General features: G+C 46.7%; 1 protein-coding gene and 1 long non-coding RNA gene across 4 annotated transcripts; one reads left to right on the forward strand and one right to left on the reverse strand.

Moving 5' to 3' along the window:
* The first annotated feature begins 204,406 nt into the window (after positions 1-204,406).
* MELK (maternal embryonic leucine zipper kinase) lies at positions 204,407-915,826 on the forward strand. 3 transcript variants are annotated; one of them, XM_069630471.1, is made up of 18 exons: positions 204,407-204,477; positions 273,093-273,166; positions 297,417-297,502; positions 324,526-324,642; positions 346,487-346,630; positions 346,722-346,790; positions 396,398-396,490; positions 449,317-449,415; positions 478,170-478,238; positions 529,766-529,864; positions 604,445-604,531; positions 701,337-701,456; positions 727,605-727,745; positions 785,353-785,578; positions 822,152-822,245; positions 845,721-845,889; positions 849,104-849,207; positions 915,374-915,826. In XM_069630471.1, exons 1-18 carry the CDS (start codon positions 204,422-204,424, stop codon positions 915,549-915,551), a joined length of 2,025 nt encoding a protein of 674 aa, XP_069486572.1. In that variant the 5' UTR covers positions 204,407-204,421; the 3' UTR covers positions 915,552-915,826. The 3 variants fall into 3 exon arrangements, with proteins under 3 accessions (XP_069486572.1, XP_069486574.1, XP_069486573.1); XM_069630473.1 differs by having other exon boundaries at positions 204,448-204,582; XM_069630472.1 differs by lacking the exon at positions 204,407-204,477 and adding an exon at positions 257,290-257,448.
* Positions 915,827-1,043,262: 127,436 nt separating this feature from the next.
* Positions 1,043,263-1,044,735, reverse strand: LOC138515454 (uncharacterized). Its single transcript, XR_011282011.1, has 5 exons — positions 1,044,604-1,044,735; positions 1,044,435-1,044,504; positions 1,044,246-1,044,351; positions 1,044,051-1,044,161; positions 1,043,263-1,043,731 (listed from the first exon to the last, which is right to left on the reverse strand). It is a non-coding gene; the product is annotated as an uncharacterized lncRNA (long non-coding RNA).
* Between the last annotated feature and the right edge of the window lie 108,698 nt (positions 1,044,736-1,153,433).

Consider the following 1,153,433-nt stretch of genomic DNA (forward strand, 5'->3'; position numbering starts at 1 on the left):
AAAGTTGGATTTACTGTCTACCCCTAGCGCTATTTGAATTAAGAAATCAGCCAAGCAAAGACCACCATTTGTCCCCGCACGAGATCGTGACTGGGAGACGAATGAACACAGCACACTCTCCACTGCGCGAACACTCAGATGCTCACAGAAGCGCCGCAATATTGGGAGATGAGTTCACAGACTATCTAAGAAAATTAACAAGGGCAGCGCGCGCAATATCAAAGCAACTCTCCCCACCCTTCACTAGAGAAGAGGGAAACATAACAGGACCTGTCACGGAACCAGAGCAACAGCTACAGCTGATGCCAGGGGACTCAATTTATGTCAGAAGCTTTGTACGTCGGTGGAATGCACCGAGATTCCATGGTCCATACGAGGTAATATTTTGCACACCCACAGCAGTGAAGGTAAAGGGCTTGCGGTACTGGGTGCACTTGACCGACGTACGAAAAGCATACAGCAATGTACAAGAGGAGATAGATGAGGAGGCACAGACAACAGCAAACGATGCAAATGAGTAGGATGTCTAAATATCAACTTGCGTGTGTGTGTGTGTGTATCAGCACTGGACTAGAATGGAATAATGACTGACAAGGATATTCCACAAAAAAAAAAAAAAATTTGTGTATGCTTTCTTTTTTTATCTTGTTGAGTGGTATGTAATTAATGTAATAATAATATTATAGCTTGTTTATACCCTTGTCTGTGAATACCCCTCCCCCGCATCCCCACCCGCTTCCATTCCCCGTCAAATGTATTGGCACAGATGGTGCCAGCAAAACGTTTACATGCATGCACTTAATGCACTTTTATATCTCAAACAGGAGCTTCCATGGCATCTAACGGGCAGCCTGCAACGGATAGAATTAGTAGAATGAGAGAATTAGTATATGAGAGATGTAGATATTCGTATGAGTGTGGATTATCAGTATGTATCACATTGTTTTTTATGATAATGTTTGGCTTGGTTACATATTGGTTTATAGCGTTCATCTCTATCGAGATGTACGAGGGGGGAGGGAGTAACAACACTACTGGACCAATTAACAGTACCACCGGGCCCAATGCAACTGCAGGTGTCAATACCAGGGAAGGTGATTTTTTGATATGGGACGGAACTAAACTTGTGTGGGGGTATCATACCACACCATCCAGTGTCGTAACCTCACAAAGAGAAAAGCCACATGGTGGAATGCAGAGCAACACAGTGTCTCCACCAGGGGTATCCAATTACAATGCCCACAGTCTCAATGACCGAAACCCGTCTGCCATATCATGGTTGTATAACACCCTCACCAGCCAGCCTGCCCCCATCCCAAAAAACAATCTGCCAGATAACGTCAGGAAAGAAGACGAAAAGCTACTAGCAATGCACGAAATATTATATTATGAATGGGCCGAGGGGGGCGGGAATGAGAAAGGGGGGTCTAGTTTGTCCACTGTCCTGGGGGTTGGGAAGTACATGAGTAACAAGAACAACAGACAAAAGAGAGAAGCAGGGAGGAGGAAGTATGATGAGTACTATGGGCTAGGTCTAGATAAGATGGAAGACCCATGACACCCCCATCAAACAAATAAGTGGTATGCAGACATGAGTGCCACAGCTAAACAGACAACAAACGAGAGTTGTTATGTCTGTTCCCTCATCCCCCATGCATCAGGTACACCCAAAGTGTTGTTACCCAAAGAGTTGCCTATTGTGGATGCCCAATGTCTCCTTCATCTCACGCTGTGCAGGATTAAGAACACCTTCCAGGCACACGAAGTGACTTTTCAAATGCTGCAGAACGAGAAAACGTGTTACCCAAAAACGGCAGGAGTGGTATGTTTGAAAGAACCATTTTTTGTGATAGAAGGGACACTTTTTTCTGACAACAAGCGGAAGGATGAGGAAGTACTGTGCAAAGCGGAAGCACTAAGAGGTGTGGCACCGGATAAATTGCAGTGGATAAAGGAAACATGTACACCAGTATGGAGAGAACACATTTCAAAACTAACTTGGGTAACTGCCATTGAAAAGCCGTTCAAACTACAGAGCGAAATGGACTATAAACTGTGCTTTAAAGGAGAAGGGAGAACCCCCATGGGAACAAACAAGAACTGCAACAAGACCCTCACCATTCCAGATCTGAGGAAAGGAACAGCGGCCCTGATGGACACATACTGGGTATGCGGCAACCAGGCATACCTACACCTCCCTCAATCATGGAGTGGCAGCTGCTCAATGGCCACTCTGCACTCAGCCTTAATGGTGATACCAGAAAGCCACATCGATGGGAGCAAAAGGACACAGGAACGCATGCAGAGTGTGGCTCAACCAACTGCAGAGTCACAAATATATGTCCTGTCTTCTGGAAGCAAGGGAGAAGTGCTGACCCGTAACAGACGAGCATCAAATTACATATCAAAGGCATCATCAGAACTATTGGCTCAGATCCCAGACAAGTATCGATTATTCAGCTCAGCAGAAACATTCTTTGCCTCACTCGTCTCAAGTGTCCAAGCAAGGGCAAACGCAAAATGGCTCCAGATAACACGCTGGGAACTAATTCAGCTGGCAAACGACACTGAAGAAGGATTCAATATAATCAAAGTGGAACTAAGAGCTTTACGACTAATGACCATGCAAAACAGGTATGTCCTGGACCTGTTGACGGCGATGGACGGTGGTGTTTGCCGAAAAATAGGAAGTGCCTGCTGCACTTTCGTACCTTCTGAAGACGCAGAGAATGGCTCCCTGTCCCATGTGATCGAAGCAGTCCACAACCTAGGAGAAAAAATGAAAATGGAAGGTGGAGCAGAAGCAAGTACATGGTTCGACAACATCTTCTCCTGGGTTCCCTCATGGCTAGGAACAGCTGTGAAATTTTTAATACCAGCTGTTGTGTTCCTCCTTCTACTTTTTTGCCTGTGCCAGGTGGGTCTTCGAGTTTGTGCTAACGCAGTACCAAATGGTGCAATGATGATGGTGACAATGGGCAACTCACACGGTACAATAAAAACGATGCAAGAAGCACAAGTACAAACAGGGATAGATAACTCGCCCAGGTACCAACTGGTGCCTATATACCGTGATAAAGATATTGTAGATAAGTTGTGGCACACCACCATCAAAGAGCCCCGTATACTAGAATGGTATGAGGAAGTTTGGGTAGATTTAGAAGGAGATGGTGGGTGCATATATCTAATGTGTACCCCAGATGAATACGCCCGGAGAGGTGAGAGCTTAAGGGGGGTGTGCAGAGCATGGATGCCCATCAAAGGAACTCCTGCATGGGATGAGGCGGTGATGGACGAGGCAGAATGTAGGAGGATAGAAGATTTAAAGAATTCGTTACTTTAGTAACGAAAGGGGGGAAATGTAGGGGAGGACTGGTCCAAGAAGACCTCCCCTCGCCTACGCTTTCTCCCCAGGTGAGGACTATGGCTCTCTTGGGCGTCCCCTCATGCCACCCGGGCCCAGGTGGTGGAGGGCTCACCCACTGGAGACATTGCCCGCACGTATTAAATGCCCACATGTATTATAATTTAGCTAGGCCCAGAAACCATTTTGTCTGGTAAAGATGATGGGAGCTCAGCGCACTGTAGCGCGGCCCCCACCCTTGGAGAGTTTCAGTCGTCCTTGTTGCCGCAGCACCCTGGCAGATCCGCTGCGAGCACGTTCCCACGAACAAGACGGACATGAGCTAGTGCAATACACTAACATTGTAACAATTCACCTCCCGCAGTGTATCATCGCTCCCAGCATGACCCGGCCAACAGGCCTAGGCAAATGAAAAGAACAGTAAAATGGTCGTTAGATGACAGACAATCTTTATATATTAATGTTGAGACTGCTTGCAAAGGATGCTTGTCTTCCATAAAATCCCTTATATTACAAAAGCCCGTAAGATGTATAATTACAAGAAATCATGCTCCCATGATATAAGCGATGGTGAGCCTATACCATTGCAGTTGGCTCTAATAATAAAGGAACGCACCAGGAATCTGTTTGTTACGTGTATGACTGAAAAACTTACACCCCATGGGCTCGCGCCATAACTGAACTAAAGCTGCTAGAGGACACAAGAAAACGAATGTAACCATACAAAGGGCCCATGTGAAGAATGCAAAAGAAGGCACATGTCATGTGTGCATGTCTAGGCCCCATATGTGCCACCACCGTCACGAATAGTGGCAGGGTACTTTCTATGTTCTCCACCAATCCTAACTCTACCTCACTTATTGCAAATATATATATGCATATAACTAAATACTGTACTTATTGAAACATAATGTATGAATAAGGTGCTCAGACTGGGTATAATCGAAACACATCCAGCAAAGCTTAAATGCATGTTTTGTATTGCTTACAATAAGTATAATAGAGTGTTCAAATGTTTGTGATGTTTTTACCCAAATCGGCAACACACGAGGGAGATACCTTTGTGAAATACGTGCAAGGCCATTCCCCCTCCCACCCTGCGAAGGCTGCCAAGGCATGAGAGCAGAGACCGCGCCACACTGCTTTACCTCCCCCAACCAGACTGGAGCCGCTTCAAAGACTTGTAACCCCCTCTGTAGCACCCAAGGCCGCCACCCGCCACCTGCATTATTTACAGCACAGCAGTAAACCTCTGCCTGAACACACGCGCCCCCTCGTAAACCTCACAACCCACCGGACCATCTCATACTTATGGCCCTGTGCAATCCGGACACCCGACACTTTGACAACACACAGCGGAACATCCATAACAACTTCTAACAAGGCAGAAAGACCTGTACCGCCCGTCCCAGGCCCTGAAGCTTAGCCCCTCGACCTATGGCCCCGGTCAACAGGACACTGGTAACCATGTCCTGACGTATTACCTCCAGACCCCTCACAAGGTGCATTCCTCCTGTGTTGCATTAACCTGTAGTATAACCTATTGGAAGATTTACTAAAGAAGATAATATTGATGATTGAATGACTGCGGTGTGCATGGCCTAGGGCAAATAAGTCCGGAAAAGACATTCATCTCTGACACTGGCCGCGATGGCACGACAACACCGCCCGGATGAACTCTGCCACCCTGCCAGGCCCAGCCCAACCCACGAGGCTGACCAGTGACGTCTTCCAGCCAAAGCCAACCACATCACAGCAGCACCTATAGTTAGTCGTCGCCACCCAATCCCCTTGAACTTGTGCCCCCTATAGTGTGTAGGTTCTTATGACGTTTTTTGTAAATATATACGCCTGTCTTTGCTATTGTCAGACAGAGCGCTCTCGGAGTTTGCAGAGTCCTTTGCATGCCCTATTCTGATTGATAAACTCCCATTTACGCTCACCCGCACTCTGTCTTGGCCTTATTCCCATTTTGGGAGAGTCCTTCATTGTCTCTCATTGCGGGGAGGATCGTGCTGTTTGGGGACGCTTGCCTTCAATCCTCACATTGATTACAGACAAGTACAGTCCTCTCTGTACATAAATCCTCACATTGATTACAGACAAGTATTTCCTTATCATTCGGCGTGTAAGTAGGGGAGACCAGAATCTGAAATGGGAGAAATGGATTCTATGATAGGAGGAGAGCTAATAGCTGCGCTACACATTGATCTTTGTTATGTAGAGTTGAGGGTAAGGAAACCTGAGTAAGAGGGATTTGAGAGAGAGGGGAGGTGTGGTCATGGGAGTAGGTTGGTTTCAGGTGTGGTGGTGCGAGAGGAAATGTTGGCAATGAAGAATACCGCCAACAAATACAGTATCCTGTGAATAAACAATGTGTGCAGCCGGAAGACACAGCCTGTAGCGGAAGGGGCTTAGCAAACTGCAATCCGATAAAATCCCTTAACTGCCCACTTGTCACAGGTCAACAAATAGAACAGAGATCCATTCTGGATAACATGGATATAAACCATACAAGCACTACATACATTGAGCTTTTCAAACGCTGCTATTATTAAGAGGTTCCTTTATCAATGCACTTAAAAAGGGATTGAATTACACAGCCTAAGGGGGTCCTATAATGTGATCACAAATCAGTGGTGATAGGAGACCTCAGCCTGACCGCAGGAGAAAGCAGGTTATCTATACAACAACACTGGCGGCTCTCAGCAATTTGAAAAGGTGCAACACCAAGGTGGGGTTCATGAAATTGGGGACGTGCCTTACAAAATTTATGGGTGGAGCTGGGTGGAGCTAAAGTGTGTCCTCCACATGATTTTAAGGCTTACACAGAATACAATTTCAAAAACAAATTGTGTCCATTATACGAGCATGAAAACAGTAGCAGTTCCTAAATCTGTCTTTATTTGCATTTAGTGCCTTTAGATCTGGTTGTTAGAACAACATACATCCACTAGTTTTCTCAGTGTCATAGAACGTTGCCACATGTGGGAAGTAGCCTTAACAATATATACCAATGCTGCCTACCCTTTTAAGTCAGATGTGCCCAAAGAACATTCAAACTACTGTACAGCGAATAAATGCTCGCATTGCCACTGCAAAACAGTGTCTTGCTGCTAACAGTGTTAGATGCACAAAGAGGGAGGGAGTGATCAAGAGATGGATAGAGTGGGTGAGTGATGAACAGGAAAGCTACTGCTGGATTTGCTACAACTGGCTATCGATCCGCCAGTGCCTCTTGAATGTGTGAGGTCTTATCTAACGTTTGTAAAACCCAATGAGCTACACTGGTTATCGTTGGTTACTGTTGTATGATCTAGGTTTGTGCCTGATATGTAGCATGGTTTTGTGGAAACATCTCAATGAAAAATAGGTCATGTGTTTTATGTGGGTTTGTCTTTAAAACCAAATGTGTGCACACTTTTTACTGAAAAAAATAATTAACAAATACCAAACTGTATTGGAGATTTCAAGAAAGGAGAATGGAACACAAGGAAATAGGAGATGAACAAAGTAGGTCTTCCAAGGCTATACTGCTACGCTTATTTGAATTCAGGGTCATATGTTACAGGGCACCTTCATGTTTGCAAATTGAGTTTTCGTCTATGGGCTGTTTTTCTCACAATGAACATAGGCAGCTGTAGTCAATATCCCTACTTTCATTGTTCCTTGTCTCAGTCCTTACTTGGTGAGAAGTACTGCTCTTCCTTAGTAATGTCATGTTATGTTGACTTATACCACACACCGTTACCACCAGCTGTGGCAGTCTCCTGGGTAGTTGTCAGTGCCCGGGGACTGGGGATGAATATGAGACACTTCCATTATAAATTATATAACGCTAGTGACAGCTTTAGATCTTTTCATCGGAGGAGGGTGACTATTTTCCTTGTATGTGTGAATGACTAAGAGTAACAAGGGAGCGTGAGTCATTGTCATATACGGTTGGGGGGAGGTGTGGGGGAGAGAGAGCCAAGAATTGTTTTTTAAAATAATGAGTTGAAATTGTGAATTTTACACCAACCCTTTTTTATTCAAAACTGGGTAAAAAGACATGCAATTTACAATTGGTTCTGTAAAAAACATCTAATAAATGAATGCCAAATTAGAAACAGTACTTTATACATTTCATGATGCCTGTGCCCACACTAAATGCAGACATTGCCACTGTGAGGCAAGTGTTTCTGTGCCTATCTATATGATATATGCCACTGTTGCCTTGTAAAACACTTACCCATGTTGCTTGTGACCAAATATATGTCAATATTGTCACTGTAAAACACTCTCATGACAATATTGTCACTGTAAAACACTCTCATGATGATCAGTCTACAATGTATGCCAGCACTGTTACTTTGAAGCACATTTTCATGATGCCTGTGTCTATGATAAACCAGCACAACCCTGTAAAACAGTTTTCATGCTGCCTTTGCCAAATATATGCCAGTATTACTACTGAAAAACACTTTTATGATGGTGCCTAGATTATATTCCAGTATACCACTGTAAATTCTATTCAAGGTGTGAGTCCTTCAGATTCATGGTACTGGTGCACTGCCCCCTCAACACACATGTGCAAACAAACACACTCATTAAAATCCTTGTGCATGCAAACCCACATTGCAATCACCGCATGCAAACACACAAACACAAACACGTTGCCCCTTTTTCAAATAAATGTACCTTTTCAGTGTGGTGAGACGTTGTCCTTGTTAACTCTGGTTGAGGCACATGCCTGTCCAAACCAGGGGCCTGGATATTGGCAAAGGCAAGGAACGTCATAAAGATCCACTGACCATCCTTGGTTTGCATTCATTGTAGTGTGAAAAAAAGCGATTGGGACCGTCCTGCATGTAATAGCAAACTTCAATTTCAAAGCAAGTCAGTGGCTAAGCAGGCGGTAGGGGGCGCACTGGGACACATGAAAGAAGCTTGGATGGTTGACCACCCTCTTTCCCCTGTGCTCTGCCACTGCTCCTTTGACAGGCCCTATACATCCCCTTTAAAAAGAAACCAAACCTCCCATCAAGGCAAGGTCTAAGGACTTCCTTGTTGTTATCTCATGGTGCATGTCCATATGCATTGTGCCATAATCCCGTATAGATCTGAATGCCACTATTGTTGAAGTGTCTTTGGGCTGTCAGGGGGTCATTAGAATGGAGGGTTGTGGTTACTGACTGCTAAGTGTGGTCCCTGTATTTGTACACTAGCATAGCATACTTTGAAAAAGAATGATTTAACCTACCACTTACATCCACCTAAACATTTTACATAACCTGGAGTGCACATTAACAACTGTTTCAGACAACTTAAAAAAAAATTAAAATGTACACTCAACTCTAAAGCCTACCTTACCGTACACTGATCCTTTTACACCTACTTTTGTCCGATATCCCACTCCTTGCAATTCCTGAAGCACCAAAAGACAATTGGCATAATTATGTGACCATTAATAACATGACTACAGGGCAGCACTAGTATTTACTCATTCCACTGTGGGGAAGAGCTCTGCCTGGCACACGGTACTCTGGAGACTGGCAGCAGCAGGGTAGGAAATGAATGTTCGTTCTCCTGCAGTCCTTCCACTTTATTAGAATCTCTGGTGACCGAAGGAGCTGGTGAGTGTGTGTGTGTGTGTGTGTATATATATATATATATATAGCGGGGTCAGTGCTACAATAAACCAATTTTAGGAGACGGCATGAGGGCACCACAGCAGAGGAGCATGAGAACACTGGCCTATCCCTAAAAACATAAAATCTGCCCCATTCTAACAGAGGCTTTCTATGAATAGCATTAACGTAATCCCTTATGGGGATTACCAACCAATGCTTGATAAGACACAGTGGCCTCATTTTCTATGTCCTGGAGCGGTAAAGTGAGGCAGATTTAAACTAAGGTGTAAGACTTTTATGCCTAATTTTACTAATCTGGAACACCTTTCTCGTATTTTGCAATCAGAGGTGAGAGGGGAAGTATGTTTTCTCCTCCACTTCCCGCCTGCAAAACCACTCAGTTTTAGTGTAAAGCAGGAGTATGCCTGATTGCTCTGTGGCGTCCGCGCATGGAGTGTAGAAAAGCTAGCTATTATACAGAAGTACCTGAACATGGCTCTTCATCCATGTGCAGTAGCTAAAAATGACTCTAGCATGCTGCACCATCTAACTCCAGACTATGACATAATGTCCAAGAAGGGTACATGATGGGAGCCAATCTAAACCCTTGGATGATACATCCAATTTCTCTAATATTATGCCCAGGACAAGGGAATCTGACTCTGTAAGGACGAATGGCTTCTTGGATACCTTTCAGCCCATAGTCGGGATCACCTGACAGAATGAAGGGGTGGATTCAACAACCAATAGTGCCGATAATGTCAGAGCCATGCCCTCTCCATCGCACAAAGTTCCAGATCCTTCCAGCATAAAATGACCCCCTGATCATCCTCATCTTGTCCAGAGACCTAAAAGCATTAAGTGCATAGTGATTAGTATGTGCTCCTTAGTCGGGCATGCAAAGATGTGGCAGATTACATTCTGGACCACAAAATTGACATCTGTGCTCTTGCAGAGACATGGCTAGATGCAGCAGCAGGACCTTCACTCTTCTTGGTCATGCGCATAGGATATAAGATCCTCCGAACAGATTGTATACATGGTCAAAGAGGGGTGGGGGTAGCCCTGATTCATGAGGTTTCACTCAAAATCAACCAAAATGATGGCATCACCCTAATGAATTGTGAAATCCTATTAGCAAAACTATCTGTCAATCCCAACACCCCTATTAACATCTTTTTGGTTCACCGTACACCAGATAAAATGCCAGATTTTCTCCTCATCTAAGCGATGTGATTCTCTCTCTTTTAAAACCATTATCTAAAGTCATTATCCAGGGGATTTGAATCTAGGTTTGCAGACCCCTCAGACAGCATGGATATTATCGTCAAATCCACTCTGGCCGATATGGGCTTCTTCCAACATGTCAAAACAGCGACACATAATAAGGGCAGAACTCTGGATTGGGTTGTGTGAGAAACCTGAAGGTGTCTCACCCACTAATCCCCGGGATCTGTCATCCAGGTGGCTAGGACACAGCCATCGCTATTGGATCCAATTCCTGGGGGTGCACCAGTGTGGGAGATTCACCTGGATGGGGGTCTTTGGGGAGTGGAAATGGAACACCGAAGGGTGAGACGCGGTATCCCCTTCCTTATGACACCTTTTCCCTATACTACCAGATAGGATACAAAGAAACTCACCCCCACCCCCTTTCCCGACACAAACACTTTGTCACGGTTAGTTCATCGTCAGCAACAATGGACTAATACCAGAGCTGTAGACCTGATATGTCCTAACACAAGGGTCAGGCGGAGTCAGGCAATTACTGATAACTACACACACCTGGCTTCCATCACACTTCCCCACACGAATAAAAGGCAGAGTACGAAAGCACACTCTGAACAAGGCCAAACACACAAGGAAACAGCTATTCCGGCATGGCTGTTAAAACCAGAGAGAAAGGCGGCGAGATCAGAGAGGGCAACAAGGAGGGAGTTACCCATGCCCTTTTCACTAAAGTATTGCAACTTTCAAGAAGCCTCAAGGAAAAGAAACAAAAGACCAGGAATTCCAGCTGATGAACGGCATAGCGTCTGTCAAAGGTACACGGGGCCATACCACATTGATAGCCAAGGCGGGAGAAGCGATTTCCACTGTGGTATTGTCCTTGACTCCGACAGCAAAGCAACGTCAACGGGTTCAGGAGAGCTGGTGAGTCAGGAGAAACTGATAGCAGACCGGAATGTGTTATGCTCAAGGTTGCAAGCGGCAACATGGTATGAACAAAGAACATGGGTGCGATTGAACTTTATGAAACCCAGTGACGTAACAGATACAGAGTGGTACGATGCCACGTTGATGCTCACTCGAAGGTCTCTGTTTGGTACCCACAAAGCATGTAAATATTGAACGGTGAAATCAAAGTGGTCATGCAGCGGGTTAAGTTAAATCACATGCACATTCAAAATACTTTGATTGACTATGAGCTGAAATTGGTGTCAGCCCGGAAGAGGGGGACTAATTGTTTAAAAGGCGATCTGAGCCCAGGAGAGGGGGATCCGGGGTGAACATTAAAACTCACCCATGAAGATACTGTTGTGGCAAATGTGAACCTGACTGAGGGATGCCTGTAAATTAAAGTTGGTCCGAAACCGACTGAGGGAGCCTAATTTTGAGAGAAGGGTCTGACCCCAGCTGAGGGGGATCCCGGGTGACGAGTAAAGCGTTCCACTTGAAAGTGACTTGGACACAGAAGGCCCTGATTGATGTTGGTAAAAGGAATTGTGACCTTGTGCCGAGGAAGCCCATGAGAGTGCTGCGCTCGAGTGACCCTGTGTCAGAATGCCGTGTTAAAAGCATGGTGAAGGGAGGCCACCGGCCTAAACATCCTGACTTATCATTTTGTAAACACTTCTTTCTTTTTATGACCATTATCCCACACTATGTTGTAGCATAGAGGTAAGGATTGGCAATAGTTTTAGTATATACCCTTTTTATTTGACTAGACTCCACTAGGTCTGTATTATTATTATTTGATGGTTGTAGCTTACTCCCATCTTAGATTTAGGTTTATATAGGCGTTTTTCAGAACCCCTGATAAACACCCTCGAACTGTGATCACTTGTGCCTGTCTTATTTTGATACCATGACTTCCTTACAGTTGCCACGCATAACGTTGTCTTAAATGACATTAAGGTCTCCCTATGTCCATGGTCCGACCACTCCTTTGTCCTTTGTCCATTTCAACCTCCCATCTATCTTGCACCCCACCAATATCAAAGGAAAAATAAATGCTGGCAAAATACAGAAATGCCCGCAAGTTATCCACCTGTGCTCTGGCACTGCTTTTTGCAGCCACTCTGGAGAACTTGCCAACCTTTAGCACTGGACACGATTTAGCAGAAGCATATCATAAAATGATGGCCAGATCAGTAAACTGTCTGGCACCAGAAAAAAAGTGCCTAGTGAATGAGGTCCTGTCGAAAGTTTGCTATTCAGCTGAGATAAAAAAAAAAAACTAAAAGCAGTCAAGAACATGGCATTTCAGTTTTGGAGAAAAAGAACTGTTCATTGAAAACAAAGCCAAATATACCATTACTGCTAAATCTCCTAAATTTGCCATTTATGAGGCAATAAAAAGTCTCTTGTGAGCAAGAACTGATAATGGGCCTCATTACGACCCAGGCGGTAAGTTACCGCCTGGGCCGTGACTTTACCACCATGGCGTAAACTACGTTTACGCCATGGTGGTTGGCGGACTTACCGCCCCATTCCGACCTTGGCGGGGCAGTAAGTCCCCAATCCCCATTTACCCTTCCCCATTCCCATTTTTGCCCCATAGGGCATAATGGGAGTGGGGAAGGCGTTAATTACGCCACCGTAAATTACGGTGGCGTAATTAACTCCATGGTCCCTTAGCGCCATGGATTTTAACACCTGCTAAAAGCAGGTGTTAAATCCGCCATGGCGCTAAGGGACCTCGTACTCAGGCGGTAAGGGTCGGCGCTGTTTACGCCGGCGTAAACCCCTTACCGCCTGAGTCGTAATGAGGCCCAATGTGTCTTCCAACACCATAGAGCTCTTTACCATTTTAAAAGAGCTCAGAAAACCCCTGTCCGATCTCGTGTGCTGTCATCAAAGACACAAATTAGTGTGTCTCCAAACAGGATGTTTTGACAAAAAAGATTGAGACAATCAAAGAGAACGTGACAGCAAAACGCATCACCCTGGACAGAAGCAGGGTGGTTAAGGAAAATAGTATACCACCAGCTGTGACTCCCCCATTTAATTTTAGGGCATTTACGGAAAGAGAAATCTCAAAGGTTTTGATCAAACTCAAACCTACCTCTTGTAAGGGGGACATTTGCCCTGCCTTGATTGTCAAATCCTGTGCTCCGCAGTTGATACCGCTAATCACAAAATGTGTCAACTGCTCGTTTCAGGAAAATATCGTCCCGCCTTCTATCAAGCAAACATGGATTACCCCATTGCTGAAAAAACCCTCCTTACACCCGGCCCGACCAGAGAACTATAACCAAACACCTATTTTGTTAAAAACTCTGGATAAGGTGGCGTATATTCAGATCCAAGAGTTCTTGGACACGTATAACATACTTGGTCAGAAGTAATCAGGCTTTAGGAGATCTCCCAGTACTGAGTCCACCCTTTTAGATCTCAAGGCAAATATTCTGCACTTTAAAAAAAAGGAGCATAGTACTGCTGATGCTCCGTGATTTGTCCTCTGCATTTGACTCGGTTGACCATTCGATACTTGTCCCCAGATTATGGAATTGGGCCTCCTTCTCTCCTGATGTGGTGTGGATACATTATTTTCTCTCCTACCAAAAAGCCAAAGTATTCTTTGAAAACGCAATGGCAGCTGAATGCCTGGTCACGTGTGGAGTACCGCAGGGATCGTGTGTTTCACCTACACTGTTTAACATCTTCACAATGCCTCTTTTTGAGATGCTGGATGCAGAAGGAGAGGTGTATGCAAACTATGCTGATGACACGCTGTGTCTTGTTCCGCTCTCTGGAGATCACGAAAAAGATACCATCAGCGTCAATATAATTTACAACCTGACTGAGTCCTGGATGGATGTATGGTGGTCTAGCAATTAACAACTCCAAGACAGTGCTTATGGTAGCTGGTACAGCACCCCAGCTTTGGAAGCTTGGTAATGAGTATCAGCTGTTTCAGATCGCAGGCTGTGGCTTTAGCACACTCCCCAAAATCAAAACATTGGGTGTAATAATAGATCAAGAACGGAATATGAAGACGCGTATCAACAGCGTTGTCTCCAGTTCTCCATATTACCTTAAACTTCTCTCTCAACTCAGGGCCTTTCTTAACCCAACGTACTGTGCCACCTTCACCGGGATGATTATTGAGTCACATTTAAACTACTGTGCAAGTCTCCTCCAGGGGATTGGTAAAGGCAAAATGGCTCCCCTTCAGGTGATTCAGAATAACGCAGTACATGTTGTTGAGGGTTTATGAAGATCTGATCATGTCTCAACCGCAAGGAAGGCCCTGCCCAGGCAATGGGGAGGGAGGTAGTAACGGGCACATTACAACTGGCCCGTTATTGCCTCCCTCTTCCCCTCGCGGGACCCGGAAAGGAAGCCTGGTTTTACCAGGTGTCCTTACAGGGTCCCGCAAAGGGAACCTCGTAATCGGCGCTCCCGTAATGAAGGGGGCCGGTCCCGTACCGGCCCCTTCATTACGGGAGCGCCAGGGTTATAATGAGGCCCTATATGTTAGATTGTTATGGCCCTGTCTAAGTGCTTTACAAATTAATTAAATAAATAAATAAATGAAGGCAGCATTTGCCCTTTTGTGAAATGGGGTGCAAAAGTGAGGTGTAATGCAATTATGCCTCAGTTTACACTACACTTTTGCATTTCACTTTACACAAGTTGAAAATTGGATGCAATGGACATAACAGCATGTAAGTGCTAATGTTGCTGATCTGCTGCATGCAATGTACACCTTGTAAAAAATGTAGCCCAATGAGATTACATTATTTGCCCAGCATAACATATTTTAGTTAAGCAGTAAAGACGGTACTTGACCTTCTGTGAAATATAGGCACTTCAACACATACCTAGATGGTACAAATATTTTATTTAATTTAAGAACTGCACAGCTACTGTATTATAGTGATTGCTTGCAAAGTGCAAAAATCAGCAATCTGACAATATATACATCAATACATTAATGATTAGATCTTTATTTTTCACACCCTGAGTGAAAGACTATAATGCAGGTTGCAGGCCGGCAAAATCTGTTTTATAGCAGACATCATAAATATACACTAAGCTTTCAAACGACATTTTACTGCCTCACTTTAATTGTCTTGGAAGAACGTGCAGAATTTGTAGTTAATGGGCGGGCTCTCCTTCTGCCTTTTCGATGCAAATTACCTGATAACCCTGATAGTTTGCTGATGACCTGATAACAGAGAGGTGTGGACTAAGTCACCGACAGGCCCTTGCTAAGGGGGCAGCAGTGCCCTTTAGACACGCTGTTAATCGCCGTGGAGGCAGCAAGGTTTGGCATTGTAGTTTTACAACTCTATTTTTGGGCACCTATTTGGACCTAAAAAGGGACAAAATAAAAGGTGCAACATGTGTTGAAGGTGTTGCGCCTGGAGAGCTGCTGGGGTACAACAAAGATATTCAGGTCATATTTTTCATTAATTTTCAGAGTCACAGCCCCAACATAAAGTAAAGATCAAAGGCAACAGGGGCCTACCTGAAAGGGCTGTCAGCTTCATCCTCCCCGGGCAACTCCAATGCTGGACTTCGCATCCTCCGGGTCATTGAAGGTCCTTCCGTCACCCAGTTCCCGCCCTCCTATTGCTCTCACGGATTCCATGACTAGTGGGGCATCAGGTACACGGGAGCCGACCCCCCTCTCCAGCCACCAACCTGATAACCTGATCTCTGTGTGGATACCTCACGGAATGAATGAAACAGAAGGCCAAACGTCCGTGTTCCAAGAAAACCCCCATCCTAACACAGTTCTATTCAGATATCAATCTTTAGCTGTGGAGTTTCCCCTAGTACATGTGAGGTGGTTTTCTAACCCATTGATCGCTAAAATATCTGACAATAAAAATACTGTTTGTACCACACTTGGAGCATGCGCTTTGAATTAGCTACCTTGAGTTCCCCACACTACATAGTCACACAGTTGGCCAGCATGGGCTAGTATTTCCTGTTAGGAATTTTGTCGATGATTATACAGGATACGCCAAGAAAATGAACCAATGTTGACTACCATATATTGCCCTCTATTGAGTTTGTCATTGTTGAAGCATCGAGAAGTTCCCGGCTGGAACTCGCGAGCATTTAGAAGTAGCTGCCTACTGCATGAGTTTTTACAGGAAGGTTATTCCCGACTTTCCATTTCTTAGCACTGTGGCAATCTCGGGCATCAAAGAATATGAATGGCCTGTCTGTCGTCACTGCACATCAAGCAACCATCTGCAAATAGAAACTCAGGGGCACAGACAGGCTGTGGCCTGAGGGGCAATGCCTGCCACATTCCCCCAGGGCACAACCTGTGACTTTATAAGCAGGGCAGGCATGAATGTACAATGTGAAGATGCTGCTGAGTTACATAAATATGGCGCACAAGGCACAGTGCCCGATTCTCAACTGGTGTTAAGTACCAAAAAGGTAGTTAAAAGCGTTAAGACCTATTTTGAAGGTGGCTCATTCTTCCGAAGACGGTAGGAATGCACCACTTTCAGAATACTTGCCATGAAAGTATGTTACATAGCCACGGAGAGGGTGCACTGTATTGATCTCCCTTCTGCTCAGTAGGCACCTCTAAGCCTGCCCTCCTCTCCTTGTTTCTCAGAGTCTTTTGTCTTTTGGATTACATTATTTATGCAATTTGTATGACAGACATTCTGGGGCTGAATTGTGGCCACGTACACACATATGCCCCAGGCATAGTGCACAGCAAGGGACACTTGCACCTAAGGTTATCTCAGTCCAAAGGCACTGAAAACATGACTTTCCATGAAGAGACTGCGCGAATACAAGCACAGAATACTTCAAAAAGGACGAATGGGAAGACACTTTTGAAATCAGCATGCTGACCTGAATAAGGTCATTTCCATTGCTTCACTCTGTTGAAACATCTGCAACCATCTCCAGAAATAGGACAGTCTGATTTACTCCCACTTCCACGGTGGTAGTCAGTGCACTTTGTACAGCTATTACACACATGGATAGCTGGAATGAAACATTCCAAATACCGCCTAAGTGAACAAAGATCACACCCTGTTTGATTGGTATCATGTGTAGTATACAGGGTAAGCACTGTGTATGCTGGACACAATTGGGCCTCATTATAAGACTGGTCGACAACAGGTTTGCCTGTGAAGCACCTGAGTTGCCTCCAGCTAAGAGCTAAGGACTGGGTGTAAGGCAGGCACCCTACTGGCAAAATTTGCCGGCATTACCAGCACCAGTATTGCTGGTTGTTAAGATGGATTTCTGAACTCTGACCTGGAGGGGCAGAGGTTCAGAATGCCAACCTAGTTTCTTGGAACAGGGTAACCTCTGGACAAGCCAGACCAATCAGGGTAGCTATGGCAGGCGGTCAAGACTAAGTCTGAAGAGGGGTGAGGGTGAGTGAAAGACCTCAGTGAGCACACAAAGCAAGGACACTTAAAAATTACTCCAGACAGGAGTTATATTAAAAATATAGACACATTTATTACAGGGCCTTTGTAATATAGACCATAGCAAAGAATCACAATAATACTGAAGTAAACCAACACATCACAATCAACATGATATATATACAAGACCAGAGGGGTCTCACGGATTAAGAAGCACGAAATATGTAGACCAACTAGATGGGGAGGAAAACAGGCAGTGCAAGTAATCTTTAGACCCAGTTCCACATCAAGAATACACCTAACTAAGAGGCAGTCCAAGCCCTACGAAGAGAGGAGCCTTATGCTCAATAGTACATGCATGCGCTTGTGTCAAGGGACAAAATAGGGTCTCTTCAAGGCTCACCAGCAGCTCAGGAAGGTGGATAAGGTCGATGAAGAACAAGTCCCCACTATTCAAGCAGGACCTCCACTTGCGGGCAGAGGCAGGTTGAGAGTGCGGGGTAGAGTTGCTATTTCGCAATAGCGGTGGAAAGGAAAGGGGCCCTCGGGGGCCACTTCGTGCGTAGAAATGGGCTCCTCTGCTAGGGGCCAGCAGTTGGGGTATGGACTCCTGACTGGTCCTTGACGCAGGCAGACCCAGACTTCGCTGGCAGGTTCGAATGCGACAATCAGGACGTCTCGACACTGTGTAGTTTCTGTGGTAGAAGTCTTCAGGGTCAAGGGGATCGCAAGTTCAACTTGCACAGGTCGTTGCCACAGCAGGGCAACACGGTAACCGTGTTTACTCCGGTCCGGGCGCGCTCGTCTCACTTCAGACCTGGGAATGCTAAGTGTACGAAATTCGATGTGAGGGTGCCTTGGACACAGAGCACGCAGTATACCAAGTTTCGTGGGCTTCCTCGAAACCACGGCGGTGACAGAGCAAACCTCCTGCGTAAACTGGTCAGCCCACTGGTTGGCCCAGGGACACTTCCGAAGAGGCTTACTTGCAGGGTTTGATGAAGGTGTCGAGAATAGTTGGCCCCACTACTCCAATGGGTCGAAGCGCCTTCGCAGACCTTCTAGAACGACCAGATGCAGAGTGCTCTCGCAGGACGACAGTGGGCTCAGGGTGCCAAACCTTCCAGCGGGTCACCAGCGGTTCCTCGACTCGGCTTCTTGTTGCAGGATACTTGGCTCCTTATCCTTTGTTCTTGTGAACTCAGGAGATCGACATGGTAGTGGTGTTTTTGGCCTCCTCTTATCCAAAGTTCCCTTCGCGCCAAAACGGAGAGGACCCAATGGGAGATCTGCTCACAAACACTCACTCCATATGTGGACCAATCACGGACCACAGTGGTCCCAGGCATTCAGGACACTCCAGACTCTCTGGCACTCAGGATGTGTATTGGGATCAGACATCCGAGCCCACATCCTGGAGGCACACACACAAGGCATGCAGAATCCCGCGAAAGCTTTGGGTTTCGCGGGAAAGTGCATGACCAAATAAGGACTGACCCGGGTCAGCTCGACCTGGGGAAGGTGAAGGGGCAAGATGGCCAAAGGACAGGACAAAGAACCTCGTGGCATGGCCATTTTGGAGCCAGGCCACCTATTCATGCCAAACGCGATAAGCGTGGATAAAGGGTTCAAAACATAAGATAAACAATAGCTGCCACCAGTCCTGTCCGTGACACATCTGCACAGTTCATAAAAAGTCCAGCGAGAGTTTCAAGGGCCTTTGGAATGACATGGGATCCAAGGGTGCAGTAAAGTAAGTTACATTGCACTCTTGTTACATGTTGCACAAAAGCTGTAACATGAGGAATGGACTAAGGGAAACAAGGTCTCCCAGTGCTGACTGTCTTAAGGGCATGTCAGTTTCCCCATAAGAAGTGAGCAAAAGCCCAGAGGAGTGCGGCTGAGGGCTGCGCTTCTCTGGCAAAGGTTAGATCAGGGTGTAGAACAGCAGCAAAAAGTTTGTGGGTTGACACATGGAGGGAAAATTACATTCTAATATGAAATCTTTCCTAACACTGGTGCCGGTAATGATGGCAAATCCTCCCATGGAGTCCTATCGGACTCCATGAATGGGGATTATCACAGTCACTCCGACACTCGTAATCCGGCGATAATGCCACTGGACTGAGTGCTGAAAATGGTAATAACATTTGCCGGTATCCTGGCGCATTTGCTGCCAGGATACTGGCAACCTTGCATCCTCCACAAGGCTTTCTGGGGCCTGGTCCCACAATACTTTCAACTCTCCCTCCTTACATACCTTCCTACTGAAGCTCTTCGCTCCTCCACCTGCAACTCCCTCAGGGTCAGTCACTTATACAAGCACCGAGTTGGGAGGAGATCGCTTTCCTCGGCTGGGGCCTCCCTCTGGAACAGCCTCCCGGCCTCCCTGAAACTTTAGGAGAACCATCTTTGGTTCTGGAAGCACCTCAAGACCTTCCTCTTTGGTTCTGCCTTCGCTCTTCCTCTCCCATGCTGATCTGCCTTCTTCTGCACAGGGAATCTGGTTACCCTCTGATTTTCGGTCCCATATCCCTGCCCACCCAGCCACACACCCGCACTGCCTCCTGGCAAGCCTTGCACTTGTATCTGTATCTGCAACCCTACAGTCCCCTTACCTGCACTTATTAGACACCCCTTGTCTGCACTTTAACCTTGCACTTGCCACCTACAGGCTGTTGTTGTTTTTATCCTGAGTTCAGCACCTTCCACTCCTCCCCTCCCCCTTGCACTTTCCCCCTTTCCTCTCCCCTGCACTTGTGCATTGTCAATGTAAGATCGTTGTTTTGTCCCCCCTTGTTCCCCTCCTTTGCCTCATCACGCTCTGAAACACTTGTGTATGAGCACGATACAAATAAAATATCATATCATATCATAACCTTATAATGAGGCCCACTGATCTGTCACAGGAGGAAGTTGCGCGGGGGTGGGGATGTCAGGTTCTGCACATTATCTCTCTCTTAACACTGACAAGACTGAAGTCTTGTGCTTTCCATCTAACACACTTCCTCCTCCTTCTCCCCCTCCTTCTATTCAATGTCCCCCTTCCAGTCTCCCTATCTCCAACCATGCTCGTAATCTTGACATTTATTTTGACTCTTCCCTCTCCTTTACTTATCATATCTCCCTGACCTCTCGGGCATGTCGCTATCATCTCTTTAACATCCGCAAAGTTCGTTCCTATCTCACCTTCCATGCTACCAAACTTTGAATCTCCTCCCTCATCTTTTCTCGTCTTTTCTATTGTTCTTCTCTTTTCTTTGGTCTTCCCGCTTCCCACATTGCCCCCTCAATCCCTTTATCACTCTGCCATCCGCACCCTCTGTCTTCTCTCTCCTCATGACTCCATTTCCAACTCACTTTCTCAGCTAGGATGGCTTCCTTTCCATTCCCACCTTAAATTTCACTTCCTTTGTCTGGTCTTTAAATCTCTTCACAACCTTGCTCCCCCTTACCTCTCCTCTCATTATACACCCCCTCTCGCTCCCTTCGTTTTGCCGATCTCTTCTTACTTTCAGTTCCCCCACCCCATTGTGCCTCTTCTCGTTTCTGTTCCTTTCAGCTCCTTGCCCCCTTACACTGGAACTCCCTACCTTTCTCTATCCGTTCCTCCCCTTCCTATTCTTCCTTCTGCTCCCCATTGAAATCTCTTCTTTTTCATTCCCCTCCCTGATCCCCTTCCCCCTCTTACCCTTCTTTCCCTCTTTCCTCTACCCTTCTCTGTGTTCTTTATCTTCCCCTTCTCTTCTAAATCTCCCTTCTTCCTACTATTCACTTTGCTCACTACTCTCTCTCCCCCCTTTTTTCTCCACCCCCCTCCTCTCCTCTTCTTTCTGATATGTAAATTGTTCTACATGCTGATTTTCTGGTTTGACTCATGTTTACCATTATTGCTTCTACTGTTCCATGTTTAATGTATATTTTGTTGTTCATTGTAAAGGCGCTATATAAAACAATAAATACAAATACAAATACAAATACAAATTATTTTACTGCGCTAGGAAGCCACTATCAAGAACAGGACATCTGTAATGTAAACAATGCGAGGAGGACATGCAGGCAGCCACTGCTGGTGCCCTACCTTTGCAGACGGCCCGGGCTTTGCAGGTGCAGCAGCAGTGAAATCAGGGCCATCTTAAACATTTTTGGGGCCCGGGGCACGGACACCTTTGGGGCCCCCCTCCACTGAACCAAAGGAAATAAAAGATCCAAAATATCTGGTTGTGCCCCCCTCATCGTATTTACAACCCATAGCTTGATGCGCTGCTTTGCAGCGATCACAATAATCATGGGTACTCCCTTTCTGTCCCACTACCCTGTTAGTTCTTGCTGTAATCTGAATGATAAACAAGTAGCATTTCAAGGCCAACATTAGAAGTCCACGACAGGGGTACTTGTGTTCTAGCATAGTTAGAGCACACTTTTCATCATTAGCAGGCACGAGGAAGGTAGAGCTGCCATACGCAGAACACAGATTGTATGAAAAAGGTGCACATAATCCAGAATAGACAGATGACTCCAATTAGGTGCCTAAAAGAATGCAAAAGTGCTTGTGCATGCATACAAGATACAGATACAATAGCATAGCTAGTGGATGAAGATTAGAAGCTAACGGGAACAAGTCCATATTCAGGCATACTGAGATTAGAAGAGGGACCTGGATATCAATAAGTGTTGCCATTAGAGAGCAAAGTAGCTCTGGTGTGCAATATATCAAAGCTCACTCATTTTATAGTGGAAGCAACACTAGAGGCAGTGAAACCATGAGTGAAGCTTTTTTGAAGATGACAAACTGAGAATAAAATCCCTCTGAAGAGAGACAATTTCCAAAGTGTTAGGGACAGGTCATTTTGACGGGTTAGGCAATATAAGATTAAATGAGATGAAGAGAATCACACATTAGTGAAGAGGTGACACTGGGATTTGCACCCACTCTGCAATTTCTGCTCTTTACCATTTTCTTTTCCAGTTCTTATCATGAACTAAAATAATTCCATTTGATAGAACTGACCTGCAAAGTACACAATTCACATAATCCAACATGACGTCATGGAAGCATATTATGCAAAATGGGACTTATTCTAGCTTTATTTATTTTAATTGATGTGATCTAATAGATTTTAGCTGGGTTTTTATATTGCATTTAAAAGCTTTAAATACATCCAAAACACAGGCATGTGCAACTGTTATTTATAGACGTGCAGAAAAACCTTTGATTTGTACAAAAGGTGAACCTGTTTTTTGTGTCAAATAGGAAAAATATGCTTGCCAGAGGCCTGCGATGTCTGCTTCAGTGTCTTCTCTTTAGAACCCCTTCCACTACAGGAGGAATGCTACAGGAGTTGTGCTGCAGTGACTGCACAAACTATGAATGCCACAGTGAACACAGAAAGCAGAGCAGAATGTACCTGTACACAAATACAAAATAGGCTTAGAGTCTCAGCAGCATGCCCTAAAAGGTGCCTTTTAAGTCTGGTTAACAATGTAAGTTACTTCTTTAGTTACAGCAGGCTTGTGGGGTCCACCTCCAAGGTGGGGGCCCGGGACAAGTGCCCCTTTTGCCCTCCCATAAAGACATCTCTGGGTGAAATTGTGGGCACGTGCGCATCCAGACGCAGTTCATTTAGCCCCTGCAGATGCTGCAAACCCATGAGCCTGCCATGCACAGGCAGAGAGAGCGAGAGACACAGGCAGAGTCGGGCAGGGGAAGACTTTCCGCTGCTGCTACTGTTCTGTTCTCGAAGCATTCAAGCTATTTTCAGCTGCAGATAGTATTTGTAAACATGTAACACTCAGTGCACCCCGCACCTCATTCCACCAAAACAAAATCAGGAAATGCCCAGAACTAAAATGTGTTCCTTTTCCAAGTTCATAGCTCAAGGAAAAGCACAGAGAGCTGCGGCAGGGCACCTGACCGGATGAGTCTAAATAGAGCTGGCAGAATGCGGTGCCGGTGGGCCAGACAACGAAAATTTAAAGCATAGTGCTTTGCCACCAGCAGAAGGGCACAAAGAGGCGCCATTTTATCCCCCAAACATAAAATCTGGATACTCAAGGGTGAATTTCAGTAAAATTGCACTACGCTGGGACGGGGATAAACCATTCCATTTGCCCAAGCTTGCTTTGGTGGGAGTTGCTCCAAAAACAGACGACTTTAAGGACAAAAAACCTGACTGAGAGCCTGGAAAATGTGTCTGCATTATGTGCAGGCACAAACACCTACAACTACACCCTTGCTCCAACACCCAATGCCGCCCCCAAATTACACACCCACAGAATCCGTCCATCTAACAGCACCTATTAATGCCTGAGAGTAGGAAGAAGTAGAAAGGGATGGACCCAGCACATCACAATGGCGTAAGCAGGGAGTGGACGCTCCTACTTTTAGGAGGCAGCATAACCAGCAGGAAATCAAACAGTAAGGAAGACGACCCCGCCTGTCCCACTTCTTGCTCTACACTGTACGTCTGGGACAGAGGATACCCTCGCACCAATCAACCCAAAAGACCACCACACCAAAGGGATAGGTTTGGAGATGTGAACAGGCTTTCCCTGACCATGGCTGGCATAATTTGGCTAAGAGATCCACATTGAGGACTATTGGCACATATCTACTCTGTGTACGGTAGACGCGTCACGCAGCAAATGAGCCTGGGCTCTTCTAAGGCTGCTACTCTTTGGTCACCTCTTTTCTGGCCCTCCTCACTGGGTCCCTGCACTACGACAGTGCCAATGGTGAAAGACATAGAGGTAGAAATCACATCATCCTTGTCTTTGGCTGCCCAGATCAGTACGGTCTGCCAGGTGCAGGTGGGGCATGTTAAATTAAAGATGCTACGCAAGATTCTTCCATTTCTGCCCTTACACCTATGGGCTCCCGTGGTTTCCTCCCTGGTGCTGTCTTCATTAGACTACTGTAATTCGATGTTACTTTTGCAGCCAGCCTACCTGATGTGGCGCTTGCAAATTTGACAGAATTCAGCGGTCCATGTGGCCACATCCACCTCTTGCTGTGCCCACGTCTGCCCGGTTCTGCGTAGCCTGCATTGTCTGCCAGTGGCAAAACGTGTCCAATTTAAGGCACTCTGTTTAGTTCATTAGGCCCTTCATGGGTCCCGAGCAGCCAATCTTCGGGCGAAGTTTAGGTTTAATCTGCCCCGCCGGTCCTTGTGATCTGTGCAGGCCTGCTTGGTTGAGGTTCCACGTTTCAGGCTGAACAGGTAGGTGGCCAGTCTTTCTCAGTTGCTGCTGCCTCCTTGTGGAACTCTATCCCTCAGGCCCTTCGGATGGTGGATGACTATATGTAATTCAGGCAATCCTTGAAGACCTATCTTTTCTAATTATTTTTCCATCAACCTGTCGAAGTTAGTGTCAAGATGCCTAAGGGCATACGTTGCGCTTTACAAGTGCAGTTAAGATAAGAATGAGGTAGAGGTCCAAACACAAACCGTTCTCATCTTAAATGGTTGCTAGCCATATGCAGTGACCTGTTCCTCACTTTCCTCATTATAAGGCAGAAAGTGCGCTAATGCTAATTAGGCCACTAGAGGCAGCTCTGAGGGCACTGAAAAACAATTGGCACATTTACAAAAACTGTATTTTACACCTCTGGGTAAATATTTTATGAAGAAACTAGTGAGTGCAAACATAATTCTACACTCCTCCTCTCATGTTCACTAATAATGCACTCTCCACTAGGGAGCATGGGATTTTTGAGGACAGCGTGCTGCTACTTGATTGACAACATATGGCTCACTTGGACTTCATCAGACCTATTTGCACTATATCAGAACCTTTTATGCCTACAAGCACGCCTGGCGCCACATGGCTAGCTTGTTAATTAAACACTAGCCCTAGACATATGAGGGGGAGTGAGGCTGTAGGAGGCAGGTTTGGGTAGAGAATATGGAAGCAGACGCCTGCATTAGTCAATGTTCGAATCCTGTACAGAGCTGACTCGGCCCTTCATCGTTCTGAGGGTAAGGTGAGTAGCGTTAAAATGAGAAATAATAACACCAGCGATTACCGCATTAGAGGCCAGAGAAATGCAATAGAGTGCTATATTGAAATACAAATTATTATTGTTATTATTAAAAGCGAGTCAACTTGGGGAGGCGCTTTAGAAAAATATTATTTCATTCACCTATTTTAACATTAAAAGAATATATGTTTTTGTTATGGTACAAGTGAATACGGGGGTATTTGCCTAGTTGGGAGATTGGTCAGTGTTATCTGGTGCCTACAGACAATCTTGTTCAAGGCACAGAGGGAGCGAGTCTCTGGCTCTGCCTAGTCCTCTCCTTCACCCCTCCTCCAACACAGGGGCAAATAGAGGGCTCTTTTGCTTTCAAGAATTCTATAACATTTCGTGGTTGCTACGCAGCTACTGAAGTTACAGAACTCTTGAAAGCACAAGACGAGACCCAATGGCGCTCGCAGCAATGGGGCATCCATTGTTGTGACCCCCAAAGGATGTCACTGGCTGGCAGGAGAGTATACCAGCTAGATTCAAGTCCCAAGAACATATATATATATATGAAAAACGACCTGGCAGGAAAGTATACCAGGAAGATGCAAGTTGCAAAAGTCTTCATATAAGTAGGTCCTGGTAAAGAAGCATACCAGGCAAGTTTAAGTTGAACAGTGTGTAAAATACATCAGCTAAGGAAGTCCTGGTAAGGTGGCAGCAGGGCTGTCAAAAGTCTGAGCTAAAATATACCCAAAGAGAAGAGAAAACCTGGCCGGAGAGTAGAGCAGGTATCCTATAGAGATACAGAATAACAGCCACATTCTTTTGTATACCAATTGTGTTGTTGATCAAGAGAAACCTAAGGAACTAATATTCTTGAAAGTATAAAACAGAGTGAAGAGAAATCCAAAGGAACGGAACCACCCTCTGGAACAAAAAACTCTATCCTTCTGGAACTTTTTGGGTTGGAGTAAAGCATTTACTTTTCTTTGAACATATATACACTACTCAAGGCCAAATAAATTACCCTGTTCACTTTAGAGTTAATTATGTTAGAATATGAAGGCCAGAATAGCACTTTGGACACAAGACAGTTTGCTTTGGACATATTAACATCAGACAGACCTTTAGTTTTATGTTAGATAGTGAAATACCTCTTAGAGTAGGGACAGGGGCATTTTTCAACCCCCTTTTCATTTGTTATGAAAGTGTATGGCCATAACCACTAGTCCTTGTGTCTGTGTCTCATTCCTGGTTCCTCAAACATAGAATTTATTTAAAATGCAGTCCACCTGATCCAACTTAATGCGTCTCCTGCACAAAAACGATATGCTTATCTCCTTTTATTGGGCTATTAATACCCCTAACATTCCAACTAAAAAAACACAAGCTAGCAGGCATCCCGCTCACTCCAGCAATAGATGTTGGTAGTTAAATCCCTCCAACACACATTACCATCCATGTGAACTAGTCAAATAGAGTGCATACAACATACTGCATCAAATACTTACTAAGTCTCCTGAATTACTGTGCACACGTTACACAGCACAATAAGATAAAAATGGAGAAAAGAAAGAGAGCAAGAAGAGGGAACAGAAAAGAAAACCGACATAGGAATACTTATCTTTATTTATAACTAGACTCAAAAAAAGAAAACAACCCCACATGCCACACAAACTGAACAGCCCAACTTGGATGACAAATGAGCAATCAGCACCCACCCTCAATCAAAATAGCAACGGCATAGGCAAAAGGTTAGTGAATATGGAAAAGTGTATTAAGAAATCTTGCACCAACAAAAACCCATAAACTTAAAACCAACCTAAAAGCAAACCACCAACTCACACCTTAATGCCAAAGGGCTATGTCAAAGTACAAAACATTATGCAAATATAAATGCATTGGTGAACCCCAACAAGGATAAAACCTGGTGTAAATCAATCTCCAAGTGTCAGCACATCATACCACTGCAAGACATTATCTAGCAATATAACAGCATTCCAAATGGAGGGTTAAACTTCCAAGGAGAAATTTATAATGCTCATCTTGCTGGTTCTTAGCATCTAATCCAGATACATTTTGGAACGTGCCACTAAACCACATCTATGGCAACCATTTTCCACACCTTCTGGGAAACCAGCAATCCTTATGTTCAACCTCCTAGAATAGTGTTCTTGATCAGAAATTGTGGCTTCCAATAGCACTGTCAATTGTGAAACCTTTACTTCCAGGGCTTGCTGACGGTCTTCAGATCCAGAGACCCTTGTTTCCGACTCTTCATTATGCTTTTTTTTTTTTTAACAGAGATGGATCTTTCTTCATTTCCATGACTGTCTTCTTAGTCTTTCCAATGGACAAAACAGCATCATCCATAATTTCAGCTAGATGATCTTCAGCAGATTGACCCTTCTGAACTGAGTCTGTGATAGTTTATCAACCGGATTTACAGGGCATGAGCTGTGCTCTCAAGCTGCCATCACTCCAACCGCCAGTTCTAGAGTCGTCCAGTCCTGGCTTTTAAGCTCATATGATATTGCATTCTGGTACATGTTCTCCTGGATTTCAAATTGGTACAGGAATACAAAATGAAAGGTGATACAAAGCCCACGACTTTTTAGACATGAGAACACTATATTGGTGTATTCTTTAAGAAATAGGAGTCCACGCGAAGTATTGATGCAATGTTAGTTAGTTAGTTTGCAGGCATTTTACTGTCGTGCACTAGAAGAGAAAGTATGCATTTCCTTGTAATTCTTCCATTCTTTCGTTTTTCTTTGAGCAGTTCATAAAATGAATACCCTTTTCTTACGTAATATTAACACACAATGTTGTGAAACTACTGGTCCTCCCTGTGATGCAGTGCATTTTACTCCTTTGGCTCTGGCAACCTTTGCATTAAGAGTAGATGTTTCCGTTTGTTGTGTTGGAACATTACTAACTAATTAGATTGCTAACTAGTGTGTTTATTTATGCAATGTACCTATTGCATTGCATATTACTCAAAGTAACCCCCTTTTCTTTCAAAACTGCTTAGTGCATTTCCATAATGTCTGTTTACTAAAGATACATAAAGCGTTTTCTTTTTTTGTCACACTTTAAATCTTTCATTACATCAGACACGAGCTGCATGCCCTTATCAAGAAATAGCTAGAGAGGTGCCTGGATCTCACAGTCTTTTTGGTTAGGTGTTTTGAAAGTAGAGTGCTAAAGCTCAAAGGAGGTTTTTTTTTTTTGGCTCACACCTCTGTTTTCTGCTGCTACAGAGTGTGGACATTTAGTCGAATTGTGCCTTAACTTGTTAAAGTATATATATGTGGGCAAGGTCCACAGCAGCATTCTAAAGAAAACACCCTGACAAAACATATATAGTTCCTTTAGTTGCAGGTCCACTGGCGGTGCTCATACAGTGAAGGCCAGGCCCGCCCAGGCATAACATTCTATTGATGAAACGTCACTCATTACAGGGAACAGGATGCCGTAAAGGACATCCTTGTGGTATCGTGGCAACACGATAAGCAAACAATCGCCTCAGAAACACCTGATGCAATGTACAGGTGTGCACGCCCCTTGGCCCAGTCGATATCATCATGATTGCCAAATGGCAGTAAAATGTTCTGTGTAGGGCTGTAACCGTTTCCGTACGTGACAAACACGCAGGCCACTTTCTCCGCGTCAGCTGTGCTGTAGAATGGAATCTGGCAAGTACCAGAAAGCTGCAGCTGACGGTATGAAGAAACATACAAACAGTGTCACACGGTTCCTGAAGGATTGGTACCGATTTCAGATCTCAGAAACCGGCTTCATTTTTAAACCTGACGTCATCACTGGGGTTTGGCGTGTTGTGTTTGTCATATTGGGCCACAACTGTTTGCAGTCTGGGGTCATTAGTCAAGCAGACTCATGCTACACGTTGTTGGGCCGCAGTGGCAGCTGCAGAAGTTTTCATTTGTAGAGGCATAAATGCTTCCCATGAATACAAAGTAGGGACTGAGCGGAGTGAGAGAACCCGAGCAACAAAGGAGTCTATTTATTTATTTATTTATGGTTCGCCTGCTGGGTGCTTATAGAGGAAGTAAATACTGTTTCAAAGGGCCACAGGGCAACTGGGAGGCAACAGGGGATGAGAAACAAAAAAACATAACCAATATTAAATACAGTGGGGGATGAACCTACTATGCCTTGTGAGTGTTCAGAACGTGCAAGTGCAGAGGGGGGGGGGGGGGGATTGAGATAGGTGCTGGGGTGCTCGAGGGTGCGCAACAGGTGAAGTGCAATGAAGGTTAGTGCAAGCCTCCAGGGTGGAGGGTGAGCCGAGGTAAGTGCTGAGGACAGACAGAAGCTAGGAGTGATCCAGTGAGGGAGGTCAGGGCCCTGAAGATGCATAAGGGCCTTGATCACCAAACAAGCAACTGTGAGATTAGCAGAAGAGAGAGGGGGTGGGGGAGGAGGTAAAGAGGAAAGTCTGTAGGAGCTTCCGGAATTTAAGACAGTCCTGCTCAAGATGACGAGGGAGACGGAGGCTGTTCCAAAGGAGGGAGCCAGCTGAGGAAAGCGATCGACCAACTGCCCTCTGTTTAGCTAAACGCTTTACACACAAAGAGTTCGCACCAGAGGAGCGCAGAGGTCTAGAGGCAGGCTCTTTAGTAAGACAGAGTTGCATATAGTGTGGCCCGAGACAGCCTTGTAGATGCTACAGAGGGATTTGAATTTAATCTGTGAAGCAATCGGGAGCTAGTGAAGACTTTTTAGGGCAGAAGAGATGCAGTCCCTGGGCTTGAGGCCAAGGATAAGTCTCACTGCCCTATTCTGGATTAGCTGGAGGGCTCGCAGAGTGGAAGATGGTAGGTTCAGGAGGAGGCTATTACAATAGTGAAGCCTAGAGAGAACCAGGGGTCAGGTAACATTGGGCTTCTGGGGGAAGGTGGGAAAATGTAGAATTCCTTTGAGAAGTGGAACTTCTTGGCAATGCCCTGGGCATGAGGGAGGAAGGAGAGAGAGGAGCCGAAGATGATCCCAAGGTTTCTGGCCTCAGAAGATGGAGCAGGGAGAGCGCCCATGGAAGAAGGCCAAAGTGAAGGGAAGAAGTCGGGAGCAGGGGTCCGAATGGGACGGATCTCCGTTTTGCTGGTATTGTGGCAGAGATCATTAGAGGTGCACCAGGCCTGAATGGCAGAAAGGCAGTCAGGGATGATGGAAGGTGCAAGAGGGTCAGGAGGAAGTTTCAAGAAGAGTTGTGCATTGTCAGCATAACAGTGGAAGTTGGGGGAGAAGGAGGAGATGAGGAGTGCCAGCTGAGTAAGGTAGATGTTAAAGAGCCAAGGTGAGAGGATTGATCCCTGGGCGACACCACAGGTAGAGATGGAAGTAGGAGATGAGAAGGTGCCCAGGATGACTTGGGAGGAGCAGTCATTTAGGAACGAGGTCAGCCAGTCCAGAGCCCGCTCCGAGATACCAGGGTGTCAGGGAGCCTTTGTATGAGGATGTAGGGGTTGACCGTGTCAAATGCAGAGGAGAGATCAAGAAGGATGAGGACAGCTGGGGAGTCGGAGTCAAGGAATGCAATCAGTTCTTCACCGGTGTTCAGAAGAGCAGTTTCTGTGCCTCTGGATGCTCGGAATCCAAATTGATGATCGTGGAGACAACCAACAAGTTCAGTGTGAGAGTTGAGTTGGGGCAGCACCAACTTCTCCAGCAGAGAAGTTGGGTTAAAATGGTGTATTTAACTTTCAGTCAAGAATTGGCCAGAAAGCTGCACAGTTGCCAATCGGCTTTGAACACAAGAAAAAATACAATAGATGCCAAGTCACCAACAGTGCAATGGAACCATTTCCATTACAGTTTCACAATGCCTTTGCCCACAATATATGCTACTATAAAAACATGTTTATGGTTGCTTTGCCCATACATGTCCATGTTTTTTAAATTGATATGTAACAGTATTGCCATCTAGGAATATACTCATCTTTGCTTTGCCCATAATGCCCGTAATGATACTGTAAGTAAACATGTGTATGCTGGCTCTGCCAATGTATTCCAGTACCACCATAGAAGAACATACTCCTGTTGGCTTTCCTTCGCTAGTAAAAGAAAATCCCTACCAATAAAAAAAAAAAAAACATGTCCAGATTGGTAGACGCAATGTATGCCATTATGGCCATATACGAACATTCACCAAAATGACTTATCCTTGATGCCAGTAGAAAATGCAATTCAACAACAAGAAAACATGTCCAGACTAGCTGGACAAATGCAAGACAATGTAGCTATAGAAGAACACTCATCCTGTTCGCTTTATCCTTGATGCCAGGTAAAAATGCCATCCCATTGTAAGGTAAAACATCCAAACTGCCTGGATTAATGTAGCCACCCACCACCACTATAAAAGGACATTCATCATTTTGGCTTTACCCATGATGCCACTAAAAATGTCATGGTACAGTAAGAAAACATGGCCATACTGGCAGGATGTCAGATCTGTATTACTAACCTGGCTTTTGGGAACCATGGAGTGTGTATGCAGAGGCAAAAGAAGGAAAAGGGAAGGTTCTGACAAAATAAACAATCAGAACCGCCTTTGTCAATCCCGCTAAAGCACAATGGCTTGATCTTGTGCACCAGGAAAGATTTCAGGCAGTCAGGTCTGGATGGTAGAACTGCAGTAATGGAGGGACAAGAAGAGACGATAAATCAATGTCAAATATTGATACCAACCCCTTTTTACTTTAATTCAGTAAAAATGACTCTAATTGGACCTGCAGGGAGAATCAGTCCGCAGAAGTAGGAGACTCCACAGTACTGCAAGTTGACAGTATCGTGGAAAGCTACTTCCAGACGTAATCAAGCAATAGAAGTGCAATGCGTAGAATGAAAGATACAGCCATGAGCGACTGTTACTAGAATAGAACAAGTCTTTACAAAACAAAATGACTCCTAAATACCTAATAACGGATGGTACTGGTCCGTGGTCGTGAAACTGCTGGCACTGGTCCATGATCGTGAAATTGCTGACAAACGGTCCATGGTTGTAAAGGATCTGTAGGGTTTGGAAGCAGTCCTCCACTACGACATGGATTGAAATAATCTTTTGCAAGACACTCCCGTACAAGTGGGCAAGGTTTAAATAGTCAATGCATCCACATCTAGTTCCCGAGGAGACACCATTTTGGAAAAGAATAGGACGTCACTGGAGCCGCCATCTCTAACTGGCGGATGAATCCAAGTACATGCCTGGATCTAGACAGTTGGCAGGAAACTTCCTTTTGATGCAAGGTGTGGAAAACCTGACAGCATGGGCCCTACTAGAGGGGAGGTATGCAAATGCCTTTTTCCGACAAAGTGGGACCAAAAAACGTTTTTGGCCGAGACAAAAGTCCTGTTTTTGGGCCCATACCCTACCCAGTAAATCAGGTACCGTATAGTGTTTTTCCAGACATGGGAGTCTATGATCTTCTTGGCCTCATATTCCTCCTGAGACAAAAGGATCCTTCTATTGGTGCTAGGAACTTACCAAGCCATAGAGATCTAGAAGAAGTATGCGTACCTGTTGGACAAACACAATGGGGACATAAAGATAAGATCCATAATAGTCAAATGTACGCCGTGACCCTGCGCACTAAAGAAAATTTCGTCCCAGAGAGAACTAGGAGGGAATCACAAGACAGTGGTGGAAGAGGGAAGCAAGAGGAGAGTGGTCTGCTACCTCTCTACTAAAGGAGGGCAGCAAAGTACAACACATACAGTTGTTTGGTGGTGTTATAAAGGAGATTTCGGATAACCACCAAGGGAGCTTGACCAAAGACCAGGGAGAGAGATTTCGCCACAAGATATACCTATGATTTTCAAATTGCCCCTGATGAAGGTCCGGCATATTTGAGCCGATAGGACAGAAACTTGGACAAGTTGGGCTATCAGCGCAAGCGTATTACTGATATTGAGGCTAACATGTAATTGAGCAGCATACACTGAATGTAACCATTTATTGAAGTGGTATTAGGAATTCATGTTTGTATGTTTATGTAATTCTACACGTGAACACATTATTGTTTTGTGTTGAAAGGTATTATGAATGTATTTTAATATTGTTGCATGATCATCAAGGTGTATGAACTTTAAGAATGATGCTTTGAATTACATTGTATTATGTTTAGATGGTGAAATAGGGGTCTGTTATTTATTTAAGACTCTCTGGATCCGCTGTTTTTTGGAGGAGCTCAATTTGGACGCACCATGGTATACCTTCTTTTGGTCATGTAGTATATAGTTTTGCCCACTAAGTAGGAAGGCTGTTGATTTCACAGTGTGTGTACTGTTGTGAGACATAGCCAGTTCACTAACCTTCCAGACACTGGCTTTCATATATATTCTTCTTACTTTCTCATAGGTATTGGCACAATGGGTATGGGGTCCTGAGCTTTCCCCAACCGCCTCCTTGTCTCTCTCATTTCTCCACCACCCATTACGGTAACCCAGGTATCTTTCATGTCATTACCGTCTTGCTTGGGAGGCTTTGTGCGACTGCTTGTCCCCGCTGCGGTCTCCACGTCTTTTCACAGCAGTTTTAGGTCTGGTACCTCTCTGATTCAGCTTCTAGTTCTGACCTCGTGGTCCGACTGCCGGTCTCTCCTGGGCCCCCGGTTCTCCAGCCTGGATGATGGACAATACAGCGTGTATTCGGCAAGGTTCCGACAGCCCTCTCTGTTCTCCATTTTGAGCCTCCAGCTGGCTCTCGGTTCCTCCAGAGAGGATCTGACCTCAAGCATAGTCTAGGTCCATTTTTATGTTTGGCTTAGGCCCTGGATGGCTGTACCACGTATGTTGGTTCCACGGTGGGTTTTTGCCTCCTGGCCAGCTCTTCTTCATCTCATTATTTTTGTCAACTCCATCTGGGTAGGCCTCACCATTCCTCGTCACAGTATACTCTATATGGACGGGGTCCTTGACTATATAGAGGTACATAGATGCGTGCGGAGCCTGAGAGGGCTGAGAGGAAAGAGTGGGCGTAGATGGGGGACACTGGTGTTGAATGAAAACATTTGTTGAATTATATTAGTGGCCATGGAATGGACTGATATTGTACTGTCAACTATCAGATTGTAATCAGTTACAATGTAGTGAAATATGGAAAAATGGAACATTAAAATGTAAAATGTGTCACTAAAATGTGTAAATCATATAAAGGTCGTATTAATGTCAGTGGGCCTCATTCCGAGTACTGCGCTAACCAATGGCGCTATTAACGCCTTGTTTGACCCCGTACCCGGACCGGCAGCGCCTTGGTGGATGGCGGAATCACCGCCCCATTCCAAGGTTGGCGGGGCGGTAATTCCCCATTCACCAAGGCTCTTCCCCATTCCCGAATGAGCCCCCATAGGGCTCAATGGGAATGGGGAAGATGCAAATAACGGTGACCGTTCATTACGGTCACCGTTATTGGCTTGGAGGCCCCTTTGCGCCCTCGACTTTAACACCTGCTCAAAGCAGGCGTTAAGGGCGAGGGCGCAGAGGGAACTCGGAGTATGGCGGTAAGGGATTACCGCCACCGGTCTCGTTACCGGTGGCCGCTATCCCTTACCGCCATACTCGGAATGAGGCCCAGTGACTTAATGATGGAGCAATTCATACACAGATTAAAGCAATTTATAATCATGATTGGTTGAAATTCTTGTTTTCTCCTTTACAGCGTGTTTATTTAGAAACAATGAAAGAAGTGGTGTGTTATCCGCCCTCAATATATGTCAACATTGTGTTCCTTCTATTCTATTCTGAGGAATATGGATTAGTTAAAGTAGAAACAAGTGTAATCAAAAATTCTTAACTGATTTTTAACTGAAGCCTTGAAAAGAATTACATTGTTTCATCCATATAGCGTGGTAATGAAACATTTACTTTAATCAGTTATCTGTATAGTTCTTTGCAAGATAATGGATGATCCTTCAGGCTTATACAATTATTCATGAAACCTTATAATTCATCAATGATTCCGTACCGCAGTGCATGATAGCATTTATGTGATGGTGATTTTAAGGAATAAAGTAATTTCATTAATATTCACTCTTATTTATTTGGGACATGTGTAAGGAATTCTTACACACCATTTTTTCTTTAGTATTCTCTTCAAATTGTTAATGTTTTGGGATACATTGCTGTTTTTTATCTTTTATTGCCTGAACACCAAAATATTGGTTCTACGATGATTCCCCGAGGCCACTTTCACCCGAAGCCCAGTTCCCGGGGTCCATTCGTGACGCTGCAAGGAACCCTCATTCTGCTAGGAGCACCCCTTCCCTCTCTGCTCCGAGTGTGGGGTGGACACCTGTGCAACCCTTGTGCCCTCTTCCGCCCTCCTCTCCCCAAGACCTGTTTCTTGTTCGGCGGGTAATACCTCTGCCACCTCCAGATACCTTATAAGCTCCCGCTGTTCCAGGCCTGAAATCCATTCATGCACCCATGCATGCACCCCACACACACATTCACACATACACATTCCACTACCCCTCCTCAAACCCCCTTTTTACCTCTTTGTCTCTGCCGCCCTCTGACCTGCTTCCGAATTGCACAGCAAAATGTTTACAAACAAAGTGGGCAGTCCGAATATATGTATCCCCAATCCTCCTACTCATTGTCTCTATTTTTTGGGCTTGAATGTATAGCCTTAAATTAAGTCAAACAAAGGGATGGTGCAAAAAGGTCCTGGGAATGATTGTGTCTTGGCAAAAATACAAGTGATATTGTGAACTATTTTGGGAGTCATCTTCAATAAGGTAAAGAAACAAAGTATCAATTGAGGACCTATGGTGTGACACAAGATCACAACCCTGAGATGTTGCAGTTCCCATCACTTCGACTAGACATGTATTAAAAAAGCAATGTGTACTATACATGCAAGACAATACATTTTTAAATCACATTGCCAAAACAAAGACAAGTAGATAAAGAAAGAGACATTCTTACACTCATTTTTGCAAGTACTTGTAAACAAAATCATACAGTATGGGCACACAAACACCATGTCTTCACACAAAAGAATAGATTAAAACGATCAAAAATCCCCACTTTGTACTTCGTTTAATCAATCAGGGTTGAACACACAAACCTGACACACATTTTGAAATGCAATCTCTAGGTGTTTATTCACAATCGTTTTGGTCTGCATGATATGTTGACGGTAAACTGGACAAAAGAAAACATTGATCCAGTAAACTCACAAATTCATTATTTGAGAACCAGAAAATACAGAAATAAAGCATCAGAACATGATAAATTATTATCTTGTGATGCCTAGCTACCAGCAGGCAAAATGGTGGCTTGACTGTGCAGCTCCTCCACCGAATACTCCTTCCATCTCCATAAACAGATGTAAGACAACAACCTTTTCACACCAAAAAAGAGGAAAGAGGGGGGTGGGAGGTTGGTATAAAAGCGACGCAGTGTAAAAAATAAGCCAAGCATACAGTGCAAATAAAACGTCAAATCGGGAATCACATTGATGGAGGCAAAATGGCTAGCAGACACTGATCCTCATGAATTTGCAAACTTCCTGGCTCGAGATTGTCAACTAGACTGCAAACGTCATCTGGCTGGTGTGCTCACTAAAATGCTCACTTGCACCACGATGCCACAGTCTGTGCTGCTGAATGGCCTGTTACTAGCAGAACTATTTGAAAACAAGGGCTTACATTGTTGCAGTGACATCAAATCTTACTGCACAAACATTTATTTTCTGTTCTGTGATTCGGATACGATTGGACGTAGGAAAACCTTATGCATGTAACGCAATACTTAACACTAGCTTCCTCATACATATTCTTTGCAGCTATGAAGGGATTCAACCCATGATTTATCAATAACAAGAATGTGTTGCGACATTTAATGGAATATGGTAAGAACTCTCTAATGCAATGATGTGCCCAATAGTCTAAACAGCAACATTCTACATATGAAAAGAAAATGCAATGATCTGACGAATCCTCATTTTTTCTTACTCTCCCCTCTCTCAACTCCTATCAATCCTCCTGAATACCAACCCGCAATCTCTGTGAACTCTATTTCTATGTGATACCCCAACTAATTGCATGAATGTTAACAATCTGATCATATCTTCAATGGGCCATTGCTCATATGCACATGTTATGTGTTAACAAACAATTCCTTATTTGTTCTTGTATGTTTTGTTGTTGTCATTTTTGTTTTTATTATTGTTAATTTCAATTTCAACTAGACTTTGCCCTGATTTGATAAAGGCAATCTTACGCCAAAACATGTGTCATCAGGAAGGGCACTACGTGTGATGAGACCAATAAAATTTGAAATCCAAAATCAATTGGCGCAGGTCTCCGCGAGTTCTTTCCCCTCTTTGTCTTATTTTTGTGGCAGCTTTTTTGGCCTTTCTCTGCCAACTCCATTGAGACGTGACTTACTTTAGTTTCAGAACGTACACTACAATTATGCATTGTCATAAGTCAGATGGGCACCTAAGGAGTCGCCGATCAGACCAGCCTTCAGAAAAGCCAAATCCTTGTGCATGATCCTATAGATTTCATTTAGCAATGGGTGTTAAATGGGTGGGACACATAGCCAAACTACATAAATCCATCCTCATATGTCAACCTGCATTGAAAAGCATTACAAACCTACTTTTTTGTTTTGTTTTTGTTTTATTGGTTAAAAATGTATTCAACCTTTAACAATACACATAAGTACATTTCCTTAATCAAATGTTAGAATACATAAATGTAATTGATATGATATAACATTTTGAGGTAAAATAGTCACAAGGAAAAATATAAATATATTAATAACCCATTAAACATCCAAGGCAGGAATTAATTAACATAAAAATGACACAACTGCATTCACTGTTTAAGTTGTTCACTCTAATAGACAATATTTCCATATTTCATCCAATTCACGGCTTGTTTTTTCACTTTATCTGGGTTCCCTACTATTTCCTCAGTAGTACGCCCAGTCTCTGATAAACATGCCAGGGCAATTGCCCTTATTTCCGCCAATGCTCAGAACCTCCCATTTGACAGGCTATTGCTAGATTGTGCATCCGAGAATGCACCGGTGAGTCCAGCATTTTCCTATATAATGACAGATATTGCCATAGTGCTCTGGCTTTCAAAGGGAAGGTACCTGATTCATACCAAATAATAGAATGAGGAGTAGATCATGGTAAGGATAGTACCTTTCTCCAGATCAATGCTTCCAATGTAGGCAGATAATTACTGCCAGATCATAGGTCTCAATGCCGTAGAGTAGTTTTGGGACAAATTTGCCCTCACAGAATCTGAGGCAAGAAGAAGTGAACATTTACCAAACTTCGAAATTACCCTCTGTAGTTTGTTTACCACTTTGGTCGCCTTCGTATATAGCCATTCGGTGACAGATGAAGCCGATGCTTTGACGTTGATCCTGAAACCCAGATACACCACTGATTCAATGCTTTCAATTTGATCCGACTGTACATGCCACTTGTATGCAGTATTTTTACGAGCACATGTAAACTGCATAACCTTTGTCTTTTCAGGGTTTATGGATAAAGAATTAACGTCAACAAAGGCAACAAAGGCGTTAAGCAGGCATTGCAGGCCAAACAGAGTATTGTCAAAAACCAGGAAGTCGTCTGCGTAGCCTGTCCAGATTGGCCTAATGGTAGAGATCTTTGGGGTTGCAAAAGCAGCATTCTGTAATGCTTTATCCAGATCGGCCATACACATGTAGTACAGGCATGGTGTAAGAATGCACCCCTGTCTCATACCTCTGTTTCTTTTAATCAAACATATTAGGGCTCCCTGGTTATTGAGACTAATTTGAATGTATGACTGCGAATGGAGAGCAACTATTAGTCTTAACAAGCCCTCTGGAATACCCCATTTCTGAAGTTTTTGCCAAAGCAGGGACCTATGGACACTGTGAAATGCTGCAGCAATGTCAATGGAGGCCATATCCCGGGGATTATTTCCCTTCGACAACGCATATGTTTGAATACACGTTAACAGGGTTCCATTTATACAGGAGCCCATCCCCTTTCTGAAGCCTCTTTGCCACTGAGAAATGAGATTTTGGCTACGGGCCCAGGACTCTATATGTTCTAATAATAAACATGAACATTTTTTGAGTCCGCATCCAAAATAGCTATTGGTCGATAATTACATGGCTGTGTTTTGTCACCACATTTGTATATTGGTATGACGTGTGCACAGTTCCAGTTCTCTGGATATCGGTTGAATCTAACAATGTCAGAGAAGAGCATGGATAAAACAATTGCCAAACTATAAGGGCTTGCTTTAAATAGTAGATTTGAGAGGCCATTAGGGCCAGGGGCGCGTGAATTACTGGCTTTTCGGATTAAGATTTGAAACTTAGTAGATGACAAATCAAACTTGTATGGAGTAGAATTAGCAGGAATCAGATCATTTGTTAATATGGTTGCTGACACCGGGAGGGCGTATGCTTTATCGTAATGTATGATCCATGCATCCTCAGAGACAGTGTATCAAGCTTTCCAAGCATATTAATTAAAGACCAAAAGGCTCTAGTGTCACTGTGTGTAAGTGCATCCATTACAAACCTACATTCAAACCCTGTATTTCAAGCTCTTATGTTAAAGTTCTTATTTTAATGATACTATTCGGCTCTATGGGTAGCGCTTTCAGTGCCGCCTAATAGCCAAAACTAAAAGGTACTGTATTATATTTACAGGAGACACATCTTGAAGCCAGGGATGTAATTTGGGGGTCACCATTTGGAGGCCTCCCTTGTTGCCCCTGTGGTCTCCCTTGCTACCCATCAAAAATTAAAAAATAAATATTTTAAATGGAAGCTCCTCAGCTGCAGCCAGCACCATGTGATTCTTTGTTTCTGGAGTGGTTGTGTTTGATGTTCAGGCCTCTTAAAAAAATGGAGGTTGCACAAGTGTAACACTTTCAGCAGTGACCCTAAATAAGAAAGAATAGGAATAACAAATCATTTGTCTTTCTGGAATTCTATACAATATTTGCTAGACTCATTAAAGGTTTATTTCAGGCACACTTCAGGGGGCGAGTCACTAATTTAGTCTGTTTTCAAATAAGCATCAATTTCAGAGTATGTATTTTGCTTTTCGCAATTTGCAGAGTTATAGAGGTTTTTTTCTGCCGTTGTCTCTGTTGCGATCATCACAAAACATTCCATCTCGGTGACCTCGGTCACTTGACAAAATCTGTGTGCCTAAAAGCTTCTGTACAATGTAGAAATGTTTCACCATAGCACATAAAGTGGCCCTTGATTTCATTGTGCCACAATTAATGCTTTGTCGTAATGTGTCTATCTTTCCCATCTCCCTGTTCACAATGTTTGTTTTCATATATGAGGTAATGAGTGTCGAGAGTATGGGATGCTGTGTGAGTGTGCAGTCTTCCCTGCGCTATTCTAAATTCTTTAATACACAGTTATGAACCCTCCCAATGGTGTGTATTTTGCCAACATCTAAAGCTTCAAAAGTAGATCCAGGCAGGCTTGACATCTGGCCAACTTTGCACCAGACCTGCAGATGAACTGGCCTGCTGTTGAATCTCAGTTACCAGTTTAATGGTATCCACTACAGAATGTCATTTGCTTTCTGACTTTGAGAACATTCAGACATGTAATTGTAATTTTACTATGGCTGGTAAAATAGCAATAGCTGGTAAAATAGCTCAGTGGATTGAGCGCTTGTGTGCTGCAATGTGTGTGCAATCGTGCAGGTTTGAATCCTGGCAAGGCCAACTCAGCCTTTCATCCTTCTGAGGTTGATAAATGAGTGCCAACACTCATATATATCGTATCTATTTGTTCTATATAAAGCGCTTAAGTGTAAGTGCTAAATAATAACACATAATTATCATTTGGCCTTGGACGTCTGCTTGCATTCACAGTAATTTGTTAATATGGGCCTTTACGCAGATATTAATGATACATATGGTGATCCATTGTTGTATGAACTATGTATCGCATTACAATGATTTCGTAACCATATTTTTCGTAGTGTACTTAGGAACAATGCTATGTGATGCCACTTCCTATTTTGTCTAGGGGTGAAAGGTCGTGTTCCATCGCTTCCTGTGATGTCACTTTGGGGTGGGGTCAAATGACATCACAGGTCATCAGAGGTCAAGGGTCGTATCACTTCCACTACCCCTGGCATTTTGGTGCAATAACATCCCTGCTTGAAGCTCTCCCTAGAGGTGTGTTAACTATGAGGGACGGTGTGCAAGACGAATGAAGGGGTGCTTCTAAGATCTGTGCCTCTTCACTGATTCTGGGTTTTTTAAAACACAGCATTCCAATCATTCTAATCCCGGTCTCAGCGTTATTGCATGATGTGGAGACAATATGCAGTATTTTAGTCTGGTTCCGGGCCTCAATGATTATCGTGAATGTGCTGTTCACAAATCCGTGCACTTTTCTCTGACCTTGGGATTGTGACGTTTGCGCTTTGTTGTGAGTCTGTTCTTTTTTACGTGACTACTAAGTGAACCAGAAGTCTGCATGTCAGGTGACCATGCAGATTCTTTAATTATAATATGCAAATCCCATCACGACACCCGTAGGCTGAGTTTAAAGCTTACAATGGCAAGAATATTTTTGAAAATTGAAAAACGTGATCACATCTGCCCAACTTTACGCACCCAACACTTGCTACCAATGCATATACGTACTGGCTTCAAAAGCCTCCGCATCGTGTTTGGTTTGCAGTGACAGTGTGAAATGTGGGGTAATAAAACTGCGGCCTTGTTATGCCACGAATGGAGAAGTTGGTCTGGCCTCAGTTATTGAGACAGGATGGGCTGCCACAGGATGGTAGGTAGCTCACCGGTTGGGATGGGGTGAGCGGTACCCGACTGCCTATGTTACTACATCCAACTTTGAGACCCTTAAGATCCTGCCAGGACAGGCGCATACCATTCCTAAATATCACAGAGAGTGAACAAGGGGTCAAGCTCTTCTGAGTTCCCTACCATGGAGATTACCTTTTCCGAAATCCCTAAAAACGTACCTGCTCAAACCCCTTATACTCACGTCCCCTTGCTCAGCTCATTTGTCATCTTCAAAGGATAGTCATAGCCTTCCGGTGGAAAGGCCTCAGCCTAACAGGTCCCATTCACTCTTGATCAGTTTTTGTTTTCCAAGAAGGTTTTAGCCTCTGAGTCCAGGACGCCTCATGGGATACCTCTCACCTTTCACCTTCTTAGGCCAGCCCCATAACCGTGGGTTTATTCATGATGAACATGAGCTTTGTGGGCTACAATGTCTAGCAAATGCACCGAGGAACTCATGGAGGGTGTTGTCTGTCCTTTCCAATATGGCTGCGTCATCAGCTAAGGGGGCAGGACAGGTACAGGGGAGCTGTCAATCATCATGATGTCAGGCGATTCCCCCACCCCACCACTACCGGATCAATCTGGCTCCTTTATAGAAAGACTGAAGAGTGTTGGTGAAGCGTGTTGGTGCCCTATGCACCTATGCCGCCCGCCCCTTTCAGTAGTGATGCAGTCCGTCATCTCCTCTCCTGGTCAAACATTACTGTTGCAGAAATATCCTTATGCAGGAGCCAAGGAAGACATGGCCCCAATGCCTTCCCTAAAGCCAGCTTGGGCAGGAGACAGTATGTTATCGTCCAATACACCTGACTGCATCTCAGAGAGCAAATCTGTACCTATCATCTTCCTTACACCTTTAAAAAAAAATAAGTGGTTATCGGGGGAAGGGCTTCATGGGATGTAGGGGTGAGGGAGAAAAGGAGGAAGCACAGGGGTATGAGGAAGACTACATCAGGAAAGAGGAAAGACGTGAACCTGCATTCTGAAATAAAGGGCAAGATTGGGTAGGTCCAGACACCTATCTTCATCCCAGAAAACATCTTCCTCTCATTGCTTTTGGTATGCCCAGATTATGGATGTGAATCTTCATTGCTCCTAGTCCTACTCTTCCTCGTCACATCATTACAACCTGCTCACCCTGCCTCTAAGCTAAGGCTGAGAAATAGCCTTAATTTGGTAGTGTGCAGGTTGAAGTTGCTGTCAGTTCTACCCTTATACCAATGAGGAGGGGGCAGGGGTGTTGGAGGGCCCTGCGGATTTAGCTTAAATTGCGATGGAAAATTGCTACTGTAACGAGGCTCAGACACTTTTAGCAATAACTGTGACGAGGAAGAGGGACTTGGAGGTAATGTATAAATATGCTTAGGCAGGCAATTTTATAGAGCACAGACCATTTCACAGACAAGGCGAAAATAATGGGTTTGCTGGGCAGTGGAGAACACTATGTTGCTGTGGGTTGTCCTTGGGCAGAGTTTGTCTTGCTTGAACGTATGGCAGTTTGTGATGAATACGTGCTGTTCCTCTTAAAACCAACCTATAATTAAAAACATAACCGACGGGCAAAGAGAAGAAGTATGGCCTTAAAGGGCTCTGAAAGTGGGTTATTGCTCCTTGATGTGTAAATATAAGCTACTCCCGCAACACTCGGGATTTAGTGCAGAGCAACAGTTAAAAGAACGTTGTGGGGGATCTGGGGTGTAACTGTTACGCCCAGTGCTTGTCCTCAACCTCTGTCGTATTTTCAAGCACGCCGTCCCATGTTTACTAATCTGTCAGAATAGGTTATTCATTTTACCTGGAAACATTTCTTCATTGGAGAATTACTTTCATGTACGTCACTAGAGCATGAAGGCCATAAAACGCAGAACAAGTGAGAGCAATGCAATGCTCCATTAACTGGGTTGATCTCAAATGTTTATCTTTCAAGAAAGAAAAACAATCAATTAATGTGGCAAGGTTAGTTGACTCTGTGCCTCAAGTTACAATGAGTATTGTTGATTCTAGTCTATTGTGTTTTTCCAAAGAAATCGATTCATCATCATGATTCAGATACTACGGCCTCTTTCGCCATCTTGTGGCATACTTGCAAACTGTTTAATTTATTTTATGCACAAAAAAAAAATACCTCAACACATGGAAACCTTTTATTACCTTTCTGCAGGAAACATTTTTTTAAATTACTTTATTTTTATTTATTTATATACTGATAAAAAATGCTTTTTTGATCACAAAAGAACGTACAATAGATAAGAAATCAAATTTGACAGGATGCAGTGAGCTTCTTACAATGGGGTGAGTTTGAGGGACATTCCGACCAGGTTGTGGTGGGGAGTAAATGGAACAGTCAGCAGGGACAATACATACGTGAACATATATAGATTAATGACAACCAACATTGGACATTTTTAAGTGCCGGTAAGCGATAAGGCATGCTGTGCTCAACATATGACCATGATGGGCGAAGAAACACTTTTGCACCTTGAAACACTTGTGTATGGGCGCGCTATAAATAAAATATCATATGATATCATAAGTGCTAGAGTGCAGGCAGAGGAAGTGAGGGACAGAGGCAGGTTAGAGGTGAGGGAAAAATGTTATCTAGCAGGCGGATGAGAGGTAAATGCATGGACATGGATGGTATGTTTATTTACTAATTTTAAAGACTTTGTGAAGCACCTTGTATGCTTATTTGAGGCAAAAAAGCCCATTCTAGTGCTTGCTTGGATTTCACACGCACTAATTTAGTCAGTACTTCTAAAATTCAAATACTACATGGGTAACAAAGAAAATATACTGAAAAGAACATGCAAATACTTAATTATGCATTAAGTTTAACAGAAAGTACTGACGTTTGACGCTCCATTTACATGTAAACCAAACTATTTCTATAAATACATATTGGCTCAAAACAACAAAAGGCACAAAGCAGCCTGAGTTTTAAACATCAACTATAGGATTACTATAGTAATAGCAAACCTTACCATCTGTGCTATTGTCTTCCATATTTAATACCATTTTAAGGAATCGCCATACAAATCAGAAAATATTTAATTTAAGGGTTACCAAGCCCACTCCATAGGCTGTTCACCTTTTCATGCTATAATATACAGTAAGTGCATCATTTGTCAAACATAATTCTGCACGCTCCTCCATAAATATTTTAAGTGGAACCACCATGTCGTCAAAAAAGAATCTTCTCAAGGAGGGGACAACAACATCATCCAATAGTGCTCCTAAGAGACAAAACAGCGACTCCCCTACACCCAAGGAGGACTCACATGATCCTGTCATGCTAGCTATTTTGGAAGAAATTAAATCCCTCAAACCATTCATGGAAGCTACATCTATGAAACATCAAATGCTAGATGACAAATGGCCGTCGTTTGAAACCAGAATCCATGAAGTTGAAACAAGAATAATCAATGCAGAAGATGTCACTGGAAGAGTAGCTGCCCTAGAAATCTCAGTTACCTCTCTCCAGTAGCAGACTGAAAATTTAGAAAACTTGAATAGGAGGAACAAAGTATTGAAAAAGACAATCCTATCCAATTCTTGTATCATATGCTTCTAATGCTGCTTGATCTCCCTTCATCTTTGCAATTCAACATTGAAAGAGCACACTCTGTAGGACCTAAAATCCCATCTCGAAACGTCCTAGAACTCTGATATTTGCAGTGTTGGATTACACTCATGTTCTCCTCATTATGAAAAAAAGCTAAGCAAAGAATACAACTAGAATGGGAAGGCACAAAACATTAAATCTCAAGATTTCTCAAATGCCACTGCAGCAAGGAGAGAAGAACTGCTAACATTTAGACCAGCGCTCAAGTGAATTAACGCCAGGTATGGAATCATACACCCTGCCTCTTTAACAGGAACCCTCAATGGACGCATGTTCACTTTTCAGGATCCAGCGGATGTGCGACGATTTATACAGAACCATAAAAGGGAAGTAATTGACACATCAATACAATCTACATGAAGAACACCTTGAATGGAAATTGTTTTCTATCTCATGATTCTCTTCCCATAGCAGAGCATTGGGTGAGCCCTTATAGATCTGGCTCTCCACCCCCTCTACTTAATGTTTCATCTTGACATGGTTTGGAGTGGCTGTTTCTGGTTAGCCAGTACTCTTTTCGTTACTATTGAATCTATCTATATATTACAAAATTCCATGTCAATTTTGTTTGTCTCCTCCATCGCTTCATGTTTCCCTTCTGCTAGTCTACCTGCACAACACTCTACTAATTTAGGTGATGTATGTAAGTATATTTTTCTGAATGCCTCCCATGTCCTTTAACATAACTTCATGGAATGTCAAAGGTCTTCATAACCCAATTAAGCGGCAAAACATTATTTCCCATCTGAACAGGACCAAACTGCCTATAGCTTGCTTACAAGAATCCCACCTCTCACAATTGGAAGCTGCAAAACTAAAACATCTATGGGTGGAAGAGGTCTTTTCAAGCACAGCATGTGGTAAGAAAAATTGAGTTATTATCCTCATTAATAAACATCTCCAATGCAAAGTTATTTCGACAAAAACTGATGATGTGGGCAGATGGGTCCTGGTCAAACTCCTCATTGATGCTAGTGAATATTCCGTCTTAAATGTGTATGGTCCTACTAAAGCTGACCCCACTTTCTGGACCCAATTAAGAAATTATATTTTTAGATCAAGCCCTAATAATCTTATAGTATGTGGAGCTAGTAACAAGATCATAGACCCTCTCCTTGATAAAAAAAAATCAAATGTACGCTTTAAGAACACTAGCTCCCATGTACAATTCACTAACTTTGTATCTGAATTAGTTCTTATTGATAACTGGCGCTGGCCCATCCGACAGATATGGAATATACTTTCTACTCTGCACCACACAACTCATTCCCGAGAATATATGATGTTTTTATGTCCAAATCAATGTCCAACCACCTGTTAGATGCTACAATAGAACCCGTTATTCTGTCTGATTATGCGCCTGTTCATGTCCAATTATCTAATTCACATCAACAAAACAGGTGCAGATTTAACTCGACTCTTCTGAAAGATAACTTATTCACCGAATGTATTCAACAGCAACATACTGTTACGCCGTCCGCTGGTCACAACCCGCGGACGAGCGCCCATAGGTCTACCGTTCCTTCCCTCTCTGGTTCTGGTCCACATTCCCCATCTACCCCCACATCTCCACCCTCTCAGGCAGTGCGGCAGAGGGTTATAATATACAGGAAGGGCACACAAAGGCATCCTGTTGGCTATCGGCATACTAACCTGTTACTTTCACCTCATCAGTGGCAGCTATCCTGGCGTCTCGCAGCTGGCCGGAGGAGCCGCCGACTCCTCCCGCTGCATCGTCATGCCTCCAGGAAGACCCGGCAGCATATTGATACTTTGGGTCACATGACGAGGAAACGTGCAGGATCGCGCTCCTCTGCCCATTCAAAACCTGAGAGGGAACGCTCGTTCAGTGCTTCACAGATGATCCATTCAAGCACTGTTCGGCGTCTTCTTGTATTTCTGTCATGAAACTGGACTATGGACTGTTTTCCTGGATTCCTCTTGTCAAGCTCTTGGTCATCGTATTGCTCCGCTGTTTCAGGACTCTTTGGACTGTTTTTTGGATTCCTTTGGATTGCTCCTGGCTTCGACGCACACGGCTGGTCTCGACCTTGGAACTCTTCACGGACTGCATATGGATCTCCAACTCTACACGGACTGCATACGGATCTCCAACTCTACCTGCCCATGCAGGATTTTGCAGTGCTATACCATCTCAATTGCCTTCCAGTGTGACACCTTGCCCGCTGCTGCTTGTCGCTCTCTGCAGCTGCACGGAACACCTCCATTCCATCTGTGCTATTCAAAACCCAGACCCCTCCATCTTGGTAAGCCCCTTGGTATTCTTTTACGCCCTGTTTTCATTGATTTGCTTGCCATTGTACTTACCCATTGCTTGCCTTACAGCAATCGGGGTGCCTCCGCTGTTCCTGGTTCCTGGCATTTCCGGCACTCAAGAAACCTTTGGCCTCAAAGATCGCACAGGGAGTTATTTGTATCTTCCTGAGTGGTACTTGTGGACAGAGGCCCCATAATCGTCACGACCATCAAGTCATAACAGACTGTGAAGCCAATAGGTCGTCCGGATTATGGAGGCATCAGCTGGGGCCCGCGTGGCTGCTCTGGTGCAAGCTGTCGCCACCTTGAGAGCCGATATGGCCGCAGCCACTATGGCGATACACCACCGCCTTGACTCCCTCCAGAGTGCTCGCCATCCTTTAACCTCTGACCCTGAATTTGGGGATACCACGCCTCTGACCCCTGGCCCTTCTGCTTCCCCTTCTGTCATCACACCAGTTATAGCTTCCACCCCTTTTCCATTGGCACCCACAGAGTGGTTCCAAGGAAACTCCAGAAAGTTTCGGAATGGGAAAGGCGGAGAACAGACAACGCCTGCTTTTATTGTGGTCTCAATGGGCACTACGTCAAGGACTGTCCACGCCGTCCAAAACAAAAGAGTCAAGGTTTTCCGACTGCTCGTCCCTGAACAAAGGGGCCAGGACAAGCTCTTCCCAGTACGCCTCTTATTCTCCTCCTACATTTGGGTCCATTAGACCAGTCATAGTCCACGCTTTGTTAAAGTCCACTCCTGGTACCATACACCCGGTTCAGATTGTCATTGATTCTGGGGCCACTGGTTGTTTCATCAACATACAAATGGCCTATGCTTTGAACCTCCTGTTAGTCACCAAGGAATGTCCAGAGCCGTGCATGCAGTGGATGGTACTTCCCCTTCCTCTGGTCCTATTCGGCAACAGACTGCTCCCCTGGAAGTGGTCATCCAGGAAATACATAGGGAAACACTTGTGTTTGACCTCATAACCACTCCTCAGTTCGATATCATTCTTGGTATTCCTTGGTTGAAGAGGCATAACCCACCAATCAATTGGGGTACCGGCCATGTCCATTTCGAATCAGAAGTATGCCAGCATTTTTGTCTTATCGAGAGAGAGGATTCGATTGTTACACCCACTAGGGCGTTGGGTGCAGTAGCACGTCTGACCTGAACTGTGAGTGATGAAAGTCAACCATCCGCCTCACACGTGGTCGGTGCTGTTCTCGCCAACATACCTCCCGTCTATCACGATTTCCAGACAGTATTTGATAAACGCACTGCAGAGGGACTGCCCCCACACAGGCCATACGATTGCCCCATAGATCTGGTCACCGACGCTCCAATTCCCAAGGGCCGAATCTACTCTCTCTCACCATCAGAAGATCAGGCTTTGAAAGATTATGTACAGGAGGCACTACGCCTGGGCCACATACAGCCTTCGTCCTCGCCTGCTGTTTGCCCTATTTTCTTTGTTCCAAAGAAAGAGGGGGATCTCCGCCCTTGTGTGGACTATAGGGGTTTGAATGCCATCACTATCAAGGACAGATACCCGATACCACTCATCTCTCCACTTCTGGACCGGTTAACACATGCCTCCATATACACCAAATTAGACCTCCGGGGGGCATATAATCTAATACGTATTCGTGAAGGTGATGAGTGGAAGACGGCGTTTTACACCCGACAGGGTTTAGTTGAATACGTAGTGATGCCTTTCGGGTTGTGCAATGCCCCCGCTACTTTCCAACGATTTATGGACAAGGTTTTTGGGGATATACTGGACACTTATGTGGTGGTCTATTTGGGCCGACATTCTGATCTTTTCCTCCTCTTTAGATGAGCATATCCTTCATGTCTGGGAAGTCTTATCCCGACTGCACAAGAACGCGATACTTGCCAAACCAGAGAAATGTCAGTTCCACACAAAAAAGGTCAAATTTCTAGGTTTCCCCATTTCACCGGGTTGGTTAACCATCAATCAGTCCAAGGTACGCGCTGTTCTAGAATGGCCGGTCCCGACATGCCTGAAATCCTTGCAATCCTCGAATACGTAGTGATGCCCTTCAGGTTGTGCAACGCCCCCGCTACTTTCCAACGATTTATTGACAAGGTTTTTGGGGATATACTGGACACTTATGTGGTGGTCTATTTGGACTACATTCTGATCTTTTCCTCCTCTTTAGACGAGCATATCCTTCATGTCCGGGAAGTCTTATCCCGACTGCGCAAGAACACGATATTTGCCAAATCAGAGAAATGTCAGTTCCACACAAAAAAGGTCAAATTTCTAGGTTTCCACATTTCATCGGGTGGGTTAACCATGAATCAGTCCAAGGTACGCACTGTTCTAGAATGGCCGGTCCCGACATGCCTGAAATCCTTGCAGTCTTTCCTTGGGTTCACCAATTTTTATCGGCGCTTTATCCCCGGGTTTTCGTCTATAGGGGCCCCACTAACAGCACTAACCAATCCATGTGTTCCGTTTATCTGGACCCCAGAACATCAGGCTGCTTTTGAATCCTTGAAGTCTGCATTTACCTCCACTCCAGTCCTGCAACACCGGGAGTTGCCATTTGTTGTCGAAGCAGACGCCTCGTCATTTGCTTTTGGAGCAGTGCTTTCACAACCCTGCCCGACCACTGGCTGTCTACACCCAGTGGCATATCACTCACGCAAGTTTACTTCTACTGAGTCCCACTATACTGTTACGGAGAAGGAGCTCCTGGTGATCAAAGATGCATTTCAGGTATGGAGGCACCATTTGCTGGGGGCCAGCCATCAAGTCACTGTTTACACTGATCACCAGAATTTGCAGGACCTTGCATCCCTCAAATGCGTCAACAGTCGGCAGGTACGCTGGCATCTGTTCTTTGCAGCCTACGGCTTCTTGGCTAAACATCGCCCTGGTGTGTCTCATGGCAAACCTGATGCCCTATCCCGTTCCCTTAGTGGGGGTGTCACTTCCGGTCTTTCCGGAGACGGTGCTTGATCACGGTCATATAGTATGCATATGTACACCCTCGCCTCCCCTAGTGTCAGCCATACGCCTCTGGGTCTCCCAGCACCCACAACAGTTATCGGAATGGGATCCCGTTTACCATGACGGTCTGCCTTTTGTTCACAACAGACTATTCCTACCCACAAGTGACACCCGAAATCTAGCTATGGAATGGTCTCATGATGCTGCCATCCATGGTCACCCTGGGCAACAGCGTACTCTGGATTTACTCAAACGCTGGTGCTGGTGGCCTTCGATGCGGCATGACGTGGAGAATTATGTCAAAACATGCTCGGTATGTGACCAATGTAAGTCACGTAGGGGTCGTCCCTTGGGATTACTTCAGCCATTACCTATACCTCCAAGACCCTGGCATACCATCACAATGGACTTTGTGACTGACCTTCCCCGAACACAGGGTTATGACACGGTGTGGGTTGTGGTAGATACATACACAAAAATGGCCCACTTTATACCTTGCTCTGGGATACCCTCTGCATCTGCGTTGGCAAGTCTTTTTTTTAGGTCCATTTTTTGTTTATTCGTGCTCCCTACTGTTTTGATATCTGAACAGGGTTCACAGTTCACATCCGTTTTTGGCGAGCTCTCACCAAACTGCTGGATATTGATGCCCCGTTCTCCTCTGCTTATCATCCGGAGACCGATGGCAAGATGGAGAGGGTGAACCAAGCCATGGAGCAGTATTTACGCTGCCTGTCACTGCAACACCAGAAGACTTGGGTGAATCTGCTGCATCTCGCTGAATTTGCACATAACAACACACTGCATTCCTCCACTGGCTTCTCCCCATTCTACTCCCTCTATGGCCAGCATCCCTGTACACTGCCCATCCCCGATTATGCATCCTTTTGTACCCCTGCTGCCACATCCTGTGTCCGTGACGTAGCCACAGTCCATGCCCAGACCCTTGCCCATTTACAGGAGGCCCGGGCGTCCATGAAGGCTTCGGCCGATAGGAGGAGGGTTACAGCGCCCGTTTATCATGTGGGGGGGCCGTGTGTGGGTGTCCTCACGCCACCTACACTTACCTGGGTGTCGCAAACTCCTTCCCAAGTTTGTTGGCCCATTTCGGGTATCTGCTGTCTTGAATCCGGATGCCTACTGTCTTTCGCTTCCATCAGCCTGCCGTATCCACCCATTGTTTCACACCTCCCTGCTTAAGCCGTGCCCTAGTCCCACTCGCCTGGTCTCTCCCCCTGCTCCTCTGGCTTTGGTCGACCCTAATGAGTATGATGTTGGGGGCATATTGGGCTCTCGTTTTCTCAGGGGTAGCCTGCAATAGCTGGTGGATTGGTTAGGTTACGGTCCTGAAGATCGCTTTTGGGTTCCTGCCCGGGATGTCCATGCCCCTCGTTTGGTGGCCCAGTTTCATCGGGATTTTCCTGCTAGCCCACAGGGTCGTGGGCCTTTGGGGGGGGGCTCTGTTACGCCGTCCGCTGGTCACACCCCGCGGACGAGCGCCTATAGGTCTACCGTTCCTTCCCTCTCTGGTTCTGGTCCACATTCCCCTTCTACCCCACATCTCCACTCTCTCAGGCAGTGCGGCAGCGGCAGCGGGTTATAATATACATGAAGGGCATTCAAAGGCATCCTGTTGGCCATGGGCATACTAACCTGTTACTTTTACCTCATCAGTGGCAGCTACCCTGGTGTCTCGCAGCCGGCTGAAGGAGCCGCCGACTCCTCCCGCTGCATCGTCACGCCTCCAGGAAAACCCAGCAGCATATTGATACTTTGGGTCACATGACGAGGAAATGTGCCAGATCGCGCTCCTCTGCCCATTCAAACCCTCAGAGGGAACGCTCGTTCAGTGCTTCACAGCTGATCCATTCGAGCACTGTTCGGCGTCTTCTTGTATTTACGGTACTGGACTACAGACTGTTTTCCTGGATTCCTCTTGTCAAGCTCTTGGTTATCGTATTGCTCCGCTGTTTCAGGACTCATTGGACTGTTTTTTGGATTCCTTTGGATTGCCCCTGGCTTCGACACACACGGCTGGTCTCGACCTTGGAATTCTTCACGGACTGCATACGGATCTCCAACTCTACACGGACTACATACAGATATCCAACTCTACCCGCCCACGCAGGTTTTTGCAGTGCTATACCATCTCAATTGCCTTCCAGTGTGACACCTTACCCGCTGCTGCTTGTCACACTCTGCAGCTGCACGGAACACTTCCCTTCCATCTGTGCTATTCAGAACCCAGACCCCTCCATCTTGGTAAGCCCCTTGATATTCATTTACGCCCTGTTTTTATTGTTTTGCTTGCCATTGTAATTACCCATTGCTTGCCTTACAGCGGTCGAGGAGTCTCCGGTGTTCCTGGCATTTCCGGCACTCAAAAAACCTGTGGCCTCAAAGATCACTCAGGAAGTTATTTGTATCTTCCTGAGTGGTAGTTGTGGACAGAGGCCCCATAATCTTCACGACCATCAAGTCATAACACATACCCACTTCTTCGCTGAGAATATAAATGAGGACACTTCCATTCATAACAATTGGGACTGCTATAAAGCTGTATTAAGAGGTCATATTATTTCATATGCAGCCATAAAAAAGAAAAAACTTAAACAATAATCTAAAGATATTCTCAAACTAATTAAACACTTAGAAGTAGAATACACTTGTACTAACACTAGTTCAATTCTTCCGCAAATTAACAAGATAAAAATCCAGTACAATAACTTGATTATGCAATACTCCTGTACCAACATCTTAAAGTAAAAATCGAAAATATATCAATGTTCCAACAAATCAAGTAAATCATTAGCTTCATACCTCAAACATAAAAAAGATAGAGCAAGGATTGTGGTTATAAAGGATCAAAACGGTAATTGAGTTCTTAAAGATGAAGACATTCTACAAGCCTTGTCCAAATTTGATCAAAAATTATACTCCTGAGAATCATCACCTAATAGCACTCATGCGTCGAACTTTCTCACAAATATACATCATGATTCATATACCACCACTAATCTCCAAACATGAAACGCTTCCATACAAACTAATGAAATATATAAAGCCATAAAAGATCTTAAAAAAGGAAAAGCCCCTGGACCAGACGGATTCCCGATAGACTTTTTTGCCCACTTCAATGATCTTTTAGTTCCTATATTTCATGAACTCAATTCTTCATTTAGTTCTAATGAAAAAGCCATGGGATCATTTTCGGAAGCAATGCTAATTGTCTTTCCCAAACCAAATAAAGACCCTGAATTAATCCAAAACTATAGACATATTTCCCTAATCAATACTGACTGTAACATTTTAGCCAAAATCCACCGCCAATAGATGAAATCTGTTTCTTCTGAACTTAAATAGGAGTGATTCAGGTAGGATATGTCAAGGGGAGATGTCTTCAGCAAATATTAGACTTTTCACGAATGTCCTTAACATCATTAAGACATCCACTAATCCGTTCACCGCTATAGCACTTGATGGTGAGAAAGCTTTTGACAGGGTAGAGTGGAATTTTATGTTTAAAGCTCTCCAGCATGGTATCCCGGACCCATTTATTTCGATTGGGGAAAGTACTATACTCCAATCACAGAACCACCGTTTTTGTAAATGGGCATATATCTTATCTTTTCCTCTTAGCAGAGGTACCTGCCAATGCTGCCCTCTTTCCCCCTTCTTTTTATCCTGGCTCTGGAACCATTCTTAGAAGCAATCAGACAGGATGAAAACATTGTTGGAATACATTACATTACATTAAAAGAACTAATATATTCATCACTGCAATAGTATCAATACTACCATTATTTATCTCAGAGCATATCTACTCCTATATATCTCTAAGACATCCCAATTTGTATCCCCATATATTTGGATGAATCCCCTAATCAAAATTAACAAAAAAAGTATTTGTTGGAAACTATGGCTCTCTCGAGGCATTAAGTATGTGGGACAACTCTTTGTTGAAGGGATTCCTCTCACTTGCAAGGAGATGGTAACCAAATAACATGTTCCTATGATTTTTATGCGCCAATACTTAAATTTGGTTGATGCGATTGTGGCTAATTATGATTTGCTGATGCATAGTGATAATAAATATCAAGATAACAAAATGCAACATGTGTTAAAAAAAAGTTATTGCTTCAATATTTTACTAAATACTTATATCTGTGCCAGAAAACAAAGTTCAATGAAAAAGCCAATTAGAATGGAAACTAGATTGCTCATTGATAGATCCAACTGAAGTGGCCGTTCATATGGAATTCAATTTCTAAAGCCATTGTATCGGCAAGTTTGCTCCAAACCCTATACTTTTTGCATCATAAGGCCTTTATTACTCCATTCTATTCAAAGGTGGTTTTTCACAAGATGAAAATTGCTGGAGCTGCTCATTTACGAAAGGTTCTTTTAGACATCTAATTTTCAATTGCATTCATGTATCAACATTTTGGAAAGCTGTATGGAGTATGTTAAAATCCATTTTTAACTTGCAACAAGAACTTTGTATTTCTTTTCTATATATAGGCAGCTCTGCAATTGAACCTGCTATCGATAAAAACTAAAGGATTTTCATTTCATTATCATAATAGCTATCCAAACCATAATCTCTAATTGCAAAGATCTTAAACGCCTGCACTGTAAAATATGCTGGAATTCTATTAGCAACATTCACAGAATGGAGAAATGTAATGCCTCATCCCCACTCCTACCAACCAAACATGAATTGAAATGGAGGTCGTTCATAGAATATTTAAAAAATACATTACCTAGTCCTTAATGTGTAACAGCAAATACATAATGTCCCCTCCCCCTCTTCTGTTACTGTCCGTCTTGTTTGTTTGTTTTATGGCCTCATTACACAGTAGGCGGTGGACCAAGGTGCTACTAGCACCTTGGTCCATGCCGGTAAAATACCGGCACTGCCTTGGAGGAAAGGGGAATTACCGCCCTATTCCAAGGTTGGCGGGGCGGTAATTCCCCCTTCCCCCATTGCCCTTTTTGCCTCATAGGGCATAATGGGAATGGGGAAGGTGCTAATTACGGTACCGCAAATTGCAGTACCGTAATTAGCACCCTGGTCCCTTTGCGGGTTGGTTTTTAACACCTGCTAAAAGTACCAACCCGCAAAGGGACCTCGTAGTAAGGCGGTAAGGGTTAACGGTCACCGGTACAATTACCGGTGACCGTTAACCCATACCGCCTTCCGTGTAATGAGGCCCTAAATGTTTTTAACTTTCATAATATATATTGTATACATCTATCAGTTTATCTTGAAATGTTATGCATTAAGATATATCTTGTTTGGTTTTGAATATTAGGCCTTTTTTTATACACATTATCAATCTGCATTGGAAAGTTGGTTTCTACTATAAGATATGTATATTGAATATATTTCTGTATGTTTCAAATCAGCCTTGTATGCTAATGAATTTTAATAATAAAAAAGTAAACAAAAAAAGGAGGCAAGGAAAATATTACGAATTTCAATTCAACAAAAGTTTGCAAAAATGTAAATATTTACCTTCAACAAAACAATCCTCCAGGTTTTGGTTCCTTTCCCCAGGATTATTTCAGGAACATGTTCAACATGCACTGTTCCAACACTAGTCTCTTAAAGACAAAGTTAATGTCTCTTACACCTAATACTTTCGTCAGGATAGCAAAATAAATATCTCTGCCACAACCATGTTGGAATATAGCAAAGGAAAGTATTTCCTACTTTTCAGGATGGTTAAACAAATGTCTTTTCTCCAATATGGGTTAAAGTAGTGTTAGGGGAGCTTTCCTAGCGTCCACTTGAGGTAAGACTTCATAAAACTGTCCTTTGGCATACAGGTCCCCAACTCTTAGTGTAAGTCTGTACTATCCAAAGGATCTTGGTAGAATGGCAGAGCAGTCAGGCTTATTTTAGGAGGAGTATGTCAGCTGTAGGTAAGTACACTGAGCCCAGTAAATACAATAGTCCAAAGAAACACTTACACATAAAATGTTATATTAAATTTACACAAGGAAGGTAGATAATTACTTAGTTCACTTAACCAACACACATAGGAATTCTTAAAAATAATTATCAAAGAGCATTGCTTCAGTGGTAGTTGCTTGCTGTACAATTGTTACAGAGTTTGACACTTATGACAGGTCTACCATATTATCGGTACTACCGTGCACTCGCGTTACTTCAAAGATATACAGTATTTAGTTAGCAAAACCACAAAGTCTGTTAGGAAGGAAAAAGGCTGGTTAGTCACACAGCAGCATAGCTTAAAGTTATAGAGACACTTTTCGGACAAACTAACGCTTTAAAAGTCCAATCCCTAACTATACGAAAAAGTCAGTGTAGGAGTGGATCCAAAGTCTTAAGAAGTAGCAGAACAGCAAAAGTTCCTCAGGATACTTTCAGTCTCTAGAATACGTTACTTGGCAATACAACACAACAAGGGGGACCCTGCAAAAGGACTCCCTAAAGGGAAACAAGCTGGCAAGGCTGGGCCAGAGGTAGGGTGGATCCCCTGAACACCTTCACTCACTCCATTCAAACTGGAGCATCTTTTCGGTTCAAGGTGAATTACACCGTTCACCCCACAGTGCCTTAGGTTATAAGAAATACTCATAGCTAGATTCTCCTCTGTGCAGCAGCGATGGACCCATCTCCTGATTCCTTGGTCTGGTGATGAAAGGAAGGACACTGAATGGGATATCTCAACAGTAGTCTCAAGAGAGAGAGAGAGGACCCCTGGAATGGATTTATTCAGTCAGTCTGCAGTTTTGGAGCCTTTTTTCCAGCACCAACAACGGACGGTTTTCGCCAGGTCTACCTTCTTCGCTTCTGTAGTTCTGCACTCTGATGAGTCGGATCATGCCTCTGGAGGTCCAACTGGAGCTCACAAAAGTCCTGGACATCTTAGGCCTCACAAACACATTGCACTGCAAATAGGTGGGAGGTCTCCTGGTATTCACGGTCTGCAGCTCTGGAAAGGCACAGCACCTCGGGAGATGGCTCACTTTGTAGGTTGTTTCAGGGCTGATTGTTCCCACCAGCCAAAGAGAAGGAGTTGTCCTCTTCAGAGCTCCTCTGTCAAATATAATACAGGGTCAGGACAGCAGTGGTCACTTTACAGTGAATGGAACGGTCTGCGGGTGTCTCTGGTCGTCTTCAGCTTCAGTTCTTCTGTTCTTCTGTTGCAGTGGTCGACTTGCCTTTCACCTCAGGAATCCCACCTTTTATTCCATTTTCCCACACACTCCTCTGCAAACTCTCTCAGCACTTTACGGAAAGGTGTGGGTGGCAGTCCAATCAGGACAGCCAGCCCCCAGTGGGAACTGGTTCCATTCAGGCATTCAGGCAGACAAAGGGCAGGGGAGAGAATTACTCCTCCCCCACTTCCTGCCTGCCCAGACACACTGGAGCCTAGGCGGGGATACCCAAGGGTTCCTGCCAAAGGCAAAACACACACACAGATCCCCCCTCCCAGAATGGTAGAATAAAGGCTAACAAATAACAAACACAATAGAAATGGCGAACAAAAGAATGGAGACACCATGTTAGAACATCGGTGACCCTATTGTGCGCAAACGAGACTGTGAATACAGTCTGCGGTAATAAATAGCGCAATCACTGGTAGAACACATCCACTGCCACCAGCCATAGGGTTGTCTATGTGACTAAAAAGTCACAGCAGCAGAGAAAAGGGGGAAACTAGGTATCCGCTTAGCACTCCACATAAGATGGTGTGTGCTAATCTCTCATAGTATAACATTTTAGCAAGGATACAATGTATCCCTCTATCCTTAAGAGCTATAGTTTGTAAGGATAAAGAAAGAATCTCAAAGGAGAGCTCAAATGGTTCCCAACAACACTGCACATAAGTTGCTGTGTGCTGCAAAATGTAAACACATGTGCCTTTAAAGAGATATGGAGGAAAGCAGACTCCAAAGTAAGGTAAAGCACAGAGAACAGAGTCCCAAAACCCAGAGCAGATAAGAATGAATGAGGAGGAAAAGGCTCCCCTGATTCAGGATAGAAAGAAAGACATCCATAATCCAGCAAAAACTGCTGGGGGTCTCACTAGGCAAGGGAATGAAGCATAAAAATGATAAATCTCCCTAACAAGTATGACAAAAGGTAAGTCTCTTCTAATTCTCTGGTTGACAAAATGTTCAATTGAAACAACTTAATATGACCAAGTTCCTCTTTAACACACCAGTTCAAAATAGGTTTCCTGGTATGCTCTACTGCCAGGAAACTTCTCAACTGAAACACTTGATATCCTGATTTAATCTCCTGCCAGGACTATCTCCCTTTTGACCAGGTATCTCTTTCAAACAATATTCACTACCTGATTATCAGTTCTCTCTGCAACATTCACATTCCTCTTAGATATTACACAATTGTACATTTTCACTAGCGCCACTTTGTTGACTTCAGTTATTACTTGTATCAATTTCCGCCATCCTAACATCCCAGACCTGAGGGTTTGTTCAAGCTCTGCCTGTCAACCTTTTTTTCAACACCACTTGGCAATTCTTGTTCCAGGTTTCCCCCAACTGATATTGCGTATCAGGAGAATTGTACAACTTTTGGCTCTTTGTTCTTTCTGTAATGTCTTTTGGCTAATAGCAATGCTGGTTCCAGGTTTCCCCCAACTGATATCCCATATCAGAAGAATGTTATCATATTTGCATTTTGTTCTTCCTGTTATGTCGTTTGGCTTATGGCAATGCTGGTTCCTGGTACCCCCCAACTGACAGCTCATATCAGCAGAATTGTGCCATATTTGCCTTTACTGTTTAATTCTATTTGGTCAGTAAAAAAAGCTTCCCAAATGATTGTTAATGTACTTGCACGTCCCAGGGCCGCCTCCTCATTTCTGTTGCCTTGCGAGTGGTTCACTGTGCGGCTGCTGCAAAATGGTACCATTGGGCAAGGTTTCCCTTCTTGGCAGACTCTCTTTTGGTTCTCACGTCAGTGTGTCAGTCCTTTGCAGATGGAACCGCTGCCACTCTGCAGGACCGTGTATCTCTTGGTCCTGCAGCGTACAGCTCACCTTCTCTTCACCAGAGTTCCTCCGCTCTGGTCCGGAACGTCTCCAGTTCATTACCAGAAGATGCTTCCTGCTCTTCCCATGGCTCTTCTCCATCAGGTCGTCTCTGCCTCTGAACTCGCTTCCGAGTCCACACATTCTTCAGCCTGTCTCCTCTCTCCTTCTTAGTTCTGTCAGCTGCAGGTGATTTTGAGGTTTAAATGTCCTGCGCAGCTCACATGGATTTTGACAACTAGACTGCACATTATGCTTGTTGTCATATTTCCTCCACATAAACACCTTGCTCCTCTTCCTCGTCTCAGTACCCGAGGCTTTCTGGGCCTTGGAGTCAATTGATTCTAAGTTACATTATTGAACAGTTGTATTTACATTACAATCACCATAAACATCAGATGTTGGATATGTTCTAGGTTTACTAGGTACACATGAAGACTAAAAGGGTCTTGTTTGAATGAAGTAGTTTTCAGAGTTTTATATTAAAATGAGCTGTTCCTGGCGTAACATATGCCGTTCTGGCATATCTTAAAGGTCAATATTGGTTGATAATTCATAGGGTCACTTCTGTCCCCATTCCCCCTTCTTAAATATCAAATTACCACTGATCACTTCCAGGAAGGGGGTGTAGGTCCCTGTGACTTATTAGTGGTCATTGAAAAGGCTAAACATATCAGATGGAACGAGAGGTATGCACGGTATAAGAATAGTATCTAAGTTCCATCGATCATACGGGCCCCTATGATGTGTCTTTGTAGACACGTAATTGTCAACCTTGTTCCATTGCAGAGTCCCCGTGATGGCATAAGATTCCATAGTAGCATAATTACAGCACCTACTTTCAGTTTTAGCTTGTGAGGAGGCATTCGTCGTACAGCATTTTTCTCTTTAGAGACTGAAATGTTGAGCCAGTAATTAATTGTTAATTGACACTGGAACCTGTGTGAAGAGAAATGGGGGTGGAAAGAAGTAACTTGAAATTATTCCAAATATTTGTGATAGTGGAAGGTGAAGGTGACCACGTAGAACCGTGCTCATTCCGTTTGTTGAAATAATAGCTGTTGTTTAAGTGGATGCACTTTGCCATTTGGAAAGCAGAGGGCAACCTAAGACAGATAAAAACATGTTTTTATTGATTTAGTTGAATTTAATCAACCTTTCAATGTCATTAGAACATAGTAAAAATCATTTGATATTCATAAAAGAAAATATTGTCTTCATGAAAAAAAGACAAAAGAAGAGAAGGCACAAACTATACAAAACATAATAACTTACAACACTTTCATGGGATAACATGTCCAACAAATATCATTAGAAAAGAGAAAAAAAGAATTAGAATAAAATCAGTGCATCTCAAACATAACAAAGCCACCTGTTTAACTTTTCCTTTCCTAGTTATTAAGCACTTGTTGGATAGATCAACACAAAAGCAATATTAGATGACATCTTCCTGATTTAAAGCTTTCCAACAGATTTAGATTCTAGTTGTAAACTATCCAAAAAGGTTAACAGTGGCAAGTTGTATTGGTAAATAAGAACAACCCAAAATTAAAAACCAACACATATTCCACTCAAGACTGCCCAAATATTTACAATGCCTGGAGAAATGTATTTGTCTACGATCTCTTAGTTCAGGGCACTGGGTTATCAGATGTTCTAAAGTTTCGATTATCCCAAATTTAAAGCAAAAGCGGCAGGTGTTGCCTTGAGGTTGTAACAGATTACGCTTTATCAAAACCTCCTTTGTGTGCCATAAATGAAAACATAGACGTAGGATGGCAAGCCTGTATTTCACTGAGGGAGCTCTCTCTAAATAAGAAGGTAGAGTACACATTTTTCTTGGGGGAAATCTGTGAGTGTCACCCCGTTCATATGGCATACACAATTCGCAAGTGCTGATCCAATCGGCCTGATATAATTTCTCTTTGGCCTTGTTGGGATTAGAGATCAATAATTCGATAGCTATATCGCAGGCTGCAAAAACTTGACAGACTTTGTTAACCTAAGTGGCCATAGAACAATGTTTTGTTGAGAACATATAGGCAGATAAGGATCTTAGAATAATGTCAGCATTAGTGGAAGTTAGACATTTCCTAAAAAGTGAACAAAGTCTCCATTTATATAGCACATGGAGAGAAACCAGCCCCAGTTCATACCTAAGCCATGCATGTGGTACACATGCCGGTAGGTGAAGAATTTGTCACCAAAATTTTGCTTCCCATTGACCAAATTGGAAGCGAGTGTTGATTGGGAGCGCCTCCAGACCATATACAACTGCCATTGCCTTCTGGTTCCAGTACAACCAGGCTGGCTTGATGGAAAATTTGCCATATCTAAACATGATTATTTTGGTTTGTGCTATAGCTGTGTCTAGTTTCTTCTCCACCATTTCAAGCTGTCTTTTTGTATTAGGTATGCCCTCAAAGCACATGCCCAGGTATGTATAGTGTGTTACTACTTGTAATTCTACCTGATTAATTGACCACTTAAAGCGTTGGTGGCCAGCCCTCTTGAGTGCATATACTATAATCTGAGTTTTCTGTGTGTTTACTCGAAGTTCATTTTGTTGAATGTGCAATTGAAAGGATGACAAGAGATTTTGAAGACCCATCTGTGTTTTTGAAATTAATACGAGATCGTCTGCGTAAATCAATGCCTTAATGGCAAGGCCTCCCAATTTCGGTGAATCTGAAATTGTTTTGTCGACTGCATATCTGAGATCATGAATGAAGTAATTGAAGACAGAAGATGCCAGTAGGCACCCCTGTTTCAAGCCCTGTGCTGTTTGAATGGGTGCGGACAGCACACCATCCAATAAGAGACGGACGCAAATAGATGTTTCAGAATGTAAAGCGCAAATGATTTCAAATAATGTAGTTGGACAGTGATCTCTCATTAGTTTGTCTAATAATAGAACTCATGAGATAGAATCAAAGGCAGAGTGCAAGTCCACAAAGGCAAAACATGTTGCTTGTTTCATGGCTTGACACTGTGCCTTGACTGCATTCAGCCACAACAGATTGATTTGGGTGCCCATGCCAGACACAAAACCTGTTTGCGAAGTGTCGCGCAACTCATTTTCTTGAGTACAGATATTAAAGTCAAGAAGCACCAGTTTTGTGAAGATCTTGCCTGAGGCATTTAATAAGGCAATGGGCCGGTAGTATTGGGGTAGCAAGCAATCTCCCTTTTTAAAAATGGGAATGATCACGGATGTTTTCCACAATAAGGGGTTTATTCTTGTCTTTACTACCAGTTGGAATATCTGATCCAAACTTAGGGCCCATTCAACATTATTAGAGTTTAATGTGACATTTATGAGGCCATCTGGGCCGGCGGCCCTTGATGTGCTAGCACGTCGTATAAGATCTTCAATGATTTTCAGGGTAAAGTTCAGAGTGCATTTCTCTGATGAAGGCTGCTCCACCTGTTTTCCCACAAAGCATGGATCAGCATACAGATTGGTGAAATATTCAATCCATTTACATTCATTTACAGCCATAAGTTGTGCATCGGCTTGCAAATTACAGGGTTGGTTGTTTAATAAAATCCACTTCTGGGCTGAGTTTTTATTCGCCATCATACGTCCCATGTGCTCGCTGTCATGTTGGAACATGATATGTTCCCTGGATTTAACCCAGTTTTTATATTGGCATTTAGCATTATTTAGGTCCTTTTGGCATGATGGAGCACCCAATGCTAAAATGGCCCTTCTTTGTTTCCTATATGCTGCACGCCGTATTTGTATATCATGGTCAAAAACATATTTTTACTCCAAACAGTCTTTTGATAGACTAGAGACAGAGTTGATATACGGCAGCAATAACTCTGTATAATGTACTGGCATAACGGCCCTCACATTTTTTTCCAGAGTGTGTCGATAGGCTGACACCTTTGCATCAGACCATTTAAGACGAGTTTTTGAAGAGTTAATGGCTAAGATTTGGTTAATGGAAAGTCTTCTATTCTGGTCGCAATCTCCTAAAATTGATAATAATAGAAGCTTGTGGTCACTATGTGGTAATTTAAGAAGCTCCAATCTCTGAACCTGTGGAAAGAGATATTTACCCACATATATAATCAATTGTGCTTGTTCTAGAGTTGCGACACCATGTTGTATGTGCAGGGATATCACCTCGAACTGCCCCATTCACCATGTGGAACTGTCTTTCTGCCATAAAGGACATCCATTGACGTACATCTTAGGTGTCCCATTTTGCATTCTAACAATCTAAGTTCAGATCACCCAGGATAATGGTATACGTGATATTGCTTGTGATGTTAATTTTATAGGGATGCGCCCAAGGCCAGCATAAAATGCCTCATCTGACATTGCCGCCGGGTTACGATAGAGATTTACCAGGGCTATGGTTTGAGAACCATAGGTGATTTTTACCAAGAGAATGTAGGGACTTTCAGTTTCCCAGTCAGTGTTAGTAAGGCCCAATTTTAGATTCACCGCAGCCATCAGTCATGATGATGGTCTGCCTCCAGTAGGTAGAGCGGGTAACAAAATGATATCAAAACTGTACCATATTGGGGTCTCGATCAACCAGGTTTCTTGTAGAGCAATGATGTGAAATGTTTGTAGGAGGTTAGATTTGGAGGCTTGTAGGTGGCAATGTCCTCTTGAATTCCAGCTCGTAATGTTCAGAGCTGCGTGCGCACCACAGTGGAGACCAAACCATCTCTTGACTCACCAGTATGTGTGCTTTGATAAATCTTTGATTTAGGGGCTGAACTTTGGAATTGGGGAATTACACGCTCAGGGTATTCCACTAACAGGAAGCCCATGTCAAATATCCTCATTTTGTCTTGCCATATTAGGTTAGCCACCACTCCAGATGGAATCCACAACCTTATGATAGAATTTGTGATGTCAGAAATAAATTCAATTTGTGCGATGTCTTGCAAAGATACATCACGGAGAGCGCTCACATAGCTAAAGATGTTGAGGACACTTCTTCGTTTCAGCATGTAGGAGGGAAAATGACCTTCTCTACATTTCAGTATGAAGGAGTGTGCACTCCCAATCTTCTGCTGTACTGTTTTATTTGAGGCAGGCAGGGTAGGAACTATAGAGGCATTACACAGACGTGGGGCCTACATAGTTGGTATTGTGTTGTGATGCATAGGACCTAAGCCGGGGGCGCCCACAGTTACAAGTGAAGGAGAGGGATTAACTAAACCACTTACTCCTTGACTAGTTGGGCCACCTTAAATTGTGTGGGACGTCAGAGGCACTGGGATAGATATATGTTCTGACAAATAGGCATCTATCATCTGTTTGATTGTCGCCGTCATAGCCTGTGATTGTCCACCACAATTGACTGCGGGCAACTCGCCTGACTGAAGAGAGCTAACCACTTTTTTAGTGGGAGGCTCTATCAGAGGCCTCCGTTTTGGAGCTTCCAAATGTTCAAGTGAGTCTACAAGACTGTTCAAAGGCGAGTAAGCAGGAGGGTGGACAGGCAAATTTGCTGAGCCACCAACATCATTTGGAGTGGGATTGCAATCAGATGTAGATTTTGCTTTAGTCGCCTTTAAAGTCACAGTACTTGAGTGTTCATTGACAGTTGGAATCCGCGAGCTGGGTGGTGGGACTGTGCCACAAATTGCCTGAAAAAATGCATTTAGGGTATCTTTGGGACCTCTTGCTCCTGGCATGTTCTTAGATTTCTTTCCAATGGCCCGGGCCGCTTTAGGTGAGAACGTGTGGATTTTGTCTTATTAGCTGCCTGACAAGCATTATGCATAATTGGAGGATTTGCCTCCAAGATTACACCTTCATCACCACGCTGTTCTACAACAGACGAGAGGTCAATATAGGAAGCATCTTTGTCCACTTGTATGATCTTGTTCGCTGCACATGTGCCTACCGGGCGAATAACATCCACAATAATTGGTAAAGGCGGCACATACACCGCCGCAGATGATTCAGTAGGAATCTCAGGGCCTAGCACTTGTTGGTCCTCATCATGCTCTGGAGACATTAAGGTGCAACGTTCTTGATTCGCTGCTAGGCATCTCAGGTTGTGGTCAACAAGAAGCTGGTAGTTGGTATTGAGCCCACGTGTTATATCAGCTAGCAGAACTGCTTGTTTTGCTATTCTTGCATCTAGGGTTTCGAACAGCCTAAATAAACTCAAAACAGAAGTGTTAATGGCTGTTAGTGCCAGTTCCATCATAACAGTCTTATTTGCACCAGGGACTTGGGTTTCATATGCCACTGAAACGTTCCTATGCGCCCGAGGTATTGGCTGTGCAAAGGAAGGTAAGGTGGATCGAGAAAGTGAAAGAGTGGATGAGAGAGCCACTGCCGCATCCTGGAGTACTTCTAACTCATTCATAATGGAAATTGAAGACTCACACTGGCTAGCGTAAATCAAAATGCCCGAGGAGTCTTCTAACTGTGTTGGAAAAGGTATTGATGACAAAACAAGTGGAGTGGCGTCAACATTTTTCGTACAATGTGCCTTGACTGAGTCTAGAAAGGTTTGATCAGACACGGCACGTGTGGATGGACGTGATTGGATGCACAGAACACGTGCCCACTGTATTTCGAGACAACAGCATAGCGCACATTGAAGGTTTAACAGGGTTGAGAAGTGGACACGCCATATTGCGCCCTTGAGGTACGGCGCGTGCGGTGACTGGTGTTAAAGTGATTGCGGTATGTGAAGAATGACTTTTAGACTGTGACAGCACTGAAATTGCATTTGCGATGCCAACTGGCATGCTTGATTTCAATGTGTACATATTAAGTCTTAAACACATGCAATACCAATACCAACAATATCAGCAACAGAACACCAATTTCTAACCTTATCCGGGCTGCCAAGAACCAGTTGGATGGGCTGCTAGAAAGGCCCCAGAGCCCTAGGACCACCCGCCGCACCAATGCGGCGAAGCAGCAAAGTGGTACTTAATATAGTACTTGCCCGAGTGCGCGCGCGCTGTGCGCGTGCAGGCATGTTAAGTAGGAAGTTGCAAGTTCAATGGGAGCCAGTCCCCAGCAATCCAAGGCGGGACAAGTAGAAATGCAAATGCAGCTTGTGAATCACTAAGAAAAACAGAGACAAGAAGGCGTCAACAAGGCGTCAACAGTTGCTTTGCAGTGATAAAACAGGGCACGGGGGTAAGACTGTCAGTATTTCACTTAAGCAGCCAGGAAACAGCCAGGAAACAATGAAAGTCACCTTGTAAAATCCACAGCTAAGAAAGAACCAAGTCCAGCACGGGCACCAGCGGCAAAGCAGTATTTAATCGAGTATTTGCCCGAGTGCGCGCGCGCTGTGCGTGTGCAGGGGTTACTCACCGGAATGGGGAGTGTAAAACAGACCGGACCTTTTGTGCTGGAGAGTTGCTTGAAGGAGCTCGGGTTGGAGCCTCCACCCGAGCCTCCTCTCTGTGAGGGAATGAACTCTTTAAACTGATATGACCACCTGCTGAAGTATACAGACAAGGGGACCGATCAATCAAAAGAGCGGGGAGAACACACCGCCACAGACCCAGCTGTAAAGAAAAGACAAGAGATGAATATTCTGTCAGATTAAACCCTGGCTTTCCCTAAGACTATTACCCTTAAATAGAGTACCTGAATGAGTTCCCCTTAAGCCATAAAAAAGGAGCTGGAGCAACCTATAAAGCAGAAGAGGCTTTAGATACTAGCTAAATGTGAAACTTATACTAGCTAAATGTGAAACTACCCAAGATTGGTAATCAAGGAAATATACTTTACCACTGGTGGAAGTAAGAGTAGTGTAAAGAATCCTGGGCAACAACGAAAGTATAAAATAAAAAAAAGGAAGGTTAGCAGGGTAGCTATCCCCGGACGGAACGAGGGTCGCACTGGTTTCGGGATGGTGAACCACAGCAAAGCATTCCAAAATGCACTTTAGAAATGAAGCAATGTTATCCAAAGATGAGGTAACAGTTCGATGAAGACAGGATTCCAAATAAAGAATTGTTCTTACCAGTGTTATTCCCCAGGAGAAAGGAAGCACTTTAATGAAGGATTTCAAGAGTCCGTGGTCAAAAGTTTATGATAATCAAACAGGAAGCAAATCACAATCCAGGAGTCCAGGAGCAGGCGAAAGGTCTGGTACACGGGCGGTCAGCAAACACAACAAAATCACAATCCAGGAGTCCAGGCAGCAGGCAAGAGGTCTTGTACACAGACGGTCAGCAAACAAAAACCAAGTAGAATCAAGAAGTAGGAGTCCATGTGCAGGCAAGGTCGGTACACGGAAAAAACAGGAGACTTCCGGAATTAAGGTACAAAAGGAACACTTCAGAAAATGCCGGTTTTAACTATAAACAGAAGCAGCGTTCTGAAAACCGCTGTGGTTTAAATACAACAAGGAGGCGTCACATATTCGAAAATTAGGCTCCCGTATTAACGCCGGGAACTACAATCCTTAACAGGTTTTCTGGGAAATGTAGTTTGTTGCAGCTATTCTCCAGGGCAGCTGCCAGCGTGAGAAAAAAGGTGCATGACGGCGCCGTAGCCCCTTATGAAGAACAACCACTTTCTTGTCCCTCTTTCTGGCCTTACATGGAGCTCCCCAACTGTCCTTATTAACACGGGAGACTGAAGAGGCACGGGGCAGACCCCGGGGAGTGTGATGCGACAAAGGTCGAGGTGTAACAGCATCCACCCCCAAAGACGGCGCAGACCCCCTCCGAGCATGGAAACGGCGTAAGAGTGCAGGAGAATGTATGTTGCACAATGGCTCCCAGGATCTGTCTTCGGGACTGTACCCTTTCCAATCAACCAGATAAAAGGGGCGCCCCCTGCGGAGACGAAAGTCCAGAATCTCCGCCACTTCATACTCATCACCCCCGTCCACCTGAACTGGAGGGGGGCGATCGGGCAGCCGAACAGAAAGCGGACAAGGTTTCAAAAGACAGACATGAAACACAGGATGCTGTTTCCAAGAAGTAGGTAAAGAAAGTCGTACAGCCACCGGATTTATAATCTCTGTGATGGAAAAAGGACCCACGAATTTAGGCAACAACAAGCGTTTGCGAGGTATTCGCAAATTGCGGGTGGACAACCAAACTTTCATGCCCACCTTATAGTCAGGTGCCGGTTTTCTGTGATGATCAGCATTCTTTTTTGCTCTTGTTTGGGCTTGAAGCAGATGTGAACGAACCGTTTTATGGACCGTCACCAGTTCCCTCACACAATCCTGAGCCGCTGGATTGTCGATGGGAAGTGTAGGATCCAGTGGCAAAGACCGTGGATGACAACCATAAAGAGCAAAAAACGGTGAGACCCCTGAGGCAGTATGCAACTATAAGCGAATTCTGCAGAGGAGAGCATCGTCAACCATGATGCTTGAAAGCGGAGGCAGAGGCACCAAAGGAATTGCTCAAGAGTGGCATTAACCCTCTCAGTTTGCCCGTCAGTCTGAGGATGATAAGCAGAATTGAACCGGTCGTCAATACCTAAGGAAGCAGTCAAGGCCCTCCAGAAACGTGATGTAAACTGAGAGCCACGGACTGAAATCATGATATCTGGCAACCAAAAGAATCGAAAAACGTTCTTAAGAAAAAGGGAAGCCAAAACAGGAGCAGAAGACAGACCTGAACAAGGAATGAACAATGCCATCTTGGTGAAGTAGTCAATGACCACCCATATGGTATCAAAGCCTTTCACAGGAGGTAAATCCACAATAAAGTCCATAGAAACCATGTACCATGGTTTGTGTGGCACAGGAAGAGGCCGTAACAAACCCACAGGTTTAGAACGGGAGACTTTGCATTGAGAACATACTGAACAGGATGCCAAATAGTCAATCACATCCCTTGACATAGTGGGCCACCAAGACCATCGGCGTAAAGCCTCCAGCGTCTTTTGTTGACCCGGATGAGCAGCAAATAGAGAGTCATGTGACCAAGCCAGAGCACGTAAGCGTGCCTGTCCTGGAGGCACAAACAAGCGTCCCTGAATGTAGGGCAGGCCTTGAACCACATCAAGATTAAGAGTGTCACATTCTTCTTTATGTGTGGAGACCCAATCTGAAATCAAGGTCCGCAGAGTAGGTTGAGGGGTGCAGGCACAGACAACGTTACAAGGTAACAAAAGAGGTTTGTCAGAGACATCGTTGCTAGAATGCAGGGCAATGCGTGACAAAGCATCTGCACAAGAATTAAATCGGGCTGGCCGATATGTGATTGTGAAATAAAACTGGGGAAAAAAAAGATGCCAACGAGCCTGTCGGGCAGTAAGGCATTTCATTGATTTAAATGCCAAAAGACTCCGATGATCTGAAAAGACCGTGACCTGATGTCGAGCCCCCAAAAGATGATGCCGCCATTCAGAGAAAGCGTCTTTTATGGCTAGGAGTTCTCGTTCCGTGATTGGATAGTTGCGCTCATAAGTTGTCAATTTCCTTGAAAAGAATGCGAATCTCTCCTGAATCTGGACTTTTCTGGGAAAGAACTGCCCCGATAGCCGACCCAGAAGCGTCGGCCTCAACCAAAAATGGGAGTAAAGGATTAGGATGCTGTAACACTGGAGCAGAAGTGAATGCTGCCTTAAGGGCATCAAAAGCTTGTTGTGCCTCCTGGTTCCATTGATAGGATTTCTTAGAACTGGTCAATGCCGTCAGCGGCGCAGAGATAGAGGAAAAAGAACGGATGAAGCGCCTATAGAAGTTCGAGAACCCCAAAAATGATTGCAAGGCTTTCATCGATGTAGGAACGGGCCAATCCAAAATAGCCTTAACCTTGGAGCGACTCATTCGTATACCCCGACTAGTCATATCATAACCAAGAAATTCCACCTCAGTGGAGTTGAAAACACACTGTTCAGCCTTGACAAATAGGTGGTTTTCTCTCAAGCGTTGCAGGACAATTTGCACGTGTTTCGTGTGTTCCTCTTTGGAGGACGAATATATGAGGATATCGTCCAAATATACCACCACAAACTGATCCAAGCAATCATGGAAAATGTCATTCATAAACGCCTGGAAAGTGGCCGGGGCGTTACAGAGACCAAACGGCATAACCAGATATTCAAACAATCCATAACGTGTTTTGAAGGCGGTCTTCCACTCGTCCCCTTCTCTAATTCGAACGAGGTTATATGCACCCCTAAGATCAAGCTTAGTAAAGATTACAGAGGAACCAAGTTGGTCTAAAAGTACTGAAATGAGCAGGAGGGGCAGGGCTTTAAGTGGGCTGGGGCCCGCCGAGGCTGGGCCCCAGCAGGCTCCAAAATTTCGTTTTGAGGCGGGGCCCTTCCGGGGCCCACTAATCTCCCCTGGCAGCCCCGGCCACTACACGAAAAGGCATTTTTTTCTACAGCCTGAAGCTCTCGCTCGTGTGCAAGAGATTCAGGCTTCAGAAAAAAATGCCTTTCAGCCATAATGGTGGCGCCGCACCTGCGAGGCATCCCTTTAATTAAGTGATGCACTTGAGCCGGCGCCACCATTATGGAGAAAACGTGAGGCCGCTGGAAGCAGAGGCCTTGCTTTCTAAATACTGAAGCTCCCGCGAATTCGCGGGAGTGTCAGTCTTTAGGAAAAAGTCCTCTGGTTCCAGTGGCCTCACCGTTTCAGCCTTAATGGTGACGCTGCCCCTCCCCAGCTGGCGAGGGGCAGCACCACCATTAAGGCTGAATAGGCGAGGCGCTGTCCCCTGCCAGGCAAGCCTATAGAAAATAAAAACAGAGATTAGCACCCTCTCCCCCACAGAGGAGAGGGTGCTAATCTCTACAAAAGGCTTCCTGGCAGTGGTGCCAGTAGCCCATTGAGCCGGGGCTCGTCAAGGGGGCGTGGCCTAACGGTCCATCAAGACCCCCGCTGTTTTGCCAAGCCCCCTCTATGAGCCCCGGCTCGAATTGTAGTGCCACGTAAGGCACTGGGGAGGGGGTATTGGTTTTTTACCGTCACCGCGTTCAATGCCCTATAATCAATACAGGGACGGAGGTCTCTCTCCTTCTTAGGGACAAAAAAGTGAGGAGAAGCAACAGGGGACCTTGAAGGTCTGATAAACCCAATGGCCAAAGCCTTGTCAATGTATTCTTTCAAGACCTTATCTTCTGGTACAGAAAGAGAATAGACCCTACCAGCAGGAATCTTAGCACCTGGCAATAAGTCGATGCGGCAGTCGTAGGGCCTATGAGGTGGCAACTGGTCTGCCCCTCCTTTGTCGAACACGTCTCGAAAAGACTTGTATTCAGGAGGGATTTCAGGTTCAGGAGACTTAGTGATGGCTCCAATTATAGACATGGACGCAACCAAAGCCCGACAAGAAGACTCAGGAGACACACTAGTGTTTTGGAAACATTTCTCATTACACTCAGTGGAAGGAAACTGAACAGTTTTCTTTGACCAATCAATGGCTGGATTATGATGTTGCAACCAAGGGATGCCCAAAATGACCTGGAATTGAGGGGCTTTAATTAGGTCAAAGGAAATCGACTCAGCATGTCCTTCCTCTGTTTGCATACGAACTAAGGAGGCATTTTGTGTAACTAGGCCAGAAATCAAAGATGTACCATCCACAGCGTGAACAGCCTCGGGTTTGGCTTTAGACACAATCGAAATATTATTACGTGTGGCGTAATCATAATCCATGTAATTTCCGGTGGCCCCAGAATCAATGATCGCCAAAGAGGAAAAGGTATTAGCTTCGGTGGTAAACACCACAGGAAGGCTAACGGGAGCAGAAACAGCACAATGAGAGTCCACAGAAAGCACCCCCGGCGTAGGGACTCTGTCTATCGCCGGGTTCTGGCGTTTCCCGACTTTTTGACAGGTTTCTTAGGGCAGTCCTTCAGTTGGTGTTCAGCAGATCCGCAATACATACATAAATTATGTGATCTGCGATATTCGCGTTGTGCAGGGGTCAAAGGACTTCTTACTGCCCCGATTTGCATAGGTTCCGGAACAGAAGTAGAAGGAGAAGACTGATCCACATGAGGAGTAACAGGGACTGGTGCCTTGCGTTCCCCCTTTCTTTCGGACCTTCTAGCATCTATTTGCAAAACCAGATCTAGCAATTCACCAAAAGTGGTAGGAACGACTGGTACTGTAGCCAAAATGTCTTTTAATTCTTCCGACAACCCTTTATAAAAAACGGCTGATTTTTTCTCTTCAGGCCAATCAGTTTCAGCCACCAATTGGTTGAACTTAGTAAGGTACGAAAACAAAGAAGACGTGCCTTGACACAAATTGAGAAACTCCAGGTCAGTAGCGTGAGATTTATGGCGGGTGTCAAAAACTCTGTTCATGGCAGTGATGAGTGCATCACAGTCGTAAAGGACATAACTATTGGACTCAAGTAACGGATTAGCCCAAGATGCTGCTGTACCCCCAAGATGGGAAAGAACAAAGGCTGCCTTTGTAGTGGAATTAGTGAAAGCAGTGGGCCGACACAGAAAATGTAATTTACACTGGTTGAGAAATGTGCGATATTGTTTGGGTTCCCCGGAGAAATGTTCTGGGGGGGCCAGCAGGAACTGGGTAGCCATAAGCACCGGGTTTGCCGTAAAGCCAGAGGCAGAGGCCATAGGACCAGTCGAACCCGATGCAGTAGCAACAGAAGTATCCACCCCCAGGGTTTGGGGGTTGGAAAACTCCGTAAAGTGTCGATCCTATGATGGATAGCATCATGTGCAGCTGTCATGTCAGAACGAAGTTCGGACACCAAGCGAACCAAGGTGGTTAAAGGATCGACTTCATCCATGGCTTCTGTTTTTGTTACTCACCGGAATGGGGAGTGTAAAACAGACTGGACCTTTTGTGCTGGAGAGTTGCTTGAAGGAGCTCGGGTTGGAGCCTCCACCCGAGCCTCCTCTCTGTGAGGGAATGAACTCTTTAAACTGATATGACCACCTGCTGATGTATACAGACAAGGGGACCGATCAATCAAAAGAGCGGGGAGAACACACCGCCATGGACCCAGCTGTAAAGAAAAGACAAGAGATGAATATTCTGTCAGATTCAACCCTGGCTTCCCCAAGACTATTACCCTTAAATAGAGTACCTGAGTGAGTTCCCCTTAAGCCATAAAAAAGGAGCTGGAGCAACCTATAAAGCAGAAGAAGCTTTAGATACTAGCTAAATGTGAAACTGCCCAAGATTGGTAATCAAGGAAATATACTTTACCACTGGTGGAAGTAAGAGTAGTGTAAAGAATCCTGGGCAACAACGGAAGTATAAAATAAAAAAAGGAAGGTTAGTAGGGTAGCTATCCCCAGACGGAACGAGGGTCGCACTGGTTTCGGGATGGTGCACCACAGCAAAGCGTTCCAAAATGCACTTTAGAAATGAAGCAATGTTATCCAAAGATGAGGTAACAGTTCGATGAAGACAGGATTCCAAATAAAGAATTGTTCTTACCAGTGTTATTCCCCAGGAGAAAGGAAGCACTTTAATGAAGGATTTCAAGAGTCCGTGGTCAAAAGTTTATGATAATCAAACAGGAAGCAAATCACAATCCAGGAGTCCAGGAGCAGGCGAAAGGTCTGGTACACGGACGGTCAGCAAACACAACAAAATCACAATCCAGGAGTCCAGGCAGCAGGCAAGAGGTCTGGTACACAGACGGTCAGCAAACAAAAACCAAGTAGAATCAAGAAGTAGGAGTCTGTGTGCAGGCAAGGTCAGTACACAGAAAAAACAGGAGACTTCCGGAATTAAGGTACAAAAGGAACACTTCAGAAAATGCTGGTTGTAACTATAAACAGAAGCAGCGTTCTGAAAACCTCTGTGGTTTAAATACAACAAGGAGGCGTGACATATTTGAAAATGAGGCTCCCGTATTAATGCCGGGAACTACAATCCTTAACAGGTCTCTGGGAAATGTAGTTTGTTGCAGCTATTCTCCAGGGCAGCTGCCAGCGTGAGAAAAAAGGTGCATGACGGTGCCGTAGCCCCTTATGAAGAACAACCACTTTCTTGTCCCTCTTTCTGGCCTTACATGGAGCTCCCCAACTGTCCTTATTAACACGGGCGACTGAAGAGGCACGGGGCAGACCCCGGGGAGTGTGATGCGACGAAGGTCGAGGTGTAACAGCAGGCACGTTAAGTAGGAAGTTGCAAGTTCAATGGGAGCCAATCCCCAGCAATCCAAGGCAGGACAAGTAGAAATGCAAATGCAGCTTGTCAATCACTTGTAAAGTCCGCAGATAAGAAAGAACCAAATCCAGCAGGGGCACCAGCGGCAAAGCGGTACTTAATCGAGTACTTGCCCGAGTGCACAGAGATATTGCATCTGTATGTTGAAATACTCCAGGTCAGTAGCCTGAGAATTATAGCTGCTGTTGAAGTGGGTGCACTTTGCCATTTGGACAGCAGAGGGCAGCCTAATACTGAAAAAATGCATTAGCTGAGTACGGAAACATACCTAAGCGTTTTATACATATAGATGGTTCTGAATAATGACAACATTTTATGATGAAATCCACAAAGGACAGTGTTTGAAGCGCATGTGATGAGAGGCACGAACAAGTGGAGATTAAAATAGTGAATGTACTTTGAAAAAGCCAACTAAGATACCGTATACAGAGTGGTGCGTGCCACGTGGGTTCTCATTCAAAAGTCTCTGTTAGGTATCCAACTGAGTGGCAACTGCATTGTAAAAAGAGAACTTAGTATTGCAGTGGTCCTGAGACGGGTCAAGCTAAACCCTGTGCGCATTCGAAAGTCTTCGATAAATAAGTATAAAGTGAACTGCAATTGGTCTGAGCCCGGCTGAGGGAGACTAATTGAATGTGAAGAAAGGATCTGAGCCCAGATGAGGGGGGTCCGGGGTGAACCGTGAGTGACCCGAAAAGGAATATTTTTGGAACCTTAAAATAAAAGGAACTTAGCCTGGAGGAGGGGGATCCACTGTAATAGAAAAGTGATCTGAGCCCAGCTGAGAGGGATCCAGGGATAGGCACCCAAATCACATAACTATAAGAAGAAAATAGATTTCTATTTTTTGTTTTATACATCAGGCCCTTTGACTCAAGAGACTTTGATGAGAAAAGAGACTTGGGCACAGAAAGCCATGATGCTCGAATTAGAACTGTATCCTCGTGTCGAGGAATCCAGAGTGTGTGCTTGGCTCAACGGAACCGCCTTGCCACGTGCTGAAAAAAGGTCAGCACTCTACTGCTCTTGAGCTAGGTCTGTGCTTTAAACAATTAAATTATATTAAATAAATGCTCACATCCACAGCACTGAGCTGACTGACAGGAGAGGGCACCTGTCAGTCAGCATGTGTATCCTCTTAGCGCAATCATAAGAGGCGGTGGGGCTAGACTTAGTATGTCCCGCCGGCCTTTCATTATTTTCATCTACCTTTTTTCTGAGCTCAAAGTGTTTGCATTACAAAACAAACAAAAAACGACATGGGTGACGTGCCCTTGCTCAGAACCAGGCAGTACATCCCCACGTGCAAATAAAGCACTCCAATGGAATGTACTGCCTGACACCGTGCTAGATGTACGTTTACATTACCATTCTAAATGTACATTAGAATGGTAATCTGATGCATACCTCGATCATCAAAGTCAAGAGAGAAGTGCCCCGCTGAATATACCAGGGAGATGCGACAGTGAGCAGCACACTTGTCACTCTGGCAATTCCTGTGGCCCATAGTGTCCCTTGGGAAAATGATGTCCCGTGTAATCCAGTGTGAAACATCCTTTCTGTATGCAGGCTTAGCGTAAGGAGACAGTCAGGCCGGGCAAAGCTGTATTGGAAACTCATAGCAGAGGTAAAATGACTGAGGGGAAATGGAATGGAGAAGGGGCAAGCAGACTGAGCAGAGGAGTGAGGGCGGGAGGCGAGTGGCCGGTTTCCTGTGGTGTTCCCCAGATTAGGAGTGGAGAGAGTTGGGGAGTGCAAGAGGCACAAGGGGTAGGTGTTCCAGGAGTATCCCCCAGATATACACCAAATGTTACGAAGCATTGTGCAGGGAGCCTTGACTGACGAAGGATCCATTTCACAAATTCTGTTTCACAAGAGTCCAGGTGCAATAGGAGTTACAAAATGGCTTCTAGGTAGGTGAGGCCATGTAGGACCATTCCTGGAATCCTGGCTCAAGCCCAGTTGTAATAGCAGCATCGGTAGAAGCCAAAGCATCAGCATGCCCTGCGTTGTCTGAAAGCACCCGATTGCCTGTCAGCCCATCAGCCTGCCCTTTAGCGCCCCCCTCGACCCCAAAGCAAACAGTCCATCAATCTGCCCTACAGCCTCCCCTTCCCAGAAGCCCATCATCCTGCACTGCAGCTTCCCACCCAGGCGGTTCTGCCCACTACACAGCCCACTTCAGGGAGCGCAGCAGCCTTCCATGAAGCCCTCCCAGCAGATAATCAGTCTGCCCTGCAGCCCATTAGCCTACATTGCAGCCTTCCCCTAAGCAACCCATAAATCATAATTACAGTCTCCCTGGCGGCAATGCCAGAAAGGAGGGGAGAGGAGATGCTGAAGCTGCATACGTCCAAGTTGGCAGGACCAGGCAGTCCCATCTAGACCTCACTGACCAGCAGTTCCTCACCGCCTGTACCTCTTCGCAACCTCCAGGTTGGCAGACCTGAGCCCAACAGGCTGACCGTGACATACAATCTCCCTGTAATGCGCCTCACAGTCCTCACTTCTGTGCTACAGTCACTTTTCCCGCACACTGTGGATCTGGGGGATTGCATCACCCAGCACTACTTCTCCCAAATCCTCTCACATATTCTCACCAGTACGTTGCCTTCCTCAGTGTCCCTGTTGCCATCAATTGGACAAAGGGGCAATAATATACCATAGTTGGATTTCCCAACAGGGTTAAGTTCCTAGACTGCACCCAGATAACACTTGCACCACCCAGGGAAAGAGAGCAGGTCTTTCGAAACACGCGCTTGCACCCATCCATTATATACAGATGGTCTGTGATGCTGACATGCTCTTGAAACATGCGTGCAAGATCCCATGGCTCCACGCATGACTCCATCAACCTGGCTCAGATTAACTACACAAGCATAATTGTTTATTTATTTGAAGGACCAGGATGTTAATTTCTATCAGAAATGACTTACAAAAGCACATTTACCAATGGTGGAGGCATGTCTTATAATGGTGTCTGCACCATAGCACAAAGATAATAACAAGTGGCAAGCCAGTTTATAAGTGTGTGAGCAAAGTGGCACATAGACCAGGCACCACACAAAGAAACCATTAAGCTACAAGTGCTGCAAACTAAAGAGGGTTACTGTACAAATATACAAAATTACATTAGTATGTGGCATACACTGGAGGAAGGGGTGGGTTCAGGCAGGGAGGATAGGGGTGGAGCTGGGGGAGAGCTCCCTCAAGGGCCACTAGAGGAAGTTTATGCCGAGCTTTGAAGAGATCCACAGTCGGGCTAGCTTTGATTTTGATGGCCAGCGGGTTCCCAGTGGAACAGGGTGAGTAGGGAGAAAGAGCCGAAGTGAGAGGAGTCATGGGGACATACGTGAGGTTCAGTGCAGAGGAGGTGCGGGGGGAGCAAGATGGTGAGTAGACAGAGATACAGTCACCCAGGTAGGGAGGAGCAAGAGGACTCAGGCATAACTGCAGGGTCTGTACATAGCACCACTCCACCTCACACATTCAGGCCATCACACGCTTGACACTGCAGAATTCTCTAGTACATCCCACACTACACATACATCTGGGTGCCAGCATGCAGGTATGATGGGACACAACCTGCACAAATATTCAAAACATACCATTACATGTGACAGAGATCCCCTTTGTCCCCAGGCCACATGCGAGTAGGACAGACAGTCCTGGTTCCCGTCCTTGTATTTTGGACTGGTATTTTATCTTACCCATTTCAAAGGTAGAACTGCGTGTTTGAGTTTGCAAGAAAAAAGACAAGACTGGGTGTCCTTCTCCGACATGGCATATGGAGACATGAGAGCCATGCATATAGCCATGTCAACACATGAACTAACAATCATATAGTTTGGAAATGCTGTTGTGTGTACCCCAAACTATCATTATGTATGTTTCTTTTGGCTTCAGCTAAAGAGCACGTACCTCCCCATGACACATAAGAGTCTCTCACCTGTCCTCCACGCACTGCAGAAACGTACATGAATATTCACGTTGTATGGCCACACCCACTGAAAGGCGCATCCAGAGGAATTGCTGCATATAAGGGCTACACATGAATGGCACTCACCATGTCCCTCCAACCTCCACATGTGGCTGGACACCAATGGGCCTTTGGCTCGTGACACCACTTTGGCAACCAGCCAATCCCAAGAAGCACTGCTACAGTGATGCCCACACCCAGGCAAGCATGTAGCAAGTATTGAGGACTCACGTGACAGCTCCATGGCCTTGACAGGCAGGCACCATGACCTAGATAGGAACAAGACAATTTAGAGGGGCCTGTGCTGTGGTGAAGAAATCATCTACAATTCTTGCTCACACAGCTGAGTGTGTTACTATTATAGATATTAAGAGTCCTCTCCCCCACGTCCCTCTACTTAGCGGCAGCACATCATATCACTTGACAATAGCAATTCAGCGACACGCAAACATTCATTCAACCAGGGTAGGGTGAAAATATTGCTATTGCTCCAAAGGGGGTGTGGTCGAAAGTAAAATAAATTGACAAGTCCTCTTAGGTCTGCGACGGTGTCTCATGGCTAAGAGTAGGGAGGGGGGAGCGTTAGACCTTGGGAACTGGGGAACACCATTTGGTGTCTGATGTCGACCTGGAGGTGGCATATGATGGATCCCAGGGACCCAAAAAAGAATCAGCAGTGCAGCAGGAATTTCAGATTCATGGGCGTGTGCAAAAAGCAAGAGAACGTGGCACGCGAATCACAGCACATGCCTGCGGCCCGCACTGTAGTACCGGAATTGCTGAACACGCCAGATCAGCCGATATAGCTCCAGGGAACAACCATAGACAGATGCCCACAAGGGGTCCAACATGGGTTTAGATGGCTCTTATGACAGGGCAGCCTGACTCCAAGATGCCAGCCTAGGTCTTTATGCATTTTGTCCACAAAGCTATGGGCCAATCAGGAGCAGAAACCTTTAACAAGGGAAGACTGGTGGCTGAGGCAGAACTAATTGGAAATAGACAATCACATAACACACCCACTGAACCACCCATGATGGATGAGAGCAATTACCTGTGAGCTAGGCTTGGGACTGGAGGTGGGTGGAAGTCGATAAACTGAGCAGCAAGAGGACCAAACAGGGGCAGGCCTCAGCATGAGGAGAGAGAGAGGAGAATGGAGGAGGGAATTGGAGAGGACACACAAGGTACCACCAGCTACAGGGAGAGGTTGCAGATGTAAGAAACAGAAAGCGGGTTGGAGGAAAGAATTGGCAAGAGAGGGAAAAGGAACACCAGGGACTGGAAGAGCTTGCAGAGTGAGGAGGGAGAGAAGAGGTTGGAGGAAGGGAATGGAGAAAAGAACACCGAAGGCTGGGAGAATGTACTGATGTAAGCAGGACAGAACAGACTAGAGATGAGAGCTGGAGGGAGGGAAGAGAGACACAGGAGAAAGAAATCAAGACCAATCTGGAGGATGAGTAAAGAAGAAAGAAGGGTACAGAGAGATCCAAAGAACCAAGATATGGCCCAACGAAGAGAACCAAAGAGGAGAGAGGGAGAACAGAGAAGGTAGGAGGATCAAGGGGGGCCTATATGGACCTGAGCCAAAGAAGCTGGGTGGAAGCTCTTAGACACACGGAACAACTGGTGCTGAAGTTTGTGGGGCCTGAACTTAACATTACCATTGGTATGAATACAAGGGTGAGGCTAACCAGTAGCCAGTAAAGGATTAGAACTGGTGGAACGGAGGACCAAATATAACTCTTGCCAAATCAAATAAGATTAAGAGCAACTAAACTCAAGAGACTCCAGCAAGCCACCAGTGGCTAACGGGACCAGATCTGGTGGAATTGGCAAGTCCACCAAAGACACAAAATAAACGTACCATGCAGTCTGAGGCCAAGAGCAGCTGAACTAGAGGCTTTCTGGGGTGCGAGAAACCAGGAGAAGCACCCAACAGTTGTGCCTTGGTATGAAGGGCTAGCAGGAGTGTTGAGTCAGTCATGGGTCCTACCACAATCTAGAAGAGTGAGAAAAGAATTCCCTGCAAAGATGGCTGTAATGACACATGCCTACAAATCAACCCATGGCAGCTGGGGAAGAAATAGGTTGTCAGCGGTAGGGAGTCAAGTATGGTCCAGGAGGACCAACCGTTGCTGAACAACAGGAGCAGGCCTCAGACCCAGGCCCAGACAGTTGGTACGGATTTGTCATTCAAACCTTAGTGAAGCAGAATCCAGGAAATCGAGAAGATCCGCTTAGTTTTTCCACTTACACATGTGTCTGGGGAGAAAGACCCCAAAGAACTGGCAGAACCCCAAATACTGAAATCAGAAATAACCATCCTGTCCAGGACTTTCAGTAACTTTGTCTGTGGCCCTTTGGTTTTAGTATGCACCTTTGTTGAACTGTGCCCTGGGTGCTAACCCTATCAGAGACAGACCTTGCACCCGGTGAATATTCCTTGCATTTATAATTTCTTGGCCCTACCTGTGTTTTTGAAGATTTATTTTTCCACATTGTGTTCCTGCCTTACCATACATCACCATAAATCTGGTTTTCATTGATACATTTTACATCTTGTGTCCTCTGTAGATTTGTATTTGTATTTATTTTGTATTTATATTGCGCTTTACACCAAAGTGCATAAATCTTTTTCACTGTCACATGTCCCAGAAAAACCAATGTCCAGGATAAGTTCCACGATAACAAATGTCGGTGTGTGCAAAAGAACAAATCCAGAGTTCAAGGGGGTCCAAACTAAATCCAACACAAATATAGGTCCACACCAGAATGGGGCACACAAAATGTCATTTTAAGGAAGGGGTGCCCAGAGACTGGGGGTTACCTCTCCTCTGTGGCCACTTGACATCCAGGAGCTTGTTTGAGGGTAGAAGGGAGGTCAAACAGCTGATGGTGAGAGTAGCTGGGATGTAGGAAGCGACTACACTGCTGGGGAATGAGGTGAGGGTGTGCAGGAAAGGATGGTGGAGGGAGAGGTGGACCCGGTCCCCACAAATGTCTATGTATGTGACACCTGGACTGACTGCTCCTGGTGGGTCAGCAGCCCAGGCAACATGGTGTAAAACAGGGCATGCTTAAGGCTGGCCTCCACCATCTTGTGGGAGAGTGTGACATTGGAGGGGGACAATTGTTGCAATACTGCAGAAAGGTAACGAGCAGCAGGGCACATGGCCTGGTTGAGTCTGGCGGCATGCTCTTGGGCTATCTGAGCACCACCCTGTCCCCAGCATAGACCTCTTCTGCTGGGGCTGCTATGATACTGGCCTCTCGCTGTGCCTCCTGTATCTCCGATACCAATATCTTCCTCTGCTGGTGTTAAGACGGATTTCTGAACTCTGTCCTGGTGGCGCAGAAGTTCAGAAGGCCAACCTAATTACTTGGAACAGGGTAACCTCTGGACGAGCCAGACCAATCAAGGTAGCGATCGCGGCGGTCAAGACTAGGTCTCAAGAGGGGTGAGGGTGACTGAAAGCCCGCAATGAGCACACAAAGCAAGAACACTTACAAACTACTCCAAACAGTTGTTATATTAAAAATATATACACATTTATTCCAAGGCCTTTAAAACAATGACCGTAGCGAGAAAATCACAATATAACGATAGTAAACCAACACATACCATATCAACACAATATATATATAAATACAACAAGTCTCAAGCGTTATATGCACGAAATGTGTAGTCCACCTAAAAGGGAGGGAAAACAGGCAGTGCGCAATAATGCTTAGACCCAGTTCGCCTTCAGAGGCACCTAACTAGATGGAAGTCCGAGCCCTGCGAAGAATGGAGCCTTGTGCTCAAAAGTACCTGCACGCGCTGGTGCCAACGGGCAAAAGGAGAAGCTCTTCGAGGGAAATCAGGCAGTTCAGTTTAGTGCACAAAAGAAGAAGAACAAGTTCCGTGACTCAAGCGCAGCCTCCACAGTGGGCAGAAGCAGAGCGCGAGTACGGAAAAGGGTGCTGTTTGACACAGCGGGGAAAAGCAATGGGCTCCTGCAGGAGGGCGACCAGATCCTAGCTATGCTACTCACCGGTCCCCGATGCAAGCAGACCCAGGATTCTCCGCATCATTTTCAGCAGCTGGCAGGTTCAGAAGAGCAGGGAACGCCTCATCGTCGTGTTGAGTAAAAAGACGTCCCAATCGAAGAAACCCGCACAGTTTGTTACCACAGATACACACAGCGGCCGTGTGTATCTGAGCCAAATGTACACTACTCACTTCAGACCTGGGAACGCCAAGTGAACGAAGCGTGTGAGAGTGACAAGGACTCAAAATACTACACAACCTGGCGGCGGTTACAGAGCAAGACTCCCGTGTAAGCTGGTCAGTCAGCTGGATTGCCCAGAGACGCTTCCGAAGGCTTACTGGCAGGAGATGGTGAAGATGCCGAGAATAGCTGTTCCCGCTATTCCAAGGGTCGAAGTACCAGTACAGGCCTTCTGGTTCGATCAAAGGTGAAAAGGGTTTCACAAGACGACAGCAGTGCAGAGGAGAAGTCCTTCAGCGGGTCACCAGTGATTCCTCGGTTCAGCCTCTTGGTTGCAGGATACTTGGCTCCTGTATTCCTTCGTTCGTGAGAACTCAGGAGATCGACATGGTAGTGGTGTTTCCAGCCCCCTCTTATCCACGGTTCCCTTCGCGCCAAAACGGAGGGGACCCAATGGGAGATCCGCTCATCAACACTCACACCATTCGTGGACCAATCACGGACCACGGTGGTCCCAGGCATTCACACCACCCTAGACTCTCTGGCACCCAGGATGTGTATTGGGACCAGACATCCCAGCCCACATCCTGGAGGCACACACAAGACATGTAGAAGCCCGCGAAAGCATCCGTGTTTCGCGGGAAAGTACATGCCCAAATAAGGAAGGCCCTGGGTCGGCTCGACCTGGGGAAGGTGAAGGGAGCAAGACGGTCAGCGGACAGGACAAAGGAGCCTCGTGGTCTGGCCATTTTGGGAGCCAGGCCACCATTTTGGGTTAAGCGCGAGAAACGCGCTTAGAACGCCAAAAGGAGCTCAAAACACAAGAAACGATCGCTGCCACCATTCCTGTCCCTGAATCACTTGCACCGATCAGATACAATCCTAAACGAGTATCTAGGGCCTGTAGAAGGCTAGAGACCCAAGAGAGCTGTAACTTAGCTTACAGTGCCCTCTTGTGTCATGTTGCACGAAAGCCGCAACATGATAAAAGAAACTACGGGAAACAGCGTTCCCCGGTACTGACTGTCTTAAGGGCATGTCAGTTTCCCTGTAAGAAAGGAGCGAAAGCCCAGAGGAGTGCGGCAGAAGGCTGCACTTCTCTGGCAAAGTCAAGAACAAGGTGAAAAACAACAGCAAAAAGTTAGGGGTTGCCACATGGAAGGAAAATTACCTACAATTACGAAATCTTTCCTAACACTCGCCCCTCCCAGACTATGGACAGGGGGAACTAATCCACCCCTGGATGAGTCTCTTGTTCAGGTCGGTTAAACATTCTGGACAACCCATCAGCATTGCTATGTTGGACACCTGGCCTATGCTCAATAGTGAAGTCGAAGCCTTGTAGACTTATGGACCACCTTAGCAACTTTGGATTCTCCCCCTTCATGTTCATTAGCCACTTTAAGGGTTTATGGTCAGTTTGCACAGTGAAGTGGGTCCCATAGAGGTAGGGCCTCAGCTTCCTTAGGGCCCACACAACAGAGAAACATTCTTTCTCTACCGTGGACCATCTGAGCTCTCTGTCCTTAAGCTGGCGGCTAATAAAACCAATAGGGTGTTCCTTACCTTTTTCGTCTACTTGTGATAGTACAGCTCCTATCCCAGTGTCAGAGGCGTCCGTCTGCACGATAAAAGGTCTTTGATAATCAGGGGCCCTGAGGACAGGGGCCTGGCACAAGGAGTCTTTTAAGCCATTGAAGGCCTTCTCACACTCGTCGGTCCAAGTTACCTTCTTGGGTTTCTTCGGAGTTGTGAGGGCAGTCAGAGGGGCAGCTATGGTGCCATAGTCTGCCTCGATCTTAATATAAGACCGTTCTTTGTCTGACATCCTATATCCCCTACTTTTGGTAGGTACACTGTCTCCTTTGTCTATGTTATGTTTGCACCAAGGTGTCAAACCAGGCGACTGTGAAAACAGGGGGGAAAACTGCCTAAGCAAACTTTTCACCTCAGCCTGCTGATCAGAAGTCAGGTGAGGGGCCACTCGGACACCCTCAAAGGAGCTATCCGAAGGACCGCTTTGGAACAGGTCGGGGAGAGGTTCAGACTCCTCTTCCTCAACATCTGAAGCCAGTAGCAGTGCTGCGATTTCGACTCTTGGGACGAAAGCCTTCAGCCTATTCACGTGAAACACTTTTGGAGCCTGTCCAGGCCTTCAAAGGTCCACTAAATAGTTAACCTCACCCAGGGGCTCCACCACTGTGTAAGGGCCTGACCATTTGTCCTGTAAAGCTCGAGGCCTTATGGGATTCATGATCAGGACTTGCTGACCAGGTGTAAAGTTGATGAGGGAAGCTTTCTGGTCGTACCAATGTTTCACCAGCGCTTGTCCTGCCTTCAATTTATCACTAGCCAAGCCCATCAGAAGTACCATCCGTTTTCTGAGCCCTAGCACATAATCAACTACGTTGGTAGTAACAGGGGGAGTGGGCATCTCCCATCCCTCTTTGACGATGGCTAAGGGTCCCCGTACGGGATGGCCGAACAGAAGTTCGAAGGGGCTGAAGCCAACACCCTCCTGTGGTACCTCTCGGTAGGCAAACAGTAAGCATGGTAAAAGAAGATCCCATTTTCTTCTCTGAGGTTCCTCCAGAGCCCCAATCATGCTCTTTAACGTTCTGTTGAAACGTTCCACCAGACCATTGGTCTGAGGGTGGTATGCAGAAGAGAACTTGTAGGGGACCCCACATTCTTTCCACATAGCCTGCATATACTTTGACATAAAGTTGCTGCCACAATCTGACACAACTTCTTTAGGGAAGCCAACCCTAGTAAATATGCCAAGTAAAGCTTTTGCAACTGACTTGGCAGTTACAGTTTTCAATGGGATGGCCTCAGGATATCTGGTTGCATGGTCGACCAGCACCAGGATAAACCTATTGCCCGAGGATGTTTGCGGGTCAAGGGGACCAACGATGTCGATCCCTACCCTTTCAAATGGTACCCCCACAACTGGGAGCGATACCAACGGAGCTTGGATTGTCGCGCCAACCTTACCAGACAACTGGCAGGAGGCACAACTCCTGCAGTGACTTTCTACTTGCACCCCCATCTTGGGCCAGTAGAAGTGCATGGATAACCTTTGCTTGGTCCTCTTCATATCAAGGTGACCAGCAAGGGGAACTTCATGCGCCAACTGCAGGAGGAAGGGCCTAACAGCAAGGGGAACCACCAACCTCCTATGGTCTCCTTCTGTAGACTCTGTGGGCTCACTATACAGGAGTCCACCTTCCCAATAAATCCTATGCGTCCCAGGAGGTTCACCCTCAAGCTGGGAGCAGGCCTGTCTCCTTAGGCCTTCCAGAGATGGGCACTCACGTTGGCCTTTACTGAATTCGTCCCTATCAGGACCTCCTTCAACTAACAAGTCTTTTAGTTCAGGATGATCGTTGGGGTCAAATACTTCAGGCATCGCCACCTCCTCGTCAGGCCCGGGCGATTGACCAACTGCCTCCACCGCAGTGGTAGGCGAGCTCGGGGGAATATTCTCTTTCCCTCGTCTTGACTTGTCGACTCCTTTCGCCTTGGGTTTCCCCTTCGGCTGGGGCAGCGTATTGGTCTTGGCCAATGCTGCCCGTGCTTGAGACCGTGTGTAGGGTCTTTCGGCAGTGTCTCCTACGAGCCCTAAAGCTCTGAGATCATTACTTAACAAGACCTTTCCCGGGACGTTTCTCTGAATGCTCACTGGAATCCTGACTGCTGTACCATTTAAAGTAAGATTTACAGGTATTACTGGGAACATACGGAGTGGGCCGTCAGCCAACTTAGTGGGCATCAGAGTAGCTCTGGCAACTTCCTCTGAGTCTACCAAGGTAGAATCCACTACAGTGCGACTGCACCCACTATCCCTAAGAGCTGGAGTATCTACTCCATTGATCAGCACACTGTCTTTAAAGTAGTGCTTGGTATTATCCGGAATCCTAGCATAAGCCTCTGCTACTTTAGGCTCCCAGGAACCCAGGGACACTAAAACTACCTCAGCCTCTATCCCGCTGGGAAATGAGTCTGAGGAGAAGGATGCTCCTGTAATCTCTTCTTCCTCGTAGGAGGAGAAGGCCAGATTAGCGGAGTGGACCCCCAAAGGTCTAACCTTACACCGGGGATCCCCCTTCACGTGGTCAGTTGCTCCACAAGCAAAACAAGATCCATTGGGTCTGTTTACATAGGGAGGCTTATTGTAACCAGAGTTCTGTTTCGGAGGCTGACCTCCACTACCCTGTGAGTTCTCTTGTGTCTTACCCTTATTTTTCTTTTTGTGGCCCTTATGAGAAGAAGATTTATCAGATTCTCCACCCTCCTTATCTTTGGACTTTTTCCCTTCCTCCTGCTTACCAGGATGAGTTTTGTCCTTATGGGACACTCGATGTGACACCCATAAGTCGGCTGCAATGGCCAGCTTCTTAGGATCTATCTCCTTCGAATCGGCCAAATGCTGCTTAAGCTCCGGGGAAGAAGATGCAAAAATGTGTTCCAGCATGACAAGATTTATCATGCCTTCGAAGGTAGAAACCTTATAACCTTCGACCCAGCCAGTTAAGTTTTTCAAGGACTCAGTGACATTAGATACCCAAGTACCACCTTCCTTTTTCTTATTCTCTCTGAAACGTTTCAAATATTGGACCGGAGTCTTCCCAAACTTTAAAATGAGAGTTTGCTTTAACATTGCGAAATCAGCTCGCTCAGCCTTTGACATTTCCATAATGGCACTACAGCCAGAATGGGGGCAGTCTGCTGAGTAACCAGGCAATCTTATCAGCATTGTCAACTTGTTGAACTTCGCATGCGCATTCAGCCAGTCCATAATGTCATTCCTTTCCTCATACACACTGAGCAGATCTTTCGGAAACCGTGGATGAGAGGAGGTCCCAGACCCATGTCCAGGACCCTTGGACCCATTTGCAACCTGAAGCTTGGCCAGTTCCAACTGGTGATCCCTGTCTTTTTGTTTTTCTGCCTGTTTGATTTTTAGTTTGGCTATGCTGAATTCAAGCTCCTGCTGCCTAAACCGCAGCTCTTGCTTCTTGAATTCAAGCATAGCCTCCCCATCAGCACTGGCAGAGGAAACATTAGACATCTCGTCCTCCCTGTCCTCGTGGTCGCGATGGATCAGTGCAGCGGCAGAACCGTCGGTTCTACCAGTGAGAGCAGCCCCACCTCCTTCCGCGCTGTCCTCAAAAGTTATAGCGTCAAGCTGCGCTTCTTGCCACGCCACGATTCTTTGGATCATTTCCAATTTCGTGCCTTGAGAGGAAACACCTCTCTCCGCACACATCTTTTTCAATGTTTCTGATTTGGAAGCATTTAAAGTTAACAAGGTATTTGTTTCCATACTGTTAGGTAGGACTATGGCCTTTTTAAAGTTATACTACAACAATTCACTACGTGTCCTGGTTGGAATAACCTGAAATGCCTTAGTTCGTGCGCAACACTGGATACCTTCAGTCGGATCCCACCGCTGCCACCAATTTGTTAAGACGGATTTCTGAACTCTGTCCTGGTGGCACAGAAGTTCAGAAGGCCAACCTAATTACTTGGAACAGGGTAACCTCTGGACGAGCCAGACCAATCAAGGTAGCGATCGCGGCGGTCAACTCTAGGTCTCAAGAGGGGTGAGGGTGACTGAAAGCCCGCAATGAGCACACAAAGCAAGAACACTTACAAACTACTCCAAACAGTTGTTATATTAAAAATATATACACATTTATTCCAAGGCCTTTAAAACAATGACCGTAGCGAGAAAATCACAATATAACGATAGTAAACCAACACATACCATATCAACACAATATATATACAAATACAACAAGTCTCAAGCGTTATATGCACGAAATGTGTAGTCCACCTAAAAGGGAGGGAAAACAGGCAGTACGCAATAATGCTTAGACCCAGTTGGCCTTCAGAGGCACCTAACTAGATGGAAGTCCGAGCCCTGCGAAGAGTGGAGCCTTGTGCTCAAAAGTACCTGCACGCGCTGGTGCCAACGGGCAAAAGGAGAAGCTCTTCGAGGGAAATCAGGCAGTTCAGTTTAGTGCACAAAAGAATAAGAACAAGTTCCGCGACTCAAGCGCAGCCTCCACAGTGGGCAGAAGCAGAGCGCGAGTACGGAAAAGGGTGCTGTTTGACACAGCGGGGAAAAGCAATGGGCTCCTGCAGGAGGGCGACCAGATCCTAGCTATGCTACTCACCGGTCCCCGATGCAAGCAGACCCAGGATTCTCCGCGTCAGTTTCAGCAGCTGGCAGGTTCAGAAGAGCAGGGAACGCCTCATCGTCGTGTTGAGTAAAAAGACGTCCCAATCGAAGAAACCCGCACAGTTTGTTACCACAGCAGGGCAACGGAGCGGCCGTGTGTATCTGAGCCAAATGTACACTACTCACTTCAGACCTGGGAACGCCAAGTGTACGAAGCGTGTGAGAGTGACAAGGACTCGAAATACTACACAACCTGGCGGCGGTTACAGAGCAAGACTCCCGTGTAAGCTGGTCAGTCTGCTGGATGGCCCAGAGGCGCTTCCGAAGGCTTACTGGCAGGAGATGGTGAAGATGCCGAGAATAGCTGTTCCCGCTATTCCAAGGGTCGAAGTACCAGTACAGGCCTTCTGGTTCGATCAAAGGTGAAAAGGGTTTCACAAGACGACAGCAGTGCAGAGGAGAAGTCCTTCAGCGGGTCACCAGCGATTCCTCGGTTCAGCCTCTTGGTTGCAGGATACTTGGCTCCTGTATTCCTTCGTTCGTGAGAACTCAGGAGATCGACATGGTAGTGGTGTTTCCAGCCCCCTCTTATCCACGGTTCCCTTCGCGCCAAAACGGAGGGGACCCAATAGGAGATCCGCTCATCAACACTCACACCATTCGTGGACCAATCACGGACCACGGTGGTCCCAGGCATTCACACCACCCTAGACTCTCTGGCACCCAGGATGTGTATTGGGACCAGACATCCCAGCCCACATCCTGGAGGCACACACAAGACATGTAGAAGCCCGCGAAAGCATCCGTGTTTCGCGGGAAAGTACATGCCTAAATAAGGAAGGTCCCGGGTCGGCTCGACCTGGGGAAGGTGATGGGAGCAAGACGGTCAGCGGACAGGACAAAGGAGCCTCGTGGTCTGGCCATTTTGGGAGCCAGGCCACCATTTTGGGTTAAGCGCGAGAAACGCGCTTAGAACGCCAAAAGGAGCTCAAAACACAAGAAACGATCGCTGCCACCATTCCTGTCCCTGAATAACTTGCACCGATCAGATACAATCCTAAACGAGTATCTAGGGCCTGTAGAAGGCTACAGACCCAAGAGAGCTGTAACTTAGCTTACAGTGCCCTCTTGTGTCATGTTGCACGAAAGCCGCAACATGATAAAAGAAACTACGGGAAACAGCGTTCCCCGGTACTGACTGTCTTAAGGGCATGTCAGTTTCCCCGTAAGAAAGGAGCGAAAGCCCAGAGGAGTGCGGCAGAAGGCTGCACTTCTCTGGCAAAGTCAAGAACAAGGTGAAAAACAACAGCAAAAAGTTTAGGGGTTGCCACATGGAAGGAAAATTACCTACAATTATGAAATCTTTCCTAACAGCTGGTTTTCTTCCTCCAACTCTTGCTGTACGCCCTCCAGAGATTGTTGTTTTTCTATCAGGATCTGAATCATAAATAAACAAACTTCCATCTGTTCCCTTACATTCTCGTCTACCCATGCCTGAGCTGGCTGAATGGCTGACAGTCACTTTAAAAGTTATGCTACGGCACAGCTAACTATAGGCGATGGATCAGGAGAAAGATGAGGTGGAAGGAGGCAGTGAATGCCTTTGCCTGTTGTGTGACCGATTCCAGTTTTTCCTAATTAGCAGCAACCTCCTTACCGAACTCGGGAAGAGATGGCTCCTTGGGAGCAAAGGCACCCGACATCACATCCATCACATGCAAGATCTCCCCTGCCATCAGCGGATGGATGACGAGTGGAGCCACAGGGACAATGTTTGTAGTTGAGGTGGAGATGGCACAATGGCCACTGTGGCTGCGCAACTGGCTAGCGGCGCTGGTGAATGGTAGAGGCTGGATGGTGGCACCCAGTGGCAGGATAGGGGAGCATCTTTCTCTTCCTAGATGTCTGTGCTAGACTCGCTTTCCCCTTGCATGGATTCTTCTTCATCATCCTCATCCTTCCCATCCCCAACTCCTCAAGATTATGATCAGGCTGCTCTGTGGGTGAGGGCAAGAAGTTAGTCAGCATGGTACGTGGCACACAGCGAAAATGTGATACATGTACACCACTTATATCAGCATGTCCCCTGTCTGCACTGTCCATCTTCCAACTTGGTGCTAACTTGTGGGGTATCTATCATCCAAAAGAATGGTGACGGCCATGTGTGCCCTTTGGGAATGACTGACTGTGATGTAATGAACATTAGCCTGCGTCGCATCCCCTCTGCAGGATTCTCAAATCTAGGTGTAGCCTCCATCTCTGTCTATTATATGTTAAGGCCCACTTACTGCGGAACCTAGGCCTTTCTCCCGCTATACAGGATGCTCAATCCGGGTGTGGCGCCCATTAATGTCTACTGTATGGTATAATCTATTATGAAGCCTGAGCCTCTCCCCCACTCTGCAGAGTCCTTCGAGTCCAGGTGTGGCCTCCATCTCTGTCTATCGTATGCAGAAGCCCACTTACTGTGGAACCGGTGCCTCTGCCCACTGTACAGTAACCAGTGGAGGCAAGATGCTGGTGACAGTTATCCATATTATGTGAAGAGGGAAAATCCGAGTAGACCCTCAGTCCCGGACAACCCCCTAACCGGAAGAAACACCAGCAACAACCTGACCGCCGATCCTATGAACTTATGCCGATCTCAACTGCCCCAGCCTTGGACAATTACCACGAAAGGTACCCTACCAGCCGATTATATGCTCCTGCTACAACACAAACTCTGACTAGAGTGGATGAAGAGAGAGAGGACAGAGATGGAGACAACCGCATGGACCGACTTGACTAAAGGCATCGTACCAAAACCGCCATGCTGCAGGTCATTAGAGACATCCCGATGACATAGCCCCGTTAGACACGAAGCACAAGCGCAATCCGTGCAATTAGAAACACACTCATCAATCCACACGAAGAACACGAAGAACACGTACAGTTCGATGAGATAGAGGATGGTGACACATACACACGATCAGCACATTTATTATTTTGTCATTAGGCTCGCAATAGCACCGCAGAAACGCAAGAAGCAATGAAGAGCTTGTGTATGTGCTTGCAGATGTTTACATGCAATTAACCCTATAGAAGGACAGGAGCACTCAAGGGATCTGAACAACTGTAAAACTTCTACTCACCTATGGATACTATGAGAACTCCATGACCAAAGCCAGAGCAGGCCTTACAGGAATACAGTAGGCCGCAATGGTCTCAGTGAAATTCCAAACCGCAAGGTGCTGTGCTATCAAAATAAACCCTGGTGTGAGCAGCAGGCTGCCAGGGCCACCATGTTGCGAAGAGGAATACCACATCCCGAGCCAAGGTGACATCGGTGTCACGAATATCGAGGCAATTGAGCCTGCAAGAGTGGTTGCCAACCACGTGACCCGGCCCAGCTGAGAATGGGCCAAGACTCGGAGGCTGGGATCGAACAGCCGCCTCATGGCCAGACAGCGGCTTGCAACATATTGATTGCCTCCAGACACCTTGTACAATGGGAATGGAACGCTCTCATGGCATTAGTCGTCCTCACACTATTGTAATACTCAGACACATAGTTGCAATTTGCTGGGACATAGTAGACATGTACTGAGGACAGATGTCTTGCAGGCTGGGAAAGGAGTTTGTCCCAGACTTGGGGGCCCGCAGCCTGGCCAATCAGGACACAGGGGGTAGATGGTGAGGGTTGCCAACCAATCACTGGGCTTCCTTACTGTAACTATTTAGAAGTAGCAACTTTCCGGGATGATCAAAGTACACCACCTGACACAGCAACGTCCAATAACCATTCTTCTCTACAGGGTCCTTAACTGGACTTACCACTCAGGGGCCAATGGTAGGCCTCGATAGGTTTTGGAGGGAGCCTGTTGAGTGATGAAGGTTATTGCGTCACGGGTGTATAAAATTGGCCTGCGAGCCAGAATGCGGCGAGATGTTCCGGAATGTCGTTCATGCATATGATCTCTGTGCGTTTCTCATAATAAACCACAGCAACTCTTTGCTCCTTGTGTGGATCTCGACTTCTTGGGACCAGGGAAGGAGTTAGGGCCTTCCATGAGCTGGGAGTCCGCAGACACTTGGCACGGTTCTGCCAGCCCCAGAAATTACCCTATCATATGTTTCCCAAATGAATACTGACGCATTATGTAAGTGTTGGCAATAAAAAGGCTGTGTGTTTTTATTGTACATTACGTAATATTACACAAAATAAATAGTCATAACAATAATAACCATACCATACATAATGTACACTTTTGGGCACGAGGTCCAGGGTTGTGACCCCTGGCCTGTGCCGCCTTCCTCTTCCCACGACGACGTGGGCCCCGTTTGTGGCCCTTTAACGTGGACCCTGTCCGTGGCCCTGCATTTATTTTCTTCTCCCCTTTTGTCCTTCTTTTCTTGGGTGGGTGGGTTCTTGGGAAAGGAAAAGTTATCTGTGTAAGCAGTTCAACTTGTGGTGCTCTGTACGGAGCACCCAGGTTTGTGCTGTTTGCTGCCCAGGCAGCTCCTTGAATTCCCTCATGATGGCCCTAGCCACTGCTTGTGTGTGGGGATGGCTTACCCCGTTCCCGGCCGGCTCGCACCAACAGCAGTTAGTGTCTCCTGGTGACCCTCGCAGGTCACCAGCTGTTATTTCCTGCCCCTTGCATTTCTCATGAAGGTGCGGCACATGTTAATTGGATTTGCACCTTGTAAAGCCCCATACTGTCCTTCCTGTCTCTTTGTAGCTGAGGGAGATGGGAGGGAGGTGCAGACCATGTGTCTAGCAGCCTGTGTTCTGCCCCTCCCCTTATGCCCTCTTGCCCCCCAGGTTACTTGCCCATGCTTGCGAGCTGCGGGGTGCCCCCTCAGCAGCGCTGGCTAGATTCTCGGTTCTAGGTGTGGCCTCCATCTTTTTCTGTTGTATGGTGAAGCGTAGTGTATTGTGGGACCTGGGCCTCTGCCCTACCATGCAGGCTTCTTAACCCTAGGCACTTAGCCAAACTGTGAAGGTCAGCTGCGACACATATAAAACACTAACCAAAAAAGCTGAAATATTCTGCATACCTAACTCATACAAAAACCTACACAACCACCTCTCGCACAGCAAGCCGCACGCACTTCACCACACCGCACAAACAAACAAACAAGCAAACAACACATAAGCCGCACCAACAGCACACGAGGCCTGACATCGATCCGATACTCGCACCAAAGCTCAGCGCGCAGTGTATACTGAACTGAAGCCGCCACCAGGACACTGTTTTCACTATCCTACACCCTCTTCACCTTACTAACCCACCCCGCCTTCTCGTTTACAGATCCGCCTGAACGCCTGGGGACCAATTCCATTGGTGACGGTGCGCGATACAAATACCTTTAACATTAACATTAACATTATCTATTCTCCCGTTCTTGCCATGGACCCCTTTCATGTATGCTCCGACTGTCCATATTCAGTACAGTCAGTCATTCCCAAAGGGCACACATGGCTGTCACCATTCTTGTGGATGACAGATACCCCGCATGTTCCTCGGGTGCCTTTCAGTGGCCATGCCCGTAGACCACTTGGTTCCGCAGATGCAGCTGCACATTTATCTATGTGATCCTAAATTCCACCATGCCCTTTTGGGTTTATGTGGTTACGGCTCCACACCGTGCACACGAGTGCATGACACTGTTGCGTTGCCGACATCAAGATTTCCATGCATACTTGGTTGGCGTGATGTCATGCCATACTTGGGCTGGAATGTCAGCACACAGACCCTCCATTATGCCATCATTTCTGTCCGCGTTCGCTCTTTCCCTACTCTGCATGGGATTTTATTTTTTAACACAATTAGTAAAGTGCATATTGGCAGGCATATTCAGCATGGGGTGACATTGGGCATGTTAGATAACAGCTGCGGACTACTGCTGCCCTGGACTTGGTGTTAATGTTTTAGTAAGGGGGATAACATTTGGGGTGTGTGCTTTGCACGCGTGGGTTCGTATCCCATCCTCGTCGCCAGTGTAATAACGTAGAACACAGGTAAGTGTAAGTTATGTTTATTCTTCAAACCCGTACACCGTAAACCACCATCACCTCCCAGCTTCTTCCTTTCAAAACCCAACCGCCGCCCCGAGCGTGGAACTAATCAACGTTCCACGCGCCTGGAACCTTTGACAACAGCTCGCGGAGGCGCGAGCAACTACTACACAGTGCAGCATTCAAGGAGGGCTAGATCGGTCAGGTAGGGGAAGAGCAGTTAGGCAGGTGGGGCAGGCAGGGACCACTGAGAGGCAAGGGGGACAGCAGCAATCAGACAGTGGCCACTGTGGTATGTGCACGGATAACTTAGTTAAATAAAGAAAAATAGATTGATTCCCAGAAGGGGCTGGTGGAGGGGCAGGTACTGGTGAGTGCAGGATTAAAAAAAAGTCCTTTTGCGGACTCCATAGGCGTTTTCACTGGCATGCGCATGGTGGATCCACTACTGAGTGTCCTCCTGTTGCCAGACTTCCCTTGCTCTTTATGTGGGCACAGAAGCCAAGTGTTGTGACATTAATGTCATTCCTTGCATATTTTACTCACACAATGGCTGCACCTTTGTTATGTGCAGCACAGTTTTTCCATGCAGATTGTCCAGTGTGGATGGATAATCTGCGCCGAGAGTTAACGCATGAAAGTCATGCGTAAACAAACACCTGCCCCTTGTATGGATTGGGTAGTCTTATTCTGAGCGCATTGAGCACATTTATGAAAAGGATAACCTTTGTGCATTACTTCAATATAATCGTCAGTCTTGAGCCAATGCTTGTAAACATTTGGGGACATTGGTTTGTGCTTTTGGAGCAGCCTTCTTAATTTGCATGAAGATTGAGTAAGTCAGAGCACCCACAACAAGCCTGCTCCAGCAATTTACATTTACAGAGAGAAGAAATCTAAGACTCCTGGGGCTGATTTTGATTACAGTCTGATAGTGGACACATTTGACAAATCTATTCAAAGTAATTTAGACTCTATTTTAGTGATTTTTGAAAATCGAGTGGTACTTGTTAATCTTCTGTTTCGGGAAGATATGTTTGCCAATGATTTTTGCATGGTGAAAGAGGTTTGACGTCCTTGGTGACCGGCAAATTGGCGCAAACGCATTTTGTTAGACAATGGATTGTATTTTGATGACACCTAAGGACAGTCTTTGTTGTGCAAAAAAAGGTGTAAAATTACTCAAAGCTGCTAGTGTCATTCAAACAACAACTAATTGACATTGTTTTGGCAAAAGTGTAGAATGTTCTTATATTCTCTAAATCTGCCTTGGAAACACAACCCAATTATCACTACACTTTAGTACATAGCTGCCTCCTTCTTTTTTCAGAACTAGGGTGCCCCTAAAAAGACTGACATGCTCCCATCCTATCATAAAACATTATTTGCTTGTATACAGGTGCGCTGAGCACCGGTTCTGCGTATCTGATATCCTGGTTGTAGTCGAAGTACATGATTTACTCACGGTGTCGTGGAGGCAAGGACTTGGATGGCAGTTTGCTAGTACAGGGAATCGCCACATGGCAACCAGCACGAGGTGGTACGTAGATGAATGCCTGTCCCATTTCCGTGCACCACGGAATGGCACCCCGGGTATTGACGCGGACATGGAGGTGGCGGTGTAGCTGGAGTAGCAGTCACAGGAGGACACCTTACACTTGCTACGTTTTCTGGAGGTGGAGCTAATCTCTCAAAATCCCCAGTACACCGCGGAGCGGCGCAGATTAGCTGGAGTAGCAGTCACAGCAGGACACTCTACTTGGCAGTCCCTCTACACTTGCTAGGTTTCCTGGAGATGGAGGAAATATCTCAAAAACTCTGGTACTGGAGTAGCAGTCACAGCAGTCCGAGCTATCCGCGTGGCGAAGTGGCGGTGTCGGGCAGATTATTGGTGTACTACAGGATTTCAACAGTAAGCACATCAAATTTTGCCAAATAAAATGGCGGAAAATAGTTGCGAACTTGAATTTATCCCTGTGAAGATCTCACACAAGCGACTACTAGAGGGAGATTGTAGAAGCTAGTCGGCATTGTCAGTGACTGCAGGCGTTATTGCCTTTCAGCTGACCCAAGCTTATTACAGTAAACACTATTTCTGAGTGGAGTGTGGGCTCAGAGTGTTCGATGCATCGGTGCTAGGCAAGGGCACAGCATGCTGGTAAAGCCCTACATTTCGTCTATTGTACGGTGGAGATGGGTAGAGCTTTTTTGGTGAGTTCCCTGACTGCTAGCCCATTGCTTGGACCTACTTAGGGCATCGCACACCAGTAGTACAGAGCTAAATCGCCTTTCCTCCTCCTTTTTGCACCTTCCCCGTATTCTCACGACTGACAGCTACATCGTCTTGTGGCTACTATTGCATTCCCCCCAGCTGGTGTCAGCACAACGATCCATTTATTACTGTCTTTGAATGTAACATAAACCACCCAAAATGAAAACAAAAAAATCTCTATTGCTCACCTCTGCTTCCCCGAAAAAGCACCCCTGCAGCCCGCAAAGGGAAAAGCTAAATTTGAGCTCATCGTCTCGCTCCAAAAAAGATAAACGCGAGTGCAAGCGTGCTACAGACCTAACTTACTCTAAAATAGAGGCCATTTTTGGTAATTGCATTCCCTCTAAAGCAACTGAGCAGTCAAAGCCAGCGCAGGTGGCCAAAAAGGAAATTGAGGCGGAGATTTCTTTAGCGGCAAACATTTCAATAGACAATAATAGTTCCCGCTTAAAGTTGTGCAAGGTGATTCAAAGAAACTCCATGGGCCCCACAGATTTTGCATATGATATCAACCTGGCTACAAATTTGTCCCAGACCTCAAACCTGGAGAAATTACTAACTACTCATGACTCATCTTCCAGCGAAAGTGACTCTGACGTGGAACTGCCGACAGAGGCCTCCACGCTTTGCCGTGACTCATATGAAGTATTCACCCCCACAGTGGTGACCATGAGAACTTTAGAAGCAAAAATTGAAGCAGTCTTACTCTTGTGCTACAAAATTGCGGAGGAACAGCAAGGGCTGACGGAAGTCGTAGCAAGAGTGGTGGACATAATACTGCTTATAAGTCACTTTTAGGCCTCAACTAGCACATTATGTCAGACAAGTCCGATACAGCTCAGTTGGGTTTCACCTCCCCTATGATCATCACCCATCAGCCGATGACAAAGAAAGTGGAGGAGATATTGAGCAGGATGGAAGTGGTTGATCTTCAGGAGGTAATAATACCTTCTTCCTTGGCTAAGTCACCACCGGGATCAGAGTATGTGGTGGCAGACTCAGAGAGCAATCCTTTGGAAGCTCTTTGTGTGGAAATGTCTCTCCTTAACTGCTCCCTGACCCCTATCAAGAGCATGCAGCATAAACATCGAACCGCTCTACGTAAGAGATCTCAGGACAAATCGCTAAGACACTCTACTGAAGTCACCACGAAAGATGGGGCCAACTATGGCTCAAAAGAGGCAGCAAGCAAGAGGACCATCAGCAACGTCATAGGCAGTGGGGTAACACAAAATGTGTGGGGCCCCCCTGCGAGCCATGTCACGCTTGCACAATACGCATGAACGTGCTGCTGAAGGGGTATGCCGCACACTGCACTAGGAAAAAGATATAAATATGTGTTTTAATGCAATATACAGCACACTTTCTGAGATAAATTGGCTATAAAGCCAGAGTGTTTGCAATTGTTTTGTAGGGTAACACAATCCAATACATGCAAGTCACCAACAGTGCACAGGAACATTAATGCTTCCAACTGGCTGCACAATGTAGACCAGTGTAAACATGTAATAACATTATAGTACAGAATGCCAGGCCACATTTAGACATACCTAGACTGTTTTCAGCAAAATGCCAGTCAAAGCAATAACACTCATCAAGAAGAGAGCACACAATAAAGCATGTGTCTCCATGGCCTCGAACAACACGGCCAAACTCTTTAAAATCTGCAAGGAACTGGTCAATCCTGTTGTGGTCTATACCTCTTCTGTTCCCTCCCATGCCCTCTGTACAGCTCTGGCCTCTCATTTCTCTGCTAAATCTCAGGACATCCTGTCCTCTATGTCCTCTTCCTCTCTCGGCCCATTTTGGCCATCTCTTCTCTCCTCCTCCTTTTTCCTCTTTCTCTCTGACAACATGAGCAGTTGCCAGACCGAACAGGACACAGATTTTAAACGGCACCTGGTTTTTGCTGTTAACAAGAACCCAGCAATTACCAACGTAAAGCATTTCACTGTTAGTACCTGCATTCAAATTCCACATTGTTTAGTCGATTGAAATCGTGATGTGGGTTTAGTACTTGCATGCCAGGGGAGTGATTGGAAGGGTAGAAAGGGAACAGGAGACTTATAGGAGAGAGTTAACTGCTTGTAACATTGAATCTGCACTAGAATAGTCTCATTAAAATGCGTAAATAATTTGGATGCACCCACACAAATAAGTTTCCCCCTCCACACCGCATGTGAAGTTAGCGCCTCTCCCAACATTTGAAGGGTTAGCCCCCCCGAAATGAAGGTTTTCTTGTGCCCCTGTACACAAGCACACACACCATTCACCTTATACACACCCAGTAATCCACACATTTAAGTGTGCACCCTTTCACCATACACTCACACAGGTAGCCACCTATACATTTATGTGTGCACCCTTTCACCATGCAGGCACACCCCCACAGCCACCCATACATTTAAGTGTGCACCCTTTCATCATACACACACAGGCAGCCGGCTATACATTTGAGTGTGCACCCTTTCACCATAGACTCATACACGCACACCTCATGGAGTTGAGGGGGGGCCCTATTACTTAAAAAAGAAATTGGGGCTCATTACGGGTCCAGCGGTAACCGTGCCGGTGCTACCGGCGGGTTGCCGCCAGACCCATAAAAAATTACTATGGCCTGACTTCTCGGTGCCACCATGCTATTTCAAGTCCGGCGGCTGGGAAATCAGGTGCCGGTAATTTCGTTAAACCCCAGACTCCACGGGAATGGGGACACAGAAGCACCTGCACCATTGTTAACGGTGCCGGTGCTTCCGTGACAGGTCTGCCTACCGTGGCTGCTGTGCCTGGCAGGGTCAGACCTGTCGGGCACGGCAGCCCCACCAGGCAGACCTGTAATATGCCGGTCCGGAAACAACAGTGCCTGTAAGCTTACCAGCACCGTTGTTTCCGGACCGGCATGGTCAGAATGAGCCCCGTTGTTTCTCTTTTAAGTCACTATAACTTCATTAAGAAATTATTTCAGTTAAGGACCGAGCCATAATCAAAATAATTTCTTTATGATGGCTGAGTGGCTTCAAAAACAAACAATTTCTTTTTGAAGGCATAGGGTTCCCCACCCCCCCTCCCCCCGCCCCATGACATGGAGGCCTCCAGCCTAGGGTCTTCCATGTCATGGGTTACGGGGGCCCTCAGACTTCAAAAAGAAAGTTTCTTTTTGTAGTCACTCTGCCTTCATAAAGAAATTATTTCTGTTACAGAAATGTTCTTTATGAATGCAGAGTGAATTTCAAAAGAAACTTTTTTTTTTTTTTTTTTTTTTTACTGGGGCCCCCTGTTACGCCAGTGGTCATAGGGGATGGCACGCTTAGGAAGGTACAGCTGCAGGGCCCATTGGATAAATGGATGAGCCTCTCTAAGAGGAGGAGCCGTAAGTCCCTATCGACCACCTAAGCTTCCCGGCCTCCCGTCTCCTTCCACAGAGGGCTTCAGTTGTAAAAACCGAATATATGGCCGCTAATCAGTCTATGCAGTTCGTCTCTCAAAGGATGCGAGGAAGCACGAACCAAAACCCTGCAAATGTCCCAAGATTTTGAGCGGAAGGCTCTGGTGCAGGCGCAAGATGCCCAAGCTCTGAAAAATTCCTCAGGAAAAACATAAACACGCCCGTCATGGTATGGGAATCATCTCAACAGGGATCCCGAGGTCACTGTTTGAGAAGAGTGGAAGAATGATGTCCCTCAACATCAAATTCATAGATAAAATCCCTACATCAATCAGCCCATTTCTTAACCGTTCTTGGCTATTAGAACTATTGCATTTTATACCGGACCTGAAAGCCATCTCCACCAGGGATATTGGGAAGTTGAAATTGCAAGTCCATGACAGTACTTCTAATTTGGAAGTGGTCAGCTTTGAATCATCATTTGTGACGGAAAGTGTTTGTAAAAATGTTGATACCTTGAGGGAGTTGACAGCGTCCTCCGCATTGGGGGTCAGGCAGAGTTCTTGTACGCTGAAGGGATATTGGTCCCCGGGCAATAAAATATCAAATCGACCACCAATGGGGAGGGAAGAGGAGGTCCTTGCAGATGCTTTCATGGAATACAAAGGGCCATCGATCTTTTCTCAATCACCAGCCTGCTCTTGACACGATAATGAGGTCACAGATATTCTGTTTACAGGAAACTTGGTTGACCACATATTCTGAATTGGATGGATATATCACCCTGTGATATAACTCTAATTGCGGCCAAGAAAAAGTCACCAATTTTTTTCCAAGGCCATACAATTTTGATATCTCCTGATTTCTCAAAGTCCACACAAGTCAAAAGGAAAAGATTCCTGGATATTAGACCTCTTCTGAAAAACCATGGCATTAGATATGGCCTACTTGACCCTGCTAAAATGATCATTACAATCCCTGATGGCCCCACAAAGGAATTCACTGCTCCTTATGAACTTTTCAACTTACTCCAATCACTTCAACCTATCTCAATGGAAAGCTCAGCTTCCTCAGAATTTTCTATATGTGCCGCTACATCATATCATCACCCACATCAGCCACTTTTCAAAAGAACAAGCCAACCAAATTCAGCACCTCATGAAGCAGGTCCGAATTGTCAGTTCCTTTGGATCCCTCTCGCAGCCCTAGCTGCTCCAGAGACAAATCTAGATTGCCCATCAAAACTGGAGAACCTACTCTCTCTGCACTACAGACTTGAATGCTTCTCTCCATTTCTTTTTGACTCCGCTGTCTATGGAATAGCTAAACTTCAAATGTTCTCCCAAGTTATTATCTTTACCTAGCCTGAAACTGACTAGATATTATTTGTATGTATGTTGTCCTTTTTCATCACACAACAGTTTCATTATTATCTCTTGTCGGTTGACTCTTTCCTTGTGTCACACTTTTTTGTTGCCCTTTCAACCCCCATGATATTCTTCATCTACAACTACATCATGTGGACCCTTTTCCTTTTCTTTATTCTTATTTCTCTTCATTCCCACATTAACTTGCTCTATATCAATAACTATTATTTATGTCTGATCTCTCCCCTTCCTAAATGTTTCACTCCTCACATATTTCCCCTGGTTTATCAGTTTACCTGCAATACAAAGCTGTTAACATTACATTTCTATTTCATTTGCAATACATTTTTGACTAATGCACCACTGAATGCTGTCTGATATTCACATTAACGGTCATTTAAACACTCCATTTATGATGTACAATGACTATTAAATTCATCACTTGGAATGTCAAAGGATTAAACCATCCCATCAAGTGCAGCAAAGTCATCTCTCATCTCATTAACCCAAGGTTGATATTGCTTGTCTTCAAGAAACTCATTTGAATTCGGATGAAGAGAACAATAAAGTCAAAGCTTCATGCGTGGGCCATACCCTTTTTTCCAATGCTGTTAACAAAAAAGGAGGTGTTGCAATTTTGATTAACAAACACTTAACCTTCTCATTAATTAATGAAGATAAGGACTCTCAAAGTGAATGGATCCTTATATAGGCCACTATCAATAATATACCAGTAAATGTGGTTAATGCCTATGACCCTAAAGCTCCGGATCCCCTCTTTTGGTCTAATCTCAAATCAAAACTAATGCAGAGTCATTTTTATCTCTAATTGTTTGCAGAGATTTTAATCAAATTTTTGATTTTACTCTTGATCGTAAATCCTCTTCCCATTTTATTAACTCCAAATCCTGCAAAAACGTTCTTAATTTTTTAGAAAACCTTAATTTAATAAACTCTTGGCAATTTTGTCATCCTGAAGTTAAAGCTTTCACGTTCTTTTCCGCTCCACATCAATCCTTTTCTAGACTAGATTACATATTTATCAATCCTTCTTTAACCTCCTCCTTAATTCATTCTGAAATTGGCCCTATAACTATTTCTGATCATGCCCCGGTCATCACTACTCTAGAATGGTCTCATGAACCTACATTTTCTCCCAGATGGAAATTCAATTCTTTTTTCCTAAAAGACAAAATCTTTATTGAAAAAATGAATTCTTTTATTGAAAAATATTTTTGCCACAACTTGCTTGAACATACTTCGATCCACAATAATTGGGATGCATTTAAAGTTACCCTTCTTGGGTTAATTATTCAATATGTAGCATACAAAAAGCAACAATCTGAATCTGTCTATAATAATTTATTAACTTCCATTAGAGATCTTGAAAAATCGTATTACAGTAATCCTGATATCAATGTAGCCAAAACCCTTATGAATAAAGGCATTGATTTCAACAAATTGTGCAGCAATAAAGCGTCAAATTCTATACTTTGCTCTAAATCCAAATTCTATAGCGGTTCTAGCAGAGCAGGGAAGATTGTAGCATCTTATCATAAGAAAGAAAAATAATGTATTACATCCATCTCCTCTATAGGTGGCAAAAGGTTAACGAACCAAAGGGATATAAATAAGGCCTTTCTAGATTTCTATTCTTGCTTATACTCCGAAGACCCTTCTATAAAATTATCAGATATCAATTCCTTCTTCCAACAGCATAAGAAAATCCCGGATAACCCTGTAGACTTATCATCCCTAAACGTACCCATATCTTTAATAAAAATTAAACAAGCAATCTTAGATCTCAAACCAGATAAAGCCCCCACTCCCAATGGTTTTTCTATTGATTTCTTTAAATCTTTTACTGATACTATCTCTCCCAAACTCCTAGAATTATATACTAATTTTACAGAAATTGGACAAAGTTTAGGCTCTTTTGGAGAAGCTCTCCTTATATTATTCCCCAAACCCGATAAAGATCTTGTCAATAATTATAGACTCATATCCCTAATTAACTCAGACTACAACATTTTTGCTAAAATTCTCAGCAAACGCCTTGAAATATTTCTTCCCAAACTCATCCACATAGATCAAGCAGGCGTTTTCCAAAAATAGTTTTGCCTCCTCCAACACTAGATTACTATTCCATGCCTGTCTCATTCACAAACATCAAATTACCCGCTGGCACCGCCCATGGGAGAAGGGTACATGGGGCGGGGCGGCCCACAGCAAGGATTCCTAGAACTCCTTGCTTTAGACGCTGAGAAAGCGTTCACTGCGTTTCCTGGACCTTCATGCTCCAATCGCTAAACTGGCATAGTTTTTCACCCCCTTTCATCAATCTTATACAAATTCTGTACTCTTCTCCATCCACCCGAATTCTTATCAACAACTCACTCTTTCCCTCTTTCCAAATTCAAAGAGGCACTCGTCAAGGCTGCCCACTTGCACCATTACTGTTCAATTTATCGTTGGAACCCTTACTACAAAATATAAGGAATAATGTTAATATTAAAGGTAAACTGATTAAAAATACAACAGTTAAAATATCAGCATATGCATATGACATATTACTTTATCTCTCTGACCCCAGGTCTTCTATTAAGCATTTAATTTCCACTGTTAGTGATTTTTCTAGAGTTTCTGGTTATAAACATAACCTTGACAAGTCCGAAATTATGCCCCTTACCAATGCTTGTAACTGAACTAATACTCCTTTGTTTGGTATGTCTTGGCAACCCTCATCCATCAAATATATTGCTAAAGATATTCACAGTACAATCTCCCTTAATACTAATCTAATAACAGAGAAAGTTTATTTCATATCTTGGTGGGGACACTTTGACTCTATAAAAATGATGATTAGCCCCACCATCTTTTATTTTCTATCCATGATACCATCATCCATTCCAACCAGCTTCTTCAAAAAAATTGATTCTAGACTTTTAAAATTATTATGGAACCAGGAAAGCCATTAACAAACTAAGACTTTCTAAACCCGCAGGATGAGTCAAATTCCCAAACGTCTTAACCTATCATAAAGCCTTTATGATAAAATAATTGGCAACATTCTACCACTATGAAAATCCCCTATATGATGCCACTAGCTGGATCAACATTGAATCCAATATTTCCGCTCCACTTTCCCTCACTCACTTTCTTTTAGCAACCTCATGACCCAACATCACTTCTTGCCTCTCCCATCACTTGTTAAAATCCATATGGAATAAGTTCCCATCTAACTCTTATTGGCAATCTGAGACAAAGGATATCTTCTTTTGGTATAACTAAAGATTCCCTAATAATTCCAACTTTAATATTTTGAATAGATGGTACTCTTCTGGTATCAAATTAATCCAACGTTTATTCCACAATAATATAAACATTCCTTTTGTACAATTATGCCATCAATTTAATGTCCTAGAAATGGATATCTACTTTCACTGATCACTCATCAAGACACTAACAAATCCTTACCGAATCTAACGCAAAAATCGCTTTTGCCCCTTCTGACTTCATTACTATCGAGACCTTCCACTAAAGCCGCCAAATTATATTCGAGGCATCGACAAGTCCACTGCGGTATTCACAATCGTCCAGGAAGGAGGGGTGCATGAAGCCAGGTAAGATGTGTGTAAGCACAGGCTTGATATTCTTGCCAACGAAGCAGAGGTAACTCTTGACAGTGGAACCCGTTGTGTAGCCGACGAGTTCTTTCTGCCAATATACCCTTCAGAGGGACTCAGAAATACCCCCTGAAGGTTCTATTAACCAAAAGATGGATGGACGCCACAACCTGCAAGGGAAGTAACAATTAGCAACAGCAGATAACAGGATATACCCAATCTAGGAGGTCAAGACAAAGTAATACCTGCAAAGGCTAGCAAGAGTCAATAAGGGAACCATGAGACGTCTAACCTAGAAGAACATCAATAAATTAGACACTAATCATGGATATCGCTAAAGTACTGAATGAAGAAGACATGGAACGCTCTTACCATCTGTATGTTTCTCGCAGAGTCATGAAGAAAAGAAAAATGGAGACCCAAGCTAAATCCAGAAAACCCTAACACCCGCCGGCACGACAACCCCTCTATCACACAATCCCAGTGTCCGTGTAAGAAAAGTTCTGTGATCCACCTACCCACCGTTGGCACGAGGACGCCTAATCAGCAGCACGAAGCGTCTCTAGTTCAGCACGCCGGAAGGGACTGAAGTCCGCGATAAGCACAGTGCAGGTAAGGAAGAACCAGGGAGAGGCAGCAGCAGGTTGGTGAGTAGTCCGTGGTCAAAACCAATAAAGGAAAAGAAAACAGAATCACAAGGCAAGCAGGTCGCTAAATGGTCCGAGGTCAAAAACAGGTTTGAAGCTAGAAGACAAAACAGGCAATCCAAAGGAATCCAGTAAACAAGCCGAGGTCACAAGAATATCAAGAATCCAGAACGCGAAAACAAGGCTTTAGAATACAAATTCAGAAGCGAAGCGCCAAGTTTGATACCTCAAAGAACAGTCACGTGATTCGCCACAACTGGGCTCAACGTGAAAAGACACGTGATCCCAACAACGCAGAGCATCCGCGTTGCCATGGGAACCCCCAGCAATTTCGGAATGACTGAAGACGTACCTTGTGAATATGGGTACGCTACCGTAGGAAGATGCTCTATTTCCATGACAGCTAAGACAGATATGTGTGGGAACAGTAGGTGAAACAGATCTTGGGGTTTGGCACCGGGCTCCGGGGTGGTTCAAATACCAGATCCCTTTATGTTTCCTGACAATGTGGTGTCCTAACAGTATGACCCCCTCTTTATCCCCCTGTTGGACATCTCGAGCTAGTTTCTCCGGGCTTCCCTGATTGGTTCTTATGGAACAATCATAATAATCTTGCGGAATGTATATCTTTATCTGGCCCCCAGGATCTGTCCTCAGACCATAACCCTTCCAATATACTTAGTATTCAATCCAATTTCTATATCTTCTAGTGTCCAGCAATTTGGTGATTTCATACTCCTCTTCAGGACCTACCCTTGCGGTCTGAAGGGGAAGTGATCCGGGTAGTTTTGTGAATGTTATACTGGTTTCAGAAGGGAAACGTGAAAGACAGGGTGGGTCTTATAAGCAGGTGAAATGGTCAGTTTAATGGCTTCAGGGTTTATTACATTGTCTATGACAAAAGGCCCAATGTGTCTTGGTTTAAGTTTACATGGACATGATCGGATACAAAGATGTTTGGTTGAGAGCCAAACAGAATCTCCAACAGTCTATGCATGGCTGGGTATGCGTTTCTTGTCAGCATGCTTCTTTGCATCTTGTTGAGCGTGTACCAGATGCTGACGTACTAGAGGGCAAGGAAACAGGATGGTAACTGAATGTCACATGGAACAGAGCGTTCTGGGGGGTAATATGATGAGCATCATTATATGCATATTCAGTCAATGGTAATAAAGATACCCAATTACTAGGGTGTCTGTGGAATACCACTGTAAGTAGTGGCCTATGGTTTGATTCACTCATTCCGTATGGCCATCGCTCTGAGGATGGTATGCCGTAATTAAGTTAGGCAGGAACTTCCAGAGTCTTAGTGAGTGTTCTCCAGAAGGTTCAAATAAACTGGGAACCTCTATCTGTTATGATCGTTTGTGGGAGACCATGGAGCCTGAATATGTGTCGAATAAACCTGTCTGCTAACTGAATGGCTGACAGGACCTGAGGTAGAGCTATGAAATGTACTAATTTGGTTAAGGAATCTACCAAAGTCAAGGTCACAGTACACCCTTCTGTCTTAGGTAGGTCTGTGATAAAATCCATAGAGCAGCATTGCCACGGGGTGTTATGGGTCAGTAAAGGGTGTAACAAACCCATCGGTGGTCTGCGAGGGGTCTTTGATCTAGCACAAACGCCACATCCTTGTAAGTAATCCTGAATGTCTCTTTCATGGTTTTCTACCATGCCACCTCCAGTTTCTTTAAGGTTTTATAAATACCAAAATGCCCAGCACTAGGGAGATCATGTCCCCATGGGCGAGCCAGTAATTGGTACTTCTTAAAAGGCAACCATAAAGAATTGTTCTTGAAACATATGCATCTTTGATAACCAACAGTTCCTATTCAAAGATGCTAAAGTCGTGTTCAGCGGACGTTAACATCATGGAATGATTAGCCACTGGATGTACACGCCCTGTTTGTGGGTCCATTTGAAGTAATAGAGCAAAGTTGGAGGCATCAGCCTATACAGTAAATGGCTGGCTGGTTTTGAGAAGTTGAAGAATCAGCACTGTGGTAAAACTTTGTTGCAGGCTTTGAATGCTTCCTGTGCTTTATCGTTACAGTTATATGGAACGTTCTTATTGAGCAACCAAGTTAAGGGAATCAAGATTCGAGAGTACTCGGGAATGAACCCTCTATAAAAGTTAGAACAACAAAGAAAGCGTTGGAGGTCCTTTATATTTGAAGGCCGAGGCCATTCTCCGATCTTGGCTGGGTGCATTTTGAGGAGACAGAATATAACCTAGATAGGTTATTCTGGGTTGATGGAATAGACAGTTGGAAAGCTTAGCGTAGAGATGATTATTCCTCAAACTACGGAGTACTTCCATCACATGTTTCACATGTTGTTGATAGTCTTGAGAGAAGATCAGGATATTGTCTAAATTTATGACGACATAAATATCTTGGCTGATATGATATGATATTTTATTTATATTCCGCCTATACAGAAGTGTTTCAAGGCGCGACGAGGCAGGGGAAGGGAACAAGGGGGACAAAACATTGACCTTACTAAGCCCAGTGACATTGAGATCGCGCAAGTGTGGGGAGAGGAAAGGGGAGAAGTGCCGGGGGAAGGTGAGGAGGAGCAAGTGCAGGACATTGGATCGAAAAACATCAAAAAAACGAAAGTGAGGTCAGCAGGTGGCAGTGCAGGGGTTAAGTGCAGACAGCAAGTGTTAAATAGTTCAGGTAGGGGGACTGTAGGGTTGCAGATACAGCCCCAAGTACAGGGTTGCCAGGCGGCAGTGCAGGTGTGCAACTGGGAGGGAAGGGACCTGGGACTATGGTTCAGAGGGTAGCCAGGTAACCAGTGCAATGTCAGACAGGAGATCAGCAGGGAAGAGGAAGAGAGATGGCAGAAGCAAAGAGAAAAGTGTTGAGCTGCTTCCGGAACCAGAGATGTTTCTTCTCAAGTTTCAGAGAGGCAGGGAGGCTGTTCCAGAGGGAGGCGCCAGCCAAAGAGAGAGATCTGCCCCCAGCTTGTTGCTGTCATGATGCCTAGGCGCCAGGCTCATAAAGCTAGACATGTGTTCAAGTGTGTTAAGGTGCACTTACCTGATGCAGACCATGCTGCTACATCCAGGCCCTCTGGAGGCCTGAATGGAACTACTTTACCTACTTTACCTGTGGACCTACTTTCCCGTGGGTGTGGTCGGGGAAGGATACATACCTGATCGGTGGAAGGATACATACCTGGAACTTCTTCCAAAGCTATTTAAACCACGCCCGATCAGCAACTGACGCTTCGCGTTGTTTTGCTCCTCGCAGCTGGACGCTCACCGTGTCAGCTCCTGCATCTGGACTTCAGCCACGCCTGTCAGCATCCTGGGACACCTGCTAAGAGAGAATTGGAGAGAAAGAAGACCTTACCTACTAAAGCTGCATCACGGAGACTTCACACCGACGATCCTGAAAGGGAAGACATCATTTTAAAAGCATTTCGCTTCGATCGCTGCAGCGCTGCATTTCACTCACCTTTCCTGGACACCTCCATCTTCAGCAGCGATCATCCGGATCCGCAGCCACTTCCCAGAGCCTAGAGAGAAAAAGACAAGAACACAAGGTGAGAGAAGGAAGGGAATAGGAAAAGCTCAGTTTCCTTCTAAGACTTACCTGTTGGGTCATTCCCATTTCACTTCGGGTCCTGCCGCTTCCCGGCATTCCGAACCCCGGCCCCGGGGAAAAAAGACATAAGCGTTAGCGCTTGCTGCAATAAGACAATGAACATTATTATTAAGCTTGAACTTTTGAACTTGCTACAGAACTCTTACAGCGCCTTACCTGAATAGTCAAGCTTATTTGAACTCCCATCAAACCTCAATCCAGTGAAGTAACTGGGTTTCAACGCGCCCCTGCATCAGAAGCAGGATGGAGAACTCATCCTTCCAGACCCTAAGGTGAGACTTCACGGGGAACCGAGGAGGAGTATCGTGGAGGGCTGGAAGGGAGTGGGAGGCTTGAGCATTATTCCGTCAGTAGGTAATACTCCCTTTTCACGCACAAAAATCCTTTCTTGAGATTTCAGTTGACGTAGTTCTTTAAGATCCGGTTTTCCTTCTCTGAAAGGTCATATGTTCAACCATAAGGAATACTAGGCCCTGGAACTAGTTTGATTTGGCATTCATAAGGTCTGTGAAGGGGTAAATTGCTGGCTTCCACAGAATCAAAAACAGATTTTAAATGTTGGTATTCCATGGGAATGCTGGTAGCTGCAGCGACTCCTATTAATGGCGTTCATATGGTAGGGCATGTGGTGATTTCTGATGAAATGGAGAATCCTGGACTCTTATTGGATTGTTCTTGGCACAAGGAGGATTTCAACTCCAGATTTCCTTTTCCCCAATCTATAAATTGGTTGTGGTGCACTAACAAGGGTATTCTCAGAACTATTTGGTAATTCTGGGGTGCTATTGCATCAAAATGAATGCATTCCTGATGCCACATAGCATGGTCATTTCCCCATGTATTGGATTATGGGCCCTGAGGTAAGCCGGCATCCACCAACAGAAATGATGGGCTCAGCTATGTCTTTGTTAATTAATTCTGTTTCCGATTTGAGGGCAAAGAGGATATCCACACATTTTCCAGTAGCTCCACTATCCAGGAGCGCTTTGACCCTGGACCAGCCATGGGCAGGGGTAGACAAGTCAGCTGTGATAAAGAAATGGAGGGGCTAGAGAGGGCACAATGAGTGAGGAACAAGGAATAAGATACTTACATAGGGGGTTCATGATAAACCTTTATTGAAACACAAAAGGGGTTGAAAAACGCTTCCCTGTCCCTATTCTAAGAGGTATTACCCTATCTAATACACACCTAAGGGTCTGTCCCATGTCACGATGTCCAAAGCAAAATGTCCTGTGTCCAAAGTACTATTCTGGCCCTCACATGCTAAAATAATTAACTTTAAGGTGAAAAGGGTAATGTCTTTCGCCTTGAAAGTGCTGTGATGACAGAGTCCTCACTAAGACCCTACCTATAGTCTCCTCCCATGTGGCCTTCCTGATACTGACTCGTGGGGGTGGTATTAGCAGAGAGGATCACCTGGGAGGAGAAGAGCCCAAGGGGAACAGGAGGACTCAGTTCGGTGGGACGCAGCATTTGTCTTTATCAAGAAAGGAATTATCATTGATACCGGAATATGTGATGGCTTGCTGTCACAGAGATTTTTATTTTGCCAAGCTAACTATTTGAATGTGGGTGAACACAATCATAACCATGTATGTATTGGGAGTAATAAGACCCTTTTAAATCACTGACATTCATAGAGATGAAAGCTTCTATGACCCCAAGGATATAGCAAAGATAAGTCTTTAAATATTATCACTTTTGACCCTGACAACTCTCATTCCTCTGTAAAGCCAAATCCTTCATTGAATCCTTATAATACTGCTTTAGGGAATATAAAAAATGGAAATAAATGAACTTGATGTTGATAATTCCATTAGAAAAGGTGATGTTTATGTTGTGGACTCCAAGTCCTACAAATGCCCAAAGTATTGGGAAGAAGAAGAGGGCTGCAGAGGCATGAGACTGCAAGTTGCAGCCTATTAGTAGTAATGATCCACACCTGAGGAAGACTGGAAGGCTTAAAAGGCCCCCTGCATGGCAGGCCATAGAAGAGGGGAGCAGTAACATGAGGAGGAGGAGTTGTACCTCCACATGGCAGCAGAAGCAGAAGTTAGAGGTGAGAAGACTCCACACTCTCCTTCCCTCCTCACATCTCTGACGTCTCTAAGAAGTCACACTACTAGCTGCACCTCCTCCGAGGTATTCTTCACTTCCTCTCCTTCCCCCAGAAGCTCACTGTCTCCAGGGCCCTGGTTCTCTCTAGGCTGGACTGCTGTAACAGCCTCTTTCTAAATCTGCCTGCTTCTACTCTCCGCCCTCTGCAACTCATCCAGAACAGGACTGCAAGACTTGTCCTTGGCCTCAAGCCCGGGGATCGTATCTCTCCAGGACTGAAATCTCTGCACTGGCTCCCAGTGGCTGCGAGGATTAAGTTCAAAACCCTCTGCATTGTCCACAAGGCCTTCTGGGGCCTCAATACCTTCAACACTCTCTTCCTAAATATCTGCCTTCTCGAGCTTTTCGCTCATCCGCCTCCAACTCCATCAGTGTTAGTTGCTTCTCCAAGAAATTAGTTGGTGGTAAATCTCTTTCTTCGGCTGGGGCCTCCCTCTGGAACAGTCTCCCTGCCTCCCTGAAACTTGAGTAGAACCATCTCCGGTTCCAGAAGCACCTTAAGCCTTCCTCTTTGCTTAACTCCTGACTGAAACTACACTGGTCACCTGGCAACCCTCTGATCTCGGGCCCAGGTCCCCTTCCCCACCATCTGCACACCTGCACTGCCTCTGAGGCAACCCATGCACTTAAGGGCTGTTTTTGTATCCGTACAGTCCCCCCAGCTCCTGACACTTGATGTCTGCACTCACCCCTGCACTTGCCACAAGCTGGCCGCACATTTTACTTATTGTTTTTATTTATTCTATTTATGTTTTACTGTTGATCCTATGTACTGCACTGCAAGTTATAAAGAAGTAAGACATTGAAGAAGAGACCAAGAGACAAAAAGGAGAGAAAGATAAAGCCAGCAAAGTGACAACAGTACAGAATGAGTGATGGGAGGAGAAATGTTACTTAAATTAGACAGAAAGGGTATCAACGAAGGAGAAGAAAGAGAGGAAAAGGAAAGAAAGGAAAAGATTCGAGAAAGGGCACACAAAGATGAGAAGGAAAAAGAGAGGAACCAAAAGGAAGAACGAAGAAGCTATGAACAGCAGGTAAAAGAGATAGAGAGAAAAGACGGGGGAAAAAGAAATGAAAGGAAATAGAAAAACAGAGATTGAAAGAAAGAAGGTTGCAGAGAAGGCAAAAAGAAGAAGAGAAGTGGGAGATGAGAAGACGGGAAGAACAAGAGGAGAAGGAAATGAGAAGGATAGGGGATAAAGGGATGATGAAATACATCAAATCATTAACAGATGTGTAATACCAGTTGAATAACGAGAACGTTAGGAAGAAGAGAGAAGGTTGCAACAGCCCCGTAGAGATCTGCATGAGATACCTAGAGAACTGACATTGGCTGATGAGCATGAGGCAGAAGGCATAAGGAAAAGGATCAGCGAATTATATAAAAAGATGAGGAAAAAAGATAGATATGGGACCAAAGGAAGTATCAAAGGATCTCCACCGAGAGCCACAAGAGGTAGATCGGATGAAGTGATGATGGACAAGCAAAGAATGCTGTCCCTAATGTAAGGAAGGCATGGTATCAACAGTAAGACAGACCCAATGGTTCCATGTGTTAAAATCGCATCAAAAATGGCCATGGACACAAAACATTGCGGCAAAAAGGCTGTTGTTTTGCCGCCACAATCCATGTAAAGGATGCAGGGGATACCCCTGCAACTCCTGGACCCATTATACCATTTAAGGGGAGCGAGGGACACCCCCGCAACCCCCACTCCCCTTAAATGGTGTAATGGGGTACAACTTTAACAGGTCAAACCACAGCATTTTTGCTGCAATTTTTTGTACAGGTGACATTTATGCCACGATTTTATCACTGCATACCGACACAAGTGACCACAGTTCAAGGGTGTTTAGTGAACTTCAAAATAAACGTTGGAAAAACGCCTATCTAATCCTAAACCTACAGATGGGAGAAAGCTATGACCATCAAATAATAAAAACCCAGTCCTAGTGGTGTCTTGTCAAAATAAAAGGTCTTATGCTAATAAACCTATTGCCAATCCTTACCTCTAAAAACAAGTAATGTGGGAAACAATGTTGTGAAAAAGAAAGAAGTGTTCACAAAATGATATGTCAGGATGTTCAGACTGTTAGCCTCCCTTCCCACGTTTTCAGCATGGGCAAGGTGGTACACTGGAGCTTAGCACAGTCTCTGGCTTCTCTAGCACGAGGATACAGTTCAATCACCAGCATCAGGGCCTTCTGTGCCCAAGTCTCTTTGCCTCTCAAAGTCTCTTTGTTCAGAGGGCCTGATGCGACAAACAAATGATAAGTTCCTTTCTTCTTTCAGATTTTCACAGTTCACTCAATTTCTCAGGTGATTCACTATTCACCTCAGATCCCTCTCAACCAGGCTCAGATCCTCTAAACACAATGTTCGTAAATTATTTATGCATCCATTTCTCGTGGGATATTCTCTTTTGGGTGACTCACGGTTCACCCTGGATCCCCCTCAGTCGGTCTCAGATCTCGGATCCCCCACCATCGAACCCAAATCTCAGATCCACCTCAGTCGGGCTCAGATCCCCTTTTAACACATTGTTCAATTAGTCCCTCTGTTGGGCGCGGACTAATTCCAATTTTCAATTTAAATGTACACAAATTTGCTTTAACAAAAAGCCTTTAGCTGATCTCCCTCTGCCGGGCTCAGACCAACTTCATATCCTTTTTCATCAACTATCGAAGACTTTAGAATATGCACAGGCTTTTGCTTTACCCGTTGCTGGACCACTTCGATTTCACAATTCTTTATCACTTTCATGTTTTTCACCTTTCAGCTGGATACCTAACAGAGACCTTCGAATGAGCACCCACGTGGTGTCAGACCACTCTGTCTACGGAATTGTATCTTAGCTTCAAAGTTCAATCACTCACTGCTGTTTAATTGTATTTGTGTCGCTTGCCACATACGCTTCAAACACTGTTCGCTTTGGCTTTCTCTATACAATGTTGCTGCTTGAAACCTTGGCTTCAACACAGCCCGGTCTGGTATCAGTCTCCCCAACTCACCGGCTGTGCACACTTTACTGGCGCTGCTTTGTTTTAGGAGCTAAGGACAGTACCACAGCGGCAAACAATTCTCCCTACCTTGACTATTGACGAGGGGGAGCCCCGGGTACCTCCAACACACAATGCAGGATTCTTCAGCTTTGATTCCTGGTCTTACGTTTCCTATTCTTGAAGGTTTCGGAAAGTAACAGTCTTTCATTGAAAAGGTCAAGGGAACTTTGCTCCTTGCAATCCTCTTCAGTCTTGCCGACTTTCGTCTTGTATTAAACTGCCTTCTTGGAACTGCTGCTTCCTCATGTGCTTTGCCTTGCTCAGAGTGTGCTTTTGTGCTCCTCCTTTTATCTGTGTGGGGAAGTGTAATGGAAGTCAGGTGAGTGTAATGGTCAGTAATTGCCTGACACTGCTTGACCATTGTATTGGGACATGTCAGGTATACCACTGGGGTGTTAGTCCGTTTTCTCTCAAAGTGAGCTGTGTGTGAGAAAGTGTTCAACTTGGTAAGGGGGCGGTTGAGTTCCTAAGTATCCTACCTGGTAGGATGGGATAAAGGTGTTACGGGGAATGGGTTATGCTCACCTGGTATCCACGGGGAGGCCACCCAGCCCTGGTTGGATGATTTGCACTCTCGAACCCTCTCCCGGTCCCTTATAAGGCCTCTGGTTAAAGATGGGTCTGCAATATAGGAGAGCTGGATTCAATAACAGATTGTCTTTATGTTTTCCCACCTCCCTTGGCCTCAACTCCTTCCTCCCCCTTGGGCCCTCTCCTCAGCTTAATATTGTAAAAGGTGGATTCTCCGTCCTGCTCCTCGTGGCAGGGGCGCGTAGATGTGGGGAGCGAGCAGCAACCAAGTTACTTCACTGGTGCAAGCCCTCCCTGTGGGAATCCAGGCCTGCTGCGACTCCATAGGTTTGCTGCTTTACAGTCTTTATATGCAGTTCGAAGATAAGCATGGGCCGGTAGGTGAAAGCGTGGTGTGCGCGATGCTGTCCGGTGAGTAATGCGCGATGCGCGGCACTGTTTTGCCTTTTATATTGCTAACCTGTGTCTTGTCTCTCCTTGCAGGTTGCGATGTTCCTCGCCGAGCGCTGTAATGTTCCAGGAGATGACTACCCAGGTAAGAATTGGGTGGCTTTCTTCATTCGGGAGGAAACGTGAGTAAACGCTTACTAATGCTGTCTTTCTTTCTCCTCTTTCCAGATTATGGTATTCCAGGATGCATGCGGTGCCGGATGATGGAGTTCGTACCTTCAGGTGAGTGGAACTGAAGTCGGCGATGGATTGAAGACAGGATACTGTTCCAGGTAAGTTTCCTAGTGTTCTTTCTCTCTCTGCAGGTCCTTGCTTTCAGGTAAACTGGTATCAAAGAACTGGACACGGTGAGCGTTACGCTGCCCACAGCAGACTAACGCAAAGCATGTTCTGCTGTTTGGGTGCGGTTTATATAGTCTCAGGTAAAGTAGTCCAGGTAAAATAGTCCCAGGCCTGCCACACCCAAAGTAGTCCAGGTAAAGTAGTCCCAGGCCTGCCACACCCAAAAGACTAGACCGCATAGCTCAGTTCCTTGTGTTAAAGATAGCGTCACGAGGGCGTTGCGTTCCTGTTCGTCCGGTTTGGGGTCGCGAAGATGATGCCAGACTGTCTGATGTTCCGTGGAGACGTAACTGATGGCGCGGGAAACCAGCCCAGCTCCAGCCCGAATGGAACCGGATTGGAGGTGAACCAGCTCCCAACGCCACGGGTTCGCTCACCCCTGATTAGCGTGGCATCGGGACAGTGCAAGCACTGACAGGGGGAGCCTCCTTGTTGATAGTTCTGGGTTCACAGAAGGCAATAGGCTCCAGATGAAGTATGACGAAGACCAGTAGGCTGAGGTTGAATAGTTCTTCCAAGTATCAGCAACAGGCAGCAAGTGACAGAGGCAGGCAGGCAAGGAGAACCAGAAGGAGCAGTTGAACGCAGGACCAAAGCCTGCAGGGGAACCACCCTAAAACCAGAGTGAGAGCCAGGGAGAACCAGGAACCCAACCCCAGGAAAAGGAGAAGGGAACAGGGAGGCAACAAGAAGGGAACCAGAAGGGAAAACAGACTGGAACAGGGCAAGGCAGTAGGACTCAGGAAACAGGTAAGTAGACAAGGAACCAGCGTAGACACGGGCCGAACCAAACCGCATTGAGACGCGGTTTGGATAAGGGCCGGGGCTCCTTATATGTGGCCACCGACACCTGGGAGGCTTGCAACGCAAGCCGTGCTGTTTCCCAGGCATTGGTCAGCCCACAACGAGGCTTGGGCCGCAGGATTCCCTGAATCGAGCACTCTGCGCACAGCGCATGCGCGGAGAGCGGCCGCCCGCGCATGCACCGAGCAACCCGAAGACGGAAGCGCGGGTACAGCCTCCAGGACGGGGAGCGCCGTAACTGGTAAGGAAGCCCCAAGACAGGCGGCATGACACTATGCCCCCTCCCAGAAAGACCCGGCCCCAGGTTTCCAAGGAAAATGAAGGAAAAAGTCACGGACAAGCCGGTGTGCATGCACATTACAGCGCGGTTCCCACGTGCGATCACATGCAGGATAACCCTTCCAATCAATCAGGAATTGGAGCACACCCTGATGAATCCGTGAATCGCAGATTTCCTGCACTTCAAACTCAGGAACCCCCCGTACCTGAATGGAAGAGGGACGTGGACCGGTGATTTTAAAGACATCCTCCACATAGGGCTTCAAAAGGGAGACGTGAAATACGGGATGTACCCGCAAAGAGCGGGGTAACACTAGCCTAAAAGCCACCAAGGGCAAGCGCTTGGAAATCTTGAAAGGCCCATAGAACCGTGGTGCCAACTTAGTGGGTAAATTGCGTACTGGCAGGTTCTTAGAAGATAACCAAACCAAATCGCCCACCTGGAAATCAGGATCTGCGGTCCGGCCCTTGTCTGCCTGCTCCTTCATGCGCTCTCGTGCCTCCGCGAGAGTACTCCTAGCCAAGTCGTGTTGTTTCTGGATGTTAAAGACCAATTGATCTGCCGACGGAACAGCGCTGGATAATACAGGAGAGAAGGGAACAAGCTTGGGATGTAGGCCAGTTGAAGAAAAAAAAGGACTGATACCGGTGGCAGCATGGGTTGCATTATTATAGGACACTTCCGCCAGATCCAGGTACCTCATCCAGTTAGACTGAGTGGCATTGGCATAGCAACGTAAGTACTGCTCCAGGGTTTGATTAGTCCTCTCAGTCTGACCATTGGTGTGTGGGTGATAGCCGGAACTCAAGGCTCTGCGGATACCAAGATGATTGCACAACTGATGCCAGAAAGAGGAAAGAAATTGTGAACCGCGATCTGAAATGATCTTCTCTGGTAGACCATGTAACCGGTAGATGTTGTGTAGAAATGCCAGAACCATCTGGGAGGAAGTCGGGATCTTAGAAAAAGGAATAAAGTGTGCATACTTCGTGAAACAATCCACAACCACCATAACACATGTGTGACCCTCAGAAGGTGGTAGCTTGACAATAAAGTCTGTGGCGATAGTATGCCAGGGGTAGGGTGGTGTTTCAGTAGGCTTAAGTAATCCCAAAGGCTTCCTCCTGGGTGTCTTGGTCTGAGCACAGATTGGACAACTCTCCACATACTTTTTAACTTTTTTGGCCCATCCGGGCCACCAGAACTGTCTGGAAATCAACTCTTGAGTGGCCTTGACACCGCGATGACCAGCTATCTGTGAATCGTGAAACCCATGTAGGATGTCCAACCGAAGAGTACTGGTAGGTATATATAGACGGGTCAAAAAGAACAGAAAACCATTGCGTTCAGTGACTTGTGGTCTTTTCAGTAGGTTAACTCATTCCGGGTCCATAAATGTCTCTTGCATTATTCTCTGCAGATGCGGAGTTATGGTCAGTAGGAAATGTTTGGAAGATATCATCGGAGTGTTCAAACCAGTTCCTTCTTCTTCCTTTTCCAAAGAGCGAGATAAGGCATCAGCCTTCTGGTTCTGAGAGCTAGGAATGTAGGTGATGTTGAAGTCATAGTGGGAAAAGAAGAAGGCCCATCTGGCTTGGCGAGCGGTGCGACACTGCAAAGATCGCAGGAACTGCAAGTTTCGATGATTCGTGCAGACTTCTACGGGGAAACGACCACCAAGCAAATGGTGCCTCCACTCCTCAAACGCCGTCTTGATGGCCAATAGTTCTTTTTCTATGACTGCGTAATTCTGCTCACTAGAAGTGAGTTTTCGTGAGAAATAGGCCACAGGATGTTCATCACCAGATGTAGGGTGTTTCTGTAAAAGGACAGCGCCAACAGCCAAGTTGGAAGCATCAGCCTCGATGATATAGGGCATCTCGTCGTTAGGATGGCGCAAAACGGGAGCTGTACAGAACGCTGTCTTTAAACGATCAAAAGCTTCTGACGCATCGTGATTCCAAAGAAAAGGTATCTTGACACTGGTCAAACGTGTCAATGGAGCTGTGACACGCGAAAAGTGTGGGATAAAACGGCGATAAAAATTGGCGAACCCCAAGAACCGCTGGAGAGATTTCAAGTCGTGCGGTTGTTTCCAGTTCCGGATAGCCTCTACCTTGTCTGAATCCATGTGTATTCCTGCATTGCTAATCACGTATCTCAGGAACTCCATAATGCTCCGATGAAAAGAACATTTTTTGGTCTTGGCGTACAATTGATTCTGTGATAGTCGTTGAAGTACTTCTCGGAAATGCGAGACATGTTCCTTCAGATTCTCCGAGAAGATCAGGATGTCGTCCAGGTATACCCAGACCGAGATGCCAATCAAATCGCTGAAGACATTGTCCAATCACCGTTGGAAGACCGCTGGGGCATTACACAACCCGAAGGGCATTACCCTGTATTCGTAATGCCCAAAGGGTGTCTTGAAAGCCGTCTTCCACTCATCGCCCTCTTTAATTCTGACCAGGTGGTAGGCCCCACGGTGATCCAATTTGGTGAAGACATTGGCCGAGCGTAAGGATTCCATGATGTTCCGAATCAAAGGTAATGGGTACCTGTCCTTTAGGGTTATGTCGTTCAATTGGCGATAATCGATACAGGGCCGCAAGGTCCCTTCCTTTTTCTTGACAAAAAACAGCGGGAATCCGGCGGAGGATCTGGAAGGTACGATGTAACCCTTCCTTAAACAATCATCAAGGTAGTCCCGGAGTACCTGTCTTTCGGACTGAGTCAGAGCGTATATCTTCCCATAAGGAATCACTGCACCCGGAATCAGGTCAATAGAACAATCAAAAGTCCTGTGAGGTGGAAGAGGTATGTCTCCGGGCTCAGAAAATATGGTACTCAGGTCGGCATACACGTTAGGAACCTGGGACAAAGAACATAGACCAGATGAGTTCCTTCCGGGAACAAGAGGTATTGGGGTTGGAAATTCCAAACACGTACTGCGACAGCAACATTCTCGAAGGCAAAGAGTAGAAGCAAACACCAAAGTGCGGGATTCCCAATTAATCGTGGGATTGTGTCGCAAAAGCCAAGGCAGTCCCAATACCACTGGATATGAAGGTGACTTGATAACATTGAGAGCTATTCTTTCTTCATGTCCCTTGATCCGTAAAAGCATGCCGACAGTATGCAACCGTATGGGACCAGAAGCGAAAAGAGTACCATCAATGACCTCCACCGGTATGGCAGTTCTTCTGGTAAGTAATGGCATGCCAATGTTGATGGTGAAATCCTCATCAATGTAATTTCCAGAAGCCCCACAATCTAATAGACCATGGATATCAATCGTCTTGTTAAGCCATTTTAAAGTGATCTTCAAAATCATCAAGACGACCGGCTGCATAGGAGGCAGTTCAAAACTGGGACTGGAAAGGTCTGGAAGCAAAACAGGACCTGTCGTAGCCTTCCCCTTTAACGACAGGTCTCCTAGTTTCCGCCTTTCTTGATACGACGCAGAGGGCAGGTACCCAAATAGTGACCGGCACCACCACAATACAAACACAGTCGCTGATTTCTTCTGCGCTTCTTCTCTTCTTTGGATAAGGGACCCCTTACAGATCCCAGTTGCATTGGCTCCGGGGATGAATCCGAAGGAGCTGACATCCCAGTAGGTTGAGTCAGCGATCTAGGGTAAGACTTCTCAAGACGACGTCTCTCTCCTCTTCTCTCGGCCAATCTCTGGTCTATCCTCAAAACTTGTTCGATACGTTTCTGAAGATCTTCAGGTTCAGGGATGTGTAACAACTCATCTTTGTATTCTTCTCTTAATCCCAGACGAAACAAGGTCTTTTGCGTTATCTCTGGCCATAGGGAGTCAGTCGCCAATTGACGGAAACGGCTAATGTATCTGATGATGTCAGTATTGGCTTGTTGTAGATCCATCAATTGGTTCTGCGCTGCTGATGCCAGATTTGGAGATTGAAACACTTCCAGGAATGCCTTCTCAAAGGCCACAAAATCACTCAGAATAGGGCTATTGGTAACAATCAAAGGTGTTGCCCAAGCTAAAGCGTTTCCAGACAAGTTTCCCAAAATGTAGCCGATCTTGTCCTTATCATTGTTAAAGTGAGATGAACGATAGAGAAAATGTATGCGACAATGGTTGCAGAATTCACCCACACGTCTGGGATCACCATCAAACTTGATTGGTGCGGTGTGGGCCAAGGAACTTTCTGGCTGTGGAATAGCACCAACGTTCTGTGTCACCATTTGGCGTAGTGTTAGATTCTCCTGACGGAGTACAGCCATCTCAGCGCGAAGGGCTTGAACTTCGTTACGAAGACCTTGATCCTCTTCCATCTCAGTGTCCGAGGAATCCGGAGACAGGCGTCTCAATCTGTTAAAGATAGCGTCACGAGGGCGCTGCGTACCTGTTGGTCCGGTTTGGGGTCTCAAAGATGATGCCAGACTGTCTGATGTTCCGTGGAGACGTAACTGATGGCGCGGGAAACCAGCCCAGCTCCAGCCCGAATGGAACCGGATTGGAGGTGAACCAGCTCCCAACGCCACGGGTTCGCTCACCCCTGATTAGCATGGCGTCGGGACAGTGCAAGCACTGACAGGGGGAGCCTCCTTGTCGATAGTTCTGGGTTCACAGAAGGCAATAGGCTCCAGATGAAGTATGACGAAGAACAGTAGGCTGAGGTTGAATAGTTCTTCCAAGTATCAGCAACAGGCAGCAAGTGACAGAGGCAGGCAGGCAAGGAGAACCAGAAGGAGCAGTTGAACCCAGGACCAAATGGGAAAAGGCCTGCAGGGGAACCACCCCAAAACCAGAGTGAGAGCCAGGGAGAACCAGGAACCCAACCCCAGGAAAAGGAGAAGGGAACAGGGAGGCAACAAGAAGGGAACCAGAAGGGAAAACAGACTGGAACAGGGCAAGGCAGTAGGACTCAGGAAACAGGTAAGTAGACAAGGAACCAGAGTAGACACGGTCCGAACCAAACCGCGTTGAGACGGATAAGGGCCGGGGCTCCTTATATGTGGCCACCAACACCTGGGAGGCTTGCAACGCAAGCCGTGCTGTTTCCCAGGCATTGGTCAGCCCACAACGAGGCGGAGAGCGGCCACCCGCGCATGCACCGAGCAACCCGAAGACGGAAGCGCGGGTACAGCCTCCAGGACGGGGAGCGCCGTAACTGGTAAGGAAGCCCCAAGACAGGCGGCGTGACACCTTGTAACTGAGCTATGGGTGTGCCTCCATGTTGGCTGAACCCCCCCAAGTTAAATAGTCCCAAGTAAATAGTCCCATTCTAATGTTGGTCTTCATGATGGTTATGAGCCTGGTGCCAAAGGCGCCAGGACTGACTCCAAGAGAGTCTTGGATGAGGTTTTAAGGCCTTTGACCTGGCCCTAACTGGAAGGCTGACTTGCCAGTTAGGGTCAGGGGCAAGGGTCATGACAGAATGGGATACCGTGTCTCGCCATCCGGTGTCCCACTTCCCTTCCCTGAAGTCCCCTCACCCAGGTGATGCTTCCACACTGGTCCACCCCCAGGAACTGGATTCAAAATCGATGGCTGTCTCCTGGCCACCTGGATAACAGATCCCTGTGAACTAGCGGGTGGGACACCTTCAGGTTTCTCACACTAAGCAGACCAGACCTTTATGACAAGGAAAGGGATAACTGCCATACCAGTTGGGGTATAATGATGTCAGATGAAGAAAAGGAAGAAAACAAGAGAGCACGAGAACAGGGTGCATGTGGCTTTTCAATAGATCCAGACATAGGAAAAGGGGTAAAGTGGTCAGATTTAGGAAAACCAGAAGCAAAAACACTAGAACCTATATCATATCCTGAACGACCACAAGGAAGGCTGCATAGCATAGGGGAAATGTGCCTGATTTACGTGAGTAGACTAAGGCCATTGCCCGGGCGAAGACGAGCAGGTGAAACTAGTCCCATCTGGAAGACAAGAAGAGTAGGTGGTAAGATTGTAAAACAGGATTCACACAATTCCCGTTATTAGAGAAAGGGGAGGGCGACCACAATATATACTGTGGCCGCAGATGGATAAAGATAATTTAAAATATAAGTTACCTTGTTTGACTGCAGGAGCGGGTTAGTGGATTTATGAGTTAAAAAGAATGACAGCGGGAATGACATTAGCAAAAGGTGACATAAAAAAGGCCTACTAGCAGCAATCTTAGGGGAGAGAGCTGCGACATTTGGAGTCGAGCGGGATATGTGAGTGTGACAGCACAAAACACGACACACAATGGAACACCATTTAATAATTGTAGACCATACATATGGAGGGCATTTAGAGTACAGTATCCTGATACGTCAGCCATGGGCATGATTATGACAAGGAAAAGGGATGAGAACGAAGATCCTGTTTCCTATATTTAGGATATTCAAGAACATTGGTGTCTTGAGACAAGAGAACTGGGGGATAAAACAATAGCACTCATTTATCATATTTTATGTCAGGGACTGCCCAAGCCAGTGCAAATACAGATGAAAAAACAGTTAGGGATGGAAGCAAAGCCATGGCAAGAAATACATTTCACTATTTTACATCATTGTCGACTGTTGCAAGAGAAGAATAAGAAAAAAGCCAAGCATAGAGAGCTTGAGGAAGCAAAGTTATTTCAGAAAAAGTTGTCTGAATTCGCTATAGAAGGAGCAGTACTGACCATTAGTGAAGGAGTGGTTATACAAGAGTAAGAGCCTACACAGCCAATCAATGTAGGGTACCCAGGGCTGGTACCATTTTTGGCCACATGGTAGAGGGAATGGACCTAGAGGATGAGTCGGATTTCAAAATGCTCAAGGGGAGGAAGATTTAATGGAGGACAGCCACTGCAGTGCTGGTATTGTGGGAGAATGGGACATATGGCCTGCACGTCTAGAAGTAGAGGGGGCATGCAGCAGAACTGGTAAGCTCCAAATAGGTGGACAGGCTATTTTCCACAGTATAGTACAGAACCACCGGAGTATTATGCCCAAGATCATACGCAGTATCAGACAAGTGTGCCCCAAATACAGAAAACTCAGCTACAATCAAAGTCGCCACCAGGGCAACCACAGCAAGCATCTATGAAAACACAATAAGTACAGACCCAACAGTACACTCCAACACAACAGGTGACAGTACCACAATGCAATGCGAATACAGGAGCCCCACAAACACCTACACCCAGGATAGGGAGTTTGATAGTGGAGGGAGGAAATCCTTTTAAGGGTACAATGATCAATATATATCCACAATCTCGTTACTGTATTCAGGAGCAAAAGTATCCAATGTCTGTCATCACCATGAATGTGCAGGGATTCTCTGGGGCTATGAGTTTGGTTCGTTTTACTGATGAATTACCAATTTCAATAGGAGAACATGACGTGTCTATGCCAATATTGTAGTCCCGACCGACACCAGTTAACATATTAGGACACAACGATATCATTTACCGACAAGGGGATAATATGTTCCACTCCAGGGATACATCACATGAATGTAAGAGAATGTATATTAGCATTTACAGACCAAAAATCATTGAGAGGGGTTCCTTTCGACCCAGAAGTATTTTTGTATGGAGTAAATATTTTGTTGACATGGCTTCCTGGATTGATAGCTAAATTGCTGAGGATACCTGATTTTCTGTTTAGGCTAGAACCACCTATGGATGACGAGGAAGGACAGGTTATTCCCATAGAACTAGAGACAGCAGTGGTAAGAGAGAAAAGAGTGGTTGTTCATGGGATGGATGATGAAGGAAGAGCATGGTGAACAGTAATAGCTCTTGATGAAGAATATAGACCAATAGATTTGAAAGACGAGGAGTTGTTCATAGATGAGAAATCAGACAATGAATTTTTATTTTTCATAAGTCTCACTTATTGGATTAAATTTGAGAATAGGGAAATACCACAGAGAATGGCATTGGTAAGAAAAAACCCGCCATTTTTCCAGGAAGATTTAGCCAGCAGTCCGTATGACATGGGTTTATTGCGCGGGGCAGGAACAGTTAAAATAAAGCTTAAGCCAGGAGCAATTTTACCATGAGCAAAACAGTACAGAAGCAGATGAAGGTATATTTGAAACTATTTACAGCAGCGAATACTGGTACCATCCAATACTGGACTCCACATGTAACACAGCTGTGAACCCAGCAAAGAAATCAACAGGGGTAGCCATGGAGATTTATTCAGAATCTACGCCCCTAAATAACATTGTCAAAGCAGAGTTTCCTCTAGTCCCAAATTCAGCTACAATATTATGTAACATCCCAGCTACAGCTAAATATTTTACAGTAGTAGATTTAAAAAACGCTTTCTTTCCCATTCCTCTTCATGAGGACTCTGAAGAATTTACTTCCTTTTCACATAAAAATCAGCTGTGGAAACATACAAGATTACAACTGGGGTATGAGTCCCCATCGATCTTCGATAGGGTTCTTCAGATTGACCTAGGCAACATACAATTTAAGAACACAATAATTCAGTGCTTAGATGACATATTAGTGTGCAGTGAGACAGAAGAAAATGCAGAGAAGACTCAGTCCAGTTAATGACAGTATTCGCAGGATAAGGATACAAAGTGGATAAAGAGAAACTTTAGTATTGCCATGAAGAGGTCCTGTACATAGGACAGCTAATCTCTCAAGAGGGGAGAAAAGTGACACCTGAGAGAGCAGAAGCAATTATGAAAACTCTATGACAGTGAGGGAAATGCAGCAATTGTAGGCCTATGCAATTATTGTATGGCCTGTTTTTTTTATTACAGTACATATATTAGACCACTTTTAAAAGGATTTAAGGAAGCACGGATAGGTAAAGACAACATAACATGGACAGAAAAAATAACAGAAGGATTTACAGAGTTAAAAGGGGTGATTTGTACAGCCCCATTGCTAGGGATTCCACACTATAAAGAAGAGTTTTACTTATTCTTGCATTAAAATGAAATGGCAATGACAGCAGAAGACAGAAATTAGGGCATAGACATAAACCATTGGCTTATTACAGTGGGATTCTAGACCGAGTAATGAGAGGGTATTACCCTTGCAAACAGGTGCTTGCTGCTGCTGCTTTCGCAATTGAAAAAGCTGCAAGTACTATGATGGGGTGCTCAATGACTCTATACATTGAGCATTCCGTATTTGCCATTTAAGAGAAACCTAAAAGTATGTTGACTACACAAAGAGCGTCAGCATATGAAGTGATCATTTCAAACCCAGCAAACAAAACTGTTAGATATAGAGTAGTGAATCCATTGACATTCACAGCAGAACCAGTAGAGAAGGGGGATTATGTACATGATTGCACAACGTATACTGAGTTTTATGATGATATTCCCCACATTAAAGAAAATGCTCTAGCTGGGGGGAAATTCAATTCATTGATGGGTCTTCAAAAATTGATCAAACGACAGGAGAAAGTCATACGTTATTGCCAGTAGTGAAGTTAAAAAAGAATGGTGAATTTGAAGTAGTGGCAAGTGCAAGATTGCCTTCACATTGTTCAGCACATACTGTAGAATTAGTGGTGCTTATCGCCGTACTTCAGAGATATGAGGATGAGGAAGTGACAGTGCACTCTGACTCCATCTATTTGACATCAACTGTACACGCAGGATTGTCACACTGGAAAAGGAGGGGCTTCCTCTGCGCAGATGGCACACCAGTGCAACATGCACCAGCACTGGACAAACTTATTAAGGTGCTAAAGCTACCATTGGCTAGTGCCGTGGTGAAGTGGGCAGCCCATACTAAGAGGGCAGAAATGATTTTACGTGGTACTGAAGCTGCAGATTTTGAAGCAAAAAGAGCAGCATATTTTCCAAATATTTCTAATTTTGAAGTAGAAAGTGTTAAACAATGTCAGAATGATGTACGATGATGAAGGAAGGCTTTAATATGTTATCGATTGCACAGTTAATTGAGCTGCAAGGTCAAGCTCTGTAAGAAGAAAAGGATTTATGGAAAAGACAGGGGTGTTCTTTATCCCCTACAGAGGCTATATGGAGACAGGATAGTACTGGAAAGCCAGTTATGCCTCTATAATTATTGAGAGATGTGACAGATCAGCTTCACTATCCTGTGCCTACAACCAGAGAGAATCTTGCTGCCATGATCACAGAAGCCTGGTTTCCACCAAATTTGTTAGAACACGTTGCAGTTTATTGTGAATTGCAATTTCCGTCAAAGGTTCACAGCAGGGCATACCTTGCAAATAGTGAGAGGAGCAATACACCACCCTAATGGTCCTTTTCAGCATCTGCATATAGATTATGTGGATATGTTGCAAACATGCAATGGCTATGGATATATGTTAGTAGTAGTGTGTCCTTTTTCCTGATGCCACATGTGCTGCCAAATTTCTCGTATGTGAGGAGTTTCCTAGTTGGGGTGTGTAAAGTCCTACGGTCTGATAATGGGATGCATTTTGTAAATGGGATGTTTGAATAAATCACTCTTCTATTAGGCATAAAGCATACATTTTCATCAGCTTATCATCTACTGTTACGCTCACCTGGTCTCTGCAGAGGTGTTGGGGCATGGTTGCAGCCCTCCCAGGAGTTAGATCACCCCGTCCAGTCTTTCCCACTGTGGATAAGCTGTGAGCAGCGGCAATTGGTGACACTGCTCCTGCGTGGATATGAGAAAACGTGAGTGCGTTGATCATTGAATATTGTGCCTCTCAAACCCTTCTACCCAAGGTGCAATTTCTGTGGGCATGAGCAGGCCCATAGGGCTCAGCTGTTAATTATTGATGGTAAGCTCTCCATCCTGCTACTTCTAGAAGGGGCACTTGTCGATGGGATATAGTTCCTTCACTGTTCCCTGGTAAGTAATAGTCCAGTCAAACTGCAACTATGCTTCGTCTCTTGTCTCTTTCCCTTCTGTTTTCTCTTTGCCTCTTCTCGTTTTCTGTCTTGGTATTATTGCTTTCAATATGGCTGTTGATTCCTGAATAACGTTCACTCTTCTGTTTTCTTCCCAATAGATGGAAATGCGGCTAAAAAGCAGCTGTGGGGTCACACAACGCGACCAGGAAGAAGATGGTTGAAACCGAAATGTCCGACAACAGGTGAGTGATGGTTTAAGGCAAAGCGTGAGGTTCGGTGGTAGCGCAACCTTAAATTGAATGTCTTTTAAGTGTCTAACCTTGCCTTTCATTTTTACTTGCAGGTGCTGCTGTCGCTGACGAAGCACGTTGTGTTGCGGTGCCAAGATGAAGATTTCAGCATCCGAGAAGATTTGAAGATGAGTTGCAGTGCCAGGATGAAGATGTCAGCATTCCGGAAGGCTTGAAGATGAACTGCGGTGTCAAGAAGAAGATGTCAGCGTTCTGGAAGATTTGGAGAAGAATGTCGCGATCGACAAAGACGTGCACAGGTGAGAGCAGGTTCCCCAGTTGGTAAGTATGAATGCAGGAAGCATGATTTCCAAAGCTAAGTTTAATCCCAGGCGGCGGTGAGCGTTACGCTGCATGGAAGTGCAGAATAATGCGAAGCGTCTGCCTCAGGGATCAGAGAAGCTTATATAGCTGCGATCGTGGGCACACCCACTAGGCTTGGCTTGCCTGCCACACCCTGCTACTCCTAGAGAGTCAGCACATGCAAGGCAACCCAATAGCAGCAGCAGCCACATCCAAGAGTACCTGTGGGGCTGCTTTAGTGATGGAAGTTCCCATGTTAAATGCACCTTGCACCCAAAATGAGGTGTTATGTCCACAATAAAAGCATTCTTGTCCCAAATAAATGTTCTTGCTTATTGTTATTCATTAGCCTGGCGCCAAAGGCACCAGGACTGTATCCATCCGGTGCCCCTGTGTATGTGGCCCTTTAATGTTTGTGTTCTTGGCCCGATGACCATGACACCCACAGGTAATTGGTGTTTGTGAGCGACTAAATGGACTCCATAAAGAAAGGATAGCCAAGATAAAGATGACTTTGAAGAAGGATGGCTATATTCCCTACCCCTTGCCCTATTTACATTAAGAAAGCAGTCTGGCTCCGATCACCACCTGACTCCTCATGAGTTGGTGACTGTACGCCACACGACAGTACCCCTTGCTCCTCCCACTCAACTAGAAACTGATGATAGTGTAGTAAAAACATAAGGGGATGAGATGCATGATTATTTGACAAATATGACTACTAGTGTTTCTTTTATTTCCCAACAGATTAAAAATCGGAGGGAAGGGTAGAAGAAGATTGAAGAAGACAACATCCAAACGATCAACCCTATTGAACTGTTAAAACCACCTAGTTTGTATCCAGGGAACCAAGTGCTTGTAAAGAGTTTTGTTCACACTTGTAATATGCCCCGTTTTGAAGGACCATACCTAGTAGAGGAGGTCACCCCCACTGCCGTGAAGATCCAATGAAGACGAGCTTGGCTGCATCTGATTTATGTAAAGCCGTACAAAAGCGAGACCCTTACCCCTCTGGCACCCATTGACAGTGAAGCAAGAGAAGAAGTTCTGCAAATGCAGTCTAGATTGGCTACCAAGAGCCAACAAGAACAGATGTAATAAAAAAACAATTTGGGCTACCAATCGGTCCCCTGTTTAAAGGGAAATAAATAATGTTGCAGTGCTTGCAGAACTATTCCTATTAGATTAAAGAGACAATGTTTTGAAGATAGAAAAAGAAGAGTGCACACAACATTTTATGCTGCCTTTAACGTTGCACCTTCTTGTATGCTGTTTTCACTTATATACTTTGATCGTATCCAGCTCTAGTGAGACAAAATGTTAAAATTGTCACCTTTTTTGGGAGATTCTAAGACAGCCCCCATTATTCGCAGGATCATCATTGCAATACTATTACAATTTCTGTTATAAAAAAGTGTGGTTGTTATAAAGAATAACAAGAAAAAAACATTGATTAAAAGAGAATAGGGATCTTCCAACTTATAAGATACACATTGCTAGCAAGAAGACCAATTTATATGCAGAATGCATTACGGAGCACTAATTCTTTTGCAATATTTCTTGTAGCCACGTTTTCTACAATGTGTCGTCTTTACTTCCTTATTCTTATAGCATTTTGTCAAATTATGTTTTACAATATAGATGAAGTACCCAACAATGAGACAGCTGTTTCTATTGCCAACAAAATCATGAGTGATATTTTCCCTGATATTTCCAAACAAATTAACCAATTTAAGATGGATGTTGGGAAGATTATCAGGATATAGATACATACCTTGATAATTCAGCCCATTTATAAAATACCATGTGGTATCTACACATGAGTGAGGTGGGGAGAAGAACATCACATGAGAGCTGCTATGTATGTTCTTTCATCCCGTATGCCATAACCACAGCCCAAAATTTTATAGCAAGAGAAATACCTACACATGATGTGCATGCTTCAGCCATCCAGCAGCATGCATGACAAGAGAACAATTTGAAGGGAAATGGGCAACCCTACGATGGATGTCAAAGAGAACATTCCCATATGAAGATCCTTACATAAAAATGCAGAAGATTAAAAAAGACCCAGTTTGGAAGAGCAGAATGCTCTTGTGCTCATTTAGTGGTCTGACTGTGGGAGAGATGAGGATTGTTGAACAAAAGAGACTAGATTGTGCAGACACATGGGAAACACCAGGATTGCCAGGATGCTGGGAGAGATCTCAGCTATTGGTATATGGGCAAGTAGCCACCATTACAGGATGGGAAGAAGAAATGATGGGATGCAGTGCACACTTATTGATGACAGCACCAGTGAAGATAGTGCAAGCAGTAAATGATGGATGCCTTAAGGAATGGGCCAAGTACTCAAAGTTACTAATATGTGTCGAACATGAAGCAGGACCGGTATCCATATGGCAGATGAAGAATGCAACACTGTGTTTCAGAAACAGTGGTCATTCCAAGGTTGGAGAAAATAAAGGATGCAAGCAAATGATTGATGGGCCAGGAATGAAAGGAGGAACTGACACCCTAATGGACCACTATTGGGCCTGTGAATCCAAAGCTTACATGAAGCTACCTATAAAGTGGGGAGGAATATGTTCTATAGTGATAATACACGTTTCTGCATTGGTGCTTGCCCAAAATGATCTCCACATCGGCGACTTTCTGAAAATGAATGCACACAAAACGACGAAGAGGTCACTCAACTTCCCCTGACAGAAGAGAGAGAACTATTTTTTGGCAAAATCTGTGATATTTACAGCTGTATTTATGCCAGGAATTCAGGCTGCAGCAAATGTAAAGTGGTTACAAATCACCATATGGGAGCTGCTACGACCAATTAATTGAATGATAAAAAAGGATTTAATGCGATTAAAAAAGTATTGAGGGCCATTAGACTCATGACCCTCCAGAGCAGGTATGCCCTGGACTTAATTACAGCTATGCAACGAGGCGTGAACGCCAAGATCAGGCCTTCTTGCTGTACATACCTGTCCACAATGGAGAAAATAGAACCCTGACAGAAGCAATAATTATGCCGTCAACTCTGCATATGAAAATGGACGAAGAAGTAGATGAAACCAAAGATTAAGATTGGTTTTCATCTCTGTTCTTGTTGGTTCCAACATGGAAGCCAAATGCCTTCAAAATGTTCTGAGCAATACTAGTGTTAGTGTTGCTAGGATTATGTCTTATAAGAATAATCATAGGACAATGTAAGAAGACAGCAAAGAAAGCTATTGGGATGAAGATAATGATCGATGTGAATGCTCTGGCTGATGAGCACACACAGACTAAAAACACCACATATGAGCACCTGAAAGGCAGCACTATGGCAACCCCAGGAACAAAGTTTCAGTATCCTCACGACCATAAGGACTAATGTGGGATGATGGGTGTTTTGTTCACTGACTGGGAAATGTTTCTACATGACCTGGAGTGTGGATGAACACATAAAGAATGCAGGCAAACTGAGGGGGTTGACAAAGATGTGGATTCCAAAGAAACCACAGTGTGAAGAAAGGGCAAAGAAATTGAGGAGGTGGTCGAGGACTCAACCAGAGGGGGGAATGAAGAGAGGCAGATGTACATCTATAGTGCCCACCCCCTCACCTCTGTCATATTGGAAGAAAATCAAGAAAAAACTGAACATGACACCTGGTCTCATCCCAATACCACATCGAAGCTACGAGAGACGTTATGCACTGATACAACCTTACCGAATGTATCCCCAAACTGATGCGGTAGACATGTGTCTGCAGACACCACTGGACATAGAAGAACTACAAGTAAAGTCTGACTGATGTGAAGTGACGTCATGAGAAAGAGAAGATACATGGGTGCACGTAACCTGATGTATGGATATCTAGAGAATCAAGATGTGACTAAAGTAACGAAGTAAATGTATGTGAAGATGAAGAAACCAAATACACTTAGACGATAAAGAACAAGAGATACAGTATATATATATATATATATATACATATATATATATATATATATACATATATATATATATATATATATATATATATATATATATATATATATATATATATATATGCAGAAAGGCAAGGTATATAAGACAATGTAGAAGCTTGCTAAAGTAGGAAATATAGCACGAGTAAAGCAGCCATGGACATCGGCTTTATATAATAGCAAGCAAGAAGCCACAAGCAGAAAGACCAAGGCTGCAGAGGTGACAGGTGCTGGAATGCAGATTTTTGTAAGAACAAAGGATATTTCCTTGGCTCAGAATCAAGGATGCTCCAGCAAGAAGAAACTACTAGGCACAAAAGGAGTTGAAGAGGATAAGCAATGTGCGTAAAACATATTTCTCTTAGATTAACTAAAGGAGTGAATAATTGTCAGTGCCAAGTATTGAACAATCAAAGATGCAGAAAGCACATGCAAGACAGGGCAACCAAGTCTCCCGAGGCCAAGGAGAGTAATAGCACCCAATATAATTGAATGAAATAGCACTAAATAAAAGGACAGGATCGACAAAATCGTGGTCTCCTCGCATGTGGTACAAGACCAGAAGACAAGGCCTGTTCATAAAGCTCCAGAAAAAGAAAGCAATGTACCTTCAATCCCTTTAAAGTCCAGAGGAAGAAACCAGTCAGCAAGCTCAACTACAGAGAAGAAGTCTTGGCTTAGGGCCTAACTGATGCGAGATGGTAGGCTAATTAGCTAAGCTGGGCAGTTCTCTGATGTTTATCCCCTGCACCTGGGTTTCGTCACTTCTGTGCTACTAATAAGCCAAATGTCCAACATTGGAGGAGAGTGCCAACCAATCATGAGGGCCTAAATGTAATGGCATACCATACATTGTTGCAGAAGCCTATCCGCTGCTGGTATTATGCTATGATTAGTATTTTATGTAGTTAGAGGTTGTTCAAGGCATCCCTACCAGATGATGGGCAGCCAAAGATGATACTAACACTCATATGAACCATAGGTATATATGTTCCCTTACCCAATCCCTCTGCCTGATAGGTTTTTATTGTTTGTCACGTAGAATGACATGACAGCTGACGTGCATCGAGGTATAAAGCGTAATTGAAATGCGTTGAGAGTTTCTGAGCTACAATCTGTTTTGTTCGCCAGGTTTCCCTACTTTATTGAACTGATAATAAAGTAGCATTTTGCCATATTCTTTGAGTCTGTCCGGTTATTTGGGCCTGAGATCATTTATCTGGTAATGCCATTCGGCACTTGGAACGCTCCAGGTGCTACTGCACAGAAGCAGCGTGCACAGAAGCAGCGTCTAAATAAAATGGCAAAAAGGCTGAAGAGAAGAATTGCAAAATGAAGACCTCGAATGCTCCAGGCTGTTAATGAGTTATTTATTTAAGTATTTGAACTTTTGCCAAAGCACTGTACAAAAGGCTTACAATAACGGTAACATGATACTAGGTAAGTAAAAAAGAAGCAAACATAAAGTTACCTTCACATTTAAGAAGTTGCAAGAAGATTGACTTTTAAAGATGAAAGAGCAAAAGCAGAGCATTTCAAGGAACGTGTTCCAGACTATAGGAGCAAGTAGAGCAAACAACAGAAAGGAGTTAAGCACAAAAGAAGCAAGAAACTGTAAAGAGAAATAAAGAGGAAGGTCAAAGAGTATGATTAGGTGTATAGACAGACGCAAGTGAATAAGGATAAGAAGGAGCAAGACCATGGACAAATTTAAAAATGATACATAAGTGACAAAACTGTAGAAGGGAGGGGGACGTCAAGCTAAGGAAGTGCAGGTGGAGAAAAAGAAATGTCTGAGTGCATGTGGAGCAGAAAGAGAAGACAAATGGCAGAATTAATGATAGGCCGACGGGGGCCAAGAGAGTAGGTAGGTGGTCCACAAGTAGGAAAGTGCAATAGGCAATTTGAGAGAAGACCAAAGTAAGAATAAGATTCTTAGCGATGGAAAAAGATCATTAATTGATCTTATTCTACTAAAGAGAGAATAAGTAGAAAAGGGAGTTTGAAGAAGGAGGAGAGCAATTATAAGAGGAATGAGCAGGGGTAAAGATCTTCTCAGTTTTGGTAGGATTAAGGTGTAGGGAATGTGTAGCTTGGTGGCTGAGACACAGTTAGCGAGAGAAGAGTGGAGTTAATCAGAGAAGTGGGAAAAGGGAATCTGCCAACCTCTCCCACAACCCCCACCCCAGGTGGAGGGTAGAGCCTGTGGGCTAAAGGCATAAACCATCCTGAGGGCATTGGGAGCATGTTTAAAAAGAAGGTCAGAAATCCATAGAAAATCCATTGACATTAACAGGCACTCTAGTGCCCCCACACAGGGATGCTGAATAGATTTTAGAAGTGATATGTCAGTCTTATGGGAAACCCTGATGTTGGGGTCTGATCTTCCCCACTTCCAAACAAAGATACGAGCTCCATCAGTTGCTGAAAGGGCATGATATGGTCATGGCCAACATTTAGGAAAAGAATGCACCTGCTCCCTAACCCGTGTCATCCAGATGCCAGACAGAATACCACAAAGCTCTCTGATAGATGATAAAACCACCTAATATGTACAAAAGCCACAGCACAATAGATGACTGTCACTACGCTCTTCTGGATTGCAGGTATGTCGAAGTACCTAAGAAGATGGCAAAGATACAGCCTGTCCCATTACTTTACAGAGATACAGAAGGCCCAGGAATACTAAACATTCAGCCTTTGTCAAGCCAGAGACTACTAAGGCCGAAGCGTAGATTCCAGGAGATCCTTAGGCCTAGCTGTTCCCTACACAAGTTGCAATCCAACCTTAGACCAAGGAGCACTTTGCCTGTATGATCAACCAGCTCTGGTGACGGGCTACTGCAACTTCCATTACCTAGCTCGGTAGCTGTGTTTCTGGAAAAACGCAGTAAAATGACATCTACTGCTGAGCCTCTCATCTGAAATGGTGCAAAAAATAGCACAAGGTCCAGTTGGGAGTATTCAAAGAACTTCTGCTCCTGGATATATATCCCACCCCCAAGAAGACCAAAACTCTAGTCAGAACAAATAGAGCAGGCAACAAAATGAATGTGGTATCCAAAAAATGGAAATGCTGACCCCTGCAATGTGAATCTGAACTATCCGCTTAAATCTATATACAATGGTGACATGGAAATCTGAGTACAATAGGAAGGAGCGTGCGTGGGTGGGTGCAATGCTGTATTGATAAATGAATGGCAAAACAAAAGGGGTGATGGCTGGAAGGTTTGAAATTAATCTTACCTTCTGGCATCATTCCTGGCAACCCTTCAGACCATAGTTCTTTAGCTTGTCAAGCCATTACAGAAAGGGGAAAGAACGCATGCAAATGAGGCTTGGTCGTAAGTCAAAAGGGGCAGTCCCGCCAACTGCTTGGTCACATCCCTTCTGCACGAGACCACAAACAACCCCAGACATGTTCCAGCCTCATTCAATGTCATCAGTGGTGTAGCTTGAGTCTCTAGGCCCAGCAGGCTCAGGACCTGAGCATACACGTCCCATTCAGAGTGACTATAGCAAAACAAAAGAGGTGATGGCTGGATGGTTTAGAATGAATCTTAACCTGTGGCATTGCTCTGGGCAACGCTACAGACCATTGTTCCTCAGCCTTCCAGCCCATTACAGAAAGGGCAAAAACCATATGAAAATCAGGCTTAGCCCCAACCCACAGGGGCAGTCTAGCCTGAACAGCTTTGTCACATCCCTTCTGCACCAGCCCACGAGCATCCCCAAGCCTAATTTGCATATGATCTTTCGAGCATCCCCAAGCCTAATTTGCATATGATCTTTCTGCTTTCGGTTGGCTGGATCAGTGCTTAATTTGTAAAACAAATAGGTGTAAGAGCCCAAATATTTTCTAGCACTCCTGTTACATTGCAGGCGGGCAGTTCCCCACCACTGCTGCCACCACCCATAGCTGCTCCCCACACTGTCAACATATGTGTGGTTACACCACAGCTCGCACATGCTCATTGTGGTTTGATGGATGCACTGACTATCATCACTTCATACTTAATGTGAGTCTGAGACAATCAGTGCCAGGGCTCAAAAATAAGTGCCAGGGCTGAGCCCTGGCAAACAGCCCCACTAATTAAGCACTGGCTGGACGGCCCTTTGGGGTGGGATCAAGCTGGAGTGTCTTTAATCATATTATTCTAAAGAGGGTGATTCAGTGACTGATTTTACACAGGGCATCTCCTGCTAACATCGTTCATACCCCTGCATACAGAATGTCCAACTTGCAAGTCCATACGTTTGTTTTGAGAGTCAACTTGTAGCGAAAGTAATGTTGTCCTGCTTTAAAAACCTCTTCTATTGGTTACAGCTGTTGAACACAGTCTTGATGTTATCCTGAATTGGTGCAAGGAAACCTTAAACAAAAGTATTGTCTGAGGCATGAGATAGGTTGACAGCAGCATTTCAAATACCAAAATGTTTATCAAACATAATATTTAACATTGAACCTAATCTGCAGGAGATTCTTCAGTTCCCATGAGTGGGATCGTTGCAAACAGTTAATCATTGTTATCTTTGCATTCCTACATATTTTGAAGTGTGTCAGCCCAATTGAGTGCAGTTAAAAGCTGTTTATAAATGTCCTGAAACACTTGAAACACTTGTGCATAGGCGCGCTATGAATAAAATATTTTAACATATCATATCCTGTGGTGTTAGCACATGCAATAATTGTCTCAGGTCGGTGAGGGTTATAGCAGCTATTTATTATTCTTAAGTGATCTAGAAAGCTTTCAGGATCTTCCCTAATCTTGGGAAATGCCTGTGCCATATGGTAGAGTTCTCATGAGCGCTATGGTGCCTGGACTTCAACTCTCTTCACTTCATCACTCACTGCAGGCAAAGTGCGAAAGGGCCGGGCAATAATCTGAGTTGAAAGGTGGGCGAAAGGGGTAGCTGGCAGCACCAGTGAAGTTGAAGCTGTAGCAGAGTCCATGGAAGGTACATGCCAATAATGCCAAGTCTTTTTAATCTGTGTGGACACTTTGTCTTCCTGCCTTCCCCAAACACCACCCACCCAGCCTGTCTAGTGTCCGGTTTCAGAACATGCTCCATGTTAGCGCTGGTTATATTTTTACTCCTGCAATCTGCTTTTCCTTTTTTCCATATCATGTATGATGCTGCTCTCCCCATTCCTACTCAATGTATATTTCATTCTTCTGCTCCTTGTTGCTCTACTCGAAATATGAATAATCTTATCTATCTTCCTTGTTTCCCCTATTCCACTTCTATCAATCTCGACCTTTGGAATGTTCGTTCACTATGCAATAAATCCGATTTAGTTCTTGATATTTTTCTCTGTCTAAATCTTCACTTCATGTGTATTACTGAAACGTGGCTCTCATCCTCCAATACTTCTATTCCCACTTTTCTTTCTACTTCTGCTACTACTTTCGTGCACACTCGCCGTCCTTAGGCACATGGAGGTAGTTCAGGCATTCTCTACTCCTCATCCTTTGTTACTTCTCCTTCACCTTCTCTTCCCATCTTTCTGTCATCTGAATATTCTTAACTACCTTTGTTAAACCGTATTCTCTTACTTTCCTTCTGGTTTATCGCCTCTGGGCTCGGTTGTTACTTTCTGTGAGGATATTGATGCCTTACTCTCTGCTGTTTTACCTTCTTTTACCCCGCTCATACTTTTGGGCGATTTTAATCTCCATTTTTCTTCCACCCATTCCTCACTTCCATTCCTTGCTATCCATGATATTTACCGCCTCTCTCATCTTCCCACTCCATCTTTCCATGTTTCTGGTTCCAGTGTGGACCTTATATTCATGGTTCCATGTGATAATGTCCCAGCAAAAATGTCGCCTGACAAAAATGTTGCCAAAAAATGGCCGTGGTTTGCAGGGACATTATCACATTGAACATGCAAGGGACACCCATGCAACCCCTAAAACCTTTTTCTCCAAGGGGAGCGACGGACACTCCCGCATCCCCACTCTCCTTGACCCTATATATATGGTCACCATATAAAAAGTCGCCTCAGCCTTTACCCGGCAACCATATGTATGGCGACCATATATATGGGAATAAAATTACCGGATACCATGTCATCTCCACAGTACTGTGCTCTCCTGTCTCTGCTCTGCCCATCTATTCTTCTGATCATCTTCTTCTATTTTTCTCTATTGTAACTCCTCCTTGTTATCTTCTTTAGCTCGTTCTGAGGCAACCACCTATTTCCGTCGCAATCTCTGCGCTATTAATACCCCTCTACTTATTTCATCCTGCATTTCTGCTCTTCCATCGCATTCTACATTCTCTGCCCTCTCCATGGATGATGCTGCAACTTCTCTTTCCTCTTGTCTTTCTTCTTCTCTTGATACCCTTTATCGTGCTAGTTCCTCTCCCTCTCGGAAACCACCTCAACCTTGGCTCTCTTCCCATCTCTGCCCAATTCAGCGAGTTCTTTGTCGTCTCAGGCACCGCTGGTGCAAGTCCCACTCTGAATCTGATTCCCTTTCTTTTTCATCCTATCACTCTATGACGAGAGTCATAGTCTTATGACGAGACTCTTCTTTATGCTAAGCGTAACTATTACAATCTGTTTACCCTTGGTGTTATTTTCAATCTCTTTCTTGTCTTCTAACACTGCCTACCCCTGATCATTCCCTCCACTCTACTCTCACTGCTTCTGACTTTGAAACATATTTTTCTACCAATGTCGCTTCCCTTTTGCGCTGCCATTGATCCCTCAAACTTCTCCCTTGCTCCTTTTTACCCCACCTCCTTAATTTCTTCCTCCCCCCCCATTACTAACCTGGAGACCACTTCTCTTCTGACTCATTCCCATCCCACTGGTTCACCCTCTGATCCTATTCAAGCCTCTCTTATTTCTAAAGTGTATCCTTCTCGTCTCCTATCTTACCACTCTACCTAACACCTCTCTTTTCACATCGAGCTTACCTTCTTGCTTTAAGCATGCTTCTATTCTCCCCATTCTTAATAAACATCTCTTGACCCTTCTCTTCCTTCTGACTTCTGTTCAATTTCTATTCTTCCCTATCCCTCAAAATTGCTTGAGAGGTTAGTCTCTACTCAGTTCTCTACCTTGGCTAATGATAACTCTCTTCTTCCCTCTCTCTAGTCCGGCTTCCGTCCCTGTCACTCTACTGAGACTGTTGGTCCCTCTGCTTGCGACTCCTTGCTCTCTACTCATTACTCCAACCCAGTGGAGAAACTTTGCTGAAAATGTTAGAGGGGACATGACATCTGAATAAAAGGTGCCCCATTCAAATGAATGGGGACAAAATGGTGGGCCATGAAAGTTGGGGGGGGACAAACACCCCTTTCCCCCCCTAAAATTACGCCCATGCTCCAAGCATTCCTCCCTTCTCGTACTCTTCGATCTATCTGCTGCTTTCACCACGGTGGATCACACTCTACTTTTGGCTTCTTTGGCTTCTTTTGGGTTTGCTGATTTGGTTCTTGCTTGGTTTCGCTCCTATCTTTCTAACCCTACATATTCTGTCTGCTGGGCTGGTCCCTCCTCTCAAACATTTCCCCTTCTTCATGGCATCCCCCAAGGCTCTGTTCTTGGGCTCTTCCTCTTCGCCCTTTGTACTTTTCCTCTTGCTGCAATTATCTTGTCCTTTGGGATATCCCACCACTTTTTTGCTGATGACACACAACTTTTTCTCTCTTTCTCCTCATTTACCCTGACTATCCACGATAACGTATCTTCCTGTTTGCTTGCTATTAAATCTTGGATGTCAGACCACTTTCTTGTCCTAAACTTGTAAAAACTGTTGTTCTCTACTTCACTGCCACCACTATTCCTCCCTTCCCCTCCCCCTCTGTTGCTTTCCCTCCATCCTCTCTATGTATTTCCAGCTCCGCTCATAACCTTGGTCTTTACCTTGACACGGACCTATCCTTTTCCCCTTCACATTTCTACTATTGCCCGTTCTTGCCGCTTTCATCTTTTTAATATTCGTAAAGCCCACCTTTTTCTGAACTTTGGTGCTACTAAACTCTTGATTTCATCCCTTAGTTTCTCTCACCTTTTTTACGGTTCTATTATTCTCTTTGGTCTTCTCCTTTCACGTTTGGCCCTCCCCATAAGTCTATTTTCAATGCTTCTATTCAACTACTCTACAGGTTCTCCCCCCGTAATTCCCTCTCGCAATCTCTGCTCCTGCTTGGTTGGCTGACCTTCTCTTGCCAGCTCAAATTGAATTTTCTTTGTATAATGTTTAAGTCCCTCGATGATCTTGCTCCCAATTATTTGTCATCTCTGGCCTCCTTCTATGTCCCCACTCTTTCCCTTCGTTCTCAATTCCAGTTTGTACTATCTGTCCCTCATCCTCCTTGTGCCCAATCAAGATTCTGTTCATTTTGTCTTCGTGCTCCTGGAACTCTCTTCCTATCCCCCTTCATTCTACTACTTCTTATCCTGCTTTCCATACTTCTCCAAGGCACTGTGGAGCATGCTGATTATGTTATCACTGAGGTATCATTGAGTGGGCAAAATGTACGTGGGGTACAGAGGACTGTGTAACATTTTTCTTTATTGACTTTCAGCTTCTCTTTGGGTTTTTGGCTACTATCTGCAAGTGAACTGAGGTGCTTTCCGTGTCAAACAACTCCATTTCTTGAAACAATATTCTTCCAACAGATCCTTATAAATTCGAGATATTAAATTCTCACATCACCCATTAAATGCACTAATTTCGATAAATCAAATAGACCCATCCGAGGGAATTGAAAGTAAAAATGCCATTTATCGAGACATTCGTAAGGTGCATTGTCATACTTGATGCATATAAAAAGAAAAGAATGCAGCTGTATATTTTTGTGTGGCTTTCTTTGTTTGGAATTCCCTGCCCCCATTGTTCACACACAGGAGGGACCCACACACACACAATGGAACACCAGAACAGGTGAGAAAGAGAAGGGCACGCTGTCCTTGCTTCCTTGTGGAGAGGGGAAAATATGTGATAACAGAATATCACAATTCTTAGTGACAGAGCACTACTACAGAAATGTGAAAGTGTGGGGGGAAGTGGGGTTGGAAGACAGAGGAGTCTAAGGCATTAGATAGAGGAGGCCAGTCACCTTAATGTACTAAGAGAAAGACTAATGTGGAAGAACACCATTTTTTATTAAGAGGAGTGATGTGAAGGACCCCATTGTTGCATTGTGTAAAGAGAAAAGGCACTGATAATATAGTGGTGAATATGCGTTAAACAAATGTAACATATACAGACTTGATATTAAAAGACTGATGCCAGCAGACACGGATGATAGGGCACATCCTATGAACGTTCACTCAGGGGTACCTGATTTGACATTTTAGAGTCATCTTACCTTTCAGGGTCTTCAATGGGGAGTAAGAAGGTAATTTTATGTGTTCTTCTGCACAGTACTCCGGCCCTAGAAACCAGAATGGAAACTAGACTGGCTCACAAGGAGAAAACTAGGAAACAGTCATTCTCATGCTACACCCTGGTCCTCTGGAAGTCCATCCTGGGGCAATCCAGACTGCTCCAAGCCTACCTTCCATTTAGGAAAGCACTGAAGACGTGGCTCTTCCAACAAAACCTTGGTGTAATCCAGATTCCAGCTATCTTGTGCACACTCCATCTTTATATTGTACTGTGATAACTATTACTAATAGTTATAGTTACTAATTACTAATATATTACTAATAGTTACTTGATGGCTTGTTAAATTATCTGTACCAATGTTTTTCTTTGTGACATATATCGTGCTCTATTGCTCCTGAGGCTAGTGGCACCATAATTGTCAAAGAAAAATTCAGACTGGGAAGTCGTGGCCAAGATGGTGGCCAAGTGAATACCCAGACCCTTTGCTCCGTTCCCGTGCATCCTCATTTTATCTATAAGAAGGCACACATGTCTGCTCTCATTGCTGTAGTGTTGTCAGGGGCTGTCTGCTGGCAGTGTGTTGTGGGACTTACCTCTAATTCTGGTGCATCCTATGCATACATGCCAACCCTCCCGATTCAGGTGGTAGACTCCCGATTTTACAATTACAAATATTGCTATTTTTCCCTTTCTCCCGCCTAAAATAATTCTATCCCCACTGCACGCCTATGGGAACATTCCTTTCTCCCGCTTTATGTTGCAAAATCTCCTTCCCATGTGCTTCAGAATGTTGGCATGTATGTTTTCTGCCATGTTGCTATGGAGGAGCTGGATGAGGGCACAGCACAGAGTGGCATGGACTGGATTTTGTGGTTCTTGAGCCACAGCTGGAGTGCCTGTCGGATCTTTGTACACAGCACTGGTGTAATGGAGGGGTGCTGCGAGTAGCAAGATATTCTACGTAGAAGTGCTACTTCATCCTAGCACTATGGCTAACGGTTAGCGCAATGACGTATTGTATGCTGGAAGGTTGTGTTTGCAGTTTATTTCTATCGCAGGCATTCTTATTACAGATTCTAGGTACTAGTTAAAATAATGGGCAGGCAATCGGGGGCATCTCGTGACTGTAAAGTCGGTGGTCTGTCCTCTTTTTGCTGATGGGGTAGGGGGCACATCTGTGTAATGCGAAGGCGTTCACCTAATATACTCACACCACTGTGTAGTTGGGTGTTACAGAGCACTTGTCCACTCCTCTGCTCCTCCTTCCATCCCCATCCCCTGCACTTCTCCTCAATGCACGGCACGTCTGAATGGCACAAGGCCTAGTAGGATCACAATTGTATATTTACTGTTTTTGCCACTGTTATTATTTCCCCTATTCCTTTCCCATTTAGCCATGTGGTGCTTTGAAACAGTTCTGTTCTATAATGTGCATTACAAAAGCTCAATAAAATGTAATAAATATGGTTTGTTATGTATTTTGACTGAGTAGGATCGTGTTGACCCATAACCTCTGAGCGTTCAGGGGCAGTTATTGTTGCCCCTCAGGTTGGGTTAGAGGCGTGTGGGTGGAGGGATGGCTTGGGTTAGATTTGTGAATGCTGGCTGCCCAGTTTCTCAGGATACTGATTACTGCTATGTGTACATTTATTTGCAGCTTCATTTGGAGGCCTGATGTCTCGCAAATGTGACTTATTTTCTTGGAATCTGAGGGGCATTTATAATGTCTTTAAATGACACAGAACGGGTGCTTATTTGTGCAGAAAGATGATGAGTATTGTGTTGCTGTAGGAAACACACCTAACAAAAACTGAGCAGGAGGACCTGAAAGTCAAGGCGAAGGGCCAACTATGCCTTTCCTCCGCCTCTTCATCTGCCTGTGGGACAGTTATCCGGACAGCTCCAGGGCGCAGTTTGCTTTGGCAAAAACGATACTCATATGTTATGTTGATTTATACAGTGCATCGCTACCAACCAGGGGCAGTCTCCAGATGCTTCGTGACACTACTGGACGATATGTGGGGTTACTAGGTTTCATTGTAGGTACTACAGTGTTTCTACTAAATTTGTATGCTCCCAATGTTTGTGGCGAATGATGCTTTAGGCAGATGTCCACTGTCCTTTTGAAAATGCAAATTGTTACATACTATGTGGCAGAGATGTATATTGGACAACATGTTGGATAGCACCAAGGGCAGTGGCAGGCCCTTTGGTGTAGCATCGAGGATGCAAATGGGATAACACTGAGGGAGATATTGAGGGAATATTATCTGGAGAGGGTGGATTTCCTTACTGGTTTCAAGGGCATGGGACATTTTTGAGAATCTTTACGGTATTCACGAGCATGTTGCTGCAGTACCGAGTAACACGCTCTGTATATCTTGATCGATTCCTGTCCGATTGCTCTCCCTTGCTGATTCACCTGTGGGTAGACGCTTGACGGCTGTGCCTACCTGGAAGATAAATATGATTCCCCTTTCTAATTTGGCATTTGTGCAAATGGTATGCACTGATTTTATTTTTTTGCTGAGAATGTGCATTCTGCCTCTTCCAGGGGCACGGTCTTGGGAGCCTTTAAGGTATACATCAGGGGCTATATCATGTCCACAAAGACCCTGCATAAGGAAATGTAGAAACTGAAAGACAGAGCCATGGGGATTGATAGAGTGCATGTTGCAGACAATTCAGTGTGCCAACAGCTGTTGAAAGTACGAACTACACTATCCCAAACACTAGGGAATACGATTATACAGAGTATGGTAAAATAGTGCATGAGGGTGCTGATAAGCCCGGCAAGACCTTAGCAAGGCTGATTGGTGGAGTTCAGGTTCATAAACCTATTTCTTGATTTGAAATTTCAAAGGTAGACTTCACCTGTGATCCTGCCCATATTAAATGGCACCTTTAAGAAGTTTACCATATGTTGTATATTCAGCAGTTTAGATTGAGCAAAGATCAGGTACTAGATATCTGAGCTGAGGCTGATTTACCCCGGTTACCTGTTAAGGACTTAGAGGCACCTTTGCACCAACGTGATCTATTATGGGCCACAGAGAATTTGACAGGGAGAAAGGCACCAGGGTTTGATGGGCAGCCTGTTGAGGTTTATGTAATGTTTGCTAACACATTGGTTCCTCTGCTCTTTTCAGTGCTGGAGGATCCCCTACTACTTGGCAGTTGCTGTGCTTTATGAGGGAAGCACTTGTCATACTGCAGTTGAAGCCTGCTGGACCGGATAGTAAATGCAGTTCATGCCGACCGCTATCTCTCATAAATGCAGATGTGAATATCCTTAGTAACATTTTGGTGGGGAGGCTTGCAGAGATCATCGATAAGTTGCTTAAGGAGGACCAGGCTGGCTTTATCCCTGAAAGAGGCAATGTGGTGCTCATTATGAGATTGGCTGGTGCGGTAATAACGTGCCGGTATTAATGCATATGAGTGTGTTATGGCCAGCTACGAGTTTGCCGGTGAGGTGACGGAATGACCTCCAGATAATAGCTGGCGGTCATTCTGCCACGTTACCAGCAGAATTTGTATTTGTATTTATTGTGTTTATATAGTGCTTTACTCCAAAGCGCTTCACATTATAACAACAACATATATAGAAGATTATAACAATAGAAGCAATTTATAAAACATGTGTCAAACCAACAATACAGTGTATAGAGCAATTTGCCTCTAAGATAGGCGACATGTGAGTGTAGGAGAAGAGGAAGTAGGTAGGGAGAGGTAAGTAGGGGAGACATGGGGGAGAGAGAAAAAGAGGTTTCAGGGTGGGGAATGGAGAAGGAGAGATTTCAAGGAAGCACGGAAGGAGGAAAAGGTGGGGATGGAACGGATAGAGAGAGGTAGGGAGTTCCAATATAGGGGGGCAAGGAGGTGAAAGGGGCGAAAGCGAGAAGAGGCACATGGGGAGAGGGAACAGAAAGAAGGAAGAGGTCGGCAGAACGGAGGGAGCGAGAAGGGGTGTAGAATGATAGGAGAGAGGAGAGATAAGGGGTAGCAAGGTCGTGAAGAGATTTAAAGACAAGACAGAGGAAATGGAATTTAAATTGTGAATGAAAGGGAAGCCAGCCGAGCTAAGAGAGCGATGAGGAAATTGAGTCATGAGGAGCAAGGAGACAGAGGGTATGGATAGCAGAGTTATAGAGGGATTTGAAGGGCGTGAGATGAGAGGCAGGGAGTCCAAAGAGGATAGAAGAGCAATAGAAGAGGTGAGAGAAGATGAGGGAGGAGATTAAAAGTTTAGTAGCGTGGAAGGTGAGAGAGGAGCGCACTTTACGAATGTTAAAAAGGTCGTAGCGACAGGCGCCAGAGGTAAGAGCAATGTGGTAGGAAAAGGAAAGGGAGGACTCAAAGTGGATGCCTAGATTGCGAGCGTGGTCAGAGATGGGAAGATTAGAGTGGGGAAAGTGAATAAAAGGAGGAAGAGAGGGAGAGGGAAGAGTGTTGGAGGGAAAGAATAGGATTTCAGTCTTATCACTGTTGAGAGAGGTAAAATGAGAAGACATCCCGTTTTTAATAGCAGTAAGACAGGAAGAGAGACTAAGGTGTAGATCAGGAGTGAAGGAAGAGAAGGAAAGGAAGTGCTGGGTGTCATCAGCGTAGAAATGGTGAGAAATTCCGAAGGAAGAGATGATAGGGGCAAGAAGGAAGGTGTAAAGAGAGAATAGAAAAGGGGCAAGAACAGAGCCTAGGGCTACACCGTAGCCTAGGGGGAGAGTAGAGGAGGTGCGACCGCCCCAAGAGACAGCAAAAGAGCATGAGGAAAGGTAAGAGGAGAGCGAGTTGAGAACAGAACCTTTGAAACCAAAAGAGGAAAAAGTATTGAAATGTAAGGGGTGATCGACGGTATCAAAGGCAGCAGAGAGGTCAAGGAGGATGAGGACCGAGGATTGCTTAGAGTAGCGAGCAGTGAGGAGGGAATTGACAACATAAAATAGCTGGTATTGAAATTGCTGATATTACAGGCAAAATCCCCCATAAAGTCCAATGGTACTCCATGGAATGGGGATTTATATCAGCTACCGACACTCGTAATCTGGGGTTAATACCGCCAGACAGAGTGCCGGTATCAGTAATTCCATTTGCCGTTATCCTGGCAGATTTACCACCAGGATACAGGCAAACTTATAATGAGCCTGACTATTTTGTATTTGCAGAGGCGTTTTCAGGTGCTAGATTGGGTGAACACTAATCCGGGGAACTGACCTATCACCAGTCAGGATGCAGAGAAGGCTTGCAACTCTGTGAATTGGGAATATATGCATTTCACTCTTGTGCAATTTGGTTTTAGTCCTCATTTTATTAAATACAAGTTAAGGCTACTGTAAAAATAACCAATAGCAAGGGTCACAACCAACGATGGAATTTCTGAATCCTTTAAGATTGTTGTTCACGTTGACAGTTGAATCCCTTGCTTGCAGCAGGATGTTCCCCTTCACGGATCAGGGTCTGTCAGTTGCCAAGCACCAGCGCGTGAACTATTGTTATGCAAGTGACATTTTGCTATTTGGGAGGGGCCCATTGTTACAATCCCAGAGATATTACATCTATCTGCTTGGTGTCTGCGATGAAGATAAAATAGCAAATGACTCTTCTGTTGCCATCTGCGGGTTGCTCCTCGGTTGACGTGCTGGACGATTTACACATTTTAGTGTGTCTGCTGAGCCCTTTCGGGGTACTTTTATATAATGATTTTAGTAGGATATATTGCTACAATGTAGAGGTTTTATCTACTACATTGTCAAAGACAATTGAGTTTTGGGCAGGCCTTCTCCTATCATTGCTAGGTAGGACAGGGGGTCTTCAACCTACTGCACCCCAGATGTTTTGGACTTTGATTCCCATAATTCTTCAGCATTGACTATGTTGGGCATGGGCTGATGGGAATTGCAGTCGAAAACATCCGGAGAGCCAAAGGTTGCAGACCCCTGAGGTAGAATTTCAGTGGCCACAATGATCCTAAACTGCAATACCTACTTAAGGCTATCCCTACTTCTATACCAAGGTCTTGTTTCAAAGTACTGGATGGACTGTTACTGCAACCATTTTAGAAAGATGGTACTTCCCACGTTGATCCGAGTATGTCAACTTTGCCATATGCACTTGCTATGTTGGGTGTACCTGGCCTTTACGGATACTATTGCAACCCCCAGCTGTAGCATGTAGCCTCATGGTAGGAAGAGAGCTCTCTAGATTTTCCAGGGAAAATTATTCATATGGTAATGCTCCCAGACACCCTGTTCCATGTGTTATGGGCAAATAATTGCATGGCGTCAGGATTCCCAGATCCAGTCAGACCCTTACATAGGGTCTGAGCCTTGCTAGCTCCGTGAGATACTCGACTCTCTGTATTTGCACTGGACATTCCACTGTGGGAGAATTGTATCTTTCATGCATCCCTATTTGCATATGGTAGACACTACTGGGTATGTAAGTGGTAAAGAACAGTAGGTTGCTTATACAGGGGAAGCCACATTTTGTAGTTTCTGTTTTTTTGCAGTGAAAGGGAAACCAACAAAGATTCGTTTTTGTCCTATGCAGCAACCTTGGCCATCATCCTGGGCTGGCTTTCCTGGCGTACCACCAGAGCATGCTGTAGTTATTGCACTCAAAGGACTGCAGGATAGAGGTGGGCGGCTTGCCGGAGTGTGTCAAGCTCATGGCTCCAAAGGCCAGTGAGGTGAGATTCAAAAGCAGAAGTAATTGGGAGAGTGATCTAGGGGAGGCCTTTCCGGACACTGAGTGGGCACCTGCGTGTCATACATGAAGAACGTCGAAAAGAATATGCGATTTAGGGTGGTACATGTTCAGTTCCTGCAAAGAACCTACATGCCTACATTGGTCGTCCATATGCTTGTGCCAGACTGAAGCGCGACATGACCCAGGTGCTTGCACCCAAAAGCTGTGTTTTTCTGCACATGGTGGGATTGTGCAGCCATTCATGAACTCTGTAGCAAGATATCGCAGTATCTTACTGAAGTGCATCGGTGAGAAATTACACTGTCACTCAAGATTTGCTTATTATGCCTGCGAGCCCTGCGCAAAAGGGGTAGGTTAACCGTAACGGTTTTGCCCCTAGGTATTGTGATGTTGCAACTTTTAATAGTGCTGCACTAGAAACACAGAATGGCTCCTGCTTGTAGTACTCGGCTAAACGACCTAAGTGGGATACATCTGAAAATGACAGTCCCCGAGCTGTCCATAAGAGGATAACTAGGATTCATTTTTCTGTGTCTACAATGCATTTCTTATTTCTGTCAATTATCCTTCTGATTTAATGCCACCGTGAAATGGTGGAATGCGGATGAGTCTATTTCCTGACTATGTTTTCTGTTGTCTTTTTTCTTTCTTATGGTTGTTTTTAAAGTGCAGAAAATTGATTCTCTCAACAACTCATAATTTACATGCAGACTACATGAATACACTGGACACATCACATCATGTGAGGAGATGTGTGCACATACATCTACATAGCTCTTAGTGGTACATGTAAGCCACCAAATGTTGTTAATGTACTTGGGGGAAGTTCGCTGTCTGGATTGTCCAACTGAAATGATGTAACGCTGTATTACTTCTATGCTTAATCTTACAAAAATTCTATAAATATAAACCAAAAAAAGAAACATTCACAGGCTTATTTTAAGTTTTCAGGACAACAGTATGTTATTTATGAACGGAACGCTAAAGTCACACAGAAAGTGGTGTACAATTCCAAAGTGCTTTCTGTCTTCTGTGTTGGAAGCTTTTGTCAGCTTTCACAGAAGTGCCCACTTAAAAAGGCCCTTCAAGTAATTAAAGTTTCTATATCTAAGGAGAAAATGCAAGGAGATAGAGAGTTGCAACACACAGAAAATCATTGCCAGAATATCTTCCATCATTGCCAGATTGATCTCAGAGGATTCAATGTATTATGAAAATATGCGATTTACGGGCTATCTGACCATCACCTCAGACAAACACTAATGCTAAATAATGATTGTTTCATACAGTATCTAATGATTATCAATTTCTTAATTCCATTAATTGTTGTACCAACATCTCCCCTTTCTCTCTACTCTTTCTCTGATTTTGTGTTTTTTATGTAATTTTTGGATCATATTATTTTACAACTTGTGATTTATTCATGTTTGGGAATACACACAAGTAAACTATTATCTAACGTGTATTAACCCAATTGCTTTGCAAATGCTCCATGTTTGATTATGGATTTTTGTTTTGATATTGTTGTTGAACTTAATGCTTGATTAATTCAACATAAGTAGAATCAATACTGCAGTAATTCATGAATAGCTCAGTAATGAAATAGAGAAATGCTTCCGACACGTGTAGGCTCAGAATTGGCGAACCTAATGATATGTCTCATAAAAAGTGAACTAAATGGACTATGTGTAATTATAGGACAGTAAAACGAAATATTGAAACGTACAAATTAAATACATTTGGAACCCATGTGAACATACGGTATGTGTTCCATCTCACCCAAAATATTCTGGAAACACACAAAAAAGCGTTTGGTCTAACTACTATAACACATAGAATGTTATTAATCACTGGCTATATTGATGTACGTGATGCTCAATTATCCAAGAAATTATGTATTTATGAACCTAAAACAGTTCTGTATAGACAAAATATGGGGAAAATAATATGAATAACATTCAGACCCCCCCACACACATACACACAGTTAGTACATTGCAGAACCTGAAAATCATGAAACACACAACCATTACATATGGTTGCATGTGATATTTTACGAATCACAACAAATGTATTTTCTACGAACCAAAAACACATACACAAAAAGAACACATTTTTGTCTTTGTTTTTGGTGGGGTTCCCCCCAAGAACCCCATTTCTTCTATTCATACTTTTTCACCACCCCCAAAACTACTATTCCCATTCCCAACTAGATATATATATATATAGTTTAAACAATTTGGTATTTTATTCAGTGTTTTTGGTTCGTTAAAAATTCCATTCGTTATGTTGAATTCATTAAAATCACTGCATACCATTTGTTACTCTGCCATTCCTTTCAATGACCACTGGTAGCACCCTTTTGAAATAGGCAATTTTCCAGCAGAAAATGTGTTGAAGAAGTACTCGATGGCAAAACTTGTCAATGGCATCAATGCGCTTTTCTATGTTCCTGGGTTTATGACCTTAGTTAAATATTCTTTGAGGTGCACCCAAAACATATAGATAAAATTTAATTCTAGGGAATCACTTAGGTTAAAAAAAAACAAAAGATCCTGTCACTCAACAAACCTTGCAGCAAAAGAATGCTTGGTATTGTTGCCCTGGATTATTCTTAATTATCAGGTTTTCTGGGTATAATACTTTTTCACTTGCAGGAGCACACTATGGGGGTCATTCCGACACTGGCGGTAAGGGGTTAACGGTGCCGGTAAAGGTGCCGTAGCCGTCAACCCCATACCACCTCATTACGAGTTCTGCTCGTGGGACCCGGTAAGGATGCCTGGTTTTACCAGGCAGCTTTAGCGGATCCTGTGAGCATCCCAGCATGCTAACAACAGGCCGTTATTAACGGGCCCGTTGTTAGCATGCTTCCCATTCCCATTGAGCCCTATGGGGGGCTCGAATGGGAATGAGGATGCACAGGGTCTGGGTTCCCTGAATGGGGAAATACCGGGCCCTCCAAGGTCGGAATGGCCCGTTAATTCCCCATTCAAGGAACCCGGACCCGGTACCCGGTAAGGGGTAATAGCGGCATGGTTACTTTCTACCTCGTAAGGACCCCCTATGTGTTCCTTAGAGCGGGCCATGTTCTTTATGTCCTCAAAGTCAACAATATGGCCTCAGCCATTTTTTTTTAGGTTGAACTTCTCAAGCGTAATGGATGTTTAATTTACGAACAACATGCCATCAAAGTGCTCACCGGCCCTAAATGACTGTTTTGAGAGCAGGACCCTCTTCTCCATGGTAGCATCATGAATCACAGAGTAGACTCTAGATCATAATAGAAATAGAACCATTACTTTAATGTCCACACACATAAATTGCATGAAAACGTCATACAACATGTAGAGCTGCTTTTTTACCCCCTCAGTTTAGAGCCCCCTTACCCAGGTTACAATATTTCTCACAATGAAAACAGGACTACAAGTACGAGAATACAAATCAACTGCCATCACTGGATAGGCACCAACAAATTTTAATGGAAGAGATCATGCTGATAGCTGTGATAGGGCCAACATCTCAATGGAAGTAGCTCAATAACCGAGCAACAGGCCAGAGAAGCAAAAGGAAGCAAGGCTAGATGGGTATTTTCAAACCTCCAGGTGTTGTGCCCCAAACCAGGGGGACGTTTAAGCTCAGACTGGTATGAAGAATCAGATGAGCAGAATAACCAATGGAATAGGGAGGAAAAGAAAGGAAAGTGAAGTCAGAGGTATAAAACCCCAGTAAGAGCCAGAATTAAAGGAGGGTTATTCTTGTGAAGTCAGGTGGAGTGGAGGCTGACAGAGAGGCCAGGCTTAGGAGGACAGTGGAGCAAAACGTTGCCAAAGTTGTACTGGTGCTTGTTGCAGGTGAGGTGTTGGTAGCGAGGGACAGCAATAGCTGATTGGTAGAGTAAGACTATTAATGAGTGAGTGTTTGATAGTGTGAAAGGGGATGAGTATAGACTAGAAAAGTAGAATAGTATAGAATAGTGTGTTGCTTTTGGCTATTAAATAAAGGATTACCTGGGACAATACCAGGAAAGTTGCACACTTAATTGAGAAGGTGGGTATCTGCCAGATCCCAGCAGTATTAATAGCTCTCGATGCCGAGAAGGCCTTTGACCGGGTTGAGTGGCCATTCCTGTTTGAGGCAATGGAAGTCATGGGGCTGGGTCAAAGGTTTGTGAATATGGTGAAGGCCAACTATAGAGACCCATCGATGCGTGTATCAATGAATTCTCAATTATCAAACACAGTTCATGTCTCCTGGGGAACGAGACAGGGAAGCCCCTTATCGTCGCTTTTATATGCAATATACTTAGAACCCTTTCTAATATCTATCCAGAATAATCTATTAATATAGGGTACCAGGTTTGGGGATGAGGAGCATAAGTTGGCGGCCTTCGCCGATGATATACTGATGATCTTGACACGGCCGAATATCTCAATTCCCGCCCTGGTAAGGGAACTTTTCTCCATGGAGAAAGTGTCCAGACTGAAAGTAAATCAGTCCAAATCTGAACTATTAAGGTTGGGGTCCCCAACTCGCAGATGGAGGATCTCTCCCCGAAGTCACCTTCTAGAATAGCCCAGAACACTCTAACCTATCTGGGGGTAAACTTGGTGCCTATCATCATAGGTTTTTTTGGAGCGAATTTTCCGGCAATCCTCGTTAAAATAAAAACAGATCTCCAAAGATGGTCCCCCATGCGAATATCATGGCTAGGGAGGATAGCAGCAATTAAAATGATCACGCTCCCCCGACTATTATATCACTTTCAGACACTTCCCATAGAGGTGCAGCGCACATTTTTAAGGCACTTAATAAAGTTATATCGAATTACATTTGGCAGAATAAGCACCCGAGACTGGCCTTTACGCTGTTGGTAGCCCCTAAGCAGAAAGGCCTTCCGAATTTCTCAAAATATTACAAAGCTGCTCAACTACGGGTGATGCGTGAATGTCGTAAGAACGGGGTGACGAAGCCATGGGTGAGGGTGGAATGGGCAGCTCCTTTAGAGGGACACTTATGGCTAAGAAAACAGGATAGGCCCTGGAATGTGGGCCCGTCTTGGGCAAGGGCACTTGACCACCCATCCCTCCCCATTCACCCCTATGTTCGGGAAACCCGCAATTTTCTCCAGGGATGTTCCGGAAATACTTTAAGATATGGCGGGCGGCAGGCTGCATGAAAGTGGGTGATATGATGTTAGAAAGTGATCTTATGGCCTTTGAGGAATGCAAAAAAAAATCACCACCAGGGGGTGCGCAAGCATCGGATGCCTGATCCGACGTTTCCCTTCATCAGGTGGAATCACCCCTTCTGAAAGCTGAATAATCAACAATTTCAAATTGCAAAGCTGCCTATTTTATTCTTGAAAGCCTCGTGCTTCTCTGGATTACCTTATTTCCTGATAACTCAGCCCCTTTCCATCGGATCGCCTCTTCGCACTTCTCCCGCCCGCTGGCGGCAACATGGCCACCTCGTCCTGGTTCCCTTGAACCTCTCTGTGTCCTCTCTCATCTGGACTCTTGAGACTGCTTCCTCTGATACCCTCTCCTGGTGCTGCTCCTGCTCGCTCAATCCACTCAGAGCTACGTCTGTCTGCCGTTGCACTCACTGCTCACCCAGGACTGCGCGGTCTGTTCCTACCGCCCTCGGCCTGTGCACCGGATTGCTGCCGTGGCTCTCGCCGCTTACCCAGCAACACACGGGCTGCCCCCCATGACTGTCTGCCACGGCTCTCTCCACCTTTCCAGGTCTGTGCAGGCTGCCTCGACCTTTGTACTGGAGTTCTCCCCTCCACAGCTGGCTATTGTGGCTCTCGCCACCCTCCCAAGACCGGGTGGGTTAAGCCTGCCACCCTCAGCCTGTGCACCAGTCTGCTTCCTCCACGGCTGTCCCTCGCGGCTCTGACAGCCATCCCAGGTCTGTGCTCTTGCCTCCAACCCGGGACAGAACTGCCGCCCTCAGCCTGCGCTCTAGTCGGCTCCCCTCCACAGCTGGCTGTCGCGGCTCTCGCCGCCCACCCTGAACCACTTGGGCTAACCCTGCCACCCTCTGCCTGCGCACAAGTCTGCTCTCTCCATGGCTGTCCTTCGTGGATCTGGCTGCCATCCCAAGTCTGTGCTCTTGCCACCAACCCTGGACAGGACTACTACCCTCGGCCTGTGCGCCAGGCTGCTCCCTCCACGGCTGTCTCTCGAGTCTCTGGCTCCCAACCCAGGTCTGTGCTCTTGCCGGCACTCTGGACAGGTCTGCCGCCCTCTGCCTGCGTACCACTCTGCTCCCTCCACAGCTGTCTCTTGTGGCTCTCTTGCCGCCACTCTGGTCAGGTCTGCCACCCTCTGCCTGCGTACCACTCTGCTCCCTCCACACTGTCTCTTGCAGCTCTTGCTGCCAACCAAGGTCTGTGTGGGTTGTTCCTGCCACCCTCTGCCCATACTTCAGTGTGCTGACTCTGGCTTGGCCCCCCTCCTCTGCCTCTGCAGCTGTCTCTTCCATTGCTCCTGCTGGGATACGTCTCTCCACTGATGGCCCCTCGCGGTCGCTGGTGCTCTGTGCTGCATTCCACAGCCCAGTGGCTAGGGGAATGCAGCACTCCTTTTAAACATGCAACCATTATCCCCATTCTCAAAAAACCTTCTGCTAATCCCCATCTCACATCCAATTATCGTCCCTTCTCTCTCCTACCCTTCTTCTCTAAACTTCTCGAATGTATTGTCTATTCTCAACTTTCTTCCTTCATCTCTAACCACTCCCTCCTCCCCTCTACCCAATCCGATTTCCACCCTTTACACTCCACTGAAACTGCCCTCATCTCTGTTCTTAACTCTCTCCTCTCTGCACGCTACTCTAAGCACTCCTTTATTCTTATTCTTCTCGACCTCTCTGCTGCTTTGAATACTGTTGACCATCCTCTTCTCCTTAATTCTCTCTCCTCTTTTGGCCTCAAAGACTCTGTCCTTAACTGGTTCTCCTCTTATCTTTATAACTGCACCTTTGCTGTCTCCTGGGGTGGCTCCACCTCTCCCACCCTTCCTCTCAACCACGGCATCCCCCAAGGTTCTGTCCTTGGCCCCTTTCTCTTCTCCCTTTACACTTCCTTCTTAGCTCCTATCATCTCCTCATTTGGTATCTCACACCACTTTTACGCTGATGATACCTAGCTTTTCCTCTCCTTCTGCTCTTTCTCTCCCGACATCCACCACAAGCTCTCTTCCTGCCTCTCTGCTATTAAATCTTGGATGTCCTCTCACTTCCTTACTCTTAATGCTGATATAACTGATGTTCTTTTCTTCCCTGCCAACACACTCCCTCCTCCCTCCCCTCCCCCTTTCATTCTCTTTCCCCCCTCCCAACTCTCCTTCTCTCCCCATGCCCGTACACATTGACCCCCACCTCTCCCTATCTCACCACATTTCTCTTACTGCCAGATCTTGCCGCTTTCATCTTTACAACATTTGTAAAATTCGACCCTTCCTAACCTTTCATGCGATTAAACTCTTAATCTCCTCCCTCATCTTCTCCAAACTTTTCTACTGCTCCTCTCTTTTCTTTGGACTCCCCTCCTCTCACCTTTCCCCACTCAAATCTGTCTACCACTCTGCCATCCGCTCCCTCTGCCTTCTTTCTCCTCATGATTCCATCTCTTCTTCTCTCACCTCACTAGTCTGGCTCTCATTTCACTACGAGCTCAAATTCAGGTTCCTCTGTCTAGTCTTCAAATCCCTCTATGGTCTTGCCCCCCATACCTTTCCTCCCCTCTCACTTTCTATACCCCTTCTCGCACTCTCCGCTCTGTTGATCTTTTCCTACTCTCTCCTCTTCCACCACCCTGCGCCCCTTCCCGCTTCCACTCTTTCCAACTACTCGCTCCTTTCCACTGTAACCGCCTCCCCATCCCCATCCGTTCTTTTCCCTCCTACCCTATCTTCTGCACTTCTCTAAATACTTATCTCTTCCGTTCACCTCCCTAACACCTCTAGCTTCCTCTCTTATTTCTGCTACTACCTCTTCCCTCACTTCCTCTTTCCTCTCTCACGTCTGTACCTCCTCACCCTCTCCTTCCTTTCAACTCCCTCCTACCCTACCTCCTGCACTTCTCTAATCTTATCTCTTCCATTCTTCTCTCTTACACCTTCTCGCCTGCTCTCTTACTTCTGCTTCTACCTCCACTCCTACCTCCTACTCCCTCTCACACCTTGGTCCCCCCCTACTCTCGCCTCACCTTAGCAATATTGTAAATTGTTCCTGGTACTGTTTTCTGGTTGTGATTCAATTGTTATTTAATGCTGGTTGTATTTTTCTTGTTCCTCTTGTAAAACACTTTGGATTAAAGCACTATATAAAATTAATAAAATACAAATAAAATACAAAAAGCCGCTTGCCCTGAGGAACGAGATAGGATGGAAAATAATCAGCTGAGGCTTTGGTTGAAACAACCAGAAGTCAGAATGGAAGCACATAGGGATCTCACACGATTTGAGAAATGAATTTGAACACATACACGGGCGAAGAAACAAATATCTCAGTTGTACGCTATCCTACAAGTGGAGGGGGACCATATGTGGCCTTATATGCAATGATGGGACAAGTCCGTGGGAGAAGAGACATTGCATGGTTTTTGAGAAAACCTCTGGGATAATATACCTAAGCTCACTAGATCCATACAACTCAGAGGGGCCTGGTGCAAGGTCATGGTGCAATGGCACTACACTCCTGAAAGAATGCATGCAATGTATCCGTGAATAGCGAGGAATGTTAGAGGGGATGCTCAGGCAAAGGGGACTGGAGTCATGTGTGGTGGGACTGTCCCGTGCTGAAACCGTTCTGGGGGGAAGTGAGTGGCCATATACAAAAAAATGATTAATGGACCCCCATCGTACTCCCTGAGGGAATGGTTATGTGGCCTAAGAGATCCAGAATTGTAACTCCTGATGAAAGCACAGCGTAAAGCCTTTATGGTCCTCCTAACAGCGGCCTGGTTGGTACATGTGAGAAAATGGAAGCAGAAAACAACCCCTACAAATATTGAATGGCTACATAAAATCTGGCTTGGGGATAATTAACAAAGGAAGGGGTGACCTATGGACTACAGGGGATAAGGGATACATTCTGTCAAGATTAGGGAATGATCATTGACTATCTTCAAAGTGATTACATGCAACAATGGTGCCCTCAAAATGTGAAACTCCTGGACATAATGTAGAGGACTGTACGTTCCTCAAGGGGCTAAAAACCATACTGTCGAATACGGAAAAAGACCAGGCCTGGGTTACAGGGGTGGGGGTGCAGGAGGAGGAGATCGGAAGGTTCATAAGTGCCCTTTTTTCTTTTTTTCCTTATGTATAAGTCTGCAAAATCAATAAAAGCAAGTTTAAAACAAAAATACAGGATTAAACAGCATTTCCTTGCTACTGATGTCCACTACGTTTTAATTTAGAAGCAAGCACAAATTGTGATGTTGCAGCACTGTTTTATATGTTTTTAGTACTTTGTTCATATGGTTGTGTAATTTCTTTTTGCATTTATTTAATGTGTTGTTGCGTTTTTGTTTTAGCTCCTTGATACTGGTTTGCTGGTGATAGGTTTTTCCATATTTGACTTACTAACTAGAAGGTTTATTGAGTGAGAGCAAGATGTGTGACTAAGTGAATTAGAGTAGAGTAGAGAGAAGAGAGGAGAGGGGAGAGAAGAGTAGAGTGGAGAGGTGAGAGGAGATCAGAGTGGAGGGAGGGGAGGAGAGTAGAGTAGAGAGGGGAGTAGAGAGACGAAAGGAGAGTAGAGAGGGGAGTGGACAGTGGAGGGGTGAAGAGAGAGAAAAGGAGAAGGGTGAGGAAAAAAGACCAGCGGGAATGTGAGAGAGTGTGACTATCAGAGGGACAGAAAAAAGAGAGTGGGAAGACAATGGAGGAAGTAAGACAGGACAGGAGAAGGGGAGAGAGTGAACAAGGGTATAATTGAGGGAGTAGTAAGATCAAGGAGAGGAAAGAAAGGGAGTGAGCGAGCGAACGAGTGTACCAGAAAGGAGACGAGGAAGGATGGTGGAGCAAAGAGTTCCGGAAATATGCTGGATTTTTTTGCAGGAGAGGTGTTTGTAGTGAGAGAGATACCTAATTGGGGAAGTAAAGTGAGACTGTGAATGCGTACATTTTTGGGAACGTGTGAAAGGGGATAGGTATAGAGAAGAAGGTTGATTGGGTGAAAGCAGGAAGAGTGATGAGAAAATTAAAGGAGTGTATGAGAGGAGAGAGGAGAGCAAAGGAGTGGAGAGGGGAGAGGAGAGCAGAGTAGAAAGGGGCAGGGAGAGAAAAATGGAGAGGGAGCAGAGAGGGTAGAGGACAGTATAGTGGTGAATAGAGAGTAAAAGGAGAGGAGTGTGGAAAGGAGTGGAGAGAGTTTGTGAACATTGGAGGGACAGAAGAGAGTGAGAAGAAAACCAGAGAGGGGAGACAGAGAGAGAGAGAGAGAGAGAGAGAGAGAGAGAGAGAGAGAGAGAGAGAGAGAAAGAGAGAGAGAAATAGAGTGAGTAGTAATAGGGAGAGAGGGAGCGACTGAGGAAGAGGGCGAACTAGAGTATCTGACATTGGCAGCATAGACAGCATTTCCTGTTAAGAAATGTTGAGAGTGTTAGGTAAGGGCATCCCTAGGAAATCCCTGGAGAGAGCCAGTGTCAATTGTGGGACATACCCAGGTTGACTGGTGCTTTGTCGTGGCGAAGCTTGGTCGTCCGTCTGAGGAAGCCACGCTGTCTGATATGCAGACAGGTGACCCCAGAGACAGGAACCTGAATCAGAGAAAAAAACAAAGGGAGAAACCCTGTAGTAGCAGGTTCTGTGAAAGGTGCAGGTTCACAGGAAACCGATCAAGTAGATGGCCAGCTCGAGGGATCCAGTCCAACAAAGAGTAGAGACTACTGAAGTAGTACAGGAACCAAGAGGAGAAACTGAGAGTTATCGGGAAACTGAAGGAGGAGGGAATCAGAAGACCAGGAACTAGCAAGGCAGGACAAAAAGCAATGCAGAATGGCAGCAACAACACATTAAGGCACAAAGCAGCTCCCCTACAAGTGACTCATTATAGTGTCTGAAGGCGTGAAAGGGAGCAAACTCAGAACAGGAAATGGGCACCAGAACTAGAAGAAAGCACCCTGAAAGTCCGGGTGTCATCTTGGAATGGGAGCCTCGTCACCGCAAATAAGCCTGTTGTGCGAACATGAAGGACACTGCAGCCACGGTAAGTACCGCCGTGTTGGGCCATGACAACCAGATAAATACGTCTTTATGCCTTTAGGCCCTTACCTCTAGGTAGCCTTATATAGTAGGTGTTAACTTTCGCCTTGCTGGAAAACCTGGGGTTCAGGGATAACTGGGTTAGGGTGGAAGGCGGCCACTGCTGGTTGAGTAAGGAGAAGAACATTAGATTACCCCCTCCTCCCCCATTAGATTACCCCACCCGCACCTTGACCAAAATAAAAACAGTCATTTTTACAATGTTTAAGAATAAAAATCCTTGTACCATCTTTCGGGAACCTGGGGGTTAACCATTTGTGACACAGTACAGCACATGGAAATGGAACAAATAAAATGAGAGGAAAGTGGTCTGAGGAGGAGAAAAGGTTGCATAGCAATAATTTAAAGCTTTTTTTTAGTCCTCTGCAATGAAGAGTTTAGTAAGGAACTCAAAATATGGTTCTGTGTTGTAGAAAAAAAAAACATTGTGCCAGAAGAACAAAACATGAACAAATCAGGCAGCACAAATGTAGCCTAGATGATAGAAGAAGCTTGTGAATGTTTGACTGGACGGACTGGACATTAACTTCAAAACGGATTATGTTCCTGCAGTGCACAATGTGGCGAATTCCTGTTTCCTCAGAAGTTCCAGAGATTTGTTTTTGAAGGCTGAAGCGTTGGCGAGTCTGCAAGACACTTGAGGTATTTTCAGATGGATCTGGTTAATTTGTTGAACTGATACAGAAGAAATTGCCTCAGATGGTTTTCTTCAACCTTGCCAAATAATAGGAGCAACAAGGGGTAAAAGGAATATCTAAGTACTATGATCTGGCCGGGATAGAACACACATATTTATATCAACATCAAAGGTCATAGTACAGGTGTTTTTATGTGGTGAGTTCAGGAATTGTCTACCTATCTAAAAAGTCACCATATCACCATGACTCAACACTTGTAAACAATAGTGTCTTTCACTAGCCATGTGATCAGGTGAAAAGCATTCAATTCAACCCAATAGACACTTTCTCATTGTTTCAACATTTTTATTAACAGGTAGGAAAAACATTATAAAAGACTGTTCTCATTATTATAAAAAACAATCACAAATATCAGTAACAATACAATCATCAGCCAATCCAATGAGTTAATAGTTCGACCGGTCAGATACATCATTCCCATCTAAAACCACAACAAACCACACAACAACCATACTTCATTCATACTCAAACAATTCATCAATTCATTCACTTATAACATTTAATTCATCAATCTAAAACAATCATGCTAAAATACGACAATACAACTTTGTGTCCATTACCAATATGAACAATAAGTTTGTCACAGCCGAGCCACCGTTAATTCTACGGTCTATTATAGCAAAAAGGGCTCTAGCTCTTCTTTTACAAAGCTATTTACAACTAACAATACACTCCCCGACCAACCTTGGCCAGCAGAGAGAGAAGGTAATGCCTTCCAAACTTTCCCCAAAAATGCCCAAAGTTACATACCTCACATGAGGCGATTATGAGCCCGCTTGTGTTGATCACACTAGCTTTGCAATCACAGGAAGTGGACTCATAAGGCCAGATTTTCAAAGCTTGTTTGGCACAATTGAGTGCATCTCTGAAAGGGTCATTCCCGAAGCTGAAGCAATAAGTCATGGAGTCAAGTCGCTGTGCCAGTTTACTATTTTTGATAGAGTTATTCAAGTAAGGTTGTGGCATATTTAATAAAACAGAAAACTCCAAATTATGGTGCGCTGTAGTATTTCAAATTTAATGGCCGTGTTGTACATGTAGCGCTTCATATTTGCCATTTAATACAAATTAGAAGGTATCTTTCCTTAGAAATAGCTCCTCAGAGTTATCCTGTGAATTCAAAAAATAGGCTCGTAGGTGTTCCTCATAGCTCCTCAGAGTTGCCTCTTGATACAGAAAGTAGGTTCCTATATATTCCTCAATATTACTCAATATATAAAATGGGTGTCTAAATATTCCTCTAATATTCCCATACACGTGTTTCCCCACTGCATTGAGGTGGTTCATCAGGAGGGATTAGGCACAAATCACAATATGTCTGTGACTCTAAATGTCAGAATTGTAAAATATCGAAGCTTAAACCATTGATGTGTTCATAGGTGCTCTAGAAAGATGAGCATAGCAATGGAGGGGATGCTCCTTGTGAGGTGGAATGGCCAAATATGCAACGTTGCACTGGATGTGATAGTCCAGTGTCAAGTGTGAGTGTTCAGAACCCCAATCCCGCTGGATTCATTTCTGACGTGTAATTTTTTATTTTTTTTTAAGCATAGCATCAGCGGGTTAAAATGAATGGCAATGGACATGCTTTTTTGTTTGGTCATTTCACTGAGATTGTCCTTTAACAGCACGTCTTGGTGAAATGCGCTCCCCGCAGCCACATATGGGGTCAAATGACATCCCTTCTAGTCATATCATCAGAAGTCAAAGGTTATGTGCGGTCACTTCCGCAACCCCTGGCATTTTGGTGAAATTACGTCTCTGGCAGAACAGCCTCCAGAGTCTTAAACCCTGCAGTCAAATGTAGCTGTTTCCTTTTTTGAAAAGACATATTACACTCCTCTGGGGCATTCCGTTCAATTCTTTGGAGTCAGGTGGTGCCCCATATGTGCCCATTTCGAAACGTTTTTCTCAACATCAGAATCCAAGATGTTGGCCAACCACAATTTGCCTGGCTTTATCCAATCACAGTTCTGGGTCCTCTCAGTTGAATCAGCAGACTTCTCTGCAGACCCAAAATATTTCTTAAGCTTTTCACCCAATTTTGACTCACTTTTATTCATTAACACCACTGAACATTTTCTTTACCACACCGCCTCATCACGAATTTGGCGGTAACCCTTAAATGCAGTGGTAGCACAATTACCGCCGCATTTAAGGGTTCGCCACATCACTGGTTTGGCAGATTTCCCCTCAGCTCTCAGCTGGTGGGATATCCACCGAAATTTCACGCTCTTACCGCCGGCAGGAAGTCCGCCGGCGGTAAGAGCACGAAAATTCACCATTGAGCCCAATGTGGAATGGGGAATTCCCGAATGGGCTCAGTGGGGAATGGGCAATACCCGTTCTGCCAAACCCGTGATCCGGCGCTATTAGCGCTGGGGGTTTCGCGGTAGGGCTAGCGCCGGCGTTACCGCCCAACTCGTGATGAGGCCCTTTGAGTTGGCATAGAAGGTAGCTTTTCATGCAAGTTTGGCACTGTTGTTTTTGCTGTCAGTGAGAACAATGTTTCAATGGGAAATTTAAGTTTTGGCACCCCAATATAACTTTGGCCCCCAGGTTTGTATCTGGAACAAAAAGTGTAAATGTGTTTTTTTCAAATGGGCCCCATATTGCACTGTGCAAGCAAATGTAGCATGAAAGCCCATTCCCTCTATAAAGAGTGCCCAGCCTTCTCCACACAAGAAGATTTGGAAAATTGGGTCCAAATAGTACATTCTAAATCTATAGAGATTAAAATGGAGTTACACATATCAAAAAAACCTGACTTGTAACATTTACTGAGAGTGAGGAATAACGTACTGTAAGCTTTAGAACAAACACTTTGCTCCAAAGGTATATGGGGGATGAAGATTAATAGATTAGAAGGAAGGGGGTGCGGTGCTTGAAAGAGAGGGTAAGAGAAGCACAAAACCAGGGTACCAACACAAAAGGGGCAGATGGCATAGAGGCCCACTGGGAAATCTACGGATTTCCCTGCAGGCCAGTCCACCTATATTGGCCCCCCCTAGACAAACCTTCTCGAAACAGTTTCCTATAGCAAATGCAAAGCTAGGAACATCGCACATAGTGATCTACCTATAGGGAGTCCAACTTATCCATAACTACAGTGTTATGCAAATGTTTTCTTTATACACCAGCTATATGAATAAAAGGCTGGAAATATCTTCTGTATCTTGTATCATTGTTAACAAGTTGAGGCACTGCCCTAAAATTCTAAGAAAATTGATTGAAATAATTAATGTTTGCTTTATAGTTGATTTAAAAAACAATAGTATGCTAAATTAACTTGATAAGTTTATCAAGTATATTGATTTAACAACACATACAGAAATCATATCTATTCAACGCTTATTTGTTCAGGCCTGGACTCCTAACACGTAAAATGGATGCTTTTGGGAAAAACTGCCCTTTAAAATGTTTGCTAAAACGTTTTCTCTTCCCTCACTGCTCTTCCATTTGGATCACAAGATGCACATGTAAAATGCAATAGGATTCCCGAAAGCATTCACACATAGTAGGGCTCTAGAAAACTGACATTGTATTGTTGAAACGTGTTTCTGTTTGTCTGCACCTATTGTATAATTGTTACAAGGCATGGAAGATAATATTGCAATAGATAGAAAGGCGACATTGTTTGCTTCCTGTAACTCAAACCCCTTTCCCGGGTTCATTTTTGATTTAATTCCACGCTGGGGACAATGTTCTTTTCATCCAGGGAATTCATTGTACTTCATTTATGTTTCTAAGAAAAGGAGTAAATGTGTGGGAAATGTAATGCCCCACTTTCTGCAGAAACTAAAAAAAATGTCCAGTGACATATTTAGTCATTCAAACTTGATATTAGCGTGTACGCGTTCCTTTGGGCAACTGAAATAGGGGTTTGATGGTGTTTGTTAGAGTATTAATACTGATTAAACATTAAAGTATGCAAATGATTGAAAATACTTGCCTGTCCGTAATCAGCTCCCATAGTAGGTCTGAGGGTGGCTACGAAGTTCTGGGCTGAATGGGGAGGGAAAACAAACAGGAGGGACCTGAGAGGAAGGGCAATCAAGGGATAAGCAAGATCGAGATTATTTACATACTGCGACATGTTTATTATATATAATTAGCACATGTAGGTGGTTATTGACCCCAGCTCAGCCAATCAGAAGGTTTAGAGTGCAGTCAATAACTATTGTATTGACTTAATTCTGAACAATCTGTCTTCAAAAGCAGACAGGAAAACTACATGCAATTCTCAGGGAAGATATTGTTCAACGAGACATTTTCACTGAGGGGGGGTCCTTTTTTGCTGCAACATGCTATTTAACACACAAAAGAGAAAGCTAAAACATGGGAAAACACTTTCACTTTCTTATAGAGAAACAGTTTACTTTTACATGACTCCAAATGTATGCTTGTGTTAATTAGGTTTTCTGTTCAAGAAAGTTTTCCAATAAAATGTTTAACTAATAAAGAAGAACGTTGTTATTAAACTATTACAAACAATAAACCACATTTAATTTACTAACTTGCCATATCCATTTACTGTACTCACTATTAAAGTAACATTTGTATTCACTCCAAAACATGTACTGCTGCTACCATTATGTGCTAATAGCCTTATAGACCAATGGAGGGGTAATTATCGCTTGGGATAGTGACCCTTCCCCAACTTATTGCACTGGTTTTTGTCTTGGGCCATAACTTAGTGGTAGGTCATTATCTGAGGATAATGACCCCTCCCTCAGTGTATAAGCCTATAATAAACAAGTATGTTGGTGACGCTGGTGTCTGCATCTTAAAGGATATCACTGCTCTGCCTAGAAAGAGCAAAACAAATACTACTTCTCTTTCATTCTATGTTCTCTGCTGTCCCACTTTGGTCACACCCGTGAACGCCACATTAAAAAATGACTTCTCATTAAAATTAACTGCTTGTTTGAAGAAAACGGTACGAAATGATCAACTGATCGACCCATGCACAGCACACTCTGGAACAATCTCTGGAGCAATAACAACATTTTAGTTAATTTTGTAATTTGTTAACGTACAATTCAATATTTTGGTCATCTTAAACAGTATCATTTGCAGATATTCTCTATGCGTTTTTAAGGTTTCACTGGGCCTAGTTTTCCTTGAACAGGCCTCCTAGTGGAAAGACACAGTTTGAGTTGTACCTTCTCACCCCTACGTCACAAATTAACACCAACAGTTAAGCAATGCCATATTCCAAGAGTTGTTGCCACCATGAAATGGCCGAACGAGGGGGCATTATTGCCATTAGAACAGTCACCTCAATGAGGGGCGAACGTTCTGTTCTAAATCATAAAAGAGATGGCAGTCATGGGAACATTGGGACAGAAGACTTATAGTAGTCATTATTGCCCTCTGCCACTGAATTGGCTAAAATAAAACAGGTAATATCCCAAAGTACTAACGTAGCATTTACCACAAAAGTCTGGGGCAGTAGTAACGGTATGCCAGCCCGAGCCCGTACCACAGAAGCATGCCACAGACTGAGGTGTTTGAGAGTATTAGCATCCACGGACAAAGTCCTTGCTGTTAATATTCCATTTGTTATATTATGGGAAAGCGACTTATTGTGCCTTACGCGTTCCGACCTCCTATTAAAAAAACTACAATCAGAAATACAACCTGTTAAACAGATAATGGGCATTGCTCCTTTTCTGTTTCCATGGCAGCTGGTCAGTGGACAGGAGGGCCCGCTGGAGCAGCATGGGATGCAGCAGCAGTAGGTAGCGAAGGGCAATGAATGGTGGTGGGAACAAATTGCAGGGTCGGAGGGACGATTGGTTGAAATTGGGGGAGACTGAAGAAGTGGAAGAGAAAACATGGTGGCTGGGGGAGTGGCGCATGGAGCAGTAATGGAACGCCGGCTTATACTGGTAGTGCAAGGTCATGTTCCTAGTGTCCAGATTGGTTGGTGCCACTCCACCAGGTGCTACTTAAGCGATGTGGCGTCACTAGATGACTGTAGTGTGTATTGCCAAAGCAATATGGTGAGGTATGAGCAAAACATAATAATAGTGAAAATGGGTGAGATAACTCAGGTGATGGTGCGCTTGGTCCCCAATAGTTAATGGGTGATCAGATGCAGCAAAAACAACAAAAAAGGGGGACTCCCCTGTACCCCCTATAAGCTAAACATAAAAAAGGTATTGTTATAGAGTTGCGCATAGATGTCATGCCTGCCAGGTCCACCCATGCTCGTGCTCAGCACCCTACACGTGCAGCCCAGAGATCAGCCAGACCATTTTATACTCGGTGGCGACTCTGGGGGAAGATTCCTGGCAAACGCCTTCATTCCCGCTAATTCATTGTCAGACTTCCTTATCTTCTGCCTTTTGCGAACGGAAGGACATTCCTTATCAAACATACCCCGCATACCATTTACCAATACCAGTTGCATTCCACAGGTATGCGCGAGTATCACATGACTGGACGTCATCGCGCTACTCACGCATTCTCATCAGCTGACTCGTATTTAAACGGAAGCCTCCCGCTATTCGGCGCTTCTGATCGTTGTTCTTTGATCTTCGTTCCGGAGCTCGGTTTCTACCTTGCTTCTAAGCAGTTTCCAAATTGCTTTTTCCTTTTGCTACCAGCCGGACCCGCGCTGCTATTGTTGGCAGTTTCCTGAACTGCTCTTTCCTTACTGCCAGCCGGATCCGCCCTGTTATACGCGGCAGTTTTCCAGACTGCTTTTTCTTTGCTATCAGCCGGACCCACGTTGCAAGTCTCGGCTAGAACTCCAGCTATCCTGACGCCACGGTCCTCTGGCTCCTCGCAGCAACACCCTGCGGTTCATACCCTTATCTTCAGCTGGTTATTCTATTCTCCACATCTGGATTTCGGATCCATCTCAAACCTCTAAAGGGCTCTGCCAGTCCCAGCCTATCCTGGACCTTCCTGTTCTAGGAATACCTTTTCCATCCAGACCTCCATCCAACTACATTCTACAAGGATAGTGCACTGAACTTTATGGACGCTATCCGGTGTGCACCAACCCGTCACTAGTGCGGCCCTCGTTCCGTTCGTGTTAGTTACCTTACTAACTTCCCTTTTTCCCTTTGTTGGTTTTTATTTTCGGATTTGTATTCCTGGAACTCAGTCTTCAGTCCACACAAACTACAGGTTAGTGTATCCTTAATCTGACCCATACATAGTAATTAGATCATTTGACTAGTGACTAAAACTCATTATTCTTTATCCAGCAGACTGGTGGTACCCATCCCATATCTGGCCCTTTCCACTAATTACTCTCTCAGGCTGATTTTTGTTTATCAATAGTCTGAGAGTGGCATTGGTTGGAAGGTTTTCAATCATCAAACTCATCTCCTTAGAAGTCACCCGGAATAGCCGATTGTGAGAAGCCCTCCGGGAACTCAACTTATATCCTTTTTTTGCACATCTGAGTATCCTTTTTGGTGTTGTGCTAGCGTTCTAAATCTGTGATTGTAACAGAATCAGAAGCCAAAGATGGAAGGTACCAATCCCTTACACGTCCTCACGCAGCTCATAGCTGATCTGAGGCACGAGATGATATCCGCTCAGGATACCCTCCGTCACCGCATGGACGTAATGCAGGATGCTATACGAGCGGCACCACAAGGAGCGACGGGTGGGGAACCAGTGGCTTCCGGCTCGGGTTTTCCTCCTCCCTCCAGGGAGTTACAGGTCCTGATGCCTACCCAGTTCCCCTTGGCCCCACCCGAGAGGTTTTTGGGGGACCCTAAATGCTATCGTACTTTCGTAAACCAATGTCGCCTGCACTTTCTCTGTAGGCCCAGCTCCTATCCGGACCTGACCACTAAAGCGGCTTTTGTGCTGTCCCATTTAGGCGGTTCTGCTGCAGCTTGGGCCAATCCGCTATTAGAGTCAAACAGCCCCTTACTATATGATTGTGACGCCCTATTTTCTGCCATGAGTAAGGTATTCGATATGCGCTACGCTAACCAGGCTACGGATCTGGAGCTACTAAGCTTACAACAGGGTAACCAGACACTCTTGGCCTACCTCGCTCGCTTTAATCAATTGACGGCAGAGACCCAAGGGCCTGAAGACAAGAAAATGGCTGTTTTCTACAAAGGACTGTCAGAAGAACTAAAAGACGCTGTGTCAACGGTTCCTGTGATCCCTGCTGGTTATTCAGAGTTTTTGGATTTAGTCCTCCAAATAGATGCACGGCGATCCGCAAGGAAAGGGGAGAAGAAACCCTTTACGTCAGCTTCTGGTCGCTCTGATGCGTCTCAACCCATTCCTAGCGAACCTGAACCCATGCAGATTGGCGCTATACGTGGCCGCTTGTCATCCGCTGAACGTGAGAATCGCCGCAAGAACAACCTATGTATGCATTGCGGTTCCGCTGAGCATCTATTGGTTTCTTGCCCTAAGAAACCGCTTAGAAAAACGGGAAATGCCAAAGCTCGGCAATAGCAGGGGTTCCTTTGTCGAGCACCAAACAGGACTCTGCATTATATGTAGCCTCCTCCATAGAGGTAGCAGTCTCTTTGGAGTTCAACGGAACCACCGTCTTTTCCAAGGCGATGTTAGATTCCGGTGCTTCCAATAAATACATAGACATCACGTTAGCTGCACAATCGGCTATACCCACAGTTACCAAAACAGTACCTGAATCCGTCAACACCGTTGACGGATCAGCTTTGTCTTCTGGTTTAGTAACGGAAGAAACTATCCCCATTAAGGTAACCCTGCCTGATGGCCACACTGAATACCTGGTTTTCGACGTGATTGCTGCGCCTCAGTACCCACTGATTTTGGGTTTATCATGGCTCAGACTGCACAACCCTCACGTAGATTGGGTAACCGGTCACATCCAATACCCATCAGCCTATTGCAATAAAAACTGCTTTCTGGAGTCGGAAGTGGTATCCACGCCTGTGCTGGCCTTCCTTGACAGTTCTCCTAGTATTGGGGCACTCCGTTCTAACACAGTCCTGGTGCCTACTGAATACAACGCGTATTCCGACGTTTTGATAAGGGTAAAGCAAAGGCATTGCCACCACACAGGCAATACGACTGCCCTATCGAATTAGTGGCCGGTGCCAAGATACCAACGGGACGTGTGTACTCTCTCACTCCAAGGGAAGATGCAGTCCTGAAAGACTACATCAACAAGGCCCTCACCAATGGGTTTATTCGTCCTTCTCAATCTCCAGCGGCCTCTCCTTTGTTCTTCGTCCCAAAGAAGGAGGGGGACCTCAGGCCTTGCATTGATTATAGGGCCCTTAATGCCATAACAATAAAGAACCAGTAGCCATTGCCCCTGATCAACGTCCTTTTGGACCAATTGGGTGCTTCTGTCATCTTTACCAAGTTGGATTTGCGGGGGTCGTACAATCTCGTGCGTATTCGACAAGGTGACCACCTTTAAGACCCGGTACGGTCTCTTCGAATACCTTGTTATGCCGTTTGGCCTGTGCAACGCGCCCGCAACTTTCCAGTATTTCATGAATTACATTTTTATTGATTACATCGATCAGTTTGTAGTCGTCTATCTCGACGACATACTGATATATTCAACCTCCCTCCAGGATCACGTCACACATGTCACCAAGGTTCTCCAGAGACTGAGAGAAAACCACCTGTTTGTAAAAGCAGAAAAATGCGTTTTTCACACTTCCGACGTTGAGTTCCTGGGTTATGATATCACCAGTCGGGGAGTTAGAATGAGTCAATCTAAAGTCAAAGCCATCCTGGACTGGCCTGTACGCGTCTCCGTCAAATCCTTGCAATCATTTCTTGGTTTTGCGAACTTTTATAGGCGGTTTATACACGCCTTCTCTAAGACAGTAGCACCTCTCACTGCACTAACAAGTTCTAAGGTTGCGTTCCGCTGGACGACAGAGGCCCAAAAGGCTTTTGATCTGCTGAAAGAAACCTTCACCACCGCCCCGGTTCTGCAGCACCCTGACCCTAGTTTGCCTTTTATAGTGGAGGCAGATGCCTCCAACATGGCCATTGGCGCTATCCTTTCCCAGGTGTGCAAATCCACCGGAGCAGAACATCCTGTGGCCTTCTTCTTCCGCAAACTGGCTCCTTATGAAAGGAACTATACAGTCACAGAGAAGGAACTTTTGGCCATTAAAGATGCCTTCCTGACATGGCGGCATCATCTTCTCGGGGCTAAATATCCGGTGTGTGTTTATTCAGACCACAGGAACCTCCAAGCCATAAAGACGATGAAGTGTCTGACCGCACGGCAGGCTCGATGGCATTCATGTTTTGCCCAGTTTGATTTCCGGATCACATATCGCCCTGCCAGAGAACACACCAAAGCCGACGCCCTGTCCCGGCTCCATACGTTTGTTACCGAAGACTCAAGCAAGCCGACCTTATTGGCTGAGAAGGTGATTTGTAGCTGCTCTGTTCAACCGTCTTTGAAACAAGAGATCGCAGATTGGGTTTCTCAAAATCCCCGAGAGGTACTACGCCTGAACCTCGACATCCGTGGCGGTCTCCCATACTACAATGGCCTCTTATATCTACCCACAGAAAACACCCGTGCCAAGGCATTAAACTGGGGTCATGACTCGTTGGTTGCGGCCCTTCCAGGTCAGAAGATAACATTGGAATTAATCCAGAGGTGGGCCTGGTGGCCGAGCATGTCCAAGAACGTGATAGACTACGTCACCTCCTGCTCTATATGCATTCAAAGTAAGGGATCGATTCAGAAACCAATGGGGCTTTTGCATCCCTTGCCTGTACCCCATAAACCCTGGTTTATGGTATCCATGGATTTCGTGGTCGAATTACCTCCTATCCAAGGATTCGACACGGTGTGGGTCGTGGTGGACTATTTCACGAAAATGGCACTGTTTCTGCCTTGTCAGGGTGTTCCTACAGCGGCTATTCTAGCTGATCTGTTTTTGAAACATGTATTCCGGTTTTTTGATTTACCCTCTGTGGTCGTCACCGACAGGGGGTCACAGTTTGCGTCTCGTTTCTGGAGGGCATTGTCAACAGCCCTCCTGATGGATGAACGCATGTCTAGTTCCTACCACCCTCAGACAGACGGCCAGACGGAACGGGTCAACGGTACAATGGAACAATACCTACGGTGTTTGGCTTTACACTACCAATCTACCTGGCTGGAGGTACTGCCCGCAGCCGAGTTTGCATACAATCATTCGGTACATTCTTCAACGGGAACTTCTCCGTTCTACGCTTTATACGGACAGCATCCTAGGTCCATTCCAGTGGACTTAGAGCTTTCCGGGTTGGTTCCTAGGGCTGACGATAAATTGAAGGAATTGTCATCCTTGCATTCTTCAATTAAAAAGAATCTGGAGAAAGCGCAGGTTCGTTCCAAACATTACGCTGACAAAAACAGACGTCTGTCTCCTCTTTATAAAGTGGGTATGTCGGTGTGGTTGTCCACCAAGAACCTGAGAATGCCGGGAAAAAGAAAACTGCTACCACGCTTTGTGGGACCGTACAAGATCGCCAAGGTGTTGAATCCAGTGGCTGTACGTTTGAATCTACCCTCGCATTGGAGAGTACATCCAGTGTTTCACGTCTCCTTAGTGAAACCATTCATAGCCGGAACTCGGCTACCTGTTCGGCCTGTGGCTCTTTCTGTGAAAGGTTCCGAGGAGTACGAAGTACAGGCGATACTAGACATGAGAATGCGTGCAGGGGTTCCACATTACCTCATTGATTGGAAGGGTTACGGTCCAGAGGACCGCTCCTGGGAACCACTCGCTAACATCCATGCTCCCGCTCTTCTGCGCCGGTTCCATGATTCCAGGGGGGTGGCGCGCCCTTTGGGGGGTGGCACTGTCATGCCTGCCAGGTCCTCCCATGCTCGTGCTCAGCACCCTACACGTACAGCCCAGAGATCAGCCAGACCATTTTATACTCGGTGGCGACTCTGGGGGAAGATTCCTGGCAAACGCCTTCATTCCCGCTAATTCATTGTCAGACTTCCTTATCTTCTGCCTTTTGCGAACGGGCGGACATTCCTTATCAAGCATACCGTGCATACCATTTACCAATACCAGTTGCATTCCACAGGTATGCGCGAGTATCACATGACTGGACGTCATTGCGCTACTCACGCATTCTCATCAGCTGACTCGTATTTAAACGGAAGCCTCCCACTAATCGGCGCGTCTGATCGTTGTTCTTTGATCTTCGTTCCGGAGCTCGGTTTCTACCTTGCTTCTAAGCAGTTTCCAAATTGCTTTTTCCTTTTGCTACCAGCCGGACCTGCGCTGCTATTGTTGGCAGTTTCCTGAACTGCTCTTTCCTTACTGCCAGCCGGATCCGCCCTGTTATACACGGCAGTTTTCAAGACTGCTTTTTCTTTGCTATCAGCCGGACCCGCGTTGCAAGTCTCGGCTAGAACTCCAGCTATCCTGACGCCACGGTCCTCTGGCTCCTCTCAGCAACACCCTGCGGTTCATACCGCTATCTTCAGCTGGTTATTCTATTCTCCACATCTGGATTTCGGATCCATCTCAAACCTCTAAAGGGCTCTGCCAGTCCCAGCCTATCCTGGACCTTCCTGTTCTAGGAATACCTTTTCCATCCAGACCTCCATCCAACTACATTCTACAAGGATAGTGCACTGAACTTTATGGACGCCATCCGGTGTGCACCAACCTGTCACTAGTGCGGCCTTCGTTCCGTTCGGGTTAGTTACCTTACTAACTTCCCTTTTTCCCTTCGTTGGTTTTTATTTTCGGATTTGTATTCCTGGAACTCAGTCTTCAGTCCACACAAACTACAGGTTAGTGTATCCTTAATCTAACCCATACATAGTAATTAGATCATTTGACTAGTGACTAAAACTCATTATTCTTTATCCAGCAGACTGGTGGTATCCATCCCATATCTGGCCCTTTCCACTAATTACTCTCTCAGGCTGTTTTTTGTTTATCAATAGTCTGAGAGTGGCATTGGTTGGAAGGTTTTCAATCATCAAACTCATCTCCTTAGAAGTCACCCGGAATAGCCGATTGTGAGAAGCCCTCCGGGAACTCAACTTGTATCCTTTTTTTTGTACATCTGAGTATCCTTTTTGGTGTTGTGCTAGCGTTCTAAATCTGTGATTGTAACAATGGATCCAAAAATTAAGTACAGTAAAATTAGGATTATCAATATATCAGATCCAAGATTTCCATAACAGTAGTTGCTGAATGTATAGTTTGTAGTTTATTAAAGGAGTCCAATAAATCCTACAGCCAACACGTGTTTCGACCAAACGGTCTTTCTCAAGGCTGTAATATAGCAACATTCAAAAAATATGTAGGAAAATAACATTGTAATTTGAGTGAAATATGTTCATAAACCAGAAAAGTACAACTTTATTATGGACATTATTACAAAAACAATACATTTTTAGAAATTACATACCAAGTCGGTTGTTCATATATGTAGCAGAAGAAGAGGTAAAGGGGAAAATGGATACATTAAACAGTCATCAGTACATATGCAAATTACATCCAATATTCCAAAGAATGCCTTATATTAAAGCACATGCATAGGCAGACCTAGTTGTTGCACTCAATAGCCTTTACACCAAAATGGTGATTGTAGAACAAATGGGTGACGGGTGTTACCACAGAACCCGTTCATAAACCCTGGTGATCCCAGCTGATATGTAATGAGGTGAGAATGTATTAGTGGAAAATATAAGAATAATTGAGTGAAGAAATACTCATGGTGCCTGTAGCACAGATATTAGTTACAGACCCTCCAATGGTGAGCTAAAAAAAGAACTCGAATAGAAGTGGAAACCAAGTAAGTGCCAAACCCCAAAAATGGCCTCAAAGGAGGGATGTGGCTCACCAGAAAATAATTATACTGCTGAATTAGTTTCCCAAGCGGGACGTTCAACATTCAGTATCTGGAGATTACGATCTAGAATCTCTGATGGCATGGATGCCGTTATCCCTTAAATTGTGCTGAAAATGAGAATTTAAACATATAATATATATGATTCATAAATGAGGAAAATATGGAAGATTAATTATTGTTAAGGTAACAAAGTACAGTAATTGGAGATCGTCTTACCTAGCTTTCATTAATGTACCATCGCCATGTGAACACTTGCGAATATTAGCGTGATTAGCCCATATATAAGGTACAAATACCTGTTGAATATAATGGTTCAAATAAGTAGGCTAAGCACTGAAGTCCCGTCAATTGCTATTAATAAATTTAGGTATGCATTCTCAACTGATTATAAACGGGTATGTAAAAGGGTTGGATCCCGCGTTTAAGTTCCGGGTTTAAACATGGCGCCATTTTGCAAATATTTAAATCATGTAAACAAAGCGTGTGACATTACACAGAGCGTCTGACGTCACGCGCATACGCTGTAGCATCCAGGACGATGCTCGGACAGGTGCTTAAATCATGCTATATAACCCATGCATGATTTAGGACATTGATGCTTGAGAAAATGCAATTATACATGATATATGGATTTAAACCTTCACAAAAAAATCATATTGTACCGCTACGGATGACAAAGAGTATGAGCAAAGGAAATAGAATAAATTGGGAAATAAGAAAGGGGCAATATGTTAAATTAGTGTCAAAGGGTCTAATAAATATTGATTCCAAAGGGGGTGTTATAGTGGATTTTAACACCCGCTAATTACAAAAATACAATAACCCATAAAAGGGTTTTGTTGTATATGAATAACAATGACAAAGGTACAATTAAATGCTCCTAGGTAAACACCACATCACCCATGTGTTAATATGTTATACGAACTTCAGTTCAACCCTCAAAATAGTTCTTATTCTTCAAAGAAATACATGCATCTCGTGATCGGAATTTAACCCGGATTGAATGCATCGTAAATTACAAATATATTTTGCTTCAATTTGTCTAAGTTTGAGGTCCAGGTCACCTCCCATGGTACCCAACTGAACCTTTTTGAGACCAATAAATCTCATGTCTTTGACATTGTACATTTGATGATACTTCTGCCAGTGGATCGTTAGTGAAAGTAGTCGGTCATGTTTATTCAAAGTGGTAATGTGTTCCTGTATTCTGAACCGAAGTTCTCTAATTGTGCTACCAACATATAACATTTTGCACACACATCGTATTGCGTATACTACATATTTAGTGTGACAATTAATACATTCATCAATGACCATTCTAATGCCATGATGGCTAACAAATACCTGAATATCTCCATGTGCAAATTTACAGGTGCTACAGGTTCCACATTTGAAAAAGCTTTTAGCAGGGTTTAACCAATCTGTACCCTTAAACAGCTTAATAGGTATCAGGGAGGGACATAGCTTGTTCTTGATGGTGGGTGCTTTAGTAAACACAAAAGACAGTCTTTCATTAAGATAAGGTAGAATGTCTCGATCCAGACGTAGTATTCCCCAATGCTTGGACACAATCTTGTATAGCACATTTGCATCTCGAGTATATCTAGTTACAATATCAATATTTCTCCTCGGATTTAACTTTGATTTCTTATTATTGGTGCTCTAGAGCATATCTACCCTTGATATATCATTTGCTTGTTTTTGTGATCTAAATGTAGATGAAATATCATATCCTCTCATACTGAAACGTTTCGCCAATAGTTTGCATTCCATATTGTAAGATTGTTCATTACTACAGTTATGGCGTGCTCGATAAAATTCCCCAGTTGGTATATTTGCAGTGGTAGATTTTCTATGACAACTTTCTGCATGCAACGTGGAATTCACCTGGTAGGTGCAAAAAAAAGGGCTCATTCTGATGGCTGTGTGGTGCGTGTTATTCTATGTGAATTCAGCTAAGCGAATGAGACCCAACCAATTGTCTTGCTCCTGATTACAGAAGCATCTCAGATACTGCTCTAAGGTGGCATTGAGCGGCTCTGTTTGACCATTGCTTTGTGGGTGCTACCCCAATGACAAGGCTCTATGGATCTGGAGTTGTTTGCAGAAAGCGGCCCAAAATGTGGACGTGAATTGGGGTCTGAGACTATGGTGAGAGGTATGCCATGCAGCCGTACAACGTCCCTCAGGAACACCAAAGCTGTCGGAGAGGCAGTGGGTAATCCTTTCAAGGGAGAGAAATGGGCGAGTTTACTAAAGGAGTCCACTGTCACCATTATAGTGGTGAAACCTTGTGAAGGAGGAAGGGCCACAATAAAATCGGTTGACAGATGTTGCCATGGTCCGGAGGGCGGTATGTCTTGTTGTAATAGCCCAAAGGGTCTGATGGTGGTGTACTTATTCTGAGCGCACATGGGACAGGAGGAGACATATTCCTTTATGACTCCCCAAAATAGATGTTTTGGATCTCCTCACAGCCATGGAAGGAGGCATGTGCACAAAGATTGGCCTGTCTGGTGCACATATGTGCGATAGAAATAATGGAACCCTCCCAGAAGCAATCATGAAATTATCAGACCTCCATAACAAGATGGAAGACAGAACGAGCCCAGGAGGGGAGGATGAAGGTTGGTTGGCGTACATATTTTCCTGGATACCATTGTGGATGGCCAGTGGGCTAAAAGTACTGGTAGCTGCTCTAGTGCTAGTACATTTGTGCAATAACCGGGACCTGGGCCATAGCGCAGCCGGCCCTTCACTTAACTTGGCTGTCCCAGTTGGATATAGTATGCTGAGACGAGATAGAGAGGAAGGCTGGGGGGTTGCCCTGATTTATAAATCCTCTCTAAATATTTGGGAAACAAGAGGGTCGATTATGAATGGCATAGAGCATCTCCATGTCAAAATCAGACTTAATGCAGAATCCACATTGAATTTTATTCTTATTTATAGACCCGCTTCCCTTGTGGATGATTTTCCGCTAGCAGGTTCTAATTATTTGTTGCCCATTTTAAACCTAATTTGTGTTTTCTACTTTTAGTGGATTTTAACTTCTGGTTGGGGCATAAGGAGGATCTGGCTGCCGCAGAACTGGAATCCACCTTGGTAACTCTCGGCTTTGAGCAGCTGAATCGCTTACGGACTCACAATCTTGGCCACACCCTTGATTGGATCTCGGCTTCTAATGTCATAACTAAGGACCATCTTGTAGTACCTTGTCCATGGTCTGACCATGCGTCTGTGCATTTTACTATCCAGGCGGCCATTAAACTGAAGAGTAGAGTGATTCAGGGTGCTCTTGGGAGAAATCTTAAACAAGTCACACGAGAAAGAGTTGAACCACTGCTTAGCTCCTCTATTAACTTCATAAAGCATGACTCTTCTACTGATATGTCTAAATCACTTTTATCTAATTTTGAGGTGATTACTAAGTCATTAGCTCCCCTTAAATGTAGAAAAGTCAGGGAAGGAGCCTGTAATAAATCATGGTTTCCCAGATTTAAAAAAAATAAAAACCTTCTCTATGAAATCCTTTTATAGCTGGAAATCCAATCCTTCACCTTACGCATTGTTGAAATATAAAAGTGCTGTCAAAGCTTATAAGCTTGCCATTGTGGGAGCTATGAAAAATAACTTCAATGCTAGGATCTCTAATGCCCAATTTGAGGCAAAAGAACTCTTTCAAATTCTTAGAGAGGAGGAAGCTACCAGCTCTTCGCCCACGAGTCAATGCCATGGTGGATAAATTCAATAACATTACAATGGATATAGTGTACAGGAAAGAGGCTGCTCTTAAGGCTTCTACTGTTTTGAGGAAGGATTTATTCAAAAGATGCCCATCCATACCTCAATTTAATGTAACCCCTATTTCTGAGGATGAATTGTCATCTATTGTTACCCAACTTAAAACAACATGCTGCAAAGGTGATCCTTGTTCTACTACTATAATCAAACCCTGTCCCCCTCGGCTTCTGACTGCCATATATAAGTTTGTCAAAGCTTCATTGATGGAAGGACATGTGCCTGTGGACCTCAAACAAGCATGTGTTACTCCGATACTAAGATAACCTGGCTTATGTCAGGGGGTGCCACTTAATTACAGGCCTATAACAAATAACCCTTTTTTATTAACCATTTTAGATGGTCAGATTGCCCAACACTTGAATAATTTTCCAGTGCTCAACCCACGTCAATCTGGGTTTAGAGCTGGCTACGGCACTGAAACGGCATTACTCGAACTTAAATCCACATTTCTGGAACAGATGGATATGGACCAAGGGCCATGTTGATGCTTTTGGATCTCTCGGCTGCCTTCGACCTGGTTGACCACTCTATATTACTCGCCAGGTTGGAGGCAGTGGCTAATTTCTCGCCAGCAGCAGTTTGTTAGATTACCTCCTCCTTGAACAAAAGACAAAGTCAAGTTTTTTCCGGGGAGGCTGGGGCTTCCCCGGCCGCATTGAGTTTGGTGACCCACAGGGTGCCTGCATTTCCCCTTGTCTCTACAATATATTTATGGTGCTGTTCTTTGCCTTATTTGATCAAGACTGGATCCTATTCACAACTGAGTGGACGATACTCAGTGTGTTGTCCCCGTGGCTGAAACTCATTCAAAGGACGAGGCAGAATTGAACAGAGCTGACACCACCATCGAGAACTGGATGGTGGAGAATAATTTAGCTCTCAATAGGGGCAAGACAGAGCTTCTGGTTGTGGGGTCACAATCTACTCTATCCAAGTTGGGCCCTAGTTATGAGAGTTTCCATCTTGGCGAAGTTATACTTACCCCTCTGTAGAAGGTCAAAACTTTGGGGGTTATTCTTGACCAGAAACTCTCCATGAAATCCCCCGTGGGGAGCATGGTTTCATCGGCTGTGTACTACATTAAACTTCTGGTCCACTTGCGGCCGTTTATTACACAGGCCAATGCCGAGACCATCGCCAGAGCCATCGTCAGAGTGAAAATTGACTACTGTTGTAGCCTTTTAGTCGGCCTCAGTAAAGCAGAGGAGAACAGATTGCAGGTTATCCAGAATGGGGCTGTAAGGGTGGTGTTGGGGCTTTCCCGTTGTGATCATGTGTCTGCTGCCAGAAGAGGCCTACATTGGCGCCCGGTGGAGGCTTGTGTGCGTTATCGTCTCCTAGTCATTACTTTTAAGTGTGTTCAGGGTATCATGCCTGGCTACCTACACCATCTGCTGGTGGATAAGGCCCAAAGCAGACTGCTTAGATCTAGCAATAAAAGACTCATTTTGCTTCTTAGGTGCAAAACTAGAAAGGCTGAAAGGGGAGCATTTTACATCTCAGCGCCCACAGCCTGGAATGATCTCCCCCTTGATCTTAGGTGCCAGCCCAAAGTGGAATCCTTCAAGAAAAAATTGAAAACCTGGCTGTTCGCGTAACCTATGTCATAGCTAGCTTGTCCTTCTGCTCCTTCATTTCATCCGCTGGTCTTTAATGTTTCTTTAGTGCCCTAATGCCTCCGGGTGCATGGTTTGTGCTATATAAAGTAAAGTAAATTAAAGTAAAATACTACTAGCCGACTGTGTCATCAGAGTAGCAATCCCCCAATGCAAGAAAACTATACAGAAGACAATAGGTATGAAACTATTACTGAATGTAGAGACAAAGGCAGATGGAGAGACACAGACCCTTGAAGTACTACAGTCTCACTTGAAGTAATGTCTGCTTTTCCTTCAGGAACAAAGTTCTCATACACCCCGGATTCACGTAACTACATGGGATGTTGGGTATGGTGCAAACCTGATAGAGACTGCTGCTATATGACCTGGGGTTTCAATGAACAAGTGAAGTATGAAGGTCACCTGGGTGGAGTGATGAAGGTATGGTTTCCGAAACCATATATAAACAGGGAAAACCTCCAAGGAAGTGCGGTTGATTGCTCGACCAGAGGACGGATTGAAGAGTGAGACCTAACTGGGGCCCGCATTGCACCAGTCCCGTCCTAATCTCCAAGTCACAGAAATGAAAGGTGTACATCATTCCTGGCCCCCTCCTCCCCATCATCAATGTATGGCAGATGTGAGAAACAGTATTCACTCATAGAGCCATTTAGACCTTCTCCTGATGACTTGTTGAAGAGATACATTTGCAATCGATGGAGCAAGTAGGCTGACTGAAACCACACAGAAAGATAATGATGTTACGACTAAGTCTATGACAGATGCATTAGACATGAAGCACATCCACATTCCTTCATGAAGTTACACAGACACTTCGGCCACACTGCTCTTAGACACGAAGGACATGCTTATGACCCACTTAGCTAGATGACGGACACACCTTCACTATGTAGTAACACCAAGTTGCACAAGAATACATATGAACTGCTTGCTAATGCTAAAATGTGACTAACATGAACACCATGTAAATAAAGATAGAAGCCACAGCGCCATTGAAGTGAATGGAAGACACTGAAAGGGATTGAGAATACAGAGAGAGGCCTGACTGGCTGAATTCACTGAGGTGCACAAACCAGGCTGTCAGTGCAGCTATTGTATGCAGCCTTGCCAAAGACACGGAGGTGGGAAATATTTACATTCACAGAAGAGATGGGACACTGGCAAGAGTAAAAGCCGAAAATCCTCATAAATGCAAGCAGGAATATTAAGTTTGTGGTTGCTACACATGTGACTTGAACATGAAAGACAAAACCTATTAATTTGAGCCAGACGGAGACTGTTGTTCCCATCCAACTGAAGGAAAGATTATACAAAACTAATGCCAGGTTGAAAGCTTAATGTTCTGTCTCAAGGCCTAGATGATCGAGATTGTAACTTGTTAGGTACAAACAGCACCGCTGTGGCAGTTCCCACCACTTTGAATAGTTGCTCATGGGCTGGTAACTTACCAAGGCACCAAGGCTGAGAAGACCCTTGCTGACCAATGCCTATTTACCTTCCGCGCTAGCTCACACTTTGTTGCAAGGCCGAATGACAGCGCGCTAACCTGACATACCTGTAATTTCAACATTTAGAAGGTGGTCACAAGAGGAGCCACCACAAACAGTTCAGCCAATAGGGTTACTAACCATGTATAAGTCCTATATGTAGTCTACCTCACTAACCAATCTCATGTTCCCTTAGGTTTTTGCAATGTATCCTTTATTTTGTGAAGTGGCAATGCTTTAAAAGACCCTGACGAGTTTGAGAATGACAGGAAAGCATTGGGGAATTATTTGTTGTCCATAACTTGATCCCTGTTTGAAAGTTTTCAATAAACAGTAAGATTTGTCATATTTTTGGACTCTTACGTTCTTGCATCGGGGGATTTCCTCTGGCCAAGTTCCTCTTGCTTATAATTGGGGAATTACAAATCCCTAGCCTGATTTTAAACTTCTCACAATTCAGCTGCTGAGTGGGTTGGCCTGGTTTCAGAACAAATGGAGTGTTGCCCCATTTTGTAGGATTACTTTAACTTCTTCCCGGTAGTCTCTGTTGATCATACCACCTGCAGAAAGTATGTGTGGAAAAATCCAGACTTTGATGCCAGTATTCCATCGGTTCCTGCCCGTATCTCCAAACCATGGGCCTGGCCTTTGGGGGGAACAGTGACTTCTTTGTCTCCTTATAAATCACAGCCTGCGGTTTCCACTGTAACTTGCACTGGAAGTCTAGCTGTTAACGTATTCTGAGGCGGAGAACTAGCAACGCGGGGCACCAACCCAACGCCCTCCTGGTTGACTTGAATAGGACGGGAGTGGACTGGCTCCCACTGCCACGGGACGGCCCTTCTCTGATTTACGTGACATCAGGACAGTGCAAGCACTGGCAGAGAAGGCCTTTGAAATGGTCCAAGAGATGTTCAGGTGTAGAATGGTGATACGAGACACAGGAATACACGGGTTCTAGGAGGCAGGATGATAAGGTTACAAAAAGGGAGTGACAAATTGGTTCCAGAAGGCAGGGTACCAAGCAATGGCACAAGGCATGGCAGTGACAAGAGGTAATAGCCCAGGTGACAGCCAGGAGAAGCCAAAGGGAGAAAGGAGAGGGAACCCGGAGACCAGAGAAGAGAGCGAGAACCCCCTAGGAGCAGGGACTGGGAACCAAGGGGCTAGGACAACCCCAATCCCAAGGTGGGAACCAACCAGCCCAAGGAGATCTTAAAGGGCCCAAAATAACGGGGTAGGTTCTTTGAGGACAACCATACCATGTCTCCAAACCGAAGGATGGGCTCATGGGAAGGCCTCTTGTCTGCCTGTGCTTTCAGCAAGAGTACCAGCTGCCAGTTTGTGTTATTTACGGATGGTGATTACCATGTCATCGGCAGATGGAACAGCACTAGGTAACAGTGGGCAGAAGGGCAGCAACTTGGTATGTAGTCCAAAGGAACAAACAAAAGGACTTAGACCAGTGGCAGAATGGAGAGAGTTCTTGTACACCACTTCAGCAGTATCTAGATGGTTCAACCAGTTGTCCTGTGAGGCATTAGCGTAACACTGTAAGTACTGCTCTAATGTTTGGTTCGTCCGTTCAGTCTGTCCGTTGGTCTGAGGGTGATACCCTGAGCTCAGTGCCCGCCAAATGTCTAAATAGTGACACAGCTGGTTCCAAAACGAGGAGAAAAACTGAGAGCCCCAATCAAAAAGTATCTTCTCTGGGAGACCATGAAGATGATATACCTTGTGAAAAAAACTGTGTGCCATCTGGAATGTCGTGGGAATCTTCGGAAATGGAATGAAGTGAGCCATCTTGGTAAAACAATCCACAACCACCACAATACAGATGTACGCAAATTCGCGCCTTGAAACACTTGTGTATAGGCGCGTTACAAATGCCATATCATATCATATCATACCCATTGGAAGGGGGCAGATCGACAATAAAATTGATTGTGATGGTATGCCACGGGTGAAGAGGTGTTTCGGTGGGTTGCAGGAGGCCCAAAGGTCTGCACAAACAGAACAGGAATCCACATATTCTTTTACCTGGCTGGCCCATCCCGGCAAGCAGAACCTTCGGGCAATCAATTCCTGTGTGGCTTTAACTCCTCAATGGCCACTGATGATGGAATTGTGAAAGCCTTGTAGTATTGCCGTCCGAAGGCTGACAGTAGGGAAATATAAACAATCCGGAAAGAACAATAACTCAACATGTTCACATACTTGAGGTTGATGTAATAGCCCCGTTCTGGCTGGATCCCACAGGGTGTCCTTCAAGAAGGACTTTAGATGCGGTGCAAAGGTGAGCAGGAAATGTTTCGGGGCTATCAGCAGGATATCAACATTGGTTCTTTCAACATTGTTCTCCAGAGAACGTGATAGTGCATCTGCCTTCAGGTTTTGGGCACAGGGTATGTATGTCATCACAACAAAATCATAGTGAGAGAAGAAAAAGGTCCAACGAGCTGGTTGAGAGGAACGACACTGCAGCAAGAGCAGGTACTGTAGGTTTCTAGGATTTGTGCGCACCTTCACAGGAAATCTTCCCACCAGAAGATAATGGGCCTCATTACGAGTATGGCGGTAAGGCAACAATGGCGCCGGTATCGCTACCGGCACCAGTGCTACCGTAACGCCATACTAGGAGTTCTGCTCACGGGTGCCCTTGCTCCACCGGCAATCGCGAGCAGAACCTGATGGTAGCATCAGTACCGTTACTTACGGTACCGGTGCTACCACCCTCCCCATTGTCAGGAACCACCGATTCTGGCTCTTCTGGACTTCATGGTCCATGATGCACCGCAACATTAGGTCGGCGATCCTCCCAACATGGCCGACAGCACGGAAACACTGCGCTTTAGTCTTGTTGCGCAACGCACAGCTTCCTAGAAAATGGGCACGCCCCTGCGGCTCTGCGCATCTCAACGCTACTGATCTGAGTTATTCGGCGTGTGTATTGTTCCCGTCTATCTTCCAGTTACCTACCTATTTCCTCCTTCCTGGAATCCTCTCCTTTCCTGCCTCGCTTTGGTAAGGCATTTCGCCCCTTCATCCCGGAATCCTTCTTGTGCTCGGTGCCGCGGGCTCCCCGGCATCCGCTGAGCATTGGACTTCAGTTTCCCTCCCTTCCTGGATTCCTCTGCTATAACTACCCTGGATACTGAACACAACCTGCTTAAGGCAGTCAGCACTCCTCACGCTGGAACCCGAAGACTCACGTCCCTTCCTGTACAAGTCCCGATCAGTGAGGAAAAAGGAAGGAGTTCCCAAGAAGACTGCAAACAAGGAAAAACAGGTGAGAAAGAGGGAAGGGTGTGACAGATTGAGACGCCAAGAACCTGATATCAGAATTAACATGGAGGCGGCAGTCCAAGACCTCATGAGAGGAATGCCAGAATTGACCACAGAGGTTCAAAATCTTTAGGCCGAAAATGTGGCATTAAAACAACTAGTCTTGTCCCGGGATTCCGCGTTCAAAGAAAGCGCACTGGTCGGGGGCATTGTGGATAAATATGATGGCTCCTCCAAGTCCTTGCGTTCCTTCCTTGACTCCTGCCTGGTGCACTTCACATTCAAACCCTACTATGTTTCCACGCCCCGGGCTAAGGTAGGATTTATAATATCTCACCTCACTGGCAATGCCTTAACGTGGGCAACTCCCTTGGTTAACTCGGGAGACCCACTCCTGGGTAATTATGACGGATATTTAGAAGCCTTTAAAACCATGTTTGATCAACCAGAACTCGTCTACAGCACCCAGAGAAGACTTCTGCAATTCCAGCAAGGGAATCAGGATATGCTTACTTATGTGACCCATTTCAAACAACTAGCTAAAGAAGCTGATTGGTCCCAAGAAGCCAGTTTCACCCTATTCCAGAGAGGCTTGAATGACGAAGTCAAGGATGAGTTAGCCAGAGTGGCCCGTCCAAGTTCCTTTCAGGCCTTAATGGACTTATCCCTGCAGATTGATTTCAGAATCCAGGAGAGAAAGGCTGAGAAAAGAAAAACAAAGCCAACATTCCCAAAGACAACCATGGAACACCCTTGCCTTAAGAAAGCACCCATCCAACGTTCACCAGACCCGGAACCAATGCAAGTGGGTGCCTTCCGCTGACCAATTTCTCCACAAGAAAGGATCCGTAGGATCAATACTGGACTCTGCATGTATTTTGCTTCTGACAAACACATTGTAAGAGAATGCCCTATAGCACCACCCAGGCGCTCGGGAAATGCCAGCTCCCGATCCTTATCGGAGCACAGCTTCGGGAGAAAGATGCCAGCTCTGCATCCCTTCCTTCCTTAAATGGTCCTGGCCAAAACACCTTAGTGGTTCTCCAAATTATCTTGTCACCTTCTGAGAAAAACTCATTCCCCATCCTGGCTCTAGTGGACTGCGGTGCCATGGAAGTATTCATAGACCACGACTGGGCAGTCAGACACAATATTTCTCGAGAACCCAAAGAAATAATACAGCCTGTCGAAGGAATTGACGAGAGACCATTATCTTCCGGGCCTATTACTCACCAGACCAAGGAACTACGGCTTTTGATAAACAACCACCAGGAAAAGCTCCATTTTGATATTATAAAGGCCGCTCACTACCTCATGGTTTTAGGCATGCCCTGGCTCCAGAAACACAACCCGTACATCAACTGGGCAGCCGGTTCCCTCTTTCTGGGTTCTGAATTCTGCTTGTGCCATTGTTTGTTCCAAGACTTACCGCATAACCCTCCTGTGAACTGCCGGAATTCCGAACAATCACCTTTATGTGTGTCCAACATTACCCAAGTGCCTGAAATATATAAGCCATAGTCGGACGTGTTTTCAACAGCCATCATCCAAACTCTTCCACCCCACATACCTGAGGATTGTGCCATCGAAACAGATGCTTAAGCCATGATTCAATTTGGCAGAATGTTTATACTATCTGAACCAGAAAAGAGAGCCCTCCGAGAATATTTGGATACCAACCTGGCTAATGGAACCATTCGTCCTTCAATTCTCCTGCCGGTGCCTCTCTATTCTTTGTACTTAAGAAAGATACCAAAGAACTTCAACCCTGTTTGGATTACTGCGGTCTCAACCAGTGCACTATCAAGGACCGTTACCTTTTACGGCTCATTTCTGATACCTTGGAGGCAGTTCGGGTGCAGTCATCTTCACCAAGCTCGATCTTCGGGGTGCCTATCACCTCATTTGGATAAGGGAAGGTGATGAGTGGAAGACAGCCTTCAGAAACCCTTTTGGCCATTTTGAGTATCTAGTAATGCCCTTCCGCCTCGCCAACGCCCCTGCGGTCTTTCAGCAGTTCATGGATAGAATCTTTTCAGATATGCTGTTCCTTGTTGTAATTGTATACCTGGATGATATACTGATCTATTCCAACGACCCCCAAGTCCATCAGGAACATGTAAATTCAGTTTTACAGCGACTATGAGAAAACAAACTCCTGGCTAAACCTGAAAAATGTCTGTTCCATGTCCAGACCGTTCATTACCTTGCATTTGTGCTGAATTCCAAAGGAAACGGAATGGATCCTGTTAAGGTTGACTCCATACTCTCTTGGCCAGCTCCTACTACAGTAAAACAGATTCAATCCTTCCTGGGACTTGCAAATTTCTACAGAAAATGTATTCCTACATTTTCAGACATTATGCATCCCATAGTCGCACTCTTAAAGAAAGACACACCATTTAATTGGTCTGCTGCTCAAGAGACAGCCTTCCAGGAACTTAAACAGAGATTCACTCAAGGTCCCATCCTGGCTCAGCCTGACATAAATAGGCCCTTCCTGGTAGAAACAGATGCCTCAGACTACGCCATTGGGGCGGTCTTAAAGCAAGAATTTGAAGACAAGAAGGAACATCCTATTGCCTACCTATCCCGCACCTTGACTCCCAGTGAGACCCACTACTCTGTCCTGGAAAAGGAATTACTGGCCATCCAACAAGCCTTTACCGACTGGCGCCATCTACTCTTGGGCGCCAAACATCCTGTGCAACTAAGGACCAATCATAGAAACTTACAAGTCCTACAGTCCCTGGAATGGAGAAATAGTCGTCAAGGCCGTTGGCTCTTCTTTTTTGCCCAGTACCAGTTCTGCATTCACCACTTTCCTGGCACCAACAACATTATAGCAGATGCATTATTCGGGCGTCCTGACTATGAACCTGTCGAAGCACGTGCCTTCCCGAAGATGTTTCCTAATACAGTGTTTGTTGCCCACGCCAATTATTTCCTGGAAGACGTCCGTGACGTCCGTGTAGTCCTCCCAAAGATCTTCTGATCTTTGGGAGGACTACATCAAGACAAATCAATGGAGCCTTGTTACTAAGGATGGCTATCTTTTCAAGGATAAGCGATTGGTGGTACCCACATAAAAATTGAGAGACAAGATCATAAGCCTTTGTCATGATACCTTCTATTCGGGACATCGAGGCATCACTACAACTCTCCACCTCATTCAGAGACAATTCTGGTGGCCGAGAATGATCGATGATGTAAGAACTTACATCCGAAGCTGCGCTGTTTGTAATCAAAACAAATATGATAACAGAAAACCTGCGGGTCTCCTACACCAACCCGCGTTACCAACACGCCCTTGGGAGACAATCGCCACAGACTTCATTGTGGAATTGCCCCCATCCAGGGGATATACAACTATAATGGTTACTATCGATCTGTTCACCCACATGGCTCACTTCACACCCTTGTACAAGCTACCATCTTCACTTGAATTGGCAGGGATATTCTTAAAACATATATTCAGGCTTCATGGATTAACTACCAAGATCATTTCCGACCGAGGACCTCAGTATATATCCCAGTTCTGGAAATATCTATGCCAAATGTTAGGCATCCAGCGTGCATTGTTCTCTGGGTATCATCCTCAGACTAACGGAGCAACTGAACGTGTTAACCAGACCCTGGAACAATACCTACGCTGTTTTGCTACCAAGGTCCAGGATGACTGGTCACTTTTGATTCCGGTAGCTGAATTTTCTTACAACAACTCTGATTATTCGGCTATCAAAACTAGTCCCTTATTTTGCAGTCAAGGCTTTCACCCTTCAGTTCCGCCATCTGTTCTACCACATCCTACCCCGGTTCCCTCAGTTGATTCCTGCATAGAAAGACTGGTAAACGTGCATAGGGACGCCAAAGATCACCTGGAGAAAGCCAGGATAGAAGTCAAGAGATATGCAGATACCAAGCGGAGACCCAGCCCTCCATATGAAGTTGGGGACAAGGTCTGGTTATGCTCGAAACTCCTACCTCGACATCTACGGCCAAAAAAACTGGCTCCCAAGTATTACGGACCTTTCTCCATTAAGGAAATCATCAATCCAGTGGCCTTTCGACTTCAGCTCCCAGACCCCTGGAAGAAGATACATCCTGTCTTGCACACTTCCTTGTTGAAACCGTATGTACGGTCCACCAGATCGACTCCTAGACCAAGCCCTGTGCTTGTCAATGACCAGATTGAATTCAAAGTCTCCAGGATATGCGAGTCTAGATACAGACGGGGTCAACTCCAATTCTTGGTGGAATGGAAAGGGTACCCCCCCAGCAAACATAATTGGGAACCAGTTTCCAACATGAATGCCCCCCGTCTAGTGCAAAGGTTCCATCAAATCCATCCAGGCAAACCCGGTGGATCAAGGTTCAAGACGGGGAATGCTGTCATGAACCACCGATTCCTGCCCTTCTGGACTTCATGGTACATGATGCACCGCAACATTAGGTCGGCGATCCTCCCTACATGGCCGACAGAACGGAAACTCTGCGCTCTAGTCTCCACGCACACCGCACATCTTCCTAGAAAATGGGCACGCTGATCAGTGAGGAAAAAGGAAGGAGTTCCCAAGAAGACCGCAAACAAGGAAAATATCTGAGAAAGAGGGAAGGGCGTGACACCCATTCCCATTGAGCCCTATGGGGCTCAAATGAGAATGGGGAATAATTTTTTCCGGCGCCCTGGAAAGGGCAATTACCAGGTCGTCAAGGTCGTAATGACCCAGTAATTGCCCTTTTCTGGGCGCCGGAAAAAAATGAATACCGGGGGCAGCCGTGCCTGTATTACAGGGACAGCTACCACCAGCCTCGTAATGAGGCCCAATGTCTCCATTCTTCGAATGCAGCTTTTATGGCCATGAGTTCTTTCTCAATTACTGCATAGTTCTGTTCGCTCTGTGACAGGTTCTGTGAGTAGTAGGCTATGGGATGCTCAATTCCAGAATCTGGGTCTTATTGTAGCAGAACTGCTCCGATGACAAAATCGGATGCATCTGCCTCGACTAAGAATGGGATCTCATTGTTGGGATGCCAAAGGATGGGTCCCGACATAAAGGTTTTCTTTAGTTCCTTAAAGGCTGCATCAGCCTGGGAATTCCAGAGAAAGGGTATCTTATTGCTGGTTAGGCGAGACAAAACAGCCACTATGTGGAATAAATGGGGGGTATAAACCAACGGTAGAAATTGGCAAAGCCCAAAAACCATTACAACAATTTCAGATCGTGAGGTTGTTTACAGTGTTTTATAGCTCGTAATTTGGCCGAATAATTCCATGCTTTCCTTGTGGAAAATAAATTTTCCGGCCTTGGCAAATAGATGTTTAAGTAACAGCCTATGTAGTACTTCCTACACCTGGCCGACGTGTTCCTCCGAGCTGGGAGAATAAATGAGGATGTCATCAAGGTAGACCCATATTGTGACGTCAATCAGATTGGAGAAGATGTCATCCATGAAGCGTTGGAAGACGGCCGGAGCATTACATAATCCAAATGGCATGACTCGATATTCGTAATGCCCTGATGGTTTTTTGAAGGCCATCTTCCACTCGTCGATCTGAACCAGGTGATAGCCCCCCCTCAAGGTCCAACTTAGTGAAGATCCGAGCAGCATGAAGAGATTACACAATGTTACGGATTAAGGTTAAGGGATACCTATCCTTGTAAATTATATCATTAAACTGACGACAGTCAATACATGGACGGAAGGCTCCTTCCTTTTTCTATACATAGAACAATGGTAAGCCCGCTGGAGATTTAGATGGCATGATGTACCCCTTCTTGAGGACTTCCTCGATATAGGACCTCTTTCTCGGATGGAAACAGTGAATAGATCTTCCCATGGGGAACCACTGCCATGGGCAACAGGTAGACGGAACAGTCAAAATGCCTATGGGGTGGTAGAGGGATATCCCCAAGTTCAGCAAATACTCTGAGAAAATCTGAATATTCCTGAGGAACCATCTGGATGGAACAGGAACGAGTGGGAATGACTTGAGAGGACGGGGAAAGGCAATTGAGAATGACTGAGAAGTGCCAGAGGAACAATACTCTTGGGTACAGCGCATGGAAGCAAACACCAAAGACTGTGTTTCCCAATTGATGTGGGGATTGTGGTACAATAGCTAAAGCAGACCCAGCACTACCGGGAAAGAGGGAGATTATATGACATCCAAGGAAAATATGCTCTTGATGATCATTGATCCATAATTGCAGCCTCTCGGTATGCTGGTGAATAGGACCAGAGGATAACTGAGTTCCATTGATGACTTCCACTACTGTGGCATGTTGCTTGCAGCTCAGAGGAATGCCGATGTTGGCCAAAAAAGCTGAATAGATATAGTTGCCTAGAGCACCGCAATCCAGCACAAGCAATGTGTTTATGCTTTTATTCTGCCATGCAATCCGGATTTGTAAAACCAACAAAGCTGCAGACTGCATGGGTAGAAGGACTGTAAGAGAAGAAGGGCCTGTGGTTGCCTTCCCCATACATGACAGGCCTGTTCGTTTTCTGACTTCCTTAGAGGGCGACACAGCCAAGACCCCAAATTGTAACCTGCGTCTCCACAGTATAAGCATAAACGGTAGGTTCATCGTCGCCTCTTTTCGGTCTCTGACAAAGGATCCATTTCAGCCCCCAGCTGCATTGGTTCTAGGCCCGATTCCGTAGGACCCGCTAGTCCTCAAGGGGTGACAGAAGGCCTGGCATAATGTCTCTCGTTTCTGTGTCGTTCACATCTTCTCTCTGTCAGCCTATGGTTGATGCGTAGTACTGATCCACAAGTACTTGTAGAGAGTCTGGTTCCGGAATGTGCAATAGCTCATCCTTATATTCATCTCTCAGACCTTGATGGAACAAGGTCATCTGTGTGATTTCAGGCCATAGTGACAATACACTATTCACCAACTGTTGGAATCTTCTGATAGGTTATGATATCGCCAGAACCCTGTTGGATATCCATCAGCTGGTTCTGAGCTACTGAAGCCATGTTAGGCGACTTGAAGACACCCAAGAATGCTTTTTGGAAGGCTACGAAATCATCCAGGATGGGACTGTTAGAGGAGACCAGAGGAGCGGCCCAGGCAAGCGTGTTTCCAGTCAAGTTTCCTAGGATATAGCCAATCTTGGCTTTGTCCTGATTGAAGTGAGCGGGCCAGAAGAGGAAATGTATTTTGCAGTGATTCCAAAATTCAGCCACTCGTCGAGGGTCACCATCATACTTCAAGGGAGAAGTGTGTGCCATGGCACTCTCTGCCTGAGGGGCTACTCCCGCCCCTTGACCAACCATTTGTCGCAGTGAGATGTGTTCCTGGTGTAGAGCGGTCATCTCAAGGTGAAGGGCCTGTAGTTCTTCCTGCAGCTCTCGGACCTCGTCCATGTAAGGGCTGGAGTGGAGGGTAGGTGTCTCAATCTTTTAAACGAGGCATCTCGTGAGCACTGGGTACCTGTACTTCATGGTGAGTGAAGCGGAGAGACAGCCAATATGTCGACGTATTCTGAGCCGAAGAACTAGCAAAGCGGGGCACCAACCCAACGCCCTCTTGGTTGACTTGAACAGGACATGGCTGGACTGGCTCGCAACGCCACGGGATAGCACTTCTCTGAATTATGTGATGTCAGGACAGTGCAAGCACTGGCACAGAAGGCCTCAAGATGATCAGGTATAGAATGGTGATCCGAGACACAGAGGTACACGGTTCCAGGAGGCAGGATGATGAGGTTCCAAAAAAGGAGTGACAAATTGGTTCAAGAAAACAGGGTACCAAGCGATGACACAAGGGAGGGAAATGCCAAGAGGCAATAGCCAGGTGACAGCCAAGAGAATCCAAAGGGAGAAAGGAGAGGGAACCTGGAGACCAGAGAAGATAGCAGCAACCCCCCAGGAGCAGGGACTGGGAACCAAGGGGTGAGGAAAACCCCAGACCCAATGCGGGAAGCAACCAACCCAATGTGGGAACCAACCAATCCAGGGAGGGCACAACAACAAACCAGACAAGGAGCAGGCAAACGAAAAGACAAGGAGAAGAGCGAGCAAGGCAGGGACAGGAACAGGGATCAAGAATGATCTGTAGCGAGGAACACGATCAGGGAACTGACCACATTGAGACGCAGTGAATTCCTGAAAGTGGAGTCTGGATATCGATATGGGTCCAAAACAAGGCTTGGAGCGCAAACCCTGGTTGCCAAGCAGACTGCGTATGCGCAGGGAGTCGGGCACGGATGCCTGCGCATTAGTAGACCCGCGATCATGGCTGTACCCAAGGAGCCGGGGACCCAGACTGAACGGGCCCGTAGGCACTATCTGGGGTACAACCTCCATATCAGGTTCTGCCCGAACAGAGACTGCCCTGCCTCCGGGACCCAGTGAGTGGTCCAACAGTCTGAAACATTTGCATTTGTAGTGCTTTCTTGAGAAATCGTACCTAGATGTGCTCTGAAACCTGTGCATTTTAGTGCTTTGTTGAAAAATCGTACGTTGATGTGCCTTTAGACTTGACTTGCATTCAAGTGGTCACCCATTCTGGGTATCTAATAACCAGTTACCTTGCGCATATCCTGTTGCTGCCACCTACGTCAATGCTACTTCTAGCCAGACTATTACTGATATCCTCTTTTCTGTCCCCTCTCCTGACATATGCACACCCCTCTCCACTCTCTCCTCTTTTTTCTCTTCACCCATTAATGGTGGCACTAGATGGGAAGTACTATTGGCATACTTCGCATCCCCTAGATGTATCATTAATCTCTACCACAATGGCACTATCATGGCCCAAGGTTCTCAACCTACTCTACTCCTTCTTGACTGGTGCCTTCCCTCTCTCATTAACTTCCCCCTTCCTCTGCTATCCATCCTTCCTCCTCTCCTCTAACCTGTCTACCGTCTCCAACTGGTATACCACGCCCCTCTAGCCCCCCTCAGAAAACCTTCAAATGTAGAAACCAGCTTAACCTTGCTATTCTGAATGCTTGCTCTGCTGTCAAACGTTACTCTGATATCGGTCTCCTCCTCAAAGAGTTTCACCTAGATGTCCTTGCCCTTACCGAGACGTGGTTCAATTCCAGCTCTGTCCCTGCTCTTGACATTCTCCTTCCTGAGCGCTACAAAATCCTCTCCAAACCCAGACCCAACAGGCCTGGAGGTGGAGTGCCCTGATCTTTCCTGAGTGGGTCCCTGCTTCCATCATACCTACTCAATCATACTCCTCCTTTGAATGCCTCGTCTGTAGGCTTGGGGTCTTGCCTCCGCTCTCTTACTCTACCCACTATCTACAGGCCCCCTGACCCTATCTTTCTCTTCCTCTCTAAATTGGCCAACCTCGCCTCCTCCCTCTCAACCTCTTCTTTACAAACTCCTCCTCCTTGGCGACTTCAACATCCACCTCGACTACCTTGAATCATCCACCTCTCAGTTCTGTGTCCTCTGTGACTCCCTCTCTCTCTCTAGTCTTCCTTCCGGCTCGGCCCACTCTGCCGGTCACACTCTGGATGCCCTCATTTCTGGTAACATCCCTGTCTCTAATCCGGTCACTACCCCCTCTCCTGATCTGGCCACTCTCTCCTTTCCTCCTGCCTGGGGCCCCTTGGCCCTCTATCCGAGCCACCCCCAGCCTTGCCAACCTCCCTCGCCGTCATCTGACCGATGAAGCGAGTGTCAGTCGCTGTTTTCGTCTCCACCTAAATCTCCCTCCTGCCCCCACTTCTGACTATCCCTCTAACTGTCCTTGCTAACATGCACCTCTCCATCTCTAACATCCTTGCCCCTATCATGAGGATCTGCCTAAAACCTACTTCCAAGAACAACAGCCGGTACGACTCCGATCTAGCATCTCTGAAACGCAAGTGCAAAGTTGCTGAACGGAAGTGGCAGACCTTGGGTTTACCCTCTGAAAAACTGGCCTGCAGCCTGCTCCAAAGGCAATATCGCTTCTCTATCCGCTTCAAGGAGCGGGCCCACATCCAAGCCTGAATCTCTGGAGCCACTAACAACACGTCCAAACTTTTCAAAATCTGCAAGGAACTCACCAATGCAGCTGCAGTCTCCACGTCTCTCATTCCTTTCCAGGCTCGCTGCACCGCTTTGGCCTCCCATTTCACATCAGCAACTCAGGACATCTTGTCCTCACTCTCCTCCAACCCCATTTCCACTCCCCGGCCTCTCTTGGCTCCACTCCTTCCAGCCTCCTACTCTCCTCCCTCCTGCCCATAGCACTGGATGAGGTCTCTAAAGTGATCCGCTCTATGAAGGTCTCCTCCAAACAGGTGATCCACTGCTCTTCCAGGACCATTCAGGAAAACAGCCCCTCTCTCTCGCCCCGGCTCTTGTTGACTTCTGTAAGCACTCTTTCACCGCTGGCTCTTTACCTCAAGCACTCCCTTGTGCACCCTCTCTTTAGAAGAGCTGTCTCCTGACCACTCCTGCCCAGTTACCTATCACCCTACCTTCACCACCCCCCTTCCTAGGTAAACTCTTGGAGAAGCTGGTCTTCCCCAACTGACCATTCACACTGATCTTGTTTGTTGCCTTCATGACCATCAATCTGGATTCTGGCCATCGAGAGGCATGGAACCTGCTCTCCTGAACACCCTTGAAACCATGCTTGCAAATCTCCTGCTTGCTGGTCTCATTCTCCTTGATCTATTCTCTGCCTTTGACATGTTCAACCATTCTATCCTCATAAAACGACTCTGTGATACCCTCAGCATTATGGACCAGGCACTGGATTGGGTGACCTCTTTCCTCACTAACCGCCCTTCCCAGCTGCAACTGGGCACTTTCTCCTTCACCACCACACTCTCTAGCTCTGGTGTCCCCAAGGGCCCTATCCTATCACTGTGGGTCATCAATATCTATCTTGCCCATCTTGCTCACCTGGTCTCTTTCCTCTCTTCATTTACAGAGTTATGTTGATGATGCACAGCTTTCCTTCAAACTTCCCTCTGCTACCTCCTCTTCCTCCTTCCTCATCCCTGACTGTCTGTTAGCCATTCAGGCATGGTGCACAGCCATCAATCATTGTCTTAATGCCAGTAAGACAGAGATCCTTCTCATTGGGACACATGCACCCTCCTTTCCTCCTACCCCCTGGCTACCCTCCCTGGGCCCTCTACCCCCACCATCCTGTGAGGCCAAAAACCTTGGGGTCATCTTTCATTACGCTTTCTCCTTCACCCCTCACATCATTGACCTTACCAAGAAGTCCCACTTCCAGCTGTGCCTCCTGAGAGGCATTCTTCCTTTACTCACCTTCCCCCAGAAGCTCAATGTCTCCAGAGCTCTGGTCCTCTCCAGGCTGGACTACTACAACAGCCTCTTTCTCAATCTCCCTCTTTCCTCCCTATGCCCCCTCCAGCTAATCCAGAATAGGGCTGCAAGACGTATCCTTTGCCTTGAGCCCAGGGACTGTACCCCTCCAGCCCATAAAAGTCTCCACTGGCTCTCGGTAGCTGCAAGGGTCAAACTCAAGACCCTCATCCACAAGGCCTTCTGCGGCCTGGGACCATGCTATCTCCAACTTTCACTCCCTAAATACTCCCCTGCTAGAGCCCTATGCTCTTCTAACTCCAGCTCTTTGACTGTCAATCGTTTCTCCAATTATAGAGTGGGGCAGGTCTCTCTCCTCGGCTGGTGCCACCCTTTGGAACAGCCTCCCTGCCCCTCTCAGATTTGAGCTGAACCTCCTTCAGTTCTGAAAACTGTTAAAAACTCTGCTTTTCTCTACATCTTTCCCTTCCCTGTTAATCACCCCACTGCCACTGAGACCGGTGGCCTGGTCCTCATGAATCTCACAGGATTCCAGGCCCTTCTTCCCATTTGATACCAGCACCCTCCCCACTGCACTGCCCCTCCGGGCCCCTGCTTGGCGCCACTGCATCCCACCTTGGGAGTCAGCCTGCACTAGCGCTTAGCCTGAAGTCTCCTCCTTGCCACTTCCCTCCCGGTCCCTCCACCAGCACTTGTCCACTCCTCTGTCCCAGTCTCTTCAACCCTATCTCCTGCACTTCTACGTCTGAATGTCACATGGCCTAGTAGGACCACGATTCTATGTCAAGACCGGAGGCTCGGATTATGCTTTCTCTACAACTTTACTGTCCAGCAGCAAAGAAACAGTACCAAAGAACATGAATACAAAATCTAATAAAAAACTACAATAACCATGTTTTTCTGAGAATTTGTAGTTCATTTCGATTGGTCCTCAACTGACCATGTGATAGTTCCATAAACCAATAAACAAGTCCTCAATGCAACAAAACTCCTGTCTTCTTTCCCTTCCTCCTCTTTCTTTGCTGCTCGGCAGCGAGTTAAGTACAATTTTTGTTATTTCTATTATGTGTGTGTGTGAATGTGATTTTGACTAATTTTAACACGCGAGTGACACGCGCATTGTTTATGTGATTGGCAGAGCATATCCGCTAAGTGCAGGCGGCTCCAGGGAGTTGCGGCCGCGACGGGGCTGGGGCACCGGCGGCCGCAGCTCCTCCGACCTGTCAGAGAGGGCACTGTATAACGGAAGGGAGAGCGCGACGGTACCGCGTAGTTCCGGCGCTCTCTCCTTCGTTTTCATTGCGATTACGATCTGTTGGTGGGACGCACAAGAGATTATTTACTCCGGCGAAAGCTTTATATTAAAATACGAGTTGCCACAGCACGCATCGTACGAACGTAGCGTCCTGTGGAAGAACTCAATAGCGCCCCTGCAGGCTGTCAGCTGATACCGCACCTCATACGGGCACAGTCCCAGGTAAAACCTGTGTTAATATCACTATTATATCCGTGATATAATCAGAACCAGGGAGATATTATCAAATTACCTACAATCTCGTACTGAGAAGCCCTGGTATATATTTGAATACTAATATTCATAACATAAATACTCCCCAGGGCCTGAGAATCATGAGCTCCTCCAGTGATGAGGGGAAGGCAAATGTTAGCCAAAAGAGGAACCATTCAGACATGACTGATGTTTTCCAGAAAGCCCTGGGGGCTTCACTGGGACATAATCCTCAGCAAATAGCGCTGATGGAGGATTGGCTCAGATTCTCTCAGGGCATGGAGGAGGTCAAGTGTTTTAAGACACGCATGAAATCAAAAGGGGGCAGTAAATCAGCCCGTAGGGCAGAAGAAGCCCACACCCCCCCGGGCTCCCCACCGAAGAAGAAAGGTGGTAAAAGGAAGAGAAAGGGTAAGACGGTGCCTAGCAGGGCACGTGAGTCATCCTCCGATTCCTCAGATGAGGGTGAGAATGATTGGGAGGAGGAATACCCCGAGGAGGAGGAAGTGTTATCAATATCCTCATCAGGGGATGCGAGCCATGAAGCGTCAGACAAAAGGAAGAAGGAGGAGGAGGATGTTGCCGATGAGGGGGATTTCGATCCAGAAGCATTGATCCATCCCAGATCATCAGAATGGGAACCCCCCAGAAGAATTTCGGCATATTTAAAGAAACGCCTGAGGGCGCCATTAGCCAAAGAGGCTAGAAGCAAGATGAGGGCGGAATGCCCCAGACCACTCCTCCCTGAAGGTGCGGCAGACACTCCTGTAATAGATGATAAAATGATAACTATTATGAGCAAGTTTACTAAAGATGTGAGGAAGGGTCTTGATAGATCCTGGCGATCGTGTCAGGACAAGATGCTTGATATGACGGGACCCCTCACAAAGATTCTCCAGATGGGAGAAGAAGCGAAAGTAAAAGGGGAGCCGATAGACCCGGCAATCCTTATCGGATGGGCCCAAAGTGCGATATGCATGTTAGGGAACGCTAATCATGCTATAACCACAGAAAGGAGGAGATCTTTGCTAGTAAAGATCGACCCTAAATTGAGTGAGTTAGCCTCCTCAGAATCCGCCACATCGGCGAAGGGAAAGTTGTTTGGGGACTCCTTTATTCAGGAGCTCACCAAATTTGTAAATTCCTATGCAGCTTTGGATAAGGCTCAAGCCTCGCTTAAGAGAGTTTTCGGAAGGCAGATTTTTGGACGGGCCAGCAGAGGAAGGGGTCGTTCGGCTGGCCGGTTCCAATACAATCGATCCTACCAAGACAGAGCGCAATGGAGAGATCATGAGGAACGCAAACAAACACCTTTCTTCCCATCGAGAGGTAGAGGAAGAGGCAGAAACTGGTGAGGGGAACGTCAGCAAAATAACCCAGGTGAGAATACCAATCCCACATCTAAATATCCTAGAAGTAGGTGGGAGAACTGCTCAGTTTTTAAAGAATTGGTTGAACATATCGGGGGATTCCTGGGTGATTCAGACCGCTCAACGCTTCTATATAGATTTTCTAGATACACCTCAGCAGGAGAGAATTGAGAGGGCTGGAAAGCAAAAGAGCTATACGACCCACATCAGATCAGTCAGGAGGTTACATAAGCAATATGTTCCTAGTAAAAGGGAAACACAAGACAAGACCAATAATCAATCTAAGAGGCCTAAACGGTTACGTGGTGTACAGCCACTTCAAAATGGAAGGGATACACCTACTAAGAGATACTCTAATTCAAGGAGACTGGCTAGCCAGGATAGATTTGAAAGATGCATATCTGACTATCCCCATAGCAGAGTAGATTTCTGAGATTCATCTGGGGGGAAGCGACATGGGAGTTTCGATGCCTACCCTTCGGCCTAGCATCAGCACCATGGTGTTTCACCAAGATGATGAAGCCAGTTGTATCACATCTCAGGGCTCAAGGGATAAGACTCATAATATATCTAGATGATATATGTCTGATGTGCCAAGAGAAGGAGACATTGGTGGAACAGGTACAGTTAACAATAGACTTATTAGAAAGCCTTGGCTTTATTATAAATTGGGAGAAATCCAGCTTAGTACCAATTCAGACAATGGAATTCCTAGGCTTCATAGTGGACTCAAATCAGGGAACCCTCAGCCTGCCCATTCACAAGGTGAACGAGATCAAGAAACAGCTGAGACACACATTAGCGAAAGGAGAACTCTCGCTGAGGGATATTGCGAGATTAGTAGGGCGCCTAGCGGCATCAATTCAAGCAATTTTTCCAGGACCGCTTCATTACAGAGCACTCCAGAGGTTGAAGATTTATCACCTCAGGAAGGGCGCATCATACGAATCAAAGGTGAATATTTCCCAAGAAGTGAGGGAAGAGTTGAAATGGTGGCTCATTCATATGGATGCATGGAACGGGAGAGCCATATTTGGTTCATCCCCGGACCTGATCATCGAATCCGACGCCAGCAGATGGGGCTGGGGAGGCCAATGCGGAAACCTGTCGACAGGGGGCAGGTGGTCGGATCAAGAGACGAGTATCCACATCAACTACCCGGAATTACTGGCAGGGTCTTTTGCAGTGAAATGCTGGACCCAGGAGAAGGTCCAATGTTGCGTTCTGCTGAAAATGGACAATGTCTCGGCAGTCAGATATATCAACAGACTGGGAGGGACAAGATCCAGAATTCTAGCAGAACTGGCAAAGGAATTCTGGGAACTTTGTCTGGAAAGGAGAGTTTCAGTGAGTGCAGAGTACCTGCCGGGCCAACAGAACGAAGTGGCTGACTGGAACTCCAGATACCTCAGAGACGCCAGCGATTGGAAGCTGGACGAAGGGGTGTTCCAGGAACTAATGTCTCGGTGGGGTCTATGCCAGATCGACCTATTTGCATCGAGATTGAACAGGCAATTACCCCGGTTCTTCAGCTGGAGACCGGACCCGGAAGCAGAAGCGACGGATGCTTTTCTGCAATCCTGGGGCCATCAGAGGAACTACGCGTTTCCTCCGTTCTCCATGATAACGAGGACGCTTGCTCAGGTGAGACGTCAGAGTGCATCCCTAATCCTAGTCACACCGGATTGGAGAGGACAGGTGTGGTTTCCCAGTCTACTGGAATTGACTTATCAGAACCCACTGGCTTTACCCAACAGGGAATTAATCATTTGAGATCCCAGGGGCCTCAGTTACCCTTTGGTGAGGCCAGGAGGACTCAATCTCTTAGCGTGGGTGATTTCAGGGGATCTTGGATTAGGCCAGGACTATCGGACGATGCTGAAAACATCATTAACGAATCCTGGGCCCCAGGGACACATAAAGCTTATAGATCAGCATGGGTTAGATGGAGTAGCTGGTGTTTGGAGAGGAACATACATCCCGATAGAACGGATGTAGTTCATGTAGCACATTTTTTAGCTCAGATGGCAGCGCAAGGTAAGGCGTATAGGACCATTAATACTGCCAGGTCTGCGATATCGGCAGGGCATCCTAGAGTTGAAGGCATAGCGATTGGGGAACACCCATTAATTTGTAGACTTCTAAGAGGAGTAAAGATGCTTAAACCTCCTAGCGAAAAATATAGCCAATTATGGGATGTAGACAAGGTCTTGAGATTATTTTTGACATGGCCAGATAATCAGGATTTGACTCGTAAAGCAATTTCAGGCAAGTTAGCCATGCTCTTATGTCTTTTAGCATGTAAGAGATCTTCGGATGTTAGAGCTCTGGAAGTTAACAGAAAAAGTATATCCCCTAACGGAGTGACATTTCTCATTTCAAAGAGGACCAAAACGGGGTTGAGATCTATTTCATATGAATCTTTTCCAAACCAACCAAAATTATGTCCAGTCAGATGCCTAGCGGCATACGAAGATATGACGAGGGAAGTAAGGCCTCAAGGGATAACTCAATTATTGATAGCAATTTGTAAACCTTTTAAAGCGGTTAGACGGCTACCATAGCCAGATCGCTTAGGTGGGTGATGGCAGAAGCGAGCATAGATATTGAGAGGTATGGCGCTCATTCAGCTAGAGGAGCGATGGCTACTAAAGCTTATAACATTGGTGCTAGAGTGGAAGACATTATGAGGTCTGCGGATTGGTCGAATGAATCGACTTTTAAAACTTTCTATTTTAAACCCATGGAAAGTGCAACATCGTTAGTGGTAAGTAAGCTTTGAACAAGCATAATCCGAGCCTCCGGTCTTGACATAGAATTCAGATTTTCCACACATTCGTTACAGAAAGTCATAATTCTATTAAAGACACGGAGGCGAAGGATTATTCCACCCGATCAATCATAAGAATGAGATATTTACATGTCATGTACTGTTGATATTTATGTAATGAATCATACAGGATGTATATTAATTATGAAGTTGTTGTTAATGATCAATGAGTATACAGGTTATTACTAGATGTGGAGTTTACGATTGACCCACCCTGTTTCGGTTTATAGTCACCTTTTAATTTATGTTTCTTTAGGGACGACGTCAGACAGCAAACAGGCAGGAATTTGAGAATGGAAGAGGATATCAAAGAGTTCAGAACTCATCCTCGCAAGGACAAAGAAAGAGGAGGAAGGGAAAGAGGACAGGAGTTTTGTTTCATTGAGGACTTGTTTATTGGTTTATGGAACTATCACATGGTCAGTTGAGGACCAATCGAAATTAACTACAAATTCTCAGAAAAACATGATTATTGTAGTTTTTTATTAGATTTTGTATTCATGTTCTTTGGTACTGTTTCTTTGCTGCTGAACAGTAAAGTTGTAGAGAAAGCATAATCCTTCGCCTCCGTGTCTTAAATAGAATTATGACTTTCTGTAACGAATGTGTGGAAAATCTGAATTGTATATTTACTGTTTTGCCATTGTTATTCTATCCCCTGTTCCCTTCACATTCAGCCTTCTGATGCTTTGAAACACAATTCGGTTGTAAGGGCGCCTAACAAATTCTCAAAATTGAAAATTAAAAAATAAATAAATCAGATGACTAGAATGCAGGGTGACCAGACGTCACGGTAGCTGTTCAAATAGGTAAATGTCCTTCTTGTTATTATAGTTTTTGAAGCCAGATCATTTTAAAGAGCACTTCTCTGATTATTTAGATAGGAATGAACAGAACGTGGATGAAAGTAAGGGCTGGTGGAAATGGTTATGGTACAGAATGTTGTATACACACCCGCAGACATGCCAACATTCTGGAGCCCCCCCCCCCCCCAGAGGGAGAGTTCACCACAGATATCTGGAGAAGGCATTTTTCCCATTGCATTGCATTGGGTATATAACTATTTTAGGCAGTAGACACTAAAAAATGCACTGTTTTTAATGAAGAAATCAGGAGTCTTCCACCTAAATCGGGAAGGTTGGCATGTATGAACCCGTTGCCCCAATATTACAAGTGTAGCACTCTCATAATGTATTGAGGGCCCCCCAAGCAATGTGCATATTCCATTCCTCCCTAAAAAAAGAGTAAACTGTTCGAATTACTGCTAAAATAGATATAACAACCCTAAAATACATAGCTGCCAAGTTGCCCAGTGTGACTCCTCAAGCCAGTTCTGTTTTTTCTCCACTGGATGCATGATGGGAATTGTAGGCCCATCCTTACAAAGTGAAAAAGCAAACTACAAGTTTCAGCATCCAATTAGAAACAAAAATCAGTAGTGGTCGAGGTGTCACTCGTGGAACTGAGAAACCGCACGGGTGAGAATAGAGTTCCGACATAGACTCATTAAATACATTTTCTTTGATCAGCTTCGGATACCCCTCCCCTCGTCTATGCCTATTAGATAGATTTTAGATAATCACCGTAAAATCTAGTCACCCTACTAGAATGTCTTTGCAAGCGAGCGCACGTAGATGCATTGTTCACAGTTATTCGTTCCAAAACTGAGCCCCCTCCAACATGGCGGCGGAACGTAGCTGAACACATTCGAGTGCACACTCATGAGCTTCTACGTCTTGTTTGATTTGATTGGATGGAAGAACTATCCAACCGGAAGCTGGTTTGGTTTGCAATGAAATTTGAAAATCGGTGAGTTTGCTCCATATTTTCTGAAGGGGAGAAAGAGAGCTATTGTTAACCTCTTTAAGTTACCTGCTTGCGGCTAAGCGAAGACAGCTCGGTGCTTTGGAGCAGGTGAGCGATATTGCTACATTTGTGCCAATTTGTGTATGCAGACACTGGGAATGATGCGTGGCTGGAATTGAAATTCCCAATGTTCTATGTGAGAAAAGTACCGGCACAAGTGGCTGCAGCCCTTTTGATGTCAGAAGTGTCACTGTGTCAGTGTCGATATCAGAAAGCGCGATCGGTGATAACACCGTATTTTCCATTTACGTGCTTGCTGTGCTCGTTCAGTGGCAGCTTAGATCTGTACACCGCAAAAGTACAATTTTGTCTTTTTTTGTTTGTATTTTTAATTTCACGTTTGCAAATTTAAACCATGCGTTTCCCCAGTTTTTATCTTCCAATCGTGAATAGAATGTCAAATTCTGCATTTTGTTTTCTCTTTTGATTCTGGGTCTTGTGCAGAGTTTAACATGGGAACAATCCGAACTAAAAGCCCCAGCATGCCGACAAAATCGTGACTGGATGATATGCACTCCCACAGAATGGGGGAAATTAAGATCATTGTAAACCACGCGTATGTTGTCTACCTTAGCCGAATCTCTTTTTCCATGTTTCCTTTGTTTTGAGAATCGGATGTCTTTCTTTGATCTTAGTAACATATTGTTACTCCTTGTGAGTAAAGACACTGAGCCTCATCACGAGTTTGGTGGTAGCCCTTAAATGCGGTGGTAGCGCTGTTACTGCCACATTTAAGGGTCCACCAAATCATGGCTTCGGCTGATTTTCCTCCCAGCTCAGAGCTGGGGACAAATCTAATGAAAATGTGGTGATTTTGGCTCGTTTACCGCTGGTGGGAAATCCCCTGGTGGTAAAAGTGCAACATTTCCCCATTGAGTATAATGGGGAATTCCCGAATGGGCAATACCTGTGATCCGGCGCTAATAGTGATGGTGGGTTTGGTGGTACGGCTAATAATGCCAGCGCTATTAGTGCCGGCGTTACTGCCCAACTCGTGATGAGGTCCTCTGTTCAAATCTTACCTCCTGTGCATTTGTCATGTTACTATTGTATTTGATTCCATGGACCTGTTGGCTGATACCCTGCATTGCAAATATGCGTTTTGTATTTGTACGTTGTAACAATATTTTTAGACTACCTTTTAACACGCAGAGTTCATTTCTCTCCCTCTTGCCTCCCAATTATATAGTTAGAATCAGTTAAGCCCTGTTTGACTGATATAGAGCCACGTAGATCCGTCCCCTGTGCCACCAAGGACCAGGCCGGGGGACAGAAAGAATGTATATTAAATATGTCCAATGAATATTTGCACCAAATGATTACACATGCTACCTTCTCTGTGGCATCAAACAAAGCTTCAATACAAAACTCACTCTTTGGGACTTCACTTTTGGGTGTCGTGTACATGGAACACAAGCCAAATAAGCCATTTGACTCTTCTGTCCCACAAAAAACGCTGAATGCCAAAATTAAACGATAGCATGGAACATTACAAAATCACAATCTTGGTAATCCTTTTCTGAAGTTGTATTTAAATCACAGCTACATTGTTCATTTATGTAAAGCAATTTCTCCCACACAGTGCGCTTGACATATCTCCCTGCGTGCGTGTCAAAAACGAACAGTGTGAAAGTACATCAAACATTGGAACAACAGCAGATGTATCACAAATTGAACCCTTTCCTTGTTCACCTTGAAGCAATACAACATCCCTCTTCTATCAATGTCACTTTCTCATTCTAAGGAGAGAGCATGCATTTTTCAGTTGGGAGCTAATTTGTTTCATTTAGCAAAGCACTTGTGTACCCAGCACCAATAATCCAGTAGTACATATATTTGTAATCACTAGGCACATTAGCAGTGATGTAATTTTTTTTATGCTGTCTTCAGTCTACCAGTGTGCCTTCCCATGATAAGAAGGTATTTCTGCACACTTTGGGCCTGACATGGCCTTTGAGTTCATTTGATACAGGGCAGGCGATACAGGGCAGGCTTTTAAACACTGCATTGAGTGTTTTTTGGATTGCATTAACATCAAATTGGTTTCTTGGGACTGGACTCGAAGACCTACAGATAAGGGTGGGGGTGTATCTGCCACATTTACTCCCTTTAAATAGGCAAGTGCCCCCCCAAAACAATAGAATATAAAAATACTCCATAGAAGGAATGGGAAAGGTACACATAGGAAGGAGCCTGTCGCCCTCGACTATTCTTCCTCTGCCCTAACTCTGTTTTTACTTGCAAAGCTCCATGGATATGTTGGGACTAGTAGATCACGCACTGCCACTAGGGCTGGCCTTGGCTCTGGCAGCACCCGGTGTAAGGAAAGAAAATGTTGCACCCCTTGCCCCATCAAGATGGAGGAGGGTGGGTTGCCAAATTAGGGGTTGCTCCATTTATTGGGGTGGGCTGCCAAATCAGAAAGGGGGCTGCTCAGGGGGTCTTTCAAGGGTGCCCCGCGCCTTTTCACAGTCCTGTAGCCTTCGGAAGCGCACCTGGACAACCCGATGGACTGCCAAGCTCCGTTTTGGGCTACTTTGCTAGAAGGGTCTCTGTTCCATATTTTGGCCTGCAATTTTGGGGGTCTCCAGATAATACTTCAAGTCACCTTCATTTCAAGCTTCAGCGTCCCAGCATCGACACAGGCCCTGTTCTGGAATGCTTCCTCTGTTTGCAACTACCGAGACTCCTGATGTTGCTTATGTGCGGTTGCTGTGGCTGGAACCGGCCATCACCCGTCTGGTAGAGTTCCCTGAAGAGCTCTGAATTGGTGCCTGTTGCATTTCTCCAAGGAAAGGGTTGCACTCCAGTCCTGGACCCGACCGGAACATCAATTGCACTCCTGTCTCCTGTGAATCTGCTACTGGGACCAATAGTGGGGCAACCTACATTCAGCGCCTTTATTCGATCTCCTCCATTATGAAGTTTGTGAAGAACTTTTTGATTTATTATTCCATTCCATTGCTTTTTAAATATCTGTTGAGAGCTACTCTAGAAGCTACGAGTCTTTTACTCCACTGTGAATCTCTTTGAAAGTCTTCTGTAACAATCTTCACCCCCAACAGGAATACTTCCCATCTTTTCCCCAACTTTTAAAGGTTCTTGATGAACTCTCGGGCTCAAGGCCGCACTTAACTTAGGGTTTGAATTTTAAAGTTGGGGCTTGTATTCCTGTGGACTGTTGATACACTTTTGTGTAGCTACTTATTTTAGGTATTGGGGTGAAAGGTCTGAGGAGAAAGCTTGTCAGACTGGGCAGAACTCTGCTAATATGCAGGAGTTGTTGAAACCCGAAAATTTGATTAAATCCCACCCTAACATTATGGTTTCACCTTCATCTGAAGTGACCGTTACGCTAGCTCATGTTTGGTCCCCAAATATCTGATGTTGAATATCTGATGTTGAACTGGGACCAATTACTTTCCGGGCTGACTTCCGGACTTCTGCGAAACCTAAATGAACTCCATTTAAGGTCTTGCGTCTGAGTAAATTACATCTGCCATATATTGCAGCAAAGTCTGAAGAAAGGGACGCCTTCAGAAAGAAGGTACTGGCCTGGCTGCAACAAAGAATTGGACTGGGGATTGCTGGAAGCTCCGACTTGAGGATCTGTGGAGGATGAAGATCAATGGATGGTGTACTCGAGCTAATAGGGACTGCATAATTATTGGTTGTGGTTTTAGTTAACTGCAATTTTTTTTAATGTACATTTCTGAACTAAAACTAACTGTAGATCGTGGATAGGGTTTACTCATGTCCTGAACTGGGGTTTGAACTGGGGTTTGACTCGGTCTATCTGTTCTTGCCTTATAATGTTGCATTATTTAATCTGCCGTTTCTATCGCCCGGTTTATTGTGCACGCTGAGGCCTATGGGCGTGTTGTGCTTTATAAGAAACAAATTTGTATGCATTATATTAACTGACTATAAATGTTTTATATTTGGAGTGTTGTGTGATATAATCTGCTTGATACATCTTTCATATTGTGTTGCTGCGCTTATAATGGAGTATTTATGTACTTGAGGGTAATCATTGTGTATTTCACTGTGTGCACCCCTGGCCACACTCACCTCTCCTAAAACTTGGCCTTGACCACTCTCCACGCTTACATTTTTATTGCTTTGGCTAAACTCCCAGAGTTTCCCCTGTACACTATAACTAGGGTGGCCTGCTAAACTCTTTCCACCAGTCCAGCGTTTAGAAATCCATTTTAACACCCACCAAGGCAATTGTAGACTGTGGCCCCAATGTCTTTCACTTGGTCAGAAGTATGCCTCTGCCCTTTGGACAAAATCCCCTGTGCCCGCCTAATAATATAAAGGAAATCGTCCAAATAGTAAACGGCCATGAAACCCTGCATTTTCTGCCTCAACACCCGTTTTATGAAAGTGTTTGTTTAAAAATAAACGTGTGAATTCTGCAACCCATTATTTATGTTTTTAACATAATAAACCCATCCTAGAATTGAAACCCCAACAGATGGCTGTTGGAGTGCATTGTCTGCACCATAAAAGTGGACTCTGTCTGCCTTGGCTATGAGCACCCCTTTCCTCAAACTTTTCACCAACCCCACCGCATCCTCAAATTATGTGCAAGATACCGAGCAAATTTCCTTCACGAAGGATGGGTGATGTATTTGAACTGGCCATGTTCCTTCTTGGGTATTAAGACTAAATGAGAAAAGTACCAACCCCCACCTCTCCCCTGCCAAATGGGTCTCCTACTTTCCTCAAATCCACTTCCGCTGCTATCATGCTTCAGCTACCTCTGGTATTTCCGTTGCTTCTTTTCAATTCCTGTTACCCATGGGCCATTCTAAGGTATTTTAAAATGTACTGAAATCCCCTTAAATTTATTTGCGCTACCTTGGGATTGTCCTATTTGCGGATCCATGATCTTAATGTCTGCATTTGGTTGGGGTGAGCTATGCCACTTGCTTCCTGGATTTCCTGATGATGGCTCCCACATCACCTAATTCTTGGATTTCGCTGTGTGAAGGGGAACTTTGGGCTTGCTTTCACATTGCGCCAAAACCCATGCTCTCCCCTGCACTTGCTGCATGCATGTTTGAGCTTGCAAGCCATTCCCCAAGGGCAAAAACCTAGCAAATGGCTGACTTCCTACTGGTTGTCTTGTATGATGTGATGCCAACACCTCTTCATCCCAACTCGCCCTGTACTCTGTGATGAAAGGGATTGTGATCATACAAGTAACTCTGAACTATATTGAACGGTTTATCAGCCTTCTCTGGGTGAGACTACCTCACACATGTACATGGAAGTCTTCCTTATTATCCCAACTGGTAGTTGGGTAAACCCCCAGAGTTTTCACACTGAAGCCATAATTGTAATTCAGCCATGCCACTTCACCAAACCTCAAGGAAGCATCTTGCAACATTTGCTCTTAAATAAGGCAAACGTGACTGCAGGAAATTGTTTTAATATGCTGATGTCTAAGGTCCTGATGCCACTTGGGCAATTGGTTATGTTTTGCTTTCCTGACCCTTCTCCTACTCTTCCTTCTTTGTTGCCTGTGTTGGATCCAATCCCTCCTGATCGATCTCTAACAAGGCATAAAATAAGCAGTGTTACAAAGCAATCTGCTAATTAAATCCCTCGCGGCTTTCTCCGTCCTCTTTTCACTGCAAGTTCAAAGAGGCTAATGGAGAGAGTGCAGCAGTAATGATCTCCTCCACTCTAAGTGCCAAAGGTCTGTGTGGGAGTGCTAGGCAAGATATAATTTTTTTTTTTTTTTCTTCAAATAATTGCAAACCTGAAGTAGTTGGCACCATGCTTTTATTTAACTAACTATATCATGGCTGGCAAAAACCATTATTTTTTTAAGACAGTCATTCCATTCCTAAAAGTTACATAATGCATAATTACAGTAAAGCACTGTATTGTCTCGATGCTTTAGACCTTTTAGGTTAGTGTATCTAAATCTGTCAAGTATATTTATTTAATTTTGTTGGGGAGGATACATCATATTGACCGGAGAACACTTTTTGAAAATGTACATGGCCAAATGCTTTTGATGGCAAACGTAGTTTTGTGACCTGCTGATCCCATACTCCTTGACATTCTATCTCATCACCCTGTTGCTTTATACAAGCTACACAAAGTGAGATGGGCGCAACCTACAATATTCCACCTAGTTTGGCCAATTCCCTGCCTTCTACGCCCTCTACTCTACATAGTATTTTACTTTCATTCCTCTTGCATAATGAATAAATAAAGCTAACTAATGTTTATACAAAGTAGTGATCAATAGTCTTATTCAGTTTGTACATCTACATATTGCACTATGATACACTGTAGTTGGCCTCCAGAGCTCCTTTGCTCCGTGATTTATGATTGCATTATATCTTAGCACTGGGACAGAGCTGGCTAACTGTTTTGAGAGCATTTTTAGCATATTTGTTTATGCCCATTCATGCATCTAACTTTTTACATTTTACAGACACTCGTGCAAAGGCTTGCAAAGTCGTTTTGCCCACTCACATAGAGTAGATTTTATGAAGCAGCGAGTACCATTTGCAAGGGATGTTTGCCACATGTATTTAATGTTTACCTTGTTTGCAGTAAATGTCAAATACAAGTTTCACTGTATGGCTGGCCTCTGGGTGGCAGCAGTGTGCCAAACAAAGTGTGTTTGTGCACATTTATATTTGTTGCCATGGGTTGAGTGCATAACAGAGGAGAAACTTTACCAGCACGAACACAGCCCATTGACTTGTTTTTGGGTGGATGGCCCCTGGGACAGTCTCTGAAGGAGCTCAAATGGGGAGCAGACATTGGCTTGAGTACTAATGGGAGGTCCCGGCTTGGGAAGGGGGATTGAACCATGGAGTGCATCGAAGCCTCTAAGGAGACATGATGCAGAGACCTTGACAAGTTTTTTGGGAACTCGATGTTCTGACTGGATTGTAGAAGCGGGGATCGAGGTGTGTTCTGAGACGCCAGTTGGAAAAGGATCTCAAGTGTTTAGCTTAGGATGCAAGTCTGGATTCCTGGTGGCAACCCTGTATGGCAATGTGTAAACTAAGGACCTTTATTTCTAGGCTCTCATTAGCCAGGCAGTCAGTTACAGATATCCCATGGTCTGGGCCGGTAGGTATTTCTGTCTTTGTAGGTTTGGACTTGGAGGGAGTGAAATTGGTTGTATTTGAAGGGGCAGCCATGATTTCCTAGGCAAACCTTTTGCCACCTGGATAAATAAAGCTTCCATCTTCCTGATGCAGAACAGGTCCTTGGGTAGAGGTGAAGGGGGAAGAGGTTGGGCTGTGGAAAAGCCATTGCATTTGTACCCGGGGCTAGAGCTTCTTGAGAATGAGACTGGTACGAGGTGCTTGACATTAAGACTGGATTAGCAGGAGCTAAAAGCAGCTCCTGGGTTACCAGCATTAACCAGTCAGCTGAAGCTACCAATGGGGAACGAGGAACGAGTACAGTGTATCGCAAATCTTAATTCCATATAAGATGGAAACATCATTTTTTATTGCCCCTTATGCTTTAAATGTTGTATAAATGTGTCCTAAAATGTATGTATAGATTTCCCAAAAAATCACATGGGTGTGTTCTGCATCAGTAATCCTTGCGAGCCCAAAGTAGCGGTTGGTGTCAACTAACCAGGTTCTTCTATGCTGCAAGCAGAAGCTAAATGGCTTTCAGCGGCCTTCAATTTGGAAACCTGCGGGGGTGGGAGAGAGATCTGTGTTCCGGATCGAGGCAAAAAGGTCCACTAATGGAGTAGCGAACATTTCACAAATCCTTCTGTATGCTGTAATCCGTTATGAATTTTCAACTGACAAGTAGGGAAATCTGGCTTCAGTTATTACCTAGAAGGGATGCTAGTTTTGTTTTTGCCAAGCACACATGCATGTTAGTAACCAATTGGTGCTTTGTACCCCTCTGTCTATTTGTGTATTTCTTGTCCACCAAGTTCTCGGTGCATGTTGCTGCGTCCTTCCCAACCACTTTCGAAGCCAAGACTAGGAGTGCTTTAAGGATACCAGAGATTGCGCTGCAGTAGAGTATCTGCTCTCATCTCTGGGTGATATTTTTCCCTGGTCGGATAACAGATTTATTCTAGTGCTCTAGCTGACCCTCACCTGTTATGATGTGGGTGTTTAGAGTTGACCACCTGAGAAGATGGGCATCTTTTGGCCATCACAATGTGTCCCTTGTCCATGAGGCACACACGAGCTTAGTGACGATAGTCCCACAAGGAGGGGTCACAGCGAGAGGAATTAATTCAAGATCGGCTCGAGGTGATGTATGGCCCATTGGACTAGTGCTACTGGGGCTGATTGGTATCCTTGCACCTTGAGCCATTGGTGTGCTGGGGGCAAATCTGGAGAGTCTAGAGTCTGCAGTGAGTTTCCACCTGTGAGGACAGTGTCATTTTGGCAGTGTCTAAGGGATCCCAATGAACTTCAGTATTTATTTTATCACTTACAGAGCGTGTGAAAACCTGGGAATCAAGGTGCTGTTACAGAGCAATTCTTGCGCAGACTTGACGTCCGTTCAGGTTTGGGAGGAAGGTCCCGCACCTTCAGTTCGATCAGTTATTAAATTGTTTTTTTTTTTTTTTAAATGTTGTATTTGGTATGTGGTTGTACAATGACCTGTAAAATTAACCTATGAAAAAAAGACATTACAAATAATAGCAACACGCTATCAAAATTTCATCTATTACAACAAAACTTGAGAATTAACCAAGCACATTAAAAAAAATCTACTGCATATTGGAAATTGTGCTGTAGATTTTTTAATGTGCAAGTACAGTTTCTAAAGTGATACAACTTCAAAAAGGTGAAATACAATTCCTTGGTGCATAGACTGGTTGGGTGGCTCCAATTGCAAACAATTTATAAAACCCAACAATGGCCAGTACTGTTTAAGTTGTCCAGCCAGACAACAGTGCCAGACAATCTCCTCATTTCCCAGATTAAATAAATTAAACCTCTTTAAAATTGATCTTTTACCCTGAACGGCTCCACAAGATGTTTTAAGCTCTCACGTTGTTTTCCCCTCCTTAAAAAAATCAGCAGTGCGTGCTCTGCCCGCATCATGACACATCGAACCAAGACTTCCCATGTCCATATCAAATTCCACCTAAATCGCAGAAAACGGGATGTATTGCAAAATCGGAAAACTAATTTACATATCTGTCCCCCTTCATAATGGCTTGTAGATCCGAAAATAAAGATTCCTTTTTTGGCGCTAAAATGTTACAATAAGATAAGAATGTCCAGCAGGCTTTAACCTTTAATGAATATAGGCCGAAGCTCATATCTCATGGCTTCCAAAGGCATGCAGCTTTTCTCCATATCAATCCTTCTAAAACTGATAAGAGGTCTAACGCCCAAGACCCCAGGATCTTAATACCATAGTCCCAAAAATGTTATCTTCCCCTCAAAAACCCCACTATGGGCACCATTGAGAATTGTACATACTTTGTGTCCACCCTACACCGCTGGTTCGAAGTGCAACTGCACAAGCTTTTAATCTTTCCTTCCAATGGCTTTATAGTCATTGGAAATCCTAGATAAGACCTGCTCAATCACATTAGAACCATTATGGCAACGGCATTTGTAGATTTTCTTCCTAGCGGTACAGTGCAAAATTTTAGTTTTATCAGGATTTACTTTCAAGCAATGAGAAGTTGCAAAATCGGAATCGGCAGTAATCGGGTGTTGTAATCCAAGCTGCGTACAATCCAGTATGCGAAGGTCGTCTGTGTGTGCCATCCACACAGGCTTCAGATTGCACATTTCTGGTGTGGCAAACGTGACTGGGGATAAAAGACATATAGCCATTAAATCTTGTGGGTGCCAAATTGCAACCCTTCCTGACTCTCTAAAGGTTGTGAATGTATGGGCGAGGGTTCCATTCTGATCTAACCTGATTTGCACATTGGACTCCGCATATAGCCCAATGATGAGCTCCGAGTCCTTCAAGGATTTCCCATTTTCTTATATTTGCCCATAGTAGTCGGTAATCGACCTCATCAAATGCCACTGACGGGTCAATAGTTGCAGGAAAAATGGAATCCTACTTTTGGAACCAGCCTTGACTCATTATACTCTTCAAGATAAATTCATTTAAAGAGGTTCCTAGGTGTTTACTAAAGCTGGTCTGCCATTTCTGGTTCCAACCTTTTCTGAATTGCCACTCCTCTAGATGCTCCAACAGCAATGCAGCGTAGACCTTGCTCTCGGCATCAAGTAAGGTAATGGGTGTATAGTTTTCAGATCTTACCATGAGCCTTTTTTTTACATATAGGCAGAATCTGGACAGTTGACCGTGATTTTGTAAATCGATAAGAGGCTGCAATACATTCAAATGGTATAGACCAGATTACCGCCTGTGTCCCTGGGTTTCCCTCTAACAGAATATTGCATCAGTTAGACAAAGAAGTTTTTAAGGCTTTTCAGAAGGCCCAGTAGGATTGTTCTCCTCATAAGGAGGGTGTTAGTAAGTTCCAATGTTTGGCTGCCATCGTATGTAAGCTTGCACCACTGGCTTTGGCTCTTTTTAAATTTCGGCTGGACAAGACTGTGTGCGTAGGCCGATCTGGTGGGTCTTATGGTGTACTTGTGCGATTTTCTTTGTGAGGTACTGGGGGCAGAGTTAGAGAGGCATCTGTACATGATTGAAAAATAAGATCTGTTCACGAATTGGGAGCTGGTGCACATTCTTCCTGCCGTGGTGATGTTCTCTTTTCTAGATGTTGAGTGCTGCTCAGAGCACCTTGTTATGAATAACCTGCATCTTGTGGAAATCGCGTGCTGAAGTGCCTACGAATAGGGCATTACGATAATCGAGCCTACAGCCAATAACTGCCCTGTCAGGGGATATAAATAGTCTTGGTCTGTTGATCAATTTAGTTGTGTAGGCCATGGCAGAAGCAACAGAGTTGATTTGACGGGAGTGTGTGGGATCCAGATATACTCCCAGCGTCTTTACTGCCGGGCAGACTGGGATGATGCCGTCAATCTTCAAGGATGTATATTGGGTGTTCAGCTTCTTAACCACCGTTGGCGGTCCTACGAGGAGGATATACGTCTTTTTATCGTTAAGGCAGAAGTGTGTGGCCATCTAGGCCTGGATGGTCCAGTAAACAGTGTTTAGGGGATCTGGGTAGTGTCATTCGCATAATTGGTATATGGGGGTCTTCTGTAAGAGGAGAATCCAGGCAAGTAGGGACCTGGCTGACTATCAGGGATGACTGATTATGGTTCAATACTTGACGAAACCTCTCCAGCAGGGTCTGTACTTTGTCTGAATTTTAGTGCCTCGGACATTGATGGAGCAGGGATGGAATCAGTCTTTGGGCTATGGAGGATTCCCACCAAGGATTCAAAGTTGTTGGAGAAAACCTTGTTGAATAGCAGAGCACAAAAGGTACGACCCATAATTGATATTGGGCACCCTCCAAGACCCCATGAATCTCCACTGCTCAGTAAGGGTGGGAAACATGTAACTATGCATTCTGCAATTCCATTTAGGTCAGTGAGACCCGTCTCCCACACCTCAAGATCATGGTGATGAGCCCTTGAGGAGACTCCACCTTGAGTAACCTCTCCTTGATTAACTGGAATCTTTGAGGTCTTTGGGACTAATCTCCCCCACTGAAAAGGCCCCTGCACCCCACCAAAGAAAAATCTTCTCTTCCAGGAACAGTGATGTTGTGGTCCACTATACCTAGTGCCCTGCTGAGGACTGGTATACTTCTCACACGTTTTCAGGAGCTTCTGTACCCCTTCTTAAAGGCCCATCTTGAGTTGAGTCCTGGGACATGGTGCACCGACTAGGCCATAGGGTTGGGCAATGAAGGTGAACTCTATGCAGGTTTTCTCTCCCACTCTACTCGGGACAATGTCCTGCTCCCCTGCATCTGTGACCTTTTTCCCAGGCCTCTGGAAAGTGCTGGAGGTGGCCTCTGCCACTTATTTTTGTTAATTGGGGGGAGGCGCACATCTCCCTCCAGTCCAGATGCTGTGGAAGGTGAATGTTGTGGAAGGTGAATTGTTTTTAATTGTCCAGAAACTGCATCTTCCACAAAGTTGACCCCCTCCTGTGATCCTCTTGGTCCCTGGTTTGTGTGGTGCATGTCCACAGGCTGTGCTGTGGGTTTCAGCTTGTTAGGCAGGGATGATACCTTTTCCTCTGCGGCTTCTTTACCAAGCTTTCCAAGTTTTGGCACACACATTTTTGCTGGGACACATAGCTGGATGGTCTTCTTGGATGCCTCCCCCTTTCCGGCCCTATGCCAATGGTATTCTTGCTGACCTTCCACAGAAAACGTATGGGTTATAGCCCTTAACCAGATCTAAGGAAACGTTAAATGCCAGCATCATCCTCTTCTCGAGTGTATCAAGCATGTCGCCAAAATCTGAACCCTCTTCCTAGAGGAAAACTGGCGCCTAAAAATCTTTTACTAGGGACTGGGCCATATATGCCGAAGTGGCTGCCCTGATTATGACCTTTGATGATTTTAATCGGCTCTTCCCTTCTGCCAATGCAGTCGGTCAGTATTGCATCGTCCGTAGCCACTGAGGTGTTCCTGGCAAAATACTGGAAAACAGAGTGCACCTGGAAGTAATCTGGGGCAGGGGGGAAGAAAGGTGGGTGTGCAGGTTCTCCTGGACAAAGTCCTGGAGCAGTACAGTTTTGCTGCTTTCTTAAATTCCTTCGTTCTTTTAAAATATTTCCATATATATCAAGGCCAGAATTTGTACGGGAACATATGCTATATGCGTGCATTGGTTCCTTCTGCTGATGGCGGTGCAGAACTTTCCTGTAGGCTGAGTTTTCAGATCAAGTTTGTGCAAAATTTTTCCACTATTTCCTCCTTTCAACTCTTCTGCTAAATGCCACTCCCCTGTTCTAGTTGGCTTGCTTTGATTGACTACTAAAGAGGTGCGTCGGATCTATATGGCGTTTACCTTGTGGCCCTCCCTTCAGCTACTGAAATTGTGATGGGGAGGGTGGCTACTGTTGGGACAAAGGAGCCTCCGGAAATGTCAGGGCTCTGGTATGCGTTGGGCTCCTCCTGTACCAGTATCGAGATCAGGAGCAAGATTTTGTTCTTGCTTACTTTGCTCCCTTCTGCCCCTGTTTTGTGATTGGGAGCAGAATCTGTCTGCTGCCTCTGCAGAGACCTTTTTCTGAGGCACTGAATATTATCCTTTTTCTCCATCCTCGTAATGGGCAATGTTCTGGTTCAGAACATGAATGTGCGATAATTTCCATGCTCTTTGAGTGGAAGTGCCACCATCCGCACAACTGCTTCCGAATTTGGTTCGTTCCTCCCCCTGCCTATTTTCTGTATTGCTCTTCTAATCGGAAAGAGCTGACGCAAGGGCAGTGCCCCACCTTGGGGTGGGAGAAGGGCTGAATTGCAATGCTGCACCTGCCATGAAGGTTACCCTAGGTAGTGTCATTTTTGTTAGGATTCTTGAAGGGGCCATTTCTAGACCTGCGCTCCACCAGAACTTACTTGGTCTAGGAATATCCACAAGTTATTTTATTCTTACCTATCTGTAAGAATACTGTTGGTTGCGAAGAGACTAGGATTTAGTGGAGCAGAACTGGATAATTGTGCTTTTGGCTTTTCAACCCTTGTTTAGTGAGGGGGTGTGATTGAAGATTTTCCTCATCTCTGAACAAGTATGTTAATATTTCTCCATAATTATCTCCTGAAAAGCATGATAAAGCATCCATTGAAACCTAGTACCGAGTGCTCCAGCTAAGATTTGGTAGTGGAGTATTTTACTCCCGAACGTTTAATGTTGGGAGTAATATGATTTTTTTTTTAGGGAGTAAAAGAGCACGTTCCATTCACAATGGGAGTATTTAATAAGCAAATCCAAATATTTTAACTGTAAAATAGTAATGTTTTGTCATATTTATTTGCATTTTGTTATACATGCACATTAAGGGGAAAATGTATACTTTAGTCATATCGGGCAGTAATCATATTTTCCTCCTGTGACACTACATTCACTACTGCTGAAGGCTTATTAATGGAGCTGTGTGGATGAGAGCATGGGGCAGGCTCCTGTGTGCCTGTTTCCTATATTTATTGGGGGTATTTTTACTATTTTTTTTATTTTTGGGGGAGTATTTGCCTAATACTAGGGAGTAAAAGTGTCTGATGCACTGCAAAACCGCTTTGAAAGCTATTTAAAGACCTACCCTTGCAATGTTTTGAGAACACACACTGAATGATCAATTAAGTGTATAACACACTTCTACAGGAAATGCCCATTGAAAAACTGTGCCATAAAGAGGCCCTTAAGTAAGGGGCAAAGTGTAAGGAAACGAGGCTGCTGGTATTCATGACCATGAAATGCTTATCAGAATACGCAGGTTTTATCGTTTTTTCTTGAGCAGATAAAACTTATAGAGAATGTCTACGATGGTGAGAATGAGGACTGGGATTCAGTTCTGGAAGGAGTTGGGTAGTTTTACTGAAGACTCGCACTGATAGAGGCTCCAATTATTAGTATATCCCTGAACCACAACTATTTTGTTGGTAGAAATGGCTGAGCAGCTAGGCTTATCTGAGGGAGGGGAAGGGCTGTAGGCAGTTGCAAAGAACTTGGAGCATACACACAGGCCAAAGAAACAATAACACACTAAAAGGTGTATAACAATAATGGCTTATTGTATGTATACATTAAGGTAAAAGTGACTCTTCAGTAAGGAATCGCTACTATAAAACGACCGAAGATTCAGAGTAAGGTAATACTTTTGTAAAAACCGTTTCAGGTCAAATAAATGAAAGCAGGCAAACTTTCCAATAATTTCTAAGGCCTTTTTGCTTCAGTAGTCCATCCCTATCTAATTCTGAGTGTTTCAGTCAGATTGGCTGGAAAACAGGTAAGGCACAAGCTGTAGAAAGTCCAAAGGTTCCAGAGGATGTCTTCAGTAGCAAGTCACACTTTTTGTTGGGCGGAGGGGAAGGTTCAGGGAAGGCACACTGCATTAGTCCTGGGTGAACATGGATGGGTGCACTCCTGAATACACAAATCGGCACTCTGCAACACAGGAGCAGCAAGCAACTCAAGATAAGTTCTCAAAGGTGTCTCTGAGTACCTTACAAGTGAAGAAGAGTATGCAGAATGATGACGCAGCGATGCAGTAGACCGGTCACCGGATTCCTAGTTGGGGCAGATGAAAGAAGGGACACTGGAATGTATCTCGCAGCAGCAGTCTAGTGAAAAGGCATCACACAAAGTATTCTTTGTGGTTCTGTATTTTATTTAAAAAAAATAGTTTTTTTTTTTTTTGCTGCCTTTTTCAACGCACCAGTGAAGAAAGACTACCAACCGGCTGATTTTTCTCACTTTCTGGACCCAGCACTCTGAGGGGACTTACTGCAGAAGTCAATGAAGGATGCCATACAACTTGGAGGGACGCATTTGTCCAAGAAATGGGTATAAAAAGAAATGCAAAAGTATCCCACAAGTCCAGCATAAAGTGCTGGGGGATTAACGTGTGAAGGGAATTTCACACAAAAATCTACCCAACATGTGTTCACTTCCGAGCCAGATGGGTTAGCTGTCTGCACCGTTTTTATGCTTTAAATTGGATGACTCCGTTTTCAAAGGCTGTGAATAACTGGTTGTCTTTAATGGCATGTTTATTAAAAAAAAAATAACGGGGAAGCTGAAAAATAGAATAAAACTAGCACGTTCTGTGTCTTCAACGCGAGTTCTATTTTGTTTAGACCCGAGCGAAAAACAGGCAGCCTTTACATTGTGATGCGTTGATTATTCATAACGCTTAGATGTTCAAACTGCTATGTACATCAAACCTAATTATTTTGGTAGAAGGCCATGCACCACAACTGAGATGGGCACATTTTTAGGAAAACCTTTTTGAAGATGGTGTAATGCTGTCCCAGACAAATAGATTACATTTTAAACCAAGTATGCAATGTGGTTTGTCATCAACCTATGTTCTAGTGGGAAGGAACATTTGTTTTAGTAGTGGTTAGTGTTTGAAAAAAATATATATATATAATTTCTTAAATGGTTTCTAAGCCTTTCACTGGTCATGTGTCCATTTTTAATTTATAGGTCAGTTTAGAGGTACACAATACTGTTTCCATTCTAATCCATGTGCCTAGAGAAGGCTAATGAGGGATTAATAATGATGCCCTAGAATGCAACATAACCTTTCATTTGATCACCTTCGCATTTTTGGCATGTAGCTAAATTTGATACTGTTGCAGGTGTGGTTACAGCATGCAAGTCTTGAAACCACACCCACTCAAACTACATGTCAAATATTTCCTGTCCAGAATGTCCTAGTGCCTACTCTTGGAGGGAAGTGTACTATTGGGTTCTCTGATCACACCCCAAAGCCCTTCTGTTTAACATTTCTATGTACCCGAGGTTAAAATCACTTCAGTGTTTGCATAGACAACACACTCGCTACTCATGCGAATATTATTTTCTTTTATACTGGACACATCACAACTCTAGTGGTTTTAAAGCTCTAAGACTTGTCAGTGCACAGGCGAATTGTGGCTCTTCACAGGGTGACGGCTAAATCATGGACTGCGCGGTGAAAAGGAAACTGGGTAAAAGGGAAGAGTGTGAAACGTTGGCGAGGCAACACAGACTTTACTCGCATGCAGGGAAATAAAAACGCGAGTGTGCATGATTGTTGGGATGAATGTGTAGGTATCTGTGTTCTGACAAGAAGAAAATGTAGGCCAAAGAAGGAATGATATGATATATGATTATGATATGGTATTTGTAACGCGCCTATACACAAGTGTTTGAATGAATAGAGATTCCATTATTGGCCAGTAGAACTTTCATGGAGGCACTTATAGGGTGGTGGGGATATCGAGTTGGGTCATGTGATTGCACCATTACCTTGATGTGCTCAAGAGTGCCTCCGAGTTTACGGGGGGAGGGAGGGGAGTGGATGCTCATCGGATAAAATTGGATTTCCTCTGGCTGCTAACCAGAGTGGTTCCTGGTGAAGTCAAGCCCTCTGACACTGGTGTGGAGTCAGGAATTGGCTATGTGCAAAATAATTACTATGAGAGACGAAATGAGATGAGCATCTCATCCCCAGCAAGATACCAGCCGGGACTCTGGTTGAGAGGGAGGGAGTGTCTACATTGTAGGTAGAGCAGTGGTAAATAAACCACCGGAATGCAATATGAGGGAATTAAAGTTGAGGTACATTACTAAATTAATGCATTGCAGCCTCACTAGGTCAAAGGAGACCGTCTCATTAAGGATAACCCTCTAGGGCAATTGTCCATTTATAAAGCCTCTAATCGGATGCTGTCGCATAATGTACAAGCTTTGAGGCCATCGGGGATGTGCAAGTGATGGGAGGAGAATGGTACAGGAGAACCACAATCCATTCCATAATGCCCTGAACGGATTCATATAATATATATGCAGAATGTGCACTCTGCACTAGTTATGTTTGACTCTTGGAGAGTAAGACATGGTGTGCTGCGCGTGTGTGTGTGTGTGTATAGAATTGAGGTCGCAAGTTACTTTTTATTTTTTTTTGTTGGCTCGTAGCTTGCATCTTGCAGTTTTGCCCCCCGTCTTCGCATTCAGGTACTAAAAATGGGCAAACCTATTACAAAAACAGTAAATGATCTATAAAAGGCTCAAAACCATCATACACACAGTTGCACCTACCCTAATTCAATAGCCTGGTTCATCCCAGCATGTAACCGCTAATGAGATCTATCCATTAGTAGATCGATTTCCAGACCTTCAACTATTAAGAACTGCAAAGTACATCTTCTATCCTCTTTTTTATTGTGCTGCTTGTTCAATTCTTTATAGACCGCTTATGGCTTGGTCTTTCTCCACAAAAGCACTCGTTTTAGAGCAGTGTGTATACTTTCATGATTATGTATTTCCTACAAAACAATTCTGGTTTTGTGTAATATTGGATGCTCAAAGTGTCCTTATTATAGCTCATCCTTTCACGTTGTCTTATTTTCAGCCTTTTTGGATTGTGTGGACCCTGTTTGTTATTTAGTGCATCCGAACATTTCATTTGGCGGACTTGCCTTTTCTCAAATGGCCTGTTCCGATCCTTTGGCAACGTTTGCATATAAAAATCGTCCCTCGGCCAATATCTCCACTTTATTGGTAACTAGTGTGAAAGCCCGTTTACACCGGCCAGAAGTGTTTCCTAAGGCAACAGGTCCCTCTAGCAGTGACACAGGCGTAGTGGGAAGTCTCTACTGCGCATGACTGTATCGGACAAACGCACATCTGACCTTTTTTATGGTAGTGAAATTCTAAATGTGCCCTTTATGTTGGTGTAAACACTATTTTGAGCTACTGTTGCGTCTCCCACTTATACGCATAATACAGATGGAGCCCCAACACCGTAGTAAGCAAAGATGTTGTTTTACTGGGAAAGAGAAAGCAGGGCAGAGCACCATTGCTGGCCTCGTCAATTGCTTACAAACCTTTCCCGTAACTGTCAAATATGTATTTTTCTGGAATATGGACCGTAAGATTCTGGTGTTCCTTAGCTTGGGATAACTAGATCCTGCTGTGACTTTGAGAAATGGTGCCAGATCCCCCACCTTTTTATCCTAAATACACTCTGGATGTGGGGAAGCAGATCTCAAATAGTAAGGATCTGCATCATTTAAAAATAGTATAGGCTGTTGACAGGTACCCAACTAGCTACCCTTCACCTGTCGAACAGTACAATGTCACTGTGGTTGCAATGTGGGGGCCGTGAGCGGACAAACCCATGTATTGCTAGCACTGGTTCGTGCAGACACCAAGGACACACTCCTAGCCTTCTTGCAAATTTTTGATGCATGCCCTAATGAGACTATCTGGGCAGAAAGCAAGCCAACATAAAAGATGCAGTCCGAAACGGGGCTTTAACAACAGGCCCAGCCGTTCCAGTATATGATACTCAAGACATTATCGCGGTTACAACTAAGGTGCACAGAGGTGCCCCATTTGGGAGGGGCAGGGGTGGAATTAACATGGATTTGCCACCACCAGCCTGTCCTGGACATTTACAAGATGGTTTTTGTTTTGCAACACTCCACTTAGTGGCTTGGGCTGCCGTTAGAAATTGAAGGTGAAAATGCAAACGGGAATGATGCCTATACAGGAGGCATAATTGGTATTCATGGAGCAGGTGCTGAAAGCTAGGTCCTGGGTTTCGCGGCTTTTCCTCTGACCAGGAATTCATTGCCTGACTCGGGAGCTACTAAAGTGAAATCTCAAGAATGTCTTCTTGCCATCGTGTTTTTTTTTTTTTTTTATCGCCCTTTAAACAAACTATAAGCAAAAGCTCATTAGAAACATGATTTGAACGTATGTAATATTGAGAGACACTCTTGTCAGAATAGTCATTCCAAACTGCTTAGAAAATATTTAAACTTTATCTTATTTACGAACTCGCACACAAATGTATATTATGTTTTATACCGCTCACTGCTGCCACCGGGGGCAGTCTCCAGTCGCTTGCATGGCTCTAGAAGAGTAGGGAGGTTAGTAAGGATTGGATCGGATGCGAGGATAGGTTGAGGACCAGGAGGAACTGGTGTCTGTTTTGCATGTGGGAGTTGGTGCAGAAGGCCCTGTGCGTTGTAACCGCATGGCTAAGACTTGCAGATAAGGGGTGTATCGGCCATTTTTAACCCCCTAAAAAAATAAAAAAATAAAACAAAATATACCCCCAACAAAAAATACGAAATGGCACATAGAAAAGTGTGACCCTGTTTTCATGCATACAGCTCAGTGGATATGTTTAAACTAGTAGTGTATGTAATTGGCCAGAAAAACTATTATTAATGCCTGATATGCACAGGTAAACATGCCTCCTTTTTAATGTGCATGAACAACTAGGCACTAAGAAATAATTATTAGTTAAAACATGTTACACTTTTTTTTTTCCTTTTTTATATATACAAATAATCCCATTGGGAATCGGACTTAGATTTTCTACTCTCCCAAAAATAATTTACTCCAATCTTTAAAAAACTGGGAGTAAAATACTTAAACATCAAAATGTTACCTGGAGCACTGTCTAGTGCTGGTGGGTTGTGTGCACTGGTTAGCTAGTGTCCATAAGGATCCAGAGTCGCGTGTGGCCGTAGCAGTAAGACTATCTGGTGTCTTGGTGTGAACTTGCATTGTTGGCGATTTTGTGAATTATGTTTGGTGGTTCCAGCATGGTGTGAACATTGAATTGATTCTTGGCTTGTGTAGTGTGGCTAGGCCAAGGTCTGCAGTAGTGGCGTTTGTTATTTCGAAGGGGCAGGAAGAGGAAAAGGCTGATGTAAGTCTGTTGGAGCTTTTGGGGTGACTCTTTGGTTGCTGCCTGATGGTATCTCCCCAGGTTCTTGGCTGTGGTTCATTGGACCATCTCGCCTCCTCTAGTTGTTTAAATGTGATGTTATTGCTGCCGGTGTCGCTCTTTGGCTACAGTTTAACCAGTTTGAGTAGTTTGCTGAAGGCGAGGTGGTATTCTGTGGTTTGAATTTCTTTGGTGCATGCAATTAGACCTGTGAACGCTGTACTGCGGATGTCCCTTTTTTTGTTATGTTTTATCTCCATTTGTAACTCGTTGCTGGATCTTAGGTCCCTTCTTGGTCGGTAACTGCTAATCTGGTCTTGGAGGAATTCGGCTCCTTGTCGGGCCGATGCCGAGTGCTTTGAATTTTTTTTGGTTTTTTTTGGTTTTTTTTGTTTTAACTGGTAACCATTGTTGGCTTTTCAGTGCTGGCACGATGCAGTCTCTTCTGTCTAGTCTTAATAGGATCCTGGCTGCTGTATTTTTGCACCCTTTAGTGTTTCTTGGTGAGTCTTTCCGGCATTCCTTGATGGAGCCGGTTTGCGTAGTCAATTCTTGAGTATCGGGGATATTATTGTGACGGAAGGAGAGGTAGGGGAGTAATCCTGAGTAGTGTTAGGAGGAAGAACCTTTTTTTTGTAATTTGTTTTTTTTTTGGGTGATTGTGTTGACTTGCAGTTCCAGGGATAGCCCATTATCCATTAGTATTCCTCGGTTATTTACTACATCGGTAGTCTCTGGTTGCGTTCCCATGCTGGCCGGCCAGTCCCATTTTGGGATCCCTCCGTTGAATCCTGCGGGTGAGAGCGTTGGTTCAGTTTTTGCCGGGTTTAAGGTTGTCATCCAATTGTAGATGTCTGAGGCAGTTATTTTGTTCCTGGGTTCTATTTTGTTTTCAGTATGTTGTCCTCTGCGTAGTTGTAGGCAGTAAGTCCGTGGGTTCAAATGATTTTCATCAGTGGGCACATGTAGATGTTGACAAGCAGAGGCGAGAGGCTGCAGGATTTTAATCTTTGAGGTGAACGGTGGTAGGTAGGTTCGTTCAGTCTGGAATGAAGTAAGCCACTTTAGTGCGGATTCCTGTATGCCACATTCTATCAATCTTTTTATTAGTGTTGCGTGGCTGGTGGCGTCAAATGGCGCTGTTAAGTCCAGTAGGTTGAGGGCAGATTGGGCTTTCTCGTCTGCATTTATTTTCAGGTAGTCCCATATTGAACTGCTGATTCTGTTCCTCTCATTGGTCTGAAGCCAACTTGGGACCGGTTGAGTATTCCGATTGTTTGGACGCATTGAGTATGATGTTATATACATCTCCAGGATCTTTGCCGGGTAGGGATGGTTGGATATCGGTCTGTAGTTGCTCGGGTCTTCTGCTCTTTCTGATTCCCTTTTTAAATCCATGGTATGATGTATGCTGATTTGAAGGCAGACTGTACTATTCCTCCTTAGAGATTCATTAGGTTCTGGAAGTGAGTTGCCGGGGGTTTTGTGGGGAGGATTCCTTTGAAGATGCAGGGGTCCCCTGGCAAGTTTGATGTCCTTGATCAGTGTGACAAAGGTTTCTTCTGTGTTTGGTGATCCGGCAGCTGTGGTTGTATTTGGCCGGGCTTTGTTCTCCTTGATTGTATTTATTTTAGAACTCTGGTGGTTGGTGATGTCATAATGTGCTTGTGTCGGGATGGTGGAATTCTTGCAGAATGTTTATTTTGTTTCAATTTTTAGGATTGGTTCTTTTGAGTTTTTTCAGTTATTCTGCTAGCCATTTTAGTTGGTTTTGTTAGTGTTGCTTTGAATGTGCTTTCTAGTGCCTGCTTGTCTAGGGGGTTGGAGATTCTGCTGTCTACGGTTGTTTCGATGGCTTCTGTTCTGCTTGGGAGTGTAGAGTCTAGAAGGTTTGTTAGGGCCTCTAGGTCCTTCCAGTTTTTCTCTTTGCTGACTTGGAGTACTTCCTTTAAGGCTGGTATGCAGGTTTGTGATGTGATGTAGAATGGCAGGTTCGAAATTGAGATTCAGTGAGCAAGAGCTAAAACCAGCTCCTTGGTGTCGGGCATCATCCAGTAGGCTTGAGCTACCGCACGGGAACGAGGAGCTACCGGAGATGCTCCTTTTACAGTTTGTCCATTTTGTATGAACCATTGTGTTTAAATGTGCATTAGATGTGTTGTAATTTCATTAACATTCTCAAATACTAAAGGTTAATGTCACATTTAAAGGCATGGTCTAGTAAAAATGTTTATTGTCCCTACGGGTCGGCCATGTTTTTTTAAGCCGAAGTGGCTCGATTTTAGAAAACTTTCCTATGGACCTTACCCGAGTTTTCGTCCATTAAACGCACGTGAAAACGGGCACCAGGGAGCCGTCATTTTGTGATAATCCTATCACTTGCCGCATCGCCCTGGCTGACCTGCTTTTGCGGCACTAAATCAATGCCCCCACCCCTGAGCCTGACATTATCCAAACATTCATATTCCCTGCCTCTCTCCGTGACGTTACTGTGCTGCGTAGGCAAACGCGCCCAGTCGTCTGCTACGCGACTTCACACAGAACCCGGAAACCAACACAGATCAGCTCACAATACAGCGCGCCACAATTCGGAATATGAAACTGTACTTTAAATCAAACAGCATCACGGTTCATTTGGTAATGTACATTTATTATACATTGCATGTTTAGAGAATATGCCATATGAACTCCGAAAGCCATTTATTTTTCTTTTATCTGTATCCGCAATCAGGGGAGCCGACTTATGAATTTCCCGGGGGGGGGCTCAAATACAGGAAGTGACATCACTGGCCATGACCGAAAATTTGCATATTGCCGCCAACTTGGTGCAACGGCGCGCAGGGGTGGGGTCGCGCGCAGCGCAGAAAAGTGGAAACATTGGCTAGCATGTGCTGCATATACTAAAGTCAAGAAAGAAGGAGATTTAAGCCTTCAAGTTGCATTCCAGTAAGCTATCACTGCCCCTACTCCACCCCTCTATAATCATCCAGGTTGTAGTAGCCCTCCCTCAAAAGGCAGAGCAACATGGGAGAATGAAATGATTGCTAAACAGAAGGTACAGCTGCAAGGTGGAGTACCACCACCACAAAAAAAGTTACCAATTCAAGGGAAACGAGAAGTAAAGACGTTTACCGATTTAAAAACTACCAAGCAAGTGCTGCTGTAGAGGAGAACAGGTGAACTGTTTCATTGCAGCACCTTCCCCAGGCTAAATGTATTTTTACGGACAACAGTTCGTTGAATAAATTCATCTGCAATGGCCTCAACATCCAGATGTGCAGCTTCATCTTTGTGTCCATGCAGCAAAGCAACAGCATTTAATCGAGCTTGGCCCATTGTAGCCCTCAGGTAGGTTTTGATGCGCCGAAGGCATGAAAATGAACGCTCCGAAGAACAAGAGGATACAGGGATGGTTACTGCAATTTTGAAGCAGTCGTGCCAGTTCTGGGAACAAATTGCGCATAGGACGACCCCTTTCACCTTGGAACAAGTCAAAGACATCCTGAAAACACATAACCGGAGTCTTATCCCTCTGTATAAATTCAAGGAACATATTTCTATGCAACTCTAGATTGCATTCATGGAAGTCAGTCTTATAAAAATTCATGACATAATCACTGGAGGCATTCCCTGTAACAAATTGTTCAATGTTAACCATATGGTCACATGCAGTTGTATTGAAACGTTCTGACAAAGCTACCAATGTAAGGTCCATGAGTTCATAATAACCTTGTCTATAGAGGTCTTTGGGAGACTCAAAAACATGAGGAACTGACCCTTCATCCAGGCGCCGTGGGATTTTCCTGGCCCTTCTTTGCACAAAATGTTCCTCTAGTTCTACATCTAAATCATTGGCCGCTGATGTGGTTTTTGAGAAGAAGTCTTCAAATCCCTCACGCAGTTGTGCAACTATGGTCTTAAGGTTTTCAATCATAACCGCTGCTTCATGGAACCTTAAATTGACCTTCTGTAGAGCAGTGTTCACAGTTTCAACACGGGAAAATACCAAGTACAGAAGATTAAGACCTAGATAGGTTTCGAGTTTATGGAGCTGCAAGTGCAACCCATGGGCTTTTGCTCCCGCTTCATTGTGGTCACCGGCTGCAAGTCCCAGAAATTCAATTACAGAACTGTAGTTGGCTAGTACAGTCTTCAAAGATTTTGCTCGAACGGTCCATCGGGTAGGGCAGAATGGAAGCAGTTTGACACTCCCTTCTTCTTGACAACGTTCAAAACAAGCAAGCCGTTTTGGGGAATTTCGAATGAACCCAATCAATTCCCTTACAAAAACCAACAGATCCCTGAACTTGGCAATGCCCATAGCTGCATCCTGAACTACTAAATTCAGTTTGTGTGCAAAGCAGTGCACATAAATAGCTCGTGGTGCCACCTCCTGCACCAATGTCTGCAAACCATGTCGATGTCCAGCCATATTGGAAGCACCATCATAACACTGCCCCCGACAGTTTTCCATATCATAGCCAAACCTCAGGAGAACATCTTTTAAAATGGCAAACGGAGTTTGTGATGTAGTGCTAGACGTTTGATAAAAGCCCAAAAAAATCTCCTCTACCTGAAGATCCTCTTTTGCAATATGAAAGACTACAGAGACCTTCTCTTTTATTGACAACTGCAAGAAAGAAAATTGGTTGCTATAATCCATGCAAAATGTATTTCTTGATGCAAGACATTTTCTTATATTTCTATTTGAGCTTAGTGACTTTGTTGTATTAGTTCATCACCAATCAATGTATCACCTTCAGGGGGTGATCTTTAGTTTTGTCTTTTTCCAAGGGCCACGAGGTCCAGATGCCTGGTAATTTCACAGTAGATATCCATAGGTTTCTCATGATTTGATGACATGATTCTCCCACTTGGAAACAAGAAGCTAGTACATAGCATCCCGCACATCATGCATATCATTTTGTCCATTATTTATGACCCCATACACTTCAAATGCTGTATAGAGGCACCCTGGCTATTATGGCTGGCACCTCTTGCATTAACCTACTGTAAAGATGCTGTGCCCAAGTGACATTTGCTAAAATGTTACCTCTGGGTAACCAGATAGAGTTAGGGACTTATGCTTAATAACATCTTACCTTCCAAGAAACAAGCATACACCTCTTTATACTGCCTTATTGCATTCACAACACAGAAGCCACTGTTTCAAACAAGCATCTAGAGAAAATATGAAGCACACAATGCATTATTAACAGTTTACATATCCACAAATTAGACACTCAAGCATCTGCTGCCGACTTTTCTTTCCACTGCACCACCCCACTCGGCTACTGAGCCAGACAAATACTATCTTGGGAGTGGGCTGTGGGGAAATATCCATAAAACTCCCTCCCCTCCCCACTTCCTCGGTCAAAAACGTCTCACAAACTAAATAGAATGTGTTCAAAGAACGCATCCGAGAACATCTAGACCTGAACAGCCGTAAAATAGAATGTTTTCTCTACAAGACATAAGCATCATTCACAGCAAAGCATGCAGGCATAACAAGGCCGTAAAAAAAGACCCCCTGCCTGCCCTCCCAGCATTGGTCTCTAGAGATAGGCCCCATATCGCCATCTCTCTCTTACCCATCTCTCTCTTACACAGAGTTTACACTGGGAATAGGCAGATGAGGGGAGGTGGAGCAGGCTGACTGGACTCCACACACCACCCTACTGCAAGCGCTAGCTGCCAGATCTTCATGGGCTCAGCGGAACTCATCAACCACAAAACGGTCCTTATACACCATGTGGGTGCATGAGCTCTGCATGTATGCAGTCTCTTGGAGCATTTGAAAGCAGAACGCTCCTCTCTTGGTTCAGTCTATCCCTCCCCTGTTGCTTTCATCCTCCCTCTTGTGCACCCGCTCTTACCCTTAACCTCAGAGCTATGAGACTGCTCTACCACTGTGCGAGTGCTGTACAACCAACATAACCAGCCTAACATGATATAAACACACTTGATTGGCCACTCCATTCCCGTGCCTCCTGTTACCAACATCATTCACCTTTATACACAGTCTGTCCTGGACTGCCACTCATGGCACAGGCGTCTAGTCGTTTTGACCAGTGTTACTGAATGAATGTTCTCAAGTTGCATCACATTTGACACAAGGCAAGGTGGGTGAACCGGGAACAAGGGTGGAGCCGGGCTGGACGGGGGCACAAACCCTCCTGCCCCCCTGTATTCCACCACTCCTGCCCCCCTGTATTCCACCACTGCATTAGTCGGCCATTGTGCCTCTGAATTTTCTTGCATGCAATTCAATGAATCTTGTAACAGTTACTTGTCCTTTTATATTTCTACATCAACAATGTTTAAATACGTTAACGCAATACACATCTAACGCAGGTCACCATTGAAGGGCACTTGCTAGTCATGAGGTGACAGCCTAGGCCTGTGCACTTGAGGCTGTACTGAGGACTCCCCCCCCCCCCCCCCCCCCCATCCCCCCACCCCCACCCCCCCCCGCCCCCCCCCCCATTCCCCCGGCCAAACGTCTGCGCTACTGCCAAAAATAGCGGAATCGGTTGTGCTGCGCCGAACGACGCTGCTGCTCCGTCTATGGCCTACGTTTATGGTGAGTTTGCCTATTTGGGCCCTTTCATAGCTCCTCCATCTCTCCGTATTGATCACAATTTGCATATGCGGATTGCCTGCATATTTGTCTCAACGCCTGCAGACGGGAGATGCCTTACGTACAAAGTGTACTCCTTAAGACTACATTCAGAACATGAGGATGCAGAGAAAACCAGCAGAATAGCCTTTTCCCTGATTGTCCCTGCATCCTCGGATTTAAGAATGAGGGAATTTACTCGCAGGTTAACTCTGGGTACAAGCTCAATCCAGGAAGTTAGTCCATCCTTGGAGCTCTCATTTCTGGGGCAGGTAATGTAACTGGTGCACACCAGGGGTGCCGAGTACGGGGGGGGGGGGGCTCTGGGGGCCCGAGGCCCGAGCCACCCCCCGGCAAAATCAACAAACATTCCCGCCCACCCCCTAACCATGGCAACAAAATAAAAATAAAATCACTTACCTGCTGCTGCCGTTTTCCGAACGTTCTGCTCTCTCTGCTTCTCTGGATGGAAACGTCTGCTATTGCTGCCGCTGCCGCTCCTGCTTTAAACATGGGCGAACCGGAAGCAAAACACAGAAGCCTCCGGTTCGCCCCTAAGCCCTCCCCTCCAGGACCATACACCAATAGGAGTCCTAGAGGGGAGGGCTTAATCCGACATTCTCGCGCTTTTACCCGGGCCAGATTGAAGTGCTGCAGTATCGATGGAAAGGGCCATCGATACTGCATCACTTCTCTCCGGCCCGGGGGGGCTCAGCCCCCACTCGATTTTGCCGGGGGGGGCTCGGGCCCCGGAGCCCCCCCGTACTCGGCGCCCCTGTCCGCAATGGTACACAGGGTGTTGCTTTTCTTTAAAAGAAGCACTTCGAAGCACGGTGAACCGCAAGGGTGTTCCATCAACTAGGCACTAGTCCATCGTAAAGGTTGATATGTTGCTTCTAGCCACTAGTACAGCGTAAAGGCATGTGGGCCCTTGGCGATCGTCCCATAAAATTGTCAGTGTGCTCCAGTTGTTCACACGAAGCTGCAGGTGTCTCACGAAGAAACCGTCTGCCGGTGTCTCAAACCGATGACAGTAGCAGAAGGGGAGCAAATACCTGTTATGAAAACAATTATAATTAGTCTCGCCAGCCGATCTTCATTAATATTACTCTATTTATTACAGCCGATCAGAAACTATTTGCTTGCAAGGATATTTCAATGGAGTATGTTCGGCTCTAAAATCAATGTGAAAAGTAACTAAATAAATCGAGGCCAACACACAATGATAAACGACAGTTAGTCTACACGTGTGTGGAATGCTATGATATGGCATTTGTAACGCGCCTATACACAAGTGTTTCAAGGCGCGACGAGGCAGGTGGGGAACAAGGGCAGACAGACAACGATCCTACTAGGCCAGGTGTCTTACTGATCGCGCATGGGGAGGGGGGGGGGGGGTAAAAGTGCTGTACATGGTTAGTCGAATACAAGATAAATAATAGGGCCAGCTGGTGGCAAGTGCAAGTTAAATGCTGGGAGAAGGGGCTGAAGGATACAGAGACAGTCCCGTAGTGCAGGTAGGCAGTGCAGGGAAAAGTGGCTGGGCCAAGGACCGAGATCGGTGAGACCAGTGGACCTGCATGCCCATGTGCCCACTACGAACACGTTTTCCTTGCTTTTCCTAGCTCGCCATTCATTCATTTATTCATGCATCCATTCATTAAATCTTCATTCCGGTGTAAAAGCGTCTAAAGATTTACTCACATTATATTTGAAATTTCCATTGTGTCTCTTCGGAATGCAGTCTGTAAAACGGACCGTGCTCTTGACAACGATTTTTCGTATACTGAACTAAAATGAAACTCTGTCTAGTGTCTGAATTTTCTGCCTGATCGTCTCTTACGTTATTGCGCAGCACCTTCAAATGTAGTTCTTTCAGCATGGTCCCTGTCTCAAGGTCAAAAAACAATAGACCCTTATACTTCCAGTGCGACTTGTGGGCCTCTTCTGGGCACGAGCTGAAAATCAAAGCCGCTGTCCTTCGCATTCTTTATTTGCAACATCACATAGTAAAGGCATCTGTGAGAACTTGAAGTTTAGAATCCCTCTATGTAGTGCGCCTCAATGTGCAAATGCAAACTGGCTTCTCTCCCAAATGCGACGGCCCGCTTGGCACGTTCTAAGGCCCCCAATTTTGTCCCCGTTGTCTGCGAGCTTTGCAGCCCAAATGGAGACATTTAATTTTTGGCGGAAGGTCGGGAAAGTATAAAGTACCACAGGAGTTGAGTTAAAAGTGAGATTTATTGTTTGTTTTATTATTTGCAATACGCAAGCCTCCCCTCCGTTAACAGTGCGCAACATTTACATTTACATGAGATGAGACATGAGAAAAATATATACATACACATATGAGGTGAATAGAGAGAATTCAAAGATGACACCCAGCTTGTTCGCCACCCATGATGGTGAAGGTAGGGTTAGGGTTACAGGTACACTGTCTTTTTGTAAATAAATGTTATTGTACAATCGTATTGCAATTATTTAAACCGGGATTTGTACTTCACAACCAGCTGTGCTTCGGGTGGGCATGGCACAGTTGCAATGTTCGGTGGCAATGGATCACTGCTCTGCACAGAAACGTCAAATTGCATATCTGTGCTTCTCTAACACAGCAACAACAAGGCCTTTCACAAAGTCTAACTGCATTTCATCATAGACTGGTTTGATCACCCATTGCTTACTTCGTTTTGAAAACACCTTAGTGTAGCGAGGCATCCTTACTTTACCCCTAGTCCTAGATTGTTCACGTCCGACATTGCTGTTATGGGCCAAGACCGCTAGTAGAGTGCGATGTTTCATGCCCCGAAAGCTAAAATGCAAGCTCTTTGGTCTGTACTTTAAGCACATATTGTGGAACACCTCCAAATCTCCTGTGTGACAGAATTCTGTCAGTCCTCTCAAATCTCTTGAGAGTTTTGTCAAACAATCTTCTCAACGGCTTTGTGTGTCGGTGAAGATGGAATCAACCACCTCTTCTTCCGGGCCTCCTCTGGGGACAAAGGACCATGTTCACATTGGTGGAAATGTTATTTTCTGTCCAGCGGTGAACGTTGGTACAGTGGTGCATCAGTGACCGCCATTTTTCAAGTAGTATTTCCACTGACCCGTCACAAGTTTTTGAGCTCCACCAAAGATGGTTGGTGATATAATAGGACCACTGCAAAATACTTTCAAAACCTTTTTTTTTTTTTCCTGCAGCCGAGATTTTCTTACTAATTGATTTAGCAAGATGCTATACGTCAAATTGATGATTAATATGTGGGAACTGCTCTCATTGTCTTGGCAATTGAAACGTGTCTGTCCGTGGCTGAGATCGATGTGCATTCCCCTTTATTGTAGATATTCCACTGATTTTATAAATCCTAGTTTCTCCATGGCCACTGAGGATGTACATTGTGTTACCTGCACGACCACCGAACTCAGTTTTCTTACTATCCATGTCCTGAAAGTGGTAGATGCAGCACTTTCCATCGCCGGCTAGCCTGAAACGTTTCCCTTCGAATGTACTTACTAGAGACAATTGTTCAATTTTCCAAGCATCACTAATAGCCGGAAACAGATAATCACGTTGGTATATGTAGTACAGCGATTTAGAAATGAAATGGAGTCCCACAAACTGAAAGAAAGCCTCTAACTTTCTAAAACTGGAGCCACTAAAAAGTGATGCAGCTGCACACAGTAGATTACCTGCTGGCATTTTCCCCAGCATCGTTTGTGCAGACCACTATGATTTAATCTACAGGCGGCATTTATTTTGACGTTACTGCCTTTTATTTGACGAGTCACATTAATCAATGGCTTCCCACATACTTTCCCTCTAACGGAATGCACACATTTCAGCATACTTATAATTTCCATCAAACAACTGTCGAATACAATGTATTTGCTCTCTTTACTGTCATCCTGCGTCAACGTTGTTTCGGCCTGTGACGTTGCGGAGATTTCAACACATTGGAAAGTAATATCGCTGATATCAAGTTCTGATGCGTCTATGGATGCTGCGGCTGGTTCATTCTGTCATTTCGACATCTATTACTTCAACATTGATGGGAGAACACAACAATGTCGACAGGTTTTTGGGTGGCAAATTTTTGGCGGGTGTAGATTGTGTGAATTGATCTGCAACTACTTCAGAGCCATCTTCAATACATTCAATAGCATCTTTTTGTGGTGGTGCGGTCGCACTGTAGCAATGGTCCAATGCAACTTTGCTGTATTCTCCAAACACAGTTAATTCATGTTCTGGCCATTGGACATGAGCATCTCGAGCCTGAACACGCCTCGCCTCAATTAATAGTTCCTCCATAGTGTACATGGTCTGGCAAGCAACCTCTCTCATTCGCTTCACTGTCTGTATGTATAGTTCTGACACCCACGGGTAACTGGAGGAGAGATTGGAAAAGGGATGTTCAGTTTAAACAAGATAAAGTGTAGTCCAATTGACTGGAAAAAAACATAAAATAGTCCCCAGCACAAACATTTTTTTTAAAGTTATCAACTGTTTGTAACCTTTTTTTTTTGTTTTTTTTCTTTGCAACTTTTTTGACTCGACCTTCAACATCTGCACGCTGTAGCTCCGATTCGTTTCCGCATGTCCTCCCTTCCTCTTGCGCTGCAACGACTATTTTCTGTATCCGCATAGACCGCACGGAATGAGGCTCCATCGTCTCCCTGAAACATAGTACTTTCATTACTATATCAAAATATTGTTAGCATAAAACACACGTGAGGACGAACACACAGGTACATCTCAATAGCCAAACACGATTTAAACAATGTGTGCAACAATCAAACAAGTATTCGACCAGTGATGATCTATTTCGATGGAGCTGTCAGTATCCATACCTCTAGCTCTGCATGGACTGCCATGAATGGTTGAATTGGAGAGGAGGCATCTGCATCTCCCTGAAACACAGTACTTTCATTAGTATGGTTTTCAATATTGGAAACATAACACACACTTGGGGTCGACGGCACAGGTACATATAAAGAGATGACCACAAATGATGCATTGTCTAAAAGAATCAAGGAAAATCTAAATATGATCACATTTCATAGACTTATTTCTCCGATTTATTTACATCTGCATCATCTAAATGGGATGTTGTGATTGTAGTGGAAGCTCCGTCGTCTCCCTGAAGCACAGCACTTGTGTTAATAGGGAAGAAAGTATAGCAAATGGAATCACGTTATATGATCACGCATGATGGAGCTGTCAGTATCCATACCTCGTGCTGCTGAAGAATATCTATGGATGTTGCAAATGTAGTGCGCACTTCCGAAAGCTGTTGCACAGATTTGTATACGCATGGTCCCACTTCCACTGGAATTACTTGAATGTCAGGCTCTGCATCAAGTGCAGGGGTTGACGCTCCATCAACTGCCTGAAACATAGTACTTGCATTAGTGAGGATTACAATAGTGAAGAACCTAAAACACACCTGAGGTCGACAGCACAGGTACATATCAACGGCTAACCACGAATGAAACATTGTGTAGAATCAAACGACAAGAATTCCAGCTCTGATGACGCTCTATGAAGCTGTCAGTATCCATACCTCCTGCTGGTTAAGAACATCTAGAAATGTTGTAGATGTGGCGGACGCTTCAGCATCTCCCTGAAAGACAGTACTTGCATTAGTATGGATAACACTAATTATAACTGAAAACAAACACCAGTGGACGATAACTAAGGTGTATATCGATTGGAAAGCACTAACCAAACATTCGGTAAAATAATTACACGATAGAATAAAACTATTACTTGACATGCATAAAAAGTCTGTAGCGGATTAGCCTAGTAAGATTACCTGATACGCGCTAGAAGTGGTTGATAACTGCGACCACGTCAAGGATGTAGAATGTTCTTGCTTCAGATACAAGGGATAGTGAAGAAGTTGTAAAGGTAAATTTAATGATTGATAATAAAATGCCAATATTAAAAATAGCCATGTAAGGCGATGGAATACTTGAAAAATGCTCAATACAGCAGTGTTCCCTGTTCCCGTATATATACATTGCGTTTGAGGGTTGTGAAATCGAAAAAGAAATAATGATAAATGTCATTATTCAAAAAACTATACTCGTATAAATATTGAAATTATTACAAGGGATAGAACACCTACAATATCAATTAATCCATTCGGCTACCTACACACTACCGCAAGGCCTAAAGCTAAATCCGGACACTTGACTCACCGGTGGCGGAATGTGGACGAATAGAGTGGGAATAGCGTTTTCGAGCAATTTCCGTGTCGTTCGCCGTTTATTTTTCTTTGTTACCCAAGATGATGTGTACATGTCCAAGGAAAAGTGCCGGTTGCAGGTGCAGTATCGATCACCCCTCTTGTCCTGTAAGACTTGTTGGACTCTACTTTCCAGCTCATCCAGTGGATATCCGCAATGTCTGACCCATTCTCTTATTCGATCAACAGTTTTCGGGAATACATGCATTGTAGTGCCTTCAGATTTCGCATGGGTCTTCGAAGGGCAACCGCCAATCGAACAGGCAGGCATTGTTGATAAATCTGAAAAGTAAATATCAACATTATTATACAATCTTCAAGAATAAAGATTTGATACAAAAGTAAATGAATCATACAATGATCAATGCAAGGTTTGTTTTGGTCGCAGGAACTATACCAGTTCATTATGTGCGGCTTAGTATTTGCATAAATTGCAGAAATGTATAAATGATGTGACTAAAATCTGAACATGTGACTCGTCCCTTGGATGTTCTGTCTTGCACGAGAAGGAAACATGCTTACATTATAGACTGGATCCCCAAAGGATGCAATTCGATGACGATAGACACAGATGAAAATAAATAAATCTATTGATAGTATAGCAATGGAAACTCAAGTCACTAGCAATGAGACCAATGAACATAGCACTATTGTGTACTCTACTCGCAAATAGATAGAAAATTAAAAACTGCGAAATATAACTAGGATACATGGCCTTACATTGACCAACAAACAGTTGGATTCAGCAAGAAGAGCAGTATGTTGCAGGAGAATAAGTGGGTGGCCACAGGTAGCACACTGATGGGTTTACTCTAAGCGGTCACAGAAGTTCACGGATAGCACGACTACGAGCAGATTAGTGTAGATCCCGGTGGTTGCCAGGTAGCACGTTCAGGAGTTGACTTGCAAAGCACAAAGATGTTCTCATGAGACATATCAAGTGGTTTATAAAGTATTAGAAACTGGGGTGTTTGTGTATGAATGACGTATGTATGTCGTGGTATTAGGGGGGTGGCCTGCTTCAAGGGGAGGCCTGGCTGGAGACACAGGGTCTTAGGAGGCCATGTGACCGATGGCCCCTTGGCGTGAGATACCTTTTGAAGTGTACATGTAGTTTGGCATCTTGGCCTTTCGCGCCCCTGACAGCGTGTATCCACTGGCGCAAACCGCCTTTGATAGAGGGGGTGGGATGGATGGGCCTGGGGCATGCAGATAAGGCACAGGAAGACTGCTGAATGGAGACACACTTATGTGGATTGCAGGGGGGCGGCCTGCTTCAAGGGGAGGCCTGGCTGGGGACACGTGGTCTGAGGACGCCATGTGAGCAATGGCCCCTTGGCGTCGGATACCTTTTGAAGTGTACATGCTGTTTGGCACCTTGGCCGTTCGCGCCCGTGACAGCCCCCCATACCAGCGCTCATCCCCAGGTGCGAACCGCCTTTGATAGTATATTGTTGCTTATCAATAACAAATGCCACATACCGGAGATTCTTGTGAGCACAGACCCACACTTCAACCGGTGTATTATAGTGGTCAAGACCCTAAGGCCTGTATAATCCAATTAATTTAGTATAGATATGTGACTTTTATAGAGACATAACCTACTGAAAGACTTTGAACAAGTGTTATTTAGTGCATGCATTATCGAGAATGTTATGTTAGCTTAGATAGTGACCACCCTGCTTCACAGCGACCAGACCTGCACCCATTCGTAGCACAGATGTCTGACATCCATCCTTGAATGGAGACACACTTGATTCATTTAAAAAATCGAAACAACCGTTGTTAAAATATATGTGGTGTTTTATTTTGTATCTTATTCTCATGACACAAAAATACAAGACTTTATAGATTATACAGGTCAGGTTGCAGCACAGCGAGAGAAAATCCCCTGTACTGACCGCTGTCACTCGGGAACGTTTCTCTTATGTCACAAACAGCACAGGCGGGTATCACTCTTCGAACGTGGTGTCCAAGCCTCCCGTGGAGCCACCATGTAAAAGAACGATAGGCCACCAGCCTGTACCACCTGTGAAAAGGAATGAAACAAACTGTTTTTAAATGACCAAGAAAAGTTTAATAAACGTTTGTCAATGACAATTCTTGTAACTAATGGCATTCTGCACGGACAAATGCTATCTAGACTATGCACACTATTGAACGACTTTTATGCGTTACTATGATATGAATATATAATTTTGGATATAGAAGACCATGAAATAGGAGTGGCATGACAAGCAGAGTATACTTACTCGTTACTCGGATTACGAGGACGGACAGTTGTGCGAAGTTCGTGCATAAGCACCATAATTATTCCCAACACGGCCCGTGTGAGGCAGGCTGCCCTGAAGTCTAGCAGCTCAGTGATGCATTGCGGTCGTGGCTCGCCTTCCGAAATGTAGGCCAGGCATCCCGAGTTTTCTCGGCAGCAGCAGTTCTCCTCCTCGGTTGGCATTAGTTTGCACCGATTGCATGTGCACCAGGCGGAGACGCCATCCATGCGACTAGGCCCAGGCTCTTCATCTGTTGATTCGTCTTGCCAACTGCCGTCCGAATCCCGATCGTTTTCGCGTGCTTCCCTTTCCAGTAGTTCCTCCTCGGTATACTCGGGCTCGTACATGTAGGGCATTATTGTAGCTATTGTGTGGTAAACAAAGTAAAATAATTTACCGAGATGGTACAGGTGTTCACACGGGCTACAAGCGGCGAAGGTAGCTGACCAGGGCACAGAAACGAGTCACAAAATACTCAAAGTAACACAGAGAGAGGAATGGAATCAAAAATCTGCTGCTGTGTGTTGTGAAACGGTCTGCTTATACTGATTGAGGAAAGAGGCGTCCTGCCATTTCCATGGTGACACGTCATTAGCTGAAGCGCAGCGAATGTTGACACACGACGTGCTTTGGCGTTGGGAAATGGGCGGTACGAGTCTGCTGATGACAGGCTCAGGGGCCGGGGAATTGATTTAGTGCCGCAGAAGCAGGTCAGCCAGGGCGATGCGGCAAGTGATAGGATTATCACAAAATGGTGGCTCCCTGGTGCCTGTTTTCACGTGCGTTTAATGGACGAAAACTCGGGTAAGGTCCATAGGAAAGTTTTCTAAAATCGAGCCACTTGGGCTTAAAAAAACATGGCCGACCCGTAGGGACAATAACACTTTTTACTAGACCATGCCTTTAAATGCTTGTAAGGCACCAACCAGGTGGCCATAGGAGCCAAAAGTATCTCCTGGTAGCTCTTGCTTTCAAGCTAACCAGGCTCTACTATGCTAGAAGCAAGAGCTAAATAGCTCCCAGCTCCCCTCGCTTTCAAACCCTGAATGGTATCAAGTAGTGGTTACTCCATACCATTGATGTAGATCAGGGGTCTAAATTGGGCATCATCGAGCAGGAGCTGAAAGTAGCTCCTGGGTAACACAGATCTCACTCTGACCAGGAGCCACTTGGTATGACTGGGAGTGATTATATTTAGTCTCCTAAATGCATATGTATGTGACAGATTACTGAGTGAGGAAAAAAGAGGACTAATAGATTCATAAAAATGATGAAATAAGTATATTTTGCATTCACAAACTTGTGCCCAAATATTAGCTGAGTTATAAGCAGATGCAGAACAATGGCTAAAACTGCTTGAGAATTTCATGTGAACATTAGAGCATTATAGAGACCCTTCAGTCTTTCAAAGGTATTGTGGTGCTCTGTTATTGTAGCTATTGAAATGCCATAACTCCAACTTCTACAAAAATACCTGTTCATCCTTCAAACGCTGATCAGTGCCGTGCCACCTCATGCTGGAGTAGTCTTGTACTTTTAAGGACCTTCTCAAGCAGTTTTATCCATTGTTCAGTGTCTGCTTGGACATGCATCCCACCCCACATATTATGCACTATACATATACCACATTGCCTAACATTTCTGGTGAAATCTCATTGGGTAAAATGGTATTCAGTGAAATCTACGGTAACGTGACTGCTCTGCTACTCTACCAAGGTCCTGAGTTAGTACAGACTGATACTAACAGTTGGATCTACAAACCACTGGGATGGTTTACTGAAGTCTTACCCTCCTAGTGGGACTCTAGGAGAACACCTCTAACACAGGGATAGAGGGAGATTGACCTAAAATGGGGCACAACAGTAAATGCAGTAGTACTCTGCTCCCGACTATATCTATGGGGTCTTCTGTCTCTTTCCATATTGCTTTACTATTCGCTCACTTTTACTTCCTCTAACTTGGTGAAAATGTCCATCTGTTCTGCTACCTCTCGCGGCCTTTACCTAATCTGTCTGCCAATACATCCATCAGTGTAACTGCATTTGTCGATACATGAACCTCTGTTGCCGTCTCTTCGTTACCCTGGTAGTTTTCTTTCTTGCTGCCTCTTATCTGCTAAAAATGTGCTCTCCTGCTGCAGCGTCTCTTCTTGGATGTAGATCCAGGGTAGGGTTTGAAAAGTAAAGGACTGCATTTGCCCTTTTGCATAAGAAAAGTGCATTGGTGGGTATCTGATGGGTCAGCATGGCAGGAGTGGGATGAGTACTGTTTGAGGGTAATTCTGGTTTGGTCGTGGGCTTTGGAGTGGGAAGAGCGATTGACTAAGGCTTGTTTTGTGAATGTGGATCTCCCATTTCATGGTCAAAAGGAGGGGGACCTAATCAGCCGGCTAATGGGCTTGCATGCCAGATTCTGAAAACATTGCTACAGTCTAGGCCGTTAGGCCTTATTTGCGCACAAATCTGGCCTTATTTGCGCACAAATCTGAACTTCACTGTATCAGTCTGTGCCAGTAGCATCGCTGCATTGCAAATAACAGATGTTGCTTTTATCAAACCAAATGATGTTCGTTTTGACAGCTTAAGAAGGGAAGGCAGAGACTGCCCTGCTAGAATTCAAACCTGTGCATTATTACCTGGGTAATGCACATCTGTACCATGATTAGTTACAGCTCAGTGTGTCCAATTTCCGATAAACCAGTGTGCAACAAAACTGAAACCACTGTGGTGAGGGCAAAGACAATTGTGGAGGAACAAGGCTGTGTAGAAGGACAGAAGGGATACGATTTTCTGAATGTCCCTTCCTCCTAATCGCATCTCATCCTAGGAAGCGCTGATGTAATGCTTGTCAAAAAGGGATAGAAAAAGAAGGTAAACTACTTAATTCTATCTGTAGTAATAAGTTCAGCCTTGTTGATTCTTTGCCCATAAACCACTCTTCCACTATGTGTGCGTGTTGGAAGAGACAAGTAGCCAAAAAGCGAAAGTCAGTGCATCAATGGTCTTGGGTACAGCAATCCACTAGGATGTTTGAGAGTTTAATGACCTAGGGTTTGCCTGTTAACCCTGGTGCACTGAGATTTTAAAAGACCAACTACAAACAACCCAAGTTTGTATAACAAAACAACATGAAGACAATAACCACTACATTCTGCGTTTTTAGAAATGTTAATGATTAACGAAGGGTTGGGTGAGATAAAACGATTGCTCACACATACAGTAGGTCAGATTGATGCCTCTACAGTGTCACAATCACCGTCTACTGGTTTCAGTGACATACTACTTATTGGGGCCACTTTCATCAGGACAGTCCTCTGGTTCCCTTAGTCTTGGGTGGGTCAATTCAGTACCTGCTAAGTGTCGGAACCCATAAGAGGGCTGGAGTATACTTTACCACCTTCTTAATTGTGCCATGGAACTGGATTGGTCAAGAGGTGAACCTGTGGGCAAGAAAGGATACACCAGCCACCTATAGGCTAGTAACCGCCAAAAAAATTGCTTAGAATTGGCAACTTAGTTCTTGCCATTCATTTCTACCACAACAGATGAAATCAGTACTACATTTACCAACAAATACAGATTACAAGCAAAATGTGTCTGCTTTGATTGAGCATACTTTTAGATTGAGCATTTAATTTTTCACGTATTTCATCCCTTGTCAATTACGTTTTTGCAATTATACATTCGAGCACATATTCAAGCGTCTTATATGAGGGCAAGAATTGTTCAGAATGGAATGCGCATAAGAAAACCAAAAATAACTCGGGACTATGGCCCACTGACCTTAGCAAGCAGGCTCTGTTCCTATTTAGGTTCAGTCGTGGTTATGAACATTTCTGAAATACTTCCACGGGTCAACGGATGCTGTCTACCTAGTTGTAGGAGGAGGGGAAGAAAAAGAGCCATGTGTAAGGCTTTATGTCCCTGTGTTGCATAAATCACCATAGTCTTAATGGCGGTCTATCCCCCAGAGATCTTTGTACGTGTTGCAGACTCAATCGAAGTTACTCGGAGAGCCTCAGTAACACGGCAGAGTTGCAACATAAAACTACAGCATTGAACGTGTTGCGTTACACGTTCGTCGGAACAGAGAATGAAACCGCAAGGGTTTCGCACGACTTACTCGATTAGGTTTTTTGGCAGCGTTCCATCAACCGGCTCCTTTGTCAGTCGCAGTACGGCTGGGAAGCCCGTTGTTCATTCTATACAAATCGTCACGTTGATCACGTCCGGTACGTGCAACTGACACGGAAGTCGGGCAAAGTCTGAGTTATTTGTAGACACGAAGTGGGCTAAAGGATGCACCTGTTCTCTTGTGGTAAGCCACAAATGGACTGTATAGTGTAAGTCTGTTTATGTCAGTGATTTTTATTTTTTTTTGACATGCGAACCTGCAAGTTCTAAAGTAATCAAACACATCCGGAGTCATCCACTTACTGTCATGGTATTACCCGATCCACTCGTGATGACATAGAGATAGGCTGACTCATTAGAAAATTGCCATATCTGGGAGTCATAGTAAACAATTTGACTTCAGAGTTCCTGGAATGCTGTGTAGGATTGATCTCCAATGAGAGAAGATTAACCTGTCTCGTATGAGAGCATATTGTTGTGACAATGGTGTAGATCGATTAGCCATATTGGGGACATAGGTCTATATGTTGGTGGGTTAGGGGGTAGTGGCTACCAGAGACAATGCGGTCTCTGGTGAGTAAATCAGGATCTCATTTTGGAGCATTTTTGTCAGGTGATCATGGCTGACTGCCAGGGGATGCCCTCATTAAGGCCTGTTAGATCTGTATTTGGGCGAAAGACCCATTTCTGTTCTCTTCAGTAGCAAGTTGGCCATATCGCCACCTCTCCTAGGACACTTTACTTTTTCAATTATAATCCATTCTAGTTCTTTGGCCTGATGATTTTCAGTTTGAAATGATCGACTAAAGGGGCATTTTCCCGTTGTGCCCTTATGCATGACAGATGTTCCTGTATGCGTTTTTGATGGGTCTTGTGGTCATGCCAATATACCTCTTGTGGCATGGGCAGTTGATGTATATTACATCGGAGGTGTTGCAGTTTGTCAGGGACTTTTGTATCCAAGGTGTTCTCAGTCCTAGGTCCAATGATTGCGTTCTTTTAGTTAGTGTGCAAACATTACATTGGCTACAGGCAGTGTGACCAAACTTCGGTATGGAGTTCCATAGAGTGGTTTGAGTATTAACCTCGTCTGGTGGCATGTAGGAGTGTATGAGGGTCTCTCGGGTTTCTCCTTTTCGTAATAGCAAAACGTGGTATAAGTATAGTCACTGGGCCAACGTTTAGAATCGTCCACAGCTTGATTTGGTTCACCTTGTTTGAATAGCTGAGAACTGCTGTGATCGTTTGTTAACCTGTTGGGCGTTCTTTTTGTTGCAGCGTAATGTCTCTCGGAATGTTCCCTGCCCATTTTCTGGCAACCTTGATTTTTTTGGGGGTACCCGCGTTCGGACGGCTAGTGGTTCTGTCAGTATCTTTGTCTGTATCCTTTTATCTCACCCCACCCTTTGTTAATAATTAACATTTCTAAAAACGCAGAGTTGGAGTGGTTATTGTCTTCATGTTTTGTTATACAAACTTGGGTTGTTTGTAGTTTGTCTTTTAAAATCTCAGTGCACCAGGATTAACAGGCAATCCCTAGGTCATTAAACTCACGAACATCGTAGTGGATGGCTGTACCCAAGACCATTGATGCACTGACTTTCGCTTTTTGGCTACTTGTCTCTTCCAACACGCGCACATAGTGAAAAAGTGGTTTATGGCCAAAGAATCAACAAGGCTGAACGTATTACTACAGATAGAATTAAGTAGTTTACTTTCTTTTTCTATCCCTTTTTGAAAAGCATTACATCAGCACTTCCTAGGATGAGGTGTGATTAGGAGGAAGGGACATTTAGAAAATAATCGTATCCTTTCTGTCCTTCTACACAGCCTTGTTCCTCCACAATTCTTTGCCATCACCACAGTGGTTTTCCTATAAACAGTTTTGTTGCACTGGACACACTGGGCTGTAACTAATCATGGTACAGATGTGTTTTGCCCTATTTTCGTGTCAAAGTATCCAGAGTAAGGGCATCACCCTGTTAATTTACTCTTTGCCCTCCCCCTCCAGGTTAATTCCTACCCTGGGTAATGACACAATTAACAAATAAGAGGTGACAATTCTTACACAAAATGAGCACCTCCTACAACCTTTGTATAATCTGCTGCATTTACCAATGCCTGGATCCAATTACAAACCTACTGCTTTAAACTAAAAATGTGGAGCAAAAAGATTTGCAGCACACACAGGAACCTTTGCAGAGTGCCCATTAAAATATCTGGACCACTTCTGCCTGCAGCGCCATTATGATGGCTCTAAGATGCAGCAGCTTCAATGCTGCAGTACACAATTCATTCATTGTACATGTCAGCACTCACTGAATTAAGCGAATACCATTACAGCTTAAATGGATAACTCGGATAACCTTGTGAAACTGCGGCAATCTAATGTATATTTTGAAGTTTAAATGGGCCCGTCTTAATTCGGTGGAGCCATTGCAAACATGGAAACAAATGTATCTGTCGATGCACGGTTTCCTGACACGTCAGCGGCTGTTATGCTCTGCTCCCATCCAGTGGCGGTAGTAAGCAATTACTACAGAATCAGTTTTTCAATCCAGCCCTTTTACAGCTCCTGGCAGCCTTAGAGGCCTTACCAGCCTCCAAATCACACAAACCAGGAGCTAGTGCCCAGGAAAGTTCGAACCCTGCTATACAACTAGGCAAGGGGCTAGCCAGTACACGCCAAACAATGAGTTCAGCACGTGAATGAGACTAAATGGAAGTTAAGTCAAATGAGTCCTAGACTGATATTTTGAGGTCTGTTCAAATCAAGGGATGAAGTTGAGAAAAGGAAACCATTTCCTGACTGCTCTTTTGGGCGGCTTGATTAACTGATATGTGAGCGTTTTTGACGCATTAATACTTACAAAAGGATACACTTCTTTAGTCATATGGGGATAAGCTACCCATCTCTTTCCCACTACAACGCCCTCATCCTCTTTAGCCCAGGAGCAGTGTACCTTCATATGTTTGTCCTCTCTAGGTAGTCATGTCTGGGCCCTAATGAACCCACATGTAACTAGTTTCTGTGATGTAGCAAGTAATGGATGCAGACAACCCGAGGATAGCGCGGACACCGTGGCGTATCGGCGGCTGCGCCAAATGTGAATAATATTAAACGGACATAGAGCAAAAGCAAAGAGATTAATTGTTTAAAGGGAAGTGAATTGCAAACCAGACCCCTATCGGTATGTGAATGTAGAGAATGCAAATAACATGGTGGTCGTGGGGGACCCGAATGGAATAATATATCGAGGATCTATTCTGCAACAAAGTAAATGTACAATTGTGGATTGAAATGGTCTGAAACTGCACTGGTTACCTGGCTACCCTCTGATCTCAGGCCCAGGACCCACCCTGCCAGCTGCACACCTGCACTGCCCCTTGGCAAACCTTGCACTTGTGGACTGTTCTGTATCCCTACAGCTCTGACTAGCACTTGGCACCTGATGGCTACACTTTTATTTATTTATGGACTTCATCTTACTGTTATCCTATGTACTGCACTAGCCCCTCCCCTTTCCCTCTGCACTTTCCCTTTCCCCTGCACTTGCGTGATCTCAATATCACCTGGCCTAGTAGGATCGTTGTCTTTGTTTTCCCTCTGGTTCCCCCTCCCAGGCCTCATCACGCCTTGAAACACTCGTGTATAGGCGCCAATGTTCCCTCTAAGCAGTGCGCATGTGCGAACTTCCTTCTGAGTGCCGCTCGGAAGAATTTCAGCAGCGCACACAGACCATTCCCACCTATTCAAAACGATTTATTAATGCACAAGGCACAGCAGGTACCTAGTATTTGCTTTCTCTCAAAATGAAGCTAAATTATATGTACTAGTATTGATATTCTGTCCTAACCTATTTACATTGCCCTAGTATGCAAGCTTGAAACGATCCCTAAGTGGAATACAACCACAATAGGTTAAAAACTAATATGAAATGGTTACTGCATGAACAAAAGACACAATTAAGAGATGTCTGCACACATTAACCAAATTATCTCCCCTCCCTACCCATGACTCCTATACTGCACTCTATCACACTTATACCATATGACTCGAACTTCTGCCCCAGAGCTCATTAAGATATATTACCAGACAAGTTTGACTCTGCCTAATTTGGCTCTGCAAATGGTTACCAGACTTGTACCTACATCCACTTTTTTTATGTTTCTAATATGAATGACGTTTAAGCGCAAGAATTTCTGTGCCTTAGCAGAAGCGTCACCCAGACTATGTAGCCCAACTGCCAGCTCAAATATCAGATACTGCAAGTAACCAGGCTACTTGAATTTTTAACCTCATCCCATCATTCATATTCTTTGTACATATGTTCCACAAGCACTTTGAAGCCCCCCCCCCCTTGCAAGTTAATTGCATTGTAAAACTCAAATATTAATTTGCCCTCTAAGGATTCTGAGTAGGCAAATGTCATGTCTACCATTATTCGTATATACTATTAGGGCAACGGATGTTTAGATAACTAGAATGCTTTTCACATGTTCATGGGGCATAGACCTTAGCAAATTATGTGCTAACGCGCTGCTGAACAAAAACTGTTTCACTGAGCATTTTTATAACCTAATCCTACCCAACCATTCAAAGGTTGGGTATGTTGCAAACCATCTTGTATACACTTCATAGTAGTTGTGCACTTGCAGATTCATGGCATTTTCGGTTTTAAACATGTTTTGAATTACAAAGTATTGTGGGTATGCAAATATCCCAGTTAGTGTTCACTGCTACAATCCCTCACCTTTTACAGAGTCCCGACAACTGGTATTGGAGGCTAGCACAGGGGCCGGGGTGGGGCACAGATGGAAGGACACCAGAGAACACTCCTTTTGGGGTGAAAAACAAATCTGCAACGTTCAAAAAACAAATCAATGTTTTGGCAGGGCAGTACATTATAGGAAATGTTTTTTGTTTTCTGAGGGATAGGATACTCTAGTAACAGTAGGAAACTGCCTTTCGGTTTCTTTATCTGCTCGGCTACTGAGGGCTTTTCAATATAATGTGGTTGCGTTTATTGCCCTAGAATCCCCATGAATCTTATCCAAATGATAATAGTGAATTTCATAAGAGGGGTCCCTAGTTAAAGAAGAAGGCACTCAATCTGTTGTACCTATGAACATTGCTGCTATTGACTTAAAAGGCAAATATGTGATTTTCTTAAATGGTGCTCCAGACAAAACCTCAGTAAGTCTCCAGTGGAATTGTCTAGGCTGTGGTGAGAAAGGGGGGGGGCAAAACTGTAAGCTGTATTATGTATCCTATCATATCACTTCCTATGTCAAGTTTCCAAGGAGAGCTCTGATATGATGTTACTCTCTACTCTGAATCAAATAATTTTTCAGAAAGTAAAGTAATTTTTTTTTCCAGTCAGAATATTTTGTTTATTAAATATCCTCTTTCCTATTAAAATTCCTCTTGAAATTGGGCAGTAGTTTTTGAGTTTCTACCAATGCCGCTGCTCTGCAGGTCACTGATTTTAAAAAAAAAAATATCAGTGGAACTTTGTGGGTAGAAGCAGGGGGCAGGTTCCTATATGTTCATTGTTTCACGTTTTTGTTGGGCACATTTTCCTGTTTTTAGGGAGTAACAATGGAGCGTGTATATGCCTCTTAGCTGTAAGGCTGGTTTTGAGCAAATGTCACAACTCACAGGACCACGTAATGTGAATAGCAAGTAGAGGGCCAGGAATTCTGATCCACATATTCTGTGGTGCAGTTATTCAAATGGAATTATCGTCCTTGCACACATTTTGAGACGGGTTCTCCTGGCCCTTGAATGCATCCCTTTTTGCATGTTTTCTGACCCTTTAGATGCCATTATTTAATTTGTAAAAATGTCCTGTCCTGACAGCGACATCAGTGTTAACTGATATTTGCTTTTTTGTAATAAACATTAGTCTTTTTCTCAAACTGTTTTACACACTTTCTGCATTGACTCTAAGCAGTGTCGCCAAATAGCCACTACTAAACCTATTGTTAATCCCGACCATACAAAGCTTTTTTGTGCATACACATTTTTCTCTGCACATGAGTAATTTTAGTAAGGAACTATGGCATTTCTTGAAGTGTGGACTGGTTGATGAGCTCTCCTTATCATATAAAATATGTGGGTTTTTTAAGCCTATATGTTGAGAGAAGTGTTTCAAGATGCACCTCTTACACTGACTCATAAAGAATTGCAGTGGTTGGGAAAGATAAATCATGTTCCAACCTCTTTGGAGATGGTAGCTCACCAGCTATGCATGCTCACAAAGTAGCTTACCTCGTAATTTAGTTACGCACATGGAAAATAAGATGTGCATGAAAGCTAATCATTTCCGCACGAAGGGAAAAATAATTAGAAGGAACATTGATAGGCGCGTTATAAATGTCATAACCTATATCCCAGTGTTTCTGTGTAAATATGAACGTTATTGTGAGGAATGTAACTGGTAAGAACCATTTTAGCTATGTCCCACCAAGTGTTTCCACCATTAAGAAAAGGCCCTCAAGTGGGTGTATACGTACCTAGTTTATAGATTACACACACTTGACTCTGTTGTGGATTATAGGCAACTGGGCACACAAGTATAGATATCAAGCCCTTAGTGTTTTGGACTGACTTGCACCGGAATCGAAGGACCGAAGTTAACACTTTCCATTCATTGAAGTTTTGAACAGTCCCTCATACAAGATGTCCCATGTACTGTCGAGGCTCAAATAAGTGAATATTTTCTCACTCGCATGACTTCCACAATATAAAAATAAATGTAAAGATATTTAAATATTGATATATTTTTTTTAAAATGAATGTCATATCTAGCAATTCGACATGACGAATCAGATCGCTATCGTCAAAACTAGCAAAACACCCAGGCTGTAAACTGAAGTGTCGGGGTGTAGAATGTTCTATTATGTTATATCTGCTGGCTGGCATGGTAAAACTTTAGTAGGTAATGTGGCACTTTATTGTATGTTATTTATAACGTGCTTAATAGAGAGAGAGAGATACTGATTTATTTATATTATCAGTTCTATTCATTCTCTTAGTCTGTGGTTAGGAGCTGAAGTTTCGACTACTAGGGGGTAGCCTCATTGGGTTTTCCTACACTGGGTTACTGAAGTCTCGTGTGCTTCTTTAGGGTGACCGTTAGAGTTATGGGAAGAGCCATGTTTTTAGTAGTTTGTGGAAAGACGTGTCTTCGGCGTGTCAGATGTCAAAGTGAATTTTACGTACATTAACCCGTGAATTGAATTCCGAGAATAAGTATGGGGAGGTAAAAGTTTGAGTAACAGAGTGCAGTGCGCGCGTAGATTTTGCTTATGACTTAAGATATAGATTTTGATACTTACAGATGCCATTTTGACTTTAAATTGATTAATCAATTACTGTATTGAGCTCTAATATTGTGTGCAGCATATTTGCACATGTAGTAACCTCTGCACCTGTAAAAGCTTGATCATAAGTGGCTTGCTGAGAGCCATTGTTGCTACTGTTGCAATCCTTTGCCATATTGCTATGGCAAAGATGATTGCAAAGCATAGGGACTTTTCTGTATGATATAGATAGTTTTGTATCATGTGCTTTTAGAGTCCAACATTAATAATTGGGAGGAAGGATACCGCAGGGGCAACGCGTTGGTCTTGGAAGCAAGACAACTCGGTGCAGCACAGGTTCAAATCCCGATTCCGCACTTAGAAACCACTCGCTGGTTTTAAGCGCGTTAATATAAATATAATGGCCAGTGTATATTGCGTGATCAGTTTCTTTTAGACACTATTTTTCTTTTATCTTTGTCTCAGAATGAGCAATTTGTATTTTTTTTCTCTTTATTCACGCATTGCTACTTTCTGTAAATTGTTTTCTGTTTTACAAGTGCTGTCTTCACTGCAGATTTGTTCTCATATTAACCTGTAGGTTTGTTCTCTATTGGACATCGAGGATGGCAACTAGTTGTGTGTAACATTGCTCTAACTTCTGTGTTTGTGTAACTTTCTATTCTAGTATGCAGTTACTCTTCTTGCACATAAACCATTACATGCCTGGACCTGTATATTTGTCTGTTATGGGACAGTGTCCTGTATACTGTATGGTTGCCCTATCATTGCTTTGTAAGTGCAAAAGTTTTGTGAATCAAAAGGTTCACTGCTAAAGGGAAGTCCTCACTGGACACTAAGTAGTATTGTGTTGCGGAAGGCAGGGTCATTGTCAACTTCAGGTGGACAACATGGCCTTTGCGTGTCATTGATATTAACTGTTGGCAATATAGCGTTAAACGCCAGTTTCGGGGAGCGCACTGCTGGTAATGGGCTTCAACCTGAGAAAGATGGGCTGAAGTGCAGCTCTGCACAGCCATGGAAGCGTTATTTATCTCTATTAGCACCCTGGAGTGCTGATTTTTTTATTTTTAAGGGAGTCTGGTTTTGTAATTCATTCTAGCCTCAAACTGAAATTACACACATCTGTGATTGGAAAGAATGATTTCCGCGACCAGGAGGTGGATGAGGAGATGCGCATGTGAATGGGCAGGGGGCTGGCTGGGGACTCTGGTTGGGCAAGGGGTTAGAGGTCAGGCACTCCAGCGGAGACTCTGCCCATGGCACTGCCTCAAAGGACAAGGTGAAAGCCCGGCAGGGGCTCAGTAGGCTGGAATGAAATCCAAGTGGCTACTTGTGGATTCCGCTTGCAATCATGGCCTCCTGATTGGCTAGCTATCTCAGCCAGGTGCCAATATATTTCAAGCAAAGCGAGCTCTGGGGACTAACTGGAGGGAAGTCTGAAATCACATCGGCACGTCACCTCGTCACCCCAGATGGGACATTTGCTCACCCTATCATACACCTTACTAATTGTATTGTGGTTGACATTCATATAGCGCCTTTTACCATTATTATAGTCTCAATGCTCTAGTGATGGGAGCACCCTCGGGAGACCGAAGTCCAAAATATGGTAATCCTAGAGTTGGTTTAGAATGCGTGTTTGCATTTGGACACGATAAGGCTTAGGAGGGTTGCCTGGGGTCCAGAAAAAAAACACGAGGTCAGGCCTGTGAATGGTGCTGAGGGAGGTCAGGAGAAAGTGTGAGTGCAAAAGATTAGTTCTGTGTCCAGCTGGCCCAAATTCGTTGTAGGTCTTTGCTGCATACTGATGGCAGGAGTTGAGGACTAGTCTGGTGTAAGTAGGCAGAACAAGTCTGTGACTAGCAAGATAATTTGTCATAGTTTCTGCTGTATTGATATGTGCTGATAGCCATGCCTGCGGCCAGCGTCTGCTGGAGTATTGCATTTATACGTACCTAGAAACTCTGATGCTGATTTGTTGTATATGAACCTGTTGGATCTAGTCATCCTGTGTTGATCATTTGGCTGCGACAAATGGTTGGTGACACAGGCTAATTACCACTAGTAGAGCACCGGCTATACTTAACTCTTTCAGGCACAGATCATAATCGCAAATGGTGTGCACGCCTTAGTTGTTACAATACCATGAGTGGGCAACCGTAACTGTTTATCCAAGCGCGATGTCTGGCCACCCCTCGTTTTCCCTCGGTGCGATTCAGGGCAACTCCCTGATTCTGTTCAGGTGCAATACATGAGTAACCGCCACCTGCCCTTCAGTTATGAGACATGGCCATGGCACACCATTCCTCCAGGGGCAATGCATTGCCAGCCACCACAATCTCTCAGTGCAACAGGGGTGTAGTTCTATCGTACCCGCTTTGATTGCGATTTGCTAGTTTCCTTATATAGATAACGGGTGCAATGACTAATCAATATTCTAAGAATGTATGGTGTGGAACTGGTAGTGAGGGAGCCAGCAGTCTTATTGATGCGGTTCAGGTGGTAGGGCAGTTGTCGGGCTTAGTTGCTGTGAACTGAGGCTTGGGAGGCAGATGGGTTGGATTCTCTGGCCACGTGATCCCCTTGAGATGGGCGCGTGGGAGGGGATGACATTTCCCAGGAAGGTTAATATTTCCGTAATGCTTAGGGATGTACATCGTGGTATGTAGAGGGATGCTGTGCCTTGTGTTTAGTGGTTTGCAGGTGTTTTTAGGTGGGGTGCCACAATGGCGGCCTGTGTCCGCCTAGTGGTGTGTGAAAACCTGGATCATGTTTGGTATTTGAAAGTGTGCGATGCCGGGGCCACTGATATAACGGCCGGTGCGGCCTGGTGCTGTGATGTCGGGGCCGTTGGATGGTGACTGGGTACAGCGTCCTTTCATCGCCAGGCATTTCTAAGTGTATATTATAACAAACGGTAATTGAATTTTTTAGGGGGTGGGAAAGGGCAGATAAGGGGTTGGGGGTAGGGAATAGGTAAATATGGGTGGGGGAGGACTGGGTTTTGGGGGGTGGGGGGGTACTGTAGACTCATTGGGTGGGGCTCCAAGGGATTGTGGCCATGTATAGGTTGGGGAATGAGGGCGGTGTTGCCAAGAAGTCAGGATTTCTGATTTGCTCGCGTTGACGATACAGTGGTTGTCCGTCATTCATAGATTGATGGCCCCGAGTCCAGGTCGGGAAGGGGAAGGCTGCAGTCTCCAAATGATGCGAGTCTTCCTAATTTTAGCAGTTAAGGTTGTGAGAGCAGATGAGTGCTGGCAGTGGGCTAAGGTAGAGGTTGGAGAGGAGGGGTGACCGGGAGGCTCTTTGTGGAAACCCTTTGGGATGGGGGAGGAGTATAGGTGAAGGGTAGGAGAATGATTGGCGAGAGAAATGAGGAGATTCAATTGACTGCAGAATCTTTGTCTAGGGTGAGGACCATACCCTGTTCCTGAGAACTGTGCCGTTGATGGTGTCAAAGGCTGTGGATGGATCAAGGTGGATGAGTGCAGTGCATCTTTCTAAATTGGCTGTTCTTTTTAGCTAGTCCCAGATTGACATGAGGATTCTGTTCCACAAAAGGGTCTGAACCCCGATTGGGCTGGGTCGAGGAGCATATTAGCTTCTTTGGATTCAGCGAGCTATACGTATGCAGCTATAAGGCAAGAAGCTTTGCTTCACTAAACTCCCACTGGGTACAACAGCAGTCCTGGGCTATTCTCCAGTAGGATACAATGCCTCTTAGAAGGCATACCGACATGCTAGACCTTTCTAACTGACGCATACTGTACAGATGACTTAAATGAGCACTTGGAGAAAGTGGACTTTATCATTTGAACACTAGCAGCTAAAGGCAACGTTTTCAGTGTCTGGGAAATCAAAAATAGCCCCGTAGAGAAATCATATTTATGGTGTTTTTATTATCTGATGAGGGAAGGGGACTTGCTCTGCGATTCCTAGAGAAATTTGTACACTTGCAAAGCCCAAGCACACTTAAGTAGTTGGAGGCTATACTCGATCTTTCAAACTTTGGCCGATCATATGTGGTAAACTATGCAACATTAGTGAAACCACTAAATGACCTGTTGAAGCCCAATTCCTTTCTATCCAACAGGCGAGCACACTCTCACTCTTCAGGACAAGAACACAGTCAAGGACTTGGAAGTAACACTATTTCCTGGTCCTAAAACCTTTACATATCTAGTATGTTATCATGCAGAGACACACCCCATAGCATACCATTTCACATGTATGTGCAGTTTCCAGAGCAAAAATGTGCCCCAGTAGATACTTGCTGCTGTACAAATGAGAGTGCAGAAGGAATGCAACTTAGCTACAAAAAAATGTATGCCCATAAAAACACAGGGCAGTTGGAGGCAGCTACACGCTCTAGTATTGTAAAAGCGAGGACCCTACACTCCAGATGGGTGCAGTGGGCTGCACTGCAGACAGCACAAGACACAAAGTATCATTATGAACCAGAACTAATAATATATATGAACTGGAATGGTATCTACAACCAGAAGCAGCTGCAGCAGTACCAGACATCCCACTTTGGATGTTTGTGAATGTACTATACTCTGATGGGAGTGCTGTTCCAGTATTCGGGACACATTCTAAGTATTCTGCTGCCGGTGCGGCTGTAAAAGGTTGATTCAACCAGAACAATTAGTTTGAACACCAGGATTCACAAACAAAATATTTAGGGGATACATCAGCTCAGGTTGGTGATTTACAAGGCTGCCTCCTCGCACTAAAATTGATGCCCACTCTAATCATCTGATTCAGACTATGTAGTACAAGGTTATAATGTTGACCTTCAATGGTGGCAAGCTGACTCATTCAGAGATTCTAAAGGCTAGCAAATATTGTCCAAACAACCTGGGCAAAAGATATGGTACATCAAAAAGGCTAGACCTCTCATCTGGGTAATGCACACAAAGGACTCTCTGTGCGCAGTGCAGGCAATGCGTTTGTACAGTATGCTGTCTTGCAGACTGGTCAACAAAGAGGTAGCAGCATTAACACGCTCTGCCACATACACCGGTGAGGACATGAAAGCTTGTTTGAATGCTAAAAGTCCTAACCCCCAAGGGTACCCCACTACTTATCTCTACGTTGTAAAAGAAAATACAGTGATAGTCGTTCTACCTAGGTCAAAAGGACAACCTGTTGACTGGGTACTACCGAACAAGCAAGATGGAGAAAAAATAATCTCTGCAGCACGTGCAAGTACAGCCTCAACCCAGCAACTACAGTCTTGCATGATAGATGCTGCTGGCCAGGGCTTAGGAAAGAGGTATGCCGGTACATGGGGAAATTGCTCTATATGTTTGCAGACAACAGTGGACAATTCCGTAAACCACTAGTAAGCACACTAACGAGGACAATGGTGTCTTTTGAATGCATGTGTATGGACCACATAGGTACATTGACATCCGTCAAGTACAAATAGTTGTTGGCTGCGGTGGACTTGTGCACAAGATTCACTTGGCTAATTCTTCAGAAGGAAACGGATTGTAAGGAGGTCCTAAAGGGTTTGCTGTCCTTAGTAGCTATGATGGCACCACAATTGCTCCAAGCTAACATTGGGCCAATCGTTTCAGGCAAAGCCTTAAGACAGGCCCACAAGCTAATGGTGTTGTAGAGGGAGCCAATGGGCTAGTAAAGCAAACCTTTACTAAATGGATCCTTTTCTCTGTTGGTAATTAGGGGAATCATATAACTATAATGCAGTGTAGCATAAATGACCTACCTTGTCGTTGTGATGGTAAAACACCTTACGAGTTTGGTACTCATATGTATATGCCTGACTTACACAATCTTTGTAGTTCTCTCACCAGGCCAAACAAGCTGCTGCTCGTCAATCTCCTAAGACTCCATGTTGAAGCATCAAGACAGATGAGTCACAAACTACCTTGAAGTCTGGGGACTACGTCCTAGAGAAGATCCATGCCAAAGAAGCACTTGGACAACGCTACAGACCTCCGGTAAAGGCGCTGCATCTTGTTGGCTCAAGAAAAGCAGTCCTATCAGCCCTGTCCCCTAAAAGCTACTTATCAAGTGTCCGTCAACACCTTAAGTCAGCTACAAATGGTATGCCCCTGGTCCCAGGGTAGGAGACTCTCTTGAATTACCTGACCAGCAGGCAAGAATAGAAGGTGACATTTATTCACATTAACGCCAGAAATCTCAAATGTATTAGGAAACCTCCACATCCTATAAAACATTACTTGTTTCGGGAACAGACTACCCAGAAACAAGTCTAGGAGTACAGCCAAGCACAAGGCAATCCTAAGGATTTTTGATGGTCCAAAGTGCAGTATGAACTGTAAGAATTTTGTCAGCAGTAATTCTGTTCTGCATTTTGCTGTTGATTGGCCTTCTCACCTTTTTATGTCTCATCAGGAAATGTTTGAATTCCAATGGAGATCGCAATGAGCAGCCAACAGTTCAACATTCAACCTTCGATGCAGCGCATACTCAAAACCCAATACAGACGAGTGGGGTACGGGCAGCTGACTCTCCACAAATAAGCATATACCCCCTGAAGTTGGGGCAATTCTGGTCATGCCGGAATTAAACCTACAGTGGGTCTAGTGTGCAACTCCAGGTACATACACTATCTGTGATCGATGAATCTAGGCTAGTGACCCCCTAAAATGCACACCACACACCAATAGGGACCTGTTGAGATCCAGGATAGCTTTTGCTCAAGGAGCACTGTTGGATCCTCGGATCTAGAAAATTTAGATGCCCTGGTAGAATGTTTTGTTAACATGCCAGTAGACTGGAATTTGATGGAATGAACCTCAAAGCCACCAGGTGCAAATGCTGCGCAGATATAAGCTCCCCACGATAGATGCAACTAGAACCATCCCTTGCGAGGTTGGGGGGGGGGACATTCCCGCCGCAAAAGAGAGGCCCATAATAGCACTCTGAATCATAACCAAAGCCAACAGACCTCGAATTTACCGGGATAGCACACATGTTCAAATCTAGGAGCAGGCCAGCACAAGCCACGACCAGAAACGAGACCAGAACTAACGTCTCTGGGGCGCAAACACATTGACAAGCCAGAAGATCTCCACGCAAAACGAGAAAGGAGAAAGAGACCACTTGGTGGAAAACAGACATGACCACAAAAGAAGACCTGAAAGAATGGTTTAAAGAATTCTAAGAACAATTCATGGCCTCCATGCACACCCAATTTCAGGCGATGAAGCAGGTGGTGCAGGAGCTAAAAATAGATATAGGGTATCTGGAGGAACGCACAGACATCCTAGAGAAAACTGTGCAGAATTTAGAGGAAGAAACACAACCGCATGCTGAAGTTCAGGAAAGTCTGGCAAGACTCTCCCATGTGTTGGAAATCCAATGCGAGGACCTAGAAAACTGCTCCTGAAGATCCAAGATTTGAATCAAAAATATGGCAGAAACCATTGGGGGAGGGAGGAGCGGAGGGCGGAGGGCGGAGGGGGGAGGAGGGAAGAGGAGGGCCTCTATCAAGATCTAGCACAGTCCACCCTTCAAAAACGCAGGGAGATGTCCCAAATAACAAAAGAACTGACTGCAAGGCAAAGTCTATATAAATGGACGTTCCCCTTTGGCCTATTATTCTCATGGGGGGGGAAACAGGATTACCATGTGCGAGGAAGGCGAGCGGATCATGAATCTTCAGGAGAAGGGGGGGGGGAATCCCAAACCAACGGCAGGGAACCCATCCAAGGGAAAAGAACCCCAAGAAGCTGGACCATTATAAACACAAAACTTATACGCCCCACGTAGTCATCTAGCCACGTGCGCCAACCTCGGCACAAAATGAGAACCAACACCAGAGCTCAATCAGAAAGACTGTAAAATGCAATCACTGGCAGACACACGCGGCGGCGAGCTGCAATCCTACAGGAGTTCTAAGACACTTGGTGAGGTTTAGGACTCCTCATGCCATTGTTACTCCTGAGTTGAGGGCATGGCGCGAAGGGCAACATGCCCAAGCGATCATAGGGCCCAGAGCTGCCCTCAGGGACGTTACAAGGGGGAGGGGGCGAAGTTGGGGGACACAATGGGGGGGAGGGGGAAGAACAAGGAAAGAGGACAAGGAGCAGGCACAGATGGAAAAGGGAACCCACCGGCACACAGCAAAAAATCTACTGTAAACTAACCAAAAGGAGTCAACGAAATACAAAAAGACACACAATAGAATAGGGCTGAAAATCCTTACACAGAACATCAGAGGCCTAAACTCCGCAGTCAAAAGAAAAAAAGTGGAACACCAGCTAAGGCAGGGGAAATACGACTTTAATGCTACAAGAGACGCACATACAGAAAAAGGATAAAGGGGAAAATCCGACTAAAGGGTTACAATCGGATAATCCATGCAAACGACGGGGGGAAAAGAAAAAAAGGGTGCTGATTGCATTCTCTCAATGTACATATTCGAGAAACCCTAGAAGATGAGCAAGGTAGATTCCTTGCAGCGAAAATTCAAATCGAGAATCGACCACTGACTCTCGACAGTCTACGCTCCTAACACGGGCCAAGGCGGCTACATGAAAGATACCTTGAACAAATTGTGAACATTTCTCACAAGAGATGATTCTGACCGGGGATTTCAATATGGCCTGGAATCCCAGAGAAGACCGTTCAAACCCCAATCTCTCACCCCAGGGATCCCTGACACAATCATTAAAGAATGCCATGCAAAAACTTGCACTAGAAGATGTCTGGTGTAAAATCAGGCTCGTCACCGGGATTCACATATCACTCCCACGTGCACGGCACAAGCACCAGAATTTACTATATTTGGGCATTGGTGAGCCTCCTAGGAGAGATAAAAGAAGTAGAGACGGGGCCCCATTTCGATATCGGAGCACGCCCTTATTTGGATGTCGCTCCCCGCCATCCACAAACAATCCGGCCTATGGCGATGGACCCTTGCAAGAGAAGTCATGCAAGACCCCGTTATGCAGGAGACAATTGGAGATCACATAGCAGATTATTTCAAACAAAACACCCAGGAATGGAGATTGCCACAATTTGGGAAGCCTTCAAAGCGGTAATGAGCAGTTGTCGCGACCCACATCCAGAAACTCCCCCTGGCAAGCCCATGGGCCAGGAGGGGTCTTGGCTCGGGTCTCCAACAAACTTCGGCATCCTTTGCCTAGGCCCTCATGGGGCCAGTCCTGGCGCCAAAGGCTCATACTTAATAAAGACTTGTGTTTAGAGAACTACTTTATTTCAAGTGCCAGCCAACATGGAGCCATCCACATAGCTTGGCTCCTTGGAACCAAGTTATGCGGTATAGTGTTTTGGGTGTGGTAGCCTAGGAACTACTTTCCCTGGACTACGAAGCTATTTAAACCACACCTGACTTGGATAACACGGTTTGCGTTACTTTGCACTCCTGCAACGTGACAACTCATCGTGTAAAGCTGTACCCGCGATCCTCGGAAGAACAATCTGTAAAGAGACAAAAGGACATAGTTAACAGCAGCAGCTTACCTGTAATTTCACCGTTGGCTGCCCACAGCTCCTGCGAACAGCATCCTAGGATCAGCGCGTCTCCTGGACCGGCGGATCTGCAAAAAAGGAAGAAAGAAGACGGACACTTTTACAACATAATGCATTGTGCCGAAAAGCTTAACTCGCAAGTCGCCCCTCGACCAGCATCGCCTCGGGATTTCATACACCGGGTGAGCACCGCAATCTATGGGAAAGAAAAGACAACAGGTTAGCAAAGGCAAGGCATCATAGCGCTGCGCATAGCGCCTACTTACCGCATCAAGGTGCTCTTAATACGCCATTTACCGGCGAGACCCAATTCAGCCAATGCATCACATTGGACTTCTGCACACCTAAGGAAGAGAAAAAGACATTATTTAAACCAAGAAAGGCATGCAAGAATAACAATGTACAACAGCAATAAGATCTACCTGAAAGACTCAAAACGGGCCGGCATCAGTGAAGTAACTAGATCGCATTCGCCCACAAAGGACAACGCGCCCCTGCCAAGAAGGCAGGACGGAGAGCGCACCTGAATTAACAAGGTGAGGAGAGGTCCAGAGGTGCTGCGGGCATACAGGGTGGTTGTGGGAGGGGGGGGGGGGTTGCTTACCCCAGTTGCCCAGTCTTGAACATTGCCCACCTGTATTCCAGGCAGAACTTCCAAGCTGGTCACACCTGGGAACCGCAGAGAAGGATACCAGAGTCCCTACAGCTGGGTGGTGTCCCCGTGGATACCAGCTGAGCACATGATCGCACATGATCGCACAGGACAAACAATCCCGAAAATGGGAAGAACTAGAAAACAACTTGGCTAAGATGAGAGGAAATGACAAAGCATCACACCCAGAAACTAAAGAGCTCAGACATTTACAGTGTCAGTTGGAAGCCACCCGTACCAAAAGAGCAGAGAACCAATTATTCCACTTGAAACACTGGTATGCAATGAAGGCAAACGAAGCAGACAAACCCCTGGCAAGACAGCTGGAATGCAAGCTACAAAGGCAAACGGTGGAGGCCTTGAGAGGCAACGACGACCAGATGAGAATACAATCGAAGGACATAAAAGATCTAGTCAGAGACGACTACCAAAAATTATATACATCAGACAAACCAAAAGAGAGAGACCAGATAAATTACTTAAAAGATATGAAGCTCCCAACCATTACACCAGAGGAGAAATCGTCACTCAACGCACCAATAGAGGAAGTTACAAAGGCGATCAGGGACTTGCCAAAAAACAAAGCCCGGGACCGGATCCCTATACAGCTACCTTCTATAAAACCTACGCGGGTTCTCGAAGTCCAGTTCTCTCAGAGCTCTTCGACACCTTTAAGGACTCTGCCAACATCACAAGCTCAATGAATGAGTCAAAATGCTGGTCTTCCACAAGAAGGGGAAAAACCCGGAGTCACCAGGCTCATATCGACCCATTGCTCTAATAAACCTAAATGCAAAACTATATGCCAACAGACGTACGCCCCTCCTTCCCAAACTGAATCACCAGGATCAGTCAGGGTTCATCCCCAATAAGACAATGCATGACCACATTAGAAGAATCGCCCATCTGATCGAGAAGGTGAAGTTCACAAATGCCCCAGCTGCTTTGCTGGCGATGGACGTGGAAAAGGCGTTTGACAGAGTAGAGTGGTCCATACTCTTCTGTATTCTGGAGAAACTTTTCCTCGGCGAAACATTTATCAACGTGATACGGGCCAACTAAACTCGCCCACAGCTAGGATTGCGGTGAATGGGGAACTCTCAGACACAATAAGAATAGGAGGCACAAAGCAGGGATGTCCCCTCTCCCCACTCCTATACGCAGTATTCCTGGAACTGCTGTTGACGTAAATAAGGAATACACCCGAAATCAAAGGCTTCACAATTGGAGAAATAACCCACAAAACAGCAGCATACGCGGATGACATGCTGATTGCCCTTGCAGAACCGGCAGATACACTATCCCCTCTCGTTCAAACGATAGTTGATTATGGAAGTGTCTCGGGTCTAAAGATAAACGGGAAGAAGTTAGAGCTAATGGCATTAGCGGGAGACAAACCGGAAATACAGAAGCGAGCAGAGGAGTTGGAACTCTGAGTGGCGGGGGGGGGGGATCAGATATCTGGGGGTCACGCTCACCAATTCGATCAAAGGCCTATACAGAGGGAACTACCCAAATCTGTTGGCCAAGGAAAGATTTGGACAGCTGAAATCCACTCTCAATCTCATGGTGGGGCAGAATTAGTGTTATAAAAATGACACTCCTGCCCAGACTATTATACTACTTCCAGGCCTTCCCCATGAGAATCCCTCCCACATTCTTCAAATCACTAGCCAAAATAAGCAAATACATATGGCAGAACAAACCACCGAGACTCTCCAACTTAGCACTAACGGCCCCAAAGATCAAGGGAGGCATGGCACTCCCACGTTTCCGAAAATATTATGAGGCAGCACAACTGTGGGTCTGGAAAGAATGGATCCCCAACAATTCAGAGAAGATGTGGGAAGCACAAGACCGGGCGGTGGCAAGGAAAAGCCTACAGCAGCTGTTGTGGATCAGCCCGGGACACAGACCCCCAAATGTCAGCATAAGTGCGATCTTGAGTGTGGTACTGGAAATATGGAACAGGGTGACAAAAAAAGAAACGCTAACTATAAATCCGGCCCCCTTCATGCCGATGTTTGAGAACCCGGAATTCCAACCGGGCACAGAGAGGAATGTTCCAAAAATGGATAGAATCATATTGCACAAAAGTGGGGGACATGTACGAAGAAACGGATCTGAACATTCACGGAATGTTGCACACTCATCGGTTTCACGGAGAAAGATAGATTCAAATATGAACAACTTTATCGCTGGCTCTCCACCCCAAGGATAACACAGGCGGCAACAAGAGATCTCATCCCATTCGAGGCCTTTATTATGGCACACCAGGAGACAGAAAATTCGTCTCTACAATGTACAAATTCATAAATGCCCAGGTTGAAGACAAAAAATTGGCATTACATGAAGAGATGGGGAAATAACATTGGGGAGAGAGATCTCGAGAGACCAGTGGGAATATGTCTGGCAAATAATCCCCAAATGGACACGGGCGATCCAGATGCGAGAAGCTTGGACAAAGATAATGATCCAATGGCATTACACGCCAGAAAGACTTCATCGAATGTGCAACACTAAACAAATGCTGGCGGGACTGTGATGCGGAGGGCACATGGAGACTTATTTGGTGGGACTGCCCGAAACTACAGGACATCTGGTCGGAGATAAAAACCCAAATGCAAGGGATGTTTAAAGGAGCAGAACTCCTAAATGAAGAGGTTTGGATGTGCGGCATGTGGGACCCCTGAGACAGGACGATGATAAAGACTCGGAAGCGAAACTTCATTGGCATCCTTATCGTTGCCTGGCTAACAATAGCCCAAAGATGGAAACAGAAATCACTGCCTTCCACGATAGAATGGCTACAGAGAGTTTGGCTATTCATAGCAATGGAGCGCCTAACATGTAACATCCAAGGGGCCTGGCAAAGCTTCCTAACAGACTGGGGGCTAGTGCTAGATTACCTACAAAGTGATTACATGCTACAATGGTGCCCACACAATCGGAATCCTGGACATGTTTACATGAGGAGACAAATTCTAGGGACATTCATCAGCTGGTGGGGGGGAGGGGGGGTTAGGGGCGTGGGGGGAGAGGGACAATGTTGAAAGTCCCACTGTTTTTCGTGTTGATCCTAAAAATGCAATAAAAACAACTTTAAAAAAAGATATATATTTGTTTTAATGTTTAGTAACCAGTGAATATCATGAGTGAACACTTAAAAGCGATTAAGTATTTTATGTTTTAAATGCACTTTATAAATGTTTTTTTTTTCTTTCCTTGATTCCTTTGCCTCCACGGTTGTTCTACGGCTTTTGGAAGTGCGGGGGAGGGGTGTCATGTCATTTTCTGTCTATCCATATGCTATGTTTAAGCAGCATATTTGTTTGCCGTAGATCCAGCCTCGATGCAAATGCTTTCATGTTTAGTGAACGTTAGTTCTGCCTTAGCAAAGGTAAAATGATATTAAAGCAGTTTTCTGTGTGAAAGTGGGACGAGCGCCAGTGGTCTTTAAGCTGGAACACTATAGTCTTTTTCTTTAAACCGTCCACTGCTCTGACTTTCCGGAAAGAGTGCCAAGGGTCCTTGACAACAGAACGCTGTAGCTGCTTAAATCTCTAAACAAACTCTCCGACTGCAAGAACAAAAGTGTAAACAAGATCTACAAGACCCATTACAGCCTTTCTGCTAAGAGTGCCAGGTATCCCCGTAACAGTAAAGAAACGTGAGCTAGCAGTTATTTAAGAAACTAAAATGAATTGATGAACTATAACACTTCCAGTGCAGAACGACATTATCGGAGTGACGGCTTATTGCTTTTAATGCTCTGATTGGTAGAAAAGGACAGGTGCAATCGGCAGCTTATTGCTTTTAAATGCTCATTTTCAGACTAGGTGACCTCCGCATCCCTTTGCAGCTGGCTCTGATTGGTAGAGGGGACACCCAAGTTCTATGGTCCAGAGGGTTGGGACGGGAGATGATCTGAGCCTGTGAGCAGACCTGAAGACTGGCAGAAGAGCGCTGGAGGACTGAAGCAGACCGGAAGCTCCCTTCATGCAAACCAATGTGGGGTGGGGGAAATCTACCTCCCTTTTTTATTGTCTGGAATTGGAGGCCTCTGAAATCTGAAAAGTGTGGACCTACTCCTTTTCTACATTTTTTTTGTGCACTATGAAGTCTTCAGGCTTTTGGGCTCCCGCCTCCATTTCTCTTTCTACCTTCTAAGGAGTAGTGCGTATGACCCATTTTTTAATATCGCATTGTGAAAGTGGAGGGGGAATAAACAGCAAATCATTCTGAGTGCCTAGTGAGATCTGATGAGGTATGTAGTTGCTAGAGTGCCCCTGAGATCATTGATTGATCATGAGTAGATAGAGAGCAAGTGACAATGATGGCTGCCTGCTTATTAATGTCTTTTTGCATATTAAGTGTTCTGTTTAGTGGCTATAACGGAAGAAATGTTTTTATAATTTCTCATAACTAAAAGATTTACTTTATAAATGGTTCTAAGAAGTGTTCATCACTGAAGTTTGTCAAAAGTATTAGAAAAAACATGAAGTGTGGGCATCTATTTAAATGTATTGTGTTGATGCGTTATATCCATTGTCTTGTGTGTGTGTATATTATGTTTTGTTAATCATATAGCCCTTTGCGCCTAAGAGTTGTACATGGAACATATTTATATTAATCATCTGAACCGAAATTGATATTTATCAACCTCGTTTGAAGGGCTGAGTTGGCCTTGACAGTTGCGAGCGCTCATCCCACTGAGCTATCTTACCGGTATATCCATTGGGATCCGAGCCTGTAAAATCTGATTAGTCTGACTTGTGATCGTTGCTTTAGTGGGACAAATGGCTGGGTGCTTTTAATGTCCCTGATGGTATGGTCACTTTTTGTGCATGTTACCTCTACTGCCTAGCTGTTATGGTGGGTCTAATTTTTTCAATTTCAGCTTTCGTTTTTGGGAACTTTCCGCTAACAAGTATTTCGTGTGTGGGTGTTTTTCCGTACGCTTTAAATATTTACAAATCACACACTTCAAACAATATATAATGATGACGTGGTGATATGGTTCCTTCTATAAAGCAGTTCTGTCCCCTACTCCCCTGCTGTTGCAACCAACTTTCCGTTTTTTCTTTATGCTGCCTTTACTAAAAGCATTTGAGATAGATGACCTAGAATTTGAGGAATGTGAACGTTCAAATAAATGTCATTGATGCTATAACCGGGGTAAACCTCAATTTGCAAGCTACTAGCCAGCTATAAAAAGTCACTCGCCACAAATTCCATACATGCCCACAGCACTCCATTTCTTATCACTAGCCAATGGCGATTTCAAATTTTGCATGCTGATAAAATATGAATGATTTGCCTTGAAATAGCTCTTGAAGGTGAAACAACCGTTGGCACGATCTTAGGATACACAAATTATATTCAGCATTAAAAACTGGGTCTTATATCCGGTATCTTTGGAATACTAATTTGTTTCTGTATATCGTACAGCACCTGTGTGCTGGTGCTTCATTATTGTGCTCTTGTATTGAGATATTATGCCAGTCTGTCTTAGCATACATTAATTTGACTTGCTTAGTTCACCCTTCCTGAGCATGGGTTTTCGAAGACTGACCCATTTTGTGTGGACTATGATCTATATTCACTGAAAAAACAATAAGGTGCAGATTTAACGCAACAAAACCCTTGAAAATCAGCCGATGTGGGAAATTGTGACCAGCTTAACTCAGCCCGTTCCTGTTGTCACTCATCATGCCATTTTGTACGTCACTGTGAACCCCATCTCTTGTAATATGTATGTGCTCATGAGCTTTGCAACGGGAGCGTGCGGAGTTAAGCTGGTACTTCCAATATCAGCTGAATTTCAAGGGTTTGGTTGTTCAATCTGCATCTTCACTGCACCTTAACGTTTTTCTGTGAATTTCGAGGGTCTTGTTGTACCATAGTTTTGTTTTTTTTACGGGCCACTAGCCGTGACCTTTGGTTTCTTTCAGACCCACTAGGTTGTGTGATCTTCCCCCCTTTCTAGCCCTCTTCTGAATTCCCCCTCACCCCACACATGTCCTTTCGTTTTATGCACTTTCATTCCCGATCTAGTTTTCGATAACCGTTGTTATCTCACCAGATAACCCTGGTAATGTAAAAACGTTAGTTCTGAACTTGGTCTCTAGGCCCCCTTAAACTCCCCGATTTCACATGGTGTCATTGTGCCGCCTCCACCTCCAGCCTGATGCCATTTCATCTTTTCCACCTCCAAATGGTATTTTATTTTCCAATTTTCGGTTTACCGTGGTCCTATTTATTATAACCGCAGTTCTCTTGCATTGACCAAAAAAGAATAGCTGTTTTTTTTAATTTCTGAAAAGACTCAAGCATTTTTGGGACTAGGGCCATCCCCTTCTCCGTCAAATATTTTAACTAATGGATGGAATAACCCCAGATCCCTCCTGGAAGTTTTATAAACCACGCTCAGTCTCTACTGCAGAGCACCATGACAGATAAAGATTTTAAGAAGCAAGAGGCACCCCGTTCTGTCTAAATATTTGAAATTGTTGTTTGGATTTAACCCAAACCAGTCAAGGAAATTAAGTGAACGCTTTGTGCCCATGTTACCCATTTGGTCCAAATTATCAAAGTGGTTTTCATTCTACGGCTGTTTAAAAACTGCACTTTCTCTATGGGAAACGAATGGGAGTAGGCTGGAAACTGTGTTTTTTCTTAACGTTTTCGTTAAAAAAAAAAAAAAAAAAAGCTATAGCAATTGCATTCAACAAGACCAAATGGGTGGCAGAGAACCCTCCACTTGGATGGGCCCCACCTCAAGTAAACGATCAATGTTGTGTCCTACCCCATCATGTTGGGTCACCCCCCCATATCACATTGGGGTCACCCTGGTAGTCCTCGTTCAAATAGGGGGAAATCTCTCTTCAAGATTGCAATAAATGTCTAAGTCAAGCGTTCGCGACTAACTACAACATTTTTCATGCCAGTCTTCCAGGACACTTTCCAAAATCCAGGCATAAGTTAGATACCCATGGCGTCCGCGCTAACAGTCCCCAATGAACCTGGAGTCCACAAAGATGCTCCCCATAGCACACTTCAGCACTTGAACAAAACATTGTCTCAGACTCCTATAGCCACTGAGGAAATGGAAAGTCAGGTGCCCCAGCACTCGTTGCACAAGGGATGAGCGTGCCCTTGTTTCTCACATAATATATGTGAGCCTCCGAGGGACCAAGACACCGACAGGATGTTATCTTCGCAGGAACAGCTTCTAAGAACTCTCAGGATCAAAAAAGATGTATTCTTTCTTGTGCCAGGAAACACTAGCAGGTCTAAGCAATCCCCCTTTCACACCGCGTTTGAAAAAGGACTTCATTTATGGTATTGAGCTTTTCAGTCGCCTATGGCACATCGGGGAAGATGAGAATCCTGTGTTCCTGGAACCCCAAAGATTTGATGTCGCCTGCAAAATCCTTTCCCTGTCATGCATCACTAAGCTTGACAATGAGTGTCTGACCAATTGAGAGTTGAACGATCTGTTGGAGAGAGTGGACTTGATTCTGTAACTTTTGTCCACATATATAGGGTCCTCCACCTCCAAGTCTAGCCGTTCAGGCAGCCAGCTTGTAACAAAACCAATGGGGTCGTCCCCTTCCGCACCAGCAGCGAGATTAATAATCTGCAGTTGTTTAGGCTCCGCCACATTCTCCTGGTATTCCAATGTTCTCCATTGCCAGGTTTCGCCTCATTTGTTGAACCAGGTACCTCTGTTTGGTACACTGTTGGTCCAGTGCATGGGTTTTTTGTTCAAGAGTGGCAGTTCTAGTCTCCAGTTGGGCCACTTTTGCACTTAATGCATCAAATTTTGTTCTTCAGCCGTGACGGACTTCTCGATCCTTCCTAGCACCGCCATTGCAGGGTCTTGTGCCGCCAGTTTCTCCTGACTGTCTGCCCCGCAGCAAAATTTATCTTCAGCCCTGCTCTTCCTGTTGTACTTCCCCGATGCCATTTTACCTTGTAGCAGCTTATGCAGGAAAAAGGTGTGTGACACGACCATGCCTTGCCGTTGTCAGTCACCACTGTAAAGAGACCTTGCATTCATGCACATGCAGCTGGATTGAGCCAGATACCACCCTTGAGACTGCCACTGCACCTTGTGTATTTTGTCCAGGCAACCTGTCCTCACTAGAAACAGCTGTTCCCTTTCTTCACTTCCAAGTACCAGATGAACCACACATGTCATGAGAAGGTCCTTGCAAGCACAAAAGTCCCCAAGAAGGTACTCCTCTTGTTTTACCTTCCACCCAACACATGGGCTGTACCTACATGCGGGGTGGGAACCATTTAAGCGCACGTCATCAGCACCCGGCTATGCACTGCAGCTCCCCAGGCAAACTCATGAGTCACTCTCCAAGCCAACAGGTCCAGCTGCCCCTGAAGCAGTCCCTCCATGCAGGCTGCATGCGTCGCCATCCAGCGTGTCCCTCATTGAGCGCGGTCACACGCGCAGATCAGGGCATTGCCCAAGCAGCAGAAAATACAATCTGCTGCCGCTAGTATGCCCAGCGACCCGGGCAACCTTTCCAACAGGGGCTTTCAGCCTCCAACACTCTGGTCTGCCCAGCCACGGCACGCGTTGGATGTGCACTAATGCAGGAATGCGGGTTCTAAACCCCAGCTGGAGGTCTCGGCCCCTAGAGGCTGTCGCGAGCCCCAATCTACTCAATCACTTCCCAGGGGGCTACCGAAGCCGCCAGAATCTCCAAGCAGTCTTTCCAGCGAGCAGGGATGCTCACAATGGGGGTCTGTTTCTCGCCTGCTTCAGAGTCGGACATCTCTTTCGGGCTCTAGAGCACCCGCGTACCCCCCCATACTTTTTCATTTTATAACACCGTTCCCAAAATGTCCAGTTTAATGGAGATCTTGAATGTTTTTAAAATGTCATCCTAAAACCATCCAGCAAGTCAAAAATGTGCCTCGCTCTATCTCTCTGCTCTAAAAAGCATTGATGCTGATATAAATATTTTCAAGAGCAGGGTTCACCCCCTGCTATGCCATAAACTACTGGATGGATTTAGCCACGCTTTGTGCCCAAGTTGTTTGGTCCTAATCTGCCCAGCAGTTCATAGGCTACGGCTGTTTAAAAAAAGAAAAAAAAGGAACTTTTCCTCTATGGGAAAATGAATGAGCTGAAACTGCGAAACTGGTTTTTTCTTAACCTTTAAATTTATTTACTTTTACCAACATTTCCAGTTTGCGGAGGGCGGGGGGGGGGCACTGACAAACATTTTGTTTTGATAACTTGGACTTGCTGGATGGATTGGAATTAAATTATTTGCAATCTAATTTTGTGGAAAAATTACTACTTTTTTAATTTCTGAAAAGCCGATCAGCCGCTTTGCTGCTAGCACCATGTGAGGGAGAGCTATAATTTTGGGAGAAGGGGCACCGCTTTCTCTGTCCATTATTTTTACTGTTGGACGAAATAACCCCAGGCTCCACCTGGAAATCGAGGCAATGCTTCATGCCCAAGTTTTATATCTGGTCCAATTCTGTCCAGGGGTTTTGGCTGTGCACTGAAGATAAAGATGGACTTTTTCTGTATGGGAAAATGAATGGGGAATAGGCCGAAACATTGTTTAATTTTTTAAACTTTTGTTTTGTAATGGATTTTTCCCAAAATGTCCAGACTGAGGGGTCGGGAGTGTGGCAAACTTCCTGTTTTTAAAATTTCAGCCCAATCCATAATGCTAGTAGCAATTCATTTTTCTGGTTTCCCATGGATTTGGTGACTGCCGCACTATAATATATTCCTCATCGGAGGCTACTGGAACCTGAAATCTGTGGGGATTGGGATGCTGGTGGACCAAGTGACCAGGCGGGAACCCAGACCCTCCAAGCTACTCTCCGCACCAGCCTGGCTGAGGCCCCTTTTGCGCTCTAGGAACACATCGGGTCAGTGCTTGTTTCTCTGCCTTCCTTTTTGTTTGTTTTCATCGACTTCCCAGCCTTCCCCATCCCTGCACAGACTGTGGGGGATTGGGCCACTGTTGGTCCATGTGACTGGCATCCCTACACTTGGGAGTACCGACCATAGGCAAAGGGCAGCTCCCATCCCAGTTTACCCCGATTGCTCTTGAACGCCCAGAGGAACAACCTACAGCAAAAGACGTTAAGGTGGTCCAGGTGGGGAGCACAGCATTACTGTACTCCAGTAAAACTCCACCACTTCAATACCTTTTTAATACGTGATTAGGGGCAGGGCACCGCTCTATACCTGTATGTCGAGGGTAGTAAATGTGCTGCACTTACACAGATTTCCGGGGTAGGAGATATGTTACACTTAGATGGATTTTGGGGGTAGGAAATGTTCCACTTAACTGTACTAAAAATTCACTACTCTGAATATGCCCCCTCCAACTTGAAACTAAAATAACCCTACCTCTACCGCACACACTTCATAACACCCAACGCGAAACCAAACGCAAGAACACACAAAGCACCCAGGCACAATCCTATCCAAACGCCACATGTCTACCAACCAAAACGGCCCCAACGCTCGGTGACAGTTTTTTTCCCAACTGAAGCTACCAACTGCACATCAAAACTCTCTTGCTTTTCACCCTCTCAATCCCACTAACACCTCCCAACCCTCCTTAACTTGCAGATCTGCCAGAGCGCCAAGAGACCATTGGCAGCAGTGCGTGGTACAAGACCACATAACCTTTTATTGTGACTTGTTTGCATTGTAAATGGAGGTTTTATTTAAGCAATATTACCTGAGCAGGGGGTGGGGCATTACTGGTCCAGGTAAAAGCCAGAGCAAAGCAATGGCTTTACCACTAGCCCGCTGCATTACCAGGCCCGGTAAGGCACCTCCTGTGAGGGTAAAATTGATATTGGTATCCGGCATGATGTACTGGATACTGAACTTTTTAAGAGGGAACGTGGTTTCTCTTCTAAAAAAAAAAAAATGCCTGCCGTGCAGCTGGAGACTAGACTACGTAGTACCTTCTACCTTTCCATGGCAGCAGCGCTTCAAAATGGAGAAGATGGCCACCATGGAACGGGGAGAAAGGACTATACAGAATTCCTTCTCCCTTTCCATTGCAGCCATTGCCGGGTTGGTGACGTGCTGGGAACATTGTGATCCTGGCCCAACAGAGAAGCACAGGTAAGTGGGGGAGGGAGGGCGATAAGAAAAGGGGGTGGGGGGGGGACGCGGTGGAGCATGCACTTAAGTGATCCGGTAGGGGGAAGATGGAGACCTCCAGCTCTGAGGTGGTAAAGCCCCGGTTTTGAGCTTCCTCATGGGCTGGGAGGCCTAAGTGGTAGCTGGTTTACGTGTAAAATGAGTCTTGACTGTGGAGGGAGGAAATCTGTTTGATACAAGTGGCGGCTTGAATGTGCCCATTGGAGTGAAGTGTGCGTTCTAACAAGCTGTGCAATTAGTAACTATAGCATGTAAAGTGAACGATGTAAAATAATATTCCTCTGTCCCTGCAGGCTGGTCAACATGGCTGTGGATGATTATGATGAGCTTCTCAAGTATTATAACTTGCATGAAACCATTGGAACAGGTGAGATTGCCATGAAACCCTTTGTTGCCCCTTTCCATTACTTTGAAATGTTACATTTTAGCAAGCAGCTCCATGCTTTGAAGTAATTTGATTTCAAACTTTCTGTGAAGCAAATTGTGGGGTTGAACAACTAGCTAAATCAGCGTCCTAATTGTGTACTGATTCTGCACCAGTTGAAATGTGGTGGGGTGTACCCGCCTGCCTTCTCCTTTATTAAATGTCTTGCTTCTTGCTGGTATGGGAGAACATTGTTGAAGCCCTTCATCTTGGGTAGTCAATAATTGGTTCAAATGCGAGTGATTTTGTAGCGCAATCCTTTGCATGGTATTTGCCCACCACCAAGCGTTCCTGCTGGCAGGCTTCCACCCAGCTGTGTGGGAGTACTGATCCATGTGTTAATTTCTAAAGACCATGGATGTGAGTAGATATTTTTATCAATCGTGGAGTTGATAATTTCGAAGAAGTGGCATCTGTGCTGGCAGAATCGTAATTTTGCTGGCTTGTCTTCCTTTTTTTCTAAATGAGTCACCTCTTGCCTGCCACCTCCCTCCAATGATATGATAGGTTATTTATAACACGCTTAATACCCAGAGGTTTCGAAGCGCGGATCCGCAGATCGAACCTGTGTGGCTCCATGTCGTCTTGCTTCCAAGGCGAGCACGTCGCCTACAGCTTCCCAGTGTACTGCCTGTGTTATGGTGCACTGTTTGGTATTTGTATTCTTGCTACTGTCAAAATGCACATTCTTTAATGTTGTGTTGGCAAAGTCCATTATCCCAAGATGTTTTGAGATGTTCAGGGTGGTGTGGGTGGCAGAAGGATAGTAGTAGATGAATGGCCTAGCAGGGGTTTCACTGCAGCCGTATAAAGTGTAGGGTGAGTAGTTATGGACGATTGATCTGGGTAATGGCTTTTAAATTCCAACTGATTGTTCAACCATCTCTCGTGGTTGATTTATGCAGACAATGGCACGTTAAATTGATTTAAAAAAAAGCAGAATTTCAAAAAAACTATTCAAAGACTTTAAATAACCCCAAAAGTAGAAACTACTATATACATTGCCCATGTGTACATAATTGGTTAAATGAAAGATTTAATATGAATTGTTCCAAAATTACCACAATATGAGTACCTTCCTAGAAAAGGGGCGGTAGCAGAGACTAATAAAATCCACCCTTCTAGCCGGCTAATTAATAATGCAATTGTAATTTTATTTCCATATTTTGACAAATGGTTTCACTATTTTGTCACCAAGTTTAATTTGCTCCACTTTGTCAGCTTGCACATTTTCTCCATACTCCTATTTATCCAGAAGTCTTGCGGATTTCTGGTGTTTCTGTGCAATTTAAACCATCCTCCCTCTTGTGATGAATAAAGTACCACCAAAAGCAGTGCATTGCAATATTGTCCTATTGTTAAGAAGAACTTGCTTGTGGGTAAAACATGTCAGATGTGTCCAGTTTATTTCTTTTCTTGATGTTGTGCCACCATTCCAGCAAACAGTTGAGTTAATCAACCTATCAAGAAAATTAGTTTAGTATTTATGCACTCCCGCACTGCCTCTGGGCCACCCCTTGCACTGGGGTCTGTATCTGTACCGATGCACTTGCGCGTTCTCAATGTCAATGGGCTTAGTAAGATCTTTTTGTTCTCCCCTGTTCCCCTCCCTTGTTGCACTATGAAACACTTTTGTATGAGCGCGATACAAATAAAATAATATGCAGAATTCACAGCGGGCGTCTGCTTCAACCCCACCTTAAGCATTGGTGGTGTAGTAATTGGTGCATTGCTTTATATATTTATTTGATAAACATGCTGGCACTCTATGCACAGTTCTAAACCATCTGTTTTGTTTATGTATAAGCATTTCTTTGAGATTGCTTTCCAAATATAGTTTTGCGGTACAGCATACGTTATTCTCAAACAAGCACCTGTTGTACTGTTGTGAGTATTCAATGATGTACTTTTGTTGGAGTTCACTGCTTGCATCCGGGAATCAATTCGTTATCTTAAAACCATGTGCACATTTCAAAATTTGCAAGACCAAATTTACTTAGTTTTTTCAATGTTGCATAATGCATATAACCAATAAAATATGCAGTATTCACATTTTACATAGTCGTAATGTGTACCCCCATAGCCATCCTCCAGTTTGCCCTTCTCCCCCTAAGGACCTCCCCTTTGCGCTGCACGCCAAAATATAGATCAATTCTGTAATGTGCTACTCATAATCACCCTATAGATATCCAGCAGAGTGTTCTCGAACACATTAGATGGTCCATCTTCTGTGCCCTCCTTGTACCCTGGCAAGAGGGCCTCAGAAGTCTGTAGGCCTGCCCCGGTAGTGTCTGGGTATGCTGTTTCCCTGCCCCCAGTCATTCATGCCCTCCAGCAATTCCTGAAAACCAGGTTCCCGTTGTCCCCTCCTATACCCCCACGCCTTAGCAATTAGAGTGGGCCGTAATAGAAGCCATACCGGCAATCTTTTTGCCTCTCTGCTTCCAACCAGATGGCCAAAAGCCATGTCCCAGGATCCTCTGGTAGCCAATGCGATAACATCCCATCTATAGATATAATTTGGGCCCAGAACCTGCATCTAGAAGTACACTCCCACACCACATGCATAAAATCTGCCAGGTCTTGAGAGCATCCGTTACAGTGCGTGAATCTATCAAGATGATACTTAAAAGTGTAAAGAAGTGTAGTATAAAGTGAGCTGATCTATTATTCATTGATAACATGCATGCAAGCTATTCTCCACTGGGAATGAGATGGGACGATCTCCAATGACGCAGCCCCCTTTGACCTAGGTTTAGTCTCCCTTGCCACACTTTTTTATTATTTTATATAGGGATTATGCCAGCTTTATATACTCGGGTGGTTGTACCAGATATTGAGCCAGCTAGGATATTGCGGGTTCACCTGGATAGCATGGCCAACTATCCCCTAGCACTTAAAGCTATAATGCAGTAGCTTGGTGACTGCGTTGCTCTCCTCGTCCCTTCAACTGGTACCACGTAATTAATATCCATTCTTCTATCATATTTCAGAAGGTGTATATCCCTAGTCGCTCAATGGATCTGAAAAAGCTTTTCAAATGTCACCCTCACCCCTGTACCCGGTATATAGAATAAGCCACTGTCCCGACTCTACCACTCAACACCCCCTACTGTACCCACGGAAAAGAAAACTCACAAGTAAACCACCACTGAACCCAACCCAAAACTAACAAGGCGGACAACCAAAAGGTTGACAAACTCAGAATAAACTACGTCCCTGTAACACCTGATCCCGGGAAGCCAATCGCAACAGTGAGTCAACCTGTAAAATACCAGAAGACAAGACCATGCCACATCAGAGAATTGGAAAACACGAGATAAAGCAACAAAGGATATCCAAAGGGAAACTACAACAGACACCTACCCCGACAAACTCCAGAACATCATCAGAATGCACAGCCACGACCATCGGAGGAATAAGGGCCACCCCGAAAACGAGACTAAAATCGCTCTACCTTAAACCATACCTCGCAACAACCGGATAAACAGAACAGAGGCCCATACACAACAGCAGGATAGCAGGCCACCTTAGGAAAAAGGGAGAAACAATGAAGCATGAGAAGTTGCACCGTCACTCTATACATCACCAAACCGAACTGCCAACACCATCCTGATACTGAAGAGGAGTCCGACATGGCCATGAACCCAATTTGAAACCAAACTATTCAGTGACGAACAAGAATAACTGAACACTCAACAACCCAAAGATGACTAGGATAACCACCAACAAAACCACCCAAACATGAAAATCGGAACAAAACGATGGCATACAAAGAGGAAACAACACTGCAACCTAATCGGCGTCAGATCTATGTCCAAACACGCAACCGAGATCCAAGACCTACTATGCAATGAGGGAATTGACGTCCTATTCGGTATCCAGTGATTCCAGAAAAAAACATTAGAGGCAATTTAAAAATAAAAATACCCACCAATTTGGAAAAGAAACTGGAAAACCATAAAGTACAGTAACCTAGAACAAGACACAAAATCAATGGCCATATCATTGGATGAGACAGACCTAGACGGAAAAGCAAACCCAGACGGAAAAGCAAACCTGATCCAGACATGGATTGCAGAAACAGTGGATGCCATCTGCCTTGGGAAAACGCCTCATCCCATCAAGAAAGCAGTTACTAGATGGTTCACTCCCCCACCCCAATCTTAAAGGATTGAAAAGAACTAACTGTAAAAACCTAATTGGAGGAACAATTATGACCAAGACACGAGTCAAAGACAGACTACAAATTCGATCATACAAATCTGTATGTTAACACCTGGTTGCTAAAGTTAAATCTTGGTAACCTTTGGTCAACTCCTGAACCTGAAGCAATGACTACTAAAGCAAAGGGAATATTAAACGGGCGGTGTTCTCTCGGCATTCCTTGGTGGCAGCATGTGAAACTTGGTACGTGTGTATGTATGTATGTATGTGTATATATATATATTTCACATCCTGCAAGTAGCTTCTATCAATTGTTTACTCCTCTGCAAACGCTACAACTACCTTGGAGGTAAATATTTAGTCCCGCTGTTAAATCAGGCTGGTTTTCAGCAAATTGAAACTGCCGGGGGTTTTTGTAAAAACGCAGCTATTTGGCTGCATTCGTTTTTATTTTAAAGTTTGTCTGAGGATTTCCAAATGGAGGAATGCCCTTTTTTCCACTTATTATTGAATTGTGAAATCGATGATCCTGGGCGAATTGGCGTTTTAGCTTTGGTTCTAATGGTTTTTATTAACTATCCTATTTAAAAACATTTTTATTATTACTTTAAGTGTCATTTCCTTTCCGTCCTTACCAGTATTGTAAGCCACATGCATAACCATTTGTTTGTCTGATTTTCATGCAACTTCTATGGCTTACGCCGCAATAAAGTTGATATCGTGTATCACAGTAAATGGCCTTTGCAAGTTGTTTGTAGATCTACCAGGGCTAAATCCTGCTTGATCTGGAAGAACCAATGCTGACATGTAAGTTAACAGTGGCTGCTAAGAACCACACCAATAATTTATTATCTGTATTAGAGACCTGTAAGGTGCACATTTTGCTGGGATCTTTGTTTGGTTTAAACAGTATAGTCACAAGGGTGGTTGTGGTGGACTCTGGTAGCACTCCTGTAGCAGAGCAGCGTCATACATAACAATCAAATAGGGTTGAAGTAGCTCAGCATATTTTGTGTTTACAATTTTTATTTTTACATAAATAAACATGAACATGAATAATCCAATAAACACACAGCCAATCAATTCAATGTAAATAAGCAACATATCACAACCAATTTAAAAATAATCATCAATGTACTAAAAATAGAACCGGTTGATGAAAAAGAAAAGGAAGGAAAGTGAAAGGAAAAAAGATAGCAAATGCAGGAAATAAGGACCAAGAATACTAATTGCATGAACCATACAACAAATTCAATAATAAAACAACCAATGCACATCCTATAGATGTCATACAACACAATAGTGTACAAGGATATGTATATATTGTCCCAGATCAAAGTTCTGCTTTACTCATAGGCATCAAGAAAGCAGCCCCAAATGTCCCAAAACTTGTCAATGTCATCAGTGAGTTTGTAAATAGCTCTTTCATATGTCGAAATTGTAAGAAGCTCCTCCACCCAATCATCAATGTTGAAAGAATTACTCGATTTCCAGGACCTCAAAATGAATTTTTTTAGCAACCATACATGCACGTAGCAGCCAAACTTTCTTTCCAAAGTCAATTTCCTCCAGAAGAGAATCATCGCCTAAAATCAATAATGAGGCATTCATGGGGATTGCAATGTTTAAGACCAAGCTTAATCTCTCACATACCTTTTTCCAGAACTGCATCGTTTTAGGACCGGACCAAATCAAGTGACTCAGAGATCCTCTAGAACATTTACATTTCCAGCAAAGATTGTTGTCTAAAAGTTGTCTCCTGAATAGTTTCTCCGGCGTCCAATAGGCCCTAAACAACAACTTCGTTTGAGAAGCTCTGAGGGACCAATCCAAGCTCACCAAACGAGTGTTCTCACAGCACCTTCGCCAACATCTGAAGTTCACATCTTCCCCCAATTCCTCCGCCCACAGAGCAGGTAATCTCGGATCACCTTTCCGAGGTAGCTTTTATTATACTATACATGGTAGAAGCAGGGTGAGATGCACTGAGGCATACAGTTATAGCTGCCCAGGCTGGACTCTGAACAGTCAATTGTGGCACCTCAATACAAGCCGAAATAATAATCTTCAACTTTCGATATTCGGCAGATGAGCATTCCGTCATATCACACCTCTGGCCAAGCTGAGTGAACGTTAACCAGTTCTCCCCATCAAACAAATCTCCAATGTATTTGATACCAGCCACAAACCATTCCGTCCAAAACAGTGTTTTGCCCTGATACTTCAAGGCTGGATTATTCCATATGGAGGCATCTGGATGTAAATATGGATCTGCACTCATACGGATTGAGAGTTCACACCAGCAGTCTTGTAAGAAAGAAGTAAGGGCGCTGATTTTTCTTGATTTATTCCTTCGAGTGGTTAGCAGAGCTCTCGGGTCTAATTGGGATACAGCACTGCATTCCCAAGATAAGAGGTCAAAATGCTCAGACTGTACATCTCCAGAGTCAATAACTTTGCACAAATGTCGAGTGGAAAAGGATAAATGGTAGTCTGAGAAATTAGGCAAATTCATTCCCCCCAATTTCAATGGGAGTTGAAGTTTCCAGATTGCAAGTCTCGGAGGCTTCCCATTCCAAATAAAGTTCTGCATAATCCTATTGACCTCCTTAAAGATGTTTCCTGGTATCTTAATGGGGAGCATGCTCAGGAAGTAATTTTATCCGAGGAGCCAGGTTCATCTTCAAACAGTTGATTCTGCCCCATGTCGATAACTTCAAAAGACTCCACCTCATCAAATCTGATTTTAGGGTCGGAAGAATCCGAGCAAAGTTAATGGCAGGTAACTTCACTGTCTGCTCCAATCCATATGCCCAGATATTTCAACTTTTCAGCACACCACCTGAATTGAAATTGAACACATGTATTTCGTTGACACAACCCATTGATTGGAAGGATCTCGGATTTACTCCAGTTAATCTTATATCCTGATATCACGGAGAAGGAATGAATGTCTTGCATCAAATAAGAAATACCAACAGCCGGGTCTTGAAGGGCAATCAACAAATCATCAGCATATAACCAAACCAAATTATTCCGACCATTTCCAATTACCGGTTGAAGGCGTACATCCGCCCTTAAGCTCACTGCTAGAGGTTCCATAGATATAATAAAAAGGAGAGGTGAAAGAGGGCAACCCTGCCTTGTACCACGATGAAGCTCAAACGGATCGGAAATAAGGCCATTCGTCAGCACACTTGCAGAAGGGTTGGTATATAACAACTTAACCCATCGCTGGAAATCTTGCCCAAATTTCATCTTCCCCAAGCATGCAAATAAAAAGTTCCATTCAACACGATCAAATGCCTTTTCAGCATCCAGGGAAATGACCGCACTGGCAATTGGTTGATTATGCCCTTTCTCAATGGTCAATAGCAGGCGCCTCATGTTGTCCGCCACTGCCCTGCCAGAGACAAAACCCACTTGGTTCTCATGTACCAGAGTTGAAACCACCCTATTTAACCGAACAGCCAGGATCTTGGCCAGTATTTTGCAGTCACAGTTTATCAGACTGATCGGTCGATAATTCTCACATCTGGTAGCAGATCTGTCTTTCTTCCTCATCACTGTAATCAATGCATGTCTCATTGAGTCCGGCAGTGAACCAGATTCAAAAGCAGCATTAAAAACATCACACAAAAGCTGTAGTGCGGAATCAGGGAGGGCCTTATAAAATTAATTAGGTAGTCCATCAGTGCCAGGTGATTTACCCATTGTTAGTTTTGAAATTGCGTGCTGAACATCATCTATTTCCACCTTCCCTTCTAAACTCATCGCATCATCTGTTGTCAGGCTAGGGAGAACATGAGTCAAGGAAGTTTTCAATTTCATCATTTCCACAGGACAGATCTGAGGCATAGAGTTTTTCATAGAAGCCACGGAATGAATTGTTAATCTGTTTTTGCTGCGTCTCCAATGTGTTAGCAAGACTCCTTATTGCAGGAATGAAACGATCGCTTTCAGCCATCTTCAGCCGATGTGCCAGCAATTTCCCTGCCTTCTCACCATTCTCAAAACAATAAATTTTTTGTCTAAACAGTGCATAGTCAACTTGGCTAGAGATGAGTTTGTTAAGTTTATACTTAGTTTTTCGTAGTTCATTCTTTGCATTTTCATCTCTGCTTGCTGCAAACAGAACATCCAGGCGCTTAGCTTCAGAAGAGTCTCTGAATTTCTTTCGTTCTCAATTTCCTTTCTTTGCCAGTTTTTGAAATCAATATCCCCCTAACAAAGCATTTCAGAGCTTCCCAAACTGTTGAAAGTTGAACATCGTCAGTCCTATTAATTAGGACGAAGTTATCAATTTCTTCTGTCACCTCCTGTCTGATCTGATCATTTTTCAGTATATAAGAGTTCATTCTCCACCTTGGAGATTTAACCAAAGAGTATTGCAAGGACAATCGCAATGAAATAGGTGCGTGGTCAGATAGGGCAATAAGGCCAATAGCCGAATCATAGCAACTGGAAGTCACTCGGCCAGAGGTCAAAAAGAAGTCAATTCTAGAGTATGTGTCATGACACTGTGAATGAAAACTATAATCCCTGTCCGACGGGTGCTCCAGCCTCCAGATGTCAGCCAGGTTGAACTCCTCAATCAAATTCTCCAAGAATCGTTTGCATCTATTTGGTGCCCTAGTAAAATTTCCATTTGATCGATCCAAAGCAGAGTCCATGACCTGATTGAAATCACCACCCACCACAATGGAGTCCATATTAAAACTTTGAAGCAATTGAGCCACTTCATGAAAAAAGATCGGGTCATCCAAATTTGGTGCATACAGATTGCATAGTAGAATGTCCACACCTTGAATTCTCACCAGAACGCAAATAATTCTTCCTTCTTTGTCTCCCTTGCTCCTGATGACTGATATAGGCAGATTCTTTTTAATAAGTATCGAAACACCTCTTCTACTAGAGGAATGATTAGAAAAATATCTCCAACCCAACCGCTTCAATTTTTCAGCCTCTGGGTCTTCTAAATGCGTCTCCTGGAGGAATGCTATGTCACAAGAGCATGAACGCAGTTGAGATAAAATCTTAGTCCTTTTCACCACATTGTTGATTCCATTAACATTCCATGAGACAATATTCAGATGATCCACAATTTTAGTACTCATGGTACAAGTAGAATTTCGAGATATATTATAACATATGCAATTACAATCAAAGAACAGGATATAAAATGAGAATAGAGAAAAGAAAAGTGAAAGGAAAGCACATACCCACAAGGGGCAGCAAACTACTATAATACGCTACAAAAATGGTAACAAGTAGATGGCACACTGTACAGATACAGCAGCCAGGCAACTGAAGTATATTGTCTACTGACAATAAACTCACAGTAAACTCCAAACTCAAGTCTCCCATCCCCACCCTAAATCACCACACAAACCTAAGATTTAATTCTACAATGCCCGCGTATAACAAGGACAACCCATTCACAATAGATGAGCACAGAGCAACCCGAGCACAGAGCAACCCGTCACTAGTATCAGCCTTACCCCCACATAAACAATTAGACCTCTTCCTTACAGGCAGCATCAGAATATAAAGACAAATCTGGCTACAACTCAGTTATATGTTAAGTTCTAAACTCACATATATTGGGCCAAGCAGACACAACTAAGCACATTCCATTGAGGCGCCAAGTCGCAATACTTCAATGAAGCAAAGAGGAACAGCTACAATATGCCAACAGTTGAGGCAATGGACATAGGATGATAACAAACCCAAGGATCAAAGCACTTATATGTTGATTGGATATGATCATAGGTGTTAGGCAGTACCAACAGGAAAGGTCCTTGATGTGGGGAGCATCAGCTTACATGTAAAAATACACATAAAACCTCAGCCATGAAGCATATACATGAACAAAGAGGAGCAAATATAAAGAAAGCAGTTAGCGTGCAGATAATGCATGTATACATACACATTTAAGTTACCTAGATCAAAAGCATCTTATTCATGCATACACACCACCAACTTATATCAGTCCAGCCCACAGCTATTCTCCTCACAGCCAATACAGCTCCCACACAGTGCTGTAAACAGTGCCCCTAACCCTCAACCCCCAATCAGAAAAGGCACACAATTTCGAATAACCATTCAAACACCAGCATAGAACCCCTCAATGCGGCACCCAAAGAATAATGCAATACATAGCAAGTAATAATACCTATCTGATGTGCACCTACAAAGATCAAGGGGATCCATGACCATGGCCGTATTACAAACATCAACACCCCTTCAATAAAAATAGGCATCCCATAAAGTGTACACATCAGCACCACTATCCTGCATCAATTGATCTTTCTGCCTTTAATGATTTTGTTTCTCTACACATGTCCAGCTTATTTCAACTTGGAAATGTTGCATGACCTATGGGCAAGCACTCTCCTAAGGAAGTGGATCAGCGGCGAGCAACCTGGGTTCAATACTCGATCAAGCGTGGAGTGCGGGATAATCAATCACTTTAATGTAATCATCCTCAAACATTGCCCAATCCGTTAAAACATGAGCAACATAAAACTCGCTGTGCTGCCCAATGTGCAACTCACAAATAGCGTATCGCCAATATGCCATTGTCATCCCTTTACCGTCGCATAACCTGCCACATTGTCAGCACGTATGCCGATCAGGTGTATTGTGCCTATAACCATCTGGAAAATGGGAAAGCTATCCATTACCCAAAAATACATGGTAATAACATTGCCCAAAAATAACATCAATATAAAATGAGCACCATCCGTGGCAAAATGTACTCGCATATAAGCCCAAACGCATCCTCGGGCAAGAGTAAATGCCCAGAAAATGCAGAAAACGCATCCGAGACCGGGAGCAAGTGACGCCGTATGAATCCGGAAATAAGTAGGCCGTCGTCACTCAGCACGCAACGTCGCGTGACACAACAACAAAGGTCCCTTACTCGAGTAACCCCGTACTACGCCCATGGTTGCCGGCAACAGAGAGATAACACGCGCAGTACACGTTTAAACTGCCGTAATTCGAATATCGGCAAAATACAATTAAAGTAAGCCATTAACAACAATATTATGTAAATGAATGACCATGTAATTAATTTAAGAGCAACAACAATCACGTGAACAATAAATAAACAGCAGTTAAATTAAATACAATTCGGACAGTAAGAACAAAAATAATAATAAAACATTAAGGATTAGGTTGAGCCATTATGCAAGGATAATCCTTAAGCCAGGCACAGGCTTGTTCAGGAACCTCTGAGTTTTACTCCATCTGGTAGAAACAATTTCAAGATTGCAGGTTTCAACAGGGAAGTTTTCAATCCTCTTTCTTTGGCCAAGCGCTTCGCCTCCCAAAATGCTTTCCTTTTAAGGACTACTTCTCTAGGAAAATCAGGGTAAACATTAAAAGAAACTCCTTCCCAGAACAGAGAGGCCTGTTTCCTCGCAATAGTCAGAATATCTTCCTTCATGCTGGCTCTCAAAAACTTCACAATTATTTGTCTTGGTTTGCCGGTTTCCAATTTTCCAGCCCTAAACACCACATCCAAATCCCTGGACTGTACATTGCTTCCTGGCAAACTTTTTCGAAAAATATTAGTGACTAAGGTGAACAAATTGAGTTCAGGTTGTTCTTTAATGCCAATCAAGCGTAAGTTGTTATTTCTGGCCTGGATTTCCAAGTTCATATTTGACAGTTGGAGCCTAGACACACCTTCTTGTAATTCCTGATAGGCCCTATAACTGCCTGCAGTCTCTTTCCAAACCTGAAGTTCTGCCTTCAACCTCTTTCATGCGTGTTTCCAGACCATTGACAGCTCCAGATAAATCACCTAAAGCTGTTTTCACTTCAACCATATCACTGGCCACTTGCTTAAGCAGTTTAAAAATTTCAGCATTGCTTGGAGCTTCTTCATTTTCAAGATCTTCCATCACTTGCTTAGGTTTCTTAGGTAGAGGGTTGTCCACAAGCTCATTCTTCTTTCCCGACATTTCAGCCAATATTAACTAGGTTTCCAATGGTTGCTAGGGTGGGAGCAGGAGCTGCTGCCTTAAGCTGCTACTCCCTCAGAGGCCATTCTAGCATATTTTATAGAATTCAGCTGTTGTACCATCCATCCTGGGAGCCTCACTATTAGGAAGGCAATTGATCACCTGTCTCGATTCCTCTTCCATTATAGGTTAATTCCGGGTTATCGCCTGCTCTGGGTCTAACCATGCAAGGGCTACCCTAGCCAGGAGCTCCTATACTTGCTGACTTCCCGCTTGAGCTTACGAGGTGTATAACGCATTGTAATAGTTCAGAAAACACTGTTAAATCTGCGAGGATCGTACCCGCCCCATCCTACACTTCCATGATATTAATACTAATTTGGCATTTATATAGTGCTACGAACCCTCGGGTATCTGAGCGCTGCTTATTGTTACCCACGCTGTGTGGTGGTCATTTATCGACCTCGGAAGGATGAAAGGCTGAGTTTCGCCCTGCCGGGATTCGAACCTGCGTTAGCAGGCTCTGCACGGGTGTTAAAGCGAGCGCTCTACTCGCTGTGCCACTTGACCAGCTGCCTTTCCTGTCTGATGGCACACGCTAGTGTCCTGCTAGGCCTGTGTACCCTTCTATATGGCGTTGCTGCTGCATTGCCACCAGGAACTTTTCTTCCCTCCTAGCTATCGGGGTGAATGATTTTTGTATTTTGCGCTTTACCTCTGGTTCACTGTGGGCAACCTGCTGTGCTCGCATTTTAGCCGGCCTCTCCAGCATACACATGGGCCATGCCTGAAACCGCCTATAAGTGCCTTCAGCCCCTGCATTCTCTACAGAGATGGCACACTGTAATATAGACTTTAACGTCTCCCATATAACTCCCGGGTGTGGGACTGAACTCACATTGAAATGTTGTACGACTTGTTCATTATTGTTTCTAAATACCTGGTGGTCCAGTGCCCGCCTCTTGAATCGCCCCCTAATCAATTTGGGTGTCCCTACTGGTCTGTAGAAAGTGATCAGCACTGGTGGGTGTTCTGGGAAGAAACTTTGTGTCTGTCAGGCTGGCTATATTCATGGTAACCAGAAGTCTGTTCTGGAGGCAGTGTCGTGGAGCCCTGAATAAAAGGTGTTATTCCTTCACATTTGGATTCCAAAAGCACCAGGCGTCAACTAGTGTATGATATTCGACTATGTTCCATGTAGTTGCCGGTTTCGAGAGTCTAGTCTATATCATGGTAGCCCTATCCAATTCCAGCGAGAGACCTTGAAGTCGCCTGCCTGTATAATTTCGTACATAGGATATGGATGTATAAAATTTGCACGGTATTTGTTTTTGGCGCATGCACGTTTATACGGAGAATCCTCATTCCCAAGCATTCACCCGCTAGAATCAGAGCTCCCTTCTGTGTCGCCTGTCTGGTTGTGCAATTTAAAATCGAGAGACCTATGTATGTTACCATGCCCCCTGGAGTGTACAGACTAGGATGAGCCATATATATGGTTCCCCGACCGTCCCCCCCCCCCCCCTCCCCACCTCCCACCCCGGGAAGGTGTCCCATCTTTACCTAAATGTGCCTTCTGGAGCAACTGAATCCTCGCTTGGCTTGATTATCGAACAAAACTCTTTGGCCTTCCTGAATACCTAAATGTTCCATTTCGGGGCAGTAATCTGTTCACACTTTACACATGCATTTATATATCGGTCCGGGCCCGCTTGCATATCCCACACTCCAGTCTTTCCAAAAAGAAGCAATACCATCTTTTCGGATACTATCGGGCAGCAATACCATCTTCTTGGATACTATCGGGCAACATAGCTATGTCAGTGGTAGGTAGATTTTTCGCGAAAACTGTAAAAACGCCCTCCCCTCACAATCCCCCAAAAATCCCAGCCATCTCCCCCACCGTTCCCTCTCAAACTCCATACAGGTTCACACTTCCAGTTGTGTAAATGCTGAATTGTCAGCCGCTACGGCTCCTTGCGGCACCACAAGTCTTCTCTTCCATGTGAATTGCATCAGATCCCTGCTGTTACTTAGAATCTGTCTCTGCACATCCCAACAAAGTTACATCAAATCAGTGAGCCTTGTAGACACTTCCTCAGTGTGGAGATCTTTGCTTTGAGCAAACATCACAGCCGCTCTAGGATCCGTAAAGAATATGGTCTTTCCCCTCATACAATACTCACTTTAGCTGGAGACAGCATGGTGTGTATTTTTTTGCACAGTCGTTTTTAACCTCTTGATGTTGTCCACTGCTCGTACCTGTGAACTAAAATCTAGCAAGATCTGTATCATTGCAGACCCCAATTTCAGGTCCGCTTTCTCTATGGCGGCTCTCAGCAACACATCTGTCTTTATAGCAGAATATTCACGCTTTGATAGATTGTCCGGGGGTTTCGGAGCCAAAGTGCGGTGCACCCTTTCCTCCATGAAAGGAGGCCTGTCCAGTATAGCCAGTAGGCGTTCCTCTACGAATGTCTCCATGTTATGAATAGCTGTTGTCGCCAGTACTCCAGAGTTCTCACATTGTTTCGTCTGGATCTCCCATCCAGATTGTAATTCTTGCCACCACTTTTTTTTACCGTTTGTTGGTGCGCTCCCTCTTTCTGTCAAGTTGAAATTCTACCCCCCCAGGCCCAATCACTAATCCTCTGTTCATCTGCAGACCTGCTACTGCACAACTTCTCAATCTGTATGGCTGAAAGATCAACTTTGCCGATGAGGGCAATTTTTGTGCCCAGCGTGTTGCTGTACTTCAGGCCAAGAGGGTTTCATTCAGGAGAGAAACTTCGATTGCGGGGGAAACCAGAAGGAGCATCGACCTGCCCCAGCGCCAGTCCAGTCTTTACAAACCGGTTCATTTTTGCCGTTTTTTTTTTCAGATTCACCATTCTTTGTCGGGCAGGACATCACAGTGAGAAGTTGAACATATTTGTATCCCCTCCGCCGCATGGCCCATTGCAGACAGTTTGATGGCTTGCAACTGCCTGCGCTCAGCCTTGGGACTGGGCGCCAGAGATTCGTCACCCACCAGCATCCTACTTTATTTGCCTGGTGTAGAACCTACCTCACGTATCCTGCTATCCCACTCGAGGCCTTCCAGGGGGAAACCTCTCCCAGTGGTGCCGTATTGCTAGGTACCCACTGCAGTCATCAAGGCACACTACATGTACTCCAGTGTCAGGAGCTGGAACCCCAGCGTTACTTTCAGGTGTTCTCTCCTCAGTATGTGGCAGATATAATCGATTATTGCCGCTTGCAGCCATCCAGGCCATAGCGTCTGCACAAGTATTTCCAGGCTTGTCTGATGGACGGAGAGGGAAGAATGTAGGACTCCACGGGCGAACGTCCCTGTGGTACAGAATTTCCCCCCCACCCCCTGACGTCCCCTACACTCCCCCTCACTTCAGGACATTGCCGAGAGGGTGCACTATCTGTTCCAGGCGAGGAGCGCTGCACACGGGCAACTGGTCTGCTTGGCTTCAGTCACTTGCTGCACCATGCGATGGGCCAACAATCATACGCTCAGCAGACCGCTCTGGAGTACTGCAACACAGCTGCTCGTCCCCAGATGGCACTTCCTGGCTCTGGCACCAACAGCCCACAGTTAGGCTGCCTGCACCTCTGCATACACGTTGGTGCAGTCCCACTGCCAAGCCGTCCTGGGACACACCTTCAACAGAGACGCTGGGATGCACTGCGGAATGGAGGTTGAAGCAGTAGTTTGGTTCCAACTGAGCCACCGTCTTGTAGCCATGACAAACTTATATTGGCGTGTAGTGCATCTAATTCCAAGATGGAGTCTAAGTGAAATGCATTTTGTGAACACATGAACATTTGACTTCAAGCTTTCACTTCTCAGCACAATGTGCATTTGCTAGAGCCATAGAAAGATGTGTTCAGACGAAGCTTGTATTGCATTCTTTTAGCAGCAGAGTGCAAGGTCTGGAAACCGGAGATTTGTAAGTCAGTGGAGTCTGTTGGCTTAAACGACTGCGCAGCTGAGACTAAACCTCTCTGGAAAAATACTGTATCACATTTGGAGGGAAATAATTCACGCAAGCGGGGAAAGCACTTCACTTCTTACTTTGAACTGCGACTGGGCTGACTGAAGCAGACTTGTTTCTGTTAGCCTCCCGTTGGCGAAGGATTCTCTCGCTCCTACCCTGGTGATTCCCAGTGAAGGCTTGGCAGAGATGAAGATCGTTACAGAAACACTAATGGTGATGTATTTCCGTTTCACTTCTGTCTTTTTATTGTGATAATCTTTAATTGAGATAATGGAGACCTGAGACAGGTCTGTTTCAGAATGTACATGAAATATGAATTAATTATTTGTATTCCAAGACCAAGCACGTTGCTTTACAGCAGAGGGGAACCCCTTAAGTAAGTTAAAAATATCTTTAAATTACTGAGAAAACAGGAAGACAAAACATGGCGTTGTGAGCACACAAGGCTTGTTGGATCACAGGATGGAGGTCCTGGTCCAGGTGTCCCAAGTTTTTCAATATCCGGATTCCACCATATTGACCTCAGTACATTTTCTTCTGAAATGGTTTTCCAGTAGGCAGTGTAAGGTTTCTCCAGTGCGATACTGTCTGCCCCTTAAGATTATATTTGTAATGCTGTGGAGAATGGAGTTGACAACCACTCCACATGTTGGATTTGCATATGTGAGTGGGAGATGTTGGTATATTCTTGAAAGATGATTACTTGGTAATGTTGAGATGTTTGTAACCGGCTTTCATGTCCTGTTTTCAGTTAAATGGAAATCTACATGTTTCTTGGGCAATTACCAGTTAAAATTGCAATAGCAACTATGTAGTCTTTGCTTCCTTTTTTATGTTGGTGAACAAGCGATGAGAATAATTCTCAGAAATGTGTTAATTCCCTTCTACCTTAGAGAACCCCAGCTCTTTGTGCAAGCCTTTTGGACTTTTTATCTCGTAAATTTTAATGTGATTTTAAATTGTTCTTTTTAACTTTGTAGTCTGGCAAACTCCATAGGCATCATCTTTACATTGTCACACTGCACCTTCAGTGCAGTGGCACAGGGACGTCTCTTAGATTTCCTAAAGGTTTAAATACCTCCTCTTGGTGAAACTGTTTCCAAGAGCATTGAAGTGAAATTGACTTGACTTATTTTTTTGTAACTTTCTAGACCAGCGCACCCTATCTTCCCATAGGGTGCTGGATGGGGTTATTTAGTATCCCCTTTGTCTAGTTTCTCATGTAATATATATTTTTTTTTTACCCTTTCTGCAATTAATGGCTGGTGGCAGTTGTTTACTTTTTACTATCATTGTGTGTTTACCGCGGGCTACGTTTGCAGCCACGGTAAGGCACCCATGGGTGCCCATTTAGTCAAAATGGCCCTGTTCTTCATTTTTCGCCATTTCTTGTCAGGAAGGTCCTTCATGAGACTTACTCTGCGCGCCAAACCAGGTTTGGTCTCTTGGTTTGTTTTGTCTTTGGCAGGATTCACAAGTGAAGCCCGCCTCTGGCACCAGTATGTCTGGCAGGCGCAGAAAGTGAGGCAGTTGCCCGAAACTCCCTGCGCTTAATACCCTTGTTTACAGGAATGCACCCAAAGGTGATTGGCAGCTGGCTTTCCGGCAAGGACAGCCACCCTGCTGTGTGATTGGCGGCTAGGCTGCAATGAATGGGTGAAACCTGCATAAAAGGCCAGGCTTTTTGGCTGGAAGGCAGTCGACCACTGGACGAAGGAATCCGAAGAAGAACTTGGAAGAGACGCCTGCTGCCACTCCTGGGCCATTGGTTTGCCTGGTGAAGCCCTGCTGCTGTGCTGAAGCACCCAATTCGCCTCTTCTAGAGAAGCCCTGCAAGGACAACTTCTCCCTTTTGAGTTGGTGGGACAAATCCACTCCAAAGTAAGCCTGTCTGGACCTCCTCTTGAAGCTGGTTGTATTTCCACTGCAATTGCTGCTGGAACCGAAGAACCAGGGAGTGAAACACCAGATTGTGTTGCTTGAAGTCTGACCACAGCGCTAGGAAGATCCTCCGGACTTCCCTGTTGCAGGACTGACCAAGCCTGAGCCACCTCAATAGAGTGCTGGACCCCAGAAGCGAGGAAAGTCTGAAGTGGTATCCGAGAACCGCAGTGTTGCTATTTGCTGTCGAACGCGAGGAGCTGAAACAGACGAACCGCTGAATTGAAGTTTGCCCATTGCTGCCGCTGACTGTCCCATTAAAGAGCAGAAGTCCCCAGACATCCTCCATCTTGTCCCCACGACTGAGGCTCAGGAACAGGATCTGCAGAGCTGTACAGGAACAGAAGCCAGCTGGAACCATTTCTTCTAACCAGAGGTGTACTGTAAAGTCTAAGAACTTAACTCTTGTTGTGTAGCCTTACTTCCTCTCAGTTGAGACCTGTCTTGGTTACCCTGCAGAGTTGCTAAAGCTTTGCCCCTCACGTCTCTCAGCGTGTGGCCCTTCAAGTGTACAAACATACCTTTCTACAAACATTGTGCAAGACCTTTTACCTACCTGCAGAAGATCTCCAGCTCCCCTTGACATTGTGCAACTAACACATGCTGGCCTGTCTCTCTGAGAGACTCCTCTTTACCTCTGATTGTGTGCTTTGGAAGGTGTTTAAAAGTACTTGCCTGTTTCAGAGTTATTTGTTGACCTTTGTTTTATTCCTCTAGTCTATCTTTTTCACCTAACTCAGGATTGCTCTAAATGTACCAGTGATAAATACATGTCCAGTGTCCTAGCTATTTAAGTCACCTGAGGGTGTTCTAAGTGTCTGTGTGCCATCCCCAATGGGTATCCTCTGATTTAGAGAAAGTGTGTTTTGAAGTACATTTAAGTGTTACATGTTTTGCTCCCTTTCTGAAGAAGGCTTATATAGCTGACTGTGAAATTAATAATTGTTTTTATCAAGAAACCTTGAGTATAAGTGTGAAACTCTGTTACAACAGTACTGCTCACATTGACCCCTTTTGAGATGAACCTAGCTGCTCGATGACACTACCAACCTGTGTAGTTCAGACTTATTCAAAAGGTTGGGTCCCTATTGGCAGGAGGTCAAGGTTATTGTAGTGCACCCGAAGGGTAGTGCATACAGTCTTGCCTAACCGCAAGTAAAGAATTACTGGTATAATGTTAATTTGCTACATATTTAATTTAGCCTGTAGCGAGAAGTCTATTCCATTTCAGGTTAACTGCTTATTTGTAGGTGGCCGACAATGTCCTGTTCCGCCTTCCATGTACTCAGTTTATTAAAATTACATCGAGATTGCTTGTGGTAAAACCTACGCTGCCTCGGCTGCTTTTGTGCACATTTGGAGCACTCCACTGAATAAAACCCAGTTGGGCTTTACTTTCTGGGGCCTGCCGGGAACTTCCATCATGGCTGCTGCTGCAAGAACATGGGCCAGTGGAACCTGTGCACCCCTCAAGAATACCCCAGAGTCATGGCTGGACGTTGTTAGACAACTGTTGATCCAAGGTGTGCCTATGCCATTCTTCTGTCCTTGCCTTACTTAATCCTTGCTTTCAATGCATGTCCATGCCTCTGTTACACATATTAATCCTGGCGTGTGTTTTTTTTAACATCTCTGCACCCCTTTTTGCACTGAATCTGTTTTTCTGGTTTAATTTGAAAACCTCTCTGGACACGTATTTGGTACTAAAGGTGTCCGGTTAAAGGTGCGATTACAAAAGGTTCGAATGCAATAAGTTCGGGTACATAGGACTGAAAACAAAAGGTTTGTGGGTTATTTTTATTTTTGGGTTTCCGTATAAGTGTTTTACCACAAAAAGAGGGGTTGGGGGAACCCCCACCCCCAAAAAAATAGTTTAAAAAAACCCTCATTTTTCGAACCTTTTTGTTTTCGGTCCTTTTGTTCGAACCTATTGTATTTCGAAACTTTTCATTCGCACATTTAACCTATAACCGTTCCCATTGCATCTGTTTACTTCCCTTGGCTACTAGGCTGCCTAGTGAGTTTGTGTTCATACTGTGCAGCCTCTCTATCTTCCTCCTATCCTCTGTCGCCGCTATGGTACTCGTCTCCCCTTTCTTTGCTAATTGCTATACTATCACTATCCTTCTCACAAAGTCTAAGAAAAAGCTTCAAGACCTGCTGACCACTAACCCTGGCTTACCTATCGCAGACATCTGTCAGCGCAGCTTCCAGACAGATTTTCACTGATTTTTCTGCCCCCTCTCCAGATCTATGGACTCTTCATCTTATCGCTCCGCTCTTATCTTCACCCATTACTGGTGGCACTAGATGGGAAGCACTCTTGGCGGCCTTTGCATCATCCTGGTGTATCCTTGTCTATCACAATGGCACGATCTTGGTTCAGGGTCCTCAACCCGACCGCCCCCTCTTTGACTGGTGCTGTCAATCCATCGCCCTTGCCACTCCTTCCACTCTTTTCCATATCCCCCCCACCCTCCACCACCCCCTCCGACTGGTGTACCAAGCCCCTGTACCCCTCCTCGGAACACCTTCAAAGGTATGGACTGCTTGCTTCTAGCCACACTTAATGCTTGTAATGCCATAAAACACTGCCGATATTTGCCTCCTCCTTGAAGACCTTGACCTTGATATCCTTGCTCTTACTGAGACGTGGTTTAGTGCCAGCTCGGGCACTGTTTTGGACTCTTCTCACCAATGGCTATAATCTCCAAGCCTCGCCCTAACCGTGCTCGTGGTGGGGTTGCACTGATCATCCCTGAGTGGGTCCCTTCTTCCCTCATACCCACCCAACCTTACTCTTCCTTTGGAGCCTTACTCTTCTTTCGGGAGCCTGGTTTGCAAGCTGGTCATCGCTCCCACCTCCTCCCTGACCATTGCTACTATCGGCTAGCCACCTGGCTCTACCACCTTGTTACCCTCTGAATGAGATGATTTCTCTGCACACCCACCACTAAACTTCTCCTGGGTGACGTCAACATCCACCTTGACTCCTCAATCACGGCATCCACTCTTGACCTCTGCAGATCGCACTCCCTCTCCATTCTCCCTTCTAGTCCTACCCACTTGGCTGGACACACTCCTGATGTCTTCATCCACATTGATCTTTTGCTCTTCCCCCGCCCCCCACTCTCCTGGTCAGACCATTCTCTCCTCACCTGGGTTCTCTTGGCCGTCTGATCGCACCTCCCCCAGCCCTGCCAACCTCGTTCACAAACTTCTGTGCGATGAAACGAGTTTGCTGCTGCCTTTGCATCAACCTTCATCCCCCCCACCACAGACTCTACCTTTACCTCTGACTCTGTTCTCAGCAACCTCCATCTTGCCATCACTGATATCCTTGACATTCTTGCCCAGTCATGAGGATCTGCCTGAACATGCCTCCAAACATAACACCGGGTATAACTCCGAATTTGCAGCCCTGAAATGCAGAGTGCAGAGCTGCGGAATGGAAGTGACAAACCTCAGGCTCCCTCTCTGAGAAACTGGCCGGTTGCCTACCCCAAAGGCAATACTGACTGCATTTGCGCCAAGAAAAGGGTCCACATCCAGGCTTGCGCCTCTGGTGCATCCAACACGGCTGAACGCTTTAAAATCTGCAAGAAACTAGCCAATCTTTCTGCAGTCTCCTCTTCCCTCAGGTCCTCTGCAACACACTGGCTTATAGCCTTCACTGCAAAAACTCAGGACATCCTGAGCACCCTCACTTCCCTCTTCCCCGCCCCCCTCAACCATCCCCCCCATTTCCTATGGCATCCCATCTCCCCCTTCTGCATTCTCCCTCTCACACCTCATGAGGTCACCAGAGTTGTCCGCTGCATGATCTCCTCCAAACAGGTCTCCCCCTGTTCCTCCAGAACCATTAAGGACAATGATGCGTCTCTTTCGCCTGCACTTGCGGATTTCTGCAACCATTCTTTTGCTACTGGATCGTCCCCTCCTCTCTCAAGCACTCTTGTGTGCCCCCTCCTGAAAAAACCTTCTGCAGACCCGTCTTGTCCAGCCAACTTCCTCCCCATCACCTCTTACCTTGGGGAAACTCTTGGAGAAGATGGTCTTCCTTACCCAGCACATTGAACTTGTTGGTTGCCTACACAACCAGCAGTCTTGATTCCAAGCATCCAGAGGCACTGAAACTGTTCTTCTGCGCACCTGTGACGAACTGATCGCATCTCTTGACTCCACTCTCCAGCTGTTGTCATTTTACTTGATCGCTCCTCTGCATTTGACATGGCCAACCATTCCATTCTCGTAAAAACGGCTCTATGATACTCTAGGTATCTCAGAGGGGGCACTGAACTGGCAGACCTCCTTCCTCAATGATGTCCATCCCAGGTTATTGTGGGCTCTTTCTCCTCCCCCCAGCTCTATCTCCACCTGCCCCGTCACCCAGGACTCCAACCTTTCTGCCTGGCTCTTAACACCTATCTTGCTCCACTTGTAGACCTCATTTCCACCTACTCCCCTAACTTTGTTATGCAGATGACCCACAACTAATCCGCTCCTTACTTCCTCCATCATTCCTGCCTGCCTATCGGCCATCCATTCCTGATGTACCTCCAATGATCCCCATCACTCTGGCCATCTTCTATGGGCTCTTGCCCCCCCCCCCCTTCTCCAGAAGCCGGAAACATTGAAGTCCTCTTCGACTCTTTTCTTCCTCCCTCACATTCAGGACCTTGCCAAGAAGGCCCACTTTCAACTCTACCTCCTCAAAGAATCCTTCCTTTCCTCACTTTAACCTACAGAACCAGCGCTCTAGAGACAATGAGCTTCTGGGGTAGACTACTGCAATAGTCTTTTCCTTCAACTACCCTCCTTCTCTGACCCCAGCTGCTAAACCACAATAGGGCTGCAAGATGTATCCTCTGCCTCAAGCCCAGGGACTGCATCGCTCCAGCCCTAAAATCTCCAGGTTGCTGCAAGAATCAAATTCAAATCCCTCTGCACCATCCATAAGGCGCTCTGGGGCCCGGGACCCCATCTACAACCGGCTCTCACTAAATACACTCCCTCCAGATCTATAAGTTCCCCCGCCACCAATTCTGTGCCAAGCGATTCGCTAAACAGCGAGCTGGTGTCCGATCTTTCCTCAGAAGGCTCCCTCCTGTGGGGCAGTCTCCCCCCTTCCTTTGTCCTGAGCTGGATCTCCTCAATCTCCGAAAGCTCCTCGGGACCTTAATTTTCACCTCCCCTTCCTCCCTCCTCTGCAAAACCCCACAGTTGCTGAGAATGGTGACCAGGTCCCTTATGTATCCTCCTGGGTCCTGGCCTCCCTTCCCACAGTCATCTCCTTTAGCCTCTGCCCGCTCACAGCACTTGCCTTTGCACCCACTGGCCTATGCCACCACAGGCCTGCACTTTTTTGGCGGCTCACCAAATCACTTAACAGCTGCATACTCCTTAGCACTTCCCTCTGTGGTACTCCACTACCTCACCTCTTCTCGCTCCACTTGCACGTTTTGAATGCTCACAAGGCCTAGTAGGTCCGCCTCCATCTTTCATTGTTATATTTGCTTTTCATTCCCATGTTCCCTCCCTGTTGCCTTGTGGGCGCTTGGAGAAACAATTTACTTGCTGTGTACAAATGCACAATAAATAAATACTGATATTACTCAAATATATTAGTTGATTTTCTTCTCAATAGAAGTCCCAGTTCTCTGTTTACTTGCCAGCATGTCTCTTGATGGGCATGAAAGCAGATGTAGTCCAATTTCTAATCCCTTCCGTAAATCTCAGATTACGATCACTTTTTTAAAGGGGCAGTTGTAAAACAGGCATACCTTTACTACCGTGATTTTGACTGCTTTTGTTTTATCCAACTTTCTTTTGAAAAGTGTATTGTAGGTTTACAGCCTGTATCCAACTGTATTTTCCTGTTATCCTCTAGCTCGTAATTACTCATTATGTTGCCCTGCAGAAGTTTTGGACTGCAACTTCCCTGGTGCTTTTTAGTGTTGCCAAAATTCCTCTTCCTACAGACCTACTTGTATTCTCACTTGCAGAACATTTTCTCTCTGCACAGGCATCAAGAATAGTCCACTATTCGGTTTGTGCTCGCTTTCCTTCTAAACCTAAATGTTTGTTTTTTGTGATGTACAGGTGGGTTTGCAAAAGTTAAACTTGCTCGCCATCTCCTTACTGGTGAAAAAGTGGCAGTGAAAATTATGGACAAAATCGCACTTGGGGTAAGTTGGTGTTCTTGTCCCAGTTTTGTATTAAGGCACACTTTGTCTTTTTCAATGTATTTAATAGTGCACCTATTATTGTGTTTTGGGTGACTATTTAGTCTTCCATAGCGCTTTGAAAGTGTTCGGAAAGCAGAAAAATAAGCAATCCCAAGTATGAAAACAACTTTGTAATTTTCACTGTATTTTTAATGCTACCATTATTTTGTTCCAAAACCTCTAGAAACGCTATTATCTTGAAGAATAAACCTGCTAAACAATTGGTGGTTTAGGCTGACATGTCTCTAACATGGCCGCCTTAAGAGAAAGCAACTGAGCCTCTACTGATTAGTGCTTGTCTCTGATCTCTTGGCCACTTCTGGTTCTTTTGACAGCAGGGGCTCAAAGAGCTGGTGACGCAGGTGAAGGCAAGTCCCTTTACGCTCACACCAGAGACGTGAAATGGTCCTGTATGGTCAGACCATTGATTGGTTTGATCGCTGGCGGGCTGGGAGTCACTCGCTACCCGGAAATGCATGGGTTTTTGACTGGGTCAGTGGTGGCTGCCATTAGTCCTGGTGGGCTGGGTGGGGGTTAGAGGTCTGCTGTTGGCCTGGCTGTTATGAATGACCATTGCGAGGAGCCTGGTGCTGTCTCATTTTATTTTAGATTGTTTATTGGCATTTCGATAGTCCCATTACATCAGAATTTAAAATATGATCTGTGCAGTTTAAACGGAGCCACGTTACACAAATGTAAACAGGCTTAGATGAATAGTACATTTTACCATTGTATGCCATGGGGAACGCTACGGGGTGCAGTAGAGTGACCACGTATTAAGCTGTAGGAGTGGGGCAGGACTCGGACATACACCACTTGACATAGTGTTAGGGAGAATTCTGTTTAGGCTGAATTTCCTAACCTAGTGAGTCCCCCAGCAGCTTTGCTGGATTTTTGGGGTTTATTTTTTCTCCTGCCAAGAGTGAGACTCTTTTACCCTCACTCTTGGACATGACGAGAGTGTTTCTGTGACTTGCTATGTGCTTATGGGCTATGGGGTATTTTCTCCCCATAGGCTATCATTGGTTTTTGAATGTGTGTTACACAGCACCCTCAGTGCAGTAACACAGGGGTGTCATAGTGACCCCCAAATATAGACTCCACACCCTGGGACTGACTGCTGTCTCCCTGGGTCTGTAAAGTCACCATTGACTTTACTAGTCTTAACTTAGGAACTTAACCAGTAGAAACCATCATACTGTGGAAGTACTGGTAGGGGCAATTAGATTGCCCCTGGGTCTGTTGTCGAGGGGGTACTGTCCCGTCCCCCCTCGCCGAGTTTCTGGCTGGTGGCAGTGGATACCACAGAAATATTCCACCGGAATATTTCCCAATGGGATTTCCCATTGATTTTAATGCACCACTTTTTGGTGCAATGTTAAAGATACCTTCCGGTTTATTTATTTAATATAAATTCACCGGTTGGGATTTTTTGCCAGAACTCGCCGCCAAAATGGCGTCTAGGTTCACTTCAGTAACCCTGAACCCGAGTCGAGCCTTTGTTCCACTTTTGGTGGGCTTCTGCACAGAAGCCCTCCAAAGTGGTCTGTCTGGGTACCACAGGGGGTGTGGGAGGGGGTTTAGGCACCCTGGACTGAGTTGCCTTGCCAACTCATGTCGCACTCTGGTGTGATTGGCCCAAGTGGTGAGCCGCCCCGCTCACCACTTAGCATGTTTGAGTGACAGCTAGGCTGTATGAATGGGGGTTTGCTGCATAAAAGCAGGGTTTTTGGGACTGGTTCTTCAGAAGTCGCCACAGGACCGAAGAGGGAGAAGCCGAGCCGATCTGCCAAGACGACACCACCGGTGGAGCCCTGCGGAACCGTCTGACCACTTTTCCCAACGACAGAGATCTCCAGCCCAGAGAGTCTTCTTCCCTTGACTGGTGGGGGACAACCAGTTTCTGCCTTCTTCTCGCCGACCTGAAGCATCTCGTGGCCGCCTTGCCTGTGCCAAGCACCCCGGCAACCGGGATACCACTTTTTACCTCAACCGCGAAAGAAGGTTAACATCCTTTTAACCGGAAAAACTCCACGGCTGGTTTCTTCCCTGGTAGTGCAACGACCTTCAGCTTTCCTCCACGTTGAGATCTTCTCTTCCTCTGGACGACGCCGCGACTTGCACCCACTACCAGGAACAACTGCCACCACTGGAGGATCCTTTCCACTTTTAAAGGTACTGTGTTCCGCCCGGCTTCCCTTGACACCGATTGTACGGGGTAGATTTAGCCCTCGGCTCTCGAACCTGGGTAAGCCTGGGACACCCTAACTAAACTTTTCTAAAACCTTTTCTACTCACCTGTAAAGACTTAGGACATTGTGTGATCTTGGACATATCTTTCGCCTGGCTCTCCCTAGAGTGGGCCTGGCAACCGAACTTCCTTGCTCACCAATAGACTGCCTCTCTAAAACTACTGTGAACCTCTGAAAAGTGTTTTGCCTTGCTGCTTTCATTACTTCTGCCTTTTCCCTCCCTTTTTAACTAACTTGTTGGAGTGCCATCTAACGTTAAGCGCTCACCTCTGTCTGGAAATAAGTGGTGTTAACTTAGACTTGTCCAACAAATAACTAGGGATGTACATATAAGTAATAGTGACTGTGTTTTGACTTACTTACCTTTTTTCTGTGCTAGTGTAATTTATGAGTGTCTTTTAAATAAATAATTATATACTTTTACACCTAGCTCTGGTCAGTGTTTGCTTGTACTACTGTGCCTCTGTACCTATTGTGTATGCTCTATATACTGCCTAACTCTTCTTGAGGGAATTCTGACTGCTCAGCCACAGCTACCAGGTAAATCTGGGTGGTACAGACTGCTACCAAGTGGGTTTACTGCCAAACACCTGTAGACTTAAATCTTTTGGAGTGGTCCCAGAGGGAACTGCACAGGTTTCTGCCTAACACATACCAAAGCACAGAGCATCCAACCGTGATGGTAGCACATTCAGGGTGGCTCATCAGAGGGGTGAAACATCGTCCAGGTAAGCTGTTTGCAACGTTTCTGTTGCATTGTCGTCATGTACCTTTAATGCTACAAGCCATGCTTTTTCTCTGCTTAACACCAAGTCCGAAAGTCATTACGCCACAGTACATATTGCAGTCCTTTTTCGAGCTTCCATCCCATGGCCAGGCATCTCTTCGCAGAAACACTGGTGTGATCCATACATTTTACATGTTTGTGCTTGCTAGGCATAGGAAATGCACCCAATAAACATTCAAGCGGGCTGCAATGGTATCTTGTAATACCGGCTGCGGTGCAAGCCCACTCTGTTTGAGCCCAAAACCCCTGTGCCTTTGTACAACTCCAAAACATATGTATTAAGTCGGCACCTTCCCGCTTGCACCAGGGGCAGGCGATGTGGCGTTCAGATTAAATTTGGCCACCCTATTGAGGGTCATGTTGATGCAATAAAGCATAATTACCTGGAGCAAACAAAATCTGGCGTTCCGGGAAACATGTTTAGTAAAAATCAGTGCCCGACCCCACTGTGCCTCGGATATGTCAGAGCCAACATCAGTCGCCCAGCTTGTCTTTCAAAGTGACACTCCTAATCCCTTTCAACAAACATTAAATGAGTCGAAGGGCCTCCAGCCAACCTCCAAATGATATAAAAAGGCTAAGACTGAGTTTTCCTCTGACTCAACGGGCCATGTCCCCCATTGACAATTAGCTACCCTCATATCCCGCGTGTACTTCAGAAATTGGCGCTTTAAGAGGCCTTCCTGTTGGAGCAGACTATCCAGGTCTCTAAACATCCTGTTGACATGCAGATCTCCCAAGTAGCTATTCCCCAGGCCTCCTAGCATCGCACAACTTTCAGCTCGCTCACTCACACCCGCACATTCTCTCACTATGATCTGAGCATTAGGCGAGTAGGGGTGGTGCACGCCAAGTAGCTTCAGTGCCCTGGCCCAGACACGATTATCCAGCTTCACGACCATTGGTAAGGGAGCAATGTGGTCCTCGGGGAGCCAAAGAACAACCTCAAGCTGAGGGTGCGGGGGGGGAGGTCTTAGCAAAGGCATGAGTATTTCTGATTTAGAGGTAGGAGTATCAACAACCATTTTGCTACAAAACTCAGCTGAGCTGCCAAATGGTATCATTCAAATTTCGGCAACTGCACCCCACCGTCCCTGTAGGGCAAGCACAACCCCTTCATTGCCAGTTTGTCATCTCGCACCCCACAGAAAATCTCTCAGTAGGGCGTCTAAGGAACAAACAAAAGCTGCCTAAATGTAAAAATGAACATTTGTGAAGAAGTACAGAAACCTAGGGAGAACGATCATTTTTATTTATAGCAATTCTGCCCATAAGAGAGCGGCAGTGTGGACCAAAAAATCATGCAATTCCTAATACCATCCACTGCTTGGAGTGTGTTGAACGTGTTTCCCAGGGCGAGTGTCTGATGCAGAGGAAAAAGACAGGACATGTTAAAGAGGATCCTAGACAGCTCAGCAAACGCATCGAAGACACCTAAAATGATAGGCAGGTTATGTTGGGGCTCACCCAAGTAGAGAAGTACATAGTTAGCATACAGTGATATAAAATGTGTAGTGTCACCTAGTTTAATCCCAGCCTCCTGATACTCAGCCACAGGCTCCAAGGCAAGTATGTACAGCATTGGGTAAAGAGGGCATCCTTGATAGTACCCCTCTGTATATCCCATGAAGCAGATACCCGTCTTCCCGATCTCACCCTGGCCGTTGGGGAGGAGTAGAGCAATGTCACCCAGTGTATTAAACCATCCCCAAACCCCTTTTAAAGCTGCAATCATCCACTCCCAGTAAACAGTCCTTGACAGCGTCCAGAGAGGCACCTACATAGCACTTGTCCCAGGAATTAGTTTGTTCAAGGACATGCTGCAAACGGCAAAGGTTCAGGGGACCTGGTACAAACCCATTTTGATCAGCATGTACTAGGAGCTAATCTATCCGCGCAACCGGGAAGCCAGTATCGTGAGTAGTTTCACATCACAATTCCGCATGGCCAAGGACGGTAGGAGTCGCACCTCTCCACTGGCTTCCCCTGTTCAAGGATTGGTATTACCAATGTTTTCCTCATGCTAGGCGGGAGTATGTCGCTTGGTATGCTTCCTCGAATACTTCCTCGAATAGTTTAAATGGGGCTGGGGACAGGGCAGAGCCATATTCTTTATAGAATTTACTTCCCAGTGTTTTATTGGTGCAAAAGGAGGCGATCGCCTCGCTGATTTTCTGCCACCGTTAGAAGCTGATCCATGGAGGTACTCTGATCCACAGTGAGTCTCGGGAGTTGAATCAGGGAAAGGGGCTTCTGATATCCTGTCTGAGGGCACCTGAGCATCATGCTTATAAAAAGTCGCAAGAGCATCATTAATTGCGGGCTGAGAGTGCTGCGGCATGCCGCATTAGTCCGATAGTAGGGTAATTAGGGGCCAGGGTTGTTCCCGTTTGCAGAGCCAAGCCAGTGTCTTCCCAGATTTGTCCCCTTTCATGTGGGCCCGTGCGATCCTAGTAGCATAATCAAATTTAGACCGTCTACCCAGTCTCCCCCACGCCAGTAGGGATGGACTGTAGTAGTTTCTCCCCGGCCCCCCCTCTCAGTTGGTCTTAGTCCAGAGTGTGTGGTCTCTAACGTCTGGTATTCCCTCACAACCACCTTCATAGCTTCCCAGACTGTACCCCAACTTTGGACACAACCAATATTTGCTTTTAGGAAGTTAAGTATGGAACCAAGTAGGTTGTCCCTGAAAAGAGAATCACTAAAGGCCTCAGTGGGCCTTGGGGCCCCTAAGTTCCCAGCATACCACCCTGGGGGGGGAAAGAGATCGTACGGCCCATATATTCTTCATTAACAAAGTCAGTAAGTTGTTCAGCACCAGTAAAGCGATGACCAATCCTGGTATGCAGCTTATGGGGGGATGAATAAAAGGAGTAGCTCTTGGTATCTGGATGCAGTTCCCGCTAGCAAGTTCATTGCAGACTGCGCCTCGTTCAAGGCATTGGTGGCAGGCAAAGGGCCAGAACAGACAAAGGACGATCTTTCGAGCATAGGGTTCCTCACACAATTAAAGCCTCTACCCCATATAAGGAAAGCATTGTGTCTGGATGCAATATGAGCACAAGTATACGCACATGGTCTGGTATTTTCTGGTTTGGGAAATGAGTGTTAACAATGCATACTTCTCTATGCCTGAGGAAATCCTACAGAATCAAATCTCCCTGACCACCTCCAACAGCTGAAATGGCAAGCTCTCATCTATCCATATAAGGACCCCACGCCCCCCTCCCACCAAATGAGCACATTGGTCTCCTGGAGCAAGGCTACAGTGATCTTTTTATGGGCCAAATAGGGTTTAACTCTGTTTCTGCGCATGTATGACCCCAACCCTCTCATGTTCCAAGTTAGTACCTTAATTTGCACCCTGATTTGGCTATCCTTGCACCAGCCACCTCTGTTCCCACATAACCTATCCCATCCCTGATGATTGCGGTCCGAAGGGGCCCTAGTCCCAGCACATATGCCAACCTCTCCTATGCACAGCAATTGGGAACATTGCAGGCGTAAGTAACGCACAGCCACCTCCCAAATAGTAGTCTCCTACTGGGCGTAGTAAGCCTCTTAACACAATAGAACAACGTAACTGTAACCTGTAGCCCAATAAATACCAGTTGTTCGGGCTGTCCTGTACCTCCAAGGTCGCGTGTGACTATTGTGTACCAGGTAGCGGTGCCGGCAACAGGCCGGTGCCCAGTGTCAACTGGGAGCAGGCAACTAAGACCAGCAGTGGGTAACTTGGTCTCACCCCCACTGTACAATAGAAAGGAAAAAAAACTTTGACTCCGGCAGAAGAAAACGGCCATTGCAACATCAGGGGAAACCAAGTAGAGAGTTTGGGGGGGGGGGGGGGTGTTGTCCAAGGCCGGTCCGTCTGTTAATTTGGCTGCACTATGAGCATCTGTCTCGGCAAAATCCACAGGCAGAAACAGGTTCTTTATGGTCCGATCCCAGGCTTTGTGAGGAACAGTAAGCTCAAGTCGTCTCACAGGTTGGTGCCGCTCTTGCTAGAAAGATTGTTCCATCCTCATGGATGCTGTCCAGGAATTGCGCTCTACCATTGTGTATAATCTTCACCCTCGCCGGGTATATAAGCATATACTTAATCCCTAGATGCCGGAGCCTAGCCTTTATGGGGACAAGTGTATTCCTTGCCCACTGAACCGCCAATGTGTAGGCTGGATGAATTGGTCATTGAGCTGCCTCTCAGTATCTCGCCTCCCTCCCTGGAGTATTTCAGCACTACTTTCTTATCACAGAATTAAGGATCCTAGCGATCACAGTGCGGGGGTGAGACCCCAGTGGAGGTTTCTTCTGTAAGGACCTATGTGCCCTTTCAACCATGAATCCCTGCGACAGTTTGCCAGGGTCGATCTCCTGTAGTGCTCAATGTCGGATCGTGACCCCCCCCGGTACCCTCTAGTAAGCCTAGCACCCACACTGGTTTCCTGCGTGACCTGCCTTCAGCATCCTCCGCTCGATTCCAGTGATGCATTCTGTTTTTCCAATACTTTGACTCTTGCTTCTAGGTCTTTATTGGAGGTCAGTCCTCTTATTTGCCCCTCTGCTGTGGTGACCCTCTCTGCCAGGTGCCTGACATCCTGTCACAGTAGCTGGACATCAATTTTGATTTTGTCGATCCTTGTCTCAAGAGGGGATTGTAGGGCAGCTATTGCTGCAAGGACTTGATACTCATGAGGGTCCACGATGATTCGGCACTGTGGATTGCTCCACATACCCCCCCCCCTGTGGGGGAGCAGGGGGGGTGTTGCCTAGTTTGCCCTTTCCGACGAACCAGTCCATAATTGTGAGCTTCACCTTGTTCTTGGTGGGTGACCTGGTGTAGAGCAGCCTTGTGGTTGGGTGTAGTTGGACTTTGCAACCTCAAATCTCAGTCCGAGCCTTCCATTTAGCAGGGTTTCCTTTGTGCCACCCGCCGTGTCCCAGGCAATGGTGTACAGGGCTGCCGGCAAACTGCAGCATGTTAGGGAGAAGGCCCCTCCCCGTAGGCGCCAGCTCTCTCCAGTTGGTTGCATATGCGCAAGTATTACCCAGGGAAGAGGTCCTATTGCCAGCCAGATCCCCCCCCCCCCCTCCAAGCCACTCTTGGGGAGGCAAAGCCGAGGGGAGGAGTGGGGGGGGGGAGGGGCGGGGTGGTTCCGGCTATTTTGGCCCTGAAGAATCCACTGCATGCCAGGAGGCAAGTTTCCAGAGCACTAAGGGCAGCACAGGGGCTCAGGGAGCTGGTCCACACAGGCTGTAATTAATGTTCGACGTACCTTGTAGTCGGCGGGAAGCAACCACGTATGTACAGCATTCCCAACGTGTGTATGATGGTGAAACGCCCAGCGCCTCAGTTCTCTTGTTCCTCTAGGGCTGCCGTAAGTGGCGCTGGAGGCCGATCAAACCTCAATATGGATTTCCTCTCTGAGCTAGTCTTGCAAAATCTTTGCACCAAGCGGAGTGTAGAATCACGTGGGAGACCTCTGCGTTTCGTCAGCAGCTGTCATGGGACCCGCTGGGGAGCGCTGCGGCAGTGCAACCGCCTGCCTCTGCACAGAGCGGGCAATCCAGTCTGTGGCCAGATAAGGTAGAGGGGCTCACCAGGTTGTTGCAGCGGCCATCTTGGGGCACTCGGGGCTCTGTCTCCTATTTTCTATCCTTGCAAGCTTTGTTTTTACACTGGTTGAGGCTGAATGAATGCACACTGGTTTTCCCTGCCAGAGAAGTTAATGAATATGTATGGATGTGTTGTATTTATTGACGTGGAAAGGATCTGGACAGGATCTCAGTGTGAGTTCCTCACAGCCACGTCCTTGCTGCATGAGCTCGGGCCACGTCCCGCCTGGTGCTCTCATGGCTTTGCAGAGGGATTCCTTTCTGCGATACCAAGTAATTGCAAAAGTTAAGGGACAAGGGGAAGTTTCTGTAAAATGGCAACGCAGGCTCATCTGTTCTCAGCATTTGGACCTGTTCAGGTTTCTGCACCGGGCGCACGTTTAATGCGCAACCATGTGGGACTGGATGGGACTTCCATACCCATAAAATGGCGCCTTTTTTATATTCACGCACTAAGTCTATGTATCTATGCCTGTGAAACTGTATCCATGCCGGGTTTCTTAGCACAGTCCTCCCCTGGTCTGATTTAAAACAACCTTAGGATAGGACGCCAGATCCTATAGCATGTCCAGAGCACCTTAAAGGACGATCTTATAGTGAGAGTGGGGGCGGGGTGGAAATCGCCACCATATGTAAATCTGTTAAGGTCCCTGCCAGGAAGACCATCGGGAACTATTTTTCATACCATGGATAGGCAGACAATGGGATCGGATTGTGGAATGGGCTTTACGCAGTTCCCCCTACTGTAAAAGGGAGGGGCGAGACCACAATATATTCCATGGCTACAGATGGACAAGGATAATTTAAGGTGTCAAATACCCAGTTTAACGGCGGGTGCAGGAAAATTGATTTAGGAGTTGGAGAAATTGACTGGAGGAAATATGTTAGCAGTAGGGGATATTAGGGTCTCTCCTAGAAGCTATTCTTGGGGGGGGGGGGGGGGGTGGTTTTGGGGGGGGAGGGGAGCAGATGACATTTGGATAAAATCAAGCTATTACAGTGGCACAACACTGGGCATGATGGAGCACCATTTAATAACTTTATACCACAAGGAAGAGTCGTGGGTTACAGAGGAAAGGGTGGATTTCAGAATGGGCAGAATGAGAATCGGAATGTGCAAGGAAGATTTAACCATGGGGGGGCTAATTATAGGTAACCCTCCTATATGTTGGACGTGTGGGATGATGGGACATATTGCCAAGGGTATATACAAAATGGTCAATATTCAAGAGGGGGGGCAGCTTACCCTCCAGCACATAGCTCACATGCTAGGGATGGATTTGCCCAGGATCAGACAGTGTATTAGGCACAAGCACCACAAGCGCAGCAGATACAGCAAGCGCCAATGAACCCCGCAAGGGCAGTCGCAGCATGTCCTGATGCAGATACAGCAGAACGGCAAACACCGGACAGTTATTGACATCTAGAATAGGGGGTGTCCGTAGTAGGAGGGAATCCTTTTACAGGTACAGGGACGTGTATGTATCCACAATAGGACGGCTCACAGGATGACTTGATGTGTTCAGTACTATCAGTGAGATAAGTGGTGAGAAGATCTCATGGGCAATAGCCGCAGCTAAAATCTTAGAACAGATTTTTCTCTCAATAGATAAGTTAACTCAAACATCTACGCCTATCGTCTCATAGGCTTGGACCATAGGAGCCACAGCAAACGACGATTAGGACAGAATCACTCGCACCTGGGGCCTGCCTGCCTTCCTTTCTTGTTTCTTCCCCGTTTCCTTTTTTCGTCTCTCACCATTATTTTTATGAAACCAGCACCTTGTAAAAATCGCTAATGCAATTAAATCTTGTAATAAAAGAATATATATATTGCGGTGTATCCTGTGAAGAAATTAAAGGGAGGGTTGTGGAGATTCATATAAGACATGAAACCAATTAACCAGATTGTAGAGGCTGAGTTTCCTTTTTAGTTCCTAAACCAGATTTTCTCAATCCTGTTGCAGATGGACCTTGGCAGTATTGATTTGAAAAGTACTGTGATACAGTGTGTAGATGACATTCTGAATTGTAGCTTAACAGAAGATGCTTGTAGACCAGACTCTTCATTTAATGACTATCCTCGCAGACAAAGAATTTACAGTATTGGCAAGAAGTATTGTGTATATTGGCCAGTTAATCTCGCTTGAGGGAAAGGTGACACCTGAAAGAGCTGAAGCAATAATGAAAACTGCAAAACCGCACACAGTCGGTAAAACGGATGCAGCGATTCTTGGACTATAACTATGTAAGAGCATGGGTGTTTGACTATTGATCATACATAAGACCCCTTTTACAGGCTTTGAAGAAAGCACAGGTAAATGAGAAGAAAATAGAATGGACTGAGGAAGGATTTGAAGAGCCAAAGGCAATTTGCACGGCTCAAGCTTTAGGGATTCCCAATTATGCATTATTTTTATTTTCACATACTGATGGGACAGTTATGACAGCAGTGCTAGCACAGAGAAGTATGAGGGTACAAACCTTTGGCATATTACAGTGGGATGTTAGACCCAGTAATGAAAAGGCATTTCCAGTGCGAACAGTCATTGGCAGCAGCTGTGTTCGCAATTGAGAAGTCTGCAAGCATTGTAATGGGTTGTTCATGACCCTTTTTGTAGATCAGGCTTTATTTGCTATTTTGGAGAAACCTAAGGGTACATTGACAGTTGAGAGGTCTTCTGTGTCATATCTAATCCAGCGATTGTCAGATGTAAAATTGTGAACCCTGCCACATTTGTAGCTGTGCCAGAGCATGTGCATGATTGCACGAACTATGAGGAGTTCTACAAAAGTATACCATGCGTTAAAGAAAATGCACTGGCAGGAGGGGAGATGCTCTTCATTGATGGTTCTTTGAAAATTCATCCGACAAGTGGGGAAAAGGCATTCCGTTGCCGCTGTAGTGAGGCGTAGAGTAAACTGTAAATTTGAGGTTGTGGCAAGTGCAAGACTACAGTTTCACTTTTCAGCATAACCGGCAGAATAGTTGGTGCTTATTGCAGCGCTTGAAAAACACAAAGGACAGGAAGTGATGATATAAAGTGACTCCACCTATGTGACGTCAACTATGCACGCAGGGCTAGCACATCGGAAAAGGAAGGGCTACCTCCGAGCAGATGGCACTCCAGTGCAGCACGCATCATTATTGGACAGGCTCATTAAGGCACTGTAACTTCCAGTAGCCATAGCGATAGTTAAATGCACAGTGCATACTAGGTAGACTGATTTGATTTCTTGCGGGAATGAAGCCGGAGAAGCCAAAAGGGTTACATACGTGTCCGATATTGCAAGTTTTGATGCTCCAGATGTTAAGGAAAGGGTGGTCAAGATTATGGTGATAAAGGAAGGATTTAACCATTTATCAAGAGCTCAGTTAATGGAGATTCAAGGCAGTGCACCACAAGAATTATGGAAACTAAGGGAATGTTCTTTATCCCCCTCAGAAGCATTGTGGTGACAGGACGATACCGGAAAGCCGGTGATGCCACTAGCATCACCGGCACTACCCAGCAGTAATATTTGTATCGCGCTCATACAGAAGTGTTTCAGAGCGCGACGAGGCAACAGAGGGGATCAAGGGAGGACAAAACAATCTTACTAGGCCCAGTGACCTTGCGAATGCGCAACTGCAGGGCAGAAGGAAGGGGGGGGGGGAGTGCAAGGGAGAGTGGAGAGGTGGAAAGTTCTGAGCAAGGGATAAAAGCTGGTAGTGCAGCTAACACGGTGGCAAATGCAAGGTTAAAAAGCACCCACAAGGGATGTCTAAGGGCAGGTAAGGGGACTGTATGGTTAAAGAAGTGCAAGGGTTGCCAGGAGGCAACGTGGGTGTGTTGCTGGGTGGGCAGGGACCTGGGCCCGAAATCGGAGGGTAGCCAGGTGCACAGAGCCGAAGCAGAGACCAGCAGGGGAGATGAAGAGCAAAGGCAGAAGCAAAGAGGGAATGTCTTGAGGTGCTTCCGGAGATGGTTCTCAAGTTGCAGAGTGGCAGGGAGGCTGTTCCAGAGGCAGGCCCCAGCCGAAGAAACAGATCTACACACAACTTGTTGCTTGAAGAATTGACTGACCCTGAGGGAGCTAGGGAAGAGTCTTGCTGCAGCTATTGCAGATGGCTGGTTCATAGCGAACCTGTTAGAACAAGTTGCATTTTATGTAGTAAATTGCATTTTATGTAGCAAATTGCATTGTATGTCCAGTTTACCCCTGGGCATACACTGCGAACAATTAGAGGAGCGATTCCTCGACCGAATGGTCCTTTTCAGCCTTTACATTGATTATGTTGACATGCTGCAAGTATGTAGTGGATATAGGTATTTGATAGTGGTGGTGTGTCCCATCTCCAGGTGGATCGAAGCAGGTCCTTGTACACACCCATATGCCACTTGGGCAGTGAAGTCTTTCCAAGATGGGGAGTGTGTGAAGTGCTTTGATCCGATAATGGGCCACATTTTGTTAACCATCCTATTTGTTCAAATACTTAATTATTTGTCTGCTCATCATCTGCAAGCAAAATGGATATGTGAGAGACTCAACGGCCTCCTAAAGAAGAGCCGCCAAGTTGAAATTGACATTGAAAAAGAGATGGCTGTATTGCCTGACCTTAGCTTTGTATGCCCTTCGGAATCCGTATGGTTCGGACATCACCTCACACCCCACAAACTATTGACAGGAAGACAAATGAGAATGCCTTTGACTCCTCCATGAGGAGCAGAAGTGATGCGCAGAGTTCTGCAACTATTTTAGGAAATGAATTAAATGAGTACTTGACATGTATGACCGCTAGTATCTGTCATTTCAGATCAACTCAAGCACCAGGGGGGGGGGTCGGTCTCCGAACACAGATGAAGACCATTCAGCAGCCCGAGTTTCAAAACTTTTATGAACACCCAAGTTGTTCATTGTTGATACTGTGCTGATTCGGAACTTCACCAGGAAGTGGTGTGAACCTAGATTTGTTGGCCCGTTTGTGGAAGACATTGGTCCCTCTGCAGTAAAAGTCCAAGGTAGAGCATGGCTCCACCTCAGTGATATTAAATTCTACATTAGAGAGGCTGACGTACCCGTAACGTTCGGAAGCAAGACCAAAAGAAGAATTTTAGCCTGTGCAGACTCTATTGATGAAGCACAATAAACCAGTGGATTGATTTTATGAAAAAAGGTGCAGATTTCCACTTAGACTGTGCGCTCAAGGACACTATTTATAGATATTCTAGAAGGAGTGTAAACTAATTTCTTGAGCCACAGAGTTCTTTGAAAATAAACTTTAGAAAGTTGTTGACATATTGTGAATATGTTTAAGCAGAAGCACATAATAAGAAATTGGAAGCGTGAGCAATATGCCGATTCTATTCGGACAATGCAATTGTTTGGTTGAACCTGTGGTTTTGACAAACTACTATGCCCATGGGATCCTACTTGTTGCTTTCATATTTATTCTTGAAGCTTATCCTGCTCTTGTTATGCGTAGTGTCAAGAAAACCTACTTTTCTGCATTATCCTAAAAATGGCACTGCGATAATGAGGCTGCTTACAGTGATAATTGAACAGATTCTACAGTTACCTGATAGACCTAAATTGCCTGATTAGAAAAGTTTTTTCCTTGCTTAAAATAAGTACACAGGCATAATGAGGAATGATTTCAGAGAATGAGTGCACTCAAATACCATAGTGGCACATATGGTGTGAAATAATATTCTGGTGTATAATATATGCATGTCTATCTCTGTTTTCCTGGTGCACACTTTTTACTTTATTGGGACAGGAACAGTGGAAGCTCACATTCTCCCTACTCTAGGCACCCGTGCAGATTTGCCCATTGTCAATGCGTCCAGGTCTCGAGTGCTCTCTGCTCTGAGCAGAGCTGCTTTTTGTTTCCATGGGCTGCAACCATTATGTTGGGAAGACCTAAGAGAAATGCAGAAGACAACGATAATGGGATTAACACATATTTAGACAGTACAGCGCATTTGCGTAACATGTGGTATCGGCACATGAAAAAGGTGGGTGAAAGAACACCTAAGGAGGGTTGCTATGTTTGCTCTCTCGTACCTTATGCCATGAGTGATGCCCAAACTTTAATTCCCAAACTTTAATTCCCAGAGTACCACCAGAGTATGATGCTCGATGTCTTGTTCATCTTGCTGCATGCATGACCCGAAGACAGTTCCAAGGACACTGGGACACACTGCGATGGAGATCTAAAGGATTTGTCTCATTCCAAGATGATTATATTAAGACTACACAGATGGAAAATGAGCCTGCATGGAAGAACAAGATGCTCACATACCCTAGGGCAGGACAGGATGAGGAAGTCCTCAGAAATGAAGAGAATGGATTGTCTGGATAAAGATGAACTGGCTTGGATGCTGGGAGAGAACGCAGATGTTAGTCTATGGATAAGTAAGGACCAAAAAAGGATAGGAAGAATGATTGATGTCCTGTGCAGCTCATCTCTTAAGGAAAGAATACATACAAGAAGTACAAAAGGTGAATGATGAAGTTTAAAGTCATGGGCCGAACCTGCAAAGCTGCTGACATGGGTAGAAACTTAATCGGGACCAATGTTTGTAATCCCACTGACGAATGTGACATTGTTTCCTGGGAAAAGACATGTGGGAGATAATATAGGTTGCAAGACTGTAGTTCATTTTTCCAGTTTGGGAGCAGGAACAGCAGTGCTGATGGATCGATATTGGGCTTGTGGGCCCAGAGCCTACATGAAGTTGCCCAAGGATTTGGGAAGAATGTGTTCCTTAGTGCTTATCCATGCTCCAGCATTAGTGATTCCAAAGAGTGATCTGAATATTGGTGAATTTCTGAAAGGAGGGAACTCCTGCAGACAATCAACACTACTATAAAGGGATTCGATGCAATCAAGGAGGAATTGAGGGCCATAAGACTGATGACCCTCCAGAGCAGAGATGTCCTTGACATGATCACAGCAATGGATGGAGGTGTTTGTGCCAAAATTGGGCCATCATGTTGCACATTCATACCTTCTCATGATGAGTGGGACCTTGAGGGAGGCCATAATGTTGCAGACTAACTTGCATAACAAAATAGAAGCCGAGACAGAAGAGATTGCAGATGGCTGGTTGCCGTCCATTTTCCTCACGGGTTCCACAATGGATAGCGAATATCTTCAAGCTCTTGGAAGCTATACTCGTGATGGTGATGTTTTGGATTCTGCGTAATCGGGATAATGATTACACAATGTAAGAAGACTGCAAAGAAAGCTGTAGGAATGAAGATCATAATAGATGTCGAGTCAGGATTCGGACCCAAAAAGTTGACCGATGAAGAAATCTGAGACCAAATAAAGGCCAGTATCTTGGCACCAGAGGGAACCAAGTTCCTGTGTCCAAGTAACCACAAGAAGTATGTGGGATGATGGTTTTACTGCAGCCCGAGTGGGCAATGTAGGCACATGACCAGAGTGTTGCTGAACATGTAAAATCAGCAGGATCTCTGAAAGGAGTTAGGAAAATGTGGAATCCAAAGAAGCACTTTTTCAAGAAAGCATGCTGAGATGTTGAAACAGGTGAAGGAGTGGTTAATGAATCTACCAGAGGGGGGGGGAAGACGGAGGGTGTAGAAGAGCAGCTGAAAGCCTCTACCGGAAGTTCTGCCCCTATAGTGCCTCTATGCTGGAAACTTGAAATTGCGACATGTGCAATGCCAGTAATGGTACCTATACCACGAAAAGTCTTTGAGATGAGCTATTCACTAAGAAAGCCCTATGTGAAGTATCCCCAAAAGATTGACTGTCTCCTGAGAAGTGCCTGAAGTGTGAAAATGAGAATCGCATGTCACAAAAGATGAGTGACGCACTGACAAAGATGACCAGAGAAGAGAATGCATAGGTGATAAAGAATCTGATGGCATAGTCGAAGTATTCATGAGGCTGGCTATACGTAGCATATAGACTGAAGGTGATGCTGCCAAACCTAGTGTTCTGGACATTCGATGATGCAATTTAGTAAGCTTGTCTACATGGAAGAAGACTGATTGAGAGCTATGTGTCTCGCAGCAAAGAACAGGCTCCAATTTGAAGCAAGACCAAAGAGATTGTCTGGCTTGGTGTCAGACTTGAAGCAGCTAAGAACTAGTTATTGGCTGTGAAGAACAGTATAACGTGAGAAGCTAAGGCATCCCTTGTTAAGTTGCAAAGAGAGAACACCATGAGTGCCAACTTTCTTCATTAAAGACTATTAAATGTTAGAGTACAAGCAAATTCACTGTCCTCATGTGAGCCGAGGATGAAAATGGACAAGGAGCATGGTGCACCAGGTTGAAGATAGCGAGTGCCTGAACTCCCTTAGATTCCCAGAGACGAGAAGCTACTGCAAGGCCGAGTTTAAAGACCATGTGAATGGTAGATGGCATGAGTGATGAGATGTTGGGCTAATTGGATTGGGGAGATGCGGTTCAGTTCACCCAGAAGCACCTGGGGTACCAGCTTATGTGCTGCTAGAGCATCGAATGTTCCAGAAGGGTACAAGCGTGCCAACCAATTGTAGAAGGCTATATAACGAGGAGCCTTATAGTTGGAGAGCCAATGAAGTGTTGTTTCTAATCACTGTTGAGAATGACTTTCACTATGACTTGCTCTAAGGGAGGGCATGAGTGCCCATCTGACTGTAGAGTTCCAATCGCGATCCTATCCCATATAGAAAGTATACTTGGACGCCCCCTTTGAGCCAACCACATTCTCCCGTAGGTTTTCTCAGTGCCACGTAGTATGACGCCATGAATGACACATTTTTAGTAAATTGATTTTTATCATTTTTATTTTTTACAAGAAGTGTTGAGATTATGCTATGCAACGTCTGTCCGTTGTACTCCCGGTCTTAGACCATTGATATTAAAATGTTTATTTGCCAACTTCCTGAGTCGGTCTTGTTCTTTAGTTTGAGAAGTTGTTCTCCGTTCCATCCATAGTACGGCATGTTAACTTGAGTAAAAGGGCCTCTAGGGTTCAAGGGACTTCTATGCAGACCTTTCCTGGTGTACTGCCCTTAGTCATCCCTTAGTAATCCATATTACTACAAGGACAAGCCTGCTTTTTCAGCATGCCCTTTTGATCCCACGATTTTCTTCGTTTAATGGATGTTGTGGAGTAGACTGGTGGCAGCTGTAATTTAGTTTTGGTAGCCCACTGCACTTACATTGTAGCCCCCACCACTTACATTGTAGCCCCCACCACCCCATTCCTTTTTCTGCAAGCATTGCAAGACCTGGCTAAAATGAATTTTTTGCCGACATGCAAAGGCACAAGATTGACTTTTACTATTTTTAGAATGTAAGTCCTCGAGACATCTCATTCTGCTGGCAAAATATCTGTGCTGCGTGGAGTGGTTGGTGGGCTCGCTTGGGTCTGCTGCTCAGTGAGTGTTATTAATGAGAGACTAGTGCATTAATCCACGGATTGGAAGTGACCTGAAGACTGCTGTGAAGATGAGTTGCAGCTGTGGATTCTGGTTTGGCCATGCCACCTGGGACCTGAATTCTTTGTCCTGTGGGTCCTGCTTTGCTGAGGGGATTCCAACCAGGGTTCTTTCCTTGCTTCTTGGTATTGTTCTAGCTGGCCTTTTTTTCTTTTTGGTTCGATTTTAACATCCTTAACGCACAAGTTATGTTATTTTGCATTTATATAACGCCTTATATACCATTGGTATGGTCTGAAGGCGCTGGTAGGTTGAACGCCCTTGGGAACCGAAATTTAGATCAGTAGAGGGAGTCAAAAAGGTGCGTGTGAGCACTGGGTATGTGTGCAGCTCGTGCAGTATTTGTGTAATAACTGCTTCTTAGCGGTAGGTGTGGTGGTTGAGAGATCAGGAGTATGTGTTCGTTCTGGCAGGATTTATCCAGACTGGATGTGGCCGTGTTAGGCCTGAGGAGAACGCCTGGCTGGGGGGTGTGTAACCAGCAGTGTTTACGTAGAATGATGTGGAGTGAGTGGCGAATGTTGGTATGAGTACAGTTATACTGAATGGTGTCATATATCTCTGTGTTCTAGTTGAGTGGTGATGTAAAAGAGAGTAAGCGTGGTGGTGTGATATGATGGGTTATATGCTCTTTCAAACGTTCTCTGCATTCCAAACCATACTATACACGTTAGGCAATTCTATGCGCTGTAGTCGGTTCTATGCACTCCTATCTACTCCATGCACCCCAGTCTGCTCTATACACTCGGTCCGCTCCATGCACTCATGCATTCCATCCCGCCCGCCCGCTCCAGTCTGCCCTGCATACTCTTGTCTGCCCCACGCATGGACTCTTGTCTGCCCCACGCTCTACGCATTCAGCAGTTCTATGTGTACTCATCTATTCTACATACTCATCAGTACTGGATTCAATCTGTGTTCGTTCTACGTACTCGTCCGCTTTACGCAACACGTCTGTTCACTCTGGGCACTCGTTCGCTCCAGGCACTCGTTCGCTTTATGCCCTTTCACGTACTCTGCATTCACCTGTTTTGCAGACTCGTCCCCTGGCTAAATTAGGGTGACCTCCTGTGTTTGTGTTTTTTTTTTTTTTTTCTTTTTTTTTTTTTTTGTTGTTTTAGTTGGAAATGAATGGCATGCTTCTGTTCCACCTCGGGCGATCATGAGTAATATTTGCTCTCCTCCAGCTGTTGCTACTGCCTTGACAGTACTAGCTGGCTGTACCCTCCTGACCCCTACCTGTGCTGGACTGGGAGTCTTGCTAGGTTCAGCAGAGCCCCTGTTTCCGTCATTGCTGATGCAGAGATCTTTGCCTTGTGGGTTGTCTCTCCATTTGTCCTCTTTGTTTGGCCTTCCTTGTCTGGGACCAAATGGACCGCTGGAATTTGCCCTATTGATTTCTGCAGGAGAAACCTTTGGAACTTTTAGTGACCTACACAGCGATGTACCTGAGATGTAAAATTTACCTGCTCCCACTTATGTTCTGGAATGGCTAGAACAAACAAATTTTATGTTGTACCAGTGCTCTACTTTTGCTGCAGTTACCAATGTCCCATGGGAACTTTGTGTTACATCAACTACTTTTTCTAACTTCTTGTGGTGTGAAATTGGATGTATTCAGTCCCACAGGTGTTTCTAAATTTTACTGGCCTTCTGGCCCTATTTAATCTGTCGCATCCCTTTTCCTACCTCTAGAAACCATAGCGACCCATTGCCTCCATTAGTTTTTCCTGTCAAATGGTCTTTCATGGAGTGAAGTGAAGTCTCCTTACTGTTTTATTTTTTTATCTTTAAATGATTTGTAATACGTTTGCTATTGATTTTAATTAACCGTACTGCAATACTAAATATAGATGTATCGTTTTTTGGTATATTGTGTGGTACACTTTATTATATTTGGGAGTAATTGTTCTTTGGTACAAGCCCATTCTGTCTTGAGAGAAGGTCTAGACTACTCTGTTGCCCATTAAGTGTTTTGGTCTAACTTGGTGCATACACTGTCCACCCACTGATTGTAAGCTCTTTTGACACCTGCCCAGACGTACTAAACTCCCATACATATAAAACCTATGCAAGAGTAGATTGTGGGCGGGTGGTCCCCAAGTCTCTGTTACCCTGTCTCAATAGAGCAAGTCTGTTTGTATACAATATATGTATCTGTCCATGCCCAGGTGGAATTCCTCATTGCTTTTACAAGAGGTGCACAGACCAGGAGTCTTGAAGTTATGCCCCTTAATTTTACAAGGTAAGACTGGTAGGGCGAAATGGACTGATGGGGAAAATCAAAGATTTCCTTGAGCACAATCGGTTGGAAGGAATACTCTGGAATGTCTTATGGCAGTGCTCAGGTGGAAGACTAATAGATGTGGAAACATCTTAATTTTCCTAGGTCAAGCAAAAATTCTGAGAAGGCAGGCAGAATTTGCTCCACTTGGTTGTCGCAGAATTTCTAGCAGTAAGGCGATAAAGCCTGTAAAGTGGGCTGACGTACAAATCTGATTCTATGGGCTTGTGCAATGTGAAGTGTGTGCTCCAGAAAAAATGCATGTGTAAGTGCACAAAAACAAAGATGAAGCCACCAGGTATGGCCTCGCTCTGTCTGATTTTTCTCTGGCTCTTCCAGGTCTGTCAAACTGGCACACATGAAATAAAACATGTTTATCAGCCAATCCCCAAAGGGAAATCATGATCCTGATGTGCCACTGCAGTGACTTTGATCCAGCCCAGAGAACTGGGGAAAGAAGTATAAAAGAAGGCAGAGCAACAGTAGGTGTTTGCAGGAATGGACCTGCATATGGAGTTGGAAATGAAGAGTTTAGTGCCCCTGGAGAAAGGGACGGCAAAGGAAGTGTACCTGGAGGAGAAGGAAAGAAACTGTTGGGCTGGGTATTTTAGACTGGTAGAGTGATGGCCAGAAGTAAAGACAAACCCACCCGATGCATTGTCTAGGAGGAATGGAAGGAATAATGAGAAAGTGGTGGAATGCAGTTGCTGGTTCGATGGCGGGCTAGAGGCCAGGTCTAGCGACTGGACCACAGGCATGAGTTTTCTTGGTACGAAGGAAAGCTTGACTAGGTTCAACAGTGGTCGGTTAAGGACCATGAGACAGGAATGGCTGAGCCACAAATCTCCAAGGGCTATATACAATGAAGTGACTCTTTGCCAGAGACTGATGGAAACCATGGAAGGACCTAGGCAGACTATTTGAAGTAGAGATATTGCTCTTATGCAATAGAAATCTGATTTTGGATGCCTACTTGACATGTGTGTTCCCTCTAGTAAACCTACCGCTGAGAGATGACTGTGGGAACCTTTTAACTCGAGCTGGGACATGCTAATTGTCCTGGGTGAGACCTGGAAGAGACTGAGGTTTTCTTGGTCATCCTTACCAGGTTTGTTATACATCAAATGGGGGGTGGAGGGGGAGAGGTTGAGTTAGCAATGTTGCATACACCAGTGCTAGTTTATTTGTTTTATTCTGCCCCCCCAGCTGAGGTTGTCTTTAATCGTCCACCCAGTGTAAATATACTAACCTAATAAACAACACTTTCAGAGTAATTTCACCTTTGTCAGTGGTGTTTCCAAATTACTTTAACTAAGTGGAGGGGGGAGTGGGGAGGAGGGTAGATCCTATCTTCAGGATGTACTCTCCACGGGTCCAGTTTAGGGTGATTGGCCAAAAACCTCTATGAAGTGGTGGCGGCACATGAAGACTAGCCTATCTGTTTTCAGAGGCCATTTGTCCTTTACCAAAACATCACACACACACTTTTAGATTTCTTGGATAAGCAGACATTGCGTCTGAACTTGCTACCTTTCGCAATCCATTCCCCTGCTTCTGATTTCCTGCTAATCCTAGCTTCTCTATAGCAAATGGGCGTAGGACATTAACTTGTACAAGGCGTTGGTGAAAGGGCATCAGTCTCACGAAGGATCCACATTTATTGCAAGCAGCCATTCAATCTGGAGAAAGGAAGACCAGTTTATATTCTGAATAGCATCAATGAGTCATTACTCTGGGTATGGGGTGGTGTCAAAAAGCAGCCTATGTTTCTTAAGAGAAGGCTTTTATAGGGAGTTGAGGGGAAGTTGACAAATGGTATTTGTAAGAATGTGCATGATTCACTGAATTGCCAATGTGGTTGGTCATTTGTGACATTATTGGGGGGAAACGATTGTGCATGGGGATTTTAATCTTGCCAGAACTGTGTCCTCTAGCAAGGGTGTTGTATAAATCGGGATGTGAGGTAATTTATAGGCTTTCGGTGGGGGTCTCCAGATGCTGTCCCTGAAACTGACACAACACTGTCGGGAAGCGTGATGTGCAGTGCACCCAAGTTTGGGGGCCTAGGCCAAGAGACTGCAACCGAATGGGCGTGGAGCGCTATAAGGGGTCGGGGCAGGTGGAGATGGGGTGCTGTGGGAACCCCTAAAATGGACCAGAGGAGGGAGAGACAGTTTAAGATCAAACCTGCAGTAGTACTGGGGAGGCAGGATTCGGATGGCTTTTGTTTTAATGTTTGCATAAGGCAAGGTTGGTCTTATGCTTGCGACTTTCAGGCATACATCTTGGTCAGGTTGTTATGCACACCCGCTCACCTAAATATAATGGACTCTGCGCCATCCCCAGACTGCATGATGAGCTTGTGGTTGGAGGGGACCATGGGGCATTAACTGTGGGTATGTCTGAATTTCAAACAATTCTGCACTGTATATGCCACATTACCAAGGGGACCCCAGAGCTGGTTATACTTGCTTCTTATGAGGTGATGCTTTTCAGGCTCCTGGTTTGGCAGCTTTACCCCTACATCAGCTTGGTGGTTTCTTTATGTTTACACCCACAAAACGAACACACACTTCCCCATTCTGGAGACGATCAGAGGCCCCAATCATCTTATGGTGGTAGAAAGCTTGGGCTATGTTACATAGAGAGCCTACCACAATGTGGGGTTGATTTGGTCCTCTTTTCTGGATTATGCATGCAAGAATGTAAGTGTCCTACCCGCCAAGTTTCCTCAAATTGGGGCTCCTTTCGGATTTAAAAAGTACTTTCTTATGGAGGCTGTTTGGCGATTGTCCCTCATGGGAGTTCAAACAGTTTTCCTGTCTGGTGTTGTCAGCCCTGCAGATATGGGTTGGATCGGCCACTTTTACTCCCTAAAAATAAGCAAATGCCCCTAACAAAAAATGATAACCGACACTTGGCGCTTCTTTCCCCAGCTCTATGAATGTTTGAACCAGTAGTGCACACAATACCACGAGATGAAACTACTATTAATGCCTGATCGCAAGAAGTAAGCGTGTATCTTTTTAATGTGCATCAATAACTAGGCACAAATACATTATTACAAACAATTTCTATTTTCCAGTTAAAGCATATTGGTTCCCGCTTATAAAAATGCTCAAATTGGGAATTTGAATTTATTGTTTAAAGTTACCTATAACTGTGCAGCCAGTGATGGTGTAGCAAAGTGGTCCGGCGAAAGTAAATGGCCCACTCGAAAGTCTGTGCAAAATGTTTGTCTTGTTTTAAAGCGGCCGAGTGAACGAACTTTGAAATACGCAATGAAGATTAACCCTGCAGAAGGGGGAAGTTAAAAAGGTGAATGCTTTAAGAGAAGGATTTCTTTGAACTTGCTTGTGGTATGGAACTACCGGTCCGATAGCACAGCAAATCGAGAGCTCACTTTGACATCTGTGCAGAGCCTGATGACGCAGGTTTGAATCCCGGCAGGGTCAAACTCAGCCTTTCATCCTTCCAAGGTCGTTAAATTATCACCACACACTGTGGGTAATGATAAGCAGCGCTCAGATACCTGAGGGTTCGTAGCGCTATATAAATGCTAAATTATTAATAAGACCAAGAGACACTGGGGCAAATAACATAAGGGAGAGCTGAAGTCAAGTCAAAGTGGTCCTGCGGAGGTCTATGGTAAAAGCCTTGCACATTAGAAAGTCTTTGACATCAGTGAAGGGTCCGAGCCCGACTGAGGAAGAACTTGAAATAAGTTGGGGGAATGGAACCCCCTAAAGAATGTGAATGAAGCTTGAGGGGAACCCGTGCAAGTGCTGCGTTTGCGAGGTCCGAGCCTGACTGAGGCCTGCTAACTGCAAGAACTTTTGGTGAACTGGAAATAAGTGACTTTAACATGGAAGGCCAAGCGGGCCTCGACCCACGTTTTTGAACTGTCTTTGTTTTGCTTATCTGAGCCAGAGTGTATCGTCCTTTCTACTTGTGCCGCCTTACTCCGTGCTGTAAAATGTGGGGAGGAGAGCTGACTCTGCCACCTTGATACTGTGTCATAACACTGACTTTCCTTTGCATTTACATTCCCCTGTTACACACTTTTTTGTAAAAGATAGGGCAGGCATTAGGTTTGGTCAGTATGCCATTTTCATTTGACATAGACAGACTAGGACTATTTTCTTTATTATTTGATGGTAGACTACTCCTATCATGGCTATCGGGCAAAATGGGAGTTTTTCCAAGTCCCTAGAATTTAATAAAGGTTTTGAAACTTTTAGCTCTTGTGTCCGTGTCATAGCGATACCATGCCTCCCTTACACTGCTTTAATTGAAGGGAGCCTTCCCAGGAATCTGTTTGCTTCTTTCTTTGTGGTATCTGAAAGCTTTCCTTAATAAAAAGATGGAGTGCAACCTTTTTTGATTTGTTGGCTTATGAAAACCAAACGATTAACTTCAACCTCCCTGTCCTCTGCTAGGTGACGATTAGAAATACAAAATCGTCTAACTAAACCCAGCTGCTCTAGGATCCAGATATTGTGGCTCCAAGATCTTTGCCCCTTGTATTGAAAAATGTTACCAGTGGATGGTTGCATGGTTGATATTTTATTTCTATCGCTCTCTAACACAAGTGTTTCAGAGCGCGACAAGGCAAGGGAGGGGAACAGAGGAGAACAAAACGGCGATCTTACTAGGCCCAGTGACATTGAGAATGCGCAAGTGCATGGGAGAGGGGGAGGCGAAAAGTGCATGAAAGGGAGGGGAGAGGTGGAAAGTGCAAAGCAGAGGAGAAAAGGATAAATAACAATAAATAATAAAGGCAACAAACAGTGGTAATGCAGCCAGCAATTTGCAAGTGCTAGGTTTAAGGCAGCAGACAGGGTAGGTCCGATAAGTGCAGGAAGAAAAAAAGGGGGGGTGTATGGGCACAGATACAGACTCCAATGCAAAGGGTGGCCCGGAGGCAGTGCGTGAGGGTGACAGGATGAGCAGGTACCTGGGCCCAAAAGACAGAGGGTGGCCAGGTGCACGGTGCCAAGAGAACAGATCAGCAGAGGAGAGGGGGAGCGAAGGCAGAAGAAAAGAGGAAGGTCTTGAGGTGCTTCCAGAGATGGTTCTCAAGTTTTAGAGTGGCAGGGAGGCTGTTCCAGAGGGAGGCCCCAGCTGAAGACAGATCTACCCCCAGCTCGTTTCTTAGAAAAACGACTGACCCTGATTGAGTTGAAGGTAGAGGAGCCAAGAGCTCGAGAGGGGAGGTATTTGCGGAGGGATAGCTGAAGGTATTTTGGACCCAGGCCCCAGAAAGCCTTGTGAACAATACAGAGGGTTTTGAATTTAATCACTGCATCCACTGGGACCCAGTGAAGAGATTTCAGAGCTAGAGAGATACGATCCGAGGGCTTGAGGCCAAGGACAAGTCTCTGTTCTGGATAAGTTGCAGAGGGCAGAGAGTAGAGGCAGGAAGATTTAGAAAGAGGCTGTTACAATAGTCCAAGCTAGAGAGAACCAGAGCTTGAGATACCATGAGCTTCTGGGGGAAGGAGAGGAAAGGCAGAGTACCTCTGAGGAGGTGCAGTCGGAAATTAGACTTTTTAGAGACCTCAGATGTAGGCGGAGAAGGGAAGGGTGGAGTCAAAGATGACCCCGAGGTTCTTAGCCTCGCAGGTGGGGGTAGGAGGAGGGCTAAGGGAGGCCAGCCAGAGAGTGAGGGGAAAGGATGGTGAAGGTGTGCCGATGAGGAGGATGTCCGTCTTGCTGGCATTCAGACAAAGATCATTGGCGGCACACCAATCTTGAATGGCAGTTAGGCAATCAGAGATGAGAGAGGAGAGGAGGTGGCAGAGGGCAGCCTGAAAATGAGTTGAGTGTCAGCGTAGCACTGGAAATTTGAGCAGAAAATGGCAATGCAGTGGGTGGGAGTTGCCAGGTATTGGTTGAAATGCCAGGGCGAGAGGTTAGACCCCTTGGGAACACCACAGGTAGAGAGGAAGATGGATGAAAGGAAGGACCCAAGTTGGACCTGGGAGGGTCGATCTGAGAGGAAAGAGGTCAGCCAGGCCAGAGCCTGATCAGTGATACCCAAGTTTTCACGGAGACGGTTGAGCAGGATGGTATGGTTGACGGTGTCCGGACATTTCGTCGAAAGATATATATTTTTTTTAGTTTAGGGGGAAAAAAGGGTTTTTTTAGGAAAAAAGGGGGTTGGGGGAGGAAGGGGGGGGGCCCAAAAGAAAAATTAAAATAAAAAAAATTCGACCATTTGTCTTTCGACCAAATGTCCTGTCGACCATTTTTTTTTCGACGAAATGCCTGGTAACCATGGTTGACCGTGTCGAAGGCAGAAGAGAGATCGAGAAGGATGAGGACAGAGGGAATGGGTTTAGAAATCTTGTGGCAAGAACAAACTGTGGAAAAGAAGTATGTTTTGAAAACCTTCTGTTTTCATGATGTAGTTGCATACTGTGGGAGAGTCAATCGTATTTTGTTCTGCCATAGAGTATTGATTTTCTAAAGATCAAGCCATGATGCAAATGGGTAATTAATTTGAGTAGATGTAATCGATGCAATGTTTTCTTCAGAAAGTAACTTTTGATCTGTGTAAATCGCTACTAATCATTGCTCCTTTTCTTCTTGTACAGGAAGACTTACCTCGTGTAAAAACTGAGATTCAAGCAATGAAGAACCTGAGTCAGCAGCATGTCTGCAGGTTATATCATGTGATCGAGACCTCAAAGAAGATCTTCATGATTTTAGAGGTTGTCATTCTCTGCATTTTGATTTTTAGATGTACTTTACGTGACCATTGTTTGAGCACCACTGCGTTGAATTACTTAACTATTTTTCTAAATGTGGGTGCGCAAGCAAAAGATTTCATTGCAGCGCAGGGAGGTCTGGGTGAAACCCTAAACCTAATGAACACAGTTGCATCACCTCCTCGGGCCACTTGGGTACGGGTACAGTCCATGTGGCTCACTAATGCTACTTTTTTTGCAGCTTTCACAACCATCCTGTTATTTTTGGAATTCATTTATTTGATATCCTAAGCTTTGTAACCTGCTGTAGTGTCTGAAAGCACTAAGAAATGCATCTTCAGTATTCGTGAAATACAACACAGCAACAAAAATGAAATTCCTCGGTTGCCAAAAAGGCCCCATACTTTTTTTCCTGTAGTTAAGAGACCACCACCTCCCCCTCCCCCCCTCCTGTATGTTTGTTTATTTGCATTTGTATGGTGCACTTGCAGCCCGGAGGCATCGAGGTGCTGTTACAGGAATTTGTAAGAAGTTTTGATTCAAGTGTTAATGGGCAACCAGCGGTCTTAGTTACAGATACAGACTCAATGAAGTAAAAGTATGATCAGTGTTACAAGCAACGGAAGATAGCAGTAAGGCAATTATGCAAGGTGTTCATAGATATTTTGCTTTCATACAAAGAGCTTGCTTTTAATGGCTTTGCGGAATGCTTGGTGGGACTCGATCATTCTTAGATGAGTAGGGAGTGCGTTCCAATGGATGGCGGCCAGTGTAGGAAAACTGGAATCCACCCCGCACGGGCTTTTGCCGTGAGAATCCTATTGGAGTAGCCCACCCTCAAGGGACTTGTGGCTGTGTGCTTGGTGATTCTCTGGGCGAGGTACAGGGATGCGAGCTCATGGAGGCATTTGTGAGTGAGGGTAAGTGTTTTGAAGACGATTCTCTCTATGACCGGGAGCCAGTGGACTTGCCTTCTTACCTCAGAGGTGGTCTTTTCTTGAAGTACCAGTGGCCGCCCTGAGGGCGTTGTTTTGAACAAACTGGAGTTTGGCCAGATTTTTGTGAGAAGTTCCTACGAGGAGGGCATTGCAGTAATCCTGCCTTGAACCAATTATCGCCCTGGCAATGGTAAGGCAGTTCTGGCGAGATATGAAGGGTCTGGCTGCGTTAAGCACTTTTGAGTAGTAGGCTGATGAGGAGATGGCATTTACCTGTCTATCCATGGTCAGATCTGAATCCAAGTAGACTCCAAGTGTTTTTGGCATTGTTCGAGACCTTGATGGGAATATTATCAATGGTAAAGGATATGTACTGCTTGTCGAGGTTGCCAAGAGTGGTGGGAGACCCTATAATCGGAAGCTGTTTTTTCACTGTTAAGGCAGAGCCAATTGTCTGCCATCCAGGATTGGATAGTGGAGTAAATGGTGGTGTGTTCATTCTGCATCATAGTCCCCCGTAAGTGGGATAAGCACCTGCGTGTCATCCGCGTAGTTGGAATGCGATATGCACATGGAGTCAAGGATGCTGAACGGCGGCCTCGTGAAAAGGTTGTAAAGCGTGGGTGTGATACAGGAGCCCTGTGGAACACCACATTTGATGTGGTTAGGGGTGGCACAGGAATCGGAGAAGACTTTCATAACCCTCTTGGATGAAGGTGATAGTCACGTGCTTTAGGGCAGAAATTCGCCTCAGTTGCTAGGTGGCGGCACTGAATGTTGTGATCAACCAGGTTGAAGGCTGCGGATAGATCCAGGAGCAGAAGGAGCGCATGTTTTCCTGTGTCTGAGATCATCCATTTGGTTCTTTAAATCTAGGAGAGCTGTCTCGGTGCCGTTACATGGGCGGAAGCCAAATTGCTGCAGGCCGAGGGGACGGTTCTCTTCCAGAAATTCTTGGTCTTGCAGGTAGGCTGCTTTGTCCAGGATTTTGAGTAAAAATGGGACGGTGGTAATGGGTCTATAGTTCCCTGGGACCGTTGGGTCGAGGGACGGTTTCTTCAGGAGTGGGCGCACCCATGCTTCCTTAAGTCCAGTTGGAACGTGGTCAGACTGGAAGGAGGTGTTAATGAATGCAGTTGGGAAGGGTGCTAGGATATGTGCCAAATCTTTGAGTTGGGCAGGACAGGTGTCTCCTTTGCAATTAGGTTTGATAGATTTGAGCAGGGTGATGACTTCTACCTCTGTCATATCTTTAAAGTCAAAAGGAGTGGAGGAATTGGTCATGGTAGGCTTGGGTGTTTCACTGTGTAGGTTGGCTATGAGGTGGCCGAGAGAGCTTTTTGATGTCCACGGATTTTGGTTTGAAGAGAGTTGAGCTTGTCTAGCATGGCAGACTGAATACTATTTCACCATTTTACGTCCTTGAGGAGAGGGGGAGGAGAGGTGGAGGGTTTTTCTAACTCCCTAAAGATGGTGAATATTTCTTTGGACCCTGATTTGGCGTTGTTGATCCTGCAATTGAAGGATACGGCTTTAGCTCGGGTGATGTTAGCTTTATAGGATACGGAGATGGCTTTAAAGGCACTTCTAGTGACTTCAGAGTGGTTAGTTTTCCGTGCAGAAAGGGCAAGCCTTTTCTGAGAGCGTTGGTCAAGCAGTTCTTTTGAGAACCATGAGTTGGAGTGTTTGGCTCTTTTAGATTTTTTTAAGGGTGAGAGAAGCAATGGTGTCAACCGCTTGGGTGACTATTTCTTTGAAGGTGTTGGCTAGGGTTTATGGGCTTTTGGAGAATGGAGCTTGCAGGTCAGGCACCCCCCTAGAAACGGTGCTAGGTTTTCAGCCATCAATTTGCTTGGCCTCCTTGTGGAGGCTGCTGGACAAGGGGTGATTTATTTTCTTATTGAGGTTGAATTGAATGTAGTGGTCGAACCATGGGATGGGAGTGTTGGCGATGATTTGGATGGAACAGTTATGCTGGCTGATCCAGTCAAGAGTGCCTCCTTTGACATGAGCCGGTTCGGAGATAGATTACGAGAAGCCCAGGGTGTAAAGGCTTTCTTGAGGGATTTGGCATGAGAATCCTTGGGGTCATTGAGCCCTAGGTTTAGGTCGCCCATGAGTATGACTTGGGACGTCTTTTTGATGTTGTCCGATAGGATGTCAGTGATATAAAGAGCAATTTACTCTAGAATAGAATGCAAGAATAATGGAGTGGTATCGGCTTGGATTCCAGGGAAATGCACTCTTAAAAAAAAAAAAAAAAAAAACTGTGTTCATTTCCCACGTCTTGCCAGTCCACTTCGAGAGAAGCAGGCTTTTAATCTGGAAGTGCTCAGTGTTGGAGCTTTCCTAAAGGTCCACCTGTGGTAGGGCTTTAGAAGATTCTTGGGAGTACAGGGCTCCAACTCTTGGGTTTGACCTGAACCACCCAAGGTTTGGTAGCTATGGTCGTGCAGCCATCCTTAGTCTAGGAGGGAGAAGGGCTGTTCATGGGTACAAAGACCTTTTAAGCAAACTGATATTCAAAGAAACATTTACTCACTGTATTTCTATAAAAAGGTGGTTAATTATATACAATAAAAAAATGTTAAGAACTCTTTTCAATTCGGGTAAGGAAAGTTTTACACATACAGTAAGATGTTTGCTGTTGCAAAACTCGATTCAATAGTAGACCTTTAGATGAGAAACGGGTAAGTATTAAGAGTAGCTTCAGGTTAGCAAATCATTAATCAAACATTTACTAAATAGCAATACTAGTAGGTTAATAACTAGGCCTGAACTTTAGTAGTCAACCCTATCTGGGGAATAATGGGGACACTGAGGAATCCGTGACATCTGGTCGGCAGAACAAAGGGATGCAGACACTGTAAAAGTTACAGGTTCACTGATGCTTTTCCGTATCATGCAAGTAATGGAATTGGATTCAAAGGGTTCAGGTGGGCTTGGTGGACCATCTGAAAGATTTCTACCACTAGGGCTAGCTCAGGAGGAGCTAACGGCAACAAACTGGCAATAAACTGCCCACGTAAGTACCCGGGGGTGAGCTAGTACCTTCTGTGAAAAAAAGCGGAGCGACAGCTCTGGTTCATGATTATGACCTTGGTGGATAAAGAATTAACGTTTGGCAGGAGCAGGTGGTCAGACTCATTCACAGGGATGCCCTGCTGATGGTCTTCGCGGCACCATTTTGAAGTCTCGACACAGGCTTTGGAGCCGTGACGATTGTCACCGGCACACTTTCTTCCTTCTCTCTGGACACTATGCGGCTGAGAGGACTTCTACGATCGGGGTGTAGTCTCTGTAGACCCAGACAGACTGCCCACAAGTTTTCAGCCGGAACCGCGATTCACGAGACTATGCACTGCAGCAGTGCCAGAGGTCATTCAAGGATTGCAGGTCCGGATGTTAGTTTGTCATAGGATGGCTCAATGAATTTGGCCCACCCGTCCAAGGGAGGAAGTCTGCCAGTCTGGATCATCTGTCGCACAGAATAAAGGGCTGGAGCTACAGCGTTCACTCAGTCAGCTTTGGCAGTCACTGGAGGGGGTTGCAGGCATTATTTCTTCTTCGGAATGGATCTTCCAGTGGTCAACTCTGCAGCAAGACCCTAGCCTTGTATACAGGAACCCAGCCAATCTGCATGCATGCTACATTCAAACATTGGGTGGTCGTTGTCCCAAGGGGACAGCCAGACATGTAGTCAGAACTGGATCCAAGCAGACAAACCGGAGGGCAAAAACCTGAGGAGTTTCGGTTGCCTCCCAGCTTTCTGTCTTCCCAGACACACTGGTGCCTTTAGGCAGGCTTGCTAGTGGGAGCCTGTCAGATGAGTGTGAGCAGAACTTCAGGTCAGCAGAAGAAGGCTCAAAGTCGTTATGAGTAGGCGTAAAAGACAGCCACCATTTTGGGTCAGTGATGCCCCCTGTGTCCCTTACTGCAGCTGCGAAAACAGCCTGAGATGTAACTTTGCAAAATTATCCACTGCTACCAGCCACTCTGACTTGTCACTATAACTAGAAAGTTACAGGACAAGAGAGAAAAGAGACCATGTATCCCCTCACCCCTCCAAATAAGGTGGGGTGAGCTGATCTTGCAAAAGAAAAGCATAGGTAGTAGTATAAAACATATCCCCCGATCTTGGCAACATCAAGGTGGCACAAGAAAAAATAGGAAAACAAGAGTGAAGCTCAAGGAGCTTCCAGCAACACTGCATAGAAGGAACTGTGTGCTGCAATAGGAACATACAGATGCCACAAAAAGATGGAGGAAGCAAACTCCATCCAAAATAACCAAAAGGGTTCTCGTACACAAAGTGAATGGGGGGGGGGGGAAAGGTTCCCACTCACTCAGTCGGACAAAAATCCAATAATCCAGCACAAAGTGCTTGGGGCTCACCAAGTGGGAGGAATTGCACACAAGATGGAAATTCTACCTGACACTCAGACTGGAGCTGGGTCTGTGTGGAGCGCCCACTATAATCCTATATTGGACCTGCAACCTTTGGGGTGCTGCTTTGCTGAGTTGCATGGTTTGTTATGCTAAGCTATGACACTTGTTTCATTATGTGGCTATGCTATCTTTGCCATGCTCTTGAGCTGCTATGTTTTTCGAAGTTTGGTGTGCTACACTGTTATGCTACTCCATGTAGTGTTTAAGCTGGAGGGACATTTTGTGCAATGTTTGTCAGGATCGTGTTTTCCCTTTTACACCTTCCTTTTTCTTTTAGGGGAGGGCCCTCCTGCCTCCTCCACCGTTGCCCACATCCTCCCTCACTGTCTAATCCTAACCCTGCTCCACCCATGTCGATGCTTCTTTTCCAAATGCAGTCTCGCAAACCAATTTTTAATTTGAGTTTTGATGGTAATTTTGTCCCCCGAGCCCCCTTTTTCCCGCTTATTGTAATGTATTTGTTCACACTCCTTTCTATAATTTGGGAAATGATACCGCTATTTGCTACACCTGTTTGGGTCCTGCTCGTATGTTAATTGGATTTCTGCAGTGCTACAATCTCCTTAAAGTAACTAGTTATTGAGAGAATGAAGTTTCTTAGACTGTCAAAACATGAATAGATGGAAGGATAGTATTCCAAAGCAGCAGCAATTGTCTAGAGAATTTGTCTGCCCTACTTTTGGTACTTAAAGCAGGTAAAAATTCGGAGGTGGCGGAAGCTGATCAAAACTCTCTAGCTGGGTTTTACAGGACAAGTCGATTTCTAAAATGCAGACTTGTGGTTGTAATGGACCTTGAGAACCAACCAGTGATTTTGAATGTTAGTGACTAGCCACTGTGAATTGGTGACATGCCTTAAAGTCCTGATCTTTTGTCTGTGTGGCCAAGCTGCAGTTCTAATCATTCTGCCAGTAGATTTTAGGAAGCCTAAGACTGCATTGCAATGACCTAGCTGACTGGAAATGGAATCATTTGCAATTTGGACCCAATGTGTTACATCAACTAAATCGAGAATTGTATAATGCTCCTTTTGATAAACTAAGCAAGTTCGGGAGACCATCCTGAGCTGGGCATCCAGTGAAAGGACTGAATCAATGTAGACACTGAAGTTCCAAAACTTGGCCACAGGAGGACAATGGGCCTCATTACAAGGTTGGCGGTAGCTTTGCCAGTAAAACCGGCAGGCTGCTGCCTAACTTGCACATTTTTCCGAAGCCCAGGTATGGGCAATTACTGGGGTATTACGACCCCCGCGGACCTGGTAATTGCCCATTCCTGGGCGCCAGAATATATTCTTCCCTATTACCATTCGAGCCACATAGGGCTCAATGGGAATGGGGAAGCCAGATTGAATGGCACCATTCGTGGTACGCCTGCCACGTCGGACCTGGTGGGCTAAAGGGCATCCACGAGCAGAACTTGTAGTTTGGCAGTCCGGTAGGAATAGCGCTGGGAGCTTACCAGCGCCGTTACTACCGGACCGGCAAACTTGTAATGCGGCCCAATGACTTTGAGATGAGGGCCATTACATGTCATTCCTTTCTTCAAAACATTTTTATTGCAGCTTGCATCCAGAGAATTACTATGAAAGCGGATTAGGACTACAGAATAAAATGTGTTTGGTCAGACTGTTCAAAATACTCAAATTCCGGACTTCTAAAAGCTAGATGCTACATGTTCCTATCTATGCCCCACTTGCAAAATGTACGTATTACCCACATACAAGGTGCCGAGCAGCACTTGTTTGATACCCGTTCCCATGCCTGGAGGCTTGTCTGACATGAAGTGTTGTAATTTTGTATTTATATTTTATTAGATCTAGACCTGTATGTAGCTTTAAACTGAGGTAAAGCTACAGAATATACCCTCCCATTCAGAAATGAAGGATCTTTGCTAGCTTTTAAGCTAAAGGCGAACCGGACGATGGGGACACTGGGACCAGTGACCCTTGGGCAGCAGAACAAAGCATGGCACACACTGTCAAGGTTGTCAAATAGCAGAAGTAGCGTTTTCATAACCAGTAAGTAATGGAATTTGAATCAAAGGGACTAGTTGGGCCACCTGACTGACTTCAGCCTCTAGAATGGAATTGTAGTCGATCCCTCCGTGACTCAAGAAGGGCGAACAGCAACACAAAAACCTCTAGGTAAGAACCCAGGAGTTAGACGGTACCTTGTATGATGAAGGGCGATGTTACCCGCGGGTCCCTAAGGTAAAATGACAGCAGCTCTGGTTCGTTACCTGGCCTTGGTGGCTGGATGAAGAACTTTTGTTGGAGCAGACAGTCGGAGGGATGCCCAACAGACGATCTTTGTGGCACTTGGTTGACCAGGCTTGACACAGGCTTTAGAACAGCGACTGTTGTCACCTGGTGGGCCTTTATCATTCTCTCGGTCCTCAATTCTTCTGAGGGGACTTCTACAACCAGGATGGCTTCTCTGTTGGCCTAGACAGATGCCCACAAGTTTGCAGCCAGGACTACGCTTGATGAGATGATGCACCCACAGCAGTGCCGAGTTCCCATTCGGTTATTGCAGGCCTGGAAGGTAGCAGCACTTTGTGGGATGGCTCAAATTGTAGCTGATCCTGAGACTGGTTAGGATCTTCCCTGTCACACAGAAGAAACTGGCTGGAGCTGCAGTAGTCACTCAGTCAGCTTGGTGGTTGCTGGAGGTGGCTGCAGACTTCCTTCCTTCAGAATGTTTCTTCCAGTGGTAATCTCTGGCTGCAGCATCAGGACTTTTGCCTTTTGGGCAGGAACCCAGCCAATCGGCATGCATGCAACATTTAAATTTTGGGTTGTGGCTGTCCCAAGGGTGCTAGCCAGGCAGCCAGGCACCCAGTTGTAAATGGATTGAAGCACACATTGTAGGATAAAGACCCAAGGAGTTTCCCTTCCTCCCAGCTTCCTGCACTCCCAGACACTGGCACTTCTGGGCAGGCTTCCCAATTGGGGCCCGTTGAAGAAAGATTAGTGAGCAGGACTTCCACCACACAGGTTAGCAGAGACGGTTCAAGAAAGGGCAAGCCTTCGCGAGTTGACAAGACTGGACCAATTTCAGGTGAACAGTGGCCCATTTGTCCTTTATCGCAGCTGCGAAAGCAGCCTGCGTGGAAACAAAGTTGGTAGAAAATATCCAATGCCAATCTGACTTGACACTGTAACTAGAATATTACAGGAGAATTGTGAGAATGAATACTATGTATCACATCAAGGTGGGCTGATCTCGCATAAGAGAAAGTCTAGGTAAGATAGAGTGCCCCATCCTGGTATCAAGTTGGCACAGGAAAAAGAAAACGAAAGGGGGAAGTTCATGCAGCTGCCAGCAACACTGCACATAAGGTGCTCTGTGCTGCAATAGTAAAATACAGATGCCTCAAAAGGATGGAGGGAATCGGACTCCAAAGATAACCAAAAAGGGTTTCCAGAGTCTCACTAAGTGGGAAGAATTCACACAAGATGGACATTCTACCTAACAAAAGGAAGATGCTCTGTATCAAGTTGTTTCTACCTCATTACACCTGAATCTTAAAACTGATTAAGAAAAATGTTAAAATAAGGTACCGCAATTCCCAATTGTTTGTTCAAGTCTTAAATGGGACAGACTTATAACTAGCTCAAGTACAACATTAATCGGTATGATATAAGACCAGTTAACTTTACTAGGATTGGCAACAAGATCACTCGCACTCATTCCAATTTCTGGTAACATTGCAAAACTTGCCGAACAAAATCATTTTCTTTTTTTGCACTGCATAACCCTTAAAATTCCTCATAAAGGCAATTTTTTGATGGTTTAAGCATTTGAGAATAAAGTAATACCTCCACGTAGTAGAGATTTAAGCCCCAGTTTATACCAATTGCAGGAATTGGAATGGTTTGATACACGCAAGACACTACACCATATCAGGCCTTTAGGCTCTCCAGTACCCATTATTGCAGCACTTCTATCCCATAAGTTAATTTAGGTATCACTTTACCTACATAAACTTGAGCAGTGGAACTTAAATTCCAGCGAGCGATGTAAATAGGTGGCCACCCCTCTGGAGTGTGATGTGAAGGAAGATCCATACCTATGGCGACGTTGGAGGGTTACCATCCCCGGGTAGTTGTCTCTTCTAAACACAGACATTCGCACTGTGATTCCTAGCATAATTGGCAATGAGCCTCACTTTCTTGTTGGCGCAAACACGTATATTCCATGTCATTACTGATATTAATTCCTTCGTCCCCATAACCACTCGCATAGAAGTGTGACCGTGTCAGCGCGGTCTGGGAATGGCCGCTCTTAGAGAGACCCCCACATGGTAAAGATCAACCCAACCGGGTCACATCCCATAGGTGAACTTGCATGCATGTTCCACCTACTAACCCCCTTAAACAACCCATTGTCCACCCACCCACGTCAGAAACCTAAAACCTAGCGGCAATATCTCCCACTCACAAAAATCCCAGGAACTAAAACCTACAACACCCGCAGTGACTGCATTAACGGGGAGCCGCTGGCGGCCGACGGGCACCAATGGCTAGGGCTAATTTCTTCAAAGTATGTGGTCTCCCTATTAACTGCCAGTGTAGATGGGTTAGACAACCCCTATTAGGCATATTAAGGAGCGCATTGTGCATTATGAATCGTGGGGAATCGTGGGGCGGTGATCAGCATTGGTCAGCAGTTTCTGTGCAAACCTCTCTGCTTCGGGTGCTGTAAAAACGTTACTTTCCCCATGTGCCTCACCCTGAGCTTGGCTGGGAACATCATCGCGTATCGGATGCCTTTCCATCGGAGGATATTCTTGGCCGATGAAAGTTTCTTCTTTGCTCCTGAACTTGAGGGCTGAAATCTAGATTGTCACAGTTCTCCTTTTTCTCTGGCTGATTTAAGTAGAGCGTCCCAGTCGCGGTAGTTGATCCTTGCAACTATAGGGCGTTCAGGGGCTCCAGATATCTATATCGTCATTTTAGGCTGCAATTTTCTTTTGTTGCAAGAGGGAGACTTCTTGCTGCAAGACCAACACTTTGTCCTCTCCCTAGCTGATTCTATTCTCTGCTTTAGTCATACGTCCACATAGCTTGTCAATCTGGACTGCTGAGATGTCTACTTTACAAGTCAAAGCGTCAATATTCGTGCCCAGGGAGTCCGTACTCTTTTTGAGGGCCTGCAGTGTGAGATTAAGGGTCGTGACATCTAGCTGTGAGGGTCCGGGGTTCACTGGCTGGGCTGGTGCTACCGCCTCGATCCTGGCAATTTGGTAGTCTGGCCTGTTTCTTGGGGTTCACCAGGACTCTCCACCCCGTAGGATAACGAAACCCTCAATCAATAGCAGTATTCCTCTGGGGTTGTTAAGCCTGCCCTGCGTTTATCAGCTCGCACCCACTATGCGTCCAGTAGGGTGCTTCAGTGAAGGGAGTGCACCGGGCTACCCTACCATACACCCAGTCGATCTGGTGAGCTGGCACACTACTATAGGGCATTGTCGGCTTGGCGTTCATGTCTGCTGTCCTTGATTGTGCAGGTATGTGGAATTATAGGGTCCAGGTTCCACCACCATCCTGCTCCCTGAGGCTCTGGGTGTCCACCATGAAGGGGTTGTAATCGTCGGGGGCACCCGCTAACTTGCGCTGTAGGGATGAACTTACTGTTGAGCTAAGGTTGATAGCCCGCTCTGGGGCCTGGTCGTGTGCAGGAGGGGATCTCCACGAGCCTTTGAGATCGGGCATCCCCCGTGACCTGCTGGTCAGTCCTCAATTATAAGGTCTTAATGCGAGATCAGGAAGCACCAATGTTGGCATCGGAGCCAGGGGGTGGGGGTGGGTTTCAGGGCCGGGGGCCGCAGCTGCCCAGGTACAGGTCAGCTGGTGCTGTGCAACCATGTTAGGGAGAATTCTCATAAATGTGATAATTTCTCTTACCTTTTGAGATCCCCAGCAACTTTGCTGGATTTCTAGGACTTTAATTTTTACCTGAAAGGAATGTGAGCCTTTTTCACCACTCTCATGCATTTTGATGTGTTATACTTTTGTGTTCTTTGGATATGGAGTTTGACACCTCCCTAGGCATCATTTTTCTTGTCGCACAGCACCCTCCGTGCAGTGGCACAGGGATGTATTTATATTTGTTAAGCGCACAACAGCCCGGGGGCATCGTGGCGCTGGTTACATGTTACAGTAGAAGCAGAAATATAATTTTACACATGTTGAAGAATACATAGTTGGGTGCAGTGGGAAAAGGGGGGATAAGAGGTTAGAAGGATTAGATACTAGTTGGAGAGGGGTTTTCAGATTTCTCCGAAATGTAAGGAGGGAGGTTTCCGCTCTGAGGGAGGTAGGGAGCAAGTTCCATAACTTGGGTGCTATGTACTAGAAGCCCAGCCCCCCTCCTTTGGTTCTGTTGATGTGTGGGATACTGATTTGATTGGTGTAGCGTGTTCTGATGGGTCGGGCTGAGGTGGCTCTGGATAGCGTTTCTGATAGGCATGAGAGGGCCGTGGCGTTGATACATTTGTGCGCAGTAGTGAGGATTTTAAAGGTGATGTGGTCCTTGACTGGGAGCCAGTGGGCTGCCTGGCTGGCTTCAGAGATGTGATCTCTTCTAGGAATGCTTAGAGCTGCTCTTGGCGCATTGTTTTGAGTGACTTGGAGTTTGTTTGCGTTCTTAATAGAAGTGCCTGCTAAGAGCGTTGCAGTAGTCTAATATAGCACCTATGGTAGCTCTTGCAATTGGACTTGGTTAGGAAGGGTTTTATGGTGTTGATGAGTTTGGTGCTTACGGCCGAGGCCGCGACAATAGCATTGACTTGCTTATGTATGGATAGCGTGGCGTCAATGTGAACCCCTAATGTTTTTACGGACGATGGAACAGGAATGATGGAGTTGTCAATGTTGAAGTTGGAAAAGCTGCTGTCTAGATTGGTTAGAGTAGACTTTTGACTGAGGATGAGAATCTATCTTATCCCCATTGAGGCAGAGGCCATTCTCGGCCATACAGGCTTAGATAATGGCGTAGATTTGCTGTAGTGCTGCAGCGTCTTGGACATATGAGCCGGTTAGAGGTAAGAGTACTTGGGTATCATCTGCATAGTTGGTATATGAAATCCCAAGAGCATCGAGTTTGTCAAAGAGGGGCTTTGTGAAGAGATTGTATAGCGTGGGAGCAGTGCATCACCCTTGTGGGACCCCGCAATGGATGGTGGTGGGTGCTGCATTTGCTATGTTAGAGAATACTTTCATTGCTCTGCCTTCTAGAAAGGGATCCATGAAGTTGCTTGAGTGCAGAATTGTGCTGCTTGCGTGAGGAGTCTTTTGTAGTCTACCAAATCAAAGGCAGCCGATAGGTCTAGGAGGATGAGGGCAGGCTTGCCTTTATCTAGTATTTGAGTGATTTGGTTTTTTAGGTCTAATGCGGCTGTTTCTATGCCGTGCCCTTTACGGAACCCAGATTGTCGTCTTCCCAAGATAGAATTGGTCTCAAGGTGTAGTTGGATCTGGATGTGCCCCGCCTTGTCCAGTATTTTTAGTAGAAATGGGACGGTGGTTATGGGCCGGTAGTTGTTTGGGCCGGATCTAGTGAAGGTTTTTTTCAGGAGTGGATGTACCCATGCCTCTTTGAGACTGTCAGGGACTATGCCAGTTTGGAATGAAGAGTTGATAAAAGCAGTGAGAAGAGGGGCAAGGTCCTTAGCACAGTCTTATGATCTAAGCGGGGCACAGATCTCTGTTGCAAAGGGAAGGTTTGAGGTCTACGACTTCGGATTCAGAGATGTCCTTAACGGAGAATTTTAGGAGATGGTGAACTATGTGATCTTGCACAGTCTGAGGAGGCCTATTCTGGCTTAATGCGGCTTTGAAGTGCGCCTGGATTTTATTTTGTAAGTAGTCAGTTTTGTTCAGCATAGCAGCTTGAATGCTTGCGCACCACGCTTCATCCTTGATTTCATCAGTGCTGGTAGGGGATGTTGCGAGTTCCTTAAAGATGGTGAATAGTTATTTAGTTTGTGAGTTAGCATTAGCTATTTGTAGATTGAAAGCATTCGATTTGGCAGTGAAGATGGCCTGTTTATACTGCAAGGCAGCTGACTTAAAGTTATCTTTGGTGGCGTCACTAGGGTTAGATTGCCATATTTTTAGCATCTGCCTTTTGTTCGGTCGTATGGTCTGAAGTTCTTCTGTGAACCAGGAGTTCGAGTGGAAAGACTTCTTTTCATTCTTGCATTCTAATGGTGCTATGGCGTTAACTGCGTTGGTGAGGGTGTTCCTGAAAATATCGGCTACGGTAGTGGTGTCTTGTGAGAAAGGAGGTGATAGGCCTGGGGGCGTAAAGATATGGTCTGATATTATCTGCAGTAAGCTTCTAGCTAGAGTGGATGGTGCGGACGTGGTGATTTTAGTGCATGAGGCTGTGGGAATAGTGAAGTGAATGCAATTGAAGTCTGCCTATGGGTAGGCGATGTTGGATGTGATGGAAGAGTTACAGTTGTGGTCAATAACCCAATCAAGAATGCAACCTTTAGAGTGGGTGGGACTTATTTTTTGGGTGAAACCTAGATCTGAGATGTCTTTAGCAAGTGTGTTTGCGACTGTCATTGGGATCATTGAATCCTAGGTTTAGATCTCCTAAAAATAAGGATTTAGTGGATTTTTTTAAGGTTGTCATTCAGTAAGTGGATGTGTCCCTGGAAGTCTGCAGGGAGTCCTGGTGGCCGATATAGGAGGTGGATATTAATTGTATTATTGGATGATAGCGATAGTTTTACTGATAATATATCTACGTTACCCTCCCATACGTGAAGTATTGGCCTAATGGATAGGGCTTCTTTGTAGATAAGTGCAACACCCCCTTTTGGAGGTCCTGTCCTGTTTAAGGATGGTGTACCCTGATGGCAAGGCTAGGGTGATGGCAGGGCCTGATGCCTCGTGCAGCCAGGTTTCAGTGATATCTAGAATGTCTAGGTCTTGACTAAGTAGTAGGTCATTTATTTCCAGCAAATGAACGGGAAGCGAGCGAGCATTTATCAGTACGCATTTGAGATCCGAAGGTTGTGTGGTTTTGTTTAGGCGTGGTTTGGCTTGGCAGATATTAAGAGGACAGATGGTGGATTTGGAGGGCAAGCTATCAAGAGGAAGTGCATGTGTCTTGCTATGGTGGTGGTGTGGCTGGAGAAAAGGCTGTGGTGCTTGTAGGTGGCGCAGATTCCTAGTCTGGAATTTCTGATCATGGTAGGCGTTGGAGTGGTGCTGGTATGTAACGGGTTGGTGCTAGTTCTAAGTCTGGAGCGTCTGAGTGCCGTTGGGATGGTGAGTAGGAGTGATTACTAAGTCACCATTGGGTTGAAGGGATCCAGACATGCCGAGGAGGTGGATATCAGGGATCACTGTAGTGGGTGAGGAAGGAGTGGGCATGTAGATGGGGTAGGTGGCGGTGGTAGGATGGTGAATAGAGTTGGTGACTGCGTGGAATGCGAGAAATGTGGAGATGATGGTAAGTGCAGCATGTTGAGAAGAGCTGTCAACTTCATGGTTTGGATGAAGGTGAGATAGGTAGTGAGGATGGTGGTGAGCGCAGTGCGGTCAATGGGGGCTGTAGCAGGATAGTGGGGAAATGTTGTGAATGTACAGTTCACGCAGAGTTTGACAGTAAAAAAATATTTTTGAGTGACTATTTAGGATCATGAGAAATGCAGACAATTTAAAGTTACAGATAGAGGCACAGCACGATTTGGAGCCATGCAATCGGAACAATTTAAAAATACACAGGCACAATTAGGATCTGTGGATCAAGGACAATTTCAAATATAAATAGAGGCACGATTTGGAGCCGTGCACTATTGGAGTCCAGGAGTACACAGCGGGGGAGCGCATGGATAGGCACATGGCGTGCTACAGGAAGGCTATCGTGATGGTCATGCCTGTTGGCAATAAGAGGGAGATAAAATTATAGCGGGCTAGATGTTCCAGGGATGGGGAGGTGCAGCAGGCGAAGACCGGCGGTAGATGGGGTGTACACAGTGGGTACAAGTGTGTGGAGAGGGGCCAGTAGTGGGGAGGAGGCAGCAGGAAGCGCACACTAATGCAGAGGGGTAATTCTATGTAATCTTCTGATGTATGTCAGAGATGTGGCAGCTCAGAGATGGGAGCGAGTCTTTCAGACTTCCCGAGGTTTAAATACCTTCTCTAGGGCTGACTACTGTCTCCCAGGGAATGTAAAGCTAAATTGAATTTGCTAGTTTTTTAAAATTGCTAGACCAACGCACACTGCCTTACCGCAGAGTGCTGGAGGCAATACCTAGTATTACCCATGCCTAGAAAACTCATGTAGCCCTCAAAAGCGACCCTTTCCTCTCAGAATGGCTGGTTGCAGTGGTATTACCATGATTTTCCCGACCGTGACCCGTTTAAACGCTCCAGTAGCTAAAATCCACTGGGGCCATGTTTTTCAAGATGGCGTCTGAGCCCCCTCTGTAAAAACACGTTCTGATAGACTTTCTTTTCGCCATTTCTTTTTGGAAAGGTCCTTCTAGTGTTTGTCTCTGCGCACCAAACCAGGTTTGGTTCCTTTGTTTGCTTTTGGCAGGCTTCAGTACTGAAGCCCCCCCTCTGACGCATGAGTGTCTGGGGTGGACAGGATGTGATGGAGGTGCCAGACTCCCTGTTCTTTGTCTCCTAGGAGACCTGAATGCACTCTGGTGTGATTGGCTGGCTGGCTGGCTGGCTGGCTGTCCGGCAAGGACAGCCACCCTGCTGGGTGAGTGGCAGCCAGGCTGAAATGAATGGGAGCAAACTGTTTAAAAGCAGCTCTCTGGGACTTAGAAGGCAGAGTCGACCACTGGAACGAAGGAACCGAAGACCAGCTGAAGGGAGATGACTGCTGCAACTCCTGGACCGTTGGTTTGCCCGGTGAAGCCCTGCTGCAGGATCAAATAGCCTGAAACCCCCTTGACAGAGAAGCCCCTTCAAGGACTGCTGCTTCCCTTGAGCTGGTGGGAACAACCAACTTGCAAGCCACCTGGAAACCATCTCCATACTGGTCGAACTTTCTTCAGAGTGCTGTTGAAAACCGGATAGCCAGTGAGAAGTATACCAGTTTGTGGACTTTAAGGCACTCGCCTTAAACCGTTTGCCAAGCTTGTGGATCCTTCCCCGTGCAGTGCAGGAACCTCCCGACGTCCTCCCTCTTGTCCCCACGACTGAGGCCCAGGAACAGCGAGATCTGCAGGAACTGCCAGGAACGATTACCTCAGCTACAGCTTTTCTTCATTACAAAGGTACTGTGCAAACGCGGTTGAGAAATCCTCTCTGCCGCAGTGAAAGTTTGTGAAACTTTCCCAACTTTGAAGTCTTGTTTGCTCCTAATCCGACATATAACTCTTTTTCGTGCAAACTACTTCTAAGAACATTGGCATAGACTTAACCTTTTACTACCAGAACTGTGCTATCCTATCCAAGACACTGAGCATTGACTTTGGCCCAGGCCTATTGAATTGGCTCTTGTAGTAAATTTGCCCTGCCTGAGAAAGTATGTGTTAATTCTTATAACTTTTGTCTTTTTAACCCTTTTTAAAAGTTACCAAAGTGCCATTTTGCTCCCACTTCAGGGGGGCATAACTTGTTCAGAAACTTATTGGGTTGATACTGGAGTGTATTATAGTGTGATATTGAGCTGCTTATTGCTAGTGGAATGTTTTCTAAATGACTGTGTAAATGTTTTACCAAGAAACCTTGAATAAGCGTTTGTTTTGAACCACTGTGATAGCAAGTCCTTTGCGTAACCCCTTGTACTGCTCACATCCCTCTTGAGATAAGCCCGGCTGCTCAGCCGTGCTACCACAAAACTGTGTTGTACAGACTTCTACCAAAGGTGAGATTGTACTTACACCTGTAGTCTTAATTGTGTGTAGTGTTCCCGAAGGGTACTGCATGTAATTCTGCTAACAAACCAGAGTGGGATGTTCACAGACCCTTCCTGGTCCTCACCCCGCTGATCCTGACTGTACTGGTGACTGAAATTACAGGGACCGGGGTGCCCTCGCCTTCCTTCTCCTTGAGGTGCAGGCCACATGTCACGCAGGGGCTGCTGATGCCTGGGGTACACGCCGCAGGTTTTGTACATATGGTTGCAGTGGGAGTGATAGCCCGCTCCAGGGCCAGGCTGTTGGGCAGGCAGGGATCCTGACCAGCATTCAAGAACAGGCCACCTTTGTGGCTCCCAAGTCCGATATATACACACACACACACACACCCCCCCACCCTGGCTTTAGCATCCAGGTCTGAGCCGGAGGGTTCACGTACTAGCTGCAGCTACTCTCCTGGCCACCCCTACCAATGCTCGATGGTAATCTGCTTGGTGAGCGGGGCTGCAGCTCCTGGCCAGCCCCCGCCACGCAGCCGGTGCAGGATGTTCACTGTCCCCCTCCCAATCACCCAGGGACTGCGGCGCATCATCCAGGTAAATCCAGTACCACCGATATCTCCTCCCGCCAGAGGCCTTGCACTGGGTCTTGGTCTCGGGTGGCGGCTGCAGCTCTCCGGAGGCTCAATTTTTGGGGTATTTTGTAGTGCTGTGTCTGAGGGACAGTGGTTGTGACACAGGTGGGGTTTCCAGTACAGGGAGCCAAGGATGTATTAAATGATATGAGCCCGGGCCGGAGCTCTCCCAGGCTGCAGTCATCTTGTTGCGCAACACTGCCCCCTCTTTCATCCCCCCCAAACACCCCCTCCCCCAAAATTGTTTTTTTAAGCTTGCCAGCACTTTTTACCCACTTTTCTAGATGGATTCAGAGCAGGGAATCAAAAACCTTGTTTGGCATCAATGATGCTAATAGGGTGATAGTTTTTCTGATCCGTTGTAGCACCTCGCTTAAAGACTGACAACATACCATGTACGCCAAGATTTTGGCAAATTCTCCTGATTTATAATTTGCTTAAGACAATATAGTTATTATGGTTGCCCAAACAACTGGGTATCCCTTAAAACATCTAATGGACACCTTCATAATGACTTCCGGTGTAACTTTAATTTCCATTGTCTGTACAATCTTCCGGTACCTAAGCTGTTGTGGGGGGTTACATTTTATTAGAATACAGAACTTCAAAATGTTGTACCCAGTCTGCCTCTGCTCCCGCATTAATTTGCTGATCTGCCTGGCAGCAGCCCAACTAATTTATTCTCCAAAACTAACCATGTTCTTACTTCTAAGTATTTCTAACGTAAGTTCTAAATCTCTTTGCAACAAGTGGGCACGTTGTTTGAGACAATTCTTATAGCTTTGCTTTTGAAAAACGTTTTTATTTGACTAATACCTGATTCCATGTCAAACTTCTTAATCTTTCTTATTGTGGATCTCTCTTCTCTTTACAACCACAGGTGTGGATATGTTTTTTTTTTATGCGTCCCTGATCTTTGGACTAAATTTCTTCATAATGAAGGTTTAATTTAACTTGCCCTTCGTAAAATTAATTAGCAACATATGGCAATACTTAAATCAATTCCACTGCTAGTGCCCCTTGCTGTACATTGTACTCCTTATTCATCACAATTGAACTACAAGATTTGCTAATCATTAAGCCACCAGCAAGACGACTTCTGTTACACTTTCTTTCCCGGCAGCCCTTAAAGTTAACTATGGAGTAATATAACCTTGTGCTTTTTTTAAGAAGTTGCCAACCTCTGGGTTTGTAAATAGCTACACATTTCCACAAGTGTTGCATGACACCGTTATTTTAATTATGATCTTTCACGCTTAATACCAGAGATTGGGTTGTAGGCGCGGGATCGGGATTCAAACCTGTTTTGCGCTGAGTTGTCTTAATTCCAAGACCAACGCGTTGCCTCTGAGCTATTGCCCTCTCAACATTCTCAAAGGGTCCATTTTACTAAAGTCTGTTGCATAGACTTGTTTTTTTTCATTTTTCCCAGTATTTTGCAGTGCCCCCTACCAGCCACAACCAATTATTGCGGAATTGCGGTCTTGTTTTTGACTTAATCAATCCTTGCAACATTTGAACTTCTCTACTACCACAACCCCTAACGGAGATCACAATATCCTTCACTCCATTAGTCAACATGGTCTACATTACTCACTTCCTTGCTATCAATCGATGGTTTATATGGATTAATATCGAATCCTAATTGTCCAAGGGGAGAACCTTCTGAGTTTTGTGTCTTAAACAATTTTGGGGCCTATGTCCAGGGTAACCAGATCTATTTTGTTAGGGTCCTGCACTTTTTTTTTCTTAGAATCCCTCTTGATGACTTTAGATTAGATTTCTTGGTTTCCATTTTTTCTTTATATTTCCCCCCCCCCCCCCCTGTGCCGAGGTAGGCAGGCCTCCTTTTAACCCCACCATGTTGCTGCTTACTTTATATCCCTGATGGAGACGCATCCTTTTTGTCTCGTGGTCGGCCCGATGACCCTAATAAAATGTGGTTGGAGACATCCACCATGCTGTGCATAATATTGTGTAGATCGAGTAGCCAGTAAAATTGTGGGTTTCTCTAAATTGCCTGCATTTTTCTGCGATTACTCTGTGACCTGCTTCGAGTCTGATAGCATGGAAACATAATAGACTTGATGTGGCAGGATTGCCCTGCTACAGTACACTATAGTAATCGCACCCATATATTTAGGCCTCTGATCCTCCATCTTGGCCTTGCCTAAGGCTTCATCCTGCACCCGGCTCCTCTGACAGGCCCAGACCCCTCCTTGGCACAGCGAGCCAAGGCACAGTAACAGCAAAAGGAGCACGTCCAGACCTTCTCTTCCTTCTGCTCTCTGTTAACTCAGGATTACCACCATATATTGGATATAAACGGTTGTTTGACAATGCTGCTTATCGATATTACAACCCAATGCACTCATTTCATGTAACTGCAAGGCTTCATCAGAACCAGATGCTTCCAGTTATAAAATGTATGCAACATCATGGAAAGTACCACCTACCATTATGAAATTGCTGTAACATATTGGAGATATTCTTATGACATGCTATATAAGACCAGCTCTGGGGCCAACCCCTCAGAGCTCCGTTTGACAACCGGTGCCACTTATTCTGGTTGCGCCTGATTATCGGCTGATAATTCAGTATTTGCTGTTTATTTTCTGTCTAATACAAGAAGCTTGTTCTACTCATCAGCCTGGTGTCCGGTCTCCTTATTGCTGCAGGGCTCTGCAGAACTGACCCTTTGGGTGGGTCCGCCCTTGCCGCCTCTGGCTGAAACGGAGCTCCCTATTTCCGATTCTTTAGCAGCATTATCCAATTTGCTTTGTATAGAATCCAATAAAAACGCATCTTGGTCTTAATGTTATCATAGAGAAATAATGACAACCCATTGGTTTAATACACAACCCTAGATTGACTGTCTTTATTTTTGCTATCGACTTGCCGTAACAGTGAGGGAGACACCCCTCCCCTGGTTTGTGCTGGACCTGGGGTAGAGGCATAAGATGGGGGGGGGCGTGAAGCATTTAAGAACTAATTATTTGCACCCCTAATATTTCTCGAACTCCCAACAGCTCTGCATCTGTCACCAAGAGTTGAAGGTCCTCTTCCCCCCCACCCTCCGCGCTACCCCAGAAGCGCAAACATGGTCTTTCTTATTGAAAAGGTTTGAACACTCACGCATCATAAAATGAACACACAACTGAGTGGGGAGTAGGCCGAATCGGAGTGAAGTGCAGGGAAGAAGGTGTCTGAATGGGATGGATGGTAGGCCATACCTTTCCTTATAGAAGGTCAAAGGGGCAACTGGGGCGGGAGATAGGCCTGACTTAATTGGACCACTGATGGAGCACCCAAGATGGAAACTAGGGCGGGAGATGTGCCCCCCTCCTCCTAAAAACCCACACTTCTGCATACACCATAGGGGCGCTAATTGCAGCACAGCCGAATGTATGATGAGGAAGGGGTATGGGCCCAAAATAGTGAGATTAGCGGGGGTAGGAAAGGTCACTGCCACTAACCAACCCTACTAAAAACATAGCCTTCTTGCTACAATGCTCAAACTCTGAACTAAACACAACTGTTCCTCTACAGCAAAACAAACCGCACGCACTTCACTAAACCGCAACAACCCACACAGCTCCGCCCAACGGCACCAACTGAAAAACACACCTGCACTCGGCGGACCGTGTCAACCGAAAAAGCTTTGAACAGCACATCACAGCGTTCTTGCTTTTTCCCGCTCAGTCCTATAGATAATATAATGGACTAGCACAGGGTATTTATTATTTCCCCATTGTTCTCTTTTCTACATTAGAAAAACTGAATGTATTTAACCAATTCTTGTGATCACTCCTCAGAGCTGTTGATGTAGGATTTTAAAGCGGTGATATTTGTAGATTTCAAGATTCTGTAGTTGAACACCTTCCAAATGAAGGTAACTTCAGCACTACTTTTTCGTTGGTCGGATCATATGCCATAGCAAATGATTGCATGTGTATTTTTGTCTCCTTTTTCTTTGTTACAGTACTGCCCTGGGGGAGAGTTATTCGATTACATCATTGCTAAAGATCGTTTAACGGAAGATGAAGCCAGAGTGTTTTTCCGTCAGATTGTGTCTGCAGTTGCTTACATACACAGTGAGGGCTATGCTCATAGGGATCTGAAGCCAGTAAGTGCAGAAGGCATCCTATGTTTAGAATTGAGGCTTGTATCACTACGTCTTGCTTTTTGTAATTGGCCTTTTGTTTTTTCCCCCTCAGGAAAATCTGCTGATTGATGAAGATCGAAACCTGAAACTTATTGACTTCGGCCTCTGTGCTAAACCTAAAGTATGTTGCAAACTGGTTGGTTGACTTGCTTTGAACATTCCAATGTAATAATGTACTATAGGAAAATGACACATTTAAGAGTGATTGCGATGGAACGAATATCTGATAATGACTGTTCTTGTGTAGGAAGTCTCTGCCTTGGCAGAAGCCTTTGTCACTGCCCAACATCCCACCGTATTGCTTGATGTGTTTTCACCATGTCCTTAAACGTTAATTTTAAGTAATATACTTGTCTTATATTACTTCTTAAGATAGATTTGTCATTGCTTAAAATGAACTCCTGAACACTGTGAAACTGGTATGGGTGCTTGGATTATGAATAGCCATCAAGATTTTCCATGCTACTCCTGAAGATTGTGGGTAGCAAACCATGTAAGGACTGCGTTTGGCCTATGTCTGATCTGTTAATCTGGGGACAGATCAACACACTAGCAAATCTGGGCACTATAAGGCAGCTTGAGAATGCATTTGCACAGTGGCTAGAGCCCTTTATTAACCCTGGCAAGGTTTAGTCTCCTCCCCTAAACTCCTAGACCCCCCCCCCCCCAAACCCCCTTTCTCCCCCTCGTAGTTCCACATCTTCTCTGAAGATGTGGATTGGGACTGCCGTTTTGAGAAGAAAAAGAGCAGCTCTATCTTCCATGGGTAAACCACTGCTAAAGCTCATTCTTCTTTTGAATGTCAGTGGGGAGAAGGAGTAATCTAATCTTACATTAGGTTTTTCGGGCAATTCTTTCTCTGCTATATCAACATAGGGGTGTAAAGAGATCTATTTTAAAGGGGATTTCCTGTCCAATAAGTTGGACCAAAACTCCCAATTGGTAATCAATGGCTTTAATCTTAGGAGGGAATTAATGGGCTTGTACAATAATCCTAGACTCCAAATATATACACATTTAATATTGTATTATGATTAAAAGCACAAAATACACCACAATGTATTAGTAAATGAGAACACAGTAAAGGGGTAATGCACATAGTTTCCACTTCGCTTCAGGACATAAAATATTGGAGACTAAATGAACTGGTGAGTTCTAGGCCTATACAAGTCCTAAAAACGAAATAAAGACTGGCTTAGAACATAGATGAAACATGCTCAAAGGGCCAACACAACAGGCCATCAATTAGAATTGCAGTACTGGCCCAAATGGGTGTTTGTTCACCTTTTTATAAACCTGTAGTAACAATGGAACTACATTGGTTACTGCAACACTAGACATTTCCAGGCAAGGTTTGGACTGCAGTGATTTATATTAAAAACTATGATATATGGTACTCTAAAAGGACATTTCTTTTTCCGCAAAAAGTCTGTCCAAATAGGGGACTGAGGACAAATACGCAGGTTCGTACCTTAAGTCCCTGGGAGTTTAAAGAATGTACAGCCTGCCTCCCAGGGCAATCAATCTTGCCAAATCCCTAGCTAGGCCTACCACTGTTGTAGGATTAAGCAAGTTAAAAACTTCAATGGTTCTTCAGGAGGCGAGAGCAGAGCACCCATCCTCCCTCCCCCGTGAAATGTCCAGGGTCTGAGCCACAGCAGGCCTTGGAGAGCAACTAATTCCACTTTCTAATTCGGCTTTATTTCGGTACTAGAATAAAACCATGATGACCCCAGATCAGTCATGCAAATGCATACTGAAACAAACTTAATCTACACATCTGTATCTGTCTATCATAGGCAGAGCATATGAAATACAAGTCCCCTAATTTCCAGGTCTAGATTACTTCCTTTTTTCAGCATTCTGAAAAAGTGAGCCCATTGTTGCCAACAGGTAACCCTGGTGCACTCTGTCCCAGGAGGAATACCCTCTTCCTGTATGTGTTTAAAAGAATACAAAATTCTCAAATACACTCAAACTGGTTTTTACAATTCTGGTTTTATTTACTATACAAAATCCACCTTAAGTTCAGTTGACAGTGTTCAGCATGTCTGTTTCGTCACACATCAAATTCTGACATGTTATCTATTTCTCAACAAAAAATATAGTTAAGGCTTCAGTTCAGTTTTTACTGATTTGTACACAAATACAGATAATCTGCTTTCTGTAATTATAAAAAATGGAAAAAACTTGAAACGGGTTTTTTCTGTCTTCTCTATGATGAAACACGCACATTGCAGGCCAATCGCATTGCAGATTGGCAGCATGGAGAGTGTAAAAGTTGTATAAAAATAGCATGAAAGTTCTTCAAATTGGTGACCGCACATATCTTAAGGCAGCAGCAGTCACGGGAGCAACTGTTTTGTTTTGGAAAATATTGAGCTAGCATTTTTTTCCTATACAGTTGTATGTGTGCTTTAACCTCTTAAGTCCCAAGGACCAGATTGCTGGTCTTTTTTGCATAGACTTACATAATAGCCTGACACTTAAGGGTTAATAAACGCATTTTTTTATTGGAATAAATGCAGAATTATCTTTTTTATGACCAAAAATAAATATGGATAAATAGACGGAAATGGCAGAAAAATAAAGAGGATTAAAACCGGAAGGCCTTGAATATAGTGTGTAATGGCATTGCATTTTTAAACATTTTCAACATATAAATATTGTGACGCACTTAGTTTTTCTTTCTTCATGTGTCGTCATTCTGTAGCCGTGTAATTAATGTTCTTGTGCACAGTTTTAAGTGCCTGATGCGTATCCATCAGAGGCTAAGCGCTGTTATTAATCACAATTTCACAATGCTCTAAAAGACAAAATAAAAAATCTTTCGTTATCCCTTGTCATTATTATCCAAATCAGTTCCTCCTGGATTTGTTTTACCCACTAACCTCTTGCGAGTATCTACATCACTCGATTTCTTTATCCCTAAATACAAAAGAATTAAAACTGGAATCATTCAATGTCCTAATTCAAAATAAATAAGCGTGCCATGATATAGCCTGAAACTAATCGTACCCCACTTTATTCTGTTAGGGAACTCTTCTTCTGGCTTACGGCTCATGAGTCCGGGTTCTACACATTCCGCGACCTGAATAAACGAGCACAGCCTTCGGTGCTACCCCGACCTGATGTGGATTAGCGTTGGAACAACTAGCCTCAAGCCACTTCAATCTTTATGAATTTGCCGTTTTCTGCACTGTGTTCGAACACACGGACAACAGTGTCTCAGACGGCAGAGCGTGGCGGCCACCTTAGCTTAGTTTTTGTGATATAAGGTTGCATATAAGAGAGGGTGCTGATCAGATGAGCTAGTGAACCTAGGCATATGCCATCTGACTAGTTTTGTTTATTTATTTGGTAATGCGTGCCAAACCCTTGGGTAGCCGGGCGCAACAGTGTACAGGAAAACTAGCTTGTTACAAGGATTCACTCAAAACAGCGACTGCAACCAGGCAGCCTAGGAGAGACCTGGTCAGCCCCCTGCTTATTCCAGGGCCACAAGAGGCACAGTTCCTAGAGCGTGGGTTGACCGGTTATCACAGGGCCAGGGGTCGAAGCATTGATGAGGGCTACGTTATACCTGGCTTTATCAACCCAAGGCCACAGACCGCTACATACCTGGTTTCACTCATGAATCATTAGAGCAGTGTAGTGTTATGTGGTTGGAAGGTTGTGGGCGCGTTTAGCAAATGCCAGCAACGTTATGGCGTTTAAAAAGGCTAAAGAAAACAATTTACACCTGTAATGTGAAAGTAGAATGTCTGTCTTGGGTTGATTAAAGCTATGCATAAAGTAGCACTGCCCTATAAGACAGACTATTTTCCTGCAGCAAAATGCTTGCATTTTGGCTAATTTGCATACTCATGCCTTGCTGATGTGGCTCAACTGGAAGTGAACTTCCAGAAATGGTTGCTGGGTGTCGATTCAGTTTTAAAAGCAATTGGTCATTGTAATGTGCAAAATGTAACTGTAAAATGGAAGAAAAAACAAATATATTGCAACCAGCCTTCTATTTAAAAAGCAGGGACAACACTCTAGTCCTTACCTAGAAGTTAAGTAACTGTAATATCCCAAGAGTCACTGTTTAATAAGCTCCTGGTAGTGTTGGGTGGAGTGGGGGGGATACAAGTCCAAAGTTCTGCTAAAGCCAAACCGTAAGCTACAGATTTTCTTTTAAAGCACAGATTGTCGAAAATAGGTAAGCAAAAGAATGTGGGTTATCCTTCCCACTACACTACTGGTTATCCAGGGGGTTACTGACAAACAGCCAGCAAAGAATAGTGCTAGCGAGTGGGTTTTGTGCCTATAAAATCCCTATTGGACATGGAGAGGGGATGGAAGCTAGGAAACGGGTTAGTGCGCTTAGGCCCTTAACTCAGATGTTACTAGGTGTCCAACCCTAGGGCACCAATCTCTGGGGACACCTACTTCACTTATTGGTTCTGTTGGTGAGGGGATTCAGGCCTTGCAACTGTAATGCCTGAAGATGGTGTCTGGGTTGGGTACCGCAGCATGGTGTTACTCGGATGATTCAGACCTGCAGCTGGACAGGCCAAGCACCTCCTGACGGCAGCCACTGAGACTGCCACGACTAGGATGGTAAATCAGGACTCTGCATATGTAGAAGTGCAGGGGAAGAAACCACAGTCGGGGGGGGGGGGGGGGGGGGACAGTAAGACGCATGCTGCAGGAAGGCCCCTCACAATGGAGAGCAGCAACAAAGTTCCTAGGTCACAGGTCTAGATCTGCAGTCCCAAGCTCCAGCTCAGTAAGACAACCGTCACAGATAGGCAGCCCACAAGATGGTCCTGGGATACATCTGACAGCCATTGATGTCAGGCTATTGCAGGATGGAGGACGACTTCACAACCATCCGGAGGAGGAAGGTACATCTGGTCATAGGAATAGCTGCAGGGCTTCTCTGCAATTTGACCTGGGGGAATTCTCGTTTTCCATAGCAAAAGGTTTCTGGGTCTTCGGGGCAGGCTCCTGTTCTTTGGACTCTTGGATCCCGTGGGTAACCTCCCTAACGGTTGCAGGGCTCTTATCCCATGTCTGTGGGAGGGTTTACCCCAGCACAGCTATGGCAAGGATCTGCATCATTCAAACAGCTAAGGGCTGTCCATTCATGGACTGCCACAAACCCAGTATCTGCCCAGCAAGAGATGCTTGCTGGCAGGAGTGTATTGGGGATCAGTCCCAAACCCATTCCTGACAATTTCAACCACAAGCCAGGTCGCAGTAAGTGCACTCCCTTTATATGGCGTTTCCTGACCTGAGGGTGCAGGCGGCCCACCAAACAAGATTGCCACAGGACTTGGACCACATGGAACGGCCATTCTGAATATATGGTGCATGAAAAAGCAAATGATGCATGGCAGTGCACCAGACAAGATTGAAAATATGCTTTAATGCCTAAACGCACATCTTGGGCACATGAAGCGTATGCTGCCAAAGAAAAGTGAAAATGGATTCAAAGTACCTCTGCAACACTCGATAGTAATGTGCTGTGTGCTATAGTAAATAAAAACCGAGAAGATGAGGGAAACAGTCCTCCACTGGTAGCCTGATCTGAGCAGGCAACTAAAGCCAAAAAGTCTTTAGTTACCTCGGGCAAGGGCTCCAGACAAAGTTAAAGTTGCTGGCGGTTCCTTTTTGAATTCTATCGTGTGCAAGAAAACCTCCCTAACCGAGACATCCCTCGTTGGGCTTCCCACTCCCGCTATCTAATGGCACATTGAGGTTAGCTAAGAGGAGATCAATAACTATGGGAATGTTCAGAATGTGGTCCATATGCTGTTATTGATTGTATTCAACAACACTTGTTCAATAGTGCTTTTCTTTTTACTGCCGAATCTCCTTTAACTCGCCAAAGCTAAACTTTGGGAAAAATTGTTTCAGTGTCTTAGAGAGAGTTTACTTTTACCTGATTAATAATTACTAATATTAAACCCTACCCATTTTTACCAAGTTTGTAATTGAATTGCTTATTATGAAGACAAAAATGCTATTTAAATAAAAAAACACTTTTAATTTGCTGACTATTGTCGGTTTTCTTAGTTATAACCTACATTTTTACTTTTCCAACGAAACTACAAATCGTGTTACCACACCAATCTGCTAATAGCCTTATGGACCGCGAAAGGGGTGATTTGGATAATGAGCCTTCCCTCGATTTATGGCTCTGTTTTGCCTCGTGTGCCATGAGTGTCGGGTGTTGCTCTTTTCACATGTACCAGGGTTGGGGATGTGTTTTTTTTTTGACCGTGCACTTAGTTGTGCATGCTCCTAGGTACTTGGCTACTTGTTGGGTTGTATGGTATCCCCAAACCCCTTGTTTATTTTGTTGGATGCTTGCCCTTGGTGAAGGACCACATATAGACTTGGGGATTAGGAGGGTCCATGGATATAGGCATTACTGTTTTTAAATATACTTAGTATCTTTTTAATACTATGCATTATGACTACGTATTTGAAACGATAGTTTTATGAGTTTAAAGTATATATTTTCAGTAAATCGGGTTAGTGTATTTTCTAGACATGTGTGGCCTAATTGTACTGGTCATCTTACTTGCACCTGCTTGGGAGTGGAGCCATGTTGCACTCGCCATGCTACCCATGTGTCTGAGCTTTGGTTTCCCTTTCTTGTCAGTGTTTTAGCCCCACCCATGGGTTAGTTGTAGTAACGTCCATAGAGGGTGGTTCAATAAATGACATACGATGGACAGGCCATATGGCATAGGCTTCCTGCGCCACCCTAATCCTGTCTAATGGCATGGATTATTACCTTACTCTCCAAACTGGCTTTGATGCCAAGACATAGTATTTGATCAGTCACTGGGCATTAATCAGTTACTCACCTGGAGGGAAGCCCAAGCAAGTTGTGTGGCACTGCATCTCTCTCAGTGCACATGGTTTGTGTCCCATCTGGAGTGCTGCTGCTTGCTTGTGTATGTTTGCTTGACGTTGCCTGAATGTGTACATGTGAGTAGTGCTGCATTTGTTTTTACGTTTTTTGGCCCTTTTGTCGGAGTAATCACTCTTACCTCTTTTTCAATGATGGTAAAAACTAAAAAGCGATTTATTCATTTGCTTGCAAGGCGGACTGCATCCCACCTGTTAACCCATTCCCTCCTAAGCAGACACACCTTCCAGACCTGTAGCTTGCCTGGCCTACTGCCGCATGTGTTTTGGGCTAGGTCTTCCTGAACAATATTCCCGTCTCTTGTTTACACAAAGTGTGCATTCATGGAAATGCTAGTACTTCACTAGTTGTGGAAAATGACATGTCAGTAGTATTTCTGGTTCATCGTGGATCTCTTGGTACTTCTGGTCTCGATTTCTCGGGTGAGGGGTCTGGGGCATCCGTCCCACAACCACGTTCAGTCCGTGGAAAAACTCTGACCTTGGCCTGTTTGATTTACTTGCCTTGGTCAAATGGCCTTGCTCCAGTTACACCAGATAAAATGCTCAGTCAGCAGGTTTTGACACCCATGCACAGTACAGTTAATGAAGGCGCTGCTTTCCCACATTCAACAGAGGAAAACAATCTGCTGAAAGGAGAGAAAAATACACTAGTGGAAAAAACCCAAACTTATATCAAAGGGAAAAATAAATGGAAGCCTCAGTCCTGAAGTATATCTCTGAAAAGGCTAACCCCCACCCCCCCTCCTCCCCCAACTCCCACCCCCTGACTCTACTCCAGCTCTGTCTTAACTAATTTAATCTATTGATGTAGACCCGGGACTGTACAGTACCACAATCCCACCCCGTCCGCCAACCTTTTTGCACTTCTAGTGCAACCCCCCACATTTTCTCTGTTGGCATTTAAGCCATTTACTTACTTTCGTGTTTTAGAGGGTACATTTCTGGAGCTGGGCCAATGCGGAAACGCTTTGATCTGCTAAAATCCAAAATGTAGAATTTATCAATTTTGATGCTCAGCAAGTGATTCAGCTCTTGCTGCTGCGCACATGACACTTCATATCAAAGTGAAAACTAAGGATACAAATATTAAGTAGAATGGATCGGTATTGAGGGTGCAATATTGAGCACTGCCTTCCGCTAACTTACTGATGCATTGTAACTGGGGTGGTTGTAGGGCCCATAATTTCCAAGTTTAACCAACACCTGAATGCAAGTCAGAAGTTATCCCTGGGGCACTAGTTGGGTAATGAATCTCTGGAGTTTGTATTTTCCACATGTCTCCATGCATCTTGCCTAGGGAATTGGTATTATTTTTGTGTATGGGCTCTCATTCCTCTCACTGGACCCTTTGCCTTGAATGTACACTCGCCATACCACATTTATCACTACTGTATTGATAGAAGTCTCAAGGGCCACAGCTCTGTCAGTACTCCCAAATAATTTTCCAGGTGACTTGGCAAGGTGCTGTGTAGGTGATCATCTCAGATACGGAGTAGTTCATAGTTTGGTAATAGTGTTACTTTTTGCAATACTTATCTGGTGATTGTGCTGAGAATTCTGATGCCATGAAAAACGCCAATATTGGTGTGGTATGTCCCAGAGAGGAGCCCTGTTGCTCTTTCTAGCGGGCCCACACAACCATTTAAAGATTGCCCCTGATATATACCCTAGACTTCAAGAGCAGTATTTGCACTATCCCAAATGCCACTTGCCTTCCCTCCGACCCTGCTGCTGTAAGTTTGACACACCCAGCTGCTGTCATCCTTATATCTGCAACCACTGTACAGTTGGCAAACTACATTGTGACCTGGAATACAGACAAAGGGTGGGTAAATATTGTGGCAAGGGAAGCATTGAGAACATGCCGAAATCCTGACTCGTCTGTCTCGCTTATGGTGTCCTAACATTGCGACTGCTGGTGTATTGGAGTACAATTATGAAGTTCTGATACCTGGACACTCTAGAAGCCAGGAACTGTTTCTAGGTGCTTGGTTTGTTCTCTTGCTTGGTGTTTTATTGACTTTTTTATATAATATCTTTCGCATTTGAACATACTATTTCTACTTTAGTATTGTTCCTGCTGGTGAACGTAGTTACCCGAAATGAATAGTTTAGTTGAGTCACTTAAAATCTTTCCTTGATGAATTGTCCCTCTAACCAGAGGGGGTATTTTCCTGTATATGGACCAAATCTGAAGTTATATACACTTTTTTACTGTAAGAATGCACTCTTCCATGGTCTACATTTTGGTCCTCTGTTACACTTGCACAGTGAAACCACTCTATGAAAGCCCATCAGCAAATCTACATTGATACTGTTGCTTTTATTTGAGCTCCGATGCCTCCCTCTCTCGAAAGCCATTGACATCTGCCTTAGGATGATCTTCAATTTGCATTCTCTTCTAGAGTGCAAAACAATGATATAGTATATTAAATCTAAACATAGGAAGGTTCTGGATGCACTTCTGTACGATCTGTATATATCTTAATGTACTGTTCTTTGGAAGACTTGGACTGGGACTAGGGCTTTCTGACTTATGTTCTTCTACTGATGCTTGAAATTGTATGGTTTGGGAGAAATCCTAACACCTATTCCATCCTACACTCCCAACTTTCCTTGAACCCACAGGCGCCCCCTGTCCAGTGGACAATAAATCTCTTGCGCTACCAGTACCTACTCTGTTTCTCGCAGGGTATTGCATGCAACAGGTTAGACCTCATTCCCAGATCCTGCTGCGAAGAGGAAACCGATTTTGGAATGGCTTTTTTCAGTCAATGAAACTTTCACCTGGTTGTAGATGGGACTGACAGAATTAAGGACCTCACATAATCGAGGAGCTTTTCATCAATCAAATGTCTATTTGTATCATCGGACTTTACAGGAGGCTCATGGGAGCCCAAACAAGATTTATTATGCACTCTGCCCTGTTTTCCTCCGTGAGTGCCATCAACCCAGCATCCTCAGCCGAGGTCACCTTAGGTAGCATCCTGCTCTCCACAGGCGCGCACACACTGCTTAACTGGAAACCAGTTTGCCATTTTGAACCTGGAAAAACTACACATCCACAAAATAAGTCGAATCGCCCTCTGACAAAAGGTGTTCGGTTAAATCACTTTGGTGCATTAACTTCATTAATAGTAGCACAATCATGGGGTTCTACATTATGCAGCTCACTGTTCTGGGAAATGGGAAGCAGAAATGTTGGGTTCAGCACTGGACATCTGGTCAAGGTAACGTTGGATGAACTTAAAAAAAAGTATCTCCTATTTTCTAGCTCTGGATACAGATCTAGATTTAGTCTTTAGCAACAATGAAACCACAGAATGTGGTATAGAAACCTCTAAAGGGAAAACCAAAAACAATATTCTCGCATTGCTGTACGGCGCCTGCTGTCGCAAGCAGGGTGACATTCCAGCAGCCACTGCATCTAGCGCTTTACTGTAACAAGCAATGTTTGTGATGGACTCTGTTTTTCTGTAGGCAGTGCAAGCGTGAAACCATCTTTTCATGTCAATACAACTTTAATGTTTTCTTCTAAACTGGTAAATCTGGAGCCAGTGTTTTTGTGAAGAAACACCTCTGTAGTCTGCCCATATCAATGGTTCTGTAGTGTTTGCTTTAGTGTAGTTTTGTGAAGGCTTAACAGTCTCAGGATAGCCTAAACTCTATGCTGCATTTCCTGGAGGGTGCCATTACCCGGTGTCCCATTGTGATGCCATGCCCCAAATAGTTTTTGATGCTGCTCATCATAGGAAGGTGATACTAGTAGCAAGTCAAGGGGTGTGGGGGTGTACAAGACCGAATAGTAGCAGGGTTTGGCACCACCGGGACGGAAGGGACCACCACCACTACATTAAAAGTGCTAGGATATTAAACAAAACGATGTGTACCTTTCCCATGCTCCTTGAAAGGTAATATCCGAGTGTTGCAAGGGTTAGTAGGGACGATTATGCCACCTTTGAGGAGTGATGCAATTAATGGTGGTAATCCCTTGCTCTGCTTCTAGCTTCAGCGAGCTTTTGGGGATACAGGGCAGTTTCTTATTTGTAAGGGGTTATGAATGTCATGCATACCTACCTCATTGTCATGCATAAAATGATTGCATTTTCAGATCTCCGACCTACTGTCCCTCACCTGATAACCATTCCTCTGGGGCAATCTGAAGGGCTGCTAGAACAGACGCTGCGTTATCTGGAACTCTCAAGAACACCCCGTCCAGGGTGCAATATGTAGTTTGTCAGAGTTTAGCGTAAAACTCTTCCCAACGGGTTTACAGCAGCTGAGGGTTTAAGAAGTGAGAACATGCGCATCAGTTACAGTACCTTTATGTGATTGTGATTGGTTCCATGACTGGGAACTGCCCTGACTATCCGTGGGCAATGGTGCATCTGGGAAACAGTCTAGCTTTTAGCTCTGACTTAAGCACCTGTATCCAATAAAGCTGGCATGGAGCTTCCCTCCAATTTGCGTTGTGCATATGGCCTACCTGCTCTATTGGTACCGAAGCGATCATGGGGGACGAACTCTCCTGATGTTAGTTGGAACGAGACTTTATCAATTTGAGCAATCGAAGGGGGCCGCAGGAATGTAGACTGGTGCGCAAGGGTTTGTTAAAGGTAGGGGGAAGCCTTACTGTCCTTGAATATTATGGAAAAAGGGTCACAAAGTTCTGTAAGGGCACTTGTTGTTAAACAAAAGAACCTAGGCTATCCCACCTGTTTCACACTGGCCGGTTATGGGTCCAGCACACAATTAGATGCCAGAAACACCATTCATGTGTCGACTAGATAGATGTGTAATCAACCAGACCACATTTTAAGTCACAACCGTTACTAACTCGCACTATGAAAAAGTGAAAGTAAAGAACCAATGTATCGGGTTGCTTACAAAGCCTTAAATGCTGAAAGTATCCACGATTATTTGTTAAGCAAAAAGGGCTTTTGTCAATAGCAGTGTGATGCAACTTGTTTTAAATTCAAATACAAATAAATGTAATTGTTTTGCATACAGTTTGGATGTTCTCATATGTTCAGATTAACCAACAGAGATATGCTAATTGTGTGCTGGACCCATAACCGGCCAGTGTGAAACAGGTGGGGTAGCCTAGGTTCTTTTCTTTAACTGCCATACCCCTCATAACTTAGGCCCCCTGATCAAAAAGAGGGACCGTTTACCCCCTTATTTACAATAAAGGGCACTTGCTGTTCCAGTGCAAACCGGTTAGATTCGTTATACGCTAAAAGGTCGATCTGTCCTCAGGCGAACCCTGATATCGATGCTGTCCTTGTTGTCCAGCTTGCTCTGTATGTGGTGCTCATCGTCCTCTGCTCCTGACCCCCTCTTTCCCAGCTCCCAAACCTCCCTCTTTGACAGATATTATGCACCTGTCCCTGTAATTTCTACAGTTGTAAGGCCATCTGATTATTTTCAATAGTCTTTTCTCTGTTGCTGACGTGCAACACAATCATTGACAACAGCCACTAGTGCTGAGAAGGGCTTAGCCACCCAATGTAGTCTTCAATTGTGTTCTAATCTTAGGGTAACTGGCCAGATACAAAGGAATTTGTTGAGACCTCTTGGGCGGGCTCGCCTTTAGTTTGCTTGTAAGATGGGACACGTCCGACCTGTTCCGGACTAACCTGACCCGCCGTCCAGACCCGTAGCTTATATAGACTAGCTACATGACCCTATCGGGAGTACCAGGATATAAGAGTACACGGGGCCCAGAGTACATGCACAAGCAGTGCCTGACATTTGGTGCTAGGACTGAGGCATCAAATGGCTAGACAAGGCATCTATTGAGGATCTTGTCCTATTATGCTAATAACAGGAATGGCTCTATGCCAGCAGATTTTGGAATGTCCTTATCATATGATGAAAAAACCAATGTATGGTGGTATTACATGTACGATCTAGCTTTGTTCGGTTATCCAGGCTATGGAAATGCTGCTACCCAGCCATGTGATGGGTACTTGGGCATATGGTATCACTAATATACCCCTAAGTGTTTTGCTGATTTCTCTCCCTAAATCTGTTGACCGCACATCTGTGCTGTGACCTCTTCGGGGCAAGTGATGCTTTTTTTTTTTTTACTTTACTTTCCCTGAGCATCTGTTTTGGGGGCACTGATCAGTCCCTATGGATATCGGTGCAGGGGGACTCTGCCCTCCATTGTGGAATTTTCTTTTACACTGCATGCTTCACCTTCTAATGAGGTGCGCTAGGGACACTTTGTGCTACCTTAACTTTTTTCTGTAATTTTGTGCTTACTTGCATTGTGTTCAAGACTGGCTGGTTGCATTGGATTATATTCGACCGAGGTGTGCACTTTTGCATTTTCCTGCATAATGCCTTTTGGAGTACCATGTACTCTAAATGGCTGTGCCATTAGATTTTTCACCTGTCTTTTGTCAGTCTTGTATTTTGGCCTACTTCATGCCCTTTCATGGCAACATTTTCAAGGTGAGACCTTTCATGGGAAAAGCCTCAGTTTTTGTGTGCAAAGAGGGGTTTTGTGTGCTTGGCTGGATTTGGGGTCTCGGACTGTCTGGTCCCAGTCCACATAGTAGTCGGTGTCTCTTGCAGGGCAAATGTGGTGGCTGGGTAATGTCCATAATTGGAAATCCCCAGCCCGTTTTGAATGGTGCAGATCCTTAGCACTGTTGACATGAGATTGATTCCAGCTCAAATCCTGGCTTAAAGGACCCTGTCGGCCATTCTTTAAATCATTGTTGAAGCCAAGACCTCTTTAAAGGGGAGCATCTCCCTGAAAACCCAGCACTCGTTGCTGCCATGCAGCATTGAATTAAACCGTCTCTGCGAAACCCTGTTCCTTTGCAGAGCTCCACAAGGCCTTCATTGGTGCTTCGGCCCCTGAACTGGTGGGAAAACCAGACAACCTTTTACTTTAGGATGTTGTCCTTCCTTCGTTGACCATCTTTTTTCGTGGACTGCAGAACAGTGATTTTGAATTAATGAGGTGTCAAATAATTGTGTATGTATTCTTTCCGCCTAATTTAGTGTGCTCTGTGTGCTTAACTGAACCCTTCACCAATCATAAAACTCTCCTCTTTACTACCTTGATAGTTTGGATAGAAATGAGTGCCTTTTCCTGTTCACCAGAATAGGATGGCCTTGCAATCTGTCCGCAGGGCTGATTCTGAAAAATCAAGTAAAGCCATTCTAAAACCAAATAAAAAAAAACAAAACGATTTGACACACATCTGATGGATTCCTGTTGTACATCACAATTTTCCACAATTATGGGTCAGAAGATAATAGATTTCAGGTAATATTAAGAGGATCTGAAATTCACATGTTTAAATTTGGGAGCAAGAGTGCATCTAATTTTATAAAGAAAATGCAGCACTCCAGTCTTGTTCAGATTTTTCTTTTTGCTGCTTTCCCTCCATAGACTTAAATGGGACACCTGACTTTTTGCGATAGACCTTTTTTGACCTTTAGAGGCATGTGTAGCTTTTTTGCTTCACTTAACTTGCTAATCTGTTTTGGTGGCTTTAATCAGTCCCTGTGGCTAGTGGTGAGGGAGAACTGTTTTCCACAGTAACATTTAGTTTTTTCTTGCACACACAAACTGTGTTGGTAAAAACCTTCTCAATAACCTTTTGCCAACTTTTTGGGTACTTACAGGATGTGTCCAGGATGGCCTGGTGGCAGTGGATACGTTTTTACGGTTATTTATGGTCTCATGCACTTTTGCATTTTACTGCATAATGCCATTTAGAGGAACACATACTCTAAAACGGTTGTGCCCTGAGATTTTTGCCTGTCCTTTGGCCGTCTTGTAGTTTGACCTTCTTCCTGCCCTTCTGGGACCGAATTACACATATGAGAAGCCCTCTCTGGGAAAGGGTGACTTCTGCAACTATTGAACCATCATTCGGAACCCCGGCCCCCACCAGACTTTCTTGTTGGAATTTAGCCAGCAGCACTTACTTTGCTTGCTGGGCGAAGCCCTGCCTCTCTGCAAACCTTACAACCCCTCCAGCCCCCCCCCCCCCCCAGACAAGTGGGAACAACAAGTACAGACGCCGCTCTCAAAGATCCAGCAGTTGGAAGTGCTCTCTAGAGTCTCAGAACCATTTATTTCCCGCCTAGTATATTGTGGGGTGTTTTTCAAATCCAGTCCTGTCTCCATTCAATTGTGTTTGGGGCATTGGTCAGTCCCTTTTGGCTACCAGGGGGACCTCCCCGCCCCATATATGTATTTTTGGTGTAGCAGTGCTGTTTCCCTGTGGTAGTACTGACGGAAATATTACTTTCCCTTTATACCTTTTTTATTGTAGCTTGTTCCACCAGTGATGCACCCCCTCTACCATGCCCCTGTGTATTTTAGTGATGCAGCCTTTTCACCACAATGGTACCATTGCGGTTGCAAAACATTGTGTCCAAGTGCTACCTTTTGTTGTCCTGTACTTTGGTTACCTTCCTCCTTGCCAGGGATAGAAAGCGCCATGTAATTATCCTGGACCTTTGCACACTGCTTGCAAGCAGCCTGGGAAGTGACCTGTGTGTCTAAAGCTAGGTAGAGGGTCTCTCACCAGTGCACGTTCCAGCCAGGTGTTGCCAATTTTGCTGGAAAGTTGGTGGGTCTATCTGTTTTCAGTTGGACAGCTACCTTTGTTTGAAATGTTCATGTCCGACCATTCGATGGATGAGAATTACCCTCAACCCCAAAATCTACGATGTTAGGAGAGGATTTGTAGCATTATCTACCACCGGAGCCATGAATTGAAGCACTAAAACCAGAGGCATGCCAGTAGACTGCTGCTGAAATCTATATTGACAAATCCGGTCCCCACTCTGCAGAGCTCTCGCTCTTAGGCAGTTGAGACCTGTACCTTGAGCCTTTCTCCATTGAATGAGTAGGAGCAAGTAGTCCTTTCCTAACTTCATGGAAATCTGAAGAATTGCTGGCCATGTATCTGCCTCATACCGACCGCATAGCAGGCATAATCCATGCACAAATCTCCTCTGGCCCTAGAGTTGGAAATTGTGTGGGTGTTGCAATGTTCTTTCTCTTCAGATGTGGATCTCCCATCTATTTTGGTGTGCCTTGAACCCTAACTGGACTTGGACTAGTGCGCCTATATGGATATGCTGAGAGGCCCCGGTCATGATTTCTTGTGTTTTAAGGCGGCTCACATGACCTTAAAGTGTTGAGTATTCTATATCCCTTTTGCCTTTGTTTGTGTAACTGTTACCTTTTTCTTTTTTAAATGTTTAGGACGGGCTGGTGGCAGTGAACTATATGTGTTTGCCTATTTTGGTGCACTGTGTACAGTCTTTGACCCAATAATGCCATTTCTTATACTCAAAAGGGCTGTGCTATGTGGTTTAAGTCCCCTCATTTGGACTACTTGCTTCCTGCCCTCTCTGGTTGGGACACTCCACATGATAATGCACTTTTTTGGCAGTGCTAGCGATAACAATTTTGATTAGGGAGTATTTTACTCCCTATATTCTAATGTTGGGAGTAGTTTTCAGGGAGTAAAAAAGTAAGTCCCATTACCAATTGAAGTATTTTATAAGTGAATGTTTTTTAAACGGAAACTTGAATATTTTTTAGTAATGTGTTGATACCTAGTTAGTCATGCACATTAAAATATGCATCTTCACCCTGTGCTTATCAGGCAGTACTTTCTTTCTGTGGAACTACGTGCACTAGTGGTGTAAATATATTCATGGAGCGTTGTGGATGAAAGGGGCTAGAGGTTCAATGTCATTTTCTGTTTTTTTTGTGTGGAGTAATTTTACTCCTTTTTAATTTATTTTTTGGGTGTATTTGCATATTTCTAGGGAGTAAAAGTAGCTGATACACCCCTGATTTGTAGGGCTGCTTCCTGGAATCCAGTCTGCAACCCCTAAACTTCGCTCAACTGGAGCCACTGCAGAAGTGTGCCTAGGGATTCACAGTATACCAGGGGTGGCTACTTGGAAATTAAATGAGGAAGGGGCGTGAGTGTACTTGACAGTTATCGTGACACTCCACTCTCCTGCCATAGTGACTGTATGGGTACCAACTCATCTCCCCAATGCCCTTTTGCCTGACTATGATTGGTGAAGTTCGAGCAAAGGGTGTCTGAATTCCCCAACCCACCATCCTGGGGTTGGTGGGATTGAGTGTACACCTAAAAGTCTTACTGGACTGTAATCATCAAAGGTGATTATCTTTTTCTTTACAAACCTGCTGGGTTTGTCAAAGCTTTTGGCAGCTATCCCCAACAATCCTCCCTTAGCTGGTGTTTTGGTTGTTCAGAGCTTGAGTGACTGCAATGCATTCTTGTTCTGGTGCCTTTCTGCCTCTGGTCTGTGTTCTCTATGGGCGTAAGGTCCACTGCTATCTGTACCTGACCTTTGGTGATGGAAGAGTCTGGGCTTTTCTCTTGGGTGTCATTAGGCTAGTATCTGCCCAGTTCCTCTAAGGCAAACCAGACTTGTGTACTAAAAATTCCTAGGCTGACTGCTTTTAGGAGAGCTGAAAGTAATCTCGGAGCATATTCTTTGATTATCCCAAGAACTGGTTTACTTTCCTTTTATCTTTGCAGACATTAATTCTTGGATCAGGATTGGACTGGTGAACCTTGGTTCCAACGTGGTGTTTTTCAGTCTACAATAGGCCTATGTGAGATTTCTAACCCATCCCCCCCAACCCACTTAAGTTGGTATTATTGAACTAAACTGATTCTAAAGGTGGATGTTCCCTTCTCCAGCATGGATTCACATGCTCATGAATATTCCCCGTCGTCAGGCCGGGAATCCTCGGTATAGAAAAAATCAGTATCAGTTTCGTTTCTGATCTGTCTTTCTCAGTAGTAACCAATCACTGGTCTCTGGGTCATACTGCCCCCAGCCAATGACTGCCCTCTCACTAAGCCCCTCCCCTGGCAGCCATCCTCAGATTTTTACCGCACGTTCAAGTGTTGGGAGCCCTCGTGCTTAGCTCTCGAGCTTTTGCTGCGTTTTCGCGTTTTTTTCAGGAGACTTTCTCATTTTTCGGTTAAAAGAGCCTCAAGCTCCACCGTTTCTACTTCCGATTAACGGGGATCCGTTTCGGAGTTTTCTACGACCCTCAAGGGTGAAGATTTCGTCGAGTTACGCTTTTGGAGGATTACAGAAGTTCCGAGGCCTACCCCGGACATGGCCCAGGAGAAGGGGAGCTCGACGCCCGGGAAGCTATTCAGGACCTGCCCTGGATGCCAGCTTCAGAACGTTTTCATGGAGGACGAGCATTCGTTATGCCTCTGTCTCCATGAGGACAAGACGCTCGAAGGACTGCGCGTTTTGTGTAAACATGTCGGAGCGGACCATGAAGGATCACCAACTCCGTCTCGCCAACTGGCTGGAAGGTAAGAGCCTGCCAGGCGAGAAGAAGTCCGAGCGGTCTTCCAAGTCCTGTGAGAGTGCTCCGGCGACGGGGGCCCAACAAAAGGCTAAGCACCGTGAGTCCGCGGGCACCGGGAGCGCCGAACGGTCGGGCTCCTTGGCTGCCAGGCAGGGCGCACCCTCCCCGGCGCCATCGACCACGAGCCAACGCTCTGGCTCGGGTAAGAGGAAGTCCGAGAACCCGGCGACGCTTCTGGAGAGGCCCCAGTCTATCTCGAAGACTCCGGCAGAGGGGGAGCGAGGCTCGGACCCTCCTCCGAAGGTGAAGGCACCGGGCGTACAGAAGGTGACGTTGGCCGTGATTCACCCTGCTAGGACCTCGATTGAGGATGTCGCCGCGGCCCTGGATCAGCCTGTGGAGGCTACACCAGTGGAGGCGCCCTCAGGTACCAGAGTCTCCCTGCCACCGCGGAGAGGGGGTCTTTCAGGCCCATCGAGAAGACCTCCACAAAGTCCTCATTGAAAAAAGGGGGGGAGGGAGTGGTGGCCGTCGTGGATACGGACACAACCTCTGAAGAGGAGCTCATCCAAGTCGTGGAGGAGACACAGCCCATCGGGAGGGATCCTGACGAGGGTGAGGGTGACGCAGACGAGGCTCCTCAAGAGCCCTCGCGCCTGTCGTTTCCGGCGCCGCAGGACACCTCGGCGGCCATTTTGTCAGCCATCCAGTCCTTATGCTCGGAGATGAGGACTAGGTTGCCCCTTCCCCCGACGGAGGATCCGGAGCCAGGACCTTCGGGGAGCCCACCGCCTAAGAGGAGGACGACGCATCCTAGGCCTCCTCTCCCGCCTCTGCGGCCTTCTCTGCCTTCCCCCCGGTCCACTACCCACGGGGATGATGCAGGCATGGACACGACTATGACGGGTACGGATGACGACGGAGGCGACGATGGGACGTGTCCCCCGTCGCCCCCTGCCCGGGCGTCCCCGCCCAACGAGATTGGATCCTTCCATGCAATGATCTCCAGGGCATCCGAGCTCTTCCAGCTCTGCCCCGAGGAAAAGGAGGGGTTCCTTTACCAGCGGCGCGAGGCTAAAAGGAAGACGGTCCTCGCCGTACCGCTTCTTGACATCTGGGATGAGGGGCTCGCCCTCCTCAAGAACCCTGCCACGGCTCCTGCGAAGAGGGACCGTTACGAGAAGTAGTACCGGGTACCCGACGCTGCCCCCTTGTGCCTTAGAGCGCAGCCTACCCCGGACTCGGTCGTCAGCCAAGAAGAAAGCGGGGGAGGGGGGGACACGCATCGGCCTCGACTTCAACCTCCCCTCCGGACGGCGAGGGTAGGAAACTGGATGCGATGGGACGACTGGTCATCTCATCTGCAGCGACGACCATCAAGGTGGCCAACGCCCTGGCCATCGTAGCCCGCTACGACAGGGAGTTGTGGTTTAAGATCGTCCCTCTGTTGGACTTCCTTCCGGATGCCAAGAGGGCTGAGGACCTGGAAATCTTGCAGGAAGGTGAGATTGCCTCGGACCACGCCATTACGGTGGCTACGGACATCGCCGACACCGGTTTCCGTCAGTTGGGCAACAGCGTTTGCCTGAGACGACGAGGATGGCTCAGGGCGACGGATTTCCGCCAGGACGTTCAGACAAAGGTTTTGGACATGATCGATGGGAACAACCTTTTTGGCAAGGCGGTTGATGAATCCCTTCAGGCGATCAAGACGGACACGGAGATGGCCCGTGCACTGGGGTGCTCCAACGGCGACGGCCGGCCTTTCGGAGCTCCGGAGGCAGACAGGGTGCCTCCAAGGTAGCTGGCAGCAGCTCCTCTACTTACCGTCAAGCGGCAAGGTCTTCGTCGCAGGAGGCCTACAGGGGACGCGGCAAGTCAGGTGGATCCCGCCAAGGTGGTCAAGGAGGCAAAGCGGCCTCCAAGCAAGATTGAAACGTCCGTCGGGTCGGGCCCCCGCCGAAGCACCCCGGTGGGAGGCCGGCTGATAAAGTTCGTCGGTGTGTGGGAGTCCATCTCCACCGACCGTTGGGTGCTGGACGCCCTGGCCCTGGGGCACGCCCTCGAGTTCCAGAAGAGGTGCCCCCGCATTCCTCCCGTGGCCAGGAAGGAAAATCACGTCCCTCAACTGCTGTTGGAAGTACGGGCGATGCTCAGGAAAGGTGCCATCGAGCTCGTCCCGAAGAGGCTTCGGGGCTCCGGAGCTTACTCAAGATACTTCCTCGTGAGGAAGAAGACAGGAGGATGGCGTCCCATCCTGGACCTGCGACAACAAAACAAATACATCAAGGCACACAAGTTCCGGATGGTCACCCTCCAGCACGTGCTGGGACAGCTGGAGGAGGGCGATTTCCTGTCGTCGTTGGACTTGGAGGATGCTTACTTCCACATCCCTATTCTAAAGAGGCACCGAAGGTTCCTCAGGTTCGTGGTCAAAGGGCGGTACTACCAGTTCAAGGCCCTCCCGTTCGGATTAAAATCGGCGCCCAGGGTGTTCAAGTGCCTAGCACCGGTGGCGGCGCGGCTGCGCCTGCAGGGGATCCACGTCTACTCCTACCTGGACAACTGGCTCATATGGGCAAGGACAAGGGAGCTCGCCGGGGAACACACTGCGAAGTCTGTCCAACTTCTCACGGACCTGTGGTTCTCCATCAACTTTCCAAAATCCCACCTGGTCCCGTCGCAAGTCGCCGTGTTTCTGGGCGCACAGCTCGACACAGTGGCGCAGCGGGCCTCACCGTCGTAGGAAAGGATAAGGACCATCCTAGGAAAGGTGCAACGTCTACTGGCCACGGACGTGGCCAGAGTGAGGTCTATCAAGTCCCTCCTCGGAATGATGTCCTCCTGCATTTATCTGGTGCCCCATTGCAGACTTCGGATGCGGCCCTTGCAAGAATTTTTCGACGCCCACTGGATCCAGACGACGGGCAGCTTCGAGGACAGGATCTCGCTCGACTAAACTTTCCATCAGGCGATACGATGGTGGGGTGTCCGCGCTCACCTGACAGCGGGAACAGGCTTCCTAGCCCCGGCCCACCAGGTGACGGTGACGACGGATGCCTCCCTGGAAGGTTGGGGAGCACACACCGGGGGCCTCCACGCGAGAGGCCTTTGGTGCTCGGAGGAGAAGACTCTCCACATCAACATCTTGGAGTTCCGCGCAGTGTTCTGGGCCCTCGGGTCCTTCCTTCCGTCCCTCAAGGGCAAGGTGGTAAGGATCTTCACCGACAACACCACCACGATGTTTTACATTCGGAAGCAGGACGGAACCAGATCCCCTGCCCTGTCCAAGGAAGCCCAGGTTCTGTGGCATTGGGCTATCGCACAAGGGATGTTTCTGGTACCCTTTCATCTGGCAGGGATTAAAAAACACCATCGCCGACTCACTCAGCAGGGAGCTGCGCTCGTGCCACGAGTGGGAACTGCGCCAGGATCAAGTGGACCGACTCTTCCGACGATGGGGCGAACCCCAGATCGATCTCTTCGCGACGGCGGCGAACTCCAAGTGCCGGAGGTTACAGCAGGTTTCCCCAACCGAGGAGCATGGGCGATGCTTTCTCGTTCCCCCTGGGACGGCCTGTTCCTTTATGCATTCCCGCCGTTGCCGTTGCTACTCTGGCTCGTCAACCAGCTCAAGAGGTCCCGCTGCAGGATGATCCTCGTCGCACCGGCGTGGCCGAGGCAGATCTGGTTCCCGGACCTTCTGGACTTGTTGGCGTCCACACCAGTCAAGCTACAGACGGACGCGGATCTTCTCTCCAGAGAAGGAGGCGCCATTCTTCATCACGAACCAGAGTCGCTGAACTTGCAGGCCTGGCTCCTGCAGCACTAGAGTTTGGAGGATACGACATCCCAGCCGACTGCAGAGAGGTTCTTGCAAAGGCCAGGGCATCCTCAACTCTCAAGTGCTACGGACACAAATGGAAGAGGTTCTCTGTCTGGTGCCGAGCACAGAAGATTAACCCTCTGCGGATTACGGCCCCTCAAGTATTGCCGTACCTACTGTCTTTGGCCAAGGCTGGCCTATCTCACGCCTCCAAGGTACATCTGGCTGCCGACTCATGTTACACCAGAATTACAGGACGGGCGTCCTTGTGGTCTCATCGTCTGGTGAAGGAATTTATGAAAGGACTGTTCCGATCATTCCTGCCGGTGAAGGCCCCTGCCCCGGTGTGGGAGCTCAACGTGGTACTAACTAGGCTCATGGGGGGGCCCATTCGAGCCTATGCATTCAGTGCCGTTGAAGTTTCTGTCGTGGAAGACAGCATTCCTCGTGGCCATCTCCTCTGCACGACAAGTGGGAGAGATCCAGGCCCTGTCTTGCAAGCCTCCATACTTGACTTTTCACGACACAAGGGTGGTGCTGAGGACGCACCCCTCCTTCATGTCCAAGGTGCCGTCGGACGTCCACCTCAACGAGCCCTTGGTGTTGCCAGTTTTCTTCCCGTCGCCTTCGTCGCCTGCTGAGAGGACTCTGCACTCGCTAGATGTGGCTAGAGCGCTGAAGTTCTACGTGGACTGCACGAAGAGTTTCCGGAAGACATCACAGCTGTTTGTGAACTTTGGACCTGTGAATCGAGGGAAGGCTCTCTCGACTTCCATTTCCAGATGGCTCTCCGGCTGCATCATGCACTGTCACCGGTTGGCAAACCGACCGCTGCCCGGCCGTCCGAGAGTCCATTCGACCAGAGCGATCGCTGCTACTACGGCGTTCCTGTCTGGTGTGCCCCTGCTCGACATCTGCAGGGCTGCTACGTGGAGGTCGACGCACACCTTCATGAGATTCTACTGCGTCGACCGGGATTCCAGGGAGGAGTCCAGAGTCGGCCAGGCAGTGCTGTGTAACCTGTTCGCCTAAGGTGAGCCTGGTGAGGAGGTAAGAGTTGCTTGATGAGTTGTTGTATTGCTTGATATTGAGCCTTGTGCCACCTCCCGTGGTTGTGCATGTGTATACTGCTATGTATTCTTATATTCATGAGCATGTGAATCCATGCCAGACCCCATGCTGGAGAAGGAACAAGTTACTTACCTGTAACTGTTGTTCTCCAGCATGGAACCCTCCCGCCTACCCCTCTGCGGCTCTTCACTTGGTCATACTGCCACTTCACGTGCTACCAAATCTGAGGATGGCTGCCAGGGGAGGGGCTTAAGGAGAGGGCAGTCATTGGCTGGGGGCAGTATGACCCAGAGACCAGTGATTGGTTACTACTGAGAAAGACAGATCAGAAACGAAACTGATACTGATTTTTTTTTTTCCTTCTATACCGAGGATTCCCGGCCTGACGACGGGGAATATTCATGAGCATGTGAATCCATGCCAGACCCATGCTGGAGAACAGTTACAGGTAAGTAACTTGTTCCATTTGGCACACACACGTGTAGATATTGCTGTACTTGACTTAGTCTTATGCCAGTGCATGTTTCTTGTAAATAGAAGTTTGTGTACTGTGTGGACATGCTAATGTGTCTCAGCCTAACTACTAGTCTGCATTACCATGAAGTTCAGACTTTTTTTTCAAACCTTTCGCTTCCACGAAGGTTTGCTTTCTAGAACCTGTTGCGATTTCAGGCATTGCTACAATGTACACTTTAATCGTGAAGTTCAAATGTTATCTTCGTTATACCAACCAGGTCTACATTTAGGAATTAGCGTAACGGTTACAAAGAAGATTATCTGCAGTTAAAGCTAGATTTCTGAATAAAACTGTCTGGATTGACTAATCCTAGCAGTGATTGACCCTTAGTAATCCCAATGATTGCCTCATGACCATACCTATTCTAATAGGTTCTTGCACCACCAGGAACACCTTACTTCAAATATAAAATGCTCCAAAGTATTTGCCAACAGAAGTTACAAACCTAACCTATGCTTCTGGAGGCCCTAAACTAATAAAATGGCTCCAAGGATTGGCGAAACCAAACCTAATTTTCAAAAGGCCATCCCTATTGTAATACAACAAAACAGACTTGTCCCTTGGTTCTCATAAGGTTTACCACAGGCCCCTCAACAGACTTCTCACTGGTTCCTCTTTTAGGCCTTTGGCTTCAGGATGCATGACTGGGTGCATGACTGGACCCACCTTGACTTTAATGGGAATTTGCACCCTACCCCTGATTCAGGATCTTATTCAGGTAGCAAAATGTCTCTTGTCCTCCTCCCGCATACTTTCAGACTTCCCTAATGGTTCCTGTTAGAAACTCTTTGTCTGTCTTTTTAATTTCCCCATGGTCCTGAGGGGCATTTGTGCCCTTCTGAGCATTCCTCCAACAAGGATTAGCAGCTCTTCAACTCTCCTGTCACCTTTGCCCAGACTTCTGCTGCCTTCCATGCATCAGTCTTTTCAGTCTTTTCAAATGGATTGTGTCCTCCCAAGTATTACTCCATTTTTGGTGTCTTCATTTCCAGCTTTAGCTGCTTCGGAAAAAAAAATTCTTGTCAGACGGCGCTGTGTCGAGACGGTAGACTCGATGTCCCTCGAGGGCTTTTAGCTCGGCTGACATCATCGAGTACATTTACCACACGCAGCTACTGTTGGCTACAGTTCTTTATTTCCGCTATAGTAATTGCTTTGTGATTAACGGCATGCTTCCATTTTATTTCGAAAACCTGTCGACATGGCCTTGTCTTGTACTCTGTAGTACCCTGAAGACAGGCTTCAAGAAGTGTATGCGATGCAGCACCAAGATGTCCATCGACGTGCATAAAGTTTGCCTCTGGTGCCTGGCATCGAACACTTAACCGGCGACTGACTATCCCGTCCGTCTATGACTGGTAAGGCCTTAAAACAGCACAAGGCTAAATTAGCAGTGGGTAGTATTGGTCCAAAATCCCCATACACTTCTTCTAAATTGACTTTGTCCCACGAGTCGAGATTCCTCTCCTCACAAAGGATCGAAAAAAAACTATCATTTGAGGAGCAGACCTTCTTCGTCCTCTAAGAAATCGAAGAGAAGACTGTCATCTTTGTCTGAAAGGGTAGTGTGTGCGACAATCTTCTAAGGCGGAGTGTGAAGTCTTTAGGAGAAAATTAAATGAGCTCTTCGATCAGGCTCGGATACCTGCGAAGCACAAGACTGGCCTTGCTACAGTTGCTTAAAAGCATTACGGCAAGGCTAAAACCCCTCTGCCTGGGTAAGCCTTAGCTTACACGAGTCTTCGCGCACTCGTCGAGATGAGAAATCGGTGTAGAAATTGAGTCGAGGGATAGTCCTCGAAGTATAAATCTAAAAACAAGTCAACCCCATCTACACCTTAGAGGTCGATACATAAACCATTGATTAAACCATTGATTAAATCATTGACGCCGTCTGTTCAACCTTTGGGGAAAGCTCAGGAAAAGTTATTTAAATCTTTACCCAAAAGAGATTTTTCAATTTACCAACTTCTATTTTTTGAGGGATATGAAACTACTGATGAGACACCTCCAGCAATAGTTTGTTGCACCTAATTCACTCTAGTTTCTTCTGGAACAAAAAAAAACAACTTTGATTCATTACAAGCAGCCAGTGGAGGTGTCAACTCCGCTGAACTAGATTTTGGAAAACCAGATCCTGCTCAACACGCAGATGCATTTTGCAGATCACTAATGTCCAGAGCAATGTTCCCGCTAAGCAGTGCGCATGCCCAACTTCCTCCTGAGTGCCGCTCAGAAGAATTTCAGCAGCGCACAGACCATTCCCACCTATTCAAAACGATTTATTAATGCACAAGGCACAGCAGGTACCTAATATTTGCTTTCTCGCAAAATGAAGCTAACTTATATGTACTAGTATTGATATTCTGGCCTAACCTATTTACATTGCCCTACTATGCAAGCTTGACCTTAAATAAATAAAAAACAAACCCTAAGTAGAATACAACAATAGGTTAACTAAATTGGTTACTGCATAAACAGAAGATATAATTAAGAGATGTCTGCGCACATTAACCAAATTATCTCCCCTCCCTACCCATGACTCCTATTCTTCACTCTATCACACTTATACCATATGATTTGAACTTCTGCCCCAGAGCTCATTCAGATATATTACCAGACAAGTTTGACTCTGCCTACCTTGGCTCTGCAAATGGTTACCAGACTTGTACCTACATCCACTTGTTTTATGTTTCTAATATGAATGACGTTTTAAGCACAAGAATTTCTGCGCCTTAGCAGACGCGTCACCACGACTATGTAGCCCAACTGTCAGCTCAAATATCAGATACTGCAGGTAACCAGGCTACTTGAATGTTTAACCTCATCCCATCATTCATATTCTTTGTATATATGTCCCACAAGCACTTTGAAGCGGCCCCCCCTTGCAAGTTAATTGCATTGTAAAACTCAAATATTAATTTGCTTTAAGGATTTTGAGTAGGCAAATGTCATATCTACCATTATTAGTATATACTATTAGGGCACGGATATTTAGATAACTAGAATGCTTTTCACAGGTCCATGGGGCATAGAACTTAGCAAATTATGTGCTAACGCGCTGCTGAACAAAAACTGTTTCACTGAGCATTTTTATAACCTAATCCTACCCAACCATTCAAAGGTGGGGTATGTTGCAAACCATCTTGTATACACTTCATAGTAGTTGTGCACTTGCAGATTCATGGCATTTTCTTAAACTTCATATAATATCATGGTCGGGTTTTAAACATGTTTGAATTACAAAGTATTGTGGGTATGCAAATATCCCAGTTAGTGTTTTACTGCTACAATCCCTCACTTTTTACAGAGCCCTGACAACTGGTATTGGAGGCTAGGACAGGGGCAGGGGTCGGGTACAGATGGAAGGACACCGGAGAACACTCCTTTGGGGTGAAAAACAAATCTGCAACGTTCAAAAACTAAATCGATGTTTTGGCAGGGCAGTACAGTATAGGAAATGTGTTTGTTTTCTGAGGGATAGGATACTCTAGTAACAGTCTAGGAAACTGCCTTTCGGTTTCTTTCTCTGCTCGGCTGCTGAGGGCTTTTCAATATAATGTGTTTGCGTTTATTGCCCTAGCATCCCCATGAATCTTATCCAATTGATAATAGTGAATTTCATAAGGGGTCCCTAGTTAAAGAAGAAAGCACTCAATCTGTTGTACCTATGAACATTGCTGCTATTGACTTTAAAGGCAAATATGTGATTTTCTTAAATGGTGCTCCAGACAAAACCTCAGTGAGATTCCAGTGGAATTGTCTAGGCTGTGGTGAGAAAGGGGGGGGCAAAACTGTAAGCTGTATTATGTATCATATCACTTCCTATGTCAAGTTTCCAAGGAGGGCTCTGATATGATGTTACTCTCTACTCAGAATCAAAGTATTTTTCAGGAAGTAAGAAAGTAATTGGCTTTGCCAGTCAGAATATATTGTTTATTAAAATATGCTCTTTCCTATTAAAATTCCTCTTGAGATTGGGCAGTAGTATTTGAGTTTCTACCAATGCCACTGCCCTGCAGGTCACTGATTTTAAAAAACATATCAGTGGAACTTTGTGGGTAGAAGCAGGGGCAGGTTCCTATATGTTCATTGTTTCACGTTTTTGTTGGGCACATTTTCCTGTTTTTAGGGAGTAACAATGGAGCGTGTATGCTTCTTAGCTGGAAGGCTGGTTTTGAGCAAATGTCACAACTCACAGGACCACGTAATGTGAATAGCAAGCAGAGGCCCAGGAATTCTGATCCACATTCTGTGGTGCAGTTATTCAACTGGAATTATCATACTTGCACACATTTTGAGACAGGTTCTCCTGGCCCTTAAATGAATCCCTTTTTGCATGTTTTCTGACACATTCCTTTTAGATGCCATTATTTAATTTGCAAAAATGTCCTGTCTGAATTTTTCGACAGCAACATCAGTGTTAACTGATATATTTGCTTTTTTGTAATAAACATTAGTCTTTTTCTCAAACTGTTTTACACACTTTCTGCATTGTCTCTAAGCAGTGTCGACAAATAGCCACTACTAAACCTATTAATCCCGACCATACAAAGCTTTTTTGTGCATACACATTTTTCTCAGCACATGAGTAATTTTAGTAAGGAACTATGGCATTTCTTGAAGTGTTGGACTGGTGGTTGAGCTCCCCTTATTAACATATAAAATATGTGGGTTTTTTAAGCCTATATGTTGAGAGAAAAGTGTTTCAAGATGCACCTTTTACACTGACTCGTAAAGAATTGCAGTGGTTGGGAAAGATAAATTATTTTCCAACCTCTTTGGAGATGGTAGCTCACCAGCTACGCATGCTCACAAAGTAGCTTACCTCGTAATTTAGTTACGCACATGGAAAATGAGTTGCGCACGAAAGCTAATCATTTCCACACTAAGGGAAAAATAATTAGAAGGCACATTGGTCCAGAGTAGTAGATTTTCTGGTTTGGAGTAGACCAGCCCCTGTATTTGATCAGGACGCCCTGAAAAACATTCTGGACAAGGTGCCACAGATCGACCCTATCTTACACTTCCATGTAGCACTGCAGAAGAGTTGTAACAAACTGGGAGGCTCCAGAATCCAATCCCACAATAAATAGAAATTTAACAAAAAATATAGACCAAGTAACGATCCTAGCTGCCTTTCAGGTCATCCAACCCCAGAGTCTAGTAGTTCAGGCTGCTACTTTACCTCCAGACAAACAGCGTATCCAACCCTAACGCCTGATGGGGATGACGAAAGGATTGATTCTTGGTTGAAGACCGCATGGCCTTAATCTGCTAATTCCACTTGTTCCCTGGTAAAGTTTACACACATCCGGTGTGACTGCATAGTGATCGCGGCTGATGACCTCCCTGAGGGTGAGGAAAGGGACTGCTTCTTGAGCCTGATAAGATATGGCAAAGAGGCTACATGCTAGCCGCAGTGCAGGGCCATGGTGGCAAGCACTGTCATACGCAGGTTTGCATGGATGAGGAAGTCAGGTTTTGCACCGGATGTACAATCCAAACTCATCGTGCCCTCTGACGGCTCCCTTCTATTTGGAAATAAAGCTGATGAGAGCTTTGAAAATCTGCAGACCTCCAAGGCGGCGGCTAAATCTTTAAGTGCTGCAGTTAGGCAGCCACAGTCTTTCCACTCCAGCGAATTATCTTGGAGGAGTAGGTATATTTGCTACTATTCCTCAGTTGGAAGAGCAAGAGGACAGGCTAGCTAGTCAGAGGACAGAGAAGATTCCCTTGTGGTGGACGAGGGAGAGGTGCTAAGTCTGCCCAAGCAGTGGCTGCTTTACCAACAGCTGCTGCTTCTGCCGCCTATAGGCCACTCTGAGGTCTCGTCTTATAACTAACACCACTTTGGGAGGCAGTCTATCACAGCATTTGAAAGAATGGCATTCTATTACTTCAGATGTATGGGCACTGGAAACAGTAGCCCAAGGTTACTGCCTCGCCTTCATACAAAGACCTCGGATCATCCCCCGGGGAACCATTCACTACATTCACTAAAAGTTCCAGGCCCATTCCTGTTGCAGGAAATTTTAACCCTGCTAGAGAAGTGCTATAGAACCCGTACCTGTAATGGAGTGGAAAAAAGGATGGCACTCGCCCTATTTCCTAATTCCCCAAAAGGACGGAGGACTGAGACCCATCTTGGACTTGGACCCTTCTCCTTCAAATCCATACAGGAAAAGGACATCATTAACATAATGAAGAACATCAAAGCATCCAACTGTAAAGGTGATGCCTGCCCAGCCACTCATCAAGGACTGCACTGAAGCGCTTGCTCCCTTCCTGACAGCATTTGTTAATGCCTCCTTCGCAACAGGGAAAGTCCCCCCCCTCCCTCAAGGAAGCATGGGTCCGCCCCCTCTTAAAAAACCTACTCTCGATCCCACCTCCCCCAACAACTATAGACCCATCACCACTGTCCCTTTCCTCCTCAAAATACTCGACAAAGCAGCCTATCTGCAGGTTCAGCACTTCATCGAAGAAAACAAACTCCTGGGACTCCGCCAATCTGGCTTCCGCCCTAGACATGGGACTGAAACCGCCCTACTTGACCTGAAAAACCAAATGGACGATGCCAGAGACATGGGCAAACCAGCTCTTCTCCTACTCCTTGACTTATCTGCAGCGTTCGATCTCGTAGATCATGACGTCCTTTGCCATCATCTCTCCTCCACTGCCAAGTTCTCCCCTGACGCCACAGCATGGATCACATCCTTCCTACAAGACAGAACCATGCAAGTATTCTCCGACCTAGCCTCTGCCTCACCCACTACCATACTCTTTGGCGTGCCCCAAGGCTCATGCCTCTCCCCCACACTCTACAACATCTTCACACGACCCCTCTTCCTCATCCTCGACGCTATGGGTATATCCTACACTAACTACGCGGACGATACCCAGATCCTCCTTACCCTCACAGGCAACTACGACACTGACTCCATGACCCTTAATAACCTCTACAACACCATCCAAGCCTGGATGGCAGACAATGGACTATGCCTCAACTCTGACAAGACAGAACTCCTACTGGTAGGTTCCCCCGAAACGCTAAAAAAACTTGACTCCCAATTCAGTCACTTCACCATCGACACCATCAAAATACCTGTTTCAGACTCAGTCAAAACTCTTGGAGTCTATCTAGACTCTAACCTTTCCATAGACAGACAAGTCAACGCCATTGCCTCCTCAGCCGCATATCATGCTAAACTGATCAACGCAGTCAGGCCTTTCCTCTCCAAAGAGAACTGCACAAACATAGCCAGAGCCATCACCGGCTCCAGGCTAGACTACTGCAACATACTCTTCCTAGGAACCTCAAAAAGAAACTTGGAGAGGCTACAAGTCATCCAGAATAGTGCTCTCCGAGCAGCCCAAGGTATTGCCAAAAGGGACCACATCTTGGAAGCCAGAAAACTAGCCCACTGGCTCCCAATAAAGGAGAGAATAATTTTCAAAGCGCTCACACTGACACACAAATGCATCCATCTCACTGCCCCCGACTACCTCTCACAAAGAATCCACTCCGTCGCCTCTACAAGACCAACAAGATCACCCTACACCAACATGCTCTCTGTGCCACTAGTAAAAAGATCCAGAGCAGGTGGATCCAGCTTCCCCATCTCGCACCCACTCACTGGAATGCCCTATCTCCCACCATCCGCAGTGAGCCCTCCCTCCAAGCCTTCCGCAAAGCATTGAAAACCACCCTCTTCTCATAAGGTCCCTCGCAGCAGCATAATACCAACCATAGGACCCACTGCTTAAGTTGTATTGACCAACCGCATAAGCTGTAATGATAACCTTGCTTGTTCCTATCTGTAATATGCCTCTTACTGATACCATGCCTGTAACTAAGCTCATGCAAGTAACAGCGCCTCAATGCCCCTGGGCTGCTTGCGCGCTATACAAATTTAAATAAATAAAATAAATAAATACTTGAACAAGTTCTTTAGGAAGGACAAGATCAAGATTGTCACATTTTCTCAGATCATTCAGGCCCTCCAGCTCCAGGATTGGATGGTGTCATTGGACCTTCAGGAAGCTTACTTGAATGTGGTAATCCATCGCAAGCACACAAAGTACCTGAGCTTTGCCATTGGGGATTAGTTATCAGTTTTGATTTCTCCCATTTGGGCAACATCTGCCCTGAGGGTTTTCACCAAGCTGATGGCTGTGGTGGCAGGGAGTTTCAGGAGAGGGGATATTCAGGTCTATCCCTACCTGGGCGATTAGCTGATCAGGGCACGATCACCTGAACAAACATCTCGGCATATCCTGCCACACACTCCACAGACTGAGCTTCTCCCTCAATTACAAGAAGTCCAACACGTTGCCATCTCGAAGAATCCAGTTTATTGGAGCATTTCTGGATGCATCCCTGAGAAAAGCCTCGCCACCAGGTGAGGGCTCAAAACATTCTTCAGATGCTCACCAAATTTGAGTGCCCAGTGTCTCCCAGCCTTCGACTTTCTGAGGTTGCTCAGCCTCATGGCATCCTAAATTTTTCTGGTGCCAGAGGCTCGCCTGAAAATAATCTCTACAGTGGGCTCTCGGGACTCGATGGTCTCAATTCTCAGGCAGGATGACGGATCTCCTTCAGGTTCCATGAAGGGTAGCACAGGATCTCCTGCGGTGGGCCTGCAAGGACAACTTCTAAAGCGAGAACCTTTTTGGCAATCGGGGCCTTAGATAACGCTAGTAACTAATGCCTCACTCACAGGGTGGGGAGCCCATACTGTAGATCTGACATTCAGCAGTCGTTGGTCTCTATCGGACTCCAAACTACAGATCAACCTTTTGGAGCCGAGTGCAATCAGACTAATGCTGAAGGCCTTTCTGCCCTCTGTACTGGGAAATAATGTCCTGATAATGACAGACAACACAGTGGCCATGTACTACCTCAACATAGAGGTGGTGTAGGGTCACTACCACTGTGCAGAGAAGCAATGCAGCTCTGGTACTGGGCAATTCAAGAAGGAATCTCCATATCAGCAGTTCACCTAGCCGTAGAGTAACACGGCGGCGGATGCTCTGAGCAGGCAGAGCGCAGTCTCCCACGAGTGGGAACTACCTCAGGAAGTCCTTCAGGAAATCTTCACCCTTTTGGGGAACCCCTCAAGTGTATCTGTTCGTGACCAGTGTCAAACGGAAATGCAAACTGTACTGCTCCAGGGAATTTGCCCCAAGAGGAGCTCTAGGAGACACGTTCGTGGTGGACTGGGAATTTTCACTCCTGTATGAATTTCCTCCAGTCTTGGTCATTCCTCGCGTCCTCAGGAGGATGAGAAGGTTCTGGAAATGCATGATCCTAATTGCCCCGGTTTGAGCCAGGACGACATGCTATCTGGACATTCTGGACATGTACATCTGCCAATAAGAGAGGACCTTACCTCGGGAGGAGGTTTGGGTTGTCCATCCAGAATTCAAGACAGATTGTTTCTGAGAGGCTGAGGTACAGGGATTGAGTCCTCCTGGATGATGTAATGGAGATGGTTCTTTCAGCCCGAAGGCCAGCAACAAAATCCCTATACCGCTCCCGTTGGAACAAGTTCTGCATGTGGTGTAGGGAAAATAATGTAGACCCTTTCCAATGCGATAGGCCTACAGTGTTATCTTTTCTTCAATATTTGTTATGTTACTTTGCATTAATATAGCGCCTTATGTACCATTGGTATGATCTCAAGGCGCTGGGAGGTTGAACGCCCTCGGGAACCGTAGTTCAAGTCAGTAGAAAGAGAGCGAGAGTCATAAGGTGCGTTTAGAGCTCCAGATTGGCACAATCGAAGGATATTTAGCTGCGCTTTCTATATTCAATGGCACCTCGGAAGAGGCATCCTATTTCAAAATTCCCTTAATTCAATTCCTTAAAGGACTCTCAAATGTTTCCCTACGCCATTCCGTGTACCAGCTTGGGACCTTTAACTTAGTTTTAAAGTTTTTTTTAACATGCGCTCCTTTCGAGCCACTTCACTCCTGTCCCCTAAGACTTAACTTAGAAACACATTCCTAGTGGCAATTTCTGCCCGCAGGGTGAGGTGACTTGCAGGCATTATCCTGTAAAACTCCTTTTACAAGGATAAAGTTGTGCGTAAGGTAAAACCATCATTTATACCAAAAATTGTATCAGATTTCCCTCTCACACAGAAGTTTGTGCTTCCGGCTTTCCACGCTCAACCTTATCCTGACGAGGAAGAGCAAAGATTCCATAGACTCAATCCGAGAAAATCCCCAAGCTTTTATATATCTAGGAGGGCAAAGTTGAGACAACATGATCAACTTTTTATTGGTTTTACTGGGCACAAGCTTGGTATGTCAGTTAATAAACACTCTATCTAGATGGATTATACTAACTATTTCGGAGTGCTACAGGTTAGCTGGGACATATCCTCCAGAGGATTTGAGGGCTCATTCCACTAGGGGCATGGCGATTTCCTCTGTCCTTCAGAGGGGCGTACCAATAAAGGACATCTACAAGGCAGCTACATGCTCCACCTTCCACACATTCATAAAAGATTACTGTTTTGACACTTAGAAAGGCAGTACTATGCTCCATTCTGGACAAGAAGTAACTCTCAATTCTTACTCCTCCTCAAACAACTTAATACTGCTTTGGAAGGCTATCAAAGATGAGGAATACGTGGGAGGACACAATCTATTCAAAGAACAAGTTACTTGCCCCATGTAACATTCTTTCAACTGGATGTTCCTCCCACATATTCCTCATCGCCCTCCCAACCTACCCCACTGTAGCATTTACGAGCTTTGGACCATAATTGTACTACTCTACACAAAACAAAGACTGCAGCGCATACTCCTGTGCATATACAGGGCAAGTAAAGTAAGCAAAAAAATAGCCGTACTACCAGAAAGTGTTTAACTTACCTGATTATCTTCATGCACAGAAATGATTGCTGTATTTCATGCAGCCTTCTTCCTCTATGTATCATATGATGTGCCTGAACCCTACGGAAAGTAGTGTGTAAACATATGCGAAGGGTAAGGTCGGCAAACGTGGTACCTTTTTGCATTCTTACTTCCTGACTGTCAGTGAAGAAAACCAGCTGGCCTAGATATGTCAGTGAACAAAAAGAGGGAGCCAGACATGTGATGTAATCAATGACATTTGTGATGTCATCTTTGATGTCATGGGTGTTGGCCCTTGCAGTGCTCAGTGGTAGCGTCAGTTATGGTTGCTTAGCTCACATAACTGGTGAATTTCTGGGGGTTTTCGGTTTTACCTGTAACTATAATGTCCCTGTAACAACGTATTGCCATTGAATTGCATAGATTTTTACTAGTGCAACTTAACCATAATGTGACTTAAAGTTTTTTCACTGAATTTCATGTTTTTACCAGGATACCTTTTAGTTTGTAAAGATGTACTGTAGAACATACTGAAACTGCTGACACCATGTTAATGCGCACAGCATTCGTGGAATATGCGTCTGGTTGCGGACGTCGGGTGGCATCGAACCTGCTCAGGAAGGCAGGGGGCTTTCTTGCGTAGTGGTACCATTCACCAAACCCAAGGAACATATACAAACCACATAATGTGCATGAAGTGCAAGGGAAAATAGGAGGCCTGCAAACTGTTTGCTTGTGAAATAAACAGCACAATGGCATAGGGAGTACACCATAACGGAATGCACCAAAAAGAGAAGTGACGTCTGGCCTCAACAATTTTACTGCACTGCTACTTTACATGTTAACAAAGAACAGGTAGCGTAAGGACTGGAAAGTACTAAGACCAGAACATCACTACAACGTAGTAAGCACACTGAAGTTTGTCTGATAATTGCACAGGTGGTGCAGTATACAACAGTTGAGAAGCATAACGTTTCTTTTTTTACACCGCAATGGCAAGCACTGAAGTGCTGGAAGAAAATGTCCCTCATGACGCAATGACTTACGATACTAACCCAGTGGTAAGTACCACAGTCTGAAACGTAAAATAGGTACACCTTCATGTACACAAAAAATATATATATATCTTTAAGAGAATATATTGGAAAGGAAAGCAAGGCAGCACAAGTGGCACCATTTCAGCATATGGGCACAGGAAATGAAAGAAATGCTGTAAATAGCAAACTGGACAGCCTGGAAGGCAAAATGGAGGAATTGGTGAACAATTTTGCTGCCTTAAATGACGTACAAGGACTTGATATGGTTAAAAGAAAATACCACTGCCCGACCTGTACATGTACCCCTTACCCATTTCACAGCCTGCAATCAAAATCGGTGTGATTAGAGACGTTATGCTGCTACCTCAATCCCTTCCTCCCCTCACGACCAATTTGTGCAAATCCATAATTCCCCTCCAACTATCCACTTCTGCTACCCCCTTCCTAATGGCATGTATGAATGTGTGGAAGTAAACATTGATATACAAGTTTTTGCTGAGTGTACATGTGCCTTTTCCTTTGGTTTTAAAATGCTGTTCTGACTCAGCGGTGCACAGTACTGGTGGGAATTACCCCAATTAAGGAAAAGGGAGGTGTCCTTTTGACACTGCACCTGACTGGCCTATCCGCAATCACAATGGAGGCAACTGTACCATGCCAGTATGAACTGCATGTCCGCATCTTGTGCACAACCTAGAACTAGTTGTGGGAGCGGCTTTTTGTCCGTTGTACAAGCAAGTACGCACATGTGCACCTCTTCCGCTATCTCCTGGTAATACCGCCCCTGTCCAGCATATGCGAAGAAACTTGTGACAAACCTTAAGTAGGTCAAGAGCCCACCCATGTCTACAGATGGCTGTACACATAAAAATCCCACTATACCCTACAAAAACACCCAGCGTGTCCCAAAATGGTGGTTGGATGTGTCGCACTATTAATTACTGCAGTCATCCCAACGGTGTGCATAGGACACCTATGAACATGCACACAAAATATTCTGCCCAAAATGTGTCTTGCAGAAAGCCGTCCCAATGGAGAACATGCACAACATCACCATGGGACCGCCCCCACACACTGTACGTGCGCCCTTGTGGCGCGGACACGATACGGACCCTTGACCAGTGGAAAAGTGCAATGTTCTGCGATCTACAAAGTGTTATTGAGAAATTGCACGCTTACAAACTACCCACAATGTGCCCTTGCACATTTATGTATTTGTTTCAATGATGTAGCCCTCTTTGCTGGTTGCAAGGTCTCTGCAGCAGCTCTACCAAAGGTCAGACCCCAGACCTGCTCTGCATTCTGTTTGTAGCTTTTCAGAACAGAGTAGCAGCCTAAAGATCTGTGGGCTGTAACTGAGTTTGGAACAAATGCTGCTATGCTACATTACCTTTGCAAGTAATGGCAACCATGTCACCCCGGCTCACTATGCTCAGTAATGGAGATAAGTATTAACGCCCCTTCCTGTGAAGCACCCCCTCAGTATTGATAATCCCCACTATCCTATTCCTATGGGCAGCATGCTCACAACAGAAGTATGTGGCACGTGCGCTTCTTGATGTACCGTGAGGCCTGCCCACTAGTGAAGCAGTAACAGCCCTTCTTCCCTTTCCACTATCTTCTTTCTAGCAACCCCTCATTCGGTACTGATAAAGTCGCACACGCATCCAGAAATCACAGTGAAGAGCTCTCCATGTAACACTATCAGTTCTGAACAACATTACTTTGCTTAGACACCACACCCAGAAATCTTATTGCACAATCCCATAGCCTGCAGTCCCATTTCCATGCCCGCCATCCTCAAAAGCCCTGGATGTGGCTTTCGTGCTGTGTGCGGGCGTAGGGGAATACATTGCAACCAGTGTAGGGGATTTCGTCATCGGTGGCAGCTCTGAAAAGATTTTTTTTTTTTATACTTCTAGAGAAACACCTTTTTTCATTTTCTGTTTTTATAGGGTTTTCTGTGTTTTTCTCACATTCTTACAATAAACTTTTCTATGCCTCCTGTATATGGGCAAACAAAAGAGCATCACCAATGCTGGACAAAAATGCCATTTGCAAGGAAACGCACCGCATTTCGAGAATTAATGCTGTCATGGTTGCATGAGCGGACATAAAAATCACACATGCTTCTATTGATGAGACCCCTTCCAGCCTCTGGCTGGGCACAGCATACATTAGGATAGTCCCATACTCTTCTTGGTGTTCTGGCAGAGAAACTACCTTGGGGGAAAAAAGCCTCTTCACTGCCTTCATCAACCTCTTCAGTTGATGGAACACACGTGAACAAGTCTTGTAACCCCAATGCATGCCGCCATAGTGCATAATGATAGCGTGCACTGTAGCAAAACTGGCCACTTCTCTGCAAAGGTCAAGAATAACACCAAAACTTCAGACATTGACAGCGCACCACAATGCGTCCACTCTTTGCAAACAGAAATCACCATCAATGTGCCTTTCCCGGGTATACTTGTGCAGATCTACCACAAAGGCAGCCCCCAAAATCAATACAATGCGTTTCTCCATGTCAGCCCTCCTCACTACGTACAGTATTGAAAAATAGTATTACCGCCCCTTCCTGTTAACCACACCATCAGTACCTGATTGGATAATCCCCACAGTCCCATTTCCATTGGCCCGCATGTTGAAAAGCGCAGACTGGCACGTGCACTTCCCCAATGCGAGGGCTGCGTCCCAGTAAAGCAGGACCAGTCCTTCTTCCCTTTCCACTATTTTTGTCCAGCACTACCTCATTGGGTACCGTAAACGCGCATCCACTAATCACATTGAAGACGTCAGCATGTAATTGTCATTTTTGTACAACACTTTATATGTACTGTTACACAAGCAGAGTGCAAGTGCTGTGTGATTGCAAAGGACCTCCAGTAGAAAGTTCTGTAAAACTATCCAGGATTTCTGCATCCACATTCATCCGCATGCCCATCCATTACTGCAAAGTACAGGTAGAAATATTTTCTGTACATTATTTTTACAACTGTCATAAGTGCCTCTGAGTAGGCTGTCTGCCACTGAATGTCCACAACGTACTTACAAGATCTACTGTTCTTTCTCCCATCACCTACCATCTAGTGCCACTGCAATGGAATATGTTTTCAACTTTCATTTATCTGTATTAGCCATTCTAATATCCAAACAGTAACTGTCTTCTTGCCTCCAGACAACGCTACAAATTTTGTTCCACACTTACCCATCTCCTACAAAATTCGTAAAAATATTGCAGAAAAGCAGCATTCAATGTTTCTTAGCAACATACATCAAGTACATACAGTGCATGCATACAAACAGGATGCCTTCCCCTTACCTTGCACACTTCAACCATAGCCTTCTGCAGGTCTCTGTACAAATGGACCTTCTGCCACAGTGTTTGCGTACACACCACAACCACAAACCTTATTGAGCAATGTGCTAGCCTCCACAGTCCCATTTTCATGCCTGCTATCCTGAAACTACCGCAGAATCTGCAGCGTTCTCGTGCTAGGAGGGGGAAAGAAATTTGAAACTGGGTAGGGGATTCTGTCTGTAGTGGTGGCTCTGAAAAGAAATCTTTATTATTTTTTACATGTTTGATTGCTTCTCCTTCTTACATGTTTACCGAATTCCGGTCAACGCTTCTTGCACAGTGTAAAAGAAAATGGCATTGCCAATGACGGTCAAATGCCATTTCTATGGAACCACTTCATATTTTGCGACCTCATGATCTCCTAGTAGGTTCAGAACATCCCAGCAGTGTGCATACGTTCACACATGAATCTGTTTATAAGACACCTTCCGAGCTCTGGCTAGGGACAAAAGTACACTGGCGTGGTCCCATACTCCCCGTGTTATGCATGAGAAAACGACCTTGGCAGTGGGAAAAATCTGAATCGCTGCATTCAGCAACTTCTTCAGGTGACGGAGCAAATGTCCACATGACATGTAACCCAAATATAGACTTCCATAATGCACCACAACAACATTAACAGCAGCCACAGAGGCCACATATCTGCAAACGCGAACCATCCAGCGGAAACTGCACAAGACTGCCCCACAAAGCGTCCACTCCTTCGAATCTGAAATAAGCAGCAACGCCTCTTTGCACAGCACACCTGTGCAGATCTTGCACAAAGGTATCGCCCATGATCAACTCTGTGCGTCTCTCTATCTCTACCAACCTCACTAGAGTATTGGGAAAAAATAGAACCGCCCCTTCCTCTCAACTACACCCTGAACACCTGATTGGATAATCCCCACAGTTCCATTTCCATGCCCACCTTGCTCAGAATGCGGCACGTGCGCTTTCCCAGCTACTTTGAGGGCCGTGCCCCAGTAAACCAGGGACAGTACTTCTTCCCTTTCCACTGTTCTTTTTCCAGCACTCCCTCGTTGGGTAGTGTGAAATATTCACACGCATGCACCAATGATAGCCAAGACCTCTGCATCCAACACTATCATTTCTGTACAGTACTCCATATTTACTGTTACATACTTCGAGTGCCCGTCGCGTGTGCTTCCAAAGCACCTGCAGTAGAAAGTTCTGCAAAAGAATCCACGATTTCAGCATCCAAAATCATCCAGTGTGGCACCCATCACGACTTTGGCCATGCACACAAGTCTAGGCCTTGCCCACACCCAGCCAAACATAATGGAGCCATACATGCGAACATGTGGCCAGATACCACAATCATAACCTAGCCAGCAGCACTTCATTTCAACCCCTGCACCATAACACAGCAATGCATATAAACTTGGAACAGCCTCTGGCACTCCTACCCCTTTCCATATACTGGAAACTGTAGGATGTTCTAACAATGACCACACCCATGAAACCAACAATGTACGCAGGTCAGCTCACTTCTGGTACTCTCGTCTAAAATGTGCTCCACAACCAGTCTTTACAGGTGGTCACCCTCTGACTGATGGAGTCCAAACTGCATTGCGGTGGGTGTGGTCAAGGCCTTGGCTCCTGAGTGCATGGCCTATGGCCTTTGGCCATGCACCCAAGAATTTAGGCGCTGGACACATCCACTGCAACGTCATGCAACCATGCATGCCAACATGTGACCAAGTACCAGAATCCACAAACTTACCACAGCACTCCTACCCAACATCTGCACCGTGATACAGCTATACATGAAAACATGAAACGGTGATCAGAATCTACAAACATAACACAGCTTCCGGCACTCCTACCCACTTTTATTCACATACTATGTTACTGCCAACCGACCCCAAAAAAGGGTTAAGTGGCCCTGATCCAACAGTCTATTCAGTCCACAAAACCAATACTTCAGTGCAGTACAGACTATCCAAGACCATAAAATATGCACTTCAACCCTATCCACTATGCACACACTATTATAACATTGCACCCAGTTGACACACTGCAGTATCCAAGCACATAGAAGATGCACTTGAACCCTAACCTCTTCTACACTGACAGTATTCCAACACTGCACCCAGTGTGCACACTGCAGGACTTGGCACTGCACCATTTCCAGCCATACACCGAAAATTGTAGGATGTCCTAACAATGACCACAACCATACGCATGGCAGCTCACTTCTGGTGCTCCCATCGAAACAACGTCTGCAATGTTGACAAACCACACACACAAGGCAACGATGTCAAACCTACTTGCAACCAGGGCCCATAGTTGTCATTGCAAGGCCTTCAGCCATGCATGGAAGGGGCTACGGCTTACCCCACACAATACAGCATAGCACGCACTATGTTGCAATGTTTGATGTGCAATGCACTCCCCTTCTGCAATTCACCTGCCACCAGTCACCACGGTAAGGGGTCACGGCACAAGCTACCGTGCCGTAACAAACGCTGCCTGCATTCCCCAAACATGGTAGTCGCCTGTGGAGGGACCTGCACATTGCTACAATATGCATGGATACAGCAGGCACACCACTGTCTTCTTCCACCTAATACCATATCTCAGATGAACCACTTCTCATTCAAACCCCACCCCCCCCCACCGGCACCCTTTCCATCCCTTCCTCCCAGCATCACATGTCGTAAAGTATGTTTGCTAGACCCTTTTGGCGCCGCACTGTCCTCCGACACACCATGGCAGCGTTTCCCAAAAATGTTGACACAGTGCGCTTTCTGTCAGCCAACCACAGCCGTGCCCAATGTTCGCAGACATCACAGCGTACTGCAAGCCAATGAGACGTTTGTCCGCGGAGCAAACAGTCAAATGGGTCTGCGGAGCGGAGCCAGATAGAACACATTTTTTTGAGACATATATTTCAGTTCTTTGCAACAAACTTACTGGTCGGATTTCCACCAAACACATAAAAGCACGCTTTCGGAACCAATCTCCGCTCCTGCCGCTAATTTGGTTAAAACCCATCCAGCCGTTTGGCCTGTAGCTGTGCGTACATTTTTTCCCCCATTGAAGCTGAGGGAAAACCTCACCAAACTTGCCGAATTCATATTTTTTTTTGTTGCAAAGTTTGGTGAGGATTCGTCCACGGGGAGCAAAGTTATAAGCCGCCGAAAAAGTCTTCTTATGGGTTTAGCAGCTTAACCATAACTATACCGCTGCTACCTCTGGCCGTTTTTAATATATATCGTGCATATTTTTCTTTAATGCTAGAAATTTGCAATAACCTATGTAGGCCAAAAGTAACTTTAGGGTGCAAATCCTTTTTCTCTTATGCTGTGACTGGCCAAGGATTTCTAAATTTACTGGGACAGAATTTGTTTGTAAAACTTAATTAAGTGCAACAAATTAATGTTCCACAGCTAGGCTCAAAATGGGTAGCACCCTTGCTAGGAGAATTTGGATAAAATGTTGTGTTTGTAAAACATTTGTCTATCAGAATGTTCTGTTGATTTATACCTCTGCCATTTGCATGGCCTCAAGGTGCTCACATGACTGTGAAAAGTGATTATGGTTCTATAGTGAGGGCGAGGGATAGGATAGAAATTGTGCTCATCTGATGCATGCAGAACCAGGAGTAACTGGTGTCTGAGCTTTCTTTATGTGCACTAGAAGAGTGGTGTCAAGTGTCTGCATTGTTGGTCTGCAGGTATTTGGTTTGTAGTATGATTAGGGAGGGGTGTGGTTTACGTGTTTGTGATGTTTCACTAGCCCTCTGAGCATGTATAGTACTTGAGGGGTGTGAGGGTGTGGAAGGGTGGGTGGCTTGTTGGTTTCTGGTGATCTCATAGTCTCAAAAATCCAATGTGGTGAAACCTCGCAGCAGCAACATTCAAATAGGTTAACTCTCTCAGGAGAAAATGTGCAGAGACCTCGCAGAAATAAAATTCAAATGTGGTGCAATCTAATGTCTGGGTTCAAATGTGGTACTACAGTAGCAAAACTCCATGTGGTGAATTCCAGCAGCAGGGAATCTCAAATGTAATGAGACCCCACAATGGCAGGCTTCAAAGTGGACAAGCTTCAGAAACCGCTGAACTTTGTGTAAATCGACCGTAGCAAAGCTCAGATGTGGTGAAACCTCACAGTAGCATTGATCAATGTGGCAAACTTCAAGACTGCCATGTTCCAGGTGGCAAGACTTCACAATAGCAGGAGTCGAACAGATTTCCATGTGGTAAACAAATGCTGGATTCAACTGAATATGTTGTGTCATCCCTTACCTTTTTCAGCTGTCTTCTGGGTTTGCAGGGGTGCGGGGGGTGGGGGGGGAGCAGCGCAGTACCTGGGCAACGCAAACTGGAAAATTTGCCCTTATCCATTGTACCTTCGCTGAGTCCAATAAGTGATTTTTGGGGGTGATGTGACCAGCAGCAACATCAATCGGGGGGTTTGGGAGTTTGACACAAATGGGGGTTGATGTCGAGCTAGAAAGGGGGTTGAGGGATTTTAGTGGCTGAGGTGGAGTTGAAAGGCGGAATGGGGACTTTTAAAAACTTAAATGGGGTCTGGGGCTACAGTGAGAAGGGGGGAGGAGGGTGTTTAAAAACGAAAATGAGGGCTGGGGGCCGTGGATGGATGACCGGAGCGGCCTGGGATTACCTGGAGGGGGAGGAAGTCTCCTCATGGCTGTGGACATAACATATTGTGCCGCATAGAAACAGTAGATGCTCACATGTCTACATTGGTGCCTATTCCTTCCTGAAGCAGTGAATAATAGTTGATGCTACCACGCAGGGAAAAATGTCATCTTAAAATGTTGTAGGGTTTGGAAAGTCTGTATCAAACAAGCTTTATTTTCTTTTTGTGGCATAAATTTCATGCAAGGTTAATTTATTAAGCACATTTGTTTCATAAATGGTACAAAATGATCCAGCGCTAGCAACATCTAGCGCTGGACGCCAGAAGGAATGTGGGTTAGTGTCTGGCGCTGTGCCCTCTCCATGCAGGCATGAAGAAATTAAGACTGTAGCACCCATTGAGCTGCACAGGATCAGCCACCTCTTGTTTCATATGACCAGGTAACAAATGAGGATTTAATCATGGCCCTATCCAAATGTCACAATGTGATGCCCCAAGATGGTGCTCATTATTTTCTTCATAAGATTCAAAGTTTTGTCGAGATGCCGTTCCAACATGGCCACCAAGTTATGGGAATCCCCGACACCTGAACTTCCTACTTCGGTGAGCCTGCCTTCAGCAAACTCCTGATTGATTTGCAGATGAAACCTGAATTGAGCTTGGAGCCGGTAGGCTGCAGTGGCTCCCAGCACAGGCCCACATTCCAGACCTTGTTCCAAGACCATTGTCTGTCCCTGTCATGCCACTGGCAGCCACTCACCACTTGCTGCTGCTTTATGGTATGCAAGTGTAATGGGCTATTTATAACGCGCTTAATACCCAGAGGTTTCTAAGCACGCACCCGGAGATCGAAGCTGTTGCTCAGCGTCTTGCTTCCAAGGCAAGCACGTTGTCCCTGAGCTATCCTCCTGTACTTCTTTACTGCCCACCTCTCAATGAGAAAAATATGCATGGCATCCATAATACAGAGGGAATCTTCCACCCCCTTCCAATTTCTTATCGAACGAAGTACCAACCTTATACGCTGGTCCTGACAGTACTCCAAACTGCAAAACACGTAAGCCTTCCTCGCCGGCCAACAAACTTTGCAAACTCTCTGGAAGAAATACATGCCTCTCCAGCAAAGAGCCAAGCACCATCATACAGCTCTCAGTACCCAGCAGAAACAAGCACCTTTGCACAAGAACTGCACCACTTGCATACACGCCAAGGCTATGCCTAGCATTCAAACTCTTTACAAGGAATCGCCACACCCCTCGCTGACATCCTAGTCCACTAACACCAAGTCCCCCTGCCCAAGTATGGTTCTGTGTCCACCAGTCCTTGTCGTAGGCCCTAGCCGCCCACCAATGATGACTGTCCAGAAAATCCTTCTACATCTCAGTGCTATGAAACTCCGTACTGGTATCCAAGCCTCCATGAACAACAGCAACGCTTACACATTTGACCCTGCACAGGAATCCATCGCAAACAGGATGGCCCCTGTTATCCAGCCTGGGAACCTTGAGCCTCGCAACCTCAACAGTTTTACTGGTATCGGCTCCTCACCCAAAGATTTCATGCCCATCGTCGCAAGCAGCAAACTGGCCACTACTATTTCAAAAAAATAAACCTGTTGCCAAACCCATTGTACTAACCCTCGGAAAGGCCAACGCTTCTGAACAGCAATATTCCTAGCCACTACCTGAACACTGATCCATCTGCCTTCACAAGTGTACCAGTCAGTAAGCATTTATGCTACCATCCTTTTGGCAAATCTAATTAAATCTAATGCCACTTCAAATGTTCATATCACCCTGCATGCATCTGTACCCACTGCCTGTACAACCGACTGGACTAACAATGCCTCTATATGCACCTGGGGTTTATTTACCTGTGTACCTGAATTGTGCGACCCTGCCTGTGCACCTGAACAGCGTGGCAGTGCCACTTCATCTGTACTTGCTGCTAGTGTTCCTGAACTGACAATAGTCCACACCCCTAAGAAAAAAAAAATAGCATCTCGGTCAGCGTTGATGAGCCCAACAGCCCAACCTGAGCTCACAAGTTCTAGGACTGGAACCTTCAGATAAAAAGAGCACTTCCAAAACCCCTAATATAGAAAACAATTCCATGGAAGACACTAACATAAGTGCACCCACATTTATCATAACCTTGCCAACCCTTAACCAAGAAGCTTTACATCCACTCAAAGGTGCCTTCATCAACGCCATATTCCTTTTGTCCAACGCCTTTGACATGTCTGATCTTATCTCCAACTACCTTGATTTACTAGCCATCACGGAAACATGGCTACACGCGGCGGCAGCCCCTTCCCTTTCCATACCAGATAACTACACCATATTTCGGAAAGACAGAACCAACGCCAAAGGAGAGGGCTATCAGCAAAAACCCCTTATCCATCAGAGACCTAAATAATTAACGTCTTTCATTCGGGGGAGCTATGATCAGTCAAACTGACCATGACTCACACTGCCACCTTAACATTGCTTCTCATTTACAGACAAACATGGTCCAGCAACTGCATTTGAAGACCTCTCGCAGCTCCTCTCACTGGAGACCAAACGCTCTTCTAGAATTGTCCTGAGTGGCGATTTTAAATCTATACTTCATTGACAACAGACACCTACTCATCTGCATTAACATGTTGCATTGAAGCCTTGGGCTCTTCCCCCCCCCCCCCCAAACGTATCACTGGCCCTTCATACGACAAAGTTGTACACTAGGCTCATAGACCTCAAATGTAACATCCGCCTTCTATTGAATGTGCCCGGTCCTTGGTCTGACCGCAACGTTGTATCATTCTCTATTCCAATGACCAAGCACGTCCTAGCCACTCTGCTACCAGTCACTCTGGCAAGAAATGACTGGACCATGAATTCAGCCAGCATGCTACCGCTCCTGAAACCCTCACAACCTACCAACAATCACCCTACTAGAATGGTCGCACTAAACAACCATTCCCTTCTAGCTGCGATTGTCGATGTGCCCCCTCACCCCATAGAAAAGTAAACCTAAACCACCAGCTCACATTAACAGTTCACCTCTAACCTCAAGGCTCTTTGCACGACCGAAATAGCACCCGAGACCCCCTGGAAAAAGCACACCTCAGCTGCCAATAAAGAGCTTTTTACTGCCCGGTCTAAAACCTAAAAACGGCTGTCCTTGCCAAACGTACAACATACAATGACCTAATTGAAAAACCAAGCTCAGGTACTAGAGAGCTCTTTGCTATATTGCAGGAACTATAATCACCAATTACCCCCCACCCCTGACCCTCCCTTGCCAGACAAATTAAGTTAAAGAAGCCAGTTGGTGCTCTAATATTCAAAGTGCCCTACTGGGCAAAATCACACTACTACAATCCAAGATTCTGGCCCCAAAGGTTTTTTGCTGCATATTCACCACCTGACCAGTCACCTTCATTGCCCCCCACCCCACCAGATATCCGACAGTTTGAGTTCACCCCAGTCTCAGAGCTAGAAGTTGTTAAAATTGTAAAAGACCTGAAATCCCCCAGATGTCGAAGAGATATCTGCACAGCTTCAGTCACCTAAGATTGCACAATAGAGCTAGCTGCATCCCTTAACTTCTTCTCTGCCGGCATCGTGCCAGCAAACTAAGACGCCTGGGTCCTCCCACTCTTCAAGAAGATGACCCTTCACCCAAATATCCCAACCAACTACCTCCCCATAACGACCGTATCGTTTTTAGCAGCATACCTACAAATCAAGAATCATCTCGAAACCACTAATCTTCTTGGGCTATGCCAATCCGGTTTCCTCCCAGTCCACTGAACGGAATCGGCACTCCTAGATTTAAAAATCCAATTGGAGGAGTTTGAAGGCCATGGCAAACTTGCCCTTCTGCATTTGCTAGACCTCTCAGCGGCGTTTGATTTAGTGGACCATAAAATACTTTGCCTTCACCTATAAGCAGGTTACTTCTCCTTTAACGCAAGGGCCTAGATCTCTTCCTTTCTGATTAACAGAACAATGAGTCTTTTTCTTCTCCATCAGCACGTCCCTCAAGGCTCCTGTGTTTCCCCTGCCCTTTACATTATGTTTACGAAGCCCCTCTGACCTCCTCGACACAATGGGTATCTCCTACACAAACTATGCGAACGATGCCCAAATCCTTCTACCTATGACTGGCTACTATGACACGGACTCTAAGGCCCTTTGCAAAGTCCATCAAACCACCCAAGCCTGGATGGCACTACTTTCCTTATGCCTTAACTACATGAGTTACTCCTCACAGGATCCCACACCTTATTTAAACAGACTGGATGTAAATTGCAAATCCATCAGAGTGGATGTAAATTACAAACCCTTAATCAACGGTATTACCATCCCAGTCTCCAAAGAAGTCAAAACACTGTGGTTTATCTAGACTTATTTCTGTAACTAGGCAGGTAAATGAAATTGCATAGTCTGCAGCTTATACAACCAAACTTATCAATGCATGCAGACCCTTACTCACCACTGACAGCTGCATGACAGTTGCAAGAGCACTCGTCTCCAGACTAAACTATTGCAACGCCCTTTTCGCAGGTACCCCCTCTTTAAAATATTAAATTGCAAGTGATTCAAAATAATACATTAAGAGCAGCCCTGAACATTCCTTTAAAAAGACCACATTTCTCTAGCTAGAAGTGTGTACTGGCTGGATATGCATGAGCGCATCCTCTTCAAAATTCTCACAGTAATGTACAAATGCCTATCGAAGACTGTACCCAGATACCCATCCAGGAAATTTACCAAAGTCCAATCCATCAGACCCACAAGGGCTCCACAAGCACAACTTGCTGTCCCCAGATTGGAACTACAAAGAGCTTAGGAGTTTGCAGCTTCCCAGTAATGGCCGCAAAACATTGGAATGTCTTACCGCTACCAAACATCGGATCCTTCCTTCTAGACCTTCTGCAAACGCTTCAAAACTTGCCTCTTTTCACTTTACCTATAACCACCTCACTACCCTCCAAGCATGATCAGAAAGGTATTTATTTATTTCACTTGTACAGTACTCACACGCTCAGGCATCTGGTATGTACATTAGACGCGCCATCTTTAACCTTCGTCTATTGTCTAGATTATTATTATGTCTTACAAAGTTGCGTTTACTCTAACCAGCACCTGGATGCCTACAGGTTTGGAGCGCTTTACAAATGACTAAATAAATGAGCGTACAGCCCGCTTTGTTTCAGTAATTGAACAGCTTTCAGGAAATGTTATGTTCAAGGCACTAGTGATATTTTCTGATAATTTTGTTAGGTTATCTAATCACGGGGGTAAAAAATGTCAGGTGGTAAGCTACTGGACAGCCATAAAGTCACTTGCCACCTCAATTCTATGCATGTACGCACACCCCTTCTTACTGTGCAATAGGTAATTATCACTAACCAATGTCTAATGGCGAGTGCACATTTTTCAACTTGAGCTCAGAAAAATGTCCTTTGGTTTATAAATGGTGCCAAATTCTTATGGCGTCCCCACAAGAACATACCAATTCACTTAAAAGAAAATAGCAGTTAAATAGGAATGTGATGATTTATTCCACTGGGCACTTTTTTGCGAGTAACTGCATTGTTTACCTAGCTATGCTGTACCATCTTTATAGGCTGTTGGGTGATTAGACTCTAGTGACTGTCTTTCTCTCATATTACAGAAACTGAATCCACTGCAGCATAGGAGCCTCCTCTGTCAGGGCATGTTAAATGTGCTCTTTAGTGGGCCTGAAAAAGGGGTTTCACAAGCCTAATGTTGAGACTTCTGAGCCAGGTCCCTTTTTTCCATTGTGTATGCTTAGGAACTATGCTTCATACCGAAGATCGACTTTCTTCAATTATCTGTCTTTCTGGGTCATAGGGCATCTCCAGAGGACAGCAGGTGTCGTAGGACACCTACACCAAGCAATGTTCTATCTTCACCTGTTGGAGATGAATCCCCATTTGCAAGCAAAGGTTTGGCGTAGTTAAAATGGAAATACCCTTTTCTCGTTGTCCTATTATCTGTGCAGCATCCACTGTCATGGGTTAATGCTACCAATGCTCGACAGTATTGAAGCACTTCCAAAAACCTAACCAGAAATTAAACGGTATCCGAAAAGTAATGCATTGTTTGTTTCTATTTCCGATAGGGTGGGCTTGATTACCATCTAATGACTTGCTGTGGAAGCCCGGCATATGCGGCACCAGAGTTGATCAAAGGCAAAGCATACATCGGCTCCGAGGTACTGCTTAAATATTTTTTATTTACCTTTCAGGATCATTCCTTATTGGGTTGGGTTATTATGTGCATGTTTTCTATTTGTAATGGCTCTAAATGGAGTGCCGAATGTCTTCCAAGTGCTATCCATAGGTACTTTAACCAAATTGTTCGCAGATCAAGTAAATGTCATATTTTTTAAAATGTTTCTACTTGCATTCACTCATTAGCTAATCAACCCACCAACGTGTTTTCATACATTGTTGATTCCATGTGCAATTATTTAATTCGGATAGTTTAAAACAAATATTTTTGGTGTTTTTGTCTTTAAAAAAAAAAAATCCTTTTAACAGTACTTTGTATCAAATACTTAAATGGTTTAATTTCTGTTCCCTTCAACTATAAAGCATTACTTTAAGTATGTCGAAGCTTGCCTTCCAGGCAAGACTTGTTTAAAATATATATGGTAACTAAATACCTGTGTCTGCTATATAATGTGTGTTACACACACTCACCTGAAATGGGAGCAAAGTCACATTCCACACTGCCACCTAGTAGCCATTGCAGCAGCAATGCACTGTGGTATGCAAATTAGCTCAAAAGCAAGACAAACATTTGCAAGGCTGCCAGTACAACTACATGCCTGGTTTCATCCTTATTTGGGATCAGCAGTGAAGTATAGTCCTAACAGCCTTGTGGTTGGAGCATTTGGCCATGTTTTCACAACACCAAGAAAGTTATGGTGGGTTCCAGGAGAAAAAGGTTTGCATTTGTGCCAATGTGCATACCCATAGTGCCTTGCTGTTGTGCCTCAGAACTGGAGGTGAACTTCCAGTGATGGCTACTATGTGGCATTGTGGAATGTGACTTGGCTAAAATGGACTTTACTATTTTCACATTTCAGGTGAAAGGGTTTTTTTTTAATTTTTAAACCCACCATAGCTTTGTTGGCGTTGTGAAAACATGGTCAAATGCTGCATGGATTTACACCTAACAAAAAATGTCTGCACCGCTTTGTGCCCAACCTGTTTCTTACCGGTCTAGTTGTTGCAATGCTCATTTTCAAAGCATGTACTTTTTTTTTTTAAAGTGAATGGGGTAGTATGAGGGGGTTAGAAACGAGAGGTGGATACTAAATTGTAATATGCTCATTATTCATTTTAACAGAAATGGGTTTGGAAAAACGCCTCTAGCTCTTTCCTCAAAGAAAGAGGTTCCCCTACTTCAACTACAACGAAGAATCAGTCTGTGTCAAGTAGTTAGTGACTTTGAAACGGTCCTTGTGTCCATACATTCTAAACTGACTCTTGCACTAGAAACAAACCATTAAGGTTGTAAGGAGAGGTCTCCAAGTTAAGTTTAGGGAAATAATTCATATTCAAAATATAAAGAGAAATCGAAAGTGTTTACCAAGGAGAAATACTTGAAACCAGAGGATGGTTACCTTCTCCGTGGCTCTTTATGTAGGATGGCAAAAGCGTCTCGTTTAAACAAGTTTCATTGTATCACAAGAGTGTCACTTTATCCAAAAATTCCTTTAGGCTTTTACACTTTATTCTGAAAGTTCTTGTTCACACTAAATTTTCCATAGCTTCCAAAAATGCTTTTATAGCTAAAGTGTTTCTTGAACAATAACTTATTTATATTGGATTTATAAGGTTTCTTTGAACTTGAAGGTTTATATTTTTGAGGAATTTAAGGGATATCTGAAAAACCTCAGTGCCCCATTTCATCCGTAGGTTTATTGGTGTCGGATGTGTGAAATATAAACAGACCATCAGATTCCTCAACTGTTATATCTCAAATTGAAGCTTTCACACAAACTAGTGCGCCACTTAGTATACAAAAATGCTGAAAAGCATGGTTGATTGTAGAACGTGTTTTTTTTTTTTTTTTTTTTTTTAATTGCATGTATGTTATCACTTAAAGGTTTCGCCCTTTTGAAACGCGTGTTTAGGCATCTCTTGTGCCTTTTTCAAATCGGGGCACGCCAGAACCTGAGATCTTTTCAACAAATTTGCATGAGGGATTAAACACATGACCTTTAAAACCAGACAAAGAGGAGAATTTGAGAAAAGGAACGATTAGGTCAATGCTCTGATTTGAAAAAAAAAACTTGGTTTTGCTGGTGTATTTATATATAAGAACTTATTTCTTGTTCTTTCAAGATCCCCTATTATACTGTCATGCCGGTTATTTTGTATCACTGTTAATCTTTACTACTTTGGATTGCCTGGTATAATCCTCTGCCAGGAATTCTCTTATGGGTTCTTCAGATCTCCTGGTATACTTACTGCCAGGTATCTTCCCACAGTTTTCAAAATGCCTGGTAGATTTTGCTACCAGGATGGTATCCATTTCTTCTGTGGTGGATTACCGGGTATACTCCTTTGCTAGGAATCCTTTCATGGGGCTCTCCAGATTCCATGGTATACTTCCCTGCCAGGTATCCTCCCCGAATGTTCGTGTTCTTCATATGGTTTCAAATGCCTGGTGTATTCGACTGCCGGGACTTCTCTTTATGGCCTTAGATCCCCATGTGTACTCCCGTGCCAGGTATCTTGCTACACTGTTGTCTTTTCACAACTTCACTGGATTACCTGGTATACTCCTTTGCCAGTAATCCTCCTGTGGGGTATTAAAGATCCTCTGGTGTACTTTCCTGCGAGGTATCTTCCCCCAAATGTCAGCGTTTGCTGCTGCCTTGTTACCAGGGCTTATTGGTTTCACTTGTTTTCAATATATCACATCAACTTTCTTCTGTCCATTGTATGTGTTAAGACGGATTTCTGAACTCTGTCCTGGTGGCGCAGAAGTTCAGAAGGCCAACCTAATTACTTGGAACAGGGTAACCTCTGGACGAGCCAGACCAATCAAGGTAGCGATCGCGGCGGTCAAGACTAGGTCTCAAGAGGGGTGAGGGTGACTGAAAGCCCGCAATGAGCACACAAAGCAAGAGCGCTTACAAACTACTCCAAACAGTTGTTATATCAAAAATATAAACACATTTATTTTAAGGCCTTTAAAACAACGACCGTAGCGAGAAAATCACAATATCACAATATTAAACCAACACATACCATATCAACACAATATATATACAAATACAGTCGCAAGCGTTTAAAGCACGTAATATGTAGTCCACCTGAAAGGAATGGAAAACAGGCAATGCGATAACGCTTTAGACTCAGTTCGCCTTCAGAGGCACCTAACTAGATGGAAGTCCGAGCCCTGCGAAGAGTGGAGCCTTGTGCTCAAAGTACCTGCCACGCCGGTGCCAACGGGCAAAAGGGGAAGCTCTTCGGAGGAAGTCAGGCAGTTCGGGTTAGTGCACAGCAGAAGGAGAACAGGTTCCGCAACTCGAGCGCAGCCTCCACAGCGGGCAGAAGCAGAGCGCGAGTACGGCCAAAAGGGTGCTGTTTTTACACAGCAGGGAAAAGCAATGGGATACTGCAGGAGGGCGACCAGATCCTAGCTAAACTACTCACCGGTCCCCGAAGCAAGCAGACCCAGGCTTCTCCACGTTAGTTTCAGCAGCTGGCAGGTTCAGAAGAGCAGGGAACGCCTCGTAGTCGTGTAGAGCAAAAAGACTTCCCAATCGACGAAACCAGCACAGTTTTGTTGCCGCAGCAGGACAACGGAGCGGCCGTGTGAATTCAAGCCAAATGTACACTCCTCCCTTCAGACTTGGGAACGCCAAGCGTACGAAGCGTGGGAGAGTGACAAGGACTCAAAATACAACACAACCTGGCGGCGGTTACAGAGCAGGACTCCCGTGTAAGCTGGTCAGTCAACTGGATGGCCCAGAGACACTTCCGAAGGCTTACTGGCAGGAGATGATGAAGTCGCCGGGAATAGCTGTTCCTGCTATTCCAAAGGTCGAAGCACCAGTACAGGCCTTCTGGTTCGATCCAAGGAGGAAAGGGTTCCACAGGACGACAGCAGTGCAAAGGAGGATTCCTTCAGCGGGTCACCAGCGATTCCTCGGTCCAGCCTCTTGGTTGCAGGATACTTGGCTCCTGTATTCCTTCGTTCGTGAGAACTCAGGAGATCGACATGGTAGTGGTGTTTCCAGCTCCCTCTTATCCACGGTTCCCTTCGCGCCAAAACGGAGGGGAGCCAATGGGAGATCCGCTCATCAACACACATACCATACGCGGACCAATCACGGACCACGGTGGTCCCAGGCATTCACACTACCCTAGACTCTCTGGCACCCAGGATGTGTATTGGGACCAGACATCCCAGCCCACACCCTGGAGGCACACAAACAACATGTAGAAGCCCGCGAAAGCAACCACGTTTCGTGGGAAAGTACATGCCCAAATAAGGAAGGCCCCGGGTCTCTCGACCTGGGGAAGGTGAAGGGAGCAAGACGGTCAGTGGACAAGACAAAGGAGCCTCGTGGTCTGGCCATTTTGGGAGCCAAGCCACCATTTTGGGTTCAGTGCGAAAAACGTGCTCAGAACGCCAAAAGGAGCTCAAAATAAACAAAACGATCGCTGCCACCATTCGAGTCCCTGAATGACTTGCACCGATCAAATACCATCCTAAAAGAGTATCTAGGGCCTGTAGAAGGCTAGAGACCCAAGAGAGCTGTAACTTAGCTTACAGTGCCCTCTTGTGTCATGTTGCACTAAAGCCGCAACATGATAAAAGAAACTACGGGAAACAGCGTTCCCCGGTACTGACTGTCTTAAGGGCATGTCAGTTTCCCCGTAAGAAAGGAGCGAAAGCCCAGAGGAGTGCGGCAGAAGGCTGCACTTCTCTGGCAAAGTCAAGAACAAGGTGAAAACAACAGCAAAAAGTTTAGGGGTTGCCACATGGAAGGAAAATTACTTACAATTACGAAATCTTTCCTAACACTCGCCCCTCCCAGACTATGGACAGGGGGAACTAATCCACCCCTGGATGAGTCTCTTGTTCAGGTCGGTTAAACATTCTGGACAACCCATCAGCATTGCTATGTTGGACACCTGGCCTATGCTCAATAGTGAAGTCGAAGCCTTGTAGACTTATGGACCACCTAAGCAACTTTGGATTCTCCCCCTTCATGTTCATTAGCCACTTTAACGGCTTATGGTCAGTTTGCACAGTGAAGTGGGTCCCATAGAGGTAGGGCCTCAGCTTCCTTAGGGCCCACACAACAGAGAAACATTCTTTCTCTACCGTGGACCATCTGAGCTCTGTCCTTAAGCTGGCGACTAATAAAACCGATAGGGTGTTCCTTACCCTTCTCATCTACTTGTGATAGTACAGCTCCTATCCCAGTGTCGGAGGCGTCCGTCTGCACGATAAAAGGTCTTTGATAATCAGGGGCCCTGAGGACAGGGGCCTGGCACAAGGAGTCTTTTAAGCCATTGAAGGCCTTCTCACACTCGTCGGTCCAAGTTACCTTCTTGGGTTTCTTCGGAGTTGTGAGGGCAGTCAGAGGAGCAGCTATGGTGCCATAGTCTGCCAAAAAATTGCGGTAATACCCCGTGAGTCCTAAGAAGGCTCTCACTTGGGTTTGCGTTGTGGGGGTAGGCCAGTCTTGTACTGCTTGTACCTTACTGGATAGAGGCTGTCTCCTCCCTCCACCTACTTTATGTCCAAGGTAAACCACTGAGCCTTGTCCATTTTGGTGAGGGGCCACTCGGACACCCTCAAAAGAGCTTTCTGAAGGACTGCTTTTGAACAGGTCGGGGAGAGGTTCAGACTCCTCTTCCTCAACGTCTGAAGCCAATAGCAGTGCTGCGATTTCGCCGCTTGGGACGAAAGCCTTCAGCCTATTCACGTGAAACACTTTTGGAGCCTGTCCAGGCCTTCCAAGGTCCACTGAATAGTTAACCTCACCCAGGGGCTCCACCACTGGGTAAGGGCCTGACCATTTGTCCTGTAAAGCTCGAGGCCTTATGGGATTCATGATCAGGACTTGCTGACCAAGTGTAAAGTTGATGAGGGAAGCTTTCTGGTCGTACCAATGTTTCACCAGCGCTTGCCCTGCCTTCAATTTATCACTAGCCAAGCCCATCAGAAGTACCATCCGTTTTCTGAGCCCTAGCACATTATCAACTACGTTGGTAGTAACCAGGGGAGTGGGCATCTCCCATCCCTCCTTGACGATGGCTAAGGGTCCCCGTACGGGATGACCGAACAGAAGTTCGAAGGGGCTGAAGCCAACACCCTCCTGTGGTACCTCTCGGTAGGCAAACAGTAAGCATGAAACAAGAAGATCCCATTTTCTTCTCTGAGGCTCCTCCAGAGCCCCAATCACGCTCTTTAACGTTCTGTTGAAACGCCCCCCCAGACCATTGGTCTGGGGGTGGTATGCAGAAGAGAACCTGTAGGTGACCCCACATTCTTTCCACATAGCCTGCCTATACTTCGACATAAAGTTGCTGCCATGATCCGACACAACTTCTTTAGGGAAGCCAACCCTAGTAAATATGCCGAGTAAAGCTTCTGCAACTGACTTGGCAGTTACAGTTGTCAATGGGATGGCCTCAGGATACCTGGTTGCATGGTCGACCAGCACCAGGATAAACCTATTGCCCGAGGATGTTTGCGGGTCAAGGGGACCAACCATGTCGATCCCTACCCTTTCAAATGGTACCCCCACAACTGGGAGCGGTACCAACGGAGCTTGGATTGTCGCGCCAACCTTACCAGACAACTGGCAGGCGGCACAACTCCTGCAGTGACTTTCTACTTGCTCCCCCATCTTGGGCCAGTAGAAGTGCATGGATAACCTTTGCTTGGTCCTCCTCATACCAAGGTGACCAGCAAGGGGAACGACATGCGCCAACTGCAGGAGGAAGGGCCTAACAGCAAGGGGAACCACCAACCTCCTATGGTCTCCTCCTGTAGACTCTGTGGGCTCACTATACAGGAGTCCACCTTCCTGGTAAATCCTATGCATCCCAGGAGGTTTACCCTCAAGCTGGGAGCAGGCCTGTCTCCTTAGGCCTTCCAGAGATGGGCACTCACGTTGGCCTTTACTGAATTCGTCCCTATCAGGACCTCCTTCAACTAACAAGTCTTTTAGTTCAGGATGATCGTTGGGGTCGAATACTTCAGGCATCGCCACCTCCTCGTCAGGCCCGGGCGATTGACCAACTTCCTCCACCGCAGTGGTAGGCGAGCTCGGGGGAATATTCTCTTTCCCTCGTTTTGACTTGTAGACTCCTTTCGCCTTGGGTTTCCCCTTCGGCTGGGGCGGCGTATTGGACTTGGCCAATGCTGCCCGTGCTTGAGACCGTGTGTAGGGTCTTTCGGCAGTGTCTCCTACGAGCCCTAAAGCTCTGAGATCATTACCCAACAAGACCTTTCCCGGGACGTTTCTCTGAATGCTCACTGGAATCCTGACTGCTGTACCATTTAAAGGAAGATTTACAGGTATTACTGGAAACATACGGAGGGGGCCGTCAGCCAACTTAGTGGGCATCAGAGTAGCTCTGGCAACTTCCTCTGAGTCTACCAAGGTAGAATCCACTACAGTGCGACTGCACCCACTATCCCTAAGAGCTGGAGTATCCACTCCATTGATCAGCACACTGTCTTTAAAGTAGTGCTTGGTATTATCCGGAATCCTAGCATAAGCCTCTGCGACTTTAGGCTCCCAGGGACACTAAAACTACCTCAGCCTCTATTCCGCTGGGAAATTAGTCTGAGGAGAAGGATGCTCCTGTAATCTCTTCTTCCTCGTAGGAGGAAAAGGCCAGATTAGCGGAGTGGACCCCCAAAGGTCTAACCTTACAACGGGGATCCCCCTTCACGTGGTCAGTTGCTCCACAAGAAAAACAAGCCCCAGTGGGTCTGTTTACATAGGGAGGCTTATTGTAACCAGAGTTCTGTTTCGGAGGCGGACCTCCACTACCCTGTGAGTTCTCTTGTGTCTTACCCTTGTTTTTCTTTTTGTGGCCCTTATGGGAAGAAGATTTAGCAGATTCCCCACCCTCCATATCTTTGGACTTTTTCCCTTCCTCCTGCTTACCAGGATGAGTTTTGTCCTTATGGGACACTCGATGTGACACCCATAAGTCTGCTGCAATGGCCAGCTTCTTAGGATCTATCTCCTTCGAATCGGCCAAATGCTGCTTAAGCTCCGGGGAAGTAGAAGCAAAAATGTGTTCCAGCATGACAAGATTTATCATGCCTTCGAAGGTAGAAACCTTATAACCTTCGACCCAGCCAGTTAAGTTTTTCAAGGATTCAGCGACATAAGATACCCAAGTACCACCTTCCTTTTTCTTATACTCTCAAACGCTTTAAATATTGGGCCGGAGTCTTCCCAAACTTTAAAATGAGAGTTTGCTTTAACATTGCGAAATCATCTCGCTCAGCCTTCGACATTTCCATGATGGCACTACAGCCAGAATGGGGCAGTCTACTGAGCAACCACGCAATCTTATCAGCATTGTCAACTTCTTGAACCTCGCATGCATACTCGAACGCATTCAGCCAGTCCATAATGTCATTCCTTTCTTCATACACACTGAGCAGATCTTTCGGAAACCGTGGATGAGAGGAGGCCCCAGACCCATGTCCAGGACCCTTGGACCCATTTGCAACCTGAAGCTTGGCCAGTTCCAACTGGTGATCCCCGTCTTTCTGTTTTTCTGCCTGTTCGATTTTTAGTTTGGCTATGCTGAATTCAAGCTCCTGCTGCCTAAACCGCAGCTTTTGCTTCTTGAATCCAAGCATAGCCTCCCCATCAGCACTGGCAGAGGAAACATTAGACATCACATCCTCCCTGTCCTCGTGGTCGCGATGGATCAGTGCAGCGGCAGAACCGTCAGTTCTACCAGTGAGAGCAGCCCCACCACCTTCCGCACTGTCCTCAGAAGTTATAGCGTCAAGCTGCGCTTCTTGCCACGCCACGATTCTTTGGATCATTTCCAATTTAGTGCCTTGAGAGGAAACACCTCTCTCCGCACACATCTTCTTCAATGTTTCTGATTTGGAAGCATTTAAAGTTAACAAGGTAATTGTTTCCATACTGTTTGATAGGACTATGGCCTTTTTAAAGTTATACTACAACAATTCACTACGTGTACTGGTTGGAATAACCTGAAATGCCCTAGTTCGTGCGCAACACTGGATACCTTCAGTCGTATCCCACCGCTGCCACCAATTTGTTAAGATGGATTTCTGAACTCTGTCCTGGTGGCGCAGAAGTTCAGAAGGCCAACCTAATTACTTGGAACAGGGTAACCTCTGGACGAGCCAGACCAATCAAGGTAGCGATCGCGGCGGTCAAGACTAGGTCTCAAGAGGGGTGAGGGTGACTGAAAGCCTGCAATGAGCACACAAAGCAAGAGCGCTTACAAACTACTCCAAACAGTTGTTATATCAAAAATATAAACACATTTATTTTAAGGCCTTTAAAACGACCGTAGCGAGAAAATCACAATATCACAATATTAAACCAACACATACCATATCAACACTATATATATACAAATACACAGTCGCAAGCGTTTAAAGCACGAAATATGTAGTCCACCTGAAAGGAAAGGAAAACAGGCAGTGCGATAACGCTTTAGACTCAGTTCGCCTTCAGAGGCACCTAACTAGATAGAAGTCCGAGCCCTGCGAAGAGTGGAGCCTTGTGCTCAAAGTACCTGCCACGCCGGTGCCAACGGGCAAAAGGGGAAGCTCTTCGGAGGAAGTCGGGCAGTTCGGGTTAGTGCACAGCAGAAGAACAGGTTCCGCAACTCAAGCGCAGCCTCCACAGTGGGCAGAAGCAGAGCGCGAGTACGGCCAAAAGGGTGCTGTTTTTACACAGCAGGGAAAAGCAATGGGATACTGCAGGAGGGCGACCAGATCCTAGCTAAACTACTCACCGGTCCCCGAAGCAAGCAGACCCAGGCTTCTCCACGTTAGTTTCAGCAGCTGGCAGGTTCAGAAGAGCAGGGAACGCCTCGTAGTCGTGTAGAGCAAAAAGACGTCCCAATCGACGAAACCAGCACAGTTTTGTTGCCGCAGCAGGACAATGGAGCGGCCGTGTGAATTCAAGCCAAATGTACACTCCTCCCTTCAGACTTGGGAACGCCAAGCGTACGAAGCGTGGGAGAGTGACAAGGACTCGAAATACAACACAACCTGGCGGCGGTTACAGAGCAGGACTCCCTTGTAAGCTGGTCAGTCAACTGGATGGCCCAGAGACACTTCCGAAGGCTTACTTGGCAGGAGATGATGAAGTCGCCGGGAATAACTGTTCCTGCTATTCCAAAGGTCGAAGCACCAGTACAGGCCTTCTGGTTCGATCCAAGGAGGAAAGGGTTCCACAGGACGACAGCAGTGCAAAGGAGGATTCCTTCAGCGGGTCACCAGTGATTCCTCGGTCCAGCCTCTTGGTTGCAGGATACTTGGCTCCTGTATTCCTTCGTTCGTGAGAACTCAGGAGATCGACATGGTAGTGGTGTTTCCAGCTCCCTCTTATCCACGGTTCCCTTCGCGCCAAAACGGAGGGGAGCCAATGGGAGATCCGCTCATCAACACACATACCATACGCGGACCAATCACGGACCACGGTGGTCCCAGGCATTCACACTACCCTAGACTCTCTGGCACCCAGGATGTGTATTGGGACCAGACATCCCAGCCCACACCCTGGAGGCACACAAACAACATGTAGAAGCCCGCGAAAGCAACCACGTTTCGCGGGAAAGTACATGCCCAAATAAGGAAGGCCCCGGGTCTCTCGACCTGGGGAAGGTGAAGGGAGCAAGACGGTCAGTGGACAAGACAAAGGAGCCTCGTGGTCTGGCCATTTTGGGAGCCAGGCCACCATTTTGGGTTCAGTGCGAAAAACGTGCTCAGAACGCCAAAAGGAGCTCAAAATAAACAAAACGATCGCTGCCACATTCGAGTCCCTGAATGACTTGCACCGATCAAATACCATCCTAAAAGAGTATCTAGGGCCTGTAGAAGGCTAGAGACCCAAGAGAGCTGTAACTTAGCTTACAGTGCCCTCTTGTGTCATGTTGCACTAAAGCCGCAACATGATAAAAGAAACTACGGGAAACAGCGTTCCCCGGTACTGACTGTCTTAAGGGCATGTCAGTTTCCCCGTAAGAAAGGAGCGAAAGCCCAGAGGAATGCGGCAGAAGGCTGCACTTCTCTGGCAAAGTCAAGAACAAGGTGAAAACAACAGCAAAAAGTTTAGGGGTTGCCACATGGAAGGAAAATTACTTACAATTACGAAATCTTTCCTAACAGTATGTACTTAGGGTAACACTTGTTTCAGCTCTCCCCCACATTGACATCTCATGCATATTTATCTGTTCAGGTTTCGTTGCTGCACTTTTTCTAGTCTGTATTCAAATCTTCCTTTTGAACCTTGATTTAACTCTCGGCAGCGGCCAAGAAGAAAGCAGCGGGTGTGGCGACTTCCACTTCCACTTCCCCGCCGGACAGCGAGGGCAAGAAGTTGGACTCCATGGGACGACGAGTCATCTCGTCGGCGGCGACGACGATTAAGGCGGCCAATGCCTTAGCGATTGTGGCCCGTTACAACAGGGAGCTTTGGTTCAAGATAGCTCCTCTGCTAGACCTCCGGCCGGACGACAAGAGGGCGGAGGCCCTACAGATTCTGCAGGAAGGAGAGGTGGTGTCGGATCACGCCATAACGGTGGCAACGGACATTGCCGATACCGGATTTCGCCAACTAGGCAATGGGGTTTGCCTCCGACGATGAGGATGGCTCAAGGCAACGGACTTTCGGCAGGACGTCCAGACCAGAGTGTTGGACATGCCGTTCGACGGCAACAACCTGTTTGGAAAGACGGTGGATGAGCCCCTCCAGGCCATCAAGACAGACATGGAAACAGCCCGAGCCCTAGGAGTCCTTCAGCAACGGCGGCCCTTTCGGAGCTCTGGAGGCAGACCGGGAGCCTCCAAGGGATCCAGCGGCGGCTCTTCTACTTACCGCCAGGCGGCCCGCTCCTCGTCCCAGGAGGCCTACAGAGGCCGCGGCAAGCAAGGAGGGTCTCGCCGCCGTCGGCAAGGACGCCAAGGTGGCAAGGCCTCTTCCAAGCAGGACTGAACCAGCCGTAGCGTCGGGCCCCCACCGAAGCACCCCGGTGGAAGGCCGGCTGACGAAGTTCGTCAGTGTGTGGGGCTCCATCTCCACCGACTGTTGGGTGCTGGACACCCTGGCCTGCGGACACTCGCTGGAATTTCAAAAGAAGTGTCCTCGCATTCCTCCCGTGGCCAGGAAGGAGAATCACGTCCCTCAACTGCTGTTGGAGGTAAGGGCGATGCTCAAGGAGGGTTCCATCGAGCTCGTCCCCAAGAGGCTCCGGGGCTCTGGAGTATACTCGAGATACTTCCTTGTCAGAAAGAAGACAGGCGGTTGGCGCACCATCCTGGACCTGCGTCGGTTGAACAAGTGCATCAAGGAACAAATTCAGGATGGTCACCGTCCAGCACGTGCTGGGAAAGCTGGAGGAGGGCGATTTCCTATCGTCACTGGAGCTGGAGGATGCTTACTTCCAAATCCCCATTCTAAAAGGACAGAGTTCCTCAGATTCGTAGTCCAGGGGCGTCCCTACCAATTCAGAGCCCTGCCGTTCGGATTAAAGTCGGCACCCAGGGTGTTCACCAAGTGCCTCGCACCTGTGGCTGCGCCTGCAAGGGATCCACATCTACCCCTACCTGGACGACTGGCTAATCCGTGCAAGGTCAAGAGAACTCGCTGTCGAACACACAGCGAGGACCGTCCAACTGCTCACGGAGCTGGGATTCGCCATCAACTACCCCAAATCCCATCTGGTCCCGTCGCACGTGGCACCGTTTCTGGGAATGAAGCTCGATACAGTGAAGCGATTGGCATCTCCTTTGGAAGGAAGGACAAAGGCCTTTTTGGGCAAGGTGCAGCGCCTGTTGGCCAAGTATGTGGCCAGAGAGAGGTCCATCAAGTCCCTCCTCGGGATGATGTCCTCATGCATCTACCTTGTGCACTTTTGCAGACTACGGATGCGTCCGCTACAAGAGTTCGACACCCGCTGGATTCAAGCGGCGGGCAGCTTCGAAGACAGGATCCCGCTCGATGAGGAGTTCCGTCGGGCGATTCTATGGTGGGGTGCCTGTGCGCACCTCGCGGCAGGCATGGACTTTTAGGCCCCGGTGTATCAGGAGACGGTAACGACAGACGCCTCCCTGGAGGGATGGGGGGCCCACACCGGAGGTCTCCACGCAAGAGGCCTTTGGCTCCCGGAGGAGAGGTCTCTTCACATCAACATCCTGGAGCTACGAGCCGTGTTCTGGGCGCTCAAATCGTTCCTTCTGTCCCTCAAGGACAAAGTGATGAGGATCTTCACCGACCACACCACCACGATGTTCTACATCCGGAAGCAGGGAGGCACCAGATCCCCAGCCCTATCCAAGGAGGCCCAGGATCTGTGGCACTGGGCTGTCGCCCAGGGGATGTTTCTGGTTCCCTTCCACCTGGCAGGAATAAAAACACCATCGCCGACTCACTCAACAGGGAGCTGCGCTCGTGCCACGAGTGGGAACTACGCCAGGACCAGGTGGATCGGCTCTTTCAGATCGACCTGTTCGCGACGAACTCCAAGTGCCAGAGGTTCGCCAGCAGGTTCGCACAACCGAGGAGCATGGGCGATGCTTTCTCGTTCCCTTGGGACGGCCTGTTCCTGTACGCGTTCGCTCTGTTGCCATTGCTGCTGCGTCTCCTCAACAAGCTCCAGAGGTCCAGGTGTAGGATGATCCTCGTCGCACCGGCGTGGCCGAGGCAGATCTGGTTCCCGGACCTTCTGGACTTGTCGGCATCCCCACCTATCAAGCTGGCGACGGACGCGGATCTTCTCTCCAGAGAAGGAGGTGCCATTCTTCATCACGACCCAGAGTCGCTGAACTTGGAGGCTTGGCTCCTGCAGCACTAGAGTTTGGAGGGTACGATATCCCGGCTGACTGCAGAGTGGTTCTTGCAAAAGCCAGGGCATCCTCAACTCTCAAATGCTATGGACATAAGTGGAAGAGGTTCTCTGTCTGGTGCCGTGCACAGAAGATGAACCCTCTGCGGATTACAGCCCCTCCAGTATTGCAGTACCTACTGTCGCTGGCTAAAGCTGGACTGGCTCACGCCTCCAAGATGCATCTGGCTGCCATTTCCCGATACACCAGAACTACAGGACGGGCGTCCTTGTGGTCTCATCGCCTGGTGAAGGAATTCATGAAGGTACTATTCCGATCGTTCCTGCCGGTGAGGGCCCCTGCCCCGGGTGGGAGCTCAACGTGGTGCTGACCAGGCTCATGGGTGCCCCATTCGAGCCTATGCATTCGGCGCCGTTGAAGTTCCTGTCTTGGAAGACAGCATTTCTTGTGGCCATCACCTCCGCACGACGAGTGGGAGAGATCCAGGCCCTATCTTGCAAGCCTCCATACTTGACTTTTCATGACACAAGGGTGGTGCGGAGGACGCATCCCTCCTTTATGCCCAAGGTGCTGTCGGACTTCCACCTCAACGAGCCCTTGGTGTTGCCAGTTTTCTTCCCGTCGCCGGCCGAGAGGACTTTGCACTCGCTGGATGTGGCTAGAGCGCTGAAGTTCTACGTGGACCGCACGAAGAGTTTTCAGAAGAGATCACAGCGGTTTGTGAACTTTGGACCTGTGAATCAGAGTAAGGCTCTCTCGAAGGCTTCCATTTCCAGATGGCTCTCCGGCTGCATCATGCACTGTCACCGGTTGGCAAACCGACCGCTGCCCGGCCGTCCGAGAGCCCATTCGACCAGCGCGATCGCTGCTACCACGGTGTTCCTGTCTGGTGTGCCCCTGCTGGACATCTGCAGGGCTGTTACGTGGAGGTCGACGCACACCTTCACAAGATTCTACTGCGTCGATCGGGACTCCAGGGGGAAGTCCAGGGTCGGCCAAGCAGTGCTGCGCAACCTGTTCGCTTAAGGTGAGCCTGGTGAGGAGGTAAGAGATGCTTAATGTTGAGTTGTTGTATTGCTTAATGTTGAGCCTGTTGCCACCTCCTGTGGTTGTGTATGCTGCTATGTATTCTTATATTCATGAGCATGTGAATCCATGCCAGACCCCATGCTGGAGAAGGAACAAGTTACTTACCTGTAACTGTTGTTCTCCAGCATGGGTCTGGCATGGATTCACATGCGAACCCTCCCTCCTTCCGCTCTGCGGATCTTCACCTGGTCATACTGCCACTTCACGTGCATCCAAATCTGAGGATGGCTGCCAGGGGAGGGGCTGAGGTAGAGGGCAGTCATTGGCTGGGGGCAGTATGACCCAGAGATCAGTGATTGGTTACTACTAAGAAAGACGGATCAGAAACTAAACTGATACTGATTTTTTTCTTTACCGAGGATTCCCGGCCTGATGACGGGGAATATTCATGAGCATGTGAATCCATGCCAGACCCATGCTGGAGAACAGTTACAGGTAAGTAATTTGTTACTTAAGCACAGAAAGCTGAAGTCTACCTTGGAGTTGACATTAAGTATGTGTTTAAATTGCAATATGCCAGCATTTTGACAAGAGTTTCACTACAACATTTTATTGTTGGATAGAATTGTTGGAAACTCTTTTCAAACAGTAGGCAAACCCTTTGGTCACCTGTTTCTTAAGTTTTGCTCTCCAGACATTGATATGGGCAACATTTCTAGCCTTGCACGAAAAGGTTGGTATCTGGGCCATGGAGCCGATCAGCAAAAATCAGACTGGCATCAGCATGAATACAAAAGTCTGTAGAGTGTTAAAATGACTTACTGATGTTGGTCAGCGAAAAGGGTGTGATCTGATAATGATTCAACACGAGCAATAGTGCAGTTGTAATAAAATTAAATCCTTTCCAACCAAGGTTCTGCAAAAATTAGGAACTTCCAAAACCTAAAAATGCACGCACCTAATAAATAATACTAAAGACCCACCCCAATAAAGGAAACACAAAACATGCAGACTCTGAGAGCAAAGGAGCCACTTTGGGTGAAGGCAGTGGTGCAGGTAATTGATTTGAGCAGCAAATGCCAAAAGTAATTGTCTTCAACTTACTTGGCTCCTTTAAAGTACACCATGGGAACAGGACCACTGAAAATACCTTTATTGCTTTACTTGGTGGTTCAGCTGCATCAAGTCAGGTGCCTTGGTGCTCTTTGGTAGGGTTTCAACTTTCCACTGGCAAGTTGTTGTTGAGGCAGCTTTGAGACTCAGTGCTCTGGAGTTGATGGTGCCTGACAGTTTGCGTTAAAACGTTGCTTCTTTTGAGATTCTTCCACAGTAGCAAGCGATTTGCAGCAGCGATGTGTTTATCTGGGGTGAAGAAATATTTAAACGGTTTGAAATTCTTAGAGTGACAAAAGAAGCAACGCAGGTACTGTAGAGACATGAAGTGAATCAAGCGCCATTGAGTCAAGATGAGTTCTGAGCTGCTTTCCAGCTGCTCAGGTGCCCAGTCTAGTGTCTCCAGGGACAAGGAGTAATTTATTTGTATTATTTTTCAACGCCAGAAAGTTTGTCTGGCAGCTGTAGGGGGTCATTTACTGCCAGAGAACAGGATCCTGGTTCCAGTGAGCAGGCAGAAGGGTCCTTGACAGCCTTCATCCAAACTGTGCCTTTGGTAAAAAGTTTTCCCCTTTTGGGCCTTCTCTTCGAACTGTGGAATAGACTGTATCCCCAACAGAGTTCAGGTGAATTCTTCTCGTCTTGTAATCCAGAGATGAATCTACTTGGAACAGGCTCCGCTCCCCCCTCTACCAAATACTCTTAATTCACAAACCAAATTTTCCTCCTCAAATACCCCAAGAAAATTGAATCTAACCTACATTCTTTGCCCAGACCTTCCAAACCAATGTCCATCGACTGCTCCTTGTCTGTTAATGACTTGGCTCACAAGTTTCCACTAAAATCTCTAAAATGTGACTCGGCCCTCCTGTCTCCCTTTTTTCCCGTTTACTTCCTCTCCTTCCTACCCAATCTACTAGACTACTTCTCTACCCAAATAGCAGCAGTCCTTCAAATACTACTTGCGCTTCAATCTATACCTTTGCTCCACAAACGGCCATAGGCTTAATCTCAATCACCTGCCCTTATTCCCTTCAACCTTTGCTGGACTCTTCCCTGCCGCCTTCTCATCTGCAACTGTTACTGCTATTGAAAAAAACTATTTTCTGACTCAAACTTCCTGGTGAACTACTGCCCATTTTCCATCCTTACTCCCCCGTTTTTGCAATGGCCCATGAAGGGTTGTCTTCATCCGGATCGCAAAGTACCTTGAAGCTAATGGCCTTGTAGACACTCTGACTTTCGTAGTGAACACTCCAGTGCCTGCACTCATGCCTGTCCCTAAGCTTTCTGAGATGGTCATACTCCAACTCTCACCTAGACTCATACTTTTGAACCTGTCTGCTGCTTTTTTAGTTTCATTCTATGAAATCTCCCGAAACGCGCTTTTTTTTTTTTATTTCTTTTGATTTTATACAAACAAAAACAATGAAAACCAAACAAGCGGCATAATCATAATGGTTCAATTGCACATCAAGTGATCGTAGTCACTGCTCCCATTATCCCGCCTTCCCCCCGTGAGCCTATTTGTCCATCTTTTACAGTGTTTGGCACATGCGGCTGAGTTTCGTCTTCTCCAGAGTCATTTGGGTTTGATGTTACTTCAAACAATTCTGTTATTAGCGCTTTCCAGGCCATTAGGGTGTCCACCTCCCCCTCATCAGCCCGGCTACTCGCATCTTGCCATGCCACCGTTTCAGCCTCCGCCCACTTCTGTAGGTCCTTCCACCATACATCCACCTTAGTTTTGTGGCATTTCTTCCACCCCATGGCGATCCTACGTTTAGCAAGCACATACGACAGATTTCTTAGTTTCTCAATATGTTTGAGTTTCTGTGGCCTAGGGAACCCGCCCAGTAAGCAGGCCCAAGCCGTGTCTATAACAAGAGTAACCCCTTTATCAGCCAGTTTCTGCGCCACATCACTCCAGTAGCATCTAATAATCGGGCACGACCAGAACATATGTCATGTCAGCGTTTTCTAGGTTACATTTAGGACACACTTGTATGCCAGCGTTTTGGAATTTAGATATCCTCAAGGGTGTCATGTATGCCCTATGCGTTACATACAGCTGAATTTGTTTTAATCTGGCATTTCTAGATACTTTTTTGTGGTAGCCCAGGGCACGCTCCCACATCCTGTCCTCCATCAGGGCCCCCACTCAGGGTCCTTTTCCCTACTGAATCTTCATTTGGTGTGATCCTGCCGATCCCGATCTGCTTCTTGTTCCGGGCAGCCCTGCAGGTCCAGCCATGTGACAACATCCTCAGGAGTATCGAAAAAGAGCACTTTGTTCATATGTAGCACTTTCAATCGTGCCGGGTACAGAAGCATATATCTGATTCCTGCTGCCCTCAGCCTTCTTTTGACGGCTACATAGCTGTACCTCTGCACCAGCATTGTGATGTTGGTGGATGCGCTCTCTATCGTGCCGCCCTTACGAAAGTATTCGAGGATCTTCTCTCTATCACTGTAATTTAGGATTTTCGCGATGATCGGTCTTGGCGGGGCCCCCGGCCGGGGTTTCCTCATCAGGGCGCGGTGCCCCCTCCATCGTGAATCCCTGCGAGAGATTACCAGCTCCGATCCCTTGCAGGATCATGTTTTCAACATAGTTTGTGGGATCTTGGCATTCTTCTCCCTCCGGAAGGCCAACCACGCGAATGTTGTTTCTCCTTGCTCTTCCTTCCGCCTCTTCCACACGATTTTCCAAGTTAGCGACCTGTTTTAAAACATGAATCTCCTTCGCATTGCTCGTGTTAACATCTGTATTGATCTTCACCCCACTTTCCAAACCGCTGGTCCTTTCTGCAAGTGCCCTAACACCTTGGCGAAGCAGGGTGAGTTCTGTGCCTACGGCATCGATCTTATTCTCCAGAGCTGTGCGTAGATCCGCCATTGCCAAGTCCCATTTGGCGCTTAGCCCCGTTATAGCTTCAAGGATCTGGTGCTTGTCCCCTTCAGGGGCATCCTCCGCGGGGGTCTCGGTCGCGCTCTGCACAGATGTTGAGGGGGTCCGTTGCGTTCTCGTGAAAGTTTCCATCGTGGGTTGCTTGGTCTTAGCTCTCAAACCTTTCGCCGACATGGCGCTTTCTCGCTGCTCCTGTGCGCCTCCGCTTTAGTGCTGCCGTTGCACCGTCCTCGGTCCGGCAATGGTCAGGCTTTCAGGTCGCCAAACGCACATTCGAGATGGCACTTCGGATTGTCCTGCGGATGGGCTATGGCTTCCCACTCACCATGCACCTTCCATAGGCCTCGTCACCCAAGCATCCAATGTCATCCCCTCTTACGGTCAGATCGCCGAGGCTCCATTCGCGTATGTCAGGCCGGGCGCTTTCATGGATTCGACCACTCTGCCATATCACCCAATTGTGTTGCTTCTCCAGGCATTTGCCGCAGCATGACCCGCAGGTCCAGGGAATCAGTTTCGTTTCTCCTCGGAGGCCTTTCCTTTGTTAGCCGCCATCTTGGTGTCACAGCAGCCCCACAATCGCACCGACAGAAACATGTATATCTCACGATTCTCGGGGACTGTGAGCTTCTCCAGCGAGCTTCACGTATCTCGCAGCTTCCGACACCTGATCCTCAAAGTTCTAGGCGCTCGTTGCAGTTTCAGTAGGTAAATTCGGCAAAATTAGAGTCGGATCATCGGGAGCTCCTCACGCAGCACGTCCTATTCCATGGCCAGTTAGCCACGCCCCCCGAAATCTCCTGAAACGCTCATACCTATGACCCCGATCCTCTCCCTGCCTAATTACTCGAAGGATCAATATGTGGACCTCTGGTTTTTACCCTCTTTGCCCTAAAATGTCTTGTCCTTTGGTTTTCACACTCACCCCTTTGCTGATAAGACCCAAGTCTTTTTCCCCTTTGCCTCCTTCAGTAGTTAGCCAGTTAATGAGGGTGTACAAAAAGTGACAGATGAGGGACAAAACAAACCAAATCTATATATTATATATATGAAACCAGTGACTTACAAAAGGTAACCATAACCTAAGTTCTAAAGTGTTACAAACTGAAGAGTTCTAGAAATATACAAAATGACAACATTAAGTGCAACTTTAGATAGTGGAGCCACGTACAAATAATGGTGGAGAGGACAGGGAAGCTCACTGTTTAGCAAGTAAATGAAGTTAAGCCAACCTTTGAAGATATTCACACTTTGGCTGGCTTTAATTAGAATGGTCATTGACTTTGTGTTGCGAGGCAAGTAGGGAGAACAAGTAGAAATTAGTCATCTCTGAATGGATTACCAATTGCAAGACTCACTGGATGGCGTTCTGCAGCCTCATGCTGACTTTCTCCCAGCTTCCAATGCCATTTCTCCCCTCCCTGCCTCATCTTCTTTCCTCTCCAAGGCTCTCAACCTTGGGATCATCTTTAATAGCAACCTCTAACTGCAACAATTGATCGCTACCACTGCTGTTCATATTAACCTTCTGAACATTCAGAAAATGTGTCAATTTCTTAACTTCTCTACGAGAGCTCTAATCTTCACCCTCATGCTCAGCAAACCTACGCTGCTCGTGCCTACTACTTGGCTCTCCTCCTTACTAATGTCTCCTTTTTTGCAAAGTCCTCACCTTTTTGTTATACACTCTCAAACCCACTGGCTCCTCACCCACTTCTACTTGCTGACATGCTAGTTGGCTCACTATGTACAACTTCTTAGATTTCCAGTTCCTCCTTTTTAGTCTGTAGAACTATCAATGGTTTTGCTCCTCAGCACATGTCTGATTTCATCGGTTTAGCCACCATCTCAATTCCTCTGCTCCATACCCCCATGACTAATTTCCACTTGTTCTCCCTACTTGCCTCGCAACTCGAAGTCAATGACATTCTAATTAAAGCCAGCCAAAGTGTGAATATCTTCAAAGGTTGGCTTAAACTTCATTTACCTGCTAAACAGTGATCTTCCCTGCCCTCTCCACCATTATTTGTACGTGGCTCCACTATTTACTAAAGTTGCACTTAATGTCATTTTGTATATTTCTAGTACTCTTTAGTTTGTAACACTTTAGAACTTACGTTATTACCTTTTTGTAAGTCACTGGTTTCATATATATAATTTTTGTTTGTTTTATCTTTCACTTTTTGTACACCCTCATTAACTGGCTAACTATTTATCTTTCCGCTATTGTACAGGTACACTTTGAGGGAATAACCAAGCCATATGTAAATGTATTGCAAGTAATTTCCAACCACCTCAATCCAACCTTCTATCCCCGTCATTTACAACCAATCCATTCTATTCCGAACATGCTGAAATTCCCTCCCAACCTTCCCAGATATCATAAATTAGTTGAAAGGAAACGTGGCAAGTCATTTAGTAGCTCCTGCCCTTAAATCAAGACTTGATAAGAGATTTTATTTTTTTATTTTTTAATTGATCACATTTTTGACTTTGTGCCAATTTCTCGAGTACAGTGCCTTGTTGGAGTTAAAAAAATCAAACTGGGAAATTGAGTGTGAAAACATACTTTTAAGGAATCCCTAATTGATATTGGTAGAGATGATCCAAAATAAATGTTAGGTTCCAGAACAGTCTAATATGCATAGACTGAAAATAGCCACGGTTTTAAAAAATGAGAACTTCATTTAGTTATTCGACTTTAAAATAGTCGATTATTGCACAGAATTCAGAATGGCATACATCTTTCACTCCATTAGGTGCTTCCTCCAGAACCTTAAATCTAACATGCAGATAACTCGGAATTATCTGGGCTCTTAAACGTGCATGAATATTTCAATGGATCCAAAGATTTCTTTTGAGGTTGATTTCTTAGGATCAACCCTATGGACAGATTGAGAGGCCACCTAATTCTGGTTAACATGAGAGGACTGAAATGTCTAGCCAAGCTGTCGCTGAGCAGTGAGGCTTGGACTTGGAGGAGTGTGGTGGTGCAGAGTTCAGTTAAAATACACTGCACTCTGAATGTTAGGATATAGATAGATGTATATAATATCTCTCATTGAACAAATGTTTACATTGACATCAGATAAACTAATACAATTACACTTTCGCCATATGCACATTTTCTCACCTATCAGACTTTGCAGAACACTGTATAAATTAAGTGATGAAAAACTATCTATTTTCCCACTGTTTTACTGCTTAAGAGTAAAGAAATATATAGCCCTATATTTAAGTCTTTTCCCCCTAAACAAGATCTGGCTTAGTTCCTGAAGAGTCCCAAAGTTGAACCTTTGCAGGGAGCTAGTATTACTTTAAGAAAGCTGAACAGAGTTTTCAAAGCCAAAAGGTAGTTTAGAAGTGTCTTTGGTAGTGAAGGACAAAGCCAAACAGTTTAATTTTAAAATCTGTTTGGCATATGACCTTCAACACAAGAATTAATAGGTAATACTAATGTCCAGGTACAGATATACCAAAAACCAAACATATAACCAAGTTAATAAACGGGGTATTTCTGAAAGCAGGTGTGTTGACACATTAGTGTCCTTGGGCCACCTTTTTGTTTTAGAGCACCATAAATCCCTACAGTTCTTTTGGTGGGTGTGGGGGGCCCTACAGGTACATAAGGTGTTTCAGAGAAAATGGGGTTGCTGTGCTCACAGACCTTCAATAGGGCAGGACATTGCCCGTTCCAGGCCTCAATAATTGTGGTGCATTCCCTTAAGCCTGCGCGTATGGCTCTGTACCACACCAGATTCAGCAGTACACCAACTCTGCATGTATTAAAGCCACAGCGCATTGCTAGGGCCACCCATCAACTTCCAAGCAAGCACAATACTTCTCTTTGTGAGGACACAAGCCAAGTCCATGAGTTTAATTGTCTCACTTTTTGTGATCTGTATATTCCCAACAGGCATTACGCTGGTGTCCCTTCAAATCTTGTCTCACCTGCACATTCAAATGTCCGTTGGATCAAGCCCCAAAAAGCTTGCACGTCACAACTTCAGAACATAGGTTTCGAATGGATTGTGTCCTCCAACGTATTGCACATCTTTGACATGTAATGTCCACAGCCGTGCTGCTTCAGAAATTTTTTGGCAAGGTTGTCCTGCTTCGATGTCGGGTCGATGGCCTCCGTCGAGGGTGACGTCAACAGATGTTATAAATAGGACGCACAGTGCCCAGAGCCTCAGTTCTGTTTTTTCCGCAAACGTGTTTGCTTCGAACTCGCTGCGCCTCGTACATCTTCTTCGAAGAAAATGTCTTCATCGTCTACCCCTCCGACTCCGTGGTCTGGGTTTAAGACATGCTGGCACTGTTAAGTCCAAAATGTCTATTACGGTACCGCATCTGCTTTTGGTGGCTGGGCGAGGGTCATGACCCCGATGACTGCTCGAAGTGGCAGTCGTTGACTGCCAAGGCCTGCGGGAGCATAAGGGGAAGTTCCAGGTAGGTCGGGTTTCCAAACCTCGTAAAACCAAAAAATCTATGGGTATTTCCACTGACGATTCGAGGGGTGACTCTCTGCGTCAGAAGGAATCCAGGGGCTCTCTATCCCAGAGTGGTTCCCGATACTCGTCGAGGCACTCCTGGAAGCGGCGTCACTGCTTGCCTTCCCAATCTTCATCGGATGATGGTTCTGCGATGAAAAAGGCTTGTCCCACGAAATCCTCTACTCCAGAGGAATGGGAGGCATTCAGCGAGAAAATGCCTGCAATTTTTCAATCCCAGGGCACAGTTCTCTCCGCGCCTTGCTTTTAAGCCGGCTGGGAACGCTCTTGGTCCGATGCTTGCGCACCTTCCGTTCAGGGCAGTCATTGGGATAAGCATCGGGAACAGTCGAGGTCCTGTTCGGACAAGGATCCAGTGGATAGCCAGAGACGTGCCAGATCTAGATTGCGGTCTTCTTCCCCAGCAAAACCGCAGATTTCTGGAAAGGGCCCGAGGTCGGTGTCACTCCGTTGGTGCTGTCTGTCGACTGAGGCTGTCGGGGCTTTGCCTTCGAGCCGGCCCTCTGAGCCGTTGACGCAGAGAACGTGAACTCCCTCGACGCCATCGGGGCAGAATGGCCGGAATTTGCCATTGGAGGTCCCTGTTACTATGGACCCTCCGAGAAAGGCTGTGTCTAAGACGGTAAGGCTTGTTTCTGGCTCCAAGACCACTCCTGTACCTAGGAGGGAGTTCTTTCATTCTCTGCAGGACATCTGAGGATGGGGAGAGGTCTGACGTGGAGTTGGATCCCTGTGATGAGGTGACACCTGGGGCTCCTGACATGGTCTTTTCTGAGGACAGTCAGTTGGAAGATCTGCATCAGTCTCTACATGATGCCAGTGACCTTGACACTTCTCCATTGATGGAGTTTGGTAGGCCAGATCCTCAGGCTCATGCTGAATCCTCTTATAGGAGGTTGATGTAGAGGGTTGTGGAGTACCTCGGGTGGTCCAGCCCTCTGGTTGATTTCGATCAGGATGACCTGACTGATATTTTAGATAAGGGTCCATCCACTGACCCAGTGATGCCGTTTCATTTGGCGTTACAGAAAAGGGTGGTGGCTGCTTGGCAGACCTCAGAGTCTCTTAACTAAGAAATACTGCCTAGCCAGTAGCGACCACGGTTACCTTTCCACTCGCCCCACACATGAGTTTGGTGGTTCAGGCGGCCATGACCACCTCGAGGGGGGCGGCATACCGTACCATCCCTCCAGATGGTGATGACATGCACTTTGATGGCTGGGCATGCAAGGTGTTTTCAGCTGGGAGTATGGCACTGAAGACTGGCAACTCTACCTGTGCCTTGGCAAGATTTTCATATACTCTGGAATTGTCTCTCTAGCGGCTGAGCATCTTCCCGAGGTGGAAGAAAGGGATGGGTTGCTTGCTCTTGTGCAGGATGGCAGAGATGCCATGTTTCCAACCCTTCAGTCCGGGTTGGACACGGCTGATGTGAGCTGGTCCATGGCTGCAAGCACCGTGATGCGCAGGTTTGCGTCGTTGCGGAAGTTGGGGTTTGTTCCAGATGTGCAAGCCCGTCTTAACATGGCTTTTTTCTGGTTGGCATTTGTTTGGCAGCAAGGCCTCAAAAGCAGCTGCTAAATGTTTGGGTGCTGCTGTGCGTCAACCTCTGCCTTTTTTCGTCCTAGGACAGCAATGGAGGGGGGAGGGGGGATCCTTTCGTTACTACTCCTTGTTTGGCAAAGCAAAGGCAGCCATAATCAAAGGGGCTACCGTAAAAGTAACCGTGATGGATGGCTAAGAGGTGCCAAAGCCGCTCAGGCAGCTGCCTCTTTGCCTTCAGGCACTGCTGCAGCCGCTCCAAAACAGCTATGAGGCTGGGTGCCATTGTTCGCTGGTTGGGGGCAGACTGTCTCAGCATCTAGAAGAATGGCAAGCTGTTACTTCAGATGCGTGGGTTCTGGACACAATAGCCCACGGCTACTGCCTTCCCGTCCTAAAGCAGCCTCACGACAATCCACCAGGGAGTCTTTTTGAAGTTTCCCGATCTGCTCCTTGTGCAGGAAATCTTGACCCTGCTGGGGAAAGGCGCTGTAGAACTAGTTCCTGTGGCGGAGAGGAACAAGGGCTCCTATTCCCCATATTTTTTTATTCCCAAGAAAGACGGAGGGCTGAGACCCATCTTGGATTTGCGTCGCTTAAATTCCTCAGGAAGGACAAGTTCAAGATGGTCCCTCTTTCTCAGGTCCTTCAGGCCCCTTGACTTCAGGATTGGTTGGTGTCTCTCGACCTACAAGATGCTTATTTTCATGTGCCCATCCATCCATCCACATACAAAGCACAGAAAATACCTGAGGTTTGTGGCTGGCAACTCGCACTTTCAGTTTTGGGTCATGCCATTCAGGTTTACCTCGGCCCGAGGGTCTTCACCAAACTAATGTGGTGGTGGCAGCGTTTCTCAGGAGGTGGGATTTCATGTCTATCCCTACCTGGACGGCTGGCTGAACCAGGCGCGGTCTCCCGAACAAGCTTTGATCAGCTCAGTCTCACCTGCCGCTCCCTTCACAAGCTGGGCTTCTCCCTCAATTTCAAGAAGTCCCATTTGACACCTTCCCAGCAGCTCCAGTACATCGTGGCTGTGTTCGACACGTCCTTGGAAGTGCTCACCTCCCAGGGTGAGGGCTCATCACATTGTGCAGATGGTGGACAAGTTTCAACATGCCCAGTCTCCTGGCTTTCAAATTCTTAAGGTTTCTCGGCCTCATGGCATCCTGCATTTTTCTAGTGCCAAAGGCCAGACTAAGAATAAGATCCCTTCAATGGGCTCTCCAGATACAGTCATCAGTCCAGATGTCAGATTCCACTCTGTCTTGCAGGATCTTCTGGGCCAGTGAAGGGAATCTGATAGAGGGGGAGCCGTTTTGGCAACTGTGGCCAGAGCCGACAGTCGTGACGGACGCTTCCCTCAAAGAATGGGGAGCTCACGCCAACGGGCTGACAGCCAGCAGTCGGTCTCGGTCGGAGTCCAAACTCCACATAAACCTTTTGGCGCTGCAGGCCATCAGGCTAGCCCTGAAGGCGTTTCTGCCCTCTGTGCGGGGGCAGAGTGTCCTGATCATGATGGACAACATAGTGGCCATGCATTACCTCAACGATAAAGGGGGGGGTGTGGGCTAGGGTCACTCCCGCTGTGCAGAGGCGATGCAGGTTGGTTTCTGGGCAATACTGCAAGGATCTCACTCTCGGCAGTTCATCTGGCCAGAGGGGAGAATGCGGCGGCGGACGCTCTGAGCAGGCAGTGCGCAGTCTCCTACGAGTGGGAGTTGGCTCAGGAAGTCCTTCAAGAGATCTTTGCCCTTTGGGGAACCCCTCAGGTGGATCTGTTTTGCTCAAGGGAATTTCCTCGGAGGAGCCTTAGGGGATGTGTTTGTCGTGGATTGGTCATTCCCACTTCTATGCTCGTATCCTCCGGTCCCCGTCATTACTCGGGTGCTAAGGATCCTAATTGCTCCGGATTGGGCCAGGAGAGTGTGGTAACCGGACCTTTTGGAAATGTCCATCTGTCCTCCACGCTATCTTCCCGAGAGGGAGAGCTCCCGCTCTCTCGCTCGGGGGGGATTTTGGGTTCTCCATCCACAGGTCAGGACTTTTAACCTTCACGCTTGGTTTCTGAAAGGTTGAGATATGATTGTGGCCTCCCGGATGACATGCTGGAGGTGTTGCTCTCGGCTAGGCGGCCGGTGACAAAATCCTTGTACCGTTGGAGTAAGTTTTGCAACTGGTGCAGAGGTCACAATGTTGATACTTTTCAGTGTTCCATCCCGATGGTTGGTTCTTTCTTGCTTTCTTTGGCCCACAGGGGTCTTCAAGTGGGTACCATTAAAGGTTACTTGGCAGCGCTGCCTATTTTCAAGCGCTCGTTTGAGGAAGGTTCTTATTTTAAGATTCCTTTAATTTCCCAATTTCTAAATGTACTCACAAATGTGTTCCTGCGGTCCCCCTTTCAGGTGGCAGTGTGGTATCTGAATTTAGTCTTGAAATTCTGATGGGTGCTCCGTTTGAACCTATGCACTCTTGTCCTTTGAGACTGTTGTTTTTCAAGACAGTTTTCTTGATTGCAGTTACATCTGCTCGCAGAGTGAGTGAATTGCAGGCACTTTTATCTAAGCCACCCTTCACTGTGTTCCACAAGCATAGTGTTGTACTGAGGGTACGTCCATCCTTTCTATTAAGGTATTGTCCGAGTTTCATCTGAGCCGGAAGGTGGTACTTGCTGCTTTCTGTCCTCCCACTCATCCTGGAAAGGAAGAGGAGCGACTCCATAGGCTGGACCCTAGGAGAGCTTTGAGCTTTTATATTTCTAGGATGTCCAGGGTCATATAGAACTAACAACTTTTTGTGGGGTACACTGGACACCGATTGGGCCAGGCTCTTAACAAACAGACCTTCACCAGGTGGCTTATCCTCACCATTACTGAATGTTAGATTGTCGGGCAAGGACCCTCCTGAGGGGTTGCAAGCTCACTCAACTAGGGGCGTGGCTACATCCACAGCTCTGCAGCGGGGAGTTCCTATTAGGAATATTTGATGCAGCGACGTGGTCTTCCATCCATATCTTTGTCAAGCATTACTCCCGTGATCCACTCCATGGTCAGGATATGGCCTTTGGAAATGCGGTGCTTTATTCTGCCATTTGATTGGATATTCTAAATTCTCCCTCCTCCATTCACTGATGCTGCTTTGGGAGTCTGTCAAAGATGTGGAATACGTTGGAGGACACAATCCATTCGAAGAACTAGTTACTTACCAACTGGTAACGTTCTTTCGACTGGATGTTCCTCCAACGTATTCCACATTGCCCTCCCAGCCTGCTACTCAGAAGAATTCCTATGCTATTGTAGCTTGAATTCCATCAAGGCTATGTGCAGTCAAGCAGGCATTGTGTACAAGCATGTCACACGTTATGGGGGAAAAAACATAAAATGAGGCTATGGGCGATGTGCGTCCTATTTATAACATCCGGTGATGTCACCCTCGACGGAGGATTCGAGGGACATCGACCCGATGCCATCGACGCAGGACACCCTCTGCCGAAAAATTTCCGAAGCAGCACAGCTGTGGACATGACATGTGGAATATGTTGGAGGAACATCCAGTCGGCAAGTAACTAGTTCATCAAGTCCATAGGGGCTTGTCCGCACCAGACATTCAGGTGGCACTTTATGGTTAAATCTGGACACTCATGAGTAATTTATGTGCGGTGTCGCACGTTTAGTTGCATCAATCTGTAGCGCTGATGTTTTTACTATATGAATTGTTGCTTTTAAATCAACTTTTTGTGGGACAGTCCACGCTCTGCTTATGTCGGAGGGTGGCTGCCTCCACAGAATTTGACTCAACAGATTTCCGCCCGCATCGAGTCAGTGGGATCTTCTTTCCCTCATTAAAGTACTTTGCCCACCAAGCGCTGCAGTCTGTCTTCCAGTGCATTTATATTGCCATCCAGGGATTGCACTATTTCTATTTACCGCAGACTGTATTCACAGCCTTGGTTATGCACCAAATGGTCACCGATGTGCTAACATGGTAGCTCCTTTTTTTCTTTTTTCGCCATATCTTGTCTGGTTGTCCTTTGTTAGCCGTTCTACCATTGTGGGAGGGGAGGTCAGTGTGCGTTTTACATTTGGCCGTAACCCTTGGGTGTCCCCGCATAGGCTCCAGTGGGTCTGAAGTCAGGAAGCAGGGGAGGAGTTTTACACTCCCTTGTTCGCTACCAGATTTCCTGAATGGAACCACTTCCCACAGGGTGTTTGGGGTGGGTTGGCTGTCCTGATTGGACAGCCACCCGCCTCTTTCTGTCCACTGCCGGAAGGGTAAACGGAGCATTGAATGAGAAATCCAAATAAAAGATAAGGTTCCTGTGGCAGACGGCAAGTCGACCACTGGAACAGAAGATCCAAAGCTGAAGACTACCAGAGATGCCTGCAGACGCTTCCAGTTTTCGTGACGACCACTGCCGCCTGACCATGTTTTCTTAGCGGCAGAGGGGCTCAGAATATAGCCTACTCCTTCCCTTGGCTGGTGGGACCAACCAGCCCTGAGACGAACTACAGATAGACCCATCACTTAAGGTTCTGTGACCTTTCAGGGCTGCAAACCGCAAATACCACTGCAACTCCTACCAATTTGCAGTGCAACGTCTTTGCGCAAACTAATCCTCCCAGAACTTTGGTGTTATCCAGGGGTACCTCCAAAGGCTTAATCCCACTCATCCAAGTCCCCTCAACAGGGTACAGGACTGCAGAATTGAGTAAGAACGACAGGGCCGTAACTGTTGAATGTTGGAGCTGATAAAAAGGTGCCAAAACCGCAGACTGGCGTGGGAGACCGAAGAAAGTCTTGCTGTGGGTCCTACAACTGCTGCTGTGACATCCTCGTCCCAGTCCTTCCTTTCGCCACCAGACCGAGGAATCTGGAGAGTGGGTCTGTTGCAACTGCACAGGAAAGAATCCAGATGAATTTTCATCAACCACCCTAAGGCACTGTGGAGTTCTAGGTTGAAGTTACCTCAAGTTGAAAAGCCGCTCCAGTGTGACTGAAGTGTGTTACAAGGTGATTGGGTGTCCACCCATACCTCTGGCCAGGCTTAGCAGCTTGTGCTCTTTTAGGGAATCCTTTGATATATGATTGTTTATTTATATAGCGCCTATACACAGTGTTTCAAAGCGATTCAAGGCAAGGGAGGGAACAAGGGAAAATACAACCACATTCTTACAGGCCATGAACAGTAAGGATGTGAAATTAACTATCGTACTCGGCCTGACAACATTTCAGATAGTGCAAGAGCTAAGACATGGATAAGGAAGGGATGGGGAGAGTGGAAGGAAATGGAAACAGACAGGCGACTACCATACTAGGCCTGAGGACATTTCTGGTAGAGCCGGAGAAAAACAAAAGGTGAGGGAGAGGGGTGCAGAAAGGGAGGGGAGGAACAAAACAAGCGACTATCATACTAGGCCTGACGACATTTCAGATTGTGCTGAAGGGGTGGTGGGGAGGAAAAAACAGTAATGGGAGGGTGGAGGAAACAGACGATGTTACTATCATATTAGGTCCAGGGACAATTATGATAGAATAAGTGCATAGAAGAAAGTAAGGGGAGGAGATAGGAAAAGGGAGAAGGGAAAGGAGGAGAGAAGAGAGTAAGCAGTCAAAAAGAATGGAGAGCGAATACAATTGCCGAAGTCCGTAGTAACACACATAATGTTGCAAGCCAGGATACAAGATGAAGATGGGAACAGCATGATTCAGGGCCACCATGAGTACAAGATGCAAAAGAAGTCCAGCATGAGAGTTGAGTGACGCGCTGTGAATGAATGAAGTCCATAAAAGTCAAATCCAGCACTGGCCACAAGACAGTGATGGTGAAGGAAGGCAGCAGGTGGGCCTGGCTTGCTAAGTATTGAAAAAGAGCGGGAAGCAGGAAGGAACCAGGTGGGCGGGGCTTAGGCTATATGACCTAGATCCACTTGCACATGCTCCCCATCTGCAGAGGAAAAGAAGCTGGAGGGCTCCATAAAGGAATGGTTCAGTCAAAAAATGTTATTGCCCCTACGGGTCGGTCATGTATTTTTTTAAGCCTAAGTCGCTCGATTTTAGAAAAATTTCCTATGGACCATACCCGAGTTTTTGTCCATTAATTGCACGCGAAAACGGGCATAGGGAGCTGCCATTTTGTGATAATCCTATCATTTCCCACATCGCCCTGGCTGACCTGCTTTTGCGGCACTAAATCATATCCCCCGCCCCTGATCCTGACATTATCAAAACATTCATATTCCCCGTCTCTCTCCGTGACGTTTCTGTGCTGCGTAGGCAAACGCGCCCAGTCGTCTTCTACGCGACTTCACACAGAACCCGGAAACCAACACAGATCAGCTCACAACACAGCGCGCAAAAACAATTCGGAATATGAAACTGTAATTTAAAATCAAACAGCAACACAGTAAATTTGGCAAAGTACATTTATTTGATATTAAATGTTTATAGAATATTCAGCAATTGCCATATGAACTCTGAAAGTCATTTATTTTCTTTCATCTCTATCCGCAAATCCGTAAAAGTTTATCGTGAGTCACGCGCTGTTCCTTTTGTTGGTTTTCGTTCAAAGAAGCACTTTTGTCGCACATTGAACCGCAAGGCTGTTCCATCAAGTAGGCACTGGGCCAGCGTAAAGGTTGATATGTTGCTTCTAGCCGCTAGTACCGCGTAAGGGCATATGGGCCCTTGGCGATAGTCCCATAAGATCAGGATTGTGCAGTTGTTTACATTAAGCTGCAGCTGGCGGTTAAAAAAACAATCTGCCAGTGTCTGAAACTGGTGGCAAAAGGGAAGGATATACCTGTTTTGAAAACATAAAATGCATAATTAGTCTCGCAGCCGATCTTTATTAATATTATTCACTTTATTTATTACGGCCAAGCTGAAACGATTTGCTTTCAAGGATCGTGCAATGGAGTATGTTCGGCTCTAAAAGCAATGCGAAAACTAACGAAATAAATCTAGGTTAGTACACAATGAGAAACTACTTTTTGTCTACATGCGTGTGGAATGTGTACCTGCATGCCCATGTGCCCGCTACAAGGACGATCCCACAAACGTTTTCAAAGCTCTTCATTTATTCATGCATCCATTCATTAATTCTTCATTCCGGTATAAAAGCGTCTAAAGAGTTACTTATATTATATTTGCAATTTCCATTGTGTCTGTGTAATGCAGTCCATAAATCCCACTGTGCTCTTGACAACGATTTTTCGTATACTCAACTAACATGAAACTCGGTCTAGTTTCAGAATTTTCTGCCTTATCGTCTTACGTTATTGCACCCCCCCCACCATCCCTTCAAATTAAGTTCTTTCGGCATGGTCCCTGTCTCTCAAAGTCAAAAAAACAATAGAACCTTTTACTGCCAGTGCGAGTTGTGGGCCTCTTTAGGGCGGGAGCTGAAAATCAAAGCCGCTGACCTTCACTAGAAATGAGCATACATTCTTTCTTTGCAACATCCCGTAGTAAAGTCATCTGTGAGAACTTGAAGTTTCGAATCCATCTATGTAGTGCGCCTCAATGTGCAAATGCGAACTGGCTTCTCTCCCATCTGCAACGGCTCGCTTGGCGCGTTCTAAGGCCCCCAATTTTGTCCTCGTCTGCGAGCTTTGAAGCCTCAAAGAACCATAACTATTAAGACTTAATTTTTTGGGGAAGGTCAGGAAAAGTATAAAGTACCCGAGGAGTTGAGTTGAAAGTGAGATTTATTGTTTGTTTTTATTATTTGCAATACGCAAGCCTCCCCTCGGTTAACAGTGCCCAGCATTTAGAGATTGCGAAAATTAGTTACATCAACAAAAATATATACATTCACATAGACAAGGTCAGCAATATGAGGTGCATAGAGAGAATTCAAAGATGACACCCAGGTTGTTCGGCACCCAGGATGGTGAAGGTAGGGGTTAGGGTTAGCATACTTGGTATGCACACTGTACAATAACATTTATTTACAAAAAGACAATCATATTACAATTATTTAAACCGCTATTTGTACTTCACAACCAGCTCTCCTTTGGGTTGACATGGCACAGTGGCAATGTTGAGTGGCAATGGATCAGTGCTCTGCACAGAAACGTTCAAAATTCCATATCTGTGCTTCTCTAATACAGCAACAATAAGGCTTTTGACAAAGTCGAACTCCATTTTCTCATAGACTGGTTTGATCACCCATTGCTTACTTCTTTTTGAAAAGGCCTTAGTTTAGCAAGGCATCCTTACATTACCCTTAGTCCTAGATTGTTCACGTCCAAAATTCTCGTTATGGGCCAAGACCGCTAGTAGAGTCCTATGACTCATGCCCTGTATGCTGAAATGCAAGCGCTTTGGCCTGTACTTTAGGCACATATTGTGAAACACCTCCAAACCTCCTGTGACAGAATTCTGTCAGTCCCCTCAAATCTCTTGATAGTTTTATCGAAAACCATCTTCTCAATGGCTTTGTGTGTCGGTGAAGATGGATTCAACCACTTCTTCTTCCGTGCCTCCACTGGGGACAAAGGCCCATGTTCACATTGGTGGAAATGTAGGTTTTCTGACCAGCGGTGCACGTTGGTACAGTGGTGCATCATTGACCGCCATTTTTCAAGTAGTATTTCCACTGACCCTTCACAAGTTTTGGAGCTCCACCAAAGATGGTTGCTGATAGACTGGGACCTCTCTGAAATACTTTCCAAACCTTTTTTTTTTTCCTGCAGCCGAGATATTCTTATTGATTTAGCAAAATGCCATACATCAAATTGATGTTTTGATATGTGGGAACTGCTCTCTCATTGTCTTGGCAATTGAAACATGTCTGTCTGTGGCTATGAGGTCGATGTGCATTCCTCTCGATTGCAGATATTCCACTGATTTTATAAATCCTAGTTTCTCCATGGCCACTGAGGATGTACATTGTTACCTGCACGACCACCGAACTCACAATTTTCTTGCTATCCATGTCCTGAAAGTGGTAGGTGCAGTACTTGGCAGAAAATCCAGGGCTGTCGCGCTGTCCATCGCCGGCTAGCCTGAATCGTTTGCCTTCGAATGTACTTGCTCGAGACAATTCAATTTTCCAAGCATCACTAATGGCCGGAAACAGATAATCATGTTGGCATTTGTAGTGCTGCGTTTTTTAAATGAAATGGAGTCCCACAAACTGAAACAAAGACTCTAACTTTCTAAAACTGGAGCCACTAAAAAGTGATGCAGCGGCACACAGTAGATTGCCTGCTGGCAGTTTCCCCAGCATCGGTTGTGCAGACCATGAGAATGTATGATTTAATCTACAGGCGGCATGTATTGTGACGTTAGTGCCTTGTTTTGAGGAGTCTCATGAATCAATGGCTTCCCACATACTTTCCCTCTGACGGAATGCCCACATTTCAGCATACTTAAAATATCCATCAAACAACTGTCGAATACTATGCATTTGTCCTCTTTCATTAGACTGTCATCCTGCGTCAAAGTTGTTTCGGCCTGTGACGTTGAGGACATATCACCACATTTGAAAGAGATATCGCTGCTATCAAGTTCTGATGCGTCGGTGAATGCTGCTGCTGGTTCATTCTGTCATTTCAACATTGATGGGAGAACACAACAATGTCGACAGCTTTTTTTGGTGGCAATTTTTTGGCGGGTGTAGATTGTGTGAATTGATCTGCGACTACTTCAGAGCTATCTTCAATACATCCAGTATCATGTTGTTGCGGTGGTGCGGTCGTACTGTAGCAATGGTCAAATACAACTTTGCCGGATTCTCCGGACACATTCATTTCATTTTCTGTACATTGGACATGAGCATCCCGAGTCTCAACACGCCGCGTCTGAATTAATAGTTCCTCCATAGCCTCCATAGTGTAAATGGTCTGGCAAGCAACATCTCTTTCGCTTCACTCTTTGTGTATGTATAGTTCGTAGGCCCACGGGTAACTAGAGGACAGATTGGAAAAGGGATGTTCAGTTTAAACACAAGATAAAGGTTAGTACAATTGACTTGAAAAAAACATAAAATAGTCCCCAGCACAAAACAAAAAAATTCTACAGTTATGAACTGTTTGTAACTAACCTTATTTTTCTTTCTTTTCTTTGCAACTTTTTTGACTCGACCTTCAACATCTGCACGCTGTTGCTCCGATACGTATACGCATGTCTCCCCTTCCTCTTGTGCTGCAACGGCTATATTTTCTCTATCCGCCTAGACCGCACGGAATGAGGCTCCATCGACTCCCTGAAACATAGTATTTTCATTACTGTATCAAAATATTGTTAGCTTAAAAAACACGTGAGGACGAACACACAGGTACATCTCAATAGCCAAACACGATTTTAAACATTGTGTGGAACAATCAAACAAGTATTCGAGCTCTGATGACCTAGTTCGATGGAGCTGTCAGTATTCATACCTCTGGCTCTGCATGGACTGCCACGAATGATTGTATTGAAGAGGAGGCATCAGCAACTCCCTGAAACACAGTACTTCCGTTAGTATGGTTTTCAATATCGTAAACATAACACACACTTGGGGTCGACGGCACAGGTACATATAAAGAGATAACCACAAATGTTGCATTGTCTAAAAGAATCAAGGAATATTTAAATGATCAGATTGAATTGACTTATTTCTCCGATTGCTTTACATCTGCATCATCTAAATGGGATCTTGTGATTGAAGTGGAAGCTCCATCGTCTCCCTGAAACACAGTACTTGCATTAATAGGGAAGAAAGTATAGCAAATGGAATCGCGTTATATGATCACGTTCGATGGAGCTGTCGGTATCCATACCTCGTGCTGCTGAAGAATATCTAAGGCTGTTGTCAATGTGGTGCGCACTTCCAAAAGCTGTTGCGCCGATTCGTATCCGCATGGTCCCGCTTCCACCGGAATTACTTGAATGTCAGGCTCTGCATCAAGTGCGTGGGTTGACGATTCAACAACTGCCTGAAACATAGTTTCTGATGTTTGTTAATCTGCTTAGAATCACATGCTGTGCATAGGTCCGACATCCAGTGGTCACTGCGGAGTATTGCATTTTGTTTTTCATAGTCAAAGGGGACGTCGACAAGGCGTGTCTGTAACACTATCCCTATAGTGACGTGCGTTGTACCCACAATCCCTCACGCGTCGAAGTCCCTCAGATTGTTTTTTTCCCCTCCCAGTTTATGGTCGCCTTACGCGGAGCTCCTAGAGAGACATTGCAAAACAATTACTACGGACCTCGGTCCTTAATATATACTTATTGTAAAGATCCCTCCCCTCGACGTTAGCTGTGAAGCTGTTTCTCCGCCGTGCAAGTTTTCGACGGAGAGAAAGAGACGTAGGAGATCCCTCGGCGCTGCCGAACACGTGGCCAGGCCTCGCCGGCCAACATACAGTAGGGAGAGTGGGGGTTCGAACTTTTATCTTCTCGTCGAGAATGTCTTTCTTTCTCCCCTATCTTTCCCTTGGGGTTATCACCAGTTTTTATTGCCTCAGCTATGGAGAGGACACCTTTTAAGTTTTGCCCACGCTGTAGGGGCAAATACACTTGGAAGGACAAACACAAGCTCTGTAATCTTTGCTTGCCCCTCGATCATAAGGAGGACAGCTGCGCGGCCTGTAAGCTCTTGAAACCAAGAACACTTAAAGAACGGAAAGTTAAGAGGTGGGCGGACTACGCTATGTCGAAGTCAGTTTCCTCACCCGCTGCCGCTGTTACAGAAAGTGACGAGGAGGGTGATAACTCGACGTCCGTTACGGAAGTCATTAACCCCCAGAAGGAGCGCTCGCGCTCCTCGACGTCCGTCCCCGACCCCGACGGGCTCGGCTCACACCCTGCTTATGGGGATGAACACCCCGGCGACAAGGACGCACACAGACCCCATAGGCCTAAGCACACAACCCACGGCTCTTCTTCGTCGAGGACGAAGGATCCACCAGCGCCGAAGGGGACGCAGGGCACTCCGGCGTCGACCTCAGACCGCAAGGGTCTCAAGCCCCACCCGCAAACGCAGCCGCGACCAGCGATTGGGCTTTCATCTAACACGGGCACTACCTCAAAAACATCCGACGTAACGCTCCATAGAGCGGCCGTCGAAAAACAACGCGCAGCGCAGGCAACGCTGACTCCAGAACCATCGACTGACGAACTCGTCGTCGAGAGTCTGGCGAGAATTGTTTCCGAGGATAAACGTAAGCGGACGACGAAACAGACATCGAATACCGCACCCAAGGAAATAGAAACGCCGAAAAAGCACAAGAGTAGCCAGGAACTGCCCCATTCATCTAAAGGCACTTCTGAACTACCGGAGGGCTTTTCTGAGGGCGACGGAAACCTTTCGTCGACGTTGTGGGAGCGTTCGAAGCGTTTTGAAGGTGATAACACTGATTTCCCCCCTCTAGACTATTCAGGGGTTCCCCATGAGACCATGGAAAGACTCCATTCTTGTATGGAAAAGATGGAGAGGTTTTTGGGTAGCCAAAACCCACCCACACCCAAAAGACCAAGAGAATGGACCCAGGATGACCCTAGGGTCAAGATTCCTAGGCTGTTTCCCCCTTCTACAGATGCATATGACCTCACTGAAGAGGAGCAATACCACCAGGAAGATGAGGAGTATTTAGGTGGAGAGGAAGAACATGAGGAGGAGAGGTTTGAGGAAGACCCTTACACTAGCGCAGGAGCTTTTGAGGAAGATACAGCTACCTCACAGCCCTGGCACTCCCCATCAGTGCAGCCTTGGCAATCCCCATCAGTGCACTCAGACCCTGATGTCTTTCACCCTTCTCCTCCCAAGGACTCACCTATTGGGAACACCTCCCCCATAGATGACCAGCCTTCACTTAATGCACTATTGCGCAAGGCAGCAGCGCATTTTGAAATAGACACAGGGGAGACTCTTCCGGACATAGACTTTGTAGAAAAAGTTATTAAAGAAAAAGCCCCTGTTAGTCAGTCTATTCCGCTCCTGGCTTCTATAAGGAGAAGAATAACTCCTTCCCTTTCCAATCCGGCCTTAGTCAGAGGGGTCAACCCTCGGATAGAAAAGCTCTTCGGCCCTTCGTCTTCTGACCCTTTGTACATCAGGGGACATTCTATTCCGGACTCTCTGGTAGTTACTAACGCAAGAAAGAGAGCGGGGGTACCACTATCTACTAGTGAGGCACCACCTGACAAAGAGGGCAAGAAGCTCTATGCACTTGGGAAGAGAATAACGACCTCCGCCGCCTTCTCAACTAGGATTGCGAATAACAATTCCCTATTAGCTAGCTACGCAGATGCACAGTGGAGCAAGCTGCGCAGCGAAGCAGAGGACGCACCAGAACCCCTGCGTTCACGCCTGTTGGCTACTATATCAGAGGGAACTCTTGTAAACCAGGGCATCGTAAAGAACTCCTTGGATGCCGCAGAGACAGCTGGACGTTCCCTGGTTCAGGGAATACTTCTCAAACGCCATGTCTGGCTGCGCAATTCGGCATTTAAGCCAGAAACCCAGGCTTCCCTAATAAATAAGCCCATAGAGCAAACGCATCTGTTTGGAAAAGCAGTTGATGAGGCCCTAGAACATGCGAAGAAGGAGTTTGATACCATCAAGACTCTTGACCAAATTTCTAGGCCACCTAACAGACGCAGCTATGGCAATAGACGCTCCTTTCGTGGCCAACGCCAGCAGCAAAGCCAACAACAATTTTACTCTGCTACCAACTGGCCCTCTAACCAAAGCACCCAGTTCAGTCAAAGAGGCCAACGTCGTGGCAAAGGAAGAGGGCGCGGCTCCAGTCCAAAAGGCCCCACGCCCAATACCAACAAATGACCCAAAGATTCGGGTCCCCTCCCATGCATCACCGGTCGGGGGCTGGCTAACATCGTTCCTTTCAGCATGGGAGGGAATAACGTCAGACCGCTGGGTATTATCCACCATAGCCCACGGATACTGCATCGAATTCAACGGTTCCCCAAAATACAGACCCCGACGGAACCGGCGCATGACACCGGAACACCTCACTATTCTTCTTCAAGAAGTAGAAGAGCTACTAAAGAAAGAAGCTATAGAGGCTGTCCCCCTATCGCAGGTAACAAAAGGTATTTATTCAGTGTACTTCCTTGTACCCAAAAAGGATTTAACCATGCGCCCTGTATTAGATCTGCGTCCAGCGAACAATTTTGTCAAACCCCAAAAGTTTCGTATGGTAACCTTGCAGGATGTAATCCCACTGTTATCACAGGGGGATTACATGACAACACTAGACATGAAAGATGCATACTTTCATATTTTAATGTTGCCAGCGCACAGAAAATACCTCAGGTTCAAGATGGAGAACAAACACTACCAGTTCAGAGTACTACCCTTCGGGATAGCATCTGCACCAAGGGTATTTACGAAAGTACTGGCAGTGGCAGCGGCCCACCTGCGCAGATTATCCATCCCAGTTTACCCGTACCTCGATGACTGGCTCATAACGGGGGATTCTAACGAAACATGCTTCTCCAATACCCAAAGGACCGTAGACCTTTTGTCCCAACTGGGCTTCTCCATCAACGAAAAGAAGTCCAGCTTAGACCCCAGCCAAATCAAACAATTCCTAGGGGCTCTAATTCGAACAAAGGACGGCCTCGTCTTCCCCTCCAACGAGAGGGTCCAAAACATGCTGTTTCAGATCCCCCATTATGTGGCAGGTCGAGAGGTTACGGTACGCAAAGCAATGCGTTTGCTAGGGATGATGGCGTCATGTATTTATTTGGTACCTCACGCGCGCCTGCGCCCAATGCAAGAGTGGCTCTACAGCCAGTGGTGTCAGGCCAGCGGACAATGGGACGATCTAGTGGTGGTCTCGCAGGCCTTGGTTCTCTCGCTACGGTGGTGGACAAAAGAAAACCTGTTATTAGGGAAAACTTTTGCCACACCCGCAGTGGAAGCCACTCTAACCACAGACGCATCCCTAACAGGATGGGTGGCTCACCTATCCCATCCGACTGCTCACGGAGTGTGGACTCCGAGCTTACCATCCAAACATATAAACCTGCTGGAACTATTAGCAGTGTTCAAAGCACTGAAAGCCTTTCAGGAACACTTACAAGGAAAGACAGTGATGGTCCTCACAGACAGCACCACAGCCATGTACTATCTCAACAAGCAAGGGGGCACTCACTCTCCAGGACTGTCCAAGCTGTCCCAGAATATATGGAAGTGGGCTCTCAAACACAACATGTTCCTACTATCACAACATGTACCAGGGGAACTCCATCTGCTAGCAGACAAACTCAGCAGAGACTTCCCCCTACCCAAAGAGTACGAATGGCAATTGCAAGAAGACATCGTCTTAAACGTCTTCACGCAATGGGGTTTCCCGGAAATAGACCTGTTCGCAACCCTGGAGAACTCACAATGCCAAAGTTACGCCTCCAGGTACCCCCAGAACCAGTCCAAGGGGAACGGTCTGTTGATTCAATGGTCAGGGAAATTTGTTTACGCCTTTCCCCCCCGACTCCCCTCCTCAACAAGGTGGTGCACAAGATGCACCAAGAGCAGGTGACCATGATACTAGTGGCCCCAATGTGGGCCCGGCAGCCATGGTTCGCTCACTTGATGGAGATGTCCCTATCTCCCCCAATGAAACTTCCTTGCTCGTACAACATGCTGTCACAAGACAAGGGCAGGACACTGCATCCATGCCCTCCGACCATGAACTTAGCAGCCTGGCTCCTGAGATCATAGAATTTGGACATTTACATCTCCCTCAGAGATGTATGGACATCCTCAGGGAAGCCAGAAAACCTAATACTCGCCACTGCTATTCTAGCAAGTGGAAAAGATTTGTCATCTGGTGTAGAAGTAAAAACATCAACCCGGTTGACTGCTCTGCCACTAACATTATTCTGTACTTGACCCATTTACTGGATTCAGGTCTAGTGTTTAATTCCATTAAAGTCCACCTAGCGGCACTTTCTGCATACACCACTTCCCAACTTAAAGTGTCGTGGTGGAAGATACCAGTTATAAAGGCCTTCATGGAAGGGGTAAAAAGAATACACCCCCCAATAGCTAGCCCAGCTCCCGGATGGGACTTAAACGTGGTACTTTCTAGACTCATGGGCACTCCTTTCGAACCCATGCACAAGGCAACTCTTAAATACCTCACTCTTAAGACTGCTTTCCTAATAGCTATCACCTCCATTAGGAGAGTAAGTGAACTACAGGCTCTTTCTGTATTAGACCCCTTCGTATCAGTTCACAAGGATAAGGTGGTTCTTCGCACACACACCCAAGGTTTGCACCAAAATTCATCTCTAAATTTCATGTAAACCAATCTATAGAACTACCAACGTTCTTTCAAAACCCTTCCAACTTGGGAGAAAAAAGTCTGCATACACTAGATGTACGCAGAGCTGTCATGTTCTACATGGAAAGCACCAGGTCACTGAGAAAGACTAATCAGTTCTTTGTCTCGGTGGCAGCAGGAAGAGAAGGAGATGCAGTCTCTAAGTCCACTATATCTAGATGGATTGTACAATGCATCACTCTGTTACACTCTTGCTAAGAGAGAACTACCCTTCAAGCCAAGAGCACATTCCACTCGAGGCACTGGGGCATCCATAGCATTCATTGCAAATGTTCCCCTTGAGTTCATCTGCAAAGCGGCTACCTGGAGTTCTGTGCACACCTTTACAAAACACTACTGTCTAGATGCACTCTCTAGATCTGACTCCCAGGTGGGACAGGCAGTATTAAGACATCTTTTCTCTACTGTTCCTTCTCATAACCCACCGCCAACTCCGGGTACTGCTCGCTAGTCTATGCACAGCATGTGATTCTAAGCAGGTTAACAAACATCAGAAGACAATGCATTACTTACCGTAAAAGCATTTCTGATGGTTGTATCTGCTTAGATTCACATGCGCCCACCCTTCCTCCCCGCTCGGATGGAAGGAACATAGACTTCCTTTTATATCTCTCTTTTCTGTACTCACTCACGTCTAGAAGGCTCCCTCAGGGCAGAAAAATACAAACAGAGGGACCTCGATGCGTGAGGGATTGTGGGTACAACGCACGTCACTATAGGGATAGTGTTACAGACACGCCTTGTCGACGTCCCCTTTTCGACTACGAAAAACAAAATGCAATACTCCGCAGTGACCACTGGATGTCGGACCTATGCACAGCATGTGAATCTAAGCAGATACAACCATCAGAAATGCTTTTACGGTAAGTAATGCATTGTCATTTGCATTAGTAAGGATTACAATATTGAAAACACAACACACGCTTGGGGTCGACCGCAAAGGTACATATCAACGGCTAACCACGAATGAAACATGGTGTAGAACAATCAAACGACAAGTGTTCCAGCCCTGATGATCACGGTCGATGGAGCTGTCCGTATCCATATCTCGTGCTGCTGAAGAACATCTAGGGCTGGTGTCAATGTGGTGGACGCTTCAGCATCTCCCTGAAAGACAGTACTTGCATTAGTATGGATAACACTAATTATAACTGAAAACAAACACCAGGGGACGACAATTAAGGTGTATATCAATTGGAAAGCACTAACCAAACAATTGGTAAAATAATCACACGATACATAAAAACAATTACTTGACATGCATAAAACAAGTCTGTAGCGGAATAGCCAAGTATGATTACCTGATACGCGCTAGAAGTGGTTGATACTTGCGAGCACGTGACGGAAGTAGAATGTTCTTGCTTCAGATTCAAGGGATAGTGAACAAGTTGTAAAGGTAAATTGTTTGATAAAGAAATGCCAATATTTAAAATTGCCATGTAAGGAGACAGAATACTTGAGTAATGCGCAATATAGCACAGTTGCCTGTGCCCATATATAGATTTCGTTTGTGGGTTATGAAATCTAAAAATAAGATTTTTACCGCACGTTCAAGTGTTGGGAGTCCTCGTGCTGTAGCGCTCGAGCTTTTGCTCCGTTTTCGCGCTTTTTCAGGAGATTTTTCTCGTTTTTCAGTTAAATAGAGCCTCAAGCTCCACCGTTTCTACATCCGATCAACGGGGATCCGTTTCGGAGTTTTCTACGCCCCTCAAGGGTGAAGATTTCGTCGAGTTACGCTTTTGGAGGATTCCAGAAGTTCCTAGGCCTACCCTGGACATGGCCCAGGAGAAAGAAAGCTCGACGCCCGGGAAGCTGTTCAGGACCTGCCCTGGATGCCAGCTTCAGAATGTTTTCAAGGAGGACGAGCATTCGTTATGCCTCTGTTTCCATGAGGACAAGACGCACAAGGAGAAGGACTGTGCGTGGGAACATGTCGGAGCGGACCATGAAGGATCGCCAACTCCGTCTCGCCAACTGGCTGGAAGGGAAGAGCCCGTCAGGCGAGAAGAAAAAGGTCTGAGCGGTCTTCTAAGTCCTGTGAGGGTGCCCCGGCGACGGGGCCCAACAAAAGGCTAAGCACCGCGAGTCCACGGGCACCGGGAGTGCCGAACGGTCGGGCTCCTTGGCTGCCAGGCAGGTCAAATCCTCCCCAGCGCCATCAACCACGAGCCAATGCTCTGGCTCGGGTAAGAGGAAGTCCGAGAACCAGGCGAAGCTTCTGTAGAGGCCCCAGTCGATCTCGAAGATTCCGGCAGAGGGGGAGCGAGGCTCGGACCCTCCCCCTCTCCCCCCCCGCCCCCAAGGTGAAGGCCGCAGGTGTCAAGAAGGTGACAATGGCCTTAATTCACCCTGCTAAGACCTCGATTGAGGATGTCGCCGCGGCCCTGGCTCAGCCTGTGAAGGCTACACCAGTGGAGGCGCCCTCAGGACCCAGAGTCTCCCTGCCACCGCGGAGGGAGTCGTCTTTCAGGCCCATTGAGAAGACCCCCACAAAGTCCTCATTGGAAAAGGTGGGGGAGGGTCTGGTGGCCATCGTGGATACAGACACGACCTCTGAAGAAGAGCTCATCGAAGTCATGGAAGAGGCCCAGCCCATCGGGAGGGATCCCGACGAGGGCGACGACGAGAGCGACGGTGTCGCTGACAAGGCTCCTCAAGAGCCCTCTCGCCCGTCGTTTCCGGCGCCGCAGGACACCTCGGCGGCCATTTTGTCGGCGATTCAGTCCTTATGCTCGGAAATGAGGACAAGGTTGCCCCTTCCCCCAACGGGGGAACCGGAGCCAGGACCTTCGGAGAGTCCACCGCATTAGAGGAGAACGCATCCTACGCCACCTCTCCCACCTGCTCAGCCTTCCCCCGGTCTACTACCCACGGGGATGATACAGGCACGGACACGGCTACGACAGGTACAGATGACGACTGAGGCGACGACGGGACGTGTCCCCCGTTGCCCCCTGCTCGGGCGTCCCCGCCCGACGAGATTGGATCTTTTCATGCCATGATTTCCAGGGCATCCGAGCTTTTCCAGCTCTGCCCAAAAGAAAAGAAGGGTTCCTTTACCAACACCACAAGGCTAAAAGGAAGACGGTCCTCGCCGTACCGCTTCTTGATGACATCTGGGATGAGGGGCTAGCCCTCCTCAAGAACCCTGCCACGGCGCGGGCAAAGAGGGACCAGTACGAGAAGAAGTACCGGGTCCCCGATGCTGCCCCCTTGTGCTTTCGGGCACAACCTACCCCGGATTTGGTTGTCTCGGCGGCGGCATAGAAGAAAGCTGGGGGGGGGGCATCGGCCACGACATCAACTTCCCCGCCGGACGGCGAGGGCAGGTTGTTGGACACAATGGCACGACGGATCATCTCATCCGCAGCGACGACTATCAAGGCGGCCAACGTCCTGGCTATCGTAGCCCGCTACGACAGGGAGTTGTGGTTCAAAATTGCCCCTCTGTTAGACTTACTCCCAGACGCCAAAAGGGCTGAGGCCCTTGGAAATCCTACAGGAGGGGGAGATTGCTTCGGACCACGCCATCACGGTGTCAACGGACATCGCCGACGCCGGTTTCCGTCAGTTGGGCAACAGTGTTTGCTTTAGACTACGAGGATGGCTCAAGGCCACGGATTTCCGCGAGGACGTACAAACCAAGGTTTTGGACATGCCCTTCGACGGGAACAACCTGTTTGGGAAGGCGGTTGATGAGTCCCTTCAGGCCATCAAGACAGACACAGAGACTGCCCGGGCACTGGGAGTGCTCCAACAACGACGGCCGTCCTTTCGGAGCTCTGGAGGCAGACAAGGTGCCTCCAAGGGATCCGGCAGTGGCTCCTCCACTTGCCGCCAAGTGGCGAGATCTTCGTCCCAGGAATCCTACAGGGGACGCGGCAAGTCGGGTGGTGCCCGTCGTCGTCGACAAGGTCAAGGAGGCAAGGCGGCCTCCAAACAAGATTGAACCGACCGTGGGGTCGGGGACCCCGCCGAAGCACCCCAGTGGGAGCCCGGCTGCCGAGGTTTGTCAGCGTGTGGGAGTCCATCTCCACCGACCGTTAGGTGCTGGACGCCCTGGCCCAAGGGCACGCCCTCGAGTTTCAGAAGAAGTGCCCTCGTGTTCCTCCCATGGCCAGGAAGGAAAATCACGTCCCTCAACTACTGTTGGAAGTAAGGGCGATGCTCAAGAAGGGTGCCATCGAGCTCGTCCCAAAGAGGCTTCGGGGCTCGAGTTTACTCAAGGTACTTCCTCGTAAAAAAGATAGGAGGATGGCGCCCCATCCTAGACCTACGACTGAACAAGTACATCAAGGCACAGAAGTTCCGTATGGTTACCCTCCAGCATGTGCTGGGACAGCTGGAGGAGGGTGATTTCCTGTCATTGTTGGACTTGGAGGATGCCTACTTCCACATCCCCATTCTAAAGACACCGAAAGTTCCTCAGGTTCGTGGTCCAAGAGCGGCACTACCAGTTCAAGGCCCTCCCGTTCGGATTGAAGTCGGCATCCAGGGTGTTCACCAAGTGCCTCGCACCGGTGGCGGCGCGGCTGCGCCTACAGGGGTTCCACGTCTACCCATACCTGGACGACTGGCTCATCCCGGCAAGGACAAAGGAGCTCGCCGTGGAGCACACTGCGAAGACCGTCCAGCTGCTCAGACCTGGGATTCTCCATCAACTTTCCAAAATCCCACCTGGTTCCGTCGCAAGTCGCCCTGTTTCTGGGAGCCAAGCTCGACACAGAGGCGTGGCTGGCCTCGCCGTCGGAGGAAAGGACCAGGACCATTCTGGGCAAGGTGCAGCGTCTGCTGGCCACGGACATGGCCAGGGTAAGATCTATCAAGTCCCTCCTCAGGATGATGTCCTCCTGCATTTATCTGGTGCGCCTTTGCAGGCTTCGGATGAGACCCTTACAGGAGTTCCTCGACGCCCGCTGGATCCAGTCGACGGGCAGCTTCGAGGACAGGATCCCTCTCCGAGACGTTCCGTCAGGCGATCCGGTGGTGGAGTACCCGCTCCCATCTGTCAGCGGGCACAGACTTTCAGACCCCAGCTCACCAGGTGACGGTGACGACGGACGCCTCCCTGGAAGTTTGGGGAGCACACTCCGGAGATCTTCACGCGAGAGGCCTTTGGCTCCCGGAGAAGTCTCTCTACATCAACATCTTGGAGCTCTGCGCGGTGTTCTGGGCCCTCGGGTCCTTTCTTCCGTCCCTCAAGGGCAAGGTGGTGAGGATCTTCACCGACAACACCACCACGATGTTCTACATCCCGAAGCAGGGCGGAACCAGGTCCCCGGCCCTATCCAAGGAAGCCCAGGATCTGTGGCATTGGGCCATCGCCCAAGGGATGCTTCTGGTGCCTCTTCATCTGGCAGGAATAAAAAACACTATCGCTGACTCGCTCAGCAGGGAGCTGTGCTCGTGCCACGAGTGAGAACTATGCCAGGATCAAGTGGATCGACTCTTCCGACGATGGGGTTAACCCCAAGTCGATCTCTTCGCGACTGCGACAAATTCCAAGTGCCGGAGGTTCGCCAGCAGGTTCCCCCAGCCGAGGAGCATGGGCCATGCTTTCTCGTTCCCCTGGGACGGCCTATTTCTTTGTGTTCCCTCCGCTGCCGTTGCTGCTCCGGCTCATCAACCAGTTCAAGAGGTCCCGGTGCAGGATGATCCTCGTTGCACCGGCATGGCCGAGGCAGATCTGGTTCCTGGACCTTCTGGACTTGTCAACGTCCCCACCAGTCAAGCTGCCTACAGACGCAGACCTTCTCTCCAGAGAAGGAGGCGCCATTCTTCACCACAACCCGGAGTCGCTGAACTTGCAGGCCTGGCTCCTGCAGCACTAGAGTTTGGAGGGTACGACATCCCGGCCGACTGCAGAGAGGTTCTTGCAAAGGCCAGGGCGTCCTCAACTCTCAAGTGCTACGGACATAAATGGAAGAGGTTCTCTGTCTGGTGCCGTGCACAGAAGATTAACCCTCTGCGGATTACGGCCCCTCAAGTACTGCCGTACCTACTGTCGCTGGCCAAAGCTGGACTGGCTCACGCCTCCATCAAAATACATCTGGCTGCAATCTCCCGATATACCAGGACGACGGGACGGGCGTCCTTGTGGTCTCATCGCCTGGTGAGAGAATTCATGAAGGGACTATTCCGATCATTCCCGCCGGTGAAGGCACCTACCCCGGCGTGGGAGCTTAATGTGGTGCTGACCAAGCTCATGGGGGGGGGGGGCCCCCTTTCGAGCCTATGCATTCGGCGCCTTTGAAGTTCCTATCGTGGAAGACCGCTTTCCTCGTGGCCATCACCTCTGCACGACGAGTGGGAGAGATCCAGGCCCCATCTTGCTTGCCTCCATACTTGACTTTTCATGACACGAGGGTGGTGCTGAGGACACACCCATCCTTTATGCTCAAGGTGCCATCGGACTTCCACCTCAACGAGCCCTTGGTGTTGCCAGTTTTCTTCCCGTTGCCTTCGTCACCGGCTGAGAGGACTTTGCACTCGCTGGCTGTAGCTAGAGCGCTGAAGTTCTACGTGGACCGCACGAAGAATTTTCGGAAGACGTCACAACTATGAACTTTGGGACTGTGAATCAAGGGAAGGCTCTCTCGAAGACTTACATTTCCAGGTGGCTCTCCGGCTGCATCATGCACTGTCACCGGTTGGCAAACCGACAGCTGCCCGGCCGTCCGAGAGCCCATTCGACCAGAGCGATCGCTGCTACCACGGCGTTCCTGTCTGGTGGGCCCCTGCTGGACATCTGCAGGGCTGCGACGTGGAGGTCGACTCACACCTTCACAAGATTGTACTGCGTCGATCGGGACTCCAGGGAGGAGTCCAGGGTCGGCCAAGCAGTGCTGCGCAACCTGTTCGCCTAAGGTGAGCCTGGTGAGGAGGTAAGAGATGCTTAATTTTGAGTTGTTGTATTGCTTAATGTTGAGCCTGTTGCCACCTCCCGTGGTTGTGCATGTGTGTACTGCTATGTAATCTCTTATTCATGAGCATGTGAATCCATGCCAGACCCCATGCTGGAGAAGGAACAAGTTACTTACCTCTAACTGTTCTCCAGCATGGGTCTGGCATGGATTCACATGCGAACCCTCCCGCCTACCCCTCTGCGGCTCTTTCTTCACTTGGTCATACTGCCACTTTACGTGCTACCAAATCTGAGGCTGGCTGCCGGAGGCGGGGCTTAGGGAGAGGGCAGTCATTGGCTGGGGGCAGTATGACCCAGAGACCAGTGATTGGTTACTACTAAGAAAGACAGATCAGAAACGAAACTGATACTGATTTTTTTTTTTTCTATACCGAGGATTCCTGGCCTCACGACGGGGAATATTCATGAGCATGTGAATCCATGCCAGACCCATGCTGGAGAACAACAGTTACAGGTAAGTAACTTGTTCCTTCCACTCCATCTTGGTGACCAGGCCTCACTGCGATAGTACAGCGCGCAGAGCACATGGCCCACACCCTCGTTCCCACTCTGACTAGAAAACTCCAGAGGTATTTGAAACAGCTAATAAATGTAACGCATCACTCTTCCTCTGAGATCACGGTCCTGCATGTGAACCGGCCTGAACCAAGCACATAGCTCGTTCATCTCCACAAACGTGTCCTTGCCCACGCACCCTCGCCAGTGGAAACTTACTGCCATTTTGACCCTTTGTCCCTGCAAGGTGTTCTCTTCATGTGCCAGACCACTGACCATGCCATGATGCCCACCTAGCAGATCCCCAACTAACATTAGACCCCTACTGCAGTATATCGTTGCCTATCAATAACAAATGCCACATACCGGAGATTCTTGTGAGCACAGACCCACACTTCAAACAGTGTATTATAGTGGTCAAGACCTTTGACCTAAGGCCTGTATAATCCAATGTTAATTGATAGTATAGATGTCTCTTTTATAGAGACCTAACCAACTGTAAGACTTTGAGCAAGTGTTATTTAGTGCATGCATTATTGATAATATATTATGTTAGCTTAGATAGCGACGACCCCGCTTCACAGCGACCTGAACTTCACCCATTCCGAGCACAGATGTCTGACTTCCATCCTTGAATGGAGACACACTTGATTCATTTAAAAAATCGAAACAACCATTGTTAAAATATGTGGTTTTATTTTGTATCTTATTTTGATAAGACTTTAAACATTGTACAGTTCAAGTTGCAGCACAGCGAGAGAAAATCCCCTGTACTGACCGCTGTCACTCGGGAACGTTTCTCTTATGGCACGAACGGCACAGGTGGGTGTCACTCTTCGAACGCGGTGTCCAAGCCTCCCGTGAAGCCACCATATAAAGGAACGATAGGCCACCAGCGAAAAGGAATGAAACAAACTGTTTTTAAATGACCAAGATAAGTTTAATAAACGTTTGTTGTCAATGACAATTCTTGTAACTAATGGCTTTCTGCTCGGACAAATGCTATCTAGACACTGCACACTATTGAACGACTTTTGTGCGTTACAATGATGTGTCATTTTGGATATAGTAGAAGACCATGAAATAGGAGTGGCATCACAAGCAGAGTATACTTACTCGTTTCTCGAATTACGAGGACGAACAGTTGCGCGAAGTTCGTGCAGAAGCACCATCATTATCCTCAACACGGACCGTATGAGGCAGGCTGCCCTGAAGTCTGGCAGCTCGGTGATGCATTGCAGTCGTGGCTCGCCTTCCGAAATGTAGGCCACGCATCCCGAGTTTTCACAGCAGCAGCAGCAGCAGTTCTCGGTTGGCATTAGCTCGCACCGATTGCATGTGCACCAGGTGAAAACACCGTCCATGTGACTAGGTCCAGGCTCTTCAGCTGTTGAATCGTCCTCCCAACTGCCGTCCGAAGACCCATCGTTTTCGCGTGTTTCCCTTTCCAGTAGTTCCTCCTCAGTATACTCGGGCTCGTACATGTAGGGCATTATTGTAGCCATTGTGTGTTCAGAGCACAGAAACGAGTCACAGAATACTCAAAGTAACACAGAGAGGAATGGAATCGAAAATCTGCTGCTGTGTGTTGTGAAATGGTCTGTTTATACTTATTGAGGAAAGAGGCGTCCTGCCATTTCCATGGTGACACGTCATTAGCTGAAGTGCAGCGAATGTTGACACAAGACGTGCTTTGGCTTTGTGAAATGGGCGGTACGCGTCTGCTGATGACAGGCTCAGGGGCGGGGGATATGATTTAGTGCCGCAAAAGCAGGTCAGCCAGGGCGATGGGGGGGGGGGGGAGGGGAAATGATAGGATTATCACAAAATGGCAGCTCCCTGATGCCTGTTTTCGCGTGCGTTCAATGGACGAAAACTCGGGTAAGGTCCATAGGAAATTTTTCTTAAACACATGGTCGACCCATAGGGGCAATAACATTTTTTGACCAAACCATTCCTTTAAGTAGGGAAACAGAGCGGCAAGCAGGAAGGCACCAGGTGGGCATGGCTTGCTAAGTAGTGAAAAAGAGCGGGAAGCAGGAAGGCACCAGGTGGGCAGGGCTTGCTAAGTGGTGAAAGAGCGGGAAGCAGGAAGGCACCAGGTGGGCGGGGCTTGCTAAGTGGTGAAAAAGAGCAGCAGGCAGTGTCGCTATAACTTGCGTTATCCTACTAAAACATTTCTATTTAAGTAACTAAAGGGTCCTGATGAACTTTGCATTTCCTGCTGCATAATACTTGTGCTCCCATCCTATGCTGACTTTGATGAACTCTTGACTAGTTAGGGATTGGAATGCTGAAGCATTAGGAGTCTTGAAGTGTTGCTGAGAAAGATCGTCCTGCTAATTGTGTTGAATAACCCTCCTTTTCCTTCCTACAGACTGTCTGTGACTTGAATGAAACTGTCACTTCTCTAACAAATGATGGTGTGCGGCACTACTATTTAAACAGTAGAACTGTCATTTTCTGTAACAGTTGTAAGCGCTAGCAACTACTATTGAAGCAGTCAACTTTGACATGTATTGTTTATTTCTTGTGTATTGGTTAGTCTAAAAGTATTTACTTAACTGCCTTGATGTATAATAAATGTATTTTATTATAACTTTCAGTGTGTTTCTTTGGGCAATTGTATTGATTGTTCGTAACTACACCTCACATCCTGGTCATAAGATAAGCCTGGCTCCTCTGCCATTCTACCAATCCTTGGGGCAGTACAGAGTTGGGGACCTGTACATCAAGGGATAGTTTTATAGTCTTGCCTCCAGGAGGACTTAAAACTCCTGACACGCTTCTTTGAGTTTTAACATTAGTTGGAACTACTAGTGTATGTAGCCTTTGTTTATTTGTACTTTATTACTGACTGCTTTGCCCTCCTGCAGTATCTGGATCACAACCAATTTTCCGACCTACTTCATGTTTCCCTTGTCTGTACCCCCATGATATATTGTTCAAATTCGAGCCATGGATCCACTCAGTAATTCTTGTTCTGGCTCTTTTTAGGTACCACGATTTCTATGGGCCTTTGGCAAATTAGAGGACTACTTTGCATTTCTGATTGCTTTGTTTTTTGGCTTCTCAGCACCCTTGAAAGTCTTGTGGGGACAACCCCAACATAAAACTCTTGTTCATATCGCTTTTATCTGTGCCACTCTCTTGCGCCTTCGGAGTGTTGGAATCACAACTCTAGTTGAGCCTTTGTATCTGGTTCTTTTGGCTTCATCAGTACCCAATGGATACCTACTGGGTTAGGCCTGTGGAGTGTTAAGGCCACAGTTTCTAGCATGCCATTTGTTCTCTTGGTAGCCTTGTCAATGTGCTGTATCTGTTTCCACCTCCTCAACTTCCTTCCCAGGTTTCATTCCTGGTATGGGCTCACACCAAGTGTATCCGAGGTGTGGTAGGAACAACTTTCCCCTCACTTTCCTAGCTCTGTGGTCATTATTACTATGGACTTGTTCATGAGTCTATGCTTGTTTCTTTGCATTATTCCTCTCCTTTACTAGTCTCTTTTGAAGTTCCTGGACGTATGTGCCACCTAATGTCTACTTTCCATCAGCAGTCAGTTGGCCTCCCGGTGCTGCAATTGTAAAGGTAATCCAGTGTCTCCACTCATCACATTTTTGCCTAATCTTCCTCAACTACTCTTATCTGTTTATATCTTGTTTTGGGCTCTGCTCTAGCGGTCTGGTGGCTCTATTTTTTTTTTTGTCCTCTCCCTGGACTTCATTAGCCAATAATATTTCATTGCAACAGTCAACTGTTCCCTCATAAGCTCTGAGCATCATAAGACTGGCTACAAGGTTTACCATACGTTTAAAGACTTGCAAAATGTGCAAAGGTTTCTTGCAGGTGAAAACTCTTGCACAGTGGTTACATAATGCCTTTACTTGCTCTTTAATTATGAATATAAAGAAATGTAGTGGCCAAATGGCAGAGGTTGTGCTGTACAATACCACTCTACATAAATATATTATATTGTCCATTGCCCTGTCCCATTTTCTCCATACGAGTTACCATAATTATGGAGGAAAGTTGACTTGTACTGGGCAACTTATTATATCTAGATCTCTCCATGTGCAAGCGAAAACCCTTTTGATTTTCTATGCATCTGCAATATTTTAAGTTAACTTTTTTTCGTTTTAGGCTGACATTTGGAGCATGGGAGTACTGATGTATGCACTGATGTGTGGATTTCTACCATTTGATGATGACAACGTCATGGTGCTCTACAAGAAAATAATGGTATACAAATTTCGTTTTATGTTGGGACGGGGGGACGGGGGGTACGGGGTGAGTGTTCTGGAGGGTTGCTAATAAATGGCACTTACAAACTAGCCTAGTGAAATTTGTGTGAGTTTGGGAAGAATTTGCCACTTCGAAGGGGGTTTCATTTTTGTCAGTGTGATTATTGTAAAATGCGGCTTTTATCATTTGCATTAGCCGCAGAAGTCTGGTCCCACACGTCTAGGTCTAGTGTTAGATTGTCAGATTACCCAAAATACATTCTGTAGCTCGACTTGGATTTTATTATCAGGATTTGCTTTCAGTTTTTTAGGAGTAAAAAAAGTATAAATCATCCTTCACTTAGTTTACAAGACTACTCTTCAGTTATTTTATTCTTCTTTGGGAGTTTAAGTTTAATTCTGACTCCAGTGGATTTTAAAGCCATTTGTTTAAATATTCGGTAAACTTGGCAAAGATGCAGTGTATAGTAGACCTATTTACTGTATCAAATCAATTTTTTGTAAATCTACATAATCTGTTGTGGCCTATTCGCACCTTGGTAATGGCGCTCTGCCAATCTGGTGGCTGGAACAGTGGGTCAGAATACTGGCTGCTGTTTCCCGCCACCTAAGGCCCTTTTCTGGGTGGTGCTATTTATTTTTTTGAATGTGGAGAGCCAACTGGGAGTAGTTACCCTCTACTCCCCACCCCCCCAAAAAAATACCATTATCCGGCACCCCCACCTCTCCCCTCCCCCCCCTCCCCCGCGCGGTCTCTTCAAACTGGCCACGGCTGCCGTATGGTCCCTTTTCCAATGACCGCAGCCATTTTTATTTTTATCTTCTCTGGAGATTGAGTTCGCGCAATAGCGTGGAAAAATATATAAGCACCCCAGGGTTTCCGTGGTGTGTATAGCAAACACACACCACCGGGGGATGTAAATGGCTGTTAACAGCCAGCAGCCCTCGTGTTTAGTCTGGTGCTGTTAGCCACAGATGGGGTGTCATTGATACTTTCATTGCCAAGTCACTAAAACATGGCTTGTGAAAAGCTGCCTTCATCCTCTATTCGTTTTGCTCCTTTTCCCACATAAACTGCTATGGTACACTTTTTATTTTTTTGCTTTGAGTGCTGACCTTTTTTTACTTCTTTTGCTTTGGGCTCATTTGTATAGGGAAACTGATTAGTCCACCACACACAACTCTTTCCTAGCGAGTTTCTTGTATTTTTAAAGCTGCACACACCACTTTACAAAAAACAAAGTTATAACTTGGTGGTTGCAAATGCAGAAAGTCCCATTCTGCTGTCTTTATTACTTTTTACTCTTGAACGTTTTACTTTAACTGCATATTGCCACACAGAGTACTATATATTTTATAAAGGCTGTGCTACAAGCTTTTCGCATGTGTGGCCATATTGTCCTTTTTTCCTCCCTCTTGGGTCCGGAATTGCCGTATATGGAAAGCCCTTTCCGTGTCAAAGCCTTGGCTTTCCCAATAAAGTGGGGGGGGGGGTGTGTGTGTGGGGGTGGGGGGGGCTGGGATGGTTTGGCCCCAGACTGCTGGACTGAAAACCGATCGTACCGACCGTCATATCGCACTGCAAAAAAAGGTACACCACAGTATTAAGTTAACACCATTGTTTTCAGCTTCGTAGGGTATCTATATTTCTTTAAAAGACTCAGCAAGAGCCAAAAACATTCAACAACCAAATGTGGTGTTCACGCTGGCAAAACTTTACAAAAATGAGTATGCAAAAGCTAAAATGATTTGTTTACATTTAATTATTTACATTTTACCTACACTTGAAAAATGCAAAATCAATGGCCTCACACATGGAGAACAAACCCATCATCCTTTAGAATACATATATAATTTGTATACATGATCGATCTTCTAACATAGCAATTGATTTGTGAACATTTAATCACTCCAAAAACCAGACGGTTATCCTTTTTAACAGCGCTTAATACCCTGGAGTTGTATCGGTGGGTAACACAGCTAATCCTCTGGAATAATCTCCTACGATGGAGCTTCTCTGTTCTATTTGTTAACAGCTGCTTAAATAACTCATTTCTCTTGGAATCTGAAAAACAATAAAGGGACTACCTCCTATCTGCCGACTATTATTCCAACTTTGCTTCAATTAAATCACGTTATAGGATGAGAAATTCAATTCATACCTCGTGCATATCAGTAATTTCCAAAATGAACAAATAGACGGCATAGCAATGGATTCTACGATGGCACCTAGGGTGGCCAACATGTATTTGAAGATGTGTTTTAAAAAAATGTTTACATATTTTTATTGGTTTTAGATGTATTCAACTGTAACACGTAACATCCACAAACCATTCCCACCCCCCCCCCCCCCCACCCGAATGTTTTTTGTTCTGATGCCAGATTTTTGAGCTTAAGTTTCAAGAGTGACCAACTAAGAGAAACCTAATCGCATGTTGAATTCTGATTTTGTGTGGGCACCATTGTGCCATGTACTCACTTTGTGAGTAATGACTCCCATTCGATCTTAAATTTGTCTTGGTCTCCCTGGATCTTGTATGTGATCCATTCCATCACTGCAAATGACAGACCCTCTGTAACCACTCATAGATAGATGGTGGGGTTTTCTGCTTCCATTTTTTGCGCAATTGCGAGCCATGCCTCAATTTGGCTCGCAATTGCGAAAAAGTTGAGCTTTTGTGCTTTCGTCAGCCGTTTTGCCCGGGGGTCCCATAGCCCTCACAGCTGTACTTTTTCTTCCACCCGTCCCAGGTCTTGGAACATCCCCTGCATCTGGGTTTTCACATCGACCCAGAACTGTTGGATTTCTGGGCACTCCTACCAAATATGCTTCCAGTCCCCCACCTGTCCACAGCCTTGCCAACATAGATTTGAGGTTTACGGGTACATTACTTCTCCAGCATGGGGTCTGGCATGGATTCACATGCTCATGAATATTTCCCGTCATCAGGCTGGGAATCCTCGGTAAAGAAAAAATCAGTATCAGTATCGGTTTCGTTTCTGATCTGTCTTTCGTAGTAGTAATCACTGATTTCTGCATCATACTGACCACAGCCAATGACTGCCCTCTACCTAAGCCCCGCCTCTGGCAGCCTTCTTCAGATTTTTACCGCACGTTCAAGTGTTGGGAGTCCTCGTGCTTAGCTCTCGAGCTTTTACTGCGTGTTTTGCGCTTTTTCAGGTATATTTTCACATTTTTTCGGTTAATCGAGCCTCAAGCTCCACCGTTTCTACTCCCGTTAACGGCTACCCGTTGCAGGATTTTCCTACGCCCCTCAAGGGTGAAGAGTTCGTCGAATCAACTTCTTGGAGGATTCCAGAAGATTCGCGGCCTACTTCGAGATGGCCCAGGATGCAAGCTCGTCGCCCGGACCCAAGCTGTTTCGCAGCTGCCCTGGATGAGGGCTGCAGAATGTGTTTAAGGAAGACGAACATTCGCAATGCCTCTACTGTCTTCATGGGGACAAGACTCATGTAGAGAAGGACTGCCAGTTCTGCAAGAACTTGTTGGAGCGGACCATGAGGGACCGTCAATCCCGTCTCGCCAGCTGGTTGGAGAAGGGCTCAACGGGTGAGAAGAAGAAAGGGTCTGAGCGGGCTTCGAAGTCCTGTGCAGGTGCCCCGGTGACGGGGGCCCAACACCAGGCCAAGCGCCGCGAGTCCGCTGACTGGGAGCGCCGAAAGGTCGGGCTCTTCGGTCGCCAGGCAGGGCGCACCTTCCCCGGCACCGTCAACCACGAGCCAGCGCTCCGGTTCGGGGAAGAGGAAGTCCGAGACCCCGGGTAAGCTTCGGGAGAAGCCCCGTCCGATCTCGGAAGAGGGGGAGCGAGGCGTCACCCCTCCCCCGAAGGAGGCGGCCCGGGACGCACCTAAGGTGGTGAAGGCCCCTACCCAGCAGGCAAAGGCCTCTATCGGGGTGATCGCGGCGACTCTGGCCAAGCCTGCAGAGACCCCGCCAGCGGAGACTGCCTCCGGGACTAGAGTTTCCCTGCCGCCAAGAAGGGAATCCTCTTTTCAGCCAATCGTCGTGGCCGACATGATGGAAGAAGCGAAGGGGGGCACGGTAGCCTCCTCGAGCTCGGAGTCGGCCTCGGAGGAGGAACTGACCGAGGCCTTGAGGAACCTCGAAGTCCAATTCGAGAAGGTTCGATCCCGTAAGGAAGATCCTCGGGAGATAACTGAGGAAGACGATGATGGCGAGGAAGAGCAGCCTTCCCTTCCGGCGCGGCCGGAACCTAGGCCTCAGGATGGCTCGCCGGCCATTTTGTCTGCGATCCAGTCCTTATGCTCTGAGATAAGGACGAGGTTCCCACGGCCCAGGCCGGAGGACCCGCAGCCTGGCCCGTCAGGAAGTCCTCAGAACAAACAGAGGACCCAACCCTCCGCTCGCCCCCGTAAGGCCTACAGTTCCCTCCTCATCCTCCCACGAGTTGGGAGATGACGGTGCGTTGGGCTCGACGACGGGTTCTGAGGGCGGCGACGACGACGGGACGGGTCGCACGGGCCTCGCCGCCCGACGAGATTGGCTCATTCCACGCCATGATCGCCAGGGCGTCCGAATTGTTCCAGCTCTGCCCGGAGGAGCAGAAAAAGGAAGTTTCCTCTATCAGCGCCAGGAGGACAAGAGGAAGACTGTCATCGCAGTGCCTCTAATCGATGACATCTGGGAGGAGGGCCTGTCGGTTCTCAAAAACCCCTCCACGGCACCAGCCAAACGGGACCGGTACGAGGAGAAGTATGTCATGATGCCCGCTCCCGGGGAGCCGGTTCAAGCCCTGCGTCCCCGAAAGCGGACATCCAGTCCCCAAGGAAGGACCCAGCAACCCCATATAGGAGTCCTTTGGACAGTGTCCTGGCGCCTATGGTGCCAGGCTCATTATGGGAGTGCTTGGGCGCACTTACCTGATGCAGACCATGCTGCAGGATCCCGGCCTCCTTGAGGCCTGAAGGGAACTAATTTATCTGTGGGACTAATTTACCATCCGGGCGTGGTCGGGGAAGGATAATACCTGATTGGAGGAAGGATACATACCTGGAACTTCTTCCAAGGCTATTTAAACCCCACCCGAACAGCCACACATGCTTCGCGTTGTTCTGCATCTAGCAGCTGGACGCTGTAGGGTATTTTGTGGAGATTTGGGGCCTGACGGTATTTTATTACCGCCGAAAAATAACTTAGCAATAATCACTCCTTGTATTCAGATTGGGCCATGTGCAACAATAATACAGTGGACATGCATTATTTCAGCACCCAGACATGCATATTTGGTATGCGTGGTTGGTATGCGTGGTTGGTGGTATTTTGGTGAGCATAATTCCCTTGTTTTATTTGTGGCCCCAATGTCCAGAATCCCTTATCTTTGCTTAGATTTTTCGTGTAATCACTAGAGAGACCTCAGACCTACATTTCAGGAATACCACATTTTCAGTGTTAGTGTTAGTGTGCCACCATGGGCGATCTCACTGACTTATTTACGACAGAGAGCTATATGTTGTAATTTTGTGGTAATTTCCACTACCTTATATACGGTAGGGAACTATGTCCAGAGAGTCCCTCTTCCCGTTGGCTCATGTACCTCCAACGAGCTATGCTACAATCACTCTCAACTGTCCATACTGAATATGATCATGCACACATCTGTCTTAAAATGACAATTGCACTGTTTAAAAAACTCCCCTCATCAGCACTGTATTGGTAAATATAAAATACACCACCTGTCTGCTTTCAAATATTTTTCTGTATTATAAAAGTTGCATTTAAACACGATCTCACTCTTTACAGAAATAAATAAAATAGCACAGTAACAGCATTGTCTGTGATACACTGAAAAGAGAGTGGCGGAGAAAAGAACTCGATTTGCAACATTAACATGTGATTAAGGCACCGGAATCTCCTTTCCTACTCTGACTGAATATTCTCGTACACACTCGGCTCCCATGTAATTACCTTATCTGTTCAGCCCGAGTTTTCTTCAGCTGTTCTCTTTCTGAATGTGGCTCCCTTGAAGATTAACCCCAGTGAAAAGGAGCGCCTTTCATTCTCAAACCGGGGTCATTGCCTGGAACTCTCAGCTTTTTCAGCAGAAATGCTCCAACCAGGAAAAAACAGGTTCTTCTCCCAGCTCTGCCAAATCTCGACTCTATTCCGTCTCTCTCCTCAAACTCCCCCCAGCAAAACCCTAATCACTGCCTCTTTCATGATACTTGCTATGACGCTGCTCCAATCAGAATCAATCATGCCATCTCCTCCCTCTCTACACAATGGCTCATTTTTATAGTAATACTTTGTAACCAACTGATTTCCTGTTCTTTCGAGCCCTTTTGCTTCCTGTAGTTATGTGGACAGAGCAGCAGAGAAAACGAAAAGAAAAAAAAATGAATGTGCGTTTAAAAGTTCACTTTCAGAGTAGGCCTATTTCTGCAGTGGAGACACATTTTTATTAGTGGATTATGTTAACTTCGGTTTCATTAGTCAGGTTGGTTATGAGTAATGTTAGTTATTAATTTTCAAATGTGTCTCTTGCACCATAGGCATTTCAGGTGAAAAATAGTGTGCATTTTTGAATGTGCACGTGTGCTTTTAACTGTAAAAATAGATTTGCATCTTATATGTTAAAATCGTTTTTGACTGAATAGCCTGTCTTTCCTTGTTAATCTGGTAACACATATAGCAATGCACCGCACCCTTGTGGTGGTGCTGCATAAAAAAAAATGCTACCTGTGCAGTAGTGCTGTACTCTGTGCTGTAACACGCCAAATATCCTTACAACGCTCACCGTGTCTGCTCCTGCATCCTGACTTCTGCCACGCCTGCCAGCATCCTGGATCACCTGCAAAGGAAGAGAAGAAAACAGAAGAAGGAAAAGTCCTTACCTGCTAAAACCACATCCCGGAGACATCTCGCCGACAATCCTGAAAAGGAAGACTTTTATTTAAAAGCTCATCGCGTCGATCGTTGCAGCGCCGCATTCCACTCACCTATACAGGGCGCCTCCATGTTCAGCAGCGATCATCCGGATTCAGTCACGCCCCAGCGCCTAGGGAGAAAAAGACCAGAACAAAAGGTGAGCGAGAGAGAGAAGGGAATAAGGAAAACTAAATCTCCACGTTAAGACTTACCTGTTGATTCATTCCCTCTCCATTTCGGGTCCGCGCCGCATCCTGGCATTTCCGGACCCCAGCCCCTAAGGGGAAAAAGACATCAGCGTTAATGATTGAATGAAAAGACATCACCAAAAAAAGCTCATTAAAGACTTACCTGATTTCTACAAGGATTTCACCTCTCATCCCGGGTCGGTGCCTGTTCCCCTGCATTCCGTACCCCGGCCCCTATGGGGGAAAAAGACACTAGCATTAGTACATTAATGCATGGACACAAGGGGAACCTCTTATCAAAAAACTTACCTGGAAGCCAAGCAAGTTTGGTTCTCACCAATCCGAAAATCCAGTGAAGTAACTGGATACCAACGCGCCCCTGCATCAGAAGCAGGATGGAGAGCTCGTCCTTCCAGACCCTAAGGTGAGACGCTACGAGGAATCACCGGAAGGGTTTCGAGGAGGGTGAGAGGGGAAAGTGGGAGGCCGATTGCATTACCCCGCAGACAGTTAATCCCCTATTTTGGCCTACAGAAGGATACTTCTGCGAGCCAGACAAGCCAGATTTGGGGGCCCGGTCCAGTCCGTCTTCCAAACCCTGCGCATCACCTTAGAAGAGGTCACAGCAGCGTGAACCAGGCCAGCGCCTCCGTGGGAGTCAGTTGAGCGTTACAAAGTACCGGGTCCCCGAAACCGCTCCCCTGTGCCTCAGGGCCCAGCCAATGCCAGACTCGGTCGTCTCGGTGGCGGCGAAGAAGAAAGTAGCGGGGTCAGGAGCCTCGACGTCTAAATCCCCGCCGGACGGCGAGGGAAAGAAGTTGGACGCCATGGGGCGACGGGTCATTTCATCGGCGACGACGATCAAAGCAGCCAACGCCCTGGCGATCGTGTCCCGTTACCACAGGGAACTCTGGTTTAAGCTGGCCCCCATATTGGACTTCCTGCCGGACGACAAGAGGCGAGAGGCCCTGGAAATACTGCAAGAGGGCAAGAGGGCGAGGTGGCGTCGGACCACGCCATAACGGGGGCAACCGATATTGCCGATACCGGGTTCCGCCAGCTGGGCAACGGTATTTGCCTACAACGGGGTTGGCTCTGGGCGACCGACTTCTGTCAGGACGTCCAGACCAGGGTGTTGGACATGCCGTTCGACGGCAGCAACTTGTTCGGGAAGGCGGTGGACGAATCCCTCCAAGCCATAAAAACGGAGACGGCCCGCGCCCTAGGAGCCCTTCAGCAACGACGGCCCTTTCGGAGCTCCGGAGGCAGACGGGGTGCCTCCAAGGATCCAGCGGCGGCTCGTCCTACCGCCAGGCGGCACGCTCCTCATCTCAGGAGGCCTACAGGGGTCGTGGCAAGCAGGGAGCGCCTCGCCGCCGTCGACAAGGTGGCCAGGGCGGCAAGGCCACCACCTCCAAGCAGGACTGAACCGGCCGAGGGTCTCGGGGCCCCCACCGAAGCACCCCGATGGGAGGCTGGCTGACGAATTTCGTCGGCGTGTGGAAGTCAATCTCCACCGACCGTTGGGTGCTGGATACCTTGGCAAGAGGACACTCTATTGAATTCCTGAAGAAGTGCCCTCACGTTCCACCTGTGGCCAGGAAGGAAAATCACGTCCCGCAACTGCTGTTGGAAGTACGGGCGATGCTCAGGAAAGGCGCCATCGAGCTTGTCCCGAAGAGGCTCCGGGGTGTACTTAAGGTTCTTCCTCGTCAGGAAGAAGACGGGCGGCTGGCGCCCCATCCTGGACCTTCGTCGTTTGAACAAATACATCAGATCACAAGAGTTCAGGATGGTCACCCTCCAGCACGTACTGGGACAGCTGGAGGAAGGCGACTTTCTATCGTCGTTGGACCTGGAGGATGCATACTTCCACGTTCCCATCCTCAAAAGTCACCGATTCCTCAGGTCCGTCGTCCAGGGACGCCACTACCAATTCAGAGCACTGCCGTTTGGATTGAAGTCGGCCCCCAGGGTCTTTACCAAGTGCCTAGCACCAGTGGTGGCGTTGCTGCGCATGCAGGGGATTCACGTCTACCCCTACCTGGACGACTGGCTCATCCGCTCAAGGACGAGGGAACTCGCCGTCGAACACACTGCGAAGACCGTCCAGCTACTCAGACCTGGGATTCTCCATAAACTACCCAAAGTCCCACCTGGTGCCGTCGCAGGTGGCCCTGTTTCTGGGAGTGAAGCTAGATACAGTGAGGCGCCTGGCGGCCCTGTCAGAAGAAGGGACAAAGACCATTCTAGGCAAAGTGCAGCGCCTGCTAGCCACAGACGTGGCCAGGGTGAGGTCCATCAAGTCCCTCCTGGGGATGTTGTCCTCCTGCATCTACCTGGTGCGCCTCTGCAGACTACGGATGCGCCCTCTTCAAGAATTTCTCGATGCCCGTTGGATGCAGGCGAGGGGCACCTTCAAAGACAGGGTCCCCCTCAACGAGGTGTTCTGGCGGGCGATTCAGTGGTGGGGCGTTCGAGCGCACCTCACGGCGGGCAAGGACTTTCAGACGCCGGCGTACCAGGAGACGGTGATGACGGACGCCTCCCTGGAAGGCTGGGGCGCCCACACCGGAGATCTCCACGCAAGAGGCCTCTGGCTCCCGGAGGAGAGGCTCCTGCACATCAACGTCCTGGAACTCTGAGCCGTGTTCTGGGCTCTCAAATCGTTCCTCCCATCGCTCAAGGGCAAGGTGGTGCGGATCTTCACAGACAACACCACGACAATGTTTTACATACGGAAGCAGGGAGGCACCAGATCCCCAGCCCTATCCAAGGAGGCACAGGATCTTTGGCACTGGGCGGTCGCCCAGGGGATGTTCCTGGTTCCCTTCCACCTGGCAGGAGAAAGCAACAACATCGCCGACTCGCTCAGCAGGGAGCTGCGCGCGTGTCACGAGTGGGAACTGCGCCAGGATCAGGTGGATCAACTCTTCCGACGATGGGGCAAACCCCAAATCGACCTGTTCGCAACAGCGACGAACTCGAAGTGCAAGAGGTTCGCCAGCAGCTTTCCCCAGCCGAGAAGCATGGGCGATGCGTTCTCGTTCCCCTGGGACGTCCTATACCTGTATGCGTTTCCGCCGTTGCCGTTGCTGCTTCGACTCATCAACCAGCTCAAGAGCTCCCGGTGCAGGATGATCCTCGTCGCACCGGCGTGGCCGAGGCAGATCTGGTTCCCGGACCTTCTGGACTTGTCAACGTCCCCTCCCATCAAGCTGTCGGTGGACGCGGACCTTCTCTCCAGAGAAGCAGGCGCCATCTTCCACCACGACCCAGCGTCGCTGAACCTGCAGGCTTGGCTCCTGCAGCGCTAGAGTTTGGAGGCTACGATATACCGGCCGATTGCAGAGAGGTTCTTGCAAAGGCCAGGGCGTCCTCCACTCTCAAATGCTACGGTCATAAGTGGAAGAGGTTCTCTATCTGGTGCCGAGCACAGAAGATCAACCCCCTACGGATTACGGCCCCTCAAGTGCTGCCGTACCTGCTATCGCTGGCAAAGGCTGGGCTAGCCCATGCCTCCATTAAGATTCATCTGGCGGCGATCTCCAGATATACCAGAACCACAGGACGGACGTCCCTGTGGTCCCATCGACTGGTAAGAGTTTATGAAAGGACTGTTCCGGTCTTCCCGCCTGGCGTGGGAACTTAACGTGGTGCTGATCAGGCTCATGGGGCCCCCATTCGAGCCGATGCACTCCGCACTGATGAAGTTTGTGTCGTGGAAGACTGCATTCCTGGTGGCCATTATCTCCGCACGACGAGTGGGAGAGATCCAGGCCCTATCCTGCAAAGCACCGTACTTGACTTTCCATGCCTCGAGGGTGGTGCTTAGGACGCACCCCTCCTTTATGCCCAAGGTGCCGTCGGACTTCCATCTTAACGAGCCCTTGGTGTTACCTGTATTCTTCCCGTCTCCTTCGTCGCCGGCCGAGAGGACTTTGCACTCGCTAGATGTGGCTAGAGCGCTGAAGTTCTATGTGGACCGCACGAAGAGTTTCCGGAGGACATCACAGCTGTTCGTGAACTTTGGACCTGTGAATCAAGAGAAGGCTCTCTCGAAGTCTTCTATTTCCAGATGGCTCTCCGGCTGCATCATGCACTGCCACCGGTTGGCTAACCGACTGCTGCCAGGCCGTCCGAGAGCCCATTCGACCAGAGCGATCGCTGCTACTACGGCGTTCTTATCTGGTGTGCCCCTGCTGGACATCTGCAGGGCTGCTACGTGGAGGTCGACGCACACCTTCACGAGATTCTACTGTGTCGATCGGGATTCCAGGGAGGAGTCCGGGGTCGGCCAAGCAGTGCTGCGCAACCTGTTCGCCTAAGGTGAGCCTGGTGAGGAGGTAAGAGATGCTTAATGTTGAGTTTTTTGTATTGCTTAATGTTGAGCCTTTTGCCACCCCCCGTGGTTCTGCATGTGTGTACTGCTATTTATTCTTATATTCATGAGCATGTGAATCCATGCCAGACCCCATGCTGGAGAAGGAACAAGTTACTTACCTGTAACTGTTGTTCTCCAGCATGCGTCTGGCATGGATTCACATGCGAACCCTCCCGCCTACCCCTCTGCGGCTCTTCACTTGGTCATACTGCCTCTTCACGTGCTACCAAATCTCAAGATGGCTGCCAGAGGCGGGGCTTAGGTAGAGAGCAGTCATTGGCTGTGGTCAGTATGACGCAGAGATCAGTGATTGGTTACTACTACGAAAGACAGATCAGAAACGAAACTGATTTTTTTCTTTACCGAGGACTCCCAGCCTGACGACGGGGAATATTCATGAGCATGTGAATCCATGCCAGACCCATGCTGGAGAACAACAGTTACAGGTAAGTAACTTGTTCCATGTAGCCTCTCCAGGGTGTAGTGCCACTGGATTAGTATTTTTATTCATATTTCTCTAATCTGCATCTCCCGTGTCTGTTTTGGGATAGCCCTCCATAGGTGTTCCCAGTGTGTCTTGGGTATTGTCCTGTAATGCTTGTTCCCATTTCTTCATATAGCTCCATTGGAGTTCCTCATTTGTGTTCAGGAACTTGTACATGTCAGAGTCACATTTTTGTTAGCCTTTGTGGGTCGTTACGTAGGTTTTGAATGGGGTAAGTTCCCTTGCCGCCGCCCGCCTTATCTGCGGAGTTGACAACCAGTGACAAAGTTGTTCATATTTGTACCCGTCTTTAGTTGTCTTGCCCAGTAGGGATTTAATCTTCGTATGACTTGTTCGTGGTATGGCTCCTATTTTGGTGCACCCTGCTTCTTCCCATTTTCTGTATGCCCCTTTTCCATCCCTGGCGGGAAATCTGGGTTACCCTACTTGGGCCAAAAGGGGGAAGGATCTTGTGTTAGTGTCCCACCCCTTGTTGCCTCGTCTCATACCTCTAGAGTCGCTTTCATCACCTTGCTTACTTGGAGGTTTGGGTGTCTGACGTATTTCCCCTTCCACAGCAGTTCTCGTGGTGTGGTAGCCACCGCTCTGTCCTGGGAGGCCCAAATCTTATGCGAGTTCCCTGGGACCCATTCTTTCAGTACCCACAGCTGTGCCGCTTCATGTTTGCGGAGGTGTGGTAGGGCTAATCCTCCCACTTGTCTTGGCGCCACAAGGACTGTTCTGCCTACTCTGGGGGCGGGGGCACAGAGGTACGGGGGTCTACTTTTCCATACATATGCCATGACTAATTTAGGGCTTTGAAATATGGTTTGGGGATTTTAATTGGAATCGCCTGAAAGAGGTACAGTAGTTTGGGGGAATATGGTCATTTTATCGAGGTTTTCTGGCCCCACCAGGAGATCAACAATGTTTTCCATCTCCCGAAGTCTTGTTTTACCCTCTCTAGCATTTGCAGAAAATTCTCCCTGTATAGCCGGTCCTCTCGATCCATAAGGGTAATGCACAGGTAGGTCACCCCTTTGTTGGCCACTTAAATTGTAGGGAGGAAGCCAGGCTCTTTAGAGCTTCTTGATCTCCTGCTAGCACTAGCAGTTCCGATTTCTGCCTGTTTATCTTTAGGCCTGAGATTGCCCCATATTTTTCTGTTTCTTGCAGCAGGGCAGGAAGTGTCATTTCCGGGTCTAACGGTGCCAACAGCATGTCATCCGCATGTTCCACTACTTTATGTGGAATTCATGCCATTTCTATGCCTCTCGGGGTTAGAGTCCGTTATTTGAATTATTAGGGGTTCTAGGAACATTGCATAGAGAAGCGGGGACATGGGGCACCCTTGCTTTGTTCCTTGCCCAATGTTCACCTTGTCCGAGATCTCGCCATTTATTGCCATACGGATACTGGGAGAGTTGTAGTTAGCCTGAATCATTCGAATAAAGGGTTCCCTAAAGCCAAATGTTTTAGGATGCGAAAGAGAAGCAACCATTCCACTCGGTCAAACGCTTTCCTGCGTCCAGCGAGAGCAGAATGGCTGGGGTCTTGGAGATCCTGGTCTTTGCCACAAAGTGTATTTTTCTTAAGTTAAGTGTTTGCCTATTGGGAATAAAGCCTGACTGGTCTTGGTGAATCAGCTTCGGGAGCACTTTTATTAATCTGTTCGCTAAGCGTTCATATATCATTTTGCGTCCAAGTTAATTACTGCAATCGGGCGGTAAGAACCCGGGAGTTCTGGATCTTTTCCTGGTTTGTGAAATACGAGGACCTTTGCCTCATTCATTGACTGGGTGATGTTTGCTCCCTCTTTGAATTTATTAGTCTTGCGAGAGTAGGGTCCAGAATATCTATTTCTCTGTAGAAGATTGCTGTGAACCTGTCTGGGCCCGGTGCTTTATTTCTGGGTAAATCTAGAATCACTTTTTTGTTTACCTTATCTTAATCCCCCCTGCCTCACCACTATTTAGCATTCTTATAACAGTTTGTGTATTTTGTTTAGCTTTCAGCTGTCTGGCTAGGAATTTATCGGCTTTGTTTGCTTTTGTGTAGTACCAGTGTTTCAAATATAAGGTGTTATTTCGTTCAAAGTGATTCTAGTTGTCCCTGTATGTGTCTCGCGGCTTTCTTCAGCTTGCTTGACGGTATCTGTAAAACTTCTGCCTGCATTTCTCATAGTTTCGACTCTAGGTCTAATTCCCATTGTCATGTCTGTGTGTCTCTAGTCGTCCTGAGCGCAATGAACTGCCCCCTCATGACCGCTTTGAAGGCCTCCCATAGGGTCTCCCTCGACATCTATGAATGATTTTGGGTGAAGTATTCCAATGTACGGTCTCTAATCTTGTTTTCTAATATGGGGTTTGATAGGTCAGATGGGAGGTTCCACTGCCAAAGCCCAAGCCTCCTTGGTGTTGGGGATAATTCTGCCCATAGTGGAGCATGACCTGATATTGATATTCCCAATTCTATCTTCTGCATTTTCCCCAGAAACTCCGCCGATGCCCAGATGTAATCTATCCTCGACATGTGAGCAGTGAGTATCTTTTTTGTTGACCCATTTTCTCCCGCTGTACATCTACCAGTGAGAGGGTTTCCATTTTCTTGCGTAGGTTTTTTGATGGAGCTCCCTGTCCCTGTACTCTGTAGCCGGTTCTGTCTAGGTTTGGGTGTCATGCAAGGTTAAAGTTTCCTCCCATTACCACTTCCCCCGTGGCGAATCTCTCCAGCTTATCTAGTGTATACCTCAGGAAGCCGTCCTGGCCCGTATTTGGGGAATATATTGAAGCTAATGTTAATGGTTGCCCCTCGGGTAGTGCATTTGCGAAGATGACTCTCCCCGAGTTATCTGACTGTGTTCTGTAGTTGTATCTTCAGGTTTTTATGAAATGCCAGAATCACCTTGGCCTTTCTCTTGCGTATTAGCTTGGATTATCTGATTGTAACCTTTCAGGTGGACCTTGCCCTCGTCTTTCCCCTGATGTGTCTCCTGAAGCATTAGGATGTCGAATTTCCCCTTTGGAGTGAATGTTCGATTTTCTTTCTTTTTACCGAGGTATTCACGCCCCGTACATTGAATGAATGTCAAGATTCTTATCCCTTCCATTTTGGTTTTTTCCATGCCCGTCTCTCACATGTTCCCTTTTCGGCACTAGCTTATCCCTTCTGGCTTTTTCCCACCGCCCCCCAATCCCTACTCCGCCCCCCTTCCTCTACAATCCCCAACTTGTTAAACCCTCTCCCAACCTATAACCACCCTGAGGAGGGCCCAGGGACTTTGGGGGGTTCCTAAATCCCCACCTCTGTTCCATTGGATGGCCCCGGGATTGCTCAAACCCCCCCCCCCACCAGCTCCAAACCTGCTGGATTATTGATGCTCATTGACCACTATGGTGTAAGGTTCTGTCGCATGTCCCAGCTGGACCTCTGGTTTGTTCCTGACTTCTCCTTGTGATCTTCTGCAGTTGTCATTTCTTCCCCCACTGTCTCCTTGGCCTGTCCCCACTCGCCTGCTTCTCCGCATGGGTCCACTCGGTGGAGTTAGTCAATCTGGATCTCTGCCTCGTCTGCGTTTGCGAGTATGTCTTTAAATACTTGCTCTACTGCTTTTTAGGTCGTCTTTTCCCACCATGTCCTTGATCATTATGTTGGATCTGCGGGAGCGGTTCTCTAGGTCGTCGCACTGGAGTTCTAGGTTGTGTGAGACGGACAAGACGTTCCTGTCTTTCTCCACTCTGCTGTGCCGCCTCCACATTTTTTAGAACTCTCGCCTGTGTTTGTTCTTTCTTAAAGTTTAGCTATGTAGGTTTTTAACTCTTGTACTGCTTTTTTCATGTCCTCCGTTGCCAATTAAAATTGGTTGTGCACTGAGGCATGAATTGCTGCTGAAATTCCTTAAACCAGAATTGCATATCCTCTTTTGTGGCCATCACCGTCTGTGTTGGGTGTGGGTCTATGGTTGAGTGTGGGTCTCCCTGTCCCTTCCTTCATTCGGGTGTTTGTGTCGGTGCTCCACAATTGCATGAGGTTTGAGTCCTGTCTGGGAGTTGGATTTTACATAGTCACTTGTGAGGATTTCCCCCTTGATTTGGACATGTGGGCTTTTCTGGAGTGTTGGCAGTTCCCTGCTTGTCGTGGGGGTATCTATAGTCCCTTGGTCGCCAGATGTGGGCTATTTATCTTAGAAATGGGTCGTTGTGCGGTTCTATGCGTGCTGGCGTGCTTATTCGCTGGGAGTGGCTGCCTGGACCCAGCATCCTCCCTTTCTGGAGCCTTGGAGCCTGGGCGCCTTGTCTCACCTTGAGTGCCTCTAGATCATGCGACACCTAGAGTGGGCTGGTCCGATCTTGTTTGCCTGGTCACTGCGCTGATACGATGACTAGATGTCCTATGGGAGCGCGTCTTGAGTGGAATTGCCCCCCCCCCATGTAGTTGTGCCGTATCCCCTCTGTGTCGGAGTGGGAAGTGATTGGATGTGCTTCTGCCGTGGGTGGTGGTTCTGAGTCTGTTGCAAACGCTTTGCGTGCTCTCCGTTGTGGGGGACCGCCTAAGCTCCTGTTTGGAGTCCTTGAAGTGTCCTATTGCACTCCCTGCTGATGTCCTCACCGCCCCTGGGGAGCTGTTCCTCCGGTTGCTGAAGAGCTATGGATGCGTTCTCCCCCCACCTCCTTTTTCACACTTATATTTCGCATGGGTTAAGGGGAGGGATTCCCCTGCAGTCTTTACGGGCACCCGATGGCTATGTTCCGTTGCCGCATTGTTGTTGTGCCTCCGGCTCTTATGAGCCTTTCCTGAGAGTACATGGTGTGCGGCCCCTGTCGCAGAGATATGGGCAGGCATGAAGACTGCCCCTCTGAGCTTGTGGAGCGTGCAGTGGGAGTTGCTGCGCAACCCGTTGGGGTCGGGGTAGAGTGCGGTACCTTGTTCGGGTTGTGGAAGTCCCTGTTGCTGCTCCTCAGTAATCGTTCTGCCGTGTCGCCCCACGTCGGGACCTGTTAAGGCATTTTTCTCTTCCCTCAGGGGGCTGTTTCAGGGCTCCGCTCTCTGCACCATCCAGCTGTCACGATCTAATAGCTTTACAGCCTGCTGTCACCATGCTCTTGCGTTCCGTAGCCCCGGTCCCAGGTTCCTTCGCCAGACACCACCCAGGTTTTTGTTTGATCTGGCGGGGTCTGCGCTCCTCGTTAGTGGTGGTGTGCTTCTGGGGGGAAAACGCAGCAGAGTTCTCCTGATCCCTCGCAGCTTCAGTTCATGCCGTTCTGCTAACCCGCTCCGGTTGCATAGGATGTCTTCCTTCAAGTCGGTAAAACTCACCTGGGAGCTGTCCCTCGTTCAGAGAATGAACCAACTGGTGTCTGCCCTGTGGCTGGATCGTTAAACTGCTTTATTGTGATGCTTTAAAGTTGCGGCCCGGAGGGGGAGACGTTTAACCCCGTTCTCTCCTCCGGCCGCCATTTTGGAATCGTCTGTCATGTTTGAGCAGAAAATCTATGATGTGAGTAATCCTTTCAAGAATAGCAGGTTATGGAAAAGATGCAGATATTGTGGTTATCTGGGATGGTACAGAACTATAATCCTTTGTTTTTGGAGTGCATTAATGTGGCATTACCTTTGCTTTTGGAGTGGATAAATGTGGCATTAAGCCCATGTTCCATGGGCTGGAACGGGGGGGGGTGTTGAGGGCCCAGCAGCCCAAGTTAACAGCCCAAGTGAAGCGAGGGCCATTAACGAGGGCTCTGGGCAGTTACCCCCGCCCTCCCCCACTGTTCTGCACTTGAAGCGGGGGCAATCAAAGCAGTAACCCGCGGTCCTAAGTGTTTCCTTTGTTCAACGGGACCTCGCACCCATGAACAACGTCCTGTTGAACGAAAGAAAATACTTTACCAAGGTGGCCGCCATGGAAAGGGAAGCAGAGTCCATGCAGAGCCCTGCTTCCCTTTCTATGGTGGCCTGCAGAAACAGAGAGGGAAGGGGTAGCGTGGAGTGCCGCTGTGGCTGAAATAAAGTTGTGTGAAGGGCCAAAAAAAATAATGGTACGGTGGGTAGGGGGAAGATGGCGGCGGAGGAGCAGTCTTGTCAGGTGGGATGGAACGCAGGCTTTCACCGGTCTTTCAAACTTGCGTTGCTAACCACCTGATTGGCTGACTCCGCCGCCAGGGTGCTAATGGCCAAAATGGACACCTACGATTTACTTCCAGTCTTGGCAATGAATGCTTTCACTTTTTAGAACTTACTATATATGAGTGAAGGACTTTCAAAAGTGAGACCCTTTTACAAACCTACAGAGTTATGCTCTGCTACATAAGAATAGTCGTCCTAACCACAAAGAAAATCTCCCTTTCGGGTAGTTTCTGAGATTGAGAAGAAACAGTAGTATTAAGTGGGTATAGGATGCTTAAGAAAACGTGTTGATTTGCAAATTACAAGCAAGAGGGTATACATAGTAAAAAGCATTTAAGTAAAACTGCTCGAAGAGCCTGGAATAATGGAACAGCCCTTTTGGAAGATGACGAATTTCTCCTAGAATATTAAAGTTGCATTAAAAGAAATTGGAACATTTTGACTAGTGGTAAATTAGATTACAAGGAAGTAGATGCTGAATTTAAGTAACAGTTTTCAGCTTCCACATTTCTCAATCTGTAATACCAAAATGGTGGTTTACTTGATGATCTGTGTCTGCAGACAGACATACATTGGGAAAATATTTATTGGGAAAATTGAAAGGGCAGCATGATAGAACATAGCAGTCTTAAACATACGCACATCTCCTCTAGTGAAATATTTCGAAGAGATGAAACCTGGACCCAAAGATTTTAAATGGGTTGTCTTTCGAGAGGAAAAGATAATTGGTACTTTTGAATTTAGAAAGTTTTTCTTTATTTTTTTTGATAAGGAAGGGTTAATTGAAAGTATTGAGTTGCATTTAATACATAAATGATGGACATTATACTTCATTAGGAATTTATAATAAATTTCATTCAGGTACAGATTTCAATACAGGATGTTGAGCCATAGAGTAGCATTTCAATAATGAGCAAGTACATGTTGTTTGTGACTTAAGCATACTCTTTATGATCTGCTGGCCGAGTCATTTTTGTTTCATCAGATAACGTTTGTGTTTTATCTGTTAGACCCTGTGTAGAAAGTGCTCCTTTGTGAGCTGCTTGTTTTGTGTGATTTGCATTTTTTCATAAGCGGTGGCACAGCCCTACAGATGTAGGAGTCTGTCATTATTATGCTTTATGCAGCGTTTAAAAGCTGTGTCTCTGCAAGATGTACAAATTGCTTTTACCATGGAGCGAGGGCATGTTTTCATAATCGAGGAAGAACATGCATCACCTCTACAGCGGGTTGCTTTAAGCTGTTCAATAACTTTCTTCAGAGCCACCTCTGATGTTGGTTGAAAATTAAATTGTGCTACCGCCGGGTTGCGCTGGAATGATTTTTGGGGATCCTTATTCCCTGATAGAGGAAACGCCTTCCTTTTACCAAGCATTTCCGTTCTGATGCCAAGAAGTTTGTTTTGCAAACCGGCTTGTATAAACTGACACCAACTGTTGTCCCTGATCAGTAGTTGGTCCGTAGGGGGAGGGACTACCTCCTGTTTTATGATTTTGACATTTTCCTGCACATCTGACTGGGCATTTGCAAATCTAATATTATGGAAGTTCTCTTTTGCGTCCAATATAGCAGATTTGTACACCTTTACTAGATTTTTATAAACTATTAAGGAGGCTGGGCCCGGGGATGATTTACAGGACTAGAGCGCCTTCATTTCGAACAATATTCAACATGGCAGTTGCTTTACAAAGATTGAATAAGAGAAATGCGGTTCAGTGTTAGGCTGGCAAACCATTTGCCATGAGCAATGGTCTTTACTTGGGACACCCAGTACAAGATGAATAAAAAAATTTGAAAATATATCCAAACCAGGAACTGCGCAGCTGGGAAATTATAGTCCACATCTTAACCTCTCTGTGGATAATATGAAGATTCCCATTAATGGGAACCAATCGAGAAACACATTTAGCGTTGTGTGGTGTGCAAGGCCAACAAAACATAAACAAGATGAAACTTCCCCACTGTAATCCTGCTTTTGTCTTAAACCTTTGAGGGGCATTTAACGGGGCTCCATAGGAGAACAATGTGGTGTATAATGGCCCCCTCCTTGTGTATACTGGAAGTAGGGTGGCAGAACACACATCATGCCGCAGCGGAGTATCGGGCTAGCTAGCTTTATTCAGTGCCAACTTCGTAGGCTTTTTAAAAAATGGTGGAACATTCTATATCTGCGAGTTGGCCGACAACTTGGTGCATGTACATTTTTTTTTTTCTCAATGTATCAGTGCCTAGTAATGCCCCATCGCGGTACCTCACGCACCTACCCTACCCTACCCCACCACTTCCACAAGCATTCATACACGTACTGTAAAGGAAGCATTGCGCCAAAGAATAGCGGTCCCACAAGGTTTTCCCAAACATTTGGTGGGTGCCTTCTGATTTTTTCCAAAGACCCTTCCAGAAGCTGCTACTTGTAGCATGCCGCACCATGAGACGTGTCGCGCATGAAAATAAAGGGGGCGGGTTCACAGGTAACTCAGCTCTATACGGAGAGGCAACACCCTTAGAGCTTAGCCAAGCCCGACATGCGCGTGACTGGTACTGGCACTGAAACAGCATGGGAAGTGACCGACAAGAAAAGCCGGCAGTGACAAACTATATCCAGGGTTCCTCTGTCTTCGAAAGTGTCATTAAAGGAAAGGACCTAAAGGAATCCATCAGGCAAAATCACACTCACTCCAAAGCATTAATTATAATTGTTCATTTATAACGTGCCTAATACCAGAGATTGGTTTGTAAGCACGGGATCGGTTTTTGATCCTATGTTGTATTGCGTAGTCTTGCTTCCAAGACCAATGCGTTGCACTTGAGCTATCCCCCCTCACCAGATTGAAATTGTTTTCCAACGGCAAAAAAAGTTTCAGAAAAAACTTAACGTACAAAAGAAAAACCTTTTCAACACATTTTAAATAAACTCTTCAATATAATTTTACTCAGGACATAAAATCCATTGTAGAGCAAGAATTTAAGACATTAGTATCAGAATTTTCTCTGGGGTGGTCTCGCATCCTTCCCTGGGTGGAATGAAGTCAAAAAGTCCATAGGTTTCTGCTGGTCAGTAAAGGCATGCGTAACACCATCTACACCAACTTTAAAGATTGCAGACTAGATCGTATAGTGAAAAAGAGGCTTCTCCCGTGCCAGCTATTTCTCTGCTGTAGTCATTGAAGAGCATAATCCAGTGTTTTTCACCCCATTTTAGGTCACCAAGCTCTCTTGCCTTTTTCAAGAGGAGCTCCGTAGCAGGAAACCTAAGCAGTCTCCCCAGGAAAGCTCAGGGATTGTGGGTGTGGTTGACCAGGGGTAGGTTTAGGGGCCAGAGTACGACGAGCCCTTTCTATTTCAAGTAGTTCTTCAAGAGGGAGTTTCAGCAGTTTGGGCAAGATTTTCTGCAGGAAATCCACAGGACGACCATTCTCAACTCCCTCTGGAATGCCAATTATTCTTATAATTGAGCTTCTTGAATAATTCACCTGTTAAGAAATCCTTTTCTGAGCATCATCCAAATGCAGAGACTGGTGTGAAAACTTCTCTTCCAATGCACGAAGATCTTCATAGTCGGTGACCCTCGACTTCAGCCTTTCAGTTCACTTTTTAACCAAACCCTGATAATTTTTCATTTCCAGAACGTTCTGCTTGATTTTCCCAATAGAATGCAGTACATGAGCTGTCTAATCTTCAGCAGATTGGCACTCAGCCTGACGGGTAATCAACCATCCTCTTTAACTCTGAGGGCTGAATGTCTCATGAGATTCAGCAGGTTGACCCCCCCCCCCCCCTCTGCCAGAGTGTTGGACATGCCATTCGACGGCAACAACCTGTTTGGAAAGGCGGTGGATGAATCCCTCCAGGCCATCAAGACAGACACAGAAACAGCCCGAGCTCTAGGAGTCCTTCAGCAACGGCAGGCCTTTCGGAGGTCTGGAGGCAGACGGGGAGCCTCCAAGGGATCCAGCGGCGGCTCTTCTACTTACCGCCAGGCGGCCCGCTCCTCGTCCCAGGAGGCCTACAGAGGCTGCGGCAAGCAAGGAGGGTCTCGCCGCCGTCGGCAAGGAGGCAAGGCCTCTTCCAAGCAGGACTGAACCGGCCGTATCGTCGGGCCCCCACCGAAGCACCCCAGTGGGAGGCCGGCTGACGAAGTTAGTCAGCGTGTGGGAGTCCATCTCCACTGACCGTTGGGTGCTGGACACCCTGGCCCGCGGACACTCACTGGAATTTCAAAAGTGTCCTTGCATTCCTCCCATGGCCAGGAAGGAGAATCGCGTCCCTCAACTGCTGTTGGAGGTAAGGGTGATGCTCAAGAAGGGTGCCATCGAGCTCGTCCCCAAGAGGCTCCGGAGCTCCGGATTATACACAAGATACTTCCTCTTCAGAAAGAAGACAGGTGGTTGGCGCCCCATCCTGGACCTGCGTTGGTTGAACAAGTACATCAAGGCACAGATTCAGGATGGTCACCCTCCAGCACTTGCTGGGACAGCTGGAGGAGGGCGACTTCCTATCGTCACTGGACCTGGAGGATGCTTACTTCCACATCCCCATTCTAAAAGGACACAAAGTTCCTCAGATTCGTAGTCCAGGGGCGTCACTACCAATTCAGAGCCCTGCCGTTCAGATTAAAGTCGGCACCCAGGGTGTTCACCAAGTGACTCGCACCTGTGGCGGCGCGCCTGCAAGGGATCCACGTCTACCCCTTCCTGGACGACTGGCTAATCCGTGCAAGGTCAAGAGAACTCTCCGTCGAACACACAGCGAGGACTGTCCGCCTGCTCACGGAGCTGGGATTTGCCATAAACTACCCCAAATCCCATCTGGTCCCGACGCAGGTGGCACTGTTTCTGGGAGCGAAGCTCGATACAGTGAAGCAATTGGCATCTCTGTCGGAAGAAAGGACGAAGGCCATTTTGGGCAAGGTGCAGCGCCTGTTGGCCACGGATGTGGCCAGGGTGAGGTCCATCAAGTCCCTCATCTGGATGATGTCCTCGTGCATCTACCTTGTGCCCCTTTGCAGACTTCGGATGCGTCCGCTACAAGAGTTCCTCGACACCCGCTGGATTCAAGCGGCGGGCAGCTTCGAAGACAGGATCCCGCTCGACAAGGAGTTCTGTCGGGCGATTCTATGGTGGGGTGCCTGTGCGCACCTCGCGGCAGGCATGGACTTTCAGGCCCCGGCGTATCGGGAGACGGTAACGACGGACGCCTCCCTGGAGGGATGGGGGGCCCACACCGGAGATCTCCACGCAAGAGGCCTCTGGCTCCCGGAGGAGAGGTCTCTTCACATCAACATCCTGGAGCTACGAGCCGTGTTCTGGGCGCTCAAATCTTTCTTTCCGTCCCTCAAGGACAAAGTGGTGAGGATCTTTACCGACGACAACACCATGATGTTCTACATCCGGAAGCAGGGAGGCACCAGATCCCCAGCCCTATCCAAGGAGGCCCAGGATCTGTGGCACTGGGCCGTCGCCCAGGGGATGTTTCTGGTTCCCTTCCACCTGGCAGGAATAAAAAACACCATCGCCGACTCACTCAGCAGGGAGCTGCGCTCGTGCCACGAGTGGGAACTGCGCCAGGACCAGGTGGATCGGCTCTTTCGACGGTGGGGCAAACCCCAGATCGACCTGTTCGCGACGACGATGAACTCCAAGTGCTAGAGATTCGCCAGCAGGTTCGCACAACCGAGGAGCATGGGCGATGCTTTCTCATTCCCTTGGGACGGCCTGTGCCTGTACGCATTCCCTCCGTTGCCGCTCCTTATCAATCAGCTCAAGAGGTCCAGGTGCAGGATGATCCTCGACGCACTGGCGTGGTCGAGACAGAACTGGTTCCCGGACCTTCTGGACTTGTCGGCGTCCCCACCTATCAAGCTGGCGACGGACGCGGATCTTCTCTCCAGAGAAGGAGGCGCCATTCTTCGTCACGACCTGGAGGCGCTGAACTTGCAGGCTTGGCTCCTGCAGCACTAGAGTTTGGAGGGTACGATATCCCGGCTGACTGCAGAGTGGTTCTTGCAAAAGCCAGGGCATCCTCAACTCTCAAATGCTATGGACATAAGTGGAAGAGGTTCTCTGTCTGGTGCCGTGCACAGAAGATTAACCCTCTGCGGATTACGGCCCCTCAAGTATTGCTGTACCTACTGTCGCTGGCCAAAGCTGGACTGGCTCACGCCTCCAAGATAAATCTGGCTGCCATTTCCTGATACACCCGAACTACAGGGCAGGCGTCCTTGTGGTCTCATCGCCTGGTGAAGCTATTCATGAAGGGACTACTCCGATCGTTCCTGCCGGTGAGGGCCCCGGCCCCGGCGTGGGAGCTCAACGTGGTGCTGACCAGGCTCATGGGCGCCCCATTCGAGCCTATGCATTCGGTGCCGTTGAAGTTCCTGTCTTGGAAGACAGCATTTCTTGTGGCCATCACCTCCGCACGACGAGTGGGAGAGATCCAGGCCCTATCTTGCAAGCCTCCATACTTGACTTTTCACGACACAAGGGTGGTGCTGAGGACGCACCCCTCCTTTATCCCCAAGGTGCTGTCGGACTTCCACCTCAACGAGCCCTTGGTGTTGCCAGTTTTCTTCCCGTGGCTTCGTCGCCGGCCGAGAGGACTTTGCACTCGCTGGATGTGGCTAGAGTGCTGAAGTTCTATGTGGACCGCACAGTTTTCGGAAGACATCACAGCTGTTTGTGAACTTTGGACCTGTGAATCATGGGAAGGCTCTCTCGAAGGCTTCCATTTCCAGATGGCTCTCCGGCTGCATCATGCACGTTGGCAAACCGACGGCTTCCCGTCCGTCCGAGAGCCCATTCGACCAGTGATCGCTGCTACCACGGCGTTCCTGTCTGGTGTGCCCTTGCTGGACATCTGCAGGGCTGCTACGTGAAGGTCAACGCACACCTTCACAAGATTCTACTGCATCGATCGGGACTCCAGGGAGGAGTCCAGGGTCGGCCAAGCAGTGCTGCGCAACTTGTTCGCTTAAGGTGAGCCTGGTGAGGAGGTAAGAGATGCTTAATTTTGAGTTGTTGTATTGCTTAATGTTGAGCCTGTTGCCACCTCCCGTGGTTGTGCATGTGTATACTGCGATCTATTCTTATATTCATGAGCATGTGAATCCATGCCAGACACCATGCTGGAGAAGGAACAAGTTACTTACCTGTAACTGTTGTTCTCCAGCATGGGTCTGGCATGGATTCACATGCGAACCCTCCCTCCTTCCCCTCTGCGGCTCTTCACTTGGTCATACTGCCACTTCACGTGCTACCAAATCTGAGGATGGCTGCCAGGGGAGGGGCTTAGGTAGAGGGCAGTCATTGGCTGGGGGCAGTATGACCAGAGATCGGTGATTGGTTACTATTAAGAAAGACCGATCCGAAACAAAACTGATACTGATTTTTTTTTTTTTTCTTTACCGAGGATTCCTGGCCTGAAGACTGGGAATATTCATGAGCATGTGAATCCATGCCAGACCCATGCTGGAGAACAGTTACAGGTAGGTAACTTGTTCCAAGTCCCACGGATGAACCTCTTGGCACTTCCTCTACTTACTAGAAATAAACAGAATATAACAGTGGAAAATCTATTGCCGTATCACTAACCCATTACTTATCCTATGGTTGCCAGCACTAACCTGGCAGCTCTAGTTGACCTATACAATTTCACCATTAATCAAGCTATAGATAACATTGCACCTCTATAAATGTTCAAAGGTGAACCTAGAGCCCACCTCGATTCCTGGTTCACCCCCAACCTCAAATCCCTACGAGCAGACGAAAGAAAAGCTGTATTCCTGTGGAAAAACAACTGGGCAGCTTTAAACAATCAATCTTTCCAAAATTTCAATGCATCTGAGATTCTCCATACTAAACGTGATATGTACAATGACATGATCCTCAAAGCCAGTTCAAGTACAAGAGAACTGTTATCCTTTCGAGAACTGGAGTCCCTCAAACCCCCAACCGATACATGCATCAAGGATAAGACTTGGTGTACTAATATTAAAACGGCTTTGTCCAACAAAATATCTCTACTCCAAGATAAAATTGAAGCAAAAGAATTTAACATCCTTAACTCCTCTACCTTGCGGGGTTCTAGACCAGACCCTACCAAACATGCCAGACGATTCAAATTCTCCCCAGTCTCTATCTGGGATGTGGAGAAGATTATAACCTCCCTGTAACCTTCTAGATGCCAGGGAGACACCTGCACAGCTTCTATTATCAAAGCAGCTAAAGACTTGGCCCCCTTATCACAACCTTAATTAATGCCTCCTTTGAATCCTGAAACCCACATTGGACCCAAACATCCCAACCAATTATAGACAGATGACCACAGTACCATTCTTGTTAAAACTCGACAAAGCTGCTTGCATTCAATTTCAGAACTATTTAGAGACTAATCTTCTAGGGCTCTGCCAGTCTGGCTTCAGGCCTAGACATGGCACGGAAACGGCCCTTCTCGATCTAAAAAACCAAATGGATGACATTAAGGACAAAGGAAAACTGGCTCTCCTCCTCCTTTTTAGACATATCTGCCTAATTCAATTGGGTGGACCGTAAAGTGCTATGCAAGCACCTCTCCACAGACGCCCACTTCTCCTCTGAGGCAACGGCTTGGATTCAATCTTTTCTAGATAACTGTTCCCTAAGAGTCTTCTCTCCATCTGCATCAGCGGAACCAACTCCAATAACTTTTGGAGTACTAAAAGGGTCATGTGTATCTCCCATAATGTACAACATTTTCACTAAACATCTGTTTTATGACCTCGACAATCTGGGTGTCGCCTACACAAACTATGCAGATGACACCCAGATTCTCATTCCTATGTCTGGAGATTGAGGCCGATTCTGCCTTGCTGAATAAAATCAATGTCTTTATTCAGACATGGATGGCCTTTATCTGAATGATGAAAAGACTGAGCTCTTACTCATCGGAGCGCCAGCTAAACTTCTCTAAGTAACCAATTCCAATCATTTAACATCGACGGCATAGATATTAAAGTTGTCAAAAATGTAAACACTGGGCTTCTACCTAGACTCTGCTCTTAACCTACAAAGGCAGGTCAATGCTACTGCTGCGGTGACAGCAGCATACACTTGTAAACTCATCCACACCTGCAAACCTTTCCTTTCTACGCCTAGCTGCATTACTCTTGCTAGAGCCTTCCTTCTGTCCAAATTAGACTACCGCAATACACTACAATCTTGGCTCCAGCAAGTAAAACATCAACAAACTACAAATCCTACAGAACAATGCTCTAAGAACTGCATTAAGCATCCCAAGAACACAACATATCTCCATAGCCAGACGTAACACTAAGTGGCTTGCAGTAAAGGGCAGAATACACCTTAAAGTATTATCCATTACCCACAATTGCCTAGCTAATGCAGCACCTAAATATCTGGTGGATACATTTACCAAAAATGTATCCTTACGACCGACAAGGACCGTATACTCAAACTGCCTCCAGGTCCCGATCTTTAACCTTAAAAAGGCAGGGGGAAGTAGCTTTCCTGTTATGGCAGCTCAGCTATGGCATTCTGTGCCCACAGATTTAAGATCTGACCCATCATTCTTCATCTTCAGAAAAAAACGAAAGGCTGGCTCACAGCTAGGGATCCCTAACCAGAGTTAGTTGATGAGCTCTGCAAATAACGTGTGTGTATATATGTATATCTATCTATCGCCCTGGAAACTGTAATTTTGTGCACCCGAAACAATGTAATGTGTAGAATATATCTGCCTATATAGATCTCTAAATATTTTGAAAGTCTGTCTTTCAATTACCTGTAAGTGCATTTGTATTTTCGTCCTGTATTACGTAAATACCTGTATTTGAAACTATGTAATGAGAGTTTTTCTATACAACATGTAATGCACCCAGATACCTCTGGGTTTTGAGCGCTATATAAATAAAGTCAAGCTTGTTGATGTACTATTACATCTGAGTTACTTTTCCTTCAGTGTTCTGTCTTGTTGTTTCTGCTGTTAATAAGTATTAAAAGTATATGGGCTAAATCTGATTATCCTTAGATGGTGTACGATGGGAAGAATGTCCTATTTGGTGGCGTGGGTGTTTTTTGAGTAAGAGTGTAAGAACATTGGTGTAGTAAGGAAATTCCTATTTTGCAATCTGAGCAGTAATTTTCCTGATTAGCTTCTGTGGAGGTGCCTGAAATTGCACTAAGCTTCAAGGCGGCAGGTTGTGTCCTTTTTCGAAAGTTGAAGTAGAGTACATTGTATACCCCACTTAATGTAAATGACTATCAAATGTAATATACAAGGAGCGGGAAAGGCAGGTGAGAACACCTATACTATACACTGAAACCTATATCCATTCTATAATGGAGGAAGCCTCTTAAAACCAATGTTGTGTATTGTTTAGTGTTGCTCTTCCACCACCTCGATTTAGCCAGTAGAAAAGTCTTGTACCAGAGTATCCTGGCAATGCAGTGATCTTCAGCCTATCTTTTCCTTGTTCACAACACTGCTGGATCATCATGAAGTCTCCAAAAACCTAGCAGATATTGATAGGTTGTTTTAATCCAATCCCTTTTATAGTTCTCTAATGTTTTATTGTATAGTAACTTTCAGTCAAAAATCTGTGCAATTTTGAATGTAGGTGCTTGTCTAACAAACCTGTTCAGTGATTTCTTCATGTTTCTGTAAATTTCAGAGCGGAAAATATGAAGTACCGAAGTGGCTTTCACCTGGTAGTGTCCTATTACTAAGTCAAATGTTGCAGGTATGTTTTATAGCATTCATTTAACTTTTCTGACATTTTCCCTATGTCGACCTACCCTTTCCTGCTAATTCTAAATGCAGGATGACTGTTTTTAAAAGTAAACAAAAAAAGATTAGATGGGTCGTGGAGATGAAAAAGCTCCTGTTTAATACATTTTGCTTGGATGAAGAGGGATCTATGTAAAAGTACCTGTGAGGATTCTCTGCTTATCTGGTGTGGAGTCAATACCTTCCCCCCTCCTCCCTCCCCCAGTAACCATATGACATTCATCCATTTGGCTCCCTTCATGGATATTCCCATGATAGTGTCCTATGGCCAATTTTGTTCTCCTGTGCTAGTTTCAGACTTGTTCTGTGGTCACTGCATGCATGCCTTAAACGTTTTTTCTCCAATTTTCTGTCTGTTAACTAGGACTCCAATTGCTACTCTCATCTGGGTTTAAACAAAACAATAAAAGAACCATCCCACTAGCCAGGATCATGATATACAAGTACCTCCTTGGTCTACGACGGCTTTAATGTTGCCAAAAGCTGTCATGGATCCAGCTTGCTGCATTTCTGTAGCACATGGCCAGTTAACAAAAGCACCATGTAGGGTCCCTGCCATCTAGCTGCTAAGCAATACTGATGACATGGCCCTTCTCAAATACTCTGCTTCCAGGCTTGAGGTGTTGACATGGCAATGCAGGTGGCTTTTGTCAAATCCTATTCTGCAATACAGCATGGTCTTGAAGATCTGCTTCTCCTGCCCAGTTTGTGTGGGGGTTAGGGGGATTCAAGTAAGTGCAACTGTCTGCCAGAGAAGGTCTAACTTGAGGTAAAGCTTATTTTCCTTTTCACAGTACCTCATGCTCCTTATAGCAAGCAGCAATGCGGCTGCGCTCTTGCAACCATTTTGGGTCACTTTATAGAGATTTTGTTTTTCAAGCCCCCTTCAACCCCTGCTGATTGTGGGCGATGGGGCCATGGATCTTTTGCTGATTTACACTTAACAGAACTCCTAAATTTGTGTGGGACAATCCTTATTTATGCCCACTGGCATTCCGATGCAGGGCCTGCTTGGCTTTATGCCCCTATCTAATTTGACAAAATATTGAAAATCACAAGTGCCAACTCTAACCCCACCAACTTGGCATCTGTAAGACATCCACCTGTATCTTGGCAAAGGGTTTCTATGGTACTCTGTACACCCCATTTCAACACGAATCCCCTTGGTGACATTTTGTTGTGTAAACTTTGCATAATTCTTCCACTGGTGAAAACCCGGAGCACACCATTTCCAAAGTTGGCCATATCCGTCCTGTCCTTTGCCTGCATTTGCGATTCAATGTAGAATACAAGAAAAATAATGGTGGGAGGCTGGTTCAGATTACTCTCATTCAAGAGACCGGTTTAGCCACGGTCTGCTTCATCAAATGCTCAGCTGCTTGTGACACTAGAGCCCCCTACACCAACCGAATCGGTGCCCAAGGTCCTGAGGACACGCGCAGTAGGCTCCAGCTTCCGCTTCATTGCCACCTCACTGGAACTTGCTTGCACCTCACCTTAACATACCATCTAGCCTTTCGTTTGAACCTGCCATCACCCACCTTGACGGGGTGCTCACTTCTTGCAATCAATTAACTGTATCCTTACCCGCCCATGTACCTAAAATAAGAAATAATGTATTGTCGTCTGAACTGCTACACTGAATGTAACCGGTAGCAACTTGTATACAATGTAACATATGTACCATGTCTCATCTTAACCGCTACCCTAATGTAACTGGTAGCAACTTATATACCATGTTACTAAGACACTTGCTGGTAACAGAGCCTCGGTGCCTCTGGGCTGCAAGTGCGCTTTATGCTTTTTTAAAAAAAATGTATAATGATGTGAATCCTGCTTTTAAGGACCTTCTCAAACATGCCCACTCAAAGACCCTTACATCAGCAAACTCTTGCTTCTGTGTATTCCACAATATGCCTTGTATTCTGTTCCCTGTGATGGAGTTCTTCACATTTTAAACATCTCACTCTTCTTTCAAATATAAGCTGTAAAGCAGTGTGACTAACCATTCTGCATCTGCTCGAGGCAGAAAATGATATCAATTTGAAATGCTGCATGCCAAAAAGAATAAGAATTCTAAGGTTTGCAGTTTTATTTGATTACTATTGTTGATCGCAGCTTGAGCATGCCCTTTTCAAAGCATAAGCATTTTCTAACCTATGTCCATTTCCGTTGTAACATATGGTAGCAGCAGTGTGATGTCTGCGCATGTGAGACAACATACTTTTTAAAAATGAACGTTATCGATGAAATGGTGGAGTTTGCAAACTTTAGAAATGCCAACTTTAAGTTACAAAGGATCAGTCCAAATCGATTTCCCTTATTCAGACCACCCTCCCTCAAGTAGTTGTCTGCCCCTTATTGCTACGTGTATTGTTCAGAACTGTTCTATTGTGACTTAATCAGACGTCTATGGATAAGGGGTATGTATGTTTATTACAGGGTCTGCGATGGCGAACATGTAGTTATGGTTAAGTTGCTCAACCCATAGGAAGAGCAGTTTTTGTGCGGCTTATCACTTCGAATCCTCGGCAGTCTTTGCAAAAAGGTATATGACCACCTCTGAATAATTTTGCAAAGCTTGGTGCGGTTTTGTCAAGGGGTGGCAAAGTTCCAGGGGGGAGGTCCCAAAACATTTGAACTCTGGAAAGACATCCATTCGAAAAGATTTTCTCATGCCTGCAGCCTAAACTGCTTGACAGATTTGCGCCAAACTTGTGCGAGGAGCGGCTGCCTGATCTTGCAAGCATGGTTTTGCCAAGTTTGTGTAAATCTGTTCAGGCATGTTTTATTTTTTATATATAAATGGGCCCAAAAAAATGTTATCACCGTCCGGTCCACCGACTCATTTCCTTGTTCAGAGTTTCCTGACACCTCTGAACCAATCAGGAGTGACTTTACCGGGCGTCAAACACGCACGCTGATTGGTTATTGAAAAACATGAGCTGCTTTAAATTTCCGACGGTTGCTCTATTGGATCCACGAAGCACGTCCTTGATCCACATACAGCGTGGCAGAAAAGGCTGTGGTGGTGCAGCCGAATTGATGGTCAATTTTACTGTCTGCTGCTCGATTCTTAGGTGTGCATGAGACTGTGCGCAGACATCATTTGGACTGGGACGTGGTGTCTTGCTAGATTACTACATGTTTCATGAAAGTAGTGAGTGTGAGTAATGTGTAATTAATGGCCACATTAATATGTGCACAGTAATTATGGTTATTGTTGGGGGTTGTTCAGTATTTGTAACCTGGATGACTGGTATTGAAGTGTATGCAGTATTTATCACGTGATTGAAGGATATTGTTGGGGCAATGGTTGGTGTCTAGATTCTTGTGGGCATGTTAATTTGGCCTGCAAGCATGACCGAGTCACCTGAGGCCGTATTCCACCCTGCACAAGGCTTTTGTTTTGCATGAATCTGGAGCAGCAAGCACTCGCCATGTTCCACATTTCCTGATTTGTCTTGAAACTTTGCAGCAACACCACTTCACCGCATTTTTCGGCTGGTGTGCCACATATCCTCTGCAAAGCTGTTCATATCCTGTGGACTTTGCCTTTTTCATCCTGGCCACCTCCTAAGATGTGCATCGGAGTGCCTAGCCTGCCCTCTTACCATCTCAGAGATTGGTCAGTCGTTCCTCATTCAGGCCCAATCAATGGGAGCCGGCATGCAAACACCAGCCCCCACTAAAGGCCCACACAAGGCCCCTGTCTGGTCCTGTGTGGTGCTGGAAGGTCCCCCCCATGCTGCCGTCAACTCAGATTGACAGAATAAACCTGGTTCCTGCACCCAGGACCTGGAACAATGTGCCATCGACTTGCCCCAGTAAGCACACCTGTCTACATGCCTTGGGCAATAACTCTCCACCTGACTGCCTACTGACTCTTGCCTCCTTTGACTCGCAGCCTCACTCCAAACACTATTCCTCCACTAACTTGCAATGGTTACTCTTTCTGTAAATCTTTTTTACTTGCGTCTGATGCCTTCTGTGCCCTAGTATTTTCAGTAGTGCACCGGCACGCTTTGCTCAAGTCACATTTAGCTGTGCTTTTAAATTGCCACAACCTCCACTTTTGTGGTATTTGTGTTTTTGTGAAAAGTCAAATCTTTGTGTGCTTTTTAACAACCCACTTCTCATGTCTGCTAGACAGTCTGGGCTATATTGTGCCTGTGCAGTATCTACCCCAGTTTCAATCCCCTCTCTACCTCCCTGTTGCCCTATCTACTCTAACTGCTAAACTATCACCTAAGCCCCCTGAACCCTACCCCCACGAAGTCGAAGGGGAAAGTAAAATTGTCACTGACAAACTCTTTTCTGTCCCCTCTCCCGACCTATGGACTCTGCATCCGATTTCCACACTTCCCCTTTATTTTCCTCACCCATTAACGGTGGCACAAGATGGGAAGTTCTCTTGGCTGACTGCTCATCCTTTAGGTGCATCATTAATGTCTATCATAATGGAATTATTATGGGCCAGGGTCCACAACCCAACTTTATCCTGCCATCACTCAACTTCCTTCGTGCCCCTGCAACGCCTCCTTCCTTTCTCTCGGCACTTCCATCACTACCTCCGATGGGTGTACCACCCCCTTGTACACCTCTGAAAAACCTTTAAGGGTAGTGACCGGCTTCACTTAGCCACACTTGATGCTAGTTCTACTAACACTCTTCTGAACTGCCTCCTCCTTGAAGACTTTGATCTGTATGTCCTCGTTCTCACCGATAGGTCGTTCAGTGCCAGCCCAGTCAATGCTTTTGACTCCCTTCTCGCTGATGGCTACAAGATCTCCTTAAAGCCTCATCCCAATTGCATGGACGGCAGTGTAGCCTTGATCTTCCTTGAGTGTGTCCCTTCTTCTCTCATACCCACTCAGCCCTACTTGTTTGAAAGCCTCTCCTGCAAGCTTGGCATCCCTCCCACTTCCTCTCTGACCATTGCTGCCATCTACAGGTCCCCAGGCCCGATCTCCCATTTTATTTCAGAATTGACCTATTTCTCTGCTCCTGACCGCCACCTGCAATCTCTTCCTTCTGGGTGACTTCAACATCCACCTGGATTCTTCAAACACGGCCTCCACTCTCTTCCGTGACCCCTGCACCTCTCCCCCTCTATTCTCCCCTCTGACCATACCCACTCGGCTGGACACACTCTTGATGCCTTCATCCATTCCAATTTCTTGCTCTCTACCTCACTATCCACCCCGCTGTCCTGGTCTGACCACACTCCTTTCCTCCAACCTGGGAACTCTCGGCCCTCTGACCAAACCTCCCCAGCTTTGCCAGCCTCGTTTGCGGACATCGGTCCAATGAAACTCGTCCCCCCTGGCCCCCCTGACTCAACTTCTGACCCTGCTCTCAACAATCTAGCTATCGCTATCACTCATGATATTCTTGTCCCTGTCATGAGGATTCACCTGAAAACTGCCTCCAACACTTGGTGTGACTCTGATCTAGCAGCCCTGAAACGCAAGTGCAGAGCTGCTGAACGGAAGTGGCAGTCCTCAAGCTCATCCTCTGATAAACTGACCTGTCAATATAGTTTACCCATTCACTCTAAAAGGAGGACTCGCGTCCAGGCCCGCGTCCCGGAGCTACTAACACGGCTGAACTCTTTAAAATCTGCAAGGCAACTGTGCAATCCATCTGCAGTCTCAGTACTTACAACACATAACATACACCCCCCTTTCCTTCCTCCCCTGTTTCTTATTCTAAGGATCTCTTTCCCGTTGACCCGTTTACTGTCGGACGCTTTTTTCCCCTTGCAGATTTTAGAAAGAATGAGAAAGAAAGAGTTTTTCTAATTTGTACAGAGTCTTACTCTTCTAAGACTCTTACTTATATTTTCCCTTATTTCACTTATTCCCAGTACTAGTCAAGGTAGCACTATGCAGCACCGCCTTCTACCTCCTTGCTGAGCTAGGTTCCCGTCTTCCTTTGCTTTGTAATCCTTTTATCCTAATGGCCATATGCAACAGAAAGAGAAGAGTATGAAATCAACAGTTAATTTACCCTTAAGAGAACCCCTTTTATCTTATCCTAACCTCGTACACTTCTATAACTGTCCGACTCCTTTTAATGTCACTCGCACTTAATACTCACATGCCCGTCTTGATCTGAGACTCTCTGGACTTGGTCCGTTCAGGCAGCGCGGCCTCACACTCAATGGCCGCCCCTGGCGAGCGGTACGAAGGGTTTTTTGAAGTGGGACCCGTCCCCGCTCGCCCTACTGCGTGCGCACGTCTAAACGTACCAGTTGGCGTATGCGGGCAGCTCTGAGGGGGCGAGCAGTGCGTCTCCGCTGTGGCGGGGGATGTCTCGTGCCAAAAGGGGACAAGACGAAGCACGTCGGGGTCACCACTTGAAGGTAAGCATCCCCCCAAAAGGCATATAACTCCCCAATGAGAGTCAATGATGACCACACCCCTGCAGGGAATGAGACCAAGACCAAGTGTGGTTGAGATTTTGTGTTTTTATCTAAATCGATATAGGGCATGCAAAGGACTCTGCAAACTCCGAGAGCGCTGTGTCTGACAATAGTAAAGACAGTCATTTATATTACAAATACACGTCACGCATGAGCTAAGCTATAGGGGCCACATAGCCTTTGGGATTGGATGGCGACGACTAGCTACTATGTTGGCTGTAGGCACGGTGCTCCATGATTGGCGGGGATCCACGTGGTGGCATCACAGAGGGCTTGGGCCATCTGGGCTCATTGGGGTTGCGTGCCAGGGCGCAGGCTTTCCAAGGAGATTCACTACTTCAGCACTAAAACTTGCCCTTGTGGCCACTCATAGATGGGTGTGATGAATGTGTGTCAAGTTAGTATGTGAAACCCTTTAACACATTAATCTAGTACCAGGGAGGGGACAGGGGAAAACAGTATGCAATACAAGGCTTCCTTTATACATCATAAAGTTGACATTAACAAGGGATCTGACCTCATGGGCCCATGTATCTTATCTGGCGGCACGTGTTTAGGCCATCTTAATCATTTGTATCTGTTAGATGTAGTGAGTGACGATTTTACGGTATGTTAGTACAAGGGTGAATAACTGTTTCTCTGGCCCATTAAACTTAGGGTGAACTAAAATACCGTAGGGTTGGAGGGGGCACATAGCTAATACCTCAAAAGATGGTGGGGCTTGGGGTCATGTGGGTCATAATTCTTCATTGCCTGGCCAGGGCGGCAGTGATTTTATGGTGGCATCTGGCGTCGGAGGCATGGGGGGGGGGAAGGTAAACGCTTTTTTCAGGTTCAGCAGGAATGCAGGGAGGTGTAGCTGTACTGTTTCAACATCAGAATGCCGGGAACCTTTAAGCCCCGGTGAGCCTTGAGGGGTCGAGGGGGGGGGTGTGCTGCTCTCTAGGGTGGGGGGAGATGGCCTTGTAGCTGTTCACGGGTCTCTGTTCACGGGTCTGCATGAATGCTCTTTACAGGGCGGGGTGGCTGGGGGCATTATGTAATGGGCACATTTATAATTCACATATACCCGTACATACTGAATTAATACGGTGAAAAGGTTTTCATTAATATCACATCATATAACATTAGTTACTCTGTTGCTTTGATCCCAAGAGGGGAGAAATGTACACAACGTGGGGTAGAACCAGGTTGGTGGATGCATGGGTCTCCGTGACATATCACAACTTTAAACATGTGATTAGGTTTTGTGACTAGAGGATCAGGGATACGAGTCCATTGTATGTTGTTATTTTGCATTTATATAGCGCCTTATATACCATTGGTATGGTCTGAAGGCACTGGTAGGTTGAATGCCCTTGGGAACCGAAGTTCAGATCAGTAGAGAGTCAAAAGGTGCGTGTGAGCACCGGGTATGTGTGCAGCTCGTGCAGTATTCGTGTAAGAGCTGCTTCTTAGTGGTAGGTGTGGTGGTTGAGAGATCAGGAGTATGTGTTAGTTCTGGCAGGATTTATCCAGAGCGGATGTGGCTGCGTTAGGCCTGAGAACGCCTGGCTGGGGGGTGTGTAACCAGCAGTGTTTACTTAGAGTGATGTGGAGTGAGCGGCGGATGTTGGTATGAGAACAGTTATACCGAATGGTGTCATAGTATCCCTGTGTTCTATTTGAGTGGTGATGTAAAGGAGAGAATAGGCGTGGGGGTGTGCTATGATGGGTTATATGCTCTTTCAATCGTTCTCTGCATTCCAAGCCATACTATATATGTCACACAATTCTAAAGCTATTGGGCACACTTCTAAATGCAACTTTCACAGAGTCTATTGGGCATACTTCTAAAATCAACTTTCACAGGGAGTCTATGGGGCACACTTCTAAATGCAGCTTTCACAGTCTCTATTGGGCACGCTTCTAAACCAACTTTCACTTAGAAGCTAATGGGCACACTTAATCATTTCCATCACAGCGGATGTGGCTCAGAAGTTCAAATAACTCATATCGCACTCTCAATCATACCATACATAAAAGTTTTATATATTGCTCATTTACTTACTCTAGCAGCAAACATTGGTCAGTAAAAAGGAACATTCATGTGTCCATACACTTGACACTTTTACACGGAAATGTCCTGGGGTAGGTGGGGGTCGTACCATATTAACGCGAGCAACTGGCACTATGGGTCTTGAGCCTAAAAACAAAAGACTTGGCAGCATTGGATAAGGCTGGGAGAACGGGGGTTCAACATTCGTGTTTAACACTTCGGCTGGGGGAAACGTGGTTGGGGGGGGGCATGAGCACCATATATCAAGGATGTGGAGGGTCTGCACAGGGTCGAGGTATACTTGATGGGCACGACTTTATTTTTTCCCAGACCCCAACTAAGTCAGGTCACAGCCAGGGCAATGATGTACTGCGGAAGGTAAATGATAGTGTTTGTTCTGTTACTTGTTCGCATCTAGTTGCTTGTGAGAATGGGCCTTCAGCGGATCCACCATGGGGAGGAGGCTGGGGGGACATGCAAGGCTCGCTGTGCGCAGACAAGTGGGGGGTGAGCTGCAGCTTCTGCAGGCAGCCTGTTCTATAGAGGCCTGGGTTTAGTGTGCTCAAAATGGAGTCTAAGTGCATTACAAAATGGAGTTTGTTATGCTACGAGGTGAGCCGTGCAACCCCACGTGTCGATCCGCAGCCATCCTGCCTCCCGGGCCCAGGTGCATGGGGGGCTGCTGACGAGTCATGAGCCTCACGTAAGGGTGTAATGTGGGGTGGGGGGGCTCCCATACAAAAAGTTGCTCAACTAATAGGAAGAGTACTATTTTTGGTGGCTTATAACATTGCGCCCTGCCTTCTGCACAAAACCCTCCCCAAAAAGTATATGGCCCCATGAAATTGATTCTGCAAAGTTTGGTGAGGTTTCGTGCAAGGGGGTGCCAAGTTATAGGGGGGCTCACACAATGTGTGTTTTCCATAGATGCAATGAAAAAAGGTTTACCTCACGCCTACAGCCCAAACTGCTGGACAAATTTTCACCCAGTTTGCAGCAGGAGCGTTGGCTTGGTTTTGAAAGCATGCTTTAGTAAATTTGTTGTAAATCCGTCCAGTAGTGTTTATTTTTTTTAAACGGGCCTAAAGTAAAATTGGTGATGACTGGGTTCGGTCCGCGCACTCACTTCCCTGTTTGCTCCACGGATGGGCCTCCGAATGGCCCAGAAGCTGATGTGAGGTCCACGGACACCAGACATGCGATCCAATTAGACAGTGGAGAGCGTGAGGAGCGTCCTATTTTCTGAAAAGCCCGCCATGTTGGATCCGTGGACATTCCTGTGTCTGCAGACAGTGCGGCGAGGGCAAAGGCCTGGAAAACACATTTAGGGTTATTTGGTGGTGGAAAGAGGGACTGGGGCGGGTGGGGAGTGGAAAAAAGATATGGGGCTCTTTGTGTAGGTGGAAAAAGAGCAAATGGGTGGTGTGGTAGTCTGCGGACAGTGTACTGGACGGACAGCTTGAGAAACGCATTTGTTTGGTGACTGAAAGAGGGCTTGGTCAGGGTAAGGGAGTATAATATAGATGAGATGGGGATGTTTTCATAGGTGGAAAAACAGGGTTGGCGGAGTTCAGGGCGAGTTGCTGTTCCAATATTTATTCTATGTCCTTGTGTATGATTTAATTATGCTGTGATGGTTGTGGCCAGATTCTTTGGTGTTGGCTGTATGCAAAGCCCCTAAGAATCTGACCACTGGCCATAACCATTATGTGTATAGTAATTCAATCTAGGCATGGTTACAACCATTATGTGTATATTAATTCTAGGTAGTGTAGGGGCAGTATTTGTAATATGGCGACATAATTCAATTGAAATGTAAGTAGTACTTATGATTGCTGTACAATTGAGGGTATAGGTTGAGTTTGTTGTACATGGCAAGGAAGGAGAAATCTTTGCTTCTTTCTCTGTGAAAATAACAGTATTCCATTCTAGGCAGGATAGTTTAAAATGTTTCATTGCATGCAAGCTTGCATATTAATGTACTTTTTAGACCCTCATAATCAGTACATTACAACATTACTGTGTGTTCTGCCCAGTTGCTGTTTGTTTGCATAATCATTGGGGGGAAAAGAAATCCATATAGGATTTAAAAAAAAAAACTATTTGTGCGTCTGTTTGACAGTGTGTTTGAAGTGTGCTGTACTTAAGGGAATGCTTAAGTGCACAGATTAGTGTATTTGTTGTTACAAGCAGTGTTGGAGTAAGAAGAATCGTGATAGTGTATTTGAATTGAAGTGTAATAAAGGGTATTTTTGAAGTAGTTGGATACCTGTTGGCATATTCTAACTATTTTGCTCTTCAAAAGTAGTATTGTAGTTTTATGGATGTAGTTGGATACCAGTTTGTGTATTCTAACTGATAGCTTACAGGCCATTGACTACATTTAAGTTTATGGAATTATTAACTAGGCATTTGTTAGATTTGCTGGTGGCTGTCGTTGCATTCAAACCAACCACTTAAAAAAAATGTATGTAGTATAGTGACCTGCAGCGGTTGTGGCACCAGTGTGGTGGATTATGCCTACTATTGTGAAGGTTGTGTGAAGCTAGTAAGCTTGCAGTTTTCGTTACAATCTGTGTTGTACCTTAAAGTCACATAGCCAATATCTGATACTAATGCTTTTATGTGCATGGTGGAACGATTGAATTGCAAAAAGTGCATAATATGGCATGATTTGCATTTTGCACCAGCTGATGGTATAGATACATACGCATCATTAGGGATGTGGTCTTGTGAGACATGGTTGCAGAGACTGCATGTATGTTTACACGTGTATCGGTATGTTTTTGGTTTCCAGTACTTGCAGTATGTACATTAGACATTCTTGTGGATCATGTGTTTATTGTGAATTGTATTGTTCCTTTATAATAGTCTAATTCTTGCTTTATTCCTGAGAAACTAAGTGTTATCCGGATTATTTGTGGCATTTCTATGAAGGACGAGCATTTGCAAACACAGCGTCTCAGCGATTCAAGTCAATATTTTGAACAATTGGTGGCAATTCGATGAGAAGATTGTTACATTTGCCTAGCAATTCACACAGGTTGTGTTGGAAAATGAAAATGGACCAGAGAGTTCTGTCAGTCATTTCTTGGACCTGCACTTGTTTTTCTAGAAGAAATATTTCTCTATCTTCTGATGGATGTGCAGTTCTGTTTGAACTAGACAGTTTTGTGGTTTAACTGCTTGATGGAGTAACAGTAGTTTTTTGTTTCTTTAATGTTGTTGGGAGATCTTTTGCTGTTGGTACTCTTGTTCAAAGGAGGTTGGCTTGCCCTTTCGGTGCTGGCCTGCCCTTGTGTGCGCGGGAGACTGATATGCAAATGTATACTCCTGCTTTGTGAAAAGTACTGTGAGCAAAAAGCGATGGCTTCGGACTCTCAAAGTGGGGGATAAAACACAGAAAAGGTTATCATGCCATGTTCTTTCTAGAGGGGACTGCACCTGCTACCTTTTTTTTTGTATTTTTACAAGTTCTGTTTGCATTCATTTTCTTTTTTAAAACTAACATTTTGAGAAACAGGGTACATATCTAGATGGGGGTGTGTTGAGTGTGTGTTGAGTGTACATAGTCTGTTGTAGGATGCTAGGAATGTCAGCCTTGACTGTTTGCATAAAAATGGACCAGGAATAGTCCAAGTGTACTTGAATGTGAAAGTGCTACGTAACGCATATCATCTTTAAAGACTGTGCTGCCAATGTCAGTGCTTGATCGCTGGTTAGACCTTGCAATTTGTGACTAGTGACAGCAAATGCATGAGACAGATAATTGTTCTCCTCGTACATGCATGTCTTTGAAAAGAAGGAATCGTGCTGTTGAATGCTCTATTCTTTTAATTTCTGCTAGTTTGGCAAAGTGGATGTTGACAAACTGTCATATGGATAGGTCTGGAAGCCAACAACTGTACCAATTGCTCCATTGACTAAACTTTGTTCTAAGTCAAGGTTACATTTAAGAATTGCTCTGCTGTTTAGACACATTAACATTTTTTCTCCTATCCAGATGTGTTAGAGATTTTTCTAAGCTATTTGGTCGGGCTGTTGCTTGTTGACACATGGAGTGTCCTGCCGTGTACTTCCAGTTTGTCTCTGGCGCTAATATGAAGTATGGGTTGCATTTCTTTTTTTTTTTTTTTAACAGTCTCGTTGAATTGACTACAGCTTGTTGGGGTTGGATTAAGGACATGCATTTTATATGTTGAGTTAATTGTTCCATGACATCAGGAGCAGATGAGTTATGCCCATATAGCTCATGGATTGGTCTACTAGTTGAGATGGATTTTGCCTCTTTAGTAAGCAGACCAGTTCTAATGCGTTTTAAAATATTTGCATAACTGCTATGTTTGTGTCCTAATGTTTTGAAAATGGGTTCACCTTTTACTGGTAACTGTAGGTCTCCAAAAACAATAACTTGTTTTCCTCCAAACAGTTCTTCGTAGTCTGTTTTTAGGATTTCTTGCATTCTGAGGTGAATTAAAGCCAACATGAGGTTGGAAACCATGCTTACCTCATCTATTAGGTGCACTTTCATTTGTTTCAGAATTCTGCGTACTTCAGTAGCAGCTTCTGCTGATAATTTGTTGTAGTCTAATTTTGTTTTGGTGTTCTACTGGAAGGAGCAGTAGTCTGTAAATGTATAACTTATGTTGTAGGCAGCTAATCCGGTGGGGGCTGTTACAACAGCCAAAAGGTCGTCTTTATTAGGTTTTGTAAAAATTTGCTAATTTTAATTTTTTTTTCAAATTCCAGATCCAGCTTCACCACTTACGTAGAGGTTTATAATTTTTACAAGTGTTTTAAAACCATGTTCAATTTCTTCAGTAACTTGTAGATGGTCATTTAGCTGCGATTTCCAGCACGATTCCAGTCTTCTTCCGTTGATTTATATTGATATATGGTATTTTCTACTTAAGTCATGGCTATTTCTGCTTCATTTAGAATGACTGGTTCCCAAAGTGGTTCTTAGGAAAGTGGACTGCCTTCAGGAGTTTCTCTAGTTGAACTTCACTTTCGAGGGGATTGGGTCCTCCGACGTATTCCATATCTATGACAGTAATCACCACAGCTGTGCTGCTTCGGAAACTTTTTCGGCGTCTGCGTCCTGCGTCGATGACGTCGATGCGCCGCCGTCGAGGACCTCCTCCGACGTCCGACGTCATCCGATGTGATAAGTAGGACGCACGACGCCAGTAGCCTCAGTTCCGTTTTTTCCGCGAACGTGTTGCTTCGTGTTTCTCGGTTCTAGCCTCGACTCTTTGGAGTTCTGTTCTTTCTGGTTCTTCGAGCCTGTTCGTTTGTGAATATTCCTTCGCAGCGATGTCTTCCACTTCGTCTTCGACCCCGCGTCCGGGCTTCAAGAAGTGCGGGGTGTGTGGGTCCAAGATGTCGGTGACTGACTCGCACGACGCCTGCCTCTGGTGCCTCGGGGAGGCCCACGACACGGATGACTGTGTCGACTGCCTGTCGCTCACTTCCAAGGCCTTACGCGAACGTAAGAAGAAATTGTCGGTAGGTCGGGTGTCCAAGCCCCGGAAGTCGAAGTCGGCGGGGCTTTCGACGGATGATTCGAGGGGTGACTCTCCGCGTCATCGTCGGAGGTCTCGTCGGTCTTCTTCTAGGAGTCGGTCTCGCCACTCCTCTGCCTCTTCGAGGCGTTCTCGGAAGCGCCGTCACCGGTCGCCTTCCAGGTCCTCTTCCGAGGACTCTGCCCGGCACGTCGGTTATCCCACCGGCCGTGCGACGCCGGAGGTATGGGCTTCCTTCGGGAAGAAAATGTTGGCGATTCTTGAGTCGCAGGGTACTCAACCGTCCGCGCCCCCGAGTGGGGTCGGCCGTGTGAGGTCGAGAGACGCCGCTCGCAAGAGTGGTCGGCACGAGTCACGGGAGAGGTCCCGTTCGGACAAGGAGGCTCGTTCTCGCCGTACCCGTTCCAGGTCCCGGTCCTCGACGCGATCGAGACCGTGTGCACCTGTGATGTCTTCGAGGAAGACATCGACGTCTGAGGCGTCGAGGGCGTCGACAGGCTTTCTCGAAGCTCCGGCTCCGAGGAAGTCGTCGAAGCCGTCGACGTTCAGGTCGTCGAGGGACACGCTCGGGGCTCCGGCTTCGAGGGCTGTGTCGACGCCGCCGATATTGGAGGCGCTGCATCTGACGTCGACGCCGATTTCCTCGACGCCGATCCTCTCGGCGCCGTTGCCGGTTTTCTCGACGGCGGCGCCGATTCGCTCGACGCCATCGACGCCTTTCGTGTCGGAGGTGCCCCGTGTCTCGGGTGTACCCCCTAGGAAGGCTCTGGCTAAGAGCAGGCACTCTCAGGTGCCTTTCCACCACTTGGATTATATTTCGGAGGCGGATGAGGATTCGGTTGGCCTGGTTCCTGATCAGGTGCCGGATGACATTGTCTCGGGCCATAGTCAATTTGACGATTTGAGGCAGTCGCTGCATGATGCTAGTGGTCTGGACACCTCTCCGGAGGTGGAATTTGGTCGGCCTGAGCCTGGCTCCCATGCCGATTCCTCATACCGGCGCCTTATGGCTAGGGTGTCTGAGTATCTGGGATGGACTGCTCCCCCAGGGGAGTTTGTGCAGGATGATCTGACAGACATCCTTGATGTTGGTCCCCCAACTGACCCGGTACTGCCATTCCATATGGCTTTACAGCGTAGGGTGGCGGCGGCTTGGACTGCTCCGGAGAGTCTCCCGGCAGTGGGCAGATCCTTGTCGCGGAAATACCGTCCAGCCAGTGGCGACCCCTGCTACTTGACCAGGCACCCCACTCCGGAAAGTTTGGTGGTACAGGCGGCCACGGCCCCGGCAAAGCAGGCGTCGTACCCTACCATCCCTCCTGATAGGGACGACAAACGTTTTGATGGCTGGGCGAAGGTGTTTTCTTCTGGTGGTATGGCGCTTCAGGCGGCCAACTCCATTTGTGCCTTGTCACGTTTCACGCACACTCTGTGGAACTGTGTTGCGTTAGCGGCTGAACATATTCCCGAAGGGGACGAACGGGATGGTTTTCTTGCTTTGGTCCAGGATGGTAAGGATGCCATGTGTGAGTCCGTTCAGTCGGGTTTGGACTTAGCTGAATGCGTCAGTAGGTCCATGGCGGCGAGCACCGTGATACGCAGGTTTGCGTGGTTGCGGAAGTCGGGCTTTGCTCCTGATGTGCAGTCCCGGCTCCTCAACATGCCCTTTGATGGTGAACATCTTTTTGGCAGCAAGGCTGACGAGAGCCTTGAGAGGTTGCAGACCTCAAAAGCTGCAGCGAAGTCGTTGGGCGCTGCAGTTCGCCAACCTCCGCCTTTTCGTCCTAGGGGACAGCAGTGGAGGGGTGGCTCCTTTCGCTATTACTCGTCCTTTGGTAGAGCGAGAGGAGCTGGCAGTCAAAGGGGCCAACGCAGGGGTACCAGAGGTGGACGACAAGGTACCCGTGGTGCCAAGGCCGCTCGGGCAGTTGCCTCTTTGCCCTCAGGTAACGCCGCAGCCGCTCCTACTCAGTCATGAGGCCATGTCCCATGGTTCGCCGGTTGGGGGAAGGCTGGCGCAGCATCTTGTAGAGTGGCGTGCCATTACTTCAGATGTGTGGGTTCTGGAGATCATAACCCACGGCTACTGTCTTCCCTTTCGGCACAGGCCTCGCGACAATCCACCGGGGAACCGCTCTTTGAAGTGTCCGGATCCGCTCCTTGCGCAGGAAATTCAAGCCCTGCTGGAGAAAGGCGCCATTGAACTGGTGCCTGTAGCGGAGAGGAACAAGGGATGGTATTCCCCTTATTTTTTGATTTCCAAGAAAGACGGGGGATTGAGACCCATCATGGACTTGCGCGGTTTGAACAAACTCCTCAGGAAGGACAAGTTCAAGATGGTTACTCTCTCTCAAGTCCTCCAGGCCCTTCAGCTTCAGGACTGGTTGGTGTCACTCGACCTCAAGGATGCTTACTTCCATGTGCCGATCCATCCCAAGCACAAGAAGTACCTGAGGTTCGCGGTTGGCGACTCGCACTTTCAGTTTCGGGTCCTGCCGTTCGGTTTGACCTCCGCCCCGAGGGTTTTCACCAAGCTCATGGTGGTGGTGGCAGCGCATCTCCGGCAAGGGGGGATTCACGTCTACCCCTACCTGGACGATTGGTTGATCAGGGGGAGCTCTCCCGAGCAGGTCCTGGATCATCTGTCCGTCGCCTGCCACTCCCTTCACAGGCTGGGCTTCTCCCTCAATTTAATGAAGTCCCATTTGACGCCAACGCAGAGGCTCCAGTACATCGGAGCAGTGCTCGACACTTCCCTGGGGCAGTGTTTTCCTCCCCTGGTGAGGGCTCTTCACATTCAGCAGATGGTGCGCAAGTTTCAGCATGCCCAGACGCTCCCAGCGTTCGAGTTCTTGAGGTTGCTCGGCCTCATGGCATCCTGCATTCTTCTGGTGCCAGAGGCTCGCCTGCGAATGAGATCTTTGCAGTGGGCACTCAAGTTGCAATGGTCGCAGTCCTCCGGCAGGATGTCGGACCCGATTCAGGTGCCGCCCTCGGTCGCCCGGGACCTTCTGTGGTGGGCCGTCGAAGGCAACTTGATGAAGGGGGCTCCGTTTTGGCTTCCCTGGCCGGAGGTGACGATCGTGTCGGATGCATCCCTCACGGGATGGGGAGCTCATGCCAACGGGCTGACAGTCAGCGGTCGTTGGTCTCCGTCGGAGTCCAGACCCCATATCAATCTGTTGGAGCTGAGGGCCGTCAGGCTAGCCCTGAGGGCTTTTCTGCCGACTGTGCGAGGAAAGAATGTCCTGATCCTGACGGACAACACAGTGGCCATGCACTACCTCAACAAAAAGGGGGGGGCAGGGTCACTTCCTCTGTGCAGGGAGGCGATGCAGCTCGAGTTCTGGGCCATCCAGCAGGAAGTTTCGATCTCGGCAGTTCATCTGGCCGGAGTCGAGAACGTGACGGCGGACGCTCTGAGCAGGCAGAGCACGATCTCTCACGAGTGGGAGTTGGCTCAGGAGATTCTCCTGGAGATCTTCGCCCTTTGGGGGACCCCTCAAGTGGATCTCTTTGCCTCCAGTGTCAACCGGAAGTGCGAAAGGTTTTGCTCGCGGGAATTTCCTCCAAAAGGAGCCTTAGGAGACGCGTTCGTGGTGGAGTGGTCGTTCCCGCTGCTGTACGCGTTTCCTCCGGTCCCCGTCATCCCGCAAGTGCTGCGGAGGTTACGGAAGTTCGGTTCCCGGATGATCCTCAATGCTCCGGCGTGGGCTCGGAGGACGTGGTACCCGGACCTTCTCGACTTGTCCATCTGCCCTCCACGTCGTCTTCCCTACCGAGACGATCTGCTCTCACGGGAGGGTGGTCAGGTTCTCCATCCAGAGGTCCGATCCCTCAACCTTCACGCTTGGCTTCTGAAAGGTTGAGGTATAAGGATTGGGACCTCCCTGAAGACTTGATGGAGGTGTTGCTTTCGGCCCGAAGGCCCGCAACTAAGTCTCTGTACCGTTGCCGTTGGCGTAAGTTCTGCGACTGGTGCAGAGTTCAGAATGTGGATCCTTTTGCATGTGACATCCCCATGGTTCTGTCCTTTTTGCTTTCTTTGGCCCACAGGGGCTTGCAAGTGGGTACCGTTAAGGGTTACCTGGCGGCGCTGTCCATCTTTAAGCGCTCATCTGAAGAATGTTCTTACTTTAAAATCCCTTTAATTTCACAGTTTCTGAAAGGGCTCGCTAATGTGTTCCCTCCGTCGCCTTTCCTGGTGCCCGGTTGGGATTTGAACCTTGTTCTTAGGTTTCTTATGGGTGCTCCGTTTGAGCCGTTACATTCTTGCCCTTTGAGGCTGTTGACTTTGAAAACTGTGTTTTTAGTTGCGGTTACTTCCGCTCGCAGAGTGAGTGAGTTACAGGCACTTTCTGTTAAGCCACCCTTCACTGTATTTCACAAGGACAGGGTTGTCCTTCGAGTTCGTCCTTCTTTTCTTCCGAAGGTAGTGACGGAATTTCATTTGGCCCAGAAGATTGTTCTTCCGGCATTCTATCCTCCTCCGCATCCTGGTAAGGAAGAGGAGAGGCTCCATAGGCTTGATCCTAGGAGAGCTTTGAGCTTTTATGTTTCTCGCATGTCCCGGGTCAGAGTGGACGATCAACTCTTTATTGGTTACGCTGGTAAGCGCTTGGGGCAAGCTGTGACGAAACAGACTTTGTCCCGCTGGATTGTTTTGGCCATCTCGGAGTGTTACCGCTTGGCGGGCAAGGACCCACCGGCTGGCTTGCGGGCCCATTCTACCAGGGGCTTGGCTGCATCTACTGCCCTGCAGAGGGGTGTTCCTATTCGCAACATCTGTGATGCTGCCACCTGGGCTTCAGTGCATACATTTGTGCGGCATTATTCCCTCGATTCCATCAGAGGGCAGGATCTGGCCTTTGGCAAGGCGGTCCTTTGCTCTGCTATTTGATTGGCTATTCTAAATTTTGTTTCTAAATTCTTTCCCTCCTCCTTGATTTGGTACTGCTTTGGGAGTCTGTCATAGATATGGAATACGTCGGAGGACCCAATCCCCTCGAAGAACAAGTTACTTTCTTACCTGGTAACGTTCTTTCGATGGGATGGTCCGACGACGTATTCCATATCGCTCCCGCCCTGCCTTCCCCGCTGCAGAATTTCTGTTGCGATTGCAGCTTACGTTCCGCAAGGCTTTGTGTCGGACTGGCAGTTGACTAATGTCACACGTTCTGGGGGGAAAAAACTACAACTGAGGCTACTGGCGTCGTGCGTCCTACTTATCACATCGGATGACGTCGGACGTCGGAGGAGGTCCTCGACGGCGGCGCATCGACGTCATCGACGCAGGACGCAGACGCCGAAAAAGTTTCCGAAGCAGCACAGCTGTGGTGATTACTGTCATAGATATGGAATACGTCGTCGGACCATCCCATCGAAAGAACGTTACCAGGTAAGAGAGTAACTTGTTCGTCTACCTCTTACTGACGTTCATTGTCCAACATTTCTTTGTATTGTTTGAAATTGACATTTGTTATACTGCTTTCATTTTCATTTAATGCAGTTTTAAATGAGTCATGGTTACCTAATCATTTTTCTTTTCTCTGTGGTTTAAAAATCTCTAGTAGGGCCATGTAATAAGGTTCCCTATGTTGTGTTTTGAATGATAATTGCATGTGATTAATTAGATTGGGTTTGGTAAGTTTGACTAGGCTTCCTTCACAAGTTGAGACTACATATTTGCCAGTTGTCTCATCTGGTTTGACATTATTTTTGTAGGAGTAGTTTTGGGCTATGTGGTATAGGCACATGTTTTCCAAAGCAGTACCTCTGTTTGGATAGTATGTGTCCAGTAAATTGTTTTTTAAAATGTCCTGGCTTTTGGGATCATTAGTGGCTATTGTTTCTATCTCTTGGTAGGATTTTAGTACTCTTTTCTGGATGAAGCTGGACCAAAGTTTAGCTAGACCATGTGTTCAGATTTGCCCTATAAGGCTGTAACTGCTAAACGGTCCATAGCTTCGTAGCACCTGCATTCTCTATGGGAGCACATTTTTATACCGAAGCTGCACAATTTCTGTGACGGTGTTTTATCAGATGTCATTCCAGAGGTCTTTTAGCTCTATATTCTCTGCTTTGGTGAGAGGCTGACATATCTTGCAACAGCATTGGAATTGTCTGCAGTGTTATTGTATGCCTATATTTGCATTCCAAAAGAGGGCAATGATAGCATTGTAATTATTGATTTGCTAGGATGCTTCGCCCCTTTTTAATGTTGCATGTGTTTTTAGGTGATTTGCATTGTGCACTGTCTTACAGAAGACATGAAGCGATTTACTTGTCTGGTCTAGGGAAGCCAAAGAGGCATTTGGTATAGTAATATTTTTATTTTTTTTTATTTTTATTTTTTAAATGTTTATCTCCGTTGGCAGGATTTGCCACACTTGTGTATTTGGAAGAGTAAGATTTGTGTACGTAGGTCACTGGTTTCTGACTGGATGTTGCAGGTTATATTTTTTTCTATAAACTGACAATCATTTGCACCAAGGAGGGAGGGAGCAAGGGGGTGGGGGGCGAGGGTGGGTGTGAGGGAGGTTTGGAAGTTTAAAAAGTCATTCAGAGCCCTTGAATTTCTGAACCATGCAAATCGGCACAAGCGGAGTGGGTGTATGGAACGAGTGCATATTATACAATTAACAGTGTAGATGACAGCAAATGGGTCAGAAAACGATTCTGCAGTTTTTACAAGTGCATTGAGGCGCCACCATGCAAGGAGGGGCGACCAGGGAAAAACAGATATATCATCTTCATGGCATGGTGCATTCAGATCATGCAAGTGCGCAGACAGCTGCAGGATAGGGGTTGGAGGGACAAATGCAGGGGGTGGGGGCGGGAACCAAGTGCGCCCAGTCAGAAGCTTGGGCAAGTGCTGAGATGCCACTCATGGTTTATTGACCAAGTGCAGTAATAACGAGGCAAGTGTAAGGCCCGGAGGCAAGTGCAAGAGGACTGGCGAGGGTGCCGGGGACCTGTGAAACTGAGGTACATCAGGCAGCCAGTCAGCAGGCTGCTTGGAAAAGGAGGGAGAAGAGGGATAGAGCAGCTAGAAAGGTTAGCAGGATAGAGGAGAAGAGGAATGTCTTAAGGAGTTTCTGGAACTTAAGGCGGTCAGGCTCAAGGCGGAGTGCGGCAGGGAGGCTATTCCAGAGGGAGGCCCCTGAAGAGGATAAAGATCTTCCTCCGAATCTCTGCTTGGATAACCAGCTCACTTGCAGAAGGTTGAAGGTAGATGAGCGGAGAGTTCGGGATGGACACTATTTCGGTAGGCAACGTTGCAGATGCGTAGGTCCCAGGCCCCAAAAAGCCTTGTGGACAATACAGAGGGTCTTGAACTTGATCCTTGCAGCCCCGGGTGTCAGTGGAGATTTCAGCAATGGGGAGATGCGGTCACTGGGCTTGAGGCCAAGGATAAGTCTTGCGGTTGTGTTCTGGATGAGTTGCAGAGGGTGCAGAGCAGAGTCGGGGAGGTTGGGAAAGAGGCTGTTGCAGTAGTTCAGCCTGGAGAGAACCAAGGCTCTGGAGACAGTGTGCCGCTGGGGGAAGTTGAGAAAAGGAAGAGTACATGAGGAGGTGTAGCTGATAGTTGGACTTTTTAGAGATGTCTGAAATGTGAGTGGCGAAGGAGAGAGTGGAGTCAAAGATGACCCCAAGGTTTTTTGCCTCAGTTGTGTGCGGCCGTAGGGCCAAGGGAGGCCGGCCAGAGTGAGTGGGAACATACAATGTACATCAATGTGCTGTCGGAACCAGTATTCTTTACCACGCATGTTTGCGAATAGATTTGTCATACTTGACTGGAAAAATCATCTTTGCCTTTTGAAGTATTTGCGTAGCAGACCTGTTTAAAAATAATTGTAGCCTGTTTTTAAAGTGTGTCCATAACAGTTGCTAGTTCACTTTCAAACGGGGCGTAAAATGTATTCTGCGTTTTGTCTGAATCTAGGGTCCTCAGAATATATTCGTAGAGATATTCTAATGCTCTAATTTGTGTGGCTCTTTCATCATAGCTTCCTCTTTTTCCTGTAGGAAAGAGTAGAGGAAAAGAACGTGCTTCAACACTTTGCTCCTATATGATCTATTTTGATCCTTTGGCTTGACGCATTTGATGTGTTCGTAATGCTTAGTCTATGGTGTCTTTGAAGTGCAGTGGGTGAATTGTATACTGCTCCAAAATGGTGGCAGCAATAATAGGATTTACACATTAAAATCGTCCCGTTGGTGGCAAATCCTCAATCAATTGGTTGCTGTTCTCCTCAGTTTATAGCTTTGTTGTATTCATTGTTTACTTTAAGATATTGTAGTGCTTGTCTTTAAGTTGACTCGTTGTTGCCACATTTGTCTTTGGTTGGTACACCATTAACTAGGATAATCAATGATTAATCTATTGCCAGTTATATTCCCAGAATTAGTACTTTTTCTTTACGATCTAATGGCAAATATTGTACTTGCCACAAATGCCTTTTAGTAACTCGGGAAGGAGGCAACTTGGCTGTTTTGGGTTCAAGACGTATTATAGCTTGAAATGGGTGTACTGTTTGGATTATAATGCTCTCATACAAGCTAAGTTGTTGGAGTCTTTGGTAGTGGGAATATTTGTAAGTTATTCGTGACAGCACGCAATGGCATTTGGTTGTCGTCAAGCTTTGTATTACAGTACATGCAACTATTGAGGGGTCAGTTCTTTTTGTATACATTTTGTGTTAAATATAAAGCTAATTGGATCCATTGGGATTCCTCATTTCCTCTATTTTGTAGGCCATATCTTCTATGTGTGCTTTTTATAAAAGGTTTAGTGACAAGACACATATTTGGTCTGGTATTTCAGTAGATGTATTTTGAAACTTTGCTATTTCCTTTTTGGATGTGTTAGGAGGTTGGTGTTCATAAGGTTTTCACTCATGTTTAAGTTACCGAATTTTCTAAGTGATCTTCATTTCCAACATATTTACATTGGATGTGCTGTATTTGTTTGAGTTCTTTGGCTGTTCCATGTAGGAGTATGTTATTTAAATGCTGCGGTTTTAAAGCATGACGTTTAGCCTAGTATAGTCTCTGCACAAGATTCAGCTCAGTGGACTGCTGTAAAGCTTTTATTCTACTTTTGTCTTTTAGTTTTACATACTGGTTGAGGAATTGTCTTAAAGATTTGAATGATTGTTGGCGTACGTTACACATTGATCTGCATGCCCATTTGTACAATGGACGGATTGTTTGAGCGAAAGGAACAGTTGGTTGAAAGTTTGCTGGTGATGTTTTTCCCCCCAAGGGTTTCTTGTGCCATAATGGTGTCTCCTACCATTTCATACCCTCGGTCATGGCTGTGTATGGCAATTGTTTTTGTTATATTCTGGTTTATAAGCCAATTCATTTAGAAATGGTTCTGTGCTGCTTGTGTGAATCATGCACCTGCACAGAAGTTTGAAAAGGGATCTATATTGACCTTGCTCCTGTTTAGAGGTACTTTCTGTAATTTACTGAATCATTTAATTTGTGGTTTCATGTTTGACATTAATATAAATAACTTTATCCGAAATGCGCTGTCAATTAGAGCTTCAAGGATTAGTATTCTGCAGTAATTTTTAAGGGTGGAGGGTGACTTTTCAGCTTGTAAAGTACTCTATGGTGGAACATTCTTTTGTAAAATTAATTTTTTACTGGGCTAGGTTACCATTGTTGGATATAGTTAGGTTTATGTTTATGTGTAGGTGTGCTCTTGTTTATACATTTTATTTAGTTTTTGGAAGAGGGGCTTTACTTTTTTTAATGGTTGCTGGATTAGTTTAGTGGATGTTTTGTTGGAATATTTTCTATACATTCGTTTTAGAGGTGGATGACTATGGCATGCTTTCATTACCTGCTGTTTTTTTTCTTTCTTTCCTATGGAGTTGCTTTTTAGTAGGCATTCTGCTCTGTCTGAAAAGTGATGGTTTGAAAGTTGTGGAATATATACGGATGTATTGTGAATGGGGGTTTGAATGTGGTGGTTAACATTGATACAGGGCTGTGTGCTTGTGTAATGGGATGATAGTTGTGGGTGGGAAGCTTGTAAGAGTAACTAGAGGTGTGAAGGGCTTGGGGTGGTAAGAGTGGTGGTGTTAATGAATACGTAGGAACATGATGATGTTTTGAGGAGAGTAGTGGGTGTTATGTTTAGATGGGAATGGAAAGAGTGTGCATACTGAAATCTGAGTAAGTGGCACAGTATGTCACAGACTTGAATGCAAAGAATAAGACATGACTCGCCAGGAGTAGATTCCGAACCTCTGGCTGATGTACTGGGAACCTCACTTGCCCTGGTTGAAGACCTGGACTCAGAAAAGGCTGTATCTCTATTTCAAACAATGACCTTCCCAATGATACACCTCACTAGCTACTAACAACCAAAAAACTAGAGGAGTAAATCATTTGGAAGGTCAGAATCCATGATAACTGGGAACACACCAGGCTGGAATTAGAGAGGAAGTAATGATCAGTAAGTAAGTATGCCCTTGATTGTACTGAACTAACCTGGTTGTAATGGGATCCAAACCTTCCTGGATGGTAATGTACCTCCTTCTTCAATTCCCCCTGGGAAGGCAAGTAAAGAGCAATTAATTTAGGGAGACATCAACCACCCTCCTCCCTTCCTTTCAACCCTGAGTTAGTTAATGCACTCATTAACGTGTCTCTTACCCTAAGGGAGGCTGAACGGTGGTTCAGGCTTATCCAGAGGATAGTGACAAGGGAAGGATAATGAGGAAGGGAATGTTAGTGAGGAACTAGGACCTGGGCGGCACGAGGGATGCACTAGAGTCGGGTTACGTGCACACACATAGGATTTCAGCAGAGCGTCCAAAAATATTCTGTGCACCGAAAACCATGGGAGAGGGGACTTGGTGATTGGGATAAGAATGGAGGAGGTAGTACATATGTAGCTACATCCTTCAGTCGATTCAGGAGCCGCGGGGTATCCTACAGACACAAGTTCAATGTTGATTCTGGTGCTGAAGGTTGGAACACGGCATGGAACGGCAATCAGAATAAACAGAGGTGTTCTGGGCACCTGACAATAATGCAGCCCTGGAGTGGAAGTGAGAAGAGGAGTCTGTGTGGAATTTCAAGTCTGCAACATGCGGACAAAAACTGCAATTCCGGAAAGAGTGAGCTGTAGTCGGTAACAGATCAAGAAGTAACGGGTATCGGGGCGGAGACAGAATAGAAGTCTGTATAGCAAAACAGGTCGTCAACAGGGAATCGAGGAACAGTCAGGCGGCGTAGCAAAACAGGGAAAAAGCTTTGGATTGGAACAATAATCCGAAGCACCTGCGTTCTGAACAGGAATGGTTTATGTAGCTTCCATTGATGCGCCTTTAACGTAATGCACCGCATTCCCTGCCACGTGACGGTGACGATTCCTTGTAACGCAGCACTACCGGGCGATTTGCTGGCAACCCGCAATGTCGCCATGGCAACCTCCCGATTAGCTTCCAACAAGTAAATAGCGGTCTAGCAGCCGTTCTATAGGCAGTAGAAAAGCATTGTCTCCGTGAGGTGGCAGGAGGCATGGCTCTGATAAGGACAGGAGAACCAGCAGGCATAACAGTAAGTGAAATGTTGATTTGAAAGGAATACTGTAGGCTAATATATAGCAAAAGTACATTGGTACCATAATAAAGAGATTAATAGTATAGTAATGTACTTTGTAGGATGTGAGTAATTTTCTTCTGGTTGGTGTCTTCAGTAATTTTCTTTTTTCCTGTAATTAAAGAAAGTTAGTGGGTGTATATGGTAATGTTGAAGTACGTTCAGTAAGAGGTTATTTATGAACATAGGAGGAGTTGGGGGGGGGGGGGGGGGGGAATGGGGGGGGAGATAGTTAATAAAGTTGTCTTTTGGATAGTCTATTGAAGTATGTCCAATTGTTCTAACATAGTTGAGTATGATTAGTGCTGTTTGGGTGATTAGAAGGAAAGGGGACAATGGGTGTAGGGAAAAGGTGTATATGTAGGTTACTTTAATGCTCCCGAGTTTAATGAAAGAAGTGCTGTTTGTGGTGCAATGTTTTTGTGTTGCAGTATAATTAATGAATAGGGAAACTGTGGCCTAGTGGTAATGTAATGGTGGATTGTTGTTGCAGCAGTGTTTGGTGGTTAATAGTAGAGGCTGGAAAAGAAGAGTACATTATATGTAAGGTGAAGTGTCGTACATATGTACTTTGTCAGTACATACATATGTGTAAGCAGGTTGACAATGGTGGCAGTGCAATGGTTGTAATGAGGGAGGTTGGAAAGGGACATTAATATTGAATGAATAATGGAAAATGATGACCATGTAAAATGGTTTGCTTTTAGGAGCATTTTGAAAGGTAAAAAATGCATGAGCATTTTTAAAATAAAAAAATGTGGAGGTTAAAGATTTGTATTAAACATGCACACACTCAAGTGGCAGTTAAATGTGGAAATTCTTTGAATCTGCTTTTTTCATTATTTTCTAGAGCAGTTATACACGTGCTGTTTTGAAATGAATATATGTATTTTTCAATTTCGATTAAAATGGCCCTGAACATTTTATTTAAACGCACTGCATTTTCAAGTCCATATAAATGTTAGACTTTTGAATAGTCTAGTGTAGTCATGTTTTTTATGTTTTATCTTGGTTGCCCCCCAGGCCTGCTTGAATCCCTCTCGTCCCCTCCCTCAGGCCGCTTTCCCCTTCCGTGGTGTTCCTGCCACCGTCCACGATTGGTGCACATTGCTCCTCCATCTAGGTCTCAACAGACCTTCCCTGGGCATCCTCTGTGGCAAAGGGCCCCAAGGCAATGGGCGGCTCCCACAGAGGTGGCTCCAGATAGTGTCTGCAGGTGTCCGCAGGGGAAGCCAGTGGCTAGCTATCAACCAGCAGCAACTAACTAGGTAGGAGAGGCCAGAGTGGGGAGTAGAGCAATCGCTTTACTCTGGAAGCCCCGGCGCACAACAAACCTACATACATTGTAACATTAATGTGATTATTGGCTCATGCCTCTAATATAGTACTGTGACTATTAGACTATGCCACACCTAGATCTAGCTGTGCTTAGGCTCGTACTCAAACTGCATTGTTGGTGGAGGCCTTTTCTCCCACTATACAGGCCGCTCAAATAGCTGTGATTAATCTTGTACACATATTGCATTGCTAGATGTAGGCCCTAGCTGTGTTTAGGCTTGCACTCAAGTTGCATTGATGGGTGCAAACCTTCTCCAAATATACAGAACTCCCAAATCTGGCTGTGGAACACCACACTGAATCTTATCACAGGCCCGCGCCACAGAGAGATGGCTTTGACTACTAGCCTAGCACCACATGGATACCCACGCTACTGAGTCCTACACCACCAGAAAACCAATCACCCAACAACCCCCCCCCCGGGCAGTGCGCAGGTCTGGGAAACCTATCACACCAACGAAAGGACAGAATGTACCTGATAACATATGATAATCATTAGAGGAAACACCAATACTCCCCAGCACAAGACACCACGGACGACCACCTACCCTGTTAACTCTACATCAAGACCCAAAATATAACTACGCAGAAATGGACACCGACAAAGAAAGCCGGACGACATAACAAACGTGGACAAACAAACCCAACTGTCCCCAGCAGAAGTGGCACAGAATACAGATAACACCCCGCCAAACATTGCCACCATCAGAACAAACAACGCTACCATCAGAATAAACACTAAGAGAAAAATCGGTATATCTTGCACCCTACCTCGTATCAACAGATTCTCGATACATCAGTGACAGACCTCAAGACAAACTGAGAACCACCCCAAACGACTGGAAAAAAAAAAGCCGGGAGGCCCAAAGAAGAGAGCAGGAAGACGCTAGCCTGCCCTCGCCCCATTCATTACAAGAACAGAAGAGCACTGTAGATAACAGACCACACAAATCAATGAAGCTCTAATAAACGCCAGACCGATTTAATGAAGCAGTCGCTGATCTTCAATCTGCACCACTACAGAAGCACTGCGGATGAACAGCCAAGCTACCAATCTAGCTGACAGCTTTAATGAAGAAGCAGCCTTCGCTGATCTTAATCTACACCCAATCAACGTCAATACAGAAACCCATCGACTGAACAATTATAAATCGAAACATGGAGCAACTAATATTTTAAAAAAGAAAATCACACCCAAAAGATCCATTGCAATTTAATCCACGCGTGGTCGATGTCCAAACATGCCGCCAAATCTACGACCTACTATTTGATGGGGGTATCAACATCCTATTTAACTGAAACATGGCTAGACCACAATTACAAGATCACCCTCAACAACTGCCTGACAACTTTAAATTTGTTAAGAAAACAGAAAAAACAAGAGGTGGGGGACTGGAAGTCATCCACAAGGAACACCTGGCTATCAAACTGGAAGATCAGTTGAACCTTGATAAATGTGAATCTGTAATCCTACGCCTTTCGGTAAACCCAAAACAAACCTGAAATTCCTAATGATCTACAGACCACCAACATATGATGCAACCTTCGTGGACGCCTTCACGGAAGCAATCGCAACCCTAGCCATCGAGCACAATCATATGATCGTCCTTGGAGACTTCAATATCTGGTTTGAAGAAACCACCACCACCAAAACCACACATCACTAAACTGTCAATTAGCAGCAATGAATCTACAACTACTGGTCAAAGGAGCAACCCACACGGCTGGGCACACACGCAATTTTCGCCAATAAAGAAATTCATTACCATAGCACCCCCAATCCAAATAATATCGAGACCCCACCTCATCATTCCCTTCATAATCGCACTAACCACCCCAACAAACCAGCGACAAGACAAACTACTGATCACCCTGAAAAGGAAATGGATAATCATAAACTACAACCTAATTGAACTTCTTTAAGTCAGCAAATCACAAGCAATAATTATGGAAGAAGCAGATCTTGACAAAAAAAGCTCTACTCCACAACTGGATCACATCAACGATTGACAAAATCACCAAAGAAAACCCTTTTACCCCTTCACGTAAAAGAGCAACGGCAAAATGGTTCACGCCCCTACTGAGCTCCATGGAAAAAAAGAAACCTAGAATGGAGGACCACAAATGACGCGAGAAATGGACTTAAATTTCAACAACATATCCACGCCTACAAAAAGGAAATACAAAAAGGAAACATTACGACAACCGAATCCTCACAGCTCCAAACACCCAAAAAGAACTAATCAAAATCATAAATGAAATAAAAAAAATTCACCAGGCTGCTACAATGCGCCAATACCATCGATGAAACTGTGCAATGACCGACCAGACCACTTAAAAAACAAAACCACCATCCAACAAGCGATACAAAACAGACCATGCGATAGGACCATGTATCTTGCCGACCCTTACTAAGAACGCCTGAACAAATTACAGAACTTCCCATAAATATCAGCGGAGGCTTTCATTAAATTGATAAATTGAAGCAACTAAGCGGGTTCTGCTGAGGATCCCTGCCCACCGAACATATACAAATCAATCCTCTCGATGAACGCCCATGGAATACCACCGGAATCTCCTCAACCTTTCAATCTCCAGAGGAAAAGTGCCACAGTCCTTCAAATCAGCATACATCAGACTGTTAGTCAAAGACACAACTGGAAATATAGAGGACCTTTCCAACTACAGACCCATCTCCAACATCCTGTATACAGCAAAATTGCCCGGCGTACATATACAAAACAACCCAAGAATTTGTTGAATAGCACTGCCTACTAGACGAAGCACAAGTAGGTTTCAGACCAATGAGAGGAACAGAATCGGCTCTCCTCTTAATGTGGGACACCCTAAAAACAAACTCTGACAACAGTATGGCCTTGATACTTCTAGACCTCTCGGAGGCATTCAACACAGTTAATCACAACATCCTCATCACAAGACTAAAAGGACTGGGAATAAGGCACTGCACTACTATGGATCAAATCCTTCCCAACAGAACAAACAATATGGATGAAACCTTTCAAATCCAACACAAGACAATCCACATGCGGCATACCACAAAGATCATCCTTCTCTCTATTATTCAACATCTACCTTTCTCTGCTGATCAAAGGACGCAACCTCACCTGCTACAACTACGCCCTGATGATACACAAATAATATTCAAAATACAAGACCCTTAAGAAGAAATCGCAACACTTAAGAACTGACTTCGTAAAGTATTCAATTGGAGGAACTCTAACCACCTCAAACTGTAACCCAGGCAAAACAGAAATATTGATAATCACAAAAAACTGAGGAGACATCCATTACATCCCCTGTCCAAGGGAACTCGGTACAACCCCAACTCCAGCCCCATCGACTGTAAAAGAGTCCTGATGGACAACAAACTTACCCTGGAGCCACAAGTAGCAGCAAAAAGGATCCTACAGTTCCTATAATTTGCCAACAAAAAACTAACCATCACTCTCGTCATGTCCAGAGTTTATTACGGAAACAGCTTATACCTGGGTTTGCCTGAACGACACCTAAAAATAAACTTCAGCGCATGCAAAATGCAGCAGCCAGACTTCTCCTAAAAATACCCCGAATAGGACATCTCACTCCAGCGCTAAAAATACTACATTGGCTACCAATAAAACAAAGCAATGTGCATCAAGCACAGAGCAATCCAGAACCAAGGTGCAGAATTCCTGAGAGACAAATTGCACCTACATAGCCCAACAAGAACTCTCAGATCAAGCAACGACATTCACCTGGAGCAAATATTCTACAACAAGAGAAAACTTGGAGGATCCTCTTTCTCTGACCTCACCCCAAAAATATGGAACAACTTACTGAAGAATATACGCAACATTGGAAACCACCTATTCAGGACACTGCTCAATTTGTGGCTCTTCACTGCATAGCTAGTTGAAAACCTACAGGGGCACACACCTGACAAACAAGTGAAAACACTGATCCTGGACCCCAACAATCAATCAACTATATACAGAACCCTAGGAAGACAACGTACAACGTATCAAACCACAGTTGGCCATAACAGGACAACACTAATGACCAAATACACAGCTAAATCAAAACAGAAGACCCAAAGACGATTATCAACAATACCTCTGATAATCAAATCAGTCCCATGCCCAGCAGACCACTGTCAAAATAGACAACGGGGGAATACAGGGGGCGGCCAATCTACAGCACCAACTTTAGAAGGGAAAGACTAGACATAACCAGCCCCAGCAACCTAAGATCCATACAACACAACCAGGAGTGCAACCAACGGCCAGATAGCCAAGATTCGTAACCAACTACTAAGCACACCCACAGGTATCCCACCCAAATAAAACTAGACTTGTAAGAACCAGAACATAAAACCCACTAACCCAACCTCAAATCTCTGCTTACTTAATTCAACCGAAAGCTCACACAGCCATCTCTCGCCCAGCATACTGCACAGACTTCACCACACCACAACAACAAACACAAACTTCATCAACAGCACATGTCTAGCTCTGATCCGACACTTAGACCAAAGCTCAGCGCCCAGTGAAAACCGAATTGAAGCCGCCAACAGCAGACCTCTCTGCTCACTTTTATACTCCCTCTTCACCAAACTAACCTACCCCTCCCCCCACCGTCTTATTACCGATCCGCCTGAGTGCCTGGAGACCAACTCCATGAATGTACTAACATATTAAACTTCCACTTAGCAAGTGCCATTGTAAAATGTTGTAGAAATCTTTTCAAGCTGCTTTTCCTTTTTTTGTTGAAAAAAGTAGCACACAGTGCTACTATAAATGCACATATGCATTTTATAAGTTGCATGGAAATGTTTTTTATAAGGATTTTTAAATGTACAGCATTGTAGGTGTGCTGAATGATGCAATACACAGCATTTGGTAAAGTGGTTGCAAAAGAATAGGTTGATTGAGAAGCTTATTGCAAGGTAAGTAGAAGCAACCGTGTGTGTGTGTGTGTGTGTGTGTGTGTGTTACACGGCCCACAGTAGCAGCTGTGTAGTTTATGGTTAAGTTGCTAAACTCTTAGGAAGAGCACTATTTCAGCGGTTTATAACTTCGCTCCCCCTGGATGAAACCTCCTCAAACTTTGCAAAAGTATATGACCGACTCTGAATTTTTCCGCTAACTTGGTGAGGTTTTGTACAGGGGGCAAAGTTATAGGGGGTTGCCAACATTATATTTTTTTCCCCCATAGACTGAATGGGGAAAAACATTTGGCACGGCTACAGGCCGAATGGCTGGATGGAATTTCACCAAATTTGCAGCAGGAGCGGTGGCTTGGGTCAGGAAGCGTGCTTTTGTGTTTTTGCTGGAAATGCGAGTAGTACTTTTGTTGCAAAGAACTGAAATGTGCGTCCCAATAAAAAAGTGATATTTGGGTCTGCTCTGCAGACCCATTTCCCGGTTTGCTCCAGACAGAAGTGTCATTGGCTGGCGGTACGGCGTGTTGTAAAGTTTGGACGCGGGCGTGGGTTGGCTGGAGGAAAGCGTGGTGTGCATCAACATTTCTTGGGAAAGCCGCCATGCTGTATCGAAGGACAGTGCGGCAGTGAAAGGGTCTGGAAAATGTACCATATGAATGTGTTGGCGGCAATAAGGCAGGGAACGGATGGGGATGGGGAAGGGAGAAGTGGTTACTTAGGTGGAAGAAGACTGAGGGGTGCTTGCAGCTTTCGCGCGTGTTAAGCCAAGTCGCGTGTAGCTAGAGAGGGTTCATAGACATCATTTCGAATACAAAATATTCGAAAGTCAAAAAGTCGGAAAAAAAACGTCGAAAAAAAGTCGCATTTTTTTTTGACGTTTTTTTTCGAAATGGGGGGGTTCCCCCCAACCCCCCTTTTTTTATTTTTACCTATTTTTTTTAACAAACTAGAGCCCAAAAAAAAATATCGAAAAAAAAAACAATTCGACATTTTTTTTCGACATTTTTGATTCGACTTTTTTGACTTTCGAAATTATGTTTTCGAAATGATGACTGGACACCGCTAGGGAGGCAAGTACTTTGTGTGGTGATTGGCGTCAGGTGTCGGATGGAATGCTGTTGTGGGGCACATGGTGGCATGCATATGGTAACTGGTGCAATTTGTTGCTACATAGTTACATGGTGGTGCGCAGGCTGGGTAGGAGTGCTGGTGGTAGTGCTGTGTATGTGGACAGTCAAAGTTGGTGACATGGTGCAATAGATGATGCCATTATGTAGCAGTGAGTGTGTTGAAGGCCTAGTCTGCTGGGTGCATGGTTGAAGGCCATGCACTCAAGAGGCTAGGAGTTTGACACACCCGGTAGTAATCCATTTGGGATTGTGCAGCAGTTAGCGTGTGGTGACCTGTAAATAGTGCGTGCAGAGAACAAGGCAGGTGTCTTAACGGCCTGATAGCTTGTGCCACGACCTGTTTGCACCAACCTTTTTCCATGGTGAGTGCTGGTATAGCAATTATAGAAGGGGAATGACATAGGTTGGATGGGAGCGTGGGTGACTGTGCAATGCGGATGGAATGCAGTTGTGGGGCGCATGGGTGCAGGAAGTTGCATTGGGTCTGTGGAAGGATTCTACTATTGGGTGTATGGGCGAGGACTGTAGAGCATAGGGCATGCACTGAAGAGCGTACGGCTTTAGCATACCCACTGCAGTAACGCAAGTGTGGGTGTGTATCCGGTACAGGGTGGTGCTTGCATAGTGTGGTGTGTCCATTGGTTGCAGTAGGATAGTGTTGCAAACCGATTGTGGGTAGTTTGGCAGTGACACAATAGTTTGGGAATGAAAGTGGGGATGGCCATGGTATGTGAATGAAAGTGCAGAGGGGTGCAGGAGAGTTTTCTTTCTACTTTGTGGTAACTGGTGCAATTTGTTACATGGCTGGGTAGGAGCGCTGATGGTAGTGCTATGTATGCGGATAGTTGAAGTTGGTAACAAGGTGCAATGGATAGTGCCATTATGTAGCAGTGAGTGTTGACGGCCTAGGCTGTTGGGTGCATGGCCATGCACTCAAGAGGCTAGGTGTTTCCGACACCTGGCAGTAATGTATTTTGGATTGTTCAGCAGTTAGCGGGTGGTGACCTGTAAATAGTGGGCGTAGAGCATATTTCAGACGCAATAGAGCAGGAGAAGTGAGCTGCCATGCATGCATGTGTGGTTTTGCAGGTGAGCACACAGTTGCAACATGGTCAGGTTTTTGATGTGTACTTGGCGATGATGCTGTGAAAAGTAATGCAGTGTGGGAACTGGGTGCTGGGTTTGCATACTGTTAGTAAGCTATAGTAGAAGTGCATCTTGATTGTGCTTGGTTACTATGGTATGTGCTGAATTGTTGAAGTAGGGCCAATCGCGAAAAGGTTTCGGTTAGGTTTGTAGTGACACAATACTTTGTGTGTCGGTAGGGGTGTTGGAGATTATGAGATGTTAGTGGATTCTGGTGATAGGGACTTGTTTTCATGAATGGGTGCAATGCAGAGGTTCAGTATGCGATTGGTGGCTGCGTGTAGGTTGGGTGGGAGTGCTGGTGGCAGTGGAGTGTATCTGTTTTGGCGTAGATGGTGAAATGCATGGTGCCATTACATTGCAGTGCGTGTGTTCAAGGCCTAGCCTATTGGGTGCAGTGCAGCAGCAGAAGTGAGCTGTCGTGCATGTTTTGTTTTGTAGATGAGGACACTGTTGCAAGATGCTTAAGTTTTTGATGTGCACTTGGTGATGTTGAAACGTCCTGCAGTGTCGGCAATGGGTGCTGGGTTTACATACTGTCTGTATTGAAGAGGCTATGCTAGACGTGCACCTTAAATGTGCATGGTTACTATGGTGTGTGCTGATTTGAAGTGGGGCCAATGTTGTGCAAAAGGTTGTGGGTAGGTTGGTAGTGACAAAATACTTCGTGCATGGGTGTGGGTATGGGTGGTGGAGGCTGTGGTAGGTTTGTGGATTTTCCGGATCGCAACCTGTTTTCGTGACTGGGTGAAATGCAGAGGTTCAGTATGTGATTGGTGGGTACGTGTACAGGTTGGGGTAAGAGTGCTGGTGGCAGTGGTGTATATGTGGATAGGCGTAGTTGGTGAAATGGTCACATGCATGCTGGCATTACGTTGCAGTGCCTGTGTTCAAGGCCTAGCCTATTGAGTGAATGGCCATAGGCCATAGGCCATGCATTGAAGAGCCTAGCACTTGATGAAACCCACGCCACTAATGTTATTTTGACTGTATCAGGTCGTAAGTGGTGACCTGTAAAGAATGGTTGTGCTGTACATTTTAGATGCCCTAGAGCAGCAGAAGTGAGCTGGCAGGTGTCTTTGGTTCCTCAGGTGAGGGCGCTGCTAGAACATGGTAAAGCTTTGGATGTGCGATTGGAGATGGTACAACAAAGTCAGTGTGGGCAATGGGTGCAGTGTGTGCATACTGACAGTATGGCAGAGGCATGGTTGAATTGTAGCTTGTATGGGTTCTTCACTATGCTGTGTGCAGATTTGTTGAAGTAGGACCAATGTGAAAATGTTGTGGATAGATTGGTAGTGACACAATACTTTGTGAATGGCAGCAGGTAGGGATGATGGAGGCTGTGGAATGTTTGTGGATGCTGCTAATTGCGACTCATTTTCCTGAATGGGTGTTTTATGCTGTGAGGGAGTTGGGTTGCAGTGCCGCTACGTATATTACATTAGTTCACAATGTTAGCTGCCCACATGGTTGCATGCATGGATTCATAGTAATGTGCTGGGTGTAGGTATGGATGGACTGTTGTGTTTATGGTGAAAGGTGTGCTGGTTGCGCCGCAGGATCATTGTGGATGCTGAAATAGGTCATCCTGTAGGAGACGTTTCTGGTGGAGGGGCTTTGGAAGGAAAGGGAATGTGCTCTGAGTGTTTAACAGGAAATATGGAGTGGTGCACAGAAATGATGGCGTGCAATGCCGAGGTTCAGTGTGTGATTGGTGCATGCGTTTTTAAAATTTTATATTCTGCAATAGGCAGCACTAAGTGTTGGAAAATTTGAGTGCAAAAGGTCTGCTTCACTAGGGCGTAGGTTTAGCTGGAAAAGCACACGTGCCACTTCATGGCCTTCTGAGCATGGAGGCTTCGCAAATGGAACTGTGCAGATTCTCCAATGAGGATTCGAGGGTGTGGTTCACCGGAAGGGGCCATGACATATTCACCCAAAGTTTGATGCAGTGAGGTTGGCAGAGATGGGCAGACGGCGAGTGCTTAGAGTCGGTGATACCTTTTTGTGCACCATCTGCAAAGGTATGCCGTGGAAAGAGGCTTGGATACTGACTTTCAGTTGGATGGAGTGCAGGCTTTTTGGGGCACAGTTTGAGTGGGGTGTCGGTGCATGGATATTCTTTGCAAATGTGTGGCCTTCGTTGGTACTGTAGATGTGGTGGTCGTGCATTTTGGTGGTCTACATTTGGCGCACATTTCATGTTCTCGTTTGCTCGCTTACTGAAAGAAGTTGATGACAGCCGTGATGCAGATTTCCTACTTCAAAGATGATTTTTCTCATTGATGACACCAAGAGGACAATGGGAGAATGCCAGTGTAAATTGTCCACAGCCAGAGGTCGGAAGATGTTGGATAAACGGAAGCATGTGTGACTTTGTGCAGTGCTGGGATGTTCTGCACCGACTATGAAAGCATTAGTAACCAGCCAGATTTCCAGTGGTTTCAAGGAAATCGCATTTTCTTTTTACCTCCATTGGCAATGCTTTTCTGTTTGTCACTCTGCACGAAGCGTTGCAGAGAATTCTGTAGAAATGTAACGCCAGCGTTCATCTTAAGTCGAGAAAAATGTGAGGAGCAGAAGCAAACAGATGGTGAGCAAAAACAAGGAATGAAAAACTAAGAATGCACGTACATAAGAAAAACTCGACAGTTTTTAAAGACAATCCTGAAGGCACAATCCCCACCCCAGTTTCACATTCCTTGCCCCCCCATCAAACAGCCCCCTGGGCCCTCTCCCCCTCCAGTTTCTAGCACAGTAATACCGCAAATTCTTTTTAGGAAGGCACCTATGGCATTGGCCATGTGGAGGCTAAGCCATTGGGCAATGTGGTGGCTGGTTGTGGTGTGTACATAGACACTGACAGAAGGTTTGTTTGTGCCAATAAATGTAGGAGGCTATGGTGAATTGTGCAAGGTAAGGGGCATGCATCCTGTTTGTATGCATGCACTGCACACACACTTGCTTATCATTGCTAATATAGATTCCCAGAAAAGGAGGTTCGCAACCTATTGGCAATTTCAAAGCGAGCTCTAAATTGTAAGCTGTTTTAGTAGTCGAATAGTAACTGGGGCTGCATGGTAGTACGGCATTGAGGTTGCCCAATGCTGGAGAAAAGTAATAGCGTGTACTTCCTGTTAAGTTGCGCCTCAGTATTCAAAGGTTGATGGGTCTTTTAAGGCACAAGCAGAGACACAGTGGATATTACAGATGTTTGTTTATTAAGATCTATTGTTGACTCCACAATAGGTATCTTTCCTTGGATATGTTTTTAAATTTACAATAAGTATCTGTTTATAAAGTACTTTTTCATATAAAGTCATTGAGTTGCAATAGGGTTTTTGTTTCCTGGCTTGGATATATTGTTGATTTCACATGGGATATCTTTTCTCATTTGTTCCTTTTGAAAGCTCTTGGTTTGAGAGCGTCCTTCGGATCCTTATTGCAGTAAAAGTCTGTTAAATGCTCTTGTTTAAAGGAGTTCTTTTGTGCACATGTGTTGAATCTCACAAACTGCTGGTTCCCTCGACACGTGTTTCCCCAGTATGTTGGTACTGGTTCTTCAGGAGGGTAGAGAGAAATGTTATTAGATAAATGCGCCTGATTATTCACTCTAAGGGAGGAAAAAATATAAAGATTAAAATGGTTAGGGTATGGTGATGAATTTGACTAGCAAGTTGTAGTGGTCTGCTATGCTCGTATCGTCTAGGTCAATGGAGGATGGGGGGGGACGAGGAGGTAGACATGCAGCTGAACAGTGCAATTTAATGCGACAGAAATTGCTATGTAAGTTGCATTTATGGTTACGGCTCTTAGTGGTGTAGCCATAAGAGAGTTGAGAAAGCCTTAGCATATTGTAGAAAAGCTTGGGGATATCATGAAATAAACTGACTGGCTGGTTCCTGAATTGAAAAGGTCGGAGTTTAAAAAGGAAACCCACATTCAGCTCGCTCAGCATTATTACGTATTATGATACAATATTTAGGGATTCATAAGTGTAACAAAGGGCACAGATTTTTTGTTAGTCAGTTAAGTCTTACCTTACTTGTTTAGCATAACTGTGGTCTTGTTGTGCTGGTTTACATGCCAGGTGAAGGATGTGATCACTATCCCGATAGTTAAGGATCCTGGCTATGATGGGCCTGGGCACGTCGCCAGGACTAGGTCGCGGCGAGTGGGCACGGCGGGCTCAATCGTGAAGAAGGGCGACAAGTCAGGGCCGTCAGTAGTTCCTTGAGTACATTTTCGACTGCGAACTCCATGTGCCCATTAAGGACATTTTCAGGGACCCCGTTAATTTGAACATAGTTACGGCGCGACCTGGACTCCAAATAGTCGCACTTTGCTCTGACCATTTTCATGTCACGTGTGAGTGTAGCGACCGTGTCCTGGAGTGTGTTTAGAGCATCCTCATTGGTTCCAATTCTAGATTCTGCCTCGGTGATCCTGACACTGGCCTGGTCAAGCTGAGCTTTAAGTGATGCAACATTGGCATTGATGCTGTTCAGTTTCTTGTGAAAGGCAACCTTTTTGGTCATGGATTCCATCATTGTGGGAAGGTCAAGGGTTGGCGTGCCAGGAGGCGAATCGGATTCTTCCTGATTAGCAGATGTGTGCTCCGGCTCTGCCCGAGAAGTAGCCTTTGCGAATGTGTCCATTGCTCCCACTTTATTGGTGCCGCGGGCCTTGTTCGACATTGTAGTACAGCAGTGGTTCCCTGTAGTCCCAGTATATCAGCGGTGTGGTCTTGGCGGATGGAGCAGCGGCCGAATATGAGATTAATAGGCAGCATGGTGAACGAACAGCTGAGCAGTAGGGTATATTTGCAGGTGCAGCTAGCTGGGGCCAAGCGGACGCAGCAGAGGTTACCGTGTGCGAGCGCAGTTTCCGCAATGAGCCGCGTACAGAGTGGTGCAGGACCCTAAAGTATGGTTGGAAGAGGCGATGGTAATGGTAGTGGATGCACGCATTACCAGTGTTCAAGGTCCCAAGAATCAGTCGGCCATGGCAAAGAATCTGTACTGGGCATTGAGTGCAATGGGGAACGCATTTTCCAAGTCAATATGGGGCTGACTAGTGCAGGCCAGTCGGCGCAGCGGGGATGACACCATGGCTAAGACGTGGGGCCCCCAGTTGGAAGAGGAAGTCTGGGTGGGCCAGACCGCACCGCATCATTGTTATGGCCGGGCTCCAACAGTAGTAGGAGGCACAGTGTGGCGCCGAGGAATGCAGTGCCGAAGTGGGGCAGCTTGTCCAGTACAAGGGAGCAGAAGTTGGCCCAGGCAAGTGCCCCCCAGACACCATATGCAGGGCACACAGTCTGGTACCTGCATATTCCAGCGCCCGATCGGTACCCAGGGCGCAGGATGACTTCCACCGCCTCCCAGACAGCCAGCTCCCGCAGTCCACGCCGTGTTGAGGTGGACTGTATTGTGCCCGAGAGGTATCTGGACGGATAAGGCCAGCTGCGTCTCCAGCGATCGGCGGAGCAACGGCCCGAGAGGGAAGGGACCCACGGAGCCGACTGGCCCAGCAGTTTTGAGAGAAGGAATATCAGGCGGATGGTGGTACTCTCGCTTTGTGGCCTCCTCACTGCACTCCAGGCGAAGACAACGCCCGGCTCGTCCCAGCGTCGGATGGGCCGCCCCAACAACCACGGCCGCCGCCGGCAGCGCAAGGCGGCGAGGCCCTCCTTTCACCTCACCACTGCAGCACTCTTAGAAGGGGAAGAATGGGGCTCAGAGCACCGGCTGATGACTGCGCTGCAAGGGCGTCCGACGGGTGGCAGTCCTCCCTGCCGAGGCCCCACAGATTCAGCAGCCGCAGGCACCAAGCGGTCCGGGGCAGCACTTGAGATCTTGTTGCTGTAGAAATGTCCTCTGCCAATAGCACCAGGGGGCGAGACCTCTCGCCGCCCACACCGCCGCCAATTGCCCAGGTCACGGAGGTGGTCAGTCACTGATCAGACCAGGGCTTGCGGCTCTCCACGCAGCACCGCTGCGTCCAGACTCGGGCGGAGATTAGGCCGCGCGGGCCTCCAGGCTGGCAGCCAGTGGTTCTAGGGCAGCCCAACTCCGATTTTTGTCTGGGATTGCAGGAGGTCATAGCTCAAGTAAGCAGCTACACAAGGTGATACAATTTGCCAGTGAACAAATAAGGAATACGCCGTGATGTGACGTGGGTAGTTGGGGAGGATTGGAGGAGGTTAGAGTAGGAGTGTTTAGCTAGGCTGAGGTATGAGTCGTAGAGTGGTATGAGAAATAGGAGGCTTGGTTAGTAGGCGAGCGAAATTTGAGGCAACGTCGCTAAAGGCGACATAGGAGTCGGCGCATAGACAATAGTTGAGGGGAAAGCCAGGGTGGAGATGGTTTGCGGGTAGGGCGGAAAGAGAGGGTGAAGTTGATCAAGGCTGGAAGAGATGGAGAAAGACGGAGGATAAGGCTTCATAAGCCGAGAGGAGAAATCTGGGAGAGAGGAAGAGCAGGATTCAAGGAAGAGGGAGTGGTTAAAGTTACGGCGATCCCGTCGAGAAAGTGAGGCGGCTGGCCCAGGTTGGAGAGTGCCCAAGGTGTCCAAATGCCCACTGGGCCAGAATAGTGCAGAGGGGGGGGTAGCAGGAGGTGGGCAGTGCAGGTCCAGAGGCAGTCTGCAGGAGACGGGCCGGCCCAGGTTGGAGAGGGCCCAAGGTGTCCAGATGCCAGCCGGGCCAGGCAAGTGTAGTGGCGGGTAGTAGGAGGCCAGGGTGGAGAAGGTCCAGGGTGTTCAGATGCTGCAGGATTTGTCCTCTGCTTGAGCACCAGCAGCTGAGGGCAGTGAAGGCCAGAGGAGCTGCACCACAGCCCAGGTCGGCACAAGCACCCTGCGAGGAAGCAGGTTGCGGGAGGCGGATAAGCACAGTAAAAGGGGAAGCAGCGGTCCAACCACTGGGCTCAGGCAGCGAGATACGGTGGTGGAATTCGAGAGCAGTTGGAGCAGCACCACGGTCCGGTGAGATCCAAGACGGAGCGGGTGCGCGCAGGCACAGACACTATTGGGGAGGCGGAGGCAACAACAAGGAGCAGGCCACAGAGGAGACGGGAGCTGGAGGGCAGGAACGGGGTAGCTCGACAAGTCCAGAGAAGGAAGGCCACAAGAGACGAGGAGTGGGTTACCCCGCAGGAGAAACAGTGCGGCCAAGCAGTGCACCCTGTGGCAGAAGTAGAGCAGGAACAGACCCTGGGGGGGTCGCGCAGACAGTCCGGAGGAGGAACACTAGCAGTCTGATGGAGGCAATGTGGGTTGGGCTGCCCCTCACGGTAGATGGAGCAGGGCCACCCCGCAGCAGGGGAAGAGCAGGAGCAGACCCCGGGGGGGCCAGTCAATGCAGCCACACGTCCGCAAGGAAACAGGGGGTCCCGGTGACGGTGCTGTGCCACGCAGCGTCCCGCAGAAGACCGAGTCGGGAGCAGACTCCAGGGGGAGCCGGCGCAAGTGAAGGAGGCAGTTGCGTTGAGAACGGTACGGAGACTGGATGAAGAGGGCTGGGGAAGCAGTCCAGGTGTCGCAGGAGGTGGTCAGACCTCTTCCATCAAGGAGGCTGTTGGAGTGAACGGTCCGCTAAGAGGATGTAGCAGGTTGGAGAAACAGTTCAGGCCCCGCAGGAGGCGGGCAGACATGCCCGCACCAGTGCCTGGGCAGATATGAGGCCCAACTGGTACTGAAGCGGCCAGTGGCTCCAGACTGAAGGAGGAGGTGAATCGCGGGGAAACCAGAGCTGGAGCTGCCCCAGAGGCAAGGAAGAAGGAATGTCGGATTAGGCTCAGGAAAATTATAATGCATATTGATTTAATAGGTTTGATTCGGCCTGATGGAGGGAGATGCCGGATCAGGCGACCAAGCTTCTGCGCCCCCTGGGTGGAAAGTTATGTTAAGAGAAATTATTTATAACTTATATACTGTGATGCAACATCATGAAAAATGTTAATTCATAAAAAGCTATGATATTGACAGAAAAAAGTTGTCAGAGGGACGTTACAATTAAGATGTACTCCACCCTTGGTACTATTTCACCCCAGCAGTTATCAAGTGGCCTCTCACCTTGGCATCCCCCTCCTGGGCTCCCATGAGCACTTGCTCATCTGTACTGCCCTTTCTATTTATGCACTTTTCTCACTGCACAATGCATATGTCCATTTATAGCACAGTGTACAATTCTTTTGTATAAGGAAGGGAAATGCAGATGCAAAAGATTTGTAGAACATTGTCAGTTGGTGTGTGGATGTTTAATATATTGATAGGGTTACATGTAGAGTTTTTGGAAGTGATTGGTTGGATGGATGTGTGATTGTTTGAAAGCAGGCAATGAGCGGGGTGTTGCAAATCTAAAAGTAAAAAGGGTAGAAGGGCTGGCCTGTACGATGGTGTGCACATGCCATCCGGATCTTTTATTGATGCATTGCTTGCAAAGGGACTGTGGAGACTGCGGATATAAAGGTCCATGGATTATGGTCCTTATTGTATTCTAGAGAAAAGTATTTGAGACAGACCATTGCTTATTTTTTTTTTCTCTAGCGTACAATTTAGTTACTGAGAAATGTAAAGTAGATTGAGTCTATACGATTTGTTTTAGTTCTTTTTTTTTTTGTTGATGAAATGTGGTTCCTAAAGTAACTTTTTTTTGGGTGATTTTATTAACAATTTATTTGCTTTGTTTTCTTTTGTGCAGGAGAGGCCAGGAAGTAAGTTGGGGAGGGAAAGGAGAGAAGGGGCACCAGAGATAGATACATAGGGGCAGGTAGACCGGGAAAGATGTGTGCCTTAAATCTAAGGTAGGGTGGAGTGTTTCTCATTCTCCTTGATTGCATCTTCGAAAGCACTTTGAAACTGCTCCTGCCTGCAGAGTGGTGTGTTGGAGTATATACAGAGCACTGTGGTTTTGGAAAGTGTCACGTGGCCGCCTCCTCCACGCATTCATCCCGCTCTCACACATACACCAGGACAGCACATCAGTGATGGGCATACCGTGCAGGGTGCCTTTAAGAAGAAAGTCACACCAAATTGCCCATACGGTCCAGACTCACAATGTCACACAGACGATCTCTGTGGCAGTTATGGCCTTGCTGGCGGTTGTCCTGGCGATTCCAAAGCCATGCTCGCGTGACATCTCGCGTGAGGCTCCTGTGCGGGTGTGGTCCCGCTCACGTATACTTGTTCCTGTGGCAGCTGTATAAATGAACATCCCACCAAGCATTCAATGCTTCTCAGCTGTAGTGACTTGTGGCGTTGGCTTTCCTTCCTGTTGTCGGACTTCTGGATTTTTGAACCTTTGCTTACGGACCTTGGATTGCTGTGTGAATTACTCCCCTGGCTACGGAGCTTTGTTCTACTCTCATTCACAGATTACTTTGACCTTGGAATCTGCTTTACGGACTTCTTGTGCTTTCTCCTTTTGAACTTTGGACTTCCGGACATTTTACTTCTTGGGTTACAGCAACTACAGAATCAAGACCAAGGGTGAAACCATGTCAGTGTCTCTGTGGACCTACTCCAGGTAGTTCCCTCCTCAGCACTGCAACACTACTAATTGGGGGGAACAGGCTAGCACCTAACGGAGGGAACAGGAACTCCTATTCCCTTAGGTATACAACTTCCGAACAACCCACGGGTAGGTGACTCTTCTCTTTCTTGTAATATTGTGTATTCACATTAGGCTTAAATCTGTTTAACCCAAGTCTATTGCCTTTTTTCCTTTTGCAGCGTGGAGTCCTGGTGCCCCTGTTCCAGTCACCTGTGGCCCTAATAACTGGTCAGTGAGTTTGTTCCATCTCCCTGACTGGTGCTTGGGGAGGGAGGGATTTATAGTCTGCGTGAATCTTGAGTCTTGACCGAAAGATATGGATCAACAGCCTCTTTTATGGCTTGAAAGGTCAATGGTGGGGATCTTCTGCCCCACAGGAGTAGCCTGTGTGGTGGCAGTATTGCTTGAGGACGAAGAGGTAGAGGATGACGGCCTACTTAATAAACCAGGAGCAGCCTTTTCTCAGAGCATTCCGGTGGTTTGATTTGGTGTGGGTCGCATGGCGGTGGTCCCGTAGGAGTAATGCCCAAGGTTGTCCGCAACAGAGTGCATTTAACCTTTATTTCCTTAATGTTCGGTAAAGCCCCAATGTTGGTCAAGTACTGTGGTCTTTGTTTTCTGCATCATTGCGCTTTTTCTGTTGTGGAGGCCCTACAGATGGTGGTGGTGGCTACTGGGGAGGAGGGATGGCCATGGCCGATGCCATTTTTGAAGTTAAAAAATAGTTGTCTTGTTCCAAGCATGTTTCCCCCACCCCCCTCCCTCCTCCGCTATTGTAGATGGGAAATCAGTAAGAATAGGTCAAGGAGCTGTGCAAGGGTACATTTACAACTTTAAACTTCCTAGATCATCTGAAAATGCAGTTCTGTACTGAAGCATGGACCCATTGGCGAAGCACGGGCCAGTTCGCGAACACGTACTCGCGCTGCGCGTGCATTTACCAGACGCTTGCGGCATCAATGATTATTTAACTAATGGCGTCAGACATAAGATCACTCTACGTATTTGCCCATATTTAGACCAATCTTATGTTTCTACATGCCAGTAGCATTTTAGCACAGTTCATACCAATGAGTACATTGTTTAAAACAGTTAAAAGCTGCACATGCATTATATCACTACTGGTGAAGCTTCCCTTTTGTAGTACTTTGGTAATTATAAATAGTACTGTTTAGAATGTTCCTGTTTTGTTCCAAATATATTGAAGACCTGTTTGCTATATCTGTATATACATTTACAACAGTGTAAAAATAGTAAGCAACACATAAATGAAAACATTCAGTTTTATTTTATTGTACTGCTATGCGTTCTTGCATGGCCCCCACTGATGCTGACCTCTTTGAGGTGGTGGGAGGCCACCATAGCCTGGTCGGAGCAATATGAACAATGTATTAATCATGTGGTAGATTAGCATCGTTTACTAGACTGCCTGTTCTTTGTTTGGCATGTTCCTATGCAACTGCTGGGTGAGTATGTTGAATGCTTGAATAGCAATGAACACCATATCTGACTCACCATGACGGTTATTTTTGTGGATTTGGTGTTCTTGGATGTAACATTTACATCAGAACTACATAGGAAAGTAACTGCCTCCAACTCAATACTACATGCTCGTAGTCAACATCACAACCCACTGAAACCGAGCATTCCATATGGTGAATTACTCGGAGCCAAAAAACTTTTTAGATGAGTCCAAATCTGTGGCGAAATCCATAGACAATCGCTTTCTGATGAGCTTATTCACACAGAACGATAGACAAAGCTCATCAAAAAACGAGACCATTTGTTGGATGTTAAATCCAAATCAGAAGGCAAGTCTAATACCATTAGATTTATCACTCAATATAATGTTCAAGCCAGTAAAATTAAACAAATACTAGGTAAACATTGGTCAGTTTTGATAAGTGATAAAACATCTTACTCAAGTCTTGCCAGCTAATCCATAGATTGCATGCTCTAAATTCCCTTTCTTAAAGGATAAACTGGCACCTAGTATGCTCAGAGAAAGAGGTAAACCAAATCTGTTGGCATGGGCCGCCGTTAAACTACGTAATGGGTTTCAGCCTTGTCAAAAATGCAAGGTTTACAATCCAGCTATAAAAGGCAAAAGTGTTTGAATCTGGGAATCGCCAATTGTGGCGTATAAAACAAACTATCCCATGCCTAAACAATGTTGTGGTCTATTGCATCGACTGCCCCACGTCACACGAGGTGCATTGAATCCACCACAGTACCTTTAAAATTAGGAATATTGCAACATTACAGAGCTATTAAGAACCTGGATACCAACTATCTTTTAGCAGTCCATTTTGAGAGCAAACCTAATAGTGATGTCTCATTGATGAGGTCTGGAGTTTTGGCACATATCAAAGCACACTGGCGCAAAGGTGACCGAGGAAAGCAGCTGAGATGCTTAGAGTCGAGACTCATTAGAATGGAAACATTGAAACCTAAAAGTCACAATAGTGACTAAGAACGGTCTTCCTAAAATATCTATATGGATGGTTCTTACATATGTAGATTTTTGTGACGGTTTGCCTGCTATCATTGGGACCATCACTATCAAATAAGTAAGCCTACTTGGGCATTACTTTATTTCACACTGTCCTAAATTCATCCCATGGAATGTTATCTACGGAGTGCGGATTTAGACATTGTTGATTGGATCATTGTACCATATAGGGGCTTTAATACTAGAAAAATGAATGCTAGTAGTATTTTCACCTTTTTCCATTGCCATGGTCAGTACTGTAATGAACTCATGGTGGCAACAGTAAAGACAGGCACACATGATCACAGTTTAAGGGTGTTTATTAAATTGTAAATGCAGGGTGGAAAAACGCCTAACCTAAAGCCAAGATGAGAGCAAGCTTCGACCATCAAATGAAAAAAAGGCAGACCTTGTGGCATCTTGTCTAAGTAAAAAGGCCTAAACTTAACAAAAAAAACTATTACCAAATCCTTAATACTATTTACAGAAAGAGTATGGGATAGGGTTTTCAATAAAGGGAAAAAGTGTTCACAAATAAGAAGTCAGGATGTGATTGCCAGGCGTCTTCCCCAGGTTTTGAGCGCAGGAAAAGGTGGATCTCCTGAGCACAGCACACACTCAAGCTTTCCCAGCATGAGTCGACAGTTCAGTAGCAGGTTCTTCAATGGTTGGGCCTCTTTTTCAATAAAGTCTCTTGTCTTCGAGGGCCTGATGTTTTCAACAAACACAAAGTTCGTTCCACATGTACTTTGGGGTGAAGGCTTCACCACTGGGTATCCCTTTTCCGGGCGTAAACCCCTTTCAAGTCATATTCAACCAATCAAATTAACAGTTCCTTTCTCAATGAGCTTTGGTGATGACTTTCCACCCATTTGGACCTCTTTCAAACGTCTGCCTCCCTCCTTTGGGTTCACTGCGGCTTTTCTTACATTCCCAAATCACAATGTCTTTTTAAACAATTCTTCATGCTTTCTCAAAGTTAGCTTTCGGGGGATGACTTTCCACTCCTGGATCTCCCTCTGTTGGGCTTGGACCCCTTTCAGACGTTAACCTCCCTCCTTCGGGTTCACTCCTGTCCACACTTTTCATAGGGGATTCAGGCTACGCCCATTTTTGTCCACATCCCTCCACCGGCTTAACTCTTGCCAACTTTTGTATCGCACTCTTGCATGCAGGATTTATCTCCCTTTTCTTCACGATCTGTTGATCAGTCTTTCGACGGTACAGAGGATTTTACAAGACCCCATGTATGACTACTTTGACATCTCTTCGCTTCTTACCAAGGCCTTCAGGTTACAGTAGTCTCTACCATGGGGTAGTCGCCCGAGTTTCTTGCGTGAGCACCCACATTGTGCTGGACCACTCTTGCTGTGGTTTTCCCACTCATTCATCAATAGTTTCTTGAAACCTTTCAAAGTTCAAATTAGCCGTTTGCTACTTTTCGTTCAACACAGTTCGGCTTCTTATCGGTTCCCCCCTCGACGGCTGTGATGAACTGCTTGGCTTTGGAGTCAAGGTTGGTATCTCGGAGACAAGCGTCTTTATCCAGCTTGGTAATCAGCAGAGAAGAGTCTTGTGTACCGTTGACCTCTTCTCCAATACTCAGACTATTCTGTCTTATGTTTCACAGTCCTAGGTCAGAAAGGGCAAGGTCGCTTCTCTCCTGGTCACCCTCTCTGTATGCATGGTCTTTCGCCGCCTCTTGAACTGTCAAGCTGAGTTAGCGCTCACGTCGTGCGGTCTTACTTGCTTGTCCTGTGCTCTTGTGCTCCACATTTTATCCCTGTGGGGGAGGTAAGGGGCTGCCAGGTGTGATTCTGGTCAATTGCCTGACTATGCCTAACCCTTGTTTTGAGACCTGTCGTAAACGGCTCTGGTGTTAGTCCATTGTCTTTCGTGTTGTGCGAAAAGTGTTTGTATTAGAAAAGAGGGGGGGGCAGTGTTTTGGAATATCCTATGTGGTAGGATGGGTCAAAGGTGTTGAAAGAAGGGGCATACTGCGTCTCAGCCGCCTGTCCTCCAATCCCCAAGAAACCCCCCACCCCCCATTTCAGGTGATCCTTCCTCACTTGTCCACCCCCAGGAACTGGATCCAGTATCGATGGCTGTGTTCTGGCCCCCTGGATGACCAATCCCCGAGGATTAGCCAGGGTGACACCGTCTGGTTTCTCACAGTACTGACCAGCTATTCCTTGGTAGGCCAATATACATCGGAAAACTTCTGTGCCTTTGGTAACAGTGAATGCAATCATTGTATTATACAATTGTGTATTGGCTATTTGTAAGCCCTGTTCAGTTAATTTCATATATCAGCACAGCGCCTGTCAAATCCGCTCTAGAGCTGTTTGTCTCCAGTACCTGATTATTTTGAATAATGTAACTACATAATGTTTAAAAAAAGTAATTGCCACAGAGCATTTCACTCAGTAAATAAAAAATATATGGTTCATATCAGGCCTCGCACAGAAGCAATTGCGGCAATGTGTATTAGTAAGAGTTTCGATATTGCTCATAACATACATTGCAGGAACATTTAAAGGTCATTTTCATCAAATAGTGACTAGGGTAAAATGGCCACTACATTCAAGCTATCAGCAATGCAGTAGCATTTTGCAAGTCACATGTTTCACTGCAATTGCTTCCTGTGCACAAGGCTTGTAATTTAAATATTGAAACAGTTATTTCAGGCGATACTAGCCTGAGGAAATCTGTAAATCAGATGGCATGTGTGGCGATCTGTAACCCGTTTCACAGGTACTTTTTCCCTTTTGATCCTCATGTTACTAAGATTTCATAGCCAATGTTTGAATATTTATATTTTTTGCACTTATCTATAAATGTGAGTGCCGGGGTCTGTCTGTCTTTTTGCAACACAAGCACATCACTCTTGAATGGAAGTTTGTTTGGTTGGACCGTTGTGCCTGATTATGTGTGTGTGTGTGTATGTGTGTGTGTGTGTGTATGTATGTATATGTATATGTGTGTATATATATATATATATATATATATATATATATATATATATATATATATATTCTGCTTTAATGCAACAAACCCCCTGAAATTCTTCTGCATTAGCTGTAATTGTGCCACCTTAACTATGATGCCCCATTGCGTGGCCCCTAAGCACACTATCCTATAACACCCACAATGCCATAAGTGATCACTGGTACAGCAAGCACCTGGCAAGATGTTTTTAGTCTGTTTGGGGCCTTTTTGAACTGTTTTTATCTGTTTCAAGTGGATTTTACAAATCGTTGTTCTGCTGGGGTGCCTTTCCATTGTCTGTAGTTTCCTTGGCTCTGTTAGTAATCCATGGGAATTCTGTACAACAAGCACCTGGTAAGTTTCCAGCCTTTTATGAGCTGCTTTATCTGTGTTTCAAGTGGATTTTACAAATAGTTTTTTCTGCTGGCTCAACTTCTAGAGAGGACTGCCTTGTGAGTTTAGTCCTTTACTTTCCTGTTACTCTTTTTCCTCTCTCGACCCATGTTGCTAGCAATTGGCTGATGAAATCGGGGTTGCCTGTCCATTGCCCGTTTTCCCTGTCTTGAAGTTAGTAATCCATAGTCCCCAGCCTGCTTCCAGTCCCCCCCCCCCCCCCCTATTGGCCTGTGTCCTTCGTCACATGATCCGGAAACACTCTTCTTCACCAGCCCTCCCAGGGCAGCCTTGCCCAGGTAGCCATCGTGGGGGGTGCGAGGGGGGGGGGGGGGGGGAGTTTGAGGCAGGGCCGGCTCCCGAAGAGGCAGCTCCACTCTGTGGTCGCCTGTGGAGCCTGCAGCAACTGACAATTTAAGAGTGGTCTGGGTGAGGAAATACAGCAATCCGTATTCTGGAAAGCCCTACTGCCCTCTCAGGCTCATAACGTAGCTTTGCATGGTTTGCTAGATAGTAAGTCCTACCACTTATGCACTCCAACTGTTAAGTTCCATTTCAGTAACTCCTGGGTCCCCATTTTACGGGCTCTTCGCGAATGTAGTTGTTTATGCATTTATTGTTGTGCCCCCATTTTAGCTATTTCTCACATCTAGCCAGTTTGTACTTAGCTGGTTCTTACATCTGGCCCAACTGCACTGCTTGGTCATTTTTCACATCGGGCCAACTTTGTTAATTAGCCATTTTTCACATTTTGGTGGTTTGTACTGCATGGCCTTTTTGAACATCTGAGCCAACGTTGTTGCTTAACCATTTCACACATCTGGGTGTACTAATACCAACACTCCACCCTCATACAGCGCTCACATACTGCATTAAAGACTAGAACTCCTCTGCATGGCAATCCGCACATACTTCACAACACCGCAACCACAAGACATAGCACACACCTTGCACAACACCATATGATGGCTGCCTCTGAATCTCACACCAGGCTCCATGAACGGTGCATCTGAACTGAAGCTGCCAATGCACCCTTTTCCTTCTCCTCCCACTAACCTTAGCTTGCCCCTCCCATTTCTTCACAGAACACCCAGAGGCCACGCAAGTGGTACCTGTGCACGGTATGAAAACCTTTAACATATAAGGGTTAATTCGTCTTGGTTGCAGTTTGCATTTAAAAATAGTTATTTAACCATGGTATTTTTATGCATCAGTTAAACTGTATTGATTGAGCATTTGCTATGGGATACTCTAGTATTTTTATCACTCTGTTCTAAAAACAATCTCCTATGCAAAGCAGACCTTTGAGCACTCCAATGATCCAACCTGTTTGCACTCTAGGTATCGATGTAGTTCTGTGATTTTGCTAACCTTTTTGTTCCATTATAAATTTGTCCTATGTCTATCTGGCTTTTTTTCCTTTCTTACTGCGAGATTCCACTCCCCAGCTTTTACCCGCTACTCAACCTACCCATTTCTATTGATGTTTTTATTTACAAAGAGAGTGGGGTAGGGTCTTAACTCTGGATCCTGGATCCCAGCTGCAGTCAGCCCCACAGTCCAACAATGTTCTCCAAGTATGCTTTCATGCCTGAGCCATATATATGTAATTGTAACCAACTATGCCAAACTAATTTACCATGAAAGTTAGTCGAAACTATACATGGGGATTTAACAAAATACAAGTTTTGGGAACTCTTTCCAGATTATCTGAAAATGATGTGCTTAGTTTTTCAAATCTCTGCATTCTTAGCCCATACATTTTTACTTATTACAAAATTGTAACCTTTGAGACATGACTGTGTGCATGAGCCTATATAGTGTTTATAGATGCGATTAAATATCATTTGAAACCCATTTTCTCTCATTGCATTTTAGGTGGACCCAAAGAGGAGAATTTCTGTTGGACACCTATTGAATCACCCTTGGCTTATGCAAGGGTACACTTGTCCCGTTGATTGGCAAAGTAAATGTCCAGTGAGTTGAAATGAACATTATGTTTAGGATTTTAATTTGATTGCAAAGTTGGATTTAAGATTTTGCGAACCATCTTGTATTCCTGCTGTCTCATCTGTGCTGCTGGAAATTCTTAAAACTGCATAATGGAACAAAAGTAGTTTAAGGCTCTTATTTAGTCAGTTGCCATGTTGGAATTCTAGTTGCAGGTACCTAATAACATTAATCACTGGAGCCAAGGGTATATCTGTTGCTGAGCAGATGTGGGGCAAGTGGATGGCTGAACAGCTCTTACCAGGTTGAATGGTGCATTTACTTGTCGTTGGTGATCTGGGGAGGACCATAACTCTAATTTGGTATAACAGGAGTTGTCCTGCAGCTGTTCTTCAGATTGTTCTTTGGCGTCCAGAACCCTGCAAAGAGTTGCAACATGAGGACAATAGTTGAGGACCTCCAGCCAAGTATTGGTGAAACCATTTCTCTCTGAAGTGATCTCAAGAAGACCCTTGATGGTTCTTGCACCCTAAGGCTGGTGGACCAAGCTGTTCAGACCCTAGTATGAGGATCCTGCCCTCGGATGCCTTCAAAAGCATCCTTGAACCAGCCTCTGGGCGGATGAGCTTAATCTATAGCATTTGTAGTGCATTGGTCCCCATTCAAAGTTTTGGCTTGTGGCAGGTCGTCTGCGTGTAGCCCCTATGCCGGTCTTCCTGCAGCCGAAGTGGAGCAGAGTCCTTACTGGAGCAGAGTATTCCCCATTGCTGCAAGTGTTGCTTGATGCCCTCTGATCGGGATGTACTTTGCTGCTGCCAATCTGTCAAGTTCTTGTGGCGAAGAATGGGAGGGAATGTCCTGTCGTGGGACGTGCAGTGGTCATCGCTTCATAGTATCTGGAACAGTCTCCTTGGAGCACAGAATTGCTACCTAGCCATTCCCAATCCAGAAACCTATTACTGCACCTGCGATTCCTGCACCCAGTCCTTCGTCTGAAGTGGGCCTAGTGAGCTGACAACGCTATGGGTGGTTTCTCAGTGATTAAGTGGGTGTTTACATACTTTTTTCACGACCCTCCCCATCGTATTTCTGGCCAAGGATCTTATTCGGAAAGATTTTCTAAATGGGATACTCATTTTTGTTATTGTTTTGAACCTGTTCTGACATTCGGAGGAGAGTACCCTTTTTAACTTCACTGGCCTTGCTGAACTCATTTCCTTTCGCGGCATTGATCAGTCCCTATGGTTATCGCCATGGTAAAATTCTGTTTATTTTTCCTACACTCTTCAACTTACACTGAAGTGCGGCAGGGGCACATTGTGTCGCTGAAGCTTTATTTGGAACTTCCTGGTTATAAACTCGGAGTGTCCAAGACTGTCTGATGGCAGCAGATTTATTTCTACAGTTTATTTTATGGTCCCATCCCCTTTTAGCATTTTTGAGCAAGAATGTGTGATGAATGGTATGGGTCTTCTCATGTGACCAGTGGAAGGCAGCCACTACCTGATCCTACCACATAATACTGCCCCCAGGGTCAGGATCAAATGGGAGGGGACTCGTATTGGGGGGGAATTGGTGACCCCTTTAACTCATGATTACCCTATTCTTCCTGACTCATTGATGGAATATTGTAAACTCATTGATGGAATATTGTAAAATGGAGCAATCCAATGGAACTGCTATGCAGTCTATTATGGACTTCAAGATCAGTAATGCCTGTTGAACAGGGATGCGGAAGAAGGATCTAGAGTAGGATCAAAGGTACTATTGACCAGAATGTGCTGTCTAGTTATTATAGAACAGACACTTAAGTGGGACATTTAAACGCAGGAATGAGTTACAGCTGAAGAGATGCGGAAGGAGTAGCTGAGGCAGTCTGGATTACTGCAGAAGGAATGGAGCCAGCTGATGCCCACGCGAGAAGTGAAGGCGTGCGACAGAGTGCATGCTGCATGAAGCGGCATCAGGAAGAGAAGGCCAGCCAAAGGGGAGACACGCTCACCGCCCGACTTATGGCAGTTTTGGTGTGCGGGAGGACCCATGTGACCAACGAAGCTGGCAGAGTTCCAGAGAAGAGCTGTGCAGTCTGCTGAAGATACGTTGGAGCTTGCAACACAGTAGCCAGGACGCAGGAGGTACACTGCAGTATCAAACAGGGAAGCAGCGATGCCAAAGACTGGTGAGTTGGCCTGAAGCTAGAGGTGACCCAGTGGCCCGCCGAACAAGACAATTGTCAGTAAACCATTTTTTTAATACTGCTACAAAGTACTGAAGGGCCTGCAACTCCCCTTCTATGGGACACCAATTGGGGGGAAACCTGTAACCCGCATTGCTAACATGCAAGAGGCTGTAAAGAAGCAGTCAAGAGGCAACGTGGGTGCACTTCTCTAACCCACATTGTCAAGAGAATGTAAAAAGAGGCAGTCATTGCTCAGCCCTCCTTACATGGGATATTGGTGTGAAGAATCTTGGAACAAATATTGCCACGAAAACCAGTGGTAGTTGTAGGAGTTTTCTTAATTATAGGCGAGTACACCAGGAAAGGAATCATAGTAAGCCTTGGCAGGCGCCTATACCAGAAAAGAGGTTTTGAAGAAGTGTTTGTGGCAAAAAGGTGTGGTGGAACGAACGTGTTATCATTTTGACAAAATGTTGCATCACTTAAGGTATTTGCTGTGCTATCCGGACGAAAGTATTCTATTGGAAGAAGTGGGATGTATGAATAATTGCTTTACATCCTGAGGGGAACAATTGCTTTGATCCTTTTTTTTTTTTTTCTTTTTAAATGTATTTTTATTTGCGGAAGAGACATTTACTTTACGAAATGGAAGGATGCAGTGGAGGGAAAAGACAATTTTTTTGCTGAAACAGAACTTTTCCTGGTCACAAGGAGTACGTTTAAGTTTAAACTGCTGCACTGTTTTGCTGGACTAAAGACTGCCACATATTCTTTGTATACTTTTATTGTTTGTATTAGTGTGAGAATCAGACTTTTTGGACACTAGGTAGTCTTTCTCCAGTTTTAGTTTGCTAGGTATGTATATTATTGTTGCATCTGGAAAGATTGGTGTTTATCTCACTTTTTTATTTAATAAATGGCAAACATTGAGAAAACTATACCTTATGTCAGCTTCGCATTTCTGACCATTCACAAACCAATTTTGAGTTTAATATACTCAGTGGTGCCAAGATATTTTTTGCCTGCCCTTTGACCATCTTGTAGTTGGCCTTTTTTCTGCCCTGCAGGGCTGAATTTTCCATTTGGTCATCCCTTTCCCAGAGAAAGCTCCAGTTTTTGCAGGCAAAGTGCCAGTTTGTGGCCAGATGTGCGGGCCGAGTGTCTGGTCTGAGTCCGTATCCATGGCAAAGTTTTGTTTGCTGTGAAAATGTGTTCACCAGAGGTTTCCAGGATCCGATAGCCCCTGCCAGTTTGAATATTGCTGATCCGTACCTTTGTTGTAATTGGGGCCGTCTCCAGCTTGAATCCTGGATGTAATGGGGACTTCTGCAACCATTATGCATCTTGTAGTTGGAACCAATACTGCTATAAAGAGGAACATCCCGCTAAAGACCGGGAACCTTGCAAGCAGGCAGCAGTACTTTTTTTCTGCTGTCCCACCAAAGCCCTGCTTCTTGGCAGATCTCCTGAAGGACTTGAACAGTACAAAGACAACTGGGCCAGTGGGAACCACCCATCTTCACCCTTGCTTGAGAATCCTGTCTTTAAGAAGCCTTCGAAAGTGCCCCTTGAAACTATCCTGTGAGATAATCAGCTTTAGTTTGGACTAATTCACTGCATTGATGGTCGACCTGAGTTGAGCCTTGGGACTCTACAGATCCCTGACTTACAACTTTACTACTTTCCAGGTTTTCTAACTGCTTTGACTGTGCTCTAAAAGTGAAGTGCTGATGTTGAATTCTTTGTACATTCCTTATGGTTTTTGTATTTTAGCAATGATTTCCTTCTTTGTCCTTTCCTCCCATTGACTTCTATGACACACCCTTTCTTTTTGCTTTGATCTGACTTTTTGAAGACCAGTAAAGCCTTCTGCTTAACTGTGCTTGGTTTGTGCTATTTTTATGGGGAAACCTATCGGTTCATAAGTGTCTCCATTAGTGAGTTTGTCATTTTAAAGTTGCACAAATAAACTTTAAGCGTAGTGCAGTTAGGATACTATATCATTATTTTTCTTTTGCAACATTGTGGTTACAAATGCAATGTGCCTTTCATGGTGACAGCAGATATTTTTCTTTTGATTTTAACTTTAACTTGTGCACTTTTTTTTGCATTTTACTGCATAATGCCGTAAGGAGTAAAATACTCTAAAATTGCTGTTCCACGAGAGATTTGCCTATTGTTTGACTACCTTCTTTCCCTCTCTGGTCCGGAATTGACATACATGGAAAGCACTTTCCCTGGCAAACCCTGGCTTTCCCGCGCAAGTTGGTGATCTGTGTGCGAGAACAGGATGTGGCGGCTCGTACTCTCTGATCCCAGTCTACATCCGTACCCCTGAGTCTGTTGCTTAGCAGAATGTTAGGCCAGTGGTTTTCCTTGATTAAACTGTGTCGTGGTTGCACCACACGGCCAGGCCATTGCACTCGCTGTGAGTGATCCAGCAGTAAAGGCTCACAATTGGGCTGGCAGATAACATGCATGGCTTAGGGCCCAACATTAAGGGGTTTGATCACATGTTTAGGCACAGGAGGTCGCAAAAGGCAAGGCCAAAGGACTGCATGAGATTTAGGGACATCTGTGAGACTTTGGAAATATTGCGAGATAATGTGTGAGAGCCTGTTTAAGGCCTACCTACCGGCATGTGGCACTAGCTCCAGAATTCTCAGCAGTTAGCTCAGATTGAGTACTCACCTGAAACTCTTTTGCTGCGGTCCTCACTCTCCTATTGGGGTTTCCTCCAGTCTAGGTCCCAATGCATCTCGCCAACTCCGCTGCACACCTGGCTCTGGAAAACCGAAAAGACAGTGGAGGGCAGTCGGAACAGGACATGTCCCACTTAAACCTGCGCTATGTTTTCACATACCTGATCGCTGTTCTTCTGATGCTCCATGATATCTGCTTAGAGACATTGATGTGCCTGATCAGAAAGGGCTGGATTACTATCACTGGCATACTAGAGAAAACAAGTCCCCAGGAAAGTCTGTCATCTGCAGAAACAAAACGAGTCCTCATTCTGAGGACACTTCATTCCTAGATTTGCACAAATACACGTTGTGGTGACTAAAACGCCAACATGATATCTTTTGAAAAACATAAAAGAAAGCAAACATGCAGTCAACCTACAGGCATCTGCAACAGCTGTTGCTGGGCAAGGCATTTGTGGTATGGAGACAGCCTTCTGATTAACACCTTTTGTAGGTACACACGGGGTGTGAGGAGACCAGGTGGCAGTGGGTGGAGACAGCCATACTGGGAAGACATTCAGCTAAATCCTGTAACTCTTCCAAACAGGTAACACACATGTATCCCTTAAGAGAACCAGGAAAACAACCTTCACTCCCCCACCAGGCATTCACTTAGCTGTTGTATAGGTAATCTAGTGGGAAGCCAATCTGGGAGGACGGCACATGCAGCTACTACGAAGTGCCGATCTTTGTCTACTATGACCCATGTAGCCAGAAGTTAAGGTCGGACATTTTAGACTTTTGCCAGTTTAAATGATGCAGATCCTTACCATTGGTGGACCTTTTGGCGACTCCAGTCCAAATCCAGGATGAAACAGCTTCCTAAGCCATTCTCCAGATCATTTTTGGAGCCAAGACCCTGACAACGAAGTGCAACCTGCTGACTGTTGTACATGACAGCACTGCTTCCAGCCAACACCAGATGAAGCTCTGTCCAGACCTCCAGGCCTTTGTTGGTGCTTCAACCCCTGAACCGATGGGAACATCCAGTCTTTACCACTGCTTCAATATCTGTGCCAGATGCGCTTTCAGATGTGTCCATGGACCACCCATTGGGTCCTGCTTGTCACTGGTCTGACTAGCTCTCTCCTGGGCTATTTAGCTGCATCTGTCGCTACTCCTTGTGCATACTTGGAACTTGGAGGATCATGTTGAACCTGCTCCTTTGTTCTCCAACTGAAGATTTCCCATCGCTGCCTGTTTGTTGGGAATACCATTGCATGAAGTCTTTTTTGCTCCCTGAAGGTCAGCTGCTCTGCAGAAGTCTTCTTACTTTCGTGGCAAGGGTGATAAGCTGGCTAGTGTCTTGAACAGTAATACAGGTACCGTGAACCAACAAACTAAATCCAGTGCCTGAAAACTGCGTCTGTACCTGCGACTGCTGGACCTCCCTCAACCGGATCAAGCACAGAAGTGTATTCCCCCAACAGATTCTGGAGTAATTGGGGGGGGGGGTGGGGAGTAGGGGGATGGGGAGTTAAGTTTACTTGCCTGTTCTTCCCCTTCATTCCCCCCCCCCCCCCCACACCACAGCGATGTATTGGTGTAAAGTCCGGTCTCTATATATCCTGGCTGACTCAGCTTGGTGGTCTAATCAAGAATTTCACCCCACCCCAATCTATTTTAGTTTTGTGGCACTCGGAGAGAGAGATCTGCCTTTTAACTTTTGGAATACTGAATCATAACCACTTTAATTGATTAAACAAATAGTAAAACCACACACAGCGAACCCCCATTACAAGGCAACAGCCTTGGGACTTCCATCAAAGATCTTAGAAACCTTGCCACGCGGCCGCCTTGAACAATTTGGGAAATCTTACCATAGACCAACCCCACCTGCCTTGATAAAGACCCATCGGTGTTGAAACACGTGTTGGCTGACCATCATTTCTAGACCATGTGTCTACAACATGGATAATATCACACAATGAGACACAGCAACCTGCGTGAGATCCTTTTTATCTACTAGGGTCAAACAATTTTGCAAGGTAACCACGACTTTTCTGAAATAGTAAAACTACCTGAACAGTGTAACTTGTAAAACTGGTGAGACGGGGGCACTGGGTCCCAGGTCAGCTCAGAGCTAGACTTACTAAATTGGCAGGGATCTTAATCTAGGGTTAATTTTTGTGTTTGTGCATTTCTAATCTGATTACTTCCCTGCGTTTCACATAGTTATTGAAAGTATTGCTGATAACTCTGCTGAACTGTTGCTAAACTGCCGTTAAGGTAAAGTGTTGGGGTTCTCCCTGTAACATCCAATCGTCGATGTATATATGTATTTTATAGTAGTTGTGTAACAATATTTACCTGAAGGTTTCATTGCTTGGTGTGCATTTTAAACGCCTAATAAATCATTGTATATTTTTGTTCTGTCAAACTAATTGTTTCTCTGTGTAAACTTATTGTAGATCTAGTCCCCTCAGACCCCTCCCGAGTCTAAGCCTTGCTACTTACCTGCATTGTGTTTCGATAGACTTCTGTCGTCCATGTTCACCAAAATAGATTGGCCTCCCTAATGCCACACCCACCTTAACAGTGTCCTCACAACACCGCCACAAGTGTCCTCTCCTTCCCCTCTACTCCCTCCTGCCCTACCTCCCGATCTTTCTAGTCTTATTCTTTCCATTCTTCTCCCGCACACCTTCTCGCCTCCTCTTACTTCTGCTTCTACCTCCACTCATACCACCCATTCCCTCTCACACCTTGGTCCTTCTCTACTCTTCCCCTTACCAATAAGGTACATTTTTCCTTGTACTGCTTCCTGGTTGTGATTCATTAGCCATTTTATGCTTGTATATTTTCATGTTCCTCATGTAAAGCACTTTGGATTAAAGCGCTATATAAATTCAATAAAATACAAATACAAAATACCTCCATATTACCTGAAGTCTTACTGCTTTGCTACACTACCTTTTTGAGTTTTTACTTTTCTTGTAGGGCTTCTCAGAACCTTGCCTCAAGGCTGGTTCTGAAAATCCATTGCAACAGCAAGGCTGAACGGTTTTTGGTTCAAACTCTGATCTGTTAACTAATCAGCTGAAACCTCATTTGCTTTGATCTTTTCTGGTTTTGTCAAATAAGCTGTAACAAACCATGCAATCAATTTCAACCATCAATTAAACGTCTGAGTTAGCATTCTGTAGCAGAGCAATGACATGATTGTAATTATTAATGAGCTGACTTTGTGCTAGTTTGAGATGGTGTATTTTTAGGTGATTTTACTCTAAGGGGAGTATGGAGACAACCGGTACTAGGTGGACAATTGTATATAGACTCTAGAACACATTGAGTTGTACATTACTGGCACTATGTTAACCTGCTCGGCTAAAAATAAAAATCTTAGTCGTCAGAGTGCATTGTTAAGGGATAACTCTATGGGTACATTAGGATGTTGTCGGAATGATATTTTAAAAATGAATGGCAGTAGCATTTCTATCCACAACTGTTAGTACTCTCCAAAATTCACTACTGCAATGCACTCTACATAGGCTCGAGTCAACGTAACCTTAACAAGTTACAAGTAATTCAAAACCATGCCCTGAGAGCAGCATTGAATGTCCCAAGGTCCCAACATATCTCTGATTTTGATACGAAACGCCCAAGGGCTTTCTGTCACCCAAAGGATAGAGTACAAAACACTCTCTCATAAGTGCCTTGCCAATTTGGCACCTAGCAACCAGGCTGAGAACCTCACCCGAAACACCACTACACGTTCCACCAGAACGGCACAAACTCACTGCCTGAAGGTCCCTAGGTTTAAGCTGCAGAAAGCGGGAGGCACCAGCTTCCCCGTGCTTGTTTCTAAACTGGAACACACTACCAATGACCCGAAGAACAGAACCCTCCTTCCACCATTCAGAAAAAATTCTAAAACATGGATTCTCTCGCAAGAGGACTAACAATCTAGATGCACTTCACAAACCATCATTGTAATAGTTGCCTCCTTCTCATTCTTAATCCACCTGCATTTTATTTTACCAAATGTAACTGTAAATAACTCCTCCTTTATCACTGTACATCTAACATCCTACTGGATATTATTCATGTGTTTCTTCTTGTATCATATGCAATGGTAAATATATTGTCAATGTAACCTATTCATATGTAACTGTAAATATATTGTCTTTGCAACCAATAAATGCACCCAGATGCCTCAGGGCTTGGTGCGCTTTATAAATAAACCAACAGTGATCGATCTTGATCTAGATGGTATAGAATTCATTTTTGAATAGTATACTTGGAGATTTTGGGGACTTATTACTTTTACTCACTTTTCATATTACCTCATTGATTGTATTTACTATGGCAGTAAAAGGGTTATTTAACTTTTCAGACAATGTATTCTAACGTAGAGTACATGAAGGGAAAAAAGTAACATTGATTTTCAATCTCCTTTTTAATGCAAGTACGGATTATTTTATTTTCGCTGCAATGTATGTGCCTTGCATGTTAAACTTGAGATTTGAAAGAAACTGAAAACTTTAAATGAAACGCATAGTAAATTGAAATGATTTGAAAAAATGTAATGCAGAATTTTATATATTTTCAATGGGTTTCCTTTCTCGTGCAGATTGCTCATCAAATCGATATCCCCTTCTAGCTTCAGCTGCTGGGAAAAATCTTCGACAGGGAGCATTGTGGACATCGTCGGGCCGTTTATCGTCAATCTCTTGACTGCTCAATCTTCGGCTCCGGATGTGATGTCGGGTGTAATACATATACTGCGTTACTATTCCCCTGTACATCAGTTCCTTTTTCCGCAAGCTCAGCAGGCTGCTCGTTAGGAACACTGCAATCTTTCAATCATCCGACATTTTCACTCAACTATTTTCAGTGAAGCGAGCCACCATGTTCCCACCCTGCATCAAGTTTCAATCGCTACATACACTGCGTCTCGAAGACTTCATTGACTGACCCGCATGACATCAGCGTGTGGTGCCTCGGCACAGGTCACAACACAGAGTTGTTAGTCTTGCAGTAAGATCCTGAAGTCTTTGAAGGATAGGTTAGGGAAGCTTGCAGTTAACTGACTGCTCTCCATGTCACTGGCGTGGGCATGCGTTTGGTCAGCGGGGGCCAAAATCGAAAGACCTACCACGGAGAAGGAAGATGGGCATCGACGGAAGGCCAAGAAGTGGTCCCATTCCCAGAGCCACAGGTCCTTCCTCTTCTAAGAGATGCCACCAGCACTGTAGAATTTGGCCAATGCCGGGGCATGGCTTGGAGCCTGAGAGGAACAGATGTAAGCCCACTCTGCTCCCCATGGACACTTCAATCCTGATGGCGGATCCGCAGTCGATATCTGCATCTACAAGATCCGGATTGACAGACTGTAAAGTGAAGGGGCCCAACCTTAGGTTGGAACCAAGGTGCAGTCGCATTCTGGGCCTCAAACACTAGCCCCCCTGCCTTTTTTCTATCGAGGTGACGCTGCACAAGATGGTTGCACGTCGAGCAGCCCACTGAAGAGCAGAAAGCTCGGTGGCTTGGCTCATGGACCGAGTCATCTCCGATTCTGTGTAAGGGGGTAATGCCCCTCACCTGAGCAGGAGGGGACAGCAGTGAAGCGAGACGAAACCCCTGAGGCGATCTGCACTTTGCACTGCGTGGTGTACCAGCAGGGAGTGGAATCTCCAGAGGGACTCGGACAGGAGCCTCTTTATTGGGTTCTGGGTGGCGACCTAGCTGTCTCTGGTCCCGGACGTGTCCCCGACAATTGAAGAGTGGGCCTGCAGGTGCCTGCCTCAAAGCTGCAGAATGCAGTGACACTATTAGAGCCCCTGGGCTGTTGCAGCCCAATGGTTGGAGGGGCAGTGTTACTGTGTGCTATCGTTCAGAAGAGACCAAGGACCCATTAATTGCAGCTCTGGCTGTCGGATTGCTCTACAGGTAGCCCCCTGAGGAGCTGAACAAATACAACCGGACGTTGGGACTTGAAGTGCCCTCAGAAGGCCCACTGAGGGCTGGCGCTGCCTGGATTCAGCTGGTACTGGCATGTCATGTGAGTAACTAGTCACCTTATAACTTTGTTCTGTGAGGCAGAGCCGCGAGCGGATCATCCCCAGTCTGCAGCATCCTCGCCTATACTCCCCATGAACATGGTACATGGCAGGGACCTAGATTGCTGATTGGGTGCTCCTTTTGTGAGAGGAGTATTAACATTGTGGACCATTCATACTGACTGGCATGATGGGCTCACACCACAAGCAGGTAAAGATGGACTTGTTCACACAGGGCAAGAAAGGCAATCAAGCCTCTGGAAATGTCACCTCTCCGACCCAAAAGAGGGCGTCGGAGGGTAATCCGATGGTATCGACATGACGGGATGGGTTGTGCTGGAGGCAAATGCGGCCCTCTGGACATCCTTGGGAAGCCAAGATAAGGAGGAGTTGGAGCAGATGTGCTCCTCCGAAACCTTCACTGAGCATGCCAGGAGCATCGCTGAGATAAGGGGCCCGACCACAGCCCTGCAGCAACAGATTAAGGACCTCCAGGTACAGATGAGGTTCCTGGAGGACAGAGTAGAAGAGGCAGAGGGACGTGCTTGGTGGAATAATATCTGTATTGTTGGCCTCCAAGGCGAGGAAGGAGGCGACACCACAAACTAGGTAGAAAATAGGCTCTTGCACTTAGTGGCACCTTTTGCAGGGAGTTGGTGTGCAGAGGGCTCATTGCGCCCTGTCCAGGAAATCCTCTCCTAGTGCACCACCTTGTGCTATCATAGTGAAGATCTTGAACTTCAAGGACAAAGTACTTCAACTTTCATGGGAATGATGCAGAATTCAAGGATGTAACGGGGCTCTTGCATTCTTCTCAGACTACATCTGGCAAGTGCAATGCCTTTAATAGGGTGAAATTTGCCCTGAAAAAGTGCAAGTTGCTGCATGCTTCCGTTTTCTGCTAAACCTAAGGTCCTACCAATGATAAATCCTTGTTTTTTTTACTTGCCTGAGGAAATGGGATGTTGGATGTAACGGCAGGGGATGGTATTCCACCTACAAGATGGCTTGGAGTTGATGCATGCGCTGGGCCCTCGGACGAAATAGGGTGCCTTAATCATACAGTGACCAAGCTGGGAGCGACCGAGGGCCAGGTTGGTCAAAGGATGTTTCAAAATCGAGGGAGAAGTGCGAGAAGGCAATCGAACTTGTACCGGCATGATAAACCAAATCTGGTTTAGACCTGCACTTGAGCAGCTTAGCTCAGGGTCCCTCGGCTGGCAGATTGCCGTCCAACAATATGGTTTGTTCGTAGTCGTGAAGTTTGGTTTGTGGATGTAGGTTTATATGCAGGGGACCTATGGGATATATGCAGGGGATGGAAATAACGGTCACCACTGTACTTAAAAGTTATGGTTAGGGATATGGTTTGACTTCTTGCTGGGGTCAATAGCAATAGCTTTCCTTCAGGAGATGGGCAGGACAGGATACAGATCTTATTCTGCATACGCTAGGGGTGTATTCATTTGGATAGCAAACGCAGTCCCATTAATTGCAGAAACTGTTATCTAGCATTCCATGGGGAGGTATGTTGTAAGGCTAAGTTGGAGGGTAGGGAGGAGTCTCTGGCGTGTCCACCTGGAGGGCACATTTCTTCTGAGTTCCTTCCCAAAGTACTAACTGGATGCAGCAAATGTAGACTGTCCATATGGCTATGGAGCAGCAACTACAATTGCACGTAAGACCTGCCACTCGCTGTATCAGCTCCCTCTGGGTTGCGGTTGAAAGCCACAATCTGTGTGAGTGTTATGTAATTTGGGCTTGATGCATGAGTTGTGGGTGAGGAACCAAAGTACCTTGGTCGTCTTTCTATTCAAATCCCCACAACGTACATACCAGAATTTACCCATTTTTTTTTTTTGCGAGTGGGAAACAAACACATCTGTAGTTAAGAAAGAAAAAGGAAAAGGAAAGTTCAAGTTGCCTAACATGACCATATTGAAATTAATTCAGCCCGCATACATAATGATTCACAGTTACTTCTTTTCTTTCTTTGGATTTAAATTATTCCTTTTTTTCTTTCTCTAAATATTTTAAATATCTTTGATTTACATTTTATTCTTTTCCCCAAAAAATCCTCTTTAAAAAAATCTTTTCAACAAAAATTTGTTCATGCTTAAACTTACCTTCCACTTTTAGGTACAAAATGCTAGAAAAAATAGTCCTTCCATAAGAAAGGACTAGTTACGCGATCCTCAGTAGTGGAAAATGGCCGCCTGACGTTTTTAGCGTGACGTCATCGCGTAACGTAACGCGGTGACGTCATACGTCACGCAATCGCAGGCTTTAAAAGAGAAAAAGCCAAACAAGCCACCAGCGCGGATCCTGGCAACTGGTGGCCATCGATCCTGAGGAACAGCAGAAACAAAAAGGTAATTAACTTGGAGGAAGTAGCAGTAGCCTCCCAAATAGAAATAGAAAAATACTGTATGATAAAATACATGATTAATATATGGTCTAAAAAATGATTTTCTAATATTGGGCAAAATAATAATTTTGAAGAATTGCTTTGAAAACAAGAATAAATACTGTTGACTATATATGGGATGTTTATAATTCCTAAATGTAATACATGATTGATATATGGTCTAAATAATTGACTTTGCATTATTCTTGGGCAAAAAAATATTTTGGAAGGAATTGTTTTGAAAATAAGAATAAATACTGCTGATGACAATACAGATATGAAAATTTAGAGAGAATGTTGGTTGAGATATAAAGAATAAGGAAAATAGGTGAGTGTATCTGAAAGGGGCCCCTAGGGGGTCCCTTACATCTATAGAAACAGGGCAAGTCACCACACACGATAGATACGCCAGACACAAGGTTTTATTCCCAAAGCTAGGGTTTATTGCAAAGCAAATAGTCTGTTGGCCAACTCGGTCTCACGCCCCGCGACTTGTATCTCTAGACCTCGAGGGACGCAAGAGTGAATTACGTACATCAGTTACATATATACAAAATGCCTATCATACAATCAGCTATGACATGTTTAACACCCCCCTTTATTGGGTTACTTTGAACTCGGTGTGATGATGGACACTAATTATGACACCTTCAAATATCTATTCTAGTAACAATATGCAATTTAAGTGCGGAGGCATCTTTCAGTTGTTGAACAGAACACCGTGCTTCTGTTTTTGGAAGCGAGCTACATACGGGGAAGAGTCACTTTCCAGACCTTTCTATCTAAGAGGTGCTATTCGTGTCCTGGCAGCCGACACACTCTACAGGGCTCAGTAAAGGGGGGCCGTAAGAAGAGCATAATTCAAGCCTTTAGCTGCTTTATTCTAATATATTCTACCATATAATGAGACTGGCTGGCAGCTGCGAAATTATTAAATGCCCTGCAGCTCTGCTTCAAGGCTACATTCGGGAGGGAGCCGGGCATTCCTTCCTGGCGCTGCCTAGGTTGTTTCAACAAACTCTTGTTATCCTCGCGGCCCTGCGGCCTTGTCCTTTCACGTTCAGACAACAATGTTTTACAGTCTAGCAGTGCAAGCAGAAAATGTGCTGCGAAGCAATAAGAACAGAAAGCAATGAGCAATGGTTAAAAAACAAAATGGTGATCCTTGTTACATTAAAATGGTCGTTCATTGGCAAACTCGGAAACCTATATGTCTGTCATATCGTGCATGAGACGGTTGGCCCACAGCCACCAACATACGTTTGCCGTCAAATTTGAGAGGTATCCATTTTTCTAGACTGACCTATCAAATAAATCATATCATTTAAATAGATTATTCTTTCTCCCTACCATTTCGATTAAATATTTTCTGATTCAAATTCTGACTATTATTCTATTCTTTTTCTTCTATACTTTCCTTTTAGTATCTCTCCTGACGAACCACGGATAATCACCGTGGGGAAACACGTGTTGAGAGCAAAAAAAATGTGAATGGAAAAAAGGAAAAGTATGTGTATATGGACATTTACAAATACATGAAGGAAATTTAAAGTTGCATGAAAATTAATGCAAGTTTAAAAAATAAAATAAACTTTTTTGGAACAGCAATCAAAGAATGACCTATATTATTTTTACCAGAAGCGCAACCCACTATGGTGCTTTTACAATAAGAAAACTGCATATCTCTTTGACTGTGTCCCGTACTGAGGCTTCACACCTAAATCCGTCCTCCCTCTGGCAAATTGGCCTACTGGGGACCTGAAGAGATTTTTGGCCTACGGGGATCTGGAGAGATTTCCCAACATGAGTTTCTTAGGGCATTTTAGGCAGGGAGATGTTAACCTCAGACTACTGATATGATATATTTTATTTGTATCGCGCTCGTACAAAAGTGTTTCAGAGCGTGGCAAGGGAGGGGAACAGGGGAGAACAAAACAACGATCTTACTAGGCCCAGTGACATTGAGAACGTGCAAGTGCATGGGAATGGGGAAAAGTGCATCGAAGGTGGAGAGTGGAAAGTGCGGAGCAGAAGATCATTTTATTTTAGTTTTATTATAAACCGATAAATAATAATACAAATAAAATAGATAATGGAGCAATAAACAGGGTAGTGCAGCCGACAAGTGCTGTTTACGGGAGCAGAACTGGGCAAGTCTGATAAGTGCATAAAAAGAACATAGGGTGGGGGGGTTGTGGGGGACTGTATGGGTACAGATACAGTCCCCAGTGCAATGCAGAATGGTGGCAGGGTAAGCAGGTACCTGGGCTAAGGGGACGGAGTTTGGCCAAGTGCGCAGTGCCAAGAGAGCAGATCAGCAAGGGAGAGGCGGAGCAAAGGCAGATGCGAAGAGGAAGGTCTTGAGGTGCTTCCGGAGACGGTTCTCCAAGTTTTAGATTGGCAGGGAGGCTGTTCCAGAGGGAGGCCCCGGCCGAAGAGGGAGATCTACCCACAGCTCGTTTCTTTGAGAAACGATGAGCCTGAGGGAGTTAGAGGAGCGAAAAGCTCGAGAGGGGAGGTATTTGCTGAGGGATAGCTGAAGGTATTTTGGACCCAGGCCCCAGAAAGCCTTGTGGACTATGCTGAGGGTTTTGAATGTAATCCTTGCATCCAATGGGAGACAATGGAGGGATTTCACAGCTGGAGAGATACGATCCCAGGGCTTGAGGCCAAGGACAAGTCTTGCAGTCCTGTTCTGGATTAGTTGTAGAGGGCGAAGAGTAGAGGCAGGTAGATTTAGAAAGAGGCTATTACAATAGTCCTACCTAGAGAACCAGAGCTTGGGAGTCGGTGAGCTTCTGGGGGAAGGAGAGGAAAGGAAGAGTACCTCTGAGGAGGTGCAGTAGGAGGTTTGACTTTTAAGAGACCTCAGAGATGTGGGCGGAGAAGGAAAGTGTAGAGTCAAACATGACCCAGAGGTTCTTAGCCTCACAGCTGGGGATAGGAGGAGGGCCAAGCGAGGCCAGCCAGAGAGGGGATGCGTGGATGGAGAAGGGTTGCCGATGAGGACGATCTGTCTTGCTGGCATTCATACAAAGATCATTGGCGGCACACCAATCTTGAATGGCAGTTAGGCAATCCGTGATGAGGGAGAGGAGGTGGCCAAGGGCAGCCTGAAAATGAGTTGTGTCAGCGTAGCACTGCAAATTGGAGCATAGAAGGGCAATGCAGTGGGCGAGAGTTGCCAGGCATTGGTTGAAAAGCCAGGGCGAGGGGCTAGACCCCTGGGGAATACCACAGGTAGAGAGGAAGATGGAGGATATGAAGGCCTCAGTTGGAACTGGGAGGGTCGATCAGAGGAAAGAGGTTAGTCAGGCCAGAGCCTGATCAGCGATACCCAGGTTCTCGTAGAGACAGTTGTGACTGACTAGTTTCCACTACCTGTTATGGAAATTACTGTGTAAACTTTAATTCATATCGACAAACCATACGCACACACACCCTCTCACCTCCTCCGCTCCTCTTTTCCAATACACAAACATATGCACCACAGTCTTATATTTAATCAGGAAGGATTTTAGACATTCAATTCCAATCTCTAGTGCTATCTGCACTCAATATTTTCATCTCCATGCCATAAAATGAAAAAGCAAATTATCATTCTGGAGCAGAATAGCGAGAAATTATTCAGCTGGAGCCAAACCACTGTTTTTCAGCTGGAATTCGGTCTAATATTTAACCCAAGCTGAAGTTCGATACACCTCAACCAAAACGGAGATCCTGCATTTACGCTGGCACCTCCCTGGGAATGAAAACATGGCTGTACACCATGGCACTATCCCTGTGCAGAATGTTGTGAACCAAGGCCTACTTCTGGATTCAACACTATCAATGTTAAAATCTGTCATCTTCTGCATGAGGGTCCATCATAAGCTTTATTTAATTAGTGAATCACGAATTTCAATAATTCATTTTGCGATTTGCAAATCCTAATTCGGAAATTCAGTGCTTTGATGTGCCGTATGCTTTACTTCCCCGAAAGGAGTACATCCGTTAAGTCTCTATTGTAACAAGCGGTGAACTGGCATAGTCGTTTACACTGAACAGCCGGCTTTGGTCTTCCATCGGTAATGCGCGCAAACTGAAGCTTGGCGCAACCAGTGTAAAACATGCTCACCGTTGCACGTTCTTTTTTTTCCCACTTTGCTCTTTTGGCCACCCTGTGGCACTGTTATATATTGAAGGGTTTCTTTATTAGTGAGTTTAGCCTTTCCGCCTTGAAAGGGTATCATTTTGTTTAGCTTGAAATAGCCAAAAAGGGAAAATGGTCCAATTATTTGTGGAGAGGAGTGGACATGCATTTTGCATCTGAATTGCTTTATTTCAGCCCTTGCATTCTTGTTCTTTAAGCTTGATCGTCATTGAAGTGATTTTCTTGGTTGCCATCACTTTCCGCTATCTGAGTGAACTGCCAGCATGATCTGCTACAGCTCCTCATTTTTTTCTTTTTTTCTAAGACCATGTGATTCAAGAATGAGGCAGGTCTCTTCCCCCCCGCACCCCCACCTGCTGCCCCCACCCCATATCTCTCTCAAAAAGATCCATCTTCTATTCCCATCCCCCACCCCCGGGGATGGCAGGAACATGACAAGCTTTTTCTGGGTTATGTGGTTGCCCATGCTGGGAAGGCTGAGTAAATGGACCCTGCCAAGGTCGAGGTGGATTATCATTTGAATTTCGGAATAACATCTGTCTGGATAATGTGCCTGAAGGTCTCTGAGCTATTCTATCGCAAGACTGACTGCCACCTTGACCTGCAGAGCGGGATACCTGTTCCCGACATTTGTCGGGTGGCTACATGGCTACATGGGCTTTGCACATGTGCGCAAAACACTACTGCTTGGAGTGCCAACCAAAGCAGAATGCCGGTTTTGGTAGAGTAGTGCTCCTGAGCTTCTTGGAATAGGTGTTGTCCTTGTGCTCCTTTCTCCTCCATATCTGCGTACTACTTTGGGAGTCTATCCTAGAAGAGAAATCTATGGGGAGATGGAATTGGTAATGTTCTTTATGATGGATATTCCTTCCACAGATTTCTTATCGCCCTCTCAACTGGCCCATCTCTGGCAGATAGCTTGCACACATTTTGCTTTTGGAGTGCCTCAGAGATTTAGTGCTAGGAAAAATTATTAGACCTTGAGGTCACAGGACCTCCATATACACTGGCCGCAACTTTGTGCAGGGTATGGATTCGTAGAATGGAGCGGACGCAGAGTCACACTTAGCCCCCATGTGGTGGAAATGTTTCAAATTAGCAGCTGCACTGGGAGATGGCATAGGTGGAGAATCGGAGGAACATCCATCAGAAGGCACATTACAGAGCGCTAAGTAATTTGTTCTGCCCCTGCACAGGATTTTAATTTGGTGTTGGCATTTCTTTTAGGTTCTCGTGTGCCCCTGCATTCCTGTTCTTTAAGATTGCCTATCCTTAAGGTGATTTTCCTGGTCGCCTTGACTAGTGAGCAAGCTCCAGGCTTTGTCTGTTAAATCTCCCAATTTAATTTTCTCCAAAGTAAAGATGTTGGGTGACTTCTTCCTTTTATTCTGAAGCTGGTCTTGGTTTCCATCTGTACCAACAGATCCACCTTCGTTCGTTTTTCCTGTCTTGCTCTTCCAAGGCCAAGGAGTTTTTCCATTGGTTGGACCCAGTGCCCTTCAGCTTCTATGGCTCTGGGAAGAGAGACTTATGGAAAGATGACCAGCTTTTTGTGGGTTATGCTGGTGCCCGTGCTGGGAAGGCTGTGACAAGATAGACCCCATCATGCTGGATCATTCTCTTCAACTCTGATCTGGCTGGGAAAGATGAGCCTGAGGGCCTTTGGGCTGATTCCCATGACTTCACTGACGGAAATAATTTCAATGTAATTTACTTTGAAATTATTACTTCGAAAAATATATGTAGTTGTGGGTTTATGGGTAAAAAGGGGATGGGTAGGGGTAAAGGTCAAGGGTAAAGGTGGTCTTGGGGGACCCTGAATCTAACCCCGGCCCCCTCCCCGATCTAAAAAGAAATTTGAAGTAACATTTTTCAGTAATCACTGGGAAGTCAATTACTTTGAAGTGATTTCTGTCAGTGAAATGACATGGAACCCTCAGGGCTCATTCCACTAGAGGACTAGTTGCACCTCTGCCCTAAAGAGGAGTCCCTAATTGGTAAATTTTCAAGGCAGCTGTGTGGGCCTAACTGCACACCTACGCCAAACATTGCTTGGATTCTTAGGGTAGGACACCAGTTTTGCCTGCGCTTTCATCAAGCGCTTTCTGGTTTAGTTAACTTTGCTCTCCTACAGGTCTACTTGCTAATATGGGAGTGTATCGTAGATTAATCCTTCAATGGAATGCCTTTCACCTGCAGATTCCTCATCTTGATGGATATCCACCATCCAGATCTGCTGCTCGGAAACTTTTCGCCAGGGGTTGTAGTGGACCTAGTCTCAGCGGTCTATCTCTTGCCCGGCTCTCATCGTCTTCTCCAGAAGTGACGTTGGGCATCGTTTATATAGAACATCACTACTCTCCATGCTTCCCTGACTTTTTTTCCACATGCTTGCACGCTGCATCTGCAACAAGACTTCGACTTCTTGTTTTTTTTTTTTTAATTGCTGTTTTCCTCAGAAGCCTAGACTCCATGTCCTCTCACTGGATTTTGGGCTTCAAGCGATGCCACGATTGCAAAGCCAAAATGTCCATAACCGACCCCCACAAAGTGTCTGTGGTGTCTAGTTAGTCACGACACGGAGGCCTGCGCTTTGTGCTCACAAATGCAGCCAAAATCCCTACGTGATAGGGACAGGAAACTTCCCTTGGGTCGACCGTAAGCAAAATCTTTGGTGCGGTCTCTCGTCCGGTCTTCTGAGACTGAGGGTCCCAGCCCCTAGAAGGGGAAAGAAAAACATGGCAAAAAGTCAAAAAAACTGTTCCATTCCTAGTTTTTCTTGCGGAAGAAGCGGCACCACCGTCATTGGCGCCAGTCCAACTCAACGTCGAAATGAGGTAAGCTCTCGGCGGGGCCGACCTCTCGGGAAGAGTAGGAACATTTGAAAAATTTCATGCTTGAAATGTTTAGCTGCTGTAGGTTTGGCTCCGGCCCCTGACCAGCAGGTTTTTGCGGCCAAAAGCTGTGCTCAGTACTCCTGAACCCAAGTCAGCCACTCCTGTGACACCGTCAAATGCCTTCGGGCGCCACCCCATACTAGGCATAAATCTCAGGAAGGCTGCAAATCCAATGCACACAGTGTCCATCGGTTGTCAGAGCGTCACTCTGCGCCAAGTGAACGATCGGCATCAAAAGCCGTCTTGGCTTCGAAACCAGTTCCGTCGGCCGTCAACCCCTAGGCGCAGACAGTCAACAATGGTTTGTTTGTACTGCTGTCGAGAGTGGTGTTCCTTGACTCGATGCAGTCCATTTTCCTCATCAATTACCCCGATCAAGTCCACCCCGTTTACACGGGAGCCAGCGTCTATTATTTTGACCACCAGGACAATTTATTGGCCCTGACTCAGGGTCTAAAGGACGCTAATGGCCTAGATACTGCACCAGATCTTGAGTTGCAGCAAAACCAATCCTATTGTAATGGTAATGTCAAGTGCCAGGCTCTGATTGACAGGGTTGTTGACACCCTTGGGTTGAAGTAGCTGTGAGCTCACTGATAACTTGGACCAGGATCCCATAGTTGAGCATAACGTGCCATTTAACCCAGCCTTTGCTGTCCTTTATCCTCCTTATGGCAGCACCCTTGCACTATTCCCCTGTAAACACCAATTTTACAAGCAAGAATAGGCCTGCAAGAGGAGACCCTTCTTTGCTGGAAGGGCTGGTTATACAGGCTGGCAGTATTTCCACCAGACCAGCGGCAACAACATCCAATCTGCCTCTGGACAGAGCGGGAAAGAAATCTGATACAGTGGCCAGAAAGGTGTTCACCTCTGGCAGCATAGCACTCAAAGCCAGAAACATAGCCTGCGGTTTCGCAAAAAAACTAATTCGGCTTGTGAAAAGCTATGGAAATGCTGCTGAATACGTCCCTGAGGATGCCAGGCTGGACAGATTTTCACAGCTGGTGGATAATGGGAGGGAGTTAGCCAGGACGTAGTGGACTGCGTTGGCCGATCAATGGGTTCAGCAGTGGTAATGAGGCGGCCTACCTGAAAACTTCTGGCTTTTCTCTGAATGTTCAGAACAGGCTGCTGGATATGCCCTTTGAGGGAGACATGATTGTCTGTCAGAAAGCTGATGAATCCTTAGAAAAATTTAAAGAATCCAAGTTGGCTGCTAAATCACTGGACCTAGCGGTGCGGCTGGCCAAACCGGCATTCGGCTTTGCCTACAGAGGCAGGGGCTATAGGCGTTACGTACCCTATGGCAGGAAGGCGCAGCTCCTGCAAGCCAGGGAGGGGCCAGCAAGCCAGGGAGGGGCAGAGACGCTTCTCGTATCCTGGCAAGGGGCAGAGGGGCTTCTAGAGGCCAACAAGCCGCAGCAGGTGCGCCCGCACCCTCTGCCGGTATGATTTCCCCTCCCACAATGCACTGGTTGGTGGACGGTTGGCAGGGCATTGGCCCCAGTGATGCCTCGGCCCTGCAATTGATTGTGGTGTTTGCCCTTTCAAAAAAGACCACTGGACAGACCTGCACCACCCCCAATCCAACAGGGACAGGAGCTCCAGGAAGAACTGAGCACCCTGTTGTTAATGGGTGCCATGGAAGAGGTACCTCCTGAACAGAGCGGATCAGGCTGGCAATTCCTGGGATTTCCTGGTACCCAAGAAGGGATGTGGTCTTAATCCCATTCTGGACATCGGGGCTCTAAACCAGTTCCAGAGGAAAGACAAATTCAGGATGGTGACAGCGAGAGAAATTCTCCACACTCTCGAATTTCAGGACTGGCTGGTGTCAATAGACCTGCAGGATGTTTATTTCCATGTGCCAATACACCAAAAGCACAGCAAGTTCCTAATGTTCCTTGTAGGGGACAAGCACTACCAGTTCAAGGTGCTGCCCTTTCGGTTGCCCTCTGCGCAAAGGGTCTTCACCAAGCTCATGGTGGTAGGTACGGCTCACCTCAGGAGTTCTGGGGTTCATGTATTCCCGTACCTGTATGACCGGCTGATCCGGGGGAAGTCGGCAGGGCAAGCCTTGTCTCCTCTGGAAGACCCCTGCCTACTAGTGCATAGGCCGGACTTCTTCTCTCAACTTGAAGTCCCATTTGACACCAGTTTATCAGAGCAGTCCTAGACACTCTGGGAGGAAAAGCCTTCCGTACCAAAGAGCGTCAGCAACATAGCCCAGATGGTGCATTTGTTACAGAACCACGCCACCCTGCCAGCGGCTACCTTCCTCTGCCTTTTAGGTCTCATGGCCTCCTGTATTTTTCTAGTGCCAAAGACCAGACTGTGCATGAATATCCCTACAATGGCTCCTGAGGGACCAGTGGTCTCGGTATCTGAAAGCCCTCGCGAATCACCTTTGTGACACAGCTGTGGTTCTGGTTATGGGAGAACCAAATATCTCTGCAGTTAATCTGGTGGGGACACTTGGCGGATGCTCTGAGCAGGCAGAGCACGGTCTCCCACAAGTGGGAAGTGTGCCAGGAAGTCCTAGAAGAGGTCTTGGCTCTCTGGGGTACCCCAGCAGTCGATCTGTGTGCCAGAGAGTCCAGCAGGAAGTGTGAATAGTTTTTCTCAAGGGAATTAGCCAGCCAACTGCACACTGGGGACACATTTCTGGTGGATTGGACTTTCCCTCTTCACTACGCCTCCACCACCCCCACCCCCGGTCATCCCTTGGGTTCTTAGGAGGTTGAGATTTCGAGCGACTATGATCTTGATCCTATCGCCCCGGATTGTTAATGTTAATGGATATTTGTACTGCGCACTATCACCACCGGAGTGGTCACCAGGCGCTCTGGCGGATCTGAAAAGGAAAAAAGGGGTGGGGGATGAAGTTGGTGGGAGCGAGCAGGATCAGTGCAAGAGCAGCTTCAGCTCGGTTAACACTGTTTGCTGAGTTTGGTGCTTTACCGTTCGGTAGCCGTTGTGTGCTGTTGCGCAAAGCTATGTGTGGTTCGTTTTGTTGCAGTGTAGGGAAGCTTGTGCGGTTTGTTGTGTTTTTAGGTTGTGGTTGTTTGGTTAGCGTTTGACAGGTGTATGCAGAGGGGTTAGATTGTTAGTGGGTAGGTTATTGGTCTCTCTATATAGAGGTGATGTGTGCTAAATTTCCACATTCTTTCTAGGTGTGGCTCGTGAATATCTCTGTATTTCTATCTAAATCCAGACCTGGCTAACATTCATAGTCCTGTCTATATATGATGCATGTTCAATATTCACTTTTGTATCCAGATGTGGCGTTGACCTACCTTCAGGCCTGTCCAGATGCGATTATCATATAGAATTATATCTAAAGGTGGCATTAATATTCCCAGTGCGGTCTAGATGTGGCAGTGGCTAACACTCGCTACACCATCCAGATGTGGCACTGGCCGGCATCCACGATCCTCCCCTGATGCGATGCAGGCCAACATTCACAATTCTATCCAGGCGCTTGCCAACATTCATGCTTCTATTTAAGTGTGCGATTGCTAATCTTGAAATTCCTATCTAGATGCGACGTAGGTTAATGTTTACCATTCTAACTGAATGTGGTATTTGCTATCATTCTCATTTCTGTCTGGTTCAGGCGCCGGGTAATGTTCACGATTCTGTCTAAATGTGGTGGTTGCCATCATTCACAATTCTGTCTGGGTCCGGCGCAGGCTAACGTTCACAATTCCGTCTCAATGTGGTTACTTGCCAACACGCACAATTCCATTCAAATATGGCACTTGGTAATGTTCATGGAGTGGGTAAAGTTTGGATAGTGTTGGGCATGTATGCTGATTCTGTCATTATGGGGTTGTCGCTTGTGTTCTGTTCCACCTAGCGTCGTCTCTCTTGTTGTAGGAGTTTGCCTTAGTCGGTTCTGGGTGTTGCCTGTGTCTTCATATATTCTGTCAGTCTGTTCTTTGTGTTTCCTGTTTGTTTAGTTTCAATTTGGTTCCAAGGTTTTTAGTAGTTTGTTTTCTAAATTGTAGGTGGTCTTTGGTGTTTTTCTTTCGGGATGTTCCAGGTCTTTGTGGCCAGGTGGGAGAAGGAACCCCCTAGTTTTTTCTTCATGTTTTGGTTCCAGGCGGATTTCATTGCTTGATCTGAGGAGTCTGGTTGGCTTGTAGATTATTTTCTTTTGTAGGAATTCAGCTCCTTGTCCGCTGATTGCCCTGTGTTATGCACATTGAAGGTGATGCAATGTTTGATTGGGAGCCAATGTAGAATTTTTAGTGCTGGAGTGATGTGGATTGGGCGAGTAGGACATGGTACTCCGCTGTCTTGGATCTGACGATCTGTCCACCTCAACCAGTTGCCTCGGCTTCCGAATCACCTGTCCCAGTTGGAAGGTCGAGTGCTCCACCCGACCCCTGAGTACCTCAACCTACATGCGTGGCTCTTGAGGATGAGGTGCAACTGGGAACTCTGAGGTGGTAAGTGTTGCTGGTTGTACGCAGACATTCTACAAGATCTCTGTATGCGTGCAGGTGAAGATTTGAGACGTGGAGCAGGGAACGTGAGATTAACCCTACTCCTTGCCCCACCACTGCAGTGATGGAGTTCCTTCTGTCACTGGCCTTGGCAGGCATTTGTTACCACAGTCAAAGGGTGTTTGGCAGCCCTGTCTGTGTTCAAGTGGTCCCCAGACCATGGTTCCTTCTTAACTATTCCGGTCCTTGCCCAATTCCTGAAAGGCCTTCTCAATGTTTCCACCAACTCATTTTGTGGTCCCGGATTGGGATCTTCATCTGGTTTTGACCTACTTGATGGCGGCTCCATTTGAGCCTATGCACTCATGGTCTTACGGCTGTTAAACCTTAAGACTGCCTTCTTGATTGCAATCACTTCTGCCAGGAGGGTTAGGAAGCTGCAAGCTTTGTGCTGCAAACCTCCTTTTCTAGGGTTCTTCCGTGAGAGTCTCTCAGGCCCGGGTTCTTTCAGAAGATGGTTTCAGAGTTTCACCTGTCCCAGTCTATCCTGTCTTTTACCCTTCTCCACATCCTCAAAAGATAAAGAGCGGTATCACCGCCTTGACCCCAAGGGAGTATTATGCTTGTATGTTGCTCTCGCATCCGAGTTTCGGAAGTCAGAACAGTTGTTCGTGGCCCATTCTTGGTCTCAAAGGTCTTGCCATAACCAAACAAACCCTGTCACGTTGGCTAATTTTTTTGTTTGCATATCCAAGTATTACCAATCGGCAGGCAGTGAGCTTCCAGCGGGCAGAAGGGCTCACTTAAACAGAGGGGTTTTGGCCTCTACATCCCTTCAAAGAGTGGTTAGGGGCATATGTCGGGCAGCCACTTGATCATCCTTGCATGCATTCACCAAGCACTATGCCTTGGATGTTGCATGGTGAGATGATGCAGTTTGGTGCGGCGGTTCTACAAAATCTACTTGTTTAAAGCTTTGGGCCCTCTCTTATTCTAACTGCTTGGGGAGTCCATCAAGATGAGGAATCTGCGGCAAGAAAGGCAATCCATTGAAGGAGAAATTATGCACATAATCTTTCTATGGATTCTTCTCGTACAGATTCCTCATCGACCCTGCCATCCATCCCCGCTCAGTTCTATGACTTGTTGCTTCTGCTGATGGCTTCGAACGCGAAGACTTCTGCTGATGGCTCTTAGAAGACCGCTTCTGTCTTTCAATCAAAAAAGTTTTCAATCATTGTTGTGTGGGATCTCCCACTTGGGATGTATCCTTAAGTTTATTACCAGCTGCTTAGCCGCCTCCTGTGTTTGTTTATTTCCTTCTGCAGCTTTCATGCGCGGGCACGAAAAAGGGAGGAACAGAAGCATGGGGCGTCGTGACGTGCTATACAATGCCTGACGTTACTTCCGGAGCTGACGATCGAGAGCCGGACAACACTGATCGGTAGAATCGAGGTCCAGTATGCCCCCTGCCGAAAGATTTCCAAGCAGCAGAGCTGGATGACGAATATCTATCAGGATGAGGGATTTCAAGGAGAAGAATTCACAGATCATTACGATGAGAAATGTTTCCTTCTAATTGGTTCCTTCTTCCCGTTAAGAAATTGCTTACCTCTAGAAATGTAAGCCGCATGGGTGATATGGCGTGTTACTAAGAATTAAAATTAATGAATATTCATTTTTTTTCAAACACTTTATTTATGTTGCACACAGGTAATACAATACATACAAAGAATACTTTGTTACTTCCCACTTTGTACATGATCAATTTCCTTCTGAAGTGTTCATGCTCGGCCTTCTCCAATAGGTATAATTTGTACCTCTCCCATATATTCTTTGGTCTAGATGAGGGTAACACCGAGCCTGTGTACAGTTCTTCGACATCGTTTGTCCGTACCATATCTTTGTCCCAGTCTGCCTTAGTTGGGGGGTTCGCACTTTTCTTTTTCATCAAGATCGCACTTTTGGCTATGAGCAGACTCAAGTTCAAGAGTTTACGCCATATCTGGTTCATTTTATCGACCTCACCCAGCAGGCACATCCGGGTGGACATTCCACTGGTTGATCAGCTGTCCCATCCAGGGCCTCACATACCACAGCCCAATAACCCCTCAGGTTTGCGCACGCACATAACATGTGATATGTTTGCATCTTCAGCGTTGCATCTCGGGCAGTTCCCTGACATGTTTGGGTATATACGTTTGAGCTTTTCCAGAGTGTAATTTGTCTTTTGTACTATCTTGTAGTGAATTAGTCTGTACCTAGAGTTGCATGATATTTCTTTGGTAAATTCACAGATCCGGGACCATTCCTCATCAATTTGCTGTCCCAGGTCCTGTTCCCACTTGGCCCCAGCTGTGCGTTTCTCTGCCGGGCGTGTTTGGAGTATGATCTTATAAAGTGCTGAGGCTGAGACCTTTTGTAATCCCCCTGTGAACATGTAGCCTAGTCCCATGTTTAAAGCCGGTTCATTAGGGAAGGTAGGGCATATGTTTTGTACCACTGATTGTATACAGATATATTGTTTATATTTATTCCCCACTACATCCTTGATGTCCTCCCACTGGATGAAGTGTTTTTCAGTAAACTGACCTCATTGTGTTATGCCCCTTGATGTTCATTGCCGCCACTTCTCCATCTATACCGAAGGGCGTTTGGGGGTCGTCCCAGAATGGCATACTCTGGTGGTACAGCCTGTCAGTAGCGAATATGTCGGTTATTTTGGCCCATGTCGTAACCGCCACTTTCGTAGGTTCTGTGGTGTTGTGTTTAGGGGCCGGTCTCGTCATTTTGTGAAGTGCCATGATGGCATCCTATTCTGCCTGACCCGGCACTGGACCCGCAGGATTCAGAAGTAATGTAGCCCACTAGGCAGCTTGGTGCGCTTGTGCAGTCAGATAGTATAATTCCAGGTCCGGAGCCATCAAACCGCCCCTTGAGTAGACATCGGTTAGCATCTTCCAGCTTACCCTCGAGTGTCCCCCCATACGAATGAGACGTATGCACTAGACATTTTAGTGAACAGGGCTCGCTCCGGCCAGACCGGTACAGTGCTGAATAGATAAGTTTTTGAAGAATTATCATTTTTATGAATGCAATCTCTCCCATCTAAATAGGAAGGGTGCTCCAGCGTTTCATTTTAATGCATAGCATGTCTGCCAATAAATTATAGTTTAGGGCTCGTGAGAGTTTGGCCGTTCTAGCAATGCGCGCCGCTAGGTACAAAATATGTATCAGGCTCCATAGCAAGCCATGTAGTTCTTGAGGTTTACTCAGTGATGGGGAATATTTCCGATTTGCTGGGGTTTAAGCGTAGGCCCGAATATCTACCAAACCGATCGACCTCTGACAAGACCCTGCCCAGAGATCGGTCTGGATTCTTTAGATATAGCAAGATGTCATCCGCATACAGGGTTAAATATGTAGTTTGCCTTCTAGCCTCAGTCCATATGCACTGAATTGTGACCTCCGGATATCCGCCAAGGGTTCTATTACTCGGGCGAACAGTAGAGGTGACAATGGGCATCCCTGTCTAGTGCCCCCTCGTAATTCAAGTTTCTCTGTTAGGGTTCCATTGATTCTAATTTTGGCCTGGGGACGTGTTTATAATATTTGTATCCATTTCAAGAAGTTTGGGCCAAACCTATAATTACGTAGTACTCCAAAGAGAAAGGGCTAGGAAACTGAGTAAAATGCTTTACGCATATCAAGCGAAACCGCTATGGCCTGGTCTTCGGGGGGGTGTTGAGGTCAGGATTTTGTGGCATCTTCTGAAATTAGTTGCTGTGGATCTACCTATGATAAACCCTGCCTGGTCTTTGTCGACCATATATGGCATCAATGGAGTTAGCCTGGTCACAAGTATTTTAGCTAGGATTTTTGCATCAGTGTTAATTAATGATAATGGTCTATATGACCCGCAATCCTCCGGGGGTTTTCCCGGCTTAAGCAGTAGCGTAATTACTGCCTCCCTTGTGGTTTCGGGGAACTCTCCCTTATTCAGGGCCTCTACCCACATCGCCAGTAGTCTGGGCACCAACACATGTTTGAACTCTTTGTGAAACTCAGCACCTAGACCATCCGTACCAGGGGCCTTCCCGTTGGGCAGTGCCTTTATCGCCTCTATTTCTTCTTCAGTTATCGGCATCTCTAATGACTCCCTTGTATCACCTGCTACAAGTGTCGTTGGAATTTGGGAAAGGTAATGTTCAATCTCCGCATCCGTGGCGTTGATTGAGGTGAGTAAAGTTATTTATAAAATGCATGGAATGTGTCTTCTATCTTACCCCGGTCAGTGGTGACCGAGCCATCCGGTGTTTGTATGCATGGGATGGTTGTTGATTTCCCCACCTCCCCCCCTCCTCTCCCCTAACTGCTCTGGCCAGCAACCTCCCCGGGCGTCACTCTCCCCATAGCGACGTGCAGCCGCTGGTCTATCGAAGTATCGGATCTCTTGGTCCGCTGCTTCGGTAAATTCGTCCAGTTTATTTTTTATATTTGAGCTAAGCTGTGATGTTGGGCTAAGCGCGTGTTGACATTGTAGTGTTGCTATGTGCATTTCCAATCGGTGCAATATCTTCCTAATGTCTTTAAGGATTCCGCTTTCTATCGATATGGAGCTGCCTCTTATACCTTAAAGTCTTGCCATAATGTTGCAAGACTAGATAGTTTTCATTGAGTTCAAAATGTTCTTGTATTTGTTGGTCTATTGCATTCCTATAGACCAGATCTTGAAATGCTGCGGGTTTGAATCTCCATGGTGGTCTAGTCACTGTGGTGCCGGGGATTCATAACATCAGCTGTATAGGGGAGTGATCTGAGTGTTCGTGACCCACGACAGAACTATTTTAACTACCAACAATATGTATATTCTGGAATGCATGTTATGAACCGTTGAGTAATGCGTGTATTCTCTCTTAGAGGGATTTAGGGTCCTCCATGCATCCTTCAGTTTCATGTCGGCCATATGCGTGAATATTGTCTGTGCTGCCTTGGTCAGCGCTCTTGTCTGCGTTGACGTGCGGTCAGTATGTACATCAAGAATGGTGTTAAAGTCTCCCCCCGCATATCAGGTGGGCCATGGGGAAGTTTGCTAATTTCACAAAGATTGTGGAGTAGAATTCCGGGTCATCAATGTTCGGCCCGTATATGTTGAGGAGAACTATCTTTGTCGTGAAGTGTGCCATGTATTAACACATCTCCCTTCGGGGTCACATTCCACAACTGTACATGCGAACTGCAGTCTTATGTATTAAGATTGCTGCTCCCTTTGCCCTTTAAGAGTATGTTGTGAAGTATTGATGCGGTCCCCAATTTGGTATCGGTTGTCCTCCCTGTTGTGGCCCTATGTGAGTCTCCTGTAAGAAGATGATCTTGGGGGACTGTATTGATGTATGCTAACATTTTCCTTTTCTTTACTCTGGAGCATAGGCCTCGGACATTCCAACAGTATTTCTCCAGCATGGGGTGTGGCATGGATTCACATGCTCATGAATATTCCCCGTCATCCGGCTGGGAATCCTCGGTAAAGAAAAATCAGTATCAGTTTCGTTTCTGATCTTTCGTAGTAGTAACCAATCACTGATCTCTGCATCATACTGACCACAGCCAATGACTGCCATCTCCCTAAACCCCGCCTCTGGCAGCCATCTTCAGATTTTTACCGCCCGTTCAAGTGTTGGGATCCTCGTGCTATTGCTCTCAAGCTTTAGTGCGTTTTTGCGCTTTTTCATAGGTAAATTCTCTTTTTCGGTCAAAAGAGCCTCAAGCTCCACCGTTTCTTTATCCGATCAACGGGGACCCGTGTCGGATTCTTCTACACCCCTCAAGTGTGAAGATTTTGTCGAGCCACGCTTTTGGAGGACTCCAGAAGTTTCTCAGGCCCATCTCGGACATGGAAGGGAAGCTCGACGCCCGGAAAGCTGTTCAGGGTCTGCCCTGGATGCCAGCTTCAGAATGTCTTTAAGGAGGACAAACCCTCCCTTTGCCTCTACTGCCTGCATGAGGACCCACGTGGAGAAGGACTGTGGGTTTTGCGGCAATATGTCGGAGCGGACCATGAAGGACCGCCATCTGCGTCTCGCCAACTGGCTGGAAGGGAAGAGCCCGTCAGGCGAGAAGTCGTCCGAGCGGTCTTCTAAGACCTTTGAGGGCGCCCCGGCGACGGGGGCCCAACAGAAGGCCAAGCACTGCGAGTCCGCTGGCAGCGGGAGTGCCGAACGGTCGGGCTCTACGGTTGACAGGCAGGGCGCATCCTCCCCGGCGCCATCGACCACGGGCCAACGCTCTGGCTCGGGTAAGAGGAAGGCTGAGCACCAGGCGAAGCTCCTGGAGAGACCCCGGTCGAGCTCGAAGGCCCCATCGGAGGGAGAGCGGGGCGGTGACCCTCCCCCCAAGGAGAAGGCGGTGAGCGCACCTAAGGTGGTGAAAGCCTTGATCCACCCTGCCAAGGCCTCTATCGAGACAGTCGCGGCGGCCCTGGCTCAGCCTGTGGAGGCTACCTCGGAGGGAGTCCTCTTTCAAGCCCATCGACAGGACCCCCGTGAAACCTCCGACGGAGAAGAAAAAGGGGGGGCAGGAGGTCGTTGTGGATTCGGCCTCAACCTCTGAAGAGGAGCTGACCGAAGTCTTAAGCCACGGCATTGGCGTGGAAGAAGACCAGCCCGTCGGGAGGGACCCCGACGTAGGAGACGACGAGAACGTCGAGGGTGCTGACGAGGCTCCTGACCACCCGTCGGAATCCCCTCAACCAGTGCCGCAAGACAACTCGGCGGCCATTTTGTTGGCTATACAGTCCTTATGCTCGGAGATAAGGACGAGATGCCGTTACCACCAATGGAGGAACCCCTCCCGACGGGGGACCCATAGCCAGGCCCTTCTGGGAGCCCTCCTCCTAAGAGAAGGATTCATCCTTCACCTCCTTTTCAACCATCGCGCCCTGCTCAGCCCTCCTCCCCGTCCACGACCCGTGGGGATGATACGGGGACGGACACGGCCGCGACGGGTACAGACGACTAGGTTTACGACAAGGATCTTCCGTCGTCACCTCCTTCCCGGGCTTCCCCGCCCGACGAGATTGGATCGTTTCATGCCATGATCGCCAGAGCATCCGAGCTTTTCCAGCTCTGCCCGGAAGAAAAGAAGGAAGGTTTCCTTTATCAACGGCACGAGACCAAGAGGAAGACGGTCCTCGCTGTACCTCTACTGGACGATATCTGGGATGAGGGTCTCGCCCTCCTCAAGAACCCATCCACAACGCCTGCGAGAAGGGATCGGTACGAGAAAAAGTCCCGGACGCGGCCCCCTTGTGACTCGGTCGTCTCCGCGGCGGCCAGGAAGAAAGCGGGGGGGGCTTCGGCCTCTACGTCAACCTCCCCCCCACCCCCCGGACGGCGAGGGAAAGAAATTGGACACGATGGGACGCAGAGTCATCTCATCGGCAGCGACGACGATTAAGGCTGCCAACGCCTTGGCTATCGTAGCCCGCTACGACGGAGTTGTGGTACAAGATCGCCCCCCCTGCTGGACTTCCTACCGGACGACAGGAGGGCTGAGGCCCTAGAGATCTTGCAGGAAGGAGAAGTGGCGTCGGACCACGCCATTATGATGGCGACGGACATGGCTGACACTGGATTTCGCCAGTTGGGCAACGGCGTGTGCCTTAGACGGCGTGGATGGCTCAAGGCAACGGACTTCCGGCAGGACGTGCAGACCAGAGTTTTGGACATGCCGTTTGACGGGAGCAACCTGTTTGGGAAAACAGTGGACGATTCCCTACAAGCCATCAAGACGGAGACGGCCCGGGCTCTTGGTGTTCTCCAGTAACGACGGCCGCCCTTTCGGAGCACCGGAGGCAAGCAGGGTGCCTCCAAAGGTTCCGGCGGCGGATATTCCACCTACCGTCAAGCGGCCCGTTCGTCGTCACAGGAAGCCTACAGGGGACGAGGCAAGTTGGGCGGACCCCGCCGTCGTTGCCAGGGAGGACAAGGCGTCAAAGCCTCGTCGAAGCAGGACTGAACCGGCCGTGGGGTCCGGCCCCCACCGAAGGATCCCGGTGGGAGGCTGGCTGGTGAACTTCGTCAGCATGTGGGAGTCCATCTCCACCGACCGTTGGGTGCTGGACGCCCTGGCCCAGGGTCACGCGCTCGAGTTTCTAAAGAAGTGCCCGCACGTCCCCCCCGGGGCCAGGAAGGAACATCACGTCCCTCAACTTCTCTTGGAGGTAAAGGCGATGCTCAAGAAAGGCGCCATAGAGCTCGTCCCAAAGAGGCTTCGGGGCTCCGGAGTTTACTCAAGATACTTCCTCGTGAAGAAGACGGGAGGATGGCGTCCCATCCTGGACCTACGACGATTGAACAAATTCATCAAGGCACAGAAGTTCCGGATGGTCACCCTCCAGCACGTCCTGGGTCAGCTGGAGGAGGGTGATTTCCTGTCGTCGTTGGATTTGGAGGATGTTTACTTCCATATCCTCATCCTAAAGGGACACCGAAAGTTTCTCAGATTCGTGGTCCAAGGGCGTCACTACCAGTTCAGAGCCCTTCCCTTCGGATTGAGGTCGGCACCCAGGGTGTTCACCAAGTGCCTTGCACCGGTGGCGGCGCGGCTGCACCTGGAGGGGATCCACGTCTACCCCTACCTGGACGACTGGCTCATCCGAGCAAAGGCAAGGGAGCTCGCCGCGGAGCACACGGTGAGGACCGTCCAACTACTCACGGACCTGGGATTCTCCATAAACTACGCCAAGTCCCACCTGGTGCCTGCGCAAGACGTGCTGTTTCTGGGAGCGAAACTCAACACAGTGGCGCTTCTGGCCTCTCCCGTCGGAGGAAAGGACGAGGGCCATTTTGGGCAAGGTGCAGCGGATGCTGGTTGCGGACGCGGCCAGGGTGAGGTCCATCAAATCCCTCCTTGGAATGTCGTTGTCTTGCATTTTATCTCATCCGCCTGTGCAGGCTTCGAATGCGCCCGTTACAGGAGTTCCTGGACGATCGCTGGATCCAGACGGGCAGATTCGAGGACAGGATCACACTCGACGAGAGCTTCCAACGAGCGATCCGGTGGTGGTGCACCCGCGCGCATCTGACGGCGGGCATGGACTTCCAGACCCCAGGCCACCAGAAGACAGTGACCACGGATGCCTCCCTGGAAGGGTGGGGAGCGCACACCGAAAATCTGCACGCAAGAGGCCTTTGGCTTCCGACGGAGAAGTCCCTCCATATCAACGTCCTGGAGCTCCGTGCAGTGTTTTGGGCCCTCAGGTCCTTTCTTCCGTCCCTCAAGGGCAAGGTGGTGAGGATCTTCACTGACAACAACACCACCATGTTCTACATCAGGAAGCAGGGTGGTACCAGATCCCCAGCCCTGTCCAAGGAGGCGCAGGATCTGTGGCATTGGGCCGTCGCCCAAGGGATGTTTCTGGTGCCGTTTCATCTGGCAGGAATAAAAAACACCACCGCCGACTCGCTCAGCAGAGAGCTGCGCTCGTGCCACGAGTGGGAACTACGACAGGATCTAGTGGACCGCCTCTTCCGACGGTGGGGCACACCCCAGATCGATCTGTTTGCAACGGCGACAAACTCCAAGTGCCGGAGGTTCGCCCGCAGGTTTCCCCAGCCGAGGAGCATGGGCGATGCTTTCTCGTTCCCCTGGGCTGGCCTGTTTCTATATGCGTTCCCTCCATTGCTGTTGCTGATCCGGCTCATCAACCAGCTCAAGAGGTCACGGTGCAGGATGATCCTCGTCGCACCTGCGTGGCCGAGGCAGATATGGTTCCCGGACCTTCTGGACTTGTCAGCGTCCCTGTCAATCAAGCTGCCAGTGGACGCAGATCTTCTCTCCAGGGAAGGAGGCGCCATCCTCCATCACGACCCGAAGTCGCTGAACTTGCAGGCCTGGCTCCTGCAGCGTTAGAGTTTGGAGGTTACGACATACCGGCCGACTGCAGAGAGGTTCTTGCAAAGGCCAGGGCGTCCTCAACTCTTAAATGCTACGGACACAAATGGAAGAGGTTCTCTGTCTGGTGCCACGCACAGAAGATTAACCCTCTACGGATTACGGCTCCTCAAGTACTGCCGTACCTACTGTCGCTGGCCAAGGCTGGACTGGCGCACGCTTCCATCAAGATTCATCTTGCTGCGATCTCCCGATACACCAGAACCACGGGGCGGACGTCTTTGTGGTCTCATCGTCTGGTGAAAGAGTTCATGAAGGGACTGTTCAGATCGTTCCCGCCGGTGAAGGCTCCGGCCCCGGCGTGGGAGCTCAACGTGGTGCTGACCAAGCTCATGGGACCTCCGTTCGAGCCTCTGCACTCGGCTCAGTTGAAGTTCTTGTCGTGGAAAACAGCGTTTCTTGTGGCCATCACCTCCGCACGAGATCCAGGCCTTTTCCTGCAAGCCCCCGTACTTGACTTTTCACGACACGAGGGTAGTGCTCAGGACGCACCCCTCCTTCATGCCCAAGGTGCCGTCGGACTTCCACCTCAACGAACCCTTGGTGTTGCCTGTTTTCTTCCCATCGCCTTTGTCGTCGGCTGAAAGGACTTTGCACTCGCTGGATGTGGCTAGAGCGCTGAAGGTCTACGTGGACCGCACAAAGGGTTTTCGGATGACGTCATAACTTTTTGTGAACTTTGGACCTGTCAATCAGGGGAAGGCTCTCTCAAAGGCTTCCATTTCCAGATGGCTCTCCGGCTGTATCATGTACTGTCATCGGTTGGCAAACCGACCTCTGCCCGGCCGTCCGAGAGCCCATTCCACCAGAGCGATCGCAGCTACCACGGCGTTCCTATCTGGTGTGCCCCTGCTGGACATCTGCAGGGCTGCTACGTGGAGGTCTACGCACACCTTCGCGAAATTCTACTGCATCGACCGGGATTCCAGGGAGGAGTCCAGGGTCGGCCAAGCAGTGCTGCGCAACCTGTTCGCCTAAGGTGAGCCTGGTGAGAAGGTAAGAGATGCTTAATGTTGAGTTGTTGTATTGCTTAATTTTGAGCCTGTTGCCACCTCCCGTGGTTGTGCATGTGTGTACTGCTATGTATTCTTTTATTCATGAGCATGTGAATCCATGCCAGACCCCATGCTGGAGAAGGAACAAGTTACTTACCTGAAACTGTTGTTCTCCAGCGTGGGTCTGGCATGGATTCACATGGGAACCCTCCCGCCTACCCCTCTACGGCTCTTCACTTGGTCATACTGCCACTTCACGTGCTACCAAATCTGAAGATGGCTGCCAGAGGCGGTGCTTAGGGAGATGGCAGTCATTGGCTGTGGTCAGTATGACGCAGAGATCAGTGATTGGTTACTACTACGAAAGACAGATCAGAAACAAAACTGATACTGATTTTTCTTTACAGAGGTTTTCCCAGCCTGACGACGGGGAATATTCATGAGCATGTGAATCCATGGCAGACCCACGCTGGAGAACAGTTACAGGTAAGTAACTTGTTCCTTTAATATTATCAGTGCTTGTTTCAGCCATTACCTATGAAGTGATTGTAAACATGTGCGTGTAGATATATTGTTACTATACTCTTGGTGTTTCTAGTATTCATTACCTGTGCGCTTTTTATTTTCATCCCCTCCTCATTGTAACTCCCTCCCAACATTTCCAACTCGCGACCCCCACCCTCAGTTCCCCTAACTTTCTGTGCTCTTAGGATCCCGACCCTCCCCTCTCTCCAAGTGAATGTGCACCTGCTACAGGGGGGCCTGCGGCGATTCCCAGTGCCTATGCCCTTCTGGATCTTACATAAGGTGGACTGGTTCAATTTGTTGCTCTCACCCATATTGACACCTGTGGGGGACATCCCATTGTATTGCACCTTGCATGATGAAACATTTCTCCCCACCCCATAGGGGAGCCGTCACTTCTGGATCTACATTTTATAACATGAACATGTTCGATATTACGTGGCTGTGTAGATTACTCAGTCTGGTTCGTGCCAGGCTGCCCAGCCGGGGCAGGGATGTGCGTTTCAACAAAGTTTGCAGCTTCCTCCGGAAAAGTAAAGAAATGGATCTTATTCTGATATTGAATTTTAAGTCTCGCCGGATAGAGCATAGCATACTGGATCTGATGCTCCCGGAGTAGCTTTTTAACCCCATTGAAGAGTTTGCTCTCTTGCTGAACCGCCAGTGTGAAGTCCGGAAATATCTGTATGACATTGGCTTCCCATCTCAGCTCTTGATTCTCCCTTGCTGCTTTCAATATTAAGTCCCTGTCCCTGTAGTTCATTAGAAGGGCTGTGATTGGGTAAGCTCCTGGTTTCGGTTTCGGGGACAGCGACCTATGAGCCTGCTCAATGATAAACATCGGTGACCATCCCAGATCTCCCAGTAGTGTGCGGAGGAGAGTCTCCATTGCTTTTTCCATTGAGCCTTTCACTGCTTCCTCTGGAACTCCTACTAAGCGGATATTATTGTGTCTTGACCTCGCTTCCAACTCTTCACATTTGGACTTCACAGTCCCTAATTCTATAGCCATCGTGGAGTCCGTGCTTTTCAAGGCTTCGAGGGAGTCTTCTGTGCCCGATATTCTTGTTTCTGCTTCCGTTATGCGTGATGTTGTTTTGTCTAATTTGGTTTTGATGGACGCCACGTTTGCGGTTATCCCATCCAGTTTGTCGTTGAGTGCTGAAAAGCTCTGCTGCATGGCAAGGAAGACCGTCTGAGGATCCATCAATGCTGCCGAGGAGGCCTGATGATCTTGTGGGGGTGTTTTTTCCTCCATCTCGGGTTCCGTCTCCTTCTGTATAGGTGTCGTGTATTTATCAATGGCCCCCTTGCCCTTCTTGTGGCCAAAACTCTTGGGCGTTATTTTCTTTCAACGAGCAGGGTGAGCTATGCGTCTCTCAGCTCCTTCTATGGTGGATAGGTGCACAATGTGGCCAAGCTTATCCTTGGGCAGGGTTTACAGCCGGCCAATTCCGGTTCACACTCCTGCAGATGTTGATGTGTACAACTCCTCTGCTCAGTTCCCAACCGTTCCTGCCACTGGTGGGGGGGAAGGGGGAGGGGTCTGTCTTCATATACTGTTGCTGTTATTGCGGCTCTGTGACCGTATAGCTTTCGTCAGTGCGAGGTCAGTTAGATCTATGGCGCATGTATGCATATCGCAGCAGTGTTTAGTGGCGTATCTCGAATGACTATCTGCAGTCCCTCCCTGCGTTCTGTCGGATTACCGTGTCCGCTTGCAGCCTGTTTCAATTACTTTTGTCCATTTGTGGTCCCACCGCCCTCAGGGGTTGGCTGCCCCCACAACTCGGTTTCACTGTTTAGAGCACCCAACTGACCTCGCTCACCAATCTTTCGACTCGGATTGTTCATGCCCTGCTGTATATTGCTGTGATCAATCACTCATCCTGTCCATCCTCATGTGGCCGTATTTTATTTCAGTGAGATGGCACGATTTGGTGAGGAGGTCCGTCGCCGTCCCCCCGGTAGTCGGGTATGTGGCGTGTGGGGGTCTGATGCACGGTACAGGTAAAAGGCCAGGAGGGCTTTGCCTGCGACCCACTCCGAGTTATGTCCCTCTAAGTGTGGGGGGGGAAATCGTGACGAGCGGTCCGCACCGCTCCTCGGACGGGAGCAGGAGATCTCGATTTTCAGTGTGGGCACAAGGACTGTGCCTGGCTGCGCTCTCCCCCAACCCCGTGCCGCCCCACTTATCTGTAATGTTCCCGCTGCAGGCTCCGGAACATTGTATTCGCGGCCCCGGAGGCCGCGTGGTCCTCGCCTTCTTTCCGCAACCACAGATGAGATCTCTGCGTATCACGCTCCAGAGTCTGCTTCCTTATTGTCAGGGTGTCCGGGGCGGCGGGGTGGTCCGCAGGTGCCCAACGAGGAGCGGACTGCCCGCTGTTCGCTTCAGTATCGGTAGGTCGCCAGACTCCCTGCCACCTCTCGCGGTGTTCTTGCCGGGCTCCTGCCCCCAAGGCATGGATTGAGCGCAGGCTCAGCTCCCCGCCGCCCGCGGGATTCAGATGGCGTTGTTGCTCATTAGAGCTTCGACCTGCGATCTTCTAAGTTCTTCAGCCTGATCCACAGGGGCAACCGCACATTGCATGCTCTTCATACTCTGAACCGGTCTCAATAAATGCTTAAAACAGCATTGCGGCCCTGGTCCTCGCCGGAGCTCACACGGGAGCAACCATCTTCTCGTGTGCGCCACAGCGCCCCCAATGAATATTCTTTCTGATGGATGTTCCACCCACGAAATGCCTAGTCCCCCTCTCAACCTGCTCCTCATGGTGGATAGCTTGCGCACCTTTATTTTGTGCTCCCTCAGCGCCAACGTTTTATGGACACAGGTGAAACAGAGGTATTTGGGTGTGTCCCTACGACCTATAATTGTCCCGACATACCATCTGGTGCAGCTCGTGTATGGTTGTCGAGCAGTGTCGATCTGCGTTGCACCCCCGGGAGTGGAAATGTTTTAGAAGAGCAGCTGCGCTTGAGATAGAATGAATATCATTGATGAAGAATCCATGGGAGGAACATCCATTTTAATATTACCAGAGGGTGAGTAAAATTATTTTTGGCTGGGATGGCTAATTTGGTGGGGTTTTTAAAATATAATTGTTCTTATTTTTTTGTCTTACAGGTAGACTACAGCATTTTGTATTACACACCAATACATTTTAATGCAAAGCAGTCTGTATTCCCCTTCCAAACCTCCCCCCCTTCCTCTAACTAAAAATCAACATGTGCGCACTGTTCATGCTTCCGAATAATTAGGTACTAGACAGTTTAGCCTGCTTAGTCCGTACGGCAAGGGTCAGACTCGACTACTGGGTTCTTAGCTTGTGTGGTAGCGAACACCTCTTTTAGCCGTATTCTCCAGGATTCTGTCTGTGCCTCCCTCCCCCTGTCCATGAAGGGCTGTGTCTTGCCACACCAAGTTCTCTGCCATAGTCAACTTCTAAAGGTCCCGCCACCATAGTTCCACGTTCGGACATGTTTGTGCTTTCCAACCCATCGCAATTCTGCGCTTAGCCAATACGTATGCCAAGTCTTTCAATTTGCTAATGTGCCTTGCTCTTTTCGGGCATGGGAATAACCCTAGTAGACAAGCAGAGGGTGACTGTACATCTAAAGTAATAGCACGGGAACTATCAAATGCTGCTATCTCTTCCCAATACTGCTATATTTTCAGGCAGGCCCAAAACATGTGTAGCATGTCTGCGTCTTCCAGACTGCATTTGGGACAGAGTTGTTTGTGTGGTTAAATTTTGACATGCTTTGGGGTGTCTGGTATGCCCTATGGGTTACGCATAATTGGAGTTGCAATTTTGCGTTCTAGACACGAGTTTGTGGTATGAGATCGTTCTCTGCCACTCCGATCTGTAAACTGTACTTGTAGGTCTTTTTCCCATATTAGGTGGTGTCCTCCTGCTGGGCTAAGAAGTTTGTGTATCCTAGATACCACATGGCCCCTTCTGAGAAGTCGGATATATTACCTCATTAGCCTCCAACTGTCCCTAAGTTATTGTCCATCTTTGCTTAATTGTCCCCAGCAGTATGGCATATGTGACGTATTAGCACTCATGTAGCGCATCTCTGCAGTGAGAGTTTGGAGGTCTGCTAATTTCCCATCTTGGAGCATATCCTCTGGTGTCGCTACTCATTTGGGCTCCCAGCATTTCTTAATGGTGGTTCTACCTTGAGGGTTGTGTGACCAGTGGGATCTGAAGGGGAATAAGGTGTTTTGTTCCCCATCAGCTTGCAGGTACTGTGCCATAAGGCTTTCCCTAGTAGCGGTACATGTGCAGGGTGTTTCAAATGTGAGGTGTGTACCCATATCACCTCTTTCAGGTAAAATGGGCTGCAGGTAGGTTGTAGTAGGGTGGTTTCCTGGGAAGGTTCATCAGACAGCCATCCCGTGATGAACTGCATTTGGCTTGCTATAAAATATAGTTTGAAATTGTGGACTCTGATTTCGCCTTGTACGTACGGTCTGGAGCACGTGCAGCGCTTGCATGTATCTTCTGTTTTGCCATAAAAACCTCCTGCATGCTGTGTCTAACTTTGGGAAATATTCTGGGGTTGTTACATGGCACATTTGTGAAGTAGTGCAATAGCCTAGGGACAGCCACCATTTTCAGCAGTAATGCCTGGCTCATTAACGAGAGGGGTAGCCTTGCCCAGAAGGCCATCGATTTTGTTATGCCTTCTGCTGCTCGCTGTGTTCTAGGCAGGGATTGTGCTATATATCTATGCCAAGGTACTGAAACGTGTTGGCATGCCATCACACAGGAAGTGTAGGTTGGTGGCCATCTCCCTTCTTTCTGAGTACAGATTGTGGGAATATGCCTAACTTCTGTCTGTCTGATCGTGATGCCCGAGAGTTCTCCGAATCTCTCTAGTACATCCAATATGTATTGTAAATTTGTTTCTGGGTGTGTATGTATAGTTGCATGTTGTCTGCATATAGGGATATCAGATGCCAGTGGCTGTGTATATTGATGCCTGCTTCCTTACATTCACTGCATAAGTATATTGCAATTGGCTCTAGGGTGAAGATGAACAACATGGGGGACATTGGACATCCCTGCCTAGTGCCTTTTTCCAGTATCCATTGTTTTGATATCTGGTTGACCGTTTGAACTCTTGCTATCTGGCTACTGTACAATAGCTATACCCTTCTGATGTACTGGGGAGGGAGGGAGGGGGGGCAGGGGCAAAACGCTGCAGGGTGGCCAGCAGCCATGTCCACCTGATAAAATCAAATGCTTTGACCGCATCTAGTGAGGCCACTGCATAACTGTACTGGCATTAGTGCAATCTGTAATCTAGCAAGTTCCATGGCACATAACCAGTCTGATCTAGGTGTATCAATTCGTAAACCTTTTATGTCTGTTCGCCAGTAGGGCTATAAGTATTTTCCCATCCTGGTTCAATAGTAACAGTGACCTGTACGAGCTGCACTCTGTTGCAGGTTTATTTGGCTTGAGTAGGGGAATGATAATGGATTCCTTCTGCGACAACAGGAGTGCCTTTGTCATATGCTTTGTTTTAGCATATCTAATAGTGGGGGTGCCACCGCGCGTACATATTTCTGAAATTCACTCGGCAGTCCGTCTGTGCCTGGAGTCTTACCCGTTGGCAATTCTCTAATTGTGGCTGATAATTCTTCTATGGCAATGAGGGCATCTAGCTGCTCCACAGCTGCATCTATCCTGGGGAATTCAATCTTGTAAAGGGCCGCCTCCTATCTCAGTGCCTTGTACTTTCCGATGTGTCAACATACAAGACTTTATAATATTCAAAAAGTCTTATTTACTTCTGTTTGTGTGGTGCTCAGTGTCATTGACTGAATCATGTCTTGTTTGGCATCCTTTTTGTAGAGCCAAGCTAGTAATCTTCCTGGCTCGTCTCCTTCAGCATGTTGTTTCTCGATATATTTTGCATAATTTAGAGTGCCTAGCCTATACCAGTGGTTTAGGCATTCTTGCTGTAATCTGATTGTCTGAGGTGCGGTTGAGTCTTCTATGCTATTTTGTATGTCTTCCGGGGCTTTTCTCCGCTCTAGACAGTTCTTTTGATATCTTTGCTTGTAGCCCTCCTGCTTTTACTATGGCTTCCCCTCTAACCACCACTTTTTTTTTCATAACATTTTATTGATCTTGCAGGATAAGATGTTACATGCAACAATGCAATATATTACATTTTAAACATTTAAATAGTGTCTTTGTAGCCCAATGTGGGTTGGAGGATGTCGGAAATGGTGGGCAGACTCTGGGAGTGGCGCTTAAGTGGAAGAGTTCTGGGCGCTTGTTCCCTCTGATCCGGTATGTTCGGTGGGTGGTTGGGAGTTAGTAGAGAGGGCTGCACTGGAGCCATCTAGTAAGTGGAGGTCTCCTGGTGAGGGTTGGGTATTTGGCCGCGTAGTCCAAGAATGGGTCCCATATATTCAGGGTTCTGTATAGGGAGTCCGAGCGGATTGCCGAGATTTTTTCTGCTACTGCCATCTCCCAGCATTTGGCCCACCATAGGGCGATCGATGGGCCCTTTTTGTCCTTCCATAATCGAGCCATGGCTATCTTTGCGGCTAATAGTAGGTGGTTACATAGACGGGAGATGTGACCTGAGATTGGGAATGCTCCATCGCCGGATTCGCCCAGGAGGACAATTCCTGGGTCCCAAGGGATAGAGAGGCCGGAGATTTCCTTGATATGTTTCAGGACTTCCTTCCAGTATGTTTCTGCCCTTGGGCAGCTCCAGACTAGGTGATATAGAGATCCGGGGGATTGACATCCTCGCCAGCATGTGGCTGGAAAGTCCGGGTTGGCTTTGTGGATTTGGGTGGGGGTGATGTAATATCTGTAGCACAGCTTATAGCCTCCTTCCTTGTTCGTGACGCATTGTGAGCTTTTATGCAGTCTGGACCAGATTTGCCCCCAGCTCTCTGCAGTTATTTCCCGACCAATATCCTTTTCCCATTCCGTCATATATTTTTCTTTCTTTGCTGGGTCCGATCTTTCCAGAAGCCGGTATATGGTGGATATTTTCCCTTTGTTGGTCGGGGATGTTAATGTGAGCTCCAGGGCTGTTGCTTCTCTCTAGCATTTGTCCCGGGTTCTTCTGTGCAAGATCCAGTGTCTAATTTGTGAGTATCGGAATCTTTCCCGTTCCCCCACTCCAAATTTTGATTTGCATCTCTCGAAGGTGATGGGTCGGCCTTCTTCGATAAAATCGCTAGTTTTTGCGAGGCCCCCTGCTATCAGGCGTGAAAATCTCGGGGTGGGTTTCCGGGGGTAAACTCCGGATTGTTCCAGATGGGTGACATGGGTCCTAGAGGGCTGCGATGTCCCCATTTCCGAGCTGCGGATTTCCAGCATTGAGATGTGTTGGTCGTGGCCGATAGTGGCCCGGAGTTGGTTTGGGATTTTAGTATTGGTAGGTGTGGGAGATCGCGTAGGGGGACCGGACACCAGGACTCCTCAATTTGTCGCCATAGCGGGGGGTCTGATTCCTGCACCCAAGCAAATGCATGTGATAGTTGAGCTGCTAGCGAGTATCTGGCTAGGTCCGGGACACCCAATCCTCCTAGCGGTTTGCTTTTTGTCATGATTCGTTTATTGATCCTGGGCCTCTTCCCTCCCCAGACAAATTCCATAAGTGTCTTCTGTAGTGTACATATGGCTGGGGGTGGGATTTGTATTGGCAGGGCTGTGCACTGGTATATCCATCTGGGGATTAGGTTCATTTTTACAGCTGAAATTCGTCCGAACCATGAGATTTCTTGTTGTTTCCATCTTTTGAGATCACTTTGCAGGGTACTGAGTAATTGTGGGATGTTCTTCGAGTATAGTCGTTTTGGATTTTCGGTGATCTGGACTCCGAGGTATCCTATGGCGTCTCTGGCCCAGGGAATTGGCGAGAGCGGTGCGAGGGCTGCCTCGTCCAGGGGAGTTAAATTAACGGGTAGTGCTGAAGATTTGGTTAAGTTGACTTTAAATCCTGACATGGTGCCAAACTCCTCTATCTCTTTCCATAGTGTCCCCAGGGAGGCCGCCGGGTCTGTGATAGTTAACAGCACGTCGTCGGCGTAGAGTGCGATTTTGTACTCGTGGTTGCCCGCGTGGAATCCTTTTATGATTTCATTTCGTCTGATTCTAGTGGCAAAGGGCTCCATGGATAGAGCAAAGATCATGGGTGAGAGCGGGCAGCCTTGTCTGGTGCCTCTTGTGATGCGGATATGTTCGGACCTAGTGCCATTAACACGAAGTTGTGTGGTGGGAATTTGGTAATTAGCCATGACCCACGCTGTGAAGTTTGGGCCGAAGCCGAAGCATTGGAGGACCTCGTGGATGTATCCCCAGTCCACACGATCGAAGGCTTTGTGCGCATCTAATGAGATTACCGCCATTTTTGTTTTGGATTTGTGAGCGCCTTCAATTAGGTTTAGTACTCGCCGAATGTTGTCGTGTGTCCCTCTGCCAGGGATAAATCCAGTTTGGTCCCGGTCGATTAGGCTTGGAAGAGTTGGGCCTAGTCTTCTGGCTAGTACCTTGGCAAAGATCTTCCCATCATTGTTTAGGAGTGAGATGGGTCGGTAGGAATCTGGGAGTTCGGGGTCTTTTCCGGGTTTATGTAGCAGGATTGTAATTGATTCGGCCATGGATTTAGTGACGGTTTTCGTGGATAGGAAGGAGTTAAATAATGCGGACAATTGTGGGGCCAGAACTCTGGCGAATTTTTTATAGAAGGCTGCGGTTAGCCCATCTGGGCCTGGGGCAGACGGTTTGAGAGCTTTGATGGCTTCAATAATTTCTTCTACGTCAATGGGAGCCTCCAAGTGTTCCAGATGTGTGGGGTTGCGGGGCGGAAGCGCGCTCAGGTATTCTGGTAGCTCCTTTAGTGTTAGTGGGTCACTGGCCATTATAGACGTATGGTATCTCAGGAGTTCGTTCATTATCTCCGTTTGGGAGAGGAGCAGATTTCCGTTTTCTCCTCGCATTTTTAGTATGTTGTTTCGGTTGCGGAGTGCCCTCAACTTTTGTACCAATATCCTGTTTGCTTTATTCCCTTTGACGTAGTAAAATTGCTTTGTGTATGCCAGGGATTTGGCTGTCCGGTCAGCACAATGCATTTCCAAAGCCGTTTTCGCCTTTCTCAGGGCCCGCTCGGTTTTCCTTGAGTATTGAGTTTTTAGCTGTGATTCGTGGAGGGATACTTCTTTTTCTAGTTTGGAGTAGGCAATGTTTGAGATCCTTCGCTGTTCAGCTCCGGCTCCTATTAGCACCCCTCTGACCACCGCTTTCATTGCGTCCCAGATTGTACTGATGTGGGATGTTTGTGTGGTGTTCTCTTCAAAGTAGTTTATCAATGAGTCCTCCACTTCGGCTCTTATGCTGATATCTAGAAGGAGTGCATCATTCATTTTCCAGTACCTTTGAGGGGGGGATTTCTGGCCTGAGATGGATAGGTTTACAGATATCGGGGAGTGGTCGGAGATCATGCGTGTGTGAATTTCCGTATCAGTGACACATGGGAGTAGGGCGTTGGGGATTAAAATTAGGTCAATTCTTGAGAATCCCTTATGAACGTTGGAGAAATATGTGAAATCTCTTGAGTCGCCATTCTGTATTCTCCATGCGTCTACAGTCTCTGTTTCTCTGAACAACTTAAGTAAGGCCAGGGCATGCAGGTAATCATTGTTTGTGGCTGGGAGAGTTTTGTCTAGTAGTGGGTTAGGGATGGTATTGAAATCACCTCCGATAAATAGGTGGCCTTCTCGGAATGCTAGAATTGTTGGAAGGATGTCATTTAAGAACTTATTTTGGGAGGAATTGGGACTGTAGATTGAGGCTAGTGTGATGGGAAGTTCTTCGAAGGTGCCTTTGAGAAGCAGGTAACGGCCGTCTGGGTCTCTTCTTATAGTGATGTTTGAGTAGTGGGATTTTGTTGCTGAGAAGGATTGCAACCCCTCTTTTCTTTGATCCGGAGGTGGCGAAGAAGGATTGTTTGTATCTCTTGAATTTTATGCGTCGTTCATCCTCCGCGAGTAGATGCGTTTCTTGTAGTAGAACGATATCTCCGGCCAGTTGGTTCAAGCGGTGCTCGACCGATCTGCGTTTCCTTGGTGAGTTCATCCCCTGGATGTTCCAGGAGAGGAATCTTAACTCGCTTGTATTAGTCGTATCTGGCGGCGTCGTGATGGGGCTGATTCTTGGAATTTATCCCTGGGCTGAACTGTGGGGGATGTATCAGGCTTGATGAGTGTAACGAGGTGTAAGCATGTTTTTGGGTGTTGTTGCATGTTGTACTGCCGGGTCCTTGGTTGATTCTGGGACCATTGAATAAACAAATTGAGTAGTGCATTCTTGCAAGTTTTCGTACTTCTTTCTGAGTTTTCCCTCATTTCCAAACGTTGGGCTGGTAGAGGGAATTTCTACCTACTGCCACTGGGGAACTTGTGGCACCAATGCGCTCGGTGTGGCCAACTGGGCCGTCGAGATGAACCGGGGGTAAGCTCGTTGGGGGAAGCCTCTCCGTATCGGTGTGCGAGAGATGTTTGCGAAGTTCTCGGAGGGGCTTCATTGGACTTGGGAGAACATTGCTTGGGGGAAACCTTGTTTCCTGCATCGGTGAGCTGTTAAGTGTTCAGCCCCTGTCGCCGTCTTTTTTCGGGGGTCCTCTGAGTCTGCGCCGTCTGTTGGATTTGGACCATGATCCCCCTGGTGATGTGTCTCGGGGAGGGTGAGTTGCCTCCTCGGGTTCTGCGCTGGGGTCGGTACCGCCCACGCCCATGAGTCTCTCTGCCTCTTTCAATGACTGTATTTGCCTCTGTGTACCGTCCCATTTGAATTTCACTGAAGTGGGGAACCCCCAGTGGTATGGGATTTTCTTTTCTTGTAGCCAGGTTGTTGGGGGTCTCATTGCTTTCCGCTTCAGGAGTGTGGTGTTCGCTAGGTCCTGGTAAAGAGAGATCGTGGACCCTCTGAAGGTGATCTGTCTCATTTGTCTTGCTTCTCGCATGATGTCCTCTTTAATCTGGAAGAAGTGTATTCTGGCCAGGACATCCGGGGGGAGCGCTGAGGATTTCCTTGGGTTTGTTCTGTGCACCCGGTCCAATTCTAGGGGGGAGGAGTCTGGGAGAGTGATAATGAATCGAAAGAGATCCGATATGTACGTTTTCAGATCTGGTTCCGGGATAGAGGTTGGGATCCCTCTGACTCTGATGTTGTTCCTTCTTGATCGATTTTCCAAATCCTCCTGCTTTGCGTCAAGGCTGTTACATCTTGCTTCGAGGGCAGCTATCCGGTCTTTGTTGTGTTCCTCTTCGAATCTTTGATCACAGATTTCGGATTCGATTTCGGCAGTTCGCTGTTCTACCTCCCCCATTCTTTTGTCGAGAGTGTTTATTTTCTTAGTAATTTCCTCTGAGCTTTTTTGGATTTCCCTGGTTAGGGCCACTAGTAGCTCTTGTAGGTCTGCTTTGGTTGCCGCTTGTGGCAGAGTGGGATCTGTTTCTGTGGTTGGTGGGGTGGTATTTTTCATAGTCTCACCCGGAAGGTCAGTTTTCTTTGCTCTTTCGGCGGCCGCGGACGACATAAGGGAGATAATGTCCGATTGTTTCGGTGCTTTCCCGCTTTTGGACATTGCCGTGAGGGGTTGCGGAGAGTGGTGGTAGCTCAGTCTTAGCGAGTTGGTGATAGTTATGGGATGCTCGGTCGGTTTTAGGGTTGGAGTTCTGGGTCCGATAGCGGAAGTTGTCTGGTCCAGGGGCGTGGAGGCACAGTAAGAGGTTGCGCCGCTGAGTGGGGCCCGAGGGGCCTGGTGATATCGGGCATGGAAAATCAAGCTAGCAAGCCGGCGAGTTCGTGAGGTCTCCCTCCGCCGCACTCTCAGGGTGGGCTGATTGTTCTCCCGTCTCCCCCCGACTCCTTACCTCCTGTCCCTTGCGCCGGAGTGAACTGTCGCCGTGTCGAGTACCTGAATTTCCTGCGCTCGGGAGGATGTTGGGGGTGGCAACCCCTGCCGGACTATGGAGTAGCAGCCTCGGGAGGGGAGTTAAAGGTTATGAGGAGCCGATGGTAGTTGAGTGGTGGCTGGTGCGGTCGGGTGGAGGTCGAACTCCGCCGATGATATGCGGGGGGACAGGAGGGCTCGATGCTGTGGTGGATGCTCCGGCAGGTCGCAAGATGGCCGCCGGGCCTGGGGGCGCCGAAGCCAAGGAGGCAGACGTGCGAGTGCAGGCGGAAGTACTGTGATGGTATGTCCGAGCCACCGCCTGCACCGCGTGCTGATGTGGGATGTGGAGGACCGTGGGTCAGGGCCTCAGAGGAACTGTTGTAGTCCTGTGAGTGGGCTCAGGGCTCACACTCTCCTGATGAGCTTAACGGCTGGACAGCCTCAGGGCCCACGGGCTCCAGCGGCAACAGCGATGTGGAGGCTGATGGCTTCCTGCGGTGGTCGTTGTGCGTAGAGGCAGGCAGGCTGTGCGGCAGGCGGCGCCGTTCGGTGCCGGGCTCGGCTGGCGGGCTCGGCTGGCGGGCGGAGAGGAGAATCAGCCGCGCCTCCGCCCGGGGATCGGGTCTAATTCGGGCGAAGGCGGGCCCGCTTTCATCGAGCCCGGGGAGTTTGGAGGGTGCCAGTGGTTGGTGGATCCCTCCGCGCCGGGAGCTGAGGGGGGCAGGTCGCAGTAGGAGAGACTCGGGATTAGCGTCCTCGCTACCTGGGGTGCGATGTTGTCAGCGGCGGTGGTTGATGGGAGAGGCTGGGAGGTGGGTCCAGGGCAGTTGGATTCAGCAATGGGCGACGAGCGGTGTACCCCGGATCATCATTGGCGGTTGCCGGTCGGCAGGGCTTCAATGCCCGCTCCGCCCCCTCCTGGGTGGTCTCCGACTCTTGAAGCTGCGGCGGCCATCTTGCTGCCGAGTGGGCCCCGGGGTTGTTGGGGGGTCTAGCACTGCAGATTCGAGATGAAACCGGGAATCGATCGGCCGGATGGGGCAGGGGAGGTTCACCCGCCGATGACTTCAATCACGGCCAAAATCGGAGGCTGGGAGCGGGTTTTTAACGAAAAGGCGCATTGGGCCGGGCGGGAGCTCTCAGGAAGACATTCCAGATGAGTCGGCTCCAGGCCACGCCCCCCCCAACCACCACTTTAAAGGCTTCCCACAGTAAGCCTGAGGATGCCACACTACCTGAATTATTTGTAAAGTAGCTGCTGATCCTCTCCCTAACGTGCCCTCTGAAGGCTTCGCCCTTTAGGGATTCCCCTGATCTTCCAGGTCGGGATGCGTGTCCCCGGAAGAGCCACTTGCCATGTGACCTGGAACAGTGCATGATTTGACAGCACTCAGGCTTTGTAGGTTGCATCTATACATTCACCCAATGTCTCAGTGCCTTTGAAGAAGTCTAGCCTTGTGAATAGATCTTGCGGGGCGGTGTGATGGCGAATATCCTCGGGCCTGTGGGTGTAGCTCTCTCCATATGTCGACTAGATCTAAGGCACTTGTCAGCGCTTTTAGTGCTTTGGCCGGGGGGAGGATTGTGTGAATTTGTTGTCGGACCTAGCCAGTGTGTGGGATCTAGCGTGCAGCTGAAGTCACCATCCTATATGATGGTGCTATGTCTGACTCGGCCAACTCTGGTGTATTTTGAATGAAAAAATGATGTAGCTTTGTGATTTGGGGCATAGGTGTTGGTGTGATGCATACTTCCTTGTTTTCCAAGAACCCTTGGACCAGGACCATTCTGCCCTCATTGTCTTTGATCGTCTTAAGCACCCGGAAAGGCAATGTGGGTGCTACCCAAATTAGCACCCCCCCCTAGCATACGCAGAGTAGGGTCAGCCTACTGTGGTCCCACTCCATTTCATAGTCAGTGCAGCTTGTTTCTCTTGGGTCAGATGGGTTTCCTGCAAGAGTGCTATGTCTATTTTGTTTCTACAAAGTTAAGTCATTACCCTGTTACTTTATATAAAGTTATTTAGCACCTGGACATTCCAGGTTACTAGCTTAAGGTCCCCAGTCATGTGTGCTGTGGTAGATGCGGGGCGATACTCTAAGGGCACTAGCTGATGCAAGGGGGTCCGCTTTTGTGTGCTCTGCCCAGCTGCCTGCTGGCTGTCTAGCTTTAGTCTTGTAGGTATGACAAGCAACTGCAAACAAACCCGCAACATCCCCCCTGTTCCCTAACAATCCCCTTACCACCTACTGTTGCCCAACTATCCATGACTTGCTCGGGCATTCCCGCTTCTCACTCCCGCACAGTCTAGTCTGACTCCCGGTGTCAGTTGTGCAGCAGGTGGATACGTAACTGCTGGTATCCCAAAAGTGAAATGGCTGTCGGCGGAAGACGCTCCTCTGTCTGCCGCTCCTCTGTGTTCCTGCTTCTTACAATTTGTGCACTCATTCCACAGTGAAGGTTTGTGTGAGGTTGCTGGGGCCTATTTCATTTAATGGCATATTCTCTATGTAGTTTGTGGGATCTGTGCCTTTGCCCTCTGGAAGCTCTATTTTACATTTCTCAGAGCTCTACCTTCTGTGTCATCCGCTCTCTCGTCCAAGTTCTTTATCCATTGCTGCATCGCGCTCGTGTCTCATTGTCCTTTAGGTCAGCCATGTTTTCTAGCATTTGTTCTCCAGCATGGGGTCTGTCATGGATTCACATGCTCATGAATATTCCCTGTCAGGCTGGGAATCATCGGTAAAGAAAAATTCAGTATCCGTTTCGTTTCTGATCTGTCTTTCTTAGTAGTAACCAATCATTGGTCTCTGGGTCATACTGTCCCCAGCCAATGACTGCCCTCTCCCTAAGCCCCGCCCCTGGCAGCCATCCTCAGATTTTTACCGCACGTTCAAGTGTTGGGAGTCCTTGTGCTATAGCTCTCGAGCTTTTACTGCGTTTTGCGCTTTTTCAAAGAGATTTCTCATTTTTCGGTTTAATCGAGCCTCAAGCTCCACCGTTTCTACTTCTGATCAACGGGGACCCGTTTCGGATTTATCTATGCCCCTCAAGGGTGAAGTTTTTGTCGAGTTATGCTTCTCTGAGGCCTACTTCGCGGACGAGAAGACCATGGCCCAGGAGAAGGGAAGCTAGACTCCGGCAAACTGTTCAAGATCTGCCTGGGGTGCAACCTACAAAATGTGTTCGAGGACGAGCATTCGAAATGCCTTTACTGCCTCCACGAGGACAAAACGCACATGGAGAAGGACTGCGTTTTGCATGAACATGTCGGATCGGACAATGAGGGATCGTCGCACCTGTCTCTCCAACTGGCTGGAAGGCAAGAGCCCAGCAGGTTCAGAAGAACTCCGAGCGGTCTTCTAAGTCCTGTGAGGGCACCCTGGCGACAGGGGCCCAACAGAAGGCAAAGCACTGTGAGTCCGCGGCACCAGGAGTGCCGAACGGTCGGGCTGCGCGGCTGCCAGGCAGGGCGCACCTTCACTGACTCAATCAACCAAGAGCCAACGCTCTGGCTCGGAAGAGAAAATCAGAGAACCCGGCTAAGCTTCTTGAGAGGCCCCGGTTGATCTTGAAGGAACCGGCCGAAGGGGAGCGAGGCGGTGACCCTCCCCCCTAAGGTGAAGGCCTCAAGCGCACCCAAGGTGGTCAAGGCCTTGATTTACCCGGCTAAGGCCTCTATCGAAGGAGTCTATCCCAGTGGAGGCGACCTCGGGGCCCAGACTTTCCCTGCCTCCACGGAGGGAATCCTCTTTTAAGCCCATCGACAAGACCCCTGTGAAGACCCCGGTGGAAAAAGGGGGGGAGGGGAGTGCGGTGGCCATTACGGACATAGGCACAACCGCACAACCTACGAGGAGGAACGGATGGAGAATTTCAGAACAGGCCCGGTCCCACGGGAGGAATCACGACGAGAGCGAGGGTGGCAACGACTAGGTTCCCGTGGATGAGCAACCGTCGTGCCAGTCTCAGCCCGAGCTGCAGGACAACTCGGCGGCCATTTTGACGGCAATCCAGGCCTTATGCACGGAGATAAGGATGAGACTGCCCCTACCCCCGACGGACGACCTGGCTGAACCGGGTCTGTCAGGAAGCCGTCCAAACAAGAGGAGGAGAATTCATCCAGTGCCCCTTCAGCTCTCGCGGCCTTCTCAACCTTTGTCGCCTTCCCCGATCCCAAGGGACGACACGGGAATAGACACGGCCACGACGGGGACAGATGACGGTGGTGACGACGGGACTGACCTTCTGTCTCCGATCCCTCGGGCGTCCCTGCCCGACGAGATTGGCTCCTTCCACGCCATGATTGCCAGGGCATCCAAGCTTTTTCAGCTCTGCCCCGAAGAGAAGGAAGGCTTCCTCTACCAATGGCGCAAGGCCAAGAGGAAGACGGCCCTTGCGGTGCCGTTCCCAGATAACATCTGGGACGAGGGACTTGCCCTCCTCAAGAACCCATCCGCGACACCTGCCAAGAGGGACCGGTACGAGAAGAAGTACCGGGTCCCCGACGCCACCCCGTTGTGCCTTAGGGCACAGCCGGCCCCAGATTCGGTCATCTCAGCAGCGGCCAAGAAGAAAGCGGGGGGTGGGTGGGGGGCATCGGCTTCATCTTCAACTTTCCCGCTGGACGCCATGGGATGACGAGTCATATCGTCGGCGGCGACGATTAAGGCGGCCAACACCCTAGCGATTGTGGCCCACTATGACAGGGAATTGTGGTACAAGATCGCCCCCCTTTTTGGACTTCCTCCCGGACGACAAGAGGGCAGAGGCCCTGGCGATCCTACAAGAGGGTGAGGTGGCGTTGGACCACGCCATAACTGTGGCCAGACATTGCCGACACTGGTTTCTGCCAGTTGGGCAACAGCGTTTGCCTTTGGCAGGCGTGGCTCAAGGCGACTGATTTCCGCCAGGACGTGCAAGCCAAGGTTTTGGGCATGCCCTTCGACGGGAACAATCTGTTTGGAAAGACAGTGGATGAGTCGCTGCAGGCCATCAAGACCGACACGGAGATGGCTCGGGCCTTGGGAGTTCTGCAGCAACGGCGGCCGCCCTTTCGGAACTCCGAAGGCAAGCAAGGTGCCTCAAAGGATTCGGCTCCTCGACCTACCGTCAAGCGGCCCGTTCCTCATCGCAAGAAGCATACAGGGGACGAGGCAAGTCAGGTGGATCTCGCCGTCATCGCCAGGGAGGCCAAGGAGGCCAAGGCTTCTTCCAAACAAGACTGAACCGGCCGTTGTGTCGGGCCCCCACCTGAGCACCCGGGTGGGAAGTTCGTCAGCATGTGGTAGTCAATCTCCACCGACCGTTGGGTGCTGGATGCCCTGGCCTACGGGCACACTCTGGAATTCCTAAAGAAGTGCTCCCGAATTCCGCCAGTGGCCAGGAAGGAAAACCACGTCCCTCAACTGCTCTTAGAGTTAAGGGCGATGCTCAAGAAAGGAGCCATCAAGCTTGTCCCAAAGAGGCACCGGGGCTCCAGAGAATACTCGAGATACTTCCTCGTCAGGAAGAAGACAGGAGGTTGGCGTCCCATCCTGGACCTGCGTCGGCTAAACAAATACATCCAAGCACAGAAGTTCTGGATGGTCACCCAGCACGTGCTGGGCCAGCTGGAGGAAGGCGACTTCCTATCGTTGTTGGATTTGGAGGATGCGTACTTCCCCCATCCTAAAAGGTCACCGAAAGTTTCTCAGGTTCGTAGTCCAGGGGCGGCACTACCAGTTCAAAGTCCTCCCTTTCGGATTGAAGTCTGAGCCCAGGGTGTTCAAGTGCCTAGCACCAGTGGCGGCACAGCTGCGCCCGTAGGGGATCCACGTCTACCCCTACCTGGATGACTGGCTCATCCGAGCAGGGACAAGGGAACTTGCCGTCGAACACACAGCGAAGACCGTCCGGCTGCTCACGGACCTGGGATTCTCCATCAACTTCCCCAAATCCCACCTAGTTCCATTGCAGGTCGCGATGTTTCTGGGAGCCAAACTCGATACAGTGGCGCGATTGGCCTCGCCGTCGGAGGAAAGAACGAGGCCATCCTGGGCAAGGTACAGTGTCTGCTGGCCACAGACGTGGCCAGAGTGAGGTCCATCAAGTCCCTGCTCGGGATGATGTCCTCTTGCATCTATCTGGTGCGCCTGTGCAGGCTTCGGATGCGCCCTCTGCAGGAGTTCCTTGAGGCCCGTTGCATGCAAGCGACGGGCAGCTTCAAGGATAAGATCTCGCTCAACTAAGTATTCTGCCAGGCAATCCGATGGTGGGGCACCTGCGCGCATCTCGTGGCGGGCACAGACTTTCAGACCCCAGCATACCAGGCGACGGTGACAACAGATGCCTCCCTGGAGGGGTGGGGAGTGCACACCGGAGATATTCACGTGAGAGGCCTGTGGCTCCTGGAGGAGAGGCCGTCTCCTCAACATACTGGAGCTCCGAGCGGTGTTCTGGGCCCTCAAGTCATTCCTCCCGTCCCTCGAGGGCAAGGTGGTGAGGATCTTCACCGACACCACCACAATGTTCTACATCCGGAAACAGGGAGGAACCAGATACCCAGCCCTGTCCGAGGAAGCCCAGGATCTGTGGTACTGGGCCGTTGCCCAGGGGATGTTTCTGGTGCCTTTTCATCTAGCAGGGATAAAAAAACACCATCGCCGACTCACTCAGCAGGGTGCTGCCCTCATGCCACGAGTGGGAACTATGCCAGGATCAAGTGGATCAACTCTTCCGGCGATGGGGCAAACCCCAAATCGACCAGTTTGCGTCGGCGACGAACTCCAAGTGCCAGAGGTTCCCCCAGCCGAGGAGCATGAGCGATGCTTTCTCGTTCCCCTAGGACGGCCTGTTCCTGTATGCGTTTCCTCTGTTGCTGCTAAGCTCATCAACCAACTCAAGAGGTCCTGGTGCAGGATGATCCTCATCGCACTGAGGTGGCCGAGACGAATATGGTTCCTGGACCTTCTGGACTTGTCAGCGTCCCCACCAGTCAAACTGTCGACATATGCAGATCTTCTCTCCAGAGAAGGAGGCGCCATTCTTCACCACATCTCGGAGTCGCTGAACTTGCAGGTCAGGCTCCTGCAGCACTAGAGTTTGGAAGGTACGATATCCCGGCCGAATGCAGAGAGGTTCTTGCAAAGGCCAGGGCGTCGCCAACTCTTAAGTGCTACGGACACAAGTGGAGAGGTTCTCGATCTGGTGCCGTGCACAGAAGATTAACCCTCTACGGATTACAGCCCCTCAAGTGCTGGCCAAAGCTGGACTAGCTCATGCCTCCATCAAAATATATCTGGCAGCCAGAACTGCAGGACGGTCGTCCCTGTGGTCTCATCCCCTGGTGAAGGAGTTTATGAAAGGACTGTTTCGATTGTTCCCACCAGTGAAGGCCCCGGTGTGGGAGCTCAACGTGGTGCTGACCAGGTGCATGGGCCTGCCATTCGAGCCCTTGTATTCGGCTCCGTTGAAGTTCCTGTCATGGAGGACAACGTTCCGTGTGGCCATCCCCTCTGTACGATGCGTGGGAGAGATTCAGGCCCTATCCTGCAAGCCTCCATACTTGACTTTCCACGAGACGAGGGTATTGCTGAGGACGCACCCCTCCTTCATGCCCGAGGTGCCATCGGACTTCCATCTCAACGAGCCCTTGGTGTTGCCAGTCCTTTTCCCGTCACCTTCGTCGCCGGCCGAGAGGACTTTGCACTCGCTGGATGTAGCTAGAGCGCTGAAGTTCTACGTGGACCGAACGAAGAGCTTTCGGAAGACAATCACCGCTGTTTGTGAACTTTGGACCTGTGAACCAAGGGAAGGCTCTCTCGAAGGCTTCCTTTTCCAGATGGCTCTCCAGCTGCATCATGCACTGTCATCGGTTGGCAAACCGACCGCTGCCCGGCCGTCCGAGACCCCATTCGACCAGAGCAATCGCTGCTACCACGGCATTCTTGTCTGGTGTGCCCCTGCTGGACATCTGCAGGGCTGCCACGTGGAGGTCGACGCACACCTTCACAAGATTCTACTGCGTCGACCGGGATTCCAGGGAGGAGTCCAGAGTCGCCCAGGCAGTGCTGCGCAATCTGTTCCCATAAGGTGAGCCTGGTGAGCAGGTAAGAGATGCTTAATGTTGAGTTTTAATTAATGCCTAATGTTGAGCCTTGCCACCTCTCGTGGTTGTGCATGTGTGTACTGCTATGTATTCTTATATTCATGAGCATGTGAATCCATGCCAGACCTCATGCTGGAGAAGGAACAAGTTACTTACCTGTAACTGTTGTTCTCCAGCATGGGTGTGGCATGCATTCACAATGCGAACCCTCCTGCCTACCCCTCTGCGGCTCTTCACTTGGTCATACTGCCACTTTACATGCTACCAAATCTGAGGATGGCTGCCAGGGGCGGGGCTTAGGGAGAGGGCAGTCATTGGCTGGGGACAGTATGACCCAGAGACCAGTGATTGGTTACTACTAAGAAAGACAGATCAGAAACGAAACTGACACTGAATTTTTCTTTACTGAGGATTCCCAGCCTGACGGGGAATATTCATGAGCATGTGAATCCATGCCAGACCCATGCTGAAGAACAGTTACAGGTAAGTAACTTGTTCCTTTTTCTAACTCCCCCCATCCTTTCAGCCAGTGCTCGCACATCCTGTTTTAGGAGGCCTACATCTGTGATGATGGCATCCATTTTGGCTTCCAGTGAGGTTTTAAGGGCTGAGATTGCTGCTAGGCAGTGTTGGTCCCCTCTTTCCTGCACCTCTAGAGTCGTGTGAGCTGATGTAGCCAGGTTTGCTGCCTTGTTGACTCTGCAGACCTTGTAAATGTGTCTATGGTGGGTTGTTTGGTTTTGTTTGGAAGCTTTGGGTGGCATATCGAGTGGCGGATGTGATGTAGGTATCCTGCTGTTGTGGACACTGCGGGATCCTTGCAGCCACAGGGAGCCAGTGGAGGGATTGCAGCGCTGGAGAGATGCGGTCCCTGGGCTTGAGGCCAAATATGGGTCTCGCAGTTCTGTTCTGGATGAGTTTCAGAGGGCGCTAGGCAGAGCGTTGCAGTAGTCTAGCCTTGAGAGAACCAGGACTCTGGAGACAGTGAGCTGCTGGGGGAAGGTGAGAAAAGGAAGAGTACCTCTGAGGGGGTGCAGGTGGTAGTTGGACTTCTTAGAGATGTCCGAAATGTGAGTGGAGAAAGAGTGTAATCGAAGATGACCCCAAGGTTTTTTTGCCTTGCAGGTGTGTGGGCACATGTCTGCGTCCGTTTTAGGTCTATGTGCTGTTGCTGGGCTGACTGCATATTATGGTTGTTGTACTGAGTTGCCACACTATTTTTATATTTTTAGGGTATTTTTCTTGCTTGCCTTTTGATGTCCTCTTGTGTGGGTCATGAGGGCAATATATGTATTTGCTATGGATGGCCAATTCAGGGAGTGTGTGGTTGTGTTGATGGGGAGTGATTTGAATGTAGTTATGTTCATAATGTTGCACTTATTTGCTACCTTAGCCGTGAGTGCCGTGTTTTGGGGGGTGGAGTTAAAATGCTAGAATTACCATTCATAAGAGGGCACATAGCACTTTGCTAATGACAGAGCACATTTAGAAACAATTGGGATTTAGCATTGCTCTCTTATGCATCTGATCTGAGCGTAAATGATAGTGATGACTAAATTAAAAATCTTGAACGTCAGGGACCTAAATGATAGTCGTACGCAACAGAAAATGAATTCATTTGCGGATCGTAGGGAGCTACAGATCACCATGTTATAGCCAAAACATTTGAGTGGTTTTAGGCCTGATGCCAAGGTTCTGGAGAGACAGAGGGTATAGGCCTTCTTTTACTCCAAGAGTAGTGTTATCTTGGGTTCCTGATGAGTTTCCTCACTTTGTAGATCAGCTATTTGCTGATGCAGGGACTATGAGCTTGTGGGTAAACTTAAATGTAGAACATTTTGTATACGGAAACTACTATGCTCTGGAAACCATGGGGGGTGTTTTTCCTTCAATAATGGAACTATTTAGAGGAGTATTTTAATTGTGATCTTGGCTTGGAAAAGTCTGTTCCATCTGGTCTTGCTCATCCTAGATGATTGGCTGTAGATTCAGCACAAACCATGATCGACCGATTCCTGCTGTTAGCTTTATGGCAAGCACAACAGGATCTTGATCGGGGATCCATCTATTTACTAATCCATAAAGTTCTCTCTAGGATCACGGTTTTACAGTGTTGGCTGTAGCTCTTGACTACCCTGCTCACCTCCTGAGATTTAAACTTGGGTTGCTCTTTCACCAAACAGCTTGGTTCACAGGGTTTCCATCCAGTATTCAAGGCAATCTATGGGATGAGTCTGTACCTGGCCCTGCAAATTGTGCCTAGGGAAAATTCAACGGGAATCATTCGCAAAATTTCACGTAGAAAAGTTCTCCTCAGAACACACTAGAAGTACCTTCCGAAGGTATTTCTAGAAGAGTTTAATCGTACCAATTCGTCTCTAGTTGCAAAACAGTCAAAGGTTTGGGGGAGCGAGGGTCGGGCAGAGAGATCTCTGCATTGCTTGTATGTCAAAAGGGCATTCATATTACATTGGCAGGGAAAGACTTTGGATATTGTCCCTATTTCTTGTGTGTGGGAAAGCAAGAAAGGGGTATCCTATATACAAAATCACTATGACCAGGTGGATTGTTGACTGCATTACGGTCTGTTATTCTTAAGCACCGAGGCATTGCTTGGCATAATAACTGTTCGGTGTGCCTTGGGAACAGCAGCAACTGCTGCATTTCTTGCAAACTTGAAAAGCTGCCATGCGGAAATCTTTGCCAGTATTCTGCAAGGATTAGTGGGCTACAAATGTAAGCAGATATGTTGGTGGGCCAGGCTGCACAGAATCCTTTCCCAAGTGTCGGGGCATCAACCAATTGGTCAGGTCATTTCCTCGGACACAATGGATAAAACACTCAAAATACAAACTCACTTAATCGGGATTATTATATCGTTAAACACTTTCCAATATTTAACCACTTGTTAAAAAGTATTTTTTATCATACTGCAAGTGTGGTAGCACCTCTACGGAGGACGAACATGACACCCCATTTCTTCCACTCCGGAGGGTCTACAACCACGTGTTTGCTCATGGCACCCTTCCCAAAGGCGAAATAACCATTTGCAGATCAGTTCTGTCCCACCAAAAAGGGCGATGTTTGTTCTCTGTAGAGGGGCTCAGACTTTTTTGTGTAGGTTTAGCTCAGGATAGGAAAGCTTGGGGGCAACGCGTTTGTCTTGGAAGCAAGACAACATAGCGTAACGGGTTTGAATCCTGATCCCACACTTGGAAACCAATCTCTGGTATTAAGCGTCTTATGAAAGAATTATTATTTTTTTAAAAGAACTTGGAGTTGCACCTTAAATTACCCAGGGTAATCCAGATGTGGACGGATCCCTTGCTCACTGTGCTTAGAGAGGCACTGCTTCAGCTCACTGAAAAGTCCCCGGCAAGACACGTGCTGGGTTGCTGATGGTGCTTTCTGTGCTGCACTGTCCAAGTCAGTGGTACCAGACTGATGAGAAAATAGATATTTATCCTCAGCGAATGGAACAGTGAGCTAAAACGTGGTTGACTCTCGCGAGTAGGCACCTTCACATAGAACCGGTTATTTTTCCCGTGTTTGCTCTGAGTAGAGGTGCTTCTAGAAATGTGTTTGTATGGTTTACCTCCTTTTACTTTACAGATCCAATTTTATACTTTTTGTGTTTACCCACAAATACGTTGAACCTATCCTAAAAACTAAAATGTAAACCTCCAACTTGTATGGTACAAATTATCACCAGCTGGTAAAAATCTTGGTCATAATATGATCCAGCACATACTCTGTTAGTTTTCACAGATGTGCTTTCAGACACCTTGAGCTCAGTGATCGTCTCCAGATCCACAAATCACTTTTCCATTTACTACCAAATTCCAAGTCCAAGTTCCAGAAATAGATTCAAAGTTAATTAAAAAAACTACAAAAATAGTTCCATAAAGTAACTTTAAAGTCTTAATGCAGGGTGCAAATTTGGCATTCACCATTTCCCCCATTGCACACTGATATTTGGCTCTTTGTGAGTAAAAAAAATGATGTGCTTTGTGTAGAATGGAGATGGCGATGTGACTTACGGCTGGCTGGTAGCTTGAAAATTTAATTTTTGTTCCCTTCCTTAAGATTTCATAAGTTTAGGCCAAAAAAAAATGGCAATCATTTGAGGCTGAAGGATTGACAGAAACCCATAAAGCAAGTCAGTAAGACCAGCCCTGATTAACGGGTCTCTGGGTCCTTTTGTATTCTTTCTTTGCAGATGTTACAGGTGACTGCTCACTTTTAACCAGTCATCAGGGTGGAGTTCACTGAGCTAGCAAGTGAGATCTGCCTAAGTGCAAGCAACCAGGAGCCAGCAAGGCGGATGCATCTTGGGTGGCTTAACATGTGCAGGCAACCTATATTAGTTCAGACTAGGCCATGTAACCCTGCTCTGGTTAGGTAGAAGACCCAATCTTGAAACGATGAAAGCTTGCCTACAGATTTGTTTCTAGTTGGCACGCTAGGAGTATTTGTTTTGCATTACCATCTGCTGCCATCAAAGCACACCGCGCTGTCTCCTTACCCTGTTACCCATAGCTCCTACCCTCCACCTGCTAGTGATTGCACTGGTGGACGCATCTGATTAGGCAAAGTACATGCAGCAGCAGTGTCCACATCGATGGTGCGGTTTGCCCACCTTACTGGCAGTTGGCGTCCTCCTTGAGTGGTCTCTTTGACCATTTGCCTGGTCGCTGCAGTGGGGCTTTTGCAGTTTCATCCTCGATGGTTGGTGGCCCACTGCTCTCTCTCCTTGCTGCTGGTGTTTTTTGGTGGTTTGGGTGGTGGACACGGAGGTCTGGGGGGGGGGAGAGACTCGGAAATGGAGCCCTGAGTGAAGGTCTTCAGTTGTAGGCAGGGGGCATGTCACACTCGCTGTGCTTCATTTAGTTTAGCTGGTCTCACGATGCTGCAAGAGCAATAGCCGAGCATATGCGAGTGGTCTTTACTCTTCTCTCTTCCCCATTTGTATTTGTATTCAATCTATAGGGCTGTCTTGTCACTTTAGATATGTTTTGTCTCAGAGAATGCCTACTACAAGGTTTTATCAATTGAAGTTTATATTTGCATGTTTAAATGCCCATATGATGGGGTGACCAGAAGTCCCGGTTTTCCAGGACTGTCGTGGGAAATCGCCTTCCATCCCAGGGTCCCGGAAGTTTTTTCATTTTGGAAACCCTGTCCGGGGTTTGCATGGTTTGGTGGCTACAGTAATTCAAATCGTTATTTTTCACAACGCTTACAGAATTTTGAAGTTGGAGGTTTGGCTCGATTCCCCCAACCTTTCAGGTACTAGCCACAACACTTACTGTGCCACAGAGACTGACGTGGAAATTGTTGTACAGCAAGCCATGTAATATCAATCGGAGCTAACGCTTGTTTTGCATTAACCTGCCAAGAGTCAGACAAAACCGCACAAATTAGATTATATACAGTTTATTGAAAGGAGAAGTGCTGGAAATATGGTTGGGTGGTGGCTGCGGGGGAGGGGCGGTAATTGCTCGGCTGCAATGGGGTAGTCCCTCTTGTATGTTGTTGGTCATCCCGGATTTTCTTTTTGGAAATCTGGTCACCCTAGCATATGAGCCAGAGGCGATTTGTCTAATGCCACTCATGCAGAAGTGAATCTTCTAGTTGCAGACTTACTGGCATGTGGGAATTACCCCCAAGATCTTTGAAAGGCCAATCGGCTGCCGATCCGTCTTGCTTGGTGCTCGATCATCCATCCGCTCCGGACACGACGTCGGGCGTCTTGTATATACTGCGTCATTTCACCCCTCAACTCCGTTTCTTTTATTCTGGGTGCCTTTCTGCCAATTGAAAGGAGTTTCCGCAATGGCTTGAGACTGCCAATTATGGAGAGACCCAGGTTTCCCAAAGAATAGACAAACACTGTCAAACTACCTCATACAGTTTACAACTTTAATCTGTCATGGGCATAAACGTGGTTACAGAAGACATCTGAGACCAATGGTATTGAACGTGTACCTCCAGGCTAGTATTGCCACATTTGGCGGGCCTATTATGTGGATCTGCACAGCCTCCTACAAGTCTAGCCCGAATGCTAGTCGGGCGCAAATTATGCCCACGGACCTCCGTTCATGAAAACCTCCAAAGCCAGCGATTGCAAATGGCACATAAAGCTGATTAATGAATAAGAGGAGCATAATCCTCACCAATGCGGAGAAGCCAGCGTGAAATGAAGCCAGAGAAGCAGCAAGAAATGATTCTGGCTTGGTTGCACCAGAAAGTGAGGCAAAGGCTCATAAATTAGATTGCTGAAGAGTGTTCCTCTTGAAATACTCTATTGTCGTGGGTTGTGGTAAAATGAAGCTTCCCCGATTTAGATGTATGCACATAAAAAGTGCTCTTTCTATGGGTTTAGCAACTTAACCATAACTGCACAGATGTACTGTGTGTGTGGATGGCTAGGGTTCCTCCCTTCATCCTGTAACATCAGCTGTTTAGCCAATGCATCTATTGTTCTGGAAGTCGCATCATTTCCCCTATGTCATGTATATTTTTTCACGTTCACATCCTTTGGTTCTCTGCTGTTGTAGCATTGTCCTTTATTGTTGAAAAGGGGAAAAATATTGAAAAAACTATTTTCAGTATTGCATGTTTTCACTTGCTTAATCTGTTCATGCTTCTCGTGTTTGTCTTATGGTTTTATTTTATTGATTATTGTATTTATATCAGCGCACCAAGCCCTCCGGCATCTGGGCGCTAGTTACATGGGAAGTTAAAGTAAGTGCAATAGCAGAGTCCATGGGTTTTAAACTTTGATGTTTGCAATTCTGTTGCAGCAAAGGCGGAAGCGTGAAAATGAAGACGGTCGGGAGGATGCCAATGTGTAACCAACCAGAAACCAGCAAGATTAAGACCTCTTTGGTGGCTGAACATGTGCGGGAAATCTGCCTAAAGGTGAAACGTGTATGGTTTTCTGCCAATCGGAAAAAAAAAAAAAAAATCCTGAACATAATGCAAGTTTTGCTTTTTACCACAAGATGGCAGACTTGTATAAAAAGTACAGAAGGACATTTCGGCGCGGGCCGGTTTGGCGTGGACTTTTGGTCGCGCGACACGTTTTGGCGCGCCCTATGCGGCGCGACCAGTTAGGCGTGGTGATGTCCCAATTTAAATAAAAGAAAAACAAATAATTGGTGCCGTCGTGAACCCTGGCCTGCAGGATTGCGAGATGGAAGAGTAAACCACAAGGCAAGCGTTTTAATAAGCACAGGTTTCCTTTATCAACCCAGGCCATTTTTGTCACATATATTAACCGAGGTAATTTTTTAAGAATAAGTTTGGCTCACTATTTCAATAAAAGACAAAAAAACTGCGGAAAGTGACTAATTGCTGCAGAGTTTAAAATGGCACAAAAATGATTGCTAACGGCGAGAACCATTCTTTATTCTCGTGGTGCAGTTCTTCTTTGCAGCCTGGCTTTGTGTTTGTTGTTCCTGTATTAGTCAGTTTACACATACGAGAATGCAAAGAAGAAATGAAGGGTGAAGGAGGTATTCACCCTTCTGTTAGCTTGTGCATCATGTAGAGCCTTCAGGCGCTGCCACAGCCGCTCCAAAACAGCTATGAGGCCATGTTCCATTGTTCGTCTGTTGGGGACACTGTCTCAGCATCTCAAAGAATGGCGAGCTATTCTCCAGCATGGGGCCTGGCATGGATTCACATGCTCATGAATATTCCCCGTCGTCAGGCTGGGAATCCTCGGTAAAGAAAAAATCAGTATCAGTTTCGTTTCTGATCTGTCTTTCGTAGTAGTAACCAATCACTGATCTCTGCGTCATACTGCCCCCAGCCAATGACTGCCCTCTACCTAAGCCCCGCCTCTGGCAGCCATCTTCAGATTTTTACTGCACGTTCAAGTGTTGGGAGTCCTCGTGCTTAGCTCTCGAGCTTTTACTGCGTGTTTCGCGCTTTTTCAGGTGAATTTTCACATTTTTTTCGGTTAATCGAGCCTCAAGCTCCACCGTTTCTACTCCCGTTAACGGCAATCCGTTGCGGGTTTTCCTACGCCCCTCAAGGGTGAAGATTTTGTCGAATCAACTTCTTGGAGGATTCCAGAAGATTCGCGGCCTACTTCGAGATGGCCCAGGATGCGAGTTTGTCACCCGGTCCCAAGCTGTTTCGCAGCTGCCCTGGATGCGGGCTGCAGAATGTGTTTAAGGAAGACGAACTTTCGCGATGCCTCTCCTGTCTTTATGGGGACAAGACTCATGTAGAGAAGGACTGCCAGTTCTGCAAGAACTTGTCGGAGCGGACCATGAGGGACCGTCGATCCCGTCTCGCAAGCTGGTTGGAGAAGGGCTCGACGGGTGAGTTGAAGAAGAAAGGGTCCGAGCGGGCTTCTAAGTCCTGTGCGGGCGCCCCGGCGACGGGGGCCCAACACCAGGCCAAGCGCCGCGAGTCCGCTGGCTCCAGGAGAGCCGAAAGGTCGGGCTCTTCGGTCGCCAGGCAGGGCGCACCTTCCCCGGCACAGTCAACCACGAGCCAACGCTCCGGTTCGGGGAAGAGGAAGTCCGAGACACCGGGTAAGCTTCGGGAGAAGCCCCGTCCGATCTCGGAAGAAGGGGAGCGAGGCGTCGCCCCTCCCCGAAGGCCCGAGACGCACCTAAGGTGGTCAAGGCCCCTACCCAGCAGGCGAAGGCCTCTATCGAGGTTATCGCGGCAACTCTGGCCAAGCCGGCAGAGACACCGCCAGCGGAGACCGCCTCTGGGACTAGAGTTTCCCTGCCGCCGAGGAGGGAATCCTCTTTTCAACCCATCGTCGTGGCCGCCATGATGGAAGAGGCGAGGGGGGGCACTGTGCCCTCCTCGAGCTCGGAGTCAGCCTCAGAGGAGGAACTGACCGAGGCCGTGAGGACCGTCGAAGTCCAATTCGAGAAGGTTCGATCCCGTCAGGAAGATCCTCGGGAGATAACCGAGGAAGACGAGGATGGTGAGGAAGGGCGTCCTTCCCTTCCGGCGCAGCCGGGTCCTAGGCCTCAGGATGGCGCAGCGGCCATTTTGTCGGCCATCCAGTCCTTATGCTCTGAGATGAGGACGAGATTCCCATGGCCCAGGCCGGAGGACCCACAGCCGGGCCCGTCGGGAAGTCCTCAAAACAAACGACGGAGGACCCAACCCTCTCCTCCGCTCGCCCCCGTAAGGCCTGCAGTTCCCTCCTCGTCCTCCCACGAGTCGGGAGATGACGGTGCGTTAGGCTCGACGACGGGTTCTGAGGGCTACGGCGACGACGGGTTCTGAGGGCTGCGACGACGACGGAGCGGGACTCCCGTCGCACGGGCTGCGCCGCCCGACGAGATTGGCTCATTCCACGCCATGATCGCCAGGGCGTCCGAATTGTTCCAGCTCTGTCCGGAGGAGCAGAGAAAGGAAGGTTTCCTCTATCCGCGCCCGGAGGCCAAGAGGAAGTCGGTCATCGCGGTGCCCCTAATGGATGACATCTGGGAGGAGGGCCTGTCGGTTCTCAAGAACCCCTCCACGGCACCAGCCAAACGGGACCGGTACGAGAAGAAGTACCGGGTCCCCGAAACTGCTCCCCTGTGCCTCAGGGCCCAGCCAACGCCAGACTCGGTCGTCTCGGCGGCGGCGAAGAAGAAAGCGGCGGGGTCAGGAGCCTCGACGTCGAATTCCCCGCCGGACGGCGAGGGAAAGAAGTTGGACGCCATGGGGCGGCGGGTCATTTCGTCGGCGGCGACGACGATCAAAGCGGCCAACGCCCTGGCGATCGTGGCCCGTTACGACAGGGAGCTCTGGTTTAAGCTGGGCCCCATATTGGACTTCCTGCCGGACGACAAGAGGTCCGAGGCCCTGGAAATACTGCAAGAGGGCGAGGTGGCGTCGGACCACGCCATAACGGTGGCAACTGATATTGCCGATACCAGGTTCCGCCAGCTGGGCAAAGGGGTTTGCCTACGACGACGGGGTTGGCTCCGGGCGACCGACTTCCGTCAGGAGGTCCAGACCAGGGTGTTGGACATGCCGTTCGACGGCAGCAACTTGTTCGGGAAGGCGGTGGACGAATCCCTCCAAGCCATAAAAGCGGAGACTGCCCGCGCCCTAGGAACCCTGCAGCAACGACGGCCCTTTCGGAGCTCCGGAGGCAGACAGGGTGCCTCCAAAGGATCCAGCGGTGGCTGGCCGTCCTACTGCCAGGCGGCACGCTCCTCGTCTCAGGAGGCCTACAGGGGTCGCGGCAAGCACGGTGCGCCTCGCCGCCGTCGGCAAGGTGGCCAGGGCGGCAAGGCCACCTCCTCCAAGCAGGACTGAACCGGCCGTGGTCTCGGGCCCCCACCGAAGCACCCTGGTGGGAGGCCGGCTGACGAACTTCGTCGGCGCGTGGAAATCCATCTCCACCGACCGTTGGGTGCTGGATACCCTGGCAAGAGGACACTCTATCGAATTCCTGAAGAAGTGCCCTCACGTTCCACCTGTGGCCAGGAAGGAGAATCACGTCCCGCAACTGCTGTTGGAAGTAATGGTGATGCTCAGGAAAGGCGCCATAGAACTTGTCCCGATGAGGCTCCAGGGCCCTGGGGTATACTCAAGGTACTTCCTCGTCAGGAAAAAGACGGGCGGCTGGCGCCCCATCCTGGACCTTCGTCGTCTGAACAAATACATCAGATCACAGAAGTTCAGGATGGTCACCCTCCAGCACGTACTGGGGCAGCTGGAGGAAGGCGACTTTCTATCGTCGTTGGACCTGGAGGATGCATACTTCCACCTTCCCATACTCAAAAGTCACCGAAAGTTCCTCAGGTTCGTCGTCCAGGGACGGCACTACCAATTCAGAGCACTGCCGTTCGGATTGAAGTCGGCCCGCAGGGTCTTTACCAAGTGCCTAGCACCAGTGGCGGTGCGGCTGCGCCTGCAGGGGATTCACGTCTACCCCTACCTGGACGACTGGCTCATCTGCTCAAGAACGAGGGAACTCGCCGTCGAACACACTGCGAGGACCGTCCAGCTACTCACAGACCTGGGATTCGCCATAAACTACCCAAAGTCCCACCTGGTGCCATCGCAGGTGGACTTGTTTCTGGGAGCGAAGCTCGATACAGTGAGACGCCTGGCGGCCCCGTCGGGAGAACGGACGGACACCATTCTAGGCAAAGTCCAGCGCCTGCTTGCCACGGACGTGGCCAGGGTGAGGTCCATCAAGTCCCTCCTGGGGATGATGTCCTCTTGCATCTACAGGATCCCCCTCAACGAGGTGTTCCGGCGGGCGATTCAGTGGTGGGGCGTTCGAGCGCACCTCACGGCGGGCAAGGACTTTCAGACACCTGGTGCGCCTCTGCAGACTACGGATGCGCCCTCTTCAAGAATTTCTCGATGCCCGTTGGACGTAGGCGACGGGCACCTTCGAAGACCAGCGTACCAGGTGACGACGGACGCCTCCCTGGAAGGTTGGGGCACCCACACTGGAGTTCTCCACTCAAGAGGCCTCTGGCTCCCGGAGGAGAGGCTTCTGCACATCAACGTCCTGGAACTCCGAGCCGTGTTCTGGGCTCTCAAATCGTTCCTCCCGTCGCTCAAGGGCAAGGTGGTGCGGATCTTCACGGACAACACCACGACGATGTTTTACATACGGAAGCAGGGAGGCACCAGATCCCCAGCCCTATCCAAGGAGGCACAGGATCTGTGGCACTGGGCGGTCGCCCAGGGGATGTTCCTGGTTCCCTTCCACCTGGCAGGAGAAAGCAACACCATCGCCGACTCGCTCAGCAGGGAGCTGCGCATGTGTCACGAGTGGGAACTGCGCCAGGATCAGGTGGATCGACTCTTCCGGCGATGGGGCAAAACCCAAATCGACCTGTTCGCAACAGCGACGAACTCGAAGTGCAAGAGGTTCGCCAGCAGGTTTCCCCAGCCGAGAAGCATGGGCGATGCGTTCTCGTTCCCCTGGGATGGCCTATACCTGTATGCGTTCCCTCCATTGCCACTGCTGATCCGGCTCATCAACCAGCTCAAGAGGTCACGGTGCAGGATGATCCTCGTCGCACCTGCGTGGCCGAGGCAGATATGGTTCCCGGACCTTCTGGAATTGTCGGCGTCCCCGTCAATCAAGCTGCCAGTGGACGCGGACCTTCTCTCCAGAGAAGCAGGTGCCATCTTCCACCACGACCCGAAGTCGCTGAACTTGCAGGCCTGGCTCCTGCAGCGTTAGAGTTTGGAGGTTACGACATACCGGCCGACTGCAGAGAGGTTCTTGCAAAGGCCAGGGCGTCCTCAACTCTTAAATGCTACGGACACAAATGGAAGAGATTCTCTGTCTGGTGCCACGCACAGAAGATTAACCCTCTACGGCTTAAGGCTCCCCAAGTACTGCCGTACCTACTGACGCTGGCCAAAGCTGGACTGGCGCGCGCGTCCATCAAGATTCATCTTGCTGCGATCTCCCGATACACCAGAACCACGGGGTGGACGTCTTTGTGGTCTCATCGTCTGGTGAAAGAGTTCATGAAGGGACTGTTCAGATCGTTCCCGCCGGTGAAGGCTCCGGCCCCGGCGTGGGAGCTCGACGTGGTGCTGACCAAGCTCATGGGACCTCCATTCGAGCCTCTGCTGAAGTTCTTGTCGTGGAAAACAGTGTTTCTTGTGGCCATCACCTCCGCACGACGGGTGGGAGAGATCCAGGCCCTTTCCTGCAAGGCCCCGTACTTGACTTTTCACGACACAAGGGTAGTGCTCAGGACGCACCCCTCCTTCATGCCCAAGGTGCCGTCGGACTTCCACCTCAACGAACCCTTGGTGTTGCCTGTTTTCTTCCCGTCGCCTTCGTCGCCGGCTGAAAGGACTTTGCACTCGCTGGATGTGGCTAGAGCGCTGAAGTTCTACGTGGACCGCACGAAGTGTTTTCGGAAGACGTCACAACTCTTTGTGAACTTTGGACCTGTCAATCGGGAGAAGGCGCTCTCGAAGGCTTCCATTTCCAGGTGGCTCTCCGGCTGTATCATGTACTGTCATCGGTTGGCAAACCGACCGCTGCCTGGCCGTCCGAGAGCCCATTCCACCAGAGCGATCGCAGCTACCACGGCGTTCCTATCTGGTGTGCCCTTGCTGGACATCTGCAGGGCTGCTACGTGGAGGTCGACGCACACCTTCACGAAATTCTACTGCGTCGATCGGGATTCCAGGGTCGGCCAAGCAGTGCTGCGCAACCTGTTCGCCTAAGGTGAGCCTGGTGAGGAGGTAAGAATTGCTTAATGTTGAGTTTGATGTAATGCTTAATGTTGAGCCTTTGCCACCTCCCGTGGTTGTGCATGTGTGTACTGCTATGTATTCTTTATTCATGAGCATGTGAATCCATGCCAGACCCCATGCTGGAGAAGGAACAAGTTACTTACCTGTAACTGTTGTACTCCAGCATGGGTCTGGCATGGATTCACATGCGAACCCTCCCGCCTACCCCTCTGCGGCTCTTCACTTGGTCATACTGCCACTTCACGTGCTACCAAATCTGAAGATGGCTGCCAGAGGCGGGGCTTAGGTAGAGGGCAGTCATTGGCTGTGGTCAGTATGACGCAGAGATCAGTGATTGGTTACTACTACGAAAGACAGATCAGAAACGAAACTGATACTGATTTTTTTCTTTACCGAGGATTCCCAGCCTGACGACGGGGAATATTCATGAGCATGTGAATCCATGCCAGACCCATGCTGGAGAACAACAGTTACAGGTAAGTAACTTGTTCCTTACTTGGGATGCGTGAGTTCTGGATACAATAGCCCACGGCTACTGCCTTCCCTTCCTAAAACGGCCTCACGACAATCCACCGAGGGCTCTTTGAAGCTTCCAGATCCACTCCTTGTGCAGGAAATCTTGACCCTGCTGGAGAAAGGTGCTACAGAACTGGTGCCTGTTGCGGAGAGGAACAACGGATGGTATTCCCCCATATTTTTATTCCAAAGAAAGACTGGGGATTGAGACCCATCTTGGACTTGCATTGGTTGAACAAACTCCTCAGGAAGGACAAGTTCAAGATGGTCACCATTTCACGGGTCCTCCAGGCCCTTCAACTTCAGGATTGGTTGGTGTCGCTGGACCTACAGGATGCTTACTTTCATGTGCTGATTCTCCAAAGCACACAGTACCTGTGCTTTGCGGCTGGCTTCTCGCACTTTCAGCTTCGGGTCCTGCCATTTGGATTGACCTCCGCCCTGAGGGTCTTCACCAAGCTAATGGTGGTGGTGGCAGCGTATCTCGGACGAGGGGGGGATTCACGTCTACCCCGACCTGGACGACTGGCTGATCTGTGCGAGTTCTCCCAAGCAAGCCTTGGATCATCTCAGCCTCACTTGCTGCTTCCTCCAAAAGCTGGGCTTCTGCCTCAATTTCAAGAAGTTGCATCTGACACCTTCCCAACAGCTCCAGTACATTAGGCTGTGTTGGACACGTCCTTGGGAAAGTGCTCGCCTCCCAAGGTGAGGGCTCATCACTTTGTATAGATGGATACATTTCAACATGCCCAGCGGCTCCCGGCTTTCGAATTCTTAAGGTTGCTCTGCCTCATGGCATCCTGCATTGTCCTGATGCCAGAGGCCAGACTGAGTATGAGATCCCTGCAATGGGTTCTAAAAATGCAGTGGTCATAATTCTCAGGCAAGATGTCGTATCCCGTTCAGATTCCACTCTCGGTCTCTCAGGATCTTCTGTGGTTGGCCAATGAGGGGAATCTGATGAAGGGGGAGCAGTTTTGGCAACCGTGGCCGGAGGTGACAGTAGTGACTAACGCTTCCCTCACAGGATGGGGAGCCCATGCTGACGATCTGACCGCCCGCGGTCGTTGGTCTCCGGAGTCCAAACTCCACATCAACCTGTTAGAGCTGAAGGCTTTTCTGCCGTCTGTGTGGGGGAAGGTTGTCCTGATCATGACGGACAACGCAGTGGCCATGCATTACCTCAACAAAAAAAGGGGCGGGGGTGGGTCACTCCCGTTGTGCAGAGAGGCAATGCAGCTCTGGGCAATCCAGCAAGGAATATCACTCATCGGTACATCTGGCCCGAGAGGAGAATGCGGACGCTCTGAGCAGGCAGAGCACGGTCTCACGAGTGGGAGTTGGCTCAGAAGTCCTTCTGGAGATCTTCGACCTTTCGGGAACCCCGCAAGTGGATCTGTTTGCAACCAGTGCCTACCGGAAGTGCGAGAGATTCTGCTCAAGGGAATTTCCTCCGAGAGGAGCCTTAGACGCATTTGTCGTGCATTGGTCATTTCTACTTCCGTAGGAGTTTCCTCCTGTCCCGTCATTCCTCAGGTTCTTTCGGATCCTACCTGAGCCTCATTGCTCCGGAATGGGCCAGGAGAGTGTGGTACCCGGACCATCTGGAATTGTCCATCTGCCCTCCACGCCGGCTCCCCCACCGAGAGGATCCGCTCTCGCGGGGGGGTCGAGGGTTCTCCATCCAGAGGTCAAGACTCTCAACCTTCACGCTTGGTTTCTGAAAGGTTAAGATGTAAGGATTGGGACCTCCTGGATGACGTGATGAAGGTGTTGCTTTTGGCTAGGCGGCCAGCAACCAAATCCCTGTACCGTTGGCGCAAGTTTTGCGCCTGGTGCAGAGGACACAGTGTTGAGTTCCATTCCAATGGTTCTTTCTTGCTTTCATTGGCCCACGGGGCTACAAGTGGGTACCACTAAAAAGTTACCTGGTGGTGCGGTCTATTTGCAAGCGCTTGTCTGAAGAGTGTTCTTATTTTAAGATGCCTTTTATTTCCTAATTTCTAAAAGGGCTCACAAATGTGTTCCCGCCGTCCCCCTTTCAGGTGCCAGTTTGGGATCTGATTTCGGTCCAGAAATTCCTGATGGGTGCTCCGTTTGAACCTCTGCACTCTTGTCCTTTGAGACTGTTGTCTTGCAAGACAGTTTTCTTGGTTGCAGTTACAGCTGCTCGCAGAGTGAGTGAATTGCAGGCACTTTTATCTAAGCCACACTTTACTGTGTTCCACGCGGATAGGGTTGTACTAATGGTGCGTCCATCCTTTCTAACTAAGGTAGTGTCTGAGTTTCATCTGAGCCAGAAAATGGTACTTCCTGCTTTCTATCCTCCCCCTCATCCTGGTAAGGAAGAGGAGAGACTTCATAGGTTGGACCCTAGGAAAGCTTTGAGCTTTTATATCTCTTGGATGTCCAGGGTCAGAGTGGATGAACAACTCTTTGTGGGGTACGCTGGACACCGATTGGGCCAGGCTGTTAACAAACAGACCATGTCCAAGTGGATTATCCTCACCATTACTGGATGTTACAGATTGGCGGGCAAGGGCCCTCCTGACGGGTTCCGTGCTCCCTCCCCTAGGGGTGTGACTACTTCCACGTCCCTGCAGCGGGTGGTCCCTATTAGGAATATTTGTGATGCAACAACGTGGGCTTTGTCAAACATTTGTCAAACATGACTCCCTGGATATGCTCCATAGTCAGGATATGGTCTTTGGTAAAGCGGTACTTTATTCTGCCATCTGATTGGGGATTCTAAATTCTTCTCCCTCCTCCATTCTTTGGTACTGCTTTGGGAGTCTGTCAAAGATGTGGAATACGTTGGAGGACACAATCCATTCGAAGAACCAGTTCTTTACCAACTGGTAACGTTCTTTCGACTGGATGTTCCTCAAATGTATTCCACATCCCCCGCCCAGCTGCCCCTCTGGAGAATTTCCTATGCTATTGCAGCTTGCGTTCTCTCAAGGCTATGAGCAGTCAAGCAGGCATTGTGTACGAGCATGTCACACATGCTGGAGGAAAAAATTATAAACTGAGGCTACGGGCGCCATCCGTCCTATTTATAACATCTGGTGACGCTGCCCTCGACGGAGGCCTTCGAGGGACATCGACTCGACGCAGGAAGCCCTCTGCCGAAAAATTTCTGAAGCGGCACTGCTTTACATGTCAAAGATGTGGAATACGTTGGAGGAACATCCAGTTGAAAGAAAGTTACCAGTTGGTAAGTAACTTGTTCTTCCATGGATTCTTCTAGCACAGATTACTCATCAACCTGTCTTCCTTCCCTGCTTCCTAAGGGCGAGTGAACAGTTGTGTATGCAATTTACCCAGTTGGCCACGATTTTGCTTGACGTGTAAAAATAAACACACACATGAAAAGAGAAGTAGACATGGTTTTGTTGGTTCCTCAAAAGGACAACTTTTTCTATTTTGTGTTTCTATGGCCTGGGAACCAATTCCCTTGGCTGTTGAGTAAGGGGGTCAGGTGAGTGGGGAACTGAAGTGGGTGTAGGCTTGTTGGAGCCCAGAGGTGTCGTTGTCCTTGAGCCACAGAGCGGCTCTGAAAAACTTGACAGAAGAGCAGGCGCTGCAGGGACATCAACCAAGATGAGGAATCTGTGGGAGAAGAATCCATAGAACGAACATTACTAGTAAGTAATGTCTCCAATCAGTGTGGCAGGTGCCCTGTCAGTGCCACCCTGCACCCACGAACACATTAAGAGCTCTCAAACCTCCCACACTACTGCACTGTCAAGCTGGTGGCCTATTTAGAGCTTTCCTTAATTTTTGGCGCACTGATAGCTAGGAGCTCTGCCTCTGCATTACTGGTGTCACTATGAGCAGATTCTGCAATCGGCAACTTGTGCCACTCGCAACCTTTTCCAGGACATCAGCGCCTTATTTGCTGGGACGGATCGGCACATGGCACTTGCATGTTGGAACGAGAGTGCATCCTCCTGGTCCCTTGGCTATGCACCTGTAGCCGTACTTTGAAATGTCTTTGTCTATTGTTTCCGGTTTGCTTTAATTCAATTGTTAGTTTGGTGTTAGTTTAACAGTGTGTCTGGTTAGAGATGTTTCTCCAACTAAATTCATTACGTCCTTATTAATTAAAATCCCCCAATGACTTCCAACGGTCGGTAGATCAGTCTTCATGACGTGGCGGTCTGGAAGAAATAAATAGGCATGAGTAGTCAAATTGTTTTGTACCATGTATGGTCGAAGATGATAGAAAAAATGAGGCGGAGAATTGGAAGTGTTTGCTTAACCTTTATTGTTGCTCCCCTCCCGTCGTCTTCCAAAAACAGTTACCTGTGTCCGGGTATGGCGTGCCACTGGTACCAAATACGCTTAGGCTGCCAAGCAACACATTTTTGCACAAGGTAAATGGAAGTGCAAAAAAAACCGCGTTTTGTGAAAAGTATTTCTTGACCAGCATTTCCAATTGTTGTGCCAAGCTTTGTTGATGACAAAATGCCATATGTAGGTCCAGACGATTCTTAATCTTGAATTCTTATTTCTTCAGCTGGACCATCTTGATGAAGACTGCATCACAGAACTTGCCGTATTCAACAAATGCAGCAGGCAAAGCATGACGGATTTAATTTGCAGGGTATGATTTGTATTTGTGTGTATTTACGAACTGACTTTTGCTTAGGATTAATGGATATTCATGTTGCAGTACGATTTCCATATTCGCACCCCTTTCACCCATGTGTTGCTCCCCTCAGCGATGGCAATTGTATTTTAATTCAAAGTAGTTCTGAACCTTCATGACTGCAAAAACACTACAATTTTAAGTGAACCTCTCTAGTCCAGTTACAAAGGTCACGTATTCCCATATTGTCTTTCTGTAAGCACTTGCGACAATGTGTGTCTCGCAATGAGATGGCTGCCAAGGTTCATAGTGTGGTCAAGTGGCGAATCCACCGAATTCTAACAATTTTCTTGGAGCAAATTTGTCAGTTGGTCCTCTAAGGCCGCATCTTGCTGCAGCTGTGCGAAGTGCACTTTGAGGCATCCGGCGTTTAGTGTAAGGGCCTATAGCATGGTTCACATTTACCTTTCAGTTTCAAATAACTTTGTGCAATTCATCATTTTCGAAAGCTTTTTGATATGAAGTCTGCTTAAAATGGCTTACTTCATCAATATGGGACCTGATGGAACAGGAACTAGAAATGCCCGAAATCGCACAAAGCATCAACTGAGAAGCTTGTACTGGACTCAGATTTCGTGCTGTTTCAATCATATTCTTAACCACCAGACTTCACCTCACCTATTAAAAGTTTAGCAAAGCCACTGGAATAGCATCCCACCATTAAACAAATGGATTTAATTTTAACCTGTGCGGGGTGCAGTGAATGATGCAACACTCCATCGACCAAGTTACATACTCCGCACGAGTCCATCCCTAAATTGTGTCCCGTTTTCACTCTACAGTATGGCACTCCATTCAACCACTCGTTTCTGGCTATAGCACGTGTCATGGGTGGCCATGTTTTAGCGTGGGCTCGAGGGTCACTTGTCCGTTGCCCTTACTCCCATGCCCCACCTTCCAAAACATGTGCAATTTCAATATCCACAAATCAACGACTCTAAAAAGTACACAATATGCTATGAACCCAACCATTGGACAATATTGGAAAAGAGTCCAAATCCAGCACAGTTCCGGGTTTTAAAAAAAATAACTGTTCATTGGCTTGATGAGAACCACACATTCAACAATTACAGAACCCCCGATGTTCCCAATACATTACTGTTCTTTGCCAGCCGGTGCACACCCATAAAAGCACCCATCACGTGATTGGCAACACATCCTTCCTTACCCACAGCGCATCAGGCTCCCCACACCGCCAACCCTTAACCCATTAGCATTACAACTTAATCATGCATCTCCCAATGTCTCGACGTTTTCCACTGGCCTACGGGCCTGTCAAATAAAATATTCCTTGTATGGACCCATATGTCCCTGGGTCTAGCATACGGCTGTACCACTCCATTTTCCATTTCATTACAGTAAACCATGTCATCATTCTATCGTTGTATAGTAGGTGAATTGGGCCTACCACACACCATAGCAACACTCATTTTAGCCACTAATAACAATAGTCCGCCCAGCCTCTTTGCCGGACTGGCAATCTGTCATGTAAGCTCCAATAAAGCCACCACAGGATCCTGTACCACACTCTCCCCGATAATATCACTGAGTATCAAAAAAAGCCTCACAATATTGCAACACCGGAGGGCAGGTCCAAGCTACATGCATGAAATCTGCTGATATTCTTGCACATCTAACACATTCATCTGTAGTGTCTGGGGGAAAATGTGAAACTGCTGTGGTGCATAAAAAAATGATTCAAATATTTAAAATTGGACCGCTTAAATCGACTGATTGCCATTTTCCTCTTTTGCAAGCAACAATAGTCCCATACCTGTATGGACACACACCCCATAATGAGAGCTCTCATTTCTCCCGTGAAGACACTGCCCCGTCCCCCCTCTAGCCTCCTGCATTCTGCCATAAAGATTGGAAACCACTCTATTCATGTCAGCTCCTCCTATCGTTTTGTCCAAGATGGGAGCTGCCATTGAATCTTGTGGAAAGGTGGTTAACAGCCCCTCAGGCAATCCCTTAATCTGGAATAAAAAAAACGGATCTAGAGACTTAATAGTTCCCTTATTACACAGACCCTCCACGTCAGAAAAAGTAAGTCCGGGAAGACATTCCGAAAACAGGCAATACCAAGTTGTTTCATATATCGTACATATCACAACCCCGGGATGCAAGTAAAAAAATAACCATGATTTGTGGTCAGAATAAAGTTTCACCCTTCCACTTCTCAATTCGAGCCCAAGACCTACAAATCAATTCCTCCAGGTTCTCCACCTTCAATACTTTGGCAGGGGACTTCTATATCACTGCACGCAGTAGAAAGGGCGCTGCCAGTGCCCGTTCTATCTCCACATGTCTCCTGTCTGCTCCTTCCTCAAACCAGTGCAACGGAAACCTGCCTGAGCTGCATCGTAGTAAATCTCAATCTGGCAGTGCCAGATCCCAGCTTATCTAATGGATCTGTCTGCTTCTTCCAGGACATTCGCACTTGCTTATTCGCCCAAATCAAGACGCCACCGATTTCACCTCCTGAAAATACGCCTTGGGCAATGCCAGCAAAACATTCAGGAACACAAATATCTAGGGAGCAAAGACCATCTTCATTAGAGAAATCCTTCCGTATAGACTGAGCAGCAAACTCACCTACCTGTCCACCACCTTTCGAGTGTGTTCCAGTACTGCAGCATAATTACGCTGATGAAGCACCCCTGGGTCCCTTGCTCTATCCACACCCAGACAGAGTATAAGCCCCATGCCACTGGAATCCAAAACCATAGTTAAACTGTCTACTGTGAGCGGAAAACCCCCTGACTTTGTTAAATTAATCCTTAACCCTGAGAAATCCCAGAATCTCAGCACCTTGTTCATTATCAAATTGATTTACAGTTCCATAAAATAAAGTACCATATGGTCTGCATACAGGGAAATCGCCACCTTGTGATTACATATCTGTATCCCCCTTTTGTATATGCTCCTCCCGGATTATCCCAGGAAGCTGCACAATCGCCACAGCAAACGATGGCGACAAGGGACATCCCTGTTTGTGCCCCTACACATTAGGACAGCCAATGTAAGTTGACCATTCACCTGAATGCGCGCAACTGGCCTAGTGTACATGAGGCCAGAGAGACAAACTGATCGGCCATTCCCACCCTGCATAAAACCGTGAAAAAGAAAGGGCCATTCAACAGTCGGATGCCTTTACGGCTTCCAATAGTGCCACCACTCTGTCCTCCTATCGAACCACTGACATCAACCCAAACTTTCTCCTTGAACCATAGGACGTTGACCGCCTGGTATAAATCCAGACTGGTCAGACCCTACAAATTTCCACATTAAAGGCACAAAGCGAGATTGGGTGGTAAAATGAACACATTTGCCTCCTGCCCAGGCTTTGAGTATCGTCAGCACTGCCTCCCTCATTGTTTTCGGCAGTTGTCCCTTCTGGTGTGCCTGCTGGTATACCCCCAGGAGATGCGGTGCTAGTTTCACACTAATATGTTACCTAAATTCAGCTATAAAGCCATCAGGACCCAGAGCCTTCCCAGCCGTAAGATCTTTAATCGCCTCCAATACTTCAGTCTCTAACAGGACAGCACAGGCACTCCAACTCCTCGTCCGTACACCAATAAAGTGCCATCCAATCTACAAAGATGCTGATTTCCAGTTGCGAAACCTGCTTTTTTGAGAAGTATAGTAGAGTATAAAAATCACAATTCTCTGTCAACATCTGCATGATGCGACCCCCTCTGTCCGTCCTTAACAGCCAAGATCTGTCCTTGGCATTGCCGTCTTGGCTGCTCTCGCTAGCAGCTTGCTTGCACGCAGTCCCTCCCAGTACTGTCGGATTGCTACTATCCCGGAAAGAATTTCACTTCCCTCTGTGTGAACTCCTTAAATGTATCCACCTCCTATGTTAATTCCTTGTGCTTAACCGGGTCAGCACCATCCCCGGCATCTGCGTATACATTTTGAAGGCATGGCTCCCTCTTCGTAAGCCATTTCCGTAATTAACACTCTGGAATCCCTAAAAAGACAACCCCCTCGCACCAGACATTTAAAGGCTTCGGAACACCTCGTCCATCAAGACCTCATTCTTCATCCTACCACCCAGTTGCCCTGATTATCCAACCCTGTCACTACTGGTGAATGAACCGATAGGCTTCGTGCTAGTGTCAGGACCTCAGATACCCCACCGGCCATCCCCTCGGAGACCAAGAAATAGTGCAATCTAGAAGTGGATTGATGATCTGTGGGGAGTACAAAAGTTATAGCCCTTTTCCACCCAGGCCCTCCCTTCCCCCGTGCCTCACCCTCCAAATATCTAGTTGCTTCCATACCCAACACATTTCTTGTAACTTGGCAGTCGACTTCATGGGCAGTCGCAGTTGCTCCCTGTTCAAAGTCGGTTCCAACACTGCAGTGAAGTCCCCCGCCCATAGGATCACCCTAGTGTTATTCCCTTCAAGCTGCCGTGACATCCACTCTGTGTCCACTGCATCCTGTATAAGGCCATTGTAATTTAGCAATTTCGCCTCCTGTCTATGCAGGCTTCCCACCACCACTAGTGCCCGCCCCTCCTGATCCTTAATTACCTTTGTTAGACGAAAGCCTACAATGCCTCGTATAAGAATGCAGCCCCCCCCGGAATAAATGGAATCAGGAAAAATATCAATGGCAACCCCATCCTTGGCCAAACTTTGCCTCTCCATTGGGGTCAGATGGCTTTCCTGAAGGGAATGCTATATCTTAGTGAGGAAGGGTTCTGCCACAAATAACTTTCTTAACAGACTCCAATTATGCCAATGCATTTCGGAATGTAAATTCTTTCATCAGGGCAAGTCTGAACAACATCATCATACAATATATATGAAAGTAACAAAGTAATAAGTATAAGGCCATGGTAATTATGTGGAACATGCGTGCAGATATTAGCATCCATTTACATAGCATTTATAAGTCAATGGGGACCAAAGAGTCCTTTGAGGCATTTTTCGAATATCTAAACAGCATTGACCAAAGGATACAATTCACTAAAGAAACTTCATACGACGCCATAACATTCCTAGATGTCCAGGTCAGAAAGCAAGCTAACAGTTACAGTACTTCACTGTTTCGGAAAACCACTGATCGCAATAACCTCTTGCATCGCCTCAGCTTTCACCAGCCAAGTTTGCTCAAAAACCTGCCATACAGTCAATTACTACGGGTAAAGAAGATAGTGAGTGACCCTGAGGACTGTAAAATGCAACAGATGGAGATGAAGGAGAATTTTCTGGCCCGTGGATACAAGCAGGATGAGCTTGATTTAGCATCTGACAAAGTCAATGCCCTGTCACGAGAGACTCTATTATCAGTACAGAACCCTAAGGGTAAGAGGGAGTTGAAGTCACCAGTATACGTTTCAAAGTTTTCAACACAAAGCAATAAAATCAAGAAAACCATCATGAAACACTGGGAGATATTCAAAAATGACGTCAGAGTACAGAATCTGTTTAATGAAAAATCAGTTTTTGCATATCAACGCAGTAGGAACCTAAGGGACGAATTGGTGCAAACAAAACCAGCAAGAAAAGGACTCACAACCCAACATACTGGTACATTCCCTTGCCTACATTGTGTGAATTGTAACTTTGTGATTAAAGGCAACATCATCAACCATCCGAGAACAGGCCAGAAGATTCTGCTGAAGACGTTTGGGAACTGTGACGGTAGTAACATCATTTATGGGATCAAGTGCCCATGTGGGAAATTCTATGTTGGACAGTCAACAAGAACAGCCAAACTTAGATGGGGGGAGCATCGGTCCTGTATCCGGAATGCAAACACCAATTCAGCTGTGGCACGCCATTGGGTGGCTAATGGACATAATGTGACACAGATAAGATTTGTGATTTTGGAAGTACTTACCAAGAACAGTCCTCATGAGTATCTAAGTCAACGTTTAAATCGCAGGGAAACGTATTGGATAGACAGGCTTGGCAGCTTGGTACCTAATGGACTAAATGAGATTAATTTTCATTGTTTTCTGATTGTATGTTATTTTTTGCTTAAATGGACCTGTTTGAAATTACATTGATGCACTAGTGGCACCAAGACTTGCATAACACCATCATCAATATGAACTGACGAGTATTGTTGGTATTCTGAACTGTTACGGACTATGTGGATTTAGAACCCTCCCCATGAGTGCGATTTGCATGCTGCATATCCTGGATTTTTATCCAGGACCCAAGGTGCCGTCTAGATGACGACACCATTGGCAGCATCTATCTTTGTGATTTTTGATTTAATGCGTGATGTGAATTATTGACATAGCTATATTCTGTTCTGTCTCTCTTATATGTGCTACTATCCATTTTCTGTAATTTTGGCATCTAGTATTTCCTTACTTTCCATGATTTTCTAAGAATTTTATTTTCTAAATGGGTTCATTGCATTTACTATGAACCCATGAGGCTCTTTAAATAGTTTATTCCTGTTCATTCCTGTTTATTCAAGCCTACAAGCTTGCTTACAACGTTTCTGGTTTCAAGTATTTTTTCACTTTCTATGATTTTCTCTTAAATTCTATTTTTTCCTTAATAGATTTACATTAACATTAATGAGCCCATTAAGCTCCACAAATAGTTTAAACCTCTGTATTCAAGCACTCTGGCTTGATTGCAGCCTCAACACTTTTGATTACGCCCTCGAGTGAGGAGCCGCGATCACGTGTCGTATTTAACTCGGTTGCCAAGCAACCCTCCAATGCAGCGCGACCAGTCTGCTATCGGCAGACACAGAGAAAACAGCTCTGGAACACTCTGTGACGGTAAGCTTATTCTTACCACGAACGGTGCTAATTGCAACACTGTGAACCTCGTGAGATTCTAAAACGGATTACATCTATCTTCACAGAGATCGCTCCACATTGGGCTCGGGGAGCGGTTCGTTTTATGACGATCACTGCCCCGTAGTTGAATTGCCACATCATATTTTCTGTATTCAGGTAATATATTACATTCTGTTTATATGGCTATAATTTATATAGGCAGGACTTTTCACTGACTGATTGCGTTTATTCTCTTTTTATTTTTCGGTACACCTTCTACATACATAATCTCTGGGTATGTGTTTTATTGTATTTTATTTTATCTGACTTATAAATGCTATGTAAATGGATGCTAATATCTGCACGCATGTTCCACATAATTACCATGGCCTTATACTTATTACTTTTACTTTCATATATATTGTATGATGATGTTGTTCAGACTTGCCCTGATGAAGGAATTTACATTCCGAAATGCATTGGCATAATTGGAGTCTGTTAAAGTTATTTGTGGCAGAACCCTTCCTCACTAAGAATCATTAGTGACTACTCATTATCTTTTACATATGAACCTAAATTGGAGTGATAAAAAATCATTATTGGAAAATAACACTACTTTGGAGTTTTTTCTAATTAACTTTTTTCTATACTAGTGTTTTTTTCAACATTGCAACTAATTAAAACCCAGATTGGGATTCAGAGAGCGGCTGTATGACTGGGTATTGTACCTAGTCTTTTGCCTCTACTGTTATTTTTTGACTTGGGTGTCTCCAAGTCTTTTACAGCCGGCTCCTGCACATGATAAATTATCCTGCTATTGAAAACTATACATCAGAGATTTCATTTACCAAGATTTAAGGACATTAAGGAGATTAATATTCCAGTGGTGCCCACTCATTTTTGCTTCCTGGGAATGCTATATCTACCTGATGACATTTCATGTATAGCAATACCTTACACGACTTAGATGGACAATTCGAACCCCAAATATTCCACATCATACTTCTAAGCACTCTAGCCATGATTATATATATATATCTTATATTCTTCTTCAAGCAGTGCATCACGTGCGTGCAACGCCCATAATCTCCCCATATAACACTTTGAGCTCACCAATCGAGTGAGGGTGACTCCCCCTGCCCCCGAACCACTGTGCCACCCAACAACCAACCCACCTCCCCGACATCTCCCCCACTGGCAACCGCAACACTCCACTTATCCCCGCCTCCTACCAACTTCAACAAACGGTAGCTCCCGCATTGACGTACTGATGTGCCCAGCTGCTTTGGCTCTTCAAGTTAGTTACCCTCTCGCTCCAACCTACATAATCAGTATCATTAGCGGATAGTCCACTTGCAGGCTTCAGAGATCTACCCACCCCTGTTATTCCCCCTGCCCCTCGGTACTCTGGGCAGTGATTCCAAGTAAGTATTTACTTCAGGGGCATGGAAGAACAATGCACACCCCCTCATGCTCCACTCTGTTTGGTGAAAAGCATAGCCTATTTCATGCCCCACTCCTGCAGCCTTTTGTTTGCCTGAAATTTATTGGAGAAATCGGTAGAGAGTCTTAATAGTGTGCCCTTTATATAGCAGTGACCCCTTCTCCCTGGCATTTTGTAGTCCGTCCGAATACCTCAACATATGTGCCATAGGCCTGGGCGGGGCTCCCGGTACTGGCTTCCTTCCACTGGATATCCAATGTGTCCCTTCCACTATGAAGACTCCTGAGCAGTCCTCATTACCAAGCGCCTCTAGTAAAATAGATTGACCCCGGGGTTTCATAGCTTGCCGGGCCACTGCCTCGGTCACACATACTATTCTCAGGTTTTCTTCTAGACCTCGACTCTGTCCTTGTCCGCCAATTCCTTGAGTGCTCTCTTGAGTTGCACAATCTGCCATGTTGCTGCTGTAGATTCATCGTCCACCGTAGACACACCCCCTCAACCTCATCCAGCTTCTCCCTGTGCTTATCCAAGTGCACCTACATGTGCTACACTTTGCATGCAAGTGTCGATTTCCGCATCCAATGACTGTATACTGGCCAGTAGTTGGTTAAACATACCTTTTGATGCCATTGAATGCACCACTGGGATCAAGGGGCTGAGGCTGAGATCTCCCCACCAGGGGGGTCTGCCACCGTCTTTGGTTTCTTCATCGCTGCAGGGGTTCAAAATGCAACTTAGATTGTTCCCTTCTTTATATGACTTGGCCATAATGACACTGTGGCACCTGTGAGGGTGAGGGGTGTAGAGGGCCCACACCTCCCGTTTCGGAGGCTCACAATATTATCACACTTACTGGGCAGCTGGATGATACTGGACTGTCTCGCTGCTCACTAGCCGCACTTACCACTGTTCTCCGTGCCACACCCTATGGCTACCCCAGAGTGTCTCACACTGGGTCCCAGCCAAACTGCAGTGCATTCCACTGTGCTCATGTGCCACCACTGCACTTTGCGTGGCACAAGGGCACCTGGTGCTGTAATCTGACTCAAGATCTAACCTTGGTACTCACCCAGGTCAGCCCTTGCCCAACCTCACCCTAGTCATTGTCCAGCTTGTGGCAGGAGTATCTGCCGGTCCTTTGGATTTCCTGGTATACAGATACACTTGTCCTGACTTGCACTGCCTTCTCAACACTTTACTGCAAGCACTAGTCCAAGCAACCCAGACACCCTCTGGTGTTTCACTGCTCACCTCAGCCCATGTTTTCACCTCATACACCCACTCAGTAGATGTGAGCACCCCAACACATTGACACCAATCCTTCCTCCAGGGTGGCAGGATGTCTGAGCATACGCCAGTCCGTTTTCTGTTTGCTATTCCTCATTCTATCAGGGAAAATCCTCAGCACCACAGCCACCTCCAATGTTGCAAGGGCACACCCCCCCCTACACCGCCAGCAGCCTGCAAACAAAGTTTGATCAAATTTGCATGGAGCACAATGCCTCCTCACCATGCTCGTTGGGTATAATACAGTGCAGCATCTCTCCACTAATTCTCTGTCGCCACTTTAATTTTTTTTACATTTGTAGAGCACACTACAGCCCAAAGGCATTGAGGCGCTGTTGCATGAAATTGTACATGGGCATGATTCGTGGTTACATTGGAGGCCGCAACAAGTAGAGTTTCTTGGTTACAGATAAATTTAGTAGCAAAAAGGTCATTGCAACAGTGGCGAACAGTGAAAGCATATTTAATTTTGGCAAATACATTTTTAGGAGGGTTTCAAAGTCAGAGGTGCTGAACATCCGGCCACAATACGGCGAGATGTGGGGAATGGGGACAGGTGCAGGATCATATACGTCACACAAATAGCCTTGTTTTAATAGCTTTGAGGAAGGCTAAGTGGGAGTCAATAATCCTAGGGTGCGTGGCTAGAGCGTTCGTGTGATGCAGCCATAGCTGGGAAGCTGGTGCTGCCTGCATGCACTCTCTGGGTCTTCAGCGTGGAGCTCATGTTAGTGTAGGCCATTCTCATAGGCCTGGAAGAAGTTGGCTTCAATATACTGTGGACCAAGTAAGGGGGGTGCCAAGTCATGGAGGCATTGATGCGTGAGAGAGGGTTTTAAAGACAATTCTTTGACGGGAAGCCAGTGGACCTGCCTCCTTACCTCAGATGTGGTCCTTCTTGGAGTACCTGTGGCGGCCTTCAGGGCATTGTTTTGAACCTTTTGAAGTTTAGCAATGTTTTTGCCAGAGGTCTCTACAAGGAGGGCATTGTAGTAATCCAGCCTTGATCCGATAGTTGCCCTAGCAATAGTGAGGCAGTTCCGTAGGAAGGGTCTTGCTGCATTAAGCAATTTAGAGTAGTAAACTGAAGAGGATGCAATAGCATTGACCTGCCGGTTCATAGCCAGATTGGAGACCAGATAGACGCCCAGGGTCTTGACTGTTTGGGACACAGATGGGTATATTATCAATGGTGTAAAGGAGCTGTTTTGTTTGTCCAGGTTGCCCAGAATGGTCGGTGAACCAATTAACAGAAGTTCAGCTTTCTCGCTGTTAAGGTATAACCAGTTTTCTGCCCTGCGGGTTTAGATTGTAGAGTGGATAGTTAAGGGTGTTCATGTTGGCCTTATAATCTGTGAGGGGATAAGCACCTGGGTGCTATCAGCATAGTTTGTGTATGAGATGCCCAGTGTGTCCAGAATGTTGAATAGAGGCTTAGTGAACAGGCTATAAAGGGTAGGCGCAATGCAAGAACCCTGGGGGACTCCACAATTGATGTGACTTGGAGTGGCACAGGCAGTCCGAGAATACTTTTGTGGCCCTTTCCTGTAGAAACGAGGTGATCCAAGCACAAGCCTTCGGGGAGAAGTTGACCGCTATGGAGAGATGGTGGCACAGTGTGTTGGGATCCACCAGATCAAATGCCTCCGATAAATCAAGGAGCAGGAGTAGTGCTGGTTTGCCTGCATCTCTGTCGTCCATTTGATTTTTCAGGTCTACGAGGGCTGAAGGCCCAGAAGACGGTTGTCTTCAACGAATTTTTGGCCTTGCAGGTTGGCTGCTTTGTCCGGTATTTTTAGTAAAAAGGACAGTGGTACTGGGCCTATAGTTTGCCGGCACCATTGGCGTCAAGGGAGGGTTTCTTGAGGAGTGGGCGTACCCAAGCTTCCTTAAGGCCAGTTGGGACATGGCCAGACTGGAAGAATGCATTAATAAATGCTGTCAGAAAGGGTGTAAGGTAGGAGCACAGTCTTTAATGAGTTGAGCCGGACATACGTCACCTTTGCAGTTGGACGGTTTAATGGATCTGAGGGTGGTGATGACTTCATATTGAATCATGTCGAAGAGCCGGGATGCATTGGCTTTGGTAGCCATGAGCGGCTTGCTGTGCTGGTTGACTATTAGGTAAGTCGGCGCTTTTTGGTGGGCTAGTATTTTAATTTGCAACATATTCAGCTTGTCGAGCGTGGCCGATTGAATGTTGTTGCACCAGTTTTCATCCTTCAATAGAGTGTAAGGTGGGGTGGAGGGATTTTCCAGCTCTCTGAAGATGGTGAACATTTTGCATTAGCAATCCTTGTATTAAGAGCCGTCTTTGGCCCTGATTATACCCGATTTATAGTCTTTGGAGATAGCTCTAAAGGCCATCTTAGAGGCATCATTGGGGTTAGTTTTCCAGACTGAAGGGCCGCTATCTTCTTGGAACGTAGTTCAAGCAGCTCCTGAGAGAACCAGGCATTAGAGCGCTTAGCTTTCTTTGCTTTCCTGAGAGTGAGAGGAGCAATGGCATCAACGGCTTGGGTGATGGCCAGTTTAAAAGCACTAGCGAGAATGTCGGGGGTCCTTGGGCGGGGGGGGGGGGGAGGGAGAGGGGGCTGGAGAGCAGGCACCTAAAGGAAGGGTGTGATCTTTTCCGAGGTAAGTTGATGTGAGCTTCTTGTGAGTGCCGCAGGAAGTGGGATCACATGCCTGGGGGTGGGGGGGGGGTCCTTTATTGGTGTTAAGGTCAAATTGAATGTAATGGTGGTTAGACCATGGAATGGGGGTGTTTTTCGTAATTGGAACAGAACAATTATGGTGGGTGACCCAATCCAGCGAACAACCTTTAATGTGGAAAGAGAATGCTTTGAACACACCCTATTACTGCGCCAAATGGTTGCAACTAGTTTGACTAATTAGTTTTATTGGTGGCCCTTTGTGATAACATGTGTTTCGGCATTTTATTTTTCAAAATATTTTTATTTGCATTTCTTTAAACATGTACATCGGGACACAACATTGTCCCCTCCAACCCCCCTCCCCACATCCCTCCCTCCCACTGGTTTTAACGTCTTTGCATTGTCCCTGCAACCCTTTGGTGCGTTTATCTTAGTCAGTGAACATATCAAGAATCCGGATGTTGTGGGGGCACCATTGCAGCATGTAATCGCTTTGCAGGAAGTCTATGGCATCTCCCCAATCTGTGGCGAACTGCTGTCTGTCTCCTTGAATATTATATGTGATCTTCTCCATTGCTACATAGGTCCAAATCCTGTGTCGCCACTCCTGTGCGATTGGAGGGGACTTTTGTTTCCATTTTTGTGCTATGGCTAGCCACGCTGCAATGAGGAATCCCGTAAAGTTCAGTTTTTGTGTCTTTGTGAAGGACTTGTCTCGGGGGGGCCCACATGCCCCACACAACCATATTTCTTCTCCTAGGTTGGCAGCACCCTTGAAGATTTCCTGCATCTGAGTTTTCACCCCCCTCCCTCCTCCCCCGTATTGCTGCAGTTCTTTACAGTCCCACCATATGTCTCCAACTTCCCATGGAATCACAAACCCTCCAGCATTGCCCTTGTGGTGTTGGGAACATTTTGTGGATGCTCTCCGGCGTATAGTGCCATTGAATCATCACTTTGGTCCAGGCTTCCCTCCTTTGTATCGCCCTTGTCCATTTCGGGATTATTTGCCAAAGGTAAATCCATTGATCCCTCGTTATTTGTTTCCCTAGTGTTTCCCACTTTTTCATGTACTGCCAGGTGATGTTTTCTTCTTGGGCGTTTAAGAACTTGTAAAGAGAGGAGACAAATTTCTTTTCACCCGTTTGGGTCATCATATGTGTCTCGAATGGGGTGAGGTCCCTTGTCAGTGCCTTTGTTGTTCTTGGTGTTGTGAGCCAATGGTGGAGCTGCTCGTACTGGTATCTGTCCCTATCCGTGAGGCCCAGCAGTTCCTTGCATTCGATGAAGGTTCTGATCTGATGTCCCTCCTGCAGATCTCCCACTTTTGTACAGTCCGCTTCATGCCATTTTTTAAAAGATCCTTTTACCATTCCTGTGGGCGGGGGGGTCTGTGTTATCTAAAATTGGTATAAACGGTGCGGGATCCCTCGTGAGGGTTTCCTTCTTAGTTGCTCTTTTCCATACTTCCATGATGGTACTCATGACTTTGCTTAGTTTGATGTTTTGATGTCTATGTTCTGGTTTCCTCCATAGGAGGTGGCGCAGATTTGATCTTGCGACTGCTCTATCCTGTGCCTCCCACCATTTCTCTGAGTCTGAGATCCATTCATGTATGACCCAGAGTTGTGCTGCCTCGTAGTACTTAAAGTGGGGGAGCGCCATATCCCCCTCTGGTTTATGTGCTGTGAGCGCCTGTTGCGATAATCTCGGTGTTTTGTTTTGCCATATGTATTTGGTGATTGTTTTGGAGAGTGTCTTAAAGAATGTCGGTGAAATTCGGATAGGGAGGGCCTGGAAATAGTACAACAGTCTGGGTAGGATCGTCATCTTGATGACCGTTATTCTGCCCCACCATGAGATTGTCAGCGGGTTCCATCTGTTTAAGTCGTTTTTTACATCTTCTAAGAGTTTGGGGTAGTTCCCTGTGTAGAGATTTTTGATGTTAACGTTACTCCCAGATATCTCACTCCTTCTTTGGCCGTTTGTAGTTGAAGGTCTTTAGTCGTCTTGTATATTTCATCTTTGTCTCCTGCCAGGGCCATTACCGAGGTTTTCTGCTTATTTATTTTCAGCCCTGAGATCTTCCCATAGCTGTCTATCAGCTGGATGAGGAGGGGGAGCGTGTTGCTTGGGTCAGCCACGGTCATCAGCATATGGTTTGCATAAGCCGCTGTCTTGTGCATATGTCCTCCCATTTCTATGCCCCTTACGTCTGGGGCCGCTCTGATTTTTGCTAGGAGTGGTTCTAGGAAGATTGCGTATAGAAGGGGTGACGGGAAGCATCCTTGTTTTGTGCCCCTTCCTATTTTGATGTGCTCCCATAGTTCCCCGTTGACTGCAATCCTGGCCATCGGTGAGTTGTAATTGGCCCGAATCATGTTTTATGAAGTCATGTCCCATGCCCATTTTCCATAGTGTTGCAAATAGTATTGTCCATTCAACCCGGTCGAATGCTTTTTCGGCGTCTAACGAGATTATTGCCGAGGGGATTTCCATGATTCCTGTCCTCTATGAGGTAAACAATTCGTCTGATATTGTCATGGGTTTTCCTGTTTGGGAAGAAGCCAGATTGTTCTTGGTGGATTAGTTTGGGGAGCAGGGGTGCTAGTCTGTTGGCGAGGACCTTTGTATAGAGTTTGGCATCGACATTGATTAGGGCAATTGGGCGGCATGAGCCCGGTTTTTCTGGATCCTTCCCCTTTTTGTGGAATACTAGTATCTTTGCTTCGTTCATGGACGCGGCGATGTTTTTCATAGTTTTGAAGGTGTTGAATAGAGTGGTTAGATAGGGGGTTAAGATTTCTGCGTATGTTTTATAGAACACGGCGGTGAAGCCATCTGGGCCCGGTGCTTTATTCTTCGGGAGGTCCCGTATTGCCTTCGCCACCTCCTTTGTTGTGATCGTTTCGTCGAGAGCCTCTTTTTCTGATATTGATACTGTTGGGAGAGTTATCTCTGTTAGGAATGCCTCCTGTGCCTCTTTGCTCGGGCGTTGAGAGGTGTATAGGGTCTGGTAGAAATCTTGGAATATTTCTTTGATGTCTCGTCTGTGTTTTCTTCGTAGCTTGTCCATCTATCGGAGTTTTCACGGTTTGATCTTGCCGTCTGCCTTTTAATTGTGCTCTTGTTGTGGGCTGATGAGGCTTTCTTGGTGGTTGAAATCTCATGTAAAGAGTCACAATCCCTGGACTTGTAGTTAACTTGTATTGGAATGATGTTAGAACTTCTTTTGAAATGATAATGTCACGATGCCCGCTCCCGGGGAGCCGGCTCAGGCCCTGCGTCCCCGAAAGCGGACATCGAGTCCCCGGGGAAGGTCCCAGCAACCCCTTATTAGGGGCCCTTTGGACAGCGTCCTGGCGCCTATGGCGCCAGGCTCATAGAAAACGTCAGTCCTGGCGCCATAGGCGCCAGGCTCATTATGAAAGTGTTTGGGTGCACCTACCTGATGCAGACCATGCTGCAGAACCCCGGCCTTCTTGAGGCCTGAAAGGAACTACTTTACCTGTGGGACTCATTTACCACCCGGGCATGGTCGGGGAGGGATACATACCTGATTGGAGGAAGGATACATTCTAGGAACTTCTTCCAAGGCTATTTAAACCACACCCGATCAGCCACACGTGCTTCGCGTTGTTCTGCATCTAGCAGCTGGACGCTCACCGTGTCTGCTCCTGCATCTTGACTTCTTCCACACCTGCCAGCATCCTGAATCACCTGCAAAGGAAGGGAACAAGAGAACAGAAGAAGGAAAAGGCCTCACAGGCTAAATCTGCATCCCAGAGACATTTCGACGACAATCCTGAAAAGGAAGACATTTATTTTTAAAAGCACATCGCATCGATCGCTGCAGCGCTGCATTCTACTCACCTTTACAGGGCGCCTCTATGTTCAGCACCGACCATCCGGATTCGCAGTCGCGCCCCCGCGCCTAGGGAGAAAAAGACAAGAACCAAAGGTAAGGCAAAAGGGAAGCTAAAACTCCATGTCAAGACTTACCTGTTGGGTCATTCCCTTTTCATTTCGGGTCCGCGCCGCATCCAGGCATTTTCGGACCCCGGCCCCTAAGGGGAAAAAGACATCAGCGTTAATGAGTGAATGAAAAGACATTACCAAAACACTCATTAAAGACTTACCTGATTTCCACAAGGATTTCACCGCTCACCTCGGGTCGGTGCCTGTTCCCCGGCATTCCATACCCCGGCCCCTATGGGGAAAAAGACATTAACATTAGAACATTAATGCATGGACACAAGGGGAACCACATATAGAAAAAACTTGCCTGGAAGCCAAGCAAGTTTGGTTCTCACCCATCCGAAAATCCAGTGACGTAACTGGATACCAACGCGCCCCTGCATCAGAAGCAGGATGAAGAGCTCGTCCTTCCAGACCCTAAGGTCAGACGCTACGGGGAAGCACAGAAGGGTTTTGAGGAGGGTGAGAGGGGTAAGTGGGAGGCCGATTGCATTACCCCGCAGACAGTTAACCCCCTACTCTCACCTACAGAAGGATACTTCTGCGAGTCAGACAAGCCAGATCTGGAGCCCGGTCCAGTCCGTCTTCCGAACCCTGCGAATCACCTTAGACGAGGTCAGAGCAGCGCGAACCAGGCCAGCGCCCCGTGGGAGTCAGGTGAGCGTTACAGATAACCAATCGTTTGAATTTTATCTTTGAACAGGCTATTATGAATAAAGTAAGTTTGAATGTAATCATTGGGAAATTTTAATGCTACTTGTGTAGCTGCAGACAAGGTTGGCAAACAATGTAACTTTGACACAAAAAAAAATCATATGCGAATGATATAAGTGGTTGGAGTTTTTTACGTCTTGGGATATCCAAATGATCCCTTTTGATATAGGAACCTATCAGTATACATGGTCAAGATGTCCGTGCTCTTCATTGATTGATTATATCTTTGTATCTACAGGATGGCTACATCTTATTGATCCAATTCTGATTGGTAACTTATTTAGGGGAGATCATTTTGCTTTGAATACTAACCTTGGATTGAAAATTACTAGCTTCGATGCTGCCACGAGTTTATCTGCTATTGAATTTGATCGAGTGCGATTATCGGTCAAGTGGACCTCCAAAAGGTGTAAGCAAGTTAGCACATACATTCAAGAGGACCCCCTACTTATGTTGAGTAAGTCGTTAACAGGAGTATCTTGGGTGGTGGCAGAGTTTCAGAACTCGGTAAGAATCGCAGTACATATGTCACTTATGAAGACATGCATTGACTAGTCGGTCGACCACGCATAGTCATCTGTACAATCAAAAACTGGTTGATCTACGGAAAGAGAAACGCCAACTTATCAGGCAACTGAGCGCTCGACATCTAGCTGATATTGAGTTTGATGAGACAAAGGCCCTTATTATTAGGACCTATAAAAAACAAATATGTTGAAGCATGAGCTATTTAATACCGATAATCGGAACCTCATTGCTCTCCTACTCACGAAAAACTCTAGACAGGTTTGGGCTACGATTCGTATCTTGCTTGGAAACGCAGAGATGATTGCAGAATCGGCTATCTCTGCGGTTTCGTGGGTTAGTCATATTAAAGCAAAGTTTGCCAAGCCACTTGGGGTTTGTTTGTCTGAAGACATGACTTTATTTAGTCCCACCAGTTGTGGATGTCCATGGACTATCGAGGACATATATATGGCCATCATGAAATCTAAAGGCTCAAGGGCTCCGGGGCCTGATGGAATTCCGCCATATCTTAAGCTCAATCCAGAAATATGGGCAGGGATTTTCAAAATCAAATTTGATGCTATTTATTAACTGGGGCACATTCCTAGCTCCTGGTGCTCGGCAACTATTATCCCAATCTATAAAAAGGGGCCAATGAATGAACCGGCGAACTTTAGGCCCATAGCATTGATGGATGCTTCGGCTAAGATTTTTACTAGTCTTTTATTACAATTTTTCCATCAGCACATCATAATATACTGTCTAAATTTCAGATTGGCTACCGTCGGTACATGGGTTGTCAACTTAATGCAACTATTATTGCCCATGTCTAACAGCAGACCAAATCCCGAAATGCCGGGCCTGTCTACATGGCAGCCTTGGATCTTACTGCTGCTTTTGATTCAGTAATTGGAGAACTACTATGGAAAAAAACTGATAAAATTTGGCTTTTCGGTTCAGCTTGTTTCAATCATTGCTGCCCTACACAAACACACAACTTATAGTATCTGTCTTACTAAAGCAGGTGCGCTTACTGACTCCATTCCAACTGAAATTGGATTAAAACAGGGCTGTAACCTTGCTGCAATCCTGTTTAATCTATATTGGATTTGAATGATCAGTGGAAGGAGGCGTCGATCTTCCTAGTGAAATTGGGATCAATTGTACTGAATTGGCTAAGTTTCGCCGATGATTTACTGTTCTTTGATAGGACCCCTTTTGGGCTATAGACGAAGTTGCGTTTATTTTACACATTTGCCTTTAATCACAATCTACAGATGAATCCTGAAAAATCCTTCATTATTACGTTTGTTGAAGGACGGAAAAGATCTACTAAATTTACATGGTGTATTAATGGTATCTCGATTCCTAGGTCTCCCGCCATGCGTTATTTAGGCTATCATTTAGCAAGTACCTATTCTCTTGATGGTTGGAAGACGATCTTGAATAACAAAGCGAAATCTTACTGTACAGATGAAAATGATATACCACCTATTTGGGAAATTTTCAATGGTTCCGATGTTAAAATTTTATTTGCAAAAAATCAAACCAATTCTGCTATATGCCCTGGACTTATGTCTTTATGAAATTGATGGTATTTTAGACGTGATGCAGGGTAAAATGCTGAAAAGTGTTTTGGGCTTGGCTCTTTCAACGCCGAATGTCATGGTTTGCCATGAGTTGGGTGTACTACCATTATCGGTCAAATGGCACTGGCGATTGCTCACTAATTATGGGAAAATGTTAGCTCCCCCAAGAATTCACTATACGAAGAATTTGCGATTATGATGGAGAAAGGACATCCTCCGTCCATCCTGAAATTTAAGAATAAGATGGAAGAACTGTTATCTAGTGCTCCGATTAGCCATGAGGACCTGGTAGGTTTACTGTCATGTAAAACTAAATATTGTAGGTACCATTGGTGTTTGTTAATCGAAAAGATTAATAAATATCCATCCTTCTGAGTATGCTAAATTTACGCGACAGTGGGGTTTTCGCCCAAAATGCCAGATTCTTTCCATGTAATTATGCAAGGAAAATTTACTTAAGATTTCGCTTGAATCAGGTACTCCCAAATGAGATTATGTTCTGGCATCAGTATAAAAATAAGTTAAACAGAGGATTATGTAGATTCTGCAATACTCCCATGACAATTGAAACTTTGAAACATCTGACGGTGTATTGCATGTATTTTGAAGCAGATCGGAAACATCTCTTTGGCGCCCATCTCTACACAGAATCTAGTATGAGTAGGGAAACACTTTGGCAAAGATGTATGTGGGGAAGGAGTGAAACGCTTATTCTTAGTTTAACAATTTTTTTGTTAATTACTGAAGAGAAATTATCTGAAAAAGCCGAGAATTTGTGTAGATGAGGACTGTGAGCTGGTAGAGGCTATCAGCTGAACTTCTGATTAAGGTCTGGAAATCTATATCATGAGGGCACCTTGTGTGTTGGCCTGAAAACATTAGAAGTATTGTTTTTCAGTGCTGGGGAGGAGGTACACTGATTTAGCTGCTTGTTTGTCCTTGGTTTTCATTGTTTTAAGAGAATTGAGTGTTTGAAATGATATATATGTTTTTTTAGTTCTGTAATGAAAGACGGCACATGTGATGAAATGTAATGTTACTTACTTGGGAGAGATAGGTGGACTATATTTTGTTAAATGTATATTGTATGTGAATTGTTGAGGTTCTAGTGATGCACATTTTTTGTCTTTTAAGAATGTTTTATATGTAAATTGTCAATATGGAATTTGTAAAGTTTGTAAAACCACAAACAATAAAAATAAAAAAAATGGTTGTGCTAGTAGTTTATCCGCTTTATTTGATTTCATCACGTACCAGTGTTTTGTATGCAATAATTGTATTTCGGCCCTTTTGGTCCTTATCAGGTCTATCTGGCTCTGGACGTGTCGATGAGCTCTTTATTTTCCTGGAGGTGTTTTTGGTCATTGCTTATTTCTTCCAGTTTTTTCCCCAGTTCATCTTCCCATTTGTATGAGAGTTTATCCTTTGGTGCTTTCAATGCTATTATTGGGCCTCTTACAACTGCTTTGAAGGCTTCCCAGGTAGTGCTTGGCGGACGTCCGGGGTATCGTTGTGCTCAAAGTATTCCTCTATATTTTCTCTGATTCTCTTGCCAATGTGTCTTGTATTATTACTCTTGGTAGCGTCCAGCGCCATAGTCCCGAGGGTTTCCGTAGTTTGGGAAGGGTGATCATAACGGTGCGTGATCTGAAAGTTATATTATGCCTTTTTCGATGTCCTGTATTTCTCCGACTAGGGTTCCCGTTGCCCATATGTAGTCGATCCTGGAGATAGTATCATGTACGTGTGAGTGATGCGTAAATCCTTTGGTTGAGCCTCTGAGCCTTCTCCATACATCCTCTAGTGCCAAGTTCTGCATTGTCTGAGCGCTGGTGTTGGGGTCCCCTGTTGGGTGTTTTTGGGGTTCGATCGGTCTTCTGTTAGGTTCCAAGCCAGGTGAAAGTAGCCTGTCAGGATCACTTCTCCTTCCGCAAAGTTTTCCAGTTTGTTGATCGTGTCTTTGATAAATCCTTCCTGGCCCGTATTTGGGGCGTATAGGCTTGCGATGGTCAAATTGCGATTGTCTATCTGGGTCTTTGCAAAGACGAAGCAGCTGTTTTTATCCGTTAATGTTGCAATGATTCGGACCTGAAGATGGTTCGCGAAGGCAATGAGTACTCCTTTCTTTTTCTCCTCGTCGTTGGATTGTATGATTTGTTTGTATCCTCTTAGTTGGAGTTGACTCTTTCTCTTCTTCTGAATGTGTCTCTCTTGGAGTGAGATTGTCTAACTTCTCTGTGTAGAAAGTGTTCGTGAGTGTCTGTAGTTTCTTACTGTGTGTGTCCTGTGGGTCGCTGTGGTGTGCATCGGAACCGGTGTTTAAGTCTTTCCCCTCCCAACTTTCCCCTGAACTCCCTCCCCTTTCCCCACCCATCCTGCCCCCCCGCACCCAAGTTTGTCCCTGAGGAGGGCCCTGGGCCCTATGGTTGCTCCGGCGTTGCGCCTTTGCTCCATGCCCTCTAACTTCTCAGGGTAACTGTTCGCAGGGGCTCCTAAACCCTGCTTGTGATGCAGATTCCTCGGCCGTCCCGGGGCTCTGCCGTGCTTTCCGATAGGCACCTGTCCTAGCTGGGTTGTCTGTGCCAGTGTTGCCTCTCTCTCCGATCTTGCGTTAAAGTTTCATTTCATGGGATAGGAAGTTTTATTCCGGGTTGCGTGATTGGAGTCTTGTTTTTTTTTCTCCGTTTGCCAGCCCTTTGGCTGGCTTTGTTTGTTTTTGGGGTTCCCTCGTTTTTGTGGCATCCCATGATCTTTGAGGCCCTCTTCATATGTTGTGATCCGATGTTGTCCTTCTTTCCACGTGAATAGGAGGCAGAAGGGGAATGTCCATTTGTATCGGATTTGTTTTTCGGTTAGGATTTTGGTAAGCTGATTTATTTCTCTTCTCTTTCTGAGCGTGGATTGTGCCAAGTCCCGGAACAACAGAATTTCTTTGCAGTTCATTCTTATTTGTTCTAATGACCTGGACTTCCTCAGGATTTGTTCCTTTTGTGTGTAGTGTCATGGCCACTAGAACGTCTCTTGGGCGGAATCCAGGGTCCCCTACTCTCCTTGGGCCTACTGTGTATTCTATCGATGTGAATATCTTCCCCGGGGCCATCCTTCAGAATGTCTTGAAATACTTGTTGTACTGCTATGCGAAGGTCCTTTTCCTCTACTGTTTCCAGCATATTTTTGATGCGTATATTTGATCTCCTAGATCTATTTTCCAAATCTTCGCATTGATTCCAGTTCCATCGCCAGACGTGCGAGGCGGTCTTGTGCTTCTGCTTGTTGGAGCGACTCCTCGTCCATGTTCTGGACTGTCCTTTCCAGATTGTCCATCCTCTCCTCTAGGGATTCAATGTCTTTCTTTAATTCCTGGACTGCCTGTTTCAGTTCTCCCTTCATGTTGTCAAATTGCGACTGTGTTGTGGCCATGAACTGATCTTGAAATTCTTTAAACCAGGATTTCATATAGTCTCTTGAGGCCATATCTATGTCTTCGTTTCGCTCTATGGGGTTTCCCTTTTTATTTTTCAGTTTATTCGTTTGCTTTGGTGTTGCGCTGCCAATACCCCAAATATGGGTTAGGTCTTGGATCTGTTTATCTCTGCTTTTGTTTGTCGCTGTTGCCTGTGACCCAACCCTCGTCCTGGCTTTGGACATGTGTGTTGATCTTTGCCGGAGCGCTTCTTGGTGTTGTCGCCTCATTTCCCCCCCCCCGTTACTGATTGGGCCCACCGCTTCTTGCTTGTTCAATTGAACTGAACTCGGGGGGGGGGGGGGGTTGTTTGGCTCCCCCTCTGGTTCGTTTCGCGGTAGTAGAGAGGGGCTTCCTCCCTGGTTTTATGCCTTTGGTGGGGTTGCCTTGTGGGGGGAGACCGGGTCTCTGTTGCTTCATGGGTAGTGGGCTCCCAATTTCTGTCCCTTTTTAGTTCCTGGGGGGGTGGGGGAGGCACCCCCGTGTGTTGGGGTCGCGTCTCTGTCCATGCCTGGGGGGGGCGGCTCCCTCCCCGCTTGTCCCCGGCTCTCCACCCCGCCTCGTACCTGATTTAGTGGCTCCGGGTGGACCGCTGGGCTCCTCTGGGATTGGTCGACTGTTCCGCGCTGCCCGCTTCTGGAATCTTCTCTCCCGGGCCGGTCGGGCGTACGGCTCCTCTCGCCTGGCCGTCTTCTTCTCCCGCGTGGCCGCTCTCTCTTGTCTGGTCCTCTTCTTACCGGGGCTGTGATGTCTCCGGATTCTGCCTGCTTCGCTTCTCTGGTGTCTCGACGGGGCGGGGTCCTCTACCTGGCCTCTCGTTTCTCCGCTGGGGTTCGCTCCGGAGGAGGTCAGGGTGTTGTCTCGAGGGCCTTGGCGGGCTCCGGATCTCTGCTCTGTCGGGGTTTCGGCGCCGGCGGGAAGGCTATCCTGGGCCGGATCGAGAGTTTTACTCTGTCGCCTCTGAGGTGATCGTTTCTTCTTCTCCCAGGGGAGGTAGGCGAGTCTTGGAGGGCTTGGTTCCTGCTTTATTTCGTTTCTTTGTCACGGCCCGAGCTGGGGGACGGAGCTACGCTCACGCACGTCTGCCCGGCTCGGCCACCATCTTGGAATCGTGTTTCGGCATTTTGACTGCCTTTCTCAAATCAGGGCATATCTTCATGGTTAAACAGGTCAAGAGAAAACAAAAATGTCTCATTCAATTGGACAGTGAACGAACACCAACATAATCAAAAATTAAACAGTCATGTCATCATGATAAAAGTGGAGCACATCATAAAACAAAGTGTCAATGTACAATTGTATCCAATGTGTAATTATGAATCCCAGTAAATTTAACAATTTCCCTGTGTGGAGTGTATGTGTTGAAAGATACCAATATAGACGAGTTGGTATAATGTAAGCACACAGACATCCCATTTAAGACCCAAAAGGGTTGGAATTTAGGTTAAAAACCAAATTTAAGGTGGCGTTAGCCAAAGAAAGACAGATTTAGGTTGGGGGGGATAGGAGAGGTAAGTAGGGTAAGGAAGGAAAAAAGGAAAACAGTAGTTAAAATAAGCACGTTGGTCAAATGGCAAAATTGGTATCAGTATTGTTAAGCAAGTTTCAGAGGGGATTTATCTTACCCTGTATCTTCGGTCTCAGCCGCTATATTGGCTAGAAAATGTAGAATGTTACTGGGTTAAATTCCATTCTGTAACAGGGGAAGGAAGGAGAAGGACACGGAATAGATATTGAAAAGTTGTCATGTTTGTGTCCTATCGTTACGTCTTATTGCGCATTGGGTTCTCGGTGCGGTGAACCGTTGTACGTGACTGTGATGGGGCCATTTAGTCTGTATAAAGCCATATTTTAAAACAAAGTGCATCAGCGCACACCCCTCTGTTCGTGTTGTCCCAAATGGGAAACTCTGATGGGATCAAGATAGTGATTGCGAAATAGTTGCAATTAAAAAACAGCCAAGATTAAGATCGCCCAAGAGCATGACTTGGAGGTCTTTTTCAGATAGACGATGTGTATGGCAAAGGTGAGGTTAGGGGAGAGATTCATTTTGCTTAGTAGTCTCAATTGTGGCAGAGTTCTCCTTCAATCCTAATAGCGATGGTTTCTTTGGCAATGAGAGCTTTCTGAAGGGCCGATCTTGCCTGTAGATAGTGTACCCATCTGGGATGGCGCGGGAGAGGGCTGGGCCAGAGGTTTCATTCAACCAAGTTTCAGTAATTATAAGGAGGTCAATGTTATCCTTTTGGATGAGGTCATGGACGTCTAGAGAATGTGCTGGTATCGAACGGGCGTTGAGCAGGGCACACTTAAGAGCGGCGGTATGTGAAGTTGTATGAGTGGAGGTCACAAGAGGGGTGAGCGACTGAGATACTAGTGCCCGTGTTGGGCCACCTGTGAGGCACGGCAGGCAGGCCCTTAATCATAGCCGCAGAGGGCATGTCCAGAGCATGAGAGGTGGAAAGGGGTATGCGTGGCTGAGCAGATGATTCATGGCTAGCATGAATTGACGTGGGTGTAGCAAGAGAGGCAAGGGGTGTCGGATGTGCATCATGGGGACACAGGCATTGTCAGATTATCAACAGTAGAGGCATGGGGAGATATAGGTGCATCATGGGCATTTGGCAAAATATCTGCATTAGAGGCATGGGGAGGCATAGGCGCAGCATGAACAGGCATTGTAAGAGTATCAACAGAAGATGCATGGGGAGGTATGAGAGCGGCATGGGACACAGGCATTAGCAAATAGGGAACATTCGTTAAATGCAAATGGAAGTTGGCAGTGGTCTGAGTAACGGAGCCTGTGATATCAAAGTTATGCAGGTAACTCAGATGGTTAGAAGGCATGGGCGTAATGGAGGCCATGGGCTCAAGGTTGGGCATTGTCGGAGCCGAGAGTTGGTCGGCAAGCAGCGGAGAGTCAAATATGGGCGGCTGTAGTGACGGTGCATCTAGGAGACTTCTGGGCGTGTAAACCAGCGTAGCCCAGGTGGCGTTGAACCCCAAGGCTTTGGAGCGGTTGATCGCAACAGGTTGTTGCAGGGCAGCGGTTCCTGATGTCGAAGGTGCAGAGTCAGGCAAGTCAAGGGCCGAGATTTGGGGGCGAGTTATAAGTCCCTCGGATGTAGAGGGGGGGGGGGGCAGGGCCTGGTGCCAGGTGCCAGTGATCCAGTGGATGCAGTATTAGCATCGGGTGCCTGGACATCGGGATTGGTGTATGGCAGACCCTTGGGTTGGTGAAAAGGGTGCATGCCTATGGCTCCTAGCCGCAGATTTTGGCTGACTGGGTGCAGTGAAAAGGAGAGGTGGGGCGGAAAAGTACGTGAACCGTCCTGCGTTTTTTCTTTAACGGCATAGCGCATGAGAGGCAGCGGATTTGTGCAGCAGCGTGGCTCTTCATGAGGATATTACAATGAGCCTTACCTTGGGTGACAAGGCGGGTGCCACCGTCAAGCAGCGGAGAGCTGCAGAGACTGAGAAAGGCCTTTTCCCCCCTGCCTTCTCCCAGCAGCTTCGCCTGCCGGCCTCCCCCTCTCCCTTTAAGGCAGAGGGGAGGAGGTGGCAGGCTGTAGAAGTCTATCCGAAGCCGGGCTTGCGGCAGTGATTTTTCCTGGGCAGCAGCTTGTTGTGTGGGATTACCAGGGCAACCAAAGCAGCCATTTCACTGCCAGCACAAACCTCCTTCCACGTGGCAGACAATGGGGGACTGCTGGAGCGCTTCGCTCTGGGGATAACTGCTGATTCCTCTTGGGGACACAAACTTCCTCGCTGCAGAGAGGGAGAACGTCTTTTCGCCCAGCCTTCTCCCATTGGCTTCGCCTGCCTGCCTCCTCCCTCTCCCTTTAAGGCAGGGGTGGAGCAGCTGGCAGGCTGTAGAAGCCTATCCAAAGCTGGGCCTGCGGCAGTGATTTTTCCGGGCAGTAGCTTGTTGTGTGGAGTTACCAGGGCAACTAAAGTGGCCATTTCACGGCCAGCACGTAAATCCTTCCACATGGCAGACAATGGGGGAGACTACACTGCTCCTGGACACTTCTGCTCCTCACTCATGTTGCAGAGACTGCAGTGTTGATCTGGCCCCCCTGCGACTGCTCTGGGGGGTTGCCTGGCACCTTCAGTGGTCCTGGGGTCATAAACTACTTCATGACCCCTGCTGGTGCCGTAACTCACCATACGGGGCAGGGCCATCCGCTCTCCTTATCTATTACTGCAGCGGCCTACTCCCTGTGCCACACTTGTCCTTCTGGCACCATGGCTCCCACAGCACCACAGTGGATATGGGTCCTCCCACATGATCCTCTGCAGAATAACCCCCGGGTGCCTATCATGTCTCCTACAGCCAGAGGAACGCCTTAAAGGGGGCAGCTGGGTCTCTCAGCACGTCGCTGCAGTGTGGCCTGGCCTACTTCACTGGCTATTTTGTGTGCTGCATATTTCTGCCATTTTGGCGCCTCTACAGTTTCGCCTACCACGGTTCCTCAAGGTGGGCTGGAGACACCAAACCTTTTTAGGGCACTGCTTGGGCTTTCACACACCCAATGCACCTCTCGTTACCACAGTGCTGGGAAAAAGGGTTTCCGAATATGTTCCGGATTTGTCAGAGCCAGGGAACTCACATGCTTACAGCCCTCTTGGCTGGGCTCCGCAGCTCCCTAACCCCACCCCCCACCCCCCACACTCCCACTCCCAGCACAGTTCTGTTTTGATTTACCTTTTGTAATGGTTTTAATTGTGTAGATGAGTGCATTTATCTCAATAGAGGAGACCACTTTTGTTCTGCCATTTAGTTTGACAGGCCAGCATTTCATCTCATTTGCACAAGTTAGTGGTAGTGTACTGCATTGCACTTTTGAGTAGCACTTTAATCTGTTACACAGTGGTGGGATAACAGTGGAGTGCCTTGAGATCTTGGACAAAACTATTCTTAGCGATTGTGTTCATTCTGTTATGTTCTAGAAACATCTTAATAAAAATGTAATGGAGCTTACAATTAACCAGGTTGTAAACAATTGTATATCCGGCTACCCAATGCCTGCTTATTTTATTATTTTCAGAAATTCGGTTTCGCCAGCATTGGGTCTGGCATGGATTTTACCTGCTTATGAATATTCCCTGCAAAAACAAAGAGGTGATGGCTGGAAGGTTTAGAATGAATCTTAACCATTGGCATTGCTCTGGGCAACCTTCCAGACCATCGTTCTTCGCCTGCCAAGCCAATATTCCCCGTCAGGCTAGGAATCCTCGGTAAAAGAAACACTTTCACTTACAAAACTGTATTTCTCCCATAAACCAATCACTGTCCTCTGGGACATACTGCCCCAGCTAATTACTGCCCTCTCCCTAAACCCCTCCTCTGGCAGCCACCTTCAGATTTTTCGCCCTGGATCTGAAGGACTCTTATCTACACGTCCTGATTTGGCAACCACATTGCTCCTTCCTGCGCCTCAGGATCATGGGCTGCCATTTCCAATACATGGTGCTACCCTTTGGCCTCAACTTAGCCCCCCCAGGGTATTTACCAGGCTCATGAATGCAGTGTCAGCCCTCTTCGGGGCCCAGGGCCACCACGTCTACCCGTACCTGGGCGACTGGCTCGTCAGGGCGAGATCTCCGGAGGCGGTTATCCACACTTCCTGTGCACTTATATGAACACACTCCACGACCTTGGGTTTACTATCAACCTCAAGAAGTCTCAGCTGCAGCCTATGTAGAGCCTGACCTTCCTTGGCCTCATCTGGGACACAAGCTCCGAGTCTTTTCCTCTGAGTACAAGGTTACGGCCATCAAGAGAGCCACTACTCCTTTCCTTACCAGAGCAGTGACTTCGGCCTGGTGGTACCAACACTTACTAGGTTTCATGGCAGCGGTCCTACTGGCCGTGCCCCACACGAGACTCAGGATGAGATTACAGCTGCACTTCGCAGCCTCATGGAATCAGGAGATGGGCTCCCAAGCGGAGCCAGTCAGCTTCCCTCCTTCTCTGCACTCGGACCTCACATGGTGGTCCAGGGACTGCAACCTGCGGATGGGCAAGCCTTTCCGGTAGCCATCCCTGCAGTTCGCCATGACTACGTACTCCTACCTGGAATGCTGGGGAGCCACTCGGGACAGCCAGAGCGTCTGGAGTCTGAACCTGGTAGGAGCAGGAGTCCCATATCGCCTGACTGGAGCTGAAGGCCACCTGACTAGCTCTCAAAGCTTTCCTTCCGCTCATGGGGAGCAAGACCGTCCTTATCCAGACCGACCACTCCACCAGCATGTACTATGTCAACAAGCGGAGGGGGGGGGCTACCAGGCCCCCTCCACTGTGCAGCCTAACGGTCAGCATGTGGGAATGGCCCTGGAGAACATCTACCTCACGGATGTCCACCTTCCAAGGAGTCCAACTTGTAGGCAGACTGGCTCAGCAGACTGGGAGCAGACATTTACGAGTGGCAATTGAACGACCAGATGCTGATGGAGATCTTCAGCAGATGGGGGCATCTTCAAGTGGATCGGTTTCCCTCCTGGGACAACAGGAAGTGCCAACAGTTCGCGTCCTGGCAGAGGCATGGCCCTGGCTCCCTGGGCGATGCATTCCAGATACAGTGGGACGGCATTACAGCATATGCCTTCCCTCCCACACCACTGGTCCACAGGGTGATCAGCAAGATAAGGAATCTTTTTACCTCTGTCATTCTGATAGCTCCATGGTGGCCAGCGAGACCGTGGTTCTCTGAACTTCTTAGCCTCACGGACAGACCACCCATTCACCTTCCGATGGGGTCAGCTAGTCTTCTGGCGAAGCAGGGGGGCAGTGTCATCCACCCCGCTCCACACAAGTTGGCCCTTGCCGCATGGGTCCTGAGCAGGTCATGCTAAAGCACCTGAGCCTATCGCAGGCTAACCTGTAAATCATTCAGGGCGCCAGGAGCAAGGCTACCGGGAGCCAGTACAAGAGTCAATGGACTAGTTTCTGTCATTTGGCAGATTAAAAGATCAACCCCCCACCGCCCCCTTACGTGCATGCTGGATGATGTGCTCTCCTTCTCGGTACACCTTGCATACTCGGGCATACAGGTGGACACATGCTGCATCTATCTGGCAGCCATAGGGGCCTACAGAAATTTGGAGGGGTTCTTCTCTTCCAACCTGATAGTCGGACATTTGGCGGCCCTGTCAAGGCTCTACCCGCCCATCAAGAAGCCACACCCGTGTGGGATCTCCGTGTGGTGTTGGGCGCCTTGGCACGCAAGCTTTTTGAGCCAATGGCGTCCAGACATCAGGCTGGTCACCATTAAACCAGCTTTGTTAGTTGGTCTCGCCTCTGCTCAGTCAGTGAGATCCAGGCTCTGGTGGACTCTGAACCCTATACCACTTTTCACAAGGATAAGGACACACCCCTAAGGTACCCTCTGCTTTCCATCTAAATGAGGAAATAGTCCTACCTACATTTTTTGCTGACCCCAAGGACTTGGCTCAGTGGGTCTTGCACTGTCTGGATGTCCGACGTGCTCTGAAATTCTATCTGGACAGGACCAAGGGCGTCCGCAAGTCGGACACTGTTTGTCACCTTCGTGGGAATCCAGGCCCGGCTATCGGGCAGCCAAGGCCTCTATTGCACGGTGGATGGTTTGGACCATCAAGGAGGCCTACGAGGGGCAGCACAAGCCGCTGCCAGCTAACACGCACGCCCATGCTGTCAGAGCCACGGCCACTGCATTCCAACGGCAGGTTCCGTAGCAGGTCATCAGCAGGGCGGCTACCTGGGCCACCCCATCGGCTTTCTGTAAGCATTACTGTTTGGACACCGGCTCCGAGTCAGACGCGGCCTTTGGATAGGCGGTTCTAAGGAACCTGTTTGCGTAGGGAGGTTCTCCTCTCCATCCTGGGACTATATTCAGTTGTAATCTCCCATGCAGGACGGGACGTAAGAGTAATTGCTAGTTACTCACCGTAGTGACTAACGTACTCTTAAATCCATAGTCCCGTTTCCTCCTTAAGTCCCACCATACCCCCCTCCTCACCTCCCAAATGATATTGTTGTCATTAGGCAATGTTACATTTTTTGATGTGTCGGGCGTCGGTGGGGAGTGAGTGGCGCCAGTGGGGAGTGAGTGGTACCAGTGGGCGGAATTGCACCTCTACATTTAAAGGGGAAGGTTTTTTCTGGTGAAAAAGGTTGTCTCCCGTCCCTAGCAAGGGAAGCCCATGCAGTATGGAGGAAAGGGGACTATGGACTGAGTACATTAGTCACTACGGTGAAACACCCCGTCTCCTCTTTCATTTCCAAAACTGTTCTTTTGCTAATGCAATTATGCTGCCAGGAATCTGTTTCCCTTATTTCCTTTTATATAATGATTTGAAGTAGCAGTTGGGCTGACCCATCTACCACATGAGTCTAATTGCATGCATGCTTTTGTTGATTCATGCAAGGATTTCAATGTTACTTTACCTATGTATCATTCTGCGTCAGTGACTACCTTTTCTAGTATGGTTCTCTTAGAATCTCAGGCCTTTAAAAAAAAAAAAAAAGCTGCAGTCCTCCCTATAAATTCCTCCCTATTTAGCCTTTCCAGCATCTCAAAAAATTTTCCAATCCATATGCCAAGCCTAATTTTGCTGGAAATAATTTTCAAGTGCATCATCCATATAAGCTCTAATTGTGAGAACCTGTAAAACCAGCTCATTTTAACTGCCATTGCACCCTTCCTTTTCCCAGGGGTTTGTGAACTTGGATTTGTAACGTGACCGGAGCATGATCTGTCGGGTATCGAAGGCCATTCGCTACCGACAGTACCAGTGGCACAAGCGTTGCTGATAACCTTAACATATCTATCCTGGAGAAGCCATGATGTACAACAGAGAAATGTGTATAATTCTTCTCCCCGTGCTTAGTAACCAGGTTTCATTGAAACCCAGTTCCCTAAGGAGTCTCCAATTTCTGTCACTATCCATTGTCATTGAACGCAGTTTCTAAAAAAAGTTTTTAATCCAGTAATGGGTCCATCTCACAGCTCCATCAGCTTTCCTACTAATGCCCTAATATATAGATTTTGATGTGTAGTGGGTGCGTAGGACGAAACTACTGTGAACAAGTGCCCCCTCAATCCCCTTGAGAATTAAGAATCTCTCTGGGTCCCTGAAAATGAATTGTTTGGCGAAGCAGATACTCTTCCTTATCGGAATAACTACCCCTCTTTTCTTACAGCCACTGGTTGCAAAATATTGTTTGCGAAATGTTACACTGCATTCTTCTTGCATCTCCTACCAACAAATGTTTCCTGGATAAGCGGCATTGAGGATTGCAAGTCCACTAAACATCTCTAAGTGGAGCGTCTCAAGGGGAATTAAGACCCTGTACATTCAAGGTTGCACATTTTTACTTGCCCATATCCTTTCTATATTTTCAACCCGCAAATATGTAGTTTCTCCGACGGTTGGCACCTTTGCTCTCTGCCATATAGAATAAAACATCAACATAAACCAAAATTGTACTCCCAACCTTTGACCTCAACATGAGATTTAATATGCATCTCTGGAGACTAGGGGTCAGATTGCAGAAACAATCCATTCCCCAAAAACCCCCCATATCCCCCACTTATCCTAAACTCATTCATTCCGCCGGTAATCTCAAAATAAAACATGTCAAAAACTGTTCACGGAGATGAGACCTGCTGGAAAGTAAAAGTAAATGTCTATGACCCAACCTCATCATCCCAACTAAAGTTCCAATGACAGTTTATTCTTTTATAACTCAATACCAACAAGTGGTTGCTAAGCACAGGATCGGGATTCAAACCTGTGTTGCGCTGCCTTGTCTTGATTCCAAGAGGAACTTGATGCCCCTGAGCTATCCTTCCCCCCCTACCCCCCTAAATGTGTATGAGGAATATGTGATGTCATATCCAGTACTACGTCTTCATATTCCGGTATTTCCAAGATGTGTCTTAAAAAGTGCAGTGACATATTCAACCAACTCCTTGTCAGCAATTTGCTTATGAATACCTTGCAGCCGGCTAAGTCTTGATCCATTTTTGGTGTCCTCTTATTTCATCATGACGCTCTCCAGCTGCTGCTCCAGGCCAACCATCTGTTGAGCTAATTCCGCCTGCTCACGCTCCTGTTCACAATGTGTAGATTCCACTTATTTCAGTCTTTTCTCAGCCGCCAATACATGTTTGTGCATTTCCGTTATTGAGTTTGCTAGAGTAGCAGCACTGTCTTTAATTTTTTTTTTCTTATAAGTGCTTGCAGATCTGACCATCGTAGGTGCATCTTCAGTCTGCACCTGGGAACCATGCAGAGAGCAAATCATGCCGCCATCTGCATCTGGTTACCCCTGTGTTGCTCTTGGATCGGCATTAAGGTTTTAATGCCCCCTGAAAGTAAGGCTTTTTGTTTTGCGGGCCACAACCGCTCCTCCCGCCTTTTGGTTGTATCATTTGGTATAGCTTACATTATTCTCCACTTCAGAACTCGCAATGATGTGGTATGGTCAATGTTGTGGATGCCCATTATGAGGAATTTCCAACCTAGCTTAAATGCAGATGGTACACGCCTGTTGGTACTCTTTCCTGGTGGCAATTATCCCTTCTAACCGAGCACTGGCCTTTGCATCGGTCAGTGACGCCAAAGAACCGCATTGCATGTCATCGCTAGGCTCACCCAGTACCTGTAGCTCATCATGTGCACAACAAAGGGATCTGGCGAGGTCTGCAGTTCTCCTTCACTTGTGTCTAGGGGCAGCCAAGAACTCTCATATCCATGTGTGCGGGCTGGCGACCGCTGTCTGCCGATTAAGCCGCTGTAAAGGTTGCAGTCAATCCGTCCAACTCCTCCCTCTGGTGTCATGGGAAGCTGCTTTGCACTACGGATACCGGCCTGCCAGAGCTTACATAGGAAGCAGCTTTGTGCATCTCGGGTCGGGACATTCTTCCTATGGCCCCACCCTTGAATAACTTTTATGTTGAAATTACTTTACTAGAAGACTTTGGCTTTTAAACCTCCAAGGATACTAGTGTATGGCACCATACTGGTGGCTATTACATGTGCCACATAGTTGGGCACTTGGCACTTGAATCATTGAACCGGTTGGTCTGCATCACACCTCAGCACATGCATTGAATTCTGTGACCTCTGTCCTACCTGAAAGTATATCTTCTGTGGTGCAGCTCCACAGTATGGGTGCCATGTCTCCCTTCGAACAGGTTATTTGAAAACCTATAAACTCTGTTCTAAGAACTGAATATTTAAAAACATTTTTATAACATTTTTATAGGGTGCCTTCACAGGCACAGTTCCGCCAATGTGATCGCCGATACTCCTTTATGCATGCACCGCCTTACATAAATTGGTGTATAAGGGAGTATTAGGAACACATACTTTTACGACCCGTCCCCTTTCCTCCATAATGCATGAGGCTTCCCTTCCAAGGGACGGGAGACTGAACCTTTTTCACCTGAAAAAACCTTCTGCCCCTTTAAATCTAGAGGCGCGCGGGGTTGTGGCCCCGGGAGCATGCGCTGCCCTGACTCCTGCCCTCCATCGCCAGACCTCAGTCCCCTTTTCCACAGCGACGGCAACGGGCCAAATTCACCAGCGCTGCTGGGTTTGGCTTCAGCCATGTAATTCCACACGCGGATACTTCTGTCTTTTTATCATACAGGTACTTGGTCCTCAGGCGCTCCTCCCCGGCGCATGTCGACCTCCACAGGTGTCCAACCTGTGACTGGCTCTTCCTAACTTTAGACCCCCACGCCCTCTGCCTACGTTGCCTTGGCCCAGACCTCGGTTGGCAAGCTTGTTACAGCGTGCAACGCCCTGTCATCGAGGTCTCTGAAGAACAGGCTAGCCAGGTGGAGAAAGCTCTTCCAGAAATTGCCTCTGGAGGAGCTGAAGGACTTCGTCAAACATCTTTCCAAGCCCAAGGTAGGGGCCTCTGTTCTCCATCGTACCCCGCAAGGGAGACTCCTTCCCAAAGAGACGCCCGCGTGGGATGGACCGCCCAGGTTCTACTACCAGCACGTGCACAAGGCCTCCTCTGCTACAGGTCGAGGGATCCTTGAATCCTCCTGGTGACAGTGTTGAGGGACCGGAAGGTTCTTATACCGGGTCTTCACCTGCGGGGCTATGCCCTAATACCGGTAATATGACCGAGGTGGCACATAAACGCAGCTCCATCGGCCCCCGAGCCGAGGGTGCTACGCCTACCGGGCCTTGGCCTGAAGAGCTGGGTAGGCCTCAAGATCCACTCTAGTCCCAGAGGAGGCTGGGCCCAGCGAGCTGAGCAAAACTAAGCAGGCACGTGAAAGGCAGCTCGACAAGATGGCCGCCGTTCCAGGCATCAGCACCTGTCCGCCACCGCACCAGGAAAAAGAATTCGGTGAAGAGCGAATGCCAAGGTGGGACTGGTGCCAACCAGGTACGTGGCCTACAGCCTATCCTTCAATTGCACAAGTCCGGTTCCCGCTACGTCCATATGGACAGTTTGCAGTGCCTCCAGCAGCCGCCTGCTACTATCTATATCCCTTACCACCTCTCCAGCCTGTGAGGACAGGTTCTTCAAGAGGTTCCTCACTCATGAAGTCCCCTCGGATTGGGGTGATCCTCGGGGATGCCATCTGACAGGTGCTCCTGCCAATGCTTCCAGCACCTCAGGCTCCTGCGCCGGCAGCCCCGGCGCAGCCTTTGCCTTTGGCTCTGGTCCCCAAACCGATTCCTCGGGTGGTCCCGTTCCAGCCTCCACCACAGCCTCCGGTCCCAGTACCCCAGCCTCCGGCTCCCCCACTCCTCCACTGGTGCAGGATCCTCCTGACCACTAGGTGGACACGGACGATGAGGACCCGGACAGGCCATCAGCTGAGGCCTTCCATGAACATCTTTCATAGCCGGCTGAGTACCTAGGCCTACCCCCACACGAGGTTGAGCAACCAGCAGAGGGGGTCCTCTCAGAAATCCTCACGTGACGCCCCTCTGCTGAAATGGGAATTTCACTACCGCTGATAGTCACCCTGGCCAAGAAGGGTTGGCTGAAGCCCCACTCTGTTTAGCCGATCAATGGACGCATGGACGCCAAGTACAGGCAGATGGAGGGGGATGCACTCTTGCTATTGGCCCATCCTCAGCCACACTCCTCGGTGATCGCTGCCGCATCATACTCCAAGCCTCAGTCCTACTCAGCCGCCTCCTCTGCGGTGCTGCTAGGCAAGGAGATGATCTTGGAGGTGTACAGGAAGAAACCCTGCCAACGCTGATGTCATGCTGGCGGCTGCTAACCAGAGGTGGTGGCTGGAACATATTTCTTCCCAGGGCTTCCTACGCAGAGCCAATCACGTTTGAAGGCGGGACTGGCTGAGGCCAAGCTGGTGGCTCAGGACATCATGGAGTCCACCGTGGCCCACATTGACACCTCTGGCCGGGCCATCTGCATCGCCACGGACATGAGAACAGCCTGGCTTTGTGCAACCAAATTTAGCCCAAATGTCCAGGAACGCATATTAGATCTGCCGTTCGAGGGGAGTGACCTCTTCCACTCGGACGAGGAGCTGGACAAAAAGAAAAACCGCTCACAAACGTCAAAGTCTTTATCCATCCTGACAAAGACCGCACAAAAATCGTACACAGTCACAGCAGCGCTCCGACAAGGGGCGTACATACGGACAGTTCTGCGGCTTCCAAGAACAGAGGTCCAGGCAGCCGGCCCTCTCGCCGACTCAAAATCAGTGCAAGCAACAAAAAAGAGGGGAGGGGTGGAGTAAGGGCTTTTTCCAGTCCCCCTACTCCGCAACAGCCTCTCGGGGACAGAGCATGGCACGCCCCTCCGGGTGCATGTGTCTCCAGTGGGGGGCAGGCTTGCTCTCCATGCACACTTCTGGCGCCATAATTTCATGGACCCCTCGATCCTCCCTAGTATCCATGGGTTACAGTCCTCCCATCCTCTCCTCTGTCCTCCACTCCCTCAAGTAGGGACAGCAACCTTTCTGGCGGAGATCCGATCACTCGTAGAGAGCCAGGCTTTGGAGGAAGTCCCAGCCACCCAGTGAGGCTTGGGCTTTTACTCCAGGATTTTCACCATTCAGAAAAAGAACCAAGGCAGACCTGGGAGTTGTGCTGGACCTTTCCACCCTCATCCTCTCCTTACCTCTATAAAAATTCAAGATGGTTACGCCAGCTTTTATAGCGGAGACATTGTGCAAGGGAGACTGGATGTGCTCCCTGGATCTGAAGGACGCGTATCTACACGTCACAATATGGCAGCCTCATCGTTCTTTCCTACGGTTCAGGATCATGGGCTACCATTTCCAATACAAGGTCCTTCCTTTTGGCCTCAACTTGACCCCCAGGGTCTTTACCAGACTCATGAATACTGTGGCTGCCCTCCACATCTACCCATACCCCCACCGACTGGCTCATCAGGGCTACATCGCCGGAAGCAGTTCACCACACTTCCCAGGCTCTTATGAACACACTGCACGATCTGGGCTTTTTCACTCAATCTCAAGAAGTCGCAGCTGCAACCCACGCAGTATCTGACATTCTCCCGCATGGGCTCTGGCATGGATTTACATGCTCATGAATATTGCCCATCAGGCTGGGAATCCTCAGTAAAGAGAAAATTAGTTTGTTTCGTCTCTAAACTGTCTTTCCACTAGTAACCAATCACTGGTCTCTGGGTCATACTGCCCCCAGCCAATGACTGCCTTCTACCTAAGCCCCTCCTCTGGCAGCCATCTTCAGATTTGGTAGCACGTAAAGTGGCAGTAGGACCAAGTGAAGAGCCGCAAAGGGGTAGGAGGGAGGGTTCGCATGTGAATCCATGCCAGACCCATGCTGGAGAACAGTTACAGGTAAGTAACTTGTTCCTTCTCCAGCATGGGGTCTGGCATGAATTCACATGCTCAGGTTTTTACCGCACGTTCAAGTGTTGGGAGTCCTCGTGCTATAGCTCTTGAGCTTTTACTGCAGTTTGCATTTTTTTATTTTTTAAAAAAACATTTTCTTTATTTTTTTCCCCCAAGGAGTTTAATCTCATTTTTCGTGTCAATCGAGCCTCAAGCTCCACTGTTTCTATTTCCGATCAACGGGGACCCGTTTTGAATTTTCTACGCCCCTCAAGGGCGAGTTTTTCGTTGAGTTAAGCTTCTTGAAGGATTCCAGAAGACCTTGTGGCCTACCCCGTAGACATGGCCCAGGACAAAGGAAGCTCGACGGCCGGATCCAAGCTGTTCAGGGACTGTCCTGGATGCAGATTGCAGAATGTGTTCGAGGACGAGCATTCTAGATGCCTCTACTGCCTTCACAAAGACAAAACGCATGTGGAGAAGGACTGTGCGTTTTGCAAGAACATGTCGGAGCGGACCATGAAGGATCGGCTGATCCGCCTCACCAACTGACTGGAAGGGAAGAGCCCAGCGGTAGGTGAGAAGAGGTCCAAGCGGTCTTAAGTCCTTTTGAGGGCCCTCTGGCGACGGGAGCACAACAAAAGGCTAAGCACCGCGTCCGCGGGCACCAGGAGCGCCGAACGGTCGGGCTCCTCGGCTGCCAGGCAGGGTGCGCTTTCACCGACGCCATCAACCACGAGCCAACGCTCTGGCTCGTGGAAGAGAAAATCGGAAAAACCCGGGTAAGATTCTGGAGAATCCCTGGTCGATTCTGACAGGAGCAGCCGAGGGGGAGCGAGGCGGTGACCCCCCCCCCCCGAAGGTGAAGGCCTCAAGCGCGCCTAAAGTCGTGAAGGCCTTGATTCACCCGGCTAAGGCCTCCATCGAGGGAGTTGACGGCTCTGGCAAAGCCTATGGAGGCTCCCCCAGTGGAGACTACCTCAGTGCCCAGAGTTTCCCTGCCACCCCGGAGGGAATCCTCTTTTCAGCCCATCGATAAGACCCCCGTGAGAACCCGGTGGAAAAAGTGTGGGGGGGTGGGTGGTGGCCATCACGGACACGGATACAGCCTCTGAAGAGGAGCTGGCTGGAGTCGTGAAGATCCTCAACAAGAAGTTCGAGGTCCGGTCCCACGACGAGGCGGACGAAGAGAGCGACAGCGGTGCCGACAAGGTTCCCGTGGAGGATTCCACTCCCCAACAGTTGCGCCCGTCGCCGCCGGTACCCGAGGCACAGGACAACTCGGGAGCCATCTTGATGGCGATCCAGGTCTTATGTACGGAGATAAGGACGAGGTTGCCCTTACCCCCAATGGACGATCCAGCGGAGCCTGGCCCGTCGGGGAGCCCTCCAAGCAAGCGGAGGAGAGTTCATCCATCTCACCCCCGCCCTTCCAGCCTTCGCGGCCCTCGCAGCCTTCATCCCCTTCCCCTGATCCTAGGGAGGACACAGGAACAGACGGCCACGACGGGGATGGATTACTATGGTGGTGACGACGGGATGGGCCTTCCATCACCACCCCATCGGGTCTCCCCGCCCGACGAAATTGGCTCCTTTCAAGCCATGATTGCTAGGGCATCCGAGCGCTTCAAACTCTGCCCCGAAGAACAGTGTTAGGCAGAATCCTGTGCAGTGCCCTTAGGGGCCACTAAACACAATTAAGACTACAGGTGGCAATACAAGTTTTACCTTTGGTACAAGCCTGTACTACTATGTTAAAGTGGTAGCAGTAGCGGAGCAGCCAGGCTTATCTCAAGTGTATATGAGCAGTAGCAGAGATTACACAAAGGGACCACAATTACTGTGACTCAAGCAAGCACTGACTCAAGGTTTCAGGTAAAAAATATAAGTACATTTATTTTTAAACCATTTGTTATAAACACGACACTTTTATTAATTCAAAAACCACACATAAAATATACTACAACTAACCAATTCACTTTGTACGGTATAACTTGAAGGTAAGTACCCTGTGTTTGAGCAGACCGGTGTTAAGAAACAAACGACGTTACCGGGAATACACTTGCGATCACTTTTTGACAGTAATGACAGTTAAGTCTTAATAAAGAAATGCGTATCCGCGGCAAGAAATGTTACCGGGGCAAAAACGCACTTAGCACCTGAGATACCCAGAGAGAGTTGGGGGGGCAAAAAGCAGAGGCAATACTTTTGTCAAGGCAGACAGAATCCGAGAACACTCTTGGACAGAAATTCAAAAGTCAATAGGCCGGAGCCAGTGTCAAGTGGAACCGGGTTTCTGTTGTCGAGGATCAGTCGGATAGTTCACGATTCAACTTGGATATTGTCAACAGAAGAAGCAAAAGTTATAAGGAGGAAAGACCAGGGCAAGCCTTGGAGGCGAACAAAAGGGAGTCACCCAAATTCCTCGAGCAGAACACAGTTTCTCCAGCATTGGATCTTTCATGGATTCACATGCTTAGAATATTCCCCGTCAGGCTGGGAATCCCCGGTACATTATATAGACCCTTTCCCGTAGGAAAACCTTTTCGACGCTTATGCGTCCTATCCACCTCGTTTTGTATCATGCGTGCCCGCACCGTCAGGACGTCATGATATAAATACAGGACCCGCCCCCACGCTCCCTCAGATTTCAACAGTCTTTCAAAGTAGTGGGATCCTCGTGATTACTGCTAGTGGAAACTAGGTTGTTTTTTCTGTTTCGCTTCGGCGACGTTCAAATTCTGGAGAATTATGTCTGGAAAAGCATTATTTCGCCCTTGTGCGACATGTGGCCTCAAAAAGGTTTATGAAGGAGATGCCCACATGGATTGTATCTACTGTCTCCACCCGCACCACACGGCGGATACATGTGAGATATGCCAGGGTTTCTCCCAAAAAACCCTTAAGGACCGTAAAAGAAGGCTGGTCGACTGGATTAATGACGGAGCGGGTGCCTACCCGGCTTCGGAAGTTGGCTCCACGGCCTCCAGGAGCAAGTCGGAACCTCCATCGAAAAAGGTACGGCCAGCAGAAAACCGCGCTGAGGACAAGCATAAGGGGAAGCATGCTGGGTCTTCCTCATCACATAAAAAGCCCTCCTCCTCATCATCTAAGACGGAGAGGCAAGCGCTGTCAAAATCCTCCTCAGGGGACCGTCCCAGGTCTTCCGTGAGTCGAGACGCTTCAGCCGGGAAGTCGGCATCGAAATCGGCGACGAAGTCTAAGGGCTCGACGACGACTACTTGCTCGTCGACCTCGGTGTCATTGACGATGCCTATTACCGTTCAGGCAGCAGCGGTTGGGATTCCTTCGTCGACGGAGACTCAGTCTATGGCTTGGCTGCCAGAGGTCTATGACCCGATCCCCCCCTGAAGTCTTACTGCAGCCAGACACGGCCTGCTCGGCGGAAGGAGAAGGTGGCATGGTTCTGCAGCCATCGAATTTGGGTTTACGGCCTTCCACGTCGGCGACGACGACGAGTGGGGGTATGGTACCTATATCATCAACGTTACTGACCCCCCCCAGACAGTTTTGTCTCTGGATGTGCTTGATACTCTTCAGAAACTCCTGCAGCGGCTGGATACGCAGATCCCTCAACCTGGGACTTCATCGTCACCTTTTTCTGTACCTTCCGTCGACGAGCAAACTTGTGCGGCTCGCTCGACGACTAAAAACCCATCGGCTCCCCAGGCGGTAAAAGATCGTCCTCGAGCGCAGGAGGAGGGTGAGTTGTCGGAGTCCGATTCTATACTGGGTGACTCGGGGTCAGACATTTCCCTGTCACCGTCGAGGGACCCAACATGGAATTCGGATGTAGAGGTAGTCTACGAGGAGCCAGACACAGCCATCTCCTCCGGATGATGTGGGAACCTTCCATGCAATGATGGGAAAAGCTTGTTCCGAGTTCGGCTTGATTCCTGAGGAGCAGAAGAAAGACTGTTTCCTTTTTGACCATATGGGTCAAAGGAGGAAATCGGTATTTGCCATCCCAATTCTGGACCACGTGTGGCAAGAAGGTCTCAAGACGATGCGCCATCCGTTCTCGGAGCCAGCTATAAAGGGGCGGATTGAGAAAAAGTTTAAAGCTCCGGAGTCCACTCCAAAATGTCTAACATCACAACCTCTGTCTGACTCGGTGGTGTCGGCGGCAGCGGCTAGGAAGGCCAGAGTACAGCAAAAATGCTCAACTCCACCAGAAAGCGAGGCTAGGAGGCAAGACGCCTTTGGAAAAAAGGTGCTCTCGGTCGGTGCGACGACGGTAAGAGCAGCCAATTCCTTAGCGATCGTGTCACGATACGATAGAGAAATGTGGCACAAACTAGCCCCTATCCTAGAACACCTGCCAGACGAACACCGGAAAGCAGCCATGTTACTGGTGCGGGATGGCGAAGAGGCCTCGAACCACGCAATTAATATTGTAGTTGACCTAGCAGAGTCTGGCTTCAAACAAATCAACCATGGCGTAGTACTTCGTCGACAAGCGTGGCTCAAATGTACTACTTTCCGTCCTGAAGTCCAGTACAAAGTCCTTGACATGCCATGTGAAGGGGAACACCTGTTTGGCGAAAAGGTTGATGAAGCGTTAAAGGGGATGAAGGAAGACACGGATACTGCTAGGTCCCTTGGCGCCCTCCAAACGGGTAGAAACTTTCGCTCTTTTCGCCCCTTTAGGGGTGCTTCTGGAAACTCCCGCTTTGGAGCCTCGAGGGACCGTGGATTTAACAGGCCCTCGTAATCTTCACAAGGGTTTAGACGAGCGTCCCAGTCGGCACGTAGAAGCAGAGACTATCAAGCTTCCAGGCGGCGAGGCTCTGGTCCCTCGTCGACGAAGAACAAGCAAACCAGCAACCAAATACGGCCTTCGGAACGTCCTGGGGGGACGAGTCTCATCACTTCGACCAATGGAAATGCATCACCACAGATCGATGGGTTCTGGACACGATTCGCATGGGTCATGCGCTACAATTCAAAGACAAGCCTCCACGTCTTCCGCCTGTATTTTCGACCCAGCCCCACCTCCGAATCCTACAACAAGAGGCGGCTCTTATGTTGCGAAAAGGAGCGGTAGAGAGAGTTCCTGTGGCACAGGAAGGACACGGAGTTTATTCCCGGTTCTTCGTTGTCAAGAAGCCAAATGGAAAATGGAGGCCCATTCTCGACCTGAGGGTACTCAACAAATGGCTAAAGAGCCTAAAATTCAAAATGCTAAAGCTCCAGGAGGTTATCAGGTCGGTGCAACCCATGGATTATCTGTCGTCACTAGACCTTCAAGACGCCTATTTTCACATCCCAAGACGCCCACGACACAGGAGATATTTAAGGTTCGTCGTCGGGAGAAAGCATTTTCAGTTCAAGGTCCTCCGGTTCGGGCTCAAGTCCTCCCCCAGGACGTTCACCAAGTGCTTGGCCCCTATAGCGGCCCATTTAAGGAAGGATGGTCACCATGTCTATCCATATCTGGACGACTGGCTGGTCAGAGGTTCGTCCAGAGAACAAACACGAAACAGTCTAAGGGCCACAATGTCCCTCTTACAGGAACTGGGCTTCGCAATAAACTTCAACAAGTCCTCCGTAGAGCCTTCGAGGACCTTGGTCTTTCTAGGAGCGGAGTTTCATACACACACAAGCCTGGTGAGACCATCCAGCGAAAGAATTCAGAAACTTCAAAGCAAGGCGTCGGAATGGAGATGCGGTACCAAGGTGTCGGTGCGCACATACATGTCCCTGCTAGGGACCATGTCGTCCTGCATTCCGTTGATAAGCAACTGCCGTCTGTTTATGAGGCCTTGCCAGGAATTTCTAGCGGACCGTTGGGCGCAGAGCCGAGGTCGCTGGTCCGACAGACTGGTCGTCGACGAACAACTAGTACAAGCACTCTGCTGGTGGAGAGTGTCTACTCATCTAACGAAAGGAATGCCTCTACTGGAACCGGAGTTCCAAAAGACGGTGGTGACGGATGCATCGCTGAGCGGATGTGGAGCTCATCTGGATACGTTACAGGTACAAGGCCAGTGGTCGTTGCAGGAGTCCTCCCTGCATATCAACCTGCTAGAACTGAGAGCAGTGCGATGGGCTCTGAAATCTTTTCTTCCTCAACTGAGGGACTCGGTGGTGCGTGTCATGACGGACAACACCACTACGATGTTCTACTTGAGGAAACAAGGAGGGACACGTTCCAGGTCCCTATCGACGGAGGCACAGAAAATCTGGCATTGGGCCCTACAACACAACATGCAAATCTTGGCGTTCCACCTGCCAGGCGTGAGAAACGTGGAAGCCGATGCCCTCAGCAGAGAAATGAACGAAGTTCACGAATGGGTGCTGAACGACCAACTACAGCAAGTATTCAAGAAATGGGGACATCCTTCCATAGATTTGTTCGCGACGAAGAACAGGAAATGCCATCAGTACGCAAGCAGATGGCCTCAGCAGGGCTCACTGGGGGATGCGTTCTCCTTCCCATGGTCGAACAAATTCCTGTACGCATTCCCTCCATTTCCCCTTGTATGGAGGACTTTGCAATGGATCCTCAGGTACCCATGTCGGGTAATTCTGGTGGCCCCGTACTGGGCCAGACAGGTGTGGTTTTCAGACCTGCTACACTTAGCGGTGGCGGAACCGATGAGATTCCAGAAGACCCCCGACCTTCTGTCTCGACAGGAGGGTGTCGTTTGGCATCACGACCCGGACAGCCTCAAGTTGACGGCCTGGCTCCTGACTTCGCCGAATTCGGTCGGCTAACGATTCCGGAGGACTGTCGGCGTATCCTGCAAGCGGCAAGAGCACCTTCCACAAACGCCTCATACACGTACAAATGGAGAAGTTTCTGTCAGTGGTGTGAGGATCAACCAGGTTTGGCCCCGCAATTGATTAAGCCGGAACAGCTCCTTCCATACTTGCTGTTCTTAGCTCAAAAGGGCCTATCGGTATCGTCAATAAAAGTACACCTGGCCGCCATTTCCAGGTTTACTCGTCGACGGCATTCGGCACCATTGTTCAGCGACCGCCTGATTAAGCACTTCCTTAAAGGCCTCTTTCGGAGTTTCCCTCCAGAGAAGAAATTTCCGCCGGAGTGGAGCCTCAATCTGGTCTTAACCTCTTATGAAGCCTCCTTTTGAGCAAATGTCATCATCGTCTCTGAAGTTTTTGTCGTGGAAATTGGCCTTCCTGGTGGCCATCACTTCAGCCCGACGTATTTCAGAAGTTCAGGCTCTAATGGTAGACCCACCATACTTACGATTTTTCAAGAACAAGGTAGCCCTAGCCACTAACCCACAGTTCATACCGAAAGCTCCTTCGGTGTTCCATAAACACTCCTCTATTGTGTTGCCTACGTTTTTTCCGGAGCCATGCTAGGGAGCGGAGCGCACGTTACACACATTGGATGTAAAAAGGGCTCTCAAGTTTTATCTTCATCGTACGCAACCATTCAGAGAAACGAGACAACTGTTCGTGGCCTATGGTTTGGGTGCTAGAGGAAAAGCCATTTCAAAACAAGGACTGTCAAGATGGGTGTCATCTACCATTTCGTACTGCCATTCCAGGGCAGGGAAGCCTCTTCTACGACGGCCAAGAGCTCATTCGACTAGAGCAGCGGCATCGTCGACGGCACTGTGGGCCGGAGTCCCTCTGGGGGACATCTGCATGGCGGCTACCTGGGCGGCTACACACACCTTTACCCGCCATTACTGCCTGTCGCAGCAACATGCCGAAGATACCCGGATGGGACAGGCGGTGCTCCGACACCTATTCCAATAAGGTAAGCCCCGACTGAGGGGTTGCATCCTGTGGAATTTATGACTGTATGTGGTTCGTTTTCCTATGTTAACGATTACTAATGTGTACATGATCATAGGGAACGGGCTTTGCGAAGAAAGTATATGGGTTTGCATGCACGCCTCCTCTTTTGGGGGTGGTACTGCTATGTAATCTATTCTAAGCATGTGAATCCATGAAAGATCCAATGCTGGAGAAGGGAATAGTTTCTTATCTGTAACTCCATTTCTCCAGCATTGGTATCTTTCATGGATTCACATGCGCCCACCTGCCTCCCCTGAACATGCAAACCGGTTCCCCCACTACTTTGGGGGCCGAAATCTGAGGGAGCGCGGGGGCGGGTCCTGTATTTATATCATGACGTCCTGACGGTGCGGGCACGCATGATACAAAACGAGGTGGATAGGACGCATAAGCGTCAAGTTTTCCTACGGGAAAGGGTCTATATAATGTACCGGGGATTCCCAGCCTGATGACGGGGAATATTCTAAGCATGTGAATCCATGAAAGATACCAATGCTGGAGAAATGGAGTTACAGGTAAGAAACTATTCCCAACTTATTCAATGAAGAAGCTGGTGCCACGGCCGTTGTTCCTGGTAGTTTCCTGCAGACCCTCGGTTCCTGGAGCTTCGATCCGAAGGACGACGTCTGGAGGGGTCTGCACCACACAAGGCTGAAGCAGGCAGCAGCGACTGCGAATAAAAGGTACGCTCCTTAAAAACAGGCGAGGCTCTTCAGGTGGCTATACGGACCACTACAGCAGAGTGCAGTGATTTTTGACCATGAAGGGGATCCTCTGGTTGTAGATGAGCTGGTTATCCCCACCAAGCTCAAGGGAAGAAGACTCTGGACTGGATCTTCTCTGGTCGTCGAAGGGTAGATAGCTCAGGACTGCAGCAGGGCTTCACCGGGACGGGATAGTTGCAGTAGTCTACTTCTTCTCCGCTTCTCTTCGGTTCCTTGTAGTTCCAGTGGCGACTCTGACTTCTAGCCCAAGAGACCTGCCTTTTTATGCGAAAATCCCCCATTCACACAGCCTGGCTATCAATCACTCAGCAGGGGGGTTGTCCGGCCCGGACAACCACCTCAGCCAATCATGGCAAAGTGCGACTTGGTTTTCCTAGGATACCCTGTGCAGGGGGTGACTACACCCCTCACTCACATTCAGGCCACCTAGACACCCAGGTGCCTCGAGGAGGGCTTCTTGGCAGAAACCTGCCAAAAGACAGTGAACAAAGAAGGCAAACCTGGTTTGCCGTGCAAAGTAAAAAACAAGGACTTTAACAAAAAGAAATGGCGAATAAACCCGACCGGAGCCAAAAGAAAAAGTATTTGGTCAAGCGGGTTTAATTTCGAGGCTAATATAATGGCCTAAAACAATACCACGTTTATATAGTATAATTGCGGTAAAAAAGTTAGGGTAGATACCACTGCCACCAGCCAAGTCTAAATGTTAAGAGCCAAACCATGCTGTAGGAGGTACAGATAAAAAGGGCCAAGGATGAACCCTTTCCAGTACTCCATGTAAGATGGGGTGTACTGGATCTGTGGTTAAATGACTAAAGTTAATGGCAACTTTACCCTTCTCAGGGGGACAGTAGTCAGCCTCAGAAATGGAGTCGGTGGGAAGTCTAGACAACCCTGTGTCACTGCACTGAAGGTGCGGTGTAACACACAAAAGAAGGGGGCTACTGAAGAGGTGTACTCCAGAGTGCACAATCACAAAAAAGATGAAATACACATGGAAAAACAGAAGTAAGAGTGGGAAAAAAGGGGTACACTCTTACCAAGTGGAAAAAATAAACTCTAGAGGTCCAGCAAACCTGCTGGGGGACTCACCAGGTAAGGCAAATTAGCCATTGAATGAGAATTCTCCCTAACAAACAGAAGGAAGGTTTCCTCTATCAACGGCGTGAGGCCAAGAGGAAGACGGTCCTCTCAGTCCCGTTACTTGACGACATCTGGGACGAGGGGCTGTTGCTCCTGAAGAACCCTCCCACGACCCCTGCCAAGAGAGACCGGTACGAGTAGTAGTACTGGATTCCGGATTCCGCCCCTCTGTGCCTTAGGGCGCAGCCAACCCCGGATTCGGTTGTCTCTGCGGCGGCCAAGAAGGCAGCAGAGGCTACTGCTTCAACCTTCCCCCTTCCACCCCTCCCCCCCATTCACCCAGACGGCGAGGGGAAGAAACTGAACTCCATAGGGCGACTGGTCATCTCGGCGGTGGCTATGACAATTAAAGCGGCCAACGCCCTAGCGATAGTGGCCCGCTACGACAGGGAGCTTTGGTTTAAGATGGCTCCTCTGCTGGACTTCCTCTCGGACGACAAAAGGGCGGAGGCCCTGGAGATCATGCAGGAAGGCGAGGTGGTGTCAGACCACGCCATAACGGTGGCCACGGACATTGCTGACACCGCTTTCCGCCAGTTGGGCAACAGTGTTTGTCTTCAGCGTGGTTGGCTCAAGGCGACCGATATCCGCCAGGACGTGCAAACCAGAGTTTTGGACATGCCCTTCGAAGGGAATAACCTGTTTGGCAAGACAGTGGACGAATCACTGCAGGCCATCAAGGCCGACATGGAGACGGCCCGGGCCTTGGGGGTTTTGCAGCGACGACGGCTGGCCTTTCGGAACTCTGGAGGCAAGCAAGGTGCCTCCAAAGGATTCGGCGGCGGCTCCTCGACTTTGAAAGCAAGCGTCCCCAACAAGCACGATCCTCCCCGCAATGAGAGACAATGAAGGACTCTCCCAAAATGGGAATAAGGCCAAGACAGAGTGCGGGTGAGCGTAAATGGGAGTTTATCAATCAGAATAGGGCATGCAAAGAACTCTGCAAACTCCGAGAGCGCTCTGTCTGACAATAGCAAAGACAGGCGTATATATTTACAAAAAACGTCATAAGAACCTACACACTATAGGGGGCACAAGTTCAATGGGATTGGGTAGCGACGACTAACTATAGGTGCTGCTGTGATGTGGTTGGCTTTGGCTGGAAGACGTCACTGGTCAGCCTCGTGGGTTGGGCTGGGCCTGGCAGGGTGGCCGAGTTCATCCGGGCGGTGTTGTCGTGCAATCGCGGCCAGTGTCAGAGATGAATGTCTTTTCCTGACTTATTTGCCCTAGGCCATGCACACCGCAGTCATTCAATCATCAATATTATCTTCTTTAGTAAATCTTCCAATAGGTTATGCTATAGGTTAATGCAACACAGGAGGAATGCACCTTGTGAGGGGTCTGGAGGTAATACGTCAGGACATGGTTACCAGTGTCCTGTTGACCGGGGCCATAGGTCGAGGGGCTAAGCTTCAGGGCCTGGGACGGGCGGTACAGGTCTTTCTGCCTTGTTAGAAGTTGTTATGGATGTTCCGCTGTGTGTTAAAGCGTCGGGTGTCCTGATTGCACAGGGCCATAAGTCTGAGATGGTCCGGTGGGTTGTGAGGTTTACGAGGGGGCGCGTGTGTTCAGGCAGAGGTTTACTGCTGTGCTGTAAATAATGCAGGTGGCGGGTGGCGGCCTTGGGTGCTACAGAGGGGGTTACAAGTCTTTGAAGCGGCTCCAGTCTGGTTGGGGGAGGTAAAGCAGCGCGGCGCGGTCTCTGCTCTCATGCCTTGGCAGCCTTCGCAGGGTGGGAGGGGGAATGGCCTTGCACGTATTTCACAAAGGTATTTCCCTCGTGTGTTGCCGATTTAGGTAAAGACATCACAAACATTTGAACACTCTATAATACTTATTCAAAACAATACAAAACATGCATTTAAACTTTGCTGGATGTGTCTCGATTATACCCAGTCTGAGCACCTTATTCATTCATTATGTTTCAATAAGTACAGTATTTAGTTATATTCATATATATATATATATTTGCAATAAGTGAGGTAGAATTAGGATTGGTGGAGAACATAGAAAGTATCCCGCCACTATTCGTGACGGTGGTGGCACATATGGGACCTGGATATGCACACATGACATGCGCCTTCTCGTGCATCCTTCACATGGGTCCTCGGTATGGTTACATTCGTCTTTCTTGTGTCCTCTAGCAGCATTAGTTCAGTTATGGCGCGAGCCCATGGGGTGTAAGTTTCCCAGTAATACACGTAACAAATAGATTCCTGGTGCGTTCCTTTATTATTAGCACCCAACTGCAATGGTGTGGGCTCGCCATTGCTTATATCAAGGAAGCATGCTTTCTTAAATTTATACATTTTACAGGTTTTTGTAATGTAAGGGATTTGGTGGAAGAAAGCATACTTTGCGAGTAGTCTTGACATTAGCATATAAAGACTGTCTGCCATCTGATGATCATTTTACTGTTCTTTTCATTGCCCAGGCCTGCTGGCCGGGTAATGCTGGGAGCGATGATACACTGCGGGAGGTGAACTGTTACAATGTTAGTGTATTACGCTAGCTCATGTCCGTCTTGTTCGTGGGAACGTGCTCGCAGCGGATCTGCCAGGGTGCTGCGGCAACAAGGATGACTGAAACCCTCCAAGGGTGGGGGCCGCGCTACAGTGCGCTGAGCTCACACCATTTTTACCAGACAAAATGGTTTCTGGGCCTAGCTAAATTTTACTACAGGTGGGCAATTAATACGTGCGGGCAATGTCTCCAGTGGGTGAACCCTCCACCACCTGGGCCCGGGTGGCATGAGGGGACGCCCGAAAGAGCCGTAGCCCTCACCTGGGGAGAAAGCGCAGGCGAGGGGGGTCTCCTAGACCAGTCCTCCCCTACATTTCCCCCTTTCGTTACTAAAGTAACGAATTCTTTAAATCTTCTATCCTCCTACATTCTGCCTCGTCCATCACCGCCTCATCCCATGCAAGAGTTCCTTTAATGGGCATCCATGCTCTGCACACCCCCCCTCAAGCTTTCCCCTCTCCGGGCGTATTCATCTGGGGTACACATTAGATATATACATCCACCATCTCCTTCCAAATCTACCCAAACTTCCTCATACCATTCTAGTATACGGGGCTCTTTGATGGTGGTGTGCCATAACTTATCTACAATATCTTTATCGTGGTACATAGGCACCAGTTGGTACCTGGGTGTGTTGTCTATTCCTGTTTGTACTTGTGCTTCTTGCATCATTTTTATTGTACCGTGTGAGTTGCCCATTGTCACCATCATCATTGCACCATTTGGTACTGCGTTAGCACAAACTAGAAGACCCACCTGGCACAGGCAAAAAAGTAAAAGGAGGAACACAACAGCTGGTATCAAAAATTTCAGTCATTCCAAGCCATGAGGGAACCCAGGAGAAGATGTTGTCGAACCATGTACTGTCTTCTGCTCCACCTTCCATTTTCATTTTTTCTCCTAGGTTGTGGACTGCTTCGATCAAATGGGACAGGGAGCCATTCTCTGCGTCTTCAGAAGGTACGAAAGTGCAGCAGGCACTTCCTATTTTTCGGCAAACACTGCCGTCCATCGCCGTCAACAGGTCCAGGACATACCTGTTTTGCATGGTCATTAGTCGTAAAGCTCTTAGTTCCACTTTTATTATATTGAATCCTTCTTCAGTGTCGTTTGCCAGCTGAATCAATTCCCAGCGTGTTATCTGGAGCCATTTTGCGTTTGCCCTTGCTTGGACACTTGAGACGAGCGAGGCAAAAAACGTTTCTGCTGAGCTGAATAATCGATATTTGTCTGGGATCTGAGCCAATAGTTCTGATGATGCCTTTGATATGTAATTTGATGCTCGTCTGTTACGGGTCAGCACTTCTCCCTTGCTTCCAGAAGACAGGACATATGTTTGTGACTCTGCAGTTGGTTGAGCCACACTCTGCATGCGTTCCTGTGTCCTTTTGCTCCCATCGATGTGGCTTTCTGGTATCACCATTAGGGCTGAGCGCAGAGTGGCCATTGAGCAGCTGCCACTCCATGACTGGGGGAGGTGTAGGTATGCCTGGTTGCCGCACACCCAGTACGTGTCCATCAGGGCCGCTGTTCCTTTCCTCAGATCTGGAATGGTGAGGGTCTTGTTGCAGTTCTTGTTTGTTCCCATGGGGGTTCTCCCTTCTCCTTTAAAACACAGTCCATAGTCCATTTCGCTCTGCAGTTTGAACGGCTTTTCAATGGCAGTTACCCAAGTTAGTTTTGAAATGTGTTCTCTCCATGCTGGTGTACATGTTTCCTCTATCCACTGCAATTTATCCGGTGCCACACCTCTTAGTGCTTCCGCTTTGCACAGTACTTCTTCATCCTTCCGCTTGTTGTCAGAAAAAAGTGTCCATTCTATTACAAAAAATGGTTCTTTCAAACATACCACCCCTGCCGTTTTTGGGTAACACGTTTTCTCGTTCTGCAGCATTTGAAAAGTCACTTCGTGTGCCTGGAAGGTGTTCTTAATCCTGCATAACGTGAGATGAAGCAGACACTGGGCAGCTATAATTGGCAACTCTTTGGGTAATAATACTTTGGGTGTACCTGATGCGTGAGGGATGAGGGAACAGACATAGCAGCTCTCGTTTGTTGTCTGTTTAGCTGTGGCGCTCATGTCTGCATACCACTTATTTGTTTGATGGGGGTGTCGTGGGTCTTCCATCTTATCTAGACCTAACCCATAGTACTCATCATACTTCCTCCTCCCTGCTTCCCTCTTCCGTCTGGTGTTCTTGTTCCTCATGTACTTCCCAACTCCCTGGGCAATGGATAAGCTGGACCCCCCTTTCTCACTCCCGCCCCCCTTAGCCCATTCATCATATAATATTTCGTGCATTTCTAGTAGCTTTTCGTCTTCTTTCCTGACGTTAGCTGGCAGGTTGTTTTTTAGTATGGGGGCAGGCTGGCTGGTGAGGGTGTTGTACAACCATGATATGGCAGACGGATTTCGGTCATTTAGACTGTGGGCATTGTAATTGGATACCCCTGGTGGGGACACCGTGTTCTGCATTTCACCTTGTTGCTTTTTTCTTTGTAAGGTGACAACACTGGACGGTGTGGTATGATACCCCCATACAAGTTTATTTCCGTCCCATATCAAAAAATCACCTTCCCTGGGAATGACACCTGTGGTTGCATTGGGCCCGGTAGTGCTGTTAATCCGCCCAGTAGTGCTGTTACTCCCTCCCCCCTCGTTCATCTCGATAGAGATGAACGCTATAAACCAATATGTAACCAGGCCAAACATTAGCATAAAAAATAATGTGATGCATACAGATAATCCACACTCATACGAATATCTGCATCTCTCATGTACTATATCTCTCATTCTACTAATTCTATCCGTTGCAGGCTGCCCGTTAGATGCCATGGAAGCTCCTGTTTGAGATATAAAAGTGCATTAAGTGCATGGATGTAAACATTTTGCTAGCACCATCGGTGCCAATATATATTTGACGGGGAATGGAAGCGGGTGGGGATGCGGGGAGGGGTATTCACAGACAAGGGTGTATACAGGCTATAATTTGGTTATTTCATTAATTACATACCACTCAACAAGATAAAAAAGAAAACACTTTTTTTTGGGAATATCCTTATCAGTCATTATCCCACTCTAGTCCAATGCTGACACACACACACAAGTTCATATTTAGACATCCTACTCATCTGTGCCTCCTCATCTATCTCCTCTTGTACATTGCTGTATGCTTTCCGTACGTCGGTCAAGTGCACCCAGTACCTCAAGCCCTTCACCTTCACTGCTGTTGGCGTGCAAAATATTACCTCGTATGGGCCATGGAATCGTGGTGCATTCCACCGACGCACAAAGCTTCTAACATAAATTGAGTCGCCTGGCATCAGCTGTAGCTGTTGCTCTGGCTCCGTGACAGATCCTGTTACGTTTCCCTCTTCTCTAGTGAAGGGTGGGGAGAGTTGTTTTGATATGGCGCGCGCTGCCCTTGTCAATTTCCTCAAATATTCTGTAAACTCATCTCCTAATATTGCGGCGCTTCTGTGAGCATCTGAGTGTTCGCGCAGTGGAGAGTGTGCTGTATTCATTCGTCTCCCGGTCACGATCTCGTGCGGGGACAAATGGTGGTCTTTGCTTGGCTGATTTCTCAATTCAAATAGCGCCAGGGGTAGACAGTAAATCCAATTTTTCTTTAATGTAAAACATAGTTTTGATAACCTGCCCTTTAACAGTCCGTTCATCTTTTCCACTAGGCCATTACTTTGAGGATGATAAATCGAACACAATGTTTTATTCCCAATAATGTGGTAACTTCCTTGAAAAGCTCATTCACAAAATGAGTGCCGTTGTCTGAGCGAATCACGTCACAAATTCCCCAGCGCGGGAACACTTCCCTTACTAGGAACTTGGCGGCGCTTTTGGCATCAGGTCGCGCACATGGTCCTGCTTCCACCCACCTTGAAAATGGGCACACAACCACGATCATGTACCGTGCGCCATTGCACCTTTCCCCCATGTCAGCGTAATCTATATGCAGTTCTCTGAATGGGCCAATGGGTTTAGGAATTGTTCCCCTGAGTGTGCGTAGTGTCATTCCTGAATTGTATATTTGGCATGTTGTACATTCCATTGCTAATCGAGACACATGCTCCTGGAGACAGGGCACGAACCATTCTTCTTGTATTTCCGCTGCGATGTGCTGTTTGGTATTGTGTGCAGGGAAGTGTAGTTGTTGAAATGCAACTTCTAGTAACTGTAGAGGCATTACCACTTTCCCTGAGTTATTTTGCCGCCATAGTAGGTCTGTTCCCGACTGGCTGCACCCCCGTTTTGTCCATGTCAATTTCTCCTCTGCACTAGCTCCTTCCTGCAATTCTAGTATTTGTGATATGGACATCATGTTGAACCCTTCTGGGGGCTCTTCGGTTCTCTTGTTCTTCAGCACGTACTCACCTGGGTCATATTTCTGAAAATAGGAAGCAGCCTTGGCGGCAGCGTCCGCTGCCGCGTTCCCCAAAGACACAACGTCTGTGTTGGATGTATGGGCTTGGCACTTCACTATTGCTACTGCAGTAGGGTTTTCTAGGGCCTCTAACTCTTTTAACAATTCTGCATGCTGTACTGGTGTTCCATCTGCCCTCCTAAATCCCCTACGCCCCCATCTTGCTAGACCTCCATGTACGGTCGTCGTCATGTAAGCTGAGTCTGTGTATATTGTCACTGCACAACCCTTTGCTGCATGTAGTGCTTCTATGAGCGCAATCAGTTCTGCTGCCTGTGCAGAGTAATGTGATGGGAGGCGGTACTGTACTAGTGTTTCATACTCACCTTCTAACCTTACTACTGCCATGCCAACGTGTTTTTCTCCCGTGTCCACATCAATTGATGCCGACCCATCCACAAAGTACACTTCCCCCTCGCTTAGAGCGTTCTCACACACCACTGTGTCCTCCCCTCCTTCTCCTGTGTAGGTTGCGCAATCGTGGTTCTGCATATCCTCTAATGTGCACGCTTCTGTAATGAATGTGGCGGGGTTCACTGTCTTGCACCTCACTATATGGATGTTGGCGCTGGACAATATAATCTCGTAGGCTGTCGCCCGCTGTGTGGTCAGCGTGCTCTTTGATCTCTCAAGTATTGCAAATAATGAATGTTCCACAAACAATGTCACAGGGCAACCCATTACTATTGTGGCACTTTTCTCAATCGCGAATGCGGCTGCAGCGAGTGATTGTTCGCACGCAAAATGACCCTGCATCCCGGCATCTAAAGTACCACTATAGTAAGCCAATGGCTTGTGTCCTAAGGATGTTTTTTGTGTCAGTACTGCTGTCATAAGTGTTCACTTGCAGTGTGAAAATAGGTAAAATTTGCGTCCATAATCCGGGTTTGCTAGTACTGGAGCGCTTGAAATTAGCTCTTTCAATGATTGAAATGAGGTGCTCATTTCTTCTGACCATTTTATTTTTTCATTCTCCTGTTGTGCTTCCTTCAGTGCTTGTAGGAGGGGCCTCGTGTATGCTGCATAGTCTAGTATCCATGCTCGGCAATAGTTGCACATCCCCAAAAATGTCTGCATCTCTTTCACTGTTGTGGGTTCTCCTACTGATCTTATTGCCTCTACCCTGTCGGGAATTATTCTTTTTCCGTCTTTTGATATGAGCTGTCCCAGGTATAGGACCTCAGTTAGGCAGTATTGTAACTTCTCCTTGTCTACCTTGTATCCCTTGTTGGCGAGTAAAGTCAGGAGCGTTGTTGAATCTTTTCTACATGTTGCCTCGTCTTGTGCACACACTAATAAATCATCTACGTACTGAATAATCGTACTCTCAACTGATAGGTTTCCCAAATCTTCATGCAATATGCGGTTGAATATGCTCGGGCTCTCACAGTATCCCTGTGGTAGTCTGCAGTGTTCATATCTCTTACCCCCCAGTGTGAAGGCTGTAAGGTACCTACTCTCTTCAGCCAGGGGTATTGAGAAAAATGCATTTTTCAAGTCCACCACTGTGAAATGTGATGCCGCTTTTGGGATGCTGCATAGTATTGATGCAGGGTTCGGGACTAGAGGGAACTCTTTCTGAATTACGTCATTGAGGGGGCGTAAGTCCTGTATCATCCTCCAAGATCCCCCTTTCGCTTTTTTGATTGGATAAATACATGTGTTACATGGGGAGTTTGAAGGCACTATTATCCCTTGTGCTAGTAGTGCATTTATTGTTTCTTTTATCCCTTCTTCAGCTTCACGGGACAATGGATATTGTTTGACTCGGGGTAAGATTGCTCCTTGCTTTAGTTTTATTATCACAGGTTGTACTCCGTGCAACAGCCCTACATCATGGGGGCCTGTTGTCCATAAATTGTTTGGTACGAGCCTCATGTCGTCATCAAAAAATGACGGTGGTGTTCCTACCACTGTCATCAATTGGACGGGGATCTCCCTGGCTTGGATCAAAATGTCACAGGGCATCGCTATTTCCATTACTATTTCACCATCCCCTTCTGTGTCTGAAAAGAGATCCTCATCTGTTACCTCGCGTAGGGCGAGGCTGGCGTTTGTACACAGCACTGTGCGCCACTCACATCCTTCCCTGTCCATTCCAATCACAGCGATCCTTTTCGTTGATACCTGCACGGCGTGCAAATCCAACGATACCACTGATCCTGGTGCTGCGTTTGGACACACTATGGGGCGGAAGAGGAACTCTGCTGGAATCCTCCAATCCATGCTTCTTAGCTCTGGAATTATGAGGGCCAAAGTCTTTAGCCCTTCAATAAACATTTCCTCATTTTGTGGCAGCCCTCGTATTTCCTGTGTGGTTGTGTAGGCTTGTACTACCAACATTGCACGCAAGGGGCATATCCCGGGTGTAGAACACACTATTCCTCCTTCAGTAAATGATATGGTCATGTTAAGTTTACTCATAAGATCCCTCCCCAACAAATTTATCGGGGACTGTTCGTAATACAGTAAGGGTGCCTTTACAGTCTTGCCCCCCACTGTTACATCCAAAACTTCTGTGTAAGGAACTTCAATTACAGCCCCAGAGAACCCCTGTGTCTCTAACTTCCTGTTAGATAACGGGAACCGGCCCTCTCTGACACATGATTTCTCCGCTCCCGAATCAACCATGAATATAAACTGCTTGTCTCCTATCTGCGCCCCTACCAATGGTTCCTCTGCTGCACTGTAGGTGGTAGATAGAACTGGACACGCAAGTGTTCTCTGTGGGCTGTCCTATGCGGGGTGTCTCATCGCCCCCCCCTCATTAAATACGTTGCCTGAGACCACTGACATGCCGTTGTAAGGTGCTGGTGCGGGGGCCCCGTTTGCTGTTGTCGCGAAAGGGTTACCTGGCGTATATTGCATACTGTCGTTGTTTTGTGGGTGGTTCTGTGTTCTATACTGGGGTCCCTGTTGCTGGCCGGCATTACCTGCTGGGTTTCTTAGTTGTTGTTGTCCCATTGGGAGGCCATATGGGCTTCCCGGGTGGGGATGGCCATATTGTTCTACCTCTTGGAACCCGTTATTGGGTCTGCTTCTGCACTCTCTAGAATAGTGCCCCCATCGCCCGCAGTTCCAGCAACTTCCTTGTGCACCTCTAGGGCCCTGCCATCCATTTCCTCCCGTTCCCCCGTACCACGTTCCGCCTCCTCTTCGGCCCCTGTACCCACCTCGTCCCCCTCGAGGGGTCCACTCTTGCCACTGCGGACCTCCACCTTGCTCTTTCCACTGCCGCTGTCCTGTTCCCGCCCAATTAGCTGCCATCCTTCCTTGTATTGCTATCAGCCCCTCCTCCTCATCGTCTCCCTCCCTGCTGTGTGGGAGCGCAGCTACTGCTGCTGCGACCTTCACCAATTTTGTCTGTACTAACTTCGCTTCGTCTGCCAATCTTTTCGGAGCCACCTCCTTCTCCCTTTCCTTTATTCGTTTACAATGGTGTACTATTATGCTCTGAATTTCTGGCCATCCCTTTGCTTCAATACCTGCTATCTTGTCGAGCGCTTTCTGCACTTCCTTTGGGAGCCCTCTTTTTATAATGAAGTAAAATAAAGATGTCGATTGATGCCAAGGCGTGCCCGTCTCCGCTCTCCACATCTCCTGGACCCGAAAAATGTAATCCATAGCCTCCTCCCCGTCATTCATTGTACATTGCATCACTGACTGTAAGTCCGGTGTATCTGGGAATGTTTCGCGTAAGGCGTCCCACACCCTAGCCCGCACTGTGTTAAAGGAGGCCCAGTCATGGCGGTCACAATCTAACGTTACTCCCGGGAAACCTGCTTTAACCCATACTCTTTCGGCCTGATCGCCCACCGCCGATACGAGCAGACTTTTCACATCTCCTATAGCTAGGGGTACCCCAGCAGTATGTTTTTCAAAGGCGTATATCCACTTACTTGCCCCTCCTGATAATGGGGGCAATAGCTTTAATAAAAATTGGCTTTATCCATCTGTGCCCATGGGATATAGTTAGGCCTCCCTCCTCCTCTGTGTATCAACGGGAGCTGTAGCTTTCCTTTCGTTATGGCATCCGAACCCGATTTGGATGCTGATGTTTCCAGTGATGCCATTTTCCCCACTCTGTTCCTTAGTCGTCCCGTCCACTCATCGTCCAGTGTTCTCACTGAACATGTGCCATCCCCCCCTTCGCTTCCCCCTCCCATAGCCATGCTCAACCTGTCACTTTCTTCTAACTCGTCCCTTATGTCGCATAGTAATTCCTCTCTATCTCCCATAGGCCTTTCATCATTGTCAGTATCTCCCTCGCGTGTCTCCATTTCAATTATTCGTGTTGGTTCTTCTTCAATTCTGAACAGTATCTCACCTTTCTTCCACCCCTCTTCAGGTTTTCTGTTCTCGCCTGGCGCTCTAGATGTGCGCCCTGATCTAGTCGCATTAAGTGCTGTTTGTCCGCACATGTCTTTTATCCTCGAGAGCTCATCTTTTGCTATTGAGAATCTTGACTGTAAATCATCTGTGAGTTTCTCTATGTCCACCCTTTGTGTACTCGCCTGGCCTGGCTCCCTTGTACTTTCATATGGTGGGGGTGCAGTGGGCCGGTGGGGTGTAGTGGTTGTCGGGGGAGGCACATACGTCGGATCACTGTATCCTTCTGCGGGTACAGGCTTTTTTAATATCGGGTACAAACTTATTACCTCTACTGGTGGCGCTACACTTGACAATTCTTTGATATCTTTCTGTATCATCAGTGGATTGTCTGTAGTGGATGGGAGATCAGGATTTAATGCTGGTGCTTTAGGCGGTGGTATCTCTTCAAATAACCTCCAAAGATCTAATATTTCCCTCCTATTTTGCAACTGCTTTCCTTTGTACTTCAAGAAAATGCATGTGACCACCATATCAGAACGCTTTTATCAAATGACCCACCCTCTGGCCATATCTGGGGTAACCCCTCTCCCTTCAACTCAGTTACCCATTGGTCGTGATATTTTTTAATCCGCTCCGCGTACCCTGGAAGACTCTTACAAATATGTGATGAGGGTGTTTCAGCCCCCATCTCTGCGCCCTCCTAGTGCTTGTGTTTTTCTGTGTGTCTGCAACTACAAGGTGAATGCAGTATCAATATATATATATATTTCTGATGTTTGTTAATCTGCTTAGAATCACATGCTGTGCATAGGTCCGACATCCAGTGGTCACTGCGGAGTATTGCATTTTGTTTTTCGTAGTCGAAAAGGGGACGTCGACAAGGCGTGTCTGTAACACTATCCCTATAGTGACGTGCGTTGTACCCACAATCCCTCACGCGTCGAGGTCCCTCAGATTGTTTTTTTCCGCCCAGTTTCTGGTCGCCTTTCGCGGAGCTCCTAGAGAGACATTGCTATACTTGCCACGGACCTCGGTCCTTTTGTCATAACTTAATATACGATAACGATCCCTCCCCCTCGACGTTAGCTGTAAAGCTGTTTCTCCGCCGAACTGATTTTCGACGGAGAGGAAGAGCGGAGGAGATCCTTAGGCGCTGCCGAACACGTGGCCTGGCCTCGACGGCCAACTTACAGTAGGGAGAGTGGGGGTTAAAACTTTGTCTCTTCTCTTTGAGAATGTCTTTCTTTCTCCCCTTTCTTTCCCTTGGGGTTGTTATCGCCAGCTATTATTGCCTCAGCTATGGAGAGGACACCATTTAAGTTTTGCCCACGCTGCAGGGGCAAATATACTTGGAAAGATAAGCACAAGCTCTGTAATCGTTGCTTACCCCTCGATCACATAGAGAACAGCTGCGCAGCCTGCAAGCTCTTAAAACCCAGGACTCTTAAAGAACGTAGGGTTAAGAGGTGGGCGGACTACGCGATGTCGAAGTCAGTTTCCTCACCCGCTGCCGCTGTTACTGAAAGTGACGAGGAGTGCGATAACTCGACGTCCGTTACGGAAGTCATGAACCCCCAGAAGGAGCGCTCCCGCTCCTCATCGTCGTCCGTCCCCGGCCCCGACGGGCTCGGCTCACGCCCTGCTTATGGGGATGAACACCCCGGCGACAAGGACGCACACAAACCCCATAAGGCTAAACACACTACCCACGGCTCTTCTTCGTCGAGAACGAAGGATCCATCAGCGCCGAAGGGGACGCAGGGCACTCCGGCGTCTACCGCAGACCGTAAAGGTCACAAGCCCCACCCGCAAACGCAACCGCGACCAGCGATTGGGCTTCCATCTAACACGGGCGCTACCCCAAAAACATCCGACGCAACGCTCCATAGAGCGACCGTCGAGGTACAACGCGCAACGCACACCACGTCGACACCAGAGCCCTCGACGGACAAAATCGTGGTCGAGAGCCTAGCGAGAATTGTCGCCGAAGACAAACGTACGCGGACGACGAAACAAACGTCGAATACCGCATCGAAAAAACATAAAAGTAGCCAGGAACTCCCCCTTTCTCCAAAGGACGCTTCCGAACTACCTGAAGGCTTTTCAGAAGGAGACGGGAACCTCTCGTCGACGTTGTGGGAGCGTTCGAAACGATTCGAAGGCGAAAACACTAATTTCCCCCCTCTAGACTATTCAGGGGTACCCCATGAGACCCTTGAAAGACTCCATTCTTGCATGGAGAAAATGGAAAGGTTTCTAGGAAACCAAGACCCACCCACTCACAAAAGACAAAGAGAATGGCCACAGGATGACCCTAGAGTCAAGATTCCTAGGCTGGCTGACCTCACTGAGGAGGAGCAATACCTCCAAGAAGATGAGGAGTGTTTGGGTGGAGAAGAAGAGGTAGAACTTGAGGAAGAGGGGTTCGAAGAAGATCCTTACACCACTGCTACAGGGTTGAAGAGGATACAGCTACCTCGCAGCCCTGGCATTCACCGTCAGTGCAGCCTTGGCAATCCCCATCAGTACATTCAGACCCTGATGCCTTTCTCCCTTCTCCTCTCAAGGATTCACATGGGAACTCCTCTCCCATAGATGACCAACCTTCCCTCAATGCACTATTGCGCAAGGCAGCAGCGCATTTTGAGATTGATACAGGGGAAACTCTTCCAGACATTGACTTTGTAGAAAAAGTCATCAAAGAAAAAGCCCCTGTTAGCCAATCTATTCCACTTCTGGCTTCTATTAAAAGAAGAATTTCTCCTTCCCTTACTAACCCAGCTTTAGTAAGAGGGGTCAACCCTAGAATAGAAAAGCTCTTCAGCCCTTCATCCTCTGACCCTTTATACATCAGAGGACACTCTATTCCGGACTCCCTTGTGGTTACCAACACAAGAAAAAGAGCAGGGGTGCCACTATCCACTAGTGAAGCACCTCCAGACAAAGAAGGCAAAAAACTCTACGCACTGGGGAAGAGAATCACGACCTCCGCCGCCTTCTCTACTAGAATTGCTAATAACTCACTTTTAGCTAGCTACGCAGATGCACAGTGGAACAAGCTGCGCAGCGAAGCAGAGGAAGCACCTGAACCTCTGCGTTCTCGCCTGCTAGCTATAATATCAGAGGGCACACTGGTAAACCAGGGCATCGTTAAAAACTCCCTAGATGCCGCTGAGACGGCTGGCCGCTCCCTAGTGCAGGGAATACTTCTCAAGCGCCACGTTTGGCTACGCAATTCAGGTTTTAAGCCCGAAACCCAAGCCTCCCTCATAAATAAACCCATTGAACAGACGCATCTGTTTGGGAAAGCAGTAGATGAGGCCCTAGAACATGCTAAAAAAGAGTTTGATACCATCAAGACTCTTGATCAAATTTCTAGGCCCCCTAACAGGCGAGGCTATGGTAATAAACGCTCCTTTCGTGGCCAAAGACAGCAGCAGAACCAACAACAACAATATTACTCTGGCTCCAACTGGCCCACTAACCAGGGTAACACCCAGTTCAGTCAAAGAGGCCAACGCCGTGGCAAAGGAAGAGGTCGTGGCTCCAGCCCCAGAGGTTCCACGCCCAATACCAGCAAATGACCCGAAAATTCGGGTCCCCTCCCATGCATCACCGGTCGGGGGCCGGCTAACATCGTTCCTTTCAGCATGGGAGGGAATCACGTCAGACCGTTGGGTATTATCCACCATAGCCCACGGATACTGCATCGAGTTCAACGGTTCCCCGAAGTACAAACCCCCACGGAACCGACGCATGACACCGCAACACCTCTCCATTCTTCTTCAAGAGGTGGAAGAACTACTGAAGAAAGAAGCTATAGAGCCCGTCCCCCTATCACAGGTAACAGAAGGTATTTATTCAGTGTACTTCCTTGTACCCAAAAAGGACTTAACCATGCGCCCTGTATTAGATCTGCGCCCAGCGAACATATTTGTCAAACCCCAAAAGTTTTGTATGGTGACCTTACAGGAGGTAATCCCACTGTTATCACAAGGGGATTACATGACAACACTGGACATGAAAGATGCATACTTTCATATTTTAATGTTGACATCGCACAGAAAATACCTCAGATTCAAAATAGAGGACAAACACTACCAGTTCAGAGTACTACCCTTCGGGATAGCATCTGCACCAAGGGTATTCACGAAAGTACTGGCAGTGGCAGCGGCCCACCTGCGCAGATTATCCATCCCGGTATACCCTTACCTCGACGACTGGCTCATAACAGGGGATTCTTACGAAACATGCTTCTCCAATACCCAAAAGACCGTAGACCTTTTGTCCCAACTGGGCTTCTCCATCAACGAAAAGAAGTCCAGCTTAGACCCCAGCCAAACCAAACAATTCCTGGGGGCTCTAATTCGAACAAAGGACGGCCTCGTATTCCCCTCCAACGAGAGGGTCCAAAACATGCTGTTTCAAATTCCCCATTATGTAGCAGGCCGAGAGGTGACGGTACGCAAAGCAATGCGCTTGCTAGGGATGATGGCGTCATGTATTTATTTGGTACCTCACGCGCGTCTGCGCATGCGCCCAATGCAAGAGTGGCTCTACAGCCAGTGGTGTCAGGCCAGCGGACAATGGGAAGATCTAGTGGTGGTCTCGCAGGCCTTGGTTCTCTCGCTACGGTGGTGGACAAAAGAAAACCTGTTATTGGGGAAAACTTTTGCCACACCCGCAGTGGAAGCCACTCTAACCACAGACGCATCCCTTACAGGATGGGGGGCTCACCTATCCCATCAGACGGCCCACGGAGTTTGGACTCCGAGCTTAGCATCCAAGCATATAAACCTGCTGGAACTACTAGCGGTGTTCAAAGCACTGAAAGCCTTTCAAAAACAGCTACAAGAAAAGACAGTGATGGTCCTCACAGACAGCACCACAGCCATGTACTACCTCAACAAGCAAGGAGGCACTCACTCTCCAGGACTGTCCAAACTGTCCCAGAATATATGGAAGTGGGCTCTCAGACACAACATGTTGCTACTGTCACAACATGTACCAGGGGAACTCAATCTTCTAGCAGACAAACTCAGCAGAGACTTCCCCCTGCCCGGAGAGTATGAATGGCAATTACACAAAGACATTGTCTTAGACGTCTTCACTCAATGGGGTTTCCCGGAAATAGACCTGTTCGCAACTCTGGAAAACTCACAATGCCAAAGTTACGCCTCCAGGTACCCCCAGAACCAGTCCAACGGGGAATGGTCTATCGATTCTATGGTCAGGGAAATTTGTTTACGCCTTTCCCCCGACTCCCCTTCTCAACAAAGTGGTGCACAAGATGCATCAGGAGCAGGTTACAATGATACTAGTGGGCCCGGCAGCCATGGTTCGCTCACTTGATGGAGATGTCCCTATCTCCCCCAGTGAAACTTCCCTGCCCGTACAACATGCTGTCACAAAACAAGGGCGGAACACTGCATCCATGCCCTCAGACCATGAATTTAGCAGCCTGGCTCCTGAGATCATAGAATTTGGACATTTACAACTCCCACAGAGATGTATGGACATCCTCAGGGAAGCCAGAAAACCTAATACTCGACACTGCTATTCTAGCAAATGGAAAAGATTTGTTATCTGGTGTAGAGGTACTAGCATCAACCCAGTTGACTGCTCTCCTACTGACATTATTCTATACTTGACCCATTTACTGGATTCAGGTTTAGTGTTCAATTCCATTAAAGTCCACCTAGCGGCACTTTCTGCATACACCACTTCCCAACTTAAAGTGTCGTGGTGGAAGATACCAGTTATCAAAGCCTTCATGGAGGGGGTAAAGAGGATACACCCTCCGATAGCTAACCCAGCTCCCGGATGGGACTTAAATGTGGTACTTTCCAGACTCATGGGCCCTCCCTTCGAACCCATGCACAAGGCAACTCTTAAAGATATCACCCTTAAGACTGCTTTCCTAATAGCTATCACCTCCATTAGGAGAGTAAGTGAACTACAGGCTCTTTCTGTACTAGACCCCTTCGTAACAGTTCACAAAGATAAGGTGGTTCTACGCACACACCCAAGGTTTGCACCTAAATTCATCTCGAAATTTCATGTAAACCAAACTATAGAACTACCAACGTTCTTTCAAAACCCTTCCAACTCGGGAGAAAAAAGTCTGCATACACTAGATGTACGCAGAGCTGTCATGTTCTACATGGAAAGAACCAGACCACTGAGAAAGACTAATCAGTTCTTTGTCTCGGTGGCAGCAGGAAGAGAAGGAGATGCGGTCTCAAAATCCACTATATCTAGATGGATTGTTCAATGCATCACTCTCTGTTACACTCTTGCTAAGAGAGAACTACCCTTCAAGCCAAGAGCACATTCCACTCGAGGCACGGGGGCTTCCATAGCATTCATTGCAAATGTTCCCCTTGAGTCCATCTGCAAAGCGGCAACCTGGAGTTCTGTGCACACATTTACAAAACACTACTGTCTAGATGCACACTCTAGATCTGATTCCCAGGTTGGGCAGGCAGTATTAAGACATCTTTTCTCTACTGTTCCTTCTCATAACCCACCGCCAACTCCGGGTACTGCTCGCTAGTCTATGCACAGCATGTGATTCTAAGCAGATTAACAAACATCAGAAGACAATGCATTACTTACCGTAAAAGCATTTCTGATGGTTGTATCTGCTTAGATTCACATGCGCCCACCCTTCCTCCCCGCTCGGATGGAAGGAACATAGACATCCTTTTATATATATTTCTCTCTTTTCTGTACTCACTCACGGCTAAAAGGCTCCCTCAGGGCAGAAAAATACAAACAGAGGGACCTCGACGCGTGAGGGATTGTGGGTACAACGCACGTCACTATAGGGATAGTGTTACAGACACGCCTTGTCGACGTCCCCTTTTCGACTACGAAAAACAAAATGCAATACTCCGCAGTGACCACTGGATGTCGGACCTATGCACAGCATGTGAATCTAAGCAGATACAACCATCAGAAATGCTTTTACGGTAAGTAATGCATTGTCATATATATATATATATATATATATATATATATATATATATATATATATATATATATATATATATATATATATATATATATATATATATATATATATATATATATATATATATATATATATATATATATATATATATATATATATATATATATATATTTTTTATGCTACTTCACATTCAATGTTGGGCTCGTTTGGGCTCTCCCCCCTTCCCCTGATTGCACGATACAAAACTAGCTATACACAGCGTCTACTCTGTTCTCTTGGGGGGGCACATACAAGGGCAACCCATCATTTATTTTGACAATATCAATCCGGAAGTCAAAACATGCACATCCCACTTACCATGATCATTTAACTATTATACATTTATAACCGTTATGCACATTCACAACCTCAAATCGTCCCCTGACACATACGAGGTGCACACACCTCTTGGTAACACTCAATGCACCATTCAAGCTGCCCTCCCTTTCCTCCCTAGCCGGCTGTCCCTTTCCGTCTTACTTAGATAGATGGATGCGCATATGCATATATTTATATGTTTAACCTGCTCTCCCCCCCTTTCGTAGGACCCGTTTCTCTCTTACTTTCTTCCCAGGTTCGTGCTAAACTTGTTTTTTATTCTCCCCCTACCCCTAAAGAAAAAGAAAAGAAAGAAATAATAGCGATCACTAATATATTCTCAGTGTCCCCTTTTGCTGAACACTTTTATCTTGTATTTCACTTCGTCATATATTCCCAGTACTAGTCAATATAGCACTATGCGGCGCCGCCTTCCACCCCTTTTCGGAGCTAGGTTCCCGTCCCTTTTATCTCTTATTCACCTCTTGATCCTAATGGCCATATGCAAAGAAAAAGAAAGGAAATTTTAGAATAATCTTTAATATATCTTCGCACCCCCTTCTCGTTCCCTGTCCTTCACTTCTCTCCCCGCTCCCTTTACAATCGCTCACACTCAGTACTCACGTGCCCGTCTTGAACCGTCCAGGCAGTGTCGCCGTCAGCTCAACAGTCAGCCCCGGCTCCGGCGAGCGGTACTCAAAGGGGATTTTTCAACCGGGATCCCGTACCCTTTCTCTATTGAGTGCGCACTTCTTAGTGTACCGGTCGCCGTTGGCTGGCAGCCTCCCGGAGCCGGCTCACCGTGCGTATCCCTTTTCGACCGGAGATTCTCGTGCCAAAAAGGGGACGGTTATAATGAGTTAGGAAGAGGTAAAAATCACGCTATCGGGGTCACCACTGAAAGCAAGCGTCCCCCAACAAGCACGATCCTCCCCGCAATGAGAGACAATGAAGGACTCTCCCAAAATGGGAATAAGGCCAAGACAGAGTGCGGGTGAGCGTAAATGGGAGTTTATCCATCAGAATAGGGCATGCAAAGAACTCTGCAAACTCCGAGAGCGCTCTGTCTGACAATAGCAAAGACAGGCGTATATATTTACAAAAAACGTCATAAGAACCTACACACTATAGGGGGCACAAGTTCAATGGGATTGGGTAGCAACGACTAACTATAGGTGCTGCTGTGATGTGGTTGGCTTTGGCTGGAAGACGTCACTGGTCAGCCTCGTGGGTTGGGCTGGGCCTGGCAGGGTGGCGGAGTTCATCCGGGCGGTGTTGTCGTGCCATCGCGGCCAGTGTCAGAGATGAATGTCTTTTCCTGACTTATTTGCCCTAGGCCATGCACACCGCAGTCATTCAATCATCAATATTATCTTCTTTAGTAAATCTTCCAATAGGTTATGCTATAGGTTAATGCAACACAGGAGGAATGCACCTTGTGAGCTGTCTGGAGGTAATACGTCAGGACATGGTTACCAGTGTCCTGTTGACCGGGGCCATAGGTCGAGGGGCTAAGCTTCAGGGCCTGGGACGGGCGGTACAGGTCTTTCTGCCTTGTTAGAAGTTGTTATGGATGTTCCGCTGTGTGTTGTCAAAGCGTCGGGTGTCCTGATTGCACAGGGCCATAAGTCTGAGATGGTCCGGTGGGTTGTGAGGTTTACGAGGGGGCGCGTGTGTTCAGGCAGAGGTTTACTGCTGTGCTGTAAATAATGCAGGTGGCGGGTGGCGGCCTTGGGTGCTACAGAGGGGGTTACAAGTCTTTGAAGCGGCTCCAGTCTGGTTGGGGGAGGTAAAGCAGCACGGCGCGGTCTCTGCTCTCATGCCTTGGCAGCCTTCGCAGGGTGGGAGGGGGAATGGCCTTGCACGTATTTCACAAAGGTATTTCCCTCGTGTGTTGCCGATTTAGGTAAAGACATCACAAACATTTGAACACTCTATAATACTTATTCAAAACAATACAAAACATGCATTTAAACTTTGCTGGATGTGTCTCGATTATACCCAGTCTGAGCACCTTATTCATTCATTATGTTTCAATAAGTACAGTATTTAGTTATATGCATATATATATATATTTGCAATAAGTGAGGTAGAATTAGGATTGGTGGAGAACATAGAAAGTATCCCGCCACTATTCGTGACGGTGGTGGCACATATGGGACCTGGATATGCACACATGACATGCGCCTTCTCGTGCATCCTTCACATGGGTCCTCGGTATGGTTACATTCGTCTTTCTTGTGTCCTCTAGCAGCATTAGTTCAGTTATGGCGCGAGCCCATGGGGTGTAAGTTTCCCAGTAATACACGTAACAAATAGATTCCTGGTGCGTTCCTTTATTATTAGCACCCAACTGCAATGGTGTGGGCTCGCCATTGCTTATATCAAGGAAGCATGCTTTCTTAAATTTATACATTTTACAGGTTTTTGTAATGTAAGGGATTTGGTGGAAGAAAGCATACTTTGCGAGTAGTCTTGACATTAGCATATAAAGACTGTCTGCCATCTGATGATCATTTTACTGTTCTTTTCATTGCCCAGGCCTGCTGGCCAGGTAATGCTGGGAGCGATGATACACTGCGGGAGGTGAACTGTTACAATGTTAGTGTATTACGCTAGCTCATGTCCGTCTTGTTCGTGGGAACGTGCTCGCAGCGGATCTGCCAGGGTGCTGCGGCAACAAGGATGACTGAAACCCTCCAAGGGTGGAGGGCCGCGCTACAGTGCGCTGAGCTCACACCATTTTTACCAGACAAAATGGTTTCTGGGCCTAGCTAAATTTTACTACAGGTGGGCAATTAATACGTGCGGGCAATGTCTCCAGTGGGTGAACCCTCCACCACCTGGGCCCGGGTGGCATGAGGGGATGCCCAAAAGAGCCGTAGCCCTCACCTGGGGAGAAAGCGCAGGCGAGGGGGGTCTCCTAGACCAGTCCTCCCCTACAACTTACCGCCAGGCGGCCTGCTCCTCGTCGCAGGAGGCCTGCTCCTCGTCGCAGGAGGCCTGCTCCTCGTCGCAGGAGGCCTACAGAGGATGCGGCAAGTCAGGAGGACCTCGTCGCCAAGTCAGCAAGGCTGCTGCCAAGCAGGACTGAACCGGCCGTAGCATCGGGCCCCCACATGAGCACCCCTGTGGGAGGCCGGCTGGCCAATTTCGTCAGCGTGTGGGAGTCCATCTCCACCGACCAATGGGTGCTGGATGCCCTGGCCCACGGGCACACTCTCGTTTTTAAAGTGCCCCCGCATTCCACCCATGGCCAGGAAGGAAAACCACGTCCCTCAACTGCTGCTGGAAGTAGGGGCGATGCTGAAGAAAGGAGCCATCAAGCTCATCCCAAAGAGGCTCCGGGGCTCCGGAGGATACTCTCGATACTTTCTCGTAAGAAAGAAGACCAGCGGTTGGCGACCCATCCTGGACCTTTGTTGTTTAAACAAGTACATCAAGGCCCAGATGTTCCGGATGGTCCCCCTCCAGCAAGTGCTGGGGCAGCTGGAGAAAGGCAACTTCCTATCGTCGCTGGACTTGGAGGATGCCTACTTTCACATCCCCATTCTAAAAGGAAGTCGAAAGTTTCTCAGATTCGTAGTCCAAAGACAGCACTATTAATTCAAGGCCCTTCCTTTCAGATTGAAGTCGGCGCCCAGGGTATTCACCAAGTGCCTAGCACCAGTGGCGGCGCGGCTGCGCCTGCAGGGGTTCCACGTCAACCCCCTACCTGGACGATTGGCTCATCCGAGCAAAGACAAGAGAACTCGCCGTCGGGCACACAGCGAAGACCGTCCAACTGCTCACGGATCTGGGATTCTCCATCAACTTCACCAAATCCCACCTGGTTCCGTCGCAGGTCACACTGCTTCTGGGAGCCAAGCTCGACACAGTAGCGCGACTGGCCTCCCCATTGGACGAAGGCCATCATGGGAAAGGTGCAGCAGCTGTTGACCCTGGACTTGGCCAGGGTGAGGTGCCTTCTCGGCATGATGTCCTCGTTGATCGTCCTAGTGCGCCTGTGCAGACTGTGGATGCGGCCACTGCAAGAGTTCGACGCCCGTTGGATGCAAGCGGCGGGCAGCTTCGAAGACCGGATCTCGCTCAACAAGACCTTCTGCCAAGCGATCCAGTGGTGGGGCACCCGCGCGCATCTGGTGGCGGGTATGGACTTCCAGACCCCGGCACATCAGGAGACGGTGACGACGGACGCCTCCCTGGAGGGATGGGGAGCGCACACCGGAGATCTCCACGCAAGAGGCCTTTGTCTCGCAGAGGAGAGGTCACTCCACATCAACGTACTGGAGCTCCGGGCCGTGTTCTGGGCCCTCAGGTCGTTACTTCAGTCCCTCAAGGGCAAAGTGGTGAGTATCTTCACTGACAAAACCACCACAATGTTATACATCCGGAAGCAGGGAGGTACCAGATCCCCAGCCCTATCCAAGGAGGCGCAGGATCTGTGGCACTGGGCCGTCGCCAAAGGGATGTTTCTGGTACCCTTCGACTTGCCAGGAATAAAGAACCCCATCACTGACTCACTCAGCAGGGAGATGTGCTCGTACCACGAGTGGGAACTGCGGCAGGATCAAGTGGATCTGCTATTCCAACAATGGGGCAATCCCCAGATCGATCTATTCACGACGGTGACTAACGGCAAGTGTCAGAGGCTCACCAGCAGGTTGCCCCAGCCGGGGAGCATGGGCAATGCCTTTTCATTCCCTTGGGACGGCCTTTTCCTGTATGCGTTCCCGCCGTTGCCATTGCTGCTGCGACTCATCAACCAACTCAGACGATCCCGGTGCAGGATGATCCTTGTCGCACCGGCGTGGCCGAGACAGATTTGGTTCCCGGACCTTCTGGACAGGTCAGCGCCCCCCCCCCCCCCCTCCAGTCAAACTGCCGACGGGCGCGGATCTCCTCGCCAGAGAAGGAGGCACCATCCTCCACCATGACCTGGGGTCGCTGAACTTGCAGGCCTGGCTCCTGCAGCACTAGAAGTTGGAGGGTACGATATTGCGGCGGACTGCAAAGAGGTGCTTGCAAAGGCCAGGCCATCCTCGACTCTCAAGTGCTATGGACATAAGTGGAAGAGATTCTCTGTCTGGTGCCGTGCACAGAAGATTAACCCTCTACGGATTACGGTCCCCCAGGTGCTGCCGTACCTACTGTCGCTGGCCAAGGCGGGGCGAGCGCACGCCTCCATTCAGATGCATCTAGCGGCAATCTCCTGCTACACCAGAACTCCGGGACGATCATCTCTGTGGTCCCATCACCTGGTGAAGGAGTTTATGGAAGGACTGTTCCGATCATTCCTGCTGGTGAAGGCTCCAGTCCCGGCGTGGGAGCTCAACGTGGTGCTGAGCAGGCTCATGGGGCCGCCATTCGAGCCTCTGCATTCGGCACTGTTGAAGTTCCTGTCGTGGAAGACTGCGTTTCTTGTGGCCATCACCTCCGCACAACGAGTGGGAGAGATCTAGGCCCTCTCCTGTAAACCTCCATACCTGACTTTCCACGAGACGAGGGTGGTGCTGAGGACGCACCCCTCCTTCATGCCCAGGGTGCCGTCGGACTTCCATCTTAACGAGCCCTTGGTTTTTCTTGTTTTCTTCCCGTCGCCTTAATCACCGGCTGAGAGGACTTTGCACTCGCTGGATGTAGCTAGACCGCTGAAGTTCTACGTGGACCGCACGAAGAGCCTTTGGAAGACATCACAACTGTTTGTGAACTTTGCACCTGTGAACCAAGGGAAGGGCCCCTTGAAGGCTTCCATTTCCAGATGGCTCTCCGGCTGCATCATGCACTGTCACCGGTTGGCAAACCGACCGTTGCCCGGCCGTCCGAGCCCAATCGACCAGAGCGATCGCTGCTACCACAGCGTTCTTGTCTGGCGTACCCCTGCTGGACATCTGCAGGGCTGCTACGTGGAGGTCGACGCACACCTTCACGAGAGTCTACTGCGTCGACCGGGATTCCAGGGAGGAGTCCAGGGTCGGCCAGGCAGTGCTGCGCAACCTGTTCGCCTGAAGGTGGGCCTGGTGAGGAGGTAAGAGTTGCTTAATGTTGAGTTGATGAAATACTTAATGTTGAGCCTTGCCACCTCCCGTGGTTGTGCATGTGTGTACTGCTATGTATTCTTATATTCATGAGCATGTGAATCCATGCCACACCGCATGCTGGAGAAGGAACAAGTTAGTTACCTGTAACTGTTCTCCAGCATGGGTCTGGCATGGATTCACATGCGAACCCTCCCTCCTACCCCTCTGCAACTCTTCACTTGGTCCTACTGCCACTTTACGTGCTAGCAAATCTGAAGATGGCTGCCAGAGGAGGGGCTTAGGTAGAGGGCAGTCATTGGCTTGGCGAAGTATGACCCAGAGACCAGTGATTGGTTACTAGTAGAAAGACAGTTCGGAAACAAAACTGAAACTGATTTTTTTCTTTACCGAGGATTCCCCGCCTGACGACCGGGAATATTCATGAGCATGTGAATCCATATCAGACCCATGCTGGAGAACAGTTACAGGTAAGTAACTTGTTCCTTCTTGGGCAAGTGCTCCGAGAGAGTGTTCCCTTCGGAGGACAAGATCACAGCCATCAAGAGGGCCAGTACTCACTCCCTCAGCAGAGAGTTGACCTCTGCCTGGCGGTACCAGCACCTTCTGGGTCTCTTGGCAGCGGTCCTATTAGCTGTCCCCCACATAAGACTCATGATGAGGAGGATACAGCTGCACTTCGCGGCATCATGGATCCAGGAGCGGGGCTCTCAATCCGAGATGATCAATGTTCTTCCATCTCTCCACCAGGACCTCACATGGTGGTCCATGGACTACAACCTACGGACGGGCAAGCACTTCCAGCCTCCCACCCTGCAGGTCACCATCACCAGACTCCTCCCTCGAGGGATGCAAAGCCACTCTGGACGATCTTTTGGTCCACGGCACCTGGACCGAGACGAGCAGAACTACCACATCAGTTTGTTGGAGCTGAACGCCATCTGGATAGCGCTCAGAGCATTCCGCCCACCTCATCGGGGGCCAAGTTGTCCTCTTCCAGACAGACAATTCGACCAGCATGTACTATGTCAATAAGCATGGAGGCACCAGATGCCCTCCACTGTGCAGACTGGCAATCAGCATGTGGGAGTGGGCCCTGAAAAACATCTACCTCACAGCAGTCCACCTTCCGGTGGAAGCCAACCTGGAGGCAGACAAGCTCAGCAGGTTGGGAACAGACAACTACAAGGGGCAGTTATATGACCTTGTTACTCAGGATATCTTCAACAGATGGGGTTGCCCACAGGTGGATCTCTTTGCCACCTGGCACAACAAGAAGTGCCCTCAGTTCGCCTCCTGGCAGGGACAGGGCCCTGTCTCCCTGGGCGACAGTTCGGATTCAGTGGAATGGCATGACCGCTTTCACCTTCCCTCCGATTCAGTGCTTTGCAAGATTAGTCTCGCCAGCTCAACATCATTCTAATGGCTCCATGGTGGCCAGTCAGGCCATGGTTCTCGGAGCTGGTCAGCCTCCGAGATGCCTCCGATTCACCTAACGGGCCAGCACATCATCTGGCGCAGTAGGGGGCATGGTCATCCACCCCGCGCCACAGAAGCTAGCCCTCAGCGTGGTTTCTGAGCAGGTGACGCTAAGGCACCTCAGCCTCTCCCAGGCTAATCTGGAAATCCTGCAGGGCGCAAGGAGTAAGGCTACCGGGGCCCAGTATAAGAGTAAATGGACCAGGTTCTGCCACTGGGCAGCCTCCAAGGAAATCGACCCTCTGGCATGTACTCTGGACAACATGCTCTCCTTCTCGGCGCCCCTCGCCCTCTCAGGCATGCAGGTGTACACCTGCCGCACTTAACTTGCAGCCATCGTGGCATGCAGAAACTGAGGAGAGTTTTTCCTCTTGCAACCCAATTGCCGAGAGACATTTGACAGGGCTCGCCAGGCTCTACCTGCCTATCAAGAGGCCACACCCCATGTGGGACCTCAACATAGTCTCGGGTGACCAGGTGCAAAAACCATTCAATACTATGGCATCCGCAGACTTCAGGCTGGTCACCATTAAAACTGCCTTGTAAGTCGGCCTCACCTCGGCTCACAGAATCTGCGAAATCCAGGTGCTGGTTGCCTCGGAGCCATACACTACGTTTCACAAGGACAAGGTAGTCCTACGGACGCACCCAGCATTCCTATCGAAGGTGCTGTCCGCATTCCATCTGAACGAAGAAATCATGTTGCCCACGTTTTTTGCTGAGACCAAAGACGAGGCAGAGTTCTGCACTGTCTTGATGTCGGGCATGTCAGGAAATTCTACCTGGACACGACCAAGGGCTTTCGCAAGTCAGAGGCTCTTTTTGTAACCGGAGGATCAAAACCGGGGTATGAGGCTTCCATAGCCCATTGGATGGTGTCAGCCATCAAAGAAGCCTACGAGAGACAGCAGAAGCCACTGCCGGCCAACATGCACACCCATGCGGTCAGAGCCAAGGCAACGGACATCTTTTTACAGCGGCATGGCCCCTGGCACGTCATAAGCAGGGCGGTCACATGGGCCACCCCTTTGGCTTTCTGCAAGCACGACTGTTTGGATGCTGGTTCTAGAGCGGACGTGGGTTTCGGACAGGCGGTTCTTCGAAACCTGCTTGCGTAAGGAGGGTCTACTTTCCACCCTGGGGCTACACTCAGTTGTAATCTCCCATGCAGTATGGAGGAAAAGGGGACCAGACGTAAGAGTAATTAGAAGTTACTCACCGTAGCCCCCTTTCCTTCATACGTCCCACCAACCCCCCCCCCCCCCAATAAAACTGGTATCATTAGGCAATGTCAAATCCATTGTTCCTCAATCTATGGGGACTGAAGGTTGGAGCTGGAGGGCGGAGTCAGGGCAGCGCATGCTCCCAGGGCCGCACCCTAGCGCGCCTCTAAATTTAAAGGGGAAGGTTTTTTCTTGGAAGGGACGCCCCATGCACTATGGAGGAAAGGTGACCAAGAGTATGTTGGTCACTACGGTGAGTAACTTATAATTTATCTACAGAGAGGTGTTTACCCTAACCTGTCTTGCAAATACTATTTGGTATTCTTCATTGACAACAAAGGTGAAGACGTTTCCTCTACCGGTTTACCACCTTACTAAAGTATTTTTATTCCTTAATGGACCTGCTTCAAATGATGCCAGGTCTGGGCTTTTCTCTGATACATTTTCAGTCTGTCTTCTGTGCCATAATTGGTTATGTCTTCACATCCAAGAAAATTAACCTTTTATAAATCCAGCCCGCCCAAAAACATATTGTTGCTAAAAAATGATTGGCATGGCTGGGCTTTATTACCTTATGCTTCATGCCACTTAAAACCGCTTTTGCTGCCCTGTGAAATTCTTCAGTGTTGCAGTCCCTCTGGCCTTTGTGACTATGGTTGAGAAAGCATCAAGTGAGTAGACTGATCTTCATTGCAAACCAGTTGGGTGGTAAAGGCTTCCTCCTAAGCCTGCCTCGAGGCGCTTAGCAGGCCCAAATCGGGAGCAGACTTAAAGATTCTCTAGTGATGCCTCTATTGCAACTCTGTGGGGATTGCCTGCATCATTATGTGGAGAGGGCCACACAGTCCCATATGGCAGCACTAGTATACTTAATGGTAACATGTTACCATTTAACTTTTCTGCCCCTGTGGATCCCCATTTAGATGGTAGTGGACGCCCTTTTGCCTCTGGGCTTGTGCATTGAGCCTACGCTGGTTGTCTCTCCATGGGCAGCGCTTGTTAGTACCTTGGCTAAGGTCTTGAACCAGTCTCCCAAAAAACTATTTGGGGAAGTAGTACTTTCCACTGGGTGCAATAACGCATTAGATCTCCTGAAGGTACCTCTGGCTCCTGTCCCCTCCTTGACAATTGACCTTTCTCATCTAACTCTACCTTTTAGATCTTTGTGGCCCACCCACTTAAAGGATAAGGATTTAAACACTAACCCTGATGTTGGGCCATTGGAGAATATGGCTTTTATTGGAGTCTATTTCCACTTCTACAAGATGATCCGCTGATGGCCCTGACAATGGATGACCTGAAGGTCTGATTTGGAGGTTCTGGCTGCTCCTCTGCCCTTTAATGCAGAGACCTCATGAGGGTTGCCACCTAGATCTGGAATAAGTCAATTTCCTACCTTGTCTCCAACTTATAGGATAGTTCCGGGACTTTTTTTTTATTGTCCCTACGGTTCGGCCATGTGTTTTTAAGCATAAATCGGTAGATCGTAGAAAACTTTCCTATGGACCTTACCCGACTTTTCGTCCATTAACGCACTCGAAATCAGCCGCCATTTTGTGATAATCCTATCATTTCCCCCCATCGACCTGGCTCACCTGCGTTTGCGGCACTAAATCATATCCCCCGCCCCTGAAACAGACTTTATCAAAACATTCATATTCGCCGCCTCTATCCGTGACGTGACTGTGCTGCGTAGGCAAACGCGCCCAGGCGTCTTCTACGCGACTCCACACAGAACCCGGAAACCAACACAGATCAGCTCACAACACAGCGCGCCACAATTCGGAATATGAAACTGTACTTTTAAATCAAACCGCAAGATTGTAAATTTGGTAAAGTACATTTATTTGACATCAAATGTTTAGAGAATATTCAGCGATTTGCATTTTTCTTTGCTCTCGATCCAAAATAGTTCGTCTTGAGGCAAGCGATGTTCGTGTGCAGTACACAGGGTGTTGGTTTACGATAAAATAAGCTCTTCGGTCGCACATATAATCGCATGGCTGTTCCAACAACGAGGCACTAGGCCACCACAACGGTATGTATGTTGCATCTAGCCGTTAGTACCGCGTAAGGGCATACTTGTACTTGGCGATCGTCCCATAAAATGGTCAGGGTGGTAACGTTGTTCACGCGGAGAAGCAACTGGCGGTTGTAAAAGCCATCCGCCGGTGTCTGGTACTCGTGACACATACAATAATGAAGGATGTACCTGTTTTAAAAACATAAAAAATGAAATTAGTCTCACCATCAGATCTTTATTAAAATTATTCATTTTATATATTAGGTCGGGAAATTATTTCATTGCTAGGACATGTAACTGGGTATTATACGTCATTTCCAGTAACCCACCCCCTCTCCTCCGCCTTTTTCAGAGCCGCCTGAGCGCCAGTGGACCACTTCGTCACTGATATGATATAATATGGCATTTGCAACGCGCCTATACACAAGTGTTTCAAGGCGTGGCGAGGCAGGGAGGGGGGGGGGAACAAGGAGAAGACAGACAACGATCCTACTAGGCCAGGTGTCATTCAGATCGCGCAAGTGCAGGGGTAGGGGGAAGGTAAAAGTGCAAGGGGAAGGGGAGGGGGGAAGTGGAGTACAAGGTAAGTAGCATAAAATAATAAATACATAGGGCCAGCTGGTGGCGAGTGCAAGGTAAGTGCAGAACAAGTGCTGGGAAGGGGGGGCTGTAGGATACTGAGACAGTCCCCCAGTGCAGGGGTTGACAGGGAGGCAGTGCAGGTGGAGAGTGGAAGGGCCCAGGACCGAGGTCGCAGACAGTGGACCAGTTGTAGCAGGGGAGAGGGAGAGAAAGCAGAAGCAAAGAGGAAGGTTTTGAGGTGCTTCCGTAAAAGGAGATGGTTCTCCTCAAGATAGTGCGCGGTACAAAACAATATGCCACATAGAACGAACAAGTACAACTTAACCCGTCTTTAAAGCTACTGTATAGTAATTAAATTGCGGTATAAACTCATCTAAAGAGTTACTTACATTATATTTGCATTTTCCATTGTGTCTGTGCGTAGTGCAGCCCTGAAATACCACTCCTTCTATGCCGACGTTATTTCTTCTAATGAACGAACATTAAATGGCTTTTGTTTCTGGAATTATATTAATTATCGTTTCTTACGTTATTGCACCACACCCCCAAAAAGAAGTCTTTCGGGATGGTCCCGGCCTGTCAAGGTCAAATAACAATAGAACCTTCTACTGAGCCGTGGGCCATTCCGGCTCCCGAGCAAAAAATCAAAGCAGCTGACCTTCACTTTGAACGAGCACACATTCCTAGTTAGCTACATTCAGTGTAAGGCCATCTCACAGGACTTGAAATTTACACTCCATCTTTGCATTTTGTCTGCGTGCATTTGCAGCCCCAGAGAAACATAAATACGGAGACATTCTATATTTTTTGAAAAATGATTTATATTACTGTTTGGTTTAATTTAATGCGCAAATGAACAAGGTTGGATAGACACATTGAATGTACACTGAGCAATCACTTTTATTTACACAATACATAGCTACACATATTCAATGGGCCTGCAACATGAGGAGACTCGAGAGAACAGACAATCAAATTACAATCATTTAAACCGTGATGTGTATTTCTCAATGAGCTCTGCTTTAGGTGGACATGGAACAGAGGCAATGTTGGGTGGCAATGCAGTTGTCCCCTGCACAGGTTCGTTCACAACTCCATGTATGTGCCTATCTAGGACATCAACAATAAGTCTCTCAATAAACTCATATTGCATATCCTCAAACACTGGTTTGATCACCCATTGTTTACTTCTTTTAGTGAAGGCCTTATTGTAGCGAAGCGTCCCTAAAGTTCCGGTCGTCCTACTTTGTTGACGGCCAACATTATGGTTATGTGCCAAGACCGCTAGGAGAGTCCGATTTATCATGCCCTCCATGCCAAAATGCAATCGTTTTGGCCTGTACTTTAGGCACATATTGTGGAACACCTCCAAATCTCCTGTGTGGCAGAATTCCGTGAGTCCCCTCAAATCTCTTGTTATAGTTTTATCAAATACAATCTTTTCAATGGCTTTGTGAGTGGGTGATGAAGGAATCAACCACTTCTTCTTCCGTGCTTCCTCTGTGGACAAATGGCCATGTTCACAATTGTGGAAATGTTGGTTTGTGGTCCAGCGGTGAACGTTGCTACAGTGTAGCATTACTGACCGCCATTTTTCCAGTAGAATTTCCAACGACCCTCCACATGTTTTTGAGCTCCACCAAAGATGGTTGCTGATCGACTTGGACCACTGTGAAATACCTTGCATATCTTTTTTTTTTTACCTGCAGCCGACATTTTTTTATTGATTGTTTTTGTAAGATGCCATACGTCAAATTGGTGATTTATATTTTTGTACTCTTCTCTCATTGTCTTGGCAATTGAAACGTGTCTGTCCGTGGCTATCAGGTCGATCACCATTCCCTGCGATTGTAGTTCTTGCAATGATGCTACAAAGCCAACTTTCTCCATGGCCACTGAGGATGTACTTTGTGACACCTGCACGACCACCGAACTCACAATTTTCTTACTTTCCATGTCCTGAAAGTGGTAGGTGCAGTACTTGGCTGAAAATCCTGGGCTGTCGCACTGTCCATCACCGGCTAGCCTGAACCGTTTGCCCGCGAATGTACTATCAATAGACATTTTTTCCATTCTCCAAGCTTCGCTAATGGCTGGAAATAGATAATCGGTTTGGTATTTGTAGAACTGAGTTTTCGCAATGAAATGGATTCCCACAAACTGAAAGAAATACTCTAACTTTTTAAAACTTGAACCACTAAAAAGTGCGGCCGCTGCACAAAGTAGATTGCCTGCTGGCAGTTGCCCCAGCATGGGTTGTGCAGACCATGAGAAAGGATGATATTTTGTACAGGTGGCATGTATTTTAAGGTTAGTGCCTCGAATTGCACGAGTCACATTAATCAATGGCTCCCCACATACTTCCCCACCAACCGAATGACCACATTTCATCCTAATAATATCAATCAAACAACTATCGAATACAATGAATTTGGCCTCTTTCCTTATACTGTCACTCTGCATCCCAGCTGGTTCGGCCTGTAACGTTGAGGACATGTCACTCACATGAAAGGTAGAATCTCTGATATCGTCTTCCGCTATGTTCAGTGATATTGATGGTGTTTCATTGTCGTCCACTTCATTCTCTTCCATTGCAACATCTGTTCCTTCTCCGGCGATGGGTGAATAAAACAATTTCTTCAACTTTCTCGCGGTCTTAGTTTTTGCGGGTGTGGATTCTGTGAATTGATCTCCGACTGCATCCGAACTACCAGGAGGACATTCACTATCAATGGCTGGTGGTGGTATAGCTCCGTTGTCAATCACTTCATATTCTTCCCATTGGCACGATGCATCTCCAGTCTCAAGTCCCTGCCAAAAGGTTTGACAAGCAACATCTCTCGTTCGCTTCACTGTCTGTGTAGATCTAGTTCGTACACCCACTCGCAACTAGAGGACAGATTGGAAAAGGGATGTTCAGTTTATACCCAACTTACAGTATTGAACTATTAACAGTGAAAAACAACATAATATATTGACCAGGACACTAACCTTCTTTTGCTTTCTTTTCTTTGAAACTTTCTTGCCTCGAACTTCAACATCAGGACGCTGTTGCTCCGACTCGTGTGTGCATGTCTCCACTTCCTCTTGCGCTGCAACGACTATATTTTCATGATAAGCACATCCATCATGCACTGACGCTCCATCGACTCCCTGAAACATAGAACTTTCATTAGTATGTATAATAATATTGAAAACACAAAATGTACTTGGGGACCAATACCCACGTACATCTCAATAGCAAAACACGAATGAACGCTTTGTGTAGAACATTCAAACGACAATTATTCACGCATTGTTGATCTAGTTAGATGGAACTGTCAAGATCCATACCTCGGGCTCCGCATAGACTTCCATTGATATTATTGAAGATGACGCTTCAGCAACTCCCTGAAACACAGTAATTGCATTAGTATGGTTTTCTATTTTGTTAAAAAGAACAAACTTTGTGCAGGCGTCAACGGCTCATCTAAATAGACCTGCACAAATGATCAGTTGTCTAAAATAAATAATGGATATCTAAATGTTTCGATTTGCTCGATCGTTGGAAGTGTCACCACCCAGAGATCTGCATCAACTACTAGGGGTGATGTTCTTGTAGAAGAAGCTCCGTCATCTCCCTGAAACATAGTACTTGCGTTAATAAAGAAGGAAGTATAGCGGATGTAATCACGTCATATGATCTTGCTTGATCGAACTGTCAGTATCCATATCTCGAAATGCATAAGAACATCAAGGGACGCTGTAACTGCGGTGCACACTTCTGCAAGCTGTTGCGCCGACCCGTAACTGCATGCTCCCCCTTCTTCTTGGACTAATGCTCCATCGACTCCCTGAAACATAGGACTTTCATTAGTAATGAACAAATTATTGAAAAAAGAAGACACATAGGAGGGCGACGACAGAAGGACATAAGAATTCGAAACAGGGGTGTGTTTGTGAATGAATGACGTGTATATGTCGTGGCATTATGCGGTTTGCAGGGGGGCGTCCAGCGTGAGGGGGGATGCTTGGCAGGAGACACGGGGTCTGGAGGTAGACATGGGAACAACCCATGCTCTAGAGACCACTTTGAAGTGTACATGATCTTTGGCACCTCTTGGCCTTTATCGCTCCCTGACAGCTCCACTTGCCAGCGCAAGTACCCCGGTGCGAACTGCCTTTGATAGGGCGGGGGGTGGATTGGGGCGGTGGTCGTGCAGACAAGACACAGGAAGACTCGTGAATGGAGACACACTTATGTGGATTGCAGGGGGTCGTCCAGCGTGAGGGGGGATGCTTGGCAGGAGACACGGGGTCTGGAGGTAGACATGGGAACAACAACCCATGCTCTATAGACCACTTTGAAGTGTACATGGTCTTTGGCACCTCTTGGCCTTTATCGCTCCCTGACAGCTCCACTTGCCAGCGCAAGTACCCCGGTGCGAACTGCCTTTGATAGGGCGGGGGGGGGGGTGGATTGGGGCGGTGGTCGTGCAGACAAGACTAGTTTGCCGCAGGGCCTCACCAAGGAGAGGCCATCTAACTGCATGTAAGAGGCAGGCTGCAGGATCTAGTACATGGAAGGCAGGGGGGTGAGTTTATAAATACCTCACCCTCCCAGGAGAATATATGGGTGCAGTTGTGGTGCAGACATGTGGTGTGACAAGGCACAGGAAGACTATTCAATGGAGACACACTAGATTCATTTAAAAAATCAAAACAACCATTGTTAAAATATATGTTGGGTTTTATTTTAGATCTTAATTTCAATTGAACATAAATAATAAACATTACACATTGTAAAGTTCCGGTTGCAGCACATCCAGGGAAAATCCGCGCTATTGTCCACTGTCGCTGGGGAAATGTTGTCTAATGGCAAGTACCGCACAGGCAGGTATTACTCTCAGAACGCGGTGTCCGAGCCTCCCGTGAAGCCACCAAGTGAAGCAACGATAGGCCACCAGCCTGTACCACCTGTGAAAAAGAAAGATGCAAACTGTATTAAAATGACAACTTTCTTATCAATGTCGATTCAGGTAAAAAATGTCATTCTGCTTTGAAAAAAATTCTATCTAGAAAATGCACAATATGGAACCAATTTACATGCGTTCGAATGATATGTAGATGTAATTTTATATGTGGGAGACGACCATGAAATAGTAGTGGCATCACTGACATCACAACCAGAGTATACTTACTCGTTACTCGGATTACGCGGACGAACAGTGCCGCGAAGTTCGTGCATAAGCACCACCATCATCATCCTCAACTCGGTCCGTGAGAGGCAGGCTTCCCTGAACTCTGGCAGCTCGGTGATGCATTGCGGACTTGGCTCGCCTTCCGAAATGTAGGCCAAGCACCCGGAATTTTCACGGCAGCAGCAGTTCTCCTCCTCAGTTGGCATTAGCTCGCACCGATTGCACGTGCACCAGGTGGAGACGCCGTCCATGCGACATGGTCCAGGCTCTTCATCCGTTGACTGGTCCTCCCAACTGCCGTCCGAATCCCCATCGTTTTCGCGTGCTTGCCTTTCCAGTAGTTCCTCCTCCGTGTACTCGGGCTCGTACATATACAGCATTATTGTAGCCATTGTGTGGTAAAGAAAGTAAAATAATTTACAGAGATGGTACAGGTGTTCACAAGGCCTAGAAACGGCGAAGGTAGCTGACCAGAGCACAGAAACGAGTCACAGAATACTCAAAGTAACACAGAGAGAGTAATGGAATCGAAAATCTGCTGCTGTGTGTTGTGAAACGGTGTGTTTATACTTATTGAGGAAAGAGGCGTCCTGCCATTTCTATGGCGACACTTCATTAGCTGAGGCGCAGCGATTGTGGACACGAAACGTGCTTTGGCGTTGGGAAATGGGCGGTACGCGTCTGCTGATGTCAGGCTCAGGGGCGGGGGATTTGATTTAGTGCCGCAAACGCAGGTGAGCCAGGTCGATGGGGGGGGAAATGATAGGATTATCACAAAATGGCGGCTGATTTCGAGTGTGTTAATGGACGAAAAGTCAGGTAAGGTCCATAGGAAAGTTTTCTACGATCTACCGATTTATGCTTAAAAACACATGGCCGAACCGTAGGGACAATAAAAAAAAAAAAAAGTCCCGGAACTATCCTTTAAAGTTGGAAAAAAAAAACAAGGTTTCACTGAGGAGATCCATGTATGGCTGTTTAACTCCTATGTGGTTGACACAGGCCTTGCGCTGCATTAGTGCAACCCTAGTAAGGACAATGGGCAGACTTTGACCATCAGTAAAACTAATTACCTGATCTCTATAGGGTCTCTAAGGCTTTATTCTTCAAGCCGAGCCAGTCCCCTAGCAGAAGCAGATCATATGCATTTGCTCAAGAGCTGCCTCCTTAAAAAAAAAAAAAAATTAAAAAAAATTCTCCAGGTGTTCTCTGGCAGTCTGATTTTGGGATCCTGTGGTAAATGTGTGACTTACTCCAGACCCTCTTTCTCCTATTATCCAAAATGCAGGCTTGGGTTTTTGCAGCCATCCAACGAAAGTTACCAGCAACATTCAAACAGAACATTTACCTAAAGCTGGCCAGCAACAAGACTTACCCAGGCTGGGATGTGTATGGGGACGTGACTGTCCCAGGACCCAGTGTCTTTTACACGCGGCACTGAGTAGGAGTCCTTGGACCGATTGAAAGTGCATGCCTATGCATGGCAATGTCTGACCTCAGAAGGAACGAAAGTGACCAAAAAAGCATATTGTATGAAGAATTGTGCCTAAACCCCTGGGAACAGCCATATTTTGTGTATGGTACTAAAAACTGCACTACAATAAATGTGCAGGACTGTGCACTGGAAAAACAAATGCAAATTGGTTGGACAGCCTGTTCTGTGGACATCATAAAAGTAACTAAAATGTAACCGAAAAGAAAAGGGTGCCCCACGAGTTCTTACAGCACTCTTGGTTGGGTGTATTGCAGAAACACATGAGCAGAAATTGGAGAAGCTCTCCTGGCACTGCGAGCCTGAAGGACTGCCCAGTGCCCCAAGCAGTTAAGCAAGGCTAAGCATTGAAGTCAATTTAGGAAGGATGCCAAACACAAAATCTTCAACACTGTTCTTTCTGGTGGCAGATTGTGAGCGTTTGCCTCCTTGTTCTATCTTTTGTTCTTTGGTTATGAAGACAATTGTCCTTAAGATAATTATGCCAGCAGGTATCACTACATATCTCCACCAAAAATATTGCCGTATATATGGTCGTCTGGAAAGGCGATAAGCAATATATTTGGGGGGATCATTTTTGGGGTTTTTGGGAGCGGGGGTTGCACGGGTGTTCCCCCACAGGTTCCATGCCTTAATATTACTGCAAGAATATGGCAATATTTTTGTATGGCACTATTTATGTGGGGATATTAGCACATGGAACCTGCCAGCATACTAAGTGAGCTGTTGCCCCTTTGTGTGAAGCTCAACACTTTTATTTTTTTAGTACAGTTGAGCTTTGTCCTGGTGCAACCTGTTTTTCCTCTGTGCAGAGGGTAACGTGCAATCTATTGAAAGATAATTGTCCATCAGAAAAAATGTTAAACGATGAGCAACTTGCTTTTCTAATGAACACTTCTACTTGCAGTCACCCTGTAGAGAGACTGCATGATAGTAGAAAACAGGGTAGGGGTTGTGAATAGGACCAGAATAGTCACTTGAGAGAGCCTGTCATTTATACAGAAGACTGAGTTCCATTTTCAGACCATTAGGTTTCATGTATTCATTCCCCTGTCTGAAAACAGGTGAGCATTTGCATCCCCTGTACCCGAAGAGTATTTCCAACTGCGGCATCTGTAAACCTGACTGTTTGGGATCCATTCTTATAAAGAATAAAGAATGCAGCACTTCGGCATCTGAGCCAGAAGCCATGCACCTCAAGATCATTGCATAGACTACTTTGGCGGACAGTGCAGCAGATTTCCTCTCACTGCCGAGAGACGCAAATTACTGTGCGCCTTCTTCCAGAAGCCAATACTTCCAATTGATGCAAGACATTCATGATGAGGAAAGTGATTTTAAACCTTTTGGGCCTCCTTGGATCTCACTTCAGGTCAGCCAATCTTAGGAGACTGGATTTTACCGAGCTAGCGGCTGATATCCAAGGTGCAAGTGGGCTGACTGTATCTCCAGACCTGAAAAATTTGGAGGCATCCTCAAATGACCATCCTAATGCGGCGTTCCACCAACCAGAAATTGGTTGCAGCCTTGCAGCTTGGTTCCCCATCTAAAACAGCCCAGTGTTATGAACTAATGGATATCCTCGACAAAGGGCCTCGCACAGATCGTTCACCCCATCCCCCCCACCACTCCCAAATCCCCCCCCCCCCCCCACATCGGTGGCCGAGTTGTCCTGGCACTGGCAAATCCTTTACTCGGCACAGATGGTAAAGGACCTGGCAAAAAAACACAAGCCGCACCCACTAAACCACTTTCCACGAAGTTATACCACCCGCAGAGTTTAGTAGTTCAGGCTGCTACGGTAGGGGCAGGTGCTAAATTCTCCAGGTTTCATCTCTGCCTCCAGACCAAGAGTTAAAAAAAAAGACTGACTTGAAAGAAAATCTAAGAAGGTAATGTCACCTTGAAGGTAAATATTGATTCATCTGCTGTTGAAAGTGGTGTCTGAGGCGCCAGTCTACTTGCAAAGGTGATGTAAGAGATGGGTTCAAGGACCCTGTGGCACTCTGAAAGGAGTTGGCGTGCTAGGCGCTGTATACTGGGCTTGATGCAGCCAATTGTGTGGCCCGGGCTATGTGAACAGTATCTGTGCCTTGAAGATATTCATGGATGAAACCTTCTGCCTTTCGAGCAGACTTGCAGGCTAATCTGCTTGATGTTCCCTTGAGCATTAATCTGTTCAGGAAGGCATCTGACCAATACCAAGAGAAATTAAAAACTTTAAAGGCTATTGAAAAGTCTCTGTTGGCTATCCAGTGACTCGAGCACAGTCCCTTACAGCGTCTGCTTCAACCATTAGTAGGAGCTGTGACTTGAGGCATTATCAGTTGTTTACCCAAAGTGAGAAGTCACATTGTGCAACCACCAAGTTGTTCAGAGATGCTTTTCTTGGCCAGGTACAGGAAAAGTGGCCTTGAAGTCCCAAAGCCCAAGAGTCCATGGTGTCTTGGGGATGTCTACACAATCTTTAGAATGTTCCTCTACTTATTCAGTGCCTGTGTAAAGCAGGATCTCAGAATTTAGCAAAATGGAAGGGAGTACGTTGACGCCCAAGTCCTTCAGGTATTTGTACTACCATCTTAATTTTCTCAAGCCCCAGATCACCCTCTAATCGTGGGGCCTCTCCAGAGTACTCCTTGTTGGTGGAAGTGCAGGTTCTGCTGTTGAAAGCGAGTAAATGGTTGGGTATTCTCCCTGCTTTTTTTCTTCACAAGAAAGATGGAGACTTGACTCCCATCTTAAATCTGAGGCTTTTCAACATCAGGAGGGACAGGTTCAAGATGTCGACTCTGGTCCAGATTCTACAAGCCCTATGACTCAAACTGGATTCTGTCCCTAGATCGTAGAGACCCTTATTTCCATGTGCCCATCCTTCCAAGGCACAGAAGTAAGATTTGAGATTGGTGGCACACTATTTTAATTGTGCCACATTTCAGGCTATACATTGTCCTGGGGGGTTTCAAGCTGTTGTCAGCTCATCTCAGGAGGAAAATATTCACATCTACCCCCGACCTGGATGACTTATAAGGGCACTCTACCTGGAGCAGGCATTCTCCCATCTTTACTGCACTTTCCACCTTCTTCACTTCCAGGTCTTTGCTCTAAATTTCAAAAGGTCAAGGCTGGCTGACTCTGGGAAAGAACCCTCCTCCTTTTAGTATGGGGAGAGATTGTCAAAGGTTATATATCGTAATCATTTTTATATGTCAGATTGTCAAAGGTTTCTAGAACTCAGAATTCCTGCCAGCTTCTGCTCTTCATCTTCTGGGTCTAATGGCATTTTGCATCTTTCTGGTGCCAGAGGCCTGATCAGTGGTCCCAGTTTTTCAACAGCATTTCAGATCATCTTGGAGTCTATGCTCAGGTTAAACAGGATCTGTCTTGGTGTCTTCAGGATGATGAAATGAAAAGATGGGGTTGTAGGGTCACTGCTCCTGTGCAGGGAAGTGATGCACCTGTGGTGCTGGGATTTAGTGATTTTATTATTTTCTTCTGTTGGCAGCCAAGTTGGTCCTTAATGTGTTGGCAGATGCCCTGAGCAGGTAAGGCACTATCTCCATGAGTGGGCATTATCTGGAGGTTTTTGTGGAATATTCAACCTTTAGGGATCCCCCATGTATACCTATTCGTCTCCACTGTCAACAGGAAGTGAGAGTAGTTCTGCTCCAAGGTAATTTACCCCAAGAATACTGCGGTATGAGTTTAGTAGACTGGGATTTTTATCTCCTTTGCATTCCCACTTATGTCTGTCATCACACAGGTTCTCATGAGGCTGGAGAGATTTTGGACCATGATTGCCTAATTGGGTTCAGAACATTGTAACCAGATCTGTACCCTCCTCAAGGCCTCGCGAAAATGTTCTGTCCCAGTCTGGTGGGGGGGGGCGTGGGGGTAGGGGGTCGGACAAGGTCCTTCACCCAAATTTCAGCACCTTAAACCTTAATGCTTATCTGAGGTTATAGGTATTTGGGCTTGTCAAGAGGTTTTCAGTTCTCTTCACAAAGACCTTCAGCCAACGTGATTTACATCTGTTATTGAAAGACATTTTTTTTTCTTGGTGCTTAGAGAGGCATCTGAACTCTTTGTTGTAACTCATTGATGCTGCAATTTCTTTTGTTGCTAGCCAGAAACATTTTACTTGCCAGCAATATCCTTGTTCCAAAGGATGCCTGAACAGGGCTCTTAGTTTGGAATTCCTACTGTGATCCAATGTCTGAGGCATGGTGAATATGCTCCCTCTGAAACAGTTGGTCATATCCCCCAGGGATTTAATTTAGTATTTGCATTCCTAATGGGCTTCATTTTAGGTTGCTTCACGTATATACTCTGACAATCAAGACAGTGTTTCCAGAAAGATCAGCAAGCTCATTGCGCCTTCAAAGCTCCTTGCTTTTTGATTGATATTTTATTTCTATCGCGCTCGTACACAAGTGTTTCAGAGCGCGACAAGGCAAGGGAACAGGGGTGAACAAAACGGCGATCTTACTAGGCCCAGTGACATTGAGAATGCGCAAGTGCATGGGAGAGGAGGAGGGGAAAAGTGCATGGAAGGAGGGGAAAGTGCGAAGCAGAGGAGAAACTGATAAATAACAATAAATTAATAATAAAGGCAACAAACAGTAGTAATGCAGCAAGCAATTTGCAAGTGCTAGGTTTAAGGCAGCACAGGGTAGGTCTGATAAGTGCAGAAAGAAAAACTCTTGTCTTTGTCCAGAAGATCACTTGACAAGCAAGACATTTATCTTCGCTCTGGAAGTGGTTATGGAATTTCTTCTTGGCTAAAAGATAAAGCTTCCTTTTTATTATACACCTCCCTGCAGGGAAGAGGAATATTTCCACAGAATTGCTGCTTACAATTCTTGCTTTATTTTCCTTTAATGTGGCCAGGTCTAGGAATTTTAAAAAGGATGGCCATTTGGTAGCCTTTGCGGGGGCTAGGCGCTCCTCTGCTGTATATGAACAAACTATTTCAAGAAGGTTGCTAATTTGCAGTGAAAGTAATCCCTTTGGGTTGTATGGATCATACTACCAGAGTTGTTGCAGCTACGTCCGGCGGCCAGCTCGAAGGCCATTCTAAGGCCTGTTGGGTGCCTGCTATCCCCCTCACTCCACTCTTCCTCATCGTGGGGCGAGGGCAGGAGCACCCCCAGCCCAGCAGAGGAACCACACGCCGAGCGGGGAACACGGACAGGGCCTGCCTGACCCTGTCCCCACACGGCGCCTGACTCGCCCATGCCGGGCGCAGCGCGGCCTGAAACCGAGGCTGAGCCTCAATTACATCAGCTGGAACCGCCGGCAGGCGGATTACGCCGGCGGCCAGCTCTAAGGCCATTCTAAGGCCTGTTGGGTGCCTGTTAGGAGCCAGGGGCCAGAATCTCTGCCCTTTCAACTCCAGGATCTTTCACTATCAGAAGCTCGCATCCGGAGCGCGAGCCGACCCACGCCGATGCCCACCTACGGCACCCAGCCACACCACGACGTTCCGGAGAGCCATCCACCATGGTAAGGCTCCCATGCCCCTGAGCACCTTTGCCTGTAGAAAGACACCCGATTTTGCACAAGGCTTTTGTGCACGGGACCACGACATCGCTTTGCCTGACCTCCTCTGCCTGACCCTATGATGCCGGGCGCAGCGCGGCGCCATATCGAGGCTGGTGCCTCGTTGCTAGGCTACTAGCAGCCTTTGAATAGGCCACATCTGCCGGCAGGCGGAAACGCCGGCGGCCTCACCTGAAGGCCCCTGTTTGCCCCCTGTTTGCACGCTGGAGCACGCTACTCTGCCCGTGCTCATACCTGCAGTATGATCTCTATGCCACCATCACAACCGAAGGCCGGTGGAGTAGGAGATCCCGCAACCTATTGCAGGAGCAGCAGGTTTCAGGAGCGTCGGTTACGAGCCCTGCCAGACGCAAGGTAGGCCATATGCCTCCCCTAGTTGTACTCCAGATTCCAGCCACTTGCCTGTTTTTTTCTCTTTCCTAGAACGCTTGGGCACCCATATGGGCCCTCTCTAGCATACGGCATCCAGCCTGTTTACCATTGCCACATGTAGAAACAGTACATGTATCTCAACTTCTACATTGTGCCCTATGGTCGCTAATAGACCACACTTGACTTGCATTGTGCCCCATGGTCGCCATATTTGACTTACATTGTACCCTATGGTCGCTAATAGACCATGGTCGCTAATAGACCACATTTGATCTGTATTGTGCCCCTTGGTCGCTAATAGACCACACCTGCTCTGCATTGTGCCCCATGGTCGCTAATAGACCACACCTGCTCTGTACTGTGCCCTATGGTCACTAATAGACCACATTTTATCTGCATTGTGCCCCATGGTCGCTAATAGACCACACTTGATCTGTACTGTGCCTTATGGTCGCTAATAGACCACATTTGATCTGCATTGTGCCCCTGGTCGCTAATAGACCACACCTGCTCTGCACTGTGCCCCATGGTCGCTAATAGACCACATTTGACTTGCATTGTGCCCTATGGTCACCATATTTGACTTACATTGTACCCTATGGTCGATAATAGACCACACTTGCCCTGTACTGTGCCCTATTGTGCCCCATGGTCGCTAATAGACCACACTTGATCTTTACTGTGCCTTATGGTCGCTAATAGACCACATTTTATCTGCATTGTGCCCCATGGTCGCTAATAGACCACATTTGACTTGCATTGTGCCCTATGGTCACCATATTTGACTTACATTGTACCCTATGGTCGCTAATAGACCACATTTGCTCTGTACTGTGCCCTATGGTCGCTAATTGTCCACATTTGATCTGCATTGTGCCCCATGGTCGGTAATAGACCACACTTGACTTGTATTGTGCCCTTGTGCCTTGACACTGTACCCAGCATGACAGCTGCATCTAGCCCGCCTGATCTTGGCCTTCTCAAATTGCTACTGAAACTGCACCTAGCCTGATAGCTGCATCTAGCCTGCCTAGTCTTAGCCACCTCAATTGCCACCGAAACTACTCCTATCGGATTATTATCCAGTCACTTAGCATGTACTCCCTGGGTCTTGCCTACAGGTCACCCTGGCTACCATTGTATATCGCCCTCCTCATCACATTAGGAATACATCCACCTAAAATAAGCACCAAAGTTAACACTCTGAGTCCTTGCACCACGTCCTATTCCACCCATTGCACCTGCCATATCATGCTCAACACACAACAACCCAATACTGGACTTAAAATGACCCACTATCCAGATAGCACCACCCTACAAAGGCCATGCAACACTGTAGACAGAAACCTTAGACTACGTGCTCGCCTGTCCAAACTGCATGAGCTACCAGCCAAGAAGGCTGAACTATCAAAATCCCGAAACAAAATACAGTTACCCTTGAAGGGTATTGCGGAACCTACTAGGAAACAGCCTAAGCCCAACAGACCCAAAATAAATAACTCCAAACAGGCAACTAAAGGTAGTCAGAACACCACCAGCCCTAACTTAGCTGACCACAAATCATATCTCAAAGGTGCACTTATAAACGCCAGGTCGCTAGTCGCACACGCCACAGAGATCTCAGATATCATTGCTACAGACAACTTAGACTTTTTGGCCATCTCAGAATCCTGGCTACATGATGCGGCTGGCCCAGCCTTATCACTAGCAGTCCCAGACAACTATACAATCCTACGTGCGGACAGACTTACCTCCCGAGGTGGAGGTCTAGCAATCATAGCTAAAACTAGCCTGGACATGAGGATCATCACTACTACCAATATGCAATCCTGTGAATGCCTCACGGTCAAAATAACCATCGCCAACTCCCAAACCCTAAACATCATCCTCATCTACAGACCACCAGGTCCTATCGGAACCTTCTCTGAGGACATCTCGACATCCCTGTCCAATAACCTAAAAAATACATCCCAAACAATAGTGCTAGGAGACTTTAATCTAGGCTATAATGACAATAAGGACACCCAATCGTCAGCGATTGCTCTGACCTTGAAAGAGCTGGGATTCATCCAAAAAGTTGAACTACCCACCCACAACAAAGGTCGCATCCTTGATTGGATAGCAGAACATAATTGCAAAGTAAATATTACGGATTCTGTACCGCAGATCTGGACTGACCACCACCTGCTATTATTCTCAGTGACAACCCACCGGGTCACTGCCCCGTCCTCACTTGCCCCACCCTTGCCAACGAGAAATAAAAAACTAATGACAGTAGAAAATCTAATGCCCGTTACAATACCTAAATTAAACTCACTACCCGACTGCATGGACCCCAATCTGTTAGTCGAACATTATAATGCAGCCATGTCCTCAGCCCTGGATCACATAGCCCCGCTCAAACTAAGAAATAGCAAACCTAAAAAACACCTCAATTCTTGGTTCACGCCCCACCTAAAAAATCTTAGGCTGGCCAAAAGAAAACTTGAAACTATTTGGAGACTTTCCCCATCAGTCAAAAATAAACTCAACCTCTCCAAAGCCTCCTCCCAATACAAGAAAGAAATATTATTAGCCAAACAAGAAACCTACAATACTAGAATATCCAACTCAAAATCTAGTGTCAAAGAACTGTTCAGCATTCTGAAAGAATTGGAAACACCCATTGTACCCCAAGAAAACTGCACCAAGGATAAAAAATGGTGCTCTAGCATACAACTTGCTTTAACAAACAAGGTAGCAAACCTACAAACCAAAATTGCCATCAAGAAGGCATCACTAACACCACACATCCCTCAGAGCTCAGCGCCACCGCCACAGCCCAAGTTGGGAACCCGTTTCTGCTTCTCTAAGGTATCGCCCATAGAGGTAGAAAAGGTCATCCTGGGACTCAAACCGTCTAACTGCAAAGGCGACCAATGCCCAGCACAACTCATCAAAGATGCTGCGAGAGAACTGTCGCCATTTATAACCAAACTAATCAACTCTTCCTTCACCTCAGGTTCAGTACCGATCAACCTAAAAGAGTCCTGGGTACTGCCACTACTAAAGAAGCAAACCCTTGACCCTACCATTCCGACTAACTTCAGGCCCATCACGACTGTGCCCTTTCTCCTAAAAATTTTAGATAAAGTGGCTTACTTGCAAATTCAAAGCTTCCTAGAGTCTAACCACCTACTTGGAATCCGTCAATCAGGATTCCGCCCGCAACATGGGACCGAGACAGCGTTAATAGATCTTAAGGCCCAAATAGACGATTGCAGAGACAATGGCCAAGCGGCCCTACTTCTCCTCCTGGACCTATCAGCGGCATTCGACTTAGTGGACCACACAGTCCTCTGTAGTCACCTCGACTCGGCAGCCCACTCCTCAAAAGAGGCCATAATTTGGATCAAGTCATTCCTGAGTAATCGGACCATGAGAGTCTTCGCTCCATCAGCCTCAGCAGATCCAATCCCTATAACATGCGGTGTTCCACAAGGGTCTTGTGTGTCACCCACCCTCTACAATGTCTTCACGAAGCCTCTCTTTGATGAAATGGATCATCTGGGTATCGCCTACACTAACTACGCAGACGATACCCAGATCCTCCTCCCGCTCTCAGGAGACTACGCCAAGGACCTGGCCCTAGTGAACAGGATCTATAGCATCGTTCAGGCATGGATGGCCACACACGGCCTATGCCTGAACGATGATAAAACTGAGCTTATCATCCTGGGCACCACTACCTATATATCCAAACTCAGCCCCGATTACGACAACTTCATTATTGATGGGAACAACATAAAAGTAGCTCATGAAGTAAAAACCTTAGGATTCTACCTAGACGCCACCATGAACTTTACCAAACAAGTTAACTCTCTAGCTTCTGCCACCGCATATACATGCAAACTTATCAGAGCGAGCAAACAATTCCTCTCCACAGATAGTTGCATTACACTTGCCAGAGCCTTGATACTGTCCAAATTAGACTATTGTAATGGACTTTACATTGGAGCTAATAAACAGACCATCCACAAAATTCAAGTGCTCCAGAATAATGCCTTGAGAGCAGCACTCAAGATTAATAGAAACGAGCATATATCCTCGACAAGAAGAGAATACAAATGGCTCGCCACCATAGACAAAATTCATCTCAAAATCGCTTCCCTCACCCACAAATGTATCAACAACAAAGCTCCACCTTACCTCATGGATAGATTACGCAAAAGGACTTCTTCCAGACCTACCAGAATAGCCAACGCAAACTGCCTCCAAGTCCCGCGTTTCAAACTTGCCACTATAGGAGGAAATAGCTTCCCGGTCAAGGCCGCGCAGTTATGGAACTCCCTCCCGCATGATGTCAGAGAACCTCAGCCTTTCGCAAAATTTAGACAAAACCTCACTAGGTGGCTGAGAGCCAACGACAGCTAACTAGTCCACTTGTCACATTGTACATTACTGTATATTACTTTATATTACGCGAACAGGAGCATGCTCCTTGCTCCCTTGTCCTTGATCTCCCCTTGTTCATATCTGCTTGCTGTAATATTGCTGATGTCTATGTCTACACTTCCTGCCTTTTCCTGTACTTGCAATTAGCCGAGCAGATCTGTAACCAAGCTCAGCGCATCTCTGCACCTTCATCTGATTTCTATGTACCTGTAACCAAGTTGAGCATATCCTTGTCTGTTTGCGCCCTGATACTCCAGGGTTTGGCGCGCTATACAAATAATAAACTAAACTAAACTACGTCGACTCTGAAAAGGAGTGTCATTGTATTGGACATTTGTCAAGCGTGCCACTGGCTTCCTTACAGATCTTTTACTAAGCACTACTGTCTTGACTCATGGCCTCCCAGGAAGCTTTGTTTGTACAAGTAGTCTTATCAAGTTTTTTTTGTTTTTTTAGATTTAGTTTATCCTCTTCCTCAGTCTCTTCAAACTGCTGTTTTTTTTTTTGTTATGGCTAAGGGAGTTTAAGATGAGGAATCTGTGGAAGCATGCTGTCCATTAGAAGAACACATTACTTACCTGATCTAATGTTCTTACTTATGGATGAGTCCTCTGTGGCGGGGTCAGAAGATGGACACCCTCTGGTCTGTTCATTGGTTTTATTTAAATTAAAATGCAAAACTCCTAACTTTCCCTCTACTAAGTCCTTCCTAACCAAACTAACTAATGTGCTGGTACAACTCTTCCAATTATTGTTATTCATTATCCCTCTCACGGGTCACCCGCTTTGCCCGTTATCCGTCTGTGATAATGTCACCAGGTTGTATGCACATGGGTGACACTCGGGATCTATTGTCAGGTTGCCTCTGTGGTTTCTCACACAGGCTCTCTCCTGTTCCTCAGTTACTGCAGCTTGCTCCTCCTTCGTCAAAACTGTGTCTGCGTAGTTTATGGACTGCCTAGTCGACCACGTTTTTGTTCGTGGTCACGCAACAGTGTTCCTATTTCTGGGCAGGGATTCCTTATGTCCTTCTCAGTGCTTAGTTTCTCTTTCTCGTACTCCAGGCGTGCATGGCTGTGTCTGGCCTTTCGCTCCGTCTTAGATGCTGCACTGTCACGCCCCTTAGGAAGCGCTGGTCCTTATGGTATTGTTGGGTATGCAGCGTCCATTGTTACAACTAAGATGGCGGCTGCTACTGCCTGTTACACTCTAGCTGCTCGGTTCCCACACGGCAACTCGACTCCGCCCTCTAGACCGAGCACAGCATATCTGTCTCACTTTACAACAAGCAGACGCGTTGCTACTCCTTCAAACCAACGCCACGTAAATTCGGATCTAGGGTTTTTCTATCTGTCCCTATTACGTTTTCTGTGTGTAATTACCATCTACCTTCTGTTTCCTGTATCAGCTCTCATTACTCTCCAGCTGTAGAACTGCTACCACAGCACTTCCACTTGCAGTACGAACTCTCACGCTCTCAAGGGAAACTTCCGGGTTGCCTTCGTACTTCAAACTAAATCATTCCTCGGTCACATCTGAGGTACGAAGGCGGGGTCGGCTCTATCTTTTTTCCCGTCTGCGGTGAAAATTGTCCTGACGTTGTCTCTCTCAACACACAAGTGGGTCCAAGTACTTGGCTCTGTTGGCGAGTACACTCTAAGGTTTCTTTCCTAGTCATTGCCACTGAAAAAAAAGTGTTTAAACACATTTAATATTGCATTAACATGCACGCCCAAGCTTCCTTCAGTGTGTCTTTGCGGGTCTGTTTGAAACTCGCGGGAATTCTCCTCTGCAGGTCTCTGCCTCCTCTTTATTACGCTGTTGAGTCTTTCCCAGCGCAGCATGGAAATCATTGTTCGAGGGGATTGGTTCCTCCGACGTATTCCATATCTATGACAGGTAATCACCGCACCGCAGCTGATGTGATATGATATGGAATAGATAGTTATGGAATACGTCGTCGGAACATCCCATCGAAAAAACGTTACCAGGTAGGAAAGCAACCTGTTTTGTCTGGTTTTGATCGTTGTTTCCACTGTTTTTTCTTTGTCTCCATACATTTTAAGTTTCTATTCAGAGGTTGCAATACAGTACTTGGTTGACAATTCTGAATGGTTTTTCCTACTATTCATAGTGTGTATTAGAATAAAGAGCATGGTGATGTGGCTTAGGGAGTTCTTCCTTAGAATAGGAGTTCTTGTCCCCAATGGAGGAGTCTTTCCCGGTGAGGTCCTGCTTCCTCTTCCCCCTGAGGGAGGGTATTGTGTAGCAGGCTCAGCCTCCATGGGAAAGGCTTCCCCCAGCGGAGAAGTGATAGTCCCACGATTCGTCACACCTCCCATAGATTCCTAATAACCGTCTGGGCTTAATCAACATTCAGAGACATTTTTGACCAGGTACCAGGTCTTTTTGCCTTGATTTTATTCTTGGTTCATCTGCTGATCATGGAATGGAGGAAAGGGTATAACTGGGGTCACAGGGTGTGGTGTGCCCTATATGTACCCTGTGTGTTGTCGCGCCCTGATTCGAGGTGCACTTTCGGAGAGAATTGCGCGCCGGGACATTCGGTTCCCTGCAGGGGGAAAAAGTTACCGATGCCAGCTGCTGCGGCCAGGATGCATATCAGATGAGTAATCTGTGGGTGGAGCCATCCATCAGAAAGAACATTACTCCAGCTAAGAAATGTGTTTTTCCTTACCCAGTGCCTATTGTCTGTCAGAACATTCTCCAGAAACTTAAAAGGTCTACGATTCGTTTGCCGAATAACATGCAGACTTCTGCTGTTTTAAAACAAATTGTTACTTTTAATGCACAGTAACCATTTACCAAAATGTTTTTTTTTTTATCTAGTGGAATTATGATCAGACTACTGCAACTTACCTGCTTCTTAAATCCAAAAAGGCTCGCGGCAAGCCAGTACGTTTGATTCATCACCCACTTACAGAATACAATGCTGCTACTCCACTGATGGTAAGCAAGAATGTTCATAATGTCTACATTCCACAGATTCCTCCATTGAATTTGTGCTTAATGTGAATGGACTCTGGAAGTCTTCAAAACACTAGAAGGACATTGAGGGTTGCTGGCTTTGTGACCACAGTACAACCTGCATATTAAACTGTAGGAAAAACTGGCCCTAGTCTTCAAAGAATATACATTTTAGATCATTTTAATTAAAGAAAACTACTTTGCTTTATTTTTTCAATCAAATTGTGTTAAAATGGATTCCAAGATGGTCGCTGAGCTGCTGAGCTGGGAGCACCGTGACCTATGCTCTCCAGCACCACAGATCTCCACCAGAGCTGAAATAAGGCAATTTAGTCCTCCAAAGGCGTGAAGCGCAGACTACAAGCACCAAGGTCGGTGGCGGGGGGGGGGGGGGTTTCAAAGGGCAGCACAGACCCGTGGAGACAACACGAGAACGGGAGAGCCAGAGAAGCTAGATGCCCAAGAACAGGCGGTCACCACCTTGGTCCTTAAACAATACTTCAAAGATTTCAGAGTTAAAATAGTGGGCACACTCCAGACACAGATGGACAAGTTATGGGAGGACCTTGCAGAAGCCTTACAAGACCTAAAGAGGGACGTGAATAGGATGGAAGAGTAGACCTAAACGAGAGGGTGATCCATGAACTGGCAGACTATGCAAGGAAGGCGGATATTCTTGTGGCGGAATTAGCACAGCCACCCATAATCTGGAACTTCAGGCCGAGGACCTGGAAAACAGATCTAAAAGATCGAATATCCAAATAAAAGCTGTGCCTGAGGAGGTGTCTGACAAGGATCTACGGGAAGTAATCACCAATATCTTCTCAGACCTCCTGGAGCTGGAACATCATGGAGATATTCAGTTAGTCCAGTCTTGGGCCGAGTAGAACAGAACCATGCCTAGGGATGTACTAGCAGCCCAACACGACTATTCGACAAAGGAAAGGCTTCTACAAGCAGCAAAGGGACTCAAATCCTGTATAATGGCTCAGACATTTTTCTATTCCAAGACCTCACCCAGATTACGCTGATGGAGGAGGCAGATGTCCCCGATTCTTGAAGTGCTGAGGGGCAAAGTCATCAAAGAAAGAAGGTCCCCAAACTCAGCGAAAATATCCGGCGCTCTGAATAGGTCTGGGGGAGTCTTTCAACATATAAAAAGGCAGGTCGGGGACGATCTGCAAAGAGGTACGACTGGGGCTTTATCACAGGAGATACGCCTGGGAAGCGCATTGACAGGAGGTAAAAAAAGGTCCAGGTGGTGGGGGGGTGAGCTTGTAAAGGGTATAGGAGTACCTGCAGGGAGCACGCTCTTGGAAAGGAAGGGGCTCAACCCTCGAGGGAGGTATTCGAGGGGGGGGCGCTAGAGGCTGGCTGAGCAACCCTGGCAACTAGGGGGTGTGGGGGGGGGCATAGGAGGGGAGGGAGGGTAGACAGGTGAGAGGGGGGTGTTTAGGGTTCGGGCATGAAGCATTGACACTTAAGAGCAGCACGGTTCACAAATGGTAGAATGGGTAAAAGTGTAGAGGCCTGAAGATTATATCGATAAACACAAATGGCATAAATGCCCTGGCAAAGAGGATAAAACTGGAGAGATTCCGATGGCAGGAGGGCCCTAACATAATTACTTTACAAGAGACACATGTTCAACTTCAGGATGGAGACAGTGTCCGAATACAAGGGTTTCAGCAGATATACCAAGCCAATGACAAATCCAAAAAAGGTGTATGGATCGCCCTTAGGAACAACTGACTTTTCAATTGAGGGTGGAGAGGGACTCCCAGGGAAGGTATTTAGCTTTAAATCTTAAATGTAGGGTAGGAGGGATACACGTTAGGCCCCCAACCAGGGTCAAGAACACTTTCTTCAGGTCTCCCTGGACAAACTAGAGGTTTGTGAAGGCCCAAGTAATACTGGAGACTTTAACTTGGCCTGGGACCCTTGGGAAGGACAGAACTAGTAGGACAAATGGAGCACAAGGCAACCCGTCCAAGGAACTGGTAGCGAAATTGGAGTGGCTGGGGGTAGTGGACGTCTATCCATCGTCCTCTAGAATAGATTACTCCTGGGAATCGCGATCCTTGCTCGGAAGGGTGATTGAGGTGGGGGACTATAAACCTCTTGGACCATGCGCCCATCACATTGCAGCTTAGAGGGAAAGGGGAGCCAACAGGGGTATGGAACTGGTGCTACACGGCCCACCATTTTAAGGACAATCTGCTGAGGGAAGAGGTGAAGGGGATCTTGGAATTATTTAGCGACAATAGAGGGGGGTGGGGAGGACATCACAACACAAAGGGTGGGGGTGCCTTTTAAAGCCACCATAAGGGGGAGGATCATTGCGCTTAAAGGATGTAGAGACATGGAACTAAGGCTAGTCGAACAAGAACTGGAGGGGAAACTGAAGCAAGTGATGACCTGTATGGCACCCAAGGCAAGTGGGGAGTCTAGGAGTGAAGATAGGGCAGTGAGGGGACTATTCGACATGATAGAAGCACGAGCTGCGGAACGCTCCCTTCTATTCCTCAAACATGTATACTATGTCAAAGCAAATAAGGCATATAGGCTGCTGGTGAGCAGGCTGACAAGGGAGGGAAAAGCCAAAACTATTTCGAGAATTAAAACTGAGGGTGGTGTGAGGACTGTTAGATACCTCCCTCCCTCACCCCCTATTATAATAGCTCAGGATCAGTCTGCCTTTATTAAAGGAAGACCAACGAGCAACAACGCCAGGAGGATAGCCCACCTCATAACGAAAGTGAATAAACAGGACAGACCACCTCTATCCTCACCGCCTTGGACCCCGAAAAGGCCTTTGACAGAGTGGAATGGCAGTTCATGTTTCTAACAATGTTGAAGATTGGATTTGGGGAGAGGTTTGTATCCAAAATTAAGGCCAACTACAGGAACCCCTCGATATGCTTGGCAATTAACGGCCAGCTGTTACCCACCATCAGAGTGCAGAGGGGCACGAAGCAGGAATGTCCCCTGTTGCCCTTACTATATGCGATTCACCTGGAACCTCTGTTTGGGACCAATCAGGGCAAATAGTGTGATAAAGGTATATCCTTCGGACGTAGGGAACACAAATTCATGACATTCATGAGCACGGTGAGTGTTGCGCCCGTTTGTGAGGCCATTTCAGTAAATTTGCGCATGCCCTGAGGCCCTTAAACAACCCCTTTGCAGCCCGATCCCCACCCCGTGCCCGACTGTGTTGGAGTGGCCTGGCTCGCTAGCTTTCACCGGCTCCATTTCTGTTCTTGAGAATGGCGAGTGTTGCCCCAGTTTGTGAGGCCATTTCAGTAAATTTGCGCAGGCCCCGAGGCCCTTAAACAACCCCTTTGCAGCCCGATTCCCACCCTCACCAACCCACACAGCCTGCTCACCACAGTGAACCGCGCTCGGGGAGACAGACAGTAAAAAGAGCCACCGATAACACCCAACTTAATAACCCTTACCACCCCCCTACCCCTCCGAAGACAGTGACTGAACGAGAATACCGCCTACAGACAGAGCCCAAACTAGTAGCGGACACCCCCTCACCCGCCACTCCACCACAAGACCACTAGACAACCAGACCAAAGCAGGACTAACTAGAAGTCACCAAACAAAGACTAAACAACTTAAACAACTCTCAATCTTACAATGCCGCACAAACGACCCATTCCAAGGAAGAGACGAAGAGATGAAAGAACAAACACTCCAGAACAGCAACTTGGAACAACCACCATAGACTGGACCCCCACAGACAGGAACACAAACCGAATCAACTCTGAGAGAAGAAAAAAATCCATCTACCTAACTCCATACCTCGCAGACAACTGGCCACCACAGCAATCCAACCCAACATTGGAAGCAGCAACTTCAAACAACCCAACACAAGCAAGTAGAAGGATGACCAACACAAACAGACTGTCGCAATAACCCCCTACATCACCAAAGCAAGAGGAACTTCCAATCAACAACCACAACTCCCGGAAGACTAACCCGATAAACACAAAAAACCCCAAGACAAAACCTAGAAGAACTCTTCGAAGACGCGGACACCCCGAATCCCACAACTCAACAAGTGACCGACCAGGAAGGAAACCACACCGAGCAGAAGACTACCTCGACAAAGCCCAAACCAAACACCTCCAAACTTCACTGCAATCTAATAAACGCAAGATCCATGTCAAAACACTCAACAGATCTTCGACCTACTCGACGACAAAGGAATTGACATCCTGTTCATCACAGAAACATGGCTGGAAGACGACTACAAAATGGCACTCCAAAGCTGCCTTCCGATCGACTTCAAATTCCTACAAATAAACAGAAAAAACAAGAGGAGGCATCACTATAGCATTCAAAGAACACCTGAAAATAAAAACTAACAACTCAACATCCTCAACTGCAAAACCATGATAATGCACCTAACGGCGAGCCCAAAAACCAACATCCCATTCATCCTGGTATACAGACCGCCGACATATGATGCAACATTCGTCTAACTTCATAGAAGCCATCACCAACTTAGCCATCAACCATGAACACTTAATCATCCTGGGGGACTTCAACATCTGGTTTGAAGACGACCACGCCAACTCCCAAAACTCACTAATTGAACAACTACGCACCATGAAACTACGACAACCAGTCAAAGGAGCAACGCACTCGGCCGGACACACCCTAGACGCAATTTTCGCCAAAGAAAAACTCATCACCACGGCACCTCCGATACAAATACTGTCGAGCGACCATCTCATCATCCCATTCGTGATTACTCTGCCTACCCAAGCCTACATCCAACATCCGAAACTCACAACCACCACCAAAAGAAACTGGAAACACGTCAAAGCAACCTGTTCGAACAACTGGAATTAACAAAACCCTCAATTACAGAACTGGAGCTAGCTGACGTAGACGGGAAAGCAGAGATACTGCACAAATGGATCGCAGATACAATAGACAAGATTGCCCCAGAAAAACCAATCGCCCCATCAAAAAAAAGAGCAATGGCAAAATGGTTCACCCTACTATTAAACGACATGAAAAAGGAAAACAAAAAGATGGAATTCGAATGGAGGAAATAATACAACCCAGGGAAAAAACATTGTACCAGAAACAAATCCGCGCATTCAAGAAGGAAATTCAAAAGGCAAAGAAGACATTACGATGACAGAATCAACAATGCCACCAACACACAAAAAGAACTGTTTAACATCATTGAAGAAATGAGAAACCCACCAGGCTGCGATAACACCCCAACCCCCTCAGAAAAACTATGCAACGACCTGGCAGACCACTTCAAATAAAAAAAATCAGTGACATCCGACAAACCATACAAAAGCGACCAACCAACCACAACATTCAACCCAACGTACCTAACACGGAACCACAGCACAAACTCCAAAGCTTTCCTGAAATATCAGCAGAGGCATTCGCAATGCTGGTAAAACGAAACAAGAAAGCGGGATCACCCATGGACCCCTGTCCCCAGACATCTACAAATCAATCCTCGCGCAAGGATCACCAGCAGAACACTACAGAAACCTTCTCAATCTATCACTATCGACAGGGACTGTACCGAAGATCTTCAAATCAGCATGCACCAAGCCACGCTTGAGAAACACAAGTGGTGACGTAGATGACCTTTCCAACTACAGGCCGATCTCTAACATCCCCTACCCAGCAAAATTTCTAGAAACCTAAGTATATAAACTAACCCAAGAACACGTAGAAAAACACCACCTGCTGGACTAAGCTCAAATCTGTTTCAGACCAGCGAGAGGAACGGAAACAGCACTGCTATCCATCTGGGACAACCTCAAAACTAACGCAGACTCGAACACTACCTCAGCGCTTATTCTGCTCGACCTCTCCGCAGCCTTTGACACAGTTAGCCACGACACCCTGAACAAAAGACTAGAAGACATAGGCATAACAGACACAGCACTACGCTGGACCAAATCATTTCTAACAGACAGAACAGAAACTGTTTGGATAAAACTTTTCAAATCCACTCCGAGTTAACGACTGTGGAGTGCCACAAGGATCTTCACTATCTCCACTATATTTCACCATCTATCAGACTCCGGTCATCAGAATCTTCAAAAAATACAACATTACATGTTACAACTATGCAGATGACACTCGGATCATCTACAAAATCAAAGACACCGATGCCGACCATTCAACCCTAACGGACTGTCTAAAAGAAGTCAACTGGATGGATGCCAACAACCTGAAAATCAACCCAGGAAAGACAGAAATCATGATCGAATCCAAAGACCAAGAGAACGAAAACACCATCCCATGGCCTACGGAAATGGGAAACGCACCAACACCATCGAAGGTAGAAAAAAGAAATCTGGGAGTCCTAATGGACAACACCCTAACCCTGGAACCACAAATAAATTTAACAGTGACGAAATGTTTTTCCTCCTCCACACGGCAAGAAGAATTCTACCTTTCCTCTCCTTCAGGCACAAAACACTATCGTCGCCCTAATCATGTCAAAAATAGACTATGCAAACAGCCTCTACCTCGGAATACCAGAATACCTCCTGAAGAAACTGCAACAGATCCAAAATGCAGCAGCAAGACTACTCCTCAAACTATCCAGAAGAGACCACATCACTCCAGCCCTAAAAACGCTACACTGGCTCCCAGTAAAACATCACATCACCTTCAAAACAATGTGCATGACGCACAGGGCAATCAGCGGACAAGGAGCAGAATTCCTACAAAAGAACTATAAACCAACGAAATCCGCCTGGAACTCGAATCATACCTTAAGAAAAAAACTTGGAGGCACCTCCTTCTACCACTTTGCCGCAAAAACCTGAAACAACATCCCAAAAGAAAGAAACACTGAAGATCACCTAAAGTTCAGGAAATCACTAGAAACCTGGCTCTTCAACACCACAGACTAAATCTGGAAACCAAAACCGGAAAAAGGAAGACTAAACCGGAAAGGACACGGACATCCCCGACCCGAGAGGGTAACTCCCACGGCACCTGGACGGGTGACACCGGATAGACTGGAACACAGGCGGCACGCACGGAGACTGAGTCAACTACCCCAGACAATCACACCAACACTTTCGCCCCGCCCCTTAGTTACTGCCAGGTACCACAGTGGTGTGGAATTGTCGAGATATTGGCAATCGCCACACTACCTGAGAGGTTGACATTGGCAGGTGCAATGGCCACAGGAGTAAAGGGAGGATCAGGGGAGCTATGAGAGAGCTTGTTCCAAGGTGGGGGCCAGAGGAGTAAGGAACCTTGTATGCCAGACGGACGCAGATCAGGACAGAGCCGCATCGGGGGAGACTACGCAAGCCAAGCGCCTCAATTCAGGATAGAGACGCAAACTAACCAACCCTACTAACAATTTCCTTTTCTGTATACACCTCTCAAACTCCAAACCAAACACAACCAAAACCTACAGCACAACAAACCGCAGAAACCTCTCTACATTGCTACAACAAAACAAAAAGTCTTGCACAACAGTACACGATAAATCCGAGAATCTGAAACTGTCCACCCCCCTACAACCACCCCCAGTCCCCCCCCCTGCACCCCTGGCCTTAGAAGCAGAGGTCAGGAGAGAGATTCCCTAGAAAGGAGTGGAGGAGAGTATATAAAACCAAGGGGTACGATGCACGAAATCCATGGAATCTACATACGTTGGTAGACTGGGGCCCATTAAATGTCACGTGGATGGGAAGAATCAACATACTAAAAATGGTGGTCTACCGCAAATACTTTCAATTCACAACCCTCCCTATACAGATCCCTCAATCTTTCTTTTGGGCGCTGCGGAAATGTATGGGGAGGTTTGTAATCGTAAGCAGAGCGTGGGGAGCCGGGTGGTGGTGATGCCCAGGGATAAGGGGGGATTGGGACAGCCAGATTTCCGCGTTTACTACCTAGCGGCACAGACGAGGGTAATTCCGGACTGGCTGAGTGACGACCATGTTAAAATATGTAAGGCAATGGACGAGGTGGCTGTGGGAGGGACGAATCTAGCAGAGGTACTGTGGAAACCGAAGGGAGGTGTTGGAGTGGATGGGAGTGGAATAGTGGCAGGGGAAGCTTGGGACGAGTTGGTGAAAAGAGCTAGCTTTACGACATTTCCTTCCCCACCAATATTTCATAACCCATAATTCGAGGGGATTGGGTCCTCCGACGTATTCCATATCTATGACGGGTAATGTCCACAGCTGTGCTGCTTCAGAAAATCATGGGCTCCTGCGTCGATGACGTCGATGCGCCTTCCCCGAGGACCACCTCCGACGGCCGACGTCACCCGATGTGATAAGTAGGACGCACGACGCCCGTAGCCTCAGTTCCGTTTTTTCCGCGAACGTGTTCGCTTCGTGAATCTCAGTACGCCTCAACTCTTTGGAGTTTGCTGTATTCTTCTCGGTTTGTTGAACCTGTTCGGTTTCTGTGAAGACCTGTTCATGGCGATGTCTACTTAGTCTTCAACCCCGCGTCCGGGCTTCAAGAAATGCGGGGACTGTGGGTCCAAGATGTCGGTCACGGACTCGCACAACGCCTGCCTCTGGTGCTTCGGGGAGGCCCACAATACGGACGACTGCCAGTCGCTCACGGCCAAGGCCTTGCGGGAACGCAAGAAGCTGTCGGTAGGTCGGGTGTCTAAGCCCCGGAAGTCGAGGTCTACGGGGCTTTCGACGGATGACTCGAGAGACGACTCTCCGCGTCGTCGGAAGTCCAGTGGGTCTCCTTCCAGGAGTCTGTCTCGCCACTCCTCTGCCTCTGAGGCATTGCAGGAAGCGCTGGCATCGGTCGCCTTCCCCGTCCTCTTCCGAGGCCTCCGCCCATCGGCGGGTCGCTTATCTCACCATGAAAGCGACACCGGAGGAATGGGCTTCCTTCGGGAAGCAGATGTTAGCGATTCTTGAATAGCAGGGCACCGGTCTGTCCGCGCCTCCGAGTGGGGTCGGTCGGCACCGGCCAAGAGACACCGCTCGTACGCTTTCGGGCTCGGGTGGTCGGCACGGCTCGCAGGAAAGGTCCAGCTCTGACAAGGGTAGCCGTTCTCACCATGCCCGTTCCAGGTCCCGGTCCTCGACGCGCTCCAGACCACGTGATCCTGTGCCGTCTTCGAAGAAGACGTGGACGCCTGTGGCACCGAGGTCGTCAATTTCTCTCGAGGCTCTGCCTCCGAGGGGGTCATCGACTCTGTCGGCGCCTAGGTCGTCGAGAGACACGCTCGGAGCTCCGGCTTCGAGGCCTGTGTCGACGCCATCGATGCTGGCGGCGCTGCAGCTGACGTCAACGCCTGTTCGCTAGACGCCATTTCTGTCGGCGCCGACTCGTTCGGCGCCCTCGACGCCTTTCGAGGCGGTGGTGTCGGAGGGGCCCCGTGGCACGGGTTAGCCCCTAGAAAGGCTCTGGCTAAGTTCAGGCATAGCTTTGGTACCCAGGTGTCTTCCTCTCACTGCCTGGAGTACATTTCAGAGGGTGATGAAGGCTCTGATGAAGGCTTGGTTCTGGTTTCGGTACCAGAAGAGTTTCATTCGGGCCATAGCCAGTTTGACCTGAGGCAATCGCTGCATGATGCCAGTGGACTGGACACCTCTCCGGAGGTCGAGTTTTGTAGGCTGGAGCCTGGCACTCATGCCGATTCTTCAAACCGACACCTTATGTCTCGGGTCACCGAGTATTTGGGATGGTCAGCTCCCCCAGGGGAGTTTGTTCAGGATGATCTCACAGACATCCTTGATTTTGGTCCCCCCACTGACCCGGTACTGCCATTTCATATGGCTGTGCAGAGAAGGGTGGCAGCGGCTTGGACTGCTCCGGAGAGTCTCCCGGCAGTGGGCAAGTCTTTGTCGCGAAAATACCATCCAGCCAGTAGCGACCCCTGCTACTTGTCCAGGCACCCCACTCCGGAGAGTTTGGTGGTGCAGGCGGCTACGGCCCCGGCAAAGCAGGCACCGTATCCTACCATCCCTCCAGATAGGGACGACAAACGTTTTGACGGCTGGGCGAAGAAAGTGTTTTCTTCAGGGGGTATGGCGCTTCAGGCGGCCAACTCCATATGTGCCTTGTCTCGTTTCACACACACTCTGTGGAACTGTGTTGCATTAGCGGCTGAACATTTTCCCGAAGGGGACGAACGGGATGGTTTCCTTGCTATGGTTCAGGGTGGCAAGGATGCCATGTGTGAGGCCGTTCAGTCGGGTTTGGACATGGCAGATTGTGTCAGCCGGTCCATGGCGGCGAGCACCGTAATACGCAGGTTTGCGTGGTTGCGGAAGTCTGGGTTCGCTCATGATGTGCAGTCCCGGCTCCTCAACATGCCCTTTGACGGTGAACATCTTTTTGGCAGCAAGGCTGACGAGAGCCTTGAGGTTGCAGACCTCCAAAGCTGCAGCAAAGTCGTTGGGCGCTGCAGTTCGACAACCTCTGCCTTTTCGTCCTAGGGGACAATGGAGGGGAGGTTCTTTTTTGCTATTACTCATCCTTCAGTAAAGCGAGAGGAGCTAGCAGTCAAAGAGACCACCGTAAGAGTGTCAGTGGTGGAAAACAGGGTACTAGAGGTGCCAAGGCCGCTCGGGCAGTTGCCTCTTTGCCCTCAGGCAACGCTGCAGCCGCTACCACTCAGTCATGAGGCCAGGTCCCATGGTTCGCCGGTTTGGGGCGGGGGGGAAGGCTGGTGCAGCATCTTGTAGAGTGGCGAGCCATTACTTCAGATGCGTGGGTTCTGGAGATCATAACCCACGACTACTGTCTTCCCTTTCGGCAGAGGCCTCACGACAATCCACCTGGGAACCCCTCTTTGAAGAGTCCGGATCCGCTCTTTGCGCAGTAAATTAAAGTCCTGCTGGAGAAAGGCGCCATAGAACTGGTGCCTGTAGCGGAGAGGAACAAGGGATGGTATACCCCTTTATTTTTTGATTTCGAAAAAAGACTGGGGATTGAGACCCATCATGGACTTGCGCGGTTTGAACAAACTCCTCAGGAAGGACAAGTTCAAGATGGTTACTCTCTCTCGTCCTCCAGGCCCTTCAACTTCAGGACTGGTTGGTGTCTCTCGACCTCAAGGACGCTTACTTCCATGTGCCGATCCATCCCAAGCACAACAAGTACCTGAGGTTCGCACTTGGCGACTCACACTTTCAGTTTCGGGTCCTGCCGTTCGGATTGACCTCCGCCCCGAGGGTTTTCACCAAGCTCATGGTGGTGGTGGCAGCGCATCTCAGGAAAAGGGGGGGATTCACGTCTACCCCTACCTGGACGATTGGTTGATCGGGGGAGCTCTCCCGAGCAAGTCCTGGATCATCTGTCCGTCACCTGCCACTCCCTTCACAAGCTGGGCTTCTCCCTCAATTTAAAGAAGTCCCATTTGACACCAACACAGCGGCTCCAGTACATCGGAGCAGTGCTCGACACATCCCCGGGGCAGTGTTTTCCTCCCCAGGTGAGGGCTCTTCACATTCAGCAAATGGTGCACAAGTTTCAGCTTGCCCGGAATCTCCCAGCATCCGAGTTCTTGAGACTGCTCGGCCTCATGGCATCCTGCATTATTCTGGTGCCAGAGGCTCGTCTGCGGATGAGATCTTTGCAGTGGGCATTCATGCTCCAGTGGTCTCAGTCGTCCGGCAGGCTGTCGGACCCTGTTCAGGTGCCGCCCTCGGTCGCCCAGGACCTTCTGTGGTGGGCTGTCGAAGGCAATCTGATGAAGGAGGCCTCATTTTGGCTGCCCTGGCCGGAGGTGACGATCGTGACGGACGCATCCCTCACGGGATGGGGAGCTCATGGCAACGAGTTGACAGTCAGCGGTCGTTGGTCTCCGTCGGAGTCCAGACTCCATATCAATCTGTTGGAGCTGAGGGCCGTCAGGCTTGCCCTGAAGGCTTTTCTGCCGACTGTGCGAGGAAAAAGTGTCGTGATTCTAACGGACAACACAGTGGCCATGCACTACCTCAACAAAAAGGGGGGGAGCACGGTCACTTCCTCTGTGCAGGGAGGTGATGCAGCTCGAGTTCTGGGCCATCCAGCAAGAAGTTTCGATCTCTGCTGTTCATCTGGCCGGAGTCGACAACAAGACGGTGGAGGCTCTGAGCAGGCAGAGCACGATCTCTCGAGAGTGGGAGCTGGCTCAGGAGATTCTCCTGGAGATCTTCGCCCTTTGGGGGACCCCTCAAGTGGATCTCTTCGCCTCCAGTGTCAACCGGAAGTGCGAAAGGTTCTGCTCGCCGGAAATTTCCTCCAAAAGGAGCCTTAGGAGACGCGTTCGTGGTGGAGTGGTCATTCCCACTGCTGTAGGCGTTTCCTCCAGTCCCCGTCATCCCGCAAGTACTGCGGAGGTTACGGCGGTTCGGTTCCCGGATGATCCTCATTGCTCCGGCGTGGGCCCGGAGGACGTGGTACCTGGACCTTCTCGACTTGTCCATCTGCCCTCCACGTCGTCTTCCCTACCGAGACAATCTGCTCTCACGGGAGGGGGTGGGGGGGGTCAGGTTCTCCATCCAGAGGTCAGATCCATCAACCTTCACGCTTGGCTTCTGAAAGGTTGAGGTATAAGGATTGGGACCTCCCTGAAGACGTGATGGAGGTGTTGCTCTCGGCCAGGCGGCCGGCAACAGTCTCTGTACTGTTGCCCTTGGAGAAAGTTCTGCGACTGGTGCAGAATTAAGAATGTGGATCCTTTTGAGTGTGACATTCCCATGGTTCGTCTTTTTTGCTTACCTTGGCCTACAGGGGCTTGCGAGTGTGGACCATTAAAGGTTACCTGGCGGCGCTGTCCATCTTTAAGCGCTCGTCTGAAGAATGTTCCTATTTTAAGATTCCTTTAATTTATCAGTTTTTGGAAGGGCTCACTAATGGGTTTCCTCCGTCACTTTTTCTGGTGCCCGGTTGGGATTTGATCCTTGTTCTGAAGTTTGTTATGGGTGCTCCGTTTGAGCCTTTGCATTCTTGCCCTTTGAGACTGTTAACTCTGAAAACTGTGTTTTTGGTTGCGGTTACTTCCGCTCGCAGAGTGAGTTACAGGCACTTTCAGTTAAGCCACCCTTCACTGTGTTTCATAAGGACAGGTTTGTCCTTCGAGTTCGTCCTTCCTTCCTTCCGAAGGTGGTTTCGAAAATTTCATTTGAGCCAGAAGGTGGTTCTTCCGGCGTTCTATCCTCCTCCACATCCTGGTAAGGAAGAGGAGAGGCTCCATAGGCTTGATCCTAGGAGAGCGTTGAGCTTTTATATTTCGCGCATGTCCCGGGTCAGAGTGGACAATCAACTTTTCATTGGTTACGCTGGAAAGCGTTTGGGACAAGCTGTGACGAAACAGACTTTATCTCATTGGATTATTTTAGCTATCTCCGAGTGTTACCGCTTGGCGGGTAAGGACCCTCCGGCTGGCTTGTGGGCCCATTCTACCAGGGGAGTGGCTGCGTCTACTGCCCTGCAGAGGGGTGTTTCTATTTGTCACATCTGTGATGCAGCCACCTGGGCTTCAGTACATACTTTTGTACGTCACTACTCCCTCGATTCCATCAGAGGGCAGGATCTGGCCTTTGGCAAGGCAGTCCTTTATTCCGCAATTTGATTGGGCATGCTAAATTTGTGTTCTAAATTCTTTTCCCACCTCCTTGGTTGGTACTGCTTTGGGAGTCTGTCATAGATATGGAATACGTCGGAGGACCTAATCCCCTCGAAGAACAAGTTACTTTCTTACCTGATAACGTTCTTTCGATGGGATGGTCCGACGACGTATTCCATATCGCTCCCTCCCTACCTTCCCCGCTGTAGAATTTCTTATGCGATTGCAGCTTGCGTTCCGCAAGGCCTTGTGTGTCTGACTGGCAGAAAACTGGTGGCACATGTTCTGGGGGAAAAAAACTACAACTGAGGCTACGGCGTCGTGCGTCCTACTTATCACATCAGGTGACGTTGGCCGTCGAAGGAGGTCCTCGGGGACGGCGCATCGACGCAGAAGATTTTTCGGAGCAGCACAGCTGTGGACATTACCTATCATAGATATGGAATACGTCGTCTACCATCCCATCGAAAGAACGTTACCAGGTAAGAAAGTAACTTGTTGTTCTCTCCCAGTGTGGGATGTAATGGGCTTTAGGCTTGACTGAGAGGGGTATGCCACAAAATCTGGGACATGTTTGGTGGATCAGAAATTAAAGGAATGGTTCGCCCAAAAAAATGTATTTCAAAAATAGATGGGCAACATAAAAAAAACGATTGGCATTTTTTTTTTCCGAAGTCCCTATGTAAAATTTTGAGCAATTCAAGCTCAAAAATTGAAAAAGCAAGCACATGGGCGCATCCATTTTGTGAAATGGATGCCCTCCTGTGCTGGCTTTTGCTTTTGCGGCACTAATGAAGGAAAAGCCAGCCAGCTGTAGTAAACAAAAGCCACCACTGGGTGGCTTTTCCTTCATTGGTGTCGGGACTCGGAGGACGTGGACCGGAGACTACAGGCAGAAACGCTGCAGCTGCATCTCGGTAAGTGCTATTTATTTTTATTTTTTTAAATAAGCACTAGCTGCGTTTTTTTCTAAGTTTTCCGGGCTGGAGGAGCCCTGAAAACTTAGAAATAAAACTGCAGTTTTAAAAACATTGTATTTGTTTGCGGTCGCTTTTGAAGCGACCGCAAAAATAAATACAACGTTTTTGTGTTTGAAAACGCTGCGGTTTTTCTTTCTAAGTTTCTCAGGCTACTCCGAGCCTGAGAAACTTAGAAAGAAAAACCGCAGCGTTTTCAAACACAAAAACCGTGTTTCTCCCTAAATCTGCTTTCCCATTTGGGGCTTTAGAGCTCCCCACAGGGAGCCCTAGAGCCCCAAATGGGGAAAGCAGATTTAGGCAGAAACACTGCAGCATTTAGCATTTCCCATTTGGGGCTCTCGGGGCCCCCCGTGGGGAGCCCGAGAGCCCCAAATGGGAAATCAGATTTAGGCAGAAACACTCCCATTGGAGAGCACCGGAGACCCAAAGTGATAGCCACGGCAGGCAGAAACACAACGCGGTTGTGTTTGAAAACGCTGCGGTTTTTCTTTCTGAGTTTCTAAGGCTCCTCCGCAGCGTTTTCAAACACAATAACGTTGTATTTGTTTGCGGTCGCTTCAAAAGCTACCGCAAACATAAATACAATGTTTTTAAAGCTGCGGTTTTATTTCTAAGTTTCCCGGGCTCCTCCAGCCCGGAAAACATAGAAAAAAAAACGCAGCTAGTGTTTATTTTTATTTAAAAAATAGCACTTACCGAGATGCAGCTTTTCTGCCTGTAGTCTCTGGTCCCCGTCCTCCGCGTACAGCACCAATGAAGGAAAAGCCACCCAGTCGTAGCTTTTGTTTACTACAGCTGGCTGGCTTTTCCTTCATTAGTGCAGCAAAAGCCAAAGCGAGCACAGCGGCGGGCATCCATTTCACAAAATGGATGCCCCCATGTGCCATCTTTGAGCTTGAATTGCTGAAAATTTTAAATGGGGACTTCGAAAAAAAAAATGCCAATCGTTTTTTTTTTTTTTTTATATTGCCCATCTATATTTGAAATAAACATTTTTGGGCGAACCATTCCTTTAAGTCTTTTAACAAATGTAAGGAGGATTTCTGGTGGGAGAGGAGGAAAGATCTAGGTGCACCCAGATAAGACTGGGTAATGCAGGGCCCGGTGAGAGATGTCCATGGTCTGACCACTTTATGAGCAATTTCCGTGTGCCTCTCGCAAGCACCAGTTCTACTGGATAAACTGCCTAGAATTTGGAGGAAGTGTCGCAACTTTAAAAATGTGACTCTGTACACATTTACTTGGCTTATATCTAAACTGCACCCTCCTTACTCCCTGGAAAACATTACAATCTTGGTTTCCCATCTGTCATTCCCTCTGTGATACAGGATCTTGCTCCAGAAAAAACAAAACTAATTAAACCTGAGACTTGAAAGAACACCTGATTTAATGATGATCTTCAGTCAAGACTAAAGAAAAGAGCATTAGAGAGGAATAGCTCAAATATGTCACCCCAGGCATTAACCAACTATAAAGACTCAGTAAAGAATTGTAAGAATGCCATCACTTAGGCGATATCAAAACACTACAAAACCAAAATTAGCAAGGCTAAATCTAGTTTTGGTGAATTATTCAAAATCTTGAAGGAAGTTGAGGGCTAGAGTGTGGATAACCATGAAAACCATAACATCAAATGAGATTCAGCATGATGCCAAATGATTCACAAAGAATTCTCCAATAAAATCCCTGGTCACCAAAGTCATTCGAACACATCAGCTTAGCTCTAATGCCATGATTGAAGATGGACCTATATCTGCTGCCTCTACTAATTCTGCAACACCCAAATTTAACGTCAAACAATGCTCTGAAGCAGAGGTCTTTAAGATGGTCACAAATTTAAAACAACATCATGCATGGGAGATATCGGACCTGGTAATTTTCTTAAAGAATCCCTTGTCCTGCTGACCCTGTGGATTACAAGAATGGTTAATCTATATTTAAGCGAGGGTGTGTTTGCAACCTCTCGGAGGTTTGAATTACTCCCCTATTGAAAAAAAGTTCCCTTGATTCCCTCCTCAGCTGTGAACTGTCACCCAATAACTAACATCTCATTCCTGCTCAAGATCCTGGATAGAGTTGCCCATCTTCAATTTCAGACTTTTCTGGAAAAGGACCTCTTAGGCACACACTTATCTGGATGTAGAGCATGGCATAGGACAAACAGCCCTTCTGGGCCTCAAAACCACCTTGACTGGCATAGCAGGAGGGCATCCGGCATTGTTGATAATGGATTTCTCTGCGGCCTTCAACGTGTTCGACCATGCTATTCTTGTCAACCGGTCAGGTGGGCTGTTCCAACAGGGCATCCGATTGCATTGCCTCTTTTCTCGGTCCCAGGGTTTTGAGAGCGGCAGTGGAAAATGCACACTCTTCCCCTGATATCCTTAATGCTGGAGTTCCACAGGGATATTGTTTATCACCTTCTCTTTTCAATGTCTACATGAGGCTATTGCTGGACTCACTGGACTGGCGGGGTGTCTGGTATACCAACTACGCTGACGACACCCTGGAGGTATTGGGGTTATCAGGCAATTATGTAGAAGATTGAGACCTTGAATGGTTTATATGCTGCAATTCCGTCCTGGATGGTCTCTTAACTACTTGTTGCTCAATGATAACAAGACGGATCTCCTTATTGTGGCTACCGGGAAACGACTTAAGATACTTGATGTATCCTATAAAATCTTCAACATCGCTTATAAGATCATGATAACCGATTGTATCAAAACCCTGAGTGTCCATCTGGACGCAGAACTGAGTATGAGGGCCCAAGTGACGCATACTCACTCATCCTGTAGTTACGTGGTCCGGCGTCTTAATCCAATCAGGCTGTACATTTTGCTGAGTGACAGATTAATCTTGACATCAGCCTTTGTGAATTTGAGACTTGACTAATGCAACAGCCTTTTAATTGGGACATCACAGGAACATCTTCAGTCCTTTCAGATTATCCAGAACAAGCAGTTGTTGGTCTTTGTAAACCACATTACTGACTCCAGAGGGCACTGCACTAGCTGCCGGTTATGCAGACGATCTCTCATAAAATCTTAGCCCTAACCTAGAAGTGTTGGACCTCCATTGCCCCTCATTTATTTCAGAGCAGCTGATTGTTGATCATCCTTGCCGACATCTTCGATCCAATGACAATCACAAATTCAAACCACCTTGATATAGGCTGACTAAGTTTGGAGGTGTCTGCTTCCCTATAAAGGCCCCCAATGAATGGAATGCGCTTCCATGAACAATGAGTGCCTCCATTTATTTATCAGCATTTCAGGGAAAAGTAGAAACGTGCGTGATTAATCTAAAACCAGGTTAAAAGTGCCACAACAGTCTAATGTTCCTCCATTTCTGACTCTAGCTCTTTGTTTTGTTTTTCTTTGTTTGTGCACCCTGAAGTCTATGTGCATGTGACGCAAAACTAGAAATAAAAAATAATTCTCTTCAGTGGCAATGTACAAGTACAAAACATTGGAACAATGTGCTCTCATCTACCACTCTACAAACTCGATCCACCTTAGTAAACTGTCAATTTGACTTCTGCACCCAGCTACTAGTACTTGCATGCACTGTTATGCCTCCCTTTATAAATGTATCAATTTTACTATTTGTGCACTCTACAACCTTTTATCACTACTTTGCCCCCATCACTTTCCTCTCGATGTGTAAGTGATGCCTTTGCAATTTCTTGCTCCTTGTGTTCAAATCTATCCAAGATTCAGCACCACATTTCTCGCCACTCCATTTGTACCCTCTAATCTGACACCCTTTGCAATTTTGTTTTCCTGTCCACTCTGAACCCTTCCCAGTCTGCTCCTTCTTGCATTGCCCATTTTCACTTGATCTCACTGCCTCCTGCTATGATAAATCTTCTGACTATGAGGTTTTCATATCGGCTCTGCATTTTGTAATACTGCCTCTCACTTTCCAGCCACACACCCTTGACTAATTCCACCTGCTAATACAGTCTCATCACATAAGGAACTCAAAGTTGTCTTTCTCCTGGGTGTGAACCCAAAGATTTGTGGCGATTTTCATAGATTTCATTTCTCAGACTGACTCCAGGGAAGGGTACAAAAGTGTCTTGCTCCCTTTCCATTATGCACATTGAGGCCTTGTACTGGACTCTGGGATTACGGATGGGGTAGATTTGATAGAAAATATTTGACCTAATGGAGAAGTGACTGATTCTATTTGACTGAAAATCAAAATTAACTTTACTTTTTTAACTTTTTTTTTAATGCATGGGGTACCCCTCCCTACCATTATCGCACACCCCACCTATTCTGCACTACACATATACCACTTTACCTACCATATTCAGTCAAATTCGGTCATTTCTCGTTAGGGAAAATTGCATTTGGTTAAATCTACGTTATCGTAGAATTACACCCAGGGCCCATTCTTCCTACTTCCACCTGTTCCAGCTGAAATGTAGCACAGCCTAATACTGATGCATGTTGGGCCCAGCAACTTTGGTGAGGTAAAGGGGGCACCTACCTTTCTTAAAGATGTGTGCTTTGGTACATGGACATGAAAAGGTCAGCAAGCATATAAAAAATAGGCGTGGATTGCAGCTGGTAGATTTCTGTTTCGATCTTCATCCTATCTGTTTATACTGCCTGGGCGAGAAGCACAAGATCGGCCATTGTGGCTCAAGCAAATTCATTCACTCCAAGACCCTCTGGGAAAGAGTGACTAAACTCTTTACCTACCTCCAGAAGTAGTCCGGTAATGGCTGTGGACACAGTTGCGTTGCATGCCTCTGAGGACTGTTCTCCCACAAGAAAAGATGAGAAGCAGTGAAAATTGTCTTGCTCCCCTGGCTGATCCCCACAGCATCATTCTTCTTAGACTTCATCAGGGATGGTTCATTGTTCCTGATATGACCCCAGAAGCGGCAGCGACGCAGGTACCATTTTCAGTACAATCCTCCACTCAGAGGAATGGGCTAACCTTTGCTAGCAGATGCTTGATGTCTCGGCCAAGGCCCTGGTGCTGCTGGTTTCAATGGGAACAACTGCGTTGCCCCAAGCCGGCAGGGTACCCACAAGGGAACACTCCAGCGCCCCAATTGGCTTGGACCTTAAGGGCTAAACTCTCCGAGCACCAATGGGCACTGCCTTCAGCTGTTGAGGCATCTATGCTGGTTCTGCCCCAGTCTCAGTCATCGGCATAGAGTGCCCCGGAGTCCATTTGGAGTAAGCCCCTATTCCAATGATGAGATTTATGTCAAGAATATGCCAAATGTATGACTAAGCAGGCAAGCAAATTCCCACTTGAAACCGTTGGGCTCTATAGAGGAGAGGGTCTTCAGAAGGAATGTAATCGGTGAAGACCTCCAAGACCAATTTGCAGATCTTCACAAGCTATTGGTCTTGATACCTCTGCTGAGCTGGACATTCTATTAGCTCCACTCTGGTAAGCCTCAGGTATCGTTCTTAAGGTTAATAACAAGATTGCTGATATCAAGACATTATCGGCCCCGTCCAGACCAAAGGTCCAGTTGAAATGGACAACCTCGACAAGTGCCCAAGGAGGCTTTGCTGCCAGTCACACAACGGTAGAAGCTAGAGTGTGGTAAAACCCGCCTCTGCACCTGCAGTCGGCAGGGAGCTTGCAAATAAACATCCTGCTCCCTCGAAGCCAGCCTTTTTTTGTCCACATATGGCTCCCCGGAAGGCTTTGTGGTTCCTGCAGCAACTGCAAATTTAAATATGCCAAACTTTTCTTCTTTCTCCTGACAGGGTAAGCGACTGGATGCCTGGGTAAAGAAGGCTTTTGCTTTAGGCAGCCTGGCCCTCTGGGCAATAAATGCCTCCAGTGCTCTGGTAAAGTTGACATTTGGTCTGCATCCCTTAAGGGGATATGATGAGGGTTTTTGGCCATGGTTCAGGGAGCTTTCCGTCAGATCCTGCAATCTGGACTGTAGATGGCTGGCTGTCTCATGGCAATGAGCACAGTGTTAAGAGGTCACGCTTGGATGAGAACATCAGGCATTGCGCCAGATTTTCAGGCAAAGCTCCTGGACATAACCTTGGATGGGTGAAACCTGTTTATGGTAATGGCTGATGACTCCCTGCAAAACTTTCTGTCTTGAAGCAAATTCATTTGCTGAGGTTTTGTTTTGGGACAACATCCCTAACAGTTCAGTCATGCTGTTCCCTCCTCCTTCTGCACTGTTTTCACCAAGCTGCCGGCAGTGGTAGGGTCTTGCCTTAGGAGGCATGACATTCATGTCTTTCCTGGAGAACTGGCTCATCCAAGCTAGCTCCGCAGACCAGCCGTGGGCACATTACAGCATGTGCAGCCTGTTGAAGAGCTTGGGCTTTTCCCTTAATTTCAAAGTTCCATGTTTCACTGTCCAAGTCCCTCAGGTTCATTGATGGGGTGTTGGACACTCGCTTGTTCAGAACCTTTTGGCTCGAGAACCGGGTGGTGAATATCTCTTAGATGGTAGATGTCCTTCAATCGCGGTGATATGCCCTGCCCCAGCCTTAGTCTGCTGGGTCTCACGTACTTTTGCATCCTGGTGGTTCCAGAGGCCTGGTTACACAGAATGTCCCCGTTGTGACTGCTCCTTTGTCAGCGATATCAATTTCAGGGCCACTTGTCATAGCTTCTGCAGGTAGTGAGTCAAGTTGCTTTAGCACTTGCATGGTGGTCCTCTAGGGACAACCTGCAGAAAGGCATGTTCCATCATCCGTGGCATCAAGTGACGATGGTCACAGATGTGGCTCTGAGCAGTTGAGGCACTCGCATGTCTGACAAGACTGTGTACAAACTGTGGTCTCCCTGGAAATCTCGGGAGCACATCATGTTGCTGGAGTTTGTGATCAGGCTGAGCCTAGCTGCTTTCCTTCCCTCTGTGATAGAGATGTATGTTGATCCTTCCTGACAACACAGTGGCCATGTTCTAACTCAATAAGCAGGGTGGTGTAGGGTCGTTGGCTCTTAGCAGAGAAGCAATGCGACTGTGGTTCTGATGGTTTAGGTCTACTTGATCGAAAATATGACGTTTTCCAATTTCACTTGTTTTTGTTTGGTCGTTTTTTTGGTAACAAATGCAGTGCAAGACCCCCGCACCCTCCCACTCCCCATATATTTATTTAATTTAACAGAAAAAAACTATCAAAAAAATGCAGCCAAATGGAAAAGGCCAAATGTTTTTCTATCAAGTATGCAAATGCTGTTTTGACAGCTGATCAACTTGCCAGAACAGAGTATGTCATGGCAATGCCTTTAACAGAAAGACTTCAGCCTCTCATGTGTGAGCTGTGCCAGAAAGTTATGAGGGATATTTTCCCCCCTTGGGGGATTCATCAAGTAGATCTCTTCACTTCCAGTGTCAACTGAAAGTGAGAGCTGTCGTTGTGGTGCTCTGGGGGATGCAGTCACATTCTACTGGAATTTCGACATACTTTATGAATTCCCGCTGATCTGTGAGTCCGTTGGTTCTCGGGAGAGCTGTGCCTGGTAAGGGCCACATCTATCTTTATCACTCAAGATCGGGCCCAGAGAATGTGGTACCTGTTTGACATGTCAATCTGCCGTTCCTGGTGCCTTCCGAGTAGAGTGGATCTGCTCCCCTAGTCAGAGGGACAGGTCCTCTACCGAAAATCTCAGCAGCCTGAACTTTCATGCATGGCTATATAGAGTCTGCGATGCAAGTAATGGGCTTGTTAGACAACATCCTGGATGTGCTCATCAAGTCGGAGGCTGTCACCAAGTCAATTTATGCTTGTAGATGGTGTAAATTCTTAGCTTGGTGCCAGGAGAGGAATCTGGACATTAAAGTCTCCTTTCCTGGAACATTTGCGGTCTTTGGCCCGGACAGGCCTACAGATCGACACTAAAGGAGTACCTAGCTGCTGTTTTTTTTTCTTTCTTCAAAAGGCCGCCTCAGCTGGGATCATTATTCACAAACGCCACAGATATACAGTTTTACAAATTATTGTGACATCTGTTTCCCTGATGCCAGTTTGTGGTTCTGGCGTGGGGCTTTAAATGTAGTGTTAAAGTTTATTATGGGTGGTCCTCGTCAGCCCCTACATTCTTGCTCTTTTAGGCTCTCACCCTTAAAGTGATCTTTCTGGTGGCACTTCCGCTAGATGGATGAGTGAGATCTAGACATTGTTAATTAAACCTCTGTATTTGGCTTTCTCCAAAATGTTTGCATTGAGTGAGGTCTGAGTTTAATCTCTCTAAAAAGATCCATCTTCCTCTTTTTTTGTTCCCCTTCTGCCCCATCCTTCTAAGGGATAGGAACCATTCAATTGGTTGGACCATGTGCTGGCCCTCAAATACCAAGCCTCTCGGAAGAGGGACATACGGAAACATTAACAACTTTTTATAGGCTATGCTGGTAGTGCCTGTGCTGGCAGTGCTGTGACCAAACCGACCCTGTCGAGGTGGATCTTTCTCTGAATTTCGGAATGCTATGATCTCGTTTGGAAAGATGTGCCTTAGGGTCTCTGGGTTCATTCTACAAGAGGAATGGCTGTCAACTCTGCTCTGCAGAGGGGTTGCTGTTCTGGACATTTGCCAGCCCTAACATTACTGCCTGGATATCCAGTCATGTATGACTGATCTCACATAGCGCAGCTCCTTGATGCACACTGGCACCAACGTCATGTCAGATGCGTAAAAGCATCTGCTGGAACAGACGTGGAGACGCACTGTACCTCAAAACAATTTTGCAAAACAGCTGCACTGCAGATGGGATTATCAAATGAGGCATCTGTGAGTAGCATGGATTTCTCAACTTCACTTGGAGGGAAGTAATTTGTTCTTGAATGCCCTCCCCACGGTTTGTGACAGGATAATCTAGTAAACCGGTTTTCCTGGTGGAGTTTATTTAATACCAGGCGTTTAACACCTGTAAGCCAAATGAGGCGGGAGCCAGTTTCAAGGCAGAACCTTCATACTCCCTGTAGACTTCAGGGACGCCTTTTGATGCATCGAACTGCTTACTCCTTGGGTATGATGTTTAGGCTTCCAGTCAAGTCATTATTTGCTACGGGTCAGTCCAAGGATCAGTATACACATCCCTCTATCTTTGTAGCTTCCCTAGGTCAATCACGAATGCCCAGTTTGTCCAACTGACTGGAGGAAGCAAGGCAAGAGTTACTCTGTTCAAGGTCCTGATCAAAACAGAGCCTCCTCACCTTTTGGTGATGCAGGAATACAATAGTGGAGAACGATTGAAACTAGACATCACAAACAGCATTTTAAGGTGGAGATAGTACAGCCATCTACCCCTGACCTCTGATGCTGCTGCACCATTGATCTGAAAGATGACTATCTGGCCAAAACACAGATGCTGCTTGTGGTTCCCAGTTTGGAGAAGCTATTGCAGTTCGGAGTTCTTTCAATTGGGCTTTGTAATGTTTGGTTCTTGACCATAGGGATGTCGGTGGTGGCAGGACAGTCCTCCGTTAATCCACATTTACTGATACCTAGATGACTGCTTGATCTGGGCTTCATTTGTGGAGCCATTGCCTCTCTGCAGCCTCTTTTGGACTTGTTTATCTGGGTACATCTGAGTCAATGTTGAGCACTCCACACAGGGACTCTACTTCATTGGCATGGTTCTGGAAAGGATAGTATGAGATTTACCCTAATTGAACTTGAGAATGGTTTCAACTCTGTGAGCTGGGATCACTAAAGCTCTATAAACCCTTCTTCCCCTGCCCCCCTTACCCTCACGGTACCCATCTTCAATGAGATGTTCATGGGCATTCACTGTTAGATTCTGGAATTCCACTTGATGGACAGAATTCATTATGTCCCACCAGAAATCTCTTAACGTGTTAAACTGATTTAACGTGGTCGCAATCATGAATCCTCATCAGGCCCTCAAACTTTGATCCCATCTGGACATGTCTGATCACATTAACATACTTGCTCAAGGTGATCCACATGGTCATGAGGAAATTTCTTAATCTCTTGAGGTCAAGTTTTTTGTTTACTTTGACAATACAGCATTGTTCCATGTTAACCAGCAAAGTGGCATTCCCTCCTTTTATATGCTCCGGCGCTGGAAGACCACATTGCTCCATGACCTATGCATTTCAGCCACACTTGAAACATATGAAGAATAACGGATCAGACTCCTTGAGCAAAGACCTCCCTCACCAGTATGCAAATTGCAGCTGCAAAACCAGTTTGACTGCAACTTCATTTGATTGGGTGTTCTACGCACCAACCTTTGACACTCAGCATTGCAAAAAGATTTAGTTGTCCTGTGTCTGATGACCGTAGGTCCTCCTTTGCTAGGAGTTCCTTTATCTATAGTTTGTTGGGGGTATTTGCTTGCATGCTTCATCACCCTTGACCCTTATTTAGAAGGTTTGACAAAAATCGAGAGCATGTGATAGTTAATATGCCTAGTAGTTACCCCACATAGCCAAAATATCTACTACTCTGACTTTCTTCCAGTCTCCTAGCCTTTCTGTTACCACAGAGAATGTACATGTTTTCACAACAGCAGGCAACGTTTTTGCATCCAGTTGCCAAGCTGGTCATCCTGGTGCCTATTAAACTAATCAGGCTATCTGCTCTTCTGATCAGACTTTACACATATCCATGAAGTGGACTATAGGACCTCGGAGTAGTTAATGGCTCAAATTGTGCCTTTCATCACTGAAAAAGCTCTAATCTTTCATGTTCCTTAGACAATTTTTAAACCATGGTAAAGTCAGTCTTTCTACTTCAGCGGATAAAACCTGTTATGCTCAGTATTGCAAGCTCGGACAGGGCACACTTTGTGAATATCTAGTCCAAATCCTGTTAATGTTGTAAAATATGTTCTGATCTCCAGGTAATCAAATTACAGCAAATATACATTGTGGGAGATGGTCTGGTTTCCATAAGCACGTGTATGAGAAAATCCCTACACTGGTCTCCCATGATTGCCTGGTTTGATTTCAAGGTGTCTGGTGCATAAATTAAAGTTGCCAAATGGAAAATTTCAATGTACGCCTTGCCACGCTCTAACCAACCGAAAATTCCCTCCACCAACCCACTAGCATCAATGTCTAGGGTAGTAATTGAATTTGAAAGACAATGTTCTGAATCAGTTTTTTTGGACAAGGCAATGTTTATGGAATAGATTTTCTTTGACTGAATGCTACTTTGTTCTCCTTACGGCGAAGTTTGATGGCTTCTTTTCTCTTGAGTTCCCATCAATGAGCTCCATATCTGCAGCATTTGAGTCTGATAATTTGTTCTGAGACTGGAAGGGGGTATATTGGGAAACTGCGCACCTTTCAATCAACAGTACATGGTATTTGTTACTTTTTGCAACTGATATCCACAAAAATTACGAAACTGCGAGTATCCAAATTGATTCCTGATTAAGCCATTAAAAACACACCGAGCTGGTAAGCTTACCATTTCGGAACAGTTTTCGCATTCTACAAAATGTATTGCATAATGTATTAACTAGTGTAACCCAGAATGCATTGTCAATATTGGTTCGACATGGCCATTTCTGACAATTGTTCATATCTCTTTGCTGGTTGCCCTATATTGTATTGCTTTTCTGCTGCCCCTCTTTTTACCCTCTTTACACATTTCTTCAACTAGTCCCAAAAGAATATCCAATTTGGCGGTCCTGATGGCAGCGGCAGTCCTTACGTGTTTGGGTCAGTGGACTTTACAGACTGCGATTTTGATGAAGACTATCCATTTTCTGATTTTAGGCCTCTTACACCGATCATTAATGAGGTAAGTGTTGCAGTTGCAGAGTAAAACCACAATTTAACCCTTAAATTATTATTTTAAATAACACTCTGAATTTAAATAACACATACTGAATTTAATCACACCACCTTAAATGCATAAACTAATTGTCCATTTAAAGGTAAATTATTGAATTGTTCATGTTACCTGTATATTTGGAATTTGCACTGTTGGTATCCAAGCTCACTAAACTCCAATTTATACAGTGTGCCACATAATCAGTGTAACATGTGGTGTAGGAGACTTATGCTAAAAACGAATTGGCCTAGAGCACACCTATTTGTTAATATAGTAAATGTTTTAATATAATTAGTAGGGTGCGGGGGAGAATATCAACCCTGACACTGGGTTGGATCAAACTATGTGAAAACAGCAGGTGTCCACAAACTTGTGGAACACTCCCGTCCCCTTCACACCCTAATGTTGCAATAACAACCAAATACTCATGTGATTTCACGTATTAAAACTTTATAACTTGATCTAGTCACCAGTAAATTATGTCATCCCAGAGCAGGATTTTTAAGTAAAAAGAAACAATTCAACAACAGTTATATGCACTTATAACAAAATAATTCAACACCAGACACATTTTTCTTTGCATGATTAGTAATTCAAATTGTGACTATTTCTTCATAGTCGAATTGAACCAATCCCTCAGAATTCAATTTATAGAAAACAGGTAGACATTTGCACTTCGCACATTTTCATAGTCCAACTTTTTCTGTGATATGTGATGTTCCAAAAGTTTTTAAAGTGCAATGTCCTTTAGGTGTTTCGGGGAAAGTGTCTCCTTCTTCAGAAGGTGTCTACCAAAGTTTCTTATGTCCGCATATCTACATGAAATATCAAATAGAAAACAAATAGTGTCATATTAGTAATGTTAACAAAACGTAATATCCATCTGTTATAACTGGACAGTTATTCATCAATGGTCACCTGTTTCTGCCTTTCACTTTTCTTTGTTTAGGACTCTAGTGCCAACTTGGTTTGTATTGTGATGTCATTCCTAAAACGGGTAAGAAAGACTAAGTCTCAATTGTAAAAAAGGGGTGCTTATATTAAAACCACTCAACCAAATATGTCCCTTCAATAGTTTAGATAGAAAGTAAATGCCCATAATTCCCTGAAATATGGGTTAGATGTAGCCAAATCAAGATATATGGTTTGACTTCAGTAATGTAGGTGGCTATAAGTAGTCTTTCGTCCTGTGAATAGCCATCAAGGCGCTTATACAAGCGGACCTAAACCTGTAAATTTAAAACAAATTTATATTGCTATTCTTGTATAATTTAAATTAAATTCCAAGAATCACCACCAAAGCTGCACTTATCTATATGTAGCGATCACCGTGTGGTACCCTATTTAGACAAAAAAAAATCTTACCATGTTTGCATGGTGTGATATAATCTGATGTCCCTTGGAACACTCCGAATCGCATCTGATGTATCGTATGGGTTTTCAGAAAAAAGTCTGCCATAAATGTAAGAATTCCTAAGGACATCTATTCCAGGTCTGGTTGTTACATTAAGTAATGCTCAATTGTATGTACTTATTAAACTCAATCAAGGTTGCTACATTGAAATAAGGTAGCAACAGGCTTACATGCACTAGTAATCTCCTAACGTGATGATTAAGCCTTCAATTGTGGGTACAAACTTCTCTTAAGGCGATACCTGCAATTATATTTGATCTTTGTATCCATATGGAAACTAGTACAGCTAGAATGCACTCCTGATTGAGAAACATAGAAGGCTGAATATTTAAATATAATTGCAGGTATCGCCTTAAGAGGAGTTTGTACCCACAATTGAGGCTTAATCATCACGTTGGGAGATTACTAGTGCAGGTAAGCCTGTTGCTACCCTATTTCAATGTAGTAACCTTGATTGAGTTTAATAAGTACATACAATTGAGCATTATGGACTAAGCCAGCTTCAGTGTCAACTGTGAGCCGGGACTTGGCAAAGAAGCATAGGGTGCCACCTTCTGACCTGGATTTTCTTTCCTTGCATGCCTCCCCTTAGAGCTTTCTGGTCCAGGCTACCACAGCGAGCCTGAAGACATCCCCATATTCCATTCTTACCTCCTGACCCAGTTAGAGGCTGGATGCCTGGTGGAAGGGTTTTTTTTTTTGGCTCTTGCAGTTTGGGCCTAAGGTCCATTAACGCCTGCTGGGCATTGACTAAATTCTCTTTGGTCTGCTGTGTTCGGTGTTACAGAGCACCTTCCTGCAGGAGACCTGAGGTAGGCTTTGATGCTCTGGTCCGTGATGGCAAAGTGGTGTCAAGTTAACTTCTTCTGTCGGGACTTGACTTCGCTGACTTTGTGCCATGTGTTGTAGTGTACAGGTTTGGGGGGGTTACACTTGGATGAGGTGCTGGGTTTTGCCTCAGATGTTCAGGCTAAACTCCCGGATGTGCCGTTTGGCGTCGACTGTTTTGGTGCTAAACCCTCAGTGGCACCAGGAGCAAAACCCCTGTAAAATCAAATTTTCATTCAGCTTTATTTTGATAAAATATATCAAAAGCATTACACAATCATCAATCGAGCACGAATATAAAACACAAGTACAATACATAAAATCAGATAATCATAAAATACACATATATCAAAATGACTAGCAACATGGAGAAGTACTATCAAATCTGTCACTAAAGATAAATATTCATCACAGGCTGAAATCGTGAACCGCAGCATTTGGGTAATATATGGTAGGACAAATCAACGTTCAATCTCAAGCAAAAAATAATCATGGGGCCAAAACTAAATCCCTCTTACGCCATGCCCGTTGGAGGTACTTGGAAGTGCAGTATACTGCTAAGAATTCAGTAGAAAGACAGCAGCGTAACAAAGGTTCGGCCGTAGTCTTGTCCAATCTTTCTCTCGAAAGGGCTCTCGAACAGTTTCTGCTCGGACAGATAAAAGGACAAATTTGAACAAAATTAATATCTGCCTCTATTGTATCTTTACAGAACAGCAGGTAGCCACATCCCTCTGGTTCCATTTATTGCAGAGGCCTTCAAGAGGGGGAGGGTACCAAATCGCAGTTTCATATACAGGACTCTTGAGAACTTGGGGCTTACATAATCAAGATACAGTTCATACTCCGTAGAGCACTTTAAGCCCCAGTATCGGAGCATCGTAGGGGATTGGCTTACAGAAGCGTATAAGGTCTTGCTCAACTTTGATTATGTATGCTTCTCTAAAGGCTGCCTTGCAACCACTGTTCGAGATTCTCTGATTAATCCAGAACTCATTTAGCTCTAGTTTGTACAATTCACGTTTGACATGAATGAGCCAGGGCAATGATTTCCCTCCTGGTTGTGACGGCAAATTGCTTAACTCCTCCCTATAGCTGCCCAAATGGGGATGGATCCAAATCCTTGCACAAGAATACAGTGGCCTAACCCTACAATAGGATTCTGTATGGTGCATGCCGGTCTAAAACACTGGGAGGTTTGAAGTGCTACTAGGTATACAAAGTATGTTTTTCAAATGTATATTTTCTATAATGGACAGACTGGCACCCCATAGCTCTGCTCGATATGTGCCCACCTGCCTAGCTTGTGCTTTATAAGCCTGGAGAGAAACCTGCCCTGCTTCATTCCACATTTATTTGTGAATTTCACCAATACTCCACTATATCTCTTCAAGGTGACCCCAGCCCTGGCCAACTGCTTGTTACAATTTGCAGTTACCTTCAGGCCTAAATAATTGTAGTTTTCAACTTGGTCGATGGCTCCACTAGTCAGTTCTAAGGACAGTGGCACCTTTTCCTTCTGCGTTGTGCCCCTGAAGATTATTGCCTTTGTGTCCTTTCAAGGCAGAGAACCAATTCCATCAACTGGACCCAGTGCGGGCACTCCTCTACTGCGTGTCTGTCTCGGACGAGAGACTGCATGAAAAATGATCGGCCTTTTGTTGGTTATGCTGGCAGGGCTGTGAAGAATCTGATCCAGTCAATGTGGATCACCCTCTGCATCTCGGAATGCCCCAATCTGTTTAATATGGATGACCCGGAGGATCTTGGTGCTCATTTGACCAGAGTGCTGGGTGCCACCTCTGTTCTGGACCTTTGCCACGTTGCTATGTGTGCCTTGTTGCACACGCTAAACAAGCATTACTGCTTAGATTCCCCCATCAGTGCAGGATGCTCTTTGCTATTGCGGTCTTCCAGAGCTTTCTGGTGTGGGTGGTGTCCTTGCTCTCCTCCCTCCAACACATGCTGGTTTGGGAGTCAATCATAGATGGGGAAATCGGTGGGAGGAAGGGAATCTATTAGAAGATCAAATTTACTTACCCCTTGGTAATGCTATTTCTGATTAATGTTCCTTCCACAGATTCCTCATCGCCCTCCCATCCTGCCCTTCTTGTCGGATAGCTAGTGTACCTTTTGGTTCTGCAGCCCCTCATTGTCCGCATCCTAGGGAACAAGTGTGGAAAGAAGGCCATGGCGCCTCAATAGCTTCTCACTCTGATGTCCTGTCCGGAGCGGAGCGCTTTTTTGCTTGGAGCAGAGCACATTCAGAGCCTGGTGGGTGGAAATGTTTATGAAGAGTACCTGTGCTGGGAGTTAGATGTCATTGATTCTCCCGGAGATTTCTCATTTATCAAAATATTACTGAGCGGTAAGTAATTTGTTCATTTTTTGAATACTTTGACGTGCGTAAAATAGCAGTTGGTCTAAGAAAATGCCATTTAGGGAGGCATATACAAACTTCTTCAAATACCCCTTGGAGGTTTAATTACTTTCTATGATGGGGCAATGTTTTAGGGGAGGTATAATACAATCTTTTCATTTTTTATATTGAAACTGCGCACTAGTCTAGTGCCAAAACTGTTTAATTCATTGGTCAATTTAGAGGACTAGCAACACATTTTGCTTTAAAAGTTTCGATCTCTACATATTCCTAGCTAAAAATCAAAAGCCAGATTATCTTGTACTTTGGCTGCTTAAATGTGGTAGCTGATTAAATTTGACTAAGCATTATTCTGCAAGATAAGAATGTTCCTATTAAACTTGGGTGTGCTAGCCAGTCTGAAAAGATGTATAATGCCCATTACTACAGTTACTGTATCTTGGTAGAACCTGTTAAATCAATTTTTAATGACTTGTCATTATGAGGCTTTAAACCGGGATGTGGTGTTGTCAATACACTAAAACATAACCAAGGTGGCAAGCCGCCTTCTCCTAGATAGGCTGAGTATCTTTAAGGATTGAAGTAGAAACACAGCAGAATTCGGATAATCGTTTGACAAAGTAGAGAATACAAATGATATGCACAGTATTACCAAATGGCAGCTTGTAGCCTCTGGTCCCAATACTAGATTATGGCAACCGGAATTGATTTTGGACTAATTGCCCGCAAGCACATGAGTGACTAGCACTGGGGTGGGTGTGGGGTTGGAGCATGCTGTCGAGAGGCTACTTGGGACCTGTGGCAGCAAACTCCTTCTCCTTGTAACCTGTACTTTCCTGCAGCCTGGAGTTTCCATGCGGCTCCTTTGTTCCATGACCGATCTGCTCCTGTCTTCTACCTGCCCTCACACTGTCAGCTGCTCCTGGTATATGCAGTCACGGTTTCCAGGCCACTCGTCTCTGCCTGGCTTCCGATATAAATCGCTCATCGCTTCCCATCTTTCTGCCTCTGGTCAGCCCCGACACTGGTGGCTGCCCCTGGCATACAAGACCAGCCTTTTTAAGACCTTCGCCTACAGCTCTTACAGGTGAAATGCCACTAGCATAATTGGCCTGCCTCAAGTCTTCTTCCCCATCCCTGCCAGACCAGGTATAGTGGCAATTATGTGTGGTTGATGCACTTGAGGTACAATGCACAAGGTTTTTTTTTTAAACTAGTGTGAACAAGTCAGCTGTGCAATATTAGCATATGGCACTATTTAAACGAAGCATAGGTAAGAGCACGACTCAAACGGTGCATACAAAACCTTCACATCAGGAAATTAAATGCAGCATTCCAGTACCAATACTTTAATTATTTACGAAACTTCGAGTATTCTGGAATCTATCATAACTCTGCTGCAAGAGCATCCAAACACTTCACAGCAGCACCAGAGTTCTTTTCAGTGAAGTTGAACTTTTGAATCTAGGAACTTCAAGGCTTAGAGTCACGACTAAGAAAACAATGGGGGCCTTCTGAAATGTGTAGTTTTATCAGTCCATTATGAAGGCGTCTGGAAATGGAATAGCTTTATATAGAATGCAAATTAACTTAAAATGAATTCTGAACTCAATTGGAAGACAAAGAATTTAAAATTGGGGTGATGGGATAACATTTCATGGCGCCATATGCTAAGCGAGCATCAGCATTGAAAATCACTTAATGGCTCCAGGGAGGATGGGGTCAGACCTGCTTAAAGGGAATTTCCGAAGTCAATGCGGGATAATAATTGCACTAATGAACAAAAATGTGCTCCAGTAAGAAAATGCTTTAGCTGCTAGAGAAAAAAAGTGATCATAATTGAGTTTGTGGCATTGATGAAAAACAAGTCTAAAATGACAGATTTTTCAGAAAGTTCACATTCCAACAAAGCCCTTCGAATATTTGTTTCAGTAAACCATTACATAAAAGGTGATTTGGGAGAAGAATTGAAGAATTACATTCCAAATTGTGAGAAGCCATCTAACCTATGTCCTGTTTGTTTTCAGAGGTGTTTCATATCCTATTTAGATTACATTTTAATTACAGCTGTGAACTGTCTGCATATTGATGCATACACACTTCGCTACCAGATTTCCTTGTGGTTACATATACACATTAAACAGAATGGACTACCGGATTGACCAATGAGGCACTCAACACACAAATGGAAAGGGATCAGAGCATGTGATCCTTGGAAACGATCTAATGGTGAGTCAAAGAGCACAGCAAATCAAATTAATCCTATGACCCCCATTGGCTGTGATATTGCCTTAACGAGTACCTTGTGGTCAAACTTGTCAAAAACCGCAGACCAATCGAGAAGCGCCTGCAGGCACGAGGCCCCATACTTGAACACTTCATCTACAATGTGCACAGTGGCTGCTTCAGTGCCACAACCAGTGGAAAACCTGAATTAAAAGCACCGAATAAATTGACTTTGTATCCTGTCAGTTAGTTGGTCAGTGACCACTTGGTCTATAAAATTTGCTGATAAAATGCAAAGAAGTTTCTGGACAAATATTGGAAAATATAATTACTCTGGAAAATCATTCCTACCAGACAGAACAGAAACTGTATGTATTAAACCCTTCAAATTCACTCCACGAGTTAACGACTGTGGAGTACCACAAGGATCCTCACTATCGCCACTATATTTCAACATCTACCAGACTCGGTCATCAGAATCTTCAAAAAATACAACATTAATTGCTACAACTACGCCGATGACACTTCAATCATCTACAAAATCAGACAACGAAGCGGATCACTCAACTCTGATTGACTGAAAGAAGTCTTCAACTGGATGAATGCCAACAACGTATCCAAAGACCAAGGGAATGAAACCGCCATCCCATGGCCAACGGAAATGGGAACCACACCAGCACCATCTAAGGTAGTAAAGAATCTGGGAGTTCTGATGGACAAGACCTTAACCTTAGAACCACAAATGAATGCTACAGTGAAGAAATGTTTCTTCCTCGTCCACACGGCAAGCAGAATCTTACCTTTCCTCTCCTTTAAGCACAAAACACTCACTATCGTAGCCCTCATGTCAAGAATCGACTATGCAAACAGCCTCTACCTCGTTATACCAGAATACCTCCTGAAGAAACTACAACGAATCCAAAATGCGGCAGCCAGACTACTCTTCAAACTATCCAGAAGAGACCACATCACTCCTGCCCTAAAAACACTACTCTGGCTCCCAGTAAAACATTGCATCACCTTCAAAACCATGTGCATAACGCACAGGGCAATCGGAGGACAAGGAGCAGAATCCCTACAGAAGAAAATCAGTCTACAAACCAAAAAGGCCCCTCCTATCCAGCAACAAAATCCACCTGGAACTAAAACCATACCTTAAGAAAAAACTTGCAGGCACCTCCTTCTACCACTTAGCCGCAAAAACCTGGAACAACATCCCAAAAGAGATGAGAAACACAGAAGATCACCACAAATTCAGAAAATTACTAAAAACCTGGCTCTTCAAGACCACAGACTCGGACTGAAAACCGAAAAAGAGAAAAAGGATGACTTTACTGGAAAGGATACCGACAGCCCCAGAACCAACAGGGAAGCTTCTGCAGTACCGGGTCGGATGACACTAGATGCTTACTCTTTTCAAGCAACATGTATGATTATGTCTTCTTTTTTCTTTTTCTTATGAATGACTTTATTATTTTCTTGAATCACAAAAATGTTTCTTTTTGTTCAATGTATATATTTGTACTTATATGCTTTTGTATATGTCCAAGTACCCCCATGAGTTCGGGTTGATTTGCTTTGTTTGATTTTTACATTGTTTGACTTTTTGTATTTCATTGTGTTCAAAAATAAGATATGACATAGTTTCTACACCTCAATGGCTGACATTGTGTTCTTCATATGAGGGGATATGAATTCAATTCGATTGGGTTGCACTAGGAGACTTGGTTTGAATGATGTGACCTAGTGACCAACCTTTCTATGTAACAGCCCCCCCACCCCCTTCTGTGACCTAGTATACTTCTGCCCCAGACTGTTACATTTTCCCATGGGCAGACCGACGCCACAAGGGAGTGGCCTAGTTTTTGGGTTACCAGATAGATTGAAACACATGGAGACGGAGTCAACTACCCCAGACAATCCCAACTTCAACCTCACCCTCCCTTACCCCCCTTCTCCCCTTAGACGCCACCAGGTACCAAGTGTCATTTGAATCGTCGGGACCCTGACAATCACCACACTAGCTGAGTGGTGGATATTGGAAGATGCTCCGGCCCAAAAGTAGGAAGGGAGAACAGGTGAGGTGGTGAGAGGGGGCTGTTTGAGGTGGGGGACAGATGTAAAAGGGACATTGAATGCAAGATGGGCCCAGATCAGTGGCGCATCAGGAGAGACTACACAAGCCCAGCGCCTCAATTCAGGATAGAGATGCCAAGTAACCAATTCCACTAACAATTTCCCTCCTCTGCACACAACTCTCAAACAACCACAAACCTACAGCACAACAAACTGCACACACTTCACTAGATTGCAACAACACAAAATAATTAAAAAAACAGACTTCTACAACAGTACACGACGACTACCGGCCGCAAGCACCCTAGGCCCAGCCAACGGACCCACCGGGCTGAGACCGCCAACAGCACATCACTGCTCTCTTGCACTTTTCCTGCTTTCTCCCACTAACCCACCCTTCCTTCATCTTTCAGAGCCACCAGTGCGCCATGGGACCACTCCGGTGGTGATAGTGCGCGGTACAAATGTCCTTTAACATTAACATCTAAATTGTAAGGGTTGTTTTCAAAATGCAATGGGAGCACATGACCGGTTTGAAGAAAATCAGGGCAACGGCCCTTTTCGAGGGAGAGCTGGACGACCTGAAGAACGAAAGGGGCAAAATCATTGTATTTTGAGGCTGAGCAAGGATCATCTGAAGATAATCAGGGATGGAATTATATCCAAGTGAGGAAGAGAGCAAGAAAGATTCCCTGAAACGTGTTGCTTTACTTGCTGAATCTAACATTATATTCAAAGCAGAAGGTGTAAACCAAAAACTGAAAACCAGATAAGATCAACCGTAACGGCTGAAATATTAAGTTTATTCGTGTTAAGCGGTCTCTGGTTCATCTACAACTAAGTTCAGTCATCGAGAATTGAGCCATTTGTAACCAGATTGCTTCGGTTTTTATACATTTATATCTACTGTAGTTGTCCTTTCCCTGACAGTTTATGGTTTCCTGCAACGTATAGAATTTGCTGCAAAGACGTGTATAAACATACATTCTCCAGCATGGGGTCTGGCATGGATTCACATGCTCATGAATATTCCCCGTCGTCAGGCTGGGAATCCTCGGTAAAGAAAAAACCAGTATCAGTTTCGTTTCTGATCTGTCCTTCGTAGTAATAACCAATCACTGGTCTCTGCGTCATACTGACCACAGCCAATGACTGCCCTCTACCTAAGCACCGCCTCTGGCAGCCATCTTCAGATTTTTACCGCACGTTCATGTGTTGGGATCCTCGTGCTATTGCTCTCGAGCGTTAGTGCTATTTTTTCGCGCTTTTTCACAAAAACTTCGATTCTTTCGGTCAAAAGAGCCTCAAGCTCCACCGATCCTACATCCGATCAACGGGGACCCCTGTCGGATTCATCTGTGCCCCTCAAGGGTGAAGATTTCGTCGAGCTACGCTTCGGAGGACTCCAGAAGCTTCTCAGGCCCGGTCTCGGAGATGGCCCAGGAGAAGGGAAGCTCGACGCCCGGAAAGCTGTTCAGGGCCTGCCCTGGATGCCAGCTGCAGAACGTCTTCAAGGAGGACGAACACTCTTTCTGCCTTTACTGCCTTCATGGGGACAAGACGCACGTGGAGAAGGACTGTGCGTTTTGCGGCAACATGTCGGAACGGACCATGAAGGACCGCCATCAACGTCTCGCCAGCTGGCTGGAGGGTAAGAGCCCGTCTGGCGAGAAGAAGAAGAAATCTGAGCGGTCTTCTAAGACCTTTGAGGGCGCCCCAGCGACGGGGGCCCAACATAAGGCCAAGCACCGCGAGTCCGCTGGCACCGGGAGCGCCGAACGGTCGGGCTCTACGGGCGCCAGGCAGGGCGCACCCTCCCCGGCACCATCAACCACGAGCCAACGCTCTGGGTCGGGTAAGAGGAAGGCCGAGCACCCGGCGAAGCTCCTGGAGAGACCCCGGTCGAGCTCTAAGGCAGAGGAGGAGCGTGGCAGTGCCCCCTCCCTCAAGGATAAGGCGGTGAGCGCACCTAAGGTGGTGAAGGCCTTGATCCATTCGACCAAGCCCTCTATCGAAACGGTCGCGGCGGCCCTGTCCCAGCCTGTGGAGGCTGCACCAGTGGTGGCGGCCTCGGGGCCCAGAATCTCCCTGCCTCCTCGGAGGGAGTCTTCTTTCGTGCCCATCGATAGGACCCCCGTGAAACCCTCCGTGGGGAAGAAGGGGGGGCAGGGCGTCGTCGTAGATTCGGCCTCAACCTCAGAAGAGGAACTGATCGAGGTCTTAAGCCACGGCCTAGGCGTGGAACAAGACCAGCCCGTCGGAATGGGCCCCGACGCAGGTGACGACGACGACATCGTCGAGGATACCGACGGGGCCCCTGCTCGCCCGTCGGATTCCCCTCTGCCAGCGCCGCAAGACAACTCAGCGGCCATTTTGTTGGCTATACAGTCCTTATGCTCCGAGATAAGGACGAGACTACCGTTACCGACGGAGGAACCTCTCCCGTCGGGGGATCCAGAACCGGGACCTTCTGGTGTTCCCCCTACCAAGAAAAGAAGGATTCATCCACCGCCTCCTTTTCAACCGTCGCGCCCCGTCCAGCCCTCCTCCCCGTCCACCCGAGGGGATGATACGGGGACTGACACGGCAGCGACGGGTACGGACGACGAGGCATACGACGAGGATTTTCCGTCGTCGCCTCCCACCAGGGCTTCTCCGCCCGACGAGATTGGATCGTTCCACTCAATGATCGCCAGGGCATCCGAGCTTTTCCAACTCTGCCCTGAGGAGAAGAAAAAGGAAGGCTTCCTTTACCAACGGCGCGAGACCAAGAGGAAGACGGTCCTCGCAGTGCCTCTGTTGGACGACATTTGGGATGAGGGCCTTTCCCTCCTCAAGAACCCTTCCACGACGCCAGCGAAAAGAGACCGGTACGAGAAAAAGTACCGGGTCCCGGACTCGGCCCCCCTATGCCTCCGGGCGCAGCCTACCCCGGACTCCGTCGTCTCCGCGGCAGCCAGGAAGAAAGCGGGGGGGGTGCGGCCTCCACGTCGACTTCCCCGCCGGACGGCGAGGGAAAGAAATTGGATGCCATGGGACGCAGAGTCATCTCGTCGGCGGCGACGACGATTAAAGCGGCCAACGCCTTGGCTATCGTGGCCCGCTACGACAGGGAACTCTGGTACAAGATAGCTCCCCTGCTGGATTTTCTGCCGGACGACAAGAGGGCGGAGGCCCTTGAGATCCTGCAGGAAGGTGAGGTGGCCTCGGACCACGCCATCACCGTGGCGACGGACATCGCCGACACTGGGTTCCGCCAGATGGGCAACGGCGTTTGCCTTCGACGTCGCGGATGGCTCAAGGCTACGGACTTTCGGCAGGACGTCCAGACCAGGGTCCTGGACATGCCCTTCGACGGGAACAACCTGTTTGGGAAGACAGTGGACGATTCCCTTCAGGCCATCAAGGCGGATACTGAGACGGCCCGGGCCCTTGGAGTACTGCAGCAACGGCGGACGCCCTTTCGGAGCGGCGGAGGCAAGGGCGCCTCCAAAGGTTCCGGCGGCGGTTTCGCTTCCTACCGTCAAGCGGCCCGCTCGTCGTCGCAAGAGGCCTACAGAGGACGAGGCAAGTCTGGCGGACCCCGCCGTCGTCGCCAAGGAGGCCAAGGCGGCAAGGCCGCGTCCAAGCAGGATTGAACCGGCCGTGGGGTCGGGCCCCCACCGAAGCACCCCGGTGGGAGGCCGGCTGGCGGGCTTCGTCAGCGTGTGGGAGTCCATCTCCACCGACCGTTGGGTGCTGGACGCCCTGGCCCGGGGACACGCGCTCAAGTTTCAAAGAAGGTGCCCGCGCGTCCCCCCCGTGGCCAGGAAAGAACTTCACGTCCCTCAACTTCTCCTGGAGGTAAAGGCGATGCTCAGAAAGGGCGCCATCGAACTCGTCCCAAAGAGGCTTCGGGGCTCCGGAGTCTACTCGCGTTACTTCCTCGTGAAGAAGAAGACGGGAGGATGGCGCCCCATCCTGGACCTGCGACGCCTGAACAAGTTCATCAAGGCGCAGAAGTTCCGGATGGTCACCCTCCAGCACGTCCTGGGTCAGCTGGAGGAAGGAGACTTCCTATCGTCGTTGGATTTGGAGGATGCCTACTTCCACATTCCCATCCTAAAGGGGCACCGAAAATTCCTCAGATTCGTGGTCCAAGGGCGTCATTACCAGTTCAAAGCCCTTCCCTTTGGACTGCGGTCGGCACCCAGGGTTTTCACCAAGTGCCTCGCACCGGTGGGGATTCACGTCTACCCCTACCTGGACGACTGGCTCATCCGCGCCAAGACGAGGGAGCTCGCCGTGGTCCACACGGCAAGGACCGTCCAACTCCTCACGGACCTGGGATTCTCCGTGAACTACGCCAAATCCCACCTGGTGCCCGCGCAAGTCGCACTGTTTCTGGGAGCGAGGCTCGACACAGTGTCCCTTCTGGCCTCCCCGTCGGAGGAGAGGACCAGGACCATCCTGGGCAAGGTGCAACGGATGTTGGTGGCCGACGCGGCCAAGGTGAGGTCCATCAAGTCCCTCCTCGGGATGATGTCTTCCTGCATCTACCTCATTCCCATGTGCAGGCTCCGGATGCGCCCGTTGCAAGAGTTCCTGGATGCGCGCTGGATCCAGACGACGGGCAGCTTCGAGGAAAGGATCAAGCTCGACGAGAGTTTCCGACGAGCGATACGGTGGTGGGGCACCCGCGCGCATCTGACGGCGGGCATGGACTTCCAGACCCCAGCCCACCAGGTGACTGTGACCACGGATGCCTCCCTAGAAGGGTGGGGAGCGCACACCGAAAATCTGCACGCAAGGGGACTCTGGCTCCCGACGGAGAAGTCCCTGCATATCAACGTCCTGGAGCTCCGTGCAGTGTTTTGGGCCCTCAGGTCCTTCCTTCCGTCCCTCAAGGGCAAGGTGGTGAGGATCTTCACCGACAACACCACCACCATGTTTTACATCAGGAAACAGGGCGGAACCAGGTCCCCAGCGCTGTCCAAGGAGGCGCAGGACCTGTGGCATTGGGCCGTCGCCCAAGGGATTCTTCTGGTGCCGTTTCATCTGGCAGGGATAAAAAACACCATCGCCGACTCACTCAGCAGGGAGCTGCGCTCGTGCCACGAGTGGGAACTACGGCAGGATCTGGTGGATCGCCTCTTCCGACGGTGGGGCACACCCCAGATCGACCTGTTCGCGACGGCGACGAACACCAAGTGCCGGAGGTTCGCCAGCAGGTTTCCCCAGACGAGGAGCATGGGCGATGCTTTCTCGTTCCCCTGGGAGGGCCTGTTCCTCTACGCGTTCCCTCCCTTACCTCTGCTAATCCGGCTCGTCAACCAGCTCAAGAGGTCACGGTGCAGGATGATCCTCGTCGCACCTGCGTGGCCGAGGCAGATATGGTTCCCGGACCTTCTGGACTTGTCGGCGTCCCCGCCAATCAAGCTGCCGGCGGACGCGGATCTACTCTCCAGGGAAGGAGGCGCCATCCTCCACCACGACCCGAAGTCGCTGAACTTGCAGGCCTGGCTCCTGCAGCGCTAGAGTTTGGAGGATACGACATACCGGCCGATTGCAGAGAGGTTCTTGCAAAGGCCAGGGCGTCCTCGACTCTTAAATGCTACGGACACAAATGGAAGAGGTTTTCTGTCTGGTGCCACGCACAGAAGATTAACCCTCTACGGATTACGGCTCCCCAAGTGCTGCCGTACCTGCTGACGCTGGCCAAAGCTGGTCTGGCACACGCGTCCATCAAGATTCATCTTGCTGCGATCTCCCGATACACCAGAACCACGGGCCGGACGTCCTTGTGGTCTCATCGTCTGGTGAAAGAGTTCATGAAGGGACTGTTCAGATCGTTCCCGCCGGTGAAGGCTCCGGCCCCGGCGTGGGAGCTCAACGTGGTGCTGACCAAACTCATGGGACCTCCGTTCGAGCCTCTGCACTCGGCCCCGTTGAAGTTTCTATCGTGGAAAACAGCTTTTCTCGTGGCCATCACCTCCGCACGACGAGTGGGAGAGATCCAGGCCCTTTCCTGCAAGGCCCCGTACTTGACTTTCCACGACACGAGGGTAGTTCTCAGGACGCACCCCTCCTTCATGCCCAAGGTACCGTCGGACTTTCATCTCAACGAACCCTTGGTGTTACCTGTGTTCTTCCCGTCGCCTTCGTCGCCGGCTGAGAGGACTTTGCACTCGCTGGATGTAGCTAGAGCGCTGAAGTTCTACGTGGACCGCACGAAAGGTTTTCGGAAGACGTCACAACTCTTTGTGAACTTTGGACCTGTCAATCAGGGGAAGGCTCTCTCGAAGGCTTCCATCTCCAGATGGCTCTCCGGCTGTATCATGTACTGTCACCGGTTGGCAAACCGACCGCTGCCTGGCCGTCCGAGAGCCCATTCCACCAGAGCGATCGCAGCTACCACGGCGTTCCTATCTGGTGTGCCCCTGCTGGACATATGCAGGGCTGCTACGTGGAGGTCGACGCACACCTTCACGAAATTCTACTGCGTCGACCGGGATTCCAGGGAGGAGTCCAGGGTCGGCCAAGCAGTGCTGCGCAACCTGTTCGCCTGAGGTGAGCCTGGTGAGGAGGTAAGATGCTTAATGTTGAGTTGATGTGATGCTTAATGTTGAGCCTTTGCCACCTCCCGTGGTTGTGCATGTGTGTACTGCTATGTATTCTTTATTCATGAGCATGTGAATCCATGCCAGACCCCATGCTGGAGAAGGAACAAGTTACTTACCTGTAACTGTTGTTCTCCAGCATGGGTCTGGCATGGATTCACATGCGAACCCTCCCGCCTACCCCTCTGCGGCTCTTCACTTGGTCATACTGCCACTTCACGTGCTTCCAAATCTGAAGATGGCTGCCAGAGGCGGTGCTTAGGTAGAGGGCAGTCATTGGCTGTGGTCAGTATGACGCAGAGACCAGTGATTGGTTATTACTACGAAGGACAGATCAGAAACGAAACTGATACTGGTTTTTTCTTTACCGAGGATTCCCAGCCTGACGACGGGGAATATTCATGAGCATGTGAATCCATGCCAGACCCATGCTGGAGAACAACAGTTACAGGTAAGTAACTTGTTCCTTACTCATCAGTATTTGTTCCCAGCACCAAGACACGTTCTCACCCACCTAATCTGTTTGTCCCACCAAAGGTCACTGTGCATCTGTGCCTCTGCAGTTCAGGATACCATTCTCCTGATATGCACAGTCTCCTGCGTTGTTAACCATTGGCACATACATATTGGGACCCACACAATTGGCAGAGGCAGACGAGGAAGGCATATATTATCTCCTAGCTCACTATAACCTGGCTGTTCCATGTCCAAGGCTGAACAAACACTGAGTCAGGTATTTTGCAGGCACCACAGCAATCGTGCTGCAAACATATTTAGTTTTAAGGAGAGAAAATAGACACAAAATTGAGTCTGATTGTGAACAAAATGGAGGGCTTAGGCTAACCAAAAATGGAGGCAGTTTCACAAAGGTAATCTCGATTATGGGAACTATGAATGATTGAGGAATATTTTGACAATTCAGCTCAGATAGTGAAGTCTGGCTAGGCAATCGAGGATTTGACATGACTCTTTGTAATGAGGTACCCTCCTCTTCTGTGTCCTGTTAACTGCCCTTGGACACAGGAAGTCTTCCTTCTGATTCAGGGTCTTCTCCCAACCTATCCCCATTCTCTGCCTTCTTTCTTTGTGCCTTTTTCTCTGAAAGCTTCATGCTGCAGTTTTGTCAGAAGAGGATCCTGCTCAACTCAACCGTTAGTGGTACTGCCCACAAGAAATACCCTACGAGGCATGTGCGGCAATAAAACCCAGGGTAAAGGAAGGAGGGCTTGTATTACTAATTCCTAATGTTTGTATTGTTCTTGCAGCCCCAGTAACACACTGCTTGCTTCGCCAAGCCCTTTGATCAGTTTATAAATTGACTGTCACCTACTGTTCTTGGACATTTCCGTTGGTAGTTCCAGACCTTTAGTGAACTTCATCCCTCCGAGCATGAGGGGTGCAATCATGCTGGGGAGGGTATTTGGGTTTGGATTAGGCGAGGGGAATGTCTGGGCTGTTCTAGCAGACTTGTGGTAAGCCTGGTGAGTGTTTATCATGTAACCTTCCCACTGTTGCCTGTGAAGAGCTGTTTGTACATGTTTGCTGTTTCTTCAACTACACCTGTGAGAGATGTATTAAACAGTGTGAGCTCCTTTCAATAACATTTTTCAAAATGTAAGAGCATGCATAATCAAAACTTCTGATGCTTTTGAATTTGCTTAGAATCATTTACTATGCATACAGTCCGACATATGGTAATCGAGTATTGCATCTCGTTTTCAATGTTCAAATAAGGACGTCGACATGGGCCTGTCTGTAACACACTCCCTACTGTGACATGTATTGTACCCATGATGCTTCACGCGTCTAGGTCCCCACAGATTATTTTTTATTCATTTTTTGGCCATGCAGGTTGGTCACGTCATGCGGAGCACCTAGCATACTATGGATATATTATTATATGCAAGTGTTGCCCCAATTAGAGTATCGCTGATTATAAGGTTGTCCCTTAATTACGTTCACACCAGAGTAAATTGAACCCCTCTAGGGAAGTAAAGCCAAGAGTCTATCTTGCAAAGATAACAAGTTTATTCTTTACAGAAATGAGGATGGGGGCAAAGAACTCTGCTCCCTGAACGGTCGTCTTCTGTCCCTCACCCATTCCTTTTATCCTGCCCCAGTCACTCCGGAACATCACTGCAACCTGTACAAAGAAGGGACGAGAACACAGGTTAGCAATTAACACCAATAAACAGCACAGCGCTCCACGCATCAATAACTCACCGTGGTCTTCATCATCGGCGTGGCAACTCTGAGATAGCAACCATCCCTGTGAAAACAACATTGTTAGGGAACAGCGTAGTGGAGCAAGACGCCAAGAAGACAAAAAACCGATGGAAAGAAAACAGAATAAAGACTGAATAGACATAACTCACCTGGAAGACAGCAAGCGGAGTAGGAGTCACAACCGGTCTGGACCAGACATAATGGCACACGGACCAGTGAAGCAACTAGGTCCACGGAACGCCCAGACCAACCACGTGCCCCTGCACAGATGCAGGACGGAGAGTTCAATGCACAAAAACCTAAGGCACTACCCAACGTCTCGCACATAACCAAGCAGAGAGGGGTCCGGGATAGCGCTTAGACCTCCATCCATTATCGTGTGGCTCCCCCGTGGATACCAGGTGAGCCTAACAATTACCGAAACAGATACTTCTGGTGATATTTATTTCAATGATCAGGATGAGGATTTATATTATGACAGACATTTTAAGATGCACTCGGGAGACAGTGCCTGACCCTGAAGAGAAAAAGCCAGTGAGTCAATCTATTCCATTCTCCAGCATGGGGTCTGGCATGGATTCACATGCTCATGAATATTCCCTGTCAGGCTGGGAATCCTCGGTAAAAGAAAAAAATAGTTTCACTTTAGTTTATAAACTGTCTTTCTCCTATAAACCGTCTTTCTCCTATAAACCAATCATTGAGCTCTGGGTCATACTGCCCCCAGCCAGTGACTGCCCTCTCCCTAAGCCCCTCCTCCGGCAGCCATTTTCAGATTTTTACTGCATGTTCAAGTGTTGGGAGTCCTTGTGTTTTGCTCTTCAAGCTTTGTCTTTTTCTGTGCTTTTGCAGTAGGAAAACTGTTTTTGTTCAATCGAGTTTGTGTGCGCTATCGCTTATCCATCCTATCAATGGGGACCTGTTTTTTTGGCTTCGTTCCTCGGCCCTCAAGGGCTTAAAGCGAATGTTTCGTCTTGGAAGCTTCCAGAGGTCCATCAGGCTTACACCATGCCGGATAATGTCGGAGGAGGAGGAGGACTGGGCTTCTCTCTTCAAGCTCTGCACCAGCTGCGGTTTGCAGAATGCTTTTATGGACCAGCATTCCCAGTGCCTGTATTTTTGCACCCGTTGCGCAAGGTGGAAGATTGTGAGATTTGCTGTGGCTTCTCCAAGCGTGTGATGAAGGACTGGAACATCCGACTGTCCAAGTGGCTCAAGGCCTCTACCCCTGTTGGTCCTCAGGGGCATGACTCATCCGTGGGGGCCCAAGACAAGGCCAAGCCCCAAGTCCATTTCCGCTGGGGTTGCCGCGCAAGTGGGTCCCGCGACGGCCAGGGCGCGCTCATAGTCCATTTGCTTCGGGAGAGTGGAAGAGCTTCAGGGCATGGATATTTCATTATCCGATGAGGAGGAAGTTGTCATCTACACCATCCCGGAGGAGATGGGTGATGACGAGAAAGTCTAGGAGTCCGCCGGAGGCGGCGATGACTGGGCACGGGAGGACGACACAGGTGCTGGGCCCAGCGGTCCTGCCCCCTGGTAAACCCAGGGATGTGTCAGGATAATCTCTTGACCCCTCCACACACTGGTGTCAGATTTTGAAGAGGATGCCGCCAGCGACTCCGGCGGGGACCCCTTCGACACTGGCCACCTCATCGAAGAAAGAGGCACCCTATGCGTTTGCTCCAGCCGTCACTGCCTTTTCCCCCCCACCCTCTCCCAGGGAGATGGTGACTGACACAGCTACGACTGACCCTGTGGTCTCTCTCTGCCACCAAGGGCATCTCCGCTGGATTAAGTGGGATCCTTCAACTCCATGATCGTCCGTGCGTTGATCTTTTTCAGCACACCCCGGAAGAGAAGAAAAAGGAAGGCTTTTTGTACCAACGCCGGGAGGTGAAGAGGAAGACCATTCTGTCGATGCCACTCCTGGATGATGTCTGGGATGAGGGGCTGGCGCTCCTGAAGAACCCCTCCTCGGCCCCGTCTAAGAGACCGGCTAGAGCAGAGGTATCGGATGCCAGAGTCTGCACCCAAGTGTCTGAGGTCGCAAACCATCGCCGGACTCTGTGGTCTTGGCTGCAGCAAGAAAGAAATCGTCCAACCAGTCATCTGTCCCCTCCCCACTCCCCGTACGGCAAGGGAAGAAATTGGACACTGTGGGACAAAGTCATTTACTCTGCGGCAACTACGGTCAAGGTGGCCAACGCCTTGGCGATCCTGGCCAGGTACTACCGGGAGCTTTGGTACGAGATGGCTCTGATCCCGGATTTCCTCACCGAGGACAAGCGGGTAGGCTCAATGGAGATCCTTCAGGAGGGCGAGGTGGTGTCGGACCCCGTCATCACCGTGGCCCTGGACATTGCAGACACAGGGTTCCACCAGATGGAAAACTATGTTTACCTCCATCGTCGTGGCTGGCTGAAGGCCACCAACTTCAGACAAGTGGTCCAGACGAGGGTCCTGGACATGCCGTTCGACAATCTTTTTGGCAAGGCGGTAGATGAATCTCTTCAGGCCATCAAAGCCGACAGACGTCCCGTACCCTAGGCATGCTGCAGCAGCAACGTCCATCCTTTGGTCCCTCAGGAAAGTCGGGGAGGTCTTTGAAGAGTTTTGGCAGTGGATCATACCCTTACCACCAACCCTCCCGTTCCACAACCCAGAGGGCCTACAGGGATGGCTGGCATCGTTGTCAAGGCTCCCAGGGCGGTGCGCCGGCCTCCAAGCAGGATTGAACCAGCCAGTACGTTTGGCCCCCACCACTGCAACCCAGTGGGAGGCTGCCTGGCGAACTTCATCAGCGTGTGGGTAAAAATCTCCACTGATCGATGGGTGCTGGACGCTCTCGCTCACAGACACACTTTGGCGTTTCAGCAAAGTGTCCGCGAATACCGCCGATGGCCCGGTTAGAACATATCCCTCAGCTGCTGCTGGAAGTTCGGGCCATGTTACGAAAAGGGGCGATAGAGCTGGTTCCAAAGCGACTCTGGAGTTTACTCAAGATACTTTCTGTTAAGAAAGAAGACCGGGGGCTGGAGGCCCATTCTCGACCTACGACGACTCAACAAGTTAATAAAGTCCCAGAAATTCAGGATGGTCACTTTGCAACATGTGCTCTGCCAACTCGAGCAGGGAGACTTTTTGTAGTTTGATCTGGAGGACGTGTACTTTCACGTCCCCATTCACTAAAACATTGCAAGTTCCTGTGCTTCGTCTTACAAGGGACGCACTACCAGTTCAAGGCTGTACCCTTCGGACTGAAGTCGGCACCCGATTTATTTAAGAAGTACCTGGCTCCGGTGGTAGTCCATCTACAGTTATAGGGGATTCATGTGTATCCTTACCTCGACTGGCTCATCCAGGCCAAGTTGAAGGACATCACTGTCGATCACACGGAGAGGACCATCTGGCTGCTGACGGATCTGGGGTTCTCGGTGAACTATGCAAAATCCTGCTTAACTCATAGAACGCGTGGTTCCTCGGATCCAGGTTCGACAGTATCCTGTCTCCGTCGGAGGAGAGGCTAGTGGCCATTTTGGGCAAAGTGCAACAGGTGTTAGCACTGAAGATTGCCACTGTAAGGAGTATCAAGTCGCTGCTAGGCATGATGTTGTCATGCATCTACCTGGTCCGGCTCTGTAGGTTGCAGATGCGTACGCTGCAGGAGTTTCTGGACGCCCGTTAGATCCAAGTGTCCGGAAGTTTCAAAGACCGTATCCTTCTCGACGAGGAGTTCCGTCGAGCGTTAAGGTGGTGGGGCGTGTGCTCCAACATCGCCTGGGGCACAGGCTTCCAGAGCCCTCCATACCAGGAGACTTGTCACGACGGATGTTTCCCTGGAAGGGTGAGGAACGCACACCGGACGTCTCCACGCCAGAGGCCTGTGGCTGCTGGAGGAAAAGACGCTACACATCAACATACTGGAATTACGAACAGTGTTTTGGGCCCTCAAGTCGTTTCTTCGTCCCTCAATGGCTAAGTGTTGAGGGTCTTCACGGACAATAGCACCACAATGTTTTACATCCAGAAGCAGGGGGGGCACAAGATCCCCAGTGCTCTCCAGAGAGGCACAGGAGTTGTAGCACTGGGCCATTGCCCAGGGGTTGGTCCTCATTCCTTTCCACCTGGCGGGAATAAAAAACAGTCGCTGACTCCCTCAGCAGGGGGCTGCGTTCTTGCCATGAGTGGGGGCTCCGGCAGGATCAAGTAGACGACCTCTTCCTCAGGTGGGGCTGTCCCCAGATCGATCTGTTTGCGACGGTGACGAAGACCAAGTGCCGGAAGTTCGCCAGCAGGTATCCTCAGCCGGGGAGCATGGGGGACACAATCTCCTTCCCTTGGGACGGCCTGTTCCTGTACGCATTCCCGCCATTGCCGCTGCTATGAGTCATCAGTCAACTCAGACGGTACTGGTGGAGGATGATCCTCGTCGCACCAGCGTGGCCGAAGGCAAATCTGGTACCTGGACCTTCTCAGCATGTCCACGTCCCGCCAGTCAAGCTACCAGTCGTGGATATTCTAGCCAGTGACGGAGGCGCAATACTGCACTACAACCCAGGATCGCTGAACCTGAAGGCCTGGCTCCTGCAGCATTAGTTTGGTGGGTACAAGCTGCCTGCAGACTGCGGGGAGGTCCTCGCCAGGGCGTTGTTGATGCTGAAGTGCTACGGACACATCTAAATGTTTTGCAACTTGGTGCAGGTCGCAGATTACCCCTGTGAGGGTCGCGGCCGACATGTCCTTCCGTACTTGTTGCCGTTGGCTAAGTTGGGGCTGGCGCATGCCTCCAAGGTGCATCTGGCGGCTATTTCCTGCTAGACCAGGTCTCCGGGAAGGTCTTCTTTGTTTGCACCGTCTGGTGAAGGACTTCATCAAAGGACTGCTTTGTTTGTTCCTGCCAGTGAAGGCACCTGCCCCATCATGGGAACTCAACGTGGTGCTTACTAGGCTCATGGGGGCCCCATTCGAGCAGATGCATCAAGCTCTGCTTAAGTTCCTGTCTTGGAAGACAGCTTTTTTTGTGGCCATCACCTCTGCCAGGAGTGTAGGTAAGATCCAGGCCCTGTCCTGCAAGCAGCCTTACTTCTCTTTCCACGAGACGAGGGTGGTGCTGCGGATGCACCCCTCCTTCATGCCCAAGGTTCCATCGGATTTTCATCTCGGCAATCCCTTGGTGTTGCCTGTCCTCCCCCCCCCCCCCCCCCCCTCCACCCCCCCACCCGACGCCTTTGTCACCGGCTGAAAGGACTTTGCACTAGTTGGATGTGGCTCGAGCGCTGAAGTTTCATGTAGCCCACGCAAAGTGTTTCCGGAAAACTTCTCCGCTTTTTCTGAACTTTGATTCTGTGAACCATGGGGATGCCTTGTCCCAAGCCTTCATCTACAGGTGGCTCTCTGGCTGCATCAATCATTGTCACAGGTTGGCAAACCGACAGTTACCTGGCTGTCCGAGAGCCCATTCTACCAGCGTTCCTGTCTGGTGTGCCCCTGCTAGACATCTGCAGTGCTGCTACGTGGAGGTCTATGCACACCTTCAGGAAATTCTACTGTCGCCTCCAGTGGTTATGTATTTATGTACTGCTGTGTATTCTTTATGCATGAGCATGTGAATCCATGCCAGACTCCATGCTGGAGAAGGAACAACTTACCTGTAACTGTTATAGTAAACACTACTTTGCTTGCCAATTTCAGTGATGTTCAGTGTAGTCTTGTACAAGAAGGCCTGGAAAGTTTTCCTTGTCCAGCCAAGTCACAATTGCTAGATATTATTCAGGAGGGCCGAAGGGTCACCCAAAACATTTTTAAAAACTAGTTTGACTACGATGAGGCAGCTGACTGCATCTAGCTGAAGGAATTCTACTTATTAACAAACCAATAGCCAAGTCTGCTTTGTTTGGGAAGACAGTTGACAAAGCTCTCGAGATAGCGAATAAGGAGCACGAAACTCATTGGATCAAATATTGAACAAACCGTACCTGCAGCACAGGGTCTTCAACACCAGATGGTCCTTTCGAGGGCAATCCTTTTCCAGACCTACACAGGCCTCCTAAACCATAGGAGGTTCACTGTGGTAACTCCACTCAAGGGTCGCCAAGCACCTATCAAAATACTTAAGGTTTTTGCTGTGGCAAAGAGGTAGGAATGCAGCAGTCGGAGGTTCCCCTACCCCTGCCAACAAATCACTCTAGTCCAAGTCCCTTTCCATGCATCTCTAGTAGGTCGGATAACATAATTCAGCATGGTAGGGGATTACTTCAGAAAAGTGGGTGCTCAAGAGAATGGCCAAGGGATTTTGTATCTAGTTCCTCCTGACACCTCGGTACCACATGCCAAAAACAAGAGGGACCCAAGACCATCTCCTTATTCTTCAAGCAGAGGTGGAGGCCCTGATGCAAAACAGAGCGATGGAATTGGTCCTTGCTCACCAGGTAAATAAGGGTATCTATTCAGTATAGCTCCTTATACCCATAAATGATCTAACCATGTGCCCTGTAATTGATCTATGTTCTGCAAACAAGTGTCAAGCCTCAGAAGTTCAGGATGACGGCGCTGCAGGAGGTAATTTCACTGCTAAAGCGCAGGCATTACTTGGTAACCTTGGAAAGATGCATCATTTCATATTTCAATGTTGCCAGCACACAGAAAATCCTGAGGTTCAAAATAGGAGACGCTCATCAATACAAGGTCCTTCTCTTCGGCATTGCCTCTGCGCTAAGGGTTTTTGCCAAGGTTCTGGCAGTGCCAGCGCCAGCAGCTCACTTATGTCTGTTCCAGTGTACCCTTATCTAGGCGACTGGCTTATAACAGGAGACGAACATCAGGTGTCTAGAGAAAACCCCAAAAACTATAAACCTACTCTTCCAGCTGGGGTTCTCCATCGAGAGGAAAAAAAAATCATGATTTGTCCCCAGCCAAGTAAAACCATTTCTGGGACCTCTAATTCAGATAGTAGATGGGCTCTTCTTCGCCTAAGAGAGGGTCCAAAACATGTTCCAAATCCCTCATGTTGTAGCAGGTTGTCAGATAAACGTACAGGAAGCTATACAGCTGATGGGAATGATGGCTTCCTGCATTTTCTGGTGCCACACGACCATCTGCCCTTGTCCCCGTGGCTCTTGAGGCAATGGTGTCAAGCAAGCGGTCATTGTGGCGATCTAGTGTTATGTCTCGAACCCTCGTACTATCACTGCAGTGGTGGACAAGGGAGAACCTTGTGGTAGGGAAATTATTTATCGCCCTGTCAGTAGAGGCCACACTAACCACAGAGGCATGCCTGTCCGTATTGGGAGCACACCTTCTCCACCAGACCGCGGAAAGTGTTCTAGTCATGCTGTTCTGCACCACGGCCATGTTTTACATAAACAAGCAGGGAGGAACACACTCTCCAGGGCTGTCTAAACTGGCCCAAAGCAAATGAAAGTGGGCTCTCAAACACATCCTCCTAGCACAACACGTTCCTGGGGAACACAATCTTTTTGCAGATGTGCTCCTCGGAAACGTTCAACTACCCGTAGAACATGAGTGGCGTTTACACACACATTTTGCACAATGGCTTTGCAGAATGGGGGCCTTCAGACAACCTCTTTGCAATGCAAAATGCCCAGACTACGCCTCCAGGTATCCCCAAAAAATGTTAAAGGGGAACGATCTCTGGGTGAAATGGTCAGGGAGCTTTGCTCAAGTTTTTCCCAATTTCTCTCCTCGGCAGGATAATTCACAAGATACACCAGGAGCAAATTACTGCGATCGTAATAGCACCAATTTGGGCTCATCACCCATGGTTCTTGCATCTCATGAAAATGTCACTGTCCTCCAGTGAAAATGACTTGCCCATTCAACATGCTATCCCAATATCAAGGGACAACAATGCACCCATGCCCTCAAATTCTCGTCTTGGCTCCTGGGGTCATGGAGTTCGAGCATCTTAAACTGCCTCAAAGATGTATGGACATTCTTAAAGAGGCACACACACCAAATACCAGACATTATTTCAATAAATGGCAACGCTATGTCATTTGGTGTGGTACTCATAACATCAACCCTAGTGATTGTTCGTCCACACACTTCTTTCCCCAACTCACCTCTTAGACTCAGGACTAATTTAGAACTCACTAAATGTCCACCATGCTGCCCTTTCTGCTTAAACCACCTCTCAAAACCAGGTTTCCTGGTGGAAATTCCCTGTAATCAAGGCTTTTATGGAAAAGGTAAAAAGACTTCACCCTCTTACCCTCCTGTTTCTAATCCAACTCTTGGATGGGACATAAATGTGTGCTTTAAACTTATGGGCACTTATTTGGAGCCAATGCACAAGACTAGTCTTGGTGTTTTCACATAGAAGTCTGCTTTTCTGGTAGCTATTCCTTCCAATATGAGGGTAAGGGAACTGCAAGCTCTCAGTTCATGACCCGTTTGTTACCATTCATAACGATAGGGTAGTTTTTTGCACACATCCACACTTTGAACCTTAATTCATCTCCAAATTTCATGTAAATCAATTCATGGATCTTCCTTCATTCTTTCAGAATACATCTAATTCAGCTGAAAGAAGTCTCCATACACTAGATTTTAGGAGAGCAGTGATGTACTACCTCAATAAAGCAAAACCACTTCGGAAGACAGATACATTCTTTGTCTCCATTGCCACTGGTAGAGAAGGGGATCCTGTCTCTAAGTTGGCAATTAATATATCCAGATGTGACTCTTTCGAACCTAGAGCACTTTTTTTACGCAAGACATAGCTACTATATAGCTTCATGCAAATATTCCTCTCGATGCTATTGACAAAACTGCTACCTGGAGTTCTATACACACCTTTACACAACATTACTGCTTAGATACGCATTCTAAGGCTGATTCTCAGGTGGTGTTAAGACATGTTTTTCCACTGTTCCTTCCAACATCCCACCACCCTCTCCTGGTACTGCTCGCTAGTCTATGCACATCATGTGATTTTTAGCAGATTCACAAGCATCGAAATATACACATTGCCTACCGTAATTGTATTTCTGGTGCTTGTATCTGCTTTGATTCACTGCACCCACCCACCCTCTTCCCCTCTTGAAGTTGAAGGAACTGACATCTTGCACCTTTCCTATCCTTTTTGTACTCGCACATTCTCTTCAGGCTTACTCATGGCAGAACAAAAACAACCGGGGTTGGGGGGCGCGTGAGGGATCATGGGTACAGTACATATCACAGTAGGGATAGTGTTAGACACGCCCTGGTCGACGTCCCTTTTTTGAACTATGAAAACAAGATGCAATACACTGCGATTACCACTAGATGCCGGACTATACACACAGCATGGGAATCTAAGCAGATACAATACAAATGTAATCGTATTTTTGGTGCTTGTATGTTATTTCAGTGAAGGTATCATTTCCTAGGCCTAGTTCTTTTATAGTAGTTTCACTTTGCGGCACCACATGTGTATGCTGTTGAATAACGTGGCTACAGTTCAATTGCTGATTGACACCCAAGAAGATGCCACTTATTAAAACAAATGGGTACTTTGCCTTGGTTAAAAAGGATCTCCATATTGCCTTTTTTTCTACTGATAGTCAAGTTAGGGTCCAACTTGTGTTCTTAGAATGGGAAAGTACACTTGGAACTGAGGTAGTAAAATCTGTCCCAACTAGCACTTAAGGTATGGTAAATGCTTATTGAATTGATGAAAGGAACCCCCGGACGGCACGGTTTGGTCCTGATGATGAATGGAGCAAATTCAGAAACAAGTAGACGTTTGTAATCTGTTTCTATATATTTTTTTCTTGGAGACAGCTTGCAATTTAACTCTTTTGTGGATCAAAGATTTACACATTGCCCTGCCCTGATTAGAAAAAATATAGTTGCGGCCCAGAGCACGTTTTTTTACAAGTCTGTATTTGCAAAATAAAATGTTGCTTTTGTACGATGTGGCTTGCTTTTTTCTTCCCTGATTAGAATTAATCTCGCTCTCTGATAAACTGTGCTACGTAATGAGGTTTAAGATAGAATATTATACTACACAGCAGGCAGCACTATACTAAACCTGTGATGGGTACTGTCTTGGACCTCATCCTCATTCCTTTAGACGGATTGCACCCTAGCAGTTCTTGGAATGGGTTTCGGCAATGGGGAGTGGTTAGTTTTCTTTACTGAATGCCATAAAGATATTGTGTTTATTCCTTCTTGGTGATCTAAAAATACTTTCAAGAACAAACACTTCCCTGGCGCCTCCACCGCCCCTACCCCACAGGGTATTGTGATTCAGAATGTCCTACAATCGAGGCAGCGCACCATTTATGCTAGTCTGCTCCCATTCCGGATGAGCAATCTCGATCCATTGAATTTAGGTAAAGCTCTAGCAAGCAGAGGAATGTGAACAGACTGGCGATCAAATGAAATGAGACTTGCCTACAAGAAGCTTCCCCTGGTGGAACAGAGTGTACCCTTCTGGAGTGCCGGATGGTTGGACTACAGCATCGGAGTTCTGCTGCCTTCTTTGGTCCCTCAGCTTTATTTGGCTCAGGTCAGGTGGTTTCTTGGAGTATGGCTCATAATCCCCTCAGACATTCACATAACCGGGTTGAGCTAGGGGCTTTAGCCCTGCCCTTCAATCACTTTTGGATCGCCTGGATCATCATTCTGCCACTGCAGAGGTTGGAGCAGGAGCTCCCTCTCCCAATCAACTGCTGGAGCAGTTCCATGCAGCCCCAAGCACTAATGTGCCCAAGGTAAGCCTGGAGGCTTCACAATTGGAATTATGCACTGCCTGTGCTCCATCTGGAAAATCGTAATTTTAATATTTTAAATAAGGCATTTAATTTGTGCTGCTTGCATGCCCATTCCTAGCCCCTTGAGCATCCTGGGCTAAGAAAACGAAGTGTGCAGCGCCCAAATACGGCATTCAAAAACACAAGGTTTTTGCTGTTCCAAGATGGCTGCCGCATTTGTGGCCAAATCGAACTCCCTCGGAGCCCAGCTGGCTCCTGATTGGCCTGATAGCCTATTGTGGGGCACCGGTAGGCGTAAGCCGGCCCCCAACGAAGGCAACCGAAAAACGCTCCGCCTGACCGAGCTTGCCCAGCTCGGGTGATCCTATTTGGGTCGTGTTCTGCCTACTTGCATCAAGGTGAGCCACTCATGATCTCCCCACTGCCTAACCTCCTGTCCTTATGGTTTTTTTTTAAACAATTTTTATTATTTTTATAACGCACCAACCATGGTAACTTTGTAGGACATACATAATCAATATCTAAACATCACATTATACAGTGTCGTTTTCAGTCCCTCCCACCCCCCCTCCCCCCACAAACACAAGCCATCTCAGCCACATCATCTACATGAGCATTTTCAGGAATCTGTTGACTCATCTGAGTCTTCTGTATCATGATTGACCTGGTGGGGGCTTGCCATTGAGGTCACCAGCTGCCTCCAGGCTATCAGGGGGCCTGCTTCCTCCTCCTCCCCCCCCCTTGGTGACGGCTTCAAACCATACCACAGTTTCTGCTTCTGCCCATCTCAAGAGGTCCGCCCACCATATCTCCACTCTAGGCCTGTGGGCCGCTTTCCAACACATTGCGATTCTGCGTTTAGCCAAAATAAAAGCCAGGTCCTTCATTTTACTGATATGCTTTGAATGACGTGGCCTGGGAAAATTCCCAAGCATGCAAGCCCAAGCAGACCTTAAGTCCAGTACCACTCCCCCACCAGCCATTTTCATCTTTATTTCCTCCCAGGATCTGTGCACCTCAGGGCAGGCCCAGAACATGTGCAGTAGTCCTGCCTCCTCCCCACACCTGGGGCATTTTTATACAGCCGAGCCTCCAAACCTAGCTATTCTACTGGGAGTCAGGTAAGCTCTATGGGTGACATACAACTGAATCTGCTGGAGTCTCGCATTCCGGGACACCTTTTTATGGTACCTTTTGGGCTCTATCCCACTATCCCTCTGTCATGGGTTCCCCCACCACCTCCTCCCAGTCATGCCTCAATTAGAGCAGTTCCTTCCCCGCCTTCACCCTCAGGAGCTCATATCCTAGATATTTCGTGCCCACCCTCTGAGACATCATACATCGTTTCTAGGGAGGCATCGGGTTCTTCCTCTAGCACAGTCTCAGGCCACCTCTCTCTCACCCGTTTCATGAGCCTGGTATAAGTAATAAATTGGCCTCTATGCACCCCTGTCTCCTCCTGCAGCCTCTAGAATCACAAAGCCTCCCCTTCCTGCCATATGTCTCCAAGGGTGGCCAATCCCACTGGTTCCCAGTATCTACGGACCGCTTCAAACAATTGGGAGTCCCCGCATAGCACCGCCAGCGGGGCCTCCTGGGAAAGCGGATCTGGGTCACCCACCGTTCTGCGCCATACTTCCCAGCCCAGCTTCAATAGTCTCCCCATCCTCACTATTTTAGTTTTATGCAGCCATACTGTCTCCCTCAAAAAGTAAGGAGCTGATTCACCTTGCAAAAGCCTAGCTTCTGCCAAGTCTCCTGTCCTTAAGTTAACTGCACTATAAGATTTTCCCAACTCTTACATGCGTCCTACCACCAACCCTGCGTCATCATAGCCTGACAGCCCTTTCTGACCTGATTGCATCCTTCCTACCGGCACCTGCAGCCTCACAACAGGCTCCCAGCCCCTGTTAGACGCCCGGCCGGTCGCTGCACAATAACGAGAGTACGTTCATCGGACAAAGACTTTACCGTCACACAAGCCTCGGCCCGTCGGTCACCAGTCTTTAATCAATATTGCTGCCCTTCATTTATGTTCCCAGTAGTGCTGTGGCCAGTACATTGCTAGTTTCCCCGTATGCCGCACTATCCTATACTGAACTGTTGCGCTGTAACTTCACCCGGAATGTCGACCTCACTATTGCCCTACTCTGATTTGCTGATGTACTGTGTTGCTGTCTTAATCTGCACCGCTATACTATGCTAGCCCTACACTGAATGGTGCATTATACTATGGCCCTACTCTGATTTGCTGATGTACTATGTTGCTGCCCTAATTGCACTGCTGAACCTTGCTAGTGTCTCTATGGAACGGTGCCCCATGACCCTACCTAAATATTGCATGTGTTAGTTCCCATAATATGTTGGTGCCCTTACTCAAAATGGTGCTTCATGCTGATGCCATATTAAGCATTGCATGAGGCTCTAATGCTGCTGCTACTAAAGAGTTGCTCTATGCCGCTAATAACAATACCTTTTATTAGCTCTCTATTAGCCTTCAGGCACCAGCTCCCTAGAAAGTTATACCCCCACCAAATACTAGCATGCTCCTTACAGCCACTAGCCAGACTGTCTACATTGCATTTCTTATACAGAGTCTTATGCTCTACCTCACGAAATTCCATATAGCAACCTTTGGGAATCTATCCACCATGGCGCCCTCCTATTTGACCAATACTACTACCAAACAATTCTTGGATATGAATGATTCTAAAACCCTAATACCAAGTAATCCCTGCACTACTAAGGCTAGGAACACTCGACTTAGAGCTAGGCTAGCCAAAATATTTGAGCCTCATATTAGCTCACTTCCTACCACTATAGGAAAAAGGACTCTCAAAACCTTGCCTAGCCCAACACTTGCAAGCACGAACCTAGCGCACAACTATCTCCCTAGATCAAAAAACTGCATAGCCCAGAACTGCAAACCTAAAACCCTACTAGCTCCCCAACTGACAACCATAACTGCTACAAGCCTTCCTATTAAAGGAACACTCATAAATTCCAGGTCCCTAGTAGCACATGCCACGGAAATCGCCGACCTGATCCAGAGTGATGACCTAGACTTCCTCGCCATCACCGAGACATGGCTACACTCTGCAGCAGGTCCTATGCTTATGCTAGCAGTCCCTGACGGCTACACTATTTTGAGACAAGACAGACTAGGATCCAGGGTGGAGTTATCGCTATTATCTGCAAATGCAGCCTCTCCATTAGATTAGCCACCCCGATCGACATCCAATCATGTGAATTCAGTTAAAGTACCACTGACCAATGCCTTAATATCCCCCTGATATATTGCCCCCCAAACCCCCTGAGGCCATCGGGGACATTTGAGGAGGATATTAACGCTATTCTAGCCTAGTGATCGTAAAAGTTCAACGCAAGTACTTTTACTTGGAGACTTTAATCTGGGCTTTAATGACCCTTCAGACCAACCTGCCTTAGCAACAGCAAACATTCTATCCAAACTTGGATTCACCCAAAGAAGCAAAACATCAGCCCATAACAAAGGTAGAATACTCGATTGGGAGGCAGGTTACAACTGCCATGCCAACATCCTCTCCATCTCGCCACTAGCCTGGACTGACCACTACTTACTGTCATTCATGCTCTCGACCAACAGACCCCCACCTCCACCCGCCCCCAGGGCTCCACCCACACTAACTAGAAACAAAAGGTGTATCACAGTGGATAGGCTTATCCCTGCCGTACTCCCCACTCTTAACTTGCTGACCGACAGTACTGACCCTGAGAGCCTGGGCGAGGAGTATCACAAAATTATGGCCTCCTCCCTGGACCAGATCGTCCCCCTCAAACTTAGACCAAGCAAGCTGAAAATCCATTTGAATAAATGGTTTACACCTTTCCTAAAAAACTTACGGCAACAAAAAAAACTGCGAGGCTGCTTGGAAAATACTACTGTCAGAAGCGAACAAACTCAAGTTTACCAAACTGACATCCCTCTACAAAAACGAAAACGGCTGAGCCTCGATAACCCGCCCTAATTTGAAATCTGCATCCGCCGGCAGGCGGACGCCGGTGGCCACACGAAGGCCATACTAAGGCCTGTTCCTGCGCCTACAAGCCCACTCTGACGCCCATGCCAAGGGAAGAGGGCAGGAGCCCTTTCCCCCCTCCCAGAAGCGGCATCCACATCGCGGATCACAGCCACAGCATACAGGGGGCCTGCCTGTCCCTGTCCCACTTCCCTGCCTGACCCTGATATGCCGGGCGCAACGCGGCACGAAAACGAGGCTGAGCCTTGATAACCCGCCCTAATTTGAAATCTGCATCCGCCGGCAGGCGGACGCCGGCGGCCACACGAAGGCCATACTAAGGCCTGTTCCTGCGCCTGTTACGCGCATGGAAGCGCGGCGTGGCCACCCCCCTGCACAATTTTTCTACTCTCCAACCGATACAGTACGTTTTCATTGTCCAGGTGGTAGTCTAAGTACATGCCAGCACCGGAGACACCACTGTATGTTTATAACCGTAACCGACTCCATTGAAATGTGCTCCCAGCCTCCAACATGGGTCGTCTACAGACCATCTAGTCTGCTATATTGTGCCTTTTGGTCGCCCACAGACCATCTAGTCTGCTATATTGTGCCTTTTGGTCGCCTACAGACCATTTAGTCTGCTATATCGTGCCTGGTCGCCTACAGACCATCTAGTCTGCTATATTGTGCCTTTTGGTCGCCCACAGACCATCTAGTCTGCTATATTGTGCCTTTTGGTCGCCTACAGACCATCTAGTCTGCTATATTGTGCCTTTTGGTCGCCTACAGACCATTTAGTCTGCTATATTGTGCCTTGGTCGCCTACAGACCATCTAGTCTGCTATATTGTGCCTTTTGGTCGCCTACAGACCATCTAGTCTGCTATATTGTGCCTTTTGGTCGCCTACAGACCATCTAGACCGCTGTATGGTGCCTTGGTGCATGCATTTAGCATGTACTTTTCCTATGCGCCTCAGTTTAGAATGTGCCTATTCGCCAGCCACCGTGCCTTAGTCTGTTGACCACTGTGCCTCACCTTGAATGTGCCTACTTGCTAGCCACCGTGCCTTAGTCGGTTGACCACTGTGCCTCACCTTGAATGTGCCTATCTGCTAGCCTCTGTGCCTAGTCCATTGACCACCGTGCCTGCCCATTGTACCCACTCTGATCTTGACTACCTGCCATCCTGCCTATCCCGACCCAGTCGGCTCCCGCCTCACCTCAAACTACTCTATTACTACCACCTAGTCAACCTCGGCCAACTACACCCGGGTCTTACTCTGACCACCCATGGCAAACTTCTACTTAGCCACGCTCACCTTAACGGCTACACTCGCCCTGCTCCACCACAACAACACCACCCACCACAAACCCCGTCCGCAATCACTCCCAACCCAACATACTATGGGTTTTTTGGAGACCCAACATATTGACAAGCCTGACGCCCTCAGTCCTATAGAATGGATCCGCCGATTTGCTGCTCCGCCCACTCCTTGGAACCCATGCACATTGAAAGACAGAAACCTGAGACTCGGCTCTCGGTTCATAACCCCCAAGACACTCGCCAAAAAACACTCCTTTCATCCCACACACATTCAAGCAAACTCCGCTCAAACTTTGAACATCACCCAATCAGCCCCCTTGAGCACATCTGAACAGCCACTAATCAAGGGCGCCCTCGTCAATGCCCGCTCCCTGGTCGCCCATGCGCTAGATATCGCAGACTTCATCTCTATCAACAATCTACACTTCCTGGCTATCACGGAAACCTGGCTGCACCAAGCAGCAGGCCCAGCCTTATCCCTCGCCATCCCAGAAGGTTATTCAATACTAAGGAAAGACCGGGACATAGGTAAAGGAGGAGGAGTAGCCTTCATCGCTAAAACATCCCTTGGACTTAGATTAATCCCTCCGCCCAGCTTCCGATCTGCAGAACTTCTGTCAGCTAAGCTCCAACTCTCTGCCACACAAACCATACTATTACACCTCCTTTACAGACCTCCAGGCCCCATCACCACATTTGAGGAAGAGATATCTGACCTCTTGACCACCAACACCAAAACAGGATCTCAAATTATCCTTCTTGGTGACCTCAACCTCGGTCTCGGCGACCCAAACGATACCAATGCACTCTCCCTGGAAAGCACCATCTCCCAACTAGGGTTCAAGCTCAGAATCACAGACCCTACCCACAACAAAGGCAGGACCTTGGACTGGCTAGCGGATCTCAACTGCTCTACGACCATCACAAAAAACGAGCAAACTGCTTGGTCTGACCACCACGCCATCTCCTTCTCCATCCAAGGGAAATCACAACCAAACTCTCCAACCCCTACCATCCCCCAAACCCTCACCAGAAACAACCGCAACATTACCTTACAAAACCTCTGCCCACTTATAGACAATATCTGTACCCCTACAAACTACGCCAACCTAGATGCGGAGAAACTCGCTGACCTCTACAACAAAACGTTAGAATCAGCAGTAGACACCATCGCCCCACTCAAACTCACCAAAGCCAAACCGGCAGCCCATATGAACAAATGGTTCACACCAGAGCTAAAAATCCTCCGAAACTCCAAACGAGCCGCAGAAGCCACCTGGAGAAAAACGCCCAACCTCCAACAAAACTCAACTCTCGATAGCAGCCACCACCTACAAAACTGCTATCCTTAAGGCCAAAAAAGAGACATATGATAACAGAATTGAGAGCGCCAAATCCAAAACAAAAGAGCTTTTCAATATCCTCAGGGAACTCGAATCCCCCCCCACTCTGGCTGAAACCTGCGTGAAAGATGCAGACTGGTGTGAGAGGATTCAAAAAGCCCTAGCAGACAAAATCACCATGTTACAATCCAAAATCGAACAGAAAAAGCTCAGCCTTTCCAAAAAAACAAACCATCCTCCGTCCACCACCCCAAAAACACCTACTTGCCCCCCCTTCTCCTTCTCACCAGTTTCCACTAAAGAAGTAGAAAGCATCATTAAGGGCCTCAAGCCCTCTAGATGCCAAGGGGACTCATGCCCAGCTCCCATCATCCAAGAAGGCGCCAACACTCTGGCCCCCTTCATAACAGCCCTCATCAATGCATCCTTCAAATCAAGCTCAGTGCCCAGCAGCCTCAAGGAGGCCTGGGTCATGCCACTTCTAAAAAAACCTAATCTAGACCCCAATAACCCAACTAATTACAGGCCAATCACCACCGTTCCCTACATCCTAAAGATCCTAGACAGAGTGGCCTACCTGCAAATACAGAAGCACCTGGAAGACAACAACCTCCTGGGTCTCAGACAATCCGGCTTCAGGCCAAGGCATGGAACAGAGTCAGCCCTACTGGACCTAAAAATCCAGATGGACGAGGCAAAGGACAAGGGTAATCTAGCCATTCTCCTACTGCTAGATCTATCAGCTGCCTTCGACCTCGTCGACCATCAGATCCTCACAGAACATCTGATGACCTCAGCGGCCTTCTCTAACCAGGCGACTGCCTGGATCCAGTCCTTCCTAACCAACCGAACCACCCGGGTCTTCTCCCCAGGGGCATCAGCACTCCCTGTCCCCATCACCTGCGGCGTTCCTCAAGGCTCGTGCGTCTCGCCGACCCTATACAATATCTTCACAAAGCTATTGTTTGACCGCCTAGATAACCTAGGTGTCACTTACACAAACTATGCTGACGATACCCAGGTTCTCATCACCCTATCAGGGTGCTACGACGAGGACTCCACCAGAATCAACAACCTTTATTTAGAGATCCAAGCCTGGATGGCAGAGCACGGCCTATGCCTCAACGACGAGAAAACTGAGCTCCTCATTGTCGGCTCCCAACATCGACTAAACAAACTAGACCCCCGTTACGCGTCCATCAACATAGACGGTAACCTAATCACAGTAGCCAAAGAAATTAAAACCCTTGGGGTTTATCTAGACTCTACTCTCTCGCTCAAAAGACAGGTGAACGCAACTGCCTCTTCAACAGCTTACACCAATAAGCTCATCAACGCCTGCAAACCTTTCCTATCACCTTCCAGCTGCATTACACTAGCCAGAGCGTTAGTGCTCTCAAAAATTGATTACTGCAATACCCTCTTTCGTGGCTCATCAGAACACAACCTGAACAAACTACAGGTACTTCAAAATAATGCCATCAGAGCCGCCTTCAGTATCCCACGAAACGCCCACATCTCCAGCTTCAGACAAGATGCTCACTGGCTCCCAGTACGAGACAGAATCACCCTCAGATCCCTCGTCATCGTCCATAAATGCCGCTCTAATGACGCACCCAAATACCTGGCAGACAAGTTCCACAACCACACCTCAACTAGACCAACTAGAACACCATACGCACATTGCCTTTCCGTTCCCAAATTCTCCCTAAAAAAAGCAGGTGGCGCCAGCTTCCCGGTCCTAGCTGCCAAACTATGGAACGCTATGCCACCATACCTTAGAGCAGAACCCTCATTTTGGACTTTTAGAGCCAAAACAAAAACATGGCTTTCCAACAAAAACGCTGCTTAATGCACTTCCTCTCTGCATGCCTCTGTTGACCACCTGTAACCCGGTCTGCTACACCGTTGTTGTTTTATCACAGTCTGTATTGTATATTTTTGCCATGCTGTAACTGTTTCTAAGTCTCCGGCGCCCAGCTACCCCAGGGTTCGGTGCGCGGTACAAATAAATAAACTAAACTAAACTAAACTAAAAAAGAAATATGCCAAGCTAAACGAATATCTTTCGACACTTGTATATCCCAAGCCAAGTCCAATATGAAGGAATTATTTACCATTCTTAAAGAAATGGACGCCCATAGCAATACCAAACGCATGCACCAAAGATTAAAAAAATGGTGCTCAGACATCCAACATGCTCTAGCCAATAAAATAGCCACCGTACAAAATAAAATATCCAATAAAAAAAGCTTCTTTAAACAACCTACCCCCACCTAAAATAATTGGGACTACCAATGAAGTCCAACCTACCAGATTCAACTTCTCCAAAGTATCCCTTCTTGAGGTGGAAAGAATGATTCTGTCCCTCAAACCCTCCAACTGTCATGGTGATCTCTGCCCTGTACAGCTCATCAACGATGCGGCCCGAGACCGATCACCTGTCATAACTAAGCTTATCAATGCGTCCTTTTCCACTGGTATCATCCCTACCAACCTTAAACAATCTTGGATACTCCCACTCCTAAAGAAAACGACTCTAGATCCAGCTACACCTACTAACTATAGGCCAATTACTACAGTGCCCTTTCTCCTAAAAATTTTGGACAAGGTGGCCTATATGCAAATACAAATGTATCTGGAATTATACCACTTATTAGGAGCCAGAGAATCAGGCTTCCGTCCTCAACATGGAACAGAGACAGCCCTCATCGATCTCAAGACTGAAGTTGATGAGCTTGGGGATAATGGTAAATCAGCTCTGCTCCTCCTCCTAGACCTTTCGGCTGCGTTCGACTTGGCCGACCATACAATCCTATGCAACCACCTTGACACAGCAGCACACTTCTCCAACAACGCGATCACATGGATCAGATCCTTCCTAAATGGTAGCACAATGAGGGTCTTCTCGCCTCTAGCAGCAGCTGACCCCATACCCATCAACTGCGGTGTGCCTCAGGGATCTTGTGTCTCACCCACACTGTATAACATTTTTACCAAGCCCCTTTTTGATGATCTGGATCATCTCGGTATCACCTACACCAACTATGCAGATGATACCCAGATCATCCTCCTACTTTCAGGGGATTATGACAAGGATTTGGCCTTGGTGAACAGAGTGTAAATCATCCAGGCATGGATGGCCACGCATGGTCTATGCCTGAATGATGATAAAACAGAACTCATCATCCTGGGCACCCCCTCTAACCTAAAAAAAACTAGGATCTGACTATTCCTCATTCATAATTTACAGCAATAGCATTAAGGTAGAACACGAGGTTAAAACACTAGGCTTTTATCTCGACTCAACTCTCTCCTTTGCCAAACAGGTTAATTCACTAGCGTCCTCTACGGCTTATACGTGTAAATTTATCCGAACTGGTAAGCCATTTCTCTCTAACAGTAGCTGCACCATCCTGGCCAGAGCCCTCATCCTTTCCCGCCTGGACTACTGCAACGCCCTCTATCTAGGTTCGACTAAATCCACCATCAGAAGAATCCAAACCCTACAAAATAATGCCCTTAGAGCGGCATTAGGCATCTCCAGAAGAGATCACATCTCCGAGAGCAGTCGTCAGAATAACTGGCTCCGAACTAATGCCAAAATCCTTCTAAAAACCCTGTCGCTCACTCATAAATCTCTTAAAGCTGCCCCATCTACCTTGCTGAGAGATTCCACAAACAGACCTCCCTGAGACCATCCAGATCAGTAAACCGATCGCCTCTCCATCCCCAGATTCAAACTTTCCACAATTGGAGGCAACAGCTTCCCTGTGAAAACGGCCAGATTATGGAACTCCCTGCCTCCTACACTGAGAATAGACCAATCTTACAAAAATGCTCTAACCTCATCCTGTGGCTGAAATCCAATGACCACTAAATGTAGGATATTGAATCATGTATAGCAACTAGCAAGGACATTCTACTAACGGTAAAAATTGACATTGTACCCATCCTGCAATTAATGCTTTGTAAGTAAGGTATCTTACACCATACTCCTTGTAACTAACCTTCGCATATCCTTGTAACTGCTGCGTCCTGATACCCCTGGGTCTGATGCGCATTATAAATAATAAAACAAACAAACTTGCAGTATTCAACGATCTGTGATGGCCAGACAATGTCTTTGTTGTTTTTACTTAATGGATGTGGATGAAAGGGGTTGGCACCCCTTGCCCAGCTCAAACTGGATCCCCTTCATAAATTCGCAGGGAAGTGTGTTCGACAAGTGCAGTCCGTGTACCGGTGTTGCTGGTGCTACTTACCTGGAAGCTTCTAATCACACCTTTTGTATCTTCTTCTGTTGGCAACACCACCTTCTCCCTTTGGGTTGTATTTAAGAACCAGTCCCCTGCAGGGAAATGCATTGGACAAGTTGTTGGTCTATGGATCTGTTGCAAGAAGACAATAAGGTAGGAGCTTCTTTCTTATTAGCCCTTTGTTACAAAAACTGTCTGCCTATTCATTGGGCTGTGTTCAGACCACTCTCTTTATAGCATATAACCTGGCGCCTGGCCCAGATTTATGTACCAGTGTTAAGGTCACTGGTGAACCCAACCACTGCTGTATTTAATCATAGAAAAACTATGGGTGGAAACGTTGCACCCACAAAATGTAAAGAAACAATAACTGATTATGAAAGATAAGCATAACCAGTTAAGATCAGTTACAGCTCAAGGCATCAAAAGTTCGCCAGAGGTTAATAACTCACTATTGAACGGTTATAGCCTTCAAGGGGACGTCATTGGCATGGCTTGGTGTAGACCGGACTGAATGCAGCCAGATCATAGCGAGGGTGTGACACCTGTGCATGACCAGCAGGGTGACTGGAGTGCAACTACTTTCCATATTGCCAATGGCAGTATGTTTACATCTACTCCCACATGCATGACCAATGATGTCCGATTGAAATACGCTACGTGTGGTGCAGAAAGCTCAACACAACTATATTAAGAATAGAAAATGTTCTACATGTACTAACTGGTGCCTTAATGAAAATGACATTGAAGTACTCAATGATTTAACACAATACCAATACGGATAAATTGATTGAAGCACTGATAATACTAACAAGTAATGGTAGACTTTAACTTGGTGGAGTTTGGTACTGTGGGCATTGCAGTTACTGCCACTACAATGGAAGATGGTGGCAGCTCTCATATTCATGCTCATATGTCTGTGCATGCTTCCATTATTAAGGAAACTGTCAAGTACTTCTGTAGGCAAATCTAAAAGGAAAAGAAATAAAACTATGAAGAAAGTCAGGCTTTGTGTACTAAGAAGACTGGACTGTTGCAAGCACATGAGAAGGTGGAATTGGTTGAATCGGATGACTGTTTTATACTGCATGAATATAAAGACATGGGAAACACTAAATACTAAAAAAAAAAGCACATACTAAGTATAGGAATAAACGCATACGAAGAATAAGACTAATTTGGAACAATGGCTTGTAAACCCAGCAACTAAATTGGATACATTTAAACCAATTGTGTCTTTGCAAATGGTGCATGATTATTTGTTGGATATAATAAAATCTGAGGGATAATTGCTCACCGTTAAGCCATGAGATTACTAACTACGTGGCCAATCTGTCAAATAATCGCAAAGTGTTGGCAGTAACTGCTGACTCTAGCAAGAGTTTTAAAATCCTCTAGCGCTTCAAAATGAATGACGGTTCCACACTAAATGGAACACGTATTGCCGTTGCTGGTGAAGGTCCCAGCATTAAGAGTTGTACAATCGCAGGACATGGATCGGGTGGAAATATTTGAGACAGATGCGCTTTTAAATGCTCTGTAGTGCATTGCAAGTACACACATTTCGAAGTTAATCATGTCATATGCTGCAAAGTTTGCATGCATAGGCTATGATATGAATTTTGTGCTTAACACTAGCACTAACAAGAGGCTGGTAAGACCTAAAATGTTGGTTATGTGTGGTCAGAAGGGGAAGTAAAGTGTTTCGTAATGTTAAAGTTGACCCTGGCTATAAACAGTGATAATGCTTGGGCATGGTTACCAGGGCTTTACAACCATTGACAACTAGATGCCCCTAGTATAAAGCCAGAAGCATTAACAACCCTCACCTGGAATATGAGTGGTTTTAAACCTCTGTGATAGTTTTCCTTTGTTACATTCTAACATATTTCTCATGCTAGAAAGTTGCCTCACTATATATATATATATATATATATATATATATATATATATATATATATATATATATATATATATATATATATATTCAACAACATTCTAGGAAAGCGAATTAGGACGCTCATCTGGTGGATTGCTGATTGGGGTATCTTGTGGTATAGAAAGTGAAGCAATCTTAATATGCCTGAATAGCACACATTATGGCCATTCACGTAAACATTGAGCCTAATGTGTCACTATTGATGTTCAATGTATGTGATCAACCAGAAGGAGATTATACAAACAAGATCATGGATTGTATCGATGAGGCAATTTCGCTGGCCACTGATGGGTTTCGTAAATTGAGCATAATAGTTTGTGGGTAGCTTAATGCATATTGTGGGGCCCATTGTGGGTTATGAACTGCAATAACAAGCCAGGGGCTTGGTGGCTAAAATGTATGGCCAGTAATCTGTCAATGATAAATGGCAGATTCCAGGAGACATTCCAGCTAAACATACCTAGGAACTCTGTCTCAAAAAGGTTAGATTTTCAGAAAGTCTCACAGGAATACCATCTGTAGCAGTCCGTGATAATGCTGCACTGGTTCTAACATTAAAGTCGTAAGGTTGCACATAGAGGAAATCAAGTTGGCACATTGGTTTAAAAAAAAATCAGGCAATCTGATCAATTGGTCCAAAAGGAATATAGCCGAGATTACAAAGTATGTGTAATGTATTTGCAATAACATAATTAATTAATTGGGGGGGGATAAAAAAACAAAGAGCTTTCTAAATGGATTAAGGATGTCACTAGCAAGTTTGGTATTCATTGCAGCAGACTCGCTATGCATAAAGATGGTCTAATATACAATGCAGTCTTTCAAGCCAATTGCGAAGTGAAATTGGAGCACTAGAAAAGTCTTCATACTTTGGGTGATTATTGATGGCCAGGATACAACGGACAACGGGTCAAAGGAAAATATAACTGGTTTAAAAATCATATGTCCGCCTGTAAAATGACAAACTGATATGTACTACGTCCACCAATGATTAGAAGAAATGTTGACGATAAAGATATGTCCTCCAATAAAAACACAGAGGTAAATGTAATTGATGAAAAAACCTTTTCCACTTCGTCATGTAAATACATAAACACTCTATTATAGGGGCATACTAGTTACATGCTGAATGGGAAAAAGAAAAGTGATTCAATCTAAAAGATCATGAAGAAGGTGACCTATGCAGCTACATATGTAAACTAAGTAATTCAAGAACTCCGGGCCCCGATGGGCCAGCCAATGGTGTTTGGGGAAAAAAACCCAAAGAATTTGGACACAAGTGCTTTATTTATATGTATAGAAAATTACTGATTGGGGGGTGTGGGGTGGAATCATCCCAAAGTCCTAAAAGCATTCTATTCTAGTACAGTTATTTAAAGGGAATAGGCTAGACCACAACTATTGGCTTTAATGGACATAACAAGCAAGTTGTTCGCTAATCTTTTATCAAAAGTGAACGGCTGGGCAGAGCAGTGTGAAATCTTCCATCCCCCTACAAACTGGTTTTCGAAGTGGGTACAGAAATACACAATATATTCATCTTGAAAATGCTCACTTAAGGTCCCAAATGTCCAAATTCAGTAACACTATGTATCCTATATTGATTAGTGCTGCGTTCAATTATATTGAGACCAGTTGTGGGGAAAACTATGCAATTGGTGGCTACCATTAGTTATATTGAACCTACAAAGGCAATTGTATAGTAATACAACATGAAAATGCTGTGAAAATGGACAATGAGGTGAACTCAACCCGTACAGTCCCAACCAAGACGGGCCAGAAGCATGGATGTGTGCAGGCCCCTACATTGTTCAATATTGGCATGGCAGACCTGGGTAATGCATTTACATTTTTTTTTTACTTTTAAGCTAAAATTGGTAGTCTCCAAATATACTGGATGAGTTATGCAGATTTGTTACTTTTCAACCAATTACCATTTGTCTTCAAAGAACGTTGGATGCTCTGGAAAGTTACTCCAGGACCAATTGTGGGGGAAAGCAAAGATAACAAATTTTGGTAAAGAGAAATCCAGGTGATAGATGGTCAGCAGTTGGTGGATTCATGCAATTATCTGGAAGTATTTACTAAATCAACTAGCGAGATGGCATTCACAGACCTGTGACTTGTAAAGGCAATGACTAAAGTGGTCACATTAACAAATTGACCACCAAGGCGACTAAAGTCTTAGTGGCCTGTTGTGGGTGTATACATATATTGCCAACTATACTGTATGGTTATGAATCGATCTTTTCTTGTCAAGGAAGATGGATGGCTGGACAAGTTGGAAGCAAAAACATGCAGATACTGGTTAGGTACCTCAAACTTTATTCCTGTAGTTTTTTCATACACAAAGTAGGGAGAGTCCCATAAGCAACAGTGGATTGGGACATTAAAGTAAGAAAAACACTAAGATCCACTATGTAATTTTATTTAAATTGACTTCAAAGTGATGTGTATCTTCTAGGATATCACAAATATTTAGAGCCTTTTAGATGCTGAAAACAGTCAAAAGGATATTTTGTACATTTTTAAATTTATTTGAATAAGACAAGAGAATGTTTGTTTAAAATGAAAATGCATGTATGAATGAACAAATCCAAGGGGGGGGGGGGGAGATAATTTTCCAAAATAACAATTTTCATCAAAAAGAAATGCAATCAAAATAAGCAATAGAGAAATTAATCAAAATGATTGGAGTGAATCAGAAAGCTAAATATAGTCTTGGAAGAACAACCAACCAAACAAGCTTTATACTTTAACTAAAAGGAAAAAATGAAAGACTTGAAAAAGCTGGCACACTTAATAATTCTTAATGTGCCACTGTGTTTGAAACATTTACTTGATTTCAATTGAACAACCTTTGTTGATTAAAGAGCAGGTCTGCCTACGTGTTTGTGTCAATAGAGATAAACAATTAAAGAAGTTGGACAGCCATCTTAAGCACGTTTCAGCAGAAAAGCCACCTTCTGGGCAATAGATTAGTGGAAGCCTTCCTCCGGGCGAAAAGGAACAACTGAAGCCTGTCTGGAGGCACACACAAAACAAGGACATTTTTGGATGATTGTTTTCAGAATATTTTTAGGCTGTTTTACTATTCTCAATTAGGTTAGACTGCATTGTTGCATTCAAATCCCCAAAAAAGTATGAGCTTACCCTAATTGGGAGCAAAACCTCTGGGGATGTGGCTGGGGTAATCTCTAGAGCATGGCACTCACCACAGACGGTAAGGTATTGGGCTCGGGTACTCTTGCTGCAGTGATTCTGGGGAAATCTCAGGTGTACCATTAGTACAAAAGCGTAACAAGGTTGTTTGGAAAGTACCTTGTATATTGAGGAGGAGGAGTTTGATGCTGCTGTTTCAATCTTGTCTGTGAGAAATCGCCGCGCTTGCGGAGGCAAAGACCGAAAATGAATGAATGTCAGCAGGAAACTTAAACCTCTGTTTCAAAAGTGTAAGTAAAAAATATTTGTAGAAAATCTATTTGGCCCAACATTGCTAGGTATGTATAAAAAAACGATTGCATGTAACAGATTGTAACAAGTGTCCTTACCTGAACAAGGTCAGGCTGAAAATGGACGTGCAGCGCATGAATGAAATACTTTGTGCATAGAAGAGTAATCCTTGTTTGTGTATCGTGGTTGAGTGTCCATTAACATCGTTTATAGGAGCACCATAAATTGTGCTTGAGACCGATTGCTGTGAAAAGTGAGAGTAAATGATTGTCATCCCGGAACAGATCTACACGTCATTTTCCGCGTGTCGAATGAAGTTTGAATGAAGACTCGGACGCGGCCATACCATCTCAACCTTTTCCTGTAGGTCTTGCAGTTGCCGTGGGTAACGGAGAAGCCTGGCTTGTAGCGAACACACTGATTTGTTCCAACTGGAAGATATTTTTTCTGACGCTTAGTAACTGTCTAATGACCGCGCCGATCTCCCGATGTAATTGGTTGGGGCAGGAACACGTCAATACTTGTGGCATCCTTCCCAAGGAATTCCGGTTCAATGCTGCCATAGGATTGGCTAATAATGTGGCGAGCCCCTAGGTTATTCGAATGTTTGCATACTCTTACTCCAAAGTCTGACAGGCATTTCTGTATAGAAAAGCCTGCTGAAGCAGTTCTGCTTCGCTAATGAGTAAAGCAGCAGGATTTGCTTGGATTCTGATTTGGAAAGAGGGAAATGTACCGGTGAAACAGTAATAGCCGAAAAAAGCATCTGCTTCAAAAAAGTGGAACCCATGTGACCGAGAAATGCCAGGCTCTGATTGTAGAATAGGATTTTTGCATTAGAGCATGATTGGTGCGTGCACTCGTAATTCAGAAAAAACAGATATATCTGAGGGGCATCAAGCCTTGAACTGTTAAGAGTGCATGGAGGCACTTAAATTTAAATTGAAAGCGTACCCAATTAAGAAGTATGCCTGTTTTTATGAAAACTAAACTTTGTTTTGGGCAGATGGTCATACTCTAAGTTTTGAAAAAATGGAGCATGATTGTTGTGTGGGTTATTTTCTTTTGTTGCAAAAGAGACAAATTCTGTCAGCAAAATGCCTTGAACTGATATATTAAATGCATTACACCATTATGATTGGAGTACAAAATGTATATAGGATCCAGATAGAAATGTGTGCACAATAAAAAGGGAAAGGATTCCTTATTAAGACCATGAGTGTAGGTTTACAATGTATGAATCTTTGCCCCCTTTATGCAGTAGGTAACATGCTGTGAGTCAAGATTCCTTGATACCATATGGTCAAAGAAATTGTATATACAAGTGAGAGGTAAAAATTCCTCATTGAGACCATGGGTATGGGTTGACAATCTGTGAATCCATCTTGCCTCTTTCTGCAATATGCAAAGTGATGTGTTTGAAGATTCCTTAACATCTAGGATCCATCACTTGATATCATTTGCATTGTGGTGTTTCAATGTAGTGATTTTTAAGACGGATTTCTGAACTCTCCTGGCGGCGCAGAAGTTCAGAAGGCCAACCTAATTACTTGGAACAGGGTAACCTCTGGACAAGCCAGACCAATCAGGGTAGCGATCGCGGCGGTCAAGACTAGGTCTCAAGAGGGGTGAGGGTGACTGAAAGCCCGCAATGAGCACACAAAGCAAGGACACTTACAAATTACTCCAAACAGGTGTTATATTAAAAATATATTCACATTTATTCCAAGGCCTTTAAAACAATGACCGTAGCGAGAAATCACAATACAACTCTAGCAAACCAACACATACCATACCAATACAATATATATACAAATACAACAAGTCTGAAGCGTTAGATGCACGAAATGTGTAGTCCCCCTAAAAGGGGCGGAAAACAGGCAGTGCAAAATAATGCTTAGACCCAGTCCACCTTCAGAGGCACCTAACTAAAAGGAAGTCCGAGCCCTACGAAGAGTGGAGCCTTGTGCTCAAAAGTACCTGCACACGCTGGTGCCAACGGGCAAAAGGGGAGTCTCTTCGAGGGAAATCAGGCAGTTCAGTTTAGTGCACAAATGAAGAACAGTGTTCCGCGACTCAAGCGCAGCCTCCACTGTGGGCAGAAGCAGAGCGCGAGTACGGAAAGGCGTGCTGTTTTGACACAGCGGGGAAAAGCTATGGGCTCCTGCGGGAGGGCGACCAGTTCCTAGCTATGCTACTCACCGGTCTCCGATGCAAGCAGACCCAGGCTTCTCCGCGTCAGTTTCAGTCGCTGGCAGGTTCAGAAGAGCAGGGGACGTCTCGTCGTCGTGTTGAGTCTGCAGCAGCAGAGTTGAGTAAAAAACGTCACAAACGAAGTAACCCGCACAGTTTGTTACCACAGCAGGGCAACGGAGCGGCCGTGTGTATCTGAGCCAAATGTACACTACTCACTTCAGACCTGGGAACGCCAAGTGTACGAATCGTGTGAGAGTGACAAGGACTCGAAATACTACACAACCTGGCGGCGGTTACAGAGCAAGACTCCTGTGTAGACTGGTCAGTCTGCTGGATGGCCCAAAGACGCTTCCGAAGGCTTACTAGCAGGAGATGGTGAAGATGCCGAGAATAGCTGTCCCCGCTATTCCAAGGGTCGAAGTACCAGTACAGGCCTTCTGGTTCGATCAAAGGTGAAAAGGTTTTCACAAGGCGACAGCAGTGCAGAGGAGCAGTCCTTCAGCGGGTCACCAGCGATTCCTCGGTTCAGCCTCTTGGTTGCAGGATACTTGGCTCCTGTATTCCTTCGTTCGTGAGAACTCAGGAGATCGACATGGTAGTGGTGTTTCCAGCCCCCTCTTATCCACGGTTCCCTTCGTGCCAAAACGGAGGGGACCCAATGGGAGATCCGCTCATCAACACTCACACCATTCGTGGACCTATCACGGACCACGGTGGTCCCAGGCATTCACACCACCCTAGACTCTCTGGCACCCAGGATGTGTATTGGGACCAGACATCCCAGCCTACATCCTGGAGGCACACACCAGGCATGTAGAAGCCCGCGAAAGCATCCGTGTTTCGCGGGAAAGTACATGCCCAAATAAGGAAGGCCCCGGGTCGGCTCGACCTGGGGAAGGTGAAGGGAGCAAGACGGTCAGCGGACAGGACAAAGGAGCCTCGTGGTCTGGCCATTTTGGGAGCCAGGCCACCATTTTGGGCTAAGCGCGAGAAACGCGCTTAAAACGCCAAAAGGAGCTCAAAACACAAACGATCGCTGCCACCATTCCCGTCCGTGAATCACTTGCACCGATCAGTTACAATCCTAAACGAGTATCTAGGGCCTGTAGAAGGCTAGAGACCCAAGAGAGCAGTAACTTAGCTTGCAGTGCCCTCTTGTGTCATGTTGCACGAAAGCCGCAACATGATAAAAGAAACTACGGAAAACAGCGTTTCCCGGGACTGACTGTCTTAAGGGCATGTCAGTCTCCCCGCAAGAATGGAGCGAAAGCCCAGAGGAGTGCGGCAGAAGGCTGCACTTCTCTGGCAAAGTCGAGAACAAGGTGAAAAACAACAGCAAAAAGTTTAGGGGTTGCCACATGGAAGGAAAATGACCTACAATTACGAAATCTTTCCTAACAGTGATTCACTAAAGGTGCAGATATTGTTTTGCACCTAATCCTAGACCAGTGTTCTGAAATTCTGATGTGGGCAGGCCGGCTGGTCTGCCCTACATAGCGTAAACCACACGGACATTCGATGCAATGGATGAATTGTGTATATTTGCAATTGGTAAGAGAACCTAGGACCTATGTTTTTGTACCAGTTTTTAAATTTCATTTTTTGGTGAATTGGCAGACTGAGCAAGAACCACATGGAAAATGGCCAACAGTTGTTCTTAGATCCCAAAGACCCATTCTATGTGCTGTCTTCTCTAAATTAGAGTGCACAAGTTTGTCTCATATGTTTTTTGCTCTTTTAAAAGCGAATCTTGACAATGGACTATCTGGCAGACTTAGTTTGACAATTGGCCAGTGTTTGGAAATAGTTTTTTTTATTTGAAAAGTCTGGGGTCCATAAGTGATCACACAAGTCATTTTTGTCTGACACTGATTTTATTGGGCATAGTATCTGGAGCTGCTGGAATGTCCCGATATGTAAAACAAGCTTTTTTTTCATGCATTAGAAATGAGCTTCTTGGGATATTCTCTTTTAATTAGGCGAACGCCTAATTCATCAGATGATGATAAAAATCACAAATGTTGGTGTAGTTTCTTCTTATGCGAAGAAATTGGCCATAAGGCAAATTTTCCCGACGATGTCGTGGGTGGTTGCTAGAGAAGTGCAGCAATGTATTTCTTGCTGTAGGTTTTCATTATAAACAACATTTGAGCCTTCCACCGTCATGTTTTATTTTGAGGTCTAAACGCAATTTCTTTGTTACTTTGTTCCATCGTGAATTGAATATTGCTGTCGATGTTATCGAGCCAAATCAAAAACAGTTCTAATTCTGACTCTGGGCCCTTGCATATGAAAATAATATAATCTATATAGCGTCTCCAGTTTATTATACAATTTTTGAATGGCTTTCTGTCACATGTCTGATTCATAGTTTGCCATGTACAGAATCGCAAGACTGGGTGCCTGGAGTGGGTATATTAATCAACAAATGCATATTGTATGTAAAAGACAAGATAACTTTATTTCTGATGGTTGTAAATCTGCTTAGACTCGCATGCTATGCATAAATCTCCTGATGTAGCGGGTGCTCCCTCTAAATCTTCAACTTCCTATGCGGTAGCACCGAAAGTCGCAGTAGTGTCGAAAGATGCGGCGAAATGGGTCCACGGAGTGAAAACCCTCCCAAAGCTTGGGGAGAAGTTTTCTAAGGCTACTTCGACAGTTTTGGAACCCAGGAAAGCCCCTTCACCCGAGAGCTATTCTCTGGTTTCCTCTTTCTAGGCCCTACATCATGACCCAGCTCCTCCTCACAGGCCTTTTCCCCCATGATCCTTCAGACTCTTCTGAATGGACCAGGGACAAGTTTGAGGGCTGTATTAACAAAATGGCAGAGTTTAACTTCTTGTGCCAATTTGGCCACATTTTGAAGAGGTATAGGGTTCGGACCTATGCCCCATCCCCCCAAGTCCCAGAGGCTTCACTCTCCCGGTAATCAATTATCCTCTTTGGAGTAATCCCATCAGGACCCCCAAGTCGATGTCTTTGGGGATGACCCGGATGATCCTAGCCAGGATGTTGCCTATGCCATGGCCAGGACATCGAGGATCCCGATTGCCAGGACCCAGACTGGAATCCTGTGGATGACCACGGCACGTGGCACACCCCGCCACCTGACAGACATCTGTCTGGCTGTGCCTATAGACAACCAGATGTTAACCTTCTGATGAAAGCTGCTGATCACTTAAAGATTACCACACACAAAGCTGCCCCTGATTCGGTCTTTGCAGAGGATATTCTTAAGGAAAAGACCCTTGTCGGCCAAGCCATCCTTTTGTTGCGCTCCATCAAGCAGCACCTGGCCGCCTGGTTGTTCACACCATCACTCTCACGTGCAGTAAACCCCTGTGTGGAGAAATTGTTCTGCCCGGCTCCCTCAGACTCGCTCTACATTAGGGGCCACGCAATCCCGGACTCCCTGGTGGTCACCACTACTCTTAAAAGGGCGGGGTACGGCTGTCCTCGTCAGAATCCCCTCCTGACAAGTACTGCAAAACGTTGTACACCTTGGAAAGCGTGTTGCCACATCTGCAGCTTTTAGCACCAGGATTGACAACACCACGATCCTTGCGAGCTATAGTGACGTTCAATGCAGCCTTGTCCAGGACAGCCCTCAGGCTGTCCCGGAACCCACTTGCACCTGCCTTTTTGGCAGTGGTTGTAGAGGGCAGACAAGTCACCCAGAATATCCTCTAAAACACCCTGGACTCTCCCAAAACTGAAGGTTGTGCCCTTACCTAGGGAACCCTGCTCAAACGCCATGCCTGGGTGAAGAATTCAGGGTTCAAACCAGAGACTCTGGCTTCGTTAATCAACTAGCCAGTGGAGGAAGACACCCTCTTTGGGAAAGTGGTTGATTCTCTGGAGACAGCTAAGGAGAAGCACAAGACCTTGAAGTCGCACAGCAGATCTCGGATAATCACTTTGTCCAGCGCTGCAATGCCTGCCAGTACTTTCATGCACAGTATGGCTCGGGAGAATCCAACTGGGCCTCCGGACAGGGCTACTCCAGTAACTTACAATCCCAACAAAGAGGTTTTCGTTGGGGGGGGGGGGGTTAAGGGGGGATGGAGGGGAGGTCAGAGGCAGAAACGCTGCTTGTAGAGTCTCCCCTGCCTCAGCCTCCAAGTGGCTCAATGGTACGTGTACCCTCCCACACTTCCCTGGTTGGGGGGGGGGGGGGTGTCTAACATAGTTTGCCCACGCATGGGAGGGGACTCATATCAGATCAGTGGGTACTCAAGACTGTAGCCCTCGGGTACTGCATTGTGTTCCTCCAGCCATCCCACTAGCATCCACCCAGAAGCAGACTACTCATCAGACCACCTGTGCATCCTGTTGGACGAGGTCCAGTTCCTGCTGGAAAAGGGCGCCATCAAAGTCGTCTTTCATCTCCAGGTAAATGAGGGGATTTATTCAGAGTACTTCTTTGTACCCAAAGAAGGATCTAACCATGCGCCCTGTTTAGATCTGCGCTCTGCAAATAAGTATGTCAAGCCACAAAAGTTCAGGATGACAACTCTTCAGGAAGTAATCCCCCTGCTGCGGCAGGCCGACTTCATGGCAAGATTGGACATGAAAGATTCATACTTTCATAATTCAATGTTGCCAGCCCACAAAGTACCCCAGGTTCATGATAGAAATCAATTGTGTTCTCCAGCCAAATCAGTTTCTGGTGGCCCTGATTCGGACAGAAGACTCGCTCATCTTCCCCTCCAGTTCCCTCACTATGTAGTCAGTCACCTAGTTAGCGTTTGCAAGGACATGCAACTGCTGGGGATGATGGCTTCCTGCGTCTTCATAGTTCTTCACCCTAGTCTCCGCATGCGCCCCATGCCCCCCATGCAGGAGTGGCTCGCTAGCCAATGTCAGGCCAGTGGGGCGATCTGGTGGCTGCCTCGCCAGCCCTTCAGTCTCTGCAGAGGTGGTCAAGGGAAAACCTCTGCAGAGGAAAACCTTCACCTACCCCGCAGTAGAGGCTATTTTCACCACAGGCGCATCTGTCTGGGTGGAGGGCTCACCTCCAACAGACGGCGCATGGCGTGTGGTCCCCTTCAGTAGCATTCAGTCGCATCAATATGTTGGTGCTGCTTGCAGTGTTCAAAGCTCTAAAAGGCTTCCAAGCACACCTTCCTGGGAAGACAGTTCTGGTCCTTAAAGACAGCCATTTACTACCTGAACAAACGGTGGCGGGGGCGGGGAGGTGGCACTCACTTTCTAGGGCTATCCAGATCATCTGGAAGTGGGCACTCGAACACTACATGTTCCTACTCTCGCAACATATTCCAGGGGAACACAATCTTCTGGCAGACGTTGATATTGTCCTTTATTTGACACACCTATTAGACTCGGGACTTGTTTTCAATTCCCTAAAGGTCTACCTGGCCGCTCTTTGCGTACACCACATCCCAGAGCAAGGTTTCATGGTGGAAAATTCCTGTCATTAAGGCCTTCATGAAAGTGGTGAAGAGACTTCATCCGCCTATTTGCAACCCATCTCCCGGATGGGACTTGAATGTTGTCCTTACCAGATTAATGGTGCCTCATTTTGAGCCCATGCACAATGCTAGCCTAAAGGTTCTCGCCTATAAGACTGCCCTAGTGGCCATTAGTTCAATAAAAAGGGTTGGTGAACTGCGGGCCATTTCTGTTCATGATCCCTTTGTGACTATTCACAAAAACAAAGTAGTTTTGTGCCCATGCTTTGCGACTAAATTCATCTTGAAGTTCCATGTGAACCAGTCAATCGTACTTCCCACTTTCTTCCAAAACTCCACTAACTTGGCTGCAAAACTCCTCTGCACACTGGATGTGAGGAGGGCAGTCATATATATACTACCTTGGAAAAACGAAGCCGCTGAGAAAGACAATCCAATTCTGTGTATCTGTGGCAGCTGGTAGAGAGGGCGGCCCTGTCTCTAAATCAGCTATTTCCAAATGGATTGTAAATTGCATCACACTGTTTCTCTCGCTAAGAGAGATCTAACCTTTCCATCTAGAGCTTGCGCTACTCGCGGCACAGGAGCTACCATAGCATTAATTGCAAATGTTCTTCTAGAATATCCAGGCCGGCAGACGCATTTAGATAGAATTGAGAATATTAGCATGGCCACACTTGGATGGAGTTGTGGACATTGGCCTGCATCGCATCTAGAGGGGACTCTGAATGCTAGCATGCCCGCCCTTGGCTGGAGTTGTGAATGTTAACATGTCTACATTTGGACAGAATTGAGAATGTCAGCCTGCATCGCATCTAGGTAGGACCATGAGTGTTGGCATGCCCGCACCTAGGTGAAAGCTGAATGCCAACATACCCACACCTAGATAGACTTGTGAAATATAAGCATGCGTTGCACCTAGATAGGACTTCGAGCGTTAGCATGCCTGCACCTATGCGAAACCTGAAGACTAGCACAGGCCACACCTAGAATTGTGGACACTGGCCTGCGCCCCATCTAGATGGGACTGATTGAAGGATGGCAAGCCCGCGCCTAGATGAAACTTGAATTTTGGCGTGTGCCACACTTGAATTGTGGACACCAGCCTGCGCGGCATCCAGATGGGGTTGCGAATGATAGCATGCCCACACCTGGACAGGTCTCTGGACGCTAGCTTGCGCCGCATCTGGACAGGACTGTGAATGTTGGCTTGCCCACACCCAGATAGAATTCTGGACTTTGGCCCACGCCGCATCCAGATAGAGTTGTGGGGGTCAACTGGTGCCACACTGGGACAGAACTGCAAAGGCTAGCATGCCAAAGGTCAGGTAACCCACTAACCAATATAAGCTCAAACTATGTATACTTATCTCACTCAAACTCTCACAACCATCTCTCGCACAACAAGCCGCATGCACTTCACAACACTGCAACACATAAGCCGGACCAACAGCACACGCTGCCTATCACAGACTCGATACCCGCATCAAAGCTCAGCATCTGGTGTATACCGAGTTGAAGCTACCAACAGAACACCACTCCCCTCACTATCCTACTCCCTCTTCACCTTACTAACCCACCCCACCCCACTTTATCATTTACAGATCCGCCAGAGCGTCTGGGGACCAATTCTGTCGGTGACGGTGCGCGGTACAAATACATTTAACATTTTAACATTTAGATTCCATTTGCAAAGCAGCAACCTGGACTTCCGTTCACACTGTCACTCAACAATACTGCTAAGACACACACTCGAAGTCTGATTCTCAGGTTGGACAAGCGGTGCTAAGATATCTTTGCTACTGTTCCTACACACATCCCACCACCATCTCCGGGTACTGCTTGCTAGTCTATGCACAGTATGTGATTCTAAGCAGATTCACTAGCATCAGAAGACATAGATTACTCACTGTAATCGTATTTCTGATGATTGTATCTGCTTAGATTCACATGTGCCCCTCTTGGAGTAGAAGGAACATAGATGTCTTACACCTTCTCTCTTCTGCAAGGCTCCCTTGCAGCAGAAGAAAAACTGGTGGTACCTCGACACGTAGGATTTTTAAGTGCACTACACATCACATAGGGGTTAGTATTAGTCACGGCCATGTTGACATCCCTTTTTGAGCTTTGAAACAAGATGCAATACTCTGCGATTACCACTAGATGTTGGACTATAGTCACAGAATGTGGATCTAAGCAGATACAATAATCAGAAATACGATTACGATGAGTCCTGGATGTCATATGGCCTAATTTATGAAGCTGTTTGTAATGAACATGTAATAGGGATAAATGAATACTGTGACATAGTAAATTATTTTTTGGCAGAGATGAATAAGGAGTGTAGACTGGTACCTGGATATCACTACAGCAAGAAATAAGCGAAGTAAGACGTGCATCTGGGACCGTATACAGAATTTGGAAATTGCTAGTAAATAAAGTATCCAGGAGGATAACCTGGACATACCTGCGGGCAATGCCCAACCACATATCAAGACATTTCCATTGCCGTATTATAGGACATTGTATTTATTTGTTATTAGGATTAAATCAATTACCAGGTCTTCCTGTGTTGGGCCCACATATGTGTTTATCTGGAGCAGCAAAGCTATAAAAAAGAAATTGTCACTTGGAAACCCTATGGCATCTTTTAGTTAAGTTTGTATGTAAATATAATACTATGTTAACTGATGAATTGTGGGTTTGATGCCTGGCAGGTAATCGGCTATCATTAATATTAAGCCATAACCTAATTGCAGTTAAGTTATGGATTAATATTGGGGATAAATAGACAGGAATGTGAATGATTTTAACTGTTTTCAGCTAAATAGAAATTATGCTTGTATTTTTATATATGTGATCAATTGTGATTCTAATTGTGTGTAAAGTTAAATGTGAACTATATTGCACATAATGCACGTTAAAGAAACATATTCACCTTTTGTGGAGGCCAGCAAAGTAAGTGGTTTGTAGGGTTTGAACGAGGTAGCCTTTTTGGATACAACACAGAAGAAAATAACTACTTCATGATAAAAAATGGTAACTGTATTGCAACCATGTAAAAAACACTACCTCCAGCTTGCATCAAACATGGAGTCCCCTCATCCAGGCCTAGGAAATGGGGGCCTGGGAGGGGGGTAAAAAAGTTCTTGTGTTGATGACTAAAATATCAGCCCATACAACACCCGAGTTTGTCAGTGGGGGGGGGGGGGAGAGAATTTAAGGTACTAAAGGGATAGTGAGAAGCGAGGCAAACAAATGATTCTTCTGTAACATAAACCAATATGCATTGCATGCAGGGTCACTTGCCAGGGCATAGCCAAAGGGTTCTGTGATCACTCAGTCCTTGCACAGTGAGGGCTTGGAGGAAGTTTCATGGTGTTTAAAAAGTAAGGCTTGGGGGAATGGGGCAGTGGTTCGCAAGGCAGAGTAACGGACTGGCCCCAGAGCAGACGTCACCAGGTAACGGTTGAGCACTCGACCCAGCCAAAATGGCAACTGCGCCTGTTGTCCGGGACCCGAAGGCGGGTTCTAGGTGCTAATTGTAGGGTGCTGAGACTCCTGGACCAGCAGCTCTTTCTGGATTGGGATTGGATGCTGTTGAGGACTATTCATCCTTTGGCTAAGCTAGGACCTGGCAGCGGATACCCTTGGCCTGGCTGTGAGTATGCATTAAGTAGCAGGGTCCGTGAATGTCGGAGCCCCATCTGGCTGGAGGCTGGGGCTGACGAGGCATGCCTCGGGTGGCGAACGGATCAGAGCATCAATAGCCCCGGACTGATCGTGCTGGCTGTTCTGTGCTATTCCGGGACTCGGGCGGACTCTGGGCTGCCTGCGCACCTATATCCTGACGAGATGGCTCAATGCTGGGCAGGCAGAGGAGCGGTCGGCATCCCTGACCATTGGTTGGGTGCGGAGGGTTTCCCACAGCACCCGCTGCGTGGCGACTACGGCAGGTGTGGCCGGTTTGGGGGCACGGGAGTGATCAGCAATGTGTGCCTCATCCAGGAGTGCACCAACTGAAATGTGTGGGGGCACTCCCCCACTCAGTTTCTCCTTACATCAGTGATTACGCCTTGGGCCGGCGCAGTGGCGGCTCTACTAGGCTCAACCCTTCATCCACTCTAACTGGATCGCCACTCTCTATAGCGGCTGATCAAAGGACTGTGATAATACATTTGTACTAAGTCTTGGCCTTTCAGAGCAACACTGCTCCATGTTATCTACTCCCTTTTTCCAAGGAGTGGGAGTGCTCTGGTCGAAAGACGCCGATTATCAGGGATTGAAATTGTGCTAATGAGCAGCAGCTAAGAGCATTCTCTGGGTATCTGGTGTTACCCAGTAAGTAAGAACTACCTCCAGGTAATGAGGGCATGAGCTAGTACATAGTTTCTCAAATTGTAATGTCACTATCTAACATTGTCCATTATAAATGATACATTATGCTTTCAATGTGTCATATGCCCCTTTTATACACATTTACAAACTGTGTTAACGTGTCCCTGGAGTGGTTGTAAGACGCCAGTTGAGTGTCTGTTAGGATGTTGGCGTCAAGCAAGCCAAGATCCCCCTGTGTCACATGAAGTTGCGAAGTAACCCCTACTAATGTCAAATCCTGATGATTCTTTACCTGCGCTGTTAAGGAAAAGGCATATAATCTGTGTGGATATCCCACATATAAAAAAAGTATTCCTTTCTTTAGAGCTTTGCCTTGACTGCTTGACCAAGCCTACTTTGGGTGAGTCAAGGAAAAGCTGTCGAGACTTACTTTACCTGCATTTTGAACCTTTTCCGGTCATATAAAGGGATGGAAATACAGACTATGTATTGGATTACTGGTTAACCATTTGCTTTTAAACCTGTCCACTGATCCTGTGATATTCAGCTAATTATGCATATTTCTCTTGCTGTACTATGAAATTTGGTTTGTCTACAAGCATCGCTCAAATGCACTTTGTGTAAAAACATTCACTGTATTTATTGTATCGTGTGCGAAATGTGTCCTACTTAAATCTGATGTTATCCACCTCAACTATGTTCAACACTTGTGACTCCAGCTGGACCTTTATGTTGCTTTAGAGAGCCACAGAGAAGTAACAAAATAAGTAAAAGTTTTGTGTTGGGAAAAATAACAATCTTTTTCTTAACTCAAAGCAATGTAAATACAGATCTGGATCAAACAGTATAAAATCTGCACCTCAAACCCCAGTGACACGAGGAGCGGCAGGAACAAGGTCCGAAAATAAAGAAAATTCCACTGGGACGAATGAAGACCATTTTCTGTATCCTGCAGCTCCTAAGACCCCGAGCCAAAAGAAGAGTTCAAATGAGCAGCGTGATTTTCTGTCTGTTCCAAACTCTATCGTCCATCCTTCCAAAGGTAAGGATTTTCATGTTTCTTGAAATAGCACAACATTTGTGTAAACGCTGTAAGAAAGGCCATTGAAATGTCTTCACATGCAGCATTTGTTTTTTATGTATATTTAATGAAGGGAATAGAGTTCACCATTGAGACCAGTTGGTCACCTACAGGTACAGTTCTGCAATTAATATCCACTCAAAATGTCAGCTCTGATTCATTCATAAGCAGTTGCCCAGAATACTTGCTGTTGGGTGTAGGTAGTGTTCTGATCCTCCTACTCCCCTCCCCCCCCCCCATACTCCCCTACTCACCCCTCAACCCATTGTTTGGTTGTTTCCAAAGGGCCTTAGGTTTTAATGGCTGCACCTTCTTCTTGATCAGGATTGCTCCAGGTTGGCCCTTCAAACAGTGGTTCTCAGAATTTCTCATTTACGTCCCACTCCTCATTCATCTTAAAGGATCTTGTGAGTGTATGCTGTGGGGGAGGGGGGTGGTGCGTGGCGCAAGCAAAGTTGTCCATTCCTGCCTTGTAACTTAAATGAAGCTCCTGTTGCCTGAAAAATTAAACCTGGAACATATGGCTCTGTACTCGTACAATTTTAAGAACATTTTGGCCAAGACTACAGCACAGCAGTAAATCTATGGTTTTGTCAGTGAACGTTTGAGATAGATCTGTTTTTAAAATAATTTAATTTATTAACTATGATGAAAGCAATAAATTAGGATCCCGAAACGGATTGTAGTGAGTGTGCAGTAGAGACTATATAGCCTAAAAATCCCCAAATTCACGTAAATGCCTAAACCGTTCACTACATATAACCTGGCAGATGAAGTACACTGCCAATGTGAACTGGCATGTCAAGTTTGCTTTACCAATATTCACTATAGAAAACCATTTAAAGGTAAAGCAGATACAATATAGGCATAGAAATTAAGCAAACAGCTGTTTGTAGTACTCCTGTAGATGTTAAAGTATTGGGTTAGTTTATCCCTTGGGAAAAAGATTGCCTTTCCTTGGAGGCTATTGCCCCTAATTACATTTTAATCTTCTTGATGGCTTTTCAGTTGCCCATCACGATGTTCCTTCTTGCATCCAGTAAGCCTTATTTTGTTTTGTAAATCTACAGTATAGTTGTTTGTAACATGGCACATCCCTACCTGGATGTTACGGAAAGGATCACAAAGGCTCCCAGCTGTTGAGAGATCAAGACCAACCCATAGTCATGTCTTTAAATACCTAGCCATTCCGATTGCCAAGTGTAAACTATATTGTGTCCATATTTAGCCTGGGGAAAGCTCTTGACTCCACACCCACTGCCCAACATATGTGGCCTTTGTGCTTTGAAACCCTTGTGTATGGGTGCGCTATAAATAAAATATATCTGATGTATAACATTTCAGGTCCCATCTTGTACAGTGCTTGGTGGTGCACTAAAAGGGTGGAGTATGAAAAACGTCTGTATAAAATCTACCTTAATTAGGTCAACTTAAAAAATATTGGAAAAAGGAGGAAGGGTTAAAAGAAATACAAAGCGTTGAATGTGAGGCAAAAAGAGATGTCAGTTATTGGCTGTAAATAGCAAAGGGAAACGCTCAAAATCAAATTGAAATAACACCCATATGGTAAACACTTTTCAAAGAAGATCCAACATGTAAACCATAAGCTTTGTTGGAGAATGAAAGTCCAAGCACATTCTGATTGCATTTATTTTCTAGTACACTAGAGTGCTGCTGTAACAATACTTGTGTGGGTGCAATCTTGCCACATAATTGCACACATTTCTGTCACTTGGGGAGTAAAGGCATTTAGTCTTTGTAACCTTTCATTAAACAGTACTGCTTGCATAGGTGCTCTTTGGGCATGTTAGTTTGCCACTCTTCAAGGTTTGGTAGGCCTGGCAAGGGCCTCCACTGTTATACGAGATTGTTAGGAAAGAGTCTTTGTTTTGCTGCTTTCCATCCATAGACCTTAATGGGACACTGTACCTGTGAGACTTTCCTGAGTTTTTGCCCCACCTCCCTTGGTAAGCTCATATGTTTGGGAGCACAGATCATTCCTAATAGTTGTAGGAGAACTCTTCATCGCATAGTAATGTTCTTTATTTTTCTTGTGCACCTCACCTTATGTGAAGTGTGATGGGGACTCTTTGGGTCGCTGTAACATTTCTTTGGTTAGTTGAATGTGTTCAGGATGGGCTTGTTAACGCTGTAGCTTTTTCGTTGTTAGTCTTGCACAATTTTACATGTTACCACTGCATTCCAGTTAGACTACCATAAACTCTAAAAGGGCTGTGCCACTAGATTGTCCTTTGAGCGTAGTCCTCATTCTGCGGTTGCCATCCGTGAGCGGCTGCAGGTGAGTGGCTTTGTCCAGTGACCTTTCTGGGCCTAGTTGCTATAGTTTGGCCATTGCTCGTAGCCCCTGACCCAGCCCGCGACCCTCGTTGTCCCCGGTACCTTTCCGTAACCCTCCCTCCTCCTGCCTCCCAGCTCGCCCCTTTTTGATTGGCCAGGTTGATACTCAGTACTCACCTATAAGGGCAGCCCTCTGCCCGAGCAAGCCCCTGCGGCTAAGGGCCCCAAGGCAAGGGGCGGCTCCAACTGAGGCATCACCTTAACGTGGCTGCAGGGGAAGCCAGTGGCCAGCTGTCAACCAGCAGCGACTAGTATGGTAGGAGTGGCCTGGGTGGGGAGTAGAGCAATCGCTCTACCCTGGAAGCCCGACCATTTAGCAAACTTATCTACATCTGTACAAAACACTGTGATTACTCTCCACTGCCTATCTCTCTCCCATTGTACAGGACTCTCAAATCTAGCTGTAGTTTGTCTTGTACTCAATTCGAACTGTTTTGTCTGGTATTCTATTTGCATTGTTAGGTGTAGGCCTCTCTCCCACTATACAGGACTCTCAAACCTAGCTGTATTCACCTTGTACAGAAAGGTAGTTCTAGAATACCTTGTACTCAAACTGGATTGTGAAATGTAGGCCTCAACCTGTAAGTCATCTAGGCATCATGTCACTCACAGGCCACAACCGTGCAGCTCCCTGGCGCGCCACTAGCCCCAACGATACCCATTGCCGTCTTTCACTACCACCGTCATCACACACTCCAAACCCTCCCACAGTGTATCTTTAACGTGCACCTCTCACTCCCACCCTCTTCCCCCTGCCCTCATCACACCCACCCGCCTCAATTGTCACTCTCCCCCACCCGTAAATCCCGCTTTGCACAAATAAGAGTGGCAAGATGGAGAGACAGATTAGAGAGCACCCCCCACGGAACACACCAGAGAATGCAGCAAGACACCGAATACGCCCACCACACTCCAATGGCACCAGCAACCAACTCCCAACACCTCCCATTCACATCCCCAATCAACCACACACCAGCCCTAACTCCGACTTCCCCACCATTCTCACAGCAAGAGAAGCTCTAGCCAATACCCCATTCACCAGAGAACCACCCACTCTCTCCCATACACCCATGGCCACCCATAATGCAAGGAAAGGGCGAGACCGCAGGCACCTAATGCCCCCCTAGCATCACCCATTCACCAACACAGTTCGCAACCACTTCCACTGCAATATGAGCGAAAACTCAAAGCCCGCACCCAACTCAGTCCTAGCTATTTTCCCCCGTGCCCACACTCCAACTTCTCCCTCCTCGCCGCACTCCACCTCCCCACCTGCTTCCTCATCCCCACACTTCTCCTCCCTTTTCACCCCCCACTGCCAGACCCCACAGCAGACCCTGCTCCCTCCCCCCCAACCCTAGCCACCCTCTACCCACTAAGGCATCCCACCAAATATCTTGCACCCTCATCAACGCCAGGTCCGTTTCCAAAAACAAACTCCACATATACGACCTCATCACAGAAGAAAAAACAATTATGGAGACCTGGTTCTTGGATGACTATGAACCCCTCTCGCACAAGACCTTCCCACCAGGTTATATTCTGACAGCCCGGAACAGATCATAAAGGGGAGGATGGCTTGCAATATTACACAAAGACCAATCCATGCTAATAACCAAGGACTCTATCACGATGTTCAGGTCCAAGGCACAGGAGCGGTGCAGAACCAACCACCCCCACTATGGTCTCGGTGCCTGCAAGTCGCAGCTTACACTGACTTCTTTGACCAGAGCGGGGAAGGAGGGTTAGGGTCTCGAAGGTTGGATAGGTTTTTTTTTTTTTAGGGAAACTGGATTGAGGGTTAGGTAAAGGTTGTGGGCAGGACTGGGGGAAATTAGGAAAGGGTTGATGGTTGCACACTTTTGATCAGCTAATATTTGGCATAGATGTAGGTGTTTAACATTTACCACCACTTGTGTGTATATATAAGGGTGCAGCTCCTCACACACTAATCCAGGAACACTATAGTTTTATGCATATACCAGTCTACACCAGTGTGATGCTGGACATGCATCGGAGGGACAGGGCCTCCGTATCCTTGTCCTTTACTGTTTTTATAGTGTGTTCTGTCGTGTTTTCCGCGCAGGAGTTCATGTGGGACTCCTGGCGGTGCAGCTCTCTTGGGTTGGTGAACAGACCCGTGGGATACCCTTATGACCCCCATGGGTGGGGGGTACAACCCTGTGCCCCTAGTGTATGTTTTTGGGCACCTGTGGGTGGCCCGCAGAGCAGGATATGGGCTGGTGGCAGCTCAATGCTGAATTTGACAGGTGCGCGGAGTATCCTCCATTTTGGGATACCCCGGCCCTGCCATTGGGATCAGTTGATTCCGGATGGAAAACAAAATGGCCCCTGTGGCCTCTTGCTTTCTATTACCTTGTTTTCCCAAAGTCCTGGGAAGCCCTGACTCGGTCCCTTCCCCCTGACTGGCTGTTGGGTGGAAGTGCCATATATGGTGTTGTTGTGAAGGCCCAAACAGACTAGCTGGAGCCTTCCCAGTGACTGTATGTTGTGGGTACCTCCTGTGGGTGGGACCTGGGTGAATGGAGTGTGTGACCAATATGCACTCCTTGTTGTGGTTGTCTGGTTTCTGGTATGAGAGACAAAGACTGAGACAGACCTGCCCGCAACTGGCCTGAATGCAGTGTGTAGTGTTGAATGGCTGGGTACTTGTCCCAATCCACATTCCTTGTTGTGAGTGAGTGGGAAGAGGAGGGCCTGAATGCACTGGGTGCCTGTTTGTTTGGTTTATTTGTAGAGCGCTCCGGACCCGTGGGTAGAAGGGCGCTTAAGGAATCGGTTACAGGCATAAGATAAGCATTTACAGTTACAGAGTACATCAACTTACAAAAAGCATTTACAGTTACAGAGTACATCAAATTACAAAGAGTTTTACATAGTACAGCAATTTACATATAATACAGATATGGTTACGGCTGTTAGAGCTTAGAGATGAGGGTAAAATGCTACTCTTTGTTCAGTAACCAGCCTATAACAAGTTTCCTAAAGATCGGGAAGGACTCAGTGGTTTTAATTTTGAGTGGTAGGGTGTTCCAGAGTTGGGAGGCTAGCACAGTGAAGCTGGCGCCTCCTGCTCTTTTTAAGGCAAATCTGGGCACTAACAGGCATAGGGAGTTGGAAGATCTGGTGGTTCTGGATGTGGATTTTAAAGTGAATTTGTTAGAGCGGTACGGTGGGGCTAGGTTGTTTAAGGCCTTGTAGGTGAGGCAGATAGTTTTGAGGTCGGTTTTTTTATTTATTTATTTTTTTGCTGTATGGAGAGCCATTTACACGCTTTCCTGGTAGTGGAGATTTGATCACGCCTTGGGATGTTGAGTGCTGCGCGCAGAGCATTGTTCTGGAGAACCTGGAGTTTGTTAGTTACGGATAGGTTGGCTCCTAGGTACAGGCTGTTGCAATAGTCTAGTTTGGATTGAATGAGTGCTCTGGCCAGAGTGAGGCAGCTGTCGGGAGATAGGAAGGGTCTGTTAGCCCTGATTAGCTTACCCGTATAGGCAGTGGCCGAGGCGGTTGAGTTGATTTGTTTGGAAAGGTTGGTGTTGACATCGAGGTGAAAGCCGAAGGTTTTCACACTTTTAGCATTAGGGATGGTGTAACCGTCTATGATAATATTCTTGTAGCTGGGACTGAGTTTAGACAGGTTATGAGGAGCCGACCAGGAGAAGCTCCGTCTTCTCATCATTCAGGCAGAGGCCGTGGGTGGCCATACATGCCTGAATGATGGAGAAGATTTCGTTGATCCGGGTGACGTCCATGTTGTAGTTGCCTAAGATGGTGAGGAGAATTTGGGTGTCATCTGCATAGTTGGTGTAGGTGACACCCAGACGGTCCAGTTTGTCGAATAGGGGCTTCGTAAATATATTTTACAAGGTGGGGGAGACACAGGAGCCTTGAGGGACTCCACGTGTGATGGGGATTGGGTCAGCAGCAGCTGTTGAGAAGACTTGCATGGTTCTATTCGCCAGGAAGGATTGTATCGAGGCGGAGGAGAAGAAGTGGGCTGCGATAGATAGGTGGTTGCATAGGATTTCGTGGTCTACTAAATCGAAGGCCGCTGAGAGGTCTAAGAGCAGTAGGATTGCTGCATTGCCTTTGTCTTTAATTTCGTCAATCTGGCTTTTGAGGTCAACCAGAGCGGTTTCAGTTCCATGTTGAGGTCTGAAGCCAGATTGACGTATCCCTAGCAGTTGATTAGATTCCAGGTACTCCTGAATCTGGATGTAGGCAACTCTGTCCAGAATTTTTAGCAGAAAAGGGACAGTGGTGTGATGGGTCTATAATTGGTTGGTATGGCTGGGTCTAAGGATAGTTTTTTTAGGAGAGGGAGCACCCAAGATTGTTTTAGGTTGTTGGGGACAGAATTGTTTGCAAATGACAGGTTGATTAGCTTAGTGATAAAAGGGGAGAGGTCTCTGGCAGCGTCTTTTATTATTTGGGTGGGCCAGCTGTCCCCTTTGCAATTGGAGGGTTAGTGATTAGGGAAGTGATGATTTTTTGGACTTCTAAGATAGTTACTTTCTTAAAGGTGAAGCCTATATTGGGTTTGATCGGTGTTGGTGGGCTTAAACTAGGGTTAGTGGTTTTGTTGCTGAAGAGTTGACGTTTGTCAATTTTGGTCTGGAGCCCTGAGATTTTATTTTTGAGAGCATTCTGGATGCTAGTGCACCATGGTTTGTCTTTCGAGCAGTTGTCTGGGAGGGGATTAGGGTTTTCTAGCTCCTTTAGAATTTTAAATAATTATTTGGTGGAAGAGCCTGCCTGGTTAATCCTAACGTTATAGGCATCTTTTTTGGTGCAAATTATCTCACTTTTGTATAGCGCGGAGGTGAAGGTGTCAACTAGGAGGTTAAGGTCAGCATTGTCCGGTAGAGCGTTAAGAGTAGGTAGGACCAGAGGTAATAGGGCTTCGGCAGTGATGTTGCGTTTGTTTCTGGTTGGGCAGGCTAGTGCCAGGGGGTGTTTCTTAGGCGTGGACTGGTTGATGTGAATTTCAAGTGGGATAAGGTAGTGATCCGTCCATGTAAGAGGTTGGGGGTCCTTACAGGTAGTGTTGCAGTTAAGAGTTGCTACCCAGTCGAGAATTCTGCCTTTCTGGTGAGTCGGTGCGATACTGAGTTGAGCGAGTCCATGCTCAGTTAGGCCGTTTGCTAAGGATGCAGCTGGTGCGTCCTTGGGGTCGTTGTAACCTAGATTGAAGTCGCCAAGGATAATAATTTGTGCTAGTGGCTTGGAATTTTCAGTGATGAGCGCTGTAATGTCTTCTTTGAAGGTTCCAGGAGGGCCTGGGGGTCTGTATATAAGGTGTAGTGTAATTGTACTTATGGGGGAAGTTTGTAGCTTGATTGTGAGTAACTCACATGATTTAAGAGAGAGGGTGGAGACTAGTCTGCAGCCTAGTGGTGTTTTGGAGATGAATGCTATGCCTCCTCCCTTGCCATTAGGTCTGTCGGCTCTAAGGATGGAGTAGTAGGCAGGAATGGCTAACGATAAATGTGGTCCTGAGGCCTCGTGTAGCCATGTTTCCGTTAGGGCAAGGAAGTCGAGATCGTGGGTTAGAATGGTGTCAGCAATTTCTGTGGGGTGTGCGGCAAGGGATGCGGCAAGGGATCTGGCATTGAGTAGGGCTCCTTTGGTGTTGAATTTGGCAAGGGGGATGCTATTTGTAAGGGGCAGCCTAGTGCGTAGTCTGTTGTTGCGGGCAGTGATGTCTGGGGTGGTAGAGCGTAGGGGTTCTGGAGATTTCAGTGTGGGGAGCACAGTGAGACATGGAGCACTGAATGTACAGTGAATCAGTTTTGTTAGGGGTCACGATGGCTGGGGAGCTGTTGTCTACGGCGGAAGTAAGGTGAGAGTGGTGGTTGGGTGGAATAGGCGGCTGGGCGGGTAGGAAGGGCGTGGGGCAGGGGATCGGGTAGTGCCTAGGACAGCCAAGATTGGCTAGGCCGTTGTTGACGGTTATGAGGAATGTGCCACTACAGTGTACATTGTCCGGCATGATGCAGAAAGGGAACATGGTGAGAGTGAGCCAGGTGATCATGGTCTGGGCGCACGGCTACACAATGCAGGTCTGCAACACATTAGGGCTAGGTTGCAATGGGACAGTGCCTGGATTTAAGAGTACACTTAGCGGATAAATGCTGTGCTCTAGCAATTAGGGGTACATGCAAGGCAGGTGTAGGCAGGCGCATAGAGACACTTAGAGATGAAGCAGTAAGTACAATGCCGAAAAGGTGGGTGCAGGAACGGGCTAGTAGAGGCTTTACCTATCAGCATGAGTCATGTGTACAGCAATGTAGGGGCAATAGCGCAATGCAGGATAGTAGGCTGATGCATGCTAGAATAACACTTCTGAGAACAGCATATTGCTAGAATAACACTTCTGAAAGCAACATAATGTTTACTTGCATGTAAGACCAGTCTGTCACTGTATCATGTGCCATGCGTGGCCAGTAGTATGCATAGGATACGTGCAGTTAGCTGTACAAATAGGTTGTGCACAAACGTTAAGTTTAAACATGCATGGAGGAGCGGCTGCGAGCAAAATGAAAGGGCAATATGGCAAGGCTTTGTAAAGGGGCTGCGAGCAAAATCGACAATGTGGAATAGCGGCTTGCGAGCAAAGTGCGGCAAGAGGCAATGTTTTCAGGATAGCAGTGTAAGAGACGGTGATCCCGTTCACACAGTAGGATTAAGCAAAATCGTGCAGTGAGATTTACTGGCTAACGGATCATGCAGCTGATGATGTGACCACAAATGCAAAGGAGCCTTTAAACGTGGTCAGTAGGTAGGTGTTATGCAGTGTGCCGGCAGTTCAAATTGCAAGTAAAGTCTTACAGATCAGGCGCCAGCAGGTCGGTGATTTCCCGGGACACAGGCACATGATGTAGTCAAAGAGGTGGTGAGAAAAACGTGCAGGGGTTCTCGGCAAACGGCGAGGAAGGCTGAGGACAGGCAAGGGACAGGGAGCCTTTGTGGGTCGAGCCTTCGTGGAGAGGGCCGGCTCTCGCCTCTCGGTTCGGGTTGGCTGACAATAACAGGGCAGCAGCCAATCCCGCGACGGAGACTGACTGCATGAATGCCCTTCTGGATGATTGGCTGCTGAGTGTGAGCTAGCAGTGTGGATGGGAGACAGAATAGTATATCTGGGGATCTCTCACCACTGGAAATTGTTCAGAGGCTGAAGTCCACTACGACGAGTAACTGGAGTAACTGACGCTTGACCTTGAAGCCCTGCTGGAAGAGAAGAATTGCTGTTGCTCTCCTTCACAATCTGAAAGCTGATGTCTCCAAGGACTGACCCAGAGAGGACCTGGTAAGGCACCCTCTTCCCGAGCTACGAGGGACTATCGTGCACAGCTGCTCTTTGCCAACGCTCCCTGGTAGACAGGCCTACGACAGGCTGCCGACCGGAGACTGGGACTGCCGCGGAATCCCTAAGAGAAGCACCCGGACTGTTGTCCGCCACTGTCGATGACCGCCGTCGCCGACCAGAGCCGCCGTGCTCCCGTTTGCCTAAGAACTTCCTTTAATCATGAGACGCTCTCGTCCGCATCGTCGCCCGCCTCATTCCGCTGGAGAAGGCCCGACCGTCGACGCACCGAGGAGCATCTGCCGGTGGGTTTCCCGCCACCTAAAAGACCACAGACGCCGACGACTCGACGCCCTTGCTGGGCCACAGTTCTTCATCCTCTTTGTGGTCCAGAACTATCGTCACTGAGGTGCCCCGCATGCCTCTTCCTTGCAGGACTCCAACGCTCCGCCGTCGACTAGCACCGCTAGGAACGAAGCTGCCACTTCAGCGCCGTAGTTCAACCTGTTCTCCATCGGACGTTCGATGACCCGTGACTCCTGCCTTAAAGGGAGGGCACTCAAGAAGGGCCGTCGATTCCCCGGCACCGAACGCAGAGTTCCTCGACGCCTCTCGACAATCCATGGCTCCTGCTTGAAAGGGAGGCACTCAAGAAGGATCCTTCGACGCGTCTTCGACCAACTCTACCCCACCAGGTACATTGGGGGGGGGGCGGTAAAACCTTAATAGGAGGAAATAAGACTATTGAAAAATATATGGACTGGGCTTGTGCTATATATCTTTATTTACAGGTTGCCCAGGTTGGGGGGGTGGGGGGGGGTCTCCACACAACTGTGCCTAAGGGTAGGGGTCAGAAATCTGCCTATTGTTTCATGAACCATCTTGCGTTCCTATCTCTATTGCTGGTTTCCTCGTTATTGATCTGTGTGACATTTTAACCGTACAGTTGATGCACTTAAATGAGATTTGATAACATTGGTGGTACCACTTTAGAATTGTATATATTTATCATTGTTGATTTCCGAGTACAAAGTGCGTTATTGTGATCGTGTACATACCTTTGAATATTAATTATATAAAGACTGTGTTTTCAGTAATAGTGTCGACATTCCTTTGTGGGGGTTAGGGGACTACACTGTACTTAAGAACCAGCCTGGATCACCTCCCGAAAAGCTAGGCCTTGATTGCTCGTCCATGGCTACCAATTGAGAATCTTGGCTGGGGTCCTCTGTGCCTCTCCTCTACCATATAGAGAGCGGAAGTACAGGTACCCCCCACCAGTATCTTCACAACCAGCGGAAGTACAATAATCAGCATGCAGATTTGGCTTTAGCGTCCTGTCCGTTTCCTGCAAGGGCCGTCCAGTCCTGTGCCACGTCCGTAGAGTTTTGGGCAGCTGGTTCAAGCTAAAAGGTGTAAAACATTAGCTTATGCTTTCAGAGTTCATGATCATTCATTCCATCACACACACCACACACACATTTTCAAATCCTAATTGTGTGCACTGCCGCACGTTGGTTGTTGGGCCAAGTTTCAGTGATTCCCCACAAGCGGTCTTTTCCTCGGACCCCTGCAAGCGTGTAGTTTTAAACATGTGCGTTGGTACGAGTTTTCGTCTCATGTGCCTGCTTGGCGTTAGGTTGCACAAGGCGGAAACAAGCAAGTTTTTTACAAAGCACCAATGCCTTGCAGGTTCCCAACAAGCAGGTATGGGCAATAACGAGCGCTGTTCTATGGTGCCGAAAACCACGCCCACTTAGCTTTGCTTGGAGGCGCTGGGGCTCTGGAGAGGCAAAAGATGGCCCTGCACTTTCCCCACGACCCCACTGGCTCCCAGGGCACAATGCAAGGGGAGGGGCCGGGCTGCTGCTCTGGTGGGGCTGGGCCCCTTGAAAGTGTTTTTTCTGGGAGCTGCTGTGCGCACATCTTCACTCCTCGATGTGTTAAGCACAAGCCCCGTGCCACAACTGGCTTGGCTCCCATTGGTCCAGATATACCCAAAGCATGCTGGGTATTGTAGTCTTGATGCCCTTTTTGCTGGGATATGTAGTTTTGTAGCACCTTTTTCCTGCACAAAGGGCAAAGCAGTCTCCTATAAGGCTGTACACCCTTGAATAATGTTTTCAAATCTTGTGCAGGTTTCAAAGCAGATGCAAGTATGACAGCTCCTACAGTGCTTTTGTGTTTCACTTTGTCTACCCCTGAAAGCACTCCCCCTCTCCCCACTGTAGGCAGGGGCCGCATATTTTTCAGGGTAATCACTATGAAAAGTGCACAACAATCTTAGGGCATGCACATGATGAGAAGGCTCCCAGGAGCGATCTTCAGGTCCATACTCCAACCAGTCGACTAGGGTAATATATCTGACCATCTTTGTGCCTTTTAGAGTTCAGAATAGCACGAACTTCGTACTCTGGTTGGCCTTGTACTAACACGGGAGGTGGTTTTCTGGCAGGTGTTCCATGTGGGGTTGGCTTCAATAGGGTTGTATGAAAGGTGGGGTACATTTTCATTTGGGAGGGTAAAGCCAATCGAACCGCAACAGGGTTAATAACCTTTTTGATAGTGAACGGAACTAAGTAACGGGGTTGTCATTTCCTGGGGCCATCATACTGTATATTTCGGGTAGATAACCACATCTGATCACCTTTATGGCATGACTGATTAACTAGACGATGTTTGTTGGCAATTTTTTTTTTTTAGCTCTTACGAGATTAACTTGCACCTCCTTCCAAACCTGCTCTATACCGATCCGTTGCCCTGCCAACATAGGTAATTCCGTCTCTTAGGATTAGACGGCTACGGGAAGAATCTGTGGATGTCTCCCATACAGGCAAAAGAAAGGGGATAGTTTTGTGGATGCATGAATAGCATTTTTATATGCCAATTCGTCTAGCAATGTATGTTGGACCCAAGTTGCTTCCCTGCTTGTGGCAAAACAATGTAGGTATTGTTAGAGTCCCTGGTTTACTCGTTCAGTCTGGCCATCTGTTTCAGGATGGTAGCCCGATGACGAGCAGACCTCCATGACTATGATCTTACAAAATGGGCGCCGAAACCTGGAGGTAAACTGTGGTCCTATCGGTGATAACATATGGGAGTCCGTGGAGGCGAATCACATTCTGTAAAAACAGCTCAGCGATTTTACTGTTTGTCCGGACTCCTTTACAGGGAATAAAATGGGCCATCTTCGAGAAGGTATCCACAATTACTAATATGGAAGTATAGCATTGCACTTCTGGGAGGTCTACGATAAGATCCATGGTGATGGTATGCCATGGTATGATGCGGGTTGGCAAGGGTCGAAGAAGGCCTGCAGGCTTTTGGTCATCAGCCTTGTTTCGGGCATAGCTTTTGCAACCCAGCACAAATCGCTGGACGTCATGCTGCTACTTTGGCCACCAGAAAAACCTAGCCACTAATTCTTGCGTCTGCAACCTCCCTGGGTGACCCGGTGGGGATGAGTCGTGGCACCATGACATGGCGTTTTCCCGAAGTTGTGTTGTAGGCAAATACAATGCCTGTGCATGATAGGGGAGTCTAGCGATGAATGCATACTGTGGATCTGGTTTACAGCACTGATGCATATCTTGAATGTAAAATTATTTTTGAATGGCTTCAAAGAAATCGGTGTTGCGCCTACTATACATGCCAAAGGGATTATTGGCCAGAGTCCGATCTCTGCTTCCTGTATTGCTGATTCCGGATAGCGCAACAAGATATCAGACTTCCGGTTATTTGCCCCCGGTCTATAGGTAATGATAAAATCAAATTCAGCAAAATACAGAGCCCAACGTAATTGACGTTTACTCAATGTCTTGGCAGTCTTGATAAAGTAAAGATTACGATGGTCTGTTATTACCGTCAGTGCGATGTACCCCCATCAAGTCTGGCCGCAATTCACAAAGTGGCCTTTATTGCCAAGAGTTCTCGGTCTGCTATTATGTAATTCGTCTCTGCTGGGAGCAGTTTCCTTGAGTAGTAGGCCACTGGGTGCAGTAAGCCTGTCTGGGGATCTCCCTGGGACAAAATGGCTCCTAGCGCGTATCTAGAAGCATCTGTTTCTACCACAAATGGTTGAGACATGTGTGGGTGTTTCAGTACCGGTGCATCAGTGAAGGCTTTCTTGAGCTGTTGAAATCCCTGCTCAGCTAGGGTGTCCCTAACAAATAGGTACCCCTTACCAAGAAGCCTCGCGATTGGGGTAACCAATTCAGAAAAGTGTTTTACGAAGCATCTATTAAAGGTCGCGAAACCCAAAAAGGATTGTACATCTTTTACATTAGCCGGGGGCGCACAGTCTAGAATAGCCTACACCTTTTTGCGATCCAATTTTACGCCAGTCGGGATTCGAAAGTATCCTAGGAACTCCACAGTGGTGCAGTGGAATTCACATTTTTGAAGATCCAACTTGGTATAGATAACCGTATTCCTGACCTGGTCAAGAAGAACTGGAATGAGGGGAAGCCGATGGTGATTTTTAATAGTAATCCAATTCACCTCGCGGTAGTCTATGCAAGTCAGGAGTTCCCTGGACTACTTCAGTACAAAGAAAGGGGCAATTGTCGGATAAATTTACTTTTCAAATTAGATGTAATATACTCCCGCAGGTGCTCATTCTCAGCCTCAGTTAAGGCATATATGCGACTGCATGGTAGAACTGCCCCTGGCTCCAGATCTATTCGGCAGTCAAAGGGCCAATGTGGAGGTAAAGATTCTGCAGCCTTCTTGTTAAAGACATGCACAAAGTCAGCATGCTCCTTGGGCAGATCCTCAGGACTTACCTCGGGTGATCGTTCGTGACACTAATGATGTGCGAAGTTGGTGAAGGCTCTGGCCAACAATGTCCCTGACAATAGGGGGAACTCAAGGTAACGAACCCCGAGGTCCACTGAATTTGAGGATCTTGTATTTTTTTTTATTTTTATTTATTTATTTTTTTTATTTAGCCACGGTAATCCCAGGATAAGCCCAAATTGTGGGTCGGCAATTAAATCCATGGCAATTGTTTCCCAATGCCTATCTCTACATTGTAAGGTCACCAAATGGGTACTATGCGTTATAGGCCCAGAGCAGAGAGGCGTACCATCTACCGCTCGCAGAGGCTCTGGTTTGGACTTCTTTTGCAAGGGGATTCCTAGTTTAACCGCAAATTGGGCATCTTTGAAATTTCCTGTTGCACCTGAATCAACTAACATAGTAACCTCTTTGTTTTGCTCCAAGAATCCGACGACCGGTTAGGGTGACAGGTGGGGCAAAATTGGAATAACCTGTAATTGGGGCCCTGCTATATGCCGGGCTCGACCGGGTGACTCCCCCCCACTACCGCCGAGGCGTTTCTCGGACAAAATGTCCTGCACAATACATGCAAACAGTCTTTTCTTCTCTGCTCTTTCTTCCTTGGATAAGGGACCTGGGGCAGAAACTATTTGCATTGGCTCGTCTGTCAGACTTGTCTACCACCCCTAGAGATCCCCTGTACTGGTCCAACCAAGCCACGGGGCATGAATTCCCCCCTTCTCTTGCCTCCACGCCTTTCTGCCAAGTGTTAATCTAAGCGGCAAGGTCAGATCAATCCTATCCGAACACTCGCGAGGCTGCTGATCAACCTGGGCAATAAGATCTTTTATTTCATCCCTGATAAAACGGGGACATTCTCTTTTCTCGTGGCCAGTCGGCTTCGGCCACTAACCGGTTGAATTGTGTGACATAAGTCACCAATTCTTTGCTACCTTGCCTCAATGCTAGAAATTCGGTCCTTACATAGTGTGGCCGCTTGCCGATTAAATATTTTTTCAATTTCGTTCAAGAAATCCTCCCAGTCATATAGAACGGCAGTGTCCGATATGACGAAATCAGTTCTAGACTGAGCAGAGCAAAAAGCTGCAGGTTTTGTCAGAAAATTGAGGTGACATTGAGTCAGAAAGGTAGGGAACTTTTGTGGGTCTCCTGAATGCCACTCAGGTGGTGCAACAGGGACAAACGGTTCTGGAGTCCCTTGCACCTGTACCAGGACTGGTGTCTGGCTGGGCAATGGTGACGTTTGGGCTGCGAGACTACGCACTTGTGCTGACAAAGTAGCGTAATCTTGTCTGGACGCAGCCAACTCCTCTTGCAGATCCTGCAAGGCTTTAGCAATTTCTTCCATGGCTGCAATGGGGGTTGGTTGCACCACTCGGGCGCCTGAATATCCTGTGGGCTTGTGCTTCTGTCACGATGGTCAGGTCCAAGGCGCAGGAGCGGCGCAGAACCAACCACCCCCACTACAGTCTTGGTGACTGCAAGTCGCAGCTTACACAGACTTCTTTGACCAGAGCGGGGAAGGAGGGTTGGGGTCTCAAAGGTTGGATAGGTAGGTTTTAAAAAAATATATATATATATTTTTAGGGAAACCAGATTGAGGGTTAGGTAGAGGTTGTGGGCAGGACTGGGGGGAATTAGGAAAGGGTTGATGGTTCACACTTTTGTTCAGCTAATATTTGGCATAGATGTAGCTGTTCAACATTTAACACCACTTGTGTATACATAAGGGTGCAGCTCCTCACACACTAATCCAGGAACACTATAGTTTTATGCATATACCAGTCTACACCAGCAGAAGTACTATAATCAACATGCAGACTTGGCTTTAGCATCCTGTCCATTTCCTGCAAGGGCTGTCAAGTCCTGTGCCACGTCCATAGAGTTGTGGGCAGCTGGTTCAAGCCAAAAGAGAGGGGTAAAGGTTTGGCGTATAGTTTGAGTTTGTGATCATTCATTCCATGCCACACTCATCACGCACATCAAACACATTGTTTTCAGAATTCTCAAATCCCAATAGTGTGCTCTGCCGCATCTGGATTTTTGCACCAAGTTTCAGTGATTCCCCACAAGCCGTGTTTTCCTCAAACCCCTGCGAGCGTGTAGTTTTAAACGTGTGCGTTGCTACAAGTGTTTTCGTCTTATGTGCCTGCTTGGCGTTTGGTTCCACGAGGCGGATACACGCAAGTGTTTTACAAAGCACCAATGCCTTCCAGGTTCCGAACAAGCAGGTACGGGCAATAACAAGCGCTGTTCTATGGCACCGAAAACCACACCCACTTAGCTTTGCTTGGAGGTGCAGGGGCTCTGGCGAGGCAAAAGATGGACCCCTGCGCTTTTCCCACGACCCCCACTGGCTTCCAGGGCACTTATCTTGCAAATGCGAGGGGCTGGGCTGCGGTGGGGCTGGGTCCCTCGCAAGTGTGTTCCCAGGAGCTGCTGTGCACAAGTCTTCACTCCTCGATTTGTCGAGAACAAGCCCTGTGCCTTGGGACTTGTGCATGCGTGTCGCCGTGTCACGCTCAGCTCCTCATTGGTCCAGACATACCCAAAGCATTCTGGGTATTGTAGTATTGATGTGATTTTTTTGCTGGGATATGTAGTTTTGAAGCACGTTTTTCCTGCACAAAGGGCAAAGTAGTCTCCTATAAGGCTGTACACCCTTGAATAATGTTTTCAATGCTTGTGCAGGATTCAAAGCAGATACAAGTATGACAGCTCCTACAGTGCTTTTGTGTTTCACTTTTCCTTGTCTACCCCTGACGGACACCTCCACCAGCACCACAGACTATGAATCCCTCCTTGTAAAACTCCAACTCGCACCATCTGCATTGCACAGCTTCCTACTCATCTACAGACCTAACATCCCCCTCCCTCCCCACCCCCGGTGTTATGTTCTTATGCCACCTAATGGCCAACGAATTGGTAGAGAGATTGAATTGTTTTTTTAAAAAGCATTATACAATTGGCCATAGCCAATTCATTACCGTGGAAAGATGCATTATTAGAAGTTTTAAATGCTTACACAATGACTCCACATTCAGTCACAGAGGAAGAGCCTTTCACAATGATGAGGGTGAGAACAGCATCAAATAGATTGAGACCAGCTTGGTTAATGTCAAAGAGTCACTTGTGTCACAGCTTTCTGTTGAGATGCTCAGTATGGGAACGCTCTCCCCAGGATGTATTTTTATCTGCAATGCTGCTTGTTCTTACCATCTCACTACTGAGCCATTTTCTGCAAAGTACAATTTGCAATAAGTCTCTCTGCCTTCAAAACGTAAATGAACCCATTTGTATCCAATGATATTGATTGGACTTTTCCCATATCCAGTGGCTCTCACTCGGGTGTTCTGTAATTCTTCACACTTGCCTTTTTAGTTCTTTAACATGGATTGTCACATCCACAATGGTATAGGGTAAGCGTGAGTACCATTATCTGCAGTAGGACTTTATTAATACTCATATGTACACATGGTCCTTTTTAAAATTTGAACTGTCTCTTCTTGGTCATTCACAATAGACAACGGGCTACTTGGGCCTCCAATGTCTTTCAAAGCTTTGATGCTTGTACTTGCAAAGTGATTGTTCTCTTCATGTAATCTATTGCCTGAATATTAACTTATTCTTCCTCTTCCTCTAATGTTCCTACAGACTTTTCCAAAATGACCATTGTTACCACATTTAAAACATTCGGCCGAGCATGCCAGAGATTCTCTTTCCACATTTGTATGTTTGCCTCAACCACACTTAGCACAACGTCCTTGTGTTATGTTAAATGCTTCTTTCTCTCCTGGGTTTTAACCTTGAATTATTCATTGACCTCTTCCTTACTAGGGCTACTAATGATTCTTCACTATTTTCTTTCTCTTCCTGAATGTTTTTGATCTCATCACTCTTTTTTACTTTGTACCACTCAAGCATTTTTCTCCTAACTCCATGGTTCTTGCTATCTCCATTGCTTATTCTAAAGTTGAGTCCTTTGCTTGCCATAGTCTTTGTTATATGTGGGGGATCAGCAACGGGGAACACTATTTGGTCTCTCAAACATTCATCTGCCACTACTGTAAATTTACATGTCGATATAAGACCTCTTAATACTGCCATATATGTATCTACTTCTCGCCCTTGTTTTGACGTCGAGAGAAAAAGTGCTATCTTTCGATAACATTTGTCTTATTCCCAAATTGTCTGGATAATTTATTAAGGGCACTTATGTTTCCTGTTGCTGCTCGTACCAGCTGCATCACCTGATCCTTCATCTCTATTGCTCTGGTCAGGCAGCGTACGAAAAATCCAAAACGCTTCTGTGCCAATGCAATTCAACAACGAGGCCTCCTTCAGGTCATCACTAAACTTCGTGCCACCTATCCCCCTTGGATACACTTGAAAAACGTCTACCTATTGTTCCCAAGGGCTGGTGGTATTTCCAGGGTTTTGCAAGAACTGGGTTGTTGCTGGGGTATGTTGCATGATTTACAATTGTCAGCTTGTTGTGCTTAAGCTTTTGTGGTTGTTTCAGTCCACAGCTTTTATGGTTGTACAATTTGTGTTTTCCATTGACGTCCATTAGATGACTTGGTCATTGCTATGCATTGCCTTTTTGCACAGCTGCATAATTAACTGTTTAAATAGTATCTTCAGGTTTGTTATGGACCTTGACTTTTGATATTGGTGTATTATAACTCAGAATTCTGTTAAGTTGGTTTGTGATGTGACTTGTTAGTTAAGAGATGGAGTTCCTATTGATAATAGGAACTCCCGTCCCCTGCACACCTTTAGGTATTGGAATATATCCAAACAATTTTCTGTCAGTTTACTTAACTTGTCCCAACAAGGTTTCAAAAGTTAGTGTGTATGCACCATAATACTTCGTACTATTAATGTATTAATTTCCCAAATCCCAACAAAGAATGAAGGAAATTATAATTTCACATGAACAGTTTAGTCAAAGAGAAATTTTACTCCAAAGATTTTTTATCGAAATTTATCAAAAATATTTGCATAGCATACCGGAGTTATATTCACTCCTTATTCAACATATGCTTAATAGCAATACTTCACCATGAATCAAAACAAATTAATCAAATTAAATCCATAACCAAGAGCTCTACGCGTTTCGAGAGTATGACTCTTCTTCAGGAGCAGTGATTTATAAATAAACAATGCTTTTCTTGTAACACTTTCAACAATTTTCAACAATACTTTTCAAAAACAGTGAATTTCAAAAAAGTCGTTCTATGTGTTAAGCTTTCCGTTGTGGAATTAAGGAAACGTCATCCTATGGCATATTTGTTTTTTTTTCTGATGCTCTGTAAATAGTATTGATATATGTTAGTGGTTTTTCTAATTAAAGCGGTTTGTTTAATTCAAACATCTCTAGCATTAACCAGGTTCCTACTTGTTCACTGGCGTATGATATTCCCAGAATGTGATGGCTTGTCAAAGCGATGGAGCTCTACGAAGGTAAGTATGGTACGTGTGGTTATCCCCTTAGGTACGTTTCTCTAAGCAATATACATTGTATTCACATATTCAAGTCTGTTAAAAATTGTGATGAGCAAAAACTCACCATTCAGTCCTACTTCGTGTGACACGACCGTGTTATTTGCAAATGCGGTCTGCAAGTCTGCACGCGGTGATCGCAAGTCTCTCTCTACTTAGCAGTACGCCGCCGGTTGCGGTCAGTTTGTTCGTGTCTATATATAAGTAAGTAAAATCTGTGTGAGTATTAGGTGATTTGATGTTCTGCAGTCTGAGAAAATTTAACAAGAGTACTCACTTTGCCGTGTTCACAGAGACGTGCTAATCGGTATCCTTGCTCTTCCTGCATTCACGAAACCAAAGCGGTTGCTTGTCATGATGCCTTCCCCCAGGCATCCGGACCAAGCCCATCAGCCCCGGGAGCAGGCATCTAGACATTTAGTAAAACCTCAGCAGCCCCGACTAGGGGCTATCTGGGTTCAGTCCTGGCGCCAGGCTCATAGTAGGAATCAGTCCTGGCGCCTAAGGCGCCAGGCTCATAGTCATTACTTACCTCAGGCAGACCATGCTGCAAATGACTCCAATCCAACATGAAGTGTGAAAGGGACTATTTTTCTACAGGGACTATTTTTTACTCGAGTGTGGTTCTAGGGACTTCTTACCTGGGACTACTTTTGAGGCTATTTAAACCACACCCGACCAGCAACACACGCTTCGCGCGATTCTGCATCCAGCAGCGTAACACTCACCGTGCCTGCAGCCTGCATCCAGTCTTCTGCCACGCCCGCCTCGAATCCGGAGCTCCTAAAACAGAGGAAAGAAAGGGACAAGGTTAGAAAACAAACTTATTTCTATTCCACACCTGATTCTGGATCCATCTTGTCTCTGGACCTGTAAAGAATATCATTTCTGCATGCACCGCAGCTGCTGCGCCACGCCATACTCGCCAGTCTTCACAGCATCCTTCGGGTCGGCGCTGCCTCCATTTCTTCGCCGAACTTAGGCACCTAGGAGACAAAAGAAAACCACAACGTGAGCCGAGGGAACCAACAAATATAATTCTTACCACCATAGACTTACCTGATTTACCACTGGAGGCATCCTTCTGTGACTCCATATTTTCACGTGCCGCATTTGTAAAGAAAGACAAAACACGTTTTCCTCGTGCAACATTTACCAGACAGCGCCGTGTAATACAGACTCTTACCTGAGTGCCACCGGCTGCCACAAGAGCATCTTTTCACGAGCCAGCTGCAAGACGAGAAGGAAGGGGGGGGACAAGAGTGAACATCGGACATATTGAACTCTATGAACTTAATACTTACTGGTCCTCACCAGGAACCTCAGAGTCCATACTCTCCAACTCCTCCGAGCCTTCAAACCAGTGAAGTAACTGGAATCGATGCGCCCCTGCAAATCCACGCAGGATGGAGAGCTCATCTTTCAAGAATATAAGGAGAATATTTCTACGGGATAAGCAGACAAGATTAGGAGGGCAGATCCAGTCAGTCATCGCTGCACTACGCATCACGTGGTAGACAGCAGCTGTCCGGGTCCGACCGACGCCCCTGTGGGAGCCAGGTGAGCGTAACAGCTTGGCAACTCTGCTTTAAGTTGTCATGTGATCTTGTTCACGTGATACTAAAGGATACTAAGGGATGTTGGGGAAATGTAGTGCCCGATTTCCCTATTCTGAAATTAGTAATCGAGCTTATGTAATTCTGAGTGTGTTATCACATATGGTAATTATTCTGTGGCTACCAACTTGTGTCCGCAGATTGTGTTTCCATAATTTCACGTCATTTCCTTATTTAACAGATCGTTGTTACATCATGTATATAGTGATTAACAGTTGTTACTTATATTTCCACATATCTTAATGATAGTTACACATTTGTTTATTTGGGTTATAACATATTCATTAATCAACATAATTCAAATCATGCCCAGTTCTTTCTCCACCCTTTGTAATAAACATGCCAAGTTCTACTCCATTCATTATAAAAATACACTCAAAGAGAGCTCTTCATTCATACCTCTTAGTTCCAGGGCATCAAGTTTGTGAACCCAGAACATCTCTCTGCGGGAGAGTATTTGCTGTAAATAACCTCCCCTTGCGGGTTGGGTTATTATTTCCAAAACTACAAATTTCAATTGTGAAATGGTATGGTGTCGGTCTCTGAAATGTCTGGTGACTGGAGATTTTACATTTTCAGTTCTGATGTTAGATTTGTGTTCAGAAATCCGGTCTTTCACACGTCTTAGTGCTTGACCAACATAATATTTGCCACATGGACAAATGAGTCATATATGGCACATTCGCTTTCACGGGTTGCATAGTGTTGCAGATCAAATCTGACCCGTATATGGATGTCTTATGGATATACCCTTTTGTACATTGTTGCGTTGACTGCAATTTAAGCAGGGGAATGTTCCTTTTTTCGGTTTAGACAGGAAACTTTGTGTCGTATTTGTTCATTCAGCTTTCACTAATGAATCCCTTAGGTTTCGTCCACTGTTATATACCATTAACGGTGGTTTAGGAAATAGAGTGCAGAGTTGTGGATCCATCCTAGTGATTTTCCAATTCTTTTGTAGTATCCTTTTGATATGTGCACTTTTTGTAGAATACTGTGATAAATAAATCAATGGAGGACTGTCTTTCACTTGTTTATGCTGTTGAGTGAGGAGGTCCGATCTTTTTTTCAGTAGGCATTTCTCTTTTGCTTCTAATAGAATCGGTTGTGGAAATCCTCTTCAAATCGCAAGATCTGTTCATTCTGTCTCTTTGTATGTTTCCTCTTTGGAAACAATATTATTAATTCTTTGAAGTTGACTTGGGGGTAGATTCTTTTTAAGGTGTTGTGGATGTTGGCTTGTGAAGAATAGGCTGTTGACATCTGTTGGTTTCCTGAAAATTGAGGTTTGTAGTTTACCATTTTCTGGGAAAATCTTCATATCTAAGAAATTTACAGATGGGGAGCCTATTTCAAGGGTGAATTGGATCTGATTGTTACATTGATTCAAGTATTCTAAGAAACTTTCTAGTTCTTGTTTTGTTCCTTTCCAAATTGCAAAGATGTACCGCCGCCATATGGCAAGTTGGTTTGACCATCTTGGATTCTCTAGAATGTATTGTGTTTCAAAATAAAACCTAAAAGTATTTGCAAAGACTGGGGCCATGGCTGACCCCATCGAGGTTCCAGATGTCTGTAAATATTTACCTTGAAATCTAAAATAGTTGTTGTTCAGTATCATTTTTGCCAATTCAATGGCGAAGGTTTTATTTGATGTAAAGTATTCTTGTTTAAGTAATAGCCATTCTAAGGCCTCAAGGCCCTTCCTCATGTGGTATCGAAGTGTACAATAATAATAATAATAATATTTATTGTGTTATAGTTTAAGTTATAAACTTTACACAAATTTCACATTACATAACATATAGTATTAAAACATGATCCAAAAACAATTTTAGGTACAAATGATTCAGAATCCAAGTACAATTTTAAATACAAATAATTCCTATCTTTTACCGAAAAAGTTAAAATAGAAGAATATATAATCTATATACATATGTTTCATACAATATATTTGGTATTTACCCGCATATAATGAGTATAGTCATCTATAGAGTTATACCCAACCTAACTTCAAGGACTGTACATCTAGTGTGAACAAAATCCAATTTTCTTCCACTTGATCCATTGTGTTTAGAATATTCAGGAAGTGGGTAGTGTCTCTCAGGTATGTTGAAATTGATTGAATAATAGGTTGAAGTAATTTATCCAAGTATCTTGACAAAGGGTCAAAGACACTATCCGTTGCCGCTACAATTGGCCTGAATGGAGGATCTGTAAGGTTTTTATGGACTTTTGGCAGTCCATAGAACACTGGTAATATTGGGTTTTTGTTAATCGGAAAATCTTTAGTCTTTTCCGTTATCCACTTCTCTTCCGCGGCTTTGTTAACCACTTCTTCAATCATTGATTGGGTAGCTTTGGTGGGATCATGATCAAGGACCATGTAGGTGCTGGTATTTTCTAGAAGGGATAGACAGCCTTGTTTGTATAAGGTTGAATCCATTATAACAATTGCACCTCCCATATTGGCTGGTTTAATTTCAATCGTTCTATCTTCTGATAATTCTTTCAGGATTCTGTGTTGATGTCTTCGGAGGTTTTGGTTTTTGCCATCCCTGTATTTTATTGATCTCAGATCTTCATTCTCATTTCAAACAAGTCCAATGTAGGGTTATTAACACTTGGATTGAATTTACTTTTCGCTCTCATTTCCAAGGTATCAAAGGTCACTGATCTTTCTTGTGTCGGCGGAATAGTCAAAGAAAATCTTAAGTTTCATTTTCCTGATCAGTTTGAAAAGATTCACTTCCTCCTTAAATAGATTAGTGAAATTTGTTGGTACAAAGGATAGGCCTAAACTTGGGAGATCCAATTGTTTTGAAAATATTTTTTGGGAGATGTTAATAATCAAATTAGATTTTTCTTTTTTCCTCCTTAGGTTTCTTCCTTCCTCTTCGCGCTCGTCGTCTTCTAATTAACAAAAACCCAATATTGCCAGTGTTCTATGGACTGCCAAAAGTCCATAAAAACCTTACAGATCCTCCATTCAGGCCAAATGTAGCGGCAACGGATAGTGTCTTTGACCCTTTGTCAAGATACTTGGATGAATTACTTCAACCTATTCAATCAACTTCAATATACCTGAGACACACTACCCACTTCCTGAATATTCTAAACACAATGGATCAAGTGGAAGAAAATGGGATTTTGTTCACGCTAGAAGTACAGTCCTTGTACACTTCGATACCACATGAGGAAGGCCTTGAGGCCTTAGAATGGCTATTACTCAAACAAGAATACTTTCCATCAAATAAAACCTTTGCCATTGAATTGGCAAAAATGATACTGAACACCAATTATTTTAGATTTCAAGGTAAATATTATTTACAGACATCTGGAACCTCGATGGAGTCAGCCATGGCCCCAGTCTTTGCAAATAGTTTTATGTTTTATTTTGAAACACAATACATTCTAGAGAATCCAAGATGGTCAAACCAACTTGCCATATGGCAGCGGTACATAGACGATATCTTTGCAATTTGGAAAGTAACAAAAAAAGAACTAGAAGGTTTCTTAGAATACTTGAATTAATGTAACAATCGGATCCAATTCACCCTTGAAATAGGCTCCCCATTGGTACATTTCTTAGATATGAAGATTTTCCCAGAAAATGGTAAACTGCAAACCACGATTTTCAGGAAACCTACAGATGTCAACAGCCTATTCTTCACAAGCCACCATCCACAACACCTTAAAAAGAATCTACCCCTAAGTCAACTTCAAAGAATTAAACGTATTGTTTCCAAAGAGGACACATACAAAGAGGCAGAGAATGAACAGATCTTGCGATTTGAAGAGGATTTCCACAACCGATTCTATTAGATGCAAAATAGAAATGCCTACTGAAAAAAAGATCGGACCTCCTCACTCAACAGCATAAACAAGCGAAAGACAATCCTCCATTGATTTATTTATCACAGTATTCTGCAAAAAGTGCACATATCAAAAGGATACCACAAAAGAATTGGAAAATCACTAGGATGGATCCACAACTCTGCACTCTATTTCCTAAACCACCGTTAATGGCATATAACAGAGGACGAAACCTAAGGGATTCATTAGTGAAAGCTGAACGAACAAATGCGACACGTTTCCTGTCTAAACCGAAGAAAGGACCATTCCCCTGCTTAAATTGCAGTCAATGCAACAATGTACAAAAGGGTACATCCATAAGACATCCATATACGGGTCAGAGAATTGATTTGCAACACTATGCAACCTGTGAAAGCAAATGTGCCATATATGGACTCATTTGTCCATGTGGCAAATATTATGTTGGTCAAACACTAAGACGTGTGAAAGACCGGATTTCTGAACAGAAATCTAACGTCAGAACTGAAAATGTAAAATCTCCAGTCACCAGACATTTCAGAGACCAACACCATACCATTTCACAATTGAAATTTGTAGTTTTGGAAATAACGCGACCCGCAAGGGGAGGTAATTTACAGAAAATACTCTCCCGCAGAGAGATGTTCTGGGTTCACAAACTTGATGCCCTGGAACCAAGAGGTATGAATGAAGAGTTCTCTTCGAGTGTAATTTTATAATGAATGGAGATAGAACTTGGCATGTTTATTACGAAGAATGGAGCAAGAACTGGGCATGATTTGAATTATGTTGATTAATGAATATCTTATACCCTAAATAAACAAATGTGTAACTATCATTAAGATATGTGGAAAGATAAGTAACAACTGTTAATCACTATATACATGGTGTAACAACGATCTATTAAATAAGGAAATTACGTGAAATTATGGAAAGACAATCTGCGGACATAAGTTGGTAGCCACAGAATTATTAATTACCATATGTGATAACGCGCCCAGAATTACATGAGCTCGATTACTAATTTCAGAATAGTGAAATCGGCACTACATTTCCCAACATCCCTTAGTATCCCTTAGTATCACGTGAACAAGATCACATGACAACTTAAAGCAGAGTTGCCAAGGAACCGCTTTGGTTTCGTGAATGCAGGAAGAGCAAGGATTAGCACGTCTCCGTGCACACTGCAAAGTGAGTACTCTTGATGTTCTGCAGTCTGAGAAAGTTTAACAAATCACCTAATACCGACACAGATTTTGCTTAATTATATAGACACGAACAAACTGACCGCAACCGGCGGCGTACTAGAGACTCGCGATCACCGCGTGCAGACTTGCAGACCACATTTGCAAATAACACGGTCGTGTCACACGAAGTAGGACTGAATCGTGAGTTTTTGCTCATCACAATTTTTAACAGAATTGAATGTGAATACAATGTATATTGCTTAGCGAAACGTACCTAAGGGGATAATCACACATATTATACTTACCTTTGTAGAGATCCATCGCTTTGACAAGCCATCACATTCTGGGAATATCATACGTCGGTGAACAGGTAGGAACCTGGTTAATGCTAGAGATGTTTGAATTAAACAAACCGCTTTAATTAGAAAAACCACTAACGCATATATCAATACTATTTACAGAGCATCAGAAAAAGAGCAAATATGCCATAGGATGACGTTTCCTTAATTCCACAATGGAAAGCTTGACACAAGACACAAAGAACGACTTTTTGAAATTCCCTGTTTTTTGAAAAGTATTGTTGAAAATTATTGTTGATGAAACAATGTTACAAGAAAAGAATTGTCAAATTGTTTATAAATCACTGCTCCTGAAGAAGAGTCATACACTCGAAACTCGTAGAGCTCTTGGTTATTGATTTTAATTTGATTAATTTGTTTTGATTCATGGTGAAGTATTACTATTAAGCATGTGTTGAATAATGAGTGAATAGAACGCCGGTATTCTATGCAAATATTTTTTATAAATTTCGATAAAAAATCTCTTTGGAGTAAAATTTCTCTTTTTGACTAAATTGTTCATGTGAAATTATAATTTCCTTCATTCTTGGTTGGGATTTGGGAAATGAATACATTAATAGTACGAAGTATTATGGTGCATAGACACTAACTTTGGTTGGGACAAGTTAAGTAAACTGACAGAAAATTGTTTGGATATATTCCAATACCTAAAGGTGTGCAGGGGACGGGAGTTCCTATTCTCAATAGGAACTCCATTCTCTTCAGTATGTAGTTGACTTGTTGATACCAGAGTCATTTTCTCTCTCCCCGGCACCCGTAAAAAAGTGATAAGATCTGACGAGCCACTAATAGCTCGAAATTTAAATCTATGGGAATCGAAAGAAGGGTGTGCTGCTTCTCTTTTGTGGTTTTCTAATGCGTGAATTATTAGCCAGTATTGCTGCTATTCTGTAGTGCGCTGTATGCACAAATCCTCTAACGAAAAATTAAATGTATTATTTTTATGATGGGCTTAAACTGTACTATTTATGCAGTGTTTCAACTGTGCTGAAACAGCGTTATATGTATTGTCTTTCCTTTTTTCCTTTTTGGGCGTGACCTTTCAGCGCTGCAGGCTAACGCCTTCTTCTGTGCCGTACCGTAATGGCTTGTAGGATCCGAAACAAAAGGTGGTTGTCTAGGTAACGCTGTAATAACAAAATGGCGGTTAGATCGGAGACGTTTGTTAGGGTTCTTTACTGTCCTGATGTGAGTTAATGCCGTGAGCACGCGCTGCGCTGTCTTTCAAATGATGCAGGATTTACTTTCTCGAGTTTGTATGCATGTATTATTTTTCTCTGATTGTCCTTTCTAAGCACTCTGTCTCTTTGCTGCCGGTATCTGAATGGGGGTTGTTAGGCAGAAACCTGTGCAGTTCCCTTAGGGACCACTGCAAAAGATTTAAGACTACAGGTGTTGGCAGTAAACCCACTTGGTAGCAGTCTGTACAACCCAGATTTACCTGGTAGCTGTGGCTGAGCAGTCAGACTTCCCTCAAGAAGAGTTAGGCAGTATGCAAAGTATACACAATAGGCACTCCGATACAACAATACAAGCAAACACTGACCAGAGCTTTGGTATCAAAGTATATAATTATTTAAAAACACACTGTTGAAAACACTCCAGCACTCTTATTGTAAAATATTCTAAACACAGTTACTAGTATAATATATACACCCCTTTTTCCTTATCAGATAAGTCACAGTAAAACGCCACTTATTTTCATACAGAGGTGAGCGCTTAACTAGATGGCACTCCGATATGTTTGTGAGAAAGGGAGGGAAAAAGACAGAATATGGAAAGGTACACCACTCTAAGATTCAGGAACACTGTTAGCAAGGCAGAAGAGCAAAAAGTCACTGGTGAGCCAAAGTCCAAAGGCTGGGCCCACTCTTAGAGCAGAGCACAAATGCGCCCAAGATCAGTTACACTAGGCTTAGAAAGTCTTGCAGAGGGTTCAAAAAGAGTTTAGAGAGGCTTAGGAAAGTTTAGCCAGGGTGTCCCAGGCTAACCCAGGTTCGAAAGCCGGGGGCTAAATCTACCCCGTACAGTCGGTAGCAAGGGAAGCCAGGCGGGACACGGTACCTTAAGTGGGAAGGATCCTCCAGCGGTGGCAGTTGTTCCTGGCAGTGGGTGCAAGTCGCGTTGTCGTCCAGGGGAAGAGAAGATCTCGACTTGGAGGAAAGATGAAGGTTGTTGCACTACCAGGGAAGAAACGAGCCGCGGAGTTTTCTGGTTAAAGGTGGTATCTTTGTTTCGCGGTCGTGGTAAAACGTGGTATCCCGGTTGCCGGGGTGCTTGGCACAGGCGAGGCGGCCACGAGGTACGTCGGGAAGGCGAAAAGACGGTGAAACTGGTTATCCCCACCAGTCAAAGGAAGAAGACTCTCCGGCGGGAGATCTGTCGTTGGGGGAAAAAGTGGTGAGACGGTCCAGCTGGGCTCCACCGGTGGTGGTGTCGTGGCAGGTCGGCTCAGCTTCTCCCTCATCGGATTCTTAGGTCCTGTGGCGACTTCTGAAGTTCCAGTCCCCAAAGCCCTGCTTTTATGCAGCAAACCCCTATTCACTCAGCCTAGCTGTCACTCAAACATGCTAAGTGTTGAGCCGGCCGGCTCACCACTTGGGCCAATCAGGATGGAGTGCGACTTGAGTTGCCTAGGCAACTCAGTCCAGGGTGCCTAAATTCCCCTCGACCCCTCCTAAGTACCCCAGACAGAGTGGCACCACTTTGGAGGGCTTCTGTGGAGAAGCCCGCCAAAAAGTGGAACAAAGGGCTCGACTCGGGTTGGAGTCACAGAAGAGAACACAAACGCCATTTTAGAATCAAGTTTTGGCAAAAAATACCAACCGGCGAATTAATATTAATTAAATAAACCGGCGGTATGTTCGAGGCTACCGTAAATAAAGATAGTAGCCTAAAACAATGGGAAATCCCATAGGAAAATATTTGCTGTTGAATATAAAAAGTAGTATCCACTGCCACAAGCCAAAACTCGATCAGGGGGGACGAAGACGTGCCCCCTCGACTAACAGACCCTGGGGCAATCGAATTGCCCCAGCCAGTACGTCCACAATATGATGGTTTGTACTGGTTCTGTTCAGAATTTAAGACTAGTAAAGTCAATGGTGACTTTACATGCCCTGAGAGACAGTAGTCAGTCCCAGGGTATGGAGTCTATACTGGGGGGTCACTATGACACCCCTGTGTTACTGCACTGAGGGTGCTGTGTAACACACATCACAAAAACACATGAAGCCCTATGGAGTAAAAGACCCCATATCCCATTAAACACATCTAGATTCCAAGAAACACACTCGAATCATGCCCAAGAGTGAGGGTAAAAGAGTCTCACTCTTGGCAGGAGAATAAAATAAACCCCAAAAATCCAGCAAAGCTGCTGGGGGACTCACTAGGTTAGGAAATTCAGCCTAAACAGAGAATTCTCCCCAACAGGGGTCTTCCCTGTGGTCAAGGATTCAGTTGCCAGGCACTACTTTTTATTTTATTTTTAATTTTTTTATTGTTGCATTCACGATTTACAGAAGACCTAACACAACCTAAACAAACATAAAATTAAAACCTTTATCACTCATAAAACCTATTAAAACACATAATGAAGAATAAAAAGATACAAAATTCTGAATAACAAAGCGTAGCACAACATTAGCATCATTCAGGTTTTAGATTTTTCTTGTCCAATTCTGTTACAAACGTTAGGAATACATCTAAGGCTAGAATCAAAGAAATATTAGTGCTCCACATGCATCTACACCAGAATAAATTAATGGACACATCCGTGTTACCAGTCTTATCCTTGAAACATATTAGACAATGTTTGTCAAAGTAAGAACACAGTTACTAAGTGCCTCAAGGTTTCTGTAGAGTCCTCGCCCCCACAAAATCTACAGTTATAGTTAGAAGAATTACTGTTAAACAGCGATAGGGAGTCCTTCCAGTGCTTACTCCTCTCATTGGTGGGGAATTAAGCCTGAAACGCATATACGTTATGTGAACATTAGCACAAGGAAATCGTTGAAGATAGTGGTATACATTCTCTTGCATGCAGAAAATGAGAATACTCCCCATAGGTTGAGTGGGAAGCAATGCAGTCCAGTCTCCACCCAGTCTGCCCTGAACCGAATCCTCAACTATCCCTGGTCGCTGCACCAGATCTTCCTCGGTCACCCCAATAGAGAGACAGACTTCCACCGTAATCTGAACTCTTGAATTGAAGGTACAGGTTCTTCATGCATGGCTGAATGAGTCTCATAGAATTTTTTGGGGGAATCGATCAATTTCCTGAAGATAGTGAGCTGCTTCCAGACATATCTAGCTTTCAGAGACACCAGGCAGAAGTCCTGTCTTATTACCGTGTTCAGGATAGCCATGGAAAGACCCAGCACCTCCTTCCATAGCTTCCCTAGTATAATGTTCAAGATGGAGCCCATATCGTGGGTAGATGGGTCAAGGCGATACAAGATGGGTTAAAACTTAGCCATATAAAAACGCATTAAAGGGAGCAATGAGAATTTACAATCTTTGAGCTTCAAAAATGTAAATTTAACTTTTTTTTAGCCTTGTCACATAGGCTAGTTATCCAGAATTCGATGCTAACCTTATTACTGAGGGTATAGCCTAAGAAAGTTACAGCCTTGACTTGGTCCACGTTTTCCGTCCCTATTTCCCAAACGCGTATCTGCACCTTGGTTCCCCTCGAGACAAGCAAGACCTTGGATTTAGACACATTGGGCAGGAGATTGTTAGCCATGGCATATTTCAAAAACAACTGCATTTTCCTTCTCAAACCTCATAGTTCTGTCTAGCATGTTAAAATCCTCCTTGAAGGTCCATCCATTCCAACCTAGTGTTCCCCAACCTGGTAAGCGCAATGGAAGGACCCTGCCACAGTCTCTCCACATCACACACATACAAGTTGAAGAGTATGGGGTCCAATGTACAGCCCTGTTTTACCCCAATAAAAGAATGCATCTCCTGCGATAGGGACCCTTCCTTTGTAAGTCGGACACGTATGGTAGTATGTGTATGAAGAAGCGCAAGGAGCTGAACCAACTTGCTAGGTATGTTCTTGGTGAGCAGTTTGAGCCAGAGCCTAGATCTGATGACTTTGTCAAATGCACTAGACATGTCCAGGGATGCTAAAAATACATCCCCCACCCATGTATGATGTACATAGTGTCTGAGATGGGACAAAGTAGTTGCATTGAGAGGTACCCATTCTTACCTAAACCCCACCTGAAACGGACTCAGAAGGTTGTTAATTTTGACCACTGGATTAAGGTTCCTCAGGAGAAGGATGGAGAGAACTTTGCTTGTTGCATCAATCAAGGCTATAGGCCTATAGTTATTGGGGTCAAGTATATCTCCCTTTTTGTGAATGGGAATAATAATAGATTGCACCCAAGAGGCAGGAATAGTGTGGGTCCGAAGGATATTATCGAACAAAGGCTTCAGAAGTTCGGCCAATAAATTAGGTTCCTCTTTGAGGACAAAAGGAGGAATGCCATCCGGTTCTGTAGCACGGGACAGCTTAAGTCTACCTATAGCCCAGGAAATGTCGTCTCTATCCCGCATACACAGGCCTACAACCGGTTTCCCCATATAAAGTCCTGCAATGTCACCAAAGTTAACAGGCGGCGTATTTGTATAGTAGTCGACCATACGTTGACCTGTAAGGGGCAATCTATATCCCCCGAACCCCCCCCCTTGGTAGCTTCAAGTCCTTTTGATAGTTGGCCAGAATTTTCCATCCTTCCCCTTACAGAGACACTCTGCACTACTTCTTTTGGTGCACACGTGTACGGGTCACTTTGGATTCCTCTCTGGGGGCTCATCGTTTTGCCATCCTCGTTGCCAATTGTTATGCTTTCCTTAATGATGCTTAACGCGGTTGTGAGGGGTATAATCAGTTTTATTGTGGGGGCGCTCTTAAACGGCAACTGAGAACTCCACCAGCCGTTCTAGAGCCCGGATGGGTTTGAGTACTGTTTCAGATCTAGTGCATTAAAATAAACATTAAAACAGAACATCTCTCCCCAAAGTGAAACAGGGATGTGAGGAGGGGACAGGTGAAACAGCAGAAAACAAAATGGGGGCGAAAAAGAGGAAGAAAAGGAAAATACAAAGGTGGATGGGTATATATTGCTATTTAAATAAAGGATACATTCTCAACATGACACCCGGCTAGATCAACAATTTTGCAGAAACATTTGTGAATCACTGGCCGCCAACCGCATCCTCCACCCAACCCTCACCATCCTAGGAGACTTCAACATATGGTTCGACTCAACATCCAACCCTGTGACCAGGTCACTCAGAGTCTAGATCCACTCAATCTGAAACACCACACATCCACTCCCACCCACATGAGAGCCACTCCCTCGACACCATATACAGCACCGCAAACCTATCTACCCAGCCCCTGCATACTCTGTCATGATGACTCGGCAATCTCTTTAACCATACCACTCATCACTGTGGTCAGCGGCGACTGCCCCACACGTCCACCACCAACCGCCCCACACGTCCACCACCAACCGCCGCCACTACTTTCCCACTATGGAACAAAGTGGTAATCACCCCAGATCTTGAACTCTCACTCTGCAACTCCCTCAACTCACTCTTCCTCACGGGGGAACCCCCAGCAATAGATTCCTTCGACCTCTAGTTTACCAATGCCCCTCACCCCGTCAAAACGTTCCTCGCAGAGATCTGGACCATTGCCGAGGTTCTTCACCCCCTATCTCAAACCTCTCAAGCACCGTCTGGAACGGGCCTGGAGAGCCGACCCTTGGGCCGGAAGCGAAACTGCCCTAGCAATGACAACCAGAATTTACAGATCGGAAACCAGAAAAAGCAAGAAATCATTCTATGGGAACCATATCCAAAATGCTTGCAACCCAAGTAAGGAACTACATAAAATCAAAGCAGAATTAAAATCCCACTCATGCTCCTGCCTGTCTGCTCCAAGCTCCCAAGCCTTGTGCAACACCCTCTTGCTCCACTTGTACAATGCTGCCAACAAATGACAACTCCATCGCTAAACTAAAAATCCTACCGCCACTCCCCCGCAGCCCCCCACACAAACCCTGCCTCAACCACAATCTTCTTTTGACTCTCTCCCATCACACACCAAGAATTCCTGTCATTGGTAGCATTTAGCTGCCCGTCAGGCTCCCCGGAACACCCATGCCCACCCACCATGCTCCAAAAAATACTAACCCCCACTTGTGCAGGTAACATCACACGCGCAATCCTTACTCACATCAGGATCCTTCCGGAAAGCCCTTAAAACATCCTACACAAAACCCATTCTCCAAAAAACGACTCTTGACCCACTCCTCCCCCAAAACTACCGACCTATCTCCAAAATGCGTTTCATCGCCAAACTGATTGATTGTACGCCATATTGTCAAACAGCTTGGCCAATTTACGAAGCCAACAACCTTCTAGATCCAGCACAATCAGGTTTCGGACCACTAAGGGGAACAGAAGCCTACCTAGTCTCCATCTGGGACGACCTAAAAAAGAGCAGCCGACGCAGTCTGCTGCAAGTTGCTCATCCTGCTAGACCTTTCTGCAGCCTTCGATACCATCGATCACTCGATTGTATTAGTCCGACTACAAACACAAGGAATCAAAGGCACAGCCCTTTGGTGGATCTCCTCCTTTATTTCTAACCGGTCGCAAATCATGCACCTCGACAAGTTCACATCCATATCACGTCCAGTTTGTAAAGGTGTCCCCAAGGAGCGTCCAGGTCACGGTTAATCTTCAACTTCTACATACAACCCATTCCCGCAATCAACCGCTCGTACAACCTTACCTGCTACAACTATGCAGATGATACCCAGATCATCCTCAAAATCCCAAACTCTGGCAGCCCAGACCGGTCATTGTACCTCTCTGACATTGATCGCTGGATGACGACCAACCACCTCATCCTCAAACCTGGGAAAACGGGAATCCTAGTCTGTGGGAAAACATCACTCATCCCCCAGCCAATCCTGTGGCTCGAATCACTAGGACCAGCACCAGCGGGTTAAGGGTGAAAGGGTCGAATACAAACTTTCGAAATGCAATTGTTTCTTATCAAAAGGACCGAAAAAAAACACATTTAACCTATACCAAGGCCAAAAAAATACATTTAAAAAAAGCATTCGATTTATTTTTTTTCTCGATCCTTTTGAGTCGAACGTTTTGTATTCGACCCTTTGACTGGACACCCACCAGTGGCCTCTAACATGGTTAAACACCTTGGTTGCGATTTTGACTCAGATGTATCCCTCACCCAACACATCACCAGCGTATCCAAAACCCGTTTCTTCTACTTATGCATCTTCAGTCGGATCTTCCCCTACCTCACCTATCCCCACCCTTTCTCGGCCATCCACTCATCCTCTCCTGCCTAGACTATGCTAACTGCTTCTACCTAGGAGCCCCGGCATCCCAACTAAGGAAACTCCAAAGAATCTAAAATGCGGCAGCATGCCTGCTCATTAACCTGCCCACCAGAGAACACCTCAGCCCTACCCTGAGAGTCTTCCACTGGCTCCCTATTGCTCGATGCACCACCTTCAAAGCCATGTGTATCACCCATCGTGCAATCCACAACACCAGTCCTGAATTCCTCTGGGACAAAATTGTCCCCAGCCAACCTTCCAGGAACTTCTGATCTTGCACTGCATTCTGCCTAGTGATCCCACCCCACAGCTCCATAAGGCTTGATGGTTCCTCTTTCTCCGTCAAAACGCCAATCATCTGGAATTCCCTTCCCTTACACATTTGCAACACTGAAACCACCTGAAATTCAGGAAGACCCTTAAACCCGGCCTCTTCCCAATACTCTCCTAATCCACTGCACCCCGTGAATACACACTAAAAAACTCCCCTGCTGCAATCGCTACTCAGGGGCAAGCAGCTCTCAACGATTTCACCTGACACCACATATTCCTCAACACTGCCAGCCGACTAGTACTCTAGGTAGGCCAGCAGCTTTCGTTGTGGCACTCCTGATTCACTATCAACCCACCCACAACAACACTCCCACCCGACATGCATTCTAGGTAAGCCAGCAGCCTTTGCTATGGCTACACTTGCAACATTCTCACTGCGCCCCTGCCCGCCAGTCCACATGAGCGACGACTAACCACAGCTATTTTGTTGCATACTTTATTTAAGCAGTTCGCAGTCATGCTTTGCTTTACAACTGCCTAGTGTTTCCCCAGTCCCCCTGCGCCTATCCCATATACCTGCAGCAGGAGAGATCCATAACATAACGGGAGGAAGTTGCCTTTACTGTGAATCCGCAAATTTCCCCCTCCGTTGGCCATCTTCAGATTTACCCTCACCCCCCCCCCCCCCTAATGGTCTAGACTACGTTTGAAAAGGGGGTGCTTAGTTGGGCTGGCATGAGTGCATTCAGTTGTGCATGAATGAACACTTGCGTGTTTTCCATGGAGAAAGGTATAACTGGGCTTGTAATGGGTTGGAAATGGATGCAAACATTGTTAAAATAATTTCTTGAAATTTTCTTTTCCCCCCAACAGAAAAAAACTGTTCAAAAGAGAATGCACCTACAAAACACCCCATATATAGTAAAATGGATGACATGGTATTTTCGAGCATTAGCCCTGAAAGACGGTAAGTCTCGTAATCTATGCACATTGCTGGTGATATACCAGAAGCTTGTATGATATTTTATTTATAACGCGCTCCTACACAAGTGTTTGAATATTAAATATGAATATTGTGTTTCGAGAAGAGGTTTTTGTTTTGTTTGCTTTTAAGTAACCACAAACCTCACGTTGTTGGCACCTGCCCACCTTTACAAATGAACCATTTTATCATGATTGGTGCAGTTCCATATTTTTTAAATGTATCCCATGTCTTAAGAGGGGCTCCCTGTTAATACAACACATTTCTTGTGCCCCTTAGATTCCTGCATTGCCGTTGTGCCACTAACTTGGCAAGTACCGCCTGGATTGTTGTCCCCAACCGTCAATGAAGCCTGCCTCTAGTTTGGGGCCAACAGTTTTTACAGTCACGTACCAAGTACCATCAGTGTTGAAAATGAATGGTCATATTGCTGATTGTTTTCTCTTTAAGGGAAGTGGTATCAAATGTACTTGCATGTAATATCTATCCCCCCCCCCCCTGCAAAATAACTCTGCCCCCAGGCCCCTGGGAAGACTGCACCACGGACTGCAGTTTTTCTGCTGCAGACAGAAAACTAAATTGGAAAGTATAGGGAAGCTTGGTGTGATGCACTGTTCATCTAGTACCCGGATGCCCTCTTCCCTCCCCTCCACACCTTCTACTGGGGAAATGAGATGCCTTTAAACATAGACCAAATCACGAGTGAGCCAAGAAACGAGTAAAGGAAAATGTGCTAGACCTGTGTATTCAGTACATTACAGTACTGTTACGATAATGAAACAGCCCAAATTAATTTTGTTCAGTATATTAATGTTCCAATGACCTAATTTATTCCAGAGGCATTAGAAGCCATGCTCATTGTTTCAGCAGGCACACAACACCAACCTTTTGAGTCTGCTGCGCCTCTTCAGGAGAGTTCAGCCAAGGCTACAATGCACCACTATGCCCTTAAAGGCTGATCACCAAGAGAGCTGGGACCACCTTCTAATAGCCCCATCTCAGCACAGTTTGCTCCAGTCTCGGTAGGATAGCGCAGGGGCAACTCGCCCGTCCTGGAAAGCAAGACGATGCAGAGCAACACAGGTTCGATCCACGGGTCTGCGCTTAGAAACCTCTGGATATTAAGCGCATTATAAATCGGAGCAGGACATTTCGCCGCAGCTAGTTCAGCGCAGGAGCAGGTTCTGGCTGCATCGAAATTAAAGGATTTGTCCGCCCATCTGCATGTATTTCCTCTTCTTGCCACGGGAAAAGTATGATATTGGCACTCTATGAAGACGGTATATAAATTGTGCGCTATTACTTTAGTTATTTAGGGATATTGGTAGATCGGTTGTATGCTTTACACCATCATTCTACAGCACTGCAAAGAGGATGGATGGGTTGAACTCCTTTTAGTTTTATCGTTAAAATGAAAACCTTGGCATGTGTGATGTGAACCAGAGGATTAAAGAAGCCTGGGTGTTGCTTAAAATGATGGGGAGCTGTGCACATTAACACATGAAAATAATACCGTCTGTGCTAAATGAGATTACCAATACCAGGGCCAAAGAAGCAGACCGGCAATCGCTACATTTACAAGTGGTGCCAGAAAAGACTGTTTGCAAGCAAAGGTAACACTACGTTTATCTTGTGCTCTTTGTTGCATAGTATAGAGGACACAGAACTAGATAACCGCCAACAAAGATGTTGTTCCATTATATTCAACGCCCAATGCATTTTCTTTCCATATCCAGTTAGTCTTAAAAAAAAAAAAAAAAAATTCGAATGTCAAAAATTTTTACCGAAAAATCAATTTCGAATGTATTTAATTTACATGTTTTTTTTTGTTTCGCGAGTAAAAAAAGGGTTAAATAAACGGGGGTTGGGGGAAGGGAACCCCCATTTCAAATGAAAAATAACAGACATTCGAAATTATTATTTTTTTGGTAACATTTTTTCGACATTTTTACATTCGAAATAATCACTATAAACCTTTTCTTTCATTGTACCAGTCTGACAAAAGTTTTTGTTGATGTGGTTTTAAATAGAGGAAGCATGGCATGGGCAACAAAGCAATGACACTAAAGCGGCGGTCTTTGACAGAGGCGCGATGGAGGGTGTGGAAGGGGCTGTACTGTGGGCAAATTCTCATGGGCAGGCATGTACTGCCACGCCAAAACATCTGAGCGCCAAAACATCCCGTCGCCGAACTGGCCGCGGCAAATCGGCCCGCGCCAAAATGGGGTGTACCGTTATAAATAACCCATTGCAATTGCATCTGACCGTCGCAGTTGCTGGAATGTGGGACTCTGTCGCCCATCCCAGAACAAGTAGCCCTGCATTGGGTCCCTTCAGACCAGCACACTGCGATAGCTAGATATAAGTCCACACTTGGAGAAGGAAGACATTTTATTTGGCGTGAAACCCTTTGGAGGCTTGGGAGAATTTACCATTTAATTCAGGCTGGCCAACCCATGTGTTCTGCCTCTGCTGGAGCTGGTGCAGGGATTAAGAACGCCATTGGGTTTGACACCTATAGTGACTCAGATTGAGATGATGTCCATTTATGGGGATTTTTGCATAGTAGTGGCCAGAGCAGTGAGCAGTTTAGCTTAACTGCTTCCCAGTTGACCATTCAGTGTGCTTAGACATTCTCTTCTTAAGACCACATTGGTGACACTATTGCCATTCAGTACATACTTAGCTGAGTCAGTGATGATTGTAAGCAGTCTGCATTGTCACTGTCTTCAAGCACTTCTTAGGTCCTCTAGCAGTCTTGGCTGCAATGATCTGGACCAGTCACAACCAGTTCCACCGATGGTATGGATCTGCACCATTCAAACTGGCAGGGGCTCTTCAATCATGGACAGCCACTGGCCAAACACTCTGCCTAGCAACAGACACACTGTGGCTCTGTTGTGGGCTGGGACCAGACAGTCCAGCCCCCACATCTGGCTCCTTAAAAGTTCTTTCCAAATATGGAAATTCCGAACCTGAGCTGGCAGGAAAGATGGTATAAAATGGCCAAAGCACAGGCAAAAATATCATGCCACAGCCATTTTAGAGAATGCTTCATGCAGTAAACGGTACAAGTGCACAAATAAAAAGTCCAAAACACTGTAGTAAATCTGCTGCTATCAGCCCATCCTGGAGGCATTGCAATTGTAACATCTAAGTTACAAAAGAAAAGGTTTTAAGGATACAAAAGTATCCTAACCGCGCTTCACTTAAAGGTGTGCAGCTTTAAAAATACAAGCAATCCACTAAGACATTCTCCCAGTACTAGTCTTAGGAACGATCGGTTTACCCATAGGATTGGGAGAAAAGCTAGGTCATTTAAGTTTGACTTTACTTACCTCCATAAAGTCAGGTCAGCCACCCACAATAGCAAAAAAAAAGGGTTTACCATAGAAGTCGAGGGAGCGGCTAAAACAAAATCCTACTTAATAGCCATTTCAGTCTTCACGAGGAACACCGAACAATGTTTGCTCTCCGATAGCCTACTGTTATGCAGTTTTTTGACCAGCAGATCATAGCATGCTTGTTGGTTCCTGCATGGCTTTTATATTGTGTTTTCATTATTAATGGCTACTCTTTTGAGCCCATCATCATGCCCTTTGCATTTGATCACTCTTAAGATGATTTTCCTGGTTGCCATCACTTCCACTAGCCATGTAAATGAGCCCCAGGTGCTTACAGTGAGACCGTTCTACCTTTCTAAGATGGCAGTGACACTATGGGCCTGGCTGCCAACTCCTTCTGCAGGTTGTAGTTCCATATTCTGCAGAAAATTCATCTCTTATGCTCCTGCTCCATCAGAGACTCTGAAGGTGGTCAATCTGGATGACTAGCTTTGTCTGCTTGGTTGGTTCTTGTATGGGTGGTACCTCGTCCAGCTTGCCAGTGTATTTGTGTTCTTTCTTTTTTTCTTTTTTTTCAAACAAGGAGCCTTGCCAGTTCTCTCCTTTAGTGTTTGGTGCCTGTTAACATCAGTCAGGTGGCTAAATTCCTTCAGTGGCACATGCTTGCTTAAAGTTATTGCTTTGATTCCTTGTCTAGTTAAGATACTGGGTTGTCTGCTGTAGGGGTTGGTTCCTCCCTTCATGTTCTATATTGATTTGGGACTCAAAGATGAATCTGTGGAATGAAGAATCCTTTGGAACACCACCATTTTTATTGTTGCTGATGTATTAGCTTGTGATCAAACATTAGCAGATTGAGTGGACATCGGGGACTTGATGCACTAGTCAATTTGGGTTTTGGTTACACAATCCTGCTTACATTGTTTTACCATTACTTCACGTAGCAATACCCCTGTGTTTTGTCTTTGTAGATGCACATACCTTCGAATATTCCAACTACGATTCTGGGAGCCTAGATAATTCCCATTCAACTTTTTCTATTTTATTTGCATCCAGCCTGCTTTAGGATACTGCTTCTTTAAGAGCTCCAGCACATCCTGTGCTGCCCGCCCACATTTACAAGATACATTTCGATTTCAGATTCTCTCCACGTGTTATGATATGGCATTTATAACACGCCTATACAAAAGTGTTTAATGCGCGACAAGGGAGGGGGAACAAAGGGAAGACGGACAACGATCTTACTAGGTCAGGTAACATTGAGCTTGTGCAAGTGCAGGGGAGGGGCAAAGTGTGCAGGGATAGGAGAGGGGGCAGTGCAGTACATGGATCACACATTTACAAATAAAACAAATAAAAAGGGAGACCAGCTGGTGGCAAGTGCAGACATAAAGTGTAAGTGCTGGTAGGAGACTGTAGGGATACAGGAACCGACCCGGAGTGCAATGGTTGCCATGGGGGAAATCGGTGCAGGAGTTCATTTGGTGGGGGGGCAGGACCTGGGCCTGAGGTCAGAGTACCCAGGTGACCAGTGCAGTTTCAATTTCAACCAGTTCAGCAGGTAGAGGAATAGAGAAGGCAGAAGCAAAGATCTTGAGGTGCTTCCGGAACCAGAGATGGTTCTCCTCGTTTCAGAAGCAGGGAGGCTGTTCCAGAGGGAGGCCCCAGCCGAGGAAAGGGATCTACCACCAACTCGTTGCTTGGAGAAGCGACTGACCCTGAGGGAGTTCGAGGTGGAGAAGGAACCCCCTAGGCTAGAGCTCCTTTTAGTTGCTCTTTATTCTATTATAGATTTTTTTACAAACTATTTACATTTATGACTTCTGACTGCCAGGGCTCTGTGGTCTTTTGCAGAAGCAATTGCTATGGCTATGAGCCCTTATGGCTTGCTCGGAGGGAAAGATTTCCCCGTTTAATATGTGCCTCAGAAAGCCTATTGAACAAGAGGACCCCCATGATCACTGCATGTACAGTCTGAAACCCCATGTTGTCAAGGCCTGCAACCTTTGCCAGGGGCTTTCTTTCAGGGCTGACCTAGCAGTGAGAAGGACCTGAAAAAGCAAAAGAAAATGAGCCTCTGACGGGGATAAGAATCTGATTAAGGAAAATCCTAGGCATGTAGCCACTACCGCTGGAGAGGTCACTTGCCCAGAGGCCAGCCTCAGAACCCTCTAGAGTTTAAAAAAGGGAACCGTTGCCACCAGTCATTGGTGTGGAGGGGTTCCCGAAGACTAAGGCAAAGCGGCTATCCGCAGTTAAGTGTTGTCTCTGAGGTGGGGGCGTGGCCTGCAGCCATGGAGTAAGCAGTTTCTATTGTGTGCTCCCGCAAGATCCTCTAATCAAGATTACTATGCCGCATGGGAACATTTGGCCCAGAAATTGCACCCACCTCAAGCGGTATGGAGTGTGAGCAGACAGACTGAATCAGCAGGCAGCAGAGTCGTGACGACGAAGGTACAGGCCTGAGAGTTTGTACAAACATCCCCCAAGATGGCGGCCATAGCATAGAGCGGGCACAGCGAGTGAGGCAGAGCCCAGACGCATCGGATGCAGATGGCTGTGGGAGAGCAGATCCTGTAAAGAGTGCCCTGCCAGCATGCTTAACTGACCCCCGGTAAGCTGGTGGCAGGAGCGTCACAAACTGCGGCAACTAGTCTTGAGCCGCTGCACAGGCAGAGACCACAAACTGGACCCCCCGGTCGCCCTCCGGGCTCCTCAGTGTCAACAAGGCGGGGGAGTGCAGAGTGCCCAACACACAGCGGCTGAGCACAGGGGCTAAACGAAGGGCAGCCTGACTGCGTGCCTCTGCTCCCTAAGCACAAAGGCTATCGTGAAGCGAAATATCTGTGCGAAGAAGCTACCGGGCAGCCCTGAGTCCATGGAATGACAGTTGGGGCATTAAGTCCAAGATACCTGGAACTACCCGACCCAGGGCCACTGGTAGACCGAGGAACGGCGACACAGACAAACAAGAACCCAGGCACAATAGTGTGCACTAGCCCTGACGCACGGCAGCACCGGCGGATACCACTTACATGCTAACTCCATGTACCATACAAGTTGACGATGCTGCTGCGAGAAACCCTTTGCAACATCAACTGCCGGACCACCATGAATGCCAACATCTCCGACTATCCGGTGCACAATGCAGACACGCTCGCCTCCCGGATTCACAGGATGAGAAAGAAGTCATCCAAGGTCTGCACCCCAAAAGGGCATTCCTGCAGCCAGCAAGGCTGCTGGGCTGCGTGCACCCCGACACTGCATTCCTGCAGCCAGCAAGGCTGCTGTTCTGTGTTCACCCCAACAGTGCGTTCCGTGCTCCGAGGGCTAAGGGACTTGGGTCATGGAAAGGTGTCAAGGCGACCCCTGGGTTAGGCTCTCTTGCTAAATCCTACCCTATTGTACATCATGTCCGGGGCAGCTTCAAGTGCACTGGTTACATCACACTCTTGTTACATTAGGTCGTATGTGTACATCAAGCAGGGAGTAGACTCATGTCCTCTAGTTAAATCATACCCTATTGTACATCATTCCCAGAGCAGTTTCAAGCGCACTGGTTACATCGCAAACTCTTGTTACATTAGGTCCTAAGTGTAGGTCATGCAATGAGTAGCATCATGTCCTCTAGTTACATCATACCCTAGGCCCTATGTGTACTTCATGCACCGAGTAGCTTCATGTCCTCTAGTTAAATCATACCCTAGGCCCTACGTGTACATCATGCAGGGAGTAGCCCCACGTCCTCTAGTTACATCAAACAAAAACCCAAGACAGAACCTAGAAGAACTCTTAGACGCTGATACCCCGAAAGCTACACCTCAAAAAAAGATCAACCAGGAAGGAATCCTCAACACCGATCAAGAGTCTCATTCAACAAGAAAGTCCAAACTAAACGCCTCCAAACTGCACTGCAATCTAAGAAACGCAAGATCCATGTCAAAACACTAAAAACAGATCTTCGAAACCCACTCTGACAACGGCATTGACATTCTGTTCATCACAGAAACATGGCTGGACAACAACTACTAAAATCATACTCCAAAGCTGCCTTCCAACCAACTTCAAATGCCTTCAAATAAACAGGAAAAATAAATAGGAACCATTGCAATAGCATTTAAAGGACACCTGAAAATAAAAACAAACTGCTCAACATCCTCCACTGCGAAACCTTGGTAATACACCTAACAGCGAGCCCGAAAACCAACATCATTCATCCTGGTGTATAGACCACTGACATATGATGCAACCTTCAACAACTTCATAGAAGCCATCACCAACTTAGCCATAAACCACGAACACCTAATCATCCTGGGGGACTTCAACATCTGGTTTGAAGACAGTCACACCAACTCCCAAAACTCACTGATTGAACAACTCGCTACCATGAAACTACGACAACTAGTCAAAGGGGCAACACACTCGGCAGGACACACCCTCGATGCAATTTTCACCAAGGGAAAAACTAATCACCACGGTACCGCCGATGCAAAATACTGTGGAGCGACCACCTGATCATTCCATTCGTGATCACTCTGCTTACTCAAGTCTGCATCCAACCTTCTAAACTCACAACCACCACAAAAGGAAATTGGAAACCCGTCAAAGAAAGCAACCTATTTGAACAACTGGAATTAACCAAACCCTCAACTACAGAACTAGAGCTAGCTGACCTAGACGGGCAAGCAGAGTTACTACACAAATGGATTGCAGATACATTTGACAAGATCGCCCAGAAAAACCATTCACCCCATCAAAAAAGAGCAATGGCAAAATGGTTCACCCCACTATAAAGCTCCATGAAAAAGGAAAACAAAGATGGAACTGGAATGGAGGAAAGAATACAACACAGACAAAAAACACTGTTTCAGAAACCAATCTGCGCATACAAAAAGGAAATTCAAAAGGCGAAGAGAAGGCATTATGTCAGAATCACCAATGCCACCAACACAAATAACGGGACAGAAAAGGAGGAAGAGAGAGCACCTGAGTGCTATCAGACAGAAAAGAAGAGAACCACGAGAGGACCTTGCCCGTAATCCCAATCTGGGTCAGGCGGGTTAGCAAAATCGGATGATCGACCGTATCAAAGGCTGCTGAAAGATCCAACAAAATCGGAGCCCCAACCCCACCAGCATCAACCAGCCTGGCCATGTCCTCCAGAACTGACACCAATACGCTTTCCTTACCCCGACCAGGCCTAAAGCCAGATTGGGTGGGATCAAGCAGTGTAGATGACTCTAGAAAAGGAGGGAAGAGGGGAGACCAAAGATTCCAACAATTTCATAGAAAACAGTAGAAGAGAAATAGGGCAGAAATTGGAGAGGAGAGAAGGGTCTAGTGACGGTTTCTTCAACAAAGGGTTAGCTGTAGCAATTTTAAGTTCAGCTGGAATTGCTCCTGCCTGGCACATCAAACTCCTGTAAAGGAAAGGTTGGACAAGAACTATGCACTTACGGTCCACAGAGATGATCCCTAACTTAAATTATCTGGCACTAACTTGCCTGGGGCCTTTTGCCCAATAGTTCAGGTTACAGTTCCACAGAAGTTAAGATGCAGGAAAAAATGCAGGTAGGGTCTCTTGGGTCCAGTAAAGAGTTCTTATGGTTAGGGTTCAAGTTAGACTAATGCACAAAAGTAACGCAACTGTCAGATGTCTTGCAGAAGCAAGCAATGGCAAAGCCAATATTGTTACAAATACGCTTTATTATAAGGCCATTAACTTAAAATGGGAGAATAGGGATATGTTAAACTCTGTAACTTACCCCCGTACTCTGATTCTTTCCCAGACTTGGCAGAACAAAAGAAGGGTCTGTTGCTTTTCCCGCCAAAAGTCGCAGTCATCGATTCACAGGGGCTGTAGGTTCAAGCTGATCTCCGATTGGTGTCTTACTGTTGCAAGGACTCTTGATCGAAGAATGCAGAAAAACTCAATGCAGCACCCCTCTTGGGACTCGACTCCGGTCAGGTAAGCTATTTTGGATGGTGGTCACCGCAGCAGGGCGATGCAAAAGGACTCTGCAGCCTCTGTCAGACTTTCCCCTCCTAACTCGAGTCCCCTTGTCGTTAGGCCGCCGACATTTCGCAGGATGTAGTCTGTACGATGATGCCGGCAGCGTGGTAGCCCAAACACAAAGTTGGTCAGCCACAGGAGGGTTCCAGGGCTCTTCCGAAGGTTTCCTTTAGCAAGGCACCGAGCAGACGTCTGCAATGGATGGTCCCTCCACTCCAAGGGTCGTAGCTCCTTCGCAGGACTTCTAAAGATCACGCACAAGACAGGGCTTTTCCAAAACAGCAGCAGAGGCTTCCTTCCGTCAGGTCTCCGCAGGTTTCACAGCTTGACGGGATACTTGGCTCCTTCAGGTTTCTCCAGCATGAGATCTGGCATGGATTCACATGCTCATGAATATTCCCCGGTAAAGAAAGTATCAGTTTTGTAGTTTTGTTTCTGATCTGTCTTTCTTAGTAACCAATCACTGGTCTCTGGGTCATACTGCCCCCAGCCAATGACTGCCCTCTGCCTAAGCCCCTCCCCTGTCAGCCATCCTCAGATTTTTACTGCACGTTCAAGTGTTGGCAGTCCTCGTGCTATAGCTCTCGAGCTTTAACTGCGTTTTGAGATTTTTTTTTTTATTTTTTTTCAAAGAGTTTAATCTAATTTTTTCAGTCAATCGAGCCTCAAGCTTCACAGTTTCTACTTCCGATCAACGGGGACCCGTTTCAGAATTTTCTACGCCCCTCAAGGGTGAAGTTTTCATCGAGTTACGGTTCTTGGAGGATTCCAGAAGATCTGAGGCCTATCCCGTGGACATGGCCCAGGATAAGGGAAGCTAGACGCCCAGATCCAAGCTGTTCAGGAACTGCCCTGGATGCGGATTACAGAATGTTTTCAAGAAGGATGAGCATTCGAGATGTCTCTACTGCCTTCAAGAAAACAAAACGCATGTGGAGAAGGACTGTGCGTTTTCCAAGAACCTGTCGCAACGGACCATGAATGATCGGCGTATCCGCCTCACCAACTGGCTGGAAGGAAAGAGCCCAGCAGGTGAGAAGAGGTCCGAGCGGTCTTCTAATTCCTTTGAGGGCGCTCCGGCGACGGGGGCCCAACAGAAGGCAAAGCTCCGCAGGCACCGCTAACGCCGAAGGGTCAGGCTCTTTGGCTGCCAGGGAGGGCGCACTTTCACCGACGCCATCAACCACGAGCCAACGCTCTGGCTCGGGGAAGAGAAAGTCCGAGAACCCGGGTAAGCTTCTGGAGAAGTCCCGGTGGATCCCGAAGGAGTCAGCCGAGGAGGTGCGAGGCGGTGACCCCCCACCCCCAAGGTGAAGGCCTCAAGCGCGTCAAAGGTGGTTAAGGCCTTGATTCACCCGGCTAAGGCCTCTATCGAGGGAGTCGTGGCGGCCCTGGCGAAGCCTGTAGAGGCTACACCAGTGGAGGCGACCTCGGGGCCCAGAGTTTCCCTGCCACCGCAGAGGGAATCATCTTGTCAGCCCATCGATAAGACCCCCGTGAAGACACCGGTGGAAAAAGAAGGGGGGGGGGAGCGGTGGCCATTATGGACACGGATACAGCGTCTGAGGAGCTGGTTGAAGTCGTGAAGGGCCTCAAGAGGTTTGAGGAGCGCCGGTCCCACGGGAGGAATCCCGAGGAGGCGGACAAGGAGAGCACCAGTGGCACCGACGAGGCTCCCGTGGAGGAGCAACCATTGCGCCTGTCGCAACCAGTGCCCGAGCCTCAGGGCAGCTTGGCGGCCATTTTGATGGCAATCCAAACCTTATGCACGGATATAAGGATGAGGTTGCCTCTACCCTCAACAGACGACCCAGCAGAACTGGGCCAGTCGGGAAGCCCTCCAAACAAACGGAGGAGAGTTCATGCCCCCCGCCCTTCCAGCCCGCTCAGCCTTCATCTCCTTCCCCTGATCCTAGGGAGGACACAGGAACAGATACAGCCACGACGGGGACGGATGACGACAGTGGTGACGACGGGATGGGCCTTCCATCACCACCCCTTTCGGGCCTCCACCCCCCACCGAAATTGGCTCCTTCCACGCTATGATTGCTAGGGCATCCAAGCTTTTCCAGCTCTGCTCTGAGGAATAGAAGGAAGGCTTACTCCATCTACGGCGCGAGGCCAAGAGGAAGACGGTCCTCGCGGTGCCGTTGCTTGACGATATCTGGGACAAGGGACTTGCTCTCATGAAGAACTCATCCATGACGCCTGCCAAGAGGGATCGGTACGAGAAGTACCGGGTCCCCGATTTCGCCCCTTTGTGCCTTAGGGCACAGCCGACCCCGGATTCGGTCGTCTCAGCAGCAGCCAAGAAGAAAACGGCGGGGGCGACTGCTTCAACTTCAACCTCCCCGCCTGACGGCGAGGGAAAGAAATTGGACGCCATGGGACGAGTCATCTCGTCTGCGGCGACGACAATTAAGGCAGCCAACGCCCTAGTGATTGTGGCCCGCTATGATGGAGTTGTGGTACAAGATCGCTCCCCTGCTGGACTTCCTACCAGACGACAAGAGGGCGGAGGCCCTGGTGATCCTTCACGAAGTTGAGGTGGCGTTGGACCACGCCATAACAGTGGCCACGGACATAGCTGACACCGGGTTCCGCCAGTTGGGCAATGGTGTTTGCCTGCGACGGCTGGGATGGCTCAAGGCAACAGATTTCCGCCAGGACGTACAAACCATGCCCTTCGACGGGAACAACCTGTTTGGGGAAAACAGTGGATGAGTCACTTCAGGCCATCAAGGCTGACACGGAGACGGCTCGGGCCATGGGAGTTTTGCAGCGACGACGGCTGCCCTTTCAGAACTCCGGAGGAAAGCAAGGTGCCTCCAAAGGATTCGGCGGTGGCTCCTCTACGTACTGCCAGGCAGCCCGTTCCTCGTCGCAAGAGGCCTACAGAGGGCGCGGCAAGTCGGGAGGATTTTACCATTGCCAGGGAGGCCAGGGCGGCAAGGCCGCTGCCACGCAGGACTGAACCGGCCGTGGCGTCGGGCCCCCACCTGAGCACCCCAGTGGGAGGCCGGCTGGTGAAATTCGTCAGCGCGTGGGAGTCCACCTCCGACAGTTGAGTGCTGGATGCCCTGGCCCACGGGCACACTCTAATTTCTAAAGTGCCCCTGCATTCCTCCCGTGGCCAGGAAGGAAAATCAAGTCCCTCAACTGCAGTTAGAGGTAAGGGCGATGCTCAAAGGTGCCATCGAGCTCATCCCGAAGAGACTCCCGGGCTCCGAGTATACTCAAGATACTTCCTTGTCAGAAAGAAGACATGCGGTTGGCGCCCCATCCTGGACCTGCGTCGGTTAAACAAATGCATCAAGGCCCAGAAGTTCCGAATGGTCACCCTCCAGCACGTGCTGGGACAGCTGGAGGAAGGCGACTGCCTATCGTCGCTGGACTTGGAGGATGCTTACGTCCACATCCCCATTCTAAAAGGACACCGAAGTTTCTCAGATTCGTAGTTCAAGGACGGCACTACCAATTCAAGGCCCTGCCATTCGGATTGAAGTCGGCGCCCAGGGTATTTACCAAGTACCTGGCACCAGTGGCGGTGCGGCTGCGCCTGCAGGGGATCCACGTTTACCCCTATCTGGACGATTGGCTCATCAGAGCAAGGACAAGGGAGCTCGCTGTCGAGCACGCAGAGAAGACCGTCAATCTGCTCACGGATCAGGGATTCTCCATCAAATTTCCCAAATCCCACCTGGCTCTGTCACAGGTCGCACTGTTTCTGGGAGCCAAGCTCGATACAGCAGCGCGATTGGCTTCTCCGTCGGAGGAAAGGACGAAGGCCATTCTGGGGGCAAGGTGTGTAGCGCCTGCTGGCCACGGATGTGGCCAGGGTGAGGTCCATCGAGTCCCTTCTCGGCATGATGTCCTCTTGCATCTACCTGGTGCGCCTATGCAGGCTGCGGATGCGCCCTCTACAAGAGTTTCTTGACGCCCGTTGGATGCAAGCGGTGGGCAGCTTCGAAGACGATCCCGCTCAACGAGGTCTTTCGCCAAGCAATTCGGTGGTAGGGCACCCGCGTGCATCAGGAGACTGTGACGACTGATGCCTCCCTGGAAGGATGGGGAGCGCACACTGGAGATCACGCGAGAGGCCTTTGGCTCCCGGAGGAGAGGTCCTTCCACATCAACATCCTGGAGCTCCGAGCAGTGTTCTGGGCACTCCGGTCGTTTCTCCCATCCCTCAAGGGCAAGGTGGTGAGGATCTTCACCGACAACACCACCACGATGTTCTACATCCGAAAGCAGGGAGGAACCAGGTCCCCGGCCCTATCAAAGGGGCCCAGGATCTGTGGCATTGGGCCGTTGCCCAGGGGATGTTTCTGGTGCCCTTCCACCTAGCAGGGATAAAGAACACCGTCGGTGACTCGCTCAGCGGGGAGCTGCGCTCGTGCCACAAGTGGGAACTGCGTAAGGACCAAGTGGATCGGCTTTTCCGACGATGGGGCAAACCCCAGATTGACCTGTTTGCGACGGCGACGAACTCAAAGTGCCAGAGGTTCGCCAGCAGGTTTCCCCAGCCGAGGAGCATGGGCAATGCTTTCTCGTTCCCCTAGGACGGCCTGTTCCTGTATGCGTTCCCTCCGTTGCCGGTGCTACTGTGACTCATCAACCAACTCAAGAGGTCCCGGTGCAGGATGATCCTCGTCACACCGGCGTGGCCAAGGCAGATCTGGTTTCCGGACCTTCTGGACTTGTCAGCATCCCCCCCAGTCAAGCTACCGACGGACACAGATCTTCTCTCCAGAGAAGGAGGCACCATCCTCCATCACGACCCAGGGGTCGCTGAACTTGCAGGCCTAGCTCCTGCGGCACTAGAGTTTGGAGGGTATCCCGGCAGACTGCAAGGAGGTACTTGCAAAGGCCAGGGCATCCTCAACTCTCAAGTGCTATGGACACAAATGGAAGATGTTCTGTCTGGTGCCGTGCACAGAAGATTAACCCTTTGCGAATTACGGCCCCTCAAGTGCTGCCGTACCTGCTGTCGCTTGCCAGGGCGGGGCTCGCTCATGCCTCCATCAAAATACATCTAGCGGCGATTTCCCGCTACACCAGAACTACGGGACGATCATCTGTGGTTTCATCGCCTAGTGAAGGAGTTTATGAAGGGACTGTTCCGTTCATTCCCGCCGGTCAAGGCTCCGGCACCGGCGTGGGAGCTCAACCTGGTGCTGACCAGGCTCATGGGGGTGCCCTTCGAGCCTATGCATTCGGCACCTTTTGAAGTTCCTGTCGTGGAAAACGGCATTTCTTGTGGCCATCACCTCCACACGACGTATGGGAGAGATCCAGGCCCTATCCTGCAAGCCTCCATACTTGACTTTTCACGAGACAAGGCTGGCCCTGAGGGCGCACCCTTCTTTCATGCCCAAGGTGCTGTCGGACTTCCATCTCAACGAGCCCTTGGTGTTACTAGTTTTCTTCCCTTTGTCGCCGGCCGAGAGGACTTTGCACTTGCTGGATGTAGCTAGAGCGCTGAAGTTCTACGTGGACAGCACTAAGAGTTTTCGGAAGACATCACAACTGTTTGTGAACTTTGGACATCTGAATCAAGGGAAGGCCCTCTCGAAGGCTTCCATTTCTGCATCATGCACTGTCACCGGTTGGCAAACCGACCGCTGGCCGGCCGTCCGAAAGCCCATTCGACCAGAGCGATCGCTGTTACCACAGCGTTCTTGTCTGGTGTACCCCTGCTGGACATCTGCAGGGCTGCTACGTGGAGGCACACCTTCACGAGATTCTACTGCATTGACCGGGATTCCAGGGAGGAGTCCAGAGTCGGCCAAGCAGTGCTGCGCAACCTGTTCGCCTGAAGGTGGGCCTGGTGAGAGGTAAGAGATGCTTAATGTTGAGCCTTGCCACTTCCCGTGGTTGTGCATGTGTGTACTGCTATGTATTATATTCATGAGCATGTGAATCCATGCCAGACCCCATGCTGGAGAAGGAACAAGTTACTTACCTGTAACTGTTGTTCTCGAGCATGGGTCTGGCATGGATTCACATGCAAACCCTCCCTCCTTCCCCTCTGCGGTTCTTTACTTGGTCATACTTCCACTTTACGTGCTACCAAAGCTGAGGATGGCTGCCAGGGGATGGGCATAGGGAGAGGGCAGTCATTGGCTGTAGGCAGTATGACCCAGAGACCAGTGATTGGTTACTAGTAAGAAAGACAGATCAGAAACGAAACTGATTTTTTTTCTTTACAGAGGATTCCCAGCTTGACAATGGGGAATATTCATGAGCATGGGAATCCATGCCAGACCCATGCTGGAGAACAGTTGCAGGTAAGTAACTTGTTCCATCTCTGAAGAATGGGTGCAGGGGTTCTCTTATCCTAAAGCCAGGTAATAGCAGCTGCCTTCACTAGGCAATGACACGACTAGCCCACACGCACACCCAGCAGTGGTCCGTAGACAACTGGTGGGAACATTTATGAATACCACTCAGACACACTGAAACCAGTTTGTGGATTGGAGTCACAGACCCAGCCCACATCCTGCCAGCAAATGCACACAGACCTCCAGTAGCCCACCGAAAGCTTCTGCTTTCCCGGGCACTGGAAGGCCAGGAAGGAGACTAAAGAACAAGATGGCAAAAGAACAGGCGAACAATCTCGTGGCACGACCATGTTTGACCAGTAGCCACAGTGAGTAGCCAAACGCGGTAAAGCTAAAACAAAAATCCCCAAAAGTAGGGAAAGGTCATTGCTGCCACCAGCCTATCCTTTGGTTACACCTAGAGTAACAAAATCTTCTGCGTTTTAGTCTAGGGCAAAAGAGAATGTACCCATTTGTACTGCAGTATAAGCTGCATTGTACATAATTAACAAATTACCACAAGTGATACAAAAGTAACCAAAAGTAGAAACACGATAAAGAAACAGTGTTTGCCGGTACTGACAGCCTGAAGGGCATATCAGTTTCCCCTTAACATATGAGCAGAGACCAGTTTAGTGAAGCTTAAGACTTCACTGCAAAATGTACAGGTCAGATTCAGAAATAAAAGCAAAATGTTTGGGGGTTCCATAAAGATGGAAGGAAAGATGTAGTAAAGAGAATCTTTCCCAAAAGGGAAGGGATATCTTGCTGCCATTTTGGTCTTCTAGAGGCCCCCCGATTAGGGCTTTTTTTCACAATGCCATCCCCCCCTCCCAACTCCACTTCATTCTTGTTCATTATGACTCCTTAGACTTAAGGTGATTTTCCTGGTTGCCATCCCTTCTCCTCCTCCTTCCAAGGCAGAGGGGCATTTCCTTCGGCTGGTTCCGGTGCAGCCTTCAAGTTATACACATCTTGAGCAAGAGAGGGCATGGCTGATCAATGCTTTGTTGGTTACTTGGGTACCTGAGCTGGCAGGGCTGTTAACAGACACTTTCTTGATGGATTATTCTCTGCATCTGGGAATGCTACAATCTGGTTGGAAAAGAGGACCCTGAGGGTCTTGGGTGCTCACTCACGTGAGGGTAGGCTGCCACTTCATTTCTGCAACATGGAGTGCCTGTTGTGAATATTTGCAAAGTGGCTATGTGGGCTTCCTTACACACTTTTGCTAAGCATTACTGCTTGAATTCTGGCTGGGCAGTATGCTCATTTTGACAGAAGCTTGGGTGATGAGTTTGTGCAAGTCAATCTACCAGACCAGTTTCGGGGAATGGGTAGTGGCACATTTTAAGATTCCTTAAGAAAATACTAAGAGAAAAATCAAAGGTTCGCAATAGTGCATAGTTGTGTTAAGATGGATTTCTGAACTCGGACCTGGAGGGGGCAGAGGTTCAGAAGGCCAGCCTAGTTTCTTGGAACAGGGTAACCTCTGGACAAGCCAGACCAATCAGGGTAGCGAAGGCGGCAGTCAAGACTAAGTCTCAAGAGGGGTGAGGGTGACTGAAGGACCTCAATGAGCAAACAAAGCAAGGACACTTACAAATTACTCCAAACAGGTGTTATATTAAAAATATAGACACATTTATTACAAAGCCTTTGTAACATCGACCATACCAAAGAATCACAATAATACTAAAGTAAACCAACACATCACACTCAATACAATATATATACAAGACCGAGGGGTCTAAGGAATTAGGAGCACGTAATATGTAGACCACCTAGATGGGGAGGAAAACAGGCAGTGCAAGTAATCATTAGACCCAGTTTGACATCATAAATGCACCTAACTAGGAGGCAATCCGAGCCCTACGAAGAAAGGAGCCTTATGCTCAAAAGTACCTGCACGCGCTGGTGCCAATGGATAAAGTAGGATCTCTTCAGGGGTCTCAGGCAGTTCAGGAAGGTGAATGAAGCGATGAAGAACAAGTCCCCACTACTCAAGCAAGGTCTCCACTTGTGGGCAGAGGCAGGGTGAGAGTGCGGGATAGAGTCGCTATTTCGCAACAGCGGTAGAAAAGAAGCGGGCTCCTGCGCGAGGGGCCATCGGTTGGGGTATGGACTACTCACCGGTTCCCGACGCAGGCAGACCCAGACTTCTCCAGCTCATGTTGCTGGCAGGTTCAGCTGCGATGATCAGGACGTCTCGACACCGTGTAGATTCTGTGTAGCAGGATGCAGGGTCGAGAGTGTCCCAAATGCAGCGGACGTGCACAGGTTGTTACCGCAGCAGGGCAACACAGCAACCGCGTTTACTCTGGTCTGGGCGCACTCGTCTCACTTCAGACCTGGGAATGCCAGGTGTACAAAATTCGGTCTGAGGGTGCCGTGGACGCAGAGCAAGCAGTAGACCAAGTTTCGAGGGCTTCCCTGAAACGGCGCCGGTGACAGAGCAAAGCGTTGTGCGTAAGCTGGTCAGGCCACTGGTTGGCCCAGAGACACTTCCGAAGAGGCTTACTTGCAGGGTTTGATGAAGGTGCCGGGAATAGTTGATCCCACTATTCCAATTGGTTGAAGTGCCTTCGCAGACCTTCGACGATCAGATGCAGAGGGGTCTCGCAGGATGACAGCAGTTCAGGGTGCCAAACCTTCAGCGGGTCACCAGCGGTTCCTCGACTCGGCTTCTTGTTGCAGGATACTTGGCTCCTTATCCCTCGTTCGGTGTGAACTCAGGAGATCGACATGGTAGTGGTGTTTTCAGCCTCCTCTTATCCAAAGTTCCCTTCGCACCAAAACAGAGAGGACCCAATGGGAGATCTGCTCACAAACACTCACACCATACATGGACCTATCACGGACCACTGTGGTCCCAGGCATTCAGGACACTCTAGACTCTCTGGCACCCAGGATGTGTATTGGAACAGACATCCCAGCCCACACTCTGGAGGCGCACACAAGGCATGCAGAAGCCTGCGAAAGCGTTGGGTTTCGCAGGAAAGTGCATGACCAAATAAGGACGGACCCGGGTCGGCTCGACCTGGGGAAGGTGAAGGGGCAAGATAGTCAGAGGACAGGACAAAGAACCTCATGGCATGGCTATTTTGGAGCCCGCCAACTCATTTGTGCCAAACGCGGTAAGCGTGGATAACATGGCGAAAAAGGGTTCAGAACACAAGAGAAACGATAGCTACCACCAGTCCTGTCCGTGACACACTTGCACAGTTCATAATAAGTCCAGCGAGAGTTTCTAGGGCCTTTGGAATGACTAGAGACCGAAGAGCGCGGTAAAGTAAGTTACTGTGCACTTTGTTTCATGTTACACAAAAGCTGCAACATGAGGAAAGGACTAAGGGAAACAAAGTCTCCCAGTACTGACTGTCTTAAGGGCTTGTCAGTTTCCCCATAAGAATTGAGCGAAAGCCCAGAGGAGTGCGGTGGAAGGCTGCGCTTCTCTGGCAATGTCTAGATCAGGGTGTAAAACAGCAGCAAAAAGTTTGGGGGTTGCCACATGGAGGGAAAATTACATACCATTATGAAATCTTTCCTAACAAGTTGCACAGCACATTTTTAGCTATCGTCCAGAATTTCATAACATCTACCAAAATCTCTTATGGATTAAACTGTGGAATTGGTGCTTGCCGCAAGATTACAGAAAATGATCCTGCTACTCCAGTGGCACTACCATGCAGGGTAGATTGGATATAGAAGGGAACCTAACGAAAGTAGTTTAAACCAAAACGCACCTCAGGCATGCGTGTTGCGCCCTGCCTGTACAATGTGTGTCCCCGATTTGGTCGAGAAACTTGGGGGGGGGGGGAACAAGGTATTTTCCCCCTTTAAAATTGGCCATAAACATTTTAGATTCCTAGCATTCGCTGATAATATGAATTTATTGGACAACTGCGATTGGGCTACAATCCTTTTAAATGCCACCCACTGATACCTTGTAGCTAACCATCTTTTTAAAAAAAAATAGCTGAAACTGCTATTTAGTCTTTTTAAAAATTTCCAGAAACTGGCTGGTTGCAATTGGTATATCGATAAGCACAAATTGGAGACTTGTAAATCTGGTGTATTCTATAGTCCCCTTGTTTAATAAAAGCAAGGTCACTAAAAGCCTATGTAGGAAATTGATTCCGTTAGTAACCCAAATGAAAATAATAAAACGCACATTTTGTAAATGCTCTTTGATGCCCCTATTGAAATTTTAGAAGCAGAAGGTTTTACCATCATTATATGGCATATAAGTAGTGGATGCCACCAGGGAATAAAGACCTAGATATCCTTGAAAGCTTAGCTTGGAAAGGAATACTAAGATCTCTGTGAATCACTAAATGCATAATCTTTCCTGAAAGATTTTGCTAAAATCAAAATCATAAGGACATATGATACTACCCCCAGCTACCTAAATAATAAGTATTCCTGTCTACAACCTCTGTTTGGTATTTAAGATTTAAACTGAACCAACTCCACACTTTAGAGACCTATCATCCTTACAGAGGGTTAACAAAGCAACCTATGCTATGTCTAAGGTGCAAGGAGCCTTCGACTTGAAACTATCTACAGACGCACCTTTTCTTCAATTTTTTTGTGTAGGTTTCTTTTGAATTATACCATTGTTTCTACAAATTCATTTGTCCTTGAATACATTTTGGATCTAGCCTTTGGTCTTGAAAGGTGAATATTTATAAATTTGTATAGTATGTTTATGTATTGATTATTTAGAGTATTTTGTTATTTGTTATAATTGAGACTGAGTTAAGAATTGTAGTGTTAATATTTGTTGCATTAATCTTTTTGTATAAAGGTTTTAATAAACCAGAGATACAATAAAGAAATAAGCATTGCTGCTTGGATTCTGTCCGAAGCACCGCTTTTCCAAAATGAGCATCCTGATGGTTTCGTTGCTACCCTCCCTCCTCCAGGTCCTTATACTGCTTTGGGAGTATATCAAAGATGAACAATCTGTTGGAGGAAGGAGTCCTTTAGAACAACAATCCGCATTAGCATTCTTACTTCTCTTCACAGAAGTAATTTCACTGATCAAGAGATTCTCTGGAGCCGGTTAACGTACCTTTTCCCCACCCAACCCTCCACCCCAGAGGAATGGGAACAATTTTACTAGAAGATGCTTGACTTTTTCGCATAGACGCTTGCGCTTCGGCCCCTGTGCCAACGGCACCCACCAGTCTTCCACAACTGGCAGGGTGCCTGCTATGGTCTTCTTCCTCTACTGAACTCCGCCTTCAGGTGTATGGATGCCACACCCAACTTTGTCCTTGTATGCACTGTGGGCACCATAGAAGTTCTGGAGTGCATTTCTCTACTGGTTCAACCCTATTTGTCTAAGATGTTTTTTCATTTATGAATAGGAAGGGGGCCAGGTTCTTCGTCTGAAACCCTGGTCTCCATGGAGGAGAGGAACTTTCCAGAGATTCTATGGGGAGGGCGAGTATGTCCAGGGGCTGGCCCTGGAACTCCAGAGGCCAGTGACCTGGACACCTCAACTGAGCTGGATATTCTCCCTGACCTTTCCCCCGATTTGCCAATGTGAAGTCATCCACAAGGCATTTGCATCAGGCAGCTTAGCTTGACCCTTCGCACTGTTAACGCTTGCACCATAGCAAAATTATTTTTTGGCCCATGATATTGACTGCAGCACAGCATATCCCAGAGGGGAATATGAAGGACTATGGTGACAGATTGCAGGGAAGCTTCGAGACAGATTTTGCAGTCTGATTTGGACATGGCTGTCTGCTTGGGCAGGTCCATGGCCTCAAGTCTGCTCCTCAGGCACCCTTCGTGGAGGTTGTTTGGGTTTCCAGACTAGGCTCCTGGACATGCGGTTGCATCGCCGAAATCTGTTTGGGGCGAAGGCTGATGATGCTCTACAGGAATTTTAGGCATCAAAAACCACACCAAATTTGTCGGACTTGACCATGAAGCACCCCTCCGAATCCTCGGTAAGAGGCTGTGTTTCGTCCATCGGGTTCCTACACCTCGAGGGGACGTGGCCAGTACGCCTGTGACAATTCAGGGCAGACTATTCACGAGGGTGGTAGAGGCAGTGGTGCCCCAGAAGAGTGGTGGCAGCCACGGTCATCCCTTTAGCACCTCAAGGGGGTATTTCTCTCTGGTTTTCTGCCAAAGTTCCCCTGTTGGAGGGTCAAGGGGTGGGGGGGCTTCCCCGGTTTAGCACAGAATGGGTTAAGACCATGTCGAGGGCTTGGGCCTTGCAGATCATTCAGCAGGATTACTCTTACTTTTGTGGTGCGTCCTCAAGACCACAACCCTTACACCAGCACCTTGACTTAGGATCCCATCCTCTTGGAGGAGCTTGCTTTTCTTTTTTTAAAGAGCGAGCTAGAACTGGTACCGGACTCGGAGCAAGGCAAGGCTTGGTATTCCACCTATTGTCTGGTGCCGAAGGAGTATGGGGGCTTGAATTCCATTCTGGATATGAGACTGGTTAACTTGTTCCTGCGAAAGGACAAACTCAAGATGGTTACATCAGCTCAGATCCTGCAAGCCCTCGATCTGCAGGACTGGTTGGCATCACTGGACCTTCAGGAAGCCTTCTTCCACGTGACGATTCATCGGAAATCCAGGAAGTACCCAAGGTTTGTGCTGGCCCAACCTCCCTACCAGTTCAAATTCCTGCTGTTTGGTCTTTCGCTCCCAGGGTTCTCACCAAGCGCTAGCAGTGGTGATGCATAGCGAGTACATCATTGTAGGTAATGTGCCGCCCCCCGCAACGGTAGTAGGGGAAAAACAGAACTGGGGTCATGAGGTGCTGTGCTTCAATATATATTTGCCCCAATGTCCTGTCTGGGACTGGGCACTTAGCGATGTGTGGTGGAGCACATGTAGTCGCTCTACACAGCCTTGTGGCAGAAACCTGTCTGAAGATCACTGCGCTGGAGATGGAATAACAGGACTACTCTGTAGGATGCACATCGATCAGAAGGAACATTATCGAGAGGTATGTAATTTATAACTCTTTCCTATGCTTGGAAATCTACACTGGTACATGGTTCATGTCAAAAATTCAAGAAACTTGGATTGTCCCATAACGTTTTTTGGTCCTGCCCCAGATGACATCAGAAATACTTGCACAGCACTCTCCTCAAATGTCATCTTGCGTCTCTGAATACATACCTGCACCTGCTCTCTTTGGCATCTGCCAAGCAGACCCACCTGGAAGGATTGCAGCGTTATTCAGTAACATGTCCCCATTGGTTTATATCTAATCATTTTGATACAAGGAATCCTGTGAAACGGATATCCATGGGCACAGGGCAGCACCATGAGCCACATGTATCGGGCCTTGAATGTCTGTTATGGTGCTCATCTATAGACTGATGGGTTTGGGTATTCTATGCTGGTGAATAGATTCTGGATCCCGTTTTGCACCTGCAGAGTCATTCAATGTTTAAAGATCTTTACTGGAAAGGAGTACCTGTCAGAAAAAGGTATCTAAAGTAACTAAACTTTGTAATGCTCGTATGCCTTATGGTTTTGCTTTTAATGTTAAGGAGCGATTGAGAGCATGAATGGGTTAGAGGGCTAGCTCTGGGACTTTGTTTTGCTAGGAATCGTCCATGAACAGCATTCCATGCAGACCCTGAGCTTGCTTCCCTTTTTTATGACAAGTTTGAGCCTTACATTTGTAGTTTTGCATTCGTTAAAAATTACTGTGATGCTAGTTGTGCACAGACTGGTTGTTTTTACCTGTAAAGTTCAGACTTAAGTCCTAATGATGTTGTCTACTTGACAGGTGCCGATCAGTAGAGTTGGAATTAAACCAAGCACACTTGGAAAGTGCTCAGAAGAAAAAAGGTACCAAGGTTTTTGGAAGCTTAGAAAGGGGGTTAGATAAAATGATCATGATGCTTACGCCAAGTAAAAGGAAAGGATCCTCAAGAGATGCCCCAAGAAGATTAAAGGTGAGACTGTTGTCCATTTGTTCTTCCCTGCTTCTTCACTTGGCTGGAGAATGTCCAATTTTGCTAAATTTTGCCCCTTTCCTCCATGAACCATTTCTGGAGGCATTGTAGTGTTGAGTTATGTGACGATCAGCTTGGCTTTATTCCAGTTTTATTCAGGAAACTTATTTCTCTGTAGTGCCTTCTCTACTTTCAGAAAATTAGTCTTAATATAAAAAAAAATAATGGGACTGTAGTTCAAATTCTAGTTTACCACTAAACAATGGGGAAATCAAAGACACACAGGTTGAGTAATGGTTAATGCACACACTTCATGACATTACTTGTCATGTATATCTCGATCACTTATCTGCTAGAGTTAGCAGTGATGTTTTTGTTCGGACCAGCCCAACTCTGGATTAGGAATTTAAATATTGTGTGAAGTGCACTACCAATATGCAGTTTGCTTGTATGGACACAATGAGAACCTGCATTCCATTTTGATTACATATTCCGCTTTTTCACCAACATAGTGACTGTTCAAAACTTTGTTGGCCCATTTCCAGTTGATTCCTCATGATCTGTCTATATATGCTGTGTTTTACTTGCTCGCCTCCATAGTGTCTGTTTCTGCTGGACCTCCATTTCCTGACATTTGTCTCATGGCATGTAGTCTTAGTGCTCTGGGTTTCTGGCTATCGCCCACAAGTCCCCATGTCTTATTCTTACACTCCCAGGTTGGATGGTTGCTCACAAATTGCGAGCTCAGGGCAACTGTTGCCTGACCAGAGATATATGTGCACTGTTCCTTGGTCCAATACTGTTGAACAAAATGGGAAAACATGGAAGATGTGACCCTGAATGCATTGTCAATAGAAGTTGTGTTGCAAGAATCCCTGTTATTGCACAGCATATTTAGAATTAGTTTGAGTGAACAGGATTATGTTGCGCAATAATGTGCATTCTTTTCTTTGGCTTTCTTGCACATCGATAATTTTTTATAGGTACCTCATGATGGTCTGTGACCAGTTAAGGGTCAGTGTTCCTGTCGTGGTGTTCCCTAGTAAGGAATGTAATGTTTCTGCGGGTTGCATGAAGGTTTTAGGTTCCTTGATATTGCTGTTGCTGAAACCGAAATACCTACAACTACTGCAGAGTTCTATGTTTAGGAGCTTCCTCAATTCTAAATTTGTTAGTGTACCATACAATTGTACCAGGAAATAGTCCAACCACAGATTCCTCATCTTTGAAAGCCCCTTTAAACACAATTTGGATGATGAACCTTCAATAGCCACCTGATTGTCCTCTATGTCTGGGACCAGCTCTTGGTGCTCTTTTATTCAGAGATGTTGCCTTTAGTGTATGTATACGCCTGGATTGACTGGAGACATCTTTCAAAGTTTCTTGTTTCTATTTTCAAACCATGAGCCTGTTTTAAAAATAAATAAATAATGAATAATATAAAATGTTACCAGGGCTCCAAAATTGGGCTTTAAGCCCTAAAAGGCAAGCCACTGCATAATGTCAGTTTCTAGTTCATGGAGCTCCTATGCCTGGTGCTTTGGGAACAGAAACTGAGGAGTGTGGTGAGAGAATGAGTGCAGTGAAGTGGTTTGACTTTGTGTAGTTAACTGGTGAAATCTGCTCCAGAAGATCCAAAGTCTGAAGATTTCTCCCAAGGGACTCTGTCTAGAACCCTCCATCGGACTGAGGAGTGGGAAACCAGAAGGAAATCCCAGTAGCTCCAGAAGGGGGGACTGATCTTCTCTGACACATTATTTATCATCCAGGAAGCCGCACCACCATTTAAGACACCACTCGGAGTATGATTCCCATCTCATTTGATTAAGGCAAGTGACCCTAAACCATCTTGCCCCTTATTTTACTCTACCCCAGAGGAGTGGAAGACCTACTGCTCTGCCATGCAAAAGGTGTTTGAACAGGCTTCTGTTTGTCAATCCTCCCATCCCTGCTTTATAGATGGCTCTTGGTATATCAAATCTCCCATTTGAACTCCAAAGATCTCGGAGGTAGAAGCTTTTAGCGCTGTCCTCCTTGGCTACCATGTCATTGACACCACAACGCAAGAGTTATCTAACAAGCTGGCATGGGCAGTACCAACGGAGCATATTTTGTCCACTTCTTTTGAAAAGTGTCCTTACATCAGAACACATTCTTCGGGTGGTTTCATATCTTTGAGGAGTTCAATCTCCCTTTTGGATTACATGTGCTTGAAGGACCATGTTCCAAGAGGGGCAGACAGTTCTGTGGAACCAATGCAACTAGGTGGGGGTAAGACCTCCTTTAACCAAAGATGAAAGGGACAAAAGGAGAGAACAGCAGCTATGCCTATACTGCTGAAAAGCGGGTCCAGTAGAGCCACCTAGGAGGACCGTAGGAGCCACGGATAAAGAAGACCCGAGTGAGGAGTCGGAAAACTGCCAAGCCTGGTAAATGTAATGGTCACAATCCACTCATTGATACCGGACATCAAGAACTCAAGTTGGTGGAAAAGTGGGTCAGTGTTCCCTGGAATTGCACAAAGAAAAATTTAGCTTTTAGCTTTCATATTTAGTGATTATACAAGAAATGCACAATTTGCTTATTTATGAAGCACATCATTGTAAAAGTGAAGTCAAAAATGTACCTATTAAAAGAAAAAGAAATCCAGCAATTTGATTCTTAGAAGTTCAGAACACACTGAAATGCGAGGTATCATTCAAAATCTTTTCTGCATGTCTTGATTTTCATGCTCTTGTTGGTGACTTTCCTGATTTTAACCTTTATGGTTTTGCTTTTTTGCCCATTTCTGCAACTGAATTCCTTCATGTTGTGGCAACCATTTCATTTCTCTATGGTCGGGTCTGCAACCTTTGGCTCTGAGTATTTTGCACTACAACTTACATAAAGTCAAGCCAGCATAGTCAATGGTGAAGGATCATGCAAGTCAGTCGAACATTGGAGAGCCACAGATAGCCGACTCCTGGCCTACGGTGGCCAATCTGTCAATTCATCCCAGTAGTGTCAAGCCCAGTTTTCCAGCTAAACAATTAGACTGGCACTCTATGAAATATTTTGGCTTGGCATGAGCAGTCTGATCATGCATTATTTTGCCTTTCTTGACAACGTGTCAATATTGTACAAGCTTTTATTAACGTTAATGCCATTATTTTATTGTGGCAAATCTGCCTTTCTGTGACACATTTTGACTATCTTGTTTTTCATTACTTTTCAGCCTCAGTACAACGTGACTACAACCAAACTATTAAATCCAGATTTTTTACTGAGTGAAATAACAAAAGTGCTTCCCGAGAAACATGTGGATTATGTGCAAAAGGGGTAAGTAAACACTGTTAATTAATGGTTCTGCTGTGTTTGCTACGATCAATTTAGGGTCTGTCCGTCGACTGATCACCCTTTTCTTGTCCTTTATCAACAGTGTACAGTCTCTGAATAATAACCAAAGTTTGTGGCTTTTTATACTGTGGTTCATGCTGAAAGGATGCAAGTATAGGGATTTAACGATTCCACTATTGGTATACCATAATTTGTAATGGATTCCTGCCTACCACAGATTCCTCTGTTAATTTAAAGTTGTCTTCGTAAACTTTTTTCAGCCACCAGGAGGCACAGCGTGGTGTCAGCACAGTTAGGCATACTCTTGATGCTGGCTGTGATGCCAAGGCAGTGACCCTTTTTCCAATTAGCTTTTTTTTTTCTCTGCATCCATTACGCTGCTTTTGAATGCCACAAGCTTTAGGTTATTTCTAATGTGCCATAGCTTCTATTTCAAAGGCCTCTTGCTTTAAGCCATACTCGGTTTGTGTGGGGCAAATTTCAGTATCTGATCCCACACAAGGTAGGTGTTGTCTTTGGGAGGAACACGACATATAGGACTTTAGATCCTGCCAATGCATGCATTCTAATGAACGTCATTCAAATCTCTTAACTTGCCTGCTTAATGGAGAGAAGGGGTCTCAATTGGGCACCAGTGGCTGACTATTCTTCAATGAGGGTCTTATCTCTTCGAGGATGAGGCTCGCCCATTTACGGACAAGAAGCTGCAGCACAGGAACCTGCTCTCACATTAACTCCAAACCTTACTGGTTTTGCCCCCTTGAAAAAACATTCATATTTCCACTGAAGCTGTTGACTACTCTTAGGCGTAGTCATTCACACAAATACCTTTCCCCCACTAAATCTTCCTCAGTTAGTTTGAAGAACCGCATGCCTTCTTCTCCCTGAACCGGAGACTGCTCTACTCCTACATTGCTCTGCTCCACCTTTGTGTCATTCTCTGCGGCGGCGCAAGTGCATCATTTGAATAAGAGTACGTTCCTTTGGAAAGAAACTTAGGAGTTACATAGATGGTAAGGTACAGTGCAGTAATAGGTCAAGGTCATGGTAAAGTACGGTACAGTGGCAAATGAGAGGACCAGTGGTTACAGATCGGTCTGACAAGGTGCATTTTTTCAAATAGCAACACTCATAAGAATAATATGTGCATCAGAAGGGCGAAGTAGAGGTGCGGGAGGGAAGCAAGATGCAGACGGATGGTACTTCATTTGAGGAGTTTATTACTCGACCAGTTTTTTTATACCGGCTTTGAATGTCAAGAAGGAGGGTTCTTGTCTGTTAGAGAGGGGTATGGAATTCCATCGTTTGGCTGCTTAGATTGGGAAGTTGCTCCTCCAGCTGTTTTCAGTTTGAAACTAGGTACTGCAAGGCTGTGAGAGAGGGCTGATCTAGTGCCGCGGGAAGGTAGGTTTTTACAGATTTTATCAGACAAGTATTTAGGGGCACTTGTGTGTAATAGCCAAGGTGCGGAAAGTGATTCTGTCACGAACTGGCAACCAGTTAACATTGCGCCTGAGAGTGGAGATGTGAGTGGACCTGGGTAGGCTGAATGTTGCTCTCAGTGAGTTGTTTTGGAGGACCTGGAGCCTGTTCAGGTTGAGTTCAGATGAGCCTACGAAGAGTGTTGCAGTAGTCGATTTTTGACAGCGCTAATGCTCTGGCTAGCGTTAGGCAACTGCTGGTAGAAGAGTATGATTTGCAACTATAGATTAGCTTATTGGTGTAGGCTGTGGAAGCCGCCACGCTGCTGACTTGTTTTTTGAGGGACAGTGTTGAGTCAAGATAGACCCTCAGTGTTTTTATTTCTTTGGAGGCTTTGATTGTGTTGCTGTCCTATGTTGAAGGATGAGTACCTGATGTCTAGCTTTTTAGACGTGCCCGAGTCCCAACAATCAAGAGCTCGGTCTTATCGTCATTAAAACATAAACTGTTGGTGGCCATCCAGGCCTGGATTTTTAGGTAGATATCATTCAGAAGTTTAGAGTCTTGGTCGTAGCAACCAGTGAGGGGGATGAGGACTTGGGTGTCATCCGCATAGTTGGTGTAGATGACATCCAAGTTGTCCAGGCGATCGAATAGGAGCTTAGTAAAAATGTTATATAAAGTGGGTGACATGCACAAGCCTTGAGGGCCTCCAGAGTGTGGGAGTTGGGTCTGCTGAGGCTGATGGGGAGAAAACTCTGGTGGTCTGATTGGAAAGAAAGGAGTTAACCCAATCCGATGCATTGGTGGAGAATGCTGCAGCTGTGGTGAGATGACCGGTGAGGATTTGGTGGTCGACAAGCTTAAAGGCCGCTGACGGGTCTACGAGTAGGAGGTTCGCTAGCTTGCCTTTGTCCTTCACTTCGTCCATTTGGATCTTCAAGTCTAGGAGAGCTGTCTCCATACCATGCCTTGGCCTGAATCTTGGATTGTCTGAGGCCTAATGGATCATTTTCCTCTAAATGTTTCTGAATTTGCAGATATGCAACTCGGTCCAGAATTTTTAGGAGGAAGGGGGCGGTGGTAATGGGCCTATAATTTGTAGGGATGTTTGGATAGGTGTTTTTTTATTTTTTTAGGAGGCATAACCCAGACTTCCTTGAATTGTTGGGGACCTGATTGGACTTGAAAGAAGAGTTTATCAATGTGGCGATGAAGGGGGCTAGGTTTTTGGCTCCATCCTTGGAGGCTGGGCAGATGTCCCCTTGACAATGAGAAGGTTTCAGACTTTTAATGTTTTCCACTTCCTTTGGTGTTACTTGGGAGAACGTGAAAGGAGTGCAATGTTGCTGGTTTTTCTCCATCGTTGGTTTGGGATAGGGGTCGCTTGAGAGGCTAGTATTTTTAGAATCAATCTTACTTTGTAATCGGGTGATTTTTGTCAGCAAGTGCTTGCTGGATTTTGGTGCACCATGCCACATCCTTGGTATAGTCCTGGGAGGGAGGTGCTGGGGATTCGAGCTTTTAGCATACTAAATAGCTCTTTGGTGCTTGATTTGGCGTCATGGATTCTGATATTATAGGCTTCTTTTTTGTCGGATAGGATCGTCGCTTTATAGATTGCAGCTGTTGAAGATTTTATTATGATTGGTAGATTTGCGCAATGTGGTTTGCACTGATCTTTTGGTATTTCTGAGGATTTTCAGTTCTGGTGTGAAGCACTTGTTCAGATGTTGATGGGTTTAGCTTTTCTTAGTTTGAGCTGAGCCGCGGTGTCTAAGGCAGATTTAAAGGTGTCGTTATATAGATCAACCACTTGGTGGGGGTCAAGGTTCTTAAATTTGGGCTCGTCCAGGATATTAAGTGGCCAGAGACTATCAATGGTGATGTTCCGACAGTTTCTGGATGGAGTGGGAGGGGCTATGATTGCGCTGGGAAGGGTGGATCCAGGGATAGAGAACAAGATGAGATGGTGGTCTGACCAGGCCACTGGCTCATTTTGGAGAATTGTGATGGAGAAGTTGAGGTCGCACACCCAGTCTAGTGTTCGACCTTTGGCGTGTGTCGGTTTTGTGACTGTGTTTGAAGCCCAGAAGAGTGATGGAGTTTTCCACCGCTAGGCTGAGAGGGTCGTTGGGGTCTCCCAGGAGGATGGTTTGGGATCCAAGTTTGGTGTTGGTGGAGAGATTAGTAATGTCTTCCTAAAAGGCGGAGGATGGGCCACAGGGCCTATAGATGAGGCAAATGAGTATAGTTTGGGTGGGCGAGAATGCGAGTTTCACTGAAGGGAGCTCAGCAGAAGGAGACTGGTAAGGAAGGTAGCTCTGAGGCTCAGGTGGGTTTTTGAGATGAAGGCCACTCCACCTCCTTTACCCGAGTGTCTGCCTGCCCTAATAATAGTGTATCCTTCTGGTAGGGCTAAGGAAAGTGCTGGGCCTGCTGACTGGTGGAGCCAGGTTTCTGTAATGGCCAGGAAGTCCAGGCGGCTGGCTGTGATGAGGTCAGCAATCTCAGTGGCGTGGGCTACTAGAGCATTGATGAGTTCTCCTTTTGATAGCGGTTTGCAGAGGAGGGGATGAGGGTTTTCCTGTCCTGAGGTTAGAAGGGGGGCCCGGGTAATAAATGGCAGAGAAGTATTAGTGGAGTGCGGGGTTGGGAGGTTGCGAGGGTTTGGGCGTGGTTGTTGGACATGCGGGAAGGATGTATTCATCTGGTCTGGGCATTGTGTTGACTTGTCAACCTTCGAGTGACTTTGTGATTAGAGAAGCAAGAGCGTAGTCTCTGGTTCCTAGTATGGAACGGCAATGGGATAAGTGGTGTGGGAGGTGTTGCGAAGCGATTTAGCCATTCAATAGGGTTGAGGGCGGTACTGACTGTCATCTTCATAGGTATTTCTGTAAGGTATTCTTACCATCTGTAAGGCTGCTTATATTGTTGGATTGGAGGTAGGAAGTGTGTCAGAGTGATGGTGTGGAATAGAGGTAAGAAGGAGGGCATGGGAAGCGTGACTCAGTGGAATGTGGCCATTGTAGTGGAGATAAGGTAAGAGTTGGGCTGGACAGCAATGGTCACTTGGAGAATGGAGCTATGGGTAGATGAGAAAAGGCACAAGTGTGTAGTGAGCGGGTTATCTTAAAGCACAGTGACCAGAGACTTCCTTATCTGGGCAAGGTCAGTTGTGGTTGGTTCAGGTGTGGGCAAATAGGGAGCAGGAGGATCCAATAGGTAGATTCAAAAGGCAGAGTCAATAGAATCATAATAGGCTAGTTCGAGCGATAGCACATGGGCAAGAGCAGTGTGGGCAAGACTGGTGGTGGAATCAGTACAGGCTAAGATAATAGTGAGCACAGTGGGATCAACCTGGGCACTGGTGATTGGAACAGAGTAATGGCTGTTAGAGGCTGGTACACAGTGGTGAACATAACAGCAAGTAAACCGTGATAAACCTAATGGGCCGTATTATACACATTAGTAAACACAATGGGGGGCAGTAATGACAAAACCTAACGTGTGTGCCTGAGGCGGTTGTAATGGGATAGTACACAGGTGAAGGTGATGCAATAGAACAATGGCAATAGTGAGCACAGTGGGATCAAGTTGGGCAATAGACGCAATGAGTAGAGTCAACCTGGGTACTGGTGATTGATGCAGAGCAAGAGCGGTTGCGGTGGGTAGTATTGTGCATGGGGGGGGAGCACTGAGGACGGCAACAGTGGCAGAACCTGACCCATACCTGACGGGAAGTGCATGTTGTCTCGCGCGTAGTGGTGCTGGCAAAAGGATTTGACAGTGCAATGGCAAAAACATACTTTCAGGGTACAATTTTATCACAGTAGAACGTGTTACTTTTAGGTACAATCTTGTCACAATCATTCACGGCAGAAACGTGTTACTCTCGGGTACAAATTTATCACAATAGGACGAGGGTTGCGTAGGTTGGGCTGGAGATATAGTTGCGAATCGGACACACCAGCCCAAGAGCTGAGACTAGGTGTAATGCCGTGGTTGTGCAGAAATACAGATACAACTGGCAATATAACTCAAGAGTTAGATATTTTATACGTTAGTGGCATGAACATGTGGAAGTCCTGCACTTAGTTGTTAATGGGCTAATCGGGACATGGGCGAAGGCGGGAGGTCAATGGTAAGGTCATTCGGAGTCAGCTGCAGGAGAGAGCGACGAACGGAGTAGCTCTGGATGCCAGGTGAGGCAGGGCCGGTCACTCCAGGACTCCTAGAAGGGTTGGGCATGTCGCACAGCCCTCCCGGCTCTGACCGGCTCGGGACAGAGTAAGAGCCTTGGAGGAAGTGGCCGGTGTACACCTGCCGGTGTATGATTGGGGCTGAACAATGGAGGCGCGGCCAGTCAGGTGTCTGCCACTGCGTTAGAGGTAGGCTGCAACATCGACTTGTGGGGCGGCCATCTTTGCCTGCTTGCTGCCTCGAGGAGTATGGTGGCAGAAGCTTTTCATCTGTGCACTTGACAGGTGTAGCACCGGAATACTTGGTAAAGCAAATAAGCGCACTGGTGCGCAGCTGAGAGGCGATGTAGGAAATAACTGCTGGGATCCGCTTTGCTTGTGGGTGCAGCCCTCCGGCTTACCCCGTAGCAGATAGATGCTTGGGTAGATCCTTGCTGCTCCTGCAGAGGTCTGCGAGCTCCTGCTCTTCCGGGAGGGGGGGGGGGGGTCACGCTTGTCTGTGGGGTATCGTGGTAGGGGACATTTGAGCAATATATGAACATTAAGAGGCCACATTTTTAGGCCTATGTTCGGAAAGCATTTTTGTAGAAAGCTTCTAATAAAGCGCCGCAGGCTTTTTGTGACGGGAAGGTTCAGTTTTGAAGGCTCAGCAGAAGCCGTGCACAGTAATGTTGCAAGAATTAAGTTTCCCACGGTAACACAGTCCTATCAGAGCCTCTCCTTGGTATACATTTGAGGCCACAGGGCTAGGTACCATGGTGTCAAAGAGAATTGACGCGAAAAGAAATCGAATACAGTTAATATATATATAAATTGTTGGGTAGCTTTTTTTGTAAGCACACCTGGCAGCAAGGCGTGAGAAGGGCCCTTGGGGGATAAACCGATGGGGTAGGGGTTGGGCGACACGGAACAGGGAAACAATCAGCAGAGGGAGGTTTCGGTGTTCTGAGGGTGCAACATTGCAAAGGCTTGTAGATTTATTAAAAATATCTGCTCCTTGAACAATATAGTAAAAGCGGAGTTTCCAGTAGTACTAAACCTAGCGTCCATGTTGTGTAGCATCCCCACAGAAGCAACATCCCATTGCACCCGGACTCTCATTATCTTACTGCATTTCCGTATCGTGGGATCAGGTTGCAACACACCAGTTTATCACAAGCGTATTGCGAGTCACCTAGTGTGGTCTACAGTGTTCAGATGGACCTAAGTAACTTTCAAATGCTCAGCACGGTCGTACAGAAAGTGGTTGACCTCCTGGTGTCTAGACCCGGTAATGCCAGGGAACTTCTGATGTGGAGAGGCACCCGTGGCAGCAGCATTTGCCATCGAGAAATCAGCAACAATAGGCTGTGCCATCACGCTCTGTGGAGCATTCACTTTTTGCGGTAGCAGAAAAAAAATCAAAGTCCACACTAACACAAAGCGTCAAGGTTACGAGGTGATATTGTCCAGTCCATCAATTGAGGTAGTGAGAGGTCAGGTTGTCAATCGGCAACATTCATAGCGCAGCTGGCAGAGAGAGGGAGTATGTACACGATTGAGCCTCTTACATGGACACCGTTAAGGACGATAATAGAGTGCAGGAGGAGCCCATAGAAGAACTGCTCTTCATCGGCAGCTCACCGACGATTCACTCAAGCGGGTTGTCAACATATGGGTGCGGCAGTGAACTGTCATCAGCGAGGAAAGTTTAAAGTATGCTCAGGTGTGGCTGCCACTGCCCTATTTGGAGCTGGCGGCTGAGTTGACAGCTCTGATAATGGCCATCGACATGTCAGGTCGTCAGAATTTTACTATTTTCTCAGATACAGCCTACGTCTCATCCATGGTGCACTCTGGATTGGCCTGATAGAAAAGGAGGGGGGTTCCCCAGTGCAACATGCAGTGTTATTGTCCCGGGTTAATAGACGTACTGCACCTCCGAGCAGACAATGCTGTCTGACAGGCTCATCGACAACTGCAGGCACCATCTCATGGTTCACAGTGGTTATCTTGAGGGTAACATTGCCTCGAAGGTCTCTGTTGGTCCTGGCTGGGTCTGTTACGTCCGCGCAACCTCCTCCAGGTGCGCCTGTGGTAGGTAGGCAGCTTCCCGAGAGGTTTCAGCAGAGAGTGTCACCCCAAGATATCTTTTCTATCAAAGCCCATAAGTGCCCCTCAACTGCCAGCCGCATCCCCTGTGAGGCCTCCCAGGGTCAGGGCTCCTACCATCCTGTCTCTGCTTCTGCTATCCTGCGAAGTGTTTGAAGAAGTCTGCTCATAACCAGTGGAGGGTGTTGTTGGCATGCTTCCACAATCGGCCTGCGGCCTCTACAACCATTTCAGCCAACTCACCCTATGAGTCCCTTGCCTCTTGCACCAATCTTGACAACTCAGGCTCAGAGGGGTCAATTGCGAAGAGATATTTCTTTGGTTATTTTGTCAACTTTCCACACTCTGGTCTCAGAGATTGAGCAGCCAACACTGCCTGTGGCGCTATGTCTTCCTGTCGTTCAGAGCCCAGCTCCTATGGCCAGTCCACCAAGACCGTCTCAGCCCCATCTGGGGCCACCTCCTCCAGTGCCTGCAATCCCTCGGCCTCCTGTTCCATGGCCCTTTATTGTGGATGAGTTGGTCCTGATCGGAGCTAACACTAATGCAGATACCAACACTGATACAGATGGTACCCAGGGTATGGCCTAGTTTGAAGGCGGTGTCCTTGCAGACAGCCACCAGATGTAGACCTACCATCTAGAGACTCTTCCCGTGAATGAAGTGAGGTCTTTCCAGGCGATTTCCTGAGCGGGAAAGATTTTAAACGAGGTTCCAGAGGCAAAGGAGGGATTCCTTTTCCAGTCCTGTGAACCCTCCAGAAGGACTGTGGTCTCGGGCCTGCTTCTGGATGACATCTGTGAGGGCGGGCTGTTGGTGATGCAAAAGCCCTTTTCTGTGCCTACTAAAAAGGAGGTATGTTATTTAAAACACGCTCAAAACCCAGAGGTTTCTAAGCGCGGACCCGAGGATCAAACCTGTGGTGCTCCGTGTCGTCTTGCTTCCAAGCCAAGCACATTGCCCCTGAGCTAACCCCCAGAGAGGCTGGAGAAGAAATATAGGATCCCGTATAAGGCTCCTAAAGGCCTCCGAGGCCATCCAACACGGATTTCGTAGCCTCTGCTGTAGCGAGGAAAAGGTCTTCTAAACCTTCATCCTCTTGCTCAGTCCCGCCTGACCTGGAGGAAGGGAAGCTGGATGCGGCTGGAAAGCGCATAACCACCGCCACTGTGGCCTCTACAGTCAAGGCTGCCAACGCCCCAGCCATCCTTGCACGCCATGACTGAGAACTCTGGTGCGAGTTGAGACCCATCCTCGATTTCCTGCACAAGGGCAAAATAAGCAGTGCCCATGACCATCCTACAGGACGGGGAAGTGGCATCTGCCTATGTAATCGTGGTCGCCCTTGGCATTGCCGACTCCAGTTTCCTGCAGATGCAACAGGGTCGCCCTATGCTGTCCAGGGTGGCTGAGGGCCACGAATTTCCTGCAGGACGTCCAATTCAAGGTGGTAGACATGCCTTTTGAATGGGATAACCTTTTTGGCAGGACACAGACGGCACGTTCTCTGAGCATGCTTCAACAGAGGAGACGGACCATTCGCTCCCAGAAAGGGAAGGTCTCCCAAACTTCCAGGGTGCTCAGCCCTTCCTACCGTCGGCTCTCTAGCTCCACTTCTCAGCAGCCATATGGCGGCCGGTCCCAGGCCCATAGGGGAGGTACCCTCAGCATCATTGTCCGCAAGCCAACAGGACGCAGAAGGAAGCCTGACCAGGCCTAGCCCCTGAGCCCCCACTTCAGCACCCTTGTGGGAGGATGGCTAGCTCAGTTTGTCGACGTGGTGCAACATCTCCATGGACAAATGGGTGCTCTGCGTCATCGAGCAGGGATGCTCTGGAGTTCCAAGACAAGTGCCCCTGCATTCCTCCTGTGATAAGACAAGAACCGCACTGAGTCCAGCTATTCAAGGAATTTGAGGCCATGCTGCTGAATGGGGCAATGGAACCGTTACCTCTGGACCTGCGGGGCTCAGGAGTATACTCGTATACTTTCTGGTTCACAAGAAGTCAGACTGGTGGAGGCCCATCCTGGACTTGTCGCCTCAGCAAATTTCTGAAGTCCCAGAAATTCAGGTTAGTCACGTTACAGAACGTGCTCGCCCAACTAGAGGAGGCATATTGCCTGGAGACACTAGATCTGGAGAATGCATATTTTCACATCCCACTTCACCCAAAACATCAGATGTTCATAAGGTTTGTTGTCCATGGAAGACATTACCAATTCAAGGCGTTACTAGTTGGCCTCAAATCGGCCCGAGAGTACTTGCCAAATGCCTATCCCAAGTGGCAGCTTTCCTGTATCGGAAGGGAGTGCAAGTCTACCTCTACCTGGACGCTAGGCTGGTCTGGTCTCGTTCTCAATCGCAGGCGGTGTAACATACAGCGGATACTGTCCAGACTGTAACCTTTCTGTGATTCTCAAACTATCCCAAATCCTGCATGGTGCTGTCCCAAGATGCTGTGTTCCTGGGGGCCTGCTTCAAAAGTCTACTACCTGGCAGCCTCATTAGAGGAAAGGCTACGTGCCATCCTAGATGAGGTCCAAAGGCTATCCTCCATCGGAGTGGCAACAGTCCATTGCATCAAATCAATGTTGGGGAGGATGTCTTCCTGCCTCCACCTGGTACCTCGTTGCAGGTTGCGCATGAGATCTCTTCAAGAGTTCCTGGACGCCAGGTGGAAGCAGACCTCTGGCTTATGCAACAAGATGGTCCTCGGACGTTCAGGAAAGCCCTGAGATGGGAGTCCATTCACCTTAGCATCTCGCAAGGGTCTCCCTTCAGGAGCCCGGCGCATCAGAAAACTTACTACTGAAGCTTCTCCTGAAGGTTGGGCACCCACATGGGCCAACTATACCCCAGGGGACTATGGCGCCTAGTAGAGAAGTTGGATATCAATGTTCAGGAACTGCAGGCAGTTTATTGGGCTCTAGTCTTTCAAGCCGCAGCTTTTGAGGAAGGTGGTCAGGACATTCATGGACAACACGACCCTGTGTATTACATCAAGATGCAGGGGGGATGGGGGGAGAGAGATCCCGTCCTCTCCCTGAAGGCACGGAATCTATGGTGCTGGGCCATTGCTCAGTGGATGTTTCTGGTCCTGTTCCACTTGGCAGGAGTTCAAAACACCATTGCAGGCCCTCTTAGCAGGGAGCTGTGGTTCTGCCTCAAGTGGGAGCTTCAGTAAGCTCTGGTGTCACGGATCATAAGCAAATGGGGCCAGCCCCAGATCAACCTGTTCGCTACTTCGACCAACACCAAGTGCCAGCGGTTTGCCAGCAGGTTCCCTCGAGCAAGCAGTCTGGGGGAAGCATTCTTGATCCCGGAAGGCCGGTTCCTATACGCATTCCTGCCAATATCGTTGCTGCTACGTGTGATCAACATACCCAACTGTCCTGCTGCAAGATGATCCTCATTGCTCTGCTCTGGCGCGGCTCAGACAGATCTGGTACCCAGATCTACGTCACCTTTCGGTGGATCCTGCATTCAGGCTGCCTCCTCTCCCAGAGCTTCTCTCCAGGGAAGGAAGATCTATCCTGCACCATGATCCAGCGTCTGAGCATGGCAGCTTGGCTCCTTTAGGCCTAGAGTTGGAGACTACTCGCTGCCCTTGGAATGCAAGAACCTTCTGGTTAAGGCCAGGGCTCCACCTGCACTTGCCTGTTACAAGCACATGTGGATGAATTTTACAGTATGGTGTCAGTCAAAGATCTCCTCCTGGTGCGTTAACAGCGCCACAGCTTCTTCCGTAGTTGCTCTCGCTTTCCAAGGCTGGCCTTGCACATGCATCCATCAATATACAACTGGCCAGTACACCTGGATTGTGGGCAAGCTCTCCCTGTGATCGTGTCGTCAGAGTTCTCCAGCATGGGTTCTGGCATAGATTCACATGCTCATGAATATTCCCAGTCAGTCCGGGAATACTTTAAAAGGGGAAAAAAGCAGTTTCACTTTGAAACTTTATTCCTCCTCTTAACCAATCACTGTCCTTGGGGGGTCATACTGCCCCCATCCAATAACATTACTCTCCCCAAGCCCTGCCTCTGGCAGCCATCTACATATTTTTACTGCCCACTTCAGTGTTGGGTGTCCTCGAGTTGCGCTCAGAGCTCTTTCGTACTAAGTTTTTCGTGGAAACCTTTCCATTTTGTTCCATCGGAGCCCATGTTCTCCTCCTATCTTCATAGGCCAGCAAGTGGGATATGTTGTCGGTGAAGTTGCACACCCCTCAAGGGCGATTGTTCGTCGAAGTTTCTGGAAGGCTGTCTTGGGCCTACTTTGCGCCCTCTGACCATGATGGAGGTGAAAGACCTCCATCATGGTCAGAGGGCGCAAAGTCGTTACACAAAGACGTTAGCCCGCATTGGGTCAGACTCTGGACCCAATGCGGGCTAACGTCTTTGTGGAGGGCAAACATCTAAAGTGTCTATGCCTGGGCTTCTCAAAAAAGACGAATAAATACTGGTATAGCAGGCTGGTGGCATGACTCAAGGCGAGCAAGGCCTCTGACACGTGCTCTGAGCAGGGTCATGCCTCACCCAGGACCGGTCGGTCCAAGGAGCAGTCTCCCTCCAGGAGCAGGTCTAAGTCCTTTGAGAACACCCCATCTTTGGGGGTCCAAGACAAGGCCAAAAACCAAAGACCGATTCTGCCATGTTCACCGCTGATGCAGGTCCCAGGTCGAATAGACCATTATCACTGTCCGCCTCCTTAGCACACCTGCAATCTGGTTCCTCCTCAGAGGAATTCCTCCACCCCGGCCAAGGTACGGGAGAAATCTGAGAAACAAAGGCGGCATGAAGAGAAGACCGGCTCATCAAGTTCAGCTGAAGATGCCATTGACGGCTTCGACATCCTCTGGGGTAACGGCTACGGTTAGTGGTACCGAACTGGTGAGGGTGGTCAGTGCAGATTGTCCCTTCCTCCCAGGTGCTACAACAGCCGTTGAAGCAGCAGCGAAGGCTGCGGGTACCCTTGGCACCGGTTCTGGTCCTGGTATGCAGCTCTCAGGAGGGAAAAAGGGGGGGGCAAGGAGGCCCCAAAACAGCCCTCCAAGGTTTACATTCAGTCGATGGACCTCTCCTCCACGGACAACGACCACCAAGCGTCCGTCCAGAGTCCATGAGGAGGATGACCGCGCAGGGCCTCGCACTCCTCATTCCCTCTCTAGCTGAGGGACACATCCCTGGACATCCTGTCAACTCTCCACACCCTAGTGACTGAGATCCAGCAGAGGTTGCTTCCAGCACAGGCACCTGTTCCGCAGGCCCCTGACCAGCTTCCATGCAAGAAGAGGAAGCGTCGCCTGACACCGCTGCATCAGCCTCCTCCACCACATCGGGACCCGACTCCACCAGAGGACCTGGATACACACAGACACTGGTACGGAGACAGCCATGGAAACAGAAGAGGATGCTGACTTCCTCCAGGCAGACAGCAAATCGCCGCACCTGGACGTCCTGAAAAGAGGCTCTCCACCATGCGAGGTGGGATCATGTCACTCCATCTCCAAGGCCTCTGAGCTGTTCGAGCTGGTGCCCGAGGAAACCAAAAAGGAGAGCTTCCTAGATCAGCGACGGGAGTCCAAGAGGAGGACTATCATGGCTGTACCCTTCTTGGACGACATTTGGGAGGAATGCCTGGCCCTCATGAAGAACCCATGCACAGCTCCAACCAAACTGGAAAGGTTGGAGAAGAAATACAGGGTGCCTGAACTCCGCACCCAAGTGTTTGAGGTCACAACCATTGCCGGACTCGGTAGTGTCGGCCGCGCAAAAGAAAAAGTTCAGCCGACCAGACATCCACATAATCTGTCCCTTCGGACAACGAGGGGAAGAGGAGAGACGCCATGGGGAAGAGTCATCTACAGGGCTGCATCCAGGATCAAAGCGGCCAATACTCGATCTTGTCCAGATAAGACTGGGAGCTTTGGTACAAGCTGGGCCCTATCCTGGAATTTCTTCGTGATAACAAAACCAAGGCTCTCGCCCTCTTCCAGGATGGTGAGATGGCTTTAGACCATGCCATTACAGTGGAACAAGACAAACCGTGTTTGCCTTAGTCGGCAGGGATGGTTGAAGGCCACTAACGTTCGCTTAGACCTTCATGCAAAGATGCTGGACATGCTGTTTGACTGCAAAAATCTGTTTGTGAAGGAACCTTCAGTCCCAAAAATTCAGGATGGTCTCGTTGCAGCACATGCTCGGCCAACTGGAGGAAGGACATTTCTTGACGTCGTTGGACCTAGAGGGTATGTTCTTCCATGTCCCTATTCGCAGGAAACATCGAAAGTTCCTACGGTTTATGGTACAAGGCCAACACTACCAGTTCAAGGCCCTACCATTCGGCTTAAAGTCGTTTGCCCCAAGAGTGTTCACAAACCACCTGGCCCCGGTGGTGGCCGCCCACCTGCGTGGCATACATGTATATCCATAGCTTGATGTTTGGGTGATACGTGCCCGCTCCCGGGAACTGGCCGACGAGTACACAGAGGAGACCGTCCGGCTACTAACAGAGCCGAGGTTCTCCGTAAACTATCCGAAGTCCTGCTTAATACCATCGCAGAAGGCGCTGTTCCTCTGCGCCGGACTACACACAGTGGCCTGCCTAGCATCGCCCTCAGAGGCAAGCAGCCATTCAAGGGCAGGTGCGACTGTCGTCGGGTAAGACTGCCACGGTTTGGGCCATCACGTTGTTGTTGGGCATGATGTCTTCCTGCATCTACCTCGTCCGTCTCTGTAGGTTGCAGATGCGACCCGTACAGGAATTCTTGGATGAACGTTGGATGCAAGCATCTGGGTGTTTTGCATCCAAGATCACATTCAACGAGGAGTTCCAGCAGCAATAGTGGTGGGGGGTGTGCTCCCACATCGCCCAGGGGACAGGATTTCAAAACCCGCCATACCAGGAGATGGTCACCACCGTTGCATCTCTGTAAGGTTGCTGAGGGCTCACACCGGACGCCTACATATCAGAGGTCTGTGGCTTTCGGAAGAGAAGGATCTGCACATCAAAATGCTGGAGCTACGGACAGTGTTCTGGGCTCTCAATTCTTTCCTACTGTCTCTTAAGGGCAAGGTAGTGAGGATATTCAGACAACACCACCATGTTCATGTACATCAGGGAGCAAGGGGTCACTCGATCCCCAGCGCTCCAAGGATGCTTGGGATTGTGGCACTGGACTATAGGACAGCAGATGTTCCTCGTCCCGTTCCACAAGAACACCATCGCAGACTCACTGTGCAGGGAACTCTGCGTCTGCCATGAGTGGGAGCTTCGTCGGGATCAGGTGGACCATCTGTTCGTCAAATGAGGCAGACCCCTGATCGATCTGTTTGCCACAGCTGCAACCTCCAAATGCCAGAGGTTTGCCAGCAGATTTCACCAACGAGGAGCTTGCTGGACGCATTCTTCCCGTGGGAGGGTCTGTTTCTGTACGCCTTTCCAGTTTCCTCTCCGAATATGTGTGATCAACACACCCTGACCGTGTCGGTGCAGGATATGATATGGCATTTATAAAGCGCCTATACACAAGTGTTTCAAGGCGCGACGAGGCAAGGGAGGGGGAACAGAGGGAAGACCGACCACTGTCTTACTAGCTCAGGTGACATTGAGATTGCGTGTGCAAGGGAGGGTGGAAGGGGAAAAGTGTGTGGGTAAATGGGGAGGAGGCAGTGCAGTACATAAAGTAAAATAAATAAGACCATAAATAAAAGGTGTGGCCAGTTGGTGGCAAGTGCAAGGGTAAGTGCAGACATCGGGTGTCAAGTGCTGGTAGGGGGCTGTAAAGATACAGAGACAGTCCCCGAGTGCAAGGGTTACCAGGGGGGCCATGCAGGTGTGCAACTGGTGGGGAGGGAACATGGGCCCGAGATCAGAGGGTAGCCAGGTAACCAGTGCCATTTCAGTTTCAGCCAGGAGATCAGCAGGGGAGAGAAGGAGAGAAAGAAGCAAAGAGGAAATTCTTGAGGTGCTTGCGGAACCAGAGATGGTTCTCAAGTTTCAGAGAAGCAGGGAGGCTGTTCCAGAGGGAGGCCCCAGCAGAGGAAAGATGTCTACCACCAACACGTTGCCTGGAGAAGAGACTGACCCTGAGGGAGTTGGAGGTGGATGAGCCAAGAGATCGAGAAGGAAGATGTTTAGGAAGAGTTTGAAGGTATTGAGGCTCCAGGCCTCAGAAGGCCTTGTGGATAATGCAGAGGGTTTTGAACTTCATCCTCGCCGCCACTGGGAGCCAGTGCAGAGATTTCAGTCCTGGAGAGATACGATACCTGGGCTTGAGGCCAAGGACAAGTCTTGCAGTCCTGTTTTGGATGAGTTGCAGAGGGGAGAGAGTAGATGCAGGCAGGTTTAGAAATTGGCTGTTGCAGTAGTCCAGCCTAGCGTGAACCAGAGCTCTGGAGACGGTGAGCATCTGGGGGGAAGGAGAGGAAAGGAAGAATACTTCTGAGGAGGTGCAGCTGGTAGTGTGACTTTTGAGATGTCCGAGATGTGAGGAGTGTGTGCAGACGAAGATGGCCCTGAAGTTTTTAGCCTCAAAGGTGGGAGCAGGAAGAGGACCAAGAGAGGCCGGCCAGAGAGTGACAGGAAAGGAGGGAGCAGGTTTGCCGATGGGCTACACATCTACTTGGTGCCGGTTGCAGAAGATTACCCTTCTGAGGGTCATAGCCCCACATATTCTTCCATACTTGCTTTCCTTGGCAAACGCTGGTCTGGCTCACGCATCCATCAAGGTACACCTGGCGGCCATCTTGCGCTACACCAGATTCGTTGGAAGATCCTAGTTGTGGTCCCGGACACTCGTAAAGGAGTTTCTCAGGGGGCTTTTTCAGGCTTTTCTGCCGGTGAAGGCACCTGCCCCAGCATGGTAACTCAACGTAGTCCTGACAAGACTTATTGGGGAACCCTTTGAACCTATGCATCAAGCACCACTCAAACTCTCTCATGGAAGACTGCATTCCTCGTGGCCATCACCTTAGCCAGACGAGTGGGGTGAGATCCAGGCCATGTCCTGCGAGCAGCCATATCTGACTTTCCACGAATCAAGGGTGGTGCTGCATACGCACCCGTCTTTCATGCCGAAGGTTCATTTGGAATTCTGCATCTCCTTTGATGTTACCTGTTTTCTTCCCGAAACCTTCGCCGGCGGAGAGTACCTTGAATTAGATGGATGTTTCTTGTGCTTTGATGTTCTATGTGGCACGCACAGAGTTTCCGGAAGACTTCTCAATCGTTTGTGAACTTTGAACCTGTGAATAATGGGAAGGCCTTGTCCAAGGCTTCCATCTCAAGATGGCTCTCCAGCTGCATCATATACAGTCATCGGCTGGCTAACCAGCCTCTGTCAGGCCAGCGAGAGCCCACTACACGAGCGATCACTGTGACAACAGCGTTCTTTCTGATGTACCCCTCCTCGACATCTGCAGGGCTGCGGCATGGAGGTCCACGCATGCCTTAACTATGTTCATCTGTATTGGCAGGGATTCCAGGGAGGAGTCAACAGTATACCAGGCAGTGCTACACAACCTGTTACTTGAGGGTGAGTCTGTTCAGAGTTAAGTTTCGATTACTTTTGTTGAGCCTTGCCACCTCCCATGGTTGTGCAATGTATACTGCTGTGTATTTATTATTCATGAGCATGTGAATCCATGGCAGACCCCATGCTGGAGAAGGTTTAAGTTACTTACCTGTAACTATTGTTCTCCAGCATGGGTCTGGCATGGATTCACATGCAAGCCCTCCCTCCGGCCACTCTGCAGCTCTTCTTGGTCCTGCTGCCACTTTAGGTGCTTACCAAATCTGAAGATGGCTGCCAGAGGCGGGGCATAGGGGAGGACTGTCATTGGATGGGGCAATATGACCCAGAAGACAGTGATTGGTTTAGAGGAGAAATAGTTTTAAAGTGAAACTGTTTTTTCTTTCACTGATGATTCCCATCCTGACGGGGGGGGGGGAATATTCATGAGCATGTGAATCCATGCCAGACCTATGCTAGATAACAATGGTCACAGTTAACTAACTTAAACCTTCCTCAAGGGCCTCTTCAAGACTTTTCTGCCATTGAAGGCTCCTGATTGGGAGCTAAATGTGGTACTCTCAAAGATCATGGGGCCTCCGTTTGAACCTATGCATCGGGCCCCCTTGAGGTTTTCTTGAAAAACGGCTTGCCTCATGGCTATCACCTCGACCAGGAGGGTTGGTGAGGGATGCAGGCTCTCTTGCAAGTCTCTGTATTTGTCATTCCATCCACCCAGCGAAAGTTGTTCTAAGGACTCATCCTTCCATTATGCCCATGGTCCCACCAAACGATCCTTTAAACAAACCCTTGGTGATGTCAGTTTTCTTTTCAAACCCTTCGCCTGTTGAAAGGTTGCTGCATTCTCTGGACGTGCCACATGCCTTGAAATTCTATATTGCATGCATGAAGGACTTTCAAAAGACTTCTCAGCGGTTTGTCAACTTTGGACCTGTGGATTATGGGAAGACGCCATCTAAAGCATCAGTCTCCAGATGACTCTACAGCTGCATCATGCATTGCCATCAGATGGCCAACAGGCCATTGCCAGGCAGACCAAGGGCCATTCCACCAGAGCAATCCAATTTGCGACCGCATTCCTCTGGTGTTCCCCTTCTGGATAGCTGCAAGGCTGTGACATGTAGTTGTACTCACTTTCACAAGATTCTACTGTCGACTGGGATTCCAGGGAGAAATCTCGTGTCGGACAAGCTGTTTTGCTACCTGTTTTCTTGAAGAGTGGATTCCAGGGGTAAGTCTTATTGCTTCTGTTGGGCCTTGCCATCGCCTGTGGTTGTGTATATGTACTGCTGTATAATCTTAATAGCATGTGAATCAATTTAAGACCCCCATGCTGGAGAAGGAACAAGTTGCTTACCTGGTGTGCACAGTGGTTTCAAGTGAAGCCGTATTGCATCTTGGGTGTGGTGCGCACAGTGCAGAGCTGGCACTGAGTTGCTCTGCACAACTGGTGGAAAGTTTCCGAAGAGAAGCTGCGCTGAGAGATCATAGATAAGGAATCTGTGGGAAGAACATCCATCTGAAAGAACATTTCTGAGAGGGGACGTAATGTATTAATTAGTTCCGCTCAATGTAGTATAAAAATATGCTATGCATTAATAGAATGCACTTAAAAATAAACAATTCTGCACACCGCAAAAGACACTCTGCTATAACCTGCAGGCGACCCAAAGCCTGTGGTTCTACAACAATTCACTGTTTATGTAAATAAAGTATTCCAGTTACTCAAAAATCGAAGATGAACTAGTCTACAGTAAAGGCCAAGGATAAAGGGTTTAGTTACTGCAAAACCATATACCGTATAATTTGCGTTATTATCACAATGCTAGTCCTTCCCTTGGCAAAGTAGTCCCCAAACCTAGTGGGAAAGTGTCAAGTTTGCAGCTGGGTACCTGGCTAAGTGTGATAAGTTCAGTATGAAGAAAGGAACAAAACATGCATTCAGCCAACAGATGGGTAATGCAGAATAAGTCCAACCGTCAGTGTAAACTTCCAATTCCATGCCACTGAGTGCTACCCAGGGTGGCCCACCACTGCTTCGGTTAAGGTAAGTGTAATATGTGCGTGTAATATACACCCATAAAGTCCCTATGGGTTTTGGGCGGTGGACAAAAAGTGTTACTTATACTTATTCCGGTACTCAATCCCTTCTCTTGTGTGAGAATCTAAGGCAGACTTCCCATGCAGATGGTCTGGAGGCCCAGTGGTCATGGGTGCAGAGACTGAAGTTTGTGCCTGGTTTGGGTCCAGCTTTACAGTCGTTCTGATCTGACTTGCAGTGAAACAGGCCAAACAACTTTCATACAGTAGCCTCTGCAACTCCCACGACCAGGATGGACACCCAAGATTATGCAGGTTAAGAGGAGCAGTGAAGAAACCCCAGCCACTGGACAGAGGGCTTGGCTTGATGCAGCTGACCTACAGCCTCAGGCAGGCCTTTCCCCAAGGTGAAGAGCAGCTGATGCAGGCAACTTTGTTACTGTGCAATGAGCTAAAGAGCTGCTGAGTTCCAACTTTGGAAGGTGTCCATTGCTGCAGGCATACCTGGTAGGTGAAAGGTCCATCCACAGGCGCATCCAGTGACGTTTTCAAAGACTGTCAAGGCAACAATGCAGGACACAAGATTGGTTTATCCCACCAGTTTGGGGAGGAAGGCACCGACTATTGTCTTCCCTGGTTACAGAAGGCTTCGAGTGGCTCCAGCGGATGGCTTGGAAAATTCGTATTCACATACCAGCAGTCCTCCAGTTGGTCTCTGTGCAGTCTTTCCACTGATCATTGCTTTGTCTGATTTCAAATTTGTGGTGGGGTGGGTGAGGGGGGTGGGTCTCAGCCGCCCAATTTGAAGCATCTGCACCATTCAAACAAATGAGGACTGACAGTTGACCACCAACTACCCCACATCTGCCCAGCTACACATACTCTAGTTGGAATATGTATTAGGACCACACAGTACCATTCCCAGTTTCCTACAGGTTAAGTTGATGAGGGGGGATAGCTTGGGGGCAACACGTTTGTCTTGGAAGCAAGATAACGCAGTGCAACACAGGTTTTAATCCCAAACCCGTGCTTAGAAACCAATCTGGTATTAAGCGAGTTATAAAAGAACAATTCAAGTCACACACAAACACTAGGGGCACTTGGATTCTGAACCTACTGTGCTTGTATGATGTAGCCAATCTATTCGTAAATATAACCACAAGTCTGCAACAGTTGACAGTGAGAGAATAAGTCCCAACTGGACCCTGACCACATTGACATTAATTGTACGCTGTCACACTGTGCTGACTTTCAAAAAATGTTTACTCAAACATAACTATTCCGGTCACTGTGCCCATGTACAATGTCCATGAAACACACAGCCAACATGTTTCATCCAACGTGGTCTTCCTCTAGGCAATATTACTGTTTTATTTCCGAAATATGTCTTCATTAATCCAAAATGCATCAATAAATGTTCGTAACCTCGAGCACTCAAATATATTAGGCAGGAAAATGCCTACAGCTGAAGTAAAATGTAGCACGTGTTATAGCTTGCAAGTCTTCCGAACTACGTATAAATTAAACCGACAGTGCAGAACGATTTTTATATGCACTGTTGGTTTATTTTATATGTAGTTTGGAAGACTTGCAAAATATCACACGTTGTGCTACATTTGACTTCAGTTAGAGGCAACTATTGTTAGGGCCCCCGGTGACCAAATGTAATAAATGGACACAGAGCCAGGGTAGTATGCAACTTTATTTCTACAAACGTGGCAACTGCCGCTCCCCAGATCCCGCCCCTCCCATGCCCCAGCGTAACGTCCTGGCCGCAATGGTGGCCCGCCCACACAACGATGTGGGCTTGCTGACATCTCCCCTCTTTTTAATATACGAGTCCGTTCTCTCTTCCTTAACCCATTTCTTCTGAGGCGCAGCAGTTTCATGCGACTCCGTTGGGGTCGCCTTGACAAGCCTTGGGTCGTCATCTCGATGTTCTGCATCATGGTGTTTCGCTCACCCTCACTCTTCCCCATTTCCTAGATACGGTTCATCCCGTGTTTTGTTTTCACTGTCTGTCCCTTTCCCAGGCTTCTCCTTGGGTGGACGTAACACGTTTGAAGTGCGATATGTTTCTGGTCACTGTCGAGCAGTCACTTCTCTGTGCCGTTACCAACGTGCCCTTCTTGTGCATCACGACGAGTGGAGTGGATGCAAAGGTGGCTTCTTCCTTTCGACTCTTTGGTTGTCGAAGCCATACCTCATCACCAGGCTGTATGGGCTTTTCACGAGCTCGTCTCTTACGATCTGTGACTTCCTTCATTTTCGCTTTCCTCTCCATCGTTGACTTTCCTCTCCTGTTCAAGAGCCGTCGGTTCTCGTGGCCGTGGGTCTTCTGGTAATCTCGTTGTGATTGTTCTCTGAAACATTAGGTCCGCGGGACATATCCCTGTTGTGCTGTGTGGTGTGTCTGTATTCTCTGAGCAGTTGGTTGAGGGCCTGCTTGAACGGTTTGTTTTGGACATGGGTGATTTGGAGAGTCCTCTTGATGCTGGCCATGAACCTTTCGATCATGCCATTTGATTGTGGCCAGCGAGGGATTATCTTGCGATGTTGGAAACTCATGTACTTGGCAAAGTTCTGGAAGTAATGGCTTATGAATGAGGGGCCGTTGTCTGACTTTGATCTTGATGATCCCGTACGCCGACAGCATACGATCGAGCGCCGGGATGATGCTCGATGTTGAACTGCATTCTACTATCTGGGCGTCTGGGAACCGTGAATGTTCATCCATGAGTACTACTACATGTGTGCCATCGCTGCTTGGTCCGAAAAGGTATACTGCAAGTTCCTCCTGCACTTGTTTTGGTAGTGGTGATGGTTGCAGTGGGTTTGGGTGTGGGGGTGGTGCTACCTGTGCACAGATGTGGCAGCCTCCTAAGATGCTTTCCACCAGTCTGTCAAGGTGCGGGAACCATACCTTTGACTGAGAAGGCGCTTCGTTACAACCACCCTTCGGTGACCTTCATGAGCCAGGTGCACTGTTTTGTCCCTGAGCGTTCTTGGGATGATCACTTTGCAACCTTTCAGCAGTATGTGGTCCTCCACCACCGTTATTTCATCTCTAACTTGATCGAACCACTTAACGTCCTCTTGTGTGGTTTCTGCCTCCGATCTTGCTTGTTGTCTCATGAGTTTCTTCTTGTTGCTCTGTAGGCAATGTCGCACGATTCGGAGAGCTGGGTCACGTTCTGATTGGGCGGCTAGTTCTGCCCATCCCACCGGGTGCGGTTGGAGATGGTGGACTACATAGTTTATATATGCATCTGTGATGGAGGGCTGTGACTCGGTGGACTCAGTGGGGTGATGGGACAAATAGTCTGCCGGATTCTCATCCTTGCCGGGGCGGTGTTTCACAGTGAACTTGTAGTCCTGTAAACGTAGACCCCATCTAGCAATTCTTGGTGGCATTCTAGCTTTAGGGTCGCCATATATGGTGAGCAGTGCCTGGTGATCTGTGACTATCGTGAACTCCCTTTCTGAACAGGAATAAATTAAAATACTCGCAAGCCCATACCACTGCCAGACTTTCTTTTTCCGCCTGCGAGTATGCCCGTTCTGTAGTCGTTGGGCCCCTGCTGGCGTAGGCCACTACATATGTTGCGTGGGTCTGCTGGGTCCTTTTGGGTGAGTATGGCGCCCAGTCCCACTGGGCTGGCATCAACAATTATTTCCATGTCTCGGCGAGCGTCGAAATATGCCATATCTTCCGCTTGCAAGATAGCATTTCGGATCGCTTCAAAAGCTTTTTGGCACTCTGTTGACCAGATGAACGGTGTATCATTGCAGGTGAGCAGACGGAGGGGGTTACTCACGGTGGCATAGTCTTTTAGGTATCTCGCAAAGTAACTGGCTAGCCCTAAGAATGAGCGAAGGTCTGTTGCGTTTTCGGGGGGCGTGGCCGAGTTGAGTGCTTTGACTTTGTCAGGGTCTGGTCTCATCCCTTTTTCTGAAAAGATGTGACCAAAGAATCTTAGAGACCCTTTGGAGAATTCGCATTTCGCCTTATTGAGCGCGAGTCCTGGCTCTTGTAGGGCTTGACATACTCTGTGCAGCGCCAAGTCATGCTCCTCTTGGGTTTTGCCGTATACCAACACGTCGTCCGAATAGTTCAAGCAGTTTGGAACGTGACGGATTACCTTGTGTATTTCCTCCTGGAATATATCAGCGGCAGATGAGATGCCGAAACTGAGTCTTTTGTACTGGAAAAGGCCGAGGTGGGTAACGAACGTGGTAATGTATCGGGACTCCGGCGCGATTTCTATCTGGTGGTATCCTTTCGTTAGATCTAATTTCGAGAACATTTTCGTCCCGTGGAGAAGGTGAATCAGATCTGTGATTCTGGGTGCCTGGTGCCTTTCCCTTTCAATGGCAACGTTGGCTCTGCGCACGTCAACGCACAGGCGTATGGATCCGTCCAGGGATTTCTTGGGGACAGGGACAATGGGCGACACCCAGGGTGTGGGACCTGATACGGGTTCAATTAAGTTCATTTTGATTGATTTGTCCAATTTGTCCTCCACCAGCCTTTGAATATTGATAGGGATACCTTGGTAATGTTGCACCACTCGTTTGATGAGTGAGTTTATGTGGAGATGTACTTTCCTACTTTTTAGTTTGCCGAGTCCGCGGAACAAGTTTGGGAAGGTTTGTTCAATGGCGTCTGGTTTGGCAAAGAATTTGAGCCATCATTTGGTATAAGATGTGTACGAGGCCCATGTCCACTGCTGTCCGAAAACTTAGAATGCACCCGCTGTTAGCCTCAGTTTTCAGAATATGTAACTGGATTTTCGCTGAATGTTCTTTGTGGACGCGCCACGCTGTGATCGTGACGATGCATGTTAGTCGTCATGGCACCATAAGGGTATATGTCCACGGCGGCTTGTTTGATTTGCGGCGGCGGTGTGAGTGATTTATAAGCTTGTTCACTGATAATGTTGACCGTTGCTCCTGTAGCTATCAGAAATTGCAGCGGGGTGTTGATGCACAGTGTGAGGATTGGGCTATGTTGAGTAGCCGCAGTGTTGTTGAGGGCCCACACATCCCTTTTTCCTCTGATCTTCTTCCGAGGAAAGAGATTCACTGCTGGAGGGAGACCGTATCTCAATGTACCTGACGAAACGCCTTCTTTGTGAGCGTCTCGCCTCTTCCGGCAGTCGTCTGTCCTCGCACATGTAGATGTTTCTCCTGCCCCTGTCTTCTCTCCTGGGATTTGTGCAGTCGGTGTCACCTCTGGGTCTTGGCGGGTGTATTTGCATCTTTCTTGAGGTCGATGTTTGTTTGGGGGGGTGTTCCTGGCGTGTTTTTGCACATGGCCCTGTAATGATCCATTCCCCTGCATGCGGCGCATTGTTGCCCTAATCCTGGGCATCCCCCTGTGTGCGGATAATCCTAATCGCATTTGTAGCACGTGGCGTCGGGGCGCTTACCTCCTTGGGTGGGGTTCGCATACAGTTTGTTGATGGTGTCGGAGTTTTCTGTGGGTTGTTGTATGGAGACTTTCCCCAGATTGTGCAGTTGCTAGTCTACTGCGGCTTCCATGTGGGCCAGCGCCAGGATTTCTTCCAGTGATCTCTGCTTTTGCAGCAATTGTTTCCTGAATGGTTGAGTGGCATCCTGCGATAACTTGCGGTCTGAGCGATTCTTCGTTTGAGTACTTGTGAAACTCGCAGTGTTTTGGTTTAATGCGAAGAAGCATGACGAAGTTGTCGATGGATTCGCCTTTTTCTTGTCTGGTAGTATGAAAGATGTGGCGTTCATAATCGACATTTGTATGTGGAGCAAAGTATTCTGAGAGTTTAGCATGGAGTTCTCCAAATGTAACAGTGTCCACATTTAATAGTTCACCTGCAATGTCTCTTACCGCCGGCTCCACTGCCATGAAGAGCGTGTTCTTGAGTCTCTCGTCATCTGTTAGGCCTATGGCACCTGCGTAGAATTTGAAATCTCGAAGCCATGTGGCCCAGCGAGGTCCCATGTTCGAGGTGTCCTGTATTTCAAATGGGTTCGGCATGTGCATAACTTGTGACGTGCCGCCGGTGGCCTGTCGTGGTTGTTCATTTCCTTGAGGGTCGTCTGCCCCTCCGGAGGATGAAGCCGTTGCAAGCGCTGGGTCTGACATGCTTGCATGTTAGAGATAGTTGGTCTCAATGGTGGGGCCCCTTCTGGGTGTATTGGCCGTAGTATTTATTTGGTCGACTTCAGCCACGTGTGCGTCACGTGTGTGTTGCTCTTTCTCAAGCTTCTGATGGAGTTGCCTTATGCGCGTTGGGCCGCTATTTATTGGATTCTGGAGCAGTCTTACTTCAGGGTCCGGTGTGCCACTCTGCTTTCCGGCTTACGGACAACCGTTCCTGTGAAACATTGGAGAGACTCTTCCGCGTGTCTCCTGGTGAATGCTCGCAGGCGGGAGCTCCGACGCGTGTGAATCACCTGATTGGTGTGCGCGTGTGTCACTGTGGCATCAAACCTCTGTCCAGGGTCTTTAGGGCCCGCGTCGTGTTTCCTCGCGGGTCTCCCTGGATGCAGGCCGATGCTCTTCTCTGGAGCACAGTGCGCGGCGAATGCACTTCTACGTTGGAGGCTCGCCGACGCGCTTCACTGCCCGATGGCAGGCCTCGCATTGATGTAGGCAGAGGGTTCTCCCTTCATCGCCATTTTTAGGGCCCCCTTTGGGCCCGGGGTGACCAAACATAATAAATGGACACGGAGCCAGGGTAATATGCAACCTACTTTATTTCTACAACCGTGGCAACTGCCCCTCGCCAGATCCCGCCCCTCCCACGCCCCAGCGTAACGTCCTGTACGCACTGGCCGTAACGGTGGCCCACCCACACAACGATGTTGGCTTGCTGACAACTATTACTGGTGCATTTTTGATTATTTTTTAGAAATAACCCAGAAAAATTATTGCCTAGATCGAAACACGCGTTGGCTGCGTTTCAAGAACATTGTGCATGCCACAGTGCCCAGAATAGTTTCTGAATAAATCCTTTGTTGCAAGTCAACGCAGTGTGACAACGTCCAATTAATGTTGAAGTCACACACAGCACTGATTGGTGGACGTCCCTAAAGTGCATGCCCTTATTGGAGTTCATCAGCCTGGGGGACTAGGAAGATGGCTAGAAAGTAAGATGGCTGAAGGTCAGGACTACAACCACAAAGGTAAGCCATGTTGAGTATATGGGGCCTCAGAATTGTATTATGCTATAACAAAATGAATGGGGCACTGGAAAAATATATCAAAAAAAGTATTCTGCCAGCAGCCTCTCCTATGCCCACCCAAAAGGCGTGACCTAAATTGTCAGCTGAAAAGCAAAAAGGGATTGTCCCCCGTAGCACTCCACTTCAGTTGGTATGTGTTTAAAAAGAAATATGTAAATGGAATAACCACTTTGCACTGGCAGGCCTAGGGTCCGAGTAGTGTCCCAAAACCTGAGTTGAGTAGGCAAGTGAGGCGAAAGGTCTGCAGAAAAAATTATGTATCCGAGCAGTGAAAAATGTAAGGTACCCCGAAAAACTATCAAGAGAGCCTTAAAAATGTGTTTTTTTTTTTTTTATTATCCGCCTCATGGACAGGAGTGCACAAGCTATCAATCACATTTAGACTGCTGCTACGTGTGCCAAGGCCAGCACCTTCATGATACACTAATGGTTTGTATTTGTGTGAGGGGGAAATCTCAATTTTGTACCACATCTTCAGATTCAGCTCGGTCTAAAAACAAATGCACAGGTGAAACGATATGCACATGTTTTTATTTGACTGCGCAAAATCGTATGTACTGCTAATTAATTCATGTGTTATGGACTGTGAGGCAGTGCACTGTCACCAGAGGCGTGGTCCCCTGGTGCTATTGTGGCTCTGGAAGGCAAGAAGGTTGGGTAAGTTAGTAGGACGGTGCGGGAGAACGGGCATGGCAGCTGTGATGTGGTGCTGGCAGCATCAGTTCCGTTTACACCATTCGCTGAGCTTGGGTCTATTTTTCGGTTGGTAGCCTTCATGTGCTGTTGTGAAAGGTTATGTGCATTTTGTTTTGTTGTAGGGGTGAATTGTGGTGGTTTGTTGTGCTTTAGAAGTATGGTTCTGTTCTGCTCAGGGTTTGAGAGGTGTATGCAGAGGGATGAGTTTATTAGAAGGGTTAGTTATAGACTGTACACATAATATCTGCAATGCCGTCCAGATGTGACTCAAGCCAATATTCACATTTCGAGGGGATCGGGTCCTCCGACGTATTCCATATCTATGACATGTAATCACCACAGCTGTGCTGCTTCGGAAACTTTTTCCTGCGTCAATGACGTCGATGCGCCGTCGTCGAGGACCTCGTCCGACGTCATCCGATGTGATAAGTAGGACGCACGACGCACGACGCCCGTAACCTCAGTTCCGTTTTTTCCGCGAACGTGTTGCTTCGTGAATCTCGGTTAACGCCTCGACTCTTTGGAGTTCTGTTCTTCTCGGTTCTTCGAACCTGTTTGTTTTGTGAAAATCCTTCATGTGAAGATGTCTTCTACTTCGTCTTCGACCCCGCGTCCGGGCTTCAAGAAGTGCGGGGAGTGTGGGTCCAAGATGTCGGTGACGGACTCGCACAATGCCTGCCTCTGGTGCCTCGGGGAGGCCCACGACACGGATGACTATCGACTGCCAGTCGCTCACGTCCAAAGCCTTACGCGAACGTAAGAAGTTGTCGGTAGGTCGGGTGTCCAAGCCCCGGAAGTCGAAGTCTGCGGGGCTTTTGACGGATGATTCGAGAGGTGACTCTCCGCGTCGTCGGAAGTCTCGTGGGTCTCCTTCTAGGAGTCGGTCTCGCCACTCCTCAGCCTCTTCGAGGCATTCTCGGAAGCGCCGACATCGGTTGTCTTCCAGGTCCTCTTCGGAGGACTCTGCCCGGCATGTCGCTTACCCCACCAGCCGTGCGACGCCGGAGGAATGGGCTTCCTTCGAGAAGAAAATGCTGGCGATTCTTGAGTCGCAGGGTACTAAGCCGTTCGCGCCTCCGAGTGGGGTCGGTCGTGAGAGGTCGAGAGACACCGCTCGCAAGAGTGGTCTGCACGAGTCACGGGAGAGGTCCCATTCGGACAAGGGAACTCGTTCTCGACGTACCCGTTCCAGGTCCTCGACGCGTTCGAGACCGTGTGCACCTGTGATGTCTTCGAAGAAGACATCGACGTCTGAGGCGTCGAGGGCGTCAACAGGCTTTCTTGAGGCTCCGGCTCCGAGGAAGTCGTCGAAGCCGTCGACGCTCAGGTCGTCTAAGGACATGCTCGGAGCTCCGGCTTCGAGGACTGTGTCGACGCCGCCGATGTTGGCGGCGCTGCATCGGACGCCGATGTCGATTCGCTCGACGCCTTTCGAGGCCGGGGTGTCGGAGGTACCCCGTGGCACGGGGGAACCCCCTAGGAAGGCTCTGGTTAAGAGCAAGCACTCTCGGGTGCCTTCTTTTCGCCACCTGGAATATATTTCAGAGGCGGATGGAGATTCTGATGGCCTGGTTCCTAGTCAGGTTCCAGATGAAATTGTCTCGGGCCATAGTCAGTTTGACGATTTGAGGCAGTCACTGCATGATGCCAGTGGACTGGACAACTCTCCGGAGGTGGAGTTTTGTAGGCCTGAGCCTGGCTCTCATGCCGATTCCTCGTACCGGCGCCTTATGGCTAGGGTTTCTGAGTACTTGGGATGGTCTGCTCCCCCAGGGGAGTTTGTGCAGGATGATCTCACAGACATCCTTGATGTTGGTCCCCCAAGTGACCCGGTACTGCCGTTCCATATGGCTTTACAGAGAAGGGTGGCGGCGGCTTGGACTGCTCCAGAGTCTCCCGGTGGTGGGCAGGTCCTTGTCGCGAAAATACCGTCCAGCCAGTAGCGACCCCTGCTACTTGACCAGGCACCCCACTCCGGAGAGTTTGGTGGTGCAGACGGCCACGGCCCCGGCAAAGCAGGCGTCGTACCCTACCATCCCTCCTGATAGGGACAACAAACGTTTTGATGGCTGGGCGAAGAAAGTGTTTTCTTCTGGTGGTATGGCGCTTCAGGCGGCCAACTCCATTTGTGCCTTGTCTCGTTTCACACACACTCTGTGGAACTGTAGCGTTAGCGGCTGAACATATTCCCGAAGGGGACGAACGGGATGGTTTCCTTGCTATGGTCCAGGATGGTAAGGATGCCATGTGTGAGTCCGTTCAGTCGGGTTTGGACTTGGCTGATTGCGTCAGCAGGTCCATGGCGGCGAGCACCGTGATACGCGGGTTTGCGTGGTTGCCGAAGTCGGGGTTTGCTCCTGATGTGCAGTCCCGGCTCCTCAACATGCCCTTTGACGGTGAGCACCTTTTTGGCAGCAAGGCTGATGAGAGCCTTGAGAGGTTGCAGACCTCAAAAGCTGCAGCGAAGTCGTTGGGCGCTGCAGTTCGCCAACCTCTGCCTTTTCCTCCTAGGGGACAGCAATGGAGGGGTGGTTCCTTTCGCTATTACTCGTCCTTCAGTAAAGCGAGAGGAGCTGGCAGTCAAAGAGGCCAACGCAGGGGTACCAGAGGTGGACGACAGGGTGCCCGTGGTGCCAAGGCCGCTCGGGCAGTTGCCTCTTTTCCCTCAGGTAACGCTGCTACCACTCAGTCATGAGGCCATGCCCCATGGTTCGCCGGTTGGGGGAAGGCTGGCGCAGCATCTTGTAGAGTGGCGTGCCATTACTTCAGATGTGTGGGTTCTGGAGATCATGACCCACGGCTACTGTCTTCCCTTTCAGCACAGGCCTCACGACAATCCACCGGGGAACCTCTCTTTGCAGAGTCCGGATCCGCTCCTTGCGCAGGAAATTCAAGCCCTACTGGAGAAAGGCGCCATAGAACTGGTGCCTGTAGCGGAGAGGAACAAGGGATGGTATTCCCCTTATTTTTTGATTTCGAAGAAAGACTGGGGATTGAGACCCATCATGGACTTGCGCCGTTTGAACAAACTCCTCAGGAAGGACAAGTTCAAGATGGTTACTCTCTCGTCCTCCAGGCCCTTCAGCTTCAGGACTGGTTGGTGTCACTCGCCCTCAAGGATGCTTACTTCCATGTGCCGATCCATCCCAAGCACAAGAAGTACCTGAGGTTCGCGGTTGGCGACTCGCACTTTCAGTTTCGAGTCCTGCCGTTCGGATTGTGTTCCGCCCAGAGGGTTTTCACCAAGCTCATGGTGGTGGTGGCAGTGCATCTCAGGCAAGGGGGGATTCACGTCTACCCCTACCTGGACGATTGGTTGATCAGGGGGAGCTCTCCCGAGCAAGTCCTGGATCATCTGTCCGTCACCTGCCACTCCGTTCACAGGCTGGGCTTCTCCCTCAATTTAAAGAAGTCCCATTTGACGCCAACACAGCGGCTCCAGTACATCGGAGCAGTGCTCGACACTTCCCTGGGGCAGTGTTTTCCTCCCCAGGTGAGGGCTCTTCACATTCAGCAGATCGTGCACAAGTTTCAGCATGCCCAGACGCTCCCAGCGTTCGAGTTCTTGAGGTTGCTCGGCCTCATGGCATCCTGCATTCTTCTGGTGCCAGAGGCTCGCCTGCGGATGAGATCTTTGCAGTGGGCACTCAAGACGCAATGGTCGCAGTCCTCCGGCAGGATGTCGGACCCGGTTCAGGTGCCGCCCGGGACCTTCTGTGGTGGGCCGTTAAAGGCAACTTGATGAAGGGGGCTCCATTTTGGCTTCCCTGGCCAGAGGTGATGATGGAGACGGATGCATCCCTCACGGGATGGGGAGCTCATGCCAACCGGCTGACAGTCAGCGGTCGTTGGTCTCCGGCGGAGTCCAGACTCCATCAATCGGTTTGAGCTGAGGGCCGTCAGGCTAGCCCTGAAGGCTTTTCTGCCGACTGTGCGAGGAAAGAGTGTCCTGATCCTGACGGACAACACAGTGGCCATGCACTACCTCAACAAAAAGGGGGGGGCAGGGTCACTTCCTCTGTGCAGGGAGGCGATGCAGCTCGAGTTCTGGGCCATCCAGCAGGAAGTTTCGATCTCGGCAGTTCATCTGGCCGGAGACGAAAACGTGACGGCGGACGCTCTGAGCAGGCAGAGCGCGATCTCTCACGAGTGGGAGTTGGCTCAGGAGATTTTCCTGGAGATCTTCACCCTTTGGGGGACCCCTCAAGTGGATCTCTTCGCCTACAGTGTCAACCGGAAGTGCGAAAGGTTCTGCTCGCGGGAATTTCCTCCAAAAGGAGCCTTAGGAGACGCGTTCGTGGTGGAGTGGTCATTCCCGCTGCTGTACGCGTTTCCTCCAGTCCCCGTCATCCCGCAAGTGCTGCGGAGGTTACGGAAGTTCGGTTCCCAGATGATCCTCATTGCTCCGGCGTGGGCTCGGAGGACGTGGTACCCGGACCTTCTCGACTTGTCCATCTGCCCTCCACGTCGTCTTCCCTACCGAGACGATCTGCTCTCACGGGAGGGTGGTCAGGTTCTCCATCCAGAGGTCAGATCCCTCAACCTTCACGCTTGGCTTCTGAAAGGTTGAGGTATAAGGATTGGGACCTCCCTGAAGACGTGATGGAGGTGTTACTTTCGGCCCGAAGGCCAGCAACAAAGTCTCTGTACCGTTGCAGTTGGCGTAAGTTCTGCGACTGGTGCAGAGTTCAGAATGTGGATCCTTTTGCATGTGACATCCCCATGGTTCTGTCCTTTTTACTTTCTTTGGCCCACAGGGGTTTGCAAGTGGGTACCATTAAAGGTTACCTGGCGGCGCTGTCCATCTTTAAGCGCTCGTCTGAAGAGTGTTCTTACTTTAAAATCCCTTTAATTTCACAGTTTCTGAAAGGGCTCACTAATGTGTTCCCTCCGTCACCTTTCCTGGTGCCCGGTTGGGATTTAAACCTTGTTCTTAAGTTTCTTATGGGTGCTCCGTTTGAGCCTTTACATTCTTGCCCTTTGAGGCTGTTAACTCTGAAAACTGTGTTTTTAGTTGCGGTTACTTCCGCTCGCAGAGTGAGTGAGTTACAGGCACTTTCAGTTAAGCCGCCCTTCACTGTATTTCACAAGGACAGGGTTGTCCTTAGAGTTCGTCCTTCTTTTCTTCCGAAGGTAGTGACGGAATTTCATTTGGCCCAGAAGGTTGTTCTTCCGGCGTTCTATCCTCCTCCGCATCCTGGTAAGGAAGAGGAGAGGCTCCATAGGCTTGATCCTAGGAGAGCTTTAAGCTTTTATGTTTCACGCATGTCCCGGGTCAGAGTGGACGATCAACTCTTTATTGGTTACGCTGGAAAGCGTTTGGGTCAAGCTGTGACAAAACAGACTTTGTCTCGCTGGATTATTTTGGCCATCTCGGAGTGTTACCGCTTGGCGGGTAAGGACCCACCGGCTGGCTTGCGGTCCCATTCTACCAGGGGTATGGCTGCATCTACTGACCTGCAGAGGGGTGTTCCTATTCGCAACATCTGTGATGCAGCCACCTGGGCTTCTTTACATACATTTGTACGTCACTATTCCCTCGATTCCATCCGAGGACAAGATCTGGCCTTTGGCAAGGCGGTCCTTTGCTCTGCTATTTGATTGGCTATTCTAAATTTTGATTCTAAATTCTTTCCCTCCTCCTTGCTCTGGTACTGCTTTGGGAGTCTGTCATAGATATGGAATACGTCGGAGGACCCGATCCCCTCGAAGAACAAGTTACTTTCTTACCTGGTAACGTTCTTTCGATGGGATGGTCCGATGACGTATTCCATATCGCTCCCGCCCTGCCTTCCCCGCTGCAGAATTTCTTTTGCGATTGCAGCTTACGTTCTGCAAGGCTTTGTGTCTGACTGGCAGTTGACTGTGACACGTTCTGTGGGGTAAAAACTACAACTGAGGCTACGGGCGTCATGCGTCCTACTTATCACATCGGATGACGTCTGACGTCGGAGGAGGTCCTCGACGGCGCATCGACGTCATCGACGCAGACGCCGAAAAAAGTTTCCGAAGCAGCACAGCTGTGGTGATTACATGTCATAGATATGGACTACGTCGTCGGACCATTCCATCAAAAGAACGTTACCAGGTAAGAAAGTAACTTGTTCTTCTGTCTAGATGTGACGTAAGCCAATATTCACAATTCCATCTAAGGGTGACACAAGCGAACTTTCAAATTTCTGACTAGATGTGAGGGAAGCTAATCATCACAATTCTGTGTAGATGAGATGCAAGCTAACGTGCACTTTTCTGTCTAGTGACTCAAGTTAATATTCAAAGTTCTGTCTAGATATGACGCAAGCTAATCATCTAGATTATTAAGCTAATAAGTGTAATTCTTGGTGTCATTTGTAATGTTTGTTGTTTGACATGTGTTTGCTGGATGTAGGACTAACAGGGCGCATATTGAAGTCCTTTTTGGGAACAAGGGAGTATGTTGATTAAATACCCTTGTTTACTTTGTGAGGCGGGTTGAGTTCTTTTGCTCCTTTGTGTAAAAGACTACTTGGTCCTCTAGAATTCGCTGGTGGTGTTGCAACATTCTTGTGTCTCTGTACCGAGATTTCTTGTGGAACTCTATGGAGTACTCTTTGGACACAAATGATGGTACCCACCTGTCTGAAGTGATTCCCTCCCATGCATAGGTGAATTTTGGAGATGTGCCTGATCTCCCCCTCCCTCCCCTCCCCCTGGCCCCCTGCCCCCCCCCACCCCTTACTGGGGATGCATGGGAGGGAACTTGAATGGGTATGTAATTTTTTTGGGGCAGCTGAGCCTTGGCGACTGTTCCCCTACTACCTCTACCTTGTTTAAAGCCTCTTTGAAAGCTAGATTGATAGGTGGTTAATTGTGAAGTGGCAGAATACCAACGGGATGATAATCCTTGGGAGTAACCAGTTTGTGTTCAAGGCTATGCTGCCTTCGAAAGGAAACACCCCGCTAGACGTAAGGCTTATTAAAAATGTGGCCTAAAGATTTCAGGGTCTTATGTTCTTTTTTGGCGTTCTACAGGGCATTCTCTACTGCTTTACCAAACACATTTGCCTCTATAGGCATTTATAGTAGGGTGACTTGTGTTTCAAGCTTAAAGCCTGACTGATGCAGCCAAGCAAGGCATTTTAATTTGTCCCTTCCGTCACAATTCTACCTGCAGTATCTAAATTCCCCTTAATAATGTTATTGGTGACTTGTTTGCCTTCAGTGACTGTCCTGGAGATCTAAGAGCGAAGGGGACCTAGAAAAAAGCCTAGTTGACTCTGTAGGATGTCCCACAGTGCTCTGTTATAGCTAGGTAAGAGTACTATTATTTGCAGTGCGTACTTGGTAAGCAGCTGAAGTGGCTATTTTTTTTCCCCAAAGCAAATGGGTCATTACTCTCCTTTTCGGGAGGCGCTTCAGCTGGTGCTAGAGTACCTGCTCTTTTCCAGGTGGTAGTTGCCACTAGAAAATACGGGGATTAACTGCCTTAGTAAGGGTAGGAATGACTAAAGATGGTTGAATATGCCTAGTAAATGATTGGAGCAGTGGAATAAATTGACCTATTGATGTTTTTTGCCCCTAAAACATTATCTACAAAATACCTATCTTTTATGGTCTCTTGAGTCTGGATCTTAAAGTGATCCGCCACCTTTTTGAGCAAATCATTGTAAAGAATTTGGTCGTGAACAGGTGAGTCAGGTAGTGGGTGGTTCTGATATACCAGTGATGGGAGTAAATATTCATTAGGATCATTATACATGTCCTTGGGGTCATCATAGAGTGTGAGAAAGTCCAAGACATTGGCAAGTCTTCAGAGGGCGGAACCACTTTTGATCAGGTTAGGGAACAGCCATAACGAATATTCCCCCTAATGGTAATAACATCTGGGGAAAGTTAAGCCCAATGACACTGGGCGAATTATTTGGATGAGATGGAATATTACCATGATAATCACACAGGTTCTCCTTTCGCTAGTAGTCAAGTCACCTAAACAAATGTATTTATGTACAGCAAAACCTTGAAATGGTAAATCATTTATAACGTGCCTTTACACAAGTCTTCTAGGAGCGACAAGACAAGGAAGATGGAAGGAGGACAAAACCATCTTTTTAGGCCTTGTGTAAATCAGATTGCGCAAGTGCGGTGAGAGGGGGAGAGTGCAAATGAATTCAAGTGTTGCCAGGGAGGTGGCTCAAAAGGGCAGAGAGTCAGGGGTCTGTAGGGTTGCTTATACAGTCCCTAAGTGGTTTGGAGGCAGTGCATGGAAGTGAAATGGAAGGTCTTGAATTCCCTCCTGAACCTTAGGTGGTCCTGCTCAGATTTGAGAGGCAGGGAGGCTGTTCTGGAGGGAGGCCCCAGCCCAGGACATAGATCTACTCCCCACTCTGCCTGGAGAAGCGTCTGACCCTCCGAGTTGGAGGTGGATGAGCAGAGGGCTGGAGAAGGAAAATGCTTAGGAAGAGAAAGTTGAATGTTGTGTGGTCCCTGTCCCGAGAAAGACTTGTGAGCCTTGTGGACAATGCAGAGGGTCTTGAGCTTGATCCTTGCAGCCACAGGGAGCCAGTGGAGAGATTTCAGAGCTGGAGACATGGGACCCCTGGGCTTGAGACCAAGGACCAGTCTTGCAGTCCTTTTCTGGATTAGTTGTAGAGCGTGAAGAGTAGAGGCAAGCAGATTTAGAAAGAGGCTATTGCAGTAGTCCAGCCTAGAGAGGACCAGGGCTGTGCAGACTGAGCTCCTGGGGGGAAACTGAGAAAAGGAAGAATACCTCTGTGGAGGTGCAGCGGATAGTGTGACTTCTTAAAGACATCAGAGTTGTGATGAGAGGGTGGAGTCGAAGATGACCCCAAGGTTCTTAGCCTCACATGAAGATGCAGGTAGAGGGCCCACGGTGGGCAGCCAGAGAGAGAGGGAAGGCGGGAGCAGGTTTCCCAATGAGGTGGATCTGGGTCTTACTGGCATTAAGGCAGAGGTTGTTGGAAGCACACAATGCCTGAATTGCAGACAATCCGTTATGAAAGAAAGAGCAGAGTAGGCTGAGGGGAGCCTGAAGTAGAGCTGTGTGTCACCAGGCTTAACACTGAAAGTTAGAACAGAAGGCAGAGCTGCGGTTGGTCAGCGGTGCCAGGTAGTGGTTAAAGAGCACGGGAGAGAGGTTAGACCCCTGGGGGACACCACATGTAGACAGTTCTGTCTAGATGTGACGCAAGCTAAGGTTCACAGTTCTGTGATAGAAAAGAGGAAGGACCCAAGTTGTACCTGGGAGAGTCGATCTGAGACAGGTCATCCAGGCTAGGGCCTGACCAGAGATACCCAGGTTGTCACGGAGACGATGGAGCAAGATGGCGTGGTTGGCCGTGTCGAAAGCAGAGGGTGGATCGAGGAGAATGAGGACCAAAGGAAGGTTAGAGTCTAAATTAGATTGCTCTCCTGAACACCCATGAGGACTTGCAGTGTCCTTGCTTCTGGCTGCTCTGAAGCCAGACTGATGGTCATAGAGACAACCAACAGATTTAGTATGTAGATTAAGCTGGGAGATGGCCAGCTTTTCCAAGAAAGAGTGATGGCGATCAGGTGATAGTTTGCTAGAGAGGAAGAATTGACAGTTGGCTTCTTAAAGAGGGTGTGCACAAGGAGTGCTTAAGGGGGCAGGGGAAGATTCCAGTGGCAAATGAGTGATTATAGAAATCAGCCAAGGCTGGAGAAAGGGTGTCGATGTGGTCCTCGATGGTTCTGGAGGAGCAGGGGAGCACCTGCTTTGACGAGACGTTCATAGATAGGATTTGTCTAGAAACCTTGTCGGGCGTGAACAGGGAGGAGCAGAAGGGAAAGGGATATGGCCAGAGCGGCCTGGGAGAGAAAGTATAGGAAGAGGAGAGAGTGGATAGGATGTCCCGAGTTTTTGTGGTGACATGAGATGCCCAAGGCATGCAAAGGGCCTGTGAGGGAACAGGAGAGGTGGAGACTGCAGCAGGGTTGGCCAGCTCCTTGCAGATTTGGAAAACTTTGGCCGAGTTGTTGGAGGCGGCCAAGATGCAGGCTTGGATGTATGCTCTTAGAAAGGACCGAGTCTGCATTGCCTTTGGGGAAGATGGCAGGCCAGTTTGTTAGAGGGTGTGCTTTATGCCCGCGACTTCCTCTCAGCCACCCGAAACTTGCGCCTAAGGGTGGTGAGGTCGGAAGTGTACCAAGATTGCATTTGAATGCGGGCTTCAAACGGATCTTCATGACGGATGCAAGGACATCTAGAGTGTTGGAGATTGAGAGATGAATGTTGGAAAGTGCTGTGTCAGTGAGTCAGCCAAAGGTGTGGGAGGAGGAGAGAAAGTAGCAGCAAAAGCCTCCACTGACACACGCTTCATGGGCCAGATGGCCGAGAAGGTGGGTGGCACTGCTGGGGTCGGCTTAGCCTGAGGGGCATAGAGTGACAGGCGAGAGGAGAAAAGAAGGCTGTCAGTACAAGAGAGAGGAGTGGTTAGAGGGTTGGAGAGGAGGTGGTCTGATGAGATCTGAATGTCCAGGGTGTGCCCAGCAGAGAGGCCAGGAGAGGGAGCCTGCAGACCAGGCATTCAAAGAGGAGTAGGCCGTGCTCCTATGATACTCTGTCGAGGAGGCTCTATGCAGATGTAAGGAGCAGACATGAGAACCAGAATCGACATTCTAGATAAGCAACAAAAGCTGCAAACCGAATGCGTACATAAAGAGAGGGCAGATGCAGTTGGGAAAGTAGTAGCTAGAGTAGAAGCAGCTCTGGAAGTCTAAGAACGAGACCAAGGCGTAGAAATCAAAAGAAAGTTAGCAAGTAGGCTGTAAAGTGCTTGTCTGAGCACGGGCCATTGTAAGAGGTAGAGGTCCGGAGCGGGAAGAAAGAGAACCCGCGTGCCGTAAAGGCATAATGAAGCAGACACAGACAACAGAATACAGTTTGGGCTAAAAGCTTTTATTAAAGGAAGAGGATTGGAAGAAAGGTCTAACTTGCCCTGTGCTAAATTGAGATTTCCCTTCCTAACTGAAATTAATACAATGGTCTGTCTCAGGAAGTCCAAAACAAATGTCTGTCGGTGTCCAAAACATATACTTACCCTCACATCTAATTGTGTACAGTGTGTAGGGATGTCAGCCTCTCAATGAGAAGTGTTCAAATAAAAGTTAAGAGCTTCTTCCAGCTCTTGGTTGGAAAAGTGTTTCCCCTCTCCAAGCTTTCAAGTCTCTCAATGTTCAAAAACAACTCGACTCCTTGTGATACTTCCTAGCTCTTCTGGCTTGGCTGCCTTCCACCAATATCATAGAGTTCAGCTCCTAATTTCGGTTAATTCAGCTTTACTTTATATTCAATCACAAGCTTATGGATGAGTTAAAGGGCTTTTCCTTTAAGGGGGTGTACTCTGTCTAGGCGCAGCTGTCGGACCAAACTCGCCACCCATTACAGGTCACGCAACCGACGCACCTTACTTCTTTACAGGCCGCCTGCCACTGTTTCAGCTTCAGTGATGTCATTTAGAACATGCCTGTACACAAGTGTTCTAGGTGGAACAAGACAAAGGGGGGAGGGAAGACGAGGGAGGACAAGAAAAACTCTTACTAGGTCTCGTGCCATTCAGTTTGTGAGTGCGACAGCGCAATAAGTGCAGGGGGAAGGAAGAGGGAAGGGGAAGTGCACCCAGGGCAGCACAGATCTGGTAACTGCAAGGAGGCAGGGAGCTGCAGAGGTTAGTTACAGCCCCTAGTTGCACGGTAGGTCCATAGGCAGTAAAGGGAGGTTGATCATGGAGGAGTCTGGTACCCAGTGAGACTCTGGGGGCAGAATGCAACCAGTCGCCGCAGCAGGCGGTTAGGTCAGCAGGTGAGAATGAGAAAGCAGAGGAGAAAAAGGTCTTGAGCACCTTTCAAAACTTCAGGTGGTCCGGCTCAAGTTTGATGGGGACAGGGAGGCCATTCCCGAGGCAGGCACCTGCGGAGGAGAGAGCTACCCTCTACTGTCTGGTTAAGGGACCGGCCCTGAGATTTGGAGTTAGCTGAGCAAAGGGCGCAAGAAGGAAGGTTTTTTAAGAAGAGATTTGGATGTAGTGTGGGCCCCGGCCCAAGAAAGCCTTGTGGACGATGCAGAGGGTCTTTACCTTGATCCTTGCGGCCACTGGTAGCCAGTGAAGAGATACGGTCCCTGGGCTTGAGGCCAAGGATAAGTCTTGCATTCTGTTCTGGATTAGTTGCAGAGGGCGGAGAGTATAACAAGGCAGGTTGAGACAGAGGATGTTGCAGTAGTCCAGCCTAGAGAGAACCAGGAGTCTGGAGACAGTGAGCGTCTGGGGGAAGGTAGCATACCTCTGAGGTGCAGGTGATAGTGAGCATTCATGGCAAGGTCCGTGATGATTGGAAATGAGGAGAGGGTGGAATCGAAGATGTCCGTTTTTTGCCTCCGAGGAAGGCAAAGGAAGAGGGCCCAAGTAGGGCGGCCAGAGCGAGAAAGGGAAAGCAGGAGCCGGTCCCAATGAGAAGGATCTCCGTCTTTCTGGCGTTCAGGCCGAGATCGTTGGAGGCGCACCACTAGGAATGAGCGAGAGAGGCAGCTGAGGGGAGACTGACGGGAACCAGTGTGTCATCCGCATAACGCTGAAAGTTAGAGGAGAATGTGGAGATCAAAGGGGCCAAGTAGACAGTGAAAAACCAGGGTGAGAGGATAGAGTCCTGAGGAACACCACATGTGGAGAGAGGTTGTAGAGAGAAAGGGCTCAAGTTAGACCTGGGCGGGTCAGTCCAGGAGACAGGAGTTCAACCATTCTAGGGCCGATCTGTGTTGCTCAGGTTCTGTCAATTAATGATGGCGTGAAAGACTATTAAAATCAGAGGAAAGGTCAGAGGATGAGGACAAAAGGAAGGCTTGAGTCCAGATTAGAGAGCAGATCTTCACGGGTTCTCGGGAGAGTAGTTTCCGTGCCTCTGGCTGCTCGTGTGTTAAGGGCGAGTGTTTTCTACTGCAGCTGTTTACTGTTTGCCCCCGTGACATTTCTTCAGTCCTCCATCGCTTCCTGGCTTCCTTGTTGCCGTGGAGAAGTCGGCGTGTGGCGTGGACCTAAGCCCCGCCCCTTCCAGGAAGTGCACGGATAAAGAGAACCCAGGCACCCTCGCAGCGTAAAGCCCTCGTGTGTTAAGGGCGAGTTTTCTACAGCGGCTGTTTGCTGGATCGCTGGGACGTTGCCTTAGCATGGCTGACTCTCCAAAAGCTGCGGTGGCCAACTCAACGCGAGGCCCCCAGACCCGGCATAAAACTCCAACAGTGAAGAATGCTGAACCCATGGACTGCCATCCCAGGAAAGAGCAAGACCAGTGCTAAGGTAAGCAAGCAAGTGGTTGTTTTAAACACACCTGTTGCTTCTAACCAAATAACTGCTCAAGTGCACCATGTTGCCTTAGTGGCTAATACTGACCTTGTGATTCAAACTCTTCGGACACTGACACATTATTGCCCATTACGCATAGCGAGACAGCTCAAGAAAGGACAATGCGCCCAATTCCGCTACTTTCCCTTGCAAATTTAAGCCCGGCTCCGCTGGTGGAGGAAGGGTTGGATGACTCTTCCTCATCTATGCAAACTGTCTCTAGTGATGTCTCCTTTTTCCCGTTTGACTTAACGGATGCAGAAACTGTGCAGCTATTGTGGACCAGGACCAACCACCAAATGCTGCCTCCAAGCTGCTAAAATGAGTGAAGCTGCATGTCCGATTAAATGTGCAGAAAATAGTCTCTCACAATTAACCTGATCTCTCCATTGAGACCTGCTACTCAATCTCAGGCTCAACCGGAAAATGACTATACAGACCATGAGTCTACAATGCCTTTGCAAGTGTCTGTCTCAGCTCCATACCAAAAGCTACCGCTCGAGCCACGTTGTGGAACAATTTCTGCACTAAATTCCACTTTATTGGATCCACCTAACTCCATCTCAAGCAGGGGCATTGCTAGGGGGGGGCTAAGGGGGCTATAGCCCCTGATCTTTTGGTTGTAGCCCCGGATAGAATCTCAGGAGCTACAGCCAAAAGACTAGCTAGCCCCCAGTCCCGACAGTTCCGACATCAGTTTAGCCCCGGGTCTTTTCCAGAGCTAGCAACTCCCCTGATCTCAAGCATTGTATGTACTTTGCAACATGAATTTCCTGCTGGGGTCACTGCTCCTCATATAAGTCATATCTTTAAAGCCCCAGCAAAAATTCTTCCTACTGCTACGTCTGAGGCATTTCTGCAAGCACGTCCTCAGGACACGCTTAGTCTGGCACTGCAGAACTGTGCCCCGAACATGAGTTGCCAGAACTCGGGCACTGGCATTAGTACATTGTCATTTCCGGCACGATCGTCTCTGCAGTTCTCGCCTCAGAATGGACAACAAAAGCAATCTCAAACACTGCAACATGTAGGAAACTGTCCAGAAGGGAAAACGAGCAAAAAAAAGTGAGTGCTACCATGACCCTAGTGTCATTGCCTACATTCTTTACCCCAAGCAAGGATCTACCAAACGAAACAAGTGCTGCCAATGAATCTTGAAAGACCCCAAGCTCAAAATCCAGTTTATCAGTTGCCGCTGCTATTCAAATCCATAATAATGTGCTTGCGGCCTCTTCTCAAGCAATGATTCCTTTTGTAAAACTGTATGAGACTATGAATGAAACCATCCGTGACCAGGGAGCGATGTTACTGAACCTCATTACAAAACTTGATAGAATTGACAACTTCATCATGTTCACAAAACCACAAATGCAATTAGAAGAAGTCTCATGTTCACGCTGGCAATAGAGTATAAGCGACTCCATCTCAACTCAAGGGAGAAACGAAAATCTGTTAACAGCTCTCATGGACGCGAGTGCAGACTTAGCAAAACAATTCATACCATCAGACACAATAGAAAATGCTAACATGGTCACGCACCCTTCATCATCCAGGAGTGCAAATTCGATGCCTTCATCTCTGGATGTAAGCTTACAAACTTCTGAGCCAAAGCTTGCCTCAAATGCTTCCATACCCAGTGCACGTATGGCAACAACAAGTGCAGATGACTTGTCGAAAGTAACTTCAATACCATCACTTGATGTAATACCTCTCATGGAAAATGATTTGTCTGCCTTGATAAATGCCGTCCCTCCAAAGGATGCTGGCTCTCTAAATCATTTCGTGCCACAAACTGTTCTTCCCAATAATCCATTTTCATCATTTGGCATTTTCTCAGGTCCATCTAAAACAGGTGACGTAGGTGCTGTGCCAAAAAGGAAAGCTTGTGCGCCCAGTGCGAAGTCCTCGGTACATCTAAGAAGGGGAAAGACGATGTCGGGCCCAAATCCAAAGCAAGCTATACATTCATCCACCAAAAGCTTCATCAACTCCACCAAGACTGGGCCTATTCAAGCGTAACGTGAAATCGTGTACTGAGAATTTACCGACCCAAAAAATTGGACAACTTCCTTTTTCGAAACCTGGAGCCAAACGGCGGCGCATAAATTCTGACTGCTCATCCGCCGCTTCAGTGAAATCCTCCTCGTCTGATTTATGACACTTATCAACCTATTCCATCTCAGGCGATGATGAAACGTCTCAAATTTGTGGCGAGGTAGACTTGCCCTCGCCACGGTCTCCCCGTCACACTTCACTTCCTGCAAAGAGTGCCATGCCCAAGCGGTGAGGGGCAGTCAAACCTTCAAGGCTGAGTGCGGCAGAAGAAGGGTCAGTCAAACCTGCCCTGGAGGGTTTGAACCTAAATCCAAAACTAATCTTAAACCAACGTAAACAGCTGACAACTTCCAAACAAAGGGGTCCTGAAAGTAGATCCCAGCAAGCTCCAAAATGTAACTATAAATTAAGATTACAAAATATTCTTGGCGATGACAACGAGCTAAATTTGAACCGCACAAATGTTCTAAGGCTGTTTAAACACATTCCACCTCTGCGGTCGATTGACACTGATGACATCAAAATTGTTGACTATGTCACAGAGCAATGCTCTGATTCCGTTCTGCTGCACATCAACTCAATTGGGGTCCGCAATACTTTAATGAAAGCTGCAGATGACCTCCTGATGTTTGGTTTCGACATTTCAACTGAACCAGAGACCGCAATTACAAATAACTTCTCCAAGAGGCCTGACGAACAATTACTTGCTAAAAAAGTTGAAGACGTCGCAAATTTTCGAAAGCTCTTGAGCTCAGTTGGCACTCTGGGTCGCACAGAGCACTATGTGAGCCGATCGAGAGTACATGCCCCAGTCTAGCCATGATTGACGTTCGTGGAGGTCCCTTATACCATTCTCTCTTGGAACACTCGTGGGTTCAGTCATTTATTCAATGATTTTGAAGTTCCACTTGGAAATGTGTTGGCCATCTGTCTACAAGAGACATGGCTGTCTGAGGCTCCCATGAGAGATGGCTTTACTATATTAGTCAATCCAGCCATTAAAAATGCTCAAGGCCGTCCAAGCGCAGGACTTATAGCTATGGTCCGCTTGTCACAAAATTGGTCAACACCAGAAGCATTTAATCCAAATCCATTTGTACAAGGAACAATAATGCACTCAATGTGCAATAACGTTGAATCAAAAAACATCGCTTCTAATCATCAACTGTTATTGGAATTCGGCAAACATAAGCACGAAGGAATTCATGGACGCCGTATGCTCTTTGATGGATAAAGCAACCTTAAAGTACAGTAATTTAACAATCCTATGCTGCAGAGATCTAAATTGCACCTGGTTTAAATATGTTCCAAACGATCAAATCTATAATCTGATTTCCAAAGAAAAGATTGGAGAAAGAGCTCAAAAATGGTCTAAGGCAATGAAAATACGCAACTGTGTAATGCTAAACGGTGCGGTTAAAGGTGATAACCTGCACAACCAACTTGGCATAGAGAGCCCTTGCACAGCATCATCGATTATATTTGGATCTCGATCATTCGAATCAAAGATCAACACACTGCATGTCCAACAAATGTCCAATAGTGACCACAGGTTATTAAACCTTGAATATGTGCTGGCCACATCAACTTCCACACTTTTATACATCTTACCAGTTGAAACAAACATGGGTGGAAATCGGTTGCGGATCAGTCTTAATCAGATTGGCTGCCTAACTGACAAACTTCTGAGCTTGCCCCTCGGGGTGGATTATACCCCCCTTCTATCGATGTATATAACAGACAATAATGGTTCGAAAACACAACAAAAAAGTCAAAGATTTGTTCTGCAAGCTCATGCACGAGAAAAAAAAAGAACAAAGAAGGGACTTGGGACGATTAAAAAAAAAAAAAAAACCTCAAAACAAATTACTAGTGGAAGTGAGGGAAAGGCGTGCATTGTATAGAAATTGGGCAACCTCCAATCGCATTATAATGGAGCAAGATTGGGCTGAATTAATGATGAAATTCATGCTAACTAAAAACACACGCGACATATGGCAAATCTTGAATATGGGCCACGCAAATAGCTTGAATTCAACACAGAACATCATTTCAGCCGATATCTGGCGTGAGCATTTCACTAAAGTCTTCAACAGCCAGAACCATGAAATGGAATTAGAGCTCAGGTGCAAAGGCGAGCCATGGAACACAGATATGTCGCTTGAGGACATAATTCGCGCAATCAAACTGTTAAAGAACTCACGCGCAGCCGGTCCTGACCTGATTAGTAATGTAATGCTAAAAAGAAAAAACACGCTGTTTTGGGCTCCATTCATTGAATGCCTGTTTCAGAAAATGACCAAACACAAATCACTGCCTGAATCATGGCTAACTGCAATTGTGGTTCCGATCCACAAGAAGGGGCGTTGGGATTCTCCCGAAAATTATCATCCGATCGCCCTACTTGACTCTATTGGCAACATTTTTGGATCAAACTTGAGATCGAAGTTGGCAACTTGGGCCTATGAGGCCGGTATCCTAGATGACCTCCAAACTGGATTCTCAAAGGGCGTTGACGTAAACCTTTCAATATTAACCATCTTGAAATTGGAAGCCCAGAAAGCAAACACCAAGGTACATCTGGCCTTCATTGACATGAAGCAAGCCTTTGATCGCATAAATCGTAATCTGCTTTGGTTAAAATTACAAAAATGGAAGTGTCCAGCTGGTATACTCAATCCAATAATGGCTCTTTACTCCAATACCTCGATTCGAGTGCGTCTTAACAAGACTGGAGAATTATCTGATAAAATCATAACAACAAGAGGGGTAAAGCAAGGGTGTCCCTTGGCAGCTAATCTGTTCAAATTATTTCTAGCGGATTTACCGCCCTATTTAGATCAAGCCCACTGCTTTCCTCCTAAAATAAACCATACCGCTATAAGACACATAGCCTTCGCTGACGATCTGGTTTTGATGGATCGAACTCAAGTTGGTTTGCAGCGACTTCTTCGTTGTCATTACGACTATCTATCGATCAATGAGCTACAAATAAACTCTGAAAAAAACAAAAATCGTGTCAATTGGCCATGTGAGAAGTAGGAAAGACAAAGCCTTCAGATGGGCGGTTGGTGGCCAGCTCTTGTCATCAGTGAACTCAATACGTTACCTAGGAGTTCAGTTTAACAACTCGCTCTATGAAAACCCATGGGTGGAAGACCTGAAAGTAAAATGTTTAAGATTGGCTCTTGAAGCAGCCAAAATAAATAAGTTTTGGCAAATTTTCGCTAACTCCAATCATAATGTTCTATCTGCAAAAGCTAGTACCGATATTGACCTTTGGCGCAAAAGCAAGCTGGCACATCAAAGAGCAAACCTGGAATCAGCTAGAGGGTTGCTTCTGGCGACGTGCACTAAACCTTCCCAAGTGTGTCTGTCATTACCTTACGACATGAATTGTACTTGAATTCTCTTTATAGCCACATGATTTGGAAATCCATTGCATTGATGCGAAAGATGACAGAAAACAGCAAACCAGCGGCATATTGTATTTTTTCAAGTGAGCACGAATCCTCTTGTGACTGCCTATTAGATCTATGGCGATCAAGAGCGCAACAATGGGTTAATGCTGCGGAAATTGGTCATTATGATCTGTTTATTCGGCCACAACATGCGAAAAGAAAATTTGACGCCTGGGCATGGATGATTAACTTGGAAGCACACGATCAGTTGGCTTCAACAAAATGGCTGAGTCCGGATCACAAAAAATTAAACGCACAATCACCCTACCTGCTGCGATGTTACTCGCGATATTATCGCGAGCTATTCCTGAGATTTCGTCTAAACATCATGAAAACAATGGAAATCTTATGGCAAAGAAAAGATGCTTTATCTAAGGACAATTTATCCCGTTTTTGTCTAGTGCATATCGAAACTTTAAAACATCTAATTCTCGAATGCCAAGCTAACTGCGACCTACGTTCAAAGCACCTCGGCCAATTTGCACCTCTTGATGGAGACATGGAAGCCTGGTGGCGATTAATTTCCAGTGGCAACAAAGTTAAACACGTGTGTGTCATTGTAAATTAAACGTGCTGCTGCAATCTCCCTGCTAACCTGTGCTACCAAAATGGGTGTGGCTCATTTGGGTTGGCTGTGTGGACTCACCATTGATTGACCTCGGAATGCTGAGATCCTGGTCACCCAGGCGCTGACTGGAATTGACACATGATTGATAGTATACTCGGGTTAATCTTGTCCGTCTGTGTCAGTTTCTTTTTTTTCTTTTCTTTCTCTAATTGCCCTTTCAGCCGGCCATAATTCACTGACAGATGAACATAGACACTTCCCTGTGTTAAGGAATTATTCCCTCTAAATAAAAAAAGCCAGACTGCTGGTCATGGAGACCACCAACAGATTAATTGTGGCGAGTAAGCTGGGAGATGGCCAGCTTTTACAGTAGTTTGTCCAGGAAAGAGTGATGTAGATGTGGCTATATTTTGCCGGACAGGAAGGATCGGCAGAAGGCTTTTTTAAGGAGGAGGAACACAAGGGAGCTCTTGAGGGGGACAGGGCAAAGGCCAAATCTGTGAAAGAGTGATTGCAGAATTCGTCAAGGGTGTCAATGTGGTTTTTGGTGCTTCTGGAGGAGCAGGGAAACACCTGTTTGGATTACCCTTTCATAGATCAAGCTAGTCTAGAAACATTGTTGGGTGTCCTCTTTTACTGGTGAAGTGAGAAGTCTGAGCCAAACAGAGGACATGGGAGGGAAAAGGAGAGGTGGAGACTTCAGAAGGATTGGCCAGCTCTTGCAGATTGAGTTTGGCCGTGTTGGAGGCCGCAGAGGACCTTGGATGTGAACTCTCCTCTTGGACAGGACAGAGTCAGTCTGTATTGCCTTTGGAGCAGGCAGCAGGCCTTTTGTCAGAGGATGTTTCCAAAGCCCTCCACTTCCTCTAGGCCACCCTGCACTTGTGTTTCAGGGCGGCGAGGTCGAAGTCGTACCAAGAGTTGCACTTGGAGGTAGGCTTCAGGTGGATTCTCATGACTGGGGGCAAGCATGTCCAGAGTGTTGGAGATAGAGATGCAGGTTAGCAAGGGCAGTGTCAGTCTGCTGCAGGAGTAGGAGGAGCAGAGAAAATGGAGGCAAAGGCATCACAGACACAAGCTTCATAGGCCGAGTGACCAAGAAGATAGGGGGAAGTGCTGGGGTGGGCTTTGCCTGAGGGACACAGTTTCAGGTGAGAAGAAAGTAGAAAGTGTTCAGTCCGAGAGGAGTGGTGAGAGGGTTAGAGAAGGGATGTCTGAGGAGATGAGAACATCCAAGGTGTGTCTGGCAGAATGTGTTGGACCAGAGGGAAGAATGGAGAGAGTGTCGTAGAGGTTGCGGAGGAGCCCACAGGAGGGATTAGAAGCATCTAGGTGGATGTTGAGGTCTCCAAGGAGAAGTTGAGGTAGAGGCAAGGAGTGTACTCTTATTAGCCCTCCCGACTTAGTCCGTATAACCCGGCCTCCTTTCCCTGCCTAATGAGTTTGTCTTTACGAGTTAAAGCGTAGGGTCTGGGAAAGGAGTGTGGTGCCCATATCCCCTAGCGAGCACCAAAAAAGTATTAATATTTTAAGTGGTATCTGTCTGAGAACCGTGGCAGTCTCTGGAAAGGGTTTCTGCGACAGTGTGGTTCCAAGGCTCCAAAACGTCTCCTTGTAGCCTCAGCTAATTGTACTGCAAAAAGCAAGGACACTTTTGCCTGTAGCTCTCGCGAATAAGTGAGAGCTTCAGACTTAAGGAAAAGAACTTGGCTTGTATCCGCCTTGAATTTTCTTTAATTCTGGAGCTGACACCCTCCACACATCCCTTTTTAAGAGTTGCAGGGTTCATCACTCTTTCAGCGCAGTTGACAGGGTGATGATCGCTGCAAAAGGATTCGCGGCCAAGTCTGTCGCAATTAAGGAACCAAAGGAGAGGTAGTAAGTGGAACTTCCCTAAGCCATCGCCACCTGTTAGGCCACGCACCCTTTAAGAGGCCCCCCTGCATGCGACTTAAAGCGATGACTGACGATTCTGGACGACTGAGCAACGGACCATTGCTATTCATAATTGGTGGTTCCCAGTCACTGCTTTAAAAATAAAATTAAATTTCTTTATTGGCATCTCTTAAGGTTACAACAACAGCATGCCTGAGCAGGCATGCTATAACATTAAGTATTGCAGATGAAATTAACAGAACAATAACATAAACCAACAATTACGATCTCCGAGTGATTCGTGATGTAGTCCGGTATGAGTGAGACCAGGGTAGGGGCGAGGTCCGCAGGGTAAGGGCAAGGAGTGGAGGGAGGGAGGGAGGGAGGGAAGGGGAGAAATCCGGGTTCGGGGAATAACCTGTTCCCAGTTCATCTGCAGTTTTAAGTTCCATTAACGGTGGGTTGATCGGGGGGTTTGTCGTCAAAGGGACGAAACGTACTCCACGTCAGTGTTTTCCAGGTGTCCAGCACCATACTTGCATCCTCAGGTGATCTAAAGACACTATCCTCCCAAGCTTTGGTTTCAGCTTCAACCCAGCGCTCCAACCCTCCGTACCATGAGTTATATTGTGGGCCACCAGGTTGTTTCCATGACATTGCGATGGTTCTTTTAGTTAGCACACATGCGATGTCCATGAGTTTTACAATGTGCTTAATTTTAGCTAGTCTGGTAAATTCCTAATAGGCCTTCACTAGGGGATCAGTCGTATCGGGAAATGCCTGCCTTCCTACACATTTGTTCCACCTCGGCCCAAAAAACACCAAACTTTGGTGCATTCCCAGAACATATGTACAAGATCTGCCTTGTCGGCTTTACACCAGGTGCAGGTAGGGTGAGCTTGTTTGTTGAACTTTGCCATTCTATCTGGAGTCAGGTATGTGCGATATAATTCGTTCAGTTGGATTAATCTAAACCTGGTGTTCCTGGATACTTCTTTTGGGAACGCTAGTGCCTTATCCCACTCTGTCGGTCAACTCCAGCCTCATCTTTCTCCCATTTGGATCTCAGTTCAGAGCTATGGGGGTTAGGGTTGTCCCTTAGGTGACCGTATATTTGGTATACCGGTTTCCAGCCCTCCCTGCGGTTGTATAGTAATGTCACAAAGGGGTCTGCTTCTGGTTCTTCAGGCCATACATCCCACTTCACCCGCGCCACCCTCTAAATCCTCTGGTACCATAGGAATTGACCACTAGGTACACCATCTTCGGACTATAGTGGTGTGAATTCGTGAAAGGTGCCATCCATATGTAAATTCCCCCCATGTGTAAAGCCCTTTTCTTTCCCAGAATCTGATAGTCGTTAGGTCAACTCTGGTTTTGCATAGGTCCGAGATCATCAGCATTTCAGGGGAGTATGCATGTTCCAGGTGCAAGAGTGTCTTGGTCCTGTCCCATATTTTCCTCCCAAGGGTAGCTAATGAAGGTGCTCCGCTCAAGAGGTGTCAGGGCTGTGAAAAGAGAAACAAAATATTGAAGCTGACTACCCCAAAAGGAAATACACCAAACACAGGTTTCAAAGGAACATACAAAGTACTTTTATTCTCTATCGAATGCAATTACAAAACAGTGCAAAGTCAAATAGCGATCTGCCCTCAGTACAACACAACGAACTCCAGCATGGTTGTGTGTTCAGTGAGAGACTGTACATTAGAATGCATTCGCTTTTTATACATTTTGTGAGTGCTATGGCCAACCCCTCTGCGGGTTAATATTCTACTTTATACATCACCAATTCTAGGGTTCGTTGCCGAGTCTCAAATAACCACATCTAACTGGTTTGTTCTTTATTACATGTAACAATAAGCATATGCATTACCTGTGTATTCTAAGTTTTGTAATGCAGGTCTTCTTAAACATTAATACAATATAGTAAAACAGATGTTCTTTGTCTAATGTGTAAATACATTATCATAATATATACTCGTGGATTGGTTTCATTGCGCGAGTAATCCTTTTACACATAGGTCAATGTAGGACGAGGTCTTAGTTCATGACCAACAAGTAGCCTGCAGGCAGATTACACATTAGCGATGTACAGAGGTCAAGATGGCCATGTTGTATTTTGCAATGACATCGTCCACCATTTTAGCTCACAGGGTGACTTTTCCACATAAATCCTAAAATGGCGGTTTGACCTAAAATGGCGGCCTACATGGATTAAAGGTCAGGACCTTGCAACACAGATCTCGCAAGTGACTTTCGAGCAGCTTGTCGTAGGCCAATAATAATACATTTATTACAATAGGAGGCACGATATACTTTTTATTCCGACAAACCCTCCTTTTGGCCTATGCCAAGCGCTAAAAAACTATTTTGGGTCTCCTTACGAATAACTCCATGTATCAGTATCCATGTACCCTGAATCACTATCTGAAATCTCTATTGCCATTAGGTCTTTTACCAATATATCTTAACACATATTCTTTGGAAGTTTTATCCGAGGCATACACCTCATTTCCTATCGAATTTATCGCTTGTGCACAACATCCCCCTAGCATCGAACACATACCAGGCAGACACTGAATACAGCAACAGAGGAACAACAGAACTCCTAAAATAGTTAATAAAACCGAAAGTACCTTGCAACCCCAAGATCGCAAGAAGTCCCAGAACCAAGCGGTTAGATCCCAGTTTCCCTCGGGAACATGCACTTCAGAACCAAGGACGTGCAGATTTTGTATTGCCTTAAAGATAGTTGGGGAGGAATCTGGTACGAAAACACAGCAAGCGGACCCCACTAATTTGCATACTCCACCACGCTCCGCTAGAATGACATCTAATGCGATTCCATTTTGGAGTGCTACTAATCTTATTGCTTTCTGCTCTAATGTCATATTATAGAGTATATCTGTGGTCCGGTTGATGGTTCTCTCCAGTACTCTCGCTAGTCTCCTGATATCTTCTGAATTCGCTATCTGGCCCCAAAATGGCACAACTGATTTTGCTATGTCTCCTAATACTTGTGCCGGGGTATCGCCATTCTCATCCCGCCGTGGAAGAGCCTTCGAAACTTCTCGCTATGAACACCCCAGGTAACAGGATCCCTAAATAACAGGTTCCCTGCCAATCCCTGGGCAACCATGGAAACGCTATATTACCGCAAACAAAATACAGGTTCGCCTACATACAAAGGTCTGTCTTCCCCAGTCAAATTTGCAACGTTGGCACAACCTTTAAAATTTCCCATTGACCGCGTGCCATTCCTCTGTATGCAGAAAGAAACTGAATCGGGGCTATGGTTAACAGTGTAAGAAGGAGGCATGGCATCCTTATTGCCTATCCGAGCCATTTTAAAGGAAATTAAAGATCGGAAAGGACGAGACAGTCTATCAGAAGGCCTAATAGAAGCAACATTCGGTCTACACCTATTTGCAAAAAGAGAGCATCCCAGGGGAGTCAAAACACGTTTCTCAAAACTATTCAAATTGGTGCCATCAAAGTTCCCTGAGACGCTATCATTCCATCGGCCAAAGAACAGTGCTCTAAGAGAAGCATAGGAAGCAGTTGTAACGGTAAAGGATGAATATACCAACCTCTAACCCCTTATCCCAGTGTTGTGGTAAATGTGAACAGACCCAACAATTGGATCTATTAAAAATGGCATGCGTAGAGTTCATTATAAGTAAAAGAGTATTATTATACTTTTGTCTGTGCTGGGAATCTCTAGGGGACAAAGTATGCGAATGCACGAAAGGTGTATGAACAGTGGGTACATTTACAGTCGGTAGCGAAAACTCTAAAGGATAAGCTTCTTCTAACTACCAAAGGCCTACAACAGAGCCTATTATAAAACCAAATATTACAAAAATACAGCAGTACGTTTTCGGGGCCCAGGCATTTGGTCCATTGTCCCGGTTGGTCACCCTTATTTACAAGTCCAATACGAGCGGCGGCGGTAGCAGGCATTGTAGTCTTCAAAACGGAAACCCCAATGTTCGTTGCTGGCGCCCCCCCCCCCCCGGTCGCGTGATTTGTGTCCTTCCAAAACCCTAGCCAACGGAATCCCCTTTCTCAAATTTGGGCAAAAGTAAGCCCTCGATTCTTTTCCTTCCTTGAAAGCACAGTCGAACCGTGCCGTATGTCTATTTTCTCGGACGCAAGTAATATCTGGTTTTTCCTGGTACTGATTGATCCGGAAGCAATGTGTCGTCGCTTCCCGTTGGAAGCAACGTATCCGGGACAAACGAAGGGGCTGCGTTTGAAACAGCCGTTCCCAGGTGCAAAATCGGTGGAGAGTGTGGAAACAAAATGGCAGCTTCCCCGAGCCTCTCGGGCTTAGGGATATTCTCCAACACACTCTCGGTGCTGTTTACTGCTCTAGGATCATTGGTTGCAGTATCAGCAAGGGGTTCTGCTTCTTCTGTAACGTGTGGCACAGGGTGAGGAAGTTTCTTGATTTGTGACGCGTGGATCCAATTCTTTCGGCCAGGTACCCGCACCACTGTTTGGGTGACCAACAAGACCTGGAACGGCCCACGCCAGCGAGGCAGGAACTGCGCTCAAATGACTTAGTGAGCACCCAGCTTCCAGGTCGTATGCGTGGCCAGACCTTCGTACCGCACAGGTAAGGCCTCTCCTACCTGGTGGTAAATCAAATACAGGTTTTTAGTCAATTGGCTACAATAATCTGAAAGTAATACATTTTCAATATCTCTTAACTTTCGAAATGTTGGCAAATTCCAGATATTGGCAGGTCTCCCCATTACCACCTCAAATGGAGAGAGCCCAGTCTTAGTTTGAGGGGTTGTACGCATGGCTAGTAACACGATCGGTAAGGCGTCCGGCCAGTTTAGTTTGGTGCCCGCACACGTCTCAGCGAGTTTGTTCTTGATACCGTTGTGTTTTTCTACTAGTCCGGCGCTCTGAGGATGTCTGGCCGAATGGAACCGTTTGTCAATTTGTAACACAGTACATATCTGTCGGATTACAGGGGCGACAAAATGTGGACCATTGTCCGACCAGATAACTCTCGGCAAACCAAACCAGGGAAAAAACTCCTTTAACATAGTTTTTGCAGTGGTCATAGCTGTGGCATCTTTAACAGGGAAATCCTCAACCCACTTACTAAAGGCACAAATGACTACCAATACATATTTTAAATTATTGCATCGCTCCATTTCAATGAAATCAAAGTGAATTACTTCAAATGGGACAGAGGGTGGCCCAGAACTTCCCCTCGGGGATGCTGTCTCCTTTCCCACATTATGTTGTAGGCAAATCATACAATTCTGGACATAGTGCTGAGCAATTTTGAAATTTTGTCGTTAAACACACTCTAACATTTTTGTCATCTGTTGAGCACACACATGCGTAGGACCGTGTGCCAGTACAACCATCATAAGCACGTACGCATCATAAGCACGTACGCATCGGGGAGTAACCATTTCCCATCCACCGTGTCCACCCAACACCCATCGTCAAGTTTTCCCAAGCCCTCAGCCCACCTCTTGGTTTCTTCTACTGTGGCATCGGCTTGGATATCCCGTACAGACCCCACATCCTCATCCATCACATTAGCATTTTCAGTCTCCCTAGAAACATATATCTCCTTAAAGAGATCAGTAGCAGTTTGTCTAGCTATTTGATCAGCGAAAGCATTCCCTTTGCCAATGTTATCTACAATCTTGCGATGTGCTGCACATTTTACAACTGCTAACTAAGTAGGGAGCGCAAGTGCTGAGAGAAGTTGTACTATTAGGGTGCCATGTTGGATCTTGGTGCCATGTGAGGTTAGGAATCCTCTTTCTGACAAGTCTCCCAAAGTTGTGAACCACCCCAAAGGCATACTAACTATCAGTATATATATTCACTGCAAGCCCTTCGGAAAGTTCACAAGCTCGGGTTAAGGCTATAATCTCTGCGGCCTGCGCAGAATTATGCGTATTTCTTAGTTTCCACAACCGTTCTCAAGGTAGTGATTGCATAAGCGGCTGTGGATGTACCATCCGGAAGTTTAAAACCGGAGCCGTCACGAAACAACTCTCCTTGCGGATTATCCAAAGGGGTATCTTTCAAATCAATCCTGCCCTTTGTTTCTTGCTCGGTCATATACAAACAATCATGTGAGTCTTCATCGCCGCAAGTAGTATCTTGCGGGAAAGGTAGTTCAGCCGGATTGAGAACACAACACCTCTTAATTTGAATGTGAGGGGCAAACAAGATCAATTCGTATCTCGTCAACCGTGCGGAAGTGAGGTGTTGCGTTTGAGTTTGGTTCAATAGAACATCTACAGAGTGAGGCACCATCAGGGTCAAATCATGGCCATTCCCTCACTCTGGTTTACAGACGCAGCAGCGACAGCATGTAAACATCTTGGCAAAGCTCATGCTACAGGCTCAAGGGCGGAGGAATAGTAACCGCACAGCCTATTTTTCCCCTCCATGCTCCTGCGTTAATACAGCCAAAGCACATCCATCACGTTCATGCACAAACAATACAAAGACCTTTTCATAGTTTGGTGTGCCCAAAACTGGTGCAGAGCATAGTGCAGTCTTAAGCAAGTCAAACGATTGCTGGTGTTCTGAAGTCCATGGCAACGGCGAAGAAATGCCCTTCTTCGTCAAGGCCAACATCAGTTTTATCACTAGTGAAAAATTTGGGATCCACAACCTACAGTAAGAAGCCATACCTATCAAGGCCCTAACTTCCTTCTGCGTATTTGGGACAGACATGCAAGAAATGTGTTTTATTCTTTCAGGTGTCAATCTTCTTCCCTCCTTTGACGGGAGATAGCCTAAATAGGCGACCTCCTGGCAACAATATTGAAATTTCTTAAGCGAAGCTTTGTGGCCATGCTTAGCTAGATGAATTAGTAACACGGTGCCCTCCTTACAGGCACTCGAAGTCTGCAGCCAGAAGCAAATCGTCAACGTCCTGAAGCAAAGTACAAGTAGAGGGCAATTCAGGGGTATCAAGTTGCTCTTTCAAATCCCTACTATAAATACTAGGACTCTGTGTACCCTTAAGGTGCACGAGTAAATGTAAACGAGCGTCCCCCTAAGTTGAACGCGAACAAATATCTACTATCCTTGTGTATAGGAATACTAAACACATTCTTTAGGTCCACAACACTAAAGTAAGTAGCTGTAGCTGGAATCATGGTTAGGATTGTCGTCACATCAGGCACAATTGGAAACTGCTGTGCCACAATTTTATTAATGGCACGTAAATCAATTCTAAAACGAAATGGAATTACATTATCGCCTTTCTTGTACACTGGTAAAATCGGACTATTACACAAACTTCCTGAGATTTCTTCAATCACACCACTGTGCACAAAATCGGAAACAATACATTTCAAAGCTTGCTCGCCCTCAACTGAAATCTTATACTGAGGAATGCGTGGCAGCTCAATTCCATGTTTCAAAACTATCTTAACAGGCTCAATCTGCAAAACACCGACATTGTCGTCAACAGCCCATAAGATCTCTGGTACATCAATGAATTCTGGAGGCAAAGGTCTAGTCAGAAATTGCGAGGCGGAAGATTGCTGCGGTGAAATTGTCAAGCGTACTCCAACAGAAGAACAATAAATCACTGCATTTAATTCTTTTAACAAGTTCAATCCCAGCAAGTTTTCCCCGCAATCCGAGGTCAATAGAAAAGGACACTGGTCCGTAAAAGGACCCAAAGAAATAGGTACTGGTATAGAGACCGGACAAATAACTGGAGTAACGGAAAACCCTACAGAAACATTGGTTTGCCCTGACAGTGGTACATTTGGAATCCGTGAATGATAAATGGAACATCAAAAACTGATGTTTCCTATTTCCCACTATCATTTCAACGTAGGGACCTTTCTGATTGACGGGTATAGGTGTAGGTTCCAAACCCTGCTTCAGGCAATCATAACGAAACCAAATATTGTCAATAGGAAGCTCTTCAGATAAATATGCAGCGGAAGGATGATCGAATATGTTCCTAGTATCCACACTCTGATTGCCCTGTGAAAAAGGCTGTTGAGGGTCCTGTGTAAACTGACCTCTACCAAGGCCCCCTATACCTGGGCGACCTCTAGATCGCCTACCCATATTATTATTCAACCTCTGTTGAAGGGCGGGGCATTGTGCTCGCCAATGACCTTCTAGTCGACAATAAGCACATTGATTAATATTCACAGGACCCAAGGGCACATTCCCCTGTGGGACATAATGACCTCTAACCTGAGAGTTACCCCCTCTGGGGCCTCTAACAATTTGCTGCAATAGCACCTTTGTTTTTAAATCGCCTTTCTGTTTTTTAATCCTATCTTTTTCATTGACACAATTCTCATAATACTGAGCCATATGCAGTACTTCTGATTGAGATTTCGCCTGCCAAGAGGACATAATCTGTGACTGGATGTCGGGCAGCAATCCGCGTACAAATTTGTCCACAAATAACCTTTTCCCAGACTCTGTGCCTAAGTCTTGTCCACTGAAATCTGAAAATACCTGTTAGAACCGATTAAAGAACTCTGTAGCACTCTCAGACTTTCCTTGGACACAGGCAGTAAGCTTGGCCCATATAATTATTTTTTCCGGGAATTATGGTTTTTAATTTAGCAATGATTCTATCAGGCAAGGTTAATATCACCTGTTGTGGTCTTTCACCAGCTGACCTTTCCCCATCGAATCTAGTTAAATTTGCCCATGCATCTCCCAACCCGGGTACATCGTCAATAGTTCTAACTTGTCTCCACAAATCTACGGGCAGGAGTACTGGAAACAACAAATCAATGTCACCCAAGGTGAACACTGAGGATTGCAAAACGGATTCCATCTCTTTATAGAACCCTGTCGGATTTTTCCTAATATCAGGAATGGACTGTCTAATGGTGTTCACTTTCTGTCGTGAAAACGGGACATGAACAAACTGTGATGCATAATGTGCGGGAATGTCCACAGCGGCTATACCTCGTGCAGCATCGCCCGCAACCTCAACCTTCGGGACAAATGTCGGAGGAACCTCTCATAGGCAACTGAGATGTAGACGACTACGAACGCTCACTAAGCAACAGAGCCAATTCGAGTGCTAAAGCAGTCGAAGTGTCAAACGAAAAAGCTCTCTTATAAATATTCAATAATTCTGTGGGACAACTAATCTTCCTCTTTACACATTCATCTTGCAGGTACTCTACCATTACCTGTATCACTTTTCTCTGCATTTCCAACGTATATTGACTATATGTGTCATATACCTCAACTAGAGTTATCAATATGTCTGAAATCCATCTAATCGCATCTTTCTTACAAATTCGCATTTCCTCCGACATCGGTTTACGACACGGAAGGTACTGTTTCTGTACATACATACTTTCCTCTTCATCATCCTCATTCCGTATCCTTTCTAACTCCTTTCTATATTCAAATAACCTTTCGACATGCTCATTTACCTTCTCCACAGTATCTCTGGAAAGTGCTAAAGTATTTAGATCCCTTAACTCTTGCGGAACATCCGTATTATTTAATCTTCCCCACATTATACATAACTGAATCCCCAAACCTTCAATTAAAAACATTTTTTCTCAGGAAAATTATCCGTATTAGAAAGTGTGGAAAAAACACTAGCCTGATCAACCTTCTCCATACAATGTTTAGCCCATGCAATTAACTCACGTTTCTTCTCCGGTGGAACAGCACTGCGAGTGATAATCTTCGAGCCTGCACCATGATCGATTACAAGCGGCCCAAGACCACTTGGAAGAGAGGGATAGGCAAATTCGATGGAGGAGCTATAACTGGTGCGACAGGAAGAGGCGGAGGAGCAGGTGGAAGGACAACAGTCAAAGGAATAGGAACAGGTTGAGCAGGAAGGTACAGCAGCAGGAAGAGGGACATACGGAGGTGGCACAGAGGCACCAGGCCTTCGTTCGTTTAATATTTTCTCAAGAAACTCATCAGAATCATGAAGATCTTTGGAAGGATAGATTTTCTGGACACTAAGTGAGAAAGCCCTTTCCATATTTTTAGCCGACTCAGACTGTTTATCCTGATCATATAATAATGCTTTTTCGGCAAACGTCTTATGACGGCGCCCATGTTTTTCTCTAATCTTAAGCTGTTGTAATGCTTCTTTTTTCCAATTCTGTAAAACATCAAATGCTGCAGGTCTAGCCTTTCTTTAACAATACTGACTCCAAATATTCAATGCGAGGGATCTCGAAACTACAATTGATTGGCCACTGAAGTACGGAGGCATGTCTGGTTTGTCTGTGCCAAAGATCATTAAATACTATACTTCCAATGCCATGCTTACAGTACATAGTACATGCCGGCGACCCCTCCTGTGGTGCCGGATGGCTAAATTCCAAAGATGGTCTATCACTGCGGAATAATGCCCTAAAGCAGGTAGACAATTTCCCAGGCATATCTCAAATTCTTGGTGTTACCTGGTCAATAATTGTGTCTGCAGATACAATGCGCCAAAATTCAAATTGCCAGGGTTAAATTAAGAATCGGGTCACGACTCACCTGGCCAAACATAAGGAGGACCAATCGGTACTTCTAAGAATCTTACCTAACTAATCTTACCTCGTGTATGGTGATTTCAGCAAATCTGCCCGCCTCGATAAGTGGACCCTCGTCAAGATGCCGTCTCAGACCACAGGCTAGTCGTCCAGGGATCGGATCGTGCAGCGCTGCTGAGGTGTCGCCTCTCATCCAGGGGCCCCTTACTTTTGTACACCGTCCGATCCCGGTCCGATAGCAAGTGTCAACCTTCAACAATCCAGCATCAATCTTGAGGGTCTCTATTTGGGCGCCAACTGTGAAAAGAGAAACTAAATATCGAGGCTGAGTACCCCACAAGGAAATACACTAAACACAGGTTTCAAATGAACATACAAAGTACTTTTATTCGAGGGGATTGGGTCCTCCGACGTATTCCATATCTATGACAAGTAATGTCCACAGCTGTGCTGCTTTGGAAAATCTTTGGCGTCTGTGTCCTGCTTCGATGCGCCGTTCCCCGAGGACCTCCTCCGACGGCCGACGTCACCCGATGTGATAAGTAGGACGCACGACGCCCATAGCCTCAGTTCTGTTTTTTCCACGAACGTGTTCGCTTCGTGAATCTCGGTACGCCTCGACTCGTTGGAGTTTGCTGTTTTCAATTCTCAGTTCGTTGAACCTGTTCGGTTTTTTGTGAAGACCTGTTCGTGGCGATGTCTACTTCGTCTTCAACCCCGCGTCCGGGATTCAAGAAATGCGGGGACTGTGGGCCCAAGATGTCGGTCACGGACTTGCACGATGCCTGCCTCTGGTGCCTCGGGGAGGCCCACGATACGGACGACTGTCGACTGCCAGTCGCTCACGCCAAAGGCCTTGCGGGAACGCAAGAAGAAGCTGTCAGTAGGCTTGGTGTCTAAGCCCCGGAAGTCGAGGTCTGTGGGGCTTTCGACGGATGACTCGAGGGGCGACTCTCCGCATCGTCGGAGTCCAGTGGGTCTCCTTCCAGGAGTCGGTCTCGCCACTCCTCTGCCTCTTTGAGGCATTCCCCAGAAGCACCGGCATCGGTCGCCTTCCCCGTACTCTTCCAAGGACTCGACCCGTCAGCGGGTCGCTTATCCCTCCATGCAAGCGACACCCGAGGAATGGGCTTCCTTCGGGAAGCAGATGCTAGCGATTCTTGAATCGCAGGGCACCGGTCTGTCCGCGCCTCCGAGTGGGGTCGGTCGGCACCGGTCGAAAGACGCCACTCGTACGCCTTCGGGCTTGGGTGGTCGGCACGGCTCGCGGGAGAGGTCCCGCTCGGCAAGGGTAGCCGTTCTCGCCATGCCCGTTCCAGGTCCCGGTCCTCGACGCGCTCGAGACCGTGTGATCCTGTGCCGTCTTTGAAGAAGACGTCGACGCCTGTGGCGTCAAGGTCGTCGACTATTTCTCTCGAGGCTCTGCCTCTGAGGGGGTCGTCGGCGCCTAGGTCGTCGAGACACGCTCGAAGCTCCGGCACCTTATGTCTCGGGTCACAGAGTACTTGGGTTGGTCAGCTCCCCCAAGGGACTTCGTTCAGGGTGATCTCACTGACATCCTTGATCTCGGTCCCCCCACTGACCCGGTATTGCCGTTTCATATGGCTCTGCAGAGAAGGGTGACGGCGGCTTGGACTGCTCCGGAGAGTCTCCCAGCAGTGGGCAAGTCTTTGTCGCGAAAATACCATCCAGCCAGTAGCGACCCCTGCTACTTGTCCAGGCACCCCACTCCGGAGAGTTTGGTGATGCAGGCGGCTACCGCCCCGGCAATGCAGGCGTCGTATCCTACCATCCCTCCGGATAGGGACGACAAACGTTTTGACGGCTAGGCGAAGAAAGTTTTTTCTTCAGGGGGTATGGCGCTTCAGGCGGCCAACTCCATATGTGCCTTGTCTCGTTTCACACACACTCTGTGGAACTGTGTTGCATTAGCGGCTGAACATATTCCCGAAGGGGACGAACGTGATGGTTTCCTTGCTATGGTTCAGGATGGCAAGGATGCCATGTGTGAGGCCGTTCAGTCTGGTTTGGACATGGCAGATTGTGTCAGCCGGTCCATGGTGCCGAGCACCGTAATGCGCAGGTTTGCGTGGTTGTGGGAGTCTGGGTTCGCTCCTGATGTGCAGTCCCGGCTCCTCAACATGCCCTTTGACGGTGAACACCTTTTTGGCAGCAAGGCTGACGAGAGCCTTGAGAGGTTGCAGACCTCCAAAGCTGCAGCGAAGTCGTTGGCCGCTGCAGTTCGCCAACCTCTGCCTTTTCGTCCTACGGGACAGCAATGGAGGGGAGGTTCCTTTCGCTATTACTCGTCCTTCAGTAAAGCGAGGGGAGCTAGCAGTCAGAGGCCATCGTAAGAGTGCCAGAGGTGGAAACAAAGGTACTCGAGGTGTCAAGGCCGCTCGGGCTGTTGCCGCTTTGCCATCAGGCAACGCCGCAGCTGCTACCACTCAGTCATGAGGCCAGGTCCCATGGTTCGCCGGTTGGGGGAAGGCTGGCGCAGCATCTTGTAGAGTGGCAAGCCATTACTTCGGATGTGTGGGTTCTGGAGATCATAACCCACGGCTACTGTCTTCCTTTTCGGCAGAGGCCTCACGACAATCCACCAGGGAACCTCTCTTTGAAGAGTCCGAATCCGCTCCTTGCGCAGGAAATTCAAGCCCTCCTGGAGAAAGGCGCCATAGAACTGGTGCCTGTAGCGGAGAGGAACAAGGGATGGTATTCCCCTTAATTTTTGATTTCGAAGAAAGCCGCGGGATTGAGACCCATCATGGACTTGCGCGGTTTGAACAAACTCCTCAGGAAGGACAAGTTCAAGATGGTGACTCTTTCTCAAGTCCTCCAGGCCCTTCAACTTCAGGACTGGGTGGTGTCTCTCGACCTCAAGGATGCTTACTTCCATGTGCCGATTCATCCCAGGCACAAGAAGTACCTGAGGTTTGCGGTTGGCGACTCGCACTTTCAGTTTCGGGTCCTGCCGTTCGGATTGACCTCCGCCCCGAGGGTTTTCACCAAGCTCATGGTGGTGGCAGCGCATCTCAGCAAAGGGGGGATTCACGTCTACCCCTACCTGGACGATTGGTTGATCAGGGGGAGCTCTCCCGAGCAAGTCCTGGATCATCTGTCCGTCACCTGTCACTCCCTTCACAAGCTGGGCTTCTCCCTCAATTTAAAGAAGTCCCATTTGACACCGACGCAGCGGCTCGACACATCCCTGGGGCAGTGTTTTCCTCTCCAGGTGAGGGCTCTTCACATTCAGCAGATGGTGTACAAGTTTCAATTTGCCCAGGATCTCCCAGCGTCCGAGTTCTTGAGACTGCTCGGCCTCATGGCATTCTGCATTCTTCTGGTGCCAGAGGCTCGTCTGCGGATGAGATATTTGCAGTGGGCACTCAAGCTCCAGTGGTCTCAGTCCTCCGGCAGGCTGTCGGACCCTGTTCAGGTGCCGCCCTCGGTCGCCCAGGACCTTCTGTGGTGGGCCGTTGAAGGCAATTTGATGAAAGAGGCCCCATTTTGGCTGCCCTGGCCAGAGGTGACGATCTTGACGGACGCATCCCTCACGGGATGGGGAGCTCATGCCAACGAGTTGACAGTCAGCGGTCGTTGGTCTCCTTCGGAGTCCAGACTCCATATCAATCTGTTGGAGCTGAGGGCCGTCAGGCTAGCCCTGAAGGCTTTTCTGCCGACTGTGCGTGGAAAGAGTGTCCTGATTCTGACGGACAACACAGTGGCCATGCACTACCTCAACAAAAAGGGGGGCCAGGTCACTTCCGCTGTGCAGGGAGGCAATGCAGCTCGAGTTCTGGGCCATCCAGCAGGAAGTTTTGATCTCGGCTGTTCATCTGGCCGGAGACGACGACGAGACGGCGGACGCTCTGAGCAGGCAGAGCACGATCTCTCACGAGTGGGAGCTGGCTCAGGAGATTCTCCCGGAGATCTTCACCCTTTGGGGAACCCCTCAAGTGGAGGCCTTTTCTGCAGAGATCTGTGAGCCCTCTCTCCTGAGAATCCTTGAGTGAGTTTTCCAGCCCCAATTGCTTGCTGTAGCATGGTCTCCACAAATTCAGTCTGGTTTAATCCTTCCATGTCCTCCAGCATACCTATTATGCGTATATTGTTGCGGCAGGCTCGCCCCTTCGCATCTTCCGGTCGTGCCTCGAGTTGTGCCACTTTCATCTCCAATTCTTGGACTCTAGCTTTCAGATCTGAGGTGGTCTTGACAGTATCCTGTAGGCCTGCTTCCGCCGTGGTCACTCTCTCGGTCAGATTACGGGCGCCTTGAAGCATTAATTATATGTCCGATTTGACCGTGTCGTTTTTTGATGTTGATAAGCGATCCGAGCGCCGAGATGGCTTGTAGTACTGTGCGTCCTTAGGATTATCATCGATGGTGGTCGATTCTTGTTGTGTGGTGATATCATGCTGTTGTTGCTGCTTGGGTTTGGCCGCCGTGAACGAATCCATTATTGAAGACTTAGGTTTCTTCTTGTAGAGGGACATTGCTATTTGGAACCCTTAGGTCGTTTCGGTGGCGTCTGCCTGGTAAATTGCGGTCCCAATGTGCTTCGTGTGGGGTTGAGGCGTAGGCATTCGGTCTTGTAAGGGTGCTTGATCGCGCAGCTTTATGCCGGCTATGCCTGCGATTCGCCCAGGTGCTCGGTAGGAGTGTGAGCAGGCTGTTTGGGCACTTATGGGGTGATGATCTAAGGTCTCAGAATTGAGTCAAAGGGACAGTTCTGAGCGGTGGATTTAGTTGGTGGTGGTGTCCTAGGCGCACCTCAGTGATTAAATTGGCTTGGTGGCCACACGGCGGGGTGTGCCTGTATGTTAGTGGTAGCCCGGTTGGGTTGGGGTGCAACTCATTGCCTCAGCTCCCCTGACTTTGGCATCCGAATTTTGTCCTCGGCCCCGGAGTAGAGGCTAACTAGCCAACAAATCTGTCTTTTTCAGTGAGCAATGTTAAACCCGGGATAAGGACCTCGGGGTGTAACGGACGAGGCGTTACCTGCTTTGTCTTCTCCGGTTCACAGTACAGCCTCTATAGCATTGCCCTCAAATGATGCCACCCAGCGCAATCTGTAGTGCAGGATTGCTGCTTCTGAGTTGGTTGGGGTAGGTCAATGATCCTTCCCCGTGGTTGCGGGTGGAATAAGTAGTCTTGCGCACTCTATCTGGGTAGTAGATGAGTGAACAGTGTAGAAGCGTGTACACAACTTGCAGCTGGAAAGATAATCTGCCACAGTAACAGTACTTGAATATGGGCAAGATACTGCGACTATTCAATCCGCGGTGTCACTTGAGTTTCCCTATAAAACAGTATCGGATGAATAACCGAGACAAAGATATGGAGTGTAGTATCATGGTCGGGTGCTTCCACATGCACTTCTGGGTGCCTCTACGCGCAATAACGGTGATCGGCGGCACCGTTTATGCACAGAAAATGTACTTTCAGGCTTGTCCGCGCCTGCGGCCATGTTCCATGGCGTCCAATCAGTCCCGCCTGGCAGATGATTCCGTTGTGGCGGTGGGGGCTGCCGACATGCGCCGCAAGTTACATAGCTGTCTGTGGCTTGAGGTGACAGTGCGGGTGTGTGGGCCTTTGCTGTGTCCTTGGACCTCCCTCTCCGGCTCAGTGATTCTTGGCGCCTGCCGTTAACACACTATTCATGGTCACCTTTCTCTAGCTGCATTGGTCGTTGCAAGGGGCGCGGTGACCCAGATTCAGTTGTGACAAGTACCAGGATCTGGTCCTCGCACTGGTATGTCCCCACCAGTGTCGGCTGTTCCGTTGTGTGTTGGCTGTATGGCGTGTGCTGCCTGGCCCGCAGTCCACACTCCTCGTACCACTGCTCCTCCAGTTCGCAGTGTCTTCTGCTTAATATATGCTCCGGGTCCAGGCTCCCAACGAGGCTCCCAGCCCTTAGCTCTCACCGTCAGGTTCCGATCTAGCAGGGCTTGCCTCGTTCCAGTCTGTTTGGATTCGGTGTCCTCGTTCCAGTCTGTTCGGATTCGGGTCTTTGGCAATCCTCTCTCCGTGTTGGGCTGGACAGACTCTTCAGACTCGTGCTTCAGCCGCACCCCTTATCTCCACCAGGACCCCAGCTGCACTGCCCAGCGGTTTCCAGGCCCCTCGTGTGCTTCTGTCGGGTGTATGTTCGGGCACGACTTCTCCCCGCCTCCCTCCAGGTGCCGGCACGAAAACCTCCGCCTGACGATCACTTGTGTCGCAGTTTAACTTCCTAGGGGGCCGCCGGTCTCATGTAGGCTCTAGTTATTCAGCCCACACCAAGCGCAACACACCCCGGCTTTAGGCGAGCCCCTACTCTACTCCGCTTCTATGCCGCGGCACCGTCCGCCATCTTTGCTTCTTAGGGGCTCTCAAGCTACGTTCTCGAGGAGAAAAAAAAAATGTCAATAGGTGCATTCAAAATCGATTTTGCCGCACAGAAACAAATTTTTTCAGCGTACCAATAGTCAGCCACCAACAGTCTGCAGGATCTAATGTAGGATCAGGATGGGAGCTCCATGAGCTTCGCGCCCCCCCCACCCCCCCCATCCAGTCACTGCTTTATATGTACTTGCAGAATCGGAGCCTGTTCCAAGAATGTGGCCTGGTGGAAAATGTCAGTGGCACTTTGTAAACAATGCTTAACCCATCATTTTTGGACTGTTATGCATTCCTATGTAAATAAGACCAATTGCCTTTTAGTAATTAATGGATCTTATATTATTCCACGGTTGAACAGATCAGTTTCTTATTTCCTTTGTTTTGCTGGATCTAGTTTTGTTCAATCTTTTTAATTTGTATTTGTGATAAGGGTCTTCTATTAAATATTTAAATAAATGTGCCACATATGTATTGATTGCTCTGACTTTGCTTTGGGGCGAACATCTGTTTAATTCCTCTAACCCGACTCGAGTCTGAGTGTGTGCATTGGATCGTTAATGGTTGCTTAATAGTGTCACTCCTCATGAGTAGGTGCTGGTGGCCATCATAAACTGGGCCACTCTTCGATCGTGTTGTTTTCTCAACTGTTTGAAAGCAAGTTCAACATTCCCTCTATCTGGGATTATTCCCCGAATTAACACTGTATACCATTTTATCTTTTTGTACCCAGCTATAAACTGAAGTGCAAAACACAGTCCGATTTCGGCAAGATAACGCTGCAGTTTGAGCTGGAAGTGTGCCAACTGAGCAAACCGGAAGTCGTAGGAATAAGACGGCAGCGACTCAAAGGGGATGCGTGGGTGTATAAGAAGTTGGTGGAAGACATTCTGTCCAGTTGCAAAGTGTAATGCGGCCGCATCTGTTAGTAGCATCAGTAGTCACCATTTCCGGTTTTGTTCAGTGAACACTAGCATTTCTCAGTGGCCTGTTTACAGTTGGGCACAACCATGGACATTTTTTTTTATTTTCTGAAAAGAAATATGTGAATAATTGTATTATATCCATCAATGTTACGTGCTAGTTTTGTTTGTCAATTTTACATGTTAGTTCAATGTTGTACAAACGTAATTGTTTTTTATGTGGAACAAATAGTTTTGGGAAATAAAATTTAATTTTAAATATACTGCAAGTCTTTTTTATTTATTTAGTTGCAATTTTGTAAATATTACTTGAGAAGAATGTTTGCCTACATGTTTCGTTGAAAAAGTATAATCTTACATTTACATAATGATTTACCTGTCGATTCCCAAAGTATGATTTATAGAGGTTGTTGGTGAAGCTACAGCTGTTGTGGCTAACGTTGCTTTCAATATGTGGAATACAAAATAATTTATTAAATGAAATGGCCTTTTAAATCAACACAACGAATGGTTTCAACTATAAAACAAAAATCGATTCAGTGAAAAGTGCAAAGAAAAATCGCATTTATTTTTCTAGATTCTCAATGGATTACCATTGAATCACTACAGACCTGCTTGGAAGACTGACAATGGATTTAAAATGTCTCCCCTAAAACCCTCGCTCCCCCTTTAAGTATAGTTGATATTACTGTCATTTACATTGTTTTCACGGAGTCATGGATAGATCAACACTGAAAATTACACTCAAGACATAACTGTAGGTGTAGTTCATTCTTTTCCTTACCCTGGAACACAATTTAAGCTTATGTATGCCAAATTATTAATGCTGCTTTTGCTCCAAGTTCCTCTTTGCTGTGACTCATGAGAGCGGGCCCGTAGAGGGTACATCTCAGTTGTCAATATTTATGCAGTGGGGAGGGGCAGTGGGTGTTTGTCTGGTGGCGGTGAGAGGGTGGACTCAGGACTAGGGGTTAAAGATTCACTTCAGTGACTTGTGATTGCCTCCATCACCCAGTACCCCTTTTCCCCAGAGCTTAAGTTATGGGTGGACGGGTTTGATTTATCTACTGCTATTGTCTTGGAGAGCCTTCCATGCCATTGTTTTTAAATCTGCTTGGGTCACCACAGAAGAGGCACAGCTATGTGATTATCAGTAATGTGAGGAGTCCTGCCTTGAATGGCTAAGCCGTGCCGACTTGAGCACTACATGACACATCTTGATGAACAGACAAGTCGGCGCCATAGCCTTTGCCTCAGCTCTCGGCACCAAGCTCATCAATGCCATTAAACCCTACCTATCCACTCCCAACCGTTTGGCCATAGCTAGAGCAACTATAGGCGTTAAACTCAATTATTGCAACACTCTCTTAGCTGGCACCTCAGCCAAGAACATTCATAGACTGCAAACCACACAAAACAATGACCTAAGAGGCGCCATGAGCATCCCAAGAAGAGACCGCATATCCCATGCCAGACTTGAAGCACGGTGGCTAGAGGTCAAATACTGCATTACTCTGAAAATCCTTACCATCACACACAGATGCATTAACACTGCTCCCACATACTTATCTGAAGCAATATCAAGAACCACGTCCAATCGCCCCACCAGAGCTCAGTACACCAACCAGCTACACATAGCACGCATCAAGAGAGCCACAGCTGGAGGTCTAGGCTTCTCATATATTGCACCAAAACCTTGGAACTCACTCCCTGCCACCCTTAGAGCGGAAACCTCCATCTGTCTTCCGCAACAACCTCAAGACCACTTTCCTCAACTAGCTTTGCGACTGCCTCCTCTATTCCTCTCATGTATATTGTAATATAAAAACAAATGTAATATAACTATTTTGTAACTTTGTACATATATTGTATCCCTGCTCACACTGCGCATTATTTAACAAATGCTCTATTCATGACTCTGTAACTAAGCTTTGTACTGTAACAAGTGCCACAATGTCTTCGGGCTGTTGTCTGCTATAAAAATACGAATAAAACGAACAAATGACTCCTTAGTTTGTAAATTACTTCCAGTGAGGCGGCCTTGACCCTTATGCAGTACTTGCTTAAGCACACACTAGAGCATGTATTCCCTTGGCATCCTCCGAGGATGAGCGTATTGATTCTGAACAGTTCTCTCAAGATGGTTTGGATTCTATTTTGGACTATTTTTATTAAACCCAACCAGCCTTTCTCACTTTTACTGGCATCTGAAGCCAGTGACCCCATAGGACCAAAAGATGCAGTTGACATAGAGCTGCAAATACTAATTTGTATTTCCCACCGTCGGTACCTGAAATACCCTCAAACACAGTTTGTAGGTTACAACATCCAGGAACTGGGACTATTCTAATGGATTCCTCCCCGTACCCCCACGGAATCGCTGTACCCCATGACTTTAGTTCCTTTTTTCCACGCACTGTGCTCACTTTAGGAACATCGCTGCTTTTACATTTTTCTGGTCTCTTGCTATTTTAGACGATCTACCAAACCCACCAAAGTTTTCAGGGTTTGCACTCTGCGTCAACTGCAGCCGTCAAATGTCTCTCTTGGATAGTCTCCGGAGATGGGCCTTGATTGCCTCTCAAGGGCATGACATGCCGGATTGTGTCATTTCACTTGATGCACACCAAGGTACTTCAGGAATGGGAGGCAAAGCTGGTCACTTTCCTCTGCAAGGAGAAGAGTGACAAATTGACTTATTTGAGGTCTCCAGGCCCAGATTGCTGAACTTAAGGGCCCCAGTCGACAAGTGTTACGAAAAAGTACTGCAAGGGGTCTGTATGCAGGTAGTTCTTCAAGGCACCATACTCCTACGTCCCGTCTGCATTCCTCCATACTGTTTGGGCATCCCTCGCTAGGGATGGGAGACAGAAATAAAACATTCTTCCCCTTTAAATTTAGAGGCGCGTGGGGGTGTGGACATTGGAGCATGTGCTGCCCTGACTGCGCCCACCGGTGCCAGTCCCTTATTCCGCATCAACTTGAACGGGCCGAATTTCACCAGCGCTCCTGGGTTTAGCTTCCAGGTACGTGGCCTACAGCTTTTCCATCAGCATCACAGGGCAGGTTTACCCCGCAGCCAGCTAGACGGAGTACACACCAGCCCCAGCCACCCGCTACCCCATCAACATCACCTGCCACCCCACCGGCCTGTGAGGACAGGTTCTTTGAAAAGTTCCTCACGTTCATGACATCTCCTCAGATGGGGGCCATCCTCCGGGATGTGATCAGGGACATGCTCCCTTCGGCTCCTTCCACCGGTGCTTATAGTCATTCCTCCGATGGCTCCAGTGCAGCAGGGCCCGATGCAGCACTCACTGGCTCCTTAGCTTCCAGCTCCCATGCCTCCCACAGTTCAGGCAGTTCCACACCAGCCTCTGGTCCCCACACCACAGCCCTCGGCGCCCAGCACTCCTCCACCTGCTCCGGACCAGCTGGACACCCTGGTGGACAGTGACGAGGACGACCCTGACACGCTGTCGTCAGCCAAGGCCTTCCACGAACGGCTCAGGTTTGGCAGAGTACTTGGGTCTTCCTGAACCCAAGGTTGAACAACCGGAGGCAAGGGTCCTGCCTGAGGCCCTCACTCTACGCCCGCGGCTAGAACGGGGATCCCGATGCAGAAGGATGTTGTGGCCTTTGCCATAAAGGGGTGACTTAAGCCCCACTTGGCTCAGCCCGTCAACCTGCGCCTCAATGCCAAGTATAGGCAAATGGAGGGGGACCCACTCTTGCTGTCGGCACACCCTCAACCGCACTCTTTGGTGATCGCTGCAGTGTCACTCTCCTCAAGGCCTCAGTGGTCCTCGGCCACCACATTCTCTGTGCTCTTAGGCAAGGAGGAGATGATCTTGGAGGCTTAAGGAAAGAAGCTTTATTCCAACGTCTCGCTGCATTTTCGTCAATCCAACGCAGATGCTATGCTGGCAGCCGTTAACCAGAGGCTTTGGTGGGAAATAGCCTTCCTTCCAGAACCTCTGGTGCAGAGCCAGGCATGTTTCAAGGCGGGACTGGCGGAGGCTAAACTGGTGGCACAGGACATCATGGAGTCCACTGTGGCAGACATTGACACCTCTGGCAGGGCCAAATGCATCGCCACAGATATGAGGACTGCCTGGCTTCGGGCTACTAAATTCAACACAGACGTCCAGGAATGCAAATTGGACATTCCATTTGAGGGTGGTGACCTTTTTCACTCCACCACCACAGGAGCGAGATAAAGAAAAACAGTGAAGTCTTTATCCTTATTAAGGCCATGCCCAAGGCGTACACCCAGTCTCATCAATGCTCAGATAAAGGCTGGACGTTCAGCGGGTTCCGGAGCTTCCAAAAACTAGGCAGCCTGCCCTTTTCAGAGTCTGCATCGGCGCGAACAACAAAAGGAGTGGAACAAGGGCTTCTTTCAGTCCCCCTCCTTCGCAACAGTCTCAGAGGGAAAGAAGGCATGATGAGCCCCTTCGGGTCCACATGTCTCCGGTGGAGGGCTGGGGGGGCGGGGCAAGCTTGCCCATCACGCACAGTTTTGGCATCAGAAGTTTGCAGAACCCTGGATCCTATCCATAGTGTCTAGGGGGGTACTGCCTACCGATTCCTCGCTCTCCTCCCTCTTCCCCTCCACTCCCACAGATTGGGACAGCAACTCTGTTGGTGGAAATTCGGTTGCTCGTCGAGAGCCACGAAGTGGAATAAGTCCCAGCCTCCCAGCGATGCTTGGGCTTCTACTCCAGGATTTTCGCCATACAAAAGAACCACCAGGCTTGCTTGCGAATTGTTGGACCTCTCCACCCTCAACCACTCATCCCGCTTCAAAAATGCAATTTGGTTACGCCAGCACTCGTAGCAGAGACACTGTGCAGGCTAGACTGGATGTGCTCCCTGGATCTGAAGGACGCTTATCTACATGTCCCTATTTGGCAGCCTTCTCAATCTTTTCTGTGGTTTAGCATCATGGGCTGCCATTTCCAATACAAGGTTCTACCCTTCGGCCTCAACTCTGGCCCCCGGGGTGTTTGCATTAGTCTTAATGCAGTTGCGGCCCTCCTCAGGGCGCAAGGCCACCACATCTAGCTATACCTGGATGACTGGCTCGTCGGGGTGAGATCTCCGGAGGCAGTGTATCACACTTCTGCCGCTGTTATGACCATTCTCCACAAACTGGGATTCTCCATCAACCTCAAGAAGTCTCAGCTGCAGCCTACTCGGATCCTGACCTTTCTGGGCCTCATAATAGGACACAAGCTCAGAGTTTACATCTCAGAGGAAAGCATCATGGCCATTAAGAGGGCCGTAAGTCACTTCCTTAGTGGAGAGGTGACCTCTGCCTGGTGGTATCCACATTTACTGGGGATTATGACAGTGGTCCTACTGGCCGTCCCACACACGATACCCAAGATGAGATTATAGCTGCACTCTGCAGCCTCATGAATCGGGAGAGGGGCTCCCAAGCGCAGCTGGTCAGCATTCCTCCTCTCCACCTGGACCTCACCTGGTGGTCCAGGGACTGCAACCTGTGAACTGGCAGGCCCTTTCAACAGGCTCCCCCTCAGGTCAACATCACCACGGATTCCTGCCTGGATGGCTGTGGAGGGGCTACGCTGGACAACCAGTGTCCATGGAGTCTGGTCCCTGCAGGAGCAGGAATCCCATATCAACTGAGTGGAGCTGAAGGCTATCTGGCTAGCTTTCAAGGCTTTTCTTCCACTCATTGGGGGCAAGGTCGTCCTAATCCAGACGGACAACTCCACCAGCGTGTATTATGTCAACAAGCAGTTGGGCACCAAGTCCCCTCCGCTGTGCAGCCTAACGGTCAGCATGTGGGATTGGGCCCTGGAGAACATCTACCTGAAATCCACCTCCTGGGGGAGTCCAACCTGGAAGCAGACGGGCTCAGTAGACTGGGAGCGGACAATTACGAATGGCAATTGAACAATTGGGTCCTGCTCGGGGTCTTGAGCAGATTGCGGTATCCTCAGGTGGACCTCTTTGCCTCCTGGTCCAATAGGAAGTGCCAGCAGTTTGCATCCTGCCAGGGCCCTTGCTCCCTGGGCGACGCACTCCAGATACAGTGATATATAGCATTTTATAACACGCCTATAAACAAGTGTTTCAAGGCCCGAAGACACCAGGGAGGCGAACGGAGGGAAGACTGAGACAACGATCATACTAAGCCAGGTAACATTGAGATCGTGCACGTGCAGGGGAGGGGGGGGGAAGTGCAGTAGCTAGGATAAACGGTAAATAAAATGAACAATAAATAAGAACAATTAATAAGAACAATAAATAACAATAAATGAGTGCGGCCAGCTGGTGGCAGGTGCAAGGGTAAGTGCAGACATCAGGTGTCAAGTGCTGGTAGTGGGCGGTAGGGATACAGAAAGGGTCACCGAGTGCCAGGGGGGCAGTGCAGGTATGCAACTGGCAGGGAGGGGACCTGGCCAGAGAACAGCGGGTAGCCAGGTGACAAGTGCAGTTTCAGCCAGGAGAGGAGGAGAGAATGCAGAAGCAGAGGAAGGTCTTGAGGTGCTTCCGGAACTGGAGATGGTTCTCAATTTTCAGAAAGGCATGCAGGCTGTTCCAGAGGGAGGTCCCAGCCGAAGAGAAAGATCTACCACCAACTCGTTGCTTGGAGAAGCAAATGACCCTGAGGCTGTTGGAGGCGGATGAGTGAAGAGCTCTAGAAGGAAGATGTTTAGGAAGACAGTTTAAGGTATTGAGACCCCAGAAGGCCTTGTGGACAATGCAGAGGGTTTTGAACTTAATCTTCGCAGCCACTGGGAGCAAGTGCAGAGATTTCAGTCCTGGAGAGATACGATCCCTGGGCTTGAGGCCAAGGACAAGTCTTGCAGTCCTGTTCTGGATGAGTTGCAGAGGGTGGAGAGTAGAGGCAGGCAGATTTAGAAAGAGGCTGTTGCAGTAGTCCAGCCTAGAGAGAACCAAATCTCTGGAGAGAGTGCGCATCTGGGGGAAGGAGAGGAAAGGAAGAATAACTCTGAGGAGGTGCAGCTGGTAGTGTGACTTCTTGGAGACATCAGAGATGTGAGGAGAGTGTGGAGTCGAAGATGACCCTGAGGTTTTTAGCCTCACAGGTTGGAGCAGGAAGAGGGCCAAGAGGCCGTCTGGAGAGTGACCGGAAAGGAGGGAGCGGGTGTGCCCAAGAGATGAATCTCAGTCTTACCGGTATTAACGCAGAGATCATTGGCGGCACACCACTCCGGGATAGCAGACAGTCCAAGATGAGAGAAGAGGTGGCTGAATGGAGCCTGAAAAATGAGGATAGTGTCATCCGCTTAGCACTGAAAGTTGGGGCAGAGAGCGGTGGCAACGTATGCATTCCATCGCACACCCCTTATCCACAGGGTGATCTGCAAGATAAGGGAATCATGTCACCTCTGCATCATTCTGATAGCTCTGGTGGCCGGCAAGACCGTGGTTCTCGGAGCTCCTCAACCTCTTGGACAGGCCCCCCATTCACCTGCCGTTGGGCCCAGCTCCCCTCCTCTTGCAGCAGGGGGGCAGGGTCATCCACCCTGCTTCACTGAAATTAGCCCTCGCAGCGGTTCCTGAACAGGTCACAATGAAGCATCTGAGCCTGTCTCAGACTAACCTGGATATCATTCAAGGCGCTAGGAGCAAGGCTACTAGGAACCAGTACAAGAGTAAATGGACCAGGTTCTGTCACTGGGCGGACTCGAAGGAGATCGACCCCTCTTTCCCCCCTTGCAAATTGGACAATGTGCTCGGCACACGTCACTCACTCAGGGGTGCAAATTGACACCTGCTTCACCTACTTGCCAGCCATGGGGGGCCTACAGGAATTCCAGGAAGGAGGGATTTTCCTCCTCCAACCAGGTGGTTTGGCGGCATCTGGCGGGCCTCACCAGGGTCTACCCACCCATCAAGAAGCCACAGGGGTGGGGCGCCCTCGCGCACAAACCTTTCCAACCAATGGCATCCGCGTACATCAGATTGGTCACAATTAAAACAGCCTTGTTGGTGGGACTCACCTCTGCTCGCGTAGTCCGTGAGATCCAGGCTCTGGTGGCATCAGAACTCTTACTACTTTTCACAAGGATAAGGTGGTCCTGAGAACACACCCTGTGTTCCTGTCTAAGGTAGTCTCTGCTTTCCATCTAAACAAGGAGATTGTCTTACTTATGTTTTTTGTTGATCCTAAGGACGATGCTCAGAGGGTCTTGCACTGTCTGGATGTCAGACGCGCTCTGAAATTGTCAGGTCAGGACCAAGAACTTCCGCAAGTCGGACCCTCTGTCACCTTCAGGGGGTGGTCAAGGTCAGGTTATCAGGCATCCAAGGCCTCTAGCAAGATGGATGCTTTCGGCCATCAAGGAGGCCTATGAGGGGCAACACAAACCACTTCCAGCTAACATGCACACCCATGCTGTCGGAGCCAAGGCCACGGCCATCGCCTTCCAGCGGCAGGTCCTGTGGCAGGTCATCAGAAGGGCGGCCACTTGGGCCATCCCTTTGGCTTTCTGTAAGCACTACTGTTTGGACGCTGGCTCTAAATCCGACACGGCTTTTGGACTGGCGGTTCTAAAACTTTTTTCGCTTAAGGAGGGTCTCCTCTCCCCCCTGGGGCTACATTCAGTTGGAATTGCCTATGCAGTATGGAAGGGGACGGGACGTAGGAGTAATTAATATTCACCGTAGTGATGTACACCTAGTCCATAGTCCCCTTTCCTCCAGATGTCCCACCAGCCTCCCCTTAATAATACTGGTGTCATTAGGCAATGTTAATATTGTCGACGCGTCAATGGGGACTGAGTGACGCTGGTGGGCGGAGTCAGGGGAGCGCAGGCTACCAGGGCCACAAACCTGCGTGCCTCTGAATTTAAAGGGAAGAAGGTGGTTTCTGGTGAAAAAGGTTGTCTCTTGTCCCTAGCGAGGGACACCCATGCAGTATGGAGGAAAGGGGACTATGTACTAGGAGTATGTTAGTCACTATGGTGAGTAACTATTAATTTCTTTCTCGTTGAAGAGAAGCCCACTATTCCCGGCAAGCCCCTGAAAATCAGGTTCCACAGGTACCTTTTCTCATCCAATCCTCTACTTCTGAGGGAATTTGGCTTAAGATGCTTGACCTCTTTACCAAGGCTTCAGTGCCTGTGACTTTGATTTGATTGTTTCAATGTTTTCATTCAGGAGAATTGCCAAATTCATACACAGAAGTCAATAATAAAGCGTATTCACAGACCATCTTTAAACACCCTGCTGACAGGCATAACAATTAGGTAAGTAATCGATTAACCATGCTCTGAAGACAACCCACTGCACATGAATTTTGGGGTGAAAAGACAAGCGTACAGACAGCTGAGAAATCTGAAACCAAATGAGAGAAAGACAGAGCAAAGAGAAGATGGAGGAGACTGGTCAGGAAAGAGAAGAGAAAGATGGATATAGATCAGATACTACACTTGCAAAATGATCACTACCACTTGGCTGAGATTTACTAATTTACACATCTCATTAATTTATAACCGTACAGAAGAGTCCATATACAAGACAACGCAATACATTTACTCGGCGCAATACTAAACCCCATAATGGCAATCAATTCGGTTTGATTAGATTCCCCGGCATGCATAATCCATTCTTTTAGCAGTGCCTGCTACTTAACTCCCTTCGCAGTCCTTTCCTGTCAATTGATCTTCTGGCACAATAGTTCAAGACAACTGTCTCCCATTTTGTCCAGTGCACCTCAAGTGATCAGAGGTCTCTGTCCTGCCGGCCCCATAAAGTTTTTGAAGGCAGCCCATGCCACCGCCTCCTGCTCCTAATCCAAGGCTTTCTTCAAAAGAGGATTTTAGCCGATGCGTCTCTGCCGCCAAGTTCCACCATCCACGCTTGGACAAAGATTTCATGGTTTTCCAGTTGTCAGTAAAATGTTTGAGGGCGATTGAAATTAACAGGTCAAGCAGGCGCGCCTGGTCCACATTTGTAATTGCTTATTTATAAGGCGCTTAATTCCCAGAGGTTTCTAAGCGCGGACCCGAGTATCGAACCTGTGTTGCACCGCGTGTTGCTTACAAAGGCGAGCGCATTGCCCCCAAGCTATCCTCCCGAGACAACTTGCCCAAAATCGTGGATGCTAAGGACTGATAAACTTACACTATATTTGCAACCACACGGCCTCCCAGAATTTAGATGCATACCTACAGTGAAGTAGCATTTTCTTCATTGTGCCTTCAGCTTCTGTACACAACCTACATAACTTGTTCTGCTTCCCTTTATGTGCACCCCCAATTTTTGATGGATTGAAAAGGGCTCCATTATAAATCATACAAAGCATTTGAGTGATGCAGACAGATGTCTGATTTTCGTCCATATATCCCCCCCTCCCCAGCTATCTACTGTGAACTTGTCACACATCTTTGCCCAGACCATCTCGTGGGCACATTTGCCTCCTAAGCCGAGTCTTAGTTGCGCTTACATTCATACGCTATGACTGTGCTTGCTCACTGTGCTCCAACAGGCATGCACTGCCTTCTCAGACCAGGAGATACGATATCCATCTATATGGAAGCTAAATACCCAAGACTCCTAACCGAGTCCTAGTAGCACTTATGTCCCTTCGCCACGACTGAGCCTGATGCTTATCCTCCTCCAGGTATCCGCTACGCAATCAGTCCAGGAGATGTATACCTCTAATTATCTCACTTTTATGGGAATTGATGTGCAGAAGTAAAAATCCAGAATCCACCGGGTATGCAATGTGGACTCTGATCAATAATGCTTACCCTTATTTGTCTGAACTAATGCCCTGAACTTCTTTACTCGGGACCCAGTATCACTTTTGCCCTTGTCAAGTGACTTCAATTCAGCAATCCCACTAAGTCAGTGCCTCGTCTGGGACGCCCAAGGGAAGCCCTTATTTATATATTTTGACAAGTTATACTCTGGATGATAAACCCTTATATAATGCCCCTCTCTTTGAATCCCCCTGACCTCACTGAGCCAAGAATTAGGTGTGTTTTGCAATTTAAAAGATTTATTGGAAAAATTAAATAATATATATATCACACTTGTATAATTAATATTTGATATCACACTTAAGAATATGACCGTGATCAACAATGGATAATATTACAATTGTATGCTTATTTAATTACTTAGAAGTTGGTATTGGAAGACAAAGGTAACTGAGAATGCTTTTAGGTTTTCAAGGAAAAACAATGATGGAAATAATTCAGTACAGAAATAAACTGATAGAGTTTCACAAGAGATATGTTCACTTTTCCCCTTGTGGCAATTCACTCCCCCTATACAATATAATGAGATGGAAGTAAAGCACACAGTTTTCAGGAATACAATCAAATGTAGTTCAGTTCCCCCCCCTAGCAAGCTTAGATCACAGGGATGATTTTAAAACACAGGCAAAATACTTTGTGTGATTTGCAAAGAATGGAAAAATATGCAAAAAATGATTTTCATTCCCTGTAGAAGGTTCAGGGTAGGTGATGGCTATTTAAGATTAGTTCAAGTCACACTGGCAATGCTCAATGAGGGATTAGCAGGTTGAAAACGAATTTTAGCAGTTCAAGCAAAAGCGGCTATTTTGACAGGAGCTAATTGGACCAAATCGCGGCACTTTTTCCGAGTGCGTCGAGCGCGATTACGGAAAAACTATAAGGATCTACGATTCAAAAGATACGGACGATTTAGTGAAGGTAGATTCTCAAAATTAAAGTGAAGGATCAGAATTACAAAATGACACTTACAGCTTTGAAATGACAGAATGAACACACGAGTCCTATGATGCAGTTCTGGACAGGTTCAAATGTGTTGAATCAGATTATTTTAAACTAAGAGATGGGTTCTGCACAGTTCTAGCGGAGTACTCACACTAAACTTGAAATAGGCCGTCAAGATCTGGTCAGGTTGGCTGCGGTTCTCTCGCCACGGACGGTCTTTAGTACCGGTTCTGCTCACAGCGATCTGGTCTGGGTCTGTGTAACGCTCACCTGATTCCCGCAGAGGCGCCGGTCTTGACTGGGTGAATGCCGTATCTTCAAAGGTGATGTGTAACACACGGTTGGCTCTTTGGGCTGGACCTCTGTGCACTGTATGTCTGACTCGAAGAGTAAGATGTCTGCAGATAGAAAATATGGGATTAATGAACTGGGGTTATTGGGTGCCTCTCTCCTCTTCCCTTTCTCTTCTCCTGTAGAACCCCAAAGGTTAACACCCTCACCTTAGGTAAGTGAACGCCGAGCTCTCCATCTGCCTCGGGGCAGGGTGCCGCAACCAGTTTCTTCACTGGATAAAGGTGCAGGCCTCTTGACCTCAGAGGACTGCTGTCCGTCGTTAACTGCACGAACGGTAAGTTCTGGGCACTTCAAATGTCTTAAAAGTCTTTTGTAATGATATCTCTTGTTTTGCAGGGTTCCGGCGATGGCGGATGGCGGGCTGATGAGAGTTGAGGATCGAACCCGCGTGAGGAATAGAAGCGCCTGGAAGCACGTAAGTAAGCGCTTGTAGCCTGCTTCACGATGCGCACTAACTGTCCCCTTTTATCTTGCAGGTACAAGTTCGGAGCTTTAGAGAAGCTGAAGGGTGCTGGAATACCCACTGGATTCGGCGTGGGAAGGAGTAATGGCACGTGAGTAATAAAGTTGCCCAATGTCTTTAAACGCACCTTCTTTTGTCTTTCAGATGCGGGATGCAGCGCCGAAGGCCTCCGGAGCGTGCGAAGAGCTGGTAAGCTTTTGTCTTTCAGATGCCGGAATGCAGGGCGAGGCGTTGGTGACAGCCGATGAACCAGGTAAGAGATGCGCTGCCACTGAAGACCGTAGTGCTAACCTGTTCTTTCTTTGTCTTTACAGGTGCTGCTGAAGACTGGATTCCAGGATGGTAAGCCTTTGTTCCCTTAGGCCCAGGATCAGAAGCAGAAGACACGATGAGCGTTCTGCTGCAGAGAATGCAGAATAACGCAAAGCAAGATTCATCCATCGGGTGTGGTTTAAATAGCCTCCTGTAGTGCTTAGGTGTCTCCTTCCACAGCCACGCCTAGGTAAGAAAAGAGTTCCTGCTTTCCAGAAGAGTTCCAGTGTTCTGAACCTAGGGAGTGGCTCCTGCCCCACCCAACAGGAAAAGTAGTCCCAAACAGAAGAGGATCAGGGGTTGAACTGGCAGGTAAGTAAGCAGCATGGTCTGCTGCAGGTAAGTCCACCCAAGCATTATGAGCCCGGCGCTTCCAGCGCTGGGACTGGGCATCTTTATGAGCCTGGTGCCACTGGCGCCAGGACAGGGTCCAAAAGGTCCCAATTGGGACTGGCTGGCACTCGGAACCGGGGTTATGGGTCTGCTTCCAAGGGAGTCGGGCAAGTCCTGATCTTTTGGAAGCAGAGATCATGACAGCACCCCCCCCCCCTCAAGGACCCTCCCAAACCGGGCTTCTCCGGGGGTTTGGGCTTGTTAGGAAATGTTCGATGAAATCTTTTGATTAGACGAGGCGCGTGGACATATTCTGCAGGTTCCCAGGATCTTTCTTGGGGACCGTAGCCTTTCCAGTCAATCAGGTAAAATAGTTTAGATTTGGAGATCTTGGAATCCAGGATGCTTTTGACTTCAAACTCGAGTTCTCCATCAACTAGAATAGGTTTTGGAGATGTAGTTAGTCGGGTTTTAATAGAGAGACGTGGAAGACCGGATGTATCTTCATGTGAGGGGGCAAGTCCAACTTGACCGCTACTGGATTTACTATGGTAGTGATGGAATAGGGACCAAGGTATCTTGGGTTGAATGTGCGTGGTCCTTTTAGAGGTAGATATTTGCTGGATAACCAGACTTGATCTCCTACTTGATATTGGGGGGGGCTTCCTTCCGATGTTGGTCTGCTCCTTTCTTGTATTGTTCTTTAGCCCTTTGAAGGTGAGAAACGGCTTCCTTTAAAGACTTGGGTGATTGTAGAATGCAGGTGGTCTACTGCTGGTGTTCCAAGATCTTGGAGTGGATCCAACTCCGAGGTTCGAGGGTGACTACCGTATAAAAAAAAAACGGGGTCTTCCCAGTTCCCGAGTGGACAGAGTTATTGTAGGCATATTCGGCTATCCAAAGGATATCTTTCCAAGTTTTTTCAGTTTGTTGTAGCATGCAGCGCAAATACTGTTCCAGAGTTTGATTGGTCCTCTCGGTTTGTCCGTCGGTTTGAGGGTGGTGGCTGGTCGAAAGTCTCACATCAATTTGAGCCGACCGACAGCAACTTCGCCAAAAATGAGAAATAAATCGACTACCTCGATCCGAAATTAGAACTGAAGGAAAACCGTGCAGTCGGACGATGTTTTCGAGAAATTCTCGGGCCAGAGTTGCTGCTGTTGGTAAGCCTTTGAGTGGAATGAAATGCGCCATCTTGGAGAATAGGTCCACGATTACTAGGATCGTATTGTATCCGGAGCATAGAGGTAGATCGATGATGAAGTCCATAGAAAGCGTAAGCCAAGGGCGAGGCGGGATGTCAATAGGGCGTAAGAGGCCGGCTGGTTTTTCCTTTTGACTCTTGTTTTGGGCGCATACTCCACAGGACATTATAAAGTCTCTGATATCTTTTTTCCAAGACGGCCACCAGAAGTAGCGCTTGATCTTTTCCGAGGTCTTGGTCATACCGGGATGTCCTTCCATTAAAGAATCGTGATAACAAGAGATTACCTTTTTCTGTAAATCTGTGCTGGGCAGGTATAACCGTTCTTGGAAATATAATTGGTTGTCCTTCACCGTAAAGTCCTTTCCCTGCAGATGCCAATTCTGTATGTCTGCTGGAGTTACCCGTAGCCTGGCTTTATCCTTAACTTCCTCTATGGATTGTGTGGCGATTACACCTAGAATTCTTTGTTCGGGAATGATAGGTACAGGTTTAGGATTGATCAAATGCTCTTCCACTCCCATCCGAGAAAGGGCATCAGCTTTACCGTTTTTTGTACCAGGTCGATAGGTAATTATGAAGTCAAACTCGGCAAAGAATAGTGCCCAACGGAGTTGCCTAGAGGATTGAGCTTTTGCGGTTTTCAAATATTGCAGGTTTCGGTGATCTGTAATCACAGTAACGGTGTGTCGGGCCCCCAGAAGATAATGCCGCCAAGCCTTAAAGGCGGACTTGATAGCTAGAAGTTCCTTATCAGTAATAGTGTAATTGATTTCAGGAGGCGAGAATTTGCGGGACCAAAATGCCACGGGATGCAACTGATTGGTTACTGGGTCCTTTTGTGATAGAACTGCCCCCATGGCAAGGCTCGAAGCATCAGTTTCAACGATGTAGGGGAGTTCTGGGCGAGGATGTTTTAAGATCGGTGCAGAGATAAATCTAGTCTTCAAATTCTGGAAAGCTTGTTCCGCCTCGGTAGACCATTCAAAACGTTTGTTTTTCTTTAACAAGGCGGTGATGGGCTGGACTATTCGAGAGAATTCGGGGATAAACCTGCGGTAAAAGTTAGCGAAGCCTAACATGCTTTGAACACCTTTTACGGAGGATGGCGATGGCCATTTGAGAATTGCATCGACCTTCTTTGAATCCATACGCACTCCGCTAGGTGATAATATGAATCCCAAGAATTCAACTTCAGTCACGTTGAAAACACATTTTTCCAACTTAGCGAAAAGTTTGTGTTGCCGCAATCTCTCGAGGACCATTTTCACGTGTTTCCGATGTTCAGTTTCCGATGAAGAATAAATGAGGATGTCGTCAATGTAAACAACAACACACATATCTATGAGCTCTCTGAGGACATCGTTCATAAAATATTGAAAGGCGGCCGGGGCATTGCAAAGTCCGAAGGGCATGACCTGATATTCAAATAGCCCATACTTGGTGCGGAAGGCCGTCTTCCATTCATCGCCCTCTTTTACTTGTACCAAGTGGTAGGCTCCTCTAAGATCCAGCTTTGTATATATGCATGCTTTTCTGATTTGGTCCAGGAGTTCAGGGATCAAAGGTAACGGATATCTATTCTTAACGGTGATCTGGTTCAGGGCGCGATAATCTATACAAGTTCTAAGGTCCCCTTCTTTTTTTGGAACGAAGAACAAAGCTGAGGAAGCAGGGGACTTGGAAGGACGAATAAACCCATTCGCTAGGTATTGATCCAGGTATTGTCGGAGGTGAAGATTCTCAGGCTCGGTGAGGGCATAAATTCTACTACAAGGAGGAGTAGATCCAGGTATCAGGTCTATCTGGCAGTCATAAGACCTATGAGGAGGTAGAGAGTTAGCCTGATCCTTCCGGAAAACATCTTGGAATTCTAGGTATTCAGGAGGTAACTGAGGAGCCTCCGAGGAAATTGCTGCCAGTGCAACACCAGGTCGAGGGTGACAAGTAGAGGCACATTCTGGAAACTGAACCGTTCTTGCTCGCCAATCGATCTGAGGATTGTGCTTCTCTAACCAAGGAATTCCTAGAATAATCTGGAACTGAGGGGCCTTGATCACATCGAACACGATCTTCTCATGGTGTCCATCTTGACTTACTAGCGTCACTTCTTGGGTGGTATGCGTTACTGGTCCGGAGGCTATCTCCGTACCATCCACCGTAGTAATGACGTCCTTTACAGCCTTTGGACAAAGAGTCAGATTCATCCTCAAAACCATTTCATGATCCACATAATTGCCGATGGCACCGCTGTCGACGTAAGCTTCAATCGCATGTAATCGATCCGGATGTTCAGGGCTAATGAGGACCATAGGTATCACGAAATGCGAGGTCCCGGAACTGGTTTTAACGCTCGGCAAGAGGACCTCTATTCTTGTCGGGCGAGGTCGTTTCCCTGCTCAGAGTTTGTGACCCTGGTAACTGCAGCTCCTACTGCCTTCTTTGCTGGTTTCACCGGACAGTCTCGAAGAAAGTGCCCCGAGTTTCCGCAATAGAGGCATAATTGCAGCTGTTTTCTCCTTTCCCGCTCCTTTTGTGTTAGTGGTCCTTTCAGGCCCCCTATTTGCATGGGTTCCCCGGAGTCTACTCCTTTGGTAGGAGTTGGTGGTTTGGAAAATACTCGAGCATCAAACTTGGAACGATCGGCCTTCCTGTTCTGCAGTCTGTGGTCAATTTGAACGACTAAGTCAATATAGTCCGAACAGTCTTGCGGGGGATTCACTACTTGGGCTAACACATCTTTGAGCTCTCCACGTAGACCTCTATAAAACAGCGTAATCCTTTTGTCCTCAGGCCATCGAGTTTCCACTATCAGTCTGTTGAAAGACGCAATATAAGCCAAAAGGTCTTGATTACCCTGTCGCAATGAAAGGAGCTCATTGTCCAAGGCCTGCCCCTGTGAATGTCTTGCAAACAGTTTTCCATACTGAGCTGAAAAGCTCGAAAATCATGGAGAACCGGATCATCTTGATTAACTAGAGGGATCGACCAGTCTGCCGCATTGCCACTAAGGTACGAAAGCTACCTTAGCTTGATCAGTTGGAAAGGCTGCTGGCCGGCATAAGAAGTGCAACCGGCACTGATTAATAAATACTGCAAACCTCTTTGGGTCACCAGAAAATCGTTCGGGCGGAGCCAGAGGTACATTCCCAGGTAGGTTGATCTGCACTGGGTTCGTAGAGGATGTTGAAGGAAGATTTGCCCCTGATGCGGGTAACGGAGTTTGTCCGGCTTGTGACTGTAGCAATTGTCTAGCGAGATCGTCTGTTCGCTCCTTGGAAATAATCAGTTCCCTTCTTAGAGCATTCGTTTCCTGACGGGCTGCATGCACTTCTGCTCTTAGTTCCCCAAGTAACTGGGCTAGCTGGTCGGTATCCGAGGTTTCCATAGCGCCTGGGTGGGAGTTTTGCGATAGGCTTTGCGTTCTGTAACGCTCACCTGATTCCCGCAGAGGCGCCGGTCTTGACTGGGTGAATGCCGTATCTTCAAAGGTGATGTGTAACACACGGTTGGCTATTTGGGCTGGACCTCTGTGCACTGTATGTCTGACTCGAAGAGTAAGATGTCTGCAGATAGAAAATATGGGATTAATGAATTGGGGTTATTGGGTGCCTCTCTCCTCTTCCCTTTCTCTTCTCCTGTAGAACCCCAAAGGTTAACACCCTCACCTTAGGTAAGTGAACGCCGAGCTCTCCATCTGCCTCGGGGCAGGGTGCCGTAACCAGTTTCTTCACTGGATAAAGGTGCAGGCCTCTTGACCTCAGAGGACTGCTGTCCGTCGTTAACTGCACGAACGGTAAGTTCTGGGCACTTCAAATGTCTTAAAAGTCTTTTGTAATGATATCTCTTGTTTTGCAGGGTTCCGGCGATGGCGGGCTGATGAGAGTTGAGGATCGAACCCGCGTGAGGAATAGAAGCGCCTGGAAGCACGTAAGTAAGCGCTTGTAGCCTGCTTCACGATGCGCACTAACTGTCCCCTTTCATCTTGCAGGTACAAGTTCGGAGCTTTAGAGAAGCTGAAGGGTGCTGGAATACCCACTGGATTCGGCGTGGGAAGGAGTAATGGCACGTGAGTAATAAAGTTGCCAAATGTCTTTAAACGCACCTTCTTTTGTCTTTCAGATGCGGGATGCAGCGCGAAGACCTCCGGAGCATGCGAAGAGTAGGTAAGCTTTTGTCTTTCAGATGCCGGAATGCAGTGCGAAGACCTCCGGAGCATGCGAAGAGTAGGTAAGCCTTTGTCTTTCAGACGCCGGAATGCAGCGCGAGGCGTTGGTGACAGCCGATGAACCAGGTAAGAGATGCGCTGCCACTGAAGACCGTAGTGCTAACCTGTTCTTTCTTTGTCTTTACAGGTGCTACTGAAGACTGGATTCCAGGATGGTAAGCCTTTGTTCCCTTAGGCCCAGGATCAGAAGCAGAAGACACGATGAGCGTTCTGCTGCAGAGAATGCAGAATAACGCAAAGCAAGATTCATCCATCGGGTGTGGTTTAAATAGCCTCCTGTAGTGCTTAGGTGTCTCCTTCCACAGCCACGCCTAAGAAAAGAGTTCCTGCTTTCCAGAAGAGTTCCAGTGTTCTGAACCTAGGGAGTGGCTCCTGCCCCACCCAACAGGAAAAGTATTCCCAAACAGAAGAGGATCAGGGGTTCAACTGGCAGGTAAGTAAGCAGCATGGTCTGCTGCAGGTAAGTCCACCCAAGCATTATGAGCCCGGCGCTTCCAGCGCTGGGACTGGGCATCTTTATGAGCCTGGTGCCACCGGCGCCAGGACAGGGTCCAAAAGGTCCCAATTGGGACTTGCTGGCACTCGGAACCGGGGTTATGGGTCTGCTTCCAAGGGAGTCGGGCAAGTCCTGATCTTTTGGAAGCAGAGATCATGACAGTCTGCTAACAGCACTGTGGTCTGGCCTGGGTCTCTTGTTCTGCTTGTCTGGATCAAGTGGATTCTGGATACAGCACTGCTTTCTGGGTACTGGCACAGGGTTCTAGCCAGAATCAAACAGCTCAGCCCGGCTGCTTGAATAATTTACAAAAGATTTTGAGGCCTGCTGAAAAAGTTCGGAAGTCTGGATTCTAAGTTCTGGAGATGGTCCTTCCGCAAGAAAATGGAAAGTGAGTCCTTGCCTGTCCAATGCAGTCTCTTTTTATGTGTTTTGAAACTGGGTGTGTGCGTGGGCATAACTAAGCCTGCCACTCACTATTTTTCATTGGCCAAGCTCTCCTCTCTCCCTTGATTGGGGGAAGGAATGGCAATTTTATGGCATACAGAAAGAACACTCCCCTTGTCAATTTGCACACATCTATTTTTGATCCAAATACATATTTATCTAGGTACCATTTTTCTAATATTGTATGTCCAGTTAACATATTTTCTGTAGCACCAAACCATCCGATCCCTGTCTTTGTAAGATGCCGTGTCCACTTATGACAGAATTCTGCCCTTTTCATCAAGAACACAACCTCTAAACTTTTCCAGAATTTACACAAACATGCACAAGGAATATGGGCATCAGATGATAGTGTCAAATTTTTTACAGACATTCGGAGTAATACCTTATTTTCTGCTACTACCCCCCAGAACATACCAGAGTCCTAACACCTCTTAAAATGTGCACAGAAAAATCACAAGAATAATTATATTAATTATATAATTTTGACAAGCCCGTACTATGAATTATCCACCTTTTTTTAAAATTATGCTGTGGCCCAGAGGGGTGTGGTTTCCCAAAGCACATGGTGGAATTTCTGGTTTGTCCACTTCCTCCAACTTAGCTTGCTCACAGAGGCACGGCTCCTATTAGTTTCTCCCAAGAGGAAGCCATTTTCGACCCCCCCCAATTTGACATTTGCCTGAGCCAAGGAAAGCCTATTCTCTTTCCCTGCTCCCAGGTGCTCCTCCCCTGATTCAATCAGAGAGGTGTAATCTCCTTTTGGTGGGAACAGCAGAAGGCAGCCAGGCCTGCGAATGCAGTGGCTGGGCAAGTTTCAACTCCTGTCGGGGGTAGTTGCCGGTCAGAATTCAATCTCTTGAAGCCAGGCTTCAGCCAAATGTCACTTTTGTTCCCAGTTTTTCTTCATTTAAATCAAACTTACAATTTTTACACATGCAACTAGAACGCTGATTCTAAGTTCAAAACTATCACATTTAAACAGTTGCAACCTATGTGACACTCAAAGTAGGTCACTCATTTATTTTCAACATTTCGATTTTAGTGGCTTGAAGTCCAATTTCACTTCAGCTGCTGACATCCACAGCTCAGCCAGTTTTGTTATAAACATTGTTTTGGGCTCTTCATCTTTCCAGATTTTGTATGCACACAAGACTACATTCTGCCAAATGTCTGTTGGTGTTCAGTGAGATTTTTGAATATCTTGCAATGTTTAAAATGGCCATTTTTAGCTTGCATTTCAGAGAAACAAAGGTGATTTCAAAGCGCTTTTTTGAGCAAACGGGCACTGCTGTTTTTTTCCTTTGGCACCACGTTTCACTCATGGCGCTTCTGGCCCATCACGCTCGCACTGGTGGGTGGCAGGTCAGGTGACCATTTTGGTGTGCGCAAAACTGCGCGGTTTTCCTGGATTCTGGCGCCAATGTGGGCTTTTTATGTCCCTTCGCCACGACTGAGCCTGATGCTTATCCTCCTCCAGGTATCCGCTACGGAATCAGTTCAGGAGATGTATACCTCTAATTATCTCACTTATCTGGAAATTAATGTGCATAAGTAAAAATCCAGAATTCACCGGGTATGCAATTTCGACTCTGATCAATAATTCTTACCCGTTTTTGTCTGAACTAATGCCCTGAACTTTTTTACTCTGGACCCAGTATCACTTTTGCCCTGAACCTTTGTTTTGGGCCTGCTCTGCTGTCTCTTGAGGAAAAACGCACTATGCTCTCCTATCTTGCGACCTCACTAGCACAATGATGCAGCATAGCTCCACATTTAAACCACTGATTACCCTGCCGACCAGGGAATAGACACCCTCAAGCCTAGTAATCAGAAAATACTCCAAACCAAAAATGTCTCTGAGAACTAAGGCTCCAACCCTGTAAATAGATTTGGTCACCTGACAAGCATTGGAGGGTATTCAGGAACCGGTATCTCCCTCACATCTTCACAGACACTTGCACATACCAATATGCTCACTCTCTGTGCTGTACCAACAAACAATAGGATGCAGCTATACCTCTCAGTTCAGCCTAGCTGCACACATCTCGCACACAAGCTCCACCACCAGAATGCAGACACATGATCATCTCGACCTGCTACACACATTTTACTGATCCCACAGAACCATGCCTAGCATTAGAATGCAGCTACACACCTCTTAACCAGCACTGACTGCACACACATTGAGTGCACTCGAGCAGCATCTACAACTCTACTCGCCACTGACCTGGATTATGGTCCTTGAGGGCATCCAACCCCACAGTGCTTTGAGATCATACCAATGATAATAAAGGCACGATACAAATGCTGAATAACATTTGCATGCGGTCCATCTCGAGAGGCCTGAGGCTGCAGAGGAGGAGAACTGAACAGCTGCTCTGCTCGCATCTGAAACACACATCGAATTGATTTGTCTAACCCCAGCAACCATTTGTCTGTACTGCAAGAACTCCCCATTCAGCAGCCTGTGCATGTCCCTCAAGAATTGAAGTGGGACTATGCCCTCTTCCATCCTTATTTGGTTGGTATACATCAAACCAGTTGCATGCCACTCTGGCCAGTACACACATTTTTCTCCTACTTTTAATTTCCTCACTATACCATAAAGGTTGGAGCCTGGGCTTCCCTTTAGTTGACCTTGTCCCTGTGAACCATGTCTGCAATGCTGCCCTGGTGAAATTAATAACCGAGCTGTGTGAAGAATCCTATGGGTCCCTCACTAAATCCCTGCCTAAAGCCTCCTCCCAGATGCACAGGGAGAGGCAGACTCTTCCTGATCCTGGCCTTGGGAGTAGTGTACTTTTGGCAGGATCACTTGGCATGAGACATGCCCAGGGTGGTTAGGAGATCCTGTGGGATGAGATATGGTATTTGTCTTTTGACAATGAAAATCTTTCTAAGTTACCAAAGCAGGTAATGGTGTATTATCATTGTAATGTCGCTTATTTACATATAAAACCTGTGGTTCTGGGCACAAGTATCATTAGAATCTGAATAAGCCTTACCAATGGAAAGATCCTTCAAGGGATTTCAGGATAAACACCCTCCTTACACCCAAAGGTATAATGTAAACTAAACTAGAAATGTTGCCTTAAATAGTGTCCTCCCCTGTAAAAATGAATTCTAAAGGTTCAATTTGAAAAGACCTCATGGGAAGTAAATCTACCCTTAAAGTCAAACAAATACTTAAGAGCCAATTTCATGGTTGAGAACTACATGTCCCATAATCCGGAGTACTGACGAGGAAGACCGCTGTAGAGGCATGCAGAAGTAGTAGTCTGGTAATTGAGCCTAGCAGCCCACACATGAAGGAACCTGGAAGTCATAAAAGGCCACCTCGGGTGCAGGCAATCAGAGTTGGAACTGTGGCTGGAGTGAGTGCTGTAGAAGAGGCAGATGGAAGAAAACGCGGTGCAGGCAAATCAGGCAGAAGTGGGAGATCCAGAGGGATGCCGGAAACGTGGATGCAGCAGATTTTACCTGCTTGGTTTATGCAGGTCCTGGTTTCCCAAACTCTGAAGTGCAGAGGTTGCGCAGCGGAAGACATGCAAAGAGTCTGCTAGCCCCATGTGATCCTGGTTGCCGTGATTGCTTTGCGGGAGTTCGAAGCGAGGAGCTGTGGGTGAGTCGCTGGTCTCTGTAGTGAGAGGGGCTCCAAAAGAGTGGCTGGAATTAAGACACCTGAGCAGAGGAAGGGTTATGTTCCCTGAGGGGAAGCCACAAGCAGTAGAAGTTGTGCCTGAAGTCGTAGAAGTTGGGCAATCCACGGAACAAGGATCACAGAAGCCGGTGAGTCAAACCTGGTGTTCTGTTTCATTACGCCAACATTGTCAGCAACAGTATCCAGTTCCAATATTAACTTGCGTAGAAGCTAAAGTAAGCTGAAGTGTTCATTTGAGTGTTTAAATAAAGGGACAACGGGAAAGTAACACTTGCATATGATCAAGTAATTCACATTTCACTTGTGTGACGAGAAAACGTTACACAGGCCATTGTTAAATCCTTAAAGTTCATAAACTTTATGAAGAAGGGGTTGCGTGTTTTCATTACGCTGAATTACTTTGCTGAAACGCTAACCTTTGTAAAAAACCTATTCAAAAACTGTAGTGTGTGCCTAATTTCGATTTGTAAAGAAATACTGAACTCTAATCCTCTATTCACACAAACAATCACTACTCGTATAAGAAGTCAAGTGGTTAAACATTCCATCATTGCGTATTTGGCTGTAGAGAAAGAGCCAGCATTGCCCAAGCCAAGAGTAGTTCCCTATTTAACACTGAAAGCAGCCTTTCTCAGAGTTGGAGTGCAATCTTATCAATACTGTGAGGCCAATACAAGTACAATCTTAAAACATCAATGTTCAAGTGCTACCTGAAGCCAGGAAATTGGCATTGAGGTTTTGGGGTAGTTGTTGGCTAACGGTTGGCCGAGAAAGTGAATGCAACGTTGAAACGGGGAACTTGCTGCTCAAAAAGATTGTTGAAGTTGAAACAAACTATATTGCCAAAGACTGCGAGAAGTGGGTGACAAAGGCAAATTTGGGTTGTTACTGTGGCGGATGCTGCCCCCTTTGAAGAAAGACATTCAGAGGAAGAGTGCATTGCCTAGTCTGAAGGTGTTGAAGTACCGTGAAGGGAGTCTTGACAGATTTTGACACGAGTATTAATACTACTGAAGTAGTGGTAGTGTAACCGATTGTCAGTGGATGCAAACTTTCAACGAACAAAGTAAAGTGGAATGCTATGAGGAAAAAGGAGGTGGTCCTCATGGAAACTATATCAAAAGTAAAATTATTGAACGAGGAAAGCCTTATGGCTGATGAACTATGATCCAAAAATAAAAAACTTAAAAAAAAAAAAACTGACCACACTACAATCAATATGCTACAACAATCTACACAAGCCAGAACGTATTCATACAAAATCTTTTTTAATGGTATGCCGCTGACACGTGTTTCGAACAATCCAATTTGTGGAAATCTATTTGTAGTAACTTCTTAGTGACTCTGTTGTGGACAAATATCTCTTGACAAAAATATATAGGACTCCACTTCGCTGGCGACTATTGTGTTTTCAAATTTGTTGCTTCAATGCAACACAAATAATTGGGTATTAATGTATTCCTTGCCTTATTGGTATTTTCATTCCCTTGGCAAATTCAACAGCAATTCAGTTTATTAAATTGATGGCAGTGCACCGTCAACTGGCCCATTGGCCTGTGTCGTAGAAAGGACTCTCACGGCTGTCTGTGTTTTTGTTCTTTTTGATATGGTTCTATCAATATTGAACTGATAGCGTGTTTATAAAATGTCCTGTGAATAGACATTAAATAAAGCTCCTTGCTGCACGCATTCATCACAGCCGGGCCACCAGCAGATCTCCCATCCCCCAGGAGTTATGGCACCCACAACTGACCTAAACCAAGACCCCTGAATTCTGCGATAGGTGACCTCCGACCACCGAGTTTGAGAAGTGTTTAAGAATTACTCACTTAAACCTGAATCCTAATATGTACTGGACAGAGGGTCATTATGTTGCAGTTATGAGCCTTTTCCAACTGGAGCCCTTGTTGAATCCGAAACCAATGTATAAGCATAAACCTGCCTCTGATCAGGAGGTGAATATAAAAAAGATTAATTTAAGAAAGAACAGAGTGATTGCTCATCTACCTAAGAGTCAGACTGATTGAATCACGTATTCTGAAAATGCGATTCATAAATTGGATTAAATTACACCACGCTGTGATTTATCAAAGGGACTCTGCTATAATGCTCTCAGCCATACCCTTGAAAAACAGTGCCCAAGTTTGGGGCATTTTAAATTCGGCCAACCATGTCACCCCAAACACCCTATCAAGTGAATTTGGTCTCAAAGTGGTTCCTATCCCTTCAAAAATATGGCAACACAAATATATCGCCATATTTTTGCGGCCATTTTGACCCATGGACCCTGCAGGGGACACCCCTGCGTTATTTTAAAATGTGCAGGGGCAACCCCGCTCCCACAAAATATCCTCCCCAAAAATATCGCCTATGGCGAGACAAACGTCCATATGTACAGCGATATTTTTGTTGGGGGTATTTTGTAGGGATACCCTCAATGGAGATTTGGGTGCAACATTTTCGAGACTTGTATGCTAGTAATTCTTAGTTTGATACTGACACCTTATTTAATTGGTCTACCTGTGATAACTTAAAAATTGATGGAGATTATATTTTATATCAGATCTCAAAATTAAACACTTCTAGAGCCTAAGGACTGGATAGCCGTACGAACACAATGCTCCATTACAGTGGGCAGTGGTGTTAAATACTATCTTTTCAAAAGTATTTATAAAAAAAAAATCCCGCCAACCTGGAAAAAGTCCATTATTCCAATATTTAAAATGGGCAATCGAGAGCGACCTGAAAATTATCGCCCTATTGTATTATTGGATATTCTGGGTAAGATCTTTGCTCGCCTCTTACTTGGAGATTTCTCTTTATGGATTAGAGAGGAAAGGATGTTTGCCAATTATCAAACGTGGTTTGTAACAGGTTTAGGAACAGCAGTCAACTTTTTGCAATCTCACAGATTAAGTACCATGGGCTGCAAACTAAACAGCCAATCTACATGGCATTTGTAGATTTGTAAGCATCTTTTGACTTTGTATCGAGAGCTGTTGTTTGCCAAGATGGAAAAGACAAATTGCCCTCCCTACATACACGCCTGGGTCGCGCAATTTCACTTGTAGACCTCTGTCCAGATTCCATTAACACCGAGTGGTCTCCTATCTGAACCTATCTTAACATTCAGAGGTCTGAAACAGGGTTGTATTTTAGCGTCCTCACTTTTTAAATTTTTTATAGCAGATATTGGCCGTTATTTTAAATCTGTAGTTTCTGATTCACCAAAACTTGGCTCTACTCCCTTGCTATGGCTACTTTATGCTGATGACCTTATATTTGTCTCAAACTCCAAGAGGATTACAAAATGTGTTCAGCTTTAGAGTCCTATGCTTTACACAACCAATTGGTGAGTAATATAGACAAAACCAAGATTCTCATTTGTGCCTCTAAACGGCAAGCTAAAAAAGTGCAACTTTGCTTGGCATTTGCAAGGCTTCTCCCTTGAGGTAATACACAAGTATTATTACTTTGGTTGAAACACAAATAATCATCCTTCTGATCTCCCAGATCATTTGGAAATTATAAGAAAAGTATACACTGCAACTACCCAAGCCACAGTGATTCATAGAAAATATGGCACATTTTCTTTAGACCCACTGATGACATTTTGCAAACAAAAAGTGGTTACAGTTATTACATATGGTGTAGAGACTACGGCCTACATGGGACATCGTACTGGACAAAACTTGAAAGCCGATTCTGGAAAAAGGTGCAGTCTTTGCCTTCCAGCATACTAATGTGTATCCTTCCTTATGAGCTGGGTTTGGCATCCTTAGGAGTTAATTGTATTTGCAAAATGCTACATTTGTACAAGAAATGTATTGCCTGCAATGAACCCAAGTCTTTGCTGGCAATCTTAGATGCACACTTCGACTCGACTGACGATACTGTTATAGCAAACTGGAAAAAAACGAGTTATTGCAGTTATGTTCTGATCTGATATCACAGTAGATTTGCTGCTAAGAAACCCAGATCGGGCGAAACTAAATTGTGGATTCATTATTGTATCATCACCTGACAGCAATGTGCTAAATATAATGGATTTAGATATGGTAATTTAACAACTAAAGGACTAAATATTCCAGAAATGTATTCAACCAAGTTTCCAGTTCAGAAAGAAAGAACTCTCTTCCTACGTCTTGCACTGAAAATATGGCCGACGAGACAAATGATGGGCAGGATGACCAAAGCTCCAATGCAGCTTGGGGTGTGTAGATTCTGTAAACATTTTGTAACTTGAAACACTCAAGTACTTGCTGACAGTTTGTCCGACCCTGCTTGATAAGAGAAAATTCTATTTGCATCACTTGTCTTTGAACTATCAGCCTCTTATGACTGAGCATTTTTAACTGGAGAGATCATCTGCAACTACTGCAGCCATTAACTTTCTGTCTTCACTCTGTTTAGATGTGACTAACAGTGTGGATGAATTGCCCCCCCAAAAACTTTGTATTGTCATTTCTAAACAAAAATGTTTTTAGAGATTACATTTGTCTCAATGTTTTTAATGTATATGCTTTTAGGGAGTGTATTTCTATCTGTTTCAATGTTTTTATGTCCTTCGTGTACATGTTTTTACTGGGCTTGTATGTTTTCTTCTTTTTATGTGACCCACGAATGCAAGGGCAATAATTAAGTCTCAAATTGGAAGTAGAAAGTAACATTCCAACCATATCCATAAATTCAAAAATTGATGATCAGGCAGGCCCTGGCTGCCTTCCTTCCCTCTGTCAAGGACAAGTGTGTACTGGTCCTGACGCACAAAACAGTCGCTACGCACTTCCTCAAAAAGCAGGGTGGTGTGGGGGGTCCTTTCCTTTGTGCAGAGAAGTAATGCGACTGTGGTCCTGGTCTCTGGTGAATGTGTTCTCTGGCACCGGCTCATCTTGCCGGAAACAGATAGTCACATCTGATGCCTTGACAAGGTACACTTCTGCCATTCAAAAGTGGGAGTTCTGCCTGCCTGCCAGGAAGTACTGGAGGACATCCTGTTGGGGAACTCCTTTGAAGGACCCTTTTGCTCCCATTGTGAACTGGAAGTGCAAGTTGTTTTGCACCAGAGAATTTCCTTGGCAGGTAGCTCTGCAGGACACATGATGGTCGACTGACCGTCGCTATGCGTTACAGCTGATCCTTTTCTTTTATCTGATTCAGGAGACTACGCCTGTTCAGGTGCACACTGATTTAGATCGTTCCGGACTGGGCTCAGAGATCGTTGTACCTGGAGTTGCTGGAAATGTCAATCTGCTCTCCTTGGTGCCTCCCGAAGGAAGTGGACCTGTTCTCCAAGTTAGAGCTCTGGGGTCTTCCACCCAAACTTCAACAGCATAAAACCTCATGTTTGCTGCTCCGAGGTTGAGCTACAAAGAGTGGGACTTGTTGGATGGTGACCTCTACGTACTTCTCTCAGCTCAAAGGCCTGCCACAAAGTTTATTAGTGCATGTAGGTGAGGATAATATCTGGCTTGGTGAAGAGGTGTGAGTAATTTAATCTGCCTTACTGCGATTTGTTCTTGATCTTTGCTTTCATCCCTTTCAGAAACTGAATCTTACTGTGTCTTCCCCCACCCCAATCACTCCTATACCTTCCAAGAAAGAGGAGCAATTATATTGGCTGGACCAGACACTTGACCTGGTGTGGGTTATTAAAGTGCTCATTCTGGCAGGACCGTTAACCCTGTCAAGGTGGGTCATCCTCTGCATCTCAGAATGATGAGATGTCGCTGTGAGGCATGTCTAAGAAGGGTCTTTCTACCCGAGGATTGTGGCATCTCCAGCATGGGGTCTGGCATGGATTCACATGCTCATGAATATTCCCCGTCGTCAGGCCGGGAATCCTCGGTATAGAAAAAAACAGTATCAGTTTCGTTTCTGATCTGTCTTTCTTAGAAGTAACCAATCACTGGTCTCTGGGTCATACTGCCCCCAGCCAATGACTGCCCTCTCCCTAAGCCCCGCCTCTGGCAGCCATCCTCAGATTTTTACCGCACGTTCAAGTGTTGGGAGTCCTTGTGCTGTAGCTCTTGAGCTTTTGCTGCGTTTTTGCGCATTTTTCTCTTTTTTTCGGTTAAAAAAAAGCCTCAAGCTCCACCGTTTCTACACCCGATCAACGGGGACCCGTTTCGGAGTTTTCTACGCCCCTCAAGGGTGAAGATTTCATCGAGTTACGCTTTTGGAGGATTCCAGAAGTTCCGAGGCCTACCCCGGACATCGCCCAGGAGAAAGGAAGCTCGACGCCCGGGAAGCTGTTCAGGACCTGACCTGGATGCCAGCTTCAGAATGTGTTCATGGAGGACGAGTATTCGTTATGCCTCTAATGTCTTCATGAGGACAAGACGCACGTGGAGAAGGACTGTGCATTTTGTGGGAACATGTCGGAGCGGACCATGAAGGATCGCCACCTCCGTTTCGCCAACTAGCTGGAAGGTAAGAGCCCGTCGGGCGAGAAGAGGTCCGAGCGGTCTTCTAAGTCCTGTGAGGGCGCCCCAGCGACGGGGGCCCAACAAAAGGCCAAGCACTGCGAGTCCGCGGGCACCGTGAGTGCCGAACGGTCGGGCTCCTTGGCTGCCAGGCAGGGCGCATCCTCCCCGGCGCCATCAACCACGAGCCAACGCTCTGGCTCGGGTAAGAGGAAGTCCAAGAACCCGGCGAAGCTTCTGGAGAGGCCCCGGTCGATCTCGAATATTCCGGCAGAGGGGGAGCGAGGCTCGGACCCTACCCCCAAGGTGAAGGCCCCAGTCGTGCAGAAGGTGACGATGGCCTTAATTCACCCTGCTAGGGCCTCGATTGAAGATGTCGCAGCGGCCCTGGCTCAGCCTGTGGAGGCTACGCCAGTGGAGGCGACCTCAGAAACCAGAGTCTCCCTGCCACCGCGTCTTTCAGGCCCATCGAGAAGACCCCCACGAAGTCCCCGTTGGAAAAGGAGGGGGAGGGGGAGGGGGAGGGGCAGGTGGCCATCGTGGATACGGACACGACCTCTGAAGAAGAGCTCATCGGGAAGGATCCCGACGAGGGCGATGACGAGGGCGACGATGAGAGCGACGGTGTCGCCGACGAGGTTCCTCAAGAGCCCTCGCGCCCGTCGTTTCCGGTGCCGCAGGACACTTCGGTGGCCATTTTGTCAGCAATTCAGTCCTTATGCTCGGAGATAAGGACATGGTTGCCCCTCCCCCCATCGGAGGTACCTGAGCCAGACCCGATGGGGGAACCGGAGCCGGGACCTTCGGAAAGGCCACCGCATAAGAAGACGCATCCTCTGCCACCTCTCCCACCTCTGCGGCCCGCTCTGCCTTCCCCCCGGGGATGATACAGGCACGGACACGGCTACGACAGGTACAGATGACGACGGGACGTGTCCCCCGTCACCCCCTGCTCGGGCGTCCCCGCCCGACGAGATTGGATCCTTCCATGCCATGATTTCCAGGGCATCCAAGCTCTTCCAGCTCTGCCCAGAAGAGAAGAAAAAGGAATGGTTCCTTTACCAACGGCGCGAGGCTAATAGGAAGACAGTCCTCGCCGTACCACTTCTGGATGACATCTGGGATGAGGGGCTCTCCCTCCTCAAGAACCCTGCCACGGCGCCTGCAAAGAGGGACCGGTACGAGAAGTAGTACTGGGTCCCCGACGCCGCCCCCTTGTGTCTTCGGGCACAACCTACCCCGGATTCGGTCGTCTCGGCAGCAGCAAAGAAGAAAGCTGGGGGGGGCATCGGCCTCGACATCAACTTCCCTGCTGGACGGCGAGGGCAGGAAGCTGGACATGATGGGACGACGGGTCATCTCATCCGCAGCAACGACTATCAGGGCGGCCAACGCCCTGGCTATCGTAGCCCGCTACGACAGGGAGTTGTGGTTCAAAATCGCCCCTCTATTGGTGTCAGATATCTTGTCCCAACAGACGCAGAGGCAGCACGAACACCTACCTCCCCGTAGGATCTTGGCGCTTGGACCCAAAAGTAACACAGGCTACTACAACCCACCGGGGAAAGAGGGTTAGGGTCCGAAGATTGGATAGGTAGAGGGTTATAGGGTCACCGGAACAAGGGTTAGGAAGAGGTTATGGATGGAAACGGGAGTTTAAGGAAAGATGCTCCTCGGCTCCTGCCGCCTCCTTTGGATGCAACTCTTGTGGTAGAACTCTTGTGGCGTGTTCTCCGCCCATTCATACCATGCACACCAGTCACTCTCTTGCCAGTGATCGGAGCCTTTTTAGTGGAGCATGAAACCACCCCTCTTGAGCTTTTACTTGGAACTCTAACCACAGGGTTTTTGTACCTGACTAAGATTAATCAAGTGCTTACTGCCCTTCATCAACTGTAAACAACACAGAACGGGTACTAACTCATGCACTGGCTTTACACAGCTCCTAGAACCTTTACATAGTGCCCTTAGTTACACTTAATCACACCAAACTGAATAGGATTGCACTTAGCTGCGGTCCGTAGTCGTGTTCTCCTTAGCACGGCTCAGGTAGTCCAATAGTTCTGTAGCGGCAGAGTCCCGCTGGAAAAACACCAAAGGAATAATGAGCATATGTCGATTCCACTCACTCTCACTGACTTGTACCCAAAAGCTATGAAAGATGGCCAGTTGATGAGCGCGGGCCGGGTTGTCTTCACCAGTGGCTCTGTACTCCTTGCCTCCTGCCCCGCCCCGTGGGATAGTCTGAGACGGCTCGCTTCAATTTACTTCACCCGGAACGTAACTTCAGCCTGTCTCCCCAATAGTACGCTCTTCATGCAGGGTTAATGTACTGTGGGTTGTCATGCACCGCGGCGTGGCGCCATGCGTTGCGGTCTAACCGCCTAAGTGCTACGGCTGCATGCAGCGCGGCTTCGTCGCTTTGTTAGTCTTTCTCCCTGTTAGCAGATTACACTAGGCACTTATCTGAAGTGAAGCACGGGGCCTGTGAAGTCTTCAGGCGGGCGGTTTGCCCCGTGAGCTTGCCCCTGAGGGTACTCCAAGGAACACGTCCTCTCTCCTCTACGGACGGAATAGCAAGCAGAGAAAAGCGGGCACGGCACGCGCATGCGCTGATGGTTGGGTGTGGCCCGCGTGTGTGTCTTTTCTTCCTGCCAGGCTTGTGAACTACACGGCCTGCTGGGTAATGTAGTCTCTTGCCTGATTTCAGGCCACGTTTGCTCTGCCTGCAAGGTAGATGAGAAGTTCTCCTTAAGCACTGCATGTGAGGCCGCAACCAAGTCTTTAAACAACCGTGGGACACCAGCTTACCATGAGTAACACTAGCAACCCGCCCAGCCCTGACAATTGGACTTCCTTCTGGACGCCAAAAGGGCTGAGGCCCTTGAAATCTTACAGGAAGGTGAGATTGCTTCGGACCACGCCATCACGGTGGCAACGGACATCGCCAACACCGGTTTCCGTCAGTTGGGCAACGGCGTTTGCCTGAGATGACGAGGATGGCTCAAGGCGACGGATTTCCGCCAGGACGTACAAACCAAAGTTTTGGACATGCCCTTTGACGTGAACAACCTGTTTGGAAAGGCGGTTGATGATTCCCTTCAGGCTATCAAGACAGACACAGAGACTGCCCGGGCACTGGGAGTGCTCCAACAATGACAGCCGTCCTTTCGGGGCGCCGGAGGCAGACAAGGTGCCTCCAAGGGATCCGGCAGTGGCTCCTCGATGTACCGCCAAGCGACAAGATCTTCGTGTCAGGAGGCCTACAGGGGATGCGGCAAGTCAGGTGGTGCCCGTTGTCGTCGACAGGGAGGTCAAGGAGGCAAGGCGGCCTCCAAACAAGATTGAACCGACTGTGGGGTCGGGCCCCCGCAGAAGCACCCTGGTGGGAGGCCGGCGGACTAGGTTCGTCAGCGTGTGGGAGTCCATCTCCACCGACCGTTGGGTGCTGGACGCCCTGGCCCAAGGGCACACCCTCGAGTTCCAGAAGAAGTGCCCTCGCGTTCCACCAGTGGCCAGGAAGGAAAATCACGTCCCTCAACTACTGTTGGAAGTAAGGGCGATGCTCAAAGGTGCCATCGAGCTCGTCCCAAAGAGGCTTCGGGGCTCCGGAGTTTACTCAAGGTACTTCCTCGTAAAGAAGACAGGAGGATGGCGTCCCATCCTGGACCTGCGACGATTGAACAAGTACATCAAGGCACAGGAGTTCCGGATGGTCACCCTCCAGCACGTGCTGGGCCAGCTGGAGGAGGGCGATTTCCTGTCGTCGTTGGACTTGGAGGATGCGTACTTCCACATCCCCATTCTAAAAAGACACCGAAAGTTCCTCAGGTTCGTGGTCCAAGGGCGGCACTACCAGTTAAAGGCCCTCCTGTTCGGATTGAAGTCGGCACCCAGGGTGTTCACCAAGTGCCTCGCACCGGTGGTGGCGCGGCTGCGCCTGCAGGGGATCCACGTCTACCCCTACCTGGACGACTGGCTCATCCGGGCAAAGACAAGGGAGCTCGCCGTGGAGCACACTGCGAAGACCGTCCAGCTGCTCATGGATGTGGGGTTCTCCAACTTTCCAAAATCCCACCTGGTCCCGTCGCAAGTCGCCCTGTTTCTGGGAGCCAAGCTCGACACAGTGGCGCGGCTCGCCTCGCCATCAGAGGAAAGGACCAGGACCATCCCGGGCAAGGTGCAGCGTCTGCTGGCCATGGACATGGCCAGGGTAAGATCTATCAAGTCCCTACTCGGGATGATGTCCTCCTGCATTTATCTGGTGCACCTTTGCAGACTTCGGATACGCCCCTTACAAGAGTTCCTCGATGCTCGCTGGGTCCAGTCGACGGGCAGCTTCGAGGACTGGATCCCACTCAACGAGACGTTCCGTCAGGCGATCTGGTGGTGGGGTACCCGCGCTCATCTGACGGTGGGCACAGACTTTCAGACCCCAGCTCACCAGGTGACAGTGACGACAGATGCCTCCCTGGAATGTTGGGGCGCGCACTCCGGAGATCTTCACGCGAGAGGCCTTTGGCTCCCGGAGGAGAAGTCACTCCACATCAACATCTTGGAGCTCCGCGCAGTGTTCTGGGCCGTCAGGTCTTTTCTTCTGTCCCTCAAGGGCAAGGTGGTGAGGATCTTCACCGACAACACCACCATGATGTTCTACATCCGGAAGCAGGGCGGAACCAGATTGCCTGCCCTATCCAAGGAAGCCCAGGATCTGTGGCATTGGGCCGTTGCTCAAGGAATGTTTCTGGTGCCTTTTCATCTGGCAGGAATAAAAAAACATCATCGCCGACTCACTCAGCAGAGAGCTGCGCTTGTGCCACGAGTGGGAACTACGCCAGCATCAAGTGGATCGACTCTTCCGACGATGGGGCTACCCCAGATCGATCTCTTTGCGACGGCGACGAACTCCAAGTGCCGGTGGTTCGCCAGCAGGTTCCCCCAGTCGAGGAGCATGGGCGATGCTTTCTTGTTCCCCTGGGACGGCCTATTTCTTTATGCATTCCCTCCATTGCCGTTGATGCTCCGGCTCGTCAACCAGCTCAAGAGATCCCAGTGCAGGATGATCCTCGTCGCACCGGCATGGCCGAGGCATATCTGGTTCCCGGACCTTCTGGACTTGTCAGCATCCACACCAGTCAAGCTGCCGTCGGACGCGGATCTTCTCTCCAGAGAAGAAGGCGCCATTCTTCATCACAACCCAGAGTCGCTGAACTTGCAGGCCTGGCTCCTGCAGCACTAGAGTTTGGAGGGTACGACATCCCAGCCGACTACAGAGAGGTTCTTGCAAAGTGCAGGGCGTCCTCAACTCTCAAGTGCTACGGACATAAATGGAAGAGGTTCTCTGTCTGGTGCCATGCACAGAAGATTAACCCTCTGCGGATTACGGCCCCTCAAGTATTGTTGTACCTACTGTCATTGGCAAAGGCTGGACTAGCTCACGCTTCCATCAAGATGCATATGGCCGCCATCTCACGATACACCAGAACTACAGGACGGGCATCCTTGTGGTCTCATCGGCTGGTGAAGGAATTTATGAAAGGATGTTCCGATCATTTCTGCTGGTGAAGGTCCCTGCCCCGGCGTGGGAGCTCAACGTGGTGCTGACCAGGCTCATGGGGGCCCAATTTGAGCCTATGCATTCGGCACCGTTGAAGTTTCTGTCGTGGAAGACAGCATTTCTCGTGGCCATCACCTCCGCACGACGAGTGGGAGAGATCCAGGCCCTATCTTGCAAGCCACCATACTTGACTTTTCACAACACGAGGGTGGTGCTTAGGACGCACCCCTCCTTCATGCCCAAGGTGCCTTCGGACTTCCACCTCAACAAACCCTTGGTATTGCCAGTTTTCTTCCCGTCGCCTTCGTCGCCGGCTGAGAGGACTCTGCACTCGCTGGACATAGCTAGAGCGCTGAAGTTCTACATGGCCCACACGAAGAGTTTTCGGAAGACATCACAGCTGTTTGTAAACTTTGGACCTGTGAATCAAGGGAAGGCTCTCTCAAAGGCTTCCATTTCCAGATGACTCTCCGGCTGCATCATGCATTGTCACCGGTTGGCAAACCGACCGCTGCCCGGCCGTCCGAGAGTCCACTCGACCAGAGCGATCGCTGCTACCACGGCGTTCCTATCTGGTGTGCCCCTGCTCGACATCTGCTGGGCTTGCCACGTGGAGGTCGACGCACACCTTCACGAGATTCTACTGCGTCGATCGGGACTCCAGGGAGGAGTCCAGGGTCGGCCAAGCAGTGCTGCGCAACCTGTTCGCTTAAGGTGAGCCTGGTGAGGAGGTAAGAGATGCTTAATGTTGAGTTGGTTTGTATTGCTTAATGTTGAGCCTGTTGCCACCTCCCGTGGTTGTGCATGTGTATACTGCTATGTATTCTTATATTCATGAGCATGTGAATCCATGCCAGACCCCATGCTGGAGAAGGAACAAGTTACTTACCTGTAACTGTTGTTCTCCAGCATGGGTCTGGCATGGATTCACATGCGAAACCCTCCCGCCTACCCCTCTGCGGCTCTTCACTTGGTCATACTGCCACTTTACGTGCTACCAAATCTGAGGATGGCTGCCAGAGGCGGGGCTTAGGGAGAGGGCAGTCATTGGCTGGGGGCAGTATGACGCAGAGACCAGTGATTGGTTACTACTAAGAAAGACAGATCAGAAACGAAACTGATACTGATTTTTTTCTATACCAAGGATTCCCGGCCTGAGGCCGGGGAATATTCATGAGCATGTGAATTCATGCCAGACCCATGCTGGAGAACAACAGTTACAGGTAAGTAACTTGTTCCTTCCTTGCGGGGTTCTTGTTGTGGGTATTTGCCAAGGGAGCCTTGCTGCACGTGTTTGCCAAACATTGATGCTAGTCAGGATGTCAAATTTGGTTGTGCAGTTCCCCAGAGCTTTCAGGTCTAGGTGAAGTCCTTGCTCCCTTCTCCAGGTTGATGTACTGCTATGGGAGTCTGTCATAAATGTGGAATCCATAATAGGAAAGCATCATATGGAAGAAATAATTACAGAAAGGCAAGTAATGTTCTCCAGCATTGGATCTTTAATAGATTCACATGTTATTTTAATACTGTGTCATTAGATTAGGAATTCTCAGTAACATTTAAAGCAGGATCCTTTCCAGCTTCGATGCCTCCAGAAGTGCTGTTTCAGCTTGCTTCCATTGAGGCCCTTGGATAGTGTCCTAGATACCATGGCTGACACCAGAAAGACGAGCCCTTTCAAGGCATGTTCAACTTGTCATCTATAGAAAGTATACATTGAAGCTCTTCACGATGACTCATTATTTCTGCCATGTTCTATTTAGGTCTTAATGTCAAACTGAAGGAGAACAGTGTGGAGCCAATTTCAATACACCCTTACCTGACCTACTGAAGAGTCCACCCAGTGACCGAAACATAACGCAAACTTCTAAAACATACTCCAAAGGACCGTAATATGTCATGGCACATAACAGGACGCAAAAGGAAAATGGGAGAAGCAATAAAGCAAATGAAACCACACCATCACTCCATTAGACGGTCATGACTATGGAACACACCACCGCAAACACAGACGGAAACAGAACAAACTCCACAAGAGAAAAATCTCTATACCTAACACTGTATCTCGCGACGGACCAACCACCAGAACAGCTTACTACCACTGAGGGTGCTAGTCACTTCAGTATCATCCCAGAACCAGGCAGGAAAAGAACAAACACCCAGAAGGAACGAGAATATATTCAACTCCCCCACTCCATTGATCACCAGTATCCCGAGCACCTACATATAAACTGCAACAAAATATAGAAGAGGTTCAGGATGAAATCAGAAACCCAATATGTAACCTAGCAGACCTATACATTAATGAAAAAGACCACACTGAAATACCCTCACACTGCGAAAGCAACATATAAACTGACCAACACGACAATCGCGAAACGAAGCCAACAATAACTAAAACATAACCAAAAGAATTCACTACAACCTAATCAATGCATGATCAATGTCCAAACATGCTACAGAGATCTACAACCTACTCTGCGACTGGTATTGACATCCTATTCAGCACAGAAACATGGTTATACGACAACTACAAAATCACTCTCCACAGCTGCCTACCTGACCACTACAAATGCTCATAAGTAAACCGAAAAAGAGGACGACTTGCAGTAGCCTACAAGGAGTACCCGAAGAAAACGCAGACGACTCGCTAAACATCATACTGTGAATCTCCTTCAGTTGACAGTAAACCCCAAAACAAACCCGATATTTATACATGTCTACCGACCTACGATGCCACTTTCGTTGACACCTTCATAGAAGCCATAAAGAACCTAGCCACCAAACATTAACAGCTGGTAATCCTTAGGGACTCCAACATATGGTTTGAAGAAGAGAACAGAAACTCACAAAAATCGCGGATCTAGTAACTCGAAAAAATGAAACTACGCCAGATGGTCAAAGGAGCAGCAAACCAAGCAGGACACATGCTTGATGCAATTTTCACCTACAAAAACCTAATCACCACTGCGCCACCATTACAGATACTCTGGTGCGACCACCTCATCATTACTTTTGTGATCAAACTACCAACTAAACCTCTCAAAAAGTATCCGGTCATTGCATCGAATCCAAAGCATCGACAGACCAGACCATTGAAAAAAAATGCATCTCAAAAACCCCATCAAATGCATTTTTTTTTTAAAAATGGTAAAGGTTTAGTTTAGTAAAAATGTCTTTTAATGTTTTTAAAGGGGGTTTGGAGGGAACCCCCCCCATTTTAAAAAAAAAAAATTATTAAAAAAAGTATTCAATGTTTTTTTTTTCCAATGCTTTTTTTGTCTATGGTTTTGGCTGTCGACGGAATCACTAGGAACCCTCTCAAACAGTCGCAGAAACTTTCCACAATCATGAAAAGAAACGGCAAGATCATCCAAGGTAGTAACTTAATGGAACAACTGGAACTAGGGAAACCATCAACTGCCAGCCTGGACAGAACCAATATAGACAAAATAACAGACCTAATTCAGAAATAGACCACGAAAACAATCAACCGCATCTCAACGGAAAAACCTTTCACCCCATCTCGAAAGAATGCAATGGCAAGATGGTTTACACCCCTCCTCTGCAATGGAAAAATGCAACAAGAAGCTTGAACTAGAATGGAGGAACAATTACGACAACTAAAAAAACTGCAATACTAACGACAAATCCAATCATGCAATAAGGAAATACGCAAAGCCAAAAATAAATACAACAGAATTGCCAAAGCCACAAACACCCAAAATGAACTGTTTAACATCATATATGAAATGAGGAATCAACCTGGATGCTGCAACACACTGGTACCTTCACAGAAACTATGCAACGACCTTGCAGACCGCTTCAAAGATAAAATTGGTGACATACATCGGATCATACAAAGCAGACCAACCAAAACGCAACCTACTCCTCCAACCTAGGAACCACAGAACAAACTCCAAAGCTTCGCCCAAATATCAGTAGACTCGTTTGTCAAGCTGGTAAGGCATAGCAATAAAGTAGGCTCCCCTATGATCCCTGCCTGCCGGACATTTACAAATTAATCCTCACACCGGGCGCACCACTGAAATACTACAGAAACCTCTTTAACGAATCACTCTCAACAGGGAAAAGTACTGCGATCTTTCAAATCGGTGTATATCAAAACCATCCTCGAACACTGGAGGCGACGTGGAGGTCCTCCAACTACAGGCTGATATCAAACATTCCCTACCCGGCCAAACTACTAGAAACCTACGTCTGTGAACAAACATGGGAACACGTAGAAAAACACCAGCTACTGGACCAGGCACAAGTCTGCTTCAGACTACAAGAGGGACAGAGACGGCTCTTCTCTCTATCTGGGACGACCTAAAGACCAATGCGGACTCCGACACAACCTCAGCACTGATACTACTCGACCTTTCTGCAGCGTTTGACACAGACAGCCGTTGCATCCTCATCAAGTGACTGGAAGGAATCAGGATCATTGACACTGAACAGCTCAGGTTTAAATTATTTCTAACCAATAAAACAAACAGTTTGGACAAAACCATTCAAATACGCTCCACGAGACACCAACTGTGGAGTACCACAAGGATCTTCCCTATCCCCACTCCTCTTGAACATCTACCCGACGCCACTATTCTCCAGCATGGGGTCTGACATGGATTCACATGCTCATGAATATTCCCAGTCGTCAGGCTGGGAATCCTCGGTAAAGAAAAAATCAGTATCAGTTTCGTTTCTGATCTGTTTTTCTTAGTAGTAACTAATCACTGGTCTCTGGGTCATACTGCCCTCTCCCTAAGCCCTGCCTCTGGCAGCCATCCTCAGATTTTTACCGCACGTTCAAGTGTTGGGAGTCCCTATGCTATAGCTCACAAGCTTTTTCTCACCCATGGCCAGGAAGGAAAACCACGTCCCTCAACTACTGTTGGAAGTAAAGGCGATGCTCAAAAAAGGTGCCATCGATCTCGTCCCAAAGAGGCTTCGGGGCTCCGGAGTTTACTCAAGATACTTTCTCATCAGAAAGAAGATGGGCGGATGGCGCCCCATCCTGGACCTGCGTCGACTGAACAAGTACATCAAAGCACAGAAGTTCTGGATGGTCACCCTCCAGCACGTGCTGGGGACAGCTGGAGGAAGGCGACTTCCTATCGTCGTTGGATTTGGAGGATGCGTACTTTCATATCCCCATTCTAAAAAGGCACCGAAAGTTCCTCAGGTTTGTGGTCCAAGGGTGGCACTACCAGTTCAAGGCCCTCCCTTTCGGACTGAAGTCGGCTCCCAGGGTGTTGAAGTGCCTAGTACTGGTGGCGGCGCGGCTGCGCCTGCAGGGGATCCACGTTTACCCCTACCTGGACAATTGGCTCCTCCGGACAACAGCAAGGGAGCTCGCCGTCGAACACACGGCGAAGACCGTCCAGCTGCTCACGAACCTTGGATTCTCCATCAACTTCCCCAAATCCCACCTGGTCCCGTCACAGGTCGCACTGTTTCTGGGAGCCAAGCTCGATACAGTGGCGCGATTGGCCTCGCCGTCAGAGGAAAGAACGAAGGCCAACCTGGGCAAGGTACAGCGTCTGCTGGCCATGGACGTGGCCAGAGTGAGGTCCATCAAATCCCTTCTTGGGATGATGTCCTCCTGCATCTATCTGGTGCGCCTGTGCAGGCTTCGGATGCGACCTTTGCAGGAGTTTCTCGACACCTGTTTGATGCAAGCGACGGGCAGCTTTGAGGACAAGATCTCGCTCAACGAAGTATTCCGCCAAGCTGTTCGATGGTGGGGCACCCGCGCGCATCTAGCGACGGGCACAGACTTTCAGACCCCAGCATATCAGGTGACGGTGACGACGGATGCCTCCCTGGAAGGATGGGGAGCGCACACTGGGGATCTTCACGCGAGAGGCCTATGGCTACAGGAGGAGAGGCCGCTCCACATCAACATACTGGAGCTCCGGGTGGTGTTCTGGGCTCTCAAGTCTTTCCTCCCGTCCCTCAGGGGCAAAGTGGTGAGGATCTTCACCGACAACACCACCACGATGTTCTACATCAGGAAGCAGGGAGGAACCAGATCCCCAGCCCTGTCCAAAGAAGCACAGGACCTGTGGCACTGGGCCGTTGCCCAGGGGATGTTCCTGGTACCCTTTCATCTAGCAGGGATAAAAAACACCATTGCCGACTCATTCAGCAGGGAGCTGCGCTCGTGCCACGAGTGGGAACTATGCCAGGATCAAGTGGATCAACTCTTCCGGCGATGGGGCAAACCCCAAATAGACCTGTTCGCGACGGCGATGAACTCCAAGTGCCAGAGGTTCGCCAGCAGGTTCCCACAGCCGAGGAGCATGGGCGATGCTTTCTCGTTCCCTTGGGACGGCCTGTTCCTTTATGCATTCCCTCTGTTGCCGTTGCTGCTCAGGCTCATCAACCAACTCGAGAGGTCCCGGTGCAGGATGATCCTCGTCACACCGAAGTGGCCTAGACAGATATGGTTCCCGACCTTCTGGACTTGTCAGCGTACCCACCAGTCAAACTGCCGACGGACGCGGGTCTTCTCTCCAGAGAAGGAGGTGCCATTCTTCATCACGACCCGGAGTCGCTGAACTTGCAGGCCTGGCTCCTGCAGCACTAGAGTTTGGAGGATACGATATCCCGGCTGACTGCAGAGAGGTCCTTGCAAAGGCCAGGGCGTCGTCAACTCTCAAATGCTACGGACACAAGTGGAAGAGGTTCTCTGTCTGGTGCCGTGCACAGAAGATTAACCCTCTCAGGATTAGAGCACCTCAAGTTCTACCATAACTACTGTCGCTAGTGAAAGCTGGACTATCTCATGCTTCAATCAATATACATCTGGCAGCGATTTCCCTATACACCAGAACTACAGGGCGGTCATCCCTGTGGTCTCATCGACTGGTGAAGGAATTTATGAAAGGACTGTTTCGATCATTCCCGCCGGTGAAGGCGCCAGCTCCGGCGTGGGAGCTCAACGTGTTGCTGACCAGGCTCATGGGTCCGCCATTCGAGCCGTTGCATTCGCCCCCGTTGAAGTTTATGTCGTGGAAGACTGTGTTCCTTGTGGCCATCACCTCCGCATGACGCGTGGTAGAGATTCCGGCCCTATCCTGCAAGCCTCCGTACCTGACCTTTCACGATACGAGGGTAGTGCTGAGGATGCACCCCTCCTTCATGCCCAAGGTGCTGTCGGACTTCCATCTCAACAAGCCCTTGGTGTTACCTGTTTTCTTCCCGTCGCCTTCGTCGCCGGCCGGGAGGACTTTGCACTCGCTGGATGTAGCTAGAGCGCTGAAGTTCTACGTGGACCGGACAAAGAGTTTTTGGAAGACATCACAGCTGTTTGTGAACTTTGGATCTGTGAACCAAGGGAAGGCTCGCTCGAAGGCTTCCATTTCCAGATGGCTCTGCGGCTGCATCATGCACTGTCATTGGTTGGCAAACCGACCGTTGGCCGGCCGTCCGAGAGCCCATTGACCAGAGCGATAGCTGCTACCATGGCGTTCTTGTCTGGTGTGCCCCTGCTGGACATCTGCAGGAATACTACGTGGAGGTCGACGCACACCTTCACGAGATTCTACTGCGTCGACTGGGATTCCAGGGAGGAGTCCAGAGTCGGGCAAGCAGTGCTGTGCAACCTGTTCTCTTAAGGTGAGCCTGGTGAGGACGTAAGAAATGCTTAATTTTGAGTTTTGATGTAATGCTTAATGTTGAGCCTTTGCCACCTCCCGTGGTTGTGCATGTGTGTACTGCTATGTATTCTTATATTCATGAGCATGTGAATCCATGCCAGACCCCATGGTGGAGAAGGAACAAGTTACTTACCTGTAACTGTTGTTCTCCACCATGGGTCAGGCATGGATTCACATGCGAACCCTCCCTCCTACCCCTCTGCGCCTCTTCACTTGGTCATACTGCCACTTTACGTGCTATCAAATCTGAGGATGGCTGCCAGAGGCGGTGCTTAGGGAGAGAGCAGTCATTGGCTGGGGGCAGTATGACCCAGAGACCAGTGATTGGTTACTACTAAGAAAGACAGATCAGAAACGAAAATGATACTGATTTTTTCTTGACCGAGGATTCCCAGCCTGACGACGGGGAATATTCATGAGCATGTGAATCCATGCCAGACCCATGCTGGAGAACAGTTATAGGTAAGTAACTTGTTCCTACAACTACGCAGATGAGAGACAGATCTACAAAATCGAAGATGCACAAGAGGAGAACACAACACTGGTAGACTGTCTAAAAGAACTCTGAGTGGATGAACACAAACAGCCTCAAACTCCACCCAGACAAAACCGAAATCTTGATTATATCCAAAAACCAGGAAAATAACCATTACATCCCATGGCCTACAGAACTAGGAACAGCGCCCACACCATTTAAAATGGTCAAAAACCTTGGAGTCCTAATGGGCAACAAGCTAACACTAGAAGCACAAGTAAATGCAATAATCAAATGTTTCTTCCTTCTACAAAGGGTCAATAGGATCCTACTATTCTTCTCCTTTACCCACAAAACACTTACCATCTTCTCCCTCATGTCTAGAATAGACTACGCCAACACCCTATACCTCGGCATGCCGGAATACCTCCTGAAGAAGCTGCAACCCATCCAGAACGCAGCGGCCAGACTCCTCCTTAAACTATCACGAAAGGACCAAATCACTCCAGCATTAAAGAGGCTACACTGGCTGATAATCGAATAATGAAACACGTTCAAAACAATGTGCATAATGCACAGAGCAATCCATGGCCAAGGAGCAGAATCCCTACAGAAAAAAACCACCACTTACCAACCGACAAGAACACTTGGGTCCAGCAACGGGATCCGCCTGGGACCAAAACCATACACAAGAAAAAAACTTGGAGCTTCATTCTCCCACCTGGCAGCAAAAATGTGGAACTCCCTCACGAAAGAAATATGCAGCATGAAAGATCACCAAAAATTCAGAAAACTACTTAAATCGTGGCCCTTCTCTTCAGAACCAGGCGGAAATGCTCGGGAAACACTGGCCCCTCTCAAATACAGAACATGCCTCAAAGCGCATACAGGAGAAAAGCTGGGGTCGGAGGGAATCCAGGGTACACAAATTCCCATGTAGAACTCTACCTGAGACATCTGTGACTAAACGGGAGTGTCCCAGACTGCACCATGTACAAAGGGTACTATTTTCGAAGAAGAGGAAGTGGTGACCTAACTAGCGCCCTCCCAAGCCCTGGAGTCCCATGAGTCTCAGAGGGAAGGCAACCCAGTGTTGGAGCCCAGGAAGATGAGGGCAGGTGCTCCTCAGGACACCCTATGAGCCGACCCCATAGTCTATACCCAAGAGTGGATGGAGGGGGGAGACATCACCACTAACTAGCCACACAGACCAGTAGACAGTCATGCAGACAAGCCACAGCTCTGCACAGAACTTGGAGTGACCCCTCACAGAATGCCTTAATTTGCAACACGTGCAGGGACGCCTAACACAGCTGGCCAAGGCAAGGATGGCTCAACCCACTAACCCACCGCTAATAATTCAATTTCTCTACATACACCTTTAAACCGCTAAACAAACACAACCACATCTACCACACAGCTATCTGCACGCACTTCACTGCAACAACAAATCAAATCACACATAGCCTTGCACAACAGTATGTGACAGGCTACTGAATGAGAAATCATACCCATGTTCAGCGAATGGTGCTAACCGAACTGAAACAGTCAACAGCACATCACAACTCTGCCTTTTCCCGCTATCTCTTACTAGCCCACCTTGTCTTACCTTAAAGATCTGCCAGAGCTCAGGGGACCACTCCAGTGGTGATAATGCTGGGTATAAATGTCCCTTAACATTATCCTTTCCTCTACACTTTCCTTCCGCCGATGGGTTCCTCTTATGCTTGCAGATGATGGTACAATGCTTTTCCCACGTACATTGTTTGCATATATTTTTCCTGGACAAATGCAACACTGAGTCGGAGAGGGGCTTAGACTGACTTGCTGATTTATGCTGGCGCGTTCTCTGGGGAGACCTCAACGGTTCATTCTCTCTGAATATCTGCAAGTGCCAGGTCTTGATGCGTTCCAGCTGTGCAGATGAAAATCTACAAAAATATGCGCGCACTCTTGTCTGTTGCCTTGCAAAATCATTGTTCACAAGTTATATCTCTTGCTTGTGCTGGACCTGCAGAACACTTTGGGCCTCATTATGAAAAGGGTGCTGCAGCAAAAAGTCGCAGTGATTGTTGCCGCCAATTTACTGAGACATTATCGCTAAGTAATTGTACTACGATTTATGGCTGTAAGGTGGATGATTTACCTCCAGCAAAAAGTGGAGGTAAACTCTCCAATTTACTGCCAAAAACTGTCAGATATGCTGCAATGATTTACCACTCAAGAATTTTCATTGAATCCTGTGGTAAGCCGACAACATCGACTGATAACCGGAATGGATTTTGGCAAATTTCCCACTGACCTACTCCAAACCTGAAATGAGGCCCTCTGTCTCATCACCTACTAAAACATCAACCTTTTCTGACGTGGCTACTTTAAGCCACATCCTAGTACCTAGACTAAGTTCTGTGGTTCTTCATCCTCGTTTGCATGATATTCAATTTTGTTACACTGGTGGTGTAACTCACTGGACTGCTGTCCTTTGTAAGCTCTGCATCTGAAGGGGGGAGTCTGGCCAATGGGAGGTTTGGGTCTAGGGAGCATGGTTCTGATTACACTGTTGGTCTCCTTTCTCCAGCCCCACTGGTTTCTACTGCACAGTTACCCTAGACAATCTTCACCGCCATGCCATGCCAGGTGCATGCTCTTGGCAAGAAGCCTGCCATTGTTTGACTGTTGCACCCCACTTGTCTTTCTACCAACACCTGGTTATCTCCTGGTGAGTGTTTGTTAGGTGAGGATGCCATTTGTGTCTCCCCATCAGTTCCTAGCTGTTATCAACCTCCCAGTTTATAAATTGTCCTGCTGCTTACAATAGCTAACAACGCAGCAATAGCTATGTCCATGTAGAGGTTGCAGTTGGGGGTTCTGGAACTGCTGCAGTGCCCTGCTCCATTAAGGCTTTGCAAGGTTAGGTAGAAAGAATTTGGGGACTCCAAATCCCAGGTTCTTTGAGAGGAAAGGGCCAAACTGTGGAAAAATGACTCCACCAATCCCAGGACCCTTCTATGTGACCATAATGAATGGGAACCCTAACATGCTCTAGGGCTCATTTTCAACACGTTTTACTTGTGCAAGTGGAAGGTGCAACAAAGATTTGCACAAAAAATAGATGCACATATTTGACAGAAATGTACATCCATGCACAGATCCTGTTCAAAATCAAAGAAAAAGATGCACTATGGGGACAGAAAGCATGTTGCACCGTCCACATTTTGCATTCAAGAGCACTCAAACTGGGAAAGAATGGGCAGAAATCCCTGTTCACAAAAATGGATGATATGGTGCCCCAGGAAATGCCACCAGCATGTACTGAAATTTGTTGGGATCCAATGAAAGAAGTAGCAGGATTCAATTAAAAGAAGAGCGCTGGAATGCTGGAAAATCTGGTCAAGATGCAAATAGGGAAGCACTTGGGTAATTGGTTTATTTTCACAACAGCGAGGGAGGGGACCTGGGTCCGAGATCAGAGGGTAGTGAGGTGACAAGTGTAGTTTCAGTCAGGAGTTCAGCAAGGGGAGGGGGAGAGAAGGCAGAAGCAAAGAGGAAGGTCTTGAGGTGTGTAGTAATGAAGACCTCCAGTACTCCGGTTAAGTTCTTAGTCTTTATTGTCCTTGTCCTGTACTCCTCAAGAAGACGCAGGGATGGTAGCGGACACAAGATCACAAGGGAAACACCGGGCTCACCCCCGCACCCATCTTCTCTGCTCACAGCTTTCTCTCTGACCAACCGTCACCCAGCAGAACACTTACACCCAAACATTCCACTAGCAGATGACCTCACACACACTGCTACTCTGTAAGCCAGATTACTACACCTTTCCCTCCCTAGGGAGAAACAAAAGAATGACTAAGGTAACGTGACCAGCACCAAAGCTTAAACATCCAACACAACACAGTACCAGAAATTCCACAACACAGCGGTCGCCTATGCACAGAACCCCTGGCAACTCCCATTAATAGGAACCCACAAAAGGAAACCATTCACAGGGCAAACCGGACCAAGTAAAAAATGCCAACAGCACGCTAACAACACAACTCACCAAATCCCTCGGTTAACACCTCGAGGCCTAAAAAAAAATAATACAGAGCACTTGCGCCTGTCCTGAGCTGCCCCGCAGGACCTAGGGCTGCCACCCCTAGCCAGACCAACACTAGCACACCTACCTAACCAAACGTACCCTCCAACACACTTAACACCTTCCACTCCGGTCTGCCACCCCGAAGTATCAGAGCTGCCCCTCTGAGCACAAACCAACCCCCCCCCCCTAAGGGAGCAACAACAAATGCCCAAAGGCAACAAAGGGACCCATGCAGCACCACCCTGACCGCAGTAAAAAGAACCGCATCCACAATACTGCTCCACTACCACAAAACCGTTGGCCATTTCCTCTTTCTAACATTAGGCCACTTCTAAACAACCAGCGACAACCTGATTTACCAAACTCGGAATCAGGAGGTAAACTGGCAAAGATAAAACCCCAAAGATAAAACCCCAACCCATAGTGACCTACCTCGGCCCTTAGACCAAGCACTACGGACGACATGAAAATTCAACACAACTCGGGCATAGCGACCGGACTGAAGTTAAAACAAACGCTATGAATCACACTGCAGCAAAACAACTGCCCTGAGAACAACACCCAGGCCAAAAGTGACCAACCCTGATAACCATCAGGCACTAGTGACCACAACACACACCATAACCACTACATCAACTCCAACCACACACTCGGGAATAATGCCAACTGTGACCAACAACACCATTGCGACCTACCCTGGAACCAAACCAGGCACTATAAACCACAGATAAATATTGCCCTGAGATACACCACAAAACATAGTGACCTACCCTGGCCTAAACCAGGCACTACATAATAGAAAACAGTTCAATGAGAACAGGCACACCAAGTACTCGAAACACAAGACATGGCACTGCAACTCAACCCATGACCATACACACAGCGACCAACCCCAGTAAGGACCGGGCACTGTGGAAAAACAACACTACAGTCAAACAGCTCAACCCGCACACTCTCACACTGGCATAGTAACCTACCCTGGCGCTAGGACCAGGCACTATGAACCCCATTGCAAAAATAAACATGCAAACCCACCATGCACCAGCTCCTTGTACACGCACGTACATACTCAACACACCCACCTTCAAAACACACAAAAATAAAATTGTCAAACTGAGAAATGCCCAAAACATTACATAATGCATGGCAGAATACGTGCAACAATAACTTGAAATATGCACAGTGGGAGATATATATATATATATATATATAATGTAATGCTTGAAATGTCACCCCAAGCCTGGATGAGTTATCCGACGTATTATCTGAGAAGACTGGTTTCCATGACAAACGTTTCGCTAACAGCTTTAAAATGCCATTTCCGTTATACCCTTTGTCCGTTGCTGACGGAAACAAAGAGTCTTGCTCAATGCAAACAAAACCAGGTGGTCATTAAAGTCATTGAGATATTACATCAATAACACTAGCCTCACAGCCCAGCCACCCCTCCCCACTCCATGGGACAAGGGCAGGAAACCCCCATATAACTCTGCACAGGGGATGTAAATCTACAAAAAGGCCACAATGAAATACATTCATTCGCACAAGACAACTGCCTTCAAAACAAACCCCTATGTGTGATAATCCCAGGAACCAAAATAGGGATGCCGCTGTGAACTTTTCCCCCTAACGAGGGCCACAACACACAACTCGCACAGCTCACTTACCTCATACACGGCCCGTGACACTAACCTGACCCAATGTTAGATAGCCGAGCTCAAAACGGGCAAAATCCGAACTATAAGCTCAGTCCGGAATCAAAATCTTTGACTGGCTGGCGACGATACGCAGACATCCCTCTCTACGCTCCGATGGTACGTTCTCTCTCCGGAGTGTTCCGTCACTGCTCTCTACAACACACGGAGAACGAGGATTGATGCAGGAAGAACAAATGGTCACAAATCACGTGACCCCCCCTGGGACCACCTCTCAGTCATGACATGACCAGATCGCATCAGGATACAGACTTGGCACTTCCGACTTCCTCAAGCCATGACATGATCACATGCATCATGCCAACGTGTCCCTAGAAGATGACGGCCTCCTGATGCATCCGGCACTGCGAATGGAGGACAGCTCCATGGCAGCCCAACCGCCACGATTACCTCACTGGCCAGGGATCCTCTCTGCTGGCATGACTTCACCATTGTCCCTTGGACCACCTTCCTTGCACCATGAAAACTCCAATACTCAACCTCTCAACGGGGCGCTGGTAGAAGGGGCACAAGCACTGCTGTCCTCCAAGCCACAGCGCCATTCTACACAGCGCCGTCCTCCAGACCTCCCAGCTGCCGCAAAAATTGACCCAATGCTTGTCCAAAGGGGCACGGGAGAACGAGGCACGGGTCCTCCCACGATCACAGCAGCAAAACTTTCACCTCTCCTGTGTCATAGCGGTCGGCCTCCCTGCTGGTAGGAAGAAGTACGGTGGCGCAGGTCTGTTCTTTCTGCGATGCACTGGGCTGGAAGTGCGGAAACGGCGCTCAACCCCCCCATCCATACCAGGGGAGCGCCAGCCAGGTTGACGGCTCACTTCCCAGCGCTGCCACCCATACAGCAGAGCTGCCCCTCCTGGCTCCATAGCAACACAGCGCCTCGCAGTATATGAGGCGCTCCAGCCACGGACCACACCTGGAGAACCAAAAAGGGACCACGAACTGCACACAGTGGATCCACTGGACCGGACCCGCCTGGGTGTGGGCGGACCACACTGGGGCAGTGTCGCAGGAGTACTTCACCCCCCCCCCCAGCAGCGCTATTGACAAGGCAATCCACCTACCATCCCATCCTCATTGCCAGTGTAGTAATGAAGACCTCCAGTACTCCGGGTAAGTTCTTAGAGTCTTTATTGTCCTTGTCCTGCACTCCTCAACAAGACACAGGGATGGTAGGGGACACAAGATCACAAGGGAAACACCGGGCTCACCTCCACACCCATCTTCTCTGCTCACAGCTTTCTCTCTCTGGCCACCCGTCACCCAGCAGAACACTTCCACCCAAACATTCCACTTGCAGATGACCTCACACACACTGCTACTCTGTAAGCCAGATTACTACAAGGTGCTTCTGGAACCGGAGATGGTTCTTGTCAGTTGTATTGACCCCGTTCGAGTTATTATACTGCAACATTTGGTGCTGTGGGCTTAGAAAATCCAAGATGGCCGAAAAGCCCACATTTGCGCCAGAAGCCATGAAAACCGTGCAGTTTTTGCGCACACCAAAATGGTCGCCTGACCTGCCACCCACCAGTGCGAGTGTGATGGGCCAGAAGCGCCATGAGCGAAATCAGTGCAAAGGAATATGGTGCTGTTCAAAATCTGTTTTAATTGATGTCAAAAATTACTAAAATCATGGGCACAAAACCACCAAACAAAAAAATCCAACGTCTGGTTGGGTGTTCTACATTGCTCTACTGCAAAATCCACATCAATACAATGTTAGCAAGGATCATATGCCATCAAGTATGCCATCAAGTAAAATCCCCTTTTTGAAATGCATTAATTCAAGACGGCTGCCAAAAAATGGGTGCAGTACCGGTGTTTGACACTGACCGGCGCTAGCGATCTAAACTCTGACAGGAGACCTGTATTTCAGGAGCTGAAAAGGAACCTGAGTCAGCTGGGACTTCAAAGCCTTGCTGGTCAATGAGAATTCTTCACACCTACTGTTCCCAGGCTCTATACCAGAAGGCAGTCTGATTTAATTAAAAGTTCAAGAGGCCTCTGTCCATGGGAAACCTTCTGCTGCCCCCACCAAAAGGAGATCACACCTCTCTGATTGAATCAGGGGAGGGGTACCTGGGACTGCAGGGAAACATAACAATGAACTTCCCTTGGCTCAAAGCAATTGCTAAATCAGAGGATCGTAAATGGCTTCCTCTTGGAAGGAACTGGGAGGGGCACTGCCTCTGTGAGCCAGCTGAGCTTGGAGACGGGGACGAACAAGGAATTCCCCCATGTGCTTGGGACCCAAACACGCCCATCTGGGCCGGAGCATAATTTTTAAAAGATGGATAATTCATAGTATAAAATTGTCAAAAGTATATAAATAATATCATTATTCCTGTGATTTTTCTGTGCAAATTTTAAGAGGTGTTAGGACTCTGTACGATGTTCTGAGATCGAACTCCACAATTTATTAATACTACAGACACTGTGCTTGCACTAGAGAATTGAAAACGTATTGTAATGTGCTCAGGGACGGGGTGCAGGTCTGTGTAAAATTTGATGCCGAACCGACCATGGCAAAACCCACTAAAAGTGCAAAATGTTGTCGTTTATGAACCCAAGCTCACAGGAACATTGGGCTTGAACAGAGACCTGTCTTAATTCATCTGTGATGTGTATATGTATTATGAACCACCTGTGTATCTGCGAAACCTGTTTGTTATGAAAAATTCATTTTCTAAGTGAAACCAAAGGGGCGTTTCTTCAATAGATTGTAAAATGGTAGCACCGGATGACTCTCAGCTCCGTTCTCCAGTCAGGCAACAGAGAATCCTCTAACCTATTCGGATCCTTAGTGGGTTTCGCATAGAAAGTCGGCCTTCCCACCCATTTTCAAAAGACATAACAAAAACCAATGAAAGCCAGATAGGGACTGCTCTTTCCACTTTCTTGCGAAGCACTGTGCCGGACGAGACAATATCCAGAAGGACCATATCCAGAACTTAGACTCCAGATTCCAGAACTTTGAAGCAGAAGGCCTACTGCAAGCTAAAAGTATTCCCAGCTGGCCTTACAATCTTGCAAACTGATTTTACCCCAGACTTCCAAGGGGAACATCACAATAAATTAGCCGGGATGTGCTGTTTCTGCTTCTTTGCCAAGAACTTTTGCCAGACCCAGAGAGCAGAGCTGTATCCAGAACCGCAGACCAGATCGCTGTGCAGTGCCAATAACTTTTGCCAGAACCAGAGATCCAGACCAGCAGAGCAGAGCTGACCGAGATAGCTGTGACTTCAGAACCACCCGCCAGAAGTCCAGCTAAACCTGTTGACCAGATCTATGACGAGTCCCATTCTTTCCAAAATTAGGAGCGAGTATCCAGTCAGAGCTGTGCAAAACCAATCTTAGTAAAAATAATCTAATTCAAACCATTTCCACCTATTTAGAACTGCATAGAAATCGTGTGTCCATTCTGTGATTTCAAACCTGTGAAAGTCATTTGTCATTTGAATCTTACTTTATTTCTGAGAATCTACCTCCACTAAATCGTCTGCATCTTTTGAAACGCATGTCCTAGAAGCGAGATTTAACTTTCATTTTAAAGCTAAGAACCTAAGCTTTCCAACAAGCCGAAAACCTTTCTATTCCTTATAGTTTTTCCGTAATCGCGATCGACGCACTCGGAAAAAGTGCCGCGAATTGCAATTTGACTCAATTTCTCCACCTGTCAAAAATAGCTGTCCTTTTGCTTGCAACTGCTGAACTCCGTTTTCAACCTGATAATCATTCATGAATCACTGATAGTGTTGACCTGAACCAATCTTAAGTAGCTATGATCTACCCATAATCTCCTATAGGGAATTAAAATCATTTTTAGCATATTTTTCACACCATTGCAAATCACATTGTATTTCTGCATGTTTCAAAGCATACCGGTTGCTCTAGGCTTGCTAGGGGGGAACTGGAATTTGAATTGCAATTTGATTGTTTTCCTGAGAACTGTGTGCTCTCCTTTCCATCTCTTGATATGGCATTGGGGGGGGGGGGGGAGTGAATTGCCACAAGGGGAAAAAGTGATCATATTATCTCTTGTTGAAACCATATCATTTTATTTCTGTGCTGCATTCTTTTCCATCATTTCTTTTCCTTGAAACCATAAAAGTATTCTCTCCTACCTCATCCTTTCTATACCAACTCCTAAGTAATTAAAGAAGTGTGCTAGTGTAGTATTATTCATTGTTGATCACTGTCATATTCATAAGTGTGCTATCAAATATTAATTTATTTATAAAAGTGTGATATATATATATATATATATATCTTGTTTAATTTTTCAATAAATCTTTTAATTTGCAAAGCAAACCTACTTCTTGGCTCAGTGAGGTCAGGGGGATTCAAAGAGAGGTGCGTTATATAAGGGTTTATCATCAAGGTTTATGAACTTGTCATAGAAATATATAAATAAGGGCTTCCCTTGGGCATCGACTTAGTTGGAGTGCTAAATTGAAGTCACAAACAGAGTGGGGGCTCGAGCTGGGACATCTGGATTAGATCTACCACTTGTGCAGCTTAATACAGTGTGCTAACTGCCAGGATACATAAATCCTGTTGGATCACCACGCTGTGTTACACTGTAAAAGCACCCCTCAAAAGAAGGACGCTCTAAGGAGACGGTCTGTTTTGCAAAATAAAATATTAACTTCTGTTAGTCAGGAAGGAAATCAATTTCTAGAATGACGACCTTGGTAGATATCAAAATAGCTAGAGAGCACCTCTTACATAAGCTATTTGTGAGAGGCGAATGGACATAACAGGACCAGACGGTGTGATTGCAGGCAATCGCACCCCAGATCACTGCAACAGGGTCAGACATATGGAGAGATCAGGGTCCATTGCATGTGGCCCTGAGTGAACTATATATGGCCCTTAAAGCCAAAGATGAGCACGACAAGATTGTCAGGATAGCGGCATATTTATATTTATATATGGGAGCCATACAGGACAAATGTGCTGAAGGCCAAGATCTGGCAATAGGCAACAGATGGCATTAGAGAAGGCCCAATCTGACCTGGTCTCTTCCGAGCAGAGGCTGCAGAGGAGCCAGGAGTCAGAAAATGAGAGTAGACAGTATCTCATTAAAATCAAAGAGGACATGGGTATACTGCAACAGGAAAAGACAGACCAGGATACCAGATTTCCCGGCCTTGCAGAAGGAGTACCAAGAAGGTCTGGACTCCCTACTGCAGAGCCAGAAAAATCTGGAGCCACAACTGGTCTTCAATAGGGCATGCGCAGAGCAGGTAGTCACCCTGCAAAGCCACCTAGATGGGGAGAAGGCAGAGAGCAACAAACTGATTCTGAAAGACCTGGATACCCAGACAAAATTTGAGATAGAGCGCCAGAAAGCTGGTGCCCTTCAAAGGCAGAGGGACGACCTGGCGGCACAGAGGCAGGCTTTTACTCGGGGAAAGGGACACCTTAGGCCAGGAAGTCTGTCACTTAAAAGAAAAAATTGAAGAAAATCACTTGGCCCTCCAGGGACTGGGTGACCTCCAAAAAGAGCATCAAAACTTGTTAGAGCACACCAGGAGGGTGGAAGATGCTCTGGCAAGAAAGGAACAGGCCAGTAGGGATGGGACTCAGCAGGTAACCCTCCTGCAGCAAAGACTGGGCCAGTACTCCAGTTCTAACCAGGAAGCACAGAGAGAATGTGGCTCTCTGCCAGCACAATGATAGGCTCCAGCAACAGGTAGCCATGCAGGAGAGACTGATAGTCTAGTAAGGCCTTGACTGAGGATCTGAAAGCACAAGCTCTTGCATGGCAACAGGGAGCAGGGGCTGATAGAGATGAGGTTTGCTGGGAAAGGGAAACACCTGAGCATAACCTCAGGAGCCCTAGTACCAGAGGCCTTCATCTCTCCCAGTCCCTGGACTCTGCCACCCCCATCTCCCCTGGTGCACATGAGCACAGGGCCACAGGGATGGCAGATTACTATCCAGCCAAAGGTATGGGACTCATAGGCCAGTACCACCCAGGAATTGGGTAGGCAGGCATCCGGGTATGGGCACCTAAGTACAGTGCAATTTCATCCTGAAAACCTCTGCCCAGTTAGGTCAGTGGGGTGGGAGGGGGTACCCATAAAATGCTGACAGCAAGGAGGAATCTGAAGACTCCTCTGAACGTCACAGGAGACCAGGTCCCCACATTCTGCCAGCCATTCCCAGGCTCGCAGAATCCGGAAAAACCTGGAAGATCAGACGGGCACCTCTGGGAGCAGTGCTTCTGAGTCAGAGGATGAATGGACCAGGGTTACCCGAACCAAAAGGGCCAATAAGGCAAAAAGGGCCTTGCTTAAGGACCCCTTAAAACAGATTAAGGCAATAAGGAGTGTCATCACCCCTTATCACAAGAACGCCAAGTATTCTGTTTGGGAACACTTGGAGCTTTACGAGCAAATGATGGAGACTTTCCATTTGAAAGACAGCAGTAGCTGCATGCAGTACATCAAATGGACATTCTCCCCAGAATACTCCAGTTTCTTTGCAGGGCTGAGGGCCAAAATCATGCAAGATGGTCCACCTACAGGGCGCTACTTACAAGGAGAGGAAACCCGGTATACTACTGTCTAATCACAATTAGCATTGTATACTTTGTCTATATCCGGGACAATTGGGGTGGTATTGTTTACCACCCCAATTTTCAAATAGGCTATACTGTAAATTATTCCGTCCTGATGAATGTTCCACACTTTGTTTTAGAGGAACAGAAACATGTCGAGACATATCTCTGGACTTTAAACAGAGTAAAATTTATGACATATTTATCCATATCTGGTTGGGTACCTTACTATTTAGGTTGACAAGTACCCTCAGTGGTCGTATTTTTGCTATAACTTTGCTTTTAACTGGCCATTGGAGCCTGCTACGTATTCCCTATTGTTGCTTTCTACATGGGATGTGACCATTTCTGTACTATGGACCCATCTATTTAATTGGATGTTTTAAACCTGACGATCTTTTCATTATTAAAATTTGATACTGACTTTTTAACCTTCCCTGGTCCCTCCTAATGTTTTACTAAGAGTGTTTATGCCCTACACCTCTAGTACCTGCTTCATAACTTTGTCTCCCTATACTCCTACCTCCACCTACAGGGCGGCCATCTTAAAGCAATTTTCTGTTCACCGGAATCCCCAAGAGGCTCGCAAGGCAGCCTACAATTTGCAATGTGGGGAGGATCAGGCCCCACACGAATTTGTGCAGGAATTGAAGCGTGCCTTTGCGCAGACTACCAGAAGGGTGCGCACGGACAGCAAAGAATTTAACACTTTTTTCCATGCCTTGCCCAAATACATCATGACCCAGCTAGTGAGAGATTTTCATGAGAAAAGGTCACTAGACTGGGTCATTGAACAGGCTACCCGGATCTATGAGGTGCAGAAGCCCATAGAAAATAAAAATAATGCCCAGAAAAGCCCCAAATTAACCAGCACCCCTGCTGCTGCTAAGGTGGCAGAGGTAAAGGTTGCCCCCATTTTAGATTTGGAGATGGGGGGGCCTAAAAACTTGCCTGCGCAGAATAATTCTAAGCCCAGAAGGCCCTCGGGCCAGTCACAGACCGGGAGTCACGGAGGAAGTCCCACAAATGGGATCCCTCACTCCCCTGATTATGTAAGTCCCCGCTACACTGGAAACCGACCCATCCTGGGTTATGTGTGGACTCCTCCAGCCCAAGGGGGGGGGGGGTCCAGCCAAGTACCTAACCCAGGGAACTTTCCTCCTAACTTCCCACAGGAGGGCAGAAATTCACCAAACCCTGGGCAGAACTTATTCCCCAGGTAGCCACAAGGTTTCCAACCCCAAAATCATCCATCCTTTCCCCACTTCCCTGAGCCCAGACCACCTAATCTGGGAGAGGGGAGGCCAAGGGTGGAGGGGTACCCAAATCTTCCCAACGCAGGGCACTACCAGAGAAGGGATAGCTACACTTCCTGGGATCAGCCCAGGGGAGAAAACAGAACCCCGTATCAGCCTGAGCGGGTTTCACAGTTAGAGCGCCAGATCCAAAATATGGCACGGGCTCTGGGTCACATAATGAGGGCTCTACAGAACCCTCAGATGAGCATGTCGGCGCAGAATGCCCCAAACTCTGGCCCTGGTGCTCCAGAACAATGACGGGGGCAGCACCCCGATAACCCACCGGTTCCCAGGGAGGAGGCACAAGGGGAAGGGGGGTGTAAAGCCTTGGAGGAAGCTTCCTTCCCCACTTGTAAACAGCCCCTGGAAACCCAGGAACCGGAAACAAAATCTCCTACCCCTGAAAGTCTGCCACCCAAGGAGCAGAGAGGAGGTAGGAGAAACAAAGGACCCAAACGGACCCATTTTTATGGAGGAGGTACAGACCTTCCAATTTGAGGGAGAGGGATCCTCTGAGGATCCTGGGAAAAGGATCTTCTCCTTCAGAGGTGGGGGAACTCTTCCCAAAGAAAAATGGGTCCCCATGATCCAAATCCAGACTGGGTAGATGTGGGGACTGAGCTAGTGCCGCCCATCATCTCATCCCAGAACCAACAGCATCAAAATCTCCTGGTTCAAATCCATTCTGGTGGCTGCCTCCAAAAAGGGGGGGGGCGCGGCGGACCAGAACCGGAACCAGGGGAACCCACAACGGCTCTGATTTCCAGTTGCCAACTTTTTCTTGCAGATTCCCATGACTCTCCACAGAATTCTGCCCTTATCTCTTCTCTCTCCATGTCCAAAACTAAAAAAACTAGCCCACCATTTGTCCAAAAATGTGCATTATCTGTGCCCTCTTGCGGAGAAGGAGGGAAGATACTATGCCCCGGTTCAAGTACAGGGGTGGGGTACAATTTTGGCACTGGTGGACACTGGATCCCAAGCTACCCTTCTGTCCAAAAAGGCCTTTGATGAACTAAATTCAGGAAGGGGGGAGAATTACCAAATTCCTCTCACCCCTCTTCCTGGACAATTTCAGAACTTTGACGGGAAGGAAATACCCGTTGAGGGGACTGCGGATTTGGACATTAAAATTGGGCGACACAAGGTGAAACATCCGGTCATAGTTGTTTACTAGGGAATGACCTCCTGCGAAGGTTGTCACCCTTAATAGATTGCGTAAACAAGGTCCTCTGGACCCAGACTAGCCGACCAATAAAATTGAAACAGAGTGTCAACCATGTTAGTTTAAACGGCACATGCCACATGGTTGAACAAAAATCTGACCAAGTAGAATTTCACTTCCAGAACAACCAAATTCCAGATGTGACAGTAATAGCAGTAGGACAACAGACTGGTGATAGGTGGTCCTCTCGATTTCTGAAAATCAACCTTCCTTCCAATCTAAGGTGGTATTCCACACTGGAAGGAAACACTCTGAAATTCTTTACCAATCCACAATTGGCCATTCCTACTCCTATAGTCCAGAAAGATGTGAAATGAGCTCAGAGCCTGGCTGATGTTCAGCAAATTGGAGAGCAGTTGTTCATCCCAATTCAGTTAAATGATGGGAAGGACTCTGTCCTCGCCCGAGTGTGTGTGAACAACTGTAAGAGCTTCATCAGCGAAGCCATGTTCCACCAACTCCGAAAAGATTCAGCCATTCCTGCATTCAAACTGATAGACAAATGGGAAATGGATCTGGAAACACCCAATTCCAAACATCTCCTGCCAAGCAGGTGTATGCTTAAAATCTCCATAGGCAACAACAGCATTGTCCATAATTGTTGGGTCGTGTGAGACGTCACTGCCGCCTTTTACTTGGGCAGTGACATTCTCAATCGCTTTGCCATTAGTTTGGACCTAATAAACTTCAAAGTTTGGTCCCAATTAGCGGATAATCCCATGGGTTTTGATGATCCAGAGAAAGCATTTAGGTCAGCTCAATTGCTACCTTATGCAGTTGAAATTCAGATTGGAGAGGAAGTCACCATCCCAGAAAGGACCCGACAATTCTCCCTGGAAGTGAAAGTTAAGAGGACAGAAATTGAAAAACCCTGAGGCCTATATTTATCTAAATGCTTCTCTCCAACAGCAAGGGTTTGGGGTAAACCCAACACCACTAGTCAATATCGAACATGACACCATTCCAATAGAGGTGGATAACAGCGACTTAGAGTATCACTCTAGCCGCAGGCACCATTATTGGAATGGCGGTCGATGACTGACATTTTTCCATTGATTTAGGAAATGAACTGTTAGGACCAATCCCCAAGGACTGTTTTGACAGTGACAGTGATGACAACACAACACCAGACATGATCTTTACCCGACATGTGGGGGGAACTTCCTGGTGTACACTTCCTGCCCTTATGGCAAGGAAGATGTGACTTGTGACTTCAGAAGGGATCAGGTGATTTTCCAGGTCCATGAGGGCTGCCTTTCCCACCTGAAGCCACCAGTTCAAATCAACACTTTGACCAAGGATTTCTCCACTGTCAGGTTGACATATCCTTATATACTCTGGGTCAGGTGTTACATACATACATTGGTCAGGTGTTGCATACATTGACATATTTTCACATACATTGGGTCAGGTGTGACACATATATAGTATGGAAAGGTTTGGGTGAGTTATGATGGGTTTTTATTTTGAAACAGACAATTTGGCCTTAACCTTAATTGCAGACTATGGAAAATGCCCGAAGCCAAGATGGAAGTTCTCAGCCTAAATTCTGATTGGCTGGTGATTGTTTATAGAGAGGACAGTGAACATTCTAAACTGCCTTTCATCATTGCAGCCCAGCTGAGAGGATGTGTGCTAAGCTGCTCCTGCTTAACTTGATCAGGGGCTTCAAGTTTCAAGCGGTCGAGAGGCTTCTTTGAGAAAATAACAGGAATTGAGTTTGGAGTTGTTTGGGACACAGGACAGGAGTGCGAAAATTGCATTTTCCTGAGAGAAGAACTTATTCAAGACTCTTTCAAGAGATAAGTGCCTTTAAATTATTTCAAAGTGGAAGATTACTTTAGTTCTGAACTCGCTTTCTACAAATTTTTTGTAAAAAGGTTAAATTGTGTTTAAAGGTTCAAGAGCGCGAACACGATCTTCTTACGAACGCATAAACTGAAGCGCGAGTGCATGTTTTCATAAGCTACGTGACTTTTCAAAGCTAGCGCGTGTTCGAGTCGTTAATAAGCTTCACCGCGTGTGTGTGTTAGCGCGAGCGTGAACTTTGAGCTACGTGGAACTAACCGCGTGTGCGCGAGAATATTGTTACGTGGATTCTACTGCGCATGTGCGAGAACATTGCTACGTGAATTAACCACTTGTGCGCGATATATTGCTTCGTGGATTCTACTGCGCGCGTGCGAGAACATTGCTATGTGAATTAACCGTGCGTGAGTATATTGCTACGTGGATTCTAGTGCGCGTGTGCGATAACATTGCTATGTGAACTAACCGCGTGTGCGCGAGTATATTGCTATGTGGATTCTACTGCGCGTGTGCGTGAACATTGCTACGTGAACTAACCGCGTGTGCGTGAGAATATTGCTACGTGGATTCTACTGCGGGTGTGCAAGAACATTGCTACGTGAAACTAAAGCACGTGTGCATGTTTTTTCTACGTGGGACTTTAGCATGTGTGTGTGTTTTCTGCGTCTCGGATTAGTAGCGCGTGTGCGTGTTTTTTCGCGACTTGGATTTTAGCGCTTGTGCGAATTTCGCCACGTAAATTTTTCATCGCAAGTTTCAAGCTCTTCATTTTTTAAAGACTATCTTTACATTAAAAAAAAGAAGAAACTACTAAATTGGTTTTCATTGGAAATTCCTTTACTTCATAGGAAACTTTAAGACTTTAAGTAATTAGTAATTAGAAGAATAAGAAGTTACAGGAAAAGACTTCTAATGCATTCAAGGACCTAACAAAGAAGGCAGAATGACCATTGAGTTTTAAGGAAGTCTATTCTACTAAATCACTTCTCTGGGCATTTTGAAGAGAAGTACCAGGTATGGTCTTTACAACTTTTTAGTAAAGGATATAGTATTTTAAGGTCAGTGACTCAATGAGAAATTGAGGTGTTTTTATATGCTTATGTTTCAACTTCAGGAGATGAACCAGCTAGTCGATGGCTTCCAGCCTGGAGTTTGTTAATTTGTCCCTTTCCCCTTGAAGTGTGGCAAACTGAGCAGTAATTTGTCCAGAGCTCTGAGTGCTACATTTTAGGTGGATTGTCGGGGGTTCAGCAGCTTCCGCAGACGCAAGACCAGAATCTCAGCCTGACATCTACCCAGCTGGAGGAGGCCGCTGAGATAGCGAAACCAGAAGTCTTTCCAGGCTTCATGCAGATGGTTGAAGAGAGAGTCAACCTAGCTGATGCCTGTGAGACTCTGGAGCAGAAGCAAAAGTTGAAACAAGTTTTCTTGGATTTTCAGGATGTCTTTGCAGTGGACTCATATGACTGTGGTCGCACCGACATCCACACAACATTTCCCACGGACCCTGGTATGACTCCAGTGTTTGTGAAGCAATATCGCTTGCCTCTCGCATCAATGGAGTCCCTTACGGAAATAATTAAGAACCTTGAGTCTCCTGGGATAATCCGTCCAGTCGACAGCACCTTCAGTAATCCGGTGCTGGGGATATTGAAACCAAACGGCCAGTGGAGACTCTGCGCCGACCTTAGGGAGCTCAACAAACGGGTCCATACTTCCAGATGGCCTCTTCCCTACATTGACCAAGGGCTGGCCCAGATCCAGGGGTCACAGGTATTCACTGCAATAGACCTGACCAATGGATACTAGACTGTACCTGTCAGTAGGGAGGACCAATACAAACTGGCTTTTACCTTTGGGGGCCAGCAGTACACATGGACCCGGACTCCCTTCGGATACCTCAACTCCGGTAATGAATTCAACATTTTCCTACATAAGGCCATGCACGACCTGGGTGAAAGGGGTAACCTGGCTTATGTAGATGATGTCCTCATCAAAGGCTCAACTGTGGAGGAACCCATAGCAGAGATCTGTTATGTTCTGACACAGTTGAGGGCAGCCGGAGCAAAACTTTCCTTTCAGAAAGCACAGTGGTGTAGAACCCGTGTTAATTTCTTGGGGCATGAGATTACTCCTCAGGGTCTCTGTCCCTAGGAAAAGAAAGTGGAAGCCCTCCAGAAATTGAAAGACCCCACAGCTCTGCGGGAACTAAGGAGCCTCCTTGGTCTGACTAATTATAGTAGAAAGTTCATTGAGGGCTACGCAGAGATCACCAGACCACTGGTTCATCGTTTAAAGCAGGGGGGTCAAGTGGGAATGGGGTCCAGAACAATCCAAGGTAGTAAGACAACTCAAAAGAAGCCTCTCACAAGCGCCTTGCCTAGCTTACCCTGTCAGAAACAAGGAGTTCTTCTTGGATACAGGGTTCTCTAATACATGCTTGACTGCAGTATTGTACCAAAAGCATGACCAGGTCAATAAAGTAATCCCCTATGCGAGTAAAACTTTATCCTCTGTGGAGGAAATATTCAACGATTGTGAGAAGGCACTCCTGGCAACGGTGTGGGCATTGAAGAATTACCGTCCATTTATCCAGGGGGAACACATCATAGTGGAGACTCCACACCAGCCTCTGCAATATCTCCAAAGTGACAGAATCCGGGCCGGAAATGTGAGTAATTCACGAATTCCTTCCTGGATTCTGTCAATACAAGGCTTTCCTGTGAAGGTCAGATATGGCCAAAACAAGAAGAGTCCCCTCGCGCAAGGTCTGGCTGACTTGCATGATTGTGCCAGAGAAAACTGTCTCGAGGACGAGAGTCTAAAAACAAGGACAACATGGAGGCATACCTTAATTCCCCACACAAAGTCTTTGAAGAAGACAAGTGTGAGGGAATGCCCACTGTCTATGTGGATGGATGCTCTTATCATGTTGACAACGGGGAACAAGAACTTGTGGCCGGCTTAGGGAATGCATGGGTGAATGAGTCCCCAGAACCCTCGCTGGGTACAAGATTGGTCCCCAAAGTAGTCAAGTGGCAGAGTTGATGGCTGTGCATCAAGCCATCCTCACTGCTGTCCAACATCAACTCCACAAACTGGTCATAATCACAGATTCGGATTATGTACGGAACGGGTTCGTGGAGCACCTGGTTAACTGGAAAACCAGATGCATGTTATGTGCTAATAACAAACCCTTGAAACATGGGAAGTTAATTCAAAATCTTGATTATCTGGTCACCTCGAATGGGATGACCATCTACTGGAAAAAGATAAAGGGTCATTCCAAAGTAGAGGGACCAGACAAAACAGGAAATGACTTAGCTGATCAGCTGGCCAAAACCGGGGCCATCCAAGGGGATCTAATGGAGATCAAGTCCCTGTTGGGGGAAATCCAGGTGACTGCTATCACTACGTCCCAGACAAATGCTCACAATGATCTTTCAACTGCACATTGGAGTAAGGAGACCCCAGATGCTGATCTGATTATGGCTCAAAAAGGAGATCCGATAATTGGTAAGTTTTATCAACACATTGAGGACCCTGAGAACTTTCCCCTGACGGATACCGATTACATTGGGAAAGAGGACCTCAGAGTGTTGATGAAATGTCCAAAAATGTTCCGAATCCAAGATAGTTTGTTGGTGTGAGAATCCCTAGCTGGCCATGATCAGTGGGTGGTTTCTACCTCATTCGGAAGCCTGTTAAGTCACGCCCATGATGCGGCCGGTCATAGGGGGTTTAATACAACACTTGAAATCTTAAGAGAGGTTGCATACTGGCCACACATGGGGCAGGACCTCGACCAATACTTGAAGGGATGTCTTGTGTGTGCAAAATTTGAGCCAACATCCCTCACACACCATGCGCCTCTCCAAAAGAGGGGGATAACACTGCCATGGTCAGATTTGCAAGTAGATTTCTTTGGGCCTGTGATTCGCTACTATAGGAGGAACAAGTACATGTTGACCGTGACATGCTTGTTTACTAAACGGGTGGAATGTCTCCTGGCCCCAAACTGCAAGGCAGAAACAGCAGCTGTCCTGATGATCAATCACATCTTTTTGCATTTTGGACTACCCCAAAGGATTGAGTCAGATAGAGGTAACCATTTCACCAGCAAAGTAATGACAAAGATGTGGGAGATACTTGGGGATAAAAGGAAGCTACACATTGCTTACTGGCCAGCCTCTAGTGGTGCAGTGCAACGATACAACAAAACCATTGTGAGCATATTAAAAAAGTTTGTTGCAGATTCTGGGCCAAGTTGGGATATTCGACTACCTCTTGTCCTAATGGCCATCAGATCTACCCCTTCATCTGCAACTAAAATGTCACCGTTTGAGCTGATGACTGGACGCAGGATAGTGCTTCCCCAGCATCTGCTCTATAGGACCCAAGAGCAGACATTGATCAATGCCTCCACAACTCATGAGTATGTTGAAAATTTAAGAAAACACCTTCAACATGCTTTTGCCTATGCTCAGCGAAATCTAGAAAGATCAGCCGACAGCATGAAGACGAACTATGACTTAGACTACCAGGAAAGAATACAATGTAGGAGACCGGGTTTATCTATACAATTTCCAAAGGAACCAGGCCAAACAGCAAAAATTTCTGCCTACCTGGAAGGGTCCTTTTGAAATTGTAGACAAGATCTCACCAGTCGCCTACAAGATCCGCATCACCAAAGGCAGTTTGGCAGAAGGGGAAGAAGACAAGTGGGTCCATATTAATCAGCGAAAGTGTTGCCATCCTAAGCACACTCTGCAGCAATTGGAGGAGTCTTCTGGAACCCCAGTGGGGGCCACCCCAGATCAATAAAATTCCAACCCTAAAATATTCCACTTATAGTCTATAAAATACAATAATGCAAATGTCTCCTGATTTATAAAATGTATATGTTCGCCCCACTACATTAATAGTGGTGGGGACATTTCTACATATGTTTTTGCTTTGTCATCCTAAGAGAAAGAGAGAGAGATAAACCATGGAGACTGACCAAGGAGGACGACCCGGGGACCGGGAGCAAAGATCCGAGGGGCCCGGAATATCGCTCAATACTCCCATCAGGACTGGCGAGGAGAACCGATCGATCCACCCCTGATGGAGGAAAAAATACTGAACTATGCAATTTGTGGAATCCGGAGAGATGAGGCGGACATCAGAGTCCTGCGAATTTCCATTGATGGAAGATCAACGACCATCGCAAGAGGGGGGTGCCTTAACCCACTAATCCAAGCCCTGCAACATCACTGTGCATTGCTGGCAGCAGAAACATCATAATGGCCGCCGGAAAGCATGCTGCTTGCCAGAAATCGCCAGAAAGTGCGCAGTGAAAATCTGAAAAATAGGCCACCATCTACTTATGCCTATGTCAGTGAGCACAGGGATCACTGCCAATACCCACAATTGGGCTACCCACAAAGTAGCCTGAAATAACTTGAAAAAGCAATGCTGATTGCCAAAAAGAAACACAGAGCTGTGTGGAAATCCGTTTTCTTGATTGTCAAAAATGTGCAAAAATCATGGCTCACAAACCACCCAAAAAGATCCAACCTCCTTGTGGGGTGGTCAACATCATTCTACTGCAAGAATCTACATAAATATAAGGTCCACAGAAGTATGTGTTATCTGAACAAAGTCCACTTTTGAGGATTGCTTGCTGGAAGAAATCTGTCAAAAATGGGTGTAATACCATTACCTCTACCAGAAGCCGGCGTTTTAAAACCATTTTGTGTAAAGTTGAACATGGAACCCAAACTATGCCAAAGAAAGACTTGCCAAGAGGTGGATACCATTTAAAATTATATTCTGAAAAGGCTTGAAGCAAGAAATTGTTTAATGTATGGTTTAAAAATGTGGGTTATGTTATAAGAAAAGACAATTTTTAGACATTTGGTTAAGAGTTAAAAGTTTCCCACACTGTGTTCAAAGGAATTCCACACCTTCTCCCTGGACAAAGGGGACTTCCCCCTGCCATTGGCTAAGAGATTGACAGGCTGGTGTCAAAAGGAACTGGGAGTGGCACCCGGGCCTGTTGCTCTCAGTGCAGATAAAGGAATCCTTGGGCTGAATAGAAAATGCTAATTTGGGTGTGACTGACCACAAACTGCTGCCAGGAAGGAGAGACATGTGACATCTGAGTCAGCACAGCTCTGGGGCGGACCAGACTGAAATGTGGATTTAACATGGGGTTAAATATGTTTTAGAAAAATGCTTATAACAAATTGTAACAAACGGACAAAAATGTGAAACTTAGAGATTGTTAAAATGAAAAATTCACTCAGTTTTAGACTAAGCTGGACTCTGTGCAATGGTCTGTGACCAAACCCTGGAATTTTTCATATTGTAGCTACTATGTTTATGCCAGGAACCTGAAAAACTACAGAATTGTGCTCAGACGGGGTGTGCATGCATGTCTAAAAATTGGTGCAGAAATAATCTGAGAAACCCACCAAAAGTGCAAAAAGTGGTCCTTTCTGAACCCAAGCTCTTAGGAAGATGAGAGTTGAACAGAAATGTACCTTAGTTAATCTGTCATGTGAATTATGTAATAACAAGTTGTGTATATTGTAAATATGTGTTTTATGAAAAATAAGATATACTGTACAGAGAAAAGGGGAGTTTTTTTTCCCTAAGCCATAAAGATGACACAGGACGACACGCTGATCCTTTCTCCAATCAGGGGACAGGGAATCCTCTAACCTATCAGATCCTTAGAGGGTAGGGCATTGTAGAATCAGCCTCCCACCCACTTTGGAAATACATAAATAGAGACTGCTTAGGACAGGTAAGAGACACACTTTCCACTTCTCAACCGATTTCTTGGCGAAGCACCTTGCAGGAAGACACCAGACTCCAGACATAGATCCAGAAACCAGGCTCTAGAACCAAACTCTAGAACCAAACTCTAGAACTTTGAAGTAGAAGAGGCCTGAACCAAAAGCTGAAGCCAAAAGCTGAACCCTTCTCAGCAGGCCTGCAGAATCTAGCAACCTGATTCTAACCCCTAAACTTCCAAGGAGCTCTCACATTCAACAGCCAGGCTGTGCTGTTTTGCTATTCTAGCCAAGAACCCTGTGCTAGAACCAAGATCCAGACCCAGAAAGCCGAGCTGTATCCAGAACCCATCAGATCCAGTCCAAGAGGCAACGCAGACCGCAGTGCACTGCTGAGACCAGAGTGCCTGAGACCTCTCCGATGGCGAGAGAGAATCCCACCCAAACCCCTGACCGGATCTTTGACGGGGCCCATTCCATTCCATTTCAAAGCTAGGAGTGAGTATCTAGTCTAGAACTGTACCTAACCAATCTCTTAGTTTAAGGTAATTCTATTCCATCCATTTCAATCTGTCCAGAACTGCATTATAGAACCTCTTTTGTCTATCCTAAATTCTTCCCTCCTCCACATAATTCTTGATAATTGTAGCAATAATCATCTTTGCACTGATATTTTCTGAAGGGGGACAAGTGTTTTGACGGACAGAGATCAGAGCGGAGGTGCCGCTGTTCTGGTGGCTGCGCGTTGAGTGTCTTGCTTCTTCATAGCTCCTTAGTATAAGCCTATACTTGTTGGTAAATGTTTAAAGCGCATCTGTCAATTTTGAAATCTTGACTCTGTTTCTGAAAAATCTACCTTAACAAAAACCTCTAACTTTTGAACTGCACGTCCTCGAACCGAAATTTAATTGTCATTTTGAAGCTAAGATCCTAAGCTTTCCAACGAAATGACATTCCAATTCCTTATAGTTTTTCCGCAATCGCGTTTCACGCACGCAGTAAAATTGCCGCAAATTGCAATTTAGCTCAATTTCACCACATGCCAAAATAGCAGTTTCTTGTTTTCAACTGCTGAATTTCATTTTCAATCCGATAATCATCCATGAATCATTGCTAGTGTTGACCTGAACCAATCCAAAGTAACTCTCACTTATCCTGAAACTCCTTTAGTGAATTAAAGTCATTTTTAGCATTTTTCCCATTCATTGCAAACCACATTTAAAAGTGATTGACCTGTTTTAAAATCATACCTGTTCCCTCTAAGCTTGCTGGGGGAACTGGGATTGAACTGCATTGTTGCTGAATATTCCTGAAACCTGTGTGCCCTCATTTCCATCTCTTCATATTGCATAGGGGGGGGGGGGTGTGATTGAGTAGTAACAGGGGGAAAAAGTGATTATATTATCTTTTGATTGAAATCATATCAAGTTTGTCTGTGTTGCATTCTTTCCTATTATTGCATTTCCTTGAATCCATGCAAAGTATTCTCTGCTACCTTATCCTTCCCATCCCTACTCCATAGGTTTGATATTCAGATATTATTTTATTCCTAAAAGTGATATATATATATATATGTATATATATATAATATATTGTTCAGTTCTTCAAATAAACCTTTTAATTTGCAAAACAAACCTACTTCTTGGCTCAGTGAGGTCGGGGAGATTCAAAGAGAGGGGCGTTATAAAAGGGTTCATCATCCAAATTTAAAGAACTTTGACATAAAAATACATTAATAAGGGCTTCCATTGGGCATCCCATAGAAAGCATTGATTTAGTTGGAGTTCTGGATTGAAGTCACTTACAAGAATTTGCTTTTGTTTTTAAGTTGTTGAATATTTATGATATTGTATGTAAAGTTTGTATTAACTATATCACGTTGAATACATAACATAATTTTAATAGAATACCTGGCCAACAAGAATGGGTTTGCACAATGGCTTCATCTTGGATTCAGTTCTCTTAAAGCAAGCAGATCTGTGGCTTTCTGGGAGCTCACCCCTTTGCGAACTGCAAGGTTGAAGGCAGCGGACTGTGCGATGGTGTGCAGGTCCGGTATCTACTCTCGACCCAGTAAGCGGTTACTGTTCCTTGCCCATGTTTGTCCTACTCTGTGGGAAAACGTCCCACTATGTTGTAGTTTACCTATTTTATTTCTGAAACGTTTTTGACTCCATGCCACTGCTCTCGTTGCTGTGTCCCCATGGTTAGTAGCTTGAAAGCATCCTTGGGGGGGGGGGGGGTCTACAGCTTCTCATGGGGCATAGAGAGGGAGCAGGATCCCTCCTCGTCCATCCTATGGGAGGTACACTGGTGGAGCGGCCGGGCCAGCTCAGTCCCTTCTGGCTTGCTTGCCCCCACACATCAAGATGGGGAGTTCAGGTAACTCAGGACAACGGGTACTGCTAGGAATTGGCAGAGACTTCCTTGCAGATTCACATCTGCACAAGCTGCCGTGCTTCCTGGAGTACAGCATGGTTTAGCTGTCTCTAGGTCCTTTTCAATGTGCCAAGTCCTTATCTTAAAGCAAGCCTACTGCGAGGGTGGAGGTCAACGCCTACCTACTTCCACTTGTGCCATTTGCCTAGCAATCTGATTCATTGTATGTTATCTTGTTTATCCGTGAAAGACGTTATCCCATCTGCCATGCTATGCTTAACTGGCATGGCATATTGCACCCAACATTGCCGTGTTTGAGAGGACCATGGCATGTGAAAGCATTACCCCTGGGCAGGTTAGCACTTTAATTAGCAACTCTTTCTAATTTAGCAACACGGGTCTCCCTGAATTGACAACATCCTGCACCATTTTAGCAACACCAAGTTCTACTTGGAAGTAATCTGGCATTTTGGTGGTAACACCTTGAAGCTAATCCTTTTTTTTATATGCTGGCATTTCCGATCCCAAGGCTTTGCACTGCATGAACTCGGTATCTGTATAAAATACTGAGAGGAAAAAGACGAAAGGACAAAAATGCTGAATTCGGTACTGGACAAATGACTGAATTACCATAATGTTGATCAAGGGAAGCTGGGGTGTCCCGCGCACTGCTTGAATGACATTATGGGACTTCAGGGGCGTCCCCCGCTTCCATCAAAAGGAAAGCGGGGGCAAACAAAGTTTAAACAAAAAAGGAAAGGACCCTCCAGTGCCTGTCTCCATCCACGTAAGAGAAGGGAAATGGCGTTGCAGGGAGAAGGGCAGTCTACGGGACACAACAAAGGCCGCCAAAAGGTAAGTAAGAGGGTACGGGGGAGGGCGAGCGGGTTAAGAAAAGTGGCATTTAGCTGCGGGGTGATGTTTGTGATTATTGCGATTTCGAAAATTTCATAATCGAAATAATCACGGACAACCCATGATCTCCTGGTGCCATTAGAATATTGAATGCGTTTCCTAAAGAACTGCTCATAAATGTATTTTTTTTTTTCTCTGTGTCTTTCCCCAAACTCTGTGCTGTTGAAAAGTGCAATAATCACCTCCTCTGGGCCTCAGCGCACACATTAGTACCCCAACTAATCATGTTTATACACATTTGGTTCAACTGCCCTACAGAATATGGATGGAGTGCTCCGGCAGCACAGAACTGACCAAACGACGCCTTCTAGGGATACTCGTTTTAGTGGCTGCCAACACTGCAGTGCCATGAAAGGCACAACCACCAAAACAGCCAATGCACGGCACTTAGTGCAACTGCTCCAATGTGCCTTGTGTTCGACAGCCTATAACCACAAAAGTGATGGTTGGAAGGCTTTGAATTAATCTTGACCACTGCCATTGCTCTGGGCAACCTTCTACACCATAGTATTTTTTAGCCTGTCTGTGCCATTTCAAAAGGGTACAGCCATATGCAAATCAGTCAGGTACTGCCACCAATGGTAGCATGGAACTGCTAGGCCAGGTCCTATCTGCATGGAAACACAAGCAACCCCAGACATGTTTCGGCCTTGTTGGGCCTTCTCAGTGTTGTGCAGCTTGGTTCCCTATGGCGCAGCGAGCAAGGGACCCACGCCTGCGCATACCCTCTCACATAGACAAAATATAACCACAAAAGTGATGGCTAGGAGGTTTTGAAGGAATCTTAACCGCTGGCATTGTTTGGGCTGGACTGCCCCTTTTGGGGTAGGGCCAAGTCTGATTTGCATAGGGTCTTTCCCCTTCTGTAATGGCTTGGCAGACTAAGGATGGTCTGGAGCGTTGCATAGAAAAATGGTGGAAGGTTAAGATTCATTCAAAACCTTCCTGCCATCACCTTTGTTTTTTTTCTTTGTCACCCTGAGTTGGAACGGGCATGCCCAGATGTGGGTCCCGTGCCTGCTGGGCCTAGAGACCAAAGTTGCTACTCACTGATGAGGCCCAAAAAGGCCAAAACATGTTTGGGGATGCTTGTGGTCTCTGCATTAGGGATGTGACCTAGCAGTTCGGGCTGGACTGCCCCTTTTGGGGTGGGACCAAGCCCGATTTGCATATGGTCTTTCCCCTTCTGTAATGGCTTGGCAGGTGAAGAACATGGTCGTGTGGGTAGCCCACAGCAATGCCAGAGGTTAAGATACATTCTAAACCTTCCAGCCATAACCTCTTTGTTTTTGCTTTTTATTCAAAATCAGTTCTCCGGACCTCTACCTAATCAGCACCTGGAAGGGGTCATTATTACGCCAACACAAGTGTCCGAGTTAAGAAATGTGTTCTAATGCAAAGAAGAGATGTGCTAATACGTTCCTTGGAACAGTTCCAAGCACCTTGAAAACTACCCTCTTTGGGTGATTTTGTCATTAACCTAGTATTGTCTCCTGCCAGCTCTGTGCGTTATAAATAGGCAGAGGTGTGTCCCTTGGGCTCTTATGTTGTGAGTCCTTTATGCATATTGGCGCCCTGATGCCCTGGGGCTTGTTATATCGCACTATACAAATAATAAATTCCTTTCTTTTTTGACTGAAAATGTTGTGCATCTTTCAACAATAGCAATCTATCTCTAACCCCCCACAGCACCCACCCATGTGTCTCTTGGGCTGCTTAGTCGAGCCGTGCCAGCCACCCAAGTCCTAGAACGGCAACATGCACACACGCATCCCCTAAGCTAAACCCCCTAGAATTTTCCAACCACATTGACTACGGTCACCAAGGGTGTTCAACCAAGGAAAATGCGCGTTGAGGCCACACAAGTGGGGAAAGAGCGCTATTTAAATAACCAAATACAATACAAAAGGCATCAGAAGGAGCTCATCTTAGATGTGCACATGTTGTTGGCGTTTCTTTCCTCCCGCGTGGCATTGCGCGAGCCGGGGTGTGGAAGGGGGCATCTTTATGCAGTCCAAAAACACAGCATAATTCACGAAGGCCATGTGCTTTTAAATGCGTGCACATGGAACGCCTCCCTGCAACTGTGTGGAATAGGTGCAGGGCATTGCAAAATGATTAGATGGGTCAGCAGCAACAGCCACTTACCTTTTAATACTTCAAACGGGGATAGAAATGTGTTAGTTCCTTGCCATTTCATGATCCTGGTGGAATGTCCTCTTTGCACGGGTGATGCAGGGAGCCTGTGATACGTGGGTGGGTGAGTGGGTGCCAGTGTGAGGCGGTCCCATGCGTCATTTGCGCGAGTGCCCAGCCCCCGAGAAATATGCGGGTCACCTAGTCCTGTCACCCTCGCATGTCTTAGGATAGGCATTTCAGAAGTGTATATTCTATGCGCTATTTTTAGAAGGCACGTCTTTGTGATTCTGGCCACTGGGATGCATTATTAAAACCACCAGAAAGGTCTGGTTTTGAAACTCACCAACCTGCGTGGTTATCCCGTTGAACAAATTGGCGTTTACAAAACACATGTCAAAAACGGCCAGTGTGTAGTAGATCCCGCGGCATTCTGCCTAGGGCAGTGCCTTGCCCTTTACTCCGTGAAGCAAAAATATCACCAGCTGACCCCCTTGGCAAGATCCCCAAGGCTACACGAAGGAGGGGCGGCCCTACACTGCACCCAGCCTTCTGGGGATCAATTTGTCAAGAGCAAGATGCAGTGTGCACGTGGGGAAATGCGGTCAGTGTGGCACTGGCTGGTCTGAATATTAAATGGTTCACTTTGGGTGGAGGATGGCTACCAGTACCCCGTGGTTGGTACATGCAATGCACACTTCCTATAGAATGAACCCAAATGTTGCTCATGGCACACTTCTAAGCATGGTGGACTCTCGGGGGCCAGGGCCCAATACTCCCGAAAATGTTTTGCAAGAAATGGGATGTGCAAGCGCACCCCATTCACTTACAAACCTTGAAGTGAATTCACAGAGGGCATCGGACTGTGCGCATCGCAGGCGCACGCATTTGAATGCCTTTGTTAACCCCCCATTTGCAAAGCATAGCTGTGAATTTTATTTTATGTCCCAAATGAAATGTGCAGACAAGCATAATGCCATGCGCACTGGCCAGGCCTTTGCATACAGTAGTGCCAGGGGCATGCTCTGGCCACTGATATAACTTGGTGCCTGTCGGATTGTTAAGCAGGGCTATGCAGCCCGCCCACATCGTTGTGTGGGCAGACCGCCGTTGCGGTCTCTGTTCCCGTATAGGGAAGTGACGTTGGGCTAGGGAGGGGGCGGGACAGAAAAGGGCAGTTCATGTTAGAGGAAAATAAAAGAAGGTCGCACGACTCCCCGGCTCCCGTTTGCCTTATTACGCGGTTAGGGGACCCGCGTCAAAACCCCACAACTGGCGACGAGGATCTCACGAACCCGCAGGAGAGCGGGTGAGGCACGTCGGCGCAACGCCATAGAAGCTCTGCGGAGGTCCGCAGTCGAGCGGCGTGGCGCGTCGGCGCACCTCCCATTGCCAGCTGCGAGGCCGCAGGCACGGGCGGCCGCAGCATTAGGAGCTGCGAGGGAGCGGGTGCGGAGGCGCCTGCAAAAAGCACGCGCAGGCCCGGAGGCAAGTCGCCAGGGTCCCGCCCCCTCCCCCACTTCCACACGCGATCGGCAGGAGGCCCAGAGGGGGGCCTCAAGAAAAAAAAAAAAAAAATTTTTTTTTTTCTTCTTCTTTCTGAACTCGGCACCAACAAGGCCGGCGCACGCACCAGCCACGCCAGAGCTGACAAAGAGGCTACCCATCGCCACAAGGCACCGCCGGCACGCACCAGCCCGTGAGGATCACAAGGGCAAGCTACAGCCAGAAAAGAGGCGGCCCATTGCCACACGGCGCGACCGTCACAGCGACCATGTCAGGCCCAGCAAGTCCCGTAGCCTCCTCGTCAGATGGTTCGGGAGCAGCGAACGATGGAAATCAACAGGCACCGACTTCAGGTACGGCTGCCCATAACCTACCACTACCGGGCCCATTTGATGTGCGAGACACTTCTAACCTAGGACCCAGATGGGTCATATGGCTCAGGGATTTCAAATTCTACACTGGGGCAATAGGGCTGACAGACAACGCAATGCTGAAAAACACCCTCTTCATGACAGTAGGCCCCGCTGTCAGGGACATCGCAGGCGAACTGATGAACGTAGACACCGTCACCTATGCGGAACTACATGGAAAATTATCGGAATACTTCACGCCCCATACGAACATTGACTACGAGCGCCACGTCTTTCACACCACGCGACAGGAGAAAGGGGAATCCCTCGACAATTTCGTGATGCGCCTACGCATCAATCTAAAGTACTGTGAGTTCCACAAGTGCCCAGCACCCATGTGATTAATCGAAGCGCATTTGGCAGGACAGGCCAGTAAAAGGGACCGTCTTTGTGAAATGTGTATAAAAAATAAATAATAAAAAAGTTACTATCTTCCTGATGAGGGATAGAAATGTAAGTGCGACTGCGGCATTTTAAAATGCCGATTTAAATTTAGGACAAATCCACGAAAGGGTCCGTAATGGCAGTCCTGCACTCAGATTCCCTGCACCAGTAGCAAGCGGGCAGGGGGAATGGGTTTGTTTTAATTAATGCTCCTCTCGTTTGTGAGTTCGTTTGCACATTAAATTGTGCAGAAATGTTCACACATTTGCACAAATGAGAAAAGTGGGTCCAACTACATCTGAATGTGCACAAAAGTGACGGACACATTCAGTTTGTGGGTTGGGCACCACTTTTTTGACACAAGTGGAAGAGAAGTGATGGCGCATCCCTTCACTTGGGCCAAATAAACTTTTGTGGAATGGCCGACTGCAAGTGCCAGCTTGTTTAAGGGTCATCAAACTGCGTTATATCCGGGTGGCAGGATGTGTTACTAGCACGCGTTGAGGTCCAGCCATTTCAAGTTGAATGTGTAACGTTTCGACATCAAATGCAAAGCCCTTGTTTGCTTCCTTCCTTGGCAGTGCTTTCGACGTGCATTGGCGGGAGCCTCCCAGCCAGGCTAGGATTTCATTGTTGGCTGCGTGAAGCATGGACAGGCTTCCTGTGCTGTGAATTATATGGCAAATAGACTCATCACCACGAGAAGGAAGAAATGATGAGTGTACTGTATCTAAAGAGATTGGATCCATACAGGACGGCGAAAAAGCCCTCCACATTAGCTGTTATTTAAGTGGAGAAAATGGCACTCTCCCATCCTATTTCTCCAGGGGCTTTGTATATTAGGGCTCCAGCACCCCCAAAGCTACGAGTATTGTTCGATGACCTTTTGTGTCTCTGCGAGATTAGAATACTCCAATTTCTCTTCGGCGCTGGTAGCATATCGTGATAGCCTCCGACAGAATTCCTGGCGGTCCACAAAGGAAAGAGATCGACTGCAGCCTATAGAAGCTCGACTCCCGGCTGGAGTTATTTTACCTGGATATCCATTCAGATGAAAATTGCTTCGCCCCGGAATTGATTGCTTCGCGCACCCTGCGCTTCCTTCTGGCGCAGGGCCTCAGTCCCAGGTTCTTCGCAGTCCCTTTTCTAACGAAGGGATGGGTGCATTGGGGCTGAGCTGGTAGTACTAGCACATGCAGGGCTCAAGTCGAGGGTACACGCGGGGGGACAGAGTCCCCCCACTTTTTCCAGAATTCCCCCCACCTTTTTCAGAGGGCACCTTGCTATGCCAATATCTGGTGACACCACATTCAATTGATCTGTTAATGAGTCCCGGCACTTTTTATTTTAGGACTAGACCCCTGAATTGTTTGCTCCGTGTCTTCAGAGGAGAGGGGAGGTTTAAATACAGAGGTGGCATAAAGCAATTGACTAAACGCAAGGGGGATGGATGGATGGATGGATGGATGGATGAATGAATGAATGAATGGAAGTGAGTGCAGACGGTTAAGCATTAGCTCGCTTTAGGGTGGCGGAATGCATGCAGCAAAGGGTTTTTTCTGAGGAGACATCCTTTGCTTCAGATATTTTGGAGTTAACTTGCCTGGAAGTTATGGTGGTAGGGGGGAAAGGCGCGAGGCAGCATGTTGTGAAATGCACTTTAAAAAGGTCTGCAGTGTCAAGAACCATACAAATGTTACTGACAGGAAACGGAAACCTCCACTTTGAGGGAAAGAATGGCTTAGGCTTGCCTCTTGATTGCAATTATAACTTGATAGGGTAGCAGGACTATTTGTTAGGGTGGGCGAAGTGGGTTTCTGCCATGGGCACAGGTGTTCAGCAACTAACTTCCAAACTCAGGCTTGGAGAGCTCTGTTAATGTTAATCTGTACTTATTCACTTTGTGTTTCAAGTACAAAGAAAGAAACTCGGTGGGGCAGGGTCTGGCAAATATGTACTTGTACGTCCCGATCCCTTTCCTCCATCCTTGTGGGCGTCCCCCAACTTGGGAACCGTACCAGAACCCTTGGCAGTGAAAAATTGAGCTTCCCTTTTAAATTTAGTACAGCGCGTGGGGGGCACAGCCTCAGGCATGGGAATGGCCCGCTGACGCCTCGCCCTCCGGTGCCTCACCCCAGTCCCTTTTTCCACATGGACGGTGTTGGACCTGGCAGCCAGCTCAGAGACTTTTTTAAACTTTCGGATTGCTCCCTTAGTTATTTTTCAATCTTCTTTAACCTCCCTTCGGTGCCTCGCCTCCCCCGGCGCATGTCGGCTGCAGGAGGATTATTCACAAGATGTGCTTTGTGCGAGCACTTGTTCCCAGCCTCAGACCCTCAGGCACTCTGTCTTGAGTGCCTTGGGGAGCTACAGGCAGAGGTGCACACTGCCTGGCAGAAAACCAACACCTTACGGAGAGAGCTCATAGTAAACAAAGACTGCACGGACGAGCTAGCTAGACAACTGCATCAGACACAAGCCGGCCAAGCCCCGCTGACTGGGAGCGGACAGCCGGCCCCAAAGCCAGCAGTCACCCCAGTACAGGTGGTCGTTCCCGGGGCAGTTCCTCTGGCTCCGCCCGAACGCTTTTCAGACAATCCCAAGAAATACGCCATATTTATGGACCAGTGCCGTCTCCACTTCCTTTGTAGACCCGGAGTATTTCCAAACGACCACTCGAGGGTTGCATTTGTGTTGTCATACCTGGGAGGTAGTGCAGCGGATTGGTCGATCTCATTAGTTACTCAGGATGATGCCCTGTTACAGGATTTTGGGGATTTCAACGAGAACTTGAGAAACTGTTTGCCCAGCATACCCGGGGTCAGGCCTTAGACAATGAACTTCTGTCTCTGCGGCAGGGAGGTCAAGACCTCCTGATGTATATCGCTACCTTCAACAGGCTAGTAGCTGAAACTGGTTGGCCGTAGGAGAAGAGGACCACGCTGTTCCTTCAGGCATACGAGGGGAGCTAAAGGATGTTCTAGCGCAAGTAGTGAAACCTCCTGCAGGATGTGCAGAGTTTATTGACCTGGTGGGTTCAGATGAACAATAGATTACAGGACAGAAAGACCGACTGGGCCCGATCAGAAAACCGCATGGTGTACGTGCGTTCAAAAGAGACCTCACCTCGCAACCCGATAATCATCCAGAACCTACGCAGCTCGGAGGGGGGGGGGGTGTGGAGTCCACTTACCAAAGCCAAAAGTGACAAGAGGAGACCACACCAACTGTGTTTCTACTGCAGAAAGCATGGTCTTTTCCTCCGGGAATGTCCAGTAAAACCTCCTAGAAAGACAGTCGGAGCTACGGTAAAGGAAAACGCTGAACTGTACTCGGAAAACTTCCAGGCCCGGCAAGCGTAGAGGTCAGCTTGTCGAGCAGAGAGAAGAAACCGCAGACCTCGCACTTAGCCATACCAGTGATCCTGATACGCCATCAACCATCCAGAATGCATGCCTTGGAAGCGTATGTAGACAGTGGAGCGGTTGGTAATTACATAGACCACAACCTGCCAAACAGGATAGGCCTTCCCCTCCGTGAAAAGACAACAGAGAATGTCACGACCGTCGACGGTACCCAAATAGCCTGGGGTCCTGTGACGCATTGTACTGCAGAAGGGACTCTCGTTTGTGAAGATGGCCACCGGGAAGACATTGGGCCTCATTACGAGTCCAGCGGTAAAACCGCCTGGTTACCGCCGGACTCGTATTACCATTCCGCCTCTGTGATTCCCGGAATTACCGGGGCATTACAACCCCGGTTTCCCGGGAATCACGGAGGCAGAATGGTGTTAATCCCCATTCCCATTGAGTCCTAATTCTTCCAAAAGAACATGATTAATTTGTTCGCTCCCATGGGACTCAATGGGAATGGGGATCATGGAAACACTGGCAGCATTTCGTAATGCTGCCAGTGTTTCCTCGTCCGCCTGCAGGCGGGCGTTGTTAAACCCGCCAGGTCAGACCTGGTGGGAACATCACCTCCCGCCTGCAGGAGTTGTGATCGCCCGGCATGGAAAAAACGGTGGCGGCGGGTTTACCGCCACCGTTGTCTCCATACCGGGCGATTTGTAATAAGGCCCATTGTCTTTGACTTTATCAGCGCTCCCCAATTCTGGGTGATCCTGGGGATACCTTGGTTGGAGACTCGTAATCTTCGAATCGACTGGCGCGCAAAAGGTCTGACCTTCTCCAACGAGTGTGCTCAAGCATGCTACAAGGTGGGTTCTCTTCCAAGAGAGGTCTCTCCCCGGAAAAGTGGTACTGGGTTTAATGAGTACGCTGCCGCCAGAATACACCGATTACCAGGACCCTACAGGTCATGAGGGCTCTCATGACCTATAACAAATATCTCAATCGAAAGGAATAAGATATTGCGTAAACAACTGCTCCAGCACACTCCCAGATTGTATGAGTGTGAAATTTTAGAAGAGCCTCCCCTCAACACTTGGCTCCTTGGCCAAAGAATTCTTTTTAATCTGTGCATTTCCAAGCGGCAAATATCTCTGATCCTTTGTTACCCACGGGAACCATTAAAGAAACTATACAGAACACAGAATATGAACAGCTAACCCGATCCAGATCGGACTACCACCTCACAGCTCCAGAATCTAATCCCCAGTCCTGGACAGTGAAGCACTAACCCCTTTGGATTTGTTACCCTCCTGTAACGCCTTGCACTTACGAGTTAGAGGATACACACCTCCAGCTTTTTGCCTCAGATTTTTCAAGCATTAAAACATTATTTCCTACAAAACCGTTGTTTTTGTGCTACCACGCTTGATCCATATTTAACGGTTAAAAGGAATCCAACGGCTTGTCCGTGCCCTCCCTTGGTTTTTTACCCCAACAACATACCCTGTTTGTTGTTATAGTCCATTTTGGGTTGTCATGCGGGATCTGGGCACAGAACCAGTCCCAGAAAGAGAAACCTGCTGGTGTATTGCAACCTCTGGCTATACCACCTACACATTGGCACACACTATCCCTTGACTTCATCAGACCTACCCCCCTTTAACAGGTATACTACCATCCTAGTCGTGGTGGGCTTGTTTACGAAAATGGCTCGATTCATTGAAAGGTTTACCAACTGCATCGACTCTGGTCAAGGTCTTCTTGGAGCAAATCATCCGTTTACATGGTTTCCCTTCGGTCCTGATATCTGACCAAGGAAGTCGGTTTATCTCCAACTTCTGGAAGAAAAGTTGTGAACTCGCGCAAATTGATATGTCTGTCCACAAGCCATCATCTTTAGACCGGCCAAACCGAACGAACAAACCAGACACTGGAGCAATACCAGAGATGCATGCTACACCAAACAGAGATTAACTGGAAGGATATCTTGTGGATTGCTCAATATGCATACACCAATTCAATTCACACCAGTACCGGACAAAGCCCATTTTACATCCTATACAGACGACACATGCGCACGTCCAGGTTCGACCCACCAGACCCTCTCGAAATGCCTGCTATAACAACTCTACATACCACAAAAACTCAAGTGTGCAAGGAGGCGACAGAACACCTGATCAGAGCCAAGGAACAGCACAAAAGGACGCAGACCAACACCGGTGCCAAACCCCAACATACCAGATTGGGGGCGCAGTTTGGTTAGCGTCTCGACATGTTCCGGTGAAGGGAACTCGAACCTTCTCTCCCAGATGCCTGGGCCCTTATACCATTAAGGCGATAATCAATCCGGTGGCTGTGAAACTGGCCTTGCCCCCCACCATGCATATTCACCCAGTGTTTCACGTCTCACTCCTGAAACCGGTCCAACCCGGCACACGAATGAACACATCTCCAGGTCCCTTGATGGTGGACGGCAAACTGGAATTTGAGGTCAAAGGCATCTTTGACTCCAAAATGATTAAATCCGTGCGCTACTACCTGGTGTATTGGAAAGGGTATGGTCCACAAGATAGATCGTGGGAACCCAGTGACCAAGTTCATGCCCCACGGTTAATAAAACACTCATCACAATCACCCAACCAAACCCGGACCAAAGAGGGAACCGCCCTTGAGAGGGGCCTTGGATGGGGGAGTGCTGTCACAACCTTTGGACAAAGAGCACACTCACACATGCAACACCGCACTCATTTGGCACCTCAAGGTGTTGCCTTAAACCCCTCAGGAGAAAACATGGAAAAGGCCTTTGGACCTTGTCCTGGCGCCTATGACGCCAGACTCATTACAGCAAGGATGAGGGACATTGGACCCAATGAAACTCAACACTCAACATGGAGGTTGTGGGAGCCATAGCCTCCATTCCATGAAGGTATTTATGCGGACTAGTCTTTGGATGTGATTAAGGCTTCCGGGCGTGGCTGGCTATATAAGCAACGGCCCAACCTGAACATGTGCTTCGCATTCTTCTGCTCTCCAAGCATCGTAACGCTCACCATCATCTGCACCTGCAACGAAGAGAAAAGACCATTCGAACGTGATTTCAACAGCTTGGCCTGCTCCAGAGAATCGATCCGACGTACCTATTTCCATTTCACCTAGTGAACTCCTCGTTGCAGCTGATTTCTGGATTCCTGGAAGCCCATTACATCACGAGTGCTGCTCGTCTGCAACACCGGCGCCTATAGCTGCAATGGGGAAAAGAGACAGCGAGTGCATAAGACCTAAGCCTGAATACATTTTAAGCGGACTTAAGAACATACTTGCCCTACCTCCACAGTACTGGGGCTCCGCTAAGATCGTTGCGCATAACACCCACACTAGGACTGCTTCAGCGCTTCTACAGCCGTGAGCTGGAACATCCGGCCCCTGTAATAACAAGAAAGAACATTAAAGCACGAACAGCAATAGCTGGAACATCCGGCCCCTGCAATATAAAAGAAAGAACATTAAAGCACGAGCAACAATAGCTGGAACATCCGGCCTCTGCAATATAGAAAAAGGAACATTAAAGCACAAACAGCAATAACAAGCTAGTGCTTGATCACAAGGAAAGGAAGAACACAAAACACCATTAGTGTTAAGACATTGGGACAAAATCACAACTTATAAGACATCAAGCAAGAAGACCACTCATAGCAAGAAGGAATTGAGTCGCCGCCTCAGCAGGCCTGGGCTAGACTCCACAGCCAATCTATCCCACAGACCAGTGAAGCAACTTGGTTTGTGCAGGAGCAACTGTGCCCCTGCTGAGAGTAAGCAGGATGGAGAGCTTGCCTACAAAGGTTATAAGGTGAGCAAAGAGAAGTACTTATCCGGAAACTTGGGAACCCAGGGCTTAAGATTGGATGGGACCCCATTTGGCACCTTAACCAACTGTGACACTCCATCACAGTAACAGCGCAAGGTACAGATGGGAAAAAGACCCGAGCAGACAGCTGATAAATAGCAGACACCCACAAAGCAGACGCCGAGACTGCGACCGACGCCCCCGCAGAGATCAGGTGAGCGTAACAGTCTCCCAGGAGTCGGGAGTGCTAGCAGATGTTTTGGGCAAGTGCACCACGATCCGGTCAGGCATCCTTGTCCAGAAGGATGTCCTGCATGTGGCAAGAAAGGTCTGGGCAAAGCACAGGGTGAACGCCCAGATAAACAAGAAGTTGGACATCAGGTTCAGGCTGATGGACGGGGACCCAACCCGCCTGGCCTCCCACCCGCAACCGCATTCCTCAGTGGTGGCTGCGGCCTCACTATATTGTAAACCATCGCCTTCGTCGTCGTCCTCCTCGGGAGCCTCCTCCAATTGCCGTTCCAAGGAGGACAAGGTCCTCGAGTCTTTGGGCAAATGCAGTTTTAGGACTACATCTGCGGCAAGCCATTGCTGATGCGCTCCTGGCTGTGGCTAACCTGAAACTGTGGTGGGAGCTCTGCGAGTTTCTGCCCAACCTCCCTTTGGAGAGGCAATCTTCCTTCAAGGCCGGTCTGGCAGATGCCCAGGTCATTGCGCAGGACATCATGGGGTCTTCAGTTTCCCATATCAACACAGCCAGCAGAGGCTGTAGCTGGGTGTTGATCTGAGAAGGACGGCGTGGATGCATGCCACTAGGTTTTCCACCTCCACTCAAACAGCCAAGTCCTTGGCCATCCTGACAAAGCCAGTTCAGAAGTTCTTCCCTCAGTCTCAGGGCAGGACAGAATTCAAACCCTGCGCTTTCACTGGCTTCAAGGGGTTCTGGGACTGTCAAAAGAGAAATTATATCGTGCCTCCTATTGCAATAAATATATGAATATTGGGCTACGCCAAGCTGCTCGAAAGTCGCTTGCGAAAGAATCCGTGTTGCAAGGTCCTGACCTTAAATCAATGCAAGCCGCCATTTTAGGCCAATCCGCCATTTTAGGATTCGCTTTGTGAAAGTCACCCTGTGCGTTAAAATGGTGGACGATGTAATTCCAAAAATACAACATGGCCGTCTTGACCTCTGTACATAGCTAATATGTAACTTGCCTGCAGGCCACTTGTTGAGGTCGTGAACTGAGACCTTGTCCTTCGTTGACTTGTGTGTAAGGGATTACTCGTGTAAAGAAACTAATCCACGAGTATACTATAAAAACAATGTATTCAAATACTGAACATAGAACACTTGTTTAACCACATTGTATTAATGTTTAAGAAGACTAACATGGAAAATTCCAGATTACACAGTTGCTGTATACGCTTGTTAATACATGTATTAAAAGCAAACCAGTTATATGCGGTTGTTCGAGACTTGGCATGAACCCTAGATTGGTGATGTATTAAGTGGAATATTAACCCGAAGTGGGGCTGGACAACGTGCTCACAAAGTGTATAAAAAGCCAATGCATTCTAATGTACAGCGTCTCTCACTGAACAAACCACCATGTTGGAGTTCGTTGTGTTGTACTGAGGGCCGATAGCTGTTGATTTTGCTCTGTTTCTGTAACTGGATTCAATATAAAATAAAGTACTTTGTATGTTCCTTTGTAACCCGTGTTCGGTGTATTTCCTTTTGGGGTACTCAGCCTCGATATTTTGATTTTGTTTTCACAGTTGGCGCCCCAATAGGGACACTCAAGATTGATGCCGGATTGTTGAAGGTTGACGCACGCTATCGGACCGGGATCGGACGGTGTGACAAAAAGGGGCCCCACTGAACGAGATGCGACACCTTAGCAGCGCTGCACGACCCGATCCCTGGACGATTAGCTTGTGGTCTGAGACGGCATCTTGACGAGGGTCCACTTATTGAGGCGGGCAGATTTGCCGAAATCACCATACACGAGATAAGATTAGTTAGGTAAAATTCTTTGAAATCCGTTCAGACCTCCTTAGGTTTGTTCAGGTGAGTCGTGACCCGACTCTTAATTCAACCCTGAAAATTTGAATTTGGCGCATTGTATCTGCAGACGCAATTATTGACCAGGTAACACCAATAATTTGATATGCCTGGGAAATTGTCTACCTGCTTCAGGGCATTGTTCCGCAGCAATAGACAATCTTTGGAATTTAGCCATCCGGCACCACACGAGGGGTCGCCGGCATATACTATGTACTGTGTAAGCATGGCATTGGAAGTATAGTATTTAATGACATTTGGCACAGACAAACCAGACATGCCTCCGAACTCCAGTGGCCAATCAATGGTAGTTTCGAAATCCCTCGTATTGAGTATTTAGAGTCAATTCTATTAAAGAAAAAGGCTAGACCTGCAGCATTTGATGTTTTGCAGAATTGGAAAAAAGCGTTGGAACAACTTAAAAGTAGAGAGAAGCATGCGCGCCGTCATTAGACGAACACCGAAAAAGCATTATTGTATGACCAAGATAAACATTCTGAATCGACTAGAAATATGGACAGGGCTTTCTCACTTGGAATTCAAAAAATATATCCGTCCAAAGACCTCCATGCTTCCGATGAATTTATAGATGAATTGTTAAATGAACGAAAGCCTGGTGCCTCTGCACCACCTCCGTATGTTCCTCTTCCTGCTGCTTTGCCTCTTCCTCCTGATATTCCTGCTCTACCTGCTGTTCTTGCTCCTCCTAATGTTCCCCTTCCTCCAGCTCCTCCACCTCTTATCGCACCAGTTACAGTACCTCCATTGAATTTGCCTGCTCCCTCGCTTCCAAGTGGTCCTGAGCCGCTTGTAATCGATCGAGGTGTAGGGTCAAAGGTTGTTACTCATAATACTGTACCACCGGAGAAGAAACGTGCGTTAACTGCATGGGCTAAGCATTGTATGTAGAAGGATGATCAAGCTAGTGTTTTTGCCACACTTTGTAATATGGATAATTTTCCTGAGAAAAATGTTTTTTTTGAAGGTTTAGGGATTCAGTTATGTATAATGTGGGGAAAATGAAATAATGCGGATCTCCTGCAAGGGTTAAGGGATCTAAATACTCTAGCGTTTTCTAGAGACACTGTGGAGAAGGTAAATGAGCATGTCGAGAGGTTATTTGGGTGTAGAAAGGAGTTAGAAAAGTTACAGAATGAGGATGATGAGGAGGAAAGTATGTATAGAAACGGTTCCTTCCTTGTCGTAAATAGATATCTGAGGAAGCACGAATTTGTACGAAGGATCCACTTAGATGGATTTCGGATATGTTGATAACTCCAATTGAAGTATATGACAGGTATAGTCAGTATACGCCAGAAGTACCTACAGGATGATTGTGTAAAAAGAAAGATTAATTGTCCCACAGAATTATTGAGTATTTACAAGAGAGCTTTTTCACTTGACACTTCTTTGACTGCTTTAGCGCTCGATTTAGCTTTGTTGCTTAGTAAGCATTCGGAGTCACCTACTTCTCAGTTGCCTATGAGAGAGGTTTCTCCGACATTTGTCCCGAAGGTTGAGATTGCAGCCGATGCTGCACGAAATATAGTCACTGTGAACTTTCCTGCACATTATGTATCGCAGTTAGTTCACGTCTCGTTCTCAAGACAGGAAGTGAGTACTATTAGGCAATCTATTTCTGATATTAGGAAAAATTCGACAGGATTCTATAAAGAAATAGTCAGTCTTGCAATCTTCAGTGTTCACCTTAGGCGATATTGATCTGTTATTTCCTGTACTCCTGCCCGTAGATTTGTGGAAGCAAGTTAGAACTATAGACGACGTACCAGGGTTGGGAGATACATGGGTGAATATAACTTGACTCGATGGAGAAAGGCCAGCTGTTGAAAGATCGCCTCTGGTGGTACTAACTTTGCCTGATAGAATTATTGCAAAATTAAAAACTATAATTCCAAAAAAAAGAATTATATGGGACAAACCGACGGCCTGTGTACAGGGAAAGTCTGAGGGTGCTACCGAGTTCTTTAATCGGTTCAAACAGGTATTCTCGGATTTCAGTGGACAAGACCTAGGCACAGAGTCTGGGAAAAGGTTGTTCGTGGACAAATTTGTGCGTGGATTGCTGCCTGACATCCAGTCACAAATTGTCTTCTGAGAGCGCTTGGCAGGCGAAATCACAATCAGAAGTACTGCACATGGCTCAGTACTACGAGAACCGTGTCAATAATGAAAAAGATAGGGTTGAAAAACGAAAAGGCGATTTGAAAACTAAAGTGATATTGTAGCAAATTGTTAGAGGCCCCAGAGGGGGTAGTTCTTAGGTTAGAGGTCCATATGTCCCGCAGTGGAATGTGCCTTTGGGTCCTGTGAACATTAACCAGTGCGCTTATTGTCGTCGAGAGGATCATTGGCAAGCACAATGCCCCGTCCTCCAACAAAGGTCAAATAATACATTTGGAAATATGGGTAGACGATCCAGAGGTCACCTGGGTGTAGGGGGCCCTGGTAGAGGTCAGTTTGCACAGGACCCTCGGCAACCTTTCTCGCAGGATAATCAGACTTCGAGTGTGCACACCAGGAACATATATGATCATCCTTCCGCTGCATATTTATCTGAAGAGCTTCCTTTTGATGACATTTTGTTTCGCTAGGATTGCCCGAAGCAGGGTTTGGAACCTACACCTATTCCCGGCAATCAGAAAGGTCCCTACGTTGAAATGGTGGTGGGAAATAGGAAACATCCATTTTTGATAGACACTGGAGCACAGAAGTGTTCCATTGATCATTCACGGGTTCCAAACATTCCACTGTCAGGGCAAACCAATGTTTCTGTAGGGTTTTCTGGCGCACCAGTTGCTTGTCCGGTTTCTCTGCCGGTACCTATTTCTTTGGGTCCCTTTACGGACCACTGTCCATTTCTGTTGACTTCGAATTGTGGAGAGAACTTGCTGGGGTTGAATCTGTTAAAAGAATTAAATGCAGTGATTTATTGTTCTTCTGATGGAGTACGCTTGACGATTTCACCACAGCAATTTTCTGTCTTGAAATTCTTGACTAGACCTTTGCCTCCAGAATTCATTAATGTACCAGAGAGCTTGTGGGCTGTCGACGACAATGATGCCGGTGTTTTACAGATTGAACCTGTCAAGATAGTTTTGAATTATGGAATTGATCTGCCACGCATTCCCCAGTATAAGATTTCAGTTGAGGGCGAGCAAGCTTTGAAATGCATTGTTTCCGATTTTGTGCATCACGGGGTGATTGAAGAAATTTCAGGAAGTTTGTGTAATAGTCCGATTTTACCCGTGTACAAGAAAGGCGATAATGCAATTCCATTCCGTTTCATAATTGATTTACGTGTAATTAATAAATTTGTGGCTCCACAATTTCCAATTGTGCCTGATGTAACGACAATCCTAACCATGATTCCAGCTACAGCTACTTACTTTAGTGTGGTGGATCTAAAGAATGCTTTCTTTAGTATTCCTATACACAAGGATAGTAGATACTTGTTCGCGTTCACCTTAGGGGGACGCTCGTTCACATTTACTCGTGCACCTCAAGGGTACACAGTGAGTCCTAGCATTTATAGTAGGGCTTTGAAAGAACAACTTGATACCCTTGAATTGCCCTCTACCTGTACCTTTGCTTCAGTACGTTGATGACTTGCTTTTAGCTGCTGACTCTGAGAGTGACTGTAAGGAGGGCACTGTGTTATTGCTTATCCATCTAGCTAAGCATGGTCACAAAGCTTTGCTTAAAAAATTTCAATATTGTTGTCCTGTCAAAGGAGGGAAGAAGATTTGACACCTGAAAGAATAAAACACATTTCTGGCATGCCTGTCCCAAATACACAGAAGGAAGTTAGAGCCTTGATAGGTATGGCTTCTTACTGTAGGTTGTGGATCCCACATTTTTCACTAGTGATCAAACTGATGTTGGCTTTGACGAAGAAGGGCATTTCTTTGGCGAACACCAGCAATCGTTTGACTTGCTTAAGACTGCATTATGCTCTGCACCAGTTTTGGGCACACCAAACTATGAAAAGGCCTTTGTGTTGTTTGTGCATGAATGTGATGGATGTGCTTTGGCTGTATTAACGCAGGAACATGGAGGGAAGAATAGGCCGTGCGGTTCCTTTTCTTCCGCCATTGATCCTGTAGCATGCGCTTTGCCAAGATGTTTGCAAGCTGTTGCTGCTGCATCTGTAAAAGAGTGAGGGAATGGTCCTAGGCCATGATCTAACCCTGATGGTGCCTCACTCTGTAGATGTTCTACTGAACCGAACTCAAACGCAACACCTCACTTCTGCACGGTTCACAAGATATGAATTGATCTTGTTTGCTCCTCACATTCAAATGAAGAGGTGTTGTGGTCTTAATCCGGCTGCACTCCTACCTTTCCCGCAAGATACTACTTGCGACGATGAAGTGCCACATGATTGTTTGTATACGACCAAACAAGAGACAAAGGGTAGAATTGATTTGAAAGATACTCCTTTGGATAATCCGCAAGGAGAGCTGTTTTGTGATGGCTCCTGCTTCAAACTTCCGGATGGTACATCCACAGCTGCTTATGCAATCACTACATTAAGCACGGTTGTGGAAACTAAGAGAATCACGCATAATTCTGCGCAGGCCGCAGAGATTATAGCATTGACCCGAGCTTGTGAACTTTCCGAAGGGCTTGCAGTAAATATATATACTGATAGTCAGCATGCCTTTGGGGTGGTTCACAACTTTGGGAGACTTTGTTCAGAGAGAGGGTTCCTAACTTCACATGGCACCAAAATCCAACATGGCTCCCTAATAGTACAACTACTCTCAGCACTTGCGCTCCCTACTCAGTTAGCAGTTATGAAATGTGCAGCACATCGAAAGATTACAGATGATATAGGGAAAGGGAATGCTTTCGCTGATCAGATAGCTAGACAATCTGCTACCGATCTCCTTACGGAGATGTATGTTTTAAGGGAGACTGTAAATGCTTATGCAATGGATGAGGGTGTTGGGTCTGTATGGGATATCCAAGCTGATGCCACGTTAGAAGAATCCAAAAGGTGGGCTGAAGTCTTGGGGAAACTTGATGAAGACGAGTGTTGGGTGGATATAGTGGAAGGGAAATGGCTACTCCCTGACGCGTATGTAATGATGATGGTCATCATGGCCAATGGTCCTACGCATGCATGTGCCCAGAAGTTGACAACAATGTTAGAGAAAGTTTGGGTAAATGACAAGATTTTGAAAATTGCCCAGCGCTACGTCCAGGATTGCATGATTTGCCTACAACACAATGTGGGACAGGGGACAGTAACTCCAAGGGGAAGTTTTGGGCCACCCTCTGTCCCCTTCGGAGTGATCCACTTTGACTTTATTGAAATGGAACGATGTGATAATAAAAAATATGTGCTGGTGGTTATCAGCGCTTTTAGTAAATGGGTTGAGGCTTTCCCTGTTAAAGATGCTACAGCTATGACTACTGCAAAAATCATGTTAAGGGAATACTTCCCGCGGTTCGGGCTACCAAGAGTTATCTGGTTGGACAATGGTCCACATTTTGTCACTGCTGTAATTCTGCAGATATGTACGGCATTACGAATTGACAAACGGTTCCATTCAGCCAGACCTGCTCAGAGCGCCGGACCAGTAGAAAGACACAACGGTATCATTAAGAACAAGCTCGCTAAAACGTGTGCCGGCACCAAACTAAAATGGCCGGACGCCTTACCGATCGTGTTGTTATCCATGCGTACAACCCCTCAAACTAAGACTGGGCTCTCTCCATTTGAGGTGGTAATGGGGAGACATGCCAATATTTGGAACCTTCCTAAATGCAATTCATTGAGAAATGTTGAAAATGTATTACTTTCAGATTATTGTAGCCAGTTGACTAAAAACCTGTATTTGATTTATCACCAGATACGAGAAGGTTTACCTGTGCGATAGGAGGGCCCGGGCCACAGCATACGGCCTGGAAGCTGGGTGCTCGTCAAAGCGTTCGAGCGCTCCTCTTGCCTCGCTGCCGTGGGCCGTTCCAAGTCCTGTTGGTCACCCAGACAGCGGTGCGGGTTGCTGGGAGAAAGAACTGGATCCACGCATCCCACGTCAAGAAACTTCCTCACCCTGTGCCACACGTTACAGAAGAAACAGAACCCCTCGCTGATACTGCAACCAACGATCCCAAAGCAGTAAGTAGCACTGAGAGTGTGTCTGAGAATCTCTCTGAGCCCGTGAGGCTTGGGGAAGCTGCCCTTTTGTCTCCACACTCTCCAAAAGTTTTGCATCCGGAAACTGCTATATCAAATTCTGCATCTTCACTTGCTTCCGACACGTTGCTTCCAGCAGGAAGTAACGACATATTGTTTCCGGATTAATCAGTACTGGGAAAAGTAAGGTACAATCTGCGTCCAAGAAAATAGACTTACGGCACGGTTTTGCTGTGCATCTGCTAGACTTACGGCACGGTTCGGCTGTGCATTTGAAGAAAAGGATCATTGAGGGCTTGTTTTTGCCCAAAATTTGAGAAGGGGATTCTGTTGGCTAGGGTCATGGAAGGACTAAGAAGTCGCTCGACCGGAGGTTGCAAACCACGAACATTGGGGTATCCGTTTGAAGACTACAATGCCTGCTACCGCTCGTATGGGACTTGTAAATAAGGGGGTGACCAACCGGGACAATGGATAAAATGCCTGGGCCCCGAAAATGTATTGCTGTATTTTTATAGTGATATTTGGGTTTTTAATAGTCGCTGCCTTAGGATTGTGGTACCTTGAGGAAACTCATTCTTTAGAACTTTTGTTACCTACTGAAAGTATACCTATTGTTCCTACTCCCTTTGTACATTTGTATACTCTATCCCCTAGGGACTCACAGCATAGACAGAGGTACCACAATAACACTCTACTGCTTATTATGAATGCTACGCATGCCATTTTTAATAAGTCTAACTGTTGGGTCTGCTCACATTTACCGCAACACAGGGATAAGGGACTAGGTTGGTATATTCATCCTTTACCTTTGACAACTGCTTGTTATGCTTCTTTTAGAGAACTGTTCTTTGGCCGATGGAATGATAGCATCTCGGGGAACTTTGATGGCACCAATTTGAATAGTTTTGAGAAACGTGTTTTGACTCCCCTGGGATGCTCGCTTTTTGCAAACAGGAGTAAACCTAACGTTGCTTCTATTAGGCCTTCTGATAAACTGTCTCGTCCCTTGATTTCCTTTAAGATGGCTCCAATAGGCAATAAGGATGCCATGCCTCCTTCTTACACTGTTAATCGTAGCCCCGATTCAGTTTCTTTTTGCATACAGAGGAAGGGAACTCAGTCCATGGGAAATTTTCTAGGTTGTGCCAACGTTGCAAATTTGACTGGGGGGAAAAAAGACCTTTGTATGTAGGCGAACCTGTCTACTTTGTCTGCGGTAAAGTAGCATTCCCATGGTTGCCCAGGGATTGGCAGGGAACCTGTTGTTATTTAGGGATCCTGTTACCTAGGGTGTTTATAGTGAGTACAAGAGAAGTTTCAAAGGCACGTCCACGGCGGGAAGAGAATGGTGACACCCCAGCACAAATCTTGGGAGATATAGCTAAATTGGTTGTGCCATTTTGGGGGCAGATAGAAAATTCAGAAGATATCAGAAAATTCAGAAGATATCAGAAAACTAGCGAGAGTACTGGAGAGAACCATCAACCGGACCACGGACATACTCTATAATATGACGTTAGAACAGGCGATAAGATTAGTAGCACTTCAAAACCGAATGGCATTAGATGTCATTCTGGCTGAGCGTGGTGGAGTGTGTAAATTAGTGGGGTCCGCTTGCTGTGTTTTCGTACCAGATTCCTCCCCAACTATCTTCAAGGCAATACAGAATCTGCACGTCCTTACTTCCGAAGCGCATGTTCCCCAGGGAAACTGGGATCTAAGCGCTTGGTTCTGGGACTTCTTGCGATCTTGGGGTTGGAAGGTACTTTTGGTCTTGCTAATTATTTTGGGAATCCTGTTTTTTCTTTGTTGCTGTATTCAGTGTCTACCTGGTATGTGTTCGATGCTAGGGGGATGTTGCGCACAAGCGATAGGTTCGATAGGACATAAAGGGTATGCCCTGGATAAAACTTCCAAAGAATTTGTGTTGAAAGAAATTTTAGCAAATGACCTAATGGCAATAGATATTTCCGACAGTGATTCAGGGTGCATGGACGATGATGCATGGAGTCATTTGCAAGGAGATCCAAAGTAGTTTTAGCACTTGGCATAGGCCAAAAGGAGGGTTTGTCAAAAGAGAAATTATATCGTGCCTCCTATTGCAATAAATATATGAATATTGGCCTACGACAAGCTGCTCGAAAGTCGCTTGCGAAAGAATCCGTGTTGCAAGGTCCTGACCTTAAATCAATGTAAGCCGCCATTTTAGGATTTGCTTTGTAAAAGTCACCTTGTCAGTTAAAATGGTGGACGATGTCATTCCAAAAATACAACATGGCCGTCCTGACCTCTGTACATAGCTAATATGTAACTTGCCTGCAGGCCACTTGTTGAGGTCGTGAACTGAGACCTTGTCCTTCGTTGACTTGTGTGTAAGGGATTACTCGTGTAAAGAAACTAATCCACGAGTATACTATAAAAACAATGTATTCAAATACTGAACATAGAACACTTGTTTAACAACATTGTATTAATGTTTAAGAAGACTAACCTGGAGAATCCCAGATTACACAGTTGCTGTATAGGCTTGTTAATACATGTATTAAAAGCAAACCAGTTTGAGACTTGGCATGAACCCTAGATCGGTGATGTATTAAGTGGAATATTAACCCGAAGTGGGGCTGGACATCGTGCTCACAAAGTGTATAAAAAACCAATGCATTCTAATGTGCAGCGTCTCTCACTGAACACACTGAACCACGCTGGAGTTCGTTGTGTTGTACTGAGGGCCGATAGCTATCTGATTTTGCTCTGTTTCTGTAACTGGATTCAGTATAAAATAAAGTACTTTGTATGTTCCTTTGTAACCCGTGTTCGGTGTATTTCCTTTTGGGGTACTCAGCCTCGATATTTTGATTTGGTTTTCACAGGACTCTGGTATGTGGAGGCCTGAGAGGTCGCCCAGCGACAACAAGATGAAGCAGCAGAGGATGTTGCACAGGTTTTTCTGCTCTCCCTCCTCCTCCCCCAAGAAACAGTGACATCAAGGGCAGGGAACACAGCTCTCCAGTAGGGGGCCGGCTGGCTCTTTTCCAGGACAGCTGGAAGCATCTTTTCAATAACCTGTAGATCCTATCCATAGATTCCACAGGCTTCAGTCTTCCTCTTCTGTTTCCTCTACCATCTCTCCTCTTTGTCAGATTGGGTCCCCAGCTCTTTTACAGGAGGTCAATTCACTCTTGGAGAGCAGGCGGTAGAACCGGTTCTGCAATCAGACTGGGGCTCCGGTTTGTACTCCAGGATTTTTGTGGCTCCCAATAAGAACCAGGCTGGCCTGAGAGTTGCCCAGGACCTGTCATTTCTCAATCTGTCTTTACCACTAGAACCCTTCAAGAGGATGCCTCCTGCACACATTGCAGAGTCTCTGTGTTCAGGGGACTGGATGTGTTCCCTAGACGTCAAGGATGCGTACCTGCATGTCCCCATCTACCATCCGCATTAGAAATGTCTGCGGTTCACAATGTCATACCACTTTCAGTAAAAGGTGCTTCCTTTCGTACTGAACTCGGCCCCTCGTGTCTTCATGAAGCTGATGAATGCAGTGGCGGGTCTCCTCTGCTTGGAGGGCCATCAACTATAACCTTATTTGGACGACCGGCTGGTGATGAAGGCGAGGTCACCTGAGGGCTTGTTACACTCCTGCCAGAGATTGGCAAATATTCTCCATCAGCTGGGTTTCTACCTCAACTAGAGGAAGTCACAGCTGTGCCCCACACAGGATCTGATTTTTCTAGTGGTGTGTTGGAACATGTCTGTTCAGTGGATGTTGCCCACGCCCGAGACTCTCCTCTCCCTTCACAAGGTGATGGGCACTTTCTGGCCAACTGGACCACCTTGGCATGGTGATTACAGCACCTTCTGGGGATGATGGCCTCCTGCATGCTCGCTGTTCAGCATGCCCGTCTCAAGATGAGGTGCCTACAGCTCCACTAGATGACCACTTGGGATCAGGATCCCAATACCCCTGCTCTTCCTGCCTGATCTTTTTTGGTGGTTGATGGACAGCAGCATCGCAGTGGGCGCCCCCTTCCCTGACCGGAGCCTACTTTGGTGGTGATGACAGACTCCTCTCTTTTGGGATGGGGTCTACTCTGGAATTCTATGCGATTCATGGTGCATGGTCCAGGGCAGAAGCCCTCCTGCATATCAATCTGCTCAAGCTCAGGGCAGTGGGCCTGGCCCTCAAGGCGTTTCTGCCCCTCATCCGGGACAGGTCTGTTCTGGTCAGTACAGACAATTCTACTACAATGTTTTACCTGAACAAGCAGGTTGGCACCCGTTCCCCCGTCCTTTGCGTGGAGGTAGTATTGATCTGGAAATGGGCCCTGAGGGAGGGGATTTGGATCCCAGCAGTCCACCTCCCGGGGGTCAGCAATGCAGAAGCAGAGCAGTTGAGTCACTTCAGTTTCAACACCTACGAGTGGAAGTTGCACACAGACTCCTTGTTGCCTCTGTTCCTGAGATGGGGGTTTGCAGACCTGGACTTGTTCGCATCTCCTCTGAATTACAAGTGCCGCCAGTTTGCTTCATGAGCAGTACGGGATCTATGGGGATGCTTTGCAGATCTGTTGGCCTGGCCGCTGGTGCCATGCGTTCCCACCCCCCCTTCTGCTCCAGCGGACCCACCCACAAGTTCTGGGCTTCGGTGGGCTACAGCCTCGTACTGATCGCCCCACACTGGCCCTCGAGAGCCTGGTTTTCGGATCTGCTGCAGTTGTGCTCCCGGGGCCAGTTCATCTTCCGATCCCCCAACAGTGGCTTCCTGACGCAGCAGGGCAGAGCAGTGCAATGTCTGGACCAGGCCAGGCTGGCACTAGCAGCCTGGTTCCTGACCAGCTGAGACTACAGCATGCTTAATTCTCAGATTACAACTTGGACATCATCCAACAGGCCCGGCAGCCTTCTACTATGTCCCAGTATTAGAGCAAATGGACCAGGTTCTGCCATTGGGCTGGGGACAAGGGCCTGGATCCTGTCGCCTGTCTGGGTGATGTACTAGTTTTTTCAGTGCACCTTCTGCGTTCAGGGGTTCAGGTAGATACCTGCCCCACTTATCTGGTGGCCATTGGGGCTTACAAAAATTCCCCAGAGCATGTGTTTTCGGCAGCCAAACACAGTGGTTAATGCCCACCTCAAGGGGTTGTCTATGCTTTTCCCTCTGGTGCATAGACCGCTTCCGGACTGGGATCTGTAAGAGGATTCAATTCAACACTACAGCTAAGTCAACGCCTAGTCTATAATACTGAATGAAAACCCTTATTGATATAACTTTATGTCCAGTTCATGCGTTCTGGATAACTACCCCTATATAACACCCCTCTCTTGGAATCCTCCTGACCCCACTGAGCCAAGAAGTAGTTCTGTTTTGCAAGTTAAAAGGTTTAATTGATAATTTAAACAATATATATATATCACGCTTTATAATAAATTAATAATTGAATATCACACTTAATCTGATATGATAAAGATTAACAACGGAGAATCTGGCACTAGCACACTTCTTTATAATCACTAAGGAGTTGACATGAAATGGATAAGATAGCAACAATACTTTTATGGTTTCCAATGGATGCAATGTGGAATGAAATGCAGTACAGAAAATAACTTGATAGGATTTCAGCAAAAGACAATGTAATCACTTTCTTGGACAATTCACCCCCCCCTTTTATGCAATGCAGGGAAATGGAAGGAAGGCACACAATTCTCAGAAATGCAATTCAAATGTAATTCAGTTCACCCAGCAACTTAGACTACAGAAGTTGAAAACACAGGCCCAAATGCTTTTAAATGTGCTGGCAATGAAGAAAAAAATATGCTAAAATGCTTTTAATTCCCTCTAGAGGTTTAGGGTGAGTGGTATCAAGTTAATATTAGCTCAGGCTCACTCTAGCAGTGATGCAGGGATAGTTTTTATGAGGCAAACGATTTTTTTCAGAGGAAAGCAAAAGCAGCTATCTTTTTGCAAGTGGAGAAATTTTCAAATCGCGGCAAAATTCGCGAATGCGTCTGGCGCGATTACAGAGGAACTACAAGGGCTAGCAATATCGTTTTGGGGTCCTAGGAAAGCCTAGGATCTCAGCTTCCAGATGAAAGTTACTGCAAGTCTAGCACAAACGGTCACGGAGATATGAGCGATTAAATAAAGGTCGTTTTTCAGATTGAAATTTTAAAGTTCACAAAGACAAGTGCAGCTTGCAACTAGCAAATCACAGGTGACAGCTTTACAAATGACAGGTGACAGTTAGGAGGCAGTTCTACTTAGATTAAAATAGAATTGAATTATATTATTTTAACTAAGAGATTGGTTCTGCACAGTTCTACTATGTACTCACACTATATTTAGAAATATGCCTCGCCACGGATCTGGTCAGGTTTTGGACTGGACTCCGGTTCAGCTCTCTCTGGTTTTGGATACTGCTCTGCTTTCTCTGGGTCTTTCTGCACAGCTTTCTCTGGAGATTGATGGAGGTAAGGTATGGAATTTTGGCAGAGCTTCCAGCTGCAAGTGGAAAATGAATCTCTATTTGGCTTGCACTCTCTGCTTTTATCTGTTTAGAATGTGGGTGTGTGCTAGCATCACTGAGCCAGCCTCTCTCTCAGCTTCTAATTGGTCAAATTTCCATTTCTCACTTGATTGGGGAAGGAAGTGTGTGTCAGCGTGATGTCATTTTATGGCTTGCAGAGAGGACACTCCCCTGTCAAATTGCACACAATCTATATTTGATAAAAAAAGACATATTTGCACAGGTAAACATTGGTTTAAAATTACATGCACCCCTCACATATCACAGGAGGTATCCCCTGTTCAAACTTTGCTCTTCCTGGGGGCTTGCATTCAGAAATGGCACATATTTCACTTTTTAACTGATTTTGCAATTCCGGACATTGACCCAAATTTACACAAATGTGCGCAAGGAGTATGGACATTAATTGATGAAGTGTCAGATTTTTAACATGCATACATTTAGAGTAATATCCTCTTTTCCGCTAAAACCCCCCTGAACATACCACCGGTTCTAAAAACCTCTTAAAATGTGGGCAGAAAAATCACAAGAATTATGGTATCATTTAAATAATTTTCACAAGTCCGTACTATGAGTTATTCATCTTTTTAGAGTTATGTTCTGGCCCCAAAGGGGTCTGGTTTCCCCCCAGCACAAGGTTGAATTTCTGGTTTTTCCAGTTCTGCCAAGCCAGCTTGCTCTCACAGGCAGTGCTCCTCCCCTTTGCTTCAGGAGGAAGCTACTTTTACAGCCCCCGTAATAAAACCTTTGCCTGAGCCAGGACAGGGCTTTGTTCAGAGCTCCTGTATTCTGTGGGGGCTCCCCTTAATTCAATTATCAGAGAGATGGCATATCCTTAGTGTGGCCAGCAAAAGGCAGATAGGCCTGGGAATACAGCTGTGACTCAAGTCTCATCTCCTGTCGGGGGTAGCTGGTGGGCAGAATTCAGTTCCTTAAGCCAGGTTTCAGATAAAATGTCACTTTTTGTTCCCCAGTTTAAGTCAAGACAATTTTTTACATATGCAGCTAGAATGCTGATTCTAAGTTCAAAACTATGACATTTAAACAATTGCAACCTACGTGACACTCAGGAATAGGTCACTCATTTCTTTTAAACATTTAGATTTTTAGTGTCTTTCAGTCCAAATTTACTTAAACTGCTGAAATCCACAGCTCAGCCAGTCTTGTTATAAACCTTCAAGTCACTTCAGAATATAACTTTACATTGGATCCACCTCTCAGTAAGTCTTTCTTTGGCCTGTTTTGGGTTCATTTATTCAGTTTTACAAAAAGTAAAATCTGGTGTTGTTTTAAAATGCCGGCTTTTTGATAGTGGCGAGTACTGGTACTGCACCCCTTTTTGGGATTTAAGAAAATGAATTCCCAACAGTTATGGGTTTGCTTTTGGCAATCAGCATTGCCACTCCCAATGGTTTCAGACTACTGTGTGGGTAGTCCAATGGTGGTTTTAGGCAGTGTCCTTCTGTGCCCATAACATCGGCAAAAATGAGTGGCAGCCTATTCTTCATGCATTTCCCTGTGCATTTTCTGGGAAGCTCTGGCCATCATGATGTTTTCCATGTCAGTACTGTACAGTTTTGAGGTAGGGCTCGGATGCATGGGTAAATACATCCCACAAGCCCCCCTTCTTGCGGTGGCCATCTGATCCTTCACTGGTGGGACCCGCAAGATCTGGGATGTAGTTCTCATCTTCTTCCGGTAGATGGCCAGTTCTGCATCTCTTCCTTCATCCGGTGGATCGATCGGTCATCCTCCCCGGTCCTGATGGGAATATTGGGCGGTACCCCGGGCCCATTGGATCTTCGTTCCCGGTCCCTGGGTCATCCTCCTTGGTCATTCTCCATGGTTTCATCTCTCCTAGGATGATAAAGCAAAAGCGGCAATACCTACTCATAGACGTTTTTCCACCACTGTTGAGATAGTGGGGCAGCATATGCATTTCATCATAACGAAACATTACATTCTTATTTTGAAGAAAAAAACAGTATGACTAAGAGACAGTTTCATGCAAATCACAATATTTTAGAGACTAGATGTGGTATGTTTTATGATTGGAACTGAATTAGTCTGAGACAGTACCCGCTAGGATTCCAGAGGATTCCTCCAGTTGTTGCAGAGTGTGCCTGGGATGGCAACATTTCAACTGGTTTATGTGGACCCACTTGTCTTCCCCCGCTGCCAAAGGACCTTTGGGGATGTGGATTTTGTAGGCCACAGGGGAGATCTTGTCGATGATCTCAAAGGGTCCCTTCCATGTAGGCAAAAATTTGCGCTGCTTGGCCTGGTTCCTTTGGAAGTTGTATAGATAGACCCGGTCCCCCACCTGATATTCCTTCCTGGAAGTTTTCAGATCATAATGGGTCTTCATGCTATCAGCCGATCTTTCTAGATTCCGCTGAGCGTAAGCAAAAGCATGTTGAAGGTGTTTCCTTAAATTCTCCACATACTCATGAGTTGTGGAGGCATTTATCAGTGTCTGCTCTTGGGTCCTGTAGAGCAAATGCTGAGGAAGCACCATCTTGCGCCCAGTCATCAACTCAAATGGTGACATTTTGGTTGCAGATGAAGGGGTAGATCTGATGGCCATTAGGACCAGAGGTAATCGGATATCCCAACTTGGCCCAGAATCTGCCACAAACTTCTTTAATATGCTCACAATTGTCCGGTTATATCTCTCTACTGCCCCCGAAGAAGCTGGTCTATAAGCAATGTGTAGCTTTCTCTTGACCCCCAGTATCTCCCACATCTTTGTCATTACTTCACTGGTGAAGTGGCTACCCCTGTCTGACTCAATCCTTTGAGGTAGACCAAAACGGGAAAAGATGTGGTTAATCATCAGGGCAGCTGCCGTTTCTGCCTTGCAATTTGGGGCTGGGAGACATTCCACCCACTTGGTAAACAAGCATGTCACAGTCAACATGTACTTATTCCCCCTAGCAGAGCGAATCACGGGGCCTACAAAGTCGATTTGTAAATCTGACCATGGCAGTGTCATCCCCCTCTTTTGGAGAGGCGCACGGTGCGTGAGGGATGATGGCTGAAATTGTGCACACACAAGACACCCCTTCAAGTATTGGTCGAGGTCCTGCCCCATGTGTGGCCAGTGTGCAACCTCTCTTAAGATTTCCAATGTTGTGTGAAACCCCCTATGACCGGCGGTGGCCGCATCATGGGCGTGACTTAACATCAGGCTTCGGAATGAGGTAGGAACCACCCACTGATCGTGGCCAGCTTTGGATTTCCTTACCAGCAAACCGTCTTGGATTCGGAACATTTTTGGACATTTCATCAACACTCTTAGGTCCTCTTTCCCAGTGTAATCGGTATCCGTCAGGGGAAAGTTCTCAGGGTCCTCAAGGTGCTGGTAAAACTTACCAATAACTGGATCCCCCTTCTGAGCTGTAATCAAATCAGCATCAGGGGTCTCCTTACTCCATTGTGCAATTGAAAGGTCGTTGTGAGCATTTGTCTGGGACCTAGTGATGGCAGTGACCTGGATTTCCCCCAACAGGGACTCAATCTCAATTAGATCCCCTTGGATGGCCCCGGTTTTGGCCAGCTGATCAGCTAAGTCATTTCCAGTTTTGTCTGGTCCCTCTACTTTGGAATGACCCTTGATCTTTTTCCAATAGATGGTCATCTCATTCGAGGTGACCAAATCATCAATGTTTTGGATCAACTTCCCATGTTTCAAGGGTTTGTTGTTAGCACATAACATGCCTCTGGTTTTCCAATTAACCAGGTGCTCCACGAACCCGTTCCGTACATAATCCGAATCTGTGATTATGACCAGTTCGTGGAGTTGATGCTGGACAGCAGTGAGGTGGCCTGATGCACCGCCATCAATTCTGCCACCTGACTACTTCGGGGACCAATTTTGTATCCAGCGGAGGGTTCTGGGGACTCATTCACCCATGCATTCCCTACGCCAGCCACCAGTTCTTTCTCCCCGTTGTTGTCAACATGGTAAGAGCATCCATCCACATAGGCAGTGGGCATTCCCTCACACTTGTCCTCTTCAAAGACTTTGTGTGGGGAATTAAGGTATGCCTCCATGTTGTCCTTTATTTTTAGACCTTCGTCCTCGAGACCGTTTTCTCTGGCACAATCATGCAAGTCAGCCAGACCTTGCGCGAGGGGACTCTTCTTGTTTTGGCCATATCGGACCTCCACAGGAAAGCCTTGCATTGACAGAATCCAGGAAGTAATTCGGGAATTACTCACATTTCCGGTCCGGATTCTATCACTTTGGAGATATTGCAGAGGCTGGTGTGGAGTCTCCACTATGATGTGTTCCCCCTGGATAAACGGGCGGTAATTCTTCAATGCCCACACCGTTGCCAGGAGTGCCTTCTCACAGTCGTTGAATTTTTCCTCCACAGAGGATAAAGTTTTGCTCGCATAGGAGATTACTTTATTGACCTTGTCATGCTTTTGGTATAATACTGCCGTCAGGCACGTATTAGAGAACCCTGTCTCCAGGAAGAACTCCTTGTTTCTGACAGCGTAAGCTAGGCAGGGCGCTTGTGAGAGGCTTCTTTTGAGTTGTCTTACTGCCTCGGCTTGTTCTGGACCCCATTCCCACTTGACCCCCCCTTCAGGAGATGAATCAGGGGTCTGGTAATCTCTGCGTAGCCCTCAATGAACTTTCTGCTGTAATTAGTCAGTCCAAGGAGGCTCCTTAGTTCTCGCAGAGTTGTGGGGTCTTTCAGTTTCTGAAGTGCTTCCACTTTCTTTTCCTGGGGACAGAGACCCTGAGGAGTAATCTCATGCCCCAAGAAATTAACACGGGTTCTACACCACTGTGCTTTCTGAAAGGAAAGTTTTGCTCCGGCGGCCCTCAACTGTGTCAGAACATAACGGATCTCCGCTATGTGTTCCTCCACAGATGAACTTTTGATGAGGACATCATCTACATAAGCCAGGTTACCCCTCGCACCCAGGTCGGGCATGGCCTTATGTAGGAAAATGTTGAATTCATTGCCGGAGTTGAGGTATCCGAAGGGAGTCCGGGTCCATGTGTACTGCTGGCCCCCAAAGGTAAAAGCCAGTTTGTATTGGTCCTCCCTACTGACGGGCACAGTCCAGTATCCATTGGTCAGGTCTATTGCAGTGAATACCTGTGACACCTGGGCCAGCCCTTGGTCAATGTAGGGCAGAGGCCATCGGGAAGTATGGACTCGTTTGTTGAGCTCCCTGAGGTCGGCGCAGAGTCTCCACTGGCCGTTTGGCTTCAATATTCCCAGCACCGGATTATTGAAGGTGCTGTGGACTGGACGGATTATTCCCCGGGACTCAAGGTTCTTAATTATTTCAGTAAGGGACTCCATTGATGCGAGAGGCAAGCGATATTGCTTCACAAACACAGGAGTCATGCCAGGGTCCGTGGGGATTGTTGTTGTGTGGATGTCGGTGCGGCCACAGTCATATGAGTCTACCGCAAAGAGATCTTGGAAATCCAAGAAAACTTGTTTCAACTTTTGCTTTTGTTCCAGAGTCACACAGGCATCAGCTAGGTTGACTCTCTCTTCCACCATCTGCCTGAAGCCTGGAAAGACTTCTGGTTTGGCTATTTCAGCGGCCTCCTCCAGCTGGGTGGAGAAGTCCCTGGTCAGAGTGCTGATTTGGACCGGAGGCTTCAGGTGGGAAAGGCAGCCCTCATGGACCTGGAAAATCACCTCATCCCTCCTGAAGTCACAAGTCACATCTTCCTTACCATAGGGGCAGGAAGTGTACACCAGGAAGTTCCCCCCATGCTGGGAAAAAATCCTGTCTGGTGTTGTATTGTCATCACTGTCACTGTCAAAACAGTCCTTGGGGATTGGTCCTAACAGTTCATTTACTAAGTCGATGGAAAAATGTCGGTCATCAACCGCCATTCCAATAATGGTGCCTGCGGCTAGAGTAATACTCTTTAAGTGTCATGTTCTATGTTGACTAATGGAGTTGGGTTTGCCCCCAACCCTTGCTGTTGGAGAGAAGCGTTTAGATGTATGTAAGCATCAGGGTTTTTCAACTCTTGTCCCCTTTTAGCTTTCACTTCCAGGGAGAATTGTCGGGTCCTTTCTGGGATGGTGACTTCCTCTTTGATCTGAATTTCAACTGCATAAGGTAGCAATTGAGCTGACCTAAATGCTTTTTCTGGATCATCAAAGCCCATGGGATTATCCGCTAATCGGGACCAAGCTTTGAAGTTTATTAGGTCCAAACTAATGGCAAAGCGATTGAGAATGTCACTGCCTAAGTAAAAGGCGGCAGGGACGTCTCGCACGACCCAACAATTATGGACTATGCTCTTGTTGCCAATGGAGATTTTGAGCATACACCTGCTTGGCAGGAGATGTTTGGAATTAGACAAATGGGAAATGGACCTGGAAGCGCCTATCAGTTTGAATGTGGGAATGGCTGGATCTTTTGGGAGTTGGCGGAACATGGCTTCGCTGATGAAGCTCTTACCGTTGTTCACACACACTCGAGCGAGAACAGAGTCCTTACCATCATTTAACTGAACAGGGATGAACAACTGCTCTCCAATTTGCTGAATATCAGCCAGGCTCTGAGCTGATTTCACATCTTTCTGGACTATAGGAGTCGGAGTTTCTGATTGTGGATTAGTATAGAATTTCAGAGTGTTTCCTTCCAGCGTGGAGTACCACTTTAGACTGGAAGGAAGGTTGATTTTCAGAAATAGAGAGGACCCTCCATCACCAGTCTCTTGTCCTACTGCTATTACTGTCACGTCTGGAATCTGGTTATTCTGGAAGTGGAATTCTACTTGGTCAGATTTTTGTTCAACCATGTGGCAGGTGCCGTTTAAACTAACATGGTTGACACTCTGTTTTAATTTTATTGGTCGGCTAGTCTGGGTCCAGAGGACCTTGTTTACGCAATCTATTAGGGGTGACAACCTTCTCAGGAGGTCATTCCCTAGTAAACAAGGGGTGCCCTCTGGGGTCACAACTATGACCGGGTGTTTCAACTTATGTCGCCCAATTTTTATGTCCAAATCTACCGTCCCCTCAACGGGAATTTCCTTCCCGTCGAAGTTCTGGAGTTGTCCAGGAAGAGAGGTGAGAGGAATACGATAATTCTCTCCCCTTCCTGCATTCAGTTCGTCAAAGGCCCTTCTGGACAGAAGGGTAGCTTGAGATCCAGTGTCCACCAGTGCCAAAATTGTACCCTGCCCCTGTACTTGTACCGGGGCATAATATCTTCCCTCCTTCTCCTCAAGGGGGCACAGATAATGTACATTTTTGGACAACTGGTGGGCTAATTTTCTGGTTTTGGACATCGCTAGCGAAGAGATTTGGGCAGAATTCTGTGGAGAGCCTTGGGAATCTGAAAGAAAAATTTGGCAACTGGAGATCAGAGCCATTGTGGGTTCCCCTGGCTCCGGTTCCGGGCCGCCCCCCCCTTTTTGGAGGCAGTCACCAGGATGGGTCTGAACCAGGGGATTTTCTTGCTGTTGGTTCTGGGATGAGATGGTGGGCGGCGGTAGCTCAGTCTCCACATCTCCCCAGTCTGGATTTGCATCCCTAGGGACCCATTTTTCTTTGGGAGGAGTTCCCCCCTCTCTGAAGGAGAAGATCCTTTTCCCAGGATCCTCTGAGGATCCCTCTCCCTCAAATTGGAATATCTGTACCTCCTCCTCAAACTGAGTCTGTTTGGGTCTTTTGTTTCTCCTACCCCCCCTCTGCTCCTTAGGAGGCAGACTTTCAGGGGCAAGAGATTTTGTTTCCGGTTCCTGGGTTTCCAGGGGCTGTTTACAAGTGAGGAAGGAAGCTTCCTCCAAGGCTTTACACCCCCTTCCCCTTGTGCCTCCTCCCTGGGAACCGGTGAGTTATCGGGGTGCTGCCCCCGTCATTGTTCTGGAGCACCAGGTCCAGAGTTGGGTGCGTTCTGCGCCGGCACGCCCATCTGAGGGTTCTGCTGAGCCCTCAGTATGTGACCCAGATCCCGCGCCATGTTTTGAACCTGGCGCTCTAACTGGGAAACCCGCTCAGGCTGATATGGGGCCCTGTTTTCTCCCCTGGGCTGATCCCGGGAAGGGTAGCTGTCCCTCCTCTGGTAATACCCCGGGTTGGGAAGATTTGGGTACCCCTCCACCCTTGGCCTCCCCTCTCCCGGATTAGGTTGTCTGGGCTCAGGGAATTGGGGAAAGAAGGATGGATGATTTTGGGGTTGGAAATTGGGTGGATACCTGGGGAAAAAGTTCTGCCCAGGATTTGGAGAATTTCTGCCCTCCTGTGGGAAGTTGGGAGGGAAGTTCCCTGGGTTAGGTGCTTGGCTGGATCCCCCCCCTTGGGCTGGAGGAGTCCACACATAACCCAGGATGGGTCGATTTCCCTTGTAACGGGGACTTACATAATCAGGAGAGCGAGGGACCCCATTTGTGGGGCTGCCTCCCTGGCTCCCTGTCTGTGACTGGCCCGAGGACCTTCTGGGCCTAGCATTATTAGGTGCAGGTAGGTTTTTAGGCCCCCCCCATCTCCAAATCCAAAACGGGGGTGACCTTTACCTCTGCCACCTTGGCAGCAGCAGGGCTGCTGTTGGCTTTGGGGTTTTTCTGGGCATTACTTTTGCTATCTACCGGTTTCTGCACCTCATAGATCTGGGTAGCTTGTTCAATGACCCAGTCTAAAGATCTTTTCTCATGAAAATCCCTCACGAGCTGGGTCATTATGTATTTGGGCAAGGCATGAAAAAATGTATTAATGAATTCTCTACTGTCTGTGCGCACCCTTCTGGTGGTCTGCGCAAAAGCACGTTTCAGTTCTTGCACAAATTCTTGTGGGGCCTGATCCTCCCCACATTGCAAATTGTAGGCTGCCTTGCGAGCCTCTTGAGGATTTCTGTGAACAGAAAAATGTTTCAAGATGGCCGCCTTATAGGTGGACCATCTTAAATGATTTTGGTCCTCCAGCCCCGCAAAGAAACTGGAGTATTCCGGGGAGAAGGTCCACTTTACATATTGAATACAGCTTTGGCTGTCCTTCAAATGGAAAGTCTCCATCATTTGCTCAAACAACTTTAAGTGCTCCCAAACAGAATACTTAGCGTTCTTATGGTAAGGCGTGATGACGCTCCTGATCGCCTTAATCTGCTTTAAGGGGTCCTTAAGCAAGGCCCTTTTTGCCTTATTGGCCTTTTTGGTTCGGGTAACCCTTGTCCATTCATCCTCTGACTCAGAGGCACTGCTCCCAGAGGTTCCTGTCTGCTCTTCCAGGTTTTCCCGGATTCTGCGAGCCTGGGAATGGCTGGCCGAATGTGGGGACCTGGTCTCCTGTGTCCTGCGCAGTTGAGAGGAGTCTTCAGATTCCTCCTTGCTGCCAGGATTTGATGGGTACCCCCCCCCCCACTGACCTAACTGGGCAGAGGTTTTCAGGATGCCCTTAATGGGCCTACTCTCCTGGGGTTCCCCATTAAATTGCACTGTGCTGGGGTGCCCATACCCGGATGCCCGCCCCTCCATACATGGGTGGTACTGGCCTATGAGCCCCATACTTTTGTCTGGATAGTAGTCTGCCATCCCTGTGGCCCGGTGCTCATGTGCGCCAGGGAATATGGGGGTGGCAGAGTCCAGTGACTGAGAGGTATGAGGGCCTCTGGTACTAGGGCTCCTGAGGTTATGCTCCGGAGTTTCCCTTTCCCAGCGAACCTCATCTCTATCCGCCCCTGCTCCCTGTTGCAATGCAAGAGCCTGCATTTGTGCCTTCAGTTCCTCAGTTAAGGCCTTACTAGACTATCAGTCTCTCCTGCATCGCTACCTTTTGCTGGAGCCTATCATTGTGCTGGCAGAGAGCCTCATTCTCTCTCTGTGTTTCCTGATTGGTCCTGGAGCACTGGGCCAGTCTTTGCTGCAGGAGGGTTACCTCCTGAGCTGTGTCCCTATTGGCCTGCTCCTTTCTTGCTAGAGCATCCTCTACCCTCCTGGTGTGCTCTAACAAGTTCTGGTGTTCTTTTTGGAGGTCACCCAGTCCCTGGTGGGCCAGGTGATTTTCTTCCATTTTTCTTTTTAAATGGCAGACTTCCTGGCCTAAGGCGTCTCTTTCCTGACTAAGAGCCTGCATTTGTGCCGCCAGGTCGTCCCTCTGCCTTTGAAAGGCACCAGCTTTCTGGCGTTCTTCATCAAACTCTGCCTGGGTATCCAGGTCTTTCGAAATCAGCTTGTTGCTCTCTACCTTCACTCTATCTAGATGACTTTGCAGGGTGGCTACCTGCTCCGTGCATGCCCTGTTAAAGTCTAATTGTTGCTCCAGCTTTTTCTGGCTCTGCAGTAAGGAGTCCAAACTGTCTCGGTGCTCCTTCTGCAGGGCCAGAAATCTAGTATCCTGGTCAGCCTTTTCCTGTTGCAGTATATCCATGTCCTCTTTTATTTTAATGATATACTGCCTACTGTCATTTTCTGACTCCTGGCTCCTGAGCAGCCTCTGCTCAGAAGAGTCCAGCTCAGATTGGGTCTTCTGTAATGCCAGCAGTTGCCTACTCGCCAGATCTTGGCCTTCAGCACATTTGTCCTGCATGGCTCCCATATGTAAATATAAATATGCCGCTACCCTGGCAATCTTGTTGTGCTCATCCTTGGCCTTAGAGGACATATATAGTTCACTCAGGGCCACATGTAAGGGACCCTGGTCTCTCCATATATCTGACCCTGTTTCCGTGATTTGGGGTGTGATGGCCTGCAACCAGACTGTTTGGTCCTGGTGAGTCCACTCACCTCTCACAAATAACTTATGTAAGAAGTGCTCTCTGGCTATTTTCATGTCTACTAAGGTCGTCATTCTAGAGATTGGTCTCTTTCCTGACTTACAGAAGTTTGTATTTTATTTTTGCAAAACAGACCTTTTTCTTAGAGCGTTCCTTTGAGAAGTGCTTTACAGCGTAACACAGCGTGTGCTCCGACCGGATATGTGTATCTGGTCAGCTGGCACGCTGTATTAATCTGCACAAGTGATAGATCTAATCCAAACGTCCGGCACGAGCCCCCAATTTGTAAGAGGATTCAATTCAACACTACAGCTAAGTCAACGCCTAGTCTATAATACTGAATGAAAACCCTTATTGATATAACTTTGTCCAGTTCATGCGTTCTGGATGACTACCCCTATATAACACCCCTCTCTTGGAATCCTCCTGACCCCACTGAGCCAAGAAGTAGTTCTGTTTTGCAAGTTAAAAGGTTTAATTGATAATTTAAACAATATATATATATATCACGCTTTATAATAAATTAATAATTGAATATCACACTTAATCTGATATGATAAAGATTAACAACGGAGAATCTGGCACTAGCACACTTCTTTATAATCACTAAGGAGTTGACATGAAATGGATAAGATAGCAACAATACTTTTATGGTTTCCAATGGATGCAATGTGGAATGAAATGCAGTACAGAAAATAACTTGATAGGATTTCAGCAAAAGACAATGTAATCACTTTCTTGGACAATTCACCCCCCCTTTTATGCAATGCAGGGAAATGGAAGGAAGGCACACAATTCTCAGAAATGCAATTCAAATGTAATTCAGTTCACCCAGCAACTTAGACTACAGAAGTTGAAAACACAGGCCCAAATGCTTTTAAATGTGCTGGCAATGAAGAAAAAAATATGCTAAAATGCTTTTAATTCCCTCTAGAGGTTTAGGGTGAGTGGTATCAAGTTAATATTAGCTCAGGCTCACTCTAGCAGTGATGCAGGGATAGTTTTTATGAGGCAAACGATTTTTTTCAGAGGAAAGCAAAAGCAGCTATCTTTTTGCAAGTGGAGAAATTTTCAAATCGCGGCAAAATTCGCGAATGCGTCTGGCGCGATTACAGAGGAACTACAAGGGCTAGCAATATCGTTTTGGGGTCCTAGGAAAGCCTAGGATCTCAGCTTCCAGATGAAAGTTACTGCAAGTCTAGCACAAACGGTCACGGAGATATGAGCGATTAAATAAAGGTCGTTTTTCAGATTGAAATTTTAAAGTTCACAAAGACAAGTGCAGCTTGCAACTAGCAAATCACAGGTGACAGCTTTACAAATGACAGGTGACAGTTAGGAGGCAGTTCTACTTAGATTAAAATAGAATTGAATTATATTATTTTAACTAAGAGATTGGTTCTGCACAGTTCTACTATGTACTCACACTATATTTAGAAATATGCCTCGCCACGGATCTGGTCAGGTTTTGGACTGGACTCCGGTTCAGCTCTCTCTGGTTTTGGATACTGCTCTGCTTTCTCTGGGTCTTTCTGCACAGCTTTCTCTGGAGATTGATGGAGGTAAGGTATGGAATTTTGGCAGAGCTTCCAGCTGCAAGTGGAAAATGAATCTCTATTTGGCTTGCACTCTCTGCTTTTATCTGTTTAGAATGTGGGTGTGTGCTAGCATCACTGAGCCAGCCTCTCTCTCAGCTTCTAATTGGTCAAATTTCCATTTCTCACTTGATTGGGGAAGGAAGTGTGTGTCAGCGTGATGTCATTTTATGGCTTGCAGAGAGGACACTCCCCTGTCAAATTGCACACAATCTATATTTGATAAAAAAAGACATATTTGCACAGGTAAACATTGGTTTAAAATTACATGCACCCCTCACATATCACAGGAGGTATCCCCTGTTCAAACTTTGCTCTTCCTGGGGGCTTGCATTCAGAAATGGCACATATTTCTCTTTTTAACTGATTTTGCAATTCCGGACATTGACCCAAATTTACACAAATGTGCGCAAGGAGTATGGACATTAATTGATGAAGTGTCAGATTTTTAACATGCATACATTTAGAGTAATATCCTCTTTTCCGCTAAAACCCCCCTGAACATACCACCGGTTCTAAAAACCTCTTAAAATGTGGGCAGAAAAATCACAAGAATTATGGTATCATTTAAATAATTTTCACAAGTCCGTACTATGAGTTATTCATCTTTTTAGAGTTATGTTCTGGCCCCAAAGGGGTGTGGTTTCCCCCCAGCACAAGGTTGAATTTCTGGTTTTTCCAGTTCTGCCAAGCCAGCTTGCTCTCACAGGCAGTGCTCCTCCCCTTTGCTTCAGGAGGAAGCTACTTTTACAGCCCCCGTAATAAAACCTTTGCCTGAGCCAGGACAGGGCTTTGTTCAGAGCTCCTGTATTCTGTGGGGGCTCCCCTTAATTCAATTATCAGAGAGATGGCATATCCTTAGTGTGGCCAGCAAAAGGCAGATAGGCCTGGGAATACAGCTGTGACTCAAGTCTCATCTCCTGTCGGGGGTAGCTGGTGGGCAGAATTCAGTTCCTTAAGCCAGGTTTCAGATAAAATGTCACTTTTTGTTCCCCAGTTTAAGTCAAGACAATTTTTTACATATGCAGCTAGAATTCTGATTCTAAGTTCAAAACTATGACATTTAAACAATTGCAACCTACGTGACACTCAGGAATAGGTCACTCATTTCTTTTAAACATTTAGATTTTTAGTGTCTTTCAGTCCAAATTTACTTAAACTGCTGAAATCCACAGCTCAGCCAGTCTTGTTATAAACCTTCAAGTCACTTCAGAATATAACTTTACATTGGATCCACCTCTCAGTAAGTCTTTCTTTGGCCTGTTTTGGGTTCATTTATTCAGTTTTACAAAAAGTAAAATCTGGTGTTGTTTTAAAACGCCGGCTTTTTGATAGTGGCGAGTACTGGTACTGCACCCCTTTTTGGGATTTAAGAAAATGAATTCCCAACAGTTATGGGTTTGCTTTTGGCAATCAGCATTGCCACTCCCAATGGTTTCAGACTACTGTGTGGGTAGTCCAATGGTGGTTTTAGGCAGTGTCCTTCTGTGCCCATAACATCGGCAAAAATGAGTGGCAGCCTATTCTTCATGCATTTCCCTGTGCATTTTCTGGGAAGCTCTGGCCATCATGATGTTTTCCATGTCAGTACTGTACAGTTTTGAGGTAGGGCTCGGATGCATGGGTAAATACATCCCACAAGCCCCCCTTCTTGCGGTGGCCATCTGATCCTTCACTGGTGGGACCCGCAAGATCTGGGATGTAGTTCTCATCTTCTTCCGGTAGATGGCCAGTTCTGCATCTCTTCCTTCATCCGGTGGATCGATCGGTCATCCTCCCCGGTCCTGATGGGAATATTGGGCGGTACCCCGGGCCCATTGGATCTTCGTTCCCGGTCCCTGGGTCATCCTCCTTGGTCATTCTCCATGGTTTCATCTCTCCTAGGATGATAAAGCAAAAGCGGCAATACCTACTCATAGACGTTTTTCCACCACTGTTGAGATAGTGGGGCAGCATATGCATTTCATCATAACGAAACATTACATTCTTATTTTGAAGAAAAAAACAGTATAACTAAGAGACAGTTTCATGCAAATCACAATATTTTAGAGACTAGATGTGGTATGTTTTATGATTGGAACTGAATTAGTCTGAGACAGTACCCGCTAGGATTCCAGAGGATTCCTCCAGTTGTTGCAGAGTGTGCCTGGGATGGCAACATTTCAACTGGTTTATGTGGACCCACTTGTCTTCCCCCGCTGCCAAAGGACCTTTGGGGATGTGGATTTTGTAGGCCACAGGGGAGATCTTGTCGATGATCTCAAAGGGTCCCTTCCATGTAGGCAAAAATTTGCGCTGCTTGGCCTGGTTCCTTTGGAAGTTGTATAGATAGACCCGGTCCCCCACCTGATATTCCTTCCTGGAAGTTTTCAGATCATAATGGGTCTTCATGCTATCAGCCGATCTTTCTAGATTCCGCTGAGCGTAAGCAAAAGCATGTTGAAGGTGTTTCCTTAAATTCTCCACATACTCATGAGTTGTGGAGGCATTTATCAGTGTCTGCTCTTGGGTCCTGTAGAGCAAATGCTGAGGAAGCACCATCTTGCGCCCAGTCATCAACTCAAATGGTGACATTTTGGTTGCAGATGAAGGGGTAGATCTGATGGCCATTAGGACCAGAGGTAATCGGATATCCCAACTTGGCCCAGAATCTGCCACAAACTTCTTTAATATGCTCACAATTGTCCGGTTATATCTCTCTACTGCCCCCGAAGAAGCTGGTCTATAAGCAATGTGTAGCTTTCTCTTGACCCCCAGTATCTCCCACATCTTTGTCATTACTTCACTGGTGAAGTGGCTACCCCTGTCTGACTCAATCCTTTGAGGTAGACCAAAACGGGAAAAGATGTGGTTAATCATCAGGGCAGCTGCCGTTTCTGCCTTGCAATTTGGGGCTGGGAGACATTCCACCCACTTGGTAAACAAGCATGTCACAGTCAACATGTACTTATTCCCCCTAGCAGAGCGAATCACGGGGCCTACAAAGTCGATTTGTAAATCTGACCATGGCAGTGTCATCCCCCTCTTTTGGAGAGGCGCACGGTGCGTGAGGGATGATGGCTGAAATTGTGCACACACAAGACACCCCTTCAAGTATTGGTCGAGGTCCTGCCCCATGTGTGGCCAGTGTGCAACCTCTCTTAAGATTTCCAATGTTGTGTGAAACCCCCTATGACCGGCGGTGGCCGCATCATGGGCGTGACTTAACATCAGGCTTCGGAATGAGGTAGGAACCACCCACTGATCGTGGCCAGCTTTGGATTTCCTTACCAGCAAACCGTCTTGGATTCGGAACATTTTTGGACATTTCATCAACACTCTTAGGTCCTCTTTCCCAGTGTAATCGGTATCCGTCAGGGGAAAGTTCTCAGGGTCCTCAAGGTGCTGGTAAAACTTACCAATAACTGGATCCCCCTTCTGAGCTGTAATCAAATCAGCATCAGGGGTCTCCTTACTCCATTGTGCAATTGAAAGGTCGTTGTGAGCATTTGTCTGGGACCTAGTGATGGCAGTGACCTGGATTTCCCCCAACAGGGACTCAATCTCAATTAGATCCCCTTGGATGGCCCCGGTTTTGGCCAGCTGATCAGCTAAGTCATTTCCAGTTTTGTCTGGTCCCTCTACTTTGGAATGACCCTTGATCTTTTTCCAATAGATGGTCATCTCATTCGAGGTGACCAAATCATCAATGTTTTGGATCAACTTCCCATGTTTCAAGGGTTTGTTGTTAGCACATAACATGCCTCTGGTTTTCCAATTAACCAGGTGCTCCACGAACCCGTTCCGTACATAATCCGAATCTGTGATTATGACCAGTTCGTGGAGTTGATGCTGGACAGCAGTGAGGTGGCCTGATGCACCGCCATCAATTCTGCCACCTGACTACTTCGGGGACCAATTTTGTATCCAGCGGAGGGTTCTGGGGACTCATTCACCCATGCATTCCCTACGCCAGCCACCAGTTCTTTCTCCCCGTTGTTGTCAACATGGTAAGAGCATCCATCCACATAGGCAGTGGGCATTCCCTCACACTTGTCCTCTTCAAAGACTTTGTGTGGGGAATTAAGGTATGCCTCCATGTTGTCCTTTATTTTTAGACCTTCGTCCTCGAGACCGTTTTCTCTGGCACAATCATGCAAGTCAGCCAGACCTTGCGCGAGGGGACTCTTCTTGTTTTGGCCATATCGGACCTCCACAGGAAAGCCTTGCATTGACAGAATCCAGGAAGTAATTCGGGAATTACTCACATTTCCGGTCCGGATTCTATCACTTTGGAGATATTGCAGAGGCTGGTGTGGAGTCTCCACTATGATGTGTTCCCCCTGGATAAACGGGCGGTAATTCTTCAATGCCCACACCGTTGCCAGGAGTGCCTTCTCACAGTCGTTGAATTTTTCCTCCACAGAGGATAAAGTTTTGCTCGCATAGGAGATTACTTTATTGACCTTGTCATGCTTTTGGTATAATACTGCCGTCAGGCACGTATTAGAGAACCCTGTCTCCAGGAAGAACTCCTTGTTTCTGACAGCGTAAGCTAGGCAGGGCGCTTGTGAGAGGCTTCTTTTGAGTTGTCTTACTGCCTCGGCTTGTTCTGGACCCCATTCCCACTTGACCCCCCCCTTCAGGAGATGAATCAGGGGTCTGGTAATCTCTGCGTAGCCCTCAATGAACTTTCTGCTGTAATTAGTCAGTCCAAGGAGGCTCCTTAGTTCTCGCAGAGTTGTGGGGTCTTTCAGTTTCTGAAGTGCTTCCACTTTCTTTTCCTGGGGACAGAGACCCTGAGGAGTAATCTCATGCCCCAAGAAATTAACACGGGTTCTACACCACTGTGCTTTCTGAAAGGAAAGTTTTGCTCCGGCGGCCCTCAACTGTGTCAGAACATAACGGATCTCCGCTATGTGTTCCTCCACAGATGAACTTTTGATGAGGACATCATCTACATAAGCCAGGTTACCCCTCGCACCCAGGTCGGGCATGGCCTTATGTAGGAAAATGTTGAATTCATTGCCGGAGTTGAGGTATCCGAAGGGAGTCCGGGTCCATGTGTACTGCTGGCCCCCAAAGGTAAAAGCCAGTTTGTATTGGTCCTCCCTACTGACGGGCACAGTCCAGTATCCATTGGTCAGGTCTATTGCAGTGAATACCTGTGACACCTGGGCCAGCCCTTGGTCAATGTAGGGCAGAGGCCATCGGGAAGTATGGACTCGTTTGTTGAGCTCCCTGAGGTCGGCGCAGAGTCTCCACTGGCCGTTTGGCTTCAATATTCCCAGCACCGGATTATTGAAGGTGCTGTGGACTGGACGGATTATTCCCCGGGACTCAAGGTTCTTAATTATTTCAGTAAGGGACTCCATTGATGCGAGAGGCAAGCGATATTGCTTCACAAACACAGGAGTCATGCCAGGGTCCGTGGGGATTGTTGTTGTGTGGATGTCGGTGCGGCCACAGTCATATGAGTCTACCGCAAAGAGATCTTGGAAATCCAAGAAAACTTGTTTCAACTTTTGCTTTTGTTCCAGAGTCACACAGGCATCAGCTAGGTTGACTCTCTCTTCCACCATCTGCCTGAAGCCTGGAAAGACTTCTGGTTTGGCTATTTCAGCGGCCTCCTCCAGCTGGGTGGAGAAGTCCCTGGTCAGAGTGCTGATTTGGACCGGAGGCTTCAGGTGGGAAAGGCAGCCCTCATGGACCTGGAAAATCACCTCATCCCTCCTGAAGTCACAAGTCACATCTTCCTTACCATAGGGGCAGGAAGTGTACACCAGGAAGTTCCCCCCATGCTGGGAAAAAATCCTGTCTGGTGTTGTATTGTCATCACTGTCACTGTCAAAACAGTCCTTGGGGATTGGTCCTAACAGTTCATTTACTAAGTCGATGGAAAAATGTCGGTCATCAACCGCCATTCCAATAATGGTGCCTGCGGCTAGAGTAATACTCTTTAAGTGTCATGTTCTATGTTGACTAATGGAGTTGGGTTTGCCCCCAACCCTTGCTGTTGGAGAGAAGCGTTTAGATGTATGTAAGCATCAGGGTTTTTCAACTCTTGTCCCCTTTTAGCTTTCACTTCCAGGGAGAATTGTCGGGTCCTTTCTGGGATGGTGACTTCCTCTTTGATCTGAATTTCAACTGCATAAGGTAGCAATTGAGCTGACCTAAATGCTTTTTCTGGATCATCAAAGCCCATGGGATTATCCGCTAATCGGGACCAAGCTTTGAAGTTTATTAGGTCCAAACTAATGGCAAAGCGATTGAGAATGTCACTGCCTAAGTAAAAGGCGGCAGGGACGTCTCGCACGACCCAACAATTATGGACTATGCTCTTGTTGCCAATGGAGATTTTGAGCATACACCTGCTTGGCAGGAGATGTTTGGAATTAGACAAATGGGAAATGGACCTGGAAGCGCCTATCAGTTTGAATGTGGGAATGGCTGGATCTTTTGGGAGTTGGCGGAACATGGCTTCGCTGATGAAGCTCTTACCGTTGTTCACACACACTCGAGCGAGAACAGAGTCCTTACCATCATTTAACTGAACAGGGATGAACAACTGCTCTCCAATTTGCTGAATATCAGCCAGGCTCTGAGCTGATTTCACATCTTTCTGGACTATAGGAGTCGGAGTTTCTGATTGTGGATTAGTATAGAATTTCAGAGTGTTTCCTTCCAGCGTGGAGTACCACTTTAGACTGGAAGGAAGGTTGATTTTCAGAAATAGAGAGGACCCTCCATCACCAGTCTCTTGTCCTACTGCTATTACTGTCACGTCTGGAATCTGGTTATTCTGGAAGTGGAATTCTACTTGGTCAGATTTTTGTTCAACCATGTGGCAGGTGCCGTTTAAACTAACATGGTTGACACTCTGTTTTAATTTTATTGGTCGGCTAGTCTGGGTCCAGAGGACCTTGTTTACGCAATCTATTAGGGGTGACAACCTTCTCAGGAGGTCATTCCCTAGTAAACAAGGGGTGCCCTCTGGGGTCACAACTATGACCGGGTGTTTCAACTTATGTCGCCCAATTTTTATGTCCAAATCTACCGTCCCCTCAATGGGAATTTCCTTCCCGTCGAAGTTCTGGAGTTGTCCAGGAAGAGAGGTGAGAGGAATACGATAATTCTCTCCCCTTCCTGCATTCAGTTCGTCAAAGGCCCTTCTGGACAGAAGGGTAGCTTGAGATCCAGTGTCCACCAGTGCCAAAATTGTACCCTGCCCCTGTACTTGTACCGGGGCATAATATCTTCCCTCCTTCTCCTCAAGGGGGCACAGATAATGTACATTTTTGGACAACTGGTGGGCTAATTTTCTGGTTTTGGACATCGCTAGCGAAGAGATTTGGGCAGAATTCTGTGGAGAGCCTTGGGAATCTGAAAGAAAAATTTGGCAACTGGAGATCAGAGCCATTGTGGGTTCCCCTGGCTCCGGTTCCGGGCCGCCCCCCCCTTTTTGGAGGCAGTCACCAGGATGGGTCTGAACCAGGGGATTTTCTTGCTGTTGGTTCTGGGATGAGATGGTGGGCGGCGGTAGCTCAGTCTCCACATCTCCCCAGTCTGGATTTGCATCCCTAGGGACCCATTTTTCTTTGGGAGGAGTTCCCCCCTCTCTGAAGGAGCAGATCCTTTTCCCAGGATCCTCTGAGGATCCCTCTCCCTCAAATTGGAATATCTGTACCTCCTCCTCAAACTGAGTCTGTTTGGGTCTTTTGTTTCTCCTACCCCCCCTCTGCTCCTTAGGAGGCAGACTTTCAGGGGCAAGAGATTTTGTTTCCGGTTCCTGGGTTTCCAGGGGCTGTTTACAAGTGAGGAAGGAAGCTTCCTCCAAGGCTTTACACCCCCTTCCCCTTGTGCCTCCTCCCTGGGAACCGGTGAGTTATCGGGGTGCTGCCCCCGTCATTGTTCTGGAGCACCAGGTCCAGAGTTGGGTGCGTTCTGCGCCGGCACGCCCATCTGAGGGTTCTGCTGAGCCCTCAGTATGTGACCCAGATCCCGCGCCATGTTTTGAACCTGGCGCTCTAACTGGGAAACCCGCTCAGGCTGATACGGGGCCCTGTTTTCTCCCCTGGGCTGATCCCGGGAAGGGTAGCTGTCCCTCCTCTGGTAATACCCCGGGTTGGGAAGATTTGGGTACCCCTCCACCCTTGGCCTCCCCTCTCCCGGATTAGGTTGTCTGGGCTCAGGGAATTGGGGAAAGAAGGATGGATGATTTTGGGGTTGGAAATTGGGTGGATACCTGGGGAAAAAGTTCTGCCCAGGATTTGGAGAATTTCTGCCCTCCTGTGGGAAGTTGGGAGGGAAGTTCCCTGGGTTAGGTGCTTGGCTGGATCCCCCCCCTTGGGCTGGAGGAGTCCACACATAACCCAGGATGGGTCGATTTCCCTTGTAACGGGGACTTACATAATCAGGAGAGCGAGGGACCCCATTTGTGGGGCTGCCTCCCTGGCTCCCTGTCTGTGACTGGCCCGAGGACCTTCTGGGCCTAGCATTATTAGGTGCAGGTAGGTTTTTAGGCCCCCCCCATCTCCAAATCCAAAACGGGGGTGACCTTTACCTCTGCCACCTTGGCAGCAGCAGGGCTGCTGTTGGCTTTGGGGTTTTTCTGGGCATTACTTTTGCTATCTACCGGTTTCTGCACCTCATAGATCTGGGTAGCTTGTTCAATGACCCAGTCTAAAGATCTTTTCTCATGAAAATCCCTCACGAGCTGGGTCATTATGTATTTGGGCAAGGCATGAAAAAATGTATTAATGAATTCTCTACTTTCTGTGCGCACCCTTCTGGTGGTCTGCGCAAAAGCACGTTTCAGTTCTTGCACAAATTCTTGTGGGGCCTGATCCTCCCCACATTGCAAATTGTAGGCTGCCTTGCGAGCCTCTTGAGGATTTCTGTGAACAGAAAAATGTTTCAAGATGGCCGCCTTATAGGTGGACCATCTTAAATGATTTTGGTCCTCCAGCCCCGCAAAGAAACTGGAGTATTCCGGGGAGAAGGTCCACTTTACATATTGAATACAGCTTTGGCTGTCCTTCAAATGGAAAGTCTCCATCATTTGCTCAAACAACTTTAAGTGCTCCCAAACAGAATACTTAGCGTTCTTATGGTAAGGCGTGATGACGCTCCTGATCGCCTTAATCTGCTTTAAGGGGTCCTTAAGCAAGGCCCTTTTTGCCTTATTGGCCTTTTTGGTTCGGGTAACCCTTGTCCATTCATCCTCTGACTCAGAGGCACTGCTCCCAGAGGTTCCTGTCTGCTCTTCCAGGTTTTCCCGGATTCTGCGAGCCTGGGAATGGCTGGCCGAATGTGGGGACCTGGTCTCCTGTGTCCTGCGCAGTTGAGAGGAGTCTTCAGATTCCTCCTTGCTGCCAGGATTTGATGGGTACCCCCCCCCCACTGACCTAACTGGGCAGAGGTTTTCAGGATGCCCTTAATGGGCCTACTCTCCTGGGGTTCCCCATTAAATTGCACTGTGCTGGGGTGCCCATACCCGGATGCCCGCCCCTCCATACATGGGTGGTACTGGCCTATGAGCCCCATACTTTTGTCTGGATAGTAGTCTGCCATCCCTGTGGCCCGGTGCTCATGTGCGCCAGGGAATATGGGGGTGGCAGAGTCCAGTGACTGAGAGGTATGAGGGCCTCTGGTACTAGGGCTCCTGAGGTTATGCTCCGGAGCTTCCCTTTCCCAGCGAACCTCATCTCTATCCGCCCCTGCTCCCTGTTGCAATGCAAGAGCCTGCATTTGTGCCTTCAGTTCCTCAGTTAAGGCCTTACTAGACTATCAGTCTCTCCTGCATCGCTACCTTTTGCTGGAGCCTATCATTGTGCTGGCAGAGAGCCTCATTCTCTCTCTGTGTTTCCTGATTGGTCCTGGAGCACTGGGCCAGTCTTTGCTGCAGGAGGGTTACCTCCTGAGCTGTGTCCCTATTGGCCTGCTCCTTTCTTGCTAGAGCATCCTCTACCCTCCTGGTGTGCTCTAACAAGTTCTGGTGTTCTTTTTGGAGGTCACCCAGTCCCTGGTGGGCCAGGTGATTTTCTTCCATTTTTCTTTTTAAATGGCAGACTTCCTGGCCTAAGGCGTCTCTTTCCTGACTAAGAGCCTGCATTTGTGCCGCCAGGTCGTCCCTCTGCCTTTGAAAGGCACCAGCTTTCTGGCGTTCTTCATCAAACTCTGCCTGGGTATCCAGGTCTTTCGAAATCAGCTTGTTGCTCTCTACCTTCACTCTATCTAGATGACTTTGCAGGGTGGCTACCTGCTCCGTGCATGCCCTGTTAAAGTCTAATTGTTGCTCCAGCTTTTTCTGGCTCTGCAGTAAGGAGTCCAAACTGTCTCGGTGCTCCTTCTGCAGGGCCAGAAATCTAGTATCCTGGTCAGCCTTTTCCTGTTGCAGTATATCCATGTCCTCTTTTATTTTAATGATATACTGCCTACTGTCATTTTCTGACTCCTGGCTCCTGAGCAGCCTCTGCTCAGAAGAGTCCAGCTCAGATTGGGTCTTCTGTAATGCCAGCAGTTGCCTACTCGCCAGATCTTGGCCTTCAGCACATTTGTCCTGCATGGCTCCCATATGTAAATATAAATATGCCGCTACCCTGGCAATCTTGTTGTGCTCATCCTTGGCCTTAGAGGACATATATAGTTCACTCAGGGCCACATGTAAGGGACCCTGGTCTCTCCATGTATCTGACCCTGTTTCCGTGATTTGGGGTGTGATGGCCTGCAACCAGACTGTTTGGTCCTGGTGAGTCCACTCACCTCTCACAAATAACTTATGTAAGAAGTGCTCTCTGGCTATTTTCATGTCTACTAAGGTCGTCATTCTAGAGATTGGTCTCTTTCCTGACTTACAGAAGTTTGTATTTTATTTTTGCAAAACAGACCTTTTTCTTAGAGCGTTCCTTTGAGAAGTGCTTTACAGCGTAACACAGCGTGTGCTCCGACCGGATATGTGTATCTGGTCAGCTGGCATGCTGTATTAATCTGCACAAGTGATAGATCTAATCCAAACGTCCGGCACGAGCCCCCAATTTGTAAGAGGATTCAATTCAACACTACAGCTAAGTCAACGCCTAGTCTATAATACTGAATGAAAACCCTTATTGATATAACTTTGTCCAGTTCATGCGTTCTGGATGACTACCCCTATATAACACCCCTCTCTTGGAATCCTCCTGACCCCACTGAGCCAAGAAGTAGTTCTGTTTTGCAAGTTAAAAGGTTTAATTGATAATTTAAACAATATATATATATATATCACGCTTTATAATAAATTAATAATTGAATATCACACTTAATCTGATATGATAAAGATTAACAACGGAGAATCTGGCACTAGCACACTTCTTTATAATCACTAAGGAGTTGACATGAAATGGATAAGATAGCAACAATACTTTTATGGTTTCCAATGGATGCAATGTGGAATGAAATGCAGTACAGAAAATAACTTGATAGGATTTCAGCAAAAGACAATGTAATCACTTTCTTGGACAATTCACCCCCCCCTTTTATGCAATGCAGGGAAATGGAAGGAAGGCACACAATTCTCAGAAATGCAATTCAAATGTAATTCAGTTCACCCAGCAACTTAGACTACAGAAGTTGAAAACACAGGCCCAAATGCTTTTAAATGTGCTGGCAATGAAGAAAAAAATATGCTAAAATGCTTTTAATTCCCTCTAGAGGTTTAGGGTGAGTGGTATCTAGTTAATATTAGCTCAGGCTCACTCTAGCAGTGATGCAGGGATAGTTTTTATGAGGCAAACGATTTTTTTCCAGAGGAAAGCAAAAGCAGCTATCTTTTTGCAAGGGGAGAAATTTTCAAATCGCGGCAAAATTCGCGAATGCGTCTGGCGCGATTACAGAGGAACTACAAGGGCTAGCAATATCGTTTTGGGGTCCTAGGAAAGCCTAGGATCTCAGCTTCCAGATGAAAGTTACTGCAAGTCTAGCACAAACGGTCACGGAGATATGAGCGATTAAATAAAGGTCGTTTTTCAGATTGAAATTTTAAAGTTCACAAAGACAAGTGTAGCTTGCAACTAGCAAATCACAGGTGACAGCTTTACAAATGACAGGTGACAGTTAGGAGGCAGTTCTACTTAGATTAAAATAGAATTGAATTATATTATTTTAACTAAGAGATTGGTTCTGCACAGTTCTACTATGTACTCACACTATATTTAGAAATATGCCTCGCCACGGATCTGGTCAGGTTTTGGACTGGACTCCGGTTCAGCTGTCTCTGGTTTTGGATACTGCTCTGCTTTCTCTGGGTCTTTCTGCACAGCTTTCTCTGGAGATTGATGGAGGTAAGGTATGGAATTTTGGCAGAGCTGCAAGTGGAAAATGAATCTCTATTTGGCTTGCACTCTCTGCTTTTATCTGTTTAGAATGTGGGTGTGTGCTAGCATCACTGAGCCAGCCTCTCTCTCAGCTTCTAATTGGTCAAATTTCCATTTCTCACTTGATTGGGGAAGGAAGTGTGTGTCAGCGTGATGTCATTTTATGGCTTGCAGAGAGGACACTCCCCTGTCAAATTGCACACAATCTATATTTGATATAAAAAGACATATTTGCACAGGTAAACATTGGTTTAAAATTACATGCACCCCTCACATATCACAGGAGGTATCCCCTGTTCAAACTTTGCTCTTCCTGGGGGCTTGCATTCAGAAATGGCACATATTTCACTTTTTAACTGATTTTGCAATTCCGGACATTGACCCAAATTTACACACATGTGCGCAAGGAGTATGGACATTAATTGATGAAGTGTCAGATTTTTAACATGCATACATTTAGAGTAATATCCTCTTTTCCGCTAAAACCCCCCTGAACATACCACCGGTTCTAAAAACCTCTTAAAATGTGGGCAGAAAAATCACAAGAATTATGGTATCATTTAAATAATTTTCACAAGTCCGTACTATGAGTTATTCATCTTTTTAGAGTTATGTTCTGGCCCCAAAGGGGTGTGGTTTCCCCCCAGCACAAGGTTGAATTTCTGGTTTTTCCAGTTCTGCCAAGCCAGCTTGCTCTCACAGGCAGTGCTCCTCCCCTTTGCTTCAGGAGGAAGCTACTTTTACAGCCCCCGTAATAAAACCTTTGCCTGAGCCAGGACAGGGCTTTGTTCAGAGCTCCTGTATTCTGTGGGGGCTCCCCTTAATTCAATTATCAGAGAGATGGCATATCCTTAGTGTGGCCAGCAAAAGGCAGATAGGCCTGGGAATACAGCTGTGACTCAAGTCTCATCTCCTGTCGGGGGTAGCTGGTGGGCAGAATTCAGTTCCTTAAGCCAGGTTTCAGATAAAATGTCACTTTTTGTTCCCCAGTTTAAGTCAAGACAATTTTTTACATATGCAGCTAGAATGCTGATTCTAAGTTCAAAACTATGACATTTAAACAATTGCAACCTACGTGACACTCAGGAATAGGTCACTCATTTCTTTTAAACATTTAGATTTTTAGTGTCTTTCAGTCCAAATTTACTTAAACTGCTGAAATCCACAGCTCAGCCAGTCTTGTTATAAACCTTCAAGTCACTTCAGAATATAACTTTACATTGGATCCACCTCTCAGTAAGTCTTTCTTTGGCCTGTTTTGGGTTCATTTATTCAGTTTTACAAAAAGTAAAATCTGGTGTTGTTTTAAAACGCCGGCTTTTTGATAGTGGTGAGTACTGGTACTGCACCCCTTTTTGGGATTTAAGAAAATGAATTCCCAACAGTTATGGGTTTGCTTTTGGCAATCAGCATTGCCACTCCCAATGGTTTCAGACTACTGTGTGGGTAGTCCAATGGTGGTTTTAGGCAGTGTCCTTCTGTGCCCATAACATCGGCAACAATGAGTGGCAGCCTATTCTTCATGCATTTCCCTGTGCATTTTCTGGGAAGCTCTGGCCATCATGATGTTTTCCATGTCAGTACTGTACAGTTTTGAGGTAGGGCTCGGATGCATGGGTAAATACATCCCACAGATCTCAACGTGGTTCTTGAAGCATTGCAGCGCAAAACATTCGAGCCGATGGCCTATGTGGACATCTGGCACGTAACGCTAAAACCTGTTTTGCTGGTAGCTCCCACCTCTGCGCCGAGGATCATTCAGCTGCAAGCGCTGCCTTCGTGTGAGCCCTTCACCACGTTTCACAATGACAAGGTCCTCTTACTCAGCCGAGCTTCTTGCCCAAGGTGGTCTCACCATTTCATCTGAATCAAGAGATCTGCCTGCCAGTGTTCTTCCCGAACCTGCAGTCGGAGGCAGAAAGGACCCTACGTTCCTTGGACCTCAAAAGGGTCCTTAAGTTTTACCTCTCGGACGAAATCTTTCAGGAAGTCTGAGGGATTGTTTGTCACTTTGAGGGGCTCCTCCACCGGTTCTCAGGATTCCAAGGCTTCCATTACCCGCTGGATGGTTCAGGCATTTTGGGGGCATACACGGCCATGTGCACGCCAGCCCCAGAGGGGTTTCATGCCCATGTGGCCAGGGCTAAGGCCACGGCCGTCACGTTCCACAGGCCTGGTTCTTGGGATGTCATCAGCAAGGTGGGTACTTGAGTCACTCGGGCCTTCTGTAAGCACTACTCCCTTGGCACCAGCTCCTGGCGCGATGCAGAGTTCAGTCAGGCGGTTCTGAAAAATCTTTTTGCTCTTTGTCCTAGATATCAGGAAGGTTGTCAAGCTCTACCCTATGGTCTTGTTTGGTGGAATCGCCCACAAGGATGGAGAAAAAGGGGATTGGATGCATGAGTAAAGTTACTCCCTGTAGTGACTAGAGTACGGATAGTCCATAGACCCTTTCGTCCGGATGTGATTTGCTGCATGGTGGCACTTTCTAGTGCTTTGCCATGAGTGCTTTATTCTCTAGAAACTTTGCTGGGGGTAGTAAGTCTGTTTGGGTGTGGGGAAGAGGAGAACAGGTGGAAATACCCTGGATCCTCTATTTCTTTCACTCCGGGGCTTGTTGGTGAGTGAGGACTTTCATACAAATGCTTATGGGTGTTTTAGAATGGTGGAGGGCAGGTGTTGTATAAGCCCCAACCCCAACCCAAAAAATGGTAACCTACATCAAAATGTAGACGTCTAATTACAATATTTCTGAAAGTCACATGTGTATTTCCCACAGGTGCCGAACTAGGACTGAGCATTTAACAATGCCACAAAGAAAAGTGTCTCCCTTTTGCGTATAGCAGTTCAAGGCTTTTATTCACGTTCATGAGTCTGCAGCTCAGGGAACTAATGCATCCACTGATCATGTCTTGCCCTCTTCCTCATAGGTTCGAAACCTGGCAGATCCACTCTACCTTTCATCCTTCTGTGATTAATAAAGAACCACTGAGCTGGGTAAGAATACATATCAGCGCCCTTTCATTTGAGCAAAGATATCCCTGGGTCAGAGGGTGAGGGGACACCTGTTCCGTTTTACTGTTCATGTAGTACCCGAGAGTGCTTTGTCACCATTTGTTGGAAATGGCACCTTTTTAAAGTACATCGGCCAATAACATTGGGCTGAAATACCAACTGCAAAAGTGCAACGTCATCAAACTCTCCCACAAAACCAACACAGCTTGTCGGGAAGGCCTTGTGGACATTTTCCTATTGCCCTGTGGGTCAGGCCGTGAATGGCTCTCAAACCTGAAGGTGACCCTGAGAATCTTGGTTCTGCCCCTTAGACCATCATATTGAGGTGATCTTCGCTGTGGCGGTGGGAGAACCCTGTCAAGTTAAGGGCCAGGGCGAAGTGAGGTTCCCTTTGCCCGAGCAGCACTGCTGTTACTGACCTGGTCGGCCTGCCGCCGAGGCTCATATCGCCATTACCACCCGTTTAGATCCCTACACGGGTGCTAATGGTGTGAAAAAATAAAACAAAACATTTTTAAAAAAGAAACATCCCATTTTGTTTTATGTGTAGGTAACTCCACTGGTTCTAAGAGGTGATGGGGAAGGGGGTGCTGGCTACCCAGGCTGCTCAGAACGCGGGCTTTTACCGTACAATACAGCCTGCGTTCCGAGCATCCTGGTTGGCCAGCATCCCTTTCCTGGTTGCTAATGGACAGAAATCCCTGAGATGCTCAATGCCTACCCCACATTCTCTCTGTCCTCAGCGCATACCTCTGTGAGCTCAGGTTTTAAATTGAGTCGTATATCATCTGTTTAATTTAACAAAGCAGCAGACCAAGGCAATATCACTATAAGTAATGAGGCCACTGGAGGCAAGACTGGCATGGTAAAGAATGATAGATGATTGAGAACATTAAAGGGGGAGAGGTACAGGGGGAGACAGGCTGAAAGGAAATCAGGTACAATACTTCTCAACCCCTTCCCCAAAGTCCTTTCAAATGTAGTCACTCCTACCTTTTGCACTCAATTTTCTAAAACGGGCCCAATATCCAGGCTGTCTTAGGTCACACCCTCCTCTTCCACTACCTTTTAAAAAAAAAGTTTACCAACCAACAGTGACCACAGAATAAAAATTACTTCTCCCCCTACTGTAAGTGTCCCACATAATCATTGTAATCTTGTCCCAAGTCTGTCCTTAGATGAGATGGATGTTGGGGGGGCGGAGGGGGGTTCACATTGCAAGATCATCTGTTATGCTGTGCCTCTGGGTGGTGTAGGAGGGATCACCTGGACCACGCAACCATGCCCCAGCTCTGTAGCAGGGAACGGTCACATGAATCATGTCCATAGTGAGCCTGCGCTATTGAGGGCTGCCCCAATGTATATTGTGCAACTTTCTTCTTATGCCTGGTGCCACTAAGCACTCTGATTGGCTACACGAGAAATGGAAGAGTCTAAGGTTCACTGTAGTTGATAGAATGTCTTACTCCATTCCAGGAATGTGCAGGGCAGCACAGTAACAGACAAGTATGGTGGTAGGTCAATGTAGGAGTGCCAGCTTCTGCAGGCAATAAAACCATGCATGCCGCTACCAAAATGAGTGACAAGCACTATGAGGACTTTATCAGCGCTATGCTGTCTCCTGAAGCCTTGTGGCATTTCCAGGTGTACACAGTGTGATGAATCCAATGGAGTCATCACAGATCCCTCTGCGGTAACCTCCTCCCCTGTGGCCAGGGGACGGCAGCTGCTACCTGATCCTGACCTGGCGGTGGCTACATGATGGAGGATTACATGGGAGGAGACAGCCTCCGGGGAGATGTCATGACTACTTCGGACGAGTCATGGTATGCCCCATTTACTCATGAAGAAAACCCATTGATACCCAATACCCTAATGGCATATTGCTATGCATCTAAACCCTCCTTTAGGGAAAATAGAGAAACCTGTTCCCAAAACCCTTTAGGCCAAACTTCCATCGCAGGACTAAAGGGTGAAAGCTCCAAGACCATCTTCTATTTCTAATTATCATCTATGTAGAACTGGATCATGTGGAAACATGTCAAGTAATCTACATCAGTGTACATCAATGGACTCCACCTCCCACAATTACCCAGGTACTGGGATGAGGAGGAAGAGGGGAATGATACAGAGTGAAAAGAGCCTCAAGCTCAATGAGTGTGCTAGTTGTTTTGAGAATGCACCTGTGCGCGGGACATTTAAAGATCAAAAACCAACTACAAGAGGCTGTTGCTGTCTGGGAGAAGTCATTGCACCTCTCTGCGAGGCTTGAAAGCATGAACCAGTGTGTTGGAGCCGAAGGGCTAGCCAACAGAGAGGCAGAGGAACACTGCATGATCAGGGCATGCTGCAGACACGCCAGGAGCCAAGGGAAGATCATAGGCGTTCAGCAATTGGAGAAAGCAGCGTTTCACCTACTGGGACCAGAGCCAAGATCGGCGTGCTGGAGCAAAGCTGCAAGAGAAGCCGGTGTGATGTGGAAGCAGTCCAGAGTGGAAAGCAGGCGGCAAAGCTGTGCTGCGCAAGCGCAAACAGGACTGAAGACCCCACACAGAGGTGTGGTTGTTTCTCTTAGATAGTACTTCAAGTTTAGGTTGGCAACTCAAAGAGACATGTTTTAAGTAGCTTCCTGAATGTTCAGTGTTTGGAGAAGATTGGGGAAAGCTGTGAGAGGGTGGTGGCCAAATGTTGTGAACAGGCAATCGGCAGTGGTTGTGAGGAGCAAGGTGGAAAAACATCAGAGATGAGGTTTACAAATTTGGTGAGGCGGAATAGGAAACAGCTGGTAGAAGTAGACACCAGTATGGTAGAAGTCGCCTGGAATATCAGAAGGAAGGTAGCAAGGAGTGTAGTGGAGGAGGTTACAGGAAGCCAGTAATAACAAAGCAGAAAGATTGGAAGAGAAACTGAGGAGGTAAAGGAGAGGAGGTTCAGGAGAGTGACGAGAAGGAAAGAAAAGATTGTAAATCTCATGGGAACAAGATCATAGCACATCTGAGGAGGAAGACCAGACTTGGGGTTTGGGGAACAAATCCAGGCCCTATGGATAGGCCCTGCCAGCCTTTTAGAGGTATTGGCATGTCATAGAATTGGTTCCATGTGATGATGTTGCCCTGAAAAAGTTGCCATGTAGGTGACTTAGTTTTTTCCTGCCCCCCAAATTCTTTCCCCAAATATTGTAGGGGGGAATAATTATATATCATTACCTCCAATCCTAGAATATTTGGGGAAAGTGGTTGTCTGGAGAGTGCATTTTTAAGCTAGATTAGCGTTAGGAAAGATCCAGTTTCTGGGAACACCACTCTCAGGGATCATATAGCAAAAGGAAGAGCAACAGGGAGAGGTGGTGATCCTATGACCTTGATACCCCAGTCAGGTAAATGATGTGCCTGTCGTTAGGGTAAATAACACATAGAACACAATAACCCATAGAACACTTGTTTAGGAGTATGGTAAAAAGAGGGGGGTTGAAAATACAAGTAGCAACACCAGATTTCACCCAAAAAACATTTGTCAAACTATATTACAGAAAGAGGAACAACCACTATAACAAAATTAATTTTTATTTGTCAAGCTAAAATCAATCTAAAAAATTCCATTAGAAAGAAAACACGTTATATAATATAACTACATCAAAAAAACAAAAACGTTTTTTCATTCTGAAGGCTAGATGATTTAAAGAGCACAATAGGTTAGGTGGGGTTAGTACGTGAAGAACAAAAGGTGTTGTGTGAGCACTCGATGTACAACATCCAACACTTAGAGGTAGAGCATCAAATAGTTAAGCCAGCTCTATCACATTAAAGAAAAAAACTATCAGATGTCTTAGGTTTGGTTTGTGAGACTCGACATATATTTCGGCTAGTGGCATCAGGAAAAATCAGGCAAATCACAAGAACGTTGTCTGTTGATGCAAATGTAGCCATCTTCAGGACAAGAGGAAAAGAACAGTGTAACAGTTTTGATAGTGCTGAGTACTTCTTAATCGCCGTACTTTTTTGAACACGAAACCCACTATAGAGTAAAAACAGACATGAATCAGGTGAAAAATAAACTACTTACAACACAATTTGTTAAAGTGGTTGAGAAAAATTATTAAATTAAAACACTAACAGTGTAATAGAGGCCAAGCCCCCCTGCCAGTACACATCATTTTTTATCATCACTAACTGCGGCCAAGGGAAAAGAACCAAAAGCATGCGGTATAAAATTATCATGCAATGTGTAAGGAGGCCTGTTGTTTTAACCTTCCAACTGATGGGTTGCTAAAACCTGTTATAGTCAACCCATGTCTGTGAAGACATATTTAAATATTTACGGTGGCGGAACTCACCTAAATGTGGATTAGAAGCAGAAAAATTGCAGTTGGCTTCACGAGATTGCAACACACGCTAAATCTCTTAATTGACACAAGAATCAATAGAGGTCTGTCAATATAGAACACCTAGAACAGAAAAATATGTGCTTAGCACAAGGTGTTGCATTCGTGTGCTTACATTAGAATTTTCATGGCGGAGGCAAAGCTCACCTATGTTCAATAAGCTGAATGCTTGTGTGGTGTGGCCACATGAGGTATCTCTCAGTAATGGCTAATCCGGAAATGCCATCTCAGGAGGATTGGCGTTTGGGCAAATCTAAAATTTATGAGAAACTGCTATTAAAACTTCATGAATACAAACTGCTTGCTCATTGTATGCAAAGAGGCGGCAATTGTTACCTCTAGATTGATTAATCCACTTGAAGGATCTTATAAATAGCCCTTTCACGTTGGTCAAAAAATACAGTGCCTAATTAAAGATAAAAAGCACAAATGTCAGTGCTGGGTTAGAATGTGACTCAAATTCTGGGCGTGTTGGATTCCTAGAAAAAAAGGGACTATTGTTTACCTTATAATCAATATTGCCGCAGCTTTAGATGAGCTCGCTCGCAAACGCTTCGTTCTTGTTTGAAAAAGCCGGGAGCCGTCTTCGGGGCGTGGTTGTCTGGGTCCTTGGAGCCGTAGCAATCAGCTGGTCAGACGTGCGTGTTGACGTGAGCAGCTGAGTATGGACCAAGGCTGAGTATTTATACAAAAGGTGCGATGACGTTATAGCCTGAGGCATTTGAATGCTTAAAGTGAAAGCACGAGTATAATGTCAAGAGACTAGGACACTAGCCGGCAGCGCATAAAGCATGCATGCTGACAACCTATGCAGGGGTAAGAGTGGATATTTATGTCAGTGTCATAGTGACATTGTATAGGCAATGAGACACACTCGTGTCTGATGTTGTTGGACCCGGCGAGATGGCATTCTTTTGCACTAAATGGTGCATTTTTAAGGAAATGTCGCCACTTGGCAGCCATTTTCACCGCAACATTATCACTGGATACCATAAATCTTGCCGTTTTATATTACCACTCGCAATCACACCGACTTAATCACCTGCAGAAGGCTTTTAGACACACTTGACAGGTGACTGATACAGCCCCAGTTCTGCTTTCATGGGTGTACAACTGCCCATGAAATCAACACCTGCATATTCAGAATCATTCTTGAGCGCAAATAATTCACGATAGCCACTGAGTTTGTCAATTTATTCAGTGTGTTAGAACGCGTTTGCTAATATAGTCATACCATTTACACAAAAGGAACATTATAAAGGCCTTCATGCAAATAATGCAAAGTCCTACATTTAGAACATTTATAGGTGCCAACACGTTTTTACGCTCTTTTACCTTTTTCTAGATAAACATAACTAAGGCATTGAAGCTTATCACTTGAGCACATATATAAGTAGCAACAGCAGTTCTCTGTTGCTCTTTAAAAAAGTATATAGAAAATCTTCAGAGTTCAGTTAGTTTCGAAATGTTAATACTGACCAGGATTTGTTTTGTTAATGGGGCAAATTCCCATTCTAAGTGTTGGGTAGTAAGTAGTCCTTCCTCTTTTCAGGTAATAGTTTTGTTGTAGATAGTAGCATATATTTGGGCTTGCAAGAGAGATTAGGTATGTACACTGTAGATATGGAGCCTCTAGTTAGGACCTTCCATGAACAGCGAATTTGTTATGCATAGTAGATAGTTGGTTCCCCCAGGGAATCGGTGCGTAAAGCACTCCAGCAAATTCTCTGTTCATGGAATGCTTCGAACTAGAAGATCCGGGTAGGTAGTTCAAGAATTATTTTGAATTCACTTCCGCTTTGGAGGCAGAAGGCATTTGGGCGCACCACAAGCACGCGGAAACAAGATCTGGCAGCAGATAACCAACAAAGACCCGTCTCCATCAGATGAATGGGGATAACCCCATCTTTTTTACTTGCTTGCTCGTGAAATTGTCAAAAGCTGTGCTATATTAGACCAAGTAAAATACTCTATAAAAGCAAGATTGTTTTCCTGCATAATGCTCAGTTGCTTTCAGGTGGTAGGCCAAGTATAAGGCTTACCCTTAGTAGTTACAGACACACAGGTAAATAACCAGCACATTGAAGACCTTTCTAAAATGATTTATTCACAGACCAAGGGCCTCATTCCGAGTAGGGCAGTAAGGGATACCGGCACCATTAAAGAGACCGGTGCCGGTAATCCCTTACCGCCCTACTATGAGGTCCCATAGCGGGTCCCTCCTTTAATGCCTGGTCTGACCAGGCGTTATGGACGGGACCTGTTAAGGGATGTCAGAGCTAATAACAGTACCATTATTAGCTACTTCCCCATTCCCTATGTGGGCTCAATGGGAATGGATTTTTCAATGGGGACTTACCGGTCCCGCAAAGGTTGGACTACACTGGTAGGTCCCCATTGAACCAGGTCGGAGTCGGTACTGGTATGGGAGGTAGTCATGGCGCAAATAGCTCCATGACTACCACCATACTCGGAATGAGGCCCCAAGTCATTTAAAAAGTCGCAGACGTATATGAAGTTACATCAATGATTAATTTAATACATTTTATGATATAATGATCATGCAGAAAAGTGAAGAAAGAAAAATATTTAAAAAATCTTTAGAGAGCACATTTTAAATAGAACAAACTCCTGGAGTCAAAAGCGCCCAAATAGAACCCTATTGCCGGAACGCAAAGGCATGAATCCTTTTGGCAGGTTGTTTAGGAGCCACGGAGGCTCATTAGTAGTTTGTCATTATTAGCTCTCCTAATACCGCCAAACATAATTACAATTACCACGAGCGGTAACGTCAAAGTGCAGCCTCATTTAGGGTTTCTGGTATTCCATTGGGCAGAGGTGACATGATCTTGTATGCTAATTCTGCCTGGTCCATTTCTATCGTGTTTCACAGAGGTATAATTTTTTTATTGTAAAAATATTTTTGTTTATTACAAACTTCAATTTTACATTTCACATATCATATTACTATAATTATGTCTAAATCCCATCCCTCCATTTTTTAACCAGTAGGAAAAAGAAAGAAAGAAAACAACACAACCTACAAAACAGACTGAAGTCCGCACTATATCATTTCTTTCTCCATGTCAAAAAGTCAGTACATTGCTGTTTTGGTAACATCTTGTCAAGGAAGTCAATTGCTGCACATATTAACATCAAAATCACAAATATTTTCTCCATTTCGAACCACGCGTTTTTATCTTTTTTGGGTTATAAACCTGCAAAGCAGGACTTTCAAGGATGAAAAGGTCCGCAAGATATACAAATATTTAATTGGGTCATAAACGTATGACTCCCTCGTCATACATTTACCATATAAATATCTGCCAAAGCATTGCGCCATAAGTCCCACAAAACCATGCACATCAAAGAACTAACATGGGGAGATAAGCAATTGAAAACCCCTCTGTTTATTCCAAAACCAAATACAACTAGGTGATTGACGGAATGCAAAACAGTCCCGCTCAATTTACATTCCAACCATAGGCACCCCATGCCTTGGGCAGGCATAGCTACTGCTCTAGCCGACCTACAGTGAATGATTGGAGTAAGCATAACCCCTGACAAATAAGATATTGCAGTGTACCCATGCCCCTCTAGTGTCCCATGTAGTTGCTGTGTGCCCAGGTCCCCTTGATGTCGTTGTATACCCGCAGCCCCTCTGGTCCAGTGATATCTCTCTGTACCTCTTGCCCCTTCTTGCTTGCTGTCTGCCCCTACCCCGGCCCCCTGCGATGTTGCTGTGTACTCAGCAGCTCTAGTCCCCATGTACCATTCCCAGGCATGCACTCCTGTCTGTTCCTTAGCATGTGCGCGGTCTGGGTTCTCCAGACCAAGTACAGCAGCTAATCTTCACATTCATGCTACCCATGGCCTGTGGAAGTGTTTTGTGTTCTCCCTCGTTCCCTCCCACGTCATCTAGCGCTTCGAGGTGCACTGTGCTTAGGCGCTTTGTGGGTGAACCATCATAACATATCATACCACTACGCTTACTCTCTACTCTACACCATCACACAATTAGAATACAGCTATATCCCTCGATAAATTCAGCCTAGCTGCTCACATATGAACACTACCCCATGAACACCCCATCACTCTAATAAAATGCAGCTATATGCCATGACAAACTGGCCTAGCTGCACACATAAGCGCCCTACAGGCCTAACACAGTCAGAACCCAGTCTGGGTGTCCACCCACCAGACTGCACACATTCAACTGATATCATCTCCACCACACCTAACGCTAGGATACAACTACCATCAGGCAATTACATCTGCTGCAAACATAACTGGTGCACCCATGCACCCTAAGACACTTACTCTCGTTACTGACCTGGACTGCGGTCCCCGAGGGCGTTCAACCTACCAGCGCTTTGAGGCCATACCAATGATATATAGAGCGCTATACAAATGCCAAATAACATAACATGGGTTTTAACAATGCTCTTACTGGCCCAATGAGTCAAGCTGGCCGCAGATGGCTTGATACCCCTTCAACAGCCGAGTAAGCGGGGGAAGATCTCTCTCTGGAAGATGAGCTTTCCTGGGAGTTTAAGACAAATACAAACATTGACTAGTTTTGACACCAAGGGATGCGACTCCATTATCCTAGGTAATTCACAAGCCAATCAAAACGACGTAGAACCATGTTGGAAAGCTGAACTACCCCTGCCGCTTCTTTTCATAGCTTGGAGACCAAGAGTTTAGGGCTATCAGTTTCGATTGCAATTGAGTCGGCACAAATGGACCTGGGCATAAGAACAGAGAAGGAAACCTGCTTCGCTTGAGAACCTGACCCATGGCCAATAACCTGAGAAGTGGAAACCAGGACCTTCTGACAGAATGGAGCTACAAGAATCCCCCTTCCCTGATCTATGATATCCTAGGGATAAGAGAGGATGGAGGGAATACAAAGAGGATCCATTTGGGCAATGGAAGGGAAAGTGCATCCACTGCCCAGGCCACATGAAGAGGAGTTGACGCCAAATCAAAGGCACACGTGCATGTGTCTGAGATGTTAACCGGTCTAAGCCAAGAATTCTGACGATCCTGCAAGCCTCAAGTAATGCCAGTGATTATGTGAAAACTCCACTGAGCAGAATGTCTCATATTGTGTATCTCTCGGTTGTAAGAAGCTATTGAGGACAAGTGATGTGATTCTACCTATAGAAGGATCTTCTCCGACATTGTTGCCAATGATCTGCTTTGGACTATCTCTGAGACCATAGTTTGTTCCTTTTATTTATATATGGGGACGAAAAATTCTCTTTTGATCGCAAAACAATGTACAATAGTTAAGAAATCAGATTTGAGGGGAAGCAGTGAGCTGCTTATAATGGGGTGAGTTTGAGTGGCATTCTGACCAGGTAGTGCTGGGGAGTAAATGGAACAGTCAGTAGGGCAATCCATTTACATAGATTAAGGACAATCAACTTTAGACATTTTTAAGTGCATGTAGGTGGTGCAGCCGGCTATGTTAGGGATGTGACCATGATGGAAGAAGTGTTAGAGTGGAGGCAGAGAGAGTGAGGGACAGAGGCAGACAACAGGCGAGGGAAAATGTTAGAGCAAAGGCAGATGAGAGGTAGGTTAAGAAGATAACTCTGAGGTTAGGAGGTAGGCGTTCAATATCGCTTTGAACCCTCTTCTGACAAACTGGGGAAGGTTGTGCACCACCACTGGATGCTGACATCTGTATTGATAATCTGTAGAGCCGGAGGCTGGAGATGCACAACACGTTGCAGCATCCTTAGAAAAAGTTAGCACTGAAAGAATGTTCTGAAGTAATACTGGAAATGGTTCTCGGAGCTGTGTTCTGAAGTGCCCTGACACTGGAACCATAGCCTTGTATGAGGATACAAATCCGTCCCAAGTGTTGAGAGCATATCTTACTAGGAGCTTCAAACAAAGTCCTACCTAGGGAGTCGGGTAAACTGTTTGCTACCATGCTGCACTGGCTGTTGTACTTGCCATGGTCTTACTAATGAGGAAGCAATAGACTTTGTAGCCAGTGCCACAACTTCTGCATCCTTGGTTGTTGAAGGAATACTCTGACAATAGTTGTGGAAACTGTCCCTGTAAGAAACAAAAGTTCTGGGTGAGCTGGAGGACATATTTCTTAGGCTGACCAGTAGACTCATATGTTGTGGCCCCAGATCCGAGTGGTGTCCTTCGAAAGTGTATTCAGAAGCTTACCAATATTGCCTATAACATTTGCGCCATGGCTGCCTCCAATACCGGGTCCGGCACCGGTCTGGTTGAATGGGGACTTACCGGGACATTCCGACCTGTGCGGACCTGGTAAATCCCCATTCAACCAACCATTCCCCTTTCCCATTTGAGCCCCCATAGGGCTCAATGGGAATGGGAAGCCGCTTATAATGGGCCCGCGAATAGCAGGCCCGTTATTAGCGCCCTGGTCCCTTAGCGGGACCCGCAAAGGACGTGTGGTCAGACCACACGTCCTTTACAGTTCCCGCTAAGGGACATTGGAATTGGGCAGTAAGAGATTACCGGCACCGGTCTACTAACCGGTGCCCGGTATCCCTTACCACCCAACTCATAATGACCCCCCATGTTAAATGCCTCCCGGCATGTACGCTTGTTGCACTACAAAGTGAAAATAATGGACGTACGCCTGGGTCCTCTCAGATATCAGTGCATTGTTTGCGCTTCACAGTCCAACCAATTAACGTTTCACAGATGGGATTACAGTGCACGTAAGTGCAGACATTGGTGCACTCCTCTGTGCAATTCACACCTTACTGAATATGAGGCCCAAGCAGCCTTGGGTTGACCACACGCATATTACCTCTTCCTGGGTAGCAGAAAGCGTGGTCCTCAACGAGCAGGAGAGCAATCCCCCCCCACACCCTCAATAGCTGGTGTCTTCAACTCTCCCAAGCCCTCCACCTGCCCTGCCTAAACCCTTTCATACCCAGTCACAGAACGAAACAAGCATTGGCCAAGCAAATAGTTTGGGCGTTTACTGCTGTTCTTTGCCTTTTATCGGCACCAGGGTGCAAGGAGGAGAGTGCAACGTTTCAAGGGAGGATATAAGGGGTGCAGGTGTGCCAGAGAATGAGAAGGGTAATAGAGCAAGGGATAAAAGCATTGATAAAGGGTGCCATGAATGATGAGCGAGAGGGTAAGAAATAAAGCGAGAATGTGAGATGAAGAACGAGAAGGGGTAGAGAGAATGGGTATGGTGGGTCAATGTGGGAATAAAGGGGGTAGAATAAAGTGGGTAGAGTGGGGGTTGGGTGGACGGTGCAAGAAAGAGATGAGGTAGGGTGTGGAGTAGGTGTAAACGGGTAGGGTGGGGGTACGTGGTGAGGTGGAAAGGTCAGAGGCAGAAAGAGTTGGGGTAGGGTGGGGATAGAGAGTTGGGGGTAGAGTCTGGATAGAGCAAGTTGAGGGTAGAGTCGGGATAGAGCGAGTTGGGGTAGGGTTTATTGGGTGGAGAGTGGTGAGGTGGATGGTTGGTGGTATAGAGTGGAGATGAAGTTATTGGGGTAGAGACAGTTGGGGTGGATGGGCATAGAGAGAGTGGGGATGGGTGGGGTACAATGGGTGGGGTAGAGGAAGTGGGTGTAGGGTGGGTGGCTGGGGGTAGAGCGAGTGGGGTTTAGGGTGGGTGGCATGGGGTAGAAAGTGCAGGTGGGCTGAGTGGGGATATAGAGAGTTGGAGGTTGGTGGGTGTACAGAGAGTTGGGGTGGGGGGAGTAGAGAGTGGGGGTGGGGCGGTTGGGGGTAATGGGTGAGGGTAGAGAGAGTGAGGGTAGGGTGGGTGGCTGGGGGTAGAGCGAGTGGGGTCGGGTGGGTGACTGCAGCTAGCGAGAGGGGTGAGTATGTAGAGAGAGTGGAGGGTGGGTGTGGGTAGAAAGAGCAGGGGTGGAATTGGAGGGGGTGGATAGAGTGGGTGTGGAGTGGAGGGGGTTGAAAGAGTGGGGGTGGGGTGGGTGGGATAGAAGGAGTGGTGTTAGGGTGAGTGTGGTGTGAGTAGAGCGAGTGGTCTAGAAAACGTGGGGTGTAGGGTGACTGGTTGCGGTAGAGAGCGTGGGGGTGAGGGCGTTTTGGTAGCGAAAGTGGGGGTGGGGATGGGGTGGGTTCTGATAGTTGGTTGGGGAAAGAAAACATGAAGAACAAAGGACTTGTCAAAAGTTGCCCAAGATAGCCCAAACAATACCCAGCAGGCAAATACGATTGGGGTGGGAGGGTGGGGGTAGAGAGGGTGGTAGTGGCGTGGGTGTGGGTAGAGAGAGTGGGTCTGGGGGTAGAGAGGCTGCCTTGGGAGGACTGCAATACAGATCTGCTATCAAAGGTAACCCAAAAATTGCCTAGTTGTAAGCAGAATAGCCCAAAAAAGCCCAATTTTACAGCCTTACAAATGTATGCGTGTCTGGGAAATGAAAAGCCTGGCAACAGACTTGCTTCCACAAATCTGCTGATTGGAGCAAATGTTAGAGAACTCCTTATGGGGTACTATGGAGGAGTTTGGAAAAATAAACTTTAGTGAGTTGGCACTGCTGGTTGCTATGTTAACCAGACATTCTCAGTTCAGTACCCCCCCCCCCCACCCCCCTCTCTTCTGTAGCAATGGCTTCCTGTATTTTGGTGGCATACACAGCCTCGAGGTATTATGATCAAGGTTCCAGACACCCAGACCAGTGCCTGTGTGAAAAGTTTGCTCGAGAAAAGTATTTTGGCAGGGCAGTAAACGTCATATGATGGGGGCTGTGATGAGGGAGGGTAGCTGTGGGTTAATGAGCACAGTCAAACTTCGCTTGAAGAAAATCACGCAAACAAGTCTGCAACTTGTTTCACACTGGGACCAAGTTAGCCCGGACTATTTAGCTAATCATAAACCTTAGGGACGCTGCTGAGCATAGGACACAACAACTGTTACATAAGGGCCTGATTACAAGTTTGATTACTATTTTAGAATAGTGGATTTCTTAACTGCTCCGCCAAACTACGGGCTTCAGGACTGAAACTGTTCGTGTCCTCCTGCTTTTGTTTGGTGGCAATTACCTCCAGCAAAAACATTACTGCGTGCGGTAATTACCACAGGCAGTAATATGATGCCTATGGAGTCTTATTGGACCCCAAAACTGCGAGTAACTGAAGGCTCTGCATGACTCTGCCTCATACGGATCCTTCATCTTACCACATGCTTATGGTATATGGCAGGGGCGCCGAGTACATGGGTGCGGGGCCTGGCCCCCTTAAATCCCCAGGAAAGGTCAATTGTGTGAAAGTACCAAGTCCCTATACATTACAATAGGATTTTTTTTTCCCGCCAGCATCCCCCTTCCCCCACCGTCCCCTGCCGGGAAAACCAAAAGCCAACGCCCCTGACATATGGTAACCATATCACAGTTTGGCAGTATTTCCCTATACTCTTAATCGGGTCTTTGGGTCAGGCACTCAATATTGTGATACAATGTGTGTCTCTCCACTACCCATAACAAGTTTCTAAGGTGCAGTTATAGAAAATGACGCTACTCTCAAATCTGGAAATGAGGGGACTAAATCAAACCCCCCCCCCCCCAAGAAGGGTCTGCTAGGGCTTCATTTGTTTAGCAGTGCTTTCAATTGGAGCCTTCCCATTTTTTTTATATAGAAATGTAATTGACTACCAAGAATAGTAAAATATGAAAACAGGCCAGGAGGAACTCTTAATGAATACCTGTCTCGCCTCCTGCCCTCATTCCTGTGTCAACGTTTCAAGGCCCACATTATTGCATATTTACCTTTCATTTTATTTAACCACATTTTCTAATAGCCCCACTTTGCCGCCAGTGACTCTATTAACACTGCTTACACTTTTCCCTAATAACAAACTAAATCCATTTTCATGTGTGCCCCGCTGATTAGTAGATATTAATATTAATGCCTTAAGTCTTGGGCTTTGACATTTGGAAATCAACCCTTCCAATGCTTTTAGTTTCTGACAGTTTGACAGTGCATCTGGCCATCCAGACAGCCTTAATTCATTCACTGGGGAGCACCGCGCCCAGTGTGATGCCAGGCTGTCTATTATACAGTGACATGCCTCTCTGCTATGGCAGTGTTTATGCTTATATGGCCTATAAAGTGCGAATTTATGTACATATGTGTGTCCGCATACAGGATAAACATGAAGCGGTTCAGTTACATGGCAGACGTCTTTGAAACCCAGAGAGTGTACAGAGTCGAAGGAGCCCAGTTCCATGAGCATCTGTTAAATGTCAAATAGTGTGTGTGTGTACTTACCTTCAACCTGTTCATGGTGTATCCATTTTTCTTTAGACATTTAAATCTTACAATCGGGCAAAAGAATTTGAGGTAAGAGTATTTAACTTACTATATTGTTGGTATTATGGTATTTATTGAGCGGGGACCTCGCTTCGAGAAGTAACAGAACACTTTGCAGAGATATACAACAATATCGGTGCAAAAAATAGCGCTTCGCAGAGACATACAGCAGTACAGATGCATAACAGAGCGCTTTTCAGAGGGAAGAACAGAACAGGTATGCGGGGGGTAGATTACAGAGTCACAGAGGAGGGGTATAGCTGTACAGGGTGGTGGAGAGGAGAGGGGTAGACGGCGTCTAGTGAGTCAGATGGCATGGGGGGCACGTGATGGCCTAGGTGTTGAGGAGAGACTCCTTGAAGAGGTGAGCCTTGAGGTATTTTCTGAATTGAAGGAGCGTGGGCGGTGAGTCTGATTCTGATGGGAAGGAGGTTCCATAGTCTTGGGGCGTAGGCAGAGAACGCTTGTTTTCTAGTACTTTTCTCTTTGCAGCGGCGGATTTCAAGTCTGCAATTGTCCTGACTTCTGGTGGTGGCTGTCCGCTGGAGATGCTGAGTTTCTCCATGAGGTAGCTGGATGACTTGAGGGCAACTGCCTTATAGATGATGCAGCAAGACTTGAAATTGTTTCGTGCGTGCAGTGAGAGCCAGTGAAGACCGATGAGTATCTGTGATAGTATCTGCGTTGAACCTTGATGAGGCGTGCAGCGGCTTGTAGAACACTTCTCAGGGACACAAGGCAGGATGACAGCAGAGCGTAAAATATTCTTTTAGGGATTAAAAACATACTTCTAATTCCCAACTTGTGTTTTCTTTTTAGTCACGTAAAAATATATTTCCATTTAAAAAATTGAGGTATGCTGGAAGTGGGTTAGGTCTGAGTTAAAGGTAGAGAGGAGGCTGTTAGCCAGATGAGTGCCTAACAGAAAGACAACACGCAAGGTTGTGTTCTATGACTGCCTTTATTGTTCAAGGTGCCTTTACTGTGACATGTGTTTCAACCCAATCCAGGTCTTTTTAAAAACTGGGCATTTAGGTGCGTCTACCATTCACGTTCAGTGCATACTGAATATAGGACACAGATTAGTGATTTAATAGGGCCAAATCCCAATGTTTTTACATGATATGATATTTTATTTACATCGTGCCCATACACAAGTGTTTCAGGGTGCAACGAGGCAAGGGAGGGATACAAAGGAGAACAAAACAACGATCTTACTGGCCCAGTGACATTGAGAACGTGCAAGTGCAGGGGAGAGGGAAAGGGGAAAGTGCAAGGGCGAGGGAAGGAGTGGAAAGTGCTGAACAACAACCGGTAGTGCGGCCAGCAGGTGGCAAGTGGAAGAATAAGGCGCAGACAACGGGTGTCTAATAAGTGCATGAAGGGGACTGTAGGGTTGCAGCTACAGACCCAAGTGCAAGGGTTGCCAGGAGGCAGTGCAGGTATGTGGCTGGGTGGGCAGGGATCTGGGCCCGAAATCACAGGGTAGCCAGGTGCCCAGTGCCGAAACAGACAGATCAGCAGGAAGGAGGAAGAGAGAAGGCAGAAGCAGAGGAAGTTCTTGAGGTGCTTCTGGAACCGAAGATGGTCTCCTCAAGTTTCAGAGAGGCAGGGAAGCAGTTCCAGCGGGAGGCCCCTGCAGAAGAAAGAGCTCTACCCCCAACTCGTTGCTTGGAGGAGCTTGAGTAGGAAGGTATTTCCGAAGGGAGAGTTGAAGGTAATGAGGACCCAGACTACTTATATTTTATTGTGTTCATTTTAGGCTGTGCTTGATTAGGAATTGTACTTGAAACTGTATTCGAAATCGAATATCCTTTTAAACTTTGTTAGTCAGTGTAACTGTTGGCCTGCTCCTACTTGACTCGAGGACTGTGCCTATTTTAGAAAGCGACTGCAGCATATTTTGAAAAGTATTCTGTGTGTGTAAACGTGCTGGGGATTCTACTCACGCTCGGCTCGCATTTCTTGCTCTGAACTACATTTCCCTAGTACACTTGTAGTTCTGCGACGCGCATTTCTTCCCGGCGCGAACGCGTCAAGCCTAGTCTGTGCTAGTCCGCGTCTAGCTGCGTCGCGTTGTGCTGGTGGTTTGGTTGTGCCACAACCAGTCGTAAGCATGGGGATCTTGGAGGCACTTGCTGCAATTGAGGCAGCTCAAGGTACGCTACGGAAACATAACATCATCACCGACAACATTAGGGCAAAAGTTACGCATTTAGAGGCTGTATTAGCAGACTATAGGTGTTTGTATTCTCCAGAAAACCCCGTTATCTCTTCTGTTGCTGAATGCACACTCACTCAAGAATCGGTCACTGCTACTATGGAAACCTACTCTTGCACTAAAGCTCTAGCTAGCACTAACCCCCATCTACTCCCCTCCACCTCCCCAGACATAGATACCACCTCTCTTTCTAAGGCAGACACAACTAATGATTTAGACCGAGGCAAACCATTTACCCATCATAATAATATTAAAACCTTACTTATTAACACTAGGTCACTGGTCAAACACTCAGTGCAGATTGCTACTCACATTGAGGAGCAGAATATAGATATATGCGCCATCACCGAGACATGGGCACACTCAGCGGCTGGACCATCACTCAATCTTGCGATCCCCCCTGGTTATGGTATGATGAGATGTGACAGGAAGGATGGGAAGGGGGGGGGGGCGTTGCGATTATACATAGATTAGACTTTAACATCTGGGAAAGTAATGGATTCACAATGGATGGGGTAGATTCCCTCTGCATCAAAACTACGCTGAATGCAGAAAGTACTCTCAATATCCTCCTACTATACAAACCTCCCCACATAACAAATGACTTTGTAAAAAATCTCTCATTTTATTTACTTGCCAACATTAAAGCTAATACAAAATATCTGCTTCTGGGTGATTTCAATTTATGGTTTAACCACAAAGAGGATAAAATTGCTCTGGAAATGCAAAAAGCACTACAGGAACTAGGTTTCACACAATGGATTCAAGAGGCCACACATAGTTTGGGCCATATCTTAGACTGGGTTGCGAGCCATGAAACCAATGTTAGTAACATAGTACTCTCACCCTGCCCATGGTCGGATCACTTCTTTGTGTATTTTGACATTCGGGTAGAATTTCCTATTAAACGCAAGTGTCAAAACCCAACTAAAGTACCGCACCGAAACCTAAAAAACATCAAGGTGTATAAGGTAGAAGCCATCCTCAATATTAGAACTGACCCCACATCTGACTCTCCGGAAAACCTAGAAAACAGGATTTCGTCCAATTTAGAAAACATTACTCAAATCCTTGCTCCCATAAAGATGAAGACGATTAAAACCGGCATTAAACACAACTTACGGTTTACGCCTGAGCTTCAGTCATTAAAATCACTGGCTACCAAATCATATCATTTGTGGAAAAAGGATAGCACACCACTGCTTCTCAACAAATATAAAGCCACTATCTCGACTTATAAAAAGGCCATTATCAAGGCTAAATCCTGCTTCTTTAATGATTGAATACAAAATGCCCAGCATAATACTAAAGAGCTTTTTCGTATCCTGAAAGAACAAGAAAGGACCAACAACACTACCCCAGATAGATCCATCTCAGACGATGTTACTTGGTGCAACGTCATGCAACAAGCTATGCACAAAAAACTAGAAAACATCAAGGTGAATATACTTGAGAAAAGTAACAATCTAAAATGCACTATGACTACTCCCTCAGATTGGTCCTTTCACAGAGCTTCAACGATTCCTATTTTTAATCTTTCCCCCATAACAGAAAAGAACTTAGAAAGTATTATCACCCAACTTAAATCCACAAGATGCAAAAATGATATACACACCACTATGATAATTAAGACCTGTGCCCCTTCGCTTATCACCTCCATATGCCAATTTGTCAACACCTCTATCTCCACCGGCACGGTCCCTCAGGACCTTAAGAAATCATGGGTCATGCCCATTCTGAAGAAACCTGGACTCTCAGTCGACATGCCAAACAATTACCGCCCTATCACCAACACAGCATTTTTGCTTAAGATTCTGGACCGGGTGGCATATATACAGATTGCTGAGCACCTAGCGTCATACTCCATCCTCAATGACCATCAGTCAGGCTTTCGAGTTGGATATGGCACTGAAACCGCATTGCTCGAACTTAAATCCAAATTGATGGCTCGCATGGATAACAAGGAGGCTTCTCTGCTCATGTTATTAGATCTTTCCGCAATCTTCGACCTGGTGGACCATGACATCATGGCCACCAAGTTGTCTGAAGTGGCTAACGTCTCCCCACTAGCTTGCAAATGGGTTTTGTCATTTCTTAGCAACCGAGTTAGCAGAGTCTTCCAAGGTAACGCCGAATCTGAGCCCATTCTTACTACCTGTGGTGTCCCACAGGGTGCCTGCACTTCCCCTTGCTTTTACAATATATTCACGGCTCCTCTGTTTGCAAGGTTAGACCATGAGAATATTATATTTACCAATTACGCGGATGACACTCAATGTGTCATTCCGCTTCTTGGATCTCACAAACTGGATGAAATGGCCATTAATAAAGTTTTCACTATAATTGAAACCTGGATGGTTCATAACAAGTTAGCACTAAACAAATCCAAAACCGAACTATTGGTAGTTGGTTCACCACACACCATTACTAAACTTGGCTCACAGTATGACAACTTTCAGCTGGGTGAAGAATCAATCAAACCTTTGAAAAAAGTAAAAACCTTAGGAGTAACCTTTGACCAACACTTGTCTATGAAACAGCATGTTAGTAGTATTGTGTCGTCTTGTGCATACTACATTAAACTCTTAACACACCTAAGGCCTCTCATTTCTCAGGATAACGCGGAAACTATCGCAAGAGCAATTGTAGGCTCAAAAATAGACTACTGTTCAAGCCTTCTGATGGGAATTAACAAATCCGAAAGTAATAGGCTGCAAACCTGTCAAAATGGGGCTATTAGAGCCGTTATGAAACTCAAACATAAAGATCATGTCACACCAGCGAGACGTGAGCTACACTGGCTGCCTGTAGCCGCCAGATCGCTATTTCGCACCCTAACGATTGTCCATAAGTGTAGATCTGGGAAGATGCCTGGTTACTTACAACAACTACTACCCATAAGATCTAACACAAGAGCACTTAGGTCGAATGACTTGTTCCTTCTATCTGAACCTAAGTGCAACACTGTCAGAACAGCCGACTCTGCCTTTTTCTCTGTTGGCCCTAGAGCCTGGAATGCTCTCCCGCTGGAGCTAAGATCCATCGAATCTTTAGAACTCTTTAAAAAAAGACTAAAGACACATCTGTTTCATTAAATTACTTTCTGGTCCATGATTTCACCCGCTCAGCCCTGCCTCCTGAAACCGTTTCCTGTTATCTGTTATATGTGTTTTTGTAGTGCCCTCACGCCTTCGGGTTCATGGCTGCGCTATACAAGTATATTAAAGTAAAGTAAAAGGCCCCAGAAGGCGTTGTGGACAATGCAAAGAGTCTTGAACTTAATCCTTGCAGCCACTGGGAACCAATGAAGAGATTTCACTGCTGGAGAGATGCGATCCCTGGGCTTGAGGCCAAGGACAAGTCTCGCAGTTCTGTTCTGGATGAGTTGCACAGGGCGGAGAGTAGTAGCCGGCAGATTTCACGGCTGGAGAGATGCGGTCCCTGGGCTTGAGGCCAAGGACAAGTCTCGCAGTTCTGTTCTGGATGAGTTGCACAGGGCGGAGAGTAGTAGCCGGCAGATTTAGAAACAGGCTGTTGCAGTAGTCAAGAACCAGAGCTCTCGAGACAGTAAGCTTCTGGGGGAAGTAAAGGAAAGGAGGAATACCTCTGAGGAGGTGCTGCTAGGGTCGGATTGGCCGCTCGGCCTTTCGGCCCATGGCCAGATCGAAATCCCTGCGGAGTGGGGGCCAGATATATATATATATATATATATATATATATATATATATATATTGTTTTCTTACTAAAAAGCCTTTCATCCTTCTTAAGTTGATAAATGAGTACCAGCACAGGTTGGGTGATATTGTATTCATATTTGTTCTATAAAAAAGAGCTTAAGCGTAAGTGCTATACAATAACATATCATTTGGCCTTGGACGTCTGCTTGGATTCACAGTAATTTAGTGTACTTAGGAACAATGCTATTTGATGCCACTTCCTGTTTTGTGAAGGGGTGAAAGGTTGTGTTTCATCGTTTCCTGGGATGTCACTTTGGGGTGGGGTCAAATGACATCACTACTGGTGATGTCATCAGATGTCAAGGGTCGTGAGGTGGGGGGTGGGCCACTTTTGTTTTGGGTGACAGGGCCTATTTCTTGTCACAGTCCGACTCTGGGTGCCGTTGGTAGTTTGACTTCTTAGAGACGTCAGATGTGCGGAGAAAAGGACAGTGTGGCGTCAGAAATTACACTGAGGTTCTTAGTCTCAAAAGTGGAAGCAGGGAGAGTGCCAAGGGAGGCCGGCCAGAGAATGACAGGAAAGGAAGGTGCAGGAGTGCCGATGAGGAGGCTATCTGTCTTACTGGCATTATGGCAGAGGTCGTTGGCGAGGTTTGATGTAATTTCATCGCAGGATGTTTTTTCGTGGAATTTATAGCAGCGATTTTATTTATTTTATTTTTTATATTGTTTTTATTCTTTTAAGAAAAAAACATCGATTTATTTTTGTAAAATTATTTTTGGGGGTTTCTCCCAACCCCCCCCATTTTCTTTAATTTGTATGTATTCCCAAACACCCACACCCCATATATATAATTTACTACCCCCCTAAATATTTCAATGGGTTTTTTCGAAACAAAATTCGCGGTAAAAAAACCCAGTGAAAAAACATCCCACGATGAAAGGACGTTGTACCGTTGGCGGCACACCACTCATGGATTGCAGACAGTCGGAGATGAGAGAGGAAGAAGAGGTGGCAGAGGGGAGCCTGAAAACGAGCTGAGTGTCATCCGCATAGCAATGAAAATTCTGGCAGAGAGCAGCAATGCCGTGGGCAAGGGGTTCCAGGTATTGGTTCAAATGCCAGGGAGCGAGGTAAGACCCCTAGGGAACACCACAAGTGGAGAGTGAGATAGAGGAAAGGAAGAACCCATGTTGGACTTGGGAGTGCCGGTTGGAGAGGAAGGAGATCAGTCAGGCCACGGCCTGATCAGTGATACCCAGGTTATCACGGAGGCGGCTGAGCAAGAAGGCATGGTTGACCGTGTCAAAGGCAGATGAGAGATGGAGTACGATGAGGACAGAGCAGAGATTAGAATCATGGTTGGAGAGCAGGTCATTATGGATGTTCAGGAGAGGCGTTTCAGTGCTTGTGGCTGCAGACTGATCGGTGTGAAGATTAAGCTGGGAGATGGCTAATTTTTCCTGGAGTTTGCCCAGGAAAGGAGTAATAGAAAATGGGCGATAGTTAGAGGGGTCGGCTGTGGGTTTCTTGAGAAGTGGGTGCGCAAGAGTGCTTCAGATGGGAGGGGAAGGGAAAGCTCCAGAGGCGAAGGAGTGGTTGCAAAAGTCAGCCAGGGCAGGAGCGAGGGTGTCAATATGTTCCTTGATGGTTTTGGATGAATGGGGACGAACCTGTTTTGATGAGACTTTCATAGATCAGACGTGCCTGGAAATCTCGTCAGGGGAGAACAGAGGAAAGGAGGTGAAAGAGGGAGGAGATGTAGCTGCTGGGGGGCCAGAGGTAGCGCAGAGAGAGGAGGGAAAAGGAGAGGATGAAAGGGTGGACAGGATGTCCTGCGTTTTAGAGATGAAATGAGAGGTCAGGGCCGTGTAGAAGGTCTAGGAGGGGACGGGAGAAGTAGAGACTGCAGCAGGATTGGCCAGCTCCTTGCAGATTTTAAAGAGTGCGGCTGAGTTGTTGGATGCTGCAGAGACTCAGGCTTGGATAAGGGCTCTCTCTTCTTAGTGCGGACAGATAGCCGGTATTGCCTTTGGAGCAGACAATAGTCCAGTTTGTCAGAGGATGCACAAGATACCATTTCCCCTCTCAGTCACCCTACACTTGTGTTTAAGGCTTACTTGGTCAGAGTCGTACCAAGAATTGCACTTGGCTTTGGGCTTCAAGCGGACCATCATGACAGGGCCAGGAACATCGAGAGTATCAGAGATAGCAGAGTGGACCATGGAAAGAATGAGTCAGCTGGAGGTGTAGGAAGGGGAAAGAAAGTGGCAGCGAAAGCCTCAACTGACACGGGCTCATGGGCCGGATGACCGAGAATGTAGGTGTTAGTGCTGGAGCAGGCTTGGCCTGCGGGATAGAGAGGGAGAGAAGGGAGGAAAGGAGTAAGTGATCGCTCCAGGAGAGAGGAGGGAGGAGTGGTGAGGGGTTGAGAGAGGGGGAGGTCAGGGTAGATGAGAACATCCAGAGTGAGTTGGGCCAGAGGGAAGAATAGAAAGAGAGAGTGAGCCACAGAGGTCACAAAAGAGAGCAGTAGAGGGACAGGGAGCATCCAGGTGGATATTGCGTCATCCAAGGAGGAGGAGTTGAGTGGTCGAGGTCAGGAGGAGAGGTCAGCCCACTCAGAGAGGAAAGAGGTAGTTTCACCAGGGGGCCGATAGATAGTAGCAATGGTGAGAGAGTGGCTGGGAGAGAGAGCCTACAGACAAGGCATTCGAAGGAGGAGTAGGCTTGTGTAGGAATCACAGAGGCAGGAATTCACTATGGGAAGATCAAGGCTACACCCCCACCAGAACGGTTGGATCTGGGCACGGAGAGGATCTTGTAGCCATCAGGGAAGAGAGTGGCAAAGCTTGTGACAGAGCTAGCTGTGAACCAAGACTTGGTGAGACCGAGGACATCGAGGTCGAGTCCTTCCAAGAGGTGGCAGATGTCAGAGGAGTGTTTGACAGCTGAGTGAGAGTTGAGGGTGGCAAAATGGAGAAGGTTGCCAGCCTTGAAAGACTTCCGGGGAGGGCTACAAATCAGAGGCACGCCCTTCTCAGGTAGAGAAGGAGCCCGAGGGGGGGCAGAGGAGGAAGGAAGAGAGGGTGAGGTAGCCAAAGAGGAGGCAGAGGTGGGAGGCAAGGAAGCAAGGGAGGAGAGGGCACAGCAGGAGAAGGAAGGACCTTAATGAGGCGCAAGAAGCGTCTATCAAAGAGGATAAGGTTGGCCTGAGGGCCTTGGACCAGGACAGTGCCATTCAGGTTGATGGTAATTAATGATTACCTTAGAGGAGTGGAAGGGATCCAGGAAGGCCTCCCACCGGGTGCCACGATTAATGGGTGAAGAAGAGAAAAGAGAGCACAGACCATATGAGGAGTTCAAAAGTCTGGTGAAGGAACGACAAAGAGGATGTAGGTAGGGTCTGTCTAGAGAAGGCGGTGGTGTAGGTGTCAGCGATAGGGAGACCAGGGTTAGAGACCAAGATATCCTTTTTGAACTTCCTACCAGACTTATTGAGAAGGGTAGGATAGTCAATGGAGAAAAAGTTAGAGAAGATAGGAGACAGAGAGTGCCATGGGTGGTGTGGAGGGGGGAGAGAGAATGGGGATGGGAGCAGCAGAGGCTGAGCAAGACAGTAACAGCAGCATAGACTAGCATAATGCAGTCACTGGGCGCAGCCAACATCAAAAACACAGTATAGCCACAGGGTACAGCTAGATTCAAATTTGAGCAAAGAAGGTGAAACACAGTACAGCCACAGGGCACAGCTAGATTCAAATTTGAGCAAAAAGGTGAAACACAGTATAACCAGAGGGCACAGCTAGATTCAAATTTGAGCAAAAAAGGTTAAACCAAGTAAGTCCACAGTGCACAGCTAGATTAAAAAAAATTTCGGCAGCTGGGAACAACTAAATTTGTTTTTGGCATGCTAAGGTGAACACAATACAGCGGGAGGAGAGGTAGGACATTCACAGGTGTGGAGAGGATGGTCAATTGAGTTAGAAAGGGGGAACTGACCATGGAGAAAGAGAAAAAGTTCCATGTTCCAAAGTTTCGATGTCCTGAAGATAAGGAGAACTTCTCATCCTCCATGTGCACTCAGGGGGGGTGCCAGACCTGGCCAGGCAATGGACAACAGACAGGGCCTTAGAAAATGGGCCTTTGAATGAGGGGACCGGCTAAAGCCTGCCGGTCCCTGGTTGGCCAGACAAAGCTTTCAGTGGTCAATGAGATTTCAAGGGGCATGTAAGAAAGGCACACCAACAACCTTTCCAACTAACATGGTAAGTGTTATTCCTCATGTGCGTTCAAGATCATTGCAGCCTGTTTAAGGGAGTGTAGGTACATAGCTATGTTCGTCTGGAGCTTGACGAATAGGCCTTGCTTTCCAGTCTTGCACCACGTGTGAGGAGACCACGGTTTTGTCCATTCTGACCTTTAATTTAGTGCTATTTCATTCAATTATATTGGGTGCTATTACTCCTCTTTGTCTCTGGAGACTTGGTTGCTTTGTCTTGCATATGTTTTCAGAATTTTTGATTCTTCAATACTTGGCACTTGCAGATGTTCTCTCCTTCACTTAATCTAAGAGAAATATGTTGTGCGCATGTAGCTTATCCTATTTGACTCCTCTAGTAGATTGCAGTTACCTCTTGATGTAGCATCCTTAATCCCAAGCCAAACAGCTATTCTTTGTTCATTGCACAAAGCTGTTTTGCAAGGCCTTTCAGCTCCTGCAGCCTCGATCTCTCTCCTTCAGGTTTCTTAGTTTACTATTATACGAAACCAACGTCCATCGTTCCATCAGGGCTGCTTTATATTTTCTACTGCATCAAGCTTCTATATGTCACATCTACCTTGCGTTTTTGCGTATACACATCTGCTAATTCTCTTCTCACTTGTCTTAGTGTATATGATTTCTTCATATTTGCATAAATATTTACTTTGTTACTTCAATTACATCATTCTTTAAGTATTCGCATATCGTTTCAGTGCATCCTCGTATGTTCTCTTTATGATGTCACTTTACTCTTGCCTGATTTTACTTATAGCTCTTCCATATCCAATGGTGTATTCAGACATCCTTTCACCACGTCAGTGTGAGGCTACATTTGATACTGTTGTCTGAGTGCATAGTGTCTCTCATATCTTCGATGCAGTATTGGGATGATACCTGGTGTCATGCAAAGTGCCTTTTTGTTGTTCTTCCAATATGACGGAGGTGACGGGCGGGCGCAAGAGATGACATGTACATCTGCCTCTCTACACAGTAGTGTCAAATAGTAAGAAACGAGTAAGCGAGAGAAAGGTTATTATGTGGTTAGTGTGCGTGTTAAATATTAGTTAGCTGAAGTTCTCAAATTAGAGATGAAATATACTCAGTCCTCCCATGTTTTCTCCAACAGTTATAGCACTGTGGCCTATTTGCCTGGAAAGATGAGAAAACAAACGAATGAACTACTTAGTACCTAGTGGCTGGCAAATATATGTATATCACACCCAAAAAGTAAAGGTGCCGGTACTCACCCATGCTTTGGCTGCAACTGTGCCGCGTCTCCTTTCCAGTGAAAATATCCAATTTTGTAATGATCCTATATTGTGACTTCTCTACGAAAAAGGACATATATGGAGATTGACCAAGTATTGTACAAGTGTACTTGCTGTAAAGAAGTGTACGAGGTAAATGGCATGGCATGTTTCATTAAAGTTAAGTTGCGTCGGTATCCTATCTTTTGGGCTCGTACAAGTTAACAGGAATGTAAGGATAACCTATCTTCATAGACTCAGCGATTGAGGCGGGAAAATTGAAGCAGAAGTATCTGCATGAATATGGAAGGGCTGTTGCGGGCCTTAAACTGTATACCATGTATCCTACCCGTCGTTCAATGTAAATCTATGTTCTGTGTTCGGCAGCAGAGTTTCTGTGCAGCGATGTGCATGAGGAATGACAGTGTAAATGACCAGATGAAATTAACTATTTGTGTTGACTTTCAATGCACAAGTGTCTTATTTTGTATGCCACAAACTAAAAATTCAATAAACTAGTCTCATCAAATATCAAAGCAGGTATCATTTCGACCAATACTAAAATGGAAGTTCTATTTAGAGACTAACGAGCCTCAGTTGTAAATAGTTGGGGAACCACAAAAGAAGTGTTAGTGCTGTTCACTCTATCCTTAGTTCTTTCAATTAATGCATTGTCATGAGGGTTATCAGTTGCCGTCGTGATAGAGAATCTTGCATTATTTTTAGTCAATTGGGCAGCATTCTCCAGGTCACTCGCTTCTACTTGTCTAGTTAAGAACTTTTGGTGGTCTCGTCTAAATTCCAAATAGATGGTTGCTGTTTGCTGGACACATTTAAACAGTTCACTTCAACTACCTTATTAGCAATCCAAATGTCCAAATTAGCGTTGGTCTTGCCCTTCTTTCTCTTTTTCCTTTATGAGGCCATTTCTTTGAGGAATCAATCAAAGTAAAATCGCTGGTCACTGGCTTTATACGTCATGGCAATCTGGACCTTATAAACACTTTTCTTTCTATTTTCTGTTGAATCTTCGTATTTTCCTTTATTTTTTCAATGTTGTTCCCCCTGTATGGTTGTGGAAGCATTTACTTCAGGAGCCAAGCTGCTTCAGTTTGAGTAATTAGTTAAAGGAAAACTGTGTTAATAGTTATCATCATTGGCTCATGTTTAATTTGAGTTTCCATGTTCTGTAAAGAGACATAAGAGGTCATGGAAGTGGTGCACGGTATAAATCAAAATAACACAACATAACATCATCATGATTTAAGGTATATAACCTTTCCCCCTCTTCAGGGCTTTCTCTCATTGTTCAGTGTGATACAGCTGTGGACCTCCACATTAGGAGGATCTTGATTCATAGTATAAATGCCCTGCCACTTGGGACTAAGCTGAAATGCACATGGCAAGACTCCAAAAACATCCAGCAATAGGCCGTCAGTTCTTCCAATGGTCATATCATGATCCTTTTGCAATTTACAAATGTCGCTGCAAGCCTTTCCGTATGTGATACCCACGACCAGGTGATGGGGGAGGGATGGTTCCTCCAATTCTACATGTGGAGAAGCGGTCATAATCAAACTGTTGCTGTCATCAACAAACAGTGACATGTTAAGCGTAGTACTTAATTCCCACCCATGTCCTCCCACCCCCTACCCGAGAGAGTCGCTACACTCATTTATGCCGCATTGGCTCACCAGTGAGGGATTCATTGATTCAGAAGCCGCCTTTCTTATTCTGTTAGTCCTTCTCTGGAGACTATAACATAGTTGAAGCAACACGTTATCAACTGTTGCAATGGAATCCTGCTCTTCACTGGTATTTGGCTTGTTATTTTCATCAGCAGACAATTGGACATGTCCCAAAAAACAACAGTCCTTTTACTTTTACCGATTGGTTCGTGTAAAGGTGATACAATAATCCTGTTCAACTCTTTATTTTTATCATTATTCCCTGCTTTAGAAGTGTTTTTGGAATTAAAATTACGTTCTACATTGGCACGTAAGTCATGTGGCATTTGCATCAAACTAGTGAAAAGGTATCACTTACCACCCATAGAACAAACAAAGTTGGATAAACCTTGAGCTCACCATGAAATCGGGGCTGATTAGCATTGCAATATAGTAATCAAACTGCAGAGCCGCAGACTGCCGACTGTAGAACAATTTGCAGCACACTCTAGGCGCTCTGATGCAGGTGTGGTGAAGAGTTGCCACAAAACAGCCAATCCAGGTTAGCAGGGGGGAACAGAAGTCAAAAGACCAGTCAGTCGCTGGCCGCAGGACACTTTGCAGTACACTTCATGCTGATATTTCCAACGTCAAAGACAATTACTGTACCACCTCAAAGCAAAGATAAATGGCAGCTCCCAGGCAGATAAATAGATATCACTGCACCTACACGTCTGTAATGCACACGGCATAACAGTGCACCTGCTCAGACTTCGCACTCTCAGAATCCATTTCTTTGCCTAGCCCTGAGAACAGGGGGATTCCAGTTCAAGGGAAGCTGTAATCTAAATTGGAGTGAGAAGGAGAGAACAATCTTCAGTGCCAAATGGCCACCTATATTGTACAACCTAGTAACTTGAACTTGCATAACAGCATGTCTCTTCTGTCACCCAGATGTCCCAATGATTACATTCCAGTCACAGAACCAGGACAAATACATCTTTTGTGAGTCTTTGACCTGCTGATGTCAGTCATGGTCTAGAAGATGGACACGCGAGCCAGTGAGACGAGAGATTCAAACAGGAAAAGCAGGGAGACAAGAAGTGCGTCACACACTGAAGTAATGTGGAGAAACACTGGGGAGCTGCAAAAACAGCTACGAAGCTTATACTGAGACAGGGGAGATAGTCTGCCGTTTGACCCAGAGCCAGTGGGCAGCAGAGAGGACAAAACCCTCACTGCTACCCGACAAGCAGAGACTGGCTCTTTCCAGAGAGGTACCTAATTTGAGAGGCCGGAGAGGGACGCTAGGGAGATGCAGAGGCACGTGGGAGATCCCTACTGGTGTGATGTGTGGTGAGATGTCCAAACGAGAGATGGTGGGATACTCCCAAGGGGAGAACAGGTCATGAACACCAGACATAAAAGGCACAATTCCTAGAGCCAACTGACAAAGTGATGCATTGAAGATCCAGCATGCAGCGTTTCTCTGCTCAAAGTACCCATAGCTAATTGATGAAATTGTTGAATAAAGAAGCCCTATGTACTGGAACTCAAAGGTGGAACTCCTTGGCCCTTTTGACAAAGGGATTTAAGAGAGAAACCATGCTGGAACTTGAAGGTAAAGTTTCTCAAGACATTTAATAAAGTAATTGAATATAGAAACGTTGCATTTCAGAACTTGGAAGTAACAACCAGAGTGAGCGTTGCGGAAGGTACCGATGAGAGAGGTAAGAAAATAACCTGGGCCATAGAGAGCAGGTTATTATTGATCCAAAGTAAGAAGACGGAGACTGTGGCTAAAGAACGGACAACATGTCATGAAATGCGCTGAGTAGGAGCACCATACACATTGTTTTACAGTTACCCAAGATGTTTATTAAACAAACTATAACGTTTTGCATTTAGGGGAAGAGAAAGTTAATACTGTAAGGCTGGAGAGGGTGTATATCTAATGACTAACAGAATAAATGTTCTCTAGAGTGTTCACAACCTCAAAATTTGGGCAGAAAAAACAGTTGTATGATGCGGAAACACTAAGATTCGTAAAGAAAGGGGGCTCTCCAAAAGGTTTCAAATTAATATAACAAAAACTGAGATCCAAAATTGTGAATTGTGAACAAAGAAAGACACATACAAATTCCTTGGTTTGTGGATCGTCCATATCCCCGTTCCACTCTCAAAAGCATTAGAAAAGTCTTTGTCTTTGGTTTGTGTTTTTTTTTTGTTTGTTTCTTAAATCTTCTCCAGCCTGGCAGTCTCAGACTCCCTTTTGGTAGCTGCAGATGCAGGCGACTCTTTCTCAGCACAGGTTTGCTTTGCCAGTGGGGGTCTCCATCTTCTGACCACCTCCCTGTTGTAGGGTCCTGGTGCCTGGTGTTTTCCCTTCCTGATTATCCCTAAGATAGCTGTAGAGGAGCAGGTAGCCGCTTTCTCACTAGTTCCTGCCCCCTCACCAACGTCATACTGGAATGGTCGCAGAAGAGCAGTGAATGGGACCCCCTGTATCGTTCCCATACCACCTTGAGTGTACGAGAGACGTTATGCACTCATACAGCCGTACAGAATGTACCCTCACATTGAACCAGTGGAAGGATGCCGCATGGAAGGATGTCAGCGTGCATCTCTGGGCATCATGGAACGTTAAGTGAAATCTGATGAGGGCAGAGTCATACAAGAGATGCAAGTCACCAAAAGTGCACAGGGCATTTCCCAATGCATTATCATGCCTGTCCCTGCAATATATGCCAGTATAAAAAATAATGTTATGCTGGCTACGCCCATACATTTCCATTCTAGCTCTACCAACATATGCTAGTGTTCCCATATAAGACCATACTCATGTTCGCTTTAAGATGTTTTCTTTTTATAGTACTACTGGCACTGAGCACAAAACTGTCTCTGCCAATATGTATGTCAGTACATTTATGTAAGAACATGCTCCCGTTGGTTTAGCCATTAAAAGTGACATGTCACAATATGAAAACCTGTCCAAGCTGGTTCCAATGTAAACCAGTCTAGCCTTATAACAACACTAAAAAGTCATGCTGCAGTCAAAAATATACAGGCCACTATACCAAAATATCAGTCTAGCAAGGTAACACTACTTATCATGCTTGCTTTTTTAAAGATGCTGAGTAATAAATGTCATGCCACAGTAAGCAATGGCTAGACTGACAGCACTAACATGTCGGTCTAGCCAGGGAATGACACATGAACTTGGCTCTGCCATGAAACACCAGTAAAACATGCAAAGTCAATAAAGGATGTGACAACAATGCTCCAGTGATTCCTAGTCTCTGAGGGCCTTAACACACATGCATCCCCTTTCACCCACCGGTCACTCACCCATACATCCCATGTCACATTCACTCACACTGGATTCACCACACAGGCGCACACCAAAACCCACCCAGAACATTCAAACACACACTACCATATGTATACTCATTCCCCCACCAGTCATTCACGCACACCATCTCTTACATGCACTCATTGCATTCTCTACACAGGGGCACACCCACCCACCCAGGACATTCAAAAACACACCATCACATTCACACTAATTCGCACCGCAGTCACTCACTCGCACCTTCTCTTACATCCACTAATTGCATTATCTACATAGGCAGGCACACACCCACCCACCCAGAACATTCAAAAACACACATAACATCACATCACCTCTCATTCACCCACGAGTCACTCACACCTTCTCTTGCATCCACTCATTGCATTCTCTACACAGGCACGCAGGCAAAACCTGAACATTCAAAAACACACATCACATCACTTCTCATTCACTAACCAGTCACTCACACCTTTTCTTACATCCACCCACTGCATCTCTACACAGGCCGCCAACCCTCCCACCCAGAAAATTAAAAACACACATCACATCACTTCTCATTCACCCACCATTCACATACATACATTTGACACACACTTCACACAAGCAAAATACACCACATATTACAAAAAAAGCCTTCTTGCCTTTTTCGTGCAGCTTCGGTCCATCCTTCCATGTCCCCTCAGCACCTCCGTGCTGCTCACAAACAGGAATCAGGAAGATGGGAGAGCTTCCTGATTCTTGTATGTAAGCTGCAAGGAAGACGAGGGAGAAGGGTTTGGAGCTGAACGTGGCATGTGACATGTGCCACATGTAACGGTCAGCTCCAACCCCTTCTGAGTGCCTCCAAGGCCCAGCCTTCACCCTGATGGGTGAGGACCGGGCCAGGGACCCACCAGATCTGGTGCCGCGGGGAAGGCCCACTACATGAGGAGCTCCCAGGATTTTTTTGCAAAGTAATTTTTCTTTTTAAATGTTGAGGTCGCAAGGGAGGCCCCAGCGGTCACATTTGCGATCCCTGTCCTTTTGTACAGCTAACATAACATCAGCCCTTACAGAGTAATCAGGATGGGGAGATCTAAACAGCAGTGACTGCGATGCGGGATATGTCATTGAAAATGGCAGCTGCGGCACGAGTGCCACCAACATGATTGCAGCAGTGAGGCAGAAGGAGTTGTGAGACGGGTGTGTGTGTGACGGCTTTGGACCCAAGCTGTTTTGAATGTGTGGGATCATCTTGGTGCCGAGATCCAGTGCTGTTTTCACTGCGGTGGTGTGGTGCTGCTGGTCCGTGAGCCCTGTGGGGAAACAGTGACAGAGGAATCTCAGAGAGACGTTCAGCATATTCAGAGACATTTGGGCATTTGTGATGCGGTGCTATTGAGGTGAACTACAGTACCAAAAAAGTGCAGATCAGCAAGATTATTATCACTATGATAAGGATGCGCAAGCCGAGTCTGCCCTGCCTCACTACTAGTGGATATTTTATTTATTTATTTATTTGCTTATACCGCACCAAAAGCCCACAGGCATCGGGGCGCCAACATTTAGACAAGACTCTAAAACAAACATAATAACAAGACTTCAACAAGTAATTGAGTAGGGAAACTCAGGGGAAGACTATATTAGTCTTAGACGCATGGCAGATTCAGGATCTCAGGGAGGGCTATGTTAGGTTCTGGAATGACATTACTGGAACTGATGAGTTTTGAGTTTCTTTTCAAAAATTGTGTCAGTCGGTTCTAGTCTTAGGGGCAGTGGTAGATTGTTCCATTTATTTGCCACTTTACTGGGGAAGGCTTTTCCTAAACCATTTGCTCTCTTGTGAGGTGCTACCACGATGAGGCCATGTGTTTCTGATCTGAGAGCTCGACCAGGTGAGTAGCGGGTGATCTTTTCTTTTAGGTATACTGGTGTTTTCCCATGTAAACACCTGTGTACCAGTGTCGGGGATTTAAACTGGATTCTATCTTCCACAGATAACCAATTAAGGTTTCTTCTGTCCTGACTGATGTGTTCCTTCTTGGTTTTCTTTTTTATGATTCTTACGTGTTATCCTGGATTGTTTGGCATTTTATTATGGACCATTTATTTGCCCCTAGTAATAGTGCATTGCCATAATCCAATCTGGAAAGTATGGTTGCTATAGCTATAGATGTAGAGTTTTCCTCACTCAAGTAGGGACGGATAGCCCTGAGGTGCCGTAGATGATAGGAGCAGTTTTTATTCAATTGCATGACCTGAGCCTCAGCGTTCACAGAGGCTTCCATGACTCTCCCTAGGGTTTTCACTGTGCTGACCACTTTAATAGGGCAGTCGTTGATAGAGAAAGACTCATACTGTTGATTTAGTTTAGCCCTAGCTTGACTAGATTCAAAGACCATCAGCTCCGTTTTTTTGCTGTTGAGGCACATCTAGTTGTTAGTCATCCAAATTTCTATTGTCTTATATAATGCCTTAACAGTATCGCTGTCTTGTGAGTAGTTTCCACTCAGTTCTACTAGCAACTGAGTGTCATCTGCGTTGTTGGTGAAATGATTGCCAATTTTGTCTGGTAACACGCGGAGAACCCTGATATAAAGATTGAAAAGGAGCAGGGACAAACTGGCGCCTGCGGTACCCCCACAGAAAATGGATGTTTCATAGGAGAATTTATCCTCCCGATGTACCTTAGATTTTCTTTCTCACAGAAAAGATGTTAGCCAACTAATTGCTTCTTTGGAGCAATTTGCCCCCTTCTGAAGCACTTGTTTGAGCTGTTTGTGATCTAGGAGGTCAAAAGCTGCGCTCAGATCAAGGAGCATGAGTATTCCAGTGATCCCTTTGTCAAGTATGCTCAGCATATGGGTCTGTAGATCGAGCATTGCCGTTTCAGTGCTATGTGCCACACGAAAGCCTGATTGCTGGTTGTGTAAAATTTCATTTGCTTCGATGAAGGCCTGGAGTTGGGACGTAGCGATCTTGTCCAGCACTTTAAGAATGAAATTGCAGTTTGTGATGGGCCTAAGATTACCCAGATCCCTCCGATCAAGCTCTGGTTTCTTCACCAAGGGTGGAACTGATACGGTTTTGATGTTTGTTGGAACACCTATCTGCCATATCGGCTTACATGACGAACCCAAATGAACGATCCTTGCTCACCAACCCGGCTATCAAGATATTTCTGAAAGGATTGCTGCAGACTTTCCCACCAACGTCAACGCTGGTTCCTTCATGGAGCTTGAACACTGTCTTGACAGCGCTCATGGAATCACCATATGAACCTATACATAGGTGTAACATATTTTTATCCTGGAAAATGTCTTTAGTGCTAGCCATCACATCAGCCAGGAGGATTAGTGAGTTGCAAGCTTTTTTGTCAGAGCCTCCATTCACCACATTCCAAAAGGACAGCGTTATCCTTAAGACACACCCAAAATTCCTCCCCAAGGTACTATCTGAAATGTCATTTACGGAGCACATTGTGCTTCCAACTTCTTCACTAACCACTCCTTTAATGCAGAGAAATCTTTACATTCGCTGGATGTGGCGAGAGTCCTAAAACTTTACTTAGAGAGGACCAAGGAGTTTTCGTTCCTCTACAAGACTTTTCATAGCATTTGCTGGTCGCACAAAGGGTCAACATATTTCGAAACAGTCTAACACGTTGGGTGTCCCACTGTATCAGCCACTGCCATCAGTCTAAAGGCGATCTTCTCACCAGACCTCCTTCATCTCGCTCCAACAGGGGAACAGCAGCTCTTGTCGCTTTTCACGCAGGAGTACCAATAAAGGACATCTGCAGCGCCGCGACTTGGAGCACACTGCATACGTTCACCAAGCATTACTGCTCAGCTGAAGATGCCAACAAGGAATCAGCAGTTGGTCAGGCCGTCCTCTGCCACCTCTCTGTGTAAGGTCGGAGTAGCCTTCTTTTTCCCGCCTTTTCCCTAGTTAATGTGACCTGTGAGTTGATGTATGCTAGGCGCACTGAAGAATCTTCAGAATGTATTGTATTTTGGGCATGCTTAACTGCCTGTTTTTCTATTCAAGCATCTGAATCTATGAAAGATCCAATGCTGGAGAAGTCTTAGTTACTTACCTGTAACTGTATTTCTCCAGCATTGATATCTTTCATAGATTCACATGCGCCAACCTGCCTATCCTGAGAGGCTGCTCCAACACCCGGCAGTCATCATACATGTAGTCTACTAACGGCTCAAAATCTGAAAATGACTGCTTGTGGCAGAGCTTAAACCCTGCCACCTCATTGGTTAGGGTCATAAAGGACCAAAGTAAGGTGGAGGGACTACACAATTGAAAGCCTTATTGGCCATAATGGACAATCTACATTCATTTTCCTATGGGAATAATGTATATAAATTTGATTTTAATAATTAGTTTAAATCACAGAGGATTCCCAGTCTGTCGACGAGGAATATTCAAGCATGTGGATCTATGAAAGATACCAAGGCTGGATAAATACAGCTACAGGAAAGTAACTAAGACTTCCTTCCAAGGCATTAGAGATGGCTCTGCAACGTGATGTTGGCACCAAATTCGTGAGCTTGCAGCATCATTATTGCGTAACAATAATGAAGGGGAGTCCCACTTGGGCATTTCTCTGGACCTATCTTGCCCCTAACCGCACCCACATGTGCGCTTTCATTTCCTACTGATGCATTCAGAGCTCGCTCTGCAACATGATGGCTGCACCGAAACTGAGTTTGCAGCAACAATTTCATTTACAACACCAAAGGGGTGCCTTCATGCGGGCCTTCTCCTGGGCCTTATCTCGCACTCACTCAACCGTGTGCCCTTCATTTCCTACTTCTGATTCAATCAGCTCTTTCCGCAACCTGATGGCGGCCCACATTTTGTTCACAGCAACTAAGAGTTGATTCACCTGATCTCCTTCTGGGCCTCATCTCACCCTACTTTCACCCTCATTGCTCTTTCATTTTTGTGGTTCATGGACTCAGCCCATTCTGCAATGTGAAGCGGCATCAAGATTATTAACATCTACAAAGGGGTGATTCACTTTGGCCTCCATTTGGGCCTCACCTCACCCTCACTTGCACCTGCGTGTGCTCTTTAATTTTTTGTTCTGCTGATGCATTCAACTCCCACTACAACGTTATGGCAGCACCTTCACCTTTGTTCTCACAGTACCTAAAATGGTGACACCTTCACCTTTGATCTTGTAGTAGCAAATACTGCCTTGTTTGTACCGTGTGAAGTAGGGCATCCCCGTCAAAAAACTGTCTCCTGCGTGAGGCCTTTCATCAGTGAGGAATTCCATCTACCTGAAGGCTTCATTGACCTAAAATCCTATGGCCTTCACCTGCTACATCTTCTTTGTATCTGTCCTGCTTGAAGGAGGACCTGACTGGCTGGGCGGCCTTGGAGAGTGTGGATAGAACATCATCTGCGGGGTGTCCCTGAAGAGTCTGATAGGACATCACCTACCCCTGTCTATCGGCATCTGTGGCTGCTGGCCTGCATGGTGAGTTCCTCGTTCACTGTGCAGTTCCTCTGTATGTTCCTCTCCCCCTACCTCCATGGTACTCTCCATCTCCCCTATCTACTCTAACTGTTACTCTGTCACCTATCCTACCTCTCTCTCGAAGCCTTGAAGGTAAATATTTAAGAAGTTCTCCTGGTCTCTATACCACGCCTGCCCATCACTGATACCTACGTCAATTCTTCCAGGCAGACTATCACCAAAATCCTCTTTGTCACCCCCTCTCCGGACCTATGGACTTCCCATATGATCTCAATCCTCTCTCCTTTTTCTTCCTCGCCCATTAACGGTGGAAGCAGATGGGAGGTACTCTTGGCACACTTCTCATCCTCTAGGTGTATCATTAATGCCTATCGCAATGGCACTGTCGTGGCCCAGGGTTCTCAACCCAACCTCTGTCTCCTTGATGGGCATATCCCATCTCCCATTAACTTCCTCCCTTCTCCTGCCACCTTCCCCCTAGCCTTTTCACCACCACCGACAGGCGTACCACACCCCTGTACCCCTCCTCAAAAAACCTTCAAAGGGCGCAATCAGCTTCACTTAGATACACTGAATGCTTGCTTTGCTGTTAAACTTTCCTCTGATAGCGGTCTCCTTCTTGAAGACTTGGACCTTGACGTCCTCACCCTTACCAAGGCATGTTCAATGCCAGCTCTGTTGCTGCTTTTGACACTCTTGTTCCCAAGGGCTATAAGATCCTCTCCAAGCCCACGACCAACCGGTCTGGAGGCGGAGTGGCCCTGATCTTGCCTGTCTGGGTCCCTGCTACTATCATACCCATGCAATCCTACTCTTCTTTTGAATGCCTCGTTTTCAGGCTTGCTGTCTCTCTGACCCTCCCATTTACTCTTGCCACCATCTAAAGGCCCCCTGCCCCTATCTCCCTCTTCCTTGTTGAATGGGTGGACCTCACCTCTTCTGTCTGACTTCTACCGCCAAGCTTCTCCTCCTCAGAGACTTTAATATCCACCTTGACTTTCCTGAAGCGGCCACTGTTCTTTTCCGTGACCTCTGCGACTCTCTCCCCTTCACTATTTTTCCCTCCAGTCCGACCCACTCAGCCAGACACACCTTGGATGCGGTCATCTCAGCAGACATCCCTTTCTCTAACCCTCTCACTACACTTCTCGCTTGGTCTGTCCATGCTCTCCTCTCCTCCCACCTGGAGCTCCTAGGCCCCCTGGCTGAGCCGCTGCCCACACTGCCAGTCTACTTCTCCGTCATACAACTGATGAAATGAGTCACTGCTTTTGCTGCCACTTTCACCTTCTCCTACTCTTGAATCTCCCACTGACACAGCCCTCGCTAACCTTCACCTTTCCATCTCCAACACCCTTAACACCCTTGCCCCTGTCATGAGGATCCACATGAAGCCTGCCTCCAAGTGCAACAGCTGGTATGACTCTGACCTAGCCTCACTGAAACAAAAGTGTAGAGTTGCTGAACAGAAGTGACAGACTTCGGGCACATCCACTGACAAGCTGGCCTGTCGCCTGCTCCAAAGGCAATACCGTTTCTCCATCTGCTCCAAGAAGAGGGCCCATATCCAAGCTGCATCTCTGGAGGCTCTTATAACAAGACTGAATTGTTCAAAATCTGCAAGGAACTCTCCAATCCTACTGCAGTTTCCACGCTCCTCTTCCCTTCCAGGCCTTCTGTACTGCACTGGCCTCCCATTTCACTACCAAAACACAGGATCATGTCCTCACTCTCCACTACCCCCCCTTCACCCTCACCTGTTCTCAGGCATCCCTTGGCCCCCTCTCTCCCTCACACACACCCTCCTTCTTCTTGCCCATAGCACCGCAAGTTGTCGGCTCTATGAAAGTCTCCTCCAAAAAGGTGCTCCCCTGCTCCTCCAGAACTATCAAGAACAATATTACCTCTCTAGCTCCTGCCTTAGCTAATTTCTGCAACTACTCCTTTGCCACTGGCTCTTTCCTTCTACCCCTCAAGCACTCCTTGGTGCACCCTCTCCAAATAAAGCCATCTGCCAACCCTTCCTGCCTGCCTAACTATGCCCCTATCTGCACTACCTTCCTGGGCAAACTCTTGCAGAAGTTGCTCATCTCCCAACTGCTCCACCACACCGAACTTGTTTGCTGTATCTATGACCACCAGTCAGGCTTAAGAGCATCCAGAGGCATGGAAACTGCTCTCCTGAACACCCGTGAAGACCTGCTCTCAAATCTTGATTTCAATTCTCCTTCCATTCTCATTCTCCTCGTTCTTTCCTCTGCCTTTGACACAGTCAGTCATTCCATCCTCAGAAAACGGCTCTGCGATACCCTTGGCATCAAGCACCTGGAACTGGACTGGCTGATCTACTTCCTATCAAATTGTCCTTCCCAGGTGAAACTGTGCCCTTTCCTCTCCTGCACCTCACTCTCTACCTGCAGCGTTCCTCAGGGCACTATCCTATTGCCTTGGCTTTTCAACATCTACCTTGCCCCTTTGGCCACTTGATCTCCTCCTTCTCTCCTCATTTCCAGTGTTATGCTGATGAGTGTTATTATGATGAGCTCTATTTCAAGCTCCCCTCCACCACCCCCTCTTCTTCCTCTCTCATTCCTGACCGTCTCACTGCTATTCAGACATGGTTCACAGCTAATGATCTCTATCTTACTGCCAGTAAGACAGGGATCCTTCTCATTGGGACCCCTGCTCTGTTCCTGCCACTCGCTGGCCGCCCTCCTTGGGTCCTCTCCCCTCTCCATCTTGTAAGGCCAAAAACCTTGGTGTCATCTTCAACTCCTCTCTCTCTCCTTCTCTCCTCACATCTTGGACCTTGCCAAGAAAGCCCACTTTCAGCTTCACCTCTTTAGAGGCATTCTCTCCTTCCTCAACTTCCCCCAGAAACTCTTTTCTCTAGAGCTCTGGTCCTCTCTAGGCTGGACTAGTGTAATAGCCTCTTGCTCAATCTGCCTCTTTCCTCCCATCGCCCCTTCAACTAATCCAGTATAGGTCTGCAAGATTTATCCTTGGCCTCAAACCCAGGGACTGCATCTTTCCAGCTCTAAAATCTTCCCACTGGCTCCGGTGGCAGGGAGGATTAAATTCAAGACCCCCTACATCATCCACAAGGCTTTCTGGGGTCTGGGACCCCGCTATATCCAACTCCCTCTCCCTAAATGCCTCCCTGCTAGCGCCCTTTGGGCCTCTAGTTTCAACTCTCTACAGATCAGATGTTTTCCAAGCAGAGAGTGGGAGGTAGATCTCTCTTTGGCAGGTGCCTTCCTCTGGAATGGCCTCCCTGCCCCTCTCAGACTTGAGCTGAACCTCCTTAAGTTCCAAAAGCTTCTCAAGACCCTGCTTTTCTCTACTTCCTTCCCTCTCTCCATCGCTTGCTAATGTCCCCATCTGCCACTGCGACTGGTGTTCTGGTCCATTATGATTCTTGCAGCTTACCAGGACCCATTGACCAGTCTATAGCAGCACTCCCCATATCAGCGCTGCCCTTCCGGGCCCCTCTCCATGACTAACCTGCTTGGTTGTTGGGCATCCCTTCCTGAGTCTGGTCCACCCAGTCTTTGCACTTAGTTGGTGGTTCTTGCCCCTGGAACCCCCTGCCACTAACCCCCCCTGGGCTCCCCTCAGCAGTTGTCTAACCCCTGCACCCCCCCTTACCACCTCTACATTGTATGCAGTCCCCCCTCTGACACCTCTTTTTGCACATGTCATTACTGCACTTGCACGATCCGAATGTCACAAGGCCTAGTAGGATCTTCATTGTTATTAATTCCCCTGACCCCCCCCCGCCCGCCTTTTTTGTCTAGTGGCCCCTGGAAACACCATTTGCTGTATAGGCGACTTAAATAAATACTCTGTGACCATGCTTTGCACCTGTGAAACTTATTTTAGCTGTATTTACGGGTAAGCTGAGCTGCCCTTTCTGGTTGGCATCGATTCAAGCCAACTGAGGTTGGTTGAGGTATATATCAATCTCATTATCAAAGTCATTCAACTTAGATCCCTGCAGCGGTTTATACAACTTTAGGAATGCATCCCTTAGAAAGTCCTATTCACACAACCTTATCCATGAGCAATCTTCCCAATATTCTGATTGGACAGTTCCCTTCTCAGTAACCAGAGCAGTAGTTTGCTATGGTGTTTCCCCTTGCTGTACATCTTGTCCATGACCTTGCCACCAGCTATTTTAGTTTCACTATCTGCACCCTTCCTAAAATCCTTAATCTTCGCACGCTCAACTGCCCTAAGTTCATCTTCCATTTTGCCCACTTCTCTGCATACTACTTTAAGGACTTCATGCTCTTTGATCATGCAAATTCCCCTTACAAACATATTACACGTACCCCAAACCTGGAATGGAGCAATATATGCCTGCTCATTGTTTTCAGAAAAGTTGCCAACCTCTTACCTCAGTCTTGTGTGTAACAGAAGGCCAGATATGGAGTTAGGTTTAAACCTCTAGGTGGGGATCTTGGGTTTGTCTTGACAGATATGCACATTAAAAGTAACTGGCAAGTGATCAATAAAAGCCCTCAGCAGTATTACGCTTTCAGCTATACTAAGGAGCATCTTGGGTGATATCAGCCAAATATCTATCCTAGAATACGAATCCTAGACAGACAAGAAGAAAGTAAATTGGTTTTCATTTTCATGCCTCTGTCCCCAAATCCCAAATAGTCATCAGAAACCCATTAAGCATACAATACCTTCTACAAACCGTAGGCATTTAAACTGTTGTTTAGGGTGTTGTAAAGAGGTTGCCAGCAACTGTAAAACCAAAAATAGTTAAAATAGTTTTGGAGACATGTGATACCATGGTGTGGGTGTTTTCTAAATGTGTTTTTACAAAGTACCTCTTCCCGCAGCTAGAGGGACCAGCCAGCACACACGTGAAGGGGTGTTGCAGCCTGGTATCCATAATGACAAATAACTGTGCAGTAGCAAAGTACGTACAGATATCCATGTGTGAAGTTCTCCGCGAGTTTAAATCACCATTGATGGCTAACCTTTCAAGCTTCTAAATGTTGATAAACAAACATTACTATGATTGCACATTTCTATTTACCCTTTAAGCGCTACGTGGAAACCTACACTGAATTGTAAATAAAAAAGCTGTAAAAATCAGAATGCGGCATACATCTTTAGAACTGTATAAAACACATGTATTATATAACACACACAACATAGCTTTAGAAGTTATGATGAATCATTCAGCATATAGCATCCCATCACACCTGTAAAAACACTGATCACACCTGTAAAAAAACATTGGGTCGGTATTTGTTAGCAGTGTCATGACACATGTTTTCAACAATAAAAGAACAACTTTGCTTGTTGGGGCCTCGGGCCCCTCTGTGTGAATCAAAAACAACAAAAAACAACTACAAATGGTGCAAGCTGTAATCCAGGCATGCCTACTGATGAAATTACAAAACAACTCCTTAGCATCGGGATCCCCCCAAATCCATCAACCCTTGCTGATGCACCAAAAACCCTGGACTGTCCATCCATGGGATGTTTAAGACATTCATGATTTGTTCCAGGGCTCAAGTCGAGGGGACACGCGGGGGGACGGAGTCCACCCACTTTATTCAGAGGGTGGACTCAGTCCCCCCCAGCTAAAAGAGAAACATTGGATGTCCTCTTTGAATTTATTAATTAAATCCAACTGCGAGGATTGAACCGCAGTCATGTATAGGCGGGCTACTTCACCACTGCATTATATAACCTGATGAAAAATAAACTAAAGGTGAAATATCCCATTTTGGTACTGCAAGTTCCAGGGAAAACATTTGTATTGGTTCTAGGAGTTTAAAACATGCACACCTTTTAACGTTTTCAAAAACACTATTTGAAGAAAATATCCTGCATCCTGTCTTGGTTTTGTGGTTGTGTTGATTTTATGAAAGGCAAATGCGATTCATCCTGTTCAATTGGGGCGCTTTTGCAAAGTCAATTTAATGAAATGTGCATATTTCACATTGATATGCTAATTTCAGGCGACGTCACATCCCATTGCGTTTGTTGATGAGTCCCCCACCTTTAATTTTTAGGACTTAATCCCTGATTTGTTCATCCCAAGAGTGCCAGGTCGGCCCGTTGATAAATTCTCCAAAGAACTCTGCTGCATATGCCCTCCAGGTCCATCGGCTTTACCGCTGTAACAGCACTGTCGGACCCCATCCATGGGTCATTGAAACATTCCAAAGCTGTTGGTCTGTGCACAAAAGGCCCCATCCCAGAGCCCACAAGAGATCCGGTAGAGACAGGAAAACCCATCCCTGTGCTCTCAAAACAGTCAGATTTTGCTCATCCACACAAAGCACCCCGCCCTTGGAGACTTTTTGATTAATAGACATTCTGGCTGGCATTACAAAAACAAAATTTTTCCATTTTCAAGCGCTATTTAACTTAAATATTTAAAAATGCAGGCTGGCAGTTAATCCTGCCGGCAGCTAAAGAATGCACACATTTGGTTTTAAAATCTCTATTTGCACTGCTATTTATTTACAAGGTTGCAGTAAATACATAGAGTCAACTCACTTTTAAAAAGTAGAATGCCTCTTTCGTCACTGGACTTTAGATATCCTGGGTTCTTCAGTTCCAGCTGGGACTTGCAAATGTCCTGAAATCCACAGCGATGTTCTGGCTGGCTTCCAAAGCATGGGTTTTAAAGACATCCAACACCCCCTCAGCTGAACACCCCCCCCATCCAGCCTATTCCCCGTGCAGGCTACTGGGGAGCTTTGAAAATTCACGAGGAACTTAGAATACAATGGGTCATTCACATAGTCTTTAGGCACAGCAGTCACATGCCGGCTGAAGATTACAGGCACATTGGGGCTACGCTTCGTTTGCAATGAATGGGCCCATGGAAATACAGGTTAGTCACACAAGCACATGGTGGCGCGTGATTACAATAGCCTCGGGGCTGTAATACTGCTGTCTGCACAACCCCGAGAATGGTAGAATCCAGTACCCCAGTATTTGCCTGTTTTTTTTTTGTATCCCTGGAATTAGATCTTCACTTTTCATTTTTTGTTATATATTATAAATAGGGTTTCAGATTTTCAGGGATTACTGATTTTTACCAATATCTAGCCCCCGTTAATATAAAACTATTACTCAGGGGACTCCGATAAACCCTGGTACTTCATACTTATTAAGTGCAGGGAGCAGGATTTGAAACAGTGTTGTCTTGTATTCAAGACAGAAGCGTTGCCGGTGAGCTATTCTGGCAGCTCTGTGAAAGAGTTGTATTTTATAGCTGAAATGATTATGCACCATTGCCACCTTGTGGCCGAATGTCGAAGTGACTGCATTTCAAACTGCGTGTGCTTAGAAACGCACAATGTCACCAGAGCACTGACAGCAGTTAGAGTCTTGAGTGATACAGCTTCATCTTTGTTTTGCGTTTTCCGCTGTCAGTCAGAGGATCCAGCCTGCAGCCTACCCACGACCCGCCCGCCCCATTCAGTATCTGAGGTACGTCGTGTTTGTCCAGCTTTTTAACACTCTTGCTCTCTCTCCCCTCTCTCTCGCACACACCCTTTGCTACTCTATCTCACTCTTCGCTCTCACTCGCTCTCTCTCTATAGAAGTCAGTGCGCGCAGGTTCAAATTCAGTACAGGCCAACTTAGCCCACCTTTGCACCGTGGGCCCACAGTGGGCCCAAACTGGTGTCCATTACATCCCTGCTAGCCCAGGACCCTTCCTTTATCCCCCCAATCCTGAAGCAACATCAGAGGCAACTGGAAACCCCCTAGCCGTGATGCAGATGGCTGTCAGCTTCTCAGCCAGGGTATTGATATCCTGGTGGAGCAAGTCTTGGTGCATTATGATGCCCTCTTCCACGGACCATCGCAAGTCGGCAAGGAAGGATGGAGGAAGATCTGGGTGGACATCATGGGTGCCATCAACGAGGAGGGGGTGGCACCCCATGACTACATCCATGTCCACAAGCGATGGGAAGACTTTTCAAAGCCAGGACCCGCAACAAGGCCCAGCGCTTCCTCAAGGCTGGCATGGACCAAGAGGGGTGCCGGGGCAGGTTGACCACCAACAAGAAGCGGGCCCTGGATTGGTTCTACCCGGCGGTGTACGCCCAGGTCAGGGATTTGGACCTCTGTCTGGAGTCGACTGCTAAGTGTCCATGTATACTTGTCCACCATAGTGCATGTGCATGTTGATATATGGATATATGGTTGGAGTGTGCACCTTGGCCTTCTTCAAGCATGTGCAACAACAATGGTGTTTGTGTAGCAATGTGTGATGCGCGGCAGCATGTAACAATGTACACATGGTTGTTTTCATGTGTCTGGACTTGGACATGTGAGAGGTGTCACAGGTGAGCTTTTGGCAACATCATGTACTTGCTTGGTGCATATGCTCATGTGTCTGAAAGAGTAAGTGTGTGACTGGCCAACACTCCGGGATGGATGTCACTTGAGCATTAGATTGTGTGATTGACTCATGCTGCAAAATTGACCTCTAGTGGATTTGGACGGTATAGCTCCATGGGTTGCTTCATGACTTTCAGTTGATGTGTGAATGTGATGTGTATGTCCCATGATGCATGTGAGGCAAATGCACAATTTTGAGGTGCTGACGGTGCTTTGTCCAAGGATGTGATTGTCTGTTGAGAATGCCAGACATGATTGTGCATGTGTGTTGATTGCACCGACATGTGTGTTGTGGACAGTGCCACTCATGTACATTTGCTTTGTGCAAAACAGACATATGTTCAGTGCCCTGATGTTTCTGTTCTGTGTCTCCCTATCCACAGCGACGATGGAAGAAGAGGGCGGAGAAGGCGCTGTGGAGCAAGGCAGCCGATGCCTCCACCAGGCGCAGATGCAAGGCCCAGTCACGCTCCCAGGAAATGTCATCTTCGGGGAGCGAAGGGACTCGTGCCGCGTCCTAGGCAACGGCCGCAGCTGCTGAGGGGAGTCCCAAGAGGGTGAAGTTTGTCGTGGGCTCCTCGGCAGTGGGAGGGACAGGTGAGGTAGCACAGGGGCAATCTGATGCAGAGGACGGTGTGGAGGCATCCAGGTTAGCAGAGGGGGAGGAGGATGAGGAGGAGGTCGTATCAGCCCAGCCCAAGGGGCCCGGCCGGGGTGATGACGTGGGTGTGACTGGTCCAGACTCAGGGGCAGGAGTCAGTACAGGCCACTGTGTAGGGGCCTGTGACTGATCCTGCCCCTGGGACTGCAAGTGCATCAGGTCCTCGAGAAGACTTGCAGGGAGTTTGAGAGGAGCATGCTGGAGTCCCTGAAAGCCCTCGAGGGGGAAGCCGAGGCCCGCCTGGGGGAAGTGGAAGCAGTTTTCGATGATGCCCTGGCGGAGACTATGAGGGAGCATGGTGAGGAGATGTACTAGCCCGCTGCCATTGTGTATAGTTATTTAGGCATACGTTTAATTTGTTTTCCCTTTTTTTTGGAGTTTGTGGACTGTGCTCCACTTTTTGTATATAGTTGGTTTTTTAGAAGTAATTTGTTGGAGTGTTCTTATAAGGTTTCCTTTTACATATTTGGGACAAAGGACCTATACTCATTGTAGAAAGTTGGATTTGTATTTTGTTCCGTTTGTGTTACCCATGACGTAATGGATTTCTTTTTATTTGTGATTTCCATTTGGATATTCATTTAGGACATGGACCTCATTTTGGATTTTGCCCTTTTTTATGCGGACACAGGATTTTTCTTTTTGAGAACATTGTTTAATTTATTTTCATGCTTTATTTGTTTATTTCATGTACACGATTATGTTTTGAATACTGGTTTTCAATATATTTTTGGAACTTTCATACAAGTGCTGTTTGTTTGCCAATTTTTCTGCACCATTGAGGGTTCATTACTCTGTTCTGTGTCCATTATGATGAGCTATGTTGTTAATGTGTGTGCACACATGCCGGCATGTGTCATGTTTGAAATTAATTTGCATGGGGCATGGTCTGGTGTGCATGACTAGTGTATGGGTGTTTGGGTGTAGTTCGAGTGTGCACTGTGTGTTGGGATTTCATTTCACGTGTGCAGCACAAATGTGTATTGGGTCTCTGTGTGTTTGTGAGGATGGTGGGTTGGGTGAGTGATGCGAGTGTGATATGTTTGCTATTTTGGCAACAAATTCGGTTGACACAGTGGTGCTTTGAGCTTCACCAGCATGTGTTTAGGGGGTTATTGGTTCAGGTGATGTGTGCTCATTTATGCTCATGCCATGACACGCCATTGCAATGTCTGTTTCTGTGACACAGATCTAGGGTGCTTTGTGTTCTGTCATAGGGTGAGTATTTGTACATGTGGATTATTTACATTATTTTGTCACATTGCATGCTGGTCCTCACTTTGACATACACTTTTGTGATGTGAATTTTGGGATATGGTTGTAGTATGCAATTGTGTGTGATCAGCTGAGACACAGACTTGTGGGCCACGTGTGTGTGCTTTCTTTGTTTGTTTGCTGTATGTTTGCTGAGGAGGGGGTTGAGGGTGGGGTCACTGCTCAGCGAGCAGGCTCATACACACACCATCAATGGAGTGAACCTGTGTCACTATGTCGACATCCATCATGCAGGTGGTGTTCAGTATGGGGGCCCTGCCTGCAGGTTGCCGTCACAGGTGGTGGGTGGGGGGGAACATGAGGTTGGGCCTGCCAGCAGGTTGCCGTCACGGGTGATGGGTGGGGGGAACATGAGGCAGGGCCTGCTTGCAGGTGCCGTCACGGGTGATGGGTGGGGGGCGGGACATGAGGTAGGGCCTGCCTGCAGGTTGGTGTCACGAGTGATGGGTGGGGGGAAGATGAGGCGGGGCCTGCCTGCAGGTTGCCATCATGGGTGATGGGGGTCCAATAAGGCAGGGCCTGCCTGCGGGGTGTGGTCATGGGGGCTGTGGGGTGTCCCATATGGTGTGGGCTGCCTGAAGGGTGTGGTCATGGGGGCTGTGGGGTGTCCCATGTGGTGTGGGCTGCCTGTGGGGTGTGGTCATGGGGGCCGTGGGGTGTCCCATGTGGTGTGGGCTGCCTGCAGGGTGTGGTCATGGGTGATGGGAAGGTCCCATGTGGTGTGGGCTGCCTGCGGGGTGTGGTCATGGGTGATGGTGGGTCCCATGTGGTGTGGGCTGCCTGTGGGTGTGGTCATAGGGGCTGTGGGTGTCCCATGTGGTGTGGGCTGTCCTTTGGTGTGTGGTCATGGGTGATGGGGGAATCCCATGTGGTATGGGCTGCCTTCGGGGTGTGGTCATGGGTGATGGGGGTCCCATGTGGTGTTGGATGCCTGTGGGGTGTGGTCATGGGGGCTGTGGGGTGTCCCATGTGGCGTGGGCTGTCCTTTGGGGTGTGATCATGGGGGCTTTGGTGTGTGGTCATGGGTGATGGGGGAATCCCATGTGGTATGGGCTGCCTTCAGGGTGTGGTCATGGGTGATGGGGGTCCCATGTGGTGTCGGATGCCTGTGGGGTGTGGTCATGGGGGCTGTGGGGTGTCCCATGTGGTGTGGGCTGCCTGCGGGGTGTGGTCATTGGGGCTGTGGGGTGTCCCATGTGGTGTGGGCTGCCTGCGGGGTGTGGTCATGGGGGCTGTGGATTGTCCCATGTGTTGTAGGCTGCCTGCGGGGTGTGGTGATGGGGGTTCCCATGTAATGCGGGCTGCCTGCGGGGTGTGGTCATGGGGGCTGTGGGGTGTTCCATGTGGTGTGGGCTGCCTGCAGGGTATGGTCATGGAGGCTGTGGGGTGTCCCATATGGTGTGGGCTGCTTGCGGGGTGTGGTCATGAGTGATGGAGGGGATCCCATGTGGTGTGGGCTGCCTGCAGGATGTGGTCATGGGGCAGTGGGGTCTCCATGTGGTGTGGGCTGCCTGTGGGGTGTGATCATGGGTGTTGGGGGCGGGGGTGTGGCTGTCCCGTGAGGAGGGGTCAGCTTCCAGTGCATGTGTGCATGTCTCGTGGGGTATGCACAGGGATTCCCACACGATTCCCACACGATTCGCCTGGGGTATGCGCTGAGGTCACAAGCAATTCGGCTGGGGTGTGTTCAGGCTACGTGCTGAGTTCACACGCAATTTGGCTGGGGTGCGTGCGGGGTAGGCGCTGAGTTTACACAGGATTTGGCTGGTGTGCGTCCGGGATACATGCTGAGTTTGCACGCAATTTGGCTGGGGGGGCTGTATGCTGGACCAGGGATGGCGCTGGGGCTTGCGCCGTGTTAGGCATTTTTCTGGCTTTTTACTGCACGTGGGGGGGTGTTGGGGGAATTAATGGCGCTGCTTGATATTCCTTGCGCCACTGCTAGTGATGCCTCTGGGATTCCATGAATACGCGTGCCGCGCTATTGTTTGTTTGCGCCACAGCAGACGCACGCATGGCACACGCTCCTTCCCGGCACACGGCGCTTGTGTCTATCCTGCGCTAGATTCTATGAATCGGGCCCTCAATCCGATCTGAACCCCGGTTTTGCATATTCCTTGTCCAAATTCTGCAGGTTGGTGAGTGGTCATTACAAGATTGTCATGGTAGTGCCTCGCTTCCTTAGGGAGGAAGGGCAGATGAGCTAAAGGAAAGGGGGAGACGGCCTGTTCTCTGTTCTATTTCGATGAGTTCTTTGTCAGGGCCCCTGTGTCCGCCATCATTCTCACTCCTCTTCCATTTACGCAAATGTTCACCTCTGGACTCTCACACTCGTCTCCATCCTGACCCCCACCATGTTTACAGTAATCATATCAACATGCTCTTCTTCATCGTCCTCTGATGAGCAATACCCATCTCCTGACACATATAACGTTTTTCTGGCCGGGCCCCACTTAAAAGTTGCTGCACCAATTTGCAAAATGTTCCCATTTCTTGCACTTGGAGCAGTTGACTTTCCTCCAGGGGCATATTGGAGATGCAGCAAAATGATTTTTACTGCCACACCTAAAACACAACTGCTCCTCCCCCTTCAGACCCTTGGTGCTTGGGCAGCCACCGTTCATGTAATTCGCCCTTCAGGCGATGTTGATTTCCTTTATTCTTCTTCTTCCCCTTCTCTTCCGTGGTGACTTTTAGTACCTCTGGCGCCATGTCCTTGTTCTCAAGTTTTGTTAATTTTGCTACTCAAGCCTTCGAGTGTTCAACCAATGTTGCTATGCTGATTACCTTCTCCAGACTGGGATCATCTAGTCTAATCCTATTGTTAATACAGTGAATCATGAATTGATCCCTAAAGTGCTCATCCAAGGCATTTCCGAACTTGCATGTTAGTGCTAGATGTCGCTGTGATGTATTCCTCCACACTCTCACTGCTTTCCTGCTCCCAAACTGTGAAATGATAGCTCTTCAAGATTGTGCGCGTTTTGGGGTTAAAATGAACATCAAGTTTTAACATAGCCAAATTGCTTGTTGCATCAGAGTCAGCAGCATTCCTTCAATCCGAAAACGTTTAAAAAATGTGTTGCCCTTTGTACCCTAAAATGTGCATTAGGAGCGACACCTTTCTGTCTGTAGCAAAGCTATTGCTACACGCTGCCCTGAGTGCATAAAACCTTTTTTTCCATTGGCCCCGATGTATTCAGGTCCTGGAGATGCCATAAAAACTGGTGGTCAAGGCACACTAGGCATCGCCATTTTCACAATTTGTTGCCAGGAATCGCCACACTAGCTCTGTAACTTCCCCAGAGTTCACAGCTCTGATCGGGCACCCGCTTGGTTTGTATGGAGAACTTTCCAACGTTTACTGTAATATCACCTGACCGGCCCCTATCATGTTGTTTCATATTCTTTGTCATTGTGATGTGCTGTGCACAGCCAGTGGGCCACAGTGCACCTCAGCGTCTGTCTTCATTGCCAGACAACGCACGGCGTTACTGCTGGAGGTGTGGATGATGCCGCACGATGAGAGGACCTTTCCTCTAGTGCTGCACATCTGCACATCATGCTCGCTCTGAGGGCACTGGCGCTGGTGCTCACTTTTGGGCACAGTACCTTGCGACGGGGCCTGAACAAGCCCTAACACGGTCGCAGGTGGGGACAGCAGTGATGGGATGCGGCCATGTCTGCCTTGCCTTTGACCGGCACTTCTCAGATGCTCTCTGAGTTTGCTTGTCAAGGGAACCTCACAGAAAGCTTGTTGCCAATGATATAAAGGCATGTGCACCACCGATGACTTATGTTGCCTTTATTTGATATGTAAGATCATGCCTAGCGACCTGCAGCCTTCAGCCCTCTCCACCACCAAATCAACTGACATCCCTGGAACCCCTGCAACTGTACCACACCACGATACAACAGTTTCCTAGGAAGGTGAAAAAACTATTTTGATTTCTGTAACCTGCCTCTATGCTGTCATGAAAATGTGTTTAATATTTTGACTGTCATTCCTCCCATCTTCACGTCTCTGGCTGCTCTGTATGCACACATGATGGTCTCTTATGTTGAACATTTAGAAACCTACATGTCATAAGTCAAAAGGATACCCCTCATATGGTGTAGTAAGCTGTGCCCCAAGATGTGTTTTATTTTTGTGATCGGTTCTTGTGGATTAAGCTCAAGATATTGGCTAGGAATGCAATGATATCATGTCCTTCCACCCTTTCAGAGATCCCAATGAGATGAATACATTCTGTCTGGAGCAGTTTTCTTGGTCTCCAATTTTGGCATTTCATCTTTGAATTTCCCGAGTGTTATGTCCAGTTTTGTAAGAATCATAAGATAGTTATAGTCAACACACACATTCACAGCTCTTTATCCTATATGTTTTGATCTTATATGTATCCTTTCTTTGGACCAACCAAAATGTAAATTGCCACTATGTCATTACTGTCCCTTGGCACTTTTATGTTGGATTCTTTTTTAATTGTACCCCTCTACAGGTACCTGGTATGTGTTCCAGTAATGCCCCTCATATTCCAGTCTAAATCATTTATTCCAAGGAAGCTTATTGTAAAGGTGCACTACTCAGGGATTGCCTCCACTCTATTCCACTGTTTATTATGATCGTTGTTTCTTAATGCTTAAGAGAATACACATTCTGATTAATGCTGCTTCTAGTCTTTTTTCCCATCTACTTCATGATATTGTGCATATTTTTTAATTGACTGACCCATCCTCTTAATTTCTATGACCATATCTTCATGTGGAAATGATTGCTTGTCTGTGATCAAATTTTGTGTCTATGATTTTGCAGATTTGTAGGGGTTGCCTCAACGGTTACATGACATGTTTTACCATGCACTTTCCATGCTGCCTGTCTAAAATGATGCCGCCAGTGTTTTCTCTTGCCTGTAAATTTGTAACAGAGAGAATATTTATTGAAATGACAAAGGGGGCATGCAGCTAGGCCCTAATCAACACACACTGCACTTGTTTGTCTCATTTCCATATGTTTCGTGAAGAGACAGGCCTTAGCATATTCCATCTGGTGCGCCTCTGAAAGAGTGAGATGAGTTTGGTGCATGCTCATTTTCTGGGTGTCCGGGCAGTTCCTCTATTGCCCTACTTATTCCTGGGGTTCTCTTTTCTTTTTACTCATTGGTTACCCTTCTGGCCATATCTCATCCATTCATCAGGTATGGACATAGATGTTTCTTCCCTCCAGTTGGTTTATTGGGGCCTGTGCTGGCCACAATATGCTTCCAAATATGAGGGGCTGGGAGTTAGACTAATGTGTGTAACTTGAATACCCACACTCTCAAAAGGCACTGTTTGGGCTGTCGATGCAAGCTTGTCAGCTGCTCTTTCCAGCATCAGGTGTATCTCTGCAGTGTGGCTGCTGTTGAAGAGAGGGGCTCTGTAATGCTCCTCTTGACCCCTATAAGCATGACAGCCCGAAGAGCCAGAGATGCAAGATTCCAGTCACTGGAGGTCATTACAAGTTGGGTGGTAAGGGATACCGGGCACCAGTAAGGAGACCAGTTCCGGTAATCCCTTACCACCCAATTCCAAGGTCCCTTAGCGGGAACCGCAAGGGACGTGTGGCCGGACCACCCGTCCCTTACGGGTCCCGTTAGGGGACCAGGGCGCTAATTACGGGCCTGCCATTAACAGGCCCGTAATTAGCGCCTTCCCCATTCCCATTGAGCCCTATCGGGACTCAAATGGGAATGGGGAATGGTTGGTTCAATGGGGACTTACCGGTCCTTCCAGGGTCGGAATGCACCGGTAAGTCCCCATTGAACCAGACCGGTGCCGTATCCCGTATTGGAGGCAGCCATGGCGCAAATAGCGCCATGTCTACCTCCAATCTCGGAATGAGGCCCACTGTTTGGACAGCCCCCAGGACAGTGACAAATACAAACGCAAACAGATGTTATTTCAGACCCCCATTCAAACCTTATCCAGCTAACGTCATCATGCATACAGGTGTCCCAACACTGATCATGGATCCAGGTGCCTCACTAGACATGATTGACTAAATTATCAGACTGTGCTGACGTCATTCGAGACACCACGACATGGTAACGTTAGCCATGAAGCAAACTCGCATCCCTGCACAATGTTACATGAACACACGGGTGTATACACGAAGGACATGCTTACACAGTTCTGTAGATAGAGGACAAATACATATACACACTTTCAAAAGCTTTTGTTATTTTCTCTCATTAGCCAAATGCAGAAACGCAGAAATGCAAGGCAACAAGAGGTGCAGAGCAAGCTAGCAGATGCGTATTGCAACTAACCATGAGGAACTACTGAATTGTATGAGGGACTTGAAAGAGCCAAGATATTACAAACCTATAAGAAGAATAGAGCAATATAGACATATAGAAATTATAGCACAACTATGGTAGAATTACATGAAGCCACAGGCCTCAGAACGACAAACGAAGCAAAGCAGACTTAGGCTGCATGAATCACCAGGCCAGGGCTCACAGCCAATGTCAGACAAGCAGAACATTCCTAAGCCTCAGAGACAAGGAGCCACCTGCAAAATAGCAGAATAAATCCTCACTTATTGCAGACCAGGAAGCTCAGTTTTGCGATCTTCACCCATGTAGTGCAGCCGAGCCGAACAATGGCCATTTACTCATGGTGGGAAGAGGAGCAGGTCTGTGTGAAGCAGGCACGAAGTGATACATATATTGTTTTACAATGTTGCAACCCTGCAGGTACTCTCCAAGGCAAAAGTGGTAATACTGGTGGCAACAATGGGAACACATAGTCTTTCTCATCACCTTGAGAAGGTGCATGGAGCACTGAGAACAGAGCTGGGACCCAGGCCTGAGGAACACAAATCCAGGGATGGGTGGCAGAGGGCAAGGGCCAATGGTAATCCTGAAACCCTGCAAGAATGTAATAGTTTCTGGGGAAGGTTCAGGCAAACCCACCTGACATGCAAGGGTCAGTCAAAAAAACCTCGATATGTGTCAGCTGTAGGTAATACCACCCAACCACCCAATCAGATGGGCTCTTTGGTTTTGAGGGAAGAGCCCTGATTTGTGATGTCAGACCACACAAAAAGCCCCCGACACGGGCTCAGGAGCTGTGATTGCTGGAGAATTCTGTTTTCCTGTATGATCCAGTCTGTTATGGAAAATAAAGGACAGTCCTAACTTGCCCTTGGCTGAGTTCTCCGTTCGTATGCCAGTTGAGGGTTGGGCCCTAGGTGCTCTGAACGGTGAATGCGTAGTGTGAACCCCGGTCCTCTCTGGCCTACCTAGCCAACAATTGGTAGCAGATGATGATTCACTTCGCCCATTCAGCATAGAGCCGCCTCTTCCGTTGCAGTGCCTGGAGGACTGTGAGGCACCTCGCAGAGCATGAATGCACACGGGAAGTGCACCCCATGCAGAGGCCATCAAGAGCCATCTTGGAAATATCCGGCCCGCGAGGTGCCCAGCAGACCAGACGGGTGGTTTGGCAGTTTTTGGGCGAGCAAGTAGCTGAGCAGCATCATTGGATAATGGAGTGTAAGTATTGACTCAGCCACACAGCAATTGAGAGGGGTGATAAAGGAATGTTGGGTGGTGATGAGTATTGTTGAGTATCAGTGAAGTATTTTTGAGTATTGTGACGTATAGTAGAGAAAGGAGCGGGGGTAGATGTCCTTTGTTCGTGGTTAGGGAACATTTGATCTTTGAGCTAAAAGGTTCAGGCGAATAGCCTAGACTATTAACTTAAGGATACGGATGACATAAGTTATGTAAATATTGGGTTCCTCGTGGATTGGGCATTTTAGCTCGGGTCATGGATGATGGTATCCCCATGTGTATAGGGCTTAGCAAATGGAGATAGCTTAAATTGTGGAAGGTGTTCTTGTGGTTAAGTCTCACAGAGGCGTTTTATCTACAAGGCGACGCTGTTGGTACAGATTGAGCACATAAAATATTGGTATTCCCTGTTAGGAGTCAGGACGATGGCTGTTGGTATATGTGGGGTGGGGTTTTGAAAATATTTGTGTATTAAGAAAATATCATTGTGAGCTCTGTCAGTGATTTATATAATTCCCTTTCTTAGTAAACAGTTAACGTCACCAGGGAGGTCTGTGCATAGGACTAGGAGCGCACAAGTAGGTGTAGAATTCAGTGTTGACAATGAAAAATGGACAGTAAGCTGTTCAGTGGCGATGCGTGGAAGGTGCTTGCGTGAGATTGGTGGGTGTGCCTTAGGAGGCTGAGAGTTGCAGAAGAGCGGTGCGTGGAGCACGCCTGGAAAGTTGGTTGAGAGCCAGAGAGGCTTGTGATATTACAAAAACAATTGTTTCAAAATTTGACATTGTGCATGATAAGGTATATTGTGTACAATAACTGCAGAGTTGTCGAACACCTCGACTAGAGGTATCGTAAATATTAAAAGCAATGTATTGTGGTAACGGTGCAGGGGACATGCCCTTACAGCACCTATGTAAGTCCCCTCTGCGATATAAGGACCAGATTGTAAATATAGTGTGGAATGGACGAAAAACACAGAAGGTAAATTGACTAAGCCATTGCCAAAGGGCGGGTGCTTCTCCAATTATGTGCAGCAACCATTACACACACATTTACAAGAGGTCTATAAGGGGGAACAAAATGAGCAATCGCATGTCGATATTTGAGTTCTGGAAAATTTTTCAGTACGACGGGGATGTGGTGAGGCATCAATGGATGCTGAGCCAATAGGAGACCCCAGGTGAAATGCCCTTGTCCCCCGTTCCCTTACCTCCTACTGGCCATGAGAGCAAAGGATCTGCAGCAGGAGCACAGGGAATATACCCCATATGGGAGTTAAAAGCAATGGAGGGGTACTCAAATCCAACATTCAAACCTCCACCATATGCCAAGGAGGAGAGGCAGAAAGGGGCCGAACAAGCAGGAGGTTGAAAGGGGGTGCACAGCAAGGCCCAGACATGCACAAGGGAAGGGCTGGACAATGTAGCACCGAATGAGTTGGTAGGAGGACAAATACTCCTGAAATTAGATGGGAAGACAGCCTGAGTACCAGGAGGGGTGAGCAAGGAAGTAGCTGGTTGGAAAGAGAGCAGGGAAGCACGAGAGTGGGCAGAGATAATGGAAGAGGTGGAGAGAAAAGAAAAAGAGGAACAGGAGGAAAGCAAGAAAGTAGGAAGGGAAAAGCTAAAGGCAGAAGAGAAAGAGCAAGAGCAACGAGAGATGAGGAGAAAGAACTCAAGGAGATAAAGAGAAGGGAGGAAAACGAGAAGGAAAGGCACGTTTTAGTAAAGATGGAAAGGAGGAAGTGACAAATGGAGCTGCTCACAAGAGAGCTCAAACACAAGGAGGAGCGCGCAGTGAGAGACATGAAACTAAGGTTGTGATCCACCACTTTGACGACAGAAAAGTGTGAGAAACCTGAAGGTGTCTCCCTAACTAGTCCCCGGGGATCTGTCATCCAGGTGACCAGGATACGGCCATCGCTATTGGATCCAGTTCCTGGGGGGTGGACAAGTAAGGGAGGATCGCCTGGACGGGGGGGTCCTTGGGAAGTGGAAGTGGGACACTGAAGGGTGAGACATGCTATCCCCCTTCTTCCAACACCTTTTCCCCATCCTACCACATAGGATATTCCAAAAACACTGCCCCCCCTTTCTTCACACGAACGGACTAACACCAGCGCCATTTACCTGACATGTCCCAATACAAGGGGCAAGCAAAGTCAGGCAATTTACCAGAATCACACACATCTGATGGCCCTTTGCCTTCCCCACGGGGATAAAAGGTGGAGTATGAGAGTACAGGACGAGCAAGGCAGACAGCACGACGAGAAAGCTATCCAAGCACAGCAGTTCAAAAAGAGGAGAAAAAAAACTACAAGAACCAAAGGTGCCACAAGGAGAGAAGCGACCTTGCCCTTTCCGACCCAGACCCGCAAATCCTGCGCAGAAGGAAACATAAGACTGCAAACAATTGCCAAAGTGTGTTGCAGCAGATGTCAACGGTACACGGAGCATGCCTACGCTGATAAGCAGGACAGAGGGAGATACCTGCTACATTGGTACCATGCTTGACTGCAAATACAAGTAAAGCCAAGTGGTTCATCACAGCCTGTGAGTCGAGGGGAGAACTGATAAGAAACCGAACTGTGTTGAATGAAAACAAGAAAAGTGGCAGAAAAAAACACTGGAGGGTACAGCGCATGGATGGCAAGTACAGGTACTTGCTGGTGGGCTGCGGATGAGAGCGATAGTGGGAACCTGCCAAATTACCCACAAAGTAAACAATGAAGGAAGACTGGGTTTGCTCTCACACTGCACACACAAAAATCAAAATAGAAGCATCATTTGCTGATTACATTGAGTGATTTTTAATCAACAACGTTGCAGACTGACACGTGTTTCGAGCTTCATGCTCTTCTACTGAGGCTGTTTACAAAGTGTAGGTGAAAATAAATATTGCACATTTTCAAAAACAATAGTAAAAATCAAACACAAGCACCCAGAGCCAAAACACATGGAGCAAATAGGGTGTTGCAACCACAAGTAAAATAAAATGAGAGGCCGAAACAACCACAATGCCGTAGTAATTGAATAGAAAGTTAACAGATAGTACATTTGGATTACACATGAGGTAAAAAACATATTACCAATGAAGTGCGGCATTGATTTCAATGAAGAATGCTCACTAATACGTCAGAGGTTTCTTTCCAGAGGTTATGATTTTCGATCAGTAGCTAAAGCTGAGCAAGAAGTACGAGTCATGAAGAGGTGCGATCTACTCACACCAAAAGTACGGAATGAGACTACCCATTCTCAGAAATTGAAATTCATCACTAGATTCAATTCGGATAGTTCAGTATTCTACAATATAATCAAAAGACACTGGCACATTTTACAACTCGACCGGGACATTACTCCTTGGGTTGAGAGCACACCAAGTTTCATCTATACCAAAGCAAGCAATCTTAAGAATATTTTTTCCCCCTCATTCATGCCAACATCACCACATCACCAACAACATATAACGTGGTTACACCAACCCTCACGCCCAGGTTTCCATAAATGTGGGGACTGTTCTGTGTGCTCACATGCACTTGAGACCACGGCTATTGACTTTGGTCACTTAGGCACAGACAAGATCAATTCTTTCATTAATTGTAATTCCAAATTTTGTATTTATTGTATCAAATGTGTTTGTGGCCTTTATTACATTGGCAGTCCGATTCGTCCATTGAAAATCCATATTAGGGAACCTCTATTCAATTGCACAATCTGACTCCAAATACCCCCTAGCCATGCATTGGCAACGTGTTCATCAAATGGACAACAAATCAATGATTCAATTCGCTGGGATCATGAAGGTTACACTCCCACAACGTGGAGGTAACCTGGTATTAAAACTCCGGCAATTAGAAGCCCGCCTAATTTGCCAATACCGTACTGTTGATTTTGGTCTCAACACAGACCATGAACTATCCGTGTTTCTGTGATCCCATATACCTTAGAACCCTACTGTATGTGATTTGTCAAGTGTCATTAATTAAGGGTTAGAATCATTATATACTTGTAACAATGGTGATCTGTCAATTAACACATGTGTGAGCATAGGCTTTTTCAACTTTCATTTTTGATCCGGTTACGTATTCGGTTTTGATACAATATGATTCCCTAATTGGCTCCCCCGCTTGCATGTTGTCTCTGGAACTCGTCACTTGTATATACATTTTTTTTTTCAATAAGTCTTACACATGAACGGTTCACTGTTCCGTATGTCCCAGTTGCTACTTCAATATGTGCATCTCATGGGCCTTGTCACAGTCAGCCCACAATCTACAATTCCCACACGCACACATTACTTCCAATAACCCATCTATCCAAATGGGTTCCCCCATTGGCTGGTTGATTATATTTCTAAGGATTATTAATGACTAGTGCCACTCTCTCATATATTTCATTCCGTACTGTTTAGTTTCTGCAAAATTGCAGATCACAACACTAGTTCAATATGGCGGCCCTTCTACCGCACTGTTTGTGTTGGCATTTGGCCCTTTTTGCTGTTGCCGCCCCTTTCTGCTCCATTCAAGTATGGACACAGAACCTCACGCGAGCGGCTCCATTAATTTCATTTAGCAGCGGACGCGCTAGTAAGTTATCGCTTAGTTAGTTTGTAGATGAACCCTAACCTACACTGGGACCCTAATCAATTCTGTGTTAGTCTAGACGACCGCCGGAGGCAACATCCAATTGGCTAATTGATGCTTCTCCTTTGCTCTTTTTCTCTTTATGGTTTGTTTACCACTTGGGCTTTGGATACATTTCAGCATTGCTCTGATTGACCAAAAACGTTCTCCGTGCAACTGCAAGTTGTCAAGCGACTTCAATTCAGCAATCCCACTAAGTCAGTGCCTCGCCTGGGATGCCCAAGGGAAGCCCTTATTTATATATTTTTATGACAAGTTATACTCTGGATGATAAACCTTTATATAATGCCCCTCTCTAAGAATCCCCATGACCCCACTGAGCCAAGAAGTAGGTTTGTTTTTGCAAATTAAAAAGGTTTATTTTAAAAATTAAACAATAGATATATATCACACTTTTATAATAAATTAATATTTGATATCACACTTGTATATATGAGCAGTAATCAGCAATAGGTAATCCTACAGTGGCACAGTTCTTGGTTACTTATGAATAAGAACAGAGGACTAAGGTAGCAGAGAATGCTTTATATGGTTCAAGGAATGCAAGGTGGAACAGAATGCAACACAGAAATAATTTGATATGATTTCAGAAAAAGATAATATGATTACTTTTCTCTGACAATTCACCCCCCCCCATGCAATGTAAGGAGATGGAAGTAACACACACAGTCTTCAGCAATACAATCACAGTACAATCCAAATTCAGTTGCCCCCTAGCAAGCTTAGATCACAGGGATGATTTTAAACACAGGCAAAGTACTTTAAATGTGGTATGCAAAGAAGGGAAAAATAGGCTAAAAATGATTTTAATTCCCTATAAGAGATTCAGGGTAGGTGAAAGCTACTTTAAATCAGTTCAGGCCAGCTCTATCAATGATTCAGGGATGGTTATCAGGTTGAAAACGGAATTCCGTAATGGAAGCAAAAGACAAATATTTGCAAACGTGGCTGAAAAGAAGCAAAATGTCAAATCGCGGTAATTTAGTCGCGTGCATCGAGCGCAATTACAGCGGAACTATAAAGAGTAGCAAGTCGGTTTTGCACAGTTCTGGCTGAGTACTCACACTATATTTTGGACAGGAATGCGACTTCGTCACGGATCGGGTCAGGTTGCACTGGACTTCTGGGCGGTTTCTGGTACTGGTTCTCTGGTTCTGGATCTCTGGTTCTGGTCTGGTCGGAATCTCTGGTTCTGCTCACAGCGATCTGGTCTGGGTCCGGTCTGCCGTCCTGCTATCGGCACTTCTTTCTGGGTCTGCTACCGGTTCTGGCAAAAGTTCTTGGCAAAGAATTCAACAGCTCGCCTGGTTGTAGAATAGTTTGGTTGGATTGCTGGATTCTGAAGGCCTGTTGAAAAAGGATTTAGCTGGTGGTCCAGGCCTCTCTGCTTTAAGTTTTGGAGTTAAGTTCTGGTCTCTGGAGATTGATGGATTTGAAGTCTGGAGTCTCCCGGCAAAGCGTCCCACAAGAAAGTGGAAAGTGAATGTCCCTGCCTGGGTTCCAGTGGCTCTTTTTATGTCTTTTGAAAATGGGTGTGGATGCTAACTTTCTGTGCCCAACCCACTCACTATTTGATAGGTCAAGGATTTCTCTTTGACCTAATTTGAGAAGGGAGCAGTGAGTCAGAGTGAGTCATCTTTATGGCATACAGAAAGAACACTCCCCTTTGCTTTTACCTTAGAAAATCATTTTCATAACTAAACACATTTCCCAGATGCACAAGTGGTTGACATTACATGTACAGATTGCAGATGACTTAAGGTACATTCTTGTTCAACTCTGATCTTCCTAAGAGCTTGCATTAAAAAATGACAACTTATTTTCGTTTTAAGTTAGTTTACCAATATCAGACGTTTACCAAAAATGGCACAAATGTACACCGCCTTTCTACACATATTCCAGTAAATGTCCATGTTTCTAGCTTAAACCCAGTGTCTGCAACATGAATAAATTGTGGGGTTCGGTCCCAGAACATCGTACGGAATTGAGTTTAGACTCAAATTGTAGGTACAGTTTCCATTTTAAGGATCTCCAAATTGTACATTCCTGTCATCTGGTTACAATTAGTTATCAGTGTTTTTGTAAAACCTATATTTGCCTTCAATTCAATTCACAAAAAGTGCCTGGCCCGCCCCTAGGAACTGGGTGAGTCGGGGATCACATGTCTCTTCTTCAAGGCAGAGCTCTGTTTACAGTCCACACCCAAATCAGCATACTCCATTCAATTGAAAGAGTCTATTGTGTTGACTGAGGTCAGCAGACCAGGGGGCCACTCTGCATTTGGTTAGCATGACCATGTGATCTCCTGGGCTGTTGCTGGTAAGGGCTGGTGTGAATGCTTCCCATGGACAGAGGCCCTTTGAACTGTTTTAATTGAATCAGACTGCCTCCTAGGAACAAACCTTTGAAGTCCCAGCGAGCTCAGGATGCTGTTTAGCTTCTGCAACACAGTTCCCCAGTCAGAGTATAGACCGCTAGCACCGGCTTGTGTCCAATGCCGGTACTGCACCTATTTTTGGGATCTGTCTTGAATTAATACATTTCCAAAAGAAAGGATTTTACTTGATAGTATATGATCCTTGCTTGACATGGCATTGATGTGGATCTGTAGTAGAGTAAAGTAAAACACTCAACCATAGTTGGATTTTTGTTTGGTGGTTCCGGGCCTATGATCTTAGCAATTTTTGACATCAATAAAAACGGGTTTTCAACAGAACCATCGTTCTTTGCACTGGTGGGCGGCAGGTCAGGGGACCATTTTGCTGTGCACAAAACTGCACGGTTCTCCAGGATTCTGTTGCAAATGTTGGCTTTTCCGCCCTCTTGGATTTCCTAAGCCCACATCACCAATTGTTGCAGCATAATAGTCCAAACGTGGGTCAGGACACCCAACAAGCCCCCCCGCCCGACTGCGCTTTGATTTCGAGTCGAGGGGGAGTCGGGTGCAAAGGATGTTTTGATCCACGCGCTGGTATGTCCGCATCATCTTCTTCCAATTCCGCAGATGGCACAGTTCAGCATCTTTTCCTCCATCCGGTTGGATCGATCGGTTCTCCTCACCTGTCCTGATGGGAATATTGGGCGGTACCCCGGGCCCCTCGGATCTATGCTCCCGGTCTCCGGGTCGTTCTCCTTGGTCAGTCTCCATGGTTTCATCTCTCCTAGGATGATAAAGCAAAGCGGCAATACACATTCCTAGAAATTTTTCCACCACTATTAATGGTGTGGCGAACATTTACATTTTATACATCCGGATACATTTTGCAGTCTTATTTTAAAAAACAAGATATAACAGGAAACATTTTCATACCAGAATCATGATATTTTAGAGACTATATGCGGGATATTTTAGGGTTGGAACTGAATTACTCTGGAGCGGTCCCCTCTGGGATTCCAGAGGATTCCTCCAGTTGCTGCAGAGTGTGCCTTGGATGGCAACACTTTAGCTGATTTATATGTACCCACTTGTCTTCCCCTTCCGCCAGACTACCTTTGGGGATGCGGATCTTATAAGCTACTGGGGAGATCTTGTCTATAATTTCAAACGGTCCCTTCCATGTAGGCAAACATTTTCGCTGTTTGGCCTGGTTTCTTTGGAAATTGTATAGATAGACCCGGTCTCCCACATTATATACTTTCCTGGAAGTTTTCAAATCGTACTGGCTCTTCATGCTATCAGCTGACCTTTCTAGATTCCGCTGAGCATAGGCAAAAGCATGTTGGAGGTGTTTCCTCAAATTCTCTACATACTCATGAGTTGTGGAGGCATTGATCAACGTCTGCTCTTGGGTCCTGTAGAGAAAATGCTGGGGAAGCACCATCTAGCGTCCAGTCATCAACTCAAATGGTGACATTTTAGTTTCAGATGAATGGGTAGATCTGATGGCCATTAGGACCAGAGGTAATCGGATATCCCAACTTGGCCCAGAATCTGCCACAAACTTTTTTAATATGCTCACAATGGTTCGGTTATAGCGTTCTACTGCCCCAGAAGAAGCTGGTCAGTAAGCAATGTGTAGCTTCCTTTTGACCCCCAGTATCTCCCACATCTTAGTCATTACTTAGCTGGTAAAATGGCTACTTCTGTCTGACTCAATCCTTTGAGGTGGACCAAAACGGGAAAAGATGCGGTTAATCATCAGGGCAGCTGCTGTTTCTGCCTTGCAGTTTGGGGCCGGGAGACATTCCACCCACTTGGTAAACAAGCATGTGACCGTCAACATGTACTTGTTTCTCCTAGATGAGCGAATCACAGGGCCTACGAAGTCGATTTGCAAATCTGACCATGGCAGTGTCATCCCCCTCTTTTGGAGAGGCGCACGGTGTGTGAGGGATGATGGCTGAAATTGTACACACACAAGACACCCCTTCAAGTATTGGTCAAGGTCCTGCCCCATGTGTGGCCAGTATGCAACCTCTCTTAAGATCTCAAGTGTTGTATGAAACCCCCTATGACCGGCGGTGGCCGCATCATGGGTATGACTTAACATCAGGCTTCGGAATGAGGTAGGAATCACCCACTGATCATGGCCAGCTTGGGATTTCCTTACCAACAAACCATCTTGGATTCAAAACATTTTTGGACATTCCATCAACACTCTTAGGTCCTCTTTCCCAACGTAGTCTGTATCCGTCAGGGGAAAGTTCTCAGGGTCCTCAATGTGTTGGTACAACTTACCAATTATTGGATCCCCCTTCTGAGCCGTAACTAAATCAGCATCAGGGGTCTCCTTACCCCATTGTGCAGTTGAAAGATCGTTGTGAGCATTTGTCTGGGAGCTAGTGATGGCAGTGACCTGGATTTCCCCCAACAGGGACTCGATCTCTATTAGATCCCCTTGGATGGTCCCGGTTTTGGCTAAGTCATTTCCAGTTTTGTCTGGTCTCTCTACTTTGGAATGACCCTTGATCTTCTTCCAATAAATGGTCATCCCATTCAAGGTGACCCAAAAAATTGATGATCTGATCAACTTCCCATGTTTCAAGGGTTTGTTGTTAGCGCATAGCATGCCTCTGGTTTTCCAATTAACCAGGTGCTCCACGAACCCGTTCCGTACATAATCTGAATCTGTAATGATGACCAGTTCGAGGAGTTGGTGTTGGACAGCAGTGAGGATGGCTTGATACACAGCCATCAATTCTGCCACCTGACTACTTCGGGGACCAATTTCGTACCCAGCGGAGGGTTCTGGGGTCTCGTTTACCCCTGCATTCCCTACGCCGGCCACCAGTTCTTTCCCCCCCTTGTTGTCAACATGGTAAGAGCATCCATCCACATAGACAGTGGGCATTCCCTCACACTTGTCTTCTTCAACAGTTTTCTCTGCCACAATCATGCAAGTCAGCCAGACCTTGCGCGAGGGGACTCTTCTTGTTTTGGCCATACCTGACCTCCACAGGAAAGCCTTGCATTGACAGAGTCCAGGAAGAAATTCGGGAATTACTCACATTTCCGCCCCGGATTCTGTCACTTTGGAGGTATTGCAGAGGCTGGTGTGGAGTCTCCACTATGATGTGTCCCCTGGATGAACGGGCGGTAATTCTTCAATGCCCACACTGTTGCCATGAGTGCCTTCTCACAATCGTTGAATTTGTGCTCCACAAGCACGTATTAGAGAACCATGTCTCCAGGAAGAACTCCTTGTTTCTGACAGGGTAAGCTAGGCAAGGCGCTTGTGAGAGGCTTCTTTTGAGTTGTCTTACTGCCTCGGATTGTTCTGGACCCCATTCCGACTTGACCCCCCCTTCAAAAGATGAATCAGGGGTCTGGTGATCTCTGCGTAGCCCTCAATGAACTTTCTGCTGTAATTAGTCAGTTCAAGGAGGCTCCTTAGTTCCCGCAGAGTTGTGGGATCCTTTAGTTTCTGGAGTGCTTCCACTTTCTTTTCCTGGGGACAGAGACCCTGAGGAGCAATCTCATACCCCAAGAAATTAACACGTGTTCTACACCACTGTGCTTTTTGGAAGGAAAGTTTTGCTCCGGCGGCCCTCAACTGGGTCAGGACATAACGGATCTCCGCTGTGTGTTCCTCAACAGTTGAGCTTTTAAAGAGGACATCATCTACATAAGCCAGGTTACACCTCTCACCCAGGTCGGGCATGGCCTTGTGTAGGAAAATGTTGAATTCATTGCCGGAGTTGAGGTATCCGAAGGGAGTCCGGGTCCATGTGTAGTGCTGGCCCCCAAAGGTAAAAGCCAGTTTGTATTGGTCCTCCCTACTGACAGGCACGGTCCAGTATCCATTGGTCAGGTCTATTGCAGTGAATACCTGTGACCCCTGAATCTGGGCCAGTCCTTGGTCAATGTAGGGCAGAGGCCATCGGGAAGTATGGACCCGTTTGTTGAGCTCCCTAAGGTCGGCGCAGAGTCTCCACTGGCCGTTTGGCTTCAATATTCCCAGCACCGGATTATTGAAGGTGCTGTGTACTGGACGGATTATTCCCCGGGACTCAAGGTTCTTAATTATTTCAGTAAGGGACTCCATTGATGCGAGAGGCAAGCAATATTGCTTCACAAACACTGGAGTCATGCCAGGGTACGTGGGAAATGTTGTTGTGTGGATGTCGGTGCGAACACAGTCATATGAGTCTACCGCAAAGAGATCTTGGAAATCCAAGAAAACTTGTTTCAACTTTTGCTTCTGTTCCAAAGTCACGCAGGCATCAGCTAGCTGGGTGGAGAAGTCCCTGGTCAGAGTGCTGATTTGGACTGGAGGCTTCAGGTGGGAAAGGCAGCCCTCATGGACCTGGAAAATCACTTCATCCCCTCTGAAGTCACAAGTCACATCTTCCTTACCATAAGGGCAAGAAGTGTACACCAGGACGTTCCCCCCATGCCGGGTAAAGATCCTGTCTGGTGTTGGATTGTCATCACTGTCACTGTCAAAACAGTCCTTGGGGATTGGTCCTAACAGTTCATTTCCTAAATCAATGGAGAAATGTCGGTCATCAACCGCCATTCCAATAATGGTGCCTGCGGCTAGAGTAATACTCTTTAAGTCGCTGTTATCCACCTCTATTGGAATGGTGTCATGATCTATGTTGACTAATGGGGTTGGGTTTACCCTAACCCTTGCTGTTGGAGAGAAGCATTTAGATGAATATAAGCATCAGAGTTTTTCAATTTTTGTCCTCTTCTAACTTTCACTTCCAGGGAGAATTGTCGGGTCCTTTCTGGGATGGTGACTTCCTCTTTAATCTGAATTTCAACTGCATAAGGTAGCAATTGATCTGACCTAAATGCTTTTTCTGGATCATCAAAGCCCATGGGATTATCCGCTAATCGGGACCAAGCTTTGAAGTTTATTAGGTCCAAACTAATGGCAAAGCGATTGAGAATGTCACTGCCTAAGTAAAAGGCGGCAGTGACGTCTCGCACGACCCAACAATTATGGACTATGCTCTTGTTGCCAATGGAGATTTTGAGCATACACCTGCTTGGCAGGAGATGTTTGGAATTAGGTGCTTCCAGGTTCATTTCCCATTTGTCTATCAGTTTGAATGCGGGAATGGCTGGATCTTTTGGGAGTTGGCGGAACATGGCTTCACTGATGAAGCTCTTACTGTTGTTCACACCCACTCGGGCGAGAACAGAGTCCTGCCCATCATTTAACTGAACAGGGATGAACAACTGCTCTCCAATTTGCTGAAAGCCAGGCTCTGAGCTGATTTCACATCTTTCTGGACTATTGGAGTGGGAATGTCTGATTGTGGATTAGTAAAGAATTTCAGAGTATTTCCTTCCAGTGTGGAATTCCACCTTAAACTGGAAGGAAGGTTGATTTTCAGAAATAGAGAGGACCCCCCATCACCAGTCTGTTGTCCTACTGCTATTACTGTCACATCTCGAATTTGGTTGTTCTGGAAGTGAAATTCTACTTGGTCAGATTTTTGTTCAACCATGTGGCAGGTGCCGTTTAAACTAACATGATTGACACTCTGTTTTAATTTTATTGGTCGGTTAGTCTGGGTCCTGTAAGGATATTTGGGGTGTTATAGCACAGAGTACAGCACTACTGCACAAGTAGCATTTTTATGCAGCACCACTACATGGGTGTGGTGCATTGCTATATGTGTTGCCAGAGTAACATGGACATATAAGTAAAGACAGGCTATTCAGTCAAAAACGATTTTTACATATAAGATGCAAATCCATTTTACAGTTAAAAGCACACATCTGCACATTCAAAATGCACACTATTTTTCACCTGAAATGCCTATGTTGCAAGAGACACATTTGAAAATTAATAACTAACCTTATTAACAACTAACCTGACTAATAAAACTTCATTTAACATAGCCCACTAATAAAAATGTGTCTCCACTGCAGAATTAGGCCTACTCTGAAAGTGAACTTTTAAACGCACATTCATTTTTTTTCTCTGTTGCTCTGTCCACATAACTACAGGAAGCAAAGAGCTCGAAGGAACAGGAAATCAGTTTGTTACAATTGCCACTGTAGAAGTGAGCCATTGTGTAGTGAGGGAGGAGATGACATGATTGATTCTGATTGGAGCAGCGTCATAGCAAGTATCATGCTAGAGGCTGTGATTAGAACTTTGCTGGAGAAGCTTGAGAGGAGGGGGAGGACAAGCGACATCTGGCAGAGATGGGAGAAGGATCTCTTTCCTGGCTGGGGCATTCCTGCTGCAAAAGCTGAGAGTTCCAGTCAATAACCCTGGTTTGAGAACGGCAGACGCTTGTTCTCACTGGGGTTGATCTTCAAGGGAGCCAAATTCAGAAAGAGAATAGCCGGAGAAAACTCATGCTGAACAGATAAGGTAATTACAGAAGCGAGTGGGAGCTGTGCGAAAGTGTGCGAAACTGTTCAGTCAGTGTATTCGAGGGAGTCTCAGTCTCTTATCAGCATATTTAATGTTACCAATTGAATATATTCTCGCAGCTCTCTGTTCATTTTATCACAAATAATGTTGTACCATTTCATTTATTTCTGTAAAAAAAGTTAAACTGTGTTTAAAAGAAATTTCTATAATACAAAAATATTTGAAAACAGATAGCTAGTGTGTATTATTTCTCTCTTTCGTTTTGCATGGGGAAAGGTTTAAACGTGGGTAGATTTTTAAACAGTGCAATTGTCATTTTAAAGCAGATGTGTGCATGATTCTATTCAGTATGGACAGTTGTGAGTGACTGTTTGTAGCATAGCCTGTTGGAGGTACATGAGTCAACAGGAAGAGAGACTCTCTGGACATAGTTCCCTACCGTATATAAGGTAGTGGAAATTACCACAAAAATACCACAATAGCCCATGGTGGCACACAACACTAACACTGAAAATGTGGTATCCCTAAAATGTAGGCCTGAGGTCTCTCTAGTGATCAAGAACAATCTAGATAAAAAACAAGGGATGTTGGATATTGGGGCCACAGATAAACCAACCACTATACCAACCAACCACGCAAACTACCGCGCATATCATCTAAATAGGTCTGAATTCTGAAATAGTGCAATGTATTATTGTCATGTGTGACCCAATATGAATATAGAGAGTGATTATTGCTAAAGGTATTTTGGCGGTAAGAAAATACTGCAAAGCCCCAAATATCCACAAAATACCCAACATATTTATGGTGCGTTGCAGGCCGGGAAAGTGATCATAGAGTACCTACTGGGCGTGGCAAGCGTGCCTCACACTGCCATTTGCACATTAAAGGGAACCCATTTTATAATAGCAGTGTGCCACTAAAAACGAATTTCAGAATATCACAAAGGGAAACCACATTTTCAGACCGAGTGCAATATTTAGAGGCAAAGTTGTTTGCACATGGGACGTGGTCGTCGAACAGCACCTTAGAATGGCGTGACCGCATTCAGGGTGAGGTGCAGAAAGAAAAACTAGACTATTTTTGCAGAAGGCAGCATAATTCAGGTCTGCCTTACAAGATTATTGAATGCAGCCGATAAAAGTGCAGAGAAAGACTGTTTAATACGGCTATGCGGCAAAACATGGTTTATTTTTAATAAGTCCCTGCGAATGCAGGAAAATGATACCCAGCTAATTAACAGGTTAAAGACTGAATTAGATGGGGCAAGAAAAATCAGGAAATGTTAAGAGCAGAATTGGATGTATGCCAAAAAGACATACAATTAAAATGCAGAGACTTTGATGCTCAGCTATCCAAAAGCAAGAAACAATTTGAGGATATTGAGCAAGAATTGGTACACTTAAAAGCCTTAGTGGACCACATTAGACAGGATAAAGATGAGGTTGTTTTAGAAATGCAGATTTTACAAAAAGAACATTGTGAAAAAGAATGTGATCTCCAGAGTGCAGAACAAGAAATGATTAAAATGATTCAAGAAAGAGACAAGAGAAATAAAGAGTTCAATGAATGCCAAATGCAAATGTGCGACATGCAGGAGGTGATTAATAAGATGAGTGATGAAAACAACTATTTGCAAAATGAAGCAAACAGACTCCTTAAAAAGTGTAAGGACTTAGAACAGCAAATGTGCATTCCCAGATCCCAGGAGAGGCGGCAGGGTACCACATTCAATGGAGTGGAGGTGAATTCTAGTTCTGTCCAAAGAGCTAGTGCTCCAGTGACTGGGCCGGTGACTGAACTTGGTTGCAGCGCCCTTGGGGGATTTGATACTCCCATTGGGGGCAGCCACCAATCTCATACACCTGAAAACAGGATTGAATCACAAAATAGTGCAATTCCATGCATTGCAACAAGTAGCCCCATAAAAATAATGAAATCCATTAAAGCCCTGATCAAACCATTTAAAAAGGGAGGTGAATGCTGCATTGAGGATCACTTAGAAGCGGTGCATGACATTTTTAAAGCACTCCAGATACCTAAGGAACAGTACAGACAATATTTTCATTTAACTTTAGATGCCCCGACGGCCAGCATCATAAGGGGATTAAATGAACAGCAGAATATGATCTGGGTGGAGTTTGAAAAAGAAATTAGGCGTCATTTTTCTCCTTTTCAGTCATTGCAGGAGGCAAAGAAAGTCGCTTACACAATCACTGCTGGACCTAATACATCCCCTCGCCAATTTTTACAAGACTTAAAAAGAGCATTTTCTCGCTTTGATGTATCTTTTGACCCAAATTCCAATGAGTTTAAAACTGCATACTTCTATGGGCTACAGAAAGACATCGTATCCCAATTGGTCTGTGAATTTGACCGTGACAAGTCCCTTGAATGGTTGTACATCAAAGCACAAAACTATATGAGGTACTCTATTGTCAGGGTAGAGAAAGTGATAAAATGAAAGATACTAGACCTAAATCTAAAGAACCCTCAGCCACAGTAATGGAAATCAGGTCAGCCAAAATGTCAATTGAGTCTGCTCAAAGCCAAGGTAAAAATAATGTGACACCTGAACAAAGGGGTAATCAACAAAGATCGCCATTTCCTGTACCAATGTTCCAATCACATGATCCTAGTATTAGGGAGAGCTACATTAGCCCTAGGTATTTAGGGGACAGACCCCGGGTAGGATATCGGCCTAATATGGCAGGTATGAACAATAACCAGAGACAAAATCAAGATCAAAGAAATGATGGTCCCTACCAGTCATTGGGGACGCAGAGCAGATTTGATCCCAACACCATGATATATGGTAATCAGGATAGACCCCGAAATGTGGATCGATTTACTGATAATGGAAATCAACATAGGGGCCAGTACCCACAATCTGAGAGACAGGACATGAGGCAAAACATGAACTACAATCCACGTCAGTACAATGATTCCCCACCAGGGGACTATAATCAAACGATGGGTGCAACCCGCTCCCCTCCACAAATGAATCAAGAGTTCAGAAACCATCCCAACCGACATCAATCACCTGAGAGGTATCAGAATAGATCCAATCAGGGGGAAAAAACCAATATCGACCTAGGCCACAGAAAGAGGATTCTAGAGAGATGAAAGGTTCCAGTGCCTTGAGGCCCAAGTGAAAATGTTAGCTGAGCAAATAGGAAAGCTCTATACAGTGCAAAATCAACCTTCCAAAGAGGGGGCTGATGGCCATAGCAATGACCGGGGGGCTTCCGAAAAGTGACTAAGTACTCATGATAACTGCAGTGCCAAAATGACAGATTGCTCTGATATAATTTTGCATAACGACTCTGAGATGCCTAATGAATTAAAAATGAAAGTGCCAGTAAATGAACATGTGACAGAAAGTGCAAATACTTCTAAAAAAGAGGTACGGTTTAACCTAGAGCTAAATAAAACAGTAAAGATTTGCACAAATGAAAAAGAAACATTAGGAATTCCAAAAGAACAAAGGGACAGATTTAAGAAAAATGACTCATGCATGGGGAATACCAGTGAACAGGGAGTAAGTGGGGATGCTATAGCTCCTTGCCTGGGCAAGCAAAACAATGACCAAACACAGGCAGAAAAAGGAAATACTCAAAAGGAGGGTACAAGTCAATCACCTGAAGAATTCTTTGAGCCACATATTTTTGAAGAGGCTGAAAGGGCTGGTATCACACTAAATGATCACAAATGCACAGAATTAAAAAATGACAAATTGCTGAATGATGTTGTTACACATGTTCAGTTGGAAGGTTGTAGTGTGGTCTCTGATGTTACCCAGATGGATGGGCGAACAGTGGCCACACTCCAAAAAACCTCTGATCATGGAGAAATGAATAAAGTCTCTCGCGCAGAAATGGGTAAAAAGGAGGGAAAAATGTCTTTCCATTTACCAATGTGCTTAGCCAAAAGTGAAAAAGGCCTGAGAAAGGTGAGCCCTGAAATCAGTAAGAATTCACACTTCTTATGTGTATTAGAGGAAGTTGAGGACAGATATTATGCACCCATCACTGTAGAAATACAATGCCACACCTTTGCTATGATTGACACTGGCGCAGAGGCCACAATTATGTCCAAGGAGATAGTAAAGAGTATCAATGAAGGGAGACCCCCACAGAGTCAGATCACAGTGAAGGAAAATCAAGGTCCAGTGCATAACTTTAATGGGGAGGAGGTGCCCATCATAGGTGTAACTGAGGTTGACATAAAAATAGGAAAGCACAGAATGAAACAAGAGGTATTGATCACATCTATTTGTGAAATTCCATTTCTGATGGGGACAGAATGCCTGAAAAGATTGTCTCCTCTCATAGATGGGGTGAATGGAGTGCTGTGGTCCTTAACCAAAAAACCATTGAGGCCTAAGAAACTAAAATCACAAAACAGCAACATAAATGAATGTCACACCGTTGCCAAAACAAATGATGCTGTGGAGGTATATCTCCAGAATAGTTGCATACCTAGTGTCACTGTTATATTAATGTGTCAAGACAAAATGCAGAGCGACAATGAAAAACTACCTGTACAAATATACTTGGACCCAAGGAAAAATTGGCAGACTGCCATAGATGAGCACACATTACGTTTTTATTTAAAAGGGAAAACATGCAAACACAATATTGCTCCTAAAATAGATTCAGAAAAACACATTACCACTCTGGCAGAAATACACATGGAAGATGAGCAACCATGGGTTCATGTTGGTATAAATGACTATTTTAAAACAATAAAAGCCACTTTAGCGCTTGGACATGAAAGGAGTTTCATTAATGAGAAATTGTTGCCAAAAATAATGGAGAGGAAAAAATCCCGAAATTTAGGATTAAAAACCAATATGTTTCTGGGTTGGACAGTCCAGACTTTGAAAACCGAATTGCAGGCAGATGCATGCTTAAAATTAGTATTGGACAGAAAACAATTTACCATAATGTATGGATAGTGAGTGGAGCACAAAATGAATTTTACATGGGCAATGATATCATGCACAGAATGTGTATGGTGTTAGATTTTCTTAATCAAAAAATATGGTCACGCCTAGGTGGTCCGGCACCTCAATTTGAAGACAAAAGAAGGGCTTATCATTGTGCACAACTGGTTCCTTATGCAATCGAATTACAAATGAGGAAAGATACTATTATTCCTGCATTTACAAAACAGTTTGCAATAACACTGAAATGCAAAAATGGACAGCAGAAGAAAGACTCTGATGCATTTGTATGCCTGAATGAATCTATAAAACAGCAAGGCCTGTATTATGAATACATTCCATTGGTAGATATTGGTGAAGGATCTGTAAAAATTATGGTAAATAATAAAGGTTGTCAGGATATTCATTTAGAGGAAAACTCCCCATTAGGAATGGCCATACAAAAATCACATTATACGGCAGATTTAAATAACATGGTGATTGGAAATATCCCTGAAAAGTATGTAGATGCCAAGGGTGAGTTGCCAGAACACCTGGACTCTCAGCCCAAAGGAATATTTAAAATTCATTCTGTGTATCCTTATGATTCAAATGAGACAGTGTGCTGCCATCAAGAGGATTGCATAATATTTAATTTAAATGAAAATGAAACAGAAAATCAGCCCATTGAAGTGGAAGCTGATATGCCAAAATATTTAAAAGTGGCAGCTTTACAAAAAGACACAGCCACACAGTTAGAGGAAAGCGCCGAGATTCCCTTACCAGAAGATTTTCCAGAATTTTCCAAAATGGTAGAAGAGCAGATCTCCTTAGCAGATGCGTGTGACAGCACTGAGGATAGGGACAATCTGAGGGAGATATTTATGGAGTTTAAGGATGTATTTGCAAAAGATGCTTATGATTGTGGTTTAACTGATTTACATGTGGCCACACTACCAGAAGGGTGTAGCAGAAGTCCAGTGTTTGTACGCCAGTATAGACTACCGCTGGCATGTTTAGAATCATTGGCAGAGATTATTAAAAATTTGGAATCGCAGGGAATCATCAGGCCCATTCATAGCACATCCAATACACCTATTTTAGGTGTGTTAAAGCCAAATGGTCAATGGTGGCTATGTGCAGACCTGAGCGAGTTAAATAAAAGAGTACCAGTATCTAGATGGCCACTGTCATTCATTGATCAGGGCCTAGCTCAGGTACATGGTTCAAAAGTATTTACCACATTAGATCTCACCTCTGGATATTGGTGCGTGCCATTGGCAGAGGAGATACAGAATTTATTTTCCTTTACATTTGACAGGACTCAATACGCCTGGCTTAGAGTTCCGTTCGGGTACATCAATAGTGGGAGTGAATTTGGCATATTTTTGAGAAAGGCCATGCCGGATGCAGTGGAAAGAGGAACAATAGTTTACGTGGACGATGTCCTGATAAAAAATGAAGGCCTGAAAAGCCATTTTGATGAAATAAGACATGTGCTAGGCCAATTGCAGAAAGCAGGCGCCAAAGTATCTTTACAAAAAGCACAATGGTGCAAGAAAAAAGTGAACTTTCTAGGGCATGAAGTGACTGAACATGGGCTAAATCCACAAAAGAAGAAAATAGAGGCCATGCAAAGATTAAAAGATCCTAAACATGTGAAAGAAGTAAAAAGTTTATTAGGGATGACAGGCTATAACAGAAAGTTCATTGAAAATTATGCAGAAATCACTCAACCATTGACTAAACTGCTTAAACTGAATACTCCCTGGAAATGGGAAAAAGAGCAGTCTGATGCAGTGGCTAAATTAAAGGAATGTCTTGTAAAGGCACCATGTTTAGCATATCCCATAAAGGACAGGGATTTCTTTATAGAAATAGGTTTTTCTGAACATTGTATGTCAGCAGTGTTATCACAAAAACATGATTTGAATCACAAAACCATTGCCTATGCAAGTAAGGCATTTTCCCAAGTTGAAATGAAATTTAATGAATGTGAAAAGGCCCTATTAACCACTGTGTGGGCGCTACAACATTTCTGCGCCATTGTTCAGGGAGAAAAGGTGATTATTGAAACAAATCATCAACCTTTGCAATTTTTAGAGAGTAAAAGAATTAGATCAGGTAATCTAGCGCAGTCCATAATCACATCATGGACGCTGGCATTACAAGGTTTTCCTGTAGAAGTGAGATATGGACAAAATAAAAAGAACCCAATTGCTCAAGGGTTAGCTGACTTACATGACTGCGCACCTGAACAAATACCAAATTAAATGGAAGTGGAAACTAGTTTGCAGGAATTTGAACAATCACCACACAAAGCTTTTGATGAAAAAACATGCAAGGATTTGCCAAGTGGCAGGAATAGGAAATGTCTGGTTGAAATGTGAAGGCGTCCCCAGTATAGGGATGAGGATTGGAGCTAGGAGCAGTCAGGTGGCGGAATTGGCAGCCATTTATAAAGCAATTGCTACTGCAGTTGATAAAAAGTTCAGTGAAATTGTCCTGGTGACTGATTCTGACTATGCACGGAATAGCTTTGTGGAGTATTTGCCTGGTTGGAAAGCAAGAGGCATGGTTACATACAACAAAAAGCCACTAAACATGGAAAAATGATACAAGCCATAGACATATTGGTGTCAGAGAATAATTTAACAATATACTGGAGAAAAATTCGTGGGCATTTAAAAACACCAGGAGAGGATAAGGAGGGAAATGATAAGGCAGACCACCTGGCTAAGATTGGGGCTGTGATGGGAGAATTGCTACCTATTGATTATTTAATGGGTGAAATACAAATTGATGCAGTAACACGTTCTAAAGCACCAAAGGAGGTAGATCAACCAGTGGTACAGTGGAGTCATGACACGCCAGACCAAGATTTGATTGAGGCACAAAAGAATGATCGAATTTTGGGAATCTATTATAATTATTTGATAGATCCTGAACAAAATCCTTTAACAGAAAATGATTGTATGGGAAAAGAAGAGTTGAGGGTGCTATTAAAGAACAAAACACGAATTAGATTACAGGATGGACTCATGATTAGAGAGTCCATAACAGGACAAATACAGTGGGTGGTACCCCTTTCATTCAGAGGGCTAATGCTACACCATGCACATGATGCCCTAACTGTAGGCCATAGAGGTTCACAAAAAACATTAGAAATACTAAAAGATTATGCTTACTGGCCACATATGTCCCAAGATGTGGAATTATATACTAGAGGATGTCTAGTATGCGCCCAATTTAAACCTGCTTCACCAATGCATAGAGCCCCATTAATGAAAAGAGGCCTAACTCTTCCATGGTCAGATTTGCAAATAGACTATGTAGGGCCTTTAAAAAGGTCGAGCAGAGGAAACCGTTATATTTTAAGTGTGGTATGTTTGATGTCAAAGTGGATTGAATGCATTCCTGCACCAGATTGTAGTGCGCAAACAGCAGCCACATTGCTGGTGAACCATGTGTTCTCAAGGTTTGGGTTGCCACAAAGAATTGAGTCAGACAGAGGAAGTCTTAATGAGTAAGGTATGGCAAATACTGGGTGTGAAAAGAAAACTACATATTGCATATCGGGCGGCCTCTTCAGGTGGAGTTAAACGGAGCAATGGGTCTGTTGTGGATATTTTAAAGAAATTCGTGGCAGAAGCAGGTTCCAGCTGGGATTTACGTTTACCGTTGGTTTTGATGGCAATCAGATCAACTCCTGCCAAAGCAACAGGTGTTAGCTCCCATGAGGTCTTGACGGGTAGGAAAATGGTGTTACCACAACACCTACTATACAGAACACATGAGCAGACACTTGTGAGTGCATCCACAGTTCATGAGTACATTGATGAACTGAGGAAGCATTTGCAACATGCATTTGCTTTTGTGCAGAGAAATCTGGAAAGGGCTGCTGACAGTGCTAAAACATACTATGATAAAAGAACATCAGTGAGAGAATACAGTGTTGGGGATCAGGTGTACAAGTTTCATTTTGGAAAAAGTAAACAGAAAAATTCTAAATTTCTAGCAGCCTGGCAGGGGCCATTTCGAATTATAGATAAGGTCTCTCCTGTAGTTTATAAAATTTTGAAAAATGAAGGTGAAACGGCAATAGAGCAGTTCGTCCATGTAAATCAAATCAAACCATGCCATCCCAGACATGAGATCAGGCAGCTTGAGCATGTAGAAACAGATAAAGTCCCTTGAACACAAAAAGAGAAAATAAATGGGTACAATCAGGAGGCAGTGACAGAGAAGTTAAAAAGTTGATTGTTATAATGGCACATAAACACTGTAATATATGTAAATATATATAATATAAAATAAGTAAATAAATAAATAAATACAAATATATATAATGGAAGCTCATGGTTGGTGTGCAGAGAGAAAATGTATTAAATTTTGAATGCTGTTTTATATATACTTGTTTTCTTTTTAACTTGTGTTTAATTTCAGAAAAAAAAAAAAAACGAAATGTTTTACCAAGCATGTTTTATTTTTGGCAAAAGGGTGAAGTTAGTATTGTGCTATGTACTTAATTTGTTTCTTTTCTATTTGATTTAGAACATTAACTATTTATACCGGAGGTCACGGGAGACAATGGAGTCCTGGAGTCCCCTGGATGAAGACCAAAAGATGCCTGCCTCCAGGTGGAGGTGAAGACAAGATAACCAGAATGCCAAAAAAGATGACTCCTATGGATCCAAGATTGCCAAGATGAAACAGTACTCGAATGAACCAAATGATGTGACATCGCTGGTCGGGACATATCAGAGGCAGACAAGAGTCCTGACATATGGAGTTCCACGTATTTATTATTTTAATTATTTATTTTAATCTGTTATGTTAATTATTTGTTTTAGTTAGTTGTTTTATTTTATTGTTTTTAATTGACTTGTAAAATCGAAACTTTGGACCACTTCCATTGGGAAGGCAAATGTAGAACATTTTGTAAACTAATGAACTCAGATGAATACTTTGTTGATTGCAACTTTTTCATTGATGCACATGAATATTCATTTTGTTGGATTGCTACATTGTGAAAAGAAGAAAAAGAACAAGTTGTTTTTAGGAATTGGCTTGGATCGCAGCCAAGTTCTAAAAACAAAAGGAGGGTATGTAAGGATATTTGGCGTGTTACAGCACAGAGTACAGCACTACTGCACAGGTAGCATTTTTATGCAGCACCACTACATGGGTGTGGTGCATTGCTATATGTGTTGCCAGAGTAACATGGACATATAAGTAAAGACAGGCTATTCAGTCAAAAACGATTTTTACATATAAGATGCAAATCCATTTTACAGTTAAAAGCACACATCTGCACATTCAAAATGCACACTATTTTCCACCTGAAATGCCTATGTTGCAAGAGACACATTTGAAAATTAAGAACTAACCTTATTAACAACTAACCTGACTAATAAAACTTCATTTAACATAACCCACTAATAAAAATGTGTCTCCACTGCAGAATTAGGCCTACTCTGAAAGTGAACTTTTAAACGCACATTCATTTTTTTTCTCTGCTGCTCTGTCCACATAACTACAGGAAGCAAAGAGCTCAAAGGAACAGGAAATCAGTTTGTTACAATTGCCACTGTAGAAGTGAGCCATTGTGTAGTGATGGAGGAGATGACATGATTGATTCTGATTGGAGCAGCGTCATAGCAAGTATCATGCTAGAGGCTGTGATTAGAACTTTGCTGGAGAAGCTTGAGAGGAGGGGGAGGACAAGCAACATCTGGCAGAGCTGGGAGAAGGATCTCTTTCCTGGCTGGGGCATTCCTGCTGCAAAAGCTGAGAGTTCCAGGCAATAACCCCGGTTTGAGAACGGCAGACGCTTGTTCTCACTGGGGTTGATCTTCAAGGGAGCCAAATTCAGAAAGAGAGTAGCCGGAGAGAACTCATGCTGAACAGATAAGGTAATTACAGAAGCGAGTGAGAGCTGTGCGAAAGTGTGCGAAACTGTTCAGTCAGTGTATTCGAGGGAGTCTCAGTCTCTTATCAGCATATTTAATGTTACCAATTGAATATATTCTCGCAGCTCTCTGTTCATTTTATCACAAATAATGTTGTACCATTTCATTTATTTCTGTAAAAAAAGTTAAACTGTGTTTAAAAGAAATTTCTATAATACAAAAATATTTGAAAACAGATAGCTAGTGTGTATTATTTCTCTCTTTCGTTTTGCATGGGGAAAGGTTTAAACGTGGGTAGATTTTTAAACAGTGCAATTGTCATTTTAAAGCAGATGTGTGCATGATTCTATTCAGTATGGACAGTTGTGAGTGACTGTTTGTAGCATAGCCTGTTGGAGGTACATGAGTCAACGGGAAGAGAGACTCTCTGGAAATAGTTCCCTACCGTATATAAGGTAGTGGAAATTACCACAAAAATACCACAATAGCCCATGGTGGCACACAACACTAACACTGAAAATGTGGTATCCCTAAAATGTAGGCCTGAGGTCTCTCTAGTGATCAAGAACAATCTAGATAAAAAACAAGTGATGTTGGATATTGGGGCCACAAATAAACCAACCACTATACCAACCAACCACGCAAACTACCGCGCATATCATCTAAATAGGTCTGAATTCTGAAATAATGCAATGTATTATTGTCATGTGTGACCCAATATGAATATAGAGAGTGATTATTGCTGAAGGTCTTTTGGCGGTAAGAAAATACCGCAAAGCCCCAAATATCCACAAAATACCCAACAGTCCAGAGGACCTTGTTTATGCAATCTATTACGGGTGACAACCTTCTCAGGAGGTCATTCCCTAGTAAACAAGGGGTGCCCTCTGGAGTCACTACTATGACCGGGTGTTTCACCTTGTGGCGCCCAATTTTGATGTCCAAATCTGCAGTCCCCTCGATGGGAATTTCCTTCCCGTCAAAGTTCTGAAGCTGTCCAGGAAGAGAGGTGAGGGGAATTTGATACTTCTCCCCTGTACCTGAATTCAGTTCATCAAAGGCTCTTCTGGACAGAAGGGTAGCTTGAGATCCAGTATCCACCAGCGCCAAAATTGTACCCTGCCCCTGTACTTGTACCGGGGCATAGTATCTTCCCTCCTTCTCCTCAAGGGGGCACAGATAATGCACTTTTTTGGACATTGGGTGAGAAGAGATTTGGGCAGAATTCTGTGGAGAGTCGTGGGAATCTGCAAGAAAAAATTGTCAACTTGAAATGGTTTCGGGTTCCCCTGGTTCCGGTTCCTGGCCGCCCTCCCTTTTTGGAGGCAGTCATCAGGATGGGTTTGACCCATGGGATTTTGGTATTGTTGGTTCTGGGATAGAATGATGGACGGCGACAGCTCAATCCCCACATCTACCCAGTCTATTGACTCGGTTTTAGGTTCCCCTGGTTCCGGTTCTGGCCCCCCCCCCTTTTTGGAGGCAGTCACCAGGATGGGTTTGAACCAGAGGTTTTCAGTCTTGTTGGTTCTGGGATAGAATGATGGGCGGCGATAGCTCAATCCCCACATCTACCCAGTCTGGGTTGGAATCCCTTGGGACCCATTTTTCCTTGGGAGGAGTTCCCCCATCTCTGAAGGAGAAAATCCTTTTCCCAGGATCCTCTGAGGATCCCTCTCCCTCAAATTGGAAGACCTGTACCTCCTCCACAAAATGGGTCTGTTTGGGTCCTTTGTTTCTCCTACCTCCTCTCTGCTCCTTGGGTGGCAGACTTCCAGGGGTAGGAGATTTTGTTTCCGGTTCCTGGTTTTCCAGGGGCTGTTTACAAGTTGGGAAGGAAGCTTCCTCCAAGGCTTTACACCCCCCTTCCACTTGTGCCTCCTCCCTGGGAACCGGTGGGTTATCGGGGTGCTGCTCCCGTCATTGTTCTAGAGCACCAGGCCCAGAGTTTGGGGCATTCTGCAGTGGCATGCGCATCTGAGGGTTCTGTTGAGCCCTCAGTATGTGACCCAGATCCCGTGCCATATTTTGGACCTGGCGCTCTAACTGTGAAACCCGCTCAGGCTGATACAGGGTTCTATTTTCTCCCCTGGGCTGATCCCGGGAAGGGCAGCTATCCCTTCTCTGGTAGTACCCCGGGTTGGGAAGATTTGAGTACCCCTCCACCCTTGGCCTCCCCTCTCCCGGATTCGGTTGTCTGGGCTCAGGGAATTGGGGAAAGAAGGATGGATGATTTTGGGGCTGGAAGTTGGGTGGATATCTGGGGAACAAGTTCTGCCCAGGATTTGGTGAATTTCTGCCCTCCTGGGGGAAGTGTCGAGGGAAGTTCCCTGGGTTGGGCGCTTGGTTTGATCCCCCCCCCTTGGGCCGGAGGAGTCCACACATAACCCAGGATTGGACTGTTTCCCTTATAGCGGGGACTTACATAGTCAGGGGAGCGGGGGACCCTATTTGTGGGACTACCCCCTTGACTCCCTGTCTGTGACTGGCCCGAGGCCCTTCTGGGCTGTGAATTATTTGGTGCAGGCAGGTTTTTATTTAGGTCCCCCCATCTCCAAATCTAAAACAGGGGCAACCTTTACCTCTGCCACCTTAGCAGCAGCAGGGGTGCTGTTGGTTTTGGGGTTTTTGGGCTGATTCTTATTTTCCACCGGTTTCTGCACCTCATAGATGCGGGTGGCTTGCTCAATGACCCAGTCTAAAGATCTTTTCTACAGAGAATCTCTCGCGAGCTGGTTCATTATGTATTTTGGGGAGAGCATGGAAAAATGTGTTGATGAATTCTCTGCTGTCCGTGCGCACCCTTTTGGTAGTCTGCGCAAAAGCACGCTTTACATCCTGCACAAATTCTTGTGGGGCCTGATCCTCCCCACATTGCAAATTGTAGGCGGCCTTGCGAGCCTCTTGAGGATTTCTATGAACAGAAAAATGTTTCAAGATGGCCGCCCTATAGGTGGACCATCTTGAATGATTTTGGTCCTCCAGCCCCGCAAAGAAACTGGAGTATTCTGGGGAGAATGTCCCATTTGACGTACTGGATGCAGCTACTGCTGTCCTTCAAATGGAAAGTCTCCATCATTTGCTCAAAGAGCTCCAAGTGTTCCCAAACAGAATACTTGGAGTTCTTGTGATAAGGGGTGATGACACTCCTTATTGCCTTGATCTGCTTTAAGGGGTCCTTAAGTAAGGCCCTTATTGCCTTATTGGCCTTTTTGGTTCGGGTAACCCTTGTCCACTCATCCTCTGACTCAGAGGCACTGCTCCCAGAGGTGCCCGTCTGATCTTCCAGGTTTTCCCGGATTCTGCGAACCTGGGAATGGCTGGCAGAATGTGGGGGCCTGGTCTCCTGTGTCCTGGGCCGCTCAGAGGAGTCTTCAGATCCCTCCTTGCTGCCAGGATTTGATGGGTACCCCCCCACTGACCTAACTGGGCAGAGGTTTTCAGGATGCCCTTAGTGGGCCTACTCTCCTGGGGTTCTCCACTAAATTGCACTGTGCTTAGGTGCCCATGCCCGGATGCCCGCCCATCCATTCCTGGGAGGTACTGGCCTATGAACCCCATACTTTTGGCTGGATAGTAATCTGCCCTCCCTGTGCTCATGTGCACCAGGGGACATGGGGGTGGCAGAGTCCAAGGACTGGGAGAGATGAAGGCCTCTGGTACTAGGGCTCCTGAGGTTATGCTCAGGTGTTTCCCTTTCCCAGCGAACTTCATCTCTGTCAGTCCCTGCTCCCTGTTGCATTGCAAGAGCCTGCGCTTTCAGTTCCTCAGTTAAGTCCTTACTAGACTCTATCAGTCTCTCCTGCATGGCTACCTGTTGCTGGAGCCTATCATTGTGCTGACAGAGAGCCTCATTTTCTCTCTGCGCTTCCTGATTGGTCCTGGAATACTGGCCCAGTCTTTGCTGCAGGAGGGTTACCTCCTGAGTACCGTCCCTACTGGCCTGCTCCTTTCTTGTCAGAGCATCTTCCCCCCTCCCGGTGTGCTCTAACAAGTTCTGATGCTCTTTTTGGAGGTCACCCAGTCCCTGGAGGGCCAAGTGATTTTCTTGAATTTTTCTTTTTAAGTGGCAGACTTCCTGGCCTAAGGTATCCCTTTCCTGAGTAAGAGCCTGCATCTGTGCCGCCAGGTCGTCCCTCTGCCGTTGAAGGGCACCAGCTTTCTGGCGCTCTTGATCAAACACTGCCTGGGTATCCAGGTCTTTCAAAATCAATTTGTTGCTTTCCTCTTTCTCTCTGTCTAGTCGGATTTGCAGGGTGGCTACCTGCTCTGTGCATGCCCTGTTAAAGTCTAGTTGTTGCTCCAGCTTTTTCTGGCTCTGCAGTAGGGCGTCCAAACCTTCTTGGTACTCCTTCTGCAAGGCCAGAAATCTGTTATCCTGGTCAGACTTTTCCTGTTGCAGGATATCCATATCCTCCTTTATTTTAATAATATACTGCCTACTATCATTTTCTGACTCCTGGCTCCTCTGCAGCCTCTGCTCAGAAAAGACCAGGTCAGATTGGGCCTTCTCTAATGCCATCAGTTGCCTATTTGCCAGATCTTGGCCTTCAGCACATTTGTCCTGTATGGCTCCCATATGTAAATATAGATATGCCGCTACCATGGCAATCTTGTTGTGCTCATCCTTGGCCTTAGGGGCCATATTTAGTTCACTCAGGGCCACGTGTAAGGGACCCTGATCTCTCCATGTATCTGACCCTGTTTCAGTGATCTGGGGTGCGATTGCCTGCAACCAGACCGCTTGGTCCTGATGAGCCCACTCACCTCTCACAAATAGCTTATGTAAGAGGTGTTCTCTGGCTATTTTGATATCTACCAAGGTCGTCATTCTGGAACTTGATTTCCTTCCTGATTTACAGAACTTTGTATTTTACTTTTGCAAAACAGACCGTTTCCTTAGAGCGTTCCTTTGAGGGGTGTTTTTACAGTGTAACACGGCGTGGTGATCCAACAGAATTTATATATTCTGTCAGTTAGCACACTGTATTAATCTGCACAAGTGATAGATCTAATCCAGAATCCCCGGCTACGAGCCCCCACTCTGTTAAGCAACTTCAATTCAGCAATCCCACTAAGTCAGTGCCTCGTCTGGGACGCCCAAGGGAAGCCCTTATTTATATATTTTTATGAGAAGTTATACTCTGGATGATAAACCCTTATATAACGCCCCTCTCTTAGAATCCCCCTGGCCCCACTGAGCCAAGAAGTAGATTTGTTTTGCAAATTAAAAAGGTTTATTTGAAAAATTAAACAATAGATATATATCACACTTTTATAATAAATTAATATTTGATATCACACTTGTGAATATGAGCAGTAATCAGCAATAGGTAATCCTACAGTGGCACAGTTCTTGGTTACTTATGAATAAGAACAGAGGACTAAGGTAGCAGAGAATGCTTTATATGGTTCAAGGAATGCAAGGTGGGACAGAATGCAACACAGAAATAATTTGATATGATTTCAGCAAAAGATAATATGATTACTTTTCTCTGACAATTCACTCCCCCCTATGCATTGTAAGGAGATGGAAGTAACACACACAGTCTTCAGGAATACAATCACAGTACAATCCGAATTCAGTTGCCCCCTAGCAAGCTTAGGTCACAGGGATGATTTTAAACACAGGCAAAGTACTTTAAATGTGGTATGCAAAGAAGGGAAAAATAGGCTAAAAATGATTTTAATTCCCTATAAGAAATTCAGGGTGGGTGATAGCTACTTTAAATCAGTTTAGGGATGGTTATCAGGTTGAGAACGGAATTCCGTAATGGAAGCAAAAGACAAATATTTTTACACGTGGCTGAAATGAAGCAAAATGTCAAATCGCGGCAATTTAGACGCGTGCGTCGAGTGCAATTACAGTGGAACTATAAGGAGTAGCAGGTGTAGAGCTTGTTGGAAAGCTTACAATCTCAGCTTTAAAATAAAAGTTAAATCACGCTTCTATCACAAACGGTTCAAGAGATACGGACGATTTTGTGAAGGTAGATTCTCAAAATAAAATTAAAGCTCAGAATGACAGATGACAATTTTGCAGCTTTGAATCAACAGGAGGGACACGATTTCTATGATGCAGTTCTCAATAGGTTAAAATAGTTTGCATTCCATTGTTTTAAACTAAGAGATTGGTTTTGCACAGTTCTGGCTGAGTACTCGCACTATATTTTGGACAGGAATGCGACTTCCGGGCGGTTTCTGGTACTGGTTCTCTGGTTCCAGATCTCTGGTTCTGGTCGGGATCTCTGGTTCTGCTCACAGCGATCTGGTCTGGGTCCGGTCTGCGGTCCTGCTATCGGCACTTCTTTCTGGGTCTGCTACCGGTTCTGGCAAAAGTTCTTGGCAAAGAATTCAACAGCTCGCCCGGCTGTAGAATAGTTTGGTTGGATTGCTGGATTCTGAAGGCCTGCTGAAAAAGGATTTAGCTGGTGGTCCAGGCCTCTCTGCTTTAAGTTCTGGAGTTAAGTTCTGGTCTCTGGAGATTGATGGATTTGAAGTCTGGATTCTCCCGGCAAAGTGTCCCGCAAGAAAGTGGAAAGTGAATGTCCCTGCCTGGGTTCCAGTGGCTCTTTTTATGTCTTTTGAAAATGGGTGTGAATGCTAACTTTCTGTGCCCAACCCACTCACAATTTGATAGGTCAAGGATTTCTCTTTGACCTGATTAGAGAAGGGAGCAGTGAGTCAGAGTGAGTCATCTTTATGGCATACAGAAAGAACACTCCACTTTGCTTTTACCTTAGAAAATCATTTTCATAACTAAACACATTTCCCAGATACACAAGTGGTTGACATTACATGTACAGATTGCAGATGACTTAAGGTACATTCTTGTTCAACTCTGATCTTCCTAAGAGCTTGCATTAAAAAATGACAACTTATTTTAGTTTTTAGTTGGTTTACCAATATCGGACGTTTACCAAAAATGGCAAAAATGTACACCGGCTTTCTACACATATTCCAGTAAATTTCCATGTTTCTAGCTTAAACCCAGTGTCTACAACATGAATAAATTGCGGGGTTCGTTCCCAGAACATCGTACGGAATTGAGTTTAGACTCAAATTGTAGGTACAGTTTCCATTTTAAGGATCTCCAAATTGTACATTCCTGTCATCTGGTTACAATTAGTTATCAGTGTTTTTGTAAAACCTATATTTGCCTTCAATTCAATTCACAAAAAGTGTCTGGCCCGCCCCTAGGAACTGGGTGAGTCGGGGATCACATGTCTCTTCTTCCAGGCAGAGCTCTGTTTACAGTCCACACCCAAATCAGCATACTCCATTCAATTGAAAGAGTCTATTGTGTTGACTGAGGTCAGCAGACCAGGGGGCCACTCTGCATTTGGTTAGCATGACCATGTGATCTCCTGGGCTGTTGCTGGTAAGGGCTGGTGTGAATGCTTCCCATGGACAGAGGCCCTTTGAACTGTTTTAATTTAATCAGACTGCCTCCTAGGAACAAACCTTTGAAGTCCCAGCTAGCTCAGGATGCTGTTTAGCTTCTGCAACACAGGTCCCCAGTCAGAGTTTAGACCGCTAGCGCTGGCTTGTGTCCAATGCCGGTACTGCACTTATTTTTGGGATCTGTCTTGAATGAATACATTTCCAAATGAAAGGCTTTTACTTGATAGTATATGATCCTTGCTTGACATTGCATTGATGTGGATCTGTAGTAGAGTAAAGTAAAACACTCGACCATAGTTGGATTTTTTTTTTTGGTGGTTCCGGGCCCATGATCTTAGCAATTTTTGACATCAATAAAAACGGGTTTTGAACAGAACCATCTTTCTTTGCAATGGTGGGTGGCAGGTCAGGGGACCATTTTGCTGTGCGCAAAACTGCACGGTTCTCCAGGATTCTGGTGCAAATGTGGGCTTTTCCGCCCTCTTGGATTTCCTAAGCCCACAGCACCAATTGTTGCAGCATAATAGTCCAAACGTGGGACAGGACACCCAACAAAGTTATTGGTACGTTGCTATTATATATTTTCTCAAATTTAATTATGTGTTACTCTTGCTCGTTATGTCTGCCAATTTGGCGGTTGTTAAAATTAGAAAATAAAATACCTTTTCATATATTTTTCTTGCCTTATAGGGAGCCCACGTAATACTATTTAAATCTATTTAAGGTTCAATACCTGGTAAGCCCATTTTTATTGACTTTCAAATTTCGTTATCCTTTGACTCATCTTTAATTCAATTTAATTCACTGCGTAATTATTTCCATTAGCACGAGATTTGCAGATTGACCAAGATTAAGGTACCCCTATATAATTTGGGTTTACCCATGTGTTTTTTGGCTGATCACCATTGCAACCCTTTTTCCTCAATTAATGTTCTTTATTTATTTTCTTATTTTCCTATTTCTCTTCATCAACTTGATATCCTTTGACAAACAATGCCGCACTTCATTGGTAATATGTTTTTTACATCATGTTTAATCCAAATGTACTATCTGTTAACTTTCTATTCAATTACTACGGCATTGTGGTAGTTTCGGCCTCTCATTTTATTTTACTTGTGGCTGGCACACCCTATTTGCTCCATGTGCTTTGGCTCTGGGTGCTTGTGTTTGATTTTTACTATTGTTTTTGAAAATGTGCAATATTTATTTTCACCTACACTTTGTAAACAGCCTCAGTAGAAGAGCATGAAGCTCGAAACACGTGTCAAGCTGCAACGTTGTTGATTAAAAATCACTCAATATAATCAGCAAATTATGCTTCTATTTTGATTTTTGCGTGCGCAGTGTGAGAGCAAACCCAGTCTTCCTTCTGTGTTGAATGAAAGTTGCTAAGTAGCAAATTAAGAAAAGTACAAAGAACTGTGAACATTGAGAGAAAGCCAGCTGCAGAGGGGTCCAGCACCATGTGGGTGCTCACTCGAGAGACTCTTGTTCATCCTGTGTTTGTTGAACTACAGATACCAGAAGGCCCTAGGAGAGCCACAAGGAAAAGAAGGTCAAAGTGGTCACACATGGATCAAGAAAAATCCTCTGTACAAAATCTTTGACCGGCAGAAGTAGAAAAGCTAAAGGAAGTGAATCCAGACTTGTAAGGAAGTAGTAGAAAATGAATGATTGATAAAAGTTGTCAAGAGTGAGCAAATGGAGGGATGTAGATGAAAAGGGGCAAACTCTAAAATCCTGGTAAACAGTGTGTTGACAAAAGTGAACGGAGCAGAGGGATGTCCACCATAAACTGTTTAAAAATATATTAAGACTTGTGAATGTAAGGAAAGCCATAGTGAACCTGGCGGAGGGAGGCTGGCATTCAAGAGGGGGCTGAGCTCAGAAGAGGGGGATTCAGGGGTGAGAAGCCATCACGCCCCCAAGCAAGTGAATGCAACTGAGAAATCATTTTGAATACAAGCCGAACCCGACAGAGGGTGACTGAAATTCCAGAAGGCTCTGCACCCAGAAGAGGCGGTTTCCAGGGATAAAGAACCCTCACCCTAAGTACGATAGAAAGGAAGATCTGAGTCTTGTAGAGAGAAAGGCCAGGGGAAGTGGATTGTCCTCCTTAGCACTCGGCAGACCAGAAGATCTAGAAAGACCAGGGGAAGAGGATTGTTCCCCCTGGCGCTTGTGGAAATACTATTCCATTTCACCTTTCACATGCTTTAAAGCATGGGGAAGGGAGTTGCACACCATTGACCGCCATTCAGATATTTGTTGAGAGAAAGAGACTTGATAATTGAGGCGCTCCTAATAGCTAAGAACGGAACTGTTGTCTCGTGCTGGGAAAGCTCGAGAGTGTTCTGTACTCAAAAGCCCTACCTTGTCACATGCTCAAATCGTGGGGAAGGGAGACCCTGGCTACTACATCCTGACATATTATTTGTGAACACTTCTTTCTTTCTTGTGAACCTTGTCCCACACGCTTTTGCTATTTAGTTGTAAGTATTGGAAATAGGTTTTCTTTGTATAGACTCATTTATTTGACAAGACGCTATTAGGACTACCTTATTCATTCGATGGTTGTAGCTTGTTCCCATTTTAGTTTTAGATTTAGGTTAGGTGTTTTTCCAACCTGCATATTCAGTTTAATAAACACCCTTGAACTGTGATCACTCGTGTCTGTCTTTACTGTTGCAACCATGAGTTTCTCACAGAGCGCAGCAAGAAATGTGACAGGGTAGCCACGCAGCCAGACAAAACAAACACAGGGTTCTCCATGAGGGGGGACTACAAGAACTTGATTGACCTAGAAGGGTAACCACAGTGAGCAAAGGTACTGAGCTTCCATGATGATTTTGGCAGGGACTTGGCAGACACCGATTCAGAAGATGACTTGGTAGACAGTGAAGACGAGGGAGTAGAGCAACTCGATCTTCAATCGACAGGGAAACACACAGATTGGAGCTCCATGTGGGAAGCAGGCAAAGATACCGGAGGTGTGCGGGCTGACAAGGACGAGAGACTACGACAGTCCAGGACTACCTTGCACAGCATGGATGACATAACCCCATATGTGCAAAGGCTTAGAAACCTTCCAGCACAAAGGAAGGGAGAAATTGCAAGGGCATTCACATCCACCAAAGACACCGCGAGACTGCATGGAGGGGGTGCAGGGCTGTCACATTTCCCCTTACTGGAAAGGGGAGGGGGCGACCACAATACATATCATGGAAACACATTGACAAGGAGAATTTGAAGTGTAGGTTACCCTCATTGACCGCGGGTGCAGGGAAATGGATAGACGAAATGGAAAGGATGATAGCAGGACACAGATTAGCAGTATGAGACATAAAAGGTTTACTAGTGGGGGTCCTCAGAGAGGCTGTTGATGACGGATGGAAAAGGGCGGGGTACCCCAGAGTAACAACCCAGACCACAGTGCACAATGGTTTGCTGTTTGCTATCTGCCGAGTGGCTGTATGGCAAGCTCTACAAACGCAGTACCCAGCATGTCAGACATTAGTGTGTTTATGGCACGTTGGATGGGGGAAGACGGACACCCCCTACAATATATTCAGGCTATTCAAGCGTTATGGCACCTTAAACGCGAGAACCGTTGGACAAAACAGCGGCATTATTCTATCATATTTATTTGTATTTGTAAAGTGCACTAGCAGCCCAAGGGCATCGAGGTGCTGTTTCATGAGATTGTCTTAGTTACATAGTGATACTTGGATCTTGGTTACAGTAGTGAGCATGAGTGAGCATATATTATGCCAAGGGTTATCAGAACAGGTGCAACAGCAATTTAAAAAGTTGGTGGGGATGGAAGCAAAACCATGGTCAGAAATACAACTTACAATAGTACATTATTGCAGGCTAATGCAAGAAAGCGCAAGGAAAAAGCGTGAGGAAAGAAAGCAGGAGGAGGCAGAGTTAGTGCAAAAATAAAATATACCATGGAAGGATACACAATACCACCCACGGGAGGAGAGTATATGCGGCAGGGGGGTGCACAGCATGAGTTTCATGGAAGAGGGGGGCCACCAAGAGGACGTGGAATGGGCATCAAATACAACAAAGCAAAGAGGGTTTTTTTTGGAAGCGTATCACGGATATGGGCAACAAATGCAGCAAGGTCCAGAAGGGTTCTCTGGAGGGTATCAGAGGCAAATAAGAGAACCATGCAGTTCTGGGTGTGCAGAGAGATAGGACATATCTCTAGGGTATGTAGAAGCAGAGGGGAAATGCCACAGAATTGGGGAATGCAATACCAGCCAACATATCCAGGGGAACATGATGAGTACTATGCACAAGACCAGACACAACAACAACAAGGGCAGACAACAAACGCATACCCACAGACACGCCAGCCCATGACACAGACATCACAAATGCAGGCACCAGCACAACAGTATTCCAAGACATCACAGATGCAAAATAAAATGAAGCCATCATACACGGCACAGCCAAACGACGGGACCTTGGCATGCACGGGCTCCATGACAACGACTCCTATTGGGAAAGTAGGGGGGGTTACTGTAGTGGGGGAAACCCATTCTTGGGAAATGGAATGTCATTATACCCTCAATAAGACAGCCCACAGATGGACTTGATGTGTTCCATCCTATCGATTACACCCAACCCGGCAGAGGAACCATGCATAGGGGTGACGATAGGTGACAACACTTTTCCCTTTCTTGTAGACACAGGGTGACTACATCCTGCATCTGGGAAGGGAAATTTAGAATGTCAGACGATGTCATGAATGCTCAAGGATTCTCTGGGTCTTGGAATTGGTACCATTTACAGACAATATTACACTTTCTGTAGGAGAGCATGACCTAGTGCTACCTTTACTATATTCATGACAGACTCCAGTAAACATAATGGGGAGAGACATTATGAGCAAACTTAACATGACCATCTCATTCACTGACAAGGGGACAGTGTGGTCCACACCAAGGATACACTTTCTAAATGTGAGGGAAATTATTCAAGCTTATTATGGACACAGGGTACAGAGGGGGGTGCCAGCAGATGAGGAGCTATTTTGATATGGGACTGAAATAATTATAGCCTGGCTCCCAGGGATGAAGGGAAGAATGTGGCACATTCCAAATGAGTATTTGTTCAGGCCAGAACTACCATTAGATGAGAAGGAAGGGATGATGCTGCCACTAGAATTAGAGGCAGAAATAGTGGGTGATGACTGGATAGCAGTACATGGGAGAGATGACACAGGACGACCATGGTGATCAGTGATTGCCGTGGCAGAAGGGTACATATTGACTACTGTTACAGATGAAGAATTGTTAAGAAAACTGGACAGATCACGAGGTAGTGTTTGAAATTAGTATCACATACTGGGTGAAAACACACTACAGAAAATGGCGATGATGCTAAAAGTGCAGCAGACATTTCCCAAGGAAGATTTGGCAAAAGTCCACAGCATCTTATGGATCACAAGACCCTATGATGTGGGGCTTCTGAAAGGGATAGGAGCAGAGAAAATAAAGCTGAAGCCAGGAGCCATTTTTCCATGTGCTAGGCAATCTCCCCTGTCACGGGAGGCAGACAAGGGCATTTATGAGACAATATTAGCACTAGTGATCCTATGATCCTAGTCCACGGCATCCTAGTACCAACAGAATCACTGTGCAACACGGCGGTGTACCCTGTCATAAAGGTGACAAGGGGTCATGGCATTTTATACAGGACTTGCGCCCTTTAACCCATATTGTAGAAGCAGAATTTCTTTTAGTTCCGAATCCAGCAACAATTTTTTGTAGCATTCCCACGGACGCTACCTACTTCAGTCCTAGATTTGAAGAATGTGTTCTTCTCTATACCATTACACCCAGACTTGCAAGACTTAACTTCATTTTTATATAGAAAAACAAGTGGAAACATGCAAGACTTCCGCAAGGGTACTGCAAATCACCTTCTATATTCAACAGAGTACTTCAAATGGACTTAGGAAATGTAAAATTAGAGAGCACTGTTATAGAGTACGTAGATGACATATTGATTTGGAGCAAGACAGAGACACAGTGTAGGGATGACTCCATGCACAGGTTTACAGTACTAACAGGCAAAGGATACAAGGTAGACAAGGCCAAATTACAATACTACCAGAAAGAAGTGTTATATATTGGACAACTGATATCATAAGAAGGGCGAAAATTGACACCAAAAAGATCAGAAGCAATACCAAGACAGCCAAGCCCACAACCATAAGACAAATGCAGAAGTTTCTAGGACTATGTAATTACAGCAGGGCACGGGTATTTGACTATTGCACTTTCACTAGGCCTTTATTGAGTGCACTGAAGGAAGCACAAAGAGGGGAGGGTGCATTACAATGGACAACAGAGATGACTGAGGTATTTGATGAGATTAAAGAAGCAATATGCACAGCTCCAGTGGTAGGGATCCCAGATTATTGAAGTACATTGTTCTTATTTTCGCACTCAAATGGAGTGGTTATGACTGCAGTGCTGACACAAAAGATGAGCATGCGGCACAAGCACCTAGCATATTACAGTGGAAAATTAGACCCCGTAATGAGAGGACACTATGCATGCAAGCAGGCATTGGCTGCTGCCGCATTCACAGTAGACAAAATCAGCGAATATTACCCTGGGATGCGTTACCACTCTTTATGTGGAGCATGCTCTGTTTGCAAAACTAGTAAGTCCCAAAAGCACATTGACAACAAAGAAAGAATCAGGGTGTAAGGTGTTGCTGTCAAACCCAGCTCTCAAGATCGTGAGATGTAGACTTGTCGACCCAGCGACTTTCATTGCCGACCTCGTAAAGGAGGGCGTCTATGTGCACAACTGTGCAGCCAACATAGAAGAATTCAGTGACACTAGAACAGTACAGGAGAGCACACTTGAGGGGGGAGACCTGCTTTATATTGATGGGTCGTCAACAATTGAGCAAACGACTGGGGAAAGACATACTGGGGCAGCAGTAGTGAGATTGAGAGAGGACTGAACGATGGAGGTGAGGTGTGACAAGCGCATGTCTACCGTCACATTTATCAGCACAAGCAGCAGAATCAGTGGCTTTAATATTGGCATTGGAACAAAGCAAAGCAAAGGAAAGGAAGTGACAGTGTATTCAGATTCAGCCTAGATGACGTCCACAGTGCATTCTCAGCTGTCCTGTTGGCTAGGGAGGGGCTTAAGACGTGCTGATGGGTTACCAGTGCAGCACACACTCTTATTGGGCAGACTAATAGAGGCATTGCAGTACTCTCAGCACATAGCAGTGGCGAAGTGCCAAGCACACACAAGGAGGAGGTCCTCATCTCTAGGGGTAACAAGGCAGCAGATGCGGAAGCAAAATGCACTGCCTACTTTGGGGACATTTTGGAAATTGATGCTTTGTTCCCAGAGCGCAAGTATGTGCAAGCAATGATACTAAAGGAAGGGTATAACAAATTACCAGTGACACAGATTATGGAATTGCAGGGAGCTGCATCCAAGGAAGAAAAATAGTTAGGAATTAAGAGGGGATGCACAGTGTCTGTGACAGATGCCTTATGGTGGCAAAATAACACAGGAAAAGTATCCATGTAATTTTCCTTATTGCACAGTGCACTGACACAATTACACAATCCTACCCATATGGGGAAGGAGGTGCTTGCAGCTTATATTTGAGGGGAATGACTCTGTCCCAATTTGGCTGAACACGTGGCGGAATTCATGACTAATTGTCTAGTATGTAAACAATTTACTGCAGGGCATACATTAAGGGTAGTGAGAGGAGCCAGACCTCGCCCAATGGGTCCATTCCAACACCTGCATGTTGACTATGTTGACATGATCCAAGTATGGCAAGGGTACAGCTACATAATAGTGGCTCTATGCCCATTTTTCCGAAGGATCAAGGCCGGTCCTTTTTCCCATCCTGATTCCCTTAGAGCGGCGAAATTCCTGGTTTGAGAAGTCTTCCCATATTGGGGCGTTTGTGAGGTCCTGCGGTCTGACAATGGCCCTCACTTCGCCAATGAGATGTTTCAGCACATCACAACCTTGTTGGCAATACAACACAAATTGTCTTGTGCTTATCACCTGCAAGCAAACAGGGTGTGACAGCACCTCAACGGCCTGCTCAAAGAAGGCATCGCCAAAATTAAAAAGACCCTCAATAAGAGTTGGCTTCACTGTCTTCCGTTAGCATTATTCGCGTTGCGCAACAAACCAGAGTACGACCACCATTTAACCCCATATGAGGTGGACACAGGACGGCGCATGAGACTTCCCCTGACTCCTCCCACTAGGAAATTTAAAGACACCGAAATAATGGCTGATGTATTGGGTCAGGAAATGTATGAATACATGTAACGCTCACCTTGCATCCACAGGGGGGCCTCTCGACTGGTCTGGAATGATTCTGGGTACACTGCACCTTCCCCGGGGTTCGTTCTGCCAGGAATCCGTTCTAGGAGACAGGAGGTGGATTTTAGCGGCTTCTCCTTCCCTCGAGAGACCCACCTCCATGTGTTCCCCTTGCGTTCTCCCCTTGGGACTTCTCTCACCTTGATTTTTGGAATGTTGCGCTCTCCGTCCTGCCATACTGGACAGGGGTGCGTCATTGTTGGCTTGGTGGCCAAGTTACTTCACTGGCGATTGCCCGGAGTCCAGACGGGCTATGACTCCACTGTTCAGGCAAGACTTTTTAGAGGTTTTAGAATAATGTCTGCATGGGTAAATGCTCCAATAACCTTCTTCTCTTGTCTTGCAGGGGCTGATGGAGCGAGCCGAGGCTGACGGCTGAGTTCGAAAAGATAAGGATGCGTGAGATGCAGGGCAGAAAGCGTACTTGCAAGTGGTCTGACCTGTGCTGTTGTTCTTTGCAGGTCGCAGAGGATTCCTGGAAGCAGCAATAACTGGGGACCAAACGCCAAGGATGATGTTCGGAATGGCGGAGGCCTTCCAGAAGAGCCGAGTAAGTAGCTTCTGATTCTTCTCTATATTTTCCTAGGAGGGTAGCAGGAGAATGATGGGGAGCCCCCGAAGGCTCCGACTGGATGGAAGAGCTGGAGCTGAACAGGTAAGGATGACGGTGTTCTTGAAGTCTCTCGCTCGTGTAGGCCAGGATGCAGCGCAGGACCCGGTGAACGTCACGCTGCAAGAGCAGAATAACGCGAAGCACGTGCCTCGGGTCGGGTGTGGTTTAAATACCCGGCAGGTATCCCAGGCGCCTTTGGGGCAGCCCCGCCGTGATGCTAGACCGCGTGTTGCAGTTCCCCGATGATCCTTGTGGGGGCAGCCATGTTCACCCATTGCCCATTGGAATTCATGCTTGCCAAGTGAGCCTGGTGCCAACGGCGCCAGGATTGCGTCCAAGGCACCTGCAACGGGCCGAAGTGGGCCTTTTTGGCCCAGTTTAAGTACTGTGGCGGGGGCCATGGTGCCCGATTCCCATGTTTTGGGGTTATGGTAATGACAATACATCGCTTCCTTGATGGCTAGTGCCTCTTTTATTTCTTGTCAACTGCAGGGACAACAGGAGAGGCCTGAAGCAAGAGAAGAGAACAACACCACCAGAGCGAACAAGGACTTTTTAAAACAGTCACCGTTGTATCCGGGGGATAAAGTCCTGCTAAGGAACTTTACAGAAAAGTGGGACCACCCACATTTTACTGGACCTTACACCGTGCAGTAAGTGACTGGTTGAGTGGTGAAACTGCAACAGAAGAACACCTGGAATCACCTGGGAGACATCAAGCCCTACAAAGCAGTGTCTTCTCCTATCCCCAACAACGAAAGGGCCAATGATTAACAAGCATAAGAAGAAAACAATTGCCTAGAACAATCACAACCCAGCAGTGGACACCCTATGATTACTCATTCCAGAGCAGGAGAGATAGGGAAAGGACTTCCTACACATCCAGACGGAGGGAACACTGTTTATTATTTTTCTTTTCGCACACTGACAGCATTCATCATGAAAGTGCGACTGTTATTATTGCATTGTTAGTATTGCATTGTTTCCTGCTTCCCCATGATCCTCATCCCAAAACTTTCCCAGGCCAATTTGTCAGGAGGTCCAGTAGCACAAGGAGACGCCAACCAAATGTATATTTCCGTGCCGTCATAGCTTATTTGTCCCAAGTATATCCACACCTGGAAACAGGAAATCCATCAGTACTCTCAGTACTAAATGACCCCAGAATAAAAGCTGTGTTGGAACAGCTATTCCTTCTTGCTATGGCTGACTATTTCATTTGCAGAGCTTGAATTATTATAATACTAACACAGTAATGCTTGCTTTGCGCATTTCAGGTGGGCAACTGATATCTTCAAACTACACAAGGATCCAAGAGGTGTAAGTGATGGAGGGCATTATTAGAAGAATGATTTTTGTGTCTTATTCTCATGTAGTATTTTTTAGGGGTGTACCGAACTTCGGCTTCGAGTAAGTATTCGGCCAATTTCCGGCTGAAAAAAGCTATTCGGCTCCAGCCGAATAGTTTCTTGATATTTGGCTCTTGCCGAATACTTTGACATTGTCATTTGGATACAATGCAACATGAACTCAGGAAGGCAAATATAGACTTCAGTTTGCAAAAGCGAATAGAATTAGACCAGACAAATTGCTATCACACAGCTGAAAAATATCTTATATTGTAATCTGCTCTTTAGGGCATGTTTTGTTTCAGACTCTTGGACACAAAAGGTTCTCATCTTTTACACTCGGCCTGCAAAAATACAGGAAAATCTTTTCTTTTGGCGAATGTTTATATGCAATGTGCACTTTTTTCAGTTGGGAAAGACAAATGGAAAGTAATGTGCATAGATACTTTCAGTTCCTGTCATGTCACTTCCCATTGTGTAGGTCATAGTACCCCCTATTCTTTTTTTAAGGACTTGAGTCCTGAGTATTTGATCAGGAATGATAAGTTTCATATGTTTGTATATTGGCGAGAAGGAGTGGCTAAGATAAGTGAAAAGTGAGCAGCATTTGTTTGGGTGGGGTGAATAGTTGTGAGATGAAGTTCATGCATTTCAGATTTCCTCTTGACTTGTGTCCTGCATGAGCCGACATGAACCATTTTGTACATTTCTATGTGAGCTGCAAAGAAGTTTCAAAACTCGACTGCATCAAATTTGCAACTGGATAGAGAATGCAATGCATCTGATTCACAAAGGCAGTCCTTTTTCATTTGTGAAGCCTCCTACATTAACTTGCACTGAAAATGCAACAATCTTCTGTATATTTGGTCCCTTCATCTTCGTTAAATCTGCTTTATTTCTGGCTTTTATGCTTTAAATAAAGATGCTATATTAATTACAATGAAGAGAAATAAATGTATTTAATGCATTTAAAATGTTGCTTTTTGTTTTTTTAATAAGTGTGTTTTTTGAAGTTTGTAACCTCATTTATTAAATAAAGCACCTATTCGGCTTCATATTCGGCTTCGGCCGAATAGTTGACACACTATTCGGTATTCGGCCGAATACTAAATATGCTATTCGGTACAGCCCGAGTATTTTTGCCCTCATCTTTTGGCAAGTATCCTATGTTGCTAGCAATACTGCTGCATCCTCTACTAACAAAACCCTAATGCAGCAGGTGGAACAACCATATCAGGTAGACAGGTAAGCACTGCAAGTACAATAAAGAGAGGTAGGCGCAGTGTAGATGCATATGGGGGGAATCTCTATCTCACTGATATTGCTTGAGTACCTAATAACATGTGGTACAAGCACATGACTAAAGTAGGTAAACAAACCACTGGGTAGAGCTGCTATGTCTGCTCCCTAATCCCCTATGTCATCATGAGTGCCTCCAGAATATTTGTAGCATCAGAAATACCATCAGCAAGAGTACAATGCCTTATGTAGCTGGCCATGTTTACAACCCGAGGAAGATTCCAAGGGAGGACAGCAACATTGAGATGGATGTCACAGAGAACATTCCCCTATGAAGATAGTTATATAAATGCACTTGACATGATGAACAATTATTGGCAACTAGACAAGGCTATACAATGCATACATGACGGGCCGCAGAAAGGAGAGGCAAAGGTGATAACATTGAAAGAATTGCCATGTCCTAAGAAGGGACGCAAGGAAATGGGAAGAGAACCAGGATTTTGGGAATGACCACAGGTGCTAGTGTATGGCCAAGTGTACACCCCGGAAGGAGGGAGTGGTAGGCAGCAAAGAATGAAGGTTGGAATGGAAGTATTAATGGATCATAATTGAGCGTGGCGATCCAAGTAGTACAAGAATCTGCCATCCAACTGGGGAGGAGTATGTTCGCTGGCACACATCAATACACCAGCACTAGTAGTACCACAGAAGGACATCAACACAGAAGACTTCCCTAAGATGGACAATGCAAGAAGAAAGATGAAGTCAGTGGAAGTGAGTAGAGTGAAAAGAGATAACTACTTCTCATCAGCATCAGAAGCATCACTGGGCGACATACCACCTGAACGTAGATTATTCAGTATGAAGGCGATGTTCTTTGCGTCAGTAGTTCTAGCTGTACAGACATACACAAAAAGGCTCCAGATTATGAGATGGGAGCTGATGCAGACAATACGGTCAACTGTAAACGGCTGCAACGCAATAAAAGAAGAGCTCCGAGCTAAAAGGTTTATGGCTCTCCAGAACATATATGTTCTAGACCTTCTTACAGCAATAGAAGGAGGAGTTTGCGCCAAGATTGGGAGTTCCTGTTGTACATTCGTTCCTGAAGCAGTGAAAAGATTGTCCAAAATGCACACCAAGATGGAGGAGGAAACCAAAGGAACAGGAAGGGGTCAAAGCTGTCTGTCGTATGCATACATATATTCTCATGGATGCTAACATGGATGGCATACAGACTAAAAGTATTATTAGGAGCACTAATACTACTAGCACTATGTGTGATAAATATCTGCATCCCACAATGCCGCAAGATGACAGAGAAGACAATAGGGATGAAAGTAATAGACATAAATACAAATGGTGAAGAAGATAAGATTGTAGAGGAAAGAAACAAAATAAGGAAACAGATAAAGGAGCGCTCACTGTTCTTGAACAAGATGATAACATTCGATGATCCAGTGGACATTAAGAGGTACTGGTCAAAATGGGCATGGTGTAACCCAGTAGGAGACTGCAGTTACATGACATGGAGTTTCGATGCCCATGCAAATTATTATGGACATCTTGGATGAATAACAAAGATATGGCTAGCAGAGGCAACAGTGACTAGGTTTGGTCGACAAGTTAACTAGAGGGGGGACTGAAGAGAGGGTCCCTGGAATGCCCCTCTTGACCCCTATAAGCATGCTAGCCCAAAAAGCCAGAGATGCAAGATGGCAGTCACTGTTTTTCACAGCCCCCAGGAGGGCCAGTGACAAATACAAATACAAACCAATATTCTCACAGACAACCATTCAAACCTTATACAGCTAATGTCATTATGGATACAGGTGGCCCGACACTGATCATGGATCCAGGTGCCTCACTGGAAATGATTGACCAATGACAATTATCTGATTGTGCTTAGAGACTCCACGACATAGTAACTTTATCCATGAAGCAAACTTGCATCTCTGCATGAAGTTACTTGGACACACATGTGCACACATGAAGGACATGCTTACACAGTTCTGTAGATAGAGTACAGATACATGTGCACACTGTTGAAAGCTTTTATTATTTTCTCTCATTAGCCAAACGCAGAAAAGCAAGGCAACAAGAGATGCAGAGCAAGCTTGAAGACGCGTATTGCAACTAACCATATGGAACTACAGGACCGTATAAGGGACCTGGAAGAGCCAAGATATTACTAACCTATAAGAAGAATAGAGCAATATAGACGTATAGAAATTATAGCACAACTATAATCAAATTACATGAAGCCACAGGCCTCAGAGCAAGAAAAGAAGCAAAGCAGAATTAGGCTACATGTAGCACCAGGCCAGGGCTCACAGGCAAGGTCAGAGACGAGCAGAAAATTATTATGCCTCAGAGACAAGGAGCCACCTGCAAAATAGCAGAATAAATCCTCACTAATTGCAGACCAGAAAGCGATGTTCACGCACGTGGTGCAGCTGAGCCGAACAATGGCCATTTACTCGTCGTGGGAAGAGGAGGAGTTCCCATCAAAGCAGACACAAAGTGATACATTGTTTTACAATGTTGCAACACTGCAGGTGCTCTCTAAGGCAAATGTTGTAACACTGATCGTGACAATGGAAACACATAGGGCCTCATTATGAGGGTGGTGGTACGGAAACAAGGCTGCTGGTAACCTTCCCGGCACCCTTGTTTCCGGACCAGTAGACTCCGAGTCTGCCTGCCGGAGCCACTGTGCCCGACAGGTCTGACCCTGCCGGGCACAGCAGCCATGGTAGGCAGAGCTGTCATGGAAGCATCCGCACTGTTAGCAATGGTGCCGGTGCTTCCGTGAACCCATTCTGTGGAGTCCTATGGGAATGGGGACAACATTTACCTGCACCGAGCTTAATGGTCCATCGGGACTTGTAATGTCCCAGTGGCACCGGGAAGCTAGGTGCCGGTAAATGGTAGTCCTGAATCTCTTGGAGTCCAATAGTACTCCACGGGAATGGGTTCATGGAAGCACTGGCACAGTTGCTAACGGTGCTGGTGCTTCTGTGATGGCTCTGCCTACCATGGGTGCTGCATCCGGCAGGGTCAGACCTGTCAGGCGCAGCAGATCCGGCACGCAGACTTGGTCTCATGCACTGGTGATCCCTCCCGTATTTCCTCCTCACCTGGGTCTTCTGTGGAGTTGTCGTGAGTTTCTGACTTCTTCTTGCGTTGAGGCTTCTTAGGATGCTTTACCTTTCTTTCCTTTTTTTTCTTGTGGAGAAAGGGACGAGCTCCCTCTAAGGCAACTTTGGCCTGATGAGATACACCAGCCAAGAGGAACAGAGAGGAGCAAGCCCCCAAAAACAAGGAAAAAGCCTGTCGGCACAAAAAACCCTGTTTGAAGTTGAGCGATGGATCTCACGATGAAAATGTGTTTCTGGGAATACTGCCTGGTCTACTGTAGTAGATTCTCCAAAGTGAAGATATAAGCTGGTCTTGAGGACTACTCACTGGCAGAGCATTAGGCAGAGTTCAAGTCCGGAATTATTCCAGCACCTACTTGGATCTGGCTTGGGGGCTCGAATGATGTTCTGCATATGTCCAGAGCCACGGGGATCTCTGAATCAGGGTAGCTGAATGAGCCTGATAGCAAGGAACAGTCAGAGGGAGCCATTCATTAGGAGCTGCCAGATAGATAAGGGAGTGGATCGGTAATGCGCCAGGGAAGAGAGAAACCTGAGACCAGGTGGAAACTTAGGAATAAATAACCCATGGAACACGAGGAGAGTCTGTGGAGATAGGCTATAGCCCAGCGAGTATGTGGGGTGAAATACAGGAGAGCGAGGACACCCAGCGAGGGAGCGGTGAAGAGATTAGGGTAGAGTGAAGCTCAGCGAGAACGCGGGGTGAAAACAGGTGAACGAATATTCCCAGCAAGAGTGTGGGTGAAGCGGAAAGGAAAGAGCGAAAACCAGCGAGGACGCAGGGAAAAAACAGCCAAAGAAAGAGCGGGCGGAGCAGCAAGGAGAAAGCAAACCCTGCAGGGGAGTAGAAAGGAAACAGGAACTAGGGACACCCGGCAAGCATGGGCGAGAAAACAAGGGAGAGATAGAGAGAGAGACCCTGCGGAGAACAGAGTAGAAGGGAGGAACTGAAGGGCACAATAGTGCTGACAGCTCTGGAAAACACTAGAGGGTGTACAGTAGCATCTCACCAGTTAGACAGGATACAATGCACTGATCCTCTGTTCCAGCATATAAAAATAACAGTGGTGGCCCTCTTAGGTGGAGACTAGACCGCTAACAGCCGCTGAAGGAAAATACGTGATGGCACCTTAATGGAGCCTCCAAAGCTGCCAGCATCTCCACGGGCGCTGCATGACACTCAGAGTGTGGCGGTCCACAAACAAGGGTGCCGGTATGCTTACTGGTACCCTTGTTTCTGCACCGCCACACTCATAATGAGGCCCAGTGTCATAGATAGTTTCTGGGAAAGGTTCAGGCAAACCCACCTGACATGCAAGGGCCAGTCAAATAACCTCTATATTTGTCAGCTAAAGGTAATACCACCCCAACCACCCAATCGGGTGGGCTCTTAGGTTTTTGGGGACAAGCCCTGATTTTTAATGTCAGACTACAACAGAAGCATCTGACAAGGGCTCAGGAGCAGTGATTGCTGGAGAATTCTGTTTTTCGTGTATGATCCCTGTCTGTTATGGAAAATAAAGGATAGTTCTAACTTGCCCTTGTATAAGTCCTCCGTTTGTATGCCGGGGGAGGGTTTGTTGGGCCCTGGGTGCTCTGAACGGTGAATGCATAGTGCATAGTCTCTGGCATACCTAGCTAACACTTTTCATCACAAAACGCTAGCCTGCCACACTGTCTTTCACAGATTCCTTTCACTTCAGTCTTTATGGTTGCAGGCACTTCAATTGATTTGGATGTCCCCATTGTAGGGCAAAGGTAGTTGATGCGCCTTCTTCAATATTTCAAATGCATCCACTGATTGAAATGAATCTCCAGCTGCTCAGTGTGTAAATACGACCCCTTTTCTTTGGAAGCTTACTTGTTGGATAAAGCCCAGCCAGCCTTCCCTCATCTATGCAACATTCTCTATCACTCAAATCTCTCTACTTGATGTTTGATAAGTAACAATTCTGTTCAGCAAAGGATGATTCCCCTCTACCCCCTCCATAGTTTTACTTTTCAGAAGATTCCTGACAGTGACACAGGGACATCCTAGGACTTGGATGAATAACCTTAAACCCAACATTTCGCTGAATCTCCCACCTTCAGAACCTAGTCTTTCACCATCTTGACAGGTCGATATAACTACTAGTAAGCCAGACACATAACCAGTACCAATATTCAAAGTCTGAACATCTTCGCTAATGACAGTCCCATGCTCTACCGGGACACTTCTTCAATGCCACCTACTCTTAAGCCAGTTTGCCACTCTCCGAAGCCCTTCCCCTTTTTATGATTTGGCCACATGAACATGCACTCTGCTAGCAACAAATTAATGCTCCTGAGCTCCATGATCTCTGATCACAACCTGAACTGCACCGCCATTACTGAGGCACAAAACCTTTCAACTAAATTGCATCACCCCAATATTCACAACATACAAACAGCCAAGAGAACACTAAAAAAAAAGTCTAGGACATCAAAATGATAGCCTGACACCACCTCCACAACACACTCCATCACCAGAAAAATGTTCATCCTTTGAACATTTAGCTGTCAAAAACTATTTTTTAGATCTCAACAGCACCCTCGTTTAGAATAATATCTACAAACCACTAAAATACAATTCTGCTTTCTTCTCGAATCTCACCACTATGTAGAGGAGAAGTTTGACGCATTTACCCTAACTCCCGCCTCCTTAACACCGCCATACTGGAACAATAGGAGAAGAGCTCTGTATTGGACCCCATGTGTTGTTCCAATACTCCATTGAGTGAATGAGAGATGATATGCGCTCAAACAGCTGTACCAAATGTACTCTCACACTGAAAGTGTGGAAGGATGCCAGCATGAACCATTGGACATCATGGAGCGCTGAGTGAAACCTGATGAGGGCAGAGTGAGGTCATAAAGCAAATATACAATGCCATATTGAAACAATATGAAAATATTTTAGAGAGATGGTGTAACTGCAGTAACAAGAACGAAATGATAAAGTAATCATGAATGCAAAAGAAGACAAAGTAACTTGCTGACCAATAAGTGTAAATACGTAGTAACACAAGGTAGAAAAGACATATAGAAGCTTGATATAGAGGAATATATAACGTGGCTTGGACGGCCAAAATTGGAAAATGGACGCCAGCTTGTGTGAAGATTCAATTCAACTACCTCAGAAACAAATCAGGCTTGATGAGTCAGGAGAGGCTGGAAGAACAACGTTGTGTGCAAAACAAACAGGAGTCTATGTTGGCTTGTGATCAAGGATGCTATTTTTAAGCAATAGCTGCAAAGCAAAAAGGGAGGCAGACGGATACGCAAGTCTCTAGAGGCCAAAAAGAGCAATGACACTCAGTTTATTTAAATCGAATAGCAGTATATAAGAGGTCGAATTGGACACATTCGTGGTCTCTTCGCATGTGACTCAGAAGTAAAAAACAATGGCTATTAATTAAGCCTCGGATGAAGATAGTGATGTGCTTACACTCCCTTGAATGTCCCAGAACAGAGAGCAAGCTACAAGGTCAACTGCAGTTGGGAAACCTTGGCTCATGGTCGGACTGATGGGAGGTGATGGACTAATTGGGAACGTGGGGAGTAATCTGACATGATTCAAGCACCTGGGTTTAGTTTCACTTACATGCTGCAGCCGATCCGAAAGTCCATGGTTGGGTGAGAATGCCAACCAATCAGTGGGTCTGTGTTGCATAGACCAATCCGCTGCCGTTTTGTTCCCTTTAATCAGTATTATACATATTTAGAGGTAGTTCGAAGCATGCCTCACAGATAAGAGGCTGCCAATGGTGTACTAACCCCTATGAATTCTATAAGTAGATATGTTCCTCTAACCAATCCCTCCCGCTAATAAGTCTTACAGTTTTCCACATAGGATGACATCATAGATGACACATATTGGGCTATACGACCTCTGTGTAATCAAGTTTGTGTGTGAGTGTGCAAGCATCAGTCCGATGTCTGCCAGTTGACCCGGCTTTATTAAGTTGAGAATATAGTAGTAGTTTGCGATATTCTTTGAGTCTGTCCGGTTATTTTGTCTGAGATCTTTATTGGTAATTCCATCTACCAAAAGAGATGCTTCAAGGTGCTAGAGCACAACTAACTTTGATGAAATATCTAATTTCAGCAGCAAAATCACTAACTGCCATGTTGGAGAAAGTTTTCAATTTTTTACAACATATCAAAGGACTCACACATAAGGAAGGCCATGTCCTCGATCTCATCTTCACACTCACCCTGGAGATAAGCCACCTCAAGCTAATTCCTATTTCTTCATACAACCAATTCCTGATCACCTTCAATCTTCCCTCCTTCCAATGTGTTATCCCTGCAAACAACCAAATGAGCATTACTTACAGGCCATGCCAAGCAATAACACCCAAACCATTCTCTCAACGTTTTACCTTTTTTGACCATTGCACCAATCGGAACATACACCAACTACTCACTTGGCATCTTGTCCATATCATCACAACTTTGGAGACTCTAGCACCCCAAAAATTCAAACTAGCCAAGTCCCCCAACCATTGTGCATACAAATGGCTTTTTGAAGATCTGGTTTTTATCAAAAGCTGTTGCTGCCAGTTAATAAGGTAGCCTAAAAGAAAAACTAACCTGCATAATTCAGCAACCTGGCCTCTAAAAAGGCAATTATACTAGCCAAGAAATAATCCCTGACCGAAAAACTGATGATGTGCAGAACAGCACAAAATAACTGTTTAAGGTGTACAACAGCCTCGTCAAACCAGTGTGTGCCCTACAACACACAGATGCCTCCAAGAATTCTACTATCGTATACTCTACTTCTTCATGTCTAAAATCTTAAAGATCAATAACAGAATCCCCAACTCTACTCAAGCTCCTTCCCCTTTCCTCCCAACTCAATCACATCCTCCCTTCTCTCCACTCACCAATTTTAATCCAGCTTCTGACCCAGCTTGATGTCCTGGGAGTTAGTCTTAGCAATGCGTGTAGATGGTGCGAGTTATGGTTGCTTAGCTTACCTTAATGGGGGAATGAGCAGTGTTTTTTGGTTTCGCTGTAAAGTATAACATTCCTTTAACAAAGTTTTTTTACTGAATGTACATATATATATATGGCAGGGAAAGAAAACAAAGGGACTAAACATGTGACGTCATCAGTGATGTCATCAATGACATTTGAGATGACATCTTTCATGGTCTGGGTGTTAGTGGTAGCAGTGCACAGGGGCTGTGGCAGGCTTGGGGGCTTAGGTTACCATAACTGTCGAATTTTAGGGGTTTTTCGGTTTTAATTTGAACCAGAAAGGGGAGGTCGAAATTATTTTTTTGGTTAAATGCACAGGTTTTTGGTAGGGCAACTTAACCATAACGTCCCCTCAACAAAGTTTTTTTTGTAGTGAATTTTACAGGTTTTTGGGAGGGCAACTTAACCATAACGTCCCCTCAACAAAGTTTTTTTTGTAGTCAATTGTACAAGATTTTGGAATGGGAACTTAATCATGACAGTGTGTCAAAGCAGGTGTTGTGTGGAATGTACACTGTGATGATGTGATTTTGGGAGATATGTAGCATAATGTACGTACTTGATATACATTTAACATAGAACATACAGAACCCCCTCCCTATTGATAATAGAAAGGGACGGACTGAGCACCTGTTTGCGGATGTGGGCGGACAGGATCAACATTACCCAAAGAGGCGGGGGGGTATCTGAAAATGTACTATTGTCTTACACAAAAAGTGTACAACGTAGAAAAAGGACATAAAGATATTGTAAGTAGTAATAAGTAAATATGGAAAGCTGAAGATGTGAAAAGAAAAGGACACATTTAATAAGCATGTAGAATGAAATGGATGGTACCTTAAAAAAAAAAAGGATGCCTCCATCGTAATCACTTCACAGAAAGTCGGCAGCCTGGAACGACTGTGGACGGACGCAGTAGGAAGAAGTGACATTACATCAAAAGAGTGAGAGGAGGCCTTTTTTTTATGTGTGTGTTTTTGTTTTTGGTATGTGGTACAGAAATAATAATTTCTTTCTGTCCTTTTAACTCAGAAATGGCTAGTACTTTGGAGTGGCTGGAGGAGTATTTTCCGCGTGGGGAAATGTCTGAAGACAGCGACAATAATGGTACACATTGCTCTGCATATGCAAAATAATGACCAGTATTTTATAGGCATTTAACATATGTATATTCTTTTTGAACACACCAGGAAAGAAAAGAAGAAAGGGCAACAAACGAAATAGAAGAAGATAGGATAAAAAGGATTGAGCAGAAAATGGACATATTGAACAAGAATTTTAAATATTTACGGGAGTTTGTGGAGGACTGTGTGAGAGGAAAAGTTTGTTACCATTGCCCCACCTGTACCTGCCCCGCTTCTCCATTCCCTAGTGAACCATCCCCAAACCTTGAAGATGAAAATGGACCTTTTTTAAGAAATATCCATCCCTTCTTCCCCTCACAAATCTTCTCCTCATAACCAGCCCGTGTTGAATCCTAATTCCCCCATATTTGTGTCAGTGTCTGCTTCCCCCGCTATTTCTTTGGACTGAAGTGTGTGTGTGTCTGTTTGGAATTTTTTTGTACAGTAGTTGTAGTGAAAGAGAGTGAGGAAAAACATTTTTTTTAAAAAGAGGTAAAATGTTCGCGAACAGCGCACCTGTTCGACCTATCCGTAAGGAATGGAATGTGGGTGCTGTAAAGGCAGTACACCTACCCTTATTAATGTCAAGTAAGATGGACTTGAAGTTTGACCGCACCATCTGTTGAAGTTGTGCTACATAACAGAAAGGGGCGTCCTAAGAACATTATACCTCGCAGTACTGTTTGTAAACGAGATGAAACATGTTCGTAGAACACACCAGATGTCCGGGATGGCTGTAAATAAGCAAAATGGGAGTGTGTGAAGGACAGTATACCTGTACTTATCGGGCGCAGTCAAAATGGTGCCGTCCGTAGAACAGGCGCGGTGGCCGGCAAGTTCGTAGGCAAAGAAAATGGAGTTGTCCTAAGGACACTGGAACTGTCCGTACAGTGAACATATAATGTATGCACATGTGCAGTACAACCGTAAGTATAGCGAACATCGTGCCTGTCCCTAACTGACCGTCTCACTTGTGTCGCACTTTGAAATTGTTTGAGAACCCGAACACTGTCCGTAGGACACTTGCACGCATGTGTACGTTTGGTACTCGGCATTTGCTATCCAGCGGACTCTCATTTCTGGCGCGGATGTGTTCAGGACGTCATCATGTGACCGCACCCATGCTGAGCATGTGGACTAATTTGCGCAATTTGTGTGCTTCCGCAACTATCCAAAAGAAATTGTAGACACAAGGCAAAGTATTGTAGAGTGTAAAAATATAATATCACATATCCTAGACAATAGTTGACCTGAGGACTTGATGTGTAAAGTTTGTGTACTGCTTTGCAGTGATGAAGACGGTCACGAGGCACACCCCTCCACCCCTACAAATGGCCACACCACTGAGTGCATCTTCATTCTCCTTCTAGCTATAGCAGATTGAGGTGTAGTGCCTTTACTGCTGTAGTGACCAAAAGGAAACTTATCAGTATGGCTTCCATGGCTGCTGTTGGTTCATTAGCCTTTGCACCACCCCCAAACCCACCACCACCACCACCTCCCCAAGAGCCTGCAGAGAGATATATGGGCGAAGAAGAAGAGGAACAGAATGAAGTGGAGGAACTCAGCAGTAGTAGTAGCACTCGCTGGGAGTCGTGGGTGTGGTGGTTGTTTTCCATTTATGGGAACGTACCAAAAGCACGTGCGAACCTGGTGAAGTGTAACCAGTGCCAATTGGTGCTGAGTCATGGGAGAGTTGCTTCATACAGCTTTGGTACGACAACCATGAAGCGACACCTCACTTCGTTCCACACTGCGGACATTCGCAAGGTGGTGCCATGTGAAGAGTGTAGTCGCTTGAGTTCCTCAACAGCATCCTCTGTGTCCGATCCTCCCACCACATGAGACACTCCTGTGGGGGAGGGCCTCCCTCCAGCTCCCTCACAAGCCCTTCGCAATGAACTGCAGCTTTCTGCATACACCTTCAACCAATGTATCCATGAGTCTCCCAAAATCCAGATAATCTGTTTTCGAGCATGGAAAGCCATGGCGGTGTGGTGTCCTGTCAGGGAGAAGACGGTCTTACTAAAGTGCGCAGTTCAGAACACACCTACTGAACTTTATGGACCAATCCCTAGCTCTGCTCATTCTCATTTGCATGATTCGCCACCCCTGAATCCCTGTTGGTGATACACGCTGGCTGCGAAATACCGCCATGTTCGCGGACATGTATAGGATCAGAGCATGACGATGGTACATTAAAGTGTCAATCCCCTTTTTGCCCTTTGAGATGGGCTCTGAAAAGAGCCGTTTCTTTTTATTTTTGGCCTGATACCGTACAGACATCTGTTATTTTATTTATTTTTTTGTATTTTTTGTCCTTGCTTTACTCCTAAAACCATTACAGAACTTCCCAAAGAAGATAGCGCAACACCATCTGCTTCAAAATAATCCACATTGCTTGAAGCAATGTTATCGTGGCTGCAGAAAAACAGACCAGCCCGTATCATGAATGCACGCATGCCGCGATTGATGATACACCTCCCAATACTTTGTTCTGGACAGAAAACAGAATTGTTGTCCCATTTTATTCTAGGCAGCAAATCAGAAAAAATTACTTTCGATGTTGGGAAGATGGTCATGAGTGCTTCAACCAACTGTGCCAAATCGGCCAACAAGTGCAAAATTACCACATTAGGACTGGTCATTGTAAGCACGTCTCTGCAAACTTGCAGAATTGCCGCAGCATTGCCATCAGTGTCAGCGCTCCACACCACCTCTACTCCTCTGACATCGAAATGGTGTGCCACATGCCTACTCTCAAAATAGTGTTGTAATCCATGCAAAAAATGTCACCACTCACCAAAACCCTGACCCTCTGCACCTCTGCCATCTTCACTGTATGCACTGTCTTTCCACACAAAAGAGTAATGTGAACATCAGATTGGCTGATGCCTACAGTCCTCTTTTCATGCAGGATTTGCTGTAGAAACCTGTATGTGACACGCCCTACCTCCGGACAAGCATTGCTTACGTGCGGCACGTAACTCTTACCCAGTCCTTCCACCCTTTCCACAGCAGTAGCAAGTCGAGTCCCTCATTGGACACAACAAAGCAGTCAGACAACCATCCACCAATCACATTGAACATCGCTAATTCTAACACCGTCATCAACATTGCGCACTTCAAAATTACTGTCGATGATTGTGAATGGAAGTCGCATATCATTGCAAAGCACCTACTTCATAAGCTACTGTGCAAGTATTGCGAATTTCTATGTGCAGCTCCATGCATGCGCACATGCATGAGTATAGAATACAGGTATGTGTATTGTAATCAGAGAACATGTGCAACCCTTATGATTTAATTTAGACAAATTAATGTTGCTAAATGTGCACAGGCAATACATACCAACGTTCCCCCTTTTAAGTGCAAGATGTCCGATTTGTGATTGACAAACTGCACGACTGCTTACTGTCTTCCGCATAACCTATACATACGTTGCAAGCATGCCTATTTAGGGCGGATCTCAATTTTATATGTGAAAATGTCAGAGTTTTGTACTGTGTACGGGCTACAGTAATGCTACTTGCAATGTAATCGTATGAGAAAAGTAAGTGCTCCCGATTGCTGTGATGACATCTCCCTCTGAGGGTCTCCCAATTTTTTTGGCATTGTGCTTTTAATTTGCAAGTAGAAAATGTTTCCCCATCTACTACTGTGCCCTATCGCTTACAAACCTCTCGCCTATACATAGTACACTGTGTAAAAAACAAGGCTTTTTCATAAACTTGAAATTGTTAGCACTTTTGAATGACTTTCAAGTACCATATTGCAAATGCCATGGAAAGACTTCACAGAGTGAAGTGAAATCCACACATGCACTGGGTTGAAATATGAAAGTAGAATGCTGTGACGAAAGAAGCACAATTAATGTGTGCAGTATCATCACTGCTCCAAACACACTAAGTCATTGATTTTGTTTTTTTTTTGCACCACAGTGAAGACTACTCTCCTGAGAATCAACAGCATCTACACTGCAGAAGACATACCCGAAGAAACCTGGTTATTTTGCGAAAAAAGTAAGTACAGTACTAACTTTATATTGTAACTACGCCTCAAAGAGGCTGTGTGGGTTATTTGTTTATTTTGGGTACCAAAGCAAACATTGATTTCTAAACCATTCTACCTACAAATATCCATTTATTGAACAAAGAATAACAGGCAGAATGGCTCACAAATCCCTGTGTGTTTGGAACTCAAATAACATACGTAATCCTTAGAAGGTTAGATTTAGAAAAGAAGTTGCTATTGCAAGTTTATGGCATTTCGTTCATTAATAATGGTTTTCGTCACAAGTAGGCCACTTTGTACTCTCATCTGAAGCACATTATAGTAGTATAGAAACAATAAAGTAGCCTTACCAAATCATTGCACGAGTCCAATGCACATTGACACACCATGACAAAGATCTTCCCCATCAGACTCATGCACACATGCTCACTGCACACCTGCTCACTGCACACAGACATTGGACAACAGACCAAAGTATACCTTTTTTTTTCAACAGATACCAAAGAATGCCTACCAAAAAGCAACTCTGTAGAAAGGAAAGCAAAAGTAGAGCAAACAAAAATAAAAGTGCCCAATGTAAGCATACACCTGTTGTAGAGTTTGTAGAGAATGTTAGAACATACCAGCTAAATCAGTTGGTTAACAAAACAAAGGAAGTCTCAACTACCGAAACTTTACCGCCTCCATCAAAATGTGGCACAAAACACTAAAATCTTGTCAAACAAATGACTACCAATACAACTAACAATGCTCCTAATAATCCTGATAGTGTAACAAGAATGCATAGTAAAAAAAGTATTTTATCAAAAATGTTTTGTCACAGAGTCCTTCAGAATCTACTAAGAAGAGGACCGAAATCATCCTCACCCCTTAAAACCTATCGTAGAAAGTTAATCATACAAAGTCTCGTGGACAGTACAATCCTTCTCAAAAGGAAGTTGTTTATATTAGTGTTAAATAGGATGAAAGCACTAACAAAACTAAGTACTAAACTACAAAAGAAACTGAGCAATAAACGGAATGTGAACAAAAATAATTTCTTCCATGTTTGTGGTGGTGAATGGAGTCACACAACAACCACAGAAACATATTTTAATGAAGAAGCATACAAACAAAATCAAACAAACACAATTGCCATCCATAGCAGTGGACGAGGGTATGAGAAAATCAATACTACCATCATGGAACAAGAAACACTGCTTACAAATGTATTCCCTGAAAACTCAGAAATACCTCTCGATTCAGCAGAACCTTACCGTGCGGTATAAAAATGGCTGTGAACATCAATGTGTACCATTCCAAACAAAGCGTTCAAATCTTTATGTCAGTTCCTTAATCAATATGTAAACGGTAAAGAGAAAAGTAAAATGAAAGTACTGCAAAATATGGATATTTGTCCAGTGCGGAAATACATAGGACTAAAAGGACATTCATTAGCCTGCATTTCTGGGCCTATTTGCAAAAGCACCTCCATGATATCAAAACAATATCAATACATCATTCCAATGTAAGAAATCTAGTGTATAAAATATACTATGCAAAAAGTCCAGCTTCAGAATTAGGTAACTTTAATACCACTCTTCTGCATTGTACACCCAAATACTAACAAGAAGAAATTGACCGTATTCAGAGAAAGTATTTTGGAAGTGAGAGCCACTTACACAATGCAACCGTTTTAGAACATAGTAGCAACAATTCTGCACAAAGCAACCTTCTACTACACACATACAGAAAAGAAATAGTAACATTTAAAAGGTAATCGGCTGAAGTACCAAACCATGTGTGTGTGTGTTGCCGCAGAACGTTTTACAAAAAGATCACAAAAAATGTGGACATAGCATACAAAATAGAAGACAATGAAGATTCTAAATGGTTTGAATTAGCTCTCTACCTTTTAGCAGAAAACAAATATGAACTAACTGAACACCTAATATGTTGCAGTTACTGTACTGCAAAATTAGACAACCACACTCCTTCATGTGCTATTACAAATAATTTGGAATTGTTTCCATTACCAAAAATCCTGCAGCAGCTCAATTTGTATGAAAGCATACTAATTCAAACAGTTCACCCATTTCAAGCAATTATATGCCTTCATCCAAAAACAGTAAAATTACCTTCCTCTGAATTGGTGAAAGGCATTCGTGGCAAAGTAGTTTATTTGCCATTAGATCTAACGGAAAATGTACACACTCTAGGAGTGGAACGTTCAATAGAGCATTATTTAATAGTCTTGGTAAATGGAGTACCAACAAAGGACACACAAATTTGGCAACAATTAGTGGACTTACACAAAGTTAGACAAGCATTGCAATATCTAAAAGACAATAATGAGTTCTACAAGGAAATAAATATTGATGAAAGCTTAAGGGAAACAACTGAAATAATTCAAGAGCCATCAGAAACTGGACAATTCAAACTTTTGGATCCTGCTACAGTATCCACTCTTTTGGACCATTACACAATTCATCCATTGCATTCCACTGAAAGCATAGATGATGCACTAGAAACTTACCAAATGCGACAAACCAAAGGGTCACCAATGAGTATATGGGAAAAAAGTATAGAAGCACATGCTTTTCCACCGCTATTTCCTACTGGCAAAGGTCGAAGATACGATGATAGACCCACTCAGATTGGGGCATCAGAATAC

Source organism: Ambystoma mexicanum, chromosome 6q (assembly GCF_040938575.1).
Source record: "Ambystoma mexicanum isolate Mex_15411 chromosome 6q, UKY_AmexF1_1, whole genome shotgun sequence".
NCBI classification, from domain to species: Eukaryota; Metazoa; Chordata; class Amphibia; order Caudata; family Ambystomatidae; genus Ambystoma; species Ambystoma mexicanum.

Coding starts and splice junctions, on each gene's coding strand:
- MELK (XM_069630471.1), top strand. CDS start 204,422: ATGGAAGAACTATCCAACCGGAAGCTGGTTTGGTTTGCAATGAAATTT. Junction 346,631..346,721: donor CTCATAGGGATCTGAAGCCA/GTAAGTGCAGAA, acceptor TTTCCCCCTCAG/GAAAATCTGCTGATTGATGA. Junction 529,865..604,444: donor ATTGGCAAAGTAAATGTCCA/GTGAGTTGAAAT, acceptor TTATTTCTTCAG/CTGGACCATCTTGATGAAGA.